Source organism: Tachyglossus aculeatus, chromosome 2, assembly GCF_015852505.1.
Source record: "Tachyglossus aculeatus isolate mTacAcu1 chromosome 2, mTacAcu1.pri, whole genome shotgun sequence".
Classification (NCBI taxonomy): domain Eukaryota; kingdom Metazoa; phylum Chordata; class Mammalia; order Monotremata; family Tachyglossidae; genus Tachyglossus; species Tachyglossus aculeatus.
Window position 1 is genome coordinate 62,926,881 of NC_052067.1, and position 1,153,433 is coordinate 64,080,313.

At 42.6% G+C, this 1,153,433-nt stretch overlaps 2 protein-coding genes, 2 long non-coding RNA genes and 5 other non-coding genes across 14 annotated transcripts; 1 reads left to right on the plus strand and 8 right to left on the minus strand.

Annotated features, from left to right (window-relative positions):
* Positions 1-49,458: 49,458 nt before the first annotated feature.
* TMEM242 (transmembrane protein 242) lies at positions 49,459-88,494 on the plus strand. The gene is made up of 5 exons (XM_038762221.1): positions 49,459-49,543; positions 53,528-53,628; positions 63,020-63,157; positions 76,510-76,590; positions 88,416-88,494. Exons 1-4 carry the CDS (start codon positions 49,459-49,461, stop codon positions 76,567-76,569), a joined length of 384 nt encoding a protein of 127 aa, XP_038618149.1. The 3' UTR covers positions 76,570-76,590; positions 88,416-88,494.
* A 4,154-nt stretch (positions 88,495-92,648) lies between these two features.
* LOC119920252 lies at positions 92,649-102,922 on the minus strand. The gene is made up of 3 exons (XR_005448017.1): positions 102,842-102,922; positions 93,530-93,562; positions 92,649-92,763 (listed from the first exon to the last, which is right to left on the minus strand). It is a non-coding gene; the product is annotated as an uncharacterized LOC119920252 (long non-coding RNA).
* Positions 102,923-148,030: 45,108 nt separating this feature from the next.
* LOC119920236 lies at positions 148,031-222,590 on the minus strand. 2 transcript variants are annotated; one of them, XR_005448005.1, is made up of 6 exons: positions 222,304-222,590; positions 204,558-204,655; positions 202,387-202,452; positions 167,405-167,743; positions 151,332-151,470; positions 148,031-148,204 (listed from the first exon to the last, which is right to left on the minus strand). It is a non-coding gene; the product is annotated as an uncharacterized LOC119920236 (long non-coding RNA). The 2 variants fall into 2 exon arrangements; XR_005447999.1 differs by lacking the exon at positions 148,031-148,204 and adding an exon at positions 148,813-148,900.
* LOC119924806 lies at positions 192,128-192,265 on the minus strand. Its single transcript, XR_005449499.1, has one exon. It is a non-coding gene; the product is annotated as a small nucleolar RNA SNORA7 (small nucleolar RNA).
* Positions 222,591-224,960: 2,370 nt separating the features above from the next.
* Positions 224,961-766,397, minus strand: ARID1B (AT-rich interaction domain 1B). 5 transcript variants are annotated; one of them, XM_038762779.1, is made up of 22 exons: positions 764,813-766,397; positions 724,778-724,972; positions 622,772-622,921; positions 585,906-586,016; positions 372,776-373,019; positions 335,193-335,282; positions 311,340-311,519; positions 295,244-295,571; positions 293,238-293,366; positions 275,548-275,693; positions 263,629-263,738; positions 262,708-262,866; positions 256,009-256,218; positions 252,908-253,112; positions 245,697-245,835; positions 244,802-244,974; positions 242,922-243,072; positions 241,515-241,631; positions 239,854-239,950; positions 235,523-236,309; positions 231,853-231,983; positions 224,961-229,628 (listed from the first exon to the last, which is right to left on the minus strand). In XM_038762779.1, the coding sequence occupies exons 1-22, from the start codon at positions 766,337-766,339 to the stop codon at positions 227,883-227,885; spliced, it is 7,125 nt and encodes a 2,374-aa protein (XP_038618707.1). In that variant the 5' UTR covers positions 766,340-766,397; the 3' UTR covers positions 224,961-227,882. The 5 variants fall into 5 exon arrangements, with proteins under 5 accessions (XP_038618707.1, XP_038618713.1, XP_038618721.1 ...); XM_038762785.1 differs by lacking the exon at positions 293,238-293,366 and adding an exon at positions 469,729-469,770; XM_038762793.1 differs by lacking the exons at positions 241,515-241,631; positions 293,238-293,366 and adding an exon at positions 469,729-469,770 and having other exon boundaries at positions 227,883-229,628; positions 764,813-766,396.
* Positions 766,398-775,736: 9,339 nt separating this feature from the next.
* On the minus strand, positions 775,737-775,874 carry LOC119923748. The gene has a single exon (XR_005448955.1). It is a non-coding gene; the product is annotated as a small nucleolar RNA SNORA7 (small nucleolar RNA).
* Positions 775,875-785,907: 10,033 nt separating this feature from the next.
* Positions 785,908-786,045, minus strand: LOC119925002. Its single transcript, XR_005449674.1, has one exon. It is a non-coding gene; the product is annotated as a small nucleolar RNA SNORA7 (small nucleolar RNA).
* Positions 786,046-910,566: 124,521 nt separating this feature from the next.
* LOC119924772 lies at positions 910,567-910,704 on the minus strand. Its single transcript, XR_005449468.1, has one exon. It is a non-coding gene; the product is annotated as a small nucleolar RNA SNORA7 (small nucleolar RNA).
* Positions 910,705-1,000,218: 89,514 nt separating this feature from the next.
* LOC119924532 lies at positions 1,000,219-1,000,321 on the minus strand. Its single transcript, XR_005449242.1, has one exon. It is a non-coding gene; the product is annotated as a U6 spliceosomal RNA (small nuclear RNA).
* Positions 1,000,322-1,153,433: the final 153,112 nt, after the last annotated feature.

Genomic DNA, 1,153,433 nt, shown 5'->3' on the forward strand with positions numbered 1-1,153,433 from the left:
GCGCCCGCGATCCCCCCGCCCCATTCATGCATTCATTCATTCAATCATATTTATTGAGCGCTGACTGTGTGCAGAGCACTGGACTAAGCGCCTGGGAAGGTGCAATGCAACAATAAGCCTCATTTATTCAGTCGTATTTACTGAGCGCTGACTGTGTGCAGAACAGTGGACTAAGCGCCTGGGAAGGTGCAGTACAATAATAAAGAGTTAATTTATTCAGCCGTATTAGTGCTGACTGTGTGCAGAGCACTGGACTAAGCGCCTGGGAAGGTGCAATACAATAATAAACCGTGCATTTATTCGGTCGTATTTACTGAGAGCTGAGTGTGTACACAGCACTGGACTAAGCGCTTGGGAAGTACAAACCGGCAACATATAGCGATGGTCCCTACCCAACAACGGGCGCAGGTCTGACGTCTGAGTCTCCCTCCAGCGGCGTCTTTGTTCATTTTGTTTCTTCCACCTGCGCTCCCTCGTGCTCTAAAGGGGAGGACCCCAACCCCGTCTGCACCCTGGGGAAAGGGACTTAACCCTTATTAACCCTTCCCCCAGCCCCCCAAAAGCGTACAATTCTCTTGCACGGGGATTGGGGCACCCCAGCCTGCTTCCCGGGTTCATTCATTCATTCAGTCGCATTTATTGAACGCTTAGTGCGTGCAGAGCACTGTACTAGGCGCCAGCATGGACAGAAGCGGGAGCCGCCTCTCCCCTTCCTCCTTTTCTTCTTCTTCCCCTAGCTTTTTGGTAGCAATCGGAGGCAGAGGGGCAAAGCCCACCACCCTCTGCCGCACGGCAACTGGGTACCTGGGCAAGGGGACCCAGAAGGGAGGCGTGAAAAGGGGGGGGTGGGGGAGAAGAACCCCGGACCCCTTCCTCCCCGCCACTTTGGCCGCCCGGCCCTCTGGGAGTTGTAGTTCCGCGGGTTGCAGGGGCCCGGCAAGACTACAAAGTCTGGCAAGGCTCGCTGACAATGCACCAAGAGTTTGCAACAATGCATTCAGTTCCAAGTGTAGGAACGGCAGGAAATGGGGTGGGGGAAGCCGTGTGTGTGTAAGAGAGAGACAGAATGAAATTATCCCCCAACCACCCTGCCCCCCCCCCCAAAAAAAAAAAAAAACTCCTGCAAGGCATTTGTGAATGAAGCAAATTTGGGCTCTCCAAACCAGGTTGGTGGCTTCGGACAATGAAGACCCAATCAGTGCTAAGAGGAGGTGTTACTTCCACATGTGTTAAGAAGGGATTAGTCATTCATTCAATCGTATTTATTGAGCGCTTACTGGGTGCAAAGCACACCAACAGACACGTTCCCTGCCCACAATGAGCTCACAGTTTAGAGGAGACAGAAGCAGCGTAGCTCAGTGGAAAGAGCCCGGACTTTGGAGTCAGAGGTCATGGGTTCGAATCCCAGCTCTGCCAATTGTCAGCTGTGTGACTTTGGGCAAGTCACTTAACTTCTCTGGGTCTCAGTTACCTCATCTGTAAAATGGGGATTAAGACTGTGAGCCCCCTGTGGGACAACCTGATCACTTTGTAACCTCCCCAGCGCTTAGAACAGTGCTTTGCACATAGTAAGCGCTTAATAAATGCCATTATTATTATTATTATACATAAATAATAGATATGTACATATGTGCCTTTAAATTCATACAGGATTTTTAAATATCAAGTGCAAAATAGTTTCAATTTTCTATTCACTTCACCTTAGACATGAATTTTAATAAAGAGTAAGAGGGACTTTATTTTTTCCTCATAAGGGCATTTGATTAAAACATAAAACATCACTACTGTTACAAGGCCTTTCCCTCACAGGAGATTAAAGTCTAATCATAGAATGGCTAAAAAAAAACAGGAAAAAAAGATGATGTAAAACTACCTTCTTTTCCTTTTAAAATGTAGGCTTTGCCTCCAATTAAGGACAACAACTGTGTGAACATATTTTAATAGATTACTATCAGTTCATTAGTCAATCTATCAATCAGTGATATTTATTGAGCGCTTACTATGTGCAGGGAACTGTTCTAAACGCTTGGGAGAGTACAACAGACTTAAGCAGACACATTCCCTGCCCATAACAATCTTACAGTCTAGAAGGGGAGATAGATATTAATACGAATAAATAATCTGTAAGTATATAATTAAAAGATAAGTACATAAGTGTTGTGGGGTTGGGGGTGAAAGGAGTATCAAATGTCCAAAGGTCACAGATCCAAGTGCATAGGTGGTGCAGAAGGGAGTGAACCATTGCTCAATCAATGCTATTTACTGAGAACTTACTTTGTGTATTTAACCCTGCTGTTTTTCCAGTGGTTACCAGCATTGCTCTGAGAGCCTAGACACAGACCATCCTTGCACTGCACAATGTGCTGCATCTCTGGCCGCTTACTCATTCGTTATTATTATTATTATTGTTACAGTATTTGTTAAGGGCTTGCTATGTGCCAGGCACTGTACTAAGCACTGGGCCAAATACAAGCAAACCTGGTTGGACACAGTCCCTGTCCCACATGGGGCTCACACAGCCTCAATCCCCATTTTACAGATGAGGTAACTGAGGCACCGAGACGTGAAGTGATTGTCCAAGGTCACGCAGCAGACAAGTGGTGGAGTTAGAATTAGAACCCACGACCTTCTGACTCCCAGGCCCGTGTTATATCCACTATGCCATGCTGCTTCGTTGCACTCTTTCCTCCAGCCAAACCTTCACTGACAGGGACAATGGAATGCAAATGCTGCAGTTTAAGCCACTGTCAATTTGAGCACCCATGTGCAGAAGGTAATACAAAGCGCTTGGAAGAATATGATAAAAGAGGACACAATCCCTGCCCACAGGGTACTTACACTCTAGTAACCTCTCGCTTGGTTCTCGGTCCTGAATAATAATAATAATCGTGGTATTTATTAATAATAATGATGGTATTTGTTAAGTGCTTACTATGTGCCAAGCACTGTTCTAAGCGCTGGAGTAGATATAAGGTAACCAGGTTGTCCCACGTGGGGTTCACAGTCTTAATTCCTGTTTCACAGATGAGGTAACTGAGGCACAGGTAAGTTAAGTGACTTGCCCAAAGTCACACAGCTGACAAGTGGAGGAGCTGGGATTAGAACCCATGACCTCTGACTCCCAAGCCCAGGCTTTTTCCACTAAGCCATGCTGCTTCCCATAAGTGCTTACTATGTGCCATGCATTGTACTAAGTGATGGGATGGATATAAGCAAATCAATCCCTGTCCTACATGAGGCTCACAGTCTCACTCCCCATTTTACAGATGAAGTAACTGTGGCACAGAGAAGTGAAGCAAGTTGCCCAAGGTCACATAGCAGACAATTTGACAACCCAACCTTAGAGCTCCCTACCTACTGACTCCCAGGCCCATGCTCTACCCACTACTCCATGTCAAGGCTCATTCACCATTCCTGACAGGAAATTGTAACATCACTTCCATTTGTTATGGATTTCTTTTATTTTCAGGGGGTCTGAATTTGTATTATTTCCACACCTAGCTACTTTAAGTTTGTCTGACCTGCTAGATTATAAGAGCATAACATCGCCTCGCCGCATGCTTCGAAAGTCACGCTGATATTCGGTTTACCCACACAAAGAGGTATTTCACATTATGCAAGTGTAGAAAGTTGTCCGTAACACTCACCGAAGATGTCACTGAAAGTGAAATTTGGCTACGGATGAATGGATGACTGAAAAGGCAAAGATGGGGCCACAGGTCTGTCATATTAGTTATCCGCAAGTGTTATGCAGGTAATTCCCTCTTGTTGTAGAATTTTTGAAGAAATAAAATGTGAAAAAAAAATTTGCTTGCTAATTCAGTGTTACTAAGACCCCTTGATGTAATAAAATTTCCTAAAAATTCATTATTTCTTCTAAACTCTAAGCTGCTTAAGGTCAGGGAACATGTCTGCCAACTCTGTTCTACTGTCTCAAGCGCTTAGTATGGTGCTCTGCACATGATAATTGCTCAATTAAAATGATTGTTTGATTGACTCTATATTTCTTAAGGGCAGGGAACGTGTCTACCAACTCTGTGACATTGAACTCGCCCAAGAGCTTAGTACAGTGCTCTGCACACAATATATCTGTATCAATAAATACAGTTCTTTGATTGATTTTTTTCTGTTGGCATTTGTTAAGTGCTTACTATATGCCAGGCACTATTCTAAGTGTTGGGGTAGCTAAAGGCTAATCAGGTTGGACACAGGCCACATCCCATAGGAGCCTCAAAGTCTTAATCCCTGTTCTACAGATGAGATAACTGAGGCACAGAGAAGTGACTTGCCCAAGGTCATGCAACCGACAAGTGACAGAGCCAGGATTAGAATGCAGGTCCTTCTACTCTCAGGCCCGTGCTCTATCCATTGGGCCATGCTGCTTCTCTCACATGATTGATTGACTGGTCAAGACTGAAAATATTTCTCAACGGGTGATTTTCAATGTATCAACTGTCTCAGCCACACTATGGTCCAGAAAGACACTTATTTCTTATACTATACAATAAAAAGATAAAGTAATCTATGGTTAGGTGCAATAATAACAATAAGCATGGTATTTACTAAGGATTGGGAATGTGTCTGTTCATTGTCATATGGTACTTTTCCAAGCACTTAGTACAGTGCTCTGCACACAGTAAGTGCTCAATAAATATGATCGAATGACTGACTGACTAGATACAAGTTAATCAGATTGGATGCAGTTCCCTTCCCACTTGGGGTCACAATCTAAGAGGCAGGTACCATCCCTTTTTCACAGACGAGGAAACAGGCTCAGAGAGGTTGCATGCATATTTAAAGTTCCAAGTATTCCACAATTCATGCAACCTGAAGGTATATTGTTCCAAGCATTCCCGCAACAGGTGCAACTCGAAGGTGTATGGAATACCATTTGGTGACATTCTCCAGAATTTATAAATTCGAACCCGGATGTTAAGTCCCACTGCTGCAAGTAAGTCAATTCTGAGCTCACTGTTTTCCTCCCATTGCCTTACAGATTTTTGGTTCTTGCTTTCATCTTTAATTTCTAACCTTAACAGCCACCAATGGAGACCTCCTTCCCTTCACTAGCTTGCAACCCAGCTTCCCCGGTCTGGTCAGAGCCACAGAGATAGTGACAGAACAAGGGGATTGTTGGGGGCAGCCATGTCTTAGGAGAGGATTTATTGAAGGCATATCTCCAAAAGGCCTTCCCAGACTAAGCCCCAATTTTCCTCATCTCCCACTCCCTTCTGCAACACCCTGACTTGCTCCCTTTGCTCTTCCCCGTCCCCAGCCCCAAAGCACTTTTGTACATTCATTCACTCGATCATATTTATTGAGTGCTTACTGTGTGTAGAGCACTATACAAAGCGCTTGGGAAGTACAAGTTGGCAACATATTGAGACGGTCCCTACCCAACAATGGGCTCACAGTCTAGAAGTACATATCCGTAATTTATCTATTTGTATTGATGTCTGTCTCCCCCACTCTAGACTGTGAGCTCGAGGGCAGGGAATGTCACTGTTCATTGTTGTATTGTACTTTCCCAAGTGCTTAGTACAGTACTTTGCACATAGTAAGTTCTCAATAAACACGACAATGAATGAATGAATGGACTGCTGTGCCCCAAATTCAGCAAAACTTCAACCAGCCCCCCTTCTCCCAAGATCTCTGACTCACAGAGGCATTCACTACACCATCTCTCTCGCCTGGATCCTTGTCAAGGGAAACTTTTATATTCACTGACTCAGTGGCCAGCCTCTCCCAGTAGTATTTTCATTCCAGTTCCAACTCTTTCCCCTGTTTTCCCCAAACATACTTAACTTCTTCCTGACAAGAATGAGGAGGCATGGGGGAACATGGCTGCATGGTGAGTGTATAGGGAGGACACGTGTTTGTGTCTAGGTTTGGGAGGGAAAAATGGATGTGTGAGAGTTGAATGGTGAAAATATGGATGTGTGAATGTATGTGGCTAGTTTTCTTGCAGATAACATTTGTACAAGGTCAGCAGAGACCAGCACAGAAAACCAACCTGCCATTTTTTTAATGGTATTTGTCAAACGCTTACTATGTACCCAACACTGTACTAAGCACTGGGGTAAATACAAGCTAATCAGTTTGGACACAGTCCCTGTCCCACATAGGGCTCACAGTCTTAATTCCCATTACAGATGAAGAAACTGAGGCCCAGATAAATTAAGTGACTTGCCTAAGGTCACACAGCAGGCAAATGGCAGAACCAGGATTAGAACCCAGGTCCTCTCACTCCAGGTCTTGTGTTTTATCCACTAGGCCTCACTGCTTCTCCTGGAAGAGCCCCAGGGCAACAGCAACCAGCACATCAGTCTCTGTGCTTTTGCCTAGAGGGCAGGAAATTATCCATGTCTGAGGAACCCTCCCTTCCCTAGACAATTCCCCACAGAATTTGGCCAGCTCTCCATTATCAATCAATGATATATAGTGAGCACTTACTATTTGCAAAGCAGTGTTCACTGTGGAGAAGCAGTATGGCTTAGTGGATGTAGCACGGGCCTGAATTCTAATCCCAGCTCCTCCACTTGTCTGCTGTGTGACCTTGGGCAAATCACTTCACTTCTCTGGGCCTCAGTCACCTCATCTGTAACATAGGGATTAAGACTGTGAGCACCATTTGGGACAGGGACCCTTTCCAACCTGATTAGCTTGTATCTACCCCAGCACTTATAACAGTGCTGGCATGTAGTAAGCCCTTAAGAAATACCATCATCATCATTATTTTTATTATTATTGCACAGACAATGCAGACTTGAGCTATGGAGGAATTGCTGAGGGCTTGGCTAGTGGAGAGGGGTCCAGGATCTGAGAAGGCAGAGGCCTACAGGGATGACTGAGGGCCCAGTTCTGAGAGAAGCAGCATGGTTCAATGGAAAGAGCATGGACCTGGGAGTCAGAGGTCATGAGTTCTAATCCCGGCTCCGCCAATTATCAGCTGTGTGACTTTGGGCAAGTCACTTAACTTCTTTGAGCCTCAGTTACCTCATCTGTCAAATGGGGTTAAGACTGTGAGCCCCACGTGGGACAACCTGATCACCTTGTATCCCCCCAGCACTTAGAACAGTGCTTCACACATAGTAAGCACTTAACAAATGCCATCATTATTATTCTGGTGGCCATAAATTCCCTGGACAGAGGCAATCAATCAATCAGTGGAATTTATTGAGCTTTTACTGAGGTACAGAGCACTGTGCTAAGTGCTTGGGAGGTTACAATACAATCAAATTGGTAGACCCATTCCCTGTTCACAAGGAGCTTACAGTTTAGAGGAGGAAACAGACATTAATGTAGATAAATAGATTACATATATATGTATCATATGTAATATTTTCATTCAATCGTATTTATTGAGCACTTACTGTGTGCAGAGCACTGTACTAAGTGCTTGGAAAGTACAATTCGGCAACAGATGGAGACAATCCCTACCCAACAACGGGATATGTATTAAAGGCTGAGGGTCAGGGACACATCAAGTGCTAAAAGGGCATAGATTGAAAAGCATAGGTGATGCAGAAGGGAGAGAGAATAGGGGAAAAGAGGGCTTGATCAGGGAAGGCCCCTTGGAGGAGATGTGATTTTAATAAGTTTTTGAAGGTGGGGAGAAAGTGTGGTCTGTCATATGTGAAGGGGAAGGGAGTTCCAGGCTAGTTAGAAAATGTGGATAATGGGTTAGTGGGGACAGAGATGAGATCAAGGTACAGTGAGTAAGTTGGCACTGGAGTTGGCACGCTAGAGGATCAAAGAGTGGGGAAGGTTCCACAGTGTTTCTAACCCCTGAGGAGGTAGGTTGCAGGGTGGCAACATAAGCCACGTATGTGGAGCTAGGACCGGTGGAGGGGACATCAATGTGAAGGATTTTAGAGGGTGTTTGGGCTATTCTGGCAAAAGGGACAAGAGGTTGCAATGAGAGCCTGCTCATCAGCTGTTCTTTTAAATGTCCCCAACAGCCGGTAGATCGTACTTACCCAAACAATACAGCACTCTGCACACAGTAAGTGCTCAATAAATAAGATTGATTGATTGATGAAATCACTAAGGAAAGCGGAAGGGTGGACCAAATAAACTGTAAGCTGGTTGTGGGCAGGGAATGTGAAGCAGCATGGCCTAGTGGAAAGAGCATGGGCCTGGGAGTCAGAGTACGTGGGTTCTAATCCCAGCTCTGCCATATGTCTGCTGTGTGACCCTGGGCAAGTCACTTCACTTCTCTGGGCCTCAGTTACCTCATCTGTAAAATGGGAATTAAAACTGTGAGCCCTATGTGGGTCAGGAACTGTGTCCAATCTGATTACCTTGTATCTACCCCAGTGCTTAGAACAGTGCTTGGCACATAGTAAGCGCTTAACAAATACCACAATTATTATCATTATTATTATTATTACTCTCCCAAGTGTTCAGTACAGGACTTTGAACACCGTAAGTGCTCAATAAATGTAATTGAATACATGAATTGAGTGATAGGTATATAGGATGACTTTCATGGAAGGCACTTACTGCTGTCATCTTCCTTGAAAGCCACAGATGACAAGCTATTCTGCTTGCCTCCAGAAGTGCTTCCTTCTTCCATTCATTCATTCAATCGTATTTATTGAGTGCTTACTGTGTGCAGAGCACTGTACTAAGCACTTGGGAAGTACGAGTTGGTAACATATAGAGACGGTCCCTACTCAACAGCGGGCTCACAGTCTAGAAGGGGGAGACAGACAACAAAACATATTAACAAAACAAAACAGAATATGTACAAATAAAATAGAGTAATAAATATGTACAAACACATATACATATATACATGTGCTGTGGGGAGGAGAAGGAGGTAAGGCAGGGGGGATGGGGAGGGGGAGGAGGGGGAAAGGAAGGAGGGGGCTCAGTCTGGGAAGGCCTCCTGGTAGAGGTGAGCTCTCAGTAGGGCTTTGAAGGGAGGAAGAGAGCTAGCTTGGTGGTTGTGCGGAGGGAGGGCATTCCAGGCCAGGGGGAGGACGTGGGCCGGGGGTCGACGGCGGGACAGGCGAGAACGAGACACAGTGAGGAGATTAGTGGCAGAGGAGAGGAGGGTGCGTGCTGGGCTGTAGAAGGAGAGAAAGGAAGTGAGGTAAGAGGGGGTGAGGTGATGGAGAGCCTTGAAGCCGAGGATGAGGAGTTTTTGCCTGATGCGTAGGTTGACTGGTAGCCACTGGAGATTTTTGAGGAGGGGAGTAACATGCCCAGAGCGTTTCTGCACAAAGACGATCTGGGCAGTGGCATGAAGTATGGATTGAAGTGGGGAGAGACAGGAGGATGGGAGATCAGAGAGGCGGCTGATGTAGTAATCCAGTCGGGATAGGATGAGAGATTGAACAAGCAGGGTAGTGGTTTGGATGGAGAGGAAAGGGCGGATCTTGGCAATGTTGTGGAGGTGAGACCAGCAGGTTTAGGTGACGGATTGGATGTGAGGGGTGAACGAGACAGCAGAATCGAGGATGACACCAAGGTTGCGGTGAGGGCAACGGAGGCCATCGCCCGTTCCTTTGGAACAGCACTCGCCTAATTCTTGCTCATTGGAAGCAGGTAACAGGTCTATCAGCTCTGTCACACTGCGCACTCCCAAGCCCCGCTCCGTGACTTGTCTGCTGTGTGACCTTAGGCAAGTCACTTCACTTCTCTGCCTCACTTACCTCATTTGTAAAATGGGGATTGAGACTGTGAGCCTCATGGGGGACAGGGACTATGTCCAACCCTGGCATTTAGTACAGCGCCTAACACATAGTAAACATTAAATACCATTATTATTATGGTGCTCTGCACACTGATGAACACGGTCGATCAAAGGAACAGATTTGGGACATCTGCAGTGAATTCCATGTTCCAGAAGGTTCAGAAGAGTGGGGCAAAACTGTGACGGGGTTCAACAGGAAAGCACCCTGCCTCCCTTCCCTCCACCCCCAGAACCTGTCCCAGCTGCTGAGGTAGCGGTGCTCTAGTTCTGTTCCCTCCATCTTGATGCCTGCAGTAGAAGCAGCGTGGCTTGGGTGATTGAGCCCAGACCTGGGATTCAGAAGGACCTAGGTTCTAATCCCGCTTCCATCACTTCTCTGCCGTGTGACCTCGGACCAATCGCTTCACTTCTCTGTGCCTGTGTTACTTCATCTGTGAAATGGGGATTAAGACTGTGAGCTCCATGTGGGACCGGGACTTTAACTAACCTGAATAGCTTGTTTTTACCCCAGGGCTTAGTACAGTACCTGGCACACAATAATAGCATAGCAGATACCCAAAAGAGAAAAAGCAGTATGTAGGTTTCACACCCCTGAAATAAGCAGCTGTGATCTCCACCTCTGAAAGAGAAAAGGAGACTCTATTCTCTAGAAATCCTGGGGAGCAGAAATGAACTACTGTTGGGACAGTAGTTCCCAATGGTAGGAGTAGTAGGTTCCCCGGTAGAATGTAAGCTCTTTAAGGACAGGGAACATGTTTGCTAATTCTATGGTATAGTACTGTCCCAAGGGCTTAGTACACTGCTCTACAGCATATTAAGTGCTGAATAAATTCCTTTGACTGATTGACAGAGCAGCTGTTCTGCACATCTTCTATAGGCCCTTAGGCAGGGCTCAATAGGCACCTATCTGGAAGAGCACTCTGACTTAGGGTGTGGTCAGCAGGGAGAACTCACTGCAGAAAAGCGCAGTCCCGGCTTCCCAGAGATGTTCATTCATTCATTCAATCATACATATTGAGCGGTTACTGTGTGGAGAGCACTGTACTAAGCGCTTGGGAAAGTACAATATAATAATAAACTGACACATTCCCTACCCACAGAGAGCTGAAAGTCTAGAGGGGAGACAAACTTGAAAATAAATACACAAATTACTGATATGGACATAAGTGCTGTGGGGCTAGGAGGACGTGATGCACGAAAGGGAGCAAGACAGGGCAACGCAGAAGGGAAGGCTTAGTCAGGGAAGGCCGCTTGGAGAAATGTTGACAGGATCCTAAGCCAACCTCATGAGGGATGTGGCACTTAGATTCAGCTTCGTCAAGATATATGGTGCCATAGGTGATGTTGCCTGAGAAAAACAAGCCAAACTTTCAGGTTCCTGTCTTTTATTCCTAAGGCTCCACCTGTCTGAGGGGTTCACCCACTTCAGGGGTTGCGGGTAGAATGGGGCTTTGGACACAAGAAACTGTGTGATAAGTGGTGGTGTCTGCTTACCTTCAGAGCAGGGTGGGACTCCCTCAGAGAAAGCTGTGTTAGCACTTGCTGAGCCCTCAGTTGCCCAGCTGAGAGCCCTGCAGGCTATCTAGTGGGCGGAGCCTCAGAGTGGTGGCACTGGTGAGACAGCCTATCCACTTAACCTTTGCCTGGAAGCAGCAGGTCTGTCCTTGAAGACCTTCTCTGCACCCTGGCATAGGTTTAATACCTCAATCTCCCTCCTGAGTACTCTTTGTTTGAGTTTATCTTGGAAGGTCTTTCTCAATCAATTGTATTTATTGAACACTTACTCCATGCAGAGCACTATACTAAGTGCTTGGGAGAGTTCAACATAATAGAGGTGGTGGACAGGTGCCCACAATTTTCATTCATGCATGCATTCACTTAATCATATTTATTGAGTGCTTACTGTGAGGAAAGTGCTGGACTAGGTGCTTGGGAGAGTACAATATAACAATAAACAGACACATTCCCTGCCCACAAGGAACTTACAGTCTAATTTCTAGCCAGAAGCCCCGAGCTGGAGAGATTCCCCCCATATTCACCACAGCCTGGTTTCCCTGGCCAATTCCCACAGCCATGTGGGGTGGACTGGTGACTGGGAAAGGGGCACTGGGTTTGGGGGGGCAGGGAATGGGGCACTAGGAGGACTGGAAAACCAGGCCACTAGGATCCTCTCCAGAAATGAGGCCTGCTGGGAAAAGAAGCTCCGAGGCCTGGTTCTGTCCCCCTCTGGAACTCAGAAAGCTGAGAATTCAACTGATAGAGGCCATTTCTGTCAGAGATAGCAGAAAGGCAGGCCACCTAGTGGAAAGAGTGCTGATCTGGGTGTCAGAGAAGAGCTGGGTTCCAGCCCTGCCTCTGCCACTTGCCTGCTATGTAAAGTGATTTATTTGCTCTGTGCCTCAGTTTCCTGATCTGTAGGATGGGGATTCAATACCTGTTCTCCCTTCTTTTTTTAATGGTCTTTGTTAAGCACTTTATTATGTGCCAGGGACCATACTAAGCCCTGGGGTAGATAACAAGATAATCACGTTGACAATAGTCCATGTCCCACATCGGGCACAGTCTCAAGAGCTTAGTACAGTGCTCTGCACACAGTAAGCACTCAATACGATTGAATGAATCCCCATTTTACAGATGAGGTCACAGAGCACAGAGAAGTTAAGTGGCTTGCCCAAGGACACACAGCAGACAACCTGCAGAGCTGGGATTAGAACCCACGAAGCCCATGCTCTTTCTACTAAGCCAAGCTGCTTCTTTATGCCACCATGCTTATTATTATTATTATGCAGGAGGGGGTGGGAGCCAGCTGGTTTCTCAACAAATTTCTGTTCTCTCTCAGCTCCCCCTGCTTTGTTAACTAGAGGAAGATGGTTTGGCTTGCCAGGCTGGACACTGCTGAAAAGGGCACATGGGAGACTAATCCAGGGTGGATGGGATGGTCCATAGTGCATGCTCCTTTTCATGCCAATTTTTCCAGGCCAAGTCGATAGACCTGAAGCCTTTTGGCAGAGATTTTAGGATGCTGCAACTCATCCTGCCATAGAGATGCCTCCTCGCTGCTGATCAGAAGGTTTGGAGGCAACAACCTGATCGCATGGTACAGTGTTTTGCACACAGTAAGCACTCAATAATGAATGACTGAACAACTGCAATGGAGACAGGCCCTCCTTCACAGATGGACAGACAGACCATAGACAGGCAAGCTCTAAAAGCAGGAATTCAGAAATGTTGTTCTCATTGATTTTGTTTTGAGGGAGGAAAGTAACTTGGCAAATTTAAAAGAAAATGGAGGCAACTGATTCCATTTGGAAGATAAGCACTTGGCCCATTGCATTATCTAACACTCACATTTCCACACAAGGATTGTGGAAAGAGTTCCACCTTCCATAGTAGTCAACTCAGATGGAGGGTCATCAGAACAGGACAACCTGAAACTCCAGCTATTGTCAGTACTGAATTATACACACACTAATGAAATGAACAGAGGGCAGTTCCCATTGCAACTCTTGTGTTATGCCTGGCCATTTTCCTTCTTTGTGCTCAGAACTAACTCCCTTTGGCATTGGCACCAGGACTGAACTATTCCGGTGAGTATTCCAGAATTTGCCTAGGGGCCATTTGTGTAAGTAGCCTGCATTTTTTGTTTCCAAGGGAAGTTAGGGAAGGAGGAGGAGTGGGAACTTCACCTCTCTCTATCCCCCAGCAACATTGTGGCAATGCATCATTTATCATTAATAGCTCTGTCTTAAAAGTCCTACCCCAGAAACTCAACAGGGCAAGTAGTATAATATATTATTATTATTATTGACAAAAATAATAATAATAGTCAGTGGGTCAATCATATTTATTGAGCACTTACTGTCTGTAGAGCACTGTACTAAGTGCTTGGGAGAGTACCAATATAAAATAATAAAAATCTCCCACTGCCTTCTGCGTCACCCTGACTTTCTCTCTATGCTCTTCCCGCCGCCCCAGCTCCACAGCACTTACATATATACAAATATCTGTAATTTTATTTCTTTTTATTGATTCCTATCTCCCCTCTCTAGACTGTGAGCTCGCAGGATTGTCACTGTTTATTGTTGCATTGTACTTTCCCATGATCTTAGTAAAGTGCTCTGCACATAGTAAGTGCTTAATAAATTTGATTGAATGAATGAGTGAATGAATGCATATTATATTTGTTAAATGTTTACCATGTGTCAAACACTGTTCTAAGTGCTGGGTTAGATACAAGATAAGCAGGTTGGACACAGTCCAAGGTCCTTCTGACTCGGCCATTCAACAGGCCCTTAATCACCTTTCTTACTGGAGAAAGATTGACACTGCCTAAAACTGATTTTTTCCTCTTCCTTGCTTTTTGTTTTTTTAATTCCTTCGGTTCTTGCCTTGATTTATATTAATGTCTGTCTCTCCCTCTAGACTGTAAGCTCACTGTGGGGGGGGGGGGGACGTTTTTGTTATATTGTTATACTGTACTCTCCCAAGTGCTTAGTACAGTGTTTTGCATACAGTAAGCACTCAATAAATATGATTGAATGAATGAATACCTTTCAGTTGTCTTTCTGGTGCTGCATGATCTATTTATCATTTATCACTAAAAGCTTGTCCTAAAAGTCCTACCCCAGAAACTCACCAGACCAAGTAGCCTAGTACTGCGGCATACTCTAGGCGTGGTGCTAGAGAGTCCTTCTTCTACCAGCTTATTCTCACTCCTAGACTGCAAATTCATTGAGGACAGGGCACGGGTCTGTTTATTGCTATATTGTACTCTCCCAAGTGCTTGGTACAGAGCTCTGCACACTGTAAGTGCTCAATAAATGCAATTGAATGAATGAATGGATGAATTTTCCTGCCTAGCCATTGTAAGAGGAAGTAGTATTAACAGCCAAAATTTCCTCTGAAGAGCTCAAAGTCCTTTAATAATAATAGTAATAATTATGTTTTTTGTTAATCGCTTACTATGTGCCAGGCACTGTTCTAAGTACTGGGTCAGATACAAGATAATCGGGTTGGACACAGTCTCTGTCCCACACAGGGCTCACTGTATTAATCCCCATTTTATAGATGAGGGAACTGCGGTATAGTAAATACTCAACACCTATTGGAAAGAACACGAGCCTGGGAGTCAGAAGGACTCCAAAGCCTGCCGGCCTCATCTCACCTCAACATCGCCAAGATCTGCCCTTTCCTGTCTATCCAAACCACTACCTTGCTGGTTCAATCTCTCATCCTAGCCCGACTGGATTACTGCATCAGCCGCCTCTCTGATCTCCCATCCTCCTGTCTCTCCCCACTTCAGTCTATACTTCACACTGCTGCCCGCAGCATCTTTGTGCAGAAACGCTCTGGGCATGATACTCCCCTCCTCAAAAATCTCCATTGGCTGCCAGTCAACCTATGCATCAAGCATAAACTCCTCACTCTCAGCTTCAAGGCTCTCCATCACCTCGCCCCCTCCTACCTCACCTCCCTTCTCTCCTTCTACAGCCCAGCCCACACCCTCCACTCCTCTACCGCTAACCTCCTCACTGTACCTCGTTCTCACCTGTCCTGCCATCGACACCCGGCCCACGTCCTCCCCCTGGCGTAGAATGCCCTCCCTATAAACATCCGCCAAGCTAGCACTCTTCCTCCCTTCAAAGCCCTACTGAGAGCTCACCTCCTCCAGGAGGCCTTCCCAGACTGAACCCCTTTTTCCTCTCACCCTCCCCGCCCCCGGCCCTACCACCTTCCCCTCCCAACAGCACCTGTATATATGTTTGTACATATTTATTACTCTATTTATTTTACTTGTACATATTTACTATTCTGCTTATTTTGTTAATGATGTGCATCTAGCTTTACTTCTATTTATTCTGATGACTTGACACCTGTCCACATGTTTTGTTTTGTTGTCTGTCTCCCCCTTCTAGCTGTTCTAGCGGTCTGTTGAGCCCGCTGTTGGGTAGGGACCGTCTCTATATGTTGCCAGCTTGTAATTCCCAAGTGCTCTGCACACAGTAAGCGCTCAATAAATACGACTGAATGAATGAACTGAGCTCTAATCCTGGCTCCGCCACTTGTCAGCTGTGTGACCTTGGACAAGTCTCTTAACTTCTCTGTGCCTCAGTTACCTCCTCTGTAAAATGGGGATTAAGACTATGAGTCCTAGGTGGGACATGAAATGTAACCAACCTAATTATTTTGTATCTACCCCAGTGCTTAGTACAGTGCCTGGCACATAGTAAGTGCTTAACAAATACCATGTCGAAGACTGAACTCCTTGTCTTCCCTCCTAAACCTTGCCCTCTCCCTGACTTTCCCATCTCTGTTGACGGCACTACCATCCTTCCCATCTCACAAGCCCGCAACCTTGGTGTCATCCTCGACTCCGCTCTCTCATTCACCCCTCACATCCAAGCCGTCACCAAAACCTGCCGGTCTCAGCTCCACAACATTGCCAAGATCCGCCCTTTCCTCTCCATCCCAACCGCTACCCTGCTCATTCAAGCTCTCATCCTATCCCGTCTGGACTACTGCATCAGCCGTCTCTCTGATCTCCCATCCTCGTGTCTCTGTCCACTTCAATCCATACTTCATGCTGCTGCCTGGATTATCTTTGTCCAGAAACGCTCTGGGCATATCACTCCCCTCCTCAAAAATCTCCAGTGGCTACCAATCAATCTGCGCATCAGGCAGAAACTCCTCACCCTCGGCTTCAAGGCTCTCCATCACTTCGCCCCCTCCTACCTCACCTCCCTTCTCTCCTTCTACAGCCCAGTCCGCACCCTCCGCTCCTCCACTGCTGATCTCCTCACCGTACCTCGCTCTCGCCTGTCCCGCCATCGACCCCCGGCCCACGTCATCCCCCGGGCCTGGAATGCCCTCCCTCTGCCCATCTGCCAAGCTAGCTCTCTTCCTCCCTTCAAGGCCCTGCTGAGAGCTCACCTCCTCCAGGAGCCCTTCCCAGACTGAGCCCCTTCCTTCCTCTCCCCCTCGTCCCCCTCTCCATCCCCCCATCTTACCTCCCTCCCTTCCCCACAGCACCTGTATATATGTTTGTACATATTTTTTTACTCTATTTATTTATTTATTTAATTTATTTGTACATATCTATTCTATTTATTTTATTTTGTTAGTATGTTTGGTCTCTGTCTCCCCCTTTTAGACTGTGAGCCCACTGTTGGGTAGGGACTGTCTCTATATGTTGCCAATTTGTACTTCCCAAGCGTTTAGTACAGTGCTCTGCACATAGTAAGCGCTCAATAAATACGATTGATGATGATGATGATGATGACCATAAAAAGTAAATGAATAAATAGATAAATACCACTGATTGATTTATTCTCAGTGCCTCAGTTTCCTCACCTGTAAAATGGAGACTCAATACCTGTTCTCCCTCCAACTTAGATTGTGAGTCCTACGTAGGACAGGGAGTGCATCCAACCTAGTTCTCTTGTATCTACCCCAGTGCTTAGTGCAGTGCTTGGCACACAGTAAATGCTTAATAAATCCATTAATCAATGGCATTTATTGCATGCTAACTGTGTGCAGAGCACTATATTAAGGGTTTGGGAGAGTACAGTATAATAGAGTTGGTAGTTATGTTCCCTGCCCACAAGGCGCTTACAATTATTATTACTGTGACCCTGCCTTGTCACATGGTGAACGGGTGATACTGATGAAATTCCTAGAAAAGCTAGATAGCATGTCCATGGTAGACCCAGGTTTCAAGACATTCGGAAGATTGGAACCAGGGTAATGGTATATTTTCTAAAACCAACTAACTAAAGCCCTGTCTTAGACATTAAAAAAAAATTAAAAGGTCACCATTGATCAATCTCAAATACCAAAAACCTCATTCAAGCTAAGAATAAAATAGAATTAAGAAGATAATTAATTTTCCCACTTTTTCTTCAGTGCACCATTCTCTCGTTAAGAGATCACTTCAGGTCATCCTCATAAATGAAACTACTGGGTTCCATTAAAGGCTCACAGAATACTTTATTTTATCAGCCACAACTTTAGTGGCTATCCTGGCTGGCAGGATAAATAAAGTAACATTGGACCTTGAGAAGAGAAGTTGTTCTTTATTTGATATTATTAAAATCGTCCACTAAAAATAGTTGATACCAACAAAATTACATTAAAAACTCTCAAAAGAACAAAGTATTCTCTTATTTATCTGGTCTTCTTTTCCAACTGATCATTGGCCTTTTCATGAAGTATCAGCTTTGCAAACAAAGGGCAATTCTATGTATGTTTATGTTTGTTTCCACCTCAGACTGAGACCAGTTTTCAAATAGAAAAGGAAATACAATTGAATGAATGAATGAATGACTGGTCCCCAAATTCACTGAGGCTGCCCAAGAACAAGGCCAGAGTAACAATCAATAAGCATCAATTGAACAGCCACCATAATATTTACTGATCATCCACTACTAGCAAATCACCGCAGTGATTGCTGTTTGGATAAACTTTTGACTGAAAACATAATGAGATTCTGAACCCAGTTACTGAAGAAGAATGAGAAATTCTTTCCCAGAGGTTTCTGCGAGCTCTTCAGTTTTATGATTCAACTGGAGGATGTCTTAAGTTATTGGCAAAAATTATTTACTTGTAGCCACAGTAGCCAGCCTCTAAATGGCTTTCCAATTTATTTTAGTCTATTTAGAAAACATTCCTTAAAGGCCCAGAGGGACATTCTCTTCCAGTTTTTAAAAACACTACTTTTCACAGTAATTTTTCAGACTAATTTCCCTGGAGAGGTTCTCGTTAGTTAAACTTGGGCAGAATGAGTTATTTATTTCAAAGACCCATAATAATGAAGACCAATAGCCTTCTATAAATGGTAAATTGTCGAAACAAAGGAATATTTTGCTGCATTTACACAGGCAAAATGAAATGGAGAATTATGGTATTTAGATAATTCAAAAAATTTCCAGCTATTGAGTAAAAAATGTTTTATTTTGGCTTTAATGATCCAGTTTGGATAGTGCTGGATAATTGTTCAACTCTACATGTAATTCTGACCAAATAGCCATAGCTTTCTGGAGGCTCTCCATTATCCTTGACCTCTGGATCAGAACAGATCATGAATCTGGAAATGAATAACCTTTATTCATCCCTCCTCATAACCTTACAGCACTTATGTACCTACCTGTTATTTATTCATTTATTTGTATTAATGTCTGTCTCCCTCTCTAGACTGTACTCTTCCAAGTGCTTAGTACAGTGCTTTGCACAAAGTAGGTGCTCAATAAATAAGTATAATTAGTAAAGTGTTCAAAAAATATGATTGAATAAAGGTAAAAAATATGATTGAATAGGGTTCAGCATCATTGGATCCACCATACTCTATCTACTCTCAATTTCTCATTAGCTAAAGTCTACCCTAGGCAAGTGTATTTTTAGAGTTTTTTTTGGCTTGAAATATTTGTTGTTGACCTGAATTGACAGGGGGCAAATCCATCTCCACTGGGATATTAAACAGATGTTAGTGGGACAGTGCCTCACAGACATGGGGAACAATGCAACCTTACCTTGGAAGGAGCATGGCCTAGTGGGAAGAGCCCAGGCCTGGGAATCAGAGGACCTGGGATTTAATTCCAGGTCTGCCAGTTGCCTGCTGTGTGACCATGGGCAGGTCACATAACTTCTCTTTTCAGTTTTTCAGTTTCCTCATCTGAAAAATGAGGATTCATCATTATTATCATTATCATCACCATCATCATCTCAAGATGATGATCAGGATTATTATCCCAGCAGTATCTCAAAAGACGATCTCCTGCTTTCTCTCAAAGTCCACCCCCTCCATTTGTGCACCTGAACCCCATCCCTTCACACTTTAACACTTGCCTCATCCCTTCTTACCTCCCTTTATGCTATCTTCAATTGTTCACGCTCCAATTGCTTTTCCCCCCACTACTTTCAAACATGCTTATGTGTTCCCAGTGCTTAGAACAGTGCTGAGCGCTTAGAACAGTGCATGGCACATAGTAAGCACTTAACAAACACCATAATTATTATTATTCCCTAGACTAAAAAAACCCTCCCTTGACCCCCCCCTTCCAGGCTCTCTCCAGTTATCACCTCATCTCCCCTTAAGAATCTCCAGTGGTTGCCTATTGATCTCTACATCAAACAGAATCTCCTTATCATCAGCTTAAAAGCACACAATCACCTTCCCCTCTCCTACCTTACCTCACTGCTCTCCTGCCAGAACCCATCCCACACACTTCACTCCGCTAATACTAACCTTCTCACTGTATCTCCATCTCATCTACCTCATGACAGAAATTTCTCCCACATCCTGCCTTTGGGCCTGGACCGCCTTCCCTCCTCACATCCAACAATCACTCTCCTCACCTTCAACCGTTTATTGAAGGCATTACTCCTCCAAGAGACCTTTCCTAATTAAGTCCTCATTTCCTCTTCTCCCATTCCCTTCTGCATCTTCTTTGAATTTGGATTTGCTCCCTTTATTCACCCCTCTCTCATCCCCATGGCACTTATGTACCCATCTGTAATTTATTTATTTATATCAGTGTCTGTCTTCCCCTCTAGATTGTAAGCTTACTGTGGGCAAGGAATGTTTCTACCAAGTCGGTTATTTTGTACTCTTCCAAGTGCTTAGTACAGTGCTCTGCATACAATTAACAATCAAAAAATTCATTCATTCATAAATACGATTGAATGAATCAATCAAAAAATTCATTCATTCATTCAATCGTATTTATTGAGTGCTTACTGTGTGCAGAGCACGGTACTAAGCACTTGAAGAGCAAAATGCAACACAGCAGACAGATTCCTTGTTCAAAATGAAGCAGCATAGCCTAGTGAATAAAGCATGGGTCTGGAAGTCAGAAGGACCTCGGTTCTAATTCCAGCTCAGCCATTTGTCTGCTGTGTGTCCTTGGGCAACTCACTTCACTTCTCTTGGGCTTCTCTGTGACTCAGTTACTTCATCTGTAAAATGGAGATTAAGATTGTGAACCCCATGTGGGACAGAGACTGTGTCCAACCTGATTTGCTGGTATCTCCCCCAGTGCTTAGTACAGTTCTTGACACATAATAATAAGTGCTTAACAAATACCACGATTATCATTATTATTATGATGATACAGTCTAGTCAGGGGGATAGACATTAATATAAATAAATAATGTATAGCATATACATTTAAAGATATGTACATAAATGCTGTGGGGTTGAGGGTTGGGAAAATATCAAATGCCCAGAGGTCACTGATCCAAGTACATAGTTGACAAAGAAGGGAGAGGGAGCCAGGGAAAAGAGGGCTCATGATTCAATTCCGGTTCCCCATTCCTACTTAGACTGTGAGCCTCATCAGGGACAGGGACTGTGTCAGACCTGATTATTTTATATCTACCCAAGTGCTTAGTACAGCATATGGCACATAGTAAGCACTTATTACCTCTCCTGCCCCAGGGTCTCCTGACATCACATCTTCCTGTTCTAGAAGCTGAGTTTCCCAACTTTCCCAGCTCTGTCCTGAACCAATCAGGTTCTTTTCTCCAATACCAGGAGGCAAACAAGTGGCACAGCCAAGTTGGGTAGAATGACAAACCATCAAGTGCTTCAGAAGCAGCAGTCAAGAACAGATCATCACATAAGAAATCAACAGCTTTCTGTCAATCCAAAACATTATGGTCAAAGGAACTAATTACAAATTCCCCTTTGATTTGCTGGATTTCAAGCTTCCTCTTGAGCCGTAAAAAAAATGTGAGATTTGGATTTTGTTTGCCCTTCTGTAATTTAGCCACTCTACCCCATTCCCCACACTATGAACTGCTAAACTGGTCTTTTTGTTGTTGTTTGTAATGGTATTGTGCCAGACACAGCACTAAGCACTGAGATAGATAGAAGATAATTAGGTTGGACACAGTACCTATCCCACATAGGGCTTACAGCCTTAATGCTCATTTTCCAGACGAGTTAACTGAGGCATGGAGAAGTTAAGTGATGTGCCCGAGGTCACTCAGTAGACCAGTGGTGAAGCTGGAATTAGAACCCAGGCCCTCTGACTCCCAGGGTCATGCTCTAACCAGTAGACCAGCTGCTTGTCTTCTTGTAGAGCCTCACATTGGATCCTCTGTCGTCCATCTCTGTGCTTTAGACCAGGCTGCCCCTTACACATGAAACAAATTCCATTACCCTGCTGTATCCCCTTTTCTTCCTTCCTCTCAATTCACAACTCATGGCCCACCTCCTCCAAGAAAGTTTTCCTTCTCCACAAAGCCAGGACAATCCATGACTCCTTCTTCCCCTTGCAGTGTATTTAATTTAACACAATTGTGTTCAAAGGACACCCATCCAATCTCCCCTTTTGGATTATAAATTCTCAGAGGATGTACCTAAATACCTAGTCCAGCATAGACACATTCCAAAAAAACTCCATAAATACTTCTTGGTTTATGAAAAATCACAGCCCTGGAGATGTTCATTATTTTTTTAAGTTGAGATAAATGCTTTGAATCCTGCTTTTCAGTTTTGCAAATCTATTCCTCAAAGGCATGATTTGATTGTCTGAGTCAGAAGTTGGAGTGTTCTCATTTTGTCTGCCAAGTCTCTATGTGACCTTGGGTAAATCATGGAACTTTTAATTTTTCTGTTGTTTACTGAGCACTTACTATGTGCCAGGCACTGTATTAAGTACTTTCATTCATCCGCTCAGTTGTATTTATTGAGCACTTATTAGGTGCAAAGCATTGTACTAAACACTTGGGAGAGTGCAATATAACAATAAACCAACACATTCCCTTCCCACAATGAGTTTACAGTCTAAAAGGCTGGGGTAGATACAAATTTATCAGGTTGGACACCATCCCTGCCCTATATAGGGCTCACAGTCTTAATCCCCATTTTACAGATGAGGTAACTGAGGCACAGAGAAGTGAAGTGACTTGCCAATGTCACACAGCAGACAAGTGGCAGAGCCAGGATTAGGAACCCAGATCTTTCTGACTCCCAGAACCGTGCTCTAGTCACTAGACCACACTGGACTTTAATTTCATTGCATCAGTTTACTGTAAAATAGGAAAGCAAAAGTCACTAGGTTGAACAGTCAATAAACATTAGAACTCCATTATGAAATCCTATATTTGGCTACTAAAAAAAATTTTACAGTGGCATGAGGGGAGAGGAGAACTATCTGACTGAGTTATCTGAAATGCTTTTTTTGCAAGGGCTTGGCTTAATTTGGACAGGGGCTTGCAGAAACTCCATCCCAGCCCCTCTGGGCTTGCCGTTTCACATTAGCATCTGGAGAGTTGCGCTGCTGTTTTTGTGAACCCTGTGACACTGCTTTCATTATCCCCGTCTAGACTGTGAGCCTGTTGCTGGGTAGGGACCGTCTCTATATGTTGCCGACTTGTACTTCCCAAGTGCTTAGTACAGTGCTCTACACACATTAAGCACTCAATAAATATGATTGAATGAATGAATGAATGAACATTAAGCAAGGTGGAAGGTAGTGGTCTTGATAGTTTGCCAGAGCCCTGGGTGAGGAACCAGGAGATCTAGGGCATTTTCACATTCTGCCAAAGATTTGCTGTCTTTGTGGGGGACAAACCCAACTTTAATCACAAAAATTCAATGAGTAACTGTGGTATTTGTTAAGCACTTATAAGTGCTTACTTTGTGCCAAACACTGTACTAAGCACCCGGGCAGATATGAGATACTCAGGCCTCATATGGGGCTCACAGTCTAAGTAGGAGGGAGAAGAGGGATTGAATCCCCATTTTGCAGATGAGGGAACTGAAACACAGAGAAGTCAAATGACTTGCCCAAGGTTACATAGTAGGTAAGTGGCAGAGCCAGAGTTAGACCCCAGGTCCTCTGACTCCCAGGTACGTGGCCGCAGGAGACAGAAGCAATACCTGATGGTGCTTGGAATCCATCTTCAAGGCCTCCGAATAGGTTCAACTGATTGGCAGGTGACATTTCTGTCTATATGTTTTGTTTTGTTGTCTGTCTCCCCCTTCTAGACTATGAGCCCGTTGTTGGGTAGGGACCGTCTCTACATGTTGCCTATTTGTACTTCCAAAGCACTTAGTACAGTACTCTGCATACAGTAAGTGCTCAATAAATATGATGGAATGAATGAATGAATTTCTGGTGTTGCCACCACAGTACAGTCAAATGGCCCTGTTTTTCTCCCAGGAGGCCTCCGTATAGTCTCCAGAGTTAAAGGCAGCTGGTAGTGGAGTCAGGTTGTCAGTGAAGAGCCACCATCACTTCCAGCCAGAGACTGTCCATCAGGTGGACTTCCAGGCCAATCAGAGGCAGGAACATGAGGATTTAACCTTTGAGAAACATAAATCAAGCCTGTATGCCTCAACTTTTTTTATGGTATTTGAGGCATTTGAGGTAACTGAGGCACCAGGGAGTGAAGTGGTTTGCCCAAGGTCACATAAGACGAATGGCAGAGCCAGGATTATAACCCAGGTCTTTCTAACTCCTAGGCCCATGCTCTTTCCACTAAGCCATGCTGCTTCTCTTGTTCATGTTGTATAAGGAAGATCATCAAGCTATCCTTGAGAATCCTGAGGTCAAATGCTCATTGTTATTATTTTATTTGTTAAGCACTTACTATGTGTTAAACATTGGTCTAAGCACTGGGGTAGATACAAGTGAATTATGTTAGACACAGTCCCTGTTCCTCGTGGGGCTCACAGTCTAAGTAGGAGGGAGAACAGGAAAACTGAAGTACAGAGAAGTGAAGTGACTTGCCCAAGGTCACACAGGATGCATTCAACAGAGCCAGGATTAGAACCTAGGCCCTCTGACTCCCAAACATGTGCTCTTTCCACTGGGCCATGCTGCTTTTCCTTCCTGTCATGCTAAATTAGGACAAAACATACTAATGGTTCATCAAGGCTCTCCATCACCTTGCCCCCTCCTACCTCACCTCCCTTCTCTCCTTCTACAGCCCAGCCTGCACCCTTCACTCCTCTGCCACTAACCTCCTCACTGGGCCTCGTTCTCGCCTGTCCCACCGTTGAACCCTGGCCCAAGTCCTACTCTTGTCCTGGAATGCTTTCCCTCCACACATCCACCAAACTAGCTCTCATCCTCCCTTCAAAGCCCTACTGAGAGCTCACCTCCTCTAGGAGGCCTTCCCTGACTGAGCCCCCCTTTTTTCCTCTCCTACTCCTCCTCTCCTCCCCATCACCCCCTCCCTCCCTCTGCCCTATTCCCTTCCCCTCCCCACAGCACTTGTATATATTTGTATATATTTATTACTGTATTTATTTTATTAATGATGTGTATATAGCTATAATTCTATTTATTCTGATGGTATTGACACCTATCTACTTGTTTTGTGTTTTTTTTTGTCTTTCTCCCCCTTTATAGACTGTGAGCCCATTGTCTGGGTAGGGACTGTCTCTATATGCTGCCAATTTGTACTTCCCAAGCGCTTAGTATAGTGCTCGGTACACAGTAAGCTCTCAGTAAATACAATTGAATGAATGAATGAATCACCCCCTAAATAGGTAGATTTCATCCTAGCCAAGAAAAAATCTGGTTTGGGGATGGCACTATGAAGTAGCCGAGGCCACTGCCTCAGGGTCCTGGACATTAATGGGTCCATCTGGGAGAGGAAAGCATGTGTCAAGCTACTCCTGACTCTCCCTCGGGGCCAATCTGTCCCACCCCAGGAGCGCCAAGAGGTTACATCAAGCAAGCCAAACAGCTGCTGTGTGGGAGGGTTGTAGACTCTGCAGTAGCTGATTTCAGAAGAGAATCTGAGAGGGGACAAAAGGAAGGCTCTTTCCTCTATGCAGTTCAGAAACGAGCCCAAGATTCAAGAGGAAAGTAAAGTTGAAAATGATGGAAGGGGTCAAGGCCAGCCTCTAGGGTAGGGCCACTTGGCACTGTTTCCCCAGGCCTCATTCCCAAGGAAACGTCAAAAGCAGGGACTTTGTCCCCCTCCAGTCAAGCAGGACCACAAAGGTGAGAGAGCAGGCCTCAGGATAGCCCAGTAGACAGAGCACCGGCCTGGGAGTCCAAAGGACCTGCATTCTGATCCCAACTCTGCCACTTGTCTCCTGATTGACCTTGGGAAAGTCACTTGACTTCTCTGGGCCTCAGTTGCCTCACCTGCAAAATGGAGATTCAGACTGTGAGCCCCATGTGGGTAATGGACTGTGTCCAAGCTGATTAGCTTCTATCTACCCCAGCATTTAGTACAGTGTTTAGCACATAGTAATAGGTTCTCAAATACCATAAAAAAAGGCTCCACCACTTGTCTACAGTGTGACCTTAGGCAACTCACTTCTGTAAAATGGAGATAAAAACTGTGAGCCCCATGTGGGCCATGGATTGTAGTTTGTATCTACCCCAGCACTTAGTACAGCACCTGGTACATAATAAGCAGCATGGCATACAGTGGCATCATGGCATAGTGGATAGAACAAGGACCTGGGAGTCAGATAGGTCATGGGTTCTAATCCCAGCTCCACCATGTATCTGCTGTGTGACCTTGAGCATGTCACTTCACTTCTCTGTGCCTGAGTTACCTCATCTGTAAAATGGGGAGTGAGACTGTGAGCCCCTCGTGGGACAGGGACTGTGCCCATCCCAATTTGTTTGTATCCACCCTGGGTGCTTAGTGCAGTGCTGGGCACATAGTAAGCACTTAAACATTTTATAATAATAATAATAGGTGCTTAATAAATACCACTTTTAAAAAGGGACATCACCAAAGGGACAAGCACCAACCCTTTGTATTCCAATCAGGCTTCAACATTTAATCACAAATCTGACACTGAGAGGATACAGTAAGCCCGGTGTGGCCAGGGACTGTCTCTCTTTATTGCTGAATTGTACTTTCTAAGCACGTAGTACAGTGCGCAGCACACATTAAGTGCTCCGTAAATACAATAGAATGAATGAGTGAGTGAATGAATGAATGAATGACTACTGTCCCCTACTTTCTTCTTCCCCTGTCTACATGGAGGCAGGAGCTCAGACACTCACTCTTTGGGAGGGGTTGGCTCAGCTAAGGCCCAGCATTGTCTGGAATCCCACCAAGAAAAGAGAGGGGTGTCATCATCTCCTTATCCAATGGTACTCCAAATATTCCCAGGCCTCTTAAAAAAAATTGCATTTGTTAAGCACTCAATATGTGCCAGGCACTGTACTAAGCACTGGGATAGAAACAAGCAAATCAAGTTGGACACAGTCCATGACCCACATAGGGTCACAGTCTTAATCCCCATTTTTCGGATGAAGTAATTGAGGCCCAGAGAAACTGTGACTTGCCCAAAGTCACAGAGCAGATAAGTAGCAGAGGCAGGATCAGAACCCAGGTCCTTCAGGTCTTGTACCCAACTTTGCTTTCGTACTCTCTTCCAAGGAGCTGACACCTCATGGGGTGCCATGACACCAAGAAAAGCACAGTGGCCTAGTGGAAAGAGCCCAGGCCTGGGAATCAGAGAACCCAGATTCTATGCTGACTCCACCACTTGCCTGCTGTGTGACCTTGGGCCAGTCACTTAACTTCTCTATGCCTCAGCTACCTCATCTGTGAAGTGGGCATTAAGACTGTGAACAAGGACACAGTCCAACATGTCCAACAGTTGGACAAGGACTGTGTCCAACATGATTTGTTTGTATTTACATCAGCAAATAGTTCAGTGCCTGGCATATAGTAAGCACTGAACAAATACCATCATTTATTTATTTTTTATATTTTATATCCCTGTATCCTTCTCCTTGCTAATGCAATGTGCAACCTCAGGGTGATCTCAGAAGCCGGGTAGGCTGACAGCAAAGGTCACCTTGCTACCTCATTTTTGGCTGATGAAGAAAATAGGTGATAAATATCTAACCGTAGTACATAATAAAGATAATGGTGCTTCATAAATCCTCTTACTTGCTAAAACAGTAAGACTCTACAGGCTTTAAGCTCCTTGTAGGCAGGGAATGTATCTATGAACTCTGTTGTATTGTACTCTCCCAAGTGCTTAGTAAAGTGCTCTGCACACAGTATGCCCTCAATAATTACGATAGACTGATTGACTGACTGATAGCAATGAATGCAAATTCAAAGCTAGAACAAGTAAAGTGCCTCCTCCATCTATCTGATGCAGTTATGGATGGTGTTATTTCCAAGTTTTCCTGGATTGAAGCAAAAATCACTTTAAAAATCACTTTCACTTTACCAGGCACAGATGAATGGCACCCTGTGAAAGAGAGAGACATTCTGCATACACCAGAATGTTGAGTGTTTGTGTTCCAAAAAGCTAGTTTTGAGGAGTGGAAAGAGGAAATCCAGTCTCTCACCAACCCTTCAAACAGGGTGTAGTCACTCATTGATCCTTGAAAGTTCCAATGCACCATATTTACATTGATTTTCGCTTTTACAAAGCTATAAAAGGAAAGAGGAAATACCTCACATCTACCTCATAAGTGGATTAAAAATATTACTGATTTGGCTCTCTACAAAGAACCTTAGATCTAATTCTTCTTACTTTATTATACTTCCATTAAGTAGGCCCAGCTTAATTCATGAGAGTTATCTTATTCTGTCCCTGTCTCTTTCACCACTGAGGTAAATTTGGACCCTTGAGGCATTTGAAACATCAAAGAGTAAGAATCCAAGCCTCAAGCATTAGTGAATGTTAGTTCACTGGGACTGTTGGGGGTGGAATTTGAGCAAAGTTCAAGCTTTCTCCAGTCATTTCTCAAACTCTCTGAAATTTTATTTAAATTACATTAGTGCCAGCCACTGGATAGATACAAGATAATCAGGTTTGACATAGTCCCTGTCCCACATGGGCCTCAAGTCTAAATACAAAGGAAGAGGATTTAAACAAACTCAGAAGTTTAGTTTAATGTACAGGGAAAGGAACAGGGGAAGCTAAACAAGACCCAAGCCCCTCCAAACCCCTAGAAATTCAAATTTCAGTGATACATCTAAACTACTCTAGAAACTTCCTACAAATCCCAAAGTTCTGAGTGTGTGTACTCACAAATTGGCACATGGAAAAGGACATTCAGCAAGGCAACCAAAATGCTTCCTAGCAGGTAGAGAGAGAGAGAGCCATCCAGGGCTCCTTCCTCAAAATTAAGAAACATTTTTAAAATGGTATTTGCTGAGCACTTACTGTGTGCCAGGCACTGTAATAAATGCTGGAGTATGTAAAAGCTAAACAGGTTGGACATAGTCCATGTCCTACGTGGAGCTCACAGTTTTAATCCCCATTTTATAGATGTAGTACCTGAGACACAGCAGAGAAGTTAAGTTCCACCCAGATTGCTTATTAGTCATTCCCAAATAATTTTGGGAAAAGTAACTAGTGGCTTCTGGGAAATACAGTTTACTGGCACCTGTGCTACAAGATTACATTTTTCTTTCCACTCTTTCCCTTCAGTCCCTTAATAACTGCGATATTTGTTAAGCACTTACTATGTGCAAGACACTCTACTAAGCACTGGTTGGACACAGTCCCTGTCCCACTTAGGCCTTAGCGTATGATGACCATGTGTAGAAAACATAGGTCTCAACTTTTATTTCCCCACTTTAAGTGTGGCTTTTAGATGCTGGGATATGCATGTGGGCAATGATGTGCTTCTACTAAAAACGACAACAACAACAACAAAAAACTGAACAACTTGTGGATGGAGTTTTCTAGCCTAAGCCTCAATTTATACATCTGCCTAAAGACCCTCATCCTCATCAAGAGCATTTATTGAGCCCTAACTGTGGACAGAGTAATTAGATATCATTCCTAAGAAATAGCACAGCCTAGTGGAAAGAACACAAGTCTGTGGGAGCCAGAGGACCTGGGTTCTGCTTGCTGTTTGACCGTGGGCAAGTCACTTTAATTTTCTGTGCCTTAGTTTCCTCAACTGCAAAATGAGGACTGAATACCTGTTCCCTGTCCTACTTAGACTGTGAGCCTCATGGGGAACAGGGACTATGTTCAACCTGGTTAACTTGTATCTCCCCCAGTGCTTAGAACAGTGCCTGACACAGTAAGCACTTAACAAATATCATAATAATTATGAATATTTGACCTCAGGATTCTCAGGGAGAGCTTGATGGGCTTCCTTACACAATATGAACAAGATAAGCAGCATGGCCTAGTGGAAAAAGCACAGGCCTGGGAGTCAGAAAAACCTGGGATCTAATCTTCACTTGTCTGCTGTGAGATCTTGGGCAAGCCACTTCACTCCTCTGTGCCTCAGTTACCTCATCTGTAAAATGGGGTTTAAGACTGTGAGTCCCATATGGGATATGGACTGTGTCCAACTTGATTAGCTTGCATCTTCCCCAGTGCTTACTACAGTGCCTGGCACATAGTGAGTGCTCAACAAATACCATTAAAACAAAAACAAAACAAAACCAAGCAAAAAGCCATGAACAGTATATTTATGCAGAGTGAGGGACCAGGCTAAATTCAATGGATTTCATGTGCAACTATGGCAAGGTACAATGAAACACAAAAAAGTACATAAACAGTAGAACCACTTAGATACGGGCAAATATCTTGCCTTTATGCCTGTTTTACCCCTATTGAACAATAATACTGTTTTTTCCTGGTGTAGATCCAATACAAGAGTTCTGATCAAAGTTCTGCATCAAGAGCTAAATACCAGTCCTCACTGTGGGCAGGGAACATGTATACCAATGTGCCTCCCAAGTGCTTAGTACAGCCTTCTGCACACCGTAATCACTCAGTAAATACCAGTGATTGATTGCTTGATTTTTCACTAATCTTAATTGCTATCATGGACTCCTTCATTTACAGATGTTATTTAATACTATGTTGCCCTCCATGTGTACAAATGAGATTGTTGAGGACTGTGCTTGACTAAGTTGATACAAAAATCTTTCCTCTGCCTTGTATCTGGAACTGTGTCTATTTAAGGGCTTGGTTTCAGCAGTTTGTGTTCTGCCTCTTCCCCTTGCAAACCTGTCTAGCACCATTGCTCATAATGAACGAAACCATTTCTGACTGCTGTATGCTAGATTAGATTCTGCTCAGGGCCATTATTACTATCATCATCATCATCATTAAATAGTACTTAGTAAGTGCTTATTATGTGCCTAGCCCTGTACTAAGCACTGGGGTAGATACAAGATAATCAGGACGGGCACAGTCCCTATTCCACAGTCATTCATTCACATGGGGCTCACATCTGTGTTCTATTAATCATCAGTAAAATTAGGACAATTAAACCATGGATGTAAACCTTAAGGAATATGTGGAGAAAGAGTCACTGGACAAAAGTGTTATAAATTATTAGTGGAGGCTCAAATTTGAGGGTCTCAATCTCATGAATTGTTATGGGAACCAGTTATATTCTGCTTTAGTATTTATTTTTTAAATCCACCGTCCTTGTTTCTAAGGTTTCGGATTATGGTGCACAGCAACGGTTGTTTTGCTAGGGGCTTTAGAGTCCATAAAATGAGCTAACCTCCAGTATTAAATTGACCTTTAAGATTTCACTTCATATTGCCATGGTTTAACAACTGAAGGTTAGCAGATGACATAATGAGGCACTCCTTAAGCAATATGATGGTGGTGTTGAAAAATAATTTCAAGATTTTTCCTTGTAATTCAGTGTTTTTAGTACTGGTGTTCTAACTTTTTTTCAAGGGGGCCATTTGTTAAGTGCTTATTATATGCCAGGCATTGTACTAAGCACTGGGGTAGATACAAGATAATCAATTTGGACACCGTCCCTGTCTCACATGGGTTTCAATCCCCATTTTACAGATGAGGTAACTGAGGCACAGAGAAGACTTGACCAAGGTCACACAACAGGTGGTTGTCTACCCACTAGGCTATGCTGCTTCTCACTCAGCTATTTCATTCTTTAAGAAAATATTAGAGAACTTCCATAGGCCCTGTGTAGACATCAGTGTGCTGGAAGGGACAGAATTCATTTGGGAAAAAAAAATATTTTCAGAAGGCCCAGCAGTAAACTTAATAAATAAGCATAATTGAATTGCTGTGCACAGTCCAATACATTTTAAAACATTTTAACTAGGAAATCAAAAGTGTAGAGCATGGTGTTCTCAAGCAGTTTCGTTACAGGGATCATTTCATCATAAGTATTTTGCCTTCACCTCCATCCTCTCCCCTGAAGGCAAAATAATAATTATCTTTTCACAGAAATCCAACATTGACTCACCACTTAACCATTCCGTTTGTAACTGCAATCCTAACTACAGTAATTAAGCTAAGGAAATGACAAAAAAAATTACCTGGAGAGAGTTATAGAGAAGAGAGTGCCACTAAAGTTTTTAGGAGATGGGAAAGTCTCACCTGTAGGCCAATTAATTTGTTCCTAATTGTTTACTCATATGAAATCACACTTAAAATGTGGGAATCTTCTAGTGGTTGACAAGACATCATTTGCACAGGGTGATGCTGACTTTTGGTTCTAGTTTAGATAAGAACTCCCTTGGTAAAATAACTGGTTGACTTCTCTAAGAATATTTTTGTAAAATCAGTCATTTAGTAGTATTTATTAAGTCTCTATTATGCTCAGGGCACTGTACTAAACACTTGAGAGAGGACAATAGAATTAATAGACATTACTAGTATCCTCATGGGCTTTTCAGTCTAGCAGGGGAGATGGGAACTAAAATAAATCACAGATGGGAGAAGGTAACAGAATATTAAAATATGTGAGTGCTAGGAGGTTAATGTGAGTATCCAAGGGCTTAGATTGTGCAGAAGTGGGGAAGTGTCAAGTGGAGATACAACATGGGTAAATGATAAATTAATCAGGGAAGGCCTCCTGAAAGAGATGTATTTTCAGAAGGGTTTGAAAGATGGAGAGAGCTAAGGTCATGGATCAATCAATCAGTGACATTTATTGAGGGCTTTCTGCTTAATGCTTCAACAAGTATAATACTGTAGAGTTGGTAGACACAATCCCTGCCCTCAAGGAGCTTACAATCCAAGTGGGGAAGACAACATTAAAATAAATTACAGATAGGAGAAATGGCAGAGTATAAAGACAGTCAGTCAATCCTATTTATTGAGTGCTTACTGTGTGCATGGCACTGTATTAAGCGACTGGGAGAGTACAACATAATAAACAGACCCACTCCCTGCCCACAATGAGTTTATAGTCTAGAGGGATATGTCCATAAGTACTGTGAGTCAGAGGTGGGGAGGAACAGTTGAATATCGAAGTGCTTAAGGGGGCACTGACCCAAATACATAGGCAATGTGGATTCGAAGGTGAATAGGATGGGAAAATGAGAAGTTACTCAGGGAAGGCTTCTTGGACAGTGATTTTTAGTGGGGCTTTGAAATGGGGAGAGTGTAGTCTGCGATATAAAGGAGAGGAAGCTCTAGGAGAGAGTATGCACACAAGCTGTGGACAATGAGAGAGATGAGAAAGAGGTACAGTAAGTAGGAGGATTTTAGTGGAGCCAAGTGTGCAGGCTGGGCTGTAGTAGGATATTACCTACGTTAGGTTGAGGGGGAGAGCTGATTGAGTGCCTTAAAGCTAATGGTAAGGAGTTTCCATTTAATGCAGAGATGGATAGACAATCAACAACCAAAGGTACTTATTGAGCACTTACTATTATAATACAACAGAATTAGCCGACAAGTTTCCTGCCAATAATGAGTTTGGAGATTTTTGAGAATTGGGAGGGCATGTGCAGAATTGTCTTTTTAGAAAAATGATCTGGGCAGCAGAGTGAAGTATAGATTGGTGTGGAGAGAGACAGTTGTCAGGGAGGTTAGTGAGGAGGCTGATGCAGTAGTCAAGACAGATAAGTGCTTGGATCAGCATGTTAGCAGTTCAGATGGAGGGAAGGGGCAGATTCTAGCGATGTTGTGAAAGTAGAACCGACAGGATTTGGTGACTGATTGAATATGTGGGTTGAATAAGAGAGGTGAATCAAGGATGATGCCAAGGTTTTGAGCTTCTGAGAAAGAGAGGATGGTGTTTGTTTACAGTGATGAGAAAGTCGGGGGGAAAAGAAAGTTTGAGTGGGCAGATGAGGAGTTCTGTTTGGGAAGTAGCAGTCATAGCATTTGCTGGTACACACTTGATGCGGTGAACTGTGCTATGGCCTTGGGACGTACAGAAAAAGAGGTGAAACATTTCTAGTCAGCTGGATGTGAAGGAGGAGAAAGTTCTAGGCAGAAAGGAGGGTATGAGTATGGGGAAGGAGAGTGAAAACCAAATACAGGGAAAAGGCGGGCTGAAGAGGAATGAAGTGTATGAACTGGGGTGTTGTGGAAGAAGAGAATGGATATGTAGTAATAATAATAATGGCATTTATTAAGCGCTTACTATGTGCACAGCACTGTTCTACGTAGTGCTAGAAGAACTGACTGAATGGCTTAAAACCAATAGTGAAGGGTTCCTGCTTGATGCAGAGATGAATAGGCAACCTTTGGAGGTTTTTTCGAGAATTGGAGAGATGCATGCAGACTGAATTCTTAGAAAATTAATCATCAAGGATCAGTATAGAGGAGGAGAGGGAGAGAAGGAAAAAACAAATGAATAAAACAAACTTCTCTAAGGGAAGTATCAAACAAAAATCTCCAGTGGTTGCCTGTCAACTTTCGAATCAAGCAAAAACTCCTCACTCTTGGCTTCAAGGCTCTCCATCACCTCGCCCCCTCCTACTTCACCTCCCTTCTCTTCTTCTCCAGCCCAGCCCACACACTTGGCTCCTCTGCCACTAACCTCCACACTGTGCCTCATTCTCGCCTGTCCTGCTGGCGACCCCCGGCCCATGTCCTTCCCCTGGCCTGGAATGCCCTCACTCCACACATCTGCCAAGCTAGCTCTCCTCCCTTCAAAGCCCTATTGAGAGCTCACCTCCTCCAGGAGGCCTTCCCAGACTGAATCCCCCCTTTTTTCCTCTCCTCCTCCTTCTCCTCCCTTCCCTACCCCCTTCCCCTCCCCACAGCACTTGTATATATTTCTACATATTCCTTACTCTATTTATTTTATTTGTACATATTTACTATATTTATTTTATTAATGATGTGTATATGGCTATAATTCTATTTATTCTGATAGTATTGACACCTGTCTACTTGTTTCATTTTGTTTTGTTGTCTGTCTCCCCTTCTAGACTGTAAGCCCATTGTTGGGTAGGGACCATCTCTATATGTTGCCGATTTGTACTTCCCAAGCACTTAGTACAGTGCTCTGCACACAGTAAGCGCTCAATAAATACGACTGACTGACTGAATGAATATTAACATGTACTCTCCCAAGCATTAAGTACAGTGCTCTGCACATAGTAAGAGCTCAATAAATACCACTGATTAATTGATTGATAGATACTCAAACTTTCACTAAATAGGATATATCCTTCCTAGTCCCCTCTTATGCTCCTGACCTCTTCCTCTTTCCCTTCTTTCACCCATCCCACAGTGGGGAGAGAGCTGAGGGCAATCATTAGCAATCCTAGTCCCCACCATAGCTACTAGCCACTGTATCAGAGTAGCAGAGCTTCTCCCCCTCTATATTATAAAACCACAGTGGGCAGAGAACAGGTCTACCGACTTCGTTATACTGTTCTCTCCCAGGAGCTTAGACAGTGCTCTGTACACAGGGAGCATTCAATAAGCATGATTGATTGTTGATTATCAGGAAAGGCTTTCCACAGGATTGGATTCCCCAGATATGGCAGCAGAATCATTTGTCCTTTTCTTTTTCATCAAAGCCCTTAATAGCCAGCAGGGCTCTTTCCTAAGCCATTACCCATTTTTGACTTTCCAGGAGAGGATTAAGTGACTTGAGTCAGTAGCATGAGTATGGGAGGCAGAACCCCACAGCTCGCCTGCTTTGTGACCTTGGGCAAGTCACTTAACTTCTCTGTGCCTCAGCTTCCTCTAGACTGTAAGATACTTGTGGGCAGGGAATGTGCCTACCAACTCTGTTGTAATATACTCTTCAAAGTGTTTAGTACAGTGCCTTGTGCTCAACAAATGGCCATTGTTTGATTGATTTCCTCATCTGTAAAATGGGGGTTCAATACTTGTTCTCCCTCCTACTTAGACTGTGAACCCCATATGGAACAGGGACTGTGTCCAACCTAATTATCTTGTATCTAGCCAGTGCTTGGCACATACAAAAGCACTTACCAAGTACTGTTACTATTATTATTATTGGTATTAAGCACTTTCTATGTGTCAAACACTGTTCTAAGAACTGGGATAGATACAAGAGAATTAGGCTGGACACAGTGCCTGTCCTGCATGGGGCTCACAGTTTAAGTAGGAGAATAGGGAAGCAGCGTGGCCTAGTGGATAGAGCATCGGCCTGAGAGTCCAAAGGACCTGAGTTCTAATCCTTACTCTGCCACTTATCTGCTGTGTGACTTTGGGCAAGTCACTTTACTTCTCTGGGCCTCAGTTCCCTCATCTTTAAGTGGGGATTAAGACTGTGAGCCCCTTGTGGGACAGGGACTGGGTCCAACCCGATTATCTTATATCTACCCCAGCATTTAGTACAGTGTCTGGCTCATAGTAAGCGCTTAACAAATACCATTAAAAAACAACAACAGGAGAACTGAGGCACAGAGAATAGAAGTGATTTGCCCAAGGTCACACAGCAAGCATTTGGCAGAGCCGGGATTAGAACATAGGTCCTCTGACTCCCAGGAGCGTGCTCTTTCCACTAGGCCATGCTGCTTCTCATTACGGTCATCATCATCATCATCATCATTACTAGCACAGCAGAATCACCACTGAAAAAAATCTAACTACAATAACATTTTGAATGTGGACTCACACTATTATCAACTGTCAATACCAACTGCCAACCAAGAAACAGCATGGCCTGTGGAAATAGCACGAGCCAGGGAATCAGAAGACCTGGGTTTTAATTCCTACTCCCTCACCTGCCTGTTGCTTGACCATGGACAAGTCCGGCTCTGTGGAAAGAGCATGGGCTTTGGAGTCAGCAGTCATGGGTTCAAATCCAGGCTCTGCCAATTGTCAGCTGTGTGACTTTGGGCAAGTTGCTTAACTTCTCTGTGCCTCAGTTACCTCATCTGTAAAATGGGGATTAAGACTGTGAGCCCCACGTGGGACAACCTGACCACCCTGTAACCTCCCCAGCGCTTAGAACAGTGCTTTGCACATAGTAAGCATTTAATAAATGCCATTATTATTATTATTATTATTATTAGTTACCTCATCTGGAAAATGAGGATTAAGACTGCGAGCCTCATGTGGGAGATTAAGACTGTGAGCTCCATGTGGGACAGGGACTATGTCCAACCTGATTATCTTGTATGTAACCCAGCTCTTAGAACAGAGCTTGACACATAGTAAGAGCTTACAAAGTACCATAAAAAATGATCCTTGAAACATAAACTTTTTACATCTTCTTTTATTTTCCAACCCAATATTTGAGGAACAAACAGACCACAATTAGCATACCTCTTCCAGTAGCAGGGCTGCATGGACTCTCTGATCACTTGATTTGACTCATGAAGGAATTTACTCAAACTGTGAGCCCCATGTGGGACAAGGACTGTGTTCGACCTAAATATCTTGTGCCCAACCCAGCTCTTACTAATAAAAATAATGACAATGGCATTTATTAAGTGCTATGTGTCAAGCACTGTAAACGGTGCTTGGCACATAAACAATATAACAGAGTGGAAAGACAACTGGGCTGGAAGTCAGAGAACCTGGGTTCTAATCCAGACTCTGCCACCTGTGTGCTGGGTGACCTTGGTCAAGTCCTTAAACTTCTCCACCTCAATGTCCTCATATGTAAAATGGGGATTAAATACCTATTCTCCCTCCTACTTAACTTCTGAGCCCCAGGTGGGAAAGGGACTGTGTCCGACTTGATGATCTTATATCTACCCCAGTTTTTAGTATAGTACTTGGCTCTTAAATATCACAATTATTGGTATTACTACATAGTAAATGCTGAACAAATACCACCACACCCAGGAGTGAGACCTGAGAAACCTGGGTCTTGAGGACTTGAGGGGCAAGCTAGGGTTGTAGTTAGGACCCTCTGGGGGTTAGAGGAAGACTTACTTGGAAGTAAGGGAAGAGGCTAGATGACCACTGGAGATTTCTTCCAACCACTTAACTGCAAGATTCTGTGAAAGGCAACCAAATAAGGACAATTGTATAGCAGGGCTCAAAATAGCAAATTCTCATTCTATGTGAAGTTTTTCTTTTTTTGTTCCTAGACTGTGCCAATCCAAAATGTGCCTTGTGGATTGCATTCTCTTTTCACTAATTGACTACAGGGAAGCACTTGTATCGATGTTCATGGACAGACTATTTTCAGTCCTTCTGAGCATATGATAGTCTCTCGTCTGTTAAAATTAGGATCACAGTCCCAGGAGTGAGCTGGGCCTGGAGTAGTTTTAGGAGACAAAAGCAGAATCATCATCATCATCAATCGTATTTATTGAGCGCTTACTATGTGCAGAGCACTGTACTAAGCGCTTGGAAAGTACAAATTGGCAACATATAGAGACAGTCCCTACCCAACAGTGGGCTCACAGTCTAAAATCAGACTGGTCCACACCCATATTCAATCAAATCGATCAGTCGATGAGAAGCAGCATGGCCTGAGTGGAAAAAGCATAGGCCATGGAGTCAGAGGACCTGAGTTCTAATCCTGGCTCCGCCACTTATCTCAAAGGTGTTTGAGTGCTTATTCTAGGATAGAAAATAGGGGAAGCAGCATGGCCTAGTGGCAAGAGCCCGGCCTTGGGAGCTGGAGGACATGGGTTCTAATCCTGACTCTGCCACTTGTCAGCTGGGTGACCTTGGGCAAGGCACTTCACTTTTCTGTGCCTCAGTTACCTCATCTGTAAAATGGGCATGAAGACTGTGAGCTCCATGTGGGACACAGACTATGTCCAAGCTGATTACCTTGTATCTACCCCAGCACTTAGAACAATGCCTGGCACATAGTAAGTGCTTAACAAATGCCGATATTATTATTATTATCTGTTGTGTGCCCTGCAGCAAGTCACTTAACCTCTCTGCTCCTCAGTTACCTCATCTGTAAAATGGGGATTAAGACTGTGAGCCCCATGTGGGAAATGGTCTGTGTCCAACCTGACTGTAGCATTTAGTACAATGTCTGTCACACAGCTGGCGATTAACAAATACCATTAAATAGAAAGGTCAATCAATGGTATATATTGAGTGCTTACTATGTGCAGAACACTGTACCAAGCACTTGGGAGAGTACAATACAACAGAGTTAGAGGTCACGTTCCCTGCCCTCAACAGACTCATAGTCTATTGACCTGAAGCTTCTGGGTTTGAGCCACCCGGGCAATGAGGAAACACACCTCTTACTGCAAAGTCAAGTCCTGGAAAGGAACAGCAAGAGGATTTGAGTGGATAAGGTAAGACCTGTTCCTTGCTCCCCAGAATATTCTATAGTTAGCGGGTCTGGATATTGTAATATTCACTTCGCTAGAGATCACTGGACCGGAACAGAGTGTGGATACTTCAGTGCAAACTATAACTGCTACTGCAAAAACAAACAAAGCATATGTCCTGCTGGATATATGACATACCTTTCCCCTTTTAATCATTAGAGACTAAGTAATGACCATTTGCTCCATATGCAACTACTTCTCAAGGGGCCATTTGATACGTTGCATTGTGCGCAACTTTTTCTCGAAGTTTTATTTGGTATGTTGCACTGTGTGCACGTGCTTCTCAAGGGGCCATTTGGTTTGCTGCACTGTGTGCAAATGTTTTTCATACAGGACGGAGCTTGGCACATAGTAAGCACTTAACAAATACCATCATCATCATAGGGCCATTTGATATACTGCTCAAATGTGTCTCAAGGGGCCATTTGCACTGTGTAAAACTGTTTCTTGAGGGGCCATGTGGTATGTTGCTTCTTGGGCAAGTGTTTCTCAAAGAGCCATTTGGTATGCTTTCATGAACACTGTGTGCAAGTTTCTCACTGTGACACTCACACCATCTCACCATAAGCAGAACAGCCTTTAGAACATAGAACAATAATGCATTTTTACAGACTTTTAAAGTCAGGTACATCTTTCAATTGCATCAAATCTCTCTTAGAATGAAAATGCCAGTAGTTTTGAGGGGTTTTTTTGCACTGTATTTGTTAAGCACTTACTATATGCCAGGGTCTGTACTAAGTGCTGGGTTAGATACAAGCTAATCAGATTGGACACAGTCTTAAATCCCCATTTTACAGATAAGGTAACTGAGGCCTAGAGAAGTTAAATGACTTGCCCAAGGTCACACAGCAGACAAGTGGCAAAGATGGGGTTAGAACCCAGGTCCTTCAGACTCCCAGGATCGTGCTCTATCCACTAGACAGTGCTGCTACCAGTTTGAACATGCTGCCATTCATGCCTTCGTCCATCCTTCGCTTTGATAGAAAATGTAAGATTTTAAAGCAAGTATCAGTCAGATGTAACTTGGAGTCTTTAAAACAGAAATAATGTGAAATAATATCTGAGGGGAAAATAATAAAAATTGATATAACCGAAGACCTAAATGGTTGGTGTATGTGGGTGTAAAAGTGAATACAGAGGCAAAGCAATATCCGAGAGGCTGAAATATATTTTCCTGAGGTAGACGTTAAAAGACTTTTCTATTATATTGAAAACATATAACAAGACAAACAGAAGTTGGCAGAGTCTGATGGCTAAAGGAACATATCCCCAGCCCACAAAGGACATTATCTTCTGGACTGTAAGCTCACTGTGGGCAGGGATAGTGTTTACCAACTCTGTTGTACTGTACTCTCCCACTGCTTAGTAAAGTGTTCTGCATACAGTAAGCGCTCAATAAATTCCACTGATGAGGATAATAAAGCATCATACAGAGTCTCTAGTCTATCCTTAACAGCAAAAGTAATTCTACTGCACTGATAGTGTGAAATGCTGTTCTAAGCTCTGGAGTAGATACAAATTAATTAGGTTGGACACAGTCCCTGCCCAGCATGGGGCTCACAGCCTAAGAAGACTTTGACAATTGAGAGGAAGATTAAGAACCTATGTTAACTTTCGTAGATGTTTAGAAGATAGGATTCTATTTTTTGGGAAGAGGTCTTCAATTTCTAAAGGATAAGTAGTGGGGCACTGGTGATATGTAAGGAGGTTTAAGCTTCTTTAGGTACACTCATCTCATTGCATGAAGACTCAAAACCGAACCTAACATTTATGTTGCACTGTATTCACTGCAAAGTACTTGAAAAGTAGTCATCAATTGAATTGCAGAAGCCAGTACAGAAACAAATTGATGGATATGCTACTTTTAACAGCAAATTACAAAAGATAGATGATTTCTTAAACAGCTAAGACAACCTATGAGAATGTATCCTGATGAAATAATGCTTCTATTTCATTTTTCTAGCATTCCCAGAATATTATTGCCAGAAATCATGCTGGAGAGTTTTGGTAGGTTTCGTTGGAAACATACACATTAACATTCCTGTTGAGATGAGCACCTTATTCAGCAAATTGAGTGCCCTTTTTCTAATTCTTTCTAAAATCTGGCAATAAATGCTATTTAACAAGCCTTCAGGACTAAACTTTATGCTCACCTGTCTTTGGGAAAGCAAGACATGGAGGAAATGCAATAAGCATGTAAAAAGGGAACTTACTGTTTTAACCTGTCCTCAATTTTCATTAAGGGCATGCTTCAGTCACTCTCAAAATTCAAGCTGTGACAAAATATTAATGGTTGAGAATTCCTACTGGTGGTCCATAAGCCAAATGAATTTTGGGACAGGCAGTGTTAAATCACTCATTTCCAGCTATTAAATCCATGAAATAGAGGCCACAAAGATCTGCAGTTTGATGTATCGCCCCTTTCTTGGGTTGTTTAAATAATTATGTAGTCTACAAACAACTTCTTTTTATTTTGCCTTCCATTTCCAGCCTTGTTTATGCAAGCTGGATTTGTACCTTTAATTCACCCCAACCTTAGCCCCACCACACTTATGTACATAAATATAATATGTATGTAAGTCATAATATTCATAATTTATTTTAATGCCCATATCCCCTTCTAGACTGTAAACTCCTTGTGGTCAGGAAATGTGTCTACCAATTCTCTTAAACTGTACTGTCCCAAATGCTTAGAACAGTGCTCTGCATGCCATAAATGCACAATAAATATGATTGATTACTCATTTGTAATACTACTACTACTAATAATAATAAAAAAGTGCTTGGCATATACTAGGTGCTTAATAAATACAATTATTATTATTAGCATTTGTTAAGCACTTACTATGTGTCAAGCACTGTAATAAATATGAGATATTTGGGTCAGACACAGTCCCTGACTCACAGAGGGCTCATAGCCTAAGGAGGAGGGAGAACAGGAATTGAATCCCCATGTTACAGATGAGGAACCTGAGGCACAGAGAAGTTAAATGTCTTGTCTAAGGTGACACAGCAGGCAAGTGGCAAAGTCTGGATTAGAACCCAGCCCCTCCAAGGCCCGTGCTCTTTCCAGTAAGCCACACTGCTGGTATTTACTGAGTGCTTACTCCATGCAGAGCACTGTCCTGGACCCTTGGGAGAGTCCAAGAGAATAATTAGAAATGATCCCTGCCCTCAAGGTTCTTATTGCCTAGTTGGGAGGCAGATATTAAAATAAAATACGGGGAAGGGAAGCAACAGAGGGTAAAGATATGTGTGTATGTGCTGTGGGGATGGGGGTGAGGTGAATATCGTCGCAACATCGCCAAGATATGTCCTTTCCTCTCCATCCAAATCACTACCTTGCTGGTTCAATCTCTCATCCTATCCCTACTGGGTTACTGCATCAGCCTCCTCTCTGATCGCCTATCCTCCTGTCTCTCCCCTCTTCAGCCTATACTTCATGCTACTGCCCAGATCATTTCTGTGCAGAAATGCTCTGGGCATGTTAATCCCCTCCTCAAAAATCTCCAGTGGCTACCAGTCAACCTACGCATCAAGCAAAAACTCCTCACTCTCGGCTTCAAGGCTCTCCATCACCTCGCCCCCTCCTACCTCACCTCCCTTCTCTCCTTCTACAGCCCAGCCTGCACCCTCCGCTCCTCTGCCGCTAACCTCCTCACTGTGCCTCGTTCTCGCCTGTTCTGCCATCGACCCCCGGCCAACGTCCTCCCCATGGCCTGGAATGCCCTCCCTCCACACATCCACCAAACTAGCTCTCTTCCTCCCTTCAAAGCCCTACTGAGAGCTCACTTCCTCCAGGAGGCCTTCCCAGACTGAGCCCCCTTTTTCCTTTCCTCCTCCCCGTCCCCCCAACCCTACCTCCTTCCCCTCCCCACAGCACACACACACATATATATATATATAGTTTGTACAGATTTATTACACTATTTACTTTACTTGTGCATATTTACTATTCTATTTATTTTGTTAATGTGCATATAGCCTTAATTCTATTTGTTCTGACAATTTTGACACCTGTCTACACGTTTTGTTTTGTTGTCTGTCTCCCCCTTCTAGACTGTGAGCCCGTTGTTGGGTAGGGACCGTCTCTATATGTTGCCAACTTGTACTTCCCAAGTGCTTACTACAGTGCTCTGCACACAGTAAGCTCTCAATAAATACGACTGAATGAATGAATGAATATCAAAGAACTTAAGGGATCAGATATAAATGCATAGATGTGATGTAGAAGGGAGGGAGAATATGGTGGGAATTGGGAGACTAATCCTGAAGCAAGTTTGATTACTGTAGGGCTTTGAAGATGGGGAGAGTGTGGTCTTTTGGAGGTGAAGGGGATGGGAGTTTCAGGCGGGAGTGAGGGAGTGAGGAAGGAGTCAATGTCGTTGAGATTTAGGCACAGAGAGTAGGTTGGTATTAGAGGAGTGAAGTGTTCAGACTGGTTGTAGTAGGAGACAAGAGAGTATAGGAACAGGGGAGAGAGCTGAAGAAGAGTTCTCCACTCGAGTGTGGAGAACAGGGATTCCTGATTTTTAAAAAAATGGTACTTGTTAAGCGCTTACTATGTGCCAGGCACTGTACTCAGCACTAGGATAGATACAAGGTAATTGGGTTGGACACTGTCCCTCCCACATTAGGCTCACACTCTTAGTCCCCATTTTACAAATGAGAAACATAGGCACAGAGAACTTAAATGACTGACTGACTGACCCCCACTAGGAAAAGATAAGTGAGGGAGTTGGTTTGACCTAGGAGAGTTGGGAAGATTTCAAAGCTCCACTTCATGTCTCTGGAATTGGCATTTACCAGGGAATCAATCTTTCAATCAATCATATTTATTGGCTGCTTTCTGTGGGCAGGGCATTGTACTAAGTACTTGGGAGAGTACAATACAACAGAGTTAGTAGACACGTCCCCTGCCCATGAGTTTACAGTCTAGAAGGGGAGACAGACTGTAATATAAATAATTTATAGATCAATCAATCAATAGTATTTATTGAGCACTTACTCTGTGCAGAGCACTGTTCTAAGTGCTTGAGAGAACAATGTAAGAGAATAAGCAGCCATGTTCCCTGCCCATAACAAGCTTACAAGTGCACTGAGGGGCTGAGCACTGTGGGGCTGAGCACTGTGGGGATGGGAGTGGGGTGAATACCTCTAGGGAATCTTTCTTACTCCTCATCCCTCCCGAGACTTGGACCCTCAAGATGAAAGTTCCAGAACCCATTTTTCTGGAAAAAATCATACTGCTTAGGGAGTCTGTGAAACTAGAGATGATCACTGACAGTGTCTTTTCTCCTTGGCTGGATTGTCCCCTAGAGGGAAAGGGTTTGCAGCGGAAGGGCCTGAGTCACAAATAAGAGACATGTGTGGACACAGACATCCCCTGCCCAGCTTTGGTGTATACACACACCCACCCACACAAACATACATACATACAAGACTGAGGAGAGACAGATGAAGCCACTGGAGGGAGGCAGAGGGGGCAGCCACACAGTGCCATGGCTGGTCACGTGGGGCTGGGTGGGCCAGGACTCATAGAGACATTCATGGGTATAGGGAGAAGGAAAGGCAGGCACCCTCAGGACTAGGGGGACAGACAGGAAAAGCAGTCGGGGCTTGGCAGAACGTCCACTTGTTGTTGAAACCAGGACTAGCAGGTGGGTGGGTTGGAAAAACAGGACAGCACAGTGCCCCACTTGAAACAAGAAGGGGCCCTAACACCTGTTTCCTACTGAGGCCAGGAATCGGAAAAGCTTGACTTTTGACTGATCCCCATTTTGCTATGTGAAGCAGGATGGGTTTCTTTTATTTTAATATGGTATTTGCTAAGCACTTACTAGGTGCCAGGCACTGTTCTAAGCCGTGGGGTAAATACAAGCTAATCAGGTTGGACACAGTCCATGTCCCACATGGGACTCAGTCTAAATCCCCATTTTACAGATGAGCGAACTGAAGCACAGAGAAATTGAGTGGCGCAAGCTCTGCACACATAAATACGACTGATTAATCTCCTTGTTATCCACACACCAAAGGTGGGGACAATCAACCCTAATCAAATCAAAACTGAATGGAGAATGTGTAATGGAAATTATTTGCCCCTATCAGCAATTTGTTTTAATGTCTGTCTTCCCCCCGAAACTGTAAACTTCTTGGAGACTGTCTACTTATTCTATCGTACTCTCCCAAGTGCTTAGTACAGTACTCTGCGTGCAGTAAGTGCTCAGTAAATACTCCTGGTTGATTAACCAACTTGCACCAATTATTAAAATCTGTATTACTAAGCAAAGACTTAATAATAATAGTATAGAGTACCTTGCTGTCCAGGAATCCTGGTGCTCTGCAGATTTTATCGATTTCTTCCTCAGAGTGAATCCAGTAAGAGGCGGAGTGACAGGTGTCATAAATTAGATGCCCCTGGAGTGGGTCGATATCTTTGTGCAGAGGCTTAATAGGAGTGAGAAGAGAGGGATAGGAGGGGAGAAATCAATCAATCTGTGGTATTTATTGAACGGCTCCAGTATGTAGAGCACTCTACTAAGCACTTAGGAGGGTACAAATGAAACAGAGAGAGATGAGGGAAAGGAGACATTCATTCCTGCGGCAAGTTCATGAATTCCGAGGTCTCTGTGTGCCACATCAATATTGGCATTTAAGAGATGAAATAAGGGGAGGGCAAGGGGTTTTGCAGGATCGATTAGAGAACAAGAAAGCGCTGTGCTAACCACTTGGGAGAGAATTAGCTGACATGCACCCTGTCCATATCAGCCTTACAGCCTTTCCTGATTAATTTCTACTTTCCCTGTACTTCCCTTTCAACATCAACCTTTTCATATCATTCATAAATTGCAACATCCCTGTAATGCTAATGCATATATTTTGTATATCTTATTATTTCCTCATGAGTAATTTACTTAAGAGCCTAATTTACTTAGGACAGAGGTGAGGGATCATATCTGATAGCTTGTTTTCTCCCAAGTGTTTGTACAGTGCTCTGCACACAAAAGATGCTTGATAAGTGTAATTGATTGATTGAACAAAATGTGCATAAGTCCCTCCCCAGTTAGTAAAAGAGTGTAAAATCCTCAGGTGTCCTGTATGCCAACCTATACCTAGTTAGAAACACATGGGAACAATGGCTGTTTTTTTATGCTACTGGTAAAGCAGCATGGCTCAATGGACAGAGCACAGGCTTGGGAGTCAAAGGTCATAGGTTCTAATCCCAGCTCTGCCACTTGTCAGCTGCGTGACTTTGGGCAAGTCATTTAACTTCTCTGTGCTTCAGTTCCCTCATCTGTAAAATGGGGATGAAGACTGTGAGCCCTACGTGGGACAACCTGATTACCTTGTAGCCCCCCCCGCCCCCCAGTGCTTAGAACAGTGCTTGGCACATAGTAGGTGCTTAACAAATACCATTATTATTATTATTATTATTAAAGCACTTTCTATGTGCCAAGCACAGGACTGAGTGCTGGGATAGATCAATCAATCAATGGCATTTACTGAGCACTTATTAGGGGCATAGTACTGTACTCAGTACTTAGATACAAGCCAATCAGACTGGATGCAGTCCTGGTCCCAAGTAGGGCTCACAGTCTTAATTCCCACTTTACAGATGAGGTAAGTGAGACCCAGGGAAGTTATAATAATGGTATTTGTTAAGCACTTAATAATAATAATAAATAATAATAATGATGGTGTTTCTTAAGCACTTAACTATGTGCCAGGCACTGTACTAAGTGCTGGGTTGATACAAGTGACAACGCAGTCCCTGTCCCAGGTGGGACTCACAGTCTCAATCCTCATTTTACAGACAAGGTAACTGAGGCCCAGAGAAGTGAAGTGACTTGTCCAAGGTCACACAGCAGACAAGTGGCCAAGTCGGCATTAGAACCCATGACCTTCTGACTCCCAGGCCCATGCTCTATCCACTACACCATGCTGCTTCTCCATATGTAGCAAGCACTGTTCTAAGTGCTGGGGTAGATACAAGGTAATCAGGCTGCCCCACATGGGGCTTACAGTCTTAACCCCCATTTTATAGATGAGGTAACTGAAGCACAGAGAAGTTAAGTAGCTTGCCTAAGGTCACACAGCAGACAAGTGGCAGAGCCGGAATTAGAACCCAGGTCCTCTGACTCCCAAGCCCGTGCTCTTTCCACTAAGCCTGCCCAAGGTCACAGAGAAGATAAGTGGAGGATTCAGAATTAGGACCCAAGTCCTTCTTACTCCCAAGCCTGTGCTCTATCTACTAAATCAGGCTATTCCCTTCTCTCCCTCCCATGGACTTGGCATCCATGCTTATCACCTAGAACGTGCCATTTTGGAGCTTTCTAGACCAAAGGGATTTGAAAATCCACTGGGTTGAAGGAGTAAAAAACTCCTCACCATTGGCTTTAAAGCACTCACCTTGTCCCCTCCTACCTCACCTCACTTCTCTCCTACAACCCAGCCTGCACGCTTTGGTCCTCTGCCGCAAACCTCCTCACTGTGCCTCAATCTCGCCTGTCCGCCATCGACCCCTGGCCCATGTCCTACCTCTGGCCTGGAATGCCCTCCCTCCTCAAATCTGCCAGAAAATTACCCTCTCCTCCACTTCAAAGCCTCCTCCAAGAGGCCTTCCCAGCCTAAGACCCACTTTTTCTCATCTCCCACTCCCTTCTGCGTCACCCTGACTTGCTCCTTTTGCTCTTCCCCCAGCCCCCAGGTCCAGAGCAGTTATTCATTCATTCAATCGTATCTATTGAGCACTTACTGTGCGCAGAGCACTGTACTAAGCACTTGGGAAGTACAAGTAGGCAACATATAGAGATGGTTCCTACGCAACAACAGGCTCACAGTCTAGAAGGGGGAGACAGACAACAAAACAAAACATGTAGACAGGTGACAAAACATGTAGACAGGGTGATGAAACATGTAGACAGGTGATGTTATGTATATATCTGTAATTTTATTTATTGTATTGAGGTCTGTCTTGCCCTGCTCTAGAAGCAGCATGGTGCACTGGATAGAACACAGGCCTGGGAGCCAGAAGGCTCTAGGTTCTAATCCTGATTCTGCCACTTGTCTGATGTCTGTGTGACCCTGGGTAAGTCAATTCACTTTCCTGGGCCTCAGTTACCTCATCTGTAAAAAATGGGGATAAACAGTGTGAGCCTAATTTGGTAAAGGCAACTGTATCCAACCTGATTAATTTGTATCTACCCCAGTGCTTGGCACATAGTAAGCACTTAATAAGTATCATAATTATTCCTCCCTTCAAAGCCCTACTGAGAGCTCACCTCCTCCAGGAGGCCTTCTCAGACTGAGCCCTCTCCTTCCTCACCCCTTCTCCCCTTCCCCATCCCCCCGCCTTACCTCCTTCCCCTCCCCACAGCACCTGTATATATGTATATATGTTTGTACATATTTATTACTCTATTTATTGATTTATTTTATTTGTACATATTTATTCTATTTTTTATTTTGTTAATGTTTTGCTTTGTTCTCTGTCTCCCCCTTCTAGCCTGTGAGCCCACTGTTGGGTAGGGACTGTCTCTATAAGTTGCCAACTTGTACTTCCCAAGCGCTTAGTACAGTGCTCTGCACACAGTAAGCGCTCAATAAATACGATTGAATGAATTATTATTATTATTAGACTCTGAGCTCATTGTGGGCAGGGATTGAGCACTTATGTATATATCTATATCTATATCTATATATATAGATATCTAGATATATAATTTTATTTCTTTATACTGATGCCTGTTTACTTGTTATTTAATTTTGTTAGTATGTTTGGTTTTGTTCTCTGTCTCCCCCTTTTAGACTGTGAGCCCACTGTTGGGTAGGGACTGTCTCTATATGTTGCCAATTTGTACTTCCCAAGCGCTTAGTCCAATGCTCTGCACACAGTAAGCGCTCAATAAATACGATTGATTGATTGATTGATGTCTGTCTCCCCGACCTCCCAAGACTGTGAGCCTGCTGTTGGCAGGGGCTGTCTCTCTTCATTGCTTTACTGTACTCTCCAAGAGCTTAGTACAGCTGTAAGAGCTCAATAAATACGACTGATTTAATGAACTGTTTATTGTTGCATTGCACCTTCCCAAGCGCTTAATACGGTGCTCTGCCCACTGTAAGCGCTCAATAAATACGACGGAATTATAGGCCGAACGACTGCTCGGCGTCCAGCCGTACCTTCCTACAAGCGGGGAGCTCGGTGACGTCACGGGCCGGGCCCGGAGTGCGCATGCTCGGGACTCGGTGGGGCGAGGGGAGCGGGCTAAGCCGGACGCTTATCGCGTGAGCACCGGAAGCTGAGGGGGCGGAATCTTTGTGCCGCGGGGGCAGGTTTCCGGCCGGGCTCTATATTTCGGCGCCCGCGGGCCATGAAGACGGTTGAGGATGGCGGCGGCGAGGCCGTCTCCTCTCGGCCGGGGCAGCCTGCCGACGACAGGCTGTTCCCGGTGAAAGGTACGGGGGCCCGGAGCTCCCCGGGACCTTCGATCAATCAATCAATCAATCAATCGTATTTATTGAGCGCTTACTGTGTGCAGAGCACTATACTAAGCGCTTGGGAAGTACAAGTTGGCAACACATAGAGAGAGTCCCTACCCAACAGCGGGCTCACAGTCTAGAAGGGGGAGACAGAGAACAAAACCATACTAACAAAATAAATAGAATAGATATGTACAAGTAAGATAAATAGAGTAATAAATATGTACCAAACATATATACAGGTGCTGTGGGGAAGGGAAGGAGAAAAGATGGGGACGAGGGGGAGAGGAAGGAAGGGGCTCTATAAATAAATCTAAATGAATCTATTTATTTTATTTGTACATATCTATTCTATTTATTTTATTTTGTTAGTATGTTTGGTTTTGTTCTCTGTCTCCCCCTTTTAGACTGTGAGCCCACTGTTGGGTAGGGACTGTCTCTATATGTTGCCAATTTGTACTTCGAAGCGCTTAGTACAGTGCTCTGCACACAGTAAGCGCTCAATAAATACGATTGATGATGATGATGAAGGGGCTCGGTCTGGAAAGGCCTCCTGGAGCTCGATCGAGCTCTCTGCCCGGGAAGGCCGCGGGAGAGGCCGCTTGGGCCGGCCGGAGGCCGAAGGAACTGAGTTCTAATCCTGCCCGCTGTCTGCCGTAGGACCTTGGACAATTCACTGCCCTTCGAAGCCCCCGCGGCACTTCTAGACAGAGCGTGGCTTAGGGGAAGCAGCGTGGCTCAGTGGAAAGAGCACGGGCTTTGGAGTCAGAGGTCAGGGGATCAAATCCCGGCTCCGCCAATTGTCAGCCCTGTGACTTTGGGCAAGTCACTTAACTTTTCTGTGCCTCAGTTACCTCATCTGTAAAATGGGGATGAAGAATGTGACCCCCCCCCGTGGGACAACCTGATTACCTTGTATCCCCCCAGCGCTTAGAACAGTGCTTTGCACATAGTAAGCGCTTAATAAATACCATTATTATTATTATTATCTGTAATTTAGCAAGCCCGGTGTGGGCAGGGATCATCTCTCTTTATTGCTGCAGTGTACTTTCCAAGCGCTTAGTACATTCATTCCTTCATTCAGTCGTATTTATTGAGTGCTTACTGTGTGCAAAGCACTGTACTCAGCGCTTGGGAAGTACGGTGCTCTGCACAGAGTAAGTGCTCAATAAATACCGTTGAATGAATGAGCACCAGGCGGAGAAGCAGAAGGAACTGAGTGGTAATGCTGACCCCTGTCTGCCTAAGCAGCGTGGCTCAGTGGAAAGAGCCCTGGCTTTGGAGTCGGAGATCATGGGTTCAAATCCCGGCTCTGCCAACTGCCAGCTGTGTGACTTTGGGCCAGTCACTTCACTTCTCTGGGCTTCAGTGACCTCATCTGTGAAATGGGGATTAAAACTGTGAGCCCCCTGTGGGACAACGTGATCACCTTGTAACCTCCCCCAGCGCTTAGAACAGTGCTTGGCACATAGTAAGTGCTTAACAAATGCCATCATCATCATCATCATCACCTTGGACAAGTCTCTGCACTTCGCAGCCCCCGCAGCACTTATGTTCACTCATTCATTCATTCAATCGTATTTATTGAGCGCTTCCTGTGTGCAGAGCACTGTACTAAGCGCTTGGGAAGTACACGTTGGCAACATATAGAGACGGTCCCTACACAGCATAGGGCTCACAGTCTAGAAGTACATATCTGCAATTTAGTAAGCCTGGTGTGGGCAGGGATTGTCAGTCCATATTGCTGTGTTGTACTTTCCAAGCGCTTAGTACAGTGCTCTGCACCCAGTAAGCACTCAATAAATGCCAGTGGATGAATTTATATTAACATCTGCCCTTCCCCCCCCACCCCCCCCGCCCCACCTCCAGACTGTGCACTCAGTAAGCACCCAATAAATGCCATTTATTGAATGAATACTCTGGGGCTCAGTGACCTCTAGACTGTGAGCTCGTTGTGGGCAGGAATGCTTCTGTTATATTGTATTCTCCCAAATGCATAGTACAGTGCTATGCACTCAGTAGGCAGTCAGTAAATACCATTGAACAAATGAATACCCTGGAGCTCAGTGACCTCTAGATTGTGAGCTCGTGGGCCAGAATGTTTCTGTTGTTATATTGTACTCCCCCAAATGCTGAGTACAATGCTCTGCACGCAGTATGGACTCAATAAATACCATTAAATGAATGAATACTCTGGGGCTCAGTGACCTCTAAAGCTCGTACTGGGGAGGAATGTGTCTTTTTACTGCTATACTGTACCCTCCCAAGTGCTTAGTACAGTGCTTTGAACACATTAAGTGCTCAAATGCGATTGAATGAATCTGGAAAATGGGAATTAAGACTGTGAGTTCCATATGGGATAAGGACTGTGTCCAGCCTGATGATCTTGTGTCCACCCCAGTGCTTACTATAGTGCCAGGCACATTTTAAAGGCTTAATAAACACCATAAAAAAAGAGGAGCAGCTGGAGGCTCGGTTTCCCTGGCCTGACACGGCCTGGCAGACCCCTGAGGGTGGGCTCAGCTCTGGGGTCCTGGGGCCTTGGGAGACTGCGTCGAAAGGCGACTTTCCTTACTTTCCTTTGGGGGAGGAAAGAGGAGAAGCCTCCAGGGTTTCATCCGGCGTTCCCCCAGGGTGGTGGGACCCAACTCTCTCTAACCTCTCTCCAGTGCAGATCAGGTTTTTTAAGTTTATTTATGGTATTTACCAAGCACTTACTATGGCCAGGTAGTAATCACTGGGGAAGACACAGGATAATCAGGTTGGACACAGCCCATATCCCACATGTGGCTCACAGTCTTAATCCCCATTTTACAGATGAGGTAACTGAGGCACAGAGAAGTGAAGCGACTTGCCAGAGGGCATACAGCAGGCGAGTGGCAGATGAGAACACAGGTCCTTCTGACTCCCAGGCCCATGCTCTTTCCACTAGGCCACCCTGCTTCTCCCTTTAGTTTGGGGTGGGGGGGAATTCCCTTTTCTACTTCTATCCCCTCCTACCAGGCCAAAATGGAGTGAGGGTCCTTAAGGCCTATTGAGGGATGACCCTGGGGGTGGGCAAGGCGGTTGTGTCCTCCCCCTGTGGATGGACAGTGCTTCAACCTTCAGCCTTGCGCTGTCCATGGTCTAGGCTTGGTTTCTTCCCAGCTCTGAGTCCCAAGCCTTCGTTGACTGCACCCTGCACAGAATCCCACCAGACAACATTGTCTGAGGGAAATAGTAGTAGTAGTTTTGGTGGGCTTTTATGGCATTTGTTAATCAATTAAGCACTTATTATATTCTAAGCACTGAGGTAGATACAAGCTAATCAGGTTGAACACAGTCCATGGGTCACATGGGGCTCACAGTTATAATGAGGCACAGGGAAGTGGTTACACAGTAGACAAGTGGCAGAGTCAGGATTAGAACCCAGGTCCTTCTGACTCCCAGGCCCGTGAACTAGGCCACAGTGCTTCTCATGCTGCTGTCTTTGAAAGGCTCATATGTGCCAAGCACTGGGGTGGATACAATATGGTTAGATCAGGCCATCCCTCTCTCACATTGGGCTCACAGTCTAATGGAAGGGAGAACAGGTATTTAATCCCCATTTTACAGATGTGGAAACAGAGGTACAGGGAAGTGAAGTGACTTGCCCAAGGTCACTCAACAGACAAATGTCAGAGCCGGGATTAGAACCTAGAACCTCTGACTCCCAGGCCTCTGCTCCTTCCACTGTGTGTTATTGCTAATTCACTTTGCCAAAGAGAGCTTGATTCCTTGAAATTAAATGCCACCTCTTAGACTGTGTGATTCAGATTGCAAAGTGCTAGACAGGTTTGTGTGAAGCCTTACTGTCCCTTTGGTACAAAGATTTCTGAGATTTTTTTTAAAAAAGATTATACCTTTTTATATTTTGGGACTGTTTTCAGTCTTTGTAGCTTGGAATATATCCTTGATTGATTTATTTTTACTCTTTGACAGCTGGAATTTTTCTTGGTACTGTTGCTGCTGCAGGAATGATAGCTGGTTTTGGGACAACTCTATCACTGGCCAAAAAGAAAAGCCCTGAATGGTTCAATAAGGTTGGTGTAGTCTAATTCTGCATAACTATTTGAAAAACATTTTGCTACATACCATGAGAGAAAAGGAGTTTTAGTGTCTGGCTCAGTGAACCTGATTCTCCCGATGAGAAAGCTACTTTGGTGCTTTCACAAGCTGTGAGCCAGTGTAATAATTAGTACCCTGAAATAGTAATATATACTGAGCACTTACTGTGTGCCGAGCACTGTTCAAAGCTCTTGGTAGAATACAGAGTTGGTATTAGTGGTCTGATAGTTGTAAGGATGCCCAGTTTATTCCCTAGAGGTCTCATTCTACATGCATATAGCTAATCTTAACATAGAGTTTTCTACTAAATTAACATTTTAAAGAAAAACTTAAAACAATTACTTTGTAACAGGAATACAGTGCTGGAAACACATCCATTGTATTCTCCTTCACTCTGTTCTTCTTAATTATATACTCTGAAAAGAGAAAAAGACATCATTTTAAAAAGGAGATTTTACACAGCCCACAGCCATATCCCGCTAACTGTTGTGGGGTTTGTCTTGGCAGTGACAGACTTTTGTTTCTTTGTTAGGATGGATCTTGGCCACTTGTAGGATATGTGATTGTAATAAGGTTTTGAAGGTGGGGAGAGTGATGATCTGTTGTGTGTGAATGGGAAGAGAGTTCCAGGTCAACGGGAGGACATGGGAAAGGGGTTGCCAGTGAGGTAAACGAGATCAAGGTACAGTGAAGTGACTTGCCATTAGAGGAGCAAATTGTGCGGACTGGTCTGTAGTAGGAGATCAATGAGGTAAGGTAGGTGGAGGTAAAATAAGGATAGAGCATGGCCCTGGGAGTCAAAAGGTCATGGGTTCTAATCCTGGCTCTGCCACTTGTTTGCTGTGTGACTTTGGGCAAGTCACTTCACTTCCCTGGGCCTCAGTTACCTCATCTCTAAAATGGGGATTGAGATTGTGAGCTCTATGTGGGATAGCGACTGTGTCCAACCTGATTAGCTTGGATTCACCCCAGCGCTTAGTACAGTGCCTAGTACATAGTAAGTGCTTAACAAATACCACTATTATTTATTATTACTATTTAAAGTCAGTGGTAAGGAGTTTCTGTTTGAGGAGGTGGATGGAATGGGGAGACATGGACTGAACTTTTTTTAGGAAAAATGATCCAAGCAGCAGAGTGAAGTGTGGATTGGAGTGGGGAGAAACAGGAGGTGGGGAGGTAGCAAAGAAGCTGATGCAGTAGTTAAGGCGGGATATGATAAATGCTTGGCTCAGCAAGGTAGCAGTTTGCATGGAGAGGAAAGGGCGGATTTTAGCAATGTTATGAAGGTGGAACCGACAGCATTTGGTGACTTTTAATATGTGTGCAGAATCAGAGAGCTGAATCGAGGATAATGCGAAGGGTACAGGCTTGTGAGATAGGGATAGTTGTGTTGTCTGCAGTGAGATGGGGGAGGACAGGGTTTGGGGGAGAAGATGAGGTGTTCTTTTGTGGAAGTGTTTAGTTTGAAATGTTGGTTGAGTATTCATGTAAAGGTGTACTGAAGGAGAAAGTGTGAGTCTGCAAAGAAAGAAGATAGGTCAGGGCCAGAGAGGTGAATTTGGAAATCATGGAAATCTGTCCTTCAATCTCTCCACCTGCTTAATTCAAAGAGTTAATAATACATAGCAAGTGCTTCCTTAAGGGATTGTAATGGTCATTTCAGAGATGGGGGTCACATTTAAGATTTTCAGAAAAAGATGTTACAAAGTTGGGTTTTTTTCTTTTTTCAAGAGGGTGACCATGATAAACACATTTTTTTTAACATTGAGAATACAACAAAACTTTTGGGATCATAGTAGCTGTTCCCTCTGGTTGCATGCAAATAATGCTTGGTTTATTTTTTAAAATGATTGAACAGTCTAAAAAAAACCTCTTGGTATTGCAGTTTATCCCAGGGATGACTAATTTGTGATTAATACATGAATCTTTTATATCTGCATAGTGATTGTCGCAGTGAAATCTTTTTGTTCCCATTTAAGCTTGTTATGGGCAAGGAATGTCTCTGCTAATTTTGTTGTATTATACTCCCCCAAGTACCTAGTACAGGGCTATGCACATAGTAAGTGCTCAGTAAGTATGATTGATTTGGCAACCCACTACTTTTTATAGTAATTCAGTCACTCATTTTAAAAAAATGTATAGGATAGTTAAATGTCATATGAGTGGTTTTATTTTACGAATCCACTCCATCTGAATTCCCCAGAGGAATTGGCTTTGGAACACATTTTTTAGATGCTTGTCAGTAAGACCAAATCGATTTTCATCAACTTTAGATTTCCTATTGCAATTTAGTATTGGAATGTAATTAATCTTGCAAGTATTCTTCAATAACACATAAAAAGCAATAACCATTTAGGAATCCAATTAAGTGGGCATTATATTTTTAGTCAGGTCATTTTTATCTAGTTATGAAAAATTCAGATAAATTAGGGTAATGTTTAATGAGTAATCATTAGATACAATTTTATATATTACAGTAGTTCAGTATTTTGTGTTGTAAGAAAAACTGAATAAAGCAAGTGATCATCGTAGTTTTTAGAAAAAATGTATATACAGAGAGAGCTAAAATCTGCTCTCTTGATGGGCAATTTATACTGTTAATTTTCTCTAAAATCAGAATTGGGCCATCATTAGTTAAGTTCGTTCTAAATCAGTAGCATTTTTTGAGGACTCTGTCCTCTCCTGGTTCTCCTCTTATCTCTCTGGCCGTTCATTCTCAGTCTCTTCTGCGGGCTCTTACTCCCCCTCCCAACCCCTTACTGTAGGGGCTCCTCAAGGGTCAGTTCTTGGTCCCCTTCTGTTCTCTATCTACACTCACACCCTTCGTGAACTCATTCACTCCCACAGCTTCAACTATCATTTCTACGCTGATGACACCCAAATCTACATCTCTGCCCCTGCTCTCTCTCCCTCCCTTCAGGCTCATGTCTCCTCCTGCCTTCAAGACATCTCCATCTGGATGTCTGCCCGCCATCTAAAACTCAATATGTCCAAGACTGAACTCCTTATCTTCCCTCCCAAACCCTGCCCTCTCCCTGATTTTCCCATCACTGTTGACGGCACTACCATCCTTCCCATCTCACAAGCCTGCAATCTTGGTGTCATCCTCGACTCTGCTCTCTCGTTCACCCCTCACATCCCATCTGTCACCAAAACCTGCCAGTCTCACCTCCGCAACATCGCCAAGATCCGCCCTTTCCTCTCCATCTAAACCGCTACCCTGCTGGTTCAATCTCTCATCCTATCCCGACTGGATTACTGCATCAGCCTCCTCTCTGATCTCCCATTCTTCTGTCTCTCCCCTCTTTGTGTGTCTTTGTGCAGAAACGCTCTGGGCATGTTACTCCCCTCCTCAAAAATCTCCAGTGGCTACCAATCAACCTACGCATCAGGCAAAAACTCCTCACTCTCGGCTTCAAGGCTCTCCATCACCTCGCCCCCTCCTACCTCACCTCCCTCCTTTCCTTCTACAGCCCAGCCCACACCCTCCGCTCCTCTGCCGCTAACCTCCTCATTGTGCCTCGTTCTCGCCTGTTCCGCCATCGACCCCCGGCCCACGTCCTCCCCCTGGCCTGGAATGCTCTGCCTCCGCACATCCGCCAAGCTAGCTCTCTTCCTCCCTTCAAAGCCCTACTGAGAGCTCACCTCCTCCAGGAGGCCTTCCCAGACTGAGCCCCCTCCTTCCTCTCCCCTTCCTCCCCCTCCCATCCTCCCCTGCCTTACCTCCTTCCCCTCCCCACAGCACCTGTATATATGTTTGTACATATTTATTACTCTATTTATTTTACTTGTACATATTTACTATTCTATTTATTTTATTTTGTTAATATATTTTGTTTTGTTGTCTGTCTCCCCCTTCTAGACTGTGAGCCCATTGTTGGGTAGGGACCATCTCTATATGTCGCCAACTTGTACTCCCGAAGCGCTTAGTACAGTGCTGTGCACACAGTAAGCACTCAATAAATACGATTGAATGAATGAATGAATGTTTTCCACTTTTGGATGAATAACTTGTTTGATTTAAGAAGGTAGATAGTGAACATACCTCTTTTGGAACAGTAAGGCACTTATGGTAACTACATAACCATACTGCAATTGTGTCTACACTGGAAAAGAAGAGGGAGGGATGGAATTATTTTTATCATAAAAAACACTTGATTAAAAAGGAATCGTAAAAGTATCTGAATACCAAGAAGTTACTTTAAAGACAACCTTTGAAGAAAATTATTAAGAATCTGGATTATTTTTGAGAAATTTGAAATATAGGTGTTGGTAGACTATGATCCTAACAGTTTTCAGATCCCATAAAAGAAAACAACAAAACTGAAATGTTTTCAGGAATCAAAACTGCTTGAAAAATTGGGAGAATTTGGCAGTTGACAACCTTCCCATTCTGATGTGGTTCCATGATCTAAACCATGCTTAGTCGAACTCTTTCAGGAAGTTGGCCCTACCTTGCTCCGGAAACAGATGGCCGGTGGCCCGCCTCATATATACCTACTTTTTGGACCTCCTTGGGTCAGGGAGGCCATGAGCCCATGCCAGCATGTTGTCTGGAGCAACGCCACAGATACAAGTCCCCATGTAGTTTCCGATCACCAATTTCTCAGCAAGCTGTGAAGAAGAAAGGAGCGTGACCTAGTGGAAAGAGCATGGGCCTAGGAATCAGAGGACCTTGGGTTCTCATCCCGGCTCTGCCATTTTTCAAATGTGTCTCCTTGAGCAAGACCCTTCTCTGAGCCTCAATTACCTCATCTGTAAAATGGAGGTTAAGACTGTGAGCCCCATGTGGGACATGGACTGTGTCCATCCTGATTAGCTTGTATCTATCCTTGTGCTCAATACAGTGCCTGGCACATATCGTATTAGAAAAAAAAGGAAACTGGACAACCACATTTTTCCCCTCTCCCAAAAGAGAGATTGGCATTAGACTGGGTGTTGAGGGGCCAGACTCTACCCTCAAGTTACTCTGGTCTGTCCAATAGAGAATCCCCCAGGGCTTACCAGTAGAGCCTGTCGCCTATGTCTGACTGTCTCCCCCGCTAGACTGCAAGTTTGTTGTGGGCAGCAAATGTGTCATTTCTATATTTTACTCTCCTAAGCACTTAGTACAGTGCTCTGCCTACATTGACAATAAGTGGTCAATAAGTACGATTGAATGAATGAAGGTAAAGTAAGTCTTGCTCAATAAATACAGTTGAAGAAATGAAAGTAAGCACTCAATAAATACGAATGAATGAATGAATGCCCTTCTGGGGCCAATGGTGTCAACTTGTCCCTCCTTCCCTCCCTCTTAATACTGCTGTTAGCTTTCCCAGCTCCCTCCTGCTCCAGTATGAAAAAAATAACCCAGAAACTCCCAGGGAAGGAAGGTCGTGCTTTTTTCCTAGGGGAAATTTTGGCCCATATCCTCTGCCTTAACTATCATCTCTACGCTGATGACACCCAGATCTACATCTCTGCCCTTGCTCTCTCCCCCTCCCTCCAGGCTCGCATCTCCTCCTGCCTTCAGGACATCTCCATCTGGATGTCCGCCCGCCACCTAAAGCTCAACATGTCGAAGACTGAGCTCCTTGTCTTCCCTCCCAAACCTTGTCCTCTCCCTGACTTTCCCATCTCTGTTGACGGCACTACCATCCTTCCCGTCTCACAAGCCCGCAACCTTGGTGGCATCCTCGACTCCGCTCTCTCATTCACCCCTCACATCCAAGCCGCCACCAAAACCTGCTGGTCTCAGCTCCGCAACATTGCCAAGATCCGCCCTTTCCTCTCCATCCAAACTGCTACCCTGCTCATTCAAGCTCTCATCCTATCCCGTCTGGACTACTGCACCAGCCTTCTCTCTGATCTCCCATCCTCGTGTCTCTCTCCACTTCAATCCATACTTCATGCTGCTGCCCGGATTATCTTTGTCCAGAAACGCTCTGGGCATATTACTCCCCTCCTCAAAAATCTCCAGTGGCTACCAATCAATCTGCGCATCAGGCAGAAACTCCTCACCCTGGGCTTCAAGGCTCTCCATCACCTCGCCCCCTCCTACCTCACCTCCCTTCTCTCCTTCTACTGCCCAGCCCGCAACCTCCGCTCCTCCACCGCTAATCTCCTCACTGTACCTCGTTCTCGCCTGTCCCGCCGTCGACCCCCGGCCCACGTCATCCCCCGGGCCTGGAATGCCCTCTCTCTGCCCATCCACCAAGCTAGCTCTCTTCCTCCCTTCAAGGCCCTGCTGAGAGCTCACCTCCTCCAGGAGGCCTTCCCAGACTGAGCCCCTTCCTTCCTTTCCCCCTCGTCCCCCTCTCCATCCCCCCATCTTACCTCCTTCCCTTCCCCACAGCACCTGTATATATGTATATATGGTTGTACATATTTATTACTCTATTTATTTATTTATTTATTTATTTATTTTACTTGTACATTTCTTTCCTATTCATTTTATTTTGTTGGTATGTTTGGTTCTGTTCTCTGTCTCCCCCTTTTAGACTGTGAGCCCACTGTTGGGTAGGGACTGTCTCTTTGTGTTGCCAATTTGTACTTCCCAAGCACTTAGTACAGTGCTCTGCACATAGTAAGCGCTCAATAAATACGATTGATTGATTGATTGCCTTCCATTGTCCAAAGCCCTCTGGGGCCTTAAACTGGCCCTGAGGGGATTTTGAAAAATTCTATTTGTTAAGTACTTACTATGTGCCAGGCACTGTACTAAGCACTGGGGTAGACACAAGGTTGGACACAGTCTGTGTCCCACTTGGGACTCACAGTCTTCATCCCCATTTTACAGAAGAGGGAACTGAAGTCCAGAGAAGCGAAATGACTCACCCAAGGTCACACAGCAGACAGGTGGTGAATCTGGGATTAGAACCCAGGTCCTTCTGAAAGTGCCTGAGTGCCTGCAGTTTCTTTTGTGGGACAAACAGGGCTGGGCATCCCTGAAGTTTATTCGAAAAGCTAGAGTGAGAAACTTTAGGGATATGACCCTCGGGTCTCTCGACATTGCCTAATGAGGCAATACTATGTAAAATGTATGTGCAGACTGCAGTTTAAGGATTTTGCAGCACTGTTTTAAGGACAGGCTCAGAAGTGGGTGGTGTGTGCTGATGTGTTCTGACAGTAATCCTACTGCCAGCCCAGCAGCTGGGACTGGCCTCTCCAGTAGCTCCTTGGTGTGGCTCAAAACAGCTATATTGGGAGGGAGAGAAAATAACCAGGAAGAGTGGTGATTTTCTGCCTGTAGCTTGAAAGAAACTTGCTCTCTCCTTCCCAGCTCCTGAGGGTGTTTTGCTCTACTCTTAGGAGTCTCAAAAAAAAGGGAGTCTGTTGCATACAAATTAGGAAATTCTTCCCAAGGAAATTGAAATGTGTTGTAAAAGAAGTTAGCATTTTCCCCCTCTTAAAATAAGGTCACTGCCTAGCTGTTAGCTTGGTTTTTTTTTTTAAAAAGACTAAGATGAGACTACTTCAAAAATATGAAAATATTTAAGTCTGCCGAGGCAGTGAGCACTCCTTTACATTCTCAAAAATTTTCATAAGCTGTAATGAATAAACAGTAAAGCTCCTAGTCTAACATGTAAATCATGGCTGCTAGAATTTAAGCCCACTCTATAAAATGAAATGGAATCCATTTCTCAAATGCAATAACGTATGAGAACTTTTATGCAAAGCACTGTACTAAGCCCCTAGGAGAGTATAATAGAGTTAGTAGACACTGTCCTTGCCGTCAAGGAGCTAACAATCTAGCGGAGGAAACAAACACTAAAACAAATTACAGGTAAGCAACCAGCTATCAAAATACGTAAATAAATGCGGTGGGGAGAGGTGGGTGGAGTATCTAAGTGCCTAGGAGGTAAAGATTCAATTGCTTAGGTGTTGCAGTGGGGAAGAAAATAGCACTGTGGGCAGGGAATGTGTATGTTACATTGTTATAGTGTACTCTTCACAATTGCTTAGTACAGTGCTCTGCACACAGTAAGCACTCAATAAGTACATTTGACTAAGGGATTACTCAGGGAAGGCTTTTTGGAGATTTTTTTTGGGTATGGCTTTTCTAAGAAGCTTGTTAGGCAGGGAATGTGTCTACCAACTCTTAGGCAGGGAATGTGTCTACCAACTCTATTGTGTTGTACTCTCCCAAGCGCTTAGTACAGTGGTCTGCACACAATAAGCAGTCAATAGATAGGATTGACTGATAGGGAAAGTAGTGTTCTGCCAAATATGATGGGCGAGAAAGCTCCAAGCAGGAGGGATGCCATGTGGTCCATGGCAAAAGAGACGAGCAAGGCATCGTGAATAGGTCAGCATGAGAGGAGCAAGGATAAAGGGGAGAGAGCTAATTGAGTGTAAAAACCAGTGGTTGGGAGTTTCTGTTTGGTGAGAGAGAGGGATGGACAAAACCCTGGAATTTTTTGAGGAGTGGGGAGACGTGCTGAATGATATTTTAGAAAAATGATCTGGGCATCAAGGTGAAGGACCAACCAGAGAGGGAAGAAGCTGGAGGCAGAGTAGTCAGCAAGAAGGTTGATGGAGTAGTTGAAATGAGATGCGACAAGTGCTTGGACCAGCATGGTGACAATTTGGATGTCTGCCTACTATATTGTACTCTCCCAAGTGCTTAGTACAGAGCTCTGCACACTTAAGCTCTCAGTAAGTGCCAGTGATTGACTGGAAATGGAAAGCAACTGTTCATAATCCTTAAAATGACTGTTCTGTTTTGCCAGTTAGTACCTCATTACTTTTCTTTCACTTCTCAATCAATCAATCGTATTTCATTTAGTCATTCTTCTGGCTGATTTTCCATTTTTATATCTCCTGGATGTGGAATCAAGATCTCCACATCTCATTTAAGTTGTGGATCACCAGACTATGTACTCTAATAAAGGCCAGACCACTGCTGAGGGTAGAGGGGGAATTATGTTGCTTCTCCTGAGTCCTTAGGGTCAGTGTGTCAGACTAGACTGCAAGCTCCTTAGGGGCCGGGATTGTGCGTACCAACTCTGTTGTACTGTACTCTCCCAAGCGCTTACTACATGCTCTGCTATGCATAATTCATACATTGATTGATTGGTAACATGCTACACTTGTTGGTGTCTGGTCCCTGTAGTTTAGGCGTTGCCTGACAACTTGGAAACCTCAAAACCAAGGCAAACAAAAGGTCCCTAGGCATCAACCAGGGCTACTTGGTTCTACTCCAGCCCTCAAGAGTTTTCGGGAGGGCTTTGGAAGCCCCCTCAGCCTCTCAGGGAGTTTTGATTCTTTTGTCTCTCACTAATGCTCACTGGGGATTTATTTTAAAACAGTCTTTCTGGAAGGGATTCTCTTTCTGTCCTCTGATCTAGAGCTTGTTTTGACTTTCCCCATTTTCTCTTCCTCCAGGGAGTTACTGCCACAGCTGCCTTACCAGAGAGTGGTTCGTCACTTGCATTGCGAGCCCTGGGCTGGGGCTCCCTTTATGCATGGTGTGGAGTTGGCGTAATCAGTTTTGCAATTTGGAAAGCCCTAGGAGTTCACAGCGTGAGTACCAACCAGCCTCATTTAGACCAAGATTCTGTAATGCATCCCCAGTACATATATACTACAATATACATTTTCCCCCAAAGGTGTCTTTGGTAAGCAACACCAAAAGAGAAGGAGCATGGCCTAGTGAATGGCCTCCCCCTTATAGACTGTGAGCCCATTGTTGGGTAGGGACCATCTCTATATGTTGCCAACTTGTACTTCCCAAGCGCTTAGTACAGTGCTCTGCACACAGTAAGTGCTCAGTAAATATGATTGAATGAATGAATGAATGAATGAATGAATAGAGCAAGGGCCTGGAAGTCAGAAGGACGTGGGCTCTAATCCCACATCCGCCACTTGTCTGTTGTGTGGCCTTGGGCAAGTCATTTCACTTCTCTGTGCTTCAGTTACCTTCCTAGAACTCCCTGTAAAATGGGGATTAAGACCGTGAGCCCCATGTGGGACATGGATTGTGTCCGACCTGACCAGCTCGTACCTACCCCAGCGCTTAGTACAGTGTGAGGCACATGCTCTGTCCACTAGGAACAAAAAAGCATGAGAGCGGTAAATTCCTTTAGTAATGGATGATAAGAAGGCGATAGGGTGATAGCTAGATGAGGTAGGGTGATCAACCGATATGTTGTTTGGGTACTACGGAGGGAGTAAATACTGCTTGGATATTTTTTTTTTCTTTAAATCTGCACAAGTTTCCCCATTCCTCCAAAAACCTCCAGTGGTTGCCCACCCACTGCATCAAACAGAAACTCGTCATCATCACCTTTAAGGCCCTCAATCACTTCTCCCCCTCTTAGCTTACCTCACTAATCTTCTGATGCAACCCAGCCTATGCACTTCACTCTTAAAGCAACCTCTTTAGCAGTGTGGTGTTGTGGGTAGAGCACAGGCCTGGAAGTCAGGAGATCATAGGTTCTAATCCCAGCTCCACCACTTGTCCTCTGTGTGACCTTGGGCAAGACACTTCACTTCTCTGGACCTCAGTTACCTCATCTGTAAAATGGGGATCGAGACCGTGAGCCCCACATGGAACAGAGACTGTGTCCAATTCGATTTGCTCCCATGTGGGACAGGTGCTGTGTCCAACCTGACTAACTCGAATCTTCCCCAGTGTTTAGAACAGTGCTTGGCACATAGTAAGCACTTAACCAGTTCTGTAATCATTATTATAATGTCCTCCAACTCATCTCTGTCACCATCAACCTCTTGCTCACATCCTCCCTCTTGCCCGGAACTTCCTTCCCCTTCATATGATGATGATGATGATGATGGTATTTGTTAAGCACTTACTATGTGCCAAGCACTGTTCTAAGCACTGGGATAGATACAAGCTAATCAGGTTGTCCCACATGGGGCTCACAGTCTTAATCCCCATTTTACAGATGAGGTAACTGAGGCACAGAGAAGTTAAGTGGCTTGCCCAAGGTCACACAGGAGACAAGTGGTGGAGTTGGGATTAGATCCCAGATCCTGTGACTCCCAGCCCCATGCTCTTTCCACTAAACCACACCATTTCAGGAAAGTGAAGATCTGACAATGTCTCGTGGAAGAGGAGTGGTTGACAGTGTCACGAGCAACAGAGAGGTTGAGGAAGATCAGGATGGAGTCTAGCCCTTTGGATATGGAGAAAACAGTCTCGGGGGAGTGAAGGGATTGAAAACCAGACTGCAGAGGGTGCAGAAGAGAGGAATGGAGCAGGGAGATGGGGTGATAGCAGGAGAGGCCTATGGATAGAGAAAGGGTTGTTTTAGAATCCCCTTGTACGTGTTTGAAGGCAGAGGGGAAATAAACCTTTGGAGAAGGGGAGAAGGAAGATGGCAGCAAGGAAAGAGAGAAGAGGAAGAGCAGGTGATTTTGAGGAGCTGAGGTGGGGAGCATCAGCGGCACACATGGAGGTTGGACTTTCTAGAACAGGTGGATGATGTCTTCTTGGGAGACCTGGGAAGCAGGAGAAAAATGAGGAAACAAGAAGAGTGTGTTGAGGAGGTTAGGGGGAGACTTTAGGTAGCTAGTACCTGATGGTTTCAGTTGGACCAGCCGAGTAGTCGACGAGCTCATCAGGGGTTTGGGAGGGAGTTGGTGGGGAGATCTGGGGCTTCAGAGAGGAATTAAAGGTTTGAAAGAGCTGGTGGGGAATGTGGGTGGTGAGTCATCGAGGAAGTTGTCAAGCAGAAAGCAGAGCTGGGTTCAAGCAAGAAGGTGTGAATCTGTAGTGGGAGAAGTCAGCTCAGTACCTGGATTTCTACCAGCTGTGTTCAGCGCTCAGGAACGGAGGAAGGTGACTGGAAGTGATCGGGGCTGTGGGTTGGAGCATGATGAAGGGATAAGGGGGAGGGGTGGGGCAAGGGAGTTGAAGTAGGCAGAGTTTGAGAGTGTGTACTTCTGTGTAGTCACAGTAAGGGGAGGAACCAATCTGAGGGACAGGTGGCATAATTGTGGTGGCTGGGGAGAAGGAAAGTGGTAAGTGGGAGTTGGTGAGGCTGGAGACAGGGCGGCGTCTGATGATGACGTGATCCACCTTGTGCCCAGGCTGCGCGGGGAGTAAAAGTCAGAGGAGGAGAGGAAAAGGAGGGGGAAGCAGGCGGCTGGTGAAACTGCCAGGCCAGATGTTTCAGCTATTAAGGTGATGTGCACCTCATCACAAAATGTGAAAGTGATCTCAGGGTAAGGAATGAGGGCTTAAGATTTGTTTTCCTTTCCTTTTTTCTCTCCAGTTAAGAGTTTCATTGAGGAAGTAGCACAGTGAGTCACTTTCATCTTATGAGAGATGGTACTTTATTTTCAGACAGAACCAAATAATCCTCTGCCTGACCCTCACGTAGTTCCTTTTTTAAATGCCTAAATCTCAGTAACTCGGTAGACTTTCTGGTGCAATGCGTATGTGCTACAGCAGGCCTTGTCTTCAAGCTAGATGACTAACATGGCTTGTTGCAGGCTGGATCTTTTCCTTATTGAAATTGTTTAACCCTTTCCCATCCCAGAATGTGCACAATGTACAGTTGAAAATGCAACTGCCTTTTGGATTTCCTTCCAACTAAAGGTCAGAGGTATCCCACTGGTTAATTTTCCAAGGACACGTCTTGGGCATTTTTAAGAGGGTGCATATGAAAATGCTTTTGCATGAAAAATGCAAACTGGAAAATGCTCAGCTTTTTCAATTAGCTCTGTTAGGATCGGAAACAATGAAATCCTGGAGTGCAGTCATTTTCCAAGCTTTGAAGCTAATCTCACCTCAGCAGCACATTTGTAGCACTTAGTACAGTGCCTTGCACATAGTAAGGGCTTAATAAATACCACTGATAAATTGAGTGGGCTGAAATCTAGTGGGATGATAAGGAATCCTTTAGCAATTCCCACCACAAAAGAGAGAACACTCTTGGTAGTGAAGCCCTATTGCCTGGAACTCTTTCCCCCTTCGCATCCGGCAAACCACTGCTCTACCTGTCTTCACATCTGCACCAGAAAAAGCCTTCCTCTCACCTCCCCATCCAATTCACCTCCCATGTCAGCAATTCCCGTCACCTGAGCATTTGGCTCCACATCCACTCTTTCCCTCCCTTGGATTGTATTTATGAACATATCTTTACACTTTACTGAGGGATGTTAGGTAGTATACCCCTACCATTCAGAAGGCATTGCTGTTGGGGAGAAGAGGAAAGTATGGATTTGAGAAATGTGTAGGAAGAACCAGCAGGTCTTGGCAATAGATTGAATGTGGGAGTTGAAGGGCAGTGAGGAGTAGTGGATGACAAGGAGGTTTAGGTTTCTGGAACAGAGGGTGGTGGTTTATTGACTGAGATGGAGACGTTGGGTGGAGGAGTGGGTTTAGGGAGAATGACGAGTAGTTCAGTTTTAAATACTTTGTATTTAGAGTGGGATATCCAAGTGGAGATATCCAAGCGCTTAGTACAGTGCTTTGCACACACTAAGCGCTCAATAAATCAGAACGGAGATGTCCTGGAGACATGAGGTGGTACAGGTTTGCAGGTTTGATGAGAGTTGGATTTGGATGTCACCCATGTAGAGTGGTTGATGAAACCGTGGGAGTGGATAAACTCCTCAAGAAAAAGTCAGGGACTCAGAACACAGCCTTCTAGAATCCTCACCGTAAGGAAATGAAAGCAGAAGCTAGCCTGTGAGACTTGAGAAGCAGGAACCAGAAAGACAGAAGGAGAACCAAAAGAGCATTTGATCTTATTTTGAGAAGGGAGCGGTCTGCAGTGTCAAAAGCAGCTGAGTGATTGAGGAGGATCAGGATGGAGGTAGCCTTTTGGGTTTGGCTGTAAGGAGATCCATTTCTGACCTTAGAAAGTTATGGTTATACTGTACTCTCCTAAGCACTTAGTGCAGTGCTCTGCACACAGTAAACGCTCAGTAAATATGATTGAATGAAAGTGCGATCCTGGTGGATTGGAAACCTCACTGTAGCGGGCTGAGAAGAGAATTGGAGAGGAAATGAATGCAGCGGGTGTGGATATATCACTATTTGTTCTAACGTTTTGGTTTGATTGATTTGCTAGAAATGTTTTATTGTGCCACTTAGAAATTCAGCTAGTAATCTAGCTTCAGCATTTGATAATTAAGACTTTAGCCATAACCTTTAAGTGTTTTCTCCAGTGTGCCACATGTTTGTTCCAAGTAGATAGGAAGAAAGGTCACTGGATTGGATACATCAAAGGGCAGGACACACAGAGTTCTAGATGTAGCCAAGAATACATAAGAATGTAGCTAATTTGATCTTTGATAAGGAGAGGGTAGAGCATAAAACCATGCCATTTTTGACCAAAATGGACTGTGATTCTCAATTTAAATAATTCTGCTTTACATGCTACTGTAGGAACTGCTCTGACTTTCAGAGTTCACTCAATCTCTGCCTTATTTGGTAAAAAGTATTCCTTATTTGTAATATCCAATTCAGAATGACTCTTTGGAACATGTGTGATAATTCTGTTGTGTTGCACTCTCCCAAGTGCTTAGTACAGTGTTCTGCACATAGTAACCACTCAGTAAATACCATTGATTGAATTAGACCTTGAGAGCCAAATTTAAAGAAATGTACTCAAGTTATTTGTAAGTACAATTGAAATGCACTTGTCTACTACCAGTAGTGTCTCTGTTAGAAAGCACAATAAGCCAAATAGGAGCTCAAACTAGCCAAATTGGTCAGTAGATCCCATGGTGGGAGTCAAAATTCCAAGAACACTGATTTTTCGAGGCAAAGAAGGTAGCTGAGATGAGGCTCAAGATCAAACAGACAAATCAATGTCCAACTTGTTTTGTTGTTTTTTTTCCATTCATCGGGAAGGAACTTGTTTTTCCAGAGCAGTTATTTATCATTGTCAGTACAATGATTCTTAATCTAGACTTGTCTCTAAGTGATACACATGATCAAGAATTATAGGTTTTAATTAGAAACTCCCATTCTTTAGTCTTCCTTTAAATTGAACAGTTCTGCTAAAATGTTGCCAAAATGAAGTTACATATTGAAAATTATTCTATTCCCAAAGCACAGCAGCTTTAGACACAATATTATACTAACTAGCTGATACCATTGAAACATTCCTAGAATGTTAATGTTTTTGTCTTTCTTCTTCTCTTCTGGACTTCCTCCTTGTTCTTTCATACTCCCGTGCTCCTCTCCCCATTTTTGTCCTTTTCCTAATCTTACCAACGCTCCCCTTCTTGTTTCTCTATGCCCATCTCTTATCATCTCCTAGCAATCAACCAATCAATAGTATTTATTAAGTTCCTATGCTGTGCATGATTCCATCCTTCAAGGAGTTTACAATCTAGTGAGGTAGACACTTAATAAATTATAGGTTGGGAGAAGTAACTGAATATAAAGTTATGCACTACGTAAGTGCTTTGGGGAGGTGGGGGTGGTTAATTCTAAGTGGTTAAGTTATGTGGAAGTGCTGAAGTGTCAGTAAGGGGAAACTAGGATGAGATGAGAGATTAATCAGGGAGGAGGTGTGATTTCAGAGGGCCTTGAAAATGGGGAGGTCAAAAATCTATGTGATTTGAGATGAGACACCTGTCCTTCCACTTGGCCTCAACCTTACTTCCTGGGCATACTGTGTTATGTAGAGGCACTGAACTACCCACTATAGGATTGTTTTTGGTGCACTTGGGCACATTATTTTTATCCAGCTGTTCACTGTTTTCATCATCTGTGTGTAGTATGGTGTTGATAACTGATGGTGTGAATAGTACAAGATTTGGCATTAAAAAAGTGAGAGATGTGCAAACATCACTCTGTTGTAAGAATCTCCTGGCAAAGATTCTTTGGGAATTTTTCTTTTAATGCTACCACAGTGGCAGACCTGGCTCTGCCACTTATCTGCTGTGTGACCTTGGGCAAGTCACTTGACTATCTCCCTCAGTTCCCTTATCTGAATAATGGAGATTAAGTCCTCTTCTCCTATTTAGACTGTGAACATTTGTGGGATAGGGACTGTGTCTGACCTGATGATGTTGTATATTATCTCAGCACTTTAGTAAAGTGACTGGCACCTAGTAAGTGCTTAACAAAAACCATTAAAAAAAGTAGGGGGTTAAAGCTGACTGAATGCCTTAAATCCAATGATCAGGAGTTTCAACTTGATCAGGAGAGGAATAAGCTGCCTTTGGAGGTTTATGAGGTGTGGGAAGGTATGCGCAGAGCAATGTTTTAGAAAAATAATCCAGGCACCAGAGCGTAGTAGGGAGAGGGAAGAAGCTGCAAACAGGGATGTCAGTGAAGAGACTGATATGGCCAGTGCTTGGGCCAGCAGGGTGGCAGTTTGGATGGAGAAGAAGGGGTGGTTTTTGGAGATATTTTGAAGATAGAACCCACGGGATTTTGTGACTGACAGAATATGTGAGTTGAAAGAGAGAAATGAATCAAGGGTTCTGACCTTGTGAAAGAGGATGGTGATGTTGTCAACAGTGATGGGAAACTCGTGGGGAGGAGAGGGCTTGGGAGAGAAGAGGAGCTCATTTTTGACATGTTGAGCTTGAGGTTTCAGCTGGTCATTCAACTGGAGATGTTTTGAAGGCAGAAGAAAGTGCTAAATTGTAGAAAGGAGAGGTCGGAGGTGGTGAGAGATTTGGGACTCCTACATTCATTCATTCATTCAATCATATTTATTGAGCACTTACTGTGTGCAGAGCACTGTACTAAGCGCTTGGGAAGTACAAGTTGGCAACATATAGAGACGGTCCCTATGCAACAGTGGGCTCACAGTCTAGAAGGGGGAGACAGCTCCGCAACATTGCCAAGATCCGCCCTTTCCTCTCCATCCAAACCGCTACCCTGCTCGTTCAAGTTCTCATCCTATCCCGTCTGGACTACTGTATCAGCCTTCTCTCTGATCTCCCATCCTCATGTCTCTCCCCACTTCAGTCCATACTTCATGCTGCTGCCCGGATTGTCTTTGTCCAGAAACACTCTGGGCATGTTACTCCCCTCCTCAAAAATCTCCAGTGGCTACCAATCAATCTGCGCGTAAGGCAGAAACTCCTCAGCCTCGGCTTCAAGGGTATCCATCACCTCACCCCCTCCTACCCCACCTCCCTTCTCTCCTTCTACAGCCCACCCCGCACCCTCCGCTCCTCTGCCGCTTATCTCCTCTCCGTGCCTCGTTCTCGCCTGTTCCGCCATCGACCCCCGGCCCACGTCATCCCCCGGGCCTGGAATGCCCTCCCTCTGCCCATCTGCCAAGCTAGCTCTCTTCCTCCCTTCAAGACCCTACTGAGAGCTCACCTCCTCCAGGAGGCCTTCCCAGACTGAGCCCCTTCCTTCCTCTCCCCCTCGTCCCCCTCTCCATCCCCCTCATCTTACCTCCTTCCTCTCCCCACAGCACCTGTATATATGTATATATGTTTGTACATATTTATTACTCTATTTTTTTATTTTACTTGTACATATCTATTCTATTTATTTTATTTTGTTAGTATGTTTGGTTTTGTTCTCTGTCTCCCCCTTTTAAACTGTGAGCCCACTGTTGGGTAGGGACTGTCTCTATATGTTGCCAACTTGTACTTTGTAAGCGCTCAATAAATACGATTGATTGATTGATTGATTGAGACAGACAACAAAACATGTAGACATAGTTGGTAAATGAAGCCATGAGAGAGGATGAGCTCCCTAAGGGAGTGGATACAGATTGAGAGACCCCACCCACCCACACAGTTAGGGAATGGGAGGCAGAGTGGGAGAAGGACTAGCCAGAAGAGTAGGAGGAAAAACAGGAATAGACTGTCAGAGAAGCAGAGTGGCCTAGTGAAAAGGGCACGGGCCTGCAAGTCAGAAGGATCTGGGTTCTAATTCCCACCCTGCCACTTATCGGTTGTATGACCTTGGACAAGTCCTTTAAACTTCTGTGCCTCAGTTACTTCGTCTGCAAAATGGCATTAAGACTTTGAACCCCATGTGGGACACGGGCTGAGTCCTACCTGATTTAATTCTATCTACCTCAGCGCTTAGTAGGCGCTGTAGGCGATTTGGGAGGAATTCATGCTTGTTTTGTCAGTGAAGTAGCTGGCAAGGTCTTCAGGGGAAAGAGATGGGGGAGGCAGTGGCCCTGAAGGTTTAAGGAGGGGATTAGAATTAAGGACAGTAATAATATATTTTTTTAAATGTGTTAGCACTTATTATGGGCCAAGCACTGTACAAAGTGCTGGGGCAGATGCAAGATCTCTGTTTCTCCCTCTCTACCCCTATATATATTAATATAAATAAGTATATACATATACTTATTTATATTAATGTATGTCTCCCCCCTAGACTGTAAGCTCGTTGTAAGCAGGAAATGTGTCTGTTTATTGTTAAATTGTACTGTCCCAACCACTCAGTACAGTGCTTTGTACACAGTAAGCACTCAGGACAGTCAAATGAATGAATATGTTGCCAACTTGTACTTCCCAAGCACTTAGTACAGTGCTCTTCACACAGTAAGCGCTCAATAAATACGATTGAATGAATGAATGAATGAATGAAAAGTTTTTTTAACATTCACAGTTTAAGTAGGAGGGAGAACTGGTATTGAATCCTTATTTTACAAATGAGGAAACTGAGGCACAGAGAAACTAAGTTAAGAAGTTGGTTTCCACAAAGAGTCATGTAATATGCCATTACATTAAAACAGAAGTCCTGTTACAGTGCATAAGATGCCACCTATGTCTCCTAGTTCCATGTCTGTCATGGGCCATCAGGGACCACACCAACCATACCAGTGAGGGAGACAAAGGCACTTTAACTTACCATTCCAGATTAAAATGTTGCAGTTTGGGCAGATAATTATTCTGGAGCCAGCGGACAAGCACTCCTCTACCTGAATCTTGCTTCCAGCACGGGCCTGGGAATCAGAGGACCTGGGTTCTAATCCTGACTCTGCCACTTGCCTGCTGTATGACATTGGGCTAGTCATTAACTCCTCTGTGCCTCAGTTTCCTCCTCTGTAAAATGAGGATTTACTACCAGTTCTTCCTCCTACTTAGATTGTGAACCTCTTGTGTCTGAACCTGATTATTTACCCCAGTGGTTAGTACAGTGCTTGGCACATAGTCAGCACTTAACAAATACTATTATTATTATTATTATCATCATCAAGCAGCATGGCTAGAGAAGCAGCATGGCTCAGTGGAAAGAGCACGGGCTTTGGAGTCAGCGGTCATGGGTTCGAATTCTGGCTCTGCCACATGTCTGCCGTGTGACCTTGGGCAAGTCACTTAACTTCTCTGAGCCTCAGTTACCTCATCTGTAAATGGGGATTGACTGTGAGCCCCACGTGGGACAACCTGATCATGCTATATTCCCCCAGTGCTTAGAACAGTGCTTTGCACATAGTAAGCGCTTAACAAATGCCATCATTATTATTATTATCATACCCTCCCAAAATACTATTATTATTATGATTATCATACTCTCCCAAATGCTCAGTACAGTGCTCTGCACATGTGTTCAATAAATACCATCGATTGATAGTACTTTACAATCAATTTAAGGTAATAGTTGTGGTATTTAAATATTTATGCCAAGCACTGTGCTGGGGAAGATAAAAGATAATTAGGTCAGACATAATCCCTGTCCCACAAGGGAATCATATGCAGTTAATTGAAAAGTGCATCAGTGTACAAATATATAACTGTGAGCCCGTTGTTGGGTAGGGACCGTCTCTATATCTTGCCGACTTGTTCTTCCCAAGTGCTTAGTACAGTGCTCTGCACACAGTAAGCATTCAGTAAATACAATTGAATGAATGAATGAACTGCAAAATACAGCCCATCTACAGGAGTTTGTTTACCAGTGAAGACTAGTGCAGGAATATCAAATACATAAGAAGGGATGTGGAATCAGGCCAGGTCTTCACTGATAGGGTTAAGAGGGAGTAGATAATTTGAACCATTTTTCATATATTTTGGGCAAAAAACCCAAATGCATTGTAGACCTATAATGTAATTTATCTGAGAATCAAACTGCTGAGGACTTTACCATCCTTTATTCATTGTACTTCCAGCTACCTCTGCTGGAAGTTAGAGGAAATAAAATTTCAAATGCTTAATTTAAAGCAGGCTGTTTCTATTTCTTATTAGCATCCTTCTTTAGTTTTCTGATGTTTAAAAAAAACTTGTTGAAAGCTCCTTTTGATTCACCCTTTGGAATTTTTCATTTTTTCCAATGACAGATTTAACAACTGCCATAAAACAATTCTCTTTTGTCTACTTAAAAAAAGTCCATTCATACTAGCCCAGATCAGTACACTATCTAGATAAGAAATTTGTCTGCAACAATGACTAGAGATGTGAATGAGAATTGTTTCTGTGCACTCTTTATCCTCACCCTCCATCCTGCTTAGAAAGCCTAATAATAATAATTGTGGTACTTGTTAAGCACTTATTATGTGCCAAGCACTGTTCTAAGCATTGGGGTAGATGCAAGTTAATCAGGTTGGACACGGTTCCTGTCCCATAAGGGGCTCCCAGTCTTAATCCCCATTTTACAGATGAGGTAACTGAGGCCCAGAGAAGTTAAGTGATTTGCCCAGGGTCACACAGCAGATAAGTGGAAGAAGTGGGATTTCTTCCAGTTATCCACTACACCATGCTGGGCCCGACCTGCACCTTTGCTACTGGTGCTTGCAGGTCAAAGGTGAATTGCAATTAGGTGGGTCTCTAAATGGCACCAAAAAACAGCTGCCCTCTGGGTCATCCACCCCTATAAACATTCATGAATCCAGGACCTACATTCTTGACAATCCCCTCATTAAGTAAAACTCTTATCTCACCTTGACCAGTCCTGTGAGCTCCTGACATGGCATCGTGTTCTCTCCAGGTAATGTGCATCAACAGAAGTACATTCCCTGATTGCTTAACAGCTTTCTGTACAAAACATATTGTGGAAACAGACACATGTTATGGGAGATCTCATTGTATCAGTTTTTCTTTCCATTATCCCCCAAGAGAGCCGTTAATAATAAATTTATTGATACTTTGTGCTGAACTCACTTTTTGTGATTTCTCCTCCTCATCAGCATTTATTGAGCACCTGCTGTGTTCTGAGCCCACTAGAAGATGCTCGTTAACACTCGCAAGAAGTAAAAAACAAAGCCCCTCTTGAGGATCTTGCAGTTTAGGGTTGGCACAAATTGCACTTACACTAGGGAAATAGCAAAGCGTAGCTCATGGTGAAATAAATACTAGGCAATTAAATGCATAAATAGAAAAATATACACATGAGTGCTAAGGGTGACTGATTGGATAACACGGTATTGGGGATTAATCTGCTCTTAGAGGAATTGGCTTTTTAGGAGGTCCTAGAAATTGGGGAGGGGACATGGTTTGGCAGATTTGAGGGAAGGGGGAAAGACATGTGCAGTGGCTTGGGCCTGGACTAGTTGAGAGCATCGGGAGGGTTATCTTTCCTACCTGCAGGGTGAAGAAATGACTCCTTTTATTTGTCTTGAACCCTCTGTGTGACTCTACATTCTTACTTAGTATAGCACTGTGTCCACAGTGGGGATTTAGTAAATACAGTTGATGTTGATTCCTCTCACACAGCTTCCAACTGTGCTTCTTACTTTTTGGATTTACAATATTGTTATTCTTCAAGGCCTCATCACCTTCCATAGTCTTCATGATTCTGTATACTTTGAATCCCACCACATGGCCTAGTGGACGGAGCATGGACCTGGGAGTCAGCAGGTTATGGGTTCTAATCCTGACTCTGACACTTGTCTGCTGTGTGGCCTTGGGCAAGTCACTTTACTTCTCTGGGTTTCAGTTTCCCTCATCTGTAAAATGGGGATTGAGACTGTGAGCCCCATATGGAACAGGGACTCTGTCTAACCCAATTGTATTATTATTATTATTAGTAATAATAATAATAATAATCTTGGTACTTGCTAAGCGCTTACTATGTGCCAAGCACTGTTCTAAGTGCTAGGATTGATACAAGTTAATCAGGTTGGACACAGTCTCTGTCCCATATGAGGCTGACACTCTTAATTCCCATTTTTTTACAAATGAGGTAACTGAGGCACAGAGGAAGTGAAGTGACTTGCCCAAGGTCACAAAGACAAGTGGTGGAGCAGGGATTAGAACCCAAGACCTTTTTGCTCCCAGGCCCATGATCTATCCACTATACCATGCCTGTATCCACCCCATGCGCTTAGTACATAGTTCTAAGCTTATAGTAAATGCTTAATAAATGCCACAATTATTATTATTAAATACCAATCCAACTTCCATATTTCTAGACAGAATGGTTCTTGTCCGATCTGTTTTTGTAGAGAAGCTGCTCCATCTCCATGATGATTTCTGTTGCCCTCTGCTTCCATTCCATCCTTTCTAAGGTGCTGTACTGCATTGAATATTCCCAGGGCTGCTGGTTATATGAAACAGAAAAGTCATCTTTTCTTTTTCTCTCTCTACCCCTCCTGATGGTGCCTAGCATTTGTGTTGGCCTTTTTCCCTGCTGATCCTGCACATAGTAAGTGCCCTGTGAATACCATTGATTGCCCCTCGAAAAACAATTGAACAACACACCTCTCCCATCTGAACCAGTGCTATCTGAACAATGCTCATCTGGATGACAGGAAGCCAGGAAGGGCACACCAGTCTGTTTTCATTCTTTCATCCAATTGTATTAAGTGCTTACTGTGTGCCCAGCACTGTACTAAGCGCTTGGGAGAGTACAATACAACACTACGGACAGAGCAGGCAAGAGATTCTCTAAGACCCCTTCGTTCATAGATGTGGTCTCGTCGACGGGACATTGCTTTTGAATCCCAAGCCAATTCTGTTGTTATACTGATCTAATGATTTCAAGTCAATTAAAGAGTTTAATGGTTCTCACGTTTTATCATTTGTAGGAGAGAACTGAAGGGCTGCCTGCCAGATGGTCAATGAAGCAGGCTGACTTGAGTTCATAGAAAGAAAAAGACTAAGTTCAAGTGAGTTACTCTGACATAGTAAGCGCTTAATAAATTCCACAATTATTATTCAGTACCAACTCAACTTCCATATTTCTAGACAGAATGGTCCTTGTCTATTAACTGATACAAAGACTATTAACTGATAAAGTGCTTTCTCTTGAACCTGGCTCAAAGTCTGTATGAGACTAGTAGCGGTCCTAGAGAAAATGAAAAGTTACACACACATACACAGAGTGAATTTAAATGCTGTAGTTAGTAGAGAGTATAAATAGTATTTGAATAACCATTGGTTGCATTGAACTGTACTAAGTGATATGTTTCTGGCTTACACACCTAATGGGAGCTTACACTACAATTATTCTTTCATCTTCAAGCAGAAATCATTGTGAAAGACTCTTTTCCAAGGTGCTTTGCATAATTCTTATTATAAACTAGGTATCTTCTACATGGCTTCTTTGCTTCTTAGTGCTAGCCCTCTGGAATTGGTTTTTTCTCTTTAAAAAAGAGAAACTTTGTTTGGAACACTTTCTTTTGCCTTTAAAGCAAAAAATAACCTAAGGATTGTTTATGCAGACTCTGTAACTAATAGACAGTGTTATCTGTTAAAATATTTATTTTACCCTAGCAATATTGCTTAATATGGCTTTAAAAATTCAGAGAAAAATGCTTTATATGGGAATCTGACCTTTCAATAGCGGGTGCAAGTAACTTTTTGACATAGATCTGATTGCTTTCCACAGTTATCCATGAAACCACCATCTTAAGATGAATAATGAACCCAACAAGTGAGTAAAAGCATGAAGACTGGTGAGAGCCTAGTGGAACTTCTAGGTTGTCAGACAAGTGGCAGAAGCAGCATGTCCTAGTGGATAGGCCTGGGAGTCAAAAGAACCTGAGCCCTAATCCTGGCTCCGCCACTTGTCTGCCGTGTAACCTGGGGCAAGTCACTTCACTTCTCTCTGCCTCAGTTACCGCATTTGTAAATTGGGGATTAAAACTGTGAACCCCATGTGCGACATGGACCATGTCCAACCTGATTTCCTTGTATCCACCCCAGTGTTTAGTACATTGCCTGGCACATAGTAAGCGCTCAACAAATACCATTTTTATTATTATGGGAGAGCTTTAGATCAAAGAAAAGAGGCTCTCAAAGTAGGATGGAAGGTTCATATTTGGGAAGGATGGGGGGATACAGGAAGACTGACAGAAACAGTTGATGGTGGCTGCTTCTGAATAATTGGGAGGAGCAATCTGAATAGCATTTTCCCTCTTCCTCATTGCTTTCACTGCAGTCCTAATCCTCTCCTTATACCCCTCCCGGGAACATACTTGAAGTTCACATTCTGATTACAATCTGCCAGAATGCCCCTTATAACATCTTGTCTACTTGTTTTGTTGTGTTGTCTGTCTCCCCCTTCTAGACTGTGAGCCCCTTGTTGGGTAGGGACCATCTCTATATGTTGACGATTTGTACTTCCCAAATGCTTAGTACAGTGCTCTGCACACAGTAAGTGCTCAATAAATACGATTGAATGAATGAATGAACATCCTCTTACTGTAATTCTTGGTGCACATGGCCTAGTGGATAAAGCACGGCCCAGGAGTCAGAAGGACCTGGGTTCTAATCCTGGTCTGCCACTTGTCTGCTGTGGGACCTTGGGCAAGTCACTTCACGTCTCTCCTCCTCAGTTCCCTCACCTGTAAAATGGGATTGAGAGGGTAAACACTACATGGGACAGGGGCTGTGTCCAACCCGATTACCTTGTATCTACCTCAGCACTTAGTACAGTGCCTGGCCCATAGTAAGAGCTTAACAAGTACCACAATTATGATTATTCTTATTATTGGTAGACCTTACCAGAAATCACCAAATCATCACGATCTTCCTAAAACTGTTTCACCATCTCCCGGTAAGAGCAGCAGGATAGTGACAGTATGGTTGAATTCATTTTAAAAACTAGAAGTAGTGAAACCGTTTTTTTCCATGAAGGAGTCAGTTTGTGGAAATTTTCCCAAATACTCCTAAATGCTTCCCCTCTGCCCCTACAATAGCCTTATTTTAGAAGTAGAACTGAGCCTCAACCATTTTTGGAGCTGGAATGTGCGACAATTAATAGAAAAGATAAACTGAGTCATAAAGGTCCTTTTCTCATGCTGCCTGCTGTAAATCAGCTTTTATCACCTTGGGAATAGACATTATCTTTCTGCCACAGTAAAAAGGCCCTAATAATTCATGACGAATGTCCATTTGGTTTATTCTTGGGGTTTTCATAACTGGTATCCAGGAAATGGTACATACTAGGGGAATGACATCTAGGGAGATGAGAATGGACAAGCTAGTAGAAGATTTTACCATAAAAATGGTGAGGGGTTTACTTTTCTCCTAAATTTCTTTTCAGAAATTACCCACTGATTCTTAAGTGAAATATGGACAGTGTTTTATCCACCCCATGTCTACTGTGTGACCTTGGGCGACTCACTTCACTTCTCTGTGCTTTTGCTTCAGTTCCCTCATCTGTAAAATGGGGATTAAGATTGTGAACCATAAGTGGGACAGGGATTCTGTGTCCAACCTGATTTGCTTGTATCCACCCCAGCTCTTAGTACAGTGCCTGGATCATAGTAAGCGCTTAACAAAATACCACAGTTATGAGAATTAGAACTACAAGCAACCTAACAGAGTATACACTTTTTCTTAGTTTGAATTATTTTTCAGATCATCATTGTCAGATGCTAATCTCTCTGTGCTTCAGTGTATTTATCTGTATTCATTCATTCATTCATTCAATCGTATTTATTGAGCACTTACTGTATGCAGAGCACTGTACTAAGTGCTTGGGAAGTACAAGTTGGCAACATATAGAGACAGTCCGTACCTAACAGTGGGCTCACAGTCTAGAAGGGGGAGACAGAGAACAAAACAAAACATATTAACAAAATAAAATAAATAGAATAAATATGTACAAGTAAAATAAATAAATAAATAAATATAGTAATAAATACGTACAAACATGTATACATATATACAGGTGCTGTGGGGAAGGGAAGGAGGAAAGGCGGGGGGAATAGAGAGGGGGAGGAGGGGGCTCAGTCTGGGAAGGCCTCCTGGAGGAGGTGAGCTCTCAGTAGGGCCTTGAAGGGAGGAAGAGAGCTAGCTTGGTGGATGTGGGGAGGGAGGGCATTCCAGGCCAGGGGGATGACGTGGGCCGGGGGTCGACAGTGGGACAGGCGAGAACGAGGCACGGTGAGGAGATTAGTGGCGGAGGGTGCGGGCCAGGCTGTAGAAGGAGAGAAGGGAGGTGAGGTAGGAGGGGGCGAGGTGAGGTAGGAGGGGGCGAGGTGATGGAGAGCCTTGAAGCCGAGGGTGAGGAGTTTCTGCCTGATGCGTAGGTTGATTGGTAGCCACTGGAGATTTTTGAGGAGGGTAGTAACATGCCCAGAGCGTTTCTGGACAAAGACAATCCGGGCAGTGGCGTGAAGTATGGATTGAAGTGGGGAGAGACAGGAGGATGGGAGATCGGAGAGGAGGCTGATACAGTAATCTAGATGGGATAGGATGAGAGCTTGAACGAGCAGGGTAGCAGTTTGTATGGACAGGAAAGGGCAGATCTTGGCAATGTTGCGGAGCTGAGACCGGCAGGTTTTGGTGACGGATTGGATGTGAGGGGTGAATGAGAGAGCGGAGTCGAGGATGACACCACGTTTGCGGGCTTGTGAGACGGGAAGGATGGTAGTGCCGTCAACAGTGATGGGTAAGTCAGGGAGAGGGCAGGGTTTGGGAGGGAAGACGAGTTCAGTCTTGGACATGTTGAGTTTTAGGTGGCGGGCAGACATCCAGATGGAGATGTCCTGAAGGCAGGAGGAGATGCGAGCCTGGAGGGAGAGAGAGCAGGGGCAGAGATGTAGATTTGGGTGTCATCAGCGTAGAGATGATAGCTGAAGCCGTGAGAGCGAATGAGGTCACCAAGGGAGTGAGTGTAGATAGAGAACAGAAGGGGACCAAGAACAGAACCTTGAGGAACCCCTACAGTAAGGGGATGGGAGGGGGAGGAGGAGCCTGCAAAGGAGACTGAGAATGAATGACTGGAGAGATAAGAGGAGAACCAGGAGAGGACGGAGTCTGTGAAGCCAAGGTTGGATGATAGCGTGTTGAGGAGAAGGGGGTGGTCCACAGTGTCGAAGGCAGCTGAGAGGTCGAGGAGGATTAGGATGGAGAATGAGCTGTTGGATTTGGCAAGCAGGAGGTCATTGGTGACCTTTGAGAGGGCAGTTTCCGTGGAATGTAGGGGACAGAAGCCAGATTGGAGGGGGTCGAGGAGAGAGTTGGTGTTGAGGAATTCGAGGCAGCGTGTGTAGACGACTCGTTCAAGGAGTTTGGAAAGGAATGGTAGGAGGGAGATGGGGCGATAACTAGAAGGTGAAGTGGGGTCAAGAGAGGGTTTTTTAGGATGGGAGAGACATGGGCATGTTTGAAGGCAGAGGGGAAGGAACCAGTGGAGAGTGAGCAGTTGAAGATGGAAGTTAAGGACGGGAGAAGGGACGGAGCGAGAGATTTCATGAGATGAGAGGGAATGGGGTCAGAAGCACAGGTGGCCGGAGTAGCACGTGAGAGGAGGGAGGAGAGCTCTTCTGAGGATACTGCTGGGAAGGATGGGAGAGTAGCGGAGAGCGTTGAGAGCCGGGGGGTTGGAGAAGAGGGGGGAGTGACTTTGGGGAGGTCAGACCTGATGGATTTAATTTTATTAATGAAGTAGGAGGCCAGATCGTTGGGAGTGAGGGAAGGAGGAGGGGGAGGAACCGGGGGCCTGAGAAGGGAGTTGAATGTACGGAAGAGCTGACGGGGATGATGGGCATGGGTGTCAGTAAGGAGGAGAAATAGTTTTGTCTGGCAGAGGAGAGGGCTGAGTTAAGGCAGGAAAGGATAAACTTGAAGTGAACGAGGTTGGCATGGTGTTCAGACTTTCGCCAGCAGCGTTCAGCAGTTCGAGCATAAGAACGAAGGAGGCGGACAGTGGCAGTGATCCAGGGCTGTGGGTTAGTGGTACAAGAGCGGCGAAGGGAAAGGGGAGCGAGTGAGTCTAGCTGAGCAGAAAGGGTAGAGTTGAGAGCAGTAACCTGATCATCAAGACTGGGTAGAGAGGAAACAGAGACGAGATGGGGTGTGAGGCGCTCAGACAGATGGATGGGGTCAAGAGAGCGGAGATCTCTGTGAGGGACTAATATGGATTTACAGGGGAAAGGAGTGTGAGTGAGGAGGCAGGTGAGAAGATTATGATCAGAGAGAGGGATTTCAGAGTTGGTGAAGGTGGAGACAGTGCAGCGGTAGGAGATGATGAGGTCGAGGGTGTGACCAAGTTGGTGAGTGGGCGAGGTGGGGTGGAGCAAGAGGTTGGCAGCGTCAAGGAGAGATAGAAGGCGGGCGGCGGAGGAGTCACTAGGGATATTCATGAGGATGTTGAAGTCTCCGAGGATCAGAGTGGGCATGGAAAAGGAGAGAAGAAGGTGAGGAAGGGGTCAAAATCGTTAATGAAATTGGAGGTGGGGCCGGGTGGGCAGTAGATGATGGCTACAAGAATCTGGAAGGGGTGGTAGAGGCGAATAATGTGGGCTTCAAAGGAAGGAAAGGGAAGGGGGAGGAGGGATCTGTAATGAATAGAATAGCACACGCCTACCTTCAGGAGGTATGAAGAGCTTAGTGTTTGCTGTTTCAAATTAGGAAAGTGACAACTTCTCTGTGCCTCAGTTCCTTCATCTGTAAAGTGGGGATTAAGACTGTGAGCCCCACGAGGGAAATGGACTCTGTGCAACCTGATTAATTTGTATCTACCCCCATCGCTTAGTACAGTGCCTGGCACATAGTAAGCACTTAAATACCATTAAGAAAAAGTGAGGGAGGCTTCAAAAACAGTCCAATGCAGAGGTGAGATCAGAAGAGGAGTAAATAACAGCAACTAGTCATTGTCAAAGGCAGTAAAGATGAATGATGTGGGATTCAGAAGAGGGTCTAGACAGAGCGAAAACAACATTGAGAAGTGAGGAGCAGGCTGACTTCCCTCCCTTCCCCGAGAGACCCGACGAGTGAGTGAAGATTGAGGCCCCTTTGAGAGAGCGCAGCAGTGGACACTGTCATCAGGTGAAAGCCCAGCAACAAGTTGAGAATTAATTCATTCATTCGTATTTATTGAGCACCTACTGTGAGCAAAGCACTGTACTAAGTGCTTGGGAGAGTACAATATAACAACAGACACATTCCTGACAGTTTGCCCATGATGGAGCAGGCAGTGTAGAATGGAATTAATTCTGGGTGAGGAGGACTCAAGGAGGTAGTGATTCGAGATGGAAGTGTGAGGTGCCAGTGCGTTTTGCAGGGAGGGAAGGCAAGGGAGAGGGACCTAATGAGCATGGGAAAGTTGAGAACAAGGCACAGTTTGAGGGCAGGTGTGGGTGTTGTGGAAGAAGAAAGTGGATAAGTAAGAGGGAGAGCTACTGAAGCACTTGAAAGTCAGTGGCAAAGTGCTTGATGTGGAGAGGAATTAGGTTGTGGAAGAGTGAAGTACATTAACAGAAATTATACACTAAAAAAATGGTCCAGATAGTAGTGTGAGCTGTGGATGGAAGAGGGGAGAGTCTGGAGGCTGGGAAGCCAGTGAGGAGGCTGAAGAGAAGGGGGACACCCAGAGGTATGTGTTGAGAGGTGGAAGAGGAGCCAGCAAATGAGACAAAGGAGCAGGGAGATGAGAGAACCGTACTGGTAAAACCAAGGCTGAAAAACATTTCAGGAGAAAGGAGCAGCCATGTGTTCCAGGAATATTAGGACAGAGTAGAGTCCAATAGATTTGGCAAAGAAAAGCTCACCTCAAATACTTTGGGTTTATGGTGTCCATTGGTGGCCATTATTCTTGCAGGTGCCCTATGTCAGTTCTCCAGGTAGGCAGTTGATTGATTATCCTGCCTCTTTCTTTTTCCACAACTGTCCTTCATGGGAAGGTAATGTTGCAGCCAATGAGCATCTTTCCGTGAAATAAGAATATGTCATATTCTCTAGGACAGAAGGGAAGAATAGATGTCCATTACTATTTTCATATTAGAGTTCTATTTATAAGTTGCAGTTTTTTCTTCTCTTCAAGATTGCAAGGTTTCAGTAATTTGCTAAGAAAAGACTTGCATAAGAATTGCAAAAAAAATGTAAGTTCCAAAGCTCAACTGCTAAAAATCATTTTGATCAAAATGTTATTTAATAGTATCAACAGTGTAGCTAACCTTGTCACTCACTTGAAACATTAATTTTCTGCAATCAGTGATTATAATATTCTGATAATTTGAGCATGGTAGAAGTTCCAATTTAGGGGAGAGACTGCATTCCGCCATAAAGATCCATCCACTCAAAGTTTGTCAAATACATCTCTTTTTAAAGCAAGTAAAAGGAGTGGCCTTTCTCCCCATTGTGCTTAAAATGAATTAATAATTAGGGACTTACTACTTAGCATATTATTTATAGAACGTCTTCTTTTGACTCCCCTCTTGATGATCTTATTGTCAGAGCTGTCAGTGGCCATGACGAATAATGCGACTGGAATAAGGACAGGTACAACCCAACCAAATACAAGAAAGACCTCTAGACTGTAAGCTCATTGTGGGCAGGGAATGTGTCTGTTATACTGTACTCTCCCAAGCACTTAGTACAGTGCTTTGCATACAGTAAGCGCTCAATAACCTCGATTAACTGACTCACAATTCAGCTCTGAACAAAATCAAATCAGCATTCTTATCTGCACACAATAGGAAGTGGTGAGGGAAAACTGATCAAAGGATAAGACAGCCATACCCTATTCCACTGCCAGTCAGTGTAGCAGTTGAGCCATCTTCATTTCCCACTGAAAGCAATATAAGCACTTTCAGCGGTCCAAGGACTAAAATAGAAAATGAGTGATTACAGAAATCTGAGCTGTCTATTGTTATAGATCAGATATTGAAAGGAACTCATGTGTGAAAATCTAGTTCCAGATTTACTTGATAGAGAAGCCCTTCTTTTTGTATTTTAATCTGAGCAGACACACAAGCACTGGCTGTAATGGAGCAATACTAGATTTTTTTTTCCTGTGTGACATTGTCAGCAGCACACATTAAAGACATCATTAAATGGAAGTTGCTTTTAGGTGCTCTCATTTTTGCCAGCTGAGGTGGGATCATTAGGTTAAAATAGAAAAGAAAATAACAGTGATCTGTAGCTATTAGAGATTATTTAATGCAGTAAAGTATATGATTAGCTTTTAAAAAGAAGTCTGACAGTCAGAGGTAGAACAGTTACTGTAATTTCTTTGGCAGGAAAAGGCAGCATCACTAAATTTTGCAGTTGCTAAAAATAAAGCTCAACTGAGCGAAATCACTTTAGAGAACTGCCTCTGGGAACTGAGTATTTTGGGATACTAAATCAAGGAATGGGTTATGAATTGTTCATATAGGTCCAGGTCTTAATACATGCTAGCAAAAGCCCCGAGACAGGAAAAAAAAACAAAATTCCAATCCAACCACCTCCACATCCTTCACACTTTGGAGGGATTGTAGAATAGGACCCATTCACTCTGTTTACTTCCCTGTTGAGAGGGGGGTAAAAATAAGTTTTGAAATGTATGCCCTGAAGTTACTTAGGCTAATAAAAATTGAACATTTGAATGATTACTTCCAAAGATTGACTTTTTCAAAGTATTACCTATTAACTTTTATTTTTAAATCAATTACCTTTAGACTCTAGCGAGAGTGGGATTGAAAATAAAAGTATTTTTATAATGTGTACATTTAGAAACAGAGAGGATTGGGATTGTATATCAGGCAGAAACTCCTCACCCTCGGCTTCAAGGCTCTCCATCACCTCGCCCCCTCCTACCTCACCTCCCTTCTCTCCTTCTACAGCCCAGCCCACACCCTCCTCTCCTCTGCCGCTAATCTCCTCACTGTGCCTCGTTCTCGCCTGTCCCACCGTCTACCCCCGGCCCACATCATCCCCCTGGCCTGGAATGCCCTCCCTCCCCTCATCTGCCAAGCTAGCTCTCTTCCTCCCTTCAAGGCCCTACTGAGAGCTCACCTCCTCCAGGAGGCCTTCCCAGACCGAGCCCCCTCCTTCCTCTCCCCCTCCTCCTCCTCTCCATCCCCTCCGCCTTACCTCCTTCCCTTCCCCACAGCACCTGTATATATGTATATATGTTTGTACGTATTTATTACTCTTTTTATTTATTTATTTTACTTGTACATATCTATTCTATTTATTTTATTTTGTTAATATGTTTGGTTTTGTTCTCTGTCTCCCCCTTCTAGACTGTGAGCCACTGTTGGGTAGGGGCCATCTCTATATGTTGCCAACTTGTACTTCCCAAGCTCTTAGTACAGTGCTCTGCACACAGTAAGCGCTCAATAAATACGATTGATTGATTGTGTACAACACATCAATAGCTGTGTGAAAATTCATTAAAATGTCTCCCCCTCGGGCGCAGTATGATTCAAAGAATTGATCAAAAACAGAAGGCTCTGGCCTCTGCTAAACCTAGAGAGCAGTCATCATTTGAATGACAACTGACAGCAGTACTCATGGAAAAATTAGCAATAACAGATGAGAAGCAGTGTGGCAAGACTGTGAGCCCGCTGTTGGGTAGGGACCGTCTCTATATGTTTCCAACTTGTACTTCCCAAGTGCTTAGTACAGTACTCTGCACACAGTAAGCGCTCAATAAATACAACTGAATGAATGAATGAATAAATACGATTGAATGAATGAATGAATGGATAGAGCACCGGCCTGTGAGTCAGAAGGACCTGGGTTCTAATCCCAGCTCCACCATTTATCTGCTGTGTGGCCACTTCTCTGTGCCTCAGTTACCTCATCTATTAATTGGGAATTAAGACTGTGAGCCCCATGTGGGACATGGACTGTGTCCAACTCGATTAGCTTGTATTTATCCAAGAGCATTAAAATAATAATAATAATGGTATTTGTTAGTGCTTACTATGTGCCAAGCACTATACTGCCAAGCACTGTACTAAGTGGTGGAGTGGATACAAACTAATCAGGTTGGACACAGTCCTTGCCCCACATGGGGCTCACAGGCTCAATCCCCATTTTACAGATGAGGTAACTGAGGCCCAGAAAAGTGAAATGACTTGCCCAAGGTCACATAGCAGACAAGTGGCGGAGCCAGGATTAGAACCCATGACCTGACTCCCAGGCCTGTGCCCTAGAGTACAGTGTTTGATACATAGTAAGCACTTAACAAATACCATAAAAAAATACCTGCTGAGCCTTGAGCTGAGTTGACCAAAGCATCCGTCACAGGAATTGGGAGATATTCAGGTTTGCTCTGAAAAGGAAATACTGCAGTAGGATGAAGATTTATCCCATACAGCATGCCATGTTTTTTGAAGTTTGTCATGATATGATATCATTTAGTCAACAAAGACAGGTCAGTTCAAGCAGTATTACGATAAAGCAGAGCGCCCAAGGACACACTGTGATGGTCCCCATTCCAGTAATCACCAAGTGGAATGGTCCCTGGATCCTCTCTCTTCCCACCCTTGCTTCCTCACAGCTTAGTTGGCACGAAGCAAAAAGGGTTGGCAGACTGAGGAACATCCTTTCCCTATGATTGATCACTGTTCGTTTTCCAGAAAAATAGAAGTGCAAGTAGCAAGAGCAAGAAATAACTCTCCCAATATTGCCACATTCCACAAGTGCATGCTGTCCCACCATTTTGGAAACTCAGGATCTCGGCTCCCCAGAGACTACTGGTGTGGTCTTGGTTGACAGTGAAACTCCCAACAGCTAATTTGCCACCCCTAAAAGTCGAAAGCATTTTTTCTAATGGTATTTGTTAAACACTTACTATGTGCCAGACACTGTACTAAGTACTGGGAAGATGCAAGATAATCAGGTTTGACAGTCCACATCCCATATGGGACCCAAACTCTGAATCTCCATTTTAAAGATGAGGTAACTGAGGCACAGAGAAGTGAAATGACATGCCCAAGGTCACAAAGCAGGTATGTGGCAGCCAGCATTAGAACCCAGGTCCTTCTGACTCCCAGGCCCACGCTCTAACCACTAGATCACGCTGCTTCTCAGTGCTTTCTTTTTTTTTTTTCCTGGTGGTGGTAATGTGGAACCGGGTACCTTCAAGCACTATTCTCTCCCTGCGCCACCTTTGTGGGTACCAGCAGGAGCACTGAGAAGCATCGGAGCTCCTGATTGCTGTTTCCAGGTTACTTCTGGTCAGCAATAACCACATAAAGCCCCAGAAACTGGCCACCATTTGAACCAAGCCTGCTACCCACAAGTAATGTTGGTTGGAGGGGTATAATGAAGGGAATCTAGGTGTCCTCCATTTTGGGAGAGCCGTGGGTGCACCCTTCATACAATGTAGAGCCATTGGGTACCACCCAGCGATCAAGCTGGAGTTTCCTGTATTAGTTGTTCTGCATAGGGTTCTGGGTATACTGTAATTCATCAACATCTGTTGCCACTGCACATTTGAATAGAAGAGACAATAATTAGCTCTTATGGTGGGAATAAATGGGAGGTGGTCAAAATAGGTGCTGTTTGTCATCCTGAATCTGAAGGGAATTTGTTTTGTGTGTGTGTGTTAATGTACATCTTATCCTTTGGAAGAGGATCTTTCTTGTAAGAGGACCAAAATTTTACCCTGACTTTTTGTTTGTATTCAGGTACTACTCTTCACTTTTTATCTTGAGTACTATTATTTTATCTCTTCAGTGAAAGATTCCATATTCAGTGGTTTGGGATATTTTCCTTTCATTTTCACTTGTGACGGCTAAGGTTCATTTTCTTCTTCCTCCAGATAAAAGACTTTCAGCATAAAATGCAATCAATATTTCCAACAATTCCCAAGAACCCTGGGCCTTCTGTTGAGTGGGAAGAAGTGTTGAAATCCAAATGAAGGAGCATGAAGATATTCCAGAGTGATTGTTACAAAAGAAGTGGATGTCCAAACAATTATGTTGTATAAAAGAAAAGGAAACAAGATTGATTTCTAGCCCAGAAAGTAGCAAAGCAGTGGCTGGACTCGCAGGACACATGGCTGTCAGTGTACTCATCAGACAGTATAAAAACTGAAAAACAATGGGTATTTACTTTAGCCTAGAGTTGAATGAAAAAATGAAGGTTTTCAAGGTTGGGAGGATTGATTTATGGCAAGATCTCAAGCCAAAAATCAGCTTCCATCTATGGAGTATAGCAATGTGAGAATTTATATTTCTGTAAACTTTCAAAACTCCTCCTTGAAGATAATGTTTATAATAAACAATATTTTTGAGGAAATCTATGCCACATATTTGATTTGCCAACCACCTTGGCAGTTCTAGAATGTACATTGAAAAAATAATTTGACATAATGGAATTGTTCTACCTGTGATAATGGCTCAGTCTGTCAAACTGAACGAACCACAGATCCTACCTATAGTGAACAATTAATTTAGTTGGATCAGTCTGGCACATCGAGAAATAGCTGAGCCTCATGTACTCAGAATTTTGGTGAAGCATAGTTCAGTTCACTGGGCACCCAAATCCTAAAGTCTGTCATTATTAACCTAAGCTCACTGTGGGACAGAGAACATGTCTACCAACTCTGTTGTATTGTACTGTCCCAAGTGTTTAGTATAGTGATCTGCACAGTAAGCACTTAATAAATAGGATTGATTGACTGAGAAGACAAAAGGCATGCAACAGTTTAAAAAGAAATGAGAAAAAGTTATCTTTTCCCCCAAGTGATATGGGTATAAAATGAACGTTTAACACACTGATTTGGTGTATGATGCTTGAACACCGTCTAAAAATGTCTATATTTGCCTCACTCATAGCAAATATGGCCTGATGTCATCTTTACTGACCTAACATTTTTACATCAGAAAGCCACAAGGATATCGAGTTAACGTTTGAGGTTCAGTACAGTACTGTCACCAAATCCTATCAGTTCTACCTTCACAACGTTGCTAAAATCCACTCTTAAACAATTTACCGTTTAAGTATTGGGCTAATTGCATAGGCTTTTTGAGCCATTGAGTGTATTTAAGTGATTTTGGATGGCAAAGTGGGGAGACTAGCAGTGAATTTGGGAAGGCCGCCTGGAGGAAGTGTGAGTGCAGAAGAGCTCAAGGTGGGGAGAGCAGTAGTCTGAAGTGAAGGAACCGGGGGGAGACGAAAGTGCAGTATAGTGCATAGCATAGTTTAAGGGAAAGAGAGAGTGATCTGGGGTGTGAGTCACCCCCTCTAGTGAGCTGTACAATAAGGTGATGAAGAACAGTGCCTAATTGTAGTCCTTAGTTATTGAAGAAAGAAAGGTTTTTAAAAAGAGCAAGGTAACTAATATGTAAATGCTCACAGTGAAACAGTTTCTGGCTGAATGTTTAATTGTGAGGATTCTTTATAATTTCTTAGGCTCCAATTAGTCAACTATCAGGCCTAATAAAGTACATTTGAAATTTATCCTTTATAATGAAACCTTTTAGGTCTAATAAAAAATGAAAAATTAAATGTCAAGTGCATAATACAGCATTTTGCTCTGAAATGCCAGGTTCAAATTGCTGTATTAATTATAAACCTGTTTAATCAGGGTCTTGGTTATGAAATCTAGCATTTTAAAAAATATACAGTGCATGTATGGTTGGAATCCACTTTTTATCATTGTCCAAATGGAGAACACAATGGATAAAAGATTTCTAGCCTTTACTATAGAGCAGGGAAAATGAATACCTGATCTGCATCCTTAGTCTGATTCCAAGTCCAATGGAAAGAAAAAGAGATTCTCTAGAAAAAGTATTTAGCCTTCTTGCTGACCTCCCTGCCTCCTGTTTTTTCCCTTTGCCACTCTAGACTTTGCTCTGTGGCCAGGATCATTTTTCTACCAAAGCTTTCAACCCATGGTTCCCCACTCCTCAAGAACTTCCAGTGGTTTCCTATTCACCTCTGCATCAAACAGAAACTCCTTACCATAGGTTTTAAAGCATCCAATCACCTTACCCCCTCTTACCTGACCTCCCTGATTTCCTACTACAACCTATACTGCATATTTGGCTCCTCTAATGCCAACCTACTCACTGTACTTCTAGCTTGTCTGTCTCGCTGCCGATCTCTCACCCAAGCCCTTTCTCTGGCCTGAACCGGCCTCTCGCTTCGTATCCGACAGTCACTCTAACTACCTTCAATACATTATTAAAAGCATATCTCCTTTCCTGGTGAAGTCCTTTCCTGATGGAAAGTGAGGTCTTTCCTGATGAAGTCCTCATTTCCTCTTCTCCCACTCCCTTCTGCATCATCCTTGCACTTGAATTTGCACCCTTTTTCATCCCTTTCCCAACCTCATAGCACTTACAGACATATCTGTAATTTATTTGATATTAATGTCTACCTTCCCCTCCAGACCATAAGCTCGCTGTGGGCAGGAAATGTGTCTACCAACTCAGTTATATTGTACTCTCCCAAGCACCTAGTACAGAGCTCTGCACACAATAAGCCCTCAATAAATATGATTGTCTGAAAAAGAATCTGTAACCACCTAGAAAATTTGTAACCACCTAGAAAACAAAAATCTAGATTCAAGTCCTTTTGCTTGCCAAGGTTCTTTAAAATGAGTTTCATAGTGCACTAAAAAGAGACTTCTTCTGGGGACGGAATGGAGGGGGGAAATAATGAATAATTCTGCGTTTAAAGCACACACCGTTCTTTAGATCTTTTGTTCCTTGGGGCAAAGGCATGGATTTTTCCAAACTCTTTGCATGATGTGAGGTGCTGTGGGGAAGTTTACAAGCAGTGGTCTCAAATATTTGTCACTGATAGACAGTCCCAGAAAAATCACTGTGGGATGGTTTAGGGGGCAGTTATGAAAAAAATGATTGGAAAAAATTTAATGACTGTCACTGTGCTTAATGGATTTTACAGAAACACCACAAAATTTTAAATAGCACTTGAAAAAGGGCCCCATCACTATATTTGATTCCACATGGCAAGTTTGGCCTGAATTGGCCTAAATTTTTATAGACTGTCCTGAAAAATTTTAGAAATACAAGTTTCCCTCACTAATGGCAGTTTTTCCAACTGCAGTTTGAGCTTTCACTTTTAATATTCTAAACACCATTTTTCCTGCCACAAGTTATTGCCTGTGGACCCACTATTGCCCCTGATACCACTTTTCAAGCCAACTGTACCCTCACCCACACTCCCAGACACTGCCCGCAGTGGGCTTGGGACTTTGGTATATCATCTCTTTATTTGAATTTATTATAAAGAATGTAAATGTGAAAAAGTCACATGTTAAATTCCCTGTAACTACTGATAGAGTAACGGCAAAAGGCACAATATAATGAGAGCAAGTTACACACCACTGACCTCAAAACAACAAACTTCAAATAGTTACTATAACATTTAGCAGTAAAGTTACTTTGAAATTGCCTTCAACCTGAACAACATTATAAAAGTTCTTTTAAGGTCAGTATGGATTTACCCATGTAATGGCCACCCATTGTATATGCAACCCGGAGATGAATCATGCAGTACTTGTTGGCGTATATTAGGAGTTGTAAGTACCCTTAGAATTATATCCAATCACTGCCAGTAAATCCAGTCTCTTCCCACCCCTGAATTACTATATGCAGCAGCATCAGAGGCTGTTGACCTTCCTAGACTAAGCCCCACTTTTCCTCATCTGCCATGCCCTTCTGCGGTCGCCCTGATTTCTTGCTCCCTTTGCTCTCCCCGTCCCACCCAGCCCTACAGCATTTATGTATATACCTGTGATTTTATTTATTTGTATTGATTTCTGTCTCCCGCCCCTCTAGATTCTGAACTCATTGTAGGTAGGGAATGTCATAGTTTATTGTTGTATTGTACTTTCCCAAACACTTAGTACAGTGCTCTGAACAGAGTAAGCACTTAATAAATATGATTGAGTGAATGAATGGGTAAAGAGAGAGGAAAGTGCATTCCAAGAGAGGGGGAGAGAAGGTTGGAGTGGGCAGAAGGGATGAAATAGGTGGGGTGGGGAAGAACAGAGGGCAAAGGTGGGTGTCAGCACCTTGTGTCAGGGCCTGGAGTCACTGGGAACCTCGAGGGTTGAGGGCAGTTACTGCCACCCTCCAGAGTCCCTGCAGAAGAAACGGTGGGCACCAGGTGGACCACAGTGGGAAGAAGATGACCTGGACAACGATGAGAAAAAGGTAAGTGGAAAAAATTATTATTATTATTATGGTATTTTTTAAGCGCTTACTATGTGCCAGGTGCCGTATTAAGTGCTGGAGTCATTAGCAAATTGGGTTGGACACAGCTCTTGTCCCACACAGGGCTCACAGTTTTAATCCCCATTTTACAGATGAGGTAACTGAGGCACAGAGAAGTGAAGTGACTTATCCAAGGTCACAAAGCAGATAAGTAGTGGAGTCGGGATTAGAACCCATGACCTTTTCTGGCTCCCTGCTGTTGGGGCAAAGTGGGGCCAGAGCCCTAATGTCAGGCTATTAGGAGGGGCCCAGTTGAGATCCAGTTACATGCCCCTTTTACCTTCCCCCAGCCAGGGACAGAGACCATGTTTAATTCCCAACTTTCCCAGTGGTTACTACAGTTCGCTGCACACAGCACTTAATAAATTATATTGCTACTACCCCCTCATCAATAATGGTGGCCCAGGACTCACTGATTTAAGAAAAGTTCTGGATGAAGGACTAGGGAGACAGGAGAGGGGCGCCAGTGAGTCATATTTATTGATCACTTACTGTGTGCTGAGCATTGTACTAAGCACTTGAGAAGATACAATATAATAATAAACAGACACATCCCCTGCCCACAATGAGCAAGGCCAAGTTGAAAGTACAGGGAGAGTCAAGAAAATGTCTAAGAAAAGGGGAGGCAAAGAAGACAAAGGGATGGGACGGCTTTGGAGGGCTTTTCTGTGTAATTTGTACTTACCTGAAGGGCTGAACGGCTAGGTTGGGGCCACTTCTGGGAAAAAAAAACAAATTGGGTATGTCAATAGGAAATCTTATCCCATGATACAGCCACTTGTGCAAGGAACATAACCCAGCTGAATTGGAAGGTTGCATATAAAAATTATCAAGGCCCTGCTGAGAGGTCACCTCCTCCAAGAGGCCTTCCCAGACTGAGCCCCTTCCTTCCTCTCCCCCTCGTCCCCCTCTCCATCCCCCCATCTTACCTCCTTCCCTTCCCCACAGCACCTGTATATATATATATATATGTTTGTACATATTTATTACTCTATTTATTTATTTATTTTACTTGTACATATCTATTCTATTTATTTTATTTTGTTAGTATGTTTGGTTTTGTTCTCTGTCTCCCCCTTTTAGATTGTGAGCCCACTGTTGGGTAGGGACTGTCTCTATACGTTGCCAATTTGTACTTCCCAAGCGCTTAGTACAGTGCTCTGCACATAGTAAGCGCTCAGTAAATACGATTGATTGATTGATATAAAAATTATCTTCCCTCATTACATTCCTGTTATGCCCAATACAGGCTAAAATACTATTTAAAAATTATCTCCCAAATCTTGAAATTAACCCATAGTGACCAAAGCCGAGGGTTCCCTGCCTCTTTTGTCCCATTAGCCTTTGAGGTTGCCAGCCTTGGGTCTGCTTAGGAACTCAGCCCTGCATAAGCCTGAATAATGATAATATTAATAATAATGGTATTTGTTGAGCTGTTAATATGTGCTAGACCCTGTACCAAGCGTTGAGGTGGATACAAGAAGATGGGGGCAGTCCCTGTCCCAGATGGGGCTCCCAGTCTCAATCCCCATTTTACAGATGAGGTAACAGGCATAGAGAAGCAAAGGAAGACTCAGCAAGTTTTCTCAAGCCTCAGAGTAGTTCTAGAATGTATGAAACAATATCCTGACACAGAGACAATGTAGATAAAATGGGTAAGCTAATCTTGCATTCGTTCATTCATTCAATCATATCTGTTGAGTGCTTACTGTGTGCAAAGCACTGTACTAAGTGCTTGGGAGAGTGCAATGTAACAATAAACAGACACATTCCCTGGCCACAGCAAGCTTACAGTCCACAGTATTGCATTGTTACAAGGGAGTCTCATTTATTTAAATGGTAGGATTTTAACATCCAGCATGCTCAGTACATGTTCTCTCCAATTCTCCCAGCGTTTGGCAATTCATGATCCATACAACCAGACTGCTGGGAGACTTTAACCTCACACTCCACTTCCACTTTCTCTGCTCTTACAGAAGAAAAAGGAAAGCTCACAGAGTAGTGGTCATGTACCAATTTTCAACAGAAATAATATGACCAGCCTATTCTCCGCCAGGAGTAAAAACAATGGTCCCATAAATACCAAGTGAGACACTAGCTTAAGAGAAAGAGACTGGATACAGGCACTCCAAAATATGCTTTAAAATAAAAATCAGCCTAGGATTAATCCTCTATAGTCACCTGTGCACAGTACTGAATTTTTCATCAGGAAATGAAACCAGAAAACAGGTGATCGTCTTTCACAAACACCACTCTCCCAAGACCTTGAGGCTAATCTGAAGAACTGACATTTTTTGCACTGTGGCATTTCTGCAGGTCCTTTACTTCAGACTCAATCTTCAAGACTTAATTTTCTGAAACAGCAGACTGAACAAACTGGACACAGCCAAATACTCAAAGCATCTACCTAATTGACACTAACTATGAAAGTTTTCAAGGCTAAGGCTATAGTACAAGCAAAGATGTTGAAGTCTGATGATGTTAAGAGTGAATTCCCTAAGAATGTCCCTGGACAGGTAGAGCTGACTTTTTACATTTTGGAAAAGCAATATGGACAGCTACAATTCTTTCCAGGCTTACAGCTGCAAATGAAGTTAGACCGAAAGAAAAAGAATGAAAAACAACAATGAATAATATAGTATGCCTGAATTGGAGTTTTTCCAACTATCAGAAATAAAATGATGGGAGACTCATCTGTTTATTCTTTGTATACTGGAGGCAAACTGTTAAACTGGCTAATTCATTCATTCAATCGTATTTATTGAGCACTTACTGTGTGCAGAACACTGTACTAAGCACTTGGGAAGTACAAGTTGGCAACATATAGAGACGGTCCCTACCCAACAGCGGGCTTACAGTCTGGAAGGGATATATGTTTGACAGATAATGTTATTCTGTATGTGGAGCCTCATCATATATTGGGTTTGAAATGTTCCTAGTCCACAGAAAAGAGAAAATGATGTAAAATTCCAGGTTTGTCCTCCTCACTGTCTTTATCTTGGACAGAGTTTGACAAACAAAATCACATTTCTCTCCTGGAGCATAAAGAGTTTTAATCGCCTTCTTAACCAGGATGACATTTTTCACTGACCTAAATAAGGAACAGATCTGACACTATCTCTCCATAAGCAATCCATTTCATGGAGTTTGAGCAGTGAAAATTCTAAAAAGGGCACGTTATCACCTTACTATATGTAAGTCAACATACAGGTGGCTTTAGTGGGAAAAGTGCCTTCTTTAGTTGGGGTTGTTTCTAATTTAAATTGTGGCTGCCCCAAAAGGGATGTTGTGAAATGCAATAAAGTAGGAAAGAAAACGTTTCCATGACTCAACATTTATTCAAGAAACACATGGAATACTGTTAATTTCAGGGTAGAGAGAGAAAAAGGAGTGCAAACAATTTTGAAAGGAAAAATGACCGTGAAAAAAATTCCTTAGTGCAGCCTGACCCTCAAACTAAAGCATACTGTAATAAAAGGAACTGTCAAGATATTGGGTGTGGCCAAGAGAAGTCTCCAAGATTGGTGAAATGACCAAAGTTTACCAAGAGCAAAATATCTTCTGCCCAAGAAGCACTTTTTGGGACCCCAAGATACGGAGAGGAATGAGGCTGTCAGAAACCTGCCTTGTTTTTGTGTTATTTTTTTACCGTATTTCATTCATCCATTCATTGTCTTATTTATTGAGTGCTTACTATGTGCAAAACGCTGTACTAAGAACTCAGGAGGGTAAACTATAACAATAAACAGACACATTTCCTACTCACAACAAGCTTATGTGCCAGGCACTGTACTAAGCACTAGGGTAGATACAAGCTAATCAAGTTGGACATAGTCCCTGTCCCACATGAGGCTCAGTCTTAATCCCCATTTTATAGATAAGGTAACTGTGGCACAGAGAAATGAAGGACTTATCCAAGGTCACACATCAGACAAATGACAGAGTCGGGATTAGAACCATGTCCTTCTGACTCCCTTCATCACTTCACTTTCTTCACTACGCCATGCTGCTTCTTATTTCAAAAAACAAACCAAGTTAAGGAACATGTATAACAGGTGAGATCCAAGGCTAACAGACCGCCTTGAAACCAAGACCTTCTTCACAACATTAAACATCATTAATGAAGCATGAAGACTGTACTGGCCTTATCACAGACAACAGTCTTCCTGACTTGGGTTTCTACTTTCTATCTATCTGTGCATCATTGGACAGTGAAACCGCCTTCGTAGAAAAACTGCATGAAAACATACATTTCTGTGGTGTGAATGAAGATCTTCAGATATGTACAGTGTAGGATTTTCCAGGTACAGCCTGAATATTATCTCAAATGTCTTTAGGATTTTCATAGCCCTGGGCTGACTGCAAAACAGTTCACAATCACCTGCATGTCTTCATGCATTTGTCCCCCTAGCTATTAATCAATCAATGGTACTTATTGAGTGCTTACTTTGTGCAGATTACTGTACTAAGTGCTTGGGAGAGTACAGTATAACAGAGTTGGTAGACATGTTCCCTACCCACAGGAAGCTTGCAGTCTAGAGCTATCACAAAAACAATGACTTTCTCCAGGACTTCTGATAATGTGTGTTGAGTAGGAAAAGTTTCCCAGAGTTTTTGAAATGTACCCCAATGCCAGCAACAGGGTCTCCTGTTGCTTTCTCATTCATGTCTGCATTAATCAACCAATCGATCAGTGGTATTTATTGAGTGATTACTGTGTTAAGAGCACTATACTGAGTGCTTGGGAGTAAGGTACAACATGTTTCCTGCTCACAAAATGCTTACAGTCTAAAGGACTGTATCATATGGGATTGGACCTAATAGCCAAACTTGCTTCCCTTCATTAGTGCTGGGGAATTGGTCAGAGAAGGCTCCCACAACTCTGAGAAGCAGTGTGGCCTAGTGGAAAGAGCACAGGCCTTGGAGTCAGAGGACTAGTTTTAATCCAGGCTCTTCTATTTGTCTGTTGTGTGACCTTGGGCAAGTTGCTTAACTTCTCTGTACCTCAGTTTCCTCACCTGTAAATTGAGGATTTAATAACCGTGGGACAGGGAGGGTGTCCAACCTAATTAACTTGTACCTACCCCAGTGCTTAGAACAATGTTTGACACTTAGTATGTGCTTAACAAATACCACTAAAAACAAAAACAAAAGAACTGTGACCTGACTGACCACACATTTGGGAATTTGGACTCAGTCCTTGCCACCCATAAAAATGAGGGATGGTTACTTCCGTCTGATTGCTCACCGTTCTCAAAGATTATGGGGATATCGTCAAGATTCAGGGGCATGTTCTCAATGCTCCCTGTGTTGGGCATCTCTACCTGGAGATAATAATAATAATAATAATAGTAATAATGGTATTTGGTAAGTGCTTACTATATGCCATGCACTGTACTAAGCGCTGGAGTGGGCACAAGCAAATTGGATTGGACATAGTCCCTGTCCCACATTCACATTCTCAATCCCCATTTTACAGATGAGGTAATTGAGGCACAGAGTAGTCAAGTTACTTGCCCAAGGTCACACAGCAGACAAGTGGTGGAGTCAGAATTAGAACCCACGGCCTTCTGATTACCAGACCCATGCTTTATTCACTACACCATGCTGCTTCTCAGCAGATATCACCTGCTGTCAAATACAGGTGTCTCACTATTTTTGTGGCTCTGACTGCAATGGTGACTTTCTAAAAACACTGAACTGAAAGTATGGTTGTTCGCATCCTAGTCGATTTTCCATGCTTTGTGAAGTAAAAGACATGTTTGAAAATTCATTTCTCCTTCCAAGGAGAGGAAACAAAGAATAAAAACAAAACTAAATGTAAGGGGACAATGGCGAATTGAAATCATTGACATCAATTTCACTACTGCGGCAGAACCAAATCGTCTATATTTATTGCACACCTGTGTATGAAGCACTATAAGAAACAGAGCAGAAGTAAAATACCTGATCCCTGCCCTCAAAGAGTTTACAGCCAAATGGAAGCTAAAATCATCTCCTCTAAGTCTTTTTTTAATGGTATTTGTTCATTCATTCATTTGTATTTGAGTGCTTATTGTGTGCACAGCACTGTACTAAGTGCTTGGTAGAGTACAATACAACAATAAACAGGCACATTCTCTGGCTACAACGAGCTTACAGTCTAGCACTTACTAAGAGCTGGGGTAGCTACAAGCTAATAAAGTCCCAAATGAGGCTATTGGTCTTTAACTCCATTTTACAGATGAGGGGACTGAGGCGCAGAGAAGTGAAGGGACTTGCCTATGGTCACAAAGTAGACAACTGGTGGAACCGGAATCAGAACTCGGTTCCTGTGACTCCCAGCCCTGTGCTCATTCCACTAGGTCATGCTGCTTCTCAAAGTGTGTTTAGCCCTCTTCTTACATCTTTAATGACTTCCTCTAACCAAAATAGCATTTCAACAATTATGGGTGGGGAAAGGAAGACAGAACCCAAAACGGTGTTTTTCCAGTTCCGTGGGAAGCTTTTCAACATAGGAATTTTTAAATCATATCCTTTGACATTTAGCAGCCTTGGCTTCATTCAACCAATCATACCACTTCTCGAGAAATTCTGAACCGATGACATCAGATTCAAAAGGAGGAATTAATGAATGAATGATCTCTTCTCTCACCTTTCCTGTTTATTAAGAGCATCTACTACATTTCTCTCAGTTGTAGTCAGCAAGGACTAACTCTTTATCTGAGGAGGATCAGAAACTACAGCTATTACCATATGGCAATAATACAGGGGATTACCAGTTCAATGCTATCCATCACAACTGCTGCCCACCTTTTGTCTTGAGAAGTTACCACTCTGGCCAATTTCACTCAAGGGGCCTTTGGGGAATTTTCAATATTATCTGTGGTGACATGGAGCTAGAAAGACCGCCCCTGCCGCCGCTCCCCAGGAAGACATCTTAATAATGATGGTATTTATTAAGCGCTTACTATATACCAGACCCTGTACTAAACCCTGGGGTGGATACAAGTGGATAGAGTTGGGCACAGTCTCTGTCCCAAATAGGGCTCACAGTCTTGATCCCCATTTTACAGATGAGGAAACTGCGGCCTAGAAAAGTGAAGTGACTTACCCAAGGCCACACAGCAAACAAGTGGCGGAGCTGGTATTAGAACCCATGACTTTCTGACTCCCGGGCCCGTGCTCTACCCACTATGCCAGGCTGCTTCTCTTGCCAGGACAAGGCAGACAGACAGATGATTAAACCGTGTCTCAAATGTTTTGGATTTGCCTGACTTTGGCTGGTCCCTGAACCCTCACGTCTTTCTCTGCCAAAGGGGTTTCCCTCCTAGAGGGATCATGGGATACAACCCAAAAACATTTGGTGTCATCAATCTCCTGCAAAATCTAAAATTAAGCCTCATGAGTGGGTTCAAATGACTGAATAATAATAATAATAATAATAATAATACTTGTGCTTACTATGTGCCCAGCACTGTTCTAGGTGTTGGGGTAGATACAAGTTGACCAGTTTGGACACAGTCCCTGTCCCACCTAGGGTTCACATCCTCAATCCCCACTTACAAATGAGGTAACTGAGGCCCAGAAAAGTGAAGTGACTTACCCAAGGTCACACAACAGATGTGGCAGAGCTGGGACTAGAACCCAGGTCCTTCTGACTCCCAGGCCCATGCTCTGTCCACCAAGCCATGCTGCGGAAGCCCTATGTGCTCAGTCTGCCAAAGTACCAGAAGTGATTCACCTTCCGTAATTTTTTCTTACAAACAATTGTTATAGACCTTGAGGGAAATATGGTGTAAAGCGTATGGACTCTCTGACCAGGAGATAAATTCACCTTTTTTAAAGCACACTATTAAACAACATTTATGTATGGCTACATGGATGCATACATTCTCGCAACCCAGGGCCTTCCCTCTAGACCATATGCTCCTCGTGGGCACGGAACATTTTTACCAACTCTGTTATATTATACTCTCCCAAGTGCTTATAAGTGCTCAATAAATACCAGTTGATGGATCAATTGATTGAAAATACTTACCCTGTGATAACTCTTTAGCCCCCTCCAGTTGAGGAAGCTGGGTCACAGAAGAGGTAGGTGGCTTGTCCAGGGTCACCTAAAAGTTGATGATGGGGGCCTGACTAATACTACTACTACTACTACTAATAATAATAATAGCATTTGTTAAGCACTTATTATGTGCAAAGGTCTGTTCTAAGCGCTGGGGGGATACCAGGTGATCAGGTTGTCCCACATTGGGCTCACAGTCTTAATACCCATTTTAAAGATGAGGTAAATGAGGCACAGGAAAGTTAAGTGACTTGCCCAAGGTCACACAGCAGACATGTGATGGAGCCAGGATTAGAACCCACGACCTCTGACTCCAAAGCCCGGGCTCTTTCCACTGAGCTATGCTGCTTCTCTATAAGGGACACTTCCTCCCAGAATTACCTAATATCTTTCCCAGAACCTCTTGTACCATGCTGTGTTTCGATAGACATGGACCTACTAAAATGTTGCGCTTACTATAAACTCATTACATGAAAAAATAATCCCCTCTAGACTGTAAGCTTGTTGCAGGCAGGGAATGTATCTAACAACTGTGTTATACTGTCATACAGTACTCATCCAAGTGATTAGTACAGTGCTCTGCAAATAGTATGCGCTCAATAAATACAATTGTTGGATCCAGAGGTGGGTTCCTTTCAGTTCCTCACTGCTTCTACTGTTTGCTTCAGGCTTCCAAAATCACTGGGCCTATGGTACTTTAGGTTCAAAGAAGAAATGAGGAGGAAAGTTCAGAGAACAGGAATGGAACCTCCCCACCCTAAAGACACAGCATTATCAAGTACCCCTTGGGCCCAGGTCCCACAGCAAGTTAGGAGCAGAACTGACACTCGGGCCTGTGGAAGCAGCCTGGCCCAGTGAAAGGGAATAGGTTTAGGAGTCAGGAGACCTGGATTCTAATTCCTGTCCTACGACTGGCCTGCTGTGTGACCCTGAGCGAGTCACTTAACTTCTCTGTAGCTCGGTTTCATCCTCTGTAAAATGGGGATTAAACACCTGTTCTACTGCCTCCCTTAGACTGTGAGCCCAGGTGGTAAAGGGACTACATTTGACCTGATTATTTTGCATCTACCCTAGCATTTAAATAAGTGCTTGGTCTGTAGTAAGTGCTATTATTGTCCCTTTGCACTGAAACTGTGAGCTGCTTCCACCCTGGAGGATAGTTTAGCCACCTTGAGCAACGACAAAGATGTGTTCTAAATGACTGGGGCTGAAATATGAAGCAGTGGTGGGGTGGGTTGGGAGGGGGAGGGAGGAAGGAAGGAAGAGAAGGAAGGAGTTAGGACCAAGTTCTTAGTGGTCCAAGTGGTTACACAAAACCCAACAAAAAGCCTGCTGGAAAGACCTGGACATTCCCCAGCCCACTACTGAGAGCTCAGTGAGGTAGGGAGGACAAAGATCTAGTCAAACCAGCATTCTAATAGGTGATCCCACCTCTGACTGAAGTTGATTCCTTGGGGAAACAGTGTAAGCCTAGTGGAAAGAGCCTGGGAGCCAGAGGACCTGGTTTCTAGCCCTGGTTCTGACACTTGCCTGCTGTGTGACCTTGGACAAGTCACTTAGCTTATCTGAGCCTCAGTTTCCTCATCTGTAAATGGGGATTCAATACCTGTTCTTCCTCCTATTTAAACTGTGAGCCACATGTGGGATAAGAACTGTGTCCGACCTGATTAATTTGTATCTACCCCAGCACTTAGAACAGGGCTTGACACAGTAAGCACTTAAGAAATACTATAAAATAAAATTCTTGAACAAGAGCGTAGCTGAACCATCACATCTATGTCTGTTTGACCTTGACCTTTGATTCTATAACCTCCAAGCAGCACAGAGTGATGGTAACACTGTTCTCCTTTTAAAGGCAGATGGCTTTGGAAAAGTCCTCTTCGTGTCATGGTTTTAGGTGGGACATCTTACAGGCTCTCTTTAAACACATCTCCAACCGCTTCTCACCTCAAGATGAAGGAACAACTTTTAAAATGAGCTGTGGTTTTAAACGTAGTGACAGATACTGAGCGCTGAATCTTCCTCTGAACCAAACCCGACAGCTGAAATGGAAAAGTGCTTATTATAAAGGAGGGCATGAGAGAACAAAATTTGCAAGCGATCACATGAATGCTCAGTAAAATCGAGGCACACACTAAACCTGGCCCGGTTTTCCTGAGAACATAATGTGCTCTAGAAAAGATTTACAGAACACAGTTTAATTCATCAAATTTGTGTCTTTGATACAAGCTTAAACATTATTTCTTGCATCTTATTTCATCACTAAATTAATTTTAGCCGGGTGCCATCACACATTCATTATCCAGCATAAAAAACCTCTGAGACGCGTTGTTTGCCTTAGGTTGTCTGTTGGGAGGCAGCTTGGTTTATTAGAACAGTTAGGGCGGGCAGGTTAATTCCACCCCTTCCTGGAGCAAGCTAAGATGCTCTAATACGTACTCAGGCTTTAAATGCTGAAATTTAAAATCGCCCTTTCAAATTCAGAATTTAGATAGAGAATTTTCTATTCCAAGGGCCATTCCGACTGAGGCTACCATATGACTTTAATGTCTGTCCCTTCAAACCTCAGAAATTACCACCTCATGATAACATCATAGATAACCTGCTACTTTTATATGTGAACCCATGACACAAGGCTATTCCAGAGGACTGGGATAGGAAAGAATACTCTTGGCATCGTTACTAAAATCAATGTGTGCTTTGGTGTTGAAGCAGGCGGAAGCGAAGTGGAAGATTACTGAAATGGTAGATATTTCAGCAAGTTTGCTTTTGAGAGAGAGAGAGAGAGAGAGAAAGAGAGAGAGAGAGAGAGAGAGAGAGAGAGAGAGAGAGAGAGAGTTTGTGTATATCCCTACTGCCTCAGAAAACATTTGTAAAATTGAAACCTTTTGGCATCTTCTTGTGCATATTTTCTGAACACAAGCTGCATCAAATCAGACAGATTAATGAGGCAGAGCAAGGTTCTGATGTTTTATTCCTTGGATTCGACACTTTTCATTCTTTTCCCCTGAGCCTCTTCCTTGTGCTTCCTCTGGGCTTTTCCCTTTGAGTTTCCTTTTCTGTGCTGTCCACATCTGACTTTTATTTCCTTCCTCCATCACAACCCTTGAATGTCATTCTCTATATTTTCTCCATCATCTCTTTGTTCCTCTGCTGTCTTCCCCAGGGGAGAGGTAAACAGGGCCTCTTGGCTTGGGAGGCACCACGGTCTCAGTGTGGTTGAGAGAGTCCCCGAGTCCCTTGCCATGGAAATTAAAGTTGATGGCAATTCTGCCAGACTGCAATATGTGAGGCAAGGACTCTGATGCTTCCTAAGAATTGCTCGGCGTCTCAAAGCCACCAAATGGTATTTGTTAAGCACTTACTATGTGTCAGGTATTGTACTAAGCACTAGGGTAGAGACCAGCTAATCAGGTTGGACACAGTCCCTGTCCCACATATGGCTCATGGTCTTAATTCCCATTCTACACATGAAGAAATTGGGGCACAGAAAAGTGAAGTGACTTACCCAAAGTCACACAGCATACAAGTGGTGAAGCTGGGTTTACAACCCGGGTCCTTCTGATGACCAGGCCCAAGCTCTATCCTTTAGGCCACACTGCTTCTCATCCTGTCACGTTTACCACACTCAACCATCTACCACAGCCCCATAGCAGAGTCCTTATTCATTCATTCAATCATATTTATTGAGCACTCTTTGTGTGCAGAGCACTGAACTAAGTCTTGGAAAGTACAATTTGGCAACAAATAGACACAATCCCTACCCAACAACGGGCTCACGGTTTAGAAGGGGAGACAAAACAAAACAAGTAGACAGGCTTATAAATTGGTGTAGCCCCTCCCCCTTTTTTATGCTAGTTGTTAAATGCTTACTACGTGTCAGGCACTATGTTAAGCACTGGGGTAGATACAAGCTAATCAGTTTGGAAACAGTCCCTGTCCCATGTGGGGCTCATGGTCTTAATCCCCATTTTACAGATGAGGGAACTGAGGCACAAAGAAATGAAGTGACTTGCCCAAGGTCACCCAGCAGACAAGTGGCAGAGCAGGGATTAGAACCCAAGTCCTTCTGACTCCCACGCCTGTGCTTTATCCACTAGGCCACGCCGCTTCTCACACTCAAACTCACGACACTCAACCATATACCACAGCATCACAGCAGGAGTCCTTGCAAATTTGTGTAGCTTTTCCCCTGCCGCCAAGGAGTCAGACCTCAGGAAACCCTCTGCTAGCACGGGGAAGGGATTTTTCATGTGAGTTCACTTGGCTGGCCTGACATTCGTTTTGGAGATGTGAAATGTTCGATGGGTCTTGAGGAGTGAAACTCACAACTCTGTGGTTTCCTCACTTGCCTGATGAAGTGGTTAAAGTGATTTGTTATTGGCTATATTCTCCCCACCCTCAACCCCACTTATGTACATATCAGAAGCAGCATGGCCTAGTGGATAGAGCACGGACCTGGGTGACATCATGGTTCTAATTCTGGCTCTGCCACTTGTCTGCTGTGTGATCTTGGGCAAGTCACATAACTTCTCTGTGCCTCAGTTCCCTCATCTGTAAAAGGGGGATTAAGACTGTGAGCCCCATGTGGGACAGGGACTGTGTCCAACCCAATTACCTTGCATCTACCCCATCTCTTAGAACAATGCCTGGCACATAGTAAGTGCTTAACAAATACCATAATTATTATTATTACAGGAAAGCAGTGCAGCCTAGGGGAAAGAGCATGGGCTTGGAACTCAGAGGACCTGGGTTCTAATCCCAGCTCTGCCTTCAGTTTGACCTTGAGCAAGTCACTTAACTTCTCTGGGCCTCAGTTTCCTCAACTGTAAAATAGGGATTCAATACCTGTTCTCCCTCCTACTTAGATTGTGAGCCCCACTGGGTCAAGGACTGAGTCCAACCTGATTAACATGTCATGGTGTAGTGGATAGAGCTCGGGCCTGGGAGTCAGAAAGTCATGGGTTCTAATCCCAGCTCCACCAGTTGTCTGATGTGTGACCTTGGGCAACTCACATAACTTGTCTGCGCCTCAGTTCCCTCATCTGTAAAATGGGGATTGAGACTCTGAGCCCTTCGTGGGACAGGGACTGTGTTCAACCCTATTTGTTTGCATCCACCCCAGCATTTAGTACAGTCCCTGGCACATAGTAAGCACTTAATTATCCCAGAACTTAGAACAGTATTTGACACATAGGAAGTGCTTAACAAATCCCCTAATAAATAAAATCCATAATTCATTGTAATGTCTGTCTCACTCTTTAGGAAGTAAACTCCTTGAGGGCAGGGAACATGTTTACCGACACTTTATATTGTACTCCCCCAAGCGCTCAGTACAGTGCTCAATAAAAACCATTGATTGATTGATTTGTTCAGGCTGTCCCAGGCCACCTGGGGAGGCTCCTATCTTGGGCTTCCAGCAATTCACAAATAACCTACAGAATCCAAACTTCCAGCTATTTATCTTCTGCTTTCCCACCAATTAAATGCTAAATAAAATTACTTGTTCTTCCTGTGAATAAGGGGCATAGAATTCATGGCCTTCTTCTAAAAGTTCTCTGCTCCCTACTACAATTTGGATGAGGTAGAATTCCCAGTGACTGTTGGTTTTTCTCATTGCTAACCAACCATCAGCCACTTTACTTTTTTCATCCATTCATCCCATTTCATCCTCAAAAGAGGTTGAGTTCTTTCCTTATCTGGGTCCTTTATAATTTTTCCCCTCAGCCTTCTCCACTCCAACTCAACCAGCATATTTTTCATTTTTTTTCCAACCTATTAGCCTCCTGGCTTATTCTCAAACTAAGAGCAGAGTGAATGTTTCACTCCTTCCAGGAAGCTTTCGTATCTTCGAATAGGAAACCCTCTATGAATCCTCAAAGGATACTGTCTCTGTAAGTCTAGCGAACTGCTATGTCCAGAATACTCCAGAAAGCTCTGTGGCCTAATGGAAAGAGCATGGGTCTTGGAGTCAAAGGCTCTGGTTTCTAATTCCAGCTCTGCCACTTGCCTGTCATGTGACCTCAGGCAAGTCACTTAACTTCTCTGGGCCTCATTTTCCTCATTTACAAAATGGGGATTCAGTGTCTACTCTCCCTCCTACTTAGGCCATGAACCCCATGTGGGACAGAGACAGTGCCTGACCTGATTATCCTGCATCTTCCCCAGAACTTAGTACAAAACACTTCACAGATACCACACATTATTAGAACTTGAGACTCGGGTACTTGGGCCAGTTGGACTTTCTATGGCTATGCCTTTCTCTTTCCTGGAAGAGCCAGGTTTTAGAGTTGGAAGGAGGGAGAATGGGCAGGCCAAGAACAAACCCAGGACAGTAGAAAGTTTGGCTGCTGTGGAAGGAAGTTCCAGGACTCAGCAACACAAGGCACTGTGGGTTACGGCAGATAGTGGAGAGATTGTTTTAATGCTGGGATGAGGTGATCCCAAGACAGAGGGCTTGAGTCCAGAGTGGATCATGAAAAGTAGTGAAAAGGAGTCTTAATTTGCAGGAAGGGCAGTTTAGAGTGTATACTGTTCTAACAAAAAATACCTGTTTCAAACCAGATCTTAATCTAAAGCTATTATAAAAAAGCTTGCTTAAAGGTTTTCAGGAGCTATGGGGTGAAGGCTTGGTGTCAGTAATTGAGGGCAAGGGTGTGGGGAGGGGGGCAGTTGGTTCTATTTGGGATAATAACATTTATTGTATTTCCAATCAAGCATGGCCAAGGAAGAGGGGAGGGAGCTCCCAGTTCAAGGGAGCCTGTAATGTGCCTGCAGTTAATCACCCTACTTCTCTTTCAGATGTCTACAAAATGACCATCGTTTTGTCCTCATCACAGTTTTCATTTTCCCTAAGAAACAAACAGCAGCTGATTATTGTGGACAGAGAATGTGTCTGTTTATTACTACAGTGTACTCTCCCAAGCACTTAACACAGTGCTCTGCACCACAGTAAGCACTCAATAAATGTGAAGGAATGAACTTCCCACACCTTAAAGAATAAAAAATAACGTTGAGGAATCCATTGCAATTCAGCATCTGGGCAGCAGAGGTCTGCCTAAGTATAAGAAACACTGGAGAGGTAAGCCACTCTAGCAAGTGTTTCATCATTTCTTGTTTCTCTTTCCCGTGCAGAAGATGGCAGGACCCACAGATTTGAGTTTGCAATTTTAACAGACAACTGGGGTGTCATAGCTAAAGTACAGGGCAACAGGGACTCCCCCCGCCCCCCAACGTACTTATGGTGAGGGACTATTTCTAAAGCAATGGGGAAAGATGTGAACAGGTAATAATAATAATAATTACAGTATTTATTAAGAGCTTACTGTGTGCCAGACACCGTACTATATACTGGTGTGGATATAGGCAAATAGGGATACAATAGCTGTCCCACGTGGAGCTCAGAGTCTTAATCCTCATTTTACAGATGAGGTAACTGTAGCCAAGAGAAGTGAAGTGACTTGCCCAAGGTCACACAGCAGACAAGTGGAAGAGCCATGATTAGAACCCAGGTCCATGTGACTCACAGGCCCAGGCTCTATCCACTAGGCCTTGCTGGTGAACTGGTACAGGATCCACACTTGTCTGAAACACACGCAGTTATTTGCAGCTGTAGGCAGAGTGGGAGGGTCCATTCAATGGGCTCAGATGCAGTGTCTCTTGGAGATGGACAGTGAGCCAGGATAGCTATAATAAAGCAATTCCCAAATAAGAATTGTGCCCTCACAGGTGGTGAAGGCCACAGATAAGGTGATCACTGATGGCACCAGCCACTGTTTCTAGACTGTGAGCCCACTTTTGGGTAGGGACTGTCTCTATATGTTGCCAACTTGTAGTTCCCAAGCGCTTAGTACAGTGCTCTGCACACAGTAAGCGCTCAATAAATATAATTGATTGATTGATGGATTGTTGGACAAACAGGTGCACGTGTTGTCAAATGCTACAAAGGGCATAGAGCACAATGTGATGATATCATGAGTCCCTTTCTTATGGTATTTGTTAAGGGCTTACTACGTGTACATCACTGTTCTAAGCATTGCGGTAGGTACAAGTTCATTAGGTCAGTCACAGTCCCGTCCCACATAAGACTCACTGTGTTAATTCCCATTTTACAGATGAGGTAACTGAGTCACAGAGAAGTGAAGTGACTTGCCCAAGATCATATAGCAGGTATGTGTCCTGGCCAAGATTAGAACCCAGGTCCTTCTGACTCCCAGGCCTGTACTCAATCCACTAGGCCTCGCTGCTTCCCTCCTGGTCTCACAGGGGAGTCACCACACACACAGAGAGCCCTAAAACAGTCTCCTCACATCCTGCTCCCGGGGGAGGGCATTGAATGGAAGGAGTATTCCCCCACCAATGGCTCCTGGTATGGGTTTTTTCTGGTATTTGTTAAGTGCTTACTAGCTGCCAGGCACTGTACTAAGCACTGGGGTAGATGCAACCTAATCAGTTTGGACACGGTCCATGACCCACATGGGGCTCACAGTCTTAATCCCCATTTTACACATGAGGTAACTGAGGCACAAAGAAGTTAATTGACTTACCCAAGGTCACACAGCAGACAAGTAGTGGAGGTCCTTCTGACTCCCAGGCCTATGCTCTATCCACTGGGCCCTCAAGTAAATACAACTGGGAGATATTGCCTTAAACTAATTTGGAGGGCAGTGGGCTAGAACCCTGGATCCTTTAGAAGGTTTGTAATTTTTAAAACACGTTGAAAGGAGAGATTCTGCTATGGCTGAGCCATCCTCTCAAAGAAAAGGAGAACAAGTAAATTCACTGCTATTATCTGGGGCAAGTTTAACATGTTGGCAACATGGGTTTCTCTGAGCCTTCCCAAGTTCCAACATGAGAACAATAATAACAATGCTGATCTCAAGATTGCATCATTCCTTTGTTTCATAGCAGGAAGATTCAGGTATTGTCCCACTAGACATCCTTTGGGTTCAGTGACTAATTATCTGGTGACTTATTGAAAAGTTTGCTCAGGGTACTAACTAGAAATTTAAAAAAATCCTTAAAATAAGTTAAATATGTGGATCCAGAAATCTATTTTTACCTGACCGAAGAAAACACATTTTTCCCTTTCAATTATCTTCTATTCGTCCATTAAAAGAATGGTTTCAAGCCTGTGTCATAAAAGAATAATACGAGGATTATTTTTATCTTGTTTAAAAGTTACTGTACCCAGACTTGTTTTTGTGGAGAGAAATATCAGGGAGAATGATCTCCTCTACATCACTACTTTCCTAACTTTTAGCCCGAAGGGGCTTCTGAAGCATAGATCTTTTAAATACTGTGTGTCTCCAGACGAAGAGCCATCATCCCCATTTTCATTGCTCAATTATCAGCTGCATAATGAAACACTAACCCTTATCGCATGACACTCAAGACATAAATTAATTCTTGACTCAAGTGAATCAAACTGCCTAGACTTAAACTTGTTTACACTAAATTAAACGTGTGCTCACTGTTTACAGTGGGATTATGTAACCTCATTTATTAAAAAAAGAAAACCTGTTCCTCTTTTTCTTGGTCCATAATGGCTAAGGGTTAATGGTTAAGTAATCATATCCTCCCAATCACTCAATCAATAGTATTTTCTAAGTGCCTACTGAGGGCAAGGCACTGTACTAAGCATTTGATAGAGTGCAGTAAAATTATTACGACTGTAGCTAGTAAGGCTCTAGACTGTAAACTCATTGTGGGCAGGGAACATGTCTACCAATTCTCATATCATACACATACTCTATTATATACCAATTATTATATTGTATTCTCCCAAGCACTTAGTACAGTGCTCTGCACACAGCAAGCACTCAATAAATGTGATTGCTTGGACATGAACCCTGCCCTAAAGGAGTTTCCAGGCTAGCTTCCCACAAATTTCACCTTCTTAAACAATTCAAGTAGCTTCTCTTCATATAAAAATGTTCCAGTTTCTAGTATTCCCTGGCCCACTGCTAATTTCTCCAGAATCCTCTAGTATTTGGCATCCGAGAATCACATTCTCAGGGCAAACTACCTCCCTACATCTATCCAAAAAAAAAAAAAGAGGATTTTCATTCTTTCAAAATTCCATGTTTCTTTCTCTAGATAGTCATCTTCCAGGCTAACCTCACTGAGCCTTATTCTCCCAAGCCAGCTCCTGAATGTACCGCTGCATAGTCAGGTGCTTTAGAAGGGAAAACAGCATCTTTTCAGCCTCTCCATAACCTTACTTCTGCTTCAAGCAGAGCTGTACAGCAAGGGTTACCACCCAGTCCTCCTACTCTCCAAAGTTACTCTATTTTTTTTTTGAATGGCATAGGAGGCCTTCCCATATATACCTGTATATATGTATATATGTTTGTACATATTTATTACTGTATTTATTTATTTATTTATTTTACTTGTACATATCTATTCTATTTATTTTATTTTGTTAATATGTTTGGTTTTGTTCTCTGTCTCCCCCTTCTAGACAGTGAGCCCACTGTTGGGGAGGGACTGTCTCTATATGTTGCCAACTTGTACTTCCCAAACGCTTAGTACAGTGCTCTGCACACAGTAAGTGCTCAATAAATACGATTGATTGATTGATTGATTCCCAGACTGAGCCCCCTTTTTCCTCTCCCCCTCTCCCTCCCCCCACCCTGTACCCTCTTTCCCTCCCCACAGCCCTTGTATATATTTGTACAGATTTATTACTCTATTTATTTTACTTGAACATATTTACTACTCTATTTTGTTAATGATGTGCATATAGCTGTAATTCTATTTATTCTGACGGTTTTGACACCGGTCTACATGTTTTGTTTTGTTGTCTGTCTCCCCCTTCTAGACAGTGAGCCCATTGTTGGGTAGGGACCGTCTCTATATGTTGCCGACTTGTACTTCCCAAGTGCTTAGTACAGTGCTCTGCACACAATAAGTGCTCAATAAATATGATCAAATGAATGTGTTACGCTCTTATTATGTGCCAGGTAGTGTTCTAAGCGCTGAGGTAGATACAAAGTAGTCAGGTTGGACACAGTCCATATCCCACATGGGGCTCACATCTTAAACCCCATTTTACAGATGAGTTAATTGAGGCACAGAAAGATGAAGTGTCTTGCCCAAGTTCAAAGAGCAGACAAGTGGTGGAGCTGGGATTAGAACCCAGGTCATTCAATCATTCATTCATTCAGTCGTACTTATTGAGTGCTTACTGTGTTCAGGGCACTGTACTAATTGCTTGGGAGAGCACAATACAACAATAAATAGACACATTCCCTCCCAGGCCTCTGCTCTATTCAGTGGGCCACACTGTTTCTAGCCCTCTTGCAGACTCGGTAGAGAGGCGGTGGAAAGAAACACAAAGGGGCCTGGCTGGCAGATAGCTGGGAGTGCTCCCCTCCTCTTCCCACTGGAACAGTGCTCTGTGTTGCCCTAGTGCATTCACTGAGCACTGAAAGGAGACTTTCATTCAGTCAACCAATCACTCGTATGCATTGAGCACTTACTATCTGCAGAGCACTGTACTAAGTGCTTGGGGGAGGACAAGACAATGGAATTAGCAAATATGTTCCCTGCCCATAATGAGCTTACAGTTTAGCGGAGGGGGACAGACATTAATATAAATAAAGTACGGATATTTACATAAATTCCCCTCTCAGGATCGCTCCTGGAGAGTTTCCAGTCCTCTACCAGTCTCGGCTATGTGAGGGAGAGTCAAACAGAGGCATTCCCATCTTGGATAGTGGCTACTGCATGGAAGGCAACCTGCTACAAGTCAAAATTCAACTGTGCTGGGCAGCAGCGGCATAGGAGAGAGTTGAGGGCAAATCAGGTTTACTGCACGGAAGGAAGCAATGGTAAACCGCTTCCGTATTTTTAACAAGAAAACTGTACGGATACACTACCAGAACGATTGCAGGTGGAGGTGGGGCGTTCTGGTAAAGATGTGTCCTTGGAGTCGCTGTGGGTTGGGGGTAACTGGACTGCTTAAGACAAGAGAATGCATAAGGTTTTTGGGAGGGGTGAATTCCCGCCATTCTCTCCACATCCTAAAGCCAGCCTTCATCAGCCCCTGCGCACTCCCTCGAAGACCTCACCCCTCAGCCTCTTACCTCACCACCATGACTCCCAGCCTCCCCTCAATTTCTGCCCATCTCCCCTTACTCCCAGGTAGAAGCAGTATTGCCTAGTGGAAAGAACTTGGGCCTGGGAGTCAGAAGGACCTGGGTTCTAATCCCAGTCTACCACTTTATTGCAGTGTGACCTTGGGTAAGTCACTTAACTTCTCTGTGCCTCGGTTACCTCATCTGTGAAATGACGATTAAGACTGTGACAGGGACATAGGCTCTGTCCAACCTGATTAAGTTGTATCTACCCCAGAGCTTTGTACAGTGCTGGCACATGGTAAGTGCTTAAGAATCACCATTTTTTTTTAAAGTCAGCACAGCGGGCCTAGCAGACTTCTTTCTTTTGGTTTAGGGCAGAGTGGGCTCACTAGGCTTTACGCTTTTATCTTTTATTTCATTTCACATCCTTCAAACTCCCTTCTGTGGAGTCATTATTCCCTCAGGAAGAGCTATTCATTCTTTGCCTCTTGTTTCCAGTCTATTCCTCCAGTCACCTTTTCCAAGTATTTTGTATAGTTCTCTGCTTAAAAGATACCATTGATGAATATTTTTGAACTATGTCACAGGTGATTCTGGTCCATATTCCAGTTCAGCTCCACTCACAGTGCTCTTCTTCCCACTCTCCTCCCTCCCCCACACACGTTTTTTTGAATGGTATTTGTTATGCACTTGCTATGTGCCATGCACTGTACTAAGCACTGGGGTAGATACAGGCTTATGAGGTTGGACACAGTCCCTGCCCCACATGGGGCTCACAGTCATAATCTCCATTTTATAGATAAGGTAAATGAGGCACAAAGAAGTTAAATGACTTTCCCAAGGGCACACAACAGACCAGTGGCGGAGCCAGGAGTAGAACTCAGGTCCTTCTGACTTCCAGGACCGTGCTCTGTCCTCTAGGCTGTGCTGCTTCCCCTTGCTCTCTCTCAGACTTGGAAAATAAAAGCATTCTGAATAAAGGTGAGGTTTGTCTACAACCTCCACAGTCCTCCTTCACTGGAAGAGAACTGGCTCAGATGGTCTCTGTCTCACATTGGCTTGACCTCTCCTAGTGCCTGAAAAACACATTCAACCAAAAACCAACACCTTCCTTTGAAACCAGATTTTGTAAAACAGCAATTAAAAACTACCTTTCCAGCCAACGCTTGCAAAAAGAGAACAGTCTCCAAGCTTTGATTTATTTTTCTGCTTCTTCCAATCTCTTCTCCTTAGTCCACTCCAGTTATTGCTACTCCTTTAAATTTCCTTTCTCTTTGATGTTTGCTGCTGGATATACCATCTTTCTTCTCCTTCCCCACCTCGAATCCTCCCTTTCTCTCTCTTTTCTTCTTTATTCAATTTAGGGTTTGTTGTTTTTCAAATTTCTCAAAGTCTTGGAAGCAGTACACCAAATCCACCTGCCACCTATAGTTTGATTGCCATCACCCTCTTCCTCAACACCAAGCACTCACTAGGTATACAAGAGAGTACTAAGCAGTGTGTGGAATTATAAAATATTAGCCACGTTCTTTCTGCCCTCTAAGCTATTATAATCAAAACAGGATTTAATACACAGTCCTTCTCCCCTTCTTGCATTTAGACTCTTCATTAGATTCAATTTAACTCTCATCAGTGGACTTTTGCCACAGCATTCATTCAGTCGTACTTATTGAGCACTCACTGTATGCAGAGCACTGTACTAAGTGCTTGGGAAGTACAAGTCGGGACAAAACTCTACCCAAACCTCTGTGTAACATTTTCCTCTTTTCCAAACCGTCAATTCATTGTTGGACTATTAGTCATCCTCATATGATTCCTTAGGGGCTTATCATTTCAGAAAAATATAGGTCCAATACTTTCTTTTGGTCTACTTCATGAGGAACAACCTAGTTTACTGGAAAGGCCATGGACCTGGGAGTCAGAGAACCTGAGTTCTAACCCTGGCTCTGCCAGTTGGCTTCTGTGTGACCTTGGGCAACTCACAACTTCTCTTGGCCTCCGTTTCATCATCTGTAACATTGAGCCCCACAAAGGACTATATCTGACCTGATTAACTTGTATCTACCCCAGCACTTACAACAGTGCTTGACACAAAGTAAGTGTTTAACCTATGCCATAAAATAACAATAATAATAACAAAGTAGTCCAATGATATCAATCCTTTAGCATACTCTATTATTTGTCTTAAACCACCTCAACAATCGGCAATTTCCTTTCCTTTTATTACCCAAATGACCGAGACCCTCAGCAGTGTCACCGAATCAGATCAATGTCCCATCCAGCCTAGTGTCCTATCTACAACAGTGAAAACAGGACACTTGGGGAATGCGTTGCTTCCTTGACACTCACCATCCTAAAGATTAAAGTTGTACCACTTAACATCCTTAACTTTGACCTTATATATCATTTTATCTACTAATCCATACTTAATGCTGCTGCCCGGATTGTCTTTGTCCAGAAACGCTCTGGGCATGTTACTCCCCTCCTCAAAAATCTCCAGTGGCTATCAATCAATCTGCACATCAGGCAGAAACTCCTCACCCTCGGCTTCAAGGCTCTCCATCACCTTGTCCCCTCCTATCTCACCTCCCTTCTCTCCTTCTACAGCCCAGCCCACACCCTCCGCTCCTCTGCCACTAATCTCCTCACCGTGCCTCATTCTCGCCTGTCCCGCCGTCGACCCCTGGCCCACGTCATCCCCCTGGCCTGGAATGCCCTCCCTCTGCCCATCCACCAAGCAAGCTTTCTTCCTCCCTTCAAGGGCCTACTGAGAGCTCACCTCCTCCAGGAGGCCTTCCCAGACTGAGCCCCCTCCTTCCTCTCCCCCTTGTCCCCCTCTCCATCCCCCCTTACTCCTTCCCTTCCCCACAGCACCTGTATATATGTATATATGTTTGTACATATTTATTACTCGATTTATTTATTTATTTTACTTGTACATATCTCTTCTATTTATTTTATTTTGTTAATATGTTTGGTTTTGTTCTCTGTCTCCCCCTTCTAGACTGTAAGCCCACTGTTGGGTAGGGACTGTCTCTATATGTTGCCAACTTGTAGTTCCCAAGCACTTAGTACAGTGCTCTGCACACAGTAAGCGCTCAATAAATACGATTGATTGATTGATAATGCTGCTAGTGTTCGAAATAAAATTCCCACAAATATTTATAGCCTGAATTCAATTGCCACCACTTCCTAATGGCATCTCTCTCCCCTCTCTTAACCACATAGTCACTAGCCCTGGTTTTCTGGACCTGGTCATTTCCTCTTACTTCAATATTGTGTCGAATACCCTGATAAGGTTTGCTTAAACCATCTGTGAATCAATACAATTCTGTGGTTAGCCACCATTTTTTTCCATGGCATTTCCGTTCTTTGGGAACTTTATTACATTTTCTATCTCCCAGGGAGTCATTTTTACCTCTAAGTCTTCCATTTCTCTTTCTGACAATAACATCTTATGGGAGACGCTAAGTTTACTTCCACATCTCACTTGCTGCCCTTTTGTGGAATAAATCTCAAAAAAAAAATTTCTCAATTCTAACTTTTCTTTTGACCCAGTCTTGACCTGTCCACATTGATCCTGCAGTCCAAAATAACTTTTTCCTGATGGCTTCCATTAAGCCAGCAGGCAGCCCTTTATCTTTCCCTTCCTTCTCCTATCCCTTGGTTCTCTTGACACACACTTCCCTTGTTGGCACTTTCACCTCTGCAACATCTGCATTTTCCTAAATGGGGTCACTAATGCCCAAGGTCCCTGCACAAGCCCCTGGAAGATCCACAGTTGGAAATGACCAATGATTTCAGCTGAGTCGTGACATTACCCTGGCCTCTCATACCTCCCCCTGGAAGAGAACCCCTATCCTCTAACTTCCCAGCCACTCTGGTCTCCTACCTTCTCTATATTTCAGTTCCCTCATTTGTGAAATAGGGATTGCATACCTGTTCTCCCTTCCCTTTACACATTGAGCCGCATGTGGGATTATCACATTGTGAACCATCTGATTATCCTGCTTCTATCCCAGTGCTTAATGCTGTGATTAGCACGAAAAATAAGCTCTTAACCAGTACCACAATTAGCTAGGTGTATCCTGCTCCTACCCAGCAATGAGTTTCCTTTCCCACTTGGTTCTCGGAGTTATTCCACTGACCTTTGACACACAGTTAATCTGAGGAAAAAACCAACATGGCAGTTGTTCTGCTGTCTACAGTTCAATCCTGCCTGGAACCTCTAGACTTTAAGCTCCTTGTGGGCAAGGAACATGTCTATGAACATGCTCTCTCAAATGCTTAGTACAGTGCTCTGCACAAAGAAAGGGCTCAATAAGTATGATTGATTGATTGATCGATTGGAGCCAGGGAGATGGATCAGATGACCTCTTCGGGTTCCTCTCATCCCTAGAGTTCTCCTGCAGGTATGGGCACCAGGCTTAACAGGCTGGTTTAACTATGTCTCCCCTGGCTAGGGTGCCTACTTTCTAAATGCTAAAAAGGAGCAAAAATACAGAGGCTCCATGGGAGAGTTGGGGAAAGGTGACATCAGCCAGGGGCTTGGTGCAGTGATATGAAGCGCAGCCTCATGCAAGGGACAGAGGAGAGAGGTTTAGAGGAAAATAGAGCAGCCAGAGAGGGAAGCTGAACCCGAACAGCCTCTGCCCAGGAAGGGGAGGATGTCCTGCAGCCATTATTCCGGCTGCCTTTCAGCTTGACTGTGTCTTGGTCTGTCAGGCAGTGCACCCTGAAAGCCCTAAGAAGATGCCCCACAAACTGCCCAGAATGAGAAACCTAAACTCCACCGAGGTGCCAAATCAACTCCCATCATCTCAGCAGCCATTTGCAGCACCTTGCTATTTTTACCCATCCTTGCAGCATGGTGTAGTGGAAAAAGCACAGGTCTGGGAGTCCGAATGTCATGGGTTCTAATCTTGGCTCTACCACTTGCCTGCTGTGTGACCTTGGGCAAGTCACTTCACTTCTCTGGGTCTCAGTTACCTCATCTGTAAAAAATGGTATTAAGAATGTGAGCCCAGTCTGGGACAGGGACTGTGTCCAACCTGATTAACTTGTATCTACTCCAGTTTAGAACAGTGCTTAGCACATAGTAAACACTTAACAAGTGCTTATTATAATAAATAATATTATTTTATTTATTTTATTTATTTTATTTTATTATTTTATTTATCTTCTAGACTGTGAGCCCACTGTTGGGTAGGGACTGTCTCTATATGTTGCCAACTTGTACTTCCCAAGCGCTTAGTACAGTGCTCTGCACACAGTAAGCACTCAATAAATATGATTGATTTATTGATTTTATTATTATTATCATATACTATGATTATATTGTTTGTGTTTGTTTTAACATACTTGTTAAGCACTTACTATGTGTCAAACACTGGACTAAGCACTGGGGTACAAGTTAATTAAGTCAAACACAACCCCTGTCCTGCATGGGGGCTCACAGTCTTAAGTAGGAGGGAGAACCCATCCTCATTTTACAGTTGAGCAACCTGGGGCACAGTGAAGTTAGGTGACTTGCCCAAGGTTACACAGCAAGCAATTGGCAGAGCAATCAGCAGAGTCAGGATTAGAACTCAGGTCCTCAGACTAAGCCCTCCTTTCCTCTTCTCCCACTCCCTTCTGTGTCACCCCCTCTTGCTCCCTTTATTCATCCCCCCTCCCAGCCACACAGCACTTACATGTATTCTGTCATTTATTTATTTATATTAATGTCTGTTTCATCCTCTAGACTCTAGACTGTAAGCTCACTGTGGGAATGTGTCTGTTTATTGTCATACTGTTATAATGTACCCTTCCAAACACTATTTGTAAAAAAAAAAAAAATAGCCGGTTTTCCCAGTTAGACTGTGAACTTGTTGAGGGTAGGGCATCTTGTACTACTAGCTATTTCATCATCATCATCATCAATCGTATTTATTGAGCACTTACTGTGTGCAGAGCACTGTACTAAGTGCTTGGGAAGTACAAGTTGGCAACATATAGAGACAGTCCCTACCCAACAGTGGGCTTACAGTCTAGAACAGGGAGACAGAGAACAAAACCAAACATACTAACAAAATAAAATAAATAGAATAGATATGTACAAGTAAAATAAATAGAGTAATAAATATGTACAAACATATATACATATATACAGGTGCTGTGGGGAAGGGAAGGAGGTAAGATGTGGGGATGGAGAGGGAGACAAGGGGGAGAGGAAGGAAGGGGCTCAGTCTGGGAAGGCCTCCTGGAGGAGGTGAGCTCTCAGTAGGGCCTTGAAGGGAGGAAGAGAGCTAGCTTGGCGGATGGGCAGAGGGAGGGCATTCCAGGCCCGGGAGATGACGTGGGCCGGGGGTTGATGGCGGGACAGGCGAGAACGAGGTACGGTGAGGAGATTAGCAGCAGAGGAGCGGAGGGTGCGGGCTGGGCTGTAGAAGGAGAGAAGGGAGGTTAGGTAGGAGGGGGCGAGGTGATGGAGAGCCTTGAAGCCCAGGGTGAGGAGTTTCTGCCTGATGCTCAGATTGATTGGTAGTCACTGGAGATTTTTGAGGAGGGGAGTAATATGCCCAGAGCGTTTCTGGACAAAGATAATCCAGGCAGCAGCATGAAGTATGGATTGAAGTGGGGAGAGACACGAGGATGGGAGATCAGAGAGAAGGCTGATGCAGTAGTCCAGATGGGATAGGATGAGAGCTTGAATGAGCAGGGTAGTGGTATGGATGGAGAGGAAAGGGCGGATCTTGGCAATGTTGCGGAGCTATTTCTTTTCTAGTCTTCCTCCTGTTCCCACTATTTGTAAAAAAAAAAAAATTGTCTGTTTCCTCCATTAGATTGTAAGCTCCTTGAGGGTAGGACATCTGTGCTTTGCCTTTGTGACACCTTCCCAAACACTTGCATGGCAATAGGAGCTCAGTACAATTACAAACTCCACTAAAATACAATCACTTATATGTCCAGAAACCAAATCACTAACAGCATAACCCGTTTTTCTGCCTTTTAAGCCACCAGACCATGGCCCAGTGCTTGACTCAATAATAATTTTGGTATTTGTTAAGTGCTTACTATGTGCCAAGCACTGTTTTAAGCGCTGGGGGATACAAGGTAACCAGGTTGTCTCACGTGGGGCTCACAGTCTTCATCCCCATTTTACAGATGAGGTAACTGAAGACCGGAAAAGTGAAGTGACTTGCCTAAAATCACACAGCTGACAAGTGGTGGAGCTGGGTTTAGGACCCATGACCTCTGACTCCCAAGCCTGGGCTCTTTCCACAGAGCCACGCTGCTTCTCTAAGTGGGACTCACGATCCCACTTAGACCCTTGCTGAGGGTGGACTGCAGCAGCAAATGTTATGGAGCAAGTTCTCCCCAACACACACTCCTATATGCCTATCAGCAGTTGTTCAACAATAAACCCATCATTTCACATAGGTGGGTCAGCAATGGCCCGTCAATGATCCAACCACTGAACATGAGAGTAGAATGGTGTGGTGGAAAAAGTAAAAGTCTGCTTCTGAGAGAAACAGCATTACCTAGTGGATAAAGCACAGGCCTGGCACTGTACCAATAATTATGGTATTTGTTGTTAGTGCTTACTGTGGGCTAAGGACCATATTTTACAGGATAACCAGGTTGGACACAGTTCCCATCCAAAATGGGGCTTTCAGTCTAAGAAGGATTGAGGCAACTGAGACAAAAAGTAATAATAATAATAATTGATAATTTTGGTACTTGTTAAGGTTTACTATGGGCCAAGCACTTTTCTATGTGCTGGGGTAGATACAAGTTAATTACTTTGTACACAGTTCCTGTCCTTCATGGGGCTAATACTCTTAATCCCCATTTTACAGATGAGGGAACTGAGACATAGAGAAGTTAAGTGACTTCCCCATGGTCACACAGCAGATGTGTAGCAGAGCCAGGATTAGAACCCAGGTTCTTCTGACTCCCAGGCCCATGCTCTATCTGATAAACCACACTGCTTTCAAGAGAAGTGAGTGACTTGTCCAAGGTGACACAAGAAGCAAGTGGCAGAGCTGAAATTAGAAACCAGATCCTCTGATTCCCAGGACACATATTTAGGGTCACATTCCTTGACCATGACCCCATGCACGTCTCCCTATGTCTCTGCAGAAGCAAGGCTGCTGCTTAGGAACTTGGCTGGCCCTAATTCTGTTTTTGCCTTCTTTTTTTTTTTTCCTCAATGCCCTTCCTGCTTCTTTCTCTGATAGCCTCCCAGGTGAGCCGGTCCTGCTCTTTCCCACTCAAAACCTGGTCCAACCCGGCCTCACCTCATTTCATTCCAGACAAGGGAGACAGCCTTGGCCTTGGGCTTTCACTAATTGACTTGGCTCCACACTCCCTTGCTTATATGGCTGTTCATTAGGCAGCCCAGCAGAGCCCAGTGCCACACGATCACATGACAGTCTACGGAAGGTTGTCGACTCAAGGAGAGAACAAGGATGTTGGGGGGAGGTGGCCGAGGGAGGGTCTGTGAGTAAGTAGATCTTGTTGCCACCCTGGCTTCAGTCCCACAAAGGGTTACAGATTTTTTTTAAAAATGTTTTAAACAAAATTAGAGGTTAAACCATTTTGGATATTCTAAATTAAAAGAATAAATGAACCACCTAACTGTAGTTATGGGCAATTAATGTGACTCTGGGCTAGCTTCACTGCAAGATAATGAAAAAGCTGATTATAAATGAACCAGGAGTAACATGGGAGGTCACAGTACTCTCTTAACTCTGAAGGAGAGGCCAATTCTTCCTCTAATGCTAGCTGCTTTGAAGGTGAAGGTGTTTGCTCAACGTGAATTCAAAATCTGGACTGCCCAACTGAGCCAGTTACATAATACACAGAAAGCTGCAGAAAGAGCTAAAACTGCCCCCCCCGCCCCCCGCTTTTTAAAATGTTATTTGTTAAGCACTTATTGTATGCCAGGCACTGTTCTAAGTACTAGGGTAGACACAAGCTAATCAGGTTGGACACAGTCCATGTCCCACGTGGGGCTCGCAGTCTTAATCCCCATTTTCCAGATGAGGTAACTGAAGCCCAGAGAAGTAAAGTAACTTGCCCAAGGTCACACAGTAGATACATGACAGAGCAGGGTTTAGAATCCAGGTCCTTCTGACTCCCAGGCCTGTGCTCTATCCATTAGGCCATGCTGCTTCTCTTTTTATAGTGAACCACAGTTTATGGCTGGGTGGTTGGAAGAGGTGAGGCTTGGATCTGGTTTTTATTCAAACCTGCCACAAAAAAATCCAGGTGGACCTAGCCCAGATACCTTGACAAGGGGCAGGAAGAGCTCTAACTGAAGTCCCCTGGCATGGATCTTGAAGATCTTGTCAAAACATAATAACTGTGGCATTTGCTAACATACACCAAGCACTGGGGGGAATACAAGATAATCATATCCCACACAGGGCTCACAGTTTTATTAGGAGTGAGAACAGGTATTGAATCCCCATGCTTCAGATGAGGGAACTGAGGTGCAGAGAAGTGGAGTGACTTGCCCAAGGTCACAAAGCAGAATAAGGGTGAGCTGGGATTAGAACCCACGACCTTCTGACTCCCAGGCTCTTGCTCTATCCACTAGACCATACTGCTTCTCAGGAGAAATAGGACAGAATAGCCAGATTGTGTAGGAGGGGAAGGGTCTGCCCAGACCTAGAGAAGATGTGTTAGACCCTCCTTGAGCTAAGAAATAGGGCTGGAACCAGACAGGTCGCTGAAAATAGAGAGTGAGGCTGGTGGGGAGAGGGAGAGAATGGAGGCAACAAAAAGAGAAGGTGGCATTTCCCACAGATGTTTTTTTTTTTTTTTACCCCAGGCAGTTTGGACCCGACCAGGTGAATGGGCTAATAGCCATATGCTTCACTGTTCTTTTAAGGAGGAGGTCACTGAGGACAAAGGGAAAGAACAGTCTTGTTCTGGACCTACTTCTTTTACCTCAATTCCTAATCTTATTAAAGCATTAAATAGGTTCACTGAATATTCAGAATACAAATGAATTCCATCCAATCAGAAACCAGTTTCAGCACCACTGATGGAAGGAACCTTTATAATCTTTCCTACCCTTGAGATGCCCCCCAGGCCAAATGAAAATATCGGGTGTATTTTTAACTCCCCCTTTTCCAGGCCCTTTGATATTTCCTTAATTACCTTCCCTGCACTGCCAGCAGAATACAGAACTTAGAATCAAAGGGCCCTTTAGTTTCCATTCCTTGCATGGAAAATTCCCTCCATTGGCCAGATGCCCTTTCATCTCTCTTCTTGCCTGTGAAGCTCCCATTTATGACTAGTAGCAAAACCTGCTCTTACTTGATAGAAAACCCCTCAAAGTAGACACCACTATGCCATACGATAAATTTCCCCCACTAGAAACCTCAAGGAATAGTAGATAGGAGCCCTTGTCCAAGACTAATCTACACAAAATACAGAGCTGTATTAATGCAGCAGGTGTCACAGTGGTAAACACTAGAACCAAACATATTGACTTTGGCAACGCATGTACATGCCTTTTCACTGCAATAAAGTTTATCAAAATTGAAGACCGTGGCCAGAGAGCTCATCAAGGATACCATTCCAACCCGACACATGACTGTTCAAATAACTCTCTTCCCTCCGCTCCTTTTAGCATCCTATTATAATGGAGAGAGCCAGCTTTAGGAAAGAAAACTGAGATACTCAAGAGCCAGAGGATCTGGGTTCTAATCCCAGTTCTTCTATTTGCCTGCTATGTGACCCTGGGCAAGTCACTTAACTTCTCTGAGCTTCAGTTACCGCATCTGTAAAATGGGGATTATTATTATTATCATCATCATCATCAATAATCTACTTGTTGAATGCCTACTGTATGTCTAGTACGGTTCTAAACTCTGGGGTAGATACAAATTTACAAGGTAAGTAGGTTGGACAGCATCCCTGTACCTCATGGAGCGCCCAGTCTAAGGAGGAGGGAAGATAATTTAATCTCCATTTTACAGATGGGGTAACTGAGGCACAGAGAAGTGAAGTGACACGTTCAAGATCATATTGCAGATATGTGGCAGAGCCAGTATTAGAATCCAGGTTCTCTGACTCAATCAATCATATTTATTTAGCACTTCCTGTGTGCAGAGCACTGTACTTGGGAGAGTAAAATGCAACAATAAACAGTGACATTCTCTGCCCATGAGCTCACCGTCTAGAGGAGGAGACAGATATTATAACAGTGTTCAGTGTTTAGAACAGTACTCAGTGCTTAGAACAGTGCTTTGCACATAGGAAGTGCTTAACAAATACCATCATTATTAGTATTATTATTGTATTACTATAAATAAATTATGGATAAGAATGTAAGTGCTGCGGGATTTAGGGAGGTATGAGTAATGGGACCAAATTAGGGCAGTGCAGAAGGGAGTGAGAAAAGCAGAAATGAGGGCTTAGTCAGGGAAGGCCTCTTGGAGGAGATGTGCCTTCAGTAAGGCTTTGAAGGGGGAGAGTAATTGATTGTCAGATATGAAGAGGGAGGATATTCCAGGCAGGGGCAGGACATGGGCAAGGAGTTGGTTGATAGATAAGATTGAGGTACAGAGAGTAGGTGGGCATTAGATGAGTAAAATATGTGGGCTAGGTTGTAGTAGGAAAGCAGTGAGGTGAGGAAGGAGGAGGCACGGTAACAGTGCTTTAAAACTGATTGTAAGGACTCCCAGGCCCATGTTCTTTCCACTGGGCCACGGTGCTTCTCTAAGACTGTGAGCCCCATGTGGGACATGGACTGTGCCCAACCTGATTAACTAGTATCTACCCCAGTGCTTAGTACAGTTGCCTGGCACATAGTAAGCACTTAACAAATACCATAAAAAAGAACCCTCATCTTCTCTTCTTGGAACAGCTCCTTCCTTCTTGCAGCAGCCTCTAGAATTACCAGCCCACTCAACTTTAAATGTAAAACACCAATTATTCTGGTCAGAAGATGAATGTGGGTCCAGGCCCCCAAATAATTTTCAATTAATTATCAGTGAATTAACAATGTTTTCATCCTAAAGCCTTCCCAAGGTGAGATGGGCTGAATGGAGGTGTTTTAAAATAGAGCTGGTTTGGAAATGCTGGATTTGCATGTGGCAATGGGCCCTAGGAGAGTAGCTCAGGGCTGAGATTACATGCTTCTCATCTGGTACTCAGCACTCCAGTCCTTACTTCATGCTGCTTCCCAGATCATTTTTCTTAAAAAAAGTTGAGTCTTCACCTCCCCACTCCTCAAGAACCTCCAGTGGTTGTCCATCCACCTCCACATCAAAAAGAAACTCCGTACCATCTTCTTTAAAGCACTCATCAGTTCACCCCCTCCTGCCTAACTTCACTGATCTACTACAGCCCAGACCACACACTTTGCTCCTCTAGTGCCAAAGTATTCAAGGTACCTTGATCTCATCTATCTCGCCACTGATCCCTTGCCCACATCCTTCCCCTGGCCTGTAATTCCCTCTTCATTTCTGACAGACCATCACTCTCCCCACCTTCAAAGCCTTATTAAAATCACATCTCCTAAGTTCTCATTTCCCCTATGCCCTCTCCCTTCTACATCACCCTTGCACTTAGATTTGCATTTGCTATTTACCCCATCCTAAGCCTCACAGCACTTACATACACATTCAATGGCTCATACTCTATCCTAATCCTCCTCGACCCCTCAGCTGCCTTTGACACTGTGGACCACCCCCTTCTCCTCAACACGAGATCATCAAACCTTGGCTTCACAGACTCCGTCCTCTACTGGTTCTCCTCTTATCTCTCCAGTCGTTCATTCTCAGTCACTTTTGCAGGCTCCTCCTCTCACTCCCACCCCCTTACTGTGGGGGTTCCTCAAGGTTCGGTTCTTGGTCCCCTTCTGTTCTAGATCTACACTCTCTCCTTTGGTGACCTCATTCGCTCCCCTGGCTTCAACTATCATCTCTTCGCTGATGACACCCAAATCTACATCTCTGCCCCTGCTCTCTCCCCCTCCCTCCAGGCTCGCATCTCCTCCTGCCTTCAGGACATCTCCATCTGGATGTCTGCCCGCCACCTAAAACTCAACATGTCCAAGACTGAACTCCTTGTCTTCCCTCCCAAACCCTGCCCTCTCCCTGACTTTCCCATCACTGTTGATGGCACTACCATCCTTCCCGTCTCACAAGCCCGCAAACTTCGTGTCATCCTCGACTCCGGTCTCTCGTTCACCCCTCACATACAAGCTATCACCAAAACCTGCTGGTCTCAGCTCCGCAACATTGCCAAGATCTGCCCTTTCCTCTCCATCCAAACCGCTACCCTGCTCATTCAAGCTCTCATCCTATCCCATCTGGACTACTGTATCAGCCTCCTCTCCGATCTCCCATCCTCTTGTCTCTCCTCACTTCAATCCACACTTCATGCCACTGCCCAGATTGTCTTTGTCCAGAAAATCTCTGGGAATGTTACTCCCCTCCTCAAAAATCTCCAGTGGCTACCAATCAACCTACACATCAGGCAGAAACTCCTCACCCTCGGCTTCAAGGCTCTCCATCACCTCGCCCCCTCCTACCTCACCTCCCTTCTCTCCTTCTACAGCCCAGCCCGCACCCTCAGCTCCTCTGCCGCTAATCTCCTCACTGTGCCTCGTTCTCGCTTGTCCCACCGTCGACCCCCGGCTCACGTCATCCCCCTGGCCTGGAATGCTCTCCCTCCCCACATCAGCCAAGTTAGTTCTCTTCCTCCCTTCAAGGCCCTACTGAGAGCTCACCTCCTCCAGGAGGCCTTCCCAGACTGAGCCCCCTCTTTCCTCTCCCCCTCGTCCCCCTCTCCATCTCCCCCATCTTACCTCCTTCCCTTCCCCACAGCACCTGTATATATGTATATATGTTTGTATGTATTTATTACTCTATTTATTTATTTTACTGGTACATATCTATTCTATTTATTTTATTTTGTTAATATGGTTTGTTTTGTTCTCTGTCTCCCCCTTCTAGACTGTGAGTCCACTGTTGGGTAGGGACCATCTCTATATGTTGCCAACTTGTACTTCCCAAGCACTTAGGATAGTGCTCTGCACACAGTAAGCGCTCAATAAATACAATTGATTGATTGGTTGATTGATTGTCTCTCCCTCTAGACTGTAAGATCCTGGTGGGCAGGGAATGTGCCCAATGTACTCTATCAAGTATGTAGTACAGTGCTCTGCACACAGTAAATGCTCAATAAATAGGTCATGGGTTCTAATCCCCATTCTGCCACTTGTCTGCTGTGTGACCTTGGGCCTCAGTTACCTCATCTGTAAAATGGGGATCAAGACAGAGAGCCCTACGTGGGACAGGGACTGTGTCCAACCCAATTTGCTTTTCTCCACTCCAGAGGTTAGTACAGTACCTGGCACATTGCACTTAACAAATACCATTATTCTTATTCTTCTTATTATTATTAATAATAAATAAAATTGATTGATTGGGAGATAACAGCTCAGCCCACAAGTCCTCCATGTGTGAATCAGTAATGGGACCTTTCAGGCTAGGCCTGGAGCATGAGATTTTCTGGTGTGAAATGTCACCGACACATGGTGTCCACAAAGTGGGATTTGCTGGTTGCAATGGAGACTAATCACTGAGTTGTCAGAGAAGCAACATGGCCTAGTGGATAGAGCAAGGGCCTGTAAATCAGAAGGACATGGGTTCTAATCCCAGATCCAACCATTAGTCTGCTGTGTGACCTTGGTCAAGTCACTTCACTTCTCTGTGCCTCAGTTATCCTGTCTATAAAATGGGGAATAAGACTGTGAGCCCCATGTGGGACATGGGCTGTGTCCAACCTGATTAACTTGTATCTATACCAGTGCTTAGTACAGTGCTGGCACAGAGTAAATTATTGACAAATGCCATAAAGAAAGACAAAAACCCAGTGCTGATAGTAAAAAGAAGTGTGGTCTAATGGATAAAGCACGGGCCTGGGAGGCAGAGGACCTAGGTTCTAATCCCAGTTCTGCCACTTGCTTTCTGGGTGAGACCTTGGGCAAGTCACTTAACTTCTCTGTGCCTCAGTTTCCTCAACTGCAAAATGGGGATTCAACACTTGTTCTCCCTCCTACTTAGGCTGTGAGCCCTGTGTGGGGCAGGGTCTGTATTCAGCCTGATTAACTTGTATCTGCAGCCCTTCGAGCCGTGCTAGATACATAGTAAACGCTTAACAAATAACATACAAAAACCAACAACAACCAAAAAATGGAATGCCAAAGGTCTCCACAGCCCCCTTCTCCATCTTCAAAATTGTTTTTCTTACCATTGCAGAGGCTGTTGCCAACTTGGGATCATCAACACAATCTGCAAATAAAGACAATTCTGATGGCAGCACAGCTGGGCTTTCTGCTTGCTGTCAAGTAGCCACACAATCCTACTACAGACAAAGGACAGAGCATGGGTCTGGAAGTCAGAAGGACTGCTGTGTCTGCTTCTGTGACCCTGGGCAAGTCATTTAACTTCTCTGTGTCTCAGTTTCCACATCTGTAAAAATTTCCTACTTAGTTCATGAGCTCTGTGTGAGACAGGGACTTTGTTTAATCTGATAATCTCGTATCTAACCCAGCTCTTAGTCCAGGGTTTTGGTGCCTGGTAAGCACTTCAAATACCGTAATTATTATTATTCAGAAACTGCTTACCTTGCGCTCTGCACAGAGTGAGCACTCAATAAGTAACAATGATCGACTGACCGAAAAAACACAAAACCCATTTTTATTTTAAATTTAAAGCAATTAAAATTTAAAATAGAGACTAAATTTTAAAGTAGGGATATAGACTAACAGATGCACCCACAATCTGAACATTGGTATATCATTGACAATATATTTTAGCTCATGAGCTCCTCAAAGGATAGGAACAGCATTAGTTCCCATCTGTGTTTCCTCTCCTAGTGCTTAGTACAGTGCTCTGCACACAGGAAGCACTTAATAAATGCTATTACTACCACCATATCATAGGGCAAGAAGGACCTGAAGCCCATACAGATCATGACAACCACATGTTTTGCTTTGTTGTCTGTCTCCCCCTTCTAGACTGTGAGCCTGTTGTTGGGTAGGGGCCGTCTCTACATGTTGCCGGTTTGTACTTCCGAACCGCTTAGTGCAGTGCTCTGCACACAGTAAGCGCTCAATAAATGTGACTGAATGAATCACCTGAAGCTGATTACACACTTCAGTATTCTCTCCCAGCACTTTGTACAGTGCTTTGCACACAGTAAGTACTTAATGAATACTATTACTATTAGTACAGGGAAACAGCATGGCCTAGTGGAAAGAGCACAGGCCTGGGAGTCAGAGAACCTGGGTTCTAATCCTGGCTCTACCACATACCTGCTGTGTGACTTCGGCCAAGTCACTCAACTTCTCCGTGCCTCAGGTCCCTTGTCTGAAAAATGGGGACTCAATGCCTGTTCTCCCTCCTTACTTAGAATATGAGCACTCTATGGTACCTGATTATCTTGTATCAACCCTAGTACTTAGTACAGTGCTTGGCACATAGTAAGAGCTTAACAAATACATTATTATCAAAAGCTCCCAGAAATTTTAATGTGGTTTCAAACCACTGCATGGCATGGTGAGTCACACCTTCACAGCAGGCCAGAAGATGTAATCAATCAAATAGAACTTATTGAGTGCTTACCATCCCAAGTGCTTAGCACAGTGCTCTGCACACAGTAAGGGCTCAATAAATACGATTGAATGAATGAGTGAATGTGAAAAGCACTGTACTAAGTGCTTGGAGAGAACAATACAATAGAGTTAGTAGAGAAAATACCATTCCCATAAACCTTACAAAATGCATTTGACACCAGCAGGGATTCCAGCAATTGCATAGAAAATTTGGTGGGTCTTAATAATAATAATATTATGGCATATGTAAAGCACTATGTGCCAAGCATTGTACTAAACGCTGGGTTGGATACAAGCAGATCGGGTTGTACACAGTCCCCATCCCACATGGGGCTTATTCATTCATTCAGTCGTATTTATTGAGCACTTACTGTGTGCAGAGCACTGTACTAAGCGCTTGGGAAGTACAAGTTGGTAACATGTAGAGACGGTCCCTACCCAATAGCGGGCTCACAGTCTAGAAGGGGGAGAAAGACAACAAAACAACACATATTAACAAAATAAAAACCCATTTTACAGATGAGGTAACTAAGGTACAGAGAAGTGAAGTGACTTTCCCAGGTCACACAGCAACAAATGGCAGAGCCGGGATTAGAACCCAAGTCCTCTGACTCCCAGGCCCAGTATTCTATCCACTACTCCATGCTGTTTCTCTAAAAGCTCACCAAAATTCATAAGCAGTAAAATTTCACTGCTAGAGCATCTTTTTCAAATTTAAAGGATTTAGAGATGGAAATTGTATTCCCACGCCTGTTCTGAGCCTGTCTGCTGTCAAGCAGTAAGCTACTGAATGGGGTTAGCTAACTCCAGAGCATATCAAATGGCCGAATTGTCTAAGGTGCCAGACTTACATTGCCACTTCCTCTAGTTGGGGCTTCTGGTTTATAGATGGAGAGGGAGGTTAGAGTCCCGTTACTGGCAATCTGAGAAGCAGCATGGTGTAGTGGATAGAGCACAGGCCTGGGTGTCAGAAGGTCATGGATTCTAACACTGGCTCCACCACTTGTCTGCTGTGTGACCATGTGCAAGTCACTTCACTTCTCTGGGCCTCAGTTACCTCATCTGTAAAATAGGGATTGAAACTGTTAGCCCCATGGACTAACATGGACAGGGACTGCGTCCAACCCAGTTTGCTTGTATCCACCCCAGTGCTTAGTACGGTGCTGGCACTTAGTAAGCGCTCAACAAATTCCAAAATTGTTATTATTATCGGAATATTTTTCTGGTATCCTGTAAAATAGATTGCCCCTATTCTTTTCTGTAGTGTTCATATATAGTTTTTCACTTTTGTATTTTATTTATAAAGGTACATGTGCATTAACTCTTTCTTTGGTCGTTTCATCCTGCCGTGTTTGTACCACTTCCTGGTTTAACCTTGTTCTTCTTCTGACTTTCACGATCTATAAATAGGTTAGTTACAGTATTTACTGATCACCCAATGAATGCTTTGCCCTACACTAAGTGCTTGGAGGAAAAAATAGTGAAAGCCCAAAGACATGCTCCCTGCCTATAAGAAGCTTACGCTCTAATAGGAGAGATAAACAGCGTGACCTCGTGGAAAAAGCATGGACCTAGGAGTCAGAGGACCTGGATCTAATCCTGGCTTGTCCACTTGTCTGTTTTGTGACCTTGGGCAAGTCACTTAACTTCTTTGTTCCCTCACCTGTAAAATGGAGATTAAGACTGTGAGGCCTATGTGGGACTTGGACTGTGTCCAACCCAATTATCTTATATCTATACCCCAAAAGCTTAGTACAGTGCCTGGCACATAATAAGCACTTAACAAATACTATAAAAAAATAAATAGACAAATAAAAAGAAAGTCCTGCTTTCTCTCAAGGCCTCCTGTTTCCGAAACTTCATCCCAGGTCCTGACAGCATCAGTGGAAAGAGTGTGGGCCTGGGTGTCAATGTACCTGGGTTCTAATCCCGGCTCTGTGCCTTGTCTGCTGTGTAATCTTGAGCAAGTCATTTAATTTATTTGTGCCTCAGTTTCTTCAGCTATAAAATCATGATTCAATACGTGTTCTCCCTTCTTCTTAGACTGAGAGCCCCATATAGGGCAGAGACTGTGTCCAACCTGATTAACTTGTATCTACCCCAGTACTTCAGGTAGTGCTTGACACATAGTAGGCACTTAACAAATACCATAATTATTATTATTATTATTATAAGAGTAATTCAGAATTTTTCAGGGTAGGAAAGGGGCTTTTTAAACCAAGGTTCTGGTGGAATGAGAACCCAACAGCTTCTTTCAAGAAGCAGTGTTTACAACTGGCTCTTGCAGAAGTAATAGCAGCATGGCCTAGTGGATATAGCACGGGCCTGGGAGTCAGAATGTCATGGATTCTAATCCCGGCTCTACCTCTTGTCTGCTGTACAACCTTGGGCAAGTCACTTAACTTCTCTGTGCCTCAGTTACCACATCTGTAAAATAGGGATTAAGACTGTGAGCCCCATGTGGGACAGGAACTGAGTCCCGCATGGGACTAAGCACTTAGTACTGTGCTCTGCACACAGTAAGCGCTCAATAAATACGATTGAATGAATGAATGAGTCCAATCTGATTTGCATGTATTTCCCCCAGTGCTTAGGGTAGGCCTGACACATAGTAAGCACTTAACAAATACCATAATTATCATTATTAGTGGTAGTAGTGGTAGTAGCAGCCACAAGGTGTTTATCTTGTAATGGAGGAGACTACTATTTACATATTCTTGTGGCTTCCACCAGATCCTTAAATTCACTTCTGCCCCAAACAGGTGAAGTAGAGCCCAGGTTGGACAGAGACCTTTCCTGAATTAAAGATCTCAAGAGTGGGACTGCAAGTCGAAACCATTTGTAACCAGAATGCTGGGGTCCACTAACCCCTTCTCCCACCCTGTTGATGATTTGGCTTCCCTAGGGGAAAAGCAAGGTGGCAGAAGTTAAGGCCACAGCAGTGAGCTTGCCCACTTTGGGGGGCAGCATGGCATAATGGAAAGAGCATGGGCCTGGGAGTCAGAAGGTCATGGGTTTTAATCCGCCACTTGTCTGCTGTGGGATCTTGGGCAAATCCCTTAATGTCTCTGCGCCTTAATTACCTCATCTATAAAATGGGGATTGAAACTGTGAGCCCTACATGGGACTTGGACTGTGGCCAACCCAGGCTGCTTGTATCCACCCCAGCACTGAATACAGTGCCTGGCACATAGTAAGTACTTAACCAATGCCATAATCATTATTATTATCTCCCCATCTAGACTGCAACCTCATTGTGGGCAGGGAATGTCTCTGTTTATTCTTGTATTGTACTTTCCCAAGTGTTTAGTACAGTCTTTGCACACAGTAGGTGCTTAATAAATATAATTGAATCAATTGAATGAGGCCTGAAAATGGCCTCAAGGAGGAGTAAATTGGGACAAGTTGAGCTTCAGCTGCTGGAGATAGCAGATATCAGGGATGGGCCCCAGTAGCAGCCTTCCCCAGGTGAGCAGGGGTCTGCCTTCCTCTACCCCCCACCCCCCCCAAATCCCCAACCCAGGATACTCCTTCCAGCACTCTTGCCTAACCCAGAGCTGAGTTCTGTCCTGGCACAACTTATTTCCAGCACTGCTCAAGACTCCAAACATCCTCAAAACAACAACTTCATTAATCTCATGCTAATTACATGGCAGCTAGGCCAGGCCCAATTGGGTCTCACTATTGGTATTTACCTGCTTCTGGCATTTCAGATGATAAACCAGAAGATACTTTAAAAAAATAATAAGATTATTATGGAAAATAAGTAATCATCAATTAAGGGGTTTAAAAGAAATGTGAATTAAAAGGAAAAGATAAACTGATAGAACATTTTCACCTCATTAAGCCATCCCTGGTAGGGGCCTGGGTCCTGACAGTTTAATGAGGTGATTAGGAGGAGAAAATGCTGTCCTTTCCTTTTTAATCTGTGACCTGGTCTAAACCTACTTTAGCAGGCCAACCCCTGCCTGTGAATGTCAGGACTCAGTAATGGGGCTTGAGTTCAGAGGGGTTTATCTCTGCCTAGTGGTCCATCTTTCCCAGCCTATGGTTTAGGCAATCTGAATCCTGTTGGAACCTGTTGTAGTTCTGATGCTCAGGAGCAGGAAATCTTAATAATAATAATTGTGGTATTGTTAAGCACTTCCTATGTGCCAGGCACTGTACTAAGCGCTGGGTGAACACAAGTAAATTGGGTTGAACACAGTCCCTGACCCACATGGGGCTCACTGTCTTAATCCCTATTTTACAGGTGAGGTAACTGGGGCCCAGAGAAGAGAAGTGACTTGCGCAAGGTCACACAGCAGACCAGTGGAGGAGTTGGGATTAGAACCCACATTCTTTTGACGCCCAGGCTTGTACTCTATCCACTAGGCTATGGGTAAGTCTTCAGGAGTAACCATATCCCACAATTCCTCTAGCCAGAACCTCTGAGAAGTTGCCAAGAAAGGAAGGTCATGAACAGGAGAAAGGGAAGCTGCTTAAATCCATTCATATTATCTGAATCAGGGGTCCTAACATTTATCAGTTTTTGTGTCCCTGCTTCACATATTTTCTTTCCATCCTGGCTAGTCCTGTGTACACAAGCCATAAGGTTTCCCCATTCCATGACTCAAGGCCTTCCTCTCTCATCCTGTGACTTTCCCATTATTCTAGACAACTCATCATCTCACAAACCGGTAACATTGGCATTATCCTCAATTCATCACTCTCATTCAATCTGTATATTCAGTCTGTCACTGATTACCTTCGCGACATCTCTAGAAGCCACCCCTTGCTCTCCACCCAAACTGCTACCACAATGGTCCAAGCACTTATCATATCTATTGATCATATTTATTGAGCACTTCCTGCATGCAAAAATACTGTACTAAGTGTTTGGGAGAAGACAATATAACAGAGTTAGTAGACACTTTCCCTAATAATAATAATACTTATTATGGTATTTGTTAAATGCTTACTTTGTGCCAGGCACTGTTCTAAGCACTGGGGTTGATACAAGGTAATCAGGTTAGACACAGTCCCTGTCCAACATGGGGCTCACAGTCTTAATCCCCATTTCAGAGATGAGGTAACTGAGGCACAGAGAAGTGAATTGCCCAAGGTCACACAGCAGACAAGTGGCAGAGCCAGTATTAGAACATACGACCATCTGACTCCCAGGCCTGTGCTCTATCCACTACACCATACTGCTTCTCTACCCACCCCACCCGCCTTGACTACTGCATCAACACTCAATAAATACTATTGATTGATTACTTCTCTGGACTGTAAACTGGTATGAAATAATTTTTACTTCCAACCCTAAACAAAACCCACTGCGCAGGCACTTAATTTCTTCCAGCTATGGATGCTTCATTGTTAAGGAGCTGGAAAGTGGGGAAGGCTTATTTCTCAAGGCTATTAGGTTTCTGAACTTCTTTATAGGGCTAGCTTATGTCAGATGCTTCTTGGAGGCTGGAAGGATGGAGCCAGCTATCTCTGGTAGGGCTGTCCAGTCCTCTGCTTATCTCAGAGGGGCGGGGCAAGTGACAATTGGTCCCAGCCTCAGGGAGTGTTTAGGGTCATAAAAATGACACAACCACTGTAACTTTTGCCTCACTAGGTCAATCACTCAATCAACCATATTTACTGTGTGCAAAGCAGTGGGCAGGGGATATATCTGTTATGGTATTATATTATATTGCACTCTCCCAAGTGTTCAGTACAGTCCTCTGTACATGGTAAATGCATAATAAATACAACTGATTGATTGAGAAAGTATACTGTGATAGAGGTGCTACAAATGAGGGGCTTACAGTCTACGGGGGATGACAGAAATTTAAATAAATTACAGATATGGCAGCCTAACTTATAAACTGAAGATGAGATGCTGAGTGCAATTGGGCCCCACACCTAGTCATGAATTTGGCCCATTCTTTTGTACTGTAGTCTCCCCAGCACCAAGCGCTTAATAATAATGATGATGGCATTTATTAAGCACTTACTATGTGCAAAGCACTGTTCTAAGCGCTGGGGAGTTACCATGTGATCAGGTTGTCCCACGGGGGGCTCACAGTCTTAATCCCCATTTTACAGATGAGGTAACTGAGGCACAGAGAAGTTAAGTGACTTGCCCAAAGACACACAGCTGACAAGTGGTGGAGCCGGGATTTGAACCCATGACCTCTGACTCCAAAGCCCGTGCTCTTTCCACTGAGCCACACTGCTTCTCACTGCTTGGTACAGTGCTCTGCACACAGTAAGCACTCAATCAATCAATTGTATTTATTGAGGGTTTACTATGTGCAGAGCATTGTACTAAGTGCTAGGCAGACTACAACAGAGTGGGTAAACACATTCCCGGCTCACTATGAACTTACAGCCTAGGGGGGAGACAGACATTAACATAAGCACTTAGTACAGTGCTCTGCACACAATAAATGCTCAATAAATACAATTGAATGAATAAATGAATACATGACAGCTTGTATGTAAGTGCTCTGGGGCTGAAGGAGGGGTGAATAGAGGGTGCAAAGGCAAAACAGAAGGGAGTGGGAGAAAAGGAAAGGAGGGCTTAGTCAGGGAAGGCCTCTTGGAGGAGATGTGCTAGAGATGGTAGTTGAAGTCATGAGAGCGAATGAGTTTTCCAAGGGAGTGGGTGTAGATGGAGAATAGAATGTCCCTTACTTTCCTGTCACCGTAGACACCACCACCATCCTCTCTTTCCCACGAGCCTGTAACTTCGGCATTTTCCTCCACTCATCCAACCTACACATTCAGTCTGTCACGAGATACTCTAAATCCACCCTTTCCTCACCATCCACACTGCTACCACACTGATCCCAGCAGCGTTGCTCAGTGGAAAGAGCACAGGCTTTGGAGTCAGAGGTCATGGGTTCAAATCCCGGCTCCTCCAACTGTCAGCTGTGTGACCTTGGGCAAATCACTTCACTTCTCTGGGCCTCAGTTACCTCATCTGTAAAATGGGGATGGAGACTGTGAGCCCCCCGTGGGACAACCTGATCACCTTGTAACCTCCCTGGCGCTTAGAACAGTGCTTTGCACATAGTAAGCGCTTAATAAATGCCATTATTATATTATATTATTAGCAATACCACAGTTATTAATGATTACAATTGCTATTACAAGAGAAGTATAAGACAGTTTCTCCCACTTACCCTCCAAACACTTAGCTTAGTGGGTGGGAGAGATGAATGAACAAGGCAAAAATTATGGAGACAAAATCTCCTGTTGAAGATGGTGGGTGACCCTGGGCCCTGAAACTTTGAACCTGAGAACCCGTGCAGGAGTTGATGATAGATAGTATTGGTGCCTTGCACTGTGCCATCTACACTCCCTTGGTCCTTCCAGGAGGCATCTTCTCACTGGGGCATGGAGGAGCAGGAGGAGGAGCAGAGGGGTGGGGAGAAGGAGAAGGGGGAGAAGAAAGAGGAAGGAAGATGAGGAGTAGGGTTGGTGGTGTGGGGGGGAGATGAGGAGCAGGAGGAGGACTATTAAGCGTCTCTGTCTCCCATGTGCAGAGAGAGCACTGTGCCAAGCACTGGGGAAGAATGCACAGGTGAGAACTGAAGGGAGCCTTTTTAACAATTAGGGCACTTGTCAAGTGCCTAATATGTGCCAAGCACTATTGCAAGTGCTGGGGTTGATTCAAGTTAGGTTGGGCAGAGTCCCTGTCTCATGGGGGGTTTACACTCTTAATCCCCATTTCACAGTTGAGGTAACTGAGGCACAGAAGTTAAGTGCCATGGATGAGTGGCTAGAGCACGGGCCTGGGAGTCAGAGGGTCATGGGTTCTAATCCCGGCTCTGCTACCTGTGGGCTGGGTGGCCTTGGGCAAGCCACTTCACTTCTCTGTGTCTCAGTTACCTCATCTGTAAAATGGGGATGAAGAATGAACACCCTGTGTGGGACGTGGACTGTGTCCAACTGGATTGGCTTGTAGTTCAGTGGAAAGAGCCCGACCTTTGGAGTCAGAAGTCATGGGTTCAAAACCCGGCTCCGCCAATTTTCAGCTGTGTGACTTTGGGCAAGTCACTTAACTTCTCTGTGCCTCAGTACCTCATCTGTAAAATGGGGATTAAGACTTTGAGCCCCTCGTGGGCCAACCTGATAACCTTCTAACCTCCCCAGCTCTTAGAACAGTGCTTTGCACATAGTAAGCGCTTAATAAATGCTATTATTATTATTATTATTATTATTATTATTAAGGGGACCCAGAACTGAGCCCTGAGGGACTCTCACAGTTAGGAGATGAGAAGCAGAGGAAGAGCCCGTGAAAGAGACTGAAAAGGAGAGGCCAGAGAGATAGGAGAAGAACCATGAGAGGACAGTGTCCGTGAAATTGGATACTATTTCCAGTAGAAGGGGGTGGTTGACAGTGTCAAAGGCAGCTGAGAGGTGGAATAAGATTACGATGGAGTAGAGACCATTGGATTCGATGAGAAGGAAATCACTGGTGACATTTGAGAAGGCTGTTTTTGTGGAATGGAGTAGGAGGAAGCCAGATTGGAGGGGGTCAAAGAGAGAATTGGAGGAAGGAAGGGGAGGCAGTAAGTAGGTTACTTGCTCAAGGAGTTTGGAAAGGAATGGCAGGAGTGGAGATAACGCAATAACTTGGAGCCATGGGTTTTTTTTTGGATAGGGGAGCACAAGCATGTTTGAAAGAAGTAGGGAAGAAGCCATGGGAAAGTGAACAGTTGAAGATGGCCATCAGGGAGGAAAGAAGGGAGGTGGCAAGCACTTCAATAAGGTGCAAAAAGTTGGGGTTAGAAGCGCAGGTTGGGGGGTGAATTTTGAGAGAAGGCAAAAGATCTTTTGATTTTGGGAAAAATGGGAGAGTTCAAGAAAGGGCAGATGGGAGGGAGGGACCGGAGTAGAAGCAAGGGAAATTTTAGGGCATCGTGCTTGGTGGTTTCAATTTTGTCAATGAAGTATGTGGCCAGGTCATTAGGAGCAAGTGATGGGTAGGCTGGGGTAGGCTGGAGGACAGAGGGTTTGTGGGTGGTGTTATACATCTGAAAGAACTGTGAGGGCAATGGGCATGGGTGTCACTAAGGATGGAAAAATAATGTTGCTGGGCAGAGGAGAGGACAGAGTTAAAGTGTGCAAGGATGGTCTTGAGGTGGATGAGGTCTGTCTCGCAAGCAGTGTCCTCTGCGTTGTGCACAGGAATGAAGGAAGTGGATTGTGGAGGTGATCCAGGGCTGGGCGTTTTTTTTTAAATGGCATTTGGTAAATGCTTACTATGTGCCAGGCACTGTTCTACACGGTGGGGTAGATTCAAAGTAATCAGCTTGGACACAGTCTCTGTCTCACATGGGGCTCATAGTCTTAATCCTCATTTTGCAGATGAGAGAACTGAGGAACAGAAAATCGAACTGACTTGCCCAGGGTCACATAGTAGAAAAGTGGCGGAGCTGGGATTAGAACCCAGGTCCTTCTGACTGCCAGGCCCATACTCTACCACTAGGCCATGCTACTTCTCAGTGTTAGTGGTACAAGATCAGTAAAGGGATAGAGGAGCGAGTGAGGTGAGTTCAGTAGAAGGGCTGGTTTTGGGGGCATCAATTTGGTCATCAGGGGGAGGTAGTTTGGGTATGGAGACTAAATGGAGCATAATGACTTGAGAAAATTGGATGGGGTTATAAGATCGGAGATCTTTGTGGGAGAACAGAAGAGATTTGCTGGGAGAGGCAGTGTGGGAGAAAAGGCAGATGAGGAGGTTTGTGGTAGGATACCAAGATTTCAGAGTTGGTGAGAGTAGAGATTGTACAGTGATTAGAGATGATGAGATCGAGTGTGGGTCCGAGTTGGTGAGTTGGTGAGGTGGGGTGGGGCAGGAGGTTAGTGGAGTTGAAGAGTAATAGAAAGCAGAGAGTAGAAGGGCCACCAGGAACATCCACAAGGATATTGAAGTAACCAAGGATCAACGTAGGGAAAGAGAGAGAAAGAAAGAAAGAAAGAAAGAAAGAAAGAAAGAAAGAAAGAAAGAAAGAAGGAAAGAAGGAAAGAAGGAAAGAAGGAAAGAAGGAAAGAAGGAAAGAAGGAAAGAAGGAAAGAAGGAAAGAAGGAAAGAAGGAAAGAAAGAAGGAAAGAAGGAAAGAAGGAAAGAAAGAAAGAAAGAAAGAAAGAAAGAAAGAAAGAAAGAAAGAAAGAAAGAAAGAAAGAAAGAAAGAAAGAAAGAAAGAAAGAAAGTGAGAAAAGGTCGTAATGATTCAAAAAGTTGGGGGAACCTGGTGGGGATGGGGGCGGTAGATGACTGTAACAAGTATGTGGAGTGTGTGTTAGGATGGATGATATGGGCTTCAAATGAATGGAAAGAGAGGGATGGGAGAAGCAGAATGGTTCTTAAGTGGCATTAGGGAGTGAGCAGGAAATTGACTCCTCCTCCATTCCCAATGAGTCTGGGGGAGTGGGAGAAGATGAGGCCCCCTATAGCGAGAGAGCAGCAGGGGAGACAGTGTCATCTGGAGGGAGCCAGGTTTCCATAATGCAAGGAGGAGCCGTGGTTGGGTCAAGAACAGGTAAATGATGAAGGAAAACTTCCAAGCTTTCTCAGTAGAAATTCATAGTTAACTAGAGGAGAGCAGGAAAGGAATAAGCAGAGAAGAAAGAGGGGAAGATGTAATAGTGATGGTAATAATAATTATGGTACTTGTAAGTGCTTACTACGTGCTGAACACTATTCTAAGCCTTGGGGTATATACAAGTTAATCAGGTTGGACACAGTCCCTGTCCCACACGGGTCTCACACTCTTAATCCCCATTTTACAGATAATGGGACTGAGGCCCAGAGAATTGAAGTGACTTCCCTAAAGTCACACAGCAGACAAGTGGACAGAGCCTGAATTAGAACCCAGATCCTTCTGACTCCCAGGCCCATGCTCTATCCACTGTCATGCTTCTTCTCAGATGATTGGTATTTGCTCTAGCTTAGAGAGATATGACAATGAAAAGTGGTTAATTTCATGAGAAAGATGAGAATAAACAGTACAACCTTAAGAAGGCAAACCCTTAAGATATTTAACCAGAATGGAGAAGAACAAGAGAGGCAAAAGTTGGCTATCTGACTAGTTCTACCTTTCCTATGCTTTCCTACCACCTTGGAGTAAAGCATGTTTCAAGATTAATGGCTGAAAAATTGAAAACAATGCAAGGAAGCACTTCAGATAGTGTGCAGGTAGCTTGAGGAAAGAGGCCAGGAGAGAGAAACTGTATTGCTGGATTTTTTTAAAAGGGGTGGGGGGAGGGGGTTTAGTTTTATGGCCAGTAATGACATTTGTAGTGATCGCTGCTAGGATGAGTGCATGCTTAGTGTCCCATTTCAGGGATAGCTGATGGGGCCATGACACCTAGAAGCAGTCTGGCCTAGTAGATAGAGCACGGGTCTGAGAGTCAGAAGGAAGTGGGTTCTAATCCCGGTTCTGCTACTTGTCTACTGTGTGACCTTAGGCAAGTCGTTTGACTTAGTGTCTCAGTTACCTCATCTGTAAAATGGGAATTGAGACTGTGAGCTCCATGTGGGACAGGGATTGTGTCCAACCTGATTAGGTTGTATCTACCCCAATGCTTAGAATAGTAGTAAGCACTTAATGAATACTATCATTATTATTATTATTATTATCTCTCCCTGCTCTCCACACTGCAGACCGGGCCAGGAAGCTTGTTGTGGGCAGGGAATGTGTCAATTTATTGTTGAATTGCACCCTCCAAGCATTTAGTACACTGCTCTGCACACAGCAAGTGCTCAATAAATATCCCTTCTAGACTGTGAGCCTGTTGGTGGATAAGGATTGTCTCTATCTGTTGCCGAACTGTACTTTCCAAGTACTTAGTATAAATAATAATAATAAATAATAATGGCACTTATTAAGCGATTACTGTGTGCAAAGCACTGTTCTAAGCCCTGGGGAAGTTACAAGGTGATCAGGTTGTCCCACGGGGGGCTCAGAGTCTTAGCCCCCATTTTACAGATAAGGTAACTGAGGAACAGAGAAGTTAAGTGACTTGCCCAAAGTCACACAGCTCACAATTGGAGGAGCCAGGATTTGAACCCATGACCTCTGACTCCAAAGCCCATGCTCTTTTCCACTGAGCCTGGCTGCTTCTCTGCTTCAGCGCTCTGAGTATGGTGCTCTGCACACAGTAAGTGCTCAATAAATAAGATTGAATGAATGAATAAATGATTGAATGAATTGAATGCTGTCAGGAAATGGATGCAAGAGCAATAGGCATCGGGTGCTATGATCCTGTAACCAAAGCGATCAACTTACCTGGCGTCACGGCCATTTACGGAGTGACCCTTGGGCCACCAGAAAATACAGGGGTCAGTACCTTGTCAGGCCTCTAATTTATGTTTATGAGCAGGCTGCCTGGGGTCTTGGGTACTGGCCCTGGGCCTTTTCTTTCAAACTGACCATATATGGGGGCAGGAGTCCTCAGTCTCTCCTGCACTGGCTTAGTTATGCTTCTTTGCTGGTAATAATAATAATAATAATAATAATAACAATAATAATAATAGTAATAATAATTGTGGTATTTGTTAAGTGCTTACTATGTGCCAAACACTGTACTAAGCTCTAAGGTAGATAAAAGATAATCAGGTTGGATAAGGTCCTTATCCTACATGGGGATCTCCAGTGGCTACCAATCAATCTGCACATCAGGCAGAAACTCCTCACCCTGGGCTTCAAGGCTCTCCATCACCTCGCCCCCTCCTACCTCACCTCCCTTCTCTCCTTCTACAGCCCAGCCCGCACCCTCCACTCCTCCACCGCTAATCTCCTCACCGTACCTCGTTCTCGCCTGTCCCGCCATCGACCCCCGGCCCACGTCATCCCCGGGGCCTGGAATGCCCTCCCTCTGCCCATCCGCCAAGCTAGCTCTCTTCCTCCCTTCAAGGCCCTACTGAGAGCTCACCTACTCCAGGAGGCCTTCCCAGACTGAGCCCCTTCCTTCCTCTCCCCCTCGTCCCCCTCTCCATCCCCCCATCTTACCTCCTTCCCTTCCCCACAGCACCTGTATATATGTATATATGTTTGTACATATTTATTACTCTATTTATTTATTTATTTTACTTGTACATATCTATTCTATTTATTTTATTTTGTTAGTATGTTTGGTTTTGTTCTCTGTCTCCCTCTTTTAGACTGTGAGCCCACTGTTGGGTAGGGACTGTCTCTATATGTTGCCAATTTGTACTTCCCAAGCGCTTAGTACAGTGCTCTGCACACAGTAAGCGCTCAATAAATACGATTGATGATGATGATGATGATGGGGCTTGCCATCTAAGTAGGAGGGAGAACAGGTACTGAATCCACACTTTGCAGATGAGGGAACAGAGGCACAGAGAAGTTCAGTTAGATGGAATGGCTCTCATCTCCCCACCCTATTTTCTGTCGGGACAAACTTTATGTTCGCCCATTGTGGTCAGGACTGTGGATCCCAACGTCGGCTTTTTCAGTCACACATGCACTTGTAGGCAAACTTCACCATCACCAATGCCTTCTTAGGACACACACACACACACACACACACACACACACACACACACACACACACACACACTATGTGCGTACATATATATGTGCATATGTATATATATATAGATATATAAACAAATATATACACATACACTATATATGTGTTTAGATAAATACAGTATATTTTCATGTGTATATATTTATTCTCCCTCTTTTCTGCATCATCAATGCAATCAAGTACATACCCCTGAACACTTGGATACTCATCCCACTCCATCCCTACAGCACTTATGTACATAACCTTATACTCTGTTGCTTCCCACTTTACTGTTATTTATTTTAATGTCTGTCTTCCCTGTTAGATTGTAAGCTCTGTGAGGGCAGATATCAGGTCTACTCACTCTACTGTACTCTCCCAAGTTTTTAGTGTAGTGCTCTGCATACAGTAAGGGCTTAATAAATACCACTGATTGATTTGAAGGATAAGAACTATGCAGTCCCAGAAGCCGAATCAATTTAAAACATTTTTTTATTGTATTTCTAAGCACTTACTATGTGCCAGGGACTGTCCTAAGTGCTGGGGATGGATACAAGATCATTAGATTGAACACAGTCCATGTCCCACATGGGGCTCACATTTTTAATCCCCTTTTTACAGATGAGGTAATTGAGGCACAGAGAAGTGAAATGACTTCCCTAAGGTCACACAGCAGAAAAGTGGCAGAGCTGGGATTGGAACTCAGGTCCTCTGACTTCCAGGCCCACATTCTTTCCACTAAGCCATGCTGCTTCTCTATAGCCGACAATTCTGAGCATGTGATCAAAGAAAAAAGGAAGGAGTGGACAGCGAAGATTTGGAAGGTGTCCTGTCCTCATTCCTTTTTCTGGGATTAGATCCTCACTGTCTACACACCCGGAAATCTCTGTTCTTGCCCTCTGTCTGCCATGCCTGTCAGAAGTCCCATAAGAATCAAATTCTGCAGGGTATGAATGCTTTCAGCAAGGGGCTGCTGATTACCAGAAGAACAGAAGAACTAGGCAGGGATGTTATGTGGAAACTGAGAAAGTGCCAAGGGGGACCTTGCTCAAAGCTTGGACTGAGATCACATTACTTCATTTTTACCTCCCAACTTTTGAAGCCCAGTCTTCCTTGAACATTAGTTATTTTTGCTTAAGGCCTGCTCCTCAGGCAGCCCAAATTCTGCTATAGTAACTTCTTTTCTTTGGGTGTGTGCCCTCTTTACTTTGCTATTTGGACTTCAAATTCACACATGGCACCATTGAAGGTGAAATTTTCCTATGGGTAAAAGTATGGCTATAATGACCAATGTGAGATTAACCATCCTGACAACACCATGTTCACATCAAGATTGTCTCTTGTGGTGTTGAAGTGTTTGCTTTTATAGCACCTGGTACTGTTTTCAATTTTGCCTCATGATTTCATGATGCTTTTGAAGTTGCTGCTTCAAGAGTCACTTCTTTCTGGATTGCAGGGCACCAAACTGGTCTTTCTGCTGCAGTTGTTTCCTAACATGCAGATGGGATGCTATACTATCTGGATTTGCCCTTTAAAATGTTGGGAAGGTGTTTCACAAATACCACTTAAAACAAAAAATCCTCATTGTCTTTCAGTTCTCACAGTCAACTGCTAAATCCTTCCAGCTCTTTCTCTCCAGAATTTCTCCATTCTGCCTTTTCCCCTCTGCCCTAACTACCACTTTCCAAGCTCAAGTTTTAGCCTCTCACAATAAGACTATTGTCTGGCCTCCCACCACTACACACTGGTGTCTCCATCACCTTTCTAAAACATCATTCAGCACACATCTTGCCACCCCTCCTCATCTTTGGCTTTAAGTCTCTACAGAGTTTCTCTACTAAGCACTGGGGTAGATACAAGCTAAGCAGGTTGGACACAGTCCCTGTCCCGCATGGGGCTCACAGTCTAAATCCTCATTTTACAGAGGTACAGAGCAGTTAAGCAACTTGTCCAAGGACACAGAGCAGTCAAGGAGTGGAGCCGTGAATTAGAATCTGGGTCCTCTGACTCCCAAACATGTTGACTCTTCATTAGGTACCCCTCAGCATGAGGACTATTCACTCCTTCTGAGGCCATCTTCTAACTATCCCTTTATCTGAACTTTCCTGCCTTTGACCCCTTGCTCAGGCAGCGACTCCTTGTTTGGGCAGGGACCCCTTACTGAAGTGGTTGCCTCTGTCGGGAACTCCCTCCAACTCCAATAAAATCGACCGAGCCTTGCTCTCCCCATCTTCAAAGCCCTCCAAAAATCCAATTTCTAAAGGAAAGCAGGGTACTGCACTAAGCGCTGGGATGATCCAGGATGATCAGGTCAGACACAGTTAATATTCTACATGGGGCTCACAGCCTTAGTCCCCATTTTACAGATGAGGTAACTGAAGCACAGAGAAGTTAAGGGATTTGCCCAAGGTGACACAGCAAATTGGCAGAGCGGGGATTAGAACCCAGATCCTTCTGACTCCCAGGCCCTTGCTCTCTCCATTAGGCCCTGCTGTTTCTCCATCATTTGTGCCCAGCTGAAGTGGTTGGTATTCCGAGGTCTTATCTATTACTACAACAGTCATATACTAGACTCGGATCCATTTCAATCTCCAAAACAATCAAACCCATATTGAAGCTGAGAAGAACAATGAACTCATGGAAAAGAATCACGATGTTAAAGTCTGTGGGGAAGAGGAAGGGAGAAGGTCGACTTACCCAAAATGCCCACCTCCTTTCTCTATGAAATAATTTCTTCCCACATTTAAACATTCTTCCTCCCCCTTCCATCATTTGTTGGCAATCTCAAAAAATGCAAATAATTCCAAATCCATATTACAGCTATAAATATATTATATTATATATAGGCAGTGATACTTTATATGTATATTATAAAAGTAGTAAAAAAAAGTCACTGTGTCACTGTAAATATATTTCCCATTTACCTTTCTGCCTATGTGTTCCATTTCTCACAATCCAGTAGAACATCAGGATTTTTCTGCCACGTGTATTAACAGGGAATTCGATTTCAAAATTGTCTGCATTGACACTCGTGCTGAACAATGGCTTGGATTTTGAGAGTCAATGCTCCCATAATGAGTCCTGAGTTTCTAAGCAATCAGATGCCAATCAAGCATGCATGTGGGTGTACCCATCCGCACATCCGCAGATGTCAAGTCTTTGTGAATACAGGCAAAACAGCTGCAACCTTCTGGAGATTAATTGGATTCGGGATTATTTGCATTTTGATATAGTTTGCCAACAAAAGATAAGGGGGGGAAAAGAATATGTTAATGTGGGAAGAAATTATTTCAGAGAGAAAGGAAGTGGGTATTTTGGGTGAGTACCCATTCTCCCTTCCTCTTCTGTCACACAAGAACAAACCCCTCTCAGGTGGGGACTGTTACATGCTGTTAAGGACTTCTAGCAATTGCCTGGGGCCCTTTCAGTACTTTATCTCAGGGAGGCATGCTTAGTAATGGCCATTTTCAGAAAACAACCAAGACAATCCCAAGATCGACTGTCACAATAGACACACTAAAAATGAAGTCAGTGTAAATAGATTAAGAAATTGACAGAATAACAAGGCAGAAAGAATTAGAATGAATGCACACATGCCAGATGACAACTTGGTGCATTGTGAGACTGAGATGTGGACAAGGGAACGGGAGTTGGGGCGTTATCTGCTGACTCTGTGGTTTCAATATGTTTCCTGACTGTTTAGATAGCTTATTTCACAGAGCAAATTAGCACATAATCTAATTCATCGCCTGTGGCAGGGGACCACCAAGGTAACGTGGAAAAGTAGTTTTCACTATAAACCCTCAATTTTTAGCAGCTAAAAAACACTTTCTAAAAAACCGATCCTGAGTTTCCCACACACGGACACCAACCCTAAGGATGAATTTTGAGGAGGATGGGGATGGAGTGGAGAGGAGTTCTACATGCAGACTTTTTTATAAATGGTATTTATTTAGCATTTTGTGCTAAGCACTGGGGAAGATGCAAAACAATCAGGTTGGACACAGTCCATGTCCCATATGGGGCTCACAGTCTTAATCACCATTTTACATATGAGGTAACTGAGGCCCAAAGAAGTTTGGTGACTTGGCCAAGGTCACACAGCAGACAAAGGGTAGAGCCAGGATCAGAACCCAAGTACTCTGACTTTCAGGCCCAGGTTCTTTTCATTAAAAATAGCAACACTTTCAGGAACGGAACCTGTGGAAGAGAAAGTATTTTCGCGGGAGTCAGAATGAATCATACACAGATTGAATCCTCCATTGATCGGGGATCTGTGTTCTCCAGTTTGGAACATTCCTGGATACAACCAGTTGTCCTTAAACAAGACATGCCCCAATCTCAGTTTTTCCCGAGGAAGTTGGAGAATTGACTGCTGAGATCCATTTCGTTATTCTTTATGCACCATGGATTTGCTGGTTGAGAACAGGAAAGGCTCAAGGATCTCTTCCCCCATCTCTCCTCTAATCCCAAGCAGTGTGGTTTAGTGGATAGAGCATAGGCCTGAGAGTCAGAAGGACCTGAGTTCTAATCCTGACTCCACCACATGTCTGCTGTGTGACCTTGGGCAAGTCACTTACCTTCGCTGGCCCTCAGTTACCTCATCAGTAAAATTAAGATTAAGAGTGCGAGCCTCCTGTGGGACAGGGACTGTGTCCAACCAGCTTAACTTGCACCTACCCTAGCACTTATAACAGTGCTTAACAAGTACCATAATTATCATTATCATTATTATTAATAATAATATGAAGAAAATAAATGATGAAAAATCAGATTCACGGTTCCACCCAGTTACAGAACCACTGGGAAACAGGCTTAAGAGAAGTTCACCCTGGGGGCCACTGACTGGGATGTCCTGGTGACCTAGCATCCCAACATTGTCCTCTGAAGACTTACCGGAACATAATACCTGCTGAGAATTACCAGATCATGGCTCTTGGGTTTCTGGCGTTCCAGGATTCATCTTGTATTAAATGGAGCTAGCTTCTGATAGTAAGCAAGAAAAGGTGTCACCTCAGGGAGGGAACAAGGCAGGAGCAGCAACCGGTCTCTTGACCTACTCAAGATGGCCACCACCTAGAAGGTTAACAAGATGGCACCCTTAATATACATTGTAAAGTTGGTCACCCCACAAGTTCAGCCTCCTCGATGCTCCGCCCAGATCCCTCTGATATTGTGCATGAGTGACAGCCACCTGTTTCATTTTTATGGTGATCCTCCTTCCCCCCTTTAATGTCCCTCCAGCAATAAAACTGTTTTGCCCGAGGATTGTTTTTCAATTTTGATTTCCATTGTTTCAATCCCGCTTCTCTCCCACCTCCCTGGCCCAGAGGCTCTGCTAGCTGGGGGAAGGGTGTGATGGTGCAGAGCTGGAGAGATGGACGATGGTGGATGGTGAAGATGCAGCACAGCTTAGTGGCTAGACCACGGGCCTGGGAGTCGCAAGGTTCTGGGTTCTAATCCTGACTCCACCACAAATCTGCTGTGTGGCCTTGGCCATGTCCCTTAACTTCTCCTAGCTTCTGTTCCCTCATCTGTAAAATGGGGATTAAGACTGTGCGCCCCTTGTGGGACAAGGACTGTGTCCAGATACAGTAACCTGTATCTACTATCTACTCAGCGCTTAGAACAGTGCTTGGCATGTAGTAAGTGCTTAACAAGTAAAATAATAATAATGATAATTACCGTTATTATTAAGGGAAGCAGGGAGCATAGTGCTTGAGCAGTGTAGGGTCAGTCAGACCACCTCGGTGAGCCAAAGGATATGTAGGCCTGTGAGGGAGACAGTAGCCATTTTCCATCTCTTCCCAGTTCTGGAAGAAGCCTCTTCGAACCATCCCAGCTCTTTCCTGAGAGTGCGGTTTCAAATCACCAGTCTCAGAGAGTGGGCAACCCTGGCCGGGGCCCGCTACTGGAGGAAGGGTGGGGTATTGGGCTAAAGCAATGGTAGTGGCCGGCAGAGGGTTGTACTAGTCCATACCCACACCCATCCACTCTCAGATGCAACACAGAGTCTGCTGTAGGGGAGGGACATCTCCCCTACTCCAAGGGGTGCCAGCCCTGCCAGGCCAGCCGGGACAACTTGTGGGGCAGAGAGGAACCGGGGGGGTGTCCCCACTGTGGGGAGCCAGAACAGATGCTCTGAGGCAGGGGAGGGAGAGATCTGGAGATCTAGAACAGGGTCTTTACCTCATCTGATGTTGCCTATGACATGCCAATTATCCATCCTGTAGGGAAGGTTTTAATTTCTCCCATGGCCAATCATTTATCACCCTCCCTCCCACTGTTTGAGTAAACAACTCCCTCTGAGTCCGAGCAATGCTTAGAAGCTTTGCAAAACAAGCCTTTAAAAACATTAGAAGAGGCTGTTTGCTCTCAACATCAATCCAACCCGGCGCCTACTGAGAACTGCACAGACAGCGTCCATCCATCCAGCATCTACTGCTTTTTTTTTCTTCTTTTATTTCTGACATTTACCAAGCATGTACCATGAGCTAGAGCTCCAATAAGCCAAGAGGGATGGAGTCACTTGGCGGTCACTAAACTGCTGTTGAAGGGTGCTGGGGTGAGAGAGAAGCAGCATTGTATAGTGGATAGAGCACAGGCCTAGGAGTCAGAAGAACCTGGGTTCTAATCCCGGCTCCACCACTTGTCTGCTGTGTGGCCTTGGGAAAGTCACTTCACATCTCTGGGCCTCAGTTACCTCATCTGTAAAATGGGGATTGAGATTGTGAGCGCCACATGGGACAGGGACTGTGTCCAATCTGATTTGCTTGTATCCACTCCAGCACTTAGTACAGTGTCTGGCACATAGTAAGCACTTAACAAATACCACAATTATTATTATTATTATTATCAGAGAGAGGGTGACCACTGTGACTGACAGTTGTCCCCATTGGAAGACTTGGCCCTATGGGGTACCTGTCATGACATCATTGATAGGGGAGCCCCCACTTGACTAATCGGACCTAGAAAGGGCAGGGACTAAAGGCACTCCTAGCTGGTGCTTTAGCCCCAGAAGGAGGTCTGAAATGGTCTGAGAAGCAGCGTGGCCTAGTGGATAGAGCACTGGCCTGGGAGTCAGAAGGTCCTGGGTTCTAATCCTGGTTCAGCCACTTGTCTACTCTGTTATCTTGGGCAAATCACTTCACTTCCCTGTGCCTCAGTTACTTCATCTGAAAATGGGGATTGGGGATTAAGATGCATTCATTCATTCAATTGTATTTCTTGAGCGCTTTCTGTGTGCAGAACACTGTACTAAGCACTTGGGAGAATACAATATAACAATAAACAGACACATTCCTAGCCTATTGTGAGACCCATGTGGGACATGGACTGTGTCCAACCTAATTACTTTGTATCTACCCCAACACTTAGAACACTGCCTGGTACATAGTAAGCGCTTAATAAATGCCATTTTAAAAAAAAGGTCTAGGCTGATGTGGTAGGGAATGTAATCCAGTGCTTAGAACAGTGCTTGGCACATAGTAAGGTGCTTAACAAATACCATCATCATCATTGCAGGTGCTGGATGAAGACAGAACTTCCACTGCAGTTCTGCCAGAACCAGGATGTACCTGTTGGTGGTGAGAAACATCCCACTGACACATTTCTGGTCTGATGTCATCATGTTGGATTCCATGCATGACATGATATAATCTTGTCATGTGTTCCACAGAGGGGAGGACACTTTGAATTTTTGCCTCAGGAAGGCCCACTGTCTAAAGCTGGCCTTGATTTTCAGTAAAAGAAAATTGTAGCCACTGGTTGGGTATCGGCTTTTCTCAGATTAAACCCATTGTAAAACCTAGAATGGACATGGCTCAGATTGGGGGAAAGCATGGGATGGATGTCATTGAGGGTTGGTGAAGAAGAGAAATACAAGGTCAGGCTAAGGCCTCCTTGAAAGATTGCAACTTTTATGCTTTCCTCCTTGGTTAAAGTACTTTGGCAGACATTCAGCAAAGGTTAATAAAAGTTAAATAAATAAAATGGTGCCATGGTGCTTAGATACTTAATCATTTCATTAAGCATTCTATTGTGTCCAGGTGTTTTGCCAAGTTTAGTACTGGTTATGGCTTCATCTATTTCCTGGTTGCCTCAATGGGGAAATAAGCCAGGGGTCCCTGGAATGTTTTCTCCCCTCTCCCTCACCATCTACACACACACACACACACACACACACACACACGCACGCACATACCATTTCAGATGTCCTTCTTCTGAGTCAATTGAGAGAACCAAGTCCAGCCAAGTCAGTTGATCTGCTTTAACCTTCGCTGTTTTCACACAGTATACGGTCTCATCTTTCAATCAGTCTTTGATCTTGATGCATTTCCAACCTTAAAGGAATTGTTGGGGGGGGGGGGGGGAGAAAAAAAAGATTTTGAGCATGTTACTCCAACTTGGCAGTGCTTCAGAGCACAGCTTGGATGTTGGAATGGGCAGAACTTTGTGGTTGTTTTTCCCCTTGCTAAATTTTTCGTTAAGTTTACTGAGGAAGAGGGTTTGGCCTGGCCTCTCTGTCATCTTGAAATCGTCCAGTTTATCCAGAGCCAAGACCAGGCTCTGTAGGGGCTCTAGACTAACTAACCAATGGAGTCGTGTTTAAGCCTGGAAATGAGGCCGTTAGCTAGAGGAAAATCAGGGATGGTGCTTTTCTGCTGGGGAAACCTGCAAAAGGAATCTTAACTAAAAGAAGGATTCATTAAATCAATCAATTGTATTTACTGAGAGCACTTACTGTGTGCAGAGCCCTGTATTAAGTACTTGGAAGAGTACAATACAACAGAGTTAGCAGAGATGTTCCCTGCCCACAATTAACATACTGAAGTAGTACGGCCTAGTGGATAGGGCACAGGACTGGGAGTCAGAAGGATCTGGGTTCTAATCCCAGTTCTGCCATTTGTCTGCTCTGTGACCTTGGGCAAATCACTTCACTTCTCTGGGCCTCAGTTACCTCATCTGTAAAATAGGGATTAAGACTGGGCACCCCATGTGGGACGGGGACTGTGTCCAACCTGAATAATTTGTATCCAGCCCAGTGCTTAGAACAGTGCACAGAGTAAGCACTTAACAAATACCATAAAAAAACCCTTAAATTCCAAAGGACTGTAACATACACTTTTATACCACAGAATCTGTGCTGTGAAAGTATGGGTTTGGCTCTGATAGGTTTTTCAGATAGGTTTCTGTTTCCTGGTTACTCCAACACAGCCTGGAACATTGTCTCAGAGGTTTCAAACACACTATTTAATCCAGCACAGAGGCAGTCCCTGGGTCAAGGGGTGATGCTAAACAGTTTTCTAAAAATTTTTCAGAACAACAGCCAAGCCAGTCTGCCACCAACCCATCTGCATTTGTATCTGTGTCATATTTGCAAACATATGCATATGTGGTATTGATTGACATGTCAGTCCATCTTTTTCTCCCCCTTTAGATCAAAAACTCCTCCAAGATAAGACACCATCTCCTTGCTAGGTAACCTCCGCAGGGTTGAGCTCGAAAGGTGCTCGATAAGTGTTGGTTGTCAGTGATGGTGACTGCAGACCTTGGCTCCAAGAGACTGTCCTGTGACCTTGTCAGATGCTCCCCCTTAAAAGAATACAATCGCGAGGTACCTTGAAAACCTTCCAATGTAGGTGGGTGCTTCAAAATACTTCTCTGATCAGCTGCAAACATGAGACCATGCTTAACAAACCACACTGTTCCATGTGAACGCTATTCAGTACGGTTGGCAGGAGAACAAGCCTGAGACACGCTGGTGATTATTTTTAATTGGATGGGCCTCATGGCTCTACCAAAAAATCAATGTCTTTATGATTTGCATGTGGATGCACTGATCCGTCTCCGGCCCTTGCACTGGCCTCCAAGCTGAACGATGTCAGATCTCATTTTAAAAAGGAAACTATTTGGATGTGCATTCTTTCCTTTTGCGTGAAGAGCCAGATGTAGGAAACAGCCAACTATGGGTTGTCATGAACAGCAATTTAGGGTCTCTAATGGTGCAATGCCCAAATGACATGGCATGTCAGAAGTCTGTCACTGGGCCACGACTCCTGAAAATTCTATCTCTCCTTCTAGAACACATTAAGGGCTGCCTCTGGGGTCAAAACTGGGGTAAATGCCCCCAGACCATGCTTCACAGGGTCTCCCTCCCTACCCCAGGCACTGGGATCAGCTTGTGTGAGACGTCATATACTATGGCTGGGTCCTGGGATTATTGTGTGACCATCCTGACCAGTAAGAGGGGCAGGGCAATGATGCTCCATTCCTTCTAGGAAGGCTTCCCTTGCCTTAAATCCCTCACCTTCCTCAATCATGCCCATGAGACATTTCTGTGGGAGGGGGTCCCACACTGGCCTTTTCCTAATAACTGTGGTATTTGTTAAATGCTTACTATGTGTCAAGCAGTATATACTAAACTTCAGGGTAGATGTGAGATAATCAGGTCCTACATGAGGCTCGCAGTCAAAGTAAGAGGTATTGGATCCCCATTTTTCCAGAGGTAACGGAGGCATAGAGAAGTTGAGTGACTTGTCCAACGTCACAGAGCAGACAAGTAGCAGGGCTGGGATTAGAATCCAAGTCCTCTGACTCCCAGGCCTGTGCTCTTTCCACTAGGCCACACTGCCTTGCCTGAGCTCTGCCCCACCTCCCACATACATGTACTTGCCCAGATTGACTTTTCAGCCCTGCCAAAAGAGTAGCCCACCCAGAGAGTTTCCCATACCCACCTTATGTTTTGGCCAGGGTAGTAGACAGGGAATGAGGTAATGCCTTTGATGTGGCTCATGAAAAATAATTCCTACTGAGTGAAAAACATTTTTGGATGTGTCATTTCCCAACTTTGTCCCAAGTTGGGCCAAGGCTGGTAAATTACTATGCTTCCCTTGATTGCTAGGTTCCTATCCAGTTCTAAAAGTCCAATATTCCAGATGATCGGAGTAAAAGCAACCTAGAAATGGGAAATACTGATCTCACTCTACCAAGGGAACTCCTTTTCTCATCATGTCTCACTGTCAACTCTCCTGACTCTGACTCCTTGCTCACGTTCCTCTTCCTGCCTGGAACTGTTTCACTCCTTCAAATCTGCCAGACCACAGCTCAGCAAATCTTCAAAACCATTTTTTAAAATGATATTTGTTAAGCGTCTACTATATATCAAGCACCATTCTCTATGCTGCGTAGATACAAGTTTTTTGGGATTGACACAGTCCCTGACCCACATGGGGCTCACAGTCTAAGTAGGAGAGTGGAAGATTTAATTCCCATTTTCCATATGAGGTAACTGAGGAACAGTGAAGTGACTTGCCCAAGATCACACAAGTGGCAGAGCTGGAATTAGAACCCAGGTCCTCTGACTCCCCGGCCCGTGGTCTTTTCACTAGGCCATGATTTTTCCATAAATCCATCTAAATCCCACCTTCCCCATTTCATTTCCATCATCCCAGATCTGCCAACCCAAAAGACACCCATAGCACCTATAGACTACCATCCAGAGAATTCAACTGCACATGTCGATCTAAGTAGTCTTTCTATTAATCTATTCATTTATTAACCCAGTTCAACTCTCCATAATCCCATTATTGCCTACTGAATCCTTGTACTCCCTTCAGCTCCCATAATTTATTAATAACTCATGCCTGCCGTGCTTTCCCACTGGACCATAAGCTCTTTGAGAGCAAGGATCTATCTTTTGCTTCTCTGTACATGCATGCATATGGAAGGTGTACTGATTGACTGAGGAACATGCTTGGATTTAAATAAGTAAATCATTATTAATTAGCAACTAAATAGTCAATTAACCCATTCATTTATATTAATATCTGTCTCATTAATTAATTAATTAATTATTAATATAAGCTCATTGTGGTTGTATTGTAATTATTATTATTATTATAATGGTATTTGTTAAGCACTTACCATGTGCCAAGCACTGTTCTAAGCTCTGGGGTAGGTACAAGGTAATCAGGTTGTCCCACGTGGGGCTCACACTCTTAATCCCCATTTTACAGATGAGGTAACTGAGGCACAGATAAGTGAAGTGACTTGCCCAAAGTCACACAGCTGATAAGTGGTGTAGCCTGGATAAGAACCCATGACCTCTGACTCCCAAGCCCATGCTCTTTCCAGTAAGCCACGCTGCTTAGTGCTCTGCACACAGTAAGTGCTCAATAAATATAATTGGATGAATTAAAAAGTCACCTAGCCCTACACTTTCCCCATTTTAAATAGAATCTAAACTGAAAAAAGTACTTACAGAGAAAGAGATTTCATTACTTTTCACAGCATCCCATTTCCAAGTTCAACAATTCTGGTTGCCAGGGAGTTCTTCGTTAGGCAGAGGCACATACTCAAAGTAGATAGCCAGAGAATGGGAAACATCTTTGCTCTGAACCAAACCCAAAATTCTCAGCTCACTCATCTCTGTCTCCCATCCAAGTTGTGTTGCATATTGCTTTCTGTATGTTAGTTGATTGCCCAGAAACTGAATAAAACTCAAACATTTCCACTTTCCCTGGAGAATCTCATTCAGAAGAGTAGTATGCAGAGTTCAGATTGAATATTTTTGACAGTTGCAGATAGAAAGTGTGAAAAACACAAGAATTTAGTGAGCTAGCAATCGTCATTTGTTGCACTGGATTTTCAAGAGTTTCAAGGATCTCCCCTCTCCTCCCTGGCCCCTCCACCCAGATACACAGCTCAGGAGTCCTGGGGACTACTTTGGAATTTTCCTTCCCAAAACAGAAGGAAGAAATCCCTAGACATATAGCTGAGGCTGGATACTTTTCTTCTTGGCGCCTCCAAAATATCAACATCTGGCAACAAACATCTTGGAGGAAATCAAGATATTCATAATTTGCATTCGAAGAGCAAGTTTCAAACATATGACAATCATCAAAGCCATTACTGGGAAAGACCTGGGTTCAACCAGCCCAGAATATTAATGATGATGGTAATGTGTTAAATGCTTAATGTGTGTCAGGCACTATTTTAAGCGCTGGGAGAAGATACAAGTTCATCAGGTTAGACACAGTCCATTTTCCACGTGGGGTTCACAGCATTAATCCCCATTTTACTGTTGAGGGAACTGAGGCACAGAGCAGTTAAATGACTTTCCCAAGGTCACACAGCTATCACGTGGCGAAGCAGGATTAGAACTCAGGTCCTTATGGATCCCTAGGCCCATGTTCTATCCATGAGACCAAGCTGCTTCTAGATTTGTCACCTCTGCTTCTCACCGACTCTAACTCACTGTACTCTTTGAGCCCCACTGGGATGTGCCTGGTAGCAAGGAGAATGTGAGAAGCCATGAGCAGTGTATTTTTTCCTTTACACAGGTTCATAGTCAATCAATCAATCAATCGTATTTATTGAGAGCTTACTGTGTGCAGAGCACTGTACTAAGCGCTTGGGAAGTACAAGTTGGCAACATATAGAGATGGTCCCTACCCAACAGTGGGCTCACAGTCTAGAAGGGGGAGACAGAGAACAAAACAAAACATATTAACAAAATAAAATAAATAGAATAGATATGTACAAGTAAAATAAATAGAGTAATAAATACGTACAAACATATATACATATATACAGGAGCTGTGGGGAAGGGAAGGAGGTAAGGCGGGGGGGTGGAGAGGGGGAGAAGGGGGAGAGGAAGGACGGGGCTCAGTCTGGGAAGGCCTCCTGGAGGAGGTGAGCTCACAGTAGGGCCTTGAAGGGAGGAAGAGAGCTAGCTTGGTGGATGTGGGGAGGGAGGGCATTCCAGGCCAGGGGGATGATGTGGGCCCGGGGTCGACGGCGGGACAGGCGAGAACGAGGCACAGTGAGGAGATTAGTGGCAGAGGAGTGGAGGGTGCAGGCTGGGCTGTAGAAGGAGAGAAGGGAGGTAAGGTAGGAGGGGGCGAGGTGATGGAGAGCCTTGAAGCCGAGGGTGAGGAGTTTCTGCCTGATGCATAGGTTGATTGGTAGCCACTGGAGAGTTTTGAGGAGGGGATTAACATGCCCAGAGTGTTTCTGGACAAAGATAATCCGGGCAGCGGTGTGAAGTATGGATTGAAGTGGGGAGAGACAGGAGGATGGGAGATCGGAGAGGAGGCTGATACAGTAGTCCAGACGAGATAGGATGAGAGTTTGAACGAGCAGGGTAGCGGTTTGGATGGAGAGGAAAGGGCGGATCTTGGCAATGTTGTGGAGTTGAGACTGGCAGATTTTGGTGACGGCTTGGGGGGTGAACGAGAGAGCAGAGTCGAGGATGACACCAAGGTTGCGGGCTTGTGAGACGGGAAGGATGGTAGTGCCGTCAACAGTGATGGGAAAGTCAGGGAGAGGGCAGGGTTTGGGAGGGAAGACAAGGAGTTCAGTCTTGGACCACCAATTTAGTCCATCCGCTGATCCAGGCAGTTTTAATTGCTCCTTCTGGAGAGTGTCACTTTAGGTTCTCCCTCCTCCATGCCGCTCTCCTTGGCCCATCAAAGCGCTTGACTGAAGTCCTCATTAAGCACTTGGGAGAGCACAACAGAATTCGCAGAAACATTCCCTGCCCATAGCAAACTTAATAAATATCACTGATTGATTGATTGGGAAGTTGGTTCTGATGAGGACTCAGGTATTTCTCTGGCAGGACCCCTAGCCCCACACCCCCTCCCACCCTCTGCAAGCCAAAGCCCCACAACATCAACACCCATTTGAAATCTCGGCTCTCACTAGCAGGTTTCTCTGCTGAGCCTTGTGAGCGTATTTTTGAAATGGCTTTTCTTTTCCGGGGAGTCACTCAACTTGAGATGCTCTTTTGCCTTATACCTTCTGTTTCCTTCCCCCTCCAGACCCTGAAGGGAAAACCTGTTCCTGGATCGCAGAGGGACATGGGAGGCTTAGATTTATAATTTTTTTTTAAGGTATTTGTTAAGCATTTACTATGTGCCAGGCAATGTACTAAGCACTGGGGTAAATAAAACTCGATCATGTTGGACGCAGTCCCTGTCCCACACTGGGTTCACAGTCAATCTCCATTTTACAGATGAGGGGACTGAGGCATAATCCTAACGTCTAAGGAGCAAGGTTTATCTGGTAATTTTTTTTTAATAGTATTTGTTAGGCACTTACCCTGTGCCATGCACTATACTAAGCACTAGGGTAGACACAAGCCAATCAGGTTGGACACAGTCCATCTCCCACATGGGGCTCACAGTCTTAATCCCCATCTTACAGATGAGGTAACCGAGGCACAGAAGTGAAGTGACTTGCCCAAGGACACACAGCATATGAGCGGTTGCCTCTGATGGTGACAAAAGGATGTTCTGATGGTTGGTTTCCCCGTCATCAAATGTAATGATTAGGAATGGACCATCTAACATTACTAACTTTTCCTTCTAATAACCCATCATTAACCTTTCTATAACTCATTAAGGACTTCTCTTCCATGAGCTAGCCAAACTTGTCCTGAATCTATTGGTTCTGCCCGATTAACTTCCTGACAATTCTTATCACCTACTGTATTTCCTTTTGTTTGTCTTGAAGCTACTACTTCCTTCAACTACTTGGTAGTGGGGAAGGGCGGGGGTGGAGGAAGAGAGGGGTGTGAACAATTTGGGTTAATCAAATCGATACCCTTTATAATTCTGTAGTTTTTAATCATGGCCCTTTTGCATTTTAACAGAACAGATACTGTTGAGAAGACATACTGGACTTTTCAGCTCTTCTCTGAAATACCAGAAATCCTTGACATCTTACACTACAGCCTTGACTACCAACTTATTGCACTCTCAGAAACAGTTTGTACAGGGCTCTGCACAGAGTACAGGGCTCAATAAGTGCTCTGGATTGACTACTGGAGAGGCCATACTTGCTCTGGATGAAATGTCACTTAACATCTCTGTGCCTCAGTTACCATATGGAAATTAAGGCTGCAAACCTTAAGTGAGACATAGACTGTTCCAGCCTGATTAGCTTGTATCTATCCCAGTGCTTAGTTCAGTGCCTGGCACATAGTAAGCATTTAAGAAACACCTTAACCAATGTTAATCTAGTCTTTAATTTTCTCAGGCACATAAACTACACCTCTTTCAAAACACTGCCTTTCTGTGAAGATTTAGTGTTCCCCCTCCCCTGGCCCCCAGTACAGAAGTGCATTACTTTTTGAAAACATTGAAGGAAATCTTCCAAGGCTTAGAAGCTGCTTTGGATTCATTCAGGCATTTAAAGAAGGTAGTTCCCACCACCAGTTCAAATACTAAATGTGTATTTAGATATCTCATGTAGCTTGAATGAGATTTTTCAAATTTGGCCCAGGTCTGTAGAAGTTAAAACCCAGTGTGACCTGTGTTAAGGTTGGAAAAACAAAGTTAGGAGGTGACATGAAGAGGTAGCCCAGCCTTATGGTTATAACACACAGAACCAGAACTCCTATTTCTATTCCTGTGTTCCCAGAACAAAGTCCCCCTAACCTTCATTGCAAGTCTCCTTGTCTCCAGCCCATACGTTACTCTGAAACCCAGATCATTTTTCTAAAACATTGTTCTTCACATGTTTCCTTGTACTTCAAAAGCCTCCACGATTGCTTATTCCTCTCAGCATCAAACATTGGCTTAAAGGCTAGTCTTCTAGACTGTTTGCTCACTGTGGGCAGGGAATGTATCTACCAACTCTGTTGTACTATACTCTTCCAAAAACAAAGTACAGTGCCCTGCACACAAGCGGTCAATGAATACCATTGATTCATTGATTTAAGGCACTCAGTCAGCTCTCTCTTCCCTACATATCCCCACTCTTCTTGCTCCAAGCCCCAGCCTGCACATTTACCTAGTCTCGAGCCAAGATTCTCATCCCTCATGCCACCAACCTCTTGACCATGCCCTCCCTTCTTCCTGGAATTTCTTCCTCCACAACTGGCAGAGCATTGCTCTCCCCACCTTCTAAGTCCTTCTGAAATCACACCTCCTCCAGGAAGCCATCCCTGATTAATCTCTCATATACCCACCCTCTATTCTGCCTACTTCAGCACTTCCAGATCACCTAATCACCTGTGTTCCAACCACCCTTCCCAGTAGCACTTATAAACTCTGTTGCTTTCCTCGACCTTGTAATATATATTAGTATCTCTCTTCTCTGCTAGGCTGGAAACTCTGCGAGGGCAGGGAATAGGTCTACTAATTTCATTGTAGTCTCCCAAATACTTAGGTCAGAGTAAGTGCTTGACAAATCCTTTTTATGGATTAACTTCATGATGCCTGTTTTTCTATTGGGAAAACATTCATCAAACTTGCTCTGGAATGTTTCTGGTAGCCCTTGTGTTCCCCCACTTCCCTTAAAACCTATACCTGCTTCCTACTGCCAATTCTGGCTTAGAGGATCAGAGTCAATTATTGTGCATTGATAATAGAAAGAAGGGAGAAAAATCAAGAAATGGCCATCTCAGGGGTTTGCAACAATACATTGAAAACTGATTTCAACCAGGGGTGGCAAATGATCTGTAATTGAAACTTAAATCTCAGATAGACTCAAGATTGTCCTTCTGAATACCCAGAATCTTCTGAATCTTCAGAATCTTCTAAATGAAGATTGTGTTGCCAATATGTACTTCCCAAGCACTTAGTACAGTGCTCTGCACATAGTAAGCGCTCAATAAATACGATTGATTGATTGATTGATTGTCACCATTCTGCTCCACAACTATTCCATATGTCTCAATTAGGCTCTTCCCAAACCCTAATGATGACGGTCATATTAATAACTGCACCTACCATGCCTAATAAATTTGTGTAAAAGCAGCCCCTAGTTTGTAGGTCCTATTTTAAGTACAAGTGAGGATTGGAGCCTGAACTAAAGGCAACCACCTAAATCCAGCTCTGAATCATTTGAACACTCCCTGAACTCCAATCCACCATCCCAGCAGTTCCCTTTGAGTCCTGCATCCCTGGAGTGCTTCGTTATGCTTCATTCACAAGCCTCGCAGTGCCACACTTTTGTGCTGCACTTTCATCTCATCCCCTTGGCTGCTGAATAGCACACCAGGACAATTTCCAGAATGTCGATCTTTCCAGGATGCACAGAGAATGGTGTGGCACTAAATAGTTGCTAAGCTTCCAGTCCTCCTTCTTGAGAACTGTGGAAGTGCAGTGATCTAGCCTGTAAGCCCATTGTGGGCCAGGATTGTTTCTCTTTATTGCTCTATTGTACTTTCCAAGTGCTTAGTAATAATGATGGTATTTGTTAAGTGCTTACTATGTGCCACGCACTGTTCTAAGCACTGGGATAGATACAAGGTAATCAGGTTGTCCTACCTGTGGCTCACAGTCTTAATCTCTATTTTACAGGTGAGATAACAGGCCCAGAGAATAATGATAATAATAATAATAACAACTGTGGTATTTGTTAAGTGCTTACTATGTGCCAAGCACTGTACTAAGCACTGGGGTAGATACAGAGTAATCAGGTTATCCCATGTGGGGTTTACAGTCCTAATCCCCATTTTACAGATGAGGTAACTGAGGCCCAGAGAAGTTAAGTGACTTGCCCAAAGTCACACAGCTGACAAATGGTGGAGGTGGGATTAGAACCCATGACCTCTGACTCCCTACCCCACACTCTTGCCACTAAACCAGAGAAGTTACGTGACTTGCCCAAAGTCACACAGCTGACAAGTGGAGGAGCCAGGATTAGAACCCACAACCTTCTGACTCCCAGACCCATACTCTGTCCACTACGCCATGCTGCTTCACATGCTCTGCACAGTACAGTGCTCTGCACATAGTAAGTGCTTAATAAATACCATTGATTGAATGAATGGTCTAGGCCTTGCATTAGTCTTTTTTCATCTAGACTGTGAGCCCATTGTTGGATAGGGACCGTCTTTATGTGTTGCTGACTTGTACTTCCCAAGCGCTTAGTGCAGTGCTCTGCACACAATAAGCACTCAAAAAAATATGATTGAATGAATGAATGAACTGTTCCCTTTGAGCTGTTTTGTTTCTAGTCCTGTTTGACTGTCTCCTAACCACATTGTTTAAGAGAACAAAACTCCTGTGACTAGAGTTTCTATGAGTGTTAGAGAACCAGGAGATGGAATGTGATGGGCTTTTAGGCCTGGACTCCATTTTCTCTAGCCAAGCCACCATTTACTCAAAGTAGGCACATCACGTATCTTCCTCTTTCCTGTTTTGTCCTATCTAGGGGTCTGTCTTATCAGGAAGTTCAATTTGTTAAGGACTTGAGAGAGGAAGAAACCAGGTCAGCATTCCTAACCTGCTTATCACTAGCTTTTGCCCATCAGATCAATATAATGGAGAGAAGGCAGGACCTAATAATTACCCCAAGTAGAATTTACTGCTGCTTGTAATAATAATTGTGGTATTTGTTAAGTGCTTAATATGTGCCAGGCACTTTACTTAGTACTAGGGTGGATACAAGCAAATCAGGTTGGACCCAATCTCTGTCCCATGTGTGGTTCACGGTCTCCATCTCAATTTTACAGATGAGGTAACTGAGGCCCAGAGAAGTGAAGTGATTTGACCAAGGTCACACAGCAGACAAGTGGCAGAGACAGGATTAGAATTCATGGCCCTCTGACTCCCAGGTCCTACACCTTGTTGTTTCTCAAGTTACTAAGGTCTATATAATGATTTGTGCTCTTTGATCATTTGAGAAGCTAGGATGCTGTATTAACTACATATAAAGAAACTCTGTATTGCATAGATTTGTGCAACTCGGCCCATCAACCACCACTCCCTACTAGTGCTAAAAGAAGTGCAAGTATATGGCTTAGTGGAAAGAGCATGGGCTTGGGAGCCAAAGGTCTTGGGTTCTAATCCCAGCTCCAACACATCAGCTGTGTGACTTTGAACAAGTCACTTAGCTTCTCTGCCGTAGTTACCTCATCTGTAAAATGGGGATTAAGACTGTGCGCCCCATGTGGGACAACCTGCTTACCTTGTATCTACCCCAGTGTTTAGAACAGTGCTTGGCACATAGTAAGTATCTCTACCCCTGCTCTCTCCCCCTCCCTCCAGACTCGCATCTCCTCCTGCCTTCAGGACATCTCCATCTGGATGTCTGCCCACCACCTAAAACTCAACATGTCCAAGACTGAACTCCTTGTCTTCCCTCCCAAACTCTGTCCTCTCCCTGACTTTCCCATCACTGTTGACGGCACTACCATGCTTCCCGTCTCACAAGCCCGCAACCGTGGTGTCATCCTCGACTCCGCTCTCTCATTCACCCCTCACATCCAAGCCGTCACCAAAACCTGCCGGTCTCAGCTCCGCAACATTGCCAAGATCCACCCTTTCCTCTCCATCCAAACCACTACCCTGCTCATTCAAGCTCTCATCCTATCCTGTCTGGACTACTGCATCAGCCTTCTCTCTGATCTCCCATCCTCGTGTCTCTCCCCACTTCAATCCATACTTCATGCTGCTGCCCGGATTGTCTTTGTCCAGAAACGCTCTGGGCATGTTACTCCCCTCCTCAAAAATCTCCAGTGGCTACCAATCAATCTGCGCATCAGGCAGAAACTCCTCACCCTCGGCTTCAAGGCTCTCCATCACCTCGCCCCCTCCTACCTCACCTCCCTTCTCTCCTTCTACAGCCCAGCCCGCACCCTCCGCTCCTCTGCCGCAAAACTCCTCACCGTGCCTCGTTCTTACCTGTCCCGCCGTCGACCCGTGGCCCACGTCATCCCCCGGGCCTGGAATGCCCTCCCTCTGCCCATCCGCCAAGCTAGCTCTCTTCCTCCCTTCAAGGCCCTACTTAGAGCTCACCTCCTCCAGGAGGCCTTCCCAGACTGAGCCCCTTCCTTCCTCTCCCCTTCGTCCCCCTCTCCATCCCCCCATCTTACCTCCTTCCCTTCCCCACAGCATCTGTATATATGTAAATATGTTTGTACATATTTATTTCTCTATTTATTTATTTATTTTACTTGTACATATCTATTCTATTTATTTTATTTTGTTAATATGTTTTGTTTTGTTCTCTGTCTCCCCCTTCTAGACTGTGTGCCCACTGTTGGGTAGGGACTGTCTCTATATGTTGCCAACTTGTACTTCCCAAGCGCTTAGTACAGTGCTCTGCACACAGTAAGCGCTCAATAAATATGATTGATTGATTGATTGAAGTACTTAACAAATACCATAATTATTATTATTCATTGTAAACTTGTCTCATATACTCTTGTCAGTCAATCGTATTTATTGAGTGCTTACTGTGTGCAGTGTACTATACTAAGAGTTTGGGAGATTACACTATGATAACATAACAGACACATTCTCCACCCACAGTGAGTTTACAGTCTAGATGGGGAGGTAGACATTAATGTAAATAAATATAGCGTAGAGTCTGTGAAGTTTTTTTCTATAGAACCCCATTTGATGGGGCAGAAAATTGAGTCCTCATTAGAATATGTGGCCTCCAAATTTCCAGCCACTGCCTTGTCTTCTGGGCCCCACTGCATCCCACATCGCCTTGACACAGATACATACTAAGTGTTCTAGTCGTCCTTTAGAATGGCTCCTAATTCTCTCAGCATTGACTAAGCACCTTTCAGTCACTGCTATAGCCATTAATTTAAGTACCCATGCTGCCTGGATGTACTATTCTCACATAGTGCCAAGGATGTCCATACAGCCATTGATTTAAGAGACAATATCACTTGCTTCCAAGTTTATGAGGCAATAAACAGCTCCCGCATATTGATGCATGCTGAGGTGTTTGCTCAGCACATTTTCAGCAGACATTTATTACCAAGTGCCATACTTTAAAGCAAATGAAATTGCAACCATTTTCATTTCCATTTGTAGGACTTCCCTCACTCCCCCACCAACCCCCCACCCCACCCAAATGGCCATCTTAATCTCTCCGATCCCGCCTTCCGGGACGTGTCAAAATGACCAACTGAATTAAAGATGGATGGCCTCCATCTGATCGTTTAAGGGACCCCATCCCACTCCTTCGGCTTCATGTGGATAATTACCACGGAAATGATTTGGAGCCATGGAGCGTTAACGGAATGGCCTTTCCAGTAATAAGGTGAGAGGAGAGGGATGGTTCTCTGAGAGGCCTGGAGGAGGGGCTCGGATTTCCACTATCTCTCCCCCAGGCTCAGGTAATACCCACCCTAAGTCCACATGTGGTCTGGCAGTGCTTTGAACGCCCTGCCTTGTGGCAGCTCACTCCTGACAAAAAACTGCTTTTACGCCTTGGAAGCCGGATGGCCACAACGCTGGAAAGTGAGTCCATAAAGATGAATCTTGGGAACATTCAGCTGGTAGATTGGTCTCCAGATCCCAACAGTTTGATGTATAAAACGTTGAGAAGCAAAAGGAGGGGTGGTGAGACAGTGGGGACAGAGTGGGAGAGATTGATTGCCAGCTGGTGCCAATCGAGGAGTAAGGAGAATGCCAAATGGAGAGAACAACACTTTGAAAAATGTATTAGATTATCCAAAACACAAGGCTGATTTATAGCTGCAGTAATCCCTGCTTCACTCTACATTTCAGTGAGAGAGAGATTAAGACAATGGTAAGCGTTGTTTTGCTTTTCCCTTCTAAAAACAACCCCGAGCTCCACCATGCATCACGCCTCTAGTCTGCTGCTCAAATTAAAAGAAGAGTTAGCACTTTTCAGGATATTTTGCACTCCCAGGGTTTAGAAAGGAAGGACACCAGGGATTTGAGGGCAAAGCTGGCTATGTCAGATTTGAGCCTGAAATATTTTACACTTGAAATTGCAGAGTTTCCTAGAACAGGCAGAGAGCCTCGCTGATCAGGTTGCTTTTTGGCAAAGGTAAGCTCCCTGGGGAGAGGCAGAGTTTGTTGCTATTTGCTCACAGTCAATATCCAATGCCTTGCATTTTTATGGTATTTGATAAGCATTTACTATGTACCAAGGACTGTTTTAAGCGCTGGGGTAGATGCAAGGTTATCAGGTTGGACACAGTTCCTGTCCCTGATGGGGCTCAGCAGTTTAAAGAGGGAATCTGATTTAATCCCCATTTTACAGATGAGGAAACTGAGGCCCAAACTGAGAAGTTGTGACTTGTTCCAAATCACACAGCAGGTAAGTGGCAGTACCAGGATTGTAATTCAGATCGTCTGACTCCCAGGCCAATGCTCTTTCCACTAGCCCACACCACTTCTGTAGACTAGCGTCACTCAGCTTTCCCCGGGATCAAGGACAGCAAGAAGCATTATCTAGAGGGAAAGCTGTCTCTTGGGTTTGAAGATGACAGTGCTAACAGTGAAGTATTGTCAGTATGGGCAGGTGAGGTAAATAGGGTAATGCCTGACTGGCAATCCCTTCATAAGCATGGAAAGACCACCCCTTTCTGCCTCATTGAATGTGTTATCCTCAAGTGACTGATGTTTGTGGTCCTCAAGTGCCTGATGTTATTTCAGTTTCTTCATCAATCAATCAATGGTATTTATTGAGTACTTACTATGTGAGGAGCACTGTACTAAGCATTTGGGGGAGTACAATACAACAGAATTAGCAGGCATGCCCCCTGCCCATAACAAACTTCAGCCTAGAGGATCACCATCATCATCAATGGAATTTATTGAGCACTTACTGTGTGCAGAGCACTGTACTAATCAGTAGGGGAGTACAATACACCACTGCCAGGATCTTCCAGAAGCCTCTAATCCAGGGCAGTTTCCCCTTTGATGATAAGTTAATGCCATTAGAGTTTCCTTGTCTTGTTCCCTATAATGGAGGCCTGATTCTATCTGCACCACCTGATAAACTTTGCCTTCAAGTTACCATGGCCTAAAAACACTCCCCACTTTCTCAATACCTGCCCCTGGGTATTCACCATCTAAGATGGTGTTTTCATGGACAGGCAAGGTCACAGCCGAAAGGGGTGGAGTCTCAATTAGAACCCAGATCCTCTGACTCCCAGGTCCAGGTTCTTGCCACTAGGCCATACTGCTGAGGCACAAAATAATGAGTGAAGGGGTAAGAGTGTTTTAGTGGAATGATGAAGGCAAAAGGCCCTTGGGGTAATGGAGAAGGGATAGGAGGGACATTACAGCCCTCAGGGAAGAGAAGGGATTTTAAGGGGCTTTAACTTAATCTGATGCTTCTACAAGGCAGTCTTTCTGCTTCCTTTGTTTTGGAGTGCCCAGGGACTGAGACTGAATACTGACGTTCTCCCATGGAACTATTTGTTGCCAGCTGGACTCTCTCAAAAGCTCAGCTCTGAACATTTCCACCTCAGCTAAGAGACTAAACTTGAGGATAAAATGCCAAAATTCCATACTTAACGTGGATCGGGTCAGCACTTACCAGAAATCCCCTTGTTTAATTGACGCTGTTCTCCCAGCCCTTCAGATGCTTGTGGTATTTGTGAAGCGCTGGCTCAGAAAAAGCCCTCAGCCCACAACTTGACACTTGCTTTTACAAGGAACCGGCTTCATTCCTCGGAGTTTTCCTGCCTTACAGATTTTCCATCTGCATTGCTGGTGGATTCAGGCAAAAGATGATGAGCCGTGAGGGAGAGGCCCCATTCTTGGAAGAAAGTGGGGGAAGTTACTCACTTAACAGCCAGGACTGGGTGGAGGCCTACAGCATATGACTGTTGCAACTTTTTGCCAATGGAGCATCGTTCGCTTCTTTTGGAGGATACTGGAAAAAAGAGAGGGTGGAAAGGCGGTGTGAGGGCTGAGACAGCCAAGGTTTGATATTTTAGTCCAGCTGTTAAATTTCCCTCTCCTTCCATCCATTCCAAATGTGTTGGGTTTAAAATTAACTTGTAAAACACACTCAAAACAAAACCCAAATGCATTCGCCAAAGACATTTCCCCTTAATCTCAAAGTGCTGTGTAATTCGAGAGACATTTAATCCACATGCTTACATTTAAACCACCAAAAAGCTATTTTTAAGAGCAATTTTATATCGCTGGAGTTTTATGAACCTTTAAAATTCTTCCTTTGAAACCTGGGAGTCACAAGCTGCTGAGGATACAGACAGTGAAATGCCAGAGGGTTTGGCAACCAGTGCTAAATCCCTAAGCACTGAACTTTGCAAAACTCTGTTTCCATTCTTAACCTTTACCCTCAACTAGGACATTCAAGCATGAATTCTCTAACCTCTGAAGGTGAGGTTGGGGAGGGATGCAAGTCTAGCTTCTGCCCTTCCACTACATTTTAGTCAATCAATCAGTACACTGTCTGGCACATAGTAAATGCTTAACAAATATCATTAAAAAAGAAAATCAGTCGTATTTATTGAGAGCTTAACTGGGTGCAGAGCACTGAAGTAAGTGCTTGGTAAAGTACAATATAATATAGTTGGTAGACACATTTCCTGACCACAAGGAGCTTACAGTCTAGAAGAGGAAGTAGACATTAATATTCATTCATTCATTCATTCAATTGTATTTATTGAGTGCTTACTGTGTGCAGAGCATTGTACTAAGGGCTTGGGAAGTACAAGTTGGCAACATATAAAGATGGTCCCTACCCAGTCACGGGCTCACAGTCTAGAAGAGGGAGACAGACAACAGAACAACACATGTAGACAGGTGTCAAAATCGTCAGAACAAACAGAATTAAAGCTATAAATATAGATATGTACAGAAATGCTATGGGGCTGAGGGAGGGGTGAATAAAAGGTGCAAATCGAAATGCAAGGACAATGCTGAAGGGAGAGGGAGTAGAAGAAATGAGGGCTTAGTTGGGGAAGGCCTCTTAGAGGAGATGGGATTTTAATAAGGTTTTGAAGGTCTTTAGCATTGTATCTCTGTCCCAGGCCATTTTGACTCTCCAAAATTTTGGATTCTAAGGCAGGGCCTAGGCAGCTGCCCAGAAAGCTCCTACTTATCAGGTTTGCTGCCCTAGAGATGGTTCAAAACTTGCTGCTCGCCTCCAGGGGGATAGGGAAGGAGGGATGCTAGCTTTCCAAATTTGGAAAATACTAAAATACAAGTAAATTAATAAATCAATGGTATTTACTGAGTGCTTACTGTGTACAGAACACTTAAGCACTTGGGAGAGTATGATGCTCTGCACACAGTAAGAGCTCAAGAAATACGATTGATCAAAATACAACAGAGTGGGTAGACATATTCCATTATAACGATCTTACAGCCAAAACAGGGAGACAGACATTAATATAAAAAGTAAGTTATGGATATGTTTGTAAGTGCTGTGGGGCCAAGGGTGGGGTGAATACCTACTGTCTAAACAGTAGAGATAATAATAATAATAATGATGGTATTTGTTAAGCACTTACTATGTGCCAAGTACTGTTCTAAGCACTGAATCCAAGTGCACAGTTGAGGCAGAAAGAAGAGGGAGTCAGGGAAAAGAGGTCTTAATCACTAAAGGCCTCTTGGAGATATGACCTTAATAAGGCTTTGAGGGTCGGAAGAGTGGTGGTCTGGTGTATATGGAGGGGCAGGGAGTTCCAGGACAGAGGTAGGGTATGGCAAAGGGGTCGGCAGTGAGATAGATGAGTTCGGGGTACAGTAAGGAAGCTGGCATTAAAAGGAGTGAAGTGTGCAGGCAGGGCTGTAGTAAGAGATCAGTGAGGGAAGGTAGGAGAGGTTGAGCTGACTGACTGCTTTAAAGCCAATTGTAAGGAGTTTCTGTTTAATGTGGAAGTGGATGGGCAACCACTGGAGGTTACTGAAGAGTGGGGAGATGTGGACTGAATGTTATTTTAGAAAACTGATCTGGACAGCAGAGTGAAGTATGGACTGGAGTCGGGAGAGACAGGAATCAGGGAGGGCAGTGAAGAGGAAGATGTGGTAGTTTGGATGGGATAGGATGATGGCAGAACCATAAACTTCAGAACACCTACCTTTCTACTTTCCCACTGACCAACCCAAGAAACCCCTCCCTCCAATGAACCTGCTCATTCACTTTCTCCCACTCATCTCACCTTACGTTTACTGTCTTCTCTTTACTTCCCTTTCCCATGTCAGTTCACTATTCTGAACATTACCTGTTCTTTATCTTCCTCCTCTTTGTTCCACTTTTCTATCAACCTCCCTTTCTTTTCTAACACTTTTTAGCTTCTCTTTCACCTCCTTTCACCCATCTTTTTTTTTCTTTGATCCTTTTCTTCCTCCTTTGCCCCTCATTCCTGTCCTGATCTTTTTCCTTTTTATTTCTTCTCTTCACAGCAGCCGAGCCTGAGAACAGAAAGCCCAAGAAAGACATGAGGCTGTGGGCCACTATCTACGACAGCCAGAAGGGAGAAGATAGGGGACTGGGGTTGACCAGGAGAACTCCACAACCAATCTCTTCTCAAGTATTAGCCATTCTAATCCCTTCATTGCATGCCATTGTATGATAATAATACTACTACTAATAATTATCGTATTTGTTACGCGCTTACTATGTGCCAGGCCCTGTACTAAGTGCTGGGTAAAAGCAAACCGGGACAGTCACAGTCCCTGTCCCACGTGGGGCTCACAATCTCAATCCCCGTTTTACAGATGAGGTGACTGGGGCACTGAGAAGTGAAGCAACTTGCCCAAGGTTACACAGCAGACAAGTGGTAGAGCCGGGATTAGAACCCATGACCTTCTGACTCCCAGGCCTATGCTCTATCCACTATGAGTGTAGACTGTAAGGTCCTTGTAGACAGGGATCACATCCCCGGATTTGTTGTGTTGTACTTTTCCCAAGCACTAGAGTGCTCTGTACACAGGAGGTGCTCAATAAATAACATGGATTGACTGATGAGTGTCAGTCAGTGTCATTAGAACCCAGGTCCTTCTAACTCCCAGGCCTGTACTCTATCCGCTAGGCTCTACTAGTTCCCTAAGCAAGCCCGTTGTTGGGTAGGGACCGTCTCTAAATGCTGCCAATTTGAACTTCCCAAGTGCTTGGTTCAATACTCTGCACACAGTAAGTGTTCAATAAATACGATTGAATGAATGAATGAATTAGCTTGCAATTAGTTGGCAGCAGTGCCAAGTGCTTCAGGTGGGCATAGCCCCTTTAAGTTCCTGGAAGGAAGTTGAGGACTATATCCACCAGCAAGCATATAATGCTGTATTGGTTCCAGGTCAAAGCTACCAGTTAATTGGACTTGTAACAGCTATAGGGAGTTTCATGGTTCTCTCCAGCCTGAGTTAAGTTTGATGTTTTTCTAATGTTTGGGGATGCAACCCAATCCTGGTCATTGTTATTTATTTGCTGGGCTGGGTTGGGGGCCTAGGCAGCATGGTGTAGTGGATAGAGCATGGGCCTGGGTGTTAGCAGGTCATGAGTTCTAATCCTGCTCTGTCTGCTCTGTGACCTTGGGCAAGTCACTTCATTTCTCTGGGCCTCAGTTACCCCATCTGTAAAATGGGGGTTGAAACTGTGAGCCCCACATGGGACAAAGACTGTGTCCAACCCAATTTCCTTGTATCTACCCCAGCATTTAGTAAAGTGCCTGGCACACAATAAGTGCTTAAATACCAACATTATAATTATTATTAAATGACTTGATCAAACATGGCTCTAATATTTTCAATGTTTTCTTTCAACCCATGAGGTCAAAACCTTTCCACAGATGCTCTCTCCTTTGTCCCCACAACATTACTGTGAGGCAGGAGGAGAGGTGTCCATTTTCTACAATGGAACAAATGCCACAAAGAAGCTATGGAAACAATTTCTGCCTCTTGGGAGGTTGCTTTTTAGTCATAGAATTTCAGTTGATCTGTAACAAACTTCTGTTGAGCCAGTGCGGTGGAAGCATGACAATTTTTAAACCAAAGAATCATTCATGATGATGATGGCATTTATTAAGTGCTTACTATGTGCAAAGCACTGTTCTAAGCGCTGGGGAGGTTACAAGGTGATCAGGTTGTCCCACAGGGAGCTCACAGTCTTGATCCCCATTTTACAGATGAGATAACTGAGGCCCAGAGAAGTGAAGTGACTTGCCCAAAGTCACATAGCTAACAACTGGCGGAGCCGGGATTTGAACTCATGACCTCTGACTCCAAAGCCCAGGCTCTTTCCACCAAGCCACGCTGATTCATGAAATTTCTGAGATGGTACAAACACCTGCCATTACCAGAGACCTATCAATATGGACAGAGTAATTTTCCTCAGTTCCTGGTTGTGCCAATTGTCCATGACATTGAGATAAATTCACTAGATGTGTCAAATATAGTGTGTTTTTTTTTAATCTGGGGCCAAGTGTTGTGGCCTAACATGGATCACTGGCCCTGCCAAAGAGTCCCACCAATGAGTCCTTGGTCCTGTTAGAGTCCTAGCCGGACTCTTAGAGTCCTGCTAGAGTGGTTACAGTTTGAGATTAAAGGGAATAAAAGATCTGGTCCATATGGAGAGCCTTGGCTAAGAACTCTGTGAACAGGTAGAGCACATCTGGGATAAATGTGTGCTGGGAGACCCAGTTCCTGCTTTCTTCCACAGACCACTGCATAAGTCATTCCCTCTTACTGGAATGCCCTTTCCATTCCTTTTCACTAGCCACATTTTCCTCCTTCTAAATAAATTCCTCCATGAAGCCTTCCCAGATTATCTCTGCCTATCACCACTACATCCTGCAGTTATTCCCTCACACTTATGTAAATCTCTTTTTATGGTATCTGTTAAGTGCTTACTATATGCCAGGCACTATACTAAGCACTAGGATAGATCTAAAATAATTAGGTTGGACAGTCCCTGTCAATTATGGGGATCATATTCTTAATCCCCATTTTACAGATGAGATAACTGAGGTACAGAGAAATGAAGTGACTTGCCAAAGGTCACAAGGCAGACAAGTGGCATAGTCAGGATTAGAATCCAGGTCCTTCTGCCTCCCAAGCCCACACACTATCCATTAAGTGCTACTCATACCTCTGTAAAGTATGAGTATGTTTTTGTGTGAGTCTTCAAGGTTTTATAATTATTAGTGTGGTTACAAAAAAAGAATTGCTCATTTTTTCTCCTGAACCTATTTCTCCTAACATTTCCTCCACTATTCTCCCTACTTCAGAAGTCCATAATGCTAGTGCCATCTGTCATTCACCTCCCAAATTCAGTATTTCCGGTTGTCAGTTCTTCCTGCACATGTCCAGAATCTGCCCCTTCTAATCACCAAACTGGTCCAAGCACTTGTCACATCCTGACTCCACACTTCAATCCCTCTCGTGCCAACATACTGACTGTGCCTTCTCACTGTCCTCCCTGCCTCTAGTCTCTCCCCTCTCCAGACTACACTTCAATTTGCTGCCTGGATTATTTTTCTCAAACCTCATACAGCACATAGCTCCCCACCTCAAAATCCTCCAATAGTTGCCCATTTCTCTTCTCATCAAGCAGGAACTCCTGACTACTGACTTAAAAACAATCAGCTCTCTCCCTCCAACCTATCCTCACTCTTGTCCCTTAACATCTCAGCTCAAACGTTTCATTCCTCTAATTATTATTATTATTATAGTATTTGTTAAGCATTTACTATGTGCCAGGTACTGTACTAAGTGCTGGGGTGGACACAAGCAAACTGGGTTGGATGTAGTCCCTGTCCTGTATAGGGCTCACAGTCTTACAACTTTTAACAGATGAGGTAGTTGAGGCCCAAAGAAGTGAAGTGACTTGCCCAAGGCCATGCAGTAGACAAGTGGCAGAGCTGAGATTAGAACCCATGACCTTCTGACTCCCAGACCAGTGCTCTATCCACCATGCCATGCCAATGTACAGACTGTGTCTCGTTTCTTGAGTCACTGACCACTAGCTCACACCCTCACTTCTGTCTGGAATTCACTCCCCCTTCACATCCAACAGACTACTGCCTCCCCTAACTTCAAGACCCCACTAAAAATCACATCTCTCCCAAGAGGCCTTCCCTGATTAATCTCCCAAATCCTTACCCCATTTCCCCTGCAAGTGCCACTTTTACATCTATGTTGTTGGGTACTGATACTTAAATTTCCTACCCATTTGTTATTTTTTGGTATTTAAGTTCTTACTATTTGCCAGGCACTGTATTAAGTACTGGGGGTAGATAAAAGATAACCAGGTTGGACACCAACAATGTCCCACATGAGGCTTAGAGCCTTAATCCCTATTTTACAGATGAGGTAACTGAGGCACAGAAATGTTAAATGACTTGCCCAGGGTCACATAACAGACAAGTGGCAGAGCTGGGATTGGAATTCAGGTCCTTCTGACTCTCAGTTCCATGCACTTTCCATTAGGCCACACTGCACTTAAAAATATCTTCACAATCTATTGCTTCCTCCTACATAATTCAGTGTATCTCTCATCTCTGGAAAGAGTAAGCTCCTTGAAAAGAATCCTGTATACTAACTCTACTGAACTCTCCCAAATGCTTACTACAATACTCTGCACATAAGCACTCAAATACTGTTATTAATTATCATTATTTCCCCTAAACCCATCCCTCCCCATTACTTTCCCATTTCAACAGACAACAACATCACCTTCTCTAGTAAAAACCCCACAACCACAGTGTCATTGCAAACTCAATGTCATCTTTAGCAGGGAAGCAGAATGGCCGAGTGGATAAAGGCACAGGCCTGGGAGTCAGGAGGCCCTGGGTTCTAATCCAGTTCCTCCACTTGTCTGCTACGTGACCTTGGCCAAGTCACTTAACTTCTCTGGGCCTCAGTTATCTCATCTGTAAAATGGGGATTAAGACTGTGAGCCATATGTGCGACGGGGCAATGTCCAACCTGATGACCTAATATCTACCTCAATACTTAGAACAGGACTTGACACATAATCAAATACCATCATCATCATCATCATCATTATTATTATTATCCAACTCCTCACTCTATTTCAACTCTCATGTTTAGCCTGTGATGAAATCCTACCCATTTTAATAATAATACTTAGTACTTGTTAAGCACTTACTATGTGACAAGCACTGTATTAAGTGCTGGGGGAGGTTCAAGATAATCAGGTTTGACTCAGTCCCTGTTCCAAATGGGGTTCACAATCTAAATGCAACATCCCATGCATTTCCCCCTGTCTTTTCCACCCAAAACGCTACCAATCTGGTACTGGATCTGGCCCTCTAGTCTCTAAGCTTGTTGTGGGCAGAGAATGTGCCTTTTGTTATATTGTACTCTCCTAAGCATTTAGTACAGTGCTCTGCACACAGCAAATTATCAATTCATTCATTCACTCAATCGTATTTCAATACAATCAATACGATCAATATATATGACTGACTGATAGACTACATTGCCACAGCTTGACTATTGCTTTAACCTCCTTTCTGATCTCCCAGCCTCCAACCTCACTCCCACAATCTAGATATACTACACACTGCTGCATGGATCATCTTCCTGAAGCAGTGCTCAGCTCACATCTCTCCCTAACTGCTCCACTGCCTTCCTGTGTCTCTCCGCATCAAACAAAAGCTCCTCACATTCAGGTTCAAGGCTCTCCACCATGTAGCCTCATCTTACCCATCTGCTCTATTTTCCCGCTATTCCTCAACTTATTCTCTTTGTTCCTCCTGTCATTCAATGGTATTTACTGAGCACTTGGGAGAATACAAGACAATAGATTGGTAGACACAATCTCTGCCCAGAAGAAGCTTACAGTCTAGAAGGGTAGACTGACATTAAAATAAGTTATAGATATGGGAAATGGCAGGATATAATGGCATTTACATAAGGGATGTGGGCCTGAGGGTGGGGTGGATATCAAGTGGTTAAAGGGTACAGAGCCAGGTGCATAGGTGATGCAGAAAGGAGGGAGAGTAGGAGAAACTGGGGCTTATTTAAGGAAGGCCTCTTAGAGAAGATGTAATTTTAGGAGCATTCTTAAGGTGGGGATAGTGATAGTTTGTTGGATATGAATGGGGAGAGAGTGCCAGGCTACAAAGAGGATGTGGGCAAGGAGTCGGAGATGAGCTAGACAAGATGGAGGTACAGTGAGTTGCTTGGAGTTGGAGGAGTGAAGTGTGTGGGTTGGGTTGTAGTAGATAAGTGAAATAAGGTAGGAGGGGGAAAACTCAGCACTTGTGTATATTTGTACATATTTACTATTCTATTTATTTTATTAATGATGTGTATATATCTATAATTTTATTTATCTATTTTGATGTTATTGATGTTATTGTTTTGTTTTGTTGTCTGTCTCCCTCTTCTAGACTGTGAGCCCGTTGTTGGGTAGGAATCATCTCTATATGTTGCCAACTTGTACTTTCCAAGTGCTTAGTACAGTGCTCTGCACACAGTAAGCACTCAATAAATATGATTGAATGAATGAATGAATGAACCAATTGCTTTAAAACTGATGGAAGGAATTTCTGTTTGATGAGGAAGTGGATGGGCAACTGCTGGAGGTTTTTGAGCAGTGGGAACCTTCCAACTGAACTTCTCTCTCATCTCTCTTGCCTCTTTTCCCCATTCATGTTGTTTTCACCACTCAATCATTTTTATTGAGTGCTTACCAACTTGGCTCTCCTCCCTCCGCACACCTCACCCCAAAAGTCCCCCTAAATCATCCAAGCCATGGTATTTACTGAGAGCTTTTGTGTGCAGGGCACTGTAATACGCACTTGGAGAATACAGTGCAATTGATAGACATGATCCCTGTCCACAAAGTGTTTACAGTCTAGTTAAATCCCACCGCCTCCAACAAAACTTTCTCAATTAATTTCCTAGCAACTTGGGTCCTATCATCCCTTCTGCCTACTCAAGCACTTATTAATTTATTTATACCCACACCCTGCACTCTCGTGTATGTTTAGTCAATTATTTATTTTGACCACTAATTGTAAATATGCTTATGTTTGTCTCCCCCATTAGGGCAGGAAACATGCCACTTTTTTTTCTATACTTCTCAATCTCCTAGTACAGTGTACTGCATTCACTGGGGGCTCAATGAATACCACTACTACTATTACTAAATTCTAATTCTTGCCAATTTTCCTCCAAAATATTTCCTTGTTAATAATAATAATAATGATGGTATTTGTTAACTGCTTACTATGTGCAAAGCACTGTTCTAAGCGCTGGGGGATACAAGGTGATGAGATTGTCCCATGTGGGGCTCACAGTTTTAATCCCCATTTTACAGATGAGGTACATGAGGTACAGAGAAGTTAAGTGGCTTGCCCAAGGTCACACAGCTGACAAGTGGCGGAGCCGGGATTCAAACTCATGACCTCTGACTCCCAAGCCCGGGCTCATTCCACTGAGCCACACTGTTGTTCTGTCCTCTAATGCCATCACCTGTTCCAAGTCCTCTTCCCTTTCAGGCTGCATTTCTGTGTCATTTTCCTTATAGGCCTCCCTAACTCCAGCCTCTTCTTCAGCTGATCCTATGCTCTGGTACCTGGTTCATAACAACAGTAATGATAATGATAATAATAATCATAACAGTAATAACGGTACATGTTAAATGCTTACTATGTGCCAAGCACTGTTCTAGGTGCTCGGGTAGATACAAGTTGGTCAAGTTGGACACAGTCCCTGTTCCATATGGGGCTCCCAGTCTAAGTAGGAGAAAGGAAGAAATAATTCCCATTTTACAGATGTGGAAACGAAGGCACAGAGAACTTAAGTGACTTGCCCAAGGTCACACAGAAGACAAGTGGCAGTGCCGGGATTGGAACCCAAGTACCCTAACTTCCAGGCCCATGCTCTTTCTGCTAGGTCACACTGCTTATCTTCTTGCAATGCCATTCATAAAGCAACCTTCAACTGCTACCTATTTCTCTCCATACCAAAAAAGAGTAACAAATTTCTGAGTACAGACTTCAAGGCTCTCCGTAAGCTTTTCCTTTTCCATCTGTCCCCTTCCCTACCTTCCCTCTCCAGATAGCATTCTTTACTCCTCAAACTAATTTTCCAATAGTACTTTACTCTCTATTATTCCATCTCTGAACCACTGTCCATAACTTTTCCCTGCACCCTCCCCATCTTCAGAATCCACTTTCTCCATTGAGACATTCCAGGACTAATCCCCATCATCTTGATCATGGCATGCTATCAGCTATCCTTAGGATGAATTTATAGACTGATGTGTTCCATTAATTTACTCATCATACAAGCAAGGATGTGAGCTGGGGAATGGAACAGGAAAGTTAAGAGCAAGGCACAGGAAGAAGGTTACCTTGGGAGGGTGGAGAGTGCAAGCTAGGGTGTGGTAAAAGAGAATGGGGTAGGTAAGAGGTAGAGAAATGGTGGTGTGCTTGGAAGAACCATGACCAAGAATTTCTACTTGCTGTCTTTCTCCCCCTCTAGACTGTAAGCTCCTTGAGGCAGGGATTGGGTCTTCCAACTCTACTGTACTTCTCTATATGTTGCCAACTTGTAATTCCCAAGCGCTTAGTACAGTGCTCTGCACACAGTAGGTGCTCAATAAATACAACTGAATGAATGAATGAATGAATAATACCATTGACTGATCGATCTGTGTAGCAAGACATTTTAGTAAAATGATCCAAGTTAAGGAATGAAGAATGGACTATAGAAGGGAAAGACTAGAGTCAGGAAGACTGGTGAGGAGGCTGAAACAGTAGTCTAATAGGGTACAATGAACAGCCAGTCCAAGGTGGTGGCAGTTTGGATGGAGGAAAGGATGGGGAACAATCTGGGGATTGTTGTGGGCAGAATATGTATTCAGTATAGTGCTCTACACAGTAGGTGCTCAGATACTAATGTGGATGACAACGAGGAACTGTCTCTTCCACTAATGTGTTTGTTCCCCAAAGGCAAGAATCACAGATTTCCTACTTTCCCGGTAACTTCCCTTCTGCTTGTGGCACAGTGCCCTGCACATAGAGGGTATACCAATAAATGCCAACTACCATGGGCATGGATTTGACAGCACCTGTAGAAACAGCGCCTGCTAAGCACTTTTCATCCTTTCATGCTTCTCAAGTGGGTTGCCAGATGGCACATAGGGTTGTCTCTTATTTCCTCCCCATCCAGTTTTCCTGGAAAGGGCTTTCAGGAGAGAACACTCAATTGTCCCAAATGAGTGACATAAAAGTCCATCTCTCCAAAGAAGCTGAGGGCAGATGAAAATGATCTATGTCGTGTTGCCTCACATCTGAAATTTGGCAGCTCTAATCTGCCATATCACCATTCCTGAGGCTCAGGAATCAGTTTTCAAACTCTGAAGAAAGTTGCTCAACTGAAATGATGATGTCTGCTGAAGACCACCACTGTCTGTCAAAATATGCAGCGAGTCTTGTATTTTAAAAATGGTCTACCTACGACCTTAAAGAAAAGCATTCAATCAGAGTCACATTTATTCATTCATTTTAAATGGATTGTACTTCTTATATTAATATGACTGTAATGTATTGGCAATTTGAATAAATAGCACATATACTCTCTGCTATTGAATGTTTTCATTTCAAATATCCACATATGTATACTGTTCAATATCTTAATTAGGTTCCATTCACTATATTTGTAAATTTCAGTAGATTTCATTTTTCACAGTGATGAAAAGGTGCTTTAAATCAAGTTTCATGTTGGTATTGCATTATATATACTATTCTTGTCTACCTCTAAATGAGATTTATATTAGATGTACTAACCACAACCGGTTGTGAACCCACTGTTAATTTAAAATTTAATATTAAAGTACTATAAAAAGATAGTATGGCTTTTCACCAAATAGATTTCAGTGAACTATTTTTTGCCAGAAAATTAGATTTTTCAATTTATCAGTTGCACTGGGAGCTTTGGGTCCATTAGGCCATCTGTACCCTGATCAGCTTTTTTGTCACGCAGACCACCGCAAGATGGAGGATGGGTAGAAAATGCAGGGACCATGTCCCTTCAACTATTCCTCTCCAAACTCCCTTAACAGGTTTTCTATACTCACTGTTCTCCAGTTCCTCTCCTCCAATTCTCTCCTTGACCCCCTCCAATCTGGCTTCCACCCCCTTCACTCCACAGAAACCTCCCTCTCAAAGGTCACAAATGTTCTCCTTTTTGCCAAATCCAATGGCCTCAACGCCATCCTAATCCTGCTTGACGGCTCAGCTGCATTCAACACTGTCGACCATCCCCTTCACCTGGAAACATTATCCAACCTTGGCTTCACTGACTCTGTCCTCTCCTGGTTCCCCTCCTATCTCTCTAGCCACTCCTTCTCAGTCTCTTTCATGGGCTCCTCCTCTGCCGCCCACTCCTGAACTGTGAGAGTCCCTCAGCCTCAGTTCTGGGTCCCCTTCAATTCTCCATCTACACCCATTCCCCTGGAGAACTCATTCGCTACCATGGCTTCGACTACCAGCTTTATGCAGATGATTCTCAAATCTAAATCTCCAGTCCTGATGTCTCTCCTCTGTAGTCTCACATTTCCTCCTGCCTTCAGGACATATCTCTAACTTGGATGTGTTGCAGTCATCTCAAACTTAACATTTCTAAAACAGAACTCCTCATCTTCCCACCTAAACCCTGTCCTCCCTCTGACTTTCCTATCACTGAAGGAAGCAACACCATGTTTTCTGTCTCACAAGTCCATAACCTCGGCATTATACTTGATTCATTTCTTATTCAACTCACATCTTCAATCTGTCACCAAATTCTGTTAGTTCAACCTTCACAGCATCACTAAAATCCACCCTTTCCTCTCCATCCAAACGGCTATCATGTTAATCCAAGCACTTATCCTAACCTGTTTTGATTACTGTATCAGCCTCCTTGCTGACTTCCCTACCTTCTATCTCTCCCCACTCCAATCCATGCTTCACTCTCCTGCCTGGATCATTTTTCTACAAAAACATTCAGTCCATGCTCCCCTACTCCTCAAAAACCTCCAGTGGTTGCCCACCCACCTGCACATCAAACAAAAACTCCTGTTCATTGGCTTTGAAACAATCACCTTGCCCTCTCCTACTTTACCTCTCTGATCTCCTACTACAACCTAGCCTGCACACTTCATTTCTCTAATGTCCCTTCTCACTGTACCTAGATCTCATCTATCTTGCCACCGACCTCTCACCTACATCCTGCCTCTGGCCTGGAATACCTTCCCTCTTCATACCCAGCAGACAATCACCCTCCCCATCTTCAAAGCCTTATTAAAATCACATCTCCTCCAAGAAGCCTTCCCTAACAAAGCCCTCATTTCTTCTTCTCCCACTCCCTTCTGCATCACCCTTGCACTTGTATTTGCTCTCTTTTTTCACTCCTTCCTCAGACCCACACAATTTTGTACATATCCTTAACTTATTTAATAATAGTAATAATAACTGTGGTACTTAAGTGCCTACTATATGCCAAGCACTGTTCTAAGCACTAGGGTAGACAGAGGTTAATCAGGTTGGGCATAGTCTAAGCAGGAGGGAAAACAGGTATCTAGTATCCATTTTAGCAATGAGGTAACTGAGGCCCACAGAAGTGAAGTGATTTACTTTAGGTCACACAACAGGTAATTGGTGGAGCCAGGGTTAGAACTCATGTCCTCTGATTCAGGTCCATGTTCTTTCCACTAGGCCATGCTGCTTCTCACAATTTTCTTTGAAACCATACTAGATTCTTCAGTAGGCTATGGTATTTGTTAAGTGCTATACTATACTATATTCCAGGCACTATTCTAAATGCTGGGGTAGATACAAGCTACTCAGGTTGGACATAGTCAATGTCTCACATTGAGCTCACAGTCTGAATCCCTATTTCTAAAGATAGGTCATTGAGGCCAGAGAAGTGAAGAGACTTGCCCAAGGTCACACAGCAGAAGAGAGGCAGAGCCAGTATTAGAACCCAGGTCCTTCTGACTCCCAGGTCTCGGCTCCACCCATTAGTCCACACCGTTTCTGACCAGAAGGAGCCTGAGGAGTGGCTTCCCCACATTGCCTGTAGATTTCTGCAGAATCACCATCAGAGCTGGGTGTGTCAAAAATGGTGGCTGAGATCATGCCTCCAGATTCTGGCTTTTTCTAAGCTTTGGATAACCAGCTGGGTGGTGGAGACCTGGCTCAGGAATTCATTGTTATGTTTTTGCCATTTGAGAAGCAGCATGGCCTAGTGGAGAAACCATGGGCCTGGAAGTCAGAAGACCTAGGTTCCAATCCCAGCTTCACCCTCTGCCTGCTGTGTGACCATGGGCAAGTTGTGTCATTTTTATTTTCCTCACTTTCCCCATCTGTGAAATAGGGATTAAGTGCCTGTTCTCCCTCTCCTTTAGAGCCATGTAGGACAGGAACCATGTCCACCGTAATTATCTTGGGTCTCCAGTGCTTAGTACCACAGTTATTATCATCATTATTATCTGTGTAGGAATCTCTCTTGCTCTTTTGGTCTGTGATGAGGATGGTGCTACGTGCACTCCTCCACAAGGCTGAAGTAGATGTGTTGGGGCCTTAGAGCTTCTTCAGTGACAAAGTTCCTTACTTTGGTAGCAGCCCAATCACAGCTGAAGGAATCCATCCTTTCCCATTACTGTCGGAGTGAAGCAGGGTGAGTTAGGGCTGAACAGTACGTCTGGGCCAGTTCACCCTATTCTGTGCCACCATGCTCAATTAGAGAAAGAGCACTGCCTAGTGAATAAAGCACAGGCCTGGGAGTCAGAGGACCTGGGTTCTAATTCTGGATCCACCACTTCTCTTCTGTGACCTCGAGCAACTCAACTTCTCTGGGCCTCAGTTAACTCATCTGTAAAATGGGGACTAAGATTGTGAACCCCATGTGGGAAGAGGACTGTGACCAATCTAATTACCCTGTATATACTCTGGCACTCAGTACAGTGCTCAACAAATATCATAAAAAAATTATACAACAAGAGATCTACCAAGAAGAGTTAAAACATGCTTCCGATGCTCTGGGAAAGTTTTCCAGTCCAACAGGGTAAGAGCATCATCAGAAAGTCTTTGAGACAGTGGTTCACAAATTGCTAAATGCAGATGGCTGTGCTCTAGAGGCAAATTTACAAGAAAGCATACAAATGATTATGAATTGCCCTGCAGATGCAATACAATTCTGGGGTATGACAATACATCTGAAGAAAATGGAAGCCTACACCTGGGAAATCTTACACACAACTAACAGTTTTCATCAGCAACACAGCACCTAAAGCAATCACTGAATTCTGCTGTGCAGGTGCTTCAATGTGCAACCTTCCATAGATAAGCAGATAGAAAACCAAATAAAAACAGCCTGAAATGCCTTTGAAAGACAGAATGTAGTGACAACAGGGCCTCAAGACATGCATCAAATTGAAAGTCTATAAGGCTGTTGTGGTGTTTAATAATAATAATAATGATGGCATTTATTAAGCACTTACTATGTGCAAAGCACTGTTCTAAGCGCTGGGGAGGTTACAAAGTGATCAGGTTGTCCCACGGGGGGCTCACAGTCTTCATCCCCATTTTACAGATGAGGGAACTGAGGCACAGAGAAGTGAAGTGACTTGCCCAAAGTCACACAGCTGACAATTGGTGGAGCAGGATTTGAACCCATGACCTCTGATTCCAAAGCCTGGGCTCTTTTCCACTGAGCCAGGCTGCTTCACCTGTGTGAGGCTACAAGTGGCCTTCCTTGACTAAACCCTCATTTTATCTTCTCCCATTCCCTTCTGTGTTGCCCTTGCACTTGGATTTGCACCTTTTAGTAACCCCACCCTCAATGCCATAGCGGTTATGTACAGATCCATAATTTATTAATGTCCTCCTTCCCCTTCTGGACCGTAAGCTCTCAGTGGCCAGGAAACATGTCTATCTACCACCTCTGTTCTATTGTACTCTCCCAAGCATGCAGTACAGTGCTCTGCATACAGTAAGCACTCAATAAATACAATTGATTGATAGATTGATTTAAGTTGCTCAATCAGGTCTCTCCTGCCATACTTGTTCTCACTGCCTGCTCACATGCTTTATTCCCTTCAAGCCAACCTACTCAATGTATCTTGGTCTCATCTCTCTGGGGCTGCTGACCTCTTGCTCACATCCTCCCTCTTCCTCATCCAGCTGACCACTGTTGCCCCCTTTTCAATGCCCTTCTGAGATTTTCTTTCTTTCAGGAAAGCTTCCCTGAATAACATTCAAATGTATTTTCTGAGCATTTACTGTGTACAGAACACTGTACTAAGTGCTTTGGAGCATGGCCTAGTGGATGGAGCACGGGCCTGGAAGTCAGAAGGATATGGATTCTTATCCAACTCCACGACTTACCTGCTGTGTGATCCTGGGCAAGAACTTCACTTCTCTGTGCTTCAGTCATCTCCTCCGTAAAATGGGGATTGCAACTGTGAGCCCCAGGTGGGACAGGGACTGTGCCCAACCTGGTTAGCTTGTATTTACTGCAACACTTAGTAAAGTGCCTGGCACATAGTAAGGGCTAAACAAATACCACTATTATTATTATTATTATATAACAGAGTTAGTAGGCACATTCATCTCTCCATACTATTTCCCCCCTAACTGGCACTTCAACACTTCCACATCACAGAAATACTTCAATACTCACACATACCCATAGCACTTGTGTGCATAATCTTTAATGCTTCCTCTTTTCAGTATTTTATTTTAGTGTTTGTCTTCCTTGCTAGAGTGTAAACTTCTTTAGGGCAGGGATCATGTCTTTAAGTTCTATTTTAGTATCCCAAACACTTAATGCAGTGCCCCCCACACAGTAGGCACTCAATAGTTAGTATTTTTTGATAAGCTACAACAGAAGACACACTAGCTCTTTGTAACAATTTCATAAGCATCATCTACAGTCTGCATTCAACATCAAGTGGCAAATATAGATTTAGCAATAATGAGGTCCTGGAATACGGCTCACCAACATTTAAAGGATCTGGGCTGTACGCTCGTTGTGGAGAGGTAATATGTCTACCAGCTCTATTATATCGTTATGCTGTACTCTCCCAAGCTCTTAGTATGGTGCTCAATAAATGCTCAATAAGTGCTCAATAAATACCAAGTGCTTGGTTACAGTTGGACATCCATGCTGCTGCTGTTAGGTGAACCCAGGGGGCATAAAGACATTTTAAAGACATGAGGAAATAAAGTCTCAAACAGTGACCCAAAGTAGCGCTATTCTGAAAGCAACAAACAGACCAGCCTGGGACTTGGAATTCATTGATTGATTCATTCATATATATTTACTGAGCGCTTACTGTATGCACAGCACTTTACTAGGCACTTGGGAGAGTATAATATGACACATTCCTTGCCCACAACGAGCTTACAGTCTAGAGGGGGAGACAGACATTTATATAAATAAATTATAGGTATATAATTAGGGAAAAGGCTTCACAATAATGGGACCTAAGGAGGCAAAGTCGGAAACAGAGACAGGTCAATGTGTAGCTAACCCAGTAAGTCAAGAAGGAGCTACCTGTTCTTTGTGTGCAGTGGTGTCAATCCTGCTTCATTGCCTCGAATGGCTAGCCCTCCCTGGCTGTAGCACTATCTTTGAAAATACAGCTGCCTCATACATGCATGAGGAGGTGTTTGGGATGTGAATATGTAAGTATCTCCTCCAAGAGGCCTTCCTGACGAAACCTTCAAATCCTCTTCTCCCACTTCCTGAATCACCCTTGCATTTTCACGCTTTATTCACCCCACCCTGAGCCCCACCACCCTTATGTACATATCTATAATTTAATTTAATGTCTGTCTCCCCCTCTAGACTGTAAACTCCTTGTGGGCACTGTCTACCAACTCTTTTCTCCCAAGAGCTTAATACAGTGATCTGCACCCAGTAAATGCTCAATACGATTGTGAAAAATTCACTTCCAAAACTCATCCAAAGTCACATATCCACTTCCAACTGTGTTGCTCTTTAGGGTTGGCATCCTCTGGTAATTATTGAGCACTAACTGTGGGCAGAGCATTGTACACAGTGATCTGCACCCAGTAAATGCTCAATAAATACGATTGTGAAAAATTCACTTCCAAAACTCATCCAAAGTCACATGTCCACTTCCAACTGTGTTGCTCTTCAGGGTCGGCATCCTGGTAATTATTGAGCACTAAATGTGGGCAGAGCATTGTACTAAGCACTTGGGATAGCACCAGGGGGTTGTAGAGATTCTGGGGAGTGAGCAAGCAGGCAAAGGAGAACAAGTGAGAGCATACAATTCCTTGGTTTCAAAGATGAAACTACTCACCAGACAATCTGAGCTCCACCTGGTGCAAGTGATAATCCAATTTACACTGTGTCCCCCTACTCTTTTCTTAACTGTGTCACTGAGTCTGATCTTTCTGGGCCTATGACTGGTTTGAATCTGGGAGTCAGAAGGACCTGGGTTCTAATCCTGGCTCTGCCACTTGTCTGTTGTGAGAACTTGGGTGAGTCATTTCACTTCTCTATGGCTCATATGCCTCACCTGTAACTGTGGATTAAGACTGTGAGCCCCATGGACTGTGTCGCACCTGTATCTACTACAGCACTTAGTATAGTGCCTAGCAAATAGTAAGCACTTAAATATAATAAAAAATAAAAGAGCATCTTATAGCCTGTTTTCAATCATTGATCAGATGAATTTATTGAGCATTTACTTTGTGCAGAGCACTGTACTAAGCGCTTGGGAGAGTCCAGTACAACAGAGTTGATAGATTCATTCATTCATTCAATTGTATTTATCGAGCGCTTACTGTGTGCAGAGCACTGTACTAAGCGCTTGGGAAGTACAAGCTGGCAACATATAGAGACGGTCCCTACCCAACAGTGTGCTCACAGTCTAGAAATAGATGCATTCCCTGCCTGCAGGTTCAGCTTGAAGAGATCTACCTCTCCTCTGTTTCCCAGTAGTGGGCTGCTCTGATGGACAGAATGAATTATTCTTCAACATTATCCACTATCGCTTCACAGTTAGCCTACAGTAAGCTCCCTGTAGAACCATTGAAAACATAACCCAGAGCTAAATCTTACTATAATGTACAGATGCAGGTTATTTTGATCCTCATCACATTTAAAAATTCAGCAGCAGAGAACTAGCCCAGCCTAATGTTAACAGCACAGGCCTTGGAGCCAGAGGACCTGGGTTCTAGTCTACGCTCTGCCAATTGACTTTTCTGTGCCTCAGTTTCCTCAACTGTAAAATGCAGACCCAATACCTGTTCTATCTCTTCCTTAGACTGTGAGCCCCATATGGGAAAGGGACTGTGTCCAACCTAATTGACTTGTACCTACCCCAGTGCTTAGAATAGTATTTGACACATAGTAAGCGCTTAACAATTACCATTAAGAAATTGAAATTTAGAGAGTTGCATAACTTTTCTTTGGGACTCTGGACAGTTTCTTCACTTGCATAATAAGAGAAGTGAAAATCGAGGCCTGTTTCTTGGGTTCTTGAAAGAAATGGCCATTTCCTGATCTTTATGGTCCAAATTCCAAACTCTTCACATTCATATTGTTTTTAACTAAAGGGAGTTGTCACAAATCAGTAGTAAACTTTGTCAGAGAGAAAAATACAGCTTCCAGGCAACCCATCTCTATAATCACAAAGGACAGGGTGCTCATGAGGATTCTAAATTCCAAGTTTTTGTTGCCATCATCTCACCAATCCCTCGTTTCTTTTGCTCTTTTCTGTTTTTGTAATAGACAGAAGCAGCATGGCCTAGTGGAAGGAACACAGGTCTGAGAAGTTAGGGGACCTGGGATATAATACCGGCTCTGTCATTTACCTGCTATGTGACCTTGAACAAGTCACTTCGACAAGTCTCACTTCGACAGGTCACTTCACTTCTCTGTACCTCAGCTCCCTCAACTGCCAAATGGGGATTTAATACCTGTTCTCCCTCCTACTTAGACTGTGACCCCCATGTGGGGCCTGATTATCTTGAATCTACCCCAGCACTTAGTACAGTGCTTGGTATATAATAAATGTTTAACAAATACCACATTTATTAGACAAAGCAGCACTAAGAAGGGAAGCAGATGGAACACCAGACCTGAGACCCAGGGGGTTGCCCTACCCTGACTTCTGACCCCAAGATCAATCAATCAGTGTTATTTACTGGGAGCTTACTGTGTACAGACTATTGTACTAGGTGTTTGGGAAGGCAAATTACAAAGTGCAAACAAGATGGCAGGGAGATTCATGGGTCAACCACCATGCTGCAGTAGGCCCATGAGGAAATGAGTAAGAATAGAGAGAGTTGTCCAGGAGAGATCTTATTTAGACAAAAAGTAACCCTTGAAATCAGCAGCTTTTTGGACAGCACTGTGTGGTTCTGAGCAAATGTGAGATACAATTCTTTATCTTGATTTACAGAATGGCATTTGATGGACATTCCCTCTCATCTAATGAAATCTCTCACCCCTTCCCTCCTCCCCGCCTTAACTTCCATCTTCAACCGCTCATTCTCCACTGGTTCTTCCCTTCTTCCTTCAGACATGCCCACATCTCTCCCATCCTAAAAAAACCCTCTCTTGACCCCACCTCCCCTTCTAGTTATTGCCCTATCTCCCTCCTACCCTTCCTTTCCAAACTCCTAGACCGAGTCATCTACATTCGCTGCCTCGAATTCCTCAATGCCAACTCTCTCCTCGACCCCCTCCAATCTGGCTTCCGTCCCCTACACTCCACCGAAACTGCCCTCTCAAAGGTCACCAATGACCTCCTTCTTGCCAAATCCAATGGCTCCTACTCTATCCTAATCCTTCTCTATCTCTCAGCTGCCTTCGACACTGTGGATCACCCCCTTCTCCTCAACACACTATCCAGCCTTGGCTTCACAGACTCTGTCCTCTCCTGGTTCTCATCTCTCCAGCCGTTCATTCTCAGTCTCCTTTGCAGGCTCCTCCTCCCCCTCCCATCCCCTTACTGTCGGGGTTCCTCAAGGGTCAGTTCTTGGTCCCCTTCTGTTCTCTATCTACACTCACTCCCTTGGTGAACTCATTCGCCCCCACGGCTTCAACTATCATCTCTACGCTGATGACACCCAAATCTACATCTCTGCCCCTGCTCTCCCTCCCTCCAGACTCGTATCTCCTCCTGCCTTCAGGACCTCTCCATCTGGATGTCTGCCCGCCATCTAAAACTCAATATGTCCAAGACGGAACTCCTTATCTTCCCTCCCAAACCCTGCCCTCTCCCTGACTTTCCCATCACTGTAGATGGCACTACCAGCCTTCCCATCTCACAAGCCCGCAACCTTGGTGTCATCCTTGACTCTGCTCTCTTGTTCACCCCACACATCCAATCCATCACCAAAACCTGCCGGTCTCACCTCCACAACATTGCCAAGATCTGCCCTTTCCTCTCCATCCAAACCACTACCTTGCTGGTTCAATCTCTCATCCTATCCCGACTAGATTACTGCATCAGCCTCCGCTCTGATCTCCCATCCTCCTGTCTCTCCCCACTTTAGTCTATACTTCACTCTACTGCCTGGATTATCTCTGTACAGAAACACTCTGTGCATGTTACTCCCCTCCTCAAAAATCTCCAATGGCTGCCTGTCAACCTTCAAATCAAGCAAAAACTCCTCATTCTTGGCTTCAAGACTCTCCATCACCTCACCCCCTCCTACCTCACCTCCCTTCTCTCCTTCTAGAGCCCAGCCCACACCCTCCACTTCTCTGTTGCTAACCTCCTCACTGTACCTCATTCTTGCCTGTCCCGCCATTGACCCCCGGCCCACGTCCAACCCCTGGCCTGGAATGCCCTCCCTCCATATAGCCACCAAGCTAGCTCTCTTCCTTCCTTCAAAGCCCTACTGAGAGCTCAACTCCTCCAGGAGGCCTTCCCAGACTGAGCCCCCTTTTTCCTCTCCCCCTCTCCATTCCCCTGCCCTACCTCCTTCCCCTCCCCACAACACTTGTATATATTTGTACAGATTTATTACTCTATTTATTTTACTTGTACATATTTACTATTTTATTTATTTTATTAATGATGTGCCTATAGCTTTAATTCTGTTCTGATGATTTTGACACCTGTCTACATGTTTTGTTTTGTTGTCTGTCTCCCCCTTCTAGACTGTGAGCCCGTTGTTGGGTAGGGACTGTCTCTATATGTTGCTGACTTGTACTTCCTAAGTGCTGAGTACAGTGCTCTGCACACAGTAAGTGCTCAATAAATACGATTGAATGAATGAATGGCTCTTCTCTCCAAATGCATCCTGATTGGCTGCAAGATAACTCCCAGCCATGTACCACAAGCCACTCTAATACTTTCTGTTGCCGGGAAGATAAGCCAAAGAAAATGGAACTGGACAATTGATAGGGGGAGGTGCTGAATGGAATGTTGAGCATTTGGGAGTTGAGTCTGATCTTTCTGGCTTCAGACCTAAGAAGGACAAAGCTTATTTTCCTCTAAATATCACATCCTTCTCCCAGCCCCAATCTCAAAGGGGACATCCTGTAGGGTGGAGGATAAGAATAGAGCTTTGTGTGATATGGTAGGGGGTAAAAATCACCAGCCCTAAAGACTCTCAAAGCCAGGGAGAAACTTTGAAAGCAAAAGTGTTGAGAGTGACCTTAGGGTGATGGCAGGACTAGTCTGTTAGATCTAGATAGCAGAATGGAAGTAAAAGGAAGTAAAACTCCAGATAAAAATAATAGCTCTCCATTACAGATACCTCATCACCATGCAAATACAGACAAACTGGAGGGAGTTCAGAGAATGATTAATACAGAGGCTGCTGGGATTGATATACTGGGAGAGATTTAGAAAATTAAATATACATAGCTGTGTGAAAGGAAGAGTAAGAAGACATAGATAACAGTGTTCAGATATCTGAGGAGGATACTTACTAAGAAAGAGGAGGAATTAGCAGGAGGCAAGCAACCATAACTAGGAGCAATGGGATCAGTTAAGAAAAGTTTAAGATAAATGCCAGGGAAAACTTCAGGACAGTAAAGATCTATTGACTCACAGAATGGATGGCAAGGCTAGTCCTTTAAATCAGCCTACAGAGGGAGGGGAGGGATTGCTTCTAGGGAGTAATTTCACCCAGGACCAGAGGGCCTAGCTCACTACATAGACCTTTTCCAACTCACCCTTTCCTGTTGAACCACCAAAGTTGGACTGGGGATAAGAAGGGTCACAGAGAAAATAGGATTTGAGGGCTGAACCCTGCAGGGAGGATGTGGCTGAAAGTCTTTGGCTCCATGGGGAGAAACACCAGGCAGAGGAAATCAATGATCCCCATTGTAAATAATAATAGTAATAATCATCATCATCATCATGGTAGTTAACTGCTTACTATATGTGAGGCACTTTATTAAGTGCTCAGACACAGTTCCTGTCCCATCTGGAGCGTACAGTCAAATCAGTCAAACCACTTGCTATGTGCAGAGCACTGCACTAAGCACTTGGGAGAGTACAGTACAGCAGAGTTGATAGACATGTTCCCTGCCTAAAACAAGCTTACATTCTAGAGGACCACGGAGAACAGAAATCCCCATTTTATAGAAGAGGAAACTGAGGCATAGAGAAGTTAAGTGACATGCCCAAGGTCACATAGCAGGCCAGTCCTCTAACTCACAGGCTCATGTTCTTTCCAATAGTTCACACTGCTCTTTGACTGAGAACAAATGCCTCTTAGCCCTGAGCCCCATTATGTCTGACATTACCCCACTTGGAAGAGCCAGTGTAATTTTTTATGGTATTTATTAAGTGCTTACTGTATGCCAAACACTGAACTAAGCACCGGGGTTGATATAAATTAAGTAGGTTAGGGAACAGTCCCTGCCCTACATGGGGCTTACAGACTAAGGAAGGAGTAGGATTTAATCCCCATTTTACAGATGAGAACACTGAGGAACAGAGAAGTTAAGTAACTTGTCCATGGTTACACAGCAGACAAGCCCTGGAGCTGGGATTAAAACTCTGGTCCTTAAACTCCCAGGCCCAGGCTCCTTCTACTAGGCCACAATGCATTCTAAGTGTAATGCCATTTGGAATTTAACAAACCTAGCATCTTGTCTTGTCTTATGCTGTTGAGTCATCTCCAACCCATAGCGACTCCCAGGGTCACATCTCTCGCAGAACACCCTGCCTCCCTCTGCAATTGTTCTGTTAGTGTATCCATAGAGTTTTCTTAGTAAAAATATGGAAGTGATTTACCTTTGCCTTCTTCCATGCAGTAAACTTGAGTCTCCACCCTTGATTCTCTTCAATGGTGCTGCTGCCCAGCACAGGTGAGTTTTAACTTGTAGCAGATTACCTTTCACTCACTAGCCACTGCTCAAGCTAGGAATGGAATAGGTATGCCTCTGCTTGACTCTCCCTCCCCTAGTCGAGACTGGTAGAGTACTGGAAACTCTTCAGATGCAATCCTGAGAGGCAAAACCTAGCATATAAAACCACATTTCACCTAGAAGAAAAACCAACAAAACTGTGGGGGCTGGGAGGGGGTTCCTGATGTATACGTAAAAAAACAACAAACCAAAAAACCCACCTCCGTTTAAAAAATGGTTCAACAGACAATTTAGTCCCTGTCACTTTTGCTGTTTCATCTCTATTAAAACCATCTGTAAACTGAACAATGAGGACTGTGTAAAGAATATTTCAGTACTCGGGAAAGGGTCTGGATTCTTGGCACTTTTCTTAGCTCAACTTAGGCTCACTGAGGGTGGTATTGGATATGTTTCTTAACCTGCCCTGGTTTCTAATTTCTCCAACTACACAGTAATACTACCTCCCTGGAGTGTTGTGAAGACTGGAGACATTGTCTGGGCAGTGCCTTACAAACCTCGGACGGAGAGAGGAATTATCATCACAGTCCCAACAAGCATTTCTAGTAATACTTTTTATTCCAGGTGGAGCCCCTAAAACACATCTCTACATTGACAGAATCTGTATTCAAAAATATTTGGCCATTTCTCTTCTGTCTGCTTCTCATCCAGCCAGGTATAAGATATCCAGCCAGATGAGATTGATTTGGATGATTCCCCAGCACAGATAGACATCTCCAGGGTCCACAGCAAATGCTTCCCACAATCCTCTGAGTTTTGAAGTACTACTCCATAGAACTATAAAAAAGTGAGTGCTCTTACCAACAAACACCAGTAATGCAGTCACTTGTTCAGAGTTCTATGGAGTGGAGCCTTCAGACCTCGGTCATTGGTTCTAATCCTAGCTCAGCCACTTGTCTTTCATGTGATTTTGGGCAAGTCACTTCACTGGGTCCCAGTTACCTCATCTTTAAAATGGAGATTGAGACTGTGAGCCCAATGTGGGGCAGAAACTGTGTCCAATCCAATTTGTTTGTATCTACTCCAGTGAACTGTGCCTGGCACGTTCTATCCTAATCCTCCTCGACCTCTCAGCTGCCTTCGACACTGCGGACCACCCCCTTCTCCTCAACACGCTATCCAACCTTGGCTTCACAGACTCCGTTCTCTCCTGGTTCTCCTCTTACCTCTCCGGTCGTTCATTCTCAGTCTCTTTTGCAGGCTCCTCCTCCCCCTCCCATCCCCTTACTGTAGGAGTTCCTCAAGGTTCAGTTCTTGGTCCCCTTCTGTTCTCGATCTACACACACTCCCTTGGTGACCTCATTTGCTCCCATGGCTTCAACTATCATCTCTACGCTGATGACACCCAAATCTACATCTCTGCCCCTGCTCTCTCTCCCTCCCTCCAGGCTCACCTCTCCTCCTGCCTTCAGGACATCTCCATCTGGATGTCTGCCCGCCACCTAAAACTCAACATGTCCAAGACTGAACTCCTTGTCTTCCCTCCCAAACCCTGCCCTCTCCTTGACTTTTCCATCACTGTTGACGGCACTATCATCCTTCCCGTCTCACAAGCCCGCAGCCTTGGTGTCATCCTCGACTCCGCTCTCTCGTTCACCCCTCACATCCAAGCCGTCACCAAAACCTGCCGGTCTCAACTCCGCAACATTGCCAAGATCCGCCCTTTCCTCTCATCCAAACCGCTACCCTGCTCGTTCAAGCTCTCATCCTATCAGCCTCTTCTCTGATCTCCCATCCTCCTGTCTCTCCCCACTTCAATCCATACTTCACGCCGCTGCCCGGATTGTCTTTGTCCAGAAACGCTCTGGGCATGTTACTCCCCTCCTCAAAAATCTCCAGTGGCTACCAATCACTCTGCGCATCAGGCAGAAACTCCTCACCCTCGGCTTCAAGGCTCTCCACTCTCCATCACCTCACCCACTCCTACTTCACCTCCCTTCTCTCCTTCTACAGCCCAGCCTGCACCCTCTGCTCCTCTGCCGCAAATCTCCTCACCGTGTCTCGTTCTCGCCTGTCCCGCCATCGACCCCCGGCCCACGTCATCCCCCTGGCCTGGAATGCCCTCCCTCCCCACATCCGCCAAGCTAGCTCTCTTCCTCCTTTCAAGGCCCTACTGAGAGCTCACCTCCTCCAGGAGGCCTTCCCAGACTGAGCCCCCTCTTTCCTCTCCCCCTCCTTCCCCTCTCCATCTCCCCACCTTACCTCTTTCCCTTCCCCACAGCACCTGTGTATATGTATATATGTTTGTACATATTTATTACTCTATTTATTTATTTATTTTACTTGTACATATCTATTCTATTTATTTTATTTTGTTGATATGATTTGTTTTGTTCTCTGTCTCCCCCTTCTAGACTGTGAGCCCACTGTTGGGTAGGGACCGTCTCTATATGTTGCCAATTTGTACTTCCCAAGCGCTTAGTACAGTGCTCCACATGCAGTAAGCGCTCAATAAATATGACTGATTGATTGATTGATTGATGTACTAAACACTTAACAAATGCATTAATTAATTAAGAAGTTAATTCGAAAGATGGACTTGTTGGATTTTGAATTCAAGGATTTACATTTCTTTCTCTATTTACACTCTTCTGAGTAGCAAACCCTAAAAGCTGAGCAAGCTGATGTGCATAGTGGTGTAGAAAGGCTGCATAGCCTTGAAGCAAATTTCCCAGCCCACCTGCCTCAAGGAGTGCTACTAACTTCTCTTAGGACCAGTGCTTAGCACTCTTGCTGTATTCACTGTCTTATTACTTGAAAACTAACTAAGCCAGTGACTACAAGGTAGGTCTAATCCCGTTCTTCATCTGGCAGTTACATGCCTTTAGAACAAGTCCAGTCTTGTTCAGCAACTCATTTGCTGCCATACTGGAGGATATGAGAAGCGAGTGTTAGACTATGCTTCCACTCCTCCAGAAAATTCTTCCCAGTCAACTAACTCTGAGCACCTCGGACAGCCCAGGAAAGAATTAAAGAGGAGCTACTCTGTGCTGTAAACTGTGTCCTTGAAGAACAAACATGAGACAAGCAAGCAGGGGATTATGAACTATTTTGCAGTATCAACAGTCCTATGAGGTCTAATGATGTACCACAAGACTGAGGTTCTATTCAAGTCTTTGCCCAGAAAGTTCTACATTCAGCAAAATATTTTCACTAGTGACCCTGAGCCTAACACCAACACTGAGTTCTGCTACCTATGCTTTTCAACTGGTCAAGAATTTTCTGGGTAAAAAAATCAATAGCAAAATCAAAACAGCAGTGTAATCTAGTGGAAAGCGCACAGGTCTGGGAGTTAGGGGACCTGGGATTTAATCCCAGCTCCAAAGTTTTCCTGTTCCACGTGGAGATCATATTTTAAAGGAGCGGGAGAACAGGTATTGAATCCTCATTGTACAGGGAAGCAACATGGCCTAGTGGATAGAGCACAGGACTGGGAGTCAGAAGGACCTGAGTTCTAATCCCAGCTCTGCCACTTGTCTGCTGTGTGACCTTAGGTAAATCACTTAACTCCTCTGTATCTGTTACCTAATCTGTAAACTGGGATTAAGACTCTGAGCCCTATGTAGGACATAGACTGTGTCCAACACGATTATCTTGTATCTACCCCAGCACTTAGTACACTGTCTGGCACATAGTAAGAACTTAAATACTACAAAAAAAAAAGATGAGGAAACAGGCACAGAGAAGTTAAGTGACTTTTCCATGGTCACACAGCTGGCAACTAGCAAAACTGGAAATAAAACCTTCGATTCCTGACTCCCAGCTCTATGCTCTTTCCACTAGCCCTAATATTTGAGATGTCTGAAGTGTGCTCATGAAGCTCTGAAGTGATTTCTAAACTGTGAGCTCATTGTGGGCAGGGATTGTCACCCTTTATTGCTGTATTGTACTTTCCCAAGCTATTAGTACAGTGCTCTGCCCACAGTAAGTGCTCAATAAATACGATTGAATGAAGTGGTTTCTCAAGCCACAACACCAGGTAGCTCTTGGGTTTATCATTACCTTATCTTTTATGTTTTTGTGGTTTTGTTTGTAGTTTTTGTCCCCTGATATTTCTGTCACAACTCCCTTCCCCCACCTTTCTCTTCGATTGCAAAACACAGGGGGAACAATGTCAATTTCTCATCTTTGTATTTTTCCCCATAATTTAGTACAGTGTTTGTCCAAAGGAGGTGGTTAATAAATACTACTGAATGAATGAACGGATTCAGAGAGCTCTTATAAAATCAAGGAAGCCTTGTTGGAGGAGGTAAAATTTGGGGAGGGTTTTGAAGGTGTGGAGAGCTGTGGGCTGGTGGTTTTGGCAGGAAAGAAGGGTCCAGGCCCTGGAGACAAGCTGAACAAAGAGTGGGATGTAGCCAGCAGGTGGGCTTGAGAGAAGCAAGCAGAGGAAAGCTAATAAGTAAGGGGAAAAGAGCTGGTGGAGAATCTTGAAGCCAATAATTATGGTATTTGTTAAGCGCTTACTATGTGCCAGGCACTGTACTGAGCACTGGGCTGGATACAAGCAAATCCAGTTGGAAACAGTCCATGTTCTACACAGGGCTCACATTCTTCATCCCCATTTTACAGAAGAGGTAACTGAGGTTCAGAAAAGTGAAATGGATTGCCCAAGGCCACAGAGCAGACAAGTGGTGGAGCTGGGATTACAACTGGTGGACCTGGGATTAAATAGAAATAGAAGGAATCTTTACTTGGATGTGGTGGTAGGTGAGCAAACATTAGAAGGTCTTGAGGACAGAGGAGACGTGTTGAGCCATGTTTTACGAAGATGATCCAAGCAGCAGTGTACAATATGGACCTAAGGGTGGGGAACCTGGAGACAGGGAGATCAGAAAGGAGTTCAATACTATAGTCTAACTGGGAGATGACAAGAGGAAGGGGAAGATCAGAGAAATATTTTTGAGGAGAAATCAGCAAGATTTTAGGAGTGGATTGGATATGAGAGCAGAATGTCAGTGAGCTAGTCACCCTTCCTTCTATGCCATGTGTGCAATTTGATTCTCTCTCACCCTGGCCCCATATCCTCTTTAATCAAATCAAACAATTGTATTTATTGAGTGCACTTGATATTCACCTGACCCTCAGCCCCACAGCACTTATGTATATTTAATTCATTTTAATGTCCATCTCCCCCTCTAGACTTTTTCTTGTGGTTAGGAAGCACATATACCACCTTTGCTATATGTACCCCATGTGTCTAGTACAGTGGTCTGCACACAATAAGTGCTCAGTGAATACCACTGATTAAGAAAGGAGCAAAGTGTGCAGGCTGGATTGTAGTTGGAAATCAATGAAGTGAAATAGCAGGGGGTAAGCGGATTGAGTGCTTTGAAGCTAAAGGTAAGGAGTTTCTGTTTGATGCAGAGGTGGATGGACAATCACTGGAGGTTTTGAGGAGTGAGGAAATGTGAAATGAATTTTTTCTAACATGTTAAGTTGAGATGTTGGCACGACGGCCAAGTAGAGATGTCCTGAAGACAGGAGGAAATGTGAGACTGCAGAGAGAGAGGTCAGGGTTGGAGAGGTTGATTTGGGAATCATCAGTGAAGAAAACCCCCTCCCTCCCTCTGCCCTACCCCCTTCCCCTCCCCACAGCACTTGTATATATTTCTACAAATTTATTACTCTATTTATTCTATTTGTACATATTTACTATAATTATTTTATTAATGATGTGTATATAGCTATAATTCTATTTTTTCTGATAGTATTGACACCTGCCTACTTGTTTTGTTTTATTGTCTGTCTCCCCCATCTCTATATGTTGCTGATTTGTACTTTCCAGGTGCTTAGTACAGTGCTCTGCACACAGTAAGTGCTCAATAAATACAGTTGAATGAATGAACGAAGCCATAGGAGTGAATAAGTTCTCCAAGGGAGTGGGTATAGATGGAAAATAGAAGGGGACCTAGACCTGAACCCTGAAAGACCCCCACTGACAGAGGGTGGGAAGCAGAGGAGGAGCTTGTGAAGGATAGTGTCAGTGAGGTCAAAATTAAGCAGTGTTTCCACGAGAAGAGAATGGTCCACAGTATTGAAGGCAGCTGAGAGATCAGAGAGTATTAGGATGGAGTAGACACCGTTGGATATGGCAAGATGGACATCATTAATGACCTTAGAGAGGGCAAGTTTCCATGGAATGAAGTGGACAGAGGCCGTATTGGAGCAGGTCAAGGAGATAATTGGAGGAGAGGAAGTGGAGTCGGTAGTTGTAGACAACACTCCTGCCCTTATGTACACATCCTTACAATCTGCCATTGACACTGACATTTATTTAAAGTCTGTCTCCTCTACTAGACTGTAAGCTCCTTGAAGACAAGAATCATGTCTACCAACTCTATTGAACTTTTGAATGCTTAGTCCCACATTCTGAACAGTGTAAGCACTCAAGGTATACCACTGATTGAGTGACTATTTCATTAAGAAAATTGGGTACTGTCCAGAACCCATTTCACAATGGCTGCCTTCACTCTTCTCGTCTTTCCTTTACCATGCCACAATGCTTCCCAGGTATTCCACCCTTAGGTATCCTAGAGAAGCAGTGTGGTCTATTGGGTAGAGTATGGGCCTGGGAGTAAGGAGGAAATGGGTTCTAATCCTGAATTCTCCACTTGTCTTCTGCATGACCTTGGGTAAGTCACTTGACTTTTCTGTGCCTCAGTTCCCTCATCAGTAAAATGGGGATTAAGACTGTGAGCCCCATGTGGGACATGGACTGTGTTCAAACGGATTAACTTGTACTTATTCCAAAGCTTAGTACAGTGCCTGGCACATAGTAAGCACTTAACAAAGCCCACAGTTAGTATTATTAGCAGTCCCAAGGACAGAGGGGATGCATGTAGCTAGAGGCAGAAAAGCACACCCTAGGAAGGAAGGAAATAGGATCAGCCTTGATTTTGAGGGCTTCTTCCCAGGGCCACTGCAGTCTAAAGCTCATTCACATGCATAAAGCTAGTGAGCGCATGACCTAATCAAGAAAAAGGGGGCAGAGACAGGTGGAAGGCACAGTGGGCAGCTTCCAAGAGGCCTGACTGTGTGGGCGAAGATGAGGGGAAGGGGAATGAGAGGATCATGGAGGCAGCATCAGGAGAGGCTGTCTTTGGGCAGTTTGGGAACGAGAGGCAAGTGGGCTAGTCAGACAGCATCTCCTTGGCTCTTTTGCTGACTAGGGAACTTCCAAAAAAGGCTTCATTGGTCTCCTTTCCATGTTCATTTGTGTGTGTGGATGCACTTACTCTGCTTTTCTTTCCTTTCTTTCTTCCTCCACTCTTACCCCCGCCTCCCAAGCTCTTTAAAATGTGGCAAGATGCTAATTGGTTAAACACTCCATCCCATGCACAGTAGTTCATCATAACCAATCAATACTCCTGCTGTGTCAGTGTACAGTCAATTTAGAAACAGTTCACCTGTGAATTTCTAGAAGATAGAGGAAAATTTTAACTGTTATTCTTATCATCAGTACTTTTGTGCACTGTACTATGCCCTTGGGAATAAACAAGAAACATATGAAGACCGTTCTTGTCCACTATGACCTTTCGACCTGGGAGGTGGAGAGACAGGCACATGAATATTATAATTCTGAATATGAAAACAAGCCTTAACTTTCTCCCCCTTCCCAATCTAGAAACAGGAAAACTCCCAGTGTTCTTATTATTTTGAAAGTGTGTTACCACCTTCACCTCTCCAGTCTGGAAGAAGGGAAAGTCTTTTTTTTTTTCCCTCCTTCCTGGGGAAAACATAAACAAGCAAATGAGAAGCAGCATGGCCTAGTGGATAGAGCAGTAGACTGGGAATCAGAAGGATCTGAGTTCTAATTCTGACTCTGCCACTTGTCTGCTGTGTGACATTGGGCAAGTCATTAACTTCTCTGTGCTTCAGTTCCCTCGTCTGTAAAATTCATTCATTCATTCAATCAATCGTATTGAGTGCTTACTGTGTGCAGAGCACTGTACTAAGAGCTTGAAAAACGGGGATTGAGACTTTGAGCCCCAGCATGGGACAGGGACTGTGTCCAACTCAAATTGATTGTATTCACCCCAGTGCTTAGTACAGTGCCTAGTACAGTGCCTGGCACATAGTCATCGCTTAAATACCATAATAATTACCATTATTATTATTATTCACAAATACCATTTTTTAAAAAAGAAACAAACTAGTCTTCTCCCACAAGCACAGAGCACTGCCACAACAGTAGGCAGAAAGATGCCTTCTTGACCAGTTGAAACAGATATGACATCTGTATCAATGAGTCATTCATATTTAACGAATGCTTACAGTGTGCAGAGCACTGTACTTAGGGCGTGGGAAAGTACAATATAATAGATTTGGTAGACATGTTCCCTGCCGACAACAAGTTTACAGTCTAGAGGGGGAAACAAACATTAATATAAAATTATAGATATGCACATAACTACATATGCATAGCATATGCATCCAAACTGATCAACTTGTATCTTCCCCAGTGCTTGGCACATAGTCAGTGCTTAACAAGTACCATAATTACATAAGTGCTCTGGATCTGAGGGAGGGGTGAATAAAGGGTGGGAATCCAAGTTTGGAGTGACACAGAAGAAAGAGGGAGACGAGGAAATGAGGGTTTAGGGAAGGCCTCTTGGAGGAGATGTGCTTTTAATAAGGTTTTGAAGATGAGGAGAGTGATCATCTGTGAGATATGAAGAGGGAGGGCATTCCAGGTCAGAGGCAGGACGTAGTTGACGGGTCGGTGGCAAGATAGATGATACTGAGGTACAGCGAATAAGTTGACATTAGAGGAGCGAAGTGTGCGGGCTGAGTTGTAATAGGAAAGCAACGAGGTAAGGTGGAGGGGGCAAGATGGCTGAGTGATTTAAAGTCGATGATAAGGAGTTTCTGATACAGAGGTGGATGGGTAAACAGTGGAAGTTCTTGAGGAGTGGAGAAACGTGGACTGAATAGTTTTGAAGAAAGATGAACTGGGCAGCAGATTGAAGTATGGACTGGAGTGGGGAGAGACAGAAGGCTTGAAGGTCAGCAAGGAGGCTGATGCAGTAATCAATGTGGGATAAGTGCCTGCATTAACAGGAAAGCAGTTTGGAAGAAGAAAGGGTGGATTTTAACGATGTTGTTAAGGCTGAACCAATAGGATGATTTGATGACAGATTGAATATGTGAGTTGAATAAAAGAGGTGAGTCAAGGATAAAGGAAAGGTTATGGGCTTTTGAGAAAGATAGGATGGTGGTGTTGTCTTCAGTGATGGGAAATGACAGGGTTTGGGTGGGAAGATAAGGAGTTCTGTTTTGGACATGTTATGTTTGAGGTGTTGGTGGGACATCCAAATAGAGATATCTTGAAGGCTGGAAATGTGACACTGGAGAGAGAGGGAGAGATCAGGGCTGGAGGTGTAGACTTGAGAATCATCTGCACAGAGATGGTAATTGAAGCCATGGGAGCGAATGAGTTCTCCAAGGGAGTTGGTGTAGATGGAGAATAGGAGGGGGACTAAGAACTGGGCCTTGAGTGCCTCCCACAGTTAGGGGGTGGGAGGCAGCCCACAGTCTAGGGAGGAGAGATAAAATAAGTATTGAATCCTGATTTTTTTAAGCGAGGAAAGAGGCACAGAGAAATTAAGGGACTTGCCCAAGATCACAAAGCAGGCCAGTGGAAGAGCCAGGATTAGAACCCAGGTTTCCTGACTCCAGTCCTGTGTTCCTTCCACTTAGACCACACTGCTTCTCTCAAATTCTGTGTAGAGCACCTGATCTGAATGTTTCCACCCCATAGTGCTCAGGGGGGTTTAAGGTTTAGGTTTCCCTCCTTCAGAAAATTAAAAAAAGCCCAAATTATTCCTATCTGAAGCCAAACTACAAACAAAAGCTTGAGGTGTTAAACACCTGGAAGCTGCCATCTCGTTCTGAAGGAGATTGCTGTTTCCACCCCAACCTCAGCTGGGAGGTTTAGAAAATGGGCCCCAAGAGAATGCTCTCCTTCCCCAATCACCAACCCCACTGCACTTAGGGGTGTGTGCCTGTGAGGTCTAACTTGCAAGTGCTGACAAAGCCTGACATGATTTAGCTGAGGGAATTTAATGAGGTTAGACCTAAAGCCATATAAGCTAATGAGCAATGCTGGTAGGAGAAAATGAAATCATTTCAGTATGGCAACTGCCCAGAGTGGTTCATTTTAAGGGAGCATCTAGAAAGAAAAACAATCTGGGGGTGGTTGACTCTTACCTTTGGGTCCTTCTATTGGCCGGCTCCTCCTGTGCCATGACTTCAATGCCAAAGCCACATCTGTCCCTACGGTGAAACAAGACAGAGGCAACTCCTCAGCCTCTAAGACCTCCTCAGCCTCCAAGACCTCTTCCCCAAATGAGTGACTCACCCTCACACCTGCAAACCTGAGTAGCGCAGAGTTGGTAGACCTGATTAGTCACTTGCTAAACTCAATCCATCCAGGCACTTGAAATTCAAAGAGATAAGAGATTTGGAAATCTGAGTGGAGTGTAAATGACTCTGTCCATCCCATTTCCTCTGTGAAGAAGGAAGGGGGGGAAGAGGGAAGAAGTGGGGAAAAAGGGAGAGAGGGAAGCAGGGGTGGGGGGGAGGGACAAGGGCGAAGGGGATGGGGAGAGAAGGCAGAAAGGGGACAAGGGGATGAGGGAGGAGGGAGAGGAAGGAAGGAGGAAGAAGGGAGGGGAAAAGGGAATACCTACGCCCTCATGGTTTAGGGAAGCCCTATCCTAAAAAAAAAAGAACCTTCCTTCATCCTATAACTCACACCAGTTATCATCCTATCTCCCTCCCACCATTCCTCTCCAAACTCCTTGAGTTGTCTACACCTGCTATCTCCACTTCCAATCAATCAATCACATTTATTGAGTGTTTACTGTGGGCAGGGCACTATACTAAGCACTGGGAGAGTACAACATGGCCTAGTGGATAGAGCATGGACCTGGGAGTCAGATGGTGGTGGGTTCTAATCCCAGCTCTGCCACTTATCTGCTGCGTGACCTAGGACATGTCACTTCACTTCTCTGGGTCTTAGTTTCCTCATCTGCAAAATGAGGATTGAGACTGTGAGTCCCACGTGGATAAGGGACTGTGTCCAAGCTTATTTGCTTGTATCCACCCCAGCACTTAGTATGGTGCCTGGCACACAATAAGCACTTAATGAATACCAGAACTGTTCTTATTATTACTATTACAATGCAACAATATAACAGATACATTCTCTATCCACAATGAGCTTACATTCTAGAGGGGGAAACAGACATTAATATAAATGAATAAATTATGGATATGTACTTAAGTACTATGGGGCTAGGAAACACAGAAGGGAGTGGGAAAAGAGGAAATGTGAACTTAGGGAAGGGCTCTTGGGGGAGATATGCCTTCAACCTCCCCCTTCCCATCCCCTCCCCTGCCTTACCTCCTTCCCCTCCCCACAGCACCTGTATATATGTATATATGTTTATACATATTTATTACTCTATTTATGTATTTATTTTACTTGTACATATTAATTCTGTTTATTTTATTTTGTTAATATGTTTTGTTTTGTTGTCTGTCGCCCCCTTCTAGACTGTGAGCCCGCTGTTGGGTAGGGATCGTATCTATATGTTGCCAACTTGTACTTCCCAAGCGTTTAGTACAGTGCTCTGCACACAGTAAGCGCTCAATAAATACGATTGAATGAATGAATGAATGAAGGTGGGGCGGGCTGTCTCATATGAAAAGGGAGGGTGTCCCAGGACAGAGACAGAACACGGTTGAGAGGTGGGTGGCATGGTAGATGAGATCGAGGTACAGTGAGTAGGGTAGCATTAGAGGAGCAAAGTGTGTGGGCTGGGTTGTAGTAGGAAAGCAGTGAGGTGAGGTAGGAGGGAGCTGTTATAAAGTTGATGGAAAGGTGTTTCTGTTTGATATGTTGGTGGATGGGCAACCTCTGGAGGTTCTTGAGGAGTGTGGAAACACGGACTGAACATTTTTGTAGAAAAACGATCAGGGCAGTAGTGTAGTATGGTCTGGAGTTGGGGGAGACAGCAGGAAGGGAAGTCAGCAACAAAGTTGATACAGTAATCAGGGAGGGATAGGATAAGTGCATGGATTAACATAGTAACATTTTTGATGGAGAGGAAAGGATGGATTTTTGTGATGTTGTGAAGGCTGAACTGACAGGATTTAGTGATAGATTAAGACATGCTGCTTCTGCTCCTCAGTATCTGCTTGAAACGGCTCAAGCACAATCCTTGATTGAAATGGGGGGGGATGGGGCATGTGAGTTCTCAACCCCAAACTCCCATGATGCCTCAGTCTTCCATCACATTCCTCAGCTCCCTCCCTCCTTTTTACTTTTCTCAGTATGCAATCTTCTCTTCCCCTGAGACCCTTTCTGTTCATACCTGCTGTCTTGGCTCTCCAGTCTCCATCCTCAAGGATTTACACAGTTGGAAGTTGAAAGTTACTGGTGTTTCATTGTGTCTCTCCACCATCTGCTGAACTGAAAAAAAATATTTTTTTCCTCCAAGGTTGTAGAGATCTTCTTCTTTCCAAACACACCCAGTGGCTGCACCACTTTAAATTTCATCTTAAATTCACTCCTGGAAAATTGCTCTAATTCAGTCCAAGGTAGGTTGAACTCTGGTGATTCAGAGCTGAGGGATAAAGCCATGGTTCACTCAGGCCAGATTCACGGGAAATTTTAAATTGCTAGTAGGTGAGGCAGGCAATGTTGAGGAAAGGAAGCTTATAGAACCAGATAGAATAGGGAGGGAGGCCCAGACTGAAAGATTGGGTAAAATGATCTGGGGAAAAAAATCATAATAAAGACAGCCATGGAATGTGGCAGAAAAACAGCAGTAGACAGAGTAGAAACCAGGTTTCTGGGTAGATTGAAGCCCTCATTTCCCCAATTTGTCCTCCCTTCTACTTCACCTACACACTAGGGTCTTTAACTTGTAGAAACTATTCATCAACCTCTTGTTCACTTCATATCCTCCCTACTTTCACTTCTGCACTTCCATACCATCTAAATACTTCGGTAACACCCCCATCCCCAGAGCACATAGAACCATATGTTTATACTCTATTACTTCCTCCTAGCTGTAATTTTGCCCTCTCAGGGTTGCACCTGGAGAGTTTCCAGTACTTTACCAGTCTTGGCTAAGGGAGGGAGAGTCAAGCAGAGGCAACTGTGAGCCCGTTGTTAGGTAGGGACCGTCTCTATATGTTGCCAATTTGTACTTCCCAAGCGCTTAGTACAGTGCTCTGCACATAGTAAGCGTTCAATAAATACGATTGATGATGATGATGCTCAATAAATATGATTGAATGAATGAATGAATGAATATCCATTCCATTCCTATCTTGGACGGTGGCTAGCATGTGGAAGACAATCTGCTCCAAGTCAAAACACACCTGTGCAGGGCAGCAGTAGCATGGGAGACAGTCGAGGGAGGAGACTCAAGTTTACCGAATGGAAGGAGGCAATAAACCACTTCTGCATTTTTACCAAGAAAACTCCACAGATACACTACCAGAACAATTGCGGATGGAGAGTGGGGCGTTCTGGGAGAGATGTGTCTGCGGTGTTGCTATGGGTCGGAGACGACTCAATGGCATAAGACAAGACAAGTTGTAATTTTATTTTAGTATCTGCCTCCTTCCAGCTAGATGAGAAGCTCCTTGAGGGCAGGGATCACCTCTAATAATTCTATTGTAATCTCCCAAACACGTAGTACAGTGCTTTGTATGTAGAAGGTGCTCAATAAATACTTTTGATTGATTGATACAGATAGAAAAAAAACAACTAAGGTCAGGATGAATCTCTGTCCACATTTTCTTAAATGCTCAATTCACAGCCATTTTCTCCCTTACTTCTCAAGCTTCCTGTTTCTTACCAACATACTAATCTTTTCTTTAACAGTTAATCAATAAATGGTACTTATTGCGTGCTTACCATGTTCAGAGCACTGTACCAAGCCCTTGGGGGAGCATAATACAACAGAGTTGGTAACACATTCCCTGCCCACAAGGAGTATGACCTAGTAGAAAGAACACAAGCCTGGGAATCAGAGGACCTGGGTTCTAATTTGAGCTCTGCCACTTGTCTCCTATGTGACCTTGGACAAGTCATTTAACTTCTCTAGGCCTGTTACCTCATCTGTAAATTAGAATTTAGGACTATGAGTCCTGTGTGGTACATGGACTGCATCCAACCAGATTATCTTGTATCTATCCCGGTGCGTAGTACAGTGCCTGGCACAGAGTAAGCACTTAAATACCAAGTAAATAAGTAAATAAATAAATAAATAAAGGAGCCGCAACAATCCCCAACAATGGATTCATTCCAGAACTCAAACCTATCACCCAGAGTTCAAAGTGGCACAGGACTGGTGATGGCGATTGCAGCAGACTTGAGAAAGAGATGGTCTCTCGCCGTTGATTTGCTCCAAACCCCTGAGGCTTCAGCGGGACAAATGTCCTAGATTTTGACATCAAACTACTGGATCAGAGTCAGGTTTCATTTTCCTGAAGCATTCTTTGTAGTGTATCCATTCAAGTTGAACAACACTTTTCTGCCAAAGAGCTCAAAGCACTGTACTGAGAACTTCAAACTTGCAACATGGAAAATGTGGTAAAGGTGAAAGCAGAGGAAAAAAAGAAGAGAAAAGAAAAGGGGTGGGGGGTGGAAAACTTGAGAGACAGGAAAGAATAGTGAGGGAATTGCAGGCAGCCGCAAATCCCCACTTTTGGCATTTCACTATCATAAGTCCTGGAAGCCAACATTCCATCAGGGAAACAAAGAGCCTTCCTGACCCCTGCTTTCTCCTGACTTCCTCTCCAGTGGTGCTCTTGATGAATCAATCAAATCAATCAACTGCATTAATTAGCACATACTTGTGCACAGCACTGTACTAAGCACTTGGGAGAGTACAACACAACAATATAATAGACATATTCACTGCCCACAAAAAGCTTACAGTCTAGAGCGAGCTTAGTTTTCCAGGACCTGCAGTATTACATGGCCTAGTGGAAAGAGCATGGGCCTGGGAGTTAGAGGACCTGGGTTCTAATCTTGGCTCTGCCATTTGCCTCCTATGTGATAAGTCCCTAAACTTCTGTGCTTCAGTCTCCTCATCTGTAAAATGGCGATAAAATACCTATTCTCCCTCTCCTTGAAACTGTGATTCTAAGGTGGAAAGGGACTTTGTCCTACCTGATTATCATGTACCTGTCCCAGGGCCTAGTACAGTACTTGGCATATGGGAAGTGTTAACAAAGTGTTTAACTGAACTCCTTATCTTCCCTCCCAAACCCTGCCCTCTCCCTGACTTTCCCATCACTGTTGATGGCACTACCATCCTTCCCGTCTCACAAGCCCGCAACCTTGGTGTCATCCTCGACTCCGCTCTCTCGTTCACCCCTCACATCCAAGCCGTCACCAAAACCTGCTGGTCTCAACTCCACAACATTGCCAAGATCTGCCCTTTCCTCTCCATCCAAACCATTACCGTGCTCGTTCAAGCTCTCATCCTATCCTGTCTGGACTACTGTATCAGCCTCCTCTCCGATCTCCCATCCTCCTGTCTCTCCCACTTCAATCCATACTTCACGCCGCTGCCTGGATTGTCTTTGTCCAGAAACGCTCTGGGCATGTTACTCCCCTCCTCAAAAATCTCCAGTGGCTACCAATCAGCCTACGCATCAGGCAAAAACTCCTCATCCTCGACTTCAAGGCTCTCCATCACCTCGCCCCCTCTTACCTCACCTCCCTTCTCTCCTTCTACAGCCCAGCCCGCACCCTCTGCTCCTCTGCCACTAATTTCCTCACTGTACCTTGCTCTCGCCTGTCCCGCCGTCGACCCACGGCCCACGTCATCCCCCTGGCCTGGAATGCCCTGCCTCTGCACATCCACCAAGCTAGCTCTCTTCCTCCCTTCAAGGCCCTACTGAGAGCTCACCTCCTCCAGGAGGCCTTCCCAGACTGAGCCCCCTCCTTCCTCTCCCCCTCTTCCCCCTCCCCATCCCCCTGCCTTACCTCCTTCCCCTCCCCACAGAACCTGTATATATGTATATATGTTTGTACGTACTTATTACTCTATTTATTTATTTTATTTGTACATATTTATTCTATTTATTTTATTTTGCTAATATGTCTTGTTTTGTTGCCTGTCTCCCCCTTCTGGACTGTGAACCCGCTGTTGGGTAGGGACCGTCTCTATATGTGGCTAACTTGTACTTCCCAAGCGCTAAGTATAGTGCTCTGCACACAGTAAGCGCTCAATAAATACGATTGAATGAATGAATGAATGAATGAACAAAATGCCACAATTATTATCATCATTATTATTAATTCAGCCACATCATGAAATCTTTCCAGATGCTGAAGCTAGTGGACATCCAACAAGGTTATTTCTGCCTCTCTCAGTGAAAGGAGGGCATATTCTAGAGACTACAAAAAAATGACTTGTAGGTAAATCCTCAGGGTATCTCAAGTTATCAAGGGTAGAAGCAGCACGGTCTAGTGACAAGAGCACAAGCCTGGAAGTCAGAGGATGTGGGTTCTAATACCGGCTCCTCCGCTTGTCTGCTGTGTGACCTTGGGCAAGTCACTTAACTTCTCTGTGCTTCAGTTACCTCATCAGTAAAACGGGGATTGAGACTGTGAGCACCACATGGAACAACCTGATTACCTTGAGTCTACCCCCGTGCTTAGAACAGTGCTTGGCACATAGTAAATGCTTAACAAATACCATGATTATTATTATTATTATTATTATCCTCCAGTCTAGGCTTCACTGCAGAGAACAACCCTTCCTCAGGGCACCTGCCCCAGGGAGTCACTGCCTGGGTCCAGTGAGCTCCACTGATCTGAAAACCAGATTCCCATGTGCTGTAGCCAACTCCAGCCCTGACTCACCAACAGGGTAAGTTCCTGAAGTTTTCTGTGCCTCCATTTCTCCCACCCATAAAATCGGGAGAACAACCTTTGCCGCCTACTCATCTCATAGGGTGGTTGCAGTCTCTGAGGTAAAGTGCTTTGAGCTATGAGGATGAAAGGGGCTATAAAGACAACTTAATATTATTGGGACCAGAGAAGCCCAAAGGACTTGCCAAAGACAACCAGCTAAAGATCACTGGAACAAACCGCCCAATGAAAAGAAAAGCAGCCCCAAATAAGAAAATTTTACCCTGAATTAGGGTTTTTTGAGGTTTATTCTCTGACTCCATTGAGATCAGAGTTGCATTCAAGCCATTCCAAAAGGCTACTTGTCTACCCTTTTCTTGAAGACCTCTCAAAAAGATTCATTCCACAACCTCCCTAGGTAATGGGCAGTTGTGTCTCACAACTCAGGTCATCCTTCTTAATGTTTAACTGAAATCCTTCCTGCTGCAATTGAAATTAATTCCCTCTTGCCTTAGGCTGGGAGTACACCAAAAGCATCTACTCACTATCACAAACATAAAAATAATAAAAATATTATTGTGGTATTTATTAAGTACTTACTCTGTGCTAAACATTCTATTTAGCGCTGCGTTACATTTGACACTGTCAAATACAGTCCCTGCCCCCAACTTGAGGCTTACAGTCCAAGGGGAGAAGAGAACAGTGATCAAGCAATATGGCGTAGCAGATAGAGCATGGGCCTGGGAGGCAGAAGGTCATGGGTTCTAATCTTGGCTCCGCCACTTGTCTGCTGTGTGACCTTGGGAAAGTCACTTCAATTCTCTGTGCCTCAATTACCTCATCTGTAAAATGGGGATTAAGTCTGTGAGCCCCACATGGGACTGGGACTGTGTCCAACCCGGTTTGCTTTTATCCACTCTAGAGCTTAGTACAGCAGCTGGCACATAGTAAGAGCTTAACAAATACCTTTATTATTATTATTATTAAATCCTCATTTTACAGATGAGGAAACTGAAGCAAAGAGAAGTTATGGGATTTGCTAGAAGTCACGCAAAAGGTAAGTGGCAGAGTTAGGATTAGAACCCAGGACTCCCAAGGCCCTGCTCTTAGAATATCTTCATGGTGTAAGATCTAGAAATTGCTCAGCCTGCAGGAGGACGGTAGTCTCCCGTGCTCTCACTCCTTTCCAAACCCCTTTTCCTCCTCTCAGTTATTTTAAAAGCCTCCAAACCCAGACAATTGTCCCCATCCATGGCTGATCTATTGCAGTTTACCACTCCTGCCACACCGTAGCCTGGACTCCTCCAATCATTTTTTTGTGGTATTTGTTAAGCACTTACTGTATGCCAGGCACATAGTATTAAGTACTAAGCATTGGGGTAGATAAAAGATAATCAAGTTGGGACACAGTCCCTGCCCCACATAGGGCTCCATAGTCTTAATCCCTGTTTTACAGATAGGTAACTGAGGCCCCAGAAAACTTAAGTGACTTGCCCAAGGTCACACAGCAAGTAAATGGTGGAGCTGGGATTAAAACCCAGGTCCTTCTGACTCCCAGGATGCTGCTCTATCCACTAGGCTACACTGCTTCTCTGAAAATGCTTATTAATAGTTCCCTGACTTCAGCCTCCTTTTCTTCAGGCTGTTTCACCAACCTTTTATCATTTTGATTGCTCCCCTTTAAGCGGCTAGATTTGGAAATTTACAGATTCCCATTCTTCATGGGGCTCTCTACTGTGGCACCAAAACCTACTCCAAAAGGTAATTTGAGGTTCAGAAGAAATTACAAGATGGTAAAGCTGTCAGACCACAAACATGACAAGCACAATACTAAGCTCTCTAATGATTCCCTGAATATTTCCCTTCATTTTGTCAAAATAACATCATTATCTCCACACAACGTTCAAAACACCTGCCTGCTCCAGGCACATCCCTCACAATGGATTTCTTCACCCTCTGCCTGCATGCCTCTCTTCTTAAAGACAAATCACTCCCACTTCCCCTTTTCCATTCTCTCGGCCTTCACCAATATGCCCGGACATTTCCCATGACATATTTCTACTCAATTCAGCCACACCATGAGTTTTCAATATGCACTGTGGTTAGGCCGTGAGCAGTGAATCAGGGAATGTTCTTTTAGAAAACAGGAGGCTGTCTGGGGTGACATGCAGCATCATGAGCTCCTTGAAGTCAGGGATCGTATCTACCAATCGTCTTGTCCTCTCCCAAACTTTTGTTTCAGTGTTTTTCACACAGAAAGTGCTCAATAAATACCAATAACTGTAAAAGAAACTGCCTGTGCTCTTCCAGGCAGGTGAGCATTCTTCATTTAGCATCCTTCCTCCATCCTTCTTTCATGGAATCAGTTCAGAATGCCAGCTGGAATATAGCTGATCAGCATCCCTTTTCAATGTCCATCAAATGCCAATTAATCCAATTTCCAAGGCAAAATTAAGATCAGCAGGAGTTCAGATAACTGAAGAGCCTTGGTCATCATTATGTTATTTCTTAAATGCTTACTATGTGCTGAGCAGTGCTAAGAACTGGGCTAGATCAAAGATAAGCAGATTGAATGCAGTCTTTGTACCACATGGAGCTCACAGTCTAAGAAGCAGAGAGAACAGGTACTGAATCCCCATTTTATAGATGAGGAAACTGGGGCCCAGAGAAGTTAAGTGGATTACCCAAGGTCACAAAAAGGCAAAGGGTGGAGCCAGGATTTAGAATTTAGGTCAGCTGCCGTGGACAAGCCTGGGGCCCTCGTTAATAATAATGGTATTTGTTAAGCACTTACTATGTGCTAGGCACTGTACTAAGTGCTGGAGTTTAGTTGTCTGAACTTGTTTTATTATTCATTCAATCGTATTTATTGGGCACTTACTGTGTGCAGACCACTGTACTAAGTGCTTAATAACAATGGCATTTGTTAAGCACCTACTATGTGCCAAGCACTGTTCTAAGCACTGGGGAGATACAAGGTAATCAGGTTGTCCCACAAGGGGCTCACAGTCTTAATCCCCATTTTACAGATGAAGTAACTGAGGCCCAGAGAAGTGAAGTGACTTGCCCCAAGTCACATAGCTGACAAGTGACGGAGCTAGGATTAGAACCCATAACCTCTGACTCTCAAGCCCAGGCTCTTTCCACTAAGCCAAGCTGCTTCTCCTCTGCTAGGCTGTAAACTCCTCAAATTAGGGATTATGTCGTCTGATTCCACTGTATTTTCCCAAGCATTTAGTACAGAGCTCTGTACAGAGAAAGTGCTTAGCAAATACTATTGATTAATTCATCCACACCAGCTTGTGTTCAGATAACCAATGAAAGTGGACGATCTGCTTTCCACTGACCTGAATTCTCTTTGGGCAATTTTCAAACTAGGAATGGCTTAGCAGTACTTGTTTTTTTTAAGCAATTTTAGGGTTTAGGTGGGCAGATGAAAGTGCTGTTTCAGGGTGGTGTGGAAACTGCTTTTAGCAAACTGCGAGTTATTTGAGGCAAGATTTCATTAATCAATGCGTGAAACCTATTTAGTGGAAGAATCTAATAGCCTGACACCAACTTTTCAACTCTAATCTGCTCCAATCACATAGACCTGTTCATCAAGTCATGAAGCCCACTGGAGAATGACAGATTAAGCCTATCCATGCTCAGCCCCCCTCCCCCAGCAGGAACCTCCCCCAACCTTCACACCCAGCTAGGTTCCCTGAGAGGTTTTTGACTTGTCAGACACCCCTTCTCTTGAATGCAATCTCAGAATTCCCTTTTATCATTCCTTTCTTCCTATCCATCTCTGCATTTTGCCTCAGCATGCTCTAACGGAAAGAGTATGGAATGAGGAGTCAGGAAACCTGGGTTACAGTCTTTTGTGTGACCTGCTCTTTTCACTAGGTCACACTGCTTCTCTACTTACAGGATGTGGACTGACCTGTGGATATCTCAGCACTGGGTGAAAAAAAACAGGCTAATGACCAATGTGAGGAGCATCATGGCCTAATGGAAAGAGCCCGGGCCTGGGGGTCAAAGGACCTGGGTACTAATTCCGGATCTGCCAATTGCTTACTGGGTGACCTTGGGCAAGTTACTTAGCTCCTATATGTTTCAGTTCTACCTGTTCTCCTTCCTATTTAGACTGTGAGCTCCATGCAGGCCAGGGACTGTGACCAACCTAATGAAGTTGCACCTACCCCAGTTCTTACAACAGTGTTTGGCACATGGTAGGCGTTTAACAGATACCATTAAAAATGATTCATGGAGATAGAATTATTATTACTATTATTATTATTATTGTTATGGCATTTGTTAAACACTTACTATGTGCCAGGCACTCTACTAAGCTCTGGGGTAGATACAAGCAAATCGGGTTGGACACAGTCCCTGTCCAATATGGGACTCACAGTCTCAATGTTCTAACCATTCTTTGGATAGCACTGGTGCTATTCCAGTCAATCACATTTACTGAATGCTTACTGTGTGCAGAGCGCTGCACTAAGCGCTTTGAACAGTACAATATAACAATATGACAGACACATTCCTCGACTGCTTGACAGTGATGGAAAGTGATATGCGCAATAGGCTGGAATAGAAGTCATAGCTGAAAAATTCCTTAGAAGGAAGTGCATGGCAAGATCAACATGCAGCTCAGGCCCAGGATTATTAGCCGAGGAGGAGAGTTAGAGGAAATTTGATTAAAAAATTTAAATAGTGACAGGCCAAGTGAAAATGGATTAGTCTATCCTTTCTGTCCTGCCCCATCACCCTGGGGGCACCGGATGAAAACGAAAGAGCGGATCAGATTCAGAGGCAGAATATTTTATTCTAAACATAATCAACCCATTGAATCCTCTCTTGCCAGAGCCTTGGAGACAAATTGATGAAATATATCACTGTCACATCAAGCCAAACACTATTTCAGGAGGGATGTGCCCTTGTAGACCAAGAGAAAAGGTCTCACACATTCTGGTTATTCTACAGGGAGACAGAGGGCAATAGACTTGGGTTATGCCTGTTGGATGATGGTATGAGTTAATCTCCCACTCTGGAGAACAAACTAACCCAGATCTTTAAATTCCCTCATTCTGCCCCCAGGACCTCCATTATCTTTTGCCCCCGATGACCTCACAAAACCATTTTGACAAAACTGAACTCATCCTCTAGACTGAAAGACTGTTGTGGCCAGGGAACATACCTACCAACTCTCTCAATGATTAGTACAGAGCTCTGCACACAGTAACCACTCAATAAATATGATTGATTGATTCACTGACTAATTGGGTGAGTTTCCCAGAGATGCAGAAGCTGATTCTAATACACACACCCAGGTCTCTTGTTGCGTCTTCCAGTGTGGCAGCAGAGAATACACTGAACAGGATTGGGGCCACTTACACATCCCTGCTTCACTCTCTTGGCAGAGGGAAACAGATCAGACAGGGCACACTCAGCTCTGACCCAGCCAGCCATGCCATCATGAAGTAGTCTGAGAACCCTGATGAACATTTCAGAGCAAGCCAAATCTACTTAATAAATTCTAGAGCCCAGGGAGACCAAAGGTATCAAATGCTTTTGCGAGGTCTATGAAAACTGTGTAGAGGTCTAGGTGCTATTCCCTGCACTTTTCCTGTATTTGGCATGCAAGGAAGCAGTGTGGTCTAGTGGACAGAGCACAGACCTGGAGTGGAAGGACCTTGGTTCTAATCCCAGCCCTGCCACTTGTCTGCTGTGTGACCTTGGGCAAATCACTTCACTTCTCTAGGCCTCAATGACCTCATCTGTAAAATGGGAATTAAGACAGTGAGGCCAATGTGGGACATATACTATGTCCAACCCGATTTGCTTGTATCTACTCCAGCACTTAGTACTGTGCCTGGCACATAGTAAGCATTTAACAAATACCACAATTATTATTATTATTATTAAAGTCCATGTCAACCGTGACACACTGTGGTCTGAAGACACATTGATATTCTAGGAGAGTCTGGTCAACAATATTCTTTGGTAGTCTGTCCAGAAGCACTAGCGAGGATCCTGCCAGCAATGAAGAATAATGGGATACTTAGATAATCCGATCTTCCACCTTTCTCCTTGAAGACGGTGATCATGGACGCATCTTTGAGCTCCCGCTTTATTTCCTCAGTGGACCATAGGTTGAGGAAGAGTTTGTGCAAGTACTTGATCAGGGTGTCCTTCCCATGTATGAGAAGCAGCGTGGCCTAGAGGATAGAGCACAAGCCTGGGGGGTCAGAAGGACCTGGGTTCTAATCTTGTTCTGATTGTCTGCTGTGACCTTGGGGAAGTCACTTCACTTCTCTGTGCCTCGGTTCTCTCATCTATAAAATGGGGATTGGCTGTGAGCCCCAAATGGGACATGGACTGTGTCCAACCTAATTAGTTTGTAGCCACCCCAGAGCTTAAAACAGTGTCTGGCACAAAGTAAGCACTTAACAAATTCCATTAAAAAGAAACTGTATGAAGCTCTCAGCCGGTATGAGATGCTTTCCCATTCTTCATGACTCTACTTTAGTGATTTCCCCAATAGTTGGAACAAATTTCCAGCCTTCTCACATTCATTCATTCAATTGTATTTATTGAGCGCTAACTGTTTGCAAAGCACTGTACTAAGCACTTGGAAAGTACAATTCAGCAACAAATAGAGACAATCCCTACCCAACAACAGGTGTTCTTTGTGTTTTGTGGAGATTCATCTTAATACTAGAAGGCGTCTTAAGAAGAAGACTGATCCCCCTCTTTGCGATGAGGCTGGAGCCATCTTCACTCTCTAGGGGTTTCAAAATGACATGCACAGGGCCATAAAACCTCTAGACTGTAAGCTCGTTGTGGGCAGGCAAAGTGTCTACGAACTCTGTTATATCATACTCTCCCAAGCTCTTAGTATATTGCTCTCCACACCATAATCGCTCAATAAATACTACTAACTGATTATAATATCTTCAGCCAAGTTTAGAGGTTTTTGGTTTCATGGCCACCTGCACGGCCTTGGATCTTTTCTGCTCTGGCTGCTGTGTGACCTTTGGCAAGTCACTTCACTTCTCTGTGCCTCAGTCCTCCTATCTGCTGGCTGTGTGCATTCTTATATTTGATTTGCATGTCAAGGAGCAGATGTCTGATAGCCTCACTCCTGAATTCGCCCAGCTGCCAGTGCATCAATATTCAGCAGCAAATACGTCTTTTATTTCCGAGTCATTTACATCAAACTGGTCTTAAAGCCTTCTCTGGCTGGGCCGACTGTATTGACAGTTAAGTGGAATATACTATAATGGAAAAATGGCCATTCACTGTGTATGCTTGTGACTGAGGTTTGCTCTTCCTTTTTTCAAAGGGATGCTATATTGTTGCTTGCAGGTGCCTCCTTATCAAAGTCCCACTGACACTTCAATCCCATTCAAAAATTAAACTCCTTGACCTCTCTCCTACATCCTCTCCTCCACCTACAGTACCCATCACAGTTGACATCATCTCCAACCTCGCTGTTTCTGAATTCTTCCTCCCTGGCCCTTTCCTCAATTCCTCGTTCTCTTTTAACTCCTCGTTCCGTTTCTAAGTCCTGTCTATCTTTGCCAGACCCTCTCCATTCAAATGGCCCCATCATATCCTGCATTGACTACTGTAATAGCCTCCTCCCTGGCCTCCCTGCCTCTAGTTTCCTCTCCTATCCAGTCACTTTGCTCGGCTGCCCAGATCATGTTTTAAAACTGGAAAAGCCTATACTTGAGGCCCATACTTAACTCAGAAACAGTCCAATGTTGGGCTTGGACTGGGCATTTCCCACTTGTTTGGGTGATTAATGCCATGGTGCCTGGAAAGAGTGGTTCCACAGGGTACCACATTCCTGTTGTCTCCCCCTTGCAACCTCCCCTCAGGGCCCAATCTGGGCTTCCTACCAGACAGTATCCAGGGCAGCTGGGGCAGGGGCTGCCAAAGTAAGTGACTTGCTCTTTGTGGCTCTACACTTCCAGCAAGCAGCAGGGAAGCACCATGAGATACACTCACCATCCTAATTGCTCGGCCTATTTTGACTTCCCCACTATCTGCTTGAATACTCAATTATGGATTAGATGAAAGTTCCAGTCATGATATAAGCCTGGAAGACAAAAATCTGTTCCTGAAAGTATCCCATTCAGGTCTCCAACACATTGTCCTCTTTTTGGATGAATGTTGATTGATTCATTCATTCAATCAACTGTGTTTATTGAGTGCTTACTGTGTGCAGAGCACTGTACTAAGCACTTGAGAAGTACAAATCAGCAATATATATAGTCCCTACGCAACAATGGGCTCACAGTCTAGAATGGGGAGACAGACAACAAAACAAGTAGACAGGTAATACCATCAGAATAAATAGAGTTATAGCTATGTACACATCATTAATAAAATGAATATAGTAAATATGTACAAGTAAAATAGAGTAATAAATATGTACAAATATATACAAGTGCGTGGGGAGGGGAAGGGGGTAGGGCAGAGGGAGGGGGGGGCGATGGGAAGGGTAGGAGGAGGAGAGGAGAAAGTGGGGGCTCTGTCCTGGAAGGCTCCTGGAGGAGGTGAGCTCCCAGCAGGGCCCTGAAGGGAGCTAGCTTGGCGGATGTGTGGAGGGAGGGCATTCCAGGCCAGAGGAAGGATGTGGGTCAGGGGTCAATGGTGGGACAGGCAAGAACGAGGCACAGTGAGGAGGTTAGCGGCAGAGGAGTGGGGTGTGTAGGCTGGGCTCTAGAAGGAGAGAAGGGAGGTGAGGTAGGAGGGGGCGAGGTGATGGAGAGACTTGAAGCCAAGACTGAGGAGTTTTTGCTTGATTCAAAGGTTGACAGGCAACCACTGGAGATTTTTGAGGAGGGGAGTGACATGCCCGGAGTGTTTCTGAACAAAGATAATCCGGACAGCAGAGTGAAGTATCGACTGAAGCGGGGAGAGACAGGAGGATGGGAGATCAGAAGGGATCAAATCTGCCATGATAATATTACAAAGACTATCAATCAATGGTATTTATTGAGTGCTTACTATGTGCAGAGAACTATACTAAGTGCTTGGGAGGGTATTTGCAGGAGCATTCCCTGTTCATAACAAGTTTACAGACTACTACTACTAATGGTAATTATAGTATTTGTTAAGCATTTACAATGTGCCACGAACCGTGCTGACTGCTGGGATAGATAAAAGCTAATCAGGTCAGACACGTGGGTCTCACCTAAGGGGATGGACAACAGGAATCCTATCCCCCATTTTTACAAATGAGGAAACTGAGGCACAAAAAAGTTAGGTGAACTTATTCAAGGTCACACAGCAGATAAGTGGTGGAGTGAGACCTGAGCTCTTTCCACTAGGCCACGCTACAAACACTTGCAAGCATTCAAGATGATCAAAAATGACATCCCCTCCCCCCTTGTTGCTTTAAGAAAAAAAATTCCTCATTGTCAAATATTAATTCCTTGCCTCAGCACCATATGGTTAAAGCATTACTTAATTTCACCACCTTGCACCACTTTATATGGCACATTATGTTCAAATGGGAAGAGGCCAGTACATTTCAAGATCTAATCACCTGGATGGTAATTAGAATCTGAGACATTAATCTATCATGTCTTTCAGTCTTTAAAAACAAGCCCCGCAACACTAAATTCAGATAATAATTTTAAAAAGCCTGAACTTTTGCATTTCAGTTTTCCAACAGGAGACATTCAGCAGTTAAAGAAATCTTAGCTGATATGCAGTCATAACTTGAAATTTTGTTTAGCTATGTTGTCTGTGAGCCAACGAACAAGGCCTAGAGTGTAACTCCTAGTCATAAACTACTATGATCCGCTATCCTGCATTCAGTGATCACTGAATCACTGGTCCATCTGGGGTATTGGCAGAGAGGATGAACACCCAACGGAGCCACAGAAAGAATTCTACTTTAAAGTGAGAGAGAGAGAGAGAGAGAGAGAGAGAGAGAGAGAGAGAGAGAGAGAGAGAGAGAGAGAGAGAGAGAGAGAGAGAGAGAGAGAGAGAGAGAGAGAGAGAGAGAGAGAGAGAGAGAGAGAGAGAGAGAGAGAGAGAGAGAGAGAGCGCGCTGTGAGGGGGATATTAAACTACATCTATATTACTACACACAACTATTTTTACAGGCTTTCTTTTAAGGCACAGACTGTTCTACAAGTCTCCAAGTGATGGTTATATACATTGATAGCATCCCAGGGAACTAGCAGGCTTAGCTCAGCAGACAGAGAAGTAGCAAGCAAGTGAAGCAGCATGGCCTAATGGATAGAGCATGGGACTGGGAGTCAGAAGGATCCAGGTTCTAATTCCAGCTCCATCACGTGTCTGCTGTGTGACCTTGGGGAAGTCACTTCACTTCTCTGGGCCTCAGTGACCTCACCTGTAAAATGGGGATAAAGACTGTGAGTGCCTTGTGGGATAGGGACTGTGCAAACCTGATTTGCTTGTATCTATCCCAGTGCTGAGAACAATGTTTGACACATAGTAAGTGCTTAACAAATACCATCATCATTATCAAGCAAAGAATCCCTCCCCATCTGAGAAGTAGTGAGCAAAGATTCCCCCCTTGTTTGTGAAGGGCTCTTTTTGTGGGAAATGGCATTCCCAGTCAGATTTCCTACTTCTCCTCCTGTCCCCTACCTCCTGGCTCCTCAAATAGATGCCTGTGTATTTTGGGACAATCAGGCTTTTCCAACAAAGCATAATTAACTTCGATAAAATATTCTGTATTGTCTCAGGATCTTCTCCAGATCTCTTTAGCAAAGAATATCTGCCAGTAAAACCGCCTATATCCTAATGTAAGAATTACATTCATGATTAGTATTCCCAATGTAAGCAGGGCCCTTAAGTTCTTTAGGAACTTTCTAAATGGGGCCCTAGTGGCCCCAGAGAGTCAGTGTTACTTCTAAAAGCTTTACCTGACTTTGAAAATGTCTTCTAAACACTGGGAATGAACGACATTGAGCCAGAGAAGTTATGTGCAAATATGGAGGGAAATCTGGGGAAACATGCTGATCTCTGCACTGTTTCCGGGCCCCTGGTATCTTTTCTTCAAGCAGGCCAGACATGGGGACTGGTTCAGTGTCTTCGATTTCAGTCTTCTGAGTGTCATTCCCAAGTTTTGGAGGGGACCTTCTAGCTATGACATTTTGCCCTTCAAGAATGCATGCTATAAAGCCTTCCTTTGGAAGCTCTAAAATCATAGATGCATTCTATTCTGTTAGAACTCAGGAAGCAACCAGGAAAAACTCTGTCATCAAAACCTCAAAGAAAGCACTGAGTGCGATAGACTGAGGATGGGACAGGTTGTCAGAAGGTTGGGATTTAAATGGATTCCTGCTCCGTCGTTGTGGTTTTAGGGCAAGTAACAATGTCTGTTTCCGGTTCTCCATCTTGTGGAGATGGTGTTAGAATGTTTTGAGCTCCTTGGAAGAACAGAACTTTATAAACAGAATGTCTATCACATGAGACTTCCAGAGTTAGCTTTCATTTAAATTGCTTTTCAACAATTCCCCTCTGCATCATGCAGAAACTCCTGGCTCTTGGCCTTAAGGCAATCAATCAGCTCTCCTCCCTACTTATTCTCACTCCTCTCCCACCGCACCCCAGCTCATACACTTTCCTCCTCTCAATCCAACCTATTAGCTTTTTTAAAAATGGTATCTGTTAAGCATTTACTATGTGCCAGGCATTGTTTTAAGCCTGGGGGTAGATATTAGGTAATCACATTGGACACAGTCTCACAGTTGTAATCCCCATTTAACAGATGAGGGAACTGAGGCCCAGAGAACTGAAGTGACTTACCCAAGGTCATGCAGCAGACAAGTGGCAGAGCCGGGAATAGAACTCGGGTCCTTTTGACTCCCAGGCCCGTGCTCTGTGTCTCATTCTCACTCTCACCTCTCTCACCATCGACCGCTTGCCCATGCCCTTCTTTCTCCCTGAAACTCCCTTCCCCTTTACATCTGGCAGACAGCTGTGCTCTCCCTCTTCAAAGCCCTTCTGAAATCACATCGTTCCCAAGAGGCCTTCCCTGATTAATCTCTCATCTCCTCACATTATTTTCTCTGCTACTGCGACTTCAACAATTCCACATTACCTAGGAAACTGGGTACTCGCAAACCCTGCATTGTACTTATGTATACGTCTTTATACTCATTCGTTCCTCCTACCTGTAAATAATTTTTGCCTCTGCCTCCCTGACTAAACTGTAAGCTCCTTGAGGCCAGGCATCATGTCTAGTAACACTAGTATACTCTCCCATGTGCTTAATACAGTGCTGTACACCCAGCAAACACGCAATAAACTTATTATGGTTTTTGTTAAGCACCTACTATGTATCAAGCCCTGTTCTAGGTGTTGGGGCAGATACAAGTTAACCAGATAGGCACAGTCTCTGTCCCACATGGGGCTCACGGTCTAAATATGGGGGAGAACAGGCCTTGACTTCCTATTTTATAAATGAAGAAACTGAGGCACAGAGAAGTTACGTGACTTGCCCAAGGTCACATTAATTGTCAGAGACAGGATTAGAATGTGGGCCTGCTGACATTTTCCAGTAGGCCCACACTCTTTCAACTAGGCCATGCTTTTCCTCAATCAATACTGTTGACTGATTGATCTAGAGTATAGTCTGCAACAGTCCCCTAATAAGCAGCAGCAGCATGGCTCAATGAAAACAGCCCGGGATGGGAAGCCAGAGGTTGTGGGTTCTAATCTCAGCTCTGCCACTTGTCAGCTGTGTGACCTTGGGCAAGTCACTTAACTTCCCTGGGCCTCAGTTTCCTCATCTGTAAAATGGGGATGAAGACTGTGAGCCCCACATGGGATAACCTGATTACCTGGTATCTACCCCAGTTCTTAGAACAGTGCTTAGCACATAGCAAGCACTTAACAAATACCAACATTATTAATACATTTACAGAACACAGTTTGCCAACTCAAGTCCTATGACCATGCACATTAGGAACTTTGTCTTAATCATATAGGCATTTGGAGTAAAGCTCTGACACACTGAGAATAAAGAATTAAGTTAGCTGTAGCTTAGCCACAGGACTGCATATCACCCTATTTTTTAAAAATCTCTTACAATGGTTATGACAATGTCAAACCTTAGGGGTGACTCTTGAGGGATAAGCAGTGAATGGCTGGGAGGCCTTCAGCAAATGCTAAATATCTACCATCAAGCTCTCAATCATTTTTAATAAAAGCAGCTCGTTACTTCAAGGTGGGTATGAGGCAGGTGACCTTACCTTAAGGAAACTTTAAGATGCTGCATCAGTTTTCCGGAAAACTTGATTGCTTGTACGGCAGACGTGGGTAGACTCTGATTCAGCTTAATGTCGTGGTTGGTCGAAGCTATGAAAGAACTTTATCAAGCTTTATATGGGCATGGTCAGTTTCTTATATGAGAAAAAGGAGATCTGAACCCCAGTTTGTGATCCCAAGGAAATCTGGCCATTAACCAAGACAGCAATAATCATCGAGGATAAAATATGGCATGTTGGACTGATTTTCACAGGGAATGAATAATCCCTTGCCCTTTGTAACTACATTAAAAACACACCGGGTTCAGTGTAGACCCTTTCATCATCACCCTGATGTGGTTAACTTTTTGGCCTTCCACTTGACCTGGTGACTAGGAGGGGGGCTTCAGTGTTCTGTCTTTCAGCATGGCCACTCCTGTTGAGGGACCACTTTTGTCACCATTAATGCCCCTGATCACAATCTGGTGATTGAAACAATCCACTTCTGGGGCATTACCCTAGGTCTTGCTTCTCCTTCAAGTGGTGGCTGGTGACATTTGGGGTCTAAAGAAATCCCAAGTTGGCACCCCAGAGAGGAAATTACTTAATAATTTTGGTGTTTCTAGGTATTACATGTAGGGAGTCCAAGAGCCAGGAAGAACATAGGCCTCTTTACAAGGTTAGGGAAAAATCAGGTAAAATCTTAGGCAACTAAAGGTCTTCTTGTACTGTCCACTGGGTGGGGTGTTTTCAGCAAGTATTCCAATTTGGCTAACATAATTTTTTTTCCTCATTAAATAATAAACCTGCTTTAAAAGGAGGAATGTTTGCAAGCTGTTATTGTTGAGTCTTGGTGACTTCTTGGTGAAGGTCAAATCTGCAAAGACTTAAGGAACTAGAGGCGCTCCTTTCTGCATTGCTCTTGCTCCCTTTATTCATCCCCCCCAATCCCCTCAGTAGTTATGTACAGATCTGTAATTTATTTATGTTAATGTTTGCCTCCCCCTCTAGACTGTAGGCTCATTTTGGGCAGGGACTGTGTCTGTTATATTGTTATAGTGTACTCTCCCAAGCGCTTACTACAGTGCTCTACACACAGTAAGCATTCAATAAAGATGACTGACGGGCCGGAGGTCAGAACAAGTATCAGGGACTTGAAGTGAGATAAAAGCAGACAGAGATAAAAGAAAACCCCCACAAACCTCTGCTTCCCTGGGTCTCCAGACTGAAGAATGAATTTTCTTGAAAAGGATAGCCAATTTGGATATTAAAGGACTGATTATCCTGCGTGTGCTTTATTCAGACCCAAGCCTCTTCCTTTTCCATCTTACTCCCCGTTCTTTAGCAATTTCATTAACACTTCCTCCAGAGACTGGGAAACCCACACCTTTTACTACTTGCTGGACTCAGCTTAGCAGTTGGTGGGGGAAGAGATTGAAACAAAGAACTAAAGTGGGTGTTTGGTTTCTGGTCAATTTCCATTTATTTATCCTTAGTCTCCATGACCACAAATCACTGAGTTAGAATGCCAAGGATTTTAATATGGATCTCCTCCTGGGGCCATAACAGAAAACAGCCACTTGGTGTATGAATGGGTGGATTGAAGGATGGGAGATTTTTCCTTAGCTGGCCTTTCTCATGAATACAGGGAACTCTTGCTCTAATGCTGTTCTATTAGGCTCTTACATTTTAATGCAATCTTTCTTTCTCACTTGGCAGTGGCATTCCGGCTGTGTGCTGAGGGTGGCAGTTGACAGCAATGCTCCAAGCCACGGGTGAGTGAGCAAAGTGACTGAGGAGGTGAATGGGGGGCAAGAGCCACGGGAGCACCGGAAATCATCACCTTGGAATCAGGTAGGAGGAGCCAAGCAAGATGACATCTCAACACTGCCAAAATGGGCTCACCACTGGCATATAAGTGCTCAATGGCTGGCCAAGGGGAACTCTTTCATTTCGTGATTTTTCACTTTACATTCTCATTTTCATGGAATAAATTCTGAGTGCTAACAGGGGAGTCTATCTGCAATTTATTTTACCATCTGTCTCCTCCTGTAGACTGTAAACTGCGTGCGGGCAGGGATCACATCTACCAACTCTATTGCTTTGCACTTTCCCAATCACTTATTACAGTGCTCTCCACACAGTAAGCACTCAATAAATGCCACCGATTTATTGACTGAGACCCTGTTACATTTTTCTTTTGAGATTTACTCCTGTGGGCTATGTGAAAAAGTGGTAGAGTAGAGGAGAAATTGAAAACCCTCCTGGAAAAGGAGAATCCTCAGCAAAGAAACCACTTTCTAGGATAAGGAAATGAAACACAAAAACCCATGCAGAGAAAATGGGCAACTTGGACTATGGAGATTAGCATGAGTATATTTTCTTTCTGTTTCCTTCACAGGATCAGAGCTTTTGGAATTGGGGCATGAAATGGGAAAGAATGAAGGATATTGAACAAAACCAAATAAGAATATGGATTTCAGTGGCAAGAGCTAACTGCATTTCACAATAGAGGTAGTAAAGCATGTTACATTCACACAAATGGTTCCAAGGTCACCAGTTACATCATTAATGAAACAATCTTAATGGTTAACCAGCCATTGGAAAGAAGAGGTCTATCAGTAGAAACTGGTTACACATCATTGTCCTCAACCAGAAAAAGATAAATGAATAGCTCGTTTATTAGCAAATACCAGCCAACAACGTCTCTTGTCTGACATTAAAAAATTGGCTCCTTAAATACCAGCAGATTCAACTATTACAGCAGATTTTCAAACTCCTAAATCTTCATCGGACTTTCATTTTATTTCCATCGTTTCTGCCCAAAGGTTTATGGCACCTGGGTGCTCTGGGCTGTCTCATGATTCTGAAAAGCCCCAAAGAGAAAACAAACAAGTTTTTAGGCTTATAAACCAGTTTGGTCGCTCAGTTGTGGAAGAAGACCATCAGAAATAAGCTGGGCGGTCCACAAGGCTTTTGAAAGTCTGCAGGGAAGTGGGTAAATTGATCATCCAACCAGACGGGTGGAACGTATATGAACGTTGTAACTTGATACAGATCCGGGACACTAGTTGATTACAAATCCAACTCCAAAAACCGAGATTTCTCAATAGTACTTTTCTCCAGTTTTGAGTAATAAGAATGCATACCAGACAAACCTCAGGGTACGGACAACACCTTCCCTTTATACGCCAGAAGAGAAACTAAAATGATATTGGATTCCCACTCACAGATATCTAGATTTTTCCCTGCACACCTTACCCTCAGTTAATAAATACACAGTTGAGCTATAAGTAGGGTTCTTAATTTGACATCTACTTCACTGTAATTGAATGGAAGGAGCGAAGAGACTGTTAAATGATGTGGGCGTGGACCGGTGATGAAAATGAGTGTGGGGAGAAACGACTTTTTACGACACAGAGTCACATTTCATATTCTGAATATAACCTGGGTAGCTTGTCCTTACATTACAGTGAATAGAGTGAAAGAGTCTTCTGGTATTCCCATGGGAATAGAAGGAGAGAATTAGATTCCCAAATGCTCAAATTATGGAGCAGTTTCAAAGAAATTGATTGTCTTACATACTAAACAGCCATGACTTAAAAAGAAAACATTTAGCATTGAACAATATTAAAAGTCAGTGTTCATCAGATAAATATGAGAATATGACTTTGGCTCTGAAATTTAATGCTGTTGCTCTGGCAAAGAACAAAATGAACACACTCTGCTGGGCCTTGCACATCCGTATCAGAGCGAACCCTGAACCGGGCATGTACATGCCCACAACCCAACATCACAAGGGGAGAAACAAGAGCGAGTGTCGTGGTCAAAAAAAGAAGGGCGTTGATAGAGCTTCAAACCAGTTCACCCCCCGCGGCCTCACTTGCATGCTGTGTTCGACGCTCCCAAAGTAGGGCACTCTCCTTAGACACCTCCCATTTGCCCTGACCGTGATCCTTTCTTGACTTGTTCTTTAAAAAGATCAGCCACCAGTTATGCAGTTCAACTAAATCTCCTCATCAAAGACAAAGGTGACCACATAAAGTAGCTCTCAGTCCTATGATCCTAGAATAATAATAGTGACGATGGTGATAATGACGATGAAGACGATGATGCTGATGAAGGGGGGCAGATATACTGTTGCAGGATCAATATTTCTTGTCATTAGCTGGGTTTCTAGTAGCATTCCTTAAAGAAACTAGAACATTATTCAAGAACACTCATCACAGTGCTTAACAAGATTTAATGTACATTTATTCTTAACATGTGGAACATATAAAGATTTTATACTGAATAAATGATATTCATTAAGCCAGAGGAAAAGGAGGAATTTACATCAAGTTTTTTTTTCTTTTTTAACTACATTATCTTGAAATACAAATGCGGATTCTCATCACTGAAAAATCTTTGAAGTTGTGTTTCTTCCTTTTTTTCCTGTATATATTTTTTTAATATCTGTAGACTGGTAACCATTTTCTAAATCAATCCATACGCAACCATTTCCACACCTTGATTCATGAAGCAAATTGTGATCGGCTGCTCTCCCGAAATAGAGCATGACTTTATACATACAGAAACTTGTACATTACCCTCGTTTTGGAGATATGGCCCTAATGAAAAAATATATAAAATAAAAATTAAAAAAAATATTTAAATCTACCATCACTTTGTTGTTACCACATCATGGAAAAGAAACTAAAAACTTTGTCCTAAAAAACAGAAACAAGAAAAAAGAAAAAAAAATGAGGGTATGCTTAATGTACAACTTCTATATACATCACGGCCCTTAGGCAGTAAAAAAAAGATATTTAAAAATGATTAAAGGAATTGTGAAGAACTGTCATTGCGGAAGGTCAAACAACAGATAGCAGACATGACAGTAGAGTGGTGAGGAAGCAATTTACGTTGATCATCGTCAGGTATGTGTTTTCCAACTTAACTTTCCAAAAAAATTTGCTTTTTGCTCCTAGCCTAATGTAACCATTCTCCTGTGGAGAAACCAATATCATTTCAGAGTTTAACTACTGACTGACACACCTCCTTGATCCCCTATACCTACATCACTAGAAGTTTCTATTGCACAGAGCTTTGGGTGATGGGAAATGGGCTTTTTTTTCTCCTTTTCTGAAAAAATAAAAGACACGGGAACTTGGTAGGTGGTTGTTCACCTTTTCATTTCAAAGTGGTGAAATTTTTTCTGTCATACAATGCTTTTGTCCCAATATTTTTCTTTTTTTTAAAGTCACTAATTTGCTTCCCCAAAAAATAGGCCATACAAACATGGATAAGAACATTGGAAAAAGAAAATCTATGGAAAACAAATAAGTGACCTTTGAGTGTACTAGACAGAAACTTTGGTTAAAAAAATAAAATAAAATGATGTACTTATACACATAGACAGCAAATATTAATTTCTTAACTGTTCAAATTAATAATTTCTTTAATTCCCAATTGGTAAATAGTGAAGGGGGCAGAGGAGCAAAGATTTTTTTCCTTCTTCCTACGCTGGATAAACAAGAACAGAAACAGCCAGTTATATGTGACCATCTAATCTTCACTCACACATGCTTGGCTTCTCACTTATGTCATAACTGCCCAATCTGAAACAGTACATCACAGATGACAGATGCAACCAGAGAGTTCAGGACAGCCGATATCGAGATATCCAGCAAACGGCCCTCGTGCAAAAGGAATTCTGAGCGGTTCTCGTCCACTCTGGCCATGGCCAGCAAGGCCTTGGCTGCCCTGCACATCATGTCTACGCTAGGCGGTTCCAGAGGCGGAGGCTGCATGTGCATAAGGTTATGTTGGCTCTGCTGGTACTGGGCCATGGTGACCCCATCCTCCAGGAAGCTTATCAAGTTTCCGATGCTTCCCTTCTGCACAGCTATGGCCCTTGCTGCCAACGCGTCCCCCTGGGCAAGGTTCGATAAGAGTGCCATGGACATTTCGCGGCAGACTGGGTTTTTGCGATCCCCAACGTACCTAACTAAAGTAGCGTAGAGTTTCTCCTGACGACTGAACGGAGGCGTGGCCAAGATAAGGTCCACATTATTGTCCTGGATGCTGAGCTTACACAGGGTCTCTAGCACAAGCCTCTGGGGCGAGAGGACTGAGTTGGGCCCCACGGTTGGGAAAGGATCCTGTGCCTCGGCGGACGGGCACACCATCCAGTGTAGCAAGCCATCCAAAATGGGCAAGCAGATGCTTTCTGTGTACGCGGACAAGTCTAGCTGCCCAGAAATGTTGGCTAATGTGACCAGGGTGTTATCCCGCAGGACCTCGAGGCAGTCCCACCACCACTCATCTTTGCTGCAGGCCACCCCTTTGTCCTCCTCTTCATCTTTCTCATAAGTCTGCGGTGCCCGTTTCCTCTCTGGGTGTTCGTGGTGCAGGAGAATCAGCTTCCCCAGGATCAGCACCAAGCCCGGATGCTTAGACATTTCGGCATCATTACCAGGCACGAACGACAGGCTGCGGACGATGTTTGACACACAGATACAGCGCTTGGCCAGGGAGTCCTGCCAGGGGGCGATGGTGCAGAGCGGAGTCTCATCTCGGCTCCGTGGCTCATCCTCGAGCAATTTGATGTTCCGGTGACTTTTGGCTTGATGGATCCCGAAGGGAAATTTGCTGCTCTCTGTCTGGTTGCCATTGCCGGTGTTGGCGTCTTCGGGCAAGGCTCCCGGCCGGGCTGACAGGACATCGTCGATGGTGGCCGTTATGCTCTTTTCCTGTGGTTCCTCAGCATCCCCCTTTCCCTCCAGCTCTTTCTTCTTTCCAGGGGAGCTCAGGGGCGGCAGGGGCCTCCTTCGGGGAGGAATCTCCATCTTGCTCTCAAAGTGAGTCTGGATGTGCTCGGTTGTGTCACCCCCACCAAGCTGCCAGTGGAGGAGCCCGCTGTTGAATTCCTGAACACGCCCCAGTTTGTCAGACCGATCAACGACAAACAGATTGTTCTTCTTGACTATCTTTATTGGCAGTTTGTCAAACTTACTGGCTTGTTTTGGCCTCTCGCATGGCTCAGCAGTGGCATCGGAAGTGGCAAAAACCGTACTTTGGTCTTCCCTTTCTGTTTTTTCATGTTCCGCCTCCTCCTCCTCTTCTTCCTCCTCATCTTCCTCCTCTTCATCATAGAAATCGATGCACTCAGCATCTTCCTCCTCTTTCCCAGAATCATCTGCCGACGAGTGGCTGTCATCTTTCTTAACTGCATTGTGATCAAGTGCCTTTTGAGCAGGGTCTCCCACTTCATACTCCATAAGTATTCCAAAAATATCAATCAGACACTTTCTAAAATATTCTACTAAAAGCTCAAGAAATCCAGACAACTGAGGAAAGAAAAAACAAAACAAAGCAAAAAAACAGAATAGAAGTCAGAACGCACAATCACAATAGAAAGGAATGACAGGGCTGAGGGAAATCCCACTTTTTGCTGCTCCTTTTATGCAATAGTTCAATGTTGGTAGACCAACAGTGATCCAGCATTTATCACGGAACGAACTACTCTCATTACACAACCACTCCTTGCTGAACTACTATTTTTCCATAACCTGTGGGTTCTATTCAGTGATTTCGACCTGTTGCTCCCCTGCGAAGCAACACATTTCCTCATGTATCATGACAGAAAAGCTCACCATGGTGCTCCTAACAAAGGCAACCTCAATAATGTAATCTTTTTTATTTGTACCACAATCATTTGTTATTGGAGTGTGGGTCTGGGGATTTTCTAAATGGGTTTGCTATCCTGATGGTTATTTAATCTTAAGCGTGGATTTCCAATACCAAAACTGAAACAGCAACAACAATTATAATGGTCTATAAATTAATATATTATAAAATATTTACATTTATGGCTATCTGTCTAGACTGTAAGCTTGTTGTGGGCAAGGAACGCGCCTACCAACTCTGTTGTACTGTACTCTCCCCAAGCACTCAGTACAATGCTCTGCATACAGTAAGTGCTCAAAAAATACCATCAATGATGATGGTATGTTTTTTTGAGTGCTTACTATGCCCCAGACAATGGGTTAAGCACAGGGGTAGATACAATATTAAACAGATGGCACACAATCCCTGTCCCACATGGGGCTCACTTTCTAAGGGGGAAAAACAGGAATAAAATCTCCACGTGTTACAGATGAGGGAAAAAGGCACAGATAATTTACATGACTTGACCAAGGTTACCCAGTAGGCAAGTGGTGGATTAGAACCCAGTGTTTTGACTCCCAATACTGTGTTCTTTTCTTTCAAGTAGGCCCGACTACTTATCAAATACTAGGTGTAACTGCTGACCAAATTGCAATTTTTTCTTTTCAATCCTTAGAACAGACACCTTTGTATGGTGTATTTTATGTCTTGGAAAGCACTAATGATCTAGTGTTATGTAGAACTGGGTTTTTATATTCAAGTTATTGGTTATCAATTTCAGTTGGCTATGACCAAAAATTACCACTAAGTTATTGCTATTTAGGTGGTGACTAGGAAAAGGGCCAAGTTCAGTTCCTAATGGATGAATGTCTAACTGGCTAACACAATTACTCTGATCTACAAATGGCACTAAAAGACAAGAAATGACTTTCCCCCACCTCTACTTTTAATATATTCTTGAAGCAGAATTGGAAAAAAAATGTTTGCACTGCCTATGTAGTATGTTATGAAGGAAAAGGACCCTACACTCTGTTATATTCTTCCAAGCGCCTAGTACAGTGCTCTGCACATAATAAGCATTCCATAAATACTACTGATTGACTGCTAGATTCTACTGATAGGCAGTCAACTCAAGAAATTCACGGATTTATTCTTTAGGTTTACGTTTTATATTTTTGAAAGAAAAGAAAATTTGATAGAGTAATCCTGGTGATGGAAATAAGATGATAGACATCTCATCTGTGATATGGGTGAAAATCTTGTTATAATAATAATGATGGCATTTATTAAGCACTTAACTATGTGCAAAGAACTGTTCTAAGTGCTGGGAAGGTTTCAAGGTGATCAGGTTGTCCCACGGGGGGCTCACAGTCTCAATCCCCATTTTCCAGATGAACTAACTGAGGCACAGAGAAGTTAAGTGACTTGCCCAAAGTCACACAGCTGACAATTAGCGGAGCTGGGATTTGAACCCATGACCTCTGACTCCAAAGCCTGTGCTCTTTCCACTGAGCCATGCTGCTTCTACCTTAGAACAGTAGAGTCATTTTCATCCTGTAGTTGCGCAAGTAAATATCTCAATAGAAAGCTGCATTTTAGGTCTGGGGGTGGGAATTTTCCCCCTCACATTCAAGGCTAACAAAGCTAGAGTTGTAACTCTATAATCATGACAGAGCCTTTTAACAAGAGACAAACTGCATTTTCAAAGCTGAAATATATTATTTCAGCTTTGAAATAATACATGATGTATGCACTAGCCTGTTGGTAATTTAGGAAATGCAAGGTGAGAGAAATAAACAGATTCCCACTGTATAATTAAACTTTCCAAATATGTCAAGAACTATGCAATGAGCAATATACATTTTTTGGATTTAGTCTCACTTAGGAAGGTGCAATTTTTCTTACCTGAGAGAGATTGAAAGTGGCAACGGTGCTGTCATCATATAGAAGGATATTAATAGTGTCTAAAGCCCATGTACTTTCAGCCAAGAGGCCAGACTTCAGGGACATCATCACTCGCCATGCCTCAGGAGTTACTGTGGAAAACAGGAAGAAAATACAAGAACGATTACCCCTAGTGATCTTCAGTAGTCAATGCATATGAAGGAGCAAGGACAGAGGAAATGGAAAGAAGTGGTTGAAGGTAAGAGAGAGTTCTCAGATGATGAATTGAATCAAAAGTATTCTAATCTTCCTCTACACAGTAAACTCATCCTCTAGACTGTAAGATCGTTGTGGGCAGAGAACAGGTCTATATTGTACTCTCTCCCCAGCAATAGTTTTCAGCTTTTAGATTCTCAGTTGAGGTGCAGGGCTCCTTGGGTAACTCGAGGTTTTTGCCACTTTGGGGAATCAACACAAGTCAGATGGGATTCAAGTTGGGTGGAATTACGGTCTTATTCTTGCCAATTCAAGGTGACTTGGGCAGAGAATACTTAGCTGAACGAGATAATTTCAACAAGAGTTATCTAGTAGTTCTTTTGGCTTTCCCTGCCTATACCTAGGTTGGGCTGGGGATTTGGGAAGATGGGTTGGGTTGGGATTTGGCATTGCTACTGCGGCCAAAGTATCCTTCATAGCACTTGGGCTCAGCAATCCTCTACTTGAGAGTATCTGAAATATGGGAAGCTTTGGGAGAGGCAACTACTGGTTCCCGGAGAAAGCTGAATACTTAGAACTGTCAGATGCTGTGTTTGTGTATACATGTTACAAGCCCAGACACATCCTAAGTCAATAGGATAGAACCCATCCAACAGTCATTTATCATAGATACAGCTCGAGAAATGGTGTGGCCTAGTGAAAGAGTATGGGCCTGGGAGTCAGGGGAGGTTGGATCTAATCCTGGTTCTGCGACTTCCTGCTGTGTTACCTTGGGCAAGTACTTTAATTCTCAGTGCCTCATATTTCTCATCTGTAAAATGGGGATTCAATACCTATTCTTCCTCCCCTGGAGCAGGGACTCTGATTTGATTATGTTCTATCTACTCCAGGGATTAGTACAGTGCTTGGCACATATTAAGTGCTAAACTAATACCACAAATACCACAGGTAAAGGTGGGAAGGACAATATATATATATCACACACATAAATACATGTTTGACAAATATTAGATTGATCTTAAATGTATCTATAAGCAATATGTACCTGCACAATTTGGGGAGACATAACACCAGGATGTTCAACAAATGAACAATCTATTAAAACTAAAGTGAGAAAAAAAATAGCTCCCCAAAGAACACTGTACATTATCATGGCTATGGGCATACACTACAATTGATGCTGTGAAATGTTACCTCTAATATTCCAAGTCACCCATTATACAAACACATTTTCTTAAGATTGAGTGATTCAGCATTTTCAGAAAGAATTTTCTCTCCTGCTTTGAATGCCCCAAGATCTATTTTTATATATGCTGTATTTAAAGTGTCTCAAAATTATATATTTTTAAGAGTGCTTGTTCAAATCATCTAAAATCTCCAGACAGCAGCAAAACAAGTGCATATAGGATGAAAAAATCAACAGTCTTAAGGGAAATTAGCTTTTAAGTTCCTGTATATAACATCTCTGAGTCAGTTCATAATGCTCCTTTGAATACTGTTTCTCTTTCTCAATAGCGCTGCTATTTCTTATGGCATCCTCTCACTTTGAGATATCGGGATGAAGCTTCCCTTGATTCCCTTCCACCCCCTACCTCCTGACCCCAACCAATGTATTTTGGTTGACTTATATATAGTGATTAAGTCTCATTATCATCTAGCATTAAATAATGACTGATCTATTTAGCCTAGATAAAGGCAGGTCTCCTGTACATGAGTGCCAGGTGTCCTTTGCTGAACTGAATAGGAAGGATAACACTTTGAATATTAAATATTCACATAAGTACGTATGCAAGGAATCTAATTCAGAGCTACATTGCTATTAAGGGTGTAACTGTATTCAATGTGTGTTATTCACAGATTTAAAGTATATTTATATTGGTTTGATCAACTTTTTGGATCTTGGGGGATGCATTAATACATTTTACATAACTTTCTATGGGGAAAGTGTATTTCGTTTAGTTCTCTTTTGCATAAAACACCATTTTTGGGAAAGCGATTAAGAGTGCTGATTGAGATATAGCAGTATAAGCACACACAAGCAAATAAACCTCTACACACACACACACACACATAAAGTACTAAGGCTCTTATTTCTCATTAAGCCAGGCTTTAGACTGTAAGTCTTGTGCAGGACAGGGACTGTGTCTGACCTGTTAATACTGTATTTCCCCAGTGCTAAGTAATCAATCAATCAATGGTATTTATTGAGTGAGTACTGTGTACAGGACACTTAACGAAGTGCTTGGGAGAGTACAATTCCACAGAGTAGGCCAGATCAGGATTGTGGAGCTGAAGATAGTTGTGACTGTGGACATTCAGGGTAAGCTCTTGACAAATACCACAATAACACTAAATGCACTGACCTCAGGGATAGAAATGAAGAACATCTTTTTTCCCCCCCAAGATTTCCAAGCTCTAACCCTACCTTTTTTTAACTATCTATTGCAGTTAGCACCCCAAAGTCCAACCATCACCTGGCCATGGGTGGAGGGGAGGAAAGAAATGGCCAAAAACGGTGATGTCTACTGGGAGGCTCTGCTGTCAGTGGTGAAGGTTTCTAACAGAAGACCCACCCCCAAGGGGTCCTGCCTGGTGACCAGACTGGACAGGAATCCTGAGAATGGCAGGCTAACGCAGATGGGCGGCACTTCCCGCAGAGAAGACAAAGGAGGCAGCTACCTTGACAAGTACTTGGGTGTCCCAGGAGCTCTGGCACAGCATCAGTACAATACCGGGCTCTTGTGCCCTAAATGGACAATTTGTATGGATGGTTTTTGCCTGCATTTCACAACGTGCTGCATACCTGCCCACCTACTTACTTGAGGCACCCCCTGCCCTGGAGGAAATGTGAGACAGGAATGGGAGAATGAGAGTGGCCCGATATGAACCAGTAGCCCTGTAATCGACTCTCCTGGTCCAGGTTCTCGGTCCCAAAGTCTCCGTGACTGGACTGAGGCTGATCAGTCGCTTATGACAGAAAACTCAATCATCCAAGAGTGACATAAGGGACCTGCCTCTTGGACAAAACTTAATCAATCAATCAACCAATCATATTTACTGAGCGCTTACTGTGTGCAGAGCACTGTACTAAGCGCTTCGGAAGCACAAGTTGGCAACATATAGAGACAGTCCCTACCCAACAGTGGGCTCGATCACAAAACAATGAAAATAATTTAGTTGATTCTTGCCATGGATGTGAACCATTTGAATACAATCTTCGCACCCTAGAAAATGACCCCCTAAATTCAGTTTCCTTGCATCTTAGCCAGGACTTTCTTCTTTCAATAATTTTCCTAATCCCTGGAAAACAACATACTGTGAAAACGATTAAAAAAAACCCCAATCACCCAACATTTCAAGTGCTTATCTGACCTCCACTATAATTTAAAGTCTTCCCACAGCTAAAATTGACACGCTCAGAAACAAAAACGCAACTCGCGGTGGAATAAGACACAAAGTTTCTAGGAATGCCTACCAATATCCTTAGAGGTAATCTTCCGTCTTTGTTTCAAAACCGGCTGTGATGCTTCTACAGATCCTGGAGGGAAGGTGATCTCGCGTCTTATAGGGGGTGGCTGTGGAGGAGGCCCGGTGACCTGTGATGGTGGCCCAGCGGGTAGAACTTTCTGCATCTTCATGGAGGGCAGAAAAGGAGACTTGCTGGGAGACATGCGGTTCTCTAGGGAACGCTGGAAGGAGGCTGGGCTGGGGGCCCTGGAGATGTGGTTTGGCATTGATGGTGGCGTCTGATAGGACGACTGAGGGGGTCGAGTGATTGGCTGCATGGAGGCGGAGGATGCCATGTAGGAAGGCTGGCGTTGGTTGACGTGAGAAGGCCACTGGCTCTCGTGGTTTATCCTCTGATCGGGTACCATCATATCATCAGTGCGGTTCAACCCCGGGTAAGGCGGGGCCTGGGCGGGACCCCCTGGACCTTGCCTATTCTGGTAGGGATAAGGCATATCATTGCGGGTTGGCCACATAGTCTGCTGTGGCCCTTCGCTGGTGGATGACTGCATGGGCCCCCCTATCATCTGGGGTGGAATTCCATGTTGCTGCATCTGTCCTGGACCCTGCATCCTCTCTCTGTTGTAGGGGTATGGATACTGCCCCTGGATGGGCCGCCTGTCTGGTCCAGAGTAGCTGCTGCTATACTGGTTATATATTTCTGGCTGCTGGTTGCCATACTGCATGTTGTACATATCCCCTTCGTGGCGCTTTGCAGGAGGACCGTACATGCCGTCCATGTGACGTTTGTAGTTCTGAAATTAATTGGAAAATAAATCATTGTGATGTGATTTAGGGGCACAATCCCACACATCTGCTTTTAAAGGGAATTGGGAAAAATAACGATTAACTGGGAGAGAGTTCATTTAAAAGTCAAAGGCACCTCAGAAAAGGTGGGGTGGGATCCCAGCATCAGGCTGGGATACCTATTTATGGATGAAGGAGACAATGTCAGTACAAAAGTTCTGTGAGAAGCAGCATGGCCTGCACTAATCCTGGCTCTGCCACATATTATCAATAATAATAATAACAAATAATTGTGGTATTTAAGTGCTTACTGTGTGCCAGGCACTAAGCACTGGGGTGGATACAAGCAGATCACATTGGACACAGTCGCTGTCTCACGTGGGGCTCACAGTCTCAATCCCCATTTTATAAGTGAAGTAACTGAGGCACAGAGAAGTGAAGTGACTTGCCCAAGGTCACAGAGCAGACATATGGCATAGTTGGATAAAAGCCCATGACCTTCTGACTCTCAGGCCGGTGCTCTATCCACTACGGGGCAAGTCACATAACTTCTCTGTGTCTCTGTTTCTTCATCTGTTAAAAAATGGGGATTAAATACCTCTTCACACTCCCTCTTTAGACTGTGAGCCCCCAGTGAACAGGGACTGTATCTGACTGTATTGCATCAATCCTGGGGCTTAGTAGAGTGCTTAGCACAGAGTAAACGCTTGACAGATAGTACACGATTGTTATGATTGGGCAGGAACTTGTCACTCCTTGGGGGAAGGGGATGTCCTGTTGGATTTCAATGTCTAGTTTTCCTAAAATGGCACCCAGCCCTGTGGAATGAGTAGTTTGGCAAATCCTAGCCAGAGGGGATGGTGCTAGGTCCACACAGTGTCACCTGCTTCCTGAGGACTGGGCCAAAGCAGAGAAGCTGGGGTGGGTGGGAGGAGAGAGACCTGGAGCAGAAGGGAACAAAACCTGGTAAGACCCGAAGTCTGGGCTGCTCTAAGGCCACTCTGACATCACACATTCGACAATGGCTTCTGCCGAGACCACTTGGTCCTGCACTCCCCAAGTTCAAGCAGACTCTGAGGAGTCAGGCCAGAAATGGATTTGGCTCTTTACTGGCGGGCTTGGGGGCCTCACACTGCCACTGATCTGACAGTCCTTATGTAGCTGTAACACTGGGCTTTTTTACATAGCTTTACCTGACAGGGACCTTTTTCCATTTGTGAAAATTAAGTCCAGTTTGTTAAGTGACTGGCTAACTAAGCACTGCATAATGTATGTTTTTCATAGAAAATGCTAACAAAATTGCTTCCAATTTCATCTTAAACCTTCAAAAAATGGTGTTTAAAGACGATGGCAATGCTTATGTTGGAAAATTGCACCATGCAGGCTATGTGTTTACATCATATTTATAACTGGTGAGCTAGGAACAATCAGCAGTATAGGCATACCTCACAATAAAGCTATAATATGTCCCCCCCAAAAAAACATGGTTATATTATGAAGTACATTTTCTCATACCCTTATGTTCTGTGGATTAGGATCCTTTCTAGAACTTCCAGGAAAATAATATGAAATTGTTTTGCATGCTATAGTCTGTAACAAACATCTCTAGAGTGTGCTTCATTCTTCTGTCAATCAGTAGTGTTTAGTGAGTACTTACTGCGTACAGAGCACTGGACTAAGCACTAGGTAATGTACAACACAATAAATATAGTAGATGGGATCCCTACCCACCAGAAGATAGCATAACACCACAATATTAATAATACTAAGGACTGGGAGCTCATTGTGGGCAGGAAATGTGACTACTAACTCTTTTGTACTATCCCAGGCACTCGGTACAGTGCTCTGCATAATTAGAGCTCAATAAATATGATAGATTGATTGTAATAAGATTTTAGTCTTTGCAAGATGCTGCAAAACTAGAAGCACGCTCTGACTGTAGTAGCAATTTTTCAATTTTAATGAAACATTTCCCTGATTCAGGTTGAACAACAGCTTTTCTCACATCTTTATAAAGTACCAGATCGTAGGCTAAGTCCTTCTCAGTATCTCTGCATACTTTGAACTTCTTTCTATTAGGGTCTTCAATCATTTAAATAGGTTCATCTGCTTTCTTGAAAAGTATTACAAGACTCTTTAATTGAAAAATCTTAGTCGGTGGTGGAATTTGGCCATGAATTTGGAATTCATCAGCTATGAAAACCCCTCCTCCAGCTCCGGGGAATCAGGTTTCTCATCTTCTGCTGAAGTTGGGCAGAATCAGGGTGAGGTAGAAGGAGAAGTGATTTTAGGTGGAATTAGTCAGCCTCTCCTACTGCACCATGATTCTTTGCTGCTTCCGGATGAAGCGGAGAGGGTGGCTTCCAGTTTGTGTTTGGGGAGCAGTTGAATGAGGCTTTCTTCATTCCCGCCCAAAGCCACTCTCTCTTTCAAAATCTCGGTAGGTGAGATGAGGGTGCCCAAGTCCACTCAGTACCTGCCCTATCTCTCTGGCACCAACAGTGTCGTCTCCTTCCCGAGTCCCCAGGGAAAGTTGAGATGCAGCCTGGCTTAGAGGAGAGAGGACAGGACTGGGCATTAGAAGGACCTGAGTTCTAACCCCAGCTCTGCTACTTGTCAGTTGCATGACCTTGGGCAAGTCACTTAATTTTCCTTCAATCACCTCATCTGTAAAATGCAGATTAAGACTGGGAGACCCACATGGGACAGGGACTGAGTCCAACCTGATCTGCTTGTATCTACCCCAGCATTTAGAACGGTGCCTGGCACATAGTATGTGCTTAGCAAATACCATAAAAAAAAGCATTGGGTAGGGAGGAAACTGAATTTCCTGAGCTGACTGGATGAAGTGTCGAGTGGGGCTTACAGATCCTGGGCTAGATCAACAATTAGTGCACGTAATATCACCGGATTTTACGTATTGTGGTCATTCAGAACCAAGGGTATGCCTGAAGGGCATACTTGAGCAGTGAAACCCAGTCAGGTAAGTGTTCTCTCTTAATCGTGCACATCCTGAACAGGTCTAGCCAATAATTACCTATTTAATTCAAAAGATGTACATATAATCTGAAAAATAAATACAAATGTCATTACTAACATTTACAATGTCTCAACATATCCCATGGACTGATCACATTCATGAAGACAAAGTCTCGCCCTCAAGGGGATAATATTTCAAAGAAAACAGATTCAAATTTGGTGACATGTTCTAAACACATTCGGCTTACCTGGATTTCATTTATTACCATGGGGTATTTTGAGTTCCACAAGAAAAATGCACACCTAGGAACGCACTGCAAGTAAATACAATGTGGGTTGTATCAGGGACTCAAGAGAAGCTACTGCTTTGAATTTCCAGAATTGAAACTGCCCCACCTAAATCCTACATATTTAATGCCTAATTCAAAACTGGTATGATAAAAATGATAATTTACTGATGATTCGGTGAACACATTTGTAACCTCGACTTGAGAAACTCACAAAAACAAACTGTACATAATTGAGTTTTAGGATGTTTATTAAAGAAAGTATAAAGTTAGCCCTCCTTCTTACCGGTTGCTGTGGATATATTCCAGGCTGGTGTCCTCCATATGGTGGCTGTCCTGAGGGTGGGCCTTGTCCCGGATACTGCGGTCCATAAGGTTCATGCCTAGAATGATGTATTCAAAAGAACAGGTGACTGCTGGTGAACTTTTGCTACGAAGGAGATGAACAATCCACCTTCAGAGCAATACATCCCCAAACTCGCATTCATGTTTGTTTCATCACACAGCTTCCACTCAGGTCACTGTCTACCAAAGCACTTTACTTTTTAGCAAAGTGGGTGTGGGCATGCAATTGAGAAAGGATGCCAACTCCTGGTTTGGCTCCTGGGTGTCATAGGAATACTGGTTGAACAAGCAAACATCATCCAGCACCACGCTTGTCAAATTCCTCAGACTCTGCCTTTGAGGCTGAAGCTTCCGCCTCCTACTCAAATGAATCTGCTGCATTCAGAAGCTGAACTCCAAGATTCTGGATTGCAGCATTCACAATTAAAGTGGAAATCAGTAGCTGGGACCTTGGAACAGGAAATCTAAAGCAATTTAATATAATATAATATGGCCAAGAATATGTGACATGGTAGAATGTGTTCCTATTTAAATCATCATGGTTTGAGTTCAATTTCTGTTAGGGATGGATTTCAAGTGATTCCAAATGGTTTCAACAGTCATGAATCTATGGACATGAGAGGCCTGAAATGATTTTAAAAAGGGAAATATGTCTACAAAATATATTCTGAAGATGATACTGAATTGAACAGTTCTGAAAATACCACCAGGTATTACTAATGCTACAGCGAGTCACCAAGACTGGAATTTTGTCAGGAAGATTAAGAATAGGAATGTAACTTGGCAAGATATGGTATATGAGTGGCAATAATCCAGAGCCCAGAATTCATCAAAACGAAGAGTCCTGAGAAGAAAACATACTGAAGATGACCAAGGGATGAGTGTGGTCAAAACCTGAATGTGTTCTTTCAAGGACTGGATGAAATTCAATCTAGAGATAGTTGGAGATGTCTATATTGATGACATTTCCCATATCAGGAAAATAGTTGTCCCTACAGAAAGTATGGGTGAAATGACTGAAGTAGGATTCAAAGAGCAGTGAACAAGATGAATGGAAAGGAATCAGTTTATAAAGATAGAGTTAAGGAACGGACAATACATAACCTGGTAAAATAATGCTGTATGGGATTACTTCTGTATCAGGAGGGGAAAAACTCGTCTGAATTAGAGAGTGTTCAGGTTGGTCCAAAGAACAGCAATGTGATGGAAAGCAAAAGGGGGAAAAAAACCTAGAAAGAAATATTAGGACTCATTTCCCAGCAAAAAGATCTACTGTACTGGAAGAGCTTTCCAGAAAAAAATTATGGAAACCTCTAGACTGACACATTTAAAACTAGGCCAGGCAAAGAATGTGAAATTACCTTGCAAGAACCACAAGGAAAAAAGCTTACATTAGCAGAATGAAATGGTTGGCCCGATCTGACAGTCACTTTTCGAACTCTCTACCAAAATGGGGAAAATTCAACTACCTCCTCAAGTCGTCAAACAACAATAACAATCACAACAACAACAACAACAAAATCAGAATAAAAAATCACAAGACACCAAGCCTCTGCATAAACTTCTAGTTAAGGCAGATGCTGCAGAGAAAGCGATGTTCACCTTTGCTGGCCAGGGTAACGCTTAGAAGAATACAAGCTTGGGTCACTGTTAGAAGGCACCATGTTGCTTTGAGCACGTGGTCCCATACTGCCTTCAGGACCCAGACAATGATCCAACCTACAAAAAATGACAGAAGGAAACCTCATGCTGGAAAAGCATACATACTAAAAAAAAACAACCCTGCAAAAAAAATCAAAATAACAAAAATCTAAATCTAAATGCAAAGACTCCTCTGATTTAAAAATTTTCATCTGACTCCCTGCATTTCATCAACACCCTGCTCCACCCCCAAACGTTCTCAAGTAAAAAAAAATACGGTAAGAAAATCTGCATCTGGATATAATCTACCGCTGTTTGTGAGGCATAGAATTTATTGACCAGGAGAAGAAGTTCTAAGAGTAAGAAATATCAAGTTAGGAGCAGAATCTTCACATTAAGATGAGGGAGTAATACTTCTTAATGTCATCTTGGTTTTGCTATTAAAAATTTTCATGTAGGTCCTGAGGGTACATTTTCATTGAATATTTTTCAGATTAGTTTCAGCAATTGTTTTCCTTCTGGCTATTTAAAAATCTGCCCAAACTCAGCTGCGGTGAGGAAAGTTTAGAAAGAAAGCTAATACACTCCCTCTTTCCAGAGCTAAAAGTTTCGAAAGGGAAAAGTCTCTGCTTAGTCTGGCTTTCAAAGAACTCGGTGCATTCCTCAATTCATTCCAGGCCTAACAGTTTGTTCCTAAGGGCAGGACATTATCACCGTTACCAAGGTTTCCTCATCATGCCCCAAACTCTCAAATCTGCCTCTGAATGAGGGAAGAAAGAGAGATGTTAGGAAGCTCAAGAATTTTGGCTTCCGTCCACATAAGCAGGAATTCCCCAAATGTCCAGCTGCTGTAATGAAAACATGCAAAATGAATACAGTAGCTTTGAGAAATGTGTTCTTTTATTACACACACTGAGAAGCCTTAAGTAGCTGTTAAGAAGATTCTGAGCATGGGGACTAATTGAAGCATGTTTTTGACTACGGTGTTTGATTTTCCTTTATGGAGCCAATTCTCCATCTGAAAGAATGGGGTTGAGGATCTGCTCCAAACAGTCACAAGGCAGCAGTGTGCTGAAGGCAATTGTGCAACACACCCACTTGTTGATCTGCAGCATGTTTGAGGACTCCTGAAGCGTGACAACTCCCTCCTTATTAATTTCCACAGAAACCAGGCTTGGAGTTAACACTGGCTCAGCTTTGAGGGCTCAGAGAGCTGCTTCGTTTTCTTACTGGGGTGTGGGGGGGGGGGGGGCAGGCGGGGTGTTGGTGTGTGTGTGTGTGTGTCTCTTTCTCTCTGAGTGAACAGGGTATGGCAAGGGGGATTGTTTCTGCTGACACAATGTGTCTTTTCTCTAGGAGCACACTCACCTTCTGTCGTAACCAGCTCCATAGGAGAACTGCTGTCGCTGACTCATGCCCATATTGGACATTGCTCCAGAAGGAGTCTGGTTATACATGTCCTGCATCCCACTATTGGGCATTTGTCCTGGTGTCATGAATGGCTCATTGCTTCCAGGCACTGTGATAGTTTAAAAATACAAAAAAAATTGTATTATACCTATAAACATTGCATTGTATTGTATTGTATTGTACCTATAAACATTTAAAGATGAGGTAAAAGTTTCTGTATATTTGAGATCTCATTAAAATTAAATTTTAGAATTATAATTCCTGTGCGGTCACCCCAACGAGGCTTACCACTTAACCAGTTAGAAAGAATGTTTAGTAGGGAGTAGCTGAAAAAACATAATTTTGGAGTTGTTTCAGCAAAAGAGGATAAGCAGCCCAGAATAGCAGGAAAATTCAACCGTAAATTTGCTTAAGTGTTGAGGATCTTGGGAGACTGTAAATTTATTGTGGGAAGGGAATGTGTCTACCAACTCTTATATTGTACTCCCTCAAGTGCTTAGTACAGTGCTCTGCACACTGTAAGCATTCAATAAACATGATTAATTGAATGACTGAAGAAAGTAGTGTCCTAAAGAAAACTCTGTGGGTATGACTAAGAGTCCCATGCTGAAAAAAAAATGACAGACCCCAGATCTCAAACCCCACAAGGATCCTCATGCCTGAAGGGACTTGTTTGTCCCCTGACCCCACCCATCCAGGTGCAGTCTAGGAATCCTTGGGACCTCTAAGAAGGATTCAGTTTCACATCTAAATGTTGTGTTGTCGCATACGCTGAATTAGCTGCTTTATCATATCCCAGCCAAAAATGTCCAGGAGGAGGTCTACGAGAAGAGTTAGCAATGAAAGTCTTTAATCCTAAACCACCTTGATTACTGCATCAGCCTCTTTGTTGATCTCCCTACCGCCTTTATCTCCCTACTCCAGTCCATATTTCACTCTATTGTCCAGATCATTTTTCTAGTGAGAGGTTAAGTCCATGTTTCCCCACTCCTCAGTAACCTCCAGTGGTTGCCCATCCACCTCCGCATCGAACAGAAACTCCTTACCATCGGTTTTAAAACACTCATTCACCTTGCCCTCTCATGACTTACCTCCTTGATTTCCTACTACAACCCAGACTGCACCCTTCACTTCTCTAATGCCAACCTACTTGCTATATCTTTATCTCATCTATCTTGCCACCAATCAGTCGCCCACGTCCGTGTCTGGTCTGGAACACCCTCCCTCTTCATGTCTGACAGACCATCACTCTCTCCACCTTCAAAGTCTTATTGAAGGCACATCTCCTCCAAGACATGTTCCCTGATTAGGCCCTCATTTCCTCTTCTCCCACTCCCTTGTTTTGTCCTTGCCCTTGGAATTGCATCCTTTATTCACCCCTCCATCAGCCCCACTGCATGTATGTACATATTCGTAATTTATTTATACATATTTGTAATTTATTTATTTCTATTAATGTATGTTTCCCCCTCTAGACTGTATGTTAATTGTGGGCAGGGAATGTGTCTATCCACTCTGTTTATATTATACTCTCCCAAGGGCTTATTACCGTGCTCTACACACAGTAAGCACTCACTGAATACAATTGATGGATTGATTGAACTTGAAAGAAAAAGGAACAGGAAAGAGTAGATACATAGCCAAGCTATTTCTGGTAATTGCACACTTTTCCAAAGGAGCAAGAGAGGGGCAGGGTAATGGGAATCACTACATTGGCAGAGAAAAGAGGGAACAGAAGACATGGGAGGAAAGATGCATTAGGCATTTCCTGTGGCAGGACTTTGGAATCTAAGATGTTGGAAATGAGCCTTGTTCAAGGGATCCCTAGCCAACAGTACCTTTTCTCATTCCACCAAAAGGATCCTTGTTAGGTTCGTATGGCATTCTTCCCATCATGTCTGACATGTTCATCCCCTGCTGGTATGGTGCATTGGGTGTCATGGAGTTTCGTTTTGGGAACGCCGAGTCGCTCACATCAGAGAAGGGGTCATGTACACTAACTGCACTGTTTCTGGATAGATGAGAGAAGATCAAGGTCATTCATACAGTGAGGGAACACACAGAGCAGAACACTCGAAGGGCATTAAATGAACTGAATCCCTGAACCAGGAATAAATTTGATGATCATAATAATAACAAAAACAATTACAATGAAAATTATGGTACTTGTTAAGTGCTTACTATGTGCCAAGAACTGATCTAAGCACTGCGATAGATAAAAGTCAATCAGGTTGGATACAGTCCCTGTCCCACATGGGGCTCACACTTTTAATCCCTATTTTACAGATGAGGTAACTGAGGCCCAGAGACATGAAATGACATGCCCAAAGTCACACAGCAGACTGGTAGTGGAGCCAGGATTAGAACCCAGGTCCTTCTGACTCCCAAGCCTGTACCCAGTCACTGTACCCAGTGCTGGGGTAGATAAAAGATAAACAGATCAGACACAGTCCCTGTCCCCCACGGGGCTCACAGTCAAAGAGGAAGGGTGGACATGGATTTAATGCCCATTTTAAAGATGAGGAAACAAGTACAGAGAAGTTAAGGGATTTGCCTAGGGACACACAGCAGGCAAGTGGCAGAGCTGGGATTAGAACCCAGGTCGCCTGACTCTCAGGCCCATGCTCTCTCCACTAAGAAAATGGCACCTGTAAAATGAATAACGTCAGCAGCACTTATATTCCCGGCTCTGTGGAGAGGGTCTATCTACCCCCATGCCAACCCCTTACATACCTGCCACCTGGCATGGAAGTCATCTGTCCATGAGGGGTGGATGCTGGTGTGGGAGGTTTCAGGTCACTTGGAATTTCCGCCATGGAGTTACTGCCAGTGGACTGGGGTGTCTGTGGACCTTGCAAGGATCCTGAATTGGCTGGTGAGAATACAGAGACAAAAGAGAGACAGAGCTTAGAGGTGACCCTAAAAAAGTCAGACTCAAGAACCAGCGATATTGAACCTTTGCAACTCAAGAGCTGGTCAATTTGAGAGTTGTGCAAGCTGCTGATCTGCTGCCAGATCATTTAAGCACCAAGGCTAGGGAAAATCAGAGTTCCAGGAGAGAACCTGAACTCTAACTACATCACCCAACAAAACCTGCTCCTGTCCCCCAAGCCCTGATGTAACTGAGGCCTAAGAGGTTCTTAAGATAGCATGGAGACTCCTGGAGAAGTAAACTAAAAGCATCTTCTCCAAAATGAATGAAAAATATAACCACTCGCTGTCGCCAAAACTGGAAAAAGTAGAAATCATTCAATGGAATAATTTATTGAGCACTTACTGTGTGCAGAGTCCTATACTAAGCACTTGGGAGAGCACAACACAACAGAGTTGGTAGATACATTCCCTTCCCACGAGGGGCTTACAGTCTGGAAAATTATGACTGCCAATATGCGACAGTTATCAGGCATCTGTTGAGGCTCAATCACAAGCAGACCCCTGAACTCCCTGGGAGTGTCACTCTCCATTTGGCACTAAAGTAAACTGAGATATGGAGAAGGAAATTGTCTCAATTATCACACAGGGAGGGAGTCTGTGGGGCTGGAGGAGCAGATGCTTAAACCATTACTCCCTCCCAAATAGGTTCTGCCAGGATGTGTATAGGCTGATTCTCATGCGTACAGGGTGATTCTTAATATACTTAAACCAAGGTTTAGCTGCGGTCATAATCATTGCTGGAAAGACCTGAAAACCAAGCTTCTCCCCTCACTGCTTATTAATGCCACTGGGGTATAGAAATGACTTGGACGCTGGCAGCAGATCCTGAAAAAGTGATCACAGGAGCTGGTTAGGGTCTTTAATTTCTCACTGGGAACAGATGTAAAGCAAATTTCAATGGGGAAAACAAAACACAGTGGTGGAAAAAAAAGATCTGTTGCTTATAAAGGAAAGAGAACTATTCACAGATCTGAAAGGACAGCACCACTACACCTCCAGAACTGAGGGTCAGGCACCAGCTGATTCAAATCAGCTATAGCAATGGGCCGTACACACATCAGCAGCAGCAGTTTCCTCAGAAAAAAATGGCTTCCAGAGCTGTGCGGTTTCAGATGTGACCCTTATTTACAACAGTTCAAATTTACAGTCAATAAAAAAAAAAAACGATTCCTCTTGCCAGTGTTTTTTCTTCCCTTTCAGGAAAAAGAAATGAATATGACCTCTTGAAACTCCATTAATAGGAGGGCTGGCATACTCTCTAGGATAGTCCTACCTTTTGCCAGAAGCTACAAATGTATACTCTAAAGTAAACAATGGAAAGGTTACTGAAGGTTAAGTACATTCACATACTTCAGACTGAACAGCCAGACTCCACGCTGGGAAGATAATTTACACAGCATGAACCCAGTGCCCTAGTTCTGACTTGGGGGTGGGAGAAAAGGGGGTGGGTGGGGGAATGTGGGGGTGGGGCAGCAGGATATGTCACAGGTCCAGAATGAATAGAGGTCTACCAGAGGGCACCTTTGTTTATAACCCAGACTCCCTTCTCATTTATCTTCCACTGAGGATTCCCTGGTTGGATACATGACAGGTTTTGTGACATCACCTGTCAGCTAATAATAGAAATTCAGTCAGCCACCTGCCAGCCAAGATGGATGGGTTTTTGGTTACAGACTTACTAATTGAATGACTGGCTTCTTCCCACCTTCAGTCTTGTTTCGCTGCTGCCAAGGCAACTAAGGAGCAGGTTCCTGGCTCTGTTCATTCCAACTCTGGCACCAACTTGAACAGGTTTATTATGATTGGATCCCTACCAGCCTCATGGAGATAGAATGCAACCCCCAGATCTCACCTAGGTTGTGCTTGGGGGAAATGTTCAGAAGCAGATCCATTCCCATTCAAAGCAGCAATATGGTTCACCCGGTACAAAGGAAACCACAGACATTCAACTATATTAGATTTCTGGGGCGCATGAGATTCATTCATTCAATCGTATCTGCTGAGCACCTACTGTGTGCAGAGCACTGTACTAAGTGTTTGGAAAGGAGAGAAAATCCCTGCCCACACCGAGTTTACAGGTTTGGGGAGAATGCAGACTTCTGCATGCTTTCAAACTCCCACCAACTCCTAATTTAATTTCAGGTGAATGCAAGGTCCTGAATTTTAACAATTGAAGGGGAATGGGGTCCACAACCCATCCGACCCATATCATTTATTTTTTATACCTCCCAACAACAGAGATACTGGGGTACATTGTTCCAACTCTACTGAAAAACTGTCCTGTAGATAAGTAAATATGGAAAATTTTCTGTTATGGCCATGATGAACACTGTGTCTTAGCTTTATTGTGGACATACTTGGAAAGTCTTGGGCAGATGGACTTAGAAAGGGACCAGGGAGCAGTAATCTCTCATCACTCTCTCATGAGTCTGACGCCGAAAAAAGGTTTTAAACACTTCATGACTTCTGGAAGGAAAATGTATGAAGATACCGATCAACAACCACTGCTAGCTCTCCAGCTCCTCTCCTGACCTGTTTTCTTTGGTGGGCCATCTTCCCTTGGTGTTCTCTAAAACAGCCTCTGGCAGTTGAATGATTTCAATGCCAATCACTACGAGATCACAACGTTATTCTGACATATTTCACTCTTTCCTGTTCCTCAATCCCTAGTTTTGGTGGCTTTTTCAGGCCCATTGTTTTCTACTGGGATGTAACAAGTCTCAGAAAACCTTTTCTCCCACTGTGTGTAGAGCTCACATAATTTTATTTTAAAGGAACACATTCACTTGTAAATTTATTAACTTGAATCCAGTATCATACAAGGACTGTTTTCCTCCCTACGTTGCTGAGCTAAGAGGAGTGGCTCTCTCTGGACTTGGAAGCGTGGTGCCTGGTATTAATATACAGTCTGGTCATTCAGCTTGGGCATTAAATATTCATTATTTTCACTGACTTAATGGTTAAGACCAGAGACCTTCACGTCAACTTCTTCCCATTCCAGAGGCCTCCAACTCCATTTGGAAAACAGAAAGGAATGGATCACCTGAAGTGTATCCACAATCCAAGCTCTTTGTGCAGTGAAAACGATAATGTTACCATAAATTGCAGTTTTTTAAAAAAGAAAGGCTTGGCTGTTAAGAGAACAGGCCTTACACTTTCTGAAGCATCTATACCTCAGCAGGATTTCTTGTACTAAAGCTGACGCACACTGCGAAAGCCATTTTCTGTACAGAAGTGCAGACCATTCAGTGACAAGTTCTTTCTCGGCAAATAAAACAAACCTTTAGATCTTTGCAGACATCTCCTCTCTGGTCGTTATGTCCTGCTGGGTTTTTATTTTACAAAAAAATAGTTTCTGAGCTGTTCATAGGCAGCTTGTTTCACTCTTTGAACTGAATGCAATGTTGTGAGAAATTTAAAATTAGACTTTGTAAGCTTCTTGTGCAGTTCCAAGGTGCACTGTGACCAAAGAGGGCATAAAGCCCCTGGGCACTCTCTCCTTCTGCCTGTGGTCTTGCCATCTAAATCAAGGCACAGGGGCTCCATGTGGAGGTGGGCTTTATACAACAGTTTCTGACAGATTTCTGGCTGATTCTCCATCAGTCAGTTCCCCAATGACAAAACGGCGATTTGTGGAATTTTTTTCTCCGTACTGTATACCAACTCCCAATTTTTCCCATCAATTTTGTCTCATTTTCTTCCCCATTATCAATCAATGAATGGTATTTTCTAGGCACCTACTTTGTGTAGAGCATTGAACTAGGTGCTTGGGAGAGTATGATACAATTAAGTTCCTCAAAGGCAGTGATAACATGTTACTCTTCTTCAGTACATTCTCCGTGTGCCTAGCAGGGTACTTCACACAAAGTAGGCAGTAATAAATACAATTGTTGATATAATTTTAGAGTAAAAGTTTAGCTATTTTATTAAACAATTTCTTCACAAATTTGCAGGCTTTTAGAGTAGCAACTTCAACAATTCTGAGTAGAAGTACCATTTCAGGCTGACTGATGTCTATTTTGTTTCAGTCTCTGATGGACTCCTTTAACCTTTCATTTTCACAAAAGCTCTGCATATACCCCCTTTCTAACACTAAGCTGGATTTCCTTTCCTAGAACTGCTTTTTAGGTTTTCCATTATGCAGTAACAGTTGAGTGTAGGCTACATGAAAGTGTGGTGCAGATTTAGGAGGGAAAGCTTTTTTTCAACATGAGAAGCAGTGTGGTCTAGTGGATAAAGCACAGGCCTGGGAGTCCAAAGGATCTGGGCTCTAATCCCAGCTCTACCACTTGTCTTTTGAATGATCCTGGGCAAATTACTTAACTTCCCTGTGCCTCAGTAAAATGAGTATTAGGACTCTGAGCTCTATGTGGAACAGGGGCTGTGTCCAACTTGATTAGCTTGTATCTACCCCAGTACTTGGAATAGGGCCTGGCACATAGTAAGTGCTTAACAAATACCATTAAAAAAATGTTCAAATCAGCTGCCACTGGCATAAGTTTTACTAGTCAGATGAGAGTTTTCATGAAATGAATGTTTTTAAAAACTGTTGAAAATAAGTATGAGACAAAACTCTTGAAGTAGGAATGACCCATTATAGGCATGAAAGCTGTTAACTTTCCTATTTCTTGAATGATCTTGCAGGGACTGTATCAAAAATAAAGTTAGACGTCGGCCTTGATTTTCATAGTCTGCGATTATTTTTGTTTTCTTTAAATGATATTTAAGCCCTTACTAGATGTCAGGCACTATACTAAATGTTGGGGTAGATACAAAATAACCAGGTTTGACCAGTCCATTTCCCAGGAGGGGCTCATAATCTTAATCTCCATTTTACAGATGAGATAACTGAGGCACAGAGAAATTAAGTGACTTGCCCAAGGTCGCCCAGCAGACTGGTGGAAGAGCCGCAATTGGAAACCAGGTCCTCTGATTCCCAGGCCTGGGTTCTAGCCATTAAGCTACACTATTTCAACTTTCAGTGAGTTTGAGAAGACACGGCATTAGAATCAACAATAATTACTGAGTGCCTACTGCAAACCCAGAGCATACCAGGGACTGAATGGGAGACAGACAAAAGAAACAAAAGTCATGGTCCTTGCTCATGGGGAGACTGTCAATCTAATTTGAGACACTTTGCCAATACTCACCTTCAGTAAAAATGCTCTTTGAGCTCTGTCCCTTCCCTGTCTCCCAAAAGCTTGGATGGCAATTATGGAAGTCTACTGTGTTTTTCCAATCTCAGGATCGCACCTGGAGAGTTTCCAGTACTCTACTAGTCTTGGCTATGGGAGGGAGAGTCAAGCAGAGGCATACCCACTCCATTCCTAGCTTGGGCAGTGGCTAGCAAGTGGTAGGCCATTTGCAACAAGTTAAAGCTCACCTTTACTGGGCAGCAGCGGCATGGGAGAGAGTCGAGGTAAGAGACTCAAGTTTACCGCGTGGAAGAAGGCATCGGTAGACTACTTCTGTATTTTTACCAAGAAAACTCTATGGGTACACTACCAGAATGATTGCAGGTGAAGGTGCGGCATTCTGGGAGAGATGTGTCTAAGGCATCGCTGTGGGTCGGAGACTTGATAGGATAAGACAAGAAAAGCCTGTGGTTTTGAGCTAACTGGAAGGATGGTGTCAGTACCATCCTGAGTACTGTTGATTTAGTAATCCTAACCAAATCCTGTCACTTACAAGACATTCAATAGTAGAAAGTGAAGACTAGTCCGAATGATGGGGTGGAGGCAACACTGCCATTCTTCCAGCTTGGATTTATACCCAGATCTCCCCAGTAAACTCAGTGTGCTTCACATTGACCTGAAAATTCATTCTCCTAAATTTCTGGGGGGCCAGGGGGATGGTTTATTCCTTTGTTCAAAAAATGGGGAAACTGAGGCAATGAGCAAGAAGATAAAGTGACTTGCTGGAGTTGCAGAATGAGTTACTGATGGCTTGTCACCAACAGATTGATGCTCTTTTTATTAGGCAGACTGATGCTCTTTTTATTAGGCTCTTCGCCAAAGCAGGAAACTTCCCCCCCCAACTGACTAATGGACAGTGACAATTTCCTGCAGTCACTCAAATTTTATCTTTCCTCTTTTAAATGCCGGAGTTTTCGGAGGCTGAGTCCAGCGCTAGGAATCATCATAATCCAAGAAGGAAGACAATAAAGTTGAAAGGATGAGAGGACCATGCCTTTCTGTGTTTTTAAGTGGAAACTCAATTCTTGGTCATTCTCTCGGGGACAGTTTTTTCTTGGGAAATTTCCCCTGGGGTTGGCTGTAGGTTTGGGAGAAAATCCCCGAAAATCACATTCAAACTGACAAACCGAGGAAAGCCGGGGTCTCCTCCCTGGCTCCAGGAAGGAGAGTGGCCCAGAAATAATAGAGTAGAGATTGCTGATTCCTGGGCACTAGAGAGACATGGATGTGCTGGCCCAGATCTTCCTTGGTGCTCACAGCGTCTCCTGCCATCTAGACTCCGCAAGTAACTAACCTCATTACCCGGAAACCGTTCATTTATTACAAGCTAATAGTTTAAACCTCTGGGTGTTAGCATTCTCCTAGGCACCAAAGGAACCTTTGAACGATAACTATGGATGTGAATGAGTTTACTGGAATCAATCAATGATATTTACTTAGTGTTTACAGTGTGCAGAGCACTATTTTTCCTAAGCAGAGGGAAGTACACCTGTTACAACCTGAAAAGCATTACTCTTAAACTCAGTTTTCCCTTTTCCTTCCCCAAAATCCCTCTGTTGGGCTTCCACTAAAGCAAAATCAAACCAAAAAAGAAAAAAAAAAAGCTCTAAAGCCCCAGAAGCTGCAACAACATAAAAAAAATGCTTCCCAGCTCATTTTAATTCACTGCAAGCTTTCTGAGAACAGGGGCCGTCTTTTTATGTTTTTGATACCACCCAGTACCCACTGTGGATGTTCAATAAATGTTACACATTTATCCACCTACTGTACTTTCAAAATTTTCCTCTTCAAAATCACTGCAGTTTCTCGACTTACCAGGAGATGGCGGCTGGATCTTAGGTTGTTTCTTGGTATCTCCCGTGCTGAAGACCTCTGGAGGGGGCTCCTCCCCTCTCTCAATCTTGCACTCAAAGGCAAACAGGTACTGGATATACTGCTTTTTCAGGGAGCTGGCTGCACTGCTCGAAGTGCCAACGTTTAGGTTGGTTGCCAGCTCCCGCCACTTCTTGTTTTTATTAACCTAGGAAAATAAATGGCAGGATCACTGGTTTGCAACAAAGTGGCTTCCTTAAAGCCAGGAGACAAAAAAAAGCACTTAATGTCTTGGTTTACTTTTTTTTTTATTTGCCTCTTTTAACTAATGCTCATTACTCCCACTCAGTAGTGCATAGACAGCATTTACAGTTATAAAACCATTAAGGAACCTGCTGATAGCTACATAAAAAGCTTTGCTTGTTGAGAATCTTCTGCCTGGTGCATCTTCTAATGCCATGCACTCTTTCAGGGCTTGTGCTGTTCATAGTTACCAATTTATCTCCCAGCAAATGCCTACTCTCTCACAACACACATACACATACGCGCGCACGCACACACACACACATGCCCTTTACTAATTAAAAAAAAAAAACTTCTAAAAACTAATTTAAAAAGCAATAACAAAAGTGCTGTTCTGCAATTTAAGCATTCAAGGACTGATATGACAAACAGTTTTTCCTCCAAAATAACCATGAATTGCCAGAAAGATTAGCCTGAAATTCTTGGCTCAAGTCCCCTCGTAGGGTTCCTTGTGGAATGGATCTATGTCCTTTCACAAGAAAAGATTCAGTCCAGAAAGGCCCCTTCACTAATTAACATAAACTTCAAGACAGATTGAAATGACATTCAGTGCCTAGACTGTACTCTAATAAAGCTGCTGCCCAACGTGTTGTTGGCTGGTGCAATTTGCACTTTTAGACTCTGCTGTTGTATGCTTTGTTGCCAATGATCAGCAATCACTTAACTCTCCTCCCTCTGAAAGATGGAGCTCATAGGGCTACCACAGAAAGTGATTGAGCATCTAGTCGACTTTTTAACTCATTGAATGCCCCTGGGGAGAACAATCTATGAACTACTTCTATACGATGGCAGGACACACAAGGAGGTGAAATTTCCTTGAAGAAAATCTTGTCTTTTAAGGTACCTGGAACATCTATCTGCCTTTTAAGGTTAAGGAGGTTAATGTTTTCTTACAATATCAAATTTTAGGAACCCAACCTTGCCACAGAGCTCTCCATGCCCATTTACTTAACACTAAGAGCTGCATAATGAACATCCTGAATAATGCTCACAGAAATGCTCAATGCTGAAATGCCCAGTACTTTGGCATTTAAAACAAGGCTGCAAACAGCAGGCCTGAGGACTTCTTCAGAAATGCTAAACAGAGCGCTGCCAGAGACACCCAGGAATGGAAGGCTTCGAGCTGATCAATATGCAGCACCTGCTCGCATCCACATCCGCCAGCCCACTATGAACAGATCATCCCATGAAGAGCACAGGATGATGTCAGTCAAGCTTTTCACCGCAGAGCCACCCCGTCACATTCAAAAAAACCTCATTAGTTAAGCCAGCATGGCCTCCCTCCTTTCTGTAGACCGAAGTTAGGGACACAGCTGGCGAAAGAGTCAAGAGACATATTCAAACCATTTCTGCTCTTGCTTCATGTGTCCATTTCCTGCTCTTACAGAAATTTTGAAGTTTCTAGAATCAATGTCTTAAAAGCGATAGCTGAACTGGAGACTGGCCCCATTCTTAATAATAATAACGATGATGATGGTATTTGTTAAGTGCTTACTATGTGTTCAGCACTGTTCTAAGCACTGGGGTAGGTATAAGCTAATCAAATTGGACACAGTCCCTGTCCCACAAGGGGCTCATAAGTCTTAACCCCCATTTTACAGATGAGGTAACTGAGGCCCAGAGAAGTGAAGTGACCTGTCTAAGGTCACAAAGCAGACACGTGGCAGAGCTGGGATTAGAACACAGGTCCTTTCTGATTCCCAGGCCCGTGCTTTACCCATTAGGAAAAGCTGCTTCCCACTGGACACTTTGCTTCAATAAGCAGTGTGACAATGGAAAGAGCTTGGGCTTGGGAATCAGAGTACATGCTCCCAGCTCCGCCACTTGTCTGCTGTGTGACATTGGGCAAGCCACTTAACTTCTCTGTGCTTCAGTTACCTCATTTGTAAAACGGGGATTAAGACTGTGAGCCCCATGTGGGACAACCTGATTACCTTATATTTACCCCAGCGCTTGGCACATAGTAAGCGCTTAACAAATACCACAACTATTATTGTTGTTATTACTGAGTTTTTATAGAGCTGTAAGCAAAATGTTGTTCTTCAGTCCTACTCGATGCAAATCAGAGCATCATAAAGATTTAAAATTCTGAAGAACATCTCCTCATGTCCAACAATTTATTGGAAACACATTTTCAAACATAAGAAGAGTGTTCAACAAAGAATGGAACAGAGATTGCTGGATGCAGCAGGAAAAAGGGAATCTCCAAGCCCTATTTGCCTCTACTGATTCTCTACTGATTTAGAAGCAGTATGACCTAGTGGATAGAGCACGGGCCTGGGGGTCTGAAGGACCTGAGTTCTAATCCTGGCTATTCCATTTTTCTGCTATGTGACCTTGGGCAAGTCATTTCACTTTTCTATGCCTCAGCTCCCTAATCTGTAAAACAGGGGTTAAGACTGTGATTCCTATGTGGGATAGGGACTATGTCCAACTTGATTTGCTTGTACCTACCCCAGCATTTAGAAGTGACAGACACAAAGAAAGAACTTAACAAACACGACAATTATTATTATCCGAACTCTGCTAACTCATGCCTATGCACCAGAAATCGAGCTGGATGAAATTACGTTTTCCCATAATCCTCCAGTCTCTGTGGACTCCCTCCACTCATTCATTCAATCTTATTTACTGAACACTTAATGTGTGCAGAGCACTGTACTAAGCACTTGGGAGAGTACAATGCAACAATAAACAAACATATTGTCTGCCTCAAGCTTCCACACTCTTGCGCTTTTCTTTCATGGCTTACACTGACAGCCAGACATTCAGAGGAACCCCCAGACAAGCCCGTCCCTTACCTGGGCCAAACCTCCAATCTCTTTGACACAGACGTAGAGCCTGAACAGATCCAGGGGCTTTTTGCCCACAGCTGGAAGGCTTGCAACGGGTGTCCCCCGCTCTTCCATGAAGGTCAAGTAGCGGTCCACCCACAGTTTACGTTCTGGTTCGCTTCCCAGCTCGTACACTTTGGTAATCTTCTCACCGGTTGTGGTGGAGGAGCTTGACTTCTAGAGCACAGAGTGCAATTGGAGATGGGGCGCAGATGGAAGAGGGGAAAGGGAAGGAGGTGAGAAAGGTAAGGAACTCACAACATGTACAAGAAGAAGAAGATAAAAAACAAGCTACTGCTATCACACAACAGTCAGGAATGAAGGCTACTAGTTCAGGCACAAACAATACATTTTGCAGATTGTCAATGCATTTTACTTCATATAAAGGGCTCAAACTCCCTTTTTCCTGTGTTTAAGTCCTTTATCACTGACATAGCGTTGATTCCCAGAAGGCAGCTTTCTGATGATGCCTTATAATATATTTCAAAGAAAATAAGTAACGCCCTTTTTGGAAATCACCTAAAACACATCCATCTTCTAGCAAAAAAAAAAGACCTACTGACATCTCTTCCCTCTCCAACCCGAACCATGAAATGTTCAAACTGAACAGGGATCTCCTGAGAACATCGCAGAAACCAAACAGTATTGGTGTTGCTTGAGTTACTTTCCTCCCTTGGGCATTGAGAATGACAGGATAGAGGTTGTGTGTGCTCTTTTTTCACCCTATGCAAGATGTAATGGAAAAACAAACCTACATTGCTCATAGATAGGCTGGACTGGTTTCCAGCAATGGATTCAGGGAGATTTAACATTCTTCTTGGTGATAGACTGGCCTGGCTTCCAACAATGGATTCTGGTGAATTTGCCATTTTGAATGCTCCCTATTAGAACATGAATTCTCTCAGCATAGGGAAGGGTGTTTTTAAAAGTCTACTGCATTTACCCCAATATGTAGAAGTGTTGAGCTCGACCCCTTCATAGGTGCTCAATAAATGAAAATGACCCAGGAGGAGGCTTGAGCTCATTGCTTGGGCAGAAGCACTGGCAAATTGTGAGGAACCCAAGGTGCACCACTCGATTCCTCATGGAGCACGTTGGCCTACATTTTTTTTTTCTTGGGCACTCCTTTACAATAGAGGATGCCTGATGCTAATATTTCAGTATTAATGAAGATTTGATGCTTGAGAATAAAACAAAATCCTGCAGATTTAGCCAATAATTCTGGGGGTGGACCAACAGTTGTGCTTCTGTCATTATGGGCACATAATATGCCTCAAAAAACATGTGACTTATAATTATGGCCACCCAGGAGGGCAGTGCCCCCAAAGTATTCTTCCACCAAAAAGATCACATGATTGGGACAGGAATAACACTGGTCTTAAACAGAGGAAAAAAACCAAAAAACCCAGTGCCAAGCACCTGACAAAAGCACTCAGATGATCTCATGGAACAGTCACTAGGAAGAGATAATTTATCTCATAGAGGGAAAGCCTTCACTCCAGCATGGTAAATGACTCAATCTTGTTCACCACATAATTTTTTTTCTCCTTGTCTTCAATGTCTCACCGCTCGTTTTGGACCAAACAGTTACATAGTTTATTTTATTTTTTATTAACTCTTGGTTGCCAAGTTTTGTATAGCTCACGGGAATCTCTCCTTCACTGTAAAAAACATAATCCAATGCTCAGTGTAGCCTGACTCCATATAAATGACTTTTGCAAAGTGTGAATTTTTATGTAGAAATCATAGTTTCAATGGGGGCAATGCCCTATGCTATACTCAACTATACTATACCCAACTTAATGGTGGTTTTTACCCCCAAGTAACTTAATTATCCATTAAAAATCTTTTTAAAGGTTCTACTGTGTACTTTAGAAATATTTGAGAAGAAAATAATTTTAACCTAAAAGAATATTAATGTAAAATAACATATTGTGGAATTGTGGGCATGTACAGTAAGTAGGTATGTAAGAAAAATATCATTGCATTTTTCAAAATTTACTCTCAGAGGAAATATGATACTGAGTTTAAACTTCAAGTAGCTGCATATCAGGTACTTGGGTGCAAAACACATTTTTCTTTTTTCTCTGCATAGTGGTAATTTTCATATCCTTCCACTTAATTGCATCAGGCCTTCTGTTCACTTTGGGGGAGAAAGAGTGCTTCAACGTTTATTTATACCTGGTTATAAGGGGCAACAAATATGTTTCTATACAGCACTTATATATGTATCTGGATCTATTTATTTATATTAATGTCTGTCTCCACCACTAATAATAATAATAATAATAATGATGGCATTTGTTAAGCGCTTACTATGTGCAGAGCACTGTTCTAAGCGCTGGGGGGGATACAAGGTGATTATGTTGTCCCACGTGGGGGGCTCACAGTCTTAATCCCCATTTTACAGATGAGGTAACTGAGGCTCGGAGAAGTTAAGTGACTTGCCCAAGGTCACACAGCAGACATGTGGCGGAGTCGGGATTCGAACCCATGACCTCTGACTCCAAAGCCCGTGCTCTTTCCACTGAGCCACACTGCTTCTCTACTAGACTGTAAGCTCTTTGTGAGCAGGGAACGTCTACCAACTCTCTTGTATTGTACTCTCCCAAGTGCTTAGTACAGTGCTCTGTACACTACAAGTGATGAAACTCTTTGGAGTGATTGCTTCTACCTGAATACTGCTCTGCAGGAAGAATGTCTAAAGTTTAAAAAAAAAACTAACCCAAGTAAAACAATCTTCTGATGCCAGACCACTCTCAGAGCAGAAAAGGAACTGGCCAACCCACTTTTAGACTGGACTTTTGCACAACACATCCCTAAACAGTGTGCTTCAGAATGATGGGAATCAGAGGCATCAGGCTTACAAATGACACTATAACCAGGAAATGTCTGTTTCTGAAGTCATCTTACAGTTTGCAAATGGTAAAATTTCTTTCTCCCTGGGAGAGCTTTCAGGCTGTTGTGCTAAGCAAAATGTGTACAATTTTCTCCCAAAGTAAAATGCTAAAGTAAAAGAGAGCAAAAAGAAAAAAAAAAGTCAATCCAGTAACAGTGACTGTTTTATTCTTCAGAGGGAGCTGGACATAAAACCTTTCCAACTGGGTAATTTTCTCTTTCCAAACTTTGAGGGTGAATTTGGAGATTATTGGGTAAATAAAATTGCAGGCTTAGAGTCACCAGCCCTCAGGCAGAGGTTGTGCAGACTTGCTTTTTCCTCCTCAGCCAGCATGATCTACCCCTGCCATTAACTACAGCAGCGTTCCCCTTCTGGAGTGCCAAAGTGTATGACGCTTCATGGAAAGAAAATGGAACTCCACACTCAACGGAGAGCATTTGTCCTCTGCATCACCTACCAAGGAACTAAGGATGTTTCGGTCCTTACACTGGCCCCAATTTTGACCTTGGGGGACTCACATGACCTTTCTGAGTTTCCATTTCTTTTGGCAAGAATGAAAATGAATCTTGGGAAAGACAGCAATTTTCAACGGAAAAATATGGTCATTCTTCTCATATGACTTGCCAGTTTGGAAAAATGTTTTCCCAGTACCAATTTAACTGCAACCTGACTCAGTAATACACTAATACTAAAAATGTAGTACTTGTTAAGAGCTTACCATGCGTCAAGCATTGTTCTAAGTGCTGAGGTAGCTATGTGTTAATTAATATAAAAGTTCATTTGCCTTGTGTGAAAATATATGTGAAGGGATGGATGTAGATAGGCAGAATGAAATCAAATGTAATGAACATTACTTATGCCACAGAGTGCTGCATGAACCTATTAGCTAATAACTGTAAGATGTCCCCAAGATGTAAATATTGAAAAAAAATGCCAGTGTTACTTACACTATGTATAATACTGCTAGGTAAATTACACATTCTGCCACAGGCATTCTATTTTTTCCTCCAGAGCTAGAGTTTGAAAACTGTGTAGCTCTGATCAGGCTAAATACCTAAGGAAGGAAATCGCTTATCAAAATCTGGACTGATTCACAGAAAGACATCTCTGAATTACTGAAAAATTCCATCAGCATTATGGTGCCATTAAGGTTTTCTGGTGTATCAAGAATTCGGGAAGCTCTGTAAATCCTTCCCTGCAAATCTTCTAGACAGATTTACTTTTTAGCAATTTCTGCCATGTATGTATATCAGAATTTGTGTGTTGGTCATGAGCACAGGTAAGACAACAGTGACCCTTCTAGAAGCAGCATGGCTCAGTGGAAAGAGCATGGGCTTTGGAGTAAGAGGTCATGGGTTCAAATCCCAGCTTCGCCACTTGTCAGCTGTGTGACTCTGGGCAAGTCACTTAACTTCTCTGTGCCTCAGTTACCTCACCTGTAAAATGGGGATTAAAACTATGAACCCCCTCCGTGTGGCAACCTAATCACCTTGTAACCTCCCCAGTGCTTAGAACAGTGCTTTGCACATAGTAAGTGCTTAACAAATACCATCGTTATTATTATTCTAGACTGTGAGCCCATTGTTGGGTAGGGACCGTCTCTATATGTTGCCAAGTTGTACTTCCCAAGCGCTTAGTACAATGCTCTGCACACAGTAAGTGCTCAATAAATACGATTGAATGAATCAGCATTTTGAGGAAGGTCTGTATCCAAGCTATTTGGATTCAGTTCATGTTGAAACTGAATTAAATAGCTTTAATCCTTGGCCCATGTTAAGACTTCACCATTCCCTTATATTAATGTGAACAGGGATTTTGAGAAAGGTATTGGCTGATGGACATATTTATAAGTCTTTCTAGCTAACTAGCAGAAGAATCTCTGACCTGCACAGACTTGCAGTTGTTTAGTAGCAGTAAGAATCTTTCATTTTTCATTCCCCATCACCTCTGATCCATGCCAGGAACTGACAAATCATTCACAAATCATTCACATTTTTTGAGGACTGAAACTGATCAAATAATAATCTGTCACCCATCACTGTAGCTAGGCACTGTACTCTCTGTGCCTGGAACAAGGAGATATTATGTAAACCTTAGAAAATAAGGCATATTTACAGGATAACCAAGTCAAGAACTTCAGATTGCTTTTTGAACTGGAACGAGTAATTGAGGATCATCTTTTCCACCAGGGTCACACTAGATAGAAACAATTCAATTATTAACAGACATCCCAGACCCTAAATCCCGTTCTTCACAACACAGGACGGGGAAGTAGATTAAAATGTTGACTTTGTTAAAAAAAAAAAAATGTGCTGGATTTTTAAATCCCCATCCCCGTCCTCGTGAATTTTCCCCACTACTTCAAAGTACCACCAATTCAGAAATTATTCAAAAGTTCAAAGGGCAGAGGACATGTTGGAAGAACAAAACACCATGCTGGCTGCCTTCTGAGACTCAAAGCAAAGAAAACAAAGACAAGAAAATTAAGGAGTTGCACTTCCCCTAACACGTTGTTCCACCGAACACATTAAAATGCCTTTATGGACAAGATAATCAAGAGCGTAGCCATCAGTTCATTAGGAAAATGCTGGATACGCTGAACCCCAGGTGAATTTCATAAGCATTTTGCTGGAACAATCAATTCTTTTAGCCTTCAGCCCTATCTGTTTAAATGAGTTAATGGAATAATTAATAACAGCCTCCTTTTTGGGTTTTGACTAGATTGCCAGAATCTGCACAGTTAAATTATTCTTCCTTTCCAAGTTTCTTTTCCTGAGCTGTGCTCTTCAATACCTCTTATAAAAATTAGAGGGCTAATTAAGACTTCTCAGTAGGTTAATTGCGTGTTAAAATTGAAAAAAAAATCTTCTTATTCTTTATATGAATGCAAACTAAAAGGTAACTACAGCACTTTTACCTTTAAAAAGGAACACATTTAATTCCTTTAGTTAAAGAAAAAAATCACCTCATAGGTTTGCTATGGTCAAATGAACATTCAGGAGAAAAAGCCACTCTAATACTTACATTACCATTTTGTTTCTTGTATCTCACCTGACAACAATTTCAACATTATCTACAATTCGGTAAAGCATTTAGACTTTTCCATCTAACCCAATGGTAATGGAAGCAAACACTGTATCTCCTAAAACTTGCATTCTAAAACTACACACAACAATTAACTTTCCCCCACCTTTTGGTTCGTGTGGGACTAATGGGTTGAAACAGAACACAAATGATATTATGCTAAACCTGGCCCTAAAACTGTAATACTGGCATTTCCAAGTAGGCAGTTAGGAAAGAAAATGTTTCAGAGGCTGATCTGTCCGTAAAAGACTTGAGTGCCGAATTTGTAATTTATGTCATGGCTGCTGTTAGCTCTCCTCTGAGGGGAGGAAGACATACACTGAGTGCACGACGCTCTAGACATTTCATGAAGTTACTCATGGGAAGAAGTTTGAAACTGATAACCAAAATGGACTATCCTTAAAAAACACAATTACCATACTCTGTCCAGAGGTGTATCATGAGAAGAATGTTTCCTTCTTTATACCACGATGCTACTCCCGGAAAGCAAACTTTCATGATGCACGCAAACTTTACTCATTTTATTACTAATATAATTATAAAGAAAGAAAAGTCTTTCCTTGATAGATAATGAAGAAAAAATTGTATAAACAAACCAACAAGCAAGCATTAGACTAGAATGAATTATTCAATTACCAAAAAACAAAAAAAAAAAAACAAAAAACAAAATCGGAGCCACTTACAGGGCTTGATGGAGTCTTTGGCCAGCCTGGGCTGCTAATGCTATCACTTTCATCTCCATGAAATGAGGAGATGCTAGCAGAGCTTGGGGACATTGGGGAAGGGACTGGAAGGTTGCCTGGGGTTGGGGGCTGAGAAATACCCTGAGAGCTGTAGCTATCCTGTGGTAGAGGAATAAAAAAAAAATATGACAAAGGCAGGGCAAACTTTTATTTTAAATAACAAAAAATACAACCAGTTTAACAGACTGACCAGTTTTTTATATATAGAATATATATATATATGTAAAGAGAAACACATACAAACACACACATACACATAAATATAGAAAGTTATTAAAACAGCATTCTTAATTAGTAAAATTTGGAAAGTTTGCTGGATGCTTGGATAAAGTCACTAAGCCACCATGCTTACTTCAAGCTAGTATGGAATGCTAGGCATGGGTTTCCCCTTATGAAAAAGAAAAGAAAAAAAAGCTGTTCACCTTATTTATCAAATAAGGCAGGAAAGCAAAATATTAAATATGTTGTTGCTGCTGAGGCGGCCAAAACAGGAAGCTATAACTGAAGGCAGAGAAAAATGGCTGCAAGAATCCAGACCAGGCAAGATCCCTCCCTTCCCTCCTCCCCACAATTCCCAAGCAATTAGACCTCTGGTTGGCCCCCTAGGCCTGCCACCCCCAGCAAGTTAAATGCCATAAGAACTAGTAACTTTCAGATCCACAACGTGAAAGAAAAAAAGAGTAGAAACAAACAGAACGGGTTGCACACAATGGAAAAGGCATGCAGGGGAGAATAAATCAAAAAAGAAGAACAAATGAACAGAAAAGAAGAGGCCAAAACCAGAGACTAGATAGAAGAGGAGTACAGAGCAGCCTTCTGCTTGGTCGAACCAACACCACATGCAAAGGAGGAAGGAAATACCTTTGACTTGCCCTCGGGCTGAGAAGTGCCTTCTTCTTTACCATCCGCTTTGAGGGGAATGGGCAGTTTAGACTCGGCTGTAGTCATCATATCTGCAAGACCCATAGATGCTAATCGAAAACAGGAGAAGACAGTTTAGGCTTACAAGTGTATCTGGCCAGACAATGCTGCCTGCCTTCCCATACTGTTAAACTGAAGGAGGTGGCACCCAATGTCTCCTTAGATTAAAAAAAATCAAATAATGCACATAGTTTTGGAAATCACTTATACTTAAAACCAAACAATTGGGTGCTGAAAATGCCTTACAAAACATGGGCGCTATCTGTAATCTGTATGTTCAAGTTCACACCACTGAATGCTATGGTAACTGCATTGTCGAAGAGAGTTATTCTTTCAAATCATTACTGCTTTGGAAAGAATAGGCCTTAGTTGGCTAGGAACCAAAAGATTTGTCTGTTACTCCTGAAGTTGCTGAAGGGAACAAAGAAGACAGCACAGAGAGGTGAAACAAGGACTAGATCAAGAATCAGGGGACCCGGGTTAGAGTCTCAGCCCTGCCACTGCCTGTCCCCCAAGATGCCTTCCCTGACTAAGCCCTTCTTTCCTTTTCTCCCACTCCCTCTGTGTCACCCTGAGTTGCTCCCTTTATTCATCCCCCACTTCGGTCCCACAATACTTATGTCCAAACCTTTAATTTATTTATTTATATTAATGTCTGTTTCTCTGTTTCCCCTCTTGAATGTAAGTTCGTTGTGGGCAGGATATGTGTCTATTTATTTTTATGTTGTACTCTCCCAAACACTTAGTCTATTGCTCTGACCAAAGTAAGTGCTCAATAAATACAACTGACTGATCTTGGCCAAATCACTTACACATCTTTGGTCTTCAGTTTTTTCAACTATAAAGTGGGGATAATAATGACCGTCCCCCACCTTCTCTATCTCACTGGGACTTTCTAAGGGAAAGATGAGATCTCCGATGTAAAAATGCTTTGGTAAAATCAGAGGGCTAAACAAACACATGAAAATTAACAGTTTTAGGAAAAATACAGAGACAGTACAAATAATCTAATATTTTGTCCAGGGACTAGAATATTTTGCATTCTCCTATTACAATTCTATTACTTCCTGGGTGAGTTTGTGGGTTTATAAATTAGCTACTATGAATCTCCATCAAATTGTATGTTCATGTAGAACTTTTATATTGGTCTGTTAAGTTTTCACCCCTTAGATATGGTTCATAGTCAAAGAAGAATGGCTTCAATCACACCTAACTGGATTCAAAAGTAATTGCTAAGTGCAATTCTGTGAGAAAATGTCTGCCAACCATTTAATAATAAGAACGATGTTCGTTCAGTTTTGACACAGTGCTGTCCGACTCTAAACTAAGAAGCCTAAACTAAAGAACAAGGAAACACCTACAAGTCAACCCAAAGCTTTGCTGGTGAAATTTGTTATATCCAAGTCTAAGAATCCTGAGATATGATCATAGAACAAAAGTTTTCAAAATGATAATAACCCAAAACCCCATCACTCAGCCCTAGACCACAGTTGTACTTCCCAAGCGCTTAGTACAGTGCTCTGCACACAGTAAGTGCTCAATAAATACGATTGATGATGATGATGATGATATATTGTGCCAATGTTTCAGGTTGAAAATTAGGCACTTTTCCAAAAGGGAAGGTACATTGGTTGAAAATAAGGCACTTTTCTAAACGGGAAGGTACTGGGCCACCAACTCTTTTATTCTGTATTTTCCCAAGCACTTGGTATATTGCTTTGCACACAACAAGCGCTCAATAAATACAAATGATTGAGAAACCATGCAATAGTACATTATCGAGCACTAACTCTGTGCTAGAGTGCTTGGGAGAGTATAACAAACTTAGCAGACATGATCCTTGCTCTCTCAAAGAGCTTCCAATCTGTTTTACAATCTTAGAATTTTAAGAGCTGCTAGGGAATTTAATTAGTGAAGGTTTTCAGGAAATACATTTTTGAAATTTGGGCAGAATTCCACTGGGAAAACTGAGTCACATGGCACTCTATGAGAGACAACCAAAGCAGATGAGTGAAAGAGGAAAAGGGATGGAAGTGATAAAATGGGAGGGGTCATGTGATTTACAAAAGACAAAACCTGAAAAAAGTCTCTCAGACAACTTGAAAACCAAATGAAATAGACCCAAATGTTTATGAACTCAACCCATCTGAACATCTTGCAAACAACGCTGTTGGCTCTTACCAGCAGCACGCGTGTACCAGAATGGGCCGAAACAAACATATTCTTTAAAAAAATTCTTCACAGATTGACTACCACAAAATGATTATTGCACGTATTCATGTATTACTATATTTGAGAAAATAATTAGTTTTAATTACAGCAGTGAGAGTGAGCAGAACTCTGGTGAATAAGCTGGCAAGCTTCATAGTGATAATTTGCTAATATCTTTAGCATCCCTGCAGGTTGAGAATGCAGACCTGCCAAAAAAATCTACCCAGCCGTGTGCCATGCAAGTTTCCAATGGCATGCTCAATATCCAGCTCTGAAATGCTTGTATCTTTATGGGCACATTGGCTTGTTTTTCAGAGCCCATTTGCAGCCCTGTCAACCCTTAAAGTCATCACAACACACACAAATCATAATTGAGATGTTTTTTCTTTTACTTTTTTTCAAATTACTTCCAATACTTAGACTTTAAGAATTCAAACAAAAAGCTTTTTCAAGTGATGCAGCTGCAGAGAAAATTCTATTGGGATCAGCTAAAAATGCTGTTATTTTTGTGAATGTGTGTGAAACCTCAAAAAAGCAGCTGAGTGATATTATACCAAGAAGCCTGCCTGTTCTAAGCAGTGGATTGCCTTTTTGCATTTTAGTCCTTAAAAAAAATTATCTTGGGGGCCTCGCAGAGCTTGAAATGGATAAGAGTGTAGATTACAAAAAAAGCAAAATGAGGGCGGGAAAAATGCTGATTTAGGCACGTCCATGTGTGCTCTCAAGGTGGTTTGGCTAATTAGACAAGTGAAAGGAAGGATTGGAAAATTGAATTCCAGAAGTTTGGAGGCAGGCTTGGGAAGGGGTGAAATGATGAGGCCCCCAGGGAGGTGGTGCTGATTGAGAACATGGACCATCAGCCAGTCGCCAGCTAAGGGCATATTTAGACCTTTTGTTTGGGCTGGGGAGGGGACAGCAGAAAAGGGAGTGAGTGGTGTTTTAGCAATTACATAATCATAACAATTGTGGTGTTTGTTAAGTGCTTATTGTGTGCTGAGCACTATACAAAGCACTAGGGTAGACAAGATAATCATACAGGACACAGTTCCGGTCCCACATGGGCTCGCAGTTTAAGCAGGATGGAGTACAGGCATTGAATCCCTGTTTTGTGGTGAGGAAGCTGAGGGAAGTGAAGTGACTCATCCAAGGTCACACAGCAGGCCTGTGGTAGGGTAAGGATTAGAACCTAGGTCCCCTGACTCCCAGGACCATACTCTTTCCACTGAGCCTTACTGCATAGTATTGTAACAGAACATCCTCACTAGTCCTATGGTACAGAGAGTGGTGTTCTTGCAGAACGCTGCCTTATGGAAAGCTTATGTCACAGTATTCCCTCCTTGTCTGATAACATGTGCAAGCACACAACTGTTTCTCCTGATATGGCATCGATTTCTATCCAAACAGATGTGTTGGAAGAACATTTCCAAATCTGTTGTGTTGTAGCCAGGACATGTTTTTTTCAAATGTGTAGTGAAAACATGTGTTTTGGCAGAATGGAGTGTCTTGCTAAAAATACATTTTTTTCATCAGCTTTGGAATAGTGAAAGTCAGGAACCATGAGGGTGACTATTGACTTGGGATTATTCCCACCCTAATTAAAGCCCAGTTTTGGACTGCCCAAGCTGTTTCCCAGCCCAGAAAACTAATTCAGGGGATGTGAGATTGGGGGAAAAGAAAAAAAGGAGAGATGTGGCATTTCACTATACATCACACTCTCCACTCCTTCAAAGTCATATTAAAATCCACTCTCACTCTCCCCTTCTTCAAAGCCTTATTGAAATAGCATCTCCTCCAAGAAACCTTCTCCAACGAAATCCAGCTAGATTGCAACTAGATTGCTGCTTCTCCAACTAGAGAAGCAGTGTGGTTCAGTGGAAAGAGCCTGGGCTTGGGAGTCAGAGGTCATGGGTTCTAATCCCAGCTCCGTCACTTGTCAGCTGTGTGACTTTGGGCAAGTCACTTAACTTCTCTGTGCCTCAGCTACCTCATCTGTCAAATGGGGATTAAGACTGTGAGCCCCACGTAGGACAACCTGATCACCTTGTATCTCTCCCCAGCGCTTAGAACAGTGCTTCACACATAGTAAGCGCTTAATAAACACCATTATTATTATTATTATTATTATTATTGTAAATCCTCATTTCCTTCTTCTTCCTGCATCACCCTAGTACTTGGATTTGTACCCTTCCTTCACCCCACCTTCAGTCCATCAGCATAGCTCATTTTGGGCAGAGAATATGTCTGTTATTGTGTTGTACTCTAACAAGTATAGTGCTCTGCACACAGTAATCATTCAATAAATATGATTGATTATTCACATATCCATAATTAAGTCTGTCTTCCTCTCTAGACTACGAGCTCCTTGTGGGCAGAAAACATGTCTACCAATTCTTTTATTTTATACTCTCCCAAGTGCTTAGTATAGTGCTTTGCACACTGTAAGTGCTCAATAAATATGACTGATTGATCACAATGGCTCATGTGGATTGATGGCACAGGGTGTAGTACTCCATGGCCAGCTTTGGTATCAAATCTTCGTTATCAGCATGGCCTGGAGGAAACAGCACAAGGCCTGAGAGAAAGAGGATGTGGGTTCTAATCTTGGCTCTTCCACTTGCCTGCTAGGTGGCCTTGGGCAAGTCACCTAACTTCTCTGGGCTTCAGTCCCCTCTGTAAAATGGGGTTCCAAAATGAGTCATTCATTCATTCAATCATATTTATTAAGCGCTTACTGTGAGCAGAGCACTGTACTAAGTGCTTGGGAAGCATAAGTCGGCAATTTCCTCCTACCTAGACCGTGAACCCGTGTGGGACAGAAACTATGTCTGACCTGATTTTTTTTGTACCTACTTCAGTGTTTGGCACACAGTAAGTGCTTTGGTACCTCAATTTCTTGTACTATTATGGTACTTCAAAAAGATGCAACCTGGAAAAATGGCACGTTTAAACCATTATACAGTACTAGCTTGCTGTCTTTCTCCTGATGGAGGGGTAAAGCCATGTTCGACATTAGGACATTAAGTTATTGTGCTCATTCTGGCTAAATACCAATTTCTTCCCAAAATTTCATAAATGTTTTTAAACATCCTGGACTTGGAGTTGAAAAAGGATACTCTTAACCCCTGGATTTTTCTAAGTATCTAAAGAGTTTATAAAATCCATGTTTTCTAAATTATTACCCAATTATTTCAAACTCTTTCCTTTACTCAGATTTGAAACTTGCCCAGAATTCTCAAAGAACTGTGTAAGAATATGAACTTAAATCAATTAAAAATGCATTTTAACAATTAAATGATGGGTGAAAAGTTTCAAGGATAATTTTTCCCAGTTTCATTAATGTACAGCATATGTAACATAGAAATGAACATCTTGGTAACTATGAGGACATAGTCACAGGTTATACTGGTTTCTTATTGTGAAAAAAATTGAGAAAGTGCCTCATTTTATTTCAATAATATTCTAATTGTCCTACCTGATTCCAACAGGAAACTTATTTTGCTAAAATAGATCACAAGGTTGGGCTGATCCTTTCAGCATTTTCTTAATGTAAACTTGTATCTGTTGCTGAAATGCTTATTTGTAGCTTCTTACTAGAATTCTCAGTGAATCATTATAAATATCCTTACTTCTCCTAGGGCAATGGGACTCTAGAGCATTATTTTTACCTTTTCCCAGCAGAGAAAGCCCACTACCATTACAAAGGTGTGCTACATCATAGCACTGTCCCTTCTACCATGGCCACCAAATCATCCACTATGTAAAGTACAGACATAAAAGCGGGAGAGTAAAATATCTATTACCATGAAAAGCGCTGCATGGGCAGTGAGAATGGGCTTCAAGAATGAGTCTCTGGCTTTACTGATGAAGTTAAAGAGGTAGGAAGATTTCATAAAGCAAGTGTGGGTCAAGATCCTAAGGTAGTCTTTCATAGATCATTTAATATATTCAAAGCGAATGGATGGCATGAGTGAAAATGAATCTAAACCTTCATTCTCTCCTGCCCTGTCAGTGCTGCAGTACATTTCCCAGAAAACAATGAAAAGAAGGGTAGCTCTACCCAGTAATTCTTTCCAAGGTCAATTATATCACCTAAAATATCTGGCAAAATTTTCCTTTATTCCTTTTTCCTGGAAACACAGAAAGGAACCACTATGCATAGGGAAACACAACTGTAGTAATGCGAATGTAAGCATACATATCAAAGACAGGTTAAGGGCTGCAAAATGAAATCAGGACAGCAGTAGCTCAGAAGATACATTTCTGCTTCAGAAGAGTGGCATGGGTTCGCACGAGGCCAACTTCTCTCTACACACCAAGCTTTTCAATATAAGAGGTTTGTTCTCCATGTTTAATTAAATCCTCTCTCTTCCTGCCAAGAACCAGCTTGCCATAGAATATCTCTGTGATGTCAAACTCCCTTGCTCTAGAGCAAGCTCAGAAGCAACTTTTTTCTGTAAAAGACACTTGGAGGGCATCATATGGAAGTTGCTATCCAGGGCATGATCACATTTGCTTTCATGGTAAATACATTCATAGCCTTCAGTTGGTGTTTGCGTCAACTGGTTCTCCTGTTTCAAAGAAGCAGCATGATCTTGTGGAGAAAGGCCGAGCCTGGGAGTTGGAAGGACCTAGGTTTAATCTCAGATCTGCCATTTATCTGCTGTGTGACCTTAGGCAAGAAACTTCACTTCTCTGGGCCTCAGTTATTTTATCTGTAAAATGGGGATTAAGAATGTGAGTCCCATGTGGGACAGGGACTGTGTCCAACCTGATTTGCTTGAATCCAGATGAGCGCTTAGTACAGTGCCCAGAATGTAGTAAGGGCTTAACAAATACCACTATTATTAATATTAATAATTACTATTAAGTAATTATCATTACTAATTATTCATAATAATGAGCAAAATGAGTCCTGGTGATGGAAAGGGGCATTGTGGTACCCAAAGTTGGCAAGGAGTTCCCCAGTTTATCAGGCTTTTAAGGCTTTTTTAAAAAAAAAATCTGGGTAACTAGATAGTATTACTGTCCTCTCATGGATACTGAGAGAGCAAATACTTATGAAGTACAGCTGACCAGGGGTACCAAATCATACTGGAATTTGGTAGGACTAAACAGTTTAAGCAGAATGGCTATGCTTTGAAAGACATGGCTCAGTAGTAGAAGTTTCAGGTTATAATATAGATCTATAATGAGTTGACCCAGGGAAAAGTTAGGTATGTTAGGAAACATATCCATAATCATTACAATCAATGTGATGAAAAGCAATCATCATACTCATCCTCAAAGCATACTTTGAATTTTTTTAATGGTATTCAGTAAGCGCTAATTATGTGTTGAGTACTGTTCTATGCACAGGGGTAGATACAAGTTATCAGGTTGGACATTGTCCCTGCCTCACATGGGGTTCACAGTCTAGAGAAGCAGCATGACCTAGTGGAAAGAGCATGGGGCTGGGAGTACGAAGATTTGGATTCTAATCCTGGCTTTTCCCCTTGTCTGCTGTGTGACCTTGGGCAAGTCACTTTACTTCTCTGTGCCTTGGTTACCCCTTCTGTAAAATGGGGATTGGAACTGTGGAAATGTGGGGATTGTCCCACAAATGGGACAGGGACTGTGCCCACCTGATTTGCTTGCACCCACCCCAGCACTTAGTACAGTGCCTGGCTCACAGTAAGCACTTAACAAATATCACAATTATTATTATTACTATTACCTTGGGCAAGTCACTTTACTTCTCTGTGCCTTGTTATCTCATCTGTAAAATGGAGATTCATTCATTCATTCAATCGTATTTATTGAGCGCTGTGTGCAGAGCACTGTACTAAGCGCTTGGGAAGTTCAAGTAGGCAACATATAGAGACGGTCCCTACCCAACAGCGGGCTCACAGTCTAGAAGAGTTTCAGGCCAGAGGTAGGACATGGGTGAAGGGTTGGCAGTGAGATAGACAAAGTCTTTATCTAAGTTAAAGCTAATGGAAAATAATTCAACAAAATGTATTTTGATATTGATATAAAGAAAAGCTAAGCCAATATTTTTACTCTGAAGCTACAACTGTGCCTAGCCTAGGCAGAAGCTGGTCAATATCTGTTCTTGAATGCTGATAATGTGGTTTGTCTTTAAAACCTGTTTTACCTCCCTGCTGCCTATAGAGCTGGAATATCCTCTGACATGAGCTTGCTCTTTGTAAATAAGATTCTGACAAAAAGAAGAGAATGATTTTTAAATTCTCTCTTCCTTTTCCAGGCCACCAAGGAAAGGCTGAGGAAAAGAAGATTCCATTAAGGAAGAGATACCAGGAGATCCAAACCTCCTGTTTCCTATTTAGGCTGAGTACCTAATTGTGGGACAGGAACTGTGTCCAACCTGAAGTTTAGTAACACTTAACAAGTACCACAATAATAATAATTATTATTAATTTGGAAGGAGGAAAATCTAATCCCTATTTAATCCCTGTGCAATAATAATAATGACATTTATGAAGCGCTTACTATGTGCAAAGCACTGTTCTAAGCTCTGGGGAGGTTACAAGGTGATCAGGTTGTCCCACAGGGGGCTCACAGTCTTCATTCCCACTTTACAGATGAGGTAACTGAGGCCCAGAGAAGTGAAGTGATTTGCCCAAAGTCACACAGCTGACAATTGGCGGAGCCGGCATTTGAACCCATGACCTCTGACTCCAAAGCCCGGGCTCTTTCCACTGAACCGATTAGATGACTTGCCCAAAGTCACAGAGCAAGTAATTGAAATATCTGGGATTAGAACCCAGGTCACTGAACTCCCAGGCTCATGCTCTTTCCACTAGGCCATTTTGCTTCAGACTACTGAGATGAATGGCCCAATGGCTGAACTCAGTAGTGACAGCAAGTATGTTTTAATATTCTTAGAACTATTCATTAACTTTCAAAAGAATATATCAATCAAAATGTTCTTTTCACGTTCAACCTGAAATCTAAAGTAACAGGATACAGACCTGCAGATGATAACTATCTTTGGTTGAATTTATAACTTCCCTTTAAGTACTATCTGATGGGAAGGTCATAGTAGTTACTAAATATCCTAAAGCACATGGAATAACAGAAACCAATGTACATGTCAAAATACATGGTGGTACTACTTAAAGTCCCAACTGGATCTGAAATCTTGTCTTCTCTAAGAGGAAGCTCTTTTCCTAAAATGATAAACAGAAGTACTTCCTTTTCAGGGGGAAAAACACAACCACTTTATTGCTTACCCTTTTTAATCCCTGGCATTATAACTGAAGAAATAGTTGTCACATTTGTACTCTCACTGATTCCATTTAAATAATTACTTGCTCACTGAAGCCTGTAACAATTTGTCACTACACAAGAGGCTGTTTTTTTGGCCCTGTACACTATCTAAAACACATTTGTTTTAACTGCCATGCAGCTTTAGCTTAGCAGAGGGACGGCTGAAGTGCCAGTCACCTAAGCTGCTGTCAATGTCGGCACAGAAAATCCCATTTCCGACCCTGACATCACTGTGTATTCTTCAGTTTCTCCAGATCTGCCCTTGGAGGGAGAAAACACTTTCCTATTACCACTGAAGGTCCACGTTCTCCAAACTAACAGGACTGATGTGATGATTTATGGCACTTTCGGCCTCTAAAACACAATCTCCTTATTCTTTCCAGGAAATGTGCATTTTTCTACAAGACCACAAAGGACTTCTCAATTTGATCCTCTTTGTCTTTTTTGCTATTTCTCAGAGACCTCAGTGCTAAGGCCAGCCTTATTCACGTGCACGCAAGTGCACATAAATCCATGGTAAATGCTGCACCATTAATACTCCTTTGGTGCATCTCGTAATTACTCGCCTTTCCATTGGATAGCCTTTGAATTAATAAAGCTGGAAAAAAAAATCCCACAAATGCGCAGGGCAAAAAAATGTGATAAATGCTTAAATTATTAAAAATCCAATATTTCAAAATGCACAATGCAATAAAAAGTGTATGACTACCCCATACAAAAGACTGCAAGGATAAATGGCCTTGCATTGAACAGATTTCCTCTGTAAGAAATAACGAATGGCTGAATTATCCGAACAGAAAAAAAGCCCTCTCTGAATCTTCCTTTAAACTGGTTATTCCTTAGGAATACATAAATCTTCTTAGGCAGGGCACCCTGCAATCTGTTTGTTGTGGTTATTTTTGTGGCTCTGGGGGCCAAAGAAAAAAGGGAAAAAATGACTGTTGCTAATAGTGGACCAGAATTTATAGTGCCGTTTCAATGCTCAGAAGTAATCTTATTTCAGCAAGCCAGACAAAACGGATAACAACACAACCCAAATATAATATTACCTGGGACAGCATTAGTGGGGGGAGGAGTAAGCCTCTCCTAATGGCCTTTTCAATAGCTTTTCACTTTTCATCTCAAATGTGAAAGTATGTTTCCAGGACAAACAAATAGCCTCCTACTCAGCATTAGGGGCGGCCATCTTATTTATTTATTTCCAAACCTTAATTTTGACTAGTAGTTTCCATTCTTTCTCTTCCACTTATAGAAAACATACAAGAAAACCTTCAGAGCGAAGTCACCGGGGAATACAGCTATCAAATTAGACCCCAGCAAACAATTCGGCAGCTTAGATGGGAAGACGGGCTGTCCATTCTCTTGTCTGACAGGAAAACGGCTTCCGAGGCTGATGGCCAAAGGAGGAAAGGAAAGGCCAAAAAGGCAGAGAAAGGGAAAGAGGGAGAATCCAAGAGCCCCAGAACTTTTAATAAAAATGGATTTCTTTGACCCATCAGGTGAGGTCAAGTTTTGTATCACTGAGAGCCTGATCTGTCAAAGTACAACACATGACAATGTCAATAAAACAAATTCCCTGGAAACATAAAGGAGACTTAGAAAAAAAGGGCATCATCTGAAGATGAGTAGGAAAGGCTTGAGGATCTCGGGTGTGCAAGCATTGTCAAAGCCAGCACCAGAATGGTCCAATACTATCTAATACTTGGCACTACTGTTCTTCATATTAATTAGATGTGATCTTGTTCAAACTAGCCAGTTAGAAGAATTTCAAGTGAGTTTAAGAGCCTGACAATACTGAAAAATTTATAAGAGTTCATTTACAAAGAGACATATAATTTTTCAATAGTGACAGGCTATAAATAGGACGTACTGAAGCATCAGGTATTAGAAAAGGTGATTTTCCCCCATATAAAAGAGAAACACTTTCCCAGTGTCATCCTACCCTTTAATCATCACTTGAGAAGATTTAATCCAAAATGGGTTTCTTCTCCACCATGAAGGACAAATGGGTTTCTTCTCCACCATGAAGGACATGAGTGGGATCTAAGATGGGGCATGCCATGGGGCTAGCAACTCCTAACTTTTTATCTGAGCAAAGGAAAATAAAAACCAGCACAAAACATTAACAAGGAAGACTTCCCACATTGTAAAGAAGAGAACATATAATTTATGGAAGAGGTAGGCCCAATTTAGGCCCACAGGGTCTTGAAAAGCTGAAGAGATGCCCACAATGGTTCAGTCACATACATATTTCCAAGAAGATTTTCAGGCAACTCAAGTGTGGCACTCCCCTCACCCATGTAAAAATGCAATATTTATTACACCAGTATTACACTCCATAGGGCTACTGTACCAAGTGGCCTGCTCTCCACCATTTACCTGTTGAACTGTTCACCATGTTAGGGGCCATGCTGTAAGGGGGACCTTGTGGGTTCATCAGGCTGGAGCTGTTATTCATGGGCTGGTTGTAAGGCGAACTGGATCCCATAAGTCCACTCTGATTCATGACAGGAAAATTCCCTTGCCTGTATGAAGAGAAAGCAAACACACAGACACACAGACACACACACACACACACTTGGGCATTACATATTCTGTTGAAAAGTTCAGGCTATTGCTCATCATTTTCTACAAGAACATTAACTTCCTCCTCCACTCTGTAGATTTTACATTTTTCCTTTCCTCCAGTGGGGAGAGGGAAAGAATTTTCTTTAGGCTTTGGTATGCACGAAACAACTCTGGTGCTTTGGTTCCTGTTGGATACGGGGATGAAAGGAATATGGAAAAGGGAAGTGAAAAGTATGAATGGAAGAGCAGGACAAGGATTGCAAAGGCAAGCAGAACAACTCTTACTCCATATTAAAGCTACCAAGTCTCTCCTTCCATCCCAGAAAGAAGAAAGGAAAGAAGTGGGGTATTATTTTGAGAAATTCACTTATTTATTCTTAGCTAATATGTGCTTGTTTGCACAAATGCTTCCAAATTTTGGAAGCTGGATAAATGGATAAATGGGAGTTGCTAAATTCCAAGATAAGTCTAAATCCTACTACTGGTATTTAACCTTTTTTTCTTTTAATGAAATACAGTTTTGACAATGATTTCAGGATTGTGTGTAGAAAAATGTCACATTTTCAGGATTCCTGTAGTAAAGATCTTTTTCCATGGGGAGCTGGATGGCTTAGTTCTATTTTTTCCTGCCACTCTATGAATTTCTTCAAAGGTGCAGTCTAAAGGTGTTGTCTAAATAAAGTCTTTTTCCCCCCAAGTTAGTTTTGTCCTTTTCTCTATGGAAGACAAACTTCTCATCACGCCTACAAAGAGGAAAAGGGTTGCCTTTGATATGAAGGAGACAACTACCATGCAATGTCATTTCTCTGATGGTGCTTGTAATGAGACATGGGGGAAAGGAATTTAAATTGCGCAGTGGTGCAATTCTCTCAGGGAAGATTACAAAGCAAAAGGAAAGATGATGGTCACAGTGGCAACAACTTTAAAAGATTTCCCTGCACTCAACAAGCTTTCTTATGTAAATATTGGACTCTTAAAAACTTCTCTAAAGTTTTCGTTCAAATGATTTTCTCTCAAGGAAAACTGGTGATAAAAAGACAGCTTCATGTTTTGTTTCTACCAAAGAAATTGATTTCTGTACTTCTGATTACAAACTACAAGGTAAGCATCTACAGGTCTCACCATTCATACTGAGAGGGTCTGTTGATTATAGCAATGAGAAGTTTCTCTCCCTCATGTTGGCACTTGTTTTAAGTCAAATAAGTTGAGATTCCTAACTTACTCAGAAACCTGGAACCTCTAACCTTTGCTGAACAAAAACTATACTGGTAGGTGAAATTATACAGGAACAAAGTTGTGTTTTTTGTATTTGGTTGTTTTTTTATTAACATTAGGGTATTGCCAATACACAGGAAGGTACTAACAAACCATTCTGCTTAGTGATGAGCTGAGAAAGATCTAAAGGGTCTGAAAGAGGAACATTTGGATGGGAAGAAATGAGTAAGGGTTTACCTCACCATTTCATTCTCACCAAGGACCTCCACTGGGTAAAGGCTGCCGACTGTGACATATAGTGGTGAATCAGTGGCATAATCCAAACAAGAGTCCATTAAGAACTGAGCTGAGATCACCAAACTCATTCTGATTAACCTCCAGGTCATTAACCACTTATAAATATGCTTTCCAGCAGATGCTAAACATATTTATATATGCTTAAGGTCAAAGCATCATCTGTTGTTTGTTGGAATTAACTCAAAAAATCTTACCCTTACTTCTGTGTTGCTTTCAGGCAAGGAAATTCTGAGGCACACTTAAGCAGTAACCAAAACATACTGTATACTTTGATATTTCCTCTACTTTTTTTTTTACAGCCAAATGAACAATGCAACTTCTGAGGCTTAAGAAGATTAGTGCTGATAGAGAAGATATAAATATTTACAGCAAAAATATGTGAACTGGAAGCCACCAGAAAAAGCCTTTCGCTCTAGCATATGGGTTGCTCTTTGTCATATACATTTCCCTAGATTACTAAAAAGGTGCCAATCCCGTTTTTGCAAGGTTGAAAACAAGGACCAGTTCATTTGCGGGAAGAATGACTCCAGTTTTATAGTTGTCTCAGGTGTTTTGCCTCCACCCATGTTCCTTCCAGTGTTGATAGCCACTAAATTAATTTTATGGCAATGTTTGCATGTACTTTCTATATACCTACTTGTTTGCTGAACCCAATAACTCAAAAGGAACCCAACTAGCAGGGATGATAATGACACTTGACAACCCAGTAGCACTATTATCAGTTCCTTTGCAAAGGTTCTTTGTCCCCAAGTCTCTGTAACGGACGCAGATGAGTCTGTTGTTTACAATGGGATATGCCACCACCATTTCTCCACCAAATAACAGTCTGAAAGATGAATGGTTTTCAGGCCCAGTGAAAAACCACTGCTATCGCTGGGCACACTTTCAGCTGAATCTACCAAGGAGACTGCTCAGAGTGTTCTAAGTAGGTATGGAAAAAAGTAGGAATGACATACTAAGAAAAGAAAAATCTTCAGGTCACCAGTTGCTAAAACCAAGGTTCAACAAGTCAGACATGCAGACTGTAGCTAGCTCTCTGACTGTATCCTATCCAGGCCATCTGCTTTCGTCTGCACAGATCAGAGAGTTGGCAAGTGGGGCCGGGCAGAGCAGCAGTTCTTTCAACAGGCCCACTTCACTTCCTGAGAAGTCTTCCAAGCTGCCCAGGGTGACTGATGTAAGGCCCCCTGGAGAAAGCATTTGTTGGCCAATGGAGATGGAGTCAGAGGACACCAGTGCTGATCAAAAGTAAGGGTGGGGGGTTGGGGGTGGATAGCAATATGGTCTCAGTAGGAGTCCTAATGATTGTGGCTTCTGAGAGTGTGCTCTATTAACTAACCACTGCGAGTTACTCGAGTTACTCGGAAGCAGCGTGCCTTAGTGGATACAGCACAGGCCTGGAAATCAGTAGGACCTGGGTTTTAATCCTGATTCTGCCACTTGTCTGCTGTGTAACGTTGGGCAAGTCACTTCACTTCTCTGTGCCTCAGTTACCTCATCTGAAAAATGAGGATTAAGACTGTGAGCCCCATGTGGGACAGGGACTGCGTCAAACCTGATTTGCTTGTATCCACAACAGTGCTTGGCATATAGTAAGCAATTTACAAGTACCATAATTATTATTATTATTGTATTCTAAGTACTAACTCTGAACAAGAATGAGGAGGTACATTGAATAATAACAATTAATAATAATTATGGTATTTGTTAAGTGCTTACTAGGTTCCAGGCACTGTACTAAGTGCCAGGGTGGATATAAGCAAATCAGGTTGGATACAGTCCCTGTCCTGCATACGGCTCACAGTCTTAATCCCTGTTTTTACAGATGAGGTAACTGAGAAGTGAAGTGATTTGTCCAAGGCCACATAGCAGACAAGTGGTGGAGCTGGGATTAGAACCCATTACCTTCTGACTCATAGGGCCGTGCGGTATCCAATACGCCATACTGCTTCCTGAAGACCAGAGATTGTGAGCAGAAAAGTAGAAGTAAAAAAGAAATGGCTTTTTGGAAGAAAACAGAAGCCTATTACCTCCTCGAAGACCCAGGGCCTAGCAATCATCATGTCAATAAAGGGAGATTTCTGTTGCTCCACAAGATAAGTTACATATTTAACTGGGCCCAGCCATACTCCATGGGGAAGCTAAGGGCCTAGTTATGTAATGTGTGTTGGGTAGTATATACTAAGGCAGCCCTCACTAACTACATATTTCTGCAATGCCAAATTTCTGCTAAATCTCTCCCTAGAGGGGGGACAGCAGGCTTCTTATTTAAGAACTATACAAATACTGAGATTAGAATTAGGAAAGTCTAGTAGTAGATCACAATTAGCTTCTCAACAGGATAAAAGCTGATTCAAAATCAAGAATGTCTATCAGTGAAAATTAAAAGCAGCATTTGTAAGCATAAAATTAAACTTGTTCCTTTTGAGAGGACAGGTCATAGCTTGACTTTTTCATTTGGGGAGCTCTAGGCATTCATTTCCACTGCATCTTTGGGCAAATGTTCCAAATCACCGCTGTTTCAGTTTTCCAGATTCTTAACTGGTTGTAGCCATGAATGCATGGTAGCTTCATACGGGTAATTTGAATAAACACTTTAAAATTTTTTTTTGTTCTCCTAAGGTAGCTATTTTACTGCAAACTGTGAAAATGACGGTGTTGGGTTGTACTGACAAATCACAGTATACTGACCAAATTGCCTTCCGTTTATCTGTGCCAGATCTACAGCATGACAATATTTTCCTCTCTTTTAAATGTCAATGTAGGACTTGGTGGTTTGTTATTAAACACCCTGACCCTGCATACCAAACAGAAGTGCTTTATTTAAACCTGTTTTGAGTTGGGCTAGAAGCATCTATAATCTGCCCCCTTCTATGACGTCAAATCTATTAGGATTGTCAGAGTAATTGAGTTTTGAAAATTATTTTCTTGAAGACTTTTTCTCCCTCCTCAGTCCAAATATGCACATTCACTTACACACACACACACACACACACACACAAACACACACACGTATTCAAAAAACAGATTTTCCCCATTCTCTCATACAAGACTCCTCAAACACAAAACATCCATCTGCCAACAAAGGACACAGCATTGAAAAATGAAGAAAACAAACAGCAATTTAAAAATGACCACACCCAATGGTTCAGGAGAAATTAGGGAAGAAGTGGTCATTTTTCACTATATGTTAAATTTACCTCCTCGAATGCTACCCTGGAAACAATATTCTATACATATTTTAAAATTTACAATTGGACAACAACAATTTAATTTAAAAAGAAATCTTAGCATTGTTCTTTTTGCTCTTGTATTTTTAAAAAGTCATTTAGGACTTTTCATTTAATAAGTTGCCAATGTTTTTTTTCACTCAAAGAGGAAAGGGGCTTCAATATAATATGATGTGTTTAACTGGAAATCAGATTTCTAGTGAATACACATTCTTAGGAGATGGAGATTGGAAAGGGTGCACAAGTTTCAAATGTGGATTCCAGGGTGTGAAATAGCAATGGCAAAATTTCCACTTTGACTAAGACATGTAAAATAGCTGACTGAAAATGCATGAATATTCTTTAGGATAATTGTAAACTCATTGCAAACAGGGAACATGTCTATCAACTCTGTTGTATTGTACTCTCCCAAGAGGTTAGGATAGTGCTCTGCATACAGTAAGTCCTCAATAAATACGATTGCTTGAGTGACTGATTGATTATATCTTTGACTTATGTTCCTTGGCACTGAGTAACCTGCTGAAAAAATAGGTATCAACTTTGGAACATTTTAAAATTGGGACTGAAAATACAGATGCAAGGACACTCATTAACCCAAACAAGAGGGTCTACTGACAAGGCATAAAGCTGGAAATACAAAATTGTTTGCATTATCCGTAACTGTGATATGGGAAAACAAGTGGAATAGTTTAAAATCAATTTTGGGACTGCTTTTACATCAACGGTGACACATGCATCCTAATGCATCAAACTACTTCCCTGAAGTTCTCAAAATGTATAAGAACACGGACATTGGCTAAGTGTCTACTATATGCAGAAGTCTGAACTAGCCACAAAACCCCCTCTGCCAATTTAATGTATATTAATTTTTATTCAGAGAAATCCCATAAACATTAACAGCTGGTCTGCTGAGAAAGTCCTTCAATAATAATAATAATAATAATAATAATAATAAAAATAATAATGATAGTAACGATGATGGCATTTGTTAAGGGCTTACTATGTGCTGAGCACTGTTCTAAGTGCTGGGATAGATACAAGATAATCAGGTTGTCCCATGTGGGGCTCACAGTCTTAATCCCCATTTTAGAGATAAGGTAACTGAGGCACAGAGAAGTGAAGTGACTTGCCCAAAGTCACATAGCTGACAAGTGGCAGAGTCAGGATAAGAACCCACAACCTCTGATTCCCAAGCCCGGGATCTTTCCACTAAGCTATGCTGCTTCCCAATGCTTCATCCTATGTATCTCTTGGGTGGGGCAGCACCCAAAGATTTGCAGAAGAGGGTAATTTAATTCCTTATTTATTCTAGATTGCTTGAGATCCAAAGTCTATAGAGAAACAACCATCCCACAGATAATTTTCTGGAGTGACTAATCAATTAGTATGTCTGCAACAGCCCTAAATTAGCTACTCCGGCAGCAAAATCACTTTAATCTTTGATGAGTCGGCAGCTCTGGTAAAAAAAAAAAAAAAAGATAAAAAAAAAAAATCGACCCCACTGAAAATAACATGGCATTGGCATGGCTAGATCTTAGTCAAAGAGGAAAATGAAATTCTATTGATTTCTGGGACATTTAGAAATATAAATGTAGATTACTGTTTGTAAATGCAAAAAGACTTGATCAACTGACCTTCATCAACAGAGCTATTCTGGTACTAAATGAATGAACAGTTTCTTCTTCTCGCCTGGCACGCATTTCTACTTGCCCAGCATGGAGAGGTTGTTGGCTATTTCTAAGACCACTTACTCAAACATTATGCTGGAACACTGCAAAAAATAGCTCAGAACAATGTTGCTGAGCATATTTTTAAAGTAGTGTAGGATGCTCAATTTGTATTATGGAAATTAAAGAAAAACAGTATTGCTGCTTTGGATGTAAATGAATGATGTTCAATTCTACCAGATATGTAGCATGGTGGGGGGGAAAAGGGATTCATAAGAAAAACAGATAAAGATTATGTTTACAAGAGGAAATAGAAAGATTACAACATCAAGATAAATCACTAATTCCACATGTTCAGAGCAATCTCAGGATGTCTTGAATAAATTATTTTATTAGATTTGTAATCCTTCCATTTTGGACTTCTTTTTTTTTTACATAAGCACTGTTGCCTTGAGAAAGGTAACTATTTTTTCTTTCTTTTAAACTGTGACCAAATCCTCCAAAAAGGCGAGGGAATCAGCCAATGTTTGGGCTAACATAAATTAGTATACCCATTTCTTCTGTGTCCTTCAGAGCTCTTATTCTTTACTTATCATAAATTATACTTCTAATACAGAATCATATGTAAGCTTTTGCATGAAATCAATGTGAATGTTATACAAAAGCTTGCAGTGAAGTCAAAGACCTTTTTCTCATTGCAACCCCTATATAAGACTGCCTTCCTGACAATTTGACTTTGAACAGTGATTCTAATGTTTGTCTACTTGTCTACAATCTCAATGAGGAATATGTCAGCACATGGAGAAACATTTCTTGAGCGGGAGGAGAGCTGAGGAGGGAATGAGTGGGGGTTCTGCAGTATGCTCAGTAAGCAGAAGTGCATATGCTTGGATTTGGCATGAAATTAAAGTGGCCTTAAAATAGCATAGAAACACAGAGTAAAATGAACCAAAACATTCAACTAGGTTTGGTTTCACCTGGTTTGAGAGCTTCACAAAAACACAGTGAGAGTTCATTTCGCTCCCTCTATGCACAGCTTATTTTTGTTCATGATTACTAATAGAATTTAAAAAACCATGAAGCATCCTAGATGGTGTTTACTATGTTTACTATGTACTAAGCACTATAGTGCATGCAAACTGGGCAGTCCCTGTCCCACATGGGGTTTACAGTCTAGGTAGAGAGGGAGTAGGTATTTAATGCCCATATTACAGATGAAGAAACTGAAGCACAGGGAAGATGCCTCTTGCCCAAGGTCACACAGCAGGGAAATAGTAGGGTTGGATTAGAACTCAGGTTCTCTGACTTACAGGAACTTACTCTTTACACTAAATCATTCTACAAAAATTATTTTTTTTCCATCATTAAGATGGGGAGCTTAAAGAAAAAGGCAAAGAAAAGACAATAAAGATCCCACATAGTTTATTTCATTCCTAAAAATGCCCCATTGCCACAGAAGTGATCTAATCTCTCTCCTAAAGTCTGAGGAAAGCTTTGTGTCCCAAACTGGATTTCATGAGAGGCTATGTCATCAGAATAGTTTTTATTCTTTTGTTTTACTTCACAGCTACTGCTCAGAGACATTCCAACTCTGGAAGTAGTGTGGCCCAATGAAAAGAGCACAAAACTGGAAGCTAGAGAATCCAGGTTCTAATCCTGGCTCTGCTACCTGACTGCTCTCTGACCTTCGGCAAGTCATTTAACTGTTCTGTGCCTCAGTTTCTTCATTAAATACCTGTTCTTCCTCCTCCTTAGAATGTGAGCTTCATGGGACAATATACATAGTAAGCACTTAAATGCTACAATTAACTATTATTTTTCCCAACCTCTTATCTGTTCTGTTTTCTGGCAGTCATCACTGGAACTGCATCTATTCTGGGATTGCAACACGCATCCTCCTTTTCTGATTCAGCCCTAGACCGGTCCTTTTCTTCAACGCAATGTTATTACTGTAAATGAGTTAGCAACTTTCCATGAGAACATTGTTTTCATCTTTTCACTCCAAAGCAACTGTTAAGAAGTACAGCTCTCAGCTTTTATTGTGAGAGAATCCATATTTAGTGTGTAGATTTTTTTAAAAAGTGCCTGCCTGACTTCTGGTAATCAACAACAGATTACTTCCCCCTTAGTTCCTTCCTCTCTCTTATGTGTTACTTAGGCAACTGGATCTTTCTGTAACCTTTAAGCACTTGCTATTCACCCCACCTTCAAACTCACAGCATTTATGTATATAGCCTTGATTTATTTTAATGTCTGTCTACTCCTCTAGATTGTAAGATCCTTGTGGTCAGGGAACACGTCTACCTACTCTGTTGTATTGCATTTTCCCAAGCATTTAGTATAATGCTCTGCATACAGTAAGCACTCAATAAATACTACTGGTTGGTTGATTAATTCAGAACTGTAACTGTTTCTGCCTATTTCTCCTTCCCAACTCAGTCAATCAATGAAGAGAAATAGACAGGAACAGTTAAAGTTCTGAGCTAATCAACCAATCTGTGGAATTTACTGAATGCTTACTGTGGGCAGAGCATTGTACTAAATGCTTGGGAGAGTACAATACAATAGTTTGGCATACGTGATCCCTGCCCACAAGGAGTTTACAACCATTCTGTGGTTGCGGTCAGCTGACCTCTCATCCACTGTTTGAACATGATGCACTGAGTTCTAGCACCCAGAAGGTGTTTTTAAATCCTGAGTCCAAAACACCGCAGGCTGGCACTTCCAAGACCTAGATTTCAGCAAACTTCATCTGGTTACGGCATGCCATGCATCGCAGAACAAGGTCAATCAATCAATCAATCAATCAATCAATCAATCGTATTTATTGAGTGCTTACTGTGTGCAGAGCACTGTACTAAGCACTTGGGAAGTACAAGTTGGCAACATATAGAGACAGTCCCTACCCAACAGTGGGCTCACAGTCTAGAAGTCTAGAAGGTCCAGCAGCAGGACAAGGGGCAGAGGGTCATACAAGACAGCTGGGTTCTTGGACAAGCTTTCCTGACAGGCAGTTGGCTCTTTGAACCTATGGCTATCATATTCCTGTCAAATAAATTTGGGCTAGTGAGAGGCTCAGGCATTTGCTATTAAGTCACTTGGACAAAGTGCAAACGGCACAACTTTGGATTGGTTAGACAGAGTACCAGAGGAAAAAAAAAACCCAAAAGGATTCAGGAGATTATCTGGAGTTAAAAATAACACTATTTACAATAAAGTGCTACTCCCTTTGTCTGACTCCCCACTCAAAAAAGTCTATTCCTTGCCACCCATTTAGGTGTTTTGTTTTCAAGGTTTGCATTATTCAAGAGAACCATCAGAGCATTTTAGTCCCTTAGATTTTGAAAGATTCCTAATGCAACAAGAGGATACAATAGCCACCAGGATAAATGAGCTTATGACCAAAAAATTCAGCTCACTCTGCATCTCTGTGCCTGAACAAATCCCATTTTTCATTAATGCTTAAATTCAAAACACACCTATCCCAATCCTTTATTTTCTCTTAAAAAATATCAACTCAACCAGAGATGTTTTACTTAATAATGATAATGATAATAATAATAATGATATTGTTAAGCATTTATTAGATCTAAGCACTGAACTAAGCACTGGGATAAATACAAGAAAATCAAGTCAGACATAGTCCCCGGCCCACACGGGACTTACAGTCTAAGAAGGAGGGAGAACATGCATTTAACCCCATTTTACAGATGCGGCAATTGAGGCACAGACAAATAAAGTGACTTGCCCAAGGTCACAGAGCAGCCAAGTGGTGAAACCAAGATGAGGATACAAGTCCTCTGACTCCCAAGCCAATGCTCTTTCCACTGTCTGGCAAACAGATCCCTGCTGCCAAGTTTTGGAAAATACAGAAGTTTCTGGTTTGATGATGATATTGCTGATGGCGAGATGACATCCATGAGTGTGAGTGTCACTGGGACATTATCTTTAACACGTTTTATACATAAAAATTCAAAAGTGCACTTCTTCTGGCCCCTTGAAATTCAGGTGAGCACTGCTCAGACAACACCACTGGTTAAGAAGGGACACACATACCCTACTACCAGCAGGTCATATGGTTGAGTAATTTTTGCAGTAGAAGTGATGGTGTGTGTTAGCTCCTCTCACCCCCCACCCCCACACCAAGGAGAATGGGAGGAGTGTATGGCCCTGGAACAAAAGATCTCTGTTATCCCAGCAGGAACAAACACCAGTCTTTCCTCACCTGTTTGGTTGAATCATTGTTGAATGGCAGTATAGAAAATCCCTGAAAAGAATCAATGGATTCTGGGACAACCCATTGGTAGAGTCAATGGCACTTACTGAGTGCATACTAGATGCACAGAACTGTATTAAGTGCTTCGGAGAGTACAATATAACAGAGCTGGTAATCGTCCCCATTAAATTATAGCCTTCTTGTGAGAACCAGCACGGCTTAGTGAATAGAGCATGAGGCTGGGAGTCAGAAGGACATGGGTTCTAATACCAGCTCTGCCACTTGTCTGCTGTGCGACCTTGGGCAAGTAACTTCACTTCTCTGGGTCTCAGCTACCTCATCTGAAAAATGGGGATTTAGACTGTGAGCCCCACATGGGACAGGGACTGCTTCCAACCCAGCAGGGAATGTCACTGGTTATTGTTGTATTGTACTTTTCCAAGCACTTAGTACAGTACTCTACACACAGTAAGTGCTCGTAAATATAATTGAATGAATGAATGATTTGCTTGTATCCACCCCAGCTCTTAGTACAGTGCTTGGCACCTAGTAAGTGCTTAACAAATACCATAATTATTATTATTATCAGGAATCATTTCTACCAACTTTATTGTACTGTACTCTCTCTAGAGCTTAGTACAGTGCTCAGCACACAGGAAGCGCTCAATAGTTACCACTGACTGGTTGATTACCTGATAAGGCTGCAGCATGTCTAACGAACAATGAGTCAAACCTAACTAATTTAATCTCAGGTTAAAAGTCAAAGATGAATGAGGATTCTCAGGTAACAAGCTCACTTGGTTAAAGGAAAATTCTGAAATTCACGAAATAATAGTAATAATCGTGGTATCTGTTAAGTGCTTACAAAGTGCCAGGCATTGTATTAGGAGTTGGGGTGGATAAAAGCGGAATCAGTTCCTGCCCCACATAGGGCTCTCAGTCTCAATCTCCATTTTACAGATGAGGTAACTGAAGTCCAGAAAAGTGAAATGACTTGCACAAGTCACACAGCAGACAAGTGGTCGAGCCAGGATTAGAGCCTTTCTAGAGCACCCAGGCCCGTGCTCAATCTACTACACATGCTGCAAATACACCCATACTTTTGGGAGACAAGCACTGCATGCTTAAAGACAAGTATTTTCCAACTGGTCTTTTTCTACATTTCTTGACTTCTTGATTTGATTTACCTCAGTGTTTTCTTCATTCTATTTTGTAGGGTGCCACAGTGGTTAGACCTGTAACTACAATGTTTCAATTAGGCCTACACACCCAAGCACTTAATTCATATACACTCTCTTATTTGAGTAGCTGGGGTGGGCTATGTGAACAGCAATTCAGTGGGGCTTCCTCTTCTTCCTCCCAGAAATGCTTTATCTTAGTCTTCTGCAAAACTACCCTTCTCAAATGGGCCTTCTCAAAATGTTTTTTAACCATATTTCCAAGTTCCAAAGGGTTAAACTCTCTGGCATTACAAAACTCACTGCCATTACAAAACTCACTGCTCTCTGAGCATTTGGGTCTATTATGGGAAAAAACAGCTAAAACTAAGGCTTGAAAGGTTTTGAATTCCCCCCCCCCCCCATTTTCCCTTTGACATTTTAATACACTGTCTCCATTAATCTATTTCCTCACCAGTGGCTCCTAGTCTATCAGCCGCACTGCACTATCCTGGCTGGGGAGAAAATAATCTGGAAAAAGTGCTTTGCTGGCACCATCGTGGGGTATGAATTATAGATACGGAGCAGTGGAGAAAGGCTGATGGAAGGTTTGTGTGTGTGTAAATTATTTGGGCATGTGAGGCACAGGCCTACACAAGCACATACACTCACCAAATTATACCGCTGTACTATCGATAAACAAATTCAGCCCTGCCGGTCGTGGAGGAGCATGTTATTCACGTTCCTCTTCGTGACACTGCAACACCTGGGTTCACTCTGTGATACCATCGTGTGGATGGCTTTGTGAAGTTTCTTTCCTGGAGGACCCTATTAACCTCAAAATTAAAATTCTGTCCCTCTTCAAATGTACATGTGAGGAGCAGGATGGTTAGCAGAACTCCTGGGTACAGAGAGAACAAAAGCAACAAAATCCTAAAAACTGAATGATAAAACACCAGACATGTCGTGTGCCCTGCCTCCCTTAGGGAGGTCCTCATATGAACTTGGAAAAACGTAAAGCTATCAAAGAAAGAAAAGTATGGATGATACCATAAACTTTCCTGGGCCGAATATGAAAAACAGCACTGGCATGAGACTGCTGTAAAAGCAATTTGGGGAGCAGAGGCAGGAGGATTCGGTAGTATTTCAACTACTTTAGTAAGACATGGAACAGGGCTCAAGTCACGTGATGGCACTTTCCAAAAGGGACAGTGCTGATTTCCTTCTAGACTGTAAGCTCGCTGTGGGCAGGGAACCTGTCAACATGTCTACCAACTCTATTGAATTCACCCAAACACTTGGTAGAGTGCTCTGCACAAAGTAAGCACTCAATAAATACCATTCATCAATTAATTTCCATACTTTAGGGCCTCTGAGCTTCTCTTTAAAATATAAGGGGGGAACTGGGGCTAGGATAATTGATAATTAGGTTCCTGGGGTCTTCATGGTGAAGCTTGGCTGTTGAAAGCTTTCCTTTCTCCCCCTCTAGACTTCAAGCTCACTGTGGGCAAGGAATGTATCTGCTATACTGAGCTCTCCCAAGCATTTAGTATAGTGGTCTGCACACAGTAAGCCCTCAGTAAATAAAACTGACGGACTGACTGTTGGAATAGAACCATAGGGCTCTTCCTATTGTCTCTCTTTCACTCATTTCCCTAACTCTGTCTGCTTACCTGAGATGTTACTATACTATGAGAAGGGCTTGGCCTGAAGGCAAGACTTTCCTAGAGAGGAAGGAGGGAATGTTAGAGTTTGCCCTGCTCCTGTGTACTCTTTCTAAACCTATAATTAAAGACCCTATTGTGTAGGCCCCATCAATTTTCTTCACATATAAGCAGGGCACCTATAAGCAAATCGTCTCTTCGGAGGCGATGGTGGAAATCGACCTCTCTGGAGACCAACTCTTCTGCCATAGTCAAACAACGGTAAAGATTTTCATCGCTATATTGGCCTGGACAATTATGACAATTTAAAGGAAATGAATTCAAAAGCAAGTAATTAGTGAGACAGCAACCTTGTGAGATGATCGAATGGCTCAAGGTCTCCCTACACTACCATAATGGTCTTCATCAGCATCTGAGACAACATCTAAATCCCAACTGGGGTGACAGAGTCTATATTACAGGAGCACTCGATGTCCACTGAAGTTCATATTCTTACTCACTGAATTAAAACTTTTTATCCTTCTTGACTTGTTTCCAATGATGAAAAACAGGATGTTATCAGACCTATATTTTAAACAGCCTAAATTATCTGGGTATTTAATTCAACATTTCATATTATCTGCAGAATGAAAATGCAGAGTGCTGAGATGAATCTGAAAAAAGACCTGGCAGTCTACATTAACTAAAAACGTTCAGATTTTCCTAGTTCTGAATGGTACCCACTTAAAATATGTAAAATCTTTCAATCAATTTATAAGGAAAAAAATGGATAATTTTGAAATATCCAAATCTAGATTACAGATGGCACCCCCACCTCCCAAATCCAACAGTGATGCACCATAAATTAGCCCTTGGGGAAAACGTACATTTATTCCTCTGAAAAAGGTGTCCTTAAAAGAGAAGGCATCTTGAACACTTGGTGCAAACTGACTACAGGGATGGATGGGCTTTTGGCCAGGATTTGAGGTCAGTTAATAAATGGTATTTAATGAGTGCCTACTATGGGACGAACACTGTATTAAGCACTTGGGAGACTGCAATAGAAATAACTCCTAACTTTATGTCCCCTACAGTTCTCTAAGCCAGAAAATATTATACATGCCATTCAATGTATGAGGGCACCAATAAATTTGATTTTCATGGGTTTAAAACTGTCCAGAAATGTACTGAAAGAGCACATGGGGTAGGGGGAGGAGGAAAGGGGGCAGGGGGAGGGGGGAAGGATGGGTGACCTATGAACTCCTCTGAGCCTTAGTTTCCTCATCTGTAAAATGGACACTAAATACCTGATCTCCCTCCCACTTAGAAAATGAGGGAGAGGGACTGTGTCTGACCTCATTATCTTGCATTACCTCAGCATTTAGTAGAGTACTTGGCACAGTATGAGCGCTTTACAAATATTACAATTATTATTATTGTTGTTATTACAGCAAGTAAAAAGGCAGCAGTACTCATTGCCACAACATGCCCAGTCCAGTTCTGAATAACCAAATTCATTAAATCATTTCAGGAAGCTATGAAATATAAAGAATGATGCTTTCCCTCCCTTTAAAGGGTTTGAAAGGTAGAAAACCCTCAAATTGTACCTTAATCCATTCAAATCAGCAGATCAGATTTTTTTCACATGACATCCACTGTTGGCATTTACTAAAAACAGCTTTTGTCAAGGAGTTGCTTATATGGCCTTCTTCATGCACTCTTATCCCCAACTAGCTGAGAAAGTCTGAGGCACAATTTCATTTTTATAGTGATCTTTCCATTTCCTTCTAATTGCAGGCATCCATACAGGCACACACGCACTTGTGCACCCACCCCCACACACATATATATGCACACCACAAACACATTTTCACTCTCTCTCTCCACCTTTGTCATTAATTTGATCATCTCGGATTCCTTCAAATACCAGAGGCCTTTTGGGATTCTGACTTGATAAAAGGCCTTTATGACAAACCTTTGAGAATTTTGTTAATGAAAAGTTTACACTTTATCCCACATCCCATAAACAGGATATGGCACTGAGTTCAAAGTCTTCTCAATCAGTGGCATTCACCTGGCAGTGCTGTTGACACAGAAAAATGAGCTGACTGCATATATACTAGAAAAGCAAAGCAGAAACCTTCCTGGAATTAAGACATTGGCAAAGGCCGGCATTCATCAAAGGTCACTTTTTAAATCAGCTTCCTAGTGTCATGGATAATAAAACAGGAAAGAATGGGAAGAGGGTGAAGATTTTCCCTGCTCCCAGTTTGAGGAGTATAAAACTTTCTTGTTGTTTCTCTTAGCATACAGCAATCTTGTAGATTGTAGGAAAAATCCATAGGTATCAGAGAAGAGATTATGAGGTTAGAGCGTAATCATCTATACAACTCTCTCATAATGCTTTCCAGGAATTTTCTTTTTCTTATTTTTAATTAAGAGGGAGGCATTCTCATCTTAAGAAGATAGCTAGAGCTGGCTGAGTCTCAGATCTTGATCTTCCAGCTCTGGTTGGCTAACATTGATTTTCTGCCCCAGTGGAAGTGATTTTACTCTGATGCATGCCATTTAAATTCATTTTACACAGCTGCTTAATGTGGCTTGGCAAGGCCCAGCCAAACTAGCTCTGTGTGTCTAAATGGGACTCCTGAGTTGGTAAGGGACAGATTCTATGGGTTAGCGGTTAATGATAAATGCCTCTTTCTCCCACTGTTATCTTCCACCGATTAGGGAGTTGACCTTGAGGGGTACCATAATAACCTAAAAGGAAAGACTGCTCCAAAATTAAAGTAGTGGTGGTCTTGACTAATTTCCCTTCACCATGTTATTTTATACTATCGGTTTCTTTTTTTTCTATTACTTTGAATAGCCAAGAAAAATATCTTATTTTGACATGCAATCTGAATTGTTGTGCAATTTTTACAAATACCCTTATATTGACTGACTTGAGCAAGGAGCAAAAGGATCATTTTGGTATTTGCCCAAACAATCCTTTAAATAAACAGAATGGATTATGCTTAAATCATCATTTTTAAAGGCTTTTTTTGGAATGGAAAGATAATACTTAGCAAGCACTTATTCACTATTTACTGCATACAGACTAATTTTATTTATAATATAGTATCCAAAATTCATGGATATAACGAAAACCAGAACCATGAAATTTCAAATTGGTCAACAACTCAGCAGCAATACCTTGTACAAATGAGTCTTAAAAGACATAAAAAAGGACCCTACAATGGTTTGATTATATTTTCAAATTGGGGAAGAGGAAAGAGATTAAATCCTTGTCGGTTTTTCTGTGTATAGTTCCCAAGTGGAAACGGGGCATTAATATAGATGTTAAGGAAGTGAACAAACAGAATTTATTTGGGAGAGAAATCCTTAATTGTGTTTTGGGTCGGTGGGTTTTATTTTGGTGGCTTCGGCATGTTTAAAACTCTTCTTGGTGAGGGGGAGATTAACAGAAATCTTTGGAAGAGACACTTTCTCAATGATGATATAATGAAACCCTTCATACGTCCCATTAATAACCTCAGTCATCTCCATTGCAATAAGTCTCTTGTCAAACAGGACTGTTAAACTCTGAATTAAGTGATGAGTGTAGGAGTGGCCCACTGCAGTGGTAGTAATGAAGACAACATGGTAATGATACCAATGTTGCACAGCACAGTTCCTAGACAAAACAACAAAGACAACAACAGAGGAGAATGATGTCTGAAATGGATGATTTCATTCCTCTCCAATGATCAAAGTTTTTCATTTTCCTTTCAGGCAGGAAGGAGATGCAGCCATGCCAAAAGCCATGCAGGGACAGAATGCAAGAGTGTGTGTATGTGTGTGTTTGTGTGTGTGTGTTGAAAGGGAAAAACAGATTTCAACTGAAATATAGTTAGAAAGAATGAGAATCAAAAACAAAACAAAAAGACAATCCCTCCTATGATGCATTTCCTTTGAAATCCCTTCATTTGTAAAAAAAAAAGTTGGTGGTTTTTCAGAAAGTACAATGGCATGTGCTACAACAGTTGAAAATATGCCAAGGTCCCACAGCAAGTCCAGTTTATATTGCTACCTACCCGTACTGGTCAGACTGGTGCATCATGGGAGCCTGAGTGCTGCCATAGTTGGGGTGCTGGGAAGTAAACATGGGGCGTCCGCCAGCCCCAGACTGGCTGGGATAAGCAGGCGACCTAATGTATGGTGGCCTAAAGCAGAACAGAAGAACAGCTTCTTTGGATTTGTTCTGTAGTACAAATATGAATCATCCTGTCCGCTATATTCCTTCCATATGCAAGTATGGAGGTTGTGCAGAATGAGGTCAATAGGCATGATGCTTTGTAACACAGTTTCCCATAAGTAGGACTGGGGAAAATGATCATCCTTTACCCGTAGGAGATAAGGAAGGTAGACAAGGGATAATCCCAATTTGCCACTCATTTAAGTGCACTCAATGAGGATTTGACCTCTGAACAGTCTTCTTCCAGACCATGGAGCTCTAGAATGGGCAGTGTGAGATGAAAAGACTGACTGTCTTTTAGACAGTCTTTTAGACTGTGAGCCCACTGTTGGGTAGGGACTGTATATGTTGCCAACTTGTACTTCCCAAGCACTCAGTACAGTGCTCTGCACACAGTTAGCGCTCAATAAATACGATTGATTGATTGATTGATTGAAATGGTGCACTTTTGGACCACAGATAGAATTTGAAAGCAAATATATACAACAAAGAACAAAAAACAGTTCAGAAAGGGGTGGAGATTGGAATTTAGTCAATTTTTAATTAAACATGGAACTACCCCTATAACTGCAATCTTTCCCAAATATTTAGGTTGCTTAGGTATATCATTCCCTGGTACTTCATATTTCTTGCAACCAGTCCTTTCCTTTTAATTAAAAAAAAAAAGAAAAAAAGGAGAAAAAGGCCTCATTGTAATGCCTTGTGTTTCTGCACACATCAGCCCTCTTGGGAAAAGCAATTCAGCAAGGGGCAATCAATTTCTCTGAATCTGCGTGGCATCCTCAACTGGAACAGAGGACTAGCTTTTGACAAAGTTTATCAGGCAGGCCCATTAAAATCACCTCAGGACTGCAGGTGGGGGCTCAGAAGCACACTGCTAGGATTTATGAAATTTCCAACAGTCATTCTGATCAAAGGGAGTTGTCATCTTCTATTAATTTCTGAGGGGAAATTTATGACTTTTTGAGCAGGCAGCATGAAAGCAGGGGTCCCTAAATTACCAAAGTACAACAGTTCAGAGGAAAAGTAAGAAAGTCACACACTCTAAAAACAAATTAAGCCATACATCTGTCTCTCACAAACATCACATGATCACCAATGCTTTTCTTTCTGAGAACACTATAAACAACATATCTCTCACCTGACCTTTGTTTCTTTTACTTCATATAACATCACTGTCATGTCATTTTTATTCTAGTAACTTATTTCCTTCAAGAATTCATGATATCAAAACCAAGGCTGCACAAATAGAATCCATGCCAAATGACCCACAGGATCTTGGTCCATACTCTATTTGGACCTGGGCAGGTTGAGAGGTATGATTTTAGAGACAGAATTTTACATAAAAATATATGAGAATAAAAGTCCCCACACATAAAAATGTATACAAACATATACACATGTACACACATTTACACACACCCACACAACTTTCCATTTTGTGATAAAGGATCTTTTTTTGAGTTTATTTGAGGAGGGAAAGGATCTTTTTTGAACTCTTAATATACTCATATTTTTTTATTTGTTTGTTTTAACCCCTGACTTCTATTTAGGATGAGCATATACCTGTCGAGCCTCTGTGCATCTGCACCTGGTTCGATATTGGTAATAACTTAAAAATCTGTTTGAACTTTCCAGGTCTCACCCTCACCAACCACCCTCCTTTTTCCACTTTACAAGATAATCTTCTGCTTACTGCCCAGACATTTAAGCTACGGGTGGCATCAAGTGTCAAAAGGATGCAAGAAAGGAAATCATGTTTAGGTATTATCTTGAAAATGCAGAAATTGTTCCCCTCCCTTCCTCCCTGAAAACAACCACCACAGGCTTCCCTTAAAGTCATACCTGTTGTGGGCTGAGTTTGCAGCAGCCTGCATTACTGCAGCAGCTGCCTCCTGTGCCTTACGATTCACAGTGGGCAATGGTGGACCCATGCCAGGGCCTCCCTGCTGAGTCATGCCAGGAGAATTAGGAGTCATGCTGCCCATGTTTCCGGAATATGGTCTGCTCTGCATCCCAGCTGATGGCATCCGTCCCATGGGCATGGTACCACATGGCTGATTTGGCCCTTGACTGTGCATCTGGTTATTGGCACTTATTCCCATGCCAGGCCCTGGGCCACTGTAGCTGGCACTAGGCACCCCACTGTATGTTGGAGGTCTGGAGTAGCTACCTAAACAAAAACAACAACAAAAATATATATTAAACAGTTTGATTTCAGATCTTACTGTGTGAAAAACGTATGCAGGAAACATAAGCAGTTAAAAATCTGAATAGAGCACTTAAATGTTTATCCCTATTCATCCACAAAATTTTGGTCTTGTCACAAAACACATTCTATTAAATGGATTCAGGTTACCACGTAGCACAAATTCCAGGGGCCTTTACTGTAAAATCACATGATAATAAAATTAAATAAAATCAATCAATAAGATTAAGTCCTTACTGTGTGAAGGTAGACCACTGTCCTTAAGTGTTTCAGAAAGTACAATAGAGTTGACAGACACAAACCCAGCCTCAAGGAGCTTGTAGACAAAGAGGATTGTGAAAGTGCTATTGAACATGCTATAAAGTTTAGAACATTTATCACTTTTGCTTTTATTTAAACTCAGAGAACTCAATCATTTTGCTGTGCTTTAAAGCCTCAGGAAACTTATTCCCTCATGTTTTCACCACCAGTAGCCTTCCATCCACCTAGTATTCTTTGCTGTTCATGAACGCAAAAGCAGGTTCACTGTGTTTTTTCTTTGTATCTTCTTCAAATTTTCAGACGAGGACTTCGTACTACTGTTCAAATGGTCAATATCTTGAATAAACATCAACTCTGAAGCAAAGGTTTCCATATGAATAATGCATTTCCTCTACCATCTAGATGTACTATTTTCCCCCTATGTGAGTCCTGCTCCAGTGTGTTAAACAGTTGGCAAATGTCATGTTAGAAGTGACCAGTTATGGAACAAGTTATACATAAATGACTGCATAATTTGAGAACTAACTGGATCAAAAGGTACAATATAAATATGCTGCAAATACTTCTGCTGACAGAAGACTATTTAACAAGACACATGACAACATCATATTGGAAAATTTCACTAAGGAAAAAAATCACACTCCCCAAAAAATTACTATTTGAGACCCAGTATTTTCAACCTTCCTGGTGAATAAAAAAATTATACTAAACAAATGAGTCGTACAAAACAATGTTTCAGAAAACTTGTCTGAGCAGCAGAGTGAATTATGGCCTGGTGAGGGAAGAGACTGGAAGAAGGGAGATCAGCAAGGAAGCTGAAGCAGTAGGCAACATGGCAAATGCTTGGGTTGGTTGTGTTGGCGATTTGGATGGAGAGAAAGGAGTGAGTTCTGGAAAGTGTGTGAAGGAAAAGCTCAAAGGACATAATGACAAAATATATATAGGGATTGAAAGAGAGGGAGGAGTCAAGGAAAATGCCATGATTTAGGCTTGAGAGATGGGGAGACTGGTGGTGGTGTCACTGAAATGGGAAACCTAGGTGGAGGGAAGATGAGGTGGATCATTTATGTAGAGATGGCCAACAGGAAGGAAAAGATGAGGGACTGCAAAGAGGGTAAGAGGTCAAGGATAGTGAGGCAGATTTGGGAGTAATCTGCCTAGAGTTGGTATGAGAGTGGATGAGCTCTCCAAGGGCTTGAGTGCTGATTGAAAGGAAAAGGGAACCTTGAATTGAGCCTTGTGAGAGTCCCACAGTTAGGGAGGGGGAAGCATAGGAATAGCTAGAAAATGAGAGTGAGGAGTGGTCAGAGGTAGGAGAGTATTGGTGTCAGAGAAACCAAGGTGAAATAGTGTTTTCAGGAGATGGAAGCCGAGAGGTCAAGGAGGATTAGGATGGAATAGAATCCACTAGATCTGTAGAGAAGCAATTACTGGTGACCTAGGAAAGAGTGGTTTCAGTGGATTGAAGAGGACTGAGGAAGAGAGGAAGTGGAGGCTTTGAGGAATTGGAGGAGGGAGATGATGCTATACCTGAATAGTGCAGGAGGGTCCAACCCTATTTCCTTGTATCCATCTCAGTGCTTAGTACAGTGCCTGGCACATAGGAAGTGCTTAACAAATACCATCATCATTATTGACTGATTGAGTGACAGGGAAACTGATGGTAAGTGCAACTAGATTCTGATCAACCATAGATATTATACTCCTACTAATAATAATAATAGTACTTTTTAAGCACTTACTATGTGTCAAGCACTGTTCTAAGCGCTGAGGGAGATGCAAGTTAATCAGGTTGGACACAGTCCCTGTCTCACATGAAGCAGCGTGGTTTAGTGGACAGAGCATAGGCCTGGGGGTCAGAAGGACCTGGGTTCTAATCACACTCCACCACTTGTCTGCTGCGTGACCTTGGGCAAGTGATGTCACTTCTCTGGGCCTCAGGGACCTCACCTGTATAATGCGGAGAAAGAGTATGAGCCCCATGTGGGACAGGGACTGTGTCCAACCCAATTAACTTGTATCTACCCCAGTGCTTAGAACAGTGCTTGGCACATAAGTGTCTAAGTACCATAATTATTATTAATCCCCATTTTGCAGATGAGGTAACTGAGGCACAGAAAAGTGAAGTGACTTGCCCAAGGTCACACAGCGGACAAGTGGCGGAGCCAGAAATGGAAGCCAGGTCCTTCTGACTCCCAGACCTGTGCTCTATCCACTAAGTCCTGCTGCTGCTGCTTACCAGGCTGCCTGGTAAGCTCACCTAGAACTCTTAGCCAAAAGGGGCAGCTGGCAAATCTCATGAAACGAGGGCATGGCCCTTGCAATTTCAGTCATGGCTAGAAATCCCCTTGTTTTAAGTAGCTAGGCAACTGTTGGTCCTGTCCACAGAGGAACCGTTGGACGCCAAGAAATCCCTAGCGTATGCGTGGCACGAGAGGGTCGGAATGAAACTGTCCAAAAACATATCCTACCATACAAAGTTGGAAAACGGAGCTGGAGAGGAACACTGAGCCTATAATTATGCCAAATATTTCACAGCTGCATTCAGGAGAAATGGCTCGAATGGAAAGTTTACGTATGGCCTTGAGGAATTCGATTATCTTCCTACACTGCTTCAATAGTAACCTGCCTGGCGACGCACGCGGCTTCTAGTTGCTCAGGCTCAAATCTATATTTAATTGGGGTGGGGAGAAACTGTTGACTCCCATAAGTGAAAAGCTGCTATGAAACAATGACCAATTTAGAGTAAATGCCTGACTGTAAGAAATGAAGCTGAATTACTGTCACCTTTAGTTTTCTCCAGATTTACCCCTGTTCAGAAATCTCCTGGGCGAGACTCTCAAATGTAAATGAAAACTCTTTTAATGGACTTTGAGTTTTCTAGAGTCAATTTTTTAAGTGAATGACAATTCACTTTTACAGAATGCATATAGCACATTAATTTAGGGCCTCACTAGCTGCAAACCTGTTTTTTCCTCTACCTTCTCCAAGCGTGGCTTAGTGGAAAGAGCAAGGGCCTGGGAGTCAGAAGGTCATGGGTTCTAATCCTGATCCGCCACTTGTCTGCTGTGTGACCTTGGGCAAGTCACTGAACTTCTCTGTGCCTCAATTCTCTCACCGGCAAAATGAGGATTCAATACCTGTTCTCCCTCCTATTTAGACCGTGAGCCCCATGGGGGACCTGATTAGCTTGTATCCAACCCAGCAAGTTGTTATTATTATCATCATTATTATTATTATGAGGCATTTCCAAGTCACAACAGTGACACTCTCTGAGCTACTCAGATGCAGGGTGAGATCTTTCTGACCCCTAAAGAAGTACCAAACCGTTAACCTCTGCTGCCAAGATGTTTTCCAGGACTCGTTTTGTGTTAACAATAACAATAATAATAATAATAATGATAATAGTAATTGTTAAGTGCTTTCTTTGTGCCAAGCACTGTTCTAAGAGCTGGGGTAAATACAAGGTCATCAGATTGTCCCACGTGGAGTTCACAGTCTTAATCCCTATTTTACACGTGAGGTAACTGAGGCACAGAAGTTAAGCAGCTTGCCCAAGGTCACACAGCAGCCAAGTGGCAGAACAGGGATTAGAACCCATGTCCTCTGACTCCCAAACCCATGCTCTTTCCACTAAAACCACGCTGCTTAAAGTAATAATTGTATGAGTTAAGCTCTTATTATATACCAAGCACTTGGGTAGATACACTACAAGCAGGTCTGAGATAGTCCCTGTCCCGCACGGAGTTCATATTCTTGGTGGGAAGAGAAAAGGTTTTGTGCTTCCATTTTACAGATGGGCCCAGAGAAAGTAAATGATTTGCTGAAGGTCCCACAGCTGGTAGGTTGCAAAGGTGGGATGAGAATCCGGGTCCTCTGACTCCCTCACTAGGCCACAAATGACCTGTCCCACCCATCTACAGTGCCAAAAATTTGGAGCTTTAACAACACATCAAATTCCACCACTTTGAGCATCCATTTGACTTAGAAGGAGTCCACCTACCTATTCTCACTGAAGCATTTCATCACTTGATTTTAATTTGTAAATAAAAGGGGAACAGGGCTAACACGGAATTGTTACTCACTCAATCCCTCAACACCAGGATTAAGGGACACCAAATCAAAGAGGAGATTCAAAACAAAGAAAATGAACATGTTTTTCATACAGTAGGAGATAAGCTTTGGAATTCATCATTGCAGGAAACTGTACAGGCAGAAATTATTAACAGATTCAGAAAGAGTTGGATCAATTCAAGGCACATTCATAATCAATTTTAAATAGGAAAAGGTAGGGATGGCAATTAATTACACATCCTCAAGGTTACATGTTTATTGAGAACATATGAAAATTCACTGCTTGGTTTAACCAATGGACCAATGAACCTATTACTACGCATGAGAGTGTTAATAGGACATTTGAAAAAAACCTCCTTGCTAGCCATTCCTAATGTTGAGGGGATTGCCATATAGCTTCCCAAAGTTATCCTCTTTCAATCTTGGCATTCCCTCGAGGACTCCATTATGATCTCTATAATTATTACACCTTTCTAGTATTTATGATATTTGCCTAGTGTACCAGTCATCTCATTGGTTTCCTTGCCTCCAAGACTTCTTCAGTTCCACACTGAAAGACACAGTGCTGCATCAATGATATTCCTGAAGGAACTGGGTTTTAATTCCAGCTCTGCCACTTTTTTCTGCTGTGTGACTTTGGGCAAGTCACTTAACTTCTCTGTGCATCAATTACTTAACCTGTAAAATGAGGATTAAGACTTTGAGCTCCATGTGGGACCTGGACTGGTTCCAACCTGCAACTTGTATCTACCCCAGCACTTAGTATAGAGCCTATACATGGTAAACACTTGAAAAAAAAAAAGCATTACTTGGCCCACATTTCTCCACTACACAGACATCAACAATTCTACCTAACTCCCTTCACATCAAGCAGAAATGTCTTACCCATGTTTCTCCAACTCAAATATCAGCTCTCTTCATTCACTGTTTCCAGCTCACACTCTTGGCTCCTCCCAAGCTCCCCTTCTCACTCTACCTCGCTCATACTATTTCCCCATGCTAGAACTTCCCCAGCTTCCAAATTTGCCTGACCACAGCGATTCACCCATTTTCAAAGCCCTCCTAAAGTGCCACCTCCTCCAGGAAAGTCTTCCTTGATTAATTCACAATATCCCAATTGTTGTTCAACCCTACAACATCCTCAGCAAGGAAGAGCCATTAAACAGTCAAATACATATAGTTATGTTCATATGAACATAAGTGAAGAGATTAATGCAATACACAGTTGAACATTCGATTATTTACTTTTCTTGATATATCTGTACTATTTCGTACTAAATTCCTGTTGGGTTCCCATTATTTGTAAATCTTTTTGTCTGTCCAACCCAATTATAAGTACTTATAAGGCAGTGATTGGTATTCTGCTTCTTTATTACTCTCCCAAGAGCTTCAACCAATGCTTTGCACCTAGAAGTTATTCAATAAATAGCACTGAAGATGATGGGATTTCTACGGTAACAAATTCCAAATAAAGTATTTCCTTTATATGAGTTTTAAATATATTGACTTGAAACTTTAATTAATATCTCTTGGTTTTTTTAGTGTTGTGGGAGATGGTGAACAATAATTCCATATTCACCCACATACACCCTTCATAATTTTGCAACTTTAATTTTCATATCCCTTCTCAGTTTTCATCATTTCACTCCCTCCCTGATTACCTTGGCTAACCTTCCAAGATGTGGTTACCAGGGTTGCACACATTATTTCAGGTACAAACAGACCTGGCTTCATAGAGTAGAAAAACTATATCATCGATTTTGTTTTTCTGTGCTCTTTCTGAAGTCCGCCATTATGTTGGCCCTTTTGGGGGCCATCTTATAATGTACTGATTCTTTGAAAAACATTTGGGAAGTAGCATGGTTTAGTGTATAGAGCATGGGCTTAGGAGTCAGAAGGACCTGGGTTCTAATTCCGACCACCATTATGTGACCTTGGGCAAGTCACTTCACTTCTATGTGCCTTAGTTATTGCATATGTAAAATGGGGATAAAGACTGTGAGCCCTATGTGGGATAGGAACTATGTCCAACCCGATTATCTTTTATCTACCCCAGCACTTAGTATAGTGCCTAGTACATAGTAAATACCACAATTACTTCACCGTATCTCCCAGCATCCTCTGTTGCCAGTGTCAGAGACAAAATACTGGGCTGAGATGGAAAATTTCTTGTGCTTTTCTGTTCTCCAACTTGTGAAATAATTCGACTTGTTCGAGAAATTCAGTATCATTTTCCCTTCTCGTGATAATTTCCTGAAAATTTAAAAACTGATAACTTTCAGGAACTTTTTAAAAGATGGGACTGTGGTTAACAGATCTGCTTAGGTCACCCACAATATGAGTTTAAAGAAACAATAGCAAGGGAACAACCTTTGTGCACCTCCAAATACACTCAATTCTGCCAGGCCTTGTATTTTCACTGTGTATTTGGACTACAACCTTATTAGGAAACTTTCAGCCGGCAACACAAGCCTGTCTGTATATGTGTCAGAACTGGCTGTTGCAGTGTGGCCTAGTGGAAACAGCATGGGCCTGGAGTTAGAGGATTTGGGTTCTAATCTGGTTTCTACCATGTGTCTGCTGTGTGACTTGGGCAAATCGTTTTACTTCTCTGTACTTTAGTTACCTCGTCTGTAAAATGGGGACAAAGAGTGTGAGCCCCAAATGGGACTCGATTACCTTGTATCTACCCCAGGGCTTAGAACAGTGCTTGACACATAGTAATGACTTAAAATCATTCACTCATTCAATCATATTTATTGAGCACTTACTGTGTGCAGAGCACTGTACTAAGCTCTTGGGAAGTACAAGTCGGATAATGATGGTATTTGTTAAGCATTTACTATGTATGAAGCACTGTTCTAAGCGCTGGGGTGGATACAAGGTAATCAGGTTGTCCCACATGGGGCTCACAATATAATCCCCATTTTACAGATGAGGTAATTGAGGCACAGAGAAGGGAAGTGACTTCCCCAAAGTCACACAGCTGACAAGTGGCAGCCCTGGGATTAGAACCCATGACCTCTGACACCCAAGCCCATGCTCTTTCCACTGAGCCATGCTGCTTCTCAATAATACCATCATTATTATTAAATGTGCTTGTGACTGGCTGTGGAAACCACTTTACAGCCCAGATTTTCCTCAATGCAGGGGTCTGCAAAAACACGACTTCTGGTTTTTAGGAAAACTGGGTGCTCTCCTTTTCACAGTCAAAATAGGGAATTCATATAGAACCAAAGGCAGGTGAATGACAGCTAAGTCTGGGACCATCAACCACCAGTGTTACCAATATGGCTGGAAGACCAAATGGTCAGTCTGAAGAAATAAGGGAAGGAAAGAAAATGGGAAAAGGGAGACTAGAAGGGTGCGCGCGCGCGCGTAAGAGAGAGAGAGAGAGAGAGAGAGAGAGAGAGAGAGAGAGAGAAAGAGAGAGAGAGAAAGAGAGAGAGAGAAAGAGAGAGAGAGAAGAGTGAGCCAAAAAGGAAGACCATCCATCTGGTTGGGGGGTGGGGGTGGTGATACAACTCCATCTAAAATATCTTTGGGAACGACTGACTGGCTGTCCAAGTCTAGTCTAAGTTGAAACTTATTAAAAAAATTGTATTTGTTGAGTGCTTACTACATGCCAGGCACTGTTCTAAGTGCTGGGGTAGCTACAAGGTAATCAGGTTGGACAGAGTCCCTGTCCCATGTGGGGCTCACAGTCTTAATCTCCATTTTACAGATGAGGTAACCGAGGTCCAAAGAAGTGAAGTGACTTGCCCAATGCCACACAGCAGACATGTGGCAGAGCTGGGACCAGAACCCAGGTCCTTCTGACTCCCAGGCTTGTGCTTTATCCACTAGGCCATACTGATATTCTTCTGCACATTTCTTCCAATCTCATCTGTCTTTTCCAGAAAGCTCCCTTGGTACAATTTAAAATTAGTGTTTCTGGCATGCAACAAATTTATTTTCCTTTAAAATAAAGAAACACTGTCTATCCTCTTTAAAAAAAAATTTAAATTGTCTTCTAAGTAGTTTATGAAACTCACTTCTCTGGACATAGTCAACTGCTTTTCAATCGCCTTTCCCATCACATCAGACTTGGTGGAAATATTGTTCTACTTCTCCTCCAGTGGGAGTACGGAGAATAGAACAAGCTGGCTTGTCTTTATTATTCCCATGCTTATTTAAGGGATCAGACTTCATGGTCTTTCTGTGAAAATTAGTCAGTTCCCTCTTCCCTCCTCTTTGCCACCTCTCCCCAGTACTTTTGGACAATCAGAGAACTGGAATACAATGCTCCTGCCCTCCTCCCCCACCCCGCCCCACTTTGCTTTTATTAAAAATAAACTCATTCATTTTCTGAGAGCTCATGTAATTAATTCATATATTCATGCTGTTACTCTGTGGCTAGTCTTCACCCTTCCCCCGAACCTCTCGTAACTGACTCATTTGGTTAGAAATCTTCTTCAGTGAAAACATATGTGCCCTTTGCTTTCGAAGGAAATGAAATAAAACTTTAATCTTGTTTTAGAAACCAAGCGTTTATGCATAGTTGCTAGAACGAATATCCCCACAATGAGGCTTCACAGAGGTGAAGCACTCCAAATGTAGTCTTGCCTGGCTCATGTTCCTTTTGTTCCTCAGTATTTCTACCCGATGTCTTTATTTTACACATAAAGTAAGCAAAGAAAATAATAAGCAAAGAAAAAATTGCACTTACACACAGACACATACACACCACTATCTTGTACCGTTTCTACTTGAGTGTTTTCAACTCAGTTTTGTCGCTAGAGAGAGAAGAATTCACATATCATTAGCTATGCATAACTCAGCAGCTCCCTTGCCCTGGATACTGGAAAGCACAGTGAAATGGGGTGGATGGGGTATGTATTTGGGTAAAATAGCTATAGTCACACACATATATAAGCTCTCTCACACACACAGATCATACTGTACAGTCAATTTCTATTTTCCTGCCTTCTTTAATCAACTGGATTCTTGACTTGGCATTCAGGAACCAACATCAACATGGCAAGGAAAGCTGTAATTATGGAGACCTCGATTCTGCAGCAGAAACAGAAAAGCCCACTTCTCTTCCTTACAATGAACAGTAATTCTCCCCTCGAATTCAAGAAGCTTTAGCTCAAAAGCCTGGTTTCTAGCCACAAAATGACAACAGAGACCTAACAAAAGTTGTTTGATGTTTGATATGTTACCCTACTTGTCTCCTCCCAATCTGGGAAAGCCCTTCACTATTTTAAATACCAGTCGTCGCCACCTTCCCTGACCAAAAAGGAAAAGTGTCAGATTAAAATGACAGCCAAACAAAATATGAGAAGAAACACCAGGACTGACTGAGAAGCACAATCTTATTTCCATGTTTCTCTAATAGATTAGTAATTTGCTGGCAACGGCTCTGACAGAAACCAGATGGATCCAGCATTAAACACAATGAATGTAGCAGATGCTGGGCCAGCCCCCATCAGCTGGACGTGTCAGGTGGCCAAGTTCAAGAGCCCACAGTTTTCAAGTGGGCACAGCCTGGCACTGAAGTTCTGAAATACTAGTGCCTTCTCTGGGCAGCCAATGGATTTTGAATCCCAACCCGCCTGGACAGACCTGGAACCATATAGAGATATTTTGCCCCCCAAGAAAGTGAATTATTTTCACAAGAAGTGGTTATCGGTTGCATGTCATCCAAAATGTACAAACCCCTCCCACCCCACCCAAAAAAACAAAAGCAAAACCTCCTAAGGTCACCAAATTCAGAAAATTTTGATTTGCAATTGGTCCTTCGGTCCTGAGCTCCTCACAGCTGCCAAATTTGGTGGTAGGCACTCAGTATTATTTCAACCATGGTTTGAGAGACTCATGATTTTTTTTCTAACACTGGAGGAAAGCTAGAACTGCAGAATTAACTGTGGAATTTGATGCTTATTTTAATAGAACTAAGCCAAATGATTTTACTGTGTGATTGAGTGTTTCATAAGAACCCTCTAATGTGTATATCAAAAATGCCAAAATACTTGTCTATATCCCCCGACCCCTCCTAAGTAAGGTCTTCTGAAACACACTCTTCAAAAACTCATTTTGCATGAGTCACCGAGATTTACCTTCAGACTCATTAGGTAACATTCCTGTTTGGACATTTCTTTTAGAGAAGAATTCAATGAGGATTTTAGGCCACAAATGCAACCAAAGTTGAAAAATTTGATATGATCCCCATTACAGTGTAAACTGCTTGTGGCAGGGAACGTGCTCTTCCCAAGCAACTAATCAGTCAATAATTGGTATTAAGTGCTTACTGTGGGCAGACTGCAGTACTGAGCATTTGGGAGAGAACTCTAGAATAGAGTACTTACAGTCTTCTAGACTGTAAACTCGTTGTGGGAGGGAACGTGTCTACAAACTCTGTTATACTGTACTTCCCCAAGTGCTCAGTACAGTGCTCTGCACACACTGTGCAGTCAATAAATATGATTGACTGTACAATACAACAGAGTTGGTAGACATGTTCCCACTGAGTGCACTGCACCAAATGGATGCTCAATAATCCCACCCAGACTTTTACTATGATAACTACTACCAGTCCTACACTCCTCTCAGGATCATACCTAGAGAGCTTCCAGTACTCTACCAGTCTTGGAAAAGGCAGGGAGAGTCCCATGGAGGCACACCCGTTCCACTTCTAGCTAGGGCAGTGGCTAGCAAGTGGAAGGCAATCTGCTACTAGTCACCTGTGCTGGGCAGCAGTGGCATGGGAGAGAGTGGAGGGCAGACACTCAAGTTTACCGTGTGGAAGAAGGCAATGGTAAACCATCTCTGTATTTTACCAAGAAATATTCATGGATACCCTACCAGAACAACTGCAGACGGAGAGAGTGGGGCATTCTGGGAGAGATGTGTCCATGGAGTCACTATGGGTTGGAAATGACTCGACAGGATAAGCCAGGATGAGGACCAGTCCTACTACATGATGGTCTAAGTTTTGGCTAGACCCTGCTCGGCTTCCTACTTTTTTTGATAAAGATGCCATTTAATAAATTACCATACCCATAAAACATATAATCTACAAGGCCTCCAGTAAGTGCCTAACATGCACAGTGCATAGTTTAGTTACCTGGTACAATCATATAAAAGAAAATTTAGGTGATCAAGAGGGCTTCTCTAATAATTGAAACAGCACATGATCCCAGGAATGGCAGCACGGTACAAAATCGCCCTCTGGATATGGACACCTGGCTCTGGTACACACAATTGGATCTTCAAGTGCCTCAATTCAGAAATATCTAATGGACATTTGATTGACATTGAGCTCAATCAATCTATCAATCATTGGTACTTATTGAGTGCTTACTATGTACACAGCACTGTACTGAGCTCTAGGGTAGATACAAGCTAATCAGTCTGGACACAGTCTATGTTCCACATGAAGTTCACAGTCTTAATCACCATTCTACAGATGAAATAACTGAGGCACAGAGAAGTCAAGTCACTTGCCAAAGGTCACACAGTAGACATGCAGCAGAGACAGGATCAGAACCCAGGTCCTCTGACTCCCAGGCCCATGCTCTTTCCATTAAGCCATGCTAATCATGTAGGCAGAATCTACTCCAATTATAATAGGTACCTATCTATATATAGTCTAAATGGTCTTGAGATCAATCAACCCAATACTCATGCAGTTGCCTCCTCTAGCTGTAATAAAATGGGTCCAGGTCCCAGATTCCCAGTATTCTAACCTCAGCAAATCAATCAATCAATCAATCATATTTATTGAGCGCTTACTGTGTGCAGAGCACTGCACTAAGCATTTGGGAAGTACAAGTTGGCAACATATAGAGACGGTCCCTACCCAACAGTGGGCTCACAGTCTAGAAGGGGGTGACAGAGAACAAAATAAAACATATTAATGAAATAAAATAAATGGAATAGATATGTACAAGTAAAATAAATTGATGAATAGAGTAATAAACAGAGTAGTAAATAGAGTAATAAATAAATGAATAATAAATGAATAATACATAATAAATAAATAAATAGAGCACACAGCACCGATAATCAACTAATCTGTCATTTGTATTGACCTATTGTGTGCACAACAATGTATTCTTGACTGTGAGCCCGTTGCTGGGTAGGTACCGTCTCTATATGTTGCCAACTTGTACTTCTCAAGTGCTTAGTACAGTGCTCTGAACACAGTAAGTGCTCAATAAATATGAATGAATGAATTAAGCCCTTGGGAGAGTAGAGTAGTGTAGTGGACATGATTCCCTAGCTGCCCAGGACTTTATAATTCATCTGGGGAGAAAGATACTAAAATATTTCACAGAACAGAAGAAGAAACAAAAGCGGATACATATAAGAATTAGTGGTTAAGTAATAAAATAACTCGTGGACACAGGTGCATCAGGAGATTAAAATACACAAGTGCTCAGGTGTGGACATAATCTAGGGAAATTAAAAACAGTTTCCCCAAATGACATTTTTGAGCACTTATTTTGTGCCAGGCACTGTTCTAAGCACTGGTAATTGGGCTGGACACAGTCCTTGTCCCATTATAAGGCTCACAGTCTAAATCCCCATTTTACAGATGAGGGCACTGAGGAAGAGAGAAGTGAAGCGACTTGCCCAAAATCACACAGCAGACAAGTGGAGGAGCTGGGATTAGAAAACCTAGGTCCTTCTGACTTCCAGGCTCGTGGTCTATTTACTAGGCCATGCTGCTTCTCGAAGAAGAGGAAAAGAAAAGCATAAATGTTTCATCCTAGTCATTACTAAATGTGATCCAGTAGAAAAAAAAATGCTGAGTCGGCCAACAGTCAGGAACATAGCGAGTGGAATTTTCTGCCTTTTAGGACCCAATAAAAGGAGCAAACACTGGACAAGAAAAAACAGCTTGTTTTGTTTTGACCACATCAGGAGACTTATTTTAAGCACTCTATAATTATTGCAAGACCAAAGACGTGAAAGACTTTACACTTGCTCCAGTGGAATGAAAGCATGGGAAGAGAAGTTTCTTAGGGGGAAGAGTGGATAAAAAGAGTAACAGGTATAATGGGGATCCCGAGAAGGAGGCGAGGCTTTGAAACATTATGGAATGATCAAAAAATTAAAGATTACTTTCTGTGTTAGAAGCTCAGGTCGAATAGCATTCTACAAGTCAGTTGTTCAACTTCTGATACAAGGCCTTTGGCTACAACTGAAAGAGGATTCTCTATGTTTAAAGGTTATTTTAGTGCAAAAGATAGCAGTTAGCATAAAATTTCAGCATTCAAGTAGTTCTGGTAAAAAAATGACAGTATACTTGCTAAAAACTCTACGGTTTTCATCCAAAAAATAAGAAAATCCATTTTCCATTTCTTTCCAATCACAGGGTTGGCCTAGAAACAATTAAGCCCCTGAGCAGATATGTGATTTTTATTGCTATTCATTAAAGAGAAACATGAGACTAGTCCTTGGAAGTTAAACCATGGCTGAAATGTATTCTCTTTTTTAATTCCACCCCCACCCTGCCCTGCATGCAGAAATATAGCAAGAAAAATGATTTTTCAATACAAAGTTTGTTACTGTAGTTGGTTTCACAGTTGGCCAAAGCATACTGACCCATATGGGACAAGGAATGATGGGGGGTGACAGATGAGGGGAGGAAGAAGAGCTCAGATAAACCCCAGAGATAACAATCTTAAATCATTTTAAATGAGACTAGACAAAGCAAAAAAAGTTGCATTCTGAAAAACCTGTGTAGCATGCAAGTCAATAGGTCTTTTAATTCCTTTTAAAATAATTTGAAACTAACTAGAAATCTCCAAATCCAAATGAATATTTTATTTTAAAAACAAATTATTTTAAAGATCTTTGGACACAAATTCATAAGAATTATGGCTTAAAATTCCTGAGGCTACTTACCAAATGTCCTGACATTTGAAAAATTAGTTGGGACAAGCTCAATAAACTGCAATATAAGAAAGGGCTCCTTAAAAGTTCCTGTAGAATATCATTAATAAGGCTTTCAAAAAGGAAGATGTGTCCCTGAAGTACAGTTTGTAAATATTCTAAAATAGTTCTCTAGTATAACTTGGATCGTTTTGACTTGGTTCGCATCTTTTATTTTTTCTCGTTTTCAGAAAAGTGAGCTAGCTCTGGGAAATGAGCCAATGCATATCCCTTTAAAATTACTTATTCACGTTTAATGAAAACAAACACAAACACAGAAAAAATACAGGAAAGGTATTAGACTCATGAGGTCTACGGTGGTCATGATCCTTCCAAAGAATTACTGGCCGGAAAATCTTAATAACCAGTTAGTTCAGATAGGTCTAAGTCAACTCTCCATTATACCAGGGGAGAGAGAAAGAGCATTTTGTACTTCCGTGAGTGGTTTTGCTTAATTTCCTATTATACACTATTATTGGCTTTCTAATAAACATTAACCATACAGAAAAATATTTAACAGCTAGATTTTATGCTCCTAGAGGGCAAGCATCAAGTCTACCTATTCTATTGTACTCTCTCAAGTGCTTAGTACAGTGCTCTGAATATAAGTACTCAATCAATACCACTGATTGATTGATTGACTGACTTATCAAAGGGTGCGAGAGTGTTAAGTGTGGCCGAGGTACAATGCCGCAGTGTGGGTCTGAGTATGTGACAATTGGCAGCTTTCTGAGTATGTGGAAATTGGCAGCTTACTTGTGGAACTGGGACAGGGACTGCATCTGAACTGATTAATTGTAGCTATCCCAGCACTTAGAACAGTGATTGACACATAGTAAGTGCTTAACAAATACCATAAATAAATTAAATTAAATGAAGTGACCAATAAAACTAAGTTTGGAACTGTAAACTCCCTGAGGGAAGCAAATGGAATGATCCCAATACTGAGCTCAGAATTGTACAGATGCACAAAGCAGGTGTTCCTTCCTCTTTCAGACCACACACTTTTCTGGATAACAACGACCAAACTGAAAATTTTGAAAAAACTATTACTGAAATATCTGTGGATTGCAGGATCACACAAGCCCCTTCAAAAGAAAATTAAAAATGCACTGCCCAAATTTTCCCAGATTAGTTCCCCTACATGCGATTATGTCCTCCAATTAGCTACCTCAGCTCTGGTGTCTTTATTGAATTACTTGTTATTGATTTTTAAATTCACTTAAGTGTATTATCTATATCTACTTTCTCTCTCTTAATTATGCAACATATGTTAATGAATGCCTGTCTGCCCAATTAGACATGTCCTCAAGGGCAAGTGTCCACATCTTTTATTTCTTCTTGCATGTTCTCCAAGCAACTAGGTACTCCCGAATTTGAAATACTGTTGATGATTAAAAATTATGTATTCTTTAGATAAATCTTCTCCTGCTCCCCTGCCTTGCCCCACCATTTTTTAATTTTTTTTTTTACCTTGTGGTCCATATTGGCTCATCTGAGGTCCATAGGTACCACTTGAGTTAGTCTGTTGAAAGCTACCAATTCCTGGATGCATCTGGCCTCCAGGTGAAGGATGAGGTGACATAGACGATCCGGTTTGTTGTGGCCCATATTGAGACATTTGAGGATTCCTTTGCGTTCCTGCCATAAAACCTGAAGGGAAACGTACACAGACTTGGTGTTAATGTGGAAATTTCCTTCATATCAATCAATCAATGGTATTTACTGAGTGCTTACTGAGGACAGGGCACTGTACTAAGTGCTTGGGAGAGTGCAATTCAAAAGAGGTGGTTGATATGTTTACTGCCCACAACGAGCTTACAGCATTTACAACCTTCAAAGATACTCTGACATGCTCATTGTTTACCAACCAGAGTGCTACTCCTCAGGGGTAACAGAACATATGGAGATTGGATGATATAAGGAGAACAAGGAGGTTTTAGAAGAGAATTATTGGGTATGAGAAGGGGATTAGGAAACTGTACTTCTTCAAAGTCAGGAGTAATGGATTGGTCTCTTTCCAATGGGAGCTCTACCTATAGATGTAGAACACCTCGTACTCCTCAAACATGGGTCTTGCACAACCTCACATTAAAGAAAATATGTCGTAGTACTCACCCGCTCTGACACACTTACAAGCAGTTCTCTCTGATAACGTGGCATGCTAAGCTTAAAAACACTTGTGTTGTTGGAAGACTATTCCCTAATTCCTACAGAGAGTTCTAGCCAAAACGCAGAGTGAACACATGTTACAGGAGAAATGAGTGTACATTCATTTATTCTGATATTTCATCCCAGAACATTTGTTTCCCCTCCAAAGTGATCTATGTCTCTGCCACTTCGTCGTTTACTATTTGTAAATGGTTTGTATGCCTGCCCCATTAAATGGTAAGCTCCTAATGGGCAGGGAACATGTAATTTGCTTTAGTTGTGCTTTACTATTTGTAAATGGTTTGTATGCCTGCCCCATTAAATGGTAAGCTCCTAATGGGCAGGGAACATGTAATTTGCTTTAGTTGTGCTTTCCCAAGTTCATAGGACTTTGCCTCTATAGGCATTTCATAACAACTACTACAACTAACAGGGGAGGGGAATGTGTCTATTGTCGTATTGTACTCTTCCATGCGCTTAGCACAGTGCTTTACAAACAGTACACGCTCAATAAATGATTGATTGAATGAATGAATGCACCTAATATTCCAGATAGAAGGGACAAAATATCAGTTACAATAACTACAAGAAAGAGCAAATTCCCTATGCACTTGAGGATAGAAGGGAAGTACCAGATCTGCATGAGATAAACAGAGAAGGTAGATAAGGGGAGACAACCACTCCTCCCACCTTCAAAGGCTCATTAATCAAATGACTGCATTTACTGAGGGCTTACTCTGTTCAGAGCACTGTACTAAGCTTGGGAGAGTACAAAATAACAGAGTTGACAGACTCATTCCCTGCACACAACAAGCTTACAGTCTAGAAAGGAAGTCAGACATAAATACAAATAAATTAATTAAATTAGGAATATGTACATAGTGCTCTTGGGCTGAGAAAGGGGTGAATAAAGGGTTCAAATCCAAGTGCAAGGGCGAAACGGAAGGGAATGGGAGAAAAGGAAATGAGGGCCTAGTCACAGAAGTCCTCTTTTTTATCAAATGGTAATTAAGAACTTACCATGTGCCAGGCACCGTTCTAAGGGCTGGGGTGGATAAACAGAATTAGGTTGGGCACAGTCCATGTCCCACAAGGGGCTCACAGTCTTGGTCCTCATTTTACAGATGACTTGCCCAAGGTCACATAGAAGATACATGGTGGAGCCAAGATGAGAACCCAATTCTTGGACTCCCAGGCCCAGGCTCTATTCATTAGTCCATACTGCTCTGGGAGATGTGCTTTCAATAAGACTTTGAAGGTGGGGAGAGTGATCATCTGTCGGATATGAAGAGGGAGGGTGGTCCAGGCAAGAGTGAGGACAAGGGAGAGGGATCGGCAGCAAGACAAATTAGATTGAGGTACGGTGAGCAGGTTGGAATTAGAGGAGCAAGGCATGCAGGCTGGGCTGTAGTAGGAGAGCAGTGACATAAGGATGCGGGTGCAAGGGCAGGGTGATTGGATGATTTAAAGCCTATGGTAAGGAGTTTCTGTTTGATGTGGAGGTCACACTTCCTCCAAGAGGTCAACCCTGGTTAAACCTTCTTTTCCCCAACTCACTCTCCCTTCTGTGGCACCTACGTACTGGGACCTGTACCGCAGCAGCGTGGCTTAGTGGTAGGAGCAAGGTCTTGGGTGTAAGAGGACATGGGTTCTAATCCCAGCTCTGCCACATGTCTGCTGTGTGAACTTGGGAAAGCCACTTATCCTCTCTGAGCCTCAGTTACCTCATCCATAAAACAGGGATTAAAGACTGTGAGCCCCACTTGGGACAACCTTTCATTCATTCATTCATTCATTCAATCATATCTATTGAATGCTTACTGTGTACACAGCACTGTAACGAGTATACAGTCTAGAAGGGGGGAGACAGACATCAAAACGAGTAAACAAGCATTAATGTAGAGAGAATTATAGATATGTACATATACACACAAGTGCTGTGGGGTAGGGAGGGGGTAGAGCAAAGGAAATGATTTGAAGCTATGGGGAGGGGAAGGGAGGGGGAGTTGAGGAAAAGGGGGTCAATCTGGGAAGGCCTCTGGGAGGAGGTGAGCCTTTAGTAGGACTTTGAAGGGGGGAAGTGTGATTGGCAGATTTGAGGAGGGAGGGCATTTCAGGACAGAGGTAGGACGTGGGCCAGGGGTCGATGGTGGGGCAGGTGAGAACAAGGCACGGTGAGAAGGTTAGCACCAGAGGAGCAGAGTGTGCGGGCTGGGCTGTACAAGGAGAGAAGGGAGGTGAGGTAGGATGGGGGCAAGGTGATGGAGAGCTTCGAAGCCAATAGTAAGGAGTTTTTGCTTGATACGGAGGTTGATAGGTAACCACTGGAGATTTTTGAGGACAGGGGTAACATGCCCAGAATGATAATCCGGGCAGCTGAGTGAAGTACAGACTAAAGTGGGGAGAGACAGGAGGTTGGGAGGTCAGAAAGGATGCTGATGCAGGGATCCAGTTGGATAGACTGTGAGCCTGCTGTTGGGTAGGGACTGTATCTGTTGCTGAATTGTACTTTCCAAGCGCTTAGTACAGTGCTCTGCACACAATAAGCACTCAATAAATATGACTGAATGAATGAATGATAGGATGAGTGATTGTACTAATGTGGTAGTGGTTTGGATGGAGAGGAAAGGGCAGATCGTGGCGATGCTGTGACGGTGAGACTGGCAGACTTTGGTGATGGATTCCCCAGTGCTTAGAACAGTGCTTGGCACAAAATAAGCACTTAACAAATACCACTATCATTATTATTACTGATATTCACCCTACCCTCAGCTCCACAGCACTTTTGAATGTATCCATAATTTATTTTACCGTCTCCCCTTCTACTGAGTCTACCAATTCTGTTGTATTGTACTCTACCAAGTGGTTAGAACAGTGCTCAGGACTTAGCACTCAAAAGTCACTGATTGATCAATTGTACCCTAGCTGTCTTGTCCATTCAATCAGCCAATAGTATTTATTGAGCACTTACTGTGTGCAGAGCACTATACTAAGCACTTGGGAGAGTACAATATAACAGGCACAATTCCTTCCCACAACTAGCTTACAGTCTAGAGGGGGAGAGAAGGCCACCACAGGCCAGGTGAAATAGATGAATGAACAAGTTTGTAAGTCTGTTTAGGAAGAAATGGGTTGGTTTTCAAATTCATGCTAAGGTTTGTTCTTTGTTTATCTCTGAGGCTCATTGGTTGTATTGCAGGCACTAACATTAGAATTCTGAAAAAAACCGAAAGCATCGTCCTACATTTCAAACTGAATCCTGACTTCACTAACCCCTTCTGAAACTATGGAAGAAAAAACATGACTTCTTTCAGAAAACCCCTGCATGCACTCAGTCCTCTATTTAAATTAATGTTTAAAGATAATCCCTTTAGTTTTGGTCTTAATTGGTGGATACTTTTATTTTATTATTAACTGACATTGGCCATCCACAAAATGATGAGAGAATTTTAGAAGGTGACAGCTAAGGTTATGTTCAATGTTGAGAAGAGGAGATTGATAATAGCATCTGCCCTTTGCTTTACCCATTTCAAAATCATCAGTTTCTATCTGATATGTGGTTTTTCCATCCACAACAAAGGGTATTTATGGAATGCAAAGTAAAATTCAGTGAGAGAACTAGCCCTGTACTGTCCATGAAGTTTTTATGTTCTCCAGTTTCCCTGAGATCAGCTTCTTTTTCTTCCCATCCTCTCCTTTTATTCCAAGCCATTCTCCAGTTGCCACTCTGATTCAATCAGTCAGTGGTATTTACTGAGTGCTTACTATGTGCCGAGCACTTTACTAAGCGCTTGTGAGAGTACAACACAATTAGCAGACACATTCTCTGCCCATATCAAATTTACAATCTACACACCGCTCTCTTCTCTGTTCCTCCTTAACTTTGCACTGCAGTACTTATTTATTGTGCTAAGCACTTGGGGGAGTATAATTGAGTTAGTAAACACAATTCCTGCCCTCAAAAGGCTTACGATTAAGCAGGGGAGTCATTCATTCACTCAATCGTATTTATTGAGCGCTTACTGTGTGCAGAGCCCTGTACTAAGTGCTTGCACTGCCAGAAATTAAAATAAATTACAGATAGAAGGAAGTAATCAATTGTAAAGATATGTACCTGAGTATTAAGGTGGGGCTGATGGTCGAGTGCTTAGACAATTTGGAAGTGTTGAAGTGGTAGTTAGGGAGGATAAAAGGTGGGAAGGGGAGAGATTAATCAGAGAAGGCCAGGAAAAGAGGCAATTTCAGAAGGGCTTCAAAGATAGGAATAGAAGTGGTCTGCTGGATGTCAAGGGGAAGGGAATTTCAGGCTAGCGAGTAAGAGGACAGCCTGGGAGAGAAGAGTATGAGACATAGTAAGTAGTTTGGTTTGAGAGAAACATAGGCTGCAAACTTTGGTGTAGTGGGAGTGCCCAGGTGGATTTTCTGTCTCTTGCTTGACTTCACTGATTTCCCTGTGTGTTCTTGTTCTATCCACAGGTAGAGTTCCAGTTTCCCACATTCCCTTCCTATCTAGTACTCCCAGTTGCTCTCCTCCATTTCCTGATCCTCTTATCTGTCTTCTTGCCCAATCTGCTCCCCCTGTTGGCTTCTCTGCTCATCTCCCACCTTCTTATTTCTCCTCAGTCATCTTCGTGTTCTGCTGCCTCGGGTGGCCCTGGACTCTACCAGCAACTTTCCTCCCTCTCGGCCTCTTTCACCTCAGGCTCCCATCTTCTTGGCCACATCTTCTAGGTCCCACCTGCTCCCGCCACAGATACCTTCCCTAGTGGCCTGCAGTCTGAGAGGGCTCCAGGATGCTTGCTTCCCAGCCTTCTATCTTACGACAAAGTTCTTCCCCCACAACCTGGCTGCCACCATTCCACCTTTCTCCCCATTCTGTTTTCCTGCCATTCTGTCATTCCTAGTCTTGGCGGGTTAATTGCCCAGTCCAAGTGCTCCACTCTCGTTCTTCGGTCCTCCTTTTCCAGTTTCCCTTTCCTAGCCACACATCTGTGGCTTAACCCATCCCCTCCCTCCCGTACTCCCTCCAGGTATGGGAACAATCAATCAAGTAATGGTAAGAGAACTGAGGCACAGAGGAGCTAAGTGATTTGCCCAAGGTCATACAGCAGGTACAAGGAGGAGCCAGGATTAGAATCCACATCCTCTGAATCCCAGGCCTGGGCTCCTTCTGCAAGATCACCCTGCTTCTCTGTTTTCCATTAGAGATCTGTTGAAAGAGTTCCTGGATAGAAAGCCAGGTGAAGCCAGATGCTGAAGAAAACATTCAGGATGTTTTGCTTACTTACAGATGATATGAGTGTGTAAGTAAGCAAAACAGACTGTGAGCCCACTGCTGGGTAGGGACTGTCTCTATATGTTGCCAACTTGTACTTCCCAAGTGCTTAGTACAGTGCTCTGCACTCAGTAAGCACTCAATAAATACGATTGATGATGATATGAGAAAGTTTTAAAACACTGAAATTTATAGAGAGAAAAATTCAAAACCTAAAACACCTGTAACCATAGTTAGAGGTCTTCCTTTTATTAAAAAACTGTTTGCAGATTTAATGGGGAGACACAGTACCAGATAAGTGGGTGCCTGTGTATATAGAGACACATGCCTACATCAAAGGCCTAATAAAAGTTTCTTTTTAAATTCATACACCTAACACCTTGTTGTCTATGTTATCCTCTTCAAAATACAATACACTTCATGAGAAAGTCAGCATGGCATTCTTTTTAAAAATTACAGGCTAAACTCCCAAATCTGTACCTCAATATGAAATAGCATCAGCAGGTACTGCTCGGCAGAATAAATATTACAGAGAGTGCATTTCATTTCCTCCATCAGGACCTTCAGTGGGAGCCCCACATGATGCTTTCTTTTTTAGCACCCCTTATCAGCTATGTAGCATCAGGTTTTACTTCACAGGGTAGGGAAGCAGCATGGCCTAATGGAAAGAGTATGGGTCTACAAGTCAGAAGACCTGGGTTCTAATCCCAGCTCTGCCACTTGTCTGCTGTGTGACTTTGGGCAAGTCACAGAACTTCTCCATGCTTCAGTTTCCTCTTCTGTAAAATGGAGATTAAATGCTACTCCCTCCTACTTAGACTGTGAGCCCCATGCGGGACAGGGACTGTATTCAATCTGATTACCCCAGGACTTAGAACAGTGTCAGGCACTGTAAGCGCTCAACAACCTCTCTCCTTCAATGGCCACCTTACTCCTCTGCAGGAACCCTTCTCTCCCCACCTGTTTTGCTGGCCACCTCGAGCAATTAAAAGTATTTACTGAGCACTTACTGAATGCAGAGCACTGAACTAAGTGGTTGGGAGAGTACAGTGCAATTGTTAACCCTGACTGCCTCGTGTCTTGATATGCTGTGAACTTCAAGAGGCAGTTTAGGAATAGCCAGGGAGTGCCCTCCCCTGCCCCACATTTGACTCTTCCACTATCTTTTTTTTCCTCTCCCCCCAACATTTCTTTTGTACTCCTTGTTGGCCAATCCCTCTTTCCATCTCCCCTGCCCATGCTGGCTTTCTGAGCAGCTGGTCAATTTAGGAAACAGTGTGGCCCGCGGGAGAAAGCGACAGGCCTCGGAGCCAGAGGACCTAGGTTCTAATCCTGGCTCTGCCACTTGCCTGCTGTGTGACCTTGAGCAAGTCACTTCACTTCACTTCTCTTCAGTTTCCTCAACAGCAAAATGGAGACTTAAAAATACTTTTTCTCCCGCCTACTTGGACAGTGAGCAATGTATGAGACAGGGATTGCATCCAGCCTGATTAACTTGAACCTACCCCAGTGCTTAGAACAGTGCTTGATATATAGTAAGTGCTTAACAAATACCACACAGACAAAAAAAAACCCACCTTATCAATGGCATGCCAAGAGCGTGGCAAGGTGAAGTGGGATATCCACCATCTTAAGGTCAAATGCTAACTCATGACTGCCGGAGACAGCAAAGCAGAACTTGGATGTGTGGGCAGGACACCCTGACCTGCACCAGAACTGCTAGACCGACAGCTAGGTGTATTTCCCAAGTGCTTAGTACAGTGCTCTGCACATAGTAAGTGCTCAATAAATATGAATGAATGAATGAATGAATACAGAAGGTGTCCCTTGCCCCAGTGCCAATCAAAATGGGTATGGAGGAAGGGGGAGGGCAGAGATTGGATAAGCTGAGGCTGGAAGCTGGAAAGGCCTGGGGGCACAGGCAATATATACTTGTGGCCTCTGACCTTCTGGGTAGCGGACTGAGACTTGCAGCACCCAGCTGCATTTCACCTCTGCCCAGAGCATGGGATGCCTGCTCTGCCTGCACCAAGTGAGGAGCCATGGGAGGGGTGAGTATCCCGCTGAACACTTATGGGGCTGGAAGCTAGGGCACTTCTCCACAGGTTTGTAATGCATAAATGGATTCCTCTCTCGGGTGGAAAGTGCTCGTGGGTGGTAGCTAGCTGCCTCACCATGAGCGAACAAGGCATAAGTGAATTCCGCCTGGGTGGGAACCATTCTTGGGCGGGACCTAGGTGTTTCGTCACGTGCGAGTACTTAAGTATATTCCCCCGATAGGGAAGCTCTAATATCATTAAATAATCGTATTCATCTCGAAAGGAGCCGCCCAAAAGGGAGGTTCAATTCACTGCATCCAAAATAATCAAATAATTCAATTTGCCTCATGGATACAATTTTTATATAAAACTCAGCTTTCTGCCCCCAGTCTCTCTCTCTCTCTCGCTGTGCTGAATCCAGAACAAACCCATCCCAGGGTGACGACTGACAGGAATTTATCCACTAAATTTGCCCCTGGGGCAGCTTGGAATACAGACTTCTTTGCACACCGCTCAAAATATGGACCTCAGCTCCATGGCTAAAGTTTTAGACCACTGGTTGGCAACTCTGCTATGTACATTAGAGTGTGGCACATGATAATATTCTACCTGGCATGCCAGACCTATGCTGCCATGGGTCCAAAGTCTGCATTCCTTGAACCCACCTTCATCACTCTTCGAAGAGCAAGGTCTTAGTGGGAGGTGGGCAAAGACCACCCAATACACATCTCGCTGTACCGTATCCCTGACTTCCAACTCTCTCACTGGTCAGTGAGTCCCAAAGGAACCTAACTGGAAAAGATGAGAGTGAGTGGTAGTGAGTACCATGCAAGACACTACCACTATGATTAGGTTCTTTGTGCAGGCCTCATCCATCAATCCTGAAAGGAGATTACATTTACATACATTTGCATACATTGAAACCTCCTCAGTTCCTTCTTTTACTTAAAATTTTGACAATAGAATGAGAATTATTATAGGAATATTTTCTGTTGTTCAAGCAAGAAAATACATAATCTTACTTTTACAGTTAAGGAAAATTATTCTTACATTCATGCTTGGCTAAAATGTGTTTTAAAACCTCAGTTTTATATCCAAGTCAGGATTCAGTTTGGTGAGCCAATACAAAATATAATTTGCTAATAATAATAAATATTATGGCATTTATTAAGGACCATTAATGCCAGGGTAAGTACAAGGTTGTCAGGGCTCACAATCTATTTTATCCTTACTTTACAGATGCCGAAACTGAGGCCCAGAGGGGTTAACTGACTTATCCAAAGTCACACAGTGGGCCAGCAGGCAAAGTTGGGTCTAGAATCCCAGGCTCCTGACTCCCAATCTCAGACTCTTTCCACTAAGCCCCACTGCCTCCTAAATAAAGGAAACCTCCAACCTTGGCTTCACAGACTCTGTCCTCTCCTGGTTCTCCTCTTATCTCTCTGGCTGTTCATTCTCAGTCTCTTTTGATGGCTCCTCCTCCCCCTCCCATCCCCTTGATGTAGGGGTTCCTCAAGGGTCCGTTCTTGGTCCCCTTCTGTTCTCTATCTACACTCACTCCCTTGGTGAACTCATTCGCTCCTATGGCTTCAACTATCATCTCTACGCTGATGACACCCAAATCTACATCTCTGCCCCTGTTCTCTCTCCCTCCCTCCAGGCTCGCATCTCCTCCTGCCTTCAGGACATCTCCATCTGGATGTTTGCCCGCCATCTAAAACTCAGCATGTCCAAGACTGAAATCCTTGTCTTCCCTCCCAAACCCTGCCCTCTCCCTGACTTTCCCATCACTGTTGACGGCACTACCATCCTTCCCATCTCACAAGCCCGCAACCTTGGTGTCATCTCGACTCTGCTCTCTCGTTCACCCCTCACATCCAATCCGTCACCAAAACCTGCCGGTCTCACCTCCGCAACATCGCCAAGATCCGCCCTTTCCTCTCCATCCAAACAGCTACCCTGCTCGTTCAAGTTCTCATCCTATCTCATCTGTATTACTGCATCAGCCTCCTCTCCGATCTCCCATCCACCAGTCTCTCCCCACTTCAATCCATACTTCACGCCGCTGCCTGGATCGTCTTTGTCCAGAAGTGCTCTGGGCATGTTACTCCCCTCCTCAAAAATCTCCAGTGGCTACCAATCAACCTACGCATCAGGCACAAACTCCTCACCCTTGGCTTCATCACCTCGCCCACTCCTACCTCACCTCCTTTCTCTCCTTCTACAGCCCAGCCCGCACCCTCCGCTCCTCTGCCGCTAATCTCCTCACTGTGCCTCGTTCTCGCCTGTCCCACCACCGACTCCCAGCCCACGTCATCCCCCTGGCCTGGAATGCCCTCCCTCCACACATCCACCAAGCTAGCTCTCTTCCTCCCTTCAAAGCCCTACTGAGAGCTCACCTCCTCCAGGAGGCCTTCCCAGACTGAGCCCCCCTTTCCTCTCCCCCTCCTCCCCCTCCGCATCCCCCCACCTTACCTCCTCCCTTCCCCACAGCACCTGTATATGTTTGTACATATTTATTACTCAATTTATTTATTTATTTTATTTGTACATATTTATTCTATTTATTTTATTTTGTTAATATGTTTTGTTTTGTTCTCTGTCTCCCCCTTCTAGACTGTGAGCCCACTGTTGGGTAGGGACCATCTCCATATGTTGCCAACTTGTACTTCCCAAGCGCTTAGTACAGTGTTCTGCACACAGTAAGCGCTCAATAAATATGATTGAATGAATGAAACTGATTTTTATAAAGCTGTGCAGGATATAATGATGAGACAATAAAGAAACAAGCAAGAAGGCCAGGGGGATGCATTTGGAATTGGACAGATTAAAGTATTTAATAGAATATTGTGCACAGATGTAACAATGTTTTCACTTAACTGAATTATGATATTTGTTAAGCCCTTGCTATGTGCCAAGCACTGTTCTAAGCGCTGGGGTAGATACAAGGTAATCAGGTTGTCCCACATGGGGCTCACAGTCTTAATCCCCATTTTACAGATGAGGCAACTGAGGCACAGCAAAGTTAAGTGGCTTTCCCAAGGTCACACAACAGACAAGTGGCAGAGCCGGGATTAGAACCCACATTTAGCTCCCAAGCCCGTGCTCTTTCCACTATGCCACGCTGCTTCTCTTCCCAATCAACTGGAAACTGAGCCCATGCAACCGGGGCTGGGGTTAAAGGCAAGTTACTTGGATACCTGTCTAAGAAAAGATCTTTTCCCACTTCATGCTTACAAGCCCAATACTAAACTTTAAAGCTGGAGATATTAAAACCTGATAGGAATGGCAGGATCCACAGGATTCAGCATAAACAAAAGGTAGAACAAAATCTCACACAAATAAGACAGGAAAGCTGGGGCATGAGTAAGCATAAACATCAATAATGCAAAAATTGAACTTCCTCAAAAGGACACTCACCTTTTGAGCCACACTAATCCCTATAGCACTGTCAGAAGGCCACCCAATACCCAAGATTTTCTGAACTACCAAAAATCAAACTTGCTTTTCCCTTTGGCATACAATTTATTTTCATGTTGGCATCTGCTAGTATTCACAGAACAACTGCCTTATTTCTTCACACTGGTTCAACAGAAGATGTTATTCCACATGTGCAAAATAATGGTCTAACACCACACCACCTTAGCTGGAGTGCGTTGCTATTAGGGCTGATAAATTCTTTCTCTTCACAAATAGGCGCCAGATTCCAATAGGTGCCAGATTCCTACTCCGGTTACATTTTAATAACTTCAGTGTTTATTTGTCTGCCTGTTTCTCTCTCACAACATGAAATGCTTTGGGGAAGAGAAAAACTAATGACCCAGTCAAGGCTTTTAACCCAGACCCCCTGGTGTTCTACCAGCTGTGCTATTAGGTTAACTAGCTGAATTGTTCCCACTTCCTTAGCTGCTTCTACCAGCCCCTGTGCATGAGAGACACAGTGATATCATAACTTTTCCTCACTCACCCCCACAAAGCCCTTTAAGCTGCTGCCTGGCCTTGAAATTCACATCATCTATCAGTGATAAATTGGAATCCAGGGAAAGATCAGACAGATTACCCAGATGGCAGTAGCTAAGGGAAGAACAATTCAACCTTCCAGTACGCACCACCTTGTAAGTTCCCTCTGATGTAAATATTAAGCTCAGTGCTAGGAGCACAGCGGCAAAAGGATCTGTGGACCCAAACCCTGAAAGAAACCAAGAACTTACTCTTCTCTGTGCCAACAACCCTCTTGAATGTGCTGCCTCATCCTTAGGGGTAGAGTATTACAACCCCTTTGGTATCTCCAGTTTATGGAGGCTCATTGCGGGCAGGGAATCTATCTAACAACTCCGTTACATTGTTCTTTACCAAGTGCTTAGTACAGCACTCAAATACTACTGATTCCCATTCCCAACCAGTGTTAGCACACTGAACCTGGGAAAAAAAAATAATTCTCCATAAATGTTTTTACTAGGAAAAAGAGTTCCTCAAATTTGACATTCATATTACCTTGAGGACCTGGGGTTTTCCAGCTTTATAAACAGGCATAACTTGTGAAAAGCTGATCCGAAGAACACCAAAATGGCTGCTTATTTTAGCTGGCAGATGACAGCCATCAGATTGGACTAATAAAAGAAACAACTACTATAATTACATAAATGATTTTTAATTTTGAGGGGGCATCATAAAGAGATTAATCCGGGTAAAAGACTTCTACCTATAAGGACGGATATCAACGTGATACCACGGAGAATTTCGAGCACGTGGCTCTCTGTGCAGCCTATTGTAACAGGACTGAATGGACCATTGCCCTGATGCAGGAACGCATTTCTTATCTAAACATATGCTGTTTAATGAATGGACATGTGGGAGTTTTGACTTTACTGTTTTCAAGAGTGCCTAGCCCAAGGCACACACTTGATTCAGTAGACTTTACATTCAGCTGAATACAAGAATACCAACTGTTGAATATTCAAAAGCTCTCCATTAATGACCGGATATGACTTATTTCACTTGCAGTGCCAGAGGCAATGAATACAGAATTTAGTTTGGGTGGTCTGCAGTGAAATAAAACACCAAGTGGATCTTAGTTTATTCTCTTCATCTTGTCATACACTTAAAAGTTTCTCGATTCAGTAGAAAAGATAAAGTAGTCACATTTAAGGTGCCGACCAACCAATCTCTCAGCTTTCCTGAGTCTACAAAGTACATTTTTAATTAAGGTATTTGTTAAATGCTTGCTATGTACCAAACACTAAGCGCTGGGATATATACAATATAAGATACAATATACAATACATTAACACCATTCACCTACAAAATTTTATACTTCCATATTAAACACTAAACAACTGTTCCATGAATCAGTTGCAGGACAATGATCTATGTTCTAAAAGTAATTTTATTTCTCCCCTTCCTCCCCTCTTCAAAACACTTCTATTTGATTCACCTCCCACAAAAGACTGTGAGCTTGTTATGGGCAGGAAACATGTCTACCAACTCTGTTGCACTGCACTCTCTCTACAGTACTCTGCACAGTAAGCGCTCAATTAAATTACCACTGATGATGATGATTATGAAAAGACATTCTTTCATTCATTCATTTCATTCAATCGTATTTATTGAGCGCTTACTGTGTGCAGAGCACTGTAATAAGCACTTGGGAAGTACAAGTTGGCAACTTATAGAGACGGTCCCTACTCAACAACAGGCTCACAGTCTAGAAGGGGGAGACAGACAACAAAAATTCTTGATCATGCAACATCTTGATACAATCCACTGTAGTAACAATTGATTCTTGGGAAGGGAAATATGTTCATGACCCAAGCCTTACCCAGAATTCAAATTCATTACCTGTTAGGACTGGTATAACATTTTTAAAGAATTTAATTTGTAAACCCTTTTAATTATTACAGAATCAGAAAAGAAAAGGGAGCCTTATCAGAACCATGATACAAAGGGACAGAATCAGTTTTGACCCTCAGAGACCAAAGGGAAGTATAGAGCCTTTACATTTCAACTATAATTCAGAGCCATGTCTTATCAGTCTAAATATCACCTGGGTCAAATTATTCAATAATCACAAATCTTTAAAGACAATACTGTCTAACTTTTCTTAAATATCTCCAGGGAAAGATGCTTCAGAGACTACTGTGGTATTCCAGTCCAGCGTTTTGTCAGCATATCAAGAGGCAATTTCTTAAGCTCTACTAATATTTCACCTCCTTTAATTTAAATTAATTTCCTCTTGTTCTCTTCTCAAAGTACTTGAACAACTGATCATCATCCTCACTATATAAAAACCTTCATATAATTCAAGGATGTTATTAAACCACCCTTGGCCTTCCTTTCCCTTCCTTAGGCTTGGACAACCCAATTGCCTGACTTTTTCCTTATAAAATGCACATCATGTCCCTTTAATCATTTTCCCTAGTCTCTCCAATTTCTCCACTTTTTAAAAATGCAGTGACAAAACAAGGGCACAATAAAATGACTTCTATAATGGGAAGGGGTGTTAAAGATAAACTGCATTAGCTCACACATGGCTTTGTCTGCATTACATGGCTGTATCTTGTTTCATCCAGAGACAGTGGTTCTGTGAAAAAAAAAAATTCCTAGGTCTCCCCTCGTGGTCTATCCCAAATGCATAGTGAAAACATGCATTATAGTAGAACTGAGTTTACTCTACAGCATTTCCAGAGCATAGCAGAAAGACTATTTCCTGCTTGATGGCTGTTTTACCTATCTCCGCTGCCAGTATATATTAGCAGCACATTATCTAACGTATTCATCTTGTGGATTACTGCGAATTTCAAGTCTTCCCTTGTGGAATTTGCATCTGATATTTTTCCCCCCATCCTGTCTCTATGTTAGCATATTTTTCTTCCCTATGTACTACTTCACTAATGTCCTTATTGTGTCTTATCCTGTTTTTGTACAACTATTTTTCCAATTTATTAGTGTTATTTTGAATTTTACTGATGCCTTCCAAAGTGTCATCAACCTACACCAATTTAGTATCTGCAAACTTAATCATGCTCTTGTTTCCTTTACCCAGATCAATAAAAATGCTCAAGGGAAACACCCCCTGGATCAATCACAGAGGACAAAACTCAGTGTTATTATTAACTAACTCAAAGTTCACACTGAAAGGAAGATATGGTACATATACTCAATACTGAGAGCTGACACTGTAATAATATCAACTAATTCCCCAACTTGAAAATGCAAGTCACTAGACGGATGATTAGTATACCCAAACTGTCAATCAATAGTATTTACTGAGCACTCTGTGCAGAGTATTCTGTACTAAGCAGTTGGGTAAGCACGATAGAACAGAATTAGAACATAGTTGGGAAGCCACATGGCCTAATGGATAGAGCATGAGCCAGAGGACCTGAGTTCTAATACCGGCTCCGCCACTTGCTTGCCATGTGACGTTGGGCAAGTCACCTAACATCTCTGTGCCTCAGCTTCCTCAACTGCAAAATGGAGATTCAAGACCTGTTCTCCTTCCTATCTAGACTGTGAGCCCCACATGGGATAGGGGCTGTATTTGGTCTGATTAACTTATACCTACCCTAGCACTTGGAACACACAGTAAGCCCTTAACAAGTCCCATAAAAAATAAACAAAAAATGACCCCTGCCCTCAAGGAGCTTCATACCATGCTACTAAAGATGTTCTTTTGTCAGGCAAGTGGGGCTTGGTCTGGTCAACTTTTCTCTTTCACTGATTTTCATAAGTACAATAGCAGAATAATACTGAAAGCATCCACCTTTTCCCCTTTGCTCATCAACTTGATGATATTCTCTGGGTCTTTCTGCTCTGGCCTAAATTAAATTATTTGTTGCTATACCTTTTATACAATCTTGAGTGACTTAGCCTAATTTCTACTTTTTTGTAGATTCTTCATTTGGAAGTCTTTAGCTTGCTGAAAAGTTCTAGTTTTATCAAGCTTGGCATCTTATTAGTCTTCCTGTCCTGCCTGCAGAACTCTATTTGTAAAGAATGACCAGCATAATTCTTTGACTCTTAAGGCTCTTTTTCCCCCATGGTACTTTCAACTCCCAACATTAGCTGTTGGTACCTACTATCTTTTGGTTAATTTTCTTTAGTTTGCTGATTTCTCTCCTCCTTTCCCTGAGAATCTTGAAAATGATCATCTTTTAATTGCTTCCATCAAGTTTTCTACCCTCAACTAATTCTTCCTCGTTAGAACAGAATTCAAGTAAGGAATCTACCTTAGTTGAGTCCTTAATTTTCTAGATCAGTAAGTTGTTCCCAATATCCGGGAATTTCAAAAATTACCCATCACCAGCAGATTCTTGGTTCTGCATCAATTGATCAATCAATTAATGGTATTTTTTGAGCACTTACTATATGCAGAGCACTGTACTAACTGCTTGGGAGAGTACAATATAACTGAGTTAGCAGACATGTTCCCTGCTCACAACAAGTGTACAGTCTGGAGGGGGAGATGGACATTAATATAAATAATTTATAACCACCAAAAACCAGAGCAGGCATCAACTAAACAGTCCTACCCAAATGACCTGTTTCCTATTAGTTTGCCACATGCTATGACCTTGGGCAAGTCACTCAACCACTATATGACTCAGTTACCTCATTTGCAAAATAGGGATTAAGATGAAGGAACGGAAGGTAAAAAGACCTGTTGGTAGATTAAACCACCAAGTTGGGAGGGTAAAGGAAAAGTGCTTGCCATTAAACCCAATTTGGTTTGATCTAGTAACAGAATGATAGTAATAACTGTAGTATTTGTTAAGCGCTTACTATGTGCCAAGAACTGTTCTAAACACTGGGGTAGATATAAGGTAATCAGGTTGGACATAGTCCCTGTCCCTCATGAGGCTTACAGTCTTAAAACTCATTTTACAGATGAGTGAACTGAGGCCCAGAGAAGTTAAATGACTTGCCCAAGGTCACACAGCAGACACGTGGCAGAGCCAGCGTTACAACTCGGGTCCTCTGACTCCCAGGCTCGTGTTCTTTCCACTAGGCCATGCTGCTCCTCCAGAAGAACTTGACCCCAGGAACCTGGGTCCTGTGGGGTTCTTGGACTGAATAACAGTACCAGCCAGGACACCTACCATTTGGCATGTAGCAGTAAGAGATAAGAGGGCCAATTTTAGGAAAAGGCAGCTCAACAGGTAGAGGCAAAGGCATCTAGACAGATGACTGCTAACCTGACAACAGTCCTTAAAAACAGTAGTAGCCATGGTAGTTATTGAGGACATACCCTTCTAAATCATTTATATTGAGTGCATACCATTCTGCCCATTGGCATGAACTATAGTCATGAATCAATCTCACCATTCACAGGCAGATGGCAAGCTATATCATCTTGAGATCCCCAAGACTACTAGACAGTTGCTTTCAAGGTGATCATGAAATGATCTGAATGACTGAAATGAAATACCCATTGCTTTGGATGCAGACTATAAGAGGATGCAAATAGCTTTTCTCTGGCTTCTCCACCCCTACCTCTGGTAGCTCTGTGTTACAGGTCTCATTTCTTCATGGAAAGTAACCTCTTCTGGTCAGTCGGTATCATTAAAGCAGTACACAAAACCACAAATTCATGATGAGCACTTATTCAACAGAAACTCATTTCAAACACCGCTTTTGGTTTCGATCTACTCCTCGTAGGTGAATTGATTTTTGGGGCTGACCACAGAACAATTCACCTAATTCCAAGTTGCCAGGTGCTTCTGTAGAGAGCCATCTTAGTCACACACATCCATCTGAATTAGACAGCTTCATTTTACCCACTTGGAAAATGATCTCAGTGAGACAGAAAGGCAAGACAGCAGCCAAAGGCACCTGAGGGTCACACATGGCAAAGGCTGGAGAGTTTCCTTTTTATGAAATCAAAACATTTTACTCTGCATCAAGGAAACTTATTACCAAGTATGATTTAACCTTAAGGAGTGTCATCATTAACATGGCATGCTGAAGAATTTTAATGACATGACCCGGCTTTATGCTTCAGCTGCTCTGTGCTCTGAAGAGATCCCAACTCCCCACATGAGAGCAAAACTGAAACTTTTTTTTAGACTTTGCAAAGTCTGAAGGCAAAATGTCATGGCTTTTCCTTACAGTCAAGAGTCCTTTGATCTACTGCCTCCCTTACCTCCTTTTCATTGCCCTTAAAAGATAGTAGAATGATTTCACTTCAAAGGGAGCTATTATCTAATAGAATCTCTGGAAATACTTTGGGAAGAAATTCACCTTCAGGTTTCAGGAAGAAACAACAACAAAAAAACCTTTACTGAATCATAGGGTAAACATGACAGTTCAAGATAACATATGGAATGAATAACAGAAGGAAAAGTAGGAGAGAGCCAAATACATTTTGAAATAGGATATTCAAGCAGCCTCAACTATATTCTGGCTGGCATGTTTGAAATTACTGAATTTTTAGATGCAAGTGTTGAAGAGCTGGGTTGATTTTTATTGGAAGGGAGGATGTGGAAAGGGGAGGTAAATAGACTGAGGAAGAGCAGGAAAAGTAATGGCACCAAAAGACAACATCTAAAGGTCTGATCAGATCCTATATTTCTGCCTACTGATGGATAGCATCTCTATTGCCAAAAAGGTTATATATGTTTACTACAATACTATCGCTGATAAAGACTACTCTCTGTATAAATAAGGAATAGGTATTTGTGATCTTGATGACAGGCATCTGCAGTTTGAGCCTACCCTCATTAGTGCATTTTCTAAAACTGAACAACACAGTGTGTCACTATCTCGCTTTACACATTTAACAAACCATACTACCCCCTAACAATGGATAGTAAAAAGCCAAAGGTCACACTACTGTCAGGGATTCTACAGGTATTGTGTCATTTGATAAATCAAATATAATACAGAGCAAAAGTTTAATTGTAAACAAAGAAAACAGAATTGTTTTCTTCCCCCCCACCCCCAACAACTATGTTGCCTTTGGAAGCCAAGTTAGAGGTGGGCCCAATCAAAGAAAAGAATAAGCTTGCACAGTGATGTGGTTGCTTTCTATTAGTTCTGGAAGAGCTCATTCTTGAGTACCATGTCGATCTTACAATCAATCAGTCAATCAACAGTATGTATGGAGTGCTTACTGTGTGCAGAGGACTGTACTAAGTGCTTGGGAGAGTACACTTATCACAGAGCTGGTAGTCATGTTCCCTGCCCACAACAAGCTACACTCTAGAGGCAGAGACAGATATTAAAATGAATAAATACATTATGGAGATGTAAATAAGTGCTGTGGGGCTGAGGGTGGGGTGAATAAAGGGTACAAATCGAAGTGCATGGGCAGGGCGGAAGGGAGTGAGAGAAGAGGAAAAGAGGGCTTAGTTAGGGAAAGCCTCATGGAGGAAATGTGCTTTCAATAAGGCTTTGAAGAGGGGGACAAAGAGAGAATGATGCCCCCAAACCACCTCCAGAAACAGATCCTATTTTCCACCACTTCCCAGTAACTGTGACGGCATCAATTTGGCTTGCAATCCTTGTCCAAACAGCAAAGTTCTCAGTGGTTCTATTTCAGCATATCTCAAGGCCTAATTAAATCCTCATTACTATTTTCTAATTATTCTAGAGCTATGGGATTTTACAGAGCTAGTCCCTTATGGCAAATTAGATGAAAAGGGTTAAATGACCTGTGTTGATTTTGAGACTCCAGATCTATTTTCAGACCTTTAGCATACCATCAACATGATCATGAATATTTAACTATGTACCACTGTGCAAATTAAAAAGAGAGAGCAGAGAAAAGGTTTAAAAAAATTAATTCTGACCCCTAAATGTTTGCCCTTATAAAGAAGTTCATTAACTGATTTCTTTGGAGTGGTATCCAGTGTATCCATAAAATGATGTACTGCTTTGACCAAATGCATGATTTAAAATTTGAAACTCTTAGAGAAATTCTGAAATTTGGCAATTGCATAATGTAAATTAGATCACCCTTGTTAAAAAAAAAGCAAACATAGATTATGACAAAATTGGTAATCTGCTGACAGTTGGCACTTTTTTCACTCTTCAATGTAAACTGTAAATCTGTCAATTACATATAATGGTGTAACCAATGTAACTGCACTACTACAATTTTTAGTATTTATGTTTCTTAACCTACTGGGCTGTCAAAATTCTGAGGTTTATTTTTCTATCTGTAAGCTACTCTATCAGATTTTTTCATAAGTAAAATTGAGTTCAGAAATCCAAGATAGGGTACAAAAACATATGGGATCTAAAATGATCTGGGTTCTGAAGATAAAGCACTTAGGTGCAAAATATTTTAAAACCCTAGTTTAATAGTCACTGTGGTTGTTGTACACACTCTACAAATAATACTCTGATAAAATCTTTAATGTTCCATTGATGTTGAATTTAGTGTGAAGTCCCTAAAGACATGAGCTATTAGGTGATACTTTTATAGACAGTATTTGTGAAGTACTTACTAAGTGCCACACACTGTTCTATGCACAGTGGAAGATACAAGATAGATATTTATTCAAGTCACTGTTCCTTCAACATTATAAGAGGGTTCAAAAGAAGCCAAGATCAAATAAACAAACTCCAGTTACCTGATGTTTATAAGTATAGTATTACGTCTAAAGATGAAATGAATAAAAAAAAAGTAATCTCCCATTGAAAGACAACAGGCCAAAGTATCTGAGATCCCCTCACCCTCCAACAATATTCATTCATTCAATCAATCGTATTTGAGTGCTTACTGTGTGCAGACCACTGTACTAAGCACTTGGGAAGTACAATATACATTTTTATATGTATATGTTCCTCCTCCCAGGGGATGAGATATTGCCAAGTTTCCACACAAATGTCCTTATAGGCCTTCGGTTAAAAAAAAAGAAGGTATGGCAGCCTGGTACTCTGCTTTACAGTAAGGAAGGGGTAGCCTGAGGGAGGCAAACATGAGAAATCCCAGCACAGTGCTGAGTGCCAAGAAAGGAAGAATAAAATGCAGTCAAATGCTTTCTAAACAAAATAAATAAATTTAAATAGGATAGTTCGTATTGGTATATCAGTAATGATAGCTGCTCTGATCCAACCCTGTCAATCAGGCTCTACAGTAGCTGACGAATAAATGAATTTTTTTAAAACATTCACAAGCTTTTTGTCTATCCCATAGACTGAGCCTCCCGGGACCCTTTCCCCACTGAGTAATTTTTCAAAACAAAAGGAAATAGTGTCCCCTGATAAATGATTAGAAAACTACATTGAAACCGGAGGGTCAATTTGTATTTTAGGTTTCTTTTCTTTTTTCCTAGAAAACAGTGGTAATTCTGAGCCAAGCATTTAAATTAGCTGAACAGAGGCTTGCAGATCAGGTGTCTTCAGCTGGAAAGATTTTCTGCTTAGGTTTTTATCAGCAAATGACAAGTACTTTCCCTCTGAGCCTCTCCCATCCTTCCTCCTCTCCAAGTTCAGTGGAAACAAGTTCCAGAAGGCAAAGGATTCCACTAACGTAACAATCTTTTTAAAAGGTGAAGTTTTCCATTTCAAAGGGGAGAGTAATCAATGATGGTACACAACAGGGAATGCTTGCATGCTTATGTGCTTACAGACCAGACTTTACCGACACTTTTGGGAACATGCTTGCTTATCAAAATCAATAGGATTTAGCTGATGACAAATTTCAGCCTGGTTCTTGGAAACCAGTGGTCATTTTATGCAAGTTAGACCTCCTATATTTTGCAGAACACATTCCTAATTCCAGTTGGTAAAAATGACACTTCGCATATAAGAGGTTACTGCTATTCACTATGAAAGGTTATGTAGGGGAACTGTATAAAAATGATTGACATACTAAAGACTGACACCCAGCCTTGAAAAATATCTTAATCTACTTTGTATAATTCCACATATTAAGTGTATCTGCTACCAGTAGAAAAAAAAAAACCAAAATAAAATACAATTGAGTAAATAATTTGCTTTCCTTAATACCACTTCTCCTTCCTTATACCTGACTTTTCATATTTTCCAGCTTCATTTATGTTTTCCTCACTGTAACTTTATTCTTTAATCCCTACTCGTGTTTTCCCAGAGGCAAGAAAAAAAATTAGCAGAAGACAAAACACCTTCTGCTCTCATCTTCTTTTCCATGATTACTAGGTCCCCAGAGGGTCAGAGAGAAATATTTGTTACAGAACCACTCCTAAACAGAAAGAGGCAGGGACATGTACAATCCTGGAAAAACAAAACAAAACAAAAAAAACTAACCACTGTAGTTACAAAAGCATTCCTCTACTATTGGCCTTAATGATCATTTACATCTAAACACTGTCTTTTCCATTGCATATATGGTTAAACACTGGTAACATGCAGGTTGCTCAAAGAGGGCGATGTAGACATACAAACAAGGCCCTCAGGAACCATGAAAGCCTGATTAATTTTGTAAAATAGCTAAGGTACTGATACTCATATATTTTGATTTTTTTTTTAAGATTATACCTTGCTCTGTGTATGGAAAATGTAGCAGTTTCCTTTCTAGTCAACTAGATATTTATAAGGCTAAAGAGGTTGAAGACAAGATCCACCAACATGTTTAGACTCACTTGTCTTTCCGTTTTATTTCTCAAACAGACCAAGGTGTAATATTTCAATCTCTAGCTAGCAGCAGATAGGATCTGACTTAACCAGATAAATCTTTAAATTGACTTGATGGAAAGCCTAGAGTCAAATTTTAGCAGTTCTAATTGCCCCGAGCTTGCAGGGAGAAGGGAAATAAAACTCCACATCTGGGAGCCAGAGAATTTGGGTTTTAATACTCGTTCTGACACTCATTTGCTGTGTGACCTTGGGCAAGTCACTTAACATCTCTGTGCCTCAGTTTCCTCAATGGTAACATGGGGATTCAATACTTGTTCTCCTTCCAACTTAGACTCTGAGCCCCATGTGGGACAGGGACCGTGTGCGACCTGGGAACTTGTACCGTCTCAGAGTTAACAACAGTGCTTGTCACATAATAATAATAATAACAATGATGGTATTTGTTAAGCACTTACTATTGGCAAAGCACTGTTATAAGCGCTGGGGGGATACAAGGTGATCAGGCTGTCCCATGTGGGGCTCACAATCTTAATCCCCATTTTACAGATGAGGTAACTAAGGCACTGAGAAGTTAAGTGACTTGCCCAAAGTCACACAGCCGATAAGTGGTGGAGCCAGAATTAGAACCCATGACCTCTGACTTCCAAGCCAATGTTCTTTCCACTGAGCCATGTTGCTTCTCTTAGTAAGGGCACATAGTAAGGGCTTACCAAAAAACATTAAAAAAGGAAAGTGCATGGGAGTGTCGGGGGTCTTGGCACCTAATACAGGGCCAGGAGGCCCAGGGGAGAAGGAAAGTGCTTTCTCGAAGATCAAGGAACCAACCAAATATTGCTCTTCCAAGGCCCTCAAAACTCTAAGATGTCTCTGTATCATATAGCAGGGTGAGAAAATGTATGACATCAGTTAATCTACAGCTTATTAATTTCTTTACCTGGAAAGTCCTTTGATATAGAGTACAGGATGTGGACCTAGATGTAGACAGTGGTGAAAAAGCCATTTCAGACTATATGCTTAGAATCCCTGATGGATGAGTCTCGATGTTTTCAGAGCAAGATCCCCACTACCACTATCACACAGTGTTGCAGTAGAATTTTCTTCACATATGATAAGTAGGTGGCTTTCGCAATTGCATCTTGGCATACTCTTGTTCCTTCTAAAATAAGTAAAGAACACCATCTTTCTGAGGCAACACATTTCTTTTTTAAACCAGAAGAGGGGCAGGTGAGAAAATTCAAACAAGAGTCACAGTCTCACAAAAACACAATACAGGACACAATGGTAAGATTAAACACCAACCTCTTTCCTGTGGCATGGGTGACTGGCTCAAGGCAGGATGGGAGCTGGATTCTGATTGGCTACCAGGAGGCTGCGGTGGCATCTGACTACCTGTAACACATAGGGAAATGGGTGGGGGAACCCTTTACATTAATGCTGCAATTGTGCCAGATACAGAAATAGCTACACTTGTTACACCTCTGCAATTCAAAACGATGTAATTTGACACAGAAAAACCACGGTTCAACCAATCTAATTTTTCACCACTCTTTTAGTATCTGTAAAGGAAGTATGTAAAGACATATTTACATGTCAGCGAAGCAGCGTGGCTCAGTGGATAGAGCCTGGGCTTTGGAGTCAGAGGTCATGGGTTCGAATCCTGGCTCCGCCACATGTCTGCTGTGTGATCTTGTGCAAGTCACTTAACTTCTCTGAGCCTCAGTTACCTCATCTGTAAAATGGGGATGAAGACTGTGAGCCCTACGTGGGGCAACCTGATCACCCTGTATCCTCCCCAGCGCTTAGAACAGTGCTTTGCACATAGTAAGCGCTTAACAAATGACAATTATTATTATTATTATTATATTTAGTAATGGTCTATTGAAATGTGCAATTGCCTATTGAGGGAGTACCAACTCTCAATGACAGTCATTCGGCATACACCTCTCCACTCGTATTTCTGACACGTTTCTGTGAGGGAGTTCCAGGAAATTCAAGTCCGTCAAGGAGTATGTTGAACAGCTCTATTATTTGTAAACGGCTCCAACCTTCTCTGGCAGTCTCCAATTTAACACCCTCCACAATTTTTCAGTAGTAATATTCAATCAATGGATAAATGATTAATCAATAGAGAAATGTACAATTTAATAATTTTTTCAATAATTATAGTGATTTTCAATGAATCATTATATTGATGCTATGGTCACTTTAGCTTTAAATATGGTTTGTATGTAAAACTCTTATAAGCACTCTGCAAAACACTACATCCTAGCCAGCCCATTTGCTTTTTTCTTTCTTTCATTTTTTTACAGTATTTCTTAAGCACTTACTATGTGCCAGGCACTGTACTAAGCACTGGCATAGATACCAGCTAAGCAGGTTGGACACAGTCTGTGTGCCACATGGGCTCACAGTCTCAATCCCCATTTTACAGTTGAGGTAACTTGAGGCACAGAGAAGCAAAGTCCTAAGGCCACACAGCAGGCAAGTGACAGAGGTTCTTCCGACTCCCAGGTCCATGCTCGACCTACTAAGCCACACTGCTTCTCGATATACTCTGCATCTCCATGGCAACAGGACTGAGTGTCTGAGTGGCACTGAGCAAATGACTAGTGCTATGATCAATTTTTGGCACAGGTGTTCAGTTCCTTCACTCCTCTGAGACCATACTCTCCAAAGCCACCCAAGAACCCCCCCCTCCTTGCCAAATCCAATGGTCCCTACTGTATCCTTATCTTCCTCTGATAATAATAATGATCGCATTTGTTAAGCGCTTACTATGTGCAAAGCACTGTTCTAAGCGCTGGGGAGGTTACAAGGTGATCAGGTCATCCCACAGGGAGCTCACGGTTTTAATCTCCATTTTACAGACGAGGTAACTGAGGCACAGAGAAGTTAGGAGGCAAGCCCAAAGTCACACAGCTGACAGTTGGCGAAGCCAGGACTTGAACCCATGACCTCTGACTCCAAAGCCTGTGCTCTTTTCACTGAGCCACACTGCTTCTCCAATGATACTGTGGACCATTTCCTTCTCCTGGAAACCCCATCTAATCTAGGTTTCAACACCAGACTGTAAACTTACTGAGGGCAGGGATCATGTTTACCAACCATATGGTACTCACCCAAGTGCTAAGTATTTAGTTAAGTGCTCTATAAAGCCTACCAATTGATTGGTTGATAAACGTAATATTCTCATATCTCACTGGCTGCTCTTCCTCAGTTTCTCGTGCTGGCTCTCTTGCTTCTCATCATGTAACTGCAATTTCCTCAAGGCTCTCTGCTGGATAACTTACTCTTCTCCCTTTAGATTCATTCCCTTGGAGAGATTTTCTGTGCCCATAGCTTCAACTGCCTCCTCTATGCAACTAACTCCCACACCTACCTCTCCAGTCCAGACTTTTCATCTCTTTTGCAATTTTTAAATCTTCTCTGCCCAACTTTCTCATGACATTTGACAACACTATCATCTTCCTTGTCTCCAAATTCCACAACTCTGGAATTATCCTCATCTCTTGATTCGTTCAACTCTCACATTCATCTGTTACTAAAACCTGTCAGTTTTTCCACTGTAACATTTCCCAGATTCACCCCCATCCTCTCTATTCAAAGGGCCACTCTCCTGTTCCAGGAGTTTGTCATAGCATAGTGTGGCTACTGCACCAACCTCCTCAATGGGGTCCCTTCTTCCAGACCTCTGTTCTCCAGATTATGCTTTTCTTAAAAAATGATATTTTTAAGCACTTAGTATGTGTCAAACACTGCTCTAAGCCCTGGGGTAGATATAAGAGAAGCAGCATGGCCCATTGGAAAGAGCACAGGCTTGGGAGTCAGAGGTCATGGGTTCTAATCCCAACTCCGCTGCTTGTCAGTTGTGTGACTTTCGGTAAGTCACTTAACTTCTCTGTGCCTCAGTTACCTCATCTGAAAAATGGGAATTAAGACTGTGAGCCCCATGTGGGACAACCTGATCACCTTATATCCCCCCAGTGCATAGAAAAGTGCTTTGCACATAGTACGCACTCAAGAAATACCAATATTATTATTATTGTAAGTTAATTAGGTTGGACAGAGTCCCTGTCCCACATGGGGCTCACACTCTAAGTAGGAGGGAGAACAGGAGAACTATGGCACAGAGAAGTTAAATGATTTGCCCAAGATCACATAGCAAGCATCTGGCAGAGCCAGGTTTAGAACTCAGGTTCTCTGACTCCCAGGCCTGTGCTGTTTCCTCTAGGCCATGTTGCTTCATGTTGTTCTCAGATCATCTCTGTATAATTTGTCATTCTGCACACATCTCTCCACTCCTCAAAAAATTCCAATGGCTGCCCATCCATCTCCATATTAAATAAAAACTTCTCACCACTGGCTTTATGGGATTCCATCAGCTCACTCCCCCCAGTCTATATCTCCTCTCTTTCTACAATTCCCCAATTTGCACTCCTAACTCCTCCCATAATCACTTTCACACTGTGCCCCTCTCCCTGCTTCGATGCCTGGATTATGCTCTTAAACTCACTCCATCATTAAATCTGTCAGATCTCCCCTTAGCCAAAGCCCTCCTGAAATTCTGTCTCCTATAGGAAGTCTTCCCAATTATTTTTTTCTTTTCCACAGGTGACATCCTCCCCACTTTTCACTCAACTTTCAGCTGTACTTTTGGACATATTTTATTTAAGCACTTGGTATACTGATCTGTATTCAATAAATGCTCAATAAATACATGTTTGATTAAGCATTTCCTCCTACCTATAAAGTATTATGTGTCTGCTAGATTATATGACCCCTATGGTCAGGGTTTGTGCCTCCTACATCCACGGCACTCTCCTAAGCATTTAGTACAATGCTCTGAACCCAGTAGACAGATGTTCAACAACTGACTGATTGAAGCCTTAGGACTGAGTCTTTCTCAAGTTCTTGGTGGAAGCCTCCATTGAATAGACTAATGATGCTCAACAGCCAAAAGGAAAAAAAAAATGCCTCAAATAGCTTTTTGGAAGGTTAGACCTTAAATGTATGTGGCCACAGGTGAAATGTTTTTGTTCTTAAAACAGAAGGTTAATAATCTAAGTTATATCTAACCCTTCACTTAGGACATGAATTTAAGCCCAAAGTATTTTGTGCTCCACTGATGGAAAATGGAAACTCAGAAAGGTGAAGTCCTTGTTTCCGCCAACCCAAACCATATTACGTTCAGACAAGAATATGTCACTGTAAGGCATGGGAGAGAGTCGAGGGCAGACACTCATTTACTGTGTGGAAGGACGCAATGGTAAACCACTCCTGTATTTTTACCAAGAAAACTCTATGGATACACTACCAGAATGATTGCAGATGGAAGTGGAGTGTTCTGGGAGAGATGTGTCTATGGAATTGCTTTGGGTTGGACACAACATGACAGCGTAAGACATCAACAACAGTAACAACAAGAGGATAGGGAAATTCACATACTACAAGCATATGGACAAAGCAAAAGCCTTGGCTAACTATTGTTCCTTTGTGAAAGTAGCAAAAAGACCAAGTGCTATTTTATCTTCCATTCTCTTCCTCTCCCTCCTTCATTACCTAGTCCACAATGTTTTCCCAGCCTGGAACTCCCTTCCTCCCCTTATCTGAGAGACTGCAGTGCTCGCCTCATTCAATGGCCGACTAAAATCCCATCTCTTCCAACACATCTTCCCCAAATAGTTACCGGCATTCCATGTCTTACAAATCCACCTGCCATATACAACATTTACGCTCTTAGGCATTCATATTCTTCATCATCAATGGTATTTATTGGGCACTTACTGGGAGTGGGGCAATGTACTAAGCACTTGGGAGAGTATAATGCAACAGAGATGGTAGAAACATTTCCTGCCCACAAGGAGCTTACAGTATAGATGAGGAGACTGTAAGCTTTTGTTTTGTTTATATCCTTTTGTAATACTGGATATGAAGAAGGAGGGTGTTAGCAAGAGACTGGCAGCAGGGGAGACAAGAATGAGGCAGAGTGAATAGATTCACTTGGCTTGAAGGTAACAAAGACTTCAAAGTGGGGTGCAGTGGGAGGAGAGACTAGTTAAATAGGAGGGAGAGAGCCTAGTTGAGTGTCTTAAGGCTGATGGTCTGGAGTTTATGTTTAAAGCAGGGAGAAATGGACAACCAGACAAGGAGTGGGCAGTCATATGTAGAATGACATTTTAGTAAAATGATTTGGGCAGCAGATTGAAGTATTGACTGGAGAGAGGAGAGGCTGGAGGCAGGAAGATCAGTGAGGAGGCTGATACGGTATTCAAGCCAGGATATGACAAGTCACTGGACTCAAGGAGTGGTCGTTTGGATGGAAAAGAAAGCAAGAAGGCAAAGGAGGAGCCATCATAGGGTGAGTGAATGAAGATGGTGCTCAGGAAGGGAAGAAGAACGAAGACAAGTTTTTTTTGAAGGTGGAAAGGCATGGGATCTGAGGTGCAGGAAGAGGAGGTCAATTCCAGAAGCAGGTGGTAGATCTCCTCTTGGACGATGGCTGAAAGGACAAGCGAGTGGTATAGGAATAGGAGGCAAATGGCAGGGCGAACAGATTATGAGGAGCTCATGCCTGGCATTGATTTTGTCAAGAAAGTACTTGGCAAATTTACCAGGATGGGTGAGGAGGAAGGTGACAGCTCTGGGTATGGGGGCTGACAGATCCATTAAGATAAAGAGCTAAAGTTCAACTTGAAATAGAAAATATGCTTTTTGTTTTACTTTGTTTTCTACAGGCTAGGGACTTTGTGATGCCACATCCAAAATGCCAGTATACTGAGAAGGAAAGTTCTAGTTGTCTCTCAGGACTGCATAGTGGATGGAGAACGGGTCTGGGAGTCAGAAAGTCATGGGTTGTACTCCAGACTCCACCACATGTCCACTGTGTGACCTTGGGCAAGTCACTTCACTTCTCAGAGCCTCACTTACCTCATCTATAAAATGGGGATAAAGAGTGTGAGCCCTATATGTGGGACAGGGACTGTGTCCCACTTGACTGACTTCTATCTACCCCAGCACTTAGAATAGTGCTTGGCACATAGCATTATTATATTATTATTATAAAATATCATAATTATTATTATTACTTAGTACAGTGCTCAGCGCTTAGTACAGTGCTTTGCACATAGTAGTACATGCTCAGTGCTTAGTACAGTGCTTTGCACATAGTAAACGCTTAATAAATGCCATCGTATTATTATTATTACTACAACTACTTTTGAGAACTTGAGGGCATATTGGCTGTGTGCACCCCAGCACTTGGCACATACCATAATTATTATTATTGTTAAATATCACAATTATTATCATTAGTATAACTACTTTTAAGAGTCTTAAGACAGCATAAAGAAATGCTATAAAGACTAATGGTCCATCCAGTCTAGGAGTCTGTCTGCAACAGAGGCAGCTGAAACAGTGTGCCTGCTTCCCTTCACATCAATCTTCTTGATTAAAGATGAACTATCTACCATGCATAATTCTCTCCTCCTTAACCATCCATGGGTATAAAAAATGGTATCACAGCCTCTTTTAAAGTTTACTGTCCTAAATATTGCCTCCAGTATTCCCACATTTTTTTCCCTTTAACATAACCACTAATCGAAACCTCTGGTAAAAACCAGTCATAATAACCAGAATAACTGGGGGGTGGGAGCATTTTGAGTAGAGGGAAAAGAAATAAACAATGGCTTTAAAATAAATTACACTACAATAGTTATTTTTTATTGAGGTCATTTATTCTAATTGAATAAGAACAATTTGGAGAGGCTGATGGGTTTTCTATCTGAGTTCAAATGCCTCAGTTTCTCCTAGTTGGAGTAAAAAACCAGTTAACTGAGTAGTTACAGTATGCTCCAGAGGAAAAGGGCACAAATCAGGGTATCAGAAGGTCTGAGAGCTTATCCTGTCTCTGACACTGGCCTGCTGTTTGACCTTGGGCAAATCACACAAGTGCCAAGTGACTCAGTTTCCCCATCTGTAAAATAGGGCTAATAAAGCCAGGTAATTTTCTTTATCTTACAGAGTTGTTGTGATGTCAAAATTAGGATGTCAGTATCATCATCATCAATGGTATATATTGAGCGCTTATTGTGTGCAGAGCACTGCACTACAGGCTTGGGAGAGTACAAGACTTCAGAGTTTGTAGAACGTTCCCTTCCCACAATGAGCTTATTGTCTAGAGGTATGAAATTACTTAAAAAAATATGAGATACCACTGTGCAAATTTCAATCAGCTTTAATACTATAAGAAATTAGTATCTATTAGATGATACACTTAAAAGTGATACACTGGGAATAAGCAATAGGGCTTGGTTTTAAATTAAAACTATGTCAAACTGGCTGAAATGAAGGCAACTAGCCTGAAGTATGTTAATTTATGATTATCCACACTTCTCCGCCTTCACCAAATACTTTCATTAAGCCACAGGCATTTGAACACTAGGAAATGATATGAAGAAATATGCTAAAATATAAATCGAAATACAAGAACTAAAAAACACATAAAAGACACCAATTTCCTCACAGGCCAACAAGCACAAAACTTGCTCTCTGTCAACTGATGGACTAAGATGCCACTCTGATGCAACACCTGAGACTCTGAGATGATGATGGTGGTAGTTGTTAAATGCTTACTATATGTCAAGCACTGTTCTAAGTGCTGGAGTAGATACAAGCTAATTAGGTTGGACACAGTCCCTGTCCCATATGGGGCTCACAGTCTTAATCCCCATTTTACAGATGAGGTAACTGAGGGCCAGAGAAGTTAAGTGACTTGCCCAAGGTCACACAGCAAACAAGTGGCAGAGTCAGAATTAAAATCCAGATCATTCTGATTTCCAGGCCCAGGCTCTATCCACTAAGTCATGCTGATTCCCAGACCACTACAGACCATTTGGGAACCCTAAGACACTACAACAAAATTCCAACTTTATCTTTTATGTCACCCAGGAATTGGCTGCAGCAAGACCTCGAGTCCACCCTTTTAATGAATACTTCTGCCTGACAGACTGGATTCAGTGATTCAAGACTGTAAACAAACAGAAACACAGGGCCGAACCACTCTGGCTGTGTGTGCCTGAGGCACTACTATCAGATTGAATATTTTGAGGGAAAAAAAATTTTCAGAAATGCATCTGTGACTTCAGAAATTACTTCCAGTCAATGGTACTCTGTGACGGCCTGGTACAGCCCCAAGACAGGTGTGTTTTCTGCAGAGCAGGTTATTCCTTTGAGATCTGTTCAAAGGCAGACAGTCCACGTTTCATAACATGCTATTTATTTGGCAGGCGTTTACTCAGAGAGTTTTCAATCCACACACATCTTCCTTTCTGCTTATTCTTTTTTCCTAGTATTCTCTCTGCCTCAAAACACTGATAATGCCAGTTGCTGAGTAAGAACCTTATCCCCCACAGGCAGATGTGTGCAAACAACAGTGTTAGAAGACAACATTAAAAATGATATAAACTGGGAAGCAGTTATTTTAGTGGTGCTCACAAATGTGAGATCAGGTGATCGCGGGGCCCACATTTGGAAAATGTGGCTAGTCCAAATAAAACCACTAAATTTGGTGATCCCCCTAGCAGGGAAAATCACTATGGCCAGTGAGCATATCACCTGAACGTGATCAGCTTCAAAATGAAAAAAAAAAAAACCCCAAAAGCAGCTTTTCAAGACATATACTTTCTTTTCTGTCCTTATTATCACTAACAAACACATTTATTGATATGGGTGTAGCACCTTAGCTGGCATCTAAAAAATTAAAGTTTCCCTTTTCGGTTGTAAGTTCCTTGGAGATAGACATTATCCACTATATGTACTGTATTCTTTTGAGCAATTAGTACAATGTCCTGCACAGAGTAGGCATTCAATAAATAATACGAGTTGACTGATTGAAAGGCAAACATTTTACATATGTGGAAAATATAAATGACCCAAAATAATGGTGTAAATTTATCAGCATCACTGGTGGATACTGAACACTTTCTGGGTACAGATTACTGTGCTAGATGCCTATAAATGTTTAATGAGAAAAAGACCTAGTCTTTGTCTCACGGAGGTTACAATTTAATAAGGGAGACAAGCAGAGAGGGAAATTGCAAACACAAAGCAGTCTGCCCCCTTCTTCCTCCACCGCCCCCCAAAAAGCATAGATTCAAGTGATGAAAATAAAAGAAGGCAATTACACAGACAGAGGCAGTGTGGCCTAGTGGAAAGAGCATGGAACTAGAAGTCTCCCAAATGCTTAGTACAGTGCTTTGTACATAGTAAGCATGAAACAAATTCCATTGACTGATTGGGAGTCAGAGGATTTAGGTTCCAATCCCGGCTGTCACATATCTGCTGTGTGACTTCGGGAAGATCAGTTAATTTCTTTGTGCCTAAATTTCCTCATCTGTTCAATTGGGATTAAATTCTACTCCCTTTTATGGAGAATGAGAGCCCTATGTGGGACAGTGACTGTGTCCAATCTGATTATCTTTTATCTATTCCAGTGCTTAGTGTAGTATCTTGCATATAGTAAGCACTCAAACACCACAAAAATGTCTATAAATGCCAAATGTGAATCATTATCATAAAGGATTATCCATGGATAAGTGTTGAAAGCAAAAAAAAAAAAAGATCAGAATGCAGGCAACTTCATAGGGAGGCTTTTAGGTGGCTATGGAAGTAGTTTGATAAATTTTCTAAGGGAGGGAGTTCCAGGCAGGGAGAAAAGCGTGAACAGTGTATGCATGGTAAGAGTTGAGCCTAATGTACAGTTAGAAGGCTAACTTGGGGGAAACCAAGTGTGATGTAGGGTGTAACAGAAGACAAAAATTAGACACATAAGGAGACCCTTGAATCAATAGTTGGTGCAGAAGGAAAAGGCTACTGAGTGAAGTTTTTTGAGAAGGAGAGTGTTGGGTTCTGAAGGGGTTTTAAGAATACGACCCAGGCAGAGAGACCAGTAAAATGGTTGATTCAGTAGTCCTGCTAAGAGTTAACAGAGGCCTTGAACTTGGAAGGTGCTCTAAGGATCAATCAGTGGTACTTATGGAGTGTCTACTGTATACTAAGTGCTTGGCTGAGTGCAATACAACGGAGTTAGTAGACTCATAAAGACAGAGTGGGAAAAGAAGACCTAGGAGACTTTGAAGAAAAATAATCTGTATGATTTTGAGATAGAGTGAATGACAGCAGTGAAATAATAATAATAATGTGTGCCAGGCACTGTACTAAGCGCTGGGGTGGATGCAAGCAAATTGGGTTGGACACAGTCCCTGTCCCATGTGGGGCTCACAGTCTCAATTCCCATTTTACAGATGTGGTAACAGGCACAGAGAAGTAAAGGGATTTGCCCTAAATCACACAGCAGACAAGTGGCGGAGCTGGGATTAAAACCCATGACCTTCTGATTATCAGTCCTGTACTCTATCCACTACACCATGCTGCAGATGGTGAAAGGTTGAGAACAGTCACGGATGACACCAAGATTGTCAGTGGATAAGCTTCCTCTGCAAAATGACTTTACGGCATAAATCAATCAACAGTATTCACTGATTGCAGATGACTGTACTTACTCCTTGGGAGACTGTAAATTATGTAGACACCAACCCTGCCCTCAGGAAGCTTACAACATGGCCAAACTCACACAAAGAACATAAATACTCCACACCATTGAATACTTGCTCCCCAAAGTCTTTTACAAAATAACGGGCCTTCAGCTTGAAAATTAAGGGTTGGAAAGTAATCTTAATTATCTTTTTTTTTTATTATCTACCATTGTGTACTGTACTCTCCCAAATGCTTAGTACAGTGCTCAGCACACAGTAAGTGCACACTATAATAATAACAATAATGATAATAATTATGGTATTTGTTAAAAGCTTACTATGTGCCAAGCACTGTTCTAAGCACTGGGGGAGAGATACAAGGTAATCATTTGTCCTAGGTAGGGCTCACAGTCTTAATCCCCATTTTACAGATGAGGTAACTGAGGCACAGAGAAGTTAAGTGACTTGCCCAAGATCACATAGCCGACAAGTGGCAGAGCCAGAATTAGAATCCAGGTCCTCTGACTGACTCCCATGCCCATGTTCTTTCCACTAAGCCATGCTGCTTCTCTGATTGATTGGATATTATAGTTTCACTATCATGTAAGGCTAAAGTTTGGGGTTTCAATTTTCCTCTATTTGAAAAATATTCAAAAGACTGTCAATCAGTGGTATTTACTGAGCACTTATAGTTTGCAAAGTACTGTACTAGCATGACGTAGTGGACAGAGCACAGCTGGAAATCAGGAGGTCATGGGTTCTAATACCGGCTCCACCAATTGTCTGTTGTGTGACCTTGGGCAAGTCACTTCACTTCTCTGTGCCTCAGTTACCTCATCTACAAAATGGGGATTGAGATTGTAAACCCCACATGGGACACGGACTGTATCCAACTCAATTTGCTTCTATCCACCCAAGTGCTTAGTAAAGTGCCTGGCACATAGTAAGTGCTGAATACCATAATAATAATTATTATTATTAAGTTATAATAAGAACTTATTAATAAGTTCTTGGGAGAGTAAAATACAATAGAATTGGTAGGCATGTTCCTTTTCCTCAAGGAGCTTACATTCTAGATGGGGAGACAGACAATAAAATGAATTATAGATAGGGGAAATGGGAGAGTATAGGGATGCGCACTTAAGAGCTGTGGGGCTGGGGTGAATCAAGTGTAAACTCCTTGAGGCCAGGATCATGTCTACTAATTCTACTATACTCTCCCAAGTACTTAGGACAGTGTTCTGCAAATTGTAGATGCTCAATACATACTAGCAATCGACAGCACTCAGTGGAAAAAGCCCTCTCGTTCATAAAAGAAATATACTAGCAATGATACACTGGATTTTTCACTTTTGCTACAACAAGCATGAAACAGTGGCAGAGAAACAACTGATGACTGGAAGGCTAGTGACAATTTCTATTTATCTTTTCCAGAGCATTTGCAATTCAGATAACTACCACAATATTCCATCTAATTTATAATATTGTAGCAGAACCACAGAGAGGTTGAAAGTTTCCAGAATTGTGTGTGTGTGTGTGTGTGTGTGTGTGTGTGTGTGTGTGTGTGTGTGTGTGTGTATACATATGTACAAAAACAAAGTGAGGGAATACGTGAATGTGAGCCCACGTGCTGATCTCTTACTTGAAGAACACAGTGCAAATAAGATGACATGGGGTCATAGGGTTCTGGTCTGGGCTTTGCCACATGCCTGCTATGTGTGTGGTTTTTTTTTTTCCTAGTAGTTGGTAAGTGTTTACTAAACTCCAGACATTGTACTAATTAGGTTGGACACAGTCCCTGTCCCACATAGTGCTCACAGTTTTAATCCCAATTTTACAGATGAGGGAACTGAGCCACAGAGAAGTTAAGTGACTTGCCCAAGGTCACACAGCAGATAAGTGGCAGAGCCAGGATTAGAACCCTGGTCCTCTGTCTCCTGAGGCCCATGCTTTCTCCACTAGGTCATACTGCTTTGGGCCAATCACTTAAATTCCATTAATTAATTCATTCATTCAATCGTATTTATTGAGCGTTTACTGTGTGCAGAGCACTGTACTAAACGCTTGGGAAGTACAAGTTGGCAACATATAGAGACGGTCTCTACCCAACAGTGGGCTCACAGTCTAGAAGGGGGAGACAGAAAACAAAACAAAACATATTAACAAAATAAAATAAGTAGAATAAGTCTGTACAAGTAAAATAAATAAATAGAGTAATAAATACGTATTAACGTGGAGGGAAGGAGGGAAGGCGGGGGGGATGCAGACGGGGAGGAGGGAGAGAAGAAGGAGGGGGCTCAGTCTGGGAAGGCCTCCTGGAGGAGGTGAGCTCTCAGTAGGGCCTTGAAGGCGAGGAAGAGAGCTAGCTTGGTGGATGTGTGGAGGGAGGGCATTCCAAGCCAGGGGGATGACGTGGGCCGAGGGTCGACGGTGGGACAGCGAGAACGAGGCACGGTGAGGAGATCAGCAGCAGAGGAGTGGAGGGTACGGGTTGGGCTGTAGAAGGAGAGAAGGGAGGTGAGGTAGGAGGGGCCGAGGTGACGGAGAGCCTTGAAGCCGAGGGTGAGGAGTTTCTGCCTGATGCGTAGGTTGATTGGTAGCCACTGGAGATTTTTGAGGAGGGGAGTAACATGCCCAGAGTGTTTCTGGACAAAGATGATCTGGGCAGCAGCGTGAAGTATGGATTGAAGTGGAGAGACAGGAGGATGGGAGATCAGAGAGGAGGCTGATACAGTAATCCAGCCGGGATAGGATGAGAGCTTGAACGAGCAGGGTAACGGTTTGGATGGAGAGGAAAGGGTGGATCTTGGCAATGTTGCGGAGGTGAGACCGGCAGGTTTTGGTGACAGCTTGGATGTGAGGGGTAAACGAGAGAGCGGAGTCGAGGATGACACCAAGGTTGCGGGCTTATGAGACGGGAAGGATGGTAGTGCCGTCAACAGTGATTCCAGGCACTATACTATGCACTGGGGTACATACAAGCTAATCAGGATGGACACAGTCCCTGTCCCACATAGGGCTCACAATCTTAATCCTTAGAAATGAGGGTAATTGAGGCACAGAGAAGTGAAGTGACTTGTTCAAGGTCATACAGCAGACATGTGGCAGAACTGGGATTAGAACCCAGGTCCTTCTGACTCCCAGACCTGTGCTCTAGCCACTAAGCCATGAGGGGAGAATGAGGAAATCTTACCTCTTCCAGGAGGCCTTCCCACTAATTCTAAGAACTTTGATATTCAACTCACCACACAGAACATTTATCAATGATATATGTTGAATGTTTACTGTGTGCAGAGCACTGTACTAAGCACTTGGGAGAGTATAAAATAACAAGAGTTGCTATTCACGTTCCCTGTGTACATATTCTCATATTCCATTACTTCCCCAATAGATAGTAAGTTCTCTGAGCATAGGGATTATGTCTACAACCAATAAATGAGCACAAATCTGTTTCTCACTAGTATAAGAAGCGCATGTACATTATCCTAACATGGAGCACCTAACCAGCCTCCTTTATTTGTGTCTTGTTCATAAAACACGGCTCCAGTCGCATGCCATGGATTTTAAAGTTTGTCTCATGATAAGTATAGCGTTGCATGCCCCAAACTTCCAAAATACCATACAGAACTAGGTTAGGTGTTTTCCCAGCTTCCCTCTAGCACCTGTTGAAAATAGGGCACAGGGTGCTGTTGCTGTTCTATTTTCACTTCCTAATAATCTTCCCTATTGCTGCCACACACAAATCTCCCACACTCCCAAGCAGCTCTAAAGCAGTCACAGGGCTGCAGGGCCCCAAGCTTCCTCTGTCCCTGGGCATCGCACCCATCCCGTGTCCTGTGTCCCTGGCCTACTTACATATTTTCTGCCCAGCCACTAGGCTATTTTAGCACAGCATGACTTGAGCTGTATTTATAGTGAAGTTTTGATGTCACGCAAAAAAAATAAGGTAGTGTTCTAAGCACCGAAAGGCACAATGAAGTCACCTAGCAGGACAATGATTTAAAGTCACACTTGCCCTTGGTCCAAAAAAATAACATAATGAACACACCCAATCAATCAATAGTATTTACTGAGCATCCACTGTGGGCCTAGCACTATAGTACCAAGCATACGGGAGAGTACAAAAGAGTTAGCAGATGGGATCTCTGCCTTCAGGGACCTTAAAATATAGCAAGGAGACAAACATTAAAAAAAATACAGATAGGAGGTTGTAATAGAGAATAAATATATGAATTATGATGATCATAAAAATAAAGTATTATACATAAAAATATATGAATAGAGAAGCAGCATGACCTAGTAAGTGCATCTCTAGGAGTCAGAAGAACCTGGGTTCTAATCCTGCCTCCAACCAATTATCCATTTTGTTACCTGGGGCAAGTTATAACTTCTCTGTTACCTCATCTGTAAAATGGGGCTGTGAGCCCCATTTGGGACATGGACTGTGTCCAGCCTGGTTAGCTTGTACCTACCCCAGAACTTAGAATGGCACTTAAATACTAAGAGTGTGTGTGTGTGTGTGTGTGTGTGTGTGTGTGTGTGTGTGTACACACATATATATGTACATACATTGGTATATATAGATACCACATGTGTGTGTGTGTATTTACACAAAACATAAATGGACATTTTACTATAGGGCATTACTACAGCATATTGATTATTGATTGGTCATGTACTACATACCTTTACCAGACACCATTTTTTTTCTTAACATACTTCATATAGATTACGATATGAACTACACTAAACGTTACAGAAGCTAGAAATTAAGTCCCTCAATGTTGGTTGAAGTCCCTCTGCCCTCTCCCTTCATTCCAATCAATCAATCATATTTCTTCAATGTGTACTTAGTGCCAAGCATTGTAGTAAACACTTCAGAGAATAGTACACCAGAAGACATATGTTCCCTGACCTCAAAGAATTTACAGTACAACGGGGAAGGCACACAAAAATTATTTGCAAAGAGTAGGAGCAAGTGAAAGAGCATGGATATAGCAGGAAGCAACTTGGGTAATTTTAGAGAAATACATATATCGGGACAAAAAGTTCAATCAATAACCGACATGCATATGTGTGCTAATGATTAGAATCCAATAGATAAATCCTAGAGGTGGGTGCTGGGCTGTTACAGTGTACAGCGTGGCTCAGTGGAAAGAGCCCAGGCTTTGGAGTCAGACGTCATGGTTTCAAATCCCAGCTCTGTCAATTGTCAGCTGTTTGACTTTGGGCAAGTCACTTAACTTCTCTGTGCCCCACTTACCTCATCTGTAAAATGGGGATTAAGACAGTGAGCCCCCTGTGGGACAACCTGAGCCCGCTGCTGGGTAGGGACCATCTCTATATGTTGCAAACTTGTACTTCCCAAGCACTTAGTACAGTGCTCTGCACACAGTCAGCGCTCAATAAATACGATTGAATGAATGAATGAATGAACCTGATCACCTTGTAACCTTCCCAGTGCTCAGAACAGTGCTTTGCACATAGTAAGTGCTTAATAATTGCCATCATTATTATTTCTCTCCCAAGTACTTAGCACAGTGCTCTGCACACAAGTGCTCAAAAATACCACTGATTGATTGATTGAAATAGTAGGCACTTTAATACCATAAAAAGAAAAAAAAGGGCTCCATTTGTGGCTGTACCCCTTAGTGCCAAATCACAAAGGATCTGTGGGCTCCTTAGGACCCAGGTGAAGTCACAGAACCTTAGCTGACATTCCCCCACCTTGGGGCACTGCCTGGGATCCTCAGTGCTGAGGAGGAGGAGTTCTCTGCTTTAGGCTCATAAAGGGCCTTTCTTGTAGTAAAAGCGGTGGCAAGAATGTCCCTGTGAACCAGCCACTGTTCTGGCAATTCCCTCCCACCCAGACGTGAGAGCACATGGCCAGGATCCCCAAAGCAGGCCTGCAGGTATGTGCGATCCTACTGACCCCTCACTCTTAATAATAATAATGATAGTGATGTCTGTTAATGCTTAACTATGTGCCAGGCACTGTTATAAGAGCTGGAGTGGATATAAGCAGGTAGGGTTGGACATAATTCCTGTCCCACATGAGGCTCACAGTCTTAATTCCCACTTTACAGAAGAAGTAACTGAGGCACCAAAAAGTGAAGTGACTTGCCCAAGGTCACACAGCAGACACACGGCGAAGCCAGGACTAGAACCCAGATCCATCGGAACCTCATGCCCATGCTCTATCCACTAGGCCATGCTGCTTATCTAAACTAGGAAGAATGCTAACATGCTCTGTGGTTCAGTTTTCACATCAAACACAACCTGGACAGAGCTATTTCCCTCCACTCTGTTTCAAATGCTCAACCAGGTCAGGTACTGACTGCAGACAGAATGTTCTCTTGCCCTGTTTGGGATTTTTCTGTTGTTTGTTTTGTTTTTCATTGGTATTTGGTAAACACTTATTATGTGACAGGCACTGTACTAAACACTGGGTAGATACAGGCTAATTCAATTGAATTTATTCATTTAATAGTATTTATTGAGTGCTTACTGTGTGCAGAGCACGGTACTAAGCGCTTGGGAGAGAACAAAACAATAAACAGACACACTCTCTGCCCACAATGAGCTTCCATATCCCCATACATGGCTACCAAGAATAATCCCCATTTTACAAATGAGGTAACTGAGGCACAGGGGGGTTAAATGACTTGCCCAAGGTCATCCAGCAGACACATGGCGGAGTCGGGATTAGGACTCAGGTTCTTTGTCTTCCTAGAACCATCTATTGTCCTCATAATTGACTGTTTTACTAAAACACGTTGTACTTACATAACAGCTCTCACATAAGAAGTGTAAGAGTCCTTCAGATGGTCTTATAATTGCTGACCCCATCTTGGTGAAGTTAATGGCACTGTTTCCTCCAGGGAAACTGGGGTTTGAGGCTTTAAAGACTTGCCCAAGGCAACACTAAAGTTTAAGAGATGATAGAACCGGAGATAGAATCCATATTTCCTGCCTTCTTCCAGCTTATTGCTCAAACCATAAAACCTTGGATTGAAGCCATAACAGGATATTCAAAAATCAGACTGTCCCATAGCTGCCGCAAAAAGCACCATGTAACTGCCACCTTCCCTCCCTCCTTCCATGGAGGATCCCTACTCCTGGCTTGCTCCCACATGCTCTTGGACTCCTCCACCACTGCTGAGAGTTGGAACCTATTGTATTAGTTTGTCTTGTGTTTTAATGTTTTATCATTCCTGTTGCGTCAGTCTCCAACCCCTTCTCCCCACTTAAACCGACTGTGAGTCCCAGAAGAGACCGGGACCCTGTTTAATTGCCATCTGTGAATTTTCTCCCAGTACTTAGTACAGTCCTGTGCACACAGTAAGCACTTAATACCAGCACTACTGCTACTATGTCCAAATGCACTTCATACATACACAATGTTTGGCAACATAAAATCCAGTAACAACTTTATTTATCAGCTGCAAAGGTCTTTCTTGCAAATCCACAACCTTTCTAAAGCACATAGTTCCAAACCTAATGCTAACAATACAAGGGCTTTTATAGATGATGAATATTTTGCCAGTCCCTCTGGGAATTTTCTTTGGAGCCAAATAATATATCAACCCATTCATATTAACTATAATTTTATGCTTTTCATCATTTTGTTATCTGGTAACTACTGTGGCATATTTACTCTGCAACAGATTTCTAAGCAGGCAATGCAGGACTGGCTTCCAGTTACACCTTTTCTAATCCCCAGTTTGAGGTAAGGTAGGAGGAGGGGAGAGAACTGAAGTGAGTAGTCAGCTTATATTCCTCTCCCCAGGTCAAATTAAAGAAAAAAACAACCCAAAATCTAATTCTTCTCCCTTACCCATTCTTTTCCCTCCCCAATATTTTCCCTCTTTCTAAGATTTTTTTGTTGTTATTTGAGAAGCCTAATATTTGGCTGCCTTCTGAAGAAATGGGTACAGTGACAGATAAAAGACTTGTATTCATCGTTTAATTCAGAATAGGGGAAAAAATAGACTGCTGTGCATTTAAGATTCCAAAAACCTTGCAATTTTGTAGCGTCGTTCCCCCACCCGTTCTTTTGAAGAAATCTGCTTTTATTCTCTTAATAACTAACCACAGTTGCAACAGCATGGATCCGATTAGCAGTTCTTGTGGTACAAAGGAGAGAGGAAAGAAAAAAGCTGTGAACGGCGTTGCCAATTTGTCCACCTGGGCACCCAGGAGAAAGATTAGATGAGGCGCCCGCCTGCTCCCTTTTTTCCCACTTGATGTCTTTCTATATTTCCTGATAAAGACAGGCCTTTTTTCTTTAATAAAAGTTTCACTTGTCTCCAAGCCTCTCTGCCTCACATTGCTTGTTTTGTGTCCCCAGACTTTGTGACAACTCAGAAGTAAACACGTGTGTTACTAAAAGCACACACACTTTCAGGTTTATCAAGTTCCTACAGCTGTTATACTTATTAAAAGAGAAGACTATTAACAGCAATGTCTGTAGTTTTCTTTATTTAATGTCTGTCTCCCCATCTAGGCTGCAAACTCACTGTAGGCAGGGAATGCATCTGTTCTATTATTATACTGTACTCTCTCTACAGCTTAGTACCAGTGTTCTGTCAACAGTAAGCCTTCAATAGGTAAGAATGACTGACTGGAGCAGCATGGCCTAGTGGATAGAGTAAGGGCATTGTCGATCACCCCCTTCTCTTAGAAACATTATCCAACCTTGGCTTCACTGACTCTGTCCTCTCCTGGTTCTCCTCTAATCTCTCTGGCCATTCATTCTCAGTCGCCTTTGTGGACTCCTCCTCTGCCTCCCACATGCTAACTTTGGGGATCCCTTAAGGTTCAGTTCTGAGTCCCTTCTATTCTCCATCCACACCCACTCCCTTAGAGAACTCATTCATTCCCATGACTTCAACTACTAGCTCTATGCAGATGATGCCCCAATCTACATCTCCAGCCCTGATCTCTCTCCCTCTTTGCAGTCTTGCATCTCCTCTTGCCTTCAAGACATCTGTACTTGGATGACCTCCCATCACATAAAGCTTAACATGTCCAAAATAGAACTACTTATCTATCCACCCATACCCTGTTCTCCCCCTGAATTTCTCACTCATTCATTCATTCATTTAATCATATTTATTGTATGCAGAGCACTGTACTAAGCGCTTGGGAAGTACAAGTCAGTAACATATAGAGACGGTCCCTACCCCAACAATGGGTTCACACTCTAGAAGGGGGAGACAGAAAACAAAACAAAACAAGTAGACAGGTGGTGCCATCATCACTGTAGACGGCCCCACCATCCTTCCTGACTCACAAGCTCCCAACCTTGGTGTTATCCTTGACTCTTCCTCTCGGTCGAAAACACATATTCAATTCATTACTAAATCGTTTTGGTCCCACCTTCACAAAGTCACTAAAATCACCCTTTCCTCTACATCCAAACTGCTACAACATTAATAATCACTCATTCTATCCCAATTGGATTACTGCATCAGCCTCCTTGCTGACCTCCCAGTCTCCTGCCTCTCCCTACTTAACTCTGCTGCCCAGATAATTTTTCTACAATAACTTTCAACACTTATAACCCCACTCCTCAAAGGACTCCAGTGGTTGCCCACCCACCTCTGCATCAAACAAAAAACTCCTCACCACTGGCTTTAAAGCACTCCATCACCTTGCCTCCTCCTACCTCATCTCACTATTTTCCTATTACAACCGAACCTCCACACTTCACTCTAATGCTGTCTCACTGTGCCTCGATCTCACCTATCTCGCTGTCGACTCCTCACCCATGTCCTGCCTCTGGCCTGGAACACCTTCACTCCTCAAATCTGCCGACAATCACTCTCCCCACCTTCAAAGCCTTATTGATGGCACAGCTCCTCCAGGAGGCCTTCGCTAAGTGCCCCCTTTCCTCTTTCTCCACTCCCTTCTGCACTGCCCTGACTTCCTCAGGAAGGGATTAAAGGTTGGGAATAGCTAGTGAGCGTACAAGGCATGAGAGTCCATAGGGAAGAAGAAATACTGTGGCTGATTGGTTGAAAGGGCACAGTTGTTGCAAATGAGGATACTCACCTTTTCTCCCCTCATCCCAATTTTTTCATCACAGTGGTTTCCTTACTCCTCTTCCTCCCTTTCAAATTTGCCAATGGCATGTCATTGCTTCTCACATGCCTGAACTATCAACTTGCAGGCTATGGGGCAGGGACTGTGTTGCACCTGATAATCTTGTGCCTACCTTAATGCTTAGCAGAGTGGCATATACATAAACCCTTTAACAAATGCCACAATTATTGTACTAATAATACTTATTATAAATGCTTTCCAGCAGCTAGATCCTTCTTTCTTACTTTCCCTCTTCTCCTCCAACATCACAGTTTCTGCTCTTTTCTGCACCCAAGCAACCCCCTGTCTCTCCCCACCCCAGTCCATTCTTCACTCTGCTGCCCAGATCATTTTTCTACAGAAACATTCAGGGCATGTCACCCCACTCAAAACTCTAGTGATTACCCATCCACTTTCACATCAAAGAAAAATTCCTCACCATTGACTTTAAAGCACTCTACCATTTTGCCTCCACCTATCTCACCTCGCTACTTTCCTACTACAAACCAGCCCACACACTTCACTCTAATGCTAACCTTTTGACTGTGCCTATATCTCACTGCCGACCCCTTGCCCATGCCTCTGGCCTGGATTGTACTCTCTCCTCACATCCTACAGACAACTACTCTCCTGTGTTTCAAAGCCTAATTGAAGGCACAGCTCATCCAAGAGGACTCCCCAAACTAATTCCCCCCTTTCCTATTCTCCCACTCCCTTCTGTATCAGCCTGACTTGCTCCCTTTATTCGTCCTGGCTCCTGGCCCCAAAGTACTTATGTACATATCTGTAATTTGTTTATTTATATTAATGTCTGTCTCCCCCATCTCTAGATTGTATTGGCTGTGGGCAGGGGATGTGTCTATTTATTACTGTACTGTACCTTCCCAAATGCTTAGTACTGTGCTCTGCACACAGTAAGCACTTAATAAATGATTGAATGAATGTATGAATTAGTAATGAATGAATGAACTTCCTGTGACTAATTATAATGATAATAATATTGGAATTTTTTAAGCGCTTACTATGTGCAAATCACTGCAGGGGATACAAGATAATCAGGTTGCCCCACGTGGGCCTCAATCTTAATACCCAGTTTACAGATGAGGAAATTGAGGCACAGAGAAGTTAAGTGACTTGTCCAAAGTCACACAGCTGACAAGTGGTGGAGCTGGAATTGGAACCCAGGTCCTCTGACTCCCAAGCCCATGCTCTTTCCACTGAGCCACAAAATTCTAAACTCTCCCAACTTCATCTTTTTAGCTCCAGGGCTAAAGCCCTGGCTCAAGCCCCCCTCCCTCCTCTTTCCATGTCCTTCCAAAATGTCACTTCCTTCAAGAGGCATCCCTAGATTACCTGCCCCAGTTTTCCTACGACATCATCCTATCAACCGCCCCTGCACTTCTTTATTACTTACTCATCTGTGTCCATTATTTTTATCTATCTTTTCAATCTCTACTATGTCATATCAATTACATCTACTACCTCCATTTTTCTAAAGTTTCTTGAGGACAGGAATTTTTTTTATGGTATTTGTTAAGCACTTACTAGACTGTAAGCTCCTCCTAGACTGCAAGCTCACTGTGGGGAGGGAAAGTGTCTACTAACTCTGTCATTTTGTACTTTCCCAAGTGCATAGTACAATGCTCTGCACACAGTAAGCACTCTGACAAATGGAGGAGAGGAGAAGCAGTGTGACCTAGTGGAAAGAACACAAGTTTGGGAGTTAGAAGTTCTGGGTTCTAATCCTGGCTCTGCCACTTGTCTGTTGTATGACCCTGGAAAAGTCACTTCATTTCTCTGTGCCACAGTTGCCTCATCTGTAGAATTATGTGAGCCCCCTGTGGGACAGCGAATGTGTCCAACCTGATTACCTTATAACTACCCCAGCACTTTGAACAGTGCCTGCCACATAGTAAGCACTTAAAAAGTGCCACAGTTTTTATTACATTATTAAATAATTATAATAAATGGCAGAGCCTGAGAGCCTGGATTAGTTACTTGTTAGCTAGTTATTTGTTAGGTATTTGTTAAGCACTTACTATGTGCCAAGCACTGTTCTAAGCACTGCTAATAATTACGGCATTTGTTAAATGCTTACTATGTGCCATTCACTGAACTAAGCACTGGGGTAGATACAGGTAAATCGGGTTGGACACAGTCCCTGTCCCACATGGAGCTCACGGTCTCAAACACCATTTTACAGATGAGGGAACTGAGCCCAGAGAAGTAAAGTGACTTGCCCAAGGTCACACAGCAGACAATTGGTGGAGGCAGGATTAGAACCCATGACCTTCTGACTCCCAGTCCTGTGCTCTATCCATTACAACATGCTTTGTACCCAGGTCTACATTTTTTACTTTTTCTGAATACTCTCCAGCATCCAGAGATGGGTTTGGCTTCGAGGATCTTGCACTCCATAAATACTAATGATATTAACGATGCAGTGAGCCATCTCCAGCAGAACATATAGGACCAAAATGGGGGTGGGGAAACTGCTTTTCTTGCAGGAATTCCAGAGAAATTTGGTGTTGTGCTCCCTAAGACCGTCGAAAGATTTTTCAGTGTCTGCCAAGCTTGCACTACATAGTTTTCCTCAGCCAGAATGTTTGCAAGATCAGTTCCAATGGTTCAGGTTGAGCAGAGTCTTTTGCTCATACTGAAGATCAGGGGGTGCCAGGGACTCATCCTGCTGTCTTAGCAACCCCTGCTAAACTAGGGCTGTCAATCACCCAAGGGGAAAGCACTGTATTCTCTGCTTTGTCTCCTTTGGTCCCATACCTAGTCTTTCCTTATTAAAAGCACAATTCCTGCAAGGGGCCTTCCCTGATTAATCCCACATCTCCCCTACTCTCTCTCTCTCACTCTCTCTCTCTCTATCTGCATTGCCCTCGCACTTGGATTTGCTCTCTTTACCCCTCCTTCAACCCCACAGCATTTATGTACATATCCATCATTTACTTATTCATATTAATGTCTGCCTCCCGCTCTAGACTATGAGCTCTTTGTGGGAACAGAATATGCCTACCAACTCTGTTGCACTGTACCCTCCCAAGTGCTTAGTACAGTGCTCTGCACACAGTAAGCCATCAATAAATAGCACTGATTGATTGATCTGGCCAATTTGGTACAGAGCGCAGACAGCTCAAACTTCTTCACGATTAGGGGAGGGGGATGGGGGAAGAATGCAAGAGGTGAGAGTGATGATTGTGCATGGTGTGGTAACCAGCACAGCTTCAGATGCAGTACACTACTTCTGACTATGGTAATGAGATTTCTTCTTTCACTTACAAATATGCAACATATGATATAAAATATATGAGCCTCATTAGAATACTCAAGGCACCTCAATACTATGGCTTTCGTATCAACCTGACTATACTTGTTTTACAGCTTGAAAATATACATTTTAAAATAATTTGCTTTAATTCAATTTCAGAAGATAATCTATCTGAATTAATCACATGAGACAAAAGCCTAAATAATATGTAAAATTCTCATTAGCTCTCTTCCTCCCTTCCTCCCTCTTTTTCCTCTCCTCCTCCTCCCCTCTCTATCACCTCCCCGCCCTCTGCCCTACCCATTTTCTCCTCCCCACAGCACTTGTGCATATTTATACATATTTATTACTCTATTTATTTTATTAATGATGTGTATATAACTATAATCCTATTTATTCTGATAGTATTGACACCTACTTGTTTTGTTTTGTTGCCTGTCTCCCGCTTCTAGACTGTGAGCCCATTGTTGGGTAAGAAACATCTCTATATGTTACCAATTTGCATTTCCCAAGTGCTTAGTATAGTGCTCTGCACACAATAAGTGCTCAATAAATATGATTGAATGAATAAATGAATAAAATGCCTTTCAAAGTTTTGTAAAAATAAATTAGGGCAATGATCTTCAACAATTTTTCCTTGCAAATGGAAAGAGCCAAGTGTAAATAATTTCCTAAGGCTGCAACTCCATAATAATAACAATAGTAATAATAATAATAGAGAAGCAGCATGGTTCAGTGGGAAGAGCACGGGCTTTGGAGTCAGGTCATTGGTTCAAATCCCCGCTCCGCAAATTGTCAGCTGTGTGACTTTGGGCAAGTCACTTAACTTCTCTGTGCCTCAGTTGCCTCATCTGTAAAATGGGGATTAAGACTGTGAGCCCCCCATGGGACAACCTAATCACCTTGTAACCTCACCAGCACTTAGAACAGTGCTTTGCACATATTAAGCACTTAATAAATGCCATAATTATTATTAATTGTGATTTTTAAGCACTTACTATGTGCCAGGCACTTTACTAAATGCTGGGGTGGATAGAAACAAATCGGGTTGGATACAGTCCCTGTCCAACATGGACTTGGATACTTAAGCACTGGGGACCTGTGTGTGTTTCCTAACCTCCACAGCAGGAATGGGGTTTTGTGTGTTGACACCCAAGGACAATTTCCAAATTGAATCAGAGATCATTCCAATTCCAATTTGGGAAGTGGGAAAAAATATACTGATGGTGCCAAGGAAAATCTGTGCTAAGCCACATGAGCCCAAATGTAAAACCAAGGTATGAAAGAAAGGTCAGAGGAAAAATTACTCCCCAAATCATCTCAAATACTGTGTGCTGTGTTCACCTCATTTGGTTCCACTCCATTTCAAGGAAAGTACAAAGCAAGAAACAGGGATTGTTCACAATGGAAAACACTGCGACTTGACCTGAGATTTTGAAATGAGTAAAACTTGAAAACCAACAGCACAAACCACAATAAACTGGGGGAACAGTGCAATTTACAAATCTGTCTTTTTGGGGAGGCAGCTCAAATAGAAAGAAAATACTTTTCAACCTATTGATGTTAACTGACCTTACATCAAAAATGATCTAGACTGTATTTTTCTAGAGAGTGAGTGGGACTTCAGAATAATGCTATTTCTTGGCATAAAATCATTTTACTGGTTACTTTGCTGAACACTTATCTAAAAGCTTGATCCTAGTTGGATGGCTTTCAGAACCACAAAAAGCATCGTGGTAAATGCTATGCTCATTCCCAAGCTCCCCACGACTACCCCGACTCCACAGTAAAAGGGACTGAAAAACCTAATTTGCCAGGCATTATTAATGATGATAATAATTATTATAACAACAATAATTGTGGTTATTTGCTAAGTGCTTACTCTGTGTCACACGTTGGGGTAGACACACGATAATCAGTGTCTGACCTACATGGGGCTCGTGGTCTAAGACGGAAGGAGAACAGCTATTTCATCCCCCTTTAACAGATGAGGAGACAAAGACAAGTCAAGTGACTTGTCCAAGGTCATGCAGCAGGCAAGTCACAGAGCCAAGTCCTCCAACTTCCAGGCCCCTGCACTCACATTCAGTTCTTGTGCCTTCCAAAGCATCCCCTTAAAATAACCAATGGGATGCTGAACAGAGAAACCAAAATGAAGAAATTAATTGATTTGCCAGTTGGGTTAATCAGCTTTCCTTAAGTACCTAAATTCATCTAGCAATGGCTGAAATTCAATGGCCACCATTCATTAGTTAGGCAACATCAGCAAGGTCACATTTGGAACACTCAGCTGTTCGCCTTCAATGTACTTTGCAAGTACAAACTCTCGTGTCGGTTTCTGTTTGGAAGGGGGAGTATCAACATTAACAACCCCTGGTTATATCATTTATAAACATGCAGATGTGGATTATTAAAGATTAATGCATTTGGGGACTGGTGTCGGCATTCCGTTTGTCTCATGCCGAAACCAATTCCGTTCTTCATTAGTCAACGACAACCCACATCACCTTGTTGTGGAAAAGAAATCAAAGGTGCAAGTTGTGTGAATTGAGAATAAGTGATGAAACTGATTACTAAGAGACTTAACGGCTGTAATCAATCAACACATTGTAATAATCCTACTCTGTGGAAGATGAGGAAATGAACACGATCCCCTCACTGCCAATATCCTTCACCCCTTTTGACAAAATGTAGAGGTCCAGCTCAGAACTGAGGGCAATAAAGGACACCTGGATTATACAAGTTTTAAAGTCACTCTTTTCCAAGAGGCCTGCCCCAATTAAGCTCTCTTTTCCCCTGCCCATTCTCAACTTCTGCACTGTAATAATAATAGTAATAATAATGATGGTATTCGTTAAGCGCTTACTATGTGCAGTGCACTGTTCTAAGCGCTGATAATAATAATGATGGCATTTATTAAGCACTTACTATGTGCAAAGCACTGTACTAAGCGCTAGGGAGGTTACAAGGTGATCAGGTTGTCCCATGGTGGGGGCTCATAGTCTTAGTCCCCATTTTACAGATGAGGTAACTGAGGCCCAGAGAAGTGAAGTGACTTGCCCAAAGTCACACAGCTGACAATTGGTGGAGCCGGAATTTGAACCCATGACCTCTGACTCCAAAGCACGAGTTCTTTCCACTGAGCCACGCTGTACCCCTGTACCCGCACTGGGACCTGTGAGCTTTGGGCATTTGATATTCAATCCACCCTCAACCCCAAAGAACTTATGTACCTATCTTTAAATTATATATTATAAATGACATTTCTTTATATTTATGTCTGTCTCCCCTTCTAGACTATAAGTTCATTATGGGCAGGGAATGTGTCTGCTAATTCTGTTGTATTGTAGTTTTCCAAGTGTTTAGTTAAGTGCTCTGCACATATCTATCATTCAAATACAACTGATAGATTCATTGATAGTATATCTTAGAAGAAAAGGTTCTCTAGCAGGATCTGGTCACTGGGTTTACCCTGTTTTTCTAAATGGTCCCTAAACATCAACCCTTGGAGGTTTCTCCTTCTGGGCAATGTGTCTACTCTGCTTCCTGGCTCATCTTTCTATAGAAACGTTCAGAACATGTCACCCCCCTTCTCAAAAATTTCCAATGGTTGCCTATTCACATCCAAATCAAACAAACACTCCTCACCATTGGCTTTAAAGCACTCCATCACCTTGCCCCTTCCTACCTCACCTCACTTCTCTCCTTCTACAACCCAGGCTGCACACTTCGCTCCTGTGGTACTAATCTTCTCATATGCCTTGATCTCGCCTGTCTCGCTGCTGCCAACGCTTGGCCCACATCCTACCTCTGGCCTGGAATACCTTCCCTCCTCAAATCCGCCAGACAATTACTCCCCCTTTTCCCCCTTCAAAGCCTTACTGAAGGCACATCTCCAAGAGGCCTTCCCAGACTAAGCCCCACTTTTTCTCATCTCCCATTCCCTCTTGCATCACCCTGACTTGCTCCCTTTGCTCTTCCCCATCTCTCTGCCCCACAGCACTTAGGTATATATCTGTAATTTTATTTATATTAATATTTGTTTACTTGTATTGATGCCTGTCTCCCCCCATGACTACACTGCAAGCTTGTTATGGGCAGGGATTGTCACTCTTTATTGCTGCATTGTACTTTCCCAAGCACTTGGTAGAGTGCTGTGCACAAAGTGCTTAATAAATACAATTGAATGAATGAATGAACATTTGCTCCTGAGGTTATAAAGTTAACTGATCAAAGCTTTCATACGGCTTTCCTTCTTGTTCCTTGTTTCAGGGAGGACACAGCACTTCAGATTAGTGCGAATGGCATTTAAACAGCAGCAGCAGCAGCAAGCTGTATGGTATGAAGCAGCACATTCATCAGCCTCAGCAGAAACTGAGAGCAGTGACAGTCCACTCTGCTCAAGAAATGAAAATGAACATTGGGACAAAGTGGTTGGAATACTTTACCCCAGTATTATATTCCCTGCCAATGGCTGAAAAAGAAAAAAATAACTGGTAAGTGGGTGTGGACTGCTCGACTGGTTACATAAACCCATTAGTCACTGGAAATATAACAAAGCACAGAGGGGAAAAACACTGCATTTGTGATAGAAGGCTTGCCTGTGTTTTATCAATCTATTATATTTATTGAGTGCTTACTGTGTGCAGAGCACTGTACTAAAAGCTAGGGAGAGTAGAATACAACAGAGTTGGTAGCCATGTTCCCTGCCCACAGTGAGCTTATAGTCTTTACTGGGTTGTCTTTTAAGCTATCGATGGAGTCACTGGAAAAAGGTAGAGGAGAAGGCAGAAGAATTTCAAAAGAACAATATTACATTCCTTCAAGCAGAATCAACCCATGAGGTCAATTTCTGCAACTGCAAAAATGTTAATAGCTCCTTGAATGGAAACTCTTGTTCTGATGGGCATATCGGTTTAACCTTGGAATCAGACACTGAGGAATTAGGTGGTATCATTTCAATCAGTCTTTTCAAATCATACAGTGGTATTTACTGAGCGCTTACTGGGTGTGCAAAGCGCTGTACTTAGCATTTGGGAGGGGTCAATGCAACTCCTACTATTTCAAAATGAAAGGAAATAGCAATCCCTTCTCACTGTTTCTTAAGAAGACTTCCCGGGGCAGGGCTGCTTGGAGAGACGCCTAGACTGTGAGTAGAAAACTCCAGAATCCGGTAGTGATGACAGTACTTTCAATGTAAGGCACTTGCCTTTTAGGGAATTATTACTATTATTATGATATTTGTTAAGCACTTATTACATGTCATGCACTGTTCTAAGTGCTGGGTTTGAACCTACTTAATCAAGTCTGAAACATTCTCTGTCCCACGTGGGGCTCACAGTCGAAAGGGAGGGAAAAAAAAGTTTTGGATCCCCTTTTACAGAGGAGGAAACTGAGACACAGAGAATTTAAATGACTTGCTCAAAGTCAGATAGCAGGCAAGTGGCAGAGCCGGGACTAGAATCCAGTGCTCTGATTCCCAGGCCTGTGAACGCTACTTCTCCTTATATGGAATATATGAGGGATAATGCTGAGATAATCCATTAGGATAAGTAATACATCTCAACTACTACTGCCTTGATCTGAATTTGAACCCATGACTTTCAAGTGAAAGATTTAGTAGTGCTTCATTGCTACTTCTCTCCCAGGGAGACTACGCTCTACAGAATCTCTAAGCATTATCGGGAAAGGATTTGAAATAACTTCTGTGCAAAATACAAATATTTCACATGTAAGGGAAAAATACAGTCTTATAAGCATCCTTGGTAGAACTGCTGAATTGATGTTTTATGTGCTGCCACTGATTAAAAACATGGATATATCAACAGCATTTTGTGTTTTGTTCTTTTCTTTCTGGTTTGCTTGCCAGTAAGCAGCATGCATCTTCCCTGCAACAAGCTGTTGCAGTATTTTCACCGCCAGAGAAGCCAAGAGGGAAAATTTGATGGATGTGTTAAAATAATCTTTCCAGGCAGGGTGACTGTGTCCACTTTCCGGCGGAGTGATTCTTGTGATCTCTTTTAATACCACCTCCAGTTTCCAACCAAAGTACCATAAAAAATGAAGATGTCCCAGATCCAGCTCACCCACATTATTTGTTTTTTAAATTTCCAATTATTTGATTTCTCTGTATGTTCAGAGGCTAGCATTTTCTTAGATAAAGATGAATTATACACTGCTTTATTTATTCAGTGAAACAGGAAGGGCAGTGGTGGATGCATAATGTTGCTCCGCAACATTGCCAAGATCCGCCCTTTCCTCTCCATCCAAACCGCTACCCTGCTAATTCAAGCTCTCATCCTATCCTGTCTGGACTACTGCACTAGCCTTCTCTCTGATCTCCCATCCTCGTGTCTCTCTCCACTTCAATCCATACTTCATGCTGCTGCCCGGATTATCTTTGTCCAGAAACGCTCTGGACATATTACTCCCCTCCTCAAAAACCTCCAATGGCTACTGATCAATCTGCGCATCAGGCAGAAACTCCTCACCCTGGGCTTCAAGGCTCTCCATCACCTCGCCCCCTCCTACCTCACCTCCCGTCTCTCCTTCTACTGCCCAGCCCGCACCCTCCGCTCCTCCACCACTAATCTCCTCACTGTACCTCGCTCTCGCCTGTCCCGCCATCGACCCCTGGCCCACGTCATCCCCCGGGCCTGGAATGCCCTCCCTCTGCCCATCCGCCAAGCTAGCTCTCTTCCTCCCTTCAAGGCCCTGCTGAGAGCTCACCTCCTCCAGGAGGCCTTCCCAGACTGAGCCCCTTCTTTCCTCTCCCCCTCGTCCCCCTCTCCATCCCCCCATCTTACCTCCTTCCCTTCCCCACAGCACCTGTATATATGTATATATGGTTGTACATATTTATTACTCTATTTATTTATTTATTTATTTATTTTACTTGTACATTTCTATCCTACTTAGTTTATTTTGTTGGTATGTTTGGTTCTGTTCTCTGTCTCCCCCTTTTAGACTGTGAGCCCACTGTTGGGTAGGGACTGTCTCTATGTGATGCCAATTTGTACTTCCCAAGCGCTTAGTACAGTGCTCTGCACATAGTAAGCGCTCAATAAATACGATTGATTGATTGATTGATTGATTGATTGATTGATTGATAAGAATTCCAAAACTCTAGTCCTGGAAATGGCTTTTCTAATGAGGCCGTTTTACATGGTCCACTCTTCATTTTAGAAGCACTAACTTTGACAAATTAGTCTAGAAACTATCATTTCCTCTCCCTTAAACACCTTCCTGTTCACTTTGGCCTATGACTGTCTTAACTGGTATTCATTTTTCTCTTTCCCATTAAAAAATCCTTCCAGGGACTGCTTGTCGGAATGTCAAATTAACCAAGTGAATTAGCTTTCTGAGCAGATTGCTTTCCACGTCAGTTTATTCCTTGATCCGGTCAGCTCTCACTAACTAAATGGAGAGAAATGGGTCGACACTTGTGGGACGCTTCTGGACAATGTTTAGAGGTCCACTCAAATCCTCTCCCAATTTGATTCAGTTGGTGCCATCCCTCACTCTGAATCCAGCCTCTCGATATTGGACAGTCTGTGCTACCGAGGATATCGTCTTTGATTAAACTGTCATCTTGCCTTTTATAATCTAGAAAGATCCCATAATCTGTTCAGAAGATAACCCTCCATGTACAGGCCAGATTTCCATCAGTGGGAGAAAAGCTGTTTCGAGAACAGAGGAAATTCGCCCTCTCTTCTTGTTCCAGTTTAATACAATTCTTAATTCTTAAATGTCACTTGAAACTAGCTTGGGTGCAAATGCATTAAAACCTAATAAAATCTACGGGATAAAGCCCAGTAGACTCTCATTCTACCACTGCCTGCTATTACAAAATCGACTACAAGGTTGAGGTTGTCATTGCCCCCTACTACCCAGCGGTCTCCAGACAAGCACCGTGGGACCCTCAAGAGTATGATGCTCCCTACCCAGGTATGCCCTTTGTCACTCCTTTCCTGTCTAGACTGCTCTTGGGGCATAAAAAGGGTCCAGCAGAGCAAGGAGGTTCCCCTGGTTGGTGTAAAATGGGGGCAGGGGGCAGGTGCTTCCAAGACCAGCACCACTTTACTGGGGTCCTTGCCAATGGGATTGGGGAAGGGAAGGAAGGAGTGCCATGGGAGGCCCCTGGATGGTGGCCTGGAGCTGATAACTTGGTGGTTAGCTGTGCTGTGTGAAGGCTTAGAGGCCAGGGATATGGGAGGCATCGGATGTGCATCAGGAAGAGGATTACAGAAACACCAGCCTGGGCCCCTCTATCCTTTGTGACTGCAGGCTAGCCACATCATGAGGGACGGGAGGAAGGGAAAGAGGAGGGGGGAAGGGGAGGGTAGACCCCATCACCTAAACCACTGTGACACTGTGAAAAGGAAGAGAAAGCACCCAAGAATTCAGAGGATCATCATTCAGGACATCATTCAACACATCAGATGAAGCCCACTGGTCAAAAGCGTGGAATGCATTGCCTGTCCCAAGACACCACGGTGTCTTCTAAGCGAGACCATGGCCAGCGTCACACAACTTCCAGACACCAAAGGGTTACGTATCTGCCTGGCCCATCTGCAATCTCCCACAGTCCCTTCACCCTTCTTAATATTTAAACACTGTTGCTGCTTACACTGCACAGAGGAAAGAGCTGACAAAAGCCTTTGGACAATAAAATAAAAATAAAAAAATGGTTTGGCTTATTTACATTTTTGCTTTGTTAGTAAACTGGAACGGTTGGTGCAGGAGGCAAGACAAGTGAAATTAACATCCACTAAATCTTCTGGCAGTGGCTGCGCATTTTGATGTTGTGCTGTGTCAGCTTCCACTGCTGGGTTAGGTGGTGGACCTATACACAGTGCGAGGCAGCATGAGTTTATGCTTCTTAACCAAATAAATAAATCTGGGTTGTGGTGTGAAAAGCAACAAAAGGAGAACGAGGAAGGAAATTCACTTCTGATGAAGCAAAAAAAGAATGTTTCACCTCCATAAATTTCAAAAACAATTGCATCTGAGAACTGAGCTGCTTAATTTAAGCCTGTTTTCCTCAACCAGAAAAGGGCCCAGTATTATCATTGTGGGTGGGTTCTGTTTCCTCCCCCACACAGAGCTCTGTCAGCGGGAAGGAATGAGAGCGAGAACAAGTGAAAATGAGAATATTTATAACACTGCATGGCAGTTGGGAGCATACCCATTTCATTCCTTAAATACATGTGTAAATTAAACAAGGAGAGCTTATTTCTTTACTTTCCAACTGCATACGATCACAAGGCTCGAGTCCGGTACTGTGAGAACAAAGGCTGCAGATTCATGAGGTGACTTACCACGCACAAAAAAAAATCCCCAAAAAACAATACAAACCCTCCACAATGCTTTTCAAAAGCCAGGCAGGACAGAAATGGCCCACTGGGTTTGAGATTTGCTGGTGCCGATGCATCACAGAGAACAACAATCCCATGAAATTCAGAACGACGGTGAGAAAACAGAACAGGAGGGCATGTTGGCTGGAGGTGGGGGCATGGTTTAACTAGGTGGTGAACAGAACCAGCCTTTAAGGATGCTCTTTAGTTGCTTGCTCATTTGTCTACCTTTGTGATGCTGCTTATTAGCTGTCAATTTTATTTACCTGGGCCTCAGAGATGGAGACAATGATGGTTCTTTTCCAAGAAACCCTCGGAGACCAATACCTTTATTTTAACGGCCTTCCCAGCAAGAATCTCCTCCAATATTTTGGCTTTTCCTCATCACAGCTATCAGCTACCCAACAGCTGCTCATTTTACAATGATTTGCCAGAGAGACAATGATTGAAAGGGCCAATCTGTGTCACACGGAGAGGCAGTCGCAGGATACAGCAGGCAGTAATAGCGCAGAAGTGAGGTCAGAAAAAAACAAGACTGAGGTGGAGTAGAAGGGGGGTGACAATGAAAAAAAAAGAGAAATAGCAACAAACAGAGCAGATTAAGAAAATCCCAAACCCCAAAAATATATCTGTTGGGACACGGTTTGATGATGAAAGCAGGGGGAACAACTGTATTCTCCAGAATGGATTTTTGTTTTATGCAATGTGGAATCATAACCCAAAATAGACCAAAATGGATTCAAATAGCAGAAGTAACCTATGCAAACCGGAATTTGGGAGTAGTTGAGGATGAAGACAAAGACGACATCATCCTCCTGGAGGAACTCTGGTGCAAACTTGCTGTGAGCAGGGAGCATATTTACCAACTCTGTTACAGTGTACTCTCTTGAGAAAGCTCAATAGGTTACAGTGGGTGCTCAATAAATACCACTGATTGATTTCAACAACTGAGAAATGAATGGATCGAGAGCTGAATGTCGTAGAAGCAGGCCTAGTGCCCTAGAAATTTATCCTAAGGGTAAATCTTCAAGAAGAGAGTCTTTAGAGATGCTCTAACAGAGCTAATGTTCCAAGAGGTGGTCTAACTGGGTTCTACCTATATTTAATGTACTGAATCCTGCCTGGGTGTCAGCCACTCAATTACCAGTATTTATTGAGTCCCTCAAAGTATAGTTCAGTCTAATAGGCGCTAAGAGTCCCCGATAAAGAGGAGACATGGTTACTGACTTCAAAGAGCTTACAATCCAATAGAGAATTTCAGAAGCATGGCAAGCTCTTTGCTGGACGTATGCTAAATCTTTCAAAGAGTATAACAGAGAACAATATAGAGTGTAAGCAGAAAACAGAGGTACCCTGGGCTATGACTACCCCAGGACATGTACAATTCAGGAAGAAGTTCTGCACAATTTTCTGACTGACCTTGGCGTTTGTTCATAAGGCCCATTTTGGATGTGACATCCAATTACTGTGGATGTGATATCCACTGCCCACAGGTAAATCAAATCCCTCGGCTCTCCTGCACTCCCTCAGTCCCTTAAACTATCAACTCAATTCAGTGTATTTATTGAGTGCTTATTGTGTGCAAAGCACTATATTAAGCACTTGGGAGAGTACAATACAAGAATAAATGTACATGTTCCCTGCCCACAACGAGCTTACAGTCTAGCGCAATCCAGTTTCCAGGTGTTTTTCTGCCCCGCTACCGCATCCCAAACTCAGTTCTTCTCCCCCATCTCACTAGTAGCTCACTATGAAACAGCATATTCATGGAATGTAACTAGGCTGAATCATAGGGCAGGTCTTAAAAGCCATTAGAAACTTGGAAATGCCACCTCCTACCAACCTATCTTTCACTCTGGGTTTAGTTTACTCCCCCTGCAACCTGGCACAAAGAGTAGGTCTCTTACGACCCCCCAGGTCTGACGAGGTCTTGGGAAGGAGTGGGGAGATTCCAACAGAAGTGCGCTGGGAGAAACCAGATGTGGAAAGGAGAGAATAAGGGGCCGACGACCTTTTATTTTTCAACCAAAATTTGCACTGGCTTTTCAACAAAACCATCATTTCTCAAAAGCAGATTTCAACTTCTCTGAAATCCTGTTGTGGTGAGCTAGCAGGGGGCAAAGAGACAGGCTAAGCATTGTGCTTAACCCAGGAACTGAACCTGGAAAGGGAAAGGCATTTCAGGGTCAGGAAGGTGGGAGAGGCACTGGGAACACTGATCACATTTTATCTATATTCCCAAACTAGCAGGTTTCCATTTCAGAGTAACTAATGTGGGCAGGTTTTATTTCTGGGGAGGATGGCAAAACAATCAAGGGAACCCAGCTGGGAGCATTTACTTGAAGGAGACAGTCACCCCGCAACATAATAGCATCTTTAGGGAGGGCAGGCTCTATTCCAAGGTTGTCAGTCACTGCACAAATAAAAGGTGTGGGATGTAGCGTTGAATTGTAAAACCAATATGTATGTATGCATAGCGATAGGGAAATACCTAGGATGGAAGTCCAGAACACTAGAGAACATAGGGAGCTTATCTGTAAGTACAAATCAATCAATTGCATTTGAGTGCTTAATGTGTGCAGAGCAGTGTACTAAGCGTTTGGGAAAGGACATTAGACAGAGTTAGTAGTCATGTTCCCTGTCCACAACAAACACAACTGGGGGTCCGGGCACTTAACTTACTAGCATTATGTCCTCCTCCTAGTAGCACAGAGAACAAATCCCAGAATTCCATGTGTAAGACGTACGCTCACTAAGGTAAGCCCTCAACAGATATGCTCTAAATCCTTTCTGGGACTGTAACACCCAGAAGAAGAATTTAATCCCAGTACTCCTCCTCATCTCTGCTCTCATGATATGGTGGAGGATGTCCAGAAAAAGAATCTTCTCCCCACAGCACAGCACACCACTCATTTACTCCTCCCATTCCATCCTGGACACTGCTGCTTGGGTGGCAGCATAATAAAAATGCCTGTCAGAGTGTCAAGGGAAGGGATATGACTAGGGCATATACGTAGCTCAACTGCCACCAGTGGGTGGAGAAGGGGTTGTATAATTTCACCTCAGGCATTTCAGAGCAAATGACAGGCAGCATACCACTCATGTGCCTGAGACACCACTCCATTAGTTGATGGACGAAGGAGACTGGAGTGTGTCCGGAGGAACGAGACCTGACCCAATAGTATGTAAGCGCTAAGTACAGTGCTCTGCACACAGTAAGCTCTCAATAAAAATGATTGAATGAAACTAGCCAGACTGTAAGAGGCTGTCATGAATTGTACTCTGGCAACTTAGTGCTCTGCCTTCTCTTTGTTAGCACAGATAAGGAACATTTTCAAGATTTTCTGTGAACATTTTCTTTTTTATCTGAATGCATGTTTCATTAACTGCAACACAATAAGAAAACTCCAAAACCTATGTCTAAACGTAAGTGGACACCACCAAAGAAACTTTTAGAATGAAATTCCTTCAGCACCTTCTGGAATTTGGAAAAATTAGAATGCAGGTTTATTTTATACCCAGCCAAAATGGGTGGGTGCTTCACCCAGGTTCTTGGAAGAAAGGCAGTACACTTTACAAATTTCAAAAAATATGATTGACCCTGACCCCCTCTATCCAAGGCCCTCCAGGACACAGTAATTTATAGTCTTGGGCAGCTGAAGGGTGAGCAAGATAAAGGGAGGCCAAGTGGGCACAACACATGACTCTGAGTCGGGAGACCAGTGTTCTAAATGCGGCTCTGCTCACTGTGTGACCCTGGACGAGTCACCTACCTGTGCTTCAGTTTCCTCATCTGTAAAATGGAGAGTCAGCAACTGTTCACCCTTCCTCCTGAAACTGTGAGCCCCAAATGAGCCAGGGACTTTTGTCAGATCTGACTGTATCGACCCCTCAGATATCATTTTAAAATACCACTATTATTATTATTCTCCCCACCTTCTCTCTACTCTGGGAATGAGGCGGATGTCTAAAGAGAATTACTTTTATCTCATCAGTTACTTTCAGCACTCACCACTTACGCTTTCCCAGGATGGCTTTCTGAGTCACACTGATGCAATGTTAGGTAGGAGAGAGGGAAAGGAGCAGCAAAACTGTCTGCAGGGGAAGACAATTGCCTGGAGAAGCAGTGTGGCCTAGTGGATAGGAGCTCAGGCCAGAGTCAGGAGGACTTGGGTTCTAATCCTTGCTCCACCAGGTGCCTACTATGTGACCTTGGGCAAACCACTTCACTTCTCTGGGCCTCGATTATACCTTATCTGTAAAATGTGGATTAAGACTGGGAGTCCCAGTGGGACAGGGACTCTGTCCAACCCGATTTGCTTGTATCTATCCCAGTGCTTAGTACAGTGCCTTGCACATAGCAAGCACTTAACAGATACCACAATTATTATTATTACTTGGCTGACCCCTCACTATTAACAGGCAAAGAGAGTCCTCAGTGCCATACCTGGCACAAGAATATGTATAAATAGTATCCTTTCACTGATCTACAAAGCCTTGGCACTGAAATCCATGTAGAAGAATCTCTGCAGGCTTAAGACAGACACTAAGCAAGAGGTAAAATGGGGTGGGGGTTTGGGGAGGGAGTTCAATTTGATTATTTGCAGTAACAGTAGAGAGAAGGAGAGTTACCTGGAATACTTGCAGGAGAGATGGGGCCAGATCGCGACTGGTTGCTTCCAACGGGAGAACCCACGGGGGAAGGCGATGGGCCCCCCGGGATGCTGGAGAGATGTGGAGAAGCATGAGGAGAGAAAGGTGACTGGGCAGGGTTACTCTGCTCCCCTTGGCTGCTGGTAGAGCCTGATGCACTAACAGCTGAACTCAGTGTCGCTTCAGTTCCTGTGGGCAGGTCGTCAATGGAGCCAGATAAATCCTGCGGACAAAGAGAAAAACAAGCCATGAGTGAAACCTCGCTAGTTCACTACCTGTTCATTGAAAGCATCACCTTCTCCAAAGTCACCAACATCCCCTTTGAGGAGTTTTCAGATTTTACAATGCCAATAATTCAAGGCAGTGGGGTACCTGGCTTTTATGCCACCACCTAGCCCAAGTGTCCCCTTTGGCCCCACTCCATTTTCAGCCGGTGGCTTCTCCAGGGAGGGGAGAGACACCTGGGTGGGAACTGGGGCTGGGGCTGCTCAGGGGCAGCGGAGAGGAGGTCTGGGGAGAGATGTAAGGATAGGGAAAGAGAGACAGAGGATTGAGCACAGGCCTGCGAGTCAGAAGGTCATGGGTTTTAATTCTGGCTCTGCCACTTGTCTGCTGTGTGACCTTGGGAAAGTCATTCGACTTCTTTGGGCCTCAGTTACCTCATCTGTAAAATGGGAATTGAGACTGTGAACCCCACGTGGGACAGGGTCTGTGTCAAACCTGATTAGCTTGTATTTACCCCAGCACTTAGTACAGTTCCTGGCACCTATTAAGCACTTAACAAATACTATTTTTATTATTGTTATTATTATTATTATATCCCATTCACTGCCCTGCAACCCGGGTTTGGGGAAAAAAGTCAGGGGTAAAGTCCCTAAGGTCCCAGTGGACTGTGAGGTCTTTATAATAATAATAATTGTGGTATTTGTGAATTGCTTACTGTGTGCGAAGCACTGTTCTAAATACTAGACAGTTGCAAGATAATCACGTTGGACACAGTGCCTGTCTCACATAGGGCTCACAATCTTAAAGCTCATTCTCCAGATGAAATAAGTGAGGCCCAGAGAAGTCAAGTGACTTGCCCAAGGTCACACAGTGGACATGTGGTATAGCTGGGATGAGAACCCACGTCCTCTGACTTTCAGGCCCGTACCCTTTCCACTAGGCCACGCTGCTGGACTCCAGCTTTGCACCAAGCCTTCTGGCTGCCTGGCTGGTGTTGCTAGTAGATAACTGGGGAATCTCACAACTGCAGAGGCCTCAGGAGTGAAGGAAGACAGGGCAGGGCTAAGCTACTCCAACAGGACCTCCACCAACCCAAAAATCTACTCCTGATACCATCCCTGAGTCTAGGGTAGAGAATGAGCCTGGAGGTGGCCCTTTCACCCTCACTTCTGATTTCCGCATCACCCCAAGGAGGACTGGACCCCCTAGTGCTGAGGCTGGAACCAGAAAATAGATGAAGTTGAGGAGGCAGTATGTTGTGTGGAAAGACCAGAGCACATGGGTGTTGGAGGACCCGGGTTCCTTTCCTAGTTCTGCCACTGGTCTGCTGTGTGACCTTGGGCATGTCACTTAACCTCTCAACACCTCATTTTCTGCATCAGTAAATGGGGATGATGGTTGCTGCCTTTCCCTACCTCACAAGGATGATGGGAGAACAAAAGTAAATTAAATGAAAGTTCTATATAAAAAAACAAAGTATTACTATCATCATTATTACCTCTTACTGTACAGTTCCCTGCAATAAACCCAGAGCCACTGTTTCAACTGACTGCACCTACTTCTACCACTGTTTCAAGATATGGTTTCCTTGTTATTTAAAGTCAGTATGTGGACTCTTGACCTGAAAACACATAACTTGATCGACTGTGCATTTCAAAATTCATTCATTCATTCAATCGTATTTATTGAGCGCTTATTGTGTGCAGAGCACTGTACTAAGCACTTAACTTGGATGCAAACGCCTCTCTCTTCCATGAACCCCTTTTGAGAGGCTTTCTAGTCCTCTGTCACCACCCCAGGAAAACCATATCCTCAACATGATACATATAAAAGTTTTCAGGGGTCTGGCATCACTAATGCTTCTTACCAAAGTGATGATATAAGTGGGCAAAGGATATATTTTAAATCAATCAATCAATCAGCCCATTGTTGGGTAGGGACCATCTCTATATATTGCTGACTTGTACTTCCCAAGCACTTGGTACAGTGCTCTGTACACAGTAAGCACTCAATAAATATGATTGAATGAATCAGTCGTATTTACTGAGTGCTTACTGTGTGAAGAGCACTTACTAAGTGCTTGGGACAGTACACTCTAACAGAGTTGGTGAAAATGTCCCCTGTCCACAATGAGCTTATGTCTTGGTCTCCAAAATCCTGTACTAGTAGGAAAAACTATTTCAAGGTCCCTTTCTAGTTTAAGTGGTCAACAGCTTCATGGCACAAGGAACTGCCAATCAGAACACCTGAAAGGAAATCCATGAATTACTGTGTATGATATTGGCAAAACTTGCTCATCTGTTCTTGTTTCAACAGAAATGGAGCTAGGGCAAAGGTATCTGCAGCACTTCTCTCAGGAAAGAGAACATTTACATTCCCTGCTACTTTCTGTAGCCAAAGGAATTCAAAACCTTAGCAGATTTTACTAGCTCTACCCTGACAAAAATTTCACATTTTGTCCTGACCTTGCAAATGTATGTTCACTCAGTTGAAAATATTCATCAATAGGTACACTAATACCACTTAGTATTTGATTTATGGGCTTACTAGCCCTAGGTTTCTATATTGTATAGCTTTGACTGCATATTAAATCACCATCAATGCTTTACATGAGGGGTGTCAAGCATAGAGTCCCTGGAGTATTTTCATTCAATCTATTAAACTTTTGGATGAGACCTAGAAGTTGTAGACTTGACCACTTGTAGTTATTAAAGATCCCTTGGCAGTCTTATCCGGTGAAGTGATATTAACTCTGATGCTCAGGTCAAACTCTCAAGTTAGATAATTACATGCTGCCTACCTAAATTCCCCACTGCCACTGCAAGTCTACAGCCTATTTCTTCACTCAATGCCTGGAGCGGCTCCATCCCGGCTCTAAGACATAAAAAGTTGGTTGCATTTTAACCCAGATATGGGAAGCTCAAGTTCCACATGCCATTTAAGAATGCAAATTGAGAATCTGGTCCCCAATGGATGTTCAGCCGAGTCTTACATAAAACCTCAAATAAAAAAACAAACAAACTCAAAAACCACCACACACAATCTGAAAAAGCATTTAGCCCAATTCCTGAATGGAAAAGAAAGCACAAAAGTAAAAATGAGTATTTTCTCCCATCTCAGTTCAATTGGGGTCACATTTCACCATGATATTCTTGGAGGTGGTGGTATTAAGTGATATAAAGAAACAACTGATGTGGCTTTTGGGAAAAAAAACCCAGCCAGGCAAATTTAATTTCCCTTTAGAGGAAATGACAGGTGGCAAAAATGAGACATGTGGATGAAATCAATTCACAGAATAACGGGGGGTTTTCTTCCACTGTTTATGGCAGGTTCCTTAGCAAACTAAGTCAACATACCCTATCTGTTATATTGTACTCTCCCAAGCACTTAGTACAGTATTCTGCACACAGTAAGTGCTTAATAAATACGACTGACTGGAAGGCATGGTTGGCTCAGGTGACCAGACTCCTCTAATCCTGGCTCTAATCCTATTTGCTGTGCGACCTTGGGCAAACCACTTAACTTCTTTCTGTCTCTGTTCTCCTGTTCTCCCTCCTACTTAGACTGTGAGGCCCATGAGAGTCAAGGGACTGTTTCTAAACTAATTAACTTGTATCTACCTCAGCGCTTAGAACAGTGTTTAACACATAATAAGAGCTTAACACATACCATAAAACAAAACAAACAACAAAGGAGAAGGGATGGAGGCCTGCCCAGTCTACTTTTCTTCCTTCTCCTGCTACCAGTCTTACCACCACCAAACTAGCCGAAATTGGCCAGAAGCAGCACCAAAGGTGGCAAGTCCAGCTGAGCTGGCCCAGGCTAAGGTGTTCTGTGGAAGTACCTGTGGTGCTGGCAGTGGAGGGTGACTGTGGGCTTCTTCTTTACCTATTCTCTCCATTTCCTTCTCTCCCTCTCTCTGTCCCTTTCCATCTCTGTCTCTCTCTTACATTTAAGCCTTAATTCCCACAAGCCCTGCCTCTTTCTCCCTCTGGGTATCCTGTAATCTGGTCACCTACTCCAGAGTTCCAGGCAAAGGGGAATTATCAACTGCACGGTGGCAAAATGAGATATTTTAAGTGGTATTTCACAGGAACCCACATTAGGGTCAGCTTTCCTCAGTATCTTTACTGATAAAGGAAATGAGGCTATGCTCATCAAATTTGCAGAGGACATGAAACTGAGAAATTGCTAGCACATTTAATGTCAGGAAGAAAATTCAAAGTGACACTGACAAATCAGAAAAGTAGCTCTACACAAACAAGATGAAATTCACCAGAGCTAAGTATAAGATGGTACACTTTAGGAATGGAAATCAACACCACAAGTGCAGGATGAGGAAAAAATGACAAGGCATTCACTCATTCAATCGTATTTATTGAGCGCTTACTGTGTGCAGAGCACTGTACTAAGCGCTTGGGAAGTACAAGTTAGCAACATATAGAGATGGTCCCTACCCAACAGCAGGCTCACAGTCTAAATCATGTGGCTAGTTACAAGCTGAATAAGTCAATAATGTTGGGACGTTATTCCAGAAGCCGATGTGGCATTAGCATTAGAATGTGTGAATATATCCCAGTCCACTGCATTTTAACAAACATATTTCTTAATGAAAAAAAGTCTTGTATTATAAGCACCTGAAGAACCAGCTCAGGTCATGACAGAATTCCAACAACAATCTCAAGAACTTCCCTTAGGTGAGACACTTAACTCCTCTGTGCCTCAGGTTCCTCACCTGTATAATGAGATTTAAATACCTGTTCTCCCTTCCATGTAGTTTGGAATTCCCAAGTGGGATGGGGTGGCATCCAACCCGATTGTCTTCTGTCTGCCCCAAGTGACAGGGACCATATCTAATTCCCACCTATGTATTCTTCCCCAGGGCTTAGAACAGTGCTCTGTACACAGTTAGCACTTATCACTTATACTATTATTATAGTATATTATATATCATAATATAATTACATTATACTGTACTACTATATAATATATATAATCATATAATATATTATACATATATAATATATAATATAATACTATATACTATTATACTACTGTTTGGCACCTATGTTTTACAAATGCTATATTTATTGATATTATCAACACAGGAGCAATCAACATCCTCTCATCCCTTCCTTCTCCACTTGAAGAACACTGATGACTCTGGAGTGGCAGTTACTAGTGTTGTTTCCTCCTTTGCTACTCTCCAGTGAGCCCTTTTGGGATGTCTTAAAGAGGCGAAGGAGAGAGTGTGCAGTGGTGGTGGCCATGCTGACATACTACTACACTACTACTACTACTAATAATAATAATAATTGTGGTGTTTGTTCAGTGCTTATTATGTGCCAGGAACTGTACTAAGCACAGGGGTGCATACAGGCAAATCGGGTTGGACACAGTCCCTGTCCCACATGGACACAGTTTCAATAACCCCCAATTTACAGAAGAGGTCACTGAAGTGAAGTGATTTGCCCAAGGTCACATGGCAGACAAATGGCAGAAGCAGGATTAGAACCCAGGTCCTCCTGACTCCTAGGTCTGTGATCTATCTACTAGACAAAGTTGCTTCTCAATAGATAGCAGCACATGCCCACCACACTGCCCCAACTTCCTGGCACCAAGAGGCATCAATAAGGGAAAGGACAATGAGGGGGCTGCAGGAAGCAGCGTGGCCTAGTGGACAGAGCACGGGCCTACAAATCAGAAGGACCTGGGTTCTACTGCCGGCTCTGCCACTTGTCTGCTGTGTGACCTCAGGCAAGTCACTTTACTTCTCTGTGCTTCATTAGCTTCATCTGTCATATGGGGATTAAGACCAAGAGCCCTGTGTGGGACAGGGACTGTGTCCAACCTGATTAACTTGTATCTACCCTACTGCTTAGTACAATCCTGGCACAGAGTATGCACTTAACAAATACCACTAAAAACCAACCAACAACAAAAAAACAACAAAAAAAAACCAGGGACTCAAAGCAGACTGTTCTCTTTAGCAGGACAGCATCGGTCTCATTATCTAGGGACTGCACACAAGGAATAAAGTGAGCGGTGACTTCTGAGGTTGACCAGTTTTGGTTTCTCAACTTTACAGAACAAAGGCTGTCTTACCCATCATAAACACCATGTCTGTTAAATTACAGAGTGACTTGAGATGAAATGACTCCCGAGGCAATAAATTTAACGCAGGCAAATTTAACTAAACAAGACTCCTATGGCCTGAAACAAAAAAGGCTAAAGAAAAATAGGACCAAAGCCTAGAGATGTTTTGCATTCATATAATTAATGCAACCCAAACATACATGTCATTTTTGGTGCAAGAGGAGCGAAGCCCTATGACAATCCTTGTCTAAAACCATTAGGCTTTCTAACATTTGAATAAAACTAAATTTGTGGTGACACTGAAATACTCCACACCGTTGTAACACCTGTGACACAATGACAAACAGTATAAACACTATTCAAGATTATACAAGATATATTTCCAAAAACATGGGCCAGAATGAAACCGATGTGGTTTTTTTTAAAATAAATTATAGGATGTGTAAAACTTTTACTGGAAATACGAGGCATAACCTTCTAACGCAGCAAAACATATCCACGGGGGGAAAAAAAATCATCCTGGCACCGAAGACTAAACCAACACTAGAGAAGTCTAAAATGCAAACTTAATTATTTCTGAGCTTTAAAAATAATCAGTAAAAATAACAGTGGTATTTGTTCAGCGTTTACTATGATCCAAGCACAGTACAATGTACTGAGGTAGATACTAGACAATCAGATCCCACAAGGAGATCACAGTCAAAATGAGAAGAATGGGTATTGAATCCTTATTTTATAGATGAGTGAACCGAGGCACAGAGAAGTTAAGTGACTTGCCGAAGGTCATATACCAGTTACATGCCAGAGTAAGGATTAGAACCCAGGTCCTCTAACACCTAGGCTTGTGTTCTTTCTACTAGACCATCCTACTTCACATGAAATAGTGTAGTTAAGGTGATTTTTGCAAGTAATGTTCAGGAAAACTGCTTTTGAAGGTCTGTACTTATTTTCTTAATATATTTCCCACTTTGTTCTGGAGTTGTTTTATCATTGCAATTTTGTCTTTACCACTACAACTCAAAAGATATGCTCGGTATTTATCACAAGAAAAACAGAAAGAAGTACACTGCAAAATGTCAAGTATTTTTTATTGACAAATTTAATAAATACCAATTTGCATTTACAGGGGAAATACTGATAATATTTAAATATTCCCTGTGGCCATATACCAGATGAAGATGAGCAATCACTTCAGTTTTAGAAACACAAGTGTATCTTACAGTAGGCAGGGTAACACCTTTCTAAGTGACATAAAGTATCATCTTCATTGAGTCAAATGATAAATGGTATTATCAATTAGACCCTTAACAAGTATTTACTGAGCACCCACAGAGTGCTTAGTACTGGTCTAAGTACTCATTAAACATAATAAATGCAGCAAAAATATGGCTAGATACAAATACCACCTGCGGAAATAGTTTCATAAACTCCCTAAACTAAAATTGGCTAAGTGGAATAATCTATTCTGAATCCACACTGCAACAATGCATAAGAATAATAATAACAGCAGCATTAACCTAGGTTTCCCCAGATGTCTAGCTCTCAAGTTATAACAACAATAAAATCTTTCCCACTAACTATTCTGGTTGCTCATTTAGGTTCACTATTAGCCCTGTTGTTGGTCCAGTGGAAAGGAGCCTCGGGCTACAAGTCTTGAGTCTGCTTGTAGCTGGTTGACATGGGCAAAGACCACACGTCAGTCAATCGGATTGATTGAGCGCATACTGTGTATAGAGCACTGTACTAAGTGCTTGGGAAAATACCATATAAAAGACACATTCCCTGTCCACAGCTTATAATCTAGAAGGGGAGACACATTAATATAAATAAATAAAATTACAGCTATGTACATAATGGCTGTGGGGCTGGGAAGGGGGATGAATAAAGGAAGCAAGTCAAGGCGATGCAGAAGGGAGTGGGAGAAGAGGAAAGGAGGACTTAGTCAGGGAAGGCCATAATAATAATAATAATAATAATAATAATAATAATAATAATAATAATAATAATGGCATTTATTAAGCGCTTACTATGTGCAAAGCATTGTTCTAAGCGCTGGGGAGGTTACAAGGTGATCAGGTTGTCCCTGGTGGGGCTCACAGTCTTAATCCCCATTTTACAGATGAGGTAACTGAGGCACAGAGAAGTTAAGTGACTTGCCCAAAGTCACACAGCTGACAATTGGCAGAGCTGGGATTTGAACCCATGACCTCTGACTCCAAAGCCCGGGCTCTTTCCTACTGAGCCACACTGCTTCTTTAGCAGTGTGTGATTTAGCAGTGTGCTGCATCTCTGTCTGCCTGTTCTCTTGAAGCATTTTGGGCCCCAGCGGAAGGACATGCGACTAGTGAGGCAATAGAACATGAATTGCTCCATGCAAACCACTAGTTCTAGATGAGATGCAGTGTGGCCTAATGGAAAGAGCACAGACTTGGGAGTCAGAAGGACCTGGGTTCTAATACCGGCTCTGTCACTTGTCTGCTGTGTGACTTTGTGCAAGTCACTTCACTTCTATGTGCTTCAGTTACGTTGGCTGTAAAATGGGCATTAATAATGGGAGCTCTATATGGGACAGGGAGAGTGTCAAACCTGATTATCTTGTAACTACCCCAGTACTTAGTACAATGCCTCGAATATAGTAAACAAATACCATGGGAAAAAAATCTACTTCTTAGTGCAGGTTTCCAGGACTGAAGTCTCGGTTTAAAAAGTAGGAAGCATTTTCTGCTTGAAGCATACTAGGTGGATAAATTTGCACACATACAGGTGGGAAAATATTGATGTTTAGAGTGGCCATTTCAATTCAAAAGCAGCTCTGCCCTCCGCAGGATTCAGAACTGTAGGCAACTCACTTTTTGAAGGCATGGTGAACTTGATCAGTTTTATTAAGAAATTTATTAGAATACTGTGAATGAGGAAATGATTTACACCTCCGTGATCCAGGCAAATGCTTTGAGCCCACCACAATGAAAACTATTCGGTTTCCTTTGAATGTACACATGCTGGTGTACTGGAACGACAGGATAACATTCAAGTTCATTTTTTCTATCAGGTTGCTGGATGACTTTTTATTTTGCTAATCTCACCTGGGAGAAACAGAGACTGACAGGTCCCAGCGTGGCTCGGTGGAAAGAGCCCAGGCTTGGGTGTCAGAGGTCATGGGTTTGAATCCCGACTCTACCACTTGTCAGCTGTGTGACCTTGGGCAAGTCATTTCACTTCTTTGTGCCTCAGTTACCTCATCTGTAAAATGGGGATGAAGACTGTGAGCCCCACGGGGGACCACCTGATCACCTTGTATCTACCCCAGCGCTTAGAACAGCGCTTTGCACATAGTAAGCGCTTAACAAATGCCATCATTATTATTATTATTATTATTAGTATTATTTCTTGAAGCACATGCCTTCAAGGGATTTCCTTAAAACTTGTTGCAACTCATTCATAAAAGCACAAGGGGATACATGGGTTGCCAATCTTCTTAGAGAACTAAACTGTGTTTTTTCTCCTCCACAGGATAAAGCAGCATTGGAGAGGCTACAAGTAACCTATGACTATATTTCAGTCTGATTTAAATAACACTTATTACATCATCAATCATTCAATCGTATTTATTGAGCACTTACTGTGTGCAGAACACTGTACTAAGTGCTTGGGAGAGTACAATATAACAGAATTGATAGACACATTCCTTGCCCTTAACGAGCTTACAGTTTACAGACAATGCTCTATGCCTACCAACGGCAGGGTTATTTTCACCATTAACTACTATAAGTATCAACATAGACACATCATCATTTAAGAACTGCAATCCAAATCTACTCTTTCAAGCTTTAACATAGAACATTTCAAGAATGAGGAATCAAGTATTAATGAGTCCTGCGGCATACATTAAGGTTTTAATGAAAATTTGTTAAGCACTTATTATGTGCCAGGCATCGTACTAAGTGCTGAGATAGATACAAGATCATCAGGTTGGACACAACTCATCCTATATGAGGCTAACAATCTAAAACAGAGGGAGAAGGATTTAATTCCCATTTTACAGATGGGGTAACTGAGGATCAGAGAAGTTAAGTGATTTGCTAAAGGTCACAGCAGATAAGTGGTGGTACACGAATTAAAACCCAGGTCCCCTGACACCAAGGCCCATGCTCTTTCTACTAGGCCACCCTGCTCCCAATTAGTTATTTAATTAATCGTTAATTAAGACTAAATAACTGCTGTCAGATGTGGACAAAGCAAATTTTCTCATATTACTTAGAGAAAAATAAAACTATTGATTTTACACACAATACAAACAAAAAACATAGATGACCAACTGATCTGCCAAACATGGAATCTTTTTTAGTTGTTTTTAAAGCATCGCTACTTGTAATTAAAAGAAGTCAATTTTCCAGATGTCTTTGGTTTTTGCGAGCAGAAGTGTTACTTGGCAATTTTTACAATTCCCTGACTAGCCTAAAAAATTCCTTCCCTGCCCAACCTTAAAATTCCATGTTATTTGAAAATGTGTTATGGATGCGTGTTAGAAGAGCCTGCTTCAAGCTGCAAAGACACCAAAAACTTTTCTCTTACGCAAGTAGTTATTTGGGCAAAATGCCAAGAGAAGAATATACTTATGGAATGAAAACAGTAAGAACTGTGGCCTTACTGTTCACTTGTCATCAGCATTTTAATGTTAACTGTGCCTCTGTGCAACAAAGCAGAAATAAAGAAATCTGTAATTTCTATATTACAGCCAGTTATATATGCAATGTTTAAGCACATATATTTTATATGTAAAGAAGATGGCTCTATACGCATATACACCCTCTTAAGGTATCCAAAGGCAGAGCTATTTAGAAACCTGCTAATAAAAGAACTTCCACAGTGGTTTAAAACATGCAGCCTAGTTAACAAAGAAGCTCTGTAACTAATACTTCTCTAGAGGACAATTTAGTCAGCAGGGCACCAACTCTATTCTTCTTTTATAAGTACTATCAGATCTATGATGCCTGTAAAGAACAGAAAGACCTTACTGCATCTCATTCAAACCAAGGCACCTTCAAGCTACAGTGCTTCCATTTATCTTGTTGGAAAGCTGGCAGGTAAGGTAATTGCTGGGACACTTTTAAAGGCGTGAAGTCCCCATATCCCAAGGTATGGTATATCTGATCTCTTTCTCAAGGCACTGCTTTGGGAGGCATTTTGTTCATGGAATCACGGAAGACAAATTCACTATTGCCAAAAAAAGATTTCACTTCAACTTTTTATCTCAACATTATATTTGCTGCTAGCTTGTTGTGGGCAGGGGATGTGTCTGTTATAGTGTACTCTCCCAAGTACAATGCTCTGCACAAAGTAAACACTCAATAACTATGATTGAGTGATTGATAACACTATGTGGTGCTTTTATTATTATTATTATTATTATTAATAATAATGATAATGGTATTTGTTAAGTGTTTACTATGTGCCAAGCACTGTTCTAAGCACAGAAGTAGATACAGGGTAATCGGTTGTCCCATGCAGCACTCACAGTTTTAATCCCCATTTTACAGACGAAGTAACTGAGGCACAGAGAAGTTAAGTGGCTTGCCCAAAGTCACACATTAGACAAGTGGTGGAGTCGGTATTAGAACCCATGTCCTCTGACTCCCAAGCCTGAGCTCTTTCCACTAAGCCATGCTGCTTCTTTTAAATTTGGTACCTCTGACAAAACCTTAGAGAGGTGGCAGTTCCTCTATTTCCTTAACCCTCCACAGTATTCCTTGCCCATGATTTTTATGGTATTTGTTAAGCACTTACTATGCGCCAGGCACTATACTAAGTGCTAGGGTAGATACAAGATAATCAAGATGGACACAGTCCATGTCCTACAGTATTAATCCATATTTTACAGATGAGATAGTTGAGGAACAGAGAAGTTAAGTGAACTGCCCTAGGTCACACAGTGGACAAGTGGCAGAGCCGGGATTAGAACACAGGTCCTCTGACTCTCAGGTCCGTGCTCTTTCCACTAGGCCACACTTCTTCCCTTTGTGTTAACGTTATTCATGAATTTGTAACTGGTTTTAGTTACAGGATTTCTTTCTCAAGTACAAGCATTATACGTGTTCATCTTCCCTCCACTCTCGGTATATGCACACATACACACCATACACACACACACACACACACTTGGGGAAAAGGCCAAAAGTTCCCACTCTAAGATTTTGCTCTTGCCCTACTTTCATGGTGGTCCAATCTTACCAGACTTTGACAAAGAGTAGCTTTCAAAATAGCAAACAACTATCACCAGTGACGCAGTGATTTGGGTAATATGTGTGAGGCAAACTACATGGGAACAAGAGACAGAAGGTGAAGCCCGGAAAAATTTATGGATCAATACATACATAAAATACACAAACACTATCATACAGCCAAACATACTGCAGGTGGTTTTCTTTATTGCAGCTCACTTTTAATATATTGATCCTCCCCAAGAAGCAAGTTAAATACACCTTTGGTTTCGATCAATTTATCACCCGTTGGTTTCTTAGAGAACCAGACGGGATTGCAATATGTGCTTTGCTGCTACAACAGAACTGGGACTAGATTATAAATTTTGCCTCCCATTCTTAATTAAATAAGTGGTAAAAAAAATCAGCCTCATAATACTCCAAGTAACATCCTAAATGCAATTAGTTTGATGGTATTAGATCAGTCAATGGCGGGTCAGAGTTGTGAAACACTGCACAGTTGGGCAACTCTTGCTTACAATGGCCCCCAGAGAGTGCCAGGATAAACATCAAATTAGAGTAGGTGTTTCAATCATGGAGAGAAACCCAAGTCCCTTGTTTGGGGGGACTGAATGATTGTCCTTAAGGATTACTTAATGCCATTTCACATAATGCTTCCCATCTATGAAGCTTGATGATATCTGCCAATTTTAGCTTTCAGATATAGGAAATCTTCCTCTTTCCCAACGTCTCTTCCTAGTACTCCATTTTTAGATTTTAAATATAGATTAACCTAAATAGAATTAACCACATGAAAATTACAGGTTATTCCAGACACGGTGCAGAAATTACTACACTGACAAGGTAAGCCTACACATGCCTACAATGTTAAATATTTTACACTGGAGCTATACTTGTAAAACAATTCTGGGCTGCTATGATAGAGTCGAATCCAAATTTAATAATAGAGGGCCAAACCTCAGGCAGGGAATGTGTCTGTTCTATTGCTATGTTGTACTCTCCCAAGTGGATTGTGAGCCCACTGTTGGGTAGGGACCATCTCTATGTGTTGCCAACTTTTACTTCCCAGGCACTTAGTACAGTGCTCTGCACCCAGTAAGTGCTCAATAAATACGATTAATTGATTGATTGATTACAGTGGTCTGCACACAGTAAGCACTTAATAAATAAGAATGCTTGACTGATTAAACCTTACCTACTAAAATGACTTAAGAGTTCTTAGTCCTTTAAAAACATTCACACACACACACACACACACACATTACTATAAATTAATATTCCCATACCTTGTTTTGTAGACAGGAAACAAACAATACTTTCTTACAACTGTTACACACTTTTCAGCCAATGCTTTGGCTGAACACAACCACAAATGGCCTTAATTTTCAAATTGTTAGAAAGCTTCTTTTCAATAAAAAAACATTCTAAAATAGTGCTTCAAGAAGTCTTTCAAAAGGCTAATTGTCTATACAGAAAATGAGTCAACACACTTAAATTATATATATGCCACTGGAAAAATGGAAGCACCTGAATGATGTGAGGTAAATGCTCATTTTAAGTCTCAGATTCTCCTTTTCAAATTAAGTAGTCTCTACCCAGACACCTAATAAGATCTGGTAATCAGAGGACCTGGGTTCTAATCCCAACTCCGCCACTTGTCTCCTGTGTGACCTTGGACAAGTCACTTAACTTCTCTGTGCCTCAGTTTCCTCATATTTAAAATGGAGATTTAGACTGTGAGCCACATATGGGACATGGACTGTCAAACCTGATTAGCTTGTATCTATCCCAACACTTCTTAGGATACGTGCCTGGCACGTAGAAAGTAAGTGCTTAACAAATAAAACTAAAAAAAAAAAAATGGCTTTTTTCAAACCCTTTTAGCCATGTAATGAAAAGACTTTTGAAATAGTTTTAAGTGGATTTATAATCTGTGCCCCAAACCATAGGTAACTAAAAAAAAAAATTATCTTGGGAAATACTTCATGAACCTCCAGGTCCATTATTAGATTTGTCCAAGTTTCTGACTCAAACAAAGATTTTCTGAGGGTCAGGTCTATTCTGATTTAAGATCCTATTTAGAGGAAACCCTCAGTGCAGTTACATGTAGGATTTCAGCATTTCTCTTTTCGTTTCAATAGTAAATTATTCTTTGGAGCTTTTAACCCTAAAATCAGAGTATGCAAACATGAAACAATATTTCTCAAAGGCTGTGAACTAGCTAGCACTCAGCCTCTGATGGAACATTTTCATTGTTGTGCTATAGTTAGTGACAGTAAACAAGGTTGAATGAAATATACTTCACAATAATAATATAATAATAATGGCACTTGTTAAGCGCTTACTACATTTGAAGCACTGTTCTAAGCGCTTGTGGGGATACAAGGTGATCAGGTTGTCCCATGTGGGGCTCACAGTCTTAATCCCAATTTTACTGATGAGGTAACTGAGGCACAGAGAAGTTATGTGACTTGCCCAAAGCCACACAACGGACAAGTGGCAGAGGCAGGATTAGAACCCATGACCTCTGGCTCCCAAGCCTGTGCTCTTTCCACTGAACCATATTGCTTCTCTTCATTTATTAGGGAAAGGAGTTTTATTCAATGCACCCACCTCCAGGGTTTGCTAAAATATGCCATGATTTGAACTCTCTCCAAGAAGAAAAACTCAGCTTTTACTCTTCATACTACTCTTTAGAAATTATGCAGAAAAGGCAGGTGGTCCATAGACCCTTTAATCATATTGATCAATGGGCATATCCATACAGAAGGACTTTTCAATGACTTCCTATTAAATATCGGAATTCAAAATACAGTAATACATCTGTTAAGGACACTAAATTTTGAAAAAAAAATCTTCAGAGCTAAAGAACCAGAAGAGATGGAGGAGTCAGCGGACGAAGTAGCTGGGAGTTATTGGCTTGGGGAGTTGAATGACTGGGGAGATAGCACACAACTCTTCTTTCTAGGCCAATATCTAGGTCAGTCTTGTGACCTCTAATAAGTACGGCTTTATGCCGAAATTGGCATTTTTCCTTTTTACTGTTTCTTTTATATTTATCTACTTTCCAATGTTGAAAAATACCCTAAATAACACCTTAAGAATGAACTTGCGTAAACTTCTTGCCAGATCTAATACCCTCTATTCCATCCTACTTCTCCTTGACTTTTTCGCTGCCTTTGACACTATGGACCACCCCTTACAATAATAATAATGATGATAAAAGTATGTATTATTGGTACATGGTATTTCCACCCCTTCTGGAAACATTATCCAACCTTGGCTTCACTGACGCTGTCCTGTCCTGGTTCTCCTCCTATCTCTCTGAACACTCCTTCTCAGTCTCTTTCACAGGCTCCTCCTCTGACTCCCACTCCCTAACTGTGAGAGTCCCACAGGGCTCATTTCTAGATCCCCTCTCTCTCCCTCAGTTTATTCCTCTGCCTCACACTCTCTAACTGGAAGGTCTTCATAGTTCAGTTCTGAGTCCCTTTCTACTTTCCATCTACATCCACTCCTTTGGAGAACTCATTTGCTCCTAGGGTTTTGACTACCATCTCTACATGGATGATTTCCAAATCTATCTCTCCAGCCCTGATATTGCTCCTTCTCTGCAGTTTCACATTTCTTCCTGCCTTCAGACATCTCTACTTGGATGTCCCGCCCACATGGCAAATGTAACATTCCCGAAACTCCTCATCTTCCCACCCAAACTCTGTCCTTCCCTTGACATTTTATCACTGCTTCCAAGCCTGTAACTTTGGCAGTATCATCATCATCATCAATCGTATTTATTGAGCGCTTACTATGTGCAGAGCACTGTACTAAGCGCTTGGGAAGTACAAATTGGCAACATATAGAGACAGTCCCTACCCAACAGTGGGCTCACAGTCTAAAAGGGGGAGACAGAGAACAAAACCAAACATACTAACAAAATAAAATAAATAGAATAGATATGTACAAATAAATTAAATAAATAAATAGAGTAAAAAAAAATGTACAAACATATATACATATATACAGGTGCTGTGGGGAAGGGAGGGAGGTAAGATGGGGGGATGGAGAGGGGGACGAGGGGGAGAGGAAGGAAGGGGCTCAGTCTGGGAAGGCCTCCTGGAGGAGGTGAGCTCTCAGTAGGGCCTTGAAGGGAGGAAGAGAGCTAGCTTGGCGGAGGGGCAGAGGGAGGGCATTCCAGGCCCGGGGGATGACGTGGGCCGGGGGTCGATGGCGGGACAGACGAGAGCGAGGTACGGTGAGGAGATCAGCGGTGGAGGAGTGGAAGGTGCGGACTGGGCTGTAGAAGGAGAGAAGGGAGGTGAGGTAGGAGGGGGCGAGGTGATGGAGAGCCTTGAAGCCCAGGGTGAGGAGTTTCTGCCTGATGCGCAGATTGATTGGTAGCCACTGGAGATTTTTGAGGAGGGGAGTGATATGCCCAGAGCGTTTCTGGACAAAGATAATCCGGGCAGCAGCATGAAGTATGGATTGAAGTGGAGAGAGACACGAGGATGGGAGATCAGAGAGAAGGCTGATGCAGTAGTCCAGACGGGATAGGATGAGAGCTTGAATGAGCAGGGTAGCGGTTGGGATGGAGAGGAAAGGGCGGATCTTGGCAATGTTGTGGAGCTGAGACCGGCAGGTTTTGGTCACGGCTTGGATGTGAGGGGTGAATGAGAGAGCGGAGTCGAGGATGACACCAAGGTTGCGGGCTTGTGAGACGGGAAGGATGGTAGTGCCGTCAACAGAGATGGGAAAGTCAGGGAGAGGGCAAGGTTTAGGAGGGAAGAGAAGGAGTTCAGTCTTCAACATGTTGAGCTTTAGGTGGCGGGCAGACATCCAAATGGAGATGTCCTGAAGGCAGGAGGAGATGTGAGCCTGGAGAGAGGGGGAGAGAGCAGGGGCAGAGATGTAGATCTGGGTGTCATCAGCGTAGAGATGATGGTTGAAGCCGTGGGAGCGAATGAGGTCACCAAGGGAGTGTGTGTAGATCGAGAACAGAAGGGGACCAAGCACTGAACCTTGGGGAACCCCCACAGTGAGAGAATGGGAGGGGGAGGAGGAGCCTGCAAAAGAGACTGAGAAAGAACGGCCGGAGAGGTAAGAGGAGAACCAGGAGAGGACGGAGTCTGTGAAGCCAAGGTCAGATAGCGTGTTGAGGAGAAGGGGGTGGTCCACAGTGTCAAAGGCAGCTGAGAGGTCGAGGAGGATTAGGACAGAGTAGGAGCCATTGGATTTGGCAAGCAGGAGGTCATTGGTGACCTTTAAGAGGGCAGTTTCCGTGGAATGTAGGGGACGGAAGCCAGACTGGAGGGGGTCGAGGAGAGAGTTGTTATTGAGGAATTCTAGGCAGCGAGTGTAGACAACTCGTTCAAGGAGTTTGGAAAGGAATGGTAGGAGGGATATGGGACGATAACTAGAAGGTGAGGTGGGGTCAAGAGAGGGTTTTTTTAGGATGGGAGAGACATGGGCATGTTTGAAGTATCCTTGATCTATATCCCATACATCTATCCAGTATCATCTATCCCATACGTTCAAAATGTCACAAAATCCTGTCGGTTCTACCTTCACAACATCTCCAGAATCCACCCTTTCCTTTCTATTCAGACTGCTTCCGTGTTAATCCAAGAATTTATCCTAGCCCTCCTTGACTACTGCATCTGCCTCCTTGCTGACCTCTCTGCCTCCTGTCTCTCCCCTCTCTCCAGTCCATACTTCACCCTGCTGCCTGGAACATTTTTCTAAAAAATAATTCAGCCCACATCTTCCCCCAACCTCAACAACTTCCAATAGTTACCATCCAGCTTTGCATCCAACAAAAACTTCTTATCATTGGCTCTGAGGTCCTCATTCAGCTCTCCAGCAATTTAGTTACTTTGCTGATCTCCTACTACAACCCAACAGCACACTTTGCTCCTTTAACACCAACCTACTCTGTACTTCAATCTCCTCTATCCCACCACTAACCTTTTGCCCATGTTCTTCCTCAGGCCTAGAACTCCTTCCACCTTCATATCTGACAGACTATTACTATCTCCACTTTCAAAGCCCCTCTGAAATGACATCTCCTCAAAGAGGATTTACCTAAATAAGCCTTCATTTTCCCTATTGGCCTTCCCTTTTGTGTTACATCTGGATCTGTACCCCTTCAGTACTTGATATCAAGTGTTGGGGGGCTGAGGGAGGAGTGAATATCAAGTACTGAAGGGGTACAGATCCAGGGTACAGATCTGACTGACAAACTTACTTTCTGCTGAAACTTTGGAAACACAATTATTCCAGCTTACATAAAACCAAATGAAAAGTATCCATTTATCCAATCTCTCTAAGTCCATTAAAAATGTAGGGCCTCCACACTGTGAGAATGCTTGCATGATTCCAAATACTTCCACTGGCAAACATAGTTATCCTAAGTAGTGAAGAGCTCTGGAAGGCTAAATGTAGAAGTAGGCTAGGTGGGTGATCAGCACTGGACCAATTAACTCTAGTTATGCTGACTGATACCTGAAGCAATGATATTCAGAATCAATTATAAATTGCTTTTGGAGAGTTAATGAGAGGACAAATTCTGAGGCCTGCTAATGCATAGGGAAGAAAAACACAATGGTATTTGAAGGCAAAAAAAATGAGTTGATGCTTGACAAATACCAACTCCCATGCATGAAATGATAAACACTAATAATCCGTGTGCCTTCAAAGTAAATTGACAAAATAACAAGATCCCTAAACAGGGAGGATTTAGTGTTTGCCTGATGATTCTATTTTTTAATATTGAAAGTGAATCATAAATCTTTAGAACAGAGAAACAATAGAACAACATCTCTTGCATCTCTCAGGGAGCAAACTTTACTGTTTATTTCAGAAGTGCAATGCTTAGCACGTAGAAATTCTGGAAATAAAACTTAAAAAACAAAAAGACACAAGCCCTTAGGAGCCATTTGTTTCTTCGATACCATAACAATGAAATACTTTCAAACAGTAAGTCCTGTAGCAACTGGAAATAAATTAGCAACCCTTGAAAAAAGACCCAAAACCAAAACCAACAAAAAACTCCCGCAAATTGACTGAGTCCCCAGAGAAGAAAGAAAAGTTGTGTTTGTCAAAGAATTATATTATAAAACTTCATTGTTCTAACAGTTCTCTCATTTGCAATTCACATGCTTCCATTTTCACTCCAATTGATATATTCTGGGTTAAGGAATAGATTTCCAATTCATTCGATTCTTTTATTTTGAGTTTAACATCAGCACAATGGTTGCTTCTATTAGAGGGTACACTCGAGGTTCTATACTCAAGTGCTAGTAAGTGCCCAAAGAGGAATCAGAGGCCCCAGGGGTCAAAACAATGAAAACAATGTGTCCCTTAAAATCAGCGTTACTGTGGATTAGATGTAGAAGAAGAACCTAGGTTAAAGTTTCTTCTCACCTGGTGCCTTCCTCCCACATCCCACACATATTGCTTCTGGAATGATCTTTTCAGGTAGATAACCCAGTGAAAATCAGAGCTTAGTGAGGGGAACCTACAGAATCAAGATATGAATATTTACTCACTCTCTACCTAGCAGGAATTTCTTAGAGCCTAAGGTGATAAGCAAACTCCCTTCTCTCCTTCTACATCCCAGCCCGCACCAGCCCGCACACTACACTCCTCTGATGCTAACCTTTTCACTGGGTTTTGTTCTCGCCTGTCCCGCCGTCGACCCCTGGCCCAAATCCAACCTCTGGCCTGGAATGCCCTCCCTTCTCAAATTGGCCAAATGATCACACTTCCCCCCTTCTAAGCCCTACTGAAGGTTCACCTCCAAGAGACTAAGCCACCTTTTTCCTCAGCTTCTCCTCCCCTCCCCATCACCGACTCACTCCCTTTGCTCTGCCCCCTTCCCTGCCCCACAGCACTTGTGTATATTTGTACATATTTATTACTCTATTTTATTAATGATATGTATATATCTATAATTCTATTTATTCTGATGGTATTGACACCTGTTAACTTGTTTTGTTTTGTTGTCTGTCTGCACCTGCTAGACTGTGAGCCCGTTGTTGGGTAGGGACCATCTCTGTATGTTGCTGCTTTGTACTTCCCAAGCGCTTAGTACAGTGCTCTGCACACAGTAAGAGCTAAAAAAAATCTGCTCACTGTACCTTGATCTCATCTATCTCTCCGTTAATTTGTTCATGTCCTCTGCCTGGAACTCCCTCCCCCTTCATATCTGATGGACCATCACCCTCCTGATCTTCAACGCCTTAACTAATAATCACACCCCCCTCCAAAAGGCCTTCTCTGACTAACACCTTATTTCCCCAACAATTTGCCCTCTGTTTTGTACCACCCATGCACTTGGGTCTTAAGCAATTTGATTTTCTCCATACCCCAGCTCCACATCAACTTTAAACACGCTGATACCCCAGTCCCACAGGACTTATGAACATATCTGTGCTAAAAAAAAATGCCACTGATTGGCTGCCCAATTACATAACACTGTGTCAAGTAGTTGGGAGAACACAATAGAGCTGATAGATACTATCCCTACATTCAAGGACCTTACAGTCTATCACCAATGAAACTGTTTAGAATAACTACTAAAAGAAGAACCTAAACATTGTGTATAGATAGTATCACGATAATGGCAAGCAGAGTGGCCTATTGGAAAAAGTGTGGGCCTGGGAGTCAGAGGACTTGAGTTCTAACTCTGGCTCCATCTCTTGCCTGTCATGTGACCTTGGGCAAATCGCTTAACTTCTCCATGCCTCAGTTTCCTAATCTGTAATATGGGGATTTAATACCTCTTTCTCCTTCTCCTTTAGAATGTGAGCCAGGAATCCAAACTGACTGCACTGTTTCTACCCCAGCACTTAATACAGTGCTTGGCGCAAAGCAAAAGCTTAACAAATACCACCGTTTTTATTATCACAAAACTGTGTGATGTAAAGCTTAGGTAGAAAGCTATACTGTATAAATTTCAATGGGAAAAGAGTCATTACTTGCTTTATCATTAGACCTTTCAGAGGAATAATACACTAAAATGAATATAATGTAAGTGGATACTGCATCCTCTTTCTGTCCTAAAAAAAACCACCACACTAACCACAATTGGTGATACACTGGTGAAAGACATATCTGCATTCAAGAAAAAAAGAGCAATGAATCAATGGAATTTACTGAGTGTTTACTGAGTGCAGAGCATTACATTAAACACTTGGGAGAGTTTTGTAGACATATCCCTGCCCTTAGAGTAAGTAGAAAGCCCTTGTCAAAATCAAAGCTGAAAAGTGCCAGTAAATCAAATCAGAAAAAAACCAACACATAAATAGACCAAAATTAAGTGCTGAAAAACTGAGTAAAAAAGAAAAGGTCCCAGATACATTAGAGTGGAGCTCATTACTCTTTCACTGCAATCACTCTTGCATTGGCTCTGAACTGAAAAGTGAGTTTTTACACTTATCTACACAGCTTCAAGGTAATTGCTATATTTCTTCTTTTCTTTCCTGAGCCCCATGTGACATTTCAGGAGGCAAATTATCACCAGTTCATAAGTCAGATATGATTAAGAATCAAAATATTTTTATTAAGGTTTTAACAGACATACATTCACAAACACTTATGTTTTTTCTACTGAGAAGAGTTTATAGGGCAATTGTACAAATGCCAAAAACTTATGCTTCAAAAGCTCACTTGTCAACTCTTCTCAACACCTTTCCAGATTGTGGAGCAGATCTGAAAAGGAGTGAATGGGAAATCAGACACCGAGAAAGTGGCACCCAATTCCAATTCTCATAAATAGTACCTAGATTCCAATCAGCAAGAATCCATTTAATGTGTCCTTGTGCTCAATTATCATTTACTCAGGATTCTCTGAACTTTAATGCTATTTAAAATCATTTATGTACAAGAACATGTTAATTTGTCAGATCAGATATAAAATAAGATTTAAGATATCTACCCATTTCTTCTTATGTGGATTAAAAACCGTTTCTGAGTGCTAAGAAACTTGTTTTAAGACCCCGAGCTTAATTTTATTTTGCTATTCTTGACTGGACTATGAGATCATATATTTTGTAAAGCTCCATTTCTAAAGAAGGTAATTCTACCAAAGCAGTGCCCACATTAAAGAAAGTTAGATTTGTGTTCTTCCTCACCACAGGTTTGCAAATTCATTCAGATGAAATGTTTAAAAAATAGTCTTTTTACATTTTATAGAGGCAGCTGGTCACTCAGACCTCAAAGGCTAGAAATATACTGGAATTCTGTGAATTTTTTCCCAAAACTATTTAATGATTTTACTACCCATTACTTCAAAACCTTCTTTCCACTGAAAATGAAAAGATTATAGATTCCCATACTGATCACACCCATATATTTCGGCACAAGTGTTCTAGATTGCTTGATTCTCATCACACCTGTGGAGAAAACTTCTTTTCTCCCCCAGCACCACCACAGTGGATTGCCATCCTTACATACCAAGGAAAAGTTTTGGTGAGAAAATAAGTTTATACTCAGCTCTGGCCCTGAGACTAGTAACACTGCAAGTTGAGAAGGTGATATAGACCTGTTTGGCTGACTCTTGCTATTCACTCCACCCTCAGCCCCACAGAACTTCTGAACATATCTGTAGTTTCTTTACATTAATGTCCATCTCCCCCTCCAGACTGTAAGCTCCTTGTGGGCAGGGAGTGTGTCTACCAACTCTGTTATACTGAATTCTCCCAAGTGCTTAGTCCCAGACTAAGCAACACCCCCCCGTCCCTTTACTCCCTTTTGCATCACCCTAACTTGTTACCTTTAATCTCCCTCCCTCCCAGCCCCACATCACTTATGTACATATCTGTAATTTATTTATTTGGATTGATGTCTGTCTCCCCTGCTCTAGACTGCAAGCTTATTGCGAACAAGGAATGTGTCTGTTTTCTGTTGTACTGTACTCTCCTAAGTGCTTACTACAGTGCTCTGCACACGGTCAGCACTCAACAAATATGATTAAATGAATGAATGAATATAGTGCTCTGCATTAAGCACTCAATAAATACTATTAATTGGCTGATTGACTGGCTGCTTCATGCAGGGCTTCTGGGCAGGTGTTGGAAGCCTATGCTCTTGAGTCCTGTCTCATGATTCTTGGAGCCAAATCTGGTTCTTGAGCAAGTGTCTTTGGCTAAGGAGGTGACTTGCAGAACCAGGACTAAATCCCAGATCTCTCGATTCCCAGAGCGGTTCTCTTTCCACTAGACTAACGGAGTAGGACTGGGAAACAACTATAACCTCTCCAAGCAACTGTGAGACTGTGGCAAGGAGCTGATGACTGTTGGAGTCAGGCCCGAAGGTGAGTTCAATGACAGGTGAATACTGCTACAATCCAAAGTAGAGAAAATCCGGGCTTGGGCAAAGGCTGTGCCTATGGTTACAGTGATGGTCATAACCATAAATATTTCATTACCATTATTGTCATTGTTATTATTATTGATATTTGTCAAGCACTGTTCTAAGCACTGGGATAAGTACATGTTAATCAGATTGGATACAATCCCTGTCCCATATGGGGTTTCCAGTCTAAGCAGAATCCCCATTAACAACTGAGGTAACTGAGGCACAGAAGTTAAATGACTTGTCTAAGGTCACACAGCAGGCAGGTGGCAAAGCCAGAATGGAATCCTGGTCCTCTGACTCCTAGGCCCGGGCTCTTTCCACTAGGCCACAATGCTTCCTTCTTGATTGTAAGCTCCGTAAGGGAAGGGATCATGTCTACAAACTCCATTGTATTGTACTTTCTCATTTGCTTATTATTGTGCTCTGCACATAGTAAGAGCTCAACAGGTACTACAGATTGATTGTTGTCAGGAGGCTCTGAAAATCAATCAATCAATCAATCGTATTTATTGAGCGCTTACTGTGTGCAGAGCACTGTACTAAGCACTTGGGAAGTACAAGTTGGCAACATATAGAGACAGTCCCTACCCAACAGTGGGCTCACAGTCTAGAAGGGGGAGACAGAGAACAAAACAAAACATATTAACAAAATAAAATAAATAGAATAGATATGTACAAGTAAAATAAATAAATAAATAAATAGAGTAATAAATACGTACAAACATATATACATATATACAGGTACTATGGGGAAGGGAAGGAGGTAGGGAGGGAGGGATGGAGAGGGGGAGGAGGGGGAAAGGAAGGAGGGGGCTCAGTCTGGGAAGGCCTCCTGGAGGAGATGAGCTCTCAGTAGGGCCTTGAAGGGAGGAAGAGAGCTTGCTTGGCAGATGTGGGGAGGGAGGGCACTCCAGGCCAGGGGGATGACGTGGGCCGGGGGTCGACGGCAGGACAGGCGTGAACAAGGCACGGTGAGGAGATTAGTGGCAGAGGAGCGGAGCATGTGGGCTGGGCTGTAGAAGGAGAGAAGGGAAGTGAGGTAGGAGGGGGCGAGGTGATGGAGAGCCTTGAAGCCGAGGGTGAGGAGTTTCTGCTTGATGCGTAGGTTGATGGGTAGCCACTGGAGATTTTTGAAAAGAGACTGAATGGGTTCAAGCGAAAGACAGTGAGGAGTCAAAAAAATGAAATCTGCAGTATACACTACACACAGGGACTCAATGTTATTTCTGGCAGCTAACACTGCACTAATAAGTTACTAATGTCAAATATAAAATGGAATCTACAAATGGAATCAGAGCATCCTTGTGCCCTCTAGGGAAGCTCATGATTGTAATACAGGGCTTAGGTTTTGAGGAAAAAGAAAAGAGAAGGAAAATAGAAGGGAACCTTACAAGTACTATCCAACAGGCCAACCTTTTCTCCAGACACAAACCAGACCTTTGCTCAAGTTGGAGAGAACTTTTTCAGCTTAAAGGCTAGGAATTCAAAGCCCTAAAAGTTACAGCAGCATTTAATCAGAAGATCTATCAAAATTTAATGTAAAAGCATATGCTAATGATGCTGCACATTGACGCAGGAAAGTCAGAAAATGCAAAAATTATGCTTCTTATAGCAATTTACCCTCCATGTACATATTCTAGATTACTAGTAGGTTGCTAAATTCTCAGTTTCCCCCCAAAATGCATAACTTAACTTTGTCACATTTACGTAATTAACATTTCCAGGTCTAGCTTAGCTTTTGGATTTTCTGATGGGTTTAATTTTTCAAATTCATTGTGGCACATCATATATTTTGCATGTAAGTTTTCCAGGCTGCCTTTTTTCCCCTCTCAAAATAGGGAAAAAAAGGATATACTTTTTTAAACCAGTAGGCACTTCCTTGAAGTGAGGGTATTAAGTATTACCCCAGAGGCTACTTAACCTGGCAATTTTCACTTTGGTATTTGCCAGGTTTCTTAGGTCAGACCTGTGTATTTGTGAGAGCTGCTGCAGTCACTACTTGTATTCAAAGACAACTTCACTAAGGTAGATAGAGCAATTTATATCTACTCCCTCCCAGCTACACTCTAATCTCCCAAGGGTATGGTTCATGTCTTTTACTACCTTTGAATATTTTCATTACACCTACTGTAATGCTGGGCACACAGTAGGTGCTCAATAAATCTGGCTGAATTGGATACTAACTGCCAAGTGACTACATTTTCTGAGCAGCAGTGATACTTTCTATAGGAGCAATTAATTTTGTACCTCAGATTGGCAAACCCAATCAGGTCAGAGGACTAGGTTTTAATCCTGACTCTGCCAAGTGCCCACTATGTGACTTTAGGCAAATCACTGAATTTATCTGGGCTTCAGTTCATCTGTAAAATGGGGATGTAATACCAGTTCTCTTTTCTACTTAAACTATGAGGCCCACATGGTTCAGGGACTGTGCCTGACCTGATTATTGTGTATTTTCCCAATACTTACTAAAGTGTTTGGCAACAATGAAGCACTTACCAAATACCACAATTATTATTATTATTAATACTTTTATTATTATTATTATTATCAACAACTCTGTTATTTTGTACTCTCTCAAGTGCTTAGTACAGTGCTCTGCACACAGGAAGTGCTCAGTAAATAAGATTTATTGATTATAATTACTACTACCTGTCCAACATGTCTTATAAAGCTATGCATCTTAAAGAAGAAACATACATTAGCCAGACTGATATAGGCTACCAATCGCAGTCTTCTGTTTTCTTAAAACTTCATTACCTAGTGTACTGTGGATTCTTGACTCCCACTCTATGATCCCTCCTGTTGGGTTCTCTGGCAATCTCCCATTCTTCTGGCTAAGGGGACACTGAAGATCAGCCTCCACATAATTACTCACAGGGACCAGGGTGGTTGGGATCACTTGGGGGGACCCAGGACTGCAACCCTCCTAGAAGCCACTTAACATTCTACATTAGAATGCCTGAATCTGAATAGAAGTAGTGTGGCCTAGTGGAAAAAGCTTGGGTCTGGGAGTGAGAGAGATTGCGTTCTAATCCTGGCTCTGCTACATGTCTGCGGTGTGACCTTGGGCAAGCCACTTAATTTCTCTGTGCCTCAGTTACTGCATTTGCAAAATGGGTTTTAAGACTCTGAGCCCCATGTGGGACATGGATTGTGTCCAATCTGATTAACTTGTATCCATCCCATATAGCACAATACCTGCCATATAGTAAGCACAAATACCATTTTTAAAAAATCTCAAAAGTCATGACAGAAGGACAGTTTTGAGTAATTGTCACCTTAGATGGTGTCACAGTTGATGGTGAAAAGTGGGCCAGGAAAAGAATGCAATGGAGGCACAGAGAGCCAGAGTTAGGATGGCCCATGAAAGGAAATCATGAACTACCTTTCAAATATCTACCAAACCAGCTGTTCTAGGAAGGTCTGGTTCCTTCTGTGCCTGTGTGATGAAAGAGAGACAGACACAGAGGGAGAGAAGAAAGAAGACAGGTGCAGCCGTAGCTAAACTCTGAGGGGGTGGGGGGGGGTAAGAGACAGGGAACGTGTCTACCAACTCTGTTCCAGTGTACTCTCCCAAGTGCTTAGTACAGTGCTCTGCACACAGTAAGTGCTCAATAAATACAAATGATCGACTGATTCAGGCCTCTTCTATCTGGAAGTACAGTGATTACTGAAATGAACACTGAAAGTGTGTAGTCTCAAGAAAAGGACCAATCAATCAATGGCATTTATTAAGCACTTTCTGTGTGCTAAGAGCTTGAGATCCCTGCCTTCAAGGAGGTTCCAGGTTAGAGGGGGAAGACAACACTCCTAAGAAATGAACAAACAATTCCAGGATTCTGCATGGTGACTTACTTTAGCCCATCATTTAGTGATATTTAATAATTACTCACTCTGGGCTGAGCACTGGGGTAGGTGTAAGATCATCATATCAGAAACAGTTCCTGCCCCACACGGGGGGGGGGGGGGGGGGGGAGGGGGGCGGAGGTGTACAACCTACACAGGAGGGAGAGGATGCATCTTATCTCCATTTCACAGGTGAAGAATTAGAGGCTTTGAGAGGTCAAGTAAATTGCTGTGTACTTTCTACTAAGTCACGGCCCTGTGTACTTTCCACTAAGTCACGATGCCTCGACCCCTCTGAGTTCCTAAGGGCCTGGTATACTAGCCTCTTCTTTTCACTTACAGGCCAGACATACAGCTTTAGGGTTGTGAAAGGTGATGTTCCTCTGTAGGTAAGGACATGATAAGCAAGCTGTAATTAACCTGTGCCCTACAATGACTGACAGAAATGTATGTTCCTATCATAAGGTTGATATCTTGGCTTTAATCAGGTTCTACCGCAACTTGGGAGAACTGCAGAGAGCTTCCAAGTCCTTTCTGAAAATTAGAATTTAGGGCTATATGCTAAACAAGTGACGGTGTCTCTCCTTCTCTCTGTGGCCACATAGAGAGCTATTCAAACTTGGGCTGTAATGGGGCGGGGTGGGGGAAGGGGGGAAGAGAAAATGCCAGCATCTCTGGTGGCTGACAGGGCAAGCAAATGAGGGGCAGTGAATGCAGATAAATTGGCCAAAGCCCAGGAGCACTGCACAGCTCTTCCCTCTTCTGTTTGCTCCTTGGACCAGTCAGCCCCACCAGGGCAGGAGGAGGGTGGGCAGGTAGGCACAGAGTCCCTCGAGCCCCAGAGCCCCTAGGAGGATGGGAGTTCTGGAATTTACAAGGCTGCCTGATGCCTGTCTCAACCACCTCACCACTGCTGCTGCCCCTTATGTGCAGAAGCTGCCTCTCCATCCTTTACAGCTCCAGGGAGGTTGCTAACATGGGTCAATTTACTAGAGCATTGAGGAACAGAGGAAGCCCCACCTCTGAGAACTGCTGAGCTACCTTATTTTACTTTATCTTGGATTGTCGAGTTTGGCACATTGTTATTCATCATTGACTCACTGCTCTTGGCATCTCTTTCCCCCATAGTAGGTTGTAAGCCAAATGGGCTAAGGGCCATATCTTAGATAATCATCCTCTACTTATCCTAGTGTTTAGCATAGTGGCTAGCACATACTGCAGGATTAATAAACAGTATTACTAGTATTATTCTTCCCTAGGTCCTGCTACCTTAAAGAACTGCTCCCTTAATTCCTCCCCTGCCCAACCCCACAGCACTTATGTACATATCCGTAATTAATATTAATGCCTGTCTCCCACTCTAGATTTAAGTTAGTTGTGGGCAGGGAATGTGTCTGTCATATTGTTACACTGTTCTCTTCCACGTGCTTAGTACAGTGCTCTGCACTAAATATGACTGATTGACTGATTGAGTGTATTTGGCAAAACCCATGCTGCCACAGGGGCATGTTGAGAGGCTAGAAGGTGAGAATTCTTGAGTCAGAATTCAAACATCCACCCAGCCCCACACACTAGACAAAAGAACAATAAAAATAATAATATTTTTGGTATTTATTAAATAATTATTATGGGCTATGCACTATGCTAAGTGCTGGAGTAGATGTAAGATCATCAGATCAGAGACAAGCAGCCCACATTAAGTACCAGCCTTGCAAAATAGATCCCAGCAGTCTAAAAATGAGAGGGAGTGTAGCCTGCTGACTAGGGCATAGGCTCAAAAGTCAGAAGGTCATGGGTTCTAATCCCAGCTCCACCACTTGTCTGCTGTGTGATCTTGGGCAAGTCACTTCACTTCTCTATGCTTCAGTTACCTCATCTATAAAATGGGGATTAGGACTCTAATTCCCACGTGGGACATGGACTGTGTCCAGCCTGATTAGCTTGTGTCTACTCCACTGCTTATCAGCGTGCCTGACACATAGTAAGTGCTTAACAAATACCAAAAAACAAACACACAAACAAAAAAAACAGTCAGGTAAATTTTCTCCACCTATTAAATGGGCTTGGTGCATAGGAAGGACTAGGCTGGATAAAAACTGAAGGTGTGGCAGATAATAACCAGAGAGATTGTGGAAATATTTTGAGACAGAAAGATAGTGAGCAAGGAATAGTAACAAATCTGTGTCTGACTTATTTTGTAACTATATCAGCCTTGGTATAGCACATTGAAAAAGCTCAATAAATGCCATTATTTAAATCTGGGATTTACAGCATTCTTTCCCCATGAAAGAAGAAAGGCAAACCAAACAAGGTAATAACTATACCATGCTATTCTATTCAGGATTTTTTTTTTACGTTATTGTCTGTCTTTAGCTCTTGAAAGCGCACCAGAAGTTTCAAATGAACTTTTACATTTTGTATGGAGTCTGAAAATTGTGGCAGGCATGGTTGACATTAACATGGGCCAGAATGAGGGGAAAGGAGAACCACATTACAACAAAAGAATTCCAATAAAAGAGGTGGTCCAACTAAGTTGGGATGAAATTATTCCCTGTAAAATAAAGGGAGAGGAATTCCAAAGAATGCCATATTACAGCACTGGTTGTCACCTCATATCCCATGAGCTTACAAAAGTACTATCACCATGTGAAATCAGCTGGGATCTGTCCAGTTTTTTCCATTGCTTGATTTTGATCATTTAGAAACACAGGTGCCAACTTTTTATTTTGAAACACAGGGACAAAAAATAGGGAATGGATTTCAAGAGGGAACAGGTCTGGTAAGGGACAGGCCTCCAAGAGCCGATAAGCCACAAAGACCACATCTTGGGTCTTTTTCAAGCCCTGACCTAAAACGCAGATCTTGTTGGAACCTGGAACAAGGGAGGCTGGAAGTCAATCTTGGCCATCACCCCCACTGTTCTCATGGAATTGGCACCTATAGGTATTAAAGGAACCTGAACTCTTCTCCTTGACTTTTCCCTCCCCTCCTGCTGTCCTTTTTCTTTGCAATCCATCAATTCGCTCCTGGGTTGATCACCAAAATTTGTGACAAGTAATACCCAGCTGAGCCTTTGCCCCGATGATTACAATTCTGAATGGGGACGTCCAAGTGTGTAAAAGCTAGGAAAAGAACTTAGGAATTAAGTAAAGGGAGAATAAATAAAGAGGAAAAAAACCGAGGATGTTAAAATGTAACAAACGTGGCAATCTGTTACGAGTTGAACCGGGGCCAGTTTGTGGGCCTTGGGGCTCTGTAGGATTCCTCTGTACGGTGCCAAACTCTAGCAGTATTGTTATGGTTAGAAAGGAATTTCTCATAAGAGCTAACAAAGGCAGAAGGTCATAAATAAACACAGCAGGATTGCCTTGTCAGTTCTCATTATTAGCGCTGCAGGCACTAGCTTTTCACAGGTTCATTTAAGTGTAAGAGCTCCTCCTCAGAAATTCACATACTCATAAATAAGGCAAATGTTCCTTAACCCAGGAAGGAAAATATTTGCAGAGTAAGGAAAGAAAGAAAGAAAAAGAGAAATAAAGCAATGCCATTCAAATGCCAGAGGTGAGATGGCACTAGAGCAGAACCCAAAGACCCTGCACTCTTAGAAAGGCCTTGACTTCTCACTGGCCTTTATACGTCTTTGGTAATAACCAAAAAGAAGCTATGCCTTCTTATAATGAGACTGGTCGAGAGAATTATATCTGGGCAGGAAATGAAGCTGAGCTTCTAAACTGATCCTGACACCCGTTATAATTCCGGGAAAGCACAGCTGTATGGTCATTACAGCAATTATAAAATGACATTCAGCATTCACTGACTTTAACTGTAGAAGTTTAGAAAGGGAAAAAAGAAAGAAACAACTTGCTATGTACAGGAAAGAACCCCAAGTCTCATGTAGTAACCTCATTAAGTGGTCGAGGGAAATGGGAAACGTTTCTAGAACAGTACACTTTGGGAGTCACAGGGGAAGTCTGGAAAATCTGACCATGTTTCCAGTAAGGTGAATGTCAATACACTTCATTAGGCAAATTTTAATTGAATGGGGATTTTGATTTTCAAATAGGATTTTTGAAAACAATTCTTATTGTTGTAAAGAAAGGTGCAAAATCTCGGCTGGGATAGGGTGTGGGTCATTTTGTTTAATTTGCTTGTCTTTCTATGCAAATGAAAAGCTTTAAGAATGTGGAAGCCTCATTTGTTAAACCCACAACTTGTAAAGAGGTTCACCCACAAACGTAAAGGGAGAGCTAAATAGGCTGGATTGTTTGTTACTGAATTCAAGAGGTGAAATAAGATCATCTTAAATAAGATCACTGGTTCCCATATATACTATTAAACACACCAAATGGGAAGAAGCTGGCTCACACCCCCTTCCTTTGTCACAGTTGGAAATTGTGGCCCACACCTTTTAATCTTGTACATAATCTGTACTTTCATCATCTGCAAAAAGTTGGTCTCTGAACACTTTTTTTTCCTAAAGGAAATAATTACCTTTACAGAAGGATGATAAAAATTGAAGATTCTCTGATTCCTTTAAGACCTATATTCAAATAATGCACTATAAGCGGTTGCTGTTGAGAAGATTTTCGTTCAGGAACACTGGGCTGTTGAGTGCTTGATGGGTTACAATAGAAGGCATGTTCGGAGAATTGCTTTTCACCACGCTGCAGCTTCTCATTATGTCTCACTCATGATTATTAGTGTCAGAAACTGGAGTTGAATCCTTCCTAAAGAAAAGTCTCCATGTTTAGATTAAACAGTGTCAACTGGTCTGGGTTCTCAGTATTCTGACAAAATTGTCCTTGGGTAATAACATAACATTCCTGGCCCCATAGAAAATGAATAAATGTTGAAAAGGACAGCTTAAATGTTCAACAGCACTTGGAAATTGAGACAGGACATATTTTAAAAAAAAACAAGGGATGAAGGGAGAAAAAGAAACATCACACATCATGGTTTGCTAGGAAATATTTCTCCAACAGCTTACACAATTTCAATAGCTGGCCACGATTACAAGAAGCTGGTGATGTTAGTAGAGTTGACGTGTGCAAAATATGTCAGGTCTGACTTGCTTTGATTTGAACTCATAACCTGATGCTGATAGCACAGGGTTGACAATGTTATGCAATAAACAGCCAATGAAAATTCTGGATGTGATTCTACCAAAGAAGTGTATTGCCTCGCTAATTGCTGTAGCTGAACACACATCATAGGTAAAACAAAAGTATGAGAAAGAGCACACAGACATCTTTACTACCTGTCTGCGGCATGCATTACCATCAATAGAGTCGGTCTCTGGCAAGTGCTATCAGTTTGACAGCTCTGAGAAGCAGCATAACCTGGTGATTTCATGAAGATACTCTTGACAGAGCTAGTGTCTGTGGTGTCTTGACAGCCACTTTCACCATCATTGATAAGTACAGTTGTATGATAAATCCAATTTATTTTATGTTGTGCAGTTGGATAAATATATTAAAAGAATCTAAGTTGTTAATGAACTGGATTGCATTTCCAGTGATTCAGGAAGCCCTTTCTATGCAAACTGTTCTTGATCGCTGGTCATTCATTCCATTCAGTTGTGTTTATTGAGCGCTTACTGTGTGCAGAGCACTGTACTAAGCGCTTGGGAAGTACAAGTTGGCAACACATAGAGACAGTCCCTACCCAACAGCGGGCTCACAGTCTAGAAGGGGGAGAAAGACAACAAAACAAATCATATTAACAAAATAAAATAAACAGAATAGTAAATATGTACAAGTAAAATAGAGTAATAAATATGTTCAAACATATATACAGGTGCTGTGGGGAGGGGTGAATGATGCTTTGTGGTTGGCAGTGTGAAATCATTATGATACTAATAATGATAACAATAACTGTGGTATTTGTTAGGCACTTAATATGCGCCAGATACCGTACTAAGCAAATCGCAATGAACACAATCTTTGTCCCACATAGGGCTCTTAGTCTTAATCCCCATTTTATAGATGAGGTAACTGAGGGACAGAGAAGTTAAGTGATTTGTCCAAGGTCACAGGTGGCAGTCAACAAGTAGCGGAGCTGGGATTAGAATTCAGGTCCTCTGACTCCCAGGCCCATGCTCTTTGCACTAGACCACGTTGCTAAAGATGAAGAGCGCTGGTCTGTCAGCTGGAGGACTCGGGTTCAAGTCTAGTGCTCTGCCACGCTGTACCTGTTTCATCGTCTATAAATGGGGATGATAATACCTGCCTTTTCTATCTCATGAAGTTGTTGAGGGCAAAAATGAGGTAATTAACATAATAATAGTGGTATTTACTAATTGCTTACTAGGAAAATCACATGGGATGCAATTCCTCTTCCACATGGGGCTCAGTCTAAATTGGGGAGAGGGAGGGAAACCCTAGGTATTTCACCCTCATTTTACAGATGAGGAAACTGAGGCACAGATAATTTAGGTTACCTGCCCAAGGCCAAACAGTAAAGCAGGTGGCAGAGGTGGAATTAGAGCCCAGGTTTCCTAACAGGCCTGTGCCCTTTCCACTAGTCCATGCTGATTCTCCATGCAAGAGCAGTATAAAATAAAAAGCAATATAAAACCTAAGGTATTATGTGTAAACTGGTGATTGTTTTGAATACTGCAGGAGTATCATCAAGGAAAGTTGGGCAAAAGCTTCCTGGAGGAGGTGGAATTCATTCATTCATTCAATCATATTTATTGAGCACTTACTGTGCGCAGGGCACTGTACTATGTGCTTGGGTTTGTACAATATAAATAATATACACATTCCCTGCCCACAAGGAGCTTACAATGCAGAGGAGACAGACTTTAACATAAATAAATAAATTACAATTATGTACGTAAGATCTATGGGCTTGGGATGGGGATCAGGGGGGATGAAGGGAGCTAGTTTGAGTGATGCTGAAGGGAGAGGCTGAAGAGGAAAGGAGGGCTTAGTCAGGGAAGGCTTCTTGGAGGAGATGTACCATGGAAGGTGGGGGGAGTTGAGGTGATTTAAAGGGGACGGGAACACAAGACAAGAAGAAGGGTTTGCGCCTGGGGTCTTCCAACAGTTTACTGCTATCTTGCAAAATTTCTGGTTGCCTTAAAATCATTTCATGCGAAGCAGTGTGGCCTAGAGAAAGAGCATTGGCCCATGAGTCAGAAGACCTACGGTTCTAATCCTGGCTCTGCCATCTACCTGCTGTGACCTTGGGCAAATCACTTAACTTCTCTGTGCCTTAAGTTCCCTCACCTGCAAATTCAAGATTCACTATCTGTTCTCCCTCCTACTTGGTATGTTAGCCCCATGTGGGACCTGATTATCTTTTATCTTACCTGACACTTATTACAATGCTTAGTACATAGTAAGCATTTAAATATCACAATTATTATTTTTTTTTTCTGCCCTCCCTCCCCCTCCCTTTTCATATATCCCTTTTTAGTTCATAAAGCAGCAGCTGCTTGGGGTCTCCTTGATTGAATCCCCTCTTACTGCAACTGTCTTTTGAATTCAGAGTACTGGAAATCATCACTGATTGGGGAGTCCTTAATTTGGGTTTATTTTTGTTTGTTAGGTTTTTATTTTTTCAGTTTTTTTCAATCTGCTAAGGGATTTGCCACCCATAACTGTCAGGACAGCCTGTTTCCCTAAAAATACCCAGGCCAGATAACCAAGATGAAAACTTGGCCTGACAAATGGAAGCTTTCCATGACGAAATAAATACACCTGTGCAGCTCCCACTATTTCAACTTTTCCCCCCAGTTGATGGCAAGCAGGCACATGTTAGAGCCACATTTGTTTGTTTTTGTTTTATGGTATTTGGTAAGTGCTTACTATGGGTCAAACACCATTCTAAGCACTGGAATCATTTTTAATGGCAAGATATAATCATTAACTGCCTGATGACACCCACAAAAAAATCCACTTTGCTATATACAAGTCCTAGTTACATGGTTTAAATAGCAAAGCCCCCAATAATTTTTCCATGGGAGGGCCCCTCTAAACAATGACTTTTAATGCTGATGAATGAAGAATAGCTATCAGCTGTGCTGCTCCGGTATGCACAGAGGTAGTTTCACCTCAAGTGCTTTTACCAGCTGAACTTCATGCAATATGTGACACTGTTCACAAGAAGGTGTATAGGTGGCTCAACAAAACTCATCAACATCTTTAAGAGAAAGAATTCAAAACCATGACCAACTGTCCCAGGATACTAACCTCTGACAATGCAGTACCCTTGTAGCTGAGTAGCCCTAAAAGCTGCCAGAGTACAACCTGCTCACTACATGAATGAGATTTAAGGGCTTATCCTCATGCAAAAAGAGGTGATAAAAAAAGATTAGATCCCACAGAGACTCATGTCTACACTGGATCACTATGTATCCCTGTCTTTGAGTAAAAAGGAGTGCTACCTTATAATGTTGGTGGTAAACTGCTGCACAATTCTAATCTACACCTTACAAAAGTTCACATTCTGAAATGATGAAGAGGCATTTCATTAACTATCAGATTGTTTTCCCCTTCTTGCACTGCACCATGAGGAGAGTAAAGGATATGATAGCATAGTTGGGTTGAGGGTTATGCATTGACAATGGACTTGAATGTAACAGGGGGTCAAGGCCCAGCTGCATGAGGCAAACTCCTGACACCATTAAACATTTGAATAGTAAGGGATTTAGCAAAGCTTCCCACCCTGGTAATGTCATATGATCCAACTCCTGGACACACTTCTCTCCTCAAACAATCTCCAACGGCTCCCCACTTCCCTCTGTATCAAGCAGCGTGGCCTAATAGAAATAGCACAGGCCAGGGAGTCAGAGGACATGGGTTCAATTACCTCATTTGTAAATTGGGGATTAAGACAGCACTATGTGGGACATAGATTGGGTCTAACCTGATTAGTTTGTATCTACCCCAGTGCCTAAGTACAGTGCCTGACACATGGTAAGCACTTAGCAAATAATCAATCAAGTGTATTTATGGAGCATTTACTGTGTGCAGGGCACTGTACTAAGCTCTTGGGAGAGTACAAACAACAATATAAAGACACATTCCCTGCCCACAATAAGCTTGCAGTCTAGAAGGGGATGCAGACTTTAATATAAATAAATAAATTAAAGATATGTACACAAGTGCTGTGGGGCTGGAAGGGGGAGCAAGTCAGGGAGATGCAGAAGGGAGTGGGAAAAGAGGAAATGAGGGCTTAGTCAGGGAAGGCCTCTTGGAGGAGATGTGCCTTCATTAAGGCTTTGAAGGTGGGGAGACTGTCTGCCGGATATGCAAAGGGAGGGCATTCCAGGCCAGAGGCAGGACGTGGACAAGAGGTTGGTGGCAAGATAGATGAGATCAAGGTACACTGAGTAGGTTGGCATTAGAGGAGCAATGTGTGCCTGCTGGGTTCTACTATAAGAGTAGCAAGGTGAGGTAGGAGGGGACAAGGTGAATGACTGCTCTAAAGCCAATGGTAAACATTTTCTGTTTGATGTGGAGGTGAATGGGCCATCACTGGAGGTTCTTGAGGAGTGGAGAGACAATGGACTGAACCATTTGGTGAAAAAAATGACCTGGGCAGTAGAACGAAGAGGGCACTGGAGAGGGGAGAGACAGGAGGCAGGGAGATCAGCAACGATGCTGATACAGTAATCAAGGTGTGATTGATTAAATTAACGTGGTAGCGGTTTGGATGGAGAGGGAAGGACAGATTTTAGTTGTGTTGTGAAGGGTGAACTGATCGGATTAAGTGATAGATGTAATAGGTTCCTCAGTTTCATCATCTGTATAATGGGGATTTAGCACCTATTCTCCCTCCTACTTGTGGGACAGGGATTGTGCCCAATCTGATAACTTTGGATCTACCCCAGCATTTAGAATGGTGTTTGAGAAGTAATGAGTGGTTAAAAAAATACCATTTTTTTAAAAAAGTCTCTAGGCCACTAAACACTGGAACAAAACTCACAGCTCTAAAAGCACACCCTTACAAGTCCATAATACGGAAAGGATGAACGACATAAGGATGAAAAAGCCCATACTACACAGCAAACAGAAGAAAGGAAATCATACACAAGGTCAACTGAAAATACACAAAAACAAATTGGAAGCAATGTAAGAAGAATTTTAACAGCTGAGAAAAAAACAGCAGTAGACATATAGCCGCTACTGTGAAGAAAACAGAAAACTGATCATAATATTGGCTCAGTTTGAGCAAAAATGTTTTACAGACTGTTAAACTACGAGCTAAAACTGTAAACAGAAATAGGCTCTATAGCAACTATGGTCGTCCCTCGGTATTCACGGGGGATTGGTTGGAGAAACTCCCGCGAAGGAGGTGAAACTGTCGAGTACCATCTGGCTTCAGCGGCAGTAGTGCTTAAGAATTAGAGAGTTTATCCAACAAATCACAGCCTTCTGGGCTTTTGGGAGGGGTAAGGGTTTGGAGGGTTGGTGGGGTAGGGGCAGTCGGCCGGTCACTGTAGAGACGGGATTGTGGCTTGCTGGCATCCAACAAGGCAGCAGACGGACGGGCTGGGGCTGGGCACTGCACTGTCTTGAGTTTGGGCTCGGCCAACTGTGAGTAGGTGAAATTGTGAACAAAAGTCCGTGAATGCCAAGGGATCGCTGTACTCTTGTTAATCAACACACATTTTATATAGCTGCAATTTAAGGACATAACTGTTGGTCATGCATCGATCTTTAAAGCGGCATTAGCTAGCTAATGTAGGAAGTAACATCTTGTTGCGTTTTACAAGGCAATGAGATGGGCGGGTATAGATGTGAATGTATATTGCTCTGAAACTCAATGACTGGATTTTAAACCAACCCCTAATATCTTATTCTTCAAAAAAAGGAAAATAACTAATCCCTACAACCACTTTTCCCAATACAAATGGGTTTTCCACTGACCTCAGTATGCTCTAAATCACCCTTAAGTTCACTCCCCTTTTTTCACCTTTCCCCTCTTTGTCATCTTGGTCCTCCCTTTTACTTTGCTTCTTGAGGTACTCAGGACTGGAAACTGTTGGATACTCAACTTGAGGAGACATCAGGCCAGAAAGTCAGAAAGCAATAAAGACAGAGGGATGGGAAAAAGACCTCCCACACAAAGAAAGGGAGGATACAGAAAGAGGCAGAGGGGGGCAGATGGAGCCAGACGGAGAAGGGAAGAGGCAGGAAGGGGAAAAAAAACCCAAATACAAACCTTCTCTGGCTTTCTTTCCTGCAGAGAAAATCTCCTGAAGTCAATTTTATCCCCTCTGCTGGCACAGAGCCAAAGGAGAAGAGAATAGAGAGAAGTGAAAGGAGAAAAGTGAATGCCTCAGCAACCCGCACACCGTTCCCAGAGAGTATTTGTGTGCAACTGTTCACATTGGGATTCCAAGCTTTGTTTTCAAATGTTAAAAATAGCAAAACACCCTTGCCTTGGCTTCACATCAGTACGGTATACAGTGGTTTGTGTCCAGTGCCTCGGCAGATTGCTTTTCTGTCTGCTATCTAAACCTCTATGACCAAAAAGATTGTTTATTTCTTAGCTCTCATTTCATTTACCGAATAAGAACACTGGTGATGGAAAAGGACTGAAAGGAAAAAAAAAATCCTCAAAAAAACCCCATTTTGCTTCGACAAGTAGCCCTTCCCTATATGGGGATACATAATCACAGGATAAAATGTAGTAGTTTCTTTGGAGTTTTAAAATGGAACTGTTATTTTCTAATTTCTTTTTTTGGTGTCCCTCTTGCCATGTTTTCCCCAGCTCTCTCATTTCTTGGACTCGCTAACTTGTTCACTTCCGTCTTCTTGTGGGTGAGTGACGACAGCTGTGTGCATAGGTTCATAAACCAAAAGACTATAAACAGACACTGGAGTGCTGCTAATTCACATTGCCACCAGACACAATATGCTCTTCATAGTCCTATTTAATTTGGGCAGGAAGCCTACTGCCAATATAACAAAAGAATTCATAATTAAAATCGGGAGAAACCCAAATAGCAACAAGATGAATAAATACAAGTCAAAAATGAGGAGTCTCTTTTAATTTTGTTTAAAGGACAGAAAATGAACCAGTCTTTATATTTTGTCTGTTACTTACCCATGGGATTCCCAAGAGTGAAATATAAGAAAACCAAATTGTGCAGACAGCCTGTTTTGTGAAATCATAACCCATGAAGTATACCATCTGTGATATAGAACAGTTCTCGTCAAACAATGAATCCCGGGTGTAGTTGAATATGATAAATAGTTTCTTTTAGAGTTCTGAGATTTGATTTGTGGTAGGTAGGTCTCAAAAATTTGTAGATTGAAAAAAACCAAATCCGGCTACTGTGTTTACAATGGCCCTCCTCTTAATAAATCATCTATATTATCTATTAGGATCTGCTCTAACACCAATCACACTTCCAAGAACATAAGTACTTTCACATATACCATCTCATCTTATCCTCACTGAAATCTCTGTGACGAAGGCAAGAGTGGGAATTACTAGTGATTTAATCAGCCCAGGCTCCCAGGAATGCTAAGGGTACTCCATGGAATACCATATATTTACAGTTTGAGACATAGGATTCTACCCACAATGCTTGTTCATTTAGTCAAGTTTTGGTGCAGTAGCTAATAGGCTTGAAATGTGAAACCACCATGGGCTGTTTTTAGTATGGCATACTCCAGCTGAACATGAACCTGGTGGAACAGCAGCAAGGCATAGTGGAAAGAACAGGGGCCTGGGAGTCAGAGGACCTGGTTCCTAATCCTGGCTCCACCACGTAACTGTTGTGTGACCTTGGGCAAGTCATTTAGCTTCTCTAGGCCTCAGTTACCTCATCTGTAAAATGGGGATTAAATCCTACTTCCTCCTTTAGTTAGACTGTGAGCCCCACGTGGGATGGGGACAGTTTCCAACCTGATTATCTTTTATCTACCCCCAGCGTTTAGTACAACACTTGGCACGTAGTAAGCACTCACAAGTACCATTATCATTACTATTCTTTGTGCCTCCGCGACCTTATCTGTTAAACGGGGATAAAATCATCTTCTCACAGACTTGGACTGGAATTCCAGGTGGGTCAGGGACTATGTCTAACCTGATTATCTTGTATCTGTTCCAGCACTTAGCACAGTGCCTGGCACATATAGTAAGTGCTTAACAAATACAATTAAAAATCACAACTGCTCAAAAGGATCTTTACAGGTAAGCTGGTCTCATTGGTGGCAATAGCTTCCTGCAGTAACCTCTCTTGTCACTCATTATTCCCAAATCCAAATGTTTCCAAATTTGTTATTCAGAGTGTGTGTACGTACAAAAGACATAAGCTCTCTCTTTAGTGATTTAAAGATATTACAGATGGTGAAATTTTACTCACATGTGCTGAATGACCGATATGCAAATGACAATCCTTATTGCAAACTGTGTATGAAAACACATCGTCTTACCCGGCTCCTGCAGTTGCTATAGACACTGTCAAGTATCACTGTCAAATCTGATAGTGGGATCATCCAAAGCTCAACTTTGAGGGAGTCAGCCTATTTTTAAATAGTCTTGCCTGCATTTGCTTTCTTTTACCTCTCCCCACATATGCCACCTCATCTGAAAGCTTACTTTTATTATTAAAATACTTCCCTTGGTATAATCTCTCCACTTTAGTTAATTGGGCTGCTCATTCATTAAAGGACCAACCAAACGGGCTAAGCACTTGGGGAGAACAAGAGAATCTGTACACATGATAGGAGCTCACAACCTAGTAGGGGAGACAGACACCTAAACAGATGAATATATGAGACATACCTTTGATGTTATGAGGATTGTGTGTATATAGGAACTCTGGTATTTGTTTGTTGTACATGTTTTATGGCATTTTTAAGGGCTTACTTTCTGTCGAGCACTGTTCTAACTGCTGGGGTAGATACAAGTTTATCAGGTTGGACACAGTCCCTGTTCCACATGGGGGTCATATTCTAAGTAGGAGGAAGGATTTAATACTCATTTTACAGTTGAGGAAACTGAGGCCCAGAGAAGCTAATAATGATGGTATTTATTAAGCGCTTACTATGTGCAAAGCACTGTTCTAAGCACTGGGGAGGTTACAAGGTGATCAGGTTGTCCCACGGGGGGCTCACGGTTTTAATCCCCATTTTACAGATGAGGTAACTGAGGCCCAGAGAAGTTAAGTGACTTGCCCAGAGTCACACAGCTGACAATTGGCAGAGCCAGGATTTGAACCCATGACCTCTGACTCCAAAGCCCAGGCTCTTTCCACAGAGCCATGCTGTTTCTCAAGCTAAGTGACTTGCCCAAGGTCACACAGAAGGTACATGGTGGAGCCAGGATAAGAACCAGTGGAGCGGAAGGGCTGAAGTGGCAGCTGAGGAGGATATTTAAAGATTAAGGACTACTGGGGATAGGAGGGGGATGTTGAAAGATTAAAGACTTGGGGAGAGGGGAGATGATTTCAGAAGGGTTTTTATGAAATGGGGAGCACAGGTCTGTTGGACCCAAAGGGCACAAATTTCAGGCAGGAGGGTTGGGTGAGCAAGACATGTCAGCTGGGACAGACTACAAGACTACCCAGTAAGAAGGTTGGCTTGAGACAAAGTGTGAGCCGAGGGGTAGTGGGAGAAGACAGGATAGAGCTAGAAGGGCACGAGCTGATTGGGTGCTTTAAAGTCATGAGAGAGGAATGGGCAAATGTGTGCAGCATGGGCAAATGGGCAACATGTGGGCATGTTACTCCCCTCCTCAAAAATCTCCAGTGGCTACCAATCAATCTGTGCATCAGGCAGAAACTCCTCACCCTCGGCTTCAAGGCTCTCCATCACCTCGCCCCCTCCTACCTCACCTCCCTTCTCTTCTTCTACAGCCCAGCCCGCACCCTCCGCTCCTCTGCCGCTAATCTCCTCACCATGCCTCGTTCTCGCCTGTCCCACCATCGACCCCGGCCCACGTCATCCCCCTGGCCTGGAATGCCCTCCCTCTGCCCATCCGCCAAGCTAGCTCTCTTCCTCCCTTCAAGGCCCTACTGAGAGCTCACCTCCTCCAGGAGGCCTTCCCAGACTGAGCCCCCTCCTTCCGATCCCCCTCGTCCCCCTCTCCATCCCCCCAGCCTTACCTCTTTCCCTTCCCCACAGCACCTGTATGTATGTTTGTACAGATTTACTACTCTATTTTACTTGTACATATTTACTATTCTATTTATTTTATTTTGTTAATATCTTTTGTTTTGTTGTCTGTCTCCCCCTTATAGACTGAGCCTGTTGTTGGGTAGGGACCGTCTCTATATGTTGCCAACTTGTACTTCAAGCGCTTAGTACAGTGCTCTGCACACAGTAAGCGCTCAAAAAATACGATTGATTGACTGATTGATTGATTGCAGAAAGACATTTTAGAAAAATGATCCGGGCACCAGACCAAAGTATTGACTTGGGAGGGAGAGGTCTGAAGGAAGGGAGACCAGTGAGCATACAAACTTCATAATTAAGTGGGATAATACAAGTGCCTAGACCAGTATGGTGGTCATTTGAAGGAGAAAAAGGGATGACTCCCAGAAATGTTATAAGAACTGACAGGATCAGGCAACAGTCTGTATATGGGTGTTGAAAGTGAGGAAGGAGTCAGGGTTAAAGCAAAGGTTTCAGGATTGTAAAAGGGAGGATGGTGGTTTTGTAGATGGCGATGGGCAAACTATTTGGAGGACAGAATTGAGGAGGGAAGATCAGTTCAGGTTTTGATATATTTAGCTTGAGGTGCTGGCGATATATCCATGTAGAGATGTCCTGTTGGTGGGAGGAAATTTGAGATGGCAGAGAAGAAGAGTGACAGAATATGGCAAGGTAGATTTGAGAGTCATCTGAGCAAAGGTGGTAGTTGAAGTCATGGGAGCAGATGAGCTCTCCAAGGGAGTGAGTGCAAACTGATAGATCTTGGCACAAAATAAATACAAAATAAGATAATTGGTACTGCAGCGCTTTTTAAGCACTTACTATGGGCCAAACACTGTACAAAGCACTAGGGTAGGTACAATATAAGCAGATTGGACAAAATTCCAGTCCCAGATGTTAATCCTAATAAGGGAGAAAGAGAAGAGCTGATTTTACCGCAAATGCTTGAAATGACCCTAACTGTTGGTTCCCTTGCTGACTTCTGTGGAAACATTACCTGTATGTTAGGTATGATTTTTTTTAAAGTGACTACTGAATCAAAGCTGACCAGCCTCAAAAAAATTAAACCACTGAGAAAAACCCACAAACATATAGGTATCCACTTTGATTTCACAGCGTTTGGTTTATGTCTGCATGGTCCAAACATTTTCTGCCTATTCCCCCCAAACACATGACCTGCTTTCAGAAATGCAAGAAGTCCAATTTATAGCTAAGTTCCAGCGGGGAGGTAATGGTTTGACCTCTGATCCCACCACCACAATTGCTCCAATTCTCTAATGATTTCCCTGCAGGGTTCATTTACCAGTTCTGGGTCAAAGACCAACGCGTCCATGAAGATAAGGGTCGACACATGCAGTGCATGATGTATTCGAAAATAACTGTACCATAAAGGAACCCTTCATCAATTAGAGATGGCCCTTGAATTTAAAATCAAAGGAAGCCAAGTGTAAATCACAATGTCTCCTCCATTCAGGTTAGCAAATACCCGTACGTGTAAGGGATGATATATTCCTGGTTATGGGCAGAAACCAACAATCCCTCAGGGCGAAACTGCCTTGGTTCAAAATGATAGTTTGAAAAGAGATGGTCTCATTTTTTCAGCTTTAATAGTGCTGAATTTGAAAGCATTCTCCATTTGTTTCATTACTTTTACCCTCTTTAGGTTATATACATTGTGGTTTCAAACAGCAGGGTGAGGATGGGGAAGAGCAGCAATAAGGATGTGGAGACGAATTTCAACAATACAAACCTAGCTATATTTGTTTCTAAGGAATGTCACCTGCACTTTGTTCAGAATTCTTTTTATCACTTTGTCCTTTACCAAGGAGAGGAAAATGCTATTAAGTTAATATTCTTGCCTCCTTGCCCTCATCCATATACTCTAAGTAAAAGTTCATGCAAACCATTAATTTCTTCTGGATTGGCAACACTTGACTCTACTACAAACTACCCCATCTTGACCACTCCCTAACTTGGTCACACTCTCGGCCTCATCATCTCCTACCGCTGCACCATCTCCACCCTCACCAACTCAGAAAACCCTCTCTCTGATCATAACCTTCTCACCTGCCTCCTCACTCACACTCCTCTCCCCTGTAAATCTATACTACCTCACAGAGACCTCTGCTCTCTCAACCCCATCCATCTTTCTGAGTGCCTCACACCCCACCTCACCTCCCCTTCCTCTCTACCCAATCTTGATGATCAGATTACTGCTCTCAACTCTACCCTCTCTACTCAGCTCAACTCACTCACTCCCCTTTCCCTTTGCTGCTCTCGTACCACTAACCCACAGCCCTGGATCACTGCCACTGTCTGCCTCCTTCGCTCTTACGCTCGAGCTGCTGAACGCTGCTGGCGAAAGTCTAAACACCAAGCCAACCTTGTTCACTTCAAGTTTATCTTTTCCTGCCTTAACTCAGCCCTCTCCTCTGCCAGACAAAACTATTTCTCCTCCCTTATTGACACCCATGCCCATCATCCCCGTCAGGTCTTCCATACATTTAACTCCCTTATCAGGCCCCCTGTTCCTCCCCCTCCTCTGTCCCTCACCCACAACGATCTGGCCTCCTACTTCATTAGTAAAATTAACTCTGTCAGGTCTGAGCTCCCCAAATCACTCCTCCCCCTTCTCCAACCCCTCGGCTCTCAATCAATCAATCAATCAATCAATCAATCGTATTTATTGAGCGCTTACTATGTGCAGAGCACTGTACTAAGCGCTTGGGAAGTACAAATTGGCAACACATAGAGACAGTCCCTACCCAACAGTGGGCTCACAGTCTAAAAGGGGGAGACAGAGAACAGAACCAAACATACCAACAAAATAAAATAAGTAGGATAGAAATGTACAAGTAAAATAAATAAATAAATAAATAAATAAATAGAGTAATAAATATGTACAACCATATATACATATATACAGGTGCTGTGGGGAAGGGAAGGAGGTAAGATGGGGGGATGGAGAGGGGGACGAGGGGGAGAGGAGGGAAGGGGCTCAGTCTGGGAAGGCCTCCTGGAGGAGGTGAGCTCTCAGCAGGGCCTTGAAGGGAGGAAGAGAGCTAGCTTGGCGGAGGGGCAGAGGGAGGGCATTCCAGGCCCGGGGGATGACGTGGGCCGGGGGTCGACGGCGGGACAGGCGAGAACGAGGTACAGTGAGGAGATTAGCGGTGGAGGAGCAGAGGTTGCGGGCTGGGCTGTAGAAGGAGAGAAGGGAGGTGAGGTAGGAGGGGGCGAGGTGATGGAGAGCCTTGAAGCCCAGCGTGAGGAGTTTCTGCCTGATGCGCAGATTGATTGGTAGCCACTGGAGATATTTGAGGAGGGGAGTAATATGCCCAGAGCGTTTCTGGACAAAGATAATCCGGGCAGCAGCATGAAGTATGGATTGAAGTGGAGAGAGACACGAGGATGGGAGATCAGAGAGAAGGCTGGTGCAGTAGTCCAGACGGGATAGGATGAGAGCTTGAATGAGCAGGGTAGTGGTTTGGATGGAGAGGAAAGGGCGGATCTTGGCAATGTTGCGGAGCTGAGACCGGCAGGTTTTGGTCACGGCTTGGATGTGAGGGGTGAATGAGAGAGCGGAGTCGAGGATGACACCAAGGTTGCGGGCTTGTGAGACGGGAAGGATGGTAGTGCCGTCAACAGAGATGGGAAAGTCAGGGAGAGGACAAGGTTTGGGAGGGAAGACAAGGAGTTCAGTCTTCGACATGTTGAGCTTTAGGTGGCGGGCGGACATCCAGATGGAGATGTCCTGAAGGCAGGAGGAGATGCGAGCCTGGAGGGAGGGGGAGAGAGCAGGGGCAGAGATGTAGATCTGGGTGTCATCAGCGTAGAGATGATAGTTGAAGCCATGGGAGCGAATGAGGTCACCAAGGGAGTGAGTGTAGACTGAGAACAGAAGGGGACCAAGCACTGAACCTTGGGGAACCCCCACAGTAAGAGGATGGGAGGGGGAGGAGGAGCCTGCAAAAGAGACTGAGAAAGAACGACCGGAGAGATAAGAGGAGAACCAGGAGAGGACGGAGTCTGTGAAGCCAAGGTCAGATAGCGTGTTGAGGAGAAGGGGGTGGTCCACAGTGTCAAAGGCAGCTGAGAGGTCGAGGAGGATTAGGACAGAATATGAGCCGTTGGATTTGGCAAGCAGGAGGTCATTGGTGACCTTTGAGAGGGCAGTTTCCGTGGAATGAAGGGGACGGAAGCCAGACTGGAGGGGGTCGAGGAGAGAGTTGTTGTTGAGGAATTCTAGGCAGCGCGTGTAGACAACTCGTTCAAGGAGTTTGGAAAGGAATGGTAGGAGGGATATGGGACGATAACTAGAAGGTGAGGTGGGGTCAAGAGAGGGTTTTTTTAAGATGGGAGAGACATGGGCATGTTTGAAGGCAGAGGGGAAGGAACCAGTGGAGAGTGAGCGGTTGAAGATGGTAGTTAAGGAGGGGAGAAGGGATGGAGCGAGAGATTTCATAAGATGAGAGGGAATGGGGTCAGAAGCACAGGTGGCCGGAGTAGCACTTGAGAGGAGGGAGGAGAGTTCCTCTGAGGATACCGCTGGGAAGGATGGGAGAGTAGCAGAGAGTGTTGAGAGCCGGGGGGATGGAGAAAGGGGGGAGGAGACTTTGGGGAGGTCGGACCTGATGGATTTAATTTTGTTAATGAAGTAGGAGGCCAGATCGTTGGGGGTGAGGGAAGGAGGAGGGGGAGGAACCGGGGGCCTGAGAAGGGAGTTGAATGTACGGAAGAGCTGGCGGGGGTGATGGGCATGGGTGTCAATAAGGGAGGAGAAATAGTTTTGTCTGGTAGAAGAGAGGGCTGAGTTAAGGCAGGAAAGGATAAACTTGAAGTGAACGAGGTTGGCATGGTGTTTAGACTTTCGCCAGCAGCGTTCGGCAGCTCGAGCATAAGAGCGAAGGAGGCGGACAGTGGCAGTGATCCAGGGCTGTGGGTTAGTGGTGCGAGAGCGGCGAAGGGAAAGGGGAGCAAGCGAGTCTAGCTGAGTAGAGAGGGTAGAGTTGAGAGCAGTAATCTGATCATCAAGACTGGGTAGAGAGGAGAGGGCGGCGAGGTGGGGTGTGAGGCGCTCTGAAAGATGGGTGGGGTCCAGAGAGTGGAGATCTCTGTGAGGGAGTAATACGGATTTACAGGGGAAAGGAGTGTGAGTGAGGAGGCAGGTGAGAAGATTATGATCAGAGAGAGGGATTACAGAGTTGGTGAGGGTGGACACAGTGCAGCGGTAGGAGATGATGAGGTCGAGGGTATGACCAAGTTGGTGAGTGGGCGAGGTGGGGTGGAGGAAGAGGTTGGCAGCGTCAAGGAGAGATAGAAGGCGGGCGGCAGAGGAGTCGTTAGGGATATCCATGTGGATATTGAAGTCTCCGAGGATCAGAGTGGGCATGGAGAAGGAGAGAAGGAAGGTGAGGAAGGGGTCAAAGTCGTTAAAGAAGTTGGAAGTGGGGCCGGGAGGGCGGTAGATGACGGCTACAAGAATCTGGAGGGGGTGGTAGAGGCGAATGATGTGGGCTTCAAAGGAAGGGAAGGAAAGGGAAGGGGGAGGAGGGATAGTGCGAAAGCGACATTGGGGGGCGAGAAGGAAACCGACACCTCCTCCTTTTCCGTTGAGTCTGGGGGAGTGGGAGAAGAAGAGGCCTGCACTGCAGAGAGCAGCAGAAGAGACTGTGTCGTCCGGCGACAGCCATGTTTCAGTTAGGGCGAGGAGGAGTAGAGAACTGGAAAGGAAAAGGTCCAGCAACCCTCTCTGCTACTCTCCCATCCTTCCCAGCAGTATCTTCAGATGAGATCTCCTCCATCCTCTCAAGTGCGACTTCAGCCACCTGTGCTTCTGACCCCATTCCCTCTCATTTTATGAAATCTCTTAGCCCTTCCCTCCTCCCCTCCTTAACTTCCATCTTCAACCATTCACTCTCCACTGGTTCCTTCCCCTCTGCCTTCAAACATGTCCACATCTCCCCCATCCTAAAAAAACCCTCTCTTGACCCCATCTCCCCTTCTAGTTATCGCCCTATCTCCCTCCTACCATTCCTTTCCAAACTCCTTGAATGAGTCGTCTACACCCGCTTGCCTCGAATTCCTCAATGCCAACTCTCTCCTCGACCCCCTCCAATCTGGCTTCCATCCCCTACATTCCACCAAAACTCCCCTCTCAAAGGTCACCAATGACCTCCTGCTTGCCAAATCAAACGGCTCCTACTCTATCCTAATCCTCCTCGACCTCTCAGCTGCCTTCGACACTGTGGACCACCCCCTTCTCCTCAACACGCTATCCAACCTTGGTTTCACAGACTCCATCCTCTCCTGGTTCTCCTCTTGTCTCTCTGGCCATTCATTCGCAGTCTCCTTTGCAAGCTCCTCTTCCCCTTCCCATCCCCTTACTGTCCGGGTTCCTCAAGGGTCAGTTCTTTGTCCCCTTCTGTTCTCTATCTACACTTATTCCCTTGGTGAACTCATTCGCTCCCACGGCTACAACTATCATCTCTACACTGATGACACCCAAATCTACATCTCTGCCCCTGCTCTTTCTCTCTCCCTTCAGGCTCGTGTCTCCTCCTGCCTTCAGGACATCTCCATCTGGACGTCTGCTCGCCATCTAAAACTCAATATGTCCAAGACTGAACTCCTTATCTTCCCTCCTAACCCCTGCCCTCTCACTGACTTTCCCATCACTGTAGACGGCATTACCATCTTTCCCATCTCACAAGCCCGCAACCTTGTTGTCATTCTCGACTCTGCTCTCTCCTTCACCCCTCACACCGCAATCCATCACCAAACCTGCCGATCTCACCTCCACAACATCGCCAAAATCCGCCCTTTCCTCTCCATCCAAACCACTACCTTGCTGGTTCAATCTCTCATCCTATCCCGACTGGATTCCTGCATCAGCCTCCTCTCTGATCTCCCATCCTCCTGTCTCTCCCTACATCAGTCTATAGTTCACGCTGCTGCCTGGATCATCGTTGTGCAGAAATGCTCTGGGCATGTTACTCCCCTCCTCAAAAATCTCCAGTGGCTACCAGTCAACCTACACATCAAGCAAAAACTCCTCACTCACCTCGCCCCCTCCTACCTCACCTCCCTTCTCTCCTTCTACAGCCCAGCCTGCACCCTCAGCTCCTCTGTGGCTAACCTCCTCACTGTGCCTCGTTCTCACCTCTGCTGCCGTCGACCCCGGCTCACGTCCTCTCCCTGCCCTTCCTCCGCACATTCGCCAAGCTAGCTCTCTTCCTCCCTTCAAAGCCCTACTGAGTGCTCATCTCCTCCAGGAGGCCTTCCCAGACTGAGCCCCTTTTTCCTCTCCTCCTCCCCATCCCCCGACTCTACCTCCTTCCCCTCCCCACAGCACTTGTACATATTTGTACAGATTTATTACTCTATTTATTTTACTTGTACATATTTACTATTCTATTTATTTTGTTGATGATGTGCATCTAGCTTTACTTCTATTTATTCTGATGACGTGACATCTGTCCACATGTTTTGTTTTGCTGTCTGTCTCCCCCTTCCAAACTGTGAGCCCGTTGTCGGGTAGGGACCGTCTCTATATGTTGCCAACTTGTACTTCCCAAGCGCTTAGTACAGTGCTCTGCACTGCTCAATAAATATGATTGAATGAATGAATGAAAAAATTAGTAGGGGAAGTAGGGGGTAAAGTTGGATTTCAGAAAAAGAAGCAAAAATGCTGCGGTATTTATTCCCTAGGAAGAGGACTTACAAAAATGAAAAAATAAGTTCTTCACCTTATTCTGTGTGGGCATCAATAAAAAAGAAGAGGGCCACAGATTTAAAAAGAGGGAAGGGAGGGAGGGTAGAAAGAAAGACTGAAATCATTTGATGGTGATGTTACCAGGAACCTGGTCTAATGCCACTAATAAGATAATTTTTCAAACCTAGTAATAGTCAGAAGTACACTGTGTCTCTTGGACCCAGCTGATTCTCAGAGTAAACTGCACTTATACCTTGTTTCGGAGCCTTTGATAATGTGCCATGATTTGAGAAGAGAGTACCTAGTGGGGATTCTGAACAGGCAAGGAGAGAGAGGGGTAGTGGATGAAACCTTTGGTTTCCGTTTGCGGCACTTGAGCCTGAAGTGGAACATGGATTTAAAGGTACAACAGAGAACTTCAACAAATCAATTAGTGGTTTACTGTGCAGAGAGCACTGTTGGGAGAGTATAAAGCGAGAGAGTTAGGAGACACCATTTCCGCTCTGAAGGTGCTTACCCTCAGAAGACAACTTCCACAGAGGCTGGCAGGTCACAATCAATAAAATATATATATATATATATTTTTTTTAAGAAAAAGGTTGCTCTCCATGAGCAAGGACTTGAGGAAGATAAAGAGACCTAGAGACCAATTCTAAAGCAGGAACAGATGCTGCAGATATGCCTATAGGGCAATGGGGAGAAATCTTTCAGTGTACAGCATGTAATGAATGCATTGCTAATCAAGCTTTGGTCAATGAGTCAATAATATTTACTGAGAGCTTACTGTGTGCAGAGCACTGCACTAAACACATGGGAGAGTACAAGAAACAGACACATTCCCTGCCCACAATGAGCTTACAGTCTAGCGGCGGGGAGACAGACATGGATATAAATAAATTACCCATTGGTCAATGGCATCTTACCTGCCCCTCTGCATGTGAACCTCGGCCAGGAACACCCCAAATTATTCAGATGTGCTTCCCCTCACCCTCGACACACACGCACACTCATGACCATGACCCATCTCCCCTCCACCAATAGCATCACCTTCAAATATGAAAGACAACACAGAGTGCATGTAAACACCTTCTCTCCATTCCTGGTGTATGATTATAGATCTGAGATCATGAGGAGCAATAAATTTGTCCCTAAGAATGCATCTTCACATATACTGAATAAAACCACACATAACTGTCTCACATGTTGTCTCACTATGCCTGACTATTGGTGAAATGGAAGTAAAAATGCACACATTTTAAAATAATGATAATAATAATAATAATAATGGTATCTCTTAAGCACTTACTGTATCCCAGGCACTGTACTAAGCGCTGAAGTGGACACAAGCAAATTGGGTTGGATGCAGTCCCTGTCCTAAATGGGGCTCACAGCCTCAATCCCCATTTTACAGATGAGAGAACAGTGGCCCAGAGAAGTCAATTGACTTTCCCAAGGTCACACAGCAGATTCATTCATTCAATCATATTTATTGAGCACTTACTGTGTGCAGAGCACTGTACTAAGCACTTGATGAGTGGTGGAGCCAGGATTAGAACCCATGACCTTCTGACTCAGGCCCAGGCTCTAGCTACTATACCATGCTGCTTATCAGGTCCTTTTAGGCCCTTCTGGGCCACCAGAAGCAGTGTGCCTTAGTGGAAAGAGCCCGGGCTTGGGAGTCAGAGCTCATGGGTTCTAATCCATAGCTTATGAACTGTGTGACTTTGGGCAAGTCACTTAACTTCCCGGTGCCTCAATTACTTCAACTTTAAAATGGGGATTACGAATGTGAGCCCCATGTGAGGCAGCTGATAACTTTGTATCTACCCCAGCACTTAGAACAGTGCATGGCACATAGTAAGCCATTAACAAATACTATTATTATTATTATTATTATTAAATAACCTATTGCAGGGCACTAAATATTCCCTTACTATCAATCAATTGTATTTATTGAGAGATTATGGTGTGCAGAGCACTGCACTAAGTGTTTGGGAGAGTACACTAAAACTTAATTAGTAGACACAACTCCCCTTATGGAGCTTACAGTCTATAATGTGAAAACTCCACACCTATATGCTCCTTTAGCATCAGAAAAGAGAAACAGCTGAAAGTCTATAGGCAGGGTAGCAACTTCCAGAGAGTGCTATTGATTAATCAGTGGTAATTACTGATTACTTTACTAAGTGTTTGGGAGATTATAATGCAACAGAGTTAGCAAATATGTTCCCTGCCCTATGGCACTCCTTCCCCAACTTGAACCTGAGGCACAAGCTGGCAACTGAGAGACAGAATGAAGGCAAGTCTCGAAGACCATGGCATGTAGATGCGTAGTTTGGTTTCCCCTTGGTCAACCAGCCTGAAAGAATTAAGGGACCTTCAAAAAATAAGCAACATATACTCTCATCATCAACAACAGCAGCATGGACCAAGAGTGTGTGGAGGCCGGTAATGGATTCTGGGGGAATAGATGACAGAAGCAGAAGACACAGTCCCTGCTTCTAATAATAATACTAACGGCACTTGGTAAATGCTTAACTATGTGCCAAGCACTGTTCTAAGAACTGGGGTAGATAGGAGTTAATCAGGTTGGAAACCATCCCTGTCTCACATGGGGCTCACACTTTTATTTTATCACACTCCTAGAGAAGCAGCGTAGCTCAGTGGAAAGAGCACAGCCTTGGGAGTCAGAGGTCATGGGTTCTAATCCCGGCTCCGTCACTTAGCTGTGTGACTTTGGGCAAGTCACTTAACTCCTCTGTGCTTCAGGTACCTCATTTGTAAAATGGGGATTAAGACTGTGAGCCCCTAGTGGGACAACCTGATTACCTTGAATTTTCCTCAGCGCTTAGAACAGTGCTTGGAACATAGTAAGCACTTAACAAATGCCACCATTATTATTATCCCCATTATACAGAGGTGGTAAATGAGGCACAGAGTAGTTAAGTGACTTGCCCAGGGTAACAAGTAGACTTGTGGCGGGGCTGGGATTAGAACCCAGGTCCTTCTGACTCCCAGGCCCCAGCTCTACCCACCAATCCACATTACTTCTGTAGTCACGCTGCTTCTCTGAACAACTTCCAGAGATTCCTTTTGCTAGGAAGGCAGTGTAGGAGGAAGAATAGGGGGAGGGGAAGACATGCCAAATCAATAACTCAAACTGAATACTTTTTTGTTTTAGTCAATGACTTTTCAGGATAGAATAATTTATGATGCTGATCACTTTGCTTGCGTTATAAAAATACTATTAAAAGATGCTCAGAAACTGGTATAATTGAATTTAAATTTAATTTGAAACAGATAAATGTAAAATAGGCTCATGTTCTGTTGCTTCACCTTACGTTCCTATTTGTCTTTCCACTTTCTCTGTTCCAATCTTAATGTTTACAAGCAGTTGGAACAATTTATTTCACTGGCCTTCCTATCAAAACATTTTCCACTTTCACTGTGATGTGGGCTTGGGGAGCCGATCACTTGAGCACTTCATTTTAAGTGCTCTTAACTGGATTTTCTAGAGAACAAAGCAGGTTTTATATCTTGGTCTATAAAAACAGAAAGCACTTTTATCTGACGGTTTCCCTTTTATTTTCACTCTATCAATAAGTGACACAGTCATACTGGAAGTGGCTGCATCCAAGGAGACGAACTTTATCTCTCCAATCACCAAGGGTAAAGCAGCTTATAACTATTTTTACCTTTCTTTGAAATTAAAAACACAACCACACTCGAAATGCACTTAATAGTGTAGAGAAAATGCCATGGCATTCAAGGTTTTATTCCTCAAGAAAAAATTCTGTCTTTGAAAACAGAACTAATTTGTGCTAATGTACCCTTGCGCTTCCACTCACTGTAATATTATAAAGAATTTACAAGGCACTTTCTGTTCCTCTACTTCTTACTTTTCATACCTCCCCCTCTAAAATGTAAGGTCATTGTGGGCAGGGAATATGTCTACCAACTGTATTATATTGTTCTGTCCCAAGTGCTTAGAATGGTACCTTAATGATTGATTGATTTATCTCCCAGGTAACTGCCCATGGATGTGTTCACTTAAGAGCATCCTTTAGCCAATCAATGACAAGACAATACCCCACACCCCATGTCTGGGGGATTTACTGGCATACACAAATTGCACACTTGTTGCAGTCCCAAGCAATCAATCAACAGTTTATCCTGAGCATTTATTCTGTGCAGAGCACCGTACTAAGCACTTGGGAGAGTACAACAGAGTTAGCAGACATGATTTATGCCCTCGAGGAGTTTACAATCTAGTGGGGGAGATAAATCAAGCAATGTTATTTACTGAGCTCTTACTGGGTGCACAGCACTGTACTATGTGCTTGGGAGAGTATATGAAAACAGAATTGGTAGACATATTCCCTTCCCACAAGGAGTTAACAGTCTAGAATCTAGACAAAGACTAAGATAATTTATAGGTAGGGGGAGGTAAAAGTTTAAAGATGGGTACATAAATACTATGGGGGGCTTTGGGAGGAGGGGGCAAGAGGTGGGGTGAAGGGGTGAGTAACCAAGTACTTGGATTTTCTGATAGAGTGCTAGTGTGCAGGGATCGTGATTACCAACTCTCCCAAAGGTTTAGAATGGTGCTCTGCACACAGTTAAGTCCTCAATAAACACCAGATTGATTGCCAGTCAAGAAGGCAGTCTCCACAACAGCAAGTGTTCTTTGTCTGCATCTGCCACAGACTCAAGAATTCTGTGCAGGGTGTGGAATCAGTCTCCCCACCTTTTCAGAAGACTGCAGACTGTAAGGTCCTTGTGGGCAGGGACCATACCTATCAACTCTATTATATAATCATTTCCCAAACACTGAGTATTGATGGATTAAGATGTAATCAACAGAGACGTTTATTCAATCAGTAGCATCACTTGGAAATTGATAGGCAACGACAGAAATATCTGGCACATTTATATTATTTTTTGGTCTGTATCTATTAATGGACTGATAGTTTGTCTTTTCAGATGTGAACTTATCAGTGTTCTGTTTAGTGTTGGTGTCTAGACAAGCAGTTGGCAGCAAGGTTCCTTTTGCACTAATTACATTCTTTTCCAAAAGTTCACCCTGCCTGGGTGTCCAGGTAATTGCAATTAAGGCAGGAATCTGGTAATTAGAAATTCAAGTGCCCTGCCAAGAACAATAGACTTCCTCTTGACGTGCTGCCCACAAGAACTAATTCACTTGGAAAGGACAGAAGCTGATGTGAAGTGGCAGAGAAGATGTTGATTAAGCAACAACCACTGAAATAAAATTCTCCCCTCCTCCTGCTCCCTAAAATCAAATTCATTACATCTCATTTAAACTCCTGGAAAGCATTTTATTACCTCTGAAACACGAAAAACAGAGAAGACTACAGCCAGTAGTATAAAAGGATGCTTTTCTGCCTTCCAATCCCAGAGTTTCTTTGGTGTCCTGGGCACGGGAAACATATATATATATAAAATCATAAATCCCAAAGCATTCCGTGAATGAAATATTTGCAACTTATAGAGCAAACTTGGGAAGCAGCATGGCGTAGTGGATAGAGCACGGGCCTGGGAGTCTGAAGGTCACAGGTTCTAATCCCGGCTCTGCCATTATGGAACCTTGGGCAAATCACTTCTCTGGGCCTCAGTTACCTTATCTGTAAAATGGGGATTGAGACTGTGCGCCCCATGTGGGACAGGGACTGTGTCCAACCTAATTTGCTTGTCTCCACCCTAGTGCTTAGTACAGTGCCTTGCACATAAAAAGGGATTAAACATACCATAATAATAATAATAGAGAAAAAGGAATGCAGGAAAGAGAGCATAGAAAAAATCCTGCCATAATATTACTTGCAAGTAAGAGACCCTAATGAAGTGCCTTCATTCATTCATTCAATCATATTTATTGAGTGCTTACTGTGTGCGGAGCACTGTTCTAAGCACTCGGGAAGTACAAGTTGGCAACATATAGAGACGGTCCCTACCCAACAATGGACTCACAGTCTAGAAGGGGGAGGCCTTCAAAGTCAACCCCCGATTTGGTGGATTTTGAAGTTTCAATAAAACATTTCTAGTTTTGAGAGTCACCTTCTTCACTGCCATATAATGGCAATATTTCTTAAATATATTTCCTCTTCTTCCCTTGTGAGTCACAAAACACTCACACATTCCACTGGCTCACTAAGCCTGTGCTAGTGATGTTGCCCCATTAACATCAAAAAGTAGAGCAAGATCTTTATTTCTATGTCAATATTAAAATTCTTTTCAGAAAGGGGGAAAGGCAAAGCAATCTAAATTTTGAAAAACCTAGAAAGACGATACTTCTGTTTCTTACCACATTAGACAGCCTATAATGAGCTTCAATAACATTTTCTTCAGTTCCAACCTTAAGTCCAACTGTGTCTCTATTCTTTTCCCTTTCTTGATATTTTCTGAAATACCCATTGATAAATGTCAATGTCTATCAAATATAGATAAGCAGCGTGGCTCAGTGGAAAGAGCCCGGCCTTTGGAGTCAGAGGTCATGGGTTCAAATCCTAGCTCTGCCAATTGTCAGCTGTGTGACTTTGGGCAAGTCACTTCACTTCTCTGGGCCTCAGTTCCCTCATCTGTAAAATGGGGATTAAAAACTGTGAGCCCCCCGTGGGACAACCTGATCACCTTGTAATCTCCCCAGCGCTTAGAACAGTGCTTTGCACATAGTAAGCGCTTAAGAAATACCATCATTATTATTATTATTAAATATGAGATCACATTACTAAATATATGAAAGCAGCACTTTGATCTAGTGGAAAGAGCACAGGGCTGGGAGTTAGGGAGACTGGGAAAGTCACTTAACTCCTCTCTACCTCAGAAACCTCATCTGTAAAATGGAGGTTAAATATGTGCTCTACCTTCTACTTAATTGTTTTTACCATGCGCTTAATGTGTGCAGAGCACTGTACTAAATGCTTGGGAGAGTACAATAAAACACAGTTGGCAGACACGTTCACTGCCCACAACAAGCACAGTCTATAGGGGGATGCAGATATTGATATATGTGAATAAATTGTGGATATGTACATAAGTGCTTTGGGGCAGAGGGAGGGGCAAATAAAGGGTGCAAATCCAAGTGCAAGGGTGATGCAGAGGGGAGTGAGAAAAGAGAAAATGAGGACTTAGTTGGGGAACACCCCTTGGAGATGTGCTTTTAAAAAGGCTTTGAGTTAGAGAGAGTGATCATCAGTTAGATATGAAAAGATATGATATGCTGTCTACAATGATGAGAAGTCAGAGGGAGGACAGGGTTTGGGTGGGAAGATCAGGAGTTCTGTTTTGGACATGTTAAGCTTGAGGTGACATGAGGACATCCAAGAAGAGATGTCTTGAAGGTAGGAAGAAATGAGACAATGCAGAGAAGGAGAACGGTCAGAAATGGAGATGTAGATTTGGGAATCATTCATTCATTCTTTCAATCACATTTATTGAGCACTTGCTATTTGAAAAACACTGTACTAAGCACTTAGGAGAGTACAATATAACAATAAACAGACACATTCCCTGACCACCACGAACTTATAGTTTAGAGGGGGAGAAAGACCTTAATATAAACAAATCACAGATATGTACACAAGTGCTGTGGGACCAGAAAGGGAGGGATGAAGAAAAGGAACAAGTCAGGGTGAATCATCCACATAGAAAGGGTAGTTGAATCTGTGGGAATAAATGAGTTTTCCAAGTGAGTGTGTAGACGGAGAATAGAAGGTGACCCAGAATTGTGCCTTGAGGGACTCCCACAGATAGCAGATGAGAGGCAGAGGAGGAGCCCACAAAAGAGATTGAGAAGGAGTGAATAATAACAAAAATAATAATTAGAGTATTTGTTAAGCACTTATTATGGGCCAAGCACTGTTCTAAGTGCTGGGGCAGATCCCAGACATTCAGGTTGGACACAGTTCCTGTCCCACACGGAGCTCACACTTTTAATCCCCATTTTGCAGGTGAAGTAACTGAGGCACAGAGAAGTTAAGTGACTTGCCTAAGGTCACACAGAAGACACGTGGGTGAGTCGGGATTAGAACCCATGCCCTTGGACTCCCAAGAGCATGGGAGCATGGTGCTTCCTGCATTAGCCATAGAGGTAAAAGAACTAGAAGAGGACAGTGTCAGTGGGACAGGAACTGTAACCAACCTAATTAACTTGTATCTACCCCAGCACTTAGTCCAACGCTAGGCACATAGTGAGCGCTTAACAAATAGCACAGTTATTAGTACTATAAAATCTATATTCACACACATATGAATGTGTGTGAATACATGAACAGATGTTAATGATGGCCATTAATGAATTTCACTGCTTCATGTTTGCTCTGGACCACCCACCCACCCAAAAAATTGTTCAATAGGAAAGGGTAAGATTTTCATTGGAAGCCATTTTTCCCCTCTCAAATTTCAAAATCATTCTGAAAAAATAATTTTGAATAGCAAAACTACTTCCATTTCAATTTGAGAAAAACACATACAAAAGATATATTCAATGAAAAAATGGATTTAATAAAAGAGTTTTGCTTGGATTATTGGATATTTTATTAAGAATAACCCAGGAAATTGGCAGAAGTAACAGTGCAGATAAGAATAAGTTAAAAAACTACAGCTAAATTTCCACATTCTGGTTCACAAACTATAAGCACAGCTTAGATATTTAAATCATTTAAATGAATCTTTAACTACTAGCCCTTTTCATTAAGAGTGTCAATATTTTCCATCTTTAAAATGAATTACGTTTACCACAAACTCCTTTTGTTACCCTACTGGATTATAATGATAAGATCATAGCCCAAATATTACAACCCAAGGATGAAACTGAGATCACCAAAGCCTTTCGACCAAAGCTTGAAAACAAAAATGAAATGTACAGACAGCATTCACCACCCACCCGAGAAGTACATCAACTGCACAGTAAGAAAAGTCTATAGCAAAAAAATTACCTCTCCCGCTTTGCAGCAAAGCCCCAGGAGCTAATAATACGAGAAATAAAACTGCTGTTATGATTGATAGATCCGTTAAAGATGCTTATCACTTTATTTCCAGCATTGTCAGTCAAGTGTGTTCCATTATCTACCACAATTTTTTGGATTTAGAGACACTTCAGGCACATTTAAAAGAAAAAAGGGGTACACTTCCCCATCTATCTCAAATCAACTAAAGTTATGTTGCAGGGAAATACAAGTGTGGGACATTTCTTGGGAACTTTAGATAATTATCTTGGTGCAAACCAAATTAATCTGCTTCATTCCTTCTTTTTTTGGGTTCTTTTTTGTAAAAGAGCAAATCTATTTAGCAGAAATTCTGAAGGGCTCTTGAGTGTGAAGCAGGCCCATGGCTGTACTCAAATGGAAACTGAAGAAAAGGCAAGAACACATCACTGCTCTACTGGCAAGAACAAAAATCAAAGCCATGTATCACCAACCTGGGTAAAATAATGATTACTATAGTTACTGACATAAGCCCTTATATGTGGTAGGATAATTCATCACCTTTACTTCACAGGGGCACATTTTCACACACTTGGTGGTATTTTCCAAGGAATTTTAATTGGTAAGACAGTAAGAGGTGGCAAAGGGAAAGCAGATGAGCACAGCTACCTGTACAGAAAGACGAATGATCATGTTACGGATATAGACTATAATCCTAATTTGTGAAAATTAAGTGTACTATCACTCAATCAATTGTATTTATTGAGTGCTTACTCTGTGCAGAGCACTGTACTAAGGGCTTGGGAGAGTACAATATCACAGAGTTGGTAGACATGTTCCCAACCTTTAGTGCGCTGACAGTCAAAAGGGAATAATAATAATTCATTCTATTTCAAGTATTAAACCAAGACTTAATTTGTCTCAATACTAGGGACAGAAAGTACCACTTCAGTATTAGATAATGGAAATTAGAACCACAGGACAAGAAATGGTTGAGGGAAAAGGGGTCTTCATGCTCTCTGGAAAAATAAAAATTAGGAATAATCATGGGAAGTAAGGTAGCCTTTTAAAATTCCTCTTATAGTACTAAGTTAATAACAGAATATGTCATCTCACCTTCCTCTGTTCACAGACATCAAGGATATCTACATTCACTTTCACTCATTCCTTTTAACAAATAGCATTTTTCCTCTCTTACAAGAGAGTGCTCAAAATGAGACTCCTCCAGAGAACTATTCTAGACAACATCTCTCTAGCACTCAGTACTCAAATGCTCCAGTCATCAAGCTCCCCCGTACTTTTGTCTTTTCTGCCTTGTCTTTCTAGCCCTTAATCTGCCATAAAGATCAATTAATCAATGGTATTTATTGAGTGCTTACTGTTTGCAGAGCTCTGTACTAAGCTCTTGGCGCTGGGAGGGGGAAGACACAAAACAACAGAGTTGGTAGACATGTTCTCTGCTCACAGCAAGCTTATATTCTACAGGGGGAGACAGACATTAACATAAATATAAAGATATACAGTATTTGCATCTCTACACATTTTTCTAGTCCTGAGATCTGCATGTGAGTATTTTTGCTTTGGAGATGTCTTTGTTCGATTTTAACCATCTTGAGGACAGAGAACCTTCTTTTAACTCCTCATATTGCCTAACAGGGAGTAGCCTGAACATCGCAGCCACCTGACAGACTAAGAGCAGCTAGTCTCAAAATTATACATATCACCAATGGGTAATGGTGATAAAAAGATGGCCAGAAAGAAATTTCCCTACGTTACTTAAAGAATATCAAAATCAGGTGCTAATTATATTGGAGGTGAAAGTGACCAGTTCTAAAAGAACATCCTTGAGTAGCAGAGCACAGCATCCATCTCAAGTTGACATTCTTTTGAACAGGCATGTTTTTCTAGACAGTTCTATTACCATTCAATAACCTGTTTGAGAGCTATTTCCTGATAAATTATTCTGCGCTGGCCGTGTTACATAGACTTATGGCATTTGGACTCCTTGGTGATAACTCAATAATATGTGAGGGTCACTTTCCCAGTGTGGCTCAATGGAAAAGAGCAGGGGCTTTGGAGTCAGAGGTCATGGGTTCAAATCCCGGCTCTGCCAATTGTCAGAAAAGTGACTTTGGGCAAGTCACTTAACTTCTCTGTGCCTCTGTTACCTCATCTGTAAAATGGGGATTAAGACTGTGAGCCCCCCGTGGGACAACCTGATCACCTTGTAACCTCCCCAGCGCTTAGAACAGTGCTTTGCACACAGTAAGTGCTTAATAAATGCCATTAATATTATTATTATTTGGCCAAAATGCAACCCCTGCTATCCATCTTGCATTTTCATTACATCATCTGTTAAATGGCAACAAAACAATTTGAGACAACACTCTGTGGTTGCTCTAACTTTTCTAGGACATAGTTTGAGGTGTCTAGAAGCATCACACCTTGTATGAGACTTCAATGAGTTACTTGCTGATTAATTTCTAATTAAATGACCTCAAAAAAGGCACACAGCTGGAACCAAAAATATGCAACAGCCAAGTTATATAAAGACCCCCAATTTGCTAAGCATTAAAAAAAATCTTTATTTCTTTATGTGCACAAGGTCATCTATCGGTGTTACAAACAGAAAGAGTGTGGTGGTGGAAAAAATATAACCCACTGCCATTATTTCAAAGTAAAGAAATCCTAACTGGTTGATGTTCAGTGCATAATGACCACGCCAAGTGAATGACTATGATCTTTGTCACAGGAGAATTATGTGTATTCTCCTAATTGTATGGCTACATTCTCACAGTGATTATGAATATTCATTTTTCCTTGTCTTTCTTTTGCACCCATTTACTTATGTACATATACAAGGAATGTACATATCTCTGTGCATACATCCACAAATACAACCCTGAATTGCTACATAAATCTTAAGAAATTACATTTCAAGGCAATCTAAAATGCAATTTGGATCGAAGAGGTTTCAAATTACAAATATTGTCATCTTAAATAAAAACCAATTCCTTTAACAGTGATTTTGTGGCTGAGTAAATGAATCTGTTGTATATTTCTCCTTATCTACTGAACTCTAAGTAGTATTTTTTCTTTAATATTTAAATTGATAAAGCAATCTGCCTAGAAGATCGAGGCTCGTTGTGCTCGTTTCTCTCTACAGCTTCAGTTTTGAGGCACATTTTCCTTTATTTTACTTTTCCACAAGCCATAAAAAAACTCATTTCTAATTCATCCGTTCGTTCAGCTTAACCTCTCTTCTCAGCAATTAAAGCACTCTGCGCATCCCTCATCTATCACACAGCCAGCTAAATAATGCATTGCGTCCTCCGCTCATCTTTTATCATCCCAAATGACAGGTATTAGCATATCTCCCCAGTCAATTACAGTGCAGCGGAATAATCACAGCATAATTGGGCGAAAGCCACTCTAATCACCCACCCTGCAAACTCGCAGAATAAAAACTGAGTGGCAGTTCAGACAGGCCTTGCTCTTGTCCATGACTCTAGCCAACAAGCTTGGCAACTCTCCATTTCCTTCTGCCTTTTAAAACTTTGTCTTTGGGGCGGGGGCAAACTTCTCAATAAATACTAGGCAGAGAAAAAAATCTATACATGAATGAAGTGAAAATATTTACTAGGAAATGTGCGGGTATTCACATTCAAGTAATTCTGGTCCCTCAAGCTACTCAAACAAATGCACTGTGAAATACCATGTAATGAAAAATTCCACTGTCCATCGAAAAGGAAAGAAGTCATTTCCGGATATGATGTCATTAGAAATTTTATTTCATGGCTTACTTGAACGGTGAAAGAGACTTTTTGCAAAGGTTTAACACCATCATGTATATTTGGGTAAGAAAATGTTCAGTGTGGCTCAGTGGAAAGAGCCCGGGCTTGGGAGTCGGACGTCATGGGTTCTAATCCTGACTCCACCATTTGTCAGATGTGTGACTTTGGACAAGTCACTTCACTTCTCTGTGCCTCAGTTACCTCATCTGTAAAATGAGGATTAAGACTGTGAGCCCCATGTGGGACAACCTAATTACCTTGTATTCCCCCCAGAGCTTAGAACTGTGCTTTGCACATAGTAAACGCTTAACAAATGCCGTTATTATTATTCTGTATTTAACATTCAAAATCTGAGTTGTCTTAAATTTCTATCTGTTGAAGAATAGACCTTTGTCTCTTTATGTCTTCATTTCATACCATTTATCCCAATTTTGATCCACTGACAGGATATCTAATCATCTTGTGTTTTTTATACTTCCTGAAAAAACTACTCAGTTCAACAAATGCAATTTTTGCAGTGGGGCATGATAAGGTTTCTTTCATTTGTACTGACAATTGCTGGTGAAGGAATTAAGTAAATCAGTTTGTATTAACTAAAAATGAGCAGGTTATTTGCAAATACTCATGAAATATAGAGTTAAAAGAAGCATACAAAAGTTTAACAAGTAAAAATGGAAACATCACGAATTTGGGGTAAGAGAAGATGAAGAGATAAAGACAGGAAGACCCTGGAAGAAGATATTTTCAAATTAAAAAACAAAATAACAATAACTATCCACAATGATCAATGGATGACAGTTTTAGATCTGAGAGGTGGGCCTGATGACAAATCAGTATCTTCAAAATAATGACCTCCTAAGCATCATCTGAGGGCTCGCAGCAGAGACAGGGAAATAGCCAATTACTACATCCTTGGACCAATGGGGAAGGCCAATGGAGAGGTGATGAGAATCTGCTGCCCTACTTGACTCCCCCTCCTCTGTTACTCCATTTTCAGTCAGTAGTATTTTATTGACTGCTTACTGTCTGCAAATCACATTATCTGCCCTCTTCACTATTCCTTGACTTACCCAAGCAGTGCTAGCCAGTCTCCCCCTGAAAGCACTGCGCACCACCCCCGTGACCCCCACTTTCATGACTAAGGGTGATGATTGCTGATGGTTTGGTTGTGGGTGCAGTTTGCTATACACTCCCTGGGATTATTTGGAAGGAAGTCGTTTAAAGCAAATTGCTTTTACAAATGTAACCTGACTTAGATGAGTACGCAACTGTTACTTTACTGAAAAAGAACCCAGCCTTCACACTTCGCTCCTCTAATGCTAACCTTCATACTGTACCTCTATCTCAACGCCAACTTCCTGTCCACATCCTGCCTCTGGCCCAGAACACCTTCCCTCCTCATATCCAACAGACAATTGCTCTCCCCTACTTCAAAGCGTTATTGAAGGCACATCTCCTTCAAGAGGCCTTCCCTGACTAAGTCCACCTTTCCTTTACTTCAACTCCCTTCTGTGTCGGCCTGACTTGTTCCCTTTATTCATCCCCTCTCCCAGCCCCAGAGCACTTATGTACATATACATAATTTATTAATTTATATGACAGACGTGACTGTAGGCCCTCTCTACACTGTATGCTTGTTGTGGGCAGGAAATGTATTATATTGTTTTCTCCTAAGCACTTAGTACAGTGCTCTGCACACATTAAGCACTCAATAAATATGATTGACTGAAGGACTTGGTTAATTATGAGAATTTTTTTTCTTCCAGGTTTTAATTTATTCTATTGCAGTTAACACTGAGCTCTATTTTTCATTTTATATTTTTTAAGTAGTATTTTGTTACTTGCTTACTATGTGTCAGGCACTGTACTATGCAGTGTGGCAGATACAAGCTAATCATGTTGGACATAGTCCATGTCCCACCTGGGGACTCACAGTTTTAATCACCATTTTATAGATTAGGTAAAATGAAGGCACAGAGAAGTTAAGTGACTTGCCCATGTTCACACAGCAGACAAGTTGTAGAGCCAGGATTAAAACCCAGGTCCTCTGACTCCAGGTTCCATGTTCTTTCCAGTAGTCTATGTTGCTTCTCTTGATGGCTTTTCTTGACTGGAGGATCTTTCCCTGACCAACAGGGAGGGATGAGAAGTTTTTCTATATCTGAGACTGCCTCCATGAACGCTTTCCCCTTCTCTCGGAAATACATTTGGATACTTAGCCAGAGGGAAGAGTGGTCTGGCATCAGGGAGACAGGGAGTACCCATGCTGTGAGGATTTAGTTTACTGTGCTCCAGCCAATCTTAGGGACTGAGCCTTCATTCTGGTAAAGGGAGCCACAGAAATGCTCTATGTCCTATGCTTCCTATTTAACGCTGCATTTGGACCCTTCTTCCAGAAGGGCTGCCCATTGATTGAGGTATTCCGGGGATCCTGGGATGGTGAAGTTGGAGGGCAGAGGATGGGAAAGAAAAGAAGCTCAGCTGGGGGTTGTAAGTGCTGACTAAGGCCTGGAGAAAAATCCATGTGGGGAGGATGTAAAGAGGGTCTGGCACAGACTGGCTTATCACAGGCTCCAAAGTTCCCTAAGACCTGCAGAGACCGGTAGTTTGTTGCTGACCTCTCGCCCACATCCTGCCTCTGGCTTAGAACACCCTTCCTCCTCATATCCGACATATACTCTTCCCTTCTTCAAAGCCTTATTGAAGGCACAACTCCTCCTAGAGGCCTTCCCTGATTAAGCCTTCCTTTCCATTTCTTCAACTCCCTTCTGTGTCAACCTGACTTGCTCCCTTTATTCATCCCCTCTCCCAGCCCTACAGCACTTATGTACTGCTAGGGTGGTCTGCCACCCCAGACAACAATTTCTCTACTGCCCCCAGTCTCCACATGGACTGTGGACCTATTCATTCAATCGTATTTATTGAGTGCTTACTGTGTGCAGAGCACTGTACTAAGCACTTAACTGCTGTGAAATATGGAGGCTTAAAGTGAATGCACGTGATATGTGAGGCCCTTCTTATAGCAGAATGCCCTTCTGACTGCCCCACTCCTAGGGAAAACACCAATAAGACTTCAAAGAATGGTGGGAATGGAACAGTTAATGTTGATAATGTTTCTATTTTCTACTTTCTCCTTTACTAGCTATTTCTTATTCTTCAAGCCACACAACCTTTGAAGGCAGTTTGGCCATAATTGATATGGTCAAATGCAAGAACAGAGGTCTGACACCAGAGCAAAAAAGTATGAAAGAAGGACTGGCAATCACTGCTATGAAATTTCAAGTCTTTTTCACAGTCCAGTATTATGTATTATAGGATACAAAGGTAAATGTCTTATTTGCATTGTAAATTCTAGAGCAACACATTTATTTATGTTGGCATAACTCTGTGAATATACACACAGGGCACAATATTCCACTTGTGAACTGATAATTTTATTGTTTATGTGGGACTATCTTATACAACTATTTATACGTACAACTGGTTGGCAAATATTTATATAGCAGATTTTTAAAAATTGATTTTTTATAGTCTCAATATTTTCTTCATTTTAATTTGTAAATCCTGTATTGGCGCTTAGTAACTTCCAATATATTGTTCCTTCAACCCTAGTCATTCCAACATTTTCAACTGACTATGCTTTGAGAAAGATCACATTTAAGCCTGGAAAGATGGGGTCATTTGAAGACTGGAAAAAATGGAATTAAAATGTGTCTTTGAACATATAAAGTCTTTGGAAAAGCAAAGACTTTCTACTTGAAAACACTAGCCTTCATCTACCAACAAAAAACTTAGTAAACTGCTGATTAATGTGGCCTGGGAAACTTATGATAAAGAATTGAATCCATCACAACTACAGGTACATGAATAATTAGAGTAGATTGTACAACCCTCAACAAGAGTATGAATGTCTGCATGACAAATCATCACACTGTTTATCCAGTATTTTGCCACTGTAAAACACTTGCCTGTATAGCTCACTTTTCTACAGCAGGATTTTTGATGCTCTAATGCTCTTGTGTAGAGGTAGTCTACAGTCCTATGTGAGAGAACTCACATATGGTCCACATAAAGAATGAGAATCCGTGTTCAGCAACACAGTACTCAACGATCCTCAGAATCTGAAACTCTACAGATCTTTCACCTGATTATCTCTACATGTCAAAAAAAAGTCACTTTGGGGCATTCAGTGTCCTTGATGACACATTTCATCCTTGACATCATTTCTGAATATAACAAAGAGGCAACAATGTGAGAAGGAGCAGTGGGCAAAGCATGGGCCTGGGAATTAGAAGGTCCTGGGTTCTAATACTGGCTCCATCACTTATCTGCTGTGTGACCTTGAACAAGTCACTTTACTTCTCTGGGCATCAGTAACCTCATCTGCAAAATGGGGATTGAGACTGGGAGCCCCATATGGAACAGGGATTATGTCCAACTCAATTGGCTTGTATCCATCCCAGCACTTAGTACGGTGCCTGGCACATAGTAAGCATTTAATAAATACCATAATTATTATTAGGGATAGGGGACATACTAGAGTATAAAACTATTTACATAAGTTCTGTTGGGATGGGATGAGTAACAAAGTCCTTAAGGAGTAAACAGCCAAGTTCATAGTCAACTAAGAGGGGAGGGTGGATAAGAGAAATAAAGGTTTAGCCTCGGAAGGCCTCTTGGAGGTGGTGAGATTTTCAGAAGGTTTTGAAAATGGGGAGAACGATGGCTGTCGGATATGACGGGGAAGGGAGTTCCGACCCTGAGAGAGAATGTAGGGAAGGAGTCAGTTTTAGGATAGAAGAGATAGAGGTAGAGAAAGTAGGTTTGGGGTTAGAAGAGTGGAGAGTGCGGACTGGACTGCAGTAGGAGATCAGTGAGGTCAGGTAGAAGGGAGAGACCTGATTAAGCGCTTTAAAGCTGATGTTAAGGGTTTTCTGCTTGAGGTGGAGAAGGATGGGCAACCACTGGAGGTTTTTGAGTGGGGTGATAGAAACAATGTTTTTTCAGAAAAATGATCTGGGCTAAAAAGTGAAGTATGGACTGGAGAGGAGAGAGACAAGAGTCAGGAGGTCAAAGAGAAGGCAGATGCGGTACTTGGGTGCTTGGATCAGCACAGTAACAGTTTGGAGGGAGAGGAAAGGGCAGATTTTAGCTATGTTGTGAAGATCAAACAGGAGTTGGTGACATTGAATATGTGAGCTGAATAAGAGATGATTATGTTGCCAAATTGTACTTCCCAAGCGCTTAGTACAATGCTCTGCACACAGTAAGTGCTCAATAAATACGATTGAATGAATGAATGAATGAATGAAATTTGAGGATAATGCTAAGGTTAGGGGCTTATGAGACAGGGAGGATGGTGGTGCGGCCTATAGGAATAAGGGAGAACAGGGTTTGGGTGGGAAGGTGAGGAGTTCTGTTCTGGAAATGTGAAGTGTGAGGTGTGAGCAGGACATACAAGTAGGGATGTCCTGAAGGCAGGAGGAAATGCAAGACTGTAGAAAAGGAAAGAGGTCAGGGCTGGAGAAGCAGATCTGGGAATCATTCGGAGATGGTAGTTGACGCCATGGGATTGAATGGGTTCTCTAAGGGAGTGGGTGTAGATGGAAAATAGAAAGGGATCCAGAACTGAACCTTGAGGCACTGCCACAGTTAGAGGGTGGGAGGCACAGGAGGAGCTTCTGAAAGAGACTGAGAAGGAGCAATCAGAAAGATAAGAGGAGAACCTAGAGAATATAGTGTTGGTGAAGCCAAGGTGAGATAACGTTTCCAAGAGAAGGGGGTAATTCACAGTAATGAAGGCAGCAGAAAGCTCAAGGAGGTTGAGGGTGGAGTAGAGACCACTGGATGGGGTCACTGGTAAGCTTAAAGAGAGGTCTATTCCATGGAGTGAAGGGGGCACTTGGAAGACAGGAAATGGAGGCAGTGAATGTAGTAGAGTGACTGGTTGAAGATGGCGGTCAGGAAGGGAAGATGGGAGGGGAAAATTGCTTTGATAAAGACAGACGGGATGGGGTTAGAAGCCCAGGTGGAGGGGGTAGATTTTGAGAGGAGGCAGGAGGTTTCCTACTGAGATACTCCTAGGAAGGGTGGGAGAGTTGAAGAGAGGGCTGGAGGAGGACTGTAGTGGGTAGGGGAGATTTTATGGGGACCATGGCTAATGGTTTCAATTTTATTGATGAGGTATGTGGCCAGGTCATTAGTGGCAAGAGGTAGGAGGAAGGAAGTGGCAGGACAGGGAGTTTTAGGAAGGGGTTAAAAGTCAGAAACAGCTGTCACAAGCAATGAGCATGGGAATCAAAAAGGATGGAGAAGTATTGCTGCACCATGGAGGAGAGGTCAGAAATAAGAATGAAGTCTATAAGGACATTCCTCCTGTTTGTTCCCTCTTTTCTGGACTCTACTATGAATCTGCTTTGCAGGAGAACTATTCAGATATTTGCTCCAGGTCTAAGCTTAAGGACTGGTTGACAATAGTGACTGGAAGAAACTAAAGGAGATGGAACATCAGGTGATGCGGAAAAGTGGAATAAAGGATGAGGCATTGCACATTTTGGAGTTAAATATTATTTTTATGGGCTTAATGGTTCGTAAAATCTATTTGCAAGCTTGTTGTAACATGTCAGAACTTTACAGCTACACCTAACTCGGGAAATGTATTTAAGCTGACTTGCCATCCCTTCGATTCTTCACTGTCTCCCGTATCCAACGCACTGAAGCCAAAATTCCCTCTGCCTTGAAGTTCCCCTCATTAGATCCTCTGTGCCATGAAGATATTTTCAGGTTAACCCCATCTAACTCCAGTCCAGAGCTATTTTATCCTGTGGGCCAGTGATTCATTCCTCTAGGGCCTGCAGTTGCCATTGTGGTCATCTCAAGATTGTACTTTCTGTTACTCCTCCCATAATGCTAACAGTGCCAGAGAGGCTAGGAAGAGCGAAAATAAGAAGGCAGTTGGCAAACATATTTTGGCTTTCCTCTCCTCCTAGGCTCACCAGAGGCTTAAATTCCACCCACTGCTGACCACAATGGTTCTCTTCTTTTTTTTAAATGGTTTACTATGTATAAGCACTGTTCTAAGCACTGGGTAGATGCAAGACAACCAGGTTGCACATAGTCCCTGTCCCACAAAGGCTTATAGTCTAAGTCGGAAAAAGGATGATTTAATCCCCATTCTTCAGAAGAGGTAACTGAGGCACAGAGAAGTAAAGTTACCTACCCAAGATCACACATCAGAAAAGTGGTGGAGCCGGGATTAGGTTTCAGATCCTCTGACTCCCAAACCCATGCTCTTTCCACTAGACCACCCTGCTTTTCTTGGTATGTGCTTACCATGTGCCAGGAACTGTACTAAACGCTAAGATAGATACAAGAAAATCAGGTTGGATATACTCCCTGTCCTACATGGGGCTCCCAGTCTAAATTGCTTAATTTTGTGAGTCTACAGCATAAGTGACCCAAGCTGTGTCAAATGGAGCAAAAACTCACATTTCCCCAAATGACTGAACATATTGTACAGCTGCAGTTATTTGTAGCCATATTTTTTCAGTTACCCACATTGATACGATTTGTATTTGTCTTGTCTCCTCTGTTAAATTGTAAAATATTTAAGGGCAAAGATTATACCTTCTACTTCCCTGGCACTCCCCCACTTTGCACACAGTGGGTGCTCAGTAAATGTGGCTGACTATTATATTTTCCATCCATTTTCTTCAAAGCTGCAATCTCTCTATAGCAGAAATAGTGGGAGGTGATCATTTCCAACATATGTGCTGGGAAAGAAATTAAAGATCACTTTTAGTAACTTATGATTTGGGGCATAAACACACATACCTAGAGAAAATAGGTATAAAGATTCTTTTCAGAGAGCAGAAAATATCGCAATGTTGGTATCCAATTTAATACAATGAGTAGCAAAAGTCAGGCATTCGAAAATTTGTGGATGGGACACATGAAGATCAAATACAGTAATCTGCAGAACAGCATTCCCCAGTGATTGCCACAGCCTGGGAAATGCTGCTCTGTCATTATCATTACTAACTGCTGGTCATGAATTCCTTACAAAATAGATCCCACTATTAATAGGATTGACTACTTCCTTGCAAGGACACAAAATGGGAGGTTTGGGGGACTCATAGCAAGGGGCTAGTTTTAGGTATTACTTCAAATCTTTTCCCCCTTACCAATCTCCAAAATAAATGCTCTCTACTTTTTTAATTGCTTGTTGTAGACTGTACACATTCACATACTCCATCACCTGTTCATCTTGTTATTAAGAGCAGCAAAAATCCTGCCAAGAGAGCGTATTCAAGATTACCGAAGATTGAAGGCATTCAAGTATGAATTGTTTCATTCATGACAATCTTCAGATAATACATATGGCTGAAGTTTAAAAGCAAACGTTTCAAGACCGAAAGCAAAGGCTGAAAATTTGCCTCTGGCACTCTTTCACTCAGAGTGAGTGACTTTAGTACGAGAACCACCAGTGCCTCTGATGAGAAACATCCAGAATGGTTATCCTGGGAGAAAAAAAGGACAAGATCAAATCATTTGGTTGAAGATTTAGCTTGTTTAAAGCAACTCAGATTTACAATGTATTCCATAAACGTTCTTTAAAGAATGTTGGAATCTCAAGGATGAAGCTTTGTCTGTGGACCTCCACATCTCTTCCACAAGGCAATTCTGAATCGGAACCCAGCTCCTTGGGAATGCCTCATTCATGGAATATTGCGGGGTGGGGGGAGGGTGGGGGGCGAGCAGTAGGGGAACAGAATACCTACAAACGATAAGAAGGGCACATTTTCATGACGCCAGAATCCAGGATTTACGGGGGACAAGATGAGGTGACTGGAGGCTTTAGCAGGAGAATGAGAAAAGGGTAGGGTAGAGATTGCATTGATCAGTGGGCTTCTGTTGTTCTCTGTACTGAAAAAACCACTGTTGACTGCCAAGGGCTGTGGGTAAATGCAGGATTTTCTCTGGAGTAGTCCAACTCAGCAAATTTATTATTATTGTTGTTGTATTTTTTAAACATTTACTATGTGTCGAGCACTGCTCTAAGTACTGAGGTGAATACACACTAATTATGTTGGACACAATCCCTCTCGTACAGGAGGCTCACAGTATAAGTAGGAGGGGGAACAGGTATTAAATCCCCATTTTGCAGTGGAGAAAATAAAGGCATAGAAAACTTGAGTGACTTGTCCAAGGTCACACAACAAACAATTCGCAGAGATTACAATCCAGGTCCTCTGACTCCCAGGCCCGTGCTCTTTCCACTAGGCTACAAAATGCTATGTAATTTCTCTGCCCACAGTAAGGGATCATAACTGTAAATTGAGACTTGGGCTAGAAAACCCTGTTGTTTTTTAGTTCAAGCATATCACGGCATTTCCCACATGCACATCTCAGCATGTAGCTGAACTTAATATAGGGAGATAAAAGTTGAAACTTCTCATTTCTACACATTATCATCCTACTATTTTAAAAGCAAAACTGTGATGATTATGAGAACCAACTTCTCCTTTGGAAGGCAGGGGGTGGGGGAGAGGGCTTGGGACAAAAAGGCTTTGAGAGAAGGGGTCTTCTAGAGGGTGAGGCTTAGCATAGCAGGGTCCTGGTCTCTAGTGTGTAGCTAAATAATAATAATAATAATAATAATAATAATAATAATAATAATAATGTTTTTTGTTAAGTGTTTACTATGTGCCAGCACTGTTCTAAGTGCTGGGGTAGATACAAGGTCATCACGTTGTCCCACGTGGGGCTCACAGTCTTCATCCCCATTTGACAGATGAGGGAACTGAGGCCCAGAGAAGTTAAGTGACTTGCCCAAAGTCACACAGCTGACAAATGGCAGAGGTGGAATTAGAACCCACGATCTCTGAGTCCTAAGTCTGGGCTCTTTCCAATAAGCCATGCTGCTAAAGACTGCGGGCTGGCATAGTGTCTAGCTGAAGAGACAAAAGTTCTTAGCCAGACCACACGTGGAAAGTCCCCCAACCAGGGCTGAGCCCAATGGAGCCCCGAGAGTAAATCACCTAAGAAAATGAGCACTGTGGGAGGCCAGGGGAGCAGTGCCTTGTTCCCCAGGGACCCCACCAAGTCAACCACCCAACTGGGTCCTGGAGGTAACTTAAAATGACAATGTAAATCTCTCCTTGCCATCCTACCTCCTCTTGTTCATCCCTCTCTCATGTTGCAAGATTTCTTGTCTTCCTGAACCCCAAACTCGGCCCTTTCCTCCACTAGTTGCTTAGCTTTCTTATCTTTGTAGCAATATCTGCTGCTGGTAGCGTGGTGTGCTCCCCAGCTCCTATCCCCCACCAGGCAGTTAAAGGGGAAGGGGAGAGGAAGGGTCCCTGCTCCCCAGCAACAGCTACCGGCCCCTCCTGCCCTGGACTGGCTCAGCCTCGCTACCCAAGGCTGTCGCCGTCAATGGGGAGGCAGGGCTAGCATGGGAGTTGGGGGACGGAGCTGTGAGGACACTATCACGGCAAGAGAGGTGTGCGATGAATGTGGCGCAGGGCCGGGTTCAATCTGGCCACGGTGACCACTCCCTTGATTTTCATCAGCTGTGTTGAGGGCTATTCTGGTGGCTGGCGGTGCCAGTCCTGGTGGGGGGGGGGTGGGGGCGGCGAAGGTACCCAAGGCTTTCAGAGATGGGCTGTACCTTTCAATGGTTGCAGTAGTTCATGAACCCTGAGGAGGGCCTGAAACTACTGAACTGTCCTGAAGCATGGGTTGGGGGAGGGGATCTCATTCAGGGTGCAGGAGGCCAGAACTCTGCTGACAACAAGGATAAGTGGGAATGGAATGGTGCAATGGAAGAGGGGGTCTTTCCCATATTTCCCAGCAGTATCACAAGAGGAGATCTCCGACCTCTTAAACTCAACCACCTCCATGTGGTCTCCAAGGCATCCCTTTGTACCTCATTAAAGACCCTGCCACCTCCCTTTTTCCATCCCCAATCTCCATCTTCAACTGTTCACTCTCCAATGGCTCCTTCCCCACTGCTTTCAAACACCCCTTAAAAACACCTCCCTTGGCTCTACAGCACCATCCAGTTACTGCCCCCATCCCTTTCCTAGCTTTCCTTTCCAAATCTCATCAAACAACCACTGCTCCCACCTCCTCTTCTAGACACCCTGCAATCTGGTTTCCATGTTTCCCCAGACTGTAATTTATTTTAATTTTGGCCTCCCCCTCTAGACTGTAAGCTCCTTGTGGGCAGGGATCATACCTACCAACTATACTGGTCTTGTACTTTCTCATGTGAGCCCACTGTTGGGTAGGGACTGTCTCTATATGTTACCAACTTGTACTTCCGAAGCGCTTAGTACAGTGCTCTGCACACAGTAAGCACTCAATAAATACGATTGATGATGATGATGTACTTAGTAAGGTGCACTGCACAAAGAAGGGATTAAATAAACCATTATTGATTGATTGGAGGGTATCAATTTCCCACTGGCCAAAACACCAGATGGACACCATCACATCGTGCATGATGTACTTCTGGATTTCTGTGTATTGTGGTCATGCTGCATCCCGGTACACCTGTATTTGGTAATAATAATAATAATAATAATAGTAATAATAATGATGGTATTTGTTAGGCGCTTACTATGTGCAAGGCACTGTTCTAAGTGCTGGGTAGATACACGATAATCAGGTTGTCCCACGTGGGGCTCACAGTCTTAATCCCCATTTTACAGATGAGGTAACTGAGGCACAGAGAAGTTAAGTAATTTGCCCAAAGCAACACAGCTGACAAGTGGTAGATCTGAGATTAGAACCCATGACCTCTGACTCCCAAGCCCATGATCTTTCCACTAAGCCATGCTGCTTCTTGCTTGTCCTTGCGACTTATGTGGCTTCAAAAAATGAAGAGAACAGCCAACAAGGCTATTCAACACTGTCTTCGGAATGTGTGGCAAACGCTGAATAACCTTGGGAATCACAGGAAATTGGTTCATTGCTTTTACTTTCTAATATATGAGCCCTTTACCCAAGAGAGAAATGTCTGAGAAGCATTGATAATAATAATAATAATAATGGCATTTATTAAGCACCTACTATGTGCAAAGCACGTTCTAAGCACTGGGGAGGTTACAAGATGATCAGGTTGTCCCATGGGGGAATCACAGTCTTAATCCCCATTTTACAGATGAGGTAACTAAAGCACAGAGAAGTTAAGTGACTTGCCCAAAGTCACACAGCTGACAACTGGCAGTCGGGATTTGAACCCCTGACCTGACTCCAAAGCCCGTGCTCTTTACACTGAGCCATGCTGCTTCTCTAAAGAAGAGAGTCAATTAAAAAAGAGAGTAGATTAAAACAAAAAGAGGAGAAGATCAGTGATAAAGAAAGTAAAAATCACAACACTTTCCTAACAGGTGACAATCTTTCATTTGAGTATATTATAATCAACTATAACTTTCTAGTTTCTGGACATTCATTTGTTCATAACTGAGCATAAACTGAGCAGCATTTTTCCTTTCCATTTAATTACCTTGGGATAAGTGACAGGGGTCAAAGAGAATTCCATCAATAGAAAGGAGCTGGGAAAAAAAGTAGGTACTGAAGAAAGGAGATTTTTCTCAAGATGCAGTATGATTGTGCATGTTAAAATAAATGGAGCAGGGAATTAATTTACAGATAAACACTTAATTCTCATGTTGTAACCTCTGGAGTAGTTAATCTACAGAACAATCTTTCTTTCCAAGCCCATCACACTGCAAATACTACAGATGAGTTGGACTCAGGGAATATTTAAAAAAGTTAAGTCAAATATTCCTGTATCCTTTGAAGACATATTAGAAAAAACAAAGAACAAAAGAAGAACCTATCTCTAAATTATTCTCCTATTTGAAGGGATCCAATAGGTCTTCATTTCTCCCTTCATTGCCATTATGTTTCCTTAAAATTGAAATTTGGGGAGAAATGACAAAAAGCACATCATCAACTGATCAAAGCAAAAAAATGCAAAACATAACTTCTGCAATGGATGGGAAGTCTCAGAGGGTTTTAACTAGTGTAGGAGGAGACAAAGGAAGTTATAATACACTTTGGCACTTGACAAAAAAAAAAATCCCAAGACAGCTTCACGACTGGCTGGGTCAGAGCTGAAGGTGTCCTGTCCGATTCATTGGCAATTGCCAATGGAATACAGTAGAGATGGCTAGTGAACCCTGTTCAAGTCATTCTTTGTAGCCAAGATGGGGGATGCAACAAAAGGCCCAGATACAGGCATTAGAATATGCTTCTGGAACCCCTGGGAAATTCTCCCAATTCAACAGACTTTGAGCATCACAAGTGCTGGAAACAGTCATTCAAGAATTACTGTGCTCAGCATGACCGCACCCTAGGGGCCCACACCCCAAAAACCCCCGACTGTAAAATCACTGAATCAACCAGGTGTCACCAGTTCACAATAAATCTAAAGAAAACAGGTGATGTATCAGGCTACACCAAGAAAGTCATATACACAACCAAAAATTAATATTAGTGACACGAGAGCTAAAAAATGTGACAGAATTGTGTTACTTTGGCAGCCCACTGACTAATGACCAGATGATATACAGAGAAGTGGAAAAACCAACGAAAATGCCAGTCCACCCCTTGAGAGACTGTCAAGCAGTGTGCTAAGGAGAATGATATCAGGTTCCTGACCAAACTAAAAGTTTGCAGAGGTGTAGTGCTGTTCAGACTTCTCTATGGCTGGGAAGTCTGGACCACAGCCAGCTCTTTGAGCAGCTCCATCGGCATTCCTTACGGGCCACACACAAAATTAAACACCAAGATAAGATCAGAGCAAATAAGTGGATAGATAATGGTGAGATACCCAAACAAGCTGCTCTAACAGAAGCTGAAATTGGGAAGTGGAGAGCAAAAAGAACAGGAGAAGCACTTTGAGGACATAGTAAAACAAAGCCTATGAAACAAACTGAGACGTTGTCAGAGAGATAGGAGGAAAACCAGGAGAGGATAGTGTCAGAGAGATAGGAGGAAAACCAGGAGAGGATAGTGTCAGTGAAGCCACGAGTGGATAGTGTTTCCAGGAGAATAGGTCAACGGTGTCAAAGGCAACAGAGATCACGAATGATTAGGATAGAGTAGAGATCTGTTGGATTTGGCCAGAAGGAGGTCATCAGTGATCTTAGAGATGGCAGTTTCTGTGGAGTCAAGGGGGAGATGCTGGATTGTAAAGGCTCAAGAAGAAAAAGTCAAGGCAGAAGATGGAAATAATTTGTTTGAGGAATTTGGAAAAAAATGGTAGATGGGAGATAGGGATATAATTGGAGGGGGCCGTGGAGCTTACTCAGCTGGTAGATCAAGTTTTACTCTGAAGATGTTTTCAAGAGATAGCTGTGATCCCTTTATACCCGTTTATATATCCCACTCCAGATATTTAGAAGAGGCTCTGGGATGCAGACAAGTTGGAAATTGAGAAGGTGCATGGTTGTCTGGGTTTTGAATGAAGGCCAAATAAAAAAGCCCACTAAACACCCCATCTTAAGAGGGAATTTTTAACTAGGCATGAATCAACCATATTGTGTCTCTTTGGTCTTTTTAAAGGAGGCAGAATCATTGCTTTCACACCATTTTGAATGGTTCATTACTCTGGGGTATAAGAAAGTAAAATATACATATCTGAAAGAGAGTCACAAAATGAGGCTGGACAACTGATCAATCAATCATTTATGGAGCACTTACTGTACACAGAACACTCTACTTAGCACTTGGGAAAGTACAATATGAAGCTACAGACACATTCTTTTGCTTTATAAAGAAATATAATATCCCACTATTTTTTAGTAGTGTACCCATCACATGTTAGAGATATAATTAAAATACGCGGTTTACACAATCTTAGCTGTTTACTCCATACTCTGACTCTTATAAATAGCCACATTGAAATAGGCTCTTTAAGAAAGTTCATTTATCAAAGTGATATCAGGGTAAGAGGATGGTTTGTGCTGAGGCTAAGCCTGTCATCGGATATGTAAAATAAAAACTGCTGACAAAAAAGGTGATAATCAACAACACAGAAGGGAAGGAAAGAAGGATAAAAAAAGAAGAGGGAAAACAGAATCAGAGCTTATCTTCTGCTCTCAAAAACTTGAATGAAAGAAAAAGAAAATCATTTATGATCAAGCTATACTCAGCTAAATTTGCTGAGTTAAGATAATTAAAGTAGATTTTCACGTCTACTTCACTCCTACGGACAATGCAAATATTACTTGCTCCAAGGCAGAACCAGAACCAGCTTGATTAGCTCCATTTGTGATTACATTGTTTGGGGGGGGGGTCATTTTCCATTCATTTAAAGAAAAAACCCCCTCAAAACTTATCTGAAAGCAGTGCAGACAGATGTACTAATGGTTTGAAAACCTTTGTGATTTCTAAAATACAAAGAAATACAAAAGAAATATTGCATCTCAGAGAACACTAAACATGCATTCCTAATCAGTTAAAGAATCATGGTACAGCAAGTTTTTCAGGTCTAAGCACAATTTTGAGGCTATTTCTCTTGACAAATTTCCTACAGAACAGCCCAAGAATCCAGAGAGACTGGTTCCAAATGATCAAATCATTATGTTCTGTTTAAACATTAGCTGATGAGCAGGATACCTTCTGAAAGATGGAAGTGCATCAACATCGAAAGATGACATAACAACAAAAGAATGTGACTGAATAAAGGAAGGAAGGATGAGGAGTTTGGAAACTAAAGTACTACGAACTAATTTGCAGACTTATGTGAGAATAATATGGAGACCCCCTCCAATCTGGCTTCCATCCCCTACACTCCACTGAAACTGCCCTCTCAAAGGTCACCAATGACCTCCTCCTTGCCAAATCCAATGGCTCCTGCCCTATCCTAATCCTGCTCGACCTCTCAGCTGCCTTCGACACTGTGGACCACTCCCTTCTCCTCAACACGCTATCCAACCTTGGCTTCACAGACTCTGTTCTCTCCTGGTTCTCCTCTTATCACTCTGGCTGTTCATTCTCAGTCTCGTTTGCAGGCTCCTCCTCCCCCTCCCAACCCCTTACTGTAGGGGTTCCTCAAGGGTCAGTTCTTGGTCCCCTTCTGTTCTCTATCTACACTGATTCCCTTGGTGAACTCATTCGCTCCCAAGGCTTCAACTATCATCTCTACACTGATGACACCCAAATTTACATCTCTTCCCCTGCTCTCTCTCCCTCCCTTCAGGCTCAGGTCCCCTCCCCCCTTCAGCACATCTCCATCTGGATGTCTGCCTGCCATCTAAAACTCAATATGTCCAAGACTGAACTCCTTATCTTCCCTCCCAAACCCTGCCCTCTCCCTGACTTTCCAGTCACTGTAGACGGCACTACCATCCTTCCCGTCTCAAAGCCCGCAACCTTGTTGTCATCCTCGACTCTGCTCTCTTGTTCACCCCTCACATCCAATCCGTCACCAAAACCTGTCGGTCTCACCTCCACAACAACACCAAGATCCACCCTTTCTTCTCCATCCAAACCACTACCTTGCTGGTTCAATATCTCATCTTATCCCGACTGGATTACTGCATCACCCTCCCCTCTGATTTCCCATCCTCCTGTCTCTCCTCACTTCAGTCTATACTTGACGCTGCTGCCTGGATCTTCTTTGTGCAGAAACACTCTGGGCATGTTACTCCCCTCCTCAAAAATCTCCAGTGGCTGCCTGTCAACCTACGCATCAAGCAAAAACTCCTCACTCTCGGCTTCAAGGCTCTCCATCACCTCGCACCCTCCTACCTCACCTCCCTTCTCTCCTTTTACAGCCCAGCCCGCACCCTCTGGTCCTCTGCTGCTAACCTCCTCACTGTACCTCATTCTTGCCTGTCCTGCCGTCAATCCCCAGCCCACGCCCTCCCCCTGGCCTGGAATGCCTCCCTCCACACATCTGCAAGCTAGCTCTCTTCCTCCCTTCAAAGCTCTACTGAGAGCTCACCTCCTCCAAGAGGCCTTCCCAGACTGAGCCCTCTTTTCCCTCTCCTCCTCCCCATCCGCCCCCTGCCTTACCTCCTTCCCCTCACCACAGCACCTGCATATATGTTTGTATAGATTTCTATAATCTATTTATTTTACTTGTACATATTTACTATTCTATTTATTTTGTTAATGATGTGCATTTAGCTTTAATTCTATTTGTTCTGACGACTTGACACCTGTCCACATGTTTTGTTTTGTTGTCTGTCTCCCGATTCTAGACTGTGAGCCCGTTTCTGGGTAGGGACCGTCTCTACATGTTGCCAACTTGTACTTTCCAAGCGCTTAATACAGTGCTCTGCACACAGTAAGCACCCAATAAATATGATTGAATATATGAATTAATGAAATAATTAGTATTCTAAACTATATATAGGTGTATAGTGTACAGCTGGCTTTTAAAAAATAATATTTTGCTTGTACCTGAGATTAGTTTTGAAGATACTTGTGCATTACTGCTTATAGTAGGAAGTTGAATTGAAAAGACAGGCAGCTAAAGGTAGGCAGCATTCCCTCTGATTCTAAGGAACAAGCACTTAGCTGAGAGGGAGAGTCACAGTGAGTCACTGCGGGGAGAAATCTCATGCATCACCAGTGTATGGAAGGATATTTTGGCACTAGTTGAAAAATGATTTGTATTTTGAAACCACGGAAAAATTAATTGCATACCAACCAGTTCTATGTTTGTTCAATGGGAGTCGGTGATAATGCATTTCCATGATTCTCATTTACAGACTCTTACATACATACTCTCATTTACATACTCTTAAATGGGAATATGGCTGCCACATCCCTTGAGGGCCACAGACCTTGTCTAATTCCTACCTCAGTATAATTTCCCAGCACTTTGTTCAGTGTCCTGTACACAGTAAATGGGCAGAGTAGTAGACACCGTAGTGGACAGAGACAGGCTTGGGAGACAGAAGGACCTGAGTTCTAATTCTGGCTCAGCCACTTTTCTGCTGTGTAACCTTGGGCAAGTCACTTTACTTCTTTATGCCTCAGTTACCTCATCTGTAAAATGGAGATTAAGACGGTGAATCCCATCTGCGACATGGACTGTGTTCAATCTCATTATTTTGTATCTACCCCTGCACTTAGTATAGTGTCTGGCACGCAGTAATCACTTGAAAATAAATAAATACAATCACTGCTACGGCATTCATGCGGACAAGCAGGGTTTGTGGCAAGACTAAGTACAATGTATTATACTCTCGCAAGCACTGAGTGCAGTGCTTTGCACACAGTAAGTGCTCAATAAATATGACAATGACTGAAGGCAGCATTAAATGACACCTCTATTACAGTCCTGGACTTTCCAACTTGCTTTGAATGAAGAGTACATAGAGGTGGTGTCTTCTGAGGCCACAGATTCTGAAAAGAGGCCCTGGTGCCATCCTTGGCCTTATGATTCCTCAGAAGCTGGGGCAGTGATATATGCTACAAGGGGAGAAAGGCTGAAAAGGCTCTTCTGTTTGATTTCCCTCCCACTCATCTTCTTTTATTTGAGGAAAGTCTTCAGTGAGGAAAGAAACTCTAAATAAGCCAAATGTCTTGATCTCAAGACAAGCCAAGGCAATAGGGTAATGTCCATGAAAGAATATGTTTTGACAGAAAATTATAGTTAAAAAATAACTGAACGGCTTTAAACTTTTAAAAAAGCTTTATCATTTTGGATTTATCAGTACGTTTATAAGGAAAAAGGATCCATACTCATCGCAAAATAAAGAACACATTCAGTAAGCAATTTGTCACTAAGATTGTATACTCCTCCTTTAGATTTCTATAAAAAAAAGTAGTAGGCATGGTGGGTGTGGGGTCACACAATGGGAGAAACAGGCCAAAGGCTGACTATGGTTTCAATTTCGTAATTGCTAAGAATATACAGAAAGCTTTTAAAGTTAAGACTATAATTCCCCATACAAGAATTTTTAGAGTTCACTTTTCTAATGAGTATTCATTGTAAAGGACTGCATAGACCTATCCACAATGTTTGATTTGGGTCTGATACAGAAAAATGGTCTAAAGGAAAATGGAGAAAAGAGATTATATAAGTCTCTAAGTTCTTTTTCACTTGATGCTGAAAAATGTTGAAGTGATCCCATTTCACTGACATGAAGATAGGGCACAAGGGGAGGGCTCTAAAAGGTAGGCATTTGCTTCAAAATGCCTAAAACAACAGGGTATAAAACAGATCTGAGCTAAATTGTTCACACTAACAAACTTCTGGCTTTGAGCAATATTACTCTATTTCGTTGGCATTTACATAACTATTGACTTCACAGTCTCTCTGAAATTTCAAAATTTCAAAACGGCTATCACTGATTGATAATCTACATAGTGTGTTCTATGGACGTAGTAACGTTTGGTTATGTGTATATGTGTACACCCCTCACAAATATCAACTTCTATTTAACATGCAAGTGGGAAAAAAATCAATATACAACTCATCAACTAAATGCTACTTTTCTTTTTCTCTCTTCTTAGGCTGGCCACAATCCATTAAAACATGTCATGCAAAAAAGTATTAACTGCAATCTAAACTGATAATATATCTATTGATTATCCTAATGCTGCCATATTATTGTGAACATATATAGCACCAAACAATGATTACCTAAAATATGTTAACCTAAAAAATCAATACTGGAACTGCAAAATTTATTTGCCTCAAGTGTATTTACTCATGTTGAAATAAATATTACATTCATGGTTAATTTATCTGCTCTAAGGTTATCCAGCCCTGTTTGCTATAGGCTTATAAGAGCTTTGTCTTCCCTCTGTCCTGGAACAGCCTCCCCCTTCATATCTAACAGACCACCACACTCCCCATCCTCAAAGCCCTACTAAAATCGTACCTCCTCCAAGAAGCCTTCCCTGACTAACCTCTCATTTCCCTGCTTCATTCATCTTCCCTTCTGTGTCACCTATGTCCTTGGGGTTTGTACCCCACAAGCACTTTGACATTCATCCCACCACCAGCCCCACATTTATGCATACATTCTTTATCTGTAATTTATTTTAATGTCTGTCTATTCCACTAGATTGTAAGCTTCTTGAGAGCATGAATCCTCTCTACCAACTCACCCAATACTCACCCAAGTGCTCAGCATAGTCTCTGCACACAGTAAATGCTCAATAAAGACCTCATTCACTCCCATGGCTTCAGCTGGCTTCTCTGTGCAGATGATTCCCAGGTCTGCATCTCTGGCCCTGGCCTCTTTCCTTTGCTGGGGTCTCATGTTTCCTCCTGACTTTGGGATTTCTCTGCCTGGGTGTCCTGCTGATACCTCAAACTAAACATGCCCAAAAATGAACTCCTTATTTCCCCACCCAAACTCTGTCCTACCCCAACATTCCCATCACTATAGACAATACCACTATCCTCCCTGTCTCATGAGCCCATAACCCTGGCACTGTCCTCGACTCATCTCTCTCATTCTATCCACACAGTCAATCTGTCACCAAATCCTCTTGGTTCTACCTTCACAAAATTGTTAAAATCCGCCCTTTCCTCTCCATCCAAACTACTTACCATGTTAATCCAAGCACTGATCCTATTTTGCCTTGACTACTGCATCTGCTTCCTCGCTGGTCTCCTGTCCCTCCCCACTCCAATCCATACTTCCTCTGCTGCAGATCATTTTTTCTAAAAACAGGTTCAGTCTATGTCTTTCCAGACAAGAACCTCCATTGGTTGTCCATCCACCGCTGCATCAGACAGAAACTCCTTACTGTCAGCTCTACAGCACTCAATCAGTTCACCACCCCTACTTCACCTTACAGATCTCCTACGACAGCCCTGCCTGCATACTCTGCTTCTTTAGCGCCCCAATCATGTCTATCTCACCTCTAACCCCTTTCCAACATCTTCTATCTGGTCTGGAACTTCCTCCCTCTCCATATATGCCAGACTACCACACTCACCCACCTTCAAAGCATTATAATGGTCACATTCTTCCAAGAGGCCTTCCCTGATTAAGCCCTATCTTCCCTGGCTCACTTTCCCTTCTGTGTCATCTATTCACTTGGATCTGTGACCTTTGGACATTTGATATTCACCTCACCACAAACCCCACAGCATTATGTACATACCTTTAAAGATACATCAAATTATTTATTTATTAAAAACTGCCTAGTCTGCAAGCTCATTACGGACAGGGAACAGATCTGCTAATTCTGTTATATTATACTCTCTCAAATGCTTAGTATAGTGCACAGCAATTAGTAAGCACTCAAAAAATACTAATCAATCAATCAATGCTATTTATTGAGCACTTACTCAATACAGTAGAGCACTGTATTGTAGAGCACTGTATTAAGAACTTGACTGATTGATTGGAGGACTAGAACATGATTATGGAATCGGAGAATGACCTTCTAACTGACAGCCTATCTTGCGTTGGTGGGCTGCGTTATCAAAGAAGCTGCTTCTGCGTGCCATGTGTAGGACATCAGAATGGGTGAATGTTAATTACAGTGTGAATTTTCCTAACACGAGATTTCCCAAGACCGTAATCCTCATGTTCTAAAACAAGGTGCACTGATTATAGTCCTCTAATGAGGGCAACAATTTAATAGAGGACTCCCGAAAGTTAAGTTTCAGGCAGAGCACACTCCTCACAATGTACTTTCCTGTCAAACTAAATAAGCCAGGTACATAAGTCCTCTCCCCAGTCACCCTAACCTCGGCCCCCTGCTTTTAGCTCTCCTTGGGCAGGGAACATGTCTGCTAATTCTATTATGTCGTACTCTCCCAAGTGCTTAGTACTATGTTCTGCACATAGTAAGTATTCAATAAATATGATTGTTTGATTAGAGATGCTGGCTCAGCTCTGTCTCTCTCACCCAAAACTCACACTGTCTTCCCAGAGCCACTTTGCTCTCTTTGTTCATGCCAGGTCAGCTCACCCACCCCTGAAAATTTTTAGGCGTTTTTTTCTTTATTTTTAATTTCATTTATTTTTAACTTGGTGGCTACCACCACCACTACCTTACCACACCCCTGCCTTCCTCTCCACACAACATCTCCACCTGAAGTTCCCTCTGGTTCACAGTTGGGTGGGATGTGGGTTCAGGAGGCAGTGGGCCTTTCCCATTATTGCTCCCAACAAGGCTGTCCCTCCCCCTCAACCGAACCTTCCTTCCCAGTTATGCACTATTCCTCCACTACCCCTGCATCCTGATATAAGAAATGAGAAGCAGTGTGGCCTACTGGATAGACCATGGGCCTGGGGGTCAGAAGGACCTGGGTTCTAATGCTGGTTCTTCCACGTGTCTGCTGTATGACCCTGGGCAAGTCACACATTCTCTGTGCCTCAATTACCTCATCTATAAAATGGGGATTAAGACTAGCTCCATTTAGGACGTGGACTATATCCAACCAGTTAGTACTACTTACCCCAGTGCTTAGCAAAGTGCATGGCACATAGTAAATGCTTAAAAAATACCATTAAAATCAAGAAGACTGCCAGGCAACATTCTACTCCTTGCTCACTGAGGGATGGGAGGGAAAACTGGGACCCTGAACTAACACACTAAGTAAAAGACAATAAAGAAAACCATGAGCTAAAGCAAATGACTATTTAGGTAATAAGGTGATAATCTATAATAATAAATAATAATGATGGCATTTACTAAGTGCTTACACTGTGCAAAGCACTGTTCTAAGCACTGAGGAAGTTATAAGATGATCAGTTGTCCCATGTGGGGCTCACAGTCTTAATCCCCATTTTACAGATGAGGTAACTGAGGCACAGAGAAGTTAAATGACTTGCCCAAAGTCACACAGCTGGCAACTGGTGGAGCCAGCATTTGAACCCATGACCTCTGACTCCAAAGTCCCTGCTCTTTTCCACTGAGTCACGCTGCTTCTCTGATTTTGTTGTAGTTTACACAAATTATCTACATAATTTCTATCTGTATCCACACAGTGGGCTTATTTTGATATAGAAACGTTGTCCTCAGGTTTGTCTCATTAACCTGAGAGTCACTTGTTTTTCATTGCTCTCTACCAATTTCCTCTGTTCTGCAGAAATATTGCAAAATTTAAAGCTTGTATGCTTCCTTCTTTTGTGAACTGTGTCTCCACATTCCAAGATGGTTGGGAATGGAATGAAAAGTCTTAATTTTCAAGCAATGCCTTATAAAAGTATAACCTATAACAGGGATCACTGAAAACAGAAAAACAGGCTTCTATATAATTTACATTTTAGATAAGTTCTCTACCCAATCCTTGTTAAATATTCACTTCAATGTCAAATGTTCACACTTACCACTTGCCTACATGTTCGCCCTTCAAGGCTAAATGGTATTTGCTAAATACTAAAACACTGACCTCTGATAGTGCCCTAGCCTAACACTAGCAAAAGCTCTCCAAGAGGGGAGGGGGGGAGAGGGAGAGAGAGGGAGAGAGAGCTCTAAATTAGCATAATAATAATAATAATAATAATAATAATAATAATAATAACCCCCCAACCAAACCAGGAGCCTCAAGAAGAAATTTGGCATCTAAAGTTAGCCTAAATTGGCAAAGTTAATCAATGGGAAGAGCATGTTGATTTATTGCATCCTGGTAAGCTGCGAGGTTGTACTGGATCCAAAAGGATTCTCTGTCTGCAAAAAACAATCACCTCAGATAGAGAAGCACAGTGGCTTAGTGGAAAAAACACAGGCTTGGGAGTCACAGTTTGTGGGTTCTAATCCCAGCTCTGCCAGTTATTACCTGTATGACTTTAGGCAAGTTGCTTAACTTCTCTGTGTCTCAGTTACCTCACCTGGAAAATGGGGATTACGACTGTGAGCACCACGTGGTACCACCTGATTATCTTGTATCTACCCCAGTGCTTAGAACAGTGCTTGGTATGTAGTAAGCACTTAACAAATACCATTATTATTGTTATTATTATTATTGTTATTATTATTATTATTATGTAGTAAGAAACAAGTCTCAGAGTGGGGAAAGAACACCCGGTTCTAATTCAGGCTCTGCCACTTCGCTGCTATGTGACCTTGGGCAGGTCACCTAACTGATCTGTGTCTCATTTTCCCTCATTTGTACAAAATTGTGGACAAAAAACACCTGTTCTCCCCCTCCTTTAGACTGCCTCATGTGGGACAAGGATAGTGTCCAATCTGTATATTTCAGGATTTAGTACAGTGCTTGGCACACAGTCAGAGCATAAATACCATTATTTTAAAATTTCTGGGACCAGAAATTTGTTTTGTCCTTGTCAAATTTGGGGAAAAAGGAAATAATCCCCATGAAAAAAACTAGAAAAACAAAAAGCACTGGCCCCCTGCAATTTCAGCTAAAAAATACATGACCTAACATAGCAAAGCCAAATCAGTCTTCTCCCAAAATGTTGCCATCCCCAGTAGTGAGTTTGACTCAGCCTGAACAAAAGTGAACCTCCACTTTAAAATAAGCTCCACTTCTAAACTGAATATTCTGACAGGAAAAAAAAACCCCACAGATCCAACATTACTTCTACTTTGTTTCATTTGCTGGCTCCCCTTTTGCTTCCCCTTCTCTTCCTGTGGGCTTCCCACAAACAAGGCTTTGCTCTGGATCCCTTACTCTTTTCACTCTACTCTCACTCTTCTGGGGCACTCATCCACATTCACAGCATCAACCACCATACCTCAGCCAATAACTTACTCTCACATCTATTTCCCTGCTGTCTCAGTTTACCTACAATATTGCATCGCCTCAACTCCAGGACATTTCCCCTTCTAGGTCCTGACAGCTGGTCTATCTTTCCCATCTCAGTTGAAAGCACCACCATCTTTCCTGTTCCAGAGTCCCACAGCTCCTCACTGCCTTTAAATTAATTAATGGTATTTACTGTGCACTTACTATGTGCAGTTGGAAGAGTACAAAACAATGGAATTATCAGACATTCCCTGCCTACGAGTTTAAGTCTAGAAGGGGTGTCAGACATTAATAACAATAATAATAATAATAAAGCTGTCTTTTATCTCACATTTCATTTACTTCCAAATTCTGCCAGCTTTGACTGAAATGAATATGGTGTTCTCAGAAAAGCATAGCACACTAGACTAGGTCCTGCTTCATCTACCCTTCCCCATTTTGTTAACCTTCTCACGTTAAATCCAGTTCTGGAGACCGATGAGATCGAGACTAGGTCAGATTAGAAATCTGATGAAGTACTGTCTAGAGGCAAATTTGTATTTGCATACATCACACATATGGTGTTTTGCACATAATAAGCGCTTAATAAATGCCATTATTATTATATGGGCTTTGGATATTTAATCCTAAGGCCTAGTCTTGGAAATGTTTCTGACTCACAAGGATAATGATTATAATGACAATGGTATTTACTAAGACCTTAGGTGCCAAATACTGAGCTAGATACAAGAATATCAGATAGGAAACAGTCCCTCTTACACACAGGGTTCAAAGTCAGAGTGGCTGAGAAAGGGCATTTTATCTCCACTCCACAGATGAGTGACCTGCCCAAGGTCACACCACAGTCAAGTGGTGGATCCGGGACAAGAATCTAGGTCTTCTGACAACCAATACTATGCTCTTTCCACTAGACCTCTCTGTCTCTAAGAGCCCCTGAATCTTTCTTTCCCTGAGTTTATGTGTAAAACAATGATATCCCAATCCCTGCTTTCTAGATTTCTCAAAAGATCACTGTGATCATTAATGGGGGGTGCCTGGACAGCAGTTTTTGCTGGCATAATGGAACAATCATGGAACACTTACTGGTTCAAGTTAGGATGTAGGCCTCTGCCTGATCAAGTTTTTTTCAGGTCCTGGCAAGAAGAATCCCAGATGTGCTCTGCTTGACCTTGGGATGTTAGTTTCCTGGGTAATTATTATGCTTTGGTGGCTTTAATAGCTCAGCTAAAAGGAGGGATTTGTTATAAGTGCAGGTGTTTACTAATACTAAATTCGTGTGGGTAGGGAACATGTTTACCAACGCTGTTATACTGTACTCTCCCTAGAACTTAGTACAGCACACTGCATACAATAAGCACTCAGTAAATAGGGTTGATTGATTGATTATGAGTGTCTGTTGGACAAGAGACTCCAATCCTAGAATGATCTTATTTATATCAGTAAATATTTGACTACATTTATATCTGACTTCACCTTTAAACAGGTCATTGTAGTGAAAAGACATATATGCAAATATGCATTCTGTAAATTTTATGCCCTTTTCAAAACTTTTCCTTGCAAATTAGTTTTTATACTGCAATTAACATAGATTTAGATCCACACTCCTCAGCTGCCAGGCTACTGTGGGCTCCATTTTGTTTTCTCTTTTTTTCCCCTTTTCAGAAATAATTCAAAATGATGATGATGCAGATGATGTTGATGGTATTTATTAAGTGTCTGTGTGTTAGCCCTGTGCTAAGTGCTGCGCTAGATACAAGAAAAACAGATGGGACAAGATAAATGGATGGGACACAATCCTTGTCCCACACGACCCTCATAGTGTAAGTAAGAGGGAGAGCAGGGATTTATTTCCATTTTAGGGATTAGGAAACTGAGGCACAGAGAGGATAAGTGACTTGCCCAAGTTCACACAGCAAGCAAATGGCAGAGCTGGGAAAATTACTCATAACTCTTGACTCCTAGGCCCATGCTCTTTCTATTTGGTCATGACAAAAATGCATCACAAAAATCAACAGAAAAACAGCATACATGGTAATCAAGACAAAAAGTTTTTCTAAATGAGTGAATTTTCTATTAAGACAATTTTGTTTTAAAATGAAAGATGCAAGTATTTCAATAGCCAGCAGATGGCAGAAGCAGAGGCTGCTTAAAGCCTTCAACAAAAGGAAGCACGTCTTATAAGAAAATATTTCCAAATAGAGAAAGATTTTGAAATAGCTGGATGGGAAAGAGGAGAGAGGAAGTTAATTTTTCTTTATCCCCCTCTCACAATGGAAAATTATTAATACCTTTAAATGACTAAATATATGTTGACATTTAAATTAAGACAACATAAAACCGTAAGGAGAATGCAGCATTTAATTTCATCAAGGTTTTCTGGTAGGGATCACAAATTTCCACAAAGGAGATTCAAGTAAATTTTTATTCTTATAAAAAGCAACATGAAACTACCAGAAACAAGACATAACTAATGGGATCTCAGTTTTGTGAAATGGCAGACAATTCATTCAACACTCTTGTCACTTGCAACCATTATTCACACCTGGCCTCTGAAAACAATCTCTTAACATACCACATAACAAAACAGGAAACTACAGTTTAACTTCATCATAATTCTCAATTCCAACTTGTGGTTTCATAAGCAACTTGTGGTTTCTCCTGTAACTTGGATAAATGCAATTCATAAGATTCACATACGCTTCTGCACCAACCCTGAATTAAGAAAACGAAATTTAAGATGATTTCCTAAAATGCTGCAAGAATAGCTTTATGAAGAAAAAAGCCCAAAACTCTTTCAATAAAAATGAGTTTATACCTGTTGGTGCTAAAACATGCCATTAAAAATTACTCTGTGTACCATCACACATACAATTTGTCATTTACTTCCACTATTTTCCCAATACAGATATCCAAAACTTAATGAACGCTATACCATTCAACTGTAAAGATTCCAGGTTTCATAACCAATGCCTAAGCTCCAACGAACTGATACAATTTCACTGGAAATAGCCTTATTATATTTCTGTAATCTGAGTCTTCATTCTGTTTTTACCCCAAAGTATGAGTTCAGTAAATTTAAGTGCCATTCAGGAAATGTCTTTTCCTTTATGTTCTAGTAAATAATACGTTGAATCAGTGTGACACTCCATGGTACACAGGTCCATTAAAAGTATGGTATCTCACTAAAATTTACAGGACTGAAAAGCCCGACACAATGTGATTGTATGGCGAGGTACCTTGGAATTTTTACTTTAGGACAAACATCAGAAGTGGTCAAAAACTAAGAGCATGGGCCCAGGAGTCGGAGGAAGCTGGGTTCTAATACAGATTCTGCCACTTGCCTGCTAGGTGACTTTGGGCAAGCCACTAAACTTGTCCATGCATCGATTTCCTCAACTGTAAAAATGGTCCTACTTAGACCTTGAGCCCCATTAGGGACAGAGCCTGTAAGTGACCTCATTAACTATTAACTACACCTGTGCTTATGACAGTGCTTGGCATACAATAAGCATTTACATACCACCGGTATTTGTACTTTCATTATCATTATTATTATTTATTATTTACTATGATTTACTATTAAGCTCATGAATGCTGTTTCAAATCCTGGCTCAAGTGACTACCCAAGATAGAGCTTCTGTTTCTTTGCCCTCATCATACTGCCCAGTTCATTCTGTTGATTGTTGTAGAAATCACATTACCATGGCTATTGAGATTGAGGAGACATGGAGCAGGAAGCTGGGAAGAAGGGAAAAACTCTTTGACATTACAAGGAGATGGGCAGAGCTCTAGCCATTGCCTTGCTGATCCAAAAAATCTACCTTCTCAACATTCAAAAACATCCCAATTACAGAATCTGAAAGGCTTTCTTCATCTTTATTTTGATCATTAAATCCTCTTGCTTTCACTTTCATACGTCAAATTACAATCCTAACTCCACTCATGAAAAGCAACATAATAGTAATGATTAAGCCAATTACATCACAATGCAGATTACAATAACACACAAAGACAGGATTAGAGCTTACATCCAAATCACAAAACTCCCATTTCTGATGGTGCTCCCCTACTGAGGGGAACCTGAGCAACTAGCTCGTATTATCCCAAATTCTGATCCCTTCAAAATACGGCTGCAGAATCACCATTCGCAGACTTATTCAAGTGGGATCTGTGCAACTCACTGTTTGCTAAACTGCTTGAGACAAGGACTGCAGCTCAGTAGATAATCTTATAGGTGAACTCCACAAAAACCTCAGCTAACTTGCCATTTACCACATATTAGCTGGATCAATTGGATGAATCACACCTAAGTGCAAGCTACAGAAAGAGCTGCCCTGGGGGCAGGGGCAGTGTGATATATGTTTGTACATATTTATTACTCTATTTATTTATTTTACTTGTACAAATTTATTCTATTTATTTTATTTGGTTTATATGTTTTGTTTTGTTGTCCGTCTCCCCCTTCTAGATTGTGAGCCCGCTATGGGTAGGGACCGTCTCTATATGTTGCAAACTTGTACTTCCCAAGCGCTTAGTACAGTGCTCTGCACACAGTAAGTGCTCAATAAATACGACTGAATGAATGAATGAATGTTTAGGGAGGGTCAGAGGATACAAAATCCTTAAAGGATTCATGAGAAGCAGTGTTGCCTAGTGGATAGAGCATGGGCCTGGAAGTCAGAAGGACCTGAGTTCTAGTCCTGGCTCTGTCACTTTTTTGGGCAAGTCACTTCACTTCTCTGTGCCTCAGTTACCTCATGTGTAAAATGGGTATTAAGACTGTTAGCCCTACATGGGACAGGGACTGTGTCAACCCTAATTACCTTTTAACTACCCTAGGACTTAGAACACTGCCTGGCACATAGTAAGTGCTTAATACCGTTAAAATTTTTAAAAAGAAAAAAAAGAAAGGCCAAGAAAGGTTTAGGTCAAGGAAGTAGAAAGGTGTTCACACAGAAGGCCACTCTCACGATCCCAAGATGCCATGGCATGGGCAAAGGACTTGAATGCCAAGTGTCACACAGTCTTAGTTTCTCCTTCCCATCCTGTCTCTTAACACCTTTTCCTAGAGCATGAGATGGCTATATTTAATTCCCTTAAGAGGACAGGCAAAAATCAAATTCCTGATCATGTTTGGTTGATCACTAGGAAACTACCAAGAGCCTTCCAGTCTGTAGACTGTAAACTCCTTGTGGGCAGGGATTTCCCCTACCAACTCTGTTGTACTGTATTTTCCTAAGTGCTTAGCACTCTGCTCTACAAACGGCAAGTGCTCAATAAATATCATACAATGCCTGATTGATTGCCGTCCAATGACTCGCTTTGCTAAATCCTACAAAGTCAGCCTCCATGGAACTGGAATAGCCACAAAAAAAGCTCCCCCCCTCAAAAAAAGCCCCATTTTAAGCTCAATCTTCCTCTCAGCAAACCCATGAATAAAAAGTTTTGTCAGATCCAAGGGATGATCAATGTACTATCAAATATCCTTTTTTTCTAAGATGTCTATAAACAGCAAATGCCATTCGGCAAATTTCAGGCAGTCACTCCTCCTCTTCACATATATCCACGAAAAGAAATACAAGAAATGCAATAAGTGACTCTTCTTTCCAAATGACCACTCAGTTTATGTTTGGTGGGCATATTATGCTGCTTGGATGCTTCCCCTATAACCTGCAAAAATCAACCATTTCATTTACTCGTTTGAAATGTAGCTGAAAACTTGGAGGTAGCTCAGTGATCTGTTGCAAAATCTGGGAAGCACACATTCCTAGAGATGCAAAAATAGTAAGGTAAGAAAATGAAAAATTCAATGGCTGCTTTAAAAGACTTATTGTAGACATTATAAAGTTTATGTTCGCTCAGTTCTGTCATAGCACTTGTTTTCACTATGTGTTTTGGCTAGATGCTGTTAGGGAATTAGGGAACGATCACCTGAGATCGTGGATCTATTTGGATTGGGTAGGTTAGGCCACGGTGTTGGAAGAAACAATATGTACACATTGGTGAGTACTACTATGTAAGCTTTCCTTAATAGGGCTATGCAAGAGCACAACAATTGCATTATGGGGTAACTGAGTATAATCAATTTCCAAATATGAAAAAAAAAAACAAGGAAATACAGGGAGTAAAATGGGAAGAGAAAAGTGCAACTTATCAAGAAAACTCTAAATTGAGTTAACTCCTAGGAATTCAAAAGTGGCTGTCAGAGGAGAAAAGTAGAAGATAAAGATGATGGCAGAAGGCCTCATTTTTCATGAGTGTGAGAACTGGCCTAGTTAAAGTGCCCAATCTCCCTCACATCTGAAGGCTTAGTCCTGCCCAGAAGAACCCTATCATGGCCAATTCAGGAGATTTTTGTGGAGAATGAAGTCGTTTTAGAGCTAGTTTGGGAATTATGCTCATTCATTTTCAGTTCTTCTAAATTCCGTATGGTCAGAGGCCAATGGATTTCACTTGGCGTGGAAAAGACCCAAACACTGCACAATTTATTTGACTACAAATACATGTACAAAATCACATCAAAGGGTTCAAAAACTATCTCGTTAATTATTCTAGCTATGCTTCATGGGCAAACACCTAAATAATTAAATATGTTGATTTTTGGTTTTAAGAAAGAGGATTTATTCATTTGATCTGCTGGTTTCATTTAGGTTTTTTTTTTAATTTTCAGCTAGCTCTACACCCACAGACAAATTTAAATACAACATGCAAGTAAGTGCTTTACTGAACATTGACAGTTTAAACTTGCAACAATTATCCAGAACGGGAAATAAAAACAGATAATCAATTTCACATCAGGCATGCCAGATTTTTAGTGTTTTTGATATATCAACCCTGCAATGTCTGATTTTAAAAGAAGCCTTTTTATTGACAAAAAATAGCAACGAAAAATCTTCTGAAGTACCTTAAAACAATCCTTATAATCCTTCAAAAATTGTATTTCAGAATGATATACTCGGCAGTATGTATCTCCTACTAGTGTCTTTGAGCTTACTTATGTACTTAAAGCGTTCCAATAGTGTCTACAAAACTATTTGGCTACACTCTCAGCCCAAAAAATTAATAGACCATAAACACTTCCACATCCCACCCAAACTGCTTATTAGATTACCTTTATGAAAGTAAGCTGCTCTATTAGATGACTGTGGAGGAGGAAAGAAAAGAGGAAGGGGTTGCCTTTATTGAAGATGCACTAAATATGGTTCAGGGGATCATGGTTAAAAAGAAGCTCATGAAAGAAGCTTTAGAAACTGATAAAGGTAATAAAATCAACTAAGTCCAAGAGCCAAACGACCCTGATTCTGACTATTTGAACAAAGGCTTCATTGCGAAATATTCAAACAATTTGAAACACAAATTTAGAACGAGTGAGCAACACCTCGGCTTCAGAAAATGACAAAGCAATCACGGCTGCAATATAAAAAAGTCTCAAAGTCAAAAACACGAGATTCTCACTTTTAATACTATGGGTCACACCCACTTGCAATTGAATCTGCCAAAGAAAAAGCTTCAAGAAAGGAACAAAGCATTACAATTATTGGTGTAAAAAGAAATTTCAAACTGTGATCTCCTCGAGGTTGAATTTAAGACTTGAAAATCAACTTGAAAGTTTAGCCATAAAACAAAAGCAGAACACTTTCCACAGTGGATCAAACTGTGAGAGGTATTGGCTACAATAATCTTCAGTAATTCTTCTGTTTACCCAGCCAGTATGAAGGATTATGGAGATGAGTTCACAAGAGCTGACCCTCCAGGTTTATTAAATATTCAATGAATATTCTGTATGCATGCTGGGCATTAAATAAAGAATGGAAAATGCAGCAGACTACCATATGTTAAATACTTCAAATAATACTGAAGTAGCTCTATTTATTTTTAATAATTTATTTTAAATCATTTTAGCAGATATCTCAACATGAAATAGCACATAAGGGCATAACCTTAAGTTATTCTATCATAAATATTTAGATACTTATAAAGAGTTAATTGAGGCTTTCCCCCCGCAGAATAATTTTGCTTATGGTCTTATTTGTAAACTTGCAAAAGTTCTTTTATTCTCAGTTGTGCTTCTTGTTGGTAGGAAAACAACAACCCCTCATCAGTAATGGCAAACAAAATGCTATTCCTAGTTGCCCTTTACAATCATGGAAATGATCATTGGCCAGAGCCACTGCCCAACCTGGTCACATGAACAGTGTAGGACTCTGTAGGTATTTATACCTCCCGTTGTAAATTACAAAAGAAAATGGAAACCTCTCTCTACAGTCTTCAATAGCTGAAATGAGCACTTACTACAACATGTCCTAATGTTAATATTCCTACCCTCTTCCTCTCACTTTTTTTCTCTGTTTTCCTGGCGGAAACACATCCCATTAGAACCAGAATGCCCTTTAAGATGACTACTGTACAGTATTACAACCATTCCAATCATCTCTCCCAAATGTTTTCCTCCAGATATTATCAGGAAACATTTCCAAGAAACCTAGGGTATGCTGAAAAATGTGAGTAAATCATATTTGCTGCGTACTCTACTATAAGCTACAGCATGATTCTTCTAAATTCTACTTATCACTGCTGGGAAATACACAATCAAGAACTAAAATGAGCAACCCGAATAATAACTGTGAAAAATAATATACAGTGCTTACATCCAAAGAACTAGAAATCTGGGAAAACAATCAAACTCTGAGTTTGAGGCAACTTAAATTCCAAGTTGCCCAACATTAAACCTCTAGATTTTCCTCCCTATGTCTCCTGTGTCTCTTCAAGACAAGAATGAAAAGCAAGAAAACACTCTCCCTATTTCATTCTTAATTCCAGCACTAAAGAAAAGTATTTGAATATGCAGGTCAGAGTCACAGTTCCCCAAGTATTAGATAAGAAATTACTCTTTTCTGGGTCATAAGAGCCAACTCTCTGGACTGATGAGACCTAGATAATCATACCACTACATCATACTACACACCTTGAGTCCAAAGGCTGCATCCTCCGAGGCCAAGACTTCAACCTGAAATTATAAGGAAAAAAAAATCATTTAGCCACTATCAAAAACCTCTCTTGAGTCTAGCCCCAAAACCCAGGGCACAGACCTAGCCTCACATTTGAAGTTCTGACATAACTTAAAAGAGGATTCTAACATGGCAAAGCTTACACGGTTATCTCATGCATCTATCTGTGACCTCTGACAAGAGTAGGAGATCCATGAACTCTACTCAAGAGCTGGAGTTTCCTCATCCAAGCCAAGGAAGAGATCTACATTTTCCACTGTACACGCCACGGTTACCACACAGCAAACTCCCTTCTTCCACAACAAAATTCAGCCTTGAGCCAAAGGGACAAGCTCTTTACGAAACCACCAAAAGACAAAAGGAACACCTGTTAAGCAAAACTACCTGGGAGGAAGGACTAAAACCATTTGAATCCCAGCAAAATTCAACTCAAATCACAAGGCGTTGAATATGCCTACTGCTCTTGTGTTGATTCAGAGTCCAAGTGGCTGTAATTGGGAGCTACATTTCTCAAAGCAGTTTCATCACACTTGCAGACTGCTAGTAGTTTCTTGTCCTGTCCTGAGCAGAGTTTTCCTGAAACTCTGGAATGCTGCAAAGCAAGAACTCCTGAAACAGAGGCTGTGAATGCAAAGCACGGAGACTGCCAAGGTGATCTGAGTGAACAAACAGCTAACTGATGCCAAAACTCCAAAATTGCTTCTTGATAGTCTTGTGAGTTACGAGGTAAGAAAACTGGCTTGCACTGATGGAGCTACAAAGATAAAATTTTACCTGTTCACTTCAGCTTGTCTATTAGTAACCTGGTCTATGAACTTAAGTGGGAGCCCCATGTGGGAAAGGGATTCTGACTGATTAATTCGTGTCTACCCCAGCACTTAGTACCCTGCTTGGTACATAGTAGGTGCTTAATAAATACCAATATTACTAAATACTGAAAAATAGAACAAATACACAGTGGTGAGTAAAAAGGGGAGGTGGATGCAAAATTTCAAAATTTTCAAACATCATGTAGCAAATTTTAGTCTAAAAATACACTGAAGCCTTTGGTGGTGGTGGTCTTCAAAAGAAAAAAAAAACATGGTAGATGATCTGTATCATTATCAAAACATTGTCATAAATCGGCTTCTTCCAAATTCACCCCTGGGGAGGGGAAAAAGGAAGAGGATGAATAGCCCTCTGTGGATGATTAAGAAGTAACACATGGGAGCATTAAGTTCTATTGACTTAGCCCCAGAATTCCATCCAGACAGCTTCCAGCGAGAAATGTAAAGCATCCAAAAAACCCCACAAGGAAAAATATGAAAAATAAATAAATAAATTTACAGATTGTTTTCTATAACAACTGTTATCTCCAAATCCAAGAGAATCAAGAGCATATAACCACTTTAATTGATTCTTATTAATGTCTGTCTCCCCCAACAGATTGTAAGCCTGTTATGGGCACGAAACGTGTCTGTTAATTCTGTTGTATTGTACTCTCCCAAAAGCTTAATGCAGTTCTCTGCACATAGTAAGTGGCCAATAAATACAACTGATTGATTGATTAATCTGATACTTGACAGTGAAGAGTGAGAACAACATCAGGACATCTTTTGGGTAACGATATGAGGCAGCGACAGTGACTGGATAACTCTTTTCCAGTTACAGAAATGTAATGTGTAGACTATGTACACACATTATTTAAAGGCACATATCTGGGCTTTGCTGTCATTTTCAAACATATCCAATCAAGCTGAAAAATAAAATCCCACAAATGACGCTTACATCAGCATGATTTGGAAAAAGTGTGGTCTAGTGGAATGAGAAGGGGCCTGGGAATCAAAGAACTCAGTTCTAATCCTGGTTCTGCCACTTGTTTGGCATGTGAATTTGGACAAATTACCTAATTTATCTGGGCTTCAGTTTCCTCACCTGGGGAATAAATACCTGTTCTGACTCCCACTTAGACTGGGAAGGCACAGATGGGACAGGGACTGTGTCTAACATGATTATCTTCTAGCTATCCCTGCATTTAGTGCAATGCTAGGAACAGAGTAAGTGCTTTACAAATACCAAAATTATTATTACCAATTTGAATTTCACATTCTACTAATCCATCAATGAGCAACACACTATGTTACCAAAGAGTAAAATAAAATTATAGATTTAACACTATTGTTATTTCACTGTAACAACTGGAAACTCTCCCAGGGTTTCAAATGTCTATCCGAGTAGGTGGAAATTTAAATTATAGATACTGCTAAAAATCCTAGGGTCACTTGCTTAGAGCTTGGATTTTCTAGCAAATCCTGAAACGGAAAACTAAGTTAGTGAGTGCTTAAGTAAGCCTAACAAATGCCATCATTATTGTAGTTGGTCCAGCAAAGTTTCAATCTGCCAGTTGTGTTGATGTTCATTCATTTTTTTCCACACTCCTTCCTGTTCGTTTTTACAAGGTTTTTTTAGGAAGCTGCAAAAGCCAACTGATTTCACCAGCAAAACCAAGTTAACCCTTATGACAGCAAAGGTGCCACAGTAGTAAGCTTCCCCTTGCTGTTTTCCAGAGCTCGATAGCTGGGCTGGGAGAAATTCCCCCTCTAGTGGGGGCGAGAGGGTATTTCAACCTCCAGATAAAATTTTCAGGTAACATTCAGTAAACTCCACAAGGAATCATCAGGAGGACTCCACAAGGAATCATCAGGAGGGAAACACATTTCCAACCCCACTGTTATAATGTCGACTAATGATGACAGCCTCTTGGATTTTCTCTAAACTAAATCAAAAGCGAACTTCCATAATTCGTTTTAACCCTAAATACTGTGTGGCCTAAAAGTAGGGATAATTGAATGCTTGGCTCAGTTCCTGAATCTGGTCCAGCTCCCAGGGTGATGACTGATATGTTCTATGGATACCCCAGCGGAGAGGACACATGGCCAGATATGCCACCCCAAACTCCTTTCTGCAACACCTGGCACCTCCCCACTGCTCTGGAAGAGCCCTTAGCAGTCTCCACCACTCCCAAGGCCCCAGATCTACCCAATCCGCACTCAAGAAGTAGTGAGGAAGCAGATGAGAAAGCGGAGGAGAGCCAGAAGCCACTTGTCTGCTGTATGATCTTGGGGAAGTCACTTTACTTCTCGATGCCTCAGTTATCTAATCTGTAAAAATGTAAAACTGTGAGCCCCATGTGGGACACGGGCTATGTCCAACCTGATTAGCTTGTAGCTATTCCAGCACTTATAACAGTGCCTGGCACATAGTAAGTTCTTAACAAATATTTTTTTTTAAGTGGCTGGCATCTGTGGGGAGTGACAAGGGAAGGAAGATTCCTGATTGGAAGGGGTGGATGGATGGGTTGGGGGTAGCAGGAAATCCCAGCCATTGCTATTGAGGAACTGCTCCCTTTAGAGGGCAGCGAGACTGCAGGTACTATAGCGGGGGCTGAATTCATTCAATCATTCATTCAATCGTATTTATTGAGCGCTTACTGTGTGCAGAGCAATGTACTAAGCACTTGGGAAGTACAAGTCGGCAACATATAGAGATGGCCCCTACCCAACAACGGGCTCACAGTCTAGAAGGGGGAGAAAGACAACATAACAAAACATGAGGCAGGTGTCAAAATCATCAGAACAAACAGAACTAAAGCTATATGCACATCATTAATAAAATAAATAGAATAGTAAATATGTACATGTAAAATAAATAGAGTAATAAATCTGCACAAATATATACAAGTGTTGTGGGGAGGGGAAGGAGGTAGGGCAGGGGGGATGGGAAAAAGGGGGCTCAATCTGGGAAGGCCTCCTGGAGGAGGTGAGCTCTCAGTAGGGCTTTGAAGAGAGGAAGAGAGCTAGCTTGGCCTATGTGTGGAGGGACAGCATTCCAGGCCAGGGGAAGGACGTGGGCTGGGGGTCGACAGCGGGGCAGGCGACAACGAGGTACAGTGAGGAGGTTAGCGGTAGAGGAGCGGAGGGTGTGGGCTGTAGAAGGAGGGAAGGGAGGTGAGGTAGGAGGGGGCGAGGTGATGGAGAGCCTTGAGGCCGAGAATGAGGAGTTTTTGCTTGATTCGTAGGTTGACAGGCGGCCACTGGAGATTTTTGAGGAGGGGAGTAACATGCCCAGAACGTTTCTGCACAAAGATAATCCGAGCAGCAGAGTGAAGTATAGACTGAAGTAGGGAGAGACAGGAAGATGGGAGATTAGAGAGGAGGATGATGCAGTAATCTAGTCGGGATAGGATGAGAGATTGAACCAGCAAGGTAGCGGTTTGGATGGAGAGGAAAGGGTGGGTCTTGGCGATGTTGTGGAGGTGAGACCGGCAGGTTTTGGTGACAGATTGGCTGTGTGGGGTGAAAAAGAGAGCAGAGTCGAGGATGACACCAAGGCTGTGGGCTTGTGAGACAGGAAGGATGGCAGTGCCGTCTGCAGTGACATGCCAGGCACTGTACTAAGCGCTGGGGTTGATACAACCTAATCAGGTTGCACACAGTCTATGTCCCACAAGGGGCTCACAAGACTAATCTCCCAGATGAAGTAACTGAAGCACAGAGAAGTTACATTACTTGTCCAAGGTCACACAGTAGACAAGCAGAGGAGCTGGGATTAGATTTCAGGTTCTTTTGACACTTGCCTGAAAGATGTGTGTTACTAGGACAGTGCTTTGCACATAATAAGCGCTTAATACCATCATTATAATTATGAGGGAAAAGGCTGTATGAGGGAGTGGGTGGGCTGTAGAGAGGTGGCTTTTGGGTGGAGGATGAGTTGGAGAGATTGGGTGAACAGGATGCCCTCTCTCCCCTGGTTTTAGTCTCCACACTCTATACACAAAAAAACCCCAGAAATACGTGAAGTGGATACATTAAGATCAGTTCAACTGAAAAAGCCCTAAATAGCTTGGTCTTATGAACCACAATTTTTCAGGAAATTTTGGTCTGGTCTCAGAAGTGGACTACATTGGACCTCAGAACCTATAGAGGAGACACCAATGATTCCTGCCCTTTCCCTTATCTCCAGTGAGAACAGGCAAAAGCCTCCTTACTCTGGGGAATTGCTCCCTGAACAGCATTCAACCTCAATATTCCTTCCACATGTGCCTCTCTTAAATGTGCAAAAAAAATGAGCTGAGTGTCTTGTATCTACCCCATAGGGCTTAGTACAGTTCTTGGGACACAGTAAGCACTCAACAAATACCATTATCCTTACTGTATTATGAAATATGCAAGAGGGAGAAGAGCAGTAACCACTGTGTTCCCAGCCAAAAGGCCAAAAGCACACACCCACCGTCCCCATTTCAATGTTTTCACAAGAGAGCAGTCACATCACACAGCTCCGTGCCCGCACTATGTAGGGTGCAATAATTTCCCCCTTTGTTGTTGCCTCCTTGATGTTATAATTGCCAATCTCTTCTCTGCTGCAGGGGAAGAAGTGAAGAATTGGACTCCTGGATACAACAGTGTTTTTTGTTTGTTTTTTAATGGTATTTGTTGAGCGCTTACTATATGCCAGGTACCATACTAAGTGCTGGGGGAGACAGAAGCTAATCAGATTGGACACAGTCCACATCCCACATGGGACTCACCGTCTTAATCTCCATTTTAAAAATGAGGGAACTGAGGCACAGAGAAGTGAAGTGACTTGCCCAAGGTCACAGAGCAGACAAGCAGCAGAGCCAGGATTAGAACCCAGGTCCTTCTGACTTCCAGGCGTATCCACTAGTTTGTGCTGCTTCTCAACATGGAGTAAGGTGTTGGATCCTTATACAGTCAATCAATCATACCAATTGAACACTTACTGTGTGCAAAGCACTGCACTAAGCTCTCACAAGAATATGATACAAATACTTGGGGTGAGGACACAGCAGAGCAGCACGGAATGTTTGTTGACCCGGAGCTGCAGCATGTTATGCAGCGGCTGCCTGCAGTGCCGCTGGTCTATCTGTTCAGGTGTTGAGCCTGCATGGCAGAGTCGGAGAGGCCGGTCTGCAGTGCCCGGGCACTTGCTCCACTAAATGAGCATTGCTGGGGGAGTTGGGCTAGACTCTGGGGGTGTAATGTGTTTGGCAAGTTGCCACCTTGCTACCCACCCAGCCGCTCATTTCCAGAGCCCTTGGTCTCCTCCTGCCCCCTCCCCTGCTTTTGGTGACGCTATTTGTAGGGTAGAGGTGGCAGAGGTGTCCCGCCCATTCCCTCCTATCTTCCTCCTTCCTGCCATTCATTCATTCATTCATTCAATCATATTTATTGAGTGCTGTGTGCAGAGCTCTGAACTAAGCACTTGGGAAGTACAAGTTGGCAACATACAGAAATTGTCCCTACCCAACAATGGGCTCACAGTCTAGAAGGGGGAGACAGACAACAAAACAAACCATATAGACAGGTGTCAAAATTGTCAGAACAAATAGAATTAAGGCTATATACACATTAACAAAATAAACAGAATAGTAAATATGTACAAGTAAAGTAAATAGAATAATAAATCTTTACAAATATATACAAGTGCTATGGGGAGGGGAAGGAGGTAGGGCAGGGGGGATGAGGAGGAGAAGAGGAAAAAGGGGGCTCAGTCTGGAAAGGCCTCCTGGAGGAGGTGAGCTCTCAGTAGGGCTTTGCAGGGAGGAAGAGAGCTAGCTTGGCAGAAATGTGGAAGGAGGGCATTCCAGGCCAGGGGGAGGACGTGGGCCGGAGGTCGAAGGCGGGACAGGTGAGAACGATGTACAGTGAGGAGGTTAGTGACAGAGCAGCGGAGGGTGTGGGCTGGGCTGTAGAAGGAGAGAAGGGAGGTGAGGTAGGAGTGGGTGAGGTGATGGAGAGCCTTGAAGCTGAGAGTGAGAAGTTTTTGCTTGATTTGTAAGTTGACAGGCAGCCACTGGAGATTTTTGAGGAGGGGAGTAACATGCCCAGATCGTTTCTGCACAAAGATAATCCGAGCAGCAGAGTGAAGTATAGACTGAAGTGGGGAGAGACAGGAGGATGGGAGATTAGCGAGGAGGCTGATGCAGTAATCCAGTCGGGATAGGACGAGAGATTTTACCAACAAGGTAGCGGTTTGGATGGAGAGGAAAGGGTGGATCTTGACAATGTTGTGGAGGTGAGACCAGCAGGTTTTGGTGACGGATTGGATGTGTTGGGTGAACAAGAGAGCGGAGTCGAGGATGACACCAAGGTTGCGGGCTCGTGAGACGGGAAGGATGGTAGTACAGTGCTCTGCACATAGTAAGCGCTCAATAAATACGATTGATGATGATGATGATGATGATGATGACATCTACAGTGACGGAAAAGTCAGGGAGAGGGCAGGGTTTGGGAGGGAAGATAAGGAGTTCAGTGTTGGACATGCTGAGTTTTAGATGGTGGGCAGACATCCAGATGGAGATGTCCTGAGTCTGTGAAGCCAAGGTTGGATAGCGTGTTGAGGAGAAGGGGGTGATCCACAGTATCGAAGGCAGCTGAGTGGTCGAGGAGGATCAGGATAGAGTAGGAGCAGTTAGATCTGGCATTGGTGACCTTTGAGAGGGCTGTTTTGGTGGCGTGTAGGGGATGGCAGCCACTGTAGCTGGGGTACTCGGGGCAGGAGAGGAGGACATGCCGGGGCATAGAGGTGATCCCAAAGATTCCTATGGATGGGGAGAAAAGCAGGGAAGGGAAGGGAGGAGCATACAGCCTGGAAACCACTGAGATGGCACTTCCCTCCACACATTCGGCCACCCAGGGGTTGATTTCAGGTCCCAGCAGGAACCAAACTGGGGCTCTGTCCACACTGAAAGCAGCTGCCAAGGGAGGAGCTAGACACATACACAAATATGCAAACACACACACACACACAAACTCCACCCCTCCACACACACACACAAAGGCTGCGCCCACCAGGCACATTCCTGGGGATCTCTGTTCCCTGCCTGGGATCAGGAAACGGAGGAAGAAGTGTAGCATCTGGCCTCTATCCCCGGCACCCCCTCTTCTGTCTTTATTTTGTGTCTACCGCTAACCCAGTCTTGCCTCTGATAACATCTCATGCTGAGGAACATGTGTGATGTCGTGGGCATTCTCGTAAGAATTTTTTGCGTTAGTTTTGCTCCTGATTCAAAAGGATGTAAGGATCTTACAGCTTGTTCTATCAAATAAAGGTCGAATCATAAAACTCTTTCATTTTGCAGCCTGGTCCACTCTCTGAATTCCTTTTATCAGTGAGCAGCAAGGAAAAGCAACCACTTCTTCAACTTTCAGGGTGAGGTTCCTAAAGCCACCTCAAGCCATGAATAACCTGGCTCATCTCCCATTCTAAATAATATTTCAATAAAATGATTTAATGTGTCATTAACCATTCAGAATAACATAACCAAGCAGAGTATTTAAGTGAAATGAGGACTGGAACTGGAGTCAGCTGAGCAGGCCTCCTGCCCCAGCTTGACCTAACATGTTAAAAGCCAATTGCACTTAAGCAATTTGTGTTTTCTTATATATGAAACAAGGTAACAGTGTCTGACTTTTCCCTATCATTGAGAATTTCAATGAGGGTGAGAGATTTATTTGTATATAATTGACATATAGTCTACTCTTCTTATCTTATATATTGTTTATTCAGTAGAGACTATTTTCTCTTACCCTAAATTAATATTAGTTAGGAAGTTGGGCATTTAGTGAGATGTAATATTTTTAGCCACTAGGGGTATTTAAGAAACTGCTGCTGTAAAGCAGTACTGGGGACCCTGTTATATGGTGAGGTCAGAGCTGAAACTCTGCTTTCAAACCCAAGCAAACAGAACTGGAGGAAAATTTAAAGTTAGGAAGCCACCCAAAATAAGTGCACAATTGCAAAGGGTCTGGTTTTGCATGCACTTCCTAGAAGGTATTGGGACATTCTGGGGGAGAAAATGGCTTCTCTGCCAAAAGAGAGATTTCAACCCCCTTTAGAGACAGGGTGTGGTTTTCCACCGAGAAAGCTTGAAGTTTAGTTTCTGGTGCTGTGCTGGGTTTGTCAGTATGCTTCCCTGGAATCCAGCCTGAAGAAGTTGTATGAAGTTATGTATTTGTCTCTCTTGGGACAAGAAGGAACTAGGGTGAGCTAATTAGGGACTATTTTAGTTTAAATCCTTTTCCATTCACTTCCCCCAAGCAAAATCTTAGGGCTGCTATTCAGCCAAACCCATGGTGATTGACTTTTGGTTGTCAGACAATCAAGCTATGCATTTGCAGCTTTAACTCTCAGTCCCTTTAACTTTTTAACTATAAATCTGTTTGGGTATCTTCAGCTGCTAGTCTTTGCAACTTTGGCCCTCATTCTGTTTGGGAATCTGGTCCAGCCAAGATTAGTAATAATGATGATGATGATGATAATAATAATAATAATAATGGTATTGGTTAAGCATTTACTATATCCCAAGCACTGTTCTAAACTCTGGGGGTGATACAAGGTAATCAGGTTGTCCTACATGGGGCTTGCAGTCTTAATCCTCATTTTACAGATGAGGTAATTGAGGCACAGAGAAGTTAAGGACTTGCCCAAGTCACACAGCTGACAAATGGCAGAACCGGGAATGTAAACCATGACCTCTGATTCCCAAACCCGTGCTCTTTCCACTAAGCCGTAATTACTGTGCCTTCACAGAGTTATCTGTCAGATGAATTCTCAGCAGAGTTTCTAATCCTATGCCAATTGCCCTAAACACAAAATGGTTAACTTGAATTCTAATTTGGTGATTTTCACCTAAACAATCTCAATCTTGTGAAGCAAAAGTTTCAGAGTCCAATAGGCACTAATGACTTGAAGAATTAATCCTTCTCTCTAAACCCTTAAGGACTAAGGAATGAAGGCTTCTCTGGATCTCGCTGCACACCTAGACATCATCTTATCTCCTTGCCCCCACATCTGTCCAAACACCTCAAAAGGGTTTTAGAGATCTGCTGTCACAACTCCAAGTCCCTTCTTGACCCTCTATGATTTGGTTTTCATGGCCATCACTCCATGAAGACTCTATTCTCCCTGGCCAGATTTCTCAACACCTGTGCAACCTTCACATTACTCCTGGCCTCCAGGACAACTTCCATAAGAAAGTTTCCTTGTCACCTTAAGCTCAATATTTCTAAAATTGAATGCCTCAGGCATTTTCCTTCCCAAAGTTACTCCTCTAACTTTCCCAGCACTGTCGACAATACTATCAACCCTCCCTGTCCCACGAGGCTGCAGCCTTGATAGTATCCTTGCGTATTTGACCTTTTTTAAATCCCACTTTCACCCTGTCGCTACACTGTGGTAGATTTTCCTCCACAACGTTTACTGAATCCTCGCCTTCCTTTCATCCAAACAGCCACCACTCTGGTCCAGGTGCAGCCATAACAAGGCCAAGCTATGTGAGCACCATAAGGGACTTAGATTGCCTGATGTGATTTTCACATATCTGTGCCAGCACTTAACACAGAGTAGGCCCAATGCCACAATTAATCAGCCCCCTTCCCCCCGAACCAGTCTTCAGCCTCTTGAGTCTATACTTCATTCTGCTTCCTGGGCTATGTCACTCCATTTCTCAGAACCATCCAATAATTACTTATCTCTCTCCGCATCAAATAAAATCCCTGTCCTTTGGCTTTTAGGCACTTCAACAGAGCTCTCTTACTTACCAGCTTTATTCTCCCCACTACATCCTAGTTGGTACTCTTCACCCAACCAAAGCTTACCTTCTAACATTCTTACCTTCATTATTAACATTCTCCCTGACCACCACGACAGCCAACTAACCCCCTGCTTGTGCCTTTCTTCCTGTCTGGCACACTCTCTCTCCCCCTATTTCAATTTGGCCACAACATGATTCATCAGTCAATTGCATTTATTGAATGAAGCAATTGGGACAATACAGTATAACAGAGTTGGTAGAAATAATAATAATGATAAAAATAATAATAATAATGGCATCTGTTAAGCACTTATTTTGTGCCAGGCACTGTACTAAGCACTGGAGTGGCTACAAGCAAATCGGGTTGGGCACAGTCCCTGCCCCACATGGGGCTAACAGTCTCAATACCCATTTTACTGATGAGATAACTGAGGCCCAGAGAAGAGAAGTGACTTGCCTAAGGTCACACAGACGACACGTGGTGGAGTCGGGATTAGAATCCATGACGTTTGGACTCAGAGGCCCATGCTCTATTCACTACGCCGTGCCCACCGATTTTCTCCATCTTCACAACCCTCCTGAAATCCTGCTTCCCCCAATGAAATTTCCCCTTATTCTTTTCTCCTCCCAACTACCACTTTGGCACTTAGGCACTCACACAATCTATAGCACTTCCATACTTGCTGACTTTCAAACAAAATTATTTAACCACATACCTGAGAAGCAGTGTTGCCTAGTGGATAGAACACGGGCCTGGGAGTCAGAAGGACCTGGGTTCTAATCCTAGCTCCAGCAATTGTCTGCTATGTGACCCTGGACAAGTCATTTAACTCATCTGTGCTTCAGTAACCTTATCTCTAAGGGGGATGAGGACGGCGATGCCCATATGGTACATGGACTGTGTCCAACTTGAGGGCAGAGTCCATGCCTTTTGTTTCTGGTATACTCTCCCAATCACAGTCGGACTCTGTCAGCAGCAGGAGCTCAACAAATACTTTTGATGGGCTGATTAACCCAGAGGCCTTTTAGGAGTGCTCCTGTGGATGCCCCAGTCCCACATCAACCCTAATACGAAGAAAGGACATAAGACACACATGAAAAGCAAGAGTCCAAAAGACTGTAGGAGGCCAGGGTTAGCCAGTGACCCACTGAATGCCCTCTGAATGAAAGGTGTAAGACTAGATAGGATGTGCTAGATGCCTCCCACAGGGTGCTCAGTCACTTGTGTGACCTTGGGCAAGTCACAACTTCTATGGGCCTCAGTTACCTCATCTGTAAAATGGGGACGAAGACTGTGAGCCCCACGTGGGACAACCGGCTTGCCTTGTATCCTCCGCAGCACTTAGAACAGTGCTTTGCACATAGTAAGCATTTAACAAATGCCATTATTATTATTATTATTATTATTATTATTATTATTCCTACTTCAATCTCCCTGTAGAGACAAGCTATGTGAGGCCAAGGAGACTGTAACTTTCCAGGGCCTAGTGTGGTGCTCTCCACAGCTGATGTTCAAAAAGGCATAATGGAAGGGGGTTGAATCCGTGCTTCAGTGCATTCTTAAACTTCAAAGTAACCTTAAAGCAGGAATAGTCCAACCTGGACCAAAGGGATGGGACAGCCTATTGGTAGCTTTCCAAAGGGGCAGGTCAGGTGCCTGAAGACTACACCTAATCTGTAACAGAAGGAATAAACTGCAAAAATTACCTAGTTCAAGACATAGGATAGTACTCTAGGGCCCTTGATAAAGGAGAAAAGATTACCATCCTGTTTCAGCAGGCAGGATACTACAGAAGGTCAATGCTTCCTATAAGAATTAATTTTTGCCTAAACCTTGCACGTAGAAAGGGGCAAAAAGCAGGTACTGACCATTAGAGTTAGCTCTACAAATAGCAAATGGAGATGAATTACACTGCTAATATTAGAGCAAAGAACCATCTCCCTTGAACTGCCCAAACTGAATGGCATGATTTACATTCTTGTAGGAGATGTGGCTGTTTTCTTTTCACTATTTTTGTTTTTGCCATTCATAAAAGGGCTAGAAAGCTTTTCAAGAAACCATGCAAAACCTAGCCAGCATCCCACACTTGCTTATTAATTCTCCTCATTCTCCTTATTAGCATGTTCAGACAACACAGCAGTTCAAGGGCGCAGCTTGCTGAAACAGCTCCATATTTAGTTGGAAGTAGAAAGAGCACATAGGGATGTCTCACTGCTAAATACTGTTGAGTAGAATCAATGCTCCCCAAAATATTTAAAACAAAAAATTGTTCTCCACATCCTCCTGTAGCATCTAGCATAGTGAGTACATAATCAATGCTCAACTGAGAACCATGATACCTAAAGCACCCGACTCCCTTCCCCCCAGATCATTTTCTATGCAGCAAGCATGGAGCGCTAGCCCCTACAAATGGAAAGGGGAAACGGGTGAACATGGACTCCTGATGAGGGTAAATGGGACATGAGACTAGAAAATATGGGTAGCATCAACGGTGTATCGCCAGAGAACATGATGCACATAGGAATACACAAGACTGATCATTCATTTTTGCATTACTACCAGGTACATCAAAATAAATCAGGTAAAACAACTCTGTTATATTATACTCTCCCTAGAGCTTACTACAGTGCTCTGCACCCAGTAAGCACTAAATAAGTATGGTTGATTGACTGACCAAGAAGAATCCCTTCATGTTACATAACATATACACCAAATCATCCTAAAGAAATGGAATACTATTACATGAATTTAAAAAATGTTATAATGCTATCATAAAATCAACAGAATGCATAATTAAATATTATCGCTTATACATTCAACACATTCATACTGGGAATCTCTTTCCTGATGTACACACATTCTTCTGTTGTTCACTTCTCTTTGATAAAACTGTGAGACCCAGAGTGCCAGGTTAGATCTGGGAAAAAGACTACTCCCTCACTCCCTCAGCTCCAAATGACTGGCCCTATAAATGCTCACACAGTCACACTCTACTACTCTAGGGATGTTTGATGGTTGTCCTAGCTGACTTTCTTGGCATCAAAGAGCCTATTTGCTAAAATGACTTAAATATGGATGTAATATTTTCCTTCAGTTCTTCAGAGAATTTTTCTGCAATTCATTAGACATATTCATTTCATCTTAATTTCATGCTATTTTGACAAACCTTCCCTTTGTAGCCAGGCATTTTCTGAATTTTTCATTTACTAAAACAAATTCTAAGCCCCTTAAAACAATGTGTGTACTCTCTCAAAAACCTCAATAATGCCCCAACAAAAAAACAAACAAACAAAAAAACACTCAAGTAGTCCTTTCCCTTATTTTCAATTAGCATACGGCTCTCAAAAGATGACCATCAAGAAAATCTTCCCTGCGATAGAATTTTTTAGCAACTGCAAAAATTTAAGGTTAATATTGTACTTCATGTTAATGCAGGGTCTTTGAATGACCAAAGACACATTTGTACAAGTACAAAATGCCAGGATTCCAGCTAAGGCACATTGTCACATTTTCCATGGCTTTCTATGCCTTCTGGGTTAGACAAAAGAAATGAAACAAACATCTAAGTTGTTGCAAAGTTGTTTAGTGCTGTAGCTATTGTGGGTATATTAGGCAGAGGTGGCAAACACAGAGAAAGTATCTGTCAGATGTAACAGATGTATCAAGGGCATAGGATGCTGTGAAGAAGGCGTTAATTGCTTACACTGGATATGAAAAGGTGTTTCAAGAACAGAAATTGTTAGAAAGAATTCAACAAATCTCTATTATGTTGAAGGAAAAAAGAGCTTCATGGCTCAGAAAACGTTTGGTTAAACCTCATTATTCTGGACATGTGTGCTGTTTTGGTGTTTTTTTAGTCTGGATGTGGGAGAAAAGGGGGAAGCCATTTCCTTCCTGCTGTTTGAGAATTTCTACTAAATCTGTTTTAAGAGGACTGGAATCAGGCTTTCAGCTTGAGACCCTTTATCAAAATATATCTTAACCCTTTCAAAGTTTGCTATGTTCTCTAGATATACAACCAACTCTAGTTCTGAAAGACATGCTGTACCTGAAAGGAAAAAGAAAACATGTTTCAAGATACATTTTAAATTTAACCACAGACCATTTTAGTAAATTTTATCTATGGCTCCCAAAACATTGCCTTGTTGCTTAGCAGGCACGAGTCTGAAGATTCTTAGATCCTTAAACAAGAATAATCAATCACCAGAGCCAAGTGGAGGCAGAACACTCAAGGGAAGAAAGACGCTCTAAACAGGGGTGACTTCTTAATTCTTTATACATGACATTCATTCAATCATGTTTATTGAACACTTACCGTGTGCAGAACACTGTACTAAGTGCTTGGGAAGTACAAGTCGGCAACATATATTCATTCATAAAATCGTATTTATTGAGAGATTACTGTGTGCAGAGCACTGTACTAAGCTCTTGGGAAGTACAAGTTGGCAACATATAGAGACGGTCCCTACCCAGCAATGGGCTTTATCTCTCCCCTCCCCTACAGAAGAGAATCCCAAATCAGGAGACCAAATTGTCTCCTCATGGTGGTATGTTAGCCCCCATTGTGCCCTGTCATTCTCCTGCCTCATGTGAGATATTTTAGACCTAGCTCTCTATTAATGGCTGCAATGTCAAAGAAAGTTTAACGCTCTGAGAAAATTGTCTGGGGTCAGATTAAGAGGTGTGGAAGGGAGGGAGGAGGGAAAGGAAGAAAAAGATTTTAAATTACATGGTATTGCACAGGGCCAGACTGGCGCAGAAAATATCATCAGAAAATTAACAATAGTCAGTTTAATCTTCCTCTTGAAAAGGAATTCTTTCTACCCATCTCACTCGTGTCTCCTCACTGGCTTTGAGGCGCAAGCAAGGAGCCACTGGGTTCCTGGACTTGGAAGACTGACCACCATTGACACTGGCTTTGTCAATTAACAAGGACGTTGAGGACTCTGTCAATCATTCATTCAACTCTGCCAATCATTCATTCAACTCTGTCAATCATTCATTCAATTGATTTTATTGGGCGCTTATTATGGGCAGTGTACTGTGCTAAGCTCTTGGGAGAGTACAATACAACAATAAACAAACACATTCCCTGCCCACCACAAGCTTACAGTCTAGGGTAGAGACAGACATTAATATATATAAATAAATTATATTACAGATATGTGCATAAGTGCTTTGGGGCTGGGGGCGGGATGAACAAAGGAAGCAAGTCAGGACGACACAGTAGGGTGTAGGAGAATAGTAAAGGGGGGCTTAGTTAGGGAAGGCCTCTTGGAGGAGCTGTGCCTTCAGTGAGGCTTTGAAGGCAGGGACAGTAATTGTCTATCAGATTTGAGGAGGGAAGATGTTCCAGGCAATCACCAAGCTGTCTTCAGGGCTGTCCTGGGTGAGTTTATCTTGTCAATAACAGAAAAGACTTACCAAACTGGATAAAAGGGGGAAACTTTTGGCGAGACAGTGGGTAATGAAAGCTGTTTCACTGTTTTTCTCATTCTTAACCTCGTTTTGTGAACAAAAGCTGACCAGCACAAATTCTGCTATACGGCCTTTTCAAATAATCTCTCAGCGTCATGCCCGTTTTACCAGGAAAAAGAAGAGGATGAATGTGTAACCTAGCACAGTTGGGTAGCTGACTAAAAACATATTTACTCTGCCACCACCAGCACTGGCAAAGAAAAGAATAATTGGTGGCAGGTAGTCAGTCGATCAAATGTATTGAGCACCTATGTGCACAGCACTGTACTAAGCCCTTGGGAGTATACAATATAACAGAGTTGGTAGATATGTTCCCAGCCCACAATGAGCTTACAGTCTACAGGACTTTAGGAACCTGTACCTGAAGTAGGCAGGGACAGGTCCAGGAAACTTATTAGGTATTAGAATTGGGGATAGCCAGATGGGGGAGCAGTGTATACTACTTGGATATCCCCTGACTTTAAAGGCCAGAATCCCCCAGTGCACATAGTAACCTTTGATGGTTCAGTTTCAAATTAAACCAATATTTTCCTTTGTAAATTTTGAATGGTTCTAACACATAGGTCTAAAATACTGAAAAATAATAGTGCCAAATACAAAGCTGCCAAATATGCAATATCTTCACTCACCTAAAAGAAAAAAGCAACAAAAAAAAACCAAAAGAAAAGTGACCTTCATTCCATTTCCAAGAAATGCTACAGTACAATGTAGTTGACAAATTCAGTCATCAATCTTCCCCATACTGGAGTTCAGGATCCAAAGAATGAGTCTGAGTTGGCTTAAGGGGAGTGTCAGAAAAACTTCCCCCCACCCCTTACATTTATTATTTAAAGAATGACCTTAGTACTTAGAAAACAAAAATTTACCCTGGACTCACCCATAGCACTTTCGTACATTGTAATTTTTCATACCCTAGAGTAACGCACTTACCTACATACCCGGTATTCTTTTCTCTTTTTCTACTGATAAATTATTGTGTCCCCCACTAAACTATAAGCTTCTTGAGTCTAGGGATTTTTTAACTTGATTGTAACCCCTTAAATGCTTAGTACAGTGCTTTGTACACAGCAGGCGTTCAACTAATATGAGAAGTGGCATGGCATAGTGGAAAAACCATGGGTCTGGGCTCGGCTCTGCCATTTGTCTGCTTTGTGATCTTGGACAAGTCACTTAACTTCTCTGTGCCTCAGTTACCTCATCTGTAAAATGGGGGTGAAGACTGTGAGCCCCAAGTGGGACAACCTGATCATCTTGTATCTTCAACAGCACTTAGAACAGTGCTTTGCACATGGTAAGTGCTTAACAAATGCCATCATCATCATCATCATCATCATCAACTAATATGAGAAGTGGCATGGCATAGTGGAAACAGCATGGGTCTGGGAGTCAGAGGACAATCCCGGCTCTGCCACTTGTCTGCTTTGTGATCTTGTGATCTTGGGCAAGTCACTTCACTTCTCTGGGCCTCAGTTCCCTCATCTGAGGGAAGCAGCGTGGCTCAGTGGAAAGAGCCCGGGCTTTGGAGTCAGAGGTCATGGGTTCAAATCCCGCTCCGCCAAGTGTCAGCTGTGTGACTTTGGGCAAGTTACTTCACTTCTCTGGGCCTCAGTTACCTCATCTGTAAAATGGGGATTAAGACTGTGAGCCCCCCGTGGGACAACCCGATCACCTTGTAACCTCCCCAGTGCTTAGAACAGTGCTTTGCACATAGTAAGTGCTTAATAAATGCCATCATCATCATCATCTTTAAAAAGGAGATTAAAACTGTGAGCCTCATGTGGGACAGGGATTGTGCCCAACCTGAATATCTTGTATCTACCCCAGTGCTCAGAACAGTGCCTGGATATACAGGAGAGGAGAGGTTTAACAAATATCATTCAAAAAACTCTAATCAACCAATGGTATGTAATGAATGCTTACTGTCAGCAGAGCACTGTACTAAGCACCTGGGAGACTGCAATACTACATGATTGATTGCTTTGCTCATTGTGGTCAGGCAATGTGTCTACAGACTCTGTTATATTGTACTCTCTCAAGTGCTTAGTACAGAGCTCTGCACACAGTAAGTGCTCAGTAAATACCATTGATTTATTGATTGCTTTAAAGACAAACATTTTTTAAAAAATTAATCCATTGCCCCAAGAAATGTTGGCAATCATGTTCTCCCCAACTGAAGGATGGTTCACTTAGAATAATGGCCACACCAGGTTAAGATTTTAAAAGGTTTATCTATATTTAAGTTTTAAATTGGTTTTCAAAATAAAAGCATTTGTTTTTTCATGTTTTATGAGGGAAGAACTTAGACTTTATCATTTTTCAAGGTTTCCTACATCCTCCAATGCTTAAAGGAACTGTCTGGTTAATTTCAGAGGGCATTCAATGGTTCTTCCTATGCTACTCAAATGTACTGGGGTAGTTTCCTCAATCTATGATGGTATTAACAAAGTCCCTCTTCATCCTTGGATTTGCGTTTTTCCATGTGGGGATAAAATTTAATTATGACAGTCCAGTGAATTTTCCCAAGTACTTTATACCTGAATAAACTAAAAACATTCTTTAGTGCTAAACTGGAGAGATAAGCTAAGGGCAAATACAGAAACAATATTTGAAGTAGCATACACACCTACAGTACAGGTTCAGACATGAGAACGTTCAACTATCTTCAATCTCGAAGCATAGCATAGCAATTTTTCCAGAGATTTGCTTATTCATAGGCCAAGCCCTTTATTCTTTCTTAAAAAATACCATTTTGTTTACTTTCTAAAATTGTATAGCAGGGCAGATATTTTAAAACCCATCTGCTTGCCTGGCAGTTAAGAAATCAACCCCATTTTCGCATATGGTGGTCTGGGAAAATCAGAGACTGAACTTACATTAGGAAGCTCATTTTACTTGAGATGTGATGGAAGCCTTGAACCACAATCCCAAAGGTGAAAGGCTAGAGCTTTAATCTCTAAACCACCCAGGCCTGGCAGGCCTTTTCAACACTTCTGTGTTTTGTGGACTCCATTTCATGCATACAAATGGTCTACACACTTTTTCCACAAAAGGTGCTTTCTGAAATCAACAATGTTCCACTGAACTTAAAAGAAAACCAGTCACTGACAACTTTCGTTATAGTTCATTTGTTATGTCTCACTAAAAGTTTACAAACAGCTGTCCCATGCCTCTCCACTGGATGCAATTTTAGTCTAGACATGGGAAATCCAAGCTAGAGCTATCCAAATACCATAAACACAGGAAGGTCTTCAATCAATCATTTCATTAATAGGAACACATCTAATAATATAATGGGGAGAGTCTTTTGGAAGAAAGCCCACTTCAGATCCTGAAACAGTTTAATTGCAGGGCATTCACTGTTTTCTTGTTAGGCAGGGCTACAGAGCTTTAGTTGCACAAACCAGATTTCAGAGCCGTGGCAGAGTGTTGTAAAGCAAATCTCATTTCTTCAACACATGGGCTCTTGAGCTCAATGACAAGTCAGCAGAGGCATATGTCTTTACTTAAATGCAATCTGAGCTCAGTGCCCACACAAAAGTATTTCTAGCACATTTACCCATTTTGAGTTTTCCTTGAAATTGATGAACCTGGAAGGGGGTGCTCAACCTTGTGGCGCAAAGATCGTAAAAGTATGTACTAGTTTCAAGGAAAGATTGGAAATACACTATCTCTTGCATTTAGATCTATGGAATTTCTGAAAATAAGAACTTGGACAAATATCTTTTTATTCGTCAAAAGGTTTTTTGTTTTTTGTTTTTCAGGCCTATAAAGTATATTTAGATAAAAATAAAGGTGCCTTTTTTCGGTTGCTCGACTTAAGTGATCTCTGTCCAACTGTTACCAGTGGGGGTCAGTGTAACAGAAGAATGACATTTAGGGGGAGTAGGGGCAGAAAGACAGAAAAACAAAAAGGAAGACACTGACTGGGAATCTGATTCCTAAATAATACAAGAGAGTTTACCCTTTTGATCTATTGCACATCCAAAATCCTTTATTTATCCATTTAAAAACTCCAACACAATACATCTAGAAGAACTTTATCCAAGTTTAATTTCCCAGGTTGTGAAAATGTACTATTATTCTCAATTGCTTCCCTACTTGAAGAGGTGAGGCTGCTTGCTTAATTCATCATTCAGAATGAGAGAGTTAAGAGGCTCTGTGGACCCCAATTTATTAACCTGCACCACTTTAACCAATATTACTCAAAGAGGTTCAAAGTCCAAAAAATAGGTGCTGATCTGAGCAGATTGATAACACCTAAATCAAACCCTACTCTGTCACATTGGCCCCTCCTACTCATTACAACCTAAGGGGGAAATACATTGTACAGGGGGGACATGCATCACTGATTATTCACTTCTCATTTCGATTACAACTACACTGAACTTTCTTAGCTTCAAATGAAACCTATCAGCATCCTCATAAGTGAGCAACAGAGAGAATGTGATAATTTTGCTCCTACAGAAGCCTTTGTTTTTATACATTAATGGAAGATCTAGAAACAAATCTCAAACTGAGGTATGGATTGGGCAGATTTGTGCTTGTTCATGTTTCCAATATGACGGTTCCAACTATCACAACATATTGTGCCCCAAATTCAAATTTTCATATAGTTTTCAGAATATCCTAAATCCTCTTCACAACTGGGTGTAACGATTCTATTTCTTAAGTTCTCTTTAAGAAATAAATCATCCTAATTCAAATTTGGTATTCTCGCCAAAACAGCACGTACCTTTACTTTGAGATCAACTTTTCTGAGATTATCATATGTGAAATGAATCCTTGGTGTAATAAAAAAGATACCATTTACACAAGTGAAGTTATGTTGGATGAAAGGAGTTAAAAATTAAATCAGAATAGTTGATCTGCTACTATCAAGATAAAATGTCCACTTTGTGTTTTAGGAATGTTCGTTTCGATTTCCTCCAATGCCCAACTTCTATAGAGCGTTATCATTACTGTATATTAATTAGACCCACAGCAATGGGCCTAGAACACAAATGACTATTTAAAGCATGCAAAGGAGATGGCAGGAGATAGGAGGAGAGGAAATAAATGACCCCAGAAACTAAGTAGAGTAAAGGTGGACTGAGGTAAAGTAAAAATGGAGAAACCAATTCTATCAGGGTCCTTCAAGATCATTTAAGTGGGAAATAGGGAAGAGGGGGAGGAGGGAAACTGCACGCCTAGGCTGTTCTCTGCTTAAAAAAAAATGAAATAAAATAATGCCCTGAGTCGGTTTTCCCGCCAGTCAAGGTTGATGAGCGTGCATTTGGCTCTGACTAGCAGCTATTAAACAAATGGAACCAAAGTGCCTAAGCAGTAACTGCCATCCTGCGCTCTGCTCCCACAGCTGCTCTGGAGCCTAGAAAACAGCCAATGGCGGCCTGCTCACCCATCCCCCACAGCAGATCAACCAGACCTGTTTTTGTCTGCTTCAGCAGGAGCGCTCCAACCCTCTTAGCTTCCTCCCTCCTCTCCTCCTCCTCCCCGCTCTCATTTTCCATCCCTTTTCAGCCATCATCCACTCATTTTAATTACGGAGAACGAGTTGCAACTCATCCTGCTCTGGAAGTTGGGTTGGGGAAAGACAGAGAGAGAGCGAGCGAGAGCAAGAGAATGCGTGTGTGTGTGTTATGTGTGTCTTTTTGTCTGTGTGGGTACGGCTATATAGAATGAGGCCAAGCCATATAGAATGAGGTCAGGCCAAAGACAGAGGTGGAGAACAAGGGGGGCAAAGGAGGATTAGAGAAAAGGAGAAAGGCCGAGAGGCGAAATATTGAAGCAGGCATAGGGGTGGGTGAAAAGGGTGCAGCTGAGGGTGGAGCTGTAGCTGGAGATGGCATAAAATAAACACTCCTTCCATTTTATTTTAAGATTCGCCCCGGTGTCTGCAAACCACCCTACCCGTGACTGCGCTTCCCCCCCAAAAATCTGTTTTTACATGTAATAATGCATCCAGTGCCTGTGTGTGCACACACACACAGTATACAAGTGCCAAATACCATTATAGCTTTGTAAAAAAGCTGTGCAAAACAAGACTTGGTAATTCAGCAGGCTGGAAACCTAACGTGCCGGAAGGCAAAATCAGTGATTGGTGGTTGGGTGATGTGTTTTCTTTAAATTCTGTGGGGGTGGGCGAGAATAAGTCTCCAGCTTTCATTTTAGGTTGGGCCGCATTTTTCTTGGGGGTTGGCAACTCTCCACAATGCAAGAAATAATCATAAAAATTTGAGCGAAAACCAGGAGCGGGGATAGGGGTGGGGCAAGGAGGGAGGGAGGGAGGAAAAGAGAGAAAGAGAGAGAGAGAGAGAGAGAGAGAGAGAGAGAGAGAGAGAGAGAGAGAGAGAGAGAGAGAGAGATTGCTTCCACGAAAGAAAGGGTTCTGCCATTTGCATTGGCCCCTCTCTCCAAGGGGAGGGTATTTGCCCTCAGCACGCAATCCTTCTCAGCATTTATATGGATTTACAAAGACACATCTGTGCGTGTTGGAGGGCCAGCCTGACGTGTTTTCTGCTAGCAGCAGCTGCGGTTTCTGAGGAAACAAGGCTGATTTTCTAGTCAGGCTGGAAGATTTTTTTTTCCAAGGGCCTACGTGCTGGGGAGGGGGAGAAGGAAAGGAGGTGGGGCAGTTGAGGGATGTGTGTGTGTGGGGGGGGCAGTCAGGGTTTGAAAGGAGGAAGGGAGGGAAGAAGAGAGGGAGGGAAAGAATGGAAAAAAGAGCTGCAATAAAACCCTCTGGAGCTTAGAAGGGGGAGGGGAAGAGCAGAAGAAAAGCCTACTGGGAATTTTCTTGTGCTTTCTTTCTCAATATTATCTTTTGGTGTTGCAATCTCTACACTACTGCACACACAACTCACTCTTTCCTTCCAACTTTACACTGCTATTTTATTTATATGTTTCCTAGATGTGGAGTTCAAAACAGAAGGGGCATTGAACAACATACACCACAGGGCTTCACGCTTCTGTAATGCTTAATCATCTATCTACTCATTGCCTCACTTATTTGTTCCTTTCTCCATGCTTTTGCATTTTCCTCCTACAGTCTTTCTCATTTATTCCCCTAAATGCCCAAGTTAATCTCTCGAAATGAGAAAAGTTTATTCAATTCATTCCAGTTAAAAAAAAGCAAACAAGTGCATGCACGCATGCATTGGCGGAGTTTTAAAATGCAACAAAAACAATCCAGGGTTGAGCAGAAAATAAGGGGACCTTCTTTCTCCTTCACATGTTCAGCTCTCTCTTAAAACCAGTCCCTGGCAACCAACAAAAATAGATAAATTGTCACGCTGATGAATGATTAACTCTGAAGCTGACTTGCAGGCCAGCATGGAAAGAGGAGAAGTGGGAGGAGAAAGTACTGAGGAAAAGCAAGAGACAGAACAAGAAGGGGGGGGGGGGGGGAAGAAGAGAAAAAAGAGGCCTTTTTAGGAAGACTGGCCCAACAGTTTGCTAATTCGATTTGCAATTTCTGAACCATTATGGAGAGTACTTCTTTTACAATTGGAGTCAGGATTTTTCAAAATGCAGGGTTAATTTAGTTTTCAGATTCTGGTGAAATGGACAATAATTCATGTGGAGTTTTTGTCTAATTTATCCCTCTTTAAAAAGAAATCTTTAGGTTTTTTGGGGGTGAAACCGGTGGGAGATAGGAGAAGAAGAGTAGACCCACAAATTGATTACAATATAACAGATAGACCTAAATCGACAAAATTGCCTTATTAGAGATTCCAACCTATTCAAGGGGAAGAGAACTCTGGAGCAAGAAAATTCAGGGGGTGCAGAAAAAAATATAGGACAATATAGGCTCCTCTTATTCTCAATAGAAAAGTCAAATTAATTTTTAAGCCTTCTCAAATGTGAAAGCACAGAGGAAAAGGGAGAATTGCATCATATCAGTCTTACAAATCCTCCAGGATCAATAAATCAATCAGTAATCCTTTTTTTAAATGATACTGGTTAAGCACTTACTATGTGCCAGGCATTGTACTAAGCGCTTAGAGCCTACTTTTAGAGTACCTACTGTGTGTGAAGCATAGTACTGAATCAAACACTGGTATTTAAGGATTTGCCATAAAGCACTGTACTAAGCCCTTGGGAAAGCATAATACCGTAGAATTGGTACACACAACACCTGCCTACAAGGAACTTACAGTTTACAGTACTAAGCATCTAGGAGAATATAAGATATGGAGGACAAGATCACTGCCCTTAAGGAGCTCACCATCTAGCAGGGGAGACAGACCCTTAAAGGAATTATAGATGGGGTTAGTAACAGAGTAGATAAGAGAGCTACAAAACACTCTGGGGATTGTGCTAAATTGGTACAAATGGGCTTAAGTGTCAGTTGGGGAATATAAAGTGGGAAGATTATGGGTTAATTGAGCTAAGGCCTCCTAGAGGCAATGGGATCACAGAATCACCACTCCACTGTGCTGTCCGTATCATTTTCCTTTTTTAAAAAAAACAAAAACAAACTCCAGAAACTCCAATGGCTGTTCATCAACGTCTATATCAAACTGGAACTCCTCACCATTGGCTCTAAGGCTTTCAATCAGCAATCTCTCTCATTTTACCTACCCTCACTCCTTTCCCACCACAACCCAGACTGCACACTTGGCTCCTCAGAGATCAACCTATACTTATTGTGTCCCTATCTCTACTCTCACTGACCATCTCCTTGTTCATGCTCTTCCTCCTTCCTGCCTGGAACTACCTTCCCCCTCATATCCAACAGAAAGAGCTTGGCCTAGTGGATGCAACACAGGTCTGGGAGTTAAAAGCACCTGGATTCTAATCCCAGCTCCACCACTTGTCTGTCGTCTGTGCCTCAGTTTCTTCCTCTGTAAAATGAGGATTCAGACCATGAGCCATCTTTGGGACAGGGACTGTGTCCAACCTTATCAGTCTGTATCTATCCCAGTGCTTAGTGCAGTGCCAGGCACATAGTAAGCACTTAACAAATATGACACATTATTATTACCACTACTCTGCATCTTCAAAGCCCTATTAAAATCACATTTCCTCTAGGTAGCCCTGACAAAGCTCTCATCCATCCACTCTATTTCCTCCCCCTACTGTGTCACCTATGCCCTTGAGTATATACTCCTTATGCATTTAGGTAATTGTCCCAATCCCTGATCCCCACAGCCCTTAATGTACTTATAAACAATTGCCACTGGATTGTAAGATTCTTGCTCTACTGTACTCTCCCAAGTACTTAGTACAGTACTCTGCACAGAGTAAACCCTCAATAAATACTATTGATTGAAAGACTCAGAAGACGGGAAGAGCTGAGGTCTGTTAGATATGACAGATCAAGGAGTTCCAAGAAGTAGGAAGGACATGAGCAAGAGGTCGGTGACAGGGGAGATGAGAATGGGGCACAAACAGTGAGTAAAAAATAAATGAGATAATTTTATCAATCCCAATCACAGTTATTAACAATATTATCTCCAGAACATCCTAGCCCTATCTACTCCTCTAAATATACGAGTATCACTCACTCACCTACATATGCCTTTAGTGGATCAATCATTCAATTGTATTTATTGAGCACTTAGTATGTGCAGAGCACTCTACTTAGTACTTGGAAGAGTACAATATAACAAAGTTGATATACCCATTCTTGACAAGAACTGGTGATGTCACCTGGACCAATCCACAAATAAGAAATTCACACAGACACAGGCAAAGAAAAGTGCCTTCTTTATTTTTAAATGGGGCCACCCCTGGAAGGCACTTGTTCTCATACGGATCCTAATTCTCTCTGCTCTAAGTTAACTGCCTGGTAGTAAAATGGGCACCATTTACTTTATGAACAGAGCAGGAACTCTTCAGACCACTGAGGGATACTGTATTCACTGCTGCTTACCTTAAGTACTTAATAAAGTGCTCTGCACATAGCAAGTGCTCAATTAATACTATTTATTTATTGGGTTATCTACTGCACCAAGGAAACAGTGAAAGAATGGTCAGTACACTTCTGACATGCTGATTGTACAGAAGATAGTGACACAGTTTGAAGGCCCAGGAAAAGTATGAACAAAACCAACTTGTTGGCTCTTTAAACACTGCTATACTCACTCCTGAGAGAATGAAATAATACCCCTTTAGTAGGGGCCTCGGCTCTGACATCACCAAAAGTGGCCCTCTCTAATTCCAGCTATTTTGCTGTCCCTTGAGTTGTTTAGGCATCTCCAAGAAGGCAATTTTATAAACTTAGTTCTATCTTTATTACTCGCCTCTCCCACTGATTGAGCTATGACAGTACTAAGAAGCAGCATGTCCTAGTAGATAGAGCATGGGCCTGGGAGGCAGAGGACCAGGGTTCTAATCCTGGCTGTGCCATGTCTCTGCTGTGGAACCTTGGCAAGTCACTTCAATTCTCTATGGCTCAGTTACCTCATCTTTAAAATGAGAATTACAATTGTGAGATGTGGACTTTTAGACTGTGAGCCCACCTTTTAGACTGTGAGCCCACTGTTGGGTAGGGACTGTCTCTATATGTTGCCAATTTGTACTTCCCAAGCGCTTAGTACAGTGCTCTGCACACAGTAAGCGCTCAATAAATACGACTGACGATGATGATGACTTGTATCTATCCCAGCACTTAGTCTGGCATACAATAATAATAATAATAATGATGGCATTTATTAAGCACTTACTATGTGCAGAGCATTGTTCTAAGCACTGGGCATATAGTAAGCGCTTAACAAATGCCATTAAAATAAAAAAAAAAACTGTTAACTTTTAAACCAATTTTGATTGGGGTCCTGCATGAACAATTTGCAAATTATCATTCTGGATACAGTAGCCTATCCCCTATGCTCCTGCTCTAAGAAATGAAGTACATTTTCAGCACTGGTAATATATTTTCAGCATTGGTAATCTAGAATGACCCAAATGGCTAACCTAGAAATCCATTCATTCATTTGTTAATTCATTCAATCAAATTTATTGAGCGCTTACTGTAGAAATGTGATGAAAAGATGGGCACTAGTAGAGTCTGGGCCAAAAAAATGTACCCACTCCAAATGTGAGCAGAACAATAAAATGTGTTCCGAAAGATGGAAACATTTTGAAAAGCTGTATGAATACCAAAAACAAATTTGAATTTCCCAATTACTTAGTTTTGATTTACACTGATATTCCAATTAATGTTCCATTTAATTCTATTTCCGCAGGTGGAAGCCATTTCCTACCCAGGCTGGGGGTGTGGTCCCAAGAATGGGGTTTGAGAAGTGTCCTGCAGATGGTGTGTCACAAAATCAGGACTGGCCCTGAAAAGCCAAGGTGGTTCTGGAGGGCAATATTCCCTGCCAGTCTAAGTCTGAGAAGCAGCATGGCCTAATGGGAAGAGCACAGGCCTGGGAGTCAGAAGGACCTGGGTTCCAATCCTGGCTCTGCCACTTACTTGGGCAAATCACTTTACTTCTCTGTGCCTCAGTTACCTCATCTGTAAAATGGGGACTAAGACTGTGAGCCCAATGTGGCACATGGACTGTCCAACCTAATTAGCTTGTATCTGCCCCGGCATTTAGTACAGTGTCTGGCACATAGTAAGCACTTAACCAATACCATAAAATAAAAAAAGGATGTTCCACTTCAGATTGCCTGGACTACCACCACAGCTCTCCATGGCTACAAATTTTCAAGGGAGCACAAACTCATCTGGGCTGGGCAGCAGCGGTATGGGACAGAGTCGAGGGCAGAGACTCAAGTGTACTGTGCAGAAGGAGGTAATGGTAAAGCACTTCTGAATTTTTACCAAGAAAACTCTATGGATGTGCTACCAGAACGATGTAGATGGAGGTGTGGTGTTCTGGGAGAGATGTGTCCATGGCATTGCTACACACTGGAGACAACTCGACTGCATAAGACCAGATACTGACTTTAGACCAATAAAGCTTTATGAAAATTTGAAATTAGGTATTTTGTTCTGGCCCACCTTATACAGTACTAAGGAAAAATACTGTCCATCACTGTTCAGGCCAAAATTCACTACCCAAAACAGTCCTATTAAAACCCAAAACAGTCCTATTAAAAGTTAAGGATAGTCAGTAGAGTTTCGGGTAGAGCTCTGTATGCAGAGTTACGAAGATGGGAAGGGAACCAACTACAATCAGACCCAGCACCAGAAAGGTTCCAAAAGTCTCCAAAGTTCAACATTTGAAGCTCTACAGAATGTTAAAAGCTAAGGTTTAAGGGAATCTTAAAGACCCTGCCCCTTTTCTTTTAACCCAGAACAGATTCCTAATAGACAATGAAAGGAGACGAAGTAGGCACCTGCATGGTTTAGTGGCAAGAGCATGGGCTTGGGAGTCAGAGGACATGGGTTCTAATTCCGCCTCCGCCACTTGTCTGCTGTTTGACCTTGGGCAAGCCACTTAACTTCTCTGTGCTTCAGTTTCCTCATTTGTAAAATGGGGATTAAGATTGTGAGCCCCACATGGGACAACCTGATTACCTTGTATCTACCCCAGACTTTAGTGCAGTGCTTGGCACATGGGGAGCGCTTAACAAATACCATTATTATTATTATTATTATTATTATTATTATTATTGGAGAAGCAGTGTGGCTTAGTGGAAAGAGCACGGGCTTGGGAGTCAGAGGTCATGGGTTCTAATCCTGCCACTGCCACTTGTCAGCTGTGTGACTTGGGCAAGTCACTTACCTTCTCTGTGCCTCAGTTACCTCATCCATAAAGTGCAGATTAAGGCTGTGAGCCCCTCGTGGGACAACCTGATTACCTTGTATCTAGCCCACGGCTTAGAACACTGCTTGGTGCATAGTAAGCGCTTAACAAGCACCATCATTACAGTGCTCAGAACAGTGCTTGGCACATAGTAAGCGCTTAACAAATACCATAATTATTACATTATTATTAGTAGTAGTAGTAGTAGGCACCTTCCCCCACAGGCTCGTTGCTGATGTTCTGGGCATGATTATTTCCAAAGCATGCATTTTGACCTGGGAATTGGGAGATAAGGGGACCTGCCCCATATCTGCTGCCTAGTCCTTGGTGCCCAGTTCTAAGGCATTTAAGAATACAGACTTCCCATATTCCCTCGATATGCCCATTACTGGGATTCGCTGCAGAGGAGAGAACTACATTCCACTGGTATAAAGGCTCTGGAGTGGGGGTCAAAGGGCTAAACAGTCAGTGAATCAATCCCAAAGTGCGTTACAATTACACTTGAAACAGGCCTCTACTTAATTAGAGATGAGCAGGTGCAGCTTCCAGACACTACAGGTTTCAGCATGCCTTAATTCAAGGCCTCCATGGGTCACACCTCCATATTAAAGAGGAGGGCAGCTGCAGTTTGCCTCAACAGGTGTGACTTTAGGCTTCTGAGACTTTGGCTTTCAGCCCTTTTAGCATGGATGCCCTGAGTGCAAACTATAACATCCAGGCCTTTTTTATAGGGCATTCCCTCTCCAGTCAGAATATATTTCAGATTCCTCACTTAGGACTCTATTCCTGAAGGCTTGGGTGGATCCTCAGCCCATGATAACAGAAAGCATCTGTGCATGTCAGAAAGCTTGGAACTGCAAAAGCTTCAAAGCTGAACAGGTAAAGACACTGGGTGCGTCCGGGTAGGATCCAGGTTTCACTCTGCTCAGAAGTTTCTCTACATGTCAGCTCCACCCCTTGCAGGTTCTGCTTGAAAAGGATGCTGGTATACATCAGAAAAAGAAAGGTGACATGCTAGAATTCATATACACAACAATCAGTATGAACGCTGACCCAATCTTGCAAAAGCAATAGGCAAGCAGAAGGTGATGCACTCACAGGATTTAGTTCTACTTCCCAACTGCCACTACAGCACCACCTGAACCCCCCTGTGAAGTCACACCTCCTGCAGGACCTTGGTACATATCTCCTGCCAAGTTCTTGCAGCAGTACCCTATTATTTAACCACCAACTCAAGTACAAATCTCCCTCTGCCCTTTTTGCAAATATTTCAGTGCTTGTCTTCCCCATTAGAATGTAGGCTTATTGAGGGCAGGGGCCATGTCTACTAACTCTACTGAACAATCCTAAGTGCTTATACCGGTGTTCTGCACTCAGTTGCCATTCAAATACTACTGTTTGATCGACTGATTCAGTTAAGTCCTTCAGAAAAAAAAAAATAATAATAATAATTGTGTAATTTTTTAAGTGTTTACTATGTGCCAGGCACTTTACTAAGCACTGGGGTGGGCACAAGCAAATCAGGTTGGACATAATCCCTGTCCCATGTGAGACTCACAGTCTTAGTCCCCATTTTACAAATGAGGTAACTGAGGCACAGAGAAGTGAAGTGAGTTGCCCAAGGTCACAGAGTAAACAAGTGATGGAGCTGGATCTGAATAACCTCCATGTTACTAATGAACCTCATTGATTAATTCATCACAACAGGTTGTCTGTGAAGCCTAAACCCCCATAAAAGGGAGATGAGCAAGCCACCAACTGGAGAAGGCACTGGAGGGCTGAGAAGCCAAGAGAAACTCTAGGTTGGGTACCAAGTCCAGGCAATAATGCCTGGCAAAAAGTGAGGCAGACTCAGCTGTTGTCATGTAAGTTTGTTTCACGGGACCTGGAGTTAGTTGGCTGACAGTTTTTAAATTGTATTTATTGAACGCTTACTGTGTGCAAACCACTGTACTAAGCACTTAGTACAGTTCACAGTTCCACATCTGCTAATAGAGTGGGCCAACCTTCACCTCTCAGTTGGATGCTGGCTTTGTAATAAAACATGATGCAGTCTGTAGTCATCGGGAGAATGTTCACTGGGAGACCAGCTGGCCCCATCAGGCAAAAACTCCTTACCTTCGGCTTCAAGGCTCTCCATCACCTCGCCCCCTCCTACCTCACCTCCCTTCTCTCCTTCTACAGCCCAGCCCACACCCTCTGCTCCTCTGCGGCTAATCTCCTCACTGTGCCGCCTCATTCTCGCCTGTTCCACCGTCGACCCCCAGCCCAAGTCCTCCCCCTGGCCTGGAATGTCCTCTCTCTGCACAGCCGCCAAGCTAGCTCTCTTCCTCCTTTCAAAGCCCTACTGAGAGCTCACCTCCTCCAGGAGGCCTTCCCAGACTGAGCCCCCTCCTTCCTCTTTCCCTACTTCCCCTCCCCACAGCACCTGTATATATGTATATATGTTTGTACATATTTATTACTCTATTTATTTTACATGTACATATTTATTCTATTTATTTTATTTGGTTTATATGTTTTGTTTTGTTGTCTGTCTCCCCCTTCTAGACTGGGAGCCTGCTGTTGGGTAGGGACCGTCTCTATATGTTGCAAACTTGTACTTCCCAAGCGCTTAGTACAGTGCTCTTCACACAGTAAGTGCTCAATAAATACAATTGAATGAATGAATGAATGGAGGTGGAGGAACTCTAGAGCTGCTAGTGTATTGGGATGGATGATCTTGGACTGAGTTAAGTAATAACTTGGTGCCCTCTGAGCCTTGAATATTTACAGAAAACTGCTTCCCTGGTATCTTTATGAGGCTTTCGCCAGGAAAATTGGGAACCCAATCTCCTAAGATGTCCTTCAGATGTAAGTTTAGGAAGAAAGTCCACATGAGAGTAAACTGTCGTGTCTTCTTGTAGCTGGATGTACAATGGATCACGAGCAATAGCTGCTAACTCACTGCGATCCTTCTGGTTGTTGTCCCTGCTTCTAGGATGTGGGAGTTCAAATAGGCACAGGGATAGTTGCCTCAGAACAATACATGGGTCCCAAGGACTGGGTTCTGATCCAATAATGTCAGATTTGAACCTCATGAGTGTTTGGCCTGAGATAGTGGATTCCCCTGAAACCCCTTCTTCTCTTTCATATAAAAAAACCCAGAACTTTGATATTCTACATCTTGAGGATATCTGAAGAAGGTTCTTGAGGATCTGAAAGATGGTGCATGCAAGAATTTCCATCTGGAAGCTGGTGTGCTAGACCTCGAACTGACACCACCAGTTACCCGAGGTTTCCTGGAAGCAGAGAATAGAGAAGCAATGGACATCAAGACTTCCAAGCTGGCCATTTTAATCTCTTCAAGAGACAGACTTTGAAGGAAAGGGTCCTGAGTGAGTCCAGGTCCATGGAAGTGTATGTCTGAGATGATTGGGAACCAGTTTTTCTTGGGCCAGTATGAATGTTCACCTTGTTACCACTAGAAACTTCACTCAAGTTGGCGAGATGAGTGGAGTTGATGACAAGGCAGGGTATGGGGAAGGCAAGAGTATTTTTGCACTGGGAGCAGAAGGTGTGAGTTAAACTGTTTTCCTCAGGGGCAAAAAGTCTTCTCTGTCTCCTTATGCCAGGAGATTAGGCTGTGGACTACACTGCTGCAAATATGCATTTGCTGGTTGTCTATTCAGAATGTCCACAATCATATTTTGTTCCCTGTTAAATAAGATGCCACTGCACAGGCACTATTTTTCAGAGTTTGTCCTTACATCACCACGGTTTCTTTTCAGAAAGCCTAGGAATGGATAATTTCCCTGACCCCCTTCCCCTCCCCTTATTTGTTGATATAATGCCTAGTTACTTGGTTGTCTCTCTGAACATTGGAGAAGTCCAAGGAAGTCTTAGGAGCATTCAACACTACCTTGTTTCAAGTAAACTGTTTTACTTCTTGGGACAACCAGGTGTCCTGGATCTTTCCTTCAGACTTCCACTCCCCACCGAAAAAGCACTGCAACCATGGTGACACGGCCTATTTGGTAAGAAGAAAAGAAGACACCTGAAAGTCTACAGAAATGTAGTGTTTTGAGTGCTAGTCCACTGGAGGGAATCCTTGATTGTTTTGATCTGGATCTTGATGAAGAAAGACTACACAACCTGAAACCAGTGAACTCTTAGGACCAGTTGTCATTTCTACCTCTACATTCTGATAATCTGAACAAAATCTAAAGGGCCACTATGAGGCCAATTAATTGATAACATTTATTGAGTGCCCACAGTGTGCAGAGCACTGTATTAAGTGCTAGGACAAGTACAATGTAAACTAGTATACAAGAACCCTGCCCTCAAGGGGAGACAGTCATTTCAACAATATACCTGTAGGAGTAAAAGAGCATGAAAGTAGCTATATAAGCAATATGAAGGGTGCAGGAGAATCAGGTGGGGGGAGATACAATATAAATTTATATGCAAGAATCATGCCCTCAAGGAGTTTACAAATCTAGCTGGGGAAACAGTCACTTCAATAATATACATGTAGGAAGAAAAGAGCATGAAAGTAGGTGTACAATCAAATCAATCAACGGTATTTATTGAGCCCTTACTGTGTTCAGAGCACTGTACTAAGCGTTTGGGAGAGCTCAATACAGCAGAATTAGCCATGCTCCCTGCCCATAATGAGTAAGGAGCAGAAGAGTCAGGTGGGGAGATTATCCATTCATTCATTCAATTGTATTTATGGAGCACTTACTGTATGCAAAGCACTGTACTACGTGCTTGGGAGAGTACAATATAACATCAGACACATTCCTTGCCCATAATGAGCTCACAGTCTAGAGGGGGAGACAGACATTAATATACATAAATTAATAGATAAATAAATATATTACAGATTAAAGATTAATTGAGGTGATCTTAAGCAAATGTACTTTCACCTAGCACAGGAACTTTAGATGACGTAGCTCGCACTGCCTGTACATGGACCCCAGACTGTTGGCTTGAACCGGATCTGGTGTTAAACTCTTTCTATATACCAAGCACTGTACTAACTCCTGGGGTGGACACAAGATAATTAGGTTGAAGACAGCAGAAACAGAAAATGATCGGGAGTAATGAGAGGACTAGGGTCTAAGGCTTTATGGCCACTGGACAACCTTGCCTAATGGGTTTCTGGGGACAGAAATGCTGGATGCACCAGGTTTCCAGAACCCTACCTTCCTGGGAATACTCTCCGCTCCAAGACCCTACAAAGAACCACTGCTGGCTCTAGTTGGTGTGTCACTCCTGGAAGAATCGGATCAACAGAGAGCTCTTAGGAAAGGACCGCCTTGTCTGAGGCTGGATGACTTAACTGGGTTAAGTATCCAGCTTTCTAGGCTAAGGAGGGATGGTAAAATCATGATCCTCCTTAACTCCCCTGATCCATAGGCAGAGGCTTTACCTGAAGAAGGTGGAGCTTTGCTGAAGATCAGTGAGGATCTTTAGGAGTGCAGTTGCTCCCTCTTCTTGGCAGAAAGCTTTTGCAACTCCATATATAATGGCCTCCACTGAAAGGAGAGCTGCTATACTAAGCTAATAAGACCTATGCCACCTTTGAGAAAACTAGCATCTCTGATTCTCCTTCCTTAAGCACTTTTTTTCCACTGAAAACCGAACCTTCACTTCACTGAAAACTGGGAGGAGGAGATTATCCTTTATATTTAACAGTAGGATGTAAGACAAAGAGGGAAATTTGGAAGAGAGGAGAAGGAAGAGATGTATAAAAAAAAAAAAGACTCACATTCCAGTTCCAGAAATGAAAACACTACACTAGCCTGCTGCAAGCCATTCACATTTGTTTTAAAATACCCATGTTTGGTGCCCTCACAAGGAAAGCAGACAGCACCTTTCCATGAATACCTTTAAGCATTAGGTGGAAATATACAAAAATATAGAATGTCAATATTTTTCCTTTCCTATACATTTTTAAAAGTGCTTTATTTTTATGAAAATACCATCTATTTATCCTCCCCAACCATCCCTTTCTTTTTTCAGAATTTAAATCCCCTAAATATTCTCTACAGCAAAGTTACTGAAATTATCTCAATTCACAAGGACGGAAGAGATTTTAGGAGAGGCTTGAACATAGTGGAAAATTGATACAAGATGCTGAATGAAAGAATGAGGGCTTGGCACTTACAGGGATAAAATTGGGTGAAATGAGAGAAAGAGAAAAGGTTATGTAAAGGAGATAGTGAAAAGACATCAGAGAAGCTGGAACAAAGAGACTATATTTAAGGAAAGAAAGAAGTTTAAAATTGAACCTGGAATGAACATGAGAGTTATTCGATTGGAGCAGAAGGATGGGGATAGTTCAGGATTGCTTCTTGGTAGGTTTCTATATAGTGGTGGAAGCAGACATTTCATTGATGATGGAACCTGACACAGAAAACATATCTAGTAAAGGAAATGAAATTTGCTTATGTAGTGAAAGAAACACTTTCACTGTGATTACAGGTAACAGTAGTTTTGCACTGGTAGTAATAAAAACCAAGGAGTTTAAAGGGGTTTTGATAGGATATTTCAAATGCTGCTTCCATCCACTTTGCTTTTCCCAGAGAACAGTAAAAATAGACATCCACTTTTGATCTACAATAGAATAGGAAAGTTTGATCTACAGTAGAAGTGTAAAGGCAAATCTGAATAGATCTATGCATTTAAATAGCACCTGCAGCTGAAGCTGACTTTGAAACCAACCGTATTGCGCAACTAAAAAACCTAGCATCAATATCATACAAGGATTGTGTGTGCTAGAAACAAGAAAGGCAATTGAGACATGGGCACTGACCCCAAGAAACAGGCAATCTGAAAGGGGAGAAGGACCAAGGTCATAAATTATCCTCAAATTTTCAAAAAAAACAAAAGGTTAAAATTCTAAACTCTAAGACTCAACAATATGGACCCTTGTCCCTGTTGCATATTTACAACTTATGCCACCCTGTCCCCTTATTAGCCTGGTTTCTTGTATTCATTCATCCAGTCACACTTACTGAGTGCAAAGCACTATACTAAGCGCTTGAAAGAGTACTGTATGCCCCCAAATTCCTAGTGTAGATTTCTGTACAGAAAGCCCTCAATCAATACAGAGGATGAAAAGATGGCAGTTCATTGTTGTTTAGATGATAAGAAAGGAAATTTCAATCAAGAAGCAGTGAAAGAGAGTGGGCCTGGGTTCTATTCCCAGCTCTGCTGCTTGTCTGATGTGTGCCCTTGGTCAAGAAACTTAAATTCTCTCTGCCTTAGATACCTCATCTGTAAAATGGGGATTAAGACTGTGCGCCCCATGTGGAGTAGTGATTGTATCCAACCTGATCAACTTGTATCTATCCCAGCTCTTAATACCATGCCTGGCACATAGTAAGTGCTTGACAACATTAAAAAAATCTATTGATTGCTTACTATGTGCAGAGCACTGTACTAAGTGCTTGGGAGAGTATAATGTATATGGCAAACGTTCTCTGCCCACTCAGAGGTGACAGTCTAGAGGGGAAACACACAGGAGTGAAATGAGTGGGCTGGGCTGGGCAGTAGTAGGAGATTAGTGAGATAAGTTATGAGGGGGTGAGCTGATTGAGTGTTTTAAAGCTAATGGTAAGGAGTTTCTGTTTGATGTGGAGGTGGATGGGCAACCACTGGAGGTTCTTGAGGAGTGGGGAGACTGAACTTTTTTAAGAAAAATGACCTGGGCAGCAAAAGGAAAGATTGATTGGAGTGGGGAGAGGCAGGGAGGTCAGCAAGGAGGCTGATGCAGTAGTCAAGGTGGGATACAATAAGTGCTTGGATTAGCAGGGTAGCAATTTGGATGGAGAGGAAAAGGTGGATTTTACTAATGCTGTGGTGTTAGATCATCTTTCAGATATGAATGGAAAGGGAGTTCAAGCCTGAGGCAGGATGTGGGCAAGGGCTGGTGGTGAAATAGACAAGATCATGGTACAGTGAATAGGTTGGTGTTAGAGGAGCAAAATGAACATGCTGGGTTTATAGTAGGACACTGACAAGTTAAGATAGGAGGTGACAAGGAGACCGAAGGCTTTAAAGCTGATGGTAAGGAGTTTCTGTTTGATGTGGAGATGGATGGGCAACCATTGAAGGTTCTTGAGCAATGGGGAAACACAGACTGAAAGGTTTTGCAGAAATGATGTGGGCAGCAAAGTCAAGTATGGACTAGAGTGGAGAAGAGAAAGGAGACAGTAAGATCAGCAAGGACACTGATGCAGTAGTCAAGGCAAGATAGGGTAAGTGCTTGAATGGAGCGGAGAGGAGTTTTAGGACATCAGAAATGGGCAATGCATGAACCATCATCAGCATATGGCCAGAAATACACAAGGGGAGGAGAAAGGGTCTGGTTAAAAAATGCAAGTTGCAAACGAAGTGAGATCATAAGTGGCATTTTGGCCTTGGGGCCTTCTTCAGGCTGTAGAAAAATTGAGCAATTAACAGCTCAGCCCCCTTGTTCTCTTTATCCATTGCCTTCTCTCTCTCTCTGTCCCTCCCTCACAAAAGCCCTCATGATGGGATATTACAGATCACAATTTATATATCTCCTGGAATATTAGAAATAGTGATACAATGATCCAAAAAGGGAAGGGTGGAAAATAAATGGAAGATGAAGTTTCTTCTATTTTTTGCAACATCACTTGAAAAATTGCCTACTGGGAAACACCCCTGATCATTTTCATACCTAAAAACAAAAGCAACTGTGCTTAGTTCCCTACCGCTAGGGATTAACTGCTCTAAAGGAAAGATTTTTCATTTTCACACATACACACGCTCACACACGTGCTAGGTTTAGATAAATTTGCAGAAGCTGCTTTTACTAAACTGAAGAGAGCCCTCGCTGCATCTGAAATACATGGTTATTTTTCTAGATGAGACAGTGGGTAAACATTCCTCAAAATTAGAAAAAAGTTTAGTATTCAACACTGATCAATGAGGAATTGCTCTGTCCTTATTCAGCACTGCCTCAAGATGAATAAGTACTGAGAGGATGAATTTAAAATAAAATGGAGAATACAGATAGAACTACTCGGTTTTCCATCCTATAATCTCCCCAATCTCTACTATGTCAATTTAGCTATGGGTATTAGGATGTTTTAGTAGATTAGTTCACCAAATCAGTTTCTTTGTGAAGAGGTATATGTATATTAAATCTACATCTCTGCCCCTGCTCTCTCTCCATCCCTCCACGCTCGCATCTCCTGCCTTCAGGAGCCCACTGTTGGGTAGGGACTGTCTCTATATGTTGCCAACTTGTACTTCCCAAGTGCTTAGTACAGTGCTCTGCACACAGTAAACACTCAATAAATACGATTGATGATGATGATCTGGATGTCTGCCCGCCACCTAAAACTCAACATGTCCAAGACTGAACTCCTTGTCTTCCCTCCCAAACCCTGCCCTCTCCCTGACTGTCCCATCACTGTTGACAGCACTACCATTCTTCCCATCTCACAAGCCCGCAACCTTGGTGTCATCCTCGACTCCACTCTCTCGTTCACCCCTCACATCCAAGCTGTCACCAAAACCTGCCAATCTCACCTCCGCAACATTGCCAAGATTCACCCTTTCCTCTCCATCCAAATCGCTACCCTGCTCGTTCAAGCTCTCACCCTATCCCGTCTGGATTACCGTATCAGCCTCCTCTCCAATCTCCCATCCTCCTGTCTCTCCCCTCTTCAATCCATACTTCACGCCACTGCCCGGACTGTCTTTGTCCAGAAACTCTCTGGGCATGTTACTCCCCTCCTTAAAAATCTCCAGTGGCTACCAATCAAAACTACGCATCAGGCAGAAACTCCTCACCCTCGGCTTCAAGGCTCTCCATCACCTCGCCCCCTCCTACCTCACCTCCCTTCTCTCCTTCTACAGCCCAGCCCGCACCCTCCACTCCTCTGCCGCTAATCTCCTCACCGTGCCTCATTCTCGCCTGTCCTGCCGTCGACCCCTGGCCCACGTCCTCCCCCTGGCCTGGAATGTCCTCTCTCTGCACATCCACCAAGCTAGCTCTCTTCCTCCCTTCAAGGCCCTACTGAGAGTTCACCTCCTCCAGGAGGCCTTCCCAGACTGAGCCCCCTCCTTCCTCTCTCCCTCCTTCCCCTCCCCATCCCCTCTGCCTTACCTCCTTCCCCTCCCCACAGCACCTGTATATATGTATATATGCTTGTATGTATTTATTACTCTATTTATTTATACATATTTATTCTATTTATTTTATTTTGTTAATATATTTTGGTTTGTTCTCTGTCTCCCCCTTCTAGACTGTGAGCCCACTGTTGGGTAGGGACCATCTCTATATGTTGCCAACTTGTACTTCCCAAGCGCTTAGTACAGTGCTCTGCACACAGTAAGCACTCAATAATTACGATTGAATGAATGAATATCTTGTTCCAATCTTGTCTCATCAATCATTAGTACTTATTAAGCACTTACTGTGTTCAGAGCACTGTACCACAGTACTGTTGGTAGACATGTTCCCTGACCTTAAAAAGCTTACAGTCTAGAAGGGGAGACAAACATTAAAATAAATTAGACATGTACATAAGTGGTATGGGGCTGAGGGTACGTGTTTAAAGGGTACAAATCCCAGTGCATCTCCATTATAATCAAGAAATGGCAAAAAAAAATCTGGTTAAGTTTCTCATGATGCTTTTTCATAAGTTGTCTTATAAATTATGGCTTTGAAAGCTTGCATTACTGACAACTTACTACATCACTCACTCTGTCTTTTCCATGACTAACTGCATGCAGTTAAAAAGTAGACTAAGCTACTACAGTGAGAGATGGTGACCCTAAGCCAGCTGACCCAGATTCAGGGCAATTTACAAGATGCTATTAGTTGAAGGGGCAAAGTAACCTCAGTTTTCTGAAAGTCCTTGATATTAACTCTAAAGAAAAACAATATCTTTCTTGGCAAAAATGGATAATTTTAGTTATAAAGGGTATTCTCACATTTTAAAATGATTTTGCTCAATTCTTTTATAAATTCTACACTGGTAAACCATTCAATTGAAACTAAATTTTACATGTAAACTTTTTAAAAACTACAGTGAGAAATTTATTTTGATTTCCATCCACTATATCTTAAGAATTTTACAAACTATTATACAGTAATCATTTCAAATAGATACTGAGAGCAGCATGGCCTACTAGAGAGAGTACGGGTCTGAGAATCAGAGAGTTTTAAGCCCAGCTTTGCCAAATTTCTGTTGTGTAACCTTGGGCAAGTCACTTAACTTCTCTATGCTTCAGTTACCTCATCTGTAAAATGGGGATTAAAAATTCTCCCCACTCTGATGTAGTCCTATGTAATTCATTTATTCAATCATATTTACTGAGCGTTTATTGTGTGCAAAGCACTGTACTAAGCACTTAGTAGAGTACAATATAACAATAGACACATTCTTGCCCAAAATGAGCTCAGAGTCTGGAAGGAGAGACAGACATTAATATAAATAGATAAATAAATAAATTACAAATATAAAGAGAGACAAATACATATGTGCTGTAGGGATGGGAAGGGGGATGAATGAAGGAGCAAGTAAGAGCAACGCAAAAGGGAGTGAGAGAAGAGGAGAGGAGGGCTTAGTCAGGGAAGGCTTCTTTGGGATGTGTTTTCAGTAAGATTTTGAAGTGTGGGGAGAGCAATTATCTGTCTGATATGAAGAGGGAGGGCGATCCAGGCCAGAAGGAGAACGTGGGCAAGAGGTCAGCGGCACGATAGATGAGATCATGTGGGACAGGGACTGTGTCCAACCTGATTATCTTGTATCTACCTCAGCTCTTAGAACAGTACTTGACAGATAGTAGTGCTTCACGAATACCATTTTGAAACACACACACACACACACACAGATATAGGGCAGTAGCTACTTAAAATTATGGAATACAGTTACATAGCAAAATACAACAATAAGTAAAGAATTACATGGCCAACTGAAACTTTGAATGAAGACATAAAAGAATACAATCAAACTACAATTTGCCTAGGAATGATGAAATTAATGTGTCACTACTGTAAAAAAACTAGCATGGAGCCTTTAATCAACAAGTGGTCAAGGAACTCAATTTTATCAATCATGTGAAAGAAAAACTGGAAACATGCTAGACCAAATTTGGGCATTAAATTGAGACAAATGCCAAAATGAAAGCAACAGTTGAATAGGTATCTTTAGCTCTAATCCCAAGCACTATCCTTGAGGATGCAAAGAGCTCTAAGTGGACCACCCTAAACTCTTCCTCCCCTAAACTGTTATTCACTGTTCCTTTAGAAGGGTGACACCAAATCCATCAATCAGTCAATCATATTTGTTGAGTGTTTACTATATGCAGAGCAATGTAGTAAGCACTTGAGAAAGTGCAATATAACCAAGTTGATAGACACAATTCCTGTCCACAATAAGTTGACGATGCTATGTTTATGTTTATCGAGAGTGGAGTCCTTTACATTGGCAGTATTCCAAAAGACATACAATCAACCGTATTTGGTGTGGAAGAGATTGGGTTCAGAATTCAAAAGACAAAAGGTTGAGGGCTCCTGGATCAAGGTTTCATATTTATTTTAAGGAGGTTAGAAAGGCATTGTAGATGAAGCCTACAAAATTGAAACCATCAGGCATGATCTTCCTAAAACTTTCCCTGCTCCTCTCCAATCCCCCCATCCTCACCACCCTCTTTAACTCTCCCTATATTCCCTGCAGTATTGCAAGAGATCTCTTGTTCCTCTCAAAATCTTCCCCCTCCACCTGTGCTCCTGACCCCATCCCTTCATACCTTATTAAAACATTCACCCCCTCCCTTCTTCCCTCCTTTACTGCTGTCTTCAACTGTTCACTTTCCAATGACTTCTTCCCCACTGCTTTCTCAAACATGCTTTTGTATTCCCTAACCCTCCCTTGACCCCATGGCTCCTTCCAGTCACCGCTCCTCTCTCTTCTACCATTCCTCTCCAAACTCCTTGATAGAGTTGCTTCCACCCTCTGTCTCCACTTCCTCTCCCTCCAATTTTCTTCTTGATACCCTCCGATCTGATTTCCACCCACTTCATTCCCTTAAGGTAACCAATGACATTCTTCTTACCAAATCTGATAGCACCTATTCTATCAATTCTCTTAGACCTCGCAGCTACCTTCAACACTGAAGACCACCTCCTTCTCCTTGAAACTTTATCCAACCTTGGCTTCACTAACAATGTCCTCAATTGGTTCTCCTCCACTCTCTCTGACTCCTCCATCTAAGTCTCTTTGGTAGCATTTCCCTCTGAATCCCATCTTCGGGCAGTGGGAGTTCCTCAAGGCTCATTTTAACAACCCTGTCTATTCTCCATCTACACCCATTCCTTTGGATAACTCATTTGCTCCCATGACTTCAACAACTATCTGTATGTGGATGATCCCCAAATCTACACCTCCAGCCCTGATCTCTCTTCTCCTCTGCAGTCTCACATTTCCTCCTGCCTCCAGGACATGTCTACTAGGATGTCCTGCTGACACTTCCAACTAAACATGTCCAAAACTGAACTCCTTATCTTTCCACCCAAACCCTATCCTCCCACTACCTTTCCCATCACGGTACACAATACCACTATCCTCCCTATCTCACAAGCCCATACTCTTGGCATTGTTTTCGACACATCTCCCTCATTCAACCCACATATTCACTCTATTATCAAATCCTGTCGGTTCTAGCTTCACAACATTGTTAGAATCAATTGTTAGAATCAACAATCACAACACTGTTAGAAGAAAGGATGCTTTCCTCTACATCTAAACTGCTACAACACTGATCCAAGGGCTTATCCTATCCAGCCCTGACTACTGCATCTCCCTTCTTGCTGACTTCCCTGCCTCCTCTCTACCCACTTCAATCCATACGTCACTCTGCTGAAAGGATTAATTCTCTAAAAAAAGTTCAGACCAGGTCTCCCCACTCCTCAAGAACCTCCAATAGTTGCCCATCCACCTTCGCATCAGACAGAAACTCCTTACCATGGGCTTTAAAGCACTCAATCAGTTCATCCCCTCCTACCTTACCTCACTGATTTCCTATTACGGCCCCACCCCCATACCTCACTCTTTCGGCACCAGATTACTTACTGTGCCCCAATGTCATCTATATTGCCGCCAACCCCTTTCCCACATTCTCTCACTAGCCTGGAAATATTCTCCCCTCATATACGCCGGACCACCACTCCCCCCACTTTCATTGAAATTGTTAAAGGTAGGGAAATTCTGTTGTGTTGAACTATTCCAAGTGTTTACTACAGTGCTCTGTACATAGTACGTGCTCAATAATTACCACTGATTGATTCTTAAGGTCTCATCTCCTCCAAGAGACCTTCCCCAATTAAGCCCTCTTTTCCCCAGCTTTCTCTCCCTTCTGTGTTGTCTAAACACTTGGATCTGTGATCTTTGGGCAACTGATATTTGCTCCATCCTCAAACCATCAGCACTTATGTACATAGCTATAAATTATTTATATTAATGTCTTTCTCCCTCTCTAGATTGTAAGCTCACTGTGGGCAAGAAATGTGTCTGCCAACTCTGTTGTATTATACTCTCCCAAGTCCTTAGTATGGTGCTCTGCACATAGTAAGCATCAATAAATACCACTGATAAGGATGATGATGAAGCCAAGATGTTTAAATGAACAATGGAGGTCTGGGTAGGCAGCTTACATGACACTTAAGAGCGTAGTAAAGTGCAAGTGCTTAGTACAGTGCTCTGCACACAGTAAGTGCTCAATAAATATGATTAAATGAAAAACCTACCAGTGAGATTTTCTGTGGGCTGGTTCTCAAACTGAATCAAGATGATGTAACCAGAAACCAATCAGAAGCAAGTAGGTTAGTTGCCCAAGGCTAAGAATGAAGGTATAAAGCTTAGAGATCTAGAGGAAATCCGTATTTCCTCAGGAGACTGAGAAAAAGGGGGATGTGTGTGTGGCTGGTCTTTCCTCTTTTTTTTTACCCAGGAGGAAAAAGCCTGGGGGGACAGGAACGGGTACTGAGATGGAACAGAGAAGGCCCCATATATGCAGTTATGTATTATGTTCCATATATGGCATCCAATTTTGTATGGTCTATACCAGCAGTTGCTAGACCTAACTCCTACTCACTCTTTAAAAAAATTTAAGATCAGTGATGTCCTTCTGGTACAAATCATTTATAAAATCTGTTTGGGGGTCATTTTTTTTTTAACAATAAACTATGTAAATTCATATGCTATTCATGTAATTCACAACTCACTGAGTCACTCTCTCTCTGAAAAATCTTTTTAGGGAGTAACATTTCTACCAGCTTTCTGATATTGTACTATCCCAAGGTCTTAGCACAGTATTCTGCACACAGTAAGCACTCAATAAATACCATCGATTGATTGGTCACTATCACCAGCACCTTAATAAAATCTCTACAATGTACGATGAGTCTTATATAATGAAAGAAAACAAGAGCTGAATCAATAGCATCAGAGCAAATATTAGCATCACATCACTATAGTAACAGAAGTCTGTCAAAGTATTTGAGCCAGTGCCCAAACAAGCTTCTTGGATTTTTTGCATAGTGTCTTCAAGTATGCAATATCAATCACTGAAACGATGATACATTTGAGACACTTCTGAATCAAACATGGACTATATGGGAAGAAGGCTTTTTTTAGGAGAAAAATTCAATAAAAACATAATACTGAAATGCATCTTCAGATAACTATATGGCAATGAAACACTCTTTCACAGAACAGGAAATAAAAGTTAAGGCCGACTAACTTTATTAATTCTGTTCTCTAAGTATGAATTGAGGAGGAAGGGGCTACAGAAAATACACTACATGACGGCATATCAGATTTAACTTAGCATTTGCTGGTAAAGGCCAGTTACAGTACCAGACCTATGTCATAGTAATTTTGGCAGCATTTAAAAGTACAGAATATTTCATAAATCTAATTTCTATTTGTCCACTTTGTTGGCCCCATCACTGCCCAATGTTTAAATTAGATTCATGTTAACATCCATCAATGCAATTACCAGCATAAGCAGCATAACACAAAAGCCTGTGCTTTACAAGTGACCATGTGTATTTAAACGCTTGCACCTGGATCACCAGAAGAACCTTTCTGGGAAAGAAAAAAAAATCAAAAGAGGCAGTAAGAAGCATTCTGATTCCTAACTGCTCTGCCCCAATTTTCAGGATTAAATTAACATTAGTGTTAACCTGAATTTATGAATGCTCTGATTTTGTTTACCTTAAAACACCAGTTGCATTGTTTTAAATGGAAAATACCTAACAAATAGAAATTAAAATTTCCTAAGTCTGTCAATCTGTTCTTTGCTCCTTCATGCTAGGAGACTACACTCCATAAGGCAAGGAAAAGTATAGAATTTGACCCAACACTTCCCACTCCCTTCGTAATATTTGTTCAGAAGACAGAAAATGACCTCATTTGCCATTTTGGGGGCTGCAAAGCTATTACACTTGCTAAACACTCAGCAAACATATAATTTACCACAGAGTATTTGACAGAGTTCAAGCTCTTTCTTGGCATGCATTTAGTATCCCAGGCCTGTGACATTTCAATGCAAAGTAGGCATCACTGGAAGTAGACTAATGATAATCAATAGATCTGACTCAGTGAAAGGCTTTCACTGATAAAAGGAGGCATCAACATGAAGCCAGATCATTACCTTGGTCTAGCAGCTGTCTATCATTCATAGAGAGGTGCAAAAGCTCTCTATAAATCATGGGCAAGAGCAGCTTGGCCTACTGGAAAGAGCACAGAGCAGTCAGAGGAACTGAGTTCTATACCAAGCTTTGCCCCCTCCCAGCTGTGTGATATTGGGCATGCCAATTACCTTCTCTGGACCTCAGTTTCCTCGTATGTAAAAGAGAGATTCCGCCATTCTCCCTCAAACTCAGACTGTGAGTCCCATGTGAGATGGGGACTGTGTCCATCCCGATTCACTAGTATCTACCTCAGTGCTTAGAACAGGGCTTGGACACACAGAAAGTGCTTCAGAAATTCCATAATAAAAATGATAATTAATTATATCACTTTACCTCAGCTAAGACTAAAAAGCTATGTGTTTCGTACAGATATGATTTTGCAATAGCATTAAATAATTTTTAATGATGATCTTCAAAGCTTGTCTATAAAGACTACTTAACATCTCCGTACACCTATTCCTTTTAAGTCATACTATAAAAGCAGAAATGATCTTAACAGCCAAGAGAACCCTGCTAAACAGAAAGCAAGGCCCAGACAGCAGGGGTTTCCCTTTTCCAGAATCCAGGTTTTTCCAATATTAACTGTGTAGATTTTTAGTATAGTAACAAGCTATAGTTTTAGAAACCAGATTAAATAAGGAAGACTTGCACAGTAGTTAAATTTGTCAAAATAGATTGTTGAAACAACTGTCCAAAATGGAGTTCAAAGGCTCAAACTGAAAAATCAATCAATCAATGGTATTTATTAAGCACTTACTGTATGTAGAATACTACTAAGCACTTGGGAGAGTACAATACAGGAGAGTTAGTAAACACATTCCCTGCCCACTAGGAGTTTGCAGTCCAGATGGGGAGTCAAACAAATTAAAATGAATTACAGGTAAGGAAAACTGCAGACATTGTATAGGAATTTTCAGGAAAATATTTTTGGTCACCAATAAACTCCATATTTAAAGTAGTTCTGTACTGACCAAATGTTTTCACATTCATGAAAAATGCCATGTGCTGTTGTACACTGGGTAAAAAGTCTAAAACCCATTTTCACCTTTCCCAAATTCATTACTGGAACAAACAACAGTAAATCCTAATGTATCTTCGGCAGCCCTCAAGTTCCTTCTCTGCAAACACCCTCGAAGGAAGGTCAGTAGGGAAGAAACACTACCAAAAAGAAATATGATCACATTTTTTCCTCCTACAATAGGTGTAAAATTGTAAATCATCCTGAAAACCATGCAAATACACTTCATTTTAACAGTTTCCATTTTATGAGCATTTAACACAGAAACATTGCTCCCTCCAGTTTTGGTTATGTTAGCCCAACTATATGTACATACCAACACAATTTAAATTGAATATACATTTTGGAGAGAGCAAACAGTTCCAAAAGCAGCATGGCTCATTGGAAAGAGCCCGGGCTTTGGAGTCGGAGGTCATGGGTTCAAATCCCGGCTCCGCCAATTGTCAGCTGTGTGACTCTGAGCAAGTCACTTCACTTCTCTGTGCCTCAGTTACCTCATCTGCAAAATGTGGATTAAGACTGTGCACCCCCCGTGGGACAACCTGATCACCTTGTAACCTCCCCAGTGCTTAGAACAGTGCTTTGCACATAGTAAGCGCTTAATTAATGCCATTAAAAAAAACGTTAAACCACTAAGTGCAAATTTTCATAACCAGCCTGTACAGGTTTTCGGCAACTACTACAATTGGAGAATGGTGGTACAAGAATTAACTTGTCCTCATATATAATCTGGAAGGCTGAAGCCCCAGGGGAGGCTACCAGTTCTTTCTAGGGAGACAAAAGCCAGCTTGAGTAAACTGAAACAAACCGGGAAGGCTTTCTGTTTGGGTCAAATCTTTACAAAATGAGAACCCAATTCCCCAGACCCTAAAACCTGCAAGAGACTCGACACATTCTGCAAGTATAAAATAACATAAAAAATACCATTTGAGCTACTTCAGGTCTAAGTCCGAGTCTAATCTGGGCGTTTTTTTTGTTACTGCAGGAGGGAGGTAAGGAAATTAGCTCCATCTGAGGAAACTGCAACACTGAGGGGTTAAGTGCCTGGCCGATTCATCAAGTTTTCTGATTCGTCATATAGTGCTCAACTGGCTAAACAAAGGCTTAGATGTCAAACTACTGCCAACTCCCCTGAACGTTTGGCATTGGCTCTTTGTTCCCCCTACCCTGACAAACAGCAATCCTGCTCGGCCATTACACGGAACCCAAATGCAATCGAATGAGAGACAGCGAAGGTAATGGGAGGGGCATGGGCTGGTGAATGAACAACTACCTAAGGTGTTTCGGTTGGTGGTTGCAGACCTGCCCCTTGGCAACCTCACCAACGACCCTACTCTAAGATGGCATATTTCATCACTGTCATCATCAAAGGCACCATTAAGCCCTTGGCATCAGTATAGATGCTCAGGAACCTGAGAATACTTCTTCTATAAGTTTTTTGATATGAAGCTGGATGGGAGCCAGCTCACAGGAGCTCTAAGGATGGATCAACACTGGGTTGATTCTATTAGGTAACTTTATTAATGACAGATTAAAGGATCAAAATATGCTCATCAAATTTTCAGATAATCCTGAAATGGGTGGAGTTGGAAATATAGAAATATAATTCCAAAAGACCTTAAATTGGCAGAATTGGATATTTTGTTTTTAAGGAAAACAGACCAAAAAGGGGCTGTTTCTTGGAATGCCGTATGATTGAAACCTTCATAAGGCCACGTTTTAAACTATTTTGATAAGCACCATTGGCAGTATATGAAACATACAAAATGGCATCTCCCAGTAACTAACACAGAGATCTCTGATTTGGCGCTGATTCAGTGGACAGACACTCCACTGGGCCAAGTGAGTGTGGAAGAGCTAACATTCTGTACTGAGTTCACACTGTGTGCACAGAACTATAGTACATGCCTGGGAAAGTACAATGGTGGTAGAACAGTCCCTGCCCCAAAGGAGGGCATGAGGTGTCATGTGCAGAGCTCCCACGACAGTGGCGTCAAATTTCCCATAGAATGTTTATTATTATTATTATTATGGTATTTGTTAAGCGCTTATTATGTGGCAAGAACTGTTCTAGATACAAGGTAATAACTTGGTCCCACATGGGGCTCACAGTCAATCCCCATTTTACAGATGAGGTGACTGGGCACAGAGAAGTTAAGTAACTTGCCCAAGGTCATACAGTTGACAAGTGGCGGAGCCGGGATTAGAACCCACATCCTCTGACTCCCAAGCCCGTACGCTTTCCACTAAGCCATGAGTGGCTACGGCTATGAGAACCATGGCCTTGTGGAAAGAGCACGGGCCTGGGAGTCAGAAAGACCTGGGCTCTAGACCCGGCTCTGCCACATGCCTGCTGTATGACCTTGGGCAAGTCACTTACTTCTCTGTGCTTCAGTAATCTCATCTGTAAAAAGGAGATTCAACACCAGTTCTCCCTCCTACTTAGATTGTTGAACCCCATGTGGGACAGGGACTGTGTCTGACCTGATGATCCTGTACCTTCCCCAGCGCTTACAACAGTGCTTCACACATAGTAATCGCTTAACAAATACCACTATTATTACTGTGAGATCTCTCCTCATGACTAGTACATCAATGAAAGGGAACTGCTGCTCAGGTTGGAAATCAATGAAAGGACACCCAATCACTTGGGCTATTGAAAGATGCATATGGTGCGTACTTCGACAACTAACACAGGCACAAAACTCAGCAAAAGGGATACAGGAGGAGTTCTTTTGGTGGAAAAGGACCTCAAGGACCAACTGATTGAGAAGGTAGCTTGAGATCTCGGGGTAAATGAAAACAGGACAGCCACTACTGAGATTCTAAATGAGTCTTAATTCCGATTCTGCTCCAACACCACAGTGCAATGCAACACCCGAAATACACAAAAGTAATGTGGTTCCATCTGCTTTTAGACTACCACCTGTCAGATGCAATGGAAGGGTCATTTGTAGGCTAAAATTTCTAATTTCTGAGGTTGTGCTTATTTATAAGTGGCCTTGGTAAAGGTGCACTTGTTGCTAGAAAGTTTAAAGGCATTAAGGAGGAAGCAAATTATGTGGAGGAATACGGGTGGCTAGTCATGAGCATACTATATTTCACACACACATGCACACACAAACGCGCGCACACACACACACACAATCAAGTCCATTAATCTCTTGAATGAACCATATTTCTGAATATCTTTTTAAACCACAGCCCATCCCAATATTATTTCCTTTCTAATTTTAGGAAATGTTTCTCAAGGGAACGGGAATGACTAGTGTTGACTGCACATCAGATATGGTCCCTGTCTACAAGGAGTTTTCCAAACACCACAAACATTAGTAAACACCTCTCGGAACCCACATCCTTGCTATCTTTAGAAAAAGAGGACTATAGCATGGGGAAAAGGTATAATTAAACAGATCAAAGAACACAGACAACTTTATTGTTTGCTTATTTGTTTTTCCTGACTTCTGGAAACACAAAACAGGAAATGGGGTACATGTGAGACGTTAAAGTGATCTTTTATGAAGAAGGATATTAGGATATAGTTGAGAGGAAGGAGGCTTTTTTTTCTCTCACTCCCTGAGGCAGCAAGTATATAGCTGCAATTACTTTTAGGGGCTGGACAGAAATGTGTATTGGATTTGCTCCTTTCCACTGATGATCTTCCCACCCTTGGGTTTAGTTGACCTAAAGGGCAGTTGACTAAATCCTTGAGAAGAGGTCAGCGCAACTGCAAATCCCTCCTTCCGTCCCTGCCCCACCACACCAGAGCGAAGTGCCTGTCAGACATTAACGGCCCAATTCTCTTATTTTGGCAATCTCTACAGGACAGGACAGAGAAAGCCCAATATACACACTGACTGGATGAAAAACTCAACATCAGTGTTCTAGCAATGTAGTGGTACTTTTGTCCCTTCTGTCCCCTCAGCCCAGGTATCATTCCTTATTCACTCTGCTTGCAAAGGGAGACCTTGTTTCTTTGAACTTTTCTTCATCATTTTCAAAGGAGGACCAGTAAAAACAAACACACACACACACACACACACACACACACACACACTAAACAAAAAGCAGGAGAGGGGAAGGAAATAAAAACAAAGGAAAGACAAGAAAGACATAAAGGACACATCAAGGTAAATGAGATTTCCACATCATTTATTCTGCAAGAAAGCACATGCTTTATAATCTACCCTGAACTAGGTGCGGGCATAGCTAGGACTGCACTTTGTCTCAAAGCTAAAGGGAACAGCAGTGAAATCTTACACTGCAGTGGCAATCTCGTTTGACCAGTTTCACAAGTTGACTTGAAAAGGAAGTTAGTTACACTCTTCTGGCAGAATGTGAATAAATATGGCAAAAATTGTTCAAGTGAATGGGCTAGAGCCTAGGTGGGTGTGTATGAGTTTATGTGAACAAGTGGTGTTACAAAATTAAGTGCTCTTGACACATAGCAAAGTCCTACTAAAGTCCCATTTGCAAAAAAGTGAAAATGAATTTTCTTAATTCAAAACCATTTGTGTATAGTATTAATAAATGTAAGTTATTTCCAATAAAACACTTGAAACATGGACATTTTTCTTTAAACTTCTTCTATTACATATTACTTAGGACTATTAATTTAGAGAAGCAGCATGGCTCAGTGGACAGAGCACAGACTTTGAAGTCAAAGGTCATGGGTTCATATCCCGGTTCCGACAATTGTCAGCTGTGTGACTTTGGGCAAGTCACAACTTCTCTGTGCCTCAGTTACCTCATCTGTAAAATGGAGATTAAGACTGTGAGCCCCCCATGGGGCAATTTGATCACCTTGTAACCTTCCCAGTGCTTAGAACTGTGCTTTGCACATAGTAAGTTCTCAATAAAAGCCATCTTTATTATTATAAATGCCATGAAGAAATCATAAAAAATAAAACTGAAGTCATGTTCCGGGAGGTGAGATTTGGACACAACTTCTTTAGGGTTGTTTGTTGCTACGAAAATGGTTAGCTGAAAATAGTGGAATTTTCCCTTGTGTTTCCATTTCCTCAACATATACTTCAATGCTGGAGACCAAAGAGGTATGATGATGGTTTGATGATAAAGGTGAAAGATATTAAATATATAAAACAAAGGATGAATTGTATAGGTTAGGGGTGCAAAATTGAGAATTTTTATTTGCCATCACGCTAACAGAACTTATTCCTTACTCCGTAGCATTCAGTAGATGGAAACTATACAGTTCACTCATATATGTCACCTAAAGACTGGGTGCTAGATGTCTCTCCCCTGCCACTAAGGTCTCAGGCACCATGACTATACAGACTTTCTCCTTATAATAAATCAATCAATCCATCATATTTATTGATCACGTACTGTATGCAGAGCACTGTACTAAGCATTTAGGAGATTACAGTACAACAGTATTGCTAGACACGTTCTTGGCCCACAAGGAGCTAGTACTACACAAAATAGATCTGCCCACAAATGACTGGGCATGTGCATGCAGCAATAGTGACAGAAACCAGAGGAGTCAGTCATTCTCCCACTCTGTGTTCTGAAGAGTGACCCACAGACTCTTTGCCAGCACAAGGAGAAAATAATTGGTTTTTAAATGACTATTAAAATTGAAGTAAATCTTAATAAAACTCTTCCTGAACCCAGATGTTTTAGGATTTTCCCACAAATTACATTAGATTTCATGTGCAATAAATCCACATGTGTTATTGATTGGAAGACATCCAAAAATAATTTTCTGAAAGACACCGGTTTTTTAGAATTCCCCTGACTTCGGCTGAAATGAAGTATCCATTATAACTTCACTATTAAGCATGAAGGATAGACAATTCTTTTTAATTGGCTGTCTTTTTTTCCCCTTTCCAGACACCAATGTGCCAGGGCGGGCCCCTCCAATTGGGACAACAGGGCTAACAAGGAAAGAATGAACGCTAGGAGCAGTGTTCTAGGCAGTGACTCTGAAATCACCGTGCCAGGTTTCAGAAGTGTTTTTGGCATTAGTGGACTAGGGGCTGTAAAAAAGTGACTGAATGAGATGAACGATTAGTTCACTTTGATACATATGTAACCAAACAATTCTGGATACTTTAAGCACCAGAATGTCAACTGAGTTCATTTCTATGATTTAAAATACTACAATAAACCAACATTGCCGCTGTATCATAAAGACCACACAGTCTAACTGAAAACCTAACGGGGCAAGAAAAGCTCTGAATACAGACTACATTTTGACAAACGCAATGGCCAAAAGAACCAGAAATTTCCATTTCCCAGGAGATGGGCTGGACTCCCTCATCAAAGAGTGTTCCTCTTCTCAGCTGGCTTTTTACGGTTCAATAGCTAACTGGAAATCTGGGGAATAAGTTCTCATTTGCCCCATTTCAAGGCTGAACTGGGGTAAAATGTATTCCTAGGGACCTAGCAGAAAGACCCCGGGTTCGGGAGTCAGAAGTCCTGGGTTCTAATCCTAGCTCTGCCACTTGCCTGTGGTCTAACCTTAGATAAGTCACTTGGCTTCTCTAGGCCTCAGTTTCCTCAACTGTAAAATAGGGATTCGATACCTGTTCTCCCTCCCACTTACATTGTGACACCCATTTGGGCCACGGACTACCTCCGATCTGATTAACCTGTACACTCGTAGTTAGATCGGAGCTTGACAAATACCATAACCATCATCATAATCATCATCACTGACCCACGCAATGCCTTGGGCAGCTAGAGGGAAAGAAGGAATTCCTCTGCCCCAAGAAGCAGGGTATCACCATAAAGGCCAGGATGTAGGGTGAGCTCTCCTAATTAAAGACCACAAGGGTTGAAAAAATTCTGATTATTCCGCTACATTTCCCAGTGGGTCCCAAAGTGACCAATGGGTCATAATGATTATATCAAAGGGAATGTGTCTATCGACTGTTATACTGTAGTCTTCTAAGTGCTTAGTACAGTGTTCTGCACCCAGTAGGCACTCAAAACATATCACTGATTGATCCAAATATCTTCCTTCTCACCCCTGAGTTAGAATTACTGAGTACCCTGGGACATTTCTGAATCTGGTCAGACTGTTCCCAGTACGCTGTAGTAACACTCCTAGGACTCTTATACTGAACCAGGAAGCAAGTACAGTGCTCTGTAGAAAAGGAGGGGAACCAAAATTGTAATGTTGCACCTTCAGATATCAAAAACTGCAGCCTACCACAGAAATCACACAGGTTTTGTAATGTTGCACCTTCAGATATCAAAAACTGCAGCCTACCACAGAAATCACACAGGTTTCCTTAGGAAATTTCACCTACACTGAGTATCCTTCATACTCAACTTCAGAGAGCAAGATAAGGGGACAAAACAGTGGGACCTGGCTCAATCAGTCCATCAGCATTGGAGCAAGGCTCACTGCCACACAGCTTTGTATGATGAGACAGGTAAAGTCGGTTGGCTCCAAAGAGTAGGGTGTGTTCGAATGGGAGGATCATATGCCAGAAGGGCTGCATAAATCATTAAGGACAACTTCAATTGATGTGGAATATCAACCTGACATATCAACCTGCAGACCTGGGAGTCAGAGGACTTGGGTTCTAATCCTGGGTTTCCCACTTGTCTGCTGTGTGATGTTGGGCAAATAGCTTCACTTCTCTGTGCCTCATTTCCCTCATCTGCTAAATGAGGATTCAGTAACTGTTTTCCCTCCTACTTTGACTGTGAGCCCCCATAGGACCTGATTACATTATACCTACTGTAGCACTTATTAATAATAATAATAATAATAATGGCATTTATTAAGCACTTACTATGTGCAAAGCACTGTTGTAAGCACTGGGGAGGTTATAAGGTCATCAGATTGTCCCATGGGGAGCTCACAGTCAATCCCCATTTTACAGATGAGGTAACTGAGGCACAGAGAAGTTAAGTGACTTGTCCAAAGTCACACAGCAGCAACTTGCAGAGCCGGGATTTGAACCATGACCTCTGACTCCAAAGCCTGTGCTCTTACCACTGAACTATGCTGCTTCTAATAATGATGGTATTTGTTAAGTGCTTACTTGTGTGCCACGCACTATTCTAAGCACTCGGGTAGATACAGAGTAATCAGGTTGTGCCGCATGGGGCTCACAGTTTTAATCCCCATTTTACAGACAAGGTAAGTGAGGCACAGAGAAGTTAGGTAAATTGCCTAAGGTCACACAGCCGATAAGTGGCAGAGCCGGAATTAGAACTCACAACCTTTGACTCCCAAGCCCGTGCTCTTTCCACTGAGCCAATAGTACAGTGCTTGGCACAAGGTAAGCCCTTAATGAATGCCACAATTCATTTAATTTTTATATGGCAATCAGGAATAGATTAGAGCAGAAATTTTAGGAAGTATGTGATCACAAAACCACCATACACTGCAAATAACAAATATATTAATACAATAATGGCCGGTACGGAAGGGATCGTCAGTTGTTTAAAACAACCTTGTCAGTCACATAAACATTTGGATAAAGAGTCCCCCATTAAGAGCATCATCCTTGAATGTAAATAATGATGTCTTATAATTATTTGCACAGTAACCTTGTTCCCCTAGTATTGCTACTGCTATTTTGTTAAAATCCCTAAAGAATGGTTAGTATTTGTAGTAGGCAACTGGGACTAAAACAGAGGGACAGTCAATATACCTAGATCCAAGAAAGGGAACAAGTCTCTTAAAACAGACTCAAGATAACATGTTTCAACAGTTCAGAATATGTTGAAATGTCACTCTGTATTACCTGTAATTTATTTTAATAGCCTCCTCACTAGATTATAAACTACTTGAGGGCAGGAATATCTGCTTGTATTTTTGTACTCTCTCAATCACTGAGTATGCTGCTCTGCAAGCAGTAAGTGCTCAATAAATACCACTGACATTACTTGAAATACAATCTCTCTTTACAGATTGCAAGGAAAAAAAAGTTCATGTAGTCACATCTGAAAATTCTTTACCCTTCTTTTGAAATGATTTAACAATACAAGAGAACCTAGAATAAGACAATATTGCAATTATCATTTCAAATTTTCCAACACAAAACTTTTGCATATCAGAGAGAGATGTGCGCAACAATTCTGTCTGCCACCTCTACCCCCTCATTGGTTCAAATCTTGACTCTCTGAAAGGTCACATTTTTAAAAGTTCACTTTGCCAATCAATAGAAAAATTGAATCAAATAGCTGTGGGTCTATTTTGATTCTAGCTTTCCCTAAAGGGCACTAGTCATAACCTCTGCCAAGTCGGTTTTACTATAATTCAAGTGGTCTTTTTTGAACAGATTCAGAGCCCTCTGAAGACTCTATCAACTGCCAGAAAACTTGATACTTTAGCAGGACTTTTTTATTTAAATGGCATTCGTTAAGTGCTTACTTATGTGCCGGGCACTACACTAAGAACTGGAAAAGACACAAGATAATCACATTGGGCACAGTTCATGGCCCAAACAAGGTTCACAATCTTAATACCCATTTTACACCAGAGGGAACTGAGGCACAGAAAAGTAAATGTCCTGCCCAAGGTCACACAGCAGGCAAGTGGAGGGGCCGGGATTAGAACCCAGGTATCGATGAACTGCAAGTGTTCTACAGGGCTAACAAAGGACATCTCCAAGAACTGTGTCTATCTTCAGAAGACGCATAATGTATGAATAGCTTTCTGCAAAGACGGACAACCTTCAAACTTCTTCTGGCAGTCAAGAAATAACCACTTCCACCTAAATTAAATAACTCTGCATTTCGGGCTATTACTTTTGTAGTGGGCTGAGAAAAAAATAAAATTTTTCTATAAATCCATGCTCTGCCTCAGTAAGAGTAGTCCCTGATGGCTGGATCTTGTTACATCTTTGATACCCAATATGATTCATCAGGGCTTCATCTAATGCTAGTGATTCAGAAGGCAGATGAGATTATTAAGTTATTTTCATTTCAAGTCAGGCTCATTTATTAAACACTTTTCATCTGAAATAAAACTAGTGGTAATTAGAGAAAGAGGCTGCACTGCCACTCTTCATATGATACTTTATACCCTTCCCCCACCATACTCGGGTTGCCAACCCTTGTGCCGTATCATTACACTTGCCTGTAGGTCTAATGGGAATGCTACTGGGCTAAGAGGCGAGTCTCCCAGGTCCAATGGCCTCTGAGCAGAAACAGGCCACCTTCTGATCTGTAGATGGAATGAATGGATTACACGAGAGCCAAGCCAGCTGTTGTAGGCTTTATCGGTACATAGGCCTAGCAGATGGGAGCCCATTCTGAAAGCCTCCTGCTACAGCTAGTGAGGCTCTGGTGCTGGCCTTCTGTTCACTAGGCTTCTTTCTGATGGAGAGGCAAAAGCAGAATACACTCAGGAGTGTGTGCCTCCTCCTCACAAACCCCCCCACTCCCAGCGCACACCCACCCACCCATACACACACACACACAGACCTCTTGAGAACAAAGTGTCATAATCAACTCTGTACCAAGGATCCAGTCAGTTTTCGCCTTTCCTTTCTTCAAATAATAAAGTTTGTTGTCTGTCCAAGCGCATCTGCTTATCTGCGATGCATAAAGTGCAAACCAAAGAATGGACCTATACTGTGATACAAACTGGAGAACCAAAGATTTTGGACAAAAGTTATGGATCCAATAAGTGCTAAAGACAATAAAGAACACAAGACAACAGCAGAAGCTACGTGGACTAAATAGAACTATGTCCAAGGAATTAGGTCTTATATTTCCAATATTAACACCGACAACTGATCCTTGCAGAAACATATACTTTTATCCATCTCACAAATCTGCTTCAATTTCATTTTTTGAACACTGAATGGAAGTGAAAAGGAAGCAGTCCAGCCTGCCAACCTATTATTAAACAACTTTTCCATATGGCAGTTTCAACACACACAAAAGCACACCCTTGTCTAAATCTCTGACTGTTTAATTATTTATTGTGGAAGAAACAGAAACCAGAGAACCAACGAAACTATCTATCTGGAAGCAAAGTAACTATGCTGAGTCCCGTATATGCAGCCTACTTATTTAGCCTGGCTTGATCATTTCTATTTTTTAATATAAAATAAAATAAAAACTTAAGCAGTCCTGGATAACCACTTGTAACAACTGTTAAATTGCTGCGTTGTTTTGATCTACACTATTTTATTTGAGGCTGCATTAGCATACTCATCTTTTTCACTGCACTTCTTGACAACTTTCATGAATTCAAATGTAAAAACACAAATTTTAAAAAGGAGAGGAGAATTGGATACAAATACCACAGCTAAATGCGGGCATACATGCAGTGATTCTCAGGATACTGAGAAGACTTGACTCACTCATTGTGGTCAAGCTGGGAATTTTTTTTTCTTCAGGCACTTATGTTTAGCATATTTGGATGAATATAGCAAATATTGAGTAAAATGCTACCCATGTGATTACACAAAATATCTTGAAATGTCAAGTTCAAAGTTCAAAATCATATTTTAAAAAGGCTTATCCTCAAGAACCTGTTGCATTAATGACTTCTCTCTGTATTCACATCAGGTCAAAGCACCCTACATATTTGATCATATTAAAAGAAATGTATGCTGTGACTAACCAATACGTGTTAGTGACTATGTGTCCTAAACTACCATGAGAGGTGGTTTTGGACAATGGATCAAAATTAATAGCAATTTTGTGTTGACACACAATGTAAAATACTAGGAAGCTCACCTATAATTACTGCATTCTCTACATAAACTACAAAAGATGGCCATTACTCTATTCAGTAGGGTGCTCATAATGCAAACATTTGTAAATGCCAATTCAAAGTTACCATCTTCAAAACAACAAGTAACCGTAAATGAGCTGGCAAAAATCTAATATTCTAAAATTGATGAAGAATAACAGCTAACATCATTCATTGTAAAATATTTGAAAAATGAACTGCATTGATGCAGACACTAGTAGGCTATTCATAGGATATTTGTACAAGTTTGTGATATGTCTAAGAGAAACATCATGGCCCACTGGAAAGAATACAGACCTGGGAGTCAGAGGACTGGAGTTCTAATCCCAGCTCCACCATTTATCTGCTGGGTGACCTTAGGCAAGTCATTTAACTGCTCTGTGCCTCAGGTACCTCAGCTGTAAAACACGGATTAAGACTGTGAGCTCCATGTGGTACATGGTCTGTTTCCAATCTGATTAATTACCTTGTATCTACTCCAGCACTTGGCAGGGAACGTGTCTGTTTATTGTTGTTCTGTGCTCTCCCAAGTGCTTAGTATAGTGATCTGCATACAGTAAGTGCTCAATAAATACCACTGAATGAATGAATGAATGCTGGCACATAGTAGTCCTTAACAAATACCATTTAAAAAGGTTCATTATATACTCATTACATTGTGCCTATGCAATAAATGCTCCTGTTCAGTAAACAGACTTTTATGCTTAGATAAAATCCCGAGTTTTCTCGGTAACTAGAGTTGGCTTTTCGTTAGACCAGCAACAGCTCAGATGTAGAGTGGTTAGGTGAAGCAATACTGTGGAAGCTTTCAAAAATCTATGGTCACTATTCTCAAGAGCAAGATCCCATGGTAGAATGGCCAATTCAGGACGACCTCCTCAGAGCTGCAGCATTTCAAAATGTACAGCTATAAAGAAACAGTCATATAAGTGGAGACATTCATTGACCTCCAGAGAGCCTTATGACTCATTTCTTTTGCATAGATCTATCGAAGAGGAAATGCTCCATATTTGCATCAACCGGTTTATATTGCCCTACAGAACAGTTTTCAAAAACAGGCTCTGTAAACCACAACAGCTGTCTAACCAACAAAATTACCCAACAAAAGGTAATGCATTCAATTGAAATGGAGATATAAGCCCAAGGAAAGAGAAGTTGGAGCATGAAACTGGTAAAAGAATGTCACCCACGGCAACGACTCATGAATGGGTACATGGCCAAGAGCCTGGCAGTGCTTCTCGTCTACCTTTAAGGTGCATACTCTATGGAAGTATTTTCTGAATTGGGTGCCGACAGAGGAAGCAGGGAGCGGTGACCATAAGTGACACAGAGATCAGGCCTCTGAGTAGCAAACTGACTAAAGATAAGAACGGGGAGGGCCAATTTCCTCAATAACAACTGGTCGGTCTTTCCACCAACCACCCTCTTAGCTTTGAAGAACGAAAAAAATATCAAGAGGAAAGTGATTTGTAGGAGAGGGAGGGGAAAGAGGAGAAGAGAAGTGATGAAGGAGTAGTGTTTTTCAATGATTTTGAAGAAGTGATGACTTTTTAATGCCTTCGAAGAAGCCAGTTGTCAAAAACCTGGTCCTCATGGATAAACACTGTTCTTCAAAGCCCTGACTCAGTTAGTGGGGCACTAGGAGAAAGAGTAGATATATTTCCCAGAATGGTTCATGAGAAGTTATGAGCATGCTAATAAAGGTAATTACCAGGGCAACTTACAAAACTTACAACTAATATTACAAAAAGATGATACTGTATACAAGTGAGAAAAGGGTTAACTAAATCAAGACCTTGTTCATTCAGGCCATTAAGAAACAATAGAGCATGGGCCTGGGAGTCAGAAGGTCAGGGGGTCCAATTCTGGTTCCACCACTTGTCTGCTGTGTGACCTAGGGTGAGTCACTTCACTTCTCTGTGCCTCAACTACCTCATTCGTAAAATAGGGATTCATTCATTTAGTCATTCCTTCAATCGTATTTATTAAGCGCTGTGTGCAGAGCACTGTACTAAGCGCTTGGAAAGTACAATTCGGGAACAAAGAGAGACAATCCCTACCCAACAATGGGCTCACAGCCTAGAAGGGGGAGACAGACAACAAAACAAGCAGACAGGCATCAGTAGCATCAAAATAGTTAAACATAATTATAGATACATACACATCATTAATAAAATAGAATAATAAGTATATACAAGTATACACAAGTACTTTGGGGCAGGGAAGGGGGTAGAGCAGAGGGAGGGAGAAGGGGTAATGGGGAGGGGAGGAGTAGCGGGACTCTGTATAGGAAGGCCTCCTGGAGGAGTTGAGATCACAGCAGGGCTTTGAAGGGGGGAAGAGAGCTAGTTTGGCGGATGTGAGGAGGGAGTGTATTCCATGCCAGAGGTAGGACTTGGGCCAGGGGTCAATGGTGGGACAGGTGAGAACGAGGCACAGTGAAGAGGTTAGCAACAGAGGAGTGGAGTGTGTGGGCTGGGCTGTAGAATTAGACAAGGGAGGTGAGGTAGGAGGGGGTGAGGTGATGTAGAGCTTTGAAGCCAATAGTGATAAATTTTTGCTTCATACGAATGTTGATAGGCAACCACTGGAGATTTCCATAGAAAGATAATCCAGGCAGTAGAGTGAAGTATAGACTGAAGCGGGGAGAGACAGAAGGTTGGAAGATCAAAACGGATGCTGATGCAGTAATCCAGTCAGTATATGATGAGAGATTGTACCGACAAGGTAGCGGTTTGGATGGAGAGGAAAGGGCAGATATGGAGAGGAAAGGGCAGATCTTGGCAATGTCATGAAAGTGAGACCGGCAGGTTTTGGTGATGAATTGGATGTGTGGGGTGAATGAGAGAGCGGAGTCAAGGGTGACACAAAGCCTGTGGGCTTGTGAGATGGGAAGGATGGTAGTGCTGTCCACAGTGACGGGAAAGTCAGGGAGAGGACAGGGTTTGAGAGGGAAGATAAGGAACTCAGTCTGAGACATGTTGAGTTTCAGGTGGCAGGCGGACAACCAGGTGGAGATGTCCTGAAAGCAGGAGGTGAAACGAGCGTGGAGGGAGGAAGAGAGAACAGGGGAGGAGATGTAGATTTGGGTGTCATCTGCACAGACATGATAGTTGAAGCCGTGAGAGCAAATGAGTTCACCAATGAGTGACAGAGAATGAATGAGTAGATAGAGAAAAGAGTTCATGACTAAGTAGATAGAGAAAAGAAGGGGACCAAGAACTGACCCTTGAGGAACCCCTATAGTTAGAGGATGGGAGTGGGAGAAGGAACCCAGGGAGGACACTGAGGATGAACAGACAGAGAAGTAAGAGGAGAGCCAGGAGAGGATGGAATCCGTGAAGCCAAGGACAGATAACGTGTTGAGAAGAAGAGGATGGTCAATCAATCAATCAATCGTATTTATTGAGCGCTTACTGTGTGCAGAGCACTGTACTAAGCGCTTGGGAAGTACAAGTTGGCAACATATAGAGACAGTCCCTACCCAACAGTGGGCTCACAGTCTAAAAGGGGGAGACAGAGAACAAAACCAAACATACTAACAAAATAAAATAAATAGAATAGATATGCACAAGTAAAATAAATAAGTAAATAAATAAATAGAGTAATAAATATGTATAAACCTATATACATATATACAGGTGCTGTGGGGAAGGGAAGGGCATAAGGGGCGGGGATGGAGAGGGGGACGAGAGGAAGAGGAAGGAAGGGGGCTCAGTCTGGGAAGGCCTCCTGGAGGAGGTGAGCTCTCAGTAGGGCCTTGAAGGGAGGAAGAGAGCTAGCTTGGAGGATGTGTGGAGGGAGGGCATTCCAGGCCAGGGGGATGACGTGGGCCGGGGGTCAACGGCGGAACAGGCGAGAACGAGGCACGGTGAGGAGATTAGCGGCAGAGGAGCAGAGGGTGCGGGCTGGGCTGTAGAAGGAGAGAAGGGAGGTGAGGTAGGAGGGGGCGAGGTGATGGACAGCCTTGAAGCCGAGGGTGAGGACTTTCTGCCTGATGCGTAGTTTTGATTGGTAGCCACTGGAGATTTTTAAGGAGGGGAGTAACATGCCCAGAGTGTTTCTGGACAAAGACAATCCGGGCAGCGGCGTGAAGTATGGATTGAAGAGGGGAGAGACAGGAGGATGGGAGATTGGAGAGGAGGCTGATACAGTAATCCAGACGGGATAGGATGAGAGCTTGAACGAGCAGGGTAGCGGTTTGGATGGAGAGGAAAGGGTGAATCTTGGCACTGTTGCGGAGGTGAGACCTGCAGGTTTTGGTGATGGCTTGGATGTGAGGGGTGAATGAGAGAGTGGCGTCGAGGATGACACAAAGGGCGGAGCTGGCAATGTTGCGGAGCTGAGACCGGCAGGTCGACAGTGTCTAAGGCAGCTGAGGTCGAGGAAGATTAGGATAGAGAAGAACTGTGTAGGACTGTGTGACTGTGAGTGCAATGTGGGAGAGGGAGTATGTCCAACTTGATTTACTTTTATCCAACCCAGTGCTTAGTACAGTGCCTGAAACACAGTAAGCACTTAACAAGTACCATCTTTAATTTTTTTCTCTTCTCATCTTGTCTTCTTAACTAAGAAATAAGGGGCGTGAGAGAGTTAACAGCTATCTGCTACCTCAGCACTTTCCATGACTGCCCATATGAACCATTTCAGTCAACTAACAGCATTTTTTGAGTGCTTACTATATGGAAAGCACTGTATTAAGCGCTTGAGAGAGTACAGTACAACAGAGTTGGTAGAAATGTTCCCTGCCATCCCCTCAAAGCTGTAAGCTCTTTGTGGGCAGGGAAGGTATCTACCAACTATGCCATATTGTATTCTTCCAAATGCTTAGTACAGTGCTCTGCGCACAGTAAACACTCAATAAATACCATTTATTAATTGATCCCTCAGGGCAATCCCTGTGAGAAATAGGAGCTATAAGGAGAAGAAAGTCAATAACAGGGAGTAAGGCAGGCACTACCTGGTGTACCATAAAGTTTCTAAGTTTCAACGGATACAGCCCCTGTCCCACATGTGGGTCAAAGTTCAATTGGGAGATTATTTACTCCCCATTTTAAAGCTAAGGAAACTGAGGCACAGAAAAGTTAAGTGACTTGCGTAAGATCACACACAGGCAAGTGTAAAAGCCAGGATTAAAATCCAGGCTCTGAGAAAAGCAGTGTGGCCTAGTGGATAGAACATGGATGGGCTTGGGAGTCAGAAGGACTTTATTTCAAATCCCAGCCCCAGGCACCTGTCTCCTGTGTGACCTCGGGCAAGTCATATAACGTCTCTGTTCCTCAGTTATCTCATCTGTAAAATATGGTTTAAGACTGTGAGCACCATGCAGGACATGCACAGTGTCTTACCTGATTAGATTGTATTTTCTCAGAGTGTGGTGTACGGTGCTTGGCACATAGTAAGCGCTTAAGAAATACCATTAAAAAAAGTCCTCTGAATCCCAGACCAGTGCTATTTCCACTAGGCCACAATGCTTTGGCCCCCATCAAGTGACAAAGGGCCTTAAGTGCTCTTGCCATTGCAGGATATGAAGATTTCAGAACCACAATAATATAGTTGACAATTTAAGGATTCTCCCCTCTTAGGAGGCTTGTGGCAAGCTCATGGGCCATCGTGAAGAAAATATTAACATTTCAAGTGTACAAGAACAAAACAGAAGACTGGCACATCCAAATTTGCTGGTGCACCTACTATAATATCCTTAAGCAACTACTAACTCAAAGACCCACCATTTTTCATCGTATTCACTAATAATCGAATAGCTAAGTTTATAAATGCTCACGGACCCTTGAGATAAAAGCCCAGAAGTTGGTAGATGGCAGGGATTGTCTGGCAGGCTAGAAAAGCATTCTCTGCTGTTCAACTGCAAAACATAAACTACTTTAATTTTTCAGTGGTATTGACACCATCTCCTTTGCAAACTTTTCAGAGTCACTACCATTTGTGGTTACCTGTCTACTTGTTGATGCCTGTTTACTTATTTTGTTGTCTGTCGCCCCCTTATAGACTGTGAGCCTGTTGTTGGGTAGGGATTGTCTCTATCACTTGACAAACTGTACTTTCTAAGCTTTTAGTACAATGCTCTGCACACAGTAAGCACTCAATAAATACGACTGAATGAAGAAATGAATGAATGAATAGGATAGCACAAGCAAATAAGATAGTTCGAAAGAAACAAAAAGTGACTAAAATTTTCCACTATTCCTGTGACCATGATTCTCCAGGAAGTGAACAAAAACTGATAACACTGACCCAGAAAGATAAGAATTTTCAACAGCTGAAGACATGGGATTGATGAAATGAGCATCATTTGAATGGTTTAATGCTAAAGGACAATTTAAGATGGCACAAAAATGCAGTTGAGTTACGTTTATATTTCCTGCTGGTGGTACAAATTATAAAAGCAGATGGCAAGTACTCTTTGCCTCTGCCTGTGTTTGGCCTATCTTTTTTATGGCTTAGTCTGTTTGGTGTCGTCTCTCAATACCTGGGTCTCTTGCTGCTGTGCTTACTAATTAGAAGGACAGCACACTCACCAATCTTCATTTTTCTTTGCCACTGAATAGATGATCCTATGAGTCTCTGGCATTATGCTGCTTGAAATGCGGCTGTAGTGCCATAATATAGAATCCGATTCCAAACTTCTGGAAAGAAATGAAAGTCCTTCACGAGCCCAGTCCGGTCACATCCTGTGTGTGACACAAAATGCCCGGTCACATCCTGTGTGTGACACAAAATGCCTACAAGGCACTGGGCTGACCACAGATCAATTAGGTGTAGGCTACCACTGGTTGGTGAGCGGTGCTTAAAGCTGCCAGGACTTAACATGGCTTAGTGGATAGAGCCCAGGCCTGGGAGTAAGAAGAACCTGGGTCTTAATCCCGGCTCCGCCGCGTGTCTGCTGTGTGACCTTGAGCAAGTCACTTCACTTCTCTGGGTCTCAGTTACCTTATCTATAAAATGGGGATTACTAGTGTGAGCCCCACTTGGGGCAGGGACTGTGTCCAACCTTATTAACTTGCACCTACCTCAGCATTTAGAACACAGCTTGACACATAGTAAGTGCTTAACAAGTACAATAATTATTATTATTATTTCTCCAGTCAAACAGCAGTTCAGGTGCAAGACAGAGGTGACTCTGGACTAGTGTCAGTGAAACGTGTTTTGAGTTTGGCCTTCAGTCCATCTTTTATATCTTTTCCTCTAGACACCTTCAGAATGTGCTTCAGTGCTACTCTCCAAAAATGACTGCTTGGGGATTCCTTTTAGTGTCTGTCCATACTAGAGGACCCAGTTGGGGAAGGCCTCCGATCATCACTTACTCAGTGCCCGTGACCCCAGTGCTGCAGGAAGAGACCTTGCCATTCTATGCCAGCTAACCACCTCAGGTAGCAAAGACAGAATAGGTCAAGTTGGTTATATATTGTGCTATATCCTGTAATGTTGAATATCACTTATTCTTTTATCTCAGATAAAGGAATTCAAAACATCAGCATGACATTAAGTGAATGAAGAACTGCTACAGGATTGTGAATCTTTGCAGGAGGCTGCAGAAGTAGAAGCTTGTTCTACTAACTGTGGTAGTGGTTCTACAATGAAAGATGGAATCAGCAGCCTTCCCTTTAACCCTACAAGAAGAAGAACAGCAACCCAATGGAAATTGAGAAAAGCATCTTGCCATTGGAGGCCCAGCTCTTTCGAATTCTCATTCCAAAAAGGTACCTGCTTTCAGAGAGGGAAGAAAAAAAGGATCAGGAATAAGAGGCAGAAACTCCCCGAGACAGGTATGGACAGTAATAGATTATGAATGGCTGATACCATGAGAGGGCAATTTCAGGATAAAGCTTCCTCTCTGGACTGTAAGCTCACTGTGGGCAGAGTCTGTATCTACCAACTCTGTTATACCGTACTCTCCCAAGCACTTAGTACAGTGCTCCACACACAGTAAGCATTCAGTAAATACAAATGATTGACTGAATGTACAGGCAGCTATTTAGGGAAGTATAATCAATTTGGTTCACGCTTTCCAGGAATGGAAATGTATGTAGAATGTGGCACAAAATGGATGTAAACTTTTTATATTGCTAAAACAGAACTAAAGAATGTGTTGAATGCTTGTCTCCCCTAACAGAAAGAACTTTTTATCAGATAGGGAGCCAAATAGTAAAGAGAAATTTATGTAAACTAAAGAGGCCACTGCATTATAAATTACTTGAGTTAACCTAGGTCATTAATGTTGGTTAAATGGCAAAAGACTCACTATAGTCTATGTTTAAACATGTCAATTCAACCTAAGCATACAGCATTGAAATGAGAGTTTAAAGACTTAATTTTGTTTTATCCAGATCTTTATATTGTCTTTCAAATGTGAACACTTTCCTAGCATTGGAAAACCTTCCCCTTGAGGTGTTTTTTTTTAACATGAACTGCCATTTGGAAAGCAAGAATTTTAGGCAATTATGCCCACTGAAAGAAGAGGTGTTATTGCACTGAATTTTTAAGGATACAAACTAAGAGTATCAATGGACTCTGAGACCATCTGAGATGCTCTACACCACCAAAACTTCAATAAAAGAGGCATTAAATAAAAGTCTTCTCTGACATACTGCTCCCATCCTCCCTTTATGCTTTCAAAATGATGTGTCTAAACTCAACATTGGAAATTCCCAAGAGCTTCCCAAAAGATAATGGTGAGACTCCTTTCAAGCATCTAGGGCCCAAGACCTAGAGAAGCTCTATTCACTAGACAAGGTGGTTGGCAATTTCTTTCAATACAAAATTCTCTTTGGAAATGACTAAATTTTGCAGGCTATCTTTCAAGATTTTCTTGCAAAGCATATGACCTACAGAGATTTCTCCCATGACTACCAAGCATCTAGGTCTTTCTTTCTAGGACCCCTTCTCCAATAACATCTCGGAGCAGCTGCCTAATTCTTTTCAAAATCCCCACTTCACTCCCTTGGAGTTAGTATCCTTTACCTTCCAGACAGAATCTTATCTCAGTAGAACTATCAGGGGTTAAAACTTCCTCCACTAAACCCAGCAGATCTTTCCACTGAAGGAAGCATTTTGATATACTGTTTCTCAGGGAAATTCTTTATGTCATCTGAAAATCAAGGATGAACTAACTGACACTTAAGTATATATCCACAATTTATTTTTATACCTGTCTTCCCCTACAGACTGTATGGTCATTGTGGGCGGGGAGCATGTTGATCAACGCTGTTATAATTAACTCTCCCAAGTACTTAGTACAGTGCTTGGCAAACAGTAAGTGCTCAACGAATTTGATTGACTGAGTGAATTTCATAATATCCAGAAAAAAATTTTCTGAAGATGCTGGCCAACAGAACAGAGACAGTCAGTGAAAGTGACTGGGAGCAGGTACCACTGCTATTGGTGGCATATTCGGCATATAGGCACCAGAAACCACAGATCAACTTTGGAGTTACAGCTTTGTGACCTAATATGCCATTTAGTCTACTGAAAATTTAGATGCTTGATACAGCTTTAGGTCCTTTTCATAAAATTTTATGATTCTAGCCTTTAAGAAGAACCTTTTAATCACAGCATAGAAAGTAACATTTAACTTGTTCTCCATGAAAGTTACTGGACAATGTAACTAAACATGCTGAGATCACTTTTACTAACACCATTCTTAGCACTTAAATACTGCACTTCTTTCAATGACACATCCACTTAGAGACATCGTACTGAATTTTTACTTCAACCCGATACATTTGTACTACTTCCTGTTATATCCTTTATTCTTGCTCTTGTCCCCACTATCACAATTTATTTTTGTCTAGCTGATCTTCCTATTTAATTCTGCCAGTGTCTGGAGCAGTGGTGGTGTGCCTGACTTTTGCTAAGTTTTCACACACAGTACTTCAAACTCCATTTGTGTTCAATAAACACCATTGATGAGGGAAAGTGATGAAGTGTCCTAATCTTATAAATAGTGTTGGCCTAAGTGTTAATAAAATGGGACTGAGAGTCAGAGGACCTGGGTTCTAATCCCAGTTCCGCCACGTACCTGTGGTGTGACCTTGGACAACTCACTAAATTTCTCTGGGACTCAAGTCCCTCAGTTGCAAAATGGGGATTCAATACCTGTTCTCCCTTCTTCTTGACTGTGAGTGCTATGATTATCTTGCACATAATAAGCACTTAAATACAATCATTATTATTATGATTATTATAAACTTGATTTGAATAATCTGACCTTTGAAAAAGAGTATCGGTTAAAATATTCCCTGCAAAGTTAGAGGAAATACTGAACAGCTTGAATCTATAACTATCTTTCATTTCTGAAGATAATACTATTTATTGATCTTGACTGCACTCTATGAAAATAACTGGCTCAACAGGTCAACACCCCCCCGAACAATTCTTTTCATCCAGTGTTACCATCATGAATGGTATTTACTGAGCACTTGGGAGCAATGAGTTGCAGAACACTATACTAAGCACTTGGGAGAGTAAAGTACGCCCGAGTTGGTAGACACATTCCCTGCCCACAATAAGCTTACAGTCCAGAGGGGGAGACAGACATTAACATAAATAATTTATAATATATAATTCATAGACATGTACTTAAGTGCTCTGGGGCAAATATCAATTGCCCAAAAATCACAGATCCAAGTGCATATACGAGGAAGAAGGGAGAGGAAACCAGGGAAAAGAGAGTTTTAATAGGGATCACCTCTTGGAGGAGATGTGATCTCAATAAGGCTTGAAGGTGAGGAGAGTGGTCTGGCACATACAGAAAGTGAAGGAATTCCAGGCCAGAGGGAGAATGTGAGCAAGGGGTCAGTGGTGAAGACAGATGAGATGTATTAACATAGAGACAAATAACTGTTTGCAGAATGCTGCATCATGTGCAACTCTGCTTCTCTGAGAAACTGTGTGGCCTAATGGAAACAGCAGAGGCCTGAGAATCAAAGGATCTGGGTTTTAATCCTGGCTCTGCCACTTTTCTGCTGTGTGAACTTTGGAAAGTCACTTAATTTCTTTGTGCCTCAGTTCCCTCATATGCAAAAATGGGGATTCAATACCTTTTCTTCCTCCACTTTAGACTGTGAGCGCATGTGAGACTGGGTGATCTTGTACCTACCCCAGTGCTTAGTACAGTAGTTGGCACATAGTGCTTGATACTACTATTATTATTCTCTAATTTGGAGGCTTCCAATTCACCCAGAGAGCACTAACTCATCCATAACTCCTGCATTCTAGGTCGAGCTGTCTGTGACTGCAGATTCCCATCGCTTGAAGTAATACTTCATTATCTCCTTAAACTATTTCTTCTATAATCAATCAATCAATCATATTTATTGAGCGCTTACTGTGTGCAGAGCACTGTACTAAGCACTTGGGAAGTACAAGTTGGCAACATATAGAGATGGTCCCTACCCAACAGTGGGCTCACAGTCTAGAAGGGGGAGGTAGAGAACAAAACAAAACATATTAACAAAATAAAATAAATAGAATAGATATGTACAAGTAAAATAAATAGAGTAATAAATACGTACAAACATATATACACATATACAGGTGCTGTGGGGAAGGGAAGGAAGTAAGGAGGGGGGGTGGAGAGGGGGCGGAGGGGGAGAGGAAGGAGGGGGCTCAGTCTGGGAAGGCCTCCTGGAGGAGGCCTATACATTCTTCTTCAGCATCCTTCCTCCCTGAGGCCTCATAACAAATTGTATCTTTCACATAAACCCTTCTATCTAGGCCTTTCCTCCCCAACTACACTTAAGATGTACACTTCCTTATCCTATTAAAAACATAGCATCTATTTAACAGGATGGGATCAAATAAGATGACATTTTATTTTAGAGAAATACATAAAGATCAATCAATCCATCAATCGTTTTCACTGAGAGCTTACTATAAGCAGAGTACTGTACTAAGTGAGAAGTAGCATGGTCTTGTGGAAAGAGCATGGCCTGTGAGTCCGAGGAACTGGGTTCTACCTGGGTTTGAATCCCAGCTCTGCCAAATGCTTGCTGTGCGACCTCAGGCGAGTAGCTTCTCTGAGTCTGAGTTCTGCTGTTCTTCCTCCTACTTATGTCTGTGAGCCCATGTGGGACAGGGATTGTATCCAACCTAATTGTATCTATCCCAATGCTTAGAACAGTGTTTGACATGCAGAAAGTGCTTAAGGAATACCATAAGGAAAAAAAAAGAAGAGCATGGGAGGGTATAATGTAACAGAGTTGGTAGACACATTCCCTGACCACAACTAGCTTACAGCCTAGAGGGAAGACATACAGAGACAGAGGCAGAGTTTTTGTTCCCAATCCCCTCATGCTCCCAGTCATTACAGAACTCAAACTGAAACAGTGTGAAGAGTTATTTTCAGTGCCTAGAGCCCAAGTGAAAGAGAATATAAACTTGCTGCAGCATCCTCCTTGCCTGTCATCCACCCATCATTTGGATGGGTAATTTCTCTGCTATAGAATATATAAAGAGTTTAAAGCTGAGTCAGATTGCTGTATGATATTCTTTGTCAGGGCAACTAGATTTTGTCAGTAATATGACCTGAGAAAGGAAAAGGTTTTTGGTTGATTGGCTTGGATGAACCAAGACCCAGTGACGGAAGAAAAGAATAATTTGAGTTTTACAGTAAATTGGTGGGTTACACAATATAGTTTCTCCAGGAAAAAATGTCTGACAATCCCACAGGTTATTTCCCAACCTCGATCACACAGTTTCTCAATCTTTCACCTGCACAGCTTCAACACAAACATTTGGGAGAGTCTCACACGAACTCTCAATAAGACATACGCCTCAAGAGGCTTAGTGGCATCTCTGTTCACACCAAATGCTATAGCTTCACTTCAGTTACAAACAACTGAGGATCGAGGGGAATCCTTGCATTCTCTTTCTGAGGTAGGATCTGGGATTGCAATTAAATCAATGGTATTTATTGAGAGCTTACTGTGTGCATGTCAGGGGAATCCACATAGACCTCAGGACTATAGGAAAAAAGAACATACTGCCAATTTGGGGAGTAAATGTGCACACTGAAGTATATAGTAATAATAGTAATGATGGTATTTGCTAAGTGCTTACTATGTGCCAAGGACTGTTCTAAGCACTGAGCACTGATCTAAGCACTGTACTAAGCACTCTACACAGTACACACATGCCCACAGTAAAACCAATGGAAATGTTTGTTCCCAAGGGCGTCCTGAGATGCCTAGTGGTTTTGGGGAAGAATAGCTTGAATTTCACAATGTTCCACTTTTGTAGGCTTAAAAACTTATTTTTTCTACCAGATCATTAATTGAACACTTACTGTGTGCAGAGTACTGCACTGTATGCAGATGAAACACAGTCTCAAACTAAAACCTTCAATGCCTAACCATTCCTCTCCAAAAACAAACACAAACTCCTAACTCCTGGCTTAATGTCTCTGTATCAGCTCACTCCGCTTTACTGATCCACTCCCTTCTCCTATAAATCCCTAGCTCACACTCCCTGCTGCCTATTAGCTTACATTCTCATTATGGTTCATTCCCAACTCTCCCATATCCGACCCATGGCTCACCCCCATCTTCAAATTCCTTCTGAAATCCCACCTGCTCCTGAAAATTTTCCCCACTTTTTCTTCCCATCTTTCATCTATGCACTTCTGCACTCAAAGACACTCATTGCACTTTTCAATTAATGGTACTGAGCCCTTACTACTTTCGTGCATATCTGTTTACATACTCTGCTATAAGCACTTCTTCCTCCTGTGTCTATTTTGTGACTTTCTCACATGCTAAACTCTAAGTCCCTTGAGGGCAGGGATCACGTCTAGTGCTAGTACATGCCTACCCTGTGCAGACCTCTGAACTAAACATGGGGAGAAAATTCATAGGAGGGAATTAAACATGGTTTCTGTCCCTCAGGGGGCTCACAATCTGAGAGTTTAAGTAGGGAGAAAGGACTGGAGACAGACATTAGAAGTGATGAAACATTAAAACGCAACACAAATAAGTACACAAAATAGGCTCAAAGTCTCAGAGGGAATGGAAGAGTCTGAAATTGCACAGGAGCATGCCAGGAGCAGGGACCCTTGTCGGCAAGAGGGAAGGTGCTTTTCTTGGAAGTTTTGGAGAAGCACGTATCCTCCGAGAGGCCTTCCCTGATAAGACCCTTATTCCCTCTTCTCCCACTCTCTTCTGCATTGCCCTCACACCCCTTCCTCAGTCCCACAGCACTTACATACATATCCATAATGCGTTCATTTATATTAACGTTTGTCTTCCCCTTTAGACTCTAAACTCCTTGTGAGTGGGGAACGTGACTACCAACTACGTTATACTGTACTCTCCCAAGCTGCTAATACAGTGTTCTACACACAGGAAGCACTCAATAAATATGACTGATTGATGGAAGTCTGAGAGTGCATGGGAGCAGCTTTTATTCCCAATCTGGCATGCTTGGGGATAACTAACTCTCAGTACAGTGCTTTGTACACAGTAGACAGCAGTGAAGCTTTGGGAGACCCTGTGAAACATAAATCAGGAGAGGGATTGATTTCTCTGGCAAAGCTCAGGATACCAGGTAGACCCCACAGTAGAATCAGTTCTAAGGAGGGGCAAATCCGCTGGCGTAACAAAAACCTATTTTTACTTGAAAATGCTGCAGAAAGGAACTGCTGGGCTGGCAATGTCTCTTTCAGCCACACTGGCATGCAAAATGGGCAGCAGGTCATCATTACTAGTGTCATTTTAGAAATGAAGAACCATTTTCTCTAAATATATATTATGGGTGAATGAAAATGTGTGTGTGTGTGGATGTGAGTGCATGTGCGTGTTTTTCCCACCATGGATGCTTAAGTCAGTCACTCCCTGGATGAAGGACAGAAGTTGATTTAAATAAATAGTACTCATTACTCATGTATTTCAAAAAGCTTATTGCACAGAACTGATGCAAACACCTTGAGTTACATATGGATAGAAATGATGATGCATCTCTAAAAAGATTTTTATCCCACTTGGGTTTTACAAAAGACTCATTCCTTTTTATACTGTCAGATGTTACTGGCTACCTATAAATATAATATGCCTTTCAATTAGATTACCACCTTAGATTTCTCCCTCCTAAAACGTATTTACCCATAGCTCTGTCTGCATGTAACAAAACCAATGCTCATTTGGACACAGAATCTCTAATCCAAGTGTTTTTTAAGGACATATACATTTTCAGTTTTCATTCAAATTCAAGTGGGATTTAAAACTGATTTGTTTAGTCAAAATTTATACAGATGGTCTGGAAGTTGTTTGAGGCCACACAGACAGGGTTTTTTGACTGAATAACTGCTATCCTGCTTACCTCTTGACTGGTTTGACATCTGTACAAATCAAGCAATGGTATTCATTGAGCACTTATAAGTGCTTGGGAGAGCATAGTACAACAGAGTTGGTAGACACATTCCCAGCCTACAGCGAGTTATAGTCTATAAGATCGACAGCTCATTGTGGGCAGAGAATGTGTCTTTTTATTGTTATACTGTACTCTCCCAAGCACTTAGTACAGTGCTCTGTACACAGTAAGTGCTCAATAAATACAATTGAATGAATGAATGAATATGGGTGCTGCTGGGAAGCCTCTGTATAATACTGCCAACCTGGAGTATGGGGCATGCTTTGGTAGTCAGTCAGTCAATTGTATTTATTGAGAGCTTTCTGTGTGCACAGCACGGTACTAAGCGCTTGAGAGATTACAATACAACAATGAACATACATATTCCCTGCCCACAATGAGCTTACAATGCCTCGAGGGTAAACAGCAGAATGGAAAGGTACAGTTGGGGAACTAAAATGTCATCTGGCAAGAAGGCAAACCTTCTGATTTCATAGTGGAATTCCAGAGCAGTGTCTGAGAGGGGATTAGTGGTATACACTTCCCCAAACATCACCCCTGGACTGTAAAGCATTCACCCCTAGCATGTTTGTTTAGCACAGTAAGAGCTGTCTGGTGCTGATTCAAAACCAATACCAATTTCTAGGCTCCCAAAACCATTTCTAACATACGCACAACCCCTGTTTGGTAAGGGCCCGCTTACACATGAACTATTTGACCAAAACATCACTTTTCAGATGATGGCGCAATAAAAGAACTTCAAATAATTTTCATTTCAGTAAAGGGGGCTATAGCCTGTGGGGTTTCTTGGGAACTTAGTATTGCCAATCACTCCTGTCTCTTTGAACTTAAAAAGTTCTGACCCAATGCATATGACTGTAATAACCACAAAGATCTTAATAAAGGTATGAAAACACCAGGCTTTCCTTTCTATAGTAATTATAATCAATTTCAGTTTCTTCTGTTTTGAGACATTAAAATGATCCTTTCCTCTGCTGTTCCAGGTGATCCCACCTGTCTATAGTTACAAAAAGACATGTTACACCAAACTAGAGACCAGTGTCAAGACAGACGCTACTCATATAACCATTTCTCTGCAGTTTTTGCATAGAAATTTCAGGAGAACTATTTTCTCCCTCTGGGAAAAAAGAAGCAGAGAGTTGAATTTTAGCCTATTTTACTTGGCTTAATAAGGAATACTTTCATTTGTCTCAAATAAATAAAGCTCAGTCATTCATCAACCTCTCCAATCCAATGCTGAACACTGACACTTTTCTCCATGGCTTCGCCTGCAAGTAGCCGCCTTATGTAAGCTTAGCATACAGACTTATTTATTATCAAAATTATTTGATAACCTTAATTCTCTGTTTTTTAAATGGGACATTCTATGAAAATAAGAGTCTCTAATGCCTCCTATGGGAGACCCTAACAAGTATGAATAATAATTTCAAGATTCATAAGGCATTGTGATTACAGTGATTTAAGTTAAAGCTCCCAGAAGATTTAAAACATTAAAAAAACTATACTGTTGTAGTCAATCTGTCCTGGATTCTTACTCAAATTATAAAGAGGAGGAGGGAGGAATGGATGGTTAGGTGTATCAAATGTTACATTACCTTGACATTTAGAACTATATTACACTTTTTACCTCATCCCCTATTAAACCCTCACATCTCTTTCTCTCTTCTCTCCAACATCCTGGCATTGTCAGTCCCTGAATGAACAAAATAATTTTCTAAGACAGGTACCCTCTGGGAAATCATGTCTAAATTAGCCCAGCAAAATGTGGAGGGAAAATGTTCCATAAGGAAACGCTGTACAGTTACAGAGAGAACCTCTGTTCAGGTCATGCCACAACTAATCAGAATAGACAGTCAAGCAGTATTTGAAAAAAATTCCCCTTTCAATTGTAATCATAGATGCATACATTCCAGACTTTTATTTCAATCAGAGAAGTCTCTATAAAGTGAGGAAGGGATTTAAAAATAATTTGAGTTTTAGAAATATACTCAGTTCTGAAAGGATACATGTTTTACCTATTTGTTCGGGATGGATTGTAATGGTAGAATTAGGAAGCATTCTCCTGACAACATACTTCTATCTGGATACAGGGAGCAGTGATTTCAGAAGAAATTATTGGGTGCATATGTCTGGCTTCAGGTTGGGGTGAGAGTGCATGTTTCTTAATATGTATTATGGGAGAACCGGATGAAATGAGTGACATCAAGCACTTAGTACAGTGCTCTGCACACAGTAAGAAGTCAATAAATACCATTAATTGTTTGAGTGACTGAAAATGCACCACAGAAAGTGGGTTGTTTTCCAGGGTAGTAAAGGTGAACAAATTCCCATTTGTGCTAAATACAGAGTAGTTCTGGAGGGAGAAAAATATACAATACTAAAAATCAGATTTTCTTTCTTACTTCCAGCACACTACAATATCTGTTTTACAGAAGACATTTTCAGTGTCTTTCAGTCCATTTGCCCTTTACAGATCAAAACAACTGTTCTGTGCCAAGAAAAGTGAGAATTATTTTGCGTATGTGTAGAAATAAATATTTAAGTAACTGATAACCGATTAAACTTAGATCCCATTCTTTTTTATTAATTTACTATTTATAGGCATGTAAGTTATGTCCAGGAACCAAATTCACTTGGGAATGATTTTAACTCACTTTTACGATGATACTGTCATGCTATTGGCTATTCTTAACAATTCCAATTCTCCTGGATTCCAAACCAAACAAATTATAAAAACTTGTTCTTTTAAAAAAAATCCATTTTATTTAGTTACATTAGAGAGTGCCAAAGGGAAACAGGATTCCTGAATGCTTTCATTTCTTGAAATAAGACATTTTAATAAGGAAGAGTCAGAACTTTAGGTTAGAAAAAAAGCCTCTTCTTGTAAGCACTTATTTCTACAACACCACCGCAAACCTTCTAAGACACATAAATGATTTTACCAGAATTCCTATGCTGTTGCCATGTTTTTGTTGTTTTAATAAGTCTCCAGGACTTTAAGAGGAGTAATCAATCCTGTTTCTCGTTTTTACAGGCCTCTGAGGCATGATCCTGTTGAACATCAGAAACCTGTTTTAACTCATGAGGTCACAGGAGGAAGAACAAGGGATTTCCCAGAGAAAAACAAGGGTTCGTGCCCAGCAAGGGAAGTTTAAGTTTTCAAATTCATATGATAATACATCTAATCATCAGCACAAGATACTGGAGAAGATCATCCTACCTTCAAACCACTGTTTTCAAAACTGCATTTTAAAATGCCAAGTTCCAAATTTGCTTTCTCAGACAGGATCCCCTAGCCCTGCAATGCTGGGTAACTCATCCTGCAATTTATCCAGATAGTAAATTTAAATTTGGGCCTTTCAGACTGACAACTTAAGAAGGAACTTAAAATTTTCCTAAAGAACTTCTTCATGGCATTGTGGATACAGCACTAGCCTGGGAGTAAGAAGGTCATGGGTTCTAATCCCAGATTTGCCACTTGTCTTCTGTGTGACCTTGAACAAGTCACTTCACTTCTCTGTGCAGCCGTTGCTTCAATTTGTAAAATGGGGATTGAGACTGTGAGCCCCACGTGGGACAGGAAACGTGTCCAACCCCATTTGCTTGTAACCATTCCAACGCTTAGTACAGTGCCTGGCTTAGAGTAAGCACTTAACAAATACTGCACTTATATGCATATTAGTAATCATATATGGACAACATAGAGTTAACACAATTTTTGCTTATATGCCATAAAATGTCGGTGATTAAGAAAGTGTGTGTGGGCGGGGTACTTTCATACTAAGCAAATGAACCGAACTCTTTTTTCTCTTTTCTTCTAGACTGTGAGCCCACTGTTGGGTAGGGACCATCTCTATATGTTGCCAACTTGTACTTCCCAAGCACTTAATACAGTGCTCTGCACACAGTAAGCGCTCAATAAATACGACTGATTGATTTTTTTCTTTTCCAGAAACCAAGATAGAACAAGATCTTCCAAACTATGAGGCTTTAGAGTGGAAAAATTATACATCCCTCCATTCACATTTTCTCCATTTCTCCCATCACTTGTCACCCTCTCTGTCTATAACCCTATTAGTTACTCAGCCTTCTATTTACCTTTCCACTTTTCCTCTTTAACTGTCATCTTAAATCCCTTTTAATTTTTACTCACATTTGTGTACAACAGTCAGGACTAGAGAAGGAGCTCTGCTAGTAGGAAAGCAGGGCAGAAAAAGATGAACAGATGGAAGAGGTGTCAGAGACTGTTAGAGAGGGTTAGAAGCAGGAGAAGGAAGGCAGAGGGAAAGAGGGAGGAAAAGAAGGGATAAATACACAAAGAGAAAGATTGGAAACAATCAGAACTGCCACTACTGATGGTCCTGAAGTTCAAAGACTTGCCCAAGATCATACAGCAGACAAGTGGCAGAGTCAGGATTACAACCCAGGTCCTTCTGACTCCAGGCTCATGCTATATCCACTAGACAGCACTGCTTCTCATTTCATTCTTGAAAATATGAGTGATCTGAAAGCTGGTATTTGAACTCATATTTATAATAATATTTGTGATAGTATTATGTGCCAGGCACATAAGGCTTGGGTAGATAAAGATGATCAGGTCAGACATACGCACACAAGACTCACAGTCTAATCTAAATAAGAAGAGGAACAGACACTGGACCCCCATTTTACAGAAGAAGAAACTGAACTACAGAGAAGTTAAGTGGCTTGCCAAAATTCACACAGCAGGCAACCAAGTGGATCTGGGATTAGAACCCATGTCCTCGAAATCCTAGGCCCGTGACCCTTCTACTAGACCATAATGCTTCCTGTGTTAGACACTTCAGGAATATTTTCCAATTCAGCAAGCTTTGAGCAACATGGAAAGTATCTGAGATAGTCATCCTGGAACAGTTGTGTCCTTCTGACTGTGTTCTGGAAGCACCAAGGCATGAAGGCACCCAAAGGATTAGTGTTAACACAGTATAGGAATTGAACGCAGCTCTGCCATTTGTCTGTTGTGTGAGCTTAGGCTAGACAGTAAATTTATCTGTACTTCAATTACTTCATCTGTAAACTTGGGATTAAGACTGTGAGCCCTATTTGGTAGATATGGACTGTATCTAACCAGATTAGATTGCACCTACCCCGGCGATTAGTTCAGTGCCTGACACTCAATAAGCACTTTTATTATTTTTTTTAATCCTGAAGTCACATTACCAGTTTACACCTCAACACTTTTTTTAAAATGGCATTTGTTAAGCACTTACTATTTGCCAAGCACTGTTCTAAGTGCTCTGGTAGATACAAACTAATCTGGCTGGACACAGTCCCTATCCCGCATGTGGCTTACAGTCTTAATCTCCATTTTACAGATGAGGTAACTGCGGCACAGAACACTGAAGTGGCTTACCCAAGGTCGCACAGCAGACAAGTGGCAGAGTGGGGATTAGAACCCAGGTCTGTCTGACTCCCAGGCCCTTGCTCTATCCACCAGGCCACGCTGTTTCTCATCCACTTCAGTCATGAATTGATTTTCATCAGAAATGAACACCTTACTTCACCGGCAAGTTTTGCTCTCTAGGCAGCAATAAATAGAAAGACAAAGTGGTAAGAAACTTCAGAAGACTGAACAAAGTTTGGAAGAAATTGGACATTAAGCTTTATACCAAACTACGAGCTAATATGTAGCTTATAGGACCCAATGAGTACGTAACTGAGAAAGCTTCTTTGGATCTGGATTTTCTCATCAACTCACCTGTAATGAAGCCCTAGATGGCAGTCAGTTCACCAGTATGCAAAGAGTATATGACCACATGCTACCCAAATGGGTGCTGTAGGGTGAACTGAAATAGGGATAAGCACACAGGGGAACCCAGATCAAATGTTTAAAAGACACAATTAAGCACACACTCAAAGAATTTCAGCAGACTTCTAAGAGATGAAAGTATCAGGTGGGTGGATCTGGTAGTGGACAGGTTATCCTCCTTGACTCACCAACTTAAAATAATGAGAGCCAAAGGGCAGAGCAGATATAGCACCCACAAGAGTAAAACGAAGGACTGGCCTTATGACTGTCCAGTGTGGAATAAAAATTGGTGGTACCTAGGTCTTCTCAGCCACATTGGCACACATGAAGAAAATCTAATCAACATCAGCATCTCCTGATATGCAAGTTATTTCTCTCTGCATGTATTTAATCAACTCCAGCCCTCAGAACACTGCTTGGTACAAAGTAAGCACTTAAATAACACTATTATTATTACTGTTATATATGCATATACACAAAACACACCCAAGCCCTGATGATTCAGTTTACCACAAATACCTATTTTCAACATGAAGACACACAAAATAAGTACTAAAGGGCATTACCATCATGAACAGTATTTATCGAACACTTGCTGAGGGAAGTGAACTGGGCTGTTATGGACATGTACAAAAGCAGTAAGATACCTGATTCCTGTCCTTGAAGAGTTTACAATTTCAATGATTCTGACACTGTGGGTTTCTTTTTGACCACCTAACAATTAAGTAAATACCTTAGAAGCAAAAGGCAAAATGGAGACGTAGTTAATGACTTTTCTTGAACTTTTGATTTAGGCAAAAATCTGCATGGCACTAACAAATTATGATTGGTCCACACAAGCCAAATAAGGTTCTCACTGTTTCTCAACGGAATCAGAGTCTGAGGAAAGAGTTAGAGTTAGGATGGATTAATTTTTCTAGGGCTGTAGGTTTTTTTCATTCTATTCATTCATTCAATTCAATTCAATTCATTCAATTGTATTTATTGAGTGCCTACTGTGTGCACAGCACTGCCATCTGCCAAATTCACAAGCACAATAACTTATGCAGAGAAGCAGCATGCCCAAGTGGAAAGGGCATGGCCTGGGAGTCAGGACCTGGTTCCAATCTTAGTTCTGTTGAGTGACCTTGGGCAAGTCACTTAACTTCTACAGGCCTCAGTTCCCTCATCTGCAAAATGGTGATTCATTACCTGTTCTCTTTCCTACTTTGACTGTGAGCCCCATATTGGACCCAATTATCTTGTATCTACCCAGCCCTTAGTACAGTGCTTGGTACAAAGTAAGCACTTAAATAGCACTATTATTATTATTGTTGTTGTTGTTGTTGTTGTTGTAATATATGCACATACACAAAACACACCCAAGCCCTGATGAGTGCCTCTCCCTGTCCTTTTTTGGAGAAGGAGGGAAAGTAATTTTGATACTTATGAAAACTCTCCTTACAATGTAATAGTACCAAATACTTATCGAGAGCCATTATTGTCAGTTTTAGAAAATACAGAATATCATTTTGGGATGAAAATTGGCATGGGTTTGTAAGATTAAAATTGAATTTACAACTTGGGATAGGAGAGGAATCTCTACTATTACCAACAACACTATATTACGTGAAACAGACAATAATGTTACACAAACTAAAAAATATTAAAAAACAACTAAAGGGCTACTATCGTTTCTCTGAATTCTTTTGATAAATTTGTCTTCAGAAAATTCTAGCTGATTGTGCCAACTGAAAATGCAAAAATATGAAGATAAACCATAACTAGGGCAATTCAATGTTCTTTAAGCACATAACTGAACAAAAAAATTTCAGAAATCCTTACCTAAATAATAACTAGTAAATCCAGTGGTAAGGAGTACGTAAAAAACCCCATAAAATCCAAAATGCTTATATAAAAATATCAGTTTTATTAGGGATAATAAAAAAATGAAATAGTGCTAATGGATGTGGTATCAGATGTCAAAGCAACAGGTTGGAACGGTTTGAACCTACTGGCATTTCTGTCAGACACCTGAATATTTCTAATGTGAAAAATGCAAGCAACGTTTGGATTATATTTTTTTCCATATAGCTTTCCTATACACCCACAACCCCCACACAAAAAACGAGATCCACTACTCAGATGAAGGTCCAAACATTACAATATCATGATTATTTCCAGGGTATAACAAATGTCTGGTGGCAAAGGGTTTAATAACCTCTTTGTATGTCTCTTCTCACGGATAAAACTAACCACTTACTAATCTGCATTGCTATGATGATTAATGATTGAAATACTAGTAAATTTTCTTTGATAGAAGAGTGTAGGGGCCCTCCCTGATCGTGGCACCCCCCATTACTTTCAATGGAAGGACAGATTAGCAACTGAAGAATAGTAGGGTAGCATGGCTATATGCATAGCCCAGCATAGACTTTTTTGTTTACCTCAAATAACAACTGAAAGGAAAAATCCAACCAACTTAATGCAATTAAAACCCGAGAATTGTGGAGAAAATGCTGCCACTATTAGCCTAGTATATGAACTGGGGACAGAGGTGGTGCTTTGCACACAAGCCCTCAATAAATATGACAATGAATGAAGGTGGTGGTGAATGCCGACTTGTACATACCCAAGCGCTTAGTACAGTGCTCTGCACACAGTAAGCGCTCAATAAATACGATTGACTGATTGATTGAGATAAATTGGCGGAAAGGATCCAATAAGAGCTATCTGTACTTGAACTGTGACAGAATTCCCCCCTCTTCCTTCTCCCAAATAAAATCACTATTTCAAAGCATGGATACTTCAAAAATAGTGTTGGGTATGCTGGGGAGAGAAACAAGCTTTAATTACCCACTTCGGGTGCACCAATTAACTCTGTGGGTAAAAGAACAGAAGAAACCCATGTACTAAGAATCAGCTCAGCAATTCCTGGCTCATATGCCCTCTTTTTGACTGATCAACCCTTACCGAGGTTTGGGACAAAGTGAGAATGCAGTCGGGTGGCTCCTTGGGTGCAGTAGGGGGAAAAAAGTAGGAAATGGTCTACTCAAATGACCTGCTCTGTGCCTCCTCTAGACTGAAATCTCACTGTGGGCAGAGAATGTGTCTGCTATATTGTAATAATGTACTGTCCCAAGCACTTAGTATAGTGCACTGTACACAATAAGCACTCAAATACAATTAACTGAAAAACAGCAAAATTTAGCTTTGTGCTTTAAAATCAATCAATGCTATTTATTGAACACTTACTAAGTGCAGATTATTGTACTAAGCACTTGGGAGAGTTCAATACAACAATACTAGCAGACACATTCCCTGCCCATAGCTAGCTCAATTTACACTGTTTAGGCAACAAGAAATTGATATTATATTCTTATTCGATTCTAAAGATTAGGTTTAAATGTCATATTAAGTAAGAAAGTTAGCTATAGTATTTGACTTTAAAAAAAAGAAACACATTTTTATTAAAGGAATACCAAAAAAACAAAAGATATACAGGTAAAATGACATTATTTAATGGAAAGAAACACAAAGGAGAGTGCATCATATAGTCCCTGTACAGATCATCATTAATGGTATTTATTGAGCATTTACTTTGTCAGAGTTCTAACCTTGGTTTCTTACCTGCTGTGTGATCTTGGATAAGTCACTTTTCTGGGCCCCAGTTCCCTCATCTGCAAAATGGGGATTCAATACCTTGTTCTCCCTCCTTCTTAGACTGTGAGGCTCACGTGGGACCTGATTATCCTGTAGCTTCCTTAGCATTTAGTACAGTGCTTTGCACATAGTAAGCACTTAATATCACTACAATTATTATTATTATTATTATCATTATTATTATTACTAAGCACTTGGGAGAGTACAACACAGTTGGTAGAAAGGTTCCCTGCTCACAATGAGCTTTCAGACAAGAGATGTAAATTAAAGATCTTATCTCTGTCTAAATTTTATCACCTGAAGATTGTATCAACAACTATTGTATGCACTCTTCTAAGTACTAGGGAAAGTGACATAGAATGAATAACAGAGTAGACTGCACAGACTCCATTTGACTGAATAGATTGACATTCTAAAGAAACACAGTCATGTAAGTTTCTCCTCCAAGGTTTAAGGTCAAAATACTGAAAAATATTTCAAATATCAATACAACCAGTGCTTTCTATACTTGGAAGCAGTGCCACGGCTAAACAAAAGGAAACTAAAATACATAATTTCTACAAAGTATCACAAACTTTTGTAAATGAGAAATTGAAGGTAAATTCAAATAAAAACTTAATAAATTTATTCTCCAAGCTTACAAAGCACCCATCAGTCCAAAAGGTTTTAACTCTCAATACAGCCCCTTGCTCAGTCCTCCCTCTGAGACCACTACTCTCCCCACCTTCAAAGGCTTCTTGAAAATCACATCATCTGGCCCACCCTCACTAAGCCCTCATTTCCCTACTCCCTGTCCCTTCTGTATCACCCTGGCATTTAGATTTGTACCCTTTAAGCAACTTGATATTCACCGTATCCTAAGCCCTACAGCACTTTATATTACTGTCTCCCCCTTCTAGCCTGAAAGCTCCCTATGGTGAATGCAGCTGGCTACTAAATCTGTTCAATCATTCAGTTGTATTTATTGAGTGCTTACAGTGTGCAGAGCACTGTAATAACTGCTTGGAAGATAACAATATAACAGTAAACAGACATATTCCTTGCCCACAGCTAGCTGTTGTAACGCACACACCCAAGTGTTTAATATAGTGCTCTGCACACAGTAAGCACTCACTAAACAACACTGATTGAATGGTTGATAACCAGAGGCTTCCTAAAGTACATACAAGTGAGCATTTGTAGGTGTGTACAGACAACATTTTTTCATTAATGGAACTAGCATATCAGAAAAGCTAAAAAGCAGGTTTTCATCTGTCAGCATCCGTTTCTGAACTAGCCACTCCCTGCAAAGTTAGTGGTTTTTCCTTCCCTGTAAAGTTTAGTGGTTTCAGGACATAACAAATGTAATCTAGGTGAATATGAAAGTCTAGGTCCAGGTGAAAATGGAGAGATCCGGAGAGGTGAAAAGCCACTTTTATATGCTTAATAAAATACCTAAGTACCAGAATTGGCACAGCTAAAAGAATTTATCAATGGTGTGAGTGTTCATCCCAAGCTATAATAACTCTAACATTAAGAAAAAAAATCCAACTGTTAGTGCTTTTACTTTGTGCTAAAACAAAATCAAACAAAAAACCACCAGAATCCTGTTTCCCACTACTCCCTGATACTTTTTAAATGTACGGAATAGAAATGAGCAAGAAACAAGTGAATTTCAAACTGTTGATATCTAATGTCTACCACATGGGGAAGAAAATAAGCATGTACTTGTATATTAAATGAAAAAATAACTGTTATGAAATATTCATCTGAAGAGTAATTAAGCCTTGCATTTGAAAAGCTAACCTTTCACAACAGAAAATAATCGTGCAGCTTTGAGAATAACACATTTTAAGTCCTCTGGTGTTTATTACAATTTATTTAACACCTCATCTTTTTTGATACTATTCCTTTTCCTACAAGTTGAAATTTAAAAGAAAAAAAAAATGATACACAAGAATTCTTTCAACCAGCCACCCCAAATTTAGATCATATGAAGAAGAGTAACTAAGAAACTATTTGGTGCTGGGCTTCATGATGACCTTACTTTCCCTTAAAGCAGTATGACTCTTACCTTAAAGGTTTGCAAAATACAAATCTCAAGCACAACCGACAATTTATTTTACAAACTGGAAGCAGTGCCAAGAGAATATCCAAAGGGAGCTGTGGTTCTGTGATTCTTCTAAGCCAATCAATACCACAACATACATTGCCATATGCCTGAAAATAAAATTATGAACATTCTTAAACCTAAGCTTCCGTACAAATAGTCATATCTTAATTTACCTTACTCTGAATGTCTCATAATGAGATGCTCTGCAGTCTTAGCACAGGCAGAGGGAAGGGATTATTCATTAGGGGAAGGAATTAGTGGGATTTTAGGCTTCAATGGTCAGGACAGACTATTAGCTTGCATTTGGCTATTAGGCGGGTAAGCAGAGTGGTCTCTAAAGTGTCACCAGCAGATAACAATAAATTCTCAAAATGAGACTTAACACCTGCTTTCATAATTTTGAAGGGAGTAAAAAAAGCTGATTCAGCGGATGGACTGCACCCATTCGAGTCACATACTTCTGATGTCAGACGGGGTCTTGACAGCTCATAGTACCAGAAAGTCAAAGGTCACCAGATGAGTTAATAAGCCATGCAGCTGAGTCCATGGCAACACAAGGCTCTAGAATAAAACAATATTCCACACAACTGCACGGCAACATGCAGAATCTTTGTGTCTGCTTTCAAGCGAGATAAAAGAGTTTTTGAAATTGGAACAAAGAAATGGTATGGGGGGGGTTGCTTACTCAAAACCCATTAGCTGGTTTCTTTCTATAATTGGAAAGGAGGAGATAAATACAAAATACAAACAATTTTTGAATTAGTAAAGACAAAAATGGCTAGAAAGAAGAATGGCCCAACACATGGAGAATTTCTGTAAAAATGCATTTTTTAAAGACTTTTTAGATGTTTTAGTTACTAACCTTCAATCCAGGGGAAAATATCCTACTTGAGAACCTCACCATTTCTTTATTAATGCCATTAAAACAAGTGTCACTGAGTATTTGTAAAGGTAAATTTACCTAATCGAAAATGCGTGAAGAAATGTAATACATGAAGCACACATATAACCCTATCTTTCTACATAAATAAGGTAAATCATTGGGAGACCAAAGCAACACAGCTGTTATTTTTAGGCTTAAATATACTCAATGTCAATTTTGTCTTAATCTTACTATCAATTTGGTGCTAAGCAAAACTACCACCCTACCTTTTCCAATTTGTAAGCAGGAAGTAGATCTCTGCATAATAAGAGAAAATATGTAAAGGGCAGAAAATTTTAAAAAAAATTTAAAAAAGAAAATGTCATCTAAGTCATTTATTACAAACTAAAAATACATTGGAGTGCAGATGGTAATTATGGTTACAAAATTGGATTTTACCTGGGAAAAGGGAATTTGGATTCATTTATTGGTAAACTATTCATGGGGGCACTCATCAATAGAGAATATTGGAGAATAAAATAGAGTTATTCCCAAGACAGTTCATGTAAAAATCAATGTGGCAATCTTTGTCAGCAGACTTGGCGTAACTGAGGAGATTTGAACAAACAGAATCAACAAGATCCTCTTCTTTTTAAAAAGTGCATTTCAAAATTACAGTTTCATTGCATTTTGGAACAAACAGACATGGTCCATCACAATTTCTCCAGATAACAAAATATGAAGCTATAAGATTTAGCATTTGGGTATTTGCAGGCCCTTCAAATCCATTTATTCTTACTTAATAAGCAAAAAATAAAAAAATGAAAAAATATAATATTATGCCCATTGATAAATGCTCACTAAAAAGAAACAGGCAGAATATGGGCAAACACTTTAAAAGTAACTCACTATCTCAATCCAAACTTGCAGAAATCTTCAGCGTTATCATTGTTAGCCAGATCCCAATTTAAGAAACAATTACTAAACCTGTCAACCTGAGTGATAGTTCCGAGATACCAACAAAATAGCTTAGCAAACTTTCATCCTCATGAATAAAACTGAAGGTATTTATCTTAAATTTGTACAGATACTGATCAAAACAACTTCTATTGGGAAGCCAATTCAGTCATATATGTCAATATCCACTTTAAACTACTACCAAATTTGCCAAGATTCTGTATTCAATATTATCCAAACACTTTCACACAAAATCATACAACTTTGGAAATCACAAAGTACACATCTTTCGCAGTAATTCACAGGTTTAAGATTAGAGAAGTTATGCAACTTAAAGGATTACTTTAGGGGGCTACTTCAAGAAAATCTGAAGAGCATTTCAGATATATGAGCCTTTAATCAATATGTCCACGTCTGGACAAACAATCATTTCCTTTCCTAATTTTCCTTCCATTCCTCTGGTAAGAATTCCCCTACCATATTAGAAATTTCACAATGCAATATATAAAACCTATAGGTTGTGTCCTGTGTTAGACAATTTGGGAAATTTAACTGAAGATATGGTGGCTCGGCATCTGGGTTATCCATAAATAATATCAATCCCTGGTTAATTAAATCACATAGTACACAACCCTGTTAGTTCTCATGCACACTCCTTTATATTGATTTTACTGCTATAATAGAACAGTTGCTTTTGCAAATTTTATTGTCTGATTCATTTTTCTTCTATGCCAAAAACCACTAAATGAAAAATTTAGAAATCAATGCTTTTCTTTAGGATTATTCCTCTTATCAAACCAACAGAGGCACGCTCTTCATTGCTTTGAAAATCTTTCAGTGGGAATTACTCTTTAGATGTTTCTACAGCCAAATTCCTTATCATATCTTTGGAGCAATTCTCCTTTAAGGCACAAACTTCTTACCTCAATTCATGTCTTTCTACAAAAAGCAATCAAATTTTGTGTGCCTATTGCAAATGTCTTTTAATTAAATGTCATATAACTTGGACTTTTTTATATAAATCAATCTTATGCCAGTTTCTCATTCTTTTTAAAGGAGTATTTTGGGATTTTATCCCTTTCTTGACTATTGCTTTTTAGATACATACAAAGAGAATATGAAAGTGTGGCAAAGAGATGGATGTTTTAAACCTACAGGCCTTAACAAAGCATAGCTAACCATGAAATTGATTCCAAAGAACACATACCCCCAGACTACACTTATCCTCTCATAAACTCCAGTACTGACTTTAAAGACCAATATTTATCAATTAAAAACATCTTACAAATTATTTCATGTTTGGAATTACAGCCCAACTACAGTCACCATTAAAAGAAAAAGAGAGATGCTGAATTTACTAGTGATTAAGATCATTTATTTTAGAAGCAATCATTCCATAAACAAAGCACAAGGGAACACAGCACCATTCAGGAAAGGACATCTGTCACCCAAACAGATGCCTCATCACATATGTACAACTCAATGCTTCTAATGAAAGCTGAAATAATCTTAAAAATCAAAGTGAGATTTCAGAATTTTAAACCAAAAACAAGTTCCTAAAAGGACTCTTCAGTGGTTGAAGGTGAAAACAGATTAGAGTAAAAAGAGAAGCAGAAAAAAAACCAATTCAATGAAAAGAGAATTCTGAATGAAATAAATTTGTAACTTGGAAAAGAAGGGGAGGAACCCAGCCACGTGGGTTTATTGATTGCATTTTCTGGGGAGGGAACTGCGAGAAAGGGGAAAATAGGAAGCCACATATGCAATGCCATTACGCCTGGATTCTTATTCAAAAACTATTATTATTCTATCTCGAATAGGGAAGTACCAGGTGCTCTTCATAATCATATGACGTGACCTTGCTCTCTTTAGGTGTTCTCTCAGAGCAACAAAGAGCTATCACAAGCAGAAAATATTCCTCACCCCTTTTCCTTTGCCTTACTTGGAGTTCTTACCTCTGCTCAGCCTCGGAAGCAACAAAACATTTAGAGGCCCAAAACCTCAAGAAATTCAGTAATCAAATTCTTCCCCCTTTGTAGAAATGTTCTCACCACTTTTGTCCAGTTCAAATTTATTAAAAAACACACAACAAAGAGAATAAGAAAAAGCACTCCTATGGCAGGAGTGAGAGGTAAATTAACCTTTATTTGCTGGGAGAGAAAAAAAAATCAATAACTTCAAACTGCAGTTTACAAGGACAGAAGGAAACAGTTTAGCCAAAAACAATGTAGGACAGCTCACTAATGCTGCTTTTTCCAAACAACCTCATAAAATACTGATTAAGTTTTTACTGAAAGGGTCTTGACTATAAGCTACTATGAAATTGGTAAGAATTTCAAAACAACGAAAACAACAACAAAAAGCATTCAAGATAACTTACATCTTCCCAGCAATGTGCAATCACGATCCTTTACTTATATGGAGATAAAAACGATGTTAAAATGATGCTAAATCACACTATTAAAGAATGGAGAAAAAAAGTCAAATTAAATGCATTATATAATAATGCAGAAAAAAATGTTTCTCTATAGCACTTCTGATACAGCAATATTACAGGTCCATTTCAGCAAACTTTAGTCCAGAGTTTTGGTTCAAAAGTGCTATTATAATAAAGCCAATGACCAAACCAGAATTTAGTATTTAAGTTAAGTAGGGACATATGTGGCAGTTACTGATTTGCTGAACTGTAAACTCCAGATAGTTACCATCTGGGGTGGAAGGTGTGGAGGAGGGGGAGGGAGATTCCATTTCTAAAATTTCTCACCCATTTTTAGGGGTGTTTTCTGTTTGGTCAGTAAAATGAGAGAACCCTCCGGCTCTACTCCTCCTGCTCCCCTTACCACCCCACTCCCCAGCATCCCTCCAAGGTTCAGCTTGGTTAAATAAAATAGATCCTTGGAATTACAAAATTCTGTGCAACGTTTCTACTTCAGTAATTTAAGCCATTGGAAAAAAAAATTAGGGCAAACCAAGCACTAGTACTCCAGCAGATGAATGAAAAAAATCCCATATTCAAGATTTTCTACCTTGTCATCTGGGATAAATAAAAATGTTAACTGTACTTCTTATAGAAATACTGAGGTCATTTCAAATCCTCTTAACACAGTGGGTAAATGTATACTGCAGAGTGGATTTTATTGATGTTTCCCATTCATGTGGATCCTCTGGATTTCTCTGCTTTCTCCTAATCACAGATATACAAGTCCAATGACGGCACCAAAGTGGCTCTGAAATCACTCTGAAAATGAATCCACCTTCAACTACTGTAAACAAAATGAACAAGCCCATTTTGTAAATAAGGCAGAACAACCAGCAACAATAATTCATTTACTTCCATAGCTTAAGAAAATAATGTACCACAGATAAAAACACAAACATTAGAAATAATATGCCTCTGATCTTTCCTTGACTTTTTTCTTCTGCTCTTTGGGGGAAAAATTGAGGAACAAAGCTATCGCAGTATGGGATGTAGGAAAATGCAAAAATGCATCAGCATACATTCCTTAGCATTTTAATGTCAAAAAGGAGGCATACTGCATTAATAAATTGTATATCAGGACAGTGAAAGCAGGAAGTTAATTCTGACAGTTAAATTAAAATTGAGCTGTTATGGTTATAATCTCTTCAATGATGAAAATGCAACTAGGAAAATCTAGGTTATATTCCTCTGTGACCCATCCCATTCTTGTTATGAATATAAACATATTGTGTACAGTCTATATATTTAAGCAATTGTTAACCTGCTGGTTATTTTGACTAGAAATTATCTTAAGTACAGGGCAGCACTACACATAGCTCTCTGTGCCCAGCTTCGTAAAAAAGTATTCTGAGTTTAAGTATTCTAAAGAATTCTGAAATCTTAATCAAAGGAGATGCAATATAATGCAGCTTTGTTGTAATTTTATAAGATAGAGTTTATCACTCAAGAATTTTGTACTACTCTCTTAGTAAGAACTGAGCTCTTGGCTACTTCGAGTGGAAAACAACTGACCAAGCTCTGTCCCAAAATTTACAAATTTTCAGACACTAGATTTTTAAAAATGTAACACACTCTAAAATAGGCCCTAGGTTGTGTTGGTCATAAAGAACACAGAACAAGAAAAATAAAATAATCACCAGTATTAATTTAATAACTACCAGTACAGAACACTGTATTGAGGACCTGGTAATGTACAACAAAATAAGTAAACAAGGTCCTGCCACCAAGAACCTTACAATCTAAACAGTTTAATAAACCTAGATCACTAAAACAAAGAATCACTGCAAAGAAAGCCTATGAGTAAAGGAGTCTAAGATACCACATCACCTAAACTCAGAATTTATCCAGAAAACTGAAAGGCAACTGGGAGCAAAAGGAGCAAAGGTGTGAGAACAGGATCAGAGAAACCAGCGTCAGATAGGAGATGGAGCTAGCTAGATAAAGCTTGAAACTTCTTTTCCAGTGCACATTGCCATTTGAGAATTCACTGAATTTGGAAGGGTAAATATTGCACAGGTCTACAGCAAATCTGGGGTGACAGGGACAACCCACATTCATCCATTCATTGAATCATATTTATTGAGCGCTTACTGTGTGCAGAGCACTGGACTAAGTGCTTGGGAAGTACAAGTTGGCAACATATAGAGATGGTCCCTACCCAACAATGGGCTCACAGTCTAGAAGGGGGATACAGACAACAAAACATGTAGACAGGTGTCAAGTCATCAGAAGAAATAGAATAAAACTAGATGCACATCATTAACAAAATAAATAGAATAGTAAATATGTACAAGTAAAATAGAGTAATAAATCTGTACAAACATATATACAGGTGCTGTAAGGAGGGGAAGGAGGTAGGGCGGGGGGATGGGGAGGAGGAGAGGAAAAAGGAGGCTCAGTCTGGAAAGGCCTCCTGGAGGAGGTGAGCTCTCAGTAGGACTTTGAAGGGAGGAAGAGAGCTAGGTTGGCGGACACGCGGAGGGAGGGCATTCTAGGCCAGGGCGAGGACGTGGGCCGGGGGTTGATGGTGGGACAGGCGAGAAGGAGGTACAGTGAGGAGTTTAATGGCAGAGGAGCGGAGGGTGCGGGCTGGGCTGTAGAAGGAGAAAAGGGAGGTGAGATAGGAGGGGGTGAGGTGATGGACAGCTTTGAAGCCAAGAGTGAGGAGTTTTAGCTTGATGCGTAGGTTGACTGGCAGCTACTGGAGATTTTTGAGGAGGGGAGTAACATGCCCAGAGTGTTTCTGCACAAAGATGATCCGGGCAGCAGCGTGAAGTATAGACTGAAGTGGGGAAAGACAAAAGGATGGGAGATCAGAGAGGAGGCTGATGCAGTAATCCAATTGGGATAGGATGAGAGACTGAACCAGCAAGGTAGAGGTTTGGATGGACAGGAAAGGGCAGATCTTGGCAATGTTGTGGAGGTGAGACCGGCAGGTTTTGGTGACGGATTGGATGACACCAAGGTTGTGAGCTTGTGAGACAGGACATACCTTGGATAAACAAGAAGCTTGTGTAGATATCTATACATCAGTAAACTCTACTCACTAACTGGGATATTTGGGTTGATAGGACAAACATCCCACATCAAATTGGCTGATCACCTAGAATAGAATAAGAGCCACTATAATGCAACCAACATGGCTTTGCAAAGAATAAATTCTGTCACAGTAATCTTTTGCTGGTTGTTCTGCCTTATTTACAATCTAGGCTTGTTCATTTTGTTTACAGTAGTTGAAGGTGGATTCATTTTCAATGTGATTTCTGAGCCACTCTGGTGTTCTCAGAGGACTAATACATCTGTGACTAGGAGATCACAAAGATTACTGTGATCACAGTAATCTTACCTATCTATATGGCAAGTCAAATAGATGGGGAAGAACACTCAGCAGACCTTCTCATTTCATTCCAAATATCCTCTTCATCAATAAGCTATAAAAATGTGGTGTTAACTGTAATGCTGCTAGGAAGCTTTATGGTCACACTAAATGGTATATTTCAATGGCTCAGTGTGGGAAGAACACTATTAAGTGGTTTCCTCCAGAGAACAGTTCTTGGACCTGAACCTTTTCTACACTTTTATCGATAATCTGGATGAAGAAATTGAAATCAAGATCAAGTTTGGAGATGCGACCAAACTGGGAAGGATAACAACAGTTTGGAATAAAATTCAAACAGAATGAAAAACATTATTAAATTCAGTAGAGACAAATGCAAAGTAGAACACAGGGGGACAAAAAACAGCAACACATGTTCTGCCTCCTAGACTGAGTCCCATGTGGGACAGGGACTGTGCCTGACCTGATTGTCTTGAACCTAACCTAGAGTTTAGAACAGTGCTTCACATACAGTAAGTGCTTAGCAATAATGATAATAATAATAACACTATAATGATGATGATGAATGGCTAAGCGCCATTTAACAGAAAAAGATAGGCGAGGTCAGAGTTGAGCATAAGGAGCAATATACGGGTGATCGTTTTTCAAAAATTAACATTGTTCTGAGAATTTAAGAACCCTGACAGCTATACTCAACAACTGGCATACCCTTATTCAAGTACTGGGTCCTGTTGAAATCAGTGCAATTTCAAAAGGTGATGAACCTCTAGAGTGTGCAGAGAAGAGAAGAGCAGTAAAGAGTCCTATCAGGAAAGGATAAAAGGATTGGGCTTGTTTTCTTTTTAGCCTAGAGAAGAGAAAGTTAAGAGATCATTTAAAATCTCTTCAAGTTTCTCAAGAACTTTTATAGGGAGGACGTGATGAGTTGGTTTTACATATCCACCGACGGCTAAGCAATTGGAACAGGACTTACGTTATATCAAACCAAGTTTGATTAGACTAAGAAAGAACTTCTTGTTTATCCAGGTGGTAATAAAGAAGAGCCCACTCATTACCAAGGGAGACTGCACTGGCTTCAACACCAACCATCTTCCAAAAAGAATTGGCCACCTCTATCTTGAATGATTTAGGCATTCTCCTGCCTGGGAGGAGGAGCTGACCTTGATAACTTGTTTAGGTTCCTTCCAAGACCACAATTCCTGTTTTCTTAAGACTCATAATTCACCTTGTCAATCACAAACTGTTTGAAAACTAGGGAGGTCTGATTTTTTCCCCCACCAAGGATTATGAGATCTAATTATATTAGGTTGTGGGTGGCTCTTTAAATTAAAGCTTAAATTGCAATGCCCATCTGATAATGATGATAATAATAATGATGATGGTGAATTATAAGGTAGATACAAGGTTATCAGTTTGGACATAGTCCCTGCCCTAGATGGGGATCACAATTTGATCTGTTCAAATTAACTGCTTGCCTTTCAGGGCAGGAGAGAACAGAGAAGCTGTGCAATAAAACCACAAAACATTTTCCACTTTAGACCTGGGCAATGCATTTTGTACAAGCAGTATCCAGATCCACTTCTGGCACACACATGAAAGTGTTTACAGTCTACTCCATTTGTCACGAAATATGATATAGGATACATAAGGGAACAAATTTTGGAGATCCCAACATTGCACTGAAGATCCCAACAACAGACTGCAATTTTTCTTAAATACTGTCAACTGAAATTAAACCGTTTATGTGTATGCCCATATCACACATACAGAGGAATTTCTTTATGTCTAAAAATGTGCTTTGCACACATTAAATTTTTACTGAATATATTTTGAGCATGTTGAAATGAAGTTTGTAAAGGATGTGGAATGTTCTCAAACATTAGCAAGTAGGATTATTGCTCCTTGGTTCAGCCAGTATAAGTTCTCATTCTTTCTCTCACTCTCTCTCTCTCTCTCTCTCTCTCTCTCTCTCTCTCTTTCACACACACACACACACACACACACACACACACACCCCACCACCCCACCCCCATCTGCAAATGGATAAATTCTAAGTCGAAAGTACAGTTGCTTTCATAATAATCACAGTGGTATTTCTTAAAAATTGAAATTGAAGTTCCAGATTAAGAAGCAATTTAAAGAAATTCATTCCTCATTCCTGCTTGGTGAGCTCAAATGGTGGCAAGAAAGCACAATTACGTGCCCAAAACACAATCCTTAATCACAATACAATAATATAGGAAGAGTAGAAATGAAAACATGGACGTGTCCTCCCAACATCTTCCTTGCATATGTAAACTCATTGTGGGTAGGGAATGTGCTGGTTTACTGTTATATTGTACTCTCCCAAATGCTAAGTACAGTGCTCTGCAAACAGTAAGCACTCAGTAAATACAACTGAATGAATGAAAGCACATAGACATTTCCCCCAAACCACTACCCTGACCATTTTGGAAATAATTCCTTACCTCCATAACCACTCTACCTCATCACCTCCCTCAAATTAGAAAGCCCAGGCTCAAGTACTACCCCAAGAGATAGGGGTTATTATGATTCTCCAGGAGATCAGGATTGGGTAAGCTCCTTTAGGGCAAGGATCTTGTCTACTAACTCTATTGTACTCTGAGGAAAGAGCTTTCCCTCCTCTCAGGAGGCAGAGTCTGGTTTGGGATAAAGCACATCACAGGCCTGCTTCAGACAGGTGGGAGTCTCAATGCATTCAGAATCTTCCACAATGCATTTCCATTTAGGAATACAATACAGTGTCCAAAACCAAATCAACAGGTCACACTACTGTTGACTGATGCTCCCTAGTCTCTTACAAAACATTCCTTAAACTCACGTCTTCTATGAAGCTTTGGTAGACGAACAGATAACTAGCTCACATCACTAATTATGCATCTTTTTTCCCCAATTCCCCCAAATTAACTGCCTATATGCATGATTCTCCATTCAGTTGTAGCTGGTCATAATCAAGTGTTTATCCCCTGTGCTTATTTTTATTTACTAGTGTCTGCCTTCTCCACTAAATGGAACTTTCCTAGAACAAAGGACTTTGTCTTCTACTTCCTTTGAAATTCCCATACTGCCCAAAGCAGGGATGAATACACAATGAGGCACCTTTCACAGTGGCCCCTTAAAATTCAGGGCAGAATAACGGCTATTGGTGATATTATAATAATAATAATTATAATAATTGTAGTGTTTCTTAAGCACTTAAATGTGCCAAGCACTTATACTAAGCGCTTGGGTGGATATAAGCAAATAGGTTGGACATGGGTAGCCTATCCTCCCATCAGTAATAATAATTATAATAATTGTGGTATTTGTTAAGTACTTTCTAGGTGCCAAGCACTGTACTAAACACTGGGGTGGATTTGAGATAATAATAATAATGGTAATAATAATAATGGCATTTATTAAGCACTTACTATGTGCAAAGCACTGTTCTAAGCGCTGGGGTGGATACAAGGGGATCAGGTTGTCCCACGTGGGGCTCACAGTCTTAATCCCCATTTTACAGATGATGTAACTGAGGCTCAGAGAAGTTAAGTGACTTGCCCAAGGTCACACAGCAGACATGTGGCGGAGCTGGGATTTGAACCCATGACCTCTGACTCCAAAGCCCGGGCTCTTTTCCATTGAGCCACACTGCTTCTCAGGTTGGACACAGTGCTTGTCCCACATGGGTCTCACAGTCTCAATCTCCATTTCACAGCTGCAGGAACTAAGGCCTAGAGAATTGAAGTGACTTGCCGAAGGTCACACAGCAGACAAGTAGCAGAGCCGAGATTAGAACCCATGACCTTCTGACTCCCAGGCCCCTGCTCTATCCACTTATGTTGAACTTGTGCTACCAAAATGTGTGGCGTACCTAAGACCTCACATATCTTTCTAAAACCTTTCACCAACACTACATTTCTATGGCTTACATAATGTCTTACTAAATATTAGCTGTAGGTCAGAGTGCTTAAGAGAAACACTAAAGATGTACTCTATCATACTGGGCTCCAGGGACATTGGACTTATCCTGGCTAATAGGGTAAAGATACGATCCTAAGCTACCCCATACCTTGCTTTGGTTACCATCTCAAACTCCTGCCCAATTTAATGTTTATAAGAACAGCTAATGAATCAATATTACTTTAATTTCATAAATCTCCCTTCCTTTGCTGTGGCGGGGCGGGGACAGAGGGGAAGGGGGATGGAGGGGGTGCTTAGAAGCAATGCAATGAAAAGTTGGAGAGCTAGAAGGAAAAGCAAAACCAACAGCCATGGATCAGTCACAAACTGAATGATCAGCCCCTGAATAAAAATTCAAAGCACAAATCAGAAGCTTTTTATCAGATGTTCTGTACCTCTCAATAATAAACCGTCTTAAAAATTCTTATCCGAAAGCAAGTGCACATATACACACACCCACAGACACTTTTGTGGTCCTATACTCTCCTTACACCACAGGGAGAGGGTCAAAGCACAAATAAGCAGACTTCAGGCACAAGGAAACAGACTTAAAAGTCCCTGCAACAGCCCCTGCATAAAAAGCAGATCCATCAATGTTATCCTCTGTGTGTTTTCAAAATAGTGTTCATTTTTTAAATGCCTACTGCCGAAATTGCAAATCTGCACTATGATCTATACAAAGACTAAGCAGATAATGGGTTAAGTCAAAAAAATAAAAGAGCAGCAGAGCAAAATCTGACTGCATGTTTGAAAAAGCCTATAAAATGTTACAAGCAAAACAGGAAAGCTTGTGTTAATAATGCATAAACCAAAAGAGGGGAAAAAGCTACCAATTTAATGGAATAATGCTTTTATCCTTGCAGTTAAAATGAAATAAACCGTGACTATTAATCTAGTAAGACCATGTAAAAATTGTAATTTTTAAACATTTACTAAAAGGGGATAGTTCAGTAACCACTCTAAAAATCAAGGCCTTGTGTACAGCAGCGTTCAAACGCTAAATACCAATCTTCTGTCTGTGGAGGCCATTACCCACCCTGTCACCATGGCAACGCCAACAGTGTGCCTGACTTCAAAGACAAAGATGTAATTTCAGACTTCCAGCAGCCAGAGGGAGTGGTAAGAATACTCTACCCAGGCGGTGTCAGCTGATGATAAATTATAAAAATATCCAGGAAGGTTATGAGGTGGACTATACCACAGAACTCACAGTCCTAGGGGAGACCTGCATTAATCAACACTCAGGGACTGCAAGACTTTAGAAGTAAACAGGAAAGAATCTCAATGGAGTCGGTTTTTTCCCCTTATTTTTTTTTAAGCAACACACTACAGACTTCCATCGCTTACTCCCACATGAAATAAAAATAGCCCGTCATCCCCATTTTCATTCAAATTAAGAGTGACTGTATACCCGCATGATTTTTAAAGAGGCTTAAAAAAACAACACCGATAACTGCTACTTCTATAGTTGCCTAACATCAGCATTTGTCAACTTGTCAGCATTTGTTGCCAACTTGTACTTCCCAAGTGCTTAGTACAGTGCTCTGCACACAGTAAGTGCTCAGTAAATACGATTGAATGAATTTGTCAAAACTTTGAACAGATAAAGCACAATCCATTTGTTTAAACAAAAGCAAATAGTAGCTGCAAGATTCTCTATAATTTTTAAATCAACCACCAACTTAAATTTTTATCTCAAGGTAACCAAACAAAAATTGTATTTTACATGTTGAGAAAAACTGAAAGGCAGCTGAAATGTCTTTATCTCACTTTTATATCAGAGTCTGCAAGCTCAACTATCTAAAAATAGAATAAAAATTACACAAAAAAATGAATGAATGAGACCACAGATTTGTTTAAGTGACAGTATTGTTTCATGAACATGCTCTTAGTCATTGAAAAAGTATCTGGCCTACTGTTGACACAAAACAACCAGTCTAAACTGAGTGCCTCTAAAACCAGCAGGAGGAAGCAATAAGGTTTTTTTTGGAATAATGGGATTGTCAAATTCTCTAAGGGCAAGGACTGTATCCTAATTTTCCTTTGCATGCTACCTAGCCTCTTAATTCAGTGACTGGTACCAGTAGGTGCTCACCTAATACTGGGAACTGATAAAAGTGCCAAGGTGGAGAGGCATGGCAAATGGGAAAAAAGAAGCTAAATTCTCAGACAGGAAAATTATAGCAATATTAAGGACATTCTTAAGCAGAGTAGATTTTTCCCACCTGTCACCAGAGTGAAGACCTGGCTGTCTACTTGCCTAGCCTGGAATCCAGACCCAAAGACACTATGAGCAATCAAGTGGACCTATGAGCACACATAAAAGCTTTCCAAAATCAACAAAGAAACAACAATACACCAAGATTTTGGTGGAAAATCCTGAAAGCGCCTAATACAAATAACTTTTTAAAACATATATTCCGGTTTTCTGTTTATTTTTCCTTCACGGCAGCAGTTCTGACCTTGCTAGGGACTAAACACTTCCAGGATGTGTCGGTCTTTAGGAGGAGGACTCAATAGTAATGTGATTCCTTTGTACCTCAGTGACATTGCAAGCCTCAAAGCTGGAAACAAGTTTTGAAGCTCTGGAGAAACAACCGCCTCTAAAATAGAAGCTGAGAAGCAGCGTGACTCAATGGAAAGAGCACGGGCTTTGGAGTCAGTGGTCATGGGTTCAAATCCCAGCTCTGCCAATCGTCAGCTGTGTGACCTTGGGCAAATCACTTAACTTCTCTGGGCCTCAGTTCCCTCATCTGTAAAATGGGGGTTGACTGTGAGCCCCCCGTAGGACAACCTGATCACCTTGTATCCCCCCAGTGCTTAGAACAGTGCTTTGCACATAGTAAACACTTAATAATTGCCATTATTATTATTATTATTATCATTATTATTATTAAAATAGTCACTCTATCTCTGGAAAACATAGTTTTCTTCCTAAAGAGAAATGCATATTATTCTGTCAAACAAAACAAATAAAATAAAAGTAACTCTACTTCCACTGCACTCGTAATTAGAAAAGGAAGGATGATTTAGAATCCCTTGAAACAAGATTGGACAAAATGAGGCCTGGGGGCCTTATCCAGCCCACCCATTTATCCAGCAAGGGGCTCAACCCTCATCCATATATGCTGTCAGTAATTCCTGCCCAGTATTGCTCTTGGGCCGAGGATGTGCAAGGATTACTAGCTGCAACCGCAGCTAGCTCAAAACCGGGTACAACAACCACAGAATGAAGAGGGTTGTGAATGCTTTTTCCCCTCTCCTCCAGACCCTAACGTAGTGGTCCCTCACCACTTCTCAAATCTTAAGTGGCCCTCTAGTCATCAGAGCTGTTCCCTTCCAGACCTCGCAGCAAAACCTCCCATGGTGTGACTACAGAAAAACCCACCAAGATTTATTTGGTTTGCCTAGTTCTACTGGTCAATCACATTTATTGTGGTATTTGTTAAGCACTTACTATATGCCAGGCACTGTATTAAGTGCTAAGGTAGATACAAGGTAATTGGGTTGGATACAGTCCCTGTCCCACATAAGGCTCACACTCTTAATTCCCATTATACAGATGAGGTAACTGAGGCCCAAGGTCACACAGCAGACATGTAGCAGAGCCAGGATTAGAACCAAGGTCCTTCTGACTCCCAGGTCTGTTCTCTATCCACTAAGCCATGTGTGCAGAGCACCGTATTAAGTGCTAGGGAAGGTACAATATCATAAAAACAGACACATTCCCTGCCCACAACGAGTTAACCACATCCCAGGAGATAAACTGATTCCTTTCCATAAAAAACAGTGAAAGAAGCCAAATTCAAAGTCATTATTGGGACATAATCTTGGAGGGAAAGGTTCAGAAGTAAAAAAAAAAAAAAAGCACAAACAGGTACAAATGCAAATCAAGGGCAAATACATTCATCCTGCATAATCCACAAGTGACCAAAGCCCAAATGTGCAAATTAGCAAGGGCCCACACACTCAAGACATAAAGGAAGTGTGATCATAGACCTAAAAAAGACCGAGTACAGCAGTCCATATGCCAAAAACACTTAGTAAATACTTATTGCATGAATAACATAAGGGATGAGAAAGAGGAGGGGAAGATAGATGAAACAGGGAGGAGAGGGGTCAGCATAATCAGTGAAATTTGTGGGAGCCTGTAACTGATGCCACATGTCTGCTGTATGGCCTTGGGCAAGTTACTTCACTTCTCTGTGCCTGTTACTTCATCTATAAAATGGGGATATGAGTGTGAGCCCTATGTGGCACAAGGACTGTGTCCAACCTGATTAACTTGTATCTTCCCCAGAGCTCAAAACAGTACTTGGCACATAGAACTTAACAAGTCCCATAATTACTGTTATTGAAGTTTTTGCAGTCTGCCATCTTGAACCACAATTGGATTTCTACCCAGGCCCAAGTAATGCCACATGGGTCATTTCCCATGTCTGCCCTATTTGAGAATGTGAGTGACATACATATAAATACATGCACCATCAATAAAGTCCACAATTTCTGGACTGTAGGAGTAGCACTAATGACTAAGGTAAATATGCTTGAAAGGCATTTTCTTCCATCAAATTACAACCTTGAAAAATGACATTAGGCACCAGACAACATATTTCCTTTAATTACCGTCATCTAATCACTTGGGATGGAAAGGCGGAATTCAGAAGAACATTTTTCTATACTAACATAATTATCCAGGCAGAACTTAAAATTCAGGTCCTACAGACTTAGTTATCCTATGTGGTGTGCCATCCAATGTCATCACTGGAATTTATCCAAATTGACAACTTTACAATCTGGGTCCCAATTCAAGTGCTGATTTTTATTGTTGTTATGGTATTTGTTAAGTGCTTACTATGTGCCAGGCACAGTAGTGAACACTGGGGCAGATACAAGCTATTCAGGTTGGTCACAGTCCTTGTCACATATGGGTCTCAGAATTTTCATCTCCATATTACAGAGGCACAGAGAAGTGAAGTGTCTTGCCCAAGGTCATACAGCAGATGTGGCAGAGCTCGGATTAGGACCAGGTCCTTCTGATCCCAGGCCCGTACTCTATTCACTAGTCTATGCCACTATCTCCGGGTTTGTTGGAAATCTACTGGCTATCAAATACAGATGCTAAAATTTCCTCCCAATTCTTTTTGATGGCTGAATATGAAGAATCCTATTTCAATTGACATGTGCCAGTTACCAATTCATCTCAGTTACATTTGCTTACCAGCTCTGTGATTTTTTTATGGCATTTGAGAGGCACTATGTGTCAAGCACTGTACTAAGCACTGTGGTAGACACAAGCTAATCGGGTTGGACACAGTTCATGTCCTATATAGGTCTCACAGCATTAATCCCCGTTTTACAGGTGAATTGGATGACTGAAACTTCCAAAATGATTGGAAATTTAGTCTTGCAGCACCAATGCTATCTGAAATGTGCTTTCTCAGTTAAATGTGGGCTTATAACCAGGGACCAGAGAGGAAGGGAAAAATAGACCTACATTTCCAAAGCTTGAAACAAGATTTGCCACTGCTCAGTTCTCTACATCTCAAATCGTTCATCCAAATGGATACTTCATCATCACCATAAGCATCAGTTAAACTCCTCTGCACAGAACCATGTAATAGCTGCATGCGGAACCTAGAATAGAGGCTCCTCAAGTATCTTACCATCGAATGCATAGAATGTATTTATAGCTGTGAGGAACGCTTCTCCCATGTCAACAGGAGTGCCTGCAGAGAACTTCAGATTCTAGGTCATCATTCTGGGAAGACTTCTCTGATTAATTCACAACAAACCTGGTGGGTCAACCCAACACCCATCCTTAGCATTTATGTATTTCTTGAGATGCAGTGTGTTCCAATGGTCACAGCACAGACCTAGGAGTCAGACAGACCTGGGTTCTAATCCTGACTCTGCCACTTGTTTGCTGTGTGGCCTTGGGCATGTCGTTTCATTTCCCTGTGTCTCAGTTACTTCAGTTGTAAAATGCAGATTTTGTATAGCAGCAATACCGTATAGTTCTGTAACCTACTAACATAAGAATATACTACTGTATCTAAAGCAATTATTCCAATGGTCTGATAATGGCATAAATCTCTTAGCAGCCTATTCCAACACTAATTTCCATAATTATTTAAAACTACCATAAGGCTCTGGTTTTTACTGCATTTTTAAAATCCCAGTTCAGACCTAGGTTGAGATGCTCCGGTAAAGATGTGTTAAGATCTTGAATTTTAAACTTGAGAGAGACAGAGACACGCCTGCAAATTCTCTTCAGGAATCTAAATGAAAATTTGAGATTCTAGTAAGTTGCTTACAGTCTTTTTATACTGGGGATACATGTGTATATGAGGGAAATTATTCCTCCTCGACTGAGGAATAACAATAAAGAGAAAGAGGAAAACTCCAAGATAACAATGGGTTTGGGGCTTTACCAGCAAAACCTTAATGAACCAGCACAACACTACTGGCACTTTAAGAGCCCCAAGTGTAGAGATTTAGTCAGCCATAGGGCTGAAGGACAAGGGACTAGAGTCATGAGAAGCAGACTTGAGAAGATCTTGGGGCCCCATTGTAGTATAGAGTTTCTGCTAAATATGGCAAAAGGACAGTCAGCTCTTCTAGATGTGTGTCTGCTTGTTGCATTTTTTGATAGAATGTGAAGGTAGAATTAGGGACAATTCTCCTATAAATGGGGGGGGGGTGCACATCCATCTGGATACGACCCACTGAGGTGTCTCCTTAGAAAAAGTTGCATGCATGTATGCATGGCACTGGACATAGGTGATTATCATCACCTACCCGAATTTTAATTAGGTAGGGCTTGTTAACAATGGAACATTCATATTCAAGGAGAGCTGGGTGTACTTTGCATCAGGATATGGCCTAAAGCAAAAGGCCAGTAGAGAGAGCACCATTTAACTGATAATGATATGAGGAGAGGGAGAGGTCTAGGATCTACTCCTCTAGGTGACCCTCATTCAAGGAGAGCGTGGTCCAGTGGGACAAATAGGAAAAGATCAGGGGTTAGAAGACTTGGGTTCTAGTCCCAGCTCTTCCATTATCCTGCTATGTGACCCTAAGCAAGTCGCCTAACTTCTCTGGGCTTTCATTTCCTAATTTGTAAAATGAGTGCAATAATAACTGCCTCTCTCCATCACACAGAAATGTTGGAATCAATCGGCGGTATATATTGAGCTCTTACTGTGAGCAGGGCACTGTACTAGGAGCTCAAGTAATACAGACATGATCCCTGCGCATACGGAGCTTAGTGACTAGAGGGGGAGACAGACATTAAAATAAATTATAGATGGTTATGAACATAAGTGCTGTAGGGGTGGGCTGAAAATCAAAGGGCTTAAGTATGTGGGGTGGGGGTGATTTTTACGATAGCTTTGAAGATGGGGAGGGTGGTGGTTTGTCAGATATGAATGGGTAAGAAGTTCCAGGCCAGAGGGAGATTGTGGGCAAAGGGTCAGTGTAGAAAATGATATGATCGAGGTACAATTGGCAGGCTGTCATTAGAGGAATGAAGTGTGCGGGCTGGGTTGTAGTAGGAGTTCAGTGAGGTAATGAGAAAAATCAAAGTGAAAGTACCTTGGAAAATTTAAAGAGCTATACAAATGCAAATTATTTTGATATCTTCCCCTTCAATTAGAATGCTGGGAATCACCACTGGGCAGGGAATTCTCTGGATTACAATTCCTTCCATTTCCTGAGAGTTTCTCTAATTTTCATTTTACATATACCTTTCACCCCATTAAGGAGATTTTCAACAACAATATAAAACTATAAAGTACATCTTAAAGCAAATGCCGGATGTCAGTCAGTTAGTTTTGGGTAGATATGATACTATACAATTTTTTAAAATAAATGTCCTGGCTTGAGGGAAGATGCTACACAATATGGCGTTTTGTACTCCTTCTGTGTTTTCTTTTCGATACTTTTAATTGGTTTTCAAAACGTTTCCTTCCTCCATCCTAAAAAATAGGGCAAATGTGCGAGATGTATTACAAAAAAATGAAATACAATTTGTTTTGCTATAATGGGAGTTATGTCTTGATGATCCTCACATTACAGTACTTGGCCACTGATCAACGCCAAGCACACACATCCAGCCGTTCCTTACATCACATCATATTTTGTCCAAAGTGTGCAGTCAAAACATGTGTTATGGAAGAATTGGGCATCCCAGGAAATGTAAAGAGACTCCACTCTACAACTTACCCTCCAGTTGGATTACTTGTGGCTGCAGAGTAGTAACTACAGTTCAAAAATTTAATGGTTAATGAGTGTGTTTTTCCACTGTGAGGTTGGAGCATTATAGGTTTTGAGTTCCATTCGTGGCTTTACCATCTAACTGCTGTCTGACTTTGAACCATTCACTTTACTCCTCTCTCCGCCATTTGGCTCAATTATGAATTACTAATAAAACCATACTTGCCAAGGCTCCCTTTAAAATGGGTTTATTCATTCATTCATTCAATCCTATTTATTGAGCGCTTACTGTTTGCAGAGCATGTACTAAGTGCTTGGGAAGTACAAGTTGGCAACAAATATAGACGGTCCCTACCCAACAGCGGGCTCACAGTCTAGAAGGGGGAGACAGACAACAAAACATATTAACAAAATAAAATAGATAGAATAAATATATACAAATAAAACAGAGTAATAAATATGTACAAACATATATATTTATATACAGGTGTTGTGGGGAGGGGAAGGAGGTAAGGCAGCGGGATGAGGAGGGGGAGGAGGGGGAGAGGAAGGAGGGAGCTCAGTCTGGGAAGGCCTCCTGGAGGAGGTGAGGTAGGGCTTTGAAGGGAGGAAGAGAGCTAGCTTGGCGGATGTGCAGAGGGAGGGCATTCCTGGCCAGGGGGAGGACGTGGGACAGGGGTCAACGGCGGGACAGGCGAGAACGAGGCACAGTGAGGAGGTTAGCGGCAGAGGAGTAAAGGGTGCGGGCTGGGCTGTAGAAGAAAAAAAGTGAGGTGAGGTAAGGGGGGGGAGGTGATGAAGAGCCTTGAAGCCGAGAGTGAGGAGTTTTTGCCTGATTGCATAGGTTGATTGGTAGCCACTGGAGATTATTGAGGAGGGAAGTAACATGCCCAGAGCGTTTCTGCACAAAGATGATCCGGGCAGCAGCGTGAAGTACAGATTGAAGTGGGGAGAGACAGGAGGATGGGAGATCAGAGAGGAGGCCAATGCAGTAATCCAGTCGGGATAGGATGAGAGATTGAACCAGCAGGGTAGTGGTTTGGATGGAGAGGAAAGAGCGGATCTTGGCAATGTTGCGGAGGTGAGACCAGAAGGTTTGGGTGACGGATTGTATGTGAGGGGTGAACAAGAGAGCAGAGTCGGGGATGACACCAAGGTTGCGGGCTTGTGAGACGGGAAGGATGGTAGTGCCATCAACAGTGATGGGAAAGTCAGAGAGAGGGCAGGGTTTGGGAGGGAAGATACGGAGTTCAGTCTTGGACATATTGAGTTTTAGATGGTGGGCAGACATCCAGATAGAGATGTCTTGAAAGCAGGAGGAGACACGAGCCTGAAGGGAGGGAGAGAGAGCAGGGGCAGAGTTGTAGATTTGGATGTCATCAGCGTAGAGATGATAGTTGAAGCCGTGGGAGAGAATGAGTTCACCAAGGGAGTGAGTGTAGATAGAGAACAGAAGGGGACCAAGAACTGACCCTTGAGGAACCCCTACAGTAAGGGGATGGGAGGGGGAGGAGAAGCCCACAAAAGAGACTGAGAATGAACAGCCAGAGAGATAAGAGGAGAACCAGGAGAGGACTGAGTCTCTGAAGCCAAGGTTGGAAAACATGTTGAGGAGAAGGGGGTGGACCACAGTGTCGAAGGCACCTGAGAGGTCGAGGAGGATTAGCAGCTTAGTTTTCAAAGTTCTTAAATTACTTAGATTTAGATGAGAAAATGTTACCTTCTTTTGACAAAATATTTTAAAACCCATTTTATTAGGGAAGTAAGATGGAATAGATGATCAAATTATTTTTATATGACACTTTTTCACATGGCATAACTCAAACAAAACATGCACTTTTGATTATACATTACTAGATATCAGGGTGTGTATAAAAGAAAATATGCAGTCTAAGATGTCATTTTAAAGAAAAGGAAGGAACAATATCAGAAAAATGTTCACCAATTTGTTTCTTGGGCATTAAAAAAGTTGCTTAGCTTCTCTATTGACTTTAAAGCTCATGTAAACATGGCTCATAAATAGACGTACAGAATGTACGATATTAACGGTGCCCCCTACAGTCTGTAAACTCCTTGTGGAATATCATCTACTAATTCTGTTGTATTGTACTTTCCCAAGGCCTTACTACAGTGCTCAACAAATACCACTGAATGATTTAAACTCTTTCCTAAGTGCTCAAACTGTGCAACGTACTGGGCTACAAACAAAATTATAATATTGGACACAGAACTTGTTCTTCATAGGGTTCACAGTCTAAGGGGGAGGGAAGTAAGGAAGAGGGATATTTTCTTCCCATTTTACAAACTAGAAACTGAGGCACAAAGTTTTACTGATTTGCCCAAGGCCACCCAGCATGCAGATGGCAGAGCCAGTACTAGAATCTGGGTCTCTAGACTCCCAAGCCCATGCTGGTGGGACACATATTTCAGTATGTTATTACCATCATCATCATCACCATCATTATTAAGAGGCCAATTGTTGAGAAAAGAAAGCATGGGCAATGCTTAGTCTACAACTGATGTAACTCTTTTTGAAGGCGGGGGGGAGGGTAGCAACTTTAAACTTTTTTTAATGGTGATACATAATAGCTGAGGAAAGCATTTGAGAAGGCTTAGTCATTTCTTTGTGGTTTACAGCTTTTTCCCTTTATTCTAGGCTTAAACAAAGTTCAGTGGGGCATCAAACTGCCTGTTTTAAATTACAGTCTGTATTTTAAAATAGAATGCATGCACTTGCACGACATGTTCCTGAAGCTAGAGGGTGGGAGTGTTATTCACTGAAAATTGAAGGCTTGTTGAGTCAATAATCTTTTTTCACAGAGTAACAATTTTCAGCTAAAATTTCTTGACCCAAACAAAGACAAACAAGATCATTCAGTTATTTTACAACATTGCAGGAGATAGCAAAGAAAGAAGAGAGAGAGAGACAGAGAGAGATGGAAAGTCTGCACAAAAGGGAGACACCTTTCAAATCCTTCACTTTGCCAAAACAGTAGAATTTTTCATTCGCAGATAAGGGATTCTCTAATATACTGTCTCTTCCCAGAATCACAGTTAAGAATTGAATATATTACAAAATAGCTATTTTCCAGTCGTGAAATGTTTATAAGCATTAACCAGAGGCCACAGTGGCATTGGAGACTACTGGAGTATTCATCAGCTACAATATATCCATTACCAAGGAAAAAAAACTAGTGATATTGCAGCAAAGTGTCAAAAAAATTTTCTGTCTAATAATAGTTCATTTCTGATATTTTGTCTTTTTAATTGTACTGTATGAATTTATATGTCTGTCTTGTGCAGGCTGGTGGGAGGGCACCTTCAAAAAACTTTTGACCACTTGTTTCTCCTTTTCACATATTCAGATATTAACCTCCATTTTCACAAATGATACCTATTTGGCAGTGTCTAATGATGACTCATTTTCATGGTTAAAGCAAAACAACTGACATCTTCATCTGAAGATGGTATCCTTTGAAAAGGTACCATAATAAACTGTTGTAGGGCTGTCAAATTCTAAATCATAGTTAACATGTCTATTTCAGGTTTTATACCTCCATCAGCTGTAATATTATATTATATATGCATGCTAATACTTGTGTCCCTGTCATTATCATCATGATAATATAATTGTGGTATTTCTTAAGCGCTTACTATGTGCCAAGCACGGTTCTAAGCACTGGGGTAGATAAAAAACATAATCAGGATGGACACAGTAGCTGTCCCACATGGGGTTCACAGTCTTAATTCTCACTCTATATATAAGGGAATTGAGGCACAGAGAAGTGAAGTGACTTAACCAAGGTCACACAGCAGACAGGTGGTGGAGCTGACATTAGAACACACATCCTCTGACTCCCAGGCCCGTTCTCTTTCCACTGGGCAACACTGCTTCCCATTAGTTTGTAAACTCCAGAAGGGCAAGGAAAATCTTGTTTCCTCACTGGATATTCTCCCAGTACTTACCAGAGTGCTCTCAACAGAGTGGCCACACAATAGACAATGTTGAAGGAATGAATCAAGGAAAGCAAAACTCATATAAAATATTTTACTCATAATAATAATAACAATAATAACTACGGCATTTGTTAAGCACTTACTATGTGCCAGGCACTGTTCTACGTGCTGGGTTAGATACAAGGCAATCAGGTTGTCCCATGTGGGGCTCACAGTTTTAATACCCATTTTACAGATACGATAACTGAAGCACAAAGAAGTTAAATGATTTGCCCTAAGTCACACAGCTGATAAGTGGCAGAGCCGGAATTAGAACCCACAACCTCTGACTCCTAAATCCGTAATGTTCTGATGGTCTTTAAGTCTCACATTATTCAGGGTAAATCCCTGTTATATGCACCTGGCTTCACAATTATGTTGCGAAGAACATAAGGACCTGGCTTCTAATCCCAACTCTGCCACTTATCTGCTGTATGACCTTGGTCAAGTCACTTAACTTCTCTGTGCCTCAGTTACTTCTTCTGTAAAATGAGGACTAATGAGGACCTGTAAAGTGAGCCCTATATGAGGCAGGGACTGTGTCCAACCTGATTACCTTCTATCCACTCCAGTGCTTAGTACACTGCCTAGCACGAAAAAAGGACTCAACAAATACCATTAAAAAAATACAACAAAAAACACAAGATCAGTTTCGCCAAAGGGACTAGGATTAGTTTGTTGAACTTTGAGGCATGCCAGCCCAGCCAGAGATCCATTACACTCAATCTTCAGACCCACTGATAGGAGTCAGTGAAAAGATCCTGATACCCTGGGGAGAAAGAACTGACCATTACTGCTCTTAGCAGGGAATGACAAGCTGCTGGGATCTCCCCATACCTGGCTCATATTTCAGATTGGGTGTTTAACTATATTTCCCTCGAGAACCAGCAACCCCAACCTTCAGGAATTCTTGGATGCTATATATTGTATTATAAATTATTAACTTGTATTTATGCCTGTCTCATCCTCTTGGTTATAAGATCACTGTGGGCAGGGAACATGTCTACCAAATACATTTTATTGTATTTGGGGAAGAAGCATGACTTAGTGGACAGAACATGGGCCTGGGAATCAGAAGGTTGTGGGTTCTAATCCCAGCTCCACCACTTGTCTACTGTGTGACCTTGGGTAAGTCACTTCACTTCTCTGGGACTCAATTTCCTCATCTGTAAAATGGGGATTGAGACTGTGAGCCCCATGTGGGACAGGGACTGTGTCCAACCTGATATGCTTGTAACCATCCCAGCACTTAGTACAGTACCTGGCATAGTAAGTGCTTAACAAATATCAGAATTATTATTATTATTATATTATTTCTCTCCCAAGCATTTAGTATAGTGTTCTCCACACAGTAAGCAGTCTACACTGTAAGCTCATTGTGGGTATGGAATGTGTCTTTTCATTGTTATACTGTACTTTCCCAAGTGTTTAATTCAGTGCTCTGCACACAGTAAGTGCTCAATAAATATGACTGAATGCATGGATGAATAAATACCACTGACAATGATGATGATACCACTAGCACAAAACAGCTACGTTCAAGCTAGGAAGCCCAAGGTCAACAAGACATCCCAAGGGCACAATTAAATACTATTTCAAAATAAAACTGAAATTTGGGGGTTTTTTGGCTTGATGAGGAAACAAGAGGGTGAGATTTCACTGTTGAACATTTTAAAGAAATTGCTGGAAATTGTGTATATAATAATAATAATAATAATAATAATAATAATAATAATGATGTTGGTATTTGTTAAGTGCTTACTACGTGCCAAGCACTGTTCTAAGCGCTGGAGTAGATACAAGCTATTCAGGTTGTCCCGTTTAGGGCTCACAGTCTTCATCCCCATTTTACAGATGAGGTAACTGAGGCACAGAGACGTTAAGTGACTCGCCAAAGGTCACACAGCTGACAAGCAGCAGAGCCGGGATTAGAACCCATGAACTCCTGATTCCCAAACCCATGCTCTTTCCACTAAGCCACGCTGCTTCTCTAAAGGGATTCAATGATATATACCACTGATTGACCCCCAACAAATTGGTACCTCAGGTCAGACAACAGCCTCAAAAATGGCAGCAGGGCCCAGATGAGTAAATTAGAAGGGCTCATGTCACCTACCCGGAATTGTAAGAAAGACAAGAACTCAGAAAACCCATTAGAATTGGTGCCGCATTTGACTGCAGCCTTCTCTGATCCAGTGAGGACATTCCCCTCATCATGGACATTATCATCAACATCATCAATGGCATCACAAAGGAGGCAGAGCACTGTGTATGGCACTTGGGTGTATTCAATGAAAGCAGAAGCTTGCTTATAATCCAACGTTCTTTGATTGTTCAAAACAAAAACACCGCAGTACTCAAAGATTCACTTCAGAAAGGAGCCTATTACATGGAGGGGCTCCTTAGTCCTCAAACTTTTTGCCTTAGGCATTAGATAAATCCAGATTTTAATTCAATCTGGGCCATTCCTGTGCAACATGACCTTGGGCAAGTTATTCAACCTCATGCCTCATGCAGCTGAGCTAAAAAGGCTTGTTGACGAGTGAATGATAATCAAAACTAGATTCTATATTGCAGCTGAACTACGATACCTTATCAAACCTGCAAACTTATACAACCCACATACAGGAAACCCACCAAAAATACTACAGAGAATTAGGCTACTTTACAGCCAGGCTGATCACCATAATTGAGACAAGTAAATCCCAAAGCACAAAGAACACAGACAACAAAAGGGACTGCTGAGGCAAAAGGCTAGTCTCACCCTCTGTTGTCTCCCCAGTGGAGGCAAAGGGGATGCTTTAGGAACCAAATTGATATCCATCACAATGTTTTAAACTTTTCAGAAGTCAGAATTCAAAACTATTTGCTGTTAGTTTCAAATCCTAAAAGAATAAGGAAGCATTCTCCAGCCTTCTCTTCCAAGCTGTCCCTTCTAACACCCCTTCTTTGAGGGAAAGGCATTCATTTATTACTTCCTTCCTTTCACAGAGAGACTTGCATCAGGTCTCAAAAGCTTGATATTTCCTTTCAATTGTACCTAAACAACAGAGCTAAACTTCACATATCAATTGGACTTTTAGGTACTCCACGGGCTTAGAATTGTGCCCATTCAAACTACTCAGATATTGGCACATTTACACAAGAAGAGAGCAAGCTCCTTAGAAACCAACAGAGTGAGAAGGGTACCATTCTTCCCTTCTCCCAGCCTCAAATTTAAGTCTTAAGAAACAGAGGTGAGCTCAGATCTCTTCTATGTTGAGGGAAAACCAACACTACTATTCCCACATAAGTTTATTATGGGCAAGGAATGCGCCTGCTTATCTTATATTGTACTCTCCCAAGCGCTTAATACAATGCTCTGTATATAGGAAGCACACAATAAATCCCCACTGCACTTATGCACATATCTGTGATTTATTTATTTATATTAATGTCTGTCTCCCCCTGTAAAATGTAAGCTCACTGTGGGCACGGAATGTATCTGTTCATGTATTGTACTCTCTCAAGCACTTAGTACAGTAAGTGCTCAATAAATATGATTGAATTAATGAATGAACCACTGATTGCTTGATATCTGGTTCCCGAGCAATGCAATTCACTGAATATCAAGGGATGAGAAAAGTTGCCCAAATCTTACACTTTCATGGGCAATGTTGAAGGGATTCTTGCTCATAACCTTCACCCTGGGCCAGAGGATGGCTCTATACTCTGTTTCTGTAGACAGTGGTTAAGCAGTCCTCAGAAAAATAAATCTGCTGTGAACATTGGACTATTTGGCTAGGATGCCTCTGTACAGAACCTGAAGGAAATAAGCAATTCCTGTACTAGTTAGCTGGGCTTTTCAATGACGTGAACCGGTGACTACCTTATCTTAAAGAATTTGCCAATCAGCGTTTTCATAACTACAGGTGCAAAAGTCCTAAGCTAGCAAAATAAAAGCATTGTACTAAGAATAAAGTGGGCAATCAAAACTCTGATATATCTTTTATAGACTCTTTTGTTAGCTGGGCTTTTGGTGATGTAAATCCACTAATACCTTATCTTAAATAATAATAATTTTTAAAAATATGCCATTTGTTAAGCACTTACTGTGTACCGGCACTGTTCTTAGGGCTGGGGTAGGTATAAGAAAATAGGTTTGGACACAATCAATTTCCCACATAGGGCTCACAGTTTTAATCCCCATTTTATGGTACAGAGAAGTTAAGTGACTTGCCCAAGGTCACACAGAAGAGAAGTGGCAGAACCCAAATTAGAACCCATGACATTCTGACTCCCTGGCCCGTGCTCTAACCAATATGCCAGGCTGCTTCTCCTATGAATTTGCCAATCAGCTTTTTCAGAACTACGGTCGCTGAAGTCTCAAACTATCAAAATGAATACATTATACTAGGAATAGAGTGGGCAGTCAAAAGTTCGATATATCTTCTATAGACTCTTTAGAGTTAACTTGCATGCTGGCAAAATGACCTTGAAATAAGCATTAAGGATATCTTTATTTCTTAGTGTACACACATGTTAAAAATAAGAGCTAAACAACATCACAAGTTATTATTGGATGCATACATTTTTCAGAGGTTATTTTTAGGACATCCACTTCAACAACCTACTTCTCAAGCAGGTCACAACCTCAGCAAATTTTAAAAACATCTCCACATAGCTTATTGCCCAGCTCAAAGTATAGTTTTGAGCAGAGGAACTCCTGATAATTAATACTAAAACTGGCTTGATTGGCTGCTGGGGAAAATATAGATAGATGCAAATTTTGGTTGAATAGAGTCCTTGCCATTAAATGCCAAAATCAGATACTAAAATTCCCTCCTCCACAGAACAACCTAAGGAAATTCCTTCCTCATAAGCAAGTGAAAAGTTCCTGGAGTTACTGATGAAGACAACAGTGCATATACTGAAATTAAAGTATCACCAGTGCCAAAAATCTCTTGGAGCATTCTGAGATTTGAAAACAAGTCTTGATCTTAGAATTCATAATTTTGACTCTCAATTTGTATCAAAATGCACAGTTAAATCATATTCAGAAAGTGCTTGAGCTGAAGTCAGGGATCAGAGATCTATAAATGTACTGTTAGTGTCCTCAAACCAAGGGATGATTATTCTTGGAATAACCCAAAATAATTACAAATGTAAAAAACAACATTTGACAAATATATGTTGTTAGAAAATGCTATTTTGACCGGTTTACAAAAGAAAGCAGAACAAATTTGAAACTAAGGAAGTAAATATTGATAGCAAAGATCACTAGTTAGGAACTATGAGCATGGAAAGGGAGGTAATTCATTGGAAGGTGGCAATCAAGGACAGTTCTCACCTTAAAACTTTTAAATCACTTTGTCTATGACTAAAACAGTTCATGTTCTCACTAGCTGCACTTTACCTGACTGTCCAACATTATTTCTGAGACCTGCAGTGTGGGAACAGAAGAACCAAGAAAACCTCAAAAAGCAAGTTCAATAAATTAAAACAGAATTTTAAAAGCAAACACAAGAAACAACACAAGGTAAACCAGACTTGTAGGTAAATGCAAAAAAAAAAAAACCCTACCAGCCTGTCCTTCCCACAAATAATTCACAAAGAGAAATAAATAAAATGGACATTCTTACTATTGGTCTGGTAATAACGGTTAACAACCACAAATAGCCACCTGCAAGGCTGTTGTAAATACAATTTCCTGGTTCCTCTTCAAAAACGACCAAGAAAAGGAACCACTCACAATACAGAGTAAATTAAATCATAAAGCACAATAGAACCCTTGCATGTCTGTAGTTTACTACTCATGCAGGGGTTTCAGTCCTACGTAAATGCCAATTTCAAAATTTTTAAGCGTCACAAACAGTTTCCGAAATCTTGGCCAAGGTTTTATTTCATCAATCTGCATTCAGCAGTCCATTCAACATTTCAATGACAGTATATTTCAAACTGTTGAAAGCTCGCTAAGAAAATACCCTACTCTATTAATGCAATAAAACCACTATCCTTCTGACCTCTTCAAAGGCCAATAAGCTTGGTTATTTCAATGTAAATAAACATAATTGAAATGGATTAATTTTTAATAAGCATAACACTTTCTTTCTTAGGGCTTCAGAGTTATTTGTGAATGATGCTTTGGTTCAATGAGAATTTAAACTCTGCAGCCAGCACTTACCTCTTTCTCCACTGCTAAGTATAAGACGTCCAAAAGGTGAATACAGTCTTTGTTCAGCATGCTGTGTATTCATTTACAATAAATACTTCATTACCAGTGCGTACGCAGGTTCTCATAAAACTAATATATTTAAGTTAGTATACATAACTCAAAGACTCAAGTGAAAACCATTTGAGCTTTGTAGGTAGTTCACAACCTTCCAAATATTTTAGAAGTCTACGAATCACTTTTTTTCACAAGACCAAGTCCAGCTATAGAAAACCGATTTTTAATTTTTAACTTATTAATTAGATAGGTTTCAAGTAGGATAAATCAAGTATGAATTAAAGTGCCCAAGGTTAGGCAGGTTGTCTAGAGATAAAATATATTCTATATGTTAAACAGAACCAAAGAGATCTCGACTAAAACACAGTGGGGGTTTTAGTATGTCCTTACTCTGGCTGTACTTTAAGTCAAAATGCTTGAGGGGTGGGGAAGTATATCCTAGGGGGAAATAAGGGCAAATGCAGAAGAAAACACAGTAAAAAAGCCCTTCTATTCTTTAAATTCAGAATGCTAAAGATAATTTCTTCTGTGTTATTTTTTTTCTGGCATAGCCTTACCAACTTAGAATTTTTTTAATGACTATAAATGTGTGTGTGCATATATATATATATACATATATATAAGGTATATATATATATATATATAAGGTGTTCACACATACATATATGTTGATATATATATGAAAAGTACCAGGAAGCACAAAACCACAGAAAATCCTAATTTGGCAAAAGCATACATAAAATGACCTATTTAATAATTGCTATCAATAATGGATTTGCTTATATCTGAAATAATTGCCTGTGAGATTTCCTTTACAAAGCAAAATTATCCTAGAACTCCTGGTTCACTGCTTACGTCAAGTTCTAATAGTGCATTATAGAAATGAATATTCCATAAAATGTGGCAAAAAAATGAATAATGATAAAGACAAAACAGAGGAAGAGTCATTTGTATACTAGTGTATTATATTTCTAAAACAGGCTCATAAAGTCTTACTGGTAAACTTGATGGTCTTTCTTGTTGGATTAGGCTCAAGTCGTCGTGATTAGGCTTTCCTGGAGTCATAGGGGGTTGAGATCTGGTTCCATAGCCTTCCTGAGACATGTCCTGAACAAATGCAGAATCAGAAACGTCCATCAGTTCCTCACACAGACTAGATTAGTCAATAAATTAGGAGGAAAGCTGTATCAAAATGAATAAATTTTATACTTGAATGAATGGGAATTAAGACTGTTAGCCCCAAGTGAGACATAGACTTTGTCCAATCTGATTAGCTTGTACCTACCCCAGTGCTTAGTACAGTGCCTGGCACATAGAAAGTGCCTAGCAAATACCATTAAAAAAACCCAGCAACTAAGAGGTGTCTCACCTTTTAAAGAAATAAGCAGCTGGCTTACCAAAAAAAAAAAAGATGATACACGCACAAATAAAGTTGAAGGCATTCTTTGTATCCTTAAAGTGTTTTGTGAGGTGAGGGGGAAGGAGTAGAAGAGTTGAGGAAGAAGATCTAGAGCAATTTTGTTGCGGAGGTTTATAAGCATATATCTTATTAAATGTTAAACCAATTTATATCTGTAGTTATCCAATTTATATCCAATTTATATCTTTTGAAAATGTTAAAGTAATTGACACAACTGTCAGCAGGCTTTGCCAACTACTTGGTCTTCTTTTCCCCATCCACCACTAATATAAATGTTTACTAATCATCAAGCAGTATGGCTTAGTGGCAACAGCAAGGGCTTGGGAGTCACAGCACATGGGTTCTAATTCTGGCTCTGCTGTTTGTCTGCTGTGTGACCTTGGGCAAGCCACTTAACTTCTCTGTGCCTCAGTTACCTCATCTGTAAAATGGGGATTAAGACTGTGAGCCCCACGTGGGACAACCTGATAACCTTGTCTCTACCCCAGTGCTTAGAACAGTGCTTGGCACATAGTAAGCACTTAACAAATACCATTATTATTGTTATTAGGCACTTGATGACCAGAGCAATGGAAAGGGCATATTAAGAAAGCACATACAACCCCATCATATGCATGTACATTATGTATATTAGCAAAGAACCAGAATCTTATCAAAAAAAAACCTTGCAGGTTGCCAAACATTATCCCAAAGACAACTTTCTAGTTTCAACATGCTGCTAAAACAATTATAAAGAGTTATACCGTACAAAATTTGCTTAATACTAACAAGTACCTGTTCATTACAAATCTGTAGGGGCAGATTTGAGAACCAGGCCCAAGAACTACACATTCACTTTGTTTAATCACCATCCAACATGGAGTCAAAGAAGAAGACAGAATGTGAAACACTTAATACAGCATGTCCAATTGGCACAGAAAGCTGAAGAACCAGTTTTTGAATGTGGAGAAAAGGGAAAAGAAAATATCACACCTTAAATGGTTTGTTTGCCCCATTTCCTCCCAATGTGCTCAACCGAATTCCTCTTATAAGCATTTTCAATTCTCTTTTCTAATTATCGTACTTTAAATCAACTATTTATCAAATGCAAATTTATGGAAAACTACTTCTGCCCTACTCCACCCCTTTCTCCTTCTGTACACACACTTAAGGTTACACCACTTCTTAAAAAAGATGTGAGCAGGAGCCAAGAATCTTTGGTCCAATAGCTGTCGCCGCCAGTATTCTCATCTCACAAACCAGTAACTGGCCAAGATTATGGGCACAGCTTTTTACTGTGTTCTGAAATCAGGGAATGAGGACTAACTGCAATCCAAGAGTTTTATATTCAACCTCTTTCATCTCTTTTGAAGAATGGGTGAACATGAGGTAAAAAAGAGAACAAAAAACTAAACTGCATTTTGAAAACTAACCCTTTCCCCTTTGCCTCCAAAGGAAATTCCAATAGTGGTTTTAGTTCCCTAATAATAATAATGTCACCTATCAGTAAGCACATACCAAATGAAATCAAGGGACACTTAAAAGGCCAGCACTTCAATCTGGTTGCCAGCAGAGGGTAACAATTAGGCTTAAGGGTGACAAAAGCTGATGGCTGAATGATTATTATCCACTCTGAACCTCTTTCCCCCTCCCTCCTCTAGACTTCCACTTGTCACACAGCTCTCCTGCTGTGTATACCAGCAGGTTCCTGTGGATTAACAGCCTGGGTTTAAAATCAACACAGGGCACAAGGCCTCCATTCAGCAGCCTTCACCCTGCTACAAAAGAACATGAAGGTGCGGGACAGCTTCACAATAGGCAAACAAATGAGCAAACCTCTATTTTTCTCTTTACTGGAAAACACACACACACACACCACACACACACACACACACACACACACTGTTGTAGTCACTGCACAGGCTTCTATAATAAACTTGTTAGAAAAGAGTGGCAACAGCAGGTTTGCCTGGGTGTTCCAGTCTTTTCATTCCTTTTTAATTAAGTCAAGTGGGAACCTTATGAGTGGGAACTATATAGATTTCCAAATGATATTCTGCCCTCTCAGAAAAATAAGATTCCTCAGAATTCTGATAGTTGGATTAGAAAATGCATGAAAAAAAACCATTCCTGGAGCATGAAGGATGTTATTTTAGGTGGGTAAATTTCAAAATAATAAACTTTCTCTAAAAGAAAATCAGTGATCTTGCCAATAGGCATTTAGAAAGCTAAAAATAATGATAGTAATAATAATAATAATGATGACAATGATGATGTGTTAAGTACATTATGCCAAGCACTGTACTAGGCAATGGGGTAAAAACAAGGCATTCAGGTGGGCAGGCTTCCTATCTCTGGACTCAGGGCTCACAGGCTTAGTAGGAGAGTGAAAGATGGAGAAACTGAGGCACAGAGACAATGACTTGCCCAAGGCCACCCAGCAACCAAGTGGCAGAGCATGTATTACAATCCAGGTCCCCTGAATCTTAAGCCACACTGCAAATATTTTCACAGGGAAAAACTGACAAAATTTATCTCATAATTATCACTGAAAGTGTAATGCATGTGGTTCAAAGTTTGGGAATTAGCTATTAGTGCCTGGTCTATATAGATTGTGAGCACCTCAAGGAGCATTGCCCAACTGTATACTCTTTCCCAGAACTCAGGATCAGACACAGTCACTGTCCCACATGAAGAATACATGTGGAGAGGGTGGTAGAACAGAAATTTAATTCCAATTTTATAGATGAGGAAACTGAAGCCCCCAAAACTAAACGACTTTCCCAAGATCATACAGCAGGCAAGTGAAGGAGATTAAGACCCAGATCTCTTATTTCCTAATGCTGTGCTCTTTTGACTAGGCAAAGTTAGCCCATATTCCGCCTCTTGGGGCTAAGCCATCAGTGGTGAAGATTTCTGATCAAAGTATAACTTAGAGTGTTCTGAAAAGCAGTCGGTCAACATAGGCAATACGGACTGAAGCAAGCCCCAAGGCAACTGCCTTTTGGGTCATATTGCTGTGGCCCAGCTTTGCCATTATTCTGTGGTCACTCTGGCTGCAAACGAATTCTGCATGCAAAAACCTGAATGTCACCTGTGTGTGGTGATGATGATGGCATTAGTTAACCACTTACTATGTGTCAAGCACTATTCTATGAGCTGGGGGAGACACAAGCTAAGCAGGTTGGACACCGTCCATGTCTCACATAATAATAATAAGAATAATAATGGCATTTATTAAGTGCTTACTATGTGGAAAGCACTGTTCTAAGCGCTGGGGAGGTTACAAGGTGATCAGGTTTTCTCACGGGGGGCTCACAGTCTTAATCCGCATTTTACAGATGAGGTAACTGAGGCAAGGAGAAGTGACTTCCCCAAGGTCACACAGCTGACAATTGGCAGAGCTGGGATTTGAACCCATGACCTCTGACTCCAAAGCCTGGCTCTTTCCACTGAGCCACTCTGCTTCTCTCTGGGGCTCATAGCATAAATCACCATTTTACAGATGAGGTAACTGAAACACAGAGAAGTGAAGTGACATGCCTAAGGTCAAATAGCCGAAAAATAGCAGAGCTGGGATTACAACCCTTCTGACTCCCAGGCTCAACCTCTATCCACTAGGTCAAACTGTTTCTCATCTCTGCACACAAACTCTCATTCAGTGTACTCCATCAGCCCCAGTGGGAACGTGCCTGGCAGCAAGGAGAGTGTGAGAAGTTTCGAGCAGCATATCTTTTCCTTTACACAGGTTCGTAGTCCTGAAGTCTCAGGAGCAAGGTTCATCTGATACTGTTTTTAAAAAAATGGCATTTGATAAGCACTTACCCTGTGCCATGCACTGTACTAAGTGCAGGGATACAAGCTAATCAGGTTGGACAAAGTCCATGTCCCACATGGGACTCACAGTCTTAATCCCCATTTTACATATGATGTAACTGAGGCACAGAGGTGAAGAGAAGTGACTTGCTCAAGGTCACACAGCAGACAAGCAGCAGTGCTGGAATTAGAACTCGGGTCCTTCTGACTCTCAAGTACATGCTCTATCCCCTAGGCAACACTGCTTTGCCAGATGATTCCACCATCTTCCTCATAATCATCGCCACAACAAGTAGGCTCCACCACTTGTCTGCTCTGTGACCTTGGGCAAGTCACTTCACTTCACTTCCCTCATCTGTAAAATGGGGATTAAGACTATGAGCACCATTTGGGTCTTGGACTGTGTCCAACCAATTACTTTGTATCTACCCCAGCACTTAGAACAGTGCCTACCACATAGTAAATGCTTAACAAATACCATAAAAAAGGCACAACATTACTGACTAAGTCTTGAAGCTTCCAGTTCTAAGACTGTTGCTATCCTTATTTTTGCCTTAATTCAGTTTAAAGAAAAGGAATAGTGGAGAGATAATTTACTGCCATTTATGAGAGGGAAACCAGTTTCATAAACTAAGTGTTATGAACATAAAGAATAAAATCAACTCTTCCCTTTACTGCAGCATCATTACCTTAGTTATGACAAATCATTTTTGAATGCCCAAAGCATATCAAGAATGATTACAGCTCTGTACTTGTATCACATATGGAGAGACACTGATCAGTCAGTGGAATGTGAGTGCTTACTGTGTGCCAGGCACTGTACTAGAGAAGCAGTGAAGCTCAGTGGAAAGAGCACGTGCTTGGGAGTCAGAGGTCATGGGTTCTAATGCTAGCTCCACCACATGCCTGCTGTGTGACCTTGGGTAAGTCATTTAACTTCTCTGAGCCTCATTTACCTCACCTGTAAAATGGGGATTAAGACTATATCCCATGTGGGACAACCTGATCACCTTGTATCCCCCGAGTGCTTAGAACAGTGCTTTGCACATAGTAAGCACTTAACAAATGCCATCATCATTATTATTATTGTTGTTGTTATTATTATTATTATTATTATTATTATTATTATTATTATTACTAAGCCTTGGAAGAACACAGAGTTCCTATACACAGTCCCTGCTCACAAGGAGCTTTCTATAAAGCAGGAAGCAGTGTGGCCTTCTGGTTTGAGCACAGGCCTGAGAGTCAAAAGGAAATGAGTTCTAATCACAGCTCTGCTGTTTGTCTGCTGTGTGACCCTGAGCAAGTCACTTCACTCCTTTGTGCCTCAGTTCCCTCATCTGTAAAATAGGGATTAAGACTGTGAGCCCCATGTGAAAGAAGGACTCTGTCCAACCTGATTAGTCTGTGTCTACCCCAGCGCTTAGTACAGTACCATAATGCGGTATGGCAGTGTTCTGCTCACAGTAAGTACTCAATAAATATGACTGATTGACTGGCACACAATGAGCACTTAAATACCATTCCAAAATAAAGACATGAATTAAAAAATATTATTACTGATAATGTGATAACAAAATGCCACCAAATACTATAGTTTATGCTTTCACTTTCAGTTTTTACATTGCAACATTTTAAGTCTCGTAATGTTTTCATCACCTCACCCACAAAGTTGTAACCACCGATGACAACAAACCATACTAACACATTTTATGAATCAAAAGAAAAAGTTTCTCATCAAAGGTGGAGGAGCATACATAAATGGGCATGCCAAAAATTTCCACATATGCAAATCTTTCTGTTCTGGGCAGAGGTTCAGATTCCCAGTGGTGAACTGAGACAGAACCGTTTAAAAAAAACAAACTTCAAATGTTCAAAGGATTCATTTTTAGGAAACACCACAGCTAACTGTTTTCGCGAGGGTCAGAGTTGATCATAGAGCTAACATGACAGATTCAGTAGCCTTTCAATGAATTACCCAAATACACAGGTTGTGAGAAAGCTAAGCAGCGGCAATGTGTGCCCTCAGATGCCTGACACCACCAGGCTACCAAAAAAAGACCCAGGCTGAGCTCTGACTGCACCACCCTGGTACTTTGCTCCTATTAGTTGCATCATATAACCTCACAATCCTCCCACCCAGCCAATGCTGGTGCCTACATTCCTGATTGGGTCTCCATAAGGGTGCTAGAGGAACTGAAGCACTGGCAGCATAACTCTGCCAAACTTAACACAATTGTTAAGGCTATGGCTGTGACAGTAGGACACAGTATAATCTGGGTGGTATGATGCAAGTTGTATGTCTTCTCTCTTTTTTTTATCAGGTTGGACACAGGCCCTGTCCTGCATGGGTCTCACAGTTTCAGGAGGAGGGAGAACAGGTATTTAATCCCCATTTTACAGTTGAGGAAAATAAGGCCCATGGTCACAGAGCAAGCATTTGGCAGAGCAGGAATCAGAATCCAGGTCCTCTGACTCCCAGGCCCAAGCTCTTGCCTAGTGGCAAGAGTTTATTGTTTGTTATTGTTTATTGTTATACTATACTCTCCCAAGTGCTTAGTGCTGTATTCCACACACCTTAAACCCTCAGTGAATATGACTGAATGAATGAATAGGCCATGATGCTTCTCATGTCCTTTCATCTTCATGTATTAAATCCCTTCTCTTGTGCAGTTGCCAACCTCCCAATCCCCCATTTCAGACTTACTCCATCTGAGGGCCAAAAACTGAGTCTGGTCTACCCGTTACTGTTATGTTTAGTACTGTTTTACAGTAAGTGTTCACAAACCACTGAATGACAACTTTTATTCAGTTAAGTCATAACTTTAGTAAAATTTTTCAATCACAGGACCTTATAGAAGGGTGCTATTCCTATTTGATTGATGAATATATAAATTAGGTTCGGAGAAATTCTAAAAGGTATAAGATAATCTAGTCTGTAATTTAAATTGGGTGGCTGTCTGGCCAACCAGCAAATGACCCCCTACACACATACGGAGGAAGAGGGCAGCCAGCTGGACGATTCAAGAGTGACGTGAGATTAGGAAACTGGATAAAAGGGCTTGTCAGCTGAGTTCCTTTTATCTCCCAACCTCCGGGGCAGCAGCAAGAAAGAAACAATCGGGAAGTGGGTGCGCTAAAATAACCATCAAATTATTTCTGCGTGGAGGCAGTGGGCTAAATGGTCTAAGGGGTAAAGTATTTCACCCCAATTGCTGCTGCCAAACCATGATTCTAGATTAGGTGTGGGGCAAAAGAAGGCACACAGTTCAACCCACAGGGGCGGGAGATGCAGCCAGAGGCTCACCTGGGGTGGCTTAGAACCTGCCACTGTGGTGACCAGCACCATCCATGCACCCCAGGTTCCAGAGTGGGAGATGAAGACTGGGGGTGGGGGGAAGAGGGAAGAGATGCCATTTTGGGAGTTGTTAAATGCACCTACAACAGGCTCAGAGCCAGTTGGGAACTTCTGTGGGGAGAATTACAGGTACCTTTACCTCTCAAAGCACACTTCACTTCCCTCTGCTGGTCATGGTGATGATGGAAGAGGTTTCTGTGCCCCAGGTTCAAGGCTTGGAAAGTGACACTGCTGGGGCAAAATTACAGGTGCTTTGGCCTTGCAAAGCAAACTTCACTTGCTTTGAGAAGTCGCATGGTGTAGTGGATAAAGTGCTGGCCTGGGAGTCAGTACATCATGGGTTCTAATCCCGGTTCCACCGCTTGTTGGATAAATCACTCCACTTCTCTGTGCCTAGGTTACCTCAAGTGTAAAATGGAGATTGAGACTGAGAACCCCATGTGGGACAGGGACTGTGTCCAACCTGATTTGCTTGAATCCACCATAGCACTTTGTACAGTGCCTGGCACATGGCAAGCAAAACACTGCTTCACTGTGATGACAGAAGAAGTTTCTGTGCCCCATGTTTGAAGTTTGGAAAAGCCACTGTCCAAGTCATTGTTCACCCCTAGTCAACAGACATATCTCCACTCTCCATGAACCTCATCTAGATTTCACTTTCACTAACCTTACCTCCTACAGAACACTTTCCTAACAGGAGTAACTCCATTTCTTTTCTCTTTCCCATGTCCCATCCTGTGTCTAGACTCCATGCCACAAGCCCCTAATTCTGGGAGAGATAATGGAGCTGTTGAAAGATGGGATTTGTAAGGATAAGAACAGGAAATAGGAATAAAGAATTGGGGCTGTACCTAAGCACTGTGGCTGCATGTGGGGAGGGAGAAAAAACCAAAAACTTCACTGCACTAGAATATATTCTTTAAGTGAAAGAATTCATTAAAACAGAATAAAAGTTTTACAGATTATCAATTGATATTTTTAAGTATAATAAAGTTCATTCAGGAGATTGTAAATATTCTAGTAGGTATAAAAATATCAAGAAGAAAGTGAATTATAAAGACTCTCAGAAAGCAATTTTCATAACACAGTGATTTAGGAAGATCGCCATCATACTGGAATTTGAGCATCTTGCAATTCAAGACATTTTGAAACCAATTTTTTAGAAATAATTAACAGTTCAGATAATTGCTATAGAATAAACACCCTAATGGCATGGTAACATGAAACCACTCATTTCTAGTAATTCCCTTGTCTTCCATTTTTGGGTGCTTGGATTTTTCTTTTTTCTTAAAGTCTTATTCCACTGAACTCCCAAAGAAGTCACAGAAAAGTGGCTATTGTGATGAACAAGAAATATTAATCACTCTAAAAACATGTGCCATGCAAATCAGGACAGAGATATCTCCTAGGTTCTATGAGCAACTTCATATGGGACAGTAGTAGCAGTGCTAATAGCATTTATTAAGTGCTTACTATGAGCAGAGCATGGTACTAAGTGCTGAGAAAGAAGATATAGGTAGGAATTAGACAAGGGGCTCACAATCTAAGAACATAAATAGGGGAGGGGGCCTGGAGGTAAACACAATAGGAATAGTGTACAAATACAATAATAAAGCAGCACAAAGATGTGGACACAAAGTACACAAAACAAACATAAAATCTGAGGAGTATCATGGCTATAGAGGATTTTAGGTACCTCATGGCTCAGAGTTCAAGGCATACCCATTGCCAGAGCAAACACTACTGTAGCCCATCCATGGACATGGGAGTGTGTCTGATCTGATTATCATGTGTCTACTCCAGCGCTTAGCACATAATATGCACTAAATCAGTACCATAATACCAATAGGGGAATTTGAGGGAAATTATTAGACTAGGCGTAGGAACTCTGTCACAGATTCAACAGCAAAAAGAAGGCCCCAAGGCAGCATCTACTCCTTGTTCCTCAAGATAGTTTCTATTAGACTGTGAGCACATTGTGGGCAGGAATTGTCTCTCTTTAATGCTGCACAGTACTTTCTGAGTGCTTAGTACAGTTTTCTGCACACAATAATTGCTCAGTAAATATGACTGAATGAATAATAATAATTGAGTTATTTGTTAAACACTTACTATGTGCCAATTACTGTTCTAAGTGATGGGGTGGATACAAGCAAATCAGGTTGGACACAGTCCCTGTCTTACATGGGACTCACTATCTAAATTTCCATTTTACAGATGAGAAAACTGAGGCACAGAGAGGTTAAGTGACTTGCTCAAGGTCATTCAGCAGATGGGGGCAGAGCTGGGTTTAGAAACCACACCCTTCTAATAATAATAATAATGATGATGATGATGATGATAATAATAATAATAATAATAATAATAATGGTTAAGCTCTTTCTATGTACCAAGCACTGTTCTAATCACTTGGGTAGATACAAGGTAATCAGGTTGTTCCACATGGGGCTCACAGTATTAATCCCCATTTGACAGATGAGGTAATTGAGGCACAGAGAAGTGAAGTAACTTGCCCAAGGTGACAGCAGACAAGTGGCAGAGGTGGGATTAGAACTCACATCCTCTGACTCCCAGGCCTGTGCTCTATCCAACAGGCCACAATGCTTCAAATACGCTGCAGGTCTACTCAAGAAAGAATTTAGGAGGCTACTCTCTGTCCAATCAGAGTTTTAATAAACTGTAAGTTACCAATGCATTTTTGACAATAGAAGAATTGACTATTAATTCAAATACTTCAGGTATAGGCTCCACCTTTAAGGAAAATCAAAACTACTACATAACAGACTACTCAAATATCATCTGGTGATTCCACTATAATCTTTAACACTAGGATTTTCCTGAAGATAATGAAAACCATATGATCTGTCAATCAATAGTACTTCTGAGCACTATACTAAGTTTTTGGGAGAATACAGGAGGTTAAAAAAAAATAACCCTGCATTCAAGGATTTCTCAATATAATGGGGGAGATAAAAATAATTTACCGATTGGGGAGGGGAAACAGAAACATGAATAAATACCATTTAAGTGGCAGATTGCATAAGATTACTATTAGTATTATTATTAGTAGTAATAATAATAATAATGGTATTTGTTAAGCACTTACGATGTGCCAGGCACTATATTTATTAATTGCTGGGATAGATATGAGATAATTGGTTTGAACTTAGTCCGTAACCCACTTAGGGCTCACATTCTTAATCCCAATTTGACAAATGAGGTAACTGAGGCACAGAGAAGTGAACTGACTTGTCTGAGTTCACAAAGCATTTGAGTGGCAGAGCTGGTCCTCTGACTCCCAGTCCCATATTCTTTCCACTAGGCCACTGCTTCTTGTTATCCCTCTAGATACTGAGGGCAGAGACGATGTCTACCAATTCCATTAAACTCTCCCAAGCAGTCAGTACAGTGCTCTGCACACAGGAAATGCTCAAAAAGATTGATTGATCAATATCTATAAAAATGTCTCAGGTAGTTGTACACAAGTGCACAAATGCTTAGGTAGCAATTAGGCGGTTATAACCTAAAGGGGAAAAATAACTGAGGAAAGCCTCCTGGAAGAGGAGGTGGGAATTCAGAAGGTCTTTGAAAACGGGGAGAGCTGTGATGTGGCAGATTTAAAGTGGGGAGGTAGCTCCAGGCATAGGGTAGGGGAGGAGAAAAGGGACAGGGAGACGAGAGAAGGGAGTCAGAGACAGGAAAATTGATAATCAGGTACAGTGGGAAGGTGAGCTGGGGAGGAGTGAGCTACATTTCAATTCTCGTACCTTTGCATGTTCTTACTTTAAAAACTTACATCTCCGGTATCTGTATCTTATCCTAGGGTCTTATAAACATAAATAAAGCTAAAATGGTACCTTACACTGCATCTCCTTCAAGAAACTCTGGTGGTTGCCCATCCACCACAGCATCCAACAAAACTCCTCACCATTGGCTTTAAAGCACTTAATCACCATGCCAACTCCTACCTCACATAATTACTCTCCAACTACAACCCAGCCCGCCCTCTTCGTTCCTCTTATGCTAACCTTCTCACTGAACCTCGATCTCTTCTACCTGCTGCCGATCTCTCGTCCACATCCTACCTCTGGCCTGGAGCATCCTCCCTCCTTACATCAGACAGATAATTGCTCTCCCTCAAGTCAAAACTTTATTTGAAGGGGCATCTCCTCAATGAAGCCTTCCTTAACTAAGCCCTCCTCTCTTCCCCCATGCCCTTCTGCGCAGCTCTTACTTGCTCCTTCATTCATCCTTCCTCGCAACCCCACAGCACATATGTATATACCTGTATACATCTGTATTTTATTTATCTATTTTTATTAATGTCTGTTTCCCCCTCTAGACTGTGAGTTCGTTGTGGGCAGGAATGTGTCTGTTTTTTGTTATACTGTACTCTCCCAAGCTCTTAATACAGTGCTTTGCACACATTAAGCACTCAATAAATATGACTGAATGAATGAGTGAATGAATCTCAGTTCACTGATGGGAGCAATGCGTAACTGATGTCTACAACCCAATTAATCCTCCTAGACTTAAAGCTCGTTTTGGACAGGGAATATGTCTCCCAACTCTTTTACACTGTACTCTCCCCCAAGGGCTAAGTACACTGCTCTGCACAAAGTAGACACTCAATTAATGACATAAATTCAATCAAAAGAATGTATCATATTTACTGAACACTTTTTGTGTGCAGAGCACGATATCAAGTGCTCAGGAGAGTACAATAAAACACAGTTGGCTTACGTATTCCCTGCTCAACAAGCTTACAGTCTAGAGGATGAGCTTAGTGAGTGCTTACTATGTGCAGAGCACTGGACTAAGTGCTTGGGAGAGTACTATTCAATAGAGTTGGTAGCCATGGTCCCTGCCGACAAAGAACTTAACAGTTTGGTCGGGGAGATGATAATAAAATAAACTGCAGATAGGGGAAGCAAAAGAGGATAAGGATATGTAAGTGTTCTACCACTGAGACAAAATGCTGCGCTCAAATCACCACCATTTGGAGGAGAGAAAAATAAATTTTTAAATAAGTGTATTCCCACTAAAGCAGGTCTTAGCATGCTGCTTTCAGGTGTTTCCTGGCAATCTGACAGTATGGGTATGCATCTCAGTGGTACTGACAGCAAATTCCTCCCCATATCGCAAGCCATCAGCTAGTCTCTCTGAAGCACAGTGCTTCCTCATATAAATGAGGCTATAGTAGTGCCCCAAGCTTACAGTAAGGATAAAACCCTGAAGGGAGCTTAAAGAATAAAGAGAAAAGCTACACTAAAAGCAGCTGCTTCCTCTAGGCTAATCAAGTTGGGTACCTAACGGTTGCTACTTCCTCACTTAAGACTGGGAAATGCTTATTACAATTTTATCAAGAGCTCCTTCTTTAGCTAACTGAGTACAGGAAGAAGAGGAGCCTGGGACAGAAATAGCTAAAATCAGATACCTTAGAAGCTAGAGAAGAACTACAAAATATTCACAGGGAACAATGTTTACTCTAAAGCAGTTATGTTTCCTATCCTCAATAAATTTTGACTTCTAATACAGCCACAAGAGTGAATCATAGTCCAGAATGGAATGTATTATTATTATTATTATTATTATTGCATTTGTTAAGTGCTAGGTGTCAGGCATTGTTCTAAGCCCTGAGGTGGATTCAAGTTACTAAGCTGAACAAAGTCCCTGTCTCAGATGGGGTTCACAATCTAAGTAGGAGGGAGAACAGGAACTGAATCCCCATTTTACAGATGAGGAAACTGAGGCAAAGAGAAGGTAAGTGACCTTTCCAATATAATGAGGGAACCCATCCACTAATTCTGTTGCATTGTACTCTCCCAAGCTCATAGGACAGGGCTCTGCACATAGAAGTGCTCAGTAAATACCACTGATTGACTGATCACACAGCTTCAATTGGCAGATCTGAGATTAGAAGCCAGGGCCTCGGACTCCGAAGCCCATGCTCTTTCCACTATGCCATGCTGCTCCTCTGTCACTTAGTATTGATGCAATCCACTATTACAGCTGTCTTTATCAACTACCCCAACCTAGAGCAGTGTTTTCCCATGGATTGGGTAGGTCTTTCCATGAACTAATTTAACTTAATTTCCTGCCACTCCAGGGGTAACATCTTCCCTCCTCCACTCCTGGTGCTCAGGTCAGGTCCCCAGGAGGGGACCTAACAAGCTAAGAGGACACAGGAGGGAAATCCAGATCCCAGCAGTCACAGGAAGGCAGCAACCTAGGCAGCAATGCAAACCTATCCCTATTTGCAAAAAAAGGTCCAATTCCTTGCCATGTGTGGTTTCAGGGTGGCCTGTGTCAATAACTCAAACAGGTGAACACAGAGATCCCCAATAATGAGCATACTGCAAGAGCCAGAGCACCCCTGTATTAACTGTGTCTGCCTTATAAAACTCAGAAAGGCCAAGTTGCCTCTATAGGCCAGCATATACTTTAAATGGAGGAAAGGCATAAAGGCACATGTGTGACACAGAGCAGCATATGGCTGAGATAAACCCCACACACATAAATGACCACAGAGTATGGGGCCCCTAACAGGGAAGCAAGTTTTCAAAGACATCCTGTCAACTAATCAGTCTAGGAATCTACACTAGGACTATCCCTGGAATTGGCTCAAACACCGATGCATGAGGGAAGAGGGGAGTCATCTTGATAGGAAGAAAAGACAAGATTGGATAAAGGCAAAGAGAATACTTGTTACAGAAGAAAAGGTTCCCAGCTGCTGTTTCTTAGTACACTGACTCTGTGATGTTTGAAATGTTCCATTTCACTCAATGGTACTTATTTAATGCTTACTTTGTGCAGAGCACTGTACTAAGCCCTTGGGAGAGTACAGTACAATAGAGCTGGTAGACATGTTCCCTGCCCACAACATTCCATTCCCAACACCCCACTCCCTATCAATTTTATTTTTAAGTAATTTTAAATAATGAGAGAAAAGATGAACTGAAGCAATCAAGAGTCAAGCTACTAGCACCTGGGATGTTCCCCAATGGAAATAAATTAGGTCAGACATCCTTTCTTTAGGAAATACTAAAAATTCTTCTTGGACTTTCCTAGGATACATTTCCTGCATTCTAAAAGGTATGCAGATTCAGCCAGGAAAGATCTCTATGGGTAGAGAGAAACTTTAGAAACTTTAACCTATCTGAAAAGGGCAAGGAAACAGCAAGAGAAAATTTCAAAACACGGAAAAATGGTATAGACCCTGTATCCACTGATACACAAAAAGAATACATACAAAAAGTTTAGAAGCTTACTCCTTCAAACTGATTTCTAAAATACACATTAAGTGCTTGAATTTTTTCCCAAGGAGAGTTGGTTGTCAATTAGTTACCTGCAGAAAAGCAGCATGGCCTAGTGGATACAGCACAGGCCTGCAAGTCAGATGACCTATATTTTAATCCTGGCTCTGCTCCTTGTCTGTTATGGACAAGTTTTATTTATTTAGTTTTTTAAAATTGAATTTGTTAAAGGCTTACTACGTGCCGGGCACTGCACTAAGCGCTGGGGTAGAAGCAAGTTTATCAGGTTGGACAGAGTCCCTGTCCTACATGGGGCTCACAGTCTTAATCCCCATTTTACAGATAAAGTAACAGGCACAGAGAGGTGAAGTGACTTGTCCAAGGACACATGGCAGACAAGTGGCACAGCAGAATTAGAACCCAGGTCCTTCTGACTCCAGGCCTGTGTTCTATCCATTCGGCCACGCGACTTCTCTTAAATCACTTTAACTTCTCTATACCTCAGTTACCTCATCTGTAAAATGGGGATTAAGACTTTGAGACCAATGTGGAACATGGACTGTGTCCAATCTGATTAGCTTGTAACTACCCCCAGGGCTTAGTATAGTGCCTGCCACGCAGTAAGTGCTTCATAATAATTATAATGGTATTTGTTAAGCACTTACTATGTGCCAAGCACTGTTCTAAGCATTGGGGTAGATACAAGAGAAGCAGTACAGTTTAGTGGCAAGATCAAGGGCTTGGGATTCAGAGCACGTGGGTTCTAATCCCGGTTCTGCTGTTTGCCTGCTGTGTGACCTTGGGCAAGCCACTTAACTTCTCTGTGCCTCAGTTACCTCATCTGTCAAATGTGGATTAAGACTGTGAGCCCCAAGCAGAACAACCTGATTACCTTGTATCTACCCCAGTGCTTAGAACAGTGCTCGGCACATAGTAAGCGCTTAACAAATCCCATAATTATTATTATTACAAGGAAATCAGGTTGTCCCATATGGGGCTCACAGTCTTAATGCCCATTTTAAAGATGAGGGAACTGAAGCACAGAGAAGTAAAATGGCTTGCCCAAGGTCGCACAGCAGACAAGTGGCAGAGCAGGGATTAGAACCTATGACCTCTGACTCCCAAGCCCATGCTCTTTCCACTTAGCCACTAAGCTTAACAGATACCATTAAAAAAATGAATGTGAAGTGGGCCATCAGCACCACCTGTATCTGCTCAACCTCTTCCATATTTGGGCAAGTCACTTAACTTCTCTGTGCCTCAGTTACCTCATCTGTAAAATGGAGATTAAGACTGTGAGCCCCCTGAGGGACAGCCTGATCACCTTGTAACCTCCCCAATCAATCAATCAATCGTATTTATTGAGCGCTTACTATGTGCAGAGCACTGTACTAAGCGCTTGGGAAGTACAAATTGGCAACACATAGAGACAGTCCCTACCCAACAGTGGGCTCACAGTCTAAAAGGGGGAGACAGAGAACAGAACCAAACATACCAACAAAATAAAATAAATAGGATAGAAATGTACAAGTAAAATAAATAAATAAATAAATAGAGTAATAAATATGTTTTACACACAGTAAGCACTCAATAAGCATGACTGAATGAACAGTCAAGAAACAGTGTGGCCTAATGGAAAAAACATAGGCCTGGGAATCAGAAGGACCTGGGTTCTAATCCCAGCTCCACCACATGCCTGCTGTGTGATCTCGGGCAAGCCACTTAACTGCTCTGTACTTCAATAACCTCATTTGTAAAATGGGGATTAAGACTGTGAGCCTCATGTGGGACGTAGACTGTATCCAACCTGATTATGTTCTATCTACCCCAGTGCTTAGTACAGAAGCTGGCACATAATAAGTGCTTAACAAATACCATTAAAAAAAATTATCCAAGCCAAACTAGACATCAAAGATGTACTGGTGCTTTACCTTTTAAAGGGCTTGTACCTACCTACCACAGCCATTACTAGGAGTAATGCACAATGACAAACAGCAGAGCAGAATCACCACCACTGATATCCTAAAACCCAGTCTACAATACAATGTCCTTAGTGACACAGCTGAACTGTACAAGGTCATGTGAAGCGAATGGATGAAAGTAGACTACTCAAGCAGGTGCTGTTTGGAAAGCTGAGTTGAAGGGTTTGCAACCAGGGTGGGCAGGACGTGCCATTTAATCACTAAGTGATGCAGTCTCAAGCATGGTAGAGCGGCAATCCACTCAGGCACAATAGCAGAGAGAGACTAGGCTGGTAGGAGGCACTGCATACTACAGATTTCTCTCCTAGGACAGAGGTTTTAGGAAGATTGGGATGACAAGAGGCAATCTAAAAACAGTGTCAGGTATTGCAAATTGCAAAAGCATCCATATAGCAAAGACTATCTTTACACACACCTGCAGCATTCAATGAACTGTTCATTACCCACTGTACCTACTGCTCTCTTGTATAACATTCACAAACATGGATAAAGTGTTCATCATTAGTAAGTTTCTTCCATCACAAGGTCAACTCTTTTTTATACATGCATGCATATGTGTGTGTGTGTATATATATATGAGTTAATATAATAATTAACTCAGAGTTAATAATAATTGCGGTATTTGTTAAATGCTTATTATATGCACACACACACACACATATATATACATATGTGTGTGTGTGTGCATATAATAAGCATTTAACAAATACCGCAATTATTATATATATATATATATATATATATATATATATATATATATATAAAGACAACTGATTCCAGCACAGATCTGAGCGCTAAATAAAATTGTATAAATCCACTGCTGATGGGATTCAGATAAACTAAAAAAAACAACCCTGCACAAATTATTTGGCAGTATTTCTACTTTTGTGTTTTGTATTTCCTTCTTCAACTGATAACGGGCACTTCAAAACAAGTTTCTTTATTTTTAAAACCAACCTATTAACCACGAAAGTAAAAGGAGTGAGACCAGCTGATGGATATATGCTAACAAGTTCTGCATCATGCTGCATGTTAAATGCATGCTTATTAATGACATAAGTTAAATTCAGGAGTTTAATAAAAACAAATGTTACTGATGTTAATTAAAAATAAATCCCTGCAAGAAATCCAAGAAGAGGTGGACCAGAAAATATTTACAAAGGCTTCTGAGGCTAAACTTTTCCAAACACAATGATAACCTGAAGAATCTGTCTTATTTCTCTATTGTTACTATTATAAAGTTAATATAAAAGCCCTGGTGAAATACAAAAGAGCTGAAACTAGCTATAAGACTTTGGTAATTGATGAGACCACCAAATCACATAAACAAGGAACCTGAAAAATTGATGGTATTTATTGAGTGCTTACTGTGTGCAAAGCACTGTACTAAACACTTGGGAGAGTACAATAAAATTAGCAGATACATTCCCTGCCCATAACAAGCTTACAGTCTTGAGAAGGATACACACAGTAATAAAGAAAAATGAGCAAAAGGTAGATGACAACACACTAATCTGCTCAATACTTTTTTCTTTATTCTTTTTTCCATAACCTAATTTGATCAGCTCTCAGCATTTACAAAAAAGAATGTCTCTGATCCGTATGTGCAGTCTGATTTTGGGATGCTAATTCTGTGAATTATGGCTGTGTTTAGCAATCAAGACAATTAGTCAAGTCTAGGTTGGAAAATGTTTTAAACTGGCTGCTGACCAAATCAATCGGTATTTATTGGTAGTTTGGAGGTCAGGGCACATTCTTTCGACTCCCTAACCCACAACACTGGCAACCTCAAAACTACTGTTCCACTAATGTCTCTTGGGCTTGCCCAATCAATGGTATTTATTGAGTACCTACTTTGTGCAGGGCACTGTACTAAGCACTTGGGAGAGTACAATACATCAGAGTTAATAGTAATTGCGGTATTTGGTATGCTTATTATATGTCATGCACTGTTCTGTGCACTGGGGAAGATATGAAATTATCAAGTCAGAAAACACTCCCTGTCCTATGTAGGGCTCACAAATCTAAGTAGTGGGGAGAACAGGTCATTTTACAGATGAGGTAACTGAAGCACAGAGAAGTTAAGTGACTTTCCCAAGGTCACACAGCAGACAAGTGGTGGAGCTGGGATTAGAACCCCAGGTCCTCTAACTCTCAAACCCATGCTCTCTCATCACTGTCCAGCAGGGGCTTGCAGCCTACAGGGGGAGAATGACATTTTAAAAAAATTACAGATAGAGGAAATGAGAAACTATAGGGCTAGGTACATAGGCGTTGTGGGGCTAGGGTGGGTGTTCGATGACTATAAATTTTAAATACTAAACCCACAGACACTCCTCAGAAATCTCTTCTGGGCTCCTCTCCCTCTCTTCAAATTACAGCATAATTAATAAGAAATTTCCCTTGTGGATGTCAAAGGGATCTTTAAACTACAGCAAAGGTTCTAACAATCACTGAAAATCTAGAATTGAAATGTAGAGGCAAAGCTGAAAAGATTAACCAAGTATTCAACTGTGATCTGAAGATTTGATTGGTAATCTTTAAAACAAAATCATTTATATCTGTCTTCATTCCAATAGTTTTATTATTATGTTAATTAATAGACTCCTATGTTAATATCTGAATGGTAAGCAATTAATGGCCCTGAAGTATAAATGGCCTTGTCTGCATATGCAGCACAAGCTTATAAAGCAAATGCAATTCTATCAATTTGGTGATTTAACACAGACTTTGTAAGGTTAATTTTCCAAGCGGCCTCAGAGTTAGATGTAATTTTAATCAACCTTGTGTGATTTAAATACTGAAAGACATGGTTTAAAGCTTGACAATAACAATAAGAAAATATTAAGCCTAAATGGACCCAATCCAAAATTTTCAACATAACTTCCAAGCACTTTTATTTATTTATCTTGGGTGGCAAAACAGCAGAAGTACTAATTCAGTGAATATATTTTCACTGCATTTTAAACTTGCAAGCTTTCTTCTAAATTAAACTGGTTAACTCCTTGATAGATTGCATTCATTTTATTTTGGTTACTAAAGGGGTAGGATCCTCTCCGGGGAAAAAAAATTTCCTAGACTCCGCATCTTATCTTGCACACTCCCAACCCTCCTTTCTATCCCCCACAATAATGATTCTCGATGGAATGCTAAATCACTGACCATTGGTTTCATGGAAATTACTTCCTACAAATGTTAATCAACAACATCTTCAGATGTCACTGGAAAGCTGTTTAAGGGAACAAAACCTAGGAGATCACTAAACCTACCAGTTACTTGCACAAATTTAAATTTGGGATCACACTTGCAAAACACAGTGCATAACACTGTACTAAACTCTAGGATTAATATACTATAAGCAGAACAGACACAGTCCCAGTCCCACATGGGACTCACTCAGAGTTTCAGGGAATAAGAACAGGTATTTTATCCCCATTGTACAAATGAGATAACTGAGGTACAGAGCTGTTAAGAGACTTGCCCAAGGCCACATAACAGACAAGTGATGGAACTGGGATTAAAACCCATATCCTCTGACTCTCAGGCCTCTGTTTTATCAGATAGGCCATGCTGTTTTTCTTATCCTTTTCTAAAACCACAGAAACATCTTGAACTTTACTCTTACAGTCATGAAAAGAGAGGAAACTAAAAAAAGAAATGTTGTAAGAAGGAGTGGAAAGTTATTATCATTGGTATCACTTCGAGTTTCAGAAACGTTCTCCCTCAAATTACTTCCAACTTATTCAACTAGAGCTGGAGATTGGAATTTCTTGTCAATACATACTTTAAAAAAAGCAAAGATGAGTTGCTCTGGTTATAAAAGCAGCAATGAAGATCATATAACGTCATAAGAAAAGCTTCATCCCAATTCCTTGTCATTAGGAAGGAAGGTGGAATGGTGCGGTTGCATTGTGTCCCAACACTTAGATTGTGAGCCCTTGTGGAAGAGACTGTGCCCAACTAATTAACTTGTATCTACCCAGCGCTACCCAGACATAGAAGAGTGTCTCATGCATAATGAGAGCTTAACAAATACCATAAAAAACCCAAACCAACACAAACCAAAAAAACCCCATTGGGGTTCAGATTGAACTATTCTCCTAGATCTGCCTGACTCAATCCCCTACAGATTTTCTGAACCTGGAAGCCAGCCCACAGAACTTCAGAATGTGACATCTGTTTGACTGTAAGTGTGCATGTATGTAAAGGTCCTGGAGAAGTGAGCCCCACAATAATTTAATGAATACCATAGTGATATTTACTGAGTGCTTACCATGTACCATGCAGTGTACTAAACCCTTGGGAGAGCATGATAAAATAATAGAGTTAATAAACATAAATTCTGCCCTCATGAGCTTACAGTGTAGTGGGGGAAACAGACATTAAAATAAATTATAGATATGGGAAGTGGCAGAGTATAAGAATATTTACCTAAAGTGCTGTGGGGCAGGGGTGTAAAGTGCGTAAGTGTAATGTGGAGTAATAATCATCGATTACTGGATCATTGGTTTACCGTTTCTAGGATCTTGGCAGAAAAGATGAGAAGGAGGAGTGGCAAGGTGGAAGGTAATGTTTCATTAAAGGAGGAGGAGGATGGGAGAAAGTAATGGGAGTTTAGTGGGAAAGGAACAGTGCTTCATGAACTGTGTGTGCCTGCACATGCCACAGTGTGACCTAGAACTGGCAGATGCTGACAGACTAGCAACTGGGCTTCAGAAAAGCAGGGTGGGGCTGAAGCTTTAAGAGGACTTCCTATATTAAGACAGTTTTTCTTCCCACAGTTAGAGATAATACGTCTCTGGTGCTGTAGTATCTGAGGTTAGAGGTTGGGGGTGCAAAAATGTAAGTACAAAGTAAATTGCTACAAAACAGTCATGACTCCAAGCAAAAAGATTTTAAAGAGTTTAAGAATAAAGTATGAAAAAATACAAGCAAGGCAGGAAGCATTCTATGGTGCCTGACATAGAATGCCAAGAGACTGGACAGTAAATGTTCCTTTGCCACACACTGGGAAAGAATTCACCTGAAACAGCCCATCTAATGAAATTAAATATGAATATTCTCAACTTGGAGTTGTTTCTTTTTGCAATACAGTCATTATGCATGGAGAAATGCAATTAGTGAAGACTCCAGCCAAGCTGAATAGCATAAAAATAGACTGTAGCCAATGTGAATGAGGTCTAAATTATCGCCTCTCCTTCTCGTCACTCCCCAATACCCTAACAATTCTAAATTTCAGCAGGAATAAAAAAGTTTTTCTAAATGTTCATGAAAGAAAACAGAACAAAATCAAAGGGTTGATGAGCTGGACTTGTTTTACCAATGTACTTAATATAGCTTTTCATTTTTTTTTCTATAGTCTATAGATAGATGCATCCCTTAATGTTCTTAAATACGCTTTATGAGTAATTCTGTCATAATTTTTTATGTATAAAATATCTTTTGTACATCTCCTAAATTCTTACACCATCACAATCAAAGAGGTAAACGAAACTAAGCAAAAACTATACCTACTTCTTTCCTACTTTACAGCCCCCAGAACATTGCTGGAATATGACTGTTGTTTTATATATATATATATTTTTTTTTTCTTCTCTTTTTTCCACAGCTGAACCAGCATGGCCTAGTGGATAGAGTATAGGCCCAGGAGTCAGAAGGATCTGGAATCTAATCCTGGTTTTGCCACTTTCTGCTGTCTGACCTTAGGCAAGTAACTTCACTTCTCTGTGCCTCCTTTCTCTCATCTGTAAAATGAGGATTAAGACTGTAAACTGTATGTGGGTAGGGGCTGTGTACTATGTCAGATCCACCCCAGTTATTAGAACAGTGCTTCGCACTCAGTAAGAACTTATGATTTTTATCTCCACAATATTTAATAATAAATGCCACAAATATGATTTTATTATCTCCACAATATTTTCCTTTTTTCATGAGCTTTTTTGAACTTTTCAAGAAAAAAAAATAGACTAGCCCAGAAACTATGGAATCAGCATAAAACAAGGTCATTATTCTCATCGATAATCATCATGATTGTGGTATGTGTGAAGTGATTACTTTGTGCCAAGAACTGTACTAAATACTGAGGTAAATACAAGATAATCAATCAATCAATCGTATTCATAAGCAAACCAGACACAGTCCTTATCTCACTGTCTTTAGGGGAGGGAGATCAAATTTAAACCCATGCATTCAACTCCTGAACCATGAAGCAATTTCGGGCCCAAAACAAACTTGGCTGCTACCATCATCAAAGATTAGTAAAGTGCAATCAACGTCCCCTAAGGAACATAGGTTGTTGGTCTCATCTCTGGAAACTCACTGTTGACTGTTCTCTCAAACCATTGGTAGTCAGTCAATCATATCTATTAAGCACTTGGGAGAGTAAAATAGTTGGGAGAGTAAAATAGAGTTAGTTGACCTGATCCCTGCCCCCCCACACCAATTTTATAATCTAGAGAGGGTTACAGATACTAAAATAAATGAGTGTCTTAATTGCGGGGGAAGTAAGATAATTTATAGATAATATGCATAAGTGCCATGAGGAGAGGGATGTGGTGAGTACCTGCACCCTTAGGAGGTATGGACTTCAGTGTATAGGTGAGGAAGCAGGTGGAGAAATTGGAAAGGGAGATGCGAGATTAGTCAGAGAGGGCTTCCTGGAAGAGATATGATTTTAGTAAGGATTTGAAGAGGAGGAGTATAGCTGTCTGCCAGATATAAAGGGGGTGGGAGGAAGGGAGTGAGCAAGAGGTTGAAATCAAGAGACATGAGAACAAGGCACAGTGAGTGAGCTGGTATTCAAGGGACAATGTGCATGAGCTGGGTGGCAATGGGTGAGGAGTTAGAGTAAGTCGGGGTGGGAGAGGAGCAGAGAGTTGACTGGGTCCCTTGAGTCCACGGGTGCTTGTTGTGAAGAAAGATGGGCAACCACTGGAGGTTGTTGAGGAATGGGGAGATGTATGCAGAATATTTTTGTTTTAGAAAAATGATCCAAGCAGTGGAGTGAAGTATAAACTGGAGAGGAGAGGGTTTGGAGGTAGTGAGGAGGCTGAAGAAGTAGTCGAGTCGGGATGTGGCAAGTGCCTGGAACAATGTGGTGGCAGCTTAGATGGAAAGGAGGAACGGTTTCTGGAATCATTCCCAAGAACTCTTGCCCACGTCCTGCCTCTGGCAAGGAATGCCTCCCCTCTTCATATCCGACAGACAATTACTCTCTCCACCTTCAAAGCCTTACTGAAGGCACATCTCCTCCAAGAGGCCTTCCCTCACTAAGTCCTCCTTTCCTCTTCTCCTAGTCATTTCTGTGTCCCCCTGACTTGCTTCCTATATTCATCCCGCTTCCCAGCCCCACAGCATGTATATACATATCTGTAATTTATTTATATTAATGTCTGTCTCCTCTTCTAGACTGTAAGCTTGGTGTGGGTAAGGAATGTGTCTGTTAGGCTGCTATACTCTATTTCCCCAAGTGCTTAGTATAGTGCTCTGCACACAGTTCGTGCTCCATAAAGACGACTGACTGACTGACACAGAGAATGGAAAGGATTTCATTGCTGACTGCATAAGCGGGTAAAACAAGAGAGAGAAGTCAAGAAAATGCCAAGTCAAAAAGCCAATCAAATCCCTGGCACCCTCAAGAAGGTTTGAGAAAGCATACCACCTTGCCAGGCAAAGCTAGACATTTAATACTGATCCCAGACAATAAACTTGCCTTGTTCTAAAAGTTTCACCCAGTGAGGTTTTCCATCTAAACTGAACCTACACTTGAATATAAAAAACTTTAATACAGCTCCGTGTCTGGAATACTACCTGAAATCTGGGTCACTGCACTTTAGGAAGGTTACAGTGTGGCCTAGTGGATAGAGCACAGACCTGGAAATCAGAAGGATCGGGGTTCTAATCCCGACTCTACCACTCATCTGCTGTGTGACCCTGAGCAAGTTGCTTCACTTCTCTGTGCCTCAATTCCCTCATCTATAAAATGGGAATTAAGATGGTGAGCCCCATGTGGATTGTGTCCAACTGATTGTTTTGTACCTACCCCAGTGCTTAGTACAGTGCCTGACACACAGTAATCTCTTAAACACCGCCCCCCCCCAAAAAAAAAAGGGGAAAAAAAGGTACAGAGAGAAAAACAAAATCAGTGTGCGGATGGATGGACAATAGAAGTATTTCAGACTCCTTCTTCAAAAGACAAACATAGGTGGAAAGGACTGAGAGATTATATAATCCCATGGACAAAAATTACACAACTGTTGTTCGACAGACCCCTATACGGTGCCCCTAATCCTATAAAATTCTACTAATGCATGGATAAGAAGTTCACAATGAGTGAAAATTTCAGATTATTAAAGGTCTCAAAAGAGGACTTTGAAAGATTCTTGGATAATAGGTCCATGATGGCTTACTGTAGGGAAAATCCATCCATAATAGAAAGTACGAGGATGGATATCACGGATGGCAACTGTCACAGCATTCCTAAATGTGCCCCCGGATGCCACTGTTGGGAGACAAAGCACAGAGCTGAAGGGATCATTGGTCTAACCCAGGATGGATTTTTTTTTAATGTTCCTATTTCCTATGCTGCTTGAGGGCCCAGAAATCACGTTAGCTGTCAAAGCAAAAAGTCAGTCAAACCCATTTGCAGAAAGTACTCATGAGAAAATAATCCAATGGAAAATAATTACCATTTAGGCAATCCAGTGTAGTAGTAATGACTTTGTAATCATTTACCCACACCATAACTTTTAAATGAAAACATTAGTATTAATAGTATTATGGGCATAAAATATTATTTGGTTTAAAGTGTTGCAAACAATTCTAAGAAGTTGTATATCCATTTTAAAGACTTTTAAAAACTTGTACTTCCCAATTGCTTAGTACAGTGCTCTGTACAGCAAGAGCTCAATAAATACGATTGAATTAAAACAACACTGAAGTGATTATCTAAAGAATTTTCTTGCTTCTATATTTAAAAATATTTTTAATTTGAAAAATAAAATTTGGATATATTTTTTACATTGATATGGGTTCATATGCACTACTAAATAGGAGTTCTAAGATACACTAAGATACGACCCCAAGATGTTTTGCTAAACTCATGAAAGGTATTTTAAAGCTCTAAAAGAACAGACCTATGACAAATCTATGATATGAATGTCAGTGCATTGCTGAAAATTAAGAAATGCAATTTTTAAATGTAATTCACAATATCACTTTACCTTCCCAGCTTGTAACATTCTTAATGACAACATCTTTATATATTAAGTGTGTTCAGGCTTCCCTTGGTCTCCAAGCAGATACATTCCTGCAAAGTTGTCGAGAACCTATTTTCCTGTTGACTGCCATCCCATAATAGCAATACACTCTTACAGTAGAAAAAACATCAGCCCCAACAACACACACCTGGCTCTTCTTGTCATCCTCACTGATGACTTGCCTTTTTCTTCCCTTGAAGAAAGGAGGGAGGCAGAAGAGGGAGGGGGATAGAATAAGGATTATTCTTTGGATATCCAGGGGGTGACAAACATAACGGCCTAGGACATCAATGAACAGGGAAGCTTTTAGAAAAAGCTACCCAAGCACCAATGATCTCCTTTCCTAAGATTCAGTAAACCAAGTCCCTCATTTCACTTATAGTTGCGGTGAACCTGAGATCCCAGAGATAGGCTGAGGGGAAATAGTTTCGTGGCCTCCCCCAAGTCTGGTACAGACCCTCTGAGTCGCTTCTTGCTACTTCAGCAGATGACTACAGAATATTCACACATGGTAGAGATTTGGCTATGGGGGGCTGTTTGACAAAGAAAGGCATCCAACGCCTTTCTTCTTAGTCTTAATCCTCAAAAGAAAGCGGCCCTCCACATAAAGGGAGTCTTTGCTCCTACAGAGATTCTGCAAATCTAGACAACTGAACTGGGTTAAATCCCAATAACCCCCAAAACAACATTTAACAAACAATTTAAACTACAAATTAGTTGATGTTCCTAAGCTGGAGATTTAAAAAGTTTAATACTTTACATACACAAAGCAGTTATTGGCGCATACACCATTTCAAGATAATTAACATTGCCGGAAAAACAATATTCTGATGCAGTGAATTTAAAAAAAAAACTTCAGGGTTAAAAACGAACACTGCATGTGCCAACTGGCAGAATCTAATGATCGATGAAACTATTTGACAGCATAGTTTGGGCAAAGCACTAACTTTAATGGTTTTTACACACAACATCCCCCAAATGCCACTGAAACAAATTATTGACATCATATCGTGCTTTCACTATCCAGCAGACCCAGCTGCTATCTGCTAGTCTGTCTCAAGCCACCCTACTTCCAAAGTCATAAAACAGAATTAATGAAAATTAGGTGTAGCCTCCACTAGGATATTTTCCCCAGAAGGCAGAGTCAAGTCACTGGGACCCAATACTGTGAGCTCTCCACAGCCTCTGCTTCCTTTACCATTAAACAAGGAGATTGTACAAAGGGAGAGGAGTGACCACACCTTGATGGAAAGAGTTGTGCTCTCACACTGCAATGTTCACACCAGAAAGGGGGCAGCCACATGATATTGAGTGACAAAATGACCCTAATCAATACTGGACTACTGTCACTCCAGATTTATTTAGTACAAAATCAGCTTCTCAGTGAGACATTGTCCTGCCACTTAAACCTCCATTATGTGGTTTGGCTTGTGCCTCCTAAAGTGTACTTTTACTTTAACACAAGTTCAGTGGCCACTACTTTTATTTCTACTCAACATTACTTTAGGTGAAACAAAATGTAACTAGAAAGACTTCAAAAGGCCTTGAATCTTTAGAATTGATATACATGATGTATTCCATATTGCCCATTATAACTTATGAAGAATAACATGCAAGCCCTCAACTGGGTTTTATTATTTTCTTATTCAATTTTTACCATCTAAAATGCTCCCAAAATAACAGTAAGGTGTGCAGTTTGGAAAAAACAGAAAAACCACCTTAACATCCAGAAAAAAGAACATATAGAATCTATGGTCATATCCCGAGGGAAAGCATGTTTATTCACCTGTATTGGTAGCTCTTGGGATATCTCTAATATGCCCTCTAGACTACAAGCTCTTCCTCTAAACTGTAAACTCGTGGGGAGGGAACATATCTACCAACTATTGCACTCTCCCACCAGCTCAGTACAGTGTTCTGCTAACAGTAAGGTTAGCAGAACATAAATACCATTGATTGATAGTATGTCAGATCCTGACAAATGGGAAGACTGTCATTTCTAGGGTTTTGCCCTATCTCATTCATTCATTCAATCATATTTATTGAGCACTTATTGTGTGCAGAGCACTGTACCAAGCGCTTGGGAAGTACAAGTTGGTAACATATAGAAACGATCCCAACCCAAAAACAGACTCACAGTCTAGAAGTCTCAGCCTCTGAGCAAGCAGGAGGGAGCCAACTGGCATGGTAAAGAGTCATCTTAACACTTTGGCCATCTTGAGCCTGGCAGGAAAGCTGGTTGCAAGTGAAAAAATACTCTCGATGTCAGCTCTGGGGAGTTGCCTGGCAGGGTGGCAACTATGTACTTTTCAAAAAGATTCTGAGTCCCTGAAATTGAGGTGCACATTATAAATTGCCTTCCTCTTTCCCCAGAGCATTTCAGGTGGGCAGAGCTACCATAGGTCTTGGAACAACCTCAAGACTTGAGCCGCCTTTGGCTCGGTGTCACAGTTTGAATTGGGTCAGCCCTGGACAGCACCGGACTACCACTGGTTGGGACTGGGCAAGAGCCGGAAGTAAGAAAGCTGCAAGTGAGACCCTCTGCAAGGCTCTAAGTGACCACTTCCCCACTGACTCAATGAATGTGATCATCAAGCAGGTACTGAGTTACTGACAAGGAGGACTGGGGGTACTGACTACTTAAAGTCAATGTTACTTTGACATTACAATGGGTTCAAAAGAAGCCGGCATCAAATCATTTTGAACAAACCTATTTACCTATGTTTCTAAGAATAACATTTTAGGAAGTAAATTAAATGAATTTAAAAATGAAAATATGTCACCTCACATTGAAAGTCAAAAGGTCAAGAGAAGCAGCATGGCTTAGTGGCATGAGCACAGGCTTGGGAGTCAGAGGTTGTGGGTTCTAATCCTGGCTCCACCACTTTCATTCATTCATTCAATCGTATTTATTGAGCGCTTACTGTGTGCACAGCACTGTACTAAGCACTTGAGAAGTACAAGTTGGTAACATATAGAGACGGTCCCTACCCAACAGCAGGCTCACAGTCTAGAAGGGGGAAACAGACAACAAAACAAAACATATTAACGAAATAAAATAAATAGAATAGTAAATATGTACAAGTAAAATAGGGTAATAAATCTGTACAAACATATATACAGGTGCTGTGGGGAGGGGAAGGAGGTAGGGCGGGGGGAAGGGGAGGAGGAGAGGAAAAAGGGGGCTCAGCCTGGGAAGGCCTCCTGGAGGAGGTGACCTCTCAATAGGGTTTTGAAGGGAGGAAGAGAGCTAGCTTGGCGGATGTGCGGAGGGAGGGCATTCCAGGCCAGGGGGAGGACGTGGGCCGGGGGTCGACGGCGGGACAGGCAAGAACGAGGCACAGTGAAGAGGTTAGTGGCAGAGGAGCGGAGGGTGCGGGCTGGGCTGTAGAAGAAAAGAAGGGAGGTGAGGTAGGAGGAGGCGAGGTGATGGAGAGCCTTGAAGCTGAGAGTGAGGAGTTTTTGCCTGATGCGTAGGTTGATTGGTAGCCACTGGAGATTTTTGAGGAGGGGAGTAACATGCCCAGAGCATTTCTGCACAAAGATGATCCAGGCAGCAATGTGAAGTATAGATTGAAGTGGGGAGAGACAGGAGTGATGGGAGATCAGAGAAGCAGCTTGGCTCAGTGGAAAGAGCGTGGGCTTGGGAGTCAGAGGTCATGGGTTCGAATCCCGCCTCCCCATCTGCTGTGTGACCTTGGGCAAGTCACTTCACTTCTCTGTGCCTCAGTTCCCTCATCTGTAAAATGGGGATTAAGACTGTGAGCCCCACATGGGACAACCTCATCTCCCTGTGTTTACCCAGCGCTTAGAACAGTGCTTTGCACATAGTAAGCACTTAATACCAACATTATTATTATTATTATTATTACTATCAGAGAGGAGGCTGATGCAGTAATCCAGTCAGGATAGGATGAGAGATTGAACAAGCAGGGTAGAGTTTTGGATGGAGAGGAAAGGGCGGATCTTGGCGATGTTGCGGAAGTGAGACCAGCAGGTTTGGGTGACGGATTGGATGTGAGGGGTGAACGAGAGAGCGGAGTTGAGGATGACACCAAGGTTGCGGGCTTGTGAGACGGGAAAGATGGCAGTGCCATCAACAGTGATGGGAAACTCAGGGAGAGGGCAGGGTTTGGGAGGGAAGATAAGGAGTTCAGACTTGGACATATTGAGTTTTAGATGGCGGGCAGACATCCAGATGGAGATGTCCTGAAGGCAGGAGGAGACACGAGCCTGAAGGGAGGGAGAAAGAGCAGGGGCAGAGATGTAGATTTGGGTGTCATCAGCGTAGCGATGATAGTTGAAGCCGTGGGAGCGAATGAGTTCACTAAGGGAGTGAGTGTAGATAGAGAACAGAAGGGGAACAAGAACTGACCCTTAAGGAACCCCTACAGTAAGGGGGTGGGAGGGGGAGGAGGAGCCCACAAAAGAGACTGAGAATGAATGGCCATTGCGATGAGGGGAGAACCAGGAGAGGACAGAGTCTGTGAAGCCAAGGTTGGATAGCGTGTTGAGGGGAAGGGGGTGGTCCACAGTGTCAAGGACAGCTGAGAAGTAGAGGAGGATTAGGATAGAGTAGGAGCCGTTGGATTTGGCAAGCAGGAGGTCATTGGTGACCTTTGAGAGGGGAGTTTCGATGGAATGTAAGGGACGGAAGCCAGATTGGAGGGGGTTAAGGAGAGAGTTGGCGTTGAGGAATTCGAGGCAGCGGGTGTAGACGACTCTTTCAAGGAGTTTGGAAAGGAATGGTAGATGGGAGATAGGGCGATAACTAGAAGGGGAGGTGGGGTCAAGAGAGGGTTTATTTTAGGATGGGGGAGACGTGGGCATGTTTGAAGGCAGAGGGGAAGGAACCAGTGGAGAGTGAGCAGTTGAAGATGGAAGTTGAGGGGAGGTGGGATGGAACGAGAGATTTCATAAGATGAGAGGGAATGGGGTTAGAAGCACAGGTGGCCGGAGTAGCACTTGAGAGGAGGGAGGATATCTCATCTGAGGATACTGCTGGGAAGGATGGGAGAGTAGCGGAGAGGGTTGAGAGCCAGGGGGTTGGAGAAGCGGGAGGAGTGACTTTGGGGAGCTCAGACCTGATGGAGTTAATTTTACTAGTGAAGTAGCAGGCCAGATTGTTGGGGGTGAGGGAAAGAGGAAGGGGAGGAACAGGGGGCCTGAGAAGGGAGTTAAATGTACAGAAGAGCTGATGGGGACGATGGGCATGGGTGTCAATAAGGGAGGAGAAATAGTTTTGTCTGGCAGAGGAGAGGGCAGAGTTAAGGCAGAAAAGGATAAACTTGAAGTGAACAAGGTTGGCTTGGTGTTTAGACTTTCGCCAGCAGCGTTCAGCAGCTCGAGCATAAGAGTGAAGGAGGCGGACAGTGGCAGTGATCCAGGGCTGTGGGTTAGTGGTACAAGAGCGGCGAAGGGAAAGGGGAGCAAGGGAGTCGAGCTGAGTAGAGAGAGTAGAGTTGAGAGCAGTAATCTGATCATCACATCAGCTGTGTGACTTTGGCAAGTCACTTAACTTCTCTGTGGATCAGTTACCTCATCTGTAAAATGGGGATTAAGACTGTGAGCCCCACGTGGGACACCCTGATTACCTTGTATCTACTCCAGAGTTTAGAACAGTGCTTGGAAATAGTAAGCATTTAACAAAATACCATTATTATTATTATTATTATTATCTGGGATCCCCAAACAATATACGTTCTCATATGCATATGTGCCTCCTCCAAGAACAATCAGTGATATTTACTGGGCCCTCGTTATGTGTACAGCAGTGTACTAAGCCCTTGAAGAGAGTAAATCCAATAGCGGTGGTGGTCAAGGCTCAAGGCTCCCTGCCCTCAGAGAATTTACAGTCTAGTTGGGGAGACAGACACTAAAATTAAAGATAGGGGAAGAGCAGAGAATAAGGATATGTACTAAGTGCTATGTGGCTGGGGAGAGGGCGAGTATCAAAGTATTTGAAGAACACAAACCCAAGTGCTTGAGTGATGAACATGGGAAGATGAATAGGGTGAGGGGAATCAGATTAGTCAGGGAAGGCTTTCTGGAGGTGCCATTTTAGCATGGCTTTGAAGATGGGGAGAGTGATGGTCTGTCAGATATAAAGGGGAAGGGAGCTCCAGGGTAGAGTGAGGACATGGGCAAGGAACTGGCGGAAAGAGAGACTACATTAAGGTGGAGTGAAGAGGTTGGTATGAGAGGAGTGAAGTGTGAGGGCTGGGTTGTAGTAGATCAGCAAAGTATGGTAGGAGGGGGAGAGCTGATTGAGTGCCTTAGGGCCGATGGTAAGGAGTTCCCATTTGATGAAGAGATGGATGGATGGATGGAGGTTTTTGAGGAGTGGAAAGAAGTGTGCAGAACTTTATTTTTTGATTAATTTTTTTTTCCAGAAAAATGATCCGAGCGGAGTGAAGATGTATGGCCTGGAGAGGGGAGTGACTTGTAAGTGCTCAATAAATACAATTGATTGATTAACTGATTGACTGAAGACAGGGAGGTCAGCAAAGTGTAGTGATGAACTAGACTGAAAACTTCTTGAAGGCAAAGTTTGCATCTTTTCTTCATTTGTCTGTTTCCAAAGTACCTAGTATAGTAGGCACTGAATTGGTATTATTGTTGATGATGGCATTATTTCAGTAAGTAAGGGGGATATCTCATATGTCAGAGCATAACCCTAGTAGGTGCCACAACTACCCTAGAGGAGTGGGAAGAAGGCTCACGTGCAACAGGTCAGTTCACATGGAACAGGTGCCCATCCTTTTTTTTTCTGTGAAACTCTGATTCTCATCATTTCATAGCATCCTTATGTTCCATGACCTCATGCTTCTATCTTCCTTGTGTATGAATGGGTAGATGGCCCTGTCTTGCCTTGATGGTGGTGGTGGTGGGAAGGAGCATGAGGCTGTTTGAGCTTGAGAAAGATAATAATAATAATTAAAAATTACACATTTGTTAAACACTTTCTATGTGCCAGGCACTGTGCTAAGCACTGGGTTACATACAAGATAAATGGGTTGGACACAGTCACTGTCTCACATAGGGCTCACAGTCTTAATCTTCACTTTACAGATGAGGGAACTGATGCACAGAGAAGTGAAGTGACTTGCCCAAGGTCACACTGCAGACAAGTGGCGGAGCCAGGTTTAGAACCCAGGCCCTTCTGAATCCCAGGCCCATGCTGGGAGTCAGATAATATAGTGTGATCAGCATGGAAGGCAGAGTGGGTGTGATAACAACAAAAGTGCTCCTACAAACTGAAGGTGAGAAAACTTCCTGCTGAGTCTGTCAGAGAGTGACTGCAGCACACCAGGGCCCTGCTTCTCTACATCTGCTGTGAGCAACCCATCCTCGAACTGCTAATGGGAACTTAGGCTTCCCCTAAGACTTGTAGGCTGTAAGATTGTTCTCTAGGCTGTAAACTCATCGTGGGTAGGGAATGTGTCTGTCCATTGTTATATTGTATTCTCTACATCTGCTGTGAGCAACCCATCCTCGAACTGCTAATGGGAATTTAGGCTTCCCCTAAGACTTGTAGGCTGTAAGACTGTTCTCTAGGCTGTAAACTCATCGTGGGTAGGGAATCTGTCTGTCCACTGTTATATTGTATTCTCCCAAGCACTTAGTACACAGATTTGCACACAGTGTTTAATAAATACGACAATTAATTGAATGAATAAGACTTTTTGTCCAGGTTCTGTTGATTACTCTGAAGCCAGACCAGGAGGCAGATCCCTATCACGCCTGCCCTCACTCTCCCTCGCCCATACCACTTTCTATTTTTACTCCCACACATGACATGGGGCAATTGTGCCCAGTGTTTCCTTATAGTATTGGAGACTTTTCCAACTCAGAAAGAAGACTCACCACCTGAAGTCCTCTACTGAGACTGTTTTAGAACACTAGAGTAGACTGGCAATTTTTAGGACATCTTTTCTAATTGATTCCCCATTCAAAGTGAGGAGTACAGTGCTTAATAATGAGGGTATTTATTAATGATGGTATTTGTTAAGCGCTTACTACGTGCCAAGCTGTGTTCTAAGTGCTGAGATAGATACAGGGCAATCAGGTTTGATGCAGTCCCTGACCCACGTGGGGGGCTCAGTCTTAAACCCCATTTTACAGATGAGATAACAGACACAGAAAAGTAAAGTGACTTACCCAAGGTCACACAGCAGGTAGAAGGTAGAGTTGGGATTAGAACCTAGGTCCTTCTGATTCCCAGGCCCGTGCTCTAGCCACAGTGTAAGCTCTTGTGAGGTTAGGGAACATATCTACCAACTGTACTGTACTGTATTCTCCCAAGCACTTAGTACAGTACTCTGCATACAGCAAATGCTCAATAAATAAATAAATCATAAACTCTCGGCTTTAAAGCTCTCCATCACCTCGCTCCCTCCCACCTCACCTCCCTTCTCTCTTTCTAAGCCCAGCCCGCACACTCCACTCCTTTGCCGCTAACCTCCTCACTGTGCCTCGTTCTCGCCTGTCCCGCCATCGACCCCTGGCCCACGTCTTACCTCTGGCCTGGAATGTCCTCCCTCCACACATCTGCCAAACTAGCTCTTTTCCTCCCTTCAAAGCCCTACTGAGAGCTCACCTCCTCCAAGAGGCCTTCCCAGACTGAGCCCCCCCCAACTTTTCATCTTCTTCCCCATGCCCCCCTCTGCCCTTCCCTTCCCCTCCCCACAGCACTTGTATATATTTGTACAGACTTATTACTCTATTTTATTAACGATGTGTACATAGCTATAGTTCTATTTATTCTGTTGGTATTGACACCTGTCTACTTGTTTTGGGGTTTTTTTTTTGTCTGTCTCCCCCTTCTAGACTGTGAGCCTGTTGTTGGGTAGGGACCATCTCTAAATGTTGCCGATTTGTACTTCCCAAGCACTTAGTACAGTGCTCTGCACACAGTAAGTGCTCAATAAATATGATTGAATGAATGAAAGAATAAATATCATTGACTGATTGACTGCTTAGATGTCAAATGCTACTGAACAGTTCTGTGTCTCTTCAGAGACTAATTGACAATAATATGAGACACCAAAATGCATAAGATCCCTTATTTCCCTATACTTTTCCGGTGGTTTTGATGGACTGCACTGAGCCAGCCATAGCTCATGCTTGACCCACTGAAGACACCTAAGACCAGGGGTGAGAAGTGGATACAAGATGGCTGGCTGGAATAGGAGTTTGTAGCCAAGGAACAATTATCTATAGGTGTGCTCTTTTCTGTACTTCACCACGGTCGGAGACACTCAAATCTACGGAACAGACTTTTCAGTCAATACTCACAGCCAGCTAAGTAAGAATCAGTACGAGTTCAGTGAACAAAAGGCTATTTGAAGAGAGAGGAATTAGTTGAGAAGAACAAACGGGGGCCTTTATGGTAGTGGTTACAAAAATTAGATCCTCTACCCCTTTACCTGATAATTTCACTTGACCAAATACCCATTCTGAGGGCTCCAGTAGTAGAAAATAATAATAATAATTATAATGGCATTTATTAAGCACTTACTATGTGCAAAGCACTGTTCCAAGCGCTGGGGAGGTTAAAAGGTGATCAGGTTGTCCCATGTAGTCTTAATCCCCATTTTACAGATGAGGTAACTGAGGCCCAGAGAAGTTAAGTGACTTGCCCAAAGTCACCCAGCTGACAAGTGGTGGAGCCAGGCTTTGAAGCCATGACCTCTGATTCCAAAGCCTGGGTTTTTTCCACTGAGCCATGCTGCTTCAAAAGCAACAGAATCTCCCCAGTTTTCCTTTCTTTGTTTTGCAGACCTCATGACTGATTGAGATCCTTCAGCCAGGCCAAATCCCACAGTGAATCCACTCACAAGTAGAATAAGAACATTTTTGCCCTACAGTCTTGTCCCACCCTCCATATTTCCAGAAAGGCAAACTCATTTTTCAAACTCATTAGCCAGGAATTTAGCCACTTGTAGATGCTAAAGCGCTGAGGTGTGAACAAGAGGTGTGAAAAGAGATACCAACGAAATATGGTAAATTCGGAATTATTCTTTTTCAGCTCTTATCCTCTAGGAATTGGAATTAGTGGGGGCCACAAGCAGAGACCTCAATGTCAAGTGAATTTAGCAAGCTCAAAAAACATTTAGAAGAATTTGGTATATACACCCTAGCTAGTGAGTTTTTTGCACCATGGCAGAGTCATTTTAATGTACATACAGCATAGCCATCTAAGCATTTTGTTTAAGAGTCAACAGAGGCAAAAAAAATTACAAGAGCAGGGTAAGTTCACATTAGTTTCCTTGCCCACTCGAGCATATTTTAATGGATAGATAATTGACCTAAAATCTGAAGGGTATTTCCAACTCTGCCAATGATTTATGTGACCTTCAATAAGGCATAAACACCCTCTGTCCTCAGTAATACTTCCCATCTATTTACTTTCCATGGACATTGGGAAGCCAAGTGAAAATGAGTTCTCCCTGGAATTAGAGTAATATGCGAAATAAAAGTATAATGGTTATGAAGAAGAATACCACAACTACAACCACCATCTAACTTGGTTTCAGTTGTTGTAGTGGTTTTTAGAAGCCAAAGAACCCCAGCCTTTGTGTTCTTCATTTCAACACAGAACAAAAAATAAATAAATAAATAAAATTCACCTTACTCAAATTTTCCAGTCTAATCTCACAAGTGTATGAGGTGAAGATGTTAATTTAAGGAGGAACTGACCCTACAGCTGTCTCTAATGCATCCTTCTTCCAATCAATGGGACAGTTTTCATCAGTCAAGGTATGATGCTATGACATGTGCGACTAGGCTTACCTGCTGGGTTTGGTATCTCTGCTGAGGCTGTGATGGCAAGTACTGAGCCTGGGGTGGCAAGTGCTGAGCCTGTGGCTGTTGGTTGTAATATGGTTGCTGACCCTGTTGGCAGTAGCCACTTACTCCTTGCTGACCATACTGGGGCGGCATCTGTGAGAGGAATCAAGTAAAGCAGACATACTGGTCAAACACGAGGGATTCTGAACAAAAAAACAAACAAAAAAAAAAAACCCCAGCCAAACAATGATACTTATTGGGTGCTTACTATGTGCAAGAGGACTGTTCTAAGCACCTGGAAACGTACAATACAACAGAATTAGAAGACACATTCCCTGCCCATAATGGGCTTACAGTCTAGAGTACAGAACCAGACCACAGTGTCAACAGAAGAGAGTTCTTTGCTTATCACTTTTCTCTAAAACCTCAATCCCCTCCATTAGGAATATGTTGTCAGACTCCACAGACACATATTCATACAGACCAACAATCCTGAGGTTTCTTGACAATAGTAATATGGCAGGGATAAATAAAGCATTAATTACACCATAAGATTCAACGATATGGCATGGAAAAATTAACAGTTGGTTCTCCAAGAACATGCTTTCACTTCACATTTTAGATTGAATGTGATGGTTGAATTAAGGAACATTCTTCTGACTATGCCTATTTGCCCAATACATTGTGATGCATTTGCAAAAGATGCAAGCCTACAAAACTGAGCACAGGACATTAAGCCACTACTTTTTCATAATGTGGGATTTTAGGAAAAAAATTGACTCTATTGATAAATTCTTAACAAAAGACACAACTTCATTCAGCTGACGGTAAAAAAAATATTTTTTACCAAAGGCTCTCTACTCCCTTCTGAGCAAGAAGCTAATCTATACAGAAACATCACTGGTGAAAGATCAAAGTAGACCAGTGGAATAAAACCATTCTAACACAAGATGGAAAGAAAAATGCCATTCGACAAAGCTGACTAACCTGATTTTTATTTCAGGGAACGTAGTTTTGTAAAACCTCAAACAATAACAGGTAGGTTTAGGGCTGCACTCGTGGTTCACAGGTGACATATATAGGTTACACTACAGGTTTAATACACTGATTATATTTTCTAAAGTAACAATCTGCCCCCTTCCCCAGTTCCCCCACAGGAAGTACTTCTGAAAAATAATTCATCAGGCATAAAAGTTCATGGCAGGAACCAACTCATTTACAACAAAATACTTAAAAAATCTGGGGGATATGCATGTAGAAGTACCCACTATGAGATCAATACTTCATTAGTCAACAATCAGGTCGAGCATGTGCTTTGCATTAAGAAACAGGTTCCACAATGATTAACACAATGATTCAAGACAACTGGCTCAGTGAAAAGGAGGAAATATGGAAAAGCAAAGTTTACATCTTCTCTGACCCTACCTAGAGAAATGTATTTATAAGCGGTGGCTGCCAAGCCAGTCAAAATAATTTGGTCCCAGTGGTTCACAGAAATCTTTATTGCATTAGCAGAACAGACAAATTCATACTGCAAACCATCTCAACAGCACTGTTGAATTCTCTGCTTTTATTTACTTTACAGCTTGATATCTCATAATGAATGTATGTCCTTAGTATGAGCCATGCCAAAGCATTTCCATAAAATAAAACTTCGCATGCGAGAGAACTGAACACCAATGTAACACATATCCTTCCCGTTCAACACCCATATGTTTTGATTTGATATCTAATACTATATTTCACAACCACCTTTACAGTTTGATTTGAAGCAGTTAGAATAACACTTTTACCGGTGTTAAAAAGACTGTAAAGCTCAGACAACACAACTAGCAATTCCCCTGGGAATTAAGCTTTAATATGTTGACTTTTTGGTGTATACAAACTTATGCACAATATGGAAGTACTACTTTGGAAGAAACTTCTAAAGTACTACTTTAGAACGTAGAAATGATGTACCTGTTGGAATTTTCCATTAAGAAGTTCAATTTGAAAGAGGGGGACACGGTCATTAATATATATGAATAAATTTCTGGTATGAATATAAGACATATCTCTTTAGAGCTCATGCAGCGTGGTCTCTTTAAGGGGTTTGAGAACTTGAGTTAAGCAAGAGGACACTGAACTAATCATAAGCCTTGGGCACAGGCTCCAGGAATGGCAAGCTTCACCTTCAGTCATGGCCCTGCCCAGTGTCACATCTTTCCCCTACTGCCAACCTGACTTGATCTGGCTAATGGATCTGAAACGATGTACTTTCATTCATTCAAATCATATTTATTGAGTGCTTACTTTGTGCAAAGCATTGGACGACGCACTTGGGGTAGTATAATATAATAATAAAGACACATTCCCTGCCTACAGAGAACTCACAGTCTAGAGGGATGAGCTCATATGTACCAAAACTGGGGGGAAATCACAGGTGACCATAGAATGGGGTGTGCCCTGTATCCAGATTCAATTCTGCCATTTTTGAGTGACCTGCCTGGGGACAAATAATCAGAGGGGCAATGGAAACACAAACTTGAAAAGCACAAATCTCTAACCACCAGTACTTACAAAAATGATAGCTCTTTCAGATCACCAGCATTTACGGGCTTTGCTGTGGATAGTATGCATATGCTGTCGCAATGTACCAGATGGTCCACTTGTAGGTTGTATGAGTTAATGCTCCACCCTAATCTTTAATTTTCTTCCAGGAAGTGACTTCAAGCCCTGGGAGAACTGGGCTCATTAAACGTATAAAATAATAGCACTCTTAAGCCATACCCAGAACTATAAATTCAAGCTACAAGTATTACTGAACAGTACAATTTTTCATGACAGTCTGAATAAATTATTCCAGGATATCAATTCTCTCGGTCATCTTTTGTTTTCTAAAATCAGTTGTTCAACTGCAATGTAGAAAGGTAATTGAATATCATGGGGATACTGTAGAGAAACATGGTACATTGAGAAAGAGAATATATATTACTTCTTTAAAAATCCATAAGTACCTGTTTATTTTCCATCTTATCCAATAATGGCAATCATAACCCCAGCACAGTACTGTGCCTTAAGCCATTAACCCCAACTAACCATTAATTCTCAGGAAATGACCTATGCTTAAAGGGATATTATTTAAAGTAGAATCTACCTTTGGGAATGCAGCACTGACGTTAGCTGGTTACCAGAAACTCGTAAAGCACGAGTCAAGCAGTTCTCACCAACATCTCTCCTGTTTGTCTCCCCTTCTAGACTTATTGTGAGAAGGGAATGTGTCTGTTTATTTTTATATTGTACTCTCCCAAACACTTAGCACAGTGCTCTGTATATAGTAAGCACTCCATAAATACGATTGAAAGAATGAATGGAAGAAATGACAGGAAGCTGAAGTGAGCACCCAGGGCAGATCACAGGTTTGGATTCCCTCAAGCTGGGAGTCTCCACTTCATCTGCCCCTCCTTTTCTGAATGCTTTCCTTGCTAAGGTGGCCAAAGCCACCTCCAAGCATGTCCCAGTGGATAGAGCATAGCGCTTGGGGCATCGGGGGACCTGGATTCTAATCCTGGCTCCACCAGTTATCTGTTGTGTGACCTTGGGCAAGTTATTTAACTTCTCCGGGCCGCAGTTACCTCATCTGTAAAATGGGGATTGATTGTGAGCCCCATGTGGGACAACCTAATTAGCTTTTATCTACCCCAGTGCTTAGTATAGTGCCTGGCACAGAGGAAGCACTTAACAGATACCATTAAAAAAAACAAACCTCCACCTCAACTGTCCCCAACACTCACAGCATTGCCACACACAATAACCGACGGGGCTGACTAACTACTAAAATGCATAACGGGATCTTCCTTGAAAGGTTAAGGATTGGGCTCATGTTTTCATAAATATCATGGATAATTTAAAGCCTCAGTCTATTACTGTTTCCACAACCTAGAAATAGGTTTAAGGGGCATTTGCAATATCAATTATTAACTAGCACTTAGTACAGTGCTCTGCACACACTAAACGCTCAATAAATATGACTGACTGAATGAATATTGTTACTTTTGTTATTATTGTTTTTGTTAAGTGCTTACTATATGTCAAGCACTGCTCTAAGGGCTGGGTTAGATACAACTTAATCAAGTCAGACACAATCCAGGTTCCACGAGGTGCTCCCATCTGGCTCACTGGCCAGCTGCCAGGGGAATTTATTACTTGTGCTATTGGTTGCAATAAAGCACAGAAGAACTGAAATGTATAAAGCTTCTAGGGTGTAGACAGCATATTTCCATATTATTTGTCATCCAATATTTCTGCTACTCACTACTCATCCAAGTACATTAAAATCTGCCCTGCCTCAATCCACACAGCATTGGATCTGAGGTCTGGTTGGGTTCTACTTAAGGCACTCAGCCTCTACTGCTGCACTGGGAGGAAAAAGAAACCTTAGGTATGATATCCTGGAAAATAACAAAATCTGTCCTCTCCAAAAGGGCAGGACAAATGGAAAATTCAAGGGCAAATTCTATTATGTTTCTGCTAGAACACAACCAATTTAGACACTAATGTGAACCGCTGAACATTCCTTTGCCAGGGAAAGACTGTATGTAGCCACAATAACATATGCAATTTTCTACTAAAGAATCCCACTACGCAGTAATTTCTAACCCATGTCTGTTCAAGAATGGAGACAGGACATCGTATTATTCCCACAGATCTGCAACCAATTCATTTCTAATCTACCCTTTAGATTCAATCTGTGGACTGTCAGTATTCATCACTGAGTACCCCTTGGTAATTAATACAAGAATCCCACAATTTTACCTCCCGGATCCCAAAGTGAGAACTGTTTTGCAGGTGAGTCTGTGGCCACAACTCCATTTCTGCGCCTTACTGCTGAGTCAGCAAAGAAAAACCGCACCCGGGGCAATGCAGAACTCTTTGCAGCTTCTCTAAGAACTACCATGCCCATAAAGGAAAAAGTGTTCATTGAGCAACTAGAACTGGAAAACTCTGTAAATTTTTGTATGTTCATTACATGTTTGAATTAGGTTCCACAGCACAGAAGGCCAATATTCCAAAAGAAAAGACATTACTTCCTTGTGCCATCGTATTGGTACTTTAGTGGTTTCTGTGACAAATTTGGTAATTTCTCCAGTTCAAATTCCAATGGTGTCTAAAATCACAGCAAGGTCCAACCCATATTTTTTGTGCTGCAGAAAACTAAAAATTTCCCAAAGAAAAGACTTCAGAAGCACAGATAATACTTAGCTGAGCCAACTGGATAAAACAATTTGATTATGTCAACATGACCAAGCCAACTTGATGGTGGGCCTCAAGATACTTATCTTGCTACTTTCTACAATATTATTCAATATCAAAAGGTTTAGGATACTTTCTATTTTATTTTCTAATCAAAGGTCCCACAGAATCACATATAAAGGGAAAAATATTATATTTTTAAAAAGCTTTTAAATTTCCTACCATATCTGTTTTATAAATTGGGAAAAATCAATCAGTACATGGAATCTACTGAGTGCCTAAATCAATGGTATTTATGGAATGCTTACTTTGTGCAGAGCACTGTATTACATGCTTGCAAGAATACAGTACAAGAGAGTTGGTAGACATATTTCCTGCCCACGATGAAAAGCTAAGGACAGGGGCAGGGAAAATTCACCCCTCACTCTTATTTTACAAGTTCTGAGATTTCTTTATTCTTTTATTACAAAAATTTAATTCACAAAATCCCCCTGAAGTTAGAGACTACAAAAAATTTCCTTACTCCCTGTAAATTACAACTGCTTTACAAGCATAAGCAGAAACATTTGTGCATAAGTTTGACTCAGGAAAAAACTCCAATGCTCAAAAATAAGCCATATACAAAAATGTTCCAGATAAAAATAATAAACCTCTTTAACATGTTGAACAGTTCTCAACAGGTAGTGATGTGAAACCAAGTCAGTTTCACATCAGTCTGTTTCACAGACCTTTTCCTCAAAGCACTTGACAAATTATTAAAATGATCAAAAAAAAAAAAGACGTATGCTTAGCTAGAAAATGTTCAAATTTCCTCTTCAAGTTTGGGTAAAATGTAACATCTTTTCACTCACTATTAACAACCAAAAAGACTTCTATACTGGGTACACCAAAGCTCCAATAGCTACTAGGCAGTTTTATGGCCCTGCGGTATTTCAGAGGTGGACCAGGATACGTTTTTAAATTGAACACAACATACTTGACACCCCATCACCAATGATAGGTTTAGGCAGATGCAGTTAATCCCATAGTGAGCAGAACTCATTCCACAGTCACATCTGGTATCTACTCTCCTGAATCACCCTTAAAACTGGTCTATTATCTGCATATCTTTTGGTAGTCCATTTAGGACACAGTCTTGTCCACCCTCATCATCAAGTACCCTCCCTGGCACTTGGTAGAGAGCTTGGCACATATAGCTAAGTTGCTCAGCAAATACCATTATCATTATTTTTATCATTCTTGAACTGCTGGGCATGACAACCTGAACTGTTGACTAATAACATGTAGGAAACCTACATCCAGTAATTCCTCCATATAAAGTTTTATCAGTACTACAGAGCATGAAACCTAACTCGGCTATCTAAGAAACCCAGTATTCAGTGAAGTGCGATAGACAAAGAAGTAGAAATACAAATCAAGGTGGGAGTTCAAAAGACAAAATAGCCACCAGTCTTCAAAACAGTGATGAACTACTGAGAAGTAGCATGGCCTAATGGAAAGAGCATGGGCCTGCAAGTCAGAGAACGAGGGCTTTAATTCATTCAATCGTATTTGAGTGCTTACTGTGTGCAGAGCACTGCACTAAGTGCTTGGAAAGTACAAGTTGGCAGCATATAAAGTCGATCCCTACCCAACAACAGGCTCATCTTGGCTGTGCCATGGCAGGGAATGTGCCTAACAACTCCGTTGTGTCGTACGGTGCTCTGCACCCAATAAGTACTCACTAAATGTGGTTGATTTGCCTGTTGGGTGACCTTGGGCAAATCACTTAATTTCTCTGCGCCTCAGTTTTCTCACCTGTAAAGTGGGGACTAAAAACATATAATCCCCCATAATAATAATACTGATGATAGTTGTTAAGCACTTACTATGTGCAAAGCACTGTTCTAAGCGCTGGGAGGTTACAAGGTGATTAGGTTGTCCCATGGGGGTTCACAGTTTTAATCACCATTTTACAGATGAGGTAAATGAGGCACAGAGAAGTTAAGTGAATTGCCCAAAGTCACACAGCTGACAGTTGGCGGAGGCAGAATTTGAACCCGTGACCTCTGGCTGCAAAGCCCGTGCTCTTTCCACTGAGCCAAGCTGTTCCTCATACTGAAACTGTGAGCCACATGAGTGACAGAGACTGTGTCCAACCTGATTATTTTGTGTCTTCCCTAGCATTTTGGACAGGGCTTGGGGAAGCAGCATGGGCTAGTGAAAAAAGCATGGGCCTGGGAGTCAGAAGGAGCTGGGTTCTAATTCTGACTCCACCAGTTGTCTGCTGTGTGACCCTGACCAAATTACTTGACTTCTCTGTGCCTCAGTTACCTCATCCGTAAAATGGGGATTAAGACTGTGAGCCCCATGTGGGAGAGGGACTGTGTCCAACCTGATTAGCTTGACACAAAGTAAGCACTGAAATACCATTATCATCATATATGAATCACTTAAATACCAAAACTATTATTATTTATCGTTAAGTTGTAGAACTGAGCCTTCTGTAGACCCAGACCTACCATAAATGTCACAACTGACATTATTAGTAATTTCATCAAATTCATAAAACAGTATGATGAAATCCAGTAGTTCACTTCCAGTCTGAAATGCAGTCTACCAACATAGAAACAATATTTTTTGCCACAGTCCTTTGCAGAGCAGAACAGGCTCTGAAAATGGATGACAGCAGGAAACCCTAGAAATTGCTCCATGTTGACATGAAGGGTGGAGGGAGGAGAAGGAGGGTGAGCAAACAAGGCAGAATAAAACGTTTAAAGATACAGTAAAGTATACCATCCACTGAAGGAGCACAACTGTGGCTTGCCAGGAGAAAGCAGCAGCATGTACTCAATAATAGCGGGGAGTAATCAGGAATCGCATGGACGTTTTACAACGGAGGCTTCAAGAAGATCATGATAATAAGAAGAATAAAAAGAGCTCCAGGCAGGGTAAACTGCAATTGCAAAAGTCTGGGGAAGAAAAATCTTAAATGTGAAAGGAATGTTAGGTTACGCACCTATTCTTTCACTCATACCCACATGCAGTGATAAAAATCTCATCGTCAGAAGCAAAATCATGAAACACAATAGGATGCAATGCCTGTGTTTGTGAATGTGATTGATGTTTCTAAATATACTCTAGAAAAAGAATCAAACTACAGAACTGTAACAGGGTGTACTCTCCTCCTCTTAATCTCCATCTAAAAAGAAATCCCTTATCCACATCCCTACATTCCTGTCTCCTCCCACCCACTAAGTACAAATGCTTTTACCTTTTCAGGTCAGTTTATTAAAGATAATTTTGTTTAAGTATTCATAAAATGCAGTCGTACATGGCAGGAAAAAGCTTGCTCTCATTTATAACCAGTGTTGAACTCAAGTCTTACTGTACACAAAATTAACACACAAGTGTATAATTGTAGTTTTCTGCTCAAGAGCCCTAATTATGCACTTTAAAACACTTTCTTCCAAAGGAGCCATGGAGGGTGTTAAAACTCCATAGAATCTATGGTGGGCTTTTTAATGAATGTATAAAAGATACCTGTCAGAAAAGGTTTGATCATGAGTGAGCCACAGTGTTCACAACTTGGAAGACTAAAAAAACCCCACTTGATTTGAACATCTTGATATAAATGATCATGTATTTCCCCTAACTATAATTTTAGGTGGTGGCTAAGTTTAAAAGTGTTGAAATTTATTTCACAGCACCTGTTCTATAATGAAGCAAGACATCACAGAAACATTTAAATAAGTAAACGATGACAAGACTTTTCATATATCATTTCAGAAAGGAATATCATCAGTGTTCTGGTGCTTAATTCATACTCTATTGAAAAAGGGTTATTAAGAACTACTGAGGGCAGGTTAAATGCTGAAGTGAAATGACGGAACCTGATATACCAAAATTTGTGTTTGAAAGTGGAATCAAAGATTAGGGTTCCCTTTTCCATACTAAATGTTTAATAGTTTCTTTATAAATGTAAAAAGAAATAAAAATGAAAAAAACATTAAAAAATAAATTGCTCCATAATCCTTGGCCTTAGTTCTTAGGGGTCACAGTACATATAAAAATAAATGAAGGACTTCACATGCATAACAAAACTAATAATTGGGTAGGCCATTCATTCAATCGTATTTATTGAGCGCTTACTGTGTGCAAAGCACTGTGCTAAGCGCTTGGAAAGTACAATTCGGCAACATATACAATCCCTACCCAACAACGGGCTTGCATACTAAACATCTTCGTATAAAAAGGAACAATAAAGGGGGTTGAAGTGCGCTACTGAATTTATACCCAAAGTGGTTTCCATCCCAAAGATTTCAATCAAAAATAAAACACACACACACACACACACACACACACACACACACACGCACACACACACAGTGATAAACTAACAATCAACACATTTTACTGAAAGCAAATCTGGATATCTTTTCTTTATAATGCCTAAATTGCCATGGGTAATTGTGAATCAGCGAGTCAAATCTGTGGGCTGTTTCTTTTTCCAAAAAGGGGAGGGCATTAAATTTTGGAATATTTTCAATGTACTAATTTAACTGCATAATTGCAAGTCAAAACAGTATATCAGTACTTCACACACATGTTAGAACAGCAGGGTTTTCAATTAGACTTTAGGATAAGTGTCAAGCTACAGTATGTTCAAGTTTTAAAAAACAAATGCTTGCCACCCACATGGCCCAGTGGCACATGTACCAGTTTGAAAAATGGATAGAGGAACATTCCGGAAGTGAAACTGCTGCAGGTTTTGGAGGGCACCTCGTGGCCATCTGCCCTGCTGGCTTGGGGTTCACCAGATTTTCATTTCCATAAAACCAAGGGAGCCACTCTCCTCACCAGTTTGCTACAGAAATCCAGCTGCCAGGTTGGATTTGCTTACAATAGGGTAGCTTTGAGAAATTTTAAAGAGATGATCTGCTGAGATTCACTGACAACTTCCCTAGCCTTTTATTGGCATATAAATGGTGGATTACCAAAGCTGGGTCAAGAGAGGGGAAAACTGGAGAATTTAGTAAGGCTTAGAATATGGGCTACTTGAGACCTGGAGTTCAGAACAAATTATTCTTTTTTTGTTTTGAACAGCTCTGTATATATCAATCATCATATTTATTGAGCGCTAACTATGCAGAACACTGGGAAGCAGCATAGCCTAGTGGGTACAGCAAGTGCCTGGGAGTCAGAAGGACCTGGTTCTGTCCCAGCTACACCACTTTTTGCTGTGTGACCCTGGAAAAGTCACTTCATTCTCTGTGCCTCAGTTACCTCATCTTTAAAATGGGGATTAAGACTGTGAGCCCCATGTGGGACAGGGACTGTGTCCAACCTGATTAGCCTGTATCTACCCCAGTATTTAGAATAGTGCTTGACACAGAGTAAGCGCTTAACAAAAACCAGTACTAAGCTCTTGGGAGAATATAATGTAAAGGAGTTGATAGGCACTTTCTCTACCCAGTTGGACCACTCTGGCTACTTTTGACAGCTGAAGCACATTCCTGCCCCTTCTTCTTACTGCCAAACCTCATCCTGGTAGAAAACTGGATGCAACTGACAGACAGCACCTATAACTTCGCCACAACTACACCATACAGATCCAATTCAGACAAGTCACTGGACACTAAATTAGTTTTGTAACAAAGTACTCATAATCCTTTAGTGTCCTTGTAACCCTTTATGCTATTGAGTTGAGGAAAAAATAACAGTAAATATTAACTTCACTGATGTACGTGTATATATATATATATATATACATATACATATGTGTTTGTATAGATATATAAATGTATTTAAAAATGAGTTTATAGTCTAGTGAGAAAGGCCAATAGAGGAGGCAGATTTCAATGCACACACTCCGGTTTTTTTTTCATAGCATCTGTTAAGCACTTACTATGTGCCAGACACTAATCTAAGCGCTGGGGTACGTACAAGGTAATCAGACTGGACATAGTCCATAACCCATATGGGCTCACAGTCTTCATCCATATTTTACAGCTGAGGTAACAGGCACAGAGAAGTGAAGTGACTTCCCCAAGGTCACACAGCATACAAGTAGGGTGGCTGGGACTAGAACCCAAGCCCTTTTGACTCCTAGGACCATGCCCTATCCACTAGACAACATTATTTAGAAGTACTAAAAGAATGCTAAAAGTATACTTAATAAATACTAGTACTTACTTTGTGCATAGCACTGTACTAAGCACTGGGAAAGAATGCCCATGTGAGAATCTGACACAGTACCTGGCTCTCAGGAAGGTGGTAATAAAGAAAATAGCACATCACCTCCATCTTGTACAGGTCATAAAGACATGGCTCTGTGCTGATGCTGCAAAGCAATTCATAATCAGAGTATCATGCTGTGTACGTGTCTCTACATCATAGCCATCTGCATATAGCAGCTTGAGGATGACTGTCTCAAAGACTTTCAATGATACCCATAGTCTGGTGCTTAGGGAAATTTCCAGTGAATTGGAGTTCAGGCCTTTGAGTCAGGATACCTAGGTTCCAATCCAGGCTTCACCACTTGCCTGTTGTGTTACCTTGGGCAAGTCACTTCCGTCTTTTTTTTGATGGCATTTGTTAAGTGCTTACTATGTGTCAGGCACTGTTCTCTAGTGCTGGGATAGATACGAGAGATATGACTTCTCGGTGCCTCTCTTTCCTCAACTCTAAAACAGGGATTCAATACCTGTTCTCCCTTCCCTTTTGAATGGGAACCAGAACTGGGACAGGTACTATGTCCAATATGATTCTCTTGTACCCACCCCAGTGCTTGGCATGGCAATTAACGTAATTATTATTTGTTATTATGTAATGGGAAGACAAAAAGACAATTAGACAATGTCTTTCCCCACTTGGAGCTCATAAGCTAAAAACTACGTGGGGGGAAAGACACGGAAAGAAAGAGGGGAGATCAGGAGAACAGGACAAAATGAGTGAAGCAATAACGAAAGTAACAATAAATAGGTGGCTACTGGTGAGAGGAAATAGACTTTGGCCTTTTTGCCTCCTTACTTCTCCAGGTAGGCCACTTAGTCACACAGTCAAAACCTCCCCAGAGTTCCAAATGTTGCATTGAACTTCTGTCCTCCCTGCTCTCCCCACGTGGGAGTATGGTTCCATACCATGTCCAATCCCTGGAAAGACACCCCCACTCAGCCCCCTCAACCATGGCATAGCGGTCCTATTCCACAAGAATTCCTGCTTCATGAAGAACACTATGGATCTTGAAAAACTACTCTGGGCAGCTCAATTTTTTTGTGGCATTTGTTAAGCACTTACTATGTGTTCAACACTGTTTTAAGTGCTGGGATAGATACAAGTTGATTAGGTCAGACATAGTCCCTGTTCCACACTGGGCTCATAGTCTAAGTAGGAGGGATAATGCATGCTTACAGCTGAGCCAAGTGAGGCACAGAGAAGGTAAATGACTTGCTCAAGGTAACACAGCAAGGAATGGGCAGAATAATCTCCTCAGAGGTTGCTAGAATCCAGATTTTCTCAAGGTCTTGAATGCTTTTGTGAGGTATATGAACTCAGTGTTGCTTCCTGCACTTGGCCTAGAACAACTTTTCCTCGGACAAGAGACCACTTCTTTTACCGTATGCTCCCAAGAGCCCAATAAAATGCTCTGGTCACAGTAGGTCATCGATAAATAGTGATGAAAGTCACACTGTAAGATCTGATCTGCAAGGGTACAATTTGGTCTGGAAAACAGAAAGTGATGGCTAGGATTTGACTAGCAATCCTGAGAGTTTCCCCATCAATCAACCAATCAGTTATATTTATTGAGCACTTACTGTGTGCAGAGTGCTGTACAAAGCGCTTGGGAGAGTAAAATATAACAGAGTTGGTAGAACACGTTCTGTGTCTTCAATGAGCTTACAGTCTAGAGGTTCCCAAGAGTTTCTGTAACTAGCTGTATCTCTTTGCTTCTTGAAGATGGTGTTTATGCTGGAATCTTTGCAATCCAGTGGTATTTCCTCAGTGCTCCAAGTTGAAGAAAAGCCCAAGCACAATTTAAGCAGCAAGACCCATTCTTCTTGTGCGTATTTCCATGGGAATTCTACCAGACCCAGGGATTTTCCCATTCCTTGTAGCTTTGATTTGGCTAGTCACAAATTACAGGGGATCAGTGGGAGGGCTAGAATAAAACTCTCAAGAAATTGTGTCATTCAGAATTAAATGTTACAATACAACAGAGACTGAAAACTGTCAGAGTGTTCACTAAGAAAAGAGGTGTTACACGACCACTTTCCCCTAAATGGGAATCATGTATTCAGAGAAAAGTAGGGAGAAAAGGATACTAGACATTTTGTTTTATTCATGACAAGCAATGAATTTTATTAAAAGCCTATTTCACTGCGTAATAGTTATGGAGTGAACAGTATTGTTTTTAAAAAGAGCACAAGGATACTTTTGATTATAAAATAGTATGTGCCTTTAACCCACATGTATTTGAAAATAAAATGTTTGCCAAATGGTAAAATAATTTAGTAGTCTCCCCTTTTAAAGATGATCTACCTATCTATTGTTTTAAATCTTCTCAACTGCTGCAACACGTAACAAATGCCCTGGACAGGTAAAATAGTACATTCAGTACCTTTATGAAATCAGACAAAGCTTCAGACTACTGCAGCCCCGCTGAAAACTGGGAGCCTACAGCTGAGGACAGACCTGCGTGGTGCACTGCCAGTAAGAACAGGGCAGCTCTCTGAGCAAAAGCATTGCAGAGAAAGAGTTGAGGCAAGACAGAAAACAGTGTCAGGCACTACAAACATTAAATCCAAACACATAGCAAAGGACATCTTTTTGTGTGCCCAATCAGGCTGGGACTGTGGAGCCCACATTGTCCTTTTCAGCCAAGCATACACACACATGCATACATACATATACACACATGTGCGCACATTAATTTTACTGTCATCGGAATCTCCTTCAAATACACAATGAAAGAGTGAAGAAATGACACCATTAAGGAAATTTGGGGACCCCGGGGCTTACTTAGCATAGCCTGTGTAATTGGTCCAACCAAGGCCCTGTCCAACCAAACCCAGCAAATGGGTGTCTGGTATCTGGCCCCACATTTGTTCTTTGAGATTGGTGCAACTGGCCCTGACCTGATTTCTAGGGGGTCAAGATGCTCTCCATGAGCACAAAAGGCCTAATTAGTATGTGCACAGGAGAAACAGAGTGGCCTATTAGAAAGAGATAGGGCATGGGAGTCAGAGGACCTGGGTTCTAATTCCAGCTCCACCACTTGTCTGCTGTGGGACTGTGGGTAATTCACTTACCCTTTCTGTGCCTCAATTGCCATGCCTATAAAAAGAGATATTCATTCAAATGTATTTATTAAGCGCTTACTGTGTGCAGATCACTGTACTAAGCGCTTAGCACAGTACTAAGCTCTTGGATATAAATACCTGTCCTCCTTCCTATTTGGACTGTAATCCCCATGAAGAAGGACTGTCTAACCTGCTTATATTCTATCAACCCGGGCACTTAGTAAAGTGCTTGGCACATGGTAAGGGCTTAATACCAACACTATCATTGTTGTTATTATTGGAAATGTGATCCTCTACTACCCATCTTGGAGGGCCCAAATCCTCCCAGCCCCAGGAGAGATAGCAGTTAGAAATATGGGGAAGAAGGGAAGCAGCATGGCATAGTGGATAGTGCATGGGCCTAGAAGTCAGAGGTCATGGGTTCTAATCTCTGTCGCTTGTGCACTTTGGGACCCTGGGCAAGTCACTTCACTTCTCTGGTCTCAGTTACCTCATCTGTAAAATGGGGATTGAGACTGTGAGCCTCATGTGGGATATGGACTGTGTCCAACCTGATTTGGTTGTATCCACCTTAGTGCTTAGGATAGTGTCTTGCACTTGCACATAGAAAGCGATTAAAATACCATAATTATTATCATTATTAGCAATAATAATAATATGCAGCAGTGAGGGCAAGAGTCACCCCATTTCTCCAACTATTCTGTGAGTCAGACCACAACCAGTCTCACATAGCAAGAGGAGAGGAAAGAAGGGAACCAAATGGGTGAAGCTTCACGTTAAGTTTTGGCTTTTGTTCATTCTCAAGGTAATGCAATCCCGTATTGTGTTGCCTAGGGTCAATGTCTGAATGTGGGACGTGCATTTCAGTGACACATGCAACAGGCATTTAAGCATTTGCCTAGAAAATTAAAGGACATAATAAAACAATTACCCTCAAATATAACCTGCCTGTACCAATAAAATGCATGGGCCATTAGGTTAAAATATTTTCTTCCTGGCCTTGAAGAGACATAAAAACAATTCCGTTTTTATCTCAGATGTAAAAAGACAACTTTAATATATAACTATTTGAGGGGGATAAAAAGCCAGCTACCTTTCAAACAGAATCCCAGAAGATTTTTATTTTATTAAAACTTTTTTATTTACAAACGATATTGTAAATCTTTAACTTCCCCACTAGAGAGCTGACTTTTATGTTTTTCAATGATTTCATATGTTTGGTTGTGCTTTAAAGGATTTGTTTCAGTTTCTGTTCTTTAAGCGTTGTTAAAGCTCTATCAGAGCACAGATAAGTTACAATAAAGCAGAGGGCAAAAGGGATTTCCTTGGCTTGTAACTACAAAATAAAATAGTTGTGTAATTGTATAGGATGGGTACTTTAGACCTGAGACACGAACTGTGGCTGAATTCTGATAACACTTACTGGCAATTTAAATGAAAACAGAGGTATTATACAAAATGTAAAATGAACACTGCTCATGTAAACTGGGAAACCCAGCTGTAAATACATCTTGGTAGTAGAGGGTTTTTAAATATCAAGCTCTGACTACCTCCTGCTGCCCATATTGAACTCTCCAAAGTGCTTAGTTCAGTGTTCTGCACAGGGTAATCCCTCAAGAAATATCACTGACAGATTGAGTGACCACTCTTCAGATCTGGAAGTAGGCCCAGCAGGGCAGTGGGGAAGAGACATCATACTTTGTTAAGTAAAGGCCAAAATACTTGCTTCCACATCTTTGAGAGGACTGTTGCTTCAATCCCAAAAATACTCATAAAGAAAATTGTGTGACTACTCATGGATAAAAAACAAAATTCCTCTGTCTCCAGGGAATAGGACGAGAGTGGGCTGACAACGCCTGCAGCAACTTCAGGAAGTGTCTGTGGGAGAGAACGGCAGTATGGAATCAAGTGAAGAGATAGAGACATTAGGGACTAGACTGGAAAAAGAGTCAACTGGTAAAAAAAATAGTGAACAGAAAAAAGTATATGGCCTCTTCTCGGTTTCCTCTGAGTTCTTTAAGTCAGGAGCCTCAGTAGCTTTAAACTTGCAATATGGAGGGAGCAGAGAGGAGAAGCAGAGTTAGAAGGACCATATCAAATCAATCCATCAATGGCATTCAGTGAGCATTACCTGTGTGTAAAGCACTGAACTAAGCTCTTGGTAGAGTATAATACTAATATCGTTCAACACACTTACAGGAGCCATACAGTCTAGTGACAGCAGAAGAGGTCACTACAATACAGGTAGGCTGTATTACAAAAAATCCAGAGCTAAACCAAGCAGCCACTGATGACAGGGCACAGGATCCACAGAAGTCCTTCCTGACACTACATTCAATTGTTACGGGGAAATCTATTTCCTCCCTGCCCCTTCCTCTGCAATGCCACTTCCAGTCCAGACTTGAAGCTCTGACCTTTTACCATCCCCTCAAAGGCCTGGGCAGCAGAGCTCTGCCTGTCAGGAAACAAAGAAAAGAAGGGGCATATTGGGGGGGGGGGGGGGGGAAGAAGGAAGGAAGGGATCCCTGGCTCCTCTCCAGCCCCAATTCTGTTCTGAGTTCAGCAGAAAATGAGTGAACCTATTCACCTGCTCCCCATGCCTGCCTCCTCCACCCCTCCCAGCGAGCAGCCATGGCTGCCACCTTGATACTCCGTCACAACGGCCCCTAGTCACCTCTGCATTCCTGACATTGACCTCACCACAAGCTGCACCACAAGTTGTTGGCAAGCGCAGACTGATTGGCACGATCTCTGTGAGCCCAGGGACTCCCCTCTCCAAAGGATCATGCCCTGTGTGGCATTGCCTCCTGATACCCGCATGTGGCTCCACTTTGCCTTAACAACTGTGGGAATGGATAGGAACAAAATCAGATTGGGATGAACAACTGTTGTTGCTATACGTGCAACCATCTGCTGATAGAGCTGTTGACTTTGTCTTTCCCTTCCCCTTCCTGGCTGGGGCTAGGGACAGGGCTGTAGGTGAAGCGAGGTTGGGAAAAAACAAATTATTACTACTACTACTACTACTACAACTACTACTACTACTACTACTACTAATAATAATAGTAATAATACAGGAACATAGGGATGAGGACACAGGGAAGGAAGGGCCCAGGTCTGGGGTACAGAGAAAAAGGAAATCTCCTAGGAATGAGGGAGACAAATACTTATGGGGCATTTAGAAAATAATTTTGACTTGTCTACAGGATCGTGTCATGGCTGGTTCTAGAGCGGAACCTAACAAATCCAAGTAATCCTATGAGGAAACATTTCATATTATAGTCACTGACAGTACATCCAGTCTTTTTGAGGAGCTTAGAGGAGGTTTACCTAAAGGCAGGTGTGGCAAGAAAAGAGTAGGGGTCAGAGGAAAGGTAACTAGAAGCAAGAATGAACCTACCTAGAGTGCTCTCTGAGAAGTTTCTACTCCAGGGCCATTGCATTCCCCTTCCAAATCTCTGCTCACATCCTGGTTCACTCAACCTCATCTCTGATTTGGGCAGGGCGTTTTTAAAATGTAACCTCTGCTGTCAGCCCCTCTGGCTTGGGCTCTGAGGCTGTTGCCTCCTGGGCAGAGATGTGTACCAATTATTTTGTATTGTATTCCCCCAAGTGCTCAGTACAGTGCTCTGCATACAGTAAGCGCTTAATAAATACCATTGATTAGCTGATTTACTGCTGACTGACTGAAGCTGGTCCTGTGAATATGGGGAAGCAGCATGGCCTAGTCCCAAGAGCTTGGGCTTGGGAGTCAGAGGACATGGGTTCTAAACCCAGCTCCACTACTTGTCAGCTGTGTGACCTTGAGCAAGTCACTTAACTTCTCTGGGCCTCAGTTACCTCAACTATAATGTGGGGATTGAGACTGTGAGCCTCATGTGGGACAGGACTGTGTCTAACCTGATTACCTTGTATCCACCCTGGCACTTAGAACACTGCTTGGCAAACAGTAAGCACTTAACAAATACCATTATTATTATTTTTATTAATGATAAAGAAAAACAGAAAAGAGAAGGTAAGTCCAGGAAACAGTTATGGAAGACTGCTAAAGGATGGAGGCCCTGAGACCAGTAAATATGCTCAATCAACTGGAGGTGCAGTAAAGAAGGAAAACAAGTTTACAGTGAAACCACAGTCCCTCTATGAACAAAAATTCTTTGAAAAAAAGGTAACCAGATCAAGAAAAGGAAGAGTTAGAAATACGATTTTCAGAGAAGCATTGATTGGTCAAGAGATAAACTGCAGGCACAATTAGGAGAAAGGCAATCAATGACTCATGTTTGTGAACCCATATGGCCAGAATCTAGTCTCTGAAAAATGACAGGTCAGAGACATAATGCTCCTGCTAGAAATTAGACTGGGTACTAAGAAAGAGATTTCAGTACCAGAATACGTGGATTTGGGGGCTTTCTGTTGGTCCTCATGGAAAGAACATTATTCTCTTCCCTCAGTATCACAGAAGCTTTAACAACTCAAAAATTCTAAGTAGAAAATGAATCAGATAGACTGGAGATGAAGCGATTAGTTAAAATTACCACTAATTGTGGTATATGTTAACGGCTTACTACATGCAAAGCACTGTTCTAAGTGCTGGGATAGATAAAAGATTATCAGGTCCCACATGGGGCTCACAGTCTCAACAGGAGGGGGAACAGGTACTGAATCCCCATTTTGCAGTAACAAGCCCATTTCCACAGTAGCACTTCGTTCTTCTGGTTTGCACAATTCAGAGCCTGATCTGGAGTTGAGTACAGAGGCACAATAATCTCAGTATTTCTAGAGACCAGAGAGCCACATGCCCTATGCAACAAGCAGCCAACAATCTCCTAGCCCATACCAGTTCTACTGACAGTAATAATATTAATAATAATAATGGCATTTGTTAAGCACTTACTATGTGCAAAGCACTGTTCTAAGCACTGGGGTCTAATGACCCCAGACTCACTGCAGATCTCCTCAGTAGATACCACCTGCAGAAGCAGCATGGCTTAGTGGAAACAGCACGGGGTTGGGAGTCAGAGGACGTGTGTTCTAACCCCACCTCTGCCAATATGTGACTTTGGCAAGTCACTTAACTTCTCTATGCCTCAGTTACCTCATCTGTAAAATGGGGATTAAGACTGTGAGCCCCACGTGGGACAACCTGTTCACCTTGTATCAATCCCAGTGCTTAGAACAGTGCTTGGCACACAGTAAGCACTTAACAAAAACCATCATTATTATTGGGTTGGCCATTCAGTTTCTTGATTCCCACACACTGGTTAGTATCATGCCACTTGTTCAACCTTTACTATCTTTCAAGCACTGTACAAATGGACTGGGGTAGATACAATTTATGCAGCTCAGACACAGTCCCTGACCCACTTAGGGCTCACAATCTAAGAGGGATGGAGTACAGGGATGGAGAACAGGTACTGAGCACTTACTGTGTGCAGAGCACTGTACTAAGCGCTTGGGAGAGTACAATGTAACAATTGAAAGACACATTCCCCACCCACATCAAGCTTACAGCCTAGAGGACCCCATTTTACAGATGAAGAAAGTGGGGCACAGAGAAGTTAAATGACTTGCCCAAGGACACCAGCAGGCGAGGGGAGGAGATGACATTAGAGTGCAGGTGGTCTGACTCCGGTCCTGTGGGTTTTTTTTACTACGCTCATGTTGCTTCACAACCACAAATGGTATCACAGCAGCTTCTTTTAAGTGGCTATGTTACCCACAGAAATGGCACACTGAAGAAGAGAAGCCTGGTGACTGGGTTCCCACTGTACCATGATGCCACTACCAGCTTACTTTGAGTCACCAGAACCACAGGTCTTACAAGTTGTGGATCTACTGCTGTACTCTCATCTGTCCTGGATACGTGACTAGCAGAGGCATCAAGCAGACTGGTAACCGGCTCCCACAGCAGAACTTTCTATTTTTGCCCAGTCCCCAATAAAATCATCCTGGGTACTCATGAGTCTTTGTTGTGGAAATCAAATGGTCAAGGTGTTTGGAACAGACAGGAAAGGGGCAAGAAATCACAAAATCACATACATGATCTTACTTCATTGGTTTCTTACTATCACACAGTCCAAATCTTTCACTCCTCCCCATCCAAACTGCTACCACGTTAATGCAATCACTCGTCCTGTCCCACCTAGATTACTGCATCAGCCTCCTTGCTGAGCTCCCAACCTCCTGTCTCTCCCCACTCCACTCCATACTTCACGCCACTGCCTGGATCATCTTTCTGCAAAAAAGTTTAGGACATGTCACCCCCTTTCTCCTCAAAAATCTCCAGTGGTTGCCTCTCCACCTCCATATCAAATAAAAAACTCATCTTGGCTTTAAAGCACTCCATCACCTTGCCCCACTCCTACCTCACCTCGCAACCCAGCTGGTCCTCTGGTGCTAACCTTCTCACTGCACCTCAATCTCACCTGTCTCGCTGCCGGCCCATGTCTTGCATATGGTGTGGAACGCCTTCCCTCCTCAAATGGCAAACAAATTAATCTCCCCCACTTAAAAGCCTCTGAGGGCATACCTCCTTTAACCTTTAAGAAGCCTTCCCAGACTAAGCCCCACTTTTCAACTTCTCTCACTCCCTTCTGTGTCACCCTGACTTGCTCCCTTTGCTCTCCCTCCCACCCCCACGCCAGCCCCACAACACTTACGTATATATCTGTAATTTTATTTATTTGTATTGATGTCTGCCTCCCCCCGACCTAGACTGTGAGCTCACTGTGGGAGGGGACTGTCACTGTTTATTGTTGTATTGTTCTTTCCCAAGCGCTTAGTACAGTGCTCTGCACACAGTAAGCACTTAATACTACTGAATGAATGAATGTGCCAATCTTCTCACTGTACCTCAATCTTGTCTCTCTCACCATCAATTCATTGCCCATGTCCACCCTCTAGCCTGGTACTCCCTCTCCATTCTTACAAACAGACCACCAGTTTCCCTACCTCCAAAGACTTATTGAAGGCACATCTGCATTCCTCAATTAAGCCCTCATTTCCTCTTCTCCCATTCCCTTCTGGGTCACCTATGCACTCAGATTTGTATCCACTGTACTAAGCACTTCAGAAGTGGCTTAGCAGAAACAGCCTGGGCTTGGAAGTCAGAGGACATGGGCTCTAATCCTGGCTCTGCCACTTGTCAGCTGTGTGACTTTCGGCACATCATTTAACTTCTCTGTGCCTCAGTTACCTCATCTGTAAAATGGGGATTAAGACTGTGCATATCATGTGGGACAACCTGATTACCTTGTATCTAGCCCAGCACTTAGAACAGTGCTTGGCAACAAATACCAAAGTGCTGAACAAATACCATAATTATTATTACAATGTTTTTCTAATATTAAAGTTTACTTATGACATGGGAAAACAGCCAACAATATTGTGGAATTTACAGAGTAAAAGAAGCATATTTTTCAACCTGTAGACTAAGTTCCCCTGTAGACAGTAAAATTCTTGTGGGCAAGAATCATATTTACCAACTCTATTGTACTGTATTTTCCAAAGTGCTTAATACAACACTCTCCATAAAGTAAGTGCTCAATAAATACTATTGACTGGTTGATTGATTAAACATATAAATGATAAGGGTAGCAATTAACTCTGGAAAACCAAAAAAGCTTATATTGTGGAGACTAAGGGACAAAGACACTGGAAATGCAGATATGAATTTCCAAATATGGAGCCAAAAAAAACCACTCCTCTCTCAGGATGTATGGGGAAGAGGGCACTTGTGGGGCTGGGTGGAAAAGAGGAAAAGAAAAGAAGAGATAATAAGGGAAAAGAAGTAGAATAATCCCAGACAATTTACAACATCAACTAGTAAAGTGACCTGGAAAATACTGATAGGGTGACCATGGAATCAAGGAGAAGTACCCCTATAAAAAGGGAATAGATGAAAAAAATATACAAACAGAAAGCTCAAGTGATGGGAAAGGGAAGACTGGGATAAAATAAAGTTTTAACTTCAAATATATTGGGATATCAGGTGACAGGGTAAGTAAAAGTCTATGTGGCACTCACTGAATGACAATAATATTCGACAGGATCAAATGGAAAAATAAGAAATTATGGGAGAGTTTTAGTCAAATGCATTTGGAGAAAAGGGATGTGGGCAAGAAACAGGGATACATTTGGGGGTTCCAAGATGCAATTTACAGAGAGTGAAATTGGGGATTTAGAGGCAAAAATAACTGCCTGGGAGAAAAAAAGGTATAATAAAACTCCTGAGGAAATTGAGTGCTCCTAGAAAATGGGGTCACCTCTGAATTTTATAAAGAGTTCACTGCCTTTGGCAAAGGTTTTTGTGGCATTATAAGAAAGGAGAAGAATGCCAATAATTGGAGGACCTTAATGCTATTGAATTTATACTCTAAAATATTTGCGGGAAATTTATTGGAAAGGCAAGTGATGTCAAAAAATAATACATGTTCCCACCTAAACGGAAGTGTGTCTAGATTACAAAATAAACTCTAACCTCCTTGAGGGAAAAGATCATGTCAATTAACACTACTGTTTTCTCCTAAGTGCTAAGTACAATGCATTGCACAGAGCATGTGCTCAGTACTACTGATTGATTTTCTTTATCATATATGTATATATACATACATATATATACTTATATATAATATATTTATATATAAATATTGAAATATATTTATATTTATATATAAATATACACACATACACACCTGGATTTCAAATGGCTTACAATCAGTTTAAAAGAAAGTGGAACACACAAAACTGAATAGAATGAGAAATGATGGTATTTAAAGCAATGCAAACATATAGGATACCACCACCCACATTTGTGATGTATGAAAATTCTACAATCAATGAGACAGGCATTCCCAAATTAAATGGATTGACTAGAAAAGGTAAGGCAAGGAAGGTAACAGCTAACAATCTTTTGCAGAATGGATTGGCCAGAAGACCTCACTTTCTTTCCCCTTCCCCCCCACCCCACCTCCGCCCCACTCCACCATTGGTTACAATATCTACTCACCAAATTGCCACTACTGCATAATTTTCTTCCCACCAGGTTTAGGAAGAGGAAATAAGATATTATTTTGTCATCAGGGATAATAAGCAGCATGGCTCAGTGGAAAGAGCATGGGATTTGGAGTCAGAGGTCTTGGGTTCAAATCCCGACTCCGCCAATTGTCAGCTGTGTGACTTCGGGCAAGTCAGTTCACTTCTCTGTGCCTCAGTTCCCTCATCTGTAAAAGGGGGATTAAGACTGTGAGCTCCCCATGGGACAACCTGATCGCCTTGTAACCTCCCCAGCACTTAGAACAGTGCTTTGCACATAGTAAGCGCTTAATAAATGCCATCATTATTATTATAAGTGCGCACAGGGATAGGAGGAGAAGAGTCAGTAAAAGCTACAGATACAGGCACAAACCTGGAGGGAGTGCAAGAGGGGAGAGGTATGAGCAGAATGGGGATGTTAAGTCATTGAGTGCCTATTGTATGCAGCACATGGGACAATAAAACATAAGACCCTAAAAATGCCATTTATTTTCTCTTCTCTCTCCCTTTCCTCCTCTTTTTCCAAATGCAAAACTTACTGCTGCACTTAGTTCACCTTATATTAGCCCCAGACCCAATATAAAAATTACACAAAAATGGAGCAATTGTGTAAATACAGTAAAATGGATGTCAATAAAATGCAGGAAGGAGGAAGAATTATGTTGAGGAAAAAGGCTTGGAGTTAAGGGAAAAGAGAGGCTATAGCTATATGACACCAGTCACTCTTTTTAAACACAAGTTCTCCATAAGTGGGTACCCACCAATTCAGATCAGAGGAAAAGGTCTCCCTTGGTCTCTGTTTTCTGATTTGGTGTCCCACATTACAGAAACACTTATTATAGCTGAGCAACTAGAGTAGCAGCTTGATCTAGTGGAGAGAGCACAAGCCTGGAAGTCAGAAGACTTGGGTTCTAATCCACTCTGTGCCACTTGCTTGCTATGTGACCCTGGGCAAATACTCTGTGTCTCAGTTTCCTGTTCTGAAAAAAATGGAAATTTAATACCTGTTCTCCCTCACATTTACTTAGACTGTGAGTCTCATATGGAATGGACTGTATCTGACCTGATTATCTGATCTACCTCAGTGTTTAACATAATGTTTGGCACATGGCAAGCATTCAAGAAATATGACCATTATCATTACTCTTTACCAGTAACTGAATTCAGGATTTGGCCTTTGAGATTTTGATTAAGTGGATGGAATAGAAGTGGCAATCATTCAATCGCATTTATTGAGCTCTTACTGTGTGCAAAGCACTGTACTAAGTGCTTGGGAGAGTACATTAAAACAACAGGCATATTCTCTGCCCATAGCACAGTCTAGAGGGGGAGACAGACATTAATATACATAGATACATACATAAATCAATTACAGATAAATTATAGAGGTACACCCTCTATTGAGGTTGATTATAAAATTGATCAGTAATCATGGTCTCCCTTCCGTGTCATCCAGGGCCCCTGTTCCCTACACGTGCAGTCGATCCACTGGCCCCACTGGACAAGCAGTCACGCTGCCTCCCCAAGAACCCGCACCAACTCCCCACCGTGCCACCGAGAAGACCCCATCCTATTCTGCCTTAAATACAAAAGCCCCCAATCAATCAGTCGTATTATATTGTGCCCTTTTTGTTTGTAGAGCACTGCACTAAGTGCTTGGGGAAGTACAATGTAACTGAGCTGGGAGACATATTCCGTGCCCCGAATGAGCTTATAGTCTAAAGGATAAATTTACATTCTAGAGGGCGAGCCCGTGTCACATGAGACCTCCACAAAGCCTCAGGAAGGCCGGTGACTACAAAGTGGCCTTGACTACAGTGGGCCTTGAGGAGCCTGAAATTCTTCTTTAGCCAAAACACTCTTGTTGATTTTATTATATTCTGTCTATCTATCCTTGTGTTTTCTGCTATTTTGGTATTTTGTCTCATGTCTCCTTTTATGTCTGTCTCCAGAGCCAGAGATCATGGCCAATTCCCACCTGTCTAGTCTTCCCCAACACTTAGGACAGTGCTCTGTACATGATTATGTACTTTAGAAACACAATTACTACCAGAAATTAATGAGGTAGGGAAAAGCATCTTCATTCCCACCTGAAATTGTGGTAAATACTGTTCAGCATATTGTAACCAACAAAATATCTCAACTTGCCAATATTTATTGCATTTCTTGAATTTCAGAGTCCTAAGGAGTGGCAAGCTAAAATTCACAGGTCTCTCATCAAGAATCTGAGGCTGCAAAGGAGAAATGACAGCTGGGTCCTATTTCTGGCCCAGAAATGGAATCCAGAATCAACCTTGACCCTAACTCCAAGCTACAAATGGAACCCAGGGCATGGTCTGTTTCTATTGTAGGCTTGGTTTCCAAGTTGGACATACAAAGCCACAAAGGATGGAGCAGGAGGCTAATGTCACTTTTTAGGGTCCAAAATAAAGCCCTAGGCAGCCTCTGACCCTCAGATAATAATAATAATAATGGTATTTGTTAAGCGCTTAACTATGTGCCAGGTACTGTACTAAGCGCAGGGGTTGATACAAGCAAATTGGGTTGGACACAGTCCCTGTCCCATATAGGGCTCACGGTCTTAATCCCCATTTTACAGATGAGGGAACTGAGGCACAAAGGAGTGAAGTGACTTGCCCAAGGTCACACAGCAGACAAGTGGCCGAGCAGGAATTAGAACCCATGACCTTCTGACTCCCAGGCCCATGCTCTACCCACTACGCCATGCTGCTTCTCAAATAGGTTTATATGAAATATCAATCAATCAATCAATTGTATTTATTGAGCGCTTACTATGTGCAGAGCACTGTACTAAGCGCTTGGGAAGTACAAATTGGCAACACATAGAGACAGTCCATACCCAACAGTGGGCTCACAGTCTAAAAGGGGGAGACAGAGAACAGAACCAAACTTGGAATTACTGATATTTCACTATTATGGACAGAATTTAGATTATTGTTTGGCTATATTCTTGTTGGTATTGTGGTACCATTCATTGGTCCATTAGCATGTTGAGTACACAATGGCTAGGAGATAAGATTCTACTTAGTATGCTGAGTACAACAATGGCTAGGAGATAAAATACTATTAAAAAAGAGTCTGAACTCTTATTGACTCTACTTTCTGCTGGGAGATAATTTAACAATTTTTATTAGAGAGTCCCGCAGCCCAGGACAACCTATTCTGGCAAATCCTCAAATGCCCGTGATCACAAAGCATTTCTGGGTGAAGAAAGATTCTGGGCATTTGGGGAGCTACCAAAATTATTGTCATTGTTGCTGTCCAGGAAGGTGCAAATTCTCATCAGAAAATTCCTGGAGGAAAAGAGATAAGTTATTCTGCAGCATTTTTTATGGTATTTGTTAAGCACTTACTCTGTGCTAGGCACTGTTCTAAGTGCTGGGGTAGACCCAAGACAATCAGGTTGGACACAGTCCCTGTCCCCCTTGGATCTTACAATCATAATCCTCATTTTACAGATTACATAATTGAGGCCCAGAGAAGTGAAGTGACTTGTCCAAGGTAACAGAGCAGAAAAATGGTGCATCCAGGATTAGAACCAAGATCCTCTGACTCCCGGGCCTGAGTTCTTTCCACTTGGCCATGCTGTTCTCTAGCCTTCCCAGGGTGATGTTGCACTAGACCAGACAACTCAAACCCTGATCCCTTCAGGCCCAAATCTGAAAATGACCCAGCCTTTAAGGAGAATGGCACAAAATTTTTTGAAGCTGTAGCAGGCATTATATGAAGGTTTTATAAACCACAGCTGGCACGCCTGTGGAATATTACATTATACCTTTGTGTAAAACACCCTATTAGGCCAAAAGTACACACCCGCCATAGACTCTTTTTCCTTCCTGTTACCCACTAATGTCAAGGTGGCTTTTCAAACTGAAGAATCTTAATTTACTTTGGATAAGGGCTTGGGGAGATGGCTATATTTGTTAACAAAATCTTAAAGGTACAGATTAAAGCAACAAGTGTAACTTCTTTCTGATTAACTGATCGTGGCATTATTAAGCACTATGGTATCCCTGAAGCATTGTGCTAAGCACCCAAGTAGATATAAACAGTTCAATCACAGTCCCCATTCCACATGGGACTCACAACTTAAGCCTCTAAAAGAAATTTATGCAGCACATGGGTAAAGTGATTTTAGCTTGACTAATATCAAATTTATACATTTCAATATATCCACAAGCTGCCAATGTACCAATTCAATGTAATATAACAACTTGATTGGAAGAGAAACCCTAACCTTCATGAACTACCATAAACAAGAAATAGACAATCTTGAGACACATATACCAGGCAACCCACCAAAACTGGATGGCATTCCAAAAAACAAATCACCAAGATGGGCTCATTAAAAACAATGGATAAAAAACTACTTTGCAAAATGCCAACTATTTCCAAAAAACAAATCACCAAGATGGGCTCATTAACAACAATGGATAAAAAACTACTTTGCAAAATGCCAACTATTTCACATCAAATAACTCCTCATGATCTTAACAACATGGAAGCGTATAGAGCCCGGGTACAGGACTCGACCTCTCGTGTCAATGTAGCTGACAAATACTCTATGCCCTCTTCAAAGCCTTATTGAAGGTACATCTCCAAGAGACTTTCCATAAGCCCCTCTTTCCTCTTTCCCCATTCCCTTCTACATCACCCTGACTTGCTTCCTTTATTCATCTCTCCCCCAGCCTGACAGCACTTATGTATATATCTGTAATTTATTTATTTATATTAATATCCATCTCTCCCTCTAAACCGTTAGCTTATTGTGGGCAGGAAATGTGTCTATTTATTGTTATATTGTACTCTCTTAAGCACTTAGTACAGTGTTGTGCACACAGTAAGTGCTTAATAAATACGACTGATAGAATGGATTGAATAAATGAACATTTTATAATTACTTCCCCCAGTACAGTGAAACTCCTTGTGGGCAGGCAACTAGTCACTTCTATATTCACTTCTTTCATTTCTTTAGTCTGCACCATGCAGGCACTCACTGTGACTTTGTTGTGGGTAGGGACTGTCTCTCTTTATTGCTGTACTGTACTTTCCCAAACACTTAGTATAGTGCTCTGCATACAGTAAGTGCCCAGTAAATATGATTGAATGACCTTCTACATGCAAATTACAAACAAGATAAGGCTTAATAGTGAGATGTCAATCAATCAAAGTAGTGGTAATTATTGAGTGCTTACTATGTGCAGAGCACTATACTATGCACTTGGGAGAGTACAATACAACAGAACTGGCAGACATGTTCCATGTCCACAACGAGTTTACTGGAGAGAACAAGGGCTATGCTGATAAAACTGATTTATATTTTTACTCATCACTACAGAATGAAGAAAGGGACTGTCTGTCAAAGGGACATACTCAAGATGAGATTAGGGAACCTCCATCTTGGATATGAAGCTGAAACAGGTACCAATTCTACCATCAGGCCCGGAAAGGAAAAAGTGTGCCGAACTGGTAAGCACAGTTCAAAGACCTGCTAAACAAGCCTCCTTCAAGGGCTTGTTTAGAAGGGCTATGAAGCCTGGACAACCAGGCAAAATGTGAAGCCAGTCTTTGTTTAGTGTAACTTTCTCCACAATTTGGCTTCCTTAAAATTTGAAGCAGTGAAGCATTTGGACCCAATGACATTACTGTAGAAATCTATACATGGAGAAGGGGTTTTGCCGTTTACATATATGAGTGGTTCTTCCCCCAAACTCTGGCATACTGATGAAATATCAATGGACCTCACAGATGTCTCCATAAAATTGGGCTCTTCCAATGAGAAAGGTAAAATTGACGGTGGATATTAATAATGGAACTCACTACTGTTCGTTGCCAGCAAGATACAGGCAGAAGAATATAATTCACGAAGCACCTACCTCCTGAATGGAAATGTAGCTTCAGATTAAAATTTAGTAACACAATGCAAGCAGTACAAAACTCGAGTAAGAAACCCTATACTGCTACTTTGAATCTGGAGAGGTGACAAAAATCAAAATACTTTTATTGCCCCCTTCAAATTAAGAAGGGACACAAATAATAAAATGCTCTCTCCTTCACAAACACTTGTCTTTTCCCCCAAACTTTGAAAAAGCCCCCCCACCCAAATACATTTTTATGTATTCAGAACACTCTAGAGCATTCAGGCACCCAAACTCCATAACCTGTTAGAAAGAAAGAAAGGGTAGAGGGGGTTAGGACAGAAAAGAACTCAAGAGCAAACAAGTCCTCAGAATTTTGATAGTACTTTCCCTGAACACTCTCACATGCCAAAATGCAGCAGGACAGTGTCTAGGAACATCTAGGAAAATGCTTGTATATTCCACTGGTCCAATGAACACAGACATTGCTTTCCTAATTTTATCATTGTAATACATTGCTGACAGTGTCAGACCAGTGCCAAGCACAGGTTTCCATTGAATGACATATGGATTCAATCAATCATAGAGATGTTAGAACACTGAAAAAATCACACACACACACACACACACACACACACAGAGAACACTGAAAATCACACACATACCAAACAAGAATACAAAATGTCCAATTAGCACTGGCACACCCATAAATTCTGGAACCCATTTCAAACCCTTCTGTGAGTGATTTTTACATGAAATATTTTTCAAGCTTTCTCTAGCACAATGCCAAAAATAATGCTACTTATGAATCATATTTATCACTAGAGGGCAAAAAGAGAAAACTAAGAACAAGGTACTAGAACACAGACATTGGATCAATGTTAAAGCAGTGCTTACTGCAACATAACTCAGTTGGCCTAGACATATATGAAGACTGGACAAAGTGACCCTGACTTTGGAAACTTGAAGCAAGTGAGGAGACAGAGTTCCTTAGGGAATCCTAAAATGGCAGGCCCAACAAGTCTACAGGAAAGGCATGTAAGAGGGACAGGAGTAAAGGTAGTGAAGCAGATTTGCACAGAAAAAGGCAAAGATGTGTGCATGTCTTTTAAACGCATCCACACAGGCAGATAATGTTTGGCAAAGAACAAAGTATCAGTAGCAGCCAAACTCATCTACAACTGGTTTTCAGAATTCCCACCACAGCTGCCCAAAAGGGTCTCTGGAGAAGGAGGTGGAAAGACTCAAGGAGGGAGAATGAAGAGTTGGTGGCTTGGGTTTTTCACTTACCTTGTGCTGCAACTCCCAGGTTTTCTATTACCTCCATGGTCCCCACAGGCAGAAAGTGAAGCTCATCAGTCCCTACAGACTTCTGGCAAGTGGTGGGGACATACATTCATTCAGTCGTATTTATTGAGGGCTTACTGGGTGCAGAGCACTATACTAAGTGCTTGGAAAGTACAATTTAGGAATAAAAGAGACAATCCCTGCCCACACGGGGCTTACAGTCTAGAAGACATGGGAATGGAGTGTGAGATTGTCCACACAAGGGACATATTAAAGATGGGTGGTAGGATTTCAAGGAAGCTCCAGCATGCAGCTGAAGTGCCAGCACTCAGGCAGGGTATTCAGAAGAAACATAACCAGGATTTACTGAAGAACATCAAGAACAGCAGTTCTTCTTTGAGATGGAGCATTTTTACAGGGGCAAGGCATAATTTATGAAGAGAATTTCCTGTGGAAAAACGTGTACTTAAATCTTTGGGGAGCTAACCTAAAATTAAGAGCCAAGCTAACATTAGTGAAACTTACATCACAAAGACAGCCACGTGCCACCTGTCCCATCACTGAGTCAGGCTCTACTAAACCACCAACTCCAGGTAAGGCTTCACCCCCAGATCCTACTTACTACTACTTTTCATAGAGGGGTATAAAGGCAGTCCTTCAAACTGAGTTGGGTTGGGGGCTCGATAAGTGGAGAGACTATAGTAGACCACGTGGCTAATTACAAGGCCCATCAGGAAGCATGCATAATATTGCCATCTCACAAAAAAAGAAAAATTTGTACAAATTCAACCTGATAATTTAAACTTTATTTTTGCTGAACTGGAACAAAAAGTAGTAGCATCAAATCTCTCAACAGCAATATTAGTTACAGCAAACTAATAAATGAGTCAAATACCACTATTGCAATTCAGACTCACCATAAATTCCATGCATTTTTTTTCCAATCTAGCATTAAATCATCTATCTAACCGGAAATATCTTCAGCAGAGACTAATAAAGCATGCAGAGAGAAGAGGGGAATTTGTTCATGCAAAAGCATCACACTGCCAATGAGACAAAGGAAGTGAGGTGCAAACAGTGAGAAAAGATGGAGCCAGAAAACCTGGGTTCTAATCTCAGCTCCAGCACTTGCCTGCTGGGTGATCTTGGGCAAGTCACTTCAATTCTCTGTGCCTCAGATTCCTCATATGTAACTGTGAGACCCTCGCATCTTAATGTGATTACCCCACTATTTACTTAGCATAGTGTGTGAGTGCTTAACAAATACCACTATTATTATCATCAATAGAATCTACCCCTAATGGTTCCCACTCTAATGGACAAATCAAGCTCCTATCCTTCAGAAACTGACACAGGTCATTCATTGGGTTTTGCAGGTGTCTGCATATTTAACAGTCTTTTCTGTATGTCAAAGGGCTACTATAGTAACAAAGTCAGTCAATCAATGGTATTTACTGAGCACTTACTGTGTGCAGAGCACTGTACAAGTGCTTGGGAGAGTACAATACAACAGAGTTAGTAGACATATTCTCTGCCCACAACAAGCTCACAATCTAGATGGATCTCAAATCAAGTAAACATTGAAATAAGGTCAATGAAAGCAAAATGAACCCTTGTCATTTGCTATGATCAAGTTTGAATTTTTCACCCTTTGATTCAGCACTTGCCTCAGCTTTTTGCAACCTGCTTTGTCAAAAATGACACTGGTTTCTGATTTGATTGAGTGGATGAATGAACCAGATTTCTGGCCTCCACCATAGTCCAGTCATTACCCCAGTGCTGGAGCAACTTTTACTTCAGAGGCTCTTCTGCTGCTTCCCACTCTCTCCTACTTATTATTATGATAACTGCTAAGCGCTTACTATCTGTCAAGTACTGCTCTCAGCATTGGGGTAGACGCAAATCAGTCAGGTCAGACAGTCCTAGTTCCACATGGGGCTCACAGTGTAAGGAGGAAGAAAAACAGCCACTGAATCCCCATTTTACAGATGAGAAAACTGAGACACAGAAAAATTAAAGTCATACAGCAGGCAAGTGGCAGAGCTGGTATTATAACCCAGGTCCTCCTACTCCCAGATCCCTTCTGTTTACACTAGGCTATGCTGTTACTTACACTGTGAGCTCCATGTGGGATAAGGACTGTGTCTAATCTGTTTATCTTGTAACTACTCCTGCACTTTTGTAAAGTAGTGTGCTTTTCTCGTTGTTAATGGTACTTGTTTAGTATGTCAGGCACTGCACTAATTGCTGTGGTGGATACAAGCAAATCAGATCAAACACAGTCCCCATCCCATATGGGGCTCAAAGTCTTAATCCCCATTTACAGATGGGGAAACAAGCACAGAGAAGTGCCTTGCCTGAGGACACACAGCAAAGTGGCAGAGTCAGCATTAGAACCCCAGACTCTCAGGCCCTGTGCTCTTTCCACTAGGCTACAAAGCTTCTCTTAACCCAAAAGAGTACTGCCAAATCACCATCCTTACCTGCAACACTTATGCTGCTACATCTCTCCCTCCAGGGGCTCTGGTCCACCTGTCTAGCAGCCTTCATATTCAGCAGTTCCCAAGCCTATTGGGAACAATTCCCAGAGGCGAGCAGGGAAAAATCTTAAAGATGGGGTGGGAAAAATTTGATGGGCTTCCAATAGACTACTTATACTAAACTCTTTGGCTCACCTTACTCACCTAAGTCACCACTCTTCTCTCAGGCTTCAAAAACTTCCCCCCACTCCCTTCCATTAAGACGTATATTCCTAATGCTTGGCCTCTCATCCTGAAATTTCTTGCCATAAACTACACACCTTCTCTTTCTTATATCAAAAACCACTTAGAATCATATCCATTCATTTAATCTTACTTATTAAGTGCTTACTGTGTGCAGAGCACTGTACTAAGCATTTGGGAGAGTACGATATACCACACAGGCACAGTCCATGCCCACAACAAGCTTACAGTCTATAGGGGGCTTCTCCACAAGGGCCTCCTTTCCATGGCTAATCTGCAAATTCTGCAACATATGTGCATATGTGCACTAATCATGTAGGATATATACACCGTGTGTGCGCACTGCAGTATATATTAGCCATGCCTTTTTTTTTGTCTGAATATTTGTTACATGCATGTCTAGGGCTCAACAAGTGATTTACCATACAAAGATATCAGTCATTTGCTCTCTGCCTTGCCCTGTGAGTGCTGTTTTGGCATAAGTATTTGTTTAAGTTCATTTAATGTCTTATCCAAATACCTCTCTGCCTCCCCTGTGGTGTTTACTAATTATACATAGGATTTCCCCCTTGTCAATCTTGGTTATTCACTCATTACTGATAAGCATACAAATGTATTGAGTCCTTTCATGTACTTTTATCTGTGTACCTACTCACATGACAATTTGAGAATGTAAGCATCTAGAATGCAAGTACTTCTAAGTAACTTGTCTTGTACCATGCCTAGAACAAGAACTTATGTGGATATATTTTTATATGTGTGTGCATATACCTATCTGCCTAGAGACATACACACATACAGACAAATGCACATATATGGCTATATATAGATATATATCTCTATATATCTTTATATGTCCTTCAGTTTTGAAGATCATGCTACTGATGGTGAACTTCACTGACAAGTGTGTGTGTGGCTGCAAAGGCCAATGCAGGACCCAGTCTCAGCCACATGTATACATAAAAAGGTTGTCCCTTGTTATGATACTACACTTAATGTTTGCAGAACCTGTTACTGTTCTGTTTTTCTCCTTGTTTCTCCTTCCCTAAGAAGCTTTTATTCAAAAAGATCCACTCTTTTCTTCATTCATTCATTCAATCATATTTATTGAGTGCTTACTGTGTGCACAACACTGTACTAAGCGCTTGGGAAGTACAAGTCAGCAACATATAGAGACGGTCCCTACCCAACAATGGGCTCAGAGTCTAGAAGAGGGAAACAGACAACAAAACAAAACATGTAGACAGGTGTCAAAACCGTCAGAACAAATAGAATTTTAGCAATATGCACATCATTAACAAAATAGAGTAGTAAATATGTACAAGTAAAATAAATAGTGTAATAAATCTGTACAAATATATACAAGTACTGTGGGAAGGGGAAGGAGGTATGGAGGGGGGTAGGGAGGGGGAGAGGAAGGAGGGGGCTCAGTCTGGGAAGGCCTCCTGGAGGAGGTGAGCTCTCAGTAGGGCTTTGAAGGGAGGAAGAAAGCTAGCTTGGTGGATGTGTGGACGGAGGGCATTCCAGGCCAGGGGAAGGACGTGGGCCAGGGGTCGACGGCAGGACAGGCGAGAATGAGGCACAGTGAGGAGGTTGGCGGCAGAAAAGCAGAGGGTGCAGGCTGGACTGTAGAAGGAGAGAAGGGAGGTGAGGTAGGAGGGGGCGAAGTGATGGAGAGCCTTGAAGCCGAGAGTGAGGAGTTTTTGCTTGATTTTTCTTGATATCAGTGTCTCAGCAACAAACACCCAATTTCAGCTGGGATGCAGCACTGTATGAGAATCAGTTTTACACCATCCTTAAACCAATTCCAAGGTCCTTCTTGCTTTCTCACTCCCAATTTCAGCTATCCCTAGAACAGCTGTTCGGATCTCTTAACATTGCTCATTCTCGCCGGTCATTCCCAGGGTAGCCATGCTAAGGTGCACACACCTGTGTTGCCATGAGTCTGACTACTGTCTATAACACCATTGCTTGTGACAAGATCAAGGAAAACACATTTTAAGCTACTTGTGGGCAGGGAATGTGTCTACCACAAGAAACAGCATGGCGTAGTGGCTAGAGCACGGGTCTGGGAGTCAGAGGTCATGGGCACTAATCCCTGCTTCGCCACTTGTCTGCTATCAATCAATCAGTCGTATTTATTAAGCGCTTACTGTGTGCACAGCACTGTACTAAGCGCTTGGGAAGTACAAGTTGGCAACATATACAGACAGTCCCTACCCAACAGTGGGCTCACAGTCTAAAAGGGGGAGACAGAGAACAAAACCAAACATACTAACAAAATAAAATAAATACAATAGATATGTGCAAGTAAAATAAATAGAGTAATAAATATGTACAAACATATATACATATATACAGGTGCTGTGGGGAAGGGAAAGAGGTAAGATGAGGGGGATGGAGAGGGGGGCGAGGGGGAGAGGAAGGGGCTCAGTCTGGGAAGGCCTCCTGGAGAAGGTGAGCTCTCAGTAGGGCCTTGAAGGGAGGAAGAGAGCTAGCTTGGCGGATGGGCAGAGGGAGGGCATTCCAGGCCCGGGGAGGACGTGGGCCGGGGGTCGATGGCGGGACTGGCGAGAACGAGGCAAAGTGAGGAGATTAGCCGCAGAGGAGCGGAGGGTGTGGGGTGGGCTGTAGAAGGAGAGAAGGGAGGTGAGGTAGGAGGGGGCGAGATGATGGAGAGCCTTGAAGCCGAGGGTGAGGAGTTTCTGCCTGATGCGCAGATTGATTGGTAGCCACTGGAGATTTTTGAGGAGGGGAGTCACATGCTATGTGACCTTGAGTAAGTCACTTTGCTTCTCTGGGCCTGTTACTTCATCTGCAAAATAGGGACTGAAACTCAATATGTCCAAGACTGAACTCCTTATCTTCCCTCCCAAATCCATGACTTTCCCGTCACTGTAGACAGCACTATCATCCATCCCGTCTCACAAGCCCGCAACCATGGTGTCACCCTCAACTCCGCTCTCTCGTTCACCCCATACATCCAATCCGTCACCAAAACCTGCTGGTCTCACCACCACAATATCACCAAGATCTGCCCTTTCCTCTCCATCCAAACCGCTACCTTTCTGTTTCAATCTCTCATCCTATCCTGACTGGATTACTGCAAAAGCCTCCTATCTGATCTCCCATCCTCCTGTCTCTCCCCGCTTCAGTCTATACTTCACTCTGCTGCCGGGATTATCTTTGTACAGAAACGCTCTGGGCATGTCACTCCCCTCAAAAATCTCCAGTGGCTGCCTGTTAACCTACGTATCAAGCAAAAACTCCTCACTCTCGGCTTCAAGGCTCTCTATCACCTCGCCCCCTCCTACCTCACCTCCCTTTTCTCCTTCTACAGCCCAGCCCGCACCCTCCACTCTTCTGCCGCTAACCTCCTCACTGTGCCTCATTCTCGCCTGTCCCGCCGTCGACCCTCGGCCCACATCCTTCCCCTGGCCTGGAATGCCCTCCCTCCATACATTCGCCAAGCTAGCTCTCTTCCTCCCTTCACAGCCCTACTGAGAGCTCACCTCCTCCAGGAGGCCTTCCCAGACTAAGCTCCCTTTTTCCTCTCCTCCTCCCCATCCCCCCGCCCTACCTCCTTCCCCTTGCCACAGCACCTGTATATGTTTGTACAGACTTATTACTCTATTTTGCTTGTACATGTTTACTATTCTATTTATTTTGTTAATGATGTGCATATAGCTATAATTCTATTTGTTCTGACGATTTTGACACCTGTCTAGTTTTGTTTTTTTGCCTGCTTCCCCCTTATAGACTGTGAGCCCGCTGTTGGGTAGGGCCCGTCTCTATATGTTGCCAACTTGTACTTCCCAAGTGCTTAGTACAGCACTCTGCACACAGTAAGTGATCAATAAATACGACAATGAATGAATGAGCCTCACGTGGGACAGGGACAGCATCCAATCTAATCTGCTTGTATTTACCTAGGCACTTAGTAAAGTTCTTGGCATATAGTAAGCATTTAACAAATACCATAATTATTATTAGTATTACCAACTCTGTTGTACTGTAATCTCCCAAGTGGTTAATACAGTGCTCTTTGCAGAATAAGCACTCCAATACTACTGATTGATCGATTAATGATGAAAACCAAAAACCTACTGGAATGGGAAATTCAAAAGAAAAAAAAGGTAGGTGGAGAAAGGAGAGAAAGAAAAATAGTGCTTTTAAACTTTAAAAAGGTACTTTATTTAAAAACTGGGGAATTCATTTCCCACAGTAATATTAGATGTCAGGACGGAAAATTTAGTCTCCAATCATAGAAAGCAATCCTTACGACAGAAGGGCTTAATATGTAATATAAACATGTTAGCAATGAAATGTACAACACAGGAGATTTCCATCACATTTATTGCATGTGTTAGCCAAAACTCAGCAGTATTGAAATCACTAGAGCTGCAGTAAAATACCACTATAATATTAAATCACAACAAAAAAAGTGGCACTGAGCCATCCACGTAGAAAAAATAAGAACATGGACTAAAGAATGCAGTGTTTTTTCTGGATGCCCTTATTTATTCTGTCATGTCAAACAGCAGCTCAGTGGTTAAAAATATGATGCTTCTTAACTCCAGCATGTTTTGGCTTCTTGCCTAGGGAGGATACGGGGGTAGAAAATAATGACTTTAAAATGCTGACTGAAGTCTTGGTTTTCTCTTGCTGGCAAATACGTGAAACCAAGTTGTCAAAAAATTAATGTTCAGTCAAATATCTTCCTTTTCACTCAGATCTTGTAATTGAGCCTTATATACCAGCTAATACTGTACAAAATATGAGAATTATTCCTTATTTTGGGCAGAAATGAAATCTGCAGTTTGGGAAACAAAACCACCAGCTTGAAAGTTCAGCACAGTTACTGGGGAGCATACGGTGTTCAATTAGCACATTTTAAAGCTCTTATCAAAACATGACAGTCCAAAACATATTCTCAATCACTTTCCTGGGAGAATTCTGAACTTGAAAATGTATGACTTTCTACTTCCCACTGTAATTCAATAGTGCGAATGTTCTCTGCTGAAGATACGTATTCATTTACTGACAAATTTACAATAGGTTACTCTCAGGTAACTTAAAATGGACTTTTGAATTGTAGGATGCAGTTCAACAGATAACACTGCGTGCTCTCTCAAGCAGAATGCACTACAATAATCATCTAATAAAAGGCAATATTCTCCAAATATCATAACTGTGCATTACCTCATTTCCTAGATCACACTTAATTTTATATGACAGATAAAATGGGCCAAAGAAATGTAACCACAGAAGGCTACTCCAAGGAAGAGGCTTTTACAGTTAACCTTCAAAACAATCTACATCTACTTTAACATTCAATTTTACTTCTCTCTCCCAAGTCAATCAATTAATGGTAGTTATTGAAAGCCTGAATGCAGACCACTGATCTAAGCACTTGGGAGAGTATATGAGTATTAGTGAACATGATCCTTACCCTCAAGGAGCTTACAATCAAGCAGAGGAAACAGTCTTTAATTAATTACAGAGAGAAGGATAAAGAAATGTACTTAAGTGCTACTGTGGGTTGCGTAGCCAAGTGATTAGGTAGCACGGAAGTGCTGAAGCAGCAGTTGGGATAAAGAGTGGAGAGATGAGTGATTAATCAGTGAAGGTCTCCAAGGGGACATAGAATTTCAGTACAGCACTGAAGATGGGGAGAGCAGTGGTCTGCCAGACGCAGAGGGGGGCAAGAACTCCAAACAGGAGGGAGGTCTTGGGCAAGGTCAGTGGCAGGAGACGAGAAAATGAGGCACAATGGTCATCCACTAAACTGTCAACTATGGGCAGGGGTTATGTTTACTGACTTTACCAAGCACTAAATACAGGACTTAGCACACAAAGTGCTCAATAAATACCGCTGATTAGTTGATTAAGAGGTTGGAGTGAAAGGAACAAAGTATGCCAGGCTGGGGGTGGGGGAGGGCAGAGGGAGAAAGCTGAATGCCTTAAAGAAGAGGGTGAGGAGTTTCTGCTTGATAAGAAAGGAATGGACAACCAATCAATAGTATTTATTCATTCAATTGTATTTATTGAGCGCTTACAGTGTGCAGAGCACTGTACTAAGTGCTTACTATGTGCAGAGCACTGTACTATGCTCTTGGGAGAGTACAATACAATACAGTTGGGAGACAAGTTCCCCACCGACAACCACTGGGGGTTCCTGAAGAGTGGGGAGGCTTGCAAAATGACATTTAGAAAAGGATGTTAGGAAGCAGAAGGAAAAGTGAACTTAAAATCCATTTTTTCAGTAAATCACATAAGAACATAAAAATATGCCACATCAGGTCAGACTAATTATCTATATAATCTGATATTCGGGCTCAGAGTGGCTACAAATGTGTTCATTAAAAAAATTACTCAAATAGTGTATTACGTTTACGTATAAATTGGCCTTGACTATCAAACAGAATGGAAACCAAAATGTAGAATGTAGCTATTTTCTCAGATTGTGACCCTCCACCTCCACCCCAAGGGACAGGGACCATGCCTAATTCCTACCCGTATTTTCTCTTCCAGCACTTTGTACAATGCTGTGCACACGGTAAGTGCTTAACAAATAGTATTACTACTACTACTACTACTTGCTCTTACTAAAACAAAATTGGAAAAATGAGATCCATCAAGAGACCCTAAGAGAAAGAGATGTAGCTAGATCCCAAAGGACATGACAAAATCTCTCTCAAACAGGACTAGTAGCACCTAGTAACACTAAATTCCCTAGTCACTCACATCAGGTATCAACCAATCAATGGCATTTATTGAGCATTTACCATGTGCAGAGCACTGTACCAGGCACTTGGGAGAGTACAATACAACAGAGGGCAGTAGTGTGGCCTAGTGAATAGAGCAGGGGCCTGGGAGTCAGAAGGACCTGGGTTGTAATCCCAGCCCTGCCACTTGTCTGCTGTGTGACCTTGGGCAAGTAACAACTTCTCTGTGACTCAGTCATCTCATCTGTAAAATGGGGATTAAGACGTGAGCCCCATGTAGGACAGGGACTGTGTCCAACCTGATTAGCTTGTACCTACCCCAGTGTTTAGAACAGTGCCTGGTACATAGTAAGCACTTAAACCGCATTTAAAAAAACAAACCCCCAAAAAATAGTTGGTAAACACATTCCCTGCCCACAACAAGTTTACAGTCTAGAGACGAGTTTATAGAATGGAGGTATATCTATCTTAACAGGAATTCTGTACCCACTTATGGATAAGCAGTGGGGCTTAGTGAAAAGAGCACAGGTCTAGGAGTCAGGGGTCGTGAGTTCTAATCCCGGCTCCGCCACTTGTCTTCTGTGTGACTTTGGGCAAGTCAATTCACTGGACCTCAGTTACCTCATCTGTAAAATGGAGATTAAGACTGTGAGCCCCACATGGGACAACCTGATAACCTTGTAACTATCCTAGTGCTTAGAACAGCGCTTGGCACATAGTAAGCGCTCAACAAATACCATTATTATTTTCTAGACTGTGAACCCATTGTTGGGTAGGGACCATCTCTACATGTTGCCGATTTGTACTTCCCAAGCGCTTAGTACAGTGCTCTGCACACAGTAAGAGCTGAATAAATATGACTGAATGAATAAACTGTAAGCTCACTGTGGACAGGGAATTTGTCTGTTTACTGTTATACTGTACTTTCCCAAGCACTTAGTACAGTGCTCTGCACATAAGTAAGCACTTGGTAAATAATAATAATAATAATGGTATTTGTTAAGCACTTACTATGTGGGAAGCACTGTTCTAAGTGCTGGGGGGGATACAAGGTGATCAGGTTATGATTGAATCAGGTTGTCCTATGTGAAGCTCACAGTTTTAATCCCCATTTTACAAATGAGGTAACTGAGGCACAGAAAAGTGAAGTGACTTGCCCAAAGTTTCACAGCTGACAAGTGGTGGAGTCAGGATTAGAACCCATGACCTCTGACTCCCAAGCCCGTAATCTTTCCACTGAGCCACGCTGGAACATACCAAGATTGGTAAATAGCAATAAAAGATCTCTCAAAAATACTACATATAGTGACCTAAATTCAGCAATAGGTATGGAAGGTAGAAATGCTAAGTAACAGAGGCTGGTATGGAGGGCATGCCATAGCAATGGAGATATGGAGCTTGCTGCTCAATGCTCAGACATCTTATTAGCCAGGATCCACACAATCAATCAATCAATCAATCAATCGTATTTATTGAGCGCTTACTATGTGCAGAGCACTGTACTAAGCGCTTGGGAAGTACAAATTGGCATCACATAGAGACAGTCCCTACCCAACAGTGGGCTCACAGTCTAAAAGGGGGAGACAGAGAACTGAACCAAACATACCAACAAAATAAAATAAGTAGGATAGAAATGTACAAGTAAAATAAATAAATAAATAAATAAATAAATAGAGTAATAAATATGTACAACCATATATACATATATACAGGTGCTGTGGGGAAGGGAAGGAGGTAAGACGGGGGGATGGAGAGGGGGACGAGGGGGAGAGGAAAGAAGGGGCTCAGTCTGGGAAGGCCTCCTGGAGGAGGTGAGCTCTCAGCAGGGCCTTGAAGGGAGGAAGAGAGCTAGCTTGGCGGATGGGCAGAGGGAGGGCATTCCAGGCCCGGGGAATGACGTGGGCCGGGGGTCGATGGCGGGACAGGCGAGAGCGAGGTACAGTGAGGAGATTAGTGGTGGAGGAGCGGAGGGCGCGGGCTGGGCAGTAGAAGGAGAGAAGGGAGGTGAGGTAGGAGGGGGCGAGGTGATGGAGAGCCTTAAAGCCCAGGGTGAGGAGTTTCTGCTTGATGCGCAGATTGATTGGTAGCCATTGGAGGTTTTTGAGGAGGGGAGTAATATGTCCAGAGCGTTTCTGGACAAAGATAATCCGGGCAGCAGCATGAAGTATGGATTGAAGTGGAGAGAGACACGAGGATGGGAGATCAGAGAGAAGGCTAGTGCAGTAGTCCAGACGGGATAGGATGAGAGCTTGAATTAGCAGGGTAGCAGTTTGGATGGAGAGGAAAGGGCGGATCTTGGCAATGTTGCGGAGCTGAGACCGGCAGGTTTTGGTGACGGCTTGGATGTGAGGGGTGAATGAGAGAGCGGAGTCGAGGATGACACCAAGGTTGCAGGCTTGTGAGACGGGAAGGATGGTATTCACAGATATTCCAAATACTGAGAAGCAGCTTGGCTTATTGGAAAGAGTACAGGACAATGAGTCAGAGGATCTGGGTTCTAACACCAGCTCTGCCATTTATCATTGTAACCTGAGGCAATTCACTTATCTTCTCTGTGCCTCTGTTTCCTCAACTGTAAAATGGGGATTTAATACCTGCTCTCCTTCCTATTTAAACTACGAGCACTCTGTGGTACAGGGACTGAGTATGACCAGATTAGCTAGTATCTACCCCAGCACTTAAAATGAGTGCTTGACACAGTGTAAGCGCTTAACTAATACCATAACTATTGTCTTTAGGAAAGAACAAGCAACTGGAAAGTACAACTACCTAACCTTGATTTTCCTGACACAGTTCTCTCCTCATCCTCCTCTTAGCTCTCCGATGGTTGATTCCCACTCTCTTTTGCCAGCTCCTCCTCTTATTTCCCAATTGTGTGTGTCCATCAACACTCTGTTCTGGGTTTCCTTCTCTCATAAATTTACACTAGTTCCCTTGGGGAGCTGACCCGCTCCCACAGCTTCAATTACCACCTCCGTGTGACTGATTCCCAAATCTACCTCACAGCCCTAACTCCTCTGCCCCCCGATCTTTCCTTTCTTCCTGCCTCCTGGATATCTCCAACTGTATGTCCCTTTGGCAGCTCAAGGTCATCGTCTCCAAAACTGAACTCCTCATTCTCCCTCCTGAATCCTGGCCTGTACCTAACCTCCCCAAACCAGTTGATAACACCAACACCATCTTCCCCAACTCTCAACCCCATAAACCCAGGCATTACCTTGGAATCCTCCCTCTTTTTCAACCCCCATATTCAGTCTGTGGCTAAACCCTGACAGTTCTTTCTTCTTCACAACACCTCTAGAAGCTGCTCTTTCTTCTCCCAACAGCCAGCACACTGGCGCAGGAATTGGCCGAATCTTGGCTTGACTCCTTGCTGATCTCCAGCTTCCAATACCTTGAAGTTGCACTCTGGTGCCTAGACCATTTTTCAAAAATGACTTTCTGAACACATCTCTCCCCACTCATCAGAAACCTCCAACTGTTGTCCATTCCTCTCTGTATCACGTGGACACTCCTGAACAGGAGATCTAAGGCACTCAATCAGCTTTCTCCCTCCTACTATCCACGCTTTTCACCCACTACATGCCAATCTATCAATCGTTCACTGGTATTTACTGATTGCTAAATGCTGAACACTGTACTAAGAGCTTCAGAGAGTATAACAGAGTTAGCAGACACACTCCTTGTCTACAATGAACTTAAAAGCTCACTCTCTTCATTCTTTTCAAGTTAGCCTACTCACACACACAGTCTTGTTCTCATCTCTCCCACCGGCAGCCAATTAATTACCCCTCCCTTCCCCTTCACTTGCGACACAATCCCTGCTCTCCCCCATCTTCCAAACCGTACTAAAATCACATCTCTTGCAGGTGGTCTTTCCTGCCTGAATTCTAATCTCCCTCCTTTATGGCCACCAATTCCCATTTCAGTACTTCTGTGCCACTCAGTAATACTAAATAATTCAATCTGTAAAGCACTTACTATGTGCCAAACACTGTACTAAATGCTGGGGTAAACAGAAGATAATCGGGACTGACACGGTACCTGTCCCACATGGGGCTCGTAGTCTAAACAGGAGGGAGAACAGTTATTGAATCCCCCTTTTGCAGATGATGAAACTGAGCATAGAGAAGTGACTTGTCCAAGGTTACATACCAGGCCACTGACAGGACTGGGATTATAACCCAATCCCATGCTTTTTTCACTAGGCCATTAAGCCACACTGTTTCCCATCTAAGCACTCAAACTCCCACAACTCCCTACAAAATTATGTAAACATCTTATATTCTGTTACTTTCTTCTATATGTAGCTAGAGTCTGTCTCTCCTGCTTTACTGTAAACTCCTTGAGGGCAGGCATTATATCTGCTAATTCTACTGAATTCTTCCAAGTGCTCTACACACAGTAAGCATTCAATAATTCAGACTGATTGAAGCCCCCAAAGAGAAAAGTTTAGACCTGAGGTACAACCACCTCTAAAGCATGGCTAGCAGACACCACCAGTCTACTACCAGTGGTTGGGAAACACTAGTTTCCTCCCCTTGCCCTGAGAACCCTGTGACAGAAACTCTCAACTTAGACTTTATCAGTGCTTGAAACTAAAGTTTGGGCATCACTTGCTTAACATAAAAGAGTTCTGAAACATAAAGGCATACAGAAAAATAAATTTCAGAATGAAGATAAAGGAACTAGAAAACCTTTAATTGAGATAAAAATCAGCCAAAAGCTTTTGGCCTCCCACACTGCCTGAAAAAGGAGCACAAGTTAAAGGTATTCTTTTGCTGGAGAAAAACACATTGCATAGAGCAACAGAAGGTGTTTTGGTATCAAAGAGGCATAAAAGACTGCCTTATTCCAAACACCAAATTCCTCTTAAAGAACTCCAGAATGAACAACAAAATTTTGCAACTGAAATTCACTGTTGCAAGGTGGAGTTACAGATCCTATGAACTAAGCTAAAATAGACCTTTCTCTAGAGGTACAAGCATGGCAAACATTGAATGTCCCGTACGGATTAAGAAAGGTGATATGGCCCAGCAGACTAAGCACGGAATAAGCTTGGGTTAAGTCTTCCTATTCCTTGTGCTGACTATGATTTGATGCATGTCCTTGGACAAGTCACTTTACTTATAAGGGTGTCATTTCCTTCACCTGTAAAACAGTGATATTAACACTACTGAACTAGAGCTAAAATAGACCTTTCTCTAGAGGTGCATGGCAAACATTGAATGCCCCGTACGGATTAAGAAAGGTGATATGGCCCAGCAGACTAAGCACGGGCTAAGCTTGGGTTAAGTCTTCCTATTCCTTGTCCTGACTATGATTGAATGCATGTCCTTGGACAAGTCACTTTAATTATCAGGGTGTCATTTCCTTCACCTGTAAAACAGTGATATTAACACTATCCTGATGTACCTTGTGGGAGTGCTGTGAGGAATATGTAATTAGTGATCCTAAGCACTGTTTCCAAAGGTCTATGTTACTACTAGTAAATAAGAAAGAAAATACAAAAAGCCGACCTCAGTTCCTCCTGTAAATGAACACCCAGCATTTGGCCAAACGGTGCTCTCCAAGAGGTCTGTCACTGACCATGTCTCTACTTCAAATCCATACTTCTCAGTGGCACAAACATTTCCAGATTCATTTCAATCAGGCAAAAGAGGGGTTTCCAGCAACTGTTTTTTTTTTTTTTGTCAGATTATTTCCAGATTGGGTAAAATATGTTTGAGCCTGTGCCCGGCATGGATTTTTGAGGGAGGGAGGGAGAGAGAGAGGGAGAGAGAGAGAGAGAGGGAGAGAGAGAGAGAGGGAGAGGGAGAGGGAGAGGGAGAGAGGGGGAGAGAGAGAGAGAGAGAGAGAGAGAGAGAGAGAGAGAGAGAGAGAGAGAGAGAGAGAGAGAGCAGGTGTTTGTGTGTGTGTGCGTGCTTTTTTAGTCCTCCCGACTGGTCCAGAAAAATGTGTGCTGTTGCTCTCTCTGCCTTGAACCTGCCCAGACTCTGAGAATTGTCCTGAGTTTCAGCACTGCACATTCTAGGCCCGACCTCCTGGTCCCTGAAGACTTCAGTTTATAGGGTTAGATCATATCCAGTCAGGTTCAGTGTAGGTGTGTTGAACTGCCCCTCCCGCTGCTGCCTGGAAGGAGCTAGAAGATGCAAATGGGAAGGAGTTGAAAGTATTTTAAATATATATTTAAATCTCTTCCTTGTTCTGGCTTCTTTCTTAAAAAGTCGGAACAAAAAATGCATCAACCCCATGGATGCTGCAGAGCTGGGGCAACTGACCTCCAGGGGAAGAGGCATGATTTCCCTGCAGGTCAGCCATTCTAAACACAATCCTTTGTATTTTTCTGGTACAGGAGGTGTTGGACCCTATGTCTTGGGCTCAGGCTTGGGAATTGTGTGTGTGACCAAGATGGGCCACCCAAATCTGGTCTGAACAGGACCACAGCCTAGGGTTTCTCCGTGCAGCAGGGAGGTGAGGAGCAAAACCAGAGACCAAAATGTTCTTCATCCATCAGGGGGATGAACTGATATAAGTCAATCACTGGAATTTATTGAGCGCTGTGTGCAGAACATTGTACTGACCATGGTCCAGTATAAAGAGCATGGGCCAGGGAGTCAAGACACCCAAGTTCTAATCCCAGCTCTGCCAATTGCTTGCTAGGTGACCTCAAGCAAGTCATGTGACTTCTCTGTGCCACTTTTCTGTGCCAACTGTAAAATAATAATAATGACAATAATAATAATAGTTTTTGTTAAGCACTTACTATGTGCCGAGCACTGTTCCAAGCGATGGGGTAGATACAAGATTAGCAGGTTGTCCCCACGTGGGGCTCACAGTCTTAATCCCCATTTTACAGATGAGGGAACTGAGGCCGAGAGAAGTTAAGTGACTTGCCCAAAGTCACACAGCTGACAAGCTGAAAATGGGAATTCAACACCTGTCCTCCTTCCTACTTGGAACGTGGGTCCCATAAGGAACAAGGACTATGTCCAACCTGATTAATTTGTATCTTCCCCAGCATTTCGAATGGTGTTTGACACTTAGTAAGTGCATAATAATAATAGTTCCCAGGCCATTCTCTGGGACATATCTCACTTAACTAGTGGAACATCAATCTGCAAACGTTACCCTGATCTTCAAGGCACTCTTCCCGCAAACAATGGCTTGGTCCTGAATGTTAAATTGGAAATATTAAGCAGCGTGGCTCAGTGGAAAGAGCCCAGGCTTTGGAGTCAGAGTTCATGGGTTCAAATCCTGGCTCTGCCACTTGTCAGCTGTGTGACTTTGGGCAAGTCACTTAACTTCTCTGTGCCTCAGTTACCTCATCTGTAAAATGGGGATTAAGTCTGTGAGCCCCATGTGGGACAACTTGATTACTTTGTGTCTACCCCAGCGCTTAGAACAGTGCTTTGCACATAGTAAGCACTTAATAAATGCCATTAAAAAAATATGAAAGGGGTGAAATTTGACCCTCCAGGTATGTTCTCTGACACACTGTTGAGAAAATAGTATGGAAAATGATTCAAGCAGACTCTGACAAGTATTGCTGCTCCCTATCAACCAAATAGGAACAGTTCAGATTCTCAAAAGAAAGGTTTGGGCTAATAACTTTCACACGTATCATAATATTTTCTATTAAAGTCTTAAAATAGTGTCAGGTCGGTATAGGTAGTTAATATTCCGATAACTAGATCTATCCCTTCCATTGCAAGCTATTAAAAATAAGGATGACTAACCATGACTAATTCAACTGATATCATACTACCCCTGTGCCAAGTACTATTGCTTGCTATCTTTTTCGCCTACATTTTTGCCCAGATTTACCTAGGAGCAAAGAGTTCAAGGCAGCAAGAGAGTTCAAGGCTCATTTGACTTAACTGGCTTTCCTATCCCATTGGTGAATTTTATGTACCCATGCCAACAAATACAGAAACTCCACAGAAAAGTCATGATGGAGACATATTTTAAAAACAATGGCTTTTTTCATAAGCATGTCCATTGCTTATTTTCTCTCAAAAGTAGAAATGTTCACTTGATTTCCAGTTACAAAATTAGCAAATCCCTCAAGGAAGATAACTGAGTCGCAGACATTTATCCAGAAGAAAAAAAGGTTTCAGGTCACCAGAAATTAGAAAATAACATCCACAAAACAGCACATAAAGAGAGTTAACGATGGTTGTTTAATATATTTAAGGATCATTTGACTGGTCATTGCTTTACTTTAAGTTGGAGATACATTTATTTAAATAATTCTTCTAATAAAATCTTCTAATAAAATTGCAGTAGCTGTTTCTACTCAACCCTAAAAATGACTGGGTACACACTCCTATGTTTAAACACATTTTCACATAATTAATGCCAAAAACCAAATTATGTGTTTCAGCACATAATGCCAGTGAGGGCAAGGGCAAGTGAGAAATGCACAGCTTTCTAAGTATGTTGGTTCGACTAATGGATTTCTCATTGCCCTTGCCCTCACTGGCCTTTTCTTCCTGGTCCCACTGTACCTGTCACCCCATTCTGTGCTCTCCCCTCCCCTTGGCGTAATTATTGTTACAATTTTTCATTTCCTTTCGAACTTGGTTCACCCACCTCCCTTCAAGTTTAAGCCCAGCCCTCCTCATGGTTCTTTTTTCCTTTTTAAAAAATTTTGTTTTTATTCATTCAATCGTATTGAGCGCTTACTGTGTGTAGCGCACTGTACTAAGCACTTGGGAGAGTACAATATAACAATAAACAGACACATTCCCTGACCACAAGTGCACAGTCTAGAGGGGTATAATTTAGCAATGCCATTGTCGTCGCCACCACCGCCAACCTTTTCCTGCTGTCAAGACCTAAGAAATATTATTGCCTTTGCTATCAAAGGTGCAAATTCCCCAAAAAAGACTCAATTAAAAAGTAACTTATAAATGTATCCTAATGAAAATTAAGTGGGTAAAATAACCTAAACTCAGATTTTTTTCTTTCTGACCAATGCAGTTCACTCAGTTTCTTTGAGCTTCAATTTCCTCAACCATAAATAGGCAGGGTGTGGGGGTGATAATGACCTACCTCCCTGGGTAGTAGTGGAGAATAACTAATAAACGACCATGAAGTACTACACAAATGTAAGTGTGATGCAAGACAATAATAAAATGAACAATTTAACTACTACTAATGCAGCTCTTCATTTTGGACATTAATTTTTAAAAACACACATTTGCTTTCTCCATCTGTCTTTTTAGAAAATATGATTTGCTTTGTAGATGAGTCGTATTTTGAACCCTGCTGAACAGAGTGCCATTTAAAAAGAAATGGAGAGGAGGGAGTGACAGGGGGACACTGATGCGGGGGTCTGTGAAATAGTGTCTGCCAGTATATTTCTGATATGAAACGCTGCAACGAAGTCATGTCAAAAGTATTCCCTGCCTTCCAGTTCCTAATCTCAATAAATAAGACATCTAGAAGACCTAAAGGGGGCAAAAAGAATTTGAAGGAATTTCCTGAGCATCATTTTAACACTTCAAAAATTGCTCCTCTTAGTGTCATTTGTTACGAATGAACCAAAAATAAAAATATATATTTTTTAAAATGTGCATCTGATAAAAATGATGTCACATATCAAGTAGCTTTTGTAATGTACGGACTAATTTCAACAAAAGTCTCTAACTGTTGAGGTCTGAGTCTTCCTATAGAAAAACATAAATTCATAAGCATGTGAGCTCCTCAGACAGCTGAAGGCAGGTTAAGACCACACATTAATAGCCACAGAAATGGAGGGCAGGAAATCACTGAAAAATTTAATCCTCTGATAATTTAGCCTACAGTTAGGGCTAGTTAAAAAAAAATTTGGGTGAGGAAATCTGAATTTGGGTAAAGGAGGGCGGGAAAACTGGTGGCAATGGGAGAGAATGGAGATGGAATTGCCTTGCCTACAGGAGATAGATGTAACCTCGGTTTGCATAGACTTTAAGCTTGTTTTGGGCAGGGAATGTTTCTACCAACTCTGTTATGTTGTACTCTCTTAAGCACTTAGTACAGTGCTCCACACACAGTAAGTACTCAATAAATATGGCTGATTGATAACTATAATCTGGGATACACCTGCATAAATCTGAGGAGCAGGCTACAGAAAGGAGCTGGTTCTCAATCAAGTGCCAATTAAATTTCATTCGACCAAATTAACATTCACACTCCCTATACACATTTTTGTGGTTCACAGGATTCTAGATAAAAAAAAACTTTCAGAAATAACAAAGGAAGGGGAAACCATAAAATATTTGCATGACTCAGTGAAAGTGTCCACAAATTATCGACCCATAGTCCCCAAGGTGGCATCACAAGAATGGGCAGATCCCCTACTCCTGTGTTTACAACCACAGGGCTAAAGACACAGTTGGTTGAGTTCATCAGTCCAAGAAAACTACAGCTTGTCAAATGCTCTTTGCCTCTGCCTGGAAGTGCTAGCTGTACTTAAAGTGTTTGTTCTTGCTTTACATCTTATAGTAATACCTATATGCCTTCCACTGCTGTGTTTGCTAATTACACATAAGATTACTCTCTCCTTGTCAATCATGAGTTTTCACTCTTCACTGGAGAGTACAATGTGTATTTCTTGAGACCTAAAATTCATATGCCTCAAACAGACAATACCAACCTGGTACATCCTAATGCTTAAAACATTTGTATGGATAATTGTTTTACTCTCTACCACCAAAAGGTTAACCCCACTGCAACCCCCCCCATCCCCCCCCGCCAACAAAAGACCATAAAAACGTAACAGGAGAGAGCTGTATTACATCAGAAAAAGAGTGATACTTAGTATTACTGCACTTGTTACTTTCTTATTATGTACCAAGCACTATGATAAGTGCTGGAGTAGATACAAGATAATCAAGTTGGCCACAGTCTCTATCCCACATACAGCTTATAAATTGGAGGGAAAACAAGTATTCAATCCCTATTTTACAGATGAGGAAACTGAGGCACAGAGAAATTATGTGACTTGCCCAAAGTCACACAGCAGACAAACTGCAGAGCCAGTATTAGAAGCCACATCCTCCGACTCCCCAGCCTGTGCTCTTTCCACTATGCCATGTTGCTTCCCAAGGCCACATTGTTTCCCTAATACACTTTTATTTTCCCATGGTACTTGTTAAGCGCTTACTATGTGCCAGGCACTGTACCTCATATATTACCATTACTTAGGATCAAGGCTAAAGCCCAAGGGATGTACTGAGGGTATATTTGGTGCTCAAAGTATACTTCTGAAAGATGACAATTTGTCAGAGTGTCCTCTCCTTATCTCCCTTTGAGGGTTGCAAGATTATTAATCTTCAGAACACAAAGAATTGAAAAACTACAATTCCCAGTCTACCCTGCAACCCATTCAATTTCTACAAGTACATGAGGCCCTGCTAGGAAGGAGAAGATTAGTTTTAAGGAAACATAAAACTAGTTCTCGCAAGTCATTTCCAGCCTACAGTGCCCTATACACATAATTTTTCCATTCTCTACTTGCAGAGAAAAGGGAGAGAAAATAAATTATGTGCTCTGGGCTCAACACTACTTTTGAGTTTCTTTGCAAAAACAATTTCAAGATGACACAAAAGTCTTTGTGAGCCTCCAGGACAAACTCAGGTAACATTCACTATACAGTGAAGTCATGACTTCGTCACTAAGGCACTTGATTAGAGTCAGGGAACTTGGGTGCCATTTACAGTTTTATTACTGACATACTTGCCTCTGTTTGCATTGGTCAGGTGGACTTTATGAATAAAATTTCTTTGGGGGAAAACTCACCCTTCAGCTCAGATTTGCACAAGGGCAAGCTAAGGAGAAGTAGGGGGCTACTCTCTGCAATAAGGATGAGTACTTTTAGAACCACAGGTACCAAATCCCACACCCAAATCTATTCCAGGGACCTGTTATGGGCAGGGAACACATCTATCATCTCTGATATATTGTATTCTCCTAAGAGATTAGTACAATGCTCTGCACACAGAAAGTGCTCAATAAATACCACTGACTGATTGATTGACACCCCAATAACGACAACTTGGCAGACTACCCTTCGGGGGAGTTTCTGCTCCGTAAGTAGTGGATTAGACCACAGGCCAGGGAATTAGATGGTTCTAATCCCAGCTCCACCACTTGTCTGCTGTGTGACCTTGGACAAGTCACTTCATTTCTCTGTGCCTCAGTCTCTAAAATGAAGATTGAGGCTGTGAGTCCCACCTGGGACTGTGTCCAATTTGATTTGCTTGTATCCACCCCAGATCTTTTTCTCCTCCCTCATTGACACCCATGGCCATCACCGCCCCCAGCTCTTCCGTACATTCAACTCCCTTCTCAGGCCCCCGGTTCCTCCCCCTCCTCCTTCCCTCACCCCCCAACGATCTGGCCTCCTACTTCATTAACAAAATTAAATCCATCAGGTCCGACCTCCCCAAAGTCACTTCCCCCCCTTCTCCAACCCCCTGGCTTTCAACACTCCCTGCTACTCTCCCATCCTTCCCAGCAGTAACCTCAGAGGAGCTCTCCTCCCTCCTCTCAAGTGCTACTCCGGCCACCTGTGCTTCTGACCCCATTCCCTCTCATCTCCTTACCTTCCATCTTCAACCGCTCACTCTCCACTGGTTTCTTCCCCTCTGCCTTCAAACATGCCCATGTCTCTCCCATCCTAAAAAAACTCTCTCGACCCCACCTCACCTTCTAGTTATAGCCCCATATCCCTCCTACCATTCCTTTCCAAACTCCTTGAATGAGTTGTCTACATGCGCTGCCTAGAATTCCTCAACAACAACTCTCTCCTCAACCCCCTCCAGTCTGGCTTCCGTCCCCTACATTCCACGGAAACTGCCCTCTCAAAGGTCACCAATGACCTTCTGCTTGACAAATCCAACGGCTCATACTCTGTCCTCATCCTCCTCGACCTCTCAGCTGCCTTCGACACTGTGGACCACCCCCTTCTCCTCAACACGCTATCTGACCTTGGCTTCACAGACTCCGTCTTCTCCTGGTTCTCCTCTTACCTCTCTGGTCGTTCATTCTCAGTCTCTTTTGCAGGCTCCTCCTCCCCCTCCCATCCTCTTACTGTGGGGGTTCCCCAGGGTTCAGTGCTTGGTCCCCTTCTGTTCTCAATCTACACGCACTCCCTTGGTGACCTCATTCGCTCCCACAGCTTCAACTATCAACTCTATGCTGATGACACCAAGATCTACATCTCTGCCCCTGCTCTCTCCCCCCTCTCCAGGCTCGCATCTCCTCCTGCCATCAGGACATCTCCATCTGGATGTCTGCCCGCCACCTAAAGCTCAACATGTCGAAGACTGAACTCCTTGTCTTCCCTCCCAAACCTTGCCCTCTCCCTGACTTTCCCATCTCTGTTGACGGCACTACCATCCTTCCCGTCTCACAAGCCCGCGACCTTGGTGTCATCCTCGACTCCGCTCTCTCATTCACCCCTCACATCCAAGTCGTCACCAAAACCTGCCGGTCTCAGCTCCGCAACATTGCCAAGATCCGCCCTTTCCTCTCCATCCATACCGCTACCCTGCTCATTCAAGCTCTCATCCTATCCCGTCTGGACTACTGCATCAGCCTTCTCTCTGATCTCCAATCCTCGTGTCTCTCTCCACTTCAATCCATACTTCATGCTGCTGCCCAGATTATCTTTTCCAGAAACGCTCTGGGCATATTACTCCCCTCCTCAAAAATCTCCAGTGGCTACCAATCAATCTGCGCATCAGGAAGAAACTCCTCACCCTCGGCTTCAAGGCTCTCCATCACCTCGCCCCCTCCTACCTCACCTCCCTTCTCTCCTTCTACAGCCCACCCCGCACCCTCCGCTCCTCCGCCGCTAATCTCCTCACCGTACCTCGTTCTCGCCTGTCCCGCCATCGACCCCCGGCCCACGTCATCCCCCGGGCCTGGAATGCCCTCCCTCTGCCCATCCGCCAAGCTAGCTCTCTTCCTCCCTTCAAGGCCCTCCTGAGAGCTCACCTCCTCCAGGAGGCCTTCCCAGACTGAGCCCCTTCCTTCTTCTCCCCCTCGTCCCCCTCTCCATCCCCCCCATCTTACCTCCTTCCCTTCCCCACTGCACCTGTATATATGTATATATGTTTGTACATATTTATTACTCTATTTATTTATTTATTTTACTTGTACATATCTATTCTATTTATTTTACTTTGTTAATATGTTTGGTTTTGTTCTCTGTCTCCCCCTTTTGGACTGTGAGCCCACTGTTGGGTAGGGACTGTCTCTATGTGTTGCCAATTTGTACTTCCCAAGCGCTTAGTACAGTGCTCTGCACATAGTAAGCGCTCAATAAATACGATTGATGATGATGATGATGATCTTAGTATGGTGCCTGGCACATAGTAAGTGCTTAAACAAATACCATCAACATCATTATTATTATTATTATCATTATTATTATTATTATTATTGTACCCATCCTGGATGGTCTGGAGGTGGGAGCCAGAACCCAGGAGGGTGGTAACTTGAACGTGGGTGGATTCAAAGGCACAAGTACCCTGGAGGGGCAGGCGATGATGCGGATAACACCTGGACCAAGCAGGAGAACATATGAGCCTGTATGCTCAAGGGAGAGGGGGAAAAAAACCCCTCTTTCAACTTCATAGTCTTATAACCCATTACAACAATAACAAAAAAAGTCAGTAGTTCCAAATCTCCTTTCCACTAGCTGTCTAGTAAGTAATATAATGTTGAGTAAATAAGCCTAGCTAGAGCAGCAGTGTGGCTCAGTGGAAAGAGCCCAGGCTTTGGAGTCAGAGGTCATGGGTTCGAATCCCAGCTCCGCCAATTGTCAGCTGTGTGACTTTGGGCAAGTCACTTAACTTCTCTGGGCCTCAGTTCCCTCAGCTGCAAAATGGGGATGAACACTGTGAGCCCCCCGAGGGACAACCTGATCACCTTGTAACCTCCCCAGCGCTTAGAACAGTGCTTTGCACATAGTAAGTGCTTAATAAATGCCATCACTATTATTATTATTATTATTATAAGAGCAGAGATTTTTCTCCCATTTGCTGTTTTGCTCCCTGTGCACAAAGCTGTGCTAAAAAAGGGTTGTATGCTCAGGAAAATTATGTTAAAAAAAATTACTCCTGGCCATGATCAGGAAATCGATGGTGTCAGGGGGTAGAGCCCACTCCACAGGGGTGGCAGTGATTGCTTCACCCGCCCCTGTGGGATGGGCAGGGAATGTGTCTGTTGTATTGCTATACTGTAGTTTCCCTAGAGCTTAGTACAGTGTTCTGCACATAGTAAGCGCTCCATAAATACAGTTTGACTGACTGACTGATTTCCTCTCCATGGGAATGTGATTGCCTTCCCCAGTTTCTTGCACTCAAACCCCAAAGTTGCTTTTCCTGGGACTCCGGTTAGAGGGGATGATATATACTCGGGTTGAAGAGATCCAAAATGGTGACTTCTGCCCTGTAGTCTCCTTCAAAGCCTGTCCCCTTCCAGGCCTTGTGCCTCCAAAACACCGCACCTCCATGCTGAAAATGAAAATGTTGGTAGCTACTGGCAGTGGCAAAACTAGAACTTTCCTCAGAGCTAATTTATTGCTCTAGCCATTGGACCAGAGAAGCAGCGTGGTTTGTGAAAAGAGCATGGGCTTGGGAGTCAGAGGTCATGGGTTCTAATCCCTGCTCCACTTGTCAGCTACGTGACTTTGGGCAAGTCACTTAACTTCTCTGTGCTTCAGTTACCTCATATGTAAAATGGGGATTAAGACTGTGAGCCTCACATGGGACAACCTGATCACCTAATACCCCTGCCAGTGCTTATAACAGTGCTTGGAACATAGTAAGCGCTTAACAAATACCATTATTATTATTACCACTGGGTTGAATGTGCCTGCTACTTCTGTTGTATTGTACTCTCCCAAAAACTTACTAAAGGGCTCTGCGTATAGTAAGCACTCAGTAAACACCACTGATTGATGGATTGATATGCTGCCAACACAGTGGGTCTCCAGGAAGTCATTTAGCCTTTGACATTAATTTCTCACCTGTAAAATGGGTACAATTTCCTTCCTGTATTGAACAGAACACGTAAAATCAAATTAATTGATGTTCTCTGGGGTGCTTGGAGAAAGATGCTAAATAAAGTACAAGAGATTAAGTTCCTAAATGAATAAAACATGCCAATTGCAAGTATTCTGCCTATTTGAACAGGCAAAAATAAATTAAACCTGACTACCAGCTCTGTTTAGGCCTGAGACATATCCACAGTAAAACAAATATTTCTGACTTTAGTCAGATCATCAAGAGATCGAGAACAGCTAGAGAACTCCCTACTTAGAATCTTCTGAAATATTAATTACCAAAAGAGTAGTACTACACTCATCTTGTTTGTGTGTTTTGGTATTGCAGGCACACTGGAAGATTTCCTTTAGTGAAAGTATTTGAAAAACCACCAGGTGTGCAATACTGTTTTGCAACAGCCTCAAACACTTTTCGGCAATTTTCACAGCTTGCAAAAAAAACCCACTTTCATCTTCCAATTCTACTGCAAGCTAGATTTCCAATTTCAAGAGACTGTTTTGAGTTAGAAAAATGTCTCTCTTTCTGAACATAAGCCTCTAATATGGGTCAACCATCACCAAAAAAATAAAAAAATAAAAAAAAATCAGAAAACCTCATTTCATTCTTTCGGCCAGTCTTGCTTATTCTCCTGTCTTCTTCACTGTAAAACTGTCAAGAAAACAACACTATTTCCTACCTAAATGAAAAAGCCAGAGAACAACTATAAAGACCTGTTCTATCACTCTATCGGTGCTTCCAAAAGAAGTATATCGCCACAGGATTGAAATTTACTTACACTGCAGGAGATTGAAACAGATTTGAACCATGGCTTTCAGGCATCCATCTCCTATTATTTTTATTTTGCCCATTGTTTTGTAAGGAATAGGTACCTCTTACTCTATCAAGCTTGCTACGTCTAATTTGTATGTGAATATCACGAAATATCAAACTTTACAGCTCTGTACTACAGGAATACAATCAATTCATTTTAGCATCTTTTTATTGGCAGAAGTTCCACTTTTTAATAGTCTTGTTCCTGCACCTAAGAAATTATTGGGTAGTTTATACTAACGGGTTTCCGTCATGTTTCATTCCCAAACACCATTTTTTGACGTTTTATTCCAATCAAAACCTAAATGGACCATCAATATGAGTAAAAACAGATATACAATCCCTAAGAAATTAACTGAATGCAATCCCTATCAAAAAAATCTACAGTGAATCCTGAACATTCAAGTCATGGTCTACATAACTGAGTGACATATTAAAATTGATACGTTCTCTCTACTTTCCAAATAAGAAATTGCTTGAAATAGAAGATTCAAGATGGCACCTCTCGGACTGACTTCAAGCACAATCTTCAGAGTTTTGGAGAGGACTTTGCTTTCATAAGAATGATGTGACTGTTCTTTCTGGAGATGGGATGCAAGGCTGTTGGAAAGTCTTCCTCCACCAACAGTAAGGAGAACAGAGGAGTTTACCTGCAAATTTATGCTCAGTAAGACAAAATACTGGCTGTGCTAATGTGTGCATGGTACTCGTCTTTTTCTTGCCTTTTTTTTTATAGTTCTCCTTAACTCTACAGAAGGGCCTATTCCAAGCCCCAGAAACATATGCCAATTTCTATGATGTCACACCTGGTTTGGGGTTTAAACAGTCAATTCATCTGACTTTTGGCCAAACCTCTTATAAAGCTAACATGGATGTCACATTCCTCCCAATGCCTTGGGAAGTGGGTGAGGGCCCAGGGTTTCTGCCGCCGAGCTCTCCAAGAAAGCTTGTTTCTCGGTTATACTGTACTGTCCAGAGAGCTTAGTACAGTATTTTTTGCGTGATAAGTGCTCAATAAATATCACTGACTGATTTATTTACAGACTAGACCCGAGACATCAGCCAGTTCCCTCATAACACTCACCGTTGGCAACAGGAGAATCTGTTGAGGGTTTATGTACATATTCTTATACTCTATTTCCCCAGTTATTGATTATAATGTTTGTCTTCCAACTGCAGGCTGTAAGCTCCTTGTGGGCAGGCATCATGTCTATTAATGCTACTTTCCCAAACATTTAATACAGTGCTCTGCACACAGTCAGCTCTCAATACAAACCATTGTTTGAGTGAGGATGACTCAACAATACCCAAGAGCACTAATGGAAAATTAAAATAAATCCATGTTCTATTCAGAGTAAGCTCTCTCCACTCCTCTATAACTATAAAACTTCATGTAAGCAGGTGGCCCAATATTGGTAGAGGCAGCGGCACCTACTGATAGCTCTGTTTAGCAATGCTCATCAATCCATTATATTTATTGAGCACTTACTACATGCTTAGGAAAGTACAATAAAACAAAGTTAACAGACAAGTTACCTTACCCACAATGAGCTTACAGTCTAAAGAATACTGATAACTGCAACTAGGTAACATGACAGAATTGGAGACTAGTTTTACACAAACACACAGACACAAAAAGATGAAGTCTCAAAATCAGTAAGCCTTATTGAAATAATTTTTTTGCCCTCAGTTAATCAATCAATAGTATTTATAGAGCACTTAAAAGGTCCAGGGGACTTAACTAAGTGCTTAGAAAGTCACATCCTGCCCTAAAGAGTGGGAGACAGATACAGAAATAATTTACTGATAGGTGGAAGAAAAAAGAGGGGATATGTGCATGAGATAGTACTTAAGTAATAGGGTATGCAAGATATGCACAAAAATTCTAGAGGAGGATGTCAATACACAAGTTCTGAGGTAGTACAAAAGTGCTGAGGTGACAGATGAAGGAATACAACTTCAGTAAATACAGAAATCCAACAGGGAAGGCCTTTTGGAGGAGATGTGATTTCAGAAAGATTTTCAAGATGGGGTGAGTGGTAGTCTGTCAGATTTGATGGCGGTCATATACAAGGGAAGGGAGTTAGCAAGGGGTAAGCAAGAGGAAAGATGAGAAAGAGGCAGAATGAATAAGTTAGCTTGTGAGGTATGAAGAGTGAAAGCCAGCTGGGTTGTAGCAGGAGACTAGAGTAGATAAATAGGAAGGAGAGAATTGATCTAAGTGCCTTAAATCCAGCGACTAGGATTTTCTACTTGATGCAGGGAGGAAAGGGTAACCATGGGGGTTTCTTCTAGACTGTGAGCCCACTGTTGGGTAGGGACTGTCTCTATATGTTGCCAGCTTGTATTTCCCAAGCGCTTAGTACAGTGCTCTGCACACAGTAAGTGCTCAATAAATACGATTGATTGATTGATTGATTGATTGATTGAGGAGCGGAGAGACTGGCAAAAAATGATGTTTTAGAAAAATGATCAGGACAGCACAGTGAAGAGGAAGTGTGGCCTAATGGAAAGACCACAGACTTGGTTGTCAGAGGACCTGGGTTCTAATCCCAGCTCCACCACTTGCCTGCTGTGACCTTAACTTCTCCATGCCTCAGTTTCCTCATCTGTAAAATGGGATTAAATACGCGGGCTCCCTCCCTCTTGGAATGAACCCTATGTGGAACAGGGACTGTGTCTGACCTGATATCTTATAACTACCTCAATGCCTAGTACAGTGATTGGCATACTGAAAACACTTGAATACAATTATCATTATTATCATCATCATCATTAGAATGGTGGCAGCTACACACACACAGAAAAAATCATGTCATAAAAAATAGATTTTCAGATAAGAGCCAAAGTTTTAAATATTCAAGTGTATGGAAATATGTGGCTACATAAAATAGGAATAGGTTTTTTGTTGTTATTATTCATCTTACTCTGTTTCGCTATACAGACCTGATTTTCTGAGAACGGAATTCCAACTGCAAAGCTTCCATGATTTATCAGTTTCAAACACTTCATCAGTGTTGCACACCAGTTCTCAAAATTGGACCATTGATGTGAGAACATTTCTTATTTTAAAATAAATAAATAAATAAGGGCCAAGTGAATGCCTGCATACCATTTCTGCTGCAAATAACTAGACATGAAAGTTCTGAAACCGTGAATGAAAACATTGCTGTGGCAGTTTTTCACCTTAGTATTACTGTGCCCTCTCTCCCTTGCAGAGTAGCAGAAGGCAATTTCTAAGCAAATTCAGACCCAACCTGCATGGAAACGCTACAGATAAAGAGTAGGCCCAGCCTGCAGTAAGTTTCTAATATGGAAAATCTCCTCCCTTATTAATCCCTAATCTCTCATCACAACCCCCACTTAAGCACTAAAGACTCACAACTCCCGCAAGACTTATGTAGTTAGATTTATACTTTATTGCTTCCTCCTAATCTATAATTTATTTTAGTTTCTGTTTCCCCCACTAGATTGTAAGGTCCTTCGGGGTGGGAATCACATCTACTACTTGTATTGTACTCTCCCAAGCACTTAGTACAGAGCTCTGCACTATTGCGAGTGGGTGCTCAATATCTATTATTGATAGATTGACACAGTAGAGAAACCATTACTGCCGAAAGTGAATCCGCCTCTTGGAAAGGAAGTTCTATATAATCAAAAGACAAAAATGGAGTAAAAATTGCTACACAGGATTCCCCTTAAAAAGGTATTCCCCACCACTAGCATAGCAACAGGGTCAAATACACCTTCAGTTTAAACACTATAAGGATTGCCAAAATATGAAGGCTTTTAGTACTTTTCTGCCACAAATCCATCTCCTGCTGCTTTTCTATGTGGCCAATTTTAACCTGCGTATAGTTAAAGGTATGTGGCGTAAGCATAATAATTTCCTTTCTGCCCAAAATTCAACATCTCTTCATTCATGGTTGTATTTATTGAGTGCTTATTGTGTGCAGAGCACTGTATTAAGTACTTGGAAAATACAATACAACAATAAAGAGAGAGAATCCCTGCCCTCAACAGGCTTACAGTCTAGAAGCAAGAACAGACAGACATCAAAACAAGTAAACAAGCATCAATAGCTATGGATGTAAGTGCTGTGGGGTTGAAGAGGAGATGAATAAAGGGTACAAATCCAATATGAGGGTAACATTGAAGGGAGTGGGAGAACGAACATGAGAACTTAGTCAAAAAGGTCACCTGGAAGACATGTGCTTATAATAAGCTTTTGGAGTGATGCCTGCTGGATACAAACAGGGAGAGAGTCCCAGGTCAGAGGCAGGATGAGGGCAAGGGGTCGGCAGAGCGATAGACAAGATCGAAGTACAGTGAATAGATTGGCATTAGAGGAGCTAAGTTGTAGCAGGAAATCGGAGAGCTAAGTTAGAAGGGGATAATGTTATGGAAGAGTCGAAGGGACAGGAAGGAGGGAGGGACTGGAGAGGAGCAGGGAAGATCTTAGGGAGATCACACCTGATGATTCCAATTTTCTCAATAAAGTACAAGGCCAGGTCACTGGGGCAAGAGATGGGATGGATGGGGGGGACAGGGGGTTTGAGAGAGGAGTTAAATGTCTGAAACAACTGCCAAGGGCAATGGGCATGGGAGTCAATAAGGATGGAGAAATAATGTTGCCGGGCAGAGGAGAGGGCAGAGCTAATGCAGGCAAAAATGAATTTGAGATAGCCAAGGTCAACCTGATATATGGATTTCCGCCAGCAGCACTCTTTGGCTCGTACAAAGAAGCGAAGAAAGCGGACCGCGGTGGTGATCCAGGGCTGTGGGTTAGTGGTATGAGATCAGTGAAGGGACAGGGGAATAAGTGAGTTGAGTTCAGTAGAGAGGGTAGTCATCAGGGAAAGTTAGTTTGGGCATGGGCATGTCAAGCACTGTTCTAAGCACTGGGGTAGATGCAAGATAATCAGATTGTCTATGTGGGGCCTCACAGTCCCTCATTTTACTGATGAGGTAACTGAGGCACAGAGAAGTTAAGTGACTTCCCAAAGTCACAGAGCAGACAAGTGGCAGAGCCAGAATTAGAACCCATGTCCTCACACTCCCAAGCCTGTGCTCTTTCCACTAAGCCATGCTGCTTCATGGGGCATGATGCCTTGAGAAAATTGGTATGGGTCAAAAGATCAGAGGTCTCTGTGGGGGAACAGAACAAATTTTTGGAGTAGGGGTATGTGGAAAAGAAGGCAGGTGAAGAGAGGTTTTTTGTGGTATTTGTTAAGCGCTTCCTATGTGCCAGGCACTAAGTGCTAGGCAGATACAAATTAGTGAGGTTGGACCTAGTCCTAGCCCATATCCCACATGGGGCTCACAGTCTTCAATCCATTTTACATATGACATATGTAATTGAGGAACAGAGTAGCGCTTGAGGAGACTTCTCTGAGGTCATGCAGCAGGCAAATGGTGGAGCCGGGATTAGACCCACATCCTTCAGACTTTCAGGTCCATGTTCTATCCATTAGGCTACGCTGCTTCATCGTCCTTGCGTTCAGGGATGCAATCACACAAGCATGACAGTGTTCTGCACATAGTACATGCTATGAGGTAACTGAGGCACAGAGAAGTTCAGTGGCTTGTCTAATGTCACATAGCAGAAAAGTGGCAGGGTGGGATTAAAATCACGTCCTGTGACTCCCAAACCCGTGCTCTTTCCACTAAGCCATGCTGCTCACTGTGGCCGAAAATTGTCTATTTACCAGTTCGCCCAAACTCCAATTTACCCCCAACACGTTACATGATTGAACCACTTTGCTTTCCTAGTAGAGGTATGGTGGCCTAGTGGAAAGAGCATGGGCCTGGGAGTCAGAAGGACATGGGTTCCAAGCCCGGCTGCGACACTTGTCTGCTGTGTGACCCTGGGCAAATCACTTAACTTCTCCGAGCCTGAGTTCCCTCATCTGTATAATGGGGATTAAGACTGTGTGCCTAATGTGGGACAAGGACTGGGTCCAAACCAATTATCTAGTATCTACCTCAGCGCTTAGAACAGTGCAAGGTACACTGTAAGCACTTAAATACCTCAACTATTATTATTGTTGAGGTTATTGTTATTTTCCAGCCTGAAGTCAGCTCCCTCTGGGGTCAGCTGGGTTTTGTAGCCCAGCGGACGGGCTGAGGCCCAGATAAAATTTTTCGGCCTGAGAAAGGTTGTACTTGGGAACCAAAGCTATGGTATTTGTTAAGCACTTACAAAGTGCCAACTACTGTATTAAGCCCTGGGCAAACTAAGGATAATCAGATTTGGACACAGACCCTGACCCACACCAGACTAACAATGTAAGAGGGAAGGCAAATAGATAAGTGATAGAGCCAGAATTAGGACTTGGGCCCCCTTCTTTCTACCAGACCACTCTGTTTCTTAGTGGCCATTAGCCAGCTACAGCTTGGACTTGGCCATGTCTCTGACATTGCCTGGGAAATTGGAATTAATGGCTGAAAGCCAAGGATACAGATAAATTCCGAGCCGAAGATGGGTCATGACCACCTTCAATACCGCCTACATGCCAGAGCTGACAACGGGCAATTTGGCATGGGCAGCCGCTCGGTGAAGGTTGCATGCCCTGCAGTGGAGGAGGAGTTATATAAAGCACCTGTATATATGTTTGTACAGATTTATTACTCTATTTTACTTGTACATATTTACTATTCTATTTATTTTGTTAATGATGTGCATTTAGCTTTATTTCTATTTATTCTGATGACTTGACACCTGTCCACCTATTTTGTTTTGTTGTTTGTCTCCCCCTTCTAGACTGTGAGCCCGCTGTTGGGTAGGGACCGTCTCTATATGTTGCCAACTTGTACTTCCCAAGTGCTTAGTACAATGCTCTGCACACAGTAAGCGCTCAATAAATATGACTGACTGAATGAATGTTAAGCTAAAAGTCCATCGAGGGCTTCGTAATGTGACCTGGAAGCTTAAATTTCCCTTTGACCACTGAGGACCTAAGCAAAGATTCCACTTTCTTGCTTTGTTAACTTTTTACATTTCAATTTAGAATGTCTACCAAATCTGTGGTACTGTACTCTTCCAAATGCTTAATACAGTGCTCTGCGCATGGTGAGCGCACACAAAATACCATTGGTGATGAGTATTTGGAAATTATTTTATGACAACTGTTGAAAATCAAATCCTAGGAAGACTGTAAAACAATTGTTTTTATCTAAATACACAAACTAAAAATAAAAATTTTATACTTAAACTGTGAAAGCATTGTATCATGTCCTAAAATAAATAAAAAGACTAAGCCATGACAGCACATGAAACACCTAATTGGAAAGCAAACAGAAGACTATACTACTTTACACAATCACGTCGTCATACTTTACACAATCATGTCATCATATATAAACAAGCAGTGTGGCCTAATGGAAAGAACATGAGTCTTGGAGTCAGAGGACCTGTATCAAAACACGGATAATCTCCAGAACATTTTCTGTTTTCTTTTTTGACCACCATAAAGACTGACGAAATGGAAATGAAATAACAAGAGTACAGAAATCAAAATTAGCAAAAAGCATGTTAAAATACAGAGGTTCTCACTCTTAGTTTTCATTATTTTATCAATCAATCGTATTTATTGAGCGCTTACTATGTGCAGAGCACTGTACTAAGCGCTTGGGAAGTACAAATTGGCAACACATAGAGACAGTCCCTACCCAACAGTGGGCTCACAGTCTAAAAGGGGGAGACAGAGAACAGAACCAAACATACCAACAAAATAAAATAAATAGGATAGAAATGTACAAGTAAAATAAATGAATAAATAAATAGAGTAATATTTTATTTGTCCATTTTAGTGAAATGGACAAAGCCCCTTTACACTTGATCCCCATTCAGGTTCAGAAAGAATTACTGGCCTTTCCATAGACCCTTTTCTCTAAACATTCTTGTTTTATGAACAGGATTTACTCTAGAGATACAAAACAGCAGAAAAATTGAAGTATTTTTGCAGGCTCCCCCTCCAAAAATGAAGAACTATATAGCACTATGCACTTACATCATAAAATAATCAAAAAAAGTGAAACCAAGCTATTGCTTTCCATAACCCTATTTAAGACCCTTCTAAGGAATAAACGTGGTTCTAGATAAATAATTCCAGATTCTTAATAATACTGCCCATGAATTGTTCATATAATTTATGCTCACAATTAATCAGTCGTATTTATTGAGCGCTTACTATGTGCAGAGCACTGGACTAAGTGCTTGGGAAGTACAAGTTGGCAACATATAGAGACGGTAACTACACAACAGTGGGCTCACAGTCTAGAAGGGGTAGACAGAGAACAAAACAAAACATATTAACAAAATAAAATAAATAGAATAGATATGTACAAGTAAAATAAATAAAAAGAGTAATAAATACGTACAAACATATATACATATATACAGGTGCTGTGGGGAACGGAAGGAGGTAAGGCGGGGGGGATGGACAGGGGGAGGAGGGGGAGAGGAAGGAGGAGGCTTAGTCTGGGAAGGCCTCCTGGAGGAGGTGAGCTCAGTAGGGCCTTGAAGGGAGGAAGAGAGCTAGCTTGGCGGATGGGCAGAGGGAGGGCATTCCAGGCCAGGGGGATGACTTGGGCCGGGGGTAGACGGCAGGACAGGCAAGAACGAGGTACGGTGAGGAGATTAGCGGCAGAGGAACGGAGGGTGCGGGCTGGGCTGTAGAAGGAGAGAAGGGAGGTGAGGTAGGAGGGGGCGAGGTGATGGAGAGCCTTGAAGCCGAGGGTGAGGAGTTTCTGCCTGATGCATAGGTTGATTGGTAGCCACTGGAGATTTTTGAGGAGGGGAGTAACATGCCCAGAGCGTTTCTGGACAAAGACAATCCGGGCAGCAGCGTGAAGTATGAATTGAAGTGGGGAGAGACAGGAGGATGGGAGATTGGAGAGGAGGCTGATACAGTAGTCCAGATGGGATAGGATAAGAGCTTGAACGAGCAGGGTAGCGGTTTGGATGGAGAGGAAAGGGCGGATATTGGCGAGGTTGCGGAGGTGAGACCGGCAGGTTTTGGTGACAGCTTGGATGTGAGGGGTGAACGAGAGAGTGGAGTCGAGGATGACACCAAGGTTGCGGGCTTGTGAGACGGGAAGGATGGTAGTGCCGTCAACAGTGATGGGAAAGTCAGGGAGAGGGCAGGGTTTGGGAGGGAAGACAAGCATTCCTGTGATTTTTATTTAGATGTCTTGAGTACATATATGCCTAGTTTCCTTTATCTGGATCGATAAACAAAGACTAGACAATCAGGAAATATAAATTAAATTAAAACTACTCAAGAGGACACAGCAAAGTGAAATCTTAGAACTCAAAAACTGTTACTGGGATTGGATGCATGCATTCACACCCAAGCCATCACCAAAACCTGCAGGTCTCAGCTCCGCAACATTGCCAAGATCCACCCTTTCCTCTCCATCCACAACGCTACCCTTCTCGTTCAAGCTCTCATCCTATCCCGTCTGGACGACTGCATCAGCCTTCTCTCTGATCTCCCATCCTCGTGTCTCTCCCCACTTCAATCCATACTTCATTCTGCTGCCCGGATTGTCTTTGTCCAGAAATGCTCTGGGCATGTTACTCCCCTCCTCAAAAATCTCCAGTGGCTTCCAATCAATCTGCGCATCAGGCAGAAACTCCTCACCCTGGGCTTCAAGGCTGTCCATCACCTCACCCCCTCCTACCTCACCTCCCTTCTCTCCTTCTAAAGCCCACCCCGCACCCTCCGCTCCTCTGCCGCTAATCTCCTCACCGTACCTCGTTCTCACCTGTCCCGCCATCGACCCCCGGCCCACGTCATCCCCCGGGCCTGGAATGCCCTCCCTCTGCCCATCCGCCAAGCTAGCTCTCTTCCTCCCTTCAAGGCCCTACTGAGAGCTCACCTACTCCAGGAGGCCTTCCCAGACTGAGCCCCTTCCTTCTTCTCCCCCTCATCCGCCTCTCCATCCCCCCATCTTACCTCCTTCCCTTCCCCACTGCACCTGTATATATGTATATATGTTTGTACATATTTGTTACTCTATTTATTTATTTATTTTACTTGTACATATCTATTCTATTTATTTTATTTTGTTAGTATGTTTGGTTTTGTTCTCTGTCTCCCCCTTTTAGACTGTGAGCCCACTGTTGGGTAGGGACTGTCTCTACATGTTGCCAACTTGTACTTCCCAAGCGCTTAGTACAGTGCTCTGCACACAGTAAGTGCTCAATAAATACGATTGATGATGATGATGATGATGATGATGATGATGGAGCAACCCAGATTTTTTTAGCTATCACACTGTAACCAAGGGGTACAAACAAGGAACAAACGGCCCTGACACTGATTTGGCAGCTGGAGAGATTATGCCATTTATTTTGAAGGATTAAGTCCCACTGATAGCTTCTGAGGGCCAGAAGATCAGGCTCAGATCTGCTTCTTGGAAAGGGATGTTGAACAGAAGGTGAAGAGATGGTTTTTCATGGGTTAGATCATAAAAGTTACAGTGTGTGTGCCTTGACTACATGGGCAAATTCCGTATAATTAAACTCACTGTTAATTTTGCCATAACTGTGCCTTTAAAAGTCTGATTCATGACAAACTGTTCCTTCTTTGTTGTGCTGATCCATTTGTTATTTGCAACATTTGCCTTTATTTTTGATTCTTCCCCCTTCAAATCATATACTTCCCAAAGCCTTTGCTCAAAAAATCTACTCTGCTGCTGGGCACTGCTGATCTTACTGCAGTTGTTCCCTCCCAATTGTCCAATACTATGCCAAGCATAATATTACTAAGAGTAGGGAGTCTACGCTTCCCTATCAATGATACTTATTATGCGCTTACCATGTGCAGAGCATTGTACTAAGCACCATGGTTTTAAAATCCTTATTTTACTCTAAGACCCAGTACCCCTTCAACCCTGAAATTGGGGACTAGTTGAATCAGGGAAACCCTGAAGATGTTTGGCTGGAATTCCATGCTGAAATGAGTTTTGCAACCTAGGTATCCCATTGCCCAATGATGCATTAGGCAAAGAAGCTGAAATCGAAACAAAAAAATACATTTTGTGGAGATTGAAAGGCATTGTAGATGAAGCTTCAGACCCATCAAACCATCAGTAAGATGCTAATTATGCTTCCTTCCATAAGGATTGAGATCCAAATGCACCACTGACAACTTATCTACTTGTCAAAAAGTTGTAAATTGTACGTTGTTTGAGGGTTAGAATCATGTCTACTTAATCTATTGCATTGTGTTCACCCAAATACCTAGTGTGATGCTCTGCATACAGTTCCCACTCAATGAATACCAGTGATTGACTGAATTAGGAGCATTCACTGGGTGCATTTCTCAGTTTCTTACAGCATGAAAGGAGTCTCATTGGTCAACCAACACTGAAGCTCTCCTCAACACAACTTAGCTTCCTTAGAGTTGGGCATGTTTTAGGGATTCACTGTGCTGCAAAGTAGTTCATAATCATTTGCATGAGTGTTTCCAGAGCACAGTCATCAACCTGTCAAGTGGAAATAAATGTGATTCTGGGAACGCATGCTTGACAGTGTGTATCGGTAGCCAGTCCAGAAGGACTCTGGTTAGGATCCTGCCAGCAGTGGAAAGCACTGAGTTGCCATGATAATTTCCAGACAGTTTTCATATTTTTCTTCACAAAGATGGTGAGGAGGCTAAACACTGGGGTAAATCTAAGGTTATCATACTGGACACAGTCCTTGTCTCATGGGGATCACAATCTGCTTATTGACAGTGGCAATATAGGTGACAAGTCACATAACCAATGATTGACAGTGGCAGGAATTGAACCTAGATATCCTGATTCCAGTTCAAATCTCTAGAGACCCACCAGCTGCAATAATAATAATAACAATAATAATAATAATAATTTGGGAATTTGTTAAGCACTTACTATGTGCCAAGCACTGTACTAAGCACTAGAGTGGAAGATCTGTGGGGAAAGTTATAGGGTCCTTTTCAAGTTTTTTTTTTTTAGGGGGTTTCGGGGGTGGGAGGAAAAACTGATACTGTGATGGAAGCCACCACTGACACATCATGTTTTTCAAGAAGCAGCACAACAATGGAAAGAGCACAGGTCTGGGAGACAGAGGCTTTGGGTTCTACTCCAGGATCCATCACTTTTCTAGACTGTACTGTAAGTTCAATGTGGACAACGAATCTTTCTACCAACTCTGCTGTACTGTACTCTCCCAACTACTTAGTACAGTGCTCTGCACACTGCTCAATAAATACCATTGCTTGATTACCTGCTGCGTGACCTTGGGTAAGTCACTTTACTTCTTTGTATCTCAATGCTCTTATCTGCACAAAGGAAATTCAAGCATATTCTCCCTCCTTCGTAGACTGTGAATTCCAATGGGACCCGAATGTCTTGTATCTGCCCCAGTGCCTGGCAAAAAGTAAGTGCTTAAATACCACTATTATTATTATCATTATTTTTCCTGGTGGGGCCAGCAAACTCACAGTACATATGCTAAGAATATGTGTTTTGCTTATTTTGTACTTCTTCTGAGAAGCAGAACAGCTTAGTGGATACAGCATAGCCCTGGGAGCCAGAACGATCTGGGTTCTAATCCCAACTCTGCTACATGTCTGTCTTGGGACCATGGGCAAGTCACTTAACTTCTCTGCACCTGAGTTCCCTAATCTGTAAAACGGGGATTAAGAGTGTGAGCCCCATATGGCACACGAACTGTGTCCAAACTGATTTACTTATAATTACCCCAGGGCTTAGAAGAGTGTGTGGCACATACTAAACACTTGACAAGTACCACAATATATTTTATTTATTTTTATTACTTTCCTGAGGGCTTACAAAGCTTTGCACTCAGCAGCCACTCAATTGGCACTACTGATTGCTTAAAAAAGAAGGTAGGAGGAGCATGGTTCAAAAAGCTTAACTCTCCAAATGGCAAATGGCAAGTGATGTAAAACCAATCTAACATAGGCAGGGATGCTGACAATAAGAGCAGGGATCAGAGTACCTTCCAAAACTGCTTTGCACATCATCTTCTAGTACCCATACCAAGAGTGATCAACTCTTTCACTGAAGCATTGATTACTGAAAATATTTTATGCAGGGATCAAAAAAGTAGGTTTTGGTTTTATTGCACTGTCTTTGAAAAGTGCTTGAAAAGCAAAAAAGTAAACAAAATAAAGACATAGTAAAAGTAAAATCATAACAGAAAGACAGAATCAGACTTTCATTTCAGCCTCTGAAAAAGTTTCTGATTATATTTGAAAGGACTGGAATACACTGCAACATGGATTATAACCACTGGGAAAATACAGTGCAAAGTCACTAGATATTAATAGGCAGAAAGTCAATGGCTATAATTAAATCATATTTCAATCTTCTATATAGTCTTACAAGTTAGTTTTTACTTGTTTCCTTGTGGTCAATTTTGGAAAATCATTGACATTAAAATACGTTAGTGTAAAGTGGGAATATATGTATTTATCCTTGTTGATTCGGGAATAAATCAAATTTCCACTAAAATCCTTACTGAAAAACTATACCAACTAGGCAAAAAGCGCTCTGCACACAGTAAGCGCTCAATAAATACAAATGAATGAATGAATGAATGAATTGGTAACTATAACATCTTGGCAGCATCTCTAAAATATCAAGCACAGAAAAAAATCTATTAGCAAGGGGTAGAAAAATGAACTTACTGCTCAAATGAAATCCATATAAAATTATTCTGTAAATACAGTCTAGTTCAGATTACCCTCCCATGTCTCCAAAAATAAACAGAGTGGAGAATATACTTTCTCCCCAGTTAGGGTGAAAATGTTCAAAAGATAGCTATCTATAAAGTACAAAAAATCAAGGTAGCACATGACAATCAAAAGAGGTGTGGTTCTCTGAGAAAGGGCCTCAGAAAAACTAAGATAGCAAGAGGCTGATATCCAAATGCTGCCCGATGCAACACATAGCAAATGCAGCAGCATGGCAAAATGCCAGCTTTATGAGGCCATGGGGTAGAATGCCTTGTTGACTGTTGTCTTAGCAGCCACATCTGCACATTTGGATAGGCTCTCACCATCGGAACCATCAACTCTTAAAGTGATCAACTACATATAAATACAGGTATATACCAGGTTATAGCCACCACACAATGTATCCAAGATAGATTCAGCCATTCCCATTTGATATCTTATCTCAGATTACATATATAACAAAATACATGAAGCCTGGGGATAAATGAGTTATTGTTATGTACTCAACAATCTGACACACCATTGCAAGACACCAGAAGATTTAAGAGGCTACGGTCTCTCCAACACCAGCTAAAGATTTGGGAATTAAAGTCCTGCACTCATTTATCTTTTTAAATCAGGTGAATTTATAAAAAAAAAAAGATTGGAGAAATCTCTGATAGAGAAAGGAGTTCAAAAAGTATGAAGAGGTGTTCGAAAGATTCTGGGATGTGAAAAGGTACTTTATGAAGCCAAGAAGAAGGCTGTGGCTCAACTTAAATTGGACAAACTCCTCAAAGTCAAAAAAGCACTACATATATACTACAAATTTAGTACTGTGAAGTTATACTTTCAATATTGTTAACAGAGATTAGTACTAGTTTAGTTATGTTTACCAAGACTTTTCATTTTTTCAGAGGCTCTGGAACAGATCTCAATTTAAAATATGGAAGACTATGGGAAAATATGACACACAGTACAACCTCATGTTGTCAAAAACACAATCCCGCTCTATTGAGGGGTACATCTGTACTCTTGGCTATATCTCCTTCTGAATCAAAGTTGAAAAAGAAATAGAATACCAAGAAAGTGAGAGACACTTACGTCACAAACTCAGGGGGCCCGAGTGCCAAATTGTTTCTTCTGCTAAATAGCAGTCATTTGCCCTAAAATGGCCGCTACTCTCCCAGCCTTCCCAACAGTATCTTCAGATGGGATCTCCTTCCTCCTCTCAAGTGCTACTCCATCCAACTGTGCATCAGACCCCATTCCCTCTCATCTTATGAAAACTCCTGCCCCTTCCTTCCTCCCCTCCTTAACTTCCATCTTCAACTGCTCACTCTCCACTGGTTCCTTCCCCTCTGCCTTCAAACATGCCTACATCTCCCCCATCCTAAAAAAACCCTCTCTTGACCCCACCTCCATTTCTAGTTATCGCCCTATCTCCCTCCTAGCCTTCCTTTCCAAACTTCCACAAGTCGTCTACACTGGCTGCCTCGAATTCCTCAATGCCAACTCTCTCCTTAACCCCCTCCAATCTGGCTTCCATCCCCTACACTCCACCAAAACTGCCCTCTTAAAGGTCACCAATGACCTCCTTCTTGCCTAATCCAATGGCTCCTACTCTATCCTAATCCTCCTCGACCTCTCAGCAGCCTTCAACACTGTGAGTCACCCCCTTCTCCTCAACATGTTATCCAACCTTGGCTTCACAGACTCCATCTCCTCTTTTATCTCTCCAGCCGTTCATTCTCAGTCTCCTTTGCAGGCTTCTCCTCGCCCCCCACCCCCAACCCCTTATTGTAGCAGTTCCTCAAGGGTCAGTTCTTGGTCCCCTTCTGTTCTCTACCTACACTCACTCCCTTGGTGAACTCATTCACCTCTACGCTGATGACACCCAAATCTACATCTCCGTCCCTGCTCTCTCTCCCTCCCTCCAGGCTCGTATCTCCTCCTGCCTTCAGGACATCTCCATCTGGATGTCTGCCCGTCATCTAAAACTCAATATGTTCAAGACTGAACTCCTTATCTTCCCTCCCAAACCCTGTCCTCTCCCTGACTATACCGTAACTGTACACGGCACTACCATCCTTCCCGTCTCACAAGCCCGCAACGTTGGTGTCATCCTCGACTCCGCTCTCTCATTCATCCCACACATCCAATCTGTCACCAAAACCTGCCGGTTTTACCGCCACAACGTCGCCAAGATCCGCCCTTTCCTCTCCATCCAAACCGCTACCTTGCTGGTTCAATCTCTCATCCTATCCCGACTGGATTACTTTATCTGCTTCCTCTCTGATCTCCCATCCTCCTGTCTCTCCCCTCTTCAGTCTATACTTCACTGTGCTGCCTGGATTATCTTTGTGCAGAAATGCTCAGGGAATGTTACTCCCCTCCTCAAAAATCTCCAGTGGCTTCCTGTTAACCTACGAATCAAGTAAAAACTCCTCACTCTCGGCTTCAAGGCTCTCCATCACTTCGCCCCCTCCTACCTCACCTCCCTTCTCTCCTTCTACAGCCCAGCCCGCACCCTCCACTCCTCTGCCGCTAACCCCCTCACTGTGCCTCGGACTCGCCTGTCCTGCCATCGACCCCCGGCCCACGTCCTTCCCCTGGTCTGGAATGCCCTCCCCTCCACACATCCACCAAACTAGCTCTCTTCCTCCCTTCAAAGTCCTACTGAGAGCTCACCTCCTCCAGGAGGCCTTCCCAAACTGAGCCCTTTTTCCTCTTCTCCTCCCCATCCCTCCTACCCTACCTCCTTCCCCTTCCCACAGCATTTGTATATATTTGTACAGATTTATTACTCTATGTATTTTACTTGTACATATTTACTAATCTATTTATTTTGTTAATGATGTGCATGTAGCTACAATTCTATTTGTTCTGACAATTTTGACAGCTGTCTACGTTTTGTTTTGTTGCCTGTCTCTCCCTTCTAGACTGTGAGCCTGTTGTTGGGTAGGGACCGTCTCTATGTGTTGCCGACTTGTACTTCCCAAGCACTTAGTACAGTTCTCTGCCCACAGTAAGCGCTCAATAAATACGATTGAATGAATCGAATGAATGAATGAAAAGTCTAAAATTTTCTCTGCTCTTGTGAAGAGCCTCAACCAATTCTAAATTTCAATAATTTCAACCATTTCAACATGAAAGGTGAATGAATTGGTTGAGGTTTCACTAATATTTTAAACTTGTACTTAGCTCTAAGAGTGGACCGTGATCTCCACACCTATCCAACGTACATTTGTCAGGCTCATCACAAACCTGTTCTTCATTCGCTGAGGCCAAAAAAATCTTCCCATGCACTTAGATCATTTCTTGAAAGAAAGGCAAAATAGAATGGCAACAGCAAATGTAATGGAGGTTAAAACCATCAGCTAAAGAAGCAAATGAATAAAAGCTATTCCATTTATTTTTAAATTTAACTTTTCCATCCTAAAGAACTCTAAGAGGGAAGGGTTTTTACCAGCTAGGATCTAATGTTGTTAATAATTTCTACATATCACACAAAAAAGAGCAAGTTATTTGTTTTGGGATTGCAATCTCAAAAAGATCTACTAATTTGATTCTGTTTATGAAAACTTTTTTAAAAAAATTTAAGCCCCGTGGTCTTGAGGGAGCCACCAATCTCATGACAGTTTCAGTGTAGACCAGAGGCCAAATGGGAAAGCTAATGACAAGAAATTCCACTCCCAAATAGGAATTGATCCCAAGAGAGATTTTTTTCTCCTTAACTGCAATTTCCCTATATCCATATTTTTTACTAAGACATGAATAAGGCTAAACTGGACAGAAAAACAGCCAACTAGAACTATTTCATTTGTGTTGATTTCCTCCTACAATCAAATGGATAATTAGAGGTATACCTTTTCTGGTTTGTTTCCTGGTAATAAACTCGGAATTCAAGTAGTCTTTTGCAAAATCAAACTATTCTATACGTAATTGGGGGTTTTCATTTTAATACGTTACACTTTCACCTTTCTACAACAGGGTTCAGGTATTTATCTCTCCATCTATATCACCCAATGGACTCACAGTTACAAATCCTTTCTTTTATCAAGATTATTTCAGAGCTTTAGTAACAACAATAACAAAAACTATTAATTCTCACTTGTAATATTTACTGAAGTCACTTGTAAAAGGTCATTTAAACGACAAGAACAATTAAGGAAAACATTCATTAAAGAAGCAGCGTGTCCTGGTAGAAAAGAGCAAACGCCAGGGACCACGACCTGAGTTCTAATCCCAGCTCTGCCATTTGCCTGCTGTGTGACGATTGGTAATTCATTTAATTTGTCTGTACTTCAGTTCCCTCATCTATAAAATGGGGATTCCATACCTGGTTTCCCTCCTACATACACTGTAAGCCATATTTGATACAGGGATTGTATCTGACCTGATTATCTTTCATCTACCCCACTGCTTAATACAGTGCTTGGTGTATAATAAGCGCTTAACAAATATGACAATTCTTGTTATTATTGTTACTATTATGCAATTCCTCAACAGCTGCCATGCACAAACCCTCCTAATACAAACGTTTCACTTTCCTTTCTTCACAATGAATGTACTCCTGGAAAACACTGATTGGTGAAAAGACAAAAGCCAAAAACAGAAGCCCCAGATAAAAAGGTGAAGCACTGTGGCCTAGTGGTAAGAACACAGGCATGGGAGTCAGAGGACCCGATCTCTAATCCCAACTCCACCAACTGTCTGCTCTGTGACCTTAAGCAAGGCATTCAACTCCTCTGTACCACAGTTACCACATCTGCAAAGTGGGGAATTAAATCCTCCTCCCTCCAAGTTAGACTGTTAGACCCATGCGGGTCAGGGATAGTGTCCAACTTATTTTCTATCTACTCCAGCAGCTTAGTACAATATCTGGTACATATTAAGTGCCTAACAAGTACTCTAAAGAAAAAATAACAGCAATATAAAACATACAGATTTATATAAGGTATACTATCAAAATACCTCTGGGCTAATCAAAAATTGTCCTAGCATTCTCGAGATTTCCCAGAGCTCTCGTACACCCTTTTCTTCTCAGAAAATGAAGAACCGACTGAAAATGGAAGCTCGGCAATTATTTACAGCCCAATATGCAAACTGTAAAATGACAGGCAAGGTTCTTTGCACTTCAGCTTCCATATATGTAAGCAAGACATTCTTTCCCAGTGGTAGGCGGCCCCACATCAAGTAACTATGTGCTAGAACTTGTCCTGCACTACCTGTTCCAAGAGACCTGTGCAGAATATTTCAAGCTCTGACAGATACCACTTTGTGAGAGGAAAACATCCACAGGAGTATAATAAAAAAAGACAGCCGTGATGTTTCAGCACACCCTATGTCAAGAAAGGTGCTCTCCTGCATGTTTAATCGGCAAGCAGGATGTGACTGATCATTCCTTATATAATCATTGTCACTGCTGCTAATACTGCTTTCTTGAGTATTTATGCTCACTGTTACAATCCTCTAGCTGCCACACACTGAAAGTTTATTCCCTGCTACCAGATAGCTGAAGGAAGGAGATGGGTGAGAAACTGCAAATACTGGCTTCATTTTGAAGGTCAGTCTTAGAGACAAACAAGTTGTCAAGGGGGAGCAAGTGTTGACATAAGTACTGTTTTTATCTTGACCCCACAAACTATGTCAATGCAGAGGTGCTTCTCTATAATGCTGAAAGTGAAATTTAGCTTTCCAAACATTCTAAGTTAATGGCACTACCTACTGCACGGAACTGAACAATCTGTTTAATAGCTATTCCTTACTGGGCAAATTTGACACTAAGCACTCTGCTTCCCTGATTTTGGGATATGGAGATTTAATTGTATTATTAGACCATCTTGATCACTTTAAGAACCCGATGCCACACCTTTAATCTGACTGACAGAGGACATTTCCGGTTTTTCCACACTCTCTTTCAATGCTGCTGTCGAGGCAAGTCACTTTTGGTATTGTATATAAATACTGGATACAAGCATTCTAAGACATCAACTCAAATGGGTAAGCTCATGAACCGCTCAAAAGGCACAAATAAGAAAGCACATACCATGAGCCTGTTACCTGGTCTTCAGAAATCAAAACTTGCATTATCACAGTGCCTGCTAAATTTTGACAAAAAAAAAAAAAAATACTCATATCCAATACCTCTTTAATTGGCCTGGAAATGAACCCCAAATGGATCATCAATGGTGGCTGGCAACTGCTCAGATAATTTTTTTTTAATGGCTGTCCAGTTCAACTGTTGCAGATACTACAGTGGAGAAGGGCTAATGGAGTCTTCGAACAAAAATGACAGATGAGCCAAAGAAGGGGTTATGGGATCCACAAAAAGGTCAAGATAATGATGCATATTAGAGAAGCAGCATGGAATAGTGGATAGAGCACAGGTCAGGGAGTCAAAAGGTCATGGGTTCTAATCCTGGCTCCACCACTTGTTTGCTGTGTGACCTTGGGCAAGTCACTTCACTTCTTTGTGTCTCAGTTACCTCATCTGTAAAATGGGGATTCAGATTCTCAGCCCCATTAGGGACGGGGGCTAGGTTCAACCAGATTTGCTTATATACACCCCAGCATTTGGTATAGTGCCTGGCACACAATAGGTGCCTAACAAATACCATAATTACTTTTATTTTGGCCAACTACAAGCTATATAAGTGAAGGTAAGTGCTAGGTGCTTTTGCAGTTCTTAAAGCCATCTTCTTTCATCTATCACGTTTCTCCTTTTCTACAGAAATGCATTTGTCCTCATATGTCTCATGCAGAATAGGTATGACACCAAGAGGGAATGTTTTGGGCCACAGGTCTCTGACCACAAATATCAACAGAACACATTTTGAGGCCGACCTTCGATACATCTCTATACCTTTTCCTCCGACCATTTCTGATAGAGCTTAACCTTAATGCCTCACAGAGGAAGCACCTGGCATACAGTAAGCACCTAACATATACCATTATTATACTAATAATTATTAATATTATTATTATTAATAATAATAATGAAAGCAACTTTCTTTGGGTAAAGTTAAACCACAAATGTCATCTCTTTCTCTCTATTCTTCACCAGAATTTAATACAAAAATAAAACAATGCACAGAAGCACCTTAAGTGCTTGGTAAAGTGCTATAAAATAGATATGATCACTGCCGTCAAGGAGCTTACAAGACTTCAGATCTAAAGGCTTCATTGACAGAGAGATGTACGGAAAGTGGGACGCCAAATATGCCAGACCACCACTCTTCCCATCTTCAAAGCATCACTAAGGTCACAGCTTCTCCACAACACCTTTCCTAACAAAGCCTTCATTTTCCTGGCTCCCTCTCCCCACTTTATCATCTGTGCACTTGCATCTGGAACCTTTGGACATTTGATGTTTGCCCCATCCTCAATCCCACAGCCCTTATGTACATAGCTTTAAATTATATATTAAAAATGATTTATTTATATTGGCATCTGTCTCCCCCTCTACCCTGTAAGCTCATAATAATAATAATAATAATGGCATTTGTTAAGTGCTTACTATGTGTGAAGCACTGTTTTAAGTGCTGGGGGAGATACAAGGTGATCAGGTTGTCTCACGTGGGGCTCACAGTCAATCCCCATTTTACAGATGAGATCACTGAGGCTCAGAGAAGTTAAGTGACTTGCCCAAAGTCACAGAGCTGACAAATGGCGGAGCCGGGATTAGAACCCATAACCTTCTGACTCACAAGCCCGTACTCTTTCCATGGAACCATGCTGCTTCCCATAGCCAAGCTGGAATGTAACTGGTAACTCTCTGTACTGTACTCCCACAAGCACTTAGCACAGTGCTTTTATTGTAGTAAGTGCTCTATAAATGCCTTTGATTATTGGATTGGTATTCAGGGCAGCACAGAATGACATCAATATACTGCATATTCACAACTACCAGCATCTTCTTAGGAGATACAAATAAGCTTCTTCAGAATTAAATTGGAAGACCATCTCACTGAAATTCACTGGACACAATGTAAGGTAGAAAACAGTCCCGGATATGAAAATACACAAAGAAAGACTAAATGTCCCCCAACTGCTCTTCCTTAAGTTTGTTCTCCAAGAAACTGATGCTGAAACAATTAATAAATCAGCACATAGGCAGTGAAGTTTTTCCTAGCAGATGGTCTCAATCAAAAACAGTTTAAAATGATTTTAAGTTGTCATCTTTAGAGTTCTAATAAAAGTAACAAAAAAAAATAGGTCTTTATCATTGGGGGGCATATATTAAGAGGGCATTTCTACATATGTTGTTGCCTTTGATTCTACAGTCAAGCAGAGAATTGTAATGACGCCAAGACATTTGTGATCACGTGTAGAGTTTCACCACAATTCTAAGCCTAAAATTCAGGGAAGAGTCCTGCCCTTCAAACCCACTCCAGCTCTCCCAGGCTCAGCTCAGCCCCAGTCTTCCCAAGCCCCGGGGGCTATAAATATCTTGGCCTCCTGCCATCTGGCAAAGCAGCAGCCAAGCTATTTTTAGCCTTAGGGGCTCTTAGGTCAGGCCTGGAGGCCATGGAATGCAGCCCAAAGACAACAGAGCCCTTCAGAGGCCAAGGCAAGGGCCTGACCCAAGCCCACTGGGAGCCCAAGGCAGGGCTCCAAATCTTCCCCTCCCACCAAGGTTCAGACCTCCCCAGGGTGGAGTTGGGAGGGGAAGAGAGGAGAGGACTGTGAGCAAAGTCAAAGGTTGCTCAGGATTCTTCACCAGGCATATATCCAGAGCCACCTCTGACTCAGCTCACTTGGATGTATACAACCTCCTGTGTGCTACAGCCTCTCACAGACCCAGCTTGGTACTCTGCTCTCCTGGGATGGCTGGAATCACGGCCCACTCATCTGAAACAGGAGGCTGAGAAGGGCCATCCGAATCAAGCCACTTGGTACAACGTGGTGCCAACGTGGCCCAACCTCAGGGGTTCTTTTCTTGGGACCTGGACTGAACACTGCCCACTCAGGTCTCCCCCTCTAGACTATAAGCTTGTTCATTCATTCACTCAATCAATCACATTTATTGAGCACTTACTGTGTGCAGAGCACTGTACTAAGCGCTTGGAAGTACAAGTTGGCAACATATAGAGACGCTTCCTACCCAACAACAGGCTTACAGTCTAGAGGGGGGAGACAGATAACAAAACAAAACATGTGGACAGGTGTCAAATTCGTCAGAATAAATAGAATTAAAGCTATATGCACATCATTAACAAATAAATAGAATAGTAAATATGTACAAGTAAAATAAATAGATTAATAAATCTGTACAAACATATATACAGGTGCTGTGGGGAGGGGAAGGAGGTAGGGCAGGGGGAAAGAGGAGGGGAAAAAGGGGGCTCAGTATGGGAAGGCCTCCTGGAGAAGGTGAGCTCTCAGTAGGGCTTTGAAGGGAGGAAGAGAGCTAGCTTGGCGGATGTGCGGAGGGAGGGCATTCCAGGCCAGGGGGAGGACGTGAGCAGGGGTTCGATGGTGGGACAGGCGAAAACGAGGTACAGTGGGGAGGTTAGCAGCAGAGGAGTGGAGGGTGCGGGCTGGGCTGTAGAAGGAGAGAAGGGAGGTGAGGTAGGAGAGGGCGAGGTGATGGAGAGCCTTGAAGCCAAGAGTGAGGAGTTTTTGCTTGATGCGTAGGTTGACTGGCAGCCACTGGAGATTTTTGAGGAGGGGAGTAACATGCCCAGAGCGTTTCTGCACAAAGATGATCCAGGCAGCAGTGTGAAGTATTGACTGAAGTGGGGAGGATGGGAGATCAGAGAGGAGGCTGATGCAGTAATCCAGTCGGGATAAGATGAGAGAATGTTGTGGACATTGTGGATGTTAGAATTGTTGTGGTCAGAGAATGTGTCTGTCATTGTTATAATGTACACTCCCAAACGTTTAGTATAGTGCTCTGTACACAGTAAGCGCTCAATAAATGTGACTGACTGAATGAATGAATGAATGAAGTCTCCCAAGTGTTTTCTGGGACCATGGGAATCAAGCCCCATCCTTACCCTTGCCCCAAAATGTGGCTACAATTACAGCTGTAGTGACCACAAGATCCTGGTCCTTGCCTCGGGTCAGATTGGGCTTGTGATTTTGAACCTGAGCAAGACTCTGAAAAGCAGGGCTCATCTATCTCCATGGGTTTCTGAGCTCCAATGGATTATCAATTTACTGCCTCGAGTGCCATAAATTCCTAGAACAATACACTATTTTCCACTACATTCATCTTCGGTTAAGGGATTAAAGGATGAACTCAATACCACCTTGAAATGAAAGCAATAAAAATACAGGATTGAGTTAAACGTAAATGAAGATGTTGAAAACAATAATGATACTGAAGAGGATGGAGACAGAAAAGTGGCTTGCCTGGAGGCATTTAAATCATTCACATATTTCTCCCTGAAATTGTCAGCTCCGATTAGTCTTCAATAAGATAACCAAAATGGGTAAAGTCTGAATTAGCACATTTTCAAAGTTGAAATAGTTCAACACATTAGCAACCAAATCTGCTTCTGCACTGACACATGTTCTTGCAAATACCCTTAGATTCAGTGTGCTCTGGCATAAGACTATAAACAACTATATACTAGGGCTTAGTACAGTGCTCTGCACTGTACAGTGACCAAGCGCTTAGTACAGTGCTCTGCACACAGTAAGCGCTCAATAAATACGATTGATGATGATAGGGCTGAGAAGCGAAGTCAATCAATCAGTCGTATTTACTGAGCACTTACTGTCTTCAGAGCTCTGTAGTGTACTCTTGGGAGAGTACAATACAGAAATTGGTAAACACATTCCCTGCCCTCAAGGAGCTTACAATCTAGAAGGAGAGACAGACATTAAAGTAAATTATGGATATGCACGTAAGTCTTGTGGGGATGAGGGTAGAGTGAATAAAGTATAAGGTTAATGGAGAAGGAAGAGGGAATAGTGGAAATGAGGGAAGTAGGGGAGAAAAGAGAGGAAATATGCAGGGGAGCCACACAGTACCATCACTCTACCTAACCCCTGAAATAAGGAATCTGGAAGTTAATGCTATTTTCTATATAATGCTATATAATATATATATTATATATATATAGCTATATAATGCTATATATATATATATATAGCTATATAATGCTATTATGGTTGTACATATTTATTACTCTATTTATTTATTTATTTATTTTACTTGTACATTTCTATCCTACTTATTTTATTTTGTTGGTATGTTTGGTTCTGTTCTCTGTCTCCCCCTTTTAGACTGTGAGCCCACTGTTGGGTAGGGACTGTCTCTATGTGATGCCAATTTGTACTTCCCAAGCGCTTAGTACAGTGCTCTGCACATAGTAAGCGCTCAATAAATACGATTGATTGATTGATTGATTGATTGATTTTCCTTATCAAAAAATCCTACCTTACCACTGTTTTTCCCGCTATATCATCCGCTGAATCCCACCTCTTTCTGTTTAGGTCCCCATTAACAAAGACCTTGTTGAGCTAATAATAATAATGATATTTGCTATGCACCTAGTATGTTGTTATTATTGAGGTACTGTTCACATATCCTTTGACATACAACCACCTTCTACTCACTGTTCTAACTCTTGCCCACAGTTTGATGTCAACACAGCTGCCACACTTGATTTCTCCCAGGTCCACTTAAATCCTGCTTGGCTCCCTGTCCTTAGATGTATACCATGGTTCCCTCCAAAACAGACCCAAATCCCTTGTCTTGGGCATCAAGGCCTTCGACATTACACCTTCTCGTGGAGATTTCATCTTTCCTCTCTCTTCCCCACCCTCTGACCCAGCCACCTGCCTCTCCCCAACAGAGATGCCACATTTATTTTGAAGGAGGGGGTGTTGTGGGTTGAGAGAGGAAGGGAAGTGGGAGAATGTGTCAGGCAGACTTCTCAGAGCTAAAGGGACAAAAAGACCTAATTTGAGATCTTCAGCCCCCCTGAGAATTCTCTTCGGTCCTGCATGGAAATTCTCAGGTCTTGTTAAAATCCCACAGACAATAAGACTGGACCCCAAACCCCCATTGTAAATTCTAAAATTGTGACCCTGACACCTGTGTCCTTCTCTCCCAGTGTCGGCACAACCAGAGCTAGGGCCACAAATGAGGCTGGTCTTTTAAAATTTAAATTTATGCATTGTAAAACTGAAGCAGGGTGAAAATCTAAGAACACTGTCAGTTCTGTCAAAAGTCTTAAATTAAGAACTTTAAGTCCATTGTCAAGTCCATCAGAGCAAGATTCCTCTATCAGGGAAGCAGCATGGCTTAGTGGAAAGGGCACAAGCCTGTGAGTCAGAGGACCTGAGTTCTAATCCCCGCTATGCTTGCTGTGTGACCTCAGGCACATCACTTAACTTCTCTGTGCCTCAGCTTCCTCAATTTTAAAAAATGAGGATTCAATACCTGTTTTTCCTTCCTACTTACACTGTGAGCCCCATGTGGCACAGGGACTGTGTCCAACCTACTTATCTAGTATCTACCCCAGTGCTTGAAACATAGTACGTGCTTAAAAATAATAAATAATAATATTTTCCCTCTCCCAAGCACTTTACTCAGGACTCAGCCCATGGCTCAAGAATCATTCATTTATGATTTCCACAGACCATCCAACACTCCCCAAATAGCCTGATTGGCATGTTCATTACCATACTTTACTCACAAGCTTTCAAACCCTCTCAAATTCTACTTCTTCTAAATCAGTGATATTTACTGAACTCAATGTATGCAGAATATTCTACTAAGCATTCCTCTTCCCCATAGGCTTTCCTGATCAATTGAAAAAAGGTCTATATTTCTACACCACCTCCCTGCAATCAATCCTGTCTTACCTCCCTCTCTAACGCTTAAATATTCTGGTGTGACTGTTTATGAGCATGCTACAAAGGTACAGATATTTAGACACACATTTTTAGACATGACTATATTTAAGCCCAGACATATGATAATGAATATTTGTCTATACTTCTCTAGGGAATAGATAGGCTGTCTATAGCATAGCTTCAACTTACCTATTACAATGTTCTGTGCTTCATAAACAATAAATGCCCTCAATTCCAGCATACCACATGTTCTCACTGTACATTTTAGCATAGAACATTAGGGAATTTGGGAACGTTCATCTAACAGCACGAACTATGATGTTAGAAGAAACACAGTGTCGGAAAAGGTGGACTATAATACAAAGTTTATAATAGCATGGGATTTTGCGAGAACCTTACTTCTGAGGCACTTTTTTTTAATTACTTTTGCTTGGTTTTTGTTCTGGAAAAAAAAACTTTTTCTGAGAAGTAACTTACACTTGCTCCCGAAGCCAAATGCAGCCTAGTCGAGCATAAGCTTGAAAACAGTTTTCCAAGAAGCCCACCTCCATTCATTCATTCATTCAATCATATTTATTGAGCACTTACTGTGTGCAGAGCACTGTACTAAGCGCTTGGGAAGTACAAGTTGGCAACATATAGAGACGGCCCCTACCCAACAATGGGCTCACAGTTTAGAAGGGACTCCTTCACATTCACAGATTCTTACTATGCTACCTCATATTGTGATGTCTCATACTGTACTCTCCCAAGCACTTAGTCCAGTGCTCTGCCCAGAAATACTCAAATACGACCAGTGATATTGTTCAGGTTAACAGATTAACAATACAGAAAATGTCCTGCGCTACTGACTGATTTCAAACAATCAATAATTGATTGTGCCTGATATGAGTGCATTGTATCTACCCCAGTGTTTGGCACATGGCAAGCCCTTAATACCAGAATTATTATTACTTATTGAGTATCCACTGTGCCCAGAGCATTATACTGAGTACTTGGGGGAAATTGTTAGTCTCAACATATATATAATCTAGTGGGGAGAAGCAGACACTGAAATAATTTTCAGAAATGAGGAAGAGGGAGAAGCAGATGTATACATGAGTTAAGACTTAAATACTGGGGTAGCTAAGTCAATACTGGGGTACTCACAACCTCCTGTTGCACTTGTGTAGATAACTAAGCAGTGTGCAAAAATGTTGGTACGTTATGGGGGATATAATGGGGAAGTACAAATGAATAATTTCAGGAAAAGTAGTTTTCAGAAGACTTTGAAAGAGAGGAGAGCTATGGTTAGGTGGATATGATGAAGAAGAGCTTCTATGCAGGAGGAAGGGCATAAGCAAGGGGCCAGGGATAGTAGAGTCAAGAAGGAGGCACAGTGAGAAGGTTAGTTTGGCAGTAGACCTGGAAGGGAGTTGAAGGAGAGGAAGTGGAACAGCAGTAATATGACCCTTTCGAGTTCAGAAAGGAATGAAAGGAGGATGCTGGGACTGATGGCTGGAAAGTGCAGTGGGAGCCAGAAAAGCTGTGTTTTGTGTTTTTAAAATAAAGGAGGCTTGAGTATGTTTGAAGGTAGGGAGAAAGAGACTATTAGAGAGTGAGCAGTTGAAGATGGCAATCATTGAAGGAAGAAGAGTGGTCTAAGTGATTTTACAAGAGGAAGGGGACAGGGTCTGAAGGACAGGTAGAGGAGACAGATTGTGAAAGCAGGCAAGATCTCTCTCCTTCTAAGGGAGGGAGGGAGTTGAGGAGGTGAGGGGAAGACTATGAAAAGCTTCGGCCTGATGGTGTCAATTTTCTCAACAAAGTAGTTGACAAGGTCATCAGGGATAAGAGAGGGGAGAAGTACCTCAGCATCCCATCCAATCAACGCCAGAAGTCAATTCTCTCCTTCGCCCCTCCTCTCCCAGCTCATTCCCTTCCTACTCTGCTCTGTTCCTAGCAGTTTTTCTGCCCACCTCCTCCACCTGAACCTCATCCTCCATCCACTATCTCCCCACCCATATGCCAGTTAAATATATATATATATATATATATATATATATTTATATATAATATACATTTTTAAATATAAAATTTCCCTTCAGAGCCCTACTGAGAGTTCACCTCCTCCAGGAGGCCTTCCCAGACTGAGCCCCATCCTTCCTCTCCCCCTCCTCCCCCTCCCGATCCCCCCTGCCTTACCTCCTTCCCCTCCCCACAGCACCTGTATATGTGTATATATGTTTGTACATATTTATTACTCTATTTTACTTGTACATATTTATTCTATTTATTTTATTTTGTTAATATGTTTTGTTTTGTTGTCTGTCTCCCCCTTCTAGACTGTGAGCCCGCTGTTGGGTAGGGACCGTCTCTATATGTTGCCAACTTGTACTTCCCAAGCGCTTAGTACAGTGCTCTGCACACAGTAGGCACTCAATAAATACGATCGAATGAATGCATGAATGAATATATATATATATACACACAGTACTGATTTGTGTGGCACCAACAATGCAAGTCACACACATGGCACTGCTTCCTGCCCTGATTGATTGGCAGGATGAAATGGCCATTGTGAGCAGGGAATGTGTCTGTTTATTGTTGTATGGTACTCCCCCAAGTGCTCAGTACACTGCTCTACACACAGTAAGCACTCAATAAATATGAGTGAAAGAATGAATGAAGGAAGTTTTCTCCCACATCAAATATGTTTTCTCCCTGCCAATGGTAGCAGGGGGCTGGAACAGCCCTAAAGGTCAATCAGACAGGATGCTGTTGCAAGGTTTTCTGCAACAGCTCTAAGGAAGACAAGTGGCATATATTATTCAAAAGCATTCGTTTTGTCAATACTGGGTTGGCAATATTCACTATGTCCATGCAAATTTAAGCCAAAACCAGAATTTTCCACAAGAAAATTTCCATTTAAAAAATTAGCCCAGTCCCATGCAGACATGATCACTGCAACGGGGCATCTATTTTAGCTGAAACCATCACTGGTTTCATTTGGGGTTTTTGACACAGTTTCTATTTTTGAAAGCAAAACTTTAGAAGTGGTCCAGATTGCCAAGCCAAAAAGTAACTCTTAATGTGGATGACTAAAATAAGCCACACTTAAATCCCTACTGTCAAAGAAGGAGTGACAGCTTCAAATGTTAACACATATCTTCAAGTGTAATATTTTCTAGGCGGAAGGAGAGTAACACTCTAGGAAACATGGCTGATTCTTCAAGGAAAAACTAGTCCACCCAATAGGTTGATAATTTTTAGAGAGTAACATTTCAAACTTTTTATAATTCACCCGAAAAGGGATGGGGAATGGGGTGCGGGGAGGGGGTTCCTCCATTCTGGCAAGCCAAATGCTAGATTCTTTATCAGCAGTGGACCTTTAATTCCAAAAACAAAAAACCAACACGAGGCCAACCAAGAATTAGGTTTCGTTGGAAATATTTGCAAATGAATGAATCCGTCTCATTCAAAAGCCCCAAGGGGGAAAGGGACAATTTTTTTTTAATTTACTGGTTCTCAAAAAATGAACTGACTCTTTTGGAGACCAGGCACTTGGTGGGGCATTGAAAAGTGAGAGAGGGGTGAAACATCAATCCAGACAGGGTCTGCTTGGCTGGCAGCAGAGCAGCGGTATTCAGGCGGGGGAGGGAGAGGGGTAAGATGCACGCAGCACCATTTGTACATATAACCTTGGGTCTGTAAGCACCACCCCTGAAGCTATACCCCATCACTGCAGGAAAATCAATTCCCTCCTCACCCAAGCTCAGCAGGTTACTGACAGAAGGGAGCTGCTCACCCTTCATCGGCCTCCCCTCTGGGCTGCTGCTGCCGCCACACATCCAGCTGGGAGGACCAGATGGACTAAAAGCTTTAAAAGAAGCTGTGACAATACTAGGGCAGGGGGCGACACTTGGGCAGCACACCAAGTCAACTGCAGAAGGCATGGCATGATCCTTTAGCTTCCTTCCCCAGTGGCTTGCCTGCCCCCTCCCCAGACTGCTGAAGACTCTGAGTCTCTTTCCCCAAGCCCTACGCAGCGAAGGGGAGAAGAGGGAAAAGTCAGGCAGTCGACTGAACATATCATTCATTCAATCGGATTTATTGAGCGCTTACTGTGTGCAAAGCACTGTACTCATACAGAAAGCAGCTCCTAATGATATTCTCACCCCCCTTGGAGCATCTGCTGTTTTCACTGTGTTCAGTATGGTAGACTTGATTGTGCGTGTGACACGCAATGGCGGGGACCTGCAAAAACAGATGCACCAAACCTCTGCATCACTTTAGTACATTTTTCATCATTTCTTCACTCAGATCTGGATGTTTTACTGTGTTTCTCATCCCCAAATTCCTATGCCTAACTCTTTCTCTCTCATCCTGACAGTGCTCTGTACACAGTAAGTGCTCAATAAATCCGATTGATTGAATGAATGAATGAATGAATGAATGAATGAAGCCAGGGCAAGGGCCCTGCTGACTCACGATCTGTTGACTCTTGAGACAGACTGATCCTTGCACCAGCACAGCGTACAGCTAGTTTCCCTCTTTCAATGGTCATGCCCAGATCTAATGGGAGTCTCTAAGCCTTTATTCCAACAAAGCATGTATTGATGATAGGTTCAAGATGAACACATATTGTCCACATCTAGGTAGCTGTTCATCATTAACGGGACACCAGGTGCGCTCCACACTACAGGCATATCTCAGGTTCCTAGATTCCACAATATGTACAAGATGCACGAAACACCATTTGTTGATGTAACCGTGGTTCTGTAAGCGCCACCCCTGAATCTATATCACATCACTGCATGAGTATCGATTCCCTCCGCACTCTCACCCTCCCCTCAACATGCCTCTGCAGGTTCCTTTTTCAGGCCCCTCCCCTGAGTTCATTATGTGCTATCTTTCATCCTAGCCTTTTACCAATGCACAGCTACCAACACCACTGCTCTTCTCCTACAATTAAACGGCTACAGTAGTAGATTGTCACCACCTTGTGATCAACTCTATTGTACTGTACTCTAAGTACTTAATACAGTGCTCAGCACATAGTAATGGCTCAAAATATACAACTGACTGATTGACAGTAGTAGAGGTAGCAGCAGTACTGCAGCAGTGTGCAGAACACTGTTTAACTGCTAAACAGATTGAGTCCCTGGCTCTCAAGGGGTCCACAATCTATGAATCTAAATGCAGGAGAGGGGACTGGAGAAAGGTACATGATGATGGTATTTGTTTTACAGATTTATTACTCTATTTATTTTACTTGTACATATTTACTATTCTATTTGTTTTATTTTGTTATATATTTTGTTTTGTTGTCTGTCTCCCCCTTCTAGACTGTGAGCCCGTTTTGGGTAGGGACCGTCTCTATATGTTGCCAACTTGTACTTCTCAAGCGCTTAATACAGTGCTCTGCACACAGTAAGCGCTCAATAAATACGACTGAATGAATGAATGAATTTGTTAAGCATTTACTATGTGCCCAGCACTGTTCTAAGCACTGGGGCAGATACAAGGTAGTTAGGTTATCCCACGTGGGGCTCATAGTCATAATCCCCATTTTACAGATGAGGTAAAAAGCACAGAGAAGTTAAGTAACTTGCCCAAAGTCACACAGCTGCTAAGTGACAGAGCCAGAATTAGAACCCACAACCTCTGACTCCCAAGCCTGGGCTCCTTCCACTAAGTCATACTGCTTCTACATCAAGAGTGATGACGGAATAAAACACTAAAGCAACGTAAGAGACAAGGACAAACACACAAAATAAAAACAAAAATCAGTAGGATGCTATGGCTAAAGGCACACAATTTTAGTCTCAAGAGATCTCCCCACCCCCTTTCTGCCCGCCCCGTAGACTGCAAGCTCGCTGTGGGTTCTAACAACTTTACAGATTAGAGAGACAGACACTAATATAAATTACAGTGATGCAGTGTCGGGAGACACAATTTCTCTTAACGCAAGGTTCTTCAGGAACTCAACCCTTGCATTACAGAACTGACTGTACTGGTAACATGAGCTAGTTAATGAGTCAGATGGTCCTAGTGCTGCTGGGTCACAGACGGAATTCATAAAATGTTTATCAAGCACCATTTGGGTCTGTCCCTCACATACCTGGTCAGTGCCATTCTGCCTGCCATGATCAAAAAAGGAAACCAACACAAGAGGAAAGGGCTATATTTTTATAGGGACCATCTCCTTTGCCAAATGCTAAACTTACTTTGTTTTTGCTTTCATTCATTCATTCATTCAATCGTATTTATTGAGCTCTTACTGTGTGCACAGCACTGTATTAAGTGCTTGGAAAGTACAATTTGGCAACAGAGACAATCCCGACCCAACAACGGGCTCACAGTCTAGAAGGGGGAGACGGACAACAAAACAAAACAATAACATCAAAACAGATAAATAGAATATAGATATACACACATCATTAAAAAAATAAACAGAATAATAGATATGTACAAATATACACAAGTGCTGTGGAGTGGAGAAGAGGGTACAGCAGAGAGAGGGAGTAGTGGTTATGGGGAGGGGAGGAGGAGCAAAGGAAAAGGGGGGCTCAGTCCGGGAAGGCCTCCTGGAGGAGGTGACCTCTCAGTAGGCCTTTGAAGGGGGGAAGAGAGCTAGTTGGCAGATGTGAGGGGGGAGGGCATTCCAGGTCAGAGTTAGGACGTGGGCCAAGGGTCGATGGCAGGACAGGCTAGAACGAGGACCATTGAGGAGGTGAGCGGCAGAGGAGTGGAGTGTGTGGACTGGGCTGGGCCCCCACCCCAGACTGACCATACAGGGGTCTGGGTCCTCCCCTCCACCCCATCATGAGGCATTTATAGGCTTTCTATTGCTGTCTGTGATTGTAAAATTTAAATTTTCAGTTTAGATGGGAGTTAACTAAACTTTATGGTGTAAGGATTTTTCTTAACATACCACAAAAACTACTTTTATCATCTATTCTGTCAATGACCGGATATTTCTAACCAAACTACTTTTGCAGAATGCATCTCAGAAACGCTTGAGAATTTCAAATAAATTTTTTATTTGCAATGGAGTCCTTTAGAGTCAAGAACCATCCCAAATCTATGCCTACCATACAGTTTTTCCAAAAAAATATCTCCCTTAATGGTAAGCAACAGGCCATAAAGCATCTTAAAATATATGTTGAGAACAGCAGGTTCAGCTCATCAGATTCACTGTACCAGGCTAAATGTCACTTTTGAGGTTTTTCTTTCCTTAAATAAACACCAACCATTGCACATTTCCTCCATAAGCATCAGTGTAAAATCAGCATCAAATTCATCTCTGTAGAGGGCTCTATACCCTTGTTCTAGTCCCCACTTTCACCCTCAGCAGCAGAGGGACCCTTTACCACCAACTGTAAGAAATTCTGTTCCCTTGAGGTCGAATGCTTCTGTTTAACCTATAATTTCTCCTTTGCAGTTTTGAAGCAATGAAAGAAACTGCAGAAATGCTTCAATTTTGCATAACAATGCATTTTTGCTACTTTAGGGATTTTCCCTGGGTAAGTATTGTTAAATGACCAATGTTAAAATGAAGATCTGAGCTTCCTTAAAGATCCATCTAAAGTCAAACCTGATTCTCCGATTATCTGTAATCTATGCTCACCTCCCCCTATTGAGTGAATTACACTCAACAGAAGGGATAATTCTGAGACAGACAATAGGAAACAAAGCCGCATCCTGCCAGTAACAGCCTTTCTTCAATTTAGTCAATGAGGCTTAGAACCAGAGAGAAAAGAAGAAAAAATAGGCCACTAAACACTTTTCAGTCAGGATTTTTAAGCTTTCATACTTAGAAATTGAGTAACACCAACAAAACCCTGTTGGAACAATTTCCAATGTAGCAAGAATTCTTTATGAATCTAAAAAGAAGAATAAAAAATTCCCAAATGGCTACCCCTTAGCTAAACTCCCCAATCACCAGAAGAGCTGGCAGACTGAAGGGAAGTCTGAGCCAATCAGGCAACCGCCCAGCCCCTGCTTTTTTTTTTAAATAATATTTAAGTGCTTACTATGTGCCAGGCACTGTACTAAGCGCTGTAGTAGAAAAGCAGCGTGGCTTAGTGGAAAGTGCATGGGTTTGGGAGTCAGAGGTCATGGGTTCTAATCCCCACTCCACCACTCATTAGCTGTGTGACTCTGGGCAAGTCACAATAATAATAATAATAATAATTGGCATTTGTTAAGCGCTTGCTATGTGCAAAGCACTGTTCTAAGCGCTGGGGAGGATACAGGGTGATCAGGTTGCCCCACGTGGGGCTCACAGTCTTAATCCATATTTTACAGATGAGGTAACTGAGGCCCAGAGAAGTTAAGTGACTTGCCCAAGATCACACAGCAGACATGTGACGGAGTCAGGATTCGAACCCATGACCTCTGACTCCAAAGCCCGTGCTCTTTCCACTAAGCCATGCTGCTTCACAACTTCTCTGTGCCTCAGTTACCTCATCTGTAAAATGAGGATTAAGACTGTGAACCTCATGTGGAACAACCTGATTACTTTGTATCTCCCCCAGTGCTTAGAACAGTGCTTGGCACATAGTAAGCACTTAACAAATGCCATCATCATCATCAAACAAGCTAGTGAGGTTGGACACAGTCCATGCACTACATGGGACTCACAGTCTTAACCCCCTTTTTACAGATGAGGTAACTGAGGTACAGAAATGTTAAGTGGCCCAAAGTCACATAGCAGACAAGTGGAGAAGCCAGAATTAGAACTCAAGTCCTTCTGACTCCCAGGCCTGTGCTCTTCCAATTAGGCCACGCTGCTCTTGATGCCATGTCTCTCCTGGGAGGTGTCACATGGCACTACCAGAACGATTAGGAACACAAATCAGAAGGGCACGAAGAACCCCATCAGGGATCAACTTTGGACAACTGAGGTTGCCCTTATCAAGGAGATGCATTATGCACAAGTGCCAAACACAGTGCTCTACAGACAGTAAGCCCTCCATAAACATCACTGATTGAATGACATGTTGAGAAACCAGGCCTACTGAAGGAGCCCTGAACTGAGGTGTCAGGAAACCTGCACTCTTATACCATCTCTACCACAAACCCTGTTGATCATGGAAAAATCCCTCTCTCTCACCATTTCCTAGCTTCTCATCCAGAAAATACAAATGTTAATACATACCTGCCCGTCTCTACTTCAGAAAGGGGATCAATGATTTGAAAAATCTTTCAGAAAACAAAAGCGCTATAAAAGTTCAAAGAATTAACATTATTACAGTAGGCTTTATCCATGTTCAAAAGGGCTGGGCTTTTAGATCAGTCCACCGTTTAGAAGGATTGTACAAGGTGCCCATAAATTTTAATCCCTCAAGTGTATTTACTATTTTGATTCTATAAAGATTTACTCTATCAGACTGTAAAAGTCTAACTGTACTATCAGATCCATTAAGATTTTGAAGGAAAAAAAATGTCCTTCCAAATATACTCAAGGATGGATGTGTCTTGGTGCATTCTTGTGCAGCTCCACGACTGGTGTCCTTGTTACCTTTCAAACCTCTCCCTAGTAACACTGTTTTTCCTCTCCTACTCAATTAAAACTTCATCTCTCTCAGGCTAGAGACTAAATGGCTTGGCTTCCACTTTGATGATGGTCAGCTCAAACTTTCATACAAGGGGAGGTATTGGAATAATTTCAACACATGAAAAAGATGCAACTTAAGGTACAATGAATGCTTGTTTGTTGGGGTTTTTTTGGCAGGGAAAACTGGCAAATACTACATCTCTTTTTTTCCATAACCAAAAGTAACTTGAAATAAAAGCAAACTACAATTGAGTCATTCATTCATTCAATCGTGTTCATTGAGCACTTACTGTGTGCAGAGAACTGTAATAAGAGCCTGGAAAGTACAATTCGGCAACAAACAGAAAAGCGAAAGAGAATAAATATGTCACAACTGGTCTTGAATGTCTAGATTGGAAGACACCATCTCCTTGGAATTCTTAGACAGTAAGTCCCACACAAAACAAGGATTGTTTCTGACCTAATCATTTTGCATCTACTACAGGGCTTAGCACAGTGCTTGGAATCTAGGAAGCACTTAAATACTACAAATATTAGTACTGTTACTATTATTCTATCATTCACAATTTTGACGATTTCCAGTACAACTAACTCTAAAAGGCCCACCCACAGTCCAGCAGCTAATAGCCAAGCGCTTGGTAGTTTTGGAAATCTACCTGCAAAGGCAACAGCTAATTGATTTTTTTGACCAAGAAAGGCCACATCCCAGTTGGGACTTTACCAAATAAAAGCACTGAATCTTCTTTCCTAAATGAGGTAATCATGTCAGTGCCGCTCAAGTTCTCGTTCACTTGCACTTTCCATTAGAACAGATTCTTACAGGGACTTCTTAATTCCTCTTCAGCTCTGAAAGTTGTAAATATAGCCCAGAAAATAAGAGTTAAAATTCCTATCTGACAGCATGGAGAATTGCAGAAAATCAAATATGAACTAAATGTGTTTAAAATGTGGAGCTGGTATCAGCAGTAGGTGAACAAGAAACTCAGTCTCTTCTTATCAGTTCTGTATTTAAATCATTATCTAAATTTATTTATAAAGAAACAATCAGGAGACCGTATCTTCAAATTGGTTCAATTTATGTCTGAGCTTTTACTGTACTTCCTCAAGCACTTAATACAGCACACAACACACAGAGAAGGTGCTCAATAGATCCTACTGATTTAGTGAGGAAGTCACAATTTCTCCAATCAATTGTATTTATTGAGCACTTATTGTGTGCAGAGCATTACACTAAGCACTTGGGAGATCACAATATTACAGTTGGTAGACACACTGCCTGCCTATAAGGAGCTTACAGTCTAAAGGGGGAAGCAAATATTAAAATTAATCAGTTACAGATTTCTGAACTCTTTGTAAAGCTATACATTCTACCCAGCACTGCAATTTTACATTTGTCAAATGCACAGTCATTCAGTCATTTAATTGTATTTATTGAGCGCTTACTGTGTGTAGAGTACTGTACTAAATGCTTGGAAAGTACAATTCAGCAATAGAAACAATCCCTTCCCACAAAGGGATTACAATCCTCAGGTTACATCTTTAACACTGTTGCTTTAGTCTCTGAAAATAATAGATGAAATAATCAAGTTAAAAATCTGATGTTGATTATGCATTATTTAAAAGTAACTTTTCCACAACTCCACTCTTCTGGGCCTTGATCCAATTATTCACAATGCCCCATTTAAAAGCCATGAAAGTAAGTGTACATTACAGCTGAAATGAGACCTCCTGTGACTTATAAAAGCCTCTCAACACATCTTATAACAAAATGTGTAAACCTGTCAAAGAAAAACTGAATAAAATTCAAAAATAAAGCCAAAAAACCCCAAAAAACACATGGATAAAGTTAATGATATGTATAAATGCAAGTTTAGAACAGACAATGAGGAAGATATATGCCATTTATGATTATGAGGCATGCCAATTTAAAATATAATTCATTCAGAGACACTAAAAATCATATGTATATTTTTTACAGGGTCTAACATATCATGGAACTCATTTTTAAAAGCTAAGGTATAATTCAAACTCAAAAAGAAAAATTGTTTTCACAAAAACAGAAATGGGGAAAAACAAATATATTTTTGCAAGATAGTCCTAATTGTAGAAAAACACCTACTGTTGAAGGATGACACTTGTACATACACACCTACAAAAACAAATGATGCATTCCCCATAAGTACCCCTAGAATGTAGAAAAATGCTACTTTTTTGGTAACAATGAAAAGTTAAAACAATTGCCCACAAATTCTTTTAGAAATATTTTGCATGTACACAACCAGGAACGTTGGCGACGAAGTGTAAAAATAGAAACTTGTGGCACAGTCAAACGATGGTATTTACTAAGCACTTACTATGTGCTAAGTAAGAATGTAAACTTGTCATGGGCAGGGAATGTGCTACCACCTCTGTGGAACTGCACTCTTCCAAGGGCTTAGTAGAGTGCTCTGCACACACAGTTACAGTGCTCAACAAATACCATTGCTGATAATGGTATAATAAGGGTAGACAGACATGATCCCTTCCCATAAAGAGCTTACAGACTAGAAGAGAAGAGGTATTTTGCTGGTAAACTCTGAATACCTTAATACTAACAGACGAAGAACAGCTGATGTGACTCATAAAAGGTATTGTTACCCTGTTCTTTTACTGTTTCATCACTCATGGTGTGTCTGTCTACAGGCCCCTTTTCCCCAATTATATTCTTAGATTGTGAGCCATCGCCCTTCACCCCAAACCCAGACAGGGCCCAAATCTAGATTTTCCTCCTGTGTATTCTTTCCCAGTACTTAGTTCAGTGCTCTGTGCACAGTAACCACTTAACAAATACTATCACGAATATTACATTACAATTATTCATATCAAAATATGCTCCCTGAAAGGACTCTAAAAATGATGAAATGTCCAAGCAATGCAATTTTACTGTTGGCTTTAGCTATTCAAGCACAATCCTTACACATAAAATGCAAATGATGCCATTTATATTCTATCATGCCTATGCATGAGAGCTCATTGTATCACACCATTTCCTGCCAGGGTGTTCAAAGTCCCCAATTTCACTAAGTGCTCACTGGATATCTGCCAGTGTACTTCACTCTACCAACGGCCAATGTTTCTTCCTTGCTCATTCATATTAGTGCTTAAGGATGTGGCGACACATAATATTATGCACATTTAGAGTTGCAAGTTCCAGATCCCCATATCTTCCCCCATCACATCAGCACTTCAGCCCTAGAAACCCTTCTCTGACATTTTTTCCCATGACCACAATGATAAGGTGATGGATTTAAAATTCTTATGGAATTCCTTGGATTGTTCACCCTTGATAATCAGGTTTGGTTATATCTAGCTTTAACATCGTAGCCAGAAACATAGCTTTAGGACTATACTTGCAACCACTTCACTGCAAATAAGTGCAAAAGACATGGAAAATTTTTATCCCAATCAATCACTTATTGAATGCTTACTGTGTGCAGCCCCTTTTCCCAAACTGAACCCCTTTTTCCTCTCCCCCCCCACCAATCCCCTGGCTCTACCTCCTTCCCCTCCCCACAGCACCTGTATATATGTTTGTACAGATTTATTACTCTATTTTACTTGTACATATTTACTATTCTATTTATTTTGCTAATGATGTGCATCTAACTTTACTTCTATTTATTCTGATGACTTGACACCTGTCCACGTTTGATTTTGTTCTCTGTCTCCCCCTTTTAGACTGTGAGCCCGTTGTTGGGTAGGGACCATCTCTATACGATGCCAACTTGTATTTCCCAAGCACTTAGTACAGTGCTCTGCACACAGTAAGCGCTCAATAAATACGACTGAATGAATGAATGCAGGGCACAGTGTATTTAATTGAGAAATACTGTGAAAAGGAGATATTTTCCGATCATAGGCACTATTTAAATCACCATTATGAAGTATCATTCCCAACTCATCATGCCCCGCTTAGCCTCCATACCCAAACTACTTTCCCTTGACGACCAAACTGACACGCCCTCCTTACTGAACTCAACTCACTTGCTCCTCCATCCCTTTGATCTCATACCACTAACCCACAGCCCCGGATCACCAGCACAATTTGCCTCCTTCGCTCTTTTGCTCAAGCTGCAGAACGCTGCTGGTGGAAATATAAATACCAGGCTAACTTCGTCCACTTCTACTTTATCCTTGCATGCTCTGCCCTCTCCTCTGCCGACAAAATTATTTCTCAACCCCTACTGACACCCCTGACCATCCCCCTCACCGATTGTTCCAGACATTTAACTCTCTCCTCAGGCCCCCTGTCCCCTTGCTTCACCCATCCCTTGCCCCAAATGACCTGGCCACATACTTTATTAAGAAAATTGACACTATCAAGAGTGAGCTCCCTAAAATCGCCCCTGCTCCTTCTCAGTCCCTCCCATCCCTCCCAGTAGTTGCTCTGGAGGATAGCTCCTGCCTCCTCTCAAAAGTCACCCCCTCCATCTGCACATTGGACCCTTTGCATCCTTCACACCTTATTACAACTCTCTTCCCCTCCCTTCTTCCCTCCCTAGTAGCCATCTTCAACAGTTCACTCTCCAATGACTTCTTCCCCACTGCTTTCACACTTGTCCATGTCTCCCCTATCCAAAAAAAAAGCCCTTGACCCTATAGCTCCCTCCATTTATCGCCCTATCTCCCTCCTACCATTCCTCTCCCAGCTCCTTGAATGAGTTGTCTATACCCACTCTCTCAAATTCCTTTCCTCCAATTCTCTTCTTAACCCCTCCAATATGGCTTCCATCACCTTCTGTCCACAGAAACTGCCCACTCAAAGGTCACAAATGTTCTCCTTTTTGCCAAATCCAATGGCTTCTACTCCATCCTAACTCTCCCCCCTTCAACCTCTCAGATGCTTTTGACACCGTGGACCACCCTCTTGTCCTGGAAACGTCATCCAACCTTGGCTTCACTGACTCAGTCATCTCCTGTTTCTCCTTTTATCCCTCTGGCCTTTCATTCTCAGTCTCCTTACAGGGCTCCTCCTCTGCCCTTCACTCCCTAACTGTGGGGGTCCCTCAAGGTCCAGTTTGGGGTCCCTCTCTGGGTCCCTTTCTGTTCTCCATCTACACCCACTCCTTCTGACTCCCAGGCCCATGTTCTATCCACTTAGTCATGCTGCTTCCCTAAGGGATGCTGTCAGCTGCCTGCAAATTAAAATTTGAGGGAGTTTTTTGTTTTATGATATTTGTTACGGGCTTACTACGTGCCAGACACTGTACTAAGCACTGGAGCAGATACAAGCTAATCAGTTGGGACACAGTCCATGACCTATATGGTTCTCACAGTCTTAATCCCCATTTAACAGGTGAGGTAACTATAGCACAGAGAAGTGAAGTGACTTGCTCAAAGTCACACAGCAGAGAAGTGGTGTAATCAGGATTAAAACCCAGGTAGCCAAGATTCGAACCCAGGTTCCATCCACAATTATAACATTCTTAACTGGAATATGCCCCTCTCAGGGACGCACCTATAAAGTTTCCAGTACTCTACCAGTCTTGGCTATGGGAGGGAGAGTCAGGCAGTGGCATATCCATTCTACTCCTATCTTGGGTAGTGGCTAACGAGTGGAAGGCAATCCGCTACCCGTCAAGACTCCCCTGTGCTGGGCAGCAGCAGCATAGGAGAGTCGAGGGTGGGCACTCGAGTTTCCTGAACAGAAGGAGGCAGTGGTAAACCACTTCTGTATTTTCACCAAGAAAACTCTATGGATACACTACCAGAACGAGTGAATATTGAGGTGGGGCATTCTGGGAGATGTGTCCATGGCATCTCTATGGATCGGAGACGACTCGACAGCATAAAACAAGACAAACTGGAATACAGATGCTCTCGTAAAATTGCTAGAAACAAATATAGAAGGCATTCAGGAATATGAACTATATCTATTATTTAATGTCTAACATGTCTAGCAACTCAGTTCTATTATACTCTCCCAGGCGCTAAGTACAGTGTTCTGCTGAGTATGTGCTCAATAAATACGATTGATTACATAGATAAGATGTGTACTCATGTATTCTTTAACCCACTTCCCCATACAAATGAATGGTAAGAGGGACACCTTTCACCAATAAACAAAGTCTTTTGCAACCTTGTTATGATTTTGAATAAGAAGGGGACAGTTCAGTAGTTAATCCAGTAGCTCATGAGTATCTAGATGACTGCAGGCTAAATCAATCCTTTATCACTCAAGATAAACGAGTGCAACTTAGGTTTTCAAGTGCGTCTGTATTTAAGCATCAGGTCTCTTTTATATGAAACCTTTGAAAAATGAGGGTCCTCTGAGTCCTATTTGGATATTTAAGGGGATAAAGCACAAAGAAAACAAAATAAGGATTTAGTCCCAAATTCCTTGATCTAGTTGCTCCCTGAACTGGCTACCTCAGTGTTGTTAAATAAACTTCAAACTGAAAAAACTCAAAATGACTTGGCTCATTTTAGAGATTTACATATCCTCTCTGTACTACTATATTAGATGAAATCAACTCAAACACTTCGGTTAATAGTCCCCAGGTTTAAATTTCAGGGGCCTGGAGGCAAAACATTCTCCACAGGAGGATATTCCCCTCTCACTTTGAAAAATCTAAGTGTGCTGGTTCTTTAGGGCATCTTGCAAGCCTAATCTGTCTAGCCAGGTATTGCCTGGTGATGTAGGAGGATCCCCAAGTATAAGGTAACAAATTGAGTTCCAGTTAATAAATGCCTAAACAGTGTATTATTATCAACAAAGCACTCTGAGGTTGCCCTCATGAGCACAGTGTAAAAATAAATACACCACCATCCAAATCAGAAATCCCCAGGTTTTCCCAAAATTAAGTGCTATGGTGTTCTGTTCCTTTCTAACTGTCTTGGAGCCAATAAGGTATGCAACACTATTACCCACAGCAAATTTCAAACAAACACTGCAGGTTTCCTCTAATAGAGTGCTCATTTAATATTCATGTCACAGAAATAGAATGCCAGCCAGGAATCAAACCGTGGCCCCCTGAGCCAAAGACAACTTACCACATGGCTGGTAAGTGGGCAACTCAATTTACAAACCTGAATTCCTGCATTTTAATCCATAACGGAAAGAAGGTAATATATAAGCAATATGAAATGAAGTGGATTCAGACCATTAGAGGTTCACAAACCAAAAACACGAAACTTTGGAGTCTGTCCAAAGCAAAACCACGCCAAGGTGGTGATGTCCATTCAATAAAAATTCAATGTCATAATTATCCCCTTACTTTTTCCCTGAAGAGTATTAGTAATCATAACCATAATGTTGCTCAACCAATTATATTAATGCTGTGAGTAGACAGATAGGGCCAGCAGCCAATCGCTGTGCCAGGTCACTGCCTGTTGGCTGATAATTCACCCAGCAATTATCAAATGGAGCGAAAAATGTGAACCTCATTTCTACAAACCGTAGAATAATTATCCCCCAAATAACAAATTATCTTTTAATCATTTTACTTTGGCTCCACATGCACAGAAGTCAGGGAGAAGGCTAAAAATTATTTTTCCTCCATTTGTTTCTAGCTACAAACTCACTTGAAGGATCTGAACACAAGATATGTTTGACCACTATATTTGGCCTGCATCTGGAATACTGGGAGTAATCCTGGTCACATCACCTTAAGGAGGATGTAACAAAGCTGGAGATGGTGCAGATGAGGTTCTATATGAGGACAGATTGAAAGAAAGATTACAACTCTTCGGCCTGGAAAGACAAAGCCTGACGAGGAATAATTCAAGTCTTCAAAATCATAATCAGGGTGAGTACAGTCCTTCAGCAAATCCCAAACCACCAGGACAACAAAGAATCCTTCAAAGCCTGTAGGTGATGGGTTAAAAACACGAGAAAGGAAACACTTCCTCGCCAAGCAGGTGGTAATTACACAGAACTCATTCCCTCAAGAAGTTGAGACACCCCCCCACCAAAAAAATACCAGTAAGTTTGACTGGGATTTAGGTAAATTCATAGATGAAAGGATCATAATATGTTATGTGAAGGAAAAAGTTAGATATGCAGACACAAAGATTATTTCTAAATTGCCCTCAGGCTATTTGAAGAGCTACACAAAGAATGTTTTTGCTTATTTCCTATAGGCAGGACAAAAGTAAATGGGCTGGTGCTAAAACATAAAAGATTATACTTATATCTAAGGAAATACTTCCTGACAGTTCTTAAATACTGGAATATTTAGGCAGACGGAAGATGGAGTCTTCTTTAGTAGGGGTGTTAAATCTTGGCTAGATTTTCATCAGTCTGAGATGGATTTAAACAGCTCTGCTCAATCCTAAAGATGGTATAAGTGATCTCTAGCCCAATTCTTCAATTCTTCGGAGGATTTGGGCTTTTTTATAGAGGGATGGAGAAGTCAACCAGAACATTCATCCACATTGGAAAAAAAAAGGTTATACTTTTGTGTCCCATGGAATAAACCCACTGACTCCACTATATATTTCAAAGGTGAGAAAAAGGAGTCATAAAGAGAAGGAAAGAAGAGGGCTACTTCGGATACTTTAAAATAAAAACCTATGCAGAGATCTAACATACTCTCTTCTCTCTCTAAAGCAGTCGATAATGTTGTTTTCACTTTACTAAACTGCCACTGTTACAAATTTGGAATTTGTTCTCACAATTGAAAAATCAAGTTGGGGGGCAGGGCGGGGGGAAGGAATCCATATGTTGGTATAAATTTTACTTGCTTTCTGGGGGGCAGTACACAAGGAGAATGAGGTAACAGCAGAGAACATTTCTGAGGGATGCAAAGGAGCACTTCGAATTCCATAAACCACTTACCTTCAAGAATTCTGGGTTCTCTATGATAAAAGCCACAGAGGAAAGAAAACATTACTAACTAAAAACCTCCACCAACCTGTTGCTGTGTATACTGCATTCCTCCCATGGCAGCAGGGGTCCGTCCCTGTATTCCAATTGGGTAGCGCTGGGGCCCCGGGGGGCCATAGGACTGTCCTGGATATGGACTACTTTGCTGAGGTTGGGAATGAGGATTATTGCTCATTCCATACAGTTGAGGTCTCTTCATTACCATTGGATCCATCGGGCTGCCCTAGTATTAAATAGAAGAATAGATGTTTATAATACTTCGCAGAAAGGTGAGAGAAGAGTCAACCTATCCGGGGAGATAAAATAATTATTATTCCACACAATGAATTTTTCTTCAGGAAATATAAAGACTAATTTCTTATCCAAAAAGCAAAACGTTGAGTACAGTTTTTAATTCATATATTCATTAGAAAGGTTTGTAAAAACTAGGAGTGAACTTGAATCAGAGGCATATTTTGTTCTCCAAAGCAGAGAAACTAACTTCCACCTAAATTTCTACTATGTATGCAGGAAGTAAGCATCATAATTAATTTCACCCAACTCTTATCCATCTTAACCAAGAAGAAAGTATACCCACATGTCTGATAATTAGAAATACTTCCTGGCTTTAAAATATCTTTCCAGCTGCACTGACTTTATTTCAGCTTAAGAACACAACTCTTGGGCAAATAGTGTAGCCTTGAGAAAAATGCTGATTTGGAAATCTAAACATGGGTGGAAGAAAAGGAGGGAAAAGGGTAAATTTCAGGTAAAACTAAGTAGTCTATTTTAGAGGCCTTTCACACCACTCATGGGTATTAATAACCATCTAGATTATAATGTGAATCATGAACATATTGTATAAGTGGGTGACTATCTTCTCAGACATGACAAATCCAAAATGGGACTTTGATTTCGTTTTTACCTATGACAAGATACACCATGAGCCTTATTTTCAACTAAGGTAACCAAAGGGTGCTGCATAAAATTTCCAAAAAGCAATGTGTTCACTCCCTACCTCTATGTCTGAGCTTTGCAGTATTAAAAGGCTACTGGAACTTAGTTTGAATTCACCCTGCTTATGCTAGCTAAACATCACTTCGCAAAGAATAAGATTCTGACACTGCAAGAGAATCAATGAGTTTAAAATTCTCATATGATCGACTTCCTACATAGGGCTCAGACAGTAGATCTAATTGTGCTAGCTGCTACTAAGGCTAACGGTAGTCTCCTTTGCAATGAGTCTTTCCTTCAAGTCTCTGAAAGAGTCTCAATTTGGGACAGGGCTGGGGCTTTTGTTCAAACTGGCCTATACTGAAAATTACACTTCTGCATAAGAATGAAGCATTTTGGGAATACCCAGAAAAGACAGGGACTGAATTAATTCCATTCAATATTACTTACTCAGGTATTTTTACCTTTTTTAATGATATTTGTATTATGCACAAGATAATCAGAGACAAGATAATCAGGTCAGATCTAGTCCCTGTCCCACCTAGGGCCTACAGTCTAAGCAGAAGGGATAAGGATTTAATCCCCATTATACAGACGAAGTAACTGAGGCAGAGAGAAGTGATTTGCCCAAGGTCACATGGCAGGCAAGTGGCAGAGCCAGGATTAGGATCCAGGTCCTCTGACTCCCAAACCCGTGCTCCTTCCACTAAGTCACACTGCTTCCTTTGCTATGTGGATAATAGCATAATACAGATGATTCCAGAGGCCCCAACATGAGCTCTTGAGCTACTCAAAACCCATTTGAGTGAACCAGATTAACAGTATTAATGCCAAAAACAGAACCATCAAGTCAGCCAGATCCTCAAATATTATACCTTCTTGTCCAATATGGACCAACTCAGAGTAACGGAAAGTGAATTTGCTGCATTTAAGCAACCCTCAGCAAAATCATAATTGAAACAAAAACTGAAAATGAGAAAGTACTCAAAAATGATTGTACTTTACTGTTCCACACAACAGTGCAAAATTTCCACTATGGGAAGGTTAAACTTGTTTTCCTCATCCGGCACATCGCTTCCATAAACTTCCACATTCTTATACTCAGTTAATTTGTGCCAATGTTAGATAAATTTGCTTGTCCTTGTGTCTAAATATCAGAGTATAATTCCTGAAATGCTCAGATTACTACAAATGGACTGGAATAGCTTTCGATTAGCAACCAAGACATTAAAACAGCTGGATGTATGAGCAATGCAGACTGTGCTTAATTTTACAATTAAAAATAATTGTTGCATTTGTTAAGTGCTAACTACTAAACACCATATTAAGCAGTGAGGTAGATAAAGGACAATCAAATTGGACACAGTCCCAGTCCCTCACAGGGCTCACAATCTAAAAGAGAAGAAGTACAGGCAGTGAATCCCCATTTTACAGATAAGGAAACAGACAGTTAAGTGACTTGCCCAAGTTCACACAGCAGGAAAATGGCCAAACTGGTATTAAAAGCCAGGTCCTCTCCCAGGCCCACGATCTTTCCACTAAGCTCTGTTACTTCCCAAAGACTTTAACAGAAGTTGTCTAGCAAATGTACACCCCAAACTCCCCAAATAGACATTATGCAATCTTGCCATTTTAAAATTTGAAATGTCCAAATGTAACATCTGTGTACTCTGTACTGCCATTGCTCTCTTCTCAGCCAACAGAAACCAAATTGAATGCCAAATGGTACTGGAAATGTAAAGAGGGGTGCCCCAAAAACCATTCAAAATGGAGAATTGTTACAGGCCTATCCCTGATGCAATTATGTGCCCCATCTTTCCCCTTTAGATAGATAACCCTACACTCCACTGCTGAGATTACGCCGTTATTCATTTCTATTACTTCAGTGTCAGGCTTAGCACTTTCAATAAATCAGTGGTATTTACTGAGTGCTTATTGTGTGTACTATCTGCCCAACAAGCTTCAATCATATGTTTAAGAGAAATCATCAGCACTTGCTTTTGCTCTTCATCTTGTTTTAGACAAGTATTTTTAGAACAACACTCTTCCAACTCTTCCAGCCTAGATAGCATGAATGGCAGTAAGAGTTTAAACTTCCAATTTTGTCTCAACAGGCAACTGGTCTACGATGTCACAAAAAATACCCCCTTCATTTTAGGGGAGGGGGAAAAATAAACTTCCAAAGAAGATCACAGGCCTCAAGAACTGGATGAAAATTTCTATAATCTAGACAGATTCCACCCAAAATGTGTCCACGTCACGAGAACTATGAGGGCAATCCTTCCCAGAGCCTTAGAGCTGGATTTCCAGTCTTGCTCATCCCAGGTCTCGGAGCATTCCCAGTTTATGGTGCAAGAATTCAAAATGGTGGCTTCCTGGCCTGTTGCTTTTGAAGGCTGTTCCCTTAGAGTCTTTATCCTCCCTAAAAATCTCTGTCCTCACCCTTAGTAATAATAACTGTGGTATTTGTTAAATGTTCACTATATGCCAGGCACTGGATTAAGTACTTGTCTGCAGTATGACCTTGGGCAAGCCACTTAACTTCTCTGTTCCTCCATTACCTCATCTGTAAAATGGGGATTAAGACTGTAAACCCCACGTGGGATAACCTGATTACCTTATATCCACCCCAGTGCTGAGAACAATGCTTGGCACACAGTACGCACTGAACAAATACAATCATTATTATTACGGAGGAAGATTCAACACACGGGACTCAAAACCTAATCAATGGTATTTAATGAGCACTTGCGGTGTGCAGAGCATTGTACTAAGCTCTTGGGAGAGTACAATACAAGACAGTTGGTAAACACATTCTCTGCCCATTAGCTGAGGAGACAGAACAGGAATTTAACCCCTATTTTACAAATGATGTAACTGAGATAGAGAGAGGTTAAGTGATTTACTCAAGGTCACATAGCAGGCAAGGGGTACTGGGTTAAAGCCAGGTTCTAAATTGCAGCTCTGCCACTTGTCTGCTGTGTGACCTTGAGCAAGTCACTTCACTTCTCTGAGCCTAAGATACCTCATCAGTGAAATGGGGATTAAGACTGTGAGCCCCAGAGGGGACTGTGTAAATTCTGATAAGCTTGTATCTACCCCTGTGCTTAGAACAGTGCTTGGCACATGCTAAGCGCTTAACCAATACCATACAAAAAAATAAAAAAAAAATGGTGGAGCTGGGATTAGAATCCAGGTTCTCTGACTCCCAAATCCATGCTCGTTCCACTAGGTCATACTCTGCCACACTGCCATTCTGGCCCAGTGCTTAAAATGAAAATTTGGCATAAGCATTAACAGGCAAAATAAAGTGCATCCTACACTTGGGATTTTTTCACTGTCAATAAAAAAGTAATACCACTTTGATGAAATATTAATTTGAACTTGACAAACTTCAGCAGGCACACTCCTATCACCAACTAAGACCAAGATGGTTTTACTCACTGATGAAAACCTTCTAAACTGCCACAATGGAACTCGGAAGAATTGACATTGTTATTGCTGATGGAAGCTGCGGGTCTGAAGTACTTGTTCAGGTAACAGGTGCCTGAACACCAGTGGTTCAAGTGAGGTACAGGTTTCCAGCCCTGACACCAGGCAACATTTTAGAAATAAATTTTGCATTTAGGGGAGGGAGAATGAGTTGACAATGAGGTCACATGTTGCGGGTAAACTGTTTTCCTTAAAGATAGCTGGAACTGAAGAGGAATGACATGTCTAAAGAGTTACCCTCAGCCTAAGCAGCAAAATAAGCACCTAATCAAGACCAGGTCCACTTTTCCCTCACTTTCAAGAATAATAATTTTGATTTTTACCCAAATTTCATGTTAACGAGCCCTAATAAAAGCAGTAACAAAAAGAATTTTTTCTATCTGATGACTTTATGAAGTTCCTAATCCTCCAACACCTTGCCCCCTTGTACCTCACTTTGCTACTCTCCTACTACAACCCAGCCCGTACACTTCACTCCTCTCATGCTAACCTCAAACTCACACTGTGCCTCGACCTTGCTGCCGACCCCTCACCCACGTCCTGCCTCTGGCCTGGAACCATCTCCCTCCTCAACTCTGACAGACAATTACTCTTCCCCTGCTTCAAAGCCTTATTGAAGGCACATCTCCTCCAAGAGGCCTTCCCTAAGCACCCCCTTTCCTCTTCTCCCACTCCCTTCTGCGTCACCCTGATTTGCTCTCTTCCTTCTTTCCTCCTTCCAGCCCCATCGCACTTACGTACATATCTGTAATTTATTTATACTAATGTCTGTCTCACCCCACCCCCAGACTGTAAACTCATTGTGGGCAGGGAATGTGTCTGTTTTGCTGTACTGTACTCTCCCAAGCGCTTAGTAAAGTGCTCTCCACACAGAAAGTGCTCAATATGACTGAATGAATAAATGAATGATTTTAGTCCAGTTTCTTCTGAACAAATGTGCTTAGATCTCCTTACATGGGAATTAAAATAGATCCCTTTGGACTAGAACGTAAGCATATTCGTGGTGCCATATAAATGAGACTATTTCAAAAGGCTATACCATCAAGGAAATAAAATAGTTTTAATGAAATACAGGAGGATATAACTGTGTTTAAAGGAAAAATCTGTTTCAAGGATCACCACCTAATTCCTCCTGTCCTGTAGGCTCATCCCAGTAACATTCCAGATACAAGCCAAGGACACTCTTTCCCCTCCCCTGATCCCCCCATGTAGTTACCATTTAATCAGAGGAGAGTGTCCTCCTAAATTATACTCCTTTCTCTGGTGGCCCCCAATGCTGAGACCCAAACAATCCCTTTTGCTTCTGGTGCCTAGCTGCCTCTATGAGGGAAGAAGGAACAGAAGATGAGGGCTGGGATTGTGCTAGAAGAGCAAGAAAGCAATGTGATCACCTTTCTTCCCACCAGTCATCCCTAAAAAAAAGTCTTATGCTCAACACAGTTCTAAGGCCATCATAGTGAAATCTCTCCCAATATGTGAGAATTTCTTATCTGCTGTTACAAAATTAAAATACAATCTCAGAAAATGCTGAAATCCTGCAGGCATCATATTGTTTTTTGCATGCAGACTTCTGATCCATGAACCTCCTCCCTACAGGAAACAATCCAATGAACACACAATCTATTATTTCCACGATCCAGGTCCTACTTTTCTTCACCACATTCCTGTATTTACTGTGCTTTGACTTCTTCGAGAACACGTTTTCACTATGCATTTTGGCACGGAACACAAGGAATTAAGGAACATTTGTCGGATAATTTGAGTCTGTTTCGATACAGTGCGAAAGTGTAGAAAGAAATGTTTACATACATGCGCTTGCTCATCAGTTCAAACACACAGGAGTACTACATTAAAAGTTTTCTTGAACATAGGGCTTGGCACAACACAATCTCATAGTAGCACTGGGTGTACCTGTGGATATACATTGACTTTTGAAAAAAACTTGTTCCCAACTAGAGTTTAAATTCCACAAGACAGGGCCTGTGTTCTTTAAAACTGTATGCTCAGTGTTAAATACCGTGCTACATAGGGCTGGAAGCAGTCAATACATAGTTGCTGACCTGATGATGCACTAGCTTGTTTCAGTGTACTGTACTCTCCCAAGCGCTTATCACAGTGCTCTGCACATAGCAGGTGCTCAATAAATATCACTGACTGACTGACTGACATAGACTATGTCAAACCTGATTATTTTCTATCTATCCCAGTGCTCAGTACAATACCTGGCACATGGTATGCACTTAACAGAAACCATTTGAAAAAAATCTACTCCAAGAGTCCCCAAGGAAAATTGCATTTTATACCCACTCTCACTGTAGGAAGATATTTCCTGAAAAAGAAGCAGTGGATCATTTACCAATGCTTCTGAATGCACCCAAATCTTGGTTATCAGAGGAAATGGGAGAGGGTGAGCAAAAACAGTTTAAATACAGCAATAATCTAAGAACTTCCTTTTAATCAAGGATTTAGATCAGAGCTGCTAACAAGTAAAAGAAGAGACTGATTTTAATTTTCCCTTTTATTTTCACAGCTCACCCTCTGGTTAAAGTGATAATAAGCAGTGAAAAGGCCAAAAAGCACGGATTGAGAAAATGGAGAAGGAGACAGGGGCCTGGGAAATTCCCTTGCTCTTCACAAATGAGGGTGGAGGCTCCATGGAGAACACAGGTAAAGGTGTGTGACTTTTGAAGTCAGGAGACCCTGAAAAATGTTTAAAAAATACAATTAGAATCCTTTGTACGTTAAATGGTACAGCCAAAATTATATCCTTCCTACATTTCAACTTGTAATTTTTCCACTTCTGATGTTCTTAAGAGTCGATATTAATAGCTAAAAACATTTTCATTTTTCAAGAGGTCTTGTTAGGAAAATAACCAGCAGTGGTGAAAAAACAATTTTTTCACTACAAAAATGGTTCTGCTCTAATGATAACTAGGTCAAAACCCTAAAAATATACACCGCTTACCTGTAGGTTTCTCCTACTCCCAGCAAGGGTTATAAATAGTTCAACATTAACAACAAAAAGGTATGCTGGTCATATATTCTCAGCATTTATGGCAAATTATTAATCAAGTCCCACCTGAAACAATTTGTTAAATTGATTTTAATCACTGGGCCTCTCATGTGAAGCTTTGTATAATCAGCATTTCATTTACAAAATTAATTGCCTGATTGATTCTCAAGAGGCACTGGCTGTCATTACACTGCTGTCATAACTTTTGAGTAGGGGTGTCACAACATGAAATTCTGACAGTCTGAAAAGCACTGCTATTTAAAAAATGGTGGGGGGGGGGGGGGGGGGGGGAGGAAGACAGGCGGAGGGAAAGGTGAAGGATGGATGGAGGTGAAAAGCCACCACAGTTACAGAGTATTTCCATTGAGCCAGAAAAAGTTAAAGGAATTTCATGCCAGTTATACTTTGATACCAATGCCCTTCTACTAAATTAATTTACTAATCTAGGATGCAAGGCATGAAGGATTCTTACTATCTCAACATAATAAATGGAATGAACTGATAAAGCATGGCTACCCACCACAAGAGCTAAATTTTAATCTAACTACAAAATATATATCGCTAATAGAATCTCCAGGCAGCAAATTTGTGCATTTTGACATCCTTTTCAATTCCTTGTTCTCTGCTATTTTTACGCTTTGTAAATCAAAATTTGGGGTTATGTTCTGAACTATTCACAGGTTTAACCCTAATATACCAGGATCTAATCATAGTTTCTAAGAACACCCAAGGGAACACACCATTTCAGAAGATAATCAATTATCCGAACTAGCCAAGACATCAGGTCATACAAATTCTAACTTAAACAGACTTTTTTAAATGGTATTTGTTAAGCGCTTACTATATGTCAAACACTGTTTTGGGCACTGAGGTGGATACAAGTTAATTTGCTTGGACATAGTCCTTTGTCCTCTATGTGGCTCACAGTCTAAACAGAAGAGGAGAAATGAGGCACAGATAAGTTAAGTGATTTGCCCAAGGTCACACAACAACTAGTTGGCAGAGCTGAGATTAGAACCAAGTCTTCTGACTCCCAGGCCCATGGTATTTCCACTAGGCCACACTGCTTCTCTTGTCCAATTTTGTTCAGTTCTCTAAGCTTCATTTTTATTTGCTCTGCTTCATATATTAATTATAATCAACTTCACATGTATAAAACATTTTCAAAGATCAGGTGTGCACATTTAATATCCTCTGCCTTGCTCATTTTTCAGCTTTTTCTTTATGGGATGCCTAAAGTTACTAATGAACTATGCCCTTTGAGTGCTCTCAAAACGTATTTTTCAAATATTACAAAAAACGAAAATACTATGGGAATAAAGAGGACATACACTAAGAACGAATAAATGGGTTAAAATAATTACTACTCCAAAATGAAAATCAGTGTTAGGAATGATAAAAATATGCATAAAATGGGCTAGCCAGGCATGATTAATTTATAGCAAATTTTCCCTTCTTAACAATGGTGACAAACCCTGCAGAGACCACTGCCTATTCAGCTGACCTTTAAAAAATCTTTATTCCCAGTTGGTCCGAATGCCTTTTTGCCCAAAAAAGTCAAACATTTTATATCTGTTGGTCAAAGCCATGCTATTTTCCAAGGCCTAAAACAATTCTATTGGTCTTGAGTAAAGAACAGTTTGTTTGAAACAGGTTGTACTCATTGCTGCTTTAGTTTTAAAAGAGGTTCCTTTCAAATGGGTGAGTCACTTTGAGCTAAATAGGCACCTTCTCAAGACCAGGTGCAAAATAAGCATGTTATTAAGATCAGATCCACTGTTCCCTCACTTTCAGGAATGTTAATTTTGATTCCTACTCATAGAACAGTAAATTTCACATTTCAGATGAGTCCTAATGTGAACAGTGACCAAAAGTATTTTTCTATCTGATGACTGTATTAAGGGAGTTCCTGATATTGCTCCAGTTTCTATCTGAATAAATGTGCTTAGATCCCTTTTTGATAGTGTCCAATGAAAAACCCAGAATTAGGTGGGAACTAAAATAGATCCCTTCCAAGTAGAACATAAGCACATTGGTGATGTCGCATAAATGAGGCTGCTTTTAGCCTCTTTGGGTCTCACTTTGTGTGCCTACAAAATGAGGACAATAATTTCCTGACCTGTATTTATTTCATAAGGAAATTAGGATTGATGAGATATTGGCAGAAATGTGCTTTGAGTTCCTGAGACACATACTTTGTAAACCTCTATTTCTTGAACAGTTACTCATAAAGCTACAGACTGCAATCTCGAAGTACACCTTTCACTACCAGTTAATCAGGTTAGTAATGGAAAAAGAGGGAAAATATTAAAAATAAGATTGGAAAACAAAGACCAAAGGATTCAAAAATTGATTTGGACCAGAAAGGAAACAACACCCAGCCACAAGCCTTAACAGCCAAAAAGAAAAAAAAAACAAAACAAAGAAAACCCTAGTTGCAGCTTTTAATGGTTTTTAAAAACCTATAAAGCCTTCCTATTTCCCCCAAAGCCTCTGCTATCCAGTTGCTCAGAGCTGTGTATCAGGAGTGGCTGCTACAGTCGAATAAGAGATCTGCAGAGACCTCACTGTCCCTGGGGCGGAGATCACATTTTCCCCCAGAATTTGTAAGTGTAGGCAGTCTCAATGCTGGAAGTGGCTTGGGCAGCAGTATGGCCTAATGGAAAGAGCACAGGCCCGGAAGTCAGTGGATCTGGGTTCTAATCCCAGCTGTGCCACTGGTCTGCTATGTGGCCTTGGGCAAGTCATTTAACTTCTCTGTGCCTCAGTTCCCTCATTTGTAAAATGGGGATTAACTGTGAGCCCTGTGGGACATGGAGTGTGTTCCACCTAATTATCTTGTATCTTTCCCAGAGATTAGTATAGTGCCTGGCACATAGTAGGCTATTAATAAAAAATACATACTTTTTTTCATGGTCCTAAGCAGGCTCAGAGCCCCTTAGAGATCAGGGAACCTTCCTTGGAATACAATCAATGACCTCGTCTGATCCCTCCCAAAGTCCCTGTGCATAAGCATCAGGTTAAATTTAGCTCAACTATCCGAACTCATGCAACTAACATATCCAGGGATCCTGACTGGCTTTGGTCCCATGCACTCTGGATAATTGAGTTTTTACTGTACTTCTCTTAAATGACGTAATATAGTTGAGAAATGAAAAAGAAAGTGGGAAGTCCAATCTTTTAAATGATTTACACAGCACTGTGAGAAAGCTTTATAATGTGTATGTATTTAACAGAACCACACCAGTATTTTTAGATGGTGCAGCTGATTCCCCAGAATCATTTTTACAATTCGGATTAGATCCTACTAAAATCTCATTTATTAATTGGCTTCTATATGCATATATGGCTGCTAATTTGTTTCTAACTATATCATATACCTTATGAAAAGATTACAGAGCAACAATGAAAAAATATGATGCCTGGATTATGCTTCATCTGCATATTAAAATTAAAAATGACTAAAATTTAACAGTGTAAATTTCCCATTTTTAGAAAAGGGCTGCTATGTTTATATTGTACATGTGTTTCTCTGGATCAGTAAAATTCCATGAGTCACAACTACATATCCGATCTATATGGCTTGTATTTTTCACAGGGTAAAAAGCAATGCCAAAAAGCACAAAATGTGTGGGACTTTGTGTGGTGTTGGCATTCTACTGTAAAACAGTGAACAACGAAAAGAAATTACATGTTTACAAGACACCAGCTTTAGCCTACACAAAATAAACAACACAAGGGAAATGAAAAAGTCCTAAATCTGATAGCTTGCCATTGTTTCTCTATTATTGTTTTAATTAACAACAACAACAAATCAATTGCAGGACAGCACGAATAATCAAGAAAATCTTTAAAAAGTAAACTTTCAGAGATCTGCAAAAAGTTGTTGGAGTCATGCGACTTCTATTAACTGTAATTACAATCACACCACTAAAAACACCACATGAACAACTTTAAGAAATTTCCTCCAAACTTCCCTGAAGTGAAAAGTCCACGACTTCTCATTCACATTTCTGCAAATACTCAGTCTTTACTATCATCTGTAGATTAATGGTCTAAAAAATACTGTAGGGAGAATTCTCAGATTAAAAATGATTGCTCTTACAACAGGAAAGTTCCCCCCCCCGCCACCACCCCCACCAAAAAAAGACTCCAGAGAGCAACTTCTTAAATTACACTTACAGCATACACAGAAAAAAAAATCAATAAATTAAATGGCTTGTATATACAGCTTTAACCAGCATATAAAAATAGTAAATGCCCACTAGATTATAATCTCCTTGACTGCAAGGATTGGTCTACCAACTCTATTGCACTGTACCTTCGCAGCCAAGTAAATACCGCTGACTGATCAATTGTTTGAATTTACACTCACATTTGCATTTACAGCTCATACACACATGTGCAGTTGGGAGTTGATTTTGAGGAACTCTGTATTATGGAGGATAAAGAGATTACAAACATTGATTTTAGCAATCGGGTTGCTCCAGTTCCTGTTGATTTTCAAAAGATTCATTCAATCATTCAATCGTATTTATTGAGCACTTACTGTGTGCACAGCACTGTACTAAGCGCTTGGGAAGTATAAGTCAGCAACATATTGAGATGGTCCCTACCCAACAATGGGTTCACAGTCTAGAAGGGGGAGACAGACAACAAAACCAAACATGTAGACAGCTGTCAAAATCATCCTAATAGAATTAAATCTATATGCACATCATTAACAAAATAAATAAAATAGTAAATATGCACAAGTAAAATAGAGTAATAAATCTGAACAAATATATACAAGTGCTGCGGGGACAGAAAGGAAGGAGGGTGGGGGGGTGGGGAGGAGGAGAGGAAAAAGGGGGCTCAGTCTGAGAAGGCCTACTGAAGGAGGTGAGCTCTCAGTAGGGCTTTGAAGGGAAGAAGAGAGCTAGCTTGGCAGATGTGTGGAGATGTCCTGCATTGAGCCCCAACCCACATATACCCATATATCCTACAGTGCTGGATTACAGAACCTGGAAAGGAACTTTTTGATAAGCATTCAAATTACAAGGATCTATTCATATAACCTATTTCATCGATCAATCAATCAGATTTTGTGTGTGGAGCACTACACTAGGCACATGGGAGAGTACAATATAAGAGTTGGTAGGCTCATTCCCTACCCACAAGGAGTTTACAGTCTAGAAGAATCTGATCAAATCCTTTTTGTTAACTGCTTAGAAAAGATTCAGAAACTTTGAAAGTTTAAAAAAATGCTCCGTCATGAAGGTTTCCCTTATCTCCCTTTTACTTAAAACATATTTCACCTCTCTGTTCTGCTTTCTCCTCATCCTTTCCCTTTCCTGTCTTTTTCCTCAACTTCTGGCCTTCTTTTCTTCCCTAACTGCTGAGATAAAGTGGGCTATCTATTCACTGCCTGGGATCCCTTTCATTCCAAATTCTGCATTATCTCTCTGAGTTGAAAGGACATTCTATCTCATGGTCCTTAAGCTTTGCTCCACTAATGTTTGTTTCTGTTAGGCTGAACTACTTGTACAGTCTTATATGGCAAGCAGCACGGTGTAGTGGATAGAGCTCGGGCCTGAGAGTCAGAAGTCATGGATTCTAATACTGTCTCTACCACTTGTCTGCTGTGTGGCCTTGACCAAGTCACTTCACTTCTCTGGGCTTCAGTTACCTTATCTGTAAAATGGGGATTAAGACTCTTGGGCCTATGTGGGTCGGGGACTATGTCCAACCCGATTTGCTTGTATCCACCCCAGTGCTTAGTACAGTACCTGGCACATAATAAGCGCTTAACAAATACCATAATTACTATGATTATTATTATTGGAGAGGCTGGGGAAGCCAGTGGGACCTCAGGAGGGTGTTAAGTCTGGAACGACTCGGAGTAGTGGGAGTTGAAGTCACAAGACCTGGATTGTGTTGGATTGAGAGAAGGCTGCATTGCCCAGTGGTAGCATGGTTGTCTAGAATTGGGAAGATGAAAAGATGAGAAGTTAGAGATAAACAAACTGAGCGTACCCACTGAAAACTTCAAAAGTCCATACCCTGAGAAGCAACATGGCCTAGTGGAAAGAGCACGAATCTGGGAGTCAGACGATAATCCCAGCTCTGCCGATTGCTTGCTGTGTGACCTTGGGCAAGCCACCTAACTTCTCTGTGCCTAAATTTCATCAACTGTAAAATGGGGATTAATTCCTACTCCCTCCTACTTGGACCGTGATACCCATGTGGGACAGGGACTGTGTCCAACCTGATTAATTTATATCTACTCCAGGGCTTAGAACAGTGCTTAATAAATACAATAATAATAAAAATAACTCTGAATTTTTCTTAACAGGTGCCTTGCAGAACTCAAACAACCTTTACTATTAGCCTAGTAACTGAAATACATTTTGCATTTTTTTAAAAAATAAGATGAGCAAAAGTAAAGCAGAGATACCAGGTAAGTAAGAAGGAGTAATGCTGAGAGAGGAAGTGGCATAGAGAGATAAAGAAAAGAAATACATAAAACTACTGTATTTACTGTATTTTAGAGGCCAGTTGAATAAAATTGAATATATTCAATATATTCAATAAAGTTGAATAAAATCGGGGAGTTTTAAGAATGAGGGAAAGCAACAGTTGAATAATCTTCCATGTGTTACCCTTAAATAAATTCTAAGATAGGACACCAAACTTGAGCTTTAAAAAGATAAAGGTCCCAGCTCCCACATGCAAAATGTCCAACACAAAATGCTTAAATGCTATTTGCCTTAATCAATCAATCACACTTACTTAGCACTTATTGTGTGCAGAGAACCATACTAAGCACCCAGGGGAGTACAAATATAACAATAAAACTGACACATGCCTCCCCACAATGAGCTTACAGTCTACAGTGAGAGAAAGACATTAATCAATGATTCATACCCTTAGGTTTAGCTGTTAGAAAAGCCCAATAACTTAAGTGCATCATCACTTTTCACGATCAAGAATTCTTATTTGAACTATTAAAAAAGCTGCTGAGTACTGCAGGAATCTGTAGAAAAATAAACACACCAAAAGGATTTTCTGAAATTAAGAAATTTTACACATAATCAAGTTTAGAAATCCTGCAATGTACTTTTGTTTCATCCAGTCAGTTCTGAAATAAAATGTGTGCAAGGAGAAAGTTTATTTCTTCTAGTGCATAATTATTTCTTCTAGCAGCAGCATCAACTAACCCTTTGAAAGAGGCTGCAATAATTGCTGACACAGATTTAGGTCTCATACTATAAAGCAAGCTGTGAAAAATTTGGTATGAAGAAGGGAAAGGTGCAGTTCACACATTCATTTGTTAGCATCACACCTTTGGAAGAATATCACCAGCCAACTTAAACATTATGTACAGTAATAATTTAGTCACCATCCTTTTGACAATTTGTTTCAAGCGTCATTGACTTCCAAAAGTTTAAACATTTTAGTCAACCTTGAAGAAGCAATTCATTTCTTTCCATAGCAAAATGCATAACCTATTTCAACTACTAGGCTGCTATTAAAGTTCACACACTGATCAAAATCAAGATCTCGCCCTCAAAAGTTGATAAAAAAAAAACCCATAACCCTTTACAAACGTACCTTCTGGGGATGTAAAACATAATCAAACCGAAAGAGCTTTATCAACAGCCTTGATGCTTATGTACAAACAACAGACTCTTTCTTCCTTCCTTCCCTGTGTTAAAAAAACACAAGGGAACAGTACAGATCCACTGTTCCTGCTCTACTCAAAAAAACAATCTTATATAATAAAAGCCTTTGGCTCTTGTCCATAAAGTACATGTTATTAATTATTATGACATTATGGCAGTTGTTCAGTGCTTACTAGGCACCCAGCACTGTTCTAAGCATTAGGGTAGACACAAGGTAATCAGCTTGGATACAGTCCCTGTCCCATTTGGGGCTCACATTCTCAATCCCCATTTTACAGATGAGGTAACTGAGGCCCAGAGAAGTGAATTGACTTCCCCAAGGTCACACAGCAGACAAGTGGCAGAGCCAGGAATAGAACCTAGGTCCTTCTGACTCCCAGGCCCACGCTCTATCTACCAGGCCAACCCTGTTTCTATGCACATCCACGGACGGACAGCACATGGCAGGGAGTCGGGTGGGAAGCTGGGGAGAGAGACGGAAGAGAGACGATGACTCGTTAGGGGTGAAAAGGTGGCTAAACCGAACACCAACAGAGAAGGGCAGGAAGCTCCAGGAAAATCAGATAGAGACTGCACAACAGTAAGTAACACAGAGACAGAGAGAAAAGGACATGAATCAGCAAGAAGCCTAAAGGCCCTAAAAAAATAAAGGGAGACCACTAAGCTTCCTCTCTAACATCTGTTGAACTTTCCCAAGCACTCAGTCCAGTATTCTGCACACAATTAGCATTCAATAACTACTGCTGATTGATATGTAACCCAAAAGGCATGGATAGGGACACATGTTGAGTGATGGAGAGAAAGGGAGGTGATTATACACAGAAATAGGAAGAAAGCTGAGGTTTCCCACATCAAATAGCAGGACTAGAGGACAGGGAATCTGATTCCTAATGGCAGGGAAATGAGAGAGGCAGAAGGCTCAGCGGGGAGATCTTACCCTGAGGTTATGCAGAAACAAAGGGTAAAAGGAGGCCAGCTAAGAAGTTGCCACAGAGCCTTTAATGAAAGAACAGTTACTAATCCTGTATTTCCCGAGTGCCACTATGATAGAGATATAAAGTTTCCTGCTGGTATTTTGCTCACCTCAGCTTATTTTATTGCATTATTTTTCATTTCTAATTGCAAAAGATTCATTAAGATCAGCTCACCCTAGTGCCTAGGTGTCATTACTTGATTATACATACTAAATGAGGTTTCCTGTATTTATTCATCCTTGCATACCGACTTCCACTATTAGGTATTTTATTTGCAGCCCCACTGTATAACATTCTAATCCTAGCTTCAATTTTCCTACTCAATTACTGTGAGTCCGGTGGAAATGAATAAAAAATGTAGATTTAGGCTTAATAATATTTTACACTACACTTTGTAAAAAGCAGCCCCCATCACAATATACTTGAGAGGTTTCCCAGTAACAACTCATGTCCCACGACACCAGGAAGGTAATTTCCATTTAAAGAAAGAGAAGGTGGCCCATTTAAACCAACTCCACTTAATGCAAAGCTGCTATAAATGGAGCTGCTTTCTAAAGGCCTCCCTCAACACAGCATTTATTAGCTCGTTACTAGGCTCCAATATCCTAATTCCACTTCAAGTGAATTCTTGGTTTGGGGATCGGAACAACCTGGTATTTCAGGGATATTTATTTGCTAAATAGGAATAAAATTCAGGGGTATGAGAGAAAGCAGAAGAATCTGCTTTGCAGAGGGATTTTAGCCCTTAAAGCAACAGAAGGCTAGTAAATTCCAGTTCTAACACTGGTTTCAAGAGATACCCTACCTCACCACCAGTATTATATTCAGCCATGGGATGAAGGAAGAGATCTTGGACAGGTATGGCACCACACTGGGCACATAGTAAGCACTTAATAAATGCCATTATTATTATTATCCAAACACTCACCCCAACACCCACCCTGTGCCATCTCCCATGGCTGGCAGTGAGCTAGTCAAGGTCCTGGGGATATGGATGCAGCTCAAGGAAGCTTCCGCTGTCAGCAGGGAAACCTAGGCTTAGAAGGGGTGAGGGTTTTGCCCCCAAAGCTTTTTGGCTCAGGCAGATGTCATAATATTTTAAAAGCGCTTCCTATGTGCTAAGTGCTGAAATAGAGATGAGGTTATAAAATACCAACCATGTTATACTGTATTCTCCCAAGAGCTTAGTATGATGTAATGAGAAGTAGCATGGGATAGAGCATGGGCCTGGGAGTCAGAAGGTTGTGAGTTCTAATTCTGCCTCCACCACTTGTCTGCTGTGTGACCTTGGGCAAGTCGGTTCACTTCGTGCCCAGTTACCTCATCTGTAAAATGGGGAGTGAGACTGAGAGCCCCATGTGGGACAGGGATTGTGTCCAACTCGATTTGCTTGTATCCATCCCAGCACTTAATACAGTGCCTGGGGCACACAGTAAGCACTTAAATACCACAGCAATTAATTATTAGTGGTAGTAGAGTGTTCTTCACACAGTAAGTAATAATAATGATAGGATTTATTAAGCGCTTACTATGGGCAAAGCACTGTTAAGTACTCAATCACTACCACTGATTGGCTAAAAGGTACAGTCAGTATCCCACAGGGTGTACAATTTAGCTCATCCCCATTTCACAGATGAGGAAACAGAGGCCCAGGGTCTTGCCCCAGACCTCCCAGCTCCCAGTCCTCTGTCCATTAGGCCACGTGGTCTCTCCATAGGTGGCTACATCGTTAGTAACCAATTAGTAGTTGGGGTGAGGGCAAAAGTAGAGCCAAATGGTGACTCCATTTCTTGTCTAATGAGAATAGACAGGGGCTCCTGGCCCAGCCCTGGCCCCTGCAGGATTATTTTCATTCCCACTGGGCTCTGGGGCGGGACGCCTCTCGCTCCCAGCCCTAGAACCCAGTAGGAACAAGTCATACACCCATATTATCACTAACGCCCAGAGAGTCTGGGAGATGTCACATGAGCAAAGTATGTGATGTGGCTCCAGAGCCACTACAGCAGCTGGATGAATCCTGTGGGGCCAATTTGTATAGCCACATTCTGCTGCCCAAAGCCAAGGCTACCACTGCCAACTATATGGTAGCAGAACTGGCTCAGCGGATCCATAAATTACTTACTTATTCATAATGTCGGTCTCCCCCTCTACGTGCTTGATAATTACCTTGTACTCTCCCAAGCACTTAGTACAATGCTGTGTATATAGTAAGCACTCAATAAATATGATTGATTGAACAATCAATCAACTGTAGGTAGGCTGAGCCCCACAGTCACTGCCACTTGACAGGTAGTGGCATTAGGAGGATAAGACAATGCAGCAGAGAAGAGGTACCTTTTCCCTTTCCTAACTTTCCTCCCTCCATTCCTTTCCTCATTTTCATTTTCTTTCATCTTTTTTCCTCCTTTCCCCCTTGCCCATCCCTCTTTGCATCAAGCTGAAACTCCTCACCATCTGCTTTAAGGCAGTCAACCAGCTCTCTCCCTTCCTACCTAACCTTCCACTACAACTTAGCTTGAATACCTCACTCCTCCAAAGCCAACCCACTTCACTACTCCTCCTTCTACTCTCCCTGCCAATCTCTTGCTCACACTCCCCCTCCTGCCTGGAATTCCTTCCTCCTCTATTCGGCAGAAGACTGGTCTCCCCAACTTCAAAGCCCTCCTAAAATTGCATCCTTCCAGAGGGGATTCCCTGATTCATCTCTCATTTCCCCATCCAACTTTCCCTTCTGCTGCCACTTTATCACTTGCATATCACCTAAGTATTTGGGTACTTGCCTCCTCTCCTTCCACCCACCTGCCTACATCATTTTTGTATGTATCCTTATACTCTGTTGCTTCTCCATTAGATTCTAAGTGCCTTCAACGCAAGAGTCAGGTCTACTAATTCTACGATACTCTTCTAAACCTTTGTTAGAGTAGTCTGCAACAGAATAAGCACTCAAATATGACTGATTGACTGGTTGCTGATACACATTTAAAAAAAAAAGAGTCTTCTGACCCAACATGCCATACCCCCTCAGACTTCCACCCCAAGTTCAAATGCAAAGTCAGCATTGCTGCTTGTTGGGCAGGCATATGGAGGTAACGTGCAGCTCACTCTGCTGCTCATGCTCCTGCCACAGAGTGGGCACAGGGCAGGTTGCCAGGGCAACTCCCAGGACTACCCAAGTCTTCCGGAATCCGAGTCTTGACACGTGCCATATTAAACAAAGTGTAAAATCCTTGAAGGCGGGGAATGTGTCACTTGGGCATTCTGTGTTTCTCAAACGCCTAGACAGTGCACCACACCAAGTGGGCTCTCAATAAATGGTACTGCTATCAGTCAATACTATTTATTGAGTGCCTACTGTATGCAGAGCACAGTACTAAGCTCCTGGGTGAATACAATACAAAATACGATTGAATGGATGAATGAATGAATGAATGAATGAATGAATGAAGAGAGAGTTGGTAAACATGCTTCTTATCCACAATTAGGAAGTATGGGTGATGCTTCAATTAGTTTAAAAAAGTGCATCTTACTTTCTGAAATGACGCATTAAGAATAAGAATTGCTGGGTTTTTAAGAGCTTAAATCTTTATATAAAATATATCATTAACAAAAAATGATAAATTGAATGTATATTTCATATTTTCATTTCAATCTCATATGATATTCTGGAAGTTTTAAAAGGTTGCATTTAGAACTGTGTATAGGCAGTTTACTACATTTGTCAATAAATGAAAATATTTTACCTGGACTATGAGACTCAGAGAGTGGATTGTCAATTGAAGTCAGTTCCTCAAATGTTTTCCCACTATGGAAAATTTCAATACTAAAATTCATAACCTCAATACCATCTTCTTCAAAAAAAAAACAACCCAACACTCTTCACTGCTTTTATGCAGAAATCGTGCACAAACTCACAATTTAAAAGAGCTTTAAAGGTCTAAGAAAGAGTCAAACCTCTTCCCTATTCCTCCATATAGCAAAAGGTACTACAAACTGCTATGAAACTGCTCCACAAGTTTAATTTATTAATCGAAGAGGTGCCACAAAGTACCTGTAAGATGTGCTGTCATAGGTAAACCTGAAAGTGGAAACTAGGCTTGACTATTTGACTATTCTCCCTCCTACTCTGACTGTGAGCCCCATGTGGGACCTGATTATCTTCTATCTATCCTAGCGCTTAGTACAGTGACTGACAAACACTAAGCAATGCAACAATTACTATTAACAATCCTGGTTTTTAAAAACTGGTCTAGTCTGTAGCTGTTTGAAGCTACCATTTGCACAATGGCTTTCAATCAAAAGACTTTAGTTTATTTGAGTAAGACCCTTCACTTCAACCCCCAATTTAGGAACCCCCTGACACAATGATGAACATTATTGGATATTTTAAATTAAACGCCTTGGTACGGCACACTAAAAATCTTACACGGTGAGGGAATAAACTTAATGTCACCCATTCCAACTCCTCTTTATTTTCCCCAAGTGAATAAATTAGGAAGGAGTAAGCCGGCTAGCTCCTCCTCTCATCAGTTCATAATGTGCAGCTCCATTTTAGCTTGTCACCCAGGTCCACAGCCCACTCTGCTACCAGCTTCTGTCAGAGCAGGAAACTTGAAGGCAGGACCACTGATGGCATTCAGAGCTAGAGATGTTACCCCAACCACCTGTTGGGAATATCTGTAAAAGTGATGATCTGGATACAGGGAATAACTTCTCTGAAGACTGATACTGTAATTAAATGAAGTGTGGGAGGAAAGAAAACCAGGAAACTCCAAATGCTTCAGAATTGTTTCAGAAAGAACAAATACTCTGGCAGATGACACCTTGCTGAGAAGTTGATTCCTTTCTTATTTTTGCTGGATAAAGGAAAAGGTTGGGTCCTGAAGGTACTACCAAGTGCTTTTTCCCCAATGTTCCTAGATGAGCAAAATGGAAGGGATATGTTTAAGAAAGAATTTCTTGACAGACACTGAAAAAGACATCGAGGAACTTGTATCATCTTTCTCTGGAGAGCTTTAAGAATAGGTTAAATGCCCATTTGTTTGGAATGGTTAGGATCTTTTCAAAATGCTTTCCTGTCTATAATTTATGAATCACAGGTTTAAAAACCATCAAATAAAAGCACATGTTATTATAGAGAGGCAGCAGCAGAAAAGTTCACCTGGGGTCTGGTAGCAAGTTTCTATGTTGGGGCCTCGCCTCCCCAGGGTCAACCCCATAAAAATCCCTGCCCTGCCCAACCCAACAACTAACTCCCTGATGAATCTGAGAACTGAGAGGACATACCAATATACACTCATAACCTGCATATTCATTCATTCAATCGTATTGAGCGCTTAATGTGTGCAGAGCACTGTACTAAGCACTTGGGAAGTACAAGTTGGCAACATGTAGAGACAGTCCCTACCCAACAGCGGGCTCACAGTCTAGAAGGGGGAGACAGACAACAAAACAAAATATATTAACAAAATAAAGTAAATAGAATAGTAAACATGTACAAGTAAAATAGAGTAATAAATATTTACAAACATATATACAGGTGCTGTGGGGAGGGGAAGGAGGTAAGGTGGGGGTGGGGAGGGGGAGTAGGGGGAGAGGAAGGAGGGGGTTCAGTCTGGGAAGGCCTCCTGGAGGAGGTGAGCTCTCAGTAGGGCTTTGAAGGAAGGGAGAGAGCTAGCTTGGTGGATGTGTGGAGGGAGGGCATTCCAGGCCAGGGGGAGGACGTGGGCTGGGGGTCGACAGCAGGACAGGCGAGAACGAGGCACAGTGAGGAGGTTAGCGACAGAGGAGCAGAGGGTGCGGGCTGGGCTGTAGAAGAAAAGAAGGGAGGTGAGGTAGGAGGGGGCGAGGTGATGGAGAGCCTTGAAGCTGAGAGTGAGGAGTTTTTGCCTGATGTGTAGGTTGATTGGTAGCCACTGGAGATTTTTGAGGAGGGGAGTAACATGCCCAGAGCTTTTCTGCACAAAGATGATCCAGGCAGCAGTGTGAAGTATAGATTGAAGTGGGGAAGAGACAGGAGGATGGGAGATCAGAGTGGAGGCTGATGCAGTAATCCAGTCAGGATAGGGTGAGAGATTGAACCAGCAGGGTAGCAGTTTGGATGGAGAGGAAAGCGCGGATCTTGGCGATGTTGCGGAGGTGAGACCGGCAGGTTTTGGTGACGGATTGGATGTGAGGAGTGAATGAGAGAGCAGAGTCGAGGATGACACCAAGCCCATCTAGGGTCTCTGACATCACCATGGGCCTGGGCTTTGCCCACCCACAGTCCTTTGGGGAATCTGACCCCAAAGCCTGTAGATAGGTTCCTGTACTAAAGAAAGGGACTCCTCAAGTCTCAGAAATGCTGGGACAGCCACCCCTCTTGTCCCACTGGTAGTTCTGCCTCTATTTGGACAGAAAAGGGAAGCTACTATTTCAAACAAAAAAAACACATTTTACCTTCAAAAGATGACATGGACAGTTTAAGATGATTCTGAAGCACAGATTGCTAGATTTGTTTGCTTAACAGGGAGTGGAACAAACACAAAGTGAAGTCACATGGGAAAAAAAAGTTAAACAAGCTCCAGCAATATTATATAGCGCACAATGCATCCAGGGAAAGGAGACTGACAGTTTTGGTAAAGAATTCAACCAACCCCTCAGATGAAACTTGCCCAGGATCCTACCACTTTCGTGAGACCCGAGGACCAAAAGTGGAAAGATGCCAAGGAGAATGTTTTCCTTCTGCACAGGATGGGCACTCAGTAAATACTACTCTATGAATGAAAGAGTCTCCATTCACTTAACATGGCTGCCAAAGAAAACATCTTTATTAATTTATTTCAAACATTTTGGAATGGAAGCTACTTAGGCTGGAAATACAACTTTGAGTGTTTTGCATACAGCTTTTATCTCACTGGGAGTATTCAATCAATCTTAAATACTGCTCTTCATTCATTATTTCCTACTTCTAGTGGCCAATCTCCTTTTCTCCAGCTACATTTCCTCTCTTTCCCTAGTATCTTCGATTGTCTTCTCTCTTCCTTGTTCGCTAACCACGTCTCTATTCCTTCAGAAAAATCTCAGAATCTTAAAGCTGAAAGGGATTGTAAGAATTATTCTACTCCACACTGGTTCCCCATTTCCAGCAAGCCTGTTCTCACTTAAGCTGACCCAATCAAATAACAATCTATCCTATTTTTTTAAAGTTTCCAGAGTAAGGATATTTCTCAATCCACCAGATGCTTAATAAACCTTCATTGTCAAAAATTCTTCCTTAGAACTCATTTAAATCCATGCTACTGTTTAGGCCCCTCCCACTTGTTCTGCCCTCAGGGGTGATGGAGACTAGGCTATTCCATCTCTATGTTCTATCTTTCATGTTTTCAGAGGGCTATTAAATAACCTCTCAGTCTTCTCTTCTCCAAACTGAAAACTTCCAGTCCTTTCATCTTTCCTCCCAGGAATTATTTCCAACATTTTAACCATCTTTTTCCATATTCCTCTAAAACCCTCTCCAAGTTCTCAATATTCCTCTTTAGTTGTAAAGTACAGAACTAGTCACAGTAGTCTAAATAGATCTGATAAGTGCTGAGCAAAACGAGGATCTCACAGTTCCTGCATGCTATACTCCTTTAAGGATAACTCTTTTTAGGGATAACTCTTTTTAGGGATCATCTTTTCATGCCAGCGGAAGGCTGGCTCTCAATAGGCTCTGTAGTGCCCTTAATTGATACTCTGATCTAGGCTATTTTAGAATTACTACAGGACAAAGGAGTAGATCCAACACTGGAAGCCACAAATATAGTACTCATAAATTGAAGCCAATATTAGAGGCAGATTTCACTCTTGTAATCCCCTTCTTTCAGCAGAGAAAATCGTGGAGTACCACTTTAGTACCATTATGTTTACAATGGGAACTTTCCTTCTGAATGTTTTGGAATACTTTGAGATATTTCAATCTGATCTCAAGTAGTATCTATGTATTATATTTACTAAAACTGTTGCTTTAATTTCATTCATTCATTCAATTGTATTTAGTGAGCACTTAATGTGTGTGCAAAGCACCGTACTAAGTGCTTGGGAGAGTACAACAATAAACAGACATATTCCTTGCCCACAGTGATCTTATACTCTAGAGGGGGAGTCAGACATTAATATAAATAAATTATGGATAGGTACCTAAGTCCTATCGGGCTGGGGGGGAATTGAACAAAGTGAGAAAGTCAGGGTGACGCAAAAGGGAACGGGAGATGAGGAAAGGTGGGTTTTGGTCAGGGAAGGCCTCCTGGAGGAGATGGGCCTTCAGTAAGGCTTTGAAGGGAGGGAGAGTAATTCTCTGGCAGATATAAGGAGGGAGGGCGTTCCAGACCAGAAGCAGGACGTGGGCGAGATGTCAGTGGCGAGGAAGATGCGAACAAGGTACAGTGAGAAGGTTAGCAGTAGAGAAGAGAAGTGTGCGGGCTGGGTTGTAGTAGGAGAGTAGGGACACGAGGTAAGAGGGGTCAAGGTGACTGAGTGGTTTAAAGCCAATGGTGAGCAGTTTTTATTTGATGTGGAGATGGATGAGTGATGACTGGAGTTTCTAGAGGAGTGGGGAAACATGGCCTGGTTGTGATGTTTTTTAACAAGGCAAAGATAAACATGTGCAATATTAGTAACACTCAGGTTGGAACTATTGCTTTATAACTAGGTTCCACTATGTTCGCATTTCCACATACAATATAAATGTTTTTGTTGCAACCAGCCAAGATCCCCCAAATCCATATTGTTCACTAACTGCTCACGCTGAGTAACATGGAATGCAATTTGCACTACTGCTTAAATGAGAAACCAAGTATACAAATTGTACATTTCTTATTTACTGAGGAAGTAGAAAGATAATCAATCAATCAATCAATCGTATTTATTGAGCGCTTACTGTGTGCAGAGCACTGTACTAAGCGCTTGGGAAGTACAAGCACTTGGGAAGTACAAGACCTTGTTGCTCCCAACTGTGAGCCCGCTGTTGGGTAGGGACCGTTTCTATATGTTGCCAACTTGTACTTCCCAAGCGCTTAGTACAGTGCTCTGCACACAGTAAGCGCTCAATAAATATGACTGAATGAATGAATGAATAAGACTCAAACCAGCACAGAAGTATTCAGTCTTCTCAAAATACATTGTAAATAGGCAAATATCCCTTCGGTAGGTCTAACTGCTTCTTTTAAAACACATAATCAAATTAAAATCATCAGTTTCTTTAATGTTCCTTTTTATTTCTCAAACATTTAATATAACTGAATTTCTCATACTGAAATTCTCAAAGTGCATTAGAGATTAAGATGGAGATACAGAGTTAAGAGTGCAAAACTGATTAAAGGGTCTTACAAACAGCAATCATTCAAGACCATGCGGTTGAAGGGAAATCTCCAAATGTATGCACTCCCAAACTTGCCTGCCCATATATGCTGCTTTCACATCATCAAATCAACAGATTATCTGCACTACTGAATTATTCCATCCTCTTCAAGGTAAGGCACTTACTTGCCAGTAAACTGCCTCCTGTGTTATCTAAACACATTCCATTTGAATCCAATTTCCTTGCATTACCTCTGCCCAGGTCAGGGATGAATAGCTGTCGAATGCCCAGAGGGATAAAAAGAAAAACCCTTTCTTCCTGAGGCAGCAAGTTTCAATTCACAGAGCACATGGCTAATCTACATATGTGAAGGTCATGGCACTTCAGTCAGAGAGGTTAAGAATGGAACAGCTCACGTAAGGGGCTGTCTTAAACAACTTGGCATAGTGCCCAACAAGTGAGATTGTTGAAAAGCAATAGATAGCTTCTGGCAGCAGTGAGGGGAAAAATATTTTGATCACGTGACACCGTACATGCTAACTAGTGCTTCATGTGTGAAACTTTTACAGACACTAAAAAATACCACAAATAAATCAAAACCAGATTTCAGCTTTCTCGGCTCAGTCAATGTAGTGCCATCTCCCTGTATGGAAATGTACCTGACAAATTCAGCTATTTGATATTTCAGGTTTCTTAGTGAGCTCAACTTAAGTGCTGACAGCCAACAGGCTCAACTACGAACTACACATTCTTAAGGGATATTTTTCAGCATCGGGAAGAGAAAAATAATTTAGGCTGTATGAGCTATTTTACCTCTCCATTTATAAGGGAGTTCTGAAATAAAATTAATTCGTTGAGAAAAGTTAATTTTTATTACTAATACTGCACTAAAACTTTGGCAAATTAGGGTCCAATCCCATTATTCACTCCACATTAAGTGTAAAGAGTCAAATATGAAGTTGCTTTTCACTTTCCATCTCGACTGATTCACTTTCATTAAGAAGTGAACGGTAAAAGGTCCATTCCTTAAAGCACTTTTGCTTATTGTCAAGCATCAAATTCTATTTATAACACACACACACACACACACACACACACACACACACACACACAGAGAAAGGTGAGAAACCAAGACCTTTGGAAAGCATGCCACAGCTCTGTAAACGTACGGCCTGCATAATTTTCCATGTCAAACAGAAAAAAAAAAAAGAATTATCTTTAGAGAGTAAAATAATTAAGAAACATTTTGCTTATGGCCTGGAAACAAAGTGTATCAGTGAAACCACTTAGCACAGGGTGAAAACCACCAGGAAGGTAAAGTCCCTTTCCAACACAATTTTTTTGGACAGAAATTATCTAGCATAAGCCATTATCTAGCATAAGCCTAGCTATCTCCCATATCAAGGCCAGATCAAGCCTCACCAGGAGGCCCAGGCTAGACCACCTAGACCAGATTAGACTAAAGAGGAAGGCTTGGGATCCAGGAATCCCTGTTGCTGGGGGAAGGGGAGACCCTTGATTTTTTTCTCCAGAGCTATGGCCCAGGTTCCCCCACCCCCCACTTCCGGCTCACGTGTACAAGCCGCAGCAAGAATCCACATGCTGACCTTGGCCACATGAGAGGACGGGACAGTGAGTGAGAGCCTATGAGTGAGAAAACTAGAACTCCAGCTATGGCAGCTAGCCAACCAACCCCAAGTACCTCACACAAGAGACACCCTGCTCCAACCCTAGCTGGGCAGACAGGACAAGAGTAAGCACATGCACAGGCAAGGAAGGTCAGGTGATCCCTGATGGCAAACACCCAAATTGCCATGCTTGCGGCTACTCTCCACCAATCCACCTGCCTCCCCTCACGAGAAAATACCAGTAGGTGGGGGAGGGGGGTGTAGGGGGTGGGGAGGAGAATCCCACAGACATGACTCCAGGACATGCCCACTCCTCTCCTGCCCTGAGGCCTGGCTCTGAGCCACTTAAAAGGGCTCACAGAGAGGCCAGGTCTAGTGGTTTGGCCTGGGAGTCAGAAGGACCTGGGTTTTAATCCTGCCTCTGACACTTGTCTACTGTGTGACCTTGGGAAAGTCACAACTTCTCTGTGCCTCACGTAATCAGATAAGATGAGTTACCTCATCTTCTGTACAATGGGGATTACGATTGTGAACCCCATTGTGGGACTTGGACTGTATCCAATCTGATTAGCTTGTACCTACCCCAGCACTTAATACAGTGCCGGGCACAAAGCACTGTAAAAATACCATAAAATTAAAAAAAGAGAGGGCAGCACCCCATCTAACAGCCAGCAAGAACGGCAGCAGGGTTTGGACATCAGTCCTCCCTGCCTGGGCATTGGCTACCTCATCACCCAGGCTGAATTTGGCAGGTTGAGAATGAAGACCAGTTGTTCCGGGTCAGGGCCTGGGGGCTGAGGTTGAGCTCCAAGTGCATATTCCCAGCCAGGCTCCCATTGCTCCTCTATCAGCCACTCACCCTCTCCTCTAATAATAATAATGATGGCATTTATTAAGCGCTTACTATGTGCAAAGCACTGTTCTAAGTGCTGGGGAGGTTACAAGGTGATCGGGTTGTCCCTCATGGGGCTCACAGTCTTAATCCCCATTTTACAGATGAGGTAACTGAGGCACAGAGAAGTTAAGTGACTTGCCCAAAGTCACACAGCTGATACTTGGCGGAGCTGCGATTTGAAGTCATGACCTCTGACTCCAAAGCCTGTGCTCTTTCCTACTGAGCCACGCTGCTTCTCTAGACCCTAAGCTCATTGTAGGAACTTTTCTACCAACTCTGTTATATTGTACTTAGTACAGCTCTCTGGATACAGTAAGGGCTTAATAAATAAATACTCCCTTTATTCATCCCTCCTTCCCAGTCCCACAGCACTTATGTGCATATCTGTAATTTATTTTATTTATGTTAATGTCTCTCTTCCCCTCTAGATTGTAAACTCATTGTGGGCAGGGAATGTGTTTGGTTATTGTTATACTATACTCACCCAAGTGCTTAGTACAGTGCTTTGCACCCATTAAACACTCAATACGATTCAATGAATGAAAAAATGAATAAATAAAAACAATCGAGTGACTGATCCTTTGCAGGGAGGAGAAATTTAAAATGGCTACCGCACATGCACAGAGTCAGAGCAAATGAAAACGAGTGAGCAGCCAGACTGAAGGCCAACATCAGCGCAGCACCACCAGCTCTGACATCAATCAATCAATGAACAGTACTTACTGAGTGCTTATTCTGTGCAGAGCACTGTACTAAGCACTTGGGAGAGCATAATGCAAAAGAATTATCAGACACGTAACCTGCCCACACTGAGCTTACATTTCAGAGGGGGAGAAAGACGTTACTAAGAATAATGAATAACATGACATTGCACAGCTGCAGCAGCTAATGTAGGAAAGTCAATTTGAGGTGCTATATTCACCCAAAAGCAGCCATGTTGGTAGATGCATGACTGCCATCTGAAGTGGCAGTGGCTCAAATCACATATCTCTAGGAAGCAATAATCCAACACCCCCCCAATTTCTCCTGGGGTCACAGCCCCCAAAGCCCTGCTCTAGTTCCTTCCTGCTCAACAGTCAAGTCTTTTCATAAATCTAAAGCACTCAAGTCATTTGGAGTGCTCTTGTAAACAGAATACACAAAATCGTCCTATATTTTTGAACCAATTTTCTACTTAGACAGTGAGCCCCATATGGGGCAGGCACCGTACCCAACCTGACCAACTTGTACCTACCCCAGTGCTAACAATGGAGCTTGGTACATAGCAAGTGCTTAACAGATACAAAAAAAAAAAAACCCACCCATAAACCCAAACAAACAAATAAAAAAACCCCAGCAGGGAGTTACTAACAAAACACAAAATATATCTTGCAATCAAATATACCAGCTTTTATTTTTAACTAACTCCAAAAAGATTCATTAAATCCTTTATACTCCCAGCCCCAGTTCTTTACAGGGTATTGTACAATGCAAATTTGCACACAAAGGTACAAACTATGCTTTTTAGATTCCAAAAAGAGGTTGTTTCCTAAGTGTCCCTGCATTTGCTTTTATTTGTTAAAACACTGATAAGAGGCCAAAAAGTGCACAACTTCAGATATTTTGGGAGTATCAGTTGACCTCTAACTATTGCTTTCTTAACAGCAACTAAAAATCAAACTGGTCACTAGAAAGGTTATTTCAGGAAGGGCTGTGGAACTGCAAAAGCTTTCTTTTGGCATGGAGATGAGAATGTTTTCAGTGATGTTCACAACCCAAACACACAAACAAAAAAAAAACCAGTAAAGATTCTGAACACTCTCGCAACCCTCCATACCGACCACCAGCATCACTACATAGAAATCTATTTTAGGATAAGAAGCCATTTCAGTTTAATTTATTTCTAAGCAATAAATTAGCTGAACACTTACCACAACACACTCGAAATCACAAATACCTTTTTACAGCTGAAGAGGTTGTCTGGGCTGTCAAAAGAGAAGTCAAAACAGCACGGAGAACCAGAAAGAGGAGAAAAGAGAACAGAAAGAATCACGAAATTCAAAAACTCACAAGAAGGAAGGTCTTCTGCCTCTATGCAAGTCTTCACTGAGGAACAAAGGATGGGTTCTTTTGTTAGAAGTGGAAAGATTCCTTAACCACAATTTATATTCTGTATGGCTGAAAGAGCAAATGGGCATAAATAGTGTACATCAACAGGGTTGCTATTTACTCAGCTTTCAAATGCGTACATACCCACTGACATACACAAGCAAAATTGCCCCACTCTGTCCTGCAGAACTATTATCACTCCTGAAGCAGTGCTGTCCAGATGTGGTGACCTGAGGGGATGCTTGGAAAAGTGGGCATGTTGATTTAACAAACACATACATCAAATTTGACCTTCACAATATTTCAGAGATGGGGGCTGTGATTCGGCTGCACCAGCAGGTGAACAAATGCCAGTCCTTTACATAAATAAAATTTTGTTAGAACGAAAGTCTGAGTAGACAAGTTACTTACAGTTTTTGTATGTAATTAGATAAAAGGTTTTTGGCTTTGTGCCTTAGGTCAAGATTCTAGTCAGTTTCTATTGGGAAGCTTTTCCCTACAAAGCACTTCTGAAACTTTGTAGGGAGTAAAAAGAGACAACTAGAAAATGGTGTGAAAAGGCACAAAATGATTACAAATGGCAACAAACATGAGGGGAGGGGGATTAATGGAAAATTTCCTTAAAAAAATTCAAGAATTAGGGAAAGGCACTGAAAAAATTAGAATGAAATAAACAAAGCAGAAAAAACAACAAAACAGGTTAAGTGGATGAGATAAGAAATGGATAAACAATAATATTTGTTTCCACTAAGTAAACAAACCTTAACAACTAGTTATTTGTCAAGTCTAAGTCTCTCCTCCACAAGTCTGAGTTCTTCAGGCAGATGACGTGCCAGACACCTAAATCATGAACTAACTACTTATGGAGCATCATCTTTTAAAATGTATAGACCACAACAAACAATCAGCAGATTCACTATATTACGAGGATAAACAAGGCTTAAATGTATGCCGGCACTCTGAAGGGGTATAATTTAAAAACTAGCTGTCACCAAAGAGTAAGTTCAACCATCACCACACTCAGAATTAGAATCCTTTTCATTCCCAAATATATACATTTTTGTTACTTAGTTTGGTTATTGTCTTTTGTTCTCAGTTGCCTCTCGTTATTGCTATACTGTACTTTCCAAGTGCTTAGTACAGTGCTCTGCACACAGTAAGTGCTCAATAAATATGATTGAATGAATGAATATCCCTTGGGAACTTCAATGAAGATAAAGCCTTAAAGAATGATTCTGTAAAATTTTCAATACTTGAGAGTGAGACAATAATTTACTATCATGTCCATCAACTCTATTGTGCTCTCCCAAATGCTTAGTCCAGTGCTCTGCCCCAAGTAAGCACTCACATTATTAATGAGTACCAAATGATTAATTAAATAGAAGTATATATCCCCTGATAGAGGGGAAACAATTGTACAACTTTTTAAGCAGGAGACAAGCATTGTTTTTTGGAAGTAATAGGGAAGGAGGACCTGGGTTTGAATCCTGCAAAGGCCACCAGTCTGCTGTATGACCTTCGGCAAGTCACTTCACTTTTCTGTGCCTAAATTACCTCATCTGTAAAATGGAGATTAAGATTGTGAGCCCCACATGGGACACAGATGTGTTCAACTTGATTAGGTAATATCTACCCCTATGCTTAGTACAGTGTCTGACACTTAAATACCATTTAAAAAAAAGACGACTGGTTAGGGTTCTAAGTTTTTTTGTTTGTTTTTTTTTATGAAGAGGTTAAACAAGACAAGTTTGCCTGTTACTGTATAATGCACTACCAACTAGGAACCCAAAAGTTGGACATGAAAAAGAAGCAAAGAAAAAAATGCATACTCTTTTCACTGTTCCATTACATGGCAAGAGGGAAAAAAGGGGAGGGGGAGGGGAAGGAAATAGGGCATGATAAAGTGGTTGAGGTTTTCTTCTTGATTTTCATCAAATAAGGCTTCATATGCAGTCATCTAATAGAGAATGACTTCTTGCCTAGTACATAAGGTTCTCCAAATCGTGCTTTTATCAAAGCCCAAATGAAATAGTGAAAAGCATCACTTTTGAAAGATTGTCAGCAGAGGCAGGATCTAGTTTAATTCAAAATGACTGTCTGGCTGTGACAGATCTATTCCAGACTTTGCTGCCATCCACCTAATTTCACTGACAGCATTAATACACTATTTGCACGTGGGGCCATCTCCAAGATTTAAAGGACCCTGTTCTGCCTTTTAGGAATAACATAATACAGGGAAATACTGAATTTCTTTACTCAATCCAATTGTTAATATTGGTAAACTCTTTTACAGTCTCAAGCCTGGTGCATACAGAGAAGCTTTGGTTTTTATAACAAGACAAAAAAATAAGGCCCACTAGTTCGGACCTAAGGCTGGGGCAGAGCAAATGCCTAGGATCACAATGGCATTTAGTCATTAGAACTTGGGGCCCATCACTGCTTGGTGCTAAGGGAAGCAGGCAGCAGTGGCTTTAAAAAAAAAACAAAACCCAGCCCAGATTGGGGGAGGGAGGGAGGGAAGCTTTGTGTCACCACCTCTGCAGACACACCCTCCAATCTGTCCCAAGACTAGGGTTTCTGTTGCTGTTGCCTGCTTCACCTGGCTCCAAGGCAGCCTGGTTTCCCATCTCAGAAGCATTGCAGCCCCCACTGGCCACTCCGTCTCTGGCAAGGGTTGCCGCCACTGAAGCTGGCTACATCTGCTTGCCCCACAAAAGCTCCGCCTCCCATCAGACACACCATTCAAAGGCCGGAGCAACCTCCAAAGGCAAACACACTTCTGACCTGGTGGAGGGGCCAGGTGAGGTTGGCCAGTTATTTATGCTGGTCAGTCAAGCTCTCTGATGGTCTGTCCTGTCAATCAATCACATTTATTGAGCATTTACTGTGTGCAGAGGACTGCACTAAGCGCTTGGGAGAGTTCAATATAACAGAATTGGTAGACACATTCGCTGCCCAAAATGAGCATAGAGTCTCAAGGTACAGACACAGCACCACACACCTTCTGATCTGATATTTTTATTTCAAGCACCCAGAGTCCCGACTGGACTTTAGGTTTCTGTAAGGCAGGGAACTTGTCTACCAAGTTTATTGTACTGTCCTCTTGCAAGTGCTTTGTACAGTGCTGTGCACACCATAATCAATCCATCATATTTGTTGAGTGCTTACTATGTGCAGAACACTGTACTAAATGGCTAGAAGAGTACAATACAACAGAATTAGCAGACACACTCCTTGCCCATTGAGTGACTGGTGTGTGTTTTGCAGCTTTAAGTGCAGCCTGTATTCTAAAGAACCAGGGAGGGGGGAACACAATGACCCTGAGAGACACTCCAGGCTTCGGTGGCCCTGAGCATACATTCCTAAAAATGGGGGGGGGGGGGGACGACCGGGGTGTGTGTGTGTGTGCGCACATGCATGCGTGTGCACACGCATGTGTCTACCTTATGCAGGGCTCAAGGTCACACATGTGACATCAAAGCATCTCCTCGTCCAGTATCCACAACAATCACCAGTGGACACCATGGGCAAGATTGGTGCAATCATTCCACTGGCATTCCCTCATCACTCCCTTCCTTCGTTCTTGTTCAAAAAGGTAGAAAAAAAATTTCACACTCAAGAGTTTGAGTCCAGGTCACAATTCTGTTTGTAAAAAGTATTCAGTTTCTCTCACGTTCATGGAAGTCAAAATACTGCTTCTCAAAAATAAAATCTTACAGCAGTGTGGCTTCGCATTAAGAGCACGGGCTAGAGAGTCGGAGGATGTGGGTTCTAATCCCGCCTCCACTACTTGTCTGCTGAGTGACCTTGGGCAAGTCACTTAACTTCTCTGTGCCTCAGTTGCCTTATCTGGAAAATGGGGATTAAAAATGTGAGCCCCAAGTGGGACAACCTAACTACCTTGTATCTACCCCAGAGCTTAGAACAGTGCTTGGCACATAGCAGGGGCTTCAATACCATTATTATTATTATTACTATTATATTATTATTATTATTATTATTATTATGAGTCCTACTTAGGCCCTCTTTGCAAACAACAAGGAATGGAAATGAGATTGATCCTGACACATACCATGTTTCAAACTCTAAATTACACTTTAATCTGCCAAACATCAAGTTATTTTTTTAATGGCATTTATGAAGCACTTACTATGTGCAAAGCACTGTTCTAAGCGCTGGGGAGGTTACAAGGTGATCGGGTTGTCCCACGGGGGGCTCACAGTCTTAATCTCCATTTTACAGATGAGGTAACTGAGGCACAGAGAAGTTAAGTGACTTGTCCAAAGGCACCCAGCTGATTCACTCAACCGTATTTAATAAGCACTTACTGTGTGCAGAGCACTGTACTAAGTGCTTGGGTCACCACCATACTGAGCCTGAAAATGGCTAATAGGGTCAGCACCACATTATATTATCAACACTCTTCCACCTTTCCGGATTTTAGCACCAGGCATTCTAACTCCAAAACGAAATGCTTCTTACACATTCTTATCAATTTTCTAAAACTAGTTGGAAAATCTCAATGGTACCCTGGAAGTTGAAATTATAATTTATTCAGCCAGCCACCCATTCAACAAAAAATATGCACGTAATACAATGTAAACAGCCTGAAAATTTGGAAATTCAGAATGTAGAAAACACTCTTAGATTTTCAAATATATTCTGGTGAGTTAGCAGTTCTGCCTATTACAGCTAAACATTACAGGGAGTTAAAGCTTGGGATGCTCAAGCCCTTGGCAGGCATAGACAGCCAGTGTGGTAACAGTGCTTTACATATCCACAGAGAGAATCTCTCAGAACCCCCTGAGAAACAGCACGTTTCAAAAAAAGACATTGAAATGTAAAACTGAATCCATGTCCAAAAAAACAAGCCATATATGTGGCCTGAAGTATAAACATAACTTATTTCTGTGTCACCGCTGAGGCCTTGAAGATCCATACTGAAAACTTGATCGGCAGAAAAAAAAAAATCGAAGTTCAAATCCTTCAGAATCATCTCCACATAAGTGTTGTTTTAAGAATCACAAAGCAGTTCTGTCACATAAGCTATATCTGTCTTTATATTTAGAAATCCAGAAGCATCCAGAAAAACAAAACAAAACAAAAAGACCAGCCCTTCCCACAAATTTGGATCTGAGCATCATGCACCCATTAACCTACTATTCAGTTGTCAAACCTGCTCATCAATCACACAGTATACATTCACTCATTCATTCAATCGTATTTATTGAGTACTTACTGTGTGCAGAGCATTGTACTAAGCGCTTGGGAAGTATAAGTCGGCAACATATAGAGACGGTCCCTACCCAACAACGGGCTCACAGTCTAGAAGGGGGAGACAGACAACAAAATAAAACACATAGCCAGGTGTCAAAATCATCTTAACAAATAGAATTAAAGCTATATGCACATCATTAACAAAATAAATAGAATAGTAAATATGTACAAGTAAAATAGAGTAATAAATCTGTACAAATATGTACAAGTGCTGTGGGGAGGGGAGGAGGCAAGGGTAAACTTCAGATCCATACTCCTAAACCCACCTGATAAATAAGTCCTTGAACAATATTACCAGTCTGTGTCCCTCCAGCCTATTGAAATCAATTAAACCACTATTATTTTCTACTAGCTTGGCAAAAATTGTTACTAGTCGACAAATGTCCAAAGCAACTGCCACCTAGAGCTGCCTCAAATCTTACCAGGCAAGCAAACCCCATAATAACAAGGTGCAAGAAGGAACTGAAACCTCCAACCTATTTTACGCGATTTTCTGAAAAATATGTATGTACACCAGTGAGAGCCTCAAAAAGGATATTCAACTAACCACACACTTTTGAGCTGGACACCTGAGAACTTATTATTTATAATGTAGTTATTTATATGCTAGGGCAAATAACTCCATTTTCTCACTATTTCTAAAGAAACACTGTATTGTGTGACATTAGCAAAAGTGATCTGTTGTAGGACAGATTAAATACAGCTATGGTCCCATCAGGTTTTTGAGATATCTTCTATTCTAATGAGTAAAACTAGGTTGGTGTGGGCAACCATGACAAAAAAATTAAACCTTCATAAAGGCCACCCAAATAAGCCACCGTATATCCCTGTCGTAAAAAGGTATGGGCAAGACGTCCCAACGTAAATACGACGAAGTATACATCAACTGGGTGAAAAATAACAACAATTAGTGTCAGGGAAATACAAATTTAGTGTCTGTGATATACTAGTGAAAAGGTCAATAATCCAAAATAGACAGTGAGCAAATACATCCTTTTCTTAAATTATTTGTCACACAATGTGACATTCCCAACAAAAGTAACAACAATCATACTAATTATAGTGCTATCCTAGCTCCTCTAGGAAGGGCATTATACCGCATATGTTTTTGTTCTTCCTTTCTTTCACTAGAATAGGCCTTTTTCTATGAGCTAGAGAAGCAAATCCTGTCTCCATACTGGAAAAACAGGTGAAACACAACCATCCAAATTTCCCAACCAGAATGTTTTTAAGGTGTTTTTTTATATATCAGCTAGTTTAAGATTTGACTGCAGAGAGGGTGGTGGGGGAGTGGTGGAAAGCTACTGACCTGAGAATTATATTAAAAAGAGAGAAACGCCAACAGGCAAAAATCATACCCACAGCTTGCTCGCAGCTTCCGGCATTGTATCCCCCTGTCCATCACCTTTTTTGATGTACAAGACAGGTTTTCCTCTAGATCCTCTATTCTAAAAATCTGGACTTCAATCAGCACTTGTACCACACACAAAAATGTGATTCAAAAAAAAAAACATCTTCGATGCATACGTGTAGATAGGTATGCCCGAACCATCTGTCAAGGCTGATCTATTCTGCATGCAGTTCCTCACATAGATAGAAACCCAAGAAGCTATACACTTAAAACAAAATATTATATTTCTTATTTTAAAAATACATATGCCCTTTAATAACTACCTATTTTTCATGTTATATGGGGCATCTTTTGTTCCCAATTGCCAAAAAAAAAAATTACAGGCAGTCACATTTTCCTTAAAAGACACAAATGAAAAAGAAAACAGAACCAGTTTGAAATAAATAGAAATCATCTAACAAGCTGCCAATGTTAAAATTATAACATTCAGGATTCCATTCTGGGGGGTGGGAGGCGGGGCCAAATACCATTTCTTCTTACAGATATTAACCAACGTGCCATGCCCCACCAGAACTTAAAAAGCCCCTCGTCCCAAACATAAACCCACATTAATCTTGAAACCTTTGACCAGAAAGGACCTGGATCCATAAATCCAAACATGTATTTCCAAGGGTTCGTCCTGAAGACATCGATTAATTTATTTTCCATTCCATTAGAAATAAAATACTTGGAGCAATTTATGCCATGAGAAAAATACCACATAGTAGTAGCTTCCTACCTCCACCTGCCTTGAATACGTTTGTTTTTGGCTTTTTAAGCTGTTAATTTTAAGCCACCTCTCTTTAAAAGGAAGCTGACAACGCACATCTTTTTTTAATTAATTACATGAGGTTATACATATGGAGCTTCATTACTTTCTGGCTCCTCACCCCTTTTACCAGTGCAATCAAAAACAGAAAAGGAGGAAAGACTAACCTTCTTAAAATGAGTCTTATCTACTCCCCATCCCCCACCCGGCAATCAGGAATAGAAAAAAAAAACCAAATGCAACTGAAAGTACAACTCGGTTGTAAAGATTTGTGGGCAATGGGCAACAACGTTCAGTCTGCCCAAGGTTCACGTTATTATTTATTAAGGTCAGGCCATCATTCAGTGACGAGGAGGATCTTTTCTGGTACATGATCGTTTTCCCTGACCATTTTCTAAATATGGGCACCCTAAAATCAAACTAAATCGAGGAAAACCAAATTATGGGCACCGGTATTTTTCCATCAGATTAAAATCTAAAAGGCTTTAATAAGGTGTCTGTCCAAGAAAGAACGATTGGGAGGACACGTACGGCTAACATACGGAATACTGCTTCTCTTGGTAATTATTCCGTAGCCTACTGACGAAAAACTCAGATTCACTGATCAACCAAAAGAGGCTGAAAACTCCTGATGCTTTTTGTGTTCCTTCCCAATCAAAAGCAGAAGACTTTCAATATCAAGCTTCATCAGATGAAATGATCAAAAGATAAAATGTTGATCAGTTGAATCATCGTTTATTTTCTCTTTGGTTGCTTAAAGAAAAATGAAACTTTTTAAATCACTGCCTGTTTTTGTTTGCTTGTTTTAAGGATGTTAATCACCGTCTAACATCAAAGCCTCACACGGACTCCCAAAATGAAACTTCCATGAATATACACCACAGAAGACAATATGAGCAAACTGAAAATTTTCGTTATCACGAATGCTTCATTATCAAAAACACTGCATTTCCACATCTTGCAAAATTATATTTTGGGTCACATTCGGACCCAGCGATGAGATTTACAGAGATTATGGATTGGAAAAAAAAATTACAAATAATCAGCAGAAGTTCTATTATAAATAGCCATCCCATGCCAAGTTTCACGACTACAGTTCACTCTTTTAACTCCTGAAATACAGGATAGAGAAAGGTGTCACTGCAGAAGAAGTGATTTTCTCTCTCTCTCCTCTCTCTCTTTTTAATCGAGGTAACTTCTAGATCTATTGGTCTCCAGCATGCGTCGGTGCCCGAGTCCATCTCCCATCTGTAAACGCCTGTTGATTATTCCAGCTTCTGGTCAAAATATCTTAATCTAGCATCTAAGAGTGCTAGAGTTCCAGTTATTATTTGTGGCAAGAATTTTGGTGACTGTACTGCTCAGCACTTCTATTTACATCAGCAGTGCTAAATGCCCAATGGTGAGAGGGGAGCCAATCAGATGGCAGATTAGATGTCAACTCGGAGGCAGCTGTCTGGAGACTATTACAGCCAGTTTACCTCCACAATTCAAATTCCAAACCCTGCAAAGGAGATCGAGTCAAGTCTTTAAGCTCAGTGTGCTCGCGGGAAGCATCCAGGCTGCAGAACACTTCCTAATCGAGCTGGAGGACGCGGGGGAGGGTGGCAGAGAGGCAATCGAAATAAATAACGACCCCAAATGATGCCCTATCTGCCGATCAGGTCGCTTATTGGAGTCACCTCTTACGATATACGGACTCTCGGGGAAGGGACAAGTACAACTCATCCCAAGTGGGGCCCTTCCGAGAAGCTCCTTGAAAAACGACTTTATTCTAGGCAAGCTCGAAACCCAATTCTCATTTCGCGGCCTCTATTAGGCCGACTAAAACGCACTTTGCAACGTTTCCCCTCACACGGTTTGCCACTTAGCACTAGTTTGTTACAGAACGAGCGTTCGAAAAGAAAGAAGCAATCCTCTGGACCGCCAACGCTTTTCATCACGAGGCTTCGTAACTAGGATTTTTTAAATCCCTTCCCTTCGCAAAAGCGATCTATTTCTTCGTGTTGTTTTCGACCCTCAACCTCATGAGCAATAATCAGGCCTGGTAATGGAGAACAGAAAGAGTTCTTCGTGCCTTGCTGGGTTCGGGCGTTTTCTTGATGCTAATGGAGAAGAATGGTCAGTATTTATTTCCAGAATCTACCGGCTAAGGGGCTATTTTGTTCCAAAAGCGAGTTGAATCTGCCACCCACAACTGTTTTCGACAGTTCTGTCTTCGAACTCCTAATGTAATGTGTGTGTGTGGGGGGGGGGGGGGGGGAAGGAGAGAAAAAAAAAGTGCGATTGGAAATTGGGTAATAAAATTGCGTGTTATTTTCACTGGTGAAACCAACCTCTAATGCCCCCCCGGCCTAATCGGAGTCAGACATTGTGTGTTTCCAAAACCTGGCTATCGAGGCAGCTAGGAGTTAAAATGGCTTTAGGAATCTACCCCCGCCTCCCTCCCGGAAAGAAAAAGAAGAAGAAAAAAAAAAACACACACGCACACTTTCACTCACAGACACACACACACACACGCAAACACACACAAAAGTAAATTGGAAAGCAAGAAACTAAGCCGCATAGAGATTTCCGAACCATTTCGAGCCCGGCAGGAAGGCCCCGGTTTCCCTCGTAGTTACCTGGGATCTGCTGATGGCCTGTCCAGTGTTTCCAGGGCTCATAGCTGGGTGATTTCTTTGTTGTGCGGCTCCCCAGCCTGGGTTTGCAGTTCCGTACTGGGCGCCCATGTCTTTGCCCATGCCCATGCTCATGCCCGCCGCCGCCTGCTGGCTGCCCGGCCCGGCCCCGGCCCCGGCCTGGGGCTGAGCCTGCTGCTGCGGCGGCGGCGGCGGGGCGTTGGGATTGGCGTAATCGGGGTAACTGCTGCCATAGCTCCGCATCATGGGGCTGGGGGAGGTGAGCAGCTGGTTGAGGGTCGGGGTGGCCCCCGAAGGGTGCTGGTTCTGCCCGGAGAAGCGCTGGAAACCCCCCGCGGCGGAGGTGGAGGCAGCCTTGCCCAGACTGGCGGCAGCCCCGCCGCCGCCGCCGCCGCTCCCGCCGCCGCCCGGGCCCATCATCGTGCTGCTGCTGCCCTGCTGCCTCGGGGAGCTCAGCACCCCGTAGCCAGAGGACGAGCCCCCATAGCCGCCTGCTCCCGCTCCTCCCGCTGCTGCTGCCGCTGCTGGTGCGGCCGCCACTGCTCCTCCTCCTCCTCCTCCTCCCCCCGCACTCCCTCCTCCTCCTCCTCCTGCCGCCGCCGCCGCCGCTCCTCCACCTCCCGCGCCCGGCCGGCTGTAGCCGGGGTAATGGTTGTACTGGCTGGTGGGGTACCCTGCATGGGAGTTGTGCAAGGGGTCCGCGCCGCCGGGGGCCGGGGGCCCTAACCCCAGCCCGGGGCTTTGTTGTCCGCCATGTTGATCAAAGCAAGGCCCCGTTCGGCCGCCGCTCGCGGGGGCAGCGCCGCCGTAGTAATGATTAAACTCTGAGGCGCCGGACGGGCCGCCGCCGAGGCTACCCAGGCTACCGAGGCCAACGCCGCCCGGCCGCCGCTGCTGCTGTTGCTGCTGCTCCTGCTGCGCGCCCAAAGCCCCCAGGCTCGGGGGGTCGTACCGGCCGCCCAACGGCTCCCCCATCTTAGTCGGGGGCTCGTCCTCTTCACCCGAACGGCTCAGAACGGGCTGCACCCGATTCCCCAAAACACTGTCCTTTCCTCCGCCTCCATGTTGTTGCTGCTGCTGCTGCTGCTCCATGGCCGCCCCGGGCCGAGCAGCGCCGCTGCCACCCGCTCCGCTCATGCCGTTGGTGGTGGTGGTGTTGGGCATGGGATGGTCCTGCTCCTGTTGTTGGAATTGGTTTAGCTGGTGCTGTAGTGTGTGGTGGTGGTGGTGGTGGAGGAGGAGGAGATGGTGAGGATGCTGATGGTGGTGGTGGGCATGATGGTGGTGGTGCGGGTGGGGAGGCGCAGCGAGGGGATCGCCAACGTTTTTCAGTTTGTGGTTGGGGAGCAGCCCCGTCTCCATGGCCGAGGAGGAGGAAGAGGATGATAAAACCGCGGCGTTTCCACTTTCCTCCGGAGCCGACTCCGACCCTACGCTTTTAGTGTTATTAGGACCGCCGGAGGAGGAGGAGGCGGTCGCCGCCGCCGCCTTGCTCGCTTTACTGGCCATGTTCGGCCCATGATGTTGGTGGCGGAGGGGAGCGGCGGGGTCCGGACGGCTGGCTCCCCCGCCGGACCCGCAGCCCGAGCCCCCCCGCCAAGGGGCCCGAGCCCCGATCCGACGGAGCCGGCGGCGGGGGGTGCCCTCCCTTACTACAGCCGTTGGCCCCCTCCGGGCCGGAGGCTGCTTGTGCGGCCATGATTATTGCAACATTGCAAGACAGTTTGGCCCCCAAGGTTTAAAAACAAAAACAGCAACCAAAACAAAACAACAACAAAATAAGTGTGTGTTGGGGGAGAGAAACTGTCAAAAACTTTTTAATCCACGGTAACTTGTCCTAATCCACATTCCTCCCCCCCCCCCATTAAAGCAGCCCCCAAAGTCCTTGATTGGAGATTTACAGGTGGGCATAACGCCTTATGGTCTATGCCTGATTTCACGTGGAAGGTTGGGTCTCAGGGTTTTGTTTGTTGTTGTTGTTTTTTTGGTTCAGGTTTAAATGAAACTTTTTTTCTGCTTCTTTTCCTCCCTAACCCGGATATGGGTAAATACACGTCTGCCTGAGCCTCTCTGGCCCAGCATGGCATGAGAGAGGAGGAGAGAGAAAGCTCGAAAACGATTATCCACTTCTCTCTGATGACTGCCGGGCGCTTGGCAAAACGCGGACTGGATTTTGCCCGGGCCCCGGCTTCGGCTCCGCTCCGGCTCCGCTCCTTCCGCCGCCGTCTCCTGCAGCTCGAGCGGCCGCACATGCTCGCAGGCGCGGGGAGAAGCGCTTCCCCAAGGCTCGGCAGACGCGGTCCCGGCCCCTCCTGGGCATCCGCTTCGTGCCAACTGGGGACCGATGCGTTTGTTTTTATATTCCGAGGGAACGATGCAGGGGTGGCAAAACGGGCCTGAGCGACAGGCAGAAGGACAGGACTGGATGAGGGGCCAAGTTGCCCATCTGAGGCTGTACTGAGCGACCTAGAATTTAAAAAAATAAAATCAGGATCCTATGTGGGCCAGTTGTGAAAAAGCACTGTCTGGCCTTGGGGTCATTTTGTACCAGGCTTTAGGACGGCCACGACTTTTTTTTCCTTTTTCTGCAATAAAACGAGCCGGCTTTCCAAACCAGGGAACATATACATTTCATAGAATTTAAACCGTTTTACACTACTGGGAGGGAACCTCTGGTTTTCAAGTCGTAAAAAGCTGTGGGCAAGGCACTTTATAGATAATGGTTTCTGAACAGTGTTCTCGTATTTGCCAAGATAAAAGTTGCCTTTTGCCCTTTTGTGAGGTCACTACGGAGTTGTTTGGGTGAGCCCAACAGTGTTCATGCAAAAGTTTACTCAACTGATGAAATAGCAACATCGCACGGTTCATCCGATTTCAGCAGTTGATCTTTACATTCGGTTCGTCCGATTTCAGCAGTTGATCTTTACATTCACCACCTTAATCTATAAGCGCTGCTCGAGTAATATGAAACAGAAAAAAAGTTAATGTAGGATGAAAGAAGCATACTTTTGTAAACAAACACATTATCAAGGCCTGAAAACCAGTCCCACGGAAATGTTTTCTCTTTTGTTGGGCAAACAACAATCAGCTGTTTTAAAGTATTTGAAAATATTTTGTATTTTGGATTACACTGTGGTCAGGAAAGAATGTGTTTAAAATAGAAGGTTCCTGAGAAAGTAAACTCATGTGTACATGATTGGCAGGAGAATTGGGCAACCAGGGTGAGACCTAGGATTACCAACTTTCTTTTTCTAGTCTTCCAAGTGAAAGCCTGGACTTCCAGTAGGATTTACTTATCCCACATTCCCCAACTCTTCGACTGGGCTTTCAACTTGAATGCTAATTTTGTTTGTTTGACCATGTGTAAATATGATATGTGGCTAGGAGAAAACGATAGAGTAGGGAAAAAAAATAATGGTGACCAAATTGTGGTGGGGGAAATCAGGTGCATACCCAGGGGTCATTGCTGACTAGTAACAACAAATTACATTTCTAGGCGAACAACTGAAAAGGGTTTTTTTTATCACCTTTGTAGAAGAGAGTTGAAATCATGCCAAATCTTTCATCATCTTTTGGCCAAGTGAATACTGTCCCCTTCGGTTGTGTGTCTTCTTGACATTTTCTCCAGATTTGTCTTTTCTGCATTTAAACACTAATTGCATACGTTAGGCCAGGTACGTCAAATTGTAACAGTCTTTCCTACACAAATACGAATATGGTTTAGGCATCAGATGCATCGATATGTACTCCAAAATAAGTTTCTGTGCGCATCTGTGCTTTAAAACATTTCTTTGAATGCTAGAGATAAAATTTAAAAATAAGATACTGCCAGGGCTATACATGTGAGGATAACCATATTAAGTGCCTTATTTCACACGGGATGCTTCAGAGGAAAATAAATCACCAAGTTAAATATGTAGCTGTTTTCATATAGATTTCCTGCAGAAATATCATGAAGCTAAAAAAAAAATCAAGAAGTTCTAGGTCCTTTTAATTTCATTTGTTCCAGCAAGTCATCTAGAAGGTTGGAACTAAGAAGGTATAAAATAGAGGCCCTCGGCACAATGAAATCAGTCTGCTATAAAAGGCAACACATGCCAGTTTTTCCTCCCCAATGGCAGATGCCACACCCTAAAGCAGACAGAAGGCACTGCAGTCTGTGTAAGTGAAGCACAGCACAAAGCAACTAGGACTCGTTTTTGTCATTTAGGCCACAAAGAATGCTCATATACTCTCCTAGCATCTTTGCTGTAATGAATACTGAGCCCATATTCTGTTCAACATAAGCTTTTCAAATGCACTTTGGAGGAAAAAGAAAATAAAAGCCTCTTGAAGTAGCTCATTAGAATAAACCAAAGATATTTATATGCAAACTACGTTTGCCATAGTTCTGTACGAAAGTTCAGAAATCATATTTCCCAGTTCAGAGACAATTTCAGGTTTGCATTTTCATTGATAAAAACTGCTGCTCCTTAATTATCTTAATTCCACAGATCATCCTTCAGGCCTCTCTCTAATACTCTTGGCAATGGTCTTTTTTTCAATAAATGAATTACTTATACATCTTTTGCCTGAAACCCGTTAATTTAAAAAATTTTCCATGACACCTGAAATGACATCATAGTGTTTTTCAGAGAACTGACCCAATGTGAAAATTCCCACCTCCTGCCACTACTCATGGCATGACCCAGCAAGTTGAGAGTCACAATTTTTGTGGATCGGAACAGTCGCAATTCTTTTTGTTTCCCCAGATATCTCTTTAGTTCGATTTTCTAACATCTATGGGTAAAACGGACATTCCAACTTCACTACAGTTGAATGCATTTTTAAGACGTTGGAGAAAAGATTTTGCTTCCATTCACATTCATACCTAGACCAGAAAAAACTTTAGAATTTCTGAACTATGCTCTCACTATTTAAATTGAGGTATTTGGTAATGTTCCTTCCTGTGAAGCTCTTGTGCTTCTCAGCTTATTTCTTCAGCAATTCTAGATACCACAGTACACTACTCATCATCTTTCTGAGAAGTGTATTCTTAGTGCAATTTGGAGGCAATTTAAAATAAAACCCTGCCAATAGTTTATAAATAGAAATGATAAAATAATAAAGCTTTAGACACTTGATTTGGATTTAGATTTATGAAAGATCTGGTAAGTGGAGTTTATGGGATTTCCCTCCTGTTATTGGTCAGAGGATAAACAAACACCAAACAATTTTCCTTTTCACTTTCACTAATTTAGATAGTAGTAGTAAATAAATATGACCACATTAAAAAGGTAAAAATCTTTCAGGCAGTTAAAACTAGCCATGTGAATTATGGGTTCAGGCTTGAAAAAAAACGAAGCAGACGCTAAAAGCAATCACACTGTAGGGTAATAAGAATTTAGAGAAAACTCAAAAATGCAACATCCCCTAACACAAGCCAGTGCCTTTGGATGTCCGCGGTCACCCTCCCCACATGTCCCCACATGTCCTGTAAGGTCTAGGGGGAAAAGCAGGGGCCCGAGAATCAGAAGACCTGGATTTTAATCCCAGCCCCGCCACTTGTCTGCTTTGGGACCTTAGGCAAGTCACTTCTCTCTACCCCTCCTACACAATGAGGATTCAATACCTGTTATACCTGTTCTTCCTCCTACTAAGACTGTGAGCCTCATGTGAGACCTGATTATGATGATGGCATTTGTTAAGCGCTTACTATGTGCAAAGCACTGTTCTAAGTGCTGGGGAGGATACAAAGTGATCAGGTTGTCTCACGTGTGGCTCACAGTCTTAATCCCCATTTTACAGATGAGGTAACTGAGGCACAGAGAAGTCAACTGACTTGTCCAAAGTCACCCAGCTGACAATTGGCAGAGCCTTGATTTGAACCCATGACCACTGACTCCCAAGCCCATGCTCTTTCCATTGAGCCATGCTGCTTCTCTATATCTTGTATCTTCTCCAGCACTTAGTACACTTTGTCACAAGAGTAAATGCTTACAAATACCGCAATTAATATTATTATTATTTCGGCTGTGTGGGATGTAAGCTGTGTCAGTGTACCACTTTTGTGAATTTTAAAAGCTCTCTAAAGCTCCTCTTTACCACCAGACTTTTGGACTCTAAACGTTTATGCTGTTTTATATTCAAATTATTTCATTTTTCCTTCTTTCATCAAACCCTTCCCCAACTTATTTTGAGATTATGAGGCTGTGGAGGACCCAGATGGATGTCAAACTCTCACCTGTTTTTTGTTTTTTAAATTGGTACTTGTAAAACACTGAGCACTGGGGTAGGTACAAGTTAAGTTGGATAGAGTCCCTGTCCCACATGAGGCTCACAGTCTTAAGTAGATGCTCACAGTGTAAGTGGTTTTGTTTGTTTTTTCCCACGGTGCTCTGTACAGAGTAAGCACTTAAATACTATCACTACTATAGTAGCAGTCAAGTCTCATCTCTCGTTTAGGGCAAGACCATGTCCTGGGTCTCAGGGCCAAACAATTGGTCCTTCCCACGCCCCAAAGCTGATCCATTCGATCATTCAATCATATTTAATAAGCGCTTAACTTCTTGCAAAGCACTGTACTATTCATTCCATTCTCCTTCTTCTCCTCCCTCTCCCCCATAGTGAATTGAATTGTTTTGGCTAGAATTTCCACAAGTTTAAGGCCAGGGCTACCCAGGAAGTCAACTGGACAGTAGCATATGCCAAAAAAGAGTTGTGCTAACAATTGCTTCACTCAGTCACATGCTCAAGACTGAGCTCCTTATCTTCCCTCCTAAACCCTGTCCTCTCCCTGACTTTCCCGTCACTGTAGATGGCACTACCATCCTTCCTGTCTCATAGGTCCGCAACCTTGGTGTCATCCCTGACTTCGCTCTCTCATTCACTCCACACATCCAATTTGTCACCAAAACCTGCCGGTCACATCTCCACAACATCACCAAGATCTGCCCTTTCCTCTCCATCCAAACCGTTACCTTGCTGGTTCAATCTCTCATCCTATCCCGACTGGATTGCTGCATCAGCCTCCTTTCTGATCTCCCATCCTCCTGTCTCTCCCCGCTTCAGTCTATACTTTACTCTGCTGCCCAGATTATCTCTGTAAAGAAATGCTCTGGGCAGGTCACTCCCCTCCTCAAAAATCTCCAGTTGTTGCCTGTCAACCTTTGAATCAAGCAAAAACTCACTCTCAGCTTCAAGGCTCTCCATCACCTCACCCCCTCCTACCTCACCTCCCTTCTCTCTTTCTACAGCCCAGCCTGCACCCTCCGCTCCTCTGCAGCTAACCTCCTCAATGTGCCTCATTCTTGCCTGTCCCATCGTCGACTCCTGGCCCACATCCTTCCACTGACCTGGAATGCCTTCCCTCCACACATCCGCCAAACTAGCTCTTTCTCCCTTCAAAGCCCTACTGAGAGCTCACCTCCTCCAGGAGGGCTTCCCTGACTGAACCCCCCCTTTTGTCCTCACCTCCTCCTCCTCCATTCCCCATCGCCCCCCCCGCCATATCCCCTTCCCCTCCCCACAGCACTTGTATAAATTTGTACATATTTATTACTCCATTTTATTTGTAAATACGTACTATATTTTATTAATGATGTGTATACAGCTATAATTCTGTTTATTCTGATGGTATTGACATCTATCTACTTGGGGTTTTTTTTTGTTTGTCTCCCCCCCCCCCCGAGACTGTGAGCCCATGTTGGGTATGGGCCACCTCTATATGTTGTCAATTTGTACTTCCCAAGCACTTAGTACAGTGCTCTGCACATAGTAAGCGCTCAATAAATATGGTTGAATGAATGAATGAATCACAGGTTGAAACCAGGAGAAGTCAGGGTTGGATACAACTAGAGGTTTTAGACTGTAAACCCACTGTTGGGTAGGGACTGTCTCTATGTGTTGCCAATTTGTACTTCCCAAGCGCTTAGTACAGTGCTCTGCATACAGTAAGCGCTCAATAAATACGATTGATTGAATGAGTCTTTGGATGAAGCAGGATGGCTTAGTGGAGGCAGCATGGCCTAATGGAAAGAGCGTAGGCCTGGGAGTCAGAAGGACTTGGATTCTAATCCCAGCTCTGCTACCTCTCTGCTGTGTGAACTTGGAAAAGTGAGTTAACTTTCCTGTGCCTCGGCTACCTCGTCTGTAAAAATGGGGATTAAGACTGTGAGCCTCAGGTGGGAGGGGGACTAGGTCCAACATGACCTAGTTTGTGCTTAGTCCCAGCGTGTAGTACAGTATCTGGGGGGGGGGGGGGGGGGGGGGGGGGGGGAGAGAGAGAGAGAAAAAAAAAACACAGACCCAGGAATCAGAAGACCTTGATGCTGAGCCATGCTCCATGATTTGCCTGCTGTGTGACATTCGGCAAGGCATGAAACTTGTATCTGCCGCTGCTTCCTCATCTGTAAAATGGGTATCTGTTACCTTTTCTCCCTCCTACTTACACTGCAAGCCACATGTGGGACAGAGACTGGCATTAGTAAGGTCTTAAATACCATGACGATGATAATGATGATTAATATTATTACTCTTAATAATAATAAAGACAGCTGACTAACTGATGGATATAGTCTATCCTCTACCTAGAGGTAGCAAAAACTAGGCCTTTGTGAATCCAACTAGGACATGTGGCATGTGCAGCCTATAGACTACTGAGCTCTAGACTAGGATCAAAAATCCAAATTAAAATTACACAAATTATGTTTACATGCTTAAGTAATTATGGCATTTTTAAAATGTTTAATATGTGCTAAACCCTGGGGTAGATACAAAGTTACATCAGGCAAAGTCTGTCTAACACAGAGGCTCACGATTTATCTTGGCCCCATTTTTCAGATAAGAAAGCTGAGGCTGAGGGGTTAAATGACTTGCCCAAGGTCATTCAGCAAGCCAGTGGCAGAGCTGAGACTAAAATCTGGGTCACCCGATACCCTACCCAGTCCAGTGGTTTTTCCATTAGGCTACACTGCATTTTCTTTTAAAATTCACTACAAATATTCAGCACTTTCTCTGTGGATACAGAGAAGAGAGCAACATCATTGTCCATTGGTCCTTTGGGATTTTTTTTCAGATGACATTGGTGCCTGCTTTCAGTTGCACAACTATGATTTTCATCACAATCTAGAAAAGAATTATGGCCTCCTAGCCAGAGCTATTTGACTAATGGACAACATCCCTCCCTTTTCAGGGCTTAACAAAATACACTCTATGCAACAATGAGGAATGAAAATTAAGCTTGACAAAATGGGCAGCCACATAATCCTATATGTAATTAGCAGAATGAGCAGCAGGAGGCAGAGAAGCATTGAGAGAGGACATCTAATTAAAACAAACGGATAAGCTAATGCCAGAAAAAAAAATAGGCAGAAACCAAGAATGACCCAAAACCCCCAATCAAGCAATCCATCAGCGGTATCTATTGAGCACTTACTAAGTGCAGAGCACTGTACTAAGCACTTGGGGAAGTACAATACAAGAGAATTAGCAGACACGTTCTTTGCCCGTAACAAACTTCCTCTCAAATCCTTACCATTGACTTTAAGGCACTCAGTCGGCTCGCCCACCCCAGCCCCCCTATTTGCCCTCACTACTCTTTCTGGACACCCCAATTTGTGCATTTTGTTCTAATAACCAACCACCTCACTCTGCCTCACCCTTGTCCGTTATGCCACCAGCCTCATGCTCACATCCTCCTTTCCCCTCCACATCCAGCAAAACACTGCTGTCATGTTCCAGGCCTTTCTGAAATCACACCTCCTTTAGGATATCAGAAGAAGTGTGGCCTAATGGAAAGAACATGGGCTGGGGAGTCAGAGGACCTGGATTCTAATCCTAGCTCCACCATTTACTCGCTGTGTGATCTTGGGCAAGTCACTTAACTTCTCTGTGCCTCAGTTCCTTCACATGCAAAATCGGGATTCAGTACTTGTTCACCCTTCTACTTAGACTGTGAGCCCCATATGACAACTGATTGTCTTGTATCTACTCCAGCACTTAGTACAGTGCTTAACAAATACTGCAATTATTGGTCAATCAATGGCATTTATTGAGTGCTTACGGTGAGCCAAACACTATACTACAAAATTGGGAGAGTAATAATAATTATAATGGTATTTGTTAAGTGCTTCCTATGTGCCAAGCACTGTTCTAAACACTGAGGTAGATACAAGGTAATCAGATTGCCATTCATTCATTCATTGTCATATTTATTGAGCGCTTACTGTGTGCAGAGCACTGTACTAAGCATTTGGAAAGTACAATACAGCAATGGCGACAATCCCTGCCCTCTTAATCCCAATTTTACCGATGAGGTAACTGAGGCACAGAGAAGTGAAGTGCCTTGCCCAAGGTCACACAGCAGACAAGTGGCAGAGCAGGGATTAGAACCCATGTCCTCTGACTCCAAAGCCCGTGCTCTTGCCACTAAGCCGTGCAAAAGAACCGAGTTGCTAGACACGTTCCCTGCCCACAAAGAGCTTAAAGTCTAGAGGGGGAGATGAACATTGATATAAATAATTTACAGATATGTATATAAGTGCTGTGCAGCTGAGGGTGGGGTGAATACCAAATATCCAAAGGGCTCAGATCTGAGTGCAAAGATGATGCAGAAGGGGGAGGTGGTCACAGAAAAGAGGACTTATTTGGGTGAGGCCTCTCGAAGGAGATGTGATCTTAAAAGGCTTTGAAAGTGGGAAGAGCGGTCTTGTCTTATGCCATCACCTCTGACCCGTAGCAACACCACAGACACATCTCTCCCAGAACGCCCTACCTCCATCTGCAATCGTTCCGGTAGTGTATCCATATTGTTTTCTTGGTAAAAAATACAGAAGTGGTTTACCATTGCCTCCTTCTGCGCAGTAAACTTGAATCCCTACCCTCGACTCTCTCCCATGCCGCTGCTGCCCAGCCCAGGTGAGTTTTGACTTATAGCAGATTGCCTTCCACTTGCCAGCCACTGCCCAAGCTAGGAATGGAGTGGGTATGCCTCTGCTTGGCTTTCCCTCTCATAGTCGAGTCTGGTAGAGTACTGGAAACTCTCCAGGTGCAACCCTGCAAGATGGGGGAGAGTGGTGGTCTGGCATATATCGATGGGGAGGAAGTTCCAGGCCAGAGAAAGGACCGTGGTAAAGGGGTCAGTGGTGAGATAAGTCGAGATTGGTTCATAGTGAGAAAGCTGGAGCTAGAGGAGCCAAGTATGCAGACGGGGCTGTATATATGTATATATGTTTGTACATATTTTTTTACTCTATTTATTTATTTAATTTATTTGTACATTATTCTATTTTATTTTGTTAGTATGTTTGGTTTTGTTCTCTGTCTCCCCCTTTTAGACTGTGAGCCCACTGTTGGGTAGGGACTATCTCTATATGTTGCCAATTTGTACTTCCCAAGCGCTTAGTACAGTGCTCTGCACATAGTAAGCACTTAATAAATACGATTGATGATGATGATGATGATGATGATGATAGTAGGAGACCAGTGAGGTAAGGTAGGAGGGGCCGAGCAAACTGAGTTCTTTAAAGCCTAGAGTAAGGAGTTTCTGTTTGATGCCAAAGTGGATGGGCAACCGCTGGAGGTTCCTGAGGAATGGGAAATGTGGAGTGACCCTTTTTTAAAAAATGATTTGGGCAGCAGAGTGAAGAATGGACTGTAGTGGGAAGAGACAGGAGGCAGGGAGGTCAGCAAGGAGGCAGATGCAGCAATAGTTGAGGCGAGATAGATTCAATGCTTGGATTTACGTGGTAACAGTTTGAATGGAGAGGAAAGAGCAGATTTTAGTGATGTGAAGACAGAATCGACATGATTTAGTGACATTGAATATGTGGGTTGTAGGAGAGAGATGAGTAGAGGTCAATGCTAAAGTTTTGGGTTTGTGAGACAGGGAGGATAGTGGTATCTATAGTTATGGGAAAGATATGGCAGTGGGGTGGAGGACAGGGTTTAGATAGGAAGATAAGGAGTTCTATTTTGGATATGCTAATTTTGAGGTATTGGTGAAACATCAAGGTAGAGATGTCCTGGTCAGGACTGGAGATGTAGATTTGGAAATCATCAGCATAGAGATAGTTGAAGCCATGGGAGTGAATGAGTTCTCCAAGGAAGTAGGTGTGGATGGAGAATAGACTAATAAAATATTATTATTCTTATTATTAGGTCTTCCTTGATTAATAGCCCATATTCCCACCCTACTTCCCCTCTCAACTGCCACTTAAGCACTTTCACATCAATCAAGAACATAGATTCTTACATTCCATTCATTGCACTTATGTATAACTTTTTTTCTATTACCTCTTCCTACCTGTAATTTATTTTAGTGGTTCTCTCTCCAGCTAAATTGTAAACTAGAGGGCAAGGGTCATGTCTAGTAGCTATCACATTCCCCCAAGTACTTAATACAGTGCTCTGAACAGAATACATGTTTGATAAGTACTGTCGATTGATTGCTGGTAGAATCAACATGTGGATATATCTGCAACTGTAAGCTTCTTGTGGATGGGGAACACTGAGAAGCAGTGTGGTCTAGTGGATAGAGCACAGACCTGTAAGTCAGAAGGACCTGGGTTCTAATCCTGCTCTGCCACTTTTCTGCTGTGTGAGCTTGGACAAATCACTTCACTTCTCTGGGCCTAAGTTACCTCATCTATAAAATGAGGATTAAGACAGTGAGCCTTAGGTGGGACAGGGACTGTGTCCAACCTGATTAACATGTATCTACCGCAATGCTTAGAACAATGCTGGCACATAGTAAGCACTTAACAAATGCCAGAAAAAAAAACCCACCACCAACAATAAATAAAACCTCTGTCCCTTCCAACTCTGTACTCTCCAAAGTGCTTATTAGTACAGTGCTCTACACATAGTAAGCATTCAATAAATACGATTAATTGATGAGCTTGATAAAGGAGGATTTCTCATCTGTCTGGGACCAGTAGGAAGAAGCAATAGAGAACTCTGGAAGGCTACTTTACACCTTTCTATGATTCTATAATCGCACGGGTTGTAAATAGTTTTAATTTTTTATTATTATTGAATGAGCCACAAAATAATGTAACCACAATTTTCATTTCCCTTCCCTCTCCTCCCCTTTGTGTTCAGTTGCACTCTTCAAAATTCATTGCTAGATAGAGTGCAAACCTAATTTAGTGACTGTGACTAACTATTCTGGCAAGAACCATAGAGCAAAAATTGAGCTTCCCTCCATTCTTAAAATCACATATTTTCATTAAGGAGATTTCCCATTAGTGCCTCTAGCTGGATGATGATAAAGAGTTGAAGCTATGGATGCAATAGGGCATAGAGTTACTGGGGGAATACACTCTGACATCCCCCCTAACTCTCCTGGCAACTTGGAGATCTTTTCCCTATGGAAACATTATGTGAGCAGGTTTACCAGAGCGTTATCAAAACAGGTTTATCAATGACGGCAAATCCATTACATTCCTCTGAGATTTTTTTCTTTTGAAATCTCTCATCTTAACATTTGATCATACCCTTTTGTGGCTTTCCTAAAATGTCACACAACTCATCTGTGTCAGCATTCCTTACCTTTGGATATATTTTCATCAGAGTTTATTGTTTTGTTGTAATTATTCTGAGCAAAAGCTATAAGCAATCTCAATGCAAAAACATAGTATACACATATTCATGGTCCTGGATTTTTACTGCCCTTTAAAAAAAATAAGCACACATTTAAATAAAATACGTTAGCAGCATGGCCTAGTGGAAAGAGCACAGACTTGGGAGTCAAAGGACACAAGTTCTAACCCCAGCTCTGTCACTTGTCTTCTGTGTGACCTTGAGTAGGTCACTTAACTTTTCTGTGTCTCAGTTACCTAAACTGTAATATGGGGATTAAGACTATGAACCCCATGTGGGACACGGACTATGTCCAATCTGATTAGCTGGTATATACCCCAGTGCTTAGAAGAGTGTCTGGTACACAGTAAGTGCTAAATAAACACCATTTAAAAAACAAAAAACAAAAAAACCTTGAGATTTTCAAAATAAAGATATTTTTAGGGGTTCAACATGGTGGTCAAGCTCCCAGCCCATGAGCCAAATAAAGCAGCAGTTGAAGGATTGAATAATGCCTGCTGACTAGGAGGAAGCATTCCTATAAGAAGGTGAAAGGAAGAGAAAATGGATGAGAACATGGGGAAAGAAGAGGATCTTCAAACTGGTTTCAGTTCGATTTAGCTGAGAATTCCAAACATGAATCTGATTAAAATTCTCAGCCATTCAGGATGGGTGTGGACAGTGACATACAGAATCCTAAACTGGCTAGGGAGGTGCCTGACCGAGACGATGGAGGCGCTTACCAGTACAATCCCTACAGGAAATCATTCAGCCAGTTGTATTTATTGAGCGCTTACAATGTTCAGGGCACTGAATGAAGCGTTTGGGAGAGTACAATATAACAATAAACAGACACATTCCCTACCCACAACGAACTTACAATCTAGAGGGAGAAAATTGCATTTATTAAGTGCCTTAGTTCAGCACTTAGTTCAGCACTTGAACTAAGTGCTGGGGTCGATAAAAGTTATTATTATTATTATAAAAGCTAATCAGGTTGGACGTGGTCCCTGTCCCACATGGGGTTCACAGTCTGAATCCCCATTTTACAGATGCGGTAACTGAGGCCCAGAAGAAGAGAAGTGGCCCAAGGTCACTCAGCAGACAAGTGGCGGAGCTTGGACTGAAACCCAGGTCCTTCTGACTTCCAGGCCCATGCTCTATCCACTAAGCCACAGTGGCAGGATGGATCTGCCAGGGTTGGCAAAAGGAAGTGGAAGATGAGAAGGAGATGGGGGTGGAGGAAATAACAACAGCATCAACAATATTGTAGTTGCCCATCCACCTCCACATCAAACAAAAACTCCTCACCATTGGCTTCAAGTACTCCACCACCTTGCCCCCTCCTACCTTACCTCTCTGCTCTTCTACTACAACCCAACCTGCACACTTAGCTCATCTAGTGCTAGCCCTCTCACTGTGCCTCGGTCTCACTTTTCTCACCATCAACCCCTAGCCCACGACCAGCCTCTCGCCTGGAATGGCCTCTCTCCTCAAATCAGACAGATAATTACTCTCCCCTCCTTCAAAGCCTTACTGAAGGCACATCTCCTCCAAGAGGCCTCCCCAGACTGTCACACCTTTCCTCATCTCCCACTCCCTTCTGCATCGCCTTAACTTGTTCCCTTTGCTCTTCCCCCTCCCAGCCCCACAGTGCTTATGTACATATCTGTAATTTTACTTATTTGTATTCACATCTATCGCCACCCCCTAGACTTTAAGCTCACTTTGAGCAGGGAATGTGTCTGTTTATTGTTATATTGTACTCTCCCAAGCACTTAGTATAGTACTCTGCACAAAGTAAGTGCTCAATAAGTACGACTGAAGAAATGAAGAAGAATGACAATAGTGGTTTTTAAGTGCCTACTCTGTGCTAAGCACTGTATTAAGACTGGGGTAAATACAAGATATCCAGGCTGAACACAGTTCCTTGTCTTACATAGGACTCACAGTCTAAGGGGAAGGCAGAACAGATATTTAACACCCATTTTACATACAAGCTAACAGATGCATTGAGAAATTGAGTGACTTGCAAGATCATCAGGTCCCACATGGGCTCACATTCTAAGTAGGAGGGAGAACAGGTAGTGAATCCTCATTTTGCAGATGAGATAAGTGAGGCCCAGAGACAGTAAGTGATTTGCCCAAGGTCACATAGCAGGCAGATGGCAGAGCCAGGATTACAACCCAGGTCCTCTGGCTCTCAGGTCAGTGCTCTTTAAGCTAGGCCACGCTGCTTCTCCAGAGTGGAGAGAGGTTGTAGAGGAGTGTTAAATGGAATCTTTTCTTCATGCCATGAACATTACTGGGGGCAGGGGCAGATGTGGGCCTGATTTCGCAAGGAGGTGGGGGGGGTGTCGACAAAATGATGGAGCAAGACAATTTCACTCTTTGGTCTCCTGAGCATGGCTCAGAGTGGCCAGGGAAGCAGTGTGACCTAATCAACAGAGCATGGAACTAGGAATCAGAGAGAGGACCTGAGTTCTAATCCCAGATCTGCTTCTTGTCTGCTGTGTGACCTTGGGCAAATCATTTGACTTCTCTGTGCCTCAGTTCCCTCATCTGTAAGATAGGATTAAGACTGTGAGCTATGTGGGACAGGGACTGTGTCCACCCCAATTAGACTGTATCTACCCCAGTGCTTAGAACAGTGCCTGCCACATAGTAAGCACTTAAATACCACAATTATTATTATTACTCACTCCCCTCAAGTGCATAGTTCTGTGGCTCTATCAGCTCCTGTCCCCACCTCCTGCTGCTGAGAGTGCAAAATGACCCAGCGGTTCCTAAAAAGAGATCTGACCCAACAACCAATTTGAGCTTCACAATGCAGTGTTAAATAATGAATTTCAAATGAGATTGTGCTACTTATATATTTTTCAGATTACAATGGTTCAGAATGAGTAACTTCTTTCTTGCCTGACTCAGAAAAATGATTGGCAAACTGCCTCGAATCAGAATGCAATACAAATATAATATTTAAAAAAGAAGAAGCTTTTATTCATAAGCTCTAGTAGTTTGATAATGCTTCGTCTTTTTATACTTCTGGGATCACTTCTCTAAGCAGAATTTCCATGAAAAGTAGCAGGAATTTCTGTAGAGAGGCAATGAAAAGTACTTTTATACTGTTAAATATACAATATTAAGCAAAACCAAGGCTCTTATGTACAATAGCTTAATAAAACACTTTAGTATTTATGAAGAGCATGCTTTATCAGCAGCATCATTTAATGAAGGCTCATCATATGAGATGCTTTGAATTAACTATGTGGGTTGTTTTAAAGGAAATAGAGGGTATGGTGTCTGTTGTTGAGGAACTTTTAATTTAAAGAGGGAGAGGAACAGAAATGAACAGAAAACACATAGAAGAACAATCCATGCTGACTGGAGTTATACACAGATATAAACAAGTGCTTAGGGGAGTGCAGTGATTATTACTTGGAAATAAGTGGAGTCAGTACCCCTCTAGACTGTAAGCTCACAATTAGGACTATGCTGGGCAAACTGTAAGTGCTCAATAAATACCACTGATTGTTTGAAAGGGCTTTAGGAAAAGAGTGTGGTCTAATGGATAGAGCATGGACCTGAGAATTAGGAGGACCTGGGTTCTAACCCAACTCTACCATTTGTCAGCTGTGTGACCTCAGGCAAGTCGCCTAACTTTTTTATGCCTAAGGTCCCTCATCTGTAAAATGGGGATTAAGACTGTGAGCCCCATGTGGGACATGGACTGTGTCCAATCTGAGTAGCTTGTGTCTACCCCAGCGCTTAGTACAGTGTCTGGCACATAGTAAATGCTAAATCCCATGAAAAACAAAATTGGAAGGAATAAAGAGTGCGAGCTGGGGAATAGCAGGTGGAGAGGGCCAATATGTAAGAAGGCTATTTAAGCCAGTGGTAGGGTGTTTCTCTTTGATACAGAGAGGAATGGGTAATAATTGGAGGTTTTAAGGTGTGGAAATCTGTGTGCTGAGTGATGCTGGAAGGAAAGGATGCATGCAGTAGCATACGGTGTGGACTGAAATAGAGAAAGGCTGGAGACCAGGAGACCGGCAAGGAGTCTGATGCAGTGGAAACCGACATCTTCCATCTCAATTCTCAGAAAAAAATCCACATTACAGGGGTCACCTTTAGGAAGAAGGTGAGGGTATTTGACCAGTCAGTATCCATTCCCAGATGCCAATACATTTTTCTTGAAAAAATCGCTATATACACTCAGATTCTAGCTGATCTTTACTGCCACTTTCTCCCTCCACTGTCATCTCACCAAGGTAATGTGTCGTGAGACCACAGCATCAACGCAACAATGAATTCCCTTAGGATAGTTTCTTGGGGACATCTTATTTTGGCTTTTCAGGCTTTACACTTCTCTGCCCCTTGGACAAGAAAAGTCAGGATTGATCTGAACTAATTTTGGCAATAAATTGCCTATGTTATCAGTGGTGATGGCTTTCTACCAGAGTATCATACAGGACACTTCATGTGGTTCCACAGGACTCCTGAAAATGATAATGATAATTGTGATATTTGTTAAACACTAACTGTGGGCCAAGCACTGTAATAAGTGATGGGGTAGATACAAGATATATCAAATTGGACACAGTCCCTGTCCCACATGGGGCTCACAGTCCAAGTAGGAAGGAGTAGGATTTAATCCTCATTTTATATATGAGAAAACTGGCACAGAGAAGTTGTGATGTATTTTTATTATATTTGTTAAGCGCTTCCTATATTGTCTCAGGTCACTCAGCATGCAAATGGGAGTGCCAGAATTAATAATAATAATAATAATAATAATACTGGCTTTTATTGAGTGCTTACTATGTGCAAAGCACTGTTCTAAGAGCTGGGGAGGTTACAAGGTGATCAAGTTGTCCCACGGGGGCTCACAGTCTTAATCCCCATTTTACAGATGAGGTAACTGAGGCACAGGGAAGTTAAGTGACTTGCCCAAAGTCACACAGCTGACAATCGGCAGAACTGGGATTTGAACCCATGACCTCTGACTCCAAAGCCCAGGCTCCTTCCACTGAGCCATGCTGCTTCTCCTAATTAAGTTCTTCTAATTAAAACCAAATCCTCTTACAACTAGGCCCATGCTCTTTCCACTGGGACAACCAGTTTCTCAAAATAGCTCACTAGCATAGGTGGCAAGGACATAATAATAATAATAATGATAATAATTGTATTTACTAAGTGCTTACTATGTGCCAAGCACTGTTCTAAGCACTGGGATAGATACAAGGTAATGAGGTCAGGCACAATCCCTGTCCCACATTGGGCTCACAGTCTTACAGATGATGTAACAGGCATACAGAAGTGAAATGACTTGCCCAAGGTTACACAACAGACAAGTGGCATTGCCAGGATTAGAACCCACTTCCTCTGACTCCCGGGCCTATGCTCCTTCCACTAGACCATGCTGCTTCTGCTGACCACCAGCAGCTGCTAGCTCATGAACCCTACAGCACAGCATCTGCTCTGTGCTCTGGTCACTTTGGCCACATTTTGCGTGTAAAAATTATTGCACCTGGTAAAGTACAACTCATAAAGCAGTCTCCGTCCTGAAGGGGGGTTACAACCTAATCAACCTAAAACTCACAGCTTGAACCCAAGAAGGAGAGCCACGTACTATAATTTGAACCCTAGAATGAGAGCCAGGTTTCTTAGCTCTGTTAAGTCAGCATATGGTAGCTGCAGGGTCCAAGAATCACTTCTACTCAGGACCTCTAAAATCCACCACATGCTGGAGGTAGCAGTTTGCAACGTTAGATGCTGTAGTAGGCAGAATCAAGGCATTTAGAGCAAGCAAGGTCTCTACATGGCACTTCTTTTTAACCAACATTTGGCTCACCCTTGATATTGTATATATACATTTAAAAAAAAGCACTTTCATACTTAAAACTGAACTACTAGATTGTAAACTCTCATCGGCAGATATCAGGTCTACTGATTCAACTGTACTCTCCCAAGTGCTTAGTACAGTGCTCTGCACACAGAAAGCACTTAGATAATACTGGTTGAGTGAGGCCTAAAGGTTTATCTCAAGTAACATAAGGTTTATCTCAAGAGAAGCAGCGTGGCTCAGTGGAAAGAGCACAGGCTTTGGAGTCAGAGGTCATGGGTTCAAATTCCGGCTCCGCATATTGTCAGCTGTGTAACTTTGGGCAAGTCACTTCACTTCTCTGTGCCTCAGTTACCTCATCTGTAAAATGGGGATTAAGACTGCGAGGACCCCCGTGGGACAACCTGATCACATTGTAACCTCCCCAGTGCTTAGAACAGTGCTTTGCACATAGTAAGCGCTTAATAAATGCTATAAAAAAGTACCCCCCACACATCCCGCCACATCTTAAACCCATCTCCTCACCCTTGGCTTCAAGGCTCTCCACCACCTCGCCCCCTCCTACCTCACCTCCCTTCTCTCCTTCTACAGCCAGCCTGCACGATATGCTCCTCTGCTGCTAATCTCCTCACCATGCCTTGTTCTCGCCTGTCCCGCTGTCGACCCCCCGCCCATGTCATCCCCCTGGCCAGGAATGCCCTCCCTCCACACATCCTCCAATCTAGCTCTCTTCCTCCCTTCAAGGCCCTATTGAGAGCTCACCTCCTCCAGGAGGCCTTCCCAGACTGAGCCCCCTCCTTCCTCTCCCCCTCTTCCCCCCATCCCCCGCCTTACCTCCTTCCCCTCCCCACAGCACTTGTATATATGTATATATGTTTGTACATATTTATTACTCTATTTATTTATTTATTTTGTTTGTACAAGTTTATTCTATTCATTTTATTTTGTTAAAATGTTTTGTTTTGTTCTCTGTCTCCCCCTTCTAGACTGTGAACCCACTGTTGGGTAGGGACTGTCTCTATATGTTGCCAACTTGTACTTCCCAAGTACTTAGTACAGTGCTCTGCACACAGTAAGCGCTCAATAAATACGATTGAATGAATGAATGAATATTCACTCGTCCCTCACAAATTTCCTTCTCCTGACACTTCTACCCCTCTAATACACACTTCCCTATGCATATCCCTTCTCTCTCCCAAAGGAAAACTCAGTGGTTGAAGGAGCAGTGCAACAGCAGTGGTAGTAGGTAGGAAAAGAGTGCTTGTGTTGCTGCTATCAATGCCCAAGAGGGTTTTTTTTTTTTGGTTGGGCGGGGGGGGGGGGGGGTTAATGGCATTTGTTAAATACTTACTATGTGCCAGGCTCTGTACTAAGCGCTGGAGTAAATACAAGCTAATCAGGTTGGACACAGTCCATGTCCCACAAGGGGTTCACAGTTTTAATCCCTATTTACTTGTCTTATGTCGTTTCCGACCCATAGCGACACTGCGGACACATCTCTCCCAGAAAACCCTGCTCTCCACCTACAATCACTCTGGTAGTGTATCCTTAGAGTTTTCATGGTAAAAATTTGCAAGTGGTTTACCAATGCCGCCTTCCATGCAGTAAGCTCGAGTCTCCGCCCTCGACTCTCTCCCATGCTGCTGCTGCCGCCCAGCATGGGTGAGTTTTGACTTGTAGCAGACTGCCTTCCACTCACTAGCCACTGCCCAAGCTAGGAATGGAATGGGTAGGGCTCTTCTTCACTCTCCCTCCTGTAGCCAAGACTGGTAGAGTACTGGAAACTCTCCAGGTGCAACCCTGAGAAGGGAATCCCTATTTTACAGATGAGATAACAGGCATAGAGAAGTGAAGTGACTTGCCCAGGGTCACACAGCAGACACGTGGTGGAGCCAGAATTAGAATCCAGGTCCTCTGACTCCCAGGCCCAGTGCTCTTTCCACTAGGCCACACTGCTTCTCCAGGACTGAACACCCATGGTCTAAGCACAACCTCCAAGTAGCTGCTCCCATCTGTCTCCCACACTGGGTTATAATTTCCTTGAAGGCAGGGGATCATGCCTACAGATTCTGTTGTACTCTCCTAAGTCGTTAGTGCAGTGTTCTGCATAGAGTGTTGCTACTGCCGTAATGACCGCACTCCTTTTACTGGAGTGAAATAGTCCCAGGGATACTTGTACTCTTGCTTGAAAACCTCTGAATTCGAAAGTTGACCCTTTTCTTCCCCAAAGGCAAAGGAAAAATGTAGGTATGTTGAAGTGTTTATAGACGATATTTAGAGTATGGCCAAACACTGTTCTACCTGAAAGCTAAATACAGGAAAGAGAAGCAGTGTGGCCTAATGGAGAGAGCACAGACATGTTAGTCAGAGGACCTGGGTTCTAATTCCAACTCTGCCACCTGCATGCTGGGTGACCATGGCCAAGTCATTTAACTGATCTGTGCTTCAGTTACCTCATCTGTAAAGTGGGGTTTAAGACTGTGAGTTCTATGTGGGACAAAGACTGAATACAATATGATTCTCTTGTATCTATCCCAGTGCTTATTAAAGTGCCTGGCACCTAGCAAACACTTAAATACCATAAGAAAACACTGTAATCAATTGGTCTAAAGATGTACACAAAAGTTCTTGAATTATTTCAAGTGGAAGGTTTTTAAACTCATTACTTTTCACCACATATTTGTTTTTGCTTTCAGCACAGCCGGAAAAATGGAAATAGGATTAGACTTCTGTGTTCTGTTGGCGTACATCGTAACTAGGAAGAAGGACATAAACAGGAAGGAATTCTTAGAGGATCACCAGCAATCATTGCAGGGGCACAAGAACTGATTTATGAGGAAAGATTAAAAGACCTGTGTGTTCCTCAGTTGAGCAACAAACTAAGGCAAGACAAGGCAATGGCTTTCAAGTATTTGAAAGGCATAAACAGAAAGGAGGAAAGAGGATTGTTTGGCATGAGGGTAATGGGATGAAATTAGAAAAGGAAAATCTACTCCAAATCAATTTCCATGCCATTCTGGCAGTGAAATTTATTAGACTGTGGAAGTTTCCCAAGGTTAGGGGTCATATCACTGACTCAATCAAATCAGTGGTATTTATTGATTACAGAGCATTGTTATAAGTGCTTTGGGGGCACAAGAGCAGAGTAGGTAGAAATGATCCCTGCTGTCAAGGTGCTTACAATCTACTGGACTATTGGGATATTAAAGCTAGGATGTCAGTCAGTCAGTCAATCATATTTATTGAGCGCTTACTGTGTGCAGAGCACTATATTAAGTGCTTGGGAGAGTACAATATAATAGACACATTCCCTGCCCACAATAAACCTTATATAGAGCAAAAATTCTCTAGCAATGGTAAGGAACCGGACCACATGACCAGTTATTTTTCTTCTTTAATACCTAGTGTTTAAAATTCCATAAACTGGTTAATTTCTACCCTCTAGACAGTAAGTTTATTATGGGCAGGGAACATATCTACCAACTCTGTTATATTGTACTCTCCCAAACACTGCTCTGCACATAGTAAGCGCTCAATACATACAATTGATTGATCATTCAATTTACAATGAATTTTGCCTTTTGATTGTTGTTGATGATCTATATTAATCAATCATATTCATTTAGTGCTTACTGTGTACAGAGCACTGCACTAAGCACTTCAGAGAGTACAATATAACAGAGTTGACAGACACATTCCCTGCCCACAACAAGCTTATAGAGTGACCTAGTGAATACAGCAAGGGCCTGGGAGTCAGAGGACCTGGATCTAATCCTGGATCGATCACTTGTTTGCTGTGTCACCTTGGGCAAGTCACTTCACTTCGCTCTGCCTCATTTACCTCATCTGTAAAATGGCATTCAAGACTGTGAGTCCCACATGGGACACAGACTGTGTCTATAAGACTGTAGCTTATATCTACCTCAGTGCTTAGTACAGTGCCTTGCACATAGTAAGCACTTAAATACAATAACTAATATATCTTCTAGACTGTGAGCCCACTGTTGGGTAGGGACCATCTCTATATGTTGCCAACTTGTACTTCCCAAGCGCTTAGTACAGTGCTCTGCACACAGTAAGCGCTCAATAAATACAATTGAATGAATCAATTCTCTACAGTGCAAGAGAGTGCTTACATGGAAATAATTCAGTGAAATCATAATTATTATTACTTTTTTGGTAAATGCTTACTATGTGTCAAGCACTGTTCTTAAGCACTGTTCTTAAGAAAATCAAGTTGGGCAGTCCCTCACCCATGTGGGGCTTGCAGTCTAAGTAGGAGGGAGAACAGGTATTGAATCCCCATTTTACAGATGAGGAAACTGAGGCATGGATAAATTGAATGAATTGCCCAAATGTGAAAAACCAGTAGCAGGCAGAATCAGATTAGGACACGGGTCCTCTGACTCCCAGGCCCACACTTTTTCCACTGGGTCATGATACTCCTCAAAGTGAAGTGTTAAAAGAGAAATCACAATGATATATTTGATTTGTACAAAGTAAGACTCTAGCAAATTTATATTCATAGTTCATCTATCCCTAATGTTTGTTTGGAAAGAATTATCCTTAAATATATCATGTCCATAAGGAAATGATGACTTTAATATTATCAGAAATGGGATATAAAGCATTTATCAATCAATCACTAGTTATTATTGAGTAACTACTGTGCATAGAGCACTGACCTAAAATCTTGAGAGTACAATATAATTTGTATACATTACCCCTGCCCTCAAGGAGTTTACAATCTAGCAGGATAGTCAAGACCTTAAATAAAACATAGATAAGATGAATAGAGTAAAAAAAGATATGCACCTAAGTGTTTTGAGGGTTTTGAGAACTTAAATGCTTAGGTGACTCAGGACAATTTAGGGGAAGAGAAGGTGGGTAGATTAGAGATTAAATCAACAAATGCATCCTGGAAGAGATGTGATTTTAGAAGGTTTTTAAAGATGCCATTAGAAACACCACATTTTCTAGAAGTTCAGGTAACCTCTTAATATAGGAATGACTAAGAATAAATATGATACTAGTACAGACACTCAATTTATTTTCAGTTACTGGAAAGACCTTATTGAACCATTTCAGAAACCAATGTTTTCATGGTGATTTGACCATGAAACTACCATTTTAGCATCCACTGTGACAAAGAACTCCAAAAAGGCCAAGCATAACTGTTTCTCAAAGGAAGAGGCTTGAACTGTCCAAGACAGTTCATTAAAATCATGGTGAATCCTAGTTCTAAAGTTTAGAACTTCAGTAATTTGAAAACCAGACAGCATTAAAAACTGATTTTAATAAGATAATCAATAGTATTTTCTAAGCACCTACTGGTTGCAGAACACTTTTCTAAGCATTTGGGAAAACACAATTGAAATAGTAGACACGATTGCTGCTTTCAAGGATCTTGCAGTCTAGCAGGGGAAACGTACACTAGTATTACAGGTAGGTGGAAGCAATTGATTATAAAGATAGGCATATACCTGCTGTAGGGGGTGGTGTGAAATGGAAATGCTTTAGTGGCAGTTGAGAGTGGGGAGAGATGAAGGGTGGGGAGATGAGAACTTAATCAGGGAAAGCCTCTTGGAGGAGATGTGACTTCACAAGAGCTTTGATAATGGGGAGGGCAGTGGTCTGCCAGATGTAGACAGAACAATCAATCAATCTTATTTATTGAGCGCTTACTGTGTGCGGAGCACTGTACTAAGCGCTTGGGAAGTACAAGTTGGCAACATATAGAGACAGTCCCTACCCAACAGTGGGTGACACCTGTCTACATGTTTTGTTTTGTTGTCTGTCTCCCCCTTCTAGACTGTGAGCCCGTTGTTAGGTAGGGACCGTCTCTATACGTTGCTGACTTGTACTTTCCAAGCGCTTAGTACAGTGCTCTGCACCCACTAAGCGCTCATTAAATATGATTGAATGAATGAATGAATGTGGAAGAGGAAGTTTCAGGCAGAGGAGAGTGTGAAGAAGAGGTTGACAGTGAGAGAGAAAACAAAGAACAGTGAATAGGTTGGCCTGAAAGGAACAAAACACTGAGTTGAGGAGTAGTGGAGAAGAGCTGACTGAATGCCTTGAAGCCAGTTTCTTTTTGTTGTGGAGAGGAGTGGGTAATGGTTGGAATTCTTTGAGGAGCTAAGTTTTGATGTGTGCTGAATGGTGGATGGGACCATCTGAGCAGCAGAGTGAAGTATGGAGTGGAGAAGGAACAGACTAGAGGCAGACAGATTGGTGAAAAGGCTGATGCAATAGTCCAGTCAGAGTATGACGAGTGTTAGAACCAGTATGTTGGCAATTTGGGTGGCAAGAAATAGGTGGATTCTGGAAATGTTGCAAAGGAAGAAACAATAGGATCAGGTGACAGGCTGAATATGGGGGTAGAAAGATGGGGTGGAGTGAAGATAATGGCAAGGTTACAGGGAAGATGGTGGTGTTGTCTACTGTGATGGGAAAGTTAGGTGGGAGGAGAGGACTTGGAAGGAAGGATGAGGAGTTCAGTTTCAGAAATGTCAAGCTTGAGTTTTAGGCGGAATAGCCATATAGAGATGTCCTGGAGGCAAGAAGACATGTGACATTGAAGAAGAGCAAGATCAGGGATAGCAAGGGAGATCTGAGAGTCAGCCATATGTGGCGGTGGTGAAAGTGTGGGAGTGGATGAGTTCTCCAAGAAAGTGAATGTAGATTACTAGAGAAGGGGACCCAGAGCATTCATTCATTCAATCGTATTTATTGAGCGCTTACTGTGTGCAGAGCACTGTACTAAGTGCTTGGGAAGTACAAGTTGGCAACATATAGAGACGGTCCCTACCCAACAGTGGGTTCACAGTCTAGAAGGGGGAGACAGAGAACAAAACAAAACATATTAACAAAATAAAATAAATAGAATAAACATGTACAAATAAAATACAGTAATAAATACGTACAAACATATATACATATATAGAGGTGCTGTGGGGAGGGGAAGGGGGTAAGGTAGGAAGGATGGGGAGGGGGAAGATGGGGAGAGGAAGGAGGGGGCTCAGTCTGGGAAGGCCTCTTGGAGGAAGGAGAGCAGGGCACCCACAGTTAGCAGAATTCTCTCCAAAATGTATAGTGAAAAGACATATAATGGAAGAATTATTTCACTCAAGAAGGTATCTATAAAAAGCTTTACTTAGAACAGTATTCATTTATTCAAGTGTTCCATATCATTATCCCAAAATGACTTTCTCTAATTTGATGAAACGTGCATTATATTATATAGTTTAACTCTCTATGCCTCAGTTACTTCATCTGTAAAATGGGGATAAGAGTGTGAGCCCCTTGTGAGACAGGGACTCTGTCCAACTTGATTAACTTGTATCTACCCCATTACTTAGAACAGTTCTTGGCACATTATAAGTGCTAAACAAGTATCATAATTAATAATAATAATAATAATAATAATGGCATTTGTTAAGCGCTTACTATGTGCAAAGCACTGTTCTAAGTGCTGGGGAGGATACAAAGTGATCAGGTTGTCCCACTTGGGGCTCACAGTCTTAATCCCCATTTTACAGATGAAGTAACTGAGGCCCAGAGAAGTTAAGTGACTTGCCCAAAGTCACACAGCTGACAATTGGCGGATCCAGTTATTATATAACTATTATTAACTCCATTCCCATTCATTCATTCAATTGTATTTACTGAGCCGTGCTGTGTGCAAGGTATACATATATACATATATATACATACATATATATACATATATATACACACACAAAAAAAATTGACTTTCATATTCACAGTGATGCCTCTAAATGAAGTTTACCTACCGATGCATGTGTAGCTGAAAAGACTGATGTAGGGGCAACAGCCCTGTAGAGAAGCAGCATGGCCCAGTGGAAAGAGCACCGGCCTGGGAATCAGAGGACCTGGTTTCTAAACCTGGCTCTGTGACTTGTCTGCTGTGTGACCTTGGACAAGTCACTTAACTTATGTGGGCCTCAGGTCTCTCATCTGCAAAATGGGGATTCAATGCCTGTTTGACTAGGCCACGCTGCTACAGAACTGTTACCTACTCATCTCACATACTCCATCCAGCAAAACTGTAGAAAGACCCATAGCTTGGGTGCAGGGAACTGACTTGGTTTCACTGTTGATGATTCTACCTTGTGCCCTGACAATGTTTTACAATACGTCAGTGGAGCAGATCAAGAAGTTGAATGTGTGTCTGTGTTGAGTCCAAGTTTCACAATCGTAGAGAACGATGGACAGTGTTACAGCTGTCTGTGCAGGGCTGCTAAATAATTGGACAAAAATAGAGAGTTATTGTGGGGCCAACATCCTCAGGGCCCTATCATGTCTGCTGGGTCCCAGTGTGGAAATCCTAACATAGCTCCATTTTCCATCCCTTTTGCATTTGTGCAACTGCTATTCTGAGTCTGGGAGAAGAATATGCAGAGAGATTTAAGTGTGTTAGAAAGTAAGATCTTTGCTTTCTACTGGGAGATTTCATCTGGACTTAACTATAGACCTGTAGTGAAACTGGAAAGAATAAATATGCCATTTTTGTATGCATGTATTTTTCTTTCTTATCAAACACAAAATTCCCCAGCACTACATATGTATTTATCTGTAATTTATTTATTTATCTATTTATTTATATTAATGTCTGTCTCCTCCTATACACTATAAACTCATTGTGGGCAGGAATGTGTCTGTTGTTATATTGTACTCTCCCAAGTGCTTAGTACAGTGCTTTGCACAGAGTAAGGCTCAGTAAATACAATTGAATGAATGAATGGGAATGGAGTTAATAATAGTTAAATAATAATTATGGTACTTGTTTAGCACTCATTATGTGCTAACCACTGTTCTAAGTACTGGAGTAGATACAAGTTAATCAAGTTGGACAGAGTCCCTGTCCCACATGGGGCTTACGCTCTTCTCCCCGTTTTACAGATGAAGTAACTGAGGCACAGAGAAATTAAGTGGCTTGCCCAAGGTCACACAACAGACATGTGGCAGAGTCGGGATTAGAACCCAAGTCCTTCTTAGTCCCAGACCCATGCTTTATCCACTAAGCCACACTGCTTCTGTTGCAAGTGACTGGACATTTTAGTGACTACTAAAATCGTATGTCCTCCAGGAAGCCTTCCCTAAATAATTTCTCATCTCCTTACCCTATTTTTCCTTCCTGCTAAATCAATTATGCCTTTATACCCTAAAGATGTACTCACCCTCCTTATAGTACTTAGGGACATATCCTTAACACTCTTTTGCTTCCCTCATCTGTCACTCACTTTAACATCTGAAATACCTCCTAGATGGTAAGATCCTTCAGGGCACAGATGATGTCTCTCTGCTCTGTTCTACTCTACCAAGCACTTAGTCAAGTGCTTGGCACACTGTAAGCACTCAAATATCATTTATTGATTGGGAGGAGTGGAGAAGTGAGACGCTGGGTAAAACATCAAATTCAGCATGTATACTGAACCAGAAATGAGAGCTGGGATACTCAAGGCAAGTCTGCTACCTTTTAGAGATGTCTCTAGGGCTCTCTACCTTCCTTCTGACCCCTCTTTGTATCTCTTTGTAGGTTCTGTCTTTGTTCTGAATTACCTTCCTTGCAACCTCCTTCCTTGCAGCTTTCTCACGGCTCATCTCTTTACTCTCTGTTACAGGAGCTATTAATTCAGAAGCTCTGGAAATTTTCCCCTTCGGCCTACATGAGCGTAATCAAATGACTAAGCAAATCTGTTGACTGGAAATCTTTCTTCACTGTGGGTGAGCAAACCAGTTCATAGAGGGAGTTTTCTTGAAATGTCTTTTGGGCTAGGGGATACTGCTTGGAAGCAATCGCTACCCATATTTACCTGCAGCTGTTGCATTATTATTACGATGAACTATTATCATTATTATTGTACTTTATCCAGTGCTTACTATGTGCCAGGCATGGTACTAAGTGCTAGGGTAGATAAAATGTATTCATTGTCTTCACATAGGTAAGTAAGAGTGGGGTAACTACCCTACTAAAGTCAAGAATCACCCTCCCCACTGTGCCACCTGTGTGCTTGGGAATAAACCTCTTAAGCTCTTTGGTACACATCCCTTCCTCAGCCCCACAACATTTACTTGTACTCTGAAGCTTCCCCTATCTGTAATTTATTTTAATGTTTGTACCCCTCACTTGACCGCACACTCCATGAGGACAGGGATCATACCTGCCAACTTTACTATAGTCGCCCAAGTACTTACTTCAGTGCTCTGCACAGAGTAAGTGCTTGAAAAATACCGCCAATTCATCGATTGATTTACCCCTCCCTATCTTTCCCTGTTACTCACTAATGTGTTTTTTATTCTGGCAGTTTTGAAAAGTTATTTTCAGTATCCTCATCTTTAGTTGTGAAAACATCTTTGGCTCTCTCTCTCTCTATATATATCTCTATATGTCACCTTTATTAGATGAATTTTCAACCGAGGTGTGGTCATATACTGATATGTTATGACATAACTAAGTGGGTTTCCACAACTCAAAGACTGAGAAGGATTTGGAAAAACACCTTCCAAACCTAAAATAATGATAACATAGAGTTTTGAACGTTTTGTACAGGAAAAGGAAGCAAAATATTAGGCACAAAGAAGAATGGCATAAAAAAGAATACTTGTATCTTGCACATTTAAAAAAATCAGCTAGGTGTGTTGAGTGTTAAGCATGATTAAATATCTCTGACACCACTTCTAGTTCTATTACAGTAATTACCAATTCTTCTTCAATAACACAGTTAAATGACTTGCCTAAGGTCACATCATAAATTAATGTTGACACTAAGGCAGAAATCCAGACTATTAGCTAGCCAGCACTGTGTCCTCATGGCGGATTGGAAAGGACCGCCAAGAGGCCAACGCACCGTTTTTCTTCCTATGAAAAAATACCTTAACTACATTGCCTATTGGTCTTCTATATAAGCATACCACAGGACCTGACATGCATATATTTTATTTTATTTGTACATATCTATTCTATTTATTTTATTTTGTTAGTATGTTTGGTTTTGTTCTCTGTCTCCCCCTTTTAGACTGTGAGCCCCTGTTGGGTAGGGACTGTCTCTATATGTTGCCAATTTGTACTTCCCAAGCGCTTAGTACAGTGCTCTGCACATAGTAAGCGCTCAATAAGTACGATTGATGATGATGATGATGATGATATAACAAGTCTATTAGAGGTTTTACGCCCTAAATTCTGATAGGTGTATCTACGGTTTTACTCCTTAATTTCTCATACATGTGTAGCAAATATCCAATTTCCAAGATTCTATTATAAAATGCAATTCAAATTTTCTGAATAGGTCACTCTTCAAAATCATCCCAGACTACTTTTCACAACAACAAATCAATTGATTAAATTAACAGTATTAGCATTGAATTAACTATTGAGTTAGTGTTGTACTTTATCGTTCCTGTTGCCTGCTGGTAAAGTCAAGGCTATAAATTGGGAAAACACCACCACCTATTAATAAACAAACAATAAACAGATGGTAGATCACAAGTGAGTTTAAAGAACATATGTCTTTTCTGGGGTTCCAACTGTGACATGTTCTCCCCCCAGTTAAATAAGGATTGTGAAATAGAGCATTAAACAAAGGCAAGCCCCATTTAAGACTCTGGAGATGTGGGGCCTAGGAAAGCCAAGAGAATCTTCCTTCTCAAGCTTACCCCTTGCCCTGAGTGGCCCCACTTCATTCATTCATTCAACCGTATTTATTGAGCACTCACTGTATGCAGAGCACTGTATTAAGCACTTGGGAGAGTTCAATATAACAATAAAGAGACACATTCCCTGCCCACAACTAACTTGTCCCTATACATTCCTATCTCTGTCCATCATCATCATCATCATCATCATCAATGGTATTAATTGAGCGCTTATGTGCAGAATACTGTACTAACCACTTGGGAGAGTACAATAAAGTTAGCAGACATGTTTCCTGCCCACACTGAGCTTACGGTCAAGAAGCCCACACTCCCTGGCACTGTTAGGCTATGAAAATGGAACAGTGGTGTGGCAGGAGCCAGAGCAAATAGAAAGATGTTGTTGAATTGGCCACCCTGGGCTTCTCCATGGCTGATAGTCCAAGAACTGGTGGCCTTGCTCAAACGCTTAGTGGATAAAGCAGTCCCAGTCAAAGGACAATAGTTAGAAACATAACTTCCAACTTCCTTTATGGGCAAATCTTCAAAATTTCCACCCTATAGGATAATAATTATTATTATGGTATTTGTTAAGTGCTTACTATGTGCCAAGCATTGTTCTAAGCGCTGGGGTAGATACAAGGCAATTAAGTTGTCCCACGTGGGGCTCACAGTCTTAATCCCCATTTTACAGATGAGGTATAGGAGGCACAGAGAAGTTAAGTGACTTGCCCAAAGTCACACAGCTGACAAGCGGCGGAGTCAGAATTAGAACCCATGACCTCTGACTTCCAAGCCCGTGCTCTTTCCACTAAGCCGAATAATTATTTCCAAAGGGTTTTCTGAAAGCTTCTGCTTGCCTGGGCCCAAGGTCAAGCTTCATGCCCCCAAAGAATTACTTATTATTACTTTTAAACAGCAGCAATGGGCCAGATGTTCTACAGAACAAAGAAATAGACTTGGCCCTGACCTGACTGACCACAGGGGAGGGTATCATAGATATATCTGCCTTTAATATTATGAGTTGTGAGTGATAGGCTTTTTCAAAGTAGGTGGCAAAATGAAGGTATCATTGATACATTGGCTACCAGGGCTCTAGCTTTGAGGTCTGGACTTCTGCCCATCTCTTCTCCCAACCTGAGTTGCCCCAGCTGCTTGCAGGTGAAACAATCAATCAGTGGTATTTATGGAGTGTTTACTGAGTGCAGAGCACTGTACTAAATGCTTGGGAGAAGACAATACATAAAATTGTGGCTCAGTGGAAACAGCCCGGGCTTGGGAGCCAAAGGTCATGGGTTCTAATCCTGGCTGTGCCACTTGTCAGCTGTGTGACCATGGGCAAGTCACTTTACTTCTCTGTGCCTCAGTTACCTCATCTATAAAATGGGGATTAAAACTGTGAGCCCCACGTGGGACAACCTGATTACCTTGTATCTCCCCCAGTGCTTAGAACAGTGCTTGGCACATAGTAAGCACTTAATAAAAGCCATTATTATTATTATTATACAGTTTAGAGGAAACACTCAGACACTCTCGTGGGTTTGGTGCACACATCTGTATGCAGGGTAAACTTTTTTTATAAAGTTGAAACTTACTAATAGCTATTTGTAAACATTTTAACAACCTACTATGTCCTTATTTTAGAGGACAGAGGGAAATGATGTGGATGACAAGGTGGGTGATGACTCTGCTCCTCTAATGCCAGGTTACTTTCTGCATCTCAATCTTTTCTATTCTGCCACTGACTCTTTGCCCACATCCTCCTTCTGTCCTGGAACTCACTACTCTTACATATCTGATATGCCATCACTTGCTGCACCTTCTAAACCTTCCAAAAAATCATACCTTCTCTAAGAGGGCCTCCCTAAGAACACATTTCCCCTATTCACCCTCCCCTTATTGCATTTGGTTTTGTATTCCTTAGGCACTTTCATACTCAACCCCAACTCCCTGGGACTTACATAAATATTCCTAGACCCTACTATTTCTTCTATTTCTAATCTATTTTAATGTCTGTCTCTCCCTGTAGACTATAAACTCCTTGTGGGCAGGAATCACATCTACCAGCTCTATTGTATTTTGCTTTCCCAAGAGCTTAGTACAATGTTCTGCACACAATAAGTGTTCAATAATTAGCATTGATTGATTCAAAGATACTCTACAAAGGCATTTAACCTAAATTGGACAAATTCTTTTCTAAATTAAAAAATAAACTATTAACAGCAAAGCAAGCTTTTATTTCTCAAACCACAGCTCTATGTTTATGTTGGCAAGTTATAGTTTGAACTACTTTAAACAACAATTCAACAATAGTTTATTCATGTTTATCATGACAGTATATAGCATGTAAAAGAATTTCATATTTTTCCAGCAGCTTGCAAACAAATCCTAATTTATGACATGTAAATTCTATGGGAAAACATACCCCATACCCCATTCATGATGTAACCACATTTTCAGAAACTTAACTCTACTATCGTGTGATCCGTCTGTAGTTCCATTATGAGGTTCCAAATTATGTAATGAAAATGTGTTTTGGAGTACAAATGACTGAATATGGTCCTTCCCAAAGCAAAAAAATAAAATCATTACTGCATTTGATATCAAGTTGAACTAAAGAAGCTAAAATGTATTTAGCTGGGTGTGTGGCTCAGTGGAAAGAGCACGGGATTGGGAGTCAGAGGTCATGGGTTCTAATCCCAGCTCTTCCGCTTGTCAGCTGTGTGACTTTGGGCAAGTCACTTAACTTCTCTGTGCCTCAGTTACCTCATCTGTAAAATGGGGATTAAAACTGTGAGCCCCAAGTGGGACAACCTGATCACCTTGTATCCCCCAGCGCTTAGAACAGTGCTTCACACATAGTAAGCGCTAAACAAATACCATCATTATTTATTATTATTAATCCTTTATCTGTTTCTACCCCCCAATCAGTGGAAGATACAGTGATAAGTAATTTTTGATTAAACCATAAATTTATCCTTATAGATGTGTTACTTTCTCTACATTTGACTTTTCTAATGTATCCATCAATTAATTCAACCATCAAACTGCCTCTAGACAAAGAACATCCTAAGGGAAAGTTAAATGTAAGTACCTAAAAGCTCCACAACCCAGAATCTTCTGATGAAGTATAAGAATAGTTTACACCAAGAGAGGGAGAACCAAGAGAACAACAAAGACTATAAATTATAATCAATTCTGTTAGGTAAAGACCATGAGTGACCTGAATATTAACAACAAAATTTCAAAGCCTTTCTGGCATTTTACTCAAAGCCAGTGTAATGACTTGAATACATATGAAGTTAGAAAAGCATGATATTCCATGTCAACCTTCCTGGAAAATAGCTTTTAAATCATTTGGAACCAATAGCGGCCTAGCTAGAGCAATACTGGAAAAGCAATGTTGTCAATTTTAGCCACAATAAACAAAAAGCATAAGTAAGTTAATGACGCTTTTTTTTGGAAAAAGAGCAATAAAACTTCATGATTCTTTACATATGGATTAGCAGTACTGGCCATGATAAAATAATCAGGGAGCAAAATGGATTGTTGGGAACAAGTATTCTTTTAATCCTCTGAGAAGAAAAAACTAAATGTGCCTTAATAATGATGATGAAGTGTTTCACTCTTCATCTCAGAATTTCAATATAATTATGATACAGAATTAGCAGATGATAATTTGGTCTCATGATACTGAAATGCAAATATTCTATGGCACAAGGGTGGAAAATTCTATGTATTCATAATAATATCTCAAAAGATTGTTTACCGGAAAACAATCAATGGTTTTGATTGAACCCCTGCTATGGGCAAAGCCCTACATTAAGTGATTAGAAGAGCACAGCAGTTAGAAAACATGATCCCTGCCCTCAAGAAGATTACAATATAATGAGGAAGGCATACCAATATTTTTTATTGAAAGGAGGAACAGGAGAAGTAGCATGGCCTAATGGATAGAACATGGTCCTGGGAGTCGGAAGGACCTGGGTTCTAATCCCAGCTTCACCACTTGTCTGCTGTGACCTTGGGCAAATCATTTCACTTTTCTGTGCCTCAGGTACCTCATCTGTAAAATGGGGATTAAGACTGTGAGCCCCATGTGGGACAGGGATTGGGTCTAACCTGATTATCTGCCCAGTGCTTAGTAGAGTGCCTGGCACATAGTAAGTGCTCAACAAATACCACTAAAAAAAAAATAAAGAAAAACTGGACAGGTGAATCGTTAAGTACTTAGAGTACATAAATCAATGTATACAGAAGTCCTAAAGGTAGTTGTGATTGCCTACATGCTGATGTGGTATTTGGGAAGACAGCCAATAGTCCTGATAGTTGACATAGATAAGTCAAGGAAATGCAAATATTCATTATATTTTGTGTCCAGAAAAAGGTATCTATAAATTGCTAAAAAAAAAAATAAATTAGGGCACTCAATTTCAGTGATTGGAAGAGTGAATACAATAAGAGTGAATTGTTCAGGAAGTTAGAGAGGTTGATGACAAGGAAACCAGCCATGAACAAGAGTAGCTGATTGCAAGAATATCATCTCTTAGGTTAGTAGTGAAGCAATTCATATAAATAAAGCTCCCATATAATCAATCAATCAATGGTATTTGAAAGCTTAGCATTTGCAGGCCACTATACTAAGCGCTAGGAGAGTACAATACAACATAATTAGCAGACACATTCCCTGCCCATACAAGGCTTAGAGTCTAGCAGGGAGACACATATTAATATAAAGTAATTTATAACATAATTTAAAGATATGTACATAAGTGCTGTAGTGTAAAGGATGGAGCAAATATCAAATAAGGCATGCCATTACCTTGGGGTCTCTTTGGGAAATCCTAGAAGGACTATATTGGGCAACCAAACCTAGGCACAAAGGTGACCTGCCAATCTGATTAATAACAGTAAGCACTCAATAAATACGACTGAATGAATTAATGGAACTACAGTTTCAACATCCGGTGCTGGACCTGATTTCCAGGGGTTGTGGCCCCCCAAGTAGCTGAGTTTGTGTGACCAGAGTTCAGTTAACCGCATTGTGTTCCTACACTGCACTTGATCTCTTCCTCCCTTCAAAGCCCTACTGAGAGCTCACCTCCTCCAGGAGGCCTTCCCAGACTGAGCCCCCTTTTTCCTCTTCTCCTCCCCATCCCCCCCGCCCTACCTCCTTTGCCTCCCTACAGCAGTTGTATATATTTGTACAGATTTATTACTTTATTTATTTTACTTGTACATATTTACTATTCTATTTATTTTGTTAATCAATCAATCAATCAATCGTATTTATTGAGCACTTAGTGTGTGCAGAGCACTGTACTAAGTGCTTGGGAAGTACAAGTTGGCAACATATAGAGACAATCCCTACCCAACAGTGGGCTCACAGTCTAAAAGGGGGAGACAGAGAACAAAACCAAACATACTAACAAAATAAAATAAATAGAATAGATATGTACAAGTAAAATAAATAGAGTAATAAATAGAGTAATAAATAAATAGAGTAATAGTTAATGATGTGCCTATAGCTTTAATTCTATTTGTTCTGATGATTTTGACACCTGTCTACACGTTTTGTTTTGTTTTGTTGTCTGTCTCCCCTTTCTAGACTGTGAGCCCGTTCTTGGGTAGGGACCGTCTCTATATGTTGCCGACTTGTACTTACCAACTACAGTGCTCTGCACACAGTAAGTGCTCAATAAATACGATTGAATGAATGAATGAAATGCACAAGGTCACAGATCCCAGTGCTTAGATGACACAGAAGGGAGAGGGAAGAGGGGAAATGAGGGCTTAATCCGGGAAGGCCTCTTGGAGGAGATATGACCTTAATAATGCTTTCAAGGTGGGAAGAACAGTGGCTTGGCAAATATGGAGGGGGAGGGCGTTCCAAGCTGGGGAGAGGAAGTGGGAAAGGAGTGAGTGGCAGACATAAATAACTCATTCTCTAACATTTGCAAGAAGGAGATGGAGAACACTAGATTTAAAGAGCAGTTGGAAGTTGAAGGTTGGGGAGACCTTCACTTAATATGGTACAAAAAAAAAGGCTTTGGATTATTATATTTAAGGTCATTAAACTCAATGTCCATCCCCAAATTGTAACAACTAAAATGGGAACCACTCCTGATCAGGACATGAAATACTCACTCCCAAACTGCTGCTGCTGAATGGTGGTCATTCCTTCACCTCACCTCTCCCAGTTCTCACTCTGCCCGCAGCCCAGCATTGAATGCTCAGTGGAGAACACAAATATGTGTGGCCCTCTGACAATGTAGTGACAAAGACCCACCTTTTTACACATCAACAACTTCCTGCCTCCACATCAATTCACCAACTGTTTGCTTCTGAACATTCCCCTCTTTGCTCTTCGGGATCTGTATTCAAATCAGCAGTAGGTCAACAGAACCACCAGATTCTGTTATTGATGCTGACAACATTTCCTATAATCCTTAACTTCTCTGACCTCACCATGTCTCTTCAATCCCCTCCCTCTAATCAGCCCATCCCTGTCTTTCCCTCCCAGCACCCCCCAGCACCCTTCAACCTTTCCTGACCCTCGTGCACCCCCACACCCCATCTGTGACGTGTACTGTGGAAGTGATCTAAAGTTGTGGGTTAGTGGTATGAGACTAGTGGGGAGACAGAGGAGCTAGGGAGTTGAGTTCAATGGAGAGAGCAGTGTTGAGACTGTTGACTTACATGTTAAGAGAAGGTATGGAAACCAAATAGGGATATGATCATTTAAAAAAAATTGGAGTGGGGGGTGGGTCAAAACATGGTAGGTCTGTGGGTGAACAGAACAGATTTGAAGGGAGTGGATGTGTGGGATAGAAGGCAGGTGAAAAGGTCATGGTCAGATAGAGGAATTTTAGAGTTGGTGAGGGTAGAGATTGTCCAGTGACTAAAGATGATATCAAACATGTGGGTGACGTGGGGTGGAGCAGGGGATCATGGAAGTTGAGGAATGAGAGGAGGCGAGCAGTAGAAGGGTTGTCGGGAACATCTGCGTGGATATTGAAGCCCCCAAAGATTAATCTAGGGATGGAGAAAGAGAGAAAGTATGTGAGATAGGAATCGAAATGGTTCAGAAAGTTGCAGGAGGGTTCTGGATGGCAGTAGATGACCGTGACTATTAACTGGAGCAGGTGGTATGGGCTTCTAAGGAAGGGAAAGCAAAGGATGGGAGAGGTGGGATGGTGCCAAAGAAACACTGGGAAGCAAAAAGGAAGCCAACTCCTCCCCCTTTCCAGGGAGTCCTGGGAAGTAGGAGAAGATGAGGCCCCCTCCGGAGAAAACATCAGGGGAGACAGTGCCATCTGAGGTAGGCCAGGTTTCAGGAATGGTGACAAAGAACAGTGACTGGGTCAGGAGCAAGTCAAGGAACAGCATGGCCTAGTGGAAAGAGCACAGGTCTAGGAGTCAGAGGACCTGAGTTCCAATTCCACTCTGCCACTTGTGTACTATGTGACTTTGAGCAATTTCCCAGGAAAGAAACAAACAACTAAAAATGTTTTTGATGTCTTTTAAAATAACCAAAACCTTTCACATTCCTAACTATTGTCAAGCCCATTAATTACAATGGATAAGGTGACCATTTCATTTCAGTTCAGCTATGAAGAATCTATTTAACAATGCCCTTAGCAGCATTAGAAAGGGTCTAAAAATTGACATGTCATTTCCTTCAATTTTGGCATTTGTAGTCAGTTTTTGCTTCAGTCTTTTGCTAGCATCACCATTCTTCACACTCCAACATGAAGCCGTCACCTAAAAATCAAGATTAAGCTATTGTACTGACATTAGCACCTGATACCTTATCTTGCATTACACCCCAGGTGGCACACTTTGTTACTCTATTGCCAAACTTCTCAATCTAGCTCCACCTTGTTTGTCTCCCCATGGACTACTTGCTCACAACCTCCTTCTGACTTCGAACTCTTTCCCCCTTCTTATCAGACAGATCACCACTCTTACCATCTTCAAAGCCATATTAAAATCGTTTCTCCTCCAAATGACCTTCCCTAACTCATTTTCCCATCCTATGTGCCCTCCCATCTGGGTCGCTTATGCACTTGGGTGTGTGTCTCTTAAACCTGTTGATTCTCTTCCCATTACCAGCTTCATGGCATTTATGTACATGTCCTTACATTCTGCCACTTTCCCTAGCTGTAATGTATTTTAATATCTGACTCGCCCTCTAGACTCTAAGCTCCTTAAGGGTGGAAATCATATCTACCAACTCTTGAATTGCATTCTCCCAAGACCTTTAGAACAGTGCTCTGTACACAATAAGCATTCAAATCCCATTGATTGAATGATTTATTAAATACATCAATCAATGAGTGTCAATAAGATTGCTCTGCATATCCAAGTATGATTTGGTGCCCTCAGAAATAAAGTCTACACTGATCTGAGTATCTTATGTATGAGCTGCCAAGCATGGATTTGCAAAGACAAGAAAGGAGTAAATAACCCGAACAGCATGTCATCCAGTATCGGTGTAAATGGAAACCAAATAAAAGCTAAAATAATCAGTTTTAAAACTTGATAGGTCTTTATCCAAATTAAAAAAAGAAACAAAAACCCTATTTATCCGCCAACTACCTATTTTTAATACTAAAAATACAAATCTTCAAACCATAGTCCTCTAGATAAATTTTAAAGTCTAAAAATGTTCTTAAGATAATAATAGAAACTTGGGAAATTTCTGACATCATTGATCATGTTGCTACCTGGATCACCTTCCTGAAGCATCACTTGGCCCACATCTCTCCTCAAAATATTCCATTAGCTCCCTGAGTTTCAACACATCAAAACAAGTAGTACTACCTAGTGCATAGAGGACAGGCCTGAGACTTAGAAGGACTTGTGTTCCAATACTGGTTCCACGACATACCTGCAGTGTGACCTTGGGTAAGTCAGTTTACTTTTCTGTGCCTCAGTTACCTCATCTGTAAAATGGGAATTGAGACTGTAACCTCTGTTTGGGACAGGGTCTGTGTCCAACATGATTAGTTTGTATTTAGCCCAGCACTTAGTGTAGTGGTTGGCCAATAGTAAGTGCTATATACCATTAAAAAAAAAAAACACCTCCTTATAATCAGCTTCAAGGATCTTCACCATCTGGCCCTATCTTATACATCTGCTCTCTTCTCTAGTCCCCAAATGACTGACATTTCATCCCAAGCCAAGCTTCTCTCTGTACCTCCCTCTCAATTCTTTCATCTCCATCCCCTCTCTCCCACTGTTTCCCTAACTTGGAACTTTTACCCTCCGTGCATTCATTCATTCATTCAATCGTATTTATTGAGTGCTTACTGTGTGCAGAGCAGTGTACTAAGCGCTTGGGAAGTACAAATTGGCAACAACCACAGCTCTTCCACATTCAAATTACTCCTGAATAGCTCACCTCCTCCATCAGGCTGTCTCTGATTTATTTCTAAGTATCCTGATCCATAGACTGTAAGCCTGTTGTGGGCAGGGAATGTGTCTAATTATTGTTATATTGTACTCTCCCAAGCCCTCAATAAGCAGTAAGTGCTCAATATGATTGAATCGATGAATTTATCCCTTCAGCCAACTCTAGCTCTATTAGTTTACACCCTCCTTAGCATTATATACATATATGTATATATAGATGTGTGTATACTCATATATATACATATGCACATTATTTATTCTGACCATCCTAGCTGTAAAAACAAAATGTTTTGTTTATCACCTCTATTAGAGTATAAAGTCCCTATACGCAGAGAATGTGTCATTTCTTTATTCTGTACTTCTCACCTGTCTAGTACACTGCACTATATGGTAAGTGGATGCTCAGTAAATGCACCTTCTACTACTCATATATTTCCCCCCCAAAAAACAACAATAAAGTTCTGGGAAGAAAAGTGATGTGATTAAACTGGCAGCAAAAGGCTAGCCCTTAACAATAGCATGTAGAATTGATAACTGTGTTAATGTTACAACTTCATGTAGAAAAATAATTTAAGGCATGGGACCCCACCTATTGAATTTGCTTTGATTAGTAGTCAGCACAATGTACAAACCCAGTTTTCCTATGAGAGGACTACTCTTTTGCAATTTTTTTTGGTCAAGACAAACTTGTTTTGAAATATTTACACATTCTGATGTCACACATGGGTGCAAGCAGTTTCCCCCAAAGCAAACCACACCTTGCCAACAGAGTTGAAGCTGGACCCCTTGGTATTTGCCTGTTCCCATCTGGCCATAAACAGAAGATGCAACACATGGCTTGAGTGGGATCTACCCGAGTCTTTGCTTTAAAAAATAAGGTGGATAGGGTGGAGGGAGTCATGTTTGGTGTAAACAAGGATCAAGAACGTCCCTCATTAATTAATTACCTGACTAAGCCCTCCTTTCCTCTTCTCCCACTCCCTTCTGTGGCACTTTGGCTTGCTCCCTTTATTCATTCCCCGTCCCAGCCCCACAGCACTTATGTACATATCTGTAGTTTATTTATTCATATTAATGTCCGTCTCCCCGTCTAGGCTGTAAGCTAGAGAATGTGTCTGTTTATTGTTGTGTTGTATTCTCCCAAGCACTTAATACAGTGCTCTGCACACAGTAAGTGCTTAATAAGTAAGATTGACTAGGTTTACATTGTCAGAAGAATGTTCACTAATTCTCTAATCACGTTCGTATTATTTTGGTATTTGTTAAGCACTTACTATGTGCTAAACACTGTTCTTCTATACACTGGGGTAGATTCAAATCAATCAGGTTGGACACAGTCCCTGACTCACATGGGACTCACAGAGTAAGTAGGAGGAGGACAGATATTTAATCCCCATTTTATAGCATAGGGAACTGAGGCATAGAGACGTTATAATAAGAAGTTATAACCATGGTATTTGTTAAGTGCTCACTTTGTGCCAGGCACTGTACTAAGCCCTGGGATGGATACAAGCAAATCAGGTTGGGCACAGTTCCTGTCCCCCACGGGACTCACAGTCTCAATCCCCATGTTACAGATGAGGGAACTGAGGCACAGAGAAGTGAAGTGACTTGCCCATGGTCACATAGTAAGCAATTGGCAGAGCCAGGATTAGAACCCAGCTACTCTGACTCCCAAGCCCATGCTCTTTCTAGTAAGTCCACGCTGCTTCAATGTTCTAACCAAAATTCATTCAGTCATGATGCTGGATGGTATTTGTTAAGCGCTTACTATGTGCCAAGCACTGTTCTAAGTGCTGGGGTAGGTACAAGGTAATCAGGTTGTCCCACATGGGACCCACAGTCTTAATCCCCATTTTACAGATGAGGTAACTGAGGCACAGAGAAGTGAAGTGGCTTGCCCAAAGTCACACAGCAGACAAGTGGCGGAGCCAGGATTAGAACCCACATTCTCTGATTCCCAAGCTGGTGCTCTTTCCCCTAAGCCACACTGCTTCTCCGATCATACTTATTGAGCACTTACTACGTGCAGAGCACTTTACTAAGCACTTGGGAAATACAGTACAGCAATAGAGACAATCCCTGCCCACAACGAGTTTACAGTCTAGAGGGCCATTCTGCTTCCCATTTTACTTTCTCCCCTGCAAACTGCAATCTCTGTAGAGGGCAGAGTTTGTGGCTATTAACTCTGTTGTATTTCCCTGAGCACTTAATACAACACTTAGTATCATAGCACTGAGAAGCAGTTGCCTAGTTGATAGAGCACAGGCCTGGGAGTCAGAAGGACCTGTGGTCTAATGCCAGCTCTGCCACTTGTCTGCTGTATGACCTTGGGCAAATCACTTCACTTCTCTGTGCCTCAGTCACCTCATCTGTAAAATGGGGATTAAGACTGTGAGCCCAATGGGGGACACGGACTGTGTCCAATCTGATTTGTTTGTACCCATCCCAGCACTTAGTACAGTGCCTGGTACATAGTAAGCACTTAACAAATACCACAATTATTATTATCATTATTATTATTAAGCACTGAATAGGTGGTCAATAAATATTGAATAATTAATCATGTTATTAATAGTTTGATAGCCAAACCTCTCATCTTTTTGTAATTGTTCTAGCTAATGAAATTACCAACTTCATGTATAGAAAGAAATCACAAAGGTATTAACCAACATCACATATGGTAAATAAATAAGCATCTCACAATACTGGACTTTACTTATCTCAGGGTCTATGCATAGGTAACTTTTTGCTTTTCAGGTATGTTATGGTCAATAGGCTGATTATTTTCATACCTAAATGCCTAATAGTAGTTTCAGTCTCACAAGGGCCCAGCACAATACCAAGAACCCTAGGAACTGAATGTTATTATTCAAAATCGAGAATTTTAAAATGGGGTCAAATCCTTCCAAACCCCTTTTCCCTATGCATAAGCTCCTCTGGCTTGAGCAAACTCTTAATTAGTCAAACCAATTCAATATTCCTCCTTCCTATTCAGATAACTGGGTTTGATTGTGATTAATGCATTCAAGAGCTCACAACATCAGGATGCACGCTGTGAGAATTCAGAAGATCTCACCGGTTTGCAGTCACCAATAAATACAGTGTCCGGGGGCCCAGACCAAATGAATGATCTACACATGCTGAGAGCTTCATGCAGTCTTCTCTTAATAATTCTACATGTGGGCAGATGAGGGATAAGGAGGACAGAAGTTTTCTCTCCCACTGAAAAGACTCTAACCCTGTGAAATCAACCAGTAAAATCTAGTAGCTGTTACTGGCAAATAATAGGGTGCTGTACTGCCCATAAACACAGTAAACCAGAAGATGAAGATCTAGCTCTTCATCTATGAGAAATGAATGTGTCATTTGCAAATTTCAGGAACTTTTTAAATCAAATTGTGTTTTACACCTTTGCTGTCCTTTCCCACCACTGATCCGAGAAACAACATGGCTTAATGGAAAGAGCACGGGCTTGGGAGTCAGAGGTCGTGGGTTCTAATCCCGGCTCCGCCGCTTGTCAGCTGTGTGACCTTGGGCAAGTCACTTCACTTCTCTGTGCCTTAGTTACCTCATCTGTAAAATGGGGATGAAGACTGTGAGCCCTACATGAGACAACCTGATTACCTTGTACCTACCCCAATGCTTAGAACAGTGCTTGGCACGAAGTAAGCACTTAACAAATACCAGCATTATTATTATTATTTCATGACCTCAAGATGGGACTCTTTCATGTATTTCTTCCATCCACTTGCCCCATTTAAGCTCACTCAGAATAGTAGCTTTCCTCATTCATCTTCCTTATATAGCCAAGCCATATTTTAGAGCATAGCTTCTATGACAATGGACTCCAGGTAATTTGGGTAGACATTACAATGGTAACCACGGTGATAGAAGTCTTCTATATAAACCAATCAATCAATTGTATTTACTGAGTACTTATTGCAGGCAGAGCACTCTTTTAAGTGCTTGAGATGGTACAACACATTCCCAGACCACAGCGAGTTTACAGTCTAGAAATGGCCAGAAGACCTACCCCATCACTTAGTACAGTGCTTGACACAAAGTAAGCACTCAAGAAATATCCTACTACCATCATCAACATCCTTACCCTTGCAGGTTTGACAGCACCACTACTTCATACACCATTAGTCTTGAGACTACGTTGGTGCTCATATTTGACAACTAGTCAAAAGATATGCTTTCTAACTTTAATAACTGACTACCAAATTCACTATTAATCATATTTATTGGGTGCTTACTGTGTGCAGAGCACTGTACTAAGCACTTGGGAGAGTACAGTACAACAGAGTTGCTGGATACATTTCCCACTATCTCCCATCAACATATCTCTGGTCAAAATTTTTCTCCTCTTTTCATTTCTGTCTGACCCAAGCATGTAGTATCTACCTCAGTGCTTATAGTAACAGAGCATAATTATTATTAGTTTAAATTTGAGAATATTGTTTTTAATAACAAAACGGAGACTATCAATTGTAGCACAAAGTGATGGTGCTGGAAGTTCAGGTAACAGTACTGATTTTGAATTCAGGGACAAGTCTGATGTGAAGTGCATTTTTTAACACATTCCATTTTTATCAGGCCGATATATGGTCATTAATTATGAGAGCTCAAAGAGCAAATACCTGTTGCCTTTCAGGTTAATGGATTTCCCCTCACCACTCTGTGTTTCTTTCATTTCAGTTAGGCTTATCTTATTTTCTTTTAGAAATGTTCTTTTAATATTCATCTTCCTAATATTAGTAGTAATTAAACTCATCTCATGGTCGTCATACCAAGTCAATCTACAAATGATGGAGTGTGATGATTGTAGTCATTTTCAGTAACAAACTTTGAAAACAAAAAAACAAAGTAACAGCCATAAATGAGCACCACAGGTAACAAGAGTTATTGGAGCATACGTAGATGCTCCTGTCTTTTCTCTCTAGATGAGTATAATGAAGTCTCCTAAGCAAAGACTGATGAAACTACCTCTATACCGACGCAAATAGAGTCTATACTCTAGTAGTAGTTTTTTAAAAAAACACCAGTTAATAAAAAGATTCCAGGCCTCTTGAAACACCAGCAGGGGTTTTCCAAGTCTAGCATAATCTTTAAATGTTTGGAAACCATTTATTCAGATCAACAGTATTGTTATCAACAACATTTATCACATGCCTGAGTACAAAGCATTGTACTAGCTACTTGGGAACATATAGATTCCATATAACCAAGCTAGGTTCTGAATTAACATGGTAGTTTTTTTGTTTTGTTTTGAATGACATTTGTTAGGTGCTTACTGTGTGAGCCCCACATGGGACAGGGACTACATCCAACTCAATTTGCTTGTATCCACCCCAGCGCTTACTACGGTGCCTGACACATAGTAAGCACTTAAATACCATCACCATCATCATTATTATTAGGTGTCAGACACTGTACTGTGCTGGGGTAGATACAAGGTAATCAGGTTGGACACAGTTCACGTCCCACCTGGGGCTGACAGTCCTAATCCCCACTGACAGATTAGGGAACTGAGGCCCAGAGAAGTGAAGTGACTTGCCCAAAGTCACACAACAGACAAGCAGTAGAGCTGGGATTAAAACCCAGGTCCTCTGACTCCCAGGCCCATGCTCTATCCACTAGGCTATGCTGCTTCTATAGTTTATCGACAGTCACATCAATGTTATGAATAAATGCTATGTGGTATAATGAATATAAACTTTAGGCTGGACCCTGAATGGGCTGGCTTTTCTCGTCCTGGGGCAATCCAACCTGATCCCATGTTCTACTGTTATTTAATCTAATCTTTTCTACAGTGAATCAAAGGACTGACATCCAAGTTCAGCCTAGGTGAGCCTCTACTGCATTTCAGAATACCTGCAGTAGAAACCTGCAGGATGCAGATACAATAGCAGACACATTCCCTGCCCACAACACGCTATCCAACCTTGGCTTCACAGACTCCGTCCTCTCCTGGTTCTCCTCTTATCTCTCCAGCAGCTCATTCTCAGTCTCCTTTGCAGGCTCCTCCTCCCCCTCCCATCCCCTTACTGTAGGGGTTCCTCAAGGGTCAGTTCTTGGTCCCCTTCTGTTCTCTATGTACACTCACTCCCTTGGTGAACTCATTTGCTCCCACGGCTTCAACTATCATCTCTACACTGATGAAACCCAAATCTACATCTCTGCCCCTGTTCTCTCTACCTCCCTTCAGGCTCATGTCTCCTCCTGCCTTCAGGTCATCTCCATCTGGATGCCTGCCCGCCATCTACAACTCAATATGTCCAAGACTGAACTCCTTATCTTCCCTCCCAAACCCTGCCCTCTCCCTGACTTTCCTGTCACTGCAGATGGCACTACCATCCTTCCTGTCTCACAAGCCCATAACCTTGGTGTCATCCTCTCTTGACCCCACCTCACCTTCTAGTTATCGCCTTATCTCCCTCCTACCATTCCTTTCCAAACTCCTTGAACGAGTCATCTACACGCACTGCCTCGAATTTCTCAATGACAACTCTCTCCTCGACCCCCTCCAATTTGGCTTCTGTCCCTTACATTCTACGAAAACTGCCCTCTCAAAGGTCACCAATGACCTCCTGCTTGCCAAATCCAACGGCTCATACTCTAACCTAATCCTCCTCGACCTCTCAGCTGCCTTCGACACTGTGGACCTCCCCCTTCTCCTCAACACGCTATCCAACCTGGGCTTCACAGACTTCATCCTCTCCTGGTTCTACTCTTATCTCTCTGGCTGTTCATTCTCAGTCTCTTTTGCGGGCTCCTCCTCCCCCTCCCATCCCCTTACTGTAGGGGTTCCTCAAGGTTCAGTTCTGGGTCCCCTTCTGTTCTTGATCTACACTCACTCCCTTGGTGACCTCATTTGCTCCCACGGCTTCAGCTATCATCTCTATGCTGATGACACCCAAATCTACATCTCTGCCCCTGCTCTCTCTCCCTCCCTCCAGGCTCGCATCTCCTCCTCCTTCAGGACATCTCCATCTGGATGTCTGCCCGCCACCTAAAACTCAACATGTCCAAGACTGAACTCCTTGTCTTCCCTCCCAAACCCTGCCCTCTGCCTGACTTTCCCATCACTGTTGACAGCACTATCATCCTTCCGGTCTCACAAGCCCTCAACCTTGGTGTCATCCTCGACTCCGCTCTCTTGTTCACCCCTCACATCCAAGCTGTCACAAAAACCTGCCGGTCTCACCTCCGCAACATTGCCAAGATCCGCCCTTTCCTCTCCATCCAAACCGCTACCCTGCTCGTTCAAGCTCTCATCCTATCCTGTTTGGATTACTGTATCAGCCTCCTCTCCGATCTCCCATCCTCTTGTCTCTCCCCACTTCAATCCATACTTCACGCCACTGCCCGGATTGTCTTTGTCCAGAAACGCTCTGGGCATATTACTCCCCTTCTCAAAAATCTCCAGTGGCTACCAATCAACCTACGCATCAGGCAGAAACTCCTCACCCTCGGCTTCAAGGCTCTCCATCACCTTGCCCCCTCCTACCTCACCTCCCTTCTCTCCTTCTACAGCCCAGCCCGCACCCTCCGCTCCTCTGCCGCTAATCTCCTCATCGTGCCTCGTTCTCGCCTGTCCCTCCGTCGACCCCCGGCCCACGTCATCCCCCTGGCCTGGAATGCCCTCCCTCCGCACATCCGCCAAGCTAGCTCTCTTCCTCCCTTCAAGGCCCTACTGAGAGCTCACCTCCTCCAGGAGGCCTTCCCAGACTGAGCCCCCTCCTTCCTCTCCCCCTCGTCCCCCTCCCCATCACCATGCCTTACCTCCTTCCCCTCCCCACAGCACCTGTATATATGTATATACATATGCAGCGTGGCTGAGGAGAAGCAGCATGGCTCAGTGGAAAGAGCATGGGCTTTGGAGTCAGAGATCATAGGTTCGAATTCTGGCTCCGCCACACGTGTGCTTTGTGACCTTGGGTAAGTCACTGAACTTCTCTGAGCTTCAGTTACCTTATCTTTAAAATGGGGATTAAGACTGTGAGCCCCACATGGGACAACCTCGTTAACTTGTTTCCCCTCCCCAGCGCTTAGAGCAGTGCTTTGCATATAGTAAGCGCTTGACAAATGCCATTATTATTATTATTATTATATATGTTTGTACATATTTATTACTCTATTTATTTTACTTGTACATATTTATTCTATTTATTTTATTTTGTTAATGTGTTTTGTTTTGTTCTCTGTCTCCCCCTTCTAGACTGTGAGCCCACTGTTGGGTAGGGACCATCTCTATATGCTGCCAACTTGTACTTCCCAAGCGCTTAGTACAGTGCTCTGCACACAGTAAGCGCTCAATAAATATGATTGAATGAATGAATGAATCCTCAACTCTGCTCTCTCGTTCACCCCTCACAACCAATCCGTCACCGAAACCTGCCAGTCTCACCTCCGCAACATCGCCAATATCTGCCCTTTCCTCTCCATCCAAACCGCTACCTTGCTGGTTCAATCTCTCACCCTATCCCGACTGGATTACTGTCTATACTTCATGCTGCTGCCCGGATCATCTTTGTGCAGAAATGCTCTGGGCATGTTACCCCCCTCCTCAAAAATCTCCAGTGGCTGCCAGTCAACCTATGCATCAAGCAAAAACTCCTCACTCTCGGCTTCAAGGCTTTCCACTACCTCGCCCCCCTGCTACCTCACCTCCCTTCTCTCCTTCTACAGCCCAGCCTGCACCCTCCACTCCTCTGCCATTAACCCCCTCACTGTACCTCATTCTCGCCTGTCCCGCCATCGACCCCCAGCCCACGTCCTCCCCCTGGCCTGGAATGCCCTCTCTCCGTGCATCCGCCAAGCTAGCTCTCTTCCTCCCTTCAAAGCCCTACTGAGAGCTCACCTCCTCCAAGAGGCCTTTCCAGACTGTGCCCCCTTTTTCCTCTCCTCCTCCCCACCCCCCCACCTCCTTCCTCTCCCCACAGCACCTGTATATATGTTTGTACAGATTTATTACTCTATTTTACTTGTACATATTTACTATTCTATTTATTTTGTTAATGATGTGCATCTAGTTTTATTTCTGTTTCTTCTGATGACTTGACACCTGTCTACATGTTTGGTTTTGTTTTCTGTATCCCCCTTCTAGACTGTGAGCCCATTGTTGGGTAGGGACCATCTCTATATGTTGCCAACTTGTACTTTCCAAGCATTTAGTACTGTGCTCTGCACACAGTAAGTGCTCAATAAATACAATTGAATGAATGAATGAATGAACAAGCTCACAGTCTAGAAGATATTTACCATTTAAAAAAAAAACAATAAAAAACAAAAACCTATATCCTTATTCTTGTGCAGTGAGAATACAGCAATAACCTCAGTTTTGAATGCCCACAGTACATAAGATCCAGAAATAGGTCACACACTAATTTCTGACATAGCCCAGGATCCATAAGCGCTGCCTGACATTACTAATGTCCAATTGCTATAGAGAAGACAGCGCTCTCCCTTCTCCTTCCTCTTTGCTCCCTGCCATGCCACTTTCCAATCAGTATCTTGCAGGTTGGGTTCTCTGCTTTGTCAGGGGTTCAGGAGGGAGGTAGCAGAGTTGGGGTGGAAATGGAAAGGACAAGCATCTGGTACTGGACTGCCTTTGGCCAAAGTGAGAGTCAGGCTGTAGCTATGCTATGCTTTCCCTTGGGCTCCAATTCTGAGCTGCCTTTGGTGAGGAAGGAGGGAGGCAGTATCAGCTTCTAGGTCAATTACTTTTCCGTGCCACATCTGGAAATGGCCCTGGGCTGAAACACTGCCTGGTCTCCATGGGGATGGAAGCCAAAAGGCAAGCTGCTTAGCTGCACTGAGATGACAAGGAACAGCAAGAGGGAATGTGGTGTGGTCAAATCAAACCTGCCTTGCTTCCACCTAGGGCAACGGGGAAGGCCTAGGATTCGTCCATTTTGTTATCAGAGTACATGCTGAGACCTCTTGATATTTTCCTGTTCCCATTCGCCCAGAAACAGCAGACAGAGCACATGGTAAAATGTTGCCAACTTGTACTTCCCAAGCACTTAGTACAGTGCTCTGCATACAATAAGTGCTCAATAAATACGATTGAATGAATGAATGAATGAATGAGTGTGATTAAGATTGTGAGGCTCATGTAGGACAGGGACGGTGTTCTAACCGGTTTGCTCATATCCACCCCAGTGCTTAGTACAGTGCCTGGTACACAGTAAGCACTTAACAAATATCACTACCACCACCACTCAAGCCATGTGCAGTGTCTGACATTTGTGCCTAACTTTTATAAATTGAAATCCGTTCCAGAGCCTCAGAAAATATATGGAACTCCTTTACATGCTACTAACTGTAATGATAAACATTATAAATTATTATTTAATTTTTGTTGAATTCAAGGTACAGCACCACAAGGTTTACTAAATAAGTTGTATGATTATGAGTCTTTGCAGGAGGCTGCAGAAGAAGAAATTTATATTCTGCTTATGATCATTGTTTTTCAATTTAAGTGAAAAAATAGTTCAATAAAACCTTTTTTTCTTAATAAAGCAACGAGCTCATATGCTAAGTCCTTGTGAACATTTCTGCATATCCCCATATATTATTAAATATAGTATTATATCCCAATACCCAGCCCTACTGAGGTCTTTAATTGTTTCCAAAAGTCCATCTGTTTTCTTGACAATTGAAGTAAAGCTTTTAAATTCCCAAATTTAGCTGGTGGCAGAGCTAAAATTCTAGATTTAGTTCCAGCCATGACCTTCTTAAATAATAGTAATAATAATTATGGGATTTGTTAAGTGCTTACTATGTGCCAGGCACTGCACTGATTTACAAGCAAATCAGGTTGGACACAGTCCCTGTCCCACATGGGGCTCACAGTCTCAATCCCTGCTTTACAGGTTAGGTAACTAAGGCGCAGAAAAGTGAAGTGACTTACCCAAGGTCACAGAGCAGATAAGGGGGGGGAGGCGGAACTAGAACCCATGACCTTCTGACTCCCAGGCCCGGGCTCTATCCACTACACCGGGCTTCTTTCTCACCACTGAGCTGTGGGGATTTCTCTGGTTCCTGAGAAAGCAGCCCAGAATTAGGATGAGGTAGAAGGGCGGGTAATCGAGACAAATTTAGACAGCCTTTTCTACTGTGCTGTTTTTAGGTGGAGAAGCCAACTTCAGGGACAGATAGGGGTTGAGGGGTGACAGAGGAGGCAGGAAGGGGCAATTACTCAATGGGAGTGATTTGGGTTTTTTTCCCTAATGATGATGGTATTTGTTAAACACTTACTATGTGCCAACCACTGTTCTAAGCTCTAGGGAAGATACACGGTAATCAGGTTGTCCCACGTGGGGCTCACAGTCTTCATCCCCATTTTCTAGATGAGGTAACTGAGGCCCAGAGAAGTCAAGTGATTTTCCCAGAGTCACACAGCTGACAAGTGGCAGAGTCTGGATTTGAACCCATGACTTCTGGCTCCCAAGCCTGGGCTCTGTCCACTAAGCCATGCTGGGTGGGACAGAGCAGAATCAAGGTGAGCTAGCAGGGCAGTAGTTTTAGGCAGCCTTTTATACCAGACTGTGATTATGTACTGCTTTCAGAGAAGTTGGCTACTGTTCAGTGTTTCGGGAGGAGTGAGGGAAGTGAAGGGGAGGGAATCGAGCTCTCTTAGAACACTGCTTTGTACACAGCAAGCGCTCAATGAATATGATCGATTGATTCAGTGATTGCACGTAACATAGGCAAGGTTTTCAGATGCTGGGCTAAGTCAGCAGTTAATGAATGATGGATCTCCACGTTTACATATGTAAAAATGTGCTGTGCAATCCATTATACAGTCAATTATTCAGCTATTTCACCCTAACATATTCATGCAGATATACTCATTTTTGTTCTTCCTCTTGCTCCCACTATCTGTGAAAATTAATCAAGGGTATATATTGAGTGCTTACTCTGTGCAGAGGACTGTATTAAATGTTTGGGACAATACAATACAACATGTATAGAATACAGCATTAATCTGCTAGTTTTCCCCAGTGAATTGTAAATTCCTCAAGGGCAGGGATTGGGTCTTGTCCTTCTGGTATGCTTTCACAAGTACTTAATACAATGATCTGCTCATAGACCCTCAGTGAATATAACTGCTTGAATCACAAGACCAGCAATGAAATAGATTTAGACAAGATTCATGATATTCTAGTTTTATGTGGAATAGGGATACTCCAGGTTATTCCTGAATATATTCAGTAAAGGGATTTAAATGTTTAACTGTAAGGCAATGTTTAAGTGCTTAAGATTCGTCTGAACAGGCTACCGTTTGTGTTCAGAAAAAAACACATGGTTAAGGAAAAAAAATAGTGATGACACCTAGAAGTCTGGGAAAACGTTCAGTAAAATCCTTTCATTATTAACAGCCACTGTCTATCAAGCATAGATATTATATTCCTTGAAGAAAGCATTAAAGTTGCAACTGATGAGTTCCAAGTAAATTCTGGGCTTTGGACACCTTACAGCTGGCTGCCCCAGTCAGCCCAAGAGAAGTTATGCTAAGAAAATCATTTATCCCAGCTTGTTATAGCTCATTTCTTTGTCTTCACCTTTCTCTCTCCCCCACCAGAACTGGCACTTCAGATGTAGAAGTTTCCCAGGGTTGTGAGACAACTATTGCTACCTGAGAACAGAGAAGCAGAATGGGCTAGTGGAAAGAGCTTGGGCCTGGACGTTAGAAGGTCATGGGTTCTAAACCCCACTCAACCAATTGTCTACTGTGTGATCCTGGATAAGTCACTTAAGTTCTCTGTGCCTCAGTTCCCTCGTCTGTAAAATGGGGATTATGACTGTGACCCTTATGTGGGACAGGGACTGTGTCCCTGATTATCTTTTATCTACCCCAGTGCTTAGAACACTGCCTGGCACATAGTAAGCACTTAACAAATACCACAATCATCATCAACAGAGTCAAAGTTCAATGTGGTCCTCATAATTTCAGTGCTATTGTAACGCCTGGGGGGGCTCTGTCCGGTTTTTAGAGAGGAGTGTTTTGCTTTTCCTTTTGCTGTTTCGATTTAGTAAAACTCCACTGGTGCATAAACATCTACCGCGTAGTTGGGTTGTAGTTTCATTTGTGAAAATCAAGTGCCCTGCGAGCACAATTACCTTGTGATGTTTTCATACCATATGCACGGAACACATAATGCTCTATAGTTGGAAACAGGACTCTCAATAGAGTGCATTCAAAACTGGGCATCTGAGAACTGAATAGCTCATAGAGAACATAATTGGATTCTCAAAGCATTTAATTGTACAGTGTGGATGCCTCCCTTTGCTCTCTCAGATTGAGCAAGTAGCATTGCCTGAGGCCACAGAGCATTCTACCCACTGCTAGAGCAGTGTGGGAAGGACAGAGGAAGGCTGGTTTCTGTGCCAAACCAGGGTTTGGTTTTTCCCCATATAGAACAGATGCCTGGAAACTACACGGTTTCCTATGCTATAGGACAGTGGAAGTTATGGCTCTATTGTGACTATCTCAAGCTAATTGGTATTTAATGTGTTATATTGTTATACTGTACTCTCCCAAGCACTTAGTACAGCACTCTACACACAGTAAGCACTCAGTAAATATGACTAACTGACATGTGGCAACTTTTGCTCCTAAACTTCTAGTTTTTTATGTTTCTTTAAAAGGTATTTGTTAAGCATTTACTACATGTCAGATACTGTACTAAGTGCTGGGGTAGATAGAAGCAGCGTGGCTCAGTGGAAAGAGCATGCGCTTTGGAGTCAGGGGTCATGGGTTCAAATCCCTGCTCTGCCGATTTTCAGCTTTGTGACTTTGGGCAAGTCACTTCACTTCTCTGTGCCTCAGTTCCCTCATCTGTAAAATGGGGATGAAGACTGTGAGCCCTCCGTGAGACAACCTTGTAACCTCCCCAGCACTTAGAACAGTGCTTTGCACACAGTAAGCGCTTAATACATGCCATCATTATTATAGAAGCTAATCAGATTGGACACAATACATGTCCATATGGGGCTCACAGATTTATTCCCCATTTTACAGATGAGGTAACTGGCACAGAGAAGTGAAGTGCCTTGCCTAAGGTCACATAGCAGACAAGTGGCAGAGCCAGGATTAGAACCCAAGTCCTTTTGACCCCTGGGTTCATGCTCCTTCCACTAGGCAACACTGCTTCTCAATTGATTGGCTGGCTGCATTTGGATGGCTTTTCCTTAACAAGTTTGTCACCTGGATTTTGTGAGCACCCAGATTTAATTCAGTCTTAAAAAATGAGGACAATAAATTCACATGATTCCTAACTTTTGTGATTGTACTTTTTTCATTTGTTGGAAAATGTATTAAAAGCAAATTTAATTTTTGCTTGTAGTGTCCCAGGGTCATGCAGCATCTGGTTCCTTACAGGCTCCCTCCTTGGCTTTCCCTCTGCAGAGAAGCCGCCTGGCTTAGTGAGAAGCTGTGTGGCTTAGTGGAAACAGCACGGGCTTGGGAGTCAGAAATCGTGGTTTCTAATTTGGGCTCCACAACTTGTCAGCTGTGTGACTCTGGGCAAGTCACTTAACTTCTCTGTGCCTCAGTTACCTCATCTGTAAAATGGAGGTTAAGACTGTGAGCCCCATGAGGGACAACCTGGTAACCTTGTATATTCCCCAGTGCTTAGAACAGTGCTTGGCACATAGTAATTGCTTAACAAATATGATTATTATTATTATTATTATCCCATCAGGACTTGAGTCCACCCTGGTCCCCGGCTCTAGCCAAACTCAGCCTACTATCCATGAGCCTGGATCCTGGATCACTTCTCTGCAGCTCACGGTGGGTAGAGGTGAAGACAAGAAACCCATACTCAGTTGGAACACACACCCAGACAAAAAAAAATAGCTTTCTTCATTCATTCATTCATTCATTCAATCGTATTTATTGAGTGCTTACTGTGTGCAGAGCACAGTACTAAGTGCTTGGAAAGTACAATTCGGCAACAGACAGAGACAATCCCTACACAACAATGGGCTCACAGTCTGGGGGGGGAGACAGACAACAAAACAAAACAAGTAGACAGGTGTCAATACCATCAGAATAAATACAATTATAGCTATATACACATCACTGATAAGATAGAGTAATAAATATGTACAAATATACACAAGTGCTGTGGGGAGGGGGAGAGGGTACGGCAGAGGAAGGGAGTGGGCGCAATTGGGAGGGGAAGTAGACCAGAGGAAAAGAGGGGCTCAGTCTGGGAAGGCCTCCTGGAGAAGGTGAGCTCTCAGTAAGGCTTTGAAGGGAGGAAGAGAACTAGTTTGGCAGATGTGCGGAGGGAGGACATTCTAGGACGGGGTTGGACGTGCCATGGCGAGAACGAGGCACAGTGAGGAGGTTAGCGGCAGAGGAGCAAAGTGTGTGGGCTGGGCTGTAGAAGGAGAGAAGGGAGGAGAGGTAGGAGGGGGCAAGGTGATGGAGAGCTTTGAAGCTGAGAGTGAGGAGTTTTTGCTTGATTCAAAGGTTGATAGGCAACCACTGGAGATTTTTGAGGAGGGGAGTGACATGCCCAGAGTGTTTCTGTACAGAGATGATCTGGGCAGCAGAGTGAAGTATAGACTGAAGTGGGGAGAGACAGGAGGATGGAGATCAGAAAGGAGGCTGTTGCAGTAATCCAGTCGGGATAGGATGAGAGATTGAACCAGCAAGGTAGCAGTTTGGATGGAGAGGAAAGGGCGGAGCTTGGTGATGTTGTGGAGGTGAGACTGGCAGGTTTTGGTGATGGTATGGATGTGTGGGGTGAATGAGAGAGTGGAATCAAGGATGACACCAAGGTTGCGGGCTTGTGAGATGGGAAGGATGGTAGTGCCGTCTACAGTGACAGGAAAGTCAGGGAGAGGACAGGGCTTGGGAGGGAAGATAAGGAGCTCAGTCTTGGACATGTTGAGTTTTAGATGGCAGGCAGACATCCAGATGGAGGTGTCCTGAAGGCAGGAGAAGATACGAGCCTGGAGAGAGGGAGAGAGAACAGGGGTGGAGGTGTAGATTTGGGTGTCATCAGTGCAGAGATGATAGTTGAAGCCATGGAAGCGAATGAGTTCACCAAGGGAGTGAGTATAGATGGAGAAGGGGACCAAGAACTTCTCTGCTCCTAGACTCTAGACCATGAAAAGGGAATGTGTCTATTATATTGCACTCTTCCAGGTGCTTAGTAGAGTGCTCTGCACACAGTATGCGCTCAATAAATACGATTGACTGACAGCTCCTTCTCCCTCCCACACCCTATCTACCTCACTACTCGCCATCTCTCTGCCTCCTTCTCCCCTTCCCAGCCTATCTTGATCCCATTTACTTGCTCTTTGTTCTCTTTTTCTTCAGGACCAGCCTTCTAGAAGCTTATTTGTCTGGAGCATAAGTCCTGAACTAGAATTTGTACCCTTTATTCACCACTCCCTCAACACTTATGTATCAGTAATTTATCTATATTAATATCTGTCTCCCCCCTCTAGACTTAAACTCACTGTGGGAAGGGAATGTGTCTACCAAATATGTTGTATTGTATTTTCCCAAATGCTTAGTACAATACTCGGCACACAAGAAAGTCAAGCGTTTAGAACTGTGCTCTGCACACAGTAAGCACTCAGTAAATATGATTGATTGAATGACTGAAGCAGAGTGGTCTAGTGGCAAGAACACAACCTGAGCGTTGGAAGGACCTGGATTCTAATTCTGGCTCTGTCAATTTGTCTACTGTGGGACCATGGGCACTTTGCTTCTCTGTGGTTCAGTTTTCTCATCTGTAAAACGGGATCTAAAACTAGCCCCACATGGAACATGGACTGTGTCCAACCTGATTAGCTTGTATCTACTCCAGGGCTTAGAACAACACATAGAGAGTGCTTAACAAATACCATAAAAAGTGCTAAATAAGTATGATTGATTGACTGATTACAAGGCTCTGGGAAGCAGCATGGTCTAGTGGCTACAGCCCCGGCCTGGGAGTAAGAAGGTGATGGGTTCTAAACCCGCCTCTTCTGCTTGTCTGCTATATGACCTTGGGTATGTCACTTTACTTCTCTGGGCCTCAGTTCCCTCACTGGGATTTGAGACAGTGAGCCACACCTGGGACAGGGACTATGTCCAACCTGATTTGTTTGTATCCACCCCAGCACTTAGTACAGTGCTTTGCATATAGTAAGCGCTTACCAAATACCATTATTATTATTATGATTATTATTATTATTATTATTATCTGTTCAGAGTAGCAAAGTCTGAAGCCTAGGCCACCCACCAATGGAGTCAGGCCAGGAATGGGGAAAAGGGAAGGTACAAGCAGAGCCAGACATCTGAGGAGGAGATGGCCCTGAGGCACCAGCAGTGCAGTTGAGTAGGGTGGCAGGAAGTGTTTCCATGCAGACAGGGTACTGGGTTGGGTTTTTTTAATGGTATTTTCCATTAAAATACTATACCATAACTATATGCCAGGCACTCTACTAAGAGCTGAGGTAGCTACAAGTTCATTGAGTTAGACATACTCCCTGACCCACACAGGGCTCACAGTCTTAATTCCCATTTTACAGATGAGGGAACTGAGGCACAGAGAAGTGAAGTGACTTGCCCATAGTCATACAAAGGCAAATGGCAGAGCCGGGATTAGAACCATCATCCTTCTGACTCCCAGGCCTTTCTGCAGAAAGGTCCTATTCAAACACACGATCTAAAATCTGGGTCCCTATGAGCCTAATATAAACAATCTTTACAATCCTTCACACAGTGGTGTCTGACATGGAGAAAAGTAACAACAGCTGAAAATATATTTCTAGTTTTTTATATGTAAACAAACTCAGAGAATAGTGTTGTGCTTTTCCTTAAAAAGTTCATTATTTAAAATATTCTCTAGAGTATCACAGTCATTGTCTATTCCCAGGGCAAGTTTTTATTCGAGGGTCACTGCTTACTAGTTTTCTGCAAATACTTCTTAACTAAAATGACATCTTTGTCTTGGCTTCTAATATTTTAAAATTGGGTCTTCTTGGGAAGTAGCAATTTTAATTTCAATTGCAACATGAAAAGATCTGAATCAGTCTAAATGATGCTTATGCCTTTTGTCAAGATAACAGAATAGATTATTTTTGTGCCCCTCAGTGTATACTGAATTTGGTTCTGTGATACCTCATTGATGGGTTTTTTTTTGGTGTATTGTGCTCATAATCCTGGAAATTGGCTTTGGTAAAAGCAATGAATCCAACTATGAATCCAACTTTTTGCTCACTCTTCTGTCCTTTTCAAAATTCCAATAAAGCACAATAGCCTCATCAACCAATAAGGCAAGTGAAATCATAATGACAAGCAAGAAACATTGGGTAAAGGTGGAGACACTGAAAATGAGGTCGGCAGAAAAATAGGCTAGGCACCTAAACTTCTTTGCAAGGACATAGAGAAAATAGCTTCTTCTTGGAGGGAAATACCATTGCCTAATAGAAAGAACACATCCCCGGGAGTCAGACAACCTGGTTTTAGTTCCAGCTCTACCACTAGCCAGCTATGTGACCTTGGTCAAGTCACTTAATCTCTCTGGGCTTCAGTTTCCTCACCTGTAAATGGGGATAAGATAGATTGGAAGCTCCATGTGGGAGAGGGACTCTGCCCAATCATATAATCTCGTGTCTAGATCAGCATTTAGCACCTAGTAATTGCATAATAAATATCACTATTATTATAATTTGTGAAAAAACTGAAGGAGTTGAATAGCAACAAGGTGAACGAGAGCTTAGAGAAAGCCGAGATATGAAGTAGAAAGAAAATATAATAAACCACCTTGAAATATAATCCTTCTGGATGTCTTCACTAATTAATTGCCACTGCCACAATTTATTCCCCACCCCCTACCCCAAACTGACACTTCAGCACTTCTGCCTCACCTAAGCACTTAGGTACTTATTTCCCTCCACACCCCATCATATTTATGTTAGCTTGCAGTGGGCAGAGAATGTGTTTGTTATACTGTACTCTCCAAAGTGCTTAGTACAGTGTTCCACATACAGTAAACCCTCAATAAATACGTAGATTGATTGATCATTAGACTTAACTGTTTCCCCTACCTCTAATTTATTTCCTCATATCTTCCCTGCTAGATTATAAACTCCTCAAGGGGAGGAGTGGTGTCTATTAATTCTACTGTGCCCTCCAAGCTTAGTACAGAGCTTTGCACAAAGTGCATAATAAATCCTATCAATCTACCTCTACCAAAAATAATAACAAGGTCAATTTATTCCACAGAGTGCTAAGTAAGAAAGAAAAGCAACATGAAATGCAGTAGAATCTGGGTACCACTGTTGGAGAATGAGCTGTCCATGCAGTTCAAAAGGGAATGTTTCAGTTCCACAGGTGTGGGGTCAGTGACATATAATTTGGAAGGCTGGTCAATATCATGGGCCAAGAAAGACAAGATGGCTGGAAGCTAGCGAGTAATGGAGAAAGACTTAAAGCCTGTTGTGGGCAGGGAATGTGTCTAATGACTCTGGAATATTGTTCATTGTACTCTCCCAAGTGCTTAGTACAATGCACTGCACATGGTAAGCGCATAATAAATATGATTGATTGACAGAGAGGGATATGTGTGCATGATCTCCCTGAGAACATATTCCAGGCAAGAAATCAAAACAGAGACTTCAGTGGTTCATACTGAGCACTTACTATGTGCAGAACACTGTACTAAGTGCTTGAGAGAGTTCAATACAACAGAGTTGGCAGATATGTTCTCTGCTAACAATGAGCTTACAATCTAGAGGGGCAAAGGGGCAGGGTAAATATATATACATACGGAAAATAAGATGGAAGTGCCTGGAATCTTAAATGAAGTTGTTAGGCCTAAGAAGGGGAAGAATCATTCAATCGATGATTATTTATTGGGCACTTACTGTGTGCGGAACACTGTACTAAGCACTTGGGAGAGTACACTACAACTGAGTTGGTAGACATGAAACCCTCCCTCAAGGAATTGTCAGTCTAGTGGGGGAAACAGACATTAGAATGAATTACAGATAGAGGAAATTGGTAGTGTATAAGGATATGTATCAAAAAGCCTTAGGGGTACAGACCCAAGTGACAGAAAAGGAAGAACGAATAGAGTGGGGAAATGAGGAGTTAGAGAAGGCCTCTTGGAGGAGCTGTGATTTAAGGAGGGCTTTGAAGATGGGGAGAGTGGTGGTCAGTTTGATATGAAGGGGGAAGAAGTTCCAGGTCATAGGGAGGAGGTTGGAGGGAGGAAGGAAGGGTCAGCAGAAAGGCAGGTGAAATGAGACACAGCAAGCAGGTTGGCATTAGAGAAGTGAAGTGTGTGAGTTGGCTTGTAGTAGGTGGTCAGTGGGGTAAGATTATGGGGAGTACTGATTGAGTACCTTAAAACTGATGGTGAGAAGTTTCTGTTTGATGCGGAGATTAAGGGGCAACCACTGGAGGTTCTTGAGGAGTGGGGAAGATGCAGGCTGAACTTTTTTTAAAAAAATGATCCAGGCAGCAGACTGAATTATGGACTAGAGTGGGGAGAAACTGGAGAGAGGGAGATCAGTGAGGAGGCTAATGAAGTAGTTAATGTGGTATATGATAAGTGCTTAGGCAATGTGAAAATAGTTTGGATGGAGAGAAAGGGGTGGGATCTAAAGCTGTGAAGGTACAACTGACAAGATTTGGGAACAGACTGAATGTTAGGGCTGAATCAGATGAGTCAAGGTTACAAGCTTATAAGACAGGGAGAATGGTAGTGTTTTTAACAGTGATAGGAAAGTCAAGGCAGGACAGGTTTTGGGTGGGAAGTTGAGTTCTGTTCTGGACATGTTATATTTGAAGTGTCAGTGGGGCAACCAAGTTGAGATGTCCCTGAAGGCAGGAGGAAATGTGAGATTGCAGAGAAGGAGAGAATTCAGGGCTGGGGAAATAGATTTGGGAAACATCTGTGAGGAGATGGTAGTTAAAAGTGTGGGAGCAAATGTATTCTCAAAGGGAGTGGGAGAAAATTGAGGAGAGAAGGGGACCCAGAACTGAGCCTTAAGGAACTCCCACAGTTAAATGGTGGGAGGTAGAGGAGGAGCCTGTGAAAGAGACTGAGTAGGAGTGGTCAGAGAGGAGGAGAACTAGGAGAGAACAGTGTCAGTAAAGTCAAAGTTAGGTGGTGTTTCCAGGAGAAGGGTGTGGCTCCCGGTGTTGAAGGCAGGAGTGCAGTGGAGACTGTTGGTTTGGTCAAGGAGGAGGCCATTTGTGACCTTAAGGAGGGCAGTTTCCATGGAATGAAGGGGGTTAAGAACAGAATTAGAGGAGAGGAAGTGGAGGCAGTATGTGTAACAATTCGTTTGAGGAGTTTGGAAAGGAATGATAGGAGTGAGATGGGATGGTAACTGGAAGGTACCATGGGATTTTTTCAGGATAGGAGAAGCAAAAACATCTACATGGAACACTGAGAACATGCTGGGCAAGTCCAGTGAGAAAATCTTTTAAACTGAATTGGAGTCATCAAGTTTCAAATTGAATAGCATTACATGCTGCAGACTTGATTTTGGGTAGGGCTGGTTAAAGTTTAGTTGGTATAAGAGGACAAAAGAAAAATATCTCCAGAGAACATCGAGGCAAATTCAAAACCCCTTTTAGTTACTTTGCCTTGACTGGCTCCCTTTGTTCTTCCTTCCTCCCAGCCCCACAGCACTTACGTACATACCGGAAATGTATTTATTTGTATTGATGTCTGACTTCCCTGCTCTAGACTGTAGGCTCAATGTGAGCAGGGAATATGTCTCTTTATTGTTGTATTGTACTCTCCCAAGCACTTAGTAGAGTGCTCTGCACACAGTAAGTGCTCAATAAATACAATCAAATGAATGAATTGTGGGAATTGGTCTACTTTTCAGACCCTACACACATACACTCTTAGGAACATACAGTAATTATCATTTGTCATTTCATACCTATATTCAGAGTGTTGGGATTAAGGTGGTAATTTTTTTTTTATTTGGCTTCCTCCTCTACTGTGCATTTGAATGAGTTACCTATTTGTGAGTAATTATATTTTTGCTATTTATGCTAAACCACCCAAGGGTGTCTAAAATTTGAACTCATTTTGGATGAGGATGTCAGTTAAAATGTATTACTTTTTTAACTTAAGAACCTTTCAGTTCTTCTGTAATAATTCAAATCATGCCTGTCCATACATTCCTAAAAAATAAAATAATAATAATTATGGCATTTGTTAAGCAATTACTATGTACCAGGCACTGTACCAAGCTCTGGGATGGATACAAGCAGGAAGCAATGTGGCTCAGTGGAAAGAGCACAGGCTTTGGAGTCAGAGTTCATGGGTTCCACTTCTGGCTCTGCCAATTGTCAGCTGTGTTACTTTGGGCAAGTCACTTAACTTCTCTGGAACTCAGTTACCTCATCTGTAAAATGGGGATTAAGATTGTGAGCCCCCCGTGGGACAACCTGATCACCTTGTAACCTCCCCAGCGCTTAGAACAGTGCTTTGCACATAGTAAGTGCTTAATAAATCCTATTATTATTATTATTATTATTATTATTATTATTCAAGCAAATCGAGTTGTCCCATGTGGGGCTCATAGTCATATTCCCCATTTTACAGATGAGGCAACTGAGGCACAGAGAAGTGAAGTGACTTGCCTAAGATCACAGAGCAGACAAGTGGCGGAGCTGGGATTAGAACCCATGGTGAGGCACAGAGAAGTGAAGTGACTTGCCTAAGGTCACAGAGCAGACAAGTAGCGGAGCTGGGATTAGAACCCATGACCTTCTAACTCCCAGGCCCATGCCATGTGATTGAATTGTATCATGCAATGTGAAATATGTAGGGATTATATGGTGAAAATACATAAAGTTTTTCACATAGATTAGGATTAATGAGTGATTAATGAGAGAAGCAGCGTGGCTCGGTGGAAAAGAGCACGGGCTTTGTAGTCAGAGGTCATGGGTTCAAAACCCAGCTCTGCCAATTGGCAGCTGTGTGACTTTGGGCAAGTCACTTAACTTCTCTGGGCCTCAGCTACCTCATCTGGAAAATGGGGATTAAGACTGGGAGCCCCCTGTGGGACAACCTGATCACCTTGTAACCTCCCCAGTGCTTAGAACAGTGCTTTGCACATAGTAAGTGCTTAATAAATGCCACTATTATTATTATGAGTGGCAGTTACACTTTAGAAACAGAAATAAAATTTGAATTTTCTGAAAAATGATGATTATTGAATCAGTTTAGGGTGGATTATAAACACTGATTAAGCACAACTCTTTATTTGGATTTAGAAATGTGTTCTAAGACCATGGACAATATGATTTCAAAACAATTTCATTTGAAAAAAAAAATCAAAAATTAAAGTTGCCAAATGTGTTTCAGTTTTTTTACACAGGCCAGCATCTTACACATGCCAATATGTGATCATCTAAATAGAAGCCTAATTTACAGTTTATTGAAATACAACTTTGTATCTGATCACACCTCCAGGCCTGCCCCCTTGTCTCAGTGCCCTTATTTAAGCTTTCTGAGATTTTTCAATCTCAAGCAACATCATTTAAAAATGCTGAAATGCATACAAGATAATTGTGCATGCAATTAGGCACATGATGGCTGATATTACATTAGCTGATATTTCCCAGTAGAAACCAGCCTGCCAGGGAAAGAAAATTGCATTACGGGTATCAAGATGGTTTTACATCAAATCTCTTTTTACTCTTTATACAAAAAATGCAAAAGCAACTTACGCAAAATTCAACCCTTCAAACTTAGGCTATACAAGCACATGATATATTTGAAGAAAAGGGCTTTAAGAAATACAGAATAGTTAATGTGTAAACACAAGAACTCTCTTTCAGTAAGTTTTCAAAATTTCACCATTATTGCCTTGCTTCAGTTATACACATTCAAAGAAGATTTTAAGCATGACCCTTCTGATCCAGCCAAAGCTACATAGCAATAAAATATCCTGAGAGAGCCTGTTCTTGGGCTTTTCTAGTTCAAGGTGTTGAGTTTGAATTAAGCTGAACATAGGCATTGAAGCTTTTATAGAGACCACTCAAAATTGAACACTTTCCTCTAGATCATCACGTATTTTCATGCATTTGTTCATTCCAGCTTATATTTGTAAAATATCAAGTTACCAAAGAGCATCTCATGATGCACTGCAGAAAAAGGAATAATAATAAGAAGAATAAGAATAATGATGGCATTTGTTAAGCGCTTACTATGTGCAAAGCACTGTTCTAAGTGCTAGTAATAATAATAATGACATTTATTAAGCACTTACTATGTGTCCAGTACTGTTCTAAGTGCTTAATAAATGTCATTATTATTACTGGGTAGACACAATTTAATCAGGTCAGACACAGTCCCTTTCTCACAGGGGGTTCACAACTTCAGTAGGTGGAAGAACATGTATTTAATGCCCATTTTACAGATGAGTAAACTGAGGCACAGAGAGGTTAAGTGGCTCACCCAAGATCACATAGCACACAATTGGCAGATCTGGGATTAGAACCCAGATCCTCTGACTGCCAGGCCTGTGCTCTTTCCACTAGGCCACCCTGTTTCTCATGAATAGCAATCACACACATACATCATGTAAATCTTGTTACAATTTAACCCTTCCTACCTATGACTTCAAGATCTTGAAAAAACTGACAGTTCTTAAGTTTTACACAAAGCATCCTATTTAGGATACAAAACATTCTACTTAGGATATTGAGCAATGAGAGACTTGGAAAAAAAATGTTCTGGTAGAGGATTTCTGACTTGTGAGGCTCTTAAGTAATGAATAGTTTTAACAGAATATAGAGTGGAATTAAAATTTAAATCTATGTCTTTGATTGTTAGAGATTCTTTAAAAGAGTGGAGAACATTCATTCATTCATTCAATCATATTTATTATTAATAATAATAATAATGATGGTATTTATTAAGCGCTTACTATGTGCAAAGCACTGTTCTAAGCACTGGGGGGATACAAGGTAATCAGGTTGCACCACAGGGGGCTCACAGTCTTAATCCCCATTTTACAGATGAGGTAACTGAGGCACAGAGAAGTTAAGTGACTTGCCCAAAGTCACACAGCTGACAATTGGCGGAGCCGGGATTTGAATCCCTGACCTCTGACTCCAAATAATAATAATAATAATAATAATGATGGCATTTATTAAGCGCTTACTATGTGCAAAGCACTGTTCTAAGCGCTGGGGAGGTTACAAGGTGATCAGGTTGTCCCACGGGGGGCTCCCAGCCTTAATCCCCATTTTACAGATGAGGTAACTGAGGCTCAGAGAAGTTAAGTGACTTGCCCCAAGTCACACAGCTGACAATTGGCGGAGCCAGGATTTGAACCCATGACCTCTGATTCCGAAGCCTGTGCTCTTTCCACTGAGCCACGCTGCAGAGCACTGGACTAAGCATTTGGGAAGTGCAAGTTGGCAGCATATAGAGACAGTCCCTACCCAACAATGGGCTCACAGTCTAGAAGGGGGAGACAGACAACAGAACACATAGACAGGTGTCAAAATCGTCAGAACAAATAAAATTACAGTTATATGCACATCATTAATAAAATAAATAAAATAATAAATATGTACATGTAAAACAGAGTAATAAATGTGTACAAATATATACAAGTGCTATGGGGAGGGGAAGGAGGTAGAACGGAGAAGGAGAGGAAAAAGGGGGCTCAGTCTGGTAAGGACTCCTGGAGGAGGTGAGCTCTCAGTAGGGCTTTGAAGGGAGGAAGATAGCTAGCTTGGCAGATGTGCGGAGGGAGGGTATTCCAGGTCAGGGGAAGGACGTGGGCTGGGGGTTGACAGCTGGACAGGTGAGAATGAGGCACAGTGAGGAGGTTAGCAGCAGAAGAGCAGAGGGTGCAGGCTGGGCTGGAGAAGGAGAGACAGGAAGTGAGGTAGGAGGGGGAGAGGTGATGGAGAGCCTTGAAGCCGAGAGTGAGGAGTTTTTGCCTGATTCGCAGGTTGACAGGCAGTCACTGGAGATTTTTGAGGAGAGGAGTAACATTCCCAGAGCGTTTCTGTACAAAGATAACCCAGGCAACAGAGTGAAGTACAGACTGAAGCGGGGAGAGACAGGAGGATGGGAGATCAGAGAGGAGGCTGATGCAGTAATCCAGTCGGGATAGGACGAGAGATTGAACCAGCAAGGTAGCGGTTTGGATGGAGAGGAAAGGGCAGATCTTGGCGATGTTGTGGAGGTGAGACTGGCAGGTTGTGATGACGGATTGGATGTTTGGGGTGAACGAGAGAGCGGAGTCTAGGATGACACCAAGGTTGCGGGCTTGTGAGACAGGAAGGATGGTAGTGCCATCTACAGTGATGGGAAAGTCAGGGAGAGGGCAGGGTTTGGGAGGGAAGATAAGGAGTTCAGTCTTGGACATATTGAGTTTTAGGTGGCAGGCAGACATCCAGATGGAGATGTCTTGAAGGCAGGAGGATACACGAGCCTGAAGGGAGGGAGAGAGAGCAGGGGCAGAGATGTAGATTTGGGTGTCATCAGCGTAGAGATGATAGTTGAAGCCGTGGGAGCGAATGAGTTCACCAAGGCAGTGAGTGTAGATAGAGAACAGAAGGGAACCAAGAACTGATCCATGCCACATGCCACCTCACTTCCACAGGACCATAGCTCTGCCTATCTTCAAAACCCTCCTAAACCACACCTCCTCCAGGAAATCCTCCCTAATCCAATTCTCCACACCCAGAACAGCATAGTGGAGAGAGCATGTGCCTAGGAGTCAGAACGTCATAGGTTCTAATTCTGGCTCTGCCACTTGTCTGCTGTGTGACCTTGGATAAGTCACTTCACTTCTCTGGGCCTCAATTACCTCATCTGTAAAATGGGGATGAAGACTGTGAGCCCCATGTGGGACAGGGACTATGTCCAACTCGAATACCTTGTATCTACCCCAGTGCTTAGAACAGTGCCTCGCACATAGTAAGCACTTAAATACCATCATTATTATGATTATTGTTATGGCCACCGAATATTCATCCATTGCATTTATTGTGGTTTTCTTTTCAGTTCTCAAGTACATCTGTACATTTTTATTTATATAGGTATGCATACATTCAATTAATTATTTAGTTATTTTACCCTATTATAGTTGTCAGTCAATCGTATTTATTAAAAGCTTAGTGTGTCCAAAGCACTGTACTAAGCACTTGGGACAGTACAACAATAGACACACTCCCTGTCCACATTTGTATTACTTCTTGCCATATTCATTTAGTAATTGTATTTATTGAGTGCTTACTGTGTGGAATGCACTGTACTAAGCTCTTGGGAGAATATAACAAACAGACACATTCCCACTATCTCTTTATTTGTACTCCTGCTTTCACTACTTGTAATAAATTTTTGTTTGTCTCCCCTATTAAATTATAATACTGTTCAAATGCAAAGACCAGTTTTCTTGCTACTGCTGTGCTCACAACTGCTTAACACTCAATAGATGCTCAATACCTTTAATTTTTTTCCACTTTTCAATAACTACCATCACTACAAATTTGGAATTCTTGCAAAAGTATTCATATGTATATATCTGAATATATGGTCTGGTCTTTTCCATAAGATTATGTTAGAATAACCATACAAGAAATCATTACATAGGTATTAACGAGAATCCAAGATGAACCAACATAAGTGCCGTTAGGATTTTTTTTAATCGTTCTCCTCTGTATTATAATTGACACACTACATTTAATTTATGGTGTCCCTGGAGGGGTCAAATACTTTAATAACTCTACAAACATTAATATTTAATACCAGAAATCCTCTCGGTTAACTGAAAAGTCAGATCTTTGGATTGATATAGGGCTAAATAGGAAAATCCTGTTTAGACCATTGTATGAGAGGGGAGGGTATTATTGAAACACACTTGATGATCTTTGTTGTCATAAAACTGATAGGTATTTGGCACAATTTTTACCTTTACTGAAAAGAAACTTGAGAAAGGAAAGGATAGTAGTGGGGATTAATATTTCACCTCAAGCCTTGAATGAATAGTCCTTTCGGTCATTTGCTGGTGTGGCAAAGTCTGTGTTGTATCACTTAAAACTCTCTTCTCCCTCTTAAAGACAATCTCATGAATTAAATATTATTGTTCTCTAAACTTGGAAGGAGAGAAGAGAAGTGTTATCCTACCTAGAGTATCGTGGACTTGTAAATTGAGTTGCACAACTCAGAAAGAGAAAAACCTATCAGAGATTTGAATTATTTTTCTTATGACACATCTCTATGTGATTATTTGTTTTCACATCCCACAACCTTTGGGGATTGTCACTAAAAGCCCTTAATGATTTAGGGACTGAACTATTTGGAAGGAGAAAGCAAATAAAAACCCAGATTCTCCTGCCTCCATACTCTTATCAATTTACATCACTTCCATAGCAATATAGTGTACCAATTTTGGTTTGATGGTTGTTTGGAGGGAGTGGGATCACAGTAATAAATGCTACACAGTTACGTCTAGGTTGGTGTGTGGAGTGGAATTCTTTGTTCATACAAAATATTCTACAGGCTAGAGTATGAAGAGGCAGCTGGGGCAGCTAGAAAAATCCTAAAATGTCAAGAAATGAATGATAATTTGTGAATAACAAAAGATGAGAGTAAGAATAGGAAAAAAAAGGGGAAGTTATAATTGCTTATTTCAGGGTCAGTTTGGATCAATTTTTCAATACTCCCTCTGAATATATGATAATATTTTAATCTTTACAGCTTGATGCAACTTTCTACTTCTGCTCTGAAACAGAGCTCTGACTCTTTTAAAGAGTGGAGAACAGTTGTTCTATCCCAAATTTTGGACTGACCCATTTTCTTATTAATCTGTGCAAGTAGCCACCCGCGATCTGCACTGCCCTTGCATTAGGTGACTTAAATATAGGAGGTGGTGAAACACTTATTCCTCCCCAGGCAGCTTCTATGGAGAGCCCTGAAAACTGCTGCACCTGAGAGATCCTAATATCAAGAAAATTCCAACTCTAGCTGGTTTTGGTATACCTGGTTTTTCGAGAGCAGATTGTCCAGAAGAATATAGGATAAGAGGCTGAATTCTGGGCAATTTTGCCCCAATCAATCAACAGTATTTATTGAACACTGTACTAAGTACTCTGGAAAATACAATAATAAAATAATAATAGTATTTATTTAGCATTTCCTATATGCCAAGCTCTGTACTAAATTCTGGGGTAGATACAAGCCCACATGGGGCTCACATTCTATGCAGGAGGAGGAACAGGTATTTTTCAGATGAGGGAACTGAGGCACAGAAAAGTTAAGTGACTTACCTGCTGTGTGACCTTGGGCCAGAGGCAGAGCTGGGATTAGACTTCCAGGCCTATACTCTTTTCACTAGACCATGGTTTTTCCTGAGTTGCTGGATATGATTCCTGCCCACAAGAATCTTACAGTCTACCGGGGGCAACAGAGATTAAAATAGATTACAGATAGGGGAAATGATCAAATAACCTGACTCTGCCACTTTTCTGCTGTGTGACTTTGGGCAAGCCACTGAACTTCTCTGTGCCTCAGTTACCTCATCTGTAAAATGGGGATTAAGACTAAGCCCCATGTGGGACAGGGACTGTGTCCAATATGATTAGCTTGTATCTACCCCAGTGTTTAGTACAGTGCCTGGCACATGCAAGAAGTTAACAAATACTGTAAAAAATAATCTAATCTACTAAGATTAAAACGTCAACCAACTCACAGGCAGCTTTAGAATTCTGGACTGTCACTTGCCTTTAGAGGGTAGATTTACTGAAGATGGACAGCCTGAAAATTCAGCAAGCTTTCCTTTGTAAAATGATATATATATATATATTCTATTCAGATTCTTTAATTATATCAATATAGGGAACTAGGGTAGACTCTGCCTGGGCACATTATCCCTCTAGCATCTTGCACTGCTGTCCAGATGGAAGACACCAACCTAAGGAGACTGACCATGAGAAAGGTCGGGGAGATAGAGAGGAGAAGGAGAATAAAAAGAACGTAGAATGAAAGGCCACCCAATTTAAGCATTACTGAAATTCACAACTTCAGTTCAAAAGAATACTCATTATTAAACAAAGCACTGATGCTCAGTGGAAAAGCCAACCAAAAGAGAGACTGGAATTTCTTAGCTTTGCCTTCAACATGTTGTAGAATTGATAGCTGAGCTTAGGTAGAAGCTAATCAAGTTGGGCACAGTCCATGTCCCTCATGGGACTTACAGTTTTAATCCCCATTTTTCAGATGAGGTAACTGAGAACCAGATAAATTAAGTGGTGTGCCCAAGGTCACACAGCAGACAAGTTGCAGAGATGGGATTAGAACCCAGGTCCTTCTGACTCCCAGACCTGAGCTCCATCCACAAGGCTATGCTGCCTTTCACAAGCTGACCCTTAGCCCGTGTTGGTTGGCCAACCTTTAATAGTGCCAAACAGATAGAAATCAGTCAATGATATTTATTGATTACTCACTATATGCAGAGAATTGTGCCAAGAGAGTACAAGAGTAGATAGACATGATCCCTGCCCTCAAAGAGTTTACATTCTAGCAGAGGGGTTTAAAATATAGTAAAGTAATTATAATGATGGCATTTGTTAAGTGCTTACTATGTGCAAAGCACTGTTCTAAGCACTTGGGGGATACAAGGTGATCAGGTTGTCCCACGTGGGGCTCACAGTCTTAATTCCCATTTTACAAATGAGGTAACCAAGGCACAGAGAAGTTAAGTGACTTTCCCAAAGTCAAACGGCCAGTAAGTGGCGGAGCTGGGATTAGAACCCGTGACCTCTGACTCCCAAGCCTGTGCTCTTTCCACTGGGCCATGCTGCTTCTCTACATCATCTCAACTGCTGTCAGATGCAAGGATATTGATATGGAAGGATATTGATTAGTTAGTGTAAGTTACTGTGCCTACAAGTTTTTGGACACTCTCACCAACATTGGAGCACTTCTGCATATATTTCACCTGCTGTTGTACACATGCTAGACCATCACTCTCTCTACCTTCAAAGCATTAAGGTCACATCTCCTCCAAGAGACCTTCCCTGATTAAGCCCTCTTTTCCCCAGGTCCCTCTTCCTTCTGTGTTGTCTACGCACTTGGATCTGTGACCTTTGAACATTTATTGTTTGCCCCCACTGCACAGCACTTACAAACATATCTTTACACACACATATTATAAATCATTTATTCATATTAATGCCTGTTTCCTCCTCTTTAAGAGCAGTGAAGGTGTCTGTAAATCCTGTTGTACTGCACGCTTCCAAGCCCTAAGTACAGAGTTTGGCCCATAGTAAGTGCTCAATAAATACCACTGATTGATATTGTCTTAAATATCCTATTCCTTAAGCACTTATTCATCTCCATGTCCACTTTTCTTTCCTTCTCCTGTCTGCCATTATTTATGTGTCTCCCCCTGCCCCGCATTAGATTGTAAAACCCCTGATAAAAGGGTCTGTCTATGAACTCTATTTATTGTACTCTCCCAAGCACCTAGTACAGTTTTCAATATACAACAGACACTCAATAAATAGTAATGCTCCCAAGGTGTAACAAAAAGGCCACAGATAGAGAACCAACTCAGGAGAGCAACGGGGAGAAGCAACTTTAGTTTTTCGTTTGTTTCTCTGATATTTGTTAAGCGCTTACTCTGTGTCAAACACTGTTTAAAGCACTGGGGTAATTACATGTTTATTAGGTCAGCCACAATCCTGTCCTGTATGGGGCTCATATGCTAAGTAGGAGGGAGAGCAGATATCCCCATTTTACAGTGAGTAAACTGAGTCACAGAGAAGAGTAAGTGACTTACCAAGGTCACACAGAAAGGAATTGGCAGAGGTGGAGTTAGAAGCCAGGTCCTTCTGACTCTCAGACACATGCTTCTTCACTAGGCCACACTGCTTCTCCTGAAGTGGCAGTATGGGAGACTCAGGAAGACTTAGTCTTCTTATAGCTTGGTCTCCTGTCTTACCATTTCCATGTTCCCCAAGCTGCCTTTATGGGCCACTTTCCACTCCTCCAATCATCCTGCTGGGTCGTCTCCGTCCCAGCTCCTGAAGCCATTGTAACAGGGAATATGTCCGTTATACTCTCCCAAGAGCTTAGTACTGTGCTCAACACACAGTAAGCGCTCAATAAATACTATTTACTTACTTACCCTCATCATCCTCTCTTCACTTGGCTAAGCTCTAAGCTTAAGCATTGATCACATAGCTGCAGAGTAGAGGCACCACGGCTTCAACTATCATCTCTATGCTGATGACACCCAAATCTACATCTCCTCCCCTGTTCTCTCTCCCTCCCTCCAGGCTCGTATCTCCTCCTGCCTTCAGGACATCTTCATCTGGATGTCTGCCCGCCATCTAAAACTCAACATGTCCAAGACTGAACTCCTTATCTTCCCTCCCAAACCCTGTCCTCTCCCTGACTTTCCCGTCACTGTAGACAGCACTACCACCCTTCCCGTCTTGCAAGCCCACAACCTTGGTGTCATCCTTGACTCCACTCTCTCATTCACCCCACACATCCAATCCATCACCAAAGCCTGCTGGTCTCACTTTCACAACATGGCCAAGATCTGCCCTTTCCTCTCCATCCAAAACGTTACCTTGTTGGTACAATCTCTCATCCTATCCCGACCGGATTACTGCATCAGCCTCCTTTCTGATCTCCCATCCTCGTGTCTCTCCCCGCTTCAGTCTATACTGCACTCTGCTGCCCGGATCATCTTTGTACAGAAACACTCTGGGCATGTTACTCCCCTCCTCAAAAATCTCCAGTGGTTGCCTATCAACCTTTGCCCTGGTCAGCTTTATGCCCAGTGTCTTTATTTCCAACAACTAGGCTCTCTCCATTTTTTCTCCCTCCTCTAAATCCTCCTGGCACGGAAGGGGCACCCATGTTAACAGAACCCACGGTAGGGGATAAATACAATGGCTTTTAGAGTTAAGAGGGTTAGGGGTGTTGCGGATGTCACGAGACACAGAGAGGCATGAGGCCGAGCGGGCCGGGGGGTGGGGGGCACGGGGGAGCAGGGGGTCTGCCACCCTGGGATGACGGGGTGGGGGGCCGGGGAGGACAGGCGCTGTCAGCTCGCCCCCCGGAGCGGAGATGCTCCAAAGGTTTCTGGGAATAAACGGCACCAAGCTGGCACCCGTCCCTGCTGCGGCAGAGGGGAGAAGGTCACAGGGGATAGGACCGGGAAAATCCCCAGAGGTCCGAGCCGGGATGGACAGGTGGGATTGTGTGTCTGCGTGGGGTTGCTGACCGTGTATGTATCTGCTGTGATGTGTGTACGTGTGTGTTGCAAAACACACTCCACTGGCAGGCGTGGTTTAAGCGCTTAGAACAGTGCTTGACACACAGTAAGGGCTTAACAAATACTATTATTATTATCAATAAGGATGTGGTTATATATATATTTTTTGGTGTGTGTGTGTGTGTGTGTGTGTTGCAAAGCACACAACACCAGCAGGCATTGTTTAAGTGCTTAAAACAGTCCTTGACACATAGAGAAGCAGCATGGCTCAGAGGAAAGAGCCCGGGCTTTGGAGTCAGAGGTCATGGTTTCAAATCCCGGCTCCGCCAATTGTCAGCTGTGTGACTTTGGGCAAGTCACTTCACTTCTCTGGGCCTCAGTTCCCTCATCCGTAAAATGGGGGTTAAGACCGTGAGCCCCACGAGGGACAACCTGACCACCTTGTATCCCCCCAGTGCTTAGAACAGTGCTTTGCATATAGTAAGCACTTAACAAATGCCATCATTATTATTATTATTATTATTATTATGTGACACTCTATGTTCTGGGGATTTCCAAAAAGAATCTTTTCATTGTTCAGAAGTCATTATTATGTTACGTTATTATAGCCCGTTAAGTTAATCTGTTATTTCCTGGCTGGCAAAGGGGTGGCTGGTATCTAAGTCACAAGAGGGACCACCCTAGGAGATAAATGCTAACAGATAACAAAAGTCAGAAGCTGCAGCTTGTCAGTCAGTCATTCGTATTTACTGAGCACTTACTGTGCGCAGAGCCCAGTACCAAGTGCTTGGGAGAGTATAATATCAAAATAAACAGCCACATTCCCTGCCCACATTGATCTTATAATCTAGAGGGGGAAACAAGCATTAATATAAATAAATTACAGATAAATTACAGCTAGAGAAGTCAGAGGCTTAGCAAGAGGAATGGATTCAGAATTGTATCCAGGGAGCCACAGAGATAGCAGCCAGAGAGCCAGAGTCAGGCCCAAAAAGGAGAAGGATGAGAGAGATAGATTTAGAAACCAACAAGGAAAGAGACAGGCTGACAGATACTAGCAGATAGGGACAGCAACAGGCAGGGACAAGCACAACTACAGCTTCCCACTTTGCCCCCAAAAGCATGGAGGCAAAATTAATGACCTTCAGTCAGTCGATGGTTTTTATTGAGTGCTTACTGTGTGCAGAGCACTGTACTAGGTGCTTGGGAGAATATCTAGACTGTAAACTCACTGCAGGCAAGGAATGCGTCTGTTATTCCCAAGTGCTTAATACAGAGCTCTGCACATGGTAAGCATTCAATAAATACTATCTATTGACTGTGACTACAATATAGCAGAGTGGGTAGATACATTCTCCGTCGACAATGAGACTTAACTGTCAGTCCTAATTTGAGGTGGGGTGGAGAGAGGGGAGGAAAAGGAGAGGAAAGGATTGCCTCCATTTACTTTCCCTGAAGTTGGTGCTCTGACTTGAAAACTTGTCCATCATTCAAGACTCACTAGAATGTTGCTTGATTCACAAGGCCCTCCCAACCAGCCCTCCCTCTAGCTTTCCGCTTGGCTTTTACCCAAACGTCTTTTTAAATAAGGAAAATAAAATGATGTTGGTTTGGCTAGCCCCCAGGTGAAACCCCTTAGCTAATGGAAAAACTAGGATCCCAGACAGGAGAGCTGCCCACCCTGTTGCCTAGGAAGGAAGGCAACATAAGCAGACTAGTGGCGGAGCCAGGATTAGAATCTGGATCCTTCTGACTCCCAAGTCATTTGGAACTATAGTGAAAGCTTTTTTATACTCTTACCTCTACTAAGCCCATCAGCAGTATTCAGTGAGTTCCTGTGTGCAGAGCACTGTCAAACCACTTGGGGGCGTACAGTAGAGTTAGCCGACATGATCCCTGTCCTCAAGAAGTTTACAATCCAGTAAGGGAGACAAACCCTAAAATAATTTACAGAAAGGAGTAAAAGGGGATTGCTACATTTTAAGGGTAAAACCTATTCTATTTGATTGTAAATTCTTTGAGGACAGAGACGGTACCACTTGTTTTTGTTGGATTCTCTACAGTGCTCAACACAGTGTCCTTACAGTAGATAGTAAATACTACTTAGTATTCTTTTGTTTTGGGACCCTATAGGATGAAAATTAACAAATTAAAGGTGGAATACTATTATTAGTCACCCTTTCCTCAAATTTCTGATATATCAGACATAGTCCCTGCCTCATGAAGGGGTTCAGAGTCCAAAAGGGAAGGAGAACTTGATTATTTTACAGATGAAGAAACAGGCAACCAGCAGGAAAGTGATGAAGCTGGGACTAGAATCCAGGTTCTCTTGACTCCTAGCCTCATGCTTTTTCCACTAGGATACCCTGGGGAAAAGAATACCTAATTTTTTTAAAAAACTAGGACTGACAGGATCTTGCTGAAGAAACTGTTGAAGATTGAGTTTGCCATGAGAAAAAAGTAGCAGTCAAAGTCAGGGAGACCTGTGGGGATCAGTTGTGTAACTGTTGGAAGTATGCATTCAAACTGCCCCAAAACTGCTCTTAGACAATCACCAATTTTTCCAAATTGTTTCGGTGTGCAGGAGTTTGGATACAAATAAAAATCAACTGAGATGAGGCAATACAAATTTCATGGTATACAGATTAAGAAAAAAATAGTTTTGCAGTTTTGAGAAACTATAAACTTTCAGGTCTCATATGTTGATAGAAAAATATACTGTTCTGATAAGGTTAGAGAAATATTAAATTTCAGTCATTGATTTTATCATCAGTAAATTACATAATGGTGAATGCAAAATTGTTCCATACAAGAATAGGCTTCTCACTGTAACCACATAAACTGATTCTTTGCAGCAGTACTGGCAATTTAGATCTCCAAGGACAAATTGAAGGCCTATTGTTTTCGGGTAGGTTGGACACCAGAATGGAAAATTCACACTCCGGCCTTCTGACTGCTCAATGACTATCACAAATAAGCAGTTCAGGTAAATATGATGCTCGTGGTGAAGACAATACTTTCCAAAATCCATTCTGGTCTTCAAGTTGATGTGTAGCCTTCACTTCAAAGTTTGGATTTGGAGGGTAGAAGAGTGGAACTAGAAATTTCACAACTGCTTTGTCAGTTTCCTCAAGATGGGGTTTGAGCATCCCGCATAAAGGATAACCAGCTTGGAGAATTTATATGTGGGAGAAATATTACACTCTCTGTTCCCACCTGCTCTTTTTTCTCAGGTTCTATTTTAAGTTAGGTTGAATGGAAGTGAACTCCAAATTCAGCTTTTTCCATTTGGTCTTCCCTTTAGACAAACCATAAGTTTTAACTCATAAGACTTCAAGCCTCTCGATCTTTACAGGCCCAACCACTAAAAATCAATAGCATTACTACTTAATAATGCTCCAAAGACCTGAGGGGGCTATTAAAAAGGATTTAACCCAAAATAAAAGAAGTTCAGCATAAGATGTCCCTAAATTTGTTCTTATTTGAAATTTCTGAGCACTATGTTATGCCATTGCTTCTGAAGGAGAAGTAATTCTGGAATAGAATTCCAAGATATTTTAGATGGGCTAAAGGATAGAGTATATATTTATTCTGACTTTTCATCAGGAAAGATTGGATTTTGACAGTTTAGGAAAAGTTTTTTTTTTAATCTAACAGTAATAAAAATAGAGAAGCAGCATGGCTTGGTGGATGGCGCACGGACCTGGGAGTCAGAAGGACCTGGGTTCTAATACTGGTTCTGCAATTTGTTTGCTGTGTGACCTCAGGCAAATCACTTAACTTCTCTGTGACTCAGTTCCCTCATCTGTAAAATGGAGATTAAGACTGTAAAACCGTATGTGGGATTATGTCTAACCTGATTAGTTTGAGATTACCTCAGCGCTTAGTACATTGCCTGGCACATAGTAAACACTAAAAACCATAAAAAATCATTTTAGTGGATGCATGTAGAGGGACTTGTGATGGAGAAAGACAACAATTTACTATCTTTGAACTTCTATTTAAAAGTGCTTATTACTAAGACATTTGGAGGAAGGTAGATTGAATTCTTTCTTAACGTGCTTTTACATTTTGTGTTTTGCGATAGAATTTTGCTGAGGAATTAGGGAACATTCCTCCCACAACACACATCTGTCTGGTACAACATAACATGGTGTGGGAGGAATGGCTTTGTTCGTGTGTGCAGCATATATCAAGATGTGAGTAATGTAGCCCAAGATTTCGGCAACATAAGGCTTTTTACAAACAAAATCCCCTGGTTACAGAGGAACTGTACTGTGTTTGAAATAGTGCTGTTCTCAGGGTGGAGTCAGGCCTGATCTTTTGATCAAATGTATCTCTACCTTGAAAAGGCTTCAGTGCCATTTCTAAAAATTCAGCTAAAATATTTACGCACAACAAACCATGCTTCATGTCCAAAAGTCCTTCATTCTTCCTGTTTCTAAATAAGATTATTTCTAGTTGTTCTATTCTTTCCCAAGATGGAGTACAGTCCTTTGCACACAGTAAGTGCTCAATAAATACAATTGAATGAATGAATAATTGATAATTTCTGATCCATTATACACTGTATAAAGATTGATTTCCCCCCAGAACCCTCTCCTTCAGGGAAAACAATCCCAATTTATTTCACCTATTCTTAAATCTTCCTACTCTTTCATGATTTGGGTTTTTCTTCTTGCAGTTGCTCTCTGTATATCTTTAGTTGCTAATTCCAAATCTGGACACAGAAGTTTGGAACTCCCCTGACACTCCTTCTTCCCCATCTCCAATCCAAAAACCTTTAGAGAAGGTTAAACTCCAATGTTCAAGTACAAATTCAGTGCAGCTTTTTTTTTCATAGTATTTGTTAAGTGCTCACTATGTGCCAGGCACTGTACTAAGGGCTGGGGTAGATACAAGGAAATCAGGTTGGACACAGTCCTTGTCCTACATGGGGCTCACAATCTTAATCTCCATTTTACAGATGAGGTAACTGAAGCACAGAGAAGTTAAATGACTTGCCCAAGGTCACACAGCAGACAAGTGGTGGAGCTGGGATTAGAACCCAGATCCTTCTGACTCCCAGGCCTAGGCTCTTTCCACTAGGCCATGCTGCTACTCTCACCCTATTACCTTTCCCATGAATTATCATTACATCCTATTTTGCTCTAAAATCTAAATAGGGTGGCAGTGTGTCACTTTATCACTCAGAAGGTTCTGCACTAATTAACTTTTCTAACAAAAAATGCTTTTGAGTGCAAAGAGGGATCAGTGGGAAAAATATACGTGTGGGTGAGTGAATAAGGCTGTTCATTGGGTAGAAGACCATTTGGGTAAAGATTACGGTTGGGGTGTATATGTAAAATGTACATGGAGGAAGTTGAAGGATATCTGTAGGGGGAAAACGAATGCTACTTCTTTCTATCCACATTCTGTAGCTGCCACTGCTTTGCAACATGCTAAAGATTAAGCCTCAGGTCACTCGAGGATGGGATTACTGAATATCAAGACTCAGCAGTGTGAAGCTCCCCATTTTGATCCTCTAGTCAGAGAAACTCAAAAATTCAAAGTTAATGCTGTTGAAAGGGTGATGCCCAACCCCAATGCCCACCTAATATTATTCAGTCAATCTATGAAGCAAAGCTTCCCCTTCTAGACTGTGAGCCCGCTGCTGGGTAGGGACCGTCTCTATATGTTGCCAACTTGTACTTGCCAAGCGCTTAGTACAGTGCTCTGCACACAGTAAGCGCTCAATAAATACGATTGAATGAATGAATGAATGAAAGCTTCCCCTAGGAACTTTAGCTCCCATAGGCCATTGGCGAGAGAAGCAGTGTGGGCTAGTGGATGAAGCACGAGCCTAAGAGTCAGAAAGACCTAGGTTCTAATCCTACCTCAGCCACTTGCCTGCTGTGTGACCTTGGGTAAGTCACTTAACTTCGGTGTACCTGTTACACTATCTGCAAAATGGAGATCAAGAGTCTGAGCCCCATGTGGAACATGGACTGTGTCCAACCTGATTAGCTTGTATCTACCCCTGTGCGTAGTACAGTGCCTGTCACATGGTAAGCACTTAACTACCATAAAAACAAATACCCAATGGCATTCCCCTTCTATGGACACTTCATAGTATCACCACTTATTTTGACAAGAAACAGGATTAATGCTGAGGGTGAGGAATTGTCCTTCCAATCTCCCACTCCTTGAGCCCATACCCCATTATCTCATTCTTATCTCCTCTCCCCATTTTTGCTTTGAATTCAACACTGTCAAATGAATAGTGGTCCGCTCAAATCTATGGACCGCCTCACCTCCTCTTAAGTGTGGCAATTTCCTTCCAACCCTTATCAATCAATATTTATTGAGTGCTTACTGTGGGTAGAGCAATAATAACAATAATAATTGTGGTATTTGTTCAGCACATACTATGCGCTAAGCACTGTACTAAGTGCTGGGGTGGATATAAGGAAATCGAGTCGGACAAAGTCCTTCATTCATTCATTCATTCAATCATATTTATTGAGCGCTTACTGTCTGCAGATCACTGTACTAGGCGCTTGGGAAGTACAAGTTGGCAACATATAGAGATGGTCCCTACCCAACAACTGGCTCACAGTCTAGAAGGGGGAGACAGACAACAAAACAAAACATGTGGACAGGTGTCAAGTCATCAGAATAAATAGAAATAAAGCTAGATGCATATCATTAACAGAATGAATAGAATAGTAGCTATGTACAAGTAAAATAAATAGAGTAATAAATCTGTACAAACATATGTACAGGTGCTGTGGGGAGGGGAAGGAGGTAGGGTGGGGGGGATGGGGAAGAGGAGAGGAAAAAGGGGGCTCAGTCTGGGAAGGCCTCCTGGAGGAGGTGAGCTATCAGTAGGGCTTTGAAGGGAGGAAGAGAGATAGCTTGGCGGATGTGCGGAGGGAGGGAATTCCAGGCCAGAAGGGAGGATGTGCGTGGGCTGGGGGTCGACGGCAGGACAGGTGAGAACGAGGTACAGTGAGGAGGTTAGCGGGAGAGGAGCGGAAGGTGTGGGCTGGGCTGTAGAAGGAAAGAAGGGAGGTGAGGTAGGAGGGGGCGAGGTGATGGAGAGCCTTGAAGCTGAGAGTGAGGAGTTTTTGCTTGATGCGTAGATTGACTGGTAGCCACTGGAGATTTTTGAGGAGGGGAGTAACATGCCCAGAGCGTTTCTGCACAAAGATGATCCGGGCAGCATCGTGAACTATGGACTGAGGCTCACAGTCTCAGCGTACTGCACTAAGCACTTCTTAAGAGAGTACAATACAATACAGTTGGTAGACAGAATTGCAGCTTTCAGGGAGCTTACAATCTAGTGCAGTAGATAGACATTGAAATGAATTACAGACTGGGGAATAGATCAGAGTATATGGTTGTGTACACAAACAGAAGCACTGTCGCCTAGTGGACAGAGGACAGGCTTGGGAGTCAGAAGGACCTGGGTTCTAATCCCGGCTCTGCAACTTGTCTGCTGTGTGTCCTTGGGCAAGTTGCTTTACTTCTCTGTGCCTCAGTTACCTCAACTGGAAAATGTGGATTAAGAAAATGGGGAAACGCTCTGGGCATGTCACTCCCCTCCTCAAAAATCTCCAATGGTTGCCTATTAACCTTTGAATGAAGCAAAAACTCCTCACTATTGGCTCCATCACCTTGCCCCCTCCTACCCCACCTCCCTTCTCTCCTTCTACAGCCCAGCCCACACACTCAACTCCTCTGCCGCCAACCTCCTCACTGGGCCTCGTTCTCACCTGTCCTGCCATCGACCCATAGCTCACCTTCTACTTCTGGCCTGGAATGCCCTCTCTCCTCCCTTCAAAACCCTACTCTCTTCCTCCCTTCAAAGCCCTACTGAGAGCTCACCTCCTCCAGGAGGCCTTCCCAGACTGAGCCCCCATTTCCTCTCCTCCTCCGCCCCTCCCCATTGCCCCCCCGCCCTCCCCGCTTCCCCCCCCACAGAACTTGTGTATATTTGTACATATTTATTACTCTATTCAATTAATGATATGTATATAGGTATCCCTTCTAGTTATCGCCCTATCTCCTTCCTACCCTTCTTTTCCAAACTCCTAGAACGAATTGTCTACACCCGCTGCCTCGAATTCCTCAACGCCAACTCCTTCCTTGACCCCCTCCAATCTGGCTTCCGTCCCCTACACTCCACCAAAACTGCCTTCTCAAAAGTCATCAATGACCTCCTTCTTGCCAAATCCAATGGCTCCTGCTCTATCCTAATCCTCCTCGACCTCTCAGCTGCCTCAACACGCTATCCAACCTTGGCTTCACAGACTCTGTCCTCTCCTGGTTCTCCTCTAATCTCTCTGGCCGTTCATTCTCAGCCTCCTTTGCGGGCTCCTCCTCCCCCTCCCATCTCCTTATTGTAGGGTTTCCTCGAGAGTCAGTTCTTGGTCCCCTTCTATTCTCTATCTACAGTCACTCCCTTGGTGAAATCATTCACTCCCATGGCTTCAACTACCATCTCTACGCTGATGACACCCAAATCTACATAATAATAATAATAATAATTTTGGTATTTGTTAAGGACTTACTATATGCAAAGCACAGTTCTAAGTGCTGGGGAGGATACAAGGTGATCAGGTTGTCTCATGTGGGGCTCACAATCTTAATCCCCATTTTACAGATGAGGTAACTGAGGCACAGAGAAGTGAAGCGATTTGCCCGAAGTCACACAGCTGACAAGCAGCGGAGCCGGGATTTGAACCTATGACCTCTGTCTCCAAAGCCTGGGCTCTTTCCACTGAGCCACGCTGCTTCCCGATCTTTGCCCCTGCTCTCTCTCCCTCCCCTCCAGGCTCATGTCTCCACCTGCCTTCAGAACATCTTTATCTGGATGTCTGCCCGCCGTCTAAAACTCAATATGTCCAAAACTGAACACCTATCTTACCTCACAAACCCTGCCCTCTCCCTGACTTTTCCGTCACTGTAGATGCACTACCACCCTTCCCATCTCACAAACCCGCAACCTTGGTGTCATCCTCAACTCCGCTCTCTCGTTCACCCCTCACATCCAATCTGTCACCAAAACCTGCTGGTCTCACCTCTGTAACATTGCCAAGATCCGCCCTTTCCTCTCCATCCAAACCGCTACCTTGCTGGTTCAATCTCTCACCCTATCCTGACTGGATTACTGCATCAGCCTCCTCTCTAATCTCCCATCCTCCTGTCTCTCCCCACTTCAGTCTATACTTCACACTGCTGCCCGGATCATCTTTGTGCAGAAATGCTCTGGGTATGTTACTCCCCTCCTCAAAAATCTCCAGTGGCTGCCAGTCAACCACGAATCAAGCAAAAACTCCTCACTCTCGGCTTCAAGGCTCTCTATCACCTTGCCCCCTCCTACCTCACCTCCCTTTTCTCCTTCTACAGCATAGCCCGCACCCTCTGCTCTTTCTGCCACTAAATCTCCTCACTGTACCTCATTCTCGCCTGTCCCGCCGTCGACCCCTGGCCCACGTCCTTCCCTTGGCCTGGAATGCCCTCCCTCCACACATCCTCTGCGCGTCCTCTCTTCAAAACCCTACTGAGAGCTCACCTCCTCCAGGAGGCCTTTCCAGACTGAGCCCCCTTTAACCTCTCCTCCTCCCCATCCCCCCCGCCCTACCTCCTTCCCCTCCCCACAGCACCTGTATATATATTTGTACAGAGTTATTACTCTATTTTACTTGTACATATTTACTATTTATTTTGTTAATGATGTGCTTATAGCTTTAATTCTATTTGTTCTGATGATTTTGACACCTGTCTACATGTTTTGTTTTGTTGTCTGTCTCCCCCTTCTAGACTGTGAGCCCGTTGTTGGGTAGGGACTGTCTCTATATGTTGCTGACTTGTACTTCCCAAGCGCTTAGTACAGTGCTCTGCACACAGTAAGCGCTCAATAAATACAGTTGAATGAATGAATAATTCTATGTATTCTGATGGTATTGACACCTTTCTACTTGTTTTGTTTTGTTGTTGTTTGTTGTCTGTCTCCCCCTTCTAGATTGTGAGTCCTTTGCTGGGTAGGGATTGAATCTGTTTGTTGCCAAATTGTACTTTCCAAGCACTTAGTACAATGCTCTGCACACAATAAGCACTCAATAAATACAATTAAATGAATAAATACAATTGAATGGATGAATAAATACAACTGAATGAATTACTGTGAGCCCCATGTGTGACACTTGCTCCATGTCCAACCTGATTAGCTTTTATCTCCTCTTGCACTTAGTACAGTGCCTGGCACATAGTAAGAGCTTAAATACCATTTGAAATAAGTGCTCTGGGGCAAGTATCAAAGTGCTTATGGGGTACGTACAGACATAAAAATCAAAAATCTCCAGTGGCTACCAATCAACCTATGCATCAGGCAAAATCTCCTCACTCTTGGCTTCAAGGCTCTCCATCACCTCGCCCCCTCCTACTTCACCTCCCTTCTTTCCTTCTAAAGCCCAGCCCGTACCCTCCACTCCTCTGCTGCTAACCTCCTCACTGTGCCTCGTTCTCACCTGTCCCACCGTCGACCCCCGGCCCACGTCCTCCCCCTGGCCTGGAATTCCCTCCCTCCGCACATCCGCCAAGCTAGCTCTCTTCCTCCCTTCAAAGCCCTACTGAGAGCTCACTTCCTCCAGGAGGCCTTCCCAGACTGAGCCCCCTCCTTCCTCTCCCCCTCCTCCCCCTCCCCATCCCCCCCACCCTACCTCCTTCCCCTCCCCACAGCACCTGTATATATGTTTGTACATATTTATTACTCTATTTAACTTGTACATATTTACTATTCTATTTATTTTATTTTGTTAATATGTTTTGTTTTGTTGTCTGTCACCCCCTTCTAGACTGTGCGCCCACTGTTGGGTATGGACCGTCTCTATATGTTACCAACTTGTACTTCCCAAGAGCTTAGTACATGCTCTGCACACAGTAAGTGCTCAATAAATACAATTGAATGAATGAATTAATTAATTAATAAGCAAGCAGAAAGGAGGGTAAACAGGGTGGGGAAATGAGGGGTTAGTCAGGAAGACTCCTTGAAAGGGTATGATTTGGGAGGGGCTTCAAAGATGGGAAAAGTGGTGGTCTGCTTTAGCTATGGGGGCTGCCTCATACTCGGTAGTGTCATCATCAACAATATTTGAGCAGCTGCTGTGTGTTGTGTTGTGTTCTGTACTAAACCAATTGAGAGAGGACAATATCAATGACAGTCATGGAATGGCTACTCTATGTAAACCACTATATTATGTGCTTGGGAGAATCCAAAAGAATAAAAGAAATGGTCCCTATACTCATGTAGTTTATAATTAATAAGTGGTATTTATTGAGCACTTACCATGTGCAAAGCACATAGGAGAGCATGATACAATAGAGTTGGTAGTCGGGAGCTTACTATCTAGAGGCTAGATGTTAATGGAGGTTGCAACAAGGGTGGCATACTTTCTCAAGTCCTTAGTACAGTGCTTTGCACACAGTAAATGCTCGATAAACACAATTGAATGAATGAATACCTCCGTGAAGCTCTCTAGGAAGCAGTAAAACTATCATCAGGAAGCTAGAGAATTTAAAAATCAACCCCAAATTAAAACTAAGGATTTTGAAAAAAAAAAAAAAAGCAAGTTAACAAGACTAGATTCCCAGAACTGGTAAAAATGTTTGCTCCATAATGTTTCTTAATGAAGTTAAGCCATTGGGAACCAACTTCTTGATAATCTGTTCAGTTCAAGCACTAGGTATGACATTACACGAATACAATTTTCCATTTCTAAGGACTCACTAAACACTGTTACATAATCAAGCTTTGGAGTACTTTGGAGTTTTTCCTCTTTTCTTCCCCATTAGAGATGGGAGGAAAAGGCGATTTAAAGGGGATTTAGTTCTAAGTGCATGGTTTAGATCTGTTACGATCTGAGTAATGTTTTGCAGAAGCAATGCAGGCTTCTGCTTTCAGTTTTCCAGTCACTAGAAAGGGAGGAAGGAACTGAAAGAGGAGGGAATGGGGGTGGGGAAGGGAGTTAAGTTGGGGTTAAGGAAGCAAACAGGATTTCAGGCATTCTAAATAAAGTGATTACTCACAAGAAAAATGTAGGAAACAGGAGAGGAAAATGACATTAATAAAATGGTTCTAAAGACAGCATCAGTCTGGGTTAATGTACATCGTTTAAATGTCTGTGTCAAGATTTAGATTTTCAACACAACTATTTCTAATACTGGTGAAAAAAGTCACACGACTCTCACTGCATTATTGAGAGAGGGCTGTAAAATGTCCTTTAACAGGTCACATTTTAAAACTATGAAAATTTAAATGTTAAATCATAGAACCATTTATTTCTGTTATCTATTGGACAGTTTTGGTTGATGTTCACTAAAGCCTCCTTCCTTAGAACATCCCTCTTGCTACCTCATACACCATAATACCTCAAAGAAAGTGAGTCATTTAAGAAAAAGCAAACCCTAAACCCCTGTTGTCAGGCTCTTAAATGGTTAAATCCCAAGGCCAAAGGGAACTGGATTATTGCCAAGGAAAATGGAAACCGCTTCCTGTTATCACTGTTACACAGAAAGCATATTATGGACTTTTTTTTTTCCAAAATGGGAAGTTTTCCTTTCACTCCTTCCAAGCGTACACACTCATATCTCTCTTTCAGCCGATACAAATTATGACTTTTCTTTCAAACCCTGCCCAGCTCAGGAGCACTGTTGCTGTGTCCATGCCCAACTGAAAAAAAAAATGTTAAAAAGATAAAAGTAACCGCTTCTTTCTTCTCTTGTCACTGCAGCTCCCTTCTGTTGATTCAGCTGTCAACTTCATTGAGAAGCAGCTCTGAGCACATGGATCATATAATGCATTTCCATGCAGAAAGTTCTTCCCAATCGCCACTCATCCACTCATGCAAACAGCTTTGGAACAACCCCGATACACAACATCTTGCTAGGTAAATGCATTTAGAACATACATTTAGTGAGCAATTTGCTCTCTTATAAAACGGCCACGTCTTTAAGGTGGGGAGAAAGCCAGCTGCTTTAAAAGCAGAAAGGGAATCCAATCCATTTGGTGCCATCAATTTTCATTGCACATGCTATGTGTAAGATTTTAGAGCCTGAGCACTGGATGAGTTACTTTAGACATCAGAACTCTCCTGTGACTTCTCAAGGTTAGCTTTCTGCTGAAAAGTGGCAGTGGTAAACAGCATATAGAGGTATTTCAGAACTGGATTAAACACAGTTAATTATGGTGATTGTAAATACTGTAGCTCAGCATAATCTGTTCCCACGATTTTAGACAAAACTAAGGGATATGTACCACTGTATTTAACAAAGGCCAATGATGCATGCCATTCTCTTTTTCCTTCAAATCTTTTTCCACTATATTACTCAATTTTCATTTAACTCCTGGTTCCAGGACTTGTCTTTCCCAAAATGCATTCTGTAGCTCTCCTGATCCATGCCTCAGTTACCTCATCTGTAAAATGGGGATTTGAGACTGTAAGCCCCACATGGGACAGGGACTGTGTCCAACTCTATTTGCTTGCATCCACCCCAGTGCTTAGTACAGTGCCTGGCACATAGTAAGTACCTAAAAAATGCCATTATTATTACTATTATTATTATTAAGTACATAACTAGTACCGTCTTGGTTTAGTTACTTTGAAGAAATAGTATGGCTCTATTGCAGAACTTTACTTTATGGAACATTGCTTTACCTGTGAGTTTCTGGCTACTTTGAGAATTACCTTTCCCTTGCTCTTTCTGTAACAGACCAACAAAGACAAAACCTGGTTAAAAACTAAATGATTTCAGCAACTGTGAAATACTGCATGACACTGTGACCAACGAAAAGCCATCATTCTTTGGGTTTACTTTGGAACTGATCCTTAACAGCATGCAGTTAATGCAACATAAAGGTTTTTTTTCCAAAAACAATCCAGTTACAAGGGCAGTCATTTTACAGCCAATCATGTTCCTGCCTTGAAAAGAATGACAATCTCCATTCAAACTGGTATGCAAGATAAAGCTCACCCTGGGCAGCTGAAATCTACAGGATGAACCTGGAACTTGCTCAGACCTTCACATCAAAGTCATGACCCACGATCACCACATGTAAACACAATCAATCTCCAAAATCAATGAGAATGGCTACCCTGTTATATTATTATTAAATCCAATTGCTTGGCAATTAACCCGATATGACACCTATACAAATGATTTAAATAAGGAGCACCAAATTACACAGCAAAGAATCAATAAACTGAAATCGCAGCTACTGACAATACTTTCAATTCGGCTTGTTACTCTAGTGTTCAATTCTTCTTTCAAATTAAAACTGTTTATTTCCCCTATTGAATCAGAGCTCGCATAACTTGCCACTTATGGCAAAAGGCAAAATTGGAGTAAAGGAGAAAATGGAAACACTTTTGGCTTAAAATAACCAAGATTATGGCACCAGTCAGCATGAAAAGCATTTACTGAGTACCTCTGTGCAAAATATTCTACTAGGTGTTTGGGGAATATTCACATAATCAATCCTAATCAATCAATAATATTATTGTTTATTTATTGTTAATATTTAGAAGCAGCATGGCTCAATGGAGGAGCAGAGTGGCTTAGTGGAAAGAGCACATGTTTGGGAGTCAGAGAACATGGGTTCTATCTAATCCCTCTGTCATTTGTCTGCTGTGTGACCTCAAGTAAGTCACTCAACTTCTCTGTGCCTCAGTTACCTCATCGATAAAATGGGGATTAAAAGTGTGAGCCTCACATGAGACAACCTGAATCTCCTGTATCTACGCCAGTGCTTAGAACAGTACTTGGCACTAGTAAGCACTTAACAAATACCATAATTATTATTATTTTTAAGATGCTATCCTTGTCCTTAGGGGTTTACAGTCTAAGGGGAAAGACGAGTAGATACACAGTGCCAGATACATAGATAAAAGGGTAAGAGAATAGATAAATAATAAACACACTCTAGAGAGTGGTCTTTCAGACAACAGTGCAAATGTCAGGGGAGTGTCCATGAGTGGGAGAGCAAAGAGCAATGTCCTGAGAGTAAACAGCAGTGGGTAGACTGGCCTGTTGCGTCACAAGCTGCATTGCCCAGTGGAAAGATCACGGGCCTGGGAGTCAAAGGATCTGGGTTCTAATCCCAGCTCTGCCATTTACTGGCAGTTGATTTAACTTCTCTGTGCCTCAGTTTCTTCAATGGTAAATTCAGGATTCAATACGTATCCTCCCTCCCTCTCAGACGGCGAACCCCTTGTGGGAAGGGGACAGTGTCCAACCTGATTGTATATCTATCCCAGAGCTTATAACAGTGCTCACACCTAATAATTATGGTATTTGTTATGCGCTTCACAAGCAGGAGTCTGTTGGCTTATCTTGAACAGAATGTGAGTAAAGGAGGCAGAACTGAAAGGAGCATCAGCCACTGCAAGTGGCACCTGAAGCCTCTAACTAATGGACAATACTTACTTGGTCAAAATAGAAAGAACTACTGCGCTTTCCCATTGAATCTGCAAAACAGTTTAGTGATTCACCATCAGTGAGATAAATCAATCAACTGTATTTACTGAATGCTTACTTTGTGCAGAGCACAGTACTAAGTGCTTGGGAGAGTATGGTATCACAATCTAACAAAATTAGTAGACACATTCCCTGACCACAATGAGTTTATAGTCTAGAGGAGATCATGCCATAATCCATTAGCATTATTCCCACTCATCATCATTACTTTTGTAATTATTTTAAATTTACTTTTACATAGTCAATCATTCTGCTTCTAGGTTTGTCTTCTTTTCACTATTGGATTGTGAGCACCTGAAGGGCAGAGACAGTACCCATTCTTAAACTTGGACACTCAAGAGGGAAGTTAGACAATTGGATTAACACAATAACTGGATCAGGTACTAGGGTATCACAGGGGAGAATCAAGCTGAATGAATAAGTAGTCTTTCTTTTCCCGTTAATACAAGAGGCCTATTAAGTGCTCCAAGTGGAATGTGTTCTGAAGTGTGCCATGCTGTATACATAATTCATGGCAGAATCATACAGCCCAAAGGGACCTCAAGAGATCATGATTCCTATTCTTTTCTAAAGATCTTCAAAGATTCCAGTCTAACTTGGTAACTCAATCCAGTGCTCATCTCCCAGAATCCCTGAGGGCAGGTTGGAAGATGGCTAGGGGGAAATGTTTGTAGTCTAATTTGAGCATTCCAAGAACAGGTGACAAATCAAGCGTTTAGAGTGAGTGGGACAGGTGGAATTGGATAGTAGCACCAAGCAGCCTAGTCAAGACAGTCCCAATTTCAGGTCAGGTAAATTTTAGGGAAAAATGAAAGATTTCTTTAACAGATGCAGTTGAGCTGAAGTGAATGATAAGCCAATGGGCAAGTGAATGCTACTGCTAATGTAAATAAATGGCACCTATTTATATCAATGTCTTTCTCCCCCTCTAGACTACAAGCTCTTTGTGGACAGAGAGTATGTTGGTTATATTGTAACACTGTACTCTCCCAAAAATAATAATAATTATGGTCCTTGTTAAGTGCTACTATGTGCCAAGCATTGTTCTATGAGCTGGGGCAGATACAAGTTAATCAGGTTTTACACAGTCCCTGTCCCCCGTGGGGCTGAAAGTCTTAATCCTCATTTTACATATTAGGTAGTTGAGGCCCAGAGAAGTAAAGTGACTTGCCCAACAGACATGAGGCAGAGTTGTGCAACAGACAGGTTGCACAACAGACATGAGGCAGAGTTGGTCCTTCTGACTCCCAGGCCCGTGCTCTATCCATGCCACGCTGCTTCTCCCAAGCTCTTAGTACAGTGCTCTGCACAAAGTAAGAGCTCAAGAAATATGACTGACTGACAAGTCTCCATATTTTTTTGGTGCCCCAATCAAAATTATTCCTTGTTCTAGTTCTTGCTAAACTCTGCCTTGTTTTTGAAAGATAATTTTCCATTTAAAGTCTCTTGGAATTTTATTCCTCTCTTCCAAAGAGCTAGCAACCCCGCCCAAGTGATTGCTTTAGAATTTGTTCTAATATCTTCCTAGGTATTAATTTAAGTCGACAGGTATAACGTGATTAGTTCTTTCCTTTTCTCTTACTTTTAATGACGGGAACAACCAGAGGTGCCACCATTTCTGAGTGTGGGAGGTAATGGGTTGAGGACTAGAAGGGGATAGGCTTCAAGGAGGTTATAAGTCAGGAAGATACCATTTTGTGTCTTTTCAGTCCTGGCTGGAAACTCTCAGGATGAGAGAGTCTAGGTGTTTGGCTCAGAAGACTATGGAGGTGATTGCCAGTGTGAAGTGGGAATTCATTCATTCATTCAATCGTATTTATTGAGCACTTACTGTGTGCACAGCACTGTACTAAGCACTTGGGAAGTACAAGTCGGCAACATACAGAGACGGTCCCTACCCAAAACGGGCTCTACAGAGACAAGATTTATTATTTTTCACTGTAGACAATACTGCTATCCTCCCTATCTTACACAAGCCCAGGCTTGTGCAGAGAAGCAGTGTGGCTTAGTGAAAGGACAAAGGCTTGGGAGTCAGAGGTCGTGGGTTCTAATCCCGACCCTGCCACTTATCAGCTGTGTGACTTTGGGCAAGTCACTTAACTTCTCTGTGCCTCAGTTATCTCATCTGTAAAATGGGGATTAAGACTGTGAGCCCCACATGGGTCAAACTGATTGCCTTGTATCTACCCCAGTGCTTAAAACAGTGCTTGGAATATAGCCAGTGCTTAACAAATACCATCATTATTATTATTAAGCCCATAACCTTGGCACTGTCTTTGACTCAAGTCTCTTGTATAACCCACATATTCAACCTGTCACCAAATCTTGTCAGTTCAACCTTCTCAACATCCCTAAAATCCATCCTTCTTCTCCATCCAAACTACTACCACATTAATCCAAGTACTTATCTTATCCCTCCTTGACTACTGCATCGGTCTCCTTACTGATCTCCCTGACTCCTGTCTCTCCATGCTCCAGTCCATACGTCACTCTGCTCTCCGGATCATTTTTCTACAAAACCATTCAGTCCACATCTCCCCACTCCTCAAGAACCTCTCCTGGTTACAGATCCACCTCCATATCAAACAGAAACTCCAAACCATAGACTATAATAATAATAATAATAATAGTGATGATGATGATGATAATGATGGCATTTATTAAGCACTATGTGCAAAGCACTGTTCTACGCACTGGGGAGGATACAAGGTGATCAGGTTGTCCCCCGGGGGGCTCACAGTCTTAATCCCCATTTTACAGATGAGGTAACGAGGCACAGAGAAGTTAAGTGACTTACCCAAAGTCACACAGCTGACAAGTGGCGGAGCCGGGATTTGAACCCATGACCTCTGACTCCCAAGCCCATGCTTTTTCCACTGAGCCTCACTGCTTCTCAAGGCATTCAATTATCTTATTTCCTCCTACCTTACCTCCCTGTTTTTGTTAATGGCATTTGTTAAGCACTTACTATGTACCAAGCACTGGAATAGATATAAGGTGCTCAAGTTGGACACGGTAGCTATCCCACATGGGGCTCACAAGCTAAGTAGGAGGGAGTAGGATTTAATCCCCATTATACAGATGAGGAAACTGAGGCCCAGAGAAGTTAAGTGACTTCCCCAAGTTCACACAACTGAAAGGTGATCTACTACAGCTCAGCCTGCACACTTTGCTCCTCTAGCACCAGCTTGCTCACTGTGCCTCAGTTTCATCTATCTTGTCACTGGCCCCTTCCCCACGTCCTTCCTCTGGCCTGGAAATGCCTCCCCCCCGCCCCCCCCCCTCACTCCGTATTATGCCAGACCACAACTCTCTCCACTTTCAAAGCCTTATTAAGTTAACATCTCCTCCAAGAGGCCTTCCTTGATCAAGTTCTCATTCCCCCAACTCCCTCTCCCTTCCACCTTGTTTAAACACTGGGATCTGTACCCTTTGGACACTTGGTATTGTCCCCACCCTCAGCTCCCCAGCGCTTATATGCATATCTATAGAATATTTATGTTAGTGTTTGTCTCCCCCTCTAAACTGCAAGCTCACTGTGGGCAGGGAATGTGTCTACCAACTCTGTTGTATTATACTCTCCCAAGCTCTTAGTAGAGTCCTCTGCACACAGTAAGTGCTCAACAAATACCACCACTGATTGACTGATTTGGTCCTCAGAGATGTCTCCCCTCATCCATGAGGGCCAAAACTTGATAACTAGTGGCCCTACAACATTTGCCTATTCCTGAGAAGAACCTGGCATCTTGTCACCAATTTACAAACACCCATTTCTCCTATTCATTCATTCATTCATTCATTCAATCGTATTTATTGGGCACTTACTGTGTGCAGAGGACTCTGTGTGCGCTTAGAACAGTGCTTTGCACATAGTAAGCACTTGACAAATGTCATCTTCATTCATTCATTCAAAGCACTGTACTAAACGCTTGGGAAGTACAACTTGGCAACATATAGAGACGGTCCCTACCGAACAGTGGGCTCACAGTCTAGAAGGGGTAGACAGAGAAAAAAACAAAACAAAACATATTAACAAAATAAAATAAATAGAATAAATATGTACAAATAAAATAAATAGAGTAATAAATACGTACAAACATATATACATATATACAGGTGCTGTGGGGAGGGGAAGGAGGTAAGGGGGGGGATGGGGAGGAGGGGGAGAGGAAGGAGGGGGCTCAGTCTGGGAAGGCCTCCTGGAGGAGGTGAGCTCTTAGTAGGGAAAATGGGGGAGGATCCCCCCCAGGCCCAAGGCCTGAGGCCCACTCTGCCCAAGAATGCAAGGGTTGGCTTGCCACAAAAACCTGATGCTAAGTAAAACTCGAGCTGTAGTACTAACCCGTTTTGATGTTAAACACACATAGAACACAATGTCATTCTTCTATAAACAAAGCATGTCGATCAATTATATTTATTGAGTTTTTACTGTGTGCAGAATGCTGTTCTAAGTGCTTGGGAGAGTTCAATTTAACAGACATATTTCCTGCCCACAATGAGCTTATGTCAATCCCAAAGAGGCTCATGTTGTCAGAAGAATTTTTCAAAATTCTCTCATCGGGCATTGAAAATACACTTTTATGGGAGAATTGCATATACAGCCAGTTTTTAGAAAACACTTTAGTCTCCAGTTTGTCTGCTAGCTTGACTTTTCAACCTTCCATTTCAAGGGGATTAGCCCTAGTCAATCATTCCCATTTGATCTCCTTTTGTAAAGGCAGAAGAGGAATAAAAAAAAAATATTAAATGTCTTTGCCTCTGCCTAGACATTGGTAATAAGCTTTCCTTTCTCTTGTCATTCAGGGGGGCAACAATTGTCCCTGGTCTTTTCTCCTCTAATTTAATTGGATAATTTTTAGGTTACAGTTTATGAATCATGTTCATTGCATCTGCTTTCCACCTTCTGCTTTTCTAATTGTGTCCCTACACAACTGTGCTATTTCTTTATATTATTCTTTAGCGATCTGGCCTAGTTTGCCTGCTTCCAGCTTTTCCACTTGCCCTCAAGCCCCTACAGAACTTTGCTCCCAGCCAACATACGTCATCTCATTGTCCTGTAAGTCCTTCTACTATGTATTCATAGAACAGGAAAGACTTTCATGATTGAAATGCTCTGTTTGAAATTTTCCCACGATGAAAGGGAAAAACCCAAGGGGCAAATCATTCCTTTCAATCCCTGCTAGACTGTAAGCTCATTATGGGCAGGGAATGTGTATGCTAATTCTGTTGCATTGTACTCTCCCAGGTGCTAAGTACAGTGCTCAACATGTAGTAAAGCTCTCAATAAATACCAGGTTGATTGACTGGGCGAGGCTAAAGCTGCAAGACACTGTCCTACATAGTCCATGCGGAGTAGCAGGCAGAAGGCAATAGCCATAAAACTACCAAGAATTAAAGCGCCAGCTACTTTACTGCTTTCGTCAGTCAGCACAGCAAAAGCCTGAAATACACATTCCTCACCCCACAATTTTAAACAAGTGCTGAAGGAAAACCCAACCCAAAACACAAGAAAACCCCTGCCCTGGTTAGAGAAACAATACTGGCAGAAAGGAATAAACAACAGAGGGTCTTCAACAGAATGGACTAGTGAGAAGCAGCATGGCCTAATGGATAGAGCACGGGCCTCGTCCCAGCTCTGCCACTTGTTTGCTGTGTGACCTTGGGCAAATCACTTCACTTCTCTGTGCTTTAGTTACCTCATCTGCAAAATGGGGATTAATAATAATAATAATAATGGCATTTATTAAGTGCTTACTATGTGCAGAGCACTGTTCTAAGCACTGGGGAGGTTACAAGGTGATCAGGTTGTGCCACGGGGGGCTCACAGTCTTAATCCCCATTTTACAGATGAGTTAACTGAGGCACAGAGAAGTGAAGTGACTTGCCCAAAGTCACACAGCTGACAATTGGCAGAGCCAGGGTTTGAACCCATGACCTCTGACTCCAAAGCCTATGCTCCTTCACTGAGCCACGCTGCTTCTATTAAGCAGATTAAGACCGTGAACACTACGTGGAATAGGGACTGTGTCCCACCTGATTAATTTGTATCTACCCCAGTGCTTAAAGTAAGCACTTTACAAATACCATTTAAAAAAAGGATTGAACCGGCTCATTTTCAACACTCTGAGTCCCCCTACTATGGAAAAGCATTTACTGAAGACTAAGTACATTGTCAACAAAGAAACGTGTGGATAAGAAGAGGAAGGAGAGAGGGTAAAGACTGAATAACTGTGATCAGCAAACTCATCTTCAAACAATGAGGATTAAGAATAGCAGCAAAATTCAGATGTTCAAATTATCCAGGATTTCCCTTCTTGGCAATCACAACAAGAATGTGAACATCTGATCCATTTGCATTTAACATCTTTTTCAGGACTTCATATATTTCTTCTTTCAACGTCGATCTCAAAACCAAATAAAATGAGGTCTATATTACACTACATATTGGCCGAATTGTAACCATTGCAACAAAATTCATGGGATGATTTTTCTTATTCCATAGGCCCTGGTGTTACTTCAATAAGGGGGAAAACATCATTTTGCAAAATGAAAGGAAAAATACATTTTTTTTCAAAAAGAGAAAACATCAACTTCTCCATAGTCCTTTATGACAAAAGTAGTGAATGGGTTCACCCTGCAAGTAGCCTTCAAGCACACTTTGTAGAGGCAAAGTGTATACATGCATCTGCTTCCCCAACACATACACAGTTTGATACCATGGTCCTGCGTAAGATACAGTGGATGTTTGTCAAGGTTCAAGGAAAACAGAGTTCAGAGATATATAACCAGGGATATTTTAGAAAAAATGGTTGGAAAATTGTGGCTATCACCTTGACCTCCCAGATTCCATACATACACATTGCCAACAGATAAACAGTAAGTACACTGCCAACAGAAAAACGGCAATGTAACGACAGCAATCTTTGCCGAGAGAAATGGCAATCTTTGCCATACACACCCAAAGATCATCCCTTCTTACGCTGGCCTGTTTGCTCTTTCCTGTGTTTGTCTGTCTCCGTCTTGTGATCCTCTTGTAGCTACTGCTCAAAAGCCACTCTTTCCTCGATGACCACATATTAGGCTGATCTCATAACCACGTCCGAGGCAGCAGTTTACTATATTTTGAAAGCATCTCCTCTGTCCCCCTTGAATTTGGTTACCCTACTTTAACTTACCATAGATCAACTACTGTCACATTTTCTTTATAGCTCCTACTTAGTGAAAATATGTATGGGTGCAGGGGGTGTCAAGAATAACTTCAGTGTTGATAGACTGACTACAACCCAGGGCCTAATTATTTGTGATCCTGAATAGTCAGTTGGGTAGATCAGGGAATAATGCCATTGGAATAGCTTAAGTAGCAAAAGGTGATGTCTGTGATGGCCTGTGCCTTACAACCTTTTAGAAGATTGGGGAGCACTACAGGTTGGTGGACTTTCAGTTTGTCAGAGTGTGGTAATAAAGTATTATCAAGCTTTAGCTCCTTCAATTTCCTCCATCCTTAGCCATCAGTATATCTTTGGACAGTGGCCTGCCTAGGTGACAAAGTTCTATAACAGAATTCAGTTCCAGGTTGCTGATGAATATCTTTGTACAGGATGTAGTTTTCTTCAGGCTTCTCCCACAGTATCAATGATTCTACAAGCCAATTCACCATCATCCACAGATATTTTTGAGTGTGTGCTTAACAAGGGGACAAGAGTGTCTTCCCCATCCAAAGGTTACCCACCCCAAGCAGAAACCCTAACTACTGGCTTTAAGACACTCAAGTAGTTTCCTCCATTATTCTCCGCTGTCCCCAACTACTATTTTAACAGTTGTGCACCAACTACTCACATATATATATCACATATATCACATATACTTTTATCATTGCTACTGTTTTATTGCTTCTGCATCTCAATTGTTAACCCCCCGCGGTACTGTCACTTGCCCTGCTGACCTCACCATGAACTTTCAGTTCCCTTGCTCCCAACTGCCATTCCCATTCCTCACCTTCCCCTTCCCCTCTCCCACCCAGCTGTTTCCCTCCCTCTCACCCACCAAGACCGCTCCCCCTCAACCCCTACCAAGGATTCCTCTGTACCAGCGCAGGTCCTCCGCTTCTCCCTCCCAGCCCCCCCCCCCTTCTCCCTGCCCCCACCCCATCCCAGTTCTCCTTTCCCATCGCCACCCCCCTTCCCACCCTCCCCGCCCAGGCCCCCGCCAACTCATCCCAATCCAAACCCTCCCCACCCCTCGCACCCTTCCCCCTCCCTCCCCACCCTCGACAGCTGATGCCAAGTGTGGCCTCTGGAACCCCCGCTCCGTTTTAAGTAAGATCCCTTTCATCCTGGACCTTTTCCTTTCCAGTTCTCTACTCCTCCTCGCCCTAACTGAAACCTGGCTGTCGCCGGACGACACGGTCTCTTCTGCTGCTCTCTGCAGTGCAGGCCTCTTCTTCTCCCACTCCCCCAGACTCACCGGAAAAGGAGGAGGTGTCGGTTTCCTTCTCGCCCCCCAATGTCGCTTTCGCACTATCCCTCCTCCCACTTCCCTTTCCTTCCCTTCCTTTGAAGCCCACATTATTCGCCTCTACCACCCCCTCCCGATTCTTGTAGCCGCCATCTACCGCCCTCCGGGCCCCACTTCCAACTTCTTTAACGACTTTGACCCCTTCCTCACATTCCTTCTCTCCTTCTCCATGCCCACTCTGATCCTCGGAGACTTCAATATCCACATGGATATCCCTAACGACTCCTCTGCCGCCCGCCTTCTATCTCTCCTTGATGCTGCCAACCTCTTCCTCCACCCCACCTCACCCACTCACCAACTGGGTCATACCCTCGACCTCATCATCTCCTACCGCTGCACTGTGTCCACCCTCACCAACTCTGTGATCCCTCTCTCTGATCATAATCTTCTCACCTGCCTCCTCACTCACACTCCTTTCCCCTGTAAATCCGTATTACTCCCTCACAGAGATCTCCGCTCTCTGGACCCCACCCATCTTTCGGAGCGCCTCACACCCCACCTCGCCGCCCTCTCCTCTCTACCCAGTCTTGATGATCAGATTACTGCTCTCAACTCTACCCTTTCTACTCGGCTAGACTCGCTCGCTCCCCTTTCCCTTCGCCGCTCTCGCACCACTAACCCACAGCCCTGGATCACTGCCACTGTCCGCCTCCTTCGCTCTTATGCTCGAGCTGCCGAACGCTGCTGGCGAAAGTCTAAACACCATGCCAACCTCGTTCACTTCAAGTTTATCCTTTCCTGCCTTAACTCAGCCCTCTCTTCTGCCAGACAAAACTATTTCTCCTCCCTTATTGACACCCATGCCCATCACCCCCGCCAGCTCTTCCGTACATTCAACTCCCTTCTCAGGCCCCCGGTTCCTCCCCCTCCTCCTTCCCTCACCCCCAACGATCTGGCCTCCTACTTCATTAACAAAATTAAATCCATCAGGTCCGACCTCCCCAAAGTCTCTTCCCCCCTTTCTCCAACCCCCCGGCTCGCAACACTCTCTGCTACTCTCCCATCCTTCCCAGCGGTATCCTCAGAGGAACTCTCCTCCCTCCTCTCAAGTGCTACTCCGGCCACCTGTGCTTCTGACCCCATTCCCTCTCATCTTATGAAATCTCTCGCTCCATCCCTTCTCCCCTCCTTAACTTCCATCTTCAACCGCTCACTCTCCAATGGTTCCTTCCCCTCTGCCTTCAAACATGCCCATGTCTCTCCCATCCTAAAAAAACCCTCTCTTGACCCCACCTCACCTTCTAGTTATCGTCCCATATCCCTCCTATCATTCCTTTCCAAACTCCTTGAACGAGTTGTCTACATGCGCTGCCTAGAATTCCTCAACAACAACTCTCTCCTCGACCCCCTCCAGTCTGGCTTCCGTCCCCTTCATTCCACGGAAACTGCGCTCTCAAAGGTCACCAATGACCTCCTGCTTGCCAAATCCAACGGCTCATACTCTGTCCTAATCCTCCTCGACCTCTCAGCTGCCTTTGACACTGTGGACCACCCCCTTCTCCTCAACACGTTATCTGACCTTGGCTTCACAGACTCCATCCTCTCCTGGTTCTCCTCTTATCTCTCCGGTCGTTCTTTCTCAGTCTCTTTTGCAGGCTCCTCCTCCCCCTCCCATCCTCTTACTGTGGGGGTTCCCCAAGGTTCAGTGCTTGGTCCCCTTCTGTTCTCAATCTACACTCACTCCCTTGGTGACCTCATTCGCTCCCACGGCTTCAACTATCATCTCTACGCTGATGACACCCAGATCTACATCTCTGCCCCTGCTCTCTCCCCCTCCCTCCAGGCTCGCATCTCCTCCTGCATTCAGGACATCTCCATCTGGATGTCCGCCCGCCACCTAAAGCTCAACATGTCGAAGACTGAGCTCCTTGTCTTCCCTCCCAAACCTTGTCCTCTCCCTGACTTTCCCATCTCTGTTGACGGAACTACCATCCTTCCCGTCTCACAAGCCCGCAACCTTGGTATCATCCTCGACTCCGCTCTCTCATTCACCCCTCACATCCAAGCTGTCACCAAAACCTGCCAGTCTCAGCTCCGCAACATTGCCAAGATCCGCCCTTTCCTCTCCATCCAAACCGCTACCCTGCTAATTCAAGCTCTCATCCTATCCCGTCTGGACTACTGCACTAGCCTTCTCTCTGATCTCCCATCCTCGTGTCTCTCTCCACTTCAATCCATACTTCATGCTGCTGCCCGGATTATCTTTGTCCAGAAACGCTCTGGACATATTACTCCCCTCCTCAAAAACCTCCAATGGCTACCGATCAATCTGCGCATCAGGCAGAAACTCCTCACCCTGGGCTTCAAGGCTCTCCATCACCTCGCCCCCTCCTACCTCACCTCCCTTCTCTCCTTCTACTGCCCAGCCCGCACCCTCCGCTCCTCCACCACTAATCTCCTCACTGTACCTCGCTCTCGCCTGTCCCGCCATCGACCCCCGGCCCACGTCATCCCCCGGTCCTGGAATGCCCTCCCTCTGCCCATCCGCCAAGCTAGCTCTCTTCCTCCCTTCAAGGCCCTGCTGAGAGCTCACCTCCTCCAGGAGGCCTTCCCAGACTGAGCCCCTTCCTTCCTCTCCCCCTCGTCCCCCTCTCCATCCCCCCATCTTACCTCCTTCCCTTCCCCACAGCACCTGTATATATGTATATATGGTTGTACATATTTATTACTCTATTTATTTATTTATTTATTTATTTTACTTGTACATTTCTATCCTACTTATTTTATTTTGTTGGTATGTTTGGTTCTGTTCTCTGTCTCCCCCTTTTAGACTGTGAGCCCACTGTTGGGTAGGGACTGTCTCTATGTGATGCCAATTTGTACTTCCCAAGCGCTTAGTACAGTGCTCTGCACATAGTAAGCGCTCAATAAATACGATTGATTGATTGATTGATTGATATATCAACTACATATCCTATGTAAATAATAGCTCAAATACATACCCAGCTCCGTCACTTGTCAACTGTGTGACTTTGGGCAAGTCACTTCACTACTCTGAACCTCAGTTACCTCATCTGTAAAATAGGGATTAAGACTGTGAGCCCCACGTGGAACAACCTGATCACCTTCTATCCCCCCAGTGCTTAGAACAGTGCTTGGCACATAGTAAGCGCTTAACAAATGTCATCATTATTATTATTATACCCACATATCTGTCTTTCTCTGACCTGGAACTCCCTCAACAATCATCATCAATGGAAATTTTTGAGCACTTACTATGTTCAGAGCACTGAACTACGCACATGGGAGAATACAACACAACAGATCTGGCAGACATGTTCCCTGCTCACAGTGAGCTTACCTTCCACTTTATAGCTACCAGACTATCACTTTCCCCACCTTCAAAGCCTTATTAAAAAAAAGAAATCACACCTTCTCCAAGGGACCTTCCCTGAATAAGCACTCATTTCCATTATTTCCTCTCCCTTCTGTGTTGCCCTTGCACTTGGATTTGTACCCTTTATTCACCCCATCCCCGCCTCACAGCATTTATGTACACATCTGTCATTTTAATGCCTGTCTCCCCTCTATACCGCAAGCTCCTTGCGGAGAGGGAATGTCTCTACTAACTCTGTAATACTATACTCTTCCAAGCAGTAAGTACAGCACACTAACACATTAAGCACTCAATAAATATGATTGACTGATTCCTCCTGTCGATATGCCAGTATGTTTCCTCCACTAGATTGTAAGTTAATTGAGAAAAAATATCATGCATTCAGTCAATCAATGGTATTTAGTGCACACCTGCTTGTGGAGCACTGTTCTAAGTCCTGGGAAGAGTTGGTAGATATGCTCCCTGCCCATTAGGACTGTAGTCATGCCTTCTAATTCTACCATACTTTCCCAAACATTTAGCACAGTGTTGTGCATACAGTAGGCACTTAAATACATTTGCACGATTAAAGTGATTCACCCATGTTGCAAAGCCCCATTTTTTCTATGGTACAGGTGAACCATTTGTACTCTCTAATAGTAGGATCTATAATTGTATTTCTGCAGTCCTGGTTGAATGCAATGTAATACAACAGAAGCACAAGACATCTTTGCCCTCAAGGTGCTTCATGCACTAATGGGAGACAAACAGTCATATTCATTCATTCATTCAATTATATTTATTGAGTGCTTACTGTGTGCAGAGCACTATACTAAGCAGTGGAATTGGAAAAAAATATAACAATGCTCAGTTGAATATGTATATATAAAGAAATGTTGAGGATGGGCAAAAAAAAGTAAGGAAGTGCAAGAGGTAGCTGAAGAGTTGATACTAGTTAGGGTACTGATAGTCACGGGAAGCAACTGGGGGTTTAGGAGGGCTTTGAAGGTGTGGAGAGGTACCTTGTAGTGGATTAGACGTAAGGGGCAGAGAGTTCCTAAAGGCCCCGTGGACAACATGAGTAAAGAGTCAGAGATGGATAAGACAATAGCGGGGTACAGTCCAGAGCGGGTCTTAAGAGGAGTGAAGAGTGTAAGCAGAAGAGATCCTGAGTGAGCAGAGCCATTAAGTAGGTGGAAAGAGCTGATGGAGAGCTTTGAAATTACTTGAGGACAACTATCATGCAAACAGTCAATCAATTTTATTTACTGAGACCTTACTGTATGCAAAGCACTGTACTAAGTGGTTGGAAGAGTTTAAGAGAGTTGGTAGACACATTCCATGAACACAAGCAGCTTGCAGTCATGCCTTTCACCTCCGCAAGGAGGCTTACCCTATTAAGCCCTCATTTGAGAAGCAGCATAGCCTAGTGGATAGATCACAGGCCTGGTAGTCAGAAGGACCTGGGATGTAATCCTGGCTCTGCCACTTGTCTGCTGTGTGACCTTGGGCAAGTCACTTCACTTCACCATGCCTCAGTTACCTTATCTGTAAAAGGGGGCTTAAGAATGTAAGCTCCACATCGTACAGAACTGTGAGTTGCTTGTATCCATCCCAGCATATAGAAAAGTGCCTGCCACACAGTAAGAACTTAACAAATACCACAGTCATTATTATTTTTCTCTTACTCCCTCTCCCCTCTGCATCACTCTTGCACTTGGATTTGTACCCTTTATTCAAGCCCACCCTCAGTCCCACAGCACTTCCGTACATATTCATAATTTAGTTGAATATTGGCCTATCCCTCTAGACTGTAAGCTCCTTGATGTCAGGGAACAAGTTTACCAACTCTGCTATATTGTACTCTCTCAAGTGCTAAGTATAATGCTATGCTCAGAGCAAGGACTCGATAAATATAATTGATTGATTGAAGCCAATAGTAACCACTGGATGGCTTGGAGGAGTGGGGAGAATCAATCAATCAATCAATCAATCAACCGTATTTATTGAGCACTTACTGTGTGCACAGCACTGTACTAAGTGCTTGGGAAGTACAAGTTGGCAACATATAGAGACAGTCCCTACCCAACAGTGGGCTCAGAGTCTAGAAGGGGGAGACAGAGAACAAACCAAACATATTAACAAAATAAAATAAATAGAATAGATATGTACAAGTGAAATAAATAAATAAATAGAGTAATAAATATGTACAAACATATATACATATATACAGGTGCTGTGCGGAAGGGAAGGAGGTAAGACGGCGGGGATGGAGAGGGCGACGAGGGGGAGAGGAAGGAGGGGGCTCAGTCTGGGAAGGCCTCCTGGAGGAGGTGAGCTCTCAGTAGGGCCTTGAAGGGAGGAAGAGAGCTAGCTTGGCGGGTGGGCAGAGGGAGGGCATTCCAGGCCCAGGGGATGACGTGGGCCGGGGGTCGACGGTGGGACAGGCAAGAACGAGGCACGGTGAGGAGATTAGCGGCAGAGGAGCGGAGGGTGCGGGCTGGGCTGTAGAAGAAGAGAAGGGAGGTGAGGTAGGAGGGGGCGAGGTGATGGAGAGCCTTGAAGCCGAGGGTGAGGAGTTTCTGCCTGATGTGCAGATTGATTGGTAGCCACTGGAGATTTTTGAGGACGGGAGTAATATGCCCAGAGCGTTTCTGGACAAAGACAATCCAGGCAGCAGCATGAAGTACGGATTGAAGTGGGGAGAGACACGAGGATGGGAGATCAGAGAGAAGGCTGATGTAGTAGTCCAGACGGGATAGGATGAGAGCTTGAATTAGCAGGGTAGCGGTTTGGATGGAGAGGAAAGGGCGGATCTTGGCAATGTTGCGGAGCTGAGACCGGCATGAATCTATCTTATTTATTTTATTTTGTTAGTATGTTTGGTTTTGTTCTCTGTCTCCCCCTTTTCGACTGTGAGCCCACTGTTGGGTAGGGACTGTCTCTATATGTTGCCAATTTGTACTTCCCAAGTGCTTAGTACAGTGCTGTGCACATAGTAAGCGCTCAATAAATACGATTGATGATGATGATGATGATGATCCTGCGTCACATTTTGGGAAGATGCTTCGGTCAGCATTGTGGAATATGGGCACATCATATGCAATCCATGCAGCTGGTGCTTACTGAAGTAGGTTTTTCTAGACACAGTATCAAAAGTCATACTGGGAGAACAAAATAGAGACGATGTGTGGCTTAATGGAAGGAGTTCCGGCCTGGGAGTCAAAGGACTTGGGTTCTAATCCTGCTCCACCACTTTATTTCTCTGTGGCTCAATTACCTCATCTGTAAAATGGGCATTAAAACTCTGAGCCCCATGTCCAACCTGATTACAGTTCATCTTCCTAGCACTTAGAACAGTGCCTGGATTTGGGGACATTCAGAGATTAATTGTTCAGGTTAAAAACTAACCAACAATAGAGCACACTTTTCATGAAGGACTTTGTTGTTTTTAATCCCAGTAATTTTAAAGACCACTCTAGTGAAGCTGGGCTAACAACTGTTCCTGTTAAATAGCACTGCTGAGAAACCCCACTTGCTGTTTATGCTGGAACTTAAAAATAGGGTTCTTTCCCCTAATAGGACCACTGGGATGCTTTGTCATAGAGCCTCACCTTTATTTACCAGGTGTCTTAACAAGAATGTGTGTCTAAGATTTTTGTCTACACCAGGAACCGATTTTATTATAACAGATTTTTTCCAGTAGAAACTTCTGCCTTAGTCACAGCCTCATATGGAGCAGGCTGAGGATTGATGCCCCCATGCTCATGCTGTTTGAGCCGTGTAGAAGGAGAGCTGTCAGGCTAACACACACCACTAGTTCCAGCCTTCGGAACACACCCTCAACATCATCAGGAATTTGAGTGCCTATTGAGAGCAGAGTACTATTGTATTACGAGTTTAGGAGCATACAGTAAAAATAACCCCAATCATATTTATTTAATACTTGCAGGGTACAGAACACTGTAGTAAGTGCTTAGGAGAGTACACTATAACAAAGTTGTTAGCCATGTTCCCTGCCCAGAGTGAGAATAAAAGAAAGATGCAGCCTCCACCTTGGAGAAGCTCAGAATCTCAATTTGTTGTCCTAACAGGTCCAGGTTATTTTGGCTTTTTGACCTTAGCTATTCCCTTCCTCTGCACTACTCTGCTGGATAACTACATGGCAGGCCTTTAAATTCAAGATAATAATAGCAATAATAACAATAAGTGGTTATTTAAGTGATTACTATGTGCCAGGCAGTGTACTAAGTGCTGGGATAGATACAAGATAATCAAGTTGGCCCAGTCCCTGACCCATATCGGGTTCAGAGTCTTAATCCCCATTTTACAGATGAGGTAACTGAGGCTCAGAGAAGTGACTTACCCAAGGTTACACAGTAGATAAGTGGTGGATTCAGGATTAGAACTCAGGTCCTTCTGACTCCCAGGTCTGTGCTCTACTCACTAGGCCACCCTGGGTTGTGGGTGACAGTCAGGTCAAGGGAGCAGGGATGGTAGCAGATGAATGCTAAGAATTAGTTAGGATCTGCTCAGATTGAAAAGATTCAAACAATTTGGTGCACATTTACTGCATTGTAGGTGCCACTGGAAACTCAGGGAGCAAATGAATCGATCAGTAGCATTTGTTGAGTACTTACTAGTACAGAGCAGTGTACTAAGCACTTGGGAAGTTCAATAGAAGAAAGCACATTATTTGATGAAGTCCCACTGTATTTTAGGTGAGTGGGTATGTAGTTTTGCCTATCATTCAGTCACTAAGACTACCAAGTTACCAGATAATTAGCATTCCAGTACCCAAAGAGATGCCACAGATCAAAAAGTCACAGCAGGTATCTTGCCGTTTGTCCTTGGAAGAATTTTTTTTCTTGAGCACAGTAAGAATGATGACCTTTGTATATCATGTTTGCTGATCTGGCATCTTTACCAAACATTGAAACAATATTATCAATAATATCCAAACAAGATTTGTACTTACATTTAGTCTTCCATCTCTTATTTGTGTATATGCAGATTATATGGGTTTTCACCAAGGCCTTTTAGTATTTGAAACTCGATCATGGCATTTACTAGTCATTAAAGGACTGTTTTATTTGCCTCCATTCTTCAGAAGTGGAAACTAAGGCAGAATAGGGAAGAGAATGTAGGATTTGTTAAGTCCACAATGGTTAGTTTAGGCATTAGAATTCGAGTCAAATTCTTCAATCATAAGTATCTATCCTTCCTCTCTCAGCATTGTCTTCCTTTTTTTCCCCTCAAGTGCCATTATTTCTATTCGTTTTTCCACAAGAATGAACTAGTGCAAAAGGGACTGTGAGAACTTATTCCTCCTTACATACAAATCCTGTTTCTCGAAATTTCCAAGTTTCAGACTGCTCTTGCCTATTCTTCCCCTTAGACTGTAAGCTCTTTAAGGGCAGGGAATGTGATTCTCTGTTGTACTCTCTTGCATGTGCTGTACAGTGCCTGGCAATCAAGTATTTAATAAAATTGACTCCTCCCTCTCTGCCGTTCAGTTTCTGCTTTGTATTTGTTTTTACATATACCCACATTCATTCATTCATTCAATCGTATTTATTGAGCGCTTACTGTGTGCACAGCACTGTACTAAGTGCTTGGGAAGTACAAGTTGGCAACATATAGAGACGGTCCCTACCCAACAACAGACTCACAGTCTCGAAGGGGGAGACAGACAACAAAACATGTGGACACATCCCAGAGTCTCTAAGTATTTTAGGCCCTTTATAAACTAGGAGGAAAACAAAACTGCACTGCTGATGATAAAGAATATTCAATCATTCAATCCTATGAGCATGTATTGTGTGCAGAGCACTGTATTAAGCACTTAGGAAGAGTACAGTATAATAAACAGACACATTCCCTGCCATAATAACAATGGTGATATTTGTAAAGCACTTAGTATGTGCCAAGCACTGGAGTAGATACAGAACAGAAAAACAGACCCTGCCCCACAGTCTAAGAAAGGGGAAACAAGCATTTAATTTCTATCTTAGAGATGTGGAAAGAGACTCAGAGACAAGTTAAGTGATTTGCTCCAGGTCACACAGCAGACAATAGGTGGTCCTGAGCTCTCTCCACTAGACTATGCTGCTCCTCTAATCTACTCTAGCCTATACTACTTAATAATTATAATAATATTAATAATTGTGGTATTTGTTAAGCACTTACTATGTTCCAGGCACTGTACTAAGCACTGGGGTGGATACAAGGAAATCATGTTGGACACAGTCCCTGTTGCATGTAGGGCTCACAGTCTCAATCCCATTTTACAGGTGAGGGAACTGAGTCCCAGAGAGTACTTTCCAAGCACTTAATACAGTGCTCTGCACACAGTGTGCTCAATAAATATGATTGAATGAAAAGTGAAGTGACTAGCCCAAGGTCACCCAGCAGACAAGTGGCAGAGCCAGAATTAGAACCCATAACCTTCTAACTCCCAGGTTTGTGCTCTATCCATTATGCCATGCTGATACTTGGGTGTCAACCTACTTCCTCACACTGCTTCTTTTCAGAGTTTCAGACCTTTTCTTCTATGTCCAGAATAGCACTCAGCCCTATCACCCTGTCACTTTTTGGTGGTAACAGACTATTTCCTTAATAAGTTCGAGTTAGAGGTCTTCCAAAAATGGTTTGAATCAGTGACAGGCCTCCAAGTGTCTCTCCTGTCCTGTTGATCCCCGCCCCGCCCTACCAGTTTGATGTGAAAGAGAATTCAGCAAGCAAGAAAGACTTAGGTCTTCCCCCTCCCTATACAGAAACCATTTCAAGTATAAAGTCGGGGACCTCTGACCCGATTAAGATGTCTCTAATTAATAATAATACTAATGGTATTTGTTATATACTTACTATGTGCTAGGCACTGTTCTATGTGCTGGGGAGGGTACAAGCAAATCAGGCTGGACACAGTCCCTGTCCCACATAGGGCTCACAATCTCAATCACATTTTACAGATGAGGTAACTGAGGCCTAGAGAAGTGAAGTGACTTGAGTGCTGCACACAGCACTCAAGGGGTGGAGCAAAGATTAGAACACATGACCTCTGCCTCCCAGGCCTGTGCTTTATCCATTATGCCATGTTGCTTCTCTAAATTTTAGATTTGCATTTTCCCAAAATATTTTGGATTTCCTTTAATCTCAATTGTGCTAGGTTTTTGTTAAAAACAAACAACCCCATTTCCCCCACTGTTTTTCTTAATAGAGGGGCCTGGGCAGCTAGGAATTTGGGGATGGGGAAGGAAGCAGCAGCATGGCCTAGTGAATAGAACACGGGCCTGGGAGTCAGAAGGACCTGGGTTCTAATTCCGGCTCCACCACTTCTCACTTCACTTCCCTGAGCCTCAGTTCCTTCATCTGTCAAATGGGGATTGAGACTGTGAGCCCCATGTGGGACAGGGATTGTGTCCAACCCGATTTAGAGGTCAGAGGTCACGGGTTCTAATCCCAGCTCTGCCACTTGTCAGCTATGTGACTTAAGGCAAGTCACTTAACTCCTCTGTGCCTCAGTGACCTCATCTGTAAAATGGGGATTAAGACTGTGAGCCCCACAGGTGGACAACCTAATTGCCTTGCATCTACCCCTGCACTTGGAACGGTGGTTGGCACTTCGTGCTTTACAAATATCCAGCGCTTAGGACAGTGGTTGGCACATGGATTATTTCTAGACTGTGAGCCTGTTGTTGGGTGGGGACCATCTCTATATGTTAATGATTTGTACTTCCCAAGCGCTTAGTACAGTGCTCTGCACACAGTAAGTGCTCAATAAATACTATTGAATAATAACAACAATAATAATGATGGCATTTGTTAAGCGCTTACTATGTGCAAGGCACTGTTCTAAGCGCTGGGGGGATACAAGGTGATCAGGTTGTCCCACATGGGGCTCACAGTCGTAACCTGTATTTTATAGATGAGGTAACTAAGGTACAGAGAAGTGAAGTGACTTGCCCAAAGTCACACAGCTGACAAGTGGTGGAATGAATGAATGAATAGTAAGCGCTCGGCAAATAACATCAAGATTATTATTATCTACCCCAGCGCTTCGAACAGTGCTTGACAGATAGTAGGCGCTGAGCAAAGTTCCATGCTCCTGAGCAGGGCTGGTGGCGCAGGGAGAGCAGCTCCGGTCCGCGCGCCAGAGGGAGTCCAGTCCGGGCGTTGCAGACAGCACCGCCGCCGCGGCCGCTCCTCCGGCTCCCTTTATTGCTCTCGCTGCGGTGGCTCCGGCAGCCCGGAGAGCGGACCACAGTCTCCCCGGGATCGGGAGGGTCCTTGCACTACTAAGTCCCAGCCAGCAAAAGCCAAGTGGAGGGAGGGCAACAACCGCTCCCCCACGTCCCCTTCGTCCTCCAAAAGAACCGCGAGCTGGCCTGCAAAATACCGGCTGTTCAAAACCAGGCGGATCCTACCGGTTCAAAGGAGCAGAAGAGGGGGGCTGGGAAACAGGGACTATTTTGCTCCGACTGGGTCCTTTCCTAGCAGCTGGTAATGAACAACAGTCCTAGGTTGAAGCGTTCTCTGCTCGGTGCCTATTAGCTGTTCCAGCTCCCTCCCCCCGCTGCTTGTTTTCCGCCCTAATAAAGATCGTGCAACGAAAGAAAGCCTCGAATGCCCATTGCACAGTGAACTGGAGTCTATCAAGAGAAGCGATGAAGCCCTGCCATTTTCGGGGGCCTCTGCTAAAAGTCTGGTTTCCCCTTAGAGTGCAAGCTGAGGGTGGGTGGAGGTGAAGGGGGTGGGAAGAAGCCGCTTTCAATCGCTCCACATGCATCAATAGTTGTCTGTAAAATCTAACTGACGTCAGCCTTGGGTAAAAAGATATGTCTCTTTTGTTCTCATTTTGCCTTCCCTTTCCTCTCCACCATGCAATCAAGAGCAAGAACATTTTTGGGCGGGGGGGAGGCAAAAAGAAAATATTAATTGCAATGCAAAAAGATATCTTCCATTAGAGATCCTGCCTGGGCGGTGGGAATGTTTAATGAATGCATCAAGGCTTTTGATCTCCCTGAGTCAGTTGGGTTCAGCTGTGCCGGAAGGTTAGTTGCATATCCTGTGGCTGATCTGAAATTCGATCAGCAGAGGGGGCAAAAAAAAGAAAAGCATTTTAATGGGAATCAATAGAAGATCATAGGTCCTGGAAGGAATTACGTGTTGATTAAAAATGCCATGATTTAAACGCTATACATTTATATTTACACATACTACAAGCTAGGAGGGGGGGAAAAGCCACCTTTTAAGAGCGCGAGAGTGGGGGAGGAGGAACAAGGAAGCTTAAAACAAAACAAAACCCTCAGCAATCTATTTTCTGTGTTTTGGTGCCAGAGGCAGTCAGCAGACCAACAGTTTGTGCAATGCTTCAAGCTACAGCGCGCAAATTTAAAGCTGTATGCGCAGAACAACATAATAAATACTTTCTGCAAATGCATTTCTATTTCTAAACATGGTTCACTCATGCATTATACAAAACACCACAGGCTGTGTTAGCAAGAGGTCAAATAATGTGTTTCCTGATTCTTGCAAGTTTTCAGAACTAGAACTTTCCCAGTTAAAACTTGTTAGCATTTGGTGTACATGGATTTGAATTTTTAAAAAAGGAATTTTCAGTTTTCCAAAAGCAGAAGTCATCCCCTTACAACAGGCTCGATTTACTTAGAGTTTTAAGGCCACTTTTAAATTCATCAAAACCCAAATTAAAAAAAAAAGGCATGAGTGAGGCCGGTGGGGAGGAGATCAGCAGTGGCAGAGTTTAGCACAAGGACTGGAGTATTGCCTGATAGTTGGAGAAAATGATCGACAATATAATTAAAAGAGCTATGCTGCACACCACTCCAACTATCTACTTAATACATGGGAAATGGAAAAGGCCTTTCAAATAGGCTTGTAATAAAAACACATGTACACACCCTGGTATATTATAGTATTTGTGATAGCTTATAAATCCTATGCCTTTTAAATCAGGGTAACAATTCCTTCTTTATTGTAAGTGAATCCAGATAGCAGTAGAATACAAGAACCATCCTTTCAGCAGCTTGGGGAGGCTGGTCTTCATTAACTTTTCACCTTCTGGCCCTCACCTTGTTTTCCCTCATTCCCTTCTTTCCTTTCATCAACCCCCCACACACACCCACCCCACCCCACCCCCAACCCACCCACCCAACTCCCCACAGCCTAGCTGGAGATTGGGATAGGGTTGGCAGTGATGGACTTGGTGCAGTACACAAATAAAAATGTCAACTTGGGGATTTTTTAAAAAAAGAAAACCAAAGAGTTCATCTCAATTTAACACTCGTGCTTAAGAATAAGTTCCTTGTGGGCAGGGATCATGTCTATCAACCTGTCCTTCCTAAGAGCTTAGGGCAGTGCTCTTCACACAGTGAATGCTCAATGAGTACAAGGCAATCTAGCTTTTTCCTTATCTTCAAAGGTCTAGACCAACCTTGAGGGATAAGAAAGCATGGCTTAATGGATAGAGCACAGTTGGAAGTCAGGAGAACCTGGGTTCTAATCCACATTCTGCCATATGTCTGAGCCATGTCTCTGCTATGTGACTTTGTTAGTCACTTAACTTCTCTGAGCCTCAGTTATCTCATCTGTAAAATGACGATTAAGACTGTGATCTCCACGTGGGACAACCTGATCACCTTGTATACCCTCAGTGCTTAGAACAGTGCTTTGCACATAGTAAGCACTTAAATGCCATCATTATTGTTCTCTGGGCCTCAGTTACCTCACCTGCAAAATGGGGATTCAGAGTGTCAGCCCCATGTGGGACAGGGACTGTGGCCGACCAGATTACCTTGTATCGACCCTAGGGCTTAGAACAGTGCGTGACTCATAAGTGCCGAACAAGTACCATAATAATCTATTATGTTATTTCAAAACTAATCTAATTACCATTAGATTTTTGGCTCCTTGACATCAGGGATCCCATTTGTTTCTTGGCCTGTATATTGAGTGCACTGTTCTGCAGACATTAGGCAGGTTCAGGCTCCCGCTGATGTTGCTCTTTTGGACAGTAGTACGTGGCCCACAACCCAGTGTAGGTTCCCTGTTCCTCACCAGGATGCAGGGTAGATCACAGTGAGTCTTGATTTGGATAGACCCCAGGATCCTCACAGTCTTCATTTACAATCAATCAATCATCAATCTATGGTATTTGAGCACTTACTGTATGCACTGCATTGTACTAAGCGCTTGGGACATTACAGTAAAGCAACATTGGTAGACACATTCTACAGGGCATAGAACCCAGGCCTGGTTGTCAGAGGAACTGGGTGCTAGTCCCAGCCCCACTGCTTGTCTGCTGTGTGACCTTGGAGAAGTCATTTAACTTCTCTGTGCCTCTGTTCCCTCATCTGCAAAATGGGGATTTGATACCTGATCTCCCTTCTACATAGACGGTGAGCCCCATGTGGGACAGAGATTACCTTGTATCTACCCAGCACTTAGTAAAATGCTTGACACATAGTATTAACAAATTTCATTATTATTACTCAGGCAGGGCCTCTGCCACCCAACAGACCACATGGGTTAATTTACTACTATTTTCCTGTTCCTTCCGCTGTCCACTCCTCTGCTTCTTCACCTTTATTATGGTATATCGTATTTCATGACTTAAGGAGAGCTGCAACTTGGGTCCTGAGGAAAGATTTTGGAACATGGAGTGAAGCTGGGGAAATTCAGACTCCCTTATCATATTCCAGGGCAGGTTCCCTTTGGACTGGGATATGGGTTCCCAAACTTTTTTTTTTTTAACCATAACTGGGACAGTTAGTTTTTGAGTGTCTTCTGCTTCACATAACATTTGGCTGAGTCACCCATGAAGCCTAAATGTTAGAGATTTCTGAGTCAACCCACAGTATCTGAGATTTTTTCCTGGAAGATAGGGCACACTGAGGCTAGAGGTCACTTGTCAAACCATAAATGAGACTTATTGCTGACATAAGCATGAACAAACCTGTCTTTCTGCCATGGTTTCAATTATGTTCCATAGCAAAGACTTTTTCCCCCCCCCTCAAAATGATCTTTAAGCAACGGCTGTAAACTCAGCTGCATTAATAGACTGGTAGCCATATTAAAATATGCAAATGGTTTCCTTACAGAGTTAATGGACTCCAACCCTTACTTTAATGTAATTTTATTTATATAATTGGTTATTTCAGTTAACACAAAGAATTCTGAAGTGTATTACTTCATTTCTGCAGGTTTTGTTTAAAATGGTTACCAGGCCTTGCATGTGGGCAGAGATGTGTACCCTAAACGGAATGCCGCAGAAATGTCTCACTCAGGTGCTTCATTTTCTATGTCAATCATGTTGCCTTCTTTTTCTTTAATTCCTCTTGAGGTCTAGTTCAATACACAGCTCACAGAGGTGCTCAGTAAACACCTGATGATGATGGGCCTGTCAATTTGGAGAGTTGATAGTTTTACCCGATAAAAGCTACTGACTAATTAAGATGCTAGGTATGCAAAATAAGTCATGTGATTATCAGTTAATTTGATGTTTTTTGTTTTATAATTAGGATGTAAAGCAGTATTTTAATCTTTTATTTGCTGTAAGTTTTTAATACCTTTCCACTTAAAGAAGCAGTGTGGCCCAGTGGAAGGAGCATGGGCTTGGGAGTCAAAGGACCTTGGTTCTAATCCCAGCTCTGCCATTTGCTTGCTGTGTGACCTTGGGTAAGTCACTTAACTTTTCTGTGCCTCAGTTCCCCTGCTCTCCCTCCTATTTAGACTGTGAACCCCATGTTGGACAGCAACTGTGTCCAACTTAATTAGCATGAACCTACCCAAGCAATTTAGAACAGTGTTTGACACGTATTAAGCACTTAAATATTGATAAAAACTGTTTCAAAGCAGATGTCATTTTCAAAGTTGGTATTAAATCTATACTATTTTTTTAAATATCCCAAAGCTTTAGTTAAATCACAGCTACCTGAGAATCAATAATTAAACCATTAAATCAGAACAAAACAGGACTGGGAGTTAGTGAAATAAACTGACTGTGGGCCTTGGAACAGAATTTAAATCCTCTTTCTTTCTCCAGGGTTACAGCATCCCATTATCATGATATTGTGACATTTTGACCTCGAGAGGGGTCAAGGGTCTTCAACACTTGGAGTATTCTTAAGCATCATATGGGAGGGGGTGGTCAAAACAACACACACACACACACGAGAAATGAGGTTAGACTTGAACTATTAAGTCCAGAAATTTTCAGGGCTTCATATTTCAATTTATTATGGAAGAAAACCCACATCGCCATGGGATTTATTGTTCCTGAAATGGTTCTTCAAATGTACCATCCTGATAATTCTCTTCTTTTTGGGGAAAATGTCTTCTTTTTAGCTTCATTTGCAGTTGTGATAGTAAATGAGTCTGTCTCAGTTCCCTCATTTTAAACTGGAAATAATAATTACTGAAAAGATTCTCAACTAAGATGTTGGTAAGACAATTTGAGATAAAGAACACTTTAAAATACATGATTTTTTAATAGCAAAGCCATGTTCATCTTTAATGGAAAATAGTAATAATTCCAAGATGAATGGTCATACACTGACCCTCACACTCTAAATCAACATATTTTAGTACATTTGATAATCAACACATAATTTGTTATAATCTGTGTACAAGTTTGTTTTATTGTTTAAAAATAAAGTCCAGCAAAGGAAGCAATATGGCCTAGTGGGAAGAGCCTGAGTATGGTTGTCAGGGGACCTGGGTTCTAATCCCAGCTCTGCCACTTGTCTGCTGTGTGACCTTGGGCAAGTCACTTTGATGGCGGCGGTTGTTCCGGATGGCCACCAAGTCGCCGGGCGACTAAAGAATTAGTCAGACAGCATGTGACTGCCGGAAGTTTTAATAAAGTTTTATTGGTAAGGCCGAAGACCGAATAGGGGCTAACGCACCCGGTGGGCTCACTTCCTTAAGGGAAAAGGCCCTGAGTGCCCGATACAATGGGCTTACATACTGCTGTTGCTGATCACAGTGATTGGTAGATTTGAAAACAGTGGGGACTGGATTGGTGCAGATTTGGTACAGATTTGGTGCAGAGCTGGGCGGAGTCTATCTCCTTCTTTGGTTTGGTTCCTGGACCCAGCCAGTGGGCTGCAGGGTCTAAGGCCCATACCAAATATGGCAACAGAACCGCGTACATTCAAAGAATATCTGCAACCTTTCCATGGTAGATGAGGGGGCCCCCATCAACTTAACTTCTTGTGTTTCAGTTACCTTATTTGTAAAATGGAGATTAAAAACTATGAACCTTACGTGGGACAGGGATTATGTCCAACCTGATTATCTTATATCTATCTCAGTGCTTAGTACAGTGCCTGGCAAGAGTAAGCACTTAAATATCATAAACAACAACATAAGCAAGCACTTAGTACAGTGCTCTGCACACAGTAAGCACTCAATAAATACGATTGAATGAATGAATGAACCCATAGTCACACAGCAGACAAGTGGCAGAGTCAGGATTAGAACCCAGACCTTCTAACTCCCGGCCCCGGCTCCATCCACTAGGCCTGGTTGCTTCTTATGCTCTTATCCATAATTCATTTCTTTATATTAATGCCCATCTTCCCTTCTAATCCGTAAGGTAATTTTCTACCAACGCTGCTGCATTGTACTCTCCCAAGCGCTTAGTGCAGTGCTCTGCACATAGTAGGCACCCTCTAGTCTGTAAACGTGACACCTATCTACATGTTTTGTGTTGTTGTCTGTCTCCCCCTTCTAGTATGTAAGCCCGTTGTTGGGTAGGGACCGTCTCTATATGTTGCCGACTTGTACTTCCCAAGCACTTAGTACAGTGCTCTGCACACAGTAAGCGCTCAATAAATATGATTGAATGAATGAATGAACAACAAATACCATAAAAATCAATTTCTTCCATTGAAATAAAAATGATACCTGTCAGATAGTTATAAACCCTTTATACCCTCATCTTTCACAGGGATGTCATATCTATTAAAATATAATAATAATAATAGTGATATTTGTTAAGCACTTACTGTGTGCCACACACTCTGCTAAATGCTGGGATGGATACAAGAAAATTGGGTTGGACACAGTTTCCGTCCCTTATTGGGCTGCTCAATCCCCATGTTACAGATGAGGTAACAGAGGCCCAGAGAAGTGAAGTGACTTGCCCAAGGTCACAAAGCAGACAAGTGGCAGAGCTGGGGTTAAAACCCATGACCTTTTGACTCCCAGGCCTAAACTCCATCCACTATGCCATGCTGCATTTCACTACACCATAGACTGCAATTTTCATAGGGATTTTATATCAAAATATCAAAATATTTTAGAACCTCGTTACTTTTCACAATGCTAAAAGACAAACCCTAAAAGTTTCCCAAGCACCCGCATTATTTTCTTGACAAGAAATATTAATCACACTCCATAGGAAAAATCTAAAAGTACTTTTGCACTGCAGACCCTCACTAGCCCACCATGAAGAATTACCATAAACTTACCCCAATATAACTAAATTAATGTAAACAATATAGGTACTTTGCAATTAGAACCTATTTTGCTGTACTGTATGATGGTGGCAGTTGTTCCAGATGGCCACCAAGTCGTCGGGCGACTAAATCAATCAATAAATCGTATTTATTGAGCACTTACTGTGTGCAGAGCACTGTACTAAGTGCTTGGGAAGTACAAGTTGGCAACATATAGAGACAGTCCCTACCCAAAAGTGGGCTCACAGTCTAGAAGGGGGAGACAGAGAACAAAACCAAACATATTAACAAAATGAAATAAATAGAATAGATACGTACAAGTAAAATAAATAAATAAATAAATAGAGTAATAAATATGTACAAACATATATACATATATACAGGTGCTGTGGGGAAGAGAAGGAGGTAAGACGGGGGGATGGAGAGGGGGACGAGGGGGAGAGGAAGGAGGGGGCTCAGTCTGGGAAGGCCTCCTGGAGGAGGTGAGCTCTCAGTAGGGCCTTGAAGGGAGGAAGAGAGCTAGCTTGGCAGATGGGCAGAGGGAGGGCATTCCAGGCCCGGGGGATGACGTGGGCCGGGGGTCGACGGCGGTACAGGCGAGAATGAGGCACGGTGAGGAGATTAGCAGCAGAGGAGCGGAGGGTGCGGGCTGGGCTGTAGAAGGAGAGAAGGGAGGTGAGGTAGGAGGGGGTGAGGTGATGGAGAGCCTTGAAGCCGAGGGTGAGGAGTTTCTGCCTGATGCGCAAATTGACTGGTAGCCACTGGAGATTTTTGAGGAGGGGAGTAACATGCCCAGAGCATTTCTGGACAAAGACAATCTAGGCAGCAGCATGAAGTATGGATTGAAGTGGGGAGAGACACGAGGATGGGAGATCAGAGAGAAGGCTGATGCAGTAGTCCAGATGGGATAGGATGAGAGCTTGAATGAGCAGGGTAGCAGTTTGGATGGAGAGGAAAGGGTGGATCTTAGCAATGTTGCGGAGCTGAGACCAGCAGGATTTGGTGATGGCTGGGATGTGAGGGGTGAATGACAGAGTGGAGTCAAGGATGACACCAAGGTTGCGGGCTTGTCAGACGGGAAGGGTGTAGTGCCATCAACAGTGATGGGAAAGTCAGGGAGAGGGCAGGGTTTGGGAGGGAACACAAGGAGTTCAGTCTTGGACATGTTGAGTTTTAGGTGGCGGGCAGACATCCGGATGGAGATGTCCTAAAGGCAAGAGGAGATGCGAGCCTGGAGGGAGGGGGAGAGAGCAGGGGCAGAGATGTAGATTTGGGTGTCATCAGCATAGAGATGATAGTTGAAGCCGTGGGAGCGAATGAGGTCACCAAGGGAGTGAGTGTAGATCGAGAACAGAAGGGGACCAAGAACTGAACCTTGGGGAACCCCCACAGTAAGGGGATGGGAGGGGGAGGAGGAGCCTGCAGAAGAGACTGAGAATGAACGACCGGAGAGATAAGAGGAGAACCAGGAGAGGACGGAGTCTGTGAAGCCAAGTTTGGATAGCATGTTGAGGAGAAGGGGGTGGTCCACAGTGTCAAAGACAGCTGAGAGGTCGAGGAGAATTAGGATAGAGTATGAGCCGTTGGATTTGGCAAGCAGGAGGTCATTGGTGACCTTTGAGAGGGCAGTTTCCGTGGAATGTAGGGGATGGAAGCCAGACTGGAGGGGGCCGAGGAGAGAGTTGGTGTTGAGGAATTCGAGGCAGCGCATATAGACAACTGACTAAAGAATTAGTCAGACAGCATGTGACTGCTGAAAGTTTTAATAAAGTTTTATTGGTAAGGCCGAAGACTGAATAGGGGGTAACGCACCCGACGGGCTAATTTCCTTAAGGGAAAGGCCCCGAGTGCCCGATACAGTGGGTTTATATACCGCTGTTGCTGATCACAGTGATTGGTAAATTTGAAAACAGTGGGGACTGGATTGGTGCAAATTTGGTACAGAGCTGGGCGGAGTCTACCTCCTTATTTGGTTTGGTTCCTTGACCCAGCCAGCAGGCTGCAGGGTCTAAGGCCCATACCAGATATGACAACAGAATGGGCTGCAGGGTCTAAGACCCATACCAGATATGACAACAGAACCGCGTACATTCAAACAATATCTGCAACCTTTCCATGGTGGATGAGGGGGCCCCCATCACTCCCCCCTCAAAGACATACGACCCTTATTGCTAAGGGGTTGCTGAGGGTCGATGGTCCATCTTCTGGAGCGGCTTCATGCTGACAGAGGGTGATGAGTGCATAACTAGATGTGTTCAGGGTCGTATGGGTGTACCGCAAACCGGCCGTGAGCTCGACAGCGAGATGGCGGTGGTGTCACAGTCGGGGTGATTTCTCGTAGAGCCTGTAAGATGGGTGCAGCGTCCCCCTCAGGTTCTTCAGTTGACTTCTGTCCCATGGGTTGGTGCTCTTCCCTGCGGAGCCGGAGGCGGAGGTCGCCAATTTGGTCACAGGTGTATTGTGAGGGAGTGTCTTCCTGGGGAGAATCAGAAAAATCTGGGACAGGAGTTGTATAGGGTTTAATGCGTGAGTTATGAGTCCACAAGGACTGGCCCTCCAGTTTCACAGCAGTGGGGGTAGCAAGTATCATCATCATCATCAATCGTATTTATTGAGCGCTTACTATGTGCAGAGCACTGTACTAAGCGCTTGGGAAGTACAAATTGGCAACATATAGAGACAGTCCCTACCCAACAGTGGGCTCACAGTCTAAAAGGGGGAGACAGAGAACAAAACCAAACATACTAACAAAAGAAAATGAATAGAATAGATATGTACAAACATCACCCGGAAAGGACCTGTCCATTTTGCCTCTAAATCTGCCTTCCCCACTGTCTACCAAGTTTTCAAGAGAACAAGTGAGCCTGGTGTTATGGTGGTGCCCACTGGAGCCCCGTCTACATCGGGGGCTGGCAAATGAGAATTTGCATACCTGCGCAGGGCCGCGTGTACCACTCCTAGCTGGGAAGCAAAGTGACCTAAAGTCTGTGCTTCTGGGTCTACCACAAGATCAGCAGTGAGAAAGGAGCAACCGTACAGCAGCTCAAAGGGGCTGAGGTCTAGGCCTTTGTGGGGTGCCATACGGAGTCGGAGGAGACCCGTAGGCAAACACTGAACCCAGGATTGTCAGGTCTCGAGGCAGAGCTTAGTCAGAATACGTTTTAAAGTGTGATTAGCCTTCTCTACCTTCCCTGAGGACTGTGGGTGCCAGGCAGCATGCAGGTAGTAGGTAATCCCTAGGGCGTGGGCAGTGGACTGGGTCACTTGAGAGGTGAAGGCAGGTCCGTTATCGCTTTGGAGAGAGCGGGGGAGTCCAAAGCGAGGGATTATTTCCCTAAGGAGCCACTTGCCCACCTCTATTGCGCGCTCAGTGCGGCATGGGAAGGCCTCGATCCATCCCGTGAAGGTATCAATCAGGACTAGCAGATACTGGCAAGCAGAGCAAGAAGGCATGTGGGTAAAATCCATTTGCCAGTCCTCCCCAGGCAGCTGGCTGTGCCATTGTACTGGCGTCAGTAAGGGAGGCTTCCTCACGGCCCCCTCAGGTTTAGCTCTGGCACAGATTGGGCAAGCGCGGCAAACCCTCTTAATGGTTTCCTGCATACCTCGTCCCACAAAAATGGGTTCTAAGAGGGTATGTAAGGCATCCTGACCCAGGTGGGTAGCCTGATGCATTCCATTCAACAACTTCCAAGCGGAGGCTTGGGGAATGAGGAGCTTTCCCTCTGGAGTTTCTAGCCATCCATCCGTCCGGAGGATGCAGCCTTCCTCATACGCTTTGCCCAACTCCAACTCAGAATATACTGGGGTACCTGCAAGCTCTGAGAGGGTTGGTACAAGAGCCAATGCACTGGTTACCTCGGTCCTGGTGCGGGCTGCCTGTCGAGAAGCTGTGTCTGCAAAATGATTTCCCTTGATTATCTCTGTATTCCCCTTTTGGTGTCCCCGGCAGTGAATTACAGCCACCTCCAGGGGTTCCCAAACAGCTGCGAGTAGCTGGAGGATTTCCTCTGCATGTTTGATAGGAGTGCATCGGGCAGTGAGGAGAACTCGCTCTTTCCAAATAGTCCCATGAGCATGTAAGACATGGAAGCCATATTTGGAGTCAGTAAATATATTGACGCATCCCCTTTCCCAATTCCATAGCTCGAGATAGGCCTACTAGTTCTGCTTTCTGTGCAGAGGTCCCTGGAGAGAAGGGCTGTGCCTCGATGACCTCATGGAGGCTCACTACCACGTACCCTGCATATCGGACTCCCTGGTCCATGTAACTGGACCCATCCGTGAACCAGCTAGCCTCCCCGTTTTCAAGGGGTAAGTCCCTAAGGTCTGGTCTGCTAGAGTAACTCTCGTCAATTTCGTTTAGCCAATCATGAACTGGGGCTGGCCAGTCCCCTTCCCCATCTTCTGGAAGAGGGAGAAGGGTTGCTGGGTTCAAGGAGTTACAGGTCTTTAAGATAACCTCAGGGGTGTCAAGAAGGAGGGCTTGATATTGCAGCAAGCGGCGTCCCGTGAGCCAACGCTCGCCCCTATTTCCTAGCACTGCTAGGACCCGATCTGGGGTATACACGGTAAGGGGTTGGCCCAAAGTCAGCTTTCTGCTCTCCTGTACCGCCATGGCAGTGCCCGCAACTGCACGGAGACATGCTGGCCAACCAGAGGCGACACTATCCAAACACTTGGAAAAATACGCTACCGCCCGAAAGTCTGGTCCCAAAGATTGACCTAGAACCACGGCACAGTGGTGTCGCCACTCATCTACATATAAGGCAAAGGGTTTGGCTAGGTCAGGAAAGGCTAAGGCTGGGGCTGAGGAAAGTTTCCGTTTGAGAGTTCGAAATGTGTCCATCTGTTCACCACCCCACTCCAGCGGCTCGTCCTCTGGCCCAGCAAGGGCATCATGCAGAGGCTTGACCAGGATCCCGTAGTTTGGAATCCAGATGCGGCAGAAACCGGTCATTCCTAAAAGGCACGCAACTGGCGCTTGGTCTGGGGGGCTGGGATTTGCAGGATTGTGTCTTTTCTCTCTGGGCTTAGGGTCTTCCCTAAAGGGCTTAATACATGACCCAGATATCGAACCTCTTGTTTGCAGGCCTGTAATTTCGAAGGGGAGACTCGGTACCCAGAACAAGCCAGGTGGTTAAGTGTCCGGACAATGTCCTCCTTCGCGCCCTCCTCAGTCGGGCTGCAAATGAGAAGATCATCCACATATTGAATGAGGGTGCTCTCACGTAATTCAAGGTCACAGAGATCTCGGCCCAAGCATTCCCCAAAAAGGTGAGGGCTATCCCAGAATCCTTGCGGAAGGACTGTCCAGGTGTACGGACGTCCCAACTTTTCCCTTGGTCCGGTCCAATCAAAAGCGAAAATATACTGGGATACTTTACTCAAGGGGATACAAAAGCAGGTATCCTTCAAATCTATTACCGAGAACCAATTAGTATCCCCTGGTACCTGTGCAAGTAGAGTGAATGGGTTCGCGACTACTGGGTGTATAGGGATCGTAGCTGCATTCACCCTCCGCAGGTCCTGGACAAAGCTATAGGTCCCATCTGGTTTCTTTACCGGGAGGACAGGGGTGTTACAAGAGGAATGGCATGGCACAAGTAACCCGTGTTCAAGAAATCGCTCAATAATTGGTTGGATCCCTGCCTGTGCCTCTGTTGGGAGTGCATACTAGCGTTGGTGTGGAAAATCGGAGGGATCCTTTAGGCGCAACTCAACTGGGATTGCATTAATGGCTCGGTCCGGGAGAACTTTATCCCAAACGAGGGGGTCAACTTTTTCCACAAGGTACTCAGGTAAGTCCACCCTATTGGCTGTGGCAATGAGGATGCCAACTGGATGGACCAATGAAAAGAACGATCCCAACTTGGTCATGATATCCCTCCCTAGTAAGGGTGCGGGGGTGGAGGGAATAATAAGGAATCCATGTTCAAACAATTCCTGCTGGTATAGACATGGTAGGCGGTCAGTTTGGCGACAAGATTTTGAGATGCCGTCGATCCCCACCACCCTTACGCCAGATGGATGGGTAGGACCGCGAAAACTGGGAAGGACAGAATAGGTGGCCCATGTATCGATAAGAAAATTTATAATCTTACCTACCGGACACTTCCACGCTCACCCTGGGTTTGGCCATGGAGATGGTTCCTGTGGGGGCCTGGCCGTTCCCTGGGCCCCGTCAGTCCAGACTCTTAGACATGCCAACAGCCGAGAACTGGTCAGCCTCCAGGTCGGCATTTGCCTCCAGTAGTGGGCAGTCCCGCTTCCAGTGCCCGCGTCTCCGGCAGAGGGGGCACGGTCCAGGTGGCTGGCGGCTGTGACCAGGCCTCCGTGCCTGGGGGCACTCCCGAGCCCAATGGCCAGACTGGTGGCACACAAAACAGGGCTTCCCGGACCCTGGGCCACGGACAAGCATCGTGGCCACGTCAGGCGACCTTCCAGGGTGAGACTGACCATTCATCAGGGCCGCCACAAGTAACTGGGCCTGCTCTCTGCCCTTCACTTTGGCCCTGCAGTCCCTCTCATCCCAGGCTTCCTGGGTCACGGTAGTTAAAAACTCTAAAGGCAGCCTCTATCAACTGATTTGTGGGGGTTTGTGGCCCCAACTGCTCCTTCTGTAATTTTCAGTGGATATCTTCAGCAGATTGATTAATGAAATGCATATTCAGAATGACACTTCCCTCTACCGAGTCGAGATCAAGCTGGGTGTACTTTCGAATCGCCTCTGCCAGTCTGAGTCTGAGCATAGCGGGGTTCTCAGTAGAGTCCTGGGTCACAGCTCGGGCCCGATCATAGTTAACTTGCTTCCTAATTCCTTTCTCCATACCCACCAGTAGGCATGTAATCATATGATCCCAGAGCTGTCTATCAGTACTATCTCCCTGATAATTCCAATCTGGTTTGGAGTGAGGGACAGCTATCGCTCCCAGTGGGTGCCTCCCATGACTGTTCAAGGCAGCTTCATCCCCCGCCCTTTCATCATAATCCCAAACTACTCTCTTTTCCTCTACGGTCAGGCCGGAGGAAAGCAACAGATTAAGATCTTCCCATGACAGGTCGTACTGCAAAGTCAGGCTCCGGAATTCATCCCGAAAGCGCGCGGGGTCCTCAGGATATTGTCCCAATTTCCGTTTTTCCATTTCCAATTCGCTCAAAGAGAAGGGAGCCTGTACCCGCACTATCTTTCCCCTCTTCCCTGCAACCTCCCTCAAGGGGAGTATCCTTTCCCCTCCTTCCGGAGGGGCACAGTGTGTGCGTCCCCAGGTGCTGGAAGGGCTTAGGGCCCAGGAGGAGGTGGACTGGTATGGAGGAGGACTTAACAAAAGGTTGGGCCTTGTATTGGTGGTGTTTCCCATTCCCTCAGAGGGCAGGGGGGACCCCCCCGAAGGTACCTGAGATTCCCAGCCAGAGGGAGGGGGAAAGCCATCCTCCCGGGGTCCCCTGCAGAGGAGAGGATCATCCAGTATATCTGAGGAATCGGACCTTAGGGCTGGACCCCTTGGAGGGGCCCAGGAAAAACACATCTTGCAGTTTTTTCCTTCAGGGCTTTGGGACAAAGCCATAAAAGCTTGGACATACAGGATTTCTGACCAGTTCTCTAACCGCCTGCAACATAAGTCCAGCTGGAAAATAGTATTATAACTTACGGACCCATATTCGGGCCAGACCTCCTGATCCTCTAATTTATACTGGGGCCATTTTGTGGTGCACAAGAAAATCAGTTGCTGGCATTTTAAATTGGCCAAACCAAATTTGTCCTTATTCTAGGTGTTCAGCAGGCAACCCAATGGGGAGTCGCCTGGAATTGAGGAACCTTGTCCCATAACGGGTGAAAAACGTTCCTCTTTTGGGGTGCTGGAAAAAATTTGTCCCATAATGGGTGGAAAACATTCCTTTTTTGAGGTTCTGTGTCTGTTTCGGGTTACAACTGACCCGGTCGGCCTTTCTTCCCCCCAGTGAGCCTGGGGACTAGAGGGTGCCTCCGCGAGAGCAGACAAGAACAATTCAAAAAAATAGAACTCACCACTCCGACGGCTTCAGGTTGTGCTGTGGTCAGCCAGGACGTCGGCAGTCACATCTACTGGATTTCCCCGTACGGGCCACCAAAATGATGGCGGCGGTTGTTCCGAATGGCCACCAAGTTGCCGGGCGACTGAAGAATTAGTCAGACAGCATGTGACTGCCGAAAGTTTTAATAAAGTTTTATCGGTAAGGCCAAAGACAGAATAGGGGTTAATGCATCCGGTGGGCTCATTTCCTTAAGGGAAAAGGCCCCGAGTGCCCGATACAGCGGGCTTATATACCACTGTTGCTGATCACAGGGATTGGTAGCTTTGAAAACAGTGGGGACTGGATTGGTGCAGATTTGGTACAGAGCTGGGCGGAGTCTACCTCGTTATTTGGTTTGGTTCCTGGACCCAGCCAGTGGGCTGCAGGGTCTAAGGCTCATACCAGATATGGCAACAGAACCGCGTACATTCAAACAATATCTGCAACCTTTCCATGGTGGATGAGGGGGCCCCCATCACTGCATATTGTTTCTCAACATCATGAACCCAAAGGGAAAGAGAGATAGACTCACTCCTAGAGAAGCAGTGTGGCTCAGTGGAAAGAGCACGGGCTTGGGAGTCAAAGGTCATGGGTTCTAATTCCAACTCTGCCGCTTGTCTGTTGTGTGACCTTGGGAAAGTCACTTAACTTCTCTGAGCCTCAGTTACCTCATCTGTGAAATGGGGATTAAGACTGTGAGCCCCACATGGGACAACCTGGTCACCTTGCATTCCCCCCAGCGCTTAGAAAAGTGCTTCGCACATAGTAAGTGTCGTCCACCCTAGCCACCTACTCCAGCAGAAGTGGCATTGACTACATTTTCCCTAAAGGCTTAGCACAACGGACTCCATTGTGTGCAAGGCTCAACGACAGGTTGTGTGAGTAATAGCAGGCCTTGGGGAAGATCCTGTAATCGAGGAGGGCTGACACTGATCAAAGCAGCTACGCCCTGTCTGTGATGACCCCATCCAGTGTGGGCAATGTCTCCTGCTAACATCTCTGGACAACAGGGTGCCAAAGTTTCGGTGCACCCGGTGCGCGGGAATCCTTTGTGTAGCTCCAATGGGGAACCAAATAAAAGGGAAGAAGGGGTGGGGGGGCGCTGTTTGCGGCTGTTCCTCATTCGTACACCTCCGGAGATGAACCCGGGCAAACAGTCAGATTTCTTATCTCCACTCCTTTATATGAACTCATGTCTCCCAGTCATTATTCCTATCTGTGTCACCACCTCGAACCCTGCAGCCGATTTACACAGGTTAATTTATTTGCCCCCTACATGTAGTTTCAGTAAGCACTTAAATACCATCATTATTATTAACCACTAGCCTTCTCTGTGCTATTACCCTATCTCATTCTCTCCAGAGTCTCTCCCTTTCCAGATATTATCAAGTCAGTAAATCGTATTTATTGACCACTTACTGTACACATAACACTGTAGTAAACATTTGGGAGAGTACAATGTAACTATGAAACAGACACATTCCCTGCCCACAACAAGCTAAGAGTCTAGAGGGGGAGACAGACATCAATGTAAATAAATAAATTACAGATATGAACCTCACTGCTGTGGGGCTGGGAGGACTATGCATTTAAGTAATTGCTGTGGGGCTGAGGAGGGGATGGAAAAAAGGGTGTGAAGCCAAGTGTGAGGTCAAAATAGAGGGGAGTTGGAGAAAAGCAAATGAGGGCTTATTTGGGGAAAGTCTCTTGGAGGAGATGCGCTTTTAATAAGGTTGTGAAGGTGGGGAGAGTGATCACCTGTTGGACATGAAGAGGGAGGGTGATCCGGATCAGAGGCAGGATGAGGACAGTGAGATAGAGATTGAGGTACAGTGAGTAGGTTGCCATTAGAGGAGCAAAGTGTGCAGGCTGGGTTGTAGTACGAAATCAGCAAGATAAGGTAGGAGGGGCAAGGTGATTGAGTGCTTTAAAGCCAATTCATTCATTCAATCGTATTTATTGAGCACTTACTGTGTACAGAGCACTGTACTAAGCACTTGGGAAGTACAAGTCGGCAACATATAGAGATGGTCCCTATCAAACAATGGGCTAGTAAGGAGGCTCTGTTTGATGCTGAAGTAGATGGGCAACCACAGAAAGTTCTTGAGGAGTGGGGAAACATGGACTGAAAGTTTTTGTAGAAAAATGATCTAGGTAGCCGAATCATGTATGGAGTGGGGAGATACAGAAGGTAGGGAGGTCAGCAAGGAGGCTGATGCAGTAATCAAAGCAGGGTAGGATAAGTCTATGGATTATTCATTCATTTAATCGTATTTATTGAGTGCTTACTGTGTGCAGAGCACTGTACTAAACGCTTGGAAAGTACAATTCGGCAACAGAGACAATCCCTACCCAGCAATGGGCTTAGTCGAAGCAGCATGGCTTAACGTGGTAACAGTTGGGATAAAGAGGAAAAAATGGATTTAGTGATGTTGGGAATGTTGAACTGAAAGGATTTGGTGACAGTGAATATGTGGGTTGAATGAGAGAGATGATTCGAGGATAACATCAAGGTAAAGGGCTTGTAAAACAGGGAGGACAGCGCAGCTGTCTACAATGACGTGAAAGTCAGGGGAGGACAAGGTTTGGGTGGGAAGATGAGGAGTTCTGTTTTGGACTTGTTAAATTTGAGGTGTTGTAGGAACATCCAAATAGAGATGTCTTGAAAGCAGGAGGAAATGCCAGAGAGCAAAGAGAAAGATCAGGGCTGGAGATAAAGATTTAGGCATCATCCATATAGAGATGGTAGTTGGAGCCTCCGGAGTGAATGAGTTCTCCAAGAGAGTGGGCTTATATGGAAAATAGAAGGGAGCCCAGAACTGAATCTTGAGGAACTCCCACAGGTAGGGGGTGGGAGGCAGAGGGGGTGCCCACAAAAGAGACTGAGAATGAGCAGCCAGAGAAATAAGAGAAGAGCAGGAGAGGACAGTGTCAGTGAAGTCAGTGTCAGCTGGATAATGTTTCAGGAGAATACCATTGATTCTGTAGAATAACTCAGTTCTGTTTACCAAACAGGGCAAACCCCGGGGATCTTGGCTTGGCTCCATTCCATGGTCCTCCCTCAGATATTACATCTAAATATGGAAAAGAACATCTACCCCCACATAACAGTTTTCCACCCTTCCCCCCTTTTTAGGGGGCATTTGTTAAATGTTTACTACAGGCCAGTCACTGTACCAAGCACTGGGGTAGGTACAAGTTAATCAGGTTGGTCACAGTCCATGCACCACATGGGGCTCACAGTCTTAATCCCCATTTTACAGAAAAGGTAACTAAGGCACAGAGAAGTGAAGTGATTCGCCCAAGATGACCCCGCAGACAAGTGGACAGACCAGGATTAGATTGGTCCTCCAGACTCCCAGGCCTGAGTTCTATCTACTAGGGAATGCTCTTTTAGGGAGAGAAAAAAACAATCTTAAAGCAATAAGTTTTAGACTTCAGTCCTGTGAAAACTAGCCTTATTCTGCAGGAATTTTATAATTTTAACATTATCCATATGGGGGGGGGGGGTAGCAGGGATGAAAGAGGAAGGCAGAAGAGTTCATTTAGTTAACAAATAGTGCCATGGGAGCTGAATTGTTGTAGACAAATAACAGTAGTAATAGTCGTATTTGTTAAGCACCTATTATGGCTAGACACTACTAAGCATTGGGGTGAATACAAGTAAATCATGTTGGACACAGTCCCTGTTCCACATGGGGCTCACAATCTTAATCCCACTTTTATAAATGAGGAAACTGAGATAGAGAAGTGACGTGATTAGCCCAAGGTTGCTTAGTATACGAATGGAAGAGCAAGGATTAGAACCCAGGTCGTCTGACTCCCAGGCCCATGCTCTATCCACTAGACCACACACTAGGTCATATTACTCAGTGAAAGTGTTGAATAAAATGAGTGAAATGGTTGGACTAGATTATGGGGGGTATTTATTTTGAAAATATCAGAAAGGAGTCTCAACTAAATTAACCCCACTTATAACTGAATTTAAGTCAGCCTACCTCTGTTCCCTGAAATTCTGAGTAACAGAGATAGGATTTGCAATGTATTAAAAACCTCTGGATACAAAAAATTTTAACAGCCTCAAAAAACTCATTAGTTCTTAACATCTGTTCTGATATGATCGCGATACCATAGTTAGACTCAAGAACTTGAAAAAGTACATGCCATCACTGAGTGTTCTACTTTGAGTTTTAATTAAGTCACTTTTCCACAACCTGGATTTTTTTTTAATTCAGCCAAATTTTCTTCAACCTCTTACTCCCCTGGACTGAGATAATTAACATGGATGCATTCACATTTCAATAATTAAACAGTATATCATCTAACTTTTTCACTTCCCTAAAACAATACACTAGGCTTCAGAAGTAACAATGCCCACAATAAAAACTTTACTATCTGATCATGTTACCACCAACAACCTTGTTTAAGAGCAATTTTGGCTGATTGATCTCTTGTGGGAGATTCCACACAGCAGGAAAAGGTTACAACAATCAGCATGACTGAGTCTGCCCCTCCCCTTTCTCTCCCCTTCAGTAATTAAGCTTTATGCAGGTCACCTGGTACATTGAATATAAACTCTCACCCTAGGTTATCTGGGTTGGTTTTGTTGGCGTGCAGTAATCAGTTCATGTCTCGCTTCCAGTTCTTGCCAGCTTTTTCTGTAGTCAATATAAAACTTCTCCATAATTACTTGGCAGGTTTGATTAGCCAGCATACCAAATGAGGACTGTATGAAGACAAGAGAAAAATGAAAGAGGAGTTTTTGGGCAGGAGGGACTTAATGTGACCCATTTATTCTTGCCTTTAAGTTATTTACTTATGAAAAATCTTCTATTGTACCAGCTTCTAAGAGAAGAGTTCATCTGGGGTCTGTGTAAGGCAGGCTTCCTATATCACTAGGTCTACCTTGGATAGTTGCTGAGTGATTTATCTTATGGACTCTGTAATAAATTGTCAAGTACAAAGACTTTTCTCTACCCCTTGTGGAGCTTGAACCCAAGAAGAAATTTTTGCTCGAGCTGATATTAGGCTATCAGCTAGGTGCCTGCCATTCAACACTCTCACTGCTGTCTTTTGGCTAAAGGGCTCATTGTCATCAGTGGGTGAGTATGCTTTGCATGGTGTTATTCTTGCATATTTTTATTCCTAGTGTTTGCCAGACCCGGCCCCAGGAATTCTGGTGTGGTGAGACATGTAGCATTTCCTTTTACTCTTTGGTTCCTTCTCCTCCAGAGTCCTAGGATACACTAGTCTTCTTGCAGTGTGGTCAGTCATGCAGTAGTCCACTCACAGGACCAATCTTTTAAGAAGGCAGATGGGGTTGTTGCTGCAGAGTTATTAGAGATGAATTCTGGTTTTGTGTTTGTTGAACATTTGTGGTCTTGGATTTCTTTGTTTCTATAAATTGGTCCCACTAGTCCTTGATTTTAAGTTAGTTGATTATTCCAAGGACAGAGAGGCCTTTGATAGCAGTGGTTTGGCTCTGTACTAATAACAATAACAAAAATAACTGGGGCATTAGTTAAGCACTTGCTATATGCCAGGCGGTGTATCAAGTGTTGGGATGTATACAAGCAAACCATGAGAAGCAGTATGGTGTAGTGGATAGAGAATGGGATTGTGAGTCAGGTCATGGATTCTAATTCTGACTCCACCACTAGTCTGCTGTGTGATCTTGGGCAAGTCACTTCACTTCTCTGTGCCTCAGTCACCTCATCTGTAAATGATGATTGAGTCTGCTAGCCACACATGGAACAGGGATTGTATCCAACTCAATTTGCTTGTATCTACCCCAGCGATTAGTACAGTGCCTGGCACATAGTAAGTGCTTAACAAATACAATTATTAAGCAAATCAGGTTGGCCACAGTCCCTGGCCCACTTGGGGCTCACAGTCTCAATACCCATTTTACAGATAAGGTAACTGAGGTGCAGAGAAATGAAGTGACTTGCACAGGACTGTACAGCAGACAAGTGGCAGAGTCTTTGGACTCCCAGGCCCGTGCTCTATTCACTACGCCATGCTGCTTCTCTAACTGTAGCTTTGGATGTTGGACTAACATTGCAGAAAAATGGAGGTTTTCTTTTTACAGTCAATCAGGGGTATTTATTGAGCACTTTCAAATGGGCAGAGCGTTGTACTAAGTGCTTGGGAGCATACAGCAGAATTAGCAGGCACATTCCTTGTAGGAGGTCTTTGTAGGATTCCTTGTAGGAGGTTATAGGAGCTCTTTGATTCAAAACTATGGCAAGAAAAAGAAATTAATAAACCTTTAACAACCATCCTGCGGCAGGAGAGGAGATGAGCAGTGTGGCTAATGGATAGAACATGGGCCTGGAAGTCAGGAGGATCTGGGTTCTAATCCTGACTCTACTCTGGTGACCTTAGGTAAGTCACTTCATTTCTCTGTGCCTCAGTTGCCTCATCTGTAAAATGGGGATTACTACTGTGAGCCCCATGTGGGACATGAACTTTGTGCAGCTTGAAAAGCTCATATTTACCGTAGTACTTAATATAGTGCCTGACACATAGTGAGAGCCTAACATTTTCTTCTTTGAATGCTGTCAAGTTGTTTCTGACCCATACGACTCCATGGATGCACCCTCTTCAGAACATCCCTTCTGTCAGAAGGTCATTGTGGTATGTGTATCCATAAAGTTTTCTTGGTAAAATATATACCATACCATAAAAAACTGACATCTGCAACATGCAAAAAGATTTGAACAAGGAATAGTGTCAAAGAACTGTAGGCTAGGCCGTAACTTCTAGACTCTAAGCTCATTGTGGTCAGACAGTGTGTCTGATTATTTTTATATTGTACTCTCCCAGGCGCTTAGCACAGTGCTCTGCACACAGTAAACACTCAGTAAATATGATTGACTACTGTGAGAATACATCCCTTAAGAGGTATCAGATCTGGATTCTGTCCCAAAGGATTGGAAGCATTACCCCTTTGGCATTTCGGGAAAATTAGTGGACTAAGCCCAAAAGTGAATGAATCCAAGACAAAGTAATGATTGTTCCAGCTTTTCTAGTCATCATTCTTTTTGGGCAGGGAATATATCCATCATCTCTGTTGTATTGTATTCTCCAAAGTGCACTCTGCACACAGTAAGCCCTTAATAAGCATGCATTGGTTGATGGATCAACAATCTCAGACCCAGGAATTTAAGTTTAATACAAAAAGAAAGGAGAAGGGAAAGGCTGGCTAGATCGTAATCCTCATGTTTAACCTAGCACACATGTTTTAGGGGCCTGAGCACATGTCCTCACATTTCAATTTGTGAAATGAACTTGTAGGCTATATGCTGCAAACCTTCTTGACTGAATTTAAAAGCTCTGGCCTTGCTGATTGGTTGAATCTCTCCTAAATTCCTCTCATCTAATCTTATCTCTTCCTATAAGGGCCTAATTTCCCAAAGGATTTTGGGAAATGCAGTTCGCAGGAATGAGAGAGTTATAGGCATTAGTTTCCTATGCCTCTTTAAACTCCTTTTGGTTCAGGTTTTCCTTCTAATGGTGATCTGAAATTTTCCAAAATCAGATTCTGACAACACCTACATTCATTCGGGGACTGTGCATTTTACATAAACACTTACAGGGAAGCAGCATGGCATAGTGGAAAGAGCACGGGCTTGGGAGACAGAGGTCGTGGATTCTAATTCCTGCTCTTCCACTTGTTAGCTGTGTGACTTTGGGCAAGTCACTTAACTTCTCTGTGCCTCAGTTACCTCATCTGTAAAATGGGGATTAAAACTGTGAGCGCCAAGTGGGACAGACAACCTGATAACCTTGTGTCTATCTCAGTGCTTAGAACAGTACTTGGCACGTAATAAGTACTTAACAAATACCATCATTTATATTATTATAAAAAGCACAAAACTCAGCAGGATTTGGGTAGAAAGTAAACTACCTTTTAGACCAAAACATTACAACATATTCTATTCACCAAAATATCAGAAATTGTTTTTTGAGGCGCATCCTTGAATGGGACCTCTAGTCAAATTGCCTCCTTTTGGACAATAGCTTGAGGAGGCAAACAGAGCCTTGTCTTCCTCAACTCAGGCCTATTATCAGTCCTATTTACTTAGCCCTTACTGTGTCCAACCTGATTAACTGGCATCTATCCCAGTGCTTATTATCATTATTATTATTATTATGGTATTTGTTAAGCGCTTACTATGTGCCAAGCACTGTTCTAAACACTGGGGTAGATACAAGGTAATCAGATTGTCATGTGGGGCTCACAGACTCAATCTCCATTTTACAGTTGAGGTACCTGATGCACAGACAAGTTAAGTGACTTGCCCAAGGTCACACAGCAGACAAGTGGCAGAGCAGGGATTAGAACACCCATCCGCTGATTTATTCATTCAGCTGTAGTTATTGAGTGCTTACTGTGTGCAGAACACTGTACTAAGTGTTTGGAAGGTACAATTCAGCAACATATACAGACAGTCCCTACCCAACAACAGGCTCACAGTCTAGAAGTGGAAGACAGACAGCAAATCAAAACAAGTAGACAGGTGTCAATACCATCAAAATAAATAGTTATAGATATATACACATCATTAATAAAATAGAGTAATATGTACAAATATACACAAGTGCTGTGGGGAGGGAAAGGGGGTAGGGCAGAGTGAGGGAGTAGGGCGATGGGGAGGGGAGGAGGAGCAGAGGGTAAGCGGGAAGGAAGGGGTATTCTAATCCCGGGTATTCTAATCCTGGCTCCACCACTTATCAGCTGTGTGACTTTGGACAATAATAATAATAATAATAATGGCATTTATTAAGCGCTTACTATGTGCAAAGCACTGTTCTAAGCGCTGTGGAGGTTACAAGGTGATCAAGTTGTCCCACGGGGGGCTCACAGTCTTAATCCCCTTTTTACAGATGAGGTAACTGAGGCCCAGAGAAGTTAAGTGACTTGGCCGAAGTCACACAGCTGACACGTGGCGGAGCCGGGATTTGAACCCATGACCTCCGACTCCAAAGCCCGGGCTCTTTCCACTGAACCACGCTGCTTCTCTAAGCAAGTCACTTAACTTCTGTTAAATCCTACTGAGAGCTCACCTCCTTCAGGAGGCTTTCCAAGACTGAGCCCCCTTTTTCCTCTCCTCCTCCCCACCGCCCCTCCCCACAGCACTTATATATATTTGTACAGATTTATTACTCTCCTTATTTTACTTCTACATATTTACTACTCTATTTTGTTAATGATGTGCATATAGCTGCAATTCTATTTATTCTGACGGTTTTGACACCTGTCTACATGTTTTGTTGTCTGTCTCCCCCTTCTAGACTGTGAGCCTGTTGGGTAGGGACTGTCTCTTTATATTGCCGACTTGTACTTCCCAAGCACTTAGTACAGTGCTCTGCACACAGTAAGCGTAAAATAAATATGAATGAATGAATGAATGAAAGAGGAGAACCAGGAGAGGACGGAGTCTGTGAAGCCAAGATTGGATGCATGTTGAGGAGAAGGGGATGGTCCACAGTGTCAAAGACAGCTGAGAGGTCAAGGAGGATTAGGATAGTGTAGGAGCCATTGTATTTGGCAAGAAGGAGGTCATTGGTGACCTTTGAGAGGCAGTTTCGGTGGAGTGTAGGGTACAGAAGCCAGATTGGAAGGGGACTCCCAGGATGATACTCTTTCCACTGGACTACGATGCTTCTACCATTGAGGTAGCACTTGAGCACTGTCATTTTTATTTTATAAAAGACTGGTATTTATTGAACACTTTGTGTAAAGCACTGTCTTAAGCTCTCGGGAAAGTACAGTATGGTAGAGTTGGTAGATGTGATGCCTACTCACAAGGTTCCTACAGTCTACACAGGAAGACAGATATTAAAATAAATTAGCACCAATTCTTAGGCATTGCCCTTCTTCTGCCTACCTGCGCCTTTTTTTAGTGTCTGTCTCCCCCTGCAAGATGGTACATTATTTGAGGACAGAGATCACATCGACTAACTCGATTGAACTCTTTCAAACTTTTAGTACAATGCTTTGCACAGTAGACACTCAAGAATGCTACTGATTTAGAAAAAAGTCAGAGCATTATCAGAAAGTTGTGGAAGCCAATAATGGGTGAAATAGGTAATATATGGACTCTGGTAGGGTGAGAAAGAATGAAATTGCTTTGTCTTGTGAAGGGTATCTACTATGGTCTATTGGCTCAGGACCCTCATAGACCTTATCGGATCTTGACTGTCTATACATGGATGAGTCTTATTTCCTGGGAACTTTACTCTTGACCACATTCTTCCCAAACCACCTGTGGGGAGATGTCCCCCAAGTCAGCTGGGGTCACAGACCAGAAGTGGCTCCAGTTTCTTTAGATTGGATGATGATGAGCCAAAGACCAGACATTGAGCCAGAGTGATCAGTTCTGCCTCTTTATTAGGTGTACTCACATAGCTGCAGCACAGCAAGCAAGCCAAGGAGGGGGTCCGAGTCCTAATCAGCAGGGCAGGCTCTGCAGGGCTTGGTCTAAACACCTACAACTAAAAATAGCAGCAATGCCTCTTATATACGAAGCCCCCTTGTACCTGTTAGCCCTACTCGTATTCCCAGGATGTCTATCTGATTGGGACAGTTCCCACTCCGCAAACTTGTAGTGTAGCAGTTCTGTGTCCTTGCTGTGGGTTGTTCAGGTGGAGGGAGGGAGTGAAATCACAGATAGGGTACTCTTCCCACATTCCACCCCTTTGCCCCCTCTGTACGCCTAGAGCAACCTGGAGCTGGGGACCCCAATAGTTTTGGTGGAGGGCCTGTGGTGTGGGTTGTTCAGGCAGAGGGAGGAGGTGAATTCACAGATAGGGCACTCTTCCCACACCACCACTGAGCCACATTGAACTGAAGTGTGTTTTCTTCTCACGCCTCTCATTTGACCCACGTTCAATTTCTGCCCAAGGCAGTTGACTTGGGTGATCTGGGTTTGATTCCTGGCCAGTGCAATTGATTTTTAATTGCTGTCATTCCAGACCCATTCCCTGAAATAGTCAGGATTTGCCCTCCATTTCCTTTGTGTTAAAGGTCAGGAGAAGGCCCTGGAATTATGTCTTTTAAATTTACAAATATGTGGAACAGGGACCGGGTTTGACCTGATCACCCCATATGTATTCCAGTGCTTAGTGCAGTGCTTGGCACATAAGTGCTTAAATACTATTATTGTTGTTAATATTAATGGCTTACACAGAAACCTGGTTTTCTTCCTTTAGAGGCCCATTTTGTTCAGAATGCATCAGCACAGTTGGAGTCCTGGCTCTCATACCATGGGTGGGAATTCCAGACCTGCATATAGGCTACTCACTGTGAAGCTATAAGTTCAGTGGGTGACTGAAACCTGTCGAAGCTGAATTTATCCACAGAAAAATTAAGTGGGAGCGAAACTCTATCTTGCCGACACATCCTGCATAATTAGATGTTTGAGTTACAGTACCACTGGTGGGTGGATGATAATATTCCTATGAGTGGGTGGATAAGAGTGAGTATAAAGGTGAGTGGGTATGTCTGCACAGTGAACTATCTGGTCACCTTCAGACCGTAATTTACAGTTGGTTTGGTGAGTTCCCACTATGCACTTCAGGCCAAGGTTTGATCAGGTGGCCAAATCAGGCAGTAAAAACCAAATTGAAACAAAATGTTCCAATCATAAATTTACTACTAAAGTGGCAGAGCTGGTTTCATTGTTGCTGGTGTTGGCAGGGGCTGGTGCTAAACTGGGTTGGGCCTCAGGTTTCCAGCCCTTGTGTGTGTTTAGGCTAAGAGTGAGTGTGACTGTTTCAGGGACTTTATTGAGGGAAGAAAAATCAAAAGAGAAGAGAAAGTATGTGACTCACTCTCATGGTCCATGTCAAAGACAAATAGATGGAAATATTAGGTTGGAAATATCAATTAGAAGATGCACTATATATACACACCAGGCACTAGGGTAAATACAAAGGAAATAAAAAAGTTACACTAGATCTGATTTTAACAAAGATAGCTCACCAACTAGATGTAAAACAACCAGTCATCCAGTGATTTGGGCTAGTTAGCTGCAGCTATCTGGATTCTCAGTTGCTCAAGGGAACTCCATTTGTTATTATTAAGAAAAATGATGATGGTGGTAAATGTGGTATTTGTTAAGCATTTACTATGTGCCAAGCTCTGTACTAAGTGCTGGGATAGATGCAAATTAATCTCTGACCCTTGTGGGGCTCATAGTCTAAGGGAAGTCATAACAGGTAAGAAAACCTTCATTTCACAGATGAGCAAACTAAGGCACAGAGAAGCTACATGACTTACCCAAGATCACACAGCAGACAAATGGTGTAACTGGAATTAAAGAACACAAGTCCCCTGATTGCTAGACCCATACTCTTTCCACTAGGCCATGGAGGGAGCCTCAAGCATTGCTTTCTTTCCCCTTTTTCCTCTAGTGGCAACCCTGTACTTAGAGAAGGCCTGAGAGAAAGGAGCCTTATCTTGGTCTTTCAAAGACCTTTTTAGACAGAGGCCTTCTAGAGGGTAATAATGTTAACCTTATTAAGGTTAAGGTAAGGTGGGGGGATGGGGAGGGGGAGTAGGGGGAGAGGAAGGAGGGGGCTCAGTCTGGGAAGGCCTACTGGAGGAGGTGAGCTCTCAGTATGGCCATGAAGGGAGGAAGAGAGCTAGTTTGGTGGATGTGCAGAGGGAGGGCATTCTGGGCCAGGGGTCGACGGCGGGACAGGCGAGAAGGAGGCATGGTGAGGAGATTAGTGGCAGAGGAGCGGAGGGTGTGGGCTGGGCTGTAGAAGGAGAGAAGGGAGGTGAGGTAGGAGGGGGCGAGGTGATGGAGAGCCTTGAAACCGAGGGTGAGGAGTTTTTGCCTGATGCGTAGGTTGATTGGTAGCCACTGGAGATTTTTGAGGAGGGGAGTTAGCACTTACTATATGCCAAACACTGTTCTAAGCACGGGGTAGATACAAGGTTCTCAGGTTCAGTGCAGTCCCTGTCCCACGTGGGGCTCATAGTCTTAATCCCCGTTTTCCAGATGAGGTAACTGAGGCACAGAGAAGTGAAGTGGCTTGCCCAAGATCACGTAGACTGGCGGTGGATCTGGGATAAGAACTCAGGTCCTTCTGGCTATCAGGCCTATGGTCTATCCTCTGGCCACCTAATTTTTCCAAACACAGAAAAGAGAGATGGAGAGTAGTAAAGATTGCCTGACCTGGCACCGACTCCCAGATAATATTTATTGAACCGATATAGATATATTTGCATCGTAATTCACCTGTGTGATGAAGAGAAAATCTGATTATTTTGGATCTCTGAATGATTTCTTTTTGTAGTGGGTTGTTTGGGTGGGGCAGAGAGATCATACAGATTAATTATATTTAGGATGTCATCTGTCTTGTCAAATTGTCATCCCTAATTGTAGAATTATTCACAGTAGTGAACAAGTTATGTTATGACAGACCAGAGTGAGGAAAAAATTGAATTGTGCTGAGTCATGGCTTAGGTTTTCTCAAAAGTAAGGAAAAAAACTTTTTTTTAGTATTTGTTCCCTTAGGGTGTAAAAGCTGTGTGTTTTTCAGGCTGTTATACCTTTTGCATTGACTAGACATTCTGCACCTAGAGGCAAGTTACATCTATGCATGCAGTGCTTGTGCTTAGATCTCCTGTTTTGGCAATGACAGTCATGTTTGCCAACACTGCCATTTCCATACATGATCAAATCTGCCTATACATGGTATACCTATGACTTCCTCCTCTTTCTCTCTCTCTTTGAAAAAAAAAACAGAAGGGAAATTTGATGGTATCTCTTCCTTAATGGAATCTTCTTTTCCTCAGCCTTTCCTTGGTGGCCTGGAAAAGGAAGAGAGAATTTAGAAATCATTCTCTTCTTTTTGGCAGAATCTTATTTACAAAGAGCAAGTTCATGTCAGAGGATATTCTAGCTCTATAGGCAGCAGGGAGGTAAAACAGGTTTTAAAGACGAACCACATTATCAGCATTCATTAAGAACAGACATTGACCAGCTTCTGCCTAGGCCAGGCACAGTTGTATCTTCAGAGTAAAAATATTGGCTTGGCTTTTCTTTATATCAATATCAAAATACATTTTAAGTTTTTTTTCCATTAGCTTTACTTAGGAAAAGACCTATCTCACTGCCAACCCTTCACCCATGTCCTACCTCTGGCCTGAAACGCTTCTAGACTGTGAGCCCGCTGTTGGATAGGAACTGTCTTTATATGTTGCCAACTTGTACTTCCCAAGCGCTTAGTACGGTGCTGTGCATGCAGTAAGTGCTCAATAAATACGATTGAATGAATGAATATGTTGCCAACTTGTACTTCCCAAGCGATTAGTACAGTGCTCTGCACACAGTAAGCGCTCAATAAATATGATTGAATGAATGAATATACTACAGACCACCTTCAAAGGCTTATAAAAGTCACACCCTCTCCAAGAGGCCTTCCACATCTAAGCCCGGATTTCCCCTACTCCATCTCCCTTCTTCATCACCTATGCATTTGGATCTGTACACTTTTAGCCCTTGATATTCACTCCACCCTCAGCTCACAACACTTACATAGATATCCATAATTTGTTATAATGTATGTCTCCCTTTTTGACTGTAAGCTCTTTGTGAACAGGGAACAAATCTACCCACTCTGTTATATCATACTCTCACAAGTGCTCAATTCAGGGCTCTGCACACAGAAAGCGCTCAAGAAATATGACTATTTGACTGATATTAAGTGGGACTCACTACTGTATTACCTGTGCGTAAATCCAACAAACTTTGTTGAACTCTGAGAAGTAATGAGAGAAATAAGACCCTCTTCTAATTATATTGACTATTTGGAGGTTAGTTTGACAGGACCTCATTACCTCCCCACTGCCCACCTGTTCATACTGCTTGAGAGGGCAAGAAGGAACAAACCAGAAATATAACGTTCTAAAACTGATTAAAAAATCTGAGCAGAATTGACCCTCTTCACTACTCTGAATCTCTGCATTTGGTAGGGCCCTTAAATAAATGCCCTACTATTATCCTATAGGTGTAATCATCTAAGTATAGTTAAAGAAAAAACAAAGAAGTAATGGGCCATCTGAAAGAGTCCTAATAACGTCTGCACTTCTTTCATAAGTAGCTCTTTTCTGTTCTCACGACTAGTGAAGGGTAACCATCTAAAAGGGGCAGCCAGTTTTGTGTTTTTTTTAAATGCATTTTTGTGTAGAACAAGATGATGTGCTCATTGGCCTTCCACTGTGCAGTATAAATAGATGGGGCACATAGAATCAGTTTGCTTTTACTATGGTCTTGTACTTTACATGAGGACTGCAGCACATTAACATCACTCGTTCCAAGGTCCAAGAAAATCACATTTGGCAGTTTCAAAAATAGGCTTGAGGCATTGTAGCACAGTGTTGTTGTTTTTTTAATGTGTAAGGAATAAATGTCACCTTGAAATGCCCTCTGGCTCTACTGTTACTGGACTCCAAGCAATGTGATCTGTGATAAAAGGAAAATGAAATAGGTTATGCTTCCAATGGAATTAGTTTTTCTTGGAAATGGATTGCACTTGGAAGCTAATTCATGGTCATGGTGATGGAAAAAAAATCCCAGTTTCCTCAGCTAAGGGGCACTGTTGACACTACAGAGTAAGTCCAAACTCCAACTAACCAGAGCCGTGGTTACAAAGATGGATAGAAGCATCAGTGGGTCAATCACTGGTATTTGTATTAATAATAACTGTGGTATTTAAGGGTTTATTATTTTAGTAAGAGCTCAGGTAGACACAAGCAAATCGGGTTAGACAGCATCCCCATTTTGCAGATGAGGGAACTGAGGAACAGAGAATTTAAGTGATTTGCTCAAGGTCACACTGCAGGCAAGTGTCAGAGCTGGGATTAGAACCCACGCCCTTCTGACTCCCAGGCCTGTGCTGTGTACACTAAGCCATGCTGCTGAGCACTTACAACATGCAGAGCATTGTTCTAAGGGCTTAGGAAAGTACAATACCATAGAATTGGTAGACATGATACCTTCTCACAAGGTGGGTGCCACTGATCTCCCCCTCTAGACTGGAAGCTTCTTGTGGGGAGGGTCTTCCAACTCAGTTGTAGTATACTCTCCAAGTGATCTACACATGGTAAGTGCTCAATAAATACCGGTCGTTGATTCTCAGTCTCCTTTGCAGACTCCTCCTCCCCCTCCCATCCCCTTACTGTGGGGGTTCCCCAAGGTTCAGTGCTTGGTCCCCTTCTGTTCTCCATCTACACTCACTCCCTTGGTGACCTCATTCACTCCCATGGCTTCAACTATCATCTCTACGCTGATGACACCCAGATCTACATCTCTGCCCCTGCTCTCTCCCCCTCTCTCCAGGCTCGCATCTCCTCTTGCCTTCAGGACCTCTCCATCTGGATGTCTGCCCGCCACCTAAAACTCAACATGTCCAAGACTGAACTCCTTGTCTTCCCTCCCAAACCCTGCCCTCTCCGTGACTTTCCCATCACTGTTGACGGCACTACCATTCTTCCCGTCTGACAAGCCCGCAACCTTGGTGTCATCCTCGACTCCGCTCTCTTTCACCCCTCACATCCAAGCCGTCACCAAAACCTGCCAGTCTCAGCTCCGCAACATTGCCAAGCTCCGCCCTTTCCTCTCCATCCAAACCACTACCCTGCTCGTTCAAGCTCTCATCCTATCCCGTCTGGACTACTGCATCAGCCTTCCCTCTGATCTCCCATCCTCGTGTCTCTCCTCACTTCAATCCATACTTCATGCTGCTGCCCGGATTGTCTTTGTCCAGAAACGCTCTGGGCATGTTACTCCCGTCCTCAAAAATCTCCAGTGGCTACCAATCAATCTGCGCATCAGGCAGAAACTCCTCACCCTCGGCTTCAAGGCTCTCCATCACCTCACCCCCTCCTACCTAACCTCCCTTCTCTCCTTCTACAACCCAGCCCGCACCCTCCGCTCCTCTGCTGCTAATCTCCTCACTGTGCCTCGTTCTCGCCTGTCCCACCTTCAACCCCCAGCCCACGTCATCCCCCGGGCCTGGAATGCCCTCCCTCTGCCCATCCGCCAGGCTAGCTCTCTTCCTCCCTTCAAGGCCCTACTGAGACTCACCTCCTCCAGGAGGCCTTCCCAGACTGAGCCCCTTCCTTCCTCTCCCCCTCATCCCCCTCTCCATCCCCCCATCTTACCTCCTTCTCTTCTCCACAGCACCTGTATATATGTATATATGTTTGTACATATTTATTACTCTATTTATTTTACTTGTATTTTATTTTGTTAGTATGTTTGGTTTTGTTCTCTGTCTCCCCGTTCTAGACTGTGAGCCCACTGTTGGGTAGGGACTGTCTCTATATGTTGCCAACTTGTACTTCCCAAGCGCTTAGTACAGTGCTCTGCACACAGTAAGTGCTCAATAAATACAATTGATTGAGTGATCTCAATAAACCTGGGCAAAGCCAGTAATAGTGATTACATCTGATGCTTCCTCAGCAGGCTGTTACTAGTGAGCTCAACCTGATTAGGGTGAAGATCTGGTTTTATGCCTCTAAAACAAATGGATGAAGCCCTGGGCTTCATTCTTTTTTCTCACATTTTCAGCAAAAAAGTCAATGGGGAATGGGTAAAAATAATATCAAATCTGGATTTAGTCTTACCAATGTTTGGTATTGATGACTCAAAGGAGTTGTGCTTGAGTGGAAGACACAGAACCCCTGCCCAAAATAGGAATGTTGGCAGCGCCTCACCTTGGAATGTACAGAACACTTTTGGGAAGCAATGTGACCTAAGGTAAAACCACAGGCCTGGAAATAAGGCCACCTGGAATCTAATCATGACTATTTGCCTGCTGTGTGATCTTGGGTAAGTCACTTAATTTTTTTGGACCTCAGTTTCCTCATTTGTAAAATGGGAATTAAATAGCTCTACTCTCTCTAAATTAGACTGTAAACCCCATGTTGGGCAGAAACTATATCCGTCCTGATTCATTTGCCACCCCAGCACTTAATATAGCATGCGGCATGTAGTAAGCATTTAACACAATTGTGCTTAACAAATACCATTATTATTGAATGATTGAATTCATAAATTATTTTTATTACTATTATTTTATATGTGTGTGTTTACATTTAAAGCACTCAGTCAGCAGTGAATGGAAGGGAATATTTGCTTGGATAATTCAGTCCCTGTCTCACACACCCAACATGCCACTGTTCTTACGCCTTCCAGACTGTAAGCCCGTTGTTGGGTAGGGTCCGTCTCTATATGTTGCTGATTTGTACTTCCCAAGCACTTAGTACAGTGCTCTGCACACAGTAAGCATTCAATAAATACGAATGAATTCCCCTCTTGAATTCTCCCTATTTTAGAAGAAACACTCTTGCCAGTCTTAACACCATCCACAAGGATTACGATAGGAAGGGGCTGGTGCACAGCAAGAAAGTGAGGCCCCTGGATGCAGATGAGTGGATGCTACTTAAGAGGTAAGGATGAGGAAAAGATCTTAAATTTAAGATAGAAAAAAACTGTGGGGAATCAGTTGTGTGGTGTGAAGTGGTCTTTTATATCTAAGTTACGGCAATTGTGCAAGCTCTCCCTCGCTTTCTCAATCTCATGTGCTCTCTTTTGCTATAACACTCTCTTGCTCTCTCACTTTGTTTTTCTCTCTTGCTTTCTTTCATTGTTTCACTCTAATTCTCACACTTTCACTCTCCGTTTTACACCCTCACTCTTATACTCTCACTTTCTCTTGCTCTCTCATGTTGGCTCTAGTGCTCTCTCATGTTGGCTCTCGTGTTCTCCCTTGTGCTCGCTCTCCCTCATCCTCATGGGCTCTCATGCTCAAGGGCTCTGTCTCGTGCTCGTACACACATTCTCTTTCTCTCTCTCTCTCTCTCTCTCTCTCTCTCTCTCTCTCTCTCTTATATACACACACACACACTCTCTCTCTCTCTCTCTCTCTCTCGCTCTCTCACATACGCACACACTCACTTACTCTCTTTCCACTCCCTAGACAAGAATAAAGTACTCTGCAGTCTTTCTACTTAATACTTTGTTCTGGCCATAGCCTGGGCCACTGTCATTTCCTTATTAGCTAGACTTGTAGTGGTATCTGACCTTCAATAAGTGACTAAAAGTTCAAGTAGGGGGGCTAAGCATGGGGCCCTGAAATGCACCTAGCTCTGCAGCCTTGATGTAATATCCATCCCCATGCTATTTCTTTGGAGGGATTATGTGAAGAGATAAATGAAAACCAATACCCAAAAGATTGCTGAATGGTGTTCTGAGGTGGATAGGTATGAGCGAACAGGAAGATAAGACTGTCTTGTCTTAGCTTGTAGAGTTGTCTCCAACCCATAGCGACTCCATGGACATATCTCTCCCAGAAGGCCACACTTCGATCAGCAGTCATTGTGGTAGTATATCCATACAGTTTTCTTGGTAAAAATATGTAAATGGTTTACCATTGCCTTCATCTGCATGGTAAACTTGAGTCTCCGCCCTCATTCATTCATTCATTCATTCAATCGTGTTTATTGAGCACTTACTGTGTGCAGAGCACTGTACTAAGCACTTGGGAGGTACAAGTTGGGAACATATAGAGACGGTCCCTCTTGGTTCGGGGGAGGGAGAAAATTGGGGGGAAACGGGAGGAGAGGAAGAAATTGGGGGGAGAAGTTGGGGGGCTGGGGAAAAATTGGCGGAGAGATATGGGGGGTTGGGGGAGGGGAAGGAATTGTGGGGGGAAGAAAATGGGGGGAGAAGCTGGGGGGCTGGGGGAGGGGAAAATTGGGGGGAGATATGGGGGATGGGAAGAAATGGGGAGAGAAGCTGGGGGGCTGGGAGGGAGGGAAAAAATTGGGGGGAGATATGGGGGGATGGGAAGAAACTGGGGGAGAGAAAATGGGGGGAGAAGCTGGGGGGCTGGGGGGAGGGGAAAGTTGGGGGGAGATATGGGGGGAGGGCAAGAAATGGGAGAAGCTGGGGGGAGGGGAAAAATTGGGGGGAGGGGAAGAAATTGGGGGGTAGAAAATGGGGGGAGAAGCTGGGGGGCTGGGGAAAAATTGGGGGGGAGATATGGGGGAGGGCAAGAAATGGGGGGAGAAGCTTGGGGACTGGGGGAGCGCGGGGGAAGGGAAAAATTGGGGGGAGATATTTGTTCATTCAATCATATTTATTGAGCGCTTACTGTGTGCAGAGCACTGTACTATGCGCTTGGGGAGTACAAGTCGGCAACATCTAGAGACGGTCCCTACCCAACAGTGGGCTCACAGTTCTACAAGGGGGAGACAGACAACGAAACAAAACATATTAACAAAATAAAATAAATAGAATAAATATGTACAAGTAAAAGAAATCAAATAGAGATATGGGGGGAGGGGAAGAGATGGGGGAGAAGCTGTGGGGGAGGGGCGATGTGGGAGCACGTCTCACAGCAGGATCCTGGAGATGTGCAGGCGGATGGGCACGCTGCGCTCCTTGAAGGCGGTGGTGAGGAAGCAGCCGAAGGTGAGCGCCGCCATGACGCTGAGGGAGAAGGCGAACAGGGAGTTGGCCCGGGACAGGACCGTGTTCATGGCGGAGCCTGGGGACGAGGACCACGATGACAATGACTCGCCACCTCACACGCCCCACGTGTGTGCGCGCCGCCGCCCTCGACTCACCCATGTCACTGCTGTCCAGCACAGGTGAGTTTTGACTTGTAGGAGATTGCCTTCCACTTGCTAGCCACTGCCCAAGTTGGAATGGAATGGGTATGCCTCTGCTTGGCTCTCCCTCCTGTAGTCGAGACTGGAAGGGTACTTGAAACTCTCCAGGTGTGACCCTGAGAGGGGGCCGAGACTGGTAGAGTGCTAGAAATTCTCCAGGTGTGATCCTGAGAGGGAAAGATGAGATTGTCTTGTTTTACGCTGTAGTGTTGTCTCTGACCCACAGTGATGCCACGGACACATCTCTCCCAGAATGCCCCACTTCCACCTGCAATCATGCTGGTAATGTATCCATAGGGTTTTCTTGGTAAAAATATGGAAATGGTTTATCATTGCCTCTTTCCATGCAGTAAACTTGAATCTCCACTCTTGACTCTCTCCCATGCCACTGCTGCCCAGCACAGGTGAGGTTTGACTTGTAGCAGATTGCCTTTCACTCACTAGCCACTGCCCAAGCTAGGAATGAAATGGGTATGCCCCTGCTTGATTCTCCTTCCTGTAGCCAAGACTGGTAGAGTACTGAAAACTCTCCAGGTGTGATCCTGAGAGGGGAAGTTGAGATTACTGTGAAGCAAACTCAAACATGGTAAAATTGCAGGTGGTTGGGAGACAAAAGCAGCAGCTAGACCAGCCTAGTGTGCAGTAATTGAGAGAAATTATTCTTCTGAAGATTTGGAAAAATTAGGATACCATGAATTATAGACAGGAAGTGGAAATAGCAAACATAATAATGCTGAAATGAATAGTCTCTACATGTGCATTGTGTGGAATAAATTATTGGTCATACATCTTTTTGGCCATGCCCATATGTAGGAATAAGATTTCACCATCAGAAGTGTGGCCTGTAAGCTTGAAGGATGGCTACAGAAATCAGTCTGGTTCATGATTAGATAGTGTTTAACATCTACTAGGATGCTGACACTGATCTCTGCATAGGTATAGAGATGGCTATGTACAGTGCTTAGTAAAGTGCTTTGTACACAGTAAGCGCTTAATAACTATGATTAAATGAATGATGAAGGTTTCTGATTTAAGAACCATCTTGGGCTTCTTGTGAAGGTGGTCAGGGTCAGCAGGGATCTTGGTAGATGGCTGGACATTGTGAGCAGTGAAGGCTACAGGGGCTAGCAGTGGAGCTATCCTGGTTCTGGTCTATGGTGCCCTGGGTGCTCAGCATTGGCCATACATGGGTTTTGTCTATAAAATTCTTACATGCACTTAGTCATAAACTGGACCCTCAGCCACCAATTTGCTTGTGGATCTTGCTGTCCCTACAGGAACATTTTTGGCAGAGAATGAGCAAGTGAAAATGGTGCTGTGCAACTCAGTATCAATGTAATCAATTCCTTGGCTTAGGTTCTCAGATCGAAGGCCTTTGTAACTGGATGGAGGTTTATCTGTTTTTGGCCATGCCTGATGGTGATGATCACAAAGAGTTCCTAGGGCTACCAGAAGCTCCCAATCATGTGATCAGGAAACAAAGACAGCCCTCGTAGACCTTAATGTAACACTATATTATGTAGTATATAATATAGTATCTTATACATAATATATATAATATAGTATCTTCTAGACTGTGAGCCCACTGTTGGTAGGGACCGTCTCTATATGTTGCCAACTTGTACTTCCCAAGTGCTTAGTATACAGTGCTCTGCACAAAGTAAGCGCTCAATAAATATGATTGAATGAATTGTATTGAATGAATAGTATTATTATTATTCAGCATTCAGCAGAATGGTCTAATGGAAAGAGAATGGGCCTGGGTGTTAGAGGAACTGGTTTCTCATCCCAGCTCCGTCACTTGTCTGCTGGGTGACCTTAACTTCTATTAACTTCTCTGTGAGCCCCATGTGGGACCTGGACAGTGTCCAACCTGATTAGTTTGTTTCTTCACCAGCGCTTAATAATAACGATGGCATTTATTAAGCACTTACTATGTGCAAAGCACTGTTCCCTGGCACATAGTAAGTGCTTAACAAATACCACTTAAAAAAATAATGCGGTATTTAAGTGCTTACTATGTACCTACTATTCTAGACTGTGAGCCCATTGTGGGCAGGGATTGTCTCTCTTTATTGCTGTATTGTACTTTCCAAGTGCTTACTACAGTGCTGTGCACACAGTAAGCACTCAATAAATGCGTCTGGGAAAGTCGAGCTTGGGGCCCATCCGCGGGCTCTTCAGGAAGGGGGATCTCAGCTCCCTTGTGGCAATGTCTGGGAGTGGAAGATACGTCTGGAAAAGTCAGGTTTGTGGCCTGACTGTGGGCTCTGCGGGCTCAGTACCCCTGGCGGGTTAGAAGGGAGGAACTGCAGCATCCGGGAGCATAAGATCTGTCTGGGAAAGTTACGCTTGGACCTTGACTGCGGGCTCTTCGAGAAGGGAGATCTCGGTGTGCCCCGGTGGGTTCGAGGCAGGGGGTTCGCCACGTCCAGGAGTGGAAGATCTGTCCAGGAGAGTTGAGTTTGGGGCACAACCATGAAATCTTCAGGAAGGGAGATCTTGGTGCCCCCCGGTGGGTTTGAGCGGGTGGATCAAGACATCTGGGAATGGAAGATCTGTCTGCGAAAGTCGAGCTTGGGACCCGACCATGGGCTGTTCAGAAAGGGAGATCTCGGCACCGCCAGGGGGGTTGGAGTGGGGGCATCGCAGCATCTGGGATTGGAGGATCCATCCGGGAAATTTGAGTTTGGGGCCTTTGGGAAGGGAGATCTTGGGACCTCCCAGTGGGTTGGAGGAGGTGCGTGCAATTACAGTGTCCAGGAGAAGAAGATCTGCCCATGAAAGTTGAGCTTGGGGCCTGACCATGGGCTCTTCAGGAAGGGAGATATTGGTGTCGTCGTGGCGGCATCCGGAAGCGGAAGATCTGTCTGGGAAACTTGACCTTGGGGATCCTCCTCGATCTCTCAGCTGCCTTTGACACTATCCCCTTCGCCTCAACATGTTATCCATCCTTGGCTTCACTGACTCCATCGTCTCCTAGTTCTCCTCTTATCTCTCTGGCTGTTCATTCTCAGTCTCCTTCATGGACTCCTTCTCCCCATCCCATCCCCTAACTGTTGGGGTCCCTCAAGGGTTAGTTCTTGGTCCCTTTCTATTCTCCATCACTCCCGTCATGAACTCCCACAGCTTCAGTAACATCTCTATGAGGATGACATCCAAATCTATATCTCCTCCCCTGTTCTCTCTCCCTCCCTCCAGGCTCGTATCTCCTCCTGCCTTCAGGTCATCTCTACTTGGATATCCTCCCGCCACCAAAACTCAACGTATCCAAGACTGAGCTCCTTATCGTCCCTCCCAAATCCTGTCCTCTCCCTGACTTTCCCGCCACTGAGGATGGCATAACCATCCTTCCCATTCATTCATTCATTCATTCATTCAATCGTATTTATTGGGCGCTACCTTTGTGCAGAGCACTGTACTGAGCAATTGGGAAGAACAGCCTTGTTGTCATCCTTGACTCTGCTCTCTCATTCACACCACATATCCAATCCCGCACCAAAGCCTGCCAGTCTCACCTTCACAACATCATCAAGATCTGCCTTGTCCTCTCTATCCAAACCGCTACCATGTTAGTACGGTCACTCATCCTATCCTGACTGGATTACTGCATCAGCCTCCTTTCTGCCTCCCAACCTCCTGTCTCTCCCCATTTCAGTCCATACTTAATTCTGCTGCCTGGATTATCTTTCTACAGAAATGTTCTGGGAATCTCTCCCTTCCTCAAAAATCTCCTGTGGTTCCCTATCAACCGCCGTATCCGGCAAAAACTCCTCACTATTGTCTTCAAAGCTGTCCATCACATTGCCCCCTCCTACCTCACCTCTGTTCTCTCCTTCTGCACCCCAGCCCGCACACTCTGCTCCTCTGGTGCTAACCTTCTCATTGTGCCTCACTGTTGCCTGTCCCACCATTGATGCCCTACTTCTGGCCTGTAAAGTCCTCCCTCCTCAAATCTGCCAATCACACTTCCCCCGCCAAAGCCCTACTAAAGCCTCACCTCCTCCAAGAGGCCTTCCCAGACTAAACCTCCCTTTTCATCAGCTCCCCCTCCCCTCTGCATTGCCCTGACTCACTCCCTTTGCTCTACACCCCCTCCTGCCTCACAGCACTTGTGTATATATGTACATATTTATAATTCTATTTACTTATATTGATGCCTGTTTACATATTTTGATGTCTGTCTCCCCTCTTCTAGACTGTAAACCCACTGTGGGCAGGGATTCTCTTTATTGCTGAATGTACTTTCCAAGTGCTTAGTACAGTGCTCTGCACACAGTAAACACTCAATAAAAGTGATTGAATAAATAAATGCAACTGAAAGACTGAATGAATATACTAAGATCTAGGGTACACCCAAGATAACCTGGTCAGGTGCAGTTTCTTAAGTGAGAAGAGGTATTGAATCCCCCTCTTAAATATGAGGGAACAGGCACAGAGAAGTTAAGTGACTTACACAAGGTAAAATAGCAGGCAAGTGACAGAGCTGGAATTAGAACCCAAGCCCTCTGACTCCCAGGCCCATGTTCTTTCTTTTAGGTCACACTACTAATCAGGTGGTTGCTAAGGCAGCGAAGCCAGTGGCAGTAACTGGAACAGGATAATCACAAGACTGCTCAGTCCTGGTTCTCTCGCCCCTGTGTGCTAGCTCTTATGTTAGCAAACTGATGAGAAATTTCAAGTTCTGGTTTTCTTTCTAGCTTGTGTATGTACTGATAGGTATTGTGATTGGTGCTTTATCTAAATAACACCAGTCTTTGCCTTGATGAGCTTATATCTGAGACAACTGGGCCAGGAGGGCACAACTAAATTAAAAGGAAAATAAAAGAAGACAATGGAAAAAATTTAATCCTGAAATGTGGTCCTCACAGAGAGCTCAGTATGTTTCCCAACTATCTGGACAAAGTTGTTACCCAAGCACCTGCAAGTAAATTTGTATTAATAATCCTCCTCTTCTAGACTTCAATTTTCAATTCTTCTCTTTTTCATTTCACTTTCTTTTTTAAAACTATATTTACACCCATGACAAAATGCTTAGAGAAGAAGCAACTTAAATGTTAAACATGGTGACAAACAGGAGAAACATTGTTCCTGGAGGATAGAGCACAGGCCTGAGAGTCAGAAGGACCTGAGTTCTATCCCATCTTCATCATCTGCTGTGTGGTGTTGGGCAAGTCACTTCTTTGGGCTTGTTACCTCATCTGTAAAATGGGCATAAAGATTGTGAGCCTCATGTGGGTCATGGACTGTGTCCAACCTGATTAGCTTGTATCTACCCCAGAATACATAGTAAGCACTTAACAAATACCATTTTTTTTTTTTAAAAAGGCACCTGAAGCCAGGTTTGGGTCTCCTAAAGCCTGGTCTTGCCTTAAGGGAGAGTTTAGTATTGACATGTTCAGGTCAGAGTCCTACAGTAGTGGTGTAGAGGGTGTCCAGGGAGAGGAACTCAGTGACTTTGGAGAAATTGGGGTCAGGATATCCCTGAGAAAAGCTTTAGGTTCAGGCAGATTTGGGTGGAATCAAGGGCTTTTGCAAAAATGGAGTCTGTGATATTATCATGTTACACTCTGTACTTGCTTGGTATGTGCAATGTCATTAGAAGCCACATAAACCAATGGATAGGACACAGGCCTTGGAGTCAGAAGGATGTGGGTTCTATTTCTGACTCTGCTACTTGTCTGCTGTGTGACCTTGGGCAAATCACTTTACTTCTCTGTGCCTCAGCTACCTCATCTGTAAAGTGGGGATTAAGACTGTGAGCCCCATGTGGGACAGAGACTGTGTCCAACCCAATTTGCTTGTGTCAACCCCAGTACAGTGTCTGGCACATTGCAAGCAGTTAAAAAATACCATAATTATTATTATTACAGGTGTCTGTTTATTATATTGTACTCTCCCACGTACTTAGTACAGTGCTCTGCATGTAAGTGCACAATAAATACAACTGAATAAATGAATCTAGCTACCCTGGTCACATCTGATATCACACATGGGCACAAAGAGGTTTCTTTTGCTATCACACTGCATGGTATCAGGCCTAGTTGGACAGTTGGAAGAACATTTCCTACCAGAGAAAAGTGTTCCCTATCTCAAGCTTGCAGGGAAAATGTGTGGTATGGAAAGAGAGGGTAAGTTCCTCTACAATATAAGCTTGCTGTGGGCAGGTAAGGTGTCTGCCAATCCTGTTACATTTTACTCCCCAAAGCACTTAGTGCAGTGCTCTGTACACAGTAAGTGCTCAATAAATACGACTGATTGTGGGCGGGGATTGTGCCTTCCAAACCTGTTGTACTCTCCCAAGTGCTTAGTGCATTGTTCTGCACTCAGTAAGCATGCACTAACTACACGGATGAATTGACCGTACATGCTTTATTGTAATTTTTAATTAGAAAATATTAGTGGGTGATTTACATGGAGAAGCGGGAATCAGAAATTCTGATATTCCTCTCACCTTTATCTGTGGTTTGTTTTGTGACTCTAGCCCTTTCCAAACTCATAGCATTGTCATTCCTCAGTTTCTCTATTTGCAGAAAAAGCAGAATAATGATACTTGGAAATACTTTAAGGTCTATGGATTTAGCACTTTTTCTAAGGAAATATTTTTATTTAAGAAAGACATTAAGATAAATTCGTAACCTTTGATGTGCTCTAAGACGACAATGCTTTTGTATTAACATCAGAGATGTTAGTGAAATAGGTTAACCTTATTGTAAAGGCATTCTTGGTCCACACCACAGTAGAGGCAAAGTGAGGTTTTCCTTAAAAACACTCTTCATAAGTTTCTTTTCTATAGTTTAACAATATTATATACTTGGTCTCTGTTACCACACATATATGTCCCATTTCCCTTCACTTTCCTGCAAGCAATAATTATAAAGCATACACACATGAATTACAATCCTGCTAACTGAAAGTGCAGTGGTTATTTAAAAGCAAAATGCCCTCTTTGGAGAACCAGTGCAAAAGGGTAGCAGTGGACAAGCCGTCATCAAAGGATAAAATCCATAGTAATCGTAACAGCAAAATGTAGCACAGAATTTCTCAATTTTTCTACAAACCAACACCACTGAATTTCCACCCTTGCCTATGTCAGTAGTGACAGCCCCCAATATTTTCCCCCAAACATTGATTGTTGACTTCCCTTGACCCCACATCACAACCCACTGATGCTGAAAACTGATGAGCCCAGCTGCCACAGCAAAATGGAAAGTTTCAAAGAAAGTACACAAGGCACCAGTGAAGAAAACAACTACACCCAAACTGCTTTCCCTCAGTACCTTTGTGAACCCTAAGAAAGTAAATGCCTTCTTTCTTTAACCAAATCTCTTGTGCTTTTTTTTAAACAAATATTTCTGTTTTAAGAATAAATATAGGCTAAGAGATTTTTAAAAGTGAATCTGCCAAGATATCTTCAACGATAGGCCAAATTCTGACCACATTCTGCTTAATCACTCCTGACCTTGGGGAAATCTAGGAGCTTAGAGAGGTGCATTAACATTTTTAGGCCACTTGGGGAACATTTACTGTTCAGCAAGAAAATTATAATGATACCTTGTCTTAGGCTGTTGTCATCTCAGACCCATAGCGACTCCATGGACTAATCTCTCCCAGAATGCCCCACCTTCATCTGCAATCATTCTGTTGTGTATCCATAGAGTTTTCTTGGTCAAAATATGGAAGTGGTTTACCATTGCCTTCTTCCGCACAGTAAACTTGAGTCTCCACCCTTGACTCTCTCATATGCCGCTGCTACCCAACAGAGGTGAGTTTTGACTTGTAGCAGATTGGATTCCACTCACTAGCCACTGCCCAAGCGAGGAGTGAAATGGATATGCCTTAATGATACCTAGCAGGGGGCAAATAATACTCCTCTCTTCAGTGCCCAAATTCATTGGAGTGGCAAGGCACTGGGAGAATGGTTTCCATTTTGGCTGAGCGATTTCAGATAAATAATTTCTAAGCTTGAGTGCTACTTGAGAAGTTCTATATTTTCCTTGTATTTTTTTTCTTCTTTTCTATGGAGCTGTGTAAGAAAGTTTCTCTGTGTTGAGAGGTTCTGTAATGGTAACAGCAAGCGTTCCTTGTGATTTGTGGTTGATTACCCTGGGGAGGAATAATAATAATAATAATGGCATTTATTAAGCGTTATGTGCAAAGCACTGTTCTAAGCGCTGGGGAGGTTACAAGGTAATCAGGTTGTCCCACAGCAGGGTTCACAGTCTTAATCCTCATTTTACAGATGAGGTAACTGAGGCACAGAGAAGTTAAGTGACTTGCCTAAAGTCACACAGCTGACAATTGGCAGAGCTGGGATTTGAACCTGTGACCTCTGACTCCAAAGCACATGTTCTTTCCACTGAGCCACGTTGAATAGGACAACCTCCAGAGTTCCAATTGACCCTGCATTTCCAGTAGACACAGTAGACAAATGGGTCAAAACCGTAAGAGCCAAGATCCAGGTTGAATTTAAATTTAAAGCCTGTCCGCAAGTTCTGTTCTGTGAGCTAACATCTAGGAGAAGTTGTAACCAATTGGATGAAGGCTAACACCTTTCTGTGAAGAGAAATCCATTGCAGTGACTGGAACAAAAAGCCAAATGAGAAAGAAAAATGGATCCGGATGCTCTGAAAGCCTCAAGAGATTAGGGAAGATTAATTCAAAAGTTACAGGCTAGCCGCAGTGATGGCCTGTTTAAAGTTTAGGTATTGACATTATTCAGAGCCAGTCTTGTGAAATTAAGAGATTTAGGAGCAAATTGAAACTAGACTTTTAACTCACAGTGACCTGTTCAAATGTGGAAATGGCTTTCATTCATTCATTCAATCATATTTATTGAGCCCTTACTGTGTGCAGGCATTGTACTAAGTGCTTGGAAGAGTACAAAACAACAATAAAGTGACATTCCTTGCCACAAGGAGCTTTCTCTTCTTTTTATTAGCATATACCACCATTAGAGTTGCTAAAATAATCAGAGGCCTTTAAGAGGTTGTTAGCTTCTTAATAATGATGGTATTTGTTAAATGCTTACTATGTGCCAGGCACTGTGTTAAATGCTGGGGTGGATACAAGCAAATGAAGTTGGACACAGTCCCTGTTCCATTTGTAGCTCACAGTCTCAATCCCCATTTTCTAGATGAGGTGACTGAGGCACAGAGAACTGAAGTGACTTGCCCAAGAGCACATAGCAGGTAAGTGGTGGAGTCATGACCTTTTGACTCCCAGGCCTGTGCTCTATTCATTAGTCCATTCTACTGCTTCTGTTTGTCTTGGTATCACCCTGGCTGATGGAGAACCCCCTTTCCTGAAGAGGCCTGCATGGCTGCTGTTAATTGACCAGATGGACTCAGGCTTTGGTGTGATGCAACTTCCTGTTTGGTCTAGGCCCCTGCTTCCTTGGCTTATAATTTCCCTGTAGGGCCCAGGGAACCAGGATTCAAGATAGACTTGTGGAGTTGGTCTCTGTCATGCATGTGGACCTGACCAATCAGTAATTCAAAACAGGATTCTACCTTGACAAATGGATCAAGCAATTGATGGTATTTATTGAGCACTTCCTGTGTGCAGAACACTGTACTAAGCATTTGGGAGAGGACAATGTAACAGAGTTGGCAGACACACTTCTTGGTCACAACTGGTTTGCAGTCTAGAGGGAGAGACAGGCATTAATATAAATAAATTACAGATATGTACATATCTGATGTGGGCTGAGGGGTTGGTGAGTAAAGGGAGTAAACCAGGCTGACACAGAAGGTAGTGGGAGAAGAGGAAATGAGGGCATGGGGAGGATGAATTACTTGGCATCACCTTTAAGGCTATCCACCAGCTGTTCCATCTTACATATGTGCTTTCTTTACCTTTCAGTCCTCTCAAGCTCACCTTCTAACCAGCTTTGAATCTTTTGCCTCTGTTCCTTGCTCACATTGGGCCTGGGCCTTACTCAGCTCTTCCCTGTCCTGTCCCATCTGCCAGATAGTAACCCTCCCCATAGTCAAACCCCTCCTAAAATCCTGCTTCTTCAAGGAAAATGTCCTGACAAATATCCTTAGAAATCATATATTTAGCCCCATCCTCAGCCCTTATGTGTATCATTCAATCAATCAATGGTATTTATTGAGTGCTTCCTATTCATTCATTCAATCATATTTACTGAATGCCTACTATTTTTAGAGCACTATACTGAGTCCTTGGGAGAGTACAGTACAACAATAAACACATTCCCTGCCCACAAGGAGCTTACAGACTAGAAGGGGGGAGACATATCAACACAAATAAATTAAATATGTGCGTAAGTGTGCAAAGCACTGTACTAAGTGCTTGGGAGAGTACAATATAACAGAATTAGTTCTCTGCCCATAATGAACTTTCAGTCTAGAGTGAGAGATGTATGTACATATGTAAAGTAAATTGTTTATTCTGTTATTTCATCCTGCTGCCCACATTTTTACCTATTTTATCCTTGTTTTTCTGGTCTTATTATTTTTCTGTCAGTCTCCTATTTTAGCTTGCAAGTTTCTTGTGGCCAAGTTATGTTGCTTATCTTGTACTCACCAGAGCCCTTAGGTGGTGGTGATGGTGTGTCCCCTCAGGAATGATGGATGAGCTTCCAGTTGTAAAACTAAGGTTTTAAAACTAAGGTCATGTGCAGAGGAGTTAATACTAGTGGCTTGCACAGTCCCAGTCTATTGGTCGTACTGATTGAGTGTTTACTGTGTGCAGAGCACTGTACTGAGCACTTGGAAAAAAGTTGGCACGTACGTTCCTTGCCCACAAGTCTGGAGGGGGAGGCAGACATTAAACTAAATTACAGGTAGGTACATGAATACTGTAGGGCTGAGGGTGGTGCCTATAAAGAGTACACATTTAAGAGCGAGGATGTTGCAGAAGGGAGAGAAAATAAGGGAAATGAGGGCTTAGCCCCACTCATTCTTATCCCTCTGTCGTGTTCCTGCTGCAGCATGGATTGCTGCACAGTGGATTCATTCATTCAGTCGTATTTATTGAATGCTTACTGTGTGCAGAGCACTGTACTAAGCGCTTGGGAAGTACAAGTAGGTGACATATAGAGACGGTCCCTACCCAACAACGGGCTCACAGTCTAGAAGGGGGAAACAGACAACAAAACATATGCATAGGTGTCAAATCGTCAGAATAAATAGAATTAAAGCTAAAAGCACATCATTAACAAAATAAATAGAATAGTAAATATGTACAAGTAAAATAGAGTAATAAAACTGTACAAACATATATACAGGTGCTTTGGGGAGGGAAAGGAGGTAGGGTGGGGGGGATGGGGAGGAGGAGAGGAAAAAAGGGGCTCAGTCTGAGAAGGCCTCCTGGTGGAGGTGAGCTCTTAGTAGGGCTTTGAAGTGGGGAGAGAGCTAGCTTGGCGGATGTGTGGAAGGAGGGCATTCCAGGCCAGGGGGAGGACATGGGCAGGGGGTCGACGGCGGGACAGGCGAGAACGAAGCCCAGTGAGGAGGTTAGTGGCGGCAGAGGAACGGAGGGTGCGGGCTGGGCTGCAGAAGGAGAGAAGGGAGAGGAGGTAGGAGGGGGCGAGGTGATGGAGAGCCTTGAAGCTGAGAGTGAGGAGTTTTTGCTTGATGCGCAGGCATAGTTCTTTACCATAGCTAAAACAAAGCACACCACCATCTCCTTCCTCAAATGAAACTGGGAGCACAGGCCTGAGAGTCAGAAGAACCTGGGCTCTAATTGTGGCTCTGCCATGTTTCTGCTGCATGATCTTGGGCAAGTCATTTGACATTGTGCCTGTTACATCATCTGTAAAATGGGGATAAAAGTGTGAGCCCCATGTGGGACAACCTGATTAACTTGTAACTACCCCACTACTTAGAACAGTGCTGGTCCATAGTAAGCATTTAAAAAGTACAGTAATAATAATAATTACTATTATTATTGTTAGATGGACAAGGATGTGGGGCATTCCAGAGGACACAGCCCTCATTAACTAGTGAGAGGCAGAACCAGGAGTAGAACCCAGATCTGCTGATTCCCAGAGCAATCGTCAATACCAAAAGAAGGGGTCAAGTGCTTTAAACAGTGCTTCACATTCAGTAGGAACTCAATAAATGTCATTGAAATGATTTGATTACCTGAGGGCCTATATTCCCTTGAGCTTCTGGGGAACAATTATATTTTTATTCTCGGAGCATATGAGCCCTTTGTGTTCAAAGATAATGCTACAGATTGAACTTGTTTATGCTGAAAAAACAATGTGCCTCTTATCCTTGAGCAAATGTAAAACTCTTACTTCACTCTGAGGCTAGCTGTGCCTATTATTGTGGTACTTGGTACTCTTCTTGGTAGTATGAACTAAGTCTCCCTTTATTGGTACTCAGGTTAGTCTGCATACCACTGTTGTTTTCCAAGAGTCCACAGCTATGTCGTGGTGTTTCAAATTGGTGTTTCAAATGATAGTAATAATTGCTATCATAATAGTAATGATAGTATTTGTTAAGAGTTCTCTTACTGTATGCCAAGCACTGAACTAGGCGCTGGGGTATATACGAGATAGATCTCTCATGGGGCTTACACTCTAAACAGGTGGGAGAACAGGTCTTGAATCCCCATTTTGCAGATAAGGAAACTGAGACACAGAGAAGCAGAATAATTAGCCCAAGGTCACACAGCAGTTAATATAATAATGATAATGATAATGATGGTATTTGTTAAGTGCTTACTATGTGCAGAGCACTGTTCTAAGTGCTGGGGGATGCAAGGTGATCAGGTTGTCCCACATGGGGCTCACAATCTTAATCCCCATTTTACAGATGAGGTAACTGAGGCACAGACAAGTTAAATTAAGTGGTGGAATTGAGATTGACCCAGGCCCTCTGACTCCCAGGCCCATTCTCTTTCCACTAGGCAATGCTGTTTCCCTAAATGACTAGGGTAAAATCAGGGTAATCAGATTGGACACAGTCCCTGTCCCAAGCGGGGCTCCTAGTCTGGCGGGGGGGGGACTCATTAGTTAAGTCCATTATGTTTTTAAAACAATAATTTTGCCTTAATTATAGTCACCCCATTTCCACCCACCACACAGTAGCTGTTTAGGAATCCTGCTGGCTTTCATTCGCCTCACATTTTTTAATAGCATTTATTAATTTCTTTCTACTGTTCTAAGTGCTGGGGTAGATGCAAAGTAATCAGGTTGGGCACAGTCTATGTCCCCCACGGGGCTCACAGTCTTAATCCCCATTTTACAGATGAGGGAACTGAGGCACAGAGAAGTTAGGTGACTTGTCCAAGGTCACACAGCAGATAAGTGGCAGAGCCAGGATTAGAACCTGCCTGTCCATTGACATTAAATGATAATGAATGTGCTTCATTGCTGCTTGACTGATTTCCAGGGCCTCATTTGTGAACTAGTCTTTTCATTTGATTTTTAAGAGGGGATTTTAGGAGTGCTGCTGAAATAAATCTCTACACTCTGACACCTTGAATTATTCTAAGTAATTGCTTTAATGAGCCAGGAAGAGATGGATTTTTTTTTAAATTGGACACTATGTACCCTAGTGGATAGAGCATGAGTCTGGGAGTCAGAAGGACCTGGGTTCTAATGCTGACTCTGCCACTGTCTGCTCTGTGACTTGGAAAAGTCACTTCTTTAGACTCTAGACTGTAAGCTTGTTGTGGTCAGGGAATGTGCCTGTTTATTGTTGTATTCTCTCCCAAGAGTTTAGTACAGTGCTCTGCACACAGTAAACACTGAATAAATACAATTGAATGAATGAATTCTCTGTGATTTAGTTCCCTCATCTGCAAAATGGAGAAGCACTTGGGAGAATACAACAGAATTAGCGAACACATTCCTTGCCCATTGTGTAGTAAAATGCTTGAGTTTGGGTTCATATTCTGAATGAATCTTATTTCTCTCATCTGGAGGTTTAGGGTTGGTAGGGAAAGAATGGCAGGTTGATAGGATTAATCCCCTATGTTGAAAACCACTTGGCAGGAGACTTTATCCACCAGCTGTGCCTGGCAGAGTTCTGAATGTCTCTTGCCCATGGCTTGGGTTGAGACATTCTGGAGCAGTCTTTTAGGGATCCTTTGAACTATGCTGAAATGGTCCTGTAGACTGTGAAGCAGCGTGGCTCAGTGGAAAGAACACAGCCTCTGGAGTCAGAGGTCATTTGTTCAAATCCCAGCTCCGCCAACTGTCAGCTGTGTGACTTTGGGCCAAGTGTGGCCTCTGGAACCCCCGCTCCGTTTTAAGTAAGACCCCTTTCATCCTGGACCTTTTCCTTTCCAGTTCTCTACTCCTCCTCGCCCTAACTGAAACATGGCTGTCGTCGGACGACACAGTCTCTTCTGCTGCTCTCTGCAGTGCAGGCCTCTTCTTCTCCCACTCCCCCAGACTCACCGGAAAAGGAGGAGGTGTCGGTTTCCTTCTCGCCCCCCAATGTTGCTTTCGCACTATCCCTCCTCCCCCTTCCCTTTCCTTCCCTTCCTTTGAAGCCCATATTATTCGCCTCTACCACCCCCTCCAGATTCTTGTAGCCGTCATCTACCGCCCTCCCGGCCCCACTTCCAACTTCTTTAACGACTTTGACCCCTTCCTCACCTTCCTTCTCTCCTTCTCCATGCCCACTCTGATCCTCGGAGACTTCAATATCCACATGGATATCCCTAACGACTCCTCTGCCACCCGCCTTCTATCTCTCCTTGACGCTGCCAACCTCTTCCTCCACCCCACCTCGCCCACTCACCAACTTGGTCATACCCTTGACCTCATCATCTCCTACCGCTGCACTGTGTCCACCCTCACCAACTCTGTAATCCCTCTCTCTGATCATAATCTTCTCACCTGCCTCCTCACTCACACTCCTTTCCCCTGTAAATCCGTATTACTCCCTCACAGAGATCTCCACTCTCTGGACCCCACCCATCTTTCGGAGCGCCTCACACCCCACCTCGCCGCCCTCTCCTCTCTACCCAGTCTTGATGATCAGATTACTGCTCTCAACTCTACCCTTTCTACTCAGCTAGACTCACTCGCTCCCCTTTCCCTTCGCCGCTCTCGCACCACTAACCCACAGCCCTGGATCACTGCCACTGTCCGCCTCCTTCGCTCTTATGCTTGAGCTGCCGAACGCTGCTGGCGAAAGTCTAAACACCATGCCAACCTCGTTCACTTCAAGTTTATCCTTTCCTGCCTTAACTCAGCCCTCTCTTCTGCCAGACAAAACTATTTCTCCTCCCTTATTGACACCCATGCCCATCACCCCCGCCAGCTCTTCCGTACATTCAACTCCCTTCTCAGGCCCCCGGTTCCTCCCCCTCCTCCTTCCCTCAGGTCCGACCTCCCCAAAGTCTCTTCCCCCCTTTCTCCATCCCCCCGGCTCTCAACACTCTCTGCTACTCTCCCATCCTTCCCAGCGGTATCCTCAGAGGAACTCTCCTCCCTCCCCTCAAGTGCTACTCCGGCCACCTGTGCTTCTGACCCCATTCCCTCTCATCTTATGAAATCTCTCGCTCCATCCCTTCTCCCCTCCTTAACTTCCATCTTCAACCGCTCACTCTCCAATGGTTCCTTCCCCTCTGCCTTCAAACATGCCCATGTCTCTCCCATCCTAAAAAAACCCTCTCTTGACCCCACCTCACCTTCTAGTTATCGTCCCATATCCCTCCTACCATTCCTTTCCAAACTCCTTGAACGAGTTGTCTACACGCGCTGCCTAGAATTCCTCAACAACAACTCTCTCCTCGACCCCCTCCAGTCTGGCTTCCGTTCCCTTCATTCCACAGAAACTGCCCTCTCAAAGGTCACCAATGACCTCCTGCTTGCCAAATCCAACGGCTCATATTCTGTCCTAATCCTCCTCGACCTCTCAGCTGCCTTTGACACTGTGGACCACCCCCTTCTCCTCCACACGTTATCTGACCTTGGCTTCACAGACTCCGTCCTCTCCTGGTTCTCCTCTTATCTCTCCGGTCGTTCTTTCTCAGTCTCTTTTGCAGGCTCCTCCTCCCCCTCCCATCCTCTTACTGTGGGGGTTCCCCAAGGTTCAGTGCTTGGTCCCCTTCTGTTCTCAATCTACACTCACTCCCTTGGTGACCTCATTCGCTCCCACGGCTTCAACTATCATCTCTACGCTGATGACACCCAGATCTACATCTCTGCCCCTGCTCTCTCCCCCTCCCTCCAGGCTCGCATCTCCTCCTGCCTTCAGGACATCTCCATCTGGATGTCCGCCCGCCACCTAAAGCTCAACATGTCGAAGACTGAGCTCCTTGTCTTCCCTCCCAAACCTTGTCCTCTCCCTGACTTTCCCATCTCTGTTGACGGAACTACCATCCTTCCTGTCTCACAAGCCCGCAACCTTGGTGTCATCCTCGACTCCGCTCTCTCATTCACCCCTCACATCCAAGCTGTCACCAAAACCTGCCGGTCTCAGCTCCGCAACATTGCCAAGATCCGCCCTTTCCTCTCCATCCAAACCGCTACCCTGCTAATTCAAGCTCTCATCCTATCCCGTCTGGACTACTGCACTAGCCTTCTCTCTGATCTCCCATCCTCGTGTCTCTCTCCACTTCAATCCATACTTCATGCTGCTGCCCGGATTATCTTTGTCCAGAAACGCTCTGGACATATTACTCCCCTCCTCAAAAACCTCCAATGGCTACCAATCAATCTGCGCATCAGGCAGAAACTCCTCACCCTGGGCTTCAAGGCTGTCCATCACCTTGCCCCCTCCTACCTCACCTCCCTTCTCTCCTTCTACTGCCCAGCCCACAACCTCTGCTCCTCCGCCGCTAATCTCCTCACTGTACCTCGTTCTCGCCTGTCTTGCCGTCGACCCCCGGCCCACGTCATCCCCTGGGCCTGGAATGCCCTCCCTCTGCCCCTCCGCCAAGCTAGCTCTCTTCCTCCCTTCAAGGCCCTGCTGAGAGCTCACCTCCTCCAGGAGGCCTTCCAAGACTGAGCCCCTTCCTTCCTCTCCCCCTCGTCCCCCTCTCCATCCCCCCATCTTACCTCCTTCCCTTCCCCACAGCACCTGTATATATGTATATATGGTTGTACATATTTATTACTCTATTTATTTATTTATTTATTTATTTATTTTACTTGTACATTTCTATCCTATTTATCTTATTTTGTTGGTATGTTTGGTTCTGTTCTCTGTCTCTCCCTTTTAGACTGTGAGCCCACTGTTGGGTAGGGACTGTCTCTATGTGTTGTCAATTTGTACTTCCCAAGCACTTAGTACAGTGCTCTGCACATAGTAAGCGCTCAATAAATACGATTGATTGATTGATTGATTGATTTAACTTCTCTGTGCCAGTTACCTCATCTGTAAAATGGGGATTTAAACTGTGAGTCCCCCGTGTGACAACTTGATCACCTTGTAACCTCCCCAGCACTTAGAACAGTGCTTTGCACATAGTAAGCCCTTAACAAATACCATTATTATTATTATTGTGGGCAGGGATTGTGTCTGTTTATTGTTGCATCATACTCTCCCAAGCACTTAGTAGAGTGTTTTGCACACAATACGCTCAATAAATACGATCAGTTGAATGATGTTTCCTATTTCATGGAGCCCCTTGGTAAGAGACATGGAGACACACACACCCACACCCCCCCCCCCCCACCCCGCCCCCCCAATGGTATAGGCATGCTAAGATGGAGCTGATTTTAATGGTCATCCCTTTGACCTGATCTTTGATTTCCCCAGTGAAGCCCTCTTTTCCCCAGCTCACTCTCCCTTCTTTGTCATCTGTGCACTTTGGTCTGTGACCTCTGGACATTTGATATTCACCCCATTCCACAGCATTTATGTATGTCTTTATATTATAAATTATTCATATTAATGTCTGTCTCCCCAACAAGACTGTAGGCTTGTTATGGGCAGGGAATGTGTCTGCTAATTCTGTTGTACTCTCCCTAGCACTTTGTACAATGCTCTGAACATAGTAAGAGTTCAATAAACATGATTGTTTGATTTTTTTTCAAACTCCAGAGGTGGTGATTTTTCTTTCGTTCGGAACTACCTCTTGTCTCTGGTACAATATCCTGTTTCTGTGAGTTTACACTGAGTATTACTGGTGCATTCCTTCGAATTTGTGACAAAAAGTTACCAACTTATTTGTATTAGGAAAAAAAATGGAAAAAAACATTAATCATCATTAAAATCAGTATTTCGTCAGTGGCAATGTGGCACTTGATGGTACTTGTACATTTCTATCCTATTTATCTTATTTTGTTGGTATGTTTGGTTCTGTTCTCTGTCTCCCCCTTTTAGACTGTGAGCCCACTGTTGGGTAGGGACTGTCTCTATGTGTTGTCAATTTGTACTTCCCAAGCGCTTAGTACAGTGCTCTGCACATAGTAAGCGCTCAATAAATACGATTGATTGATTGATTGATTGGTTTAACTTCTCTGTGCCAGTTACCTCATCTGTAAAATGGGGATTTAAACTGTGAGTCCCCCGTGTGACAACCTGATCACCTTGTAACCTCCCCAGCACTTAGAACAGTGCTTTGCACATAGTAAGCCCTTAACAAATACCATTATTATTATTATTGTGGGCAGGGATTGTGTCTGTTTATTGTTGCATCATACTCTCCCAAGCACTTAGTAGAGTGTTTTGCACACAGTACGCTCAATAAATACGATCAGTTGAATGATGTTTCCTATTTCATGGAGCCCCTTGGTAAGAGACATGGAGACACACACACCCACACCCCCCCCCCCCCCACCCCGCCCCCCAATGGTATAGGCATGCTAAGATGGAGCTGATTTTAATGGTCATCCCTTTGACCTGATCTTTGATTTCCCCAGTGAAGCCCTCTTTTCCCCAGCTCACTCTCCCTTCTTTGTCATCTGTGCACTTTGGTCTGTGACCTCTGGACATTTGATATTCACCCCATTCCACAGCATTTATGTATGTCTTTATATTATAAATTATTCATATTAATGTCTGTCTCCCCAACAAGACTGTAGGCTTGTTATGGGCAGGGAATGTGTCTGCTAATTCTGTTGTACTCTCCCTAGCACTTTGTACAATGCTCTGAACATAGTAAGAGTTCAATAAACATGATTGTTTGATTTTTTTTCAAACTCCAGAGGTGGTGATTTTTCTTTCGTTCGGAACTACCTCTTGTCTCTGGTACAATATCCTGTTTCTGTGAGTTTACACTGAGTATTACTGGTGCATTCCTTCGAATTTGTGACAAAAAGTTACCAACTTATTTGTATTAGGAAAAAAAATGGAAAAAAACATTAATCATCATTAAAATCAGTATTTCGTCAGTGGCAATGTGGCACTTGATGGAAACCATCTCACACTATTATTTAAGGTAAAGCCCAGAAAGTGAAAATTCACCATTTAAAAGTATATTCAGGAAATGTGATGACTGGAGATAGGCATCAGATCATACAAACTAAGTAATGGATGTGCAAGGCCCAGACTGGTGCCAAGTAGACTATATTCTTTTATTTTTTAAGTATTTATTATGTGCCAGGCACTGCACTAAGTGCTGGGGTAGATACAAGCTAATCAGGTTGGACCTAGTCCCTGTTCCACATGGGGTTCACAGTCTTAATCCCCATTTTAAGGATGAGGGAACTGAGGTGCAGAGAAGTTAGGTAATTTGTCCAAGGCCACACAACAGACAAGTGGTGGAGCCAGAATTAGAACCCAGTTCCTTCTGACTCCCAGGCCCAAACTCTATGCATTACGCCACACTGCTTCTCTATAAACTCAATGATGGTATTGATAAATCAACCATTATTTTAATTCTCCCGAACTGTATTTCCTCAAGGCTTGTATTTCGAAAAATTGATTTTTTCCACCCGTAATAAATAAAGGTATAGTCTTGGTCAGGTAACACAAATAACTCGACATGTCAGTTGAAGAAGTCCTCTATATTACACTTCATATTTGCAGTCCTTCAAAACATCATCTAGACATCATCATGTTCCCCACAGTGAGCAGGGAACATATCTATCAACTGTTATATTGCACCCTCCCAAACTCTTAGTGCAGTGCTCTGCACATAGCAAGCGCTCAATTAATGCAATTGATTCGTTCTCCACCTATGACCCAATTAAGAAATTAAGAGGACTGCTTTATTTTCTGAGAGAACTGTGGTAGCATTTGTTCCCTTATTGTAGTTTTTATTTTTTCAGGAAGAGGTCTCTGGAATAAAAGGGAAAAAATAAAAACCATTCCCCCAGGCCAAAGCAAAGACTAAGGGCACAGGTCCTCAGAGTGAGGGGTGTGTCTCTCAGCTTCTGGCCAGCTCTGGTTTTGGTTTCTGCTAAGCCCCAATTTGTTTGTGTGGTCTGGTGGGAAAAGGACTACGGTAAGCATCAGGAAATACGGGTTTTGGTTTTGGCACCACCAAGACCGATCTGTGTGTGACTTCTTAACCTCTTTGAGGATTGAATGAAAATCCCGGCTGTGCTACTTGTCAGCTGTGTGACTTTGGGCAAGTTACCTAACTTCTCTCTGCCTCAGTTCCTTCTACTGCAAAATGGGGTTTCAATGCCTGTTCTCCCTTAGACTCTAAGCCCCATGTGGGACCTGATTATCTTGTGTTTATCCAGTGCTTAGTATGGTGTGTGGCACATAATAATGATAATGTTGGTATTTAAGTGCCTATTATGTGCCAAGCCCTGTTCTAAGCACTGGGTACACACTTATCGTAAACCATTATTATTGTTAATGATTATTAATAAATCTAGAGATGGAAATGTTTTGCTTTATTCAGAACAAGCCTTCTTTATAAAACCAAGAAGTTTTGAGAGAGAGAGAGACAGACAAGGAGGAATAATTTTCTTTCACTTGACCCTTGCTCACAGTCTTGATTTTGAAATCTGAAGATAGGCAATCAATCAATTAATCAATCGTATTTATTGAGCACTTACTGTGTGCAGAGCACTGTACTAAGCGTTTGGGAAGTACAAGTTGGCAACATATAGAGACATTCCCTACCCAACAGTGGGCTCACAGTCTAAATGGGGGAGACAGAGAACAAAACCAAACATACTAACAAAATAAAATGAATAGAATAGATATGTACAAGTAAAATAAATAGAGTAATAAATATGTACAAACATATATACATATATACAGGTGCTGTGAGGAAGGGAAGGAGGTAAGATGAGGGGGATGGAGAGAGGGACGTGGGGGAGAGGAAGGAAGGGGCTCAGTCTGGGAAGGTCTCCTGGAGGAGGTGAGCTCTCAGTAGGGCCTTGAAGGGAGGAAGAGAGTTAGCTTGGTGGATGGGCAGAGGGAGGGCATTCCAGGCCCGGGGGATGATGTGGGCTGGGGGTCGATGGCGGGACAGTCAAGAACGAGGCACGGTGAGGAGATTAGCGGCAGAGGAGCGGAGGGTGTGGGATGGGCTGTAGAAGGAGAGAAGGGAGGTGAGGTAGGAGAGGGCGAGGTGATGGAGAGCCTTGAAGCCGAGGGTGAGGAGTTTCTGCCTGATGCACAGATTGATCGGTAGCCACTGGAGATTTTTGAGGAGGGGAGTAGCATGCCCAGAGTGTTTCTGGACAAAGACAATCCAGGCAGCAGCATGAAGTATGGATTGAAGTGGGGAGAGACTCGAGGATGGGAGATCGGAGAGAAGGCTGATGCAGTAGTCCAGACGGGATAGGATGAGAGCTTGAATGAGCAGGGTAGCGGTCTGGATGGAGAGGAAAGGACGGATCTTGGTAATGTTGCGGAGCTGTGACCGGCAGGTTTTGGTGACGGCTTGGATGTGAGGGGTGAATGAGAGAGCAGAGTCGAGGATGACACCAAGGTTGCAGGCTTGTGAGACGGGAAGGATGGTAGTGCCGTCAACAGTGATGGGAAAGTCAGGGAGAGGGCAGGGTTTAGGAGGGAAGACAAGGAGTTCAGTCTTGGACATGTTGAGTTTTAGGTGGCGGACAGACATCCAGATGGAGAGGTCCTGAAGGCAGGAGGAGATGCGAGCCTGGAGAGAGGGGGAGAGAGCAGGGGCAGAGATGTAGATCTGGGTGTCATCAGCGTAGAGATGATATTTGAAGCCGTGGGAGTGAATGAGGTCACCAAGGGAGTGAGTGTAGATCGAGAACAGAAGGGGACCAAGCACTGAACCTTGGCGAACCCCCACAGTAAGGGATGGGAGGGGGAGGAGGAGCCTGCAAAAGAGACTGAGAATGAATGACCGGAGAGATAAGAGGAGAACCAGGTGAGGACGGAGTCTGTGAAGCCAAGGTCGGATAGCGTGTTGAGGAGAAGGGGGTGGTCCACAGTGTCGAAGGCAGCTGAGAGGTCAAGGAGGATTAGGATAGAGTATGAGCCGTTGGATTTGGCAAGCAGGAGGTCATTGGTGACCTTTGAGAGGGCAGTTTCCGTGGAATGTAGGGGACGGAAGCCAGACTGGAGGGGGTCGAGGAGAGAGTTGTTGTTGAGGAATTCTAGGCAGCGCGTGTAGACAACTCGTTCAAGGAGTTTGGAAAGGAATGGAAGGAGGGATATGGGGCGATAACTAGAAGGTGAGAGGGTTTTTTTAGGATGAGAGAGACATGGGCATGTTTGAAGGCAGAGGGCAAGGAACCAGTGGAGAGTGAGTCGTTGAAGATGGAAGTTAAGGAGGGGAGAAGGGATGGAGCGAGAGATTTCATGAGATGAGAGGGAATGAGGTCAGAAACACAGGTGGCCGGAGTAGCACTTGAGAGGAGGGAGGAGAGCTCCTCTGAGGATACTGCTGCGACGGATGGGAGAGTAGCAGAGAGTGTTGAGAGCCGGGGGGTTGGAGAAGGGGGGGAGTGACTTTGGGGAGGTCGGACTTGATGGATTTAATTTTGTTAATGAAGTAGGAGGCCAGATCGTTGGGGGTGAGGGAAATAGTAGTAGGCAGTAATAGTAATAGTTGTAATAGTATGAATTAAGCACTTACTGCATACATAGCACTGTACTAAGCACTGGGAAAGAGTATGGGGGTGGGGAGGAATAAGACATGGTTCCTGGCTCCCAAGGGGTGCAAAATTTAAGTATAAAAGGGGAGAGGGGATTGGTGACAAAAAAATGAGATGAAACCATAAAAAGTAAATGTAAGACAAGGAGCAATACACACAGAGTAAAAACAGGAAAACAAAAACAGTAGGGCACTGTGATTAGGCGGGTGGGGCAGAGGTTCTTGAAACAGGGCAGTTTAAACTGTATTGATCATGGCCACCATAGATTCCTCAGTGCTTTACACATAGTAGGTATTAAATGCTTCTGACTGAGTGACTGTATGCTCCTACCAACATCATGCTTGCCTTCCTGGAGTTTTGTGATCTGGACTGCAGTTTGTGTTGCTGGAGAAAGGGGAGGAGGGAAATTAGGGATGACAGGACAGCCTTGAAGTGAGAGGCCTGCACATGGGCACTTTAGGTACCTACAGCAAAGTTACTGGTTGGGCCAAATAAACCATTTCAGGATGGAGCATGGCCTAGGGGAAAGAGCACAGGGCTGGGAGTCAGATGACATGGATTCTAATAATAATAATAATAATTGTGGTATTTAAGTGCTTACCGTGTGGAAGATGCTGTACTAAGCATAGGGGTAAATGCAAGAAAATTGAGTTGGACACAGTCCCTGTCCCGTGTTGGGCTCAGTCTCAAACCCCATTTTACAGATGAGGTAAATGAGGCACAGTTAAATGATGTGCCCAAGGTCACACAACAGACAAGTGGCGGACCTTCTGACCCCCAAGCCCATACTCTATTCACTACGCCATGCTGCTGCTAATCCTGGATCTGCCACTTGTCTGTTGTGTGACCTTGGGCAAGTCACTCAACTACTTTGTGCTTCAGTGACCTCATCTGTACTGTCCTCTTCCAAACACTTAAAACAGTGTTCTGCATACAATAAATGCTCAATAAATATACCTTACTGATGGATTGATCTGTAAAATGTGATTAAATCTCACTCCTTCCTACTTAGACCGTGAGCCCCAAATGGGGCAGGGACTACCCATCCTGGGTATCTTGTATCTACCCCAACACTTATGCTTGGCATATAGTAAGCACCTAACAAATACCATAATAATAATAATAATAATAATAATTATTATTATTATATAAGGCTCTGGGGAAAGCAAGATTGGGCAGAGTCACAGTTGGGCTGGTTGGGATATTGCCATAACCTGCCTGTCCCCTCCTTCTGCCATCCTGGCCTGTGCCACTCTGGCCGAGGACGGTCAGCTGCCAAGATACTCTTAGTGGATAGAGCAAGGGCCTGGGAGTCAGCAGGACCTGGGTTCGAATCCCAGATTTGCCACATGTTTGCTGTGTGCCCTTGGGCAAGTCACTTCACTTCTCTGTGCCTCAGTTACTTCATTTGTAAAATGGGGGTTAAGACTGTGAGCCCCATGTGGGTCATGGACTGTGTCCAACCTGATTAGTTTGTATCTATCCCAGCGCTTAGTACAGGGCCTGGCACATAGTAAGCCCTTAACAGGTACCATAAAAAAGTAAGCGCTCAGTAAATATGATTGATTGATAGATAAGGACTTACCAGGGTCTGAACTGGGCTCCAAGTATGCAATCTTGGGACTTTATACTACAACATCCCCATCTAGCTATCTAGGGCCCATTTCTTGGTCTGCTCCTTACTCAATTTTCATGTCGATTTCCATATTTGGACAGTCGAGTCGTCATGATGAAATATTGACTAGTAGCCAGGGAACAGCTTCCCCAAGCCTGGCGGAAGAGAAACCTTCTAGCTATGCATGTCTATCACAGCGCCATCTAGTCAAGGATGCAAACTCAGAAGTGAGTTCATTATAATGTGATAGATTGTAACAGCTCATTTGAAGGGCCATTATATAAATCATTTAAATAGGTATTCAGACAATTAAAAACATTCCCATTAATTATCACCAAGGCAGCAACACGACCTCTGTGAGGTTTCAGTTTATCCTCACCATGTGAACATAGTCACTTGAACAACAGATAAATTACTTGCTGGCCCAGAACAACTCATTTATCATGTACAAAAAAATCTTTTAATTTGTCTCTTTGGAAGGAAAGGGACTGATGACTGAATAGATGCCAATTGATCTTTTACAGTTAGTAAGCATTTCTTCGACACAACTTCTGGCTTTGGTTCTATTTGGGTTCTGTTACCTAATTACATTCAGATATTTCAAAAATAAATAAATCCACAAACAGAAACCTTTCCTAGACCTAGAGTTGATTCTTTTGGCCCTCAGTCGAGTTATCTTAGTGCCTTTTAGAGGAAGGATTTGGAAACGTTTCCTTGTTCAATCAATCATATTTATTGAGAGCTTACTGTGTGTAAAGCACTGGACTAAGCGCTTGGGAGAGTACAATATGACAGTAGACAGACACATTCCCTGCCCACAACGAGTGTACAGTCTAGAGGGGGAGACAGACATTAATACAAATAAGTGAATAAATTACAGATATGATTATATAGATACATTATAAAGAGACAGGAAATTCAATCCTGGGACATAGGGTTGGATATGGAAGACTTTTCAGCTGTGATCCTTAAGGCCAGATCCCCTGTGATCCAAGCAGGTTTCAGTTGCACTCTACTGTCTTGATCATCAGATCAGATTAGACCAGTCAACCTACGCATCAGGCAAAAACTCCTCACTCTTGGCTTCAAGGCTGTCCATCACCTCGTACCCTCCTACCTCACCTCCCTTCTCTCCTTCTACAGCCCAGCCTGCACCCTTCGCTCCTTTGCCACTAACCTCCTCACTGTGCCTCGTTCTTTCCTGTCCCGCCATCGACCCCCGGCCCACATCTTCCCCCTGGCCTGGAATGCCCTCCCTCCGCACATCTGCCAAGCTAGCTCTCTTCCTCCCTTCAAAGCCCTACTGAGAGTTCACCTCCTCCAGGAGGCCTTCCCAGACTGAACCCCCTCCTTCCTCTCCCCCTCCCCTTCCCCCACCCCACTTCCTTCCCCTCCCCAAAGCACCTATATATGTTTATACAGATTTATTACTCTATTTTACTTGTACATATTTACTATTCTATTTATTTTGTTAATATGTTTTATTTTGTTGTCTGTCCCCCCCTTCTAGACTGTGAGCCCGTTGTTGAGTAGGGACCATCTCTATATGTTGCCAACTTGTACTTCCCAAGCGCTTAGTACAGTGCTCTGCACACAGTAAGCGCTCAAATACGATTGAATGAACGAATGTGTGGTGTGAGGCTTGGAGAGTAAAATACATGCTATGGGAAAGAGGTGAGGAAATATCAATTTTGCTTCAGCAGTATTTACAGCAAAGACCAAATGGATGGTTTGCAAAGTGTATTTGAGCTGCCTTTCATCAATTAATCAGTACTATTTACTGAGTGCTTATTGTGTGTAGAACATTGTTTAAGCACCGGGAAAGTACAGTACTGAAGAGTTCATAGATGGATTCCTGCCCACAAAGAGCTTATAGGCTAAAGAGATACCAATTAATCTTTGTTCATTCATTCTGTAATATAACTGGATAAATTTAATAAATTTAATGATCTTTAAATTCTCGGGCTAAGATTAAACTCTCCAGAGATCAATTTTACCCAAGATTCAGGCTAATTGGTCTGCTATTCAGCTTTAGGTCTGAAATCTAGTGCTATTGTTCCACCAAAGGTCCAGTTTTCATCTATCAGGATGTTCTTAGTTCTTGTTCAGGCACAGGAAATTCCCAAACCTTCGAGATCTAGGGAAGAGGTTAGTTAAGTTTTTCACGGCCAGCATAACCCAAGTTTAAAGCCAGCTTCCATCTTTCCCAGTGAGCAAACAGGTGACTATATACGTGTATATATACACTGGATCTCTCAAAGTCTGCTGGGGCTAATCAGTGCTGAAAGGGAAGGACTGAAACAGAGGTATTCTGTCATTGCCTTAGGCTCCCCTACAGGATTTCTGGCTTTTTTCCCTGTAGACCCTTTGAAGGAAAAGAGTTTCATTACTTCTGTGTTCCCTTGGGTCTCTTCTCCCGTTTCTGCTCTTAGTAACTCATCACCACAAACAAGAGCAATTAGGAATGAGAATTGGGGAGTTATTCAGGACATCTTGGCTATTTAGCTGGGTACTCTGATATTTTTGCCCATGGACTTTTTAAAGGCAGAGTTTTAAATTCTACTATTTTCTGGCTACAGGATATTACTAGATCACTTAAATGTATGTATCTCATTTTTCCAATCAGAGAGAGAGTGCTGAAACATCAATAAGCTAATGTTTGGAGTCCCATGTGTGTATCTACATGTACTGGGTATGTATGTGTGTGGTACTCTTTAATATAATGAATCTATAGAGAGTTTTTATTGTAGTGTGGGAGACTCCGTTAGTCTACGCATGATATTAAATGCCGGTAAACAAATTCTTTATACACTTGGAAAAGAAACTGACTAATCAGTTCATGGGTTGTTTAAAAATTAAAGGTAAATGTTTAATTGACAAATGTACATATTTAATTTCTCCCTCATACAATTTGTTTTTTAAAGTGAAGTATAGGGAAGAAGAAACAGTGGGTTTAAGTGGTGTTGCAGAAACTAAAGCCCCTCAGTGAAGCCTAAATGATTTCAATGTCACATCTAAGAGCAAAAGTGTAACATGACCGGAAGGTTATACAAAGTGAATACCAGATTACAGCCTGCACTAAGAAAGTCCCTCCTCAATAATCTCCAGTGGCTACCAATCAACCTACACATCAGGCAAAAACTCCTCACTCTCGGCTTCAAGGCTCTCCATCACCTCACCCTCTCCTACCTCATCTCCTTCTCTCCCTCTACAGTCCAGCCCGCACCCTCCGCTCCTCTGCTGCTAATCTCCTCACTGTGCCTCGTTCTTGCCTGTCCCACCATCGACCCCCAGCCCACATCATCCCCCTGGCCTGGAATGCCCTCCCTCTGCACATCTGCCAAGCTAGCTCTCTTCCTCCCTTCAAAGCCCTACTGAGAGCTCACCTCCTCCAGGAGGCCTTCCCAGACTGAACCGCCTGGCTCTACCTCCTTCCCCTCCCCACAGCACCTGTACATATGTTTGTACAGATTTATTACTCTATTTTACTTGTACATATTTACTATTGTATTTATTTTATTTTGTTAATATGTTTTGTTTTGTTGTCTGTCTTCCCCTTCTAGACTATGAGCCCGCTGTTGGGTAGGGACCGTCTGTATATGTTGCCAACTTGTACTTCCCAGGTGCTTAGTACAGTGCTGTGCACACAGTAAGCACTCAATAAATACGATTGAATGAATGAATGAATGAATATGATTGTTTGATTTAGTCTTTGCATTAACCTTGCATTTCCAGGATCCCCCAGGGTTTGCAATAGCTACAGCAGTGCCTGTCTAGCTTTAAGGAGTAAAACATGGAAACTACTTAATTGAGAGAGTAGGTTGAGTCCTGTTGAAATCTGGTCCAAAACCGGGTCTCCTCCCCCCTGCCCCCACCACCTGCAACTTGACCCATCTCATGCTGTATTGTACTTTCCAAGAGCTTAGTAGAGTGCTCTGCACACAGGAAGCACTCAATAAATACAATTGAATGTATGAATGAATGTGCTGGGGACTCAGTCTCAACTGTTCTAGCAACAAGCAGTGCTGACTAATGAATCATAACTTTTTTTATGCTATTTAGTACTTGCTAAGCACTTACTGTGTGCTATGCTCTGTACTAAGCTTTGGGGTAGATTCAAGATAATTGGAATGGACACAGTCCCTGTCCCACGTAAGACTCACAGTCTTAATCCACCATTTTACAGATGACATTTTCTTAGTTAACATTCACAATGTATTGCATTTTGTAATGTACATTAAGGACACCCCAACCTTCATTCACTCAAATGAATCAATGGTATTTACTAAGTGCTTCATATATGCAGAGCACTGTACTAAGTGCTTGGGTGAGTGTAACATAACAGAATTAGGAGACATGTTCCCTCGCCATAATGAGTTTACAGTCTAGAGGGCTATAAGATCCTCTCAGACTGAGTAGGTAGTCATCAAGGATTCATTCAATCGTATTTATTGAGCGCTTACTGTGTACAGAGCACTGGACTAAGTGCTTGGGAAGTACAAGTTGGCAACATTAGAACAGTGCTTTGCACCTAGTAAGCACTTAACAAATGCCATCATCGTATCTCACTCATCAACACACACTCATGTGCACACGTATCTACACACATGCCCCCAAACATCCATTTTGCACACTCACACTCAATCGCCTAAGCATGCAGCAGGCTGCCCCCCCCAGCCCTGCTCAACACTTAGAACAGTGCTTTGCACACAGTAAGTGCTGAATAAATGCCATTTAAAAAAAAAGGATGTGGTTCAATCAGGTTCACCTGCCAGTCTTCAGTATATCACATTTCAGGGAGCAGCAGCCATCCCAGAGTGTGAAGCACTGAAAATGACACCTGGTTTTGCCTCTCACACACTTATCAGCATTGATGTCCAATCCATCCTCTTTCTAGATCAGGATTCCATACATTTACATATTATGTCTTTTCTAATCTTCTTTTTTAATGGTATTTATGAAGCATTAACTATGTGCCAGGCACTTTAATAAGCACTGGGGTAGATATAAGCTAATCAGGTTGAACACAGTCCCTGTCCTGTACAGGGCTTACAGTCTCAATCCTCATTTTACAGATGAGGTAACTGAGGCACAGAGAAGTGAAGTGACTTGCCCAAGGTCACAAAGCAGACAAGTGACAGAGTCAACATTAGAACTCAGGTCCTTCTGACTCACAGAACTGTGTTCTATCGGTTGAACTGCACTGCTCCTCATTCCATGCAAGTGTTTCTTGGTCTCTCCAGTGAGATGGATCCCTTTATGTGCAAACACTCTGGCATTTCAGACTAGAGTGGGAAGGAGATGTTAAAAGCCATTACAGATGGATAGGTACATGTGGACTAGGGAGGAGTGAATATCCAAGTGCTTGAGGGTAACTTGTGGGCAGGGAGTATGTCTTTATTGTTATATTGTACTCTTCCAAGCGCTCAATACAATCTTTCCAAGCGCTCAGTACAATCTTTCCAAGTGCTCAATACAATCTTTGCATGTAGTAAGCACTCGATAAATACAATTGATTGATTTTGGGCTTTTCTGTGGGCTTTGCACTGACTTCCAGGTGCTTTAGCTGGCCATGGCAAAATTCAGGCAAGGTGATTTCTTCATCTTCTTTTAACCTCTCCCCCTCCCATCCTATACTATCTATACATCCTATTGGATAGATCAACGTCTCCACGTTAATCTCTCTCCTGTCCTCAAAACCCTTCACTTGCTACCTGTGTCTCTTAGCACAACACAGTCTCCTCACAGTTGGCTTCAAGAATTTGTATCAACGCGACCCATTTTATCTTTGGGCTGTTTTTACTTGCTCTTCCCTTCCTTGCTATCTTCATTCCTCCCAAGTCAGCCTTTCAGTACCAGACTTTCTTTGCTTCATGATCATACTGTTTCCCCAGCTTGACACTCCCTCTCTCCCCAAATCTCCCAACCACAGCTTCTCTACACATTCCAACTCCCCTTAAATCCCAGCTCCTCCAACAAGTCTTCACCATTTAAATTTTCCTACATCCTATACCATGTGGATCTATAATGTATCTCTAGCACTTATATCTATTTATACTCCTTGCAGCACTCTTTTATATGCTTGCCCCCTAAACATTTAGACACTCTATTCCCCACCCCCATTGCACTTATGTATATGTCTTTCGGCTCAGTAGCTTTCCCTACTTGTAATTTATTTTAATGTCTGTGTCCCCTGCTAATCTGTAAAATCCTTGAGGGCAGAGATCTTGACTACTAACTCTATTGTATTCTCCCCAGCACTTGCTACAGTGCTCTACATAAAATAAGCAGCCTGAAAATACCATTGATAACAGTGTTGTTTATTCAATTGTACCTACACTACACTAGTTATGACTATTTTTATGTCTGCCTTCCCAGTTAATGTCAGCTCTTTGTGGGCAGGGAGATTGTCAGTTCTTTATTCCGTACTTTAAGTGCCTAGCACAGACCTCTGCATCTTGAGCAGCTAATAAATGCAAATATTATGACCTCTACAAAGGGCAACCTGCTTCCTCCAAACGCTCACATTCTCTCTCTTTCTCCTCCCGACGCCGGCCCCCAGACAAACCATGTAACTGTATGTCTGTGTGTGTGTCTCCCCAGTACATAGACTCACAAATCCTCACTTGGAGAAGCTTACACTGTTTGGTGCACCCTTTGTAAGCATAGCCACAATGTGCAGAACTCTCTGGAGAGTTAAAGGCACAAAAGACAAAAACCCTGTTTTCAGGGAACTTTCAGTATGACAGGAAAAGCAGGACAAGCACCAGCAGCTGTAAAAAAAACTGTCAGTGATAGAGACTTGCATAAATACCCAGCTACAACTGTGTGTGTATGGAAGCCTAAGTTTATTTTTGTGATTGGTAATAAATGTCAATTTCAACTTTTCAGTGTGAGCCACTTGTAGGTTGATTAAAGCAGAACAACAAGGAGCAGTCCCCAATCCAAACACACAGACTCCCTTCCACTTATACCGATTAGAGTGTTGTTGGAGTAATTGTTGGGACTTTAGGCTACTGTGGTAAGGGTAAGCATTAGGAAGGACCTCCCGATTAAGAAGCTTTCCTGGCCTAAAGTCCACCTGCAGTTGAACTCACTAGGCCTAATGCAACTGTATTTTTATGTAAAATAAACAATATAAAATGCATAGTAGATATATTCTGCTTGAAACCCAGCATAAATCTATAGGGCAAGAAGCAGACTGTAAGTCTGGTTACAAGCAGTAGGGAGATTCTTTTTTAAAACATCCCCAAGTTTCTGCTACTAGCTAATTAGGTGATGCCTCATCCACATGTTAGAAGTATCTGCATATTTTAGGTTCATATATCATTTCCCTTCAGGCAGGGAGAGTTATCTCACATTTGAACACACTGCACAAGGAACGATTTTTGTGTGGTTTGGCTGGACCTATTGGTTCAACATGGCTTGTTTATCTTTGTAGTGTTTAAGCGCTCACTGTGTGCCAGGTATTGCCAGGCTTATATCCACTAGTGTGGATATAAGCAAATCGGATTGGACACAGTCTGTGTCCCACATGGGGCTCATAGTCTTAATCCCCATTTTATAAATGAGGTAACTGAGGAACAGAGAAGTTAAGTGATTTGCTCAAGGCCACATACCAAACAAGTGGCAGAGTGAAAATTAGAACCCAGGTCTTTCTGACTCCCAGGCCCTTGCTTTATCCAGTAGACCATGTTTCTTCCATATGGGAATGTTTTTAAACCAATTAGTCTCATAAGTAAATATCACTGCTAGTGACATATTCTGTGAATACACAAGGCAACTATTTATCTTATATAGCATGCACTCATTTACTGTAATTGATCTAGAAAACACGTATTAATGTATTGATTTTCTAGGGTGCCCTCAAATTATGTACCACATAAAAGATTCCAGGCTCTGTGTGATAAGTGGTCATTTACTGTTCCCCCACAAAGAATTCTTATTAGCTAAATCTTAAGCTTCTAGCAGAATTTCTTTTTGAAATTGCAACACATTTACACATCTGAAAATGAGATTTTTATCAGTGGATTTTCATCCAAATCATTCTACATATTCATCCAGCAAGGATAGTATGCTTTTTGAGCACTTGTTTTGTATCGAACTGTGAGTACAAAATAAACAAATTGACACAATCCCTGTCCCTGGAGCTGCTCTCACAGTCTAGATGGGGGAGGATTGACATTTTGAAAAAACTACTTTATAAGTAAAGTTGTCCAACACAAAGGAATAGAAAAAAATGAGGGCCAAATTAGGTGAAATGATTTAACCCACCTTGTCAAAGGTAAAGTGTAGGGGACCCCATAGTAGTAGTAATAAGGTTTTACAAAGCACTTACTGTCTACAGAGCACTGTACTAAGCACTGGGAAAGAATACACAGGTGGGAACTAGCCACGGTCCCTGTTGCACAATAGGCTCATAATCTACAAGCCACACCATGGAGATCCTATACTGCAGTACTGAGAGATAACTTCCCTCAAAAAGACAGCCCAAATTTCACTTACCATCAGAAGGAAATGGTGAGTTAGGAAGGAGGACAGGATGAATAACCTTGTCATAGAAGAGTATGTTTGTTTTGTTATGGGTCTAAATGTCTGATGCTCTTTATTTAGCACCTGTTTTATTTCATTGTTTTGGGTATTTCCTAAAAATAAAAACCAGGATTTTGTTTTCTCTTTTCTTGGGCATTAAGCATAAAAATACAGGGCAGTGATAATCTACAGTACAGTGCTCTCACACAGTATGTACTCAATAAATGTGATTGCTAAAAATATTCCAAGCCTGTCCTTTCAGTCTGAAATGGATGCTTATTCCCGCTGTTCCTTCCACTGGAAATGGAGAATGGCTATTTCTTATAGAATATCTTTTCTTCTATAAGATTTTAACCAACTACTTGGTCTCATTTCTCCAGACTGCTCTTCTCTCAGTGAAATACAATCACTATTCCTGTAGCCTTTCAAAACAGGACTATTTCCTAAACTTGTAATCGTTTTTGTCATTACCAACAATAGAATTTATTCATTGAGTGCTTAAACTGTGCAGAGCATTGTGCTAAGCACTTGGGAGAATACAATAGAAGCAGTACTCAAGACTATCCATGACCTCTAGAATTTATAATCCAGCAGGAGCTAAATCTCTTTTTGACTCTATTATATTTTTATTGCAAATCAAAGGCCTAGTGGTCAGAGGACCTAGGTTTTAATCCCAGCTCTCCCAGTTGTCTGCTGTGACCTTGGACAAATCCATTAACTTCTCCATGATTCAGCTACCTCATCAGTAAAATGGGGTTTAAGACTGTGAGCCTCATTGTGGGACATGCACTATGTCCAACTTTGTACATGCCCCCAAAATTAGTACATTAATGATACATAGTAAGTGCTTAACAGATTCCCTAAAAAAAACAGTCCTTGAAACTGGGCATACTGTACTCTAGTCAATTTTGACTAAGGCTAATTAGAAAGTGAGAATTATTTTGCAAGATCTATATGCTCTAACTCCTGTTTGTTAGTTTTTTTAAAACTAGAACATTTTGTAAACATGGCAAATGTGAAATCATTTCACTATTCCTATTGAACTCTTACCCTAAAGGTTTCTAATCTGCATGTGTTGCTAGTTAACCGGATATGTACAACTCTTTGAATTATGTATATCAATGTCTGTCTTCCTGACTAGAATATAAGTTTGTTGTGGGCAGGGAACATATCTACCAACTCTGTTATATTGTACTCTCCAAGCACTTAGTACAGTGCTCTGCATGCAGTAAACATGCAATAAATGCCATTGATGATGATTGATGAAAGATTTTAATAAGATGATCCTTTTTTACTGTAGAATGTACTAATTGGTAATAAATGGTATACAGACTTCAAAATAAAGCCTATAGCCATTAATTACTGATTTTTAAAATTATATTTCAAAAATAAGAATATACTACTTATGCAGTTGCATATTAGTATATCAATAATTGAATGACATTCTAATTATTCTTGATTTGGGTTGCTACCTATAGATTTTGAGCTACTTGTATGGGAATGCCCAATGCATATTACACTAAAAAGGAACTTAGTGTATAGTCCAAATGAGAATATTGAATACGTATTTCTGTGAATTTATTATTATTATTTTCTGCATTTATTAGCAGAGGGAACCTTCATTTTTAAATTATTCTCTATATTTATTGGTTATGCTCAGCACTTAGCTTCTGGGCAAATTCACTCAATGCAAATAAGCAAAACTTAAATATCAGTCACGATGTAAATTTCACATCTTACAATTTCAGCTTGCAGACTTTGTAAGGAGAGTTAATAATCTAGTATTAAATTTACTTGTATTATTTATATCTGCTTTTATTATTTATCTGTCTCCTCAAGCTTTTTTACCTATTGTATTTTCTTCAACGTACGTCTGCTTGTCTTCCCCACTGGATTCAAGTTCCTTGTAGTCAGTGATCAAAACTTTCATTTTTTCCCAAAGCACATAGGAGAGAGCAGTCCACATAAAAAACTTTCAATAAGTATTACTGGTGATGATGATGGATTTCTAATTGTCCATTGTATGTTCTTCATTGAACACTTCTGAACTTCTGAGGAACAATTATTGTGGTGAGGTATGTAGTAGTTACTGTTCAGACCCAGTAGGTAAAGAACATTTCCAAACCCCCTTTACCCATACCCACCAAAAACAGAATAGGTCATCATCAATAGCCTCTATTGCATATCGACTATGTGCAGAGCACTGTACTAAGCATTTGGGGAAAGCACAGAAATATTATAAGACACTATCCCTCCCCTCAAAGGACTCTCAGGCTAGCAAGGGAATTACAAACTTGAATAAATTACAGATAAGCAGAATAGTACAGCATATAAGATATATACAAAAATACTCTTGGGGTTGTGGTAAATTAAGCTCTTGGATGGTCTTAAGTCAAATCAGTCAGTAGTATTTACTGAGCGCCTATTGTGGCACAGCACTGTACTAAGTGCTCATGGTGGTAACTGATCTGAGAGCTCATCTAATTTTAAATCTCAGATAATGCTACTTGGCTAAGAACAAATCCCGGATGCATTTGCTCTTGCCATTTAGGCCAGGTCTACTGGAGGGCAACTTGTTTTTGATAACTAGTAGCCTGGTGCTAAGGGATGTAGGTGAGAGATTTTGGGAATGGGATCTGCCCCACAAAAACTTTTGGCAATCAATCGTATTTATTGATTTCTAGATGTGTACCGAGCCCTGTACTGAGTGCTTGGGAGAGAACAATGTGACAATGTTGGTAGACCTATTCCCTGCCCAACTTGATAGTCCTGTCCCAATTTGGGGGAAGTTTGCTATTCCAACACCTCAAGATTGGCTGTCAACAGGTTGTACGTGAATCATGAATATGGTGATGGATAAAATGAAAGCACTGGACCAAGTCCTTATTTCTGTTAGGGGCTTGATTAATGCAGGGGATTTTAGAAATTGTAGCCCCCCCCCCCCCCCCCCCCCCCCGCCATCTCCTCAGTATGCGGCCTCCAGCCATGCTAGCTGACTCCTCTACCGAAAATTGGCAGCAAGCATGGCTGGGTCAAGCACATTTCCGCTGCATCACTTCCCCAACATCTTGCAGAACTCCATCCCTCCCTGTGGATCTATGGGGCCCAGGCCTGAGCTCCTGCCTCCTAGAATGCTCCCCATCTCTGTAGCAGTCCCTGGTGTGGTTGCTGCTGTGAGAGTTGGACTTAAGCTGGATATGACCATGCAGGAGGTGGGGCTAGACCTGCTGAGCCACTCCTTGGGTGCTTGGGTCAGAAAAGCAGTGTGTCCTAGTGAATAGAGCATGGGTTTGGAAGTGAGAAGGTCCTGGGTTCTCATCCTGGCTCTGCCACTTATCTGCTGCGCGACCTTGGTCAAGTCATTGCACTTCTCTGTGCCTGTTACCTCATCTGTAAAATGGGGATTAAAACTCTGTGCCCCATGTGGGACAGGGACTGTGTCCAACCTGATTTGCTTGTGTCCACCCTAGTGCTTAGAACAGTGCCTGGTGCATAGTAAGTGCTTAAGAAATGCAGCATGGCTTAGTGGATAGAACATGGGCCTGAGAGTCAAAAGGACTTGGGTTCTAGTCCTGACTCTGTTACGTGTCTACTGTGTGACCTTGGGCAAATAACTTAATTTCTCTGGGCCTCAGTTACCTCATCTGGAAAATGGGGGTTAAGAATGTGAGTTCCATGTGGGACAGATACTGTGTCCAACCTGATTAACTTGTATCTACCCCAGTGCTTGGCACAGAGTAAGTGCTTAACAAATACCATTATTATTATTAACAAATATTATTATTATTTTTTGCCCTGGCTGCCCCTTTTGGGGCTACTAGCCTGCTAACTGCCATGCTTTCTCTCTCTGGGAAGCCCTGTTTGAGTTGACTGGGTTCATCACTGCCAGTGCCTGCATCTTCCTAGGTGAGGCGGGATTGAGGAAGCCTGGGGATCCATGACCAGAGTCCTTGATGCAGGACATGCTCAGCAGTGTGGCTGCTCCTCGGTGACCACACCGTGTTAGGCCTGGTGGCCCTGGCTGATTCATGGTTTCAGGAGGCTTCAGCCTTCTGAAGAATGTGAAGATCTGCTCGTTGTGGGCAGGGAATGTCTGTTTATTGTTATATTGTACTCTCCCAAGTGCTTAGTACAGTGCTCTGCACACAGAAAGTGCTCAATAAATATGATTGGCTGATCAATCTATCAATGGCATTTATTGAATGCTTACTATATGCAGAACACCGTACTTCAGTGTTTGGGAGAGTACAATACAACAATTAGTAGACACCGTCCCTACTTGTAACGAGGATACAGGCTAGCTTCTAGTTTTAGGTACTTTCATTGGGAAGTTAGGTTGAAATAGTGTCCCGTAAATGAGTTGCTGAATCTGGGAGCTGTCCCAGTCTGACTTCAATTCTTGAATCTCTGCTGCTCTCCACTCTCCCAAACTCATTCCTGCTCCAAAACCCTTGCAGGGTAGAGGTATATATAGTAGTATCTGTTAAGCACTTACTATGTTCCAGGCACTGTACGCAGGTCATACAGCAAGCATTTGGCAGAGCCAGGATTAGAATCCAGGTCCTCTGAGGACTATGCTCTTTCCACTAGGCCATGCTGCTTCTTACCCTGCTCTCTCAAGTGCTTAGTAGAATGTTCTGATATTGGTAAGTGCTCAATACCATTGATTGGCTGATTGAGAGTGAACCTACAGGATTATTCAGTGGCAGTAAAATCAGTTTCCCTATTACACCTAGTGTGGCCCCTCTCACTGTGTACGTGTCTCAGGACAATGCTGCAGGAGAGGGCAGAGTCTGGAGGCAGGTTAGAATTGTGCTGGGTGACCTTGGGCAAGTCACTTAACTTCTCTGGGCCTCAGTTACCTCATATGTAAAATGGGTATTAAGACTGTGAGCACTATATGCGACAGGGACTGTGTCCAAACTGATTAGCTTCTACCTACCGCAGTGCTTCGTACAGTATCCTGTTCTCCCTACTACTTAGACTGTGAGGTCCATGCTGGATGGGGACTGTGACCAACCTTATTCACTTGCATCTACCCCAGCTCTTAGAACAGTGTTTGGCACATGTCAGAGCAGCATGGCTTAGTGGAAAGAGCATGGGCTTGGGAGTTGCAGGTCGTGGTTTCTAATCCCAGCTCCACCACTTCATAGCTGTGTGACTTTGCGCAAGTCACTTAACTTCTCTGTGCTTCAGTTACCTCATCTGTAAAGTGGGGATTTAGACTGTGAGCCCCACATAGGACAACCTAATTACCTTGTATCTACCCCAGTGTTTAGAACAGTGCTTGGCACATAGTAAGTGCTTAGCAAATACCATCATCATCATCACACAGTAAGCGCTTAACAAATACCATTAAAAAAATATAATCAAGTTGGTAGACATGTTCTCAGCCCATAAGGAACTTAAAGTCATACACTCTACTTGGTGGTACACCCCCAGTTCTCTCTGTCAGAGAGAGAAGAGGCTAATGGTTTTTATTAAAGATAGGGTCTGGTCTAGGATAAAGGATTCCTTCTGTTTATGGAATCATAAATATTATGGGCAGATTAAAATGCAGCCTTATCTTTAATGTTCCTTTTTGACAAGCAGTCCTGACAGGGAGAAAAGCTCATGGGGTTAGGTAACACCCTTCCAGATGAATGCATCTGTGAACTGGTCTCAAAGGGCTGTGTTTGAAAGCAGAGGCCCAGAAATGCAGCAAGAGGAAGATTGCAGTTGAAGACCAAAGTAGCCTATGAGGGAAAACCTCACCTAGAAACCATCTACTACCAGAGGATTATTTTCATGGTGCACAATGTTCACTAGCAAATTAAATAAACCTTGTAATGGTTCCACTGGAGCTCTTACATCTGTTTTGTAAATGTGGACTTCAATTAAGGCTAATAAAAATTCTTATAATCCGTATGTGTTGTTGACAATTGTCAGTTGTCAGTGCATTATCGGTTATTAGCCTCTGTTTCTTTATTCACTCTTCAGCCACAAGAGTGCCAAAAAAAGCTTGTTTCTTCAGTTGGCTTTATAAGCTTTTAAAAAATTAATCAACACTTTTTCTTCTGTGTTTTTTTTTTCTACTTAATAACTCAACTTTACCTTAGGCATAAACTGAGGAAATGTTTCCGTTGAATGTGGTCTTTTGATTCAGGTATAAGACCTCTGGAAAAAAGGAAATGGAAAGCTAACCCACCTCAGCGCGTAGAACAGTGCTCGGCACATAGTAAGCGCTTAACAAATACCATCATCATCTCACTCCAGTGGTGCTGCTGGGTATTATGGTAATAAAGCCATATGTGATACGGTTATCTATCTCATTAGATTGCTTCTCTTAAGCTGTTAAGCACATTAACAGCACTTGTAATTATACACACCCCAGAAAACATATAAAAGCTTCTTTCTTAGGCCAGCCTTAGAAAATCAGTTTCCTCCTGATCTTCTGTTGCTTACTATACTTAACACTTGCTTGTTAAAAATAGAGGGGGGGGGGATAAAGAAGCAGTAATCACCCATTAGAGATCTGCTCATAGGTGAACTTTGCCTCTTTTTTGCAGCATTAATTTTGCTTTGTGTGAACTGCACTTGACACTACTGTTAAGGTCCACAGAGTTTTCTTCTACTCTTTCTGGCCTACATGGTTATTTGCTGTTGATTTGCACTTTGGAGCTGATATGCAGAGAAAAGAAATAACCCATATTTGACTTGAAAGAACGGATTTAAATGAGGATGGAAAGCGTATATTATTTTAACTCTCTCTTCTTTATTTCCAACTGACCTACTTTCTTGCATTTGGCTATTTCATACTTTTCTAGACTAATGAGCCTAAAATCCCTGCTAAGATCTTTCTTTAAACCATACTGGGAACCTCCTCCTCCTCTGAAGCTTCTTCCAGGGTTCTCTTTCCCAGGTCAGGGGACTGATACAAACTCACAGAAACTCTGTATCTTAGGTTAAAAAAATACATTCAGATGGAGCACTCACTACATTACCAAAATTCACTGTTTAGTACTACTATTATAGTACCAATGTGTTTGAAGCCAGATAGGTGAATCACATTAGTTTATGGTGGAATGAGTTAGCATTTATTCTGTCTTGGACAATGGAAATTATTCCCCACCAATAGTAGAAAAACTAAGTTCTTCTCAGAGTGGTTGAAGAAAGATACTTGCTCAAGGGGGTAAAAGGAGATCCAACTCTGGGGTATATTAGATAAAATAAAATGAGATACAGACCATAGCTTATCTTTCCAAGGGAGGGTATGTGCTACTAAAACAGAGGAGACATTGATTTTTCAAAGATTTGGGTGCTTTGAGATACATATACTCCATCTTTTTTCCCCATGAAGCCTCAATGGCAAAATCTATGAGCAGGTTATTTTAGTACTGGAACTTGAGAGAGGAGTCTCTCAAGTCTTGAGGGTGATGGGATGGTCTCTGAAAGTCAGTTACCTGGTCCACAGAGTCAGTGTCCTCTGTGATAGTAGTAGTTTTAATGACACCTGAGCATGTGCAGTGTGGGAAATGCTGTACCTAGATTGTGAACCCCTCTAATATTCATGTGTATACTATACCCTTTTAGACTGTGAGCCCACTGTTGGGTAGGAACTGTCTCTATATGTTGCCAACTTGTTCTTCCTAAGTGCTTAGTACAGTGCTCTGCACACAGTAAGCGCTCAATAAATACGATTGATGATATACCCCAGGGCTTAGGACAGTGCTCTGCACACAGTAAGCATTTAATTAATACTATTCATTCAATTGCTTTTATTGAGTGCTTACTGTGTGCAGTGTATTAAGCACTTGGAAAAGTACAATACAGCAATACTATCACTGCTTAGTGGTAAGGAGAAACACAAATACACTAATTCAGGCATTCAGGTTCAGAGTAATTCAAGGTAGAAGTACATATAGTAGTGTTTGTTAAGCACTTTCTCCATACCAGGTACTGTACAAAGCACTGGGTAGATAGAAGCTGGTCACTTTGGTCACAGTCCCTGTCCCACTTCGGGCTCAAGTCTTGATAGTCATTTTACAGATGAGGTAACTGAGGCCCAGAGAAGTTAAGTGACTTGCCCAGGGTTACACGGCAGAATTCTAACCTGCCTCCAGACTCTGCCCTCTCCTGCAGCACTGTCCCACAATCTCATCTTCAAAGGCCTTCTGAAATTACTTTTCCTTCATATATTACTGCCCTCCCTCCCCATTGCCATGTGGTGCCACTTCCATGCCTCCTAAACACTTGGGTACTCACCCTCTCTGTCATAACACTTTTGTACTTATCTTCATAATTCATTTTCTCTTTCTATCTGACTTTAGTGTTTTCTCCTAGTACATTTGTAAGATCTTTGAGGGGAGGGGAATGCATTTACTGATTTCACTGTACTCCAACAAGTGTCTGATTCACTGCTCTGCTTACATTCATTCATTCATTCATTCAATCGTATTTGATCGCTTACTGTGTGCAGAGCACTGTACTAAGCACTTGGGAAGTAAAAAGCAATCACAGGGAAGCAGCATGGCCTGGTGGAAAGAGCACAGGCCAGGGAGTGAGAAATCCTAATCTCAGCTCTAACACTTGTCTGATGTTTGACATTGGGTAAGTCACTTAACTTCTCTTTGCCTCAGTTTCTTCAACTGTGAAATGGGGATTCAACATCTGTTCTTCCTCCTACTGAGACTGTAAGCCCCATGTGGGACAGGGATTGTGTCTGACCTGATTAACTTCTATCTACCCTAGGACTTAAAAGAGTTCTTGACACAAAGTAATTGCTTACCAAATACCACTATGATTATTATTACTACCGTTTGGTCAGGTCTGGATAAGAGAAACCATTAAATATACCAACAATTCAGCAGAAATAAGCAGTTCTTTCTCCTCACCATTTCCCTTTCTCTCCACCTAATCACCAACTTTGTTCAAGCTCTCACTTTCCCATGATCAGGCTACTGTCAGTTTCCTTCTTGGTCTCCTAGTCTTTACCTTTTCTCCACTCCATCCATGCTTCATGCTGTTTCCTGGATTATCTTCCTAAAACAGAGTTTGGCACATACCTCATATGTCTCCAGTGCCTCTCTATTTCCCTGTGGAAACTCTTTGTAACTGGATTCACTGGATATTCCTCAACTCACACTTTGTTTCACTCAAGCTAACCTTCTAACTATACCTCCTTCTTGACTGCCACTTGTCATCATCATCAATCGTATTTATTGAGCGCTTACTATGTGCAGAGCACTGTACTAAGCACTTGTGACCCTTTTATCACAACATTCTACTTGTCTGGCACACCATCCCTGGAACAAATCTACCAGACTACAGCTCTCTTCCAAGTGCTCTTAAAATCCTCCCACCTCTAGGAAACCTTCCCTGATTTAATACCAAATACCCCAAATACCCAATAACTACCACAAGCATTCTTGCATTTGTACTAATCTCTACATTTATATACCTATGTACTAATCTCTACATTTATATATTTACATATATGTATTTTCAATTATCCCTTTCATTCTGATACATTTTTGCTCCTACATGATCTAGAGTCTTTCTTCTGTTTACAGTATTTTTATATTTATCTCCCTATCTTCCCTAATAGAATGTAAGCTTCTTGTGGGCAGGGGCTATGTCTCTTCTTTCTGGTGTACTCTACCAAATTCTTAAAATAGTCCTCTGCATCCAGAGCACATTGATTGAGAGGGGATTGTCCTCGCTATTCTAGACAGAGCCATTTTTGGCCTGAACAGTTGCATGTATTTTTCAGGTTGTGGGAGTTATTTCCTATAATGTCTAGTGGGGAGGGGACTTCTGTTATCAGTTAGCTCTCTGTGACCCAATAGTGGGAGAAGTCAGAACCATGTGGTGGAGGCTACTGTGGTTTAAGCAGCATGGCTTAGTGGCAAGAGTACAGGCTTGGGAATCAGAGGACGTGGGTTCTAATCCCAACTCTGCCACTTGTCTGCTGTGTGATCTTGGACAAGCCACTTAACTTCTCTGTGCCTGTTACCTCATCTGTAAAATGAAGATTAAGACCTTGAGCCCCATGTGAGACAACTAAGTGGTGTGTATCTAGCCCAGTGCTTAGAACAGTGCTTGGCACATAGTAAGGACTTAACAAATACCATAATAATATTATTATTCTGCTGCTGAGGAACAGGAGAGGAAGGAAATCTGCCCTGGGGCAAAACTAGACAAAACTCTTTTTTTAATGAGCACAGCCCTAAAGATGCCCTTATCTAATCTTTGGGCAGTTAGTGAATCATTTATTGAGCACTTACTGTGTGCAAAGCACTGCACTTAAGAGCTTGGGAGAATACAGTATAACAGACACATTTTGTGCCCACAAGGAGCTTACAGTCTAGAATACAGTCATCAGAATTTGGTCTGACTTACTTGGGAATAGCCACTGTGGATTAGTTTCAAATGATATTACAAAAATATTAAACCAATATCATTCATTTCCATAGCTGCATGCTCTTGGAAAGGTCAGGCCAGTAAAAATTGATGGGGACTGATATTTATTTTAATCAATTTATAAGCTTAATTGATAGAATTTACTAAAGGCCTGTGGGGGTAGGAAACACTCCACTAAACAAGTGGGAGAATCCAACAGAAACAAGATAAATGTGTGCCCTGTAGCAGCTCACAATTTAATGTCACACACAAAAAATGACAAAAATATGACTAGGAGGATGTAGCAGGAAGTAATATAGCTATATCTGGTTGAAATTGTAGGGTAACTGAATATACAAATGAAAATCTAAATTAATTCATTCAGTCACATTTATTGAGCTCTTACTGTGTGCAAAGCACTGTACTGAGCACTTGGAAGAGTACAATGCAAACATAGACACATTCCCTGCCCACAGCGAGCTTACAGTCTAGAAGAAAACATACAGATGAATGAGTACTGATAGAAATAAAAAAAATCCACTGAATTTATTGCATAACTTTAGCAACCCTGAAACAGGTCCAGAGAATTGTCTGGCACTTAAGGGGGCAGGAGGAAAAAGGAAGATTGAAAAAAGGTAGGGGGAAGAAGGAAGAGAAAAGAAAGGGGAACTTGAGACCAATTCTCTTCTATTGAACTTTCCAAAGGGCTGCATACAATGGGGTCTCATTGAATTAGGGTAACTTGACCCACCTCTACTGTTGTTGCTCATGCTCTTGTACTTCTGCTGCCCTTCTTCAAGCCTAGTAGTTAATTCATTCTTACCTGTTCAGTTCCTTCAGCCCACTTCTGCTCCTCCTGCTTTGGCCCTGTGGCAAGCTTGTTGTTGCTCATGTTCTTGTACTTCTGCTGCTCTTCTTCAAGCCTAGTAAATTCATTCTTACCTGTTCAGTTCCTTCAGCCCACTTCTGCTCCTCCTGCTTTGGTTCTGTGGCAGGCTTAATGGATTAACTTCACTCACCTGCTTTGTCTGGTCCACACCCTTCCTGTCCTCCATCACCAGTCATTATCTGCCATTGTCCACCATCATCATCTCCTCATCCTCCTGCTGTGGCTATTGCTGCTTACAACCTCCTGATGCAAAGAAGAATGCTGTTTCTTCCTCAAAACTTGGGATGGGTCAATTCTTTTTGTAAAAATGGTAAAAGTGAAGGGGGGCTCACTTGGCTGGATGGTGGTGTGAATTATTTGGGAAAGGCTTCCTGAGGGAGGTGGCATTTCAGGAGGCTTCATAGGTGGTCAGAAGTAAAGTGATGTCTAGTCTAGAGAAGTTCTGGGCCTGGTGATGGAGGTGGGAGAGGGAAAGCAGAAAGCTAGATGAACAGTTACTATTAGAGGCAGAACTGCTGTTTCTCTAAATCATAGAATATGATGACCTTAGAACAGTGGATGTAAACAACTATCTCAGAGAAGTTTGGAGAGAAATGGTAGGAGGGAGATGGGGTGATACCTGGAGGGAGTTGTGGGATCAAGGGAGAGTTTCTTTGGGATAGGGGATACATAAGCATCTTTGGAAGCAGATGAGGTAAATAAGGCACAGAGAAGTTAAGTTACTTGTCCAAGGTCAAACAGCAGACAAATGTCAGAGCTGAGATTAGAATCCATGTCTTCTGACTCCTAGGCCATGATGTTTCTACCAGGCCATGATGTTTCTTTCTACCAGGCCATGATGTTCAATCATTTCAACAGGTGATTTTAACATGTATGAGTTTTCCTTGTAAGCTGCCCATCTTGCCAATACTATAAATCATTTTTCAGTATTCTTGTTTTTGTTTCGTTTTTCCTGGAGTTCACTTAAATATATGACTGTGATATACTTCAGGATCTAGGGTGCTAGTGTTATAGTTGAAACAATTAACAAACAGTTTGTTTAACAAACAGTTTGTTTATCTTTTTAACAGGTAAAGGATTGCAACTAGATAAATATTTAAATTGAATAGGAAGTAACTTAAGCATTTACATCATTATATATTAATCTTTTTATTATACCTAATGCTCTTTAGGGGTTTGGGAGTGTGTAATAGATCTTTGTTGACACAGAACAGGATTTTTAAGGGATTGAAAAGTAGCCTGAGGCTTGAGTTCCTCTCAATTTGTGCTATAAAGAGCTTTGCTTATTTAGCAGCTTTTGAGTGTCTAAGTACACATATAGTCTTGGGAAAAAAAATTCCCAAAGCAAGACAAATTCTTTGGACATGCACAAAGGATGCAGTAAGCTTATCTGGCTTTTTGTAAACAAATGTTTTCTGGACCTGAGACTTTTCCTGCCCATGATGGTCTTGCAGACAGAAAATGTGACAAGAAATTTACCTGGTTGTCAGTACTTCAACATTCTCTTCTCAGTTCTCTGTAACTCTTTTTTGTTGTTGTTCATAGGAAGTTATACTCATGTGTCTAATTTTAGTTGCAAAATGTGTGCCTGGTTTTAGATGGGTGGCACATTGGCTTTTAATACCATTTACCTCCCAGCTGAAAAGTGTTTTTGATATCAGAAGAGTTGTATTCTTTCTACTTCTGTTAGGTGACTGCTACAGGCATTTCCCATGTTCCTCCAAAGAGGTCAGTCAAATGGTCAGCAGTTCTCACGGCAATACAGTTTCACAGAGCAGAACCTATTAAGGGAACAGGCGAAAGCAGGAAATCCAAGTGGCTGTTGGTGAATGGGACAGAAGCACGTGCAGGCCTGGGGGTCAGAATAAACAGATTAGGACGATGGGGAAGAATGGTCACAACAGTGCAACATAACAGTGGAATGTTGGGAAAATACTGCTAAAGACTAGAGATGTACCAGCCAAGCAGAGAGCAACCCTGGGGCCTTAGGGGTGGCTCTCATTTATTCATTCATCCAATTGTATTCATTAAGCGCTTACTGTGTGCAGAGCAGTGTACTATGCACTTGGGAAAGTCCAATACAATAATAAACAGTGACAGTCACTGCCCACAACGAGTTCACAGTCTAGAGGGGGGAGACAGACATGGATACAAATAAGCAGACATCAATACAATACAATTATTCATTCATTCAATCACATTTATTAATCACATTTTTAGACTGTGAGCCCACTGTTGGGTAGGGACTGTCTCTATGTGATGCCAATTTGTACTTCCCAAGCGCTTAGTACAGTGCTCTGCACATAGTAAGCGCTCAATAAATACGATTGATTGATTGATTGAGTGCTTACTGTGTGCAGAGCACTTTACTAAGTGCTTGGGATTACAGATATATACATAAGTGCTCTGGGGCTAAGAGGAGGAAGAGCAAAGGGAGCAAGTTAGGGTGATCTAGAAGGGAGGGGGAGATAAGGAAAAGTGGGGCTTTCCCTTAAAGCCCCTCCTTGAGCAGAAGCTTTGTGAAGATCAGGCTATTGTTATTATTATCATTATTATATTTTTGTTAAGTGTTTACTGTGTGTCAAGCACTGCTCCAAGCACTGAGGTAGATACAAGTTGATCAGTTTGTATATAGGCCCTGGGGATTTAATCCCCATTTTTCAATTGAGAAAACGGAGGCACAGAGAAGTCAGATGATATGCCCAAGGTCACACAGCAAGCAATTAGCAGAGCTGGGTTTATCACTCAAGTCCTCTGACTCCCAGACCCCTGCTCTTTCCACTAGGCTATGCTTTTTCATGATATGAGGCAGGCCTGAAGATAGACAGACTCCATAGGGGGCATTAGGAACTACAAACTACTTCAAGTGCCCATGAAGCAGAAGAGTGTGCTGGTCTCCATCAGTCTTTGCAGCCATACTTACACACTTGCAAAGGGGCTCACCATCAATTATATAATCCTAAAAAATGAAAGATACTTATATTCCTCTCTCTCTAAAGTGTTCCTTGCATATCTTTGGTTTATGGAGCCCTGTTCTCTGCATTGAGGCTATAGATGAGGAATAATTAATAATGATTGTTGTATTTAGTGTTTATTACAAGCCAAGCACTGTAGTATGAGCTGGCATAGATAGAAAATAATCAGATTGGAAACAGCCCATGTCCCACATAGGGCTCATAGTTTAGGAGGAAGAGTAGGTATTGGATCTCCATTTTACAGATGAGAAAACTAAGGCACAGAGATGTGAAGTGACTTGCACAAGGTTACATAGAAGGCAAATGGCAGAACCGAGATTAAAACCCAGGCCTTTGACTCCCAAATCCACACTCTTTCCACTAGCCATGATGCTTCTGCTGGTTTCTTGCCTCCAGCCTCTTCTCCTTAGGCACACAGCAGGAAAAATCAATCTATCTTAAACATCAATACAATCACGTCACTCCCCTTTTCAAAAGCCTAGAGTGGCTCCTTATTGCCACTCAAATCAAAATTAAAATTCTTGATGATGGGTGCTAAGATTTTCACCCATTGGCTCCCATTTACTGAGCTGCTCCCTTCTATAGCACTGTATTCTGTTCTCTCCACTTTAAGCAAAGCATCTCCTGAGTCTCTTGCCTCTCACTCACTCAATACATGGTCCACCTGTTTGAAAATGCCCTCTCTTCTCTGTTTCAGTTATCTCCTCAAAGGGCTAAGAAACCCTATTTCCTCAATGAATCCTTCCCAGATTCATCACTGCCAATCTTTCTCACTGTATATTTATATTTGTATATAGATATGCATATCTTTGCATATGGGTTTAAGACAGTGGAATTTATTGCATACTTGTTCATATCCATATACACGTATAGATATATTTGCTTATGTAAACATGCAGCAAATTCCATTGATTGTATTAAACCCACCCAAACACACTTAAATCTGCATATAGTATATTGGTGTTTTTGTTGTATCCTCATGCTCCACACTTTTACTTTGATACATAATTGGAGGTTCTTGTGTTTGCAGCTGGCAGCTTCATAAGGGCCAAGTTGTCCTTGATTACAATGACATTTTATAGGGTGCATAGTACATGGCTTGGTATAGCATAGATGCTTAGTAAATGTGGGGAAGATGGAGATGGTTATGATAACACCGGTGATGAGATGAGGTCCCTGCTTCTGTTTTTTCTGTTTTTTGTTCCATTTAATTGGAGCAAGAAATGGTAACATAAAGACTGAAAAAAAGTAAGTAAAAATGCAGAGCAAGCTACAACTCACATTGAAGAAACACACATAAAAGTCCGTAGAGCACAAGCCGTTAGATACATATGACTATTTTAGAGAGGTGCATATGCTGAGTGTTGACTAATTGGAGTGAAAAGAATCTGATGCAAGCATTCTGCTCCCACCATCCTTAATATGAATCTCGAACTCCCAGTCAATAGGGCTTTTGAAAAGTATCTGTCCATTCCAATAATACTGGAAATTGGCTAATTGCTCTAAACTGCCTTTCACAGCAAGGGGACTGATAATAGAAATGCGTTCATCACTTTGGTGGTAACATAAAGGACCATGGCAGGGGATTAGATTTTCTTTTCTTTAGAGAAAGAACTGCCTTTTTTTATTTAACTGAGCAAAAGTTCAAGCATCACAAGATACCCAGAGTGATTTGGTAGCAGCACAGTTTGACAGGCTGCAGAATTGCACAGCTCTGCCCTAAAGATAACTGGAATAACCTCCTTAAACATTACAACTTCTACTGGAAGCACTAGGAGGGGAATAGAGAGAACGACAAATGAAAAGAAGTAGGCTGTAGAGGGGGAGGCCGAATCCACATAATTGCAAGTTTGGGAACCAAGACCATAGTCACCCACCAAAGTGACTGTGAGATGAGCTATAATTGCAAACATACTGCATGTTTAATATTTGCCCTTGCTCATCTAAGGTGTGCTAAAATGGTAGGAGGGCTTTTGGCAAGCATATGTTTACCAGATGAATGAGCAGAATGCCCCAAATTCATTGTTGCTGAGGGCCAGTTCTGGGGAGTGGCAGTGGAACTGTGGTGGTAGACAAAGCATAGGAAGTGCAAAGCTGGAGAAGGGAAAGGCTCTTGACTCTTCATCCAAGGCCCATTAATGCTTTAACAAGGCTCTGACAGAATGGTTTAAATGGCCTCTTGAAGTCCCATCCAACTGTGCAGGTTTTTTTGCAGTGCCAGGTTTCTGGGTAGAGTTTTGAGTGATGAAAGTGGGGGAAGGATTCAAGGTAACTGGGCTGTAATTGGTCCTTTTCACCATAGAAAATCCACAACTGGGTTAGCATTTGTAAGGTAACATATCAAAAGAAAAACCAGCTAAGATGGGATAAAGGCTGTCCTGAATAATTGAATATTGTAGCAAGCATGTTTATATTTTCCTTTGTAGGAGGATTCAGTGTTCTCATCAGAACCCAAAATGCTAGACTGGTAGAAGGGTCCCCAGTGTTTTGCTTCTTGATGATGCTATTGAGGATTTTATCATAGTTGAGTAAGAAAAAAGCCCAATTTATACTTGAAAGTGACACTCTTAAACCCCATCTACCTTTCAGGATGTGAGCAACAGTGTATCAGTCAATGTTATTTCAATCAGTCAGTGGTATTTATTGAACTCTTACTATATGCAGAGCACTGTACTAAGCACTTATCAAATGCCCCAAAATCAAAGGTTCAAGTGCATAAACCAACCAAAGCTATTGTGTGGCCAAGTCAAAGAATCAGTTCTATCTAATGATATTTCATTGATACATTGCTTGGAAGCCGTTGTATTCTACTGTGATGAGAAGTTTTTCAGTCAAACTTGTTCATGAAGGTACATGAACAACAGAAGAAACATTTTGTCAGCCACAAGCTCATGAACATTTTCGTGCATGCCTCAGCATTTATTTATTTATTTTTCTTTTATGTTATTTTTTCAGTGCTTACTATGTGCCAGACACACTACTACGCACTGTGATATACACAAGCTAATTAGGTTGGACTCAGTTTACATCCCACTTGGGGATGATGGTCATTAATCCCCATTTTACAGATGAGGGAACTGAGGCACAGAGAAGTGAAGTGACTTGCCCAAGGTCACACAGCAGACAAGTGGCAGAGTCAGAATTAGAACCCAGGTCCCTCTGATTCTCAGGCCTGTGCACTCTCCACTAGGCCACACCACTTCTCAAATGGAGAAGTTGTGTTGTCAAATGGGTAGACAGAATCTTTTCAAACAGTCCACTGTCAAGCTGCATAGCAAAGAATAACTCTATGTGCACTGAAAGAAAGTGGTGGACAGACAGATCCAAGGGCAGAATCTTTACAACAAAAGAGATTTTAAACACTAGTCCCTTAAACCTTGATCTTTCAGATTGGACTCTCATCCCTGGCCACATCTCTCTGCACCAGTTCTAGGACAAAATGGCGAAAATATTCTAGGGCTTAGAGACCCTGTACCTTCTGGGCCTTGTTTTAAGGTTTTAAGATAGGATGGAGTGGTTAAGGAATCTTGGTAAAGGTGAAAAGGGCGTAAGGATTGCCAGACCTTTTCCTACCATTTAAGGCAGGTACTGAACCTTTGAGATTGGCCTAAATCAATCAGTCAAAGCTGTTTATTGAGTGCTTACTGTGTGCTAACCACTGAGCATGAACACTTGGGAAAATACAATATAATGGAGGTGGTAGACCCAATCTCTGCCCACAAGGAGTGTACATTCTTGAGGGAGAGACAGACATGAAGAAAAATTAAAGATAAGTCGTGGGGAGCGTGGGAAAGACAGGGAGTATGTGCACACAAACTGTACCCAATGGCTCAAAGCCAAACAGACTCAACAACAGGAGATAAAGGGACCAGGGCAAGAAAAACAAGCTTGCACCTGCAAGGCTCGGAGGCAACCTCAAGGCCATATCCGCAGCCAGCGATGGTTGGCAACGGGTGGCTGGGGGCCAGCCAGAGCAAACGCTTCATGATGGACAGAGCTGTTGCTAGGCTAGTGGCTGGAGGGTGGCGAGTGAGTGTGCTACATGGCCTGAGAAAACCCTGCCCCCGGGCAACAGGGGGTATAAGAGACGAACAAGACAAGGGGGGATACACGGGTGCTCTCTCTCCCTCCTTCTCTCTCTCTCTCTCTTGTTCTCTCTCTCTTTATTAACCATGTAATCGCTGATAGCAAATAAACGGCAACCAAGCTTTGGACCTCTGGCTGACTCTTCCTGGTGTGAACGCGCGGCCTGCGTCCGGAGACGTCCGAAGACCTGGAGAGGGTAAGAACCCGAGAGTTGCCCCCAAAACCCCGGGGAGCAACGATAAGTGAAAGAGTAGCATATAGGGATATTTATATAAGTGCTGGAGTATCATAGTACCTATAGGATACACAGCTAAAGGCATAGTCAATGCAGCATGGAGAGCGGATGGAGGTAAAGAAGGCTTAGCGTGGGCTTCTTATTTTTGGGTAAGGGAGACAAGGACTTGTCTGAAAGCGGTGGAGAAGGAGCCTTTGGAAAGTGTGTGTTTGAAGAGGGTAGCTAGGGAGCAAAGAAGGGAAGGGGTAATTGTTTAGATAAGTTGAGAAGGGATGGGTTCAGAGGCCCAGGTGCAGGGGGTAAATGGAAGTTGAGAGGAGGTAGGAGTCCTCCTCTGGAGAGAGTGTTGGGATGGATGGGGAAGTCAAAGAGCATGCTAGAGAAGGAAGGGCCTGGAGAGGAGCAGGGGAAATTTTAGGGAGACTGCACCTAATGGTTTCCATTTTATCAATGAAGAACATGGAAAGGTCATTAGGAGGAAGAGATGGAGAGAGTGGGCAGATAGGCAGGAGGGAGTTAAATGTCCGAAACAGTGGTCATGGGCAATAGATGTGAGAGTCAATAAAGATGAAGTATTATTGTGGGGTGGCGGGGAGGTAGGGAGGAGAGGGCAGAATTAAATCAGGTGAGACTATGCTCGTTGTTGGCAGGGAATGTGTCAGTTTATTGCTATATTGTACTCTCCAAAGTGCTTAATACAGTGTCTTGCTCACTAAGCACTCAGTAAATATGATTGAATGAATGGAATGAATGGATGAAGGTGAGCATGAGTTTGTTGCATGAGGTTGGCCTGGTATCTGGATTTTCACCAGCAGTATTCCACACAGCTCATGCACTGAAGGGAGGAAGTGTGTTGAAGGGATCCTGGGTTGGTGGTTCAAGGCAGGTGGAGGAACAGGGAAGCAACCCTAAAGACAAAGAGTTCATGATATGAGATTTCCTGTTAAAAGGAAATCTTTTCTAAAGGCTAAGTGATATTGTTCCAAAGAGAATTCCAGCTGTTTAAATTCAGCATACTGAAGAAAGTCTAATCTAAAAGTGTTATCTGTCTTGGAATCCACTGTATTTTTCTTTGATTATTAATTGGATGCAGTTTCATTCAATTTAAACTTTTGCCTCTTAATATTTTGTTTTTCAGAGACCAGCCATGCCTGGCTCAGTGGTAATGTCTCCCATACTTATAAGCAACCTCTCTGTGTCATATAATTGCCAATTTCTGATGATCACGAACTTTCTGACATTTGCGTTAGATGATTGTCAAGATGCATATATTTACTTATGTAGAAAAATACCTTGTTCTCCCCTCCCCCTAAGTAGCCTCATCTCATATGTCGGAGACAGAAAGGTCTAGGAGGATCCTAGCCTTTCCTTAAACTATGCTGTCCCTTTAGGACTTTTTCAGGCTCTGCTTTTCCTAGGCTGTTTTCAAATTTCTGTTTTTAATTTTCTAAGACGTTTCCAACCTCATTCAGGATGGGCCCTCGCCCAGTCAGTCCTGATATCTCTGTTCACTTTCTCCCTTCTGGTTTTATTCTATTCTGCTTGCTTTGAATCAGTCAATGAGTGGTATATTTTGAATACTATGTGTAGAGCATGGAACTAAACGCTTGGAAGAGCACAATGCAATAGGGTTGGTTGATGCAATTCCCAGCCCTCATACAGTTTACAGTGTTTTCAATAGCTTTCAAGCATTCAATCAGGGGAGACAGACATTAAAATTAATTACTTTGTTGCTTCTGGCTCCATCTGGGGTCATCCCTTTGTCATTTAACACCCCCTTGTGACTCAAAACTCCTACTCCCTCCCTCTACTGACTTCAGATTCTTATCCCACTCCCTTCTGCATCACCCTGACTTGCTCCCTTTATTCATCCCTCTCTCCAAGACACACAGCACTTATTTACGTGTCTATAATTTATTTATATTAATGTCTATCTCCCCCTCTAGACTGAGAGCTCATTGTGGGCAGGGAAGGTGTTCCTTTATTTTTATATTGTACTCTCCCAAGTGCTTAGTACAGTGCTCTGCACATAGTAAGCACTCAGTACAATTGACTGACATTCTCATTCATCTGGATGTCCCTGTTCCACAGCCTCTGTCTTGCTGTTGTGCAGGGGTTGGTCTGGGATGTCTAAGATGTCTAGAGAAGCAGCGTGGCTCAGTGGAAATAGCACAGGCTTTGGAGTCAGAGTTCATGGGTTCAAACCCTGGCTCCACCAATTGTCAGCTGTGTGACTTTGGACAAGTCACTTAACTTCTCTGGGCCTCAGTTACCTCATCTGTAAAATTGGGGATGAAGACTGTGAGCCCCCCGTGGGACAACCTGATCACCTTGTAACCTCCCCAGCGCTTAGAACAGTTCTTTGCACATAGTAAGCACTTAATAAATGCTATTATTATTATTATTAAGGCATTTCTGTACTACATTGCCATGCCATGCAGTGCCAGTATCGAGGAGGGCTAGGGGCTGCCAAGCCTGCCATTGCTGCTTCTGGAATTAGAAAAATTCAGGCAACTTGGTATCCCTGGAAATGCCCAAGTTTCCACTGACCTTAGTCCACTGCTATCAGTGTTTCTAGTTCATTTGAGGCATTTAGCTGGTGTGAAATTCTCATCCATGAAACTGAGGTCCTCAAAGATTGCAGGATCCTGACACAAAGGATGATGATGACCTGAGGTCAGATGTGTCTATGGGGTCATCTTGTACAGATGTGGTCATGGTATGATTGATGAAATACTTCCCAGGACACTTTTAAGGAAAGTTGTCTACCATTTGTCCAATGTGTGGCCTTAGGCAAGTCACTTAACTTCTCTGTGCCTCAGTTACCCCATCTGTAAAAAGGGGATTAAGATGGTGAGGCCGGGACAGTGTCCAATCTGGTGATCTTGTATCTACTCCAGCACTTAGTTCAGTGCCTGGTACAAAGTATATAACAAATGCCATTAAAATAGAGGAGCACCCACCAGAAGATGCCAGAGGGAGAGGTACTGGAGGCTGACCTTTCAGCGTGCTCCTCTGACATTAGTGTTGGGGACCTTGGGGAACATGGCAGGGGGCAGATCTGCCATTTGGCTAGTCAGTCATAGGGACTAAATGCATTCAATGTCCAGAGGCACTGACTTTTCATTTTGATGGTCACTGCAAATGTGGGGGGTGAAGGGTTGAGTGGGTGGTGCATTGAGAGAATGAAGAGAGGGGGTAAAGGGAGAAGAAGAGGGGGAAGTAAAGGAGAAGAAAGGGGAAGAGAGAATCTGGCAGGGAAGGGCTGAAGATGGCTCTGGGGACCTGTCAAGGATGGGGGCTCATGCCCACAGTTGCCCGTGGGCATGGTGGGCATGGCTGAAAGACGATGTGGTCTTTCTTGCCCCTGCCTGAGCTCCCATGGGTGGGCCAGGGATATGATGGGGACAGGACCGGGGCCAGTGGTCTGTAGCTACTGAGGTTTGGGTGCCCCATGGGACTCCGCAAGGGGCATTGAGTCATACTGCACTCTGGTAGTGTGTTCTGGCCATGGGCATGATGATGATGATGGTATCTAAGTGCTAACTATGAATCAAGCACTCTTCTAGGCCCTGGGGTGAATAGAGGCTAATCAGGTTGGACACAGTCCCTCTCCCACATGGGGTTCACAGTCTTAATCCCCATTGTATAGAGGAGGTAACTAAGGCACAGAGAAGTGATGTGACTTGCCTGAGGTCATATAACAGACAAGTGGCAGAGCCAGGATTAGAACCCAGGTCCTTCTGACTCCCAGAGCTGTGCCCTTTGCACTAAGCCATGCTGCCTGGGTCTGGTCCTTGGGTGGAGGGTGTCTGTGCAGCCCTGAAGGGTAACTGCTTCACCAGGATTGCGGCATTAGTCGCTGTTGGACCCTCTAAGTTGGAATGCCTCGGAAGGTGTGAGGGGGCTGCATACCCCCTCCTCCCTTTCTCCCTCCCTCCTCCTCAGAGCTCTGGGGCACAAGCTGGGGAATCATTCATGTCTGACTCCTTTGAGAACCTCAGAAGCAGCATGGTAAAGTCCTCTTCGCTCTCTGGCAGGGGGCAAAAGGTGGTGCCACCTTCTTGTCTCCACCTCTGGTTCGCCTTCAGCTCCAAGGAATGGAAGAGGGAGGAGTAGCTACTAAAATTCTGTTACACTGTGTTCTCCCAAGCAGTTAGTACAGTACTCCGCACATAGTAAGCACTCAGTGAATACCACTGAGTGATAGATTGGTAGCTAGCTGCATTGCTACATCACCATTTCAGTGCCAACTCCATCAGGGAGACATCTCTGTGAAATTGGTGCCTTTGGTGAAAGAGAAACATGCTAGGGGAAAAGCAGTTTTTGGTATTTTGGAAAAGCTCCTTGTTACCTATCCTTGCTTCCCCAACACCCCATATGCGAGAACCTTTCCAATGTGCTCCCTGGTCCCTTTGAACAGCAATGGGAACTATGGCGGAGAGAGACTCAATATGTCCAAGAATGAACTCCTTATCTTCCCTCCCAAACCCTGCCCCCTCCCTGACTTTCCCATCACTGTAGACGGCACTACCATCCTTCCCGTCTCACAAGCCCGTAACCTTGGTGTCATCCTCAACTCTGCTCTCTCGTTCACCCCTCACATCCAATCCATCACCAAAACCTGCCGTTCTCACCTCCGCAACATCACCAATATCCGCCCTTTCCTCTCCATCCAAACTGCTACCTTGCTGGTTCAATCTCTCATCCTATCGTGACTGGATTACTGCATCAGCCTCCTCTCTGATCTCCCATCCTCCTGTCTCTCCCCACTTCAGTCTATACTTCATGCTGCTGCCTGGATCATCTCTGTGCAGAAACGCTCTGGGCATGTTACTCCCCTCCTCAAAAATCTCCAGTGGCTACCAGTCAACCTACGCATCAGGCAAAAACTCCTCACCCTTGGCTTCAAGGCTGTCCATCACCTCACCCCCTCCTACCTCACCTCCCTTCTCTCCTTCTCCAGCCCAGCCCACACCTTCTGCTCCTCTGCTGCTAATCTCCTCACCGTGCCTCGTTCTTGTCTGTCCCGCCTTTGACCCCCGGCCCACATCCTCCCCCTGGCCTGGAATGCCCTCCCTCCGCACATCCGCCAAGGTAGTTCTCTTCCTCCCTTCAAAGCCCTACTGAGAACTCACTTCCTCCAGGAGGCCTTCCCAGACTGAGCTCCCTTTTTCCTCTCCTCCTCCCCATCACCCCCCTTGTCCTACCTCCATACCCTCCCCACAGCACTTGTATATATGTTTGTACAGATTCATTACTCTGTTTATTTTACTTGTACATATTTACTATTCTATCTATTTTGTTAATGATGTGCATCTAGCTTTACTTCTATTTATTCTGATGATGTGACCCCTGTCCATGGGACCATCTCTATATGTTGCCAACTTGTACTTCCCAAGCGCTTAGTACAGTGCTCTGCACACAGTAAGCACTCAATAAATACGATTGAATGAATGAATGAATGGGAGACCAAGAGCATCCCATGCCATATCCTTGCCTGATGGGGAGACAGACCATCTGAAAACTGAACCATCCTGTATGAAGTCAGATGACTGACTTCCATTTGCATTATTTAGAATGGTAATGCCCTGCTTGGATGGGAAGCCCAATTGAATGCAAAGCAATGTGGTTAATCACTCCATGACTTGTGGAGAGCGGTTGAGGTTGGTGATACAGAATTAAAAAGGTCTTTAATCTTGGCACCAGTTTATCAGCTATTGTCCATTGACAAAACATCTGGGAAGGGTGTGGGAAGCGGGTGGGCATGGTAGAGGAAGTGTCTGACTCTCCATACAGTGGAGGACTCTCTAGGGAAATCTCCCTGCTTCTGCCTAATGGCATTGAATTTCAGGGAAAAGGGGGAGGGGGGAAAGGAGAGGAAGAAATGAAGTATGGAGTAATGAGACATGGAAGCTCAATAAGGTATGGTAAAGAGTGGATTGACTAAGTTTTTATGTTTGACACTGCTTTCTTTCCTCTCCAGTCCATACTTAACTCTGCCTCTTGGATCATTTTTCTAAAAAAACCATTCAGTCCATGCTTCCCCAGTTCTCAAAAACCTCCACCTCTGCATCAAACAGAAACACCTAACCATTACCTTTCAAGCATTCAATCAGTTCTCTTGCTTCTATCTTACCTCACTGATTTCCTATTACAACCCAACCTTCAAACCCCACTTATCTGCCAATGAGAATGCCAATCTACTCTGTACCTCAATGTCGTCTACCTAGGACCCTCCCCCTTTATATTGAACAGACCACCATTCTCCCCAGTTTTAAAAGCCTTTCTTACATTACATCTCTTCCAAGAGGCCTTCCCTGATTAAGCATCCATTTCCCCTCCCTGCTTTCCCCTTTGTGTTGCGTATGCATTTGGAGCTGTACTACTTAAGAACTTGGTATTCACTCCACCCTCAGCCTCCCAGCACTTATGTACAAAGCTGTACACTCCGTCATTTCCCCTATCTGTAATTTATTTTGACATCCACCTCCTCCTGTAGACTGTAAGCTCCTTGTGGGCAGGGTTCATGCACACAAAAGTTATTGTATTGTATTTTCCCCAAATGCTTATTACAGTGCTCTGTACACAGTATGTAAAAATTGCGGTATTCTTCTATTATTCTATTTCTTCTTCTTATGGTATTCAAGTGCTTACTATACCCCAGAGCATAGTGTGTAGTGCTTGGCACAGACACAAGATCATCAGGTCCCATATGGTGCTCACATTCTAAGTAGGAGGGGGAGTAGGTGTTGAGTCCCCATTTTGCAGATGAGCTAACTGAGGCCCAGAGAACTTCAGGGACTTGCCGCACCATAAGTAAAGTGGCGGAGCTGGTATTAGAACCCAGCTTCTCTGACTCCCAGACCTGAGCTCTTTCCACTAGGCCATGCTGCTTCTCTGTACTCAATATTCACCAGATTGAGTAATTGAAAACTATTTGACTTTAAAAAATTGTGTTTGATAAAGCTACTGATGTTTAGAGGCAAGTATTGATATCAGCTTGTTGCACCACAAAGACACATACCATGTCATCTTGCTCTCAGGTTTCTTGCCATAGTCATGGAGATCCTTTGTAGCATTTACCTTGGTTGCAGAGGTACTGACTTCTGAAAGAAAAATATCCAAATGAGGGGAAAGGGGAGGGATCACCTGTTCTAAACCAACTGATCAAGCCTCTGGAACCTACAGATGTTTTCTTTCTGGAGGCAAAAGGATATTTTTCTCTTTCCCCGCCCTCTCCTCCCCTACCTCTGCTTTCGTTCCAGAAAGCAAAAAGCATTGCTTCACTGAGTTCATACCAACTCAGATTAATTGGCACTAATGCTCATGTTCATGGCTGTGTGTGGGATGTTGCTGAGTACATAATGGTTACCGTATTTGCCCGCTTGCAGTTACTTCACTTCAGGTGTATAATTCATTGCTCTGAAAATGGCTTTATAGTGTGGTTCAGTACTGGAAGTCAGTCACTCTTTAGTTGCCAACGTAACAGGGTAATAATTCAGAGAATTGTTGAGGGTCATTTAAGGATTAAATAGACCTGATTTGACATATTAAATTATCTAGGACCACAACACCCTTGGTGGCTAAAATAATCCTCGGTTTTCTCTCTGGTGGGAAAATTGATCTTCTGACAAAGACTACTTTGCTCTGAGCAACTACTGAGTGCCAGTCTGAGGAAGATGGGATTTTGCTGGGGCGTATTTTAAAGCAGATTTAAAATAAGGACTATTGTTTCATAACTGGTATTAACTGGCTGTTCAGGAAACATGGAATTCATTTTGTATTCAGTGAGAAGATATTGGTGTTAAAGGAAAATGGTAAATCCTGGGGTTCACGAGCCTTGTGATGTTGCTATTTGCAATCCCCTATTGCTCTGGACCCACCCACTGGAGCAAATGACATCCCACCATTTTCTCTGTTGCCATCTTGCCCCACTGGGTGCAGTTGTGAGGGTCCCCTGAGATCAGCAGCATTGCCTAATGGAAAGAGTGATGGCCTCGATTCAATCAATCAATAAATTGAATTTATTTAGCACTTACTTTGGACAGAGTACTATACTAACCACTTGGCAGAGTACAATATAGCAGAATTGGTAGATATGTTTCCTGCCCACACGGAGTTTACAGTCTAGAGGGGAAATCAGATTTAGCTTCTAATCCTGATTCTGGCACTTGCTTGCTATGAGAAGCAGCGTGGCTTAGTGGAAAGAGCATGGGCTTGGGAGTCAGAGGACGTGGGTTCTAATCCCGGCTCTGCCACTTGTCTGCTGTGTGACCATAGACAAGTCACTTAACTTCGCTGTGCCTCAGTTCCTTCATCTGTAAAAGTATGAGCCCCATGTGGGACAACCTGATTACCCTGTGTTCACCCCAGTATTTAGAACTGTGCTTGGCACATAGTAAGCACTTAACAAATACCATAATTATTATTATGTGACCATGGTCGAGTCACTTAACTTCTCTGGGCCTTAGTCTCCTCTTCTGTAAAATGGGGTTTAAATACTTCCCTCTTAGACTATGGGCCAGGGACTGTTTCTAATCTGATTGTATTGTCTATCCTAGTGCTTAGTATAGTTCTTGGCACATTGTATTATTACTACTACTACTACTACTACTACTACTTAGACAAGGAGCACTGAGCTCAACTACTAGCCCCCGGCACCTCTCTTACTGATATAACTCTTTAGTTTCTTCATTACAAAACAGATTCATTGTTTCTTGGCTTTTCACCAGTCTAGGGGATGTTGTGGTGATGATATGATGACTGATTGTCCCTCCAGATGAGCAGAGGCCATCTCCATCTTTCCATCCAGGGTAGGCAGCATGGAAATTTCTCTTTGGTTGTTGCTCTGCCAGGCTTGGTCTATGACTGTTGCTGATGTGCCCTCCTAGGCTTTCTCTCTTTGCTCAGGTTTAGCTGAGTAGGAGCTGCTACTCCACTGGGAACAAGGCACTTGTCGCCAGCTCCAGTATTAAATTGCTGCACTCCACGGGGATTTCACAAGGGAAACGGCTGTGTGTGGATGAAGCCCAAGTGTCACAAAGTAAATGTTTCACATTTCATGTTAATTCATCTCCAAAAACAAGTGTGAAGGAACAAGACTGTGAAAAATGTACATTTGGGGGATTAAAAAAGGGTTTGACTAAGTTTGAATGCTGCAAACTGTCAGCTCTTTATAATTATGGTATTTGTTTAACGTTTACTATGTGCCAAACACTGTTCTAAGAGCTGGGGTAGATACAAGTTAATCAGGTTGGACACACCCCCTGTCCCACACTCAATCCCCATTTTGCAGATGAGGTAACTGAAGTCCAGAGAAGTTAAATGACTTGCCCAAAGTCACAAAGCAGGCTTGTGGCAGAGCTGGGATTAGAACCCAAGTCCTTTGGACTCTTAGGCCTATGCTCCATCCACTAAACAACATGGCTCTTGCCCCTTTTCTTCCAACCCAGCTGTAGTTCTTCCTTTCCATGTGCTGAGTCTCTCATGGAGTCACTGAGTTTGGCTCAGGGAGGAGTCGCACAGAGTTGCGTTCTCTGTGTTGATTGCCCCTGCTCACAAACCCACAATAGGTATTTTCCCTCTCTGACTGTAAGATTGTCAGCCTGAAATGCCCTTGACTGGGATTTCAGATCCAGGTAGAAGAATGGATCATTAGCAGAAAGTTATACAGTATTTTGCTAACTGTCACTAAAACAGGGGAAAAAAAGAGAAAGAAGAAGAGGAATAACAATCCATGAGTTTATTTTGGTGTTTTTACCACCCACAACTGTGCAAATAATTTGTATTGGTGCCTGTTGATTGATGTGAACTGAGCAGCCATAAATAATGTGCCAGACAATGTATCGAGCTTACACACAGCATGCACCTACATATACTCTGAGCTTTTTACAGAAAGGACTCTTGGTCCCTGGGTGGCAAGCTTGCAAGCCCTAATACCACACCCTACCTGTTGAGTTGAGGAAGGGCACCTCTTCTATTTTTGTTTTTGGGTATGGGGGTTTATTTTGGGTGAGATGGTTACACATAGACACCCATGCCAGGCACAGGAAAACTGAATACTTAATTAAGATGTGGCCTGCTTCATCTCAAATCCCCAAGCAAGATGACATTCCACCCAAATCCAAACCTGAGCTTTTATGTCTTGACTGAAGCCTCACTCCGACTCGTCCTTCCTGCTACCTGGAGTCAATCAATCAATCAATCAATCATATTTATTGAGCGCTTACTGTGTGCAGAGCACTGTACTAAGCGCTTGGGAAGTACAAGTTGGCAACATATAGAGACGCTCCCTACCCAACAGTGGGCTCACAGTCTAGAAAGTCCTGTCTCTCACTAATCTTCTGCCCTATTCGTGCACCCTGCCATGTAGCTTAGCTGTTCAGCTCTTGCAGAGAGTCATGATTATCCTGTGCCCGTGACCCAAACTACCTTCCTCCAGAACTTATCAAACTCAGTCCACGTCACTGGCCAAAGCGTGACCACTGAGGCTCTAGATTCGTCATTGTTATTATGATGATTCTGTTTGATTCTTCCCTCCTTGCCAGAAAACTGTGGCTCTTTGGGTGGTGGAAGAGGAAGAAGAGCCTCCTTAGTGGGTCCAAAGTAGTCCAGGGGATGAATGAACAAGCAAGTTTTCTTGGGTGGAATTCTATGGGGGCGAATGAGAATGAACTTGCTGCTGGGGAGTGGGTGCCTGGACATCAGGAGCTGAAGCAACACCTTCAAGGTCAAAGTCAAAGGAACTATTGACATCATCATCATCATCATCAATCGTATTTATTGAGCGCTTACTGTGTGCAGAGCACTGTACTAAGTGCTTGGGAAGTACAAGTTGGCAACACATAGAGACAGTCCCTACCCAACAGTGGGCTCATATGCCTCAGAGGTGACAAGCAACTAGAGTTAAGAAGTCGCCTAAGTGCCCAGTCTGAGTAAGAAGGAGCTTGAGAAGCAGCATGGGATAGTGGTTAGAGCACAGACCTGGGAGTCAGAAGGTCATGGGTTCTAATCCCAGCTCTGCCACTTGTCTGTTGCGTGATTTTGGGCAAGTCACTTCACTTCTCTCTTCCTCAGTTACCTCATCTATAAAATGTGGATTGAGACTGTGAGCCCCATGTGGGACAGGAGCTGTGTCCACCCTGATTTGCTCATATCCACCCTAGTGCTTAGTAAGTGCCTGGCAAATAGTAAGTGCTTAAGAAGTACCATAATAATAATAATTATTATTATTGTGCAGGGAACCATATGGCTCTGGAGGAAGGAGGACAGTTCAGAGTCATCCTGGAGAAATTCTATAGGTGCTGGGCTTCTGGTGGACTTGTTTTTCACATCATATTATGCAATTCGAGTTATTTGAAGATGTCTGAGGCTGGTCCTCATGGCACCTGGTGGCAGGCTGGTCGTGCTGTTGCTGTCTTGCTCTAAATGCTGAAGGAAATGGAGTGTTCTGTAGACTCTAATAACTGTTGTATTTGTTAAGCGCTTACTATGTGCCAAGCATTGTACTAAGCATAGGGATGGATATAAGTAAATGGGGTTGGGTGCAGTCCCTGTTCCATGAGGGGGTTCACTGTCTCAATTCCCATTTCACAGATGAGGTAACTGAGGCACAGAGAAGTCAAGTGACTTGCCCAAGGTCACACAGCAAACACCTGGCAGAGCCAGGATGAGAACCCATGACCACCTGTCTCCCAGGTCTGTGCGCTATATGCTATACCACGCTTCTTCTCTGAGGGCCTCATAGGCAGAGATTATCTACCAACTCTGTTGCATTGCACTATCCCAAGTGCTTAGTACAGTTCCCTGCACACAATGCTCAGTAAATACCACTGATCAATTGATTGAGGCCATGTCTATCCCCACCATGAATTCCCCAGTTGACACCACTACAGTAGCTCCCTGCTGCTTCCTCCTCCCTCCCATCACAATCAGGCCATCAACCGTTTCACTCCACGGAGACCTAGTTCTCTGAGGTCACCATGACCTACATGTAACCCAATCCAAATTGCTATACTCCTCCTTGAGTATCCTAGTCTTCTCATCTGCTTTTGACACTGTTGACCACTCTCTCCTCCTTTGAAAAACTACCCACCATTGGTTTGGCTGACACTGTGCTAACTGGGTCTCCTCCTACCTCTCTGAATGCTACTTCTCAGAGACGTAGGCTTGCTCCTCCTCTCCCTGTTCTGGGTTCCCTTCTCTTCTCATGCTACACTCACTCTCCTGGGGAACACATCTTCTCACAGGGATTCAGCTATCACCTATAGCCTTCTAAAGGGAAGAGAGACTTGTCTAAGTTGTTAGGAGTCTTTGTGAGTAGAAAACTGCTGAGAAGGAATAGGGAGCAGCAGGAAGAGATAGGGGAAGGAATTGAATTCCTGCAGTGATTGGGCATAATGTCAGATGGGGCTTTCAGATGCTGGGCTTCATCACCTATTAGTGCATGACATAGCTTCAGATTTTATGTATTGTGGTAGTTCAGAACAGGTATGTGTGCCGTTATTATTGTCACTATTGATTGTCTTGCCAATCACCAGCAGCAACCAGAAGTAAATTTCCAAAAAGAAGTCATGTTTTTAGGCTACAGCCTGCAACTGCTGTGTAGTAATAATAATAGTGCATCATTTGGCACATATTTAGAGCCTAACAGATATGACAGTCATTTAGTGCTGGGGTAAATTCAAGGTAATCAGATCAGAAATGGCCACTTTCCATCATGGGGCTCACAGTCTGAGAGGGAGAACAGGTATTAATCTCCCATTTTTCAGATGAGGAAACTGAGGCACAGAGGTGTTCAGTGACTTGCCCTTGGGTGCACAGGAGGCAAGTGGCAGACCTTGGATTAGAATCCACATTCTCCGAGTTTCAAACTCAGGCTCTTTCTGCTAGGCCACGCTGCTTCTGTACTATCATCCCTCTCCTCCTCCTTCCCTGGTTGGCCAGGTTTTGTGAGTGCAATTTGGGAGTGAAATGGAGGGGAGGGAAGGAGAAGCAGCACGGCCTAGTGGAAAGAACATGGATCTGGCAGTCAGAAGGACGTGGGTTCTAATCACAGCTCCACCCCTTGTCTGATGTGACACCTTGGGCAAGTCCGTTCACTTCTCTGGGCCTGTTAGCTCATCTATAAAATGGGGATTAAGACTGTGAGCCCCATGTGGGATAGTGACTGTATCCAACCTGATTAACTTGTATCTACCCCTTCACTTAGTACAATGCCTGGTAGATAGTAAGTGCTTAGCAAACATCATTTTTTTTTTTAAAGGATAGTTAAATGGGGAGCCTTAGAGCCTTTAAGTCCTTCATTACCACTGTGGTCAGAACTGACTGAAAGTATCTTTTAGAAGTGGCCTGGGGCCTGCCCTGCTCTCCTTTTCCAGGAGGTAAAGAGCTTGGAGGGTTCTGGGAAAGTCACTGGCTTCCACTTGTGGACCCCACATGTCTTAGTTTTCAGACCATTCATGCAGTGGCAGTAATAATAATAATTGTGGTATTCGTTTTGCATTTAAGATACTATGGGCTGGGGTAGATAGAAGTATACTGAAGTTGGACATAGTTCATGTCCCTTATGGGTTTCACAGTCTCAGGGGAAGGGAAAACAGGTATCAATCGGGTATTTATTGAGTGCTTACAGTGTGCCAAGAACTGTATTAAGTGCTTGGGAAAGTACAATATAATGGAGTTAGTAGATGAGACCCTATCCACAAGGAGCTTACAGTCTACAAGGGGATATGAACACTAAAAGAAATTACAGGTAGGGGAAATACACATTTTATGGATGAGGAAACTGAGGCACAGAGAAATTGTGACTCATCCAAGGTTACAAGGCAGGCAAGTGAGGAAACCGGGATCCAGGCCCCATATCTTGCCAGCTATTCCCCCATCACATCTTCTGACCTCACTTTTTCCTCTCCACCCAAACATCTATCAACCTGATCCAAATTCTAGGTCTACAGCTACTAGACTACTGCCTCAGCCTCCTCACTAGTCTCCCTACCAATTTATAGTACACACTGAATAGTTCATTTTCTTGAAGCATTACTTGACACATTTCTCTCCACTCCTCAAAACTTTCCACTGGCTTCCAGTGTTCCCCTGCATCAAACACACACTCCCCTGAATTTGCTTCAAGGCACTCCACCAACTCTTCCATATCTGCTGTCTTCACCTGATAACTACCTCTCACTCATTGTCTTCATTCCTCTCACACTACCCTTATAATTGAACCTGTCCTGACTTCATCCCCTCTACCACACTCTTTCTTCCACCCCCATTCTTGGAACTCCCTCCCTTACCAAATGAGACAGATTATATAGTCCTCCCCACTTTCAATGCCCTCCTAAAATTTTGCATCCCCAGCAAGGCTTCTCTGATAAGTTATTAGAAATCTCAGTTATACAAATCCACGAGACAGCCATTTCTAACATTTAAGTACTTATTCAAACCCATCTTGAACACTCTTGAATATATGTTGTTCAGTTGCATACTCAGTACTTACTTGGATTACCCTTAAGTTCCTTGTGGGCAGGAAATGTGTCACTTAGGTTTTTTTGATGGTATGTGTTAAGAGCTTACTAGGCACCAGGCACTGTATTAAGTGCTGGTGTAGATACGAGATAATCAGGTTAGACACAGTCCCTGTCCCACATGGAGTTCACTGTCTCAGTAGGCGGGAGTAGGATTTAATGTCCATTTTAATGTCCATTTAATGTCTGTTTTCCAGGTGAGAAAACAGAGGCACAAGTTTTCTGAGGCACAGCCAGCTGTGATCTGCCCAAAGTCTCACAAGAGACAAATAGCAGAGCTAGGATTAGAACCAGGTCTCTGATTCCCAGATCTGTGCTCTTTCCATAGGCCATGCTCCTTTCCAAACTTCTCTGCTTTGTAATTCCCTGGTACCTAGTATGGAGCACTATATCCGATCAATCAGTGTTATGCATTGAGTGCTTACTATGCACAGAACACTGTACTAAGCACTTAGGAGAGCACAATACAACAGAATTAGTGGACACATTACTGCCTGTAGCAAGCTTAAAGTCTAGAGTCCAGTGGATACTCAAATACCATCACTGCTACTACCTGATTTAACAACTTATTGCCCTAAGAAATGTACACTTTTCAACTCCCAGTTTTTATCCTCCTACTGCTGTTCTCCCACAAACCCTCAAACCATGGCTCAGTTGCTATCCACTTCCTCTCATCTGTATTGAAAAACTCAGGTCATCATCATTTCTTAATAGTTTCATTGCCATTGCCTCTCCACCGTGCGCTTTCTCTCCAGTACTCCATCACTAATCTTCACTGTACATGTGATTGCGAATGCCCATTGCTCTGACCGTCACTCCTTTCCATTTAAGCTCTTAAAAATTTTATGTACCAAGGTTACTTACCAGTGGATTGTAAATATAATCTATGTGACATTTCATATAAATTGACCAATCAGGTTTAATCCTTGAGGAATTTGGGAAGACTTCATGCTTCCTCAAGGAATTGTCAAACCATGACAGAAATCTTGCACATAGAATTTAGTTTTAATGCAAAGAAAGCAAAATGGAAAAAGTGAGCAAAATTCAGTCTTAGAGTTCACTAGCAATATTAAAACTTGCAAAAAAATTGAGCTCCAATATAAACTTTAGTAGCTATGCATTTTTTTTTAAAAAGTGTGTTCTTGGGCTAGAGCACATGCAGTTGGCCTGCAATCGAATTTCACCACATGGATGGAGTTGACCACATGGCAGAACAGCAGAGGGAGAGAGAAACACAGTAGAAACCCCACTTGGAATGAATTTGAAAGTGTTGCTTGAGTTGGCTGATTTGCTGTGTTCTCCTTAAGCTCCAGCTGATGGCATTACTTCTTCCCCAAAGATCTAGAGGATTCCAGGATATGTAACCTTTCAAGATCCTGGGAAATTTAATTCCTAAAAAGGAGAACATTATAGCAATGAGATTTTGGTTAAATTTTTTTTGTCTCCAAATGAGGACTGAGCACTTCCCTATATGAGCACTACCAGCAATCCTATTCTCAAATCCCTATAGTGGCAGCCCTAAGATCAGATGACTTTCTGTCCTGACTACAGTGACCTAGACCTTTGGGTTTATCTGTCTCCTGTCTCCTTTATGTTCTTTACTCCAATCACTCCCTTTTATATGATTTTGTCCCCACACCTATCATTCCCTATGCCTCTAATTACCCTACTCCACAATTCTACTCAGAATGCTTTCTCTCCTTTTTCAAAGACCACCTACATAAATCTGCTTCCTCCCCACTCCCAATATTTTTCTCTGAAGCCTTGTTTCTCAACTGCAGATATCAATGGTGTAACTTTTTCTGAACGAGGTTTCAGGCAATATGGTGCTGATGGCCAATTATTCTTTCTTGGACCAGGCAGATCCCCAAATTAGAAAAAGATTGTAAATCTCAATCTTTGAAATATCAGAGCAATGTCAATTTGCCCTGCTTCACCAGAAATACAGAGAAATTTTCCTCTCTTCCTTGGTAACGTGGTTGGGGTGGGTACCAAGGGTATTGAAGTATATAATTCAAATGGCATCTTTCCCCAACTTGTGCCTGCCTCCATTCAGATTGAAGCATGCTGCTGAATAACTGCAGTATTTTAATGTCAGGAAATTGGCAAATATTGTCAAGGACGATGAACAGCTGAAATGACAAAGGGCTCTTGGAGCATCGAGGGCTGTTCTAATCCTTTTAGGATCAGCCAACCTTTTCTGTTGTTGCTTCATCTTATGTAAATGATTTGAGTTCAAGAAAACCTAATATTTATTGTACAAGACAGGACAGGTCAGGGCTTTTTTTTCTTCCCTCTATTCTTTTCACTAGTAAATTTGGTTTAAGTAAATGTATCAACATTTGATTTTTAAATTCATTTCAGCTGGGAGTTCTGTGATTTCTTCCCCTCTCCACCCAGAATGTGACTACACTTATCTTCAAAGTCCAAATAAAATATTGCAAGTTTTAAGTTCATCCTGGCTCTTCTTAATGGACAAAGATTGCAAATCCTGTGGAATGATAGATTTCACTACAATTTTGAGCCCAAGTTTTATATCTGGTATTATTTGTATGGACCAATCTTTGTACTTCAGCACCTAGTGCTTCCTTTCCTGTGACTCAGGCCACTTATTTCTGCTGCTGTTGTCTACCAGCTGGACAACATCAGGATTATGGGGGGAAAAAAATACTGTCCAAATATTCAGGCCCATACTCAAGACCAGAGAGGAGCTAAAGAAGTCAGAAATCTTTTGTGGCAATCACTTTATTTCTGGGAACTTCATTTCCCAGAAACCCTTAGTTTATGGTTCAGGAACATCTGATCTCACCAGTCTTTCATCTTCCCTAATACTTAGCAAAGAGTTTTGGTACACAGTAAGCACTTAATAAAACCCACAATTATTTAATTTTAGGAGGAGGTGGTCCTGGTCAGTAGGAGCTTTGGAAGAGCCGTCAGCTATTTTAGATAGGCATCTTGTCTACCAACTCCATTGTACTCTCCCAAGGACTTAGTGTGGTGCTCTGCACACTGTAAACACTTAATAAATATCACTGATCCATTTTTAAAGGTATTTATTAAATGTTTACTATGTGCCATGCACTGTATTAAGTGTTGGAGTAGATACAAGCTGATCAGGTTGAACACAAGTCATTTCCCACATGGTGCTCACAGTCTTAATCCTTATTTTCCAGATGAGTTAACTGAGGCCCAGAGAAGTGAGGTGACTTGCCAAAGGTCACAAAGCATACAAGTGGCAGATTCAAAGCCAGGATTGATAGTGTGTGAAAGGTGGGGAGAGATGGGGTGTGTCCTCACCCAGCCTCCAGGCACACATTTATTTTTCTTTTTCCCTTTCACTTGCTCTCCATGATGTGACTCCACTTCAATCCATACTTCATGCTGCTGCCCGGATTATCTTTGTCCAGAAACACTCTGGGCATATCACTCCCCTCCTCAAAAATCTCCAGTGGCTACCAATCAATCTGCGCATCAGGCAGAAACTCCTCAACCTGGGCTTCAAGGCTCTCCATCACCTCGCCCCCTCCTACCTCACCTCCCTTCTCTCCTTCTACAGCCCAGCCTGCACCCTCCGCTCCTCCGCTGCTAATCTCCTCACCGTACCTCGCTCTCGCCTGTCCCGCCATCGACCCCCGGCCCACGTCATCCCCCGGGCCTGGAATGCCCTCCCTCTGCCCATCCGCCAAGCTAGCTCTCTTCCTCCCTTCAAGGCCCTGCTGAGAGCTCACATCCTCCAGGAGGCCTTCCCAGACTGAGCCCCTTCCTTCCTCTCCCCCTCGTCCCCCTCTCCATCCCCCCCATCTTACCTCCTTCCCTTCCCCACAGCACCTGTATATATGTATATATGTTTGTACATATTTATTACTCTATTTATTTATTAATTTTATTTGTACATATCTATTCTATTTATTTTATTTTGTTAGTATGTTTGGTTTTGTTCTCTGTCTCCCCCTTTTAGACTGGGAGCCCACTGTTGGGTAGGGACTGTCTCTATATGTTGCCAATTTGTACTTCCCAAGCGCTTAGTACAGTGCTCTGCACATAGTAAGCGCTCAATAAATACGATTGATGATGATGATGCTGTGACTGTTTTAAGTAATTCTTGGCCCGGGCCACCGACTTTTTTTTAGATATGATTGTAACTCTTGAGCCACCAGGAAAAGTGTAGGATTATAGTCAGCTGAATAGTTGGGCAGCACCAGAATCCTTCCCCACTTTACATTCATGATAGCCCTCCTCATGAGTTTCCCTGTTTGAAATTCTACACTCTCTGAGCCTTGACGTGCTGTGCTATGTTGGGAAAGGTAACAGGAATGGCAAAATACGGAGGTGCTGGTATTTCTGCTATGGGTAGGCATGTTTTCCAAAGAGCCAAAAGGCTGTATTTCAATGACGCATTTTCATGGTATTTATTAAACCCTAACTCTGTGACAGGCACTGTACTAGGAACTGGGGTAGATACAAGCTAACCAGGTTGGAAACAGTCCATGCCCCAAAAGGACCTCACAGTCTTAACTTCCATTTTACAGATGAGGCAACTGAGGTCCAGAGAATTTAAGTGACTTGCCCAAAGATCACCCAGCAGACAAGTAGCAGAGTCGGAATTTGATCCCAGGTCCTCTGACTCCTAGGCCCATGCTCATTCCACTAGGCCATGCTGCTTCTTGATAATGATGGGGATGGCAGCAGGACAGGAGGGATGGTGATAATATGGGGAGGGGCAAGTAATAATAATAATGATGTTGGTATTTGTTAAGCATCTATTGTGTGCCAAGCACTGTTGTAAGTGCTGGGGTAGATACAAGGTAATTAAGTTATCCCACGTGGGGCTCATAGTCTTCATCCCCATTTTACAGATGAGGTCACTGAGGCCCAGAAAAGTTAAGTGATTTGCCCAAGGTCACACTGCTGACAAGTGGCAGAGCCGGGATTAGAACCCATAGTCCCTGACTCCCAAGCCCATGCCCTTTCCACTAAGCCACGCTGCTTCTCAAGTAGGCTAGAGGTAGCTCTGATTGTGGTTAGTCTAGTTTTTCTGACCTTTCCAAAGTCCAGTCTCTCATCTGCCTTCTTGCCACTCTTCCCTGGAGCACCTTCTGACTTGTTGCTCCTTGTGTTTATACTGTTGGCTAGCAATTGGTCAGGAACTCCTGATCTTTCTTCAGGAGTTTCTGGTAAGCAAATAGAATCCTGGAGCGTCCTCTGACTTGTTTCTCCCCAGTTTTCATGCTGCTGGCTAGCAATCCTCTAGAAGAGAGAAGAGGAGATGAGAGAAGAGGATCTTTGTTCAAGTTTCTGGTAAGCAAGTAGGAGCCCAAGCGGCATTAATATGTTAGGTTTCTCCTCCCTTAGAAAAACAGCGTGGCTCAGTGGAAAGAGCCCAGGCTTAGGAGTCCGAGTTCATGGGTTCAAATCCTGGCTCCGCCACTTATCAGCTGTGGGACTTTGGGCAAGTCACTTCACTTCTCTGGGCCTCAGTTACCCCATTTGTAAAATGGAGATAAAGACTGTGAGCCCCAAGTGGGACAACCTGATTACCTTATATCCTCCCCAGCACTTAGAACAGTGCTTTGCACATAGTAAGCGCTTAACAAATGCCATTATTATTATTATCATTATCATTATTATTATGAAAAAAGGGCTCTCAGATGAGATTCTGTAAACTACCACCAGTCATCAGGTCCGGGCTGGACATAAAAACTATATTCCCCAGGAAAATATGCTCCCGATTCCAAACTTCGAGCCATGGAGTGAAACATTTTTTGAAGCTTTGATGCAGGTACAAGGGAACCTCACTCTGAAATAAGGGGTGTCACAGTATTACTAATGCTTTCAAGACTGGTACTAAATTTGGATTATTTCACAGGGAAAATATCTGCAATGGTTAGAGAAAACTGGTGGCATTCCTCTAGATCTCCATAAGTTTTCTGTTAGGTGACATTGACATTTTCCTCAATACTGTCAGTCCCTACTAAGTGGGCAGTTGTGATAAAAATCACACATATGCCACCTCAATTATCCAAGTGGAATTTCGTTGAGAAAAGCAAATTGAACTTGTCTGGAAAATCCAATTCTTGATTGAGCCGTAGAAAACATAAATGCTGCTTTTCTGAATTCAAAAGGAAAATGAGGGGCCCTGACGACAGACATCAGTTAGGGCCTAAGCAATCTTAGATCTTTCCCTCCCACCTCCCACAATGGACACATCCTTCCAGAGCCAAATAACTTTTAAAAAATGTTTTTTGATATGAATTTATAAAAGGAAAAGTCCCATTGTTATATTAACCAGTACTCCACCTCTAACTTTTATTTTTTAAAAAAGCTACAACATGCCAGAGAGCTTAAAATTGCTGAAACCTCCATGGCTCTTTGATTAGAAGAAAACACATTTCCTCCTTCCTCCAAAACAGACTGGTCAAGTCTGGAGCCTGACAAGGAACACAGCTAAGTTTCTTGGCACAGATCAATCTCTTGGAGAGGTCAGATGGCACTGTTCTCCTGCACCCTCTGGTGGTTCTGACAGTTCAGGGACAGCAACTGGAGAGACAAGGGAGACTTTTCCATTGGCCTGCTGGGCTGGTGAGCAGGGAGCCAGTGAAAATAAGACCCAATTAAAAGTGGTGTGAGTGAGCTATTCGGCTAAGTAATTGATTAGAAGTGTGTTGGGATGGAGGAATGAGAGATGTCACTTCTGGAGGGAGGGATCCTGACTCTCTAAGGCCAGAGATTGAACTGACCATGAGAATGGGGAAATCTCACATATTGAAGCATAGCCTAGTGGAAAGAGTATGGACCTGGAAGTGTGTGGACATAAGTTCTAATCAGAGCTTTGCCATTTGACTGTTGTGTGACCATAAGCAATTCTCTTAACTTCTTTGTCTCTGTTTCATCTTGTTAGGGAAGCGGCATGACGTAGTAGATAGAGCATGGGCCTAGGAATTGGAAGGTCATGGGTTCTAATCCGAGGTCTGCCACTTGTCTGCTAAGTGGCCTTGGGAAAGTCACTTCACTTCTCTGTGCCTCAGTTACCTCATCTGTAAAAGGGGTATTAAGACTGTGAGCCTCATATAGGACAGGGACTGTCCAACCCTATTTCGTTGTATCCACCCCAGCACTTAGTACAATGCCTGGCACACAGTAAGCACTTTTAACAAATATCATTATTAATAAAATGGGGTTCAATACCTATTTTCCCTTCCTCTTAGAACATTAGCTCTACTTGGGAAAGGTTCTGTTTCTGATATGATTTTATTTACTTCAGCACTTAGCACCATGCTTGGTGTAGTGATTACTTAACATCTATAGTTATTATAATTATTGTTGTTATCATTGTGTCAATTAGAGTTTTGTTTCAACTTATGGTTCTCCCAGAAACATGCTCCCTTCCAACCATTTAACCAGAATTCAATTTGTAGTCTTTAGGGCATTGGCAGCAGGCTTTCTTCTTTTACCCTCCATTTGCACAGGTGCGCAGGACTTGTACTCTTCAAATACAGGCAGTTGTGTCACCTCTTAGTAGTTCTAAACTAGAAAACAGGACAAAGCAATGAAAAAAGACCTGACTTAGAACACTTGTGGGTTGCATAGAGAATAAAGTAAAGGGGAAAAAAGTAGAAAAAGTGTCTGTTGCTTGGCAGAGATTCATACACTCACTGGCAATATGCCTATTTACAAAAGGGAGATTAGATAAATTAGAGATTAAATGAAGAGGTAGCAGATGTTTCACTTTTGATAAGCATCCTTCTTATAAGTGACCTCTAGAGGGTATAAGGAATTGAATCAAAGGAAAATGTGGGCACGTATCTTCTTTGGCCTTGTTTGGAGATAGGAAATACCTTGCATGGCAGGAATCTGGTTCAGAGTGGTGCCAGATTAGGTCAGAGGACAAAGAACCCACAGGTGAGCTAAAATATTCCAGTAGGAATTTGGGCATATCTGATTTGGACACATCAAAGGTAGCCTGAACTTCTCCTGAGATAGGGGAAGTATCATTGGCTGGCTCTGCAGCCCTTATCCCTGCCTCATAATGATGCAGAGAAGCAGTGTAGCCTAATGGATGGAGCACAGCACTGAGAGTCAAAGAGATCTGGTTTCTAATCCTTGCTCTGCCACTTGTCTGCAGGGTGACCTTGTGCAAGTCAGTTCACTTATCTGGGCCTCAGTTATCACATCTGTAAAATGGAAATTAAGGCTCTGAGCCCAGTGTAGGATAGGGACTGTGTCCAACTTGATGATCTTTTATCTACCCCAGCACTTAGTAAGTGCTTAACAAATGCCATTTAAAAAACAAAACAAGAAAAACATGAAGAAAACTCTCCTTCCAAGGATTTATAGCTAGGGAAAAAGAGCGAGTCCTCAGAATTGTGAATTTGTCTTCCTGAGTGAAACCAAGGATTTGTCAGTGCACACATAAAACATCTTTAGCCACCCATTAGGTTGTGTATAATAATTGTGATATTTAAGTGCTTGCTATATGCCAAGCACTGGGGTAGATACATAATACATAAGAGTAGGTAATTAGCCAGGATACAATCCCTGTTCCACATGGGACTCGTATCTTAAGTAAGAGGGAGAACAGATATCCACCCTCATTGTGCAGATGAGGGAACTGAGACACAGAGAAATTAAGTGACTTGCCCAGCAGATAAGTAGCAGTCAGAATTAGATCCCAAGTCCTTTTATTCTCAGGCCTGTGTTCTTTCCACTAGGCCACGTTGCTTCTGATTAGATTAAAGATTGTATACCATCACACAGGAGGAGGGGAAAGAAATATACATTATGGAATGTCAAAACAATTCACTGACACATTTCCCTTAGAAAAACATCCCTGTAAACATTACTGAAAAAAGAGTATTTTTAATCTACCCTGGAAAGTCCCATGCTTAGAATCAATATAAGTGATAGACTGGAAGACTGAAAGAATATTGCAAGAGGCTGCAAAAAGTGGTTTTTCTAGGGTGTTACTTTGTATATCGCAGGGTAGTATTCTAACAGTAAGTTAAATGGTCAGGAAGGGGCATATTTCTGGGACATTGGTTAAACCAAAACTTTAAAGTCATTTCATATGCTGGCTTTATTTTTAAAACCAAAGTCAAATTGGAAGCCCCAGGATTAGCAGGCCCACGTTTTCTTCGGCATCAAAAGTAGTTATTAGTTCCATAGAAATGATAGTAGCACCACTTCACTTCTTGTGTGACAAAGTTAGAGTTGCCGTGTTCTCTACAGTACTGGTTGAATTTCAGGGACTGAAGAAATTTTTCAGGGTTATTCAGGAAGTTCCCAGGGCAGCTCAATAGAATAAACTTGTATTGGTGATGGTAAAGGTGTCTGTGGCCCGTGTTACTTTCCTAAATGTCTGCTCTTCCTATTTCCTCCCTTTCTCTTCAGTCAGGCAATGGTATTTGAAGGAACCCACAACTTTCTGTTGACAGTTTTCAATAAATCATTGTTGAATTGTGTGTCCTGCTCTGTCACACAATCAATCAGTGGCATTTGATGGGGGCTTACTGTGGGCAGTGCTCTGTACTAAGTGCTTGGAAGAGTACAATCAACAGAGTTGGGAGACATGTTCCCTGCCCACAACAAGCATACACCCTAGAGGGGGAGACAGGCATTAATAAAAATAAATGTTACAGATATGTTTATAAGTGCTGTGGGGTTGAGGGTGGGGTGAATATAAAGTACCCAAAGGATAAGGATCCAAATGCTTAGATGATGCAGAAAGGAAAGGAAGTTGGGAGGGAAGGGGGCTTAATTGAAGGAAGGCCTCTTGGAGGAGATGTGACCTTAAAAAGGCTTTGAAGGCAGGGAGAGGGGTGTTCTGGCATATATGGAGGAGGATGGAATTCCAGGCCAGAGGGAGGAAGTGGGAAAGGAGTTGGTAGTGAGATAGCCAAGACTGGGGCACAGTGAGCAAGCTGGCACTAGAGAAGCAAAGTGTGTGGGCTGAGCTGTAGTAGAAGATCAGTGAGGTAAGTCAATGTATGGAGTTTCTGTTTGCTGTGGAGGTGGATGGGCAACCCCTGGAGGTTCTTGAGGAGTTGGGAGATGTGGACTGAACACATTTTTGGAAAAATGATCCATGCAGGAGAGTGAAGTGTGGATTAGCGAGGAGAGAGACAGGTAGCAGAGAGGTCAGCAAGAAAGCAGAGGCATTAGTCAAAGTGGGATAAGAAATACCATTGAATGAATAAGTGCTTGGATCAACCTAGTAGCAGTTGGGGTGGAGAGGAAACTGAATATTCCAAATCTTCCTCCTCTAGACTATAAGCTTTTAGTAGGCGGGGGCTGTATCTCCCAACTCTGCTGTATGTACTCTTTCAAGTGCTCAGTACACTGCTGTGCTCACAGTAAGTGCTTGATAAATACCATTGACTGAGATTCTGGAGCTTATTCAATCTACTGGTATTGAGGGCATGCTCAGTGGCATTTTGTCTTTACTGTACTGGTCACGCTAAGAGAATGTGTAAAGCCATTAATCTAGAGGTACTTGGACCTTGAGTGTCCAGTAGACTGTGTAGGGCCAGTGAACTAAAAGTGGGACTTCCTATTGAGCCAGGCTATTTTCTATATTGCCAGGCCAATATGAGGAGTTCCTAAGGAGAGGCACAACTCTCAGGCAGGTTTTGGGTTGATTCAAGGAGAGAAAGTTTCTTAACTTACTTTAGTGTCCATGCTCATCTGACCTACGTGTTCCCAAGTTACATGGGGATACCGTGTTGATAGAGTTCGTTGTGTTCTTGTTGCTTGTATTGAGAGGGCAAACTGGGTTTGCCTCCAGATGGTCTCGTTTTGTGTCGCTTTAACAACTGTGCCGTTGGCTTGGTGTGGGGGGCGGGGGGAAGGAAACACTTCAACCCTTCTCCACAAGGGGGTTACCAGAGCTCCTGCGGGATGCTCTAACTCGGTCGGCGACCTTTAAAATGCAGAAGAGCCAAATAAAGTTAAACTTAGAAGCAGTTTGGCCAATGTATAGAGCACAGGCCTGGGAGTAAGAAGGACCTAGGTTATAATCTCAACTCCTCCACTTGTCTGCTGTGTGACCTTAGGCAAGTCACTTTACTTCTCTGTGTCTCAGTTACCTTATCTGTAAAATGGTGATGAAGACTGTGTGCACCTTGTGGGACATGGACTGTGTCCAACCTGATTAGCTTGTATCTATATAGGAAGCAGCGTGGCTCAGTGGAAAGAGCCCGGGCTTCGGAGTCAGAGGTCATGGGTTCAAATCCCTGCTCTGCCACTTGTCAGCTGTGTGACTTTGGGCAAGTCACTTAACTTCTCTGGGCCTCAGTTCCCTCATCTGTAAAATGGGGATGAAGACTGTGAGCCCCCCGTGGGACAACCTGATCACCTTGTATCTCCCCAGCGCTTAGAACAGTGCTTTGCACATAGTAAGCACTTAATAAATGCTATCATTATTATTATTATTATTATTATTATCTATCCCAGTGTTTAGTGCAGTGCCTGGCACATAGTAGCTGCTTAACAGATACCATTACAAAAATCCCCAAAACTCTGGATCAGTTGTTGCATAGAGAGCCAATTCCTGGTTCAGTTAAAACAATAACAATAATAATAATTGTGGTATTTATTAAGCATTTACTATGTGCTATCCACTATACTATGTGCTGGGGTAGATACAGGATAATAAGGTCCCATGTGGGGCTCACATTCTAAGTAGGAGGGAGAACAGGTATGAATTCCTATTTTGCATTCGTTCATTCATTCAATCGTATTTATTGAGCACTTACTGTGTGCAGAGCACTGTACTAAGTGCTTGGGAAGTACAAATCGGTAACATATAGAGATGGTCCCTGCCCAACAACGAGCTCACAGTCTAGGAGGGGGAGACAGATAAAAAAAACCAACCAAGTAGACAGTTAATACCAAAGCTTGGCCCAAGGTCCTGGATGGCTATTTTAAATGCTGTGTCCTGGCTTGAGAGCTATATCAGGGGCCAAGAAAAGCCAGATATGGCTCCCAAGCCATAGGTTGCTGACCTCTTCTCTGTCACAAGTCCCCAGACTTGCTTCACTAATTGTATCCCATACAGGAAGTTCCCAGGCCAGCTGAAGATTAGGGATAATAATAATAATTATGGTATTTATTAAGTGCTTACTATCTGCCAAGCACTGCTGTAAGTGCTGGAGTAGATATAAGGTAATCAGGTTGTCCCACATGAGGCTCAGTCTTAATCCCCATTTTACAGATGAGGTAACTGAAAAGTTAACTATCCCAGACAGCTATCACCTGCATAGGTAGTGATCTAGTCCCTGACCAGAACCATCCCAAATCAAACACAACCTCAGGGCTTTTGAATAGTTCCAGCTAATGTTCCCTCCCCACCTCCATCCCCACAAGATTGTTCTAGGGGTAAGCCACTGGCCTCATCTAGTATCTCTAGATAAAGCCCTCATAAGTGTGAACAATTTCCAGGCTTCAGCTAACCGTGATTCAGTAGGGCAGGTAGCGGCAGTGGAGAGGAAATGTATAATGCATCAGCCCCTTCCCCAAGTTGTAGCCTGGCTCTTTGAGTCAGCATGTGCTCATAGAATTCAAGCTGTAGGTAACCTCTTTGGTCTTGCAGGAAATAAAACTGTAGTTAATAGGTGATAGAAAAGTAAGTGTAAACTCTCCAGTTGTACCTGGCATTGATTCAAGTAAATAATAGCACAGTAAAAAGTCAAATAAGTTTGAACCCGTTAAGCACATAGGTACCCTCCCTTACCCCCACCCCTTCTACCAACATACACAGCTTTATACCCTCTGGTTTTCCACTAGTGGAAAGCCACCTTGCCCCCCCTTCTATTTTACCTCCCTGATCTCCTACTACAATCCAGCCCATGCACTTCATCCTCTAACCTGCTCACCACACCTTGATCTTGTCTATTTCACTGCCAACCTCTCGTCCACGTCCTGCCTCTAGCCTGGAACGCCTTTCTTCTTCATATCCATCTGAGGATCCCTCTTCCCTTCGACACTGTGGACCACCCCCTTCTCCTCAACACGCTATCCAACCTTGGCTTCACAGACTCCGTCCTCTCCTGGTTCTCCTCTTATCTCTCCGGTCATTCATTCTCAGTCTCTTTTGCAGGCTTCTCCTCCCCCTCCCATCCCCTTACTGTGGGGGTTCCCCAAGGTTCAGTGCTTGGTCCCCTTCTGTTCTCGATCTACATTCACTCCCTTGGTGACCTCATTCGCTCCCACGGCTTCAACTATCATGTGTACGCTGATGACACCCAGATCTACATCTCCGCCCCTGCTCTGTCCCCCTCTCTCCAGGCTTGCATCTCCTCCTGCCTTCAGGACATCTCCATCTGGATGTCTGCCCGCCAACTAAAACTTAACATGTCCAAGACTGAACTCCTTGTCTTCCCTCCCAAACCCTGCCCTCTCCCTGACTTTCCCATCTCTGTTGACGGCACTACCATCCTTCCCGTCTGACAAGCCCGCAAACTTGGTGTCATCCTCGACTCCGCTCTCTCATTCACCCCTCACATCCAAGACGTCACCAAAACCTGCCGGTCTCAGCTCCGCAACATTGCCAATATCCGTCCTTTTTTCTCCATCCAAACTGCTACCCTGCTCGTTAAAGCTCTCATCCTATCCCGTCTGGACTACTGGAAGGCATCAGCCTTCTCTCTGATCTCCCATCCTCATGTCTCTCCCCACTTCAATCCATACTTCATGCTGCTGCCCGGATTGTCTTTGTCCAGAAATGCTCTGGGCATGTTACTCCCCTCCTCAAAAATCTCCAGTGGCTACCAATCAATCTGCGCATCAGGCAGAAACTCCTCACACTGGGCTTCAAGGCTCTCCATCACCTCGCCCCCTCCTACCTCACCTCCCTTCTCTCCTTCTACAGCCCACCCCTCACCCTCCGCTCCTCTGCCGCTAATCTCCTCACCGTGCCTCGTTCTTGACTGTCCCGCCATTGACCCCCAGCCCACATCATCCCCCAGGCCTGGAATGCCCTTCCTCTGCCCATCAACCAAGCTGGCTCTCTTCCTTCCTTCAAGGCCCTACTGAGAGCTCACCTCCTCCAGGAGGCCTTCCCAGACTGAGCCCCTTCCTTCCTCTCCCCCTCTCCATCCCCCTCATCTTACCTCCTTCCCTTCTTCACAACACCTGTATATATGTATATATGTTTGTACATATTTATTACTCTATTTATCTTACTTGTACATATCTATTCTATTTATTTTATTTTGTTAGTATGCTTGGTTATGTTCTCTGTTTCCCCATTCTAGACTGTGAGCCCGCTGTTGGGTAGGGACTGTCTCTATGTGTTGCCAACTTGTACTTCCCAAGCGCTTAGTACAGTGCTCTGCACACAGTAAGGGCTCAATAAGTACGATTGATTGATTGATTGATTCCCACCTTCAAAGCAAAAACCACATCTCTTCCAAGAGTCCTTCCCCAGTAAGCCCTCATTTCCCCTTCTCCCTCTCCCTTCTGTGTCACCCTTTCACTTGAATTTGTACCCTTTATTTGTCCCTTCCTCAGCCCTGCAGTACTTTTGTACATATCCATAATGTATTTTTATTAATATCTGCCTCCCTCTCTAGACTGAAAACTTGTTGTGGGCAGGGACGTGTCTACTAACACTGTTAAACTGTACTCTCAAGAGCTTAGTAGAGTGTTCTGCACACACTAAGTGCTCCATAAATATGATTGATTGACTACTTAGATTGCGAATCCCATGTGGGACAGAGACTCTGTCCAACCTGATTGTTCTTTCTATCTACCCCAGTGCATAACACAGTGCTTGGCACCCAGTAGGTGCTCAATAAATGACACTGATGGGTAAGTGGGCTTCAGAACAGGGTGAAGATACTGCTTGTTTACTGCTGCCTTTCTCTCTTTCCTCAATTGGGTAAAGGTGAGCTAAACTTTGGTCTCCTGGACAGATGCTCACTGTCTTCAAGAATGATCTAACCCTGATCATTTTCCAGGAGGGCCAAAGGAACACTGACAGGCACAGTAAAGCATAGCCTGTTCCCTAGATATCAATAACTGGCCTAAAACTGCAAATGACACCCTACTTAGGGTGCCACAGTGAGGAGAAGCTTAGCTCAATTTTCAGAAAAACTCTGAAATGAGCAGGAGGCAAAACAATTCGTGCATTCTGCTCTTGCGCAACCCCCCACCCTGACCCAGGATTACACTGAACGCATTGAGAAATGGGATATATTAGCATAAATTTCATGCCACTGACTTTGGGGAGTCTGCCAAATGGTAGTAAAGAACACTGAAATGAATGAAATGAACAATGAATTAATGAATTAATGAAAAAGCTTAAGCTCACCATAATCAAAGAAATGGCAGTGGGATTTGTTATCATTGATTTTAAAGGGATAGATCTCCCTTTCCTTTCATTCATTCATTCAACTGTATTTACTGAGCACTTACTGTGTGCAGAGAACTGTACTAAGTGCTTGGGAGAGTACAATACAACAATAAACAGTCACGTTCCCTGCCCACAATGAGCTTACAGTTTAGAGGTGGGGAGACAGACATTGATACAAATAAAATTACGGGTGAGTACATAAGTGCTGTGGGACTGGGAGGGGGGAAGAGGAAAGGGACCAAGTTAGGGCAACTCAGAAGGGAATGGGAGATGAGGAGAAGTCGGGCTTAGTCTAGGAAGATCTCTTGGAGGAGATATGCCTTTAATAAGGCTTTGAAGGGTGGGAGAGTAACTGTCTGTCAGATTTGAGGAGGGAGGAAGTTCCAGGCCAGAGGCAGGACATGCGTTATGGGTTGGTGGTGAGGCAGGCTAGATAGAGGCACAGTGAGAAGGTTAGTACTAGAGGAATGAGGTGTGCAGGCTGGGTTGTAGAAGGAGAGAAGTGAGGTGAGGAAGGAAAGGGCAAGGTGGTAAAGTGCTTTAAAACCAATGGTGAGAAGTTTTTGTTTGAGCTAGATGGGCAACAACTGGAATTTTTGGAGGATTGGGGTCATATATCCTGAATGTTTTTTCCCCACAACTGTGAAAGTTTTAAGCACTGGAACAAGATATGCCAGCTTGGTGCTGCCCTTGAACTAGCTCTTTTCATTTAAGGTACATAAATCAAGCCATAGAAATGTGAATACACTTGACAGAGAGGTAAATATTATTGTTTGGAGGCCTTCCCAGACTGAGCCCCTTCCTTCCTCTCCCCCTCATCTCCCTCTCCATCCCCCTCATCTTACATCCTTCCCTTCCCCACTGCACCCGCATATATGTATATATGTTTGTACATATTTGTTACTCTATTTATTTTACGTGTTCATATCTATTCTATTTATTTTATTTTGTTAATATGTTTGGTTTTGTTCTCTGTCTCCCCCTTTTAGACTGTGAGCCCACTGTTGGGTAGGGACTGTCTCTATATGTTGCCAACTTGTACTTCCCAAGCGCTTAGTACAGTGCTCTGCACACAGTAAGCACTCAATAAATACGATTGATGATGATGATGATGATTGTTCCATTTTTATGATTGAAAATGCATAGATAACATAAGATAATAAATAGACAACCTAAGATGGCAAAGGGCAAATCAGGAAAAAGGTGCACTGGTGTTGATTGCCAACCTGCCGTAACCGGTGGAACCCAGTCAACTTTGATCAAGAGGGGAGCAGAATTAAGCTCTTCAAATTGTGCCAAATTATTTGATATAAATACTGGTCTATCTACGGATGAATATCTAAGCACTGTAGTTTTCTATTAATAATGAATGATTTGCTGTATACTAATCCTGTTAAGCATTCAGTTCCTTTGCAAATGTATTAGTAGCAGTGTGCGTTTGTGAATTAAGCCCTTGGTGTATTGGATTTATGATCCTAATTGTTTATTCAAAAGACTATCACTTTATCATGTCAAGTAAATGAGAAAGGTCCCTTTTGTTTGAAAGTTTTTTTAATCCTTGGAATGCTGTTTTTTCTCAATAATCTTATTTTTATTGAACTTTACTTTTACTTCAGTGCAACTGAGGTGAATCTTGCCATTAGGTTGAAATTGATGATTTCACTAACACTGATAATTGCACTCGTCTCTTAGGAAATGGCATATTTTGTCCCCATACAGGGAGATTAAACAGTTGCCCTAAGGTTGTGATTAGGCAATTGATAAAGTGCTAAAAGCATGATATATTATGTCAATGTGATGACTACATTCATAAAAATATAAAATATTTTCTCTTGAAGATTGTATTTTGGGCCCCAAAACTATATTGAAATGAAGAGTTCCCAAGCATTTGGAAACCATTAATTGTAAGTATCTGATCAGTACCCTTTATAAATACTCTATTTATATTTGTACCTTATTGAAGGGCATGACCTTCATTTTAATCACCTTTTGAGTACCCTGTAGCATTTTTCATAACTGTACATATAAAAATATACTTCTTCATTTCAAGCCTTATGTGCTTTGATTCAGCCCATAAATGATACTTTTGGGAAAACTTAGTCTGAATGCAATTTGGTCACATTTGAACACAAGAAGAATTCTTGTCTCAAATTTTTTTTTACTACGATGCTTGTCTTCTTTTAGTGTTGTTAACTCAAAGGTGGCTTTGTTTTTAAACTTCAAACTCAGTGTACTGAGTACAGACGAGTGCCTTTGCTCTGATTGAAGAAACTTCCTTTTGAAAATGTGAAGTTTGAGAGGTTCAAACTTGCCCACTCAGCACCCACAATACATTTTTTTTCCTTTAACCTTCCTGAAGTCCTTCTGAGATGAATTTGTCTGAAAGCTTGTAGGAAGGCCCTTTGAAGAGAGAAGTGGGAACAGCATTCTAGAGGTCACCTGGAGTAGGCTATTCTGCTGATCTAGGCAAAAGGGTCTATGAATAATAAAACTAAAATCTCCCCAGGCAAAGTGAAGTGAAAGGTTGAGATGCTAATGTGGAAAATTCAGCCCAAAGTGAGTTCACTTTGCTGCTGTAGAAGCCTCTCCTAAATGCATGTGTGCCCCACCACAGGTTTGCATAATAGAGACAGGATTCTTAAGGGGAATACCCAAATGTGAGTGTGATGAATGCATGACTATACTTGTCATTCATTCAGTTGTATTTATTGAGCACTTACTAGGTGCAGAGCACTGTGTTAACTGCTTGGAAGAGTACAATACAACAATTAACTGACACATTCCTTGTCCACAATGGTCTAGAGTGGGGAGACAGACATCAATACAGATAAATTAAATACAGTTCATTCATTCATTCAATCATATTTATTGAGTGCTTACTGTGTGCAGAGCACTGTCCTAAGCGCTTGGGACATACAAGTTGGCAACATATAGAGACAGTCACTACCTAACAGTGGGCTCACAGTCTATACAGTTATATACATAAGTGAAGAAGGACTGAGAGAGGGGAAGAACAAAGGGAGCAAATCAATCACATCTATTCTCAATGCCTGAAGAGGTCATCTTGGGAAATTTGCCAATCAAATTTATTGAGCACATACTGTGTGCAGAGCACTGTACCATGTGTTTGGGAGAGTACACTCTGTGACAGAGTTGGCAGACATGTTCCCTTCCCACAACGACCTAAACTCAAGCAGCTAGATCACACTGTTTCAGCGTATTGTCCTTTCCTAAATCCTTAGTACAGTGCTCGGCACACAGTAAGTGCTCAACAAATTGGATTGAATGAATGAAACTTTTCCTGCAGTGAACTTATTATTATTATTAATAATTGCATTTATTGAGTACTTCCTGTGTGCAAAGCACTGTACTAAGCACTTGGGAGAGTTCAATATAACATCAGACACATTCCCTGCCCACAACGAGCTCACAATCTAGAGGGGGAGACAGGAATTAATAAAAATAAATAAATGGATAAACATAAAAATTAATAAATTACAGTTATATACAGATATATCCATATGAACTCCGGGGAAGGGAGAGAGGATGAATGAAGGAGCAAGTATGAGCAGTGCAGAAGGGAGTTGGAGAAGAGGAGAGGCGGGCTCAATCAGGGAAAGATTCCTGGAGGAGATATGCCTTCAATAAGGCTTTGAAGTGGGTGAATGAAGGAAAATATTCCCAGGATGTACCAAACCACAGTTGAAAGCAATCTGGCAATGCAATAGGATGCTCGGAAGTATAGCAGCAGTATGTCTAGGCTGGTATATCAGCAAGTAGAAAATGGAGTGCTTCGGGCTTGATTTTTGCTGAGGCTTCTGAGGATCCAGCCCCTTGACCAGTGCTGGAAGCCTTGGCACTCTTTTGGGCAACCCCGCCCCTAGGAACTGGTAGGAGAATGAATTAAGCAATGGAATTGTCAGTAGCCACAAGAGCTTGGAGCTAATAATAATAATGGTATTAAGTGCTTAATATGTGCCAGGCACTGTACTAAGTGCTGGGGTGGATGTGAGCAACTCAGGTTGGACACAATCTCTGTCCCATGTGGGGCTCACAGTCTTAATCCCCTTTTTACAGATGAGGTAACTGAGGCCGAGAGAAGTGAAGTGACTTGCCCAAGGTCACACAGCAGACAAGAGAGAAGTGAAGTGACTTGTCCAAGGTCACACAGCAGACAAGTGGTCTATCCACTTCCTTCCTCTACCCCTCGTTCCCCTCTCCATCCCCCCATCTTACCTCCTTCCCTTCCCCACAGCACCTCTATATATGTATATATGTTTGTACATATTTATTACTCTATTTATTTATTTATTTCACTGGTACATATCTATTCATCATCATCATCATCATCAATCGTATTTATTGAGTGCTTACTATGTGCAGAGCACTGTACTAAGCGCTTGGGAAGTACAAATTGGCAACATATAGAGACAGTCCCTACCCAACAGTGGGTTCACAGTCTAAAAGGGGGAGACAGAGAACAAAACCAAACATACTAACAAAATAAAATAAATAGAATGGATATGTACAAATAAAATAAATAAATAAATAGAGTAAAAAATATGTACAAACATATATACATATATACAGGTGCTGTGGGGGAGGGAAGAAGGTAAGATGGGGGGATGGAGAGGGGGACGAGGGGGAGAGGAAGGAAGGGGCTCATTCTGGGAAGGCCTGCTGGAGGAGGTGAGCTCTCAGCAGGGCCTTGAAGGGAGGAAGAGAGCTAGCTTGGCGGATGGGCAGAGGGAGGGCATTCCAGGCCTGGGGGATGACATGGGCCGGGGGTCGATGGCGGGACAGGCGAGAGCGAGGTACGGTGAGGAGATCAGCGGTGGAGGAGCGGAGGGTGCGGACTGGGCTTGCAGTTGTAGTATCTCCCCGCCTTGTATAGCTTGTCCACGAAGCGCATGCGCAGGTCTCGCTGAAGCCAGTGTGGGGTCCGTGAAGACCCGGCCGGCCCGCCCTCCTTGCCCGTGACTCCGGCGGGCCCGCTGTCCTCGCTCTTGGCTCCGGCCGCCCTGTCCGGGGACGGCCTCCTCTTTAGGTCCTTTTCCTCTCGCCGGACGGAGGGAGACCCACCTCTCGGCCTCCGGTCGATGCTGTTCCGCTGCTCCGGACTGGGTCTGGACAGGCGGGTCAGGTCTGTCGCGTTACTGTCAAATTCCTTCTGACTGACTGGCTTCAGCACATATTCGCTGATGGTCACTGTGTGGCCTCCAACCGCCAGCCTCACCATCACGTGGGCATTGTCGGGGTCCAGCCCCTCCACCTTCCCGTACAGCTCCTTATGTGGTCCGGAGAGGATGAGCACAGCAACCCCCGGCGCCAACCTCTGAGATTCCCCCTCCTCCTCTTCCTCCTCCTGGCCGGCCGGCCTCTTGTCTCCGGGCCGGGGGCGCCGCCCGGGGGTCCGGGGGGCCAGTTTTTCCACAGCGGCTCTGTCGTCTCCCAGGCCCAATCCCTTGGGGTACAGCTGATTCCATTTATTTTATTTTGTTAGTATGTTTGGTTTTGTTCTCTGTCTCCCCCTTTTAGACTGTGAGCCCACTGTTGAGTAGGGACTGTCTCTATATGTTGCCAATTTGTACTTCCCAAGCGCTTAGTACAGTGCTCTGCACATAGTAAGCACTCAATAAATACGATTGATTGATTGATTGATCCACTACACCAAATCTGCCATGTGGTGGAGTACCAGAAGAAGAGGACCTTCAAGAAGTAGAGGTATACTAATAATCCCTCTTCCCTTTTGTCACTCCTGCACTCAAACATTTGAGCTGTGGGACTATAAACCAGGTAAAGGGAGGGAGGTGCCAGAATTGAGCATAACATTACTTGCTTCTCCTCCATCATCATCATCATGAGCAGTGCAGAAGGGAGTTGGAGAAGAGGAGAGGAGGGCTCAATCAGGGAAAGATTCCTGGAGGAGATATGCCTTCAATAAGGCTTTGAAGTGGGCGAATGAAGGAAAATATTTCCAATATTTCCACAGCTTCAACTATCATCTCTATGCTGATGACATCCAAATCTACATCTCTGCCCCTGCTCTCTCCCCCTCCCTTCAGGCTCGTGTCTCCTCCTGCCTTCGAGACAACTCCATCTGGATGTCTGTCTGCCATCTAAAACTCAATATGTCCAAGACTGAACTCCTTATCTTCCCTCCCAAACCCTACCCTCTCCCTGACTTTCCCATCACTGTTGACGGCACTACCATCCTTCCTGTCTCACAAGCCCACAACCTTGGTGTCATCCTTAACTTTGCTCTCTCGTTCACCCCTCACATCCAATCCATGACCAAAAACTGCCAGTCTCACCTCTGTAACATCGCCAAGATCTGCCCTTTCCTCTCCATCCAACTGCTACCCTATTGGTTCAATCTCTCATCCTATCCTGACTGGATTACTGCATCAGCCTCCTCTCTGATCTCCCATCCTCCTGTCTCTCCCCACTTCAATCTATACTTCACACTGCTGCCCGGATCATCTTTGTGCAGAAATGCTCTGGGCATGTTACTCCCCTCCTCAAAAATTTCCAGTGGCTACCAGTCAACCTACACATCAAGCAAAAACTCCTCACTTTCAGCTTCAAGGCTCTCCATCACCTCTTCCCATCCTACCTCACCTCCCTTCTGTCCTACTACAGCCCAGCCTGCACCCCAGCGCTCAGTACAGTGCCTGGCACATCATAAGTGTAAAACAAATACCACAGTTGTTACTGCCCCCTGCTCATCTCGACCCAACCTGTTGTTCTGCATTAAACACTTCCTCCTATTTCTCATCCATTGTCATGCTGCAGCTTAGCATAACTCTGCTCTTGATCTAGTCCTTCGAATAATTAATAATAATAACTGTGAAATCCCTATGTCTGCCAAGCACTGTTACTGAGCTCCTGGGGCAGGTACCAGATGATTAGTCCGATCGGGCACAGTCCCTGTCCCCCATGGGGCTTCTTGTCTAATCAGGAGGGAGAAAAAGTATTGAATCCCTATTTTACAGATGAAGAAACTGAGAAAAAGAGAAGTTTAATGATTTGCCCATGGACATGCGGCAGGCATGTGGCAGATGCAGGATTAGAACTCAGAACTTTTGAATCCCAGGGCTGTGTTCTTGCCACTAAATCACACTTCTCACTTGGCCTGCTGTTTCTGGCCCAGACTCCTCCCTACTGATCCAGGCTCCTCAGTTCTGTTTCTTCCGATGGTTTAGAGCAGGGTTAGTATTATTATTATTATTCACATCCAAGCCGTCACCAAAATCTGCCGGTCTCAGCTCCGCAACATTGCCAAGATCCGCCCTTTCCTCTCCATCCAAACTGCTACCCTGCTCATTCAAGCTCTCATCCTATCCTGTCTGGACTACTGCATCAGCCTTCTCTCTGATCTCCCATCCTCGTGTCTCTCCCCACTTCAATCCATACTTCATGCTGCTGCCCGGATTGTCTTTGTCCAGAAATGCTCTGGGCATGTTACTCCCCTCCTCAAAAATCTCCAGTGGCTACCAATCAATCTGCGCATCAGGCAGAAACTCCTCACACTGGGCTTCAAGGCTCTCCATCACCTCGCCCCCTCCTACCTCACCTCCCTTCTCTCCTTCTACAGCCCACCCCTCACCCTCCGCTCCTCTGCCGCTAATCTCCTCACCGTGCCTCGTTCTCGCCTGTCCCGCCATCGACCCCCGGCCCACGTCATCCCCCGGGCCTGGAATGCCCTCCCTCTGCCCATCCGCCAAGCTAGCTCTCTTCCTCCCTTCAAGGCCCTACTTAGAGCTCACCTCCTCCAGGAGGCCTTCCCAGACTGAGCCCCTTCCTTTCTCTCCCCCTCGTCCCCCTCTCTATCTCCCCCATCTTACCTCCTTCCCTTCCCCACAGCACCTGTATATATGTTTGTACATATTTATTACTCTATTTATTTTACTTGTACATATCTATTCTATTTATTTTATTTTGTTAGTATGTTTGGTTTTGTTCTCTGTCTCCCCCTTTTAGACTGTGAGCCCACTGTTGTGTAGGGACTGTCTCTATATGTTGCCAACTTGTACTTCCCAAGCGCTTAGTACAGTGCTCTGCACACAGTAAGCACTCAATAAATCCGGGCAGCAGCATGAAGTATGGGTTGAAGTGGGGAGAGACAAGAGGATGGGAGATCAGAGAGAAGGCTGATGCAGTAGTCCAGACGGGATAGGATGAGAGCTTGAACGAACAGGGTAGTGGTTTGGATGGAGAGGAAAGGGCGGATCTTGGCAATTTTGTGGAGCTGAGACTGGCAGGTTTTGGTGACGGCTTGGATGTGAGGGGTGAATGAGAGAGCGGAGTCGAGGGTCGAGGATGACACCAAGGTTGCGGGCTTGTAAGACGGGAAGGATGGTAGTGCCGTCAACAGAGATAGGAAAGTCAGGGAGAGGGCAGGGTTTGGGAGGGAAGACAAGGAGTTCAGTCTTGGACATGTTGAGTTTCAGGTGGCGGGCAGACATCCAGATGGAGATGTCCTGAGGGCAGGAGGAGATGCGAGCCTGGAGAGAGGGGGAGAGAGCAGGGGCAGAGATGTAGATCTGGGTGTCAAAAAATATAGAACGCTTCACAAATTTGCGTGTCATCCTTTCGCAGGAGCCATGCTAATCTTCTCTGTATCGTTCCAATTTTAGTGTATGTGCTGCTGAAGCGAAGTCTTAATCCCCATTTTCCAGATCAGGTAACTGAGGCAAAGAGGAAGTTAATAGACTTGCCCTAGGTCATAATAGACAAGTGGCAGAGCCAGAATTAGAACCCAAGTCCTTCTGATTCCCAGGCCTGTGCTCTACCCACTAAGCCAAGCTGTTTCTAGGGGATGAGCTGATTGAGTGCTTTAAAGCTGATGGTGAGGAATTTCTCTTTGATGTGGAGGTAGATGGACAACTATTGGTGGTTCTTCAGGAGTGGGGAGACATGGACTGAACTCTTTTTAGAATATCGATTGAAGAAGCAGAGAGAAGTATGGATTGGAGTGGGGAAAGACAGGCAGGGAGGTTAGCAAGGAGACGGATGCAGTAGTCAAGGCAGGATAGGGTAAGTGCTTGGATCAGCCTAGTAACAATTTGGATGGAGAGGAAAAGGCAGATTTTAGAAACATTGTGAAGGAAAAACTGATAAAGATTTGGTGACATTGAATATGTGGGTTGAATGAGAGAAATTAATAGAGGGCAATACCAAGGCTGTGGGTTAGGAAAGCAGCATGGCTTAGTGAATAGAGCACAGGCCTGAGAGTCAGAAGGACCAAGGTTCTAATCCCAGCTCTGCAATTTACCAGCTGTGTGACCTTGGGCAGTTACTTAACTTCTCTGTGCCTTTTACCTCATCTGTAAAATTGGGACTTAAGACTGTGAGCCCCATGTGGGACATGGACTATGTCCAACCTCTTTACCTTTTATCTACCCCTGTGCTTGGCGTAGTGCCTGGCACATAGTAGTAAGTCCTTAACAAATATAAAAAAATTCTGTGTGGAGGTTATGGTCTCTTCAACTCTGAGACTTGACTGCTTCCATTTTAGAAGTGGGTGCAAAGTTACTTGGTTTGCAGTGAATAAATTCAGCCTGCAGGAACCTTGCCAAGCAGCAAGGTGCTGAGATATAGTTATACAGGACAAAGTTGTAGTAACCGTACGTGTCTCAAACAACCAGAGGTTCAAACTCAGTATACAACAGACGAGAAAAAGTTTCTTGCACCCCATGTGGTTTTATTGATAATGCTAATAATAATATCATTATTTATTAAACATTTACAATGTATCAAGCCCTGTTCTAAACGCTGGGGTAGATATGCGATAATCAGGTTGGACACAGTCACTGACCTGCAAAAGGGATCACAATCTTAGTAGGATTCAATCTCCATTTTACAGATAAAGCCACTGAGGCACAGAGAAGTTAAGTGACCTGCCCAAGGTATCACAGTAAGCAAGTGGCAGAGCTTGGATTAGAACACAGGTCCCCTGACTCCCAGGTCTATGCTCTTTCTACTGGCCGTATTGCTTTTTCATGCCTATTCTGTTGCTTTCTACATTCTGACAAATCATTTTCACCCAGAAAAATAATCTTTCAATAACATCCTCAAAAATTCCCAGGGAAGAGAGGCAATTCCTTTCAGTTTGTTGTCATTTACTTCTATAGAGCAATAAAAGGTACACATTGAATCTTCATCCTCAAGAGATTGTTTGGCAGAGGTCTTAGAGTTCAATGTCTGAAAACTGTGTCTCTTTGTTAACTGAAGTTTTATCATAAAGAAAGAATTGAAAGAATACAAAATACAATTAAAAATCAAAAGACAAAAAGAGTAACTTGGATTTAAATTCCTTAACAAAACATAATTATGTTTCTTCCGCAAATAGTGCTACTTTAAGCATTTCATTTGTGCTTTCAAATAAACTCCTTTGCATTTTGTCTTATCTAGAAAACAACCAGTTCAGTACAATAACTCACAGCGAAACTGTACTGTTTCCTTGGGTGTGTTTTTACCTAATCCTAATGATCAGCTAGCTATATTTCCTTTCTTTAGGGTGAAAATGTTTGTATTTGAACAGGTGGTAGTTTTTAGTACAGGTGGAAGGCCAGAAATGAACAGATTTTGAAATGATTTACAACATGTTTTGTCAGTGGTATTAATTATGTGCTTACTGTGCGCAGGACACTGTACTTGAGAGATTATTCATCAGTAAGTGGTATTTAAGTGCTTATTGTGGCAGAGCATTCATTCATTGTCGTATTTATTGAGCGCTTACTGTGTGCAGAGCACTGTACTAAGCGCTTGAATTAATGACTAATTCATTCAGGAGAATTCAGGTGGAATGCAGTTGCTGGACACTGTGGAATATTAAAGTTAAACTTCGGGTTTCAGGGGCTTCATGGGGTGATTTACCCAAGGTGGCAAACTTCCCTCATCAAGGGATTTGCTAGACAAGGAAAGCACCATAAAAGTAATTTTTGAATAAATTGTTTTGGTAAAGGTCTTTATTTTTTTTTCCATCTGTTCCACAACAGGGGACATTTAATCCAGACTTTGGGATGTTTATCTCAGTTTCTATATTCTGTAGATTGCCTACAGGCATTTGTGAAAGTTAAACCACAAAGACTCAATGTCACATGTAGTCCACTGTGAAAGAGAACAGAAAGAGAAGAGTAAAGCTGAGGAAATTACCTGGGTAATCCAAGCCAAAAAATCCCTCAGGTTTACAGTTTGATGGGATAATTCTATTGTCTACTATCCTGGTCTCTGTAGAACTTTCAAAAAATTAACACACTAGCAAAATATGTTTTTCTTACTCATTAATTTGGTAAAGCTCACTGATTTTCTGGAAGCACTGCTGCAAGTTGTAAATGATGTATGAAATGAAAAATATTTCCTCACTCTGTGAGCAAGGGAGAGTGCTGCTGCTTTGTCACTTCAGCTGGATGGGGTCTTTTCTAAGCATAGTTAAGCTTAGATCCATCCAACTAACACCAGTGATCCTTGAAAACTGAGCCAGAGGGAGAAAAATACCACCTTCTCACATACCAGACCTAAACTTCTAAGTCTGCCTCCGTTGCTTTGCTTATCCACCAACACTTCACACAGTGCTTTGCACATTGAAAGCACTCAAAACATATTGGCTGTAAGAATAAAGAACACCCTAATGTGCGTGAGAGAAAGATGTTGCTGACAGAGTTATTGCTTGCGTTTACCAGGGTGCTTGTAAAGACTGTGTACTGTAGAATTATTTCATCCATTCATTCATTTGTATTATTTGAGCGCTTACTGTGTGCAAAGCACTGTACTAAGCTCTTGGGAGAGAACACCATAACAATGGACACATTCCCTTCCCACAGCAATTTCCTTTCTGAGGAGATATTAGGGATCATGGCTGGTCTTCTCAGTGGCTCTGATTCTGATTCCAAGTTGTTGACTTTTCCTTTCAACTGTTCAATCAATCAATCATATTAATTGAGCACTTTCTGTGCAGAGCCATGAAGTAAGCATTTGGGGACATACAATATAATGGTGCTCCTCAGTTCTCTGCACAGAGTACGCTTTCAATATAGGTTGCTGATGCCTGAGTCTTCTGTTATCTACAGCTCAGAAAATATAATCAGCAATCGAAAGTTCCCTTTTCTTGTCATTTTGAATTTTGTCAACTGCCTCTAACAGATGATGATCATGAGGTGCTATTCTATCTTCATCTAAGGGAGTGCAGTCACAGAGGCTCCATTCTGATAACTAAGAGCACTTACTGTTTGTGGGTGATCTGGAGTGATGGTTTTTTCAGTGAAACGGCCTTTGGCTCTGTTTTACTCATCCTCTTGTCTGGTTTGGATTCATTCATTCATTCAATTGTATTTATTGAGCACTCACTGTGTGCAGAGCACTGTACTAAGTGCTTGGGAAGTACAAGTTGGCAACATATAGAGATGGTCCCTACCCAACAGCGGGCTCACAGTCTAGAAGGCGGAGACAGACAACAAAACAAAACATTAACAAAATAAAATAAATAGAATAAATACGTACAAGTAAAATAAATAGAGTAATAAATACATACAAACATATATACATATATACAGGTGCTGTGGGGAGGGGAAGGAGGTAAGGCGGGGGGATGGGGAGAGTGAGAAGGAGGAGAGGAAGGAGGGGGCTCAGTCTGGGAAGGCCTCCTGGAGGAAGTGAGCTCTCAGTAGGGCTTTGAAGGGAGGAAGAGAGCTAGCTTGGCTGATGTGTGGAGGGAGGGCGTTCCAGGCCAGGGGGATGACGTGGGCCGGGGGTCGACGACGGGACAGACGAGAATGAGGCACAGTGAGGAGATTAGCAGCAGAGGAGCGGAGGGTGCGGGCTGAGCTCCTCTTAGGAAAATTGGAAGGTTTGGGCTGAAATAGAGAAGCAGTGTGGACTAGTGGATAAAGCACAGGCCCAGGAGTCAGAAGGACCTGATCTAATACTGACTCTGCCACACAGCTTCTGTGTGATCTTGGGCAAGTTACTTTATTTCTCTGGGCCTCAATTACCTCATTTGTAAAATGGGGGATTAAGACTGTGAGCCCCATGTGGGACAGGGACTGTGTCCAACCCAGTTACTTTATATCTACCCCAGCATTTAGTGCAGTGTCTGGCACATAGTAAGTGCTTAACAAATACCACAATTATTATCATTATTATCAACAACTTCATTGTTTTCCACTTTTAGAATGACATGTGCTTAACACATATTAAGCACTTAACTAACATTATTATTATTATTATTATTATTATTAATATTAATATTAACAATAATAATGCTTAATTGATGGGCAGGTGCCAGACCTGGGGCAGGGATGTATGGCTCAGTCACTGTGTCAGCAGCCTAGTGTGAAGGGGGAGGGGAGGTGCGGGTATGTCAGGCACTAAGTCAGAACCTGGTGGGGCACAAGCTGAGGCACTGGCAGGAGCTGGGGCAAGTGGGCAGAGCTTAGGCACTGTGTGAGGCACTGGTGAGGCAAGCTCAGGTATTGGGCCTGGAGCAGCTGAGTTGTGGCAGTGGAGAAGGTGTTTGGAAAACATAGATTTAAGCTTATTCCTTTTCCCATCACCCCTAACCCTCTCCCTCATTAGCAGGACAAGGCACAAAGGGGTTTTACGAAATCCCCCCACCCATTCTTCACCCAGCTTCACCTGCTGACATTAGCGGGCAGAGGGTTTCCTGTAAATTAGCTCCATGGGCAGCAGAAGAGCCGGAAGAAGGGCAGGAATGGGGGTTGTGGGGGAGCCCTGACAGTCTTCCTTCTTCAGAGCTGGGGGGCAGAGGAACACCTGAAGACTTAGGTGAGAGCGGGAGGAGGGTCAGGGCAAGAAGAGACAGCAGAGGCGTCACTGAGTGTTCTGGAGGAATCAGGGTGAGTGTGGGTTTCCTGCCGCACTACACAACCCCTCAGACCGTCTGGCGCAAGGGATGGGAATTCTTTCCCTGGGCAGATGGACAGAGGATTGCCCAGTAAGAGTGGTGTGAGACCAGGTCATGGAACGTGTCTACCAACTCTGTTATATCGCACTCCCCCAAGTGCATAGGGCAGTGCTCTGCACAAGGTAAGTGCTCACTAGATAAGATTGATTATTTATGGGCAGGGATTTTGCCTACCAACTCTGCTGTAGTGTACTCTACCAAGGGTTTAGTACAGTGTTCTGCACAGGGTAAGTGCTCAGTAAATACTATTGATTGATTCTGTGTTCAGCACCCACCTGCCCCGCTCAGTGGAAGGCCCAAGGCAAACTGCTTGCTGCTGACAGGTGCTTGGGAAGCAACATGGCATAGTGGAAAGAGCACAGGCCTGGGAGTCAGAGGTCCTTGGTTTTCACTTTGATCTGCTGCCTTTATTCACCTCTCCCTCCGCCCCACAGCACTTTAAATACATATCTGCAATTTACTCATTTATGTTAATGTTCCTCTAGACTGTAAGTTCATCGTGGGCAGGAAACCTGTCTACAAATTCTGTTATAGCAAACTCTCCAAAGCATTTAGTACAGTCCTGCACACAGTAAGTGCTCAATAAATACAACTGGTTGATTGATCTGGGTTCTAATCCCTGCTCTGACATTTGCCTGCTGTGACCTTGGGAAAGCCACTTCTCCGTGCCTCAGTTTCCTTATGAATTAAGTAGTGGTTAAATACTTGTTGTCCCGCCTACTTAGACTGTGAATCCCATGTGGGACAGGAACTATATTCAATCTGACTATCTAGTATCCACCCCAGAGCTTTGTGCACTGAATGCTTAACAAATGCCACTATTATTATCAATATTATTATTGTCTTATTCTTACCATTCCTCAGCTCTTGTCCCCTCTCTTCTTTTTCTTTCTCCCTTCTCTTCACCTTCCCTCTTCTCCCTCTTTTTCCCATTTCCACTGGCAGCTACAGCATCTCATTGCATCACACCATCCACATACAACACAGTGTAATCATGTCACATTGCGTGGGGAGGCCGAACTTCTTCAGCTCTGCATACCACCTGTTCAAAAGTTTCCATTATGTTTGGCTCTTTGGTATACAAAGGCCACTGACCACTCATCTAGAGAATGTGGCTGAGTCATCCTCAACAGATAGGCCAAGAATTGTACCAGCACCTAGAACAGAGCCTGGCATGTAACAAATAACATGAACTCCTTCCCCCCACCCCCCCAAAAAAAACCAGTTTGGATTTTCAAACGCAACTTTACCTTGATTCTTGGTCAAAAGCAATAGTTTTTTCCAGTGACCTGAATCTAGTCAACTCTCACTTTATTCCCCTTTCTTAAATATCTAATTTGCAATTAAGGTGAAGCTTAGGTATTGAAGCTGGCTTAATGATGATAATACAAGAAAAAATCAAAGTACCAGTGGAAATATCCTGACCCTCTAAATCACTGTCCTCCAGAGCCATAGGTGTCACTAGGTCTTTTTTTTTTTAATTTTAAGCCGGAAATAATATTTAGACAAAGTAGTGAGTTTATCAGGTTAGTAACAGTCTGCATTTTTTAAGATCCAGAAATGTTCTTGCTTTATTCTTTGGTGCATTCATTGACAATTACTATTGGTGAATTAAGATACATAGCTAAAACTGCACTTTTTCCTATGATCCTGAGCATGTGCATCCCTGAGGCAGAGTATTTAATTGGAGAGTGTTTAATATAATGCATGGGAATTTGTACACTACTAATCTTTCTGTAGTGCACTACTATTTTACTTTTAAAATAAACAACTTGCATTTTTACATTTATCGTTTTCCATCTTCCTTCCTATCTTTTCTTTTTCTTTTTCTTCCTGTTTTTTTCTTTCTTTCTGCCAAATTATCCTGGATAACCAGAACAATCACAAGTCAGTAGTCTTTTCTCTTCATTTTCTTTAAAAAAATGGACTCTGAGAAATACTTAATTTGCAGTTGGTAGGCTCTTCAGATACATATTTTCCTAATTCATTCTGAGCCAGATTCTGCTGAGTTGAACCTTTTCCCGTGTTGGACATTCAAATACCTCTGCAGTGATTCTTTTAGGCCTAAACTTATGTTTTATTGTTTCCATGGGTTTAATAGCCAAGGAGAGTGTTGCCTAATCATTGGAAGAATCTAGCTGATCTGCCTGAAAATGAGTTTTATTTTAAAGGATGGGCAGGCTGGAAGTGATTAAATCTAACGTAAATATGAGTAAACCTTGTTTTCTGGAATTTCAGGGCTTGGTGCAATTTTGCAAGTCTAGTGGGAGTTCTATGTAAATATCTAGGATTGTATTCGAAGGCTAACTATGTAAAAGGGTGATGCATTTCAAGCAGCAAGCCATATTTGTGTTTAATATTAACCAATGAGATTAGCAGAGATTTGAGAAGGGGAAATGTAAGATTTTGCAATTTTGTGTTGGTTAGAATTCCAGCACTAAACACTAGCATAGGGTGTCTTTTTCAGTTATAATAATAATTATTATTACGGTTTTTGTTAAGTGCTTACTATGTGCCAAGCACTGTTCTAAGCACCGGGGTAGATACAAGGTAATCAGGTTGGACATAGTCCCTATCCCACATGAGGCTCACTGTTAATCCCTCTTTTACAGATGAGAGAACTGAGGCCCAGAAAAGTGAAATGACATGCTCAAGGTCACATAGTAGACAGGTGATGGAGCAGGGATTAGAACCCATGACCTCTGACTCCCAAGCCCGTGCTCTTGCCACTAGGGCGTGCGCGCGCGCGCGCGTGTGTGTGTGTGTGTGTGTGTGTGTGGTGCGAGAGTGCATGCGTGCACGAGCATGTTTTGCTTATCCATGCACACACACAGACAAGAAGGAGGTCAAGGTGGAGGTCAAGGAAAGCTGAGTTGGATCAGTATTAGTATTTATTGAGAGTTTACTGTGTGCAGAGCACTGTAATAAGCGCTTGGGAGAATACAGTTACAACAGTTGGTAAATACGTTCTCTGCCCCAAAGGAGCTTACAGTTTTGAGGGGGAGACAGACATTAATATAAATAAATTATAGATATGCACATAGTTGCCATCAGGCAGAGGGTGCGGTGACTATCAAGTGCTTAAAGGGTACAGGTCCTTACTGAGTTTGGCCTGTTTTTATCTGGAACTGTCACTGTAAAAAGTTTGGGGGTAAGTATTATTTGCCTGTAACTGATCTCAAACCAAAGGAACCCCAGAATGAAGGCAGCATGGCATAGTGGATAGAGCACAGGCCTGGGAGTCAGGAGGTCATGGGTTCTAATCCTAATTCTGCCACTTGTCTTCTATGTGACCTTGGGCAAATTGCTTCAATTCTCTGTGCCTGTTACCTCATCTGTAAAATGGGGATTGAAATTGTGAACCCCACATGGGACAGGGACTGTGTCCAACTCGATTTGCTTGTATCCACCCTAGAGCTTAATATAGTGTCTGGTACATAGTAAGTGCTTAACAAATACCATCATTATTATTACTATTTTGAAATGTTTCATTCTTTGTTCCATTAAGAAGCCGCGTGGCCTTGAGGGGATAACACGGGACTGGATATCAGGAGGCTTGGATTTAATTTTTAACTCCACTACTTGCCTGTTATGTGACCTTGCGCGTCACACTATTTCTCTATGCCTCAACTTCCTCATTTATAAAATGGGGGTTAAATACCTGATCTCACTCCCCATTAGACTGTCAGCTCTATTTGGGATAGGTCTTAATCTGACTGTATAGTACCTATTCCAGTACTTAGCACAGTGCTTGGCACATAGCAAGCACTTAACGTTCATTATCATTATTATTCTACTTGTAGCAAATAGAAATGCCTGCAAATCCTGATTGTTTCAACCATATACACTTTGACTTAGGGGGATGCTTCCTGCACTTGATATGTTGGAACCTGAAAGAGCAGACTTGGCTGGTGCAAGTGATTTTTTTTAACTTAGTCATTTGTACATGTTGGCTGCATCAACCCCAATCACCTCTCTCTTTTTTTTTTATCCTAGCTGTGATCGATCTTCTGCCTTACGAGGCTCTGAAAATATAACTTCTATTACTGTAATAGCCATCCCATTATATAAACATCTGGTGTGACTTATCTCCTTCTGTCGTCTTTATGCACCGAGACTACTTTGCAATACAGTAAATCAGCGCTCTGTTGATTCACACCTACTGGAATGAAACCTCGGGGGTTTCTATTCCGAGGTCTAATAGTCTCTTGAGCTCAACAATCTACTCTGTCTGCCTCCTCGGCGGCATGGTGAGAGTTTTAGCTTTTTAATCTTGGCTTGAGACATGCTTATTTGACACACTATGTTCTCGAATACTTGCACTGCTTTGGTTTCTCTGTGAAGTGTCTTGGGATGTATGGCATGAAAGGCACTCCACAAGGCTGGGTTTGATCTAATTTGGTTTGATTTACAGTTTGAAAATGCAAATCTCTCTCCACACCTAGGAACTCAAGTGCATTAATTTCAAGTTTCTCTCTGGCTTCTAGACAGAGTGCCTTTAGTACTGACCCAGAGGTGCTGGGAATTTAGATATTTACACCTCCTCTCCTGGAATATTCACAACTTTCACTCTTTTTGAACTTCAAATATGGTAGCAGGCTTACTGCTGCATCTACATGTGTTTTGAAAAGTGTGATATTTTGGAAGAAACTTGTTTTTTCTCACAGGTTAATGTTAGACATTGCTTAGAAGCAGGCAGTGCTGTGGAGGGGATTACACAGGAGCAAGGTGGAGAGTCGAGTTGTGTTTCCAGCTCTTTTACTAACAATGTACCCTGGGAGAAACCTATTGGTCTCTTTGGGCCACTGATTATTCATTTGTAAAGTGGGCATAATCACCCTTGCCCCATGTGGACTTTACAGGAAAGGCTGGAGGAAGAATAGGTAATATGTGTGAAAATGCTGAGATATCAGTGGATGAAAGATCACAATGCTGGCCTCAGAAATGCTACACAGGTAAAATCCCATTATAAAGAAGGAACCTCAGGACCATGACATTTCTCCTAATGACCTCTTAGTTAATATACTACACTTTTCCTCATCTCCACTCCCTTCTGCATTGCTTTGACTTGCCTTCTTTGCTCTTTCCCCCTCTCCCTGCCCCACAGCACTTATGTTTATATCTGTAATTATATTTATGTTGATGTCTGTTTATTTGTATTGATGTCTCCCCCCACCCCCCACCCCCCACCCCGCCCCCAGACTGTGAGCTCGTTGTGGGCAGAAAGTGTCACTCTTTATTGCTGTATTGTACTTTCCCAAATGCTTAACACAGTGATCTGCACACAGTGAGCGCTTAATAAATATGACTGAATGAATGAATATACGATACTCTTTCAGTGCTCCCATAATGAACAATACAACTCATTATAATGAAGGGTTTTTTTTCCCCCCAAATTTAGTTGTCACCCACCAGTCATCTTTTTTTGGTTTCTGGCTATCCCTAGTCCCTGGCTCTATTCATTCTTAGAGGTGAAGAGCTTCTTGGACTGCGACACGCTCTTCTCCTCTTCGTCCTCTTCCAACCCATCCACCTTCATTCATTCATTCATTCAGTCGTATTTATTGAGCGCTTACTGTGTCAGAGCACTGTACTAAGCACTTGGGAAGTACAAGTTGGCAACATATAGAGACAGTCCCTACCCAACAGTGGGCTCACAGTCTAGAAAGGGGAGACAGAGAACAAAGCAAAACATATTAACAAAATAAAATAAATAGAATAAATATGCACAAATAAAATAGAGTGATAATTTCATAAAAACATAAACGTATATATAGGTGCTGTGGGGAGGGGAAGGAGGTAAGTCAGAGGGGGTGGGGAGGGGGAGAGGAAGAAGGGGGCTCAGTCTGGGAAGGCCTCCTGGAGGAGGTGAGCTCTCAGTAGGGCCTTGAAGGGAGGAAGCGAGCTAGCTTGGAGGATGTGCGGAGGGAGGGCATTCCAGGCCAGGGGGATGACGTGGGCTGGGGGTCGATGGCAGGACAGGCGAGAAAGAGGCACGGTGAGGAGATTAGCGGCAGAGGAGTGGAGGGTGTGGGCTGGGTTGTTGAAGGAGAGAAGGGAGGTGAGGTAGGAGGGGGCGAGGTGATGGAGAGCCTTGAAGCCGAGGGTGAGGAGTTTTTGCCTGATGTGTAGGTTGATTGGTAGCCACTGGAGATTTTTGAGGAGGAGAGTAACATGCCCAGAGCATTTCTGGACAAAGACGATCCGGGCAGCGGCTTGAAGTATGGATTGAAGTGGGGAGAGACAGGAGGATGGGAGATCAGAGAGGAGGCTGATACAGTAATCCAGTCGGGATAGGATGAGAGCTTGAAGAAGCAGGATGGTGGTTTGGATGGAGAGGAAAGGGCGAATCTTGTCAATGGTGCAGAAGTGAGACCGGCAGGTTTTGGTGATGGCTTGGATGTGAGGGGTGAACGAGAGGGCAGAGTCGAGGATGACACCAAGGTTGCGGGCTTCTTACCTCCACCTTCCCTCCACTGGTAGCAGAATGGCCTAGTGGAAAGAACGTGGGCCTAATCAGAGGCTTTGGGTTCTAGTATCTGCTCTGCCATTTTCCTGCTGTTTTACCTTGGGCAAATTAATTTCTCTGTACCCCAGTTCCTGTTCTCCTTCATACTTAGACTGTGAGCCCCATGTGAGACTTGTGCCATTCTTCTTCTTCTTCTTCTTCTTCTTTCTTCTTTCTTCTTTCTTCTTTCTTCTTCTTCTTTCTTCTTCTTTCTTCTTCTTTCTTCTTCTTCTTTCTTCTTCTTCTTCTTCTTCTTCTTCTTCTTCTTCTTCTTCTTCTTCTTCTAGAAAAGCAGCATGACCTAGTGGATAGAGCACAAGCCTGAGAATCAGAAGGACCTGAGTTCTAGTCCTGGCTCCACCATTTGTCATTTAATTTCTCTGTGTCTCAGTTGCTGCCTCTGTAATAATAATGATGGTATTTAAGCACTTTCTATGTGCCAAGCAGTGTTCTAAGAACTGGGGTAGATACAAGGTAATCAAGCTGTCCCAAGTGGGGCTCACAGTCTTAATCACCATTTTACAGATGAGGTAACTGAGGCACCGAGAAGTTAAGTGGCTTGCCCAAAGTCACACAGCTGACAAGTGGTGGAGCTAGGATTAGAACCCATGACCTCTGACTCTCAAGCCCGGGCTCTTTCCACTGAGCCATGCTGCTTCTCTGTAAAATGGAGATTAAGACTGTGAGCTTTATGTGGGACATGGACTATGTGCAACCTAATTAAGTTGTATCTACCCCAGCACTTAGAACAGTACCTGGCATAACGAATACCATAAGCAGTTATTATTATTATAGTCTGAGTACATCAATGGGTGTATGAGTGCTGCTTTTGAGAACCTCCTTCCTTTTTTTTTCTCTCTATTCTTCTCAGCCCCATCTTTCACTGCCCTTCTGCAACAATATGCTCCAGAGAAGAAACAGCATTGCCTAGCAAAAAGCACGGGCTTGGAGGTCAGAGGACTTGTATTATAAATACCATTGAGTCCAATCCTGGCTCCACCACTTGCTTGCTGTGTGATTTTGGCCAAGTCACTTTACTGCTCTTTGTTTCAATTTTCTTATGTGGAAATTGAAGATTCAATCCCTGTTTTTCCTCTCCCTTACACTGGGGTCCCAGGAGGAACAGGGACATTGTCCAATCTGATTAATTTATACCTACCCCAGGGTTTAAGTACAGTGCTTCACACATAGTAAGCACTTAACAAATATCACATTATTGGGGGATTCACCCTTCTGCAGAGGTAGGGAGTAGAGAGCAAGCTAAACTCAGATGTAATTTGGGAGGAGCAGTGGGGGAATCCAAGGCACATCAGGTGCCTTAAAATGATCCAGCTCAGAGAGTTCAGGTGCTGGAGTGCGGGCTTAGCTTTCTTTAAGATTCACCCTGGGTTTTGGCAGGGGGAGAAATGGAGAGTGCTGATGCTGGGGAACCCCTGGACTGTACACTCCCTGAGGCTAGGGATCATGTCTACCAACCACATCATCCCTCTGGCCTGGAAATCACTCCCCAATCATATACAACAGATCACCTCTCTCCCCACACCTCTCCTTGTGGCAGGGGTGGGGGTGGGGGTGTGGGGTGACTGAGTCATGACTACAGCAGGCATAGGACTTCACCACTTAGAGACCTATCCCCCACTTCCCAAGGAACCAGGAATGAGTTTGTGTTCTCTCATTCATTCATTCAATTGTATTGAGTGCTCTCTCTCTCTCTCTCTCTCTCTCTCTCTCTCTCTCACCTTCCTCTTTATCTCTCTTCTCTCTTTTTCTCTCTCTGTCTCTCTCACTCTCTCTCTGTCCCCCCCTTTCCCTTCCTGTTCCTCTCAGCCTTCTCCCCTCTCTTTATTTTCCCTTTCCCGCTCCTGTTTAAATTGTATAATTGACTCTTTGCACACCAAATACACAATGGTTTCATTTTGTTTGGATCTTCTGCACGGAAAGGTTGCAGACCTCTCATGTAAATGGTAATATATTTGTGTTTGTCCTACATTTCCTTCTCCCTCCCAATAGCTTGTAAGCTCAACAGCAGGGACCATGTTTTATTCTTCCTCTGAAAGTTCCCTCGACATTTAGTGGCGGCAATTCAGTACTGTGGACCGCCAGACTGACTTTATCCTTTAGGGCATGTTTTCACTGGCTTGCTGCTGTACTTTAATATCCCAGCATGCATTTCCCTTTCTTGACCTTTTGTAACAGGCCGTATTATCTTTTGGAAGTTTATGAGTTTCCTTGTTTCCTAGTGAATGACATTTCATGGAAAGAACTCAGTGTATTAAAAAAAAAATAAGAAAAGGTGTTTAAATTGGTCATGGCCTAAACATCTTTCACAATTCTATCAGTAAACATAAAGTACAAAATGAAACTTCATATATGAATGCTACCTTTTGGGTAGTTATAATGTGGTCAGAATTAGATTGAGAATTTTGTACTGTAGAAAAATGCATAGATATATTAAAAAAAGCACAACTTGATGAGGTACTAATTTGCAAGCTGTTTTAAATTATGTCAGAACTTGCTAGGAGACCCTAGAGTAAATGCAAAAGAAAGGAAAATTATTTCGGCCCATGAATTTCAAAGAAGATTGGCTTGAAATCATAACTGCTAGCTTTAATACTACCTATTTACCCCCATGGAGGAAATATTAATGAAAAGTGTGAGCTAGATAGTTTTATATTCCAGTCCAACCAAAAACAGGATGGTATTCAAATTAGTGTTGAAGGAAATGTCAAAAAGTAGGTACTTGTTGACAATCTTTTAATTGTCCAAAGTTATTGTCTTTTAAACATTAATTCGGGACACATGGAAGTAAACTTTCCTTGATTTATTCCAAGAAGTTCAATACATCTAGCATTGGGTAAGAGCCCAGAAGGTTTGAAATCAAATAGGGAGGAATATATTTTTAGAGTATCGTTAACAGATGTTAAATGTATTTCTATTTTGTGACTTCAACCTGATACTCAACACAAATGTATGGTACAAAAAATAATTGAGACAAGAGAAATGTAGAAAATTTCACCACAGCTTATACTATCTTATACTTATATATCTTATACTATCTTCCCCCTCTAGACTGTGAGCCCATTGTTGTGTAGGATTGCCTCTACCTGTTGCCGAATTGTACTTTCCAAGCACTTAATACAGTGCTCTGCACACAGTAAGCACTCAATAAATATGATTGAATGAATGAATTAATCTTTCTCTCCTTTTGAATAAGAAAATTATGTATAAATCCAAAGCCATAAATCATACATCTGAGTGATGGGAGATACTTACTGATGTTTAGCTGAAGGTCTTTTATTTATTAAGATATCTCATTGATAACTATTGAAGCAAACTATAATTTTATGTCATTTTAAGATTTTTAAAGATAGGATATAAATCCTTCTTTGGGGGAATATTCTAATTTTGGTTGCTCATAGTTTTACCAACCTAGTATTATATTGGCAAAATGTTTACTATAATGAAATTAGGAATCCTGATAGAGCAAAATAAATATGCGTATAAGCCCCATTTCAGTAGTTAACTATAAACTCTTCTTTGCATTTTTAGTAACCAATGTTGGACTCGAGGAGCTTGAATTAAAGGATGGTAAAGAATCTGTAAAGAGAAAATTTAGTTCACCTTTAGCTGCTGCCAGCCAAGAGGAGTATATGGTGTTCTACCTATCCTTATTTGTTTATATTTGTGGGTGTGTGAATTTGGTTAATTTTGCATCTATTTAAACAGCAATGCACGTATTTTCCAGCCCTTAGAGACAAATGAAATCAGGTTATCTATTCTTAGGTTGGCTATATGTTTCAGTTTAGCTGAGACTGTCCGGGATTTTATACGTCATCCTGGGCAATTTTAGACATTCATATGAATAGCTCTGATTGGTGTCTCTCCTGAATAAAATAGCCAGCCTCCTGACAACTTACTCTCAGCTGCTCTTGCTTACCTAAATGGACTGGCATGTTTTCATCACATGCTCCATTAGGTAATGTAGAATTCTGGGATTTGTAGTAGCGACATTGGGGAATGGGGACTTTGCTTTTTTCCCTCCAGTCCCAGCTTTCCAGTCACTGTTGGGGAAGGGGACATTATGCATCCCCACAAGGTCTGCTGATTTCCCAATTTTCAATGAAGAAATATAGCCAGCCTATTGTACCCAATATCAATTACATTTGTCATGTAACATTTCAGCTTGTCCTGAATGAGTGGCTATTTGCTTGCTCACTATAGGCCTAACTCAAGTAGGGGACACTATTGAGTATGGGTGATTTAGATCACTCCTGTCCCAAGTAGTTTGGTCTAGTAGAACTAGTAGAAAGAGCACAAGCCTGGGAATCAGAGGACTTGGGTTCTATTCCTGGCTCTGCCACTTTCTGCTGTGTGATTTTGGATCAGTCACTTCATTTCTCTGTGCCTCAGTTTCTTCATATGTAAAAGAAGATTCAATACCTCTCTCTCTCTTTCTCTCTCTTTTCCCCCTACCACCCCACTATGAGTCCCCTTTGGAACAGGGACAGTGTTTGACCTTGTGTGTTCCCCATGGGCTTTGTACAGTGCTAGACACATAGTGAGCACTTTACACATTATTGTTGTTAATATCTCCAACAGTGATATTGTGTGGAATGCAGATTTCAGATCTAATTTCCAACTGACCCCCAAGTTCTAGGCCCAAGACAGTGACCCCATTCTGTCCTTCACTAAAGCAGGGCCTTTGAGAGAAAAGGGATAGATCTTTGAATACAAAATTCTTCTTCATCCAGTTTGTGGACCAAATGGATAATTTATGAATAGAAGCCTTCAATGATGGAAGAATGAGAGATCATGTGGATACAAGTCCACGTCATCCAGAGACTGGTATTTATTTATCAGAAGTGACTAAAAACCACAGGCCATGTATTGATTGGAAGCAAATCTGGACAGATAAGGGGAAAAGCCACTCTTTAGAACGGAAGCTTCTCCAACCCAGTACTTGAATGGCTGACACAAAGTAGACTGAACTAAGTTTTCAGATTTGTGAATAGAGAAGACCCTTCTCCAGTTGCAGATTTCTTCATGAGTTTATAAAGTAAAATGACACAGCTGGTGGACAGTAGGTGGTAGAAGATAGTGGGAGAGAAAATTTGTCTAATATTCATATCCTGGAGTTGGGTGTCCCTGGTACTCCTCATGGGGTAAGATTACTACAACTTGATAAAGCACACCTTTCCTCAGTAAGACTTAGTCAAGAAGGGGGAAAATATATTTTCAGTCTTTATCTCCAGAAGACTAAAATTTGGTGAGTATAGTACTTGAAGATAAATAATAATAATAATTGTGGTATTTGTCAAGCACTGTACTAACTGCAGGGGTTATGGGAACAGGGCACTGTACTGTACTCTTCCAGTGCTCTGTTCAGTGTAAATGCTCAAAAATGCCATTGATACAAGATGTAGTCCCTGTCCCATCTGAGGCCCACAGTGTAAAGGGGATGGAGAACAGATGAGGAAACTGTGGCATAGAGAAGGTAAGTGATTTGCCCTAGATCTCACGGCAAGCAAGTGGTGGATACAGGATTAGAACATGGAGCCTCTGACTCCCCATCCCATGCCCTTTCCATTGCATTTCTTACATTTCTTTTGTTCTTATGTTCTACCTAGAGGAAGTCAGTGTAATAACTGTATTATAGCTTATGGAACCTATCTACCTGCAGAGAGGAAAAATTCACCTTCTACTGCCCTTTAGAAGTCAGTAGGCACATAGCCATGGGAAACAAGGACTTAGCCACCCTTCCGGGAGCCCTTGATGGCTCAAACAATCTCAGCAAGTGCTCTTTCAGAGATACGAGGGGGAAAAAGCAGTTAGGATAAATTTAGTTTTCTTTTGAAGTTAATAACCTCCTACAAAAGGTTTGGGTAAAACAGAGCAGCACTTTAACAACGTTTAACTTTTTTTTCTTTTCAAACGGTTTTTCTCTCTCAGATGATAAAATCAGAGGAAACTTGCCTCTAGAAGTAGCAGTCTGTTAGTCATGACATCAGCTGATCACAAGGGCTCCCTCTCCAAACCGGCCCCATTGAGTGGTGGGAGTAGTGGTGGGGAAGAGTGGAGAGCAGGGAAGTGATGCTAACTTTTAAAATCCATTTTCTAGTCTATGCAGTTGATGTATATTATACAAAGTAGAGTAATATTTTTACCAACCATTTTTTGTGGTATTTGTTAAGCACTTACTACGTGTCAAACACAATTCTAAGGTCTGGGGTAGGTGTAAGTTAATTAAGCTGTGAACTTCATGCAGGATAGGGATTGTGTCTGACCTAAGTAGGAGGGAGAACAGGTATTTAACCTCCACTTTACAGTTGAGGAAACTGAGGCAAAGATAAATTGAGTGACTTGCCCAAGGTCACACAGCAAATAATTGGCAGAGCCAGGATTAGAACCCAAGTCTTCTGCCTTCCAGGCCTGTGCTGTTTCCACTAGGCTACACTGCTTTCTTTTGAACCCCCTAGAAAGAAAGGAAGTTAAGGAAAACCAAATCATTATTTAAAGTCTTTATTTTGAAGTTTGGATTCCCTTTTGAATAATCTCAGTCTTTAGTTCAAAGGGAAATCCAAAGAGCAGTGGTTGAAAAGCTTCACCTGCAAAATGCAGTACCTACTATCAGCCATAAATAACTTGTAAATGGGACTCTGTTTCCTATTCTATCACTTTGAGATTCTCAATTATTCTGGAACCCAGATTAATACTTCCAAGTATGTAGGGTGTACACGGTTCACCTTATAGGCGATTTTTCTTTGGGCCAATTTTAAATACACAGGCAACTTGGAAATGCCAAATAAGACTTGTGCACGGTTCATTCATTCATTCAATCATATTTATTGAGCGCTTACTGTGTGCAGAGCACTGTACTAAGCACTTGGGAAGTACAAGTTGGCAACATATAGAGACGGTCCCTACTCAACAATGGGCTCACAGTCTAGAAGGGGGAGACAGACAACAAAACAAAACATGTACACAGGTGTCAAGTCATCAGAATAAATAGAAATAAAGCTAGTTGCACATCATTAACAAAATAGAATGGTAAATATGTACAAGTAAAATAAATAGAGTAATAAATCTGTACAAACATATATACAGGTGTTGTGAGGAGGAGAAGCAGGTAGGGCGGGGGGATGGGGAGGAGGAGAGGAAAAAGGGGGCTCAGTCTGGGAAGGCCTCCTGGAGGAGGTGAGCTCTCAGTAGGGCTTTGAAGGGAAGAAGAGAGCTAGCTTGGCTGATGTGCAGAGGGAGGGCATTCCAGGCCGGGGGAGAACGTGGGCCGGGGTCGATGGTGGGACAGGCGAGAATGAGGTACAGTGAGGAGGTTAGCGGCAGAGGAGCGGAGGGTGCAGGCTGGGCTGTAGAAGGAGAGAAGGGAGGTGAGGTAGGAGGGGGCGAGGTGATGGAGAGCCTTGAAGCTGAGAGTGAGGAGTTTTTGCTTGATGCTTAGGTTGACTGGTAGCCACTGGAGATTTTTGAGGAGGGGAGTAAGTGCCCAGAGCGTTTCTGCACAAAGATGATCTGGGCAGCAGTGTGAAGTATAGACTGAAATGGGGAGAGACAGGAGGATGGAAGATCAGAGAGGAGGCTGATGCAGTAATCCAGTTGGAATAGGATGAGAGATTGAACCAGCAAGGTAGCGGTTTGGATGGAGAGGAAAGGGAGGACCTTGGTGATGTTGCGGAGGTGAGACCGGCAGATTTTTGTGATGGATTGGATGTGAGGGGTGAACGAGAGAGTGGAGTTGAGGATGACACCAAGGTTGTGGGCTTGTGATACGGGAAGGATGGTAGTGCTGTCTACTGTGGTGGGAAAGTCAGGGAGCGGGCAGGGTTTGGGAGGAGTTCATGCTTGGACATACTGAGTTTTAGATGGTGGGCAGACATCCAGATGGAGATGTCCTGAAGGCAGGAGGAGACCCAAGCCTGAAGGGAGGGAGAGAGAGCAGGAGCAGAGATGTAGATTTGGGTGTCATCAGCATAGAGATGATAGTTCATGTTGGGCTCTCTACTGGATTACGCAGGAACTACTCAAAAGTACCCTAGGAATTGATTTGACCTGCCCTCCATTAACTGGGCATGAAATGGGTGTTATGTTGTTGTATTGTACTCTCCCAAGGGCTTAGTTCAGTGCTCTGTACACAGAAAGCACTCAATATATACAACTGACTGACTGTCTTGATAGCTGTTAGCTCTGAAGACAGGATTTAATAATGGTATTTGTTAAGTGCTTACTATGTGTCAGGCAGTGTACTAAACACTGAGGTAGATATAAGCAAATATCGAGTTGGACAGAGCTCCTGCCCCCATGACGGGCTCACAGTCTCAGCCCCCATTTTACAAAGATGAGATGAATGAGGCACAGAGAAGTGAAGTGACTTGACCAAGGTCACACAGCAGATAAGTGGAGGGGCAGGGATTAGAACCCATGACCTTCTGACTCCCAGGCCTGTGGTCTATTGACTGTACCATGGTGCTTCTTTATATATCCAGATGACTAAATATTTACTATTTTTTCATTTTTTCTGCTTGGTAATTTATTTAACCCTTTTTTGGTGACCATTACCTGACCTCTGGTGTGTGCAGGTATCATTTGCTGTTGAAAGTAGTAAAGAATTATGCTTTGTGAAAGAAAGGCACTAAGTGTACTGAGAAGCAGCATGGTCTAGTTGATAGTACACGGGCCTGAGAGTCAGAAGGACCTGTTTTCTAATCCTGGCTCTGTCAGTTGTGTCCTATGTAACCTTGGTCAAGTCACTTAACTTCTCAGTGCCTCAGTTACCTCATCTGTAAAATGGAGACTAATACTGTTAGCATCATGTGGGTCAGGGACTGTGTCCAATCTGATTAGCTTGTATCTACCCCACTGCTTAGTACAGTGCCTGGCACATAATAAGCCCCTAACCAATACCATAAAAAAAAAAGATTGGCAGAGCTCTCTGAAGATGCACTAGAAAGTTTGTGTAACATTTCCAGGGCCAAATGAACATACTATAAGTTTGCAAAATGGGCACTCTGGGAAATTGCATATGTTGAGGTCACAAATTAAGCAAGTCATTCATTCATTCAATCGTATTTATTGAGTGCTTACTGTGTGCAGAGCACTGTACTAAGCACTTGGGAAGTACAAATATAAACATATAGAGACGGTCCCTACCCAACAGTGGGCTCACAGTCTAGAAGGGGGAGACAGACAACATGTGTGACTGTGGGTTAAGGTGGCTTATGACTAATTATTATTGTCTGTGAATATTTTGTCACTAAGTATCTAAAACTTCTAGACTCTTAAGCCTTTTTCTTAGCCTCCAAATCACAGAAGTTTGATTTGACTTGAAAATGCCCATGACACCGCTTCCAGCTTTTTAGTTGACCAAGGTTTTGGACTATAAATGAGGCAAGATAGAGTGAAGCAAGCCAGAGAATAACAATAATTATGAAATTTGTTAAATGTTTACTATGTGCCAGACACTGTACTAAGTGCTGGGGTGGATATAAACAAATTGGGTAGGACACAGTCCCTGTCCCATGAGGGGCTAACAGTCTTAACCCCCATTTTACAGATGAGGTAACTGAGGCACAGAGAAATCAAGCGACTTGCCCAAAGTCACACAGCAGACAAGTGGCAGAGCTGGGATTAGAACCTATGACCTTCTGACTCCCAGGCCTGTGCTGGATGGAGAGCCTTCATAGAGAGATCAGCGAATCTGTCATTCAGAAAGAGGGGGCTCAGAGCACTGATTGTGTGCAGGTGTGAGGAGGGACAGAAATGAGGATGGAGACAGAGCATGGAATAAAGAGAGTGAGACCTAGTGGTGGAGAGAGAGCTTTCTAGAAAGAGAATTGATATGTGTCTAAACACTGCATTTATTTCATAATCAATCAGTGGTATATTTTGAGTACTTACTGTGTATAGAGCACTGTACCAAGCACTTGAGAGAGCACAGTATAGCAGACTTGGTAGACATGCTCCCTGCCCACATGGAACTTACAGTCTAGAATCATTAACAGTTGTTATGGTATCACTGTGGAAAAAATACCTAGCATATGTTTGAAGACCTGGACCCAGAATTTGTATTATAATCAGAAGATAACAGGAAGTCAGCAGAGAGACCAGGTTAGGAACATCGTGACCATAATGATGATATAAAAAGATGACTTGGGCAAAGGAATTCAGCAAACTGACATTACCAGGGCCTGGCAAATGACACCATGGGGACCGCAAGGCTGATAGGAGGGAGTGCTCTGGGCCAAAATGCATCAGTCAGAAATATTCTGGCCTGTTTCCCAGGCATCCCCAAATCCCTAGACATTCTCGAGCCAAGCCTGGGGGCCTGGCCCTCACAAAATGTGCTTGAAAGCAGAGATAAAAGAGCAAAAATTAGCCATCGTAGATGAAGAGACCTCAGAATCAGTGCCATCCTTTGCGGCAGGCTAAATGGGCCACTGCTAAGAGCATCGGAGTTGAAAGGACTTCAAAGATGTTTTCCATCAGCCACCTGATTGTATCCTTGACTAGGAGATGCTCAGAGTGGGAGGAAGTGTTCCTGGAAACTATAGGACCCAGAAACACCTGGGGCATGCGAGCATCCCTCCTCTCTCGAGTTTTCTATCTCAACTGTTTCATGTCTTTTGTGCTGAGTCGGTGATTGGGTCAGAGGGGAATGCCAAAAGACTTGACTGTCCACCTCATCAGATGCTGTGACAATGGGGAAGAGCACTTGGAGCATAGCAAGGGTTAAAAAAAATGTTGACGAGTGGTTTCATGAACAACCTAATGAGCAACTGAGCCATGGCTCAGGCTGTGCCTTAACGTGCTCAGGAAACTCCTTCAAGTCCCAGAAGATTTAGCCTGCACTAAGTGTACAATTATATTCAATACCTGCTTTGCTTATACAGTGATGTGTGTCTGGGCGTGCATGTGTGAGACTGTATGTGAAATTTGCTGTTAAAAAGCACAGGGGTGTACATGTCTGAAATAATCTTAGGTGAAAATAAGTAAATTAATTAGCATACAGTAGATACTTATTGTTAAGTGAAAATGCAGTACCTCCTGCAGGGATTAGCGCTAAACAAGATGATTGATAAATTGTTATATGCTCACAGTGTCGCTTGGTGATATAATCATGCCTTTGGTAAATATTTAGTCAAGAGAGCAATCCAGCTGTTCCCAGTCAGGTTTCATCCAGTGTCAGCCAATGCTCAGTGCCGCCGATTTATCTCTCATGCTGTTTAAACGGCCAGTAAGCTCACATTTTTATGAGCCTCTAAATACCCATAATAGTAAATAGTGAGTGAGAGTGATGGCAATAATAGCAATAACCAAAGTAATTACAAAGAAAGGAAGGATATCTCTTGGTCAGAAGAAGAATAAGGAGCAGGCAAGGCAAATGGTTTTAGCACTTAATTTGAAGAAGAGTATTCAGGCATTCCTTTTTGAGGCCAGATGGCATTTATTGAGCGCTTGCTGTGTGTACTCCATGCTTGGGAGAGTACAATACAAGAAAATTGGTAGGTATGTTCCCTGCCCACAAAGGAGCTTTCAGTCTAGAGAGATATGAAGCGTTCTGGGCAAAACTAGGAGGGCTCCAAATTTCCCAATTTGAAGCACATTATTTTTCTGCTTTTAACTTATATATTGATAAATACAGTGCTCTGACATAGTGGATGCTCAATAAATACTATTGAATGAACAGGGAATCAAAATTGAAAATAAAAATTGATCAATTGATTCTACACATCTCTTCTCCATTCTCTTGAATTGTTTAGAAATATTGCTTGTAGCCAGAATTGTATTTATTAACCTTTAACTCAGCTGCTTCCAATACCTGTGATCTATTTTCATGCTTGTCTCCCTGTTAGATTGAAAACTCCTTGAGGGCAGGGTCTGTATCTACTCACTGTATTGTGCTTAGTGCTTAGTACAGTGCTCTGCACATAGCAAGCACCAAATGAGTACCACTGATTGATTAACCATGTACTGCATGCAAAGCACTGCACTAAGCCCTGGGAAAGAATATATAGGTGGAAATTAGACATGATCCCTGGGCCTCAAGGCACATGCAGTCTAAAAATATAAGTGAAGAGGGGACTGTAGACAGATTTATCAATCAGTGGCAGTTGACTGAAAGCTGACTTTGTGCAGAGCACTGTACTAATCAGTCTGTCTTATTGAGCCCTTACCGTGAGCAGATCGCAGTATTAAGCACTTGGGAGCGTACATTATAACAACATCATGGACACATTCCCTGCCCACTGTGAGCTTACAGTCCAAGGGTAAGAGCTTGAGAGTGTAATACAGTTGGTAGATATGATCCCTGCTCTCAAGAAGCTTGCAGTCTAACATAAGGAGTGATGGAAACATAAAACTAAATCAACGTAAAAGACAAGGACACATATGCATGCTCACACAAAAATAAGGGTTCTGGGGCTTAGTAGGAGCAAAATTTTGGCTTCTTGCGGCTCAGAGTCCAAGTTTCACTCATGATGATCTCTACAACAGCAGCCGATTAGTCTTTTTGAGGATTTTTGGAGATAGTGTCATGCTGAAACTGCTTTTTTTTTTTCAATCATTTGGTGGCTTTTATTGACCACTTATTATATGCAGAGCATTGTAATTAGCACTTGGGAGAGTACAATATAGCAGAGTTGGTAGACGTATTTCCAGTCCACAATGAGCTTATGGTCTAGAGGGAAATACCTTAGTTTTCTATGCACTTTTATTCCCAGAGCACACTTACATGAATTAGTTCATTTCAGCCCTCAAAACAACACTGTGAGGTAGGGGGGAAAGGCAAGTATTATAACCCCCCTTTTGCAGGTGAAGAAACTGAGGTACAGAAAAACTGAGACTTGCCCACGGTCACACAATGGGTTAATGACACAGCTTGGACTCGAATCCAGGTCCTCTGGTTCCTAGACCAGTGCTCTGATGCTTCGATATGCTGCTTCCTCTGGGATGGTACAAGGGAGGATTGGATAGAGGCTTCAGGGTTACAGTGGGGAGAGCCTATTTGGGTCATTGGGTAGACAACATGGCTGTTTGGTGCTTTCTGGTGGTGTTTTTATGTGACATACTTCTATCACGAGATATTGCCTATCTTCTAGGCAGAGAATGAGGCTACAGGGGAGTGGAAGAAGGTGTGAAGGTGAGGGAGGATGAGTGTGGGGAGAAAACCACAAGCAATGAAACATTTTATTTACTTTATTATAGAGAACTATTTCCCAAGGTGCTATGGAACAGAAAGAGGGATGTAAATAAGATGTTATAATATTTTTCCTCACTAAATTTAGGGCTTTATTGAGAAGCTGTGGATGAATTAGCCCTCACATTCTGAAAGTTGCTAACATTTTATTCTCCTGAAACCATGATAACCTCTCCTAAAATATATTCTAGAGTAGAAGTGAAAAAATAATTCTTCCTCTTAACTTTCCCTGCCTTCTGTATGTCAATCATTTCTCTCCTCTCTCTGACAGTCTCTCTCTACCCATTCACCATTTGTTCCTCTTTGACCAATAGTATTTTTTGAGAGTTTACAGTGTGCAGAGCACTGTACTACTAGGCAGAATAAGTAAACCCAAAGCCTGCCCTCAAGGAGCTTACTGTCTAGTGAGGGGTCATTACAGTTTTCTTTTTTGGGACTTATTTTAATGGTAGGAGGCACGACTTGAGAACATCTGAAAATAAGATGGAGTCTGACATAGTTTCAGAGAAAAAGAAAAGGTGATAGAGGTAGACAGACAAGCAGTAGATGAATGGAAGACAGTAAATCCACTTTGGAAGGATTAGGTCAGTTAATCATATTTGAGCACTTACAGTATGCAGAGCACTGTACTAAGCACTTGGGAGGATATGCTATAACAGTATAACACACATTCTCTGCTCACAACATGATGAATTCAAATGGGCACTACAGTGGTGTAATGTGATGATAATAAGAACTGTGGCACTTGTAAAGTGCTTACTATGTGCCAAGCACTGTACTAAGCACTGGGGCAGATTCCAGGTATTCAGGCCCTACATGGGGCACACAGTGTAAGTAGGAGGGAGAATAGGTATTGAATCCTCATTTTACAGATGAGGAAACTGAGGCAGAGAAGTAAAATAACTTGCCCAATTTCCTCTGACTCACAGGCCTGTGATTTTTCCCCTAGGCCACCCTGCTTCTCATAAGAAGCATAACATCTTTGCATGGCATAGTCACCAATGAAGCACAGTCACTCTTGGGAGGCCAGTAGATGACAAAAGGGGTACTACATTTCATCAAGGTAATTTTGGAGCCTGGTTGGAGAAGTGGAGGCCCAGATCTCTGATACCTAGGCAGTGATTTACTTGTTTAAAGCAGGATGTGCTCATTTCTAGTGGAGAATAAGGGAAAGAGTGGATGGTGATGATTTTGTTCTTTTTATCTTCTGTGTCTCCTGAAGGTGGTTTTCTTGAGTCCTCAGGAACCTTAGGCTGGACAGCCAGACTGTTATTTAGATGGGTGGTCAATGGAAGTGACACCTGTGTCACCTTAGTAACGTAGGTTTGGGGGAGAAGAAGAGCAGAAGAAAAAGAAAGGAGAAAATTGAGGAGGGTGGGTCGAAGAGGAATTGCAGCATGATTGCACAAAATGTTGTGTAAGTGGAAAAACACAGTCCTGGGAGTCAGAGGACCTAGACTCTAATTGCGGCTCTGCCATGTGCCTGTTGTATGACTTCAGGCAAGTCACTTAACCTTTCTGTGCATCAGTTTCCTCATCTGCAAAATGGGAATTAAATACCTGTTTTCCCTTCCACTTAGGACTATGACCTAATTATCTTATATCTACCCTAGGGCTCAGTCCAGTACTTGGCACATAGTAAGCACTTAAGAAAAACCATGATTATTATTAGTCACTCACCCAGGAATTACTGTTAGGATTCCCAGGTTGTAGAGAAGCAGGTTGGTCAACAAGTAATGACAGCTTTACATAAATAGTAATAATTGGCCATGTTTTTGTCTCTCTCCCTCTTTGTTGAGTCATTTTGGTGTCCCCATCCTCTCTGCTTGAAGATGTGAGTGCATTCCTGGTCGGGGCAGGGTGACCTGAAACAGACCCTCTTGTCTGGGTTGCAAAGAGTTGAATGCTCATAGAATTGTCATGCCATGCATATGCTTGAGAAACTGTGCTTGTGAGTTTGACCACATTCAGGACAATGGAGAGGAGCACAGTTATGCTTCACCTTCCCACCACTGCAACTTGTGTTTGATTTAAGCTGGACCTTTTGTTAAATGGTATTTGTTAAGGGCTTATTTTGTGCCAGGCACTGTACTAAGTGCTGGGGTAGATATAAGAAGCTGCATGGCTCAGTGGAAAGAGCATAGGCTTGGGAGTCAGAGGTCATGGGTTCTAATCCCAGCTCCGCCTCTTGTCAGCTCTGTGGCTTTGGGCAAGTCACTTAACTTCTCTGAGCCTCAGTTACCTCATCTGCAAAATGGGGATTGACTGTGAGCCCCACATGGGACAACCTGATCACCTTGTATGCCCCCAGCACTTAGAACAGTGCTTCACACATCGTAAGCACTTAACAAATGCCATTATTATTAAATATGCTAATTAGGTTGGACCAAGTCCATGTCCCACATGGGGCTCACTTGCCCCATGATTTGCCCAAGGTCACACAGCAATCAATCAATCAATCAATCGTATTTATTGAGCACTTACTGTGTGCAGAGCACTGTATTAAGCTCTTGGGAAGTGCAAGTTGGCAACATATAGAGACAGTCCCTACCCAACAGTGGGCTCACAGCAGACAATTAGTGGAGCCAGGTTTAGAACCCAAGTTCCTCTGACTCCCAGGCTTGTGCTCTATCCATTGTAATAGTGAAGTGCCTGTCATGGGTTTCTACTTAGGGAAGGATTGTGATGGGTACAGGAGGAGTGGAAACATGGGAGAAGTTCAAGTGCTTAGTGCAGTGCTCTGCACACTGTAAGCACAGAAGAAATTTGATTAATGGACAGTATTGTGAAGCATTTGTGCCTTGTCTGGATTTAAGCAACTGAACTGGAAAAAACACACAACCTTCCCAAAATAATTAGAGCAAAAAGACAAGCTCTGCTGAACTGTTTATTTTTATTTTATCTTATTTTTTTTTGTCTGTTGCTTGTCCATGACTTATATAACCTTATTGTTTTGACTATGGTATGGACAGAACTTGTAGACCTGTTGCATGTTTGGAGAGTAAAGACATCAAGAAAAGTGTAAGGTGATGGAGGAAATGGTAGTTATCACCTTGTATCCTAATCACTCTAAATGGTACTATGGTTGGGGTGGCCGGGGGTGGAGTGGCAGGGAGGGGGGAGGAAGAGGGTACAGAAAGCAAGTGGTAGCTCTTCTCAGGTCGGAGCTTGAGTTGGTAATGGGCATGGGCCTGATCAATTAATCAATTAATAGTATTTTTTGAGCACTCACTGAATGCAGAGCACTGTATTAAGCCATTAGGAGAGTACAATACAACAGAGTCAGTAGACAGGTTCCCTGCTTACGAGAAGCTTACCTACCTACCTTTTGTCCCTGTCCACCACACTAAGGAACCCATCCAAGTGCATTCTCCTCTGAATTCCTTATGGATAGGGAGCATGCCTACCAACTCTGGTATATTATGCTCTTCCAAGCACTTATAAGAGTGCTCTGCACACTGTAAGCACTCAATAAATACCACCAATTAATAGGCATCATTTTAAAATGGTCTCTTTAGTCCTGTCCCCTTCCCATCTGTTCCCAAAGTTTTAAAATGTGTGTTTTTGTAAGATGGAACAATTCTTCCATCTGTTTTGACTGTGAGAAGGGGACTATATCCTATTTGGTTATCTTGTTTCTCTCCCAGAGCTTAGTACGGTGCTTGGCACATAGTAAGTGCTTAAATACCATAATTATTTTTGCCAGCCAAAAAGGTGGGAGCTTTGGTGGAGACAACCATGATGGAAGAGGATGTACAAGTTTTAGCTCCCAAGCGGCCCTGTAGCTCTCCAATTTCTGAAGATATTTTACACAGCCCCGGTAGCCAGTAAGTTTGGTGTCACAGGTTGTAGTAGCATTTATTGTGCATCCACTTGGTGTAGTGGACTGTACAATTTGCTGGGAAAATACAGACTAAAGCAGTGATGCCTACCCTCTAATGGGTGAGACAGTAGATCAAATAGATCTACTGCTGGTCTATTTAGTAAAGGAGGAGGAAATAATGTCCTGCCTATCAGGAGTTCTACTAATTTCTTCATTTATTTCTATGTTTCATGGGAATATGGAGCCCCAGCTATGGCCCCAGCCAGATCCCAAGTGGACAGATAGATGTATTATGCCAGAATCAGCTCATCATTTATTTAACCCGGATAAGATGTCCTTTTTCCCCTTTCAATTCTATGGCTGTTGTGCAATCTGTCCTCCTCATTCCTACCCTTGCCCAACTTGGAGATCATTTTGCTCAGATGGTGTGATGTGATCCATACATGGAATGGGATTGTGGCATTTTGTAATTCTATAAAACACTTTCAAGCTTTCAAAAAGTGCCATATACATCAATAAATAATAATTTTCACTCTCGTTCTTTGTAATTCTCTCTTAGAAGGTTGGAAATAATATTTTTTCTTTATTGATTTTGCCCTTATACATTTGGTGAACATTGATTTTTTTCCCCCCTCTCCTAATGGAGCAGAAGCCAACAAAGCTGTATTTCATTTACTCCTCTCTCTGTACCCCAGTATCGCAGATGATGTTAGCAAGAATATAAACAGCTCAGAGGAGTAGTAGGAGTGCTTGCTTAACTGAAAGGTAGCTTGTTTGGTTCTTTTTATTTCTTGTGTGTACAACATTAAGCTGGACTATAGTTTTGGGGAGGTTTCCTTGATTTCTGGATGGTGGAGATCCAGTAGCTAAGATATCATCTCATCTCAAGTGCCTCCTCCAAAACATTTTTAATATATATGCTGTATTACTCGAATCAAAACCATTCTAATAATTTTCTCCCCAAACCCTCAACTCTTACTCAACTCAGAGGAGTAGAACATCATCACCACTGGTATTTATTGAGCTCTTTCTGTGTGTAGAGTATTATATTAAGCACTTGGGAGGCTATAATACAACAAAGTTGGTAGGACATTCCCTGACCACAGTGGGCTTATAGTTGAGGGGGAGACAGATATTAATATAAATAAATTACAGATATATACGTGAGTGCTGTGGGGCTGATCAGTTCAGATGAGTCCAGCTTTTTTGATCTTCCTGCCCAAAGAGATTCAAAATACTAGAGCCACTTTGCCCAGTGGGTTCCTGTTAATGTAGGAGTTTCCAGTGCAATGTTTATAGTAAATATTTTATTTTTTAGTTATTTTTAAGCACTTACTATGTGTCAGGCCTTGTTCTAAGCACTGGGATAGATACAAGTAAATCAGGTCAGTCACTGATCCCCAAGTGGAACAGGGATTAAGTCTAAATAGGGAGGAGAACAGTATTGAAACCCCATTATGCAGTTGAGGAAACTGATACACTGAGAAATTGTCATTTGCCCAAGGTCACACAGCAGGCAAGTGGTGGTTTCAGATTAGAACCCAGATCCCTGACTCCCAGGCCCGTGCTTCATCCACTAGGCCACACTTCTTCCCAGATTTTTCCCTCAAAGGGAAGCTGATGCTCACATGGGACTTAAATTTTAAATAAAGGATTCAAGCAATCTGCTTACTGAAGCTCAGGTAAAGCCAAGCTGTTCCATTATAAAAGGGAGAGAGAGGCTAATTGTCCAATTATTTCTTCATTTTTTTTCCCCTTTCCAGCTCACATACACCATCTATAAGCTATATATAGCTATCTATCATATAGCTATATATCTATAAGCATAGATACACACACATACACCATATATAGCTATATATCATATAGCTATATATCTACATAGATATACACACATATACATAATAATAATAATTATGGTATTTAAGCACTTACTGTGTGTCAAGAACTATTCTAAGTGCTGGTGGTAAATACAGTGTAATCTAGCTGTCCCACATTGGGGTCACAGTCTTAATCTCCATTTTACAGATGAGATAACTTCCCTGTGCCTCAGTGAAATCGCTTGCCCAAGGTCACGCAGCAGACAAGTGACAGAGCCAGGATTAGAATGCACGTCCTCTGACTCCCAAGCCCGTGCTCTTGCCACTAAGCCACACTGCTTCTCTACTTACACAGATATATTTATACATATATATATATATATATTTATGTATATATAGCGATGTAGATGTACATCTCTATATATGTATACACACACACTGAGAATGTGAATTCATTTATTCTGGATTTGGGGAGTTCACATTTTTTTGTGTGTTCAACTCAGATACACAGATTTGTGGGGACAAACCTGTTGAAGAATGAAAAAGCAAAGTTTGCTCCAATCTATAAACATGATAGGGGGAACGAATTCCTCTCATTTGCTAAATATACAGCTCCTAAGTCAGAGACATAAATAAGAATGCTGCCACAGTAGGTCAGATTTGAGCTAGGACTTTTCAGAGGACTTGAAAGAAGCCACCTTGCATATACACTTCAAAGCCGGAATCCATTTTTTGTGTGCACATCTGGTTCTTGAAAAATTTTCCATCTGTTGTAATGTCATGACTGTGCCTCTATGACATGTTCTCAGACTTTATATTCCTGGCAACTTGTATACTTTACTTTCTCATGCAGCAGGTAAGAGATAATTGGAAAACCTTGCTAGCTGCGCAGGCGAGAGTGTTTGAGGGAAAAGAGGAACTGTCAGAGAGGAGAGATTTTACAGGAACAATTTGAAGCACAGAATACACTTCCTCCACTTCCAGTTGTTAGAGAGCATTTAATTGGTTGGTGATGATGAAAAGGTGGGTGTATTTTAAAGTGTTCCGGGGATTAAATATGAAATGAAAGGATAATATCAGTCGAAGTTCAAGAAGTGCAACCCTGGAATTTGGAATCCAGGATTTAGGCAGACTTAAATACTTTTCATCAGTGATAGTGCAAATGAACCTCTGGTCACTTTTTCAAACAATACCTTTCCGACTTCTATTAATTTTTTTATGGTATTCAAGTGCTTACTATGTGCCAGGCATTGTACTAAGCATTGGGGTAGATTCAAGTTTGGACACAGTCCAGGTCCCATATGGGGCTCACATTCTTAATCCCTATTTTACAGATGAGGTAACTGAGGCACAGAAAAGTGAAATTACTTGCTCAAGATCACACAGCAGACAAGTGGCAGAGCTGGGATTAGAACCCAGGTCCTTCTGACTCCAAGGCTCATGCTCTATCCACTAGACCACATTGCTTCTCTTAATTCTGCCAAAGGAGCTTACTCATTGTCACTCAAACTAACCACCCAGCCACCTAAAGCTCTTTTGAAGCTGGTAAAAATATCTGGATTTCATGTTACTCCAATTACCAGTCATTAATGATCGGTTAGCCTATCGACCCTTGGGTGAAAGTTTTCTCTGTACAGCTATTGTGGTGTAATCCAAGCTTCCTCCCTGACAGACAAGGGTTTCAGGGTGTGGAAAGAGTAGAAGATGGGTGAGAGGGTGATCTGCCACCCCCACTTCTCTCTGTGCAGATCTGGGGGCTTTCCCCCTTCCCAAGTTACTAAAGCTGGGGTGAGGTCTTCTGTTGGGAATGCTTCTCTATGGGTGGCTGATGGCCGCAGTTCCTGAAGGCCATCCCCAGAAACAGTCCAGAACTGCAGGGAGGGGAAGGGGATCACTTGCGGGAGGGAAAGCAGGTTGCAGCTGGCTATGCTTAAAGGCTGCTTTTGGTGGGAGATGGAAATGTAGTAGTAGCAGCAGCAGCTGGTGGACCAGGGGTGCCCCATTGTTGGATTTTGGTACTGCCCCCCCGCCCCACCCCCAGTGCCTTAGTTCAGGACCCCTGAATTTCAATCCAGTTGATCCCTGAATGTGCTCTCAGCATTTGACAGACAGCTTTTCATGACTTAGCCAAGGCACACCATTGACATTTTTCCTCATGCCACTTTTTAACCTGTGGTTAAAAAAAGTGTCAAGGCTGTAGACATTCTGGGTTTTGAATATCGCCATTGAATTGGCAACTTCTTTAGAGCCCTGTAAAGTTTAACACTCTAGCAATCAATCAATCATATTTTTGAGTACTTACTATGTACAGAGCACTGTATTTAGTGCATGGGAGAATAAACTATAAGGGTTGGTAGACACTGTCAGTTTCACAGTGAGCTTACAGTCTTGAGGGGAGACAGACATTACTATAAAAGAACAAATTAGGGATATGTACATAAGTGCTGTGGGGCTGAGGAAGGAGTGAATGAAGGGAGCAAATCCAAGTCTGAGGGTGATGCAGAAGGGAGTGGGAGAAGAGGAAATGAGGGCTTACCCAGGGAAGGCTACTTGGAGATATGCTTTTGATGGCGGCGGTTGTTCTGGATGGCCACCAAGTCACCGGGCGACTAAAGAATTAGTCAGACAGCATGTGCACTGCCGAAAGTTTTAATAAAGTTTTATTGGTAAGGCCAAAGACCAAATAGGGGGTAATGCACCTGGTGGGCTCATTGCCTTAGGGAAAAGATCCCGAGTGCCCTATACAACGGGCTTATATACTGCTGTTGCTGATCCCTCTCCACCCCCCATCTTACTGTTGCTGTTGCCCTCTCCAACCCCCCATCTTACATCCTTCCCTTCCCCACAGCACCTGTATATATGTATATATGTTTGTACATATTTGTTACTCTATTGATTTTACTTGTACATATCTATTCTATTTATTTTATTTTGTTAGTATGTTTGGTTTTGTTCTCTGTCTCCCCCTTTTAGACTGGGAGCCCACTGTTGGGTAGGGACTGTCTCTATATGTTGCCAACTTGTACTTCCCAAGCGCATAGTACAGTGCTCTGCACACAGTAAGCACTCAATAAATACGATTGATGATGATGATGATGATGATGATCACAGTGATTGGTAGATTTGAAAACAGTGGGGACTGGATTGGTGCAGATTTGGTACAGAGCTGGGTGGAGTCTATCTCCTTATTTGGTTTGGTTCCCAGACCCTACCAGTGGGCTGCAGGTTCTAAGGCCCATACCAAATATGGCAACAGGACCATGTACATTCAAACAATATCTGCAACCTTTCCATGGTACATGGGGGGCCCCCATCATTCCCCCCTCAAAGACATACGGCCCTTATTCCTAAGGGGTTGCTGAGGTTCGATGGTCCGTCTTCTGGAGCGGCTTTATGCTGACAGTGGGTGATGAACTCATAACTAGATGCATTAGGGGTCATATGAGTGTACCGCAAACCGGCCGTGAGCCCGACGGCGAGATGGTGGTGGTGTCACAGTCGGGGTGATTTCTTGTAGAGCCTGTAAGACGGGGGCAGCGTCCCCCTCAGGTTCCTCAGTTGACTTCTGTCCCATGGGTTGGTGCTCTTCCCTGCAGAGCCAGAAGTCACTGATTCGGTCGCAGGTGTATTGTGAGGGAATGTCCTCCTGGGGAGAATCAGAAAAATCCGGGACAAGAGGTGTCCTCGGTTTTGGTGTGGGCTGCCTTTAGAGCAGCTGAGTCCACAAAACGATTTCCCTTGATTATTTCTGTATTCCCCTTTTGGTGTCCCTGACAGTGAATTACAGCCACTTCCCGGGGTTCCCAAACTGCTGCAAGTATCTGAAGGATTTCCTCTGCATGTTTGATATGGATGCCTCAGGCAGTAAGGAGACAACGCTCTTTCCAAATAGTCCCATGAGCATATAAGACATGGAAGCCATATTTGGAGTCAGTAAATATGATCATGCATCCCGTTTCCCAATTCCATAGCTCGAGATAGGCCTACTAGCTCTGCTTTTTGTGCAGAGGTCGCTGGAGAGAGGGGCTGTGCCTCGATGACCTCATGGAGGCTCACTACCATGTACCCTGCATATCGGACTCCCTGGTCCATTTAACTGGACCCATCCATGAACCAGTTAGCATCCGCGTTTTCAAAGGGTAAGTCCCTAAGGTCTGGTCTGTTAGAGTAACCCCCGTCAATTTCGTTTAGGCAATCATGAACTGGGGCTGGCCAGTCCCCTTCCCCATCTTCTGGGAGAGGGAGAAGGGTTGCTGGATTCAGAGAGCTACAGGTCTTTAAGATAACCTCAGGGGTGTCAAGAAGGAGGGCCTGGTATTGCAGCAAGTGGCCTCCCATGAGTCAACGCTCGCCTCTATTTCCTAGCACTGCTAGGACTCGATGTGGAGTATAGACGGTAAGGGGTTATCCCAAAGTCAGGTTTCTGCTCTTCTGTACTGCTACGGTGGTGGCCGCTACCGAGTGGAGATGTGCTGGCCTACTAGAGGTGACGCTATGCAACCGCTTGGAAAAATACACTACTGCCCGAAAGTCTGACCCCAAGGATTGACCTAGAACCGCAGCATAGTGGTCTCGCTGCTCATCTACATATAAGGCAAAAGGTTTGGCTAGGTCAGGCCAAACAGTTCCTGCTGGTATAAACATGGTAGGGGGGCAGTTTGGCGACAAGATTTTGAGATGCCGTTGATCCCCACCACCCTTACTCCAGATGGATGGGTAGGACCGTGAAAACTGGGAAGGACAGAATATAGGGGGCCCCCGTATCGATAAGAAAATTTATAATTTTACCGGACACTTCCACGCTCACCCTGGGTTCGGCCATGGAGATGGTTCCTGTGGGGGCCTGGCCGTTCCCTGGGCCCCGTCAGTCCTGACACTTAGACATGCCAACAGCCGAGAACTGGCCAGCTTCTGGGTCGGCGCTCGCCTCCAGTAGTGGGCAGTTCCGCTTCCAGTGCCCATGTCCCCAGCAGAGGGGCACGGTCCAGGTGGCTGGCGGCTGTGACCAGGCCTCGGCACCTGGGGGCACTCCTGAGCCCAATGGCCACACTGGTGGTACACAAAACAGGGCTTCCCGGACCCTGGGCAAGTGCCGTAGCTGCATTGGGTGACCTTCCAGGGTGAGGTCGACCCTTCGTCAGGGCCGCCACAAGTAACTGGGCCTGCTCTCTGCCCTTCACTTTGGCCCTGCGGTCCTTCTCATCTCAGGCTGCCTGGTCATGGTTGTTAAAAACTCTAAAGGCAGCCTCTATCAACTAATTCGTGGTGGTTTGTGGCCCCAACTGCTCCTTCTGTAATTTTTGGTGGAAATCTTCAGCCAATTAATTAAATACAGATTGAGAATGACACTTCCCTCTACCGAGTTGGGATCAAGCTGGGTGTACTTTCGAATCGCCTCCGCCAGCCTGAGTCTAAACTTGGCACGGTTCTCGGTAGAGTCCTGGGTCCCAGCTCAGATCTGATCATAGTTAACTTGCTTCCTAATTCCTTTCTCCATGCCCGCCAGTAGGCATGTAATCATATGATTCTGGAACTGTCTATCAGTATTCTCCCCCTGATAACTCCACTCTGGTTTGGAGCGAGGGACAGCTATAAAGCAACAGGTTAAGATCTTCCCATGACAGATCATACTGCAGGGTCAGACTCCGGAATTCTTCCCAAAAGCGCACGGGGTCTGCAGACTATTGTCCCAATTTCCATTTTGCCATTTCCAATTTGCTCAAAGAGAAGGGTGCCTGTACCCGCACTATCTGTCCCCTTTCCCCTGTGACCTCCCTCAAGGGGAGTATCCTTTCCTCTGTCTCTGGCTTAGGGTCCACGAGGTGGACTGGTATGGAAAGCCATCCTTCCGGGGTCCCTGGCCGAGGAAGGATCATTCAGTACATCTGGGGAATCGGGCATTAGAGCTGGACCCCTGGGAGGGGCCCAGGAAAAACACATGTAGCAGTTCTTCCCTTAGGGCTCTGGGACAAAGCCATAAAAGCTTGGACATATGGGATTTCTGACCACTTCTCTAACTGCCTGCAATGTAAGAAGTCCAGCTGGAGAATGGTATTATAATTTAGTGACCCATATTCAGGCCAGACCTCCTGATCCTCTAATTTATATTGGGGCCATTTTGTGGTGCACAAAAAATCAGTTACTGGCATTTTAAATCAGCCAAACCAAATTTGTCCTTATTAAAACGTTCCTCTTTCGAGGTGATTGAAAAAAAGTCCCAAAATGGGTGGAAAATGTTCATTTTTTGAGGTTCTGTGTCTGTTTCAGGTTATGACCGACCTGGTTGGCCTTCCTTCCCCCCAGTGAACCTGGGAACTAGAGGGTGCCTCCGCGAGAGCAGACAAGAACAATTCCGGTTCTGTGTCTATCTCAGGCTATGTCCAAGTGCCACGTGGTGTCCCACTGGTGCTGAAATACCCGGACCTTCTCCTGATGAGAGGTCCTTTTCCCAGACTGACCTGCTTGGCCTTCCTTCCCCCCTCGTGTACCCAGGAACTAGAGGGTGCCTCCGCGAGGGCAGACGAGAACAATTCCTGTTCTGTCTGTGACTCGGGTTATGCCCATGCACCGAGTGGCGGCCCACTGGTGCTGAAATGCCCGAACTGTATTCTGACAAGAGGTTCTTTCACAGACCGACTCGGTCAGCCTTCCTTCCCTTCTAGTGTTCCTGGGAACTAGAGGGTGCCGCCGCGAGAGCAGACAAGAACAATTCTGGTTCTGTGCCTGTCTCGGGTTATGCCCTAGCGCCGCGTGGTGTCCCACTTGCCCAAGCTGCGGTCCCTTCACCTCAAGACGTCCCCTGATGAGAGGTCCCTTCCCCGGACCACCTCCTGACGAGAGGTCCTTTTCCCGGACCACCTCCTGACGAGAGGTCCTTTTCCCGGACTGACCCGGTTGGTCCTTCCTTCCCCCTTAGTGTACCCGTGAACTAGAGGGTGCCTCCGCGAGAACAGACAAGAACAATTCAAAAAAAGAACTCACCACTCCGATGGCTTCAGGCTGTGCTGTGGTCAGCTAGGACGGCGGCAGTCACATCTACTGGATCTCCCCGTATGGGCCACCAAAATTATGGCGGCAGTTGTTCTGGATGGCCACCAAGTCGCCGGGTGACTAAAGAATTAGTCAGACAGCATGTGACTGCCGAAAGTTTTAATAAAGTTTTATTGGTAAGGCCGAAGACCGAATAGGGGTTAACACACCTGGTGGGCTCATTTCTTTAAGGGAAAAGGCCCCGAGTGCCTGATACAATGGGCTTATATACTGCTGTTGCTGATCACAGTGATTGGTAGATTTGAAAACAGTGGGGACTGGATTGGTGCAGATTTGGTACAGAGCTGGGCGGAGTCTATCTCTATTTGGTTTGGTTCCTGGACCCCGCCAGTGGGCTGCAGGTTCTAAGGCCCATACCAAATATGGCAACGGGACCACGTACGTTCAAACAATATCTGCAACCTTTCCATGGTGCATGGGGGGCCCCCATCACTTTCAGTAATGCTTTGAAGTTTTGGGAGAGTGATTGTCATACATAAAGAAGGAGTGCCTTCCTAGCCAGGGGCAGGATGTGGACAAGAGGTTGGTGGTGAGCTAGATGAGATTGAGGTACAGTGAGTGGCTTGGCATTAGAGGAGTGAAGTGTGCAGACTGGGGTGTACTAGGAGAGCAGGGATGTAAGATAGCAGGGGGTGAGCTGATTGAGTGCCTTAAAGCCAGTGAAAAGGAGTTTTGTTTGAAGCAGAGGTGGATGGGCAACCACTGGAGGTTCTTGAAGAGTGGGGAATCATAGACTGAACGTTTTTGTAGAAAAATGATTCAGGCCAAGGAGTGAAGTATGGATTAGACTGGGGAGAGACAGGAGGCAGGGAAGTCAGCAAGGAGGCTGATACAGAAATCAAGGCTGGATAGGATGAGGGCTTGGATTAATGTGGTAGCCGTTTGGATAAAGAGGAAAGGACAGATTTTAGCAATGTTGTGAAGGTTGAACTTGGAGGATTTAGTGACAGATTGAATATATGAGTAGAATGAAAGATGAGTAGAGAATAACTTGAAGGTTATGGGCTTGTTAGGAAGGCTAGTGGTGCTGTCCACAGTGACAGGAAACTCTAGGGGAAGACAGGATTTGGGTGCTGTTACTCATGATCAATGTAGGAGGGAGTTTCAGTCTTTTTTATGGTATTTAAGTGTTTACTATTTGCCAGGCACTGAACTAGGCACTGGAGTAGATAAAAGCTAATTGGATTGGACATAGTCCGAGTTTCACTTAGGGCTCACATTCTTAATCTCATTTTACAGATGAGGTAATTTAGGCACGGAGAAGTTGAGAGGCTTGCCAAAAGTCACAAAGCAGACAAGTGGCAGCACTGGGGTTAGAACCCAGGTCTTTCTGACTCCCAGGACTCTGCTCTATTCCCTAGACCATGCTGCTTCCCACTCAGAAGCATGGATAGTCTCTAGCTGTTGATGACGACAACTTCAATAGCAAAGACCATGGTTTGCCATTTCTGCCAAGATCCTAGCTAATAGAGAACGTCATTAACCAGATGATCTGAGAAGTACACTGTGTTACTTAAGGATGGTAACTGCTGGATTTATTTGGGAAAAATACTAGGAACAACTTAAGGGACTTAAGTTTTCCTTAAGTCTGTAAAACCTTTGGGATTGTCAAAAGACAGAGGATTAATATTTCCTAGGTTTGTTGACTTTCCTCTTTCCCAATCAAAGCCTCACTAGCCACACTACACTTTTGAGGATCACTCTAGGGAATCAATAATAATGATGATAATAATAATAATAAAGTGTGGTATTTATTAAGCACTTACTATATGTCAAACACTCTACTAAAATTTCATAGATGCAAGATTATCAGGCCAGACATCATAGTCCCTGTCCCACATGAGACTCAGTGTAAATAAGAGGGAGAACAGGCATATAATACCATTCTACACATTAGGAAACTGGGGCACAGAGAAGTTAAATGTCTTGACTAAGGTTATAAAGCAGGCAAGTGGTAGAGCTGGGATTAAAATCCGAGACCTCTGATTCCCAGACCCATCGTATTTCTATTAGGCAATAACTTTTGTATTATTTTGCCTATTTACATTATTCAAGTTTACTTGATAATTGACAACTTTTTGTGTCACTTCGTTTGAAATAGATCTGGCATAGTACTGTGATTGAAGACCCCATCTAGATGGGGGGGATTTGCTACACATGTCCAACTGAAAAATGATACACTAGATGTTATGGGCAGGGAATGTGTCAATTTATTGTTGTAGTCTACTCTCCAAAATGTTTAGTACAGTACTCTGAACAAGTACTCAACAAATACTATTGAATGAATGAATGAGAAGTCACTTTAGTCTGTCCCAATCTGTCTGCCAGTCACTTGAAATTTCTTTCTCTAAATGTGCAGCATACTGTAAAGTTCAGCTCTGTTGATTGTTCATCAGTTTGATGGACTCACTACAGGCCAGTAATTAAACCAAAGAGAGCATTCAGGAGTACTTGCTGACATTCTCTGTCTATTCAATTCCCCAGAGTTCTGCAATAAGTAGAACTATAAACTTAATTAATATCCACTGGTCTGTCGATTTAGGATGTGCCAAGGTGGATCACAGATCATACATTTACAGATATTTATCCTGCTAGAATGGAATACATGGCTACATTTGTTGGATACATATGTGAACATGGTATGCTAAGTAAACATATCATTTAAGTGCCTTTATGTGAATACAAAAGCAGTGCTTGCTGTTCAGTAGAATATACACCTGCCGTTGCATTGTACTCTTAGTCTTCTACCCTTCTTATTATGTATTGGGCATTTTACATTAGCTTGTTTTCCCTTAAGAATGGGCAAGCCTGTCTGTTACTCCAATTGTATGTTCCATGGATAATAATAATAATAATTATGGTATTTGTTAAGCACTTACTATGTGCCAAGCAGTGTACTAAGCGCTGGGGTGGATACAAGCAAACCGGGTTGGACACAGTCCCTGTCATTCATTCACTCATTCAAGCACATTTATTGAGCGCTTACTGTGTGCAGAGCACTGTACTAAGCACTTGGGAAGTATAAGTTGGCAACATATATAGAGACAGTCCCTACCCAACCATACAGGGCTCACAGTGTCAATCCCCATTTTCCATATGAGGGAAGTGAGGACCCTAGAAGTGAAGTGACTTGCCCAAGGTCACACAGCAGACAGGTGTCAGAGGCAGGACTAGAACCCAAGACCTTCTGGCTTCCAGGCCTGTGCTCTATCCTCCAGGCCATGCTGCTTCTCATGTCCAAAGGTGATCAATAAATGGTGATGCTGATATATCCCTATCTTTGCAGTTCAAGTAGGCCTCAGATCTACAGCTAGTTTTTGGAAGCTGCATTCTAAATTGAAATATTGTAAGTTGGAACTCATTTTGTCATTGAAAATACCTATATAAAATGAAGCGTTGGTTCTTGAATCAAGATTGAGTTCACTGTTTTTACCTAGAATTGTACTCTTAGCACTTAGCAATATAGCTACATTAGTATATTTATATTGTGGCAGAGAGATTCCACATTAGAGTAGATGATGCCCTTTCCTCTCCATCCAAACCACTACCCTGCTCGTTCAAGCTCTCATCCTATCCCGTCTGGACTACTGCATCAGCCTTCTCTCTGATCTCCCATCCTCGTGTCTCTCCCCACTTCAATCCATACTTCATGCTGCTGCCCGGATTGTTTTTGTCCAGAAACGCTCTGGGCATGTTACTCCCCTCCTCAAAAATCTCCAATGGCTACCAATCAATCTGCGCATCAGGCAGAAACTCCTCACCCTCGGCTTCAAGGCTCTCCATCACCTCGTCCCCTCCTACCTCACCTCCCTTCTCTCCTTCTACAGCCCAGCCCGCACCCTCCGCTCCTCTGCCGCTAAACTCCTCACCGTGACTTGTTCCCACCTGTCCCGCCGTCGACCCCCGGCCCACGTCATCCCCCGGGGCCTGGAATGCCCTCCCTCCGCACATCCGCCAAGCTAGCTCTCTTCCTCCATTCAAGGCCCTACTGAGAGCTCACCTCCTCCAGGAGGCCTTCCCAGACTGAGCCCCCTCCTTCCTCTCCCCCTCGCCCCGGCTCTCCATCCCCCCGTCTTACCTCCTTCCCTTCCCCACAGCACCTGTATATATGTATATATGTTTGTACATATTTATTACTCTATTAATTTATTTATTTTACTTGTACATATCTATTCAATTTATTTTACTTTGTTAATATGTTTGGTTTTGTTCTCTGTCTCCCCCTTCTAGACTGTGAGCCCACTGTTGGGTAGGGACTGTCTCTATATGTTGCCAACTTGTACTTCCCAAGCGCTTAGTACAGTGCTCTGCACATAGTAAGCGCTCAATAAATACGATTGATTGATTGATTGATTGATTTTACTTGTACATATTTACTATTCTATTTATTTTGTTAATGATGTGCATCTAGCTTTATTTCCATTTATTCTGATGACTTGGCACCTGTCCATGTTTGTTTTGTTGTCTGTCTCCCCCTTCTAGACTGTGAGCCCGTTGTTGGGTAGGGACCGTCTCTATAAGTTGCCAACTTGTACTTCCTAAGTGCTTAGTACAGTGCTCTGCACACAGTAAGCTCTCAATAAATACGATTGAATGAGTTTTATTTAAACAGATGTAAAATGGCCACATCAGTCCTCTCTGGTAATCAGCTAACCCTGTTCCCTATCTCTTCTCCTCCTCCTCTATCACCACCACCTGTTTTAAACTTTCCCTCCCCTTCTGTCCACTCTATCACAATGTTAAAAATTCTTCCTCCATTTTCATACACTTTGGTCTCTATCACTTAAACACTTTAATACTTACACAACCTCTGCTTCCAAAACATGCTGTACAAGTCCTAATACTTTGTTAGTTCCACTATCTGTAATTTTATTGTCTGTCACCCCTGCCGGCCACCAAATTAGATTATAAACTCTTCTTGTGGGCAGGAATCTTGTATATCAACTGCACTGTACTCTCCCAAGTACATAGTACAGTGCCCTGCACAGAGAAGTACTCAAATACCATTGATTTTTTACCCCATCAGCTCTCGGTCACCGCCCACATCCCAGGAGCTAATGCCATACAGCAAGCTAGTGTTGGCAAGTTGAAGCACTGGTGTCATAAACTAGAACAGGGTGTAAATTTAGAAATGTCCAAGTGCTGTTCATTTTGACTCAGAACATTGTAAGTCAAGGACTGCCTGTACCATCGAAACATTGTCATCACCAAATGATGCATTGCTTTTTCATCTTAAGTAATAGAGCAATTCAGAGTGCATAAAGGATGAACAGAAAAAGCAAAGAGAAATCCCTACTACACTAAGGGGAGTTAAGTTTGGATATCTGAAAAATGAAATCATTTTCTTTCAAGATGAATGAAATACACAAGTTTACTTTTGAAATCCACTTTAGTATCTGACCAGCAGGCGTGAGTTCTTCCCATCTTCAAAGCTTTATTAAAATTACATCTTCTCCAAGAGGCCTTACGTGACTAAGCCCTCATTTCCCTAACTCCCTCCCCTTTCTACATCACAGTCACACTTGGATTTGTGCTCTTTATTCACCCCACCCTCAGTCCCACAGCACTTATATACATTTCTGTAATTAATTTTAATTCTGTCTCCTCTCTAGACTGTGGGGAAGGGAACAACTACCAACTCTGTTATATTTATTATTATTAATTAATATTATTATCATTATAATGTTTTAAGTGCTTCATTTGTGTCAAGCACTGTTCTAAGCACTGGGGTAGGTACAAGTTAATCAGGTCAGACACACTCTTTGTCCCAAATGGCTCACAGTTTAAGTAGTAGGGTGGAAGCAGACACTGAATCCCCGTTTTACAGATGTGGAAAATGAGCCACAGAGAAGTTGTCACATAGCAGGCAACTGGTGGAGTCAGGATTAGAACCTAGGTCCTCTGACTCCACACCCATGCTCTTTTCATTAGGCCACATTCCAAGCATTTAGCACAGTGTCTGCCTACCGTACCTGCCCAATAAATATCACTGGTTGAGGGATTTTGAGCTCCCCGCCCTTTAGATTTTTCCCCCATCCCCTCCCTCTGTGTTTTTAGCAAGGCTGGTTGTCATAATATTCAAATTCTCTCAGGATGCAGAGCTGAAATGACAGTAGGTAAGTAGGAAGAGGAAAATCTTTCTTAGAGAATTATACTTCCCGTGATGTAAAAACTTTATGAATGGGAGCCAATCAAGCAGGTGGGGCCTTTGACCACTCACTCTCTCTTGTATCAGGATTCATTCTTACCTTCCTCCCATGAGATGGAAGTCTTGGGAAAAATCTTGCTATCAGAGGGGAAATAACAGTAATAGTTGTAATAACTATGGTATTTGTTAGGCATGTATTATGTGCCAAGTGCTGGGGTATATCAAGATAATCAGTTCCCACATGGGGCTCACAGACTAGGAAGGAAAACAGGTATTGAGTCTCCATTTTGCAGATGAGGATTCTGAGGCACAGAGAACTTGTGTTGTCCAAGGTCCCACAGCAGACTAATGGCAGAGCAGGGCATGAGAACTCTCTTTTGAAACCTTATCATCTACTAAACCTTCTTGTAGCTCTCTGGGAATTAGTGTATCAGGGGTCGTGAGCATTATCTGAGTTTGAGTTTAGCTTTCTCCTCTTGTACTCAGAAATTGAACAGCTTTGTGGCTTTCAGTTTTTAATATTTGGGAATATATAGTGGGACTGAATTTTCCCTTAAGTCACTGTCCCAGTAGCTCTGGCAGTTGCATTACTGTCATTACTGTGATCCTATGGCCGGTATTCATGTTGTGAGACTTTTTAGAGGGTATCAGTCATTCTACGTTCTGCTTTTTGTCACTATCTTGCAACTGTCCCTCTATCCTTGACCTCAGCCCTTCACCTCCTTGCTTCATCTAGCATATTCCTGTCTTTGGAGGCACTTAACACTCTCTGCCAGGTGGAGACTCCTTTAAACTCCTTGTGATCTGGGCTCTTGTCTATGAACCATTACAGTACTTCCCCAAGCACTTTGTACAGTGCTTTGCACACAGTAACTGATCAATAAATACTATCCAATGATTGATTTGCTCATTAAGCTCCTTCTCTTCTAACTCCTCAGCTCACTGAGTCTTGGCATTCAGGGTCCGTGGTGGAGTGTATGGAGGATGGGGCATTGTTAGCAAAGGATGGAACTGACTTATTTTACCATATGGCTTGTAAATCAACTTTGGGTTAGCCCTTGCCTGTGGTCTCAGGAAGCTAAGGACTCTTTTTCCATGTGATTCCATATTCCTCTTCACATTCTCCCTCTCAAGCCTGTTGTGTTTCCCTCATGAATTTGAGAGAAAATGTACAGTTACTTCATGAAAATCCCAAATGCCATTTTACTGTTAAATTGGCACAATGACTCCAGTCACTGCCAAAAATTAACAGTTTCTGCTTATCCAAGTGAAGAAGACTTTACTAATTTAGGGAAATTGGATGAGGTGCTTATTTTAGAACAAGGTACTACCTTTGTGAATCATGCCTATGTTTAACTTTCTAAAATAACAGGTTCAACGTAAACTCACCTGAGACTTTGAGTTGGGTGTGATAATTGCATTTTCTACTCAGAAGTTTCTAATATAAAAAATTTCACACTTCTACATTTCCACAGTCACAGGATATTAATCAGAATGAACCCAATTTCCTCATTTCTCTCTGGTAAGTGGAATTAAAATTCCCACACAAATGGTAAATGCCAAATTGCTAAGAGCCTCCTTAGAGTTTTGCTTCTTGCCATGATGTCAATAATTTCATTCTAGTTTAGGTGGACCATAATATCATAGTTTGTGCCTCTGAGTCCGAAACCTCAGTGCTCCTCCTCACAGCCTGGTTCTAATATTTTTAATTAGAAAAGCTTCTCTCATGTGCAGTGTGAAGACATGTCAAGGACAATCAATTTATAATCCAGATAAATATTGTTATATTAACCGGAATCAAGTTTATATGTCTCAAATACATTTAATAGCAATGAGAAATTAAGACAAGCTCTGCATATGTTTTGAGAATGTTGCAAGTGGGATTCTTCTACATGGTTTTGCCATTCATCCTCTTTTGCATTGAAATCCTCTGAAATGCACTCTTCTATCTGTTTCATTCCTGTGAAAAGTCTTTCAGCTTATACTTTGGTTTCCATGTGCATATGCATATTATTAGTCTCATTATTATGATTATAATTATAGTTAAGCACTTCATTTATTCATTCATTCATTCAATCATATTGAGCACTTACTGTGTGTAGAGCACTGTACTAAGCGCTTGGGAAGAACAAGTCAGCAACATAAAGACGGTCCCTACCCAACAACAGGCTCACTTCTGTGTTTCAAGAACTGTTCTAGGTGCAGGGGTAGATGTAAGTTAATTAGGATGGACACAGTCCATGCCCACCTGGGACTCACAGTCTCAGAAGGAGGGAGAACAGGCATTGAATCTCCATCATGCAGATGAGGAAACTGAGGCACAGAGAAGTTAGATGACTTGCCCTAAGTCACCCAGGAGACAAATGACAGGGGTGGGATTAGAGTCAAAGTCCTCTGAGTCCCAGGCCCATGCTCCTATCGCTAGGCCATGCTGCTCCACAATGCATATCCTCTCCATCTTGTGCATACCATTCATACAGAAAGCACAATCATTCTAACTTAATGGTATACCCTTATACTCACTACCTCTATACCTCTACCTCTTCCACTCTTCTCTTCCTCTTCCATCTACTTCTGCTCATTCTGCTCTTTTTTGTCTCTTCCTCCATGAGGTCTAAATCTCTGGATCTGCAGTCCTCAACCCTTCGCATGAATGGGAATATTGTGGAAGGTGAATGGGTGGTTGATCATCAGTGAATGGAGCAGGTGCATGAGAGGGAGAGACATCAGTCACTTTGAATTTCTGGAACCAAAAAGGCAAACTGAATGTCAGTAGTTTTCCATTTTCCTTGCGTTTCTCACTCAGTGAAACTGTGTCATTATGAGATTTGTTTCAAGATTGGTGAACTGACTGCATTTCAGGTAGAAACTGTACAGGTTAGTTACCCAGCTTAATTGGGGAGTTTCTGCAACAACCTTGTGGGTTGAGTATGACAATGTGTCAGGGTAGGAACAAATTCCGCTGGTTGAATGAATTAACAAATGCCCAGGTTCTATTTTTTTTCCCTTTTTCCTTTCCCCTTCCAGGTCATCACCATGTATTTTAGTCTGGAGGCAGGGTTGAACTGGCACCTGCTTCTTCCTCTCCCTTCTGGGTCACCCTGACTCGCTCGCTTTTTTCATCCCCTCTTCCAATCCCAGAACACTTTGTACACATCTGTAATTTATTTATATTAATGCCTGTCTCCCCATCTCTAGACTGTAAGCTCATTGTGGGCAAGGAATGTGTTTGTTTATTGTTGTAGTGTATTCTCCCAAGTGCTTAGTACAGTGCTCTGCACACAGTTGAACCTTCAATAAATACGACCTGAATGAATGGATGAATATATTTAATAGTCAGCATGGCCTACTGGAAAGTGCATGACCCTGTGAGTTAGAGGACCTGAATTCTAGTTCCAGCTCTGCAACTTGTCTGCTCTGTCTCCTTGAGCAAATCGTATGACTTCTCTGGGCCTCAGTTTTCCTTATCTGCAAAATGGAGATTCAATGCACATTCTCTCTTCTATTTAGACTGTGAGCCATATGTGGGACAGGGACTGAATCCAACATGATTAACTTGTGTCTATCCCAGTGCTTGGTAAATACCATAATAATAAAAATAATAATCATAGTAATGAATAATAATGGTGATAATCATTTAGCCAACCTGACACATGTGGACCCACAGAAAATTTGCAGGTTGGGACAGATAAATGGCTTTTCTTTGCAGATAAGGTGTTGTGGGCAGGGAATCTATCTGTTTATTGTTGTATTGTACTCCCCCAAGTGCTTAGTAGAGTGTTTTGCACACTAAGTGCTCACTAAACACTATTGAATTCAATTGATAAGGCAAAGTTGTAGGGGTAGCCTGTTAGTGTAGGCAGGTCTGGGTGATAAATGCCTATGCAGATCTTGCATGCCAGGGCTTTATCTTGATGAGTCTGTCTTGCCATTTGATGTTGTGTGCTTCTCAGGTGATTCCAATGAAATGGCTCTAGATAGCCAGGTCATAAAGAATCAATCTAGACAAATGCCATTTGACTGAAGGTTAAAAAAAGGAGTAATAATGTTCACCATTACAGAAGATGAACATTGAACTAAATGGTGTCCTTGGTATAGCCCAGATAAAGTTTACTGTTAGCCTTATTCTTTGCATCCCTCAGCACCGCTGCTGGACTACCTCTCTCCCAATAATGACATATGATTGGCTGAGCAACAATCCAGCATTAAAAAAGTAGGTCAGGGAAACTGTGGAATGGAGGATTTCTGGGTGCCCAAAGCCACTGGTCACACCCCATTTATTGCTGCCCCTCAGAGCAACCCAGTCACTTACCCCTTTGAGATGCTCATCTCCCCTCGAGACTTCAACTTCCACCTCCACACAGCTGTGTCCCAAAATGACCTTACTGACACAGACTCTAAGATTGTTGTGGGCAGGGAATGGGTCTACCAACTCTGTTGTATCATACTCTCCCAAGCACTTAGTAAAGTTCTCTGTATTCATTCATTCATTCAATCAATCATATTTATTTAGCATTTACTGAGTGCAAAGCATTGTACTGAGCACTTTGGAGAGTACACTATAACAATACAAAGAACTCAATGAATACCATTGATTGATTGAATGACATAATCATTTCAGAATATGATGGGTGCCTGAACCATAGTTGTGTGCATGGATAGAGAGGAGAAGGGTGGCTATGGTGGAGTAAAATCTGACAGTATTGAGCCGCAAACTAGGTGTGCAAGTTGGTAGAGAACGAGTAGTAAAGGGCTGTCACTGCAGTCTCTAACTACCTTCTGGACAGTCTGTCCCCAGTCCTCTTCAAACTCCTTAAATTCATTGATTCATTCCTTCATTCTATTTGTATTTATTGAGCTTTTACCATGTGCAGAGCACTGGATTAACATCTTGGGAGAGTATAATACAACAGTGAACAGATACATTTTCTGCCCACAACTAGCTTACATTTTGGGGCATGGCGGGAGACAAACATTAACATAAGTAAATTACAGGTATGTATATAAGTGCTGTGGGGCTGGAGTGGGGAGAAGAACAAAAGGATCAAGTCAAGGTGATGCAGAAGGGAGTGGGAGAAGAGGAAAGGGGGGCTTAGTCAGGGAAGGCCTCTTGGAGGACATGTGCCTCTTGGAGAGTGGCTTTGAAGGGAGGGAGAGTAATTGTCTGTCAGATTTGAGAAGGGAGGGTGTTCCAGGCCAGAGGCAGGATGTAGGTCAGGGGTCGGCAGCAAGACAGGTGAGATCAGGGCACAGTGAGAAGGTTAGCTGGGTTGAATATACTTGTTTCCTCCACTTCCTCTCTCCCTTTTCCCCAGCAATAATCGACCACTTCTGAGCTCACTTTTTCACTTCTCTTAGCACTTATTTATATGCATTATTCAGTTGTACATGGTTATTTATTTTGACCATTCTATTTCATTCATTCATTCAATCATATTTATTGAGCGCTTACTGTGTGCAGAGCACTGTACTAAGCGCTTGGGAAGTACAAGTTGACAACATATAGAGACGGTCCCTACACAACAGTGGGCTCCCTTTGTCTCACCTCCTCACTGAATGTAAAGTTCTTGTGGATCGGGAACCACATCGCTTCTTTGCTTTGTACTTTCCCTCTCACCTTCTTTTTGAGTGGTGGCGAGCAGACAGTACAGGAATGGGAAGGCTAGCACAACCTCTATTGTTTTCTGTCACCCCTGTAGGAGGCATGAGTTAGGTACGTTTGTACTAACATCTGCCAATCAGAGTATGCCAAACGGCAGGGAGAGAAGGAGGGATTGGTGGAGGACATTGAACTAGCATCTATTAGAGAGCCCCATGTTACCCAGAGCCAGCTTTGACCACTGTTAGTTATTGCCCAGCCCTTATCTAACCTGGGGCCAATAATGACTAGGTGGAGGGAACTGGAGGGAAGGAGAGGAGGCAAAAGGCTAGTCATATGAGAGAGATTTTTATTTCATGGTATTTCGTAAGCATTACTAGGTGTCAAACACTGTTCTAAGCTTTGGGATGGGTATAACTTAATTAGGTTGTACACAGTCCCTGTCCCATGTGTGGCTCACAGCCAGAAGCGCCCCTGTTGGCAGCCATTTTCCAAGACCATGCTCGACTTGAGTCCTTAAAGTATCTACCAACTCTTTTGTACTATAGTCAGTCAGTCGTATTTATTGGTTCCTTACTGTGTGCAGAGCAGCTGTACTAAGCACTTGGGAGAGTACAATATAACAATTTAATCAATCAATCAACCAATCGTATTTATTGAGTGCTTACTGTGTGCAGAGCACTGTACTAAGGACTTGGGAATTACAAGTTGGCAAAATATAAAGACAGTCCCTACCCAACAGTGGGCTCACAGTCTGAAAGGGGGAGACAGAGAACAAAACCAAATATATTAACAAAATAAAATAGAATAGATATGTACAAGTAAAATAAATAGAGTAATAAATATGTACAAACATATATACATATATACAGGTGCTGTGGGGAAGGGAAGGAGGTAAGATGGGGGATGGAGAGGGGCACCAGGGGGAGAGGAAGGAAGGGGCTCAGTCTGGGAAGGCCTCCTGGAGGAGGTGAGCTCTCAGTAGGGCCTTGAAGGGAGGAAGAGAGCTAGCTTGGCGGATGTTGGGAGGGAGGGCATTCCAGGCCAGGGGGATGACGTGGGCCGGGGGTCAACGGCGGGACAGGCGAGAACGAGGCACGGTGAGGAGATTAGCGGCAGAGGAGCGAAGGGTGCAGGCTGGGCTGTAGAAGGAGAGAAGGGAGGTGAGGTAGGAGGGGGCGAGGTGATGGAGAGCCTTGAAGCCGAGGGTGAGGAGTTTCTGCCTGATGCGCAGATTGATTGGTAGCCACTGGAGATTTTTGAGGAGGGGAGTAACATGCCCAGAGCGTTTCTGGACAAAGACAATCCGGGCAGTGGCATGAAGTATGGATTGAAGTGGGGAGAGACACGAGGATGGGATATCAGAGAGGAGGCTGATGCAATAGACCAGATGGGATAGGATGAGAGCTTGAATGAGCAGGGTAGCGGTTTGGATGGAGAGGAAAAGGCGGATCTTGGCAATGTTGCGGAGCTGAGGCCAGCAGTGTTGCAGAGCTGAGACCGGCACCTCACTGACACATTCCCAGTTCACAGTGAACCTGTAATCTAGAGGAAGGAAACTGAGGTACAGGGAAGTTAAGACTTGGCCACAGACACATGGCAGGTTGGTGACACAACTCATACCCGAACCCAGGTCCTCTGGAACTCTAGACTGGCACTCCACCACTTCTCCAGGCCACGGGCCCCAAGCAGGTAGTACAGTGCTTGGCACACAGTAAGCAATCAAAAAATAAGATTCATGGATTAATTAGCTTAGATGCCTTTCAGGAAGTTGGTCACATTCTAGAGATGTTCTCATTGAGGTCAGTCAATAATCAATCAATATATTTTAAGGGTATTTGTTAAGCACCTACTATATGTCTCTCACTGTTTTAAGTGCTAGGGTTGATATGTCAATTAGGTTTTGCACAGTCCCTGTCCCATATAGGGCTCACAGTCTAAGTAGGAGGGCAATCAGGAGACTGAGGCACAGAGAAATTAAGTGATTTACCCAAGGTCACACAACAAGCAATTGGCTTAGTTGGAATTAGAACCCAGGTTGTCTGACTTCCAGGCCCATGCTCTTTCCACGAGGCCATGCCGCTTCTTGAATAGTATGTACTGAGTGCCTATTGTGTGCAGAGCACTGTATTAGACTGTAAACCCCCTCTAGACTAAGCTTACTGTGGACAGGGAATGTGCTGTCAGGGAATGTGTAGAACAGTGCTTGGCACATAGTAAGTTCTCAACAAATACCATTATTATTATTATTACTCTGCACACAGCTGTTCCATTTTTTATGGTATTTGTTATGTCCTTAATGTGTGCCAGGCACTGTACTGAGCTCTGGGGTAGATAAACACTAATCAAGCTAGGCACAATCTTTGTCCCACATGGGACATCAGCCTCCTCTCTGATCTCCCATCCTCCTGTCTCTCCCCACTTCAGTCTATACTTCACGCTGCTGCCCGGATCATCTTTGTGCGGAAACGCTCTGGGAATGTTACTCGCCTCCTCAAAAATCTCCAGTGGCTTCCTGTCAACCTACAAATCAAGCAAAAACTCCTCACTCTCAGCTTCAAGGCTCTCCATCATCTTGCCCGCTCCTACCTCACCTCCCTTCTCTCCTTCTACAGCCCAGCCCACACCCTCCACTCCTCTGCTGCTAACCTCCTCACTGTGCCTTGTTCTCGCCTGTCCTGCCATCGACCCGAGGTCTAGAATGCCCTCCCTGCACACATCCACCAAGCTAGCTCTCTTCCTCCCTTCAAAGCCCTACTGAGAGCTCACCTCCTCCAGGAGACCTTCCCAGACTGAGCCCCCTTTTTCCTCTCCTCCTCCCCATCCCCTCCACCCTACCTCCTTCCCCTCCCCACAGCACTTGTACATATTTGTACAGATTTATTACTCTATTTTACTTGTGCATATTTACTATTCTATTTATTTTGTTAATGGTGTTTATGTAGCTACAATTCTATTTGTTCTAACGATTTTGACACCTATCTACATATTTTGTTTTGTTGTCTGTCTCCCCCTTCTAGACTGTGAGCCCATTGTTGGGTAGGGACCGTCTCTATACGTTGCCGACTTGTTCTTCCCAAGCACTTAGTTCAGTGCTCTGCACATGGCAAGCACTCAATAAATACGATTGAATGAATGAATGGGGTTTACAGTCTTAATCCTCATTTTACAGATGAGGTACCTGAGGCCCAGAGAAGTTAAGTGATTTCCCCAAGGTTACACAGCAGACAAGAGGCAGAGCCAGAATCAGAACCCAGGGTCATCTGACTCCCAGGCCTGTGCTCTAACCAATAGACCATGCTGACTCCATATCTAACTGAATGTGGAGGGAGATACAGTCTAAGTCCTTCTGAAATGTCACTTCTTACAGCAAACCTTCCTAGATTAGTCTCAGGACCTGAAGTTACATATTCTTTAGACTGTAAGCTCATTGTGGGCTGGGTACCTGTGTATCAACTCTGTTGTACTCTCCCAAGTATACAGTGCTCTGCACATAGTAAGCCTCAAACTCACCAGGCATCTTCATCACTTATTTACATGTTTGTGCATATCTGTAATTTATATTAATATTTCTCTCCTTGTCTAGACTCTACGCTCATTGTGGGCAGGAAATGTGTCTGTTACACTATAATATTTTACTCTCATAACACTTAGTTCTGCACACAGTAAGTGCTCAAATGATAATAATAATGGTAACACTAGTCCCTGAGCACTGTATTAAGCACTTTTTTGTGCTATTTAATGGCATATTTCATAGATTACTCTGTTAATAAATACTTTCAGTCCCCCAAAGTCTCCCTAACTCTTAATATGGTGTTCTGAACATTGCAAGCACTTAAGAAATGGTTGTGCTGATGACAGAGAATACAGCATGTTTCTAGGACATTCAGAAGAAGGAAGTTTCCCTTGGATTTTCCTAAATTGATGAGAGAACCCAGAGAGCCTGGAGCTTCTTCACCTACACCCACTGCTCCTGCAGGCTGGAACGTCCAAACTATGAACAAACTTCCTTCCCTTTGCCTCTGGCAGCTGAGAATCTTTAGGCCTATCCAGGAGCCAGGACCAGCTGGCTAGATCAATCAGTCCAGGCCAGGGTTCCCCTCAGGGCTTTCACCTGAGAGCAGTGGACTCTGGGGCTCTTGCCTGGTCTGGGTTATTCTTCAGACCTGAAGAGAAGCAGTGTGGCTTAGTGGAAAGGGCATGGAGATGGGGAGTCAGAAGTCCTGGGTTCTAATCCCAGCTCTACTCTGTGCCTCAGTTACTTCATCTGTAAAATATGGATTAGGGCTGTGAATCCCACTTGGGACATGGACTATGCCCAACCTGATTAGCTTGTATCTACCCCAGTGCTTAGTAAAGTGCCTGGCACATAAGTGCTTAATAAATACTATTAAGAAGAAAGAAAAAAAACTCTTTTGTAGCTCTTAGGGATGCCTCTGGACCAAATCCCAAAAACCATGAAACCTCAATCATGAATTGGCTGCCAAAGTCATTCTGATGCTACTGGGAGAGTAGAGTCAGAGAAATTTGGCAAGGCTCTTTAATCAACCACTACTTTAGCACTTACCCATCTGTTCTTTGTTTTAGAAAATAATGTTTCCAAAAATAAGTCCTTATCTTATGGACTGCTCTCCTGCATTATTTATCTATAAGGATCGATCCTTGTGACTGTAGTGGGCTTGTCCAAATCACTCAATCAATCAGTGATATTTATTGAGGGCTTACTATGTGCAAATCATTGTACTAAGCACTTGGGAGAATACAGTATAACAGACTTGGTAGATATATTCCCCGGCTACAAGGAGCTTACCATCTAGAGGACTGTCCCACAGGGCCTATCTTGACTCCTTCTTTTGCCCCAAACTTCACACAGCTCTAGGAAAACAGCTTCTCTCTCCTGATTACTACCTGCCAAGCTGCCCTTTCCACTGCAGTGGTCTTCCATCAACCCAGTGCTATGTCTTCCACCTGGCCTGGAATGCTCTCCCTCCCCACATCTGCCAAGCTTGCTCTCTTCCTCACTTCAAGGCCCTACTGAGAGCTTACCTCCTCCAAGAGGCTTTCCCAGACTGAGCCCCCTCCTTCCTCTCCCCCTCCTCTCCCTCTCCATCCCCCCGCCTTACCTCCTTCTCTTCCCCACAGCACCTACATATATGTTTGTACATATTTATTACTCTATTTATTTATTTTACTTGTACATATCTATTCTATTTATTTTGTTAATATGTTTTATTTTGTTCTCTGTCTCCCCCTTCTAGACTGTGAGCCCACTGTTGGGTAGGGACCATCTCTATGTGTTGCCAACTTGTACTTCCCAAGTGCTTAGTACAGTGATCTGCACACAGTAAGTACTCAATAAATACGATTGATTGATTGATTGCATTTTTCAAGACAGTGCTTTACCACATTTCTACATTGGGCTTACGTATGTCCCCTTTTAGTCCCCCATATAGCTGCTATTTGGTAATCTTGCTGCCATCCATTATTCCCCCTACATGTCCCACACAGTGGAGCTGTGTTGTATTAGTTCTATAGTTTATTTTAATGTCTAGCTCCTGCTCTAAGCTATAAATGCCTGGTGGGCAGGCATCATGTCTACCTACTCTGTTACACTGTACTGAAACAGCAGGATCTAGTAGATAGAGCATGGGCTTGAGAGTTAGAAGAACCTCGGTTCAAATTCTGGCTCCACTTGTCAGCTGTGTGAACTTGGGCAAGTCACTTAACTTCACTCTGCCTCAGTAACCTCATCTGTAAAATGGGGATTTAGACTGAGCTCCATGTGGGGCGGGGAAAGTGTCCAACTCAATTACCTTGTATCTACCCCAGTGCTTAGGACAGTGCCAGACACACAAGTGCCTAATCAATACCACAATTATTATTATTATTCTCCCAAGCACCTAGTACAGTGCTCTGCACAAACTAAGTGCTCAATAAATACCACTGGTGAGCTGATTGCTTCCTTAAATCTAGGTGTCTTTGATGTTGAGTAGTTCATAAATGCTGCAGATGTAACTGCTCCAGGAGCTGGTTGTATTTTTTGTAGTAGGTTTAGGTCCAGTCATGTGAAAGGTTGAACACAACAGCCCTGTAGACCTTTAGTTTGGTATGGAGCTTGATGCCCCCCATCTCCGAACTTACTCTTTCAGATTCTGGAATAACAGGCTTAAAGGCTCGAAAGACATGTGTCATATTCAAGAAGTGATTTGCTTGTAGGGGGCAGACTAACTGCAGGCTGGATCACAGGTAGTGTTAATTAAATACATCAATTAATGTGTTATTTCCAGTTGTTTGAGAGATACTTAAGATGGATAATATTGAGTTGCTTACAGGAGAGACAAGAGCAGCATAAAGAGGAACAGGTGATTTTTATGACACTTGAGTCATCAGTTGAGATTATTTTTCCATGAAGGTGGGGAGAGTAAGTATTGATTATTAGGCTGTCAGTTTCAACCCACTGAGGAAAATGAAAAAGGAAATGAAATAAATTGTGGGTATTTAAAGCGTAAGTGAATAATGGCAGTCAGTAGGTTTTGTAATATGATGGTATTTGAATCGGATATGTTAGTACTGAATCATAGAAAATATGTATTTATGCATTAGATTTCTTCAGAATTCATGGTACACTTTTTTTTAAACAAGATGCAGGGAAAATAAACTGCAACTGCAGTCTTTTATCAGTAGGTTGCCCGTGACAGTGATTCAGTGTTGCCCTGTACTAAATGTGATTCACGTAAAAGGTATATACCTTAAGTATCAAGTGCAAAAGCAGTTTTATTAACCACCTCAAAATATGATCCTCTGCTATAATGAATATAGTTCTCCATGTGCTTAATTATTTTTTCAGAGTACCCTCAGACACCCAGCATACCAGTGTATAGTGAAATTGTATATGATGCATGATTCATGTGCATGTAAAATGGTACAGTTTCAATGTGGAATATTTAATTATACAATCATGCACCCACAGTGAAATGTATATGTAAAATATATGTATATATTCACATAAGTTATTGTTCATCCATTTTTTTGTGAATTTATGATTATTTTATATGCAAAAATGTCAGCATTTTCCAAATCAGACCTACAAGTCTAGCTTCCCAGCCCGGTTTACTCTTTGAAAGGATTCTCATGGGAGTTTTGCATACATTAATACTTTGGAATAATATCTGTCATTTTTGATTCTCTCCCCTAAAAAAGGGTTTATTCCCATGGAGGAATATCCCCATGGTTCTACTGGTTAAGAAAAGTATTTCATATTTAGATTGAAGAAAAATCTATTTCTGTGTTTACATGCTCTGTTTGCTCCAGACTAACTGGAATATATTCAGCTGGAGAGTGGGTCAATGGACTAAACCAAAGTGTGGGTTTTTCAACATAGTTCTGTTTCCTTCAGTAGCATGCTGTGTCATATTAGGCACTCTGTACTCTCTCTCTGAGGTACCACTAGCCGTCCAAAAAACAAAAAAAATTCTTGCCTGTATGTATTAACTAAGTGAGCCCTATTAAACTTGCTTTTAAAATAATCAAGTACCCACTGCTCATGGTAATGGAGAACAAGGAGACAGTAATAATAATGGTATTTATTGAACATCTTCTAAGTGCTGTGCACTGCAATAAGTACTTTTGAAAGTAAACATGCGCAAGAAATACTCTCTCCTTACAAGGAGCTCACACACTAATGGGGAAGGAAGAATAAGTTTTAATTTCCTGTACAATGGATTAAGACATATGCTTAAATTCTGAGGATGGGAATACGTAAATGTATGTGCGTGAGGTGGCTGATGGGTTGATATGGGTTGGAGAGTTGGGAGTTAATTGGATGAGGAGGAATTTTCAGAGGGTTTTGAACATAGGCTGAGTAAATCTGGTGGTTCTGAGAAAGAATGAGAAGCTGTGATATGTATCCAAACAGTGCCCAGACCTCAGCAACATCAGTTCAATCCACTGATAAATATTAAAAGAAACTTTACACCATGTCAAGTGTTTCTTTTATCTAGTATTTGGAAAGAAGGTGTTGTCTGAACAAGCTCTCTAATATTTCAGAACTTCGAGTTGGATAATAATAATGATGGCATTTATCATCATCATCAATCATATTTATTGAGCGCTTACTGTGTGCAGAGCACTGTACTAAGCGCTTGGGAAGTGTTTATGATGCGCTTTATAAGCGCATTTATGATGTGCTTACTATTGTGCAAAGCACTGTTCTAAGTGCTAGTGTAGGTAGATGGGTTCAAAACACATTTAATGGAAGGGAAGGTCAGGTGACCATCTTGAAAGCTGCAGATAATGCAAAAAGTTAATATTAGGTAACAGTTTAACCCTGTACCTTTTAACAAAGAGTTGAGTTGCAAATTGACTGCTTTGAGTTTGATCTCCTTTTCTTGGTGTTTCCAGGCAATGAGATGTTCAATAGCGAGAAGTATTAAGATGGAGGTGAATTAAGGTGTTTGGACAATCCACAGATTAGATGATTAACTCCCAAATAATTAGGAGTTGAGTTGCAGCTTCTGGAGAACACCTCTGGGGAGTTTCCAGAGTTCCTTTCTGGATCTCCCCAGAGGTAGCTTATATGTCCCAGAGTGAACTGGGTTTTCTTGCAGCCCCAGAACCTGGATAGGGAAACAACTGAAGAAGAGCAAATTGCATTTGATAAAATCTCTGTTTAAGCCTCAGAAGCATTAATAAACATTTCAGTCAATAATATTAATTTCAACAATAATATTTCAATAATAATTTCAATTATATTCAATCATATTTATTGAGTGCTTACTATCAATCAATCAATCAATTGTATTTATTGAGTGTTTACTGTGTGCAGAGCACTGTACTAAGCGCTTGGGAAGTACAAGTTGGCAACATATAGAGACAGTCCCTACCCAACAATGGACTCACAGTCTAAAAGGGGGAGACAGAGAACAAAACCAAACATATTAACAAAATAAAATAAATAGAATATGTACAAGTAAAATAGAGTAACAAATACTCATACTCATATATGCATATATGCAAGTGCTGTGGGGAGGGATGGGGAGAGGAAGGAGGGGGCTCAATCTGGGAAGGCCTCCTGGTCCTCTCATCCTCGTATTTTTAGATTGAGAACTGGAAGGCAATAATCAGTCAATGGTATTTATCGAGTGCTTGCTGAAAGCAGAGTACTGTACTTGGGAGAGAACAAGAGAGTTGGTAGATATAACCCCTGCTCAATTATATTTACTGAGCACTTAATATGTGCAGTCTACAAATCACTTGGGGCAGTAAAATAGATGTAGTAGACCCTATCCCTGCACTCAACAGACTTGCAGTCTGGTGGATTTTACATTTCACATTCCTACACTTAAGTGTGTACTCCTGTGCCTCCTAAGAAGAGGACCCAAGCTCTGTAAATCGGGTGGTGACCAAGACCCAGATCAGGGCTGGAAGCGGAGAGATGTCTGGGTCAGGGGCAAGAGGAGATGGGACCCCTGAGCTTCCTCTGCTAACTGAAATGCCACCAACCTTGCCTCCAGGGACCAAACCAGGGTGTCAACAGGTGAGAGCTAGGATGGCCAGTGTGTGAGAGAAAGATGAGAATAGAAGGTGACTGGTGTTAGCCCTAAAACCACACCATGACCAACTTGACCTTGACCCACTTGAAGTGAAGGCAATGAACCTGTCTCCTGCCAACCTTGTTCCTGAAACTTAGTTCCCATCAATTGCCGAAGGCTGGGACCTCTCTACCTCCTGACCCTAGACAGTTTCCTGCTGATCTTGTCTTGGGGACCTTTGCTTAGCACCCAGCATCTGATATCCGAGGTTTGTTAGGCCGGAAGCTGTCCTGAGGGGTATGCATTAAAGACATGTGTCACCAAAGATCCAGTCTCCTCCTCTTTGCTCTGATTGACCCCTGGCATGTTCCAAGGCTCCTCTGCCTTCAATCTGGGTTCTCTTCTGGACCATCCTTTTATGTTAAGCCATATTCTGTGTCCATTTCAGGTCATCTCTTGCAGGGGGAGCTATGCTCAATCTTTGTCCTATTTTCTATACTGCCCTTGCTTTAGTACATGCATATTAAGGGATAGTTGAGAGCTAGCTCTGTGTTTCTTCTTAATCACAGCCCTCCCCTGCTACACACATTTTTCTAATTTCCCATTCTAATGCAGTATGCTTATTCTGCAGTAGTTGTTCTGAATGCTTCACTCCCCCTTTTCACTGTGGTCTTTGCTTCTCCCTTATCCCAACAGTTAATCAATGTCGTATTTATTGAGCACTTATGTGCCGGGCACTGTACTAAATGCTTGGGAGAGTACAGTAGAAGAGAATTAGCAGAAACATTCCCAGAAAGAAGCAGTTTGGCATAGTGGCTTAGCTTCGCACACAGTAAGCGTGCAATCAATATAATTGAATGAATGAATGAATAGTGGATAGACCATGGGCCTGGGTGTCAGAGGGACCTGGGTTCTGATCCTGACTCAGCCACTTCTTTGCTACGTGCCTTTGGGCAAATTGCTTCAATTCTCCATGCTTGTTACCTCACCTGTAAAGTGGGGGTTAAGACTGTGAGCCCCATATGAGGCATTGACTATGTCAAGCCTGATTATTGTATATACCTCATCATGTAGTACAGTACTTGGTACTTAGTAAGTACTGAACATATACCATTAGAAACCCCCCAAAAACAAACCAATGGGCAGCTGGTAAGTGGAGAATGGTGAGAGTCTGTGTGGGTGGAGCAGCTTGGTAAGAAGGGCAATAGTGGGCATGTACTGGGTGGGGTTTGTGTGTGTGTATGTACACACCCACCCCCACACCCCCATACAACCCCCCACCCCCCATTCACTCCCACCTCCAATTTATGTACACATGCCCTCCCCACCATATTCATGACATCCCCAGAGACCCATCTGATGGGAAGAATCTATGCAGACTGAATATGATCCAGGGCATGTGGGTATCTCTGTTGGTGAACACGAACCTAAGGGCGGGGTGATAGGTTATTGGAGGAGTCCTTTTTTATGGCATTTGTTACATACTTCCTATGTGTCAGGTACTGTAGTAAGCACTTGGGTAAATACAAGCTAATCAGGTTGGACATAGTCCCTGTCTCTCAAAGGGTTCATTGCTGACTTAAAATTAGATGAGGTGAAAACCGGGGAGTGCACTGGACTAGGGCATGCTCTCTAACACCCTATTTCAGCAGTACGAGATAAACAAGATGAATAATCTTTTGAACCTCTGAAGCAAATCAGTTTTTTAAGAGAAACAGTGTGGCCTAATGGATAGAGCACAGGCCTGGGAGTCAGAAGAACCTGAGTTCTAATCCTAGCTTTGCCACTTGTTTGCTGTGTGAGCTTGGACAAGTAACTGCACTTTTGTGTTCCTCAGTTACCTCATTCATTAAATGGAGATTAAGATTTTGTGCCCTGTGTGGAGCATGGACTGTGTCCAGTGTGATTATGTTCTATCTACCCCAGTGCTTAGTACAGTGTCTAGCACATAGTAAGCACTTAAAAGATATCATTAAAAAAGGCCCAGCCCTCAGAGTGGTGTTTTGATGATAGTTCTTAGTAGTCTCGCTAGTGAAAAATTCCTGTGCTTTTTATGAATTTTTAAGTTATGTAAATTTAGGAGGCATCAGTTTGATTTGGTATTGCAAGTATTTTAGCAGAAGGGGGGAAAGGGATGACTGATTCATTTTCATTTTGCATCTACTGTTGTGTTATTGATTATTCATCCAGTCATTGGATATTTAATTTAACAATAAATACGTTTTTTATGACCTATTATATCCCAGTAGAACTCCTATTTACACAGCTCCCATTCATTCATTCATTCAGTCGTATTTATTGAGTGCTTACTGTGTGCAGAGCACTGTACTAAGCGCTTGGGAGGTACAAGTTGGCAACATATACAGACGGTCCCTACCCAACAATGGGCGCTTCATGTGCTTTCTGCTGACTGCTCCTTCCTCTGTCTGAATCCTTCTTTGATTTCGACTAATTTAAAGGGGTAAGACCTTAACTCCTAGGACCATGCTCAGCCTCTTGTTAGGTGTGCTCAACTTTGTTTCCTCTGAATTGACTATTGTGAGCAATTGTCAAAATTTCATTTCTGTTGGTTTATTTTCCTGAATATTTGAGAAGCAGTGTTGCCTCGTGGTTAGCCCACAGGCTGAAATTTAGAAAGACCTGGGTTCTAATCCTGCCTCTGCGCCATGTCTCATGTGTGGCCTTGGGCAAGTCACTTCACTTTTCTGTGCCTCAGTTACCTCATCTGTAAAATGACGATTAAATATGTGAGCCCCATGTGGGACATGGATTGTATCCAATCTGATTAGCTTGTATTAGTACAGTGCCTGCCACATAGCATTTAACAAATACCTTTATAAAAAAAATACATCCTTCACCATTTTTTTCCCTAAAATCTCCATTTGCTATTTCATTAACTTTAAATTGCCCCCATTTGGTAGTTTTAAAGCAATCCCTCTGGGATAGGTTGGTTCAACTTTCTATTTTCTTCAGACCTTGAAACTTTAGGTACCAGAGTCAAGTAGAGAACTACTCTACCTGCCATATCAGCTATAGAGTTTCAGTAGTTGGTCCCCTTTAGGGAATACAATGAAAAGAAAAGTTGGAGAGCCTCAGTGTGATCAAGGAAAACTCAACATGTTGTACACAAGAGGGAGCAGGGAGATGTAAATGAAAAACAAATAAACAAGCAGGCTCTTGTGTAGTCAAACTAATTACACTTTTGCCGCAGAGCAGTCTCTCTGTTCACTGTATGTTCTGTATCTCTCTATTTTGTGGTTTCCTTCCTTGTGTTGTTGGAGGTTTGGCAAATGGCAGACGTTCTGCTGGAGCACTGGTAGGTGCCTGAGTAATCAGAAACAAATGTCTCTTGCAAGGGAGAAGTTCAAGGAAAATCTCTACTGGAGATTTCTGAGAGTTTTTATTTTAAATATATATTCCTAGGTTCTTAATCCTTTGAATGATTTGTAACAGGAATGAATGCATGTTAATCCCAGGTTTGCTGTAAGCATCTTAAAATGTAACTTTGGCAGAGTCTTGTTAAAATGGCCAATTACAAGTGTTTAGAATGTCAAAGACATGATCACCTTTCAGTTTTATGTAGTACCTTTGTCTCCGGAGGGAATTATAAATATGAAACTGAGGAAATCCTGCAACTTCTTGGTCTTCTAGATCGGCATTACAGGGCAAGCCTAGAAGCAGCGTGGTTGGAGCACGGACCTAGGAGTCAGAAGGACCTGGGATCTATCTGGGCTCTGCCATTTGTCTGCTGTGTGACTTTGGAGAAGTCACTTAGCTTCTCTGTGCCTCAGTTTCCTCATAAGTAAAATGGGGATTAAATACTTGTTCTCCCTCCGCCTCATAGTGCACACTCCATATGAGGCAGGCACTGTGTCTGGATTTTATCTACCCCAGTGCTAAGCACATAGTAAACACACAATGAATAACAGAAGTTACAGGTTTTGTTATTCTTATCTTTATTAAGTCTTTTCTCTCTAAATCTGGTTCTCTGAGTGAGTAAGCCATTGATGTCTGACTGGGTGGGGAATAAGCCCAGAAAGTGACTCTATTGCATCCACCTAATGGCTTCAACCCGGATACTTTAGACCATTTTCCCTCTAGGAAGCAAGGCTTAGGGAATGCAGTGTTCTCTATAGTGTCATTATGAACATTAGTATAAGATGAATCAATCAATCATTCATATTTATTCATACAAATAAATCAATAAATAAAAAGCCACTGTACTAAGCATGTGGGAGGGTATAACAGTACTTGGGAGAGTCAACTTTCTGTGGCTTTCAGACCACTGAGATGGTCTTCAGGGGAACAAAACTAAGCTGGTTATGAAGATGGTAATTAGAAAGGGGAAAATTGGTGGTTTGAACAAGGAATTTGAGTTGAACTGTAACCTGGATTTTCAAAGCACTTATCTGTAAAAAGTTGAATGAACAGTGACATTTCAGTGACCTCATCTTGTAGATCTGTTAACTAAGTGGTTATGAAGGAAAATTAATGTAAGTCTCTCCTGGATTCCAAAATACATTTTTCATTATCATTACATTGGATGTTATGGAGTGATGTGGACTGCAAGAAGCAACATGGCATAGTGGACAGAGCATGGGCTTGGGAGTCAGAAAGTCGTATGTTCTGAGCCTGGCTCCACCAATTGTCTGCTGTGCGACCTCAGACAAATCACTTCTCCGTGCCTCAGTTACTTCATCTATAAAATGGGGATTGAGAATGTGAGCCTCACGTGGGACAGGGCCTGTGTCCAACCCGATTTACTTGTATTCACCCTAGTGCTTACTAAAGTGCCTGGCACTTACTTAACAAATACCACTGTTATTATTATTATTATTTCTAAAGGGCCATAATTTAGTGATGGTGGTGTCTCCCATTAGGAACAATGGAAGAGCCTATATCCTAAAGTCTCAGTACAGAGAATTTGTATAGAAAAATGATTATAGTGTTAGTGGCCTGGGCAGCATCACTTGCACTCTCTCATCTCTGTCCTTCGTGTTCTTAATGTGCAAGGAATTGGCTCAGTGGTTGTAGAACTCCTCTGGGAATCAGGAGACTGCAAAACAGGGATTTTATACCCATTCTCCCTCCTATGTAGTTTGTGAACCCCACATGAGACTATGTCTTTATCTGGCCCGATTAACTTGTATCTACTCCAGAGCTTAGAACTGTACCTGGCACATAGAAGCGCTTAACAAATACCATTTTTTTTAAAAAGAGACCTAGTTCTAGTCTCAATTCTGCTTGAAGCTAGATAAGGTCGGGGAAGACCGTATATGTACTTCACAATGTTCTGCCATCCTGCCCAGATGCAATAGCATGTTTATGCCGTGATACACATGCTACACACAGAGCTGTGTGAAGCACCTTCAAGCAGCTCCTAGATCCCCATGGGTAAGATTAAGTGACAATTTTACATAGTTATCCAATGAAAGCCCAGTTTTTTTCCCATGTCATCTGATTGATGCTCTCAACCTTTCAAAGTGCACCAGATAATTGTGCATCCCTTCACTTTACTTTAGCCATTTGGACCTGGGTTGCATCTGATAATAGACTGAATTGTGTCAGTGTTTCTGTCTATCTGAGGGACCATCTCATTTGCTACCTTTTGGCCATGCATATTTTAAAATTATATATTATGAATTATTTATTTACATGAATATCTATCTCCCCCTCTAGACTGTAAGCTTGTTGTGGACAGAGAAAGTGTTTGCTAACTCTTATTGTACTCTGCCAAGCACTAGCACGAGAAGCAGCGTGGCTTAGTGGAAAGAGCCCGAGCTTGGGAGTCAGAGGTCGTGGGTTCTAATTCCGGCTCTGCCACTTGTCTGCTGTGTGTCCTTGGGCAAGTCACTTCACTTCTCTGGCCTCAGTGGCCTCATCTGTACAAAGGGGATGAAGACTGTGAGCCCAATGTGGGACAACCTGATTACCTTGTATCTACCCTAGTGCTTAGAACAGTGCTTCACACAAAGTAAGCGCTTAACAAATACCATCATCATCACTAGTTCAGTGCTCTGCATGTATGAGCACCCGATACATACCACTAATTAAATGATTTCTCTAGTCAGATGGAAGCAGAGAGCTAAGCAATTATCCAGAGCAGAGACACAGTCTGGAAAATCCATATCTCTACATCATATATTTTTCCCAACCTTAGCTGCCCTTACTGACTTAACAATTTCACCTGAGGCTTTCTTCACTTTGGCCATTTTGCTGGGGGTGTATAATACCCTATTTTTGCCTAACTTACATTTTATGAGAAAGTTCACTTTAAGATATCATCATTTAAAAGGCACAATGTGTGTCTTCATTTTTTGTGTAGTGCCAACTACAATGGGGGGGGACTTCCAGTTTTAAAGCAATGAGTCAAATGCATCATGTTCCAGAGCGAACATGGGAAGGCACTGATACTCAGAAAATCTATTTGCTCTCATTAATAAAGCAATTTTATCCCTATTGAAGCAGCATTAGAAGGGAGATTAGGAGAGGTTCTCAAAAGTTTGGTCCAGCTGGGAACCTCTAAGATCATGTCTTCCTTCACTGTGCTCATGAATAATGAAATGAATTGGCATGACACCAGGGAATAAGTTGTAAAGTGTCACAAAATGCCAGAAACAAAATCCATCCAAAGTGCTCTCTTTCTTCTTGAGGAAAACCTAAAAGAACTGTTCTGATTATCTGACAGTCCATTTAATCCCCAGGAAACATTCTTTTGTTAGCGTTTCAAGGAGAATTACTTGAAATAATCCTTTGTACAATGGGCCTGGTTCTATTTTAGTTTAAAACCATGTCCCCTTTCTTTTTGAATTTGTTAAAAAAAGACATCTAATCAATGCTCAAGTGGAAGTGGTGTGGCCTAGTCTGAGTTTCTCTTTCTAGGATGAAGTTACCTTTTGTATGGAGACCCATTTTAAAGAGACTAAAAGACTTCAGGAGCTGAGCAAGGAAAAAACAAACCTCTGAATGTTATAATTAAACCATCTTTCAGTTAGACCATCTTTCAGGTACTTTTAGTGAAGAATGGGGTATCCTATGATGATTCTGTAATAAGTTATTGATAATGGAAAATCTGATTTGAAATCATCTAACATTAGAACACTGAAAATTTAAGCATCAAAACCAATGGAGAGGAGCAGCAAGGCCTAGTGGAAAGACCCCAGACTTGGGAGTCAGAGGATCTGGGTTCTAGTCCTAATCCCCAACTTGTCTGCTGTGAGATCTTAGAGAAGTCATTTGACTTCCCTGGGCCTCAGTTCCCTCATCTGTTAAATAGGGATCCAGTACCTGTTTGCCCTCCTATTTAGACTGTGAACCCCATGTGGGACAGGGAGTGTGTCCAACCATTTATTTTGTATTTACCCCAAAGTGTAGTACAGTGCTTGGCACAAAGTAAGCTCTTAAATACCATAAAAAATCTACAAATATTTGTCTGCTCAGGATTATTTCCCTGTCATCTCAATGGCCAAACTCTAGAAACTCAGTGTGGCTTCCCTCTGTACAGCAGCACTTTGCCCTCACTGCCTTAAACCTGCTTCTTCTCACTTCTCAACATCTCCAGCCCTGATCTCTCTCCCTCTCTTGAGTATCTTCCTCCCTCTCTCTTTCTTTGCAGTCTTGCATTTCCTCCTGCCTTCAAGACATCTTTTCTTGGATGTTCTGTCATCATCTCAAACTTAATATATCCCAAATCTTCCCACCCAAACCCTGAACTCCCCTTTTCTTTCCCATCACTGTAGTCGGCGCCACCATCCTTCCTGTCTCACAAGCCCATAACCTTGGCATTATCCTTGACTCCTCTCTCTCATTCAACCCACATATTCAATCTGTCACTAAATTTTGTCAGTTCAACTTTCACAACATCACTAAAATCCATCCTTTTCTTTCCACCCAAAGTGCTACTATGTTAATCCAAGTACTTTTCGTATCCCACCTTGATTATTTATATCAGCCTCCCAGTCTCCTGTCTCTCCCAACTCCAGTCTATATGTTGCTCTGCTGCCCAGATAATTTACCTACAAAAACGTTCAGGCCACATTTCCCCACTCCTCAAGAACCTCCAGTGGTTTCCTATCCACCTCCACATCAAACAGAAACTTCTTACCATCGGCTTTGAAGCATTCAGTCATGTTGCCCCCTCCTACCTCACCTCACTACTCTCCTACTACAACCCAGACTGCACACATTGTTTCTCTAGTGCTAAATTTCTAATTGTGCCTCAATCTCGTCTATCTCGCTGCTGATCTCTCACCTATATCCTGCCTCTGGCCTGGAATGCTCTCCCTTGTCATACCCAGCAGACAATCATTCTCCCCACCTCCAAAGCTTTATCGAAGGCACATTTTCTCCAAGAGGCCTTCCCTGAGTCAGCCCTCATTTTCTCTTTTCCCACTCTCTTCTGCATCACCGTAACTTGCTCCTTTTACTCATGCCTTGCCCCTAGCCCCATAGCACTTATGTATGTATCTGTAATTTATATTAATGTCTGTCTCCCCATCTAATCAGTTAGCTCATTATGGGCAGAGAATGTGTCTATGATTGTGTTATGCTCTCCAAAGAGCTCAGTACAGTGCTCTGCACACAGTAAACAATTAATACAGTTGATTGATTGGTGCCTGGGGACCAACTGGAGCTTCCCTTAGGCCTTTGCTGACTAAGCCCTCATTTCCTTTTCTCCCACTCCATCATTTACTCCCTTTACTCACCTTCAGCCCCACAGCACTAATGTACGTATGTATGATTTATATTAAAGTCTTTCTCCCCCTCTAGACCATAACCTCATTGTGGGTAGGCAATGTATCTGTTAGATCATCATATTGTAGTCTCCCAAGTGCTTAGCATAGTGCCTTGCACACAGTAAGTGCTCAGTACATTTGATTGATCAGTTGATTGCTAGATCTTTTAAGCTCTTAATTAGATGGGCAGCTTCTGCTCCCTCTCTGGACTCTAGTGATTTGAATATTGTGATTACTGGTGAACTGTTACTAATTCCAAAATGGACCAAAGGAAGGTTCTTTCTTAGATTCATCTGGGGACTTTAGCTCTAAGCTTCGAAGCCAGCCCAGATAGTTGGGAAGAACAGCAGATTCAGGAAGGAAAAAGAAATAAGAGAACAGAGGCAGTCAGCAGAGGCTAGACAACCAGGAATAATGCCACCAGCATAAGAGCTATTAAAAAAAATACACACACACATATCTATCTATATATTCATTCAATCATATTTATTGAGCACTTACTATATATATACATATGGCATGGCAGGGACTGTGTATATTATTTTTACTGAAGGTGACCTAGCACCTGCAAGCTCTGTACACTGTAGGTGCTTAATAAGTACTGATGACAATTAGAAGAAAAGAAGGTCCCAAGCGCTTAGTACAGTGCTCTGCACACAGGAAGTGCTCAATAAATACGATTGAATGAATGAATGAATAAACTTGATTAGCTGGACCCAGACAATAGGTCCAGAATGGATTATCAAAGGAAAAAGGAATGTTAGTGGTTTTGAAGGCTAACCTGAGTATTTACATGAGATAATAGTTGTTACTGTTCTCCCTCCTACTTAGACTGGGAGTCCAATGAGGAATGATGGTCTGTCCTGATTGTATTTACTCCAGTGCTTACATCAGTGTTTGACATATAAGCACTTGACAAATACCACGATTATTATTAATAAGATCAATAATTAATTCAAATCAATGTTACTAGTAATAATTTGGTGTCACTCTCAGAGGAAAAAAAATACTGAGTTGGATGTACAATTTGCCTCATCCAATGTAGAATTGCTTTATGTTCTTAAGAAAGAAGCATGTAAATCAACCCTGCTACAAGTGGAAGGTAACTGACTGTTGCAAGGGGGATGGAACAGAAAAATAGGAATTGCGGGTAGGATGTAGGGAGAAGTGCTCACTGGGGTTTACAAGCAATAGCTGGCAGGGGAAGGATAATTGTGTCTTTTGAATTAGGGGAAAGGGAGAGATTAGCATTGAAGATTTGGGAGCCTCCACAACTAGCGTGAGCCTGATGGCTCCGGTCAGTTGAAGTTTCAATGATCCATCTATTTTTGTTGCATCTAATTTGATTTCCTGAGAGGCCAGGTGATCGTAGTGGATGGAGTTTACTTATTTAAAATTTGATAACTGGTGGCTAGATCATTTTTGACTAGTCCAGTGACATTAAAACAGTAGGCAAGTCCTTTTAACAGTGACCCAGACTGAGGGGACTAAGAATGATTTCTGGATTATCCACTACGCTATGCTGCTTCCCTGCCCACAGAGAGCTTTCAGTCTAAAGGGGGAGACAGACATTAAACCAAATTATGGATATGTAGTGAGTGCTAAGATGATTGCCTGTCTACTTGTTTTGTTTTGTTACCTGTTTCCCCCTTCTAGACTGTGAGCCCATTGTTGGGAAGGGATTGTTGCTATCTGTTGCAGAATTGTACTTTCCAAGTGTTTAGTACAGTGCTTTGCACTCAGTAAGTGCTCAATAAAAATGATTGAATGAATGAATCTGAGCATAAGATAATCACCTCACCACAAATCTCAGCAGCACATTATATTCATCTTTATACATGATTGATTCTCCAACTGTAACATATTTTTATGTCTGTCTCCCCAACCCCAACTAGATTGTAAACTCTTTGAAGGAAAGATATTGTGTCTAGTAACTCTTTGTGCTCTCCCAAGTGATTTATACACTGCTCTGCATAGAGTAAGTGCTCAATATTTACAGCTGATTGAATTTGGGGGGAGGGTGGAAGAGTAAATAGGAGGACTTCTAATGTAATATGCCTTTCCTTCATTATTAGTGATTCTGTCCAGACCCAAGAAATCAGAACACTCATTATACCTTGAGCTCTGTCGAGACTGAGATGAAGAGGTGAATTAATTACCAACATCTCTATGCAATAGTCCCATTCACTGCTTAGTCACTCCTGCTTTATCCTTTCCTTTCAGAATGTATGCTCTCCTTCTCCTCCATCCCCAATACAGATATTCCTTTTGATCTTTAAATAGCACCATAAGGTGAACCCAGTCAATCTATCGATCATATTTGAGTGTTTACTGTGTGCAGAGCACTGTTCTTAACACTTAGGAGAGTATAGTATGACAGAATTGGTAGACATGTTCCCTGCCAACAGTGAGCTTAGAGTAATCTTAAAAATAAAAATAAAAAAAAGCACTGCAGGGGCTCAAACTTTTCAGACATAGCTAACCAAGAGAGGTTTTGGTAAAAATACAAATGTTGGTATGCTCATTTATATAGAGCTTTACAAATCTGGGAAGCATCTTGGCAGGAGTGGGAAAGGGCAGAATCTATGGCTGCATTTTAAACCAATATCTAGTTAAAAATAATATCCAATCTGGCTTCAACTGGGGTATGGGAAGATAACAAAAGGCAGCTAATATGGTGCGTATTGAATGCTTGTGTCAAGTTGCCAGCACATAATCTTTGTATCTTTAACCAAGGAGGATTTTACCTGCAGAAACGGCTCTTGACAAAGTTAAGTGGTCCTATATATTGTTTGGGAAATTGCCCTTATTTTTGCTCTCCTTGTTCCAGTAATGGGACCAATGAGCAGTAGATAATTGCAGTAACCTCATCTCTCAAATAATATTAGAAGTCAACAGCTATAATCTGAATCACTTGCTTTACACAGCTTTTCTCAGCATTTTCTGTTCAAATTGTCAGTTGTTACCTGCAAGTGGCCCCATTCCCTGCAGTTGATAGAAGTAAAAAGAGATTTAAGTAAATCAGGAGGCAAGCAGTGTAACTGCTCAGACTATGATTCTCATGGTGAGAGCTGTATTCCAGATGAGAGCTAACCTGAAGGCTAACCTGAGTATTTACATGAGATAATAGTTGTTACTGTTCTCCCTCCTACTTAGACTCCCTATTCAGCTCGCTGAATAGGGAAAAATCATGTTTTTTGGTGCAGGAGGATGGAAGGCATAATATTTTTTTGGAGCTAATCATGGTAGACATAGCAGTAGTAATAATATTAAATATCAGCTGTTTCCGACACTGTCGACCACCCCCTTCACCTGGAAACATTATCCAACCTTGGCTTCCCTGGCATTGTCCTCCCCTGGTTCTTTTCCAATCTCTCTGGCCGCTTATTCTCAGTCTCTTTCATGGGCTTCTCCTCCGTCTCTCACCTCCTAACTGTAGGAATCCCTCAAGACTCAGTTTTGGGTCCCCTTCTGTTCTCCATTTACACCTACTCCCTTGAAGAACTCATCCACATAGAGATGGTTGTTGAAGCCATGGGATTGAATAATTCCCAAATCTATATTTCCAGATCTGATATCTCCCCTTTTCTGCATTCTCATTTCCTCTTTCATTCATTCATTCATTTAATCGTATTTATTGAGCGCTTACTGTGTGCAGAGCACTGTACTAAGCACTTGGGAAGAACAAGTTGGCAACATATGGAGATGGTCCCTACCCAACCATGGGCTTACAGTCTAGAAGGGTGAGACAGAGAACAAAACAAATTAACAAAATAAAATAAATAGAATAAATATGTACAAACAAAATAAATAGAGTAATAAATATGTACAAACATATATACATATATACAGGAGCAGTTATTTTTCCATATGTACAGAAGGCCGGATGCTCTTCTGGGAACCTTCAAACTTTTTGATCTGCATTTTCCCAATGAAGTTCACTCATTCAGTCGTGTTTATTGAGCGCTTACTGTGTGCAGAGCACTGCTCTAAGCTCTTGGGAAGGACAAGTTGACAACATATAGAGATGGTCCAATGGGTTCACAGTCTTCCAGGCCTTGGCCCCGAGAAGGGCAAGTACGCGGGTGTGCGGGCGGCCCAGGAGGTTGACGTGCTGGCGTTTCTCCCCAGGTGAGGTGGTCCCGGCCCACTCCTGCATCCTCTCCTGCCTGCAGCCCCTTCTTCATGGAGTGCCTGGAGCAGGAGCACCTGGCCCAGGGCCGCCAGTTGGTCCTGGAGCTCTGGGGGCTGAAGATCGGGACACTCTGCAAGCTGGTGAACTTCCTGTACACTTTGGAGATGGAGGCCTCCCGGGAGGAAGTCCGGGACATCCTGGCAGCTGCCCGCCGGCTCCGAGTCCTGGAGCTCGAGTCGCTGCAGCTTTCGAGGCGGAGGAGTACTGCATCACCAGCGCTGCCTCCACCATCAAGCTCGAGGAGATCCTGGACTTCATGCTGTGCGGCACCGAGCTGGGCGCCTCTTGCCTTCAGGACATCTTTACTTGGCTGTCCAGCTGACACCTCAAAATTCACGTATCCAAAACAACTCTTCATATTTTTGTGCAAACCCTGTCCCCCTGACTTTCCTTTCACTGTTGACAGTACCACCATCCTCCCTGTCTCACTAGCCCTTAACATTGGCTTTATCCTCAACTTATCTCTCTCATTCAACCCACGTATTCAATCTGTCACCAAATCCTGTCTGTTCAATCTTCAAAACATTGCTAAATTCTAATTTTCCTCTCCATCCAAACTGCTACCACATTAATCCAAACACTTAACCTATCCCACCATAATTATTGCATCAACCTCCTTGCTGACCTCCCTGCCTCCTGTCCCTCCCCTTCTGAGTCCATACTTCACTCTGCTGCCTGGACCATTTTTCTAAAAAAAAAAAGAAAAAAAAAAAAGGTTCGGTCCATGTTTCTCCACTCCTCAAGAACCTCCAGTGGTTGCTCATCCATCTCTGCATCAAACAGAAACTTCTTATTATCAACTTTAAAGCACTCAGTCACCTTGCACCTTCCTTTCTTACCTCTCTGCTTGCCTGCTATAACCCAGCCAACACACTTCGATCTTCTGGTGCCCACCTACTCACTGTTCCTTGATAGCATTTGTCTCACCACTGACCTTTCAGCCACATCTGATCTCTGGCCTGGGAACACCCTCCCTGTGCATAGCTGACAGGTGATCACTTTCCCCACCTTAAAATCTTATTGAAGGCATCTCCTCCAGGAGGCCTTCCCTAAGCCCTCTTTTCCTCTTCTCTCTCTCCCTTCTGCATCACCCTTGTCCTTAGATTTGCACCCTTTATTCACCCTTTTCTCAGCCCCAGAGCACTTTTGTTCATAACTGTAATTCATTTATATTAATGTCTGTCTCCCTAGCTAAACTGTTAGCTCGTTGTGGACAGGGAACATGTCTACCAGCTCTGTTATATTGTATTCTCCACACAGTAAGCACTCAGTAAATACAATTGTTTGATGGATTGATTAGGCACTTACCATGTGCAGAGCACTGTACTAAGTGCTGGGAGAGAACACGCAGATCAGGGAGGGAGAAGGGAGGGGACAAGTGCTTTGATAAGATGTAAAGGGATGAATCAGGTGGGCAGGTAGAGGACATGGATTTTGAGAGAAGTCAGTCTGCTCAATCTAGTGCTAGTGGAGGATTCAGCCTCAGAATACACTTTGGACTAAAATACCTAGATAAGTTGTCTGATCTATGCGGTTTAGGAGTCAGTCATGAAACAGCTTACGTCTCTCTTTAAGTGTCTGTTGCCAGTTTCCTGGTCCTTTTCTTTTCTTTTCAAATTGTCAGCCAGTTGTATTTATTGAGTTCTTGCTGTGAGCAGAGCACTGTATCAAGTGCTTGGGAGAGTACAGTATAACAATCAACAGACATATTCCCTGCCCTCAACAAGCTTACAGTCTAGAGGAGGAGACAGACATTAACATAAATGAATAAATTACAGATATGTACATAATATATGTACATAATTGTGAGCCCCTCCCACCCCTCAAAGGCTAGGGACTATAATTGCTCCCTGTATATGCTTTACCAGTGCTTTGTATTGTGCTTTGCACACGGTAAGTGCTTGATAAATACTACTGCTACTATTCCAGGGAATAATTAAGTATTATATAACAGAGATAGTCAACTCTCAAATATTACCAATAATTTCACCCTTTCACCCAATTCTTTGAACAATTAGCTATAGACTAATACTGAACTTCACAAATTCTATTTTAGGATTGAAGTCAGTTTGTATAAGAGCAAGGAATTCCTCCTGGAGGAGTGTAGTTGTGTAAAGCAAGAGAGTGGAATGGATGAGTATTAAAGAGTGACTCTTATTTTGTGCAAAGGGGTGCTTTAAAGGAGAAATGGATTTAATTTGTTTTTATGTATTAAGTTCTTAGTCAGTGATACTTTTGATTTCAAGGACACATTCAAGAGATGCATTAAATCTTGTGTGATTGGAGTCATCTTACAAAGCTGAGGCAGAGCGCTGTCTTTATCATATGGGTTAAGCACTACTACTCATGCGTTCATATAATGTTGGCTACAGTTTTGTGATTTACTGGTTATTTCCATTTCATCCCATTGTTTTTAGAATCAATGATTCCCAGAGAGGCTCTCGGATCTTCAGAAATTTTGTGGGGATAAATATCCATAGCAACTCTTTGATTTTCTCCATTTTCCAAATCAATGCACCTTCGGTTAATTATTAGTGTATTCATAGTCTTCTTTTTGTATGTTTCAGAAGAATAACATATGTGTAACCTAAGTCTCACAGATTCCTTGCACTTGGCCTAATACTTTCAGGACCCAATGAAAGAACCGTAAGCATGTGAAATCGCTTCTTAAAATTACTGTTAGGAGTGACAGCTTCTCCGAGGACTGTGAATGATCCAACTTGACCAGATTTAATGCTATCTATTATGGACTCTACTTCATGCTGTTAATAGCTGGAAGGCATTGATTTTGTTTTCTGTTCTCTTATCTTGAGCCCATACATTTTTCTTGCATTATTGACTATTCAGATCATTTCATGCATCATCTCTTTGGATGATATGTAAATCAATGTCATCTGTGAAATTTAAGTTGTTAGGCTGCCATGTAGATTTACACCTCCAGGAAAATCGTCTAATGTGGCCACTGTCAGGTGTTTCAAACAATTGCTGACCAGGACTGATGAAAGAGGACAACCTTAGAGTATATGAACATTGGTATTTAAAAGTTTCATTATTTATTTGGGTTGTGCCTCATACATGACTTCAATGTGCTTTTTAATGAACTTAATTTGTTTCTCCAGCATGTGGAATTCTCTTGGAACTGCTATGAAGCCAAGATGACATATAATGGATTACCTGTTCAAAGCTATTCATTTGGGTTTAGTTCACAAAATAGAAAATTTGGTACAGAATCATTGCAAATAAAATGTTCTTGCATAGTTGAACATTCTCAATGGGTGGTGCATAGGGTCATCAAATCAATTTTGCATTTAAATATAAGAGTAAAATATAAGTGAAGTGGAAGAACATTACCATCAATTTAAACTCACAAGTTCAATTTTAATATAAGGAAATCGACAATTTGTCCTTTTCCCCCCAACAGAATGGTTTTACATATTCAAAAAAGGAGACATTGAAAAATGTTGCTTTTCCATGCTTGGCTCCTCATTTTTCCTCTTAGTAAGATATCTGATTTTGAATAAGTTTAGGTTTGTTTATGCTTGCTTTCTAACTTTATTCAAAATAAAGGAGTTGCAATTATGTTGCCAAAGAACCTTATGCCCAAGAGCATCTAGTTAATATTATTTCATAAGCCTATCAATCAATAAAGTATTTATTTTCCATCCTCTGTGCATAGAGTACTGAAATTGGTGCTGGAGAATTAGTAGAGAAAGAGTGGTAGATATGATCCTTGCCCTCAAGGAGGTTATAATATAGGAGGGGGGAAGGAGGTGCAATGTGCATATCATAGCATTCAACACCAGAGATGGCACAAGAAAACGTCTGAGTGACGACGTTAAAAAAGAAACCAAACATCCAAAGATCAAAACACTGTAGCTTGTGTGTATTGGTATGTTTTATATATCTGTCACACACTGTGTACATAAGGCACTCAGTAAGCGCTCAATAAATACGATTGAATGAACAGGGCAAAGTAAATCAGTGAAAAAAATAATTTAAACTGAAGAAAAACCTACTCTCTGTACCTTGAGATGCTGCATGACCTAGTGGATGGACCATGGGTCTGGGAGTCAGAAGGACCTGGGTCTAATCCCTGCTTGGACAGTTGTCTGCTGAATGACCTTAGGCATGTCACTTAGCCTTAGTCACTGTGCCTCTGTTACCTCCTCTGGAAAATGGGAATGAAGACTGTGAGCCCCATGAGGGATGTGGACAGTGTCCAACCTGATTACCTTGTATATACCCCAGCCCTTAGAGCAGTGCTGGACACATAGTAAGTGCTTAACAAATACTGTTGTTAGTAGTATTATTTTTGATCTTGTCTATCCTGCCACAGACCCCTTGCTCACATCCTCTGTCGTCCATAGTCTACCATGTACCAGAGAATCAGCATGGCTTAGTGGAAAGAGCATGGGCTTGGGAGTCAGAGGTCGTGGGTTCTAATCCCAACTCTGCCACTTGTCAGCTGTATGACTTTGGGTAAGTCACTTAACTTCTCTGTGCCTGTTACCTCATCTGTAAAATGGGGATCAAGACTGTAAGTCCCAAGTAGGACAACCTGATAACCTTGTATCTATCCCAGTGCTTAGAACAATGCTAGGCACACAGTAAGTGCTTAACAAATATAATCATTATTATTATTATACTCTACTATTTCCCCTTTTGGTAGTGTCTGTCATTTCCTGTAGACTGTAAGCTTCTTCTAGGCAGGGATTGTGTCTACCAGCTCTTTTATACTGTATTTACCCAAGCACTAAATGCAGTGTTGTGCACACAGTAAATACTCAGTGAATACTGTTTGGAAAAAGTTGTTAAAAGTTACATAGTTTTAGTGGGTCATGAGCAAAAGACATTTGAGTGAGTGAAACGACTTTGATGTTTGGGCACCTCTACGCCCTAAATACCTTCTTGGAGTTCATTAAGTTAATTGTCTTGTTTTTAATTGTGAGAGTCATAATGGTCCATTATTCTCTGGAAAATCACTACTCTTTAAATATTCACAATTTTTCCTTCAACACTAGTTCTGAATTTTACAGTGCTCTTTGTAAATATTTTTACCAACAGTTAAAATGAAAAATAGCCCTATTCCTTCAACTTGGAGGAAGTGCCAATTTGTTTTCAATCATATTTCATCTTGGATCATTTTGATCAAGTGCTGCTAAGCATGAGGATCTTATTTTCCATGCAAATATTCATTTTTTATATACATCTCTGAAGAGACTGTTTAAATTAAGTACAGTTGTCTTCATTTTCCTCCTGTGAAAACTGAAAGAGTGGAGAAGCAGCATGACCTAGTGGAAAGAGCTAGGGCTGGGAGTCAGAAGATTTGGGTTCTAAGCCCAGCTCTGCCACTTGTCTGCTGTGTTACCTTGGCAAGCCACTTAATTTTTCTGTGCCTCTGTTTCCTCATCAGCAAAATGGGGATTGTTTGTTTTTTCTTTTAACCTGCTCTCCCTCCTACTTGGACTGTTAAAAAGTGGGACCTGATTATCTTGTATCTCCCCTAGCACTTAATGCAGTGCTTCATTCAATTAAATTTATTGAGTGCTTACTCTGTGCAGTGCTTGACACATAGTATGTGCTTAGAGAATAGCACAATTATTTTTATTATAATTATTATTATTAAAAAGATGTTGGCAGTTTCCCCTCCTCCTCTAGATTGTAAGCTCGTTGCGGGCAGGGATTGTGTCTACCAATTCTGTTACATTGCTTTGCAAACTAAGCGCTCAATAAATGCAGTTGATTGATTAATAGAATAGGGGCAGAACTAACCGACAGCCCCATTGATTGGAAGCTCTTAGTGGACAGTCTAGGATGGCAAAGAGTTTGTTTTGCTTCTGTTATACATTTCCAAGTGTGCAGCATGGTGAAGTAGATAGAGCACACCCTGGGAGTCAGAAGGTCATAGGTTCTAATCCCAGCTCTGCCACTTGTTTGCTGTGTGGCCTGGGTGAGTCACTTTACTTCTCTGTGCCTCAGTTACCTCATCTGTAAAAGACTGTGAGCCCAATGTGGGACAGGGACTTTGCCCAACCTGATTTGATCATATCCACCCCAGCACTTAGTACAGTGCCTGGCACATTATAAGCACTTAACAAATACCACACATTTATTATTATTAAATAATACTCTTATTTCAACTAGTGCTTTTCTGAAACAGGACTGACCTGTAGAAATGTGGCCAGGCCAGCAATAGAGACAGGTAAGAGAGGGAGTTTGGACTCTTTGAACTCTCTATGAGCATGCCCCAGGACCCGAATGACCTAAAATGGAAGTATTTACAGTAATGCCTGCTTCACCTTCATCTCTCAGGGTCACACCTGGAGAGTGTCCAGTAATAATAATAATGATGGCATTTAAGTGCTTGCTATGTGCAAAGCACTATTCTAAGCACTGGAGAGGATACAAGGTGACCAGGTTGTCCCACGTGGGGCTCACAGTCTTAATCCCCATTTTACAGATGAGGGAACTGAGGCACAGAGAAGTTAAGTGATTTGCCCAAAGTCACACAGCTGACAATTGGCAGAGCTGGGATTTGAACTCATGACCTCTGACTCCCAAGCCCATGCTCTTTCCATTGAGCCACGCTGCTTCTCTACCACTCTTGACCATTCATTCACTCATATTTTTTGAGCACTTACTGTGCTTAATTTATTGAGACTCAGGTTTACTGAATAGAAGGAGCCAATGGTAAACTGCTTCTGTATTTTTACCAAGAAAACACTATGGATCCACTACCAGAATGATTGCAGATGGAGGTGAGGTGTTCTGGGAGATATGTGTCCATGGCATTGTTATGGGTTGGAGATGACTCAACAGCATAAGACAACAACAACAACAACAACTGCTTTGCCTCTAGACTGTAAGCTCGTGGGCAAGGAACATATCTATTGTACTCTTACAAACATCTACTACAGTGTTGTGCACACGGTAACTGCTCAGTAAATACCACTGATTGATTATAAGCTCAAGGTAGGGAGTTTCTTTTACTGTTCTGTTGTACTCTCCCAAGTGCTTAGTACAGTTCTCTGCACCCAGTAAGTGCTCAATAAATATCGTGCATTGATTGATCCTCCAGTGGCCTGAAGAGTTGGGAGTGGCCTCATTCTTTCATCAAGAAAAGGAGCATATAGATTTTACTCAGGTATTTTATTTCCCCTCATTGTCTTGCTCAGGGGTCTGCTGTGGAGAATATTTCTCGGTCCTCTTTGAAGTCATCTAATACTACCCTCCACTCTATCTACCCACAGCCTGCTGAAAGTGAGTGATTGATCAGGTCTCCATGAATGCCAACTCGAAGATAATGACTGCTTCTTTCAACCCTCACTTTGAAGGTCAGGACCCCTGGCTCTGCGGGGCTCTGCTTTAGCTAACGGGCAAGGGTTAGAGCCAACTCCCTGACCCCATCCAGATGAACAGAGTAGGCAGGATGGGAGTAAAGGTAGGACAACTATTCTAGGTTCTGCACAAAAGCAGGGCCCCTGAATGGCTATGGAGAGTGAGATCATAATAATAATGAACAAAAATGATAATAATGATTATTAGTATCATGGTACTTTTTTAAGCACTTACTATGTACCAAGGACTGTTCTACACTCTGGGGTAGAGAGTTTTTAATCAGGTTGGACAGAGTCCCTGTCCCACATGCAGCTCACACTCTTAAATCCCCATTTTGCAGATGAGATAAATGAGGCCTAGAGAAGTTAAGTGACTTACCCAAGGTTACACAGCAGACAAGTAGCGGAGCCAGGATTAGACTTGGGTCCTTCTGACTCCCAGGCCTGTGCTCTAACCACTAAGCCATGGTAAGTATGGAGCTTATCAGGCTGGAGCCTGTACTACCCAAGGCTTTTTGCCTCTTCCATCTCCAGCTTGAGTAGGGGCTCCACCTCAGCAGTCCACTTATCCCAGCCCAGGAGATGAATTTGAACTGACCTCAAGCTTGCTCTAGAGATGATGGATCAGCCAATCAATCCATGGTATTGATGGAGCACACCTGTATTAAAGTGCTTGGGTGAGTTCAGTACAGCAGTCGGTAGACATGATGTCTATTCACAAGGAGTTTACAGTCTACATGGGGGAGCACTTGGATTTGCTCCTTTTATTCTCCCCTTCCTCAGTCCCACAACACTTAATACATACCTGTAATTTATATTAATAACTGTCTTCCCCTCTAGACTGTAAGCTCATTGTGGGCAGGGAACCTGTCTACCAACTCTAGCACTTAGTACAGCGTTCTGTACACAGTAAGTGTTCAATAAATACGTTTGAGACAGACATTCAAATACATTTCAGAAAAGGGCAAGGACACAGGGTAAGCGAACGTACAGAAGTACTGTGGGGCTGAGGTTGGGGTGAGTAGCAAGTATATAAGATGATGGTGGCAGCAACGATCTTCCAGCAGACATTTTTGTGCCCCATATGTGTCCCAAATCTCAGTCCTTTTCTGGTCAGCCCCACTGCAAAGACTCTTCCTGCTGCTTTGTGTTTCAGTTCACTGTTCTTTAGGTAGTTTATGAGATAGCTAATATATCAAGAGCCAGATCACTGGGTTTTTAGGACATTTTGACTTCTGCATTCTAGTGGAATGTATTCACCTATTATTGTCAAGGCTGAGGAATGAAGGACATTTACAAACCAGAGTTATTGGATTAACTCCATCTTCCAAGTAACTATCTGGATTTTTTTTTTTTACATTGATTCCAGAGACCAGTGAAGTAGAAAACCAAATGGAGAAGCAAAACTAGATAAAAAGACAAATAACAAGGCTAGAAAGGTCAATGGGGGAATTTCCTACAATAACATTGCTATTCTTAATGGTATTTAAGTGCTTACTATGTCCCAGGTAGTGTACTAAGTGCTGGGTTAGATGCAAGATAATCAGTTGGACCAGTCCCGATCTCACGTAGGGATCACAGTCTTAATTCCATTTTATAGATGAGGTAACTGAGGCACAGAGAAGTTAAGTGACTAGCGTAAGGTCACACAACATGCAACTGGTAGAGTCATTATTAGAACCCAAGTCCTCTCACCCCCGGGCCCGTGCTCTTTCCACTAAGCTTCTCATAAGTTAATGTAAACTTTTTAACTGTGTACTTAGAGAAGAATCTTTATTTTTTTTAATGAAAGGCTTTTAGCTTTTTGAATTATTTATATCTGGAGGGAAATAGGACTGGACATTATTGTTGCCAACATCCACTTTCCATTGGCTACCTAACTGTGTTCCTGTAAGAGAAATCCCTTCAGCCCCATACCCTAGTGTAATTACCAGTTCAGAAACAAGATAAGTCAAGAGGTCCAAAACAATGCAGTTTACTGACTATAAGCTTGTTTTGGGCAAGGAACGTGCCTACTAATTCTACTGTATTGTCCTCTCCCAAGTGCTTAGTTCAGTGCTCTGCCCATAGTAAACACTCAGTGAATAACATTGATTGATTGATTGGTACTCAGAACAGTAGACTCTGGCCCATCAGAGAAAAGACCCTCAGTGACCCTTGAGACTCCTTTTCTCCCTTCCTCCAACAACCTTTGCTCCTTATTTTTGCTCCTGTCACAAGATCTTGTCAGTTCTAACTTCACAACATCTCTAGAATCTGCCCTTTCCCTTCCAAGCTGCTAACATGCTGTTCCAAGCAATTATCATTTCCTGTTTTGACTATTGCACCAGCCTTCTTGCTGACCTCCTTGCCTCCTTTCTCTCCCCTCTCCAGTCTTAACTTCATTTTGATGTCCAGATCACTTTTTGGGGATAAAGATTCGGTCCATATCCCCACAATCCTCAAAAACCTCCAATGGTTTCCCACCCACCTTTGCATTAAGCAGAAACTACTTAACAGCTCGTTGTGGACAAGGATTGTCTCATTTTATTGCGGTATTGTACTTTCCAAGCACTTAGTACAGTGCTTTGCACACAGTAAGCGCTCAATAAATACAATTGAATAAATCAGCTTTTTCCCCTCCTTCCTTACCTTGCTCATCGCCTGTTATAATCCAACTTGCACATTCTGCTTCTCTGACACCAACTTACTCTGTACCTCATTTCTGTCTATCCTGCTACCGACCCCTTGCCCACATCATCCTTCATGCCTGGAACTAATAATAACAATAATAATAATAGTCTTGTTGAGCACTTTATTATGTGCCAGGCATGTACTAAGCATTGGGATGGATACATGCAAATAAGGTTGAGCCCAAGACTGACAGACAATTACTCTACCCACCTTCAAAGCATTACTGAAGGCACAGCCTCCAAGAAGCCTTTCCTATGTCCTCATTTCCTCTTCTCCCTCTCCCTCCTGCTTTGTTCGGATTTGTTCCTTTTATTTACCACCCATCCAGCCATTTGCCCAGCAAGCATTGATGAATATAGCCGTAATTTATTTATATTAATGTCTGTTTTCCCCCTTCTGGACTGAAAGTTCATTGTGAGCAGGGAATGTGTCTACCAACGTATACTGTACTCTCCCAAGCATTTAGTACAGTCCTCTGCACACAGTAAGAGATCAATAAATATGATTGATTGATTGATTGCCTTAATGCCAAGGAAACAGGGACATCCCTGGAAGCAGAGGGGCTAACTCTGGCCTTGTTGGGAATTTCCTACCAAACCAAAAAAAAAAAAAAATTAAATCTCATCTTTACTTTTTATTTTCCAATTATAATATTTTTTGTTTGTAAACTTTTAGATTGCAAAATCTTTTAGATTGTAATCTCTTTGTGGGCAGCGATTGTATCAACCAACTGTATTGTAGTCTCCCAAGCACTTAATACAGTGGTTGGCATACAGTACAGGTCCAGTAATACTACTGGCCACTTGATTAATTGATTTTAAATAGCATATATATTCTGAAACTGTTCACAATCACCCACAAATTGTACCGGAGGACCTGCTCTGGGCATGAGTGCAGGTTTTGACAGTTTTCAGTAAGAGAGACTGGAAGAATCCTAGCAAAGTATGTGTTAGTATCACTAGCTGGCTTTCTTGAGCCATGTTGCCAACTTGTACTTCCCAAGTGCTTAGTACAGTACTCTGCAAACAGTAAGCGCTCAATAAATACGATTGAATGAATGAATGAATGAATGTCTCTGTTTAGACTGTAAATTCGCTATGATCAGGGCATATGTCTGTTTATTATTATATTGTACTTTCCCAAGAACTTAGTACTGTGCTCTGCACACAGAAAGTGCTCAAGAAATGTGATGAAATGAATGAATGAATTGTCTCACTGATGTCTATTAGAGCATGGCTGCACTGTTTCGAAAATGGCAGGTTTGATAGAGGGGATTAACCAGGCTTCCTCACTTGCTCTTTTGCCATAGACCAAGGTAGTTATTGCCTGGAAGAGGGGCATTCTTTGCTGCAGTACCCCATTCCCTCTCCACTGGGGGCCACTTGGGAGGAAGAAGTGCAGTTTGCAGAGTAGGAGGATATGGACCCAGCCACCACTTTGGAACTAAGCTCATTATGGGCAGGGAATATGTCTGTTTATTGTTGTGTTGTACTGTCCCAAGTGCTTACTACAGTTTTTTGCACACAGTAAGCACTCAATAAATAGGATTGAAGTGAATGAATGAACACTGTGTCCTCAAAGTGCCCCAATCCAGGGATTGACCCTGGTGTTTGAAGGGAATTTTCACCCCTCTGACTCTTTCCCGGCCTGGATTTCCTCTCTGCTCTCAAAGTACCTCATTCTAGGAATAGACTTCAGGCATTGCTGCCTCAATGCCTCTTTCCCTTCCCATCCTCAGACTCTCTCTTTCTTCTTTCCTCTGGTCTAGAGGCTTCTTCCACAGGGCTCTGAAGAATAATGGAGTTTCCCCTCTCAAGCACTGGACTGCTTGCTTGTCATTTATAGACAGAGCCTCAGGTTGGCAGCTTTTCCAGGCAGGAACTCTTATCAGTTTGAATTCTGGAGTACTGAAGAGTTAAGGGGAGAAATTCCCAGATCTCCTCAGGCTTTTAGACAGACAAGAATGTAAATGAGAAGGCTGAAGTTTGAAGATGATGGTAGGGACATTCAGGCCCTTCCTCTTCCTTCCTTCCCCAGGTCCCTTGGGAAAACATACCTCCAGTGGCCTGAGTTGATGTTTGAAATTGCCTTATTGCCTTGTAACTCCCTGCTTTCACCCATTGAGCTGCAGGGAGAGGTCATATACTAGTCCTTGCGGATTTTAGCAGAAAACAGCCTCCCTAATCTTTAAATGGTATTTAAGTGCTAACGATGTGCCAGGCATTGTACTGAGCCCTGGGGTAGATACAAGCTAATGAGGTTGGACATAGTCCATGTCCAACATTGTGCTCACATCATGCTCAGATGAGGTAACTGAAGCAGAGAGAAGTTGTCATCCAAGGTCAGATATAGAGAAGTGGTGGAACCGGGACTAGTATAAACCTGATTGAACGAAATGTTTTCTGGAAACATTTCATAGGAAGACATTTAGTAAAGTGCTTGGCTTAGTAACCATTTAGCAAGGACCATTATTAGTAGCTTGGAAGCTGAGACATGACTGCACACCATATGCATGAGTTAGTTCACTCCAATTTTATTTTTGGCCACTGAGTAGGCAAGGTCTTAGACAGAAACAGCCTCTATCTTTAGAGATTTACAATCTAAGTGCTTAGTACCCTGCCCGGGAGTCTCATATACAAGGGAGAGCTTTATTTCATTCATTAATTCATTCCATCATATTTATTGAGCACTTACTGTATGCACAGCACTGTACTAAGCACTTGGGAGAGTACAGTATAACAATAAACAGATACATTCCCTGCCCACAACAAGCTTACAGTCTAGAGAATTTTCCAGATACATTTTGGTGGTGACATGACTTGATTTGTATGCATTCAATCCCTGACCTAGGATTTATGTTTGATAAGGAAAAGACCAATTTGGGCCACCTGGCTCTATGTCAGTGAATTCATTTGTGTTTATACAGACTATCTTTTTTGTTTGAGAAACTGTCCCTGGAGATAATAACTTCATTAAGATCCAGACAGTGCTTCTGTTATTGTGGCATTTTAGATAAAGGCCAGCTGAGTCTCTTCTACATCAGTCAATCCAACATGATATGTATTGAGCACTTACAATGTGACAAGCACTGTACTAAGCACTTGGGAGAGTACAGTACACAGAATTAGACACATTCCCAGCCTCTCTGGGACCTGGCTTTCATCCAATGAGGGCATCCTTCTATACTCCCCTCTCCCCAGATCCCACTATGAATTTCACATTAAATTGAAGGTTTCTGAAGGTAGGGAAAACTGAACTACGAGTGTAAATTTAAAAAATCATATAAAACTAAATGATCCAAAAAGGTCTTTTACTCTTTGGATGTGACACCTTAATTCAGAAGTGAAGTGAAACTCAATGGAAGATTATCTATCACTAGCTTGAAGTTGAATCCAGCTGAAAATTCCTCTAAAACAACTGATGTGGTGTATATTCTCTTAGATGGTGTCTTTATCAGCAAAGTGAAGTGTGTTATTGAGGGAACATTTTTGTTCATTTGGGCCCAAAAGATACTTTTGCCTGAATTTTTCATCTGGATGATTGACTACTACAGACCAAGATCATGAGACAAGAAAGGAAAAAAAAAATGGTGCCATGTGTATTTCCTTGGTTAGCAAGTGATAAGGTGGTCATGCACCCAGTCTTTTATCAGACTGTCCAGTTTTTAGCCAGACTGCACCTTAACCAATACTGGGCATGTGGGGAGGTTGGCAAAGGCAGCATGGTGTAGTGGATAGAGCATGGGCCTGGAAGTCAGAAGGTCATGGGTTTTAATCCCAGCTCCACCATTTATCTGCTGTGTGACCTTTGGCAAGTCACTTCACTTCTTTGGGCCTCAGTACCCTCATCTGTGAAATGGGATGTGAGAATGTGAGCCCCATGCGGGACAGGGACTGTGTCTGACCCGATTTTCTTATATCCACCCTAGCACTTAGTACAGTGCCTGGCACATGGTAAGTGCTTAACAAGTACCATAATTATTAATTATTATTAAAGGGAAGTTATGTATCCTTGAGTGCCATCAGTGACCAACCCTAGCGGGTGAATAAGCTTTTGAAACGGATACAGTGAGGTGGTCCTGGTATTTACTAGGTACCTGGCAGCCCATCCTTGAGTTTCACATAGTATCAGTGGAAAAGTAGTATTAAAAAAGAAGAAAATTCTGGGAAACAAAATTCTTACAAAAAGAAAATAAGAATTTAATTTCTTTCATCTATAGAGATCATAAGAAAAGGAAATGAAAGGTGGAAGGGAGCTTACAAGGTGAAAATCCTACAAATTCTTCAAATGGGAGTGAGATTCTGCGATAAACCCTTACTTTCTGGTAAGCATTTTAATGGATCCTTTAATTAGCTTTTCTGGAAGGTTCACTGATGATATGCTGGAATAATGATCCCATATGCTCTAAAGTGTCTAGTCATTAGCTAGCAAGGTGCTTGAACATACTAATGCATTTGCCTTTTAGACATTTTAACATGTCCTGATGGTTAGGTCTTCCCTACATTTTTCTAAATCATATATGGTGTGAAAGGGTGAGACTCAATCTTGGATAAGCTAGGAATATGGTACTAGAGTATCCTAGTATGTATGCCTAGTGAAAACTCATCATGGGAGGCATAAACATGCTTTTTGGCCACAAGGATGCCATTTTGCTAGCCATCTGGAAAGGTTTTTTTTTTTTTTAAATCACATTTGTTAAGCGCTTAACTATGTGTCCGGCTTGTGTTCTAAGTGCTGGTGTAAATACAAGGTAAGCAGGTTGGACACAGTCCCTGTATCACCTTGGGTTCACAGTCTTAATCCCTATTTTACAGATGAAGTAACTGAGGCACAGAGTAGTTAAGTGACTTGTCCAAGGTCACCTAGCAGATCAGTGGTGGAGCCGGGGTTAGACACGGGTCCTTCTGACTTTCGGGCCTGTGCTCTATTCAGTAGGCCAAACTCAGTCAGGCAGTTAGTCATATTTATTTACCACTTACTGTGTGCAGAGCATTGTACCAAGTGCTTGGGAGAGTACAATACACCAAACATTCCCTGCCCACAACAAGATTTAGCTTGGTCCATGGATTCTGTGGGTCTAGCTTCCAGGCACGGGACAAAATTTAAGTGGATTTGGTCACAGCTCCAAGTTTCTAGTTGTTTCTGATCAGTTTGGGTCATGGTGGATATGTGAGGAGTTAGGGAGGCTGCAGTGTTTGGATGGTGCAGTTCTCTTGCCTGGTTGTATCTCTGGGTTTTGGATCTCCAAGAATTGTTGGCATGATATATCCCAGAAGCCTGAGGAAATGACCAGGCATATGTGAATCCACCTCACATACACAGGTTTTTCCTCTGAAAGAGAAGCCCTGGATCCCTTTTGGTTCTGATAGAAATCAGTTCTTATTAGGCATGGGTTTTGCTTAGATAGGGTTGAAGATTTCTGACCACAAAGGGTCCAGTTCACAGAGCCCACATGTGAATTTTGTTGTTTTTTTTTTGTTTTTCTTTAGGCAATGATGTGACTTGATTTTGTAGCAAGTCAACCAAAGAGGTCCTCTCTGAACCCCATCCTCCTGTCTCTCCCCACTTCAATCCATACTTCACGCCACTGCCCGGATTGTCTTTGTCCAGAAACGCTCTGGGCATGTTACTCCCCTCCTCAAAAATCTCCGGTGGCTACCAATCAACCTACGCATCAGGCAGAAACTCCTTACCCTCGGCTTCAAGGCTCTCCATCACCTCACCCCCTCCTACCTCACCTTCCTTCTCTCCTTCTACAGCCCAGCCCGCACCCTCCGCTCCTCTGCCGCTAGTCTCCTCACCGTGCCTCATTCTCGCCTGTCCCGCCGTCAACCCCCGGCTCACGCCATCCCCCTGGCCTGGAATGCCCTCCCTCCACACATCTGCCAAGCTAGCTCTCTTCCTCCCTTCAAGGCCCTACTGAGAGCTCACCTCCTCCAGGAGGCCTTCCCAGACGGAGCCCCTTCCTTTTTCTCCCCCTCCTCCCCGTCTCCATCCCCCCTGTCTTACCTCCTTCCCTTCCCCACAGCTCCTGTATATATGTTTTTACGTATTTATCACTCTATTTATTTTACTTGTACATATTCTATTTATTTTATTTTGTTAATATGTTTTGTTTTGTTGTCTGTCTCCCCCTTCTAGACTGTGAGCCCACTGTTGGGTAGGGACCGTCTCTATATGTTGCCAACTTGTACTTCCCGAGCACTTAGTACAGTGCTCTGCACACAGTAAGTGCTCAATAAATATGATTGAATGAATTAATTATGATAGCTAATCATTTTTATCACAATTCGCCATGATGTGTAATTGAAAAACATTAAGTGGCACACCAATAGCCAAAGCATGAATGCTGTGCATTTGCTTCTTCAGGCTGTTATGGTAGTGGATGTGTTGATTCCAGGTCTCCTGGAACATGCTGATCATTCCCATCAATGGTAGTAAGCTGGCTAATGGTATTTAATTTGCATGGCTAAATTACCCCCAGTATTTGTCCTATAGTGATTTGAATATTCCCTTTTCTACTTTAGAGTTTTCTCCAAAACTATGCTTATTCTCTTAGCATCAGACTAAAATAATCATCCAGTGGCACTTATTGAGCACCAGTTGACATTGTATAAACACATTTGATTCCATTTATTCATTCAATTTAATCTTATTTATTGAGCACTTACTGTGTGCAGAGCACTGTACTAAGTGCTTGGAAAGTACAATTCAGCAATAAAATTACCTCAGCAGACTTAGATTCTGACAGTTACAAAATTTGGTTACCTTGAGATAGTGCTATTTCATAATGGTATGGGTGAGTTGGATTTGAAGGTATTAATTGTGATCAATGTGGCCTAATGGAAAGAACATGGGCTTGGGAGTCAGAGATCATGGGTTCTAATCCTGTCTCTGCCACTTTTCAGCTGTGTGACTTTGGGCAAGTCACTTAACTTCTCTGTGCCTCAGTTACCTCATCTGTAAAATGGGGATGAATCCTGTGAGCTCCATGTGAGACAACCTGATTTCCTTGTATCTACCCCAGTGCTTAGAACAGTGCTTGGCACATAGTAAGCACCTAACAAATACTGTTATTATTATTATTAATAATAATAATATTTCAGTGTTCTGCATCACACAGAAACTCCTTCCAATGGTTTTAAGTCATTCAGTCACTTTGCTACTCCTATCTTACCATTGTGGGCAGGGAATGTATCTGTTTATTGTTATATTGTACTCTCCCAAGCTCTTAGTAGAGTGCTTTGCACACAGTGCTCAATTAATGCAATTGAATGAATGTATGAATAATCTGATTTCCCACTACAACCTGGCTGGCACTCTTCACTCTGTCATGAGCTAGTCTCACACCTTCAGGCACTTATTCTCTGAGTCCATGCCTGGTCCTGTCAGGCACCTCTCTTATAGGTCCATCCCCATCTCATACCATCAAGCACTTATTCTATAAATCTGTCCCTGGTCTTGTCAGGCAACTTTTTTTAGGTTCCTTCCTGGGGATCCACCTCCCCCTACTGTCCCATCAAACACTCAATGACAAGTCAAACCACAGTGAAACCAAACCACCACTGTATATAGCAGAAAGTTTTATTCAGTTCTTAATGGTCTAACTGAAGGAGGAAATGCACACACACACACACCACACACACACACACAAACACACACACACACAACCCCCCCCCTCCCCCCGGACTGTTTTCCCAAGTTTGTACAGATGGTCCCACATCAGAAGATTTGGAGGAGTCTGGCTGCCTCCAGCACATCGTCCTGGCTCGAGGCTTAGATGGTTTCCAGCAGCTGTGCCATAGGGGTCTCAGCATGGGTCTTAGGTGGTCTTCTGCCACTGCACAGGGTCCGGTTCTTTAGCTCATGGCAATCACCTCGTTTCGGTTGTTCAGCCATAAGTCTTAGGTGGTACCACCCCCCACAGGGGTCCGGTTCTTCCCCCTTTTGTCTACTCATGTCGGTTTTTTGGGGGGTCACGGAAGGTCCTGATTGGCTGCTCTGTCTCGAGCTTGTTATTGCATAAAGCCAGCAGGATAGCTACTCTTCCCCCCATGCCCACTCCTTGGGTTGTTTCTGTGAGGTTGTTTATCTCGTGTTCCTCCGGCAGTCTTTCTTCTGCCCGACATCAAGACAGTTCAGTGACTCCTGAAGGTACCCCTTCTGTGTTGTCAGTTCCTCCTCAAATTTTTTCTTTTATGTTGTTGTTGACAGAGTCAAGGGATGGTCACTAGTAAAATGGCTTCTGTTTTACAAAATGGAGTCACTCTTGCTCACCACACACTCCTTTAATGCCAACCTAATCACCGTACCTCCATCTCATCTAACTCACCACTGACCTCTCACCCAGGTCCTGCCTCTGTCAGATATGAAGGGGGAGGGAATTCCAGGCTAGACAGTCACTCTTCCCACCCCCAAGAGGCCTTCACCAACTAAGCCCTTGTTTCTCCTACTCTGTCTCCCTTCTGCTTCATATTTGCACTTGGATTTGTACCCCTTATTCACCTCACCCTCAACTCCACAGCACTCATGTGCATATTTGTAATTTATTTTTTATTAATCTCTGTCTCCTTTTCTAGGTTGTAAGCTCCCTATGGGCAGGAAACATGCCCAACTCTGTTATATTGTGCTCTCCCCAAAGTCTAGTACAGTGTTTAGCACAAAGTAAGCATTTAATAAATCTGATTGCTTACTGTGTACAGAGCACTGTACTAAGCACTGGGAAAGGATGAGCAGGTGGGAATTACACGTACTCTGTCCCTCCGAGGGGCTCACAATCTAAAAATATTGAAGAGTGAAGGGGACTGTTAGACTCCTAAGGATCTATGAAACAATAATAATAATGATAATAATGATGGCATATGTTAAGTGCTTACTATATGTCAAGCACTGTTCTAAGTGCTGGGGTAGATACAAGGTAATCAGTTGGTCACAATCCCTGTCCCGCATGGGGCTAACAGTCTTAATCCCCATATTCCAGATGAGGTAACTGAGGCCCAGAGAGGTGAAGTGACTTTCCCAAGGCAGAGCTGGGGTTAGAACCCAGATCTTTCTGTCTTCCAGTGCCCCAATCTATCCACTAGGCAATGCTGCTTCCAAATCACTAAAATCAAATCACATCAAATCAAAGCCAAATCAAATCACAAACACATCACTAAAGCAACCTAAAAAGCAAAGACAAATGCATAAAAGCAAAAATCAGTAGGATACTCTGACTAGAGTAGAATTTTAGGCTTCCTGAAGCACGGAATCCAAGGCACGTCATAGCCACGGTGACCGCTACAGCAGTACCAGATGTTCCCAGGGCTTTATGGAAGCCTCAGGCTGTGGAGGTTTTCCTCTTTCCCTCTGGGATGGTGGAAGGAGGGTGGAATGGAGTCTCCCCGGTGGCGGGCCTCCAGCTGCAGTATAAATCCCTGCAACCTTGCACTCAAACAGCATGTCAGGCACAGGGGCCCTTGGTCGTGCGGGGAGAGGTGGCAGTTACTGGTTGCTTTGTTTGACTGAGATAGAAACTACAAGGGATCCTAATACCTTTTTCAGTCACCATTGGAATAGACCTGGTTACGATGTTGTAGTAGCAGTGGAATTTATTGAAAACCCACTTGATGCAGTGCACTTTACCAGGTGCTTGGAAAGTGCAGAATAATGATGTGATATGTTCCCTGCCCAAAAGGAGTTTATACTCGTCAACCTTTCCTATGCTGCCATGTTTGCAATGTGAGAACTGGAATTAGAATATGCTTCTGATCCACTGGTAAATCAATGTAATTCAATAGTAATATTAATAATTGTGGTCTTGAGTACTGCCAACCACTGTACTACCTCTTGGGGTAGATACAAGATAATCAGGTTAGATACAGTCCCTGTCCCACAGGGGGATCACATTCTAAATAGGAGAGAGAACAGATATTGAATCCCCATTTTATAGATGAGGAAACTGAGGCACAGAGAATAATAATAATAATAATGGCATTTATTAAGCACTTACTATGTGCAAAGCACTGTTCTAAGTGCTGGGGAGGTTACAAGGTGATCAGGTTGTCCCACGGGGGGCTCACAGTCTTCATCCCCATTTTACAGATGAGGTAACTGAGGCACAGAGAAGTTAAGTGACTTGCCCAAAGTCACACAGCTGACAACTGGCAGAGCCAGGGTTTGAACCCATAACCTCTGACTCCAAAGCCCATGCTCTTTCCACTGAGCCTGAAGTGACTTGCCCAAAACCTCACAGCAGACAAATAGCAGGCACAGGATTAGAACCCAGGTCCTTCTGGCTCCTAGGGCTTTGCACTTTTCACTAGGCAGTACTACTGCTGTTCTTCAACTTCTCCAGGGTCAATCATGCCAAGCTCTCTCTTTCATTATTTCACAATCAGATGGACATTCTGAAAGATAACACTATGGACAGGGAAAATGTCTGCTAATTCTGTTATATTGTACTCTCTCAAAAGCTTAGTACAGCACTCCGCTACTAGTAAGTGCTCAGTACATTCCATTAATTGATAACTGAGTGCCTGGAGAGCTGAATGAGTAACTTCAGTGTTAGGGTGATTGAGAAACAGAATAAGGCCAGAACAACATCCTTCAACTTTAACTACAGAATCTCTGTTATTTGGGTCTGATGCCAAATCCCTCAATTAATTTATTACAGACAAAGCATTTATACTAGTGAATTAGTCATATGTAATGTTCCTGAGGCAGCTTGGTATAGTGGATAGAGCATGGGTCTGAGAGTCAGAAAGGCATAGGCTCTAAGCCTGGATCTGCCACTTGTCTGCTGTGTGACCTTGGACAAGTCACTTGACTTCTCTGTACTTCAGTTACCTCATCTGCAAAATGGGGATTGAGACTGTGAATCCCACATGGGACAGGGACTGTGTCCAACTCAATTTTCTTGTATCCACCCAGGTGCTTAATGCAGTGCCTGGCACATAGAGGATGCAATAATGATGGTATTTATGATGCACTTACTAATACCAAGACTGCGTACCCTAAGGCTTCAGTAAGAACACGTGATTGAGACAAAGTTGAAGATAGCAATAGCCAATGTAATTGGCAAGTGCATTTGGGCCACTAAGGACGATTCGTAAAGGCACACTGGGTGGAATGGATTATCATGGGAGAAGCGGAACAAATGCATAAAACTAGATGCGACAGGCATAAAAATGTATATCCAATTTATCACAGTTGCAAAGAGCTATGAACAAATTGCTGAGCACAGTCTTGGATGGAAGGATGGAAAGCCCAGCAGAAGGCACTATTAGGGGGAGTCACTGCTGTTACTATGCTTTCTCTAGTAGGCACTAAGTAGTCAACCCCTTAAATTTGGAATAAATTTGAGAAATATGGATGTTCCTACTGTATGGTTTTTTTAATGTTTATCATCACATCTACCCCCAACAATGTAATTTTTGATCATGTATAACATTAAGACTTACTTTGTACAAAGCATTGTACTAAATCCTGTGGTAGATACAAGTTACTCAGGTCAGGCCTGATTTGACCATGGAGTGTGTTAGACATAAATTCTTCATGTGCTTCTGCCTGAGATGGAAAGCAGGGCAGATAATTTATTCAGCATAAATTATTGCTGACCTTAGCTAGAATAACTTATGCTCTTGTTTCTCTTTAGCTGTGTAGCCATCAGGGAATCTTGTGTCTACATCTGTTTTTATGTATCTTTCAGTTAAATTAAATTCTATATTTTGGGGTCCTCATGTAGATTTATGAGATTGTTCAGGGAATTTGGATGGGTACAGTAGTGACTAACTCATACGTTCATCTATAGAGCTTGTAATTTCTTCATTAGTGCAGGATACAATATTGATAACATCCTTCATTGTAATATTTAATTATATTTTATTTAATAATTTATCCCAGTATAATTGAATACATGATACTCATTTGTTGCAAAATATTCTTCATCATCCTTAACTGTTTCCAACCACTGCGATAACAAAATGCAATGCCAACCAAGGGCATATTACGAAGTACAGTGCTGTGGTATTGTTACCATCCTCCTTAACTGAAGAACAAACTTTAAACCTAAGCTTGTCAAACTCATGGCCTATGGGTTGCACATGGCTTCCTTATGCTGCTGTTGTGATTAAGAGGTGCTCTTTGGGGTCTCTTGAGGTCTACACTGCACGCAGTTCCTCCTCTCTGCAAACCACAAAGGGTAGCAGTTGCATCAGCTCTAGACAGTCCGCTTGTTATGGGTAGGGAGTGTGTCTGTTTATTGTTATATTGTATTCTCCCAAGTGCTTAGTATGGTGTTCTGCACCCAGTAAGTGCTCAATAAACACAACTGACTAGCTGACTGACTCTTCCAGTCCAGGTCTAAGAGCTGGTCTGCCAGCAGCAGTGGGGAGGGGTGACTCCCCTGTCTTCAATCCATCAGTTAGTTGGTGGTATTTATTAAGTGCTTACATTCATTGTCGTATTTATTGAGTGCTTACTGTGTGCAGAGTGCTGTAATCAATCAGTCATATTTACTGAGCACTTACTGTGTGCTAGGCGCTTGGGAGAGTACAATACAACGGAGCCAAGTTCCCTGTCCACAGTAAGTTTACAGTCTAGTACAGTATTTACTGTATTAAGCATTTGGGAGGTAATCAGTCAGTGGTATTCATTTAGTCGTTACTGAGAGCAGAGTACTGTGCTAAGTGCTTGGGAGAGTGTAGTACAAGAGAGGTGATAGACACGGTCCTTGTTTTATGTTTGTGGTGTTTAAGTGCTTCCTAAGTGCCAGACACTGTACTAAGAGCTGGTGTAGATACAAGCCTACCAGGTCCATGTCCATGCCACATGGGGCTCAGGGGCTTAATCCCCATTTTACAGATGAGATAATTGAGGCAAAGAGAAGTGAACTGACTAGCCCAAGGTCACACTACAGACAAGTAGCAGAGCTGGAATTAGAACCCAGATCCTTCTGACCCCCAGGCCCTTGCTTGATTCTTGCCCTCAAGGATTTTACAGTCTAGGTTACTATCATCATCTCTCTCACCATCATCCTCATCCATCAGTGAATTTGTTACATACCAAATGTATGCTGAGTTTATATTGAGTGCTTGGAAAGAATGCAATAGATATGAAATAATTGCCCTGCCCTAGAGAAGCCTAAATCTAATGGATATTGTGGGTTTCATATGTCCTTTATTAAATTTCAGGTAGGCAAAGCAACAAAATCCTAATAATAATAATTAATAATTGTGGTATTTGTTAAGTACTATGTGGAAGGCACTGTACTAAGCAGTATATTATTAAATACTGTACTATTAAGAGAAGCAGCATGCTGTGTGATCTTGGGCAAGTCACTTCACTTCTCTGGGCCTCAGTGACCTCATCTGTAAAATGGGGATTGAGACTGTGAGCCCCACATGGGATATGGGACTGTGTCCAACTCGATTTGCTTGTATCCACCCCAGCACTTAGTACAGTGCCTGGCACACAGTAAGCACTTAACAAATGCCATAATAATAATAATAATTATTATTATTATTAAGTGCTATGATATGTACAGAAGACAGCTACTGTAGCAGAGTGGGGCAACAGTCAAAACACTTAGTGAGCACTTACTCTGTACAGAGCATTGTACTATACTCTTGGGAGCATGTATTAGAGTTTAGTAGACATAATCCAGGCCACAAAAAGCTTACAGTCTTGTGAGGCATCAGTTTCCTTGATCTCATGCAAGCCTGTGTTCCTGTGCCAAGGGAACTCTAGGGTTTGGCAGGGAATGTGTCAATTTATTGTATAGCATACTCTCCCAAGCACTTAGTACAGTGGTCTGCTCTGCATCTGATTTTCTGGGCTTAGCACATAGTAAGCATTCAATACATATCTTAATGACTATTATTTTGAAATATAAACCATGTTGGTGGGCAGATATTGAATGAATGAAAGAATACTGTGTGAAGGGCTGGTTTCCTTTGGCAAAGACTGTGACAGTCGAGGTAGTAAGAAACATTTTTCACTCATTTTGAGGTTCTTCAATCATCAACATCATAATGGTATTTGAGTGCTTCGTATGTTCAGAGCACTGTACTAAACACTTGAAAGAGTACAGCAGAGTTGGCAGACACATTCCCTGCTCACAAGGACCTCACAGTCTAGATGGGGAGACTTACATGAATTTAAATAAATGATTTATAATATAGAATTTCTAGATATGTACATAAGTGCTGGGGGGTTGAGGATGGGGTGAATATCAAATGCTCAAAGGTCAGATGTTCAAGTGCATAGAAGGGAAAGAGGAAGTCAGGGAAAAGAGGGGTGAATTGGGGAAGGCCTCTTGGTAGAGATATGACCTTAATAATGTTTGAAAGTGGAGAGAGTGGTGATCTGGCCTATATGGAGGGGGAATAAATTCTAAGCTGGGGGAAGATGTGGGAAAGGGGTTGGCAGCAAGAGAGATGAGTTAGGGGCACGGTGAGTAAATTGGCGCTAGAGGAGCAAAATGTGAGGATGATCCATGTACTTTGTTTCCTTTCTGCTTCCTACTGACTTTGAATCATTTCAATATTCATGGCACCTTTCCCAGAGATAGGAAATAAATGGGAAAAATGGAAAAGTTAAATCAGTCAATTTTATTACTATTTACCAAAGACTGTGCTGGAAGATTAAAAAGTTGTAACTTAGCTAATATCAGGTAGTTGGATATCTGTGGTTTTCAGTTATCAGAGCTGTTCCTCTGCCTGAATCTCTTCCACTGAAAGACGAAGCACTGACTATCTGAGAAGTGGAGCATCTCTAATCCAATTGCCTCATTGTGGGCAGGGGATGTGTCTATTTAATGTTGTATTGTACTTTCTCAAGTGCTTAGAACAGTGCTCTCCTTACAATAAGTGCTCAATAAATATGATTGAATGAAAGGAACCCAGCTATCATAGAGGAAAGATGCACAGCTTACCAACACCCTGATATGCAGTCTCCCCTGAAGCATCTATATACCTCTTCCTGATGCAGACTGTAATCTGAGATGGGACTGTGTGGTCTCTACTGTTTATCTGTCTCTTTCGTTCAGTCAGTCAGTGGTAAGTACAGTGTGCTGCACATAAGTGCTCAATAAATATGATTTAATTTACTGAGCACTTATTGTGTACTAATTGCTTGGCAGAGTACAGTACAGCAGAATTGGTGAAGACATTCCCTGCCCACAGTGAGTTTACAGTCTAGAGGACTCTTCCTTTGCTTTCTCACTCGCATTCTTGCTCTGCCTTTTCCCCCTAATGTTGGAGCATTTTCTTTATCTCTATGGTGGTCCAATATTAGGGGAGGAGGGCAGAGGAGGAAATGTACTCTGAGGAAATCAGAAAAGTCACAAACAGTGAAGAGACCCCATTCATAATCTCTCTCTCTCTCTCTCTCTCTCTCTCTCTCTCCATCCCTCTCTCCCTCTCTCCTTTCTGCCCTCCCTCCCTCTCTCTCCTCCTCCAGACTGCCAGTTGCATCAAGAAGAGTGTTGCTTCAGGGGCAGACTGGATATTAGCGTGCTGCTAAACTGTGTACCCTGTGTCCACTTAAATACTAATATATTGAATTTTTGCTCATGTATTTACAATTAATTCATTTTAAAATGTGTTCCTTTTAAGAAGTTTGGCCAGCATATCATCTGCATACCTGGTCCATCCACAGGAATGAGGATGACATTCCTGTTTTAAACTATGATATTTCCAGAATCTTGCCAGTAGTTATCTGAATGTGCATATCAATCATTTAAAATCTATCAGTGGTGTTTACTGAGTGTTTTGTTTTGTTTAAGCATTGCTGTAAGAGCTTGGGTAGGTACAAGTTTATCAGGTTGATTGCCCCGTGTGGCTCAGGGACTGTGTGCAGTCTAGTCAGTCAGTCAGTATTTAGTAAGCATTTACTGTGTGCAGAGCACTGTACTAAGAACTTGGGCAAGTACAATATAACTATATAACAATGTAACAGGAACATTCCCTGCCCACAACAAGCAGGTAGTAGGATTTAACCCCCATTTTACAGTTGAGGAAACTGAGGTACAGAGAACTTAAGTGACTTGTCCATGGTCACACAGCAAGCAATTGTCTGAGGCAGCATTAGAACCCAGGTCCTCTGACTCCCAGGTCCATGCTCTTTCCACTAGGACATGCTGCTTCTCATAGAGAACTCCATAGAGAACTGTACTAAACACTTGGGAGAGTACAATATGACAGAGTTGGTAGACACATTCCGTGTTTACAATGAGCTTACAGTCTAGGGATGGAGACAAACATTAATATAAATACATTATAGCTGTGTATTTAAGTACTGTGGGGTTGGAAGGGGTGAATAAAGGGTGCAAATCCAAGTGGAAGGGTGAAACAGGAGGGAGAGGGAATAGAGAACTGAGGGTTTAAATAGGGAAAGCCTCTTGGAGAAGATGTGACCTTAATAAGGCTTTGAAGATGGGGAGAATGATGGTCTTTTGGATTTGAAAGGGGAGGGAGTTCGAGACAAGAGGCAGGACATGGGCAAGGAGTTGTTGGCAACAGAGATGAGATTGATGTATAGTGAGTAGGTTGGCATTAGAGGACTGAAGAGTGTAGGCTTGGTCATAGTAGGAAATCAGGGAGGTAAGGTAGGAGGAAGCAGCTTGATTGAGTGTTATGAAGCCTATGATAGAGAGTTTCTGTTGATGTGGCAGTGGATGGACAACCACTAGAGATTCTTGAGGAGTGGGGAAACGTGGACTGAGGGGTTTTGTAGAAAAACAATCTGGGCAGCTGAGTGAAGTATGGACTAGAGTGGGGAGAGACAAGAGGCAGGAAATTCAGCAAGGAGGCTGATGCAGTCATCAAGGTAGGATAGGATAAGTGCTGGATTAAAGTGGTAGCCGTTTGATGAGGAAGGGGTGAATTTTAACCATGTTGTGAAGGTTCAAGTGACTAGATTTGGTAACAGATTGAATATGTGTGTTGAATGAGAGAGAGGAGTCGAAGATAAATGCCAGGGCTGCAGACTTGTGAAACAGGAAGGATGATGGTGCTGTCTACAGTGATGGGAAAGTCATGGGGAGAACAGGGTTTGGGTGGGAAGATGAGGAGCTCTGTTTTGGACATGTTAAGTTTGAGGTGTCAGTGGGATATCCAAGTAGAGATGTCCTGAAGGAAGGGGGAAATAAGAGACTGTAGAGAAGGAGAGAGATCAGAGCTGGAGATGTAGATTTAGATATCATCTGCAAAGAGGTGGTAGTTGAAGCCACGAGAGCAATTGAGTTATCTGCGGGAGTAGATGTATAGAAAAAAGGGACCCAGAACTGAGCCCTGAGGGACTCCTACAGGTAGAGGTTGGGAGACAGAGAAGGAGCCCGTGAAAGAGACTGAGAATGAGTGGCCACAGAGATAGGAGGAGACCGGAGAGGACAGTGTCAGTGAAGCCAAGATTGGATAATGTTTCCATGAGAAGGGGGTGGTCGACAGTGTCGAAGACAGCTGAGGGATTGAGGATGATTTGGATGGAGTAGAAGCCTTTGGATATTGGACAGAAGGACATCACTGGTGACCTCGGAAAGGGTGGTATCTATGGAGTGAAGGAGGGTGGAAGCTAGATTGGAGAGGGTCAGAGAGCATTGGAGGAGAGGAACTTGAAACCGCAAGTGTAGACAACTCGCTCAAGGAGTTCGGAGAAGAACAGTAAGAGGGAGATGGGGTGATAACTGGAGGGAGCAGTTATGAGCTGAGGGAGGGAGAGAGATTAAGGTCCTGTCACATGGAGCGAGCTGTTGTCTTTATATTCTCTATGCTACACCTCTCTGGGAGTGGTAGTAAGGGGATGTGTGAAAGAGAAGGCAGGTGAGGAGGTTGTGGTTGGATAGGATTTCAGATTTGTACAGATGGTACAGTGACTCAAGATGATGAGATTGGGGTGGGTCCAAATTGGTGAGTGATGAGGTAGATGGAGCAAGAAGTTAGTGGAGTTGGGGAGTAATAGGAAGCTGGCAGCAGAAGGGTCATCAGGAACAGCCTTATGGTTATTGAAGTCTCCAAGGATAAATATAGGAATGGAGAAAGAGAGAAGGGATGTGAGAAAGGGATCAAAATGGTCCAACAAGTTGGAGACACCTGGGGAAGTGGTAGATGACTGTGACTAGTAACTGGAGTGGATGGTAGAGATGGATGATATCGGGTTCAAAGAATGGTAAATAGAGGGATAAGGGAGGTAAGATGGTGCCAAACAGGCATTGGGGAGCAAGAAGGAAGCTGACTCTTCCCCCTTCCCCCGTGAGTCTGGGGGAGTGGAAGACGATGAAGCCCCAGTGGGGGAGAGTACTTTCTTGCCTATTACTTTACAGTCCAGTGGCACATAAATGCAAGATGACTGGCAGCAATTAGATATTACCTTAGTCTTTTTAGGATGTTGAATCTACTAATTCTTAATACAGTCATCAACAAAATAACTTGGGGTTAATGATTAAAGGTTTGTTTGGCTATCCATTCAGAGCACTTAAAGGGTTTAAGGTGACCAATAAATAATACTTGTGATATTTTTTACTTACTATGTGCCATGCACTGAGGTAGATACAAAATAATCAGGTCAGACACAGTCCCTCTCCCAAACAGGGATCACAGACTAAATAGGAAGGAGAACTGATACTGAATCCCCAATTTACAGAAAAGGAAAGTGAGGCATAGAAAAGTGAAGTGACTTGCCTAAGGTCATATAGCAGCCAAGTGGTGAAGCCATCATTAGAATCCAGGTCCCATTACTCCCAGGCCTATGCTCTTTTCAGTAGGCCACACTGTTTCTGAAAACTAATTATTGTTTGCACACAAGAAGAGGAAAAGAAAAGAGGAAGCAGTGGGATGAAGGGAAACAAATAGTGTGATAGAATAGGATTATCAAACAGTGGGATGGGGTAAGAAAGTGGACTTGGAGAATCGGAAGAGAGATAGAATGTAATGAGAAGTGAAGTACTTATTTTAAGGATTTCTCTTCTAAGTAAACCTTATATTGAGGAAATGGAAAAAAATACCTTGTGGCTTTGGTCAATATGGATCAATTTTATATTCCAATTGATGGATAACAGAAGGTAGCTGGAACAAGATATTTTGAGACATTTTATTGTAGATCAGCAGAATCAGGACCGATGGCCAAGATTTCAAATCTTTTATCCTTTCCTAGGCCTGAGAAATGGCCAGAAGGGACTTTTAATGCTCCAAAAGGAACACTTGTGACCTTTCTGATTAAAAGTCTTGTACAGGTTAATGTCCAGGTCCAGTTGCCCCATTTTTTTTTCAACTGCCAGTGAAAATACTTTTCAGCGATCAAATGAAAATGTGGAGTATGATTTGAGCATCTTTACATGGTTTTTTTTTGAAGGTTTTTCATTGTGTATAGACCAAATTTTGTTGTTTAGAATGTCATGTCAAAAATATATTACCGGACTTCAGAATTTATGGTTTTGGCTTAGATAAACATTCAGGTATTATTTGAGCAACCCGATTTCCCCTTTGGAACTCTCAGAACTTACCTAAAAATCTTAATGCATCAAATTTTTTAATAGAATTCAGTTTCGACCAGCTTGAATTGGCACGAGAAAAACTGCTTCAGGTACAGTATCTTAACCCTTATAATTCAGTGCCTTCTTCATTTCAGGAAGTATCAACAAGCTAGAGACCACCCCTACTAAGGCTTTTCATTTCTCTAAGAGAGTTCAGTACCATCCCAGGAAGAACATCTTAGTACTGGGTAATATCCTTGGTACCAATTCAGTCATCTCTAGAGTCACTAAAATAAAAAGAGACAATTTAGGCCCTTTATTACACTAAACAGAAACTATTTGAGTAGGCATGTTGGCAGAAAAGATCACTGTTGAGCAGTAAATTTATAGAATGATCCTGATAGTCCACTGGGAAAAGTCTCATCCTCAGTATCTGCAGGTATTACCCGGGTTCTGAAACTGTTTTGTTTGTCTTTGGCAAGTTACAGAGATTGAGACCCTCAGGTCCCATAGGTGTTATTGAACAATTTCTTAAGACTAGGATTCTGTAGAGATTTAAAAGAGAAATGAGGCAATTGAATTTGAAATAAAAAATGCAGAAAAATTTAAGACAATGACAATCATTATGAGCTCAGACAAATGGATACAGAAAAAGCAGATATTGGTGAATAATGTCTAAAAATCATAAAGTTTGTGAGCAGGCCAATTTGATCATTAATTGAGGATTGTGCTGGTCATATTGGAAGATGCTCTCTTCCCCTCTCTCTGTCTCTTCCCCTGCTCTCTCCCCCTCTCTCCAGGCTCACATCTCCTCCTGCCTTCTGGACATCTCCATCTGGATGTCTGTCCGCCACCTCAAACTCAACATGTCCAAGACTGAACTCCTTGTCTTCCCTCCCAAACCCTGCCCTCTCCCTGACTTTCCCATCTCTGTTGATGGCACTACCATCCTTCCCGTCTCACAAGCCCGCAACCTTGGTGTCATCCTCGACTCCGCTCTCTCATTCACCCCTCACATCCAAGCCGTCACCAAAACCTGCCGGTTTCAGCTCCGCAACATTGCCAAGATCCGCCCTTTCCTCTCCATCCAAACCGCTACCCTGCTTGTTCAAGCTCTCATCCTATCCCGTCTGGACTACTGCATCAGCCTTCTCTCTGATCTCCCATCCTCGTGTTTCTCCCCACTTCAATCCATACTTCATGCTGCTGCCTGTATTGTCTTTGTCCAGAAACGCTCTGGGCATGTTACCCCCTTCCTCAAAAATCTCCAGTGGCTACCAATCAATCTGCGCATCAGGCAGAAACTCCTCACTCTGGGCTTCAAGGCTCTCCATCACCTCGCCCCCTCCTACCTCACCTCCCTTCTCTCCTTCTACAGCCCACCCCGCACCCTCCGCTCCTCTGCCGCTAATCTCCTCACCGTGCCTCGTTCTCGCCTGTCCCACCATCGACCCCCAGCCCACTTCATCCCTCGTGCCTGGAATGCCCTCCCTCTGCCCATCTGCCAAGCTAGCTCTCTTCCTCCCTTCAAGGCCCTACTGAGAGCTCACCTCCTCCAGGAGGCCTTCCCAGACTGAGCCCCTCCTTCCTCTCCCCTTCGTCCCCCTCTGCATCCCCCCATCTTACCTCCTTCCCTTCCCCACAGCACCTGTATATATGTATATATGTTTGTACATATTTATTATTCTATTTATTTATTTATCCTACTTGTGTCTATCTATTCTATTTATTTTATTTTGTTAGTATGTTTGGTTTTGTTCTCTATCTCCCCCTTCTAGACTGTGAGCCCACTGTTGGGTAGGGACTGTCTCTATGTGTTGCTGACTTGTACTTCCCAAGCACTTAGTACAGTGCTCTGCACACAGTAAGCGCTCAATAAATATGATTGATTGATTGATTGGAAGATGCTATTGAATTATTGGTATTTATGTTTCTGCTGCTGAAAGAGAATGCTCCTAGGTCCATTTGCTGTTCAACTCAGCGGAATTAAGCATACAACTCTCATTAATAATCTTGTGAATTGTAGAAAATGTCTAATTTCCCACATATTTTGCAGAAAATGTTCCCTCATTTAAGTGTGTGTTTTTCACTAATGAGCAACTTAGTGCACTAGTGTAGTGTTAAGAAATGTTTCCACAGAGGATACCACATTTGATCACACTGTGAAAAGACTTAGGTAAGGTGGAGTACTGACAGGGCTATATAACATATATGTCTCAGGTGACCAGTCACACTATTTTCACTGAGAAAAGCTTGAATTCATTTCCCTCTTAGGAGCAAAAGTGAGAAATGAGAGGAAACTTTCTTGATCTTGATCATATATAATTGATTGTAGACTGGCTATAATAAAAATAGTAGGATTCGCTTACTATATGCCAGGCATAGCTGTGGTACAAGATAATAGGGTTGGACATAGTCTCTGTCTCACATAAGGCTCACAGCCTTAATCCCTGTTTTATGGAAGAGGGAACTGAAGCATGGAGAAGTGAAGTGACTTGCCCAAGGTCACATGGCAGACAAGTGGCAGAGCTGGGTTTAGAATGCAGGTCCCTTTGACTCCCAGGCCTGTGCTCCTTCCACTAGCCCACACTGCTTCTCTCTCCTTGGAAATCTCTTGGCCAATTGGCAAGGCTGGGGCTTTTATGTTGAAAGTCCCACTCCAGCTCTAGGTGGTTGAGAGCCACTGGTTGTTTTTATCATGGGAATTCCTTTTTTAAAAAATATTTGTTATTCACTTGCTATGTGTCAGACACTGTACTAAGTTCTGGGGTTGACACAAGCTAATCAAGTTGGACACAGGCCCTGTTCCCCATGGAGCTCACAGTCTTAACCTCTCTGTGCCTCAGTTCTCTCATCTGTAAAATGGGGATTGAGTGACTTGCCCATGGTTACACAGCAGCGAAGTGGTGGAGTGGAGATTAGAACCCAGGTTTTTCTGACTCCTAATCCTGTGTTCTATTCACTAGACCACATTGTTTCTCTACTATTGTTGGAAAGGTCTCTGGGCTGCCAACCTTCGGGGCATGAAGCAAGGCCAAAGTCTTTCCACTGGTATGTTGATTTTACTTCAGCTCCATATCAGTAGGGTAGGTGACATAACCTCCATCACTACCACTAATGATGTCTTGATCATATAAATTTGCCTTTCTGAAAGCAAGCCATTTTAGCTCTTTTGCTTGCTCTAGCCTCCTTCTTGACATTCCGTCCCCCATCCTGATTCCAGCAATCTCTTGTCACTTGCAAATTAATCTTGGTTAATGTACTCTACCTATTCCTGCTCCATCTGCTTTTCTGTCATGGGAAAGATTACCTTGTCTTGTAACATTCTTTTTTTCTAAATTGAAAACTGACATTTTAGCTGTTTCAAACTTTGCAGTATATGAAAATCTGATTAGTGGACTGCGTAAATGAGTTCACTGTAGTTACATTAATAATCTGAAGCATGTACTCTGTGCAAAGCACTACCAAGCCCTCCAGGGGAAAGGTACCCCAATGAGATGAGACACTGTCTTTGGCCTCTAAAGAGCTCAGAATTTGAAGGGTGGTGGTGTGTGGGATGTAGGGAACCCGTGAGGAAACATAAAGCAAAAATTATGAGAGCAGAACTAATATAAATGCAAAAGCAGTGAGGCAATGTGGCTAGAGGGACAGAGTTAAAGGCTCTTGACAGGAGTCACAGGAGTCTCCACCCTCAGTCACCGCTTTCTCCAAATTCTCGATGTTGAGAAGGCCACAGGCTGGCTGCTGGTGTTTGTATTCTTTCTGGACTGGAGTGATTGTAACCTCACTGTGGGCAGGGAATGCATCTACCAACTCTGTTATATTGTACTCTCTCTAGCGCTCATACAGTGCTCTGCACACAGCACTCAATGAGTACGTTTGATCGATCAACTGGATCTGGGGCCAAAGGCACATCAGGAGGTAGCTTCTCTCCCACAAGGTAGACCCCTGACAGTCTAGTTTTAAGGGACTGGTTGCAGGCTCATACTGCCAAGTTAAAATTTGAGGGGTTTTACTTGGCCAATCAAATCTTACAAAACTATCTTCATTCAGCTATTCTAAAGGAAATATGTCTCCTAAGAACAGTCTTCGCTGATACCATAGCTTCTATCTCTTTTTTAAGAACTAACTGCAGTACACTCATTTCTTGCATAATGTCTGTTTTGGATAGAAGGCTGGTGAACAGCAGAATGGCCTAGTGGAAAGAGCACAGCCTGGGAGGCAGGGAACCTGGGTTCTTATCCTGGCTCTGATGCTTGTCTGCTGTGTGACCCTGGGAGAATAACTTAATTTATCTGTGTCTGTTATCTCATGTGTAAAATGGGGATTAAGGCTGTGAGACCCCATATAGGACCTGGACTGTTTCAATCAATCAATCAATCAATCGTATTTATTGAGCGCTTACTATGTGCAGAGCACTATACTAAGCGCTTGGGAAGTACAAATTGGCAACATATAGAGACAGTCCCTACCCAACAGTGGGCTCACAGTCTAAAAGGGGGAGACAGAGAACAAAACCAAACATACTAACAAAGCAAAATAAATAGAATAGATATGTACAAGTAAAATAAATAAATAAATAAACAGAGTAATAAATATGTACAAACATATATACATATATACAGGTGCTGTGGGGAAGGGAAGGAGGTAAGATGGGGATGGAGAGGGGGACGAAGGGGAGAGGAAGGAAGGGGCTCAGTCTGGGAAGGCCTCTTGGAGGCCTGATTACCTTTCCAACCTGACTACCTTGTATCTTCCCCAGTGCTTAGTACAGATCCTGGCACATAGCAATTGTTTAACAAATACCATTAAAAAAATTAATTTTTTCACAGGTGAAACCTTGATATGCTGACAAGCATGAGTACTTGGGACCTCAAACCAAAGGGAAATGAAGCTGCCGTTGTCACACAGGACCACGTGATGTCCTTTGGCTATTGCAGGTACCCATTAGTACATGTCCTTTTTGGAGTTTCATACTTGATCTATTTTGGAATTTCATCTGCATTCCAATTTGTTATTCCTCTGCCTCCACACTCCACTCACCATTTCCACACCAACCCTGAGTGCTCTCCTTTCTCCCTTGTTGTGTCTTGCTATTCCATGACTTTCTCACCCCAATTGCGTCTGCTCCCATTTGATTTACATGTGTTTGCGGTTGGGGTGTTTGCCAAGGTTAACGGTAATTACTTGCTGCCAGAAAGAAGCCGCTAGCTTGCTTGGCACTGGATGTTCTGAAAACCATTTTCTTGTCTTACAAGGCATTTAGAAGGTATCTCTGGATTTTCAGTATTTTTACACATTCAGACCATACTTCGTTCCAGATTGATCTGCAGGAATGAGGTTGTACTGTAAATACAAAATAATACTTTTAAACATTTTCCCTCCATCAGATTTACTCTTCTGCATCTCTGTGACACTTAGGACACTGTGGTTGGAGTTTATGATTGACTGAATGTTCAGCAGGAATAGAGCTATAGAATGGTTTCACCTTCAATCTGCATTGCAATTTCCTTGTGGCCACACCCTTATTAAAGCCACATGTGTGTGGTTTTTATTCTAGTCCTGAAGCTACATTTTTGGGGTTTTCTCATGTTCAGTTACTTCACTGATTATGTGTGTTTAATCATGGGAATTATTCTAGAATAATAATAGAGGGATAGTTGTACTTGTTTAGCACTTACTATCTGTCAGGCACTGTAGTAGGCACTGGGGTAGATAAAAGATAATTGGGTTGGACACAGTCCCTGGCCCCTCATAATGTTCACGATCTTAATCCCCATTTTACAAATGAGGTAACTGAGGCACAGAGAAGTGAAGTGATTTGCCCAAAGTCACACAGAAGGCAAGTGGCAGAGCCAAGACTTCAACCCAGGTCCCCTGACTCCCAGGACCATGCTCTTTCCACTAGGCCATGCTGCTTTTATCTTATCCTTTGTTTTGGGAACATAAACTTAGACGGAATCAGTAGCAAAAAGGCTTTCAGGTTATTTTGCTCCATAAACCAGAACATAATTTCAGTCACATTTGAAGAATGTTAGTCATAGAAGCCCAAACCTGAGTGGTATGTCTGAGAGTGTTAAGGTCTCAAGGGCTCAGGGGATGGTCCTTATTTATTTATTTTGATGTCTGTCTCCCCCTCTAGACTATAAACTTGTTATGGGCAGTCATTGTGTCTGCTAACTCTATTGTATTGTACTCTCCCAAGCACTTAGTACAATGCTCTGCACAGAGTAAGAGCTCAATAAATACCATTGATTGATTGGGCAGACTCCATGGATGCTCTGCTTAAATTGGAGTCTTCTGACTGCATATCTGCTCTGAGCATCTGCTTTTACTAACCAGGGTTGGAATATTATTTTAAAGCTGTTGTCCTGGGTTTCCTGGCTTCTGTCTCGCTCTCCACAAGCCCCTTGCAAGAATTTTGACTAAAACTGAGGGTACAGCCACCTTTCTGGGACAGGATCATTTTTGTCCAGGCTGCAGTAAAGCTTGCAAGGATCGTTGCCTTAGGAACGAGTGAGCTCAGCATATAATGGCAGGGCAAGCCCCAAGGGCCTGCTTCCCTGTGAGAACAGAGCATCAACTGGCTTCTGAATTATCTCATGTCATATCCACCTCTGTGTGAAGAACAGCCAGAGATGGCACACGTTTTCCAGGAGTGATTTGGAAACCATAACTTTTTGGGTTGCAAAGGCAGGTGAATTCTGGAGCAGGAAAAATGTTTGAGAAAATAATTTCCCTGAATGCTTCAGAAGAAATGCTTCATCTACCTTGTAATAATGCATACATTTATTTTCTTTATTGAAAGTTGGTCAATCACCTTTTAAAAAGTACACTGTCGATGTTTAATATTGTAGAACTGAATTGCAACATCTTTGCTTTAGGATAGTCCCCCTCCCCTTTTTTATATTTGTTAAGCCTTTCGTATATGTCAAGCACTGTTCTAAGCGCTGGGGTAGATACAAGTTAATCAGGTCAGAAACAGTCCTTGTCTCACATGGGGCTCACAGTTTAGGAGGAAGAACAGGTATTGAATCCCCGTTTTACAGTTGAGGAAACTGAGGCACAGAGAATTGAATTGATTTGCCCAAGGTCATGCAGCAGGCAGCATTGCCTAGTGGATACAGCATCAGTCTGGGAGTCAGAAAGACCTGGGTTCTTATCCTGGTTCTGCCACCTGTCTGCTGTGTTACCTTGGATGAGTCACTAAACCTCTCTTTGCCTCAGTTGCTTCACCTGTAAAATGAGGATTAAGACTGGGGACCTGCTTACTTTGTCTCTACCCCAGTCCTTAGAACAGTGCCTGGCAAATAATAAGGGTGTAACAAATACCATGAAAATAAAAAAAAGCTAGAAGTGGAGCCAAGATGAGAACCCAGGTCATCTGGCTTTCAGGCCTGTGCTTTATCCACTAGGCCACACTGTTTCCCTTAGATATAAAACCACACACAGTTTGGTCCCAGCCAATTTTGCACACAAATATGCTATTTTACCTCAATTCTTGGATTCTGTTCTAAGATATTAATCTCCTCAGTCTGATGCTGAACACCCATATTCTGCCACCCTTCCAGGGAAGTAGAGGAGGTGAAAAGCAGCTGTCCACATTGCCATCCCCTGTGATCTATTTTTCACACTGCAACTGAGTAAGCCTGTCAGCTGAAAGGAAGAAGGTGAGAGAGGAAAATTCTAGGAAGCTGAAGGGCAGAATTTCCCAGCTGCTGCCAACCTTTGGCCAACTGGCTAGTGTGGGTGGCTCTTGGGTATAAGTGAAAGCAAAGCCTTGACCCAGATCCTAAATGTTCCCTGAGTTCAATCTAATAATAATTATTATTGTGATATTTATGAAACTCCTCAAGCAAGTTGTTTACACCTGCTGTCTCAAATTCCTGTCCTCCAATTCTCTTCTTGACTCCCTCCAATCTGGTTTCAGTCCCCTTCACAGAAACCGCCCTTTCAAAGGTCACAAATGATCCTCTTGCCAAATCCAAGGCCTTTACTCCATCCTTATCCTCCTCAACTTCACAGCCCCTTCTTCTGGAAACATTATCCAACCTCAGCTTCTATCTCTCTGGTACTATCTGGTACTATCTCCCTGGCCGCTCAGTCTCTTTCACGGGCTCCTCCTTTGCCATGCACCCCGCAACCGTGGGTGTCCCTCAAGGTTCAGTTCTGGGTCCCCTTCTATTTTCCATCTACATCCACTCCCTTGGAGAACTCATTTTCTCCCATGGCTTCAACTACCACCTCTATGTGGATGATTCCCAAATCTACATCTCTAGACCTGCTCTCTCTCCCTCGCTGCAGTCTTGCATTTCCTCCTGCCTTCAAGACAACTCTACTTGGGTGTCCCGCTATCACCTCAAACTTAACATGTCCAAAACAGAATTCCTTATTTTCCCACTCAAACCCTGTCCTCCCCCTAACCTTCCCAACACTGTAGATAGCACCACCATCCTTCCTGTTTCACAATCCCATAATCTTAGTGTCATCCTTGAATCCATTCTCTCATTCAACCCACATATTCAGTCTTTCACAACATTCAACCTGTATTCAACCTTCACAACATCCCTAAAATCTGCCCTTTCCTCTCCATCCAAATAGCTACTGCATTAATCCAAGCATTTATCCTATCCCACCTTGATTATTATATCAGCCTCCTTGCTGACCTTCCTGCCTTCTGTCTCTCCCCACTCCAGTATGTACTTCATTCTGAGGAGTGATGAAACGTGGATTGAACAACTGTGTAGAAAAATGATCCTGGCAGCAAAGAACCTCTACTGATTGCCCATTCACCTCTGCATCAAAAAGAAACTCCTTACCATCATCTTAAAAACACTCAGGCAACTTGCCCCCTTCTATCTCACTACTCTCCTACTACAACCCAGCTGGCACAGTTCACTCCTCTAATGCCAGTCTACTCACTATACCTCAATCTTGTCACTGACCTCTCGCCCGCATCCTGCCTCTGGCCTGGAATGCCCTCCCTCTTCATATCTTAGAGAAGCAGCATGGCTCAGTGGAAAGAGCCCGTGCTTTGGAATCAGAGGTCACGGGTTCAAATCCCAGCTCCACCACTTGTCAGCTGTGTGACTTTGAGCAAGTCACTTAACTTCTCTGTGCCTCAGTTACCTCATCTGTAAAATGGGGATTAAGACTGTGAGCCCCACGTGGGACAACCTGATCACCTTTTAACCTCCCCAGTGTTTAGAACAGTGCTTTGCATATAGTAAGTGCTTAATAAATGTTATTATTATTATATCTGACAGACAATCACTCTCCCCACCTCAGTATTATTATTTTTATCATTATTATACTATACATAATAATTATAGTTGTGGCATGTGTTAAGCACTTACTACATGCCAAGCATATAGAAAGCCATGTGGCCTAGTGGAAAGAGCACAGGCCTGGGATTCAGAGGACCTGAATTCTAATCCTGGCTCTGCCACTTGTTGGCTGTGTGACCTTGGGTAAGTCGCTTCATTTCTCTGGGCCTTATTTATCTCATCAGTAAAATGGGGACTAAATCTCCCTCCCTCTGATTTAGACAGTGAGAACCTTGTGGGTCAGGGACTTTGTACAACCTGATTACCCTTATATCTACCCCAGTGCTTAGAACAGTGCTTGACACGTAATAAAAGCTTAACAAATACCATAATTATTATAATTATCACAAGGTAGAGACAAGATAATCATGTCAGATTCAGTCTAAGGGGGAGGGAGAACCTATATTTAATACTGATTTAGCAGACAAGGAAATTGAGGCACATAGAAGTTAAGTATCTTGGCCAAGGTCACGCAGCAGGCAGGTGGTGGCACTGGGATTAGATGGCTGCTCCTCTCACTGGAGGAGTAGGATCATAGATCCAACAGAGTTAGAGAGTTAAAGATAGGAAAGGGAGATAGAAAGGCAGATACAGATAAGCAGAGACACTAGTAGACCTGGAGGAAAACAGATGAAGAGAACTGGAAACCAAGCTCTCTCTTAACTGATATATGCAGTGAATTGGATGTCACTATTATAATGACATGAATTTCTCTGCCTCTTGAGGGGAGCTTTAGCTAGTTATGTCTGTAAATATTCAACAAAAGCTACGGATTTTTTTTCTTCTCAAACCATTGAATTAAAAAAAAGTGTAACATAATTTCTTGTCAGGGTGAATTCTAAATGTTTTGTCTTATGAAGCTAAAGCCAAAAATTGAAGAAGCAGATTTAATTAATGTGATTGTTTTTTCCAGCTTGCTTTTTGAAAAGTGGAATACAAATAGTGCATTTGTTTGGACAAGTATTATGGATATTAATAAGTATTTCTATAGCACCATAAATTTTTCATAGTGCTGAGGCAGTAAACAAAATTATGCCAAAAAAACTAACAAAATCTCTTCACCCCAGGATCAACAGCATCTCATTGTTAAGCAATTACCACCTGTTTTGATGGGTTTATTTTTAGCACAGCACAACATCAAAATCATATCATTCTAAGTGAGGGACACACTCTCTTGAAAAGCTTAGCCAAAAATAACAAAATCTTATCATCATTGTCAAATGTGCAGGGCCACTGTACTAAGCGCTTGGGGAGAGTACAATACAACAGAATTAGCAGGCACATTCCCTGCGCACAATGAGCTTGCAGTCTGGGGTTGGGGGGAGAAAGACATTAATATCAATAATTTATAAATATGTAATTTTAAGATTCATTCATTCATTCAGTTGTATTTATTGAGCACTTACTGTGTGCACAGCACTGTACTAAGCACTTGGGAAGTACAAGTCGGCAACATATAGAGACAGTCCCTACTCAACAACATGTTCGTAAGTGCTATGGGGAAAGAGGTGATGCAAATATTAAATGCCAAAGGTCACAGATTGAAGTGCATCCTGTTACTCAGGTCATTGTGGGCAGAGAATGTGTCTGTTGTTATACTGTACTCTCCAAAGCGCTTAGTACAATGCTTTGCACACAGTAAGCACTCAATGAATATGACTGAATTGAATAGAAATTGTGGAGCTGAGAGTCTTGACAGGAAGGGGCTCCTGGAAGACATAATTTTTCCGTTGCCAGGAATGCCAATTTCTTGCAGTGATGATTCTGGGTAGGAACCTCTTTTGTAGTTTTTGATGGGACATCTGAAGCACAGAAAGATTAACCTTGGGCAAGTCACTTAGCTTCTCTGGGCCTCAGCTACCTCTTCTGTAAAAGGGGGATTAAGACTGTGAGCCTCACATGAGACACACACTGTGTCCAACCTGATTCCCTTGGATCTATCGCAGTACTTAGGACAATATCTGGCACATACTAAGTGCTTAACAAATAGTATTAAAAAAAACTGACCTAACAACACTTACCAAAATTCCCTAATTGACCTGACTTTATGTTCTATTTCTTGATTCACCTTTGGGCCACTGCACATATGAGACCTTTAAAGGTTAAAAGCATGAGAGAAAGTGGTATAATAAGAGTAACCAAAATCAGTGCAGTAGAGCAAGAACCACAGGCACCTCTTGCGCTGCCGGGAGGGATTCAAAACATAACTGATTGACATCAGCATGCAAACATCCGGCCTGGCTAGACATAGCTGTAGAGTTCAATAGGAAAGTTATAGCCTGTGACAAGATGAAAGACTACAGGCTCTCTGAGTGAAATACTTTGTGAACATAAACCTGTGATGCATTACAAGTTTGTCACGGAGGATCAGCGGCCCACACATCTTTCCCCTCCCCTGCTTTCCACGACATCCTGTCCGGAATCGATGTGTAAGTTCAGATAAGGTCAAAGTTTCTGGCTTCTTTGCAGGAACTATCCTTTCTACAAAATTAGTAAATGGGATAGAGGTGAAGATTGAACTCTTTAAAAACTGCTAGCCTTTCTCATACCAGTTCCTGCTAATCCACCTGCTAACCAGTAGTAGTTATTTATGTACATACCCATACTTTATTTATATTACTGTCTGTCTCCCCCTCTAGACTGTAAGCTTGTTGTGAACAGAGAACTAGTTTACCAACTCTATTGTATTGTACTTTCCCAAATGCTTAGTAGAGTGTTCTGCACATAGTAAACTCTAAGTCAATACTATTCATTGATTGATTATTGTTCAATACCATTTGGAACCAGAACGGAAACATAATCATTATGTATGAGTACTAACCCATCCCACCATGGGAGAATGAGGATGAATGCTCCATATATATAGCCTTTCCAAATTCCTCCACATTCATTACCCTAATTAGTGATAGAAATGGATTTCCAGAACTAGCTCATAGGACAAACCATATGCAAAGATCTCCAGCCCATTGTGGTTACTGTCTGGACCTAACAGATTCCATTTTACCCCTCAGCCCTGCCTCAAATCCGTGATGCTCATGTTTCTGATGGGGACAGTCCAGGTTTGCTCTGGCTCAATTGGGGTGCGAACCTTTGAAAGTAAAGGGGGTAGAAACACAAATCCATACAGGAGGAGAAAGATCCTGCTTCACATAGCTTTGAATCCCACTTGAAAGATACATCAACTTGGGCCACTTGCACCAAATGTAGTGGAAATCTCTCTGTTGCCACCATTTCGCCAGGCGGGGTTAGATAACCAGGATCCTTTCCATTTGATTTATGATCTGTGAGACTCAACTTATATAAAACTTTATGTTGTGTTTCACAATGTCTAATGGAGATGGAGATACATTCGGTTAAATTCCAAACGAACTGCCTCCCCCAGGGTTTTCCCCAAAGCTGCCTCCTCTCAGGCTAGAGTCTGATTAAGGTTAATGTTGCAATGCAAACCCTTGTGAGTCAGGTGTGGCTTGGTTTGGCTTTGCTCTTTGGAGGAACAGTGTGGCCTTGTGGGAAGAGCATGGGCCTTAGAGTCAGAGGACCTGGGTTCTAAACCCCGCTCCACTGCATACCTGCTGTGTGACCTTGGGCAAGTTGCTTGACTTCTCTGTGCCTGTTTCCTCATCTGTAAAATGGGGATTCAATACCTATTCCTCCTCCCAGTTAGGCTGTCAGCCCCACAAAGGACCTGATTATCTTGTAACTATTCCAGTGCTTAGTTCAAGGCTTGACACATAGTAAACACTTCACAAATGCCACAATTATTATCCTGATACCTTGAAGCTGATTGGCGATGAGTGAAGGGGCTAATTTATTAAAAATTCATTGCATTAAAAATTCTAACCATGCTTTCTATAAGTAGTGTGGTGAAGGAGATTGACTTATGCATTGAAGGCCAAGATAGTTGATGCTGACCTTTATCTTGAATACTGACTCTCAGGGAGTGTTTGGAAATATTCCTCAACTGCTCTGCATTTTGTCTTCCCTTGAATAAAAGGAAACCATACCTTCTATCACACGCATGGAAATATGAAGAGTCTAAGTAGGGTGGGAGCTGTGAACTGTGTGGAGCTCTTTGGAGCAAGGCACTGTGTAAAGAAAAGCCATTCTCACCAGAAGATCCAGAGCAATGGCTGAGTGCTCTCTTACTCAACTAGCCTCATCAGCAGGGGAGAAGAACTGAGAGTGGAGACAGACCCACTCTTTTTTCCCCTCAGGCCTGTAACTTTCCAATCTGCCCTACTTAGCAGTTTGGCTCTACATGACCCACCTCTGAACCAAGTAATAATACAGTGATAGTGGTATTTGTTAAATGCTCACTATGTGTCACTGTACCAAGAACTGGGGTGGATACCAGATAATCAGGTCCTACATGGGGCTCACAGTTTAAGTAGCAGGGAGAAAAGGTATTGAAGCCCTATTTTACAGATGAGGAAACTGAGAAGTGAAGTGACTTTACCCAGGTTATTCAGCAGGTAAGTGGAGGAACTGGGATTAGAACCCAGGTCCTCTGACTCCCAGGCCTGTGGTTTATCCATTAGGCCATGCCCCTTGTGTTTCACGAGTCATACTTCAAGGCCACAAGGGGGTCAGTCCAAACTAACTTGGGTTTAGTTGATTTGGAAAGGAGCAACTTGTCTTACTGAAACTCTAAACAGACTTCCAACAATCCCTAATTGGGTCCCTCCTATTTTTTGTGCCAGGAAAGATACTACCCCCTTCTCACTTCTTACTGGGCTCCTGACCTTGCCCCAGGGAAGCTGTGCCAGTGAACTGTGCAGTACGACCTTTGGGTATTATTTAGTGTTTGGGTAAACTGTCTGTGGAAGCCCTCATTTAGGAGCACAGTTTATAATTCCTCAAAACCATATGCAAATTTTAGACCCCTTTTCTCCCAGAAGATCTGTTTTTCCACATTCACCTTCCTCCCTTTATTCTCTTTATCTTCTTTATTTCTTGCCTCTTTGTAGAATATTTTCAGTACACCTGTATTACAGGATTGTTTTCCATTATTTATTATTTTAGATGGGTATTAACACCTTAGTTTACATTTTAGGAAATGTAGGCATAGGTAGCTTAGTTAAAGTAGCTGATGCAGGTTCAATGACCCCAAAACCAAGGTCCTTGCTCTGATCACTACTTTATTTTTTTCAGCTTTTTAAAGCTACAGGTAACAACTTAGAACACTAGAAATCCCCAAAGCTAAGGTTAAAGTAAAGCAGTTTGTGAAGGTAGTAAATAGACTCTCAGGACCTCTCCTACCTCCTTTACCTGTCCGAAAAAACAAAAAACCTCTCACTGTGGGGAAATGAATTTGGATTTTGCTTAATCAAAACAGTTAATTTTATAGAGTGGAGGTCAGTCAGTCAATCGTATTTATTGAGCATTTTCAGTGCAGAGCACTGGGAGAGTACAATATAGCTATGTAACAGACACGTTCCCTGGCCATAATGAGCTTACAGTCTAGAGGGAGAGACAGACATTAATACAAATAAATTACACATATGGGCGTAAATGCTGTAGGGCTGGGAGGTGGGGAATAAATAATGGGAGCAAGTCAGGGATGTAGAAGGGAGTTGAAGAAGAGCAAAAGAGGGTTTGGTCAGGGATGGCCTCTTTGAGGAGATGAGCCTTCAATAAGGCTTTGAAGAGGGGAAGAGTAATTGTTCATTGGATATGAGGAGGGAGGGTGTTCCAGGCCTGAGGCAGGACATGGGTGATAGGTCAGCCTTGAGATAGATGAGACAGACAAGTGAGAAGGTTAGAATTAGAGGAGTGAAGTGTGTGGGCTGGGTTGTAGTAGGAGAGTAGTGAGGTGAGACAGGAGGAGGCAAGGTGATTGACTGCTTTAAAGCCAATGATGTGGAATTTGATGCAGTGATGAACGGGCAGCTACTGGAGATTCTTGAGGAGGGAGGAAACATGGCCTGAATGTTTTTGTAGAAAAATGATCCAAGCAGCAAAGTGAAGTATGGACTGGAGTGGGGAGAGACAGGAGGCTGGGAGGTCAGCAAGGAGGCTGAAAAAGTAATCATGGCAGGATAGGGTAAATGCTTGGAGTAATGTGGTAGCAGCTTGTATGGAGAGGAGAGGGATGATTTTAGCAGTGTAGTGAAGTTTGAACTGATAAGATCTAGTGATGGATTGAATATGTGGGTTGAATGAGAGTGAGGAGTCAAGGATAAGACCAAGGTTACAGGTTTGCGACACAGGAAGTATGGTGATGCTGTCTACAGTATTGGGAAAGATTTGGGTAGGAAGATAAGGAGGTGGGCATAGTGTGACAATTCACTGCTTCCTTTCTCCAAGGTTTGTAATGAGAATTCACCTGTATGAATAGGAGTTTTAACAAGATAGAATCTTGAGGATTCAATCTTGATATTGAATCTTCACTCTTATGCTCGAGCTGCTGAACGCTGCTGATGAAAGTCTAAACACCATGCCAACCTCGTTCACTTCAAGTTTATCCTTTCCTGCCTTAACTCTGCCCTCTCCTCTGCCAGACAAAACTATTTCTTCTCCCTTAATGACACCCATGCCCATCATCCCCGCCAGCTCTTCCGTACATTTAACTCCCTTCTCAGGCCCCCTGTTCCTCCCGCTCCTCCTTCCCTCACCCCCAACAATCTGACCTCCTACTTCATTAATAAAATTAAATCCATCAGGTCTGAGCTCCCCAAAGTCACTCCCCCCGCTTCTCCAACCTCTGAGCTCTCAACCCTCTCCGCTACTCTCCCATCCTTCCCAGCAGTATCCTCATATGAGATCTCCTCCCTCCTTTCAAGTGCTACTCTGGCCATCAGTGCTTTTGACCCCATTCCCTCTCATCTTATGAAATATCTCGCTGCATTCCTTCTTCCCTCCTTACTTCCATCTTCAACCGCTCACTCTCCACTGGTTCCTTCCCCTCTGCCTTCAAACATGCCCACGTCTCTCCCATCCTAAAAACAACCCCTCTCTTGACCCCACCTCACCTTCTAGTTATTGCCCTATCTCCCTTCTACCATTCCTTTCCAAACTCCTTGAACGAGTAGTCTACACACACTGCCTCGAATTCCTCAATGCCAACTATCTCCTCGACCCCCTCCAATCTGGGTTCTGTCCCCTACATTCCACAGACACTGCCCTCTGAAAGGTCACCAATGACCTCCTGCTTGCCAAATCCAATGGCTCCTACTCTATCCTAATCTTTCTCGACCTCTCAGCTGCCTTCGACACTGCCTTCTAAACTCACTATCCAACCTTGGCTTCACAGACTCTGTCCTCTCCTGGTTCTCCTCTTATCGCTCCGGCCATTCATTCTCAGTCTCTTTTGCGGGCTCCTCCCCCTCCCATCCCCTTACTGTAGGGGTTCCTCAAGGGTCAGTTCTTGGTCCCCTTCTGTTCTCTATCTACACTCACTCCCTTGGTGAACTGAGTCACTCCCATGGCTTCAACTATCATCTCTACGCTGATGACACCCAAATCTACATCTCTGCCCCTGCTCTCTCTCCCTCCCTCCAGGCTTGTATCTCCTCCTGCCTTCAGGGCATCTCCATCTGGATGTCTGCCCACCATCTAAAACTCAACATGTCCAAGACTGAACTCCTTATCTTCCCTCCCAAACCCTGACCTCTCCCTGACTTTCCCATCACTGTTGATGACACTACCATCCTTCCCATCTTACAAGCCCACAACTTTGGTGTCATCCTCGACTCCGCTGTCTCGTTCACCCCTCATATCCAATCCATCACCAAAACCTGCCAGTCTCACCTCCGCAACGTCACCAAGATCTGCCCTTTCCTCTCCATCCAAACCGCTACCCTCCTGGTTCAATCTCTCATGCTATTCCAGCTGGATTACTGCATCAGCCTCCTCTCTGATCTCCCATCCTCCTGTCTCTCCCCACTTCAATCTATACTTCATGCCACTGCCCGGATCGTCTTTGTGTAGAAATGCTCTGGGCATGTTGCTCCCCTCCTCAAAAATCTCCAGTGACCACCAATCAACCTACACATCAGGCAAAAACTCCTCACTCTCGGCTTCAAGGCTCTCCATCACCTAGCCCCCTCCTACCTCACCTCCCTTCTTTCCTTCTACAGCCCAGCCCGCACCCTCCGCTCCTCTGCCACTAACCTCCTCACTGTGCCTCATTCTCTCCTGTCCCACCATCGACTCCTGGCCTACGTCCTCCCCCTGGCCTGGAATACCCTCCCTCTGCACATGCGCCAAGCTAGCTCTCTTCCTCCCTTCAAAGCCCTACTGAGAGCTCACCTCCTCCAGGAGGCCTTCCCAGACTGAGCCCCCTCCTCCCCCTTCCCCTCCCCTCCTTCTTCTCCCCCTCTCCATCCCCCCTGCCTTACCTCCTTCCCCTCCCCACAGCACCTATATATATATGTATATATGTTTGTACATATTTATTTCTCTATTTATTTTACTTGTACATATTTATTCTATTTATTTTATTTTGTTAATATGTTTTGTTTTATTGTCTGTCTCCCCCTTCTAGACTGTGAGCCCGCTATTGGGTAGGGACCGTCTCTATATGTTACCAACTTGTACTTCCCAAGCGCTTAGTACAGTGTTCTGCACACAGTAAGTGCTCAATAAATACGATTGAATGAATGAATGAATTGAGGAATAGCATGGCCTAATGGAAAGAGCCCAAGCATGGGAGTCAGAGCACTTGTTTTTTTATCCCAGCTGTGCCACATGCCCTTTGTGTGATCTTGGGCAAGTTACTTAATTTCTCAGTGCTTCAGTTACCAGATCTGTAAAAAATTAAATCCTACTTCCTTCTACTTAGACCATGAGCCCCATGTTGGGTAGGGACCATGTCCAACCTGACTAAATTGTTTCTACTGCAGCACTTAATACAATGCTTAGCATATAGTAAGCGCTTTACAAATACCATTAAAAAAAGCTTCCTAACCCCACCAATTATTCCCCACTGATAGTGGTAAAAACCAGTTTTGAGGCATTCTGGGTTTTTTTTTTTTTGCTGTTCTAGACTGCTTTTTTTAAAACTACTACTTTATGTATGTCCTTGGACCTGTGTGGAGAGAATGCACTTTCTTGGGTGGAAAAAGCTGTAGTCTGAAATAAACCCATATTAATGCTGCCTAGCCTCCTTCACCCAAAGATACATATGCAAAGAGAAAACAACTTTATGCCATGAAAACATCTTAGGATAGTGCATCTACCAGTGGGAGAAAAACAGCACAGGAAAGTGAAGCCCAGTAGATTTTAAGCCCCTTAAAGTCAAGGATCCTGTCTACCAACTTTATTGTCCTCTTCTTGTGGTTTAGTACCGTGTTCTGCCCATAATAAGTGCTCAGATACCATTGACTGACTGTCAGGGTCATCTTTATCTTGAATCTGTCCCAGCGCTTAGTACAGTGCCTGATACATGGTAAGTGCTTAACAAATACAATAATCGTTATTATATTATCTTTAAGGAAAATTCCACTTCGCCCTGAGTGGCTGGGAAGGGAAACTCATCGAACAGTGAGCCATTGACTTTTGGAAGGTAGAGAAAAACTAGCCCCTTGCTCCCTGGATCCTGCAGTTTTTCTTGCCCATTTTCCCCTTGCTATCCAATTTTCTGGAGGGATTTTCCAGCATCCTTTTTTCAACTACGACCTAGCTGTCTACACACTAGCTGCCTAACAATTTACCTAACACACACTGAACTCAAAATCTAGAAGGTAGAGAGGGCAGGTATTGATAGGGCATAGGCCTGAGAGTCAGAAGGACCTGGGTTCTTACCCCAGCTCTGCCACTTGTCTGTTGACTGTTGTCCTCCAGTCTGTAAGCTCATTGTGTGCAGGTAATGTCACTGTTTAATTGTTGTGTTGTACTTTGCCAAGCGCTTAGTGCAGTGCTCTGCACACAGTAAGTGTGCAATAAATATAATTGAATGAATAAATTATTTTGGGCAAGTCATTTAAATATTCTGTGCCTCAATAACCTCATCTGTAAAGTGAGGGTTAAGACTGTGAGCCCCATGTGGGATGTGGGCTGTGTCCAATCTGAGTAGATTGTCTCTACCATACTGCTTAGTACACTGTCTGGCACATAGTACTTAACAAACACTATTTTTTTTTAAAGAGGAAAGTTCATTCATCCAGTTTTTTTTAGTAGTACTTACTGTGTGCAGAGCACTGTACTAAGCTCTTGGGAAAGTACAATACAACAATAAACAGTGACATTCCCTGTCCACAATGAGCTCACAGTTTAGAGGGTGGGAGACAGACATCAGTGCAAATAACATTTCAGATATATGCGTAAGTGCTGTGGGGCTAGGAGCAGGGGGTGGGAGAGAGCAAAGGGAGCAAGTTGGGGCTACATAAGGGAATGGGAGATGAGGAAAAGTGGGGCTTAGTCTGGAAAATGAAGCCTTGGGAGGTTTTGTGACTGACCCAAGTCTCTTGAGTTTCAGCTATAAGATCATATTGCCTCTAGATAAATTGAAATGCTGTGAGAACTAACTTTATCTATCTAATCCATTTAAATATTTTATTATAGGGATTTTTATATGTAATTGTAGAAATTAGATGACTAGTGGCTGATGACATCATAGTTTCCCTGTACAGTAAGGAAACTTAATTACTTACAGCTCCAGACTTTGTGGGTGATTGACTCATGATTCCATGATGGAGTTCTGAGACATTATTCATGCCCCAGGAACTAGGTACTCTTTCTGACTAAGCCCTTGTTTCCCCTATTTGGCCTCCTGTCTGTGTTCCTGTGAACTTGGATCTATACCCCTTAAACACTTGATATTCACCCCAGCTCCACTGTACTTATATACATATCATTATTTTCTACCATTTCCCCTATATGCAATATATTTTGTCTGTCTCCCCTGTGATTTATAAGGTCCTTGAGGGCAAACGTTGTGTCTACCAACTATATTGTACTCTTCCAAGCACTTAGTACAGTGCTCTGCACAGAGTAAGGGCTCAGTGAATACCACTGATTGATTCATCTTCACCTACCAATTCCTCTTTCTCTTGGCTAAAGCTCTGTTAGAAAAGGAAAGCAGCATGGCCTAGTGAAAAGGACCTGGGTTTGGGAGTCAGAGGACTTGGGTTCTACCCTCGCTCTGCCAATTGCTTGCTGTGAGACCTGGGACAAGTAACTTAACAGTAGTGCTTGGCACATAGTAAGCGCTTAACAAATATCATCATTATTATTCTCTGCACCTCTGTTTCCTCATCTGTAAAATAGGAATTCAGTACCAGTTCCCCCTCCTACTTGGTCCTGATTCCGCATGAGGCTCACAGTCAATGTCCAACTTCATTACCTGTATAATAATAAAAAAAATAATAGTAATTAAGTGCTTACTATGTGCAAAGCATTGTTCTGAGCTATCTACCCCAGGACTTAATACAGTGCTTGGTGTGTAGTTAGCATTTAACTACATGAGCATTTAACTACATTACTACATTTACTCGAGAAGCAGCGTGGCTCAGTAGAAAGAGCCCGGGCTTTAGAGATAGAGGTCATGGGTTCAAATCCCTGCTCTGCCAATTGTCAGCTGTGTGACTTTGGGCAAATCACTTAACTTCTCTGTGCCCCAGTTACCTCATCTTTAAAATGGGGATTAAGACCGTGAGCCCCCCATGGGACAACCTGATTACTTTGTTACCTCCCCAGCACTTAGAACAGTGCTTTGAACATAGTAAGTGCTTAATAAATGCCATCATTGTTATTTAATAAATGCTATTATCATTCTTATTACTATTATTATTATTGTTATTTGTGTTATTATGGCAGAATAGACTATTTTGACACCATTCCACAGAGAGTCCTAATCTTCAGGAGAATTTCCTCTATTTCCACGGTACAGGGGGTCTTTGAAAGGTTTGGCCTTATGATGGGGTAGAACAGGAAGCGGTAGGCTAAAATGCATTTTGGCTAGAGTTTGTAGGCTCCTCCTTTCTCCCTTCCGCACCCTTGGCACCAGCTTCCTTGGGACATGAGCATCAAAACTCATAACGGCATGCTCCTGGCTTCTTTGCAGTTGGAGGCCCAAGTTCCCTGGTGGTTGGCACTTTTCCGGGGGCATCTGGGGTCAGTCTGACTGATGGTCTGGGACGGGCAGCTGGAGCTCTTTCCCTTTGTGATTTGTTAGTGGGGTTGTGCAACGTGCCCAGCTTGAGTCAAACATTTCTATCCAGTTTAGCTTGGGGACGACGCTCAGCCTGTGTCAGTGCTCCTGAACCTTCGGGACAATTTTCCAATTCAGCACATTGTGAGTATCACTGAAAATCTAAAAATCAATGTTCTGGGGCCTACTAAGGGATAGTGACCATGCTCTGGAATCAAGTCTGATTTGCTTGTATCCACCCCAGTGCTTAATACAGTGCTAGGCACATAGTAAGCACTCAACAAATGTAATGAGTATTGTGATTAAATGCATTAAAAGGTGTGCAAATGATGATGGAATGGTTTGTAGCATCTGAAGGAGAAGAAGAAGCATGGCCTAATCAATCAATCAATCATACTTATTGAACACTTTCTGTAAATGGAGCACTGCATTAATTGCTTGAGAGAGAACAGTTTAACAGAGTTGGTAGACCCATTCCTTGCTCACAAGAAGTTACAGTCTAGAGGGACCTAGTGGATAGAGCACCTGACTGGGAGTTAGGAACCTGGGTTCTAATTCCTGCTCTGCCCCATTCCTACTGTGCGGTCTTGAACAAGTCACTTAACTTCTCTGGGTCCCAGTTTCTTCTTCTTTAAAATAGGGGTGAAATGATTATGTTCCATCCCCCTCAGACTGTGTGATCCATGTGGGTTAGGGACTAGGTCTGACCTTACTATGTTGTATCTACCATTGTGCTAAGTACAGTACTTGGCACTTAAGTGCTTAACAAATACTAGAATTATTATGGCAATTATTGAAGATAAGGAGCCTGAGGTTATTACCATTATGTACCTAAGATTAAAGCCACTGGGAGTACAGAACTGAATACTTAAAAGACCAGATTTTCTTGCACTCAGAGTGCAACAGGGGTGAGAGCTTCAGGTGTCATGGAAGGGGTAGGGATTTGGGAAAAGACAGACTCAAAAAAGGATCTCGCCTGTCAAGCTGTTGACCCCTGGCCCACGTCCTACCTCTGGCCTGGAATGCCCTCCCTTCTCAAATCCGCCAAAAGATTACTCTTCCCCATTTCAAAGCCCTACTGAAGTCCTCCTCCAAGAGGCCTTCCCAGACTATGTCCCCCTTTTCCTCAGCTCCCCTTCCAGTCCGCATCACCTCAACTCACTCCCTCTCCCCCCACCTCAAAGCACTTATGTATTTATGTATTTATATATAATTCTATTTATTTATTTTGATGACTGTATACTTGTTTTGATGTGTGTATATATCTATAATTTTATTTCTTTATATTGATGCCTGTTTACTTGTTTTGATGTCTGTCTTCCCCCTTTTAGACTGTAAGCCCTGTTTGGGCAGGGATTGTCTCTCTTTATTGCTGAATTGTACTTTCCAAGCACATAGTACAGTACTCTGCACACAGTAAGTGCTCAGTAAATATGATTCAATGAATGAATGAACCGGGTTAGTACCGTGCCAGACACATAGTAAGTGTATAACAAATACCATTAAAAAAACTCAAAAAAAGAAAAAGCCCACTGCTGAATTCTGCTACCTAAACACAACAATGTTCAACAGTATCTGCCTAGATGAATTAGGAAATGGATTCAGAAATCAACACTTTTTTTTTTTTTTTTTTTTTTTTTAGAAGGATGGCAGCTTGGAGCTTAAGTGAATCAGACTTCAGGTCAAATTGTAATTCTACTTAGATTTTGTAGGATCTATCAAAATAACTACATGAATTAGACCTGCTGCATCTAAAGCAGTCACATCAACATCACTTAAGTGCCAATCTGAACTTCAGAGGGCATGGAGGGATCACAAAGACCGAGGTGTATCAGCATCAAAGCAATGCTTGGAGTAACACAGCACTACGGGGCAGCCGGGTGGAAAATGTATGATAGCATGATACACAGGAGGCTTTTGAAGAGTGAACTGGAATCTAGTGATCATAAACAATGAGGACAGAAGAAAAGTTCTGAATACAGTGTAGCTGGTTGTGTTTGGGGCACAATATCGAGAGATGACACAGTCTGTCAGGCCACGGCCTGGAATCCGAGGCTTTGAGGGCTCATAAGGATAATAATAACTATGGTATTTGTTAGGCACTTACTAGGTGCCAGGCACTGTACTAAGCACTGGGTTGGATGCAAGCAAAACAGGTTGAACACAGTCCCTGTCCCACGTGGGGCTCACAGTCTCAATCCCCATTTTACAGATGAGGGAATTGAGGCACAGAGGAATTAAGTGACTTGACCAAGGACCACACAGCAGACAAGTGGTGAAGCCGAGATTAGAACTCAGGACTTTCTGACTCCCTGGCCCATGTTCTATTCACTATGAAATGCTGCTTCTCACGAAAGGGAGAGGAAGAAGCACAGGAAGTGCCAATTCATACAATAGTAACACCACATAGTAGATGAATATTTTGAATGTGGAAGAAATTATTATTTGCTTGTTGGTCAGTCCTACCTTTGCCCATGAATGAAAATGTGCACATAGTAAGCGCTCAATAAATACGAATGAGTGAATGAATGAACAGTTGCTGGATTATAAATTGAATGACTTTCTAACACAGTGACTGCTTTAAAGGTGGAAGCCTGAGCAGCTTAATTGGGAGAAGTGATCAATTTTAACATGCACAGGAGAGATGTCATTCCTGGCCACTTTATATCTCCAGAACAATTGTTTCTGCATGAGAGTTCCTTCGAACTGATTTCACATTTTCCATAAAATAAAAGGCCTGCGCTTCACTATGGCCCACAGCCTCACTTCATTTTGTTGATAACTTTAGCTGAACAACCAGGCACTGCAAAGAGCTTGAGAAAAAAGGCTCATCCATCTAAAAATGATAGCTAAGGCTGAAGCAGTCTCAGCTGACGTGGAGGAATTGATCATGTTGCCAGTTGTTCATACAGTCTCATTTCTGTCAGTTGTGCTTGCACTGGGGCATGGAGCAGAGAAGGCTGACAATGCTCCAGCACATCAGCAATTGCCTTTCCAGTGTTCCTCCACATAAGTCAGTCAGACTGGACTAGGTTTCAAGTCTCCTGGTCCCAAGAGCAGACCATTTTCCACTGGATGGGAAGCAGCATGGCCTAGTGGAAAAGAGCACATCTTGCAACACCTGCGTTCTAATCCTGGCTTTGCCACTTGCCTACTATGTGACCATGGCCAAATCATGTAACCTTCTTTGTGTTTCAATGTACTTACTTGGAAAAGTGGGGATAAGCTACCTGTTCTCCCTTCACCTTAAACTGTGAGCCACAAGTGGGACAGGGACTGCGCCCAACCGGATCACCTTGTATTGGCTTCTGCACTGAAAACAGTGCTTGGCACATAGAAAGCACTTCACAAATGCCATAATTATCATTACTATCATTGTACAAACAGAAGGGCTTCATCAGAGGCTACAAATACCAAGTGAGGAAACCCATCCCATCTTTGCATGTGCAGTGTGGAAGGGACTCCTGGTCACCCATCTGTATTTTTAGCCGCACCCCCACCTATGGTTAAAATCTACCATCAGTGCCATCAACTTTGGAAACATGAAATACTGCTTGCCTCTCTCTCTCTTCACACACCTGCCTCTCTCCCCCTCTCTCTCTTTGTCTGTTCTCCTGTCCTCTCTGTCTTTTCCGTTTTCTCAGTCTCTTTTTTCTCTCTTTTCACCCTTCCTTTCTTTCATTCTCTCTCTTCTCCTTTTTCCTCCCCCTCTTCTCTCTTCTCCTTAACTTTTGTTTTATCTCCTCGCATATGTCTTTTTTAAAACGGAATTTGTTGAGCACTTACCATGTGCCAGGCACTCTACTAAGCACTGGGGCAGATACAAGCTAATTAGGTAACAATCCCTGTCCCACATGGGTCTCCCCATGTTAATTCCCATTTTACAGATGGGTTAGCTGAAGCACAGAGAAGTTAAATGATTTGCCCAACATCACACAGCAGACAAGTGACAAAGCTGGGATTAGAACCCAGGTCTTTCTAACCCCCAGGCCTGTTTCCATCTACTAGGCCTTGCTGCTTCTCACTAGGCTACGCTGCTTGCTTGCACTCTCTCTTTTTTTATTCTCTCTCTCTCCCTCTCTCTCTCTCTCTTTCTCCCCCCACCCCACCTCCCTCTTTCCAAACATTTACATAGAGTGCTTGGAGTCCTAATAATAATAATAACGATAGCATTTATTAAGCACTTACTATCGCATAGCACTGTTCAAAGTACTTGTGTTTTGTTTCTAGGCTTCTCTCTTGCTGGAGGGACTGCCCGACCCATGTTATGTTTCTGGATCCCACCCTGATTTGGGAACAGTCTTCCAAGGGCCACTCCCTGCCCAGCAGTTTTGGAGGATGGGGATTATTGCTTCCTTTCACCCATCTGCATGGGTGGAGAAGGTACTTAGGCCCTGTTGTTTAAATATAGAGTGGAATTTCCTGGACCTGCAATCTGTTATTTTCCTCAAAGGAATAATAGGAACTGAGTTTTCTGCTTCTTGGAAACCTCTTCTCTGAGCTGTCCTGGGCCTATTTTTGCCACCTTCTGTATAGAGCCCAGCACTGGAAGGGAGGATTCATTCAATCATATGTATTGAGCACTTATTTTGTGCAGAGCACTGTACTAGGCACCTCGGTGAGTACAGTACAACTGTAAGCAGACACATTCGTTGCCAACAATGAGCTTACAGTCCAGAGGCCAGGATTTTGGTCAAAGAGGGAAGACTGGCATCCAGGCATCAAGAGCGTGGCCCCAGGAGTCCAGAACTGTACCTGAGGAGGAGATACCAGCACCTGAGGTTTTTTTCCTTCTTTTTTTTCTTTTTTTCTGGGATGGGTGGGAGGAGAGTTTCAGCAGATCTCTCTGAACAAAGGATACAGGAGTAAGATCCAGAGTCTGGAAAGGACACAGGTAATGCCTTGCTTCTTTGTATCCCTAGAAATAGTAGTGTAATAGTATCGATGCCCATTCTCCCTCCCACTTACACTGTTAGCCCCATGTGAGACAGGGGTTGTGCCCAATCTTGTATTTATCCCAGTTCTTAGTACAGTGCTTGGCACATAGTAAGCACTTAACAAATGCCATTATTATTATTATTATTATTATTATTATTATTATTATTCAGTGAGCACCTATTTGGTGCAATACACCATACTAATTGCTTGGGAAGTATAAAACATTATTCACCCACAAGAAACTTACATTCTAATGGGGCACAGAGAGAAATGGAAGCACTTGTGTAATAAGTAATCAAAGTGATTGAATGTACAGTTGAATAGAATATATGAAAATGCTTGGGATGGGTACAAATGAGTGTGTAAGTGCTGGAACCTGCTGGTAGGTTTTTCTAATTTATGGGGAAGAGTTTGTCGGAGATGGTAATGGTTGTGGGAAGTGCTTGGTCTTTTGCATTTGTGGAGGGAGAGAATTCTAGGCTCAAGATACCTTTAGGATGAGGGGATGAAGGTGGGATCAATCAATCATATTTACTGAGCACTTACTGTATGCAAAGCACTATATTAAGCACTTGGAAGAGTAACAGATAACAGAGTTGATTGAAACTTTCCCTGCCCACAACAAGCTTACAGTCTAGAGGGTTAGGCAGACATTAATATAAATAATTACAGATGTGTACAGAAGTGCTGTGGGAGGGGTGAATAAAGGGCAAGTACAGGAGAAGCAAAAACAAGTTTCAGTTATAAGGCTACCTTGAGAGAAATGAAGATAGCCTTCTGGGGAGAGTAGATGAAGAAAGCAGCTATAACCTAGAAACTGATTTTGAGGTGGTGTCGTTTTATGTGCAGTAGTGGGGTATGGGAAGATGGGTCGTAGCCACTGCAGACCTAACACATAAAACAATTCCTGCACCACTGTCTCAGGTAGAGCTGAGGATGCTGACAGCTTGTCAAACTGGAAGGATTTCCCAGTGGGTCTGAAGTGTATTGTGTTTCCAACTACCACATCCCCAGGAGCAACTGCAAGCAAAACAATATAGGTTGATCAGGCCTGGGCTTGTCATAAACCCTGCTTTACTCCAGGGGCAACAGGGAAAGGTTCAAGCAGGGTACCTCAACTCTACCTCAACCAAGCTTTCAATTCTGACCCTACTCAGCATTCCATCATGCAGTAGCTTGAACAACTTGGTGAATTTCATAGGGCAGCTAGGTTTACTTAGAAGTGATTAACAGACGGGATTTTAAAAAAATAATACAATTATGCGGTCAAGGCTCTAGAAATTTCTATTTGCCAGGCACTATACTTAAGAGCTGGGATAGATACAAGCAAATGAGGTTGGACACAGTCCATGTCCCACATGAGGCTCACAGTTTTAATCCCCATTTTACAGATGAGGTAACTGAGGCACACAGAAAGTGAAGTGACATGCTGAAGGTCATGCAGCAGACAGGTGTGGCCTGTCTCTGCCACTTTCTTGCTGTGTGACCATGGGCAAGTCACTTAACTTCTCTGTGTGCCTCAGTTACCTCATCTGTAAAACAGGGATTAAATAACTGCTCTCTCTCCTACTTATACTGTGAGCCCCATGTGGGACAGGGACAGTGTCCAATTAATTAACTTGTGCCTACTCTAGTACTTTGAACAGCATTTGACACAAAGTAATCTCTTCATAAATACCACTGAGGAAAAAAGTGTCAGAGTCAGGATTAGAACCCAGATCCCTTTAATTCCCAGGAATGCACTCTAGCCAATAGGCCATGCTGCTTCTTTGAGGTGAGGTGAGTGAACACAGTGTAGAAGTTTTGGTGTTGCTCTATATATTTTCCCCATATTTATCATGTTGCAAAGATTCACACTCTTTGGTTCTGGAACCATGGTGTAATTTAGGGTTGACTATATACTTTAGAATGTATTTTTTATGGTATTTGTTAAGTGCTTTCTATGTGCAAAACACTGCTCTAGGTTCTAGGGCATATACAAGATCATCATATTGGACACAGTCCCTGTTTCGCTTATCACTCAGTCTGTTAGAGGAGGATTTAATTCCATAACTAAGGCACGGAGAAGTTAAATGACTTGCCTGAGATCATGCAGCAGGCAAGTGGCAGAGCTGGGATTAGAACCCATGTCCTCTGACTCCCAGACCTGTGCTTTTTCCATTAGGCCAGGCTGTTGGTTGGTTTGGAAAAATTTGAGCTAGATTTCTGCCTGCAGTGAAGGCAGGGAAATCCCCCTGTAGTTTCTTCAGTCAGCTCTCGCCCTCTTTGTCTTGAAAATGATGTTTATGGTGACCTCTTTGAGGACTTGTGGCATCTTACTCATCCACATGTCGAAGAAAAGTCTGTGCTGATGTCTGAGGACTAGACTAGATTCCCTCCTCATTTGTAGATTTCTGTATGACTACCATCAGATTTCATGACCTAAGGTGCTTACTTTCTCAAAAATTGGCATTAAGGTCATGTCTTCTCACTGTGACCATTCTTTTATGGATGGAGAGTGCACATCCAAGCAAGGAGGGGAGAACAGACTAATTCAAAATTTAGCGAAGCCAGCTTCAAACAATGAGAACTTGCTGTGGATTGCTAGGAGCTACTGAAACAGACAGACTAGCTTAACTTGCAGCAATCCAGAGAAGTGTTTGCTCTCTTTGAGCCAAGACTTTGCAAAAGCAGTGTGGTCTAGTGGATAGAACATGGGCCTAGAAGTCAGAAGGACCTGGGTTCTAATCCCAGTTGTGCCACTTTTTTTGCTGTGACACCTTGGGCAAGTCACTTAACTTCTCTATGCCTCAGTTCCCTCACCTGGATAATGAGGATTAAGACTGTGAGCCTCATGTGAGTCATGGACTGTGTCCAATCTGTTTATTTTGTGTCTATCCCAGCATTTAGAACACTGCCTGGCACATAGTAAGCACTTAACAAATACCATGAAAACAAAACAAAACAAAAAACCTTGGGATACCAAGAGAAAGACTTGAAAGCTTGTATTTCCTTTTTTCACTTCAACATGAAGAATAATTGCTAGACTAACCCTACCTGGCTGTTTTAAATATATGATTGAGATTCCAAGCTAGAGGGATTTCTCAGTTTCTGTGTTATGTCTCTCTACTACCATGGATAATACTAAGTGATCTGGGTTAGAGGGCAAGTGAAGAGAAAAAGTGGAGAGAGGGAGAATTTGTGGGCTTCCATGGGTATGATCAAAAAAGCAGCTTTTTTTTCGGCGGGGGTGTGTGTGTTATTTTTGAATGAAGAGAATTTCACACTTGTTATGCTTCCTGTGTGGGTATGTGTGTTGGTGGACAACCAGAAGACTGAATTGTGACAGTGAATTATTCATAAGAAATAGCACTAGGTTATGTGAAGAGCATTCCTTCATTCATCAGGTTATTATTAACCCTACAGGCTTCCTCTGTACTGTTACATAGGATGAAACCAGAGAAAAGATAAAACACTCTTTCATGTTGATTCAAACCTGAATAGCTCAGCTATTATCAGTGATGTGAAGCCATGTTTTGCCAAGAGAATTCATACCTCCCATTTGAGGTGTATGTAAGGAATGTTTCCCTTGCCTTTTTGTTCGTGGGCAAATCATGAAACTGGGGAATAATATTCAGGAAGCAAGAAAAGAAAAGAAAGACTCTTTAATTTCACAGGGACTATATTGTGTGGCCCACAATAACCTTTCTACAATTTTGTCTAAAGAGGAATGATTTTATTTACTATTAAAGAGCTTCGAGATTCTTTAACGAAAGGGGGTGTATTAATGCATTTACATTTACTCACGTAATTACCTGTTTTGGATAATTTTTGCATCCCACAAACAGGGGAGGGTCTATTACACTGGGTATTAAATTTAACAATAAGGGGAGCAGGAGAAAACAGAAAAGAGGAAAAAAAGAAAATAAGAAGAGAAGAGCAACAATGCATTGAGACTACTTCTCTTCCATTGCATTCTCTTCTAAGTGTGGCAAACAATAGGCCTTCAGTGAATTATCTCAACTCCCCTCCCTTCTCTTCATAGTCCAGAGTTGGCACATCTCCATGAGCCTGTATATGTGGCATTCTGACCTTGCTCTTCTGGTGTACCCCGTTGTCACTGCATACCAAAATAATCTTTTATTTTTGTCTCAGAAATCATGGGGGAGAAACTATGCTGACAGGAGACAATGATGCGAATATGGTACTTTTTGATATGTTGATGATGACGATGATGGTATCTGTTAAGCGCTTACTATGTGTCAAGCACTGCTCTAAGCTCTGGGGTAGATGTAAGATAATGAGGTTAGAAACAGTCTCAGTCTTACATGGAGCTCACAGTCTTAATCCTCATTTTACTAATGAGGTAACTGAGGCCCAGACAAGTGAAGTGACTTGCCCAAGGTCACAGAGCAGACATATGGTGGAGCCAGGATTAGAACCCAAGTCCTTCTGACTCCCAGGCCCGTATTCTATCCATTAGGCCATGCTATTTCCTATGCTGAGAACTGGGAAGCCGTTATTAAATACATGGATCAATTATGATTCTTTTTACCCGGCATTTTCCTGTTATTCAAAGGGTCAGGGACAGTTGAAGACATTCTGGCACCCTAAGCAATAGGAAAGAATAGAGAAAGCAGCTGAACCTCAAGGCTGGAAGCAGAAGTTAAAGAGGGAAGTGAGTCACCCCTAGCCTAAGAGTGCCCTAGGCAGATTCCTAGTTTGCCCGCGTGGTAGAGTCACCCTGGGAAAAGTCGGAGTATCAGTGACAGATAGAGTCTTTCGAACAAAAAAAATTCTCATCTAACTAATGGAAAATAAATTGGTCCAATTAAGGAATTTGAGTAATTCCTAGAGATAACAGGGTATGACTTTAATCACCTGTCCTAATGAAGTGGTAAGCTTCTGATTTGGAAACCACCAAAAGCTGTGAAATCAGAATCAATCACTCCATAATGACCTCTTCTCTGTCCCTTCCATGAACACACACATGACACTGGGCAAACACTGTTGGCCGATAATAGTTAAAAAAATTGGGATACCTGTTGCAGCAGAATGCTTTAGGTAATGTCTACGTGGTACAATATCCTTGAGCCTAGTTATCTGCTACTCCTGACACCATATTTAGGGGGTAAGAATCCACTAAAAGAGTCAGGATTTCTGCTGCCTCCCGTTGGAATCTAAGATCTACTTCATTAATAATAACTGTGGTATTTGTTAAGTGCTTACTGTGTGAAAGGCACTCTACTAAGCACTGAGAGGGATTACAAACAAATCGGATCGGACACAGTCCCTGTCCCACAAAGGTCTCACAGTGTTAGTCCCCATTTTAAAGATGAGATAACTGAGGTGCAGAGAAGTGAAATGACTTGCCCAAGGTCACACAGCAGATAAGTTGATCTTGTCCTGTCCACTCTGGGGGCTATTGACGTTCAAGGTCCTGGATTCCCCAAATTCAGCCGCAGTGGTCAGGCAATGAGAGTTGGGAATTGAAGAGTGAAAAGTGATAAGAGACCGCCGTCTAGTGATGTTCAGAGCTGGGGCAACTCCCTCTGGTTTCGAATTAGGGGTGCCGGTTCCCCTCAGGCTGGAAGTGGAGTTCTGCCCTGGGGCAGTAGGGAGGGAGGCCATGGCTTCGGGCAAAAGGGTCTGGTGGCCTCTGGGGGGACAAATTTGTTTTGTTATCTGTCTCCCCCATTCTAGACTATGAGCTCATTATTGGGTAGGGATTCTGTTGCCATATTGTACTTCCCAAGCGCTTAGTATAGTGCTCTGCACCCAGTAAGTGCTTAATAAATACAGTTGAATGATGGAATGAACGAACCTGAGGAAAGACCCAGGGGTCTCCTTCCTGGGGTCCCCCGCCATAGCCTGACCACCTCGTTGCAGGCAGGAAATGCATTCGTTCATTGTCATCTTGAACTCTCCCTAGGAATGCTCCTTAGTGCTGTCAGTTGTGTCTAGCCTCACTCCTTTATTCTGTATCAATCAGTCATATTTATTGAGCTCTTACTTTGTGCAGAGCACTGTACTGTCTGGGAGACTACAATATACCAGAGCTGGTGGACACATTCATTCATTCATTCATTGTCGTATTTATTGAGTGCTTACTGTGTGCAGAGCACTGTACTAAGCGCTTGGGAAGTACAAGTCGGCAACATATAGAGATGTTCCCTACCCAACAACAGGGTCATAGTCTAGAAGGGGGAGACAGACAACAAAACAAATCATGAGACAGGTGTCAAAATCATCAGAACAAATAGAATTATAGCTATATGCACATCATTAACAAAATAAATAGAATATAAAATATGTACAAGTAAAATTAACAAAATAAATAGAATTAACAAAATAAATAGAATATAAAATATGTACAAGTAAAATAAATAGAAGAGTAAATATGTGCAAGTAAAATAAATAGAGTGATAAATCTGTACAAATATTTTCAAGTGTTGTGGGGAGGGGAAGAATGTAGGGCGAGGGGATGGGGAGGAGGAGAGGCAAAAGGGGGCTCAGTCTGAGAAGGTCTCTTAGAGGAAATGAGCTCTCAGTAGAGCTTTGAAGGAGGGAAGAGAGCTAGCTTTGTGGATGTGTGGAAGGAGGGCATTCCAGGCCATTGGAAAGGACATGAGCCAGGGGTCGATGGTGGGACAGGTGAGAACGAGGCCCATTGAGGAGGTTAGCTGCAGAGGAGCGGAGGGTGTGGGCTGGGCTGTAGAAGGAGAGAAGGGAGGTGAGGTAGGAGGGGACGAGGTGATGGAGAGCTCTGAAGCTGAGAGTGAGGAGTTTTTCCTTGATTTGTAGGTTGACAGGCAACCACTGGAGATTTTTGAGGAGGGGAGTGACATGCCACTTTTAGACTGTGAGCCCACTGTTGGGTAGGGACTGTCTCTATATGTTGCCAACTTGTACTTCCCAAGTGCTTAGTACAGTGCTCTGCACACAGTAAGCGCTCAATAAATATGATTGATGATGATGATGATGCCAAGAGTGTTCCTGTACAAAGATAATCCGGGCAGCAGCGTGAAGTATAGACTGAAGTGGGGAAAGACAGTAGGATGGGAGATCAGAGAGGAGGCTGATGCAGTAATCCAGTCGGGATAGGATGAGAGATTGAACCAGCAAGGTAGTGCTTTGGATGGAGAGGAAAGGGCAGATCTTGGCGATGTTGTGGAGGTGGGACCGGCAGGTTTTGGTGACATTCCTTGCCGTAAGGAGCTTACAGTCTAGAGCCTCATTCGGGACAGGACAGTGTTCGACCTAATAAACTTGTATTTATCCCAATAGTTAGAACTGTGTTTGATATATAGTAAGCACTTAACAAATACCATAAAAAGAGACAGATACAAATATAAACAAATACATTTCAGATATGTTCCCCAAGTATGGGGCTAAGGGTGAGGTGAATAAAGGATACCAATCCAAGTGCAAGGGCGACACAGATGGGAGTGGGAGAAGAGGAAATGAATGCTTAGGTGTGGAAGGCCTCTTGGAGGGGATGCAATTTTAATAAGGCTCTGAAGGTGGGGAGAGTGATTGTCTGTCAGATATGAAGAGGAAGGGAGTTCCAGACCAGTGGCAGGATGTGGGTGAGGGATATTTAACTTTCCCTGTTTACTTGTGTGGTGGCCTAGGTACTTTCCCACTGCATAGAATAGGCAAATAGACATGAATATCTTGTAGCTATCTTCTATCAATATATTGCTCAATCCTCTATCTAATGTTATAGGTCAGCTTTAAATGGATCACTCTGCACAATCACTGTGAAATATGATCCTATACAAAGATATTTTTACTATTTAACAGTAACAGGGTCCTAGAACTACAATATGTACCAGTTAATATACATTCCTTTCTCGCCTAGCGTACAAATATATTTCTTTGTGTGTGGAAAAAGCATTTTATCTTCAGCTCATTTTCAGTGATTTGTAGTACATTCGGTATTAATTGCTCACTATTCTGGGAACCTCTCATATCAATTTGACTGTACCATATAATGTGATAATTCACTGCAAATGTGTTTGAAATATTTCCTTTCAGCAGGCACTGCTAAAATGAACAGATATTTCTTTTTGCTGTTGGGAGGATGGAATCCTAAATCTCTTAGCAGGAGCTGGGGGCATTGGAACCCGCTTGCTCTTATGGGTAACTAGAATGACACTGGCCCTCAGGATCTAAAATATCAGTCTTCTATCCAAAAGTCCAGGAGTATTCGCAGTATTTTAGCCCTTGTGCCAGAAATCAGTTGTGCTTCTTGGTTTCTAGACTAAGATGTTCAAACAGCAGCATGTTATAGTGGATAAAGCATGGACCTTGGAGTCAGAAGGTCACAGGTTCTAATCCTGGCTCCACCACTTGCCTGCTGTGTGACCTTGGGCAAGTCACTTAACCTCTCTGTGCCCCAGTTACCACATCGGTAAAAAATGAGGATGAAGAGTGTGAACCAAATGTGGGATAGAGACTATGTCCAACCTAGTTAACTTGTATCTAACCCAGTATTTAGAACAGTGCTTGACACATAATAAGTGCTTAGGTACCATTATTATTATGATGATTATGGCTGAAATTCATTCATTCAATCATATTTATTGAATGCTTACTGAACGCAAAGCACTGTACTAAGTGCTACAAGTACTTAGATTTTCCTTCACTCACTTGATAGGCACTTGATTGAGTGCCTATTAAAACTGGTTGTGAGGAATTTCTATTTGATGTGGAGATAGATTTTTTTTCCAAGTTACTTGGTTTTAAGAATGATGGTTTTTAGGAATTTTTTAGTAAGTGTCAAGCACTGTTATGGCGAGGTAGGTAGAAGAGGTCAGGTCAGACACAGTCAGTGATTGGTCTCTGGGTTAAAGTAAGAGGGAGAACAGGTATTGCACCCCCATTTTACAGAAGAGGAAAGTGAAGTCTCTTGCAAAGGTGGATAAAATTCCCTATATCCCCATAGCTGAGTGGGTAGCATGGCCTAGTGGAAAGAGCACAGACCTAGGAATCAGAAGGCCTGGGTTCTAATCGCAGCTCTGCCAATTGCTGTGTGACCTTAGGCAAGTCACTTAACTTCTTTGTGTTTCAGTATCCTCAACTACAAAATGAGGATTAAATCCTACTCCCTCCTACTCCCTCCCTATCCCACATGGGGCTCACAGTCTGCGTCCAACCTGATAAATTTGTATCTAACTGAGCACTTAGAACAGTGCTTGACAACTAGTAAGCATTTAGCAAATCCATAAAAAAAAGAAATTAAACCCAAGGTCACATAGCCAGTGAATGACGGAGTTTGGATTAGAACCCTCTGACTCCAAGGCGCATGCTCTTTCCGCTAGGCCATTTTAACCACAAACTACGGGGACATAAGGAATGACCCTAGGAAATGTGTCCATCTTTGCAAGAGGCTTCAGATTTCTCCTCTGAACCTCACATGGACTTCCAGGCCCAAAGCACTTATGTACATATCCATGATTTATTTTAATATTTGTCTTCCCCTCTAGGGTGTAAACTCCTGTGGGGTGGGTAGGGAGTATATTTATCAACTCTGCTCTATTGTACTTTCCCAAGTGCTTAGTACAGTGCCCTGCGTCACAGTAAACATTTAATGAATACAGCTTATTGATTGATACATAATAAGCGCTTACCACACCATAGTAATAAAAATTAAAAATAAAGTAAGTTGGAGTTAGAGGAGCTAAATGTGCTGGCTGGGTTGCAGTGTGAGAGGAGTTATGTTTGGTAGGAGGGGGAGAGTTGATTGAGTGCCTATTAAAACTGGTTGTGAGGAATTTCTATTTGATGTGGAGATACATGGGCAACCACTGTAAGTTTTTGAGGAGTGGGGAGATGAGCATAAAATGATCCTATAAAAAAAAATGATCCAGACATAGCGAGGTATGGTCCGGTGAGGCTGGAGGCAAGGAGGTCATTGAGGAGGCTGATGCAGTAGAGGTGGAAGAATATGACAAGAGCTTGGACCAGTGAGGTAGCATTTTGGAAGGAGAAGGGAAATACTGGGGTAGTGGTGTATTCAGGTATTACTGGGGGAAATACTGGGGAAATACTGGGGTGGGATAGAAAGGGGGACAGGAAACTGGAAGCCTTTTTCATTTTAAACAAACCATATGCCTGTTACCCAGCGCAAAGTATCCAAGTGCTCTTTTAATTGGAGCTGTCATTATGTTTGAGACTGAAGGTATTTTACACATAGCATTCTAAAAATGCTATAATCACAGAGTAGTTTTCATTTCACATTAATGCTGCAAATACTTCCATCTACTTAATTTTGCTGCTTTATGTAATATAGCATTTTAAATATGAACAGCCTGGATGGCTCTAACATATTCCCAAAGAAGAGATGGAATTACTGGGTTTTACTGTAGGTATGGGGAGATTTGAAAAAACAAAAACATTAAACTGGCCTTGTTTTGTTCAACTTCAAATGAAATCATGGCTTAAGGTGGGCTATGAAATTTAAATTTAGATTAACATGAAATTCAACCTATCCCAAATAGAAATATAATGGTCAAATGATGTTTTAACTGATGATTATCTGACTGTCAAGCAGCTACTATTTTGCATCTAATTGAGTAGCAAATCCTATTTTGACTGGGCTGATGGCCTTTGCATGTTGGGGCCTCTTTTTCTCTGCCACAGGATATGGAATCTGAAGAATCTGAGAAGCAGTGTGGCCTAGAGGATGCAGCATGAGCCTGTGAGTCAGAAGGACCTGGGTTCTAATCCAGGGTCAGTTCTTGGTCCCCTTCTGTTCTCTATCTACACTCACTCCCTTGGTGAACTCATTCACTCCCATGGCTTCAACTATCATCTCTACATTGATGACACCCAAATCTACATCTCTGCCCCTGCTCTCTCTCCCTCCCTTCAGGCTCGTGCCTCCTCCTGCCTTCAAGACATCTCCATCTGGATGTCTGCCCGCCATCTAAAACTCAATGTGTCCAAGACTGAACTCCTTATCTTCCCTCCCAAAATCCTGCCCTCTCCCTGACTTTCCCATCATTGTTGACAGCACTACCATCCTTTCCATCTCACAAGCCCGCAACCTTGGTGTCATCCTCGACTCTGCTGTCTCGTTCACCCCTCACATCCAATCTGTCACCAAAAACTGCCGGTCTGTCCTCCACAATATCGCCAAAAACTGCCCTTCCTCTCCATCCAAACCGCTACCCTGCTGGTTCAATCTCTCATCCTATCCCGACTGGATTACTGCATCAGCCTCCTCTCTGATCTCCCATACTCCTGTCTCTCCCCACTCTAATCTATACTTCACGCTGCTGCCCAGATTGTCTTTGTGCAGAAACACTCTGATCATGTTACTCCCCTCCTCAAAAATCTCCAGTGGCTACCAATCAACCTACGCATAAGGCAAAAACTCCTCACCCTCGGCTTCAAGGCTCTCCATCACCTCGCCCCCTCCTATCTCAACTCCCTTCTTTCCTTCTACAGCCCAGCCCTCACCTTCTGCTCCTCTGCCGCTAACCTCCTCACTGTGCCTCGTTCTCGCCTGTCCCGCCATCGACCCCCCGGCCCACGTCCTCCCCCTGGCCTGGAATGCCCTCCCTCCACACATCCGCCAAACTAGCTCTCTTCCTCCCTTCAAAGCCCTACTGAGAGCTCACCTCCTCCAGGAGGCCTTCCCAGACTGAGCCCCCTCCTTCTCCTCCCCCTCCCCATACCCCCACCATACCTCCTTCCCCTCCCCACAGCACTTGCATATATGTATATGTTTGTACATATTTATTACTCCATTTATTTTACTTGTACATATTTATTCTATTTATTTTATTTTGTTAATATGTTTTAATTTGTTGTCTGTCTCCCCCTTCTAGACTGGGAACCCACTGTTGGGTAGGGACCAACTCTATATGTTGCCAACTTGTACTTCCCAAGCACTTAGTACAGTGCTCTGCACACAGTAAGCGCTCAATAAACACGATTGATTGAATGAATGAGTGAATGAATAATCCTGGCTCTGACACTTGTCTGTTGTGTGACCTTAGGCAAGTCACTTAACATCTCTGTGCCTCAGTTGCCTCATCTGTATAATGGGGATTAATACTGTGAAATCCATATGGGATATGGATTGTGTCCAAGCTTGCTGTCTTGTATCCACCCAGTGCTTAATACAGTGTTTGGAACATAATAAGTGCTTAACAAATACCATAAAAAAAAGGGAAATGAAAAGCAGCAAAGGTCAACAGGAAATCCCATGGGTGAATCCCTGACTCCCTATTTTGTTCAGGGGGTGATTTCATCATTATTTTCAGTTGTAAAACTGTAGTTTCCAGCTCCATTGAGTAGTCTTCCTTTGAGTGCTTCTTCCTTTGAGTGCTTGGTGCTTTGCTATCTTAAAATGCTTCTGCTGGAAATAAATAAATAATGGGATGTAAAGCTTATCTGAGACCAAGAAATCAACCAGTGGTATTTCTTGAGTGTTTACACTGTGCAGAACACTCTACTATGTGCTTGGAAGAGTATGATTCAACAGAGTGGGTAGACATAATGCCTGCACACAAGCAGCTTACAATCTGGAGGTGGGAACAGATGATAAAATGAATTACGGCTATGTACATAAGTGCAGTGGGGATAGTGTCAAGATTCAGGGTTCTCTTGTAGGCCATGGCCCCGCTAGATTTTCAGGTATGCAGTCATGAAGAGAGCTTAAAGAAGTTGCTTATTTGCCATTCTGGAGTGCACTCTCAGGCAGCCTCAGGGGGCCAGAGTCATGCCATTCATTCATTCATTCATTCATTCAATCGTATCTATGCCATATCCTCTCAGCAGCCTCAGGTTTGTGGATGTTCTTTTTTTTTTGTATTTGTTAAGTACTTACTATGTGCCACCCACTATACTAAGCCCTGGGAGAGATACAAGCTTATTAGGTGGACAAGTCCCTGACTCACATGGGGCTCAAAGTCTTAATCCCCATTTAACAGATGAGGTAACTGAGGTGCAGAAAAGTGAAGTGACTTGCCCAAGGTTACACAGTAGACAAGTGGCAGAGTTGGGATTAGAATTTACATCCTTATAATAATTGATAATAATGGCATTTATTAAGTGCTTACTACGTGAAAAGCACTGTTCTAAGTGCTGGGGAGGTTACAAGGTGATCAGATGGTCCCACGGGGGGCTCACAGTCTTCATCCCCATTTTACAGATGAGGTAACTGAGGCACAGAGAAGTTAAGTGACTTGCCCAAAGTAACACAGCTGACAAGTGACGAAGCCGGGATTTGAACCCATGACCTCTGACTCCAAAGCCCATGCTCTTTCCACTGATCCACGCTACTTCCCCATGACTTCCAGGCCTCTGCTCTATCCTTTAGGCCATGCTGCTTCTCAGAGTCTAGCATTAGCACTAGCAAGACTACTTTCTGATCCTCCATTCCCTCATCAATATTTATTTATTGGGTGCCTCATCATTATTTTACTGTGTGCAGAGCAATGTAGTAGGTAATAATAATTGTATTTGTTAAGCACTGTGCTAAGTTTAAGCTCTGGGGAAGGTACAATACAATCAGATCTGCCACAGCCCCTGTCAAATGTGGAGCTCACTTTCAAAGTAGGAGGGAGAGCATGTACTGAAATCCATTTTACAAATGAGGAAATGAGCACAGAAGAGTTAAGTGACTTTCCCAAGGTCACACTTCAGGCAAGTGGCAGAAGAGAGGTTAGAATCCAGGTCTCCTGACTCCCAGGCCTGTCCTTTTTCTACTAGCCTATTTTGCTTCTCAACTAGGTGCTTGGAAAGATACACCAGAATTAAAAGAGACAATCCCTGCTCTTAAGAGGAAGTACACCTGTCTGGTGATGGGGTGATCAGTAGGGTAGTAATATCGGAGGGTAATACTGACAATGTGACTGGAATATTGAGACACTCTAACTTCAAAGACTGAAGGAGGTATCGAGGGTGTAGACTGTAAGTCCTTATGGGTAGGGATTGCGTCTACCATGTCTTGTACTTTCCCAAGTGCTTAGGTCAGTACTCTGCACACAGTAAGCACTCAATGAATACCATTGATTGATTGAGGGTGGGGATGGGGAGGACATGCAGGAGCAGGTCACTGAGGCTACTAATTCCCTTTAGAAAATGTTTTGTTATAAATTTCATCTAAATTGGGAGATGGGTTTCTTTTAGCCAAGTGTGACTTCAGGTTACTTTACAGCCCGAGAATAATACCAATTATGGCACTTACTGTGTATTCAGTCCTGGGATGGATACAAGATTTATCAGATTAGACAAAGTTTCTGGTCCACATGGAGTTCACAATTTATCTTGCCCCCATTTGACAGTTGAGGAAACTGAGGCCCAGGAGGTTACGGTGCTCAAGGTTACCCAGTAGTCCAACAGCAGAGCTGGGACTAGAAACCTGTACTTCTGTGTCTCAGTCGCGGGCTCTGGTGTCTTCCAAAGAGAGAAACTTCCACTCCCCAAACCTCAGAATAAAGTTGAGGGCGACCTCTGTGAACTGGCTTCATCCACATTTGTTCTGTAAATAGAAGATGCCATTGTTAGCAAGAATGTGGGAAAATGGACTTCAACAATACCTTAGCATTGAGCTACGCTTACTACAGTATTCAATTTTGGCTTATTTTATAATTTACAAAGACCTGCCCAGAGGTGAAGAGATGAAAGGGTAGACAAGGCCATTAGTATTTAGGAAAGTTATTGCACTTTAGTGCTTGAAGCTAACTTGAAGGGACATTTTGGGGAAAGGCAACTCTATTTTGTAAATATCCAGGCCATCATCTCCTGGGGAAGCCAAAACTTCCTCTCAGGTAATAAGTTACTGGATATATCTCAAACTTCAGCATCAGGTGACTGGGTAGAACAAAACTGGGGTTGATTTTGCAGTCATCATCCATAGGATTGAGTCAAAACCTCTGGTCAAAATTTCTTTGATCTTAAAAAAATACAAGGAAAAAACAAGCACTCAACAGGAAATATAACTCCTTTATCATTTTGGATGCAGGTTGTAAAACATTAGTCAGTCTGCATTTGGGGAAACTGGCACTGAGTCTAAGTAAGAACAAGGAGGAAATAGGTCCTCAAAGAAATTGATGAATCATTGTACTCCAAGGTTTCCTTCATTTTCTTTCCTCCAACTTTTTCTAAGGGTGCTGAAATCTGCTGAGATTTATTCTGATGAAGGAAAGTTGTTTCTTGTTATCGGGCAGTAAAGATGTTTTGTTATTGTTTACTGCTCCTCTAGCAGCCCTGAATAGGCACTGTCTGCACAGTTGTGAGTAGAATAGACAGAAATATTGAAAGGCCATTTTTGCTAGTGATGTCCAGACCTTTGATTTACCTTTTCAGTAAGTGGAGGATTTATTACTGACACCTAAGGTGGTTGTGTAAGATAACAGCCCCCAGTACCCTGACAGTGAGAGATTTTTGAGGTCTGATTTTCATAGTAATGAGTCAGCTAGTATAGGAGAGATTCCACAGATGGAGATCTCAGGAGTTGTGAGGAAGCACAGAGGTATTTAGGAAACAGGCAGGAAAGAGATTTGTAGATTAAAATCAAAACCTTTTCTGGCTCACTCAGAAGTGACTAGGTAGGAAGCCTAGCTCATATTTCAGAAGGGCAATAACATAACAGGATCCCGCTATATACTTGTGAAAGTTCTTTGTTAATAAAAGCATGTGAAATGATGATTTTCAAAGGGGGGCTTGGATGCTTTCACTAGAGTGCATTTCTTTCTAGTGATAGCTTTGGTCAAGTGAAACAGGAAGGATTTGCCCTTGTATTTGCCCTGGGGCTTTCTCCCCAAAATAATACAGTGCTACCTCTCCCACATGACTTTTTACTTTGGTGAAGATGTTGCTTTGGAGATGGACAGGAAAAGACCTGCTTAAGTGGCAGTTTTTTTCTTCGCCAGGGGAGAGGAGGGGAAATAAGATACAAGGAGGCAGGTGGGAGGCAGGTGTTGAGAGGAGGAAAAAGTTAGGAGTTGTGGGGAGAAAAGGCAACACGAGTGGGGAAAAAACTGTCCATCTACTTGTTAAGCAGACCAATTCAATCATGTCCATTTCCCAGAAGGAATGGGAGGTGCTCTCTGGTGACCAAGTCTCTTTTTGACTTCCTGCTTGAGATATGGACTTCCACTGGGAACCTTTCCCTTCAACTGACACCATCTAGAAAGCCCTGGAAGCTAGATTTCTGAGTCCCAAAAGCTGGAGAGAATGATCAGTGAGTGACCAGACTTGGCCCCCATATCTGAAGCTTATCTGAGCTACTGAGAGACAGTGATTTCTCACCAATTTCAATTTAGACTCTTTGCCTCCATCGTGTGTGAATTCACTTGCCCTTCTGCTGCATACTGTCAATAATGAAATCATTTGTTTTGCATCCAGTTGTTTGTATGCCTACGTGTCCATTTTTCTGCCCCTACGATGTCGACCTTAGAATGGAAGTAGAGGCCAGGGATCTTGTCACTTTTTTTAATGTGAGAGTGCTTAATAAACAATGTTAATGCAAGCACTGTTGAAAGATTTACTCCAAGCAACATTACTAATAAGGCCAAGAATAAGGGAGTCATTTCAGTTTTCGGTCATTGTCAGTTAATGTCAGCATTAACTGTAAGCCTAAGCACCAAGCTCCAAAAAGAACTCATGAATTCTTCTTTTCTAGTGGCTTAGGCAGGTTTCTTGACAACCAGAAATCAGATTAAATATATTTAGCTCTGGGGGTGGACACTGAAATGGAAAATTTGGCAGTCTCTTGCCAGTTTGGTTCTGAGGCTCAAGCAAGTATAAAACCAAAAGGTTAAAGCAATGGAGAAAGCATGATAGGAGTGTGAGCCTCAAGCCTTTTATAGCCTTTGCAATTTCAGCCCTATTTCCAGAAGTAATAAATCTAGGCTTTCTTCTCAGTGCATTGAAACTAAAAAGGAAGAGGTCAGTTCCCACTGTTCCTCCAACAAATTTTCTGCATGGTCAGACCAATTCACTGCTTGTTTTAGACTCAACACCCCCTGAAGTAAAGGGATGTAGGATATGGCAAGTAATTGAAGTCATTGGCTGCTTTGAGCCTAGGATGGAATGGAGAAGTGGGTCCTGTGGGTTGTATTGAAGCTTTCAGTCTTAACTCAAGATGTTGGTATTTTCTGGGAATTTGGCTGGGTTTAGAGAGCACGGAGACACTTATATTCAGTTGACTGCAACATTTATCGAGAAACCAATGGTTTGGAAATGGGGATCAGAAATGAACTGCACAACTTCACTTTCTATTTCTTTCAAGGCTTATTGGCTTGGTTTTTAGAACTTCATACATATTTGGGATATTGTCAGTGAAGGAAATTACACTGACTCTGTTCACTGTCACAAACTAGGAACATTTTTTTCTTGCAAAGTAAAACGTGGCAGAAAAATCTAACACTGATTTCCAAGATGAGTTCTTTGCACAATATTTGTATAGCTTAAGCTGAATTTATTTTCCCCTTTAATGCTGATGTTTATGTTACCTTTCAACTGAGGAGTTCAAAGACTTTAATAAGCACTAATTCACTAATCCTAAGGAAGTGTTTGTGAGGTAGGTAGAAAATAAGACTACTCACTACAGTATTTATGTACTTAGTCAAAACTTGTTCTCACACTTGTGAAGGCATTAATGCTTTTACCTCTTAAGAAAAATGGTTGAGTTTTCATTTATACTTTGAAAATGCTATAAAGAATTTAAGCTGTGAAACACTGTCTTGGAAGTGGAAGAGGATCATTCAAAAATGGACTGTAGCCAAAGCAAAAAATTCAAGAATTCAACTCCCTATTCTGTAAAATCCTTAAAACGTTAAAGGATTAGCTCTTAAAGTTAACCCAGATACAGGAAGAGAGGGGAAAAAAACTATATGAATTGTATGAAAAGCTCAGGACTAGACTAACACTTAATTCTATCTCACTGTAAGGTGAGACAAAAGCAAAGTAGAGCTTGAGCAGCAGTCATTTACATAATAGCTTTATAGCAACAGCTGTAATGAACAAATAGAGGCAGATGAGTTAATTCTGCAAAAGACTATTCCTACATAAGATATCAAAGAGTGTGAAATGAAATGAAACCATTAGAAATCTGCCAGGCCTTCAATTTTCCCTTGGGTCCTAGGTAGATTCTAAATGAGGCCAGATATCTTTTTATCTTATTTATCATAGGCAGTAAAAAACTACTGGTCAATAATGGGAGGAAATCTGATATTTTCACCATATTGAAAACCTAATGGGTTGCTAAACATTCACCCAACTATAAAGAAAAATTTCAAATAATCAGTAAATGTTAAGTTGGAGAGGTTGTGTTGCAAAACTCTTCTTCAAAAAAATGGATTCCTAGAACTTTGCCATAGACATCTTTCTAGAAAAGATTCAAAGAACATTGAGGTAGGAATATTTGTTGGTGAGCCTGAGCTGACTGAGATACCTAAGGATGCAGCACTGCATTCTGAGATTAATGATAAAAGCCAGTTCTGTGCCCCTCTTTTTATTCTAGGTCTGAAGCACGAGTGCACATGCTTAATTGCTACACATATCGCATTTCAGTCTTTTGGAGAAGTTTTGATAGGGAAGCTTGTCCTTCATATCACCAGTAACAGTCCCCTTCCAACTTCCCAGTCCAAATACAGGTTCAGAATACAGGAACTTGAATCCTGCCTTGTGAAACACAACCAAGAAGTGTGAGAAGGGAGAGAAGAAACACAGGGAGACAAGAATAAATCATAAAGCATTGGGTGGCTCTGCAAATATACCTGGATAAGTATCATGACTACCCACATGCTACATTCTGGAAATTGAATGCTTTCACTTCATTAGCAGCTTGGCCAGGACAAAGCTGATTCCCAGCTTCCTCCCCAGTCAAGTATCCTAAGGCGGGCCTCCTTAAGTGAGTTGTGGGGAATTATTCTTGGCTCACTGTTTTCTCAGCCATAGGAGTCCCATTTAAAGTACACTATCCATTCTGACAGGTGACCCTCAGCATGATAACTGTTCTTATGTGATTGTCTTCCATTTTTCTCTATTGTAGAAACCTTTTAGGCAACACAGTGGCCACTGGAAGGGATTTGGGCTCTTGGGCCATCTGGTACACAAAACCCAGTGTTGTCAAACCTCTCTTTTAGGCTCCTATATTAGGTTGACCAGATGGGACTGTGTTTAAAGGATTGTCTTTTTTCTTTAGGTCTTTTGATCCACCCTGGGATACTTGTTGTGGAGGGCAGGAAGCAGACTGACTTTTATTTTTCAGGGTGGCGAGAAGAGCAGGAGGTTCCATCCCTTGAGTTAGTCCGGAGAAGGTGGGACACTTGGAAAGACAGGGCACTTGGAGATTATCAAGTTGCCCTTCGGTTCAGTGACCCTACGGCTGACAGTGAGATCATAACTGTGGGTGTAATGCTGATGATGAAAATGATTTTCATGCTATGCCCATGTAAGTACATCAGTGTTCTTCCTCTGGCCTCTTGCCAGTCAGAGGAGAGTGGCATTTTTAAATAGTGAAGGAGTCAGGGCCACAAACTTTAAATTGTAGAAAGGATTAAAACCCAGAACCTGGACCTCACTAGCTGGGAAACCCAAACCAGGGGAACTTCACTTCCCCTTAAAGTCCCCTTTTCCTGCAGGGGCATACATGGAGGCTGATAAAAAAAAATTGGAACTGAAAGGAGAAATGACTTTCTTTGCTTTCTGAACTCCTGCTGCCTGGAGATAAGATCTATTTATTCTGTGTTTTCCACGGAGAATTCTATGGGGCCTCTTCAGGGGTAGGGTGAAGAGATATTTTTTTTTTGTCATTTTTTTTTCAGTATCCTGACAAATCCTTTCTGCTTATTTCAGCTTTTTCTTTGCTTAAATATAGGCCTAAGTCCTGACTCTTCCTTGTCCATCTCTCCCTGCTGGTCTCTCCTGGCCAGTCTCTCTCTGTTCGTTTCTCTCTGCCAGTCTCTCTGTGTCAGTCTCTCCTTGTCAGTCTCTCTCTGGTTCTGTTAGGCCTGTCCTTACACAAGGGATCTCAGCGAGCTTCATCTGTCATTTCTCCAGGGTTCAGTTAAATACTGCAGTTTCCTTTGGAATATGCTTGCATGGGCTGAACCCGGCATAGCACCATAGTCTGAATTACAGCAGTATTAATAGCGCTCAGGCAGGAAGCAGCTCACCACAGCTCAGCAAAACTCTTTCCGGCCTCTCTTGGTCTGGCAGTTGCTACGGAACTTGATCCATTTGAACTTGGCGGGACCAGTGAAGCTCAATGGGGCTTTCCAGAGCTCACCCTGGAGATGGCTGCAAAAGACTGACAGAAGCTCAACTCACTGTGGAGCTCAAGGCATGAATTCCTCACTAATGATAAGCATCAGAGCTGCAAACACAGAAAACTGGGCCACCAAGTGAGAGTGAAACACTGCAGTATTAATAGAGTAGCTAAACTGTAATGTGAGAATTCATCTCCAAGAAGGCTTTCACACTTACAGATCCCCAAGCCTGTGAATTAGCTTTTACCACTGCTTCAATTTTGAGAACAGGCAGGGCAGGGGTTATGTGAATTAGATTGTTTCCTTCATTTCTGGGACTTGCTTTTCATGCTCAGTAAGAGGTAACTCATTTTTATGTGTTCCTTTTTCCACCTTCCCTCTCACTATGACTGAGGCAGGTTTATATTATCCCCTCTGGATAGTCAATGTTTTACAGATAGTATTTGTTTATTAACACCCATAGTATGCAAAGCACTACACTAGCCACTGGGGAAAAATACACTGGGAAGGATTAGAAATGGTATCTGGCTCTCAAGAGGCAAATGATGTAGTGGAATGGATTTTGCTCAGGTGACAAGAGCTGGAATTTCTCTATCTCTTCCCTTCCTTTCTTTGGGAAGCAGCAAGGCCTAGTGGATAAAGCATGGGCCTGGAAGACAGAAGGACCTGGGTTCTAATCCTGGTTCTGACGCTTGTCTGCTGTGTCACCTTGGGCAAATCAGAAGCTTCTCTGTGCTTCATTCACCTCGTCTGTAAAATGGGGATTAAGATTGTGAGCCAAAGATGGGACAGAGACTGTGTCCAAACTGATTATCTTGTATCTACCCCAGCACTTAGAACAGTGTTTGACACATCATAGTAAGCATTTTAAAAATATCATTATTGTTATTCCCTCCCCTACCACCTCCCCCAAGAAACAGTAGATTTTTCCTGGTGGAAAGATCATGCATCTGGGAATCAGGTGACCTGGGTTTTAGTCCCAACCCTGCCTGCTGTGTGACCTTGGACTATCACAACCTCCTCGGACCTCAGTTTCCTCATCTGTAAAGTGGGGAAAAGTATCTGCTCTCTGTACTTCTTAGATGACAAACTTCACTGGGGACAGAAATGTGTCCGATCTGAATATCTCGGCTTTAGCCCCAGCATTAGCACAGTGCCTTAGCACTTAGTGCTTACTAATTTCAGCAAATAGATGGTTCTGCTCCCAAGAGCTTGGGATTTTCTTCTCTGTTGAAAACTTGGAGATTGGTATTTGCTTTGTTTTCCTCTCTCTACCTTTTCCACTCACATGCCTGTCCCACTCAAACCCCACTTCTTCTCTAACATGTATTAGGGCTTCTGTGAGGGTTTTGGTTTTTTTTTTTTTGCATTTCCTTGTTGAGGTGGCACCTGATTTCACCTGCCATTACTGTAAATCAAATGTTCAAAGTCCAATCAGTGGGAAAGAAGCTCAGAATTAAGATTGGGCTAAATAAAAGCATGGAGGGTCCCTGGATCAATCAATAGTGTGGATTGAACATTTACTGTGTGCAGGACAATGTTACAAGTGTTTGGGAAAGTGCAATAAGTGCAGACAAAATCAATTACAGGTAGAGGAAGTGCCAGAACTAAGAATATAAGTGTCATGGGCCATGGGGTAGGCTGAGTATCAAAGCACATGAGGGGTGCAGGCCCAAATGCATAGGCGATGCTCAAGGGAAGACTAGTAAAGTGGGGCGATGAGGGCTTAGGAAAGACTTCTTGGAGAAGATATGATTTTAATAGGACTTTGAAGATGGGGAGAGTGGTGGTCTGTCAGATATGAATTGGGGGGACTTCCAGGCAGGAGGGAAGATATAAACAAGGGGTCAATGGCAAGGGAGTTGAGGATGAGCTTCACTGAGTAGGTTGGTATTAGAAGAGCAAAGTGTGTGGACTGGGTTGTAGGAGGTGAAGAATTACCTTTGGGAGGAGAGAGTGTTGACAGGAAGGGAACTAGGTGGATTTCAATAATTGTTCAAGTTTTATAAACTGTCTATGAGCCCAAGGTCTTAATTCCTTTGGATTACTTACCTGCTTTCTTTCTCTATCAATATTGTAACTTTTCAACAGTCTCAATGAGGTTTTTTGATTTTGGTGTTTTCCGTATTAAGATCCATATGTATCTGTAATTTATTTATTTATATTAATGTCTGTCCCCCCCCTCCAGATTCTAAGCTCGCTGGGCAAGAGATGTGTCTGTTATATTGTATACTCCCAAGCACTTAGTACAGTGCTTGGCACATAGTAAGTTCTCAATACAATTGATTGATTTTGAAATCCTGCCTCCAGAAGCCCCAACCAGGGACTTGGAAAGTACAACTCCCTGGCATTTTTCTGAGATAGCCAATCCTGGAGGAGGGTGTTGCCCCTCGGCCCTTGCTTCGTTTTGTTCTCTCCAGTTCAAAAAGAGAGATTGTATTTTGCTTCACTTATATTAGAAACAGGGAGGAAAATGTTCCTTTCCTAGTTTTTGGATAAAAAGTGTCTGGCAGTGGTGGAAACTACTCTAAATTAAACATCCCAATTGTCATCTAGTGTTAGCAATCTCTTCTTGGTTACCTCAGTTCTATTCAGCTGCTTTAGTGCTGGATTCTGGATTCAAATAAACCAAACTTCCTTTGGCATTTCTTCTCTAACCTTTGCCTCAAAATGAAAGAGGTGCCCAGACTGGTGAGGATGTAATTTTGCATTTTAAATTTTTGTGTTAGTATTGTCATTATTATTCTTAAACCCAATATTACCACTGAATCTTTTCATAACAATTCTGTCAGAAAGAGAAGTTTAGTACCATAATTCTGTTTGACTGCCTAGGTGTTTGGCAAGCCTCGTAGATATTGCAATCTAAAATTTGGGTATTATTTTACATCTGTAACTGAAATGATACAAACCTAGAGGGGTGGGGCAATGAACGGCCAATTCCAGAGGCACTAAGATTAAATGCTGAAACAAATTAAGCCTTGCCTCTAATCCTTTTTTTTTTTAAAAAAAAAAAAAACAAAAACCAAAAAACCTTGAATTAGAGTCCTTTCTGGTCTGGATATGTGAATCTTGAGATTGATTTCCATAGTGGAGTCTGATTCTCTGGAGAAGAGTTTTAGAAAAGTGAATCACATTATTATTAGTTTGATTTTGGATAACATCTCTCCAGTAAACTGAAGACTAGTTTTGAATCAGAATTTTTGCATTGACATTGTGAAATCTCACAAGCCACATAACTTAACAGAGCTCCCCAGTTTTATGTTTTAGCCTAGCGCAAGGGTTTACCTGAATTTAATTTCATTGAAAATGAAATCTGACAGGCCTGAGTCCTTCCCAAAGTCTAACCCAAATCCTACCTGATGTTCTTTAAATCCATTTCCAATTGGTCTGTCATCAGTGGGAACAGAACAGCTGTTCCTAGTCACACATACTGCATTCATTCACAATTTCCCTCTCTTTGCCAGGCTAAATAAATGCAGAGCCAAGCATTAACTCACTCAAAGTCTAAAAATATTCACCAGCTGATTGAAGTATAAAGATAAAATATTACAATCTGGATCTGGGCTTTCCATCCATTCCTTGTTCTCCACTTCTCAGTACTGAAGAGAAGCTAGACATGCAGAAAGGTAACTGGTCCACTAATGCTTACAAAAGGTCTTCCATTAAAGAAGAATTGGGTTTTCTGGCATCATAAGTCTTGAATGATTGTTCTTCTGTTGATTGGCTGACCTGCCTGTGGTTAGTGAAGGAGCTGCTTTGATTCAGCATTCTCTATTTTCTTCACCTCCGTTCTTTTCATCCTTCCCTTTCTATTGCAGGGAGAAACTAATGTATTGAACAATGAATAGTGAAAGATCATATTTCAGTCTTTATCGATACCTGGAAATAAGTCTAGTTGTTCACAGGTTAGTTTGTTCCCAGATGGGGTGCGTGTGTGTGTGTGTGCGCGCGCATACACGTGTGTGTGCGTAATTACTCAGGATCATCACTAAGCAGAGGCCATATATTTGGAACATTCAGAAGAAGCTGGAATGTTTGGTTAACATTTGGATCATTTCACATGGCTTCACAGATGGCTTCTTTCCTCCAGATTTAACTATTCCATGTAAAAATACTTAAATATTCAACATCAATGAACCAAACTGTCTTATGTAAGCTATAGTCAGTATCTTCCACCTCTGTGGAAGGATAACAAGCTCAATTCTCCCCCATTGAACTGCAATTAGTCAATTCTATGTATTGAGCACTGGACTAAGATCTTGGGGGAGTACACTAGAGGTAGTGGGTGATGTTTGGCCTTAAGGAGCTTACAGACTAGTCAGAGAGACAGACACTAAAATGATTTACAGATTGGAGGAAGAAAGAAAGTAGATATTTAAATGAAGGTCTAACAAAATACGTACACAAATGCTGAAGGAGGTTGCAAGTCTAGAGGTACTTGCAACTTCTAATACTATTAGCTAGACTTTTCTCCCTGTGTTGTGGGCAGAGATCATGTCTATTCATTCAATTGTATTTATTGAGCGCTTACTGTGTGCAGAGCACTGTACTAAGCACTTGGGAAGTACAAGTCCTGTCTATCTACTCGTATATTGTAATGATTATGGTATTTGTTAAGTGCTTATCCCAAACACTGTACCAAGCCCTGGCTTAGATACAAAATAATCAGGTCTCACATGGGGCTCACAGACTAAGTAGGAGGGATAACAGGTATTGAATCTCGATTTGGCAGATGAGGGAACTGAGACATAGAAAAGTTAAGTGACTTACCCAAGGTCACATAGTAGGTACATGGTGGAGCCGGTATTAGAACCCAGATCCTCTGACTCTCAGGCCTATGCTCTTTCCACTAGGCCACACTGCTCATCATTCTCTCTCAAGTAGTCTTCTGGTATTCTCTCAAGTGCTTAGTACTGGGCTTTGGATATGGTAAGCACTCAGTGAACACCACCAGTTGATTGACCCATTGTAATTTTTGACATCTTATCATTTTAATTACTTCTGAGGCTTGAAGCACCAAAATTCTAATTACTTTTCTAACTACTCTAACTACTAAAAAATTGGTACTGCCAGGATCCTAGACTACTCTTCTGTTTTGAAATTATGTATTAGTTGTACTGTTGCATGATTATCCAATTCTGTTACATTTGATCATTTTCCCTAGTGCTTATAAATTGGTTGAAGCTGTTGTCAGTGTT

Excerpts from the sequence above, each read along its gene's own strand:
- TMEM242 (XM_038762221.1), top strand. The coding sequence starts at position 49,459 with ATGAAGACGGTTGAGGATGGCGGCGGCGAGGCCGTCTCCTCTCGGCCG. Across the intron at positions 49,544-53,527 it reads CAGGCTGTTCCCGGTGAAAG|CTGGAATTTTTCTTGGTACT; the intron begins GTACGGGGGCCC and ends ACTCTTTGACAG. Across the intron at positions 63,158-76,509 it reads AAGCCCTAGGAGTTCACAGC|GAGAGAACTGAAGGGCTGCC; the intron begins GTGAGTACCAAC and ends TATCATTTGTAG.
- ARID1B (XM_038762779.1), bottom strand. The coding sequence starts at position 766,339 with ATGGCCAGTAAAGCGAGCAAGGCGGCGGCGGCGACCGCCTCCTCCTCC. Across the intron at positions 262,867-263,628 it reads AGCCCGAGGGCAAGTCAAAG|GATAGCTACAGCTCTCAGGG; the intron begins GTATTTCCTTCC and ends CCTCTACCACAG. Across the intron at positions 229,629-231,852 it reads CCACTTTCAATCTCTCTCAG|TTGTCTGGATTTCTTGAGCT; the intron begins GTAAGAAAAATT and ends TTCTTTCCTCAG.